This window comes from Pan troglodytes, chromosome 5 (genome assembly GCF_028858775.2).
Source record: "Pan troglodytes isolate AG18354 chromosome 5, NHGRI_mPanTro3-v2.0_pri, whole genome shotgun sequence".
Taxonomy (NCBI): Eukaryota; Metazoa; Chordata; class Mammalia; order Primates; family Hominidae; genus Pan; species Pan troglodytes.
In genome coordinates this window covers 120,645,147-121,798,579 of record NC_072403.2, presented here as the reverse complement: position 1 = coordinate 121,798,579, position 1,153,433 = coordinate 120,645,147, and the positions used below count along the sequence as shown (strand labels likewise).

Here is a 1,153,433-nt window from a genome sequence, read left to right as displayed (position 1 = left end):
TGAAACTCATATACTATACTTTTAATCATTATTTTAGAGTATATTCCTACATATAAATACATACATATAGTTAACTGAAAAGCAGCCTCAGGCAGGACCTTCAGGAAGTATTCCAGAAGAAGGCGTCATTATCACATAGAAAATGACAGCTGCACATGTGTTAATGCCCCTGAAGACCTCCAGTGGGACAAGATGTGGAGGTGGAAGACAGTGATATTGATGATCCTGACCTTGATGATTAGGCCTTGGCTAATGTGTGTGTTTGGGTTTTCATTTATTTTATTTATTTATTTTGAGATGGAGTTTTGCTCTTGTTGCCCAGGCTGGAGTGCAATGGCCCGATCTCAGCTCACTGCAACCTCCGCCTCCCAGGTTCAAGTGATTCCCCTGTCTCAGCCTCCCAAGTAGCTGGGATTACAGGCATGCGCCACCACACCTGGCTAATTTTGTATTTTTAGTAGAGATGGGGTTTCTCCATGTTGGTCAGGCTGGTCTCAAACTCCTAATGTTAGGTGATCCGCCTGACTCGGCCTCCCAAAGTGCTGGGATTACAGGCATAAGCCACCATTCCCAGCCTGCATTTTCATTTTTAACAAACAAGTTTACAAAGTAAAGAATATTTTAAAAATTAAAAACAGAAAAAAAGCTTATAGAATAAGGATATAAAGAAGGAAACTATTTTGTATAGCTGGTAAATAGTTTAAAATAAGTTTCCTTGACTTTGAAAAACAAAACAAGGATCAGCAATATTCCAAGCAAAAAACAAAAAGGTTGCTTCAGCTTTCTGAGTTCAGTCCATTTAGTTAACTCTTGTTTTGCTTGATATTTGTGAACATTTCCGCTCTTCATGAGTCTTGTACATTTTCCTTTATTCCAATGTTACAATCTCTAAAGTTATCAGAAGCCTGTATTTGAGACCTCCTGTTAAAGTTCTATAACTCATTATAAACTGTAGAGAGTAGAAAAGTTCTTCTTCAAAGCTCATCTTGGTTTAAAAATAAAATAATAGACACTAGGAATAATAGTTCCTTACTCTAAAGCCTCCTATCAACTATTAGTTCTTACACTTTAGCCCAGTTAGTTGCTTTGGCTTACTCAGGCATGTCTGGACAGGCCCAGGCAAGTCTTAGCTCATAGCTTATGCCCCTGGCTTGTTTGGTAATGTTATTGCTTCCTTAAACCTTCTGTAAGCAACTTCCTCTCCTCCTTTGTTCTTCCCTGCACTTACCTATTTAGGAAAGTTTTAGGCTATTAGCAAATAGGGTATCAGTTTAAGAGTGTGAGGTCCAACTCCAGCCAATGCATGCAGGACACAGCGGTAAGGATGACCCAAATGCATAAGTGATAAATATGTCTGCTTTTCCTTTGTTCAGGTGTGCTCTCACCATTGTTCCATCTGCGACTGAGCATCCTTTCTGCAGAAAGTAAAGATTGCCTTGCTGAGAGATCTTTTGTCTCCATGCTGACTTTTCTTCGTGGCACCAATTATCTATTTCTAACAATTTTGGTATTTTAACATAAACCATCTATGAAAAGGATTAGAACAAGACAACAATTGTCTGTGAACATCAAAATGTCCAGGATAGTTACAATTAGAAACACAATTGACAAATGTGGCACATATACACCATGAATACTATGCAGCCATAAAAAATGATGAGTTCATGTCCTTTGTAGGGACATGGATGAAGCTGGAAACCATCATTCTCAGCAAACTATCACAAGGACAAAAAACCAAATGAGAGGTGACAGCGTGCTGGCAGTCCTCACAGCCCTCACTTGCTCTCGGTGCCTCCTCTGCCTGGGCTCCCACTTTGGTGGCACTTGAGGAGCCCTTCAGCCTGCCGCTGCACTGTGGGAGCCCCTTTCTGGGCTGGCCAAGGCCGGAGCCCACTCCCTCAGCTTGCAGGGAGGTGTGGAGGGAGAGGCGCGAGCGGGAACCGGGGCTGCGTGCGGCCCTTGCAGGCCAGCTGGAGTTCTGGGTGGGCGTGGGCTTAGCGGGCCGCACTTGGAGCAGCCGGCCGACCCTGCTGGCCCCGGGCAATGAGGGACTTAGCACCCGGGCCAGCAGCTGCGGAGGGTGTACTGGGTCCCCAAGCAGTGCCAGCCCACCGGCGCTGTGCTCAATTTCTCACCGGGCCTTAGCTGCCTTCCCGCGGGGCAAGGCTCGGGACCTGCAGCCCGCCATGCCTGAGCCTCCCACCTCCTCCATGGGCTCCTGTGCAGCCGAGCCTCCCTGACGAGCGCCACCCCCTGCTCCACGGCCCAGTCCCATCGACCACCCAAGGGCTGAGGAGTGCAAGCGCATGGTGCGGGACTGGCAGACAGCTCCACCTGCAGCCCCGGTGCAGGATCCACTGGGTGAAGCCAGCTGGGCTCCTGAGTCTGGTGGGTATGTGGAGAACCTTTATGTCTAGCTCAGGGATTGTAAATACACCAATCGGCACTCTGTATCTAGCTCAAGGTTTGTAAACACACCAATCAGCACCCTGTGTCTAGCTCAGGGTTTGTGAATGCACCAATCGACACTCCATATCTAGCTGCTCTGGTGGGGCCTTGAAGAACCTTTGTGTCCATACTCTGTATCTAACTGATGTGATGGGGATGTGGAGCACCTTTATGTCTAGCTCAGGGATTGTAAATGCACCAATCAGTGCCCTGTCAAAACAGACCACTGGGCTCTACCAATCAGCAGGACGTGGGTGGGGCCAGATAAGAGAATAAAAGCAGGCTGCCGGAGCCAGCAGTGGCAACCCGCTCGGGTCTCCTTCCACTGTGTGGAAGCTTTGTTCTTTCGCTCTTTGCAGTAAATCTTGCTAGTGGTCACTCTTCGGGTCCACACTGCTTTTATGAGCTGTAACACTCACCGTGAAAGTCTGCAGCTTCACTCCTGAAGCCAGCGAGACCATGAACCCACCAGAAGGAAGAAACTCCAAACACATTTGAACGTCAGAAGGAACAAACTCCAGGTGCGCCACCTTAAGAGCTGTAACACTCACCGCGAGGGTCCGCGGCTTCATTCTTGAAGTCAGTGAGACCAAGAACCCACCAATTCTGGACACACAAACACAGCATGTTCTCACTCATTGGTGGGAATTGAATAATGAGAACACATGGACACAGGAAGGGGAACATCACACACCAGGGCCTGTGGTAGGGTGGGGTGGGGGGAGGGGGAAGGGATAGCATTAGGAGATATACCTAATGTTAAATGACTAGTTAATGGGTGCAGCACACCGACATGGCACACGTATACATATGTAACAAACCTCCACGTTGTGCACATGTACCCTAAAACTTAAAGTATAAAAAAAAAAAACACACAATTGACAAAGAAGTTTGGTTATCTCTGTGGTTTACAATAACTTAACAACCTTAATTATGATTGGTAGCATATACTTAGACATTAGAATTTTAGAAAGTTCATACAATTTTGGAACATACATTAGCATTGTTACTGGCAGGTCTTTGCTCCCAGAGCTCCCAAGATGGTGGTGGGCCACTCCCAAGATGGCAGCAAGCCTCTTGCTCTCTGACCTGGGGTCCTTGGCCTCACGGATTCCAAGAAATGGAACCTCGGGCCATGCAGTGTGTGTTATAGCTCTATTAGAAGCCATGGGTCACGGAAGAGAACCGTGGAACCCAGCAACTAGTGTTCAGCTCAATTAGGACAAACTAGGGCACTTAGCCACGGAGGAACAATGGTGAGCCTCTAGCCTGATTGGGAGCGGCAATGGGTGCCTCGCTGACTCTGCCAGATCCAGAGGGGTGGAAGTCAGTGGCAGGTCTGCGACGGTGGTGATCAGCAGTGGTGGACGGCGAGCGAAAGCTCAGCTAAAGCCGGAACAAACACGGACCAGAAGAGTGTGCAGTTGCAAGATTTAGTAGAGTGAAAACAGAGCTCCCATACCAAGGGAGGGGACCCAAAGGGGGTTGCTCGATCCGGCTCGAATGCCTGGGTTTATATCCCAATCATTGTCCCTCCCCCTGTGCTCTCAGGCAATAGATGATTGACTATTTCTTTACCTGCTGCTTTTAGCCTAATTGGTATTTTAGTAAGTTGTCTTTACTACCTGATTGGTCGGGTGTGAGCTGAGTTAAAGCCCTGTGTTTAAAGGTGGGTATGGCCACCTTCCCCAGCTAGGCTTAGGAATTCTTAGTCAGCCTAGGAAATCCAGCTAGTCCTGTCTCTCAGCATTATTCACAAAAATATAATCTAAAGAATATTGAGCGTCATTTTGGCAATCCTATGTACCTAAACATGTCAAATAATCTTGTTTACCACTCTTTTTTGGACACTTAAGGGGCCCTCTGAAACATCTGAAAAGTCAGGTGCCAGAGAAGACAATTTTGAAACTGAAGTTTGATTTTGGGAAGGCTGTTAAATGTTTGAGGTTTAAAACACTTGATATTATGAAATAGAATCCCAAATTACCATAAGTTATTTATTTTGCCCATATCGTAACTCAGAAATTTTAAAGAAGCAAAAACCTTTCATATGCCTTTACAAATTTTGCCAAAAAGCAGATTAGTGCCTTAGGAAAACCTTTTTATGCTTTTATTTCAATGCTCAATTTACAGAAAAATCATATAATACCCTTTTTTGAATTTAGTCAATATGTTCACACAGAGAACCTCTTTTGCAAGATTTAAGTTCCACAATTCTTCCACCACTTCTTTGAACCTTCAGCTTTTTCCCTCAAAACAATCCTTTAACCCTAGGAAAAGTTCACATTTCCATGCCTTCTTACAACCTTTTACTAAAAAACACAGTTTACTGTTCCCACACACCTTGCATGTAAATCTATTTCTAGTAGTTTCAATTAACTCCTAGCAAATTTTCACTTTAAGGTAAAACTTGTTAGGTTGCTTTAATTGTGTGCTAACTGCAGCCAAGGTTTGCCTTCTTAATTAAGGGTGCGGTTAGTTCCATATGTCCCCAGGCCCTACCAATTGTGAAGCTGGCACGTCAAATAGTTCTCAAAACCCCAAAAGCAGTTTATAACCTTAAAACACTTAGCAAACCTTGCATCTGACCTGCATTTTACCAATAGTCTTTAGGGCTGTCTTATTTCTTAAAGATTAAAGTCTCGTGAACTGAAAGGTGCGACAGATTTTATCTTCCCTTTAAAAAATATTAGATCCAAGCACTCGTCTTTCTTTAGGCCAAATTAATTAGAGCTCTTTTTATAGACATTACACACAGTATACACACAGACAGGCAGAAGAAAACCCAGTTGCTGTGTGGGGCCCTTTAAGAGACAGTGTTGCGGGATTTTTAAGGAATCAGAGAGACTGATGGGGTTCAGGAGGATATTTATCATTTAGGTGCACCAGCCCAGTCGGATTAACATCCAAAGGACTGAGCCCTGAACAAAGAGTTACCTTTTAAGTATTTCGTGGGGCGGGGGGAGATCTGTGCAGGGGGAAGCATACTACAGAAGCGAGAAACACAGGCAGTTATCCAGTTAATTGAAACATGCATTACATCATTTCTTACTTTTCAAGGAAAAACATCTTATGACTTGCGTTTATCTGTCTAGTGACCTTGCAGCTGCACAGCTAGGGAAACAGGCTCTTCACAATGCCTAGGAAAGGAGGAGAGACAAGGCTCATTAGCCACAGAAAAACAGGCAGTTAATTTTTAAAGGACTCCAGCTCTTTCTCTTTCTCAGGGAGAATTGGGTTTTCTTACATACAACTGAGTTTCTGCTTACACACTGTTTAATTTCTTTTAATTCCTGTTCCAACAGGGCTAGGAAAACATGCAGATATGGAACAGGAGAGGGCTCATCCCCTCCGGCAGGATTGCCAAACATAGCCTTGCCAAGAGGTTACCAGCCATGCCCTCCGGATGTAAAACAAGATGGAGACTTGATTCCACCACCAAAACTTTGCAGAGAATACAGTGATAGTTGGGGGGTCCTAGCCTAGTACAATATCTTCTAAGAGAAAGAAAAATCCTTTTAAAAGTTAACTTGCTGATGGGGTAGATAAGGGGAAAGAAAAGGCTTAAAAATGCCTGGGGAAGAATCGCTTATTCTTTTGCAAGTGGTTCCTCCACCAGGGAGAAAAGTTTAATTACTGTCCAATGGAGCTGAATCTCTTAGCCAGAAAAAGAGACTCCAGCGGCTCTTGGGGGAAAACGCCAGCCAGCCGCCCCTGGAACCTTGGGTCACGTGTTTCAGCCCCAGCAGGGAGGGGAGAGCGGTGGGGAGCTGCTGCTCTCCAATCTGTCCTGAAAAAGGAAGGAAAAGGCCATGAAAAGGCCCCAGAGCGATGAGGGTTGACGGCATGGTTTCCCCCACCCTCAAAAGTCCGAGGGTCTGAGGATGAAAAGGCTTAAGAGCAAGAGTGAGAGACTTTGAGTCCTCATTTCACTTGCAGCTTCTGGAGCCCCCAAGTTGCGCACCAAAAATGTTGCAGGACTTTTCCTAAGTTCAGCTAAAAACAGGGTTCTTTTTCCTGTGAAAGAAAAATACCCTGGGCTCCCAAAATCACTAAGGAAAACTCAAGCCGGAAACTGCTTAGGGCAAACCTGCCTTCCATTCTATTCAGAGTCACTTCTCTGCTCACTGAGATAGATGCATATCCGATTTGCCTCCTTCGGGAAGGCTAATCAGAAACTCAAAAGAATGTAACCATTTGTGTATCACCTATCTCTGACCTGGAAGCTCCTTCCCTGCTCCCAGTCTTCCTGCTTTGGCTTTAAGTTGTCCTGCCTTTTCCGACCAATCCAATGTACTTCTTACATATATTGATTGATGTGTCTTGTCTCCCTAAGTGTATAAAACCAAGCTGTGCCCTGACCACCTTGGGCACATGTCGTCAGGATTTCCTGAGGCTCTGTCACGGGTGCCTCCTCAACCTTGGCAAAATAAACTTTCTAAATTAACTACGACCTGTCTCAGATATTCTGGGTGCACAGTCCCATGGCCACACAAATTCAGGCTGGCAGACAATGTAAATGGTGAGTACAACAGGGTTTCATTGGGTAAAAAGGAAGAAAAGGGGGAAACAGGGACCCTCGCAAGACCAGAGTCCCTCTGCTAGAGCACTTCCCTCCAGCTGCTTGAATCCCAGGTTCCACCCAGGAAGAGGAGGGGCCAGGCTCCTCCCTGCTGCAAATGTCCTGAACTTACCCAGGCTTCCACCTCAGTGGGCACCTGGCTGGAGTTACTCCAGGGACCCCCTCCCACCTGGCTGTCTCATCTGCACCCTTGGGATGCGGGGCAAAGAGGGCTGGGAGTCTTCCAGTTCAGCAGGTCAAATGCCCTCAGTATGGCACTTTGCCCCACTCTGTGCTGTGGAGCCCCTCTGGATCCTCCTCTCCAAGAATAAGTCTCTGCTTGGGTAGGGAGGAGTGGCCTCCTAGCTGCTCCGGATGGTGAACAACCTGGGGTCTAATATCTACTTAAAACAGAACTTCAACCAAAACCTCTTGTTTTTCACTTTATGCCCATCATGACCTCTGATAGCTTATGTGTCTCCAGTTCTCCACCCTCTCTTTGGGTGGAGCTGGTTTCTCTGATCAATATCACCTCTGCAGGCACTTTGTAGTCAGATTTTTCTGTTCCTCCACTTCCTTTAGTTTCCATCCTACCAAATCCAATGGTGGTTTTCATTCATTGTGGTGTCTTCCCCAATTCTCTTGGTCCTTTTGGGTTTATGTATATTTATTTTTATTGCTCTTCTCTCATTTTAGTGCATTTTTCAGGACAGAGCAGATAAACATTCATGTACAATTCACCATCTAATAGGAAAGTCATTCCATGGTCCTCTAGCTCCAATGTATTTCTTCTGCTTTGAGCTCCTGCTCTGTGCTCTATCTAATGTGTTGTTACTTGTCTACCACCCCTGCGGTTTTCCTAAGGGTGGTGGTCACTTTGCATTCCCAGCCCCTATTATAGATCTAGGGCATGTGATAATTAATTATTCAGTTGAATGCAACTTAATTTACATAATTCATGCTGTCCACCGGAAAGCTGGAGAATAAAGTAAATGACCACATAAGGCCTCATCATCTCCCTTTCTCTATTAAAGATAGTGTCAATGAAAGAAATTTTCCAAGATTGAAGCAGAAATAGCAAACTCCTACTCATAGAGTGTCTTATTTACAGTATGCACAGCTTTATCTGACTCTTTCAGAGAAGTGCTTGTTTTACTTAGAAGTAATTGCTTTTCAAAAGCTGGCAATTATTATTAGTTATAAAGTGAGTGAATCTAATAAGAAAGGTCTCCTGACTGAGCTAGGAAAAGCAATGGAACAAAATGTATAGTGTGGGGGTTTTTTCCACCTGGCAAACCAAATAGGTCCTGTGTACACATAATTGAAAAAAAATTGACATGGATGGTGTAAGATGCATTTTTTTCCTATGCACACAAACAAAAGTGGGCATGCAAGACAGAGTCCTTTGAGGTCCAGTAAAGGCTGCACTGATGAGTCCATTACCTCTTGCAGAGCATCGTTTCACTGCTTCTGGGGTCAGACTTCTGAAACAGTTCTGAAACTAGCAGTTTCCCAGAGCTGCTGTAATAAAATCAAGATGTCAACAGGATTGATCCTTCCAGAGGCTCTGAGAGAATCTACTCCACGCCTCCCTTCTAGCTTCTGATGGGGCTGGCAGTTCTGAGCATTCCTTGGCTTGTAGTTGCATCACGGCAGATGGATTCCTGCCTCCATCTTCACATGGCCTTCTTCCCACTGTGTGTGTCTGTGTGCCTTCAAATCTCCCTCTTCTTATGAGGGCGCCAGTCATTCGCTTTGGGGTTTACCTTAATCGGTTCCAGTATGACCTTGTCTTCACTTCATTACCTCTGCAAAGACCCTATTTCCAAACAGGGTCATATTCTAAGGTTCCAGGTGGATATAAATCTTTTGGGGGACACTATTCAATCCAGCATATGGCCTAAAACTCTTTTTTCTTGCCCCCTACTTTGAGTTATAATTTTGGAGACTGCATTTGTAATCAAATGCTTTCAGACAATTCACGTAAGAGAAGACACAGGAAACTCCTGGAGAAGGTGCCTGGAAATCAGGTGAGGCTCCCACTCTCTGGCAAGGGTTCCTAATCTTGGCTGCACACTAGCATCACTCTGGTTTTTAAAATCCTGCTGCCTTAGGCATGAGTAGTTTTTAAAGTATGCCAGGTTGTTCCAATGTGCAACCTAGGATGCAAGCCACCACTCCAGGGACTCTTCCTGAAACCCTTGCTGCTGTGGCTGCCTTGTCTGAACTCCGCTGGCCTCTGCTGCCGTGGGCCTTGCACCTGCGTGCTCTTGCTGACTGTGGAGAATTTAGCAGCAGCACATGTGGATTTTATTTCTGCTCCTTCACTTGCTTTGAAGGAGAACAGCTCCCTTGATATTGAAAACTCAAAAGGTATTAAAGAGAAAGAACATTTGTAGGAGAGTGTGGATAAAGAGGAGGTTTAACATTTAGTTTTATATTTCAGAAACAATTTTTAAGTTTATCAGAGTAACAGGTACTCATCATAGAAATTTGAAAACCCCAAAAAGCACAGAGAAGAAATCACCAATAATTCTATCCTTCTGAGAAAATGGTTTGGTGACTGTTCTTCTAATAATTTTTTTCTATGCATCTATAAATATATACTATGTATTTTATAAATGGGGAATTACGTGGTCTGGGCACATACATTACTCCTTTAGCAATACATCATTACACATATATCAATATGTGCATATCAATAAATATTTCCCATTAAGTTGTCCTTGGATTTTGAATGGCTACATTTTATCCATCATGGAGAATATTCTATGATTATTAAACCAATCACTATAAGACAATCTCAAACAAAACTTCTGTTGTTTGACTATTGGCCATAAAGCAAAGAGGCAAAGCATAGAGGCCCTGCCCGGCTCTCCATGCTATGGTCAATTCCACACTCCAGTCCAACCCCACAGTGCTCAGCCTCCTCTCCCCGGCCCCATGCCCACTCTCACTCCAGTTTCTATGAGCCCAAGATATGAAAACTGGAGGAATTAGGGAGTTTCTGACCTAGGGGAAAATGCTCCCCAGGCCCTGATCCAGATGAATCATAGAGTTTGGGAGTATTGTCGAAGAGAGACAGGCATCTCATTTTCTGAACATTTGCTTAAAGAGTATATTGCTGATTCAGATTCTCTATCAGTTGAGCAGAAAAAAAGGAACTGGCTAGAGATGGCACCACAAAGAGAGGAAGCACTTGCTCTTGCTCCCACCTCCACCTTATTTGGTATGATAGGGATGCATGAGTTGCCCGTGGCCAAGTGGACACCGTGGAAGGAAGCCAGGCTTGTGCCGCCTTTGCTGACACCCTGCCTGGATATGACTCCCTACAGGGAGACAGACTGGCAGCAAGAGCCTCTGGGGTTCTCTAGCATGGGCTGGAGTTGGGGAGCAGGGGCAATAGAAGCACATGTTCCCTGTGAGGCACCTATGTTGAGGGAGGCATCCCAAAGACATCCCAAGGGACTTTCCCAAGTGCTCCACAAGAGACCTAGTGTATTCATGTCTAACACTTGGAGGACATGAAACCCCAAGAGATGACCATACCAGGTAAAAAGACTTTTGTCCTTTTCCTATCTTTTCCACCCCTCCCTAAACCCTGCTCTGGAGGACTTGGAAGCAGCAGAGTGAGGGGGAGGAGGAGGCAGGAAAGAGCAGTCCAAACCCCCACCCCAGGGCAGTCCCCAAGCCTGGAAGAGGAAGGGCGTTGAATGAGAAGCGGGTTTTGATAACCTGGTCATGTGAATCAGTGATCTCTAAAACATGCATGCCACTTGACCCAGCAGATCCATCTCTAGGAATTTATCTAAGGGAATAATCAGAGCTGTGTAGAAATATTTATGTAGTAAGATAATTGCCATGCATGAAAAATATTTCCATGCATCCTGTAAAACCATAATTTATTGCATTAAAAAAACCCTTCTTTCAATAATTAACAATTAACAGAATTCTGAGGGCCTAATTTTTATATACATTTGCAATATAATGGCCCTTAAATAGAATAACTTAAAGTAAAGAAAATGAGTTTTAAACAGCTGATCATTACACAATGTTGAGGACATGTGTTCTGGTTACTATTCCTGTGAAAAGCTACCCCATTCTCAGCAAACTAACACAGGAACAGAAAACCAAACACTGCATGTTCTTGCTCATAAGTGGGAGTTGAACAATGATAACACAGAGACACAGGGAGGGGAACATCACACACCGGGACCTGTCAGGGGGTGGTGGGGGGAAGGGGAGGGAGTACATTAGGACAAATACCTAATGCATGTGGGGCTTAAATCCTAGATGATGGGTTGATGGGTGCAGCAAACAACCATGGCACATGTATACCTATTAACAAACCTGCATGTTCTGCACATGTATCCCAGAACTTAAAGTAAAATAAAAATAAAAATAAAGAAAAGCTACCCCAAGTACATTGGTATAAAACAAAAGTCAGGAGATAATGCCCATAAATTTTGTGGGCCAGGAATTTGGTTGGCATGTCTCTGCTTCAGGATTCTGGGGCCTCAGCTGGGAAGTTGAATGGTTAGGGTGTCTCAAACATCTAGGGGCTGGAAACATCTGGAGGCTTCTGCATTCACATGGCTGGCACCTGGCAGGGATGACTTAATGGTCTGGCTCAGCTGAGACGCTTGACCAGAACACCCGCACATGGCTCTGCCTTGTAGCTGGGGTGTCTCACAGTATGGCAACTGGATTCCAAAAGGGATCCTCAGAGCAAGCATTCTAAGAAAGAACCAGATGGAAGCTGCATGACCTTTTATGACCTAGCCTTGGAAGTAAATGTGGAGTCCTGATAAGTTAGCAACAATGAAGTAGAGGCCTTTGGTGGAGGAAAGCAATTGTTCTAAGAGACAGCTAATCAAAAACATCTGTTTTCAAATACCTCTCTCTGCACATGGCCCCATCAGCATGATCCTATCTGCACATAACCCCTCCAGCACGACCCTATAAAACTTCCCTCCAGCCCCTGTTGCATTGCAGGCAGCCCCTTCTCTGCTGTGTGGCCGGTTGCTTCTTTGCAATGTGCTTTCTTTCTAATAAACTAGCCTTTTTAACTCATTATTGTTTTGGTAAATTATTTTACCACCTGCAACACTGGCCCCAGCCAATTGTCACCCATGACGGTAAATGGTGTCACTTCCACTACACATTCTTGGTTAAAACAGTTATAAACTTGTTCACATCCAAGGGAAGGGACATGGACCGTATCTTTCAACAGAAGGAATGTTAAACTGCCATAGAATTCTTAATATTTAACAAAATTGGAGTAAATTCTGCAGTTAGAGCCAATTCAGGCTTTATGCTTTGCCTCAATTATTAGTCTAGTATATACGTGGTGGTATTTTTCCACAACAAATACAGTGTCCCAAGACCAACCAATTCTCTCATACCAACTGGGTGTTAAACAATTCAATTCAATTCTGACACTAAGTATCCGGAAACAGTGCAGGCCCCACAGCTTAAGGGCTCAGTACTACAAGACTGCCCTCACTTCAGACGCCAGTCACAAGTCCCAGGTCCCCAGGCTACCTACATGTCTGTCTAACCTGGAGACACATTTGGGGGCTCCCATGACTCCACTTCAGGGTTGGTAATCTGCTAGAACAATTCACAGAACTCAGGAAAGCACTTTAATTACAATGACTGGTTTATTATCAAGGATAAACTCTGGAACAGCCAAATGGAAGAGACTCATGGGGCACAGTATCAGGGGAGTGATGGGGTACACCCCTGCCCAGCATGTGGATGTGTTCATCAACCCAGACGTTCCCTTAGCCTCATAGTGTCAATCAAAACCTCATTACTTAGACATGATTGATCGAATCATTGACCATTGGTGATTGAACTCAACTCCAACGCCTCTCCCCTTCATGGGGGCGGTGAAGTGTAGAGCTGAACATTCTAACCCTCTAATCATGTGATTGATTTTTCTGGTGATCAGCTGCCATCCTGAAGCTATAACCCCTGCTACCCCACCCCTTGAGTCCACTCACTAGCAGACAAAAGACATTCCTACCACTCAGGAAATTCGGAGGTTTTAAGAGCTCTGAGCCAGCAACCAGAGAGAAAGACTAAATATATATCTTATTTATTATATCGCACCATGATGCTCATTATCTGTCTGTGGAGCACAGAGCTGGGTGCTGGAAATCTAAAGAGAACCAAGACACAGTATCTGTTTTTGAAGAGCTCAGAACCTAGGAGGGGAGACAGGAATATAAACAAATTTCTGCAAAATACCATGAAATAAGCACCTACATGGACTCAAAGGAAGAATGAGTAAGTGCCGAGGAAGCATGTGCTTTTAGAAATTTTTTTCACAAAAGAAGCATATCTTGTTCATACTCCCCTGACTGCTCAGAAGGCTGCTGCAGGAGTGTCAGCATCAGCAGACTGCTCACAAAGTCACTGTGTTCATCCAAGGGGGCCACGTGACCATGGGAGCACATGCATTTCCAAGTCAGGCAGTGGAAAATCTGCTAGGGAGAAATGGAAATACTCAGGCACCTTCTTCATAATACACAACAAAAATGCAGAAAGCCCCTTGAGATGCGAGGACAGGCTGGGCTGTGTATTTTACATATGCAGCACTGTGTACACCTGAGCACTGCACTCTAAACCTTGTGAAAGAAAAATAAATTTGGGGGCCCCCAAATCACTAAGCTAAGGGGAAAAGTCAAGCTGGGAACTACTTAGGGCCAACATGCCTCCCTTTCTATTCAAAGTCACCCGTCTGCTCCCTGAGATAAATGCATATCTGATTGCCTCCTTTGGAGAGGCTAATCAGAAACTCAAAAGAATGCAACCGTTTGTCTCTCACCTACCTGTGACCTGGAAGCCCCCTCCCCGCTTTGAGTTGTCCCACTTTCACTTTGAGTTGTCCCGCCTTTCTGGACCGAACCAATGTTCATTTTACATATGTTGATTGATGTCTCATGTCTCCCTAGAATGTATAAAACCAAACTGTGCTCTGACCACCTTGGGTATGTTGATTGATGTCTCATGTCTCCCTAGAATGTATAAAACCAAACTGTGCTCTGACCACCTTGGGTGCATGTCATCAGGACCTCCTGAGGCTGTCACAGGCATGTGTCCTCAACCTTGGCAAAATAAACTTTCTAAAGTAACTGAGACCTGTCTCAGATTTTCTGGGTTCTCAACCTTCACGGGCCACTCCTAACATTTGCAAACTGGGGAAGGAATACAAAGGAAGGCCACATACCATGCCTCCAACTTCTGAGGAGTTATAAATCAAGTAAATAAACTGCCAAGTAAAGTATGTTCTATCTTTCTATTTTGAAAAATATATCTCAGGACACCGTGGAAGGGCCAGGTTCAAATTTAAAATCTCAGCGCCATGCCTGAATGACCTTCAAGGGCTGGCCTATGCATCATCTCAACCTTGCTTTCAGAGCCCACACATGTGGACAACCCAACATGCATGCCCACACACCTGTAAATGGCCACCATCAGCCACCCCTTAGCTTCACGGGTACAAGCACCAGCACAGGGGTCAGGGTGGGAGGATGCCTTGGGGAAGGGGCCCACTCAGGGCCCAGAAGTGAGCCCAGGGCTACTGGGATAGGGAATACTGGGTCCCATATACCTGGTGCCTGGCCCAGAAGGGGAGCACACTGGCTCTGAGCGCACACATCCTCTTGACCTTGTGAATTCCTGGCCCCTCTAAAGCTCAGAAATCCTGGGTTCAAGCCATCCTTCCACCTCAGCCTCCTGAGTAGCTGGAGTGCAGGAGTGCACCATTGCACCCGGGTGACTTTTTTTTTTTTTTTGAGATAGAGTTTCTCTCTTGTTGCCCAGGCTGGAGTGCAATGGTGCGATCTTGGCTCACTGCAAACTCCGCCTCCCAGTTCAAGCAATTCTCCTGCCTCAGCCTCCCAAGTAGCTGGGATTACAAGCATGTACCACCTCGCCTGGCTAACTTTGTATTTTTAGTAGAGATGGGGTTTCTCCATGTTGGTCAGGCTGGTCTTGAACTCCTGATCTTAGGTGATCTGCCTGCCTCAGCCTCCCAAAGTGCTGGGATTACAGGCATGAGCCACCGTGCCTGGCTGACTTTTTTTTTTTAATAGCAACTTACTGAAAGTCTGTTAATACAGTAATTGTATGAATTAGGACATTCCCCCCCACCCCCACTGAATTTCCTGGGCTCAAACCAACATCATGAGCATCTTTGCTTCCCAGAACTGAACGATATTGGCTAAATAAGAAAAAAAAACACTCAAACCACAAAACTGTGCTTAATGTGTACTTAATGGCAGCAAATAAACCACTCAACAGGGAGGGAAGGGAAAACACTCCGTGAGCAGAAATAAATCGGGCTCCCGCAGAGGGAGGCAGAGCCAAGATCCGTGGCTGAAACAGAGAGGTTTTTTTTCAGGTTACTGAGACATATATTGCAGCAACAGGACAGAATCAAACTAAACTGACAAGTAATTTTTAGGAAAAAAGATTTGAAGGAAGCACTGAAATCGAAGAAGAAACTCTAAGCCACACATAAGAATTTGCTAATTCAGCCAAGCTCAGAGACCAAAACCCCTTTCTTTCATGAAGCATGTTCCTGGAATTGCAAGGTGAATTGCTAAATCAGAACTTTCTAGGAGGTAAGATCCTTCCAGTGGCCAAAGGACCACTGTGGTGCCCAAGGTCACACCACAAGTAGGTGACAATGGTGGTAATTTAGGAGATGTTAAACCTACATCTCCTAAATTCCTAGTTACTCTCCTTCCACCTATCAGCACTCACTGGTTGTTAAAAAAAAAAAAAAAAAAAAATCCATGAGCAAGATTTGATTTACTAGATATAGTTAAAAATAAAAAGTGGAGAAATAATCTCTATCCATAAAAAATATAGCCAAGGGGCTTTCTGTATTTTTGTTGTGTATTATGAAGAAACTGCCTGAGTATTTCCATTTCTCCCTAGCAAATTTTCCACAGCTTGACTTGGAAATGCATGTGCTCCCACAGTCACGTGATCCCCTTGGACGACGAACACAGTGACTTTGTGAGCAGTCTGCCAATGATAACACTCCTGCAGCAGCCTTCTGAACAGTCAGGTCAGAGTCTCAGCCAAGAAAAGAGACCAAAACCCCTTTCTTTCATGAAGCTTTTTCCTGGAAGTGCAAGGTAAATTGCTAAACCAGAACTTTCTAGGAGGTAAGATCTTTCCAGTGGCTAGAGGACTGCTGTGGTGGCCCCTGTTCCATGCCTGCCTGCCACATACACAGGCTGAGAACAGATGAGAGCTCAGGCCACAACAAGTAGCCATAGGCACACACTTCTCTGGCTGTACTTCTTCTAGAACAACCGCCAGTCATGCATCCATTCAGCATGTTTTCCTTGAACATTCAATACTAGGCGTGTGTTAGTGCTGAGGTAGACACAAAGAAAGGTAAGGAATCATCCTGCCCCCAAGGAGGCTGTGGTCTGATGATATATCGCATCAAATGCAGATGAAAGAACACAGGCCAGAGGTGAGGGTCCTGACTTGGTGATTTGGAAATCACCCAGTGGCTCAGTTTTCCCATTTAGACATTGAGGGTTTCAGGATGGAGGAGAGGCCATGGTGCTTCTATGCCATTTGCTCTTCTCTTGTCACTGTGGGTGCCACTTAATTTTATATAAGCTCCTGTGCTCAGGTCTCTGAAGAAAGCAGAACAATTCCATAGGGTGGAACTTGAAATTCTAGACACAAACTGTATTTCCATAGGTCTCACTAAGCTTGGGGCAAAATGACCAGTTAGAAATAATTGGGCTTGCCCAGGTACAGTGGCTCACGCCTGTAATCCCAAAACTTTGGGAGGCTGAGGTGGGCAGATCACTTTGAGCTCAGGAGTTCAAGACCAGCCTGGGCAACACAGTGAAACCCTGTCTCTACTAAAAATACAAAAATTAGCTGGGTGTGGTGGTGTGTGCCTGTAATCCCAGCTACTTGGGAGGCTGAGGCAGGAGAATCGCTTGAACCCGGGAGGCAGAGGTTGCAGTGAGCCGAGACTGTGCCATTGCACTCCAGCATGGGCAACAAGAGCAAAACTCTGTCTAAAAAAAAAAAAAGAAAGAAAGAAAGAAAAGAAAAGAAATTAAAGAAAAGAAAAGAAAAGAAATAGTGGGGCTCTTGCTCTTTTCCACCTCTCAACTTGGGGCATCCTTGCTCCTTTCCAAGGAGTCTCTCAGGTACATCTTGGGACCACAGGTAGATCTCACAAATGCTCATAATCCCCTGGCTGCCCAGGTCCCTGCACCCCCATGCCACGCAGGGGCGCTGCAGCCTTCCCATGGTGTCTGGTATTGCAGGTGTTCCTTCCTCCCACAGCTACTGAAGCCCCTAAGACTTCACTGCCTCCTCTCCCAAAGGTGCAATTGCTGCTGCTCCCTGGAGATGCCCCAGTACCCCCACAGCCTTAGAACAGGTGGGGCCCTGACGTGACCACTGCCTCTGCCCCCAGTTGTCCACCCATTAAGCTGTTGCGTGTTAACATTCTCTGTGCTGTTTCAAAGGACTTCCCAGGGAAAGTTCTTTTCCCAAAACTTTTTGCCACATTCTGTTATACATGTCCCAAAGCAGCCCTACCTTGTCCTGGGGTTTGGTGAGAGACAGTAGAGTCTGGGCAGAGTGGTGAAGAACTCACAGTCAAGGGCCAGAAGGTCCAGTTTGAATCCTGGTTCCTCTACTTAGAAGCTGTGTGATGTAGGGCAAATTGCTTCTCCTCTCTGGGCTTCAGTTCCTCTTGCATCAAATGGGAATGACAACATTATTTATTTCAAGGGGGTTGTGACAATCCATTGAGTCATCACATATCAAATGTTTGGAGCAGCATTTGGTGCACAGTAAATGCTTGATATGTCCTTGTATTTGTACTTTTAAAGATGGTGAATTCTCAAAGAGCCAGCAAGAGCTTGTGTTTATTTCTGTTTGTAGCTCTAGCTCATAGCACCTGCTTTGCACAGAACAGGTGCCCATTTGGTGAACAAATGAGTTAATGAATACATGAGTAAAACAAACATGAGCCCAGAAGACTGGATAGAGGAAGGCCATCAACCTGGAAAACAACCACAATGCCACCACTGGAAAGGCTCAAGGGCCTCAGAGGATTCTGGGAGAGTGACAGAGGAGGCAATGGGAAGAACAGAGCTCCACCCAGTTCATCCCTACACCCATGGTAAACTCCCAGTAACACACCCAGTAGTGGAGCCAACATGGATAAGAGAAATTTGGCTACACTGTGAATGGTTCCCATCCTCAGAGCAGCCCTGCCCTCAAAGGGTGGGAAGATGTTGTCTTCCTGGGGAGACAGAAAGTTAGGAAGGATGGGCATGGAGGCCTTAGGAAGAGATAGCCTTAATCATCTGAAACTTTGAGTTCCTTGTATAGTCAGTTGTGTATAAGTTTCACTTTATTTCTGTGCTTTTTGTGAGAATACAGACTGAAAAAATGGTTTTATCCACTCACATTAGGACAATTGAAATTTTCAGACTTCACTTGCATGCATGGCAGGGTTTCACTGTCCATATAGTTCTTGCCCCCACCTCTTAAAAGCATGCCCAAAGCTAAGACACTATAGATCTGGGTGACAACCTGCAGCTCCAAGCCTCTCTCGACAAGACCACTGCCCCCTCCCTTTTGTCTCCCCGTCTTACTTTTCTCTTCCACCACATCTGCCAACCACAGTTTTATTTTTTTGTATGTCCCTGCCTCTCCTGCAAGGAGTTAAGGGACTGGGTCACTGTCCTAGAACTGCTGACCTATATCTGTGCTATGAAGAGCAGCAGCTCATGGCTCAGGCCCTCAGGAAAAGTGACAGCAGTGATCTTGTGTGTTAACGTCACTGCCTTCCACATTCATAGCTTCACATACTGCATCATTCATTGAAAAATTAAAATTCATCATCTTTCCCCAGAATGAGGCTAACAGACTTTAATTGTAAGAATCAGGAAAAGCTGTGACATTTTAATTATAACAGTTTTTAATTAAAGGAGTATTACCTCATTTGATCTGTTAAAGAAAAATTATTCATGATACTTGTCAAAGATGGCAAGGTAGGCTTTATGCAAGGGGTCCATGGTGATTGGCATCAGGTCTTGTAGTGAGGGAAAAAGACTGGACTCAACTCTGGCTCCAAAAAGGATAAGTAGGGATTTATTACAAGGAACAGGGTGGAGGTCAATAGATGGAAAATTACTATGAGGAATTGTCAGGGATAAGGGGTTTCTGGCTAAACTGACTTGACAGTTTATTGCTGAAGGCAAGGGTGGTCAGATACCAGAGCAGGGGTCTTGGTTAATTTGGCTTAGCAGGATTCTTGCTCAAACTGGATTCTGGCCGGGCATGGTGGCTCATGCTTGTAATCCCAGCATTTTTGGAGGCTGAGAAGGGCGATCACGAGGTCAGGAGTTCAAGACCAGCCTGGCCAACACAGTGAAACCCCATCTCTACTAAAAATACAAAAATTAGCTGAGTGTGGTGGCAGGTGTCTGTAATCCCAGCTACTCAGGAGGCTGAGGCAGGAGAATTGCTTGAACCTGGGAGGCAGAGGTTGCAGTAAGCTGAGATCGCACCACTGCACTCCAGCCTGGGTGACAGAGCTAGACTCCGTCTCAAAAAAAACAAAAAAACAAAAAAAACCAACTGGATTCTATTATACAAGGACAGAGAGGGAAGCCCAAAGTCTGGCCTAGTCAAGCAAAGGGCTTGCAGAAGCTTGACTGACATTTTGATGGAAGAGTCTTTGTCAGATCCAGTGCTATAAAGTAGCATTTGAAATTTTCTTTCCCAGTAATGCCAGGGTTGGAAAGTGGTTGCATAAAGTCTTGAATGTCCAGGGAACCGTTTGATGTCAAAATCAAACACTAACTTTTTGTGTTACCTTCTAGTTACCTCCAGTTGTTTTGCTTTGTTTTCTCTTATTAATGGCTTGTACCAAATAAAACATTCTCTTCTGCTTTGTCCCAGCAGAACTAGATAAGCTCACTACATTAATTTCAAAGTTCATTCTATTCTCTCTGTACCCAGGATTTCTCAGTATCAAAGTCCTAAGCATCCAACTATAGACTCAACAGAAAATATTCTTGAAGCATTTCAAGCTCTATATGGAGATAGATACATAAGCTCTTTCCTTTCCAGAATAGCTGTACCATGCTGGAATGATCTGATTTGTAAAACAGAAAATGTTTAACATAATTTTTAATCTCACATCAACCCATGTTAAATTGCTTAAAAAATTGAAACTACAGGAAAATATGTAGAAAAAATTTTAATTCACCCACAATTCTACTGACCAGAGGCAGCCATAATACAATTTTTTTTTTTAAGAGTCAGGGTTTCATTCTGTCACTCAAGCCAGAATTCAGTGGCACCATCATGGCTCACTGCAGCCTTGAATTCCTGGGCTCAAGTGATCCTCCTGCCTTAGCCTCTTGAGTAGCTGGGACTACAGGAACACACCACTAAGCACAGCTAATTTTTTAATTTTTATTTTGTAGAGATGGAGGTCTTACTATGTTGCTTAGGCTGGTCTTGAACTCCTAGCCTCAAACCATCCTCCCACTTCAGTCTCCCAAAGTTTTGGGATTACAGGCATGAGCCATCATGCCCAGCTACATAATATGGTTTTCTTTTTCTTTTTTTTTTTAGATGGAGTCTCGCTCTGTCACCAGGCTGGAGTGCAGTGGTGCGATCTTGGCTCACTACAACCTCCGACTCCCTGGTTCAAGTGAATCTCCTGCCTCAGCCTCTTGAGTAGCTGGGATTACAGGCATGCCCCCCACCACGCCCAGCTAATTTTTGTATTTTTCGTAGAGACAGATTTTCCCATGTTGGTCAGGATGATCTCTATCTCCTGACCTTGTGATCGGCCCGCCTTGGCCTCCCAAAATGCTGGGATAACAGGCGTGAGCCACCGTGCCTGGCCCATAATATCGTTTTCAATGAAACACTTAAAGAATCAAACTTGAAGTTTAAGTTTGGTGTGTCTTTAGGACATGTGGTAGGTGCTAAGACCATTCCAATCTCTCTGTAACCTTTCACATAAGAGATTCTCTGAAAGGCCATGGATAAGTGCTACTTTGTGCAACTTAATCTGGTACAGTAGTTTCAAATCTTATAAAATCTGTGTTGGTAAAACAGCTATATTTTTGCAGGAAAGCAACCTTCTGCTGGGGTTCCAAACTTCTCAGATGGTAGTTGTAATATGGAGGAGCAGTTTGGTACAATGTAGTGCTACTGTCAAAGAGCAAAATTTTAGCAAATTGAGTTTTAAAGATCTAATTGGCTTTTATTAACAATTCATGAACTGGGAAGCATCCATTCTACAAAATAGGAGCTCCAAGGAGCATGGCAAGACATTGATTTTTGTGAGGTAGCTTGAGCAGAAACAATGAAACAGAATGGTGCAAAAAGCGGATTGGTTAACATCAGATTACTTCAGGTTTCTTTCTCCATATGGGGTAAAGCAGAAGGAATTTTCTTATCATGCTGGCTCAGATTGACTGGGTCCCTTTCTATTAGTTGCTGTGAATCTCCTGTTTGTTTGTTTATTTATTTATTTATTTATTTATTTATTCATTTATTTTGGAAAACGGGCCTGTTTAGGGATTTGGCTATCATCTCTCCCCTGATTTCTGGGAAAGTCAGATCTTTTTCTTTTTCTCTTTCTTTTTTTTTTTTTTTTTTTTTTTTTGCGGGGATCAGAGGAGACAGGTCTCACTCTGTTGTCCAGGCTGTAGTGTAGTGGCACAATTTTGGCTCACTGCAGCCTCAACCTCCCCAGCTCAAGTGATCCTCCCACCTCAGTCCCCCAAGGAGCTGGGACTACAGGTGTGCACCACCATGCTCAGCTAATTTTTTTGTATTTTTTATAGAGACGTGGTTTCACCATGTTGCCCAGGCTGATGTCAAACTCTTTGTCAGGCCTCTGAGCCCAAGCTGAGCCATCATATCCCCTGTGACCTGCACGTACACATCCAGATGGCCAGTTCCTGCCTTAACTGATGACATTCCACCACAAAAGAAGTGAAAATGGCCTGTTCCTGCCTTAACTGATGACACTGTCTTGTGAAATTCCTTCTCCTGGTTCATCCTGGCTCAAAAGCTCCCCAACTGAGCAACTTGTGACCCCCACTCCTGCTCACCAGAGAGCAAACCCCCTTTGACTGTAATTTTCCTTTACCTGCCCAAATCTTATAAAACGGCCCCACCCCTATCTCCCTTCGCTGACTCTCTTTTCGGACTCAGCCCACCTGCACCTAGGTGAAATAAACAGCCATGTTGCTCACACAAAGCCTGTTTGGTGGTCTCTTCACACGGACGCGCATGAAATTTGGTGCTGTGACTCGGATCGGGGGACCTCCCTTGGGAGATCAATCCCCTGTCCTGCTTTTTGCTCCATGAGAAAGATCCACCTACGACCTCAGGTCCTCAAACTGACCAGCTCAAGAAACATCTCACCAATTTCAAATCCGGCCTCTTTTTACTCTCTTCTCCAACCTCTCTCATTATCCCTCAACCTCTTTCTCCTTTCATTCTTGGCACCACACTTCAATCTCTCCCTTCTCTTAATTTCAATTCCTTTATTTTCTGGTAGAGACAAAGGAGACATGTTTTATCCGTGGACCCAAAACTCTGGCGCCGGTCACAGACTGGGAAGGCAGCCTTCCCTTGGTGTTTAATCATTGCAGGGACACCTCTCTGATTATTCACCCACGTTTCAGAGGTGTCAGACCACACAGGGACGCCTGCCTTGGTCCTTCATCCTTGGCGGCAAGTCCCACTTTTCTGGGGGAGGGGCAAGTACCCCAACCCCTTCTCTCCATGTCTCTACCCCTTCTCCACCTTTCTGGGGGGCAAGAAACCCCCAACCCCTTCTCCTTCACTCGTAGCGGCAAGTCCTGCTTTTCTAGAGGAGGGGAAAGTACCCCAACCTTGTATCTCTGCACCCCAATCCCTTATTTCCACACCCCAACCTCTTATATCTCTGTGCCCCAATCCCTTATTTCCACACCCTGACCTCTTATCTCTGCACCCCAATCCCTTATTTCCATGCCCCGACCTCTTATATCTCTGTGCCCCGATCCCTTATTTCCGTGCCCCAACCTCTTATATCTCTGTGCCCTGATCCCTTATTTCCATGCCCTGACCTTATATCTCTGCGCCCTGACCCCTTTCCCGCTTTTCTGGAGGGTAAGAACCCCCGAACCACTTCCCTCCATGTCTCTACTCTCCCTTTTCTTTAAACTTGCCTCCTTCACTATGGGCAACCTTCCACCCTCCATTCCTCCTTCTTCTCCCTTAGCCTGTGTTCTTAAGAACTTAAAACCTCTTCAACTCTCACCTGACCTAAAATCTAAGTGTCTTATTTTCTTCTGCAATGCCGCTTGACCCCAATACAAACTCGACAGTAGTTCCAAATAGCCAGAAAACGGCACTTTCAATGTTTCCATCCTGCAAGATCTAAATAATTCTTGTTGTAAAATAGGCAAACGGTCTGAGGTGCCTGACGTCCAGGCATTCTTTTACACATCGGTCCCTTCCTAGTCTCTGTGCCCAATGCAACTCATCCCAAGTCTTCCTTCTTTCCCTCCCGCCTGTCCCGTCTGTCCCAACCCCAAGCGTCGCTGAGTCTTTCTAATCTTCCTTTTCTACAGACCTATCTGACCTCTCCCCTCCTGGCCAGGCTGAGCTAGGTCCCAATTCTTCCTCAGCCTCCACTCCTCCACCCTATAATCCTTTTATCACCTCCCCTCCTCACACCCGGTCCGGTTTACAGTTTCGTTCCATGACTAGCCCTCCCCCACCTGCCCAGCAATTTACTCTTAAAAAGGTGGCTGGAGCTAAAGGCATAGTCAAGGTTAATGCTCCTTTTTCTTTATCCCAAATCGGATAGCGTTTAGGCTCTTTTTCATCAAATATAAAAAACCCAGCCCAGTTCATGGCTCGTTCGGCAGCAACGCTGAGACAGATGCTTTACAGCCCTAGACCCTAAAAGGTCAAAAGGCCGTCTTATTCTCAATATACATTTTATTACCCAATCTGCTCCCTACATTAAATAAAACTCCAAAAATTAAATTCTGGCCCTCAAACCCCACAACAGGATTTAATTAACCTCGCCTTCAAGGTGTACAATAGAAAAAAGTTGCAATTCCTTGCCTCCACTGTGAGACAAACCCCAGCCACATCTCCAGCACACAAGAACTTCCAAATGCCTGAACCGCAGCAGCCAGGCGTTCCTCCAGAACCTCCTCCCCCAGGAGCTTGCTACAAGTGCCAGAAATCTGACCACCAGGCCAAGGAATGCCTGCAGCCCAGGATTCCTCCTAAGCTGTGTCCCATCTGTGTGGGACCCCACTGGAAATCGGACTGTTCAACTCACCTGGCAGCCACTCCCAGAGCCCCTGGAACTCTGGCCCAAGGCTCTCTGACTGACTCCTTCTCGTCTTAGCGGCTGAAGACTGACGCTGCCCGATCGCCTCGGAAGCCCCCTAGACCATCATGGATGCCGAGCTTCGGGTAACTCTCACAGTGGAAGGTAAGTCCGTCCCCTTGTTAATCAATACGGAGGCTACCCACTCCACATTACCTTATTTTCAAGGGCCTGTTTCCCTTGCCTCCATAATTGTTGTGGGTATTGACAGCCAGGCTTCTAAACCTCTTAAAACTCCCCAACTCTGGTGCCAACTTAGAGAATACTCTTTTAAGCACTCCTTTTAGTTATCCCCACCTGCCCAGTTCCCTTATTAGGCCGAGACACTTTAACTAAATTATCTGCTTCCCTGACTATTCCTGGATTACAGCTGCATCTTATTGCCTCCCTTCTTCCCAATCCAAAGCCTCCTTTGCGTCTTCCTCTTGTATTCCCCCACCTTAACCCACAAGTATAAGATACCGCTACTCTCTCCTTGGCGACCGATCATGCACCCCTTGCTATCTCATTAAAACCTAATCACCCTTACCCTGATCAATGCCAATATCCCATCCTGCAGCATGCTTTGAAAGGTTTAAAGCCTGCTATCACTTGCCTGCTACAGCATGGCCTTTTAAAGCCTATAAACTCTCCTTACAATTCCCCCATTTTACCTGTCCTAAAACCAGACAAGCCTTACAAGTTAGTTCAGGATCTATGCCTTATCAACCAAATTGTTTTGCCTATCCACCCCATGATGCTAAACCCATATACTCTCCTATCCTCAATACCTCCCTCCACAATCCCTTATTCTGTTCTGGATCTCAAACATGCTTTCTTTACTATTCCTTTGCACCTGTCATCCCAGCCTCTCTTCACTTTCACTTGGACTGACCCTGACACCCATCAGGCTCAGCAAATTACCTGGGCTGTACTGCCACAGAGCTTCACAGACAGCCCCCATTACTTCAGTCAAGCCCAAATTTCTTCCTTATCTGTTACCTATCTCAGCATAATTCTCATAAAAACACACATGCTCTCCCTGCTGATCGTGTCTGATTAATCTCCCAAACCTCAATCCCTTACAAAACAACAAATCCTTTCCTCCTAGGCATGGTTAGTGCGGTCAGAATTCTTACACAAGAGCCAGGACCTCACCCTGTAGCCTTTCTGTGCAAACAACTTGACCTTACTGTTTTAGCCTAGCCCTCATGTCTGCGTGCAGTGGCTGCTGCCGCCCTAATACTTTTAAAGGCCCTAATACTTTTAGAGGCCCTCAAAATCACAAACTATGCTCAACTTACTCTCTACATTTCTCATAACTTCCAAAATCTATTTTCTTCCTCATACCTGACGCATATACTTTCTGCTCCCTGGCTCCTTCAGCTGTACTCACTCTTTAAGTCCCACAATTACCATTGTTCCTGGCCCAGACTTCAATCTGGCCTCCCACATTATTCTGGATACCACACCTGACCCTCATGACTGTATCTCTCTGATCCGCCTGACATTCACCCCATTTCCCCATATTTCCTTCTTTCCTGTTCCTCACCCTGATCGTGCTTATCTATTGATGGCAGTTCCACCAGGCCTAATAGCCACACACCAGCAAAGGCAGGCTATGCTATAGTACAAGCCACTAGCTCACCTCTTAGAACTTCTCATTTTCTTTCCATCGTGGAAATCTATCCTCAAGGAAATAACTTCTCAGTGTTCCATCTGCTATTCTACTATTCCTCAGGGATTATTCAGGCCCCCTCCCTTCCCTACACATCAAGCTCGAGGATTTGCACCACCCAGGACTGGCAAATTAGCTTTATTCAACATGCCCCGAGTCAGATAACTAAAATACCTCTTAGTCTAGGTAAACACTTTCACTGGATAGGTAGAGGCCTTTCCTACAGGGTCTGAGATGGCCACCACGGTCATTTCTTCCCTTCTGTCAGACATAATTCCTCAGTTTAGCCTTCCCACCTCTATACAGTCTGATAACAGACCAGCCTTTATTAGTCAAATCAGCCAAGCAGTTTTTCAGGCTCTTAGTATTCAGTGAAACCTTTATATCCCTTACGGTCCTCTGTCTTCAGGAAAAGTAGAACGGACTAAAGGTCTTTTAAAAACACACCTCACAAAGCTCAGCTACCAACTTAAAAAGGACTGGAGAATACTTTTACCACTTTCCCTTCTCAGAAGTCAGACCTGTCCTTGGAATGCTACAGGGTACAGCCCATTTGAGCTCTTGTATAGATGCTCTTTTTTATTAGGCCCCAGTCTCATTCCAGACACCAGACTAACTTAGACTGTGCCCCAGAAAAACTTGTCATCCCTCCTATCTTCTCTGTAGTCATACTCCTATTCACCATTCTCAACTACTCATACATGCCCTGCTCTTGTTTACACTGCCGGTTTACACTGTTTCTCCAAGCCATCACAGCTGATATTTCCTGGTGCTATCCCCAAACTGCCACTCTTAACTCTTGAAGTAAATAAATAATCTTTGCTGACAGGACTATGCTGAACCTCCTTAGGCACTTCCTAATTAGATGTCCTAGGTCCTCCCAATTCTTAGTCCTTTAATACCTATTTTTCTCCTTCTCTTATTCCGTTTAGTTTTTCAATTCACACAAAACTGTATCCAGGCCATCACCAATAATTCTAAATGACAAATGTTTCTTCTAACAACCCCACAATATCACCCCTTACCACAAAATCTTCATTCAGCTTAATCTCTCCCACTCTAGGTTCCCACGCCGCCCCTAATCCCGCTCAAAGCAGCCCTGAGAAACATTGCCCATTATCTCTCCATACCACCCCAAAAAAATTTTCACCATCCCCACACTTTACCACTGTTTCATTTTATTTTTCTTATTAATATAAGAAGACAGGAATGTCAGGCCTCTGAGCCCAAGCTAAGCCATCATATCCCCTGTGACCTGCACGTACACATCCAGATGGCCAGTTCCTGCCTTAACTGATGACATTCCACCACAAAAGAAGTGAAAATGGCCTGTTCCTGCCTTAACTGATGACATTGTCTTGTGAAATTCCTTCTCCTGGTTCATCCTGGCTCAAAAGCTCCCCCACTGAGTACCTTGTGACCCCCACTCCTGCCCGCCAAAGAACAAACCCCCTTTGACTGTAATTTTCCTTTACCTGCCCAAATCTTATAAAACAGCCCCACCCTATCTCCCTTCGCTGACTCTCTTTTCGGACTCAGCCCGCCTGCACCCAGGTGAAATAAACAGCCATGTTGCTCACACAAAGCCTGTTTGGTGGTCTCTTTACACGGACGCGCATGAAACTCTTGAGCTGAGGCAATCCACCTGCCTTGGCCTCCCAAAGTGCTGGGATTATAGGTGTGAGCCATCACGCCCAAGGAAGGTCAGATCTTACAAGTAAACAGGTTAGGTTTCAGTTTGGTGACATGGAATCTTAGCACAGGTGACTCCATCTTGGGTTCATATGTTGGGGCCTAATGCAGCAGCTCAGTCCAAATTAGTGGGCTCCCATAGATTTTATTTAACACTAGTTAAGAGGATAATAGATTTTCCTTGAAAGTGCCCTGGAGCAGAGCCAGTTTCATGGGCATGTGACTTGTGCATGCGTACAGGGCTGGATGTTTGGAAGGATCCTATGTTTAATTTAATGCACTACTGTTGCTCTCTTGAAATTCTTGATAACTTTTGGACACAAGGTCCTGCATTTTAATTTTGCACTGGGCAAATTCTGTAGCCAATTCTGCACTGGAGTCCAGCAAAACTGGTTCAAACCCTGGTCTACACTTATTATTATTACTACTACCACTTTTACTATTGTGCAACTATTACTACTGCTAGCTGTCGTTTTTGCAGTATAATGTCAGAGCCTGTGCTAAACGCTTTTCAGGTGTTAATGCATTTAATTCTCATCACAATTCTATGTGCTAGCTACCATTAGAACCCCCATTTTATGGATGATAAAACTGAGGCACAGAGTAATTAAGTAACTTTCTAAACTTGCATAAGATCCCAAACAGTTTAATTTCAGAACCCATGCTCTTAACCACTGTACTATTTCATCTGACTAGATTTGTGACTTTGAACAAGTTACTTCAAAGTTACAAGTAACTTCGAACACGTTACAAATTCAGAGGGGTCTGAACCCAAGGTCTCCTAAATGTAAAATGGGGATATAGTAGTGAGAACAGAACCCACTGGCTCCCATACTCAGCCTGGATACTTAGAACCCAAACCTGCCTTACAATCTAGTTAACAGGATTTCCCTACCTTCATTAGCAAATCTTTAACATGTCTTCATTAGCATGACTTTACTTTGATGGTATCCTCCAGCCCAAGGAAAAGCTTTCGTTGTCCATTACAGAAATTTCCTGTAAAAATTCTTTAAATTCCGCTGCGAGTGGTGGCTCACGCCTCTAATCCCAGCACTTTGGGAGCAGATCACCTGAGGTCAGGAGTTCAAGACCAGCCTAGCCAACACAGTGAAACCCCGTCTCTAAAAAAAAAAAAAAAAATTAGCTAGGCGTGGTGGCATGTGCCTGTAATCCCAGCTACTTGGGAGGCTGAGGCAGGAGAATCGCTTGAACCTGGGAGGCAGAGGTTGCAGTGAGCCGAGATCACACACTGGGCAACAGAATGAGACTCTGTCTCAAAAAAAAAAAAAAATTATTTAAATTCGTCATCAACTAAATCTTCAATAGAAAGCATCAAAGACAAGATTCTTTGAATCTCTCATCTTGCTATTTCCACCAATCCTGTACTGTTGGATCATGATTACCTAATCCTAATCAAGTCCCACATTGTAAGACCTGCCTTAAACCAAGCTTCTAATTCTCAATCAATTTTTACCTTACCTTTTCCCCTCTGAGACACTGCCAAGTCAAAGGTGGCTTTCTCTTACTGCGTTGAGATGAACTCATCTGTCTTATTGACGATGACTCATTTGTCTTATTGACAGATTCTGTGGTATTTGGGGAGCCAGCTTTTGACAGTTTGTACAAATCTAACACCACACATTCATGTGTATATGAAATAAAAACATATAGAACTCTTTAGTTCTCTGTAATTCCATTTCTATATGTGGCCCCCATGTTCCTCAGGGTGATAGAGATTTAATTTCTGTCACTTTTGTGTCCTTGCCCTACATGTTATTGCATGTTATGAAAGTCCTATGTGGTTCTCAATGTCATAAGCCTGTGCAGGCATCTACTAGAACATCTGTCACACTCTCTGTGATTGGCCACAGGTTTGCACAGATCACCACTAAAACCTGTTCTGTTCCCTTCTGCAGGTTGTCCACACTGGAAGGCAATTTGTAACATCTAAGTCTCATATGGCTTGGGACCCACTGGAATAGAATGCCAAGATGTTACTGGAGAAGTCCAAAGGCCAATCTGCCTAGACACACCAGATGGTCATTCCCCCTCTGGGTCAGGCCTTGTAAGGCCTCTATCCCATCTGCCTTTCCTCCCAGATCTTGGCAGCCTGATGCAGGAAAAGTGCAGGCATTGGCCGAGCCCACACTTCTGCAGGACACAGCATTCCCACTTCTGTTCCTTCTGTTGTCCAAGACATCCCCAACCCCCAGCCCACCTTGGCCTCCTCTGTACTAAGTGTAGGCTCCTTATAGGTATGGACCACCATGAGATTCTTGCTTTTTCTGCAAGCAAAGCCAGAGAAGCATCTGTAGGAGAGGAAAGGTTTCTTTTCTCACTCATTGCTAGGTTCATGGCTGAAGCATTTATAACAAAAGACTGATCAACAAGATAAAAGCATACACATTGATTTAAGTTTTATGCGACATGAGAGTGTCCAGAAATGAAGACCCAAAGAAATAGAGAAGCCCACATATTTTTATGCTTAGGGTTGATGAAGAGTGGACAGTCATGCAGAAGTATGATTGAACAAAGAGGGTATGATCTAATGGTAATTAACTGGGAGAAACTTAGAGAGACCTGTTTGTTCAGATTCTTCTCTGTGTCCCTGTATCTTCAGTGATAAGGATGTTGCTTTCCTCTTGGTTTAGGGAGTGCACCTGTGGAATGAAGGTTTTATGACCTGCTTCATGGGAGAAGGGCAAGGGGAAAGTGAGAGTGACCTTCCTGCTTCTGCTGTTTTCTCAAATGCCAGGTGCCATATTTTGGGGAAGTGTGTCCTGAACCCTTTCATAGGCTTGCAGTGCCCTTAGTAGGAGCTACCACCTGGGAGAAACGACAACTAAATACTGAAATAGAAAGCATTTCAACCTCTTCTCAGCACACTGGTTCTTCCCTTTGCCCCAAAAAGTCTTGTCCCCAATCCTAGGGATCCAGAAGGGCCCTGTGGCATTAGAGTCATAGCCCAAGGGTTTTTAGTGGTGTCCCAATTCTAGGGGGCTTGCATATTGCCAAGCATTGGATGGGGGTGAGGCAGGGAGGGGCGTTTTGTCCTCAGTGCTGTCTGCTCACACGGGCTTTTTCAGAACCTCCTCTTCCAACTTTGGTCATCCGCCCTTAGAGGTCACCACTTCTTTCCCATTTGTATTAGTCAGGGTTCTCTAGAGGGACAGAACTAATAGTGCGTGTATATATACATGTTATATGTCTAATAGGATACATGTACAGGGGAGTTTATTAAGTATTAACTTACACAATTGCAAGGTCCCACAATAGGCTGTCTGTAAGCTGAGGAGCAAGGAGAGTCAGTTCGAGTCCCAAAGCTGAAGAACTTGGAGTCCGATGTCTGAGGGCAGGAAGCATCCAGCATGGGAGAAAGATGTAGCCTGGGAGGCTAGGCCAGTCTCTCCTTTTCATGTTTTTCTGCCTGTTTTATATTCACTGGCAGCTGATTAGACTGTGCCCACCAGATTAAGGATGGGTCTGCCTTTCCCAGCCCACTGACTCAAATGTTAATCTCTTTTGGCAACACCCACACAGACACACCCAGTATTAATACTTTGTATCTTTCAATCCAATCAAGTTGACACTCAGTATTAACCATCACAAGTCCACCCCTTGTCAATTTGAACACATACACACCTCCTGAGATCATACATAATCTTCAAATAAAGACAATAATAAGGTCATAATTACACCTAATATAATACAGCTATCCTTCATACAACCGGAAATGCACCAATCCCCAACCCAAATACTATTACACAAAGTTAACAATACGTAAATGCTGATATGAAGTAAAATCTTATGTCACATGATAAAGGAAAAGGAAATAAAATAAAGATATTTTCTCAGTAAAAATGTATACTTGCACAAACATGTTTTTAGCAAAAGAAGGAGGAAATGCCCATGACAATTACAGTCCCCATTTCTGCAGCTGGTCACGTGGTCGTAGCTGGTATTGATGACTACCTTCTTTTACTACCCATTCTGTATTCCCTTTGCCTTCGGCAAGCACCTCAGCAGGTCATGGTTTTTTTCCTGGTGGAGTGACCCAAACCTTCATTCCTGAGGGGTCTGGGCCATTTGTAGTCCTGCCTGGATTGGGTTGTTGCAGTTACCCATTGATCTTAATTATAGGGCATGGTAATACCAAGGGATGCCCTAATGGATCTCCTGTATTCCATGCATACTCTTCCTTATCTTCGTTGTGGAGTAGTAGACTGATTTCATCTTGATAGTTCAGGTCCATCACCCCAGCCAACACTGTAACTCCTTTCTTAGCCTGTTACCTTAAAGGTAGGAGGAGCCCAAAGTGTCCACGTGGCAATCTTAACTTCCCGTTTAATGGAATGGTTGTTGTGTCTCCTGGTGGCAGCATTCCTCCCTCTGGAATTAAGGCTTCTAGGCCAGCAGAACGTAATGTCGTGGGAACAGGAAGCAAAAATTTTGCTAGTGGATCACTACGGGTGATGGTAAGTGATGCCACTTCTACTTCCACCCCTTGATTCCTGGACCCATGAATCCTGGCTATGGGAGAAAGAGTACCATATATTGAACACTGATTCAGAGCATACACGGCCTTCTGGAGAATTTTGCCCCAGCCCTGCAAAGTATTGTCACCTAGTTGGCATTGTAATTGTGACTTCAAAAGGCCATTGCACTGTTCTATCTATCTAGCTGCTTCAGAATGACGAGGAACATGGTAAGACCAGTGAATTCGAAGAGCATGAGCCCACTGTCACACTTCTTTAGCCATAAAGTGAGTGCCTTGGTCAAAGGTAATGCTGTGTGGAATACCATGATAGTGGATAAGGCATTCTGTGAGTTCACAGATGGTAGTCTTGCCAGAAGCATTGCGTGCAGGATAGGCAAACCCATATCTGGAGTAAGTATCTATTCCAGTGAGGACAAACCACTGCCGTTGGGTGCCATATTGAGGGCTCAGTGTTGGTCTCTGTTGTTGGCAAATTGGGCACTCAGCAGTGTCTGTAGCCAGGTCAGCCTTGGTGAGTGGAAGCCTATGTTGCTGAGCCCATGCATGACCTCCATCCCTGCCACCATGGCCACTTTTTTCATGGGCCCATTGGGGTGGCTGGGGAAAGAGGCCAAGTTGTGTCCACAGAATGGGTCATCCTATCTACTTGATTATTAAAATCCTCCTCTGCTGAGATGACCCGTTGGTGAGCACTCACATGGGATACAAATATCTTCACTGTTCTTGACCACTCAGAGAGGTCCATCCACATACCTGTTCCCCAAATTTGTCATCAATTTTCCAATCATGCTTCTTCCAAATCCCTGACCATTCAGCCAAATCATTGGCTACAGTCCATGAATCAGTATATTATCACACATTTGGCCATTTCTCCTTCCATGCAAAGTGCACAGCCAGATGCACTACTCAAAGTTCTGCCCATTGGGAAGATTTCCCTTCACCACTATCCTTCAGGGATGTCCTACAAAGGGGCTGTAGTGCTGCAGCTGTCCACTTTCGGGTAGTGCCTGCATATCGTGCAGAACCATCTATGAGCCAGGCCCTAGTCTTCTCTTCCTCTGTCAACTGATCATAGGAAACTCCCCATGAGGCCATTGGTACAGGCTGGGGGAGAGAAGGCAGGGTGGCAGAAGTGGAGACCATGGGCATTTGAGCCACTTCCTCATGTAACTTACTTGTGCCTTCAGGACCTGCTCGAGCCCGATGATGTATATACCACTTCCATTTGATGATAGAATGCTGCTGTGCATGATCCACTTTATGGCTAGATGGATAAGAAAGTACCAAGCTCATAACAGGCAGTTCAGGTCATATGGTGACTTGATGACCCATAGTCAAACGTTCAGTTTCCACCAAAGCCCAGTAACTGGCCAAGAACTGTCTCTCAAAAGGAGAGTAGTTATCTGTAGAAGATGGCAGGGCCTTGCTCCAAAATCCTAGAGGCTTCCACTGTGATTCACCTAGGGGGGCCTGCCAAAGGCTCCAAAGAGGATCCCTATCTACCACTGACACCTCAAGCACCATTGGATCTGCTGGGTCATATGGCCCAAGTGGCAGAGTAGCTTGCACAGCAGTCTGGATGTGTTGCTGAGCCTTTTCCTGTTCTGGACCCCACTCAACACTGGCAGCCTTTCAGGTCACTCGATAAATGGGCTGGAGTAACAGAGCCAAGTTAGGAATGTGTTGCCTCCAAAATCCAAATAGGCCCACTAGGCTTTAGGCCTCTTTCTTGGTTGTAGGAGAGATCAAATGCAGCAGCATATCCTTCACCTTAGAAGGAGTATCTCGACAGTCCCCACACCACTGGACCCCTAGAAATTTTACTGAAGTTGAAGTTCCCTGAATTTTAGTTGGATTTATTTCCCAACCTCTGGCACATAAATGTCTCACCAATAAGACCGGTGTGTTTGCTACTTCATCCCTTCATATCTGTGCCATGCTTGCAGGTAGGTAGAGGAATCATCCTGCTAGTTCCAGACCATGGTAGGCTTCCAGAATCTAAGAGGCTGTCCAAGGCCCTGTCTACCATCATGTAGTTATTCTGTCTCTTAGATCTTACCCTAGAGCTCTCGGGAAGTACAGATCCTCTGTTCTGGCATTCTCAAATCCAAGAGTGTTTACCACTTCCCTCAGTCCTGGTGAAAGAATACTGGGCCCTGTTTCAATTATTTCTGCATAACAAATTACTGCAAAATTTAGAGTCTTAAAACAACCACTTGATTATGCTCATGGAATCTATGGGTCAGAAATTTACAAAGAGTACGTGGGGACACCTTTCCTCTCTGCTGTGGTACGTGAGGCCTCAGATAGGCTCAATTTGATGGCTGGAAGCAGGAATCATCTAGAGGCTTCTACACTCACATGTGTGGTTGTTGATGGCAGTTGTTCAGCAGGGACCTCAGCTGGGGCCTGAACACCTCCACGAGGCCCCGCCATGCGACCTGAGCTTCCTCACAGCATGGCTGCCCTGGACTTACAGGTGAGAGTCTCAGCTCCCAAACCAGAGCTGCATGGCCCTTAAGAGCTACTGCTGCCAGTCTCCAGATTGCTCAGGACCACGGAAGGGGAAACTGGCCCCACCTCTCTTTGAAAGGTGTCACACTCACATTGCAAGAAGAGTGTGTGAGATGGGAGAGGCTGTTGTGACTCTCTTTAGACAATGGAACCTGGTGTAGCCCCTCTCTCCAGGGACCTCTAAAGGCCATTTTCTATTTATTTATTTATTTTCTAGAGGCAGGGTCTTGCTCCATCACCCAGGCTGGAGTGCAGTAGTACAATCATAGTTCACTGCAGCCTTGAGCTCCTGGGCTCAAGCAATCCTCCCATCTTAGCCTCCCAAGTAGTTGGAACTATAGGCATGCACCACCATACTTGGTTAATTCTTTTTTTTTTTTTTTTTTTTTTTTTTTCTGGTAAGACAAGGTCTCACTAAGTTGCCTAAGCTGGTCTTGAACTCCCGGGATCAAGTGATCCTCCACCTTGGCCTCCCATACTGGGATTACAGGCATGAGCCACTGTGCCTGGACCCAAAGTTTATTCTTACTTCACCATCCTCTCTTCCCATTCTTTTCCTAGTGGAGAGTGGGTGTGGCAGGTATGCAAAAGAGAATTCCTCCTTAAAAAAAAAAAGTAAATTCTCCAACATTCTGGAAATGCCGATAGTCCTCTCCTTTCTCCAATATCACTGGTTTATGGAAACCAACATAGAAATGCTTCTTTCATTCCCTTTCCAATGGCATGGTTCCTAAAGCCTGGCCATGATAGGAGAGAGGGGTGAAAACATAAACTGAAGAGGGAAAAGGTTACTATCCCAATATTCCCCTACCACAAGGAAAATAATAAGTATCTTATAAATGCATTGTGAGAATTAACATGAGAATGTATGCAAAGCCCTGGCGATTGAGTGAGGGTTCGCATCTGCCCTTACTCTCTGTGGAGACAACTCCATGTAGGTGTGGGCTCAGCAGTGGAGGAGCTGGTGCTGAGCTGGGTTAACTTGACGACAGTGAATTAATATGAACTTGGACTTGATGGTGGAGTTGACTTACATAACTTTTTAAAGAGCATTTGGAGAGAGAAATGCTATTTCCTAAGGCCCTTTATGGATCTAAAGTGCCTTTGCCGTTCTGAAAGCCCATTGTACTTAGATGCTTCCCACTGCCCTGAGAGTTACTCTGGCAGCTCCTCATTTCAGACTAGATCATCTTTGTGAGCTGATGGGAAAGCCCGTCTTGGGGGGCATTCAGGGCTAGTGCAGCATGGTGCTTTTTCAAAATCAATGTCTGGGTCTCCAAAGAGGAGAGTCTTCAAAGCTCTCCAGCCTGGGAGGTGGCTGCTAAGCACCACACCTGAGGATACTAAATGTGGGAATATAAGCAACCTTGGTTGGCAAGAAATCACTTTTCTCCTCCTCAGTGGGGGCCAACTTGCAAGGTGCTTGGCCACGAGTTGGGTTTGCTCAGGGCTCTTGCCTTGAAAGTCTTTGTGGATAATTTGTTGTCTGCAATGCCAAAGAATTTGTTAGTATCTCCTGTGCCCTTCCTTTAGAAAGTAGGAGTAAAGTCAAACTCATAATGAAAACAATTTTTCAAAATATGGGTAAAGAAATTGCTTTGTCATTTACAGCAAAAGAAAAAGTTTGCCTACATTCTTTCATAAGGTGAACTTTTTACCCTCTCAGAGCAAGGAAGACACACATAATGGGCTCAGACCGAACTGTTTGTTGTTACCGATGTTGGAAACAGAAAATGACACCTTTGCTTCTTTGTGATTTAGAATGTAATGCAGCAATTCTCAATTTTTTGGTGATCACAGCATTCTTTTTAATACCAACATGTTTGGTGAGGCACTGAAAGATGAAAACAATGCAACACCAATCAACAAGCTTTGCAACACAAACCTTACCACAAAATATAATAGCACAGTGATTGTCCCAATGGCCCCTTCAGCACCATTGACTGTTGGAACAGAATGGTTGCTGCCTGGGCTACCTCTCCTGTACTCTGGGGCCCAGTTGTCCTACGGCCCAGCATGCAGAGTCCTCTCTTTGGAGGGAACTTGACTGTGCTCCACTTCTCCCCTCTTACCCGCAGCCATGGCACTCGCTCCATGCTCAGCCAGCCCAGGTCACCTTGTACCTGAAGAGATGGCCCTGCTGTGGGAATACTCAGCTGTAGTTAAATGAGTTCTACATACCAGTGAAGAACTGATAGCACATCCATGAAAGGATTCCCTGTGCACCAGTTGAGAACCTCTAGATAAGGAGTCCACATATAGACTTTAATTTTAAGTGTGATTTCTTCCTAATCAGCAAAGCCCTGCTGATCTAGGTGCCCTCCTGGGTGCTCCCGGGATGCCCTGTGCTTACCACACACTATGACGGTGATGTCTAATTTTATATGTCAACTTGACTGGACCACAGGGTGCCCAGACATTTTCTCAAGCATTACTCTGGGTGTGTCTGTGAGGGTGTTTCTGGATGAGGTTAACATTTGAATCAGTGGACTCAAATTGCTTCCCTAATGTGGATTGCCTCCCTAATGCGGGTGGGCTTCACTCAATCAGTTGAAGGCCTGGATAGAACAAAAAGGCTGACCCTCCTGTGAGTAAGAGAGAATTCTTCCTGTCTAACACCCTTCAAATGGAACATAGACTTTTTTTCCTGTCTTCAATCTTGAACTGAAATCTTGACTCTTCCTGGGTCTCCAGCTTGCTGGCCTTTGGATAAAAATGACACCATCAACTCTCCTGGGTCACCTTCTAACTTGGACTGGAGCTAAACCAAGGCTTTCTTGGGTGTCCAGCTTGCTGGCTTACCCTGCAGATTTTAGGTCTTGCCTGCCCTCATCATATGTGATTATTCCTTATAAAGAATCATGTGTATATAAATAACAGTCATTCCTCAGTATCCATGGGGGATTGGTTCCAGGACCTCCTTCAGATACCAAAATCTATGGATATTCAGGTCACTTACATAAAATGGCATAATATTTGCACATAACCTATGCACATCTTCCTGTATACTTCATTTATTTATTTTTTATTGTTATACTTTAAGTTCCAGGGTACATGTGCACAATGTGCAGGTTTGTTACGTATGTATACATATGCCATGTTGGCATGCTGCACCCATTAACTCGTCATTTATATTAGGTATATCTCCTAATGCTATCCCTCCCCCCTCTCCCCACCTCACGACAGGCCCCGGTGTGTGATGCTCCCCTTCCTGTGTCCAAGTGTTCTCGTTGTTCAATTCCCACCTATGAGTGAGAACATGCGGTGTTTGATTTTTTGTCCTTGCAATAGTTTACTGAGAATGATGGTTTCCGGCTTCATCCATGTCCCTACAAAGGACATGAACTCATCCTTTTTTATGGCTTCATAGTATTCCATGGTGTATATGTGCCACATTGTATGTTATTTTACTTACTTTTAATTTTTTATTTTTTTATTTCAATAGGTTTTTGGGCAACAGGTGGTGTTTGGTTACATGAATAAGTTCTGTAGTGGTGATTTCTGAGATTTTGGTGTACCCCTCACCTGAGTAGTGTATGCGGTACCCAATGTGTAGTTTTTTATCCCTCACCATCCCCTATTCTTTCCCCTGAGTCCCCAAAGTCCAATGTATCATTCTTATGCCTTTGCCTCCTCATAGCTTAGCTCCCACATATGAGTGAGAATATAAAATGTTTGGTTTTCCATTCCTGAGTTACTTCACTTAGACTATAGTCTCCAATTCCATCCAAGTTGCTGTGAATGCCATTATTTCATTTATTTTTATGGCTGAGTAGTATTCCATGGTGTGTGTGTATGTGTGTGTTTATATATATATATATAAACACACACACATATATATACGTGTATGTGTGTATATATATACACACATACACATATATGTATATATACACATACACATATATGTATATATATATGAAAATGTGATATATATATATATCTCACTGATATTGGAAACAGAAAATGACACCTTTGCTTCTTTGTGATTTAGAATGTAATGCAGCAATTCTCAATTTTTTGGTGATCATAGCATTCTTTTTAATACCAACATGTTTGGTGAGGCACTAAAAGATGAAAACAATGCAACACCAATCAACAAGCTTTGCAACACAAACCTTACCACAAAAAATATATATATATATAGTGTATATATATATCTATATATATATATTGTGTGTGTCTATATATATATATAAAATATATATTATATATCAGATTTGCTTTATCCACTTGCTGATTGATGGGTATTTGGGCTGGTTCCATATTTTTGCAATTGCAAATTGTGCTGCTGTAAACATTCATGTACAAGTATATTTTTTGTATTATATAATGACTTCTTTTCCTCTGGGTAGATACCTAGTAGTAGGATTGCTGGATCAAATGGTAGATCTTTTAGTTATTTAATGAATCTCCACACTGTTTTCCATAGTGGTTGTACTAGTTTACATTCCCACCAACAGTGTGTAAATGTTCCCTTTTCACTGCATCCATGCCAACATCTATTATTTTTTTATTTTTAAAGTATGATCATTCTTGCAGGAGTGAGGTGGTATCACATTGTGGGGTGTTTTTTTTGTTTGTTTTTGTTTTTGAGATGAAGTTTCACTCTTGTTGCCCAGGCTGGAGTGCAATGGCGCAACCTTGGCTCACTGTAACCTCTGCCTCCCGGGTTCAAAAGATTCTCCTGCCTCAGCATCCTGAGTAGCTGGGATTACAGGCACCTGCCACCACGCCCAGCTAATTTTTGTATTTTTAGTAGAGACGGGATTTCGCCATGTTGTCCAGGCTGATCTTGAACTCCTGACCTCAGGTGATCCACTGACTCGGCCTCCCAAAGTGTTGGGATTACAGGCATGAGCCACCATGCCCAGTCACATTGTGGTGTTGTTGTTGTTGTTGTTGTTGTTGTTTTTTGAGATGGAGTCTCGCTCTGTCACCCAGGCTGGAGTGCAGTGGTGCCATCTCTGCTCACTGCAAGCTCCGCCTCCCAGGTTCACGCCATTCTCCTGCCTCAGCCTCCCGAGTAGCTGGGACTACAGGCACCCACCACCACGCCCGGCCAATTTTTTGTATTTTTCTTTTTCAGTAGAGACGGGGTTTCACACATTGTGGTTTTGATTTGCACACAGAATCATGGTAAGTAGTTTGATGCTTTTGGCAGTATGGTCATTTTCACAACATTGTAGATTGCTTTTGTCAGTATGGTCATTTTCACAATATTGATTCTACCCATACAAATGGCCAAAAAGCATATGAAAAAATGCTCAACACCACTAATTATCAGGGAAATGCACTGTGGTTTTGATTTGCGTTTCCCTGATAATTAGTGATGTTGAGCATTTTTCCATATGCTTATTGGCCATTTGTAAGGGCAGAATCAATACTGTGAAAATGACCATACTGACAAAAGCAATCTACAAATTTAATGCAATTCCCATCAAATTATTACCATCATTCTTCACAGAACTAGAAAAAGCAATCCTAAAATTCATATGGAATCAATAAAAGAGCCTGCATAGCCAAAGAAAGACTAAGCAGAAAAAAGAAATCTGGAGGCATCATATTACCTGACTTCAAACTATATTATAAGGCCATAGTCACCAAAACAGCATGTTACTGGTATAAAAATAGGCACATAGACCAATAGAAAAGAATAGAGAACCCAGAAATAAAGCCAAATACTTAAGGCCAACTGATCTTCGACAAAGCTAACAAAAATATAAAGTGGGGAAATGACACTCTACTCAACAAATTGTGCTGGGATAATTGGCAAGCCACATATAGAAGAATGAAACTGGATTCTCATCTCTCACCTTATACAAAAATCTAAGACCTGAAACCATAAAGATTCTAGAAGATAACATTGGAAAAGCCCTTCTAGACATTGGCTTAGGCAAATGTCTAAGACCAAGAACCCTAAAGCAAATGCAACAAAAACAAAGATAAACACATGGGACTTAATTAAACTAAGAAGCTTCTGTACAGCAAAAGAAACCATCAGCAGAGTTAACAGATAATCCACACAGTGGGAGAAAATCTTCACAATCTATATATCCAATGGAGGACTAATAACCAGAATCTACAAAGAACTCAAACAAATCAACAAGAAAAAAACAATCCCATCAAAAAGTGGGCTAAGGACATGAATAGACAATTCTCTTCCTGTATACTTTAAGTCATTTCTATATTACTTATAATATTTAAAACAATGTAAATGCTATATAAACAGTTGTTATAGTGTACCGTTTAGGGAATAATGACGGGAAAATATGCTCAAGTTCAGTACGCACGCAATTTTTTTTCTGAATATTTTCAATCCATGGTTGGTCTAACTTATGGATGTGGAATCCATGGATAAAGAGGGCTGATTGTGTGTGTGTGTGTGTGTGTGTGTGTGTGTGTACAGATACTCCTCCACTTATGCTGGGGTTATGTTCTGATAAACCCATCATAAGTTGAAATATTAACTCAAAAACATCATAAGTCAAAATGTATTTAATACATCCAACCTACCAAACATCATAGCTTAGCCTAGCCTACCTTAAACATGCTCAAAACACTGCCATTAGCCTAGCATTGAGCAAAACCATCTGGCAATGCAGTACATTGTAGAGTATCCATTGCTTACCCTCATGGTAGTGTGGCTGACTGGGAGTTACGGCTCACTGCCACCGCCCAGAATTGCAAGAGACTACTGGACTACCTACCACTAGCCCAGGAAAAAAAAACAAAATTTAAAATTCAAAGTACAGTTTCTACTTTTACATCATTGTAAAGTCAAAAGTTGTAAGTGGAACTACCACAAGTTTGGGAATGGTGAGTGTGTGTGTGCATGTGTGTGTGCGTGTGTATATACATGTATATATATATGTATGTATGTATGTATTTCTGTTTCTCTGGAGAATACTGACTAATACAATAATGCTTACCATTATGAAGCTTAAGTGCCCTTTTCTTGCCTGTCTTTTTCACCAGGCTGTAAACTCTTTGAAAAAATGAGCTGTCTTGCTTGCCAGTGTGTTTTCAATCTCTAGCAAAGAGCCTAGTAATAGTAGATATTCAGGTCTAATCCTGTAAGTGTCGTACTTTGCCATGTATCAGGGCTGCCTTTTCTTTTTGGTAGCTGGCAGACGCATGTGGGGAGACCCAGTCCCTGCCTAACTCTCCAGCCTCTGTAGGCTTGCATCCGGCCTAGCACATAGAAAATACACACACACACACACACACACACACACACACACACACACACACACACACGAAGTCTATTGAATGAATTAGCTGAAAGCATACTTAAGCCAAGGTGTAAATGGATGCATTCATAATAGTTAAGCAGCCGTCTTCTCACAGACTTGGGGGGCATCAGTTGGAGGAGAATGGGGACCTCTTGAGATGGGAAGAGTGACATAGAAGGCTGGTGGTTGTGTGGTGGGGGATGGGAAGGGTCAGAGCTCAGAGGATGGGGTTGTGGGACCAGCAAGTCAAAGCAAGAGGGAGAGAAGAAATCTAGACAGAAAGCTTTGGGCTCTTAAAGCGCTGGCAGTGTTCATCTCTGGAAGTGTCGAGATTTGTAGCTCACTCCTAAGGCTGAAGAGGGCTCTAGGTTTGTCTAATTCTTAGGGCAAGTTGCTTGTTAGTGATGCTTCCACCAGCCAAATATGGGCACCGGGGCTCCAGATTCCTTTTGTTTTCTTTGCTTTGTGGTCTCTGCGATAGAGGGTCAGCCCAGCAATGCCCACCACATAACAGCTGGACAGAGCTCCCCATTCTAAGTGTGCTCCTGAAAATACTACTTTTTTTTTTTTTTTTTTTGGAGATGGAGTCTTGCTCTGTCACCAGGCTGGAATGCAGTGGTGCAATCTCGGCTCACTGCAACCTCTGACTCCCTGGTTCAAGTGATTCTCCTGCCTCAGCCTCCCAAGTAGCTGGGATTACAGGCGCATGCCACCATGTCTAGCTAATTTTTGTATTTTTAGTAGAGACGGGGTTTCACCATGTTGGTCAGGCTGGTCTCGAACTCCTAACCTCGTGAGCTGCCCACGTTGGCCTCCCAAAGTACTGAGATTACAGGTGTGAGCCACCGTGCCTAGCCCAATGCTACTTTTTAAAAGAGGAAGTCCATCCTACTGTATATTCCTCCACAGGAAATATTTGCCCCATTATAGGTTTGTTTATATTTTTATTTTCAATAGACAAATAATAATTGTATATATTTATGGGATACAATGTAATGATTTCATAAATGTTTACAACATACTATTTCATAAACATATTTGTCAAAAAAAAGAAGAGCTAAAATTGCTGGCTGCAGGAGTTCCAACCAGAAATCTTTTTCATGTTCAAGAATGCACACCTGTGTTTTTCAAATAGCTAGGTACTTTTTTCAAAGTTAGTTAAAAAGTAACCTACCTATTTGAAATAATAATTTATAATATTTAAGTTATTTAATATTTATAAATTATTTTTAAAATGAAAATAAATATTTATTAAATTATTGAATAATTAATATTAATATTTAGTAATTCCAAAAATAGTATGCATAATTATATGTAAATTCACCGCTTCATGGGTTTCATTAAAAACTCATTACCAATCACCTCTCTTCAGCCTCCCTTCCCCCATGTCTTTTCACCCCAGCAGTGGACAAAAGGGGGCAGAATTTGCTTCTTCCCCATCTAGACTTGCCTTTACCAGGTGGTCCACCTGCAAGGCACTGATTCCAGATAACAAGTCCTGGAGGTGACTAGACCCCATGCCTCAGACCCCTTTGCTGTTCCTGATTCATATAGAACCCTCCCTGGCTACCCAGACTTGGCTGGAGCCTCTCACCTCTGTATTTAAAGAAGGCCCTTCACAGGCCAGACGCAGTGGCTCACGCCTGTAATCTCAGCACTTTGGGAGGCCAAGGCGGGCAGATCACTTGAGGTCAGGAGTTTGAGACCAGCCTGGCCAACATAGTGAAACCCCATCTCTACTAAAAATACAAAAAAATTAGCTGGGCGTGGTGGCACGCACCTGTAATCCCAGCTACTGAGGTGGCTGAAGAGGGAGAATCTCTAGAACCCGGGAGGCAGAGGTAGTAGTAAGCTGAGATCGTGCCACTGCACTCCAGCCTGGGGGACAGAGCAAGATCCTATCTCAAAAAACAAAAACAACAACAAAAAACTGAGTTGACATGTATTAAATGGGATAGTCACAGATCCACAGCCGTGTACAACCCCGATTCTACTCCATGTAGGGGCCTTGAGGAGTATATCTGGCAGACGGGGCTGCTCTGGCCCCCATAACAATGAGCAGCTGTCAGACAGTGCCAGCCACCATTTCCCTGCTCCTTCTAGTGCAGAGCTGGGCCTGAAACTGAGTTTTGAGGTTTGCAGCTCAGTGTGCCTGGGACCCAGTAAGTACTCAATAAATGTTTGTTGTCCAGCTCAATCAGATTGCAGTTGCTAAAAGGAGAGCCTAACATACGTAATTTTTAAATGACCTTAGATTTTCACATGGGGTTTTTGTGGGCACTAGATCAGCTTATCAGCAACTGTACCAAGAGGATTTTCAAAAACAGAAATGAAATTATCTCTAAGAGTTAGGTGAAGCATACCCTGGGGTGGCACTCCTGCTCTCCTCACTGGTGTATGTGACTCAGCTTAGCTCCACATTGTAAGAATCATCATTGATCCTATTCAGTTACTGGGTTGCTCTGCCCCCACTCCCAAACAAAGAAGTCCTTTTTTTTTTCTTAAATTCACGTGCACATGGCATCCCCAGGAGTTGCAATCCTGACATGTTTGCTGAGGTGAGGGGAGCATGCCTTCCATTCACCTCTTCCTAACTTCTCAGCAGAGCATCTTTTGGTGGAGAGGGCCAAGTGGTGGGCTGTGTCCTAGAGTCTGGAAAACATCTTGTCTTATCCTATCTGCATGGTTTCAGCTGAGGGAAAGTCCAGGGTCACTTTGCTCTGGGCTGCTGAGTCCAGCCACCAGGGTGATGATCTCCTGTGGTCTGGAAGCTCCTGCATCAGGGGCACAGGGTCTGGAGGCTCTGGTCAAGGATTCAGGGCACGATGGGCAGGGCTGGTAGCATCCACTGTGCAGCCGGGTTATGGAGAGGCAGGGATAGTGCTGCCCCACTGGCACAGTGAGAACAGCAACAGACTGTCAGGCTTCTAATCTCAGGCATTTGCCCTCAGTTCTATGTTACTCCTTGGCTTCAATGGCATAACCAGCCCTGTCACTGTGCCAGCCTTTGGAGATGTGCGTGTGTAACCCAAATACAACTGGGCCACCTCTAGAAACAGTCTCTGTATGGTGTCACATTAAAAAACCCAGCCATCCAGACCCCTCCCTCCAAACACAGCTCAGCCATGCTGAGCTGTAAACCTCAAAACTCAATTTCAGACCCAGCTCTGCACTAGAAGGAGCAGGGAAATGGTGGCTGGCACTGTCTGACGGCTGCTCATTGTTATGGGGGCCAGAGCAGCCCCGTCTGCCAGATATACTCCTCAAGGCCCCTACATGGAGCAGAATCGGGGCTGTACATGGCCCTGGATCTGTGACTATCCCATTTAATACATGTCAACTCAGTTAGTTAAATTAATATAGTTAGTCAAATAAATATATTTATGTAAACAAACACAAATCCATACTCAAAAGCTAGTCAAATCCCATTTCAGACTCGGTTCTTGACCAGCCTTTTCAGACAGCTCTCACTTTCATCTCACATCTCCCTCTCTCTTTACCACCTCCCCCCACGGGACTCCTCTCGCCAGGATGCTCTCCCTGGCTTCTTCCCCACCAGGCCTCACTGGTCATGCACTCCATGCCCCCAACATGTGATCTTCCCATTGCATGCATCTTTCTTTCTCTAATCATTTTCCTAGTGAGAATCTGCCGCCCTGCAATTATGGTAAATAAGAATTCTCCACTTTGCTATATGCAGATGCATCAAGCCACCCAACCATGTCCTCCTCCCAAAGTCAGGGTGTCTCCCATTTAGGCTGGCCTTCTCAGCCCATAAGATTGTTGGAAATCCCAGCCTTAGCAGCTTTGTGCCCTTCTTTTTGCAAATATTTTCCAGTCCAGCAAAGGGGTTGGGCCTCCTTGCACAGTTGAAAGAACCATTCCAGGCCCTGCTTCCTCGGAGATATGTCCCAGGAGTGAGGTGCATTGCGATACATGGGTACTGCTCATCACCAGGAGTTTACTGACACCTAGGGCCATGTATGAGGGTCACAGGGGCCTCTCTGAAAAGTGCCCCTCAGCCATCTTGCTTGTTAGTTCTGTGGTCAAAACTCTTCTTGACATCAGTAGCCTTCCTCGGCCTCTCACCACCTCCCCACTATGCTTCTTCTTGTCTTTGGCTCTAAACCAGAGCAGAGCTAGGTGCTGAGATATGGAAGACTGTCTAATTTTTGTAGACTTCTCAGACTTTCAGCAAAGTACACCCCAGCTGGAGAATCTCAAATGGCCTTTAGTTTTTAGGAATACTAGCATATAAAAGTGCTTGCTATTATGGGCCAGGAATAATTCTAAACTCCTTACATAAAATGTCTCATTTAATCTTCATAAAATCCAAATGGGATTCATACTATTCTAAAAGTCATATCCCAGGCCATTTAATAGAAATAGAAAATGCGGCCGACAGAGGTTGAATATTGCTTGAAGTCCCTTGTTCACCAAGTGCTGGACCAGGGACTTGAACCCATGTTCTCTCCCAATCCCTGCACTTTAACCAGTTATTAGACAGGGGTCTGAGTTGACACTGACAGTTAGGGATGCAAAATGTCATCATGGCCCCACTGCTAGAGGGAGGGCTCACAGGGGCCAGGTAATAAATGCAGTCCAGGCCACAGGCCAGCACACCATGGGCCCCTTGGGCCTGTGTGGTCATTTTCTCCAGACTTGAGTGTATAGTTGGAACTGATACACCGCAGTTAAGAGTAACTTCCACATTAGATCCTTGGACTGCAGTTCAAGACCTCTCAGTGTGGGGAAGGTCAACTAGAAACTTTTGAAACTCCCCTTTCCTAGGGCCAGGATTGTGAATAAAAAATTCACATCCCAGGGCAGAAGGAGATTAGTGCCACTTTTAAAGAAAAAAGTAGTTTTCATAGAGCCCTAGATTGGTCCTAACCCCCAGGGTACATGAAGTTCCCCATATATAGAAATGCCCCCATATAGGGCACTTCTACTCGCAGCCAGTTCTGACCCAAGAGTAGATCCAGAAGAGTCCCTCACTGTGGCTGCCAACCTCCAGCAAGTTGATTTTGTTAAAAATAATTTTTAAAAAACTTACCCTAGTAAGGATGTAAAATAGGAGTCCTTTGTATATGTAATAATTTGAGTTTCCTGAATAGACATCTACATTTTTTTTAATGCAGAAGACTCTCAGAAGATTTATAGAAACATCTGATTTAATTCTATCCCCAAAGATTTCATGAGGAAAAGATAAAATGGATTTTTACACAAGTTTAATTGACCTGAAACAATGATTCAAAAGGTCATATACTTCCATTTACTAAATGTTTTCTGTGAACAAGCTGATCTGTGAATTTCTCTCTCTGAAGATACAGACAAAATTAAATGTTTTATTGAACTGAATTAAAGATGACTTCATAATTAGGGAAGAGCAATTCATAAGGGTTCTTTTCTATCACACGTGATTTGCCAACATGTGGTATCTTTTCTCAAATTTATTTTTCAGAGTCGTTGGATTTTATTAAGGCAGAACCAAATTTAACAAAATTGTTATCCATGTATCTTGCAAAAAACCAGACCTCTGTAGCTAGTCTGGAAGTGGAGAGTTACACCGTAATTCATAATTCTCCACAATTGAGTAAATAGTAAAATTTTAAAAACATGTTAATATAATTTATAGAGGTGAGGGATGAGAAATTACTTTATGGGTACAATGTACATTATTAGGGTGATGGCTCCACTAAGGGTCCAGACTTCACCACTATGCAAGATATCCATGTAACCAAACTGTAGGTGAACCCCCGAATCTATAAACATAAGAAATATAATCTATAGATTATCTTTCTCTGCTACAAAACCTTCAAGAGTAAATAAATAAGAATAAAAATACATTGCCAAGAATTTTCAACATTGCTAATATAATTTTTATTATATTTCAATGACCAAGTCCAACGAAGTTAAGGTTCTGCACTAGTTGATTGTCTCGGATGTGATAAATAAAAGTGAATTGTATATTTACATAAATTTCTTCCCTCAAGAAAGACAAGCCATCTAGTCTGTATGCAGAACATTCCTGGGTGGTAGTAGAAAGAGGTATGCCACAGGCTGGGAAGACAGGGATTAAGGAAGGTGCAGTTACATCTTCCTTGGACATCTTTTAAAACAGGAATGAGTTAACATCTTTCTAAATGGATTAGACACTCAAAGGCAAGAGGATGATTGAAATCTCCTTCCGGCCCTGAGTTTCCAGAGTCAGTGCTGCTGCAGCCATCCTCAGGGCACTCACTCAACAGCATTTCTTGAGTGCCAGCTAAGTGAGCTCTGGGCTTGGGAGATGATGTGTGTGAATTAGTCTCTGCTCTCAAGATGCTCAGTTTTCTTGGGAGACAGACACATAAACACCACTGTTACAGAAGTGCGGTAAGTGCTGTAAGATCCGAAGTGCTGTGAGCACCCAGAGGAGAGTGTCTAACAGAGGCATTCTCTTTGAGACCCTCCATGGGTCCCAACTGTCTACAAGTTAGCACCCTGAGCCTGTAATCCCTTAGCATAGAGGCTCTCAAAATGTGGCTCGTAAACCCAGGGGAATTCCTGAGACCCATGCAGGCAGTCTGCCAGGTGAGAGCTATTTGTAGAATGATACTAAAATGTTATATGCCTTTTTCATTGTGTTGACATTTGCACTAATGGTGCAAAAGCGGTGAGGGCACAACTGCTGGAGTCAGCACCAATCAAGGCAGGGACATGAAAGCTTATTGGTAGTATAGTGTGCCTCACCACCACACACTCTCAAGAAACAACTGCTTCTTAAGTGAGAATGTCCTTGATGAAGCTAGTAAAATTCAATTTTATTAAATCTCTACCTTTGAGTATAGTCTTCTTAAATATTCTATGTGATATGATGGGAAGTATGCCAAAAGCACTTCAGGCTGCACACCCACGTGTAATGCTTGCCTTAAGGAATACTGCAACTGTTTGAGTTGCGAGCCACTAGCCACTTTTTCATGGAAGACTATTTTTACTTGAAAGAACAATTGTGAGACAAACTATAGTTATTCAGACTTGGGTATTTGGCAGACTTTTGCTTGAAAGTGAACAAAGGAAGCCTGCCTATCATTACGAGGAAAATTCTCAGTACTTGTTGCCAGTGATAAAATTTGAGCTTTTCAAACAAACATTAGAGTTTTGGAAAACTTGTATTCACCACTATGAGTTTGGCAGCTTCCCAATGCTTAAAAGCTTTTCTACAAGATGGGTTGGCTGTAAATGAATGTGTCAACATTTGGAAGATCTGCCAGGGACTCAGTGAACCAATTATTTTCCAAATTATCAATGCATGGTATTACACAGTCATGCATGGGTAGAAAAGCCAATCTAAATTCAAAATTAATCAATGGATTTTAATGTCTCACACTGAAAAGTTCATTGATAGTTTCAGATATCACAATGCAACTGACCTTTAAGAATCTATTGCTTAACTATCGCAAGGACAAAAACCAAACACCGCATGTTCTCACTCATAGGTGGGAATTGAACAATGAGAACACATGGACACAGGAAGGGGAACTTCACACACCGGGGCTTGTTGTGGGGTGGGGGGAGGGGGGAGGGATAGCATTAGGAGATATACCTAATGTTAAATGACGAGTTAATGGGTGCAGCACACCAACATGGCACATGTATACATATGTAACTAACCTGCACGTTGTGCACATGTACCCTAGAACTTAAAGTATAATTAAAAAAATAAAAATAAAAAAAGAATCTATTGCGTATTGAGTTTAGTATATTAAGAAAGAATATTCACAATTATCTAAAAATGCTATTTATTTATTTAGTTTTTGAAACACAGTCTCGCTCTGTCACCAGGCTGAAGTGCAGTGGCACAATCTCAGCTCACTGCAATCTCTGCCTCCCAGGTTCAAGCGATTCTCCTTCCTCAGCCTCCCGAGTAGCTGGGACTACAGGCACATGCTTTCACGCCCAGCTAATTTTTGTATTTTTAGTAGAGACGGGGTTTCATCATGTTGGCCAGGATGGTCTTGATCTCCTGACCTCATGAACCACCCGCCTCAGTCTCCCAAAGGGCTGGGATTACAGGCGTGAGCCACTGTGCCCAGCCAAAAGGTCATTTAAATATTCCTTCCTCCTTTCTCCATCTTCATATCTGTGTAAAGATGGATTTTCTTCATGTGCTTCAACCAAAACAACATATCAAAACAGACTGAATACAGAAGAAAATGCAGGAATACAGCTGTCTTCCATTAAGCCAGATGTTAAAAAGATTTGAAAATGTAAAACAATGCCAATCTTTGTTAATCTTTTTGTTTTGGAAAAGTTATTTTTCATAAAAAATATGCTATTTGTGTTAGCATGATGAGTTTATTATGGTTCTTTTAAAATTAATAAATATTTTAAAAATCATCAGTTTCAATTTCTAAATGCGGTATACATCAATAGATAGAACCCATGTAAACAAAAGCGCTTCAGCCGTCTTCAACAATTTTTATGTTTGTAATGGAGTTCTGAGAGCCCCATTTGAGAAACACTGAGTTAGCATATCAAGCCCTTCACAATCTCACCAGACCTATCTTCCCAGCATTATTTCCTGACCTTTCCCTTCCCATCACCACCCTCCCCTTCCACTGCCATTCCCATGTCCAGAAATACCTGATGACTTTCAGGCCCCCTGTATTAGTCCGTTTTCACACTGCTGATAAAGACATACCTGAGACTGGGAAAAAAAAGAGATTTAATTGGACTTACAGTTAGACATGGCTGGGGAGGTCTCAGAATCATGGCGGGCGGGGGAGGTGAAAGGCACTTCTTACATGGCAGCAGCAAGAGAAAATGAGGAAGAAGCAAAAGCAGAAACCCCTGATAAACCCATCAGATCTCGTGAGACTTATTCACTATCACGAGAATAGCATGGAAAAGATCGGCCACTATCATTCAATTACCTCCCCTTGGGTCCCTCTCACAACATGTGGGAATTCTGGGAAATAAAAGTCAAGTTGAGATTTGGGTGGGGACACAGCCAAACCATATCATTCTACCCCTGGCTCCTCCAAATCTCATGTCCTCACATTTCAAAATCAATCACGCCTTCCCAACAGTCCCCCAAAGTTTTAACTCATTTCAGCATTAACCCAAAAGTTCAGAGTCTAAAGTCTCATCTGAGACAAGGTGAGTCCCTTCTGCCTATGAGCCTGTAAAATCAAAAGCAAGCTAGTTACTTCCTAGATACAATGGGAATAGTACAGGTATTGGGTAAATACAGCCATTCCAAATGGGAGAAACTGGCCAAAAGGAAGGGGTTACGGGACCCATGCAAGTCTGAAATCCAGTGAGGCAGTCAAATTTTAAAGCTCTAAAATGATCTCCTTTGACTCCAGATCTCACATCCAGGTCATGCTGATTCAAGGGGTGGGTTCCCATGGTCTTGCCCCTGTGGCTTTGCAGGGTACAGTCTCTCTCCTGGCTACTTTCACGGGCTGGTGTTGAGTGTTTGTGGCTTTTCCAGGTGCATGGTGCAAGCTGTGGGTGGATCTACCATTCTGGGATCTGGAGGATGGTGACCCTCTTTTCACAGCTCCATTAGGCACTGCCCCAGTAGAGACTCTGTGTGGAGGCTCCGACCCCACATTTCCCTTCCACACTGCCCTAGCAGAGGTTCTCCATGAGAGCCCTGCCCCTGCAGCAAACTTTTGCCTGGGCATCCAAGTGTTTCCATACATCTTCTGAAATCTAAGCAGAGGTTCCCAAACCTCAATTCTTGACTTCTGTGCACCCTCAGGCTCAACACCAAATGGAAGCTGCCAAGGCTTGGGGCTTCCACCCTCTGAAGCAACAGTCCAAGGTGTACATTGGCTCCTTTCAGCCATGGCTGGAGAGGCTGGGACACAGGGCACCAAGTCCCTAGGCTGCACACAGCACAGGGACCCTGGGCCCAGCCCATGAAACCAATTTTTCCTCCTGGGCCTCTGGGCCTGTGATGGGAGGGTTCCCATGAAGGTCTCTGACATGGCCTGGAGACATTTTCTCCATGGTCTTGGGGATTAACATTAGGCTCCTTGCTACTTATGCAAATTTCTGCAGCTGGCTTGAATTTCTCCCCAGAAAATGGGTTTTTCTTTTCTACTGCATAGTCTGGCTGCAAATATTCCAAACTTTTATGCTCTGCTTCCCTTATAAAACTAAATGCCTTTAACAGCATCCAAGTCATCTCTTAAATGCTTTGCTGCTTAGAAATTTCTTCTGCCAGATACCTTAAATCATCTCTCTCAAGTTCAAAGTTCCACAAATCTCTAGGGCAAGGGCAAAATGCCTCCAGTCTCTTTGCTAAAACATAACAAGAGTCACCTTTGCTTCAGTTCCCAACAAGTTCCTCATCTCCATCTGAGACCACCTCAGCCTGGATTTTATTGTCCATATTGCTATCAGCATTTTGAGCAAAGTCATTCAAGTCTCTAGGAAGTTCCAAACTTTCCCACAATTTCCTGTCTTCTGAGCCCTCCAAACTGTTCCAATCTCTGCCTGTTACCCAGTTCCAAAGTCACTTCCACATTTTTGGGTATCTTTTCAGCAATGCCCCATTCTACTGGTACCAATTTACTGTATTAGGCCATTTTCACGCTGCTGATAAAGACATACCTGAGACTGGGAAGAAAAAGAGGTTTAATTGGACTTACAGCTCCACATGGCTGGGGAAGCCAGGGAATCATGGCAGGAGGCAGAAGTCACTTCTTACATGGCAGTGGCAAGAAGAAATGAGGAAGAAGCAAAAGTGGAAACCTCTGATAAACCCATCAGATCTTGTGAGACTTATTCACTATCAGGAGAATAGCATGGGAAAGACTGGCCCCCATGATTCAATTACCTCCCCCTGGGTCCCTCCCACAACTCGTGGGAATTCTGGGAGAGATTCCAGTTGAGATTTGGGTGGGGACACAGCCAAACCATGTCACCCCCAAATAGGCTACATTTCTTATTTCCATTGTTCTTTTGAATGCCCTCTCTACTACCCCTATGTGTCAAGTTTCTACTGGTTCTCTTAAAATCAAATTTAGTAAAATTTTCCTCCATTATCCTACAAAGTAAGTTACACCCTCCTGGGGCCCTGGGAGCTTTGTGCAGAGCTGATGATCCTAGGAAATCATTTTGTATTAGATTGTGTATTAGTCTGTTCTCATGCTGCTAATAAAGACATACCAGAGACTGGGTAATTTATAAAGAAAAAGAGGTTTAATGGACTCACAGTTCCACATGGCTGGGGAGGCCTTGCAATCATGGTGGAAGGCAAAGGAGGAGCAAAGTCACATCTTACATGGCAACAGGCAAGAGAGAGAACCATGTGCAGGGGAACTCCCCTTTATAAAACCATCAGATCTTGTGGGACTTATTCACTATCACTTTCCTGACCTGCCTTCATGATTCAATTACCCCCCACTGGGTCCCTCCCACAACACATGTGAATTATGGAAGCTAAAATTTGAGATTTGGGTGGGGACACAGCTAAACCTTATCACATTGTTTACACATCTGTCTTTCCTCTGTGCAGTGGGCTCCTCAGGTAAAGGAAGGGTATTCCAAAAAAGGAAGAGGAAAGAGAGAAGCAGAAATTTCATCTCACTCTCCTGCCCTGACCTAATGACTCTGGGTCAAAGGGAGGGCACATGGTTGTTGGTGTGGAAAAGGGGCAACCCCCTCAAAAAAGGGATGTGCTAGACAAGATAGGAGATATACACTTGAGCTACTAAGGGTAGCTGCCAGGCACACATAAAAACCTTCTTTCCCCAACACACTTCCAGAAATGTCTTCTTTTAACATGAGCCAAAGTTGTCCACATACAAATTTAATTATGCACCCCCTCCCCATAGGAAACCACCCAGAGAACTATCCAGCTATTGTAACCATAGGTGAGGTCAGGATACCATTGTTCCCAGAGTGCAGGATCTTTAGGATGCACCTGTGTTAGGTATTCTGCCAGCTTGGGACCAGATGGAAAATTTAATCACCAGCCCAATCATCTCTAAGACACAATGACTGGGGGTTAGGGGAGGAACAAGAGAAGAGAACTTTGTTTTCAAATTATAATTCCCATCTTAAAAGGAAAAATGATGGTGTTAGAGGAGTGCTGGACTTATTTGCTTCTTAGCAGAAAAGAAAATGCAAGTGAAAGAATTTTCCTTGTCTCTGCAACTAACCTTGAGGCAACACCATTTGAGGTTCCTCTCTCCCATTATCCATGCCACGTTTCCCTGGCTTTTGACCAGAATCTTGGTTGCTGCCTAATTTAGCAAATCTGATTTCCTGGCCCTTCTCTTTCTCTATAAACTAAGGCAAGTGGTTTAGTTTTGTAATTTTTTTGTGAAAGAAATCTTCAACCCATGGGGGATCAATTAAGACAACAATTTTTATTTACCAGTTGGATTGCAATTACATTGGTGTTTCCTTGAATGTACTGAAGAAATGAACCCCAAAAAATTCTGTGTATGGGTAGCAAGAGTGAAATGACAGCTTACTATTCTCTATTAGCAAATGACCCTCAACTTCTGAAACGGAAAAGGGAGACTCAAAATTCTGTTAAAGAAAGCTGCTCAAGTGCAGATAGAAAAAACTGACCTATGCTAGGAGCACCTCAGAACCATGCAGTTTCTGAAATAATCCATTGTCTCTTCCAAAGGGAGGGTGATAAGTCTTGAAATAAGGAAAACAGATCATTTTTCCTTCAATAAACGATTCATTTAAGCAATACTTATCTCAACAGAACATATAAAAAATGCTAGGGGGCCAAACCAGAAAAAGAGAATGTATCTTTAAACTGATTTTAAAAGAGCAAAACATGATTTCAAGAAAAAGCATGTTCAGGACATAAGAACATCTTTGCCTTCTCTGGCCACTCTAAGCAATCTCATTCTGACCGGCTAACCTCGAAGGCACGTGTGGAGGCAATCGTGAGGCACATTACTTTCCAAAAGGAGAAAATACTTCTGATTCAGCATCTGGTAAATTCTAGGAAGAAGAAAACTCAGTGAGTTGGAGAAAAAAAGCTTTACTGTGAAACATATAATAAGATACAGGACAATTTTCGACTAAAGTTGGAATCTCATTTTCAAGTGGCATCTAATTTATTCACATGTAAGTGAAGAATAAAGTCTATTTGGATTCTAAGTGGAATCACTTTTCTATGGAGAAATGAACTTCACATAAAATAATTTCCATTTGGATCCACAAAACATAAGATTAAACTCTGAGGACAGAGCACAATCCTGTGAATTCTGCCTCATGACAAATGAATGCTTTTCCATGCCAGAACAATTTGTTCAATACATGTGTCCAGTCTTCCCAACAGCATGGCAGGGAGTGTATAAGCTGGAAAAGTCCAACCAAGACGGAAGGATCTCCAGGTTTGACAAAATGATACATGACTTCCTCCGTAGTGGTGGCTAGATTTATATACTAAGTGGCTTTAAGAGACATGCCCCTCCAACCCTATCCTCCACCATCACACACACACACACACACACACACACACACGCATACCCTTAGGAAGTTCACATTGTTATTTTAATGTGAATGCTTTGCCCTTGGGTATACAACCAACAAAATTTTATTTCATGGGATCTCGCCATAATTTGCTGAGATTTCAATTTATGACCTACTGTGTCTCCAGATTCATTTAGATTGTCTTATTTAAAGAATTAAAATCTACAATGCCAAGTTGAACTAGGACATCTTCTCCTTTTTCAGTGACTAGGACATGGTGAGCATTAATATATAACCTTGTTCCGAGATGATGCTCAGGTACCAGGTTAGCAAGTGCTGGTGATTATATGTGATCAGTGATCTTTTAGTGAATATTTACGCTGTGCTAGACACCATGCCCAGTGCTTTACAGGTATCTTCTTTCTCTCAGCAACTATCTATACTAGATGAAAAAATTGAGGATTAGAGATGCTAAGTGATTGCTCAAAGACCCACAGCTACTAGTAAGTGATGGAGAGCAAAACTCCTGCTCTTAACCATATTTGCTTCCCTTTGGGTCTACAAATAAGAGCAGTTTCTATATTTTCCATGACATATTAGCTTTTTAGTACTTTCAGATATGCATTTAATTTGTTTACATGCTCCTTGAGATCACTAACCTTTTTCTAGAGGTTAAATGTTATGTCTGGTTTGCTACCAATTTGTAAAGCCTTCCTTGTATATCCAAAGTTAAGTAATCTGAATGTCAAAAGTAATAGCTCAGATACCATCTTGTTACATCAAAATTGTGTTAACTCTGAAAAGGACATACACAGATGCCTTAAATTGAAAATATCGGGGTGTTGGTGCTGAGGACACCACCACTGTCACCAATACCAACCACTGCCATCATCAACAGCAGCTACCATTGACAGCATCATTTATGTGCCAGGAACCATGGAACCATGGCTGTATGTTTTACATGCAGAGTCTCTTAAGTGCCATAATAAGCCAGTAGAGCAGGGATTATTATCCTCATTTTACAGCTATGGAAAGTTAAGCTCAGGGAGGTTGTGAAAGAAGATCTGGATTTCAGATCTTCTCAAAGAACTTTAAGTTCATTCTTTTCCTAAGTAGGTGGACCTCTAGAAGCCATGTTAAAAATAAATTTTAAAAATGAAGATCAGTGTCTGATCTATAATTGGCACCTCTGCAGCAATTTGGGATTATTCTTTGACTTGGGAAGATTTATGTGAGATCCCACCCCCACACACAACAGCAAGCTATTGTGTTAGATATTCAACCTGCACCAAGGCAAAATTCCTCTTACCTATTATTTTGTCATTCTCTAATCTTTACTTCATGATGGCATCAATCAAAAATATCTGTCAAATGGGGACTTAACCTTTCTTTGCAATATAAAACCTTCCATAGAATCCCAGCATGTCAGGGTTGGTGATAGCTCACAGGTCATTTTGGCTAACCAGTTTTCCTTCTCCCATTAGAAGGCTTGGCTTTCTTCTCTATATTGTTTATGGGGAGGGAGAATGGGACAGTCTGTAACAAAAGTGTAGACATAATGAGATCAAATCATTTGTGGTAAACTGTTAGGAAATGCAGAAAGTTGTCCACATTCATGTTTGACTATACAGAGAACAAAACACGTGCTGTGATCAGTCAACACCTGACTGAACACCAAATGTCAAAGTATGTAACGCAGCTGCATGCCACAGGAAGTCAACTGGAATAATAATTTTAACAATTTATTTTGATATAATTTTTTTTTTTTTTTGAGACGGGTTTCACTCTTGTTGCCCAGGCTGGAGTGCAATGGCCGATCTTGGCTTACCGCAACCTCCACCTCCCAGGTTCAAGTGATTCTCCTGCCTCAGCCTCCCTAGTAGCTGGGATTACAGGCATGCGCCACCACGCCCGGCTAGTTTTGTAGTTTTAGTAGAGACAAGGTTTCTCCATGTTGGTCAGGCTGGTCTTGAACTCCCGACCTCAGGTGATCCCCCCGCCTCAGCATCCCAAAGTGCTGGGATTACAGGCGTGAGCCACTGTGCCCAGCCTTGATATAATTTTATACTTACAGAAAAGCAGCACGAGTAGCTCAAAGAACTCCTGTTTACTTTTTACCTAGATTTACAAATTATTAATATTTTGCTTCATTTGATTTATCATTCATTCTTTTTATCCTGAACCACTGGAGAACACTTTTTTGACATCTTGTCCGTTTATCCATAAATATTTCAGCATTTGTTTCCTATAAACAAGGCCTTTTAGAATAATGAAATTTCTGATCAAAATACAAAGTTAACATAGAAGCCACCAGAATAAATGTCAAAATGTTAACTACAAGGAAACAATACTTTGCTTTCACGGATAAAGATAAGAAAAATACTTTGCCTTCATTCCTCACAAGAGAGGAATTTTTTGGCCTGTTTTGCTTACTGGGATGTTCCTAGACCTTGCCATGGTGCCTGGCACACAGCAGGTGCTCAGCAGATACCTGTGAATTTCTTAATGTGATGGTGTGATAGTATATTGACCACATTTGTAAACAAAGTATTTCTAAAATAAAGCAAAGGCAACAACAGCAAATTATCTAGTCATCTTTATTAGCTATAATTTGGAATTTGCAAGTGACAGAAAAGGAGAAAGGCTTCAGACGCAAAGGACTTTTAATAAGTTACCTTTTGAAGATGAGACAAGACAGGTTCTAAGCTAATCAGATGTGTCCACCAGGTGGACCTGCGCTCTTTTCACAGGTAGCGGTTCCTGATGTACTCTCGGTACATGGAGGAGTCCTCTTTTCCTAGGGGCTGCATGATACCTTGGCTGGCCTGGATGTGGGCTTGGAAGATCTCTGTAGATTTTCTGTCTACTCTTGGGGGCTGAACTTCATAGATGTTATCTTGCGAGAAAGCCGAGATGGGTGTTCTATAAAAGATGAATAAAGAGAGGGCTGCATTAAAGAAAATATAAGGAAGGACCACAGGGAGCAGTCTCAGAAGCACTTGAGAGTCGCTGGCATTGAATAAGCAGGCTGACTTTTGACAAGCTGCTGGGATGACCTCCCCAGTCCTTGCGAGGCTGGTTCTCTTCTCTGCCTGGAGGAGAGAGCTGGACCAACACCTCTGGGAGCCTCACCTGATTGCACAGGCAGGGCACACCCCTCTCCTCTGTTTCCACATCTCTGTGTACACTCACGTCTGCGCACCCATCTGTCTGCCTCACATGACTGGGAGCAACTTTAGCTAAGGCTGTATAGACTTTTTGCTCTTTTTCCTTGGCACACGCTAGGGACTCACTGGTTTTTAAGGGAAGATATAGTAGAAATCAGTGAAGCAAGGGAGAATAAGAATGCCTACCTCACATAGTTGTAAACAGGAATAAATGAGCTTATATGCATATTTACATGTATAAAGTGTTCACTTAGCGTACTGCCTGGGAGCTCAGTAAATGTGAACTGTTGTTAATAATTACAGGTACAGAATTTCTTACCGCAATTCTGAAATCCTAAAAGCTGAAACAACCAGAAGTTACTTTGCTTGCAAAATATAACCCAACTGAAACTCATTTTGTGGCACATCCTAATGAGCTGACAATAATCACCCCCACTTCCCGTGAATATTAATGTGTCTAACTATTGGACATGGCCTCCAATCACACTGGGGATGTATTAGAAGGTGTATGTACCATCCTGCTATGCTGATAATTCGGAATTCTGCGACTCATCTAGCCTCCGGCTTTTGGATGATGGCTTGTGGGTCTGTAATAGGCCACTTCCTTCCTTTCTGGGGTAATTTGAAAAGCACCCAATAATCTCTCTATTCAAAAATATCCCTCCATTCCCACCCTACTTGGGCTGCCATAGGCTTAAAATTTCCATCCACCCCGTGGGGAAGGCACTGTCTCCAGAAAGGCCTTGTTGAAATGCAGCTCCGTGTCTGACATCCTTAGCAAGAGGTAAGCCTTCAAGGGATGAGTCCACCAACAAGTCAGGTGTGATGCAGAGCATGTGTGTGTACGGAGTGTGCATGCACACGAGCATGTCCAGGAAGGTCACAAAAAGGGGACGATGGTAAGCTAACAAGGCAGTGTGAGGGGCTGGGGGGCACAATGACAACACACTCCGCTACTTGGCTCAGGGCTGGCCCTGTGAGAATGCGGGTGGTTGGCCATAACAGGGTGCCCAAGATAACACAGGGAAAGAAAATCTGGAGAATCTATTCTGCTGAGCTGAGACCTCAGCCTTGCTAGGGTGCATCTTATCAGAGGAATCAGAAACGCACCCTGGATGCCAAACTGTTTGGTCAGCTGGGACCCCTGTGGAGATTCCCTGCAGTCAGACACAGAACTGGACCTCAGACCCAGCTGGGTCTGTACTTGAAACATCAACATTTCACTGGACACTAGATAGTACGGTGACATACAAAGGAAGATGGAAGTTGTACAGTAAAACCCCCCCAAAAGGGCTCTATCTTCATAGGATGCGCTACAATTAAATGTGGGTCTTTTTAATGCTCCCAGCAAACAGCCAAGATAGCTTACTGTACTTTGCTTTTATCCACAACAATGACACATCCTGAGATGACTGGAGACTACATTCAATTGCATTAAAATAACACAGAACTAGGGGTGACCAGGGGAGCAGGTTGTCTGCTCATGAGGCCCTTCAAAGGATCAGTAATAAGGAATTTCAGCTCCTCAGAGTAGGCTGGGTCTTTAAAGACTTTGATAGGAAGAGAGTCGGTGACATTTTGGTTATAGAGAGAGCATGAGGACAGCAAAACTCTTACTGTACGTGTTTCTCAAACACTGATCAATGACAGACCAACAAGAAAGACACTGCAGTCTGGCAAAGGTTGAGGATTTTATCGCCAAGCCTAGGCAACATCAACAGCACAAAAAAATTATTTACAGATCAAAGTATACAATGACATTAATAGATATTAAAGAAATTTATGCATTTGTTATGTTTAAGGCTGCTAAACTCTATCTTTTGTAGACTCATTTGTCATCAGATTCACTAGATTAAAAAATAATGTGTATGCATGTGTGTAGATGAGATATGGTGTGTATATATATATACACACACTATATATATAGTTATGCTTTATATCTATTTATATATGTATATGTATTCTTTAAAAACAATGCTGAAGCGATATATATATATATATATATATACACACACATATACATATATATACTTCAACCATCCCCACCAAGTAATGTGCTTTAAGTGAAGCCATGTGAACTTTTATAATGGTCATTCTATTGTGCAGATATTAGAACAAAAATATAGTTAATAAGCATATGGGATTTGGAGCCAATAAATCTAGATAACATACTGTAAACCCTATTATTTCCTAGGTAAAGCTGGAACATCTTGTCCTTAAAATGTGACTGTTTTTTACACTGTTATATAGCAAAGATCAATGAAATACACAATAGAGATTTAGAGGCTGCTACAAGGTTGGTAAAGTTTTCAGTTGAAATACCATTATGTATACATTAATTAAATATAAAAACTAACAATATTTACCCAATATTTATCATAGAAAAACTACTGTGTTTCAGATTTATCAGTGCTTTTCACTTTTTTATTGCAAAATAAAATCGATACAGAAAATCACACAAAACAAACACATAATTATTATAAAGTGAACATCAGCCAGGTCAACAAACAGAAATTCTGACAACCAACCCAAAAGCCCCTTCCAGGTGCCCCAACCCCATCACAATCCCCTACCCTGACTCATAAGTAACCTTAGCCTGACTTCTATAGTAATCACTTGTTTGCACTTTAAAAAAAAGACACTGTCGTTCAAATGTGCATCCCTAGATTCTATAGTCTTGCTCATTTCAAAAGTGTGATATGCTTTTTAATCTACAGATGCTCTCATCTTTCTTTTTCTTTCTTTTTTTAAGACACAGGGTCTTCCCGTATCTCCTAGGCTGGAATGCAATGGAGCGATCATGGCTCAATGCAACCTCGAACTCCTGGGCTCAGGCGATCCTCCTGCCTTGCCCTCCCAAAGTGCTGGGATTACAGGCTTGAGCCACTGAACCCGGCCTCTCACTCTTCTTTTTCTTACAATTTATCTGTTGAAGAATCTGGGTTGTAGAGTTTCCCTCAGTTTGGATTTAGCTGCTTGCATAGTCAAGATGCAGTTCAAAGTGTTCCTCTGCCCTTTATATGCGCTGTGGGTCAGCAGTTGGACCCAGAGGCTGGTGAGATGCTGTTTTGATTGCTTTGGTAACACTATGGCTGGTGGTGTATTGCTTCATCAGGAGGGTCACAGTCTCTGGTTGCTTATCTTTTTTATGTTAACAGTCATTGAGGTCAATGCCTAGATCCAGTAACCCATTGGGACTTGTCAAATTATCACTTGACACTTCGTCTTCAGTCCTTTTTAATGTCTTTCTTCATTTTGAAATAGTATGTTTCTGTTTAAACCTCTTTTATTAAGTTGTCTTTCTGGCATGATTTCGTTGTCTGTAGGAATGTTATTTTGCTCTGTTCTTTATAATTCTATGATGAGATTGGCCCTTGATACTTTTCTGTTGCTTATTGTGCAAAATTAGTTTTGCAGAGCTGTAAGAAGATGTTGCTCAGGAAAGATTTACTTAACTTCACAGAACTCTCTTTGGTTGTTTCAGTGAAGTGTTGAAAACTGCCACAGCTTGCTCTCTGAGGTTTCCTCTCTGCTCCCCTTCCTCAGTGTTGTCTGGGCTTTCTCCTTCCTTCATCTCCATTGTCCTGCTCAATTTTAATGCCACTATCAGCAATTTCTCCTGCCATGTCCAGGTAGGGAGCTTTGGCCGTTTGGGTTCAAGAGTGTATGTGGCCCAGACGGCCTCAGCCCCTTTCAGAACTCACCAAAAATCCCTTGCACTCCCCTGGTATTGAATTGGGTGAACCCCTTCTGTTTCAGCTTCAATGATTTCTGGCGACTACCTGTGAGCTATTTTGGGGTTCTCCTATTCTCAGGCCTCTCAGATGCCCCACTGTTTCCTCCTGATTCTTCCTCTTGCACACACACTGCTATCATGCAGGTCTTATGGCTGTGGGGGGTTTACCTCCACATCTTCTTTAGATTTGGGGGTGTGTGGGGATACTGTATCGCACGGTTTTGAGGTAAGTGTTGTCTGTATGTGCCTGGTTTTGCTAACCAGTTGTTCTGTTTTTTTGTGTGAGTATTCAGAGAGATTTTAAAATGATGCTGCTGCTGCTGCCTTCTTCCAGAACCGACCAGGCTCTATTTTTAAAAGTGTATTTTTCACCCATCCCTCAAACTGAGCCCTACATTTGCTATACTGTCAGCTGCAGGGCTCCATTTTCCTTGTTCTGGAGATCGGCACTGCCACACCACCCCTCCTTACCCAGCGCTGCTCTCAGAGAAGCTCTTTCCCAGCTCAACTCCCACGTCTACTCTTGCCGGACCTGTTCCCTTCAGAGACAACGCATACTGCAGATGTTCAGATGGACTGGCTATCTGAGTGATGGGAGACTTGGGGGGTGCGGGTGAGGTGGTAACACTCTTAATCTCATGGTTCATCTGCATGTGGCTAATCAGGTATTGCCTACATAGCAGTAGAGGTACAAGAAGAGTTAGAGAAATGTTTTAAATGACTACTTATCAGATATACTTTTATTGCAGCTAATAGGAGATGGTATACCATCTATTCTCATGTGAGCTGTGGTCTCAGAAGCATTTGACAGTCGCTAGATTGAAGAAGCAGGTTTACTATTAACAAGCTGCTGGAATGACCTCCCCAGTCCACTCAGGGCTGTTTTTTTTCTCTGCTTGGAGGACAGAGTTGGACCAGTACCTGCCTGGGAGCCCTGCCTGATGCATAGGTAGGGCAAGCCCCTCTCCTCTGTTCCCATAGCCTTGTGCACACCTATGTCTGTGCCCCCATCTGTCTCCCTCATGTGAGTGGGAGCAACTTTTGCTGAGGCTGTACAGACTTTTTGCTCTTTTTCCTTGGCATATGGTAGGGACTCAATGGCTTTTTAAGGAAGATTTAGTAGAAATCAATGAAGTAGGGGATACTAAGAATTCCTACCTCACACAGCTGTTGAGTGGAGTAAATGAGTTTAAGTTTATATGTATAGCATAGTGCCTGAGTGCTCAGTAAAGGTGAACTATTGTTAACAATTACATGGCCATGGTGGGTCATGCCTATAATCCCAGCACTTTGAGAGGCTGAGGCAGGCGGATCACTTGAGGTCAGGAGTTCGAGATCAGCCCGGCCAATATGGTGAAACCCTGTTTCTACTAAAAATACACAAAATAGCAGCTCGTGGTGGCGGGCACCTGTAATCCCAGCTACTTCAGAGGCTGAGGCAGGAGAATTGTGTGAACCCGGGAGGCGGAGGTTGCAGTGAGCCGAGATCAGGCCATTGCATTCCAGTCTGGACAACAGAGTAAGACTCTGTCTCAAAACAAAAACAAAAACAAAAACAAAACTATAGATACATAATTCCTATCTGCAATTCTGAAATCCCAAAAGCTATAATAACCAAAAGTTACTTTCTGGCAAAATGTGACCCAACTGAAACTGATTTGGGCCTTGGGCTTCATGGACAAAGGAGCCCTGGATGGCTACCCAAGGACCTCACTCCACTATCTGAGCAAGGTGCCTTTACCATTGTTGCCTAGTGGGATGAGGTCACTACTAAGGACAAATAGCAGTTCTATGTTTCCCATACTCCTCCTTTCTGAATGAGAGTTTTAATTTTCCTTTGCCACCACTGTATATTGGGAGCAGAGGCAGTCTTTATTTATAGGTCACTAGGTGATAAAAAGCTCTATCTGGACCTAATGAAGAGAGCTACACATACCCAGAGATCCTGGACTTTGAATGGGATGCAGAAATTTACAGGGAATGGAGTGGGTCCTACTTATAGCAAGAAGAGTATGCACGGATAACCGGGAAGCTAAAGGGCAGACAGTGACATATGACATAGATGAGGCTCCTCAGCATCCACTGCATTCCCCGTCTAGTGTGCAGCAGCGGAAAAGCAAAAACTAATATCCCAGGATCCCTTGCAATTCAGGTTCAGAATGCAATTTAGGTTCTACCTGCGACTTGTACTCAAGTGCTTTGATTTGAAACTGGGTCATATGGAAAGCAGCAGGATGCAGGGTATGTGTTTTGCCGATTAGTGGCACAGGTGATGTGCTCTTGAGTTGGGCACTGTGGTAATGGCTTTTTGAATACAGTAGTTCCCCCTTATCCTTCAGGGATATGTTCCAAGACCCCCAATGGACGCTGGAAACTGCAGATAGCACCAACCCTCATATATCCTGTTTTCCTGTACATACATACCTATGACATGGTAATTTATAAATTAGGCACAGTAAGAGATTAACAGCATACCTAATAATATAATAGAACATGTATGACAATATTCTGTAATAAAAGTTATGTGAGGCCGGGTGTGGTGGTGCATGCCTGTGATCCCAGCTACTTGGGAGGCTGAGGCAGGAGAATTGCTTGAACCCAGGAGGTGGAGGTTGTGGTGAGCCAAGATCGCGCCATTGCACTCCAACCTGGGCAACAAGAGCGAAACTCTGTCTTTAAAAAAAAAAAAAAAAGTTATGTGAATAGCGTCTCCATCTCTCAAAATATCTTACTGTTCTGTACTTCAGGTAACTGAAACTGCAGAAAGAGAAACTGTGGATAAAGGGGGACAACTGTATAGCTGAGGTGGCTGGTTTTGGAGCCAGCAGCTGCTGTGATAGCTTCCTGATGAAGGCAGACACAGCAGCTCCTCTGATGGTTTGCCATATGGTTTTGGGAGTCATTTGTGGAAGTTTGGTCTAGGGTCTACTTCTTCAGCTCTCCAGTGATCCTGAAAGCTACCTAAAATCCTATAATAAATCACTTTCTATTTAATTTACCTAGAGCAGATTATGCTTTCTGCAGCTGAACCCTGGCCAACACAGCCAAGCTAACAGGTAAAGAAATCCAGCACCAGCCCTCTTATTTTAACCAGGAGCAAGCTCCCAGGCCGCCAGGAGACCTGTGTTCCTAGATGCTTCTGGCAGAGAGTGGACCCTTTCAGCAGCTGAGCACATGTATGTTTGCTCCTCAAGGAGAGAGAAAGGACAGTCTGCCATACGCACATATATGAGTGGCAATGGTGGCACTTTTTATGTTTTAGCCTTTGCCGTTGATATTTCATGTTGGTCCAGGTATGGTAGAATTATACTCTTTTTTTTTTTTTACACACTCTCTGAGAGCTGTAAAATAAAAAGGTTATTTGTAGTTTAAAAATAACTTTTGGCTTTAGAGAAATAAAGCTTGATGATTTTCTGACCTGAAATAGGTAAAATGCTTCCAATTCAGAATGCAATTTATAAACAGTACAATTTCCCTCCCATATGCTGGACATATTGTCTACCTTAGTATAAAAAGAAGTGCAGTTTTTCTCTGTTTCAGCTGCGTTTATTATCACAAACACTCGGGAAGCATCCACCAATATTCAGCTGCATTGTTTGTAGGCTCTAACTCAAACATTTCGGCTGTTGTTTAATGAGAGAGGGCTTGGCTCTGAGCCACAGGCAACATGGACTGGTTCTCCTGCACAGTACTGGGTCTGCTCTGAAAGGGCTTTTCTGCCAACAAAGGACAGGTGGCACATCAAGCACACAACAGCTGTTCTCAAAGGGCAAAGAACGTAAGTGCTCCTACCAGAGTCATCCTTTCTCCCTGCCTGGATGCAGGGCCAGATGCTTCCTCTGCACAACTGGTCATCCATCAGACATTTATACGGCGACCTTTTGGAGCAATCAGTCCCTTCTGTCCTCACATTTCCTAGAACAGAAGCAGCGGTAGCCACTCCTGCTGTCACTCCTGGAAACTCAGACCAATGGATTGCAGTAATGGCGTGTGTCTTATCTCCCACATGGAGGTGATGACGCCCTACTTAGGTTCTTCATGTGCGTTCTGATAGTCTCATCTTTTTCTGGTTATTTATAAAGAGCTACCATTGACTGTCATGTCACATCATTACATTTCTTGTGACTTCCATCTTCTTTCTAATAAACTTTTAATTTTAGAACCACTTTAGATTTACAGAATTATTGTGCAGAGGACAGAGAGTTCCTACATATTCCATGTTGTTTAATGAGAGAGGGCTTGGCTGTGAGCCACAGGCAACAAGGACTGGGTATCCCACACAGCACTGGGTCTGTGCAGGATACAATTTCCTGTCTTATTAACACCTTCTTCCATTAGTACGGTACATTTGCTATACTTCATGACCTGATAGTGATACGTGATTATTACCTACAGTCCATACTTGGTTTTTGCCTAACGTCCTTTTACTGTCCCAGGATCCCATTTGGGACACATTTCATTTAGTCATCACGTCTCCTTAGGCTCCTCTGGGCAGTGAGTCTCAGGCTTTACTTGTTTTTGATGACGTTGATGGTTTGGAGGGATGCTTAACCTGCATCTTTTCAGAGTTTTCCTAAGAATCACAGAAAACTGTTTTTTGGAAGAAGGTATCAGTAGGATCATGAGCCTCCAAAACAAGACCTAAGTGTCCTGAGGTTGCAGACGGATGAAGTCAGGGGTGCTCTGCCCAGTGGATGTTCCATCGGCTACTGAGGACATTCCTGTGAAGGATCCAGTGGAGCAGCTCCCCAGCCTGGCTTATTGTTATATTCAAATGGAGAATTGTACAAAGCACAGATTTCCAGGCTTTGGCCCGAGTGTACTGGATTAGAATCTCTAGCAATGGGGCCTTGGATTCTGTATTTTTTTATCTTTTAAAAAATAATAATGCTAATTATTTTTAATACTGGCAATTATAAAGAAAACATGACCTATAATCTGTTAGTATTATTAATATAAATAAAAGTATAAATGTGGAAAATTTAAACAGTAGTCAAAAGTCAAAAATGAAAACTGAGTGCCCCCCCCCATAATCTAAACATGCTCTAGGAACACTCTGGTTGCTCCCTGTTTTTATTGTTGTTTTTTTTTTGTTTGCTTGCTTTAGAATTTGCATTTCAACAAGTTTCCTAAAATATGCCAGTATAATTGGAAAACTGGAACCCACTACTACAGAAAAAATGAAAAATTCAGCTGTTGGGGAGCACAATGTCCCTTTCAGTGCCGATGGCCTTTATGTGATCATAAAGCCGTGCTCTTCCCCTTCTCCACTGCACAGGCCAGTCCTAGAGCCCTCAGATGGGTATAATCTGCATGGAGAGGCAGCCTGTGACAGTCTGGGGGATGGTGGTACCAAGCAGCATGAGGAGGGCACTCTCATTAACGGGGGGGGGGGGGGGGGGGCAGCCTGGAGTGGGGAGTTAGAGCCCAGGCAAGAGAAGGCCATCCCTCCAGAGGACAGATCCAGTGTAGGGAGTGAGAACCTGGATGGGGAGAGGAGGGCATGCATGTGGACGCAGCCGGAGGAAGTATGTCAGAGCCCAAGCAGGGAGAGGCAGGCATGGGAGTCCATATGGAAGGGTGGCCTGGAGCCCAAGGAGAGGAGGAGGGCATCCCTGTGGGTGGGTGTCTCCATGAGTGGAGTCAGAGCCTGAAGGAAGGGCGTTCATGTCGGGGAAGGGGTGGATGCAGTGGTGACGGCCAATTGGTTATGTATGGGGGAATAAATAAAATAAACATAACGAGGGTAATGGGAGTCCAGTTTCCTAACTGTTGGAGAAGGCTAGAATAAACCCTGGATACCCTACAGTTAGAAGAATCAGTATGAACTTATGGATTTAAATATATATTTAGCTATATTTTATTTATAAAAATATTTGATATAATATATAAAATAGATATGCATGTATATACTTATACATACATTTACACATATATGTACATGTACACATAAATTTGTGAACGTTTTTTGAGTGGGCCTGGGGGCAGTGACCCTCCAATTGCAACAGGTATACCTAATGCTCAGATCTTGGCTTTAATGTCATTTTCCACTAAAAATAATCAGGGAGACTCAGAGAAATGATTTCAGGGCTGGGACAGACAAAGGACATGATGAGCCTAGAACATCTTGTGCCAGAAATCAAAGAAGTATTCAAAGGCTGATGAGGACATATCCAAAGAACACAGAAGCCAGGCTGAGGAGACTCTGGTGAAATTTGGAACACTCTGAGCTTCACGACAAATAATGTCAGTAACAAAGTATATCCCATTGAATACACAGGACGTTAGGATCTCATAGTAAGAAAAACAATGAAAAAAATGGAAATGTGATGAAGGATTTTTAGTTTCAAAGTACCTCCCATAAAATATTTATTAATTACAAGAAAAAAACAAGCAACTTCACAGTAGAAAAGCTCAGATGACATTGCTTACTCAAAGGATAAAAAAAAAATCATTAGGCCAGGCACGGTGGCTCAAGCCTATAATCCCAGCACTTTGGGAGGCTGAGGCAGGAGGGTCACTTGAGTCTGGGAGTTCAAAATCAGCCTGGGCAATATAGTGAGACTCCCATCTGTACAAAAAATAAAAAATAAAAAATTAGCTGGGTGTGGTGGCATGTGCTTGTGGGCCCAGCTAGTTGGGAAGTTGAGGTGGGAGGATCGCTTGAGCCGGGCAGGTCAAGGTTCTGTGATTATACTACTGCACTCCAGCCTGGGCTACAGAGCGAGACTGTCTTTAAATAAATAAATAAACATCATCAGTAATGGCACAGACTGAATTTGTGTGCCCATGGTAGGATGCAATAAAAAGAACTCACCATCACTTTTGTGATATTCCTGTCTGTATTTGTGATGTACCTTAAGCCAACGTTTATTATGTCACAGTTTCTGGAGGTCAGGGATCTGCGAGGGGCTTAGTTTAGTGGTTCTGGTTCCAGGTGTCCCAGGAGGTTGCAGTCAATCTGTTGGTTACAGCTACTGTCAACTCAAGGCTTAACGGAGGCTGGAGAATCCTCTTCCAAGTTTACTCACTTGGTTGACAGGCTCCAATTTCTCACTAGTTGTTGGCTGGACACATCAGTTCCTTATGGGCCTATCCATATGGCTGCTCACAACATGGAAGCTAGTTTCCTGGAGCAAGTGATCCAAGAGATAACTTTCACAACCTTATCACTTCTGCTGTATGCTCGTGGTCACAAAGACCAATCCCGGTACCATGTGGGAGGAGATTACAAGAGGATATGAATAACAGGAGGTGGGGCCAACTTGAAGGTGAGCTACCACACTGTTATCCCCTGATTCATAAGCTGAAGATAATCATAACAAACCCAAATCAATGCCTATTCTATAAAATAACTGGCCTGCATTCTTCAACGTGTCAAGGTCATAAAAATCAAGGAAGAGTGGAGAAGTGTACCAGAATGAAAAAGGCTAAAGAGACATGACAACTAAATGCAACATCAGATGCTGGACTGGATCCCTTTGCAATTAAGGACATTTTAGGGAGTACTGGCAAAAACTTGAATGGGTTTGAGGATTAGAAAGTTGCAGTGTACTGAGGTTAATTTCCCGATTTTCCTGATTGTATTGTGATTTTCTAGGAGAATATTCTTATGTATAAAAATACCCACAAAAGTGGTAGAGAGAGAGAGGATATCAGGCCTGAAACTCACTCTCAAATGATTGGCAGTGGGGAGGGAATGGTCTCTGTTTTATAATGGTAACTTTTAGATAAGCTTGAGATTCCCAATTTAAAATGTATATAAATTAAAAGGACCTATAAATATAAAATTGTCTAGGTTAAAATATTAGGTAGAATTATATGAAACTGCTACTTTTATAGGTAAAAAGTGTAAATATTGGTGATTTCATATGGTTCCATTTAATATGAGAAAATTACAACAAACTAATCAACACCAAAGATAATGAAATTCTAGATTTACATAAGAATACAAAATGATTCAGTACCTTTTCAAGGATCTCTCTCCTGCAGTTATTCACCCTGTCCAGTGCCCAGCATCTGTCTCTGCCATCAGCATACAGAGAATCTGCTGTGTAACTCCTGTCTGAGGAACGATCATTCCTCAAGTTCATATTCCCCTCCAGATACTGTCCTATTCCTCTGCACCCCTTTATAGTAACATTTTTTGAAAGAATGGCTTCTACTCCTGATGCTCTCTTACTAGCCATTTTTTCCTAAATTCATTCCAAGTGGGCTTGCAAGGCTACCACCCACAGAAACGCTCTCATCAGGATCATTAATAACCTTCCTGTTGCCTAAACCAATAATCATTTTTCTGTATTCAACACTGCTGCCCATTTTCCTTCTTGAAACACTTTCTTCTCTTGGCTTCCATGAAACCAACTCCTCTTGAGTTTCCTCCTATTTCCCTCTTTGCTTATATCCTTGTCCACTACAATTCAGAAAGCACCCATGGTCATCTTTTAGAGATGTAAATCAGAGATGCAGCTCTCTACTTAAAACCTTCTGGATGAGTTCAGAGTAACAGCTAAGCTCCTGTGAGAGGTTCCCTGAGATCTGGCCCCTACCTATGCCTCACTCCATCCCACAGCACATGCCTCTGTGCCTTTGACCCAGGCTTCAGCTTGCATATTAGTCCATTTTTACACTGCTATAAAGAACTGCCTGAGACTGGCTGATTTACAGAGAAAAGGGGTTTGCTTGACTCACAGTTCAGCATGGCTAGGGAGGCCTCAGGAAATTTACAATCATGGAAAAGGGGAAGCAAGGCGCCTTCTTCACAAGGTGGCAGAAAGGAGAAGTGACAAGTGAAAGGGAAGAGCTCCTTATAAAACCATCTCAAGAGAACTCACTCACTATCACGAGAACAGCATGGGGAAAAACCATCCCTGTGATTCAATTACCTCCACCTGGTCTCTCCCTTGACACATGGGGATTATAATTCAAGATGAGATTTGAGCGGGGACACAAAGCCTAACCATATCAGCTTGCTTCTCAAACATGCCAAGTTTATTCCTGCCCTGGTCTTTTGTGTATGTTCTCTCTGCTTCAAACACTCTTCCCCAGTCATCTCATGTAGACTGCTCTTTTTCATTAAGTTCTCAGCTTAAACATTAACTCCTCGGAGAAAACTTTCCTCTAAGCCTAATTTAAAACAGCTCCTGACCTGTACCTGCTCCAAGCACTCTCTCGCATTCCCCTGCTTTGTGTTCTTCAGGGTATTTACCCTAATATGAAACTGTCTTTCTTATACATTTATTAGGTCAATACCAGTCTGCCTACTCTAAAACAGAAGGGCCCTGGGGAATCTTGTCAGTCTTGTTTTCTACTACGTCCCCAGTGACTAGAACAGTGCCTGACACATAGTAGGTGCTTAGGTATTTGGTGAATAAATGAATCACCTAAGTTCTTTCAAGCTGTTAATGATTCCAACTATTAGATGACTTGTGGCTATGATAATAATTATAGAATCTTTAAATGACCTTTATTCCAATCATCTTGTCCAACCTCAAACCAAATGAAGATGCTCTCCATCACATTGCTGATAGAAGGTCATCTGCCTCTGCTTGAGTACTCGAGTAATGGATACCCAGGACTTTCAATCATGGAATGTTTACAGGTCATTGTCGATAGCTCTGGTTGTTAGAAAGATGTCCTCTTCAGCAACCCTAAATCTTCCTCCCTGTATGTTTCACTTATTGGTCCCTGAAGCAACTCAAAAAGCTCTGCTTCACTTGACAGTGATTCGAATATTACTTGAGGGAATGATCACATGATTCCTAATTCTCTTTTCTGAGATAAATACTCCCAGTTATCTCAGCACTGCATGTGACATGAAAAATTAACCAACACTGCACATGAGAAAGGTCTGTGAAATTTTACCAGCTTGGTTTTAAAAAAATAAAACCTTTCTAAGCATCTTATCTGGGAACTACAACACAAGAGTGTCCTTGGATATTCCGAGAATGTGGTCTCATTTCTCACAGCTGTCTTTCTGTTCTCTGACCAGCCTGGTTCTCTGCCTCATACTCTTTCTGATACTGAGGGAACTGGGACAACTATAGACAGCTAGGCCCACAAGCATCTTTCCTGGGACAAAGACTTACCTTTTTCAGAACGTATTTTTCTGTTTTCATTTCTAAACAAATTTTATATTTAATAAGATGAGGGAAAACTTGGACTGCTCACTAATAAGCTTTGTGGCAAGGACTCTTTGCTGAGGGCACTAAACAATTTATTGCATGAGTATTCCATGAGTGAACAAACAGTTTGGATCTTAATTCCCATTGGGCTTTGAATGTGTATGCAGCACAGGAGGAAGAATGTCTGTCGTGGCTAAACAGGCAGCATTTTAGTGCTGATTTGTACCCTTCACGTGACTTAAACAACTGAGTGAGCACTCAATTATTATTGAATGAAGGAGTGAGCAAGGGAATAAATGAACCAATGAACCAGACAATCCCAGAACTAATGCTCTAGCCCATGCACCAGCAAGGCAGCCACGACCTGGACAGGCAAGGACTCACAGCTCAGCAGCGGAAGGAATGGGATCAGATCCCAGGGTGCCTGATTCTCTGGCCTAGAATTCTTTCCACAGATTCATGCTACCTCTCTTTTTGGGCACCTGTGCAAATGAATTTCCAGTTAACTGGAAAAGTACAAAGGATTTTGTTTTTAATAACTAAGTCACTGTGATCAACTTCCCTACATCCATGCACCCTGAATGAGTATTCTAAGCCAATCACCATCAGCCCATACATAGCCTGGCAGTAACATACTTAGGGGTTAGCATGTGACCCAATCCTGGCCATTTGACATGAGAAATTTGCTGAGCAGGTTCTGGGACTCCTTGCCCCTAAGGAGGAGACACAGAGTCAGTGTTTCCCTTCTGCCCTGGGCACTACTGTGTCTGACTGTGGCACCTGGAACTGCTGTGGCCATCTTCCTACTGGTCTGAAGATGGGGCAATACTGACAATGGGGCAGCAGAGAGATGGAAAAACCTGGGCATTTCATGATCACACGAAGCCCCTGAATCCACCAGCTCTGGAGCTTGCCCATCTGCAATCTTTCAGGGAAGTAAGATAATAAATTATCTTACTGTTTAAACCAGTTGAGTTAGAGGTTCTGTTATTTGGAGCTGAAAGCATCCTAAGAAGTTCAGACAGTTTTTGATAGAACCCTTTAAAAAGAGAACATTTGCTTCCTGAATTCCTTAAAAAATCATAAATCATAGAAAATAAGATTTCTTCAACCAGTCACAGATATCATCCTGCTGGCAAATACTGAGCAAGACTGTAACATAATAACGTCCCTGGTTGCCTTAGTAATGCATATTGACATAAATAATCAACTACCCTATGCGAACAAGTTCTCAAACTTTTCAGTCTCAGAATCCCTTCACACTCTTACAAGCATTACTGAAGACCCCAATTAGCTTTGGTTAATATGGGTTATATCTAGTGATATTTACCATATAAGACATTAAGAAGAAGTTAAAAAATAATTATTAAAATAACAAACCCAACACATGATAGCATAAACAACTTCTTAATGAAAAATAACAATTTTTAAAACAAAAAAATTAGTGGCAAAAGAAGCAATGTTTCACAGCTTGCGAATCTTTTCTATATCTGGCTTAATAGAAGACAACTGGATTCTCAAATCTGCTTTTGCAGAATCTGTCGTGATACATTGTTTTGGTTGGCATATATGAAGAAAATATGGCCTCACAGAGATAAGTGGTTAGAAAAGGAAGCAGTATTTTAATAGCCTTCCAAATAAGCCTTCAAATATTTTTATTTGATACTACAACAAAATTTGACAAGTTTCTTAAAGGTTAGTTGCAATGTAGAACTGAAACTATATCAATGAACTTCTCATACTCTCTTATCCATTGATGCATGTCACACTTGGAATGAATGCTTTTTACCCGTGCATGAGTTTTTAACAGCATATATTGATCATTTGGAAAATACTGGTTCACCCAGATATGAATATCTTCTAAATGGTAACATATCTGATTATACATCAAAAAAATCACATTTGTTAAGACTGCTACTGATCTCATAAAACAATCTTAAGTATTGTTCATGGTGGTAGATATACGTGTTCAAAAATTCTAATTTTCACTCAAAAGATCTACTTTATCATTGGTAACAAACACTGTAAATTGTTTTTCTTGAAGTGACAGGCTTACTTTGTTCATTTTTGAAAAAGTGTCTGTCAAATATCCAAGCCCAAAGAAACACAGTTTGTCTGTCTGTCATTATTTCAATTGGTGTTTGGTGAAAAAAGCAATTAGCTCACAAAAAAAAAGCAATGAGTTAGCTCACAACTTAGACAATCACCACACAAGTCCTTTTCCTCAAGACAACCATAGTACTTTGAAATACAAGTATTATGATATGCAAGAAGTGCCTTATGCATATTTTCCATTTTGTCACAAAGAATACTAAAAATACATGCATTCAAGTGTTGATATTTAATAATTTTTACTGCTTTGTCATGACTTAATAAAACTGGCATTTTTTTCTTTCTTCTCTCTTTTTCTTTTCTTTTTTTTTTTTTTGCTGTGAGTGTGTAGGAGTGAAGAAAATAATGATCACCAACATACTTTGGTGCCACTGCCTTGCTATCACAGACCCAATGAAAGGGTCTTGGAACCAGGGCCTACAGACCACATTTTGAGGGTTTTGCAGACCACCTCTTGAGGACCCTTGCTTTATGTTTTCTATCTTTTCCCTCTTCTTCTTTTGGTGACAGCTGCTAGCCATTTGCTCACATGGATATTTGCTACTCACCATGCTTCCTGTGGGTGCTCCTCCACTTTTAGCTGAACCCAGTAGGTGCCCAGGTTGGGTAAATTCCAGGTGCCTGGCTCAGCAGATTGTGTTATTGGACTTTCTGTTTGAGTCCCAAAGAAATGAATTTGAGTGCCAGCTTCACCACTTAAAAGTAACTCTGATCTGCTCTGTTCAGAACAGAGGCCTCAGAAATAACATCACACATCTACAATCAGCTGATCTTTGACAAATCTGACAAAACAAGCAATGGGGAAAGGATTCCCTATTTAAAAAATGGTGTTGGGAAAACTGGCTAGCCATATGTAGAAAACTGAAACTGGACCCCTTCCTTACACCTTATACAAAAATTAACTCCAGATGGATTAAATACTTAAACATAAGACCGAAAACCATAAAAACCCTAGAAGAAAACCTAGGCAATACCATTCAGAACATAGGCATGGGCAAACACTTCAGGACTAAAACACTAAAAGCAATGGCAACAAAAGCCAAAATAGACAAATGGGATCTAATTCAACTAAAGAGCTTCTGCACAGTAAAAGAAACTATCATCAGAGTGAACAGGCAACCCACAGAATGGGAGAAAAGTTTTGCAATCTATCCATCTGACAAAGATCTAATATCCAGAATCTACAAGGAACTTAAACAAATTTACAAGAAACAAACAAACAAACCTGTCAAAAAGTGGGAGAAGGATATGAACAGACACTTCTCAAAAGAACATATTTATGCAGCCAACAAATATATATTAAAAAAGCTCATCATCACTGGTCATTGGAGAAATACAAATAAAAACCACAATAAGATACCATCTCATGCCAGTTAGAATGGTGATCATTTAAAAGTCAGGAAACAACAGATGCTGGAGAAGATGTGGAGAAATAGAAACACTTTTACACTGTTGGTGGGAGTGTAAATTAGTTCAACCATTGTGGAAGACAGTGTGACGATTCCTCAAGAATCTAGAACCAGAAATGCCATTTGACCCAGCAATCCCATTATTGGGTATGTACCCAAAGGATTATAAATCATTCTACTATAAAGACACATGCACACATATGTTTATTGTGACATTATTCACAATAGCAAAGACTTGGAACCAAACCAAATGCCTATCAATGATAGACTGGATAAAGAAAATGTGGCACAAATACACCATGGAATACTACGCAGCCATAAAAAGGATGAGTTCATGTCCTTTGCAGGGACATGGATGATGCTGGAAACAATCATTCTCAGCAACTAACACAGGAACAGAAAACCAAACACTGCATGTTCTCACTCAGAAGTGGGAGTTGAACAATGAGAACACATGGACACAGGGAGGGCCTGTTGGGGGTTGGGGGACTAGGGGAGGGATAGCATTAAGAGAAATACCTAATGTAGATGATGGGTTGATGGGTGCAGCAAACCACCATGGCACATGTATACCTATGTAACAAACCTATGCATTCTGTACATGTATCCCAGAACTTAAAAGTATAATTAAAAAAAAAAAAAAAGTAACCTGAATGAACTACTGTCCCTCTCCAGGACTCCTTATAAAATCAGAGGATGGAATCAGATGATCCCTAATCATCTTCCAGTTCTCAGATTTCATAGTCTTAATACACTACACAAGCACATGCACACACACACACACTCGTGTGTGCACACATGTGTGCACATTATGGGGCATCCTGAAAATGCCATCTTGCACCTCTCCACACAAGTCTGATTATCCCTTTGTATCTTTAGAAGTCATTATAGAGCGGCTTTGGGAATAAATAAGTATGTGAATAATTCAGATTACACCGATTGAGTTTCTTATTATGGGTCTGCAGGGAAACATGTCCAAGGTTCCAGATAAACAAAAATAAAATTAAAGGTTGAACAATAAACCTAATAAACAATAAACTAAATTAAATCACCTACATGATTTATAAACAAACCAGTAACTGATTCTGTTATAGCATGACAAAGTCTAAGAAGAGTTAAAACTGTTTAAAACAAGTAAAAGCAAAATCTTTAGGCCAATGGGAATAATAATGAACAGATAAGCTGTGCAAAACAAAGTTACTGGGCCTAAGAAACTTCAATATAATTTTATGTAGAGCTGTCAAAAAGACATCTAAAATTACATTTTTTATTTTTTTCTATCTGTTAAACATTTACTGAAGCTTCTGAGATTATCAGAACGATTTTCCTAGCTCTATTCTATTATCAAAAATAAATGTATTTGAGCACACTAACTCTATTAAATGTACTTTTGTATTTTCAAGTCACATAATAAATGAGCTACCAATTTAGTTATTTATATTTTGAAATAAGCCTAAAAGTTTTATTGTAAAAAAAACTAATACATTTCTCTGATATACAATGCTTAAAAAGCATGAATTCATTTTATTTTGACATTAATACATTTTTAACATAAAGAGTAAAACAAAATCGTTAAGAAAGTCAAGATGGTCTCAATTACTTTTCTGAATAAGGACAGGATACATTTTATTCAGACATTTCAGGATTTAATTAGGATTTTGGTGACATCACACATACGGAATAGAAACTGCAACCCTTTAGTAATGGATGTAAAACCATCTTATAAAGAGTTTTTTGCAAGTTAACAGAAAGTGGGTTTGAGAGGCAAGATTTTTAAGAATATAAAAATTTCTACTCTTTCCAAGTAAGATCAAACCACAATAGTTTTCTAAAATCATAGGATTCTAAAAGTAAGTTAAATATAAAAACAAAGCAAATCCTCTTTTAGAGCTTCATGTATTTGGAAACAATAGGCAAATGCAAATCAGGAAATCATGGTTCTTCTCCAGTTATGTTGATTAAGGGACTTCAAGAGCTAATTGCCTATGGGAGGAAATTCTCTCATTAAGAGCTTCAGACATTTGGTAGCAGTAGGGAATCTAAAAATCAGAAAACCATGGTCCCTTGTAGCCTGTCCTTCTAACACAATGTGTAACTCAACTAATAAGGACAGGAGTAGTTTGTCAGTTGGGAATATCAAGGGATTCTGCTCAGAACTCTGAGCTGCTACACCTAAAACTGAAAATAAACCATAGTAAAGTAAAAACTTACAAATATTTATCATTTGCCTTGCCATTTGCTCCAATTTGTTAACCCTTGCATCTCTCCCTCACAATTACTGCATAAAATTCCTAAAAGAGGTAAAATTGTTGAATGCCAAATATTCCTCATTCATAATTTAATGTTATTAGTATCACGGTACGGACTGGGGATACAAAGACAGATGGGCCTTGCTCTCAAGAACTCAAAGTCTCTTTATATTAGTTTTAGATTAACAATACCACATAGTGGGTTCCATTTACAAGGACTTTCTGTTCCCATAAAATTGGGAGGGATAGCAGAAAGATGTTTATAAAATATGAGCAGATCTTTAATTATGAAAATAGAATGCAATTGATTTCCAGAGTATGATTTCTCAAATTTCTTCATAAGACCCTAAGGAAAATAAGTAATAATATTAAAATACTTAACGTGGAAAATTGCTTATATAATACTAAAAGATTTGTTGGTAAATTTTAAACACAATTTGGACTTAATGAAGTTTGTACTTTTTAAGGTTCTGAGTAACATGCAAAGGGCAGTGTGACTATATTTAAATATAAAATTGAAATGTGTTTTCTTGTATTTCAGCCAAAAGTTTATCTTAACTGAAAAGACTTCTAGTATATGCTCAGAGAAGACAAGGGCTATAAATACATCATACCTGGACACTCATCTTCATTGTACAAAAGGAATGGTTGTCAGGAAGCCACGGTGACACAGCACAAGGCTCAATAATCACTCCATCTGCCCCAAATCCTCCCACTCACCTTCCATACACAAAACTGATGATAATTTGGTAAACTAACAAAATAATAAAGGTTAAACCACTAAAAAATGTGGTTCTTGTATACAGAGCAAGGAAAACCAATGAGTAATACCCCTCATATGACCACATCAGATATCCAAATCTGCTCCCCCAGATTAACCTGCTTGCTCATGTAAAAGGTAAGAGTGTCTTATGAGACAAAAATACATTAAAAACCATAAAGTCTTCATCTCTATCAGTCATTAAAGAATGTTTTCCCTTTAATCTGACAAGAATCCATAGAAAATGTTTAAACCACATATAAATAATCTATTTAACTTGGGCCCCTTTAGTTTAGAGAAAGTTAAAGAAATTTAACTTGCGATAGTTTGCTGAGAATGATGGTTTCCAGCTTCATCCATGTCCCTACAAAGGACATGAACTATCAAACACAGCATGTTCTCACTCATAGGTGGGAACTGAACAACGAGAACACTTGGACACAGGAAGGGGAACATCACACACTGGGGACTGCTGTGGGGTGGGGGGAGGGGGGAAGGATAGCATTAGGAGATATACCTAATGTAAATGATGAGTTAATGGGTGCAGCACACCAACATGGCACATGTATACATATGTAACAAACCTGCACGTTGTGCACATGTACCCTAGAACTTAAAGTATAATAAAAAAAAAAGAAAAAAGAAATTTAACTTACTTGCTTTTTAAATCAAGAGCCGAGAAAACCCAAATTATTGAATCTCTCTAATCTAAAACCACTTGAGGCCCAGACATATCATCTTAGGTTTCCCATTATTGTCTGAAACTCACCACCTTAGCCCCCAAACTTGCCCTTGTTGTATATTTGCTATCCTGGCAACTTGCCACTATAGCTGGTCAACCAAGCTATAAAACCCCTGGCCTCTCAAATATTCCTGAAACCCAATCCACTAACAAGTTTTGAGAAGACTTACAGATTCTACCTTTGTAAAAGAATACCCCATCTCTATTTCAACTGCCAATAGCAGACTCCAATCACTTTCTTGTCCTGATGTTTCCAACAGATATGTTGTTTATCGCCCGCCCTGCCTCTAATCCACTCTCCACACTATTTCCAGAGTGACCTTTCCAAAACGCAAATGTAAGCCTATTGCTCCCCTGATTAGAACAGAGCTTTTAGGATAAAGGCAATACTCTCTCCCTTAGCATCTCTTCCTGATCTTGTTTCTACCTGTCCCTTGGATTAAACACACAGAATTATGTATGGTTTTCCAAAAGTGGTGCAACAGGACCATCTCCCCATGTGAAGGGGGTACCTAAGCTCTGACATGAGCCCATGAAAGCTCTCGTTCGTGGTATGCTTTGTACTCACCAAAATAAAACGGGCAATATGTTAAATTGTAAAAAAAAAAAAAAAAAAAAAAAAAAAAAGGCTTTTTCATTTTGACTTTCAGCTGGGAGCTTCTTACTATTTTCTTCCCTCACATGCTTATCCCAGCTCCCAATTCACTGGAAATAATGGAAGCCTATTTTCCAAGGCCTGCATTTATTTTATCCACTATGGATGTATCACAGAAACCACTTACTCCTCTTCTCTTTTTCTAATTATCCCCAACAGGAGTCATTCACATGTCTTTCATTCATTCAACAAACAAAAAGTGCCTAGATGCCAGGAACAGAGCTAAGTTTTCTAATTCTTGTGGATCCAGAAGAGATGCATTCATATAAATCCAAACGGTGAAGTCACTCACAGTAAGAAATACATGTTGCATGGCAAACTGGTACACACATGCTAAACTTTTGCACAGAAACACAAGTTTCATGAAACAAGACTTATTCATAATATGTGCCTTGTGGTCATACTTTATATTGTATTCAGTTCAGTGCTATTTCATTTCACTGCATAGGCCTACTAAATTAATTTCACAACTAATTTTCAGAATTGTCCGAAAAACACTGACCTAGAATATGTATGGCAGGAACTTGTGTTTGGGAGTAATTACTGTATTTTTTTAGAGCTATAAATACCCTGGAGGGGATACAGAAAGGACAGTGAGGGGGAAAGAAGAAAAGCGAAAGGAAGGCAAAAATAAACAGGGAGGGGAGAAAGAGTAATTAGAAATAGAAAAGATATCTGGAAAAAGTCAGAGATGGGTAGAGGAAAAGAGAAAAGAAAGTAAATGTCAGGACAAAAGAGGAAGAAAGCCTATCTTGGTAATTTCTGGAGTGAGAGGAGAGGTCACATCCCAGTTTCCTTGGGCTGAGGAGCTCTTATCACTTATTATCTCCGCCTGTGGAGGGAATTAGCTGATTAATCATTGATCACTGCCTCCAAGCTGTTCTAATCCTTAAATGTTTGAAGACTGTATTCCAGGTGTTTGGAAAAGATAACAAGAATTATCCATTAAGGCAGAAATACTTATTCAGCTTGCTGCACAGAGACCACAGCAGTATCTACAAAGTTCCAGATGAAATCAATGGAGGTGGGAGGTCCTGGGTGTGACTTGTATGTGAAGAATGTGTTACTGAAAATTAACATCATGAAAAGTAAATGAAGTTGAGTTAATCGTGGCCATTGTGTCATGCCCATCTCATCAGTGTGAAGAAGTGCTCTAATTCTGTGTAACAGCATGCTCTGATCTGTAAAACACTTCCCCTGGTAGAAGCCCACACCGAAGGGCATTCACCCAGTCTTGAATGAATACCACTTTTTATGAGAGATTCTTAGGGGATAAATGCGACCGTATGGTCCTAAAACTGTAAGCGCACTTATTATTATTTTTTTTTTGAGATGGATTCTCGCTCTGTAGCCCAGGCTGGAGTGCAGTGTCAAAATCTCGGCTCACTGGAACCTCCACCTCCTGGGTTCAAGCAATTCTCCAGCCTCAGCCTCCCGAGTAGCTGGGATTATAGGCGCCTGCCACCATGCCCGGCTAATTTTTGTATTTTTAGTAGAGATGGGGGTTTCATCATACTGGTCAGGCTGGTCTCGAACTTCTAACCTCAGGTGATCCACCCTCCTCAGCCTCCCAAAGGGCTAGGATTACAGGTGTGAGCCACCACGCCTGGCCAAGCACACTAATTTACCCTGCATTACATGTCAGCTTATCCTGCGCTGGAAGAGTCCTAAAATACATGGTATTTATACAAACTGTATTATATTTTGAACCATTTCTTAGAGGTGATTTTTAAATGAGACATATTACTAGAATAGGTGAACCATAGAAAAGCAAGCACTAATGATATGTGTTCATGCCTTTTCAACCTACCACTGATTGGCTTAGTTAAAATCTCTCAAGAACTCGTAGGAGTGAAAACGAGAACGTGTTGGTCTTGCACGAATATAGTGAATCACTGCCTGGCCCCACAGCACCTGCCTGCCAGGCACAGCAAGTCCTGCCACTCCGGTCCTTCTCACCTGGCATTTGGTCACAGGTGCAGTAGAGGCAGACTAAAGGGGAAAAAATGCTAACAACTTGGTGTGCTTATTTTTTTTTTTTTCTCTCTCAGAAGGCAGCAGGGGAACAAAAAAACAGGAGGGGCAAAGGGTTTATAAGGAAAAAAACACAATAGAGAAAGAACTAAAAAGTGTTCAAGGATGCCCCCTTGAAAACCAGTGGGACATGGACGGAGCATTCCAGGGATGCTCATGGGGCCTCAGCCAGGCCCTGATGGTCATGGGTGTGATGGGGGATGAGAGTCAGTGCATTTCAGTAAATATTTACTGAGCACTCAATTTAAGTTACTGTTCTAGAGACACAAAGATGGGTTGCCCTCTAAAAATGTATAACCTTGTAAGATTATAATAATATCAGCAACACTGTTCCAGTGGTGGCTAAACAACCTCCATGCCATGTTACCAAATCAGTCAAGCAAAGTATGCTTGCCCAGGAAACTTAAGTGTGTCTACATTAGGGACAGTATGCTAGGTACTGAGGAAAGAATAAAGGTATGTTCTCCTTAAGTATTTTTTAAAACTCAAGATCAACAGAGCAGAAATATTAGAATTTCTGAATATTTCTGAATATAGAGGTGTCTAAAAATCCAGGTCATGTCAGATGCCCAAAATGAGGTCTGTTAATGCTAATAATCCAGCATTGCTACCCCAGTGATTGGAAAGCAGCTGGCAACAACGGGCATTGATAGCTTAGTGATGGAGATCATGGGCTCTGGAGCCATCCTGTGTGGGTTTAAATCCTGGTTCCTCTACTTGCTAGCTGTATGACCTTGGGCAAGTTACATAACTTCTCTGTGCCTCAGTTTCCCCATCTGTAAAATGGAGATGATAATAAGATCTACTTTATAGGGTTATTGTGAGAACTTAGAACAGGCTATGGTACACAGAACAGTGCCCATCACACAGTGTGTTCAGTCAATGTTGGCTGATGCCCTTTCTCCCTGATCACCACCCCTACACTCAGGGAGTGGTTATGACTCACAGGGAGGTGTCCCACTCACACAAACTACAGCTTAGGGTGCCTGGGCTGACAGTACAGACATTGACCAGTTTGGGGTTTAACATCCACTTCTAAGCAAAGTCCTGCAAGACCGTGGTTGAAAGTGTCCAGCTGCCCATTCATGTCTCTGCACGCTCATTTCAAGAGCCCCTGTTCCACTGGCTTCTTGCCAATTATTTACTGTCAATATTTTTTACATTTGGTGTTATAAATATCTCATATTTAGAAAAGAAAAAAATGGTTTCTTCATGATTTCAAGAAAAACTGAGTAAGATTATGAACTATCCAGAGATGGGTAGATGCATATGTGTATGAACTTGAACTTATTATGACTCTTAAATATACTAGAAAATAAAACATAGCAAGAGGAGAATTTCAAGAATCCCATATAAATGTAATTTCTCTTGGTTTGGGCATAGCTTTAGAAATCTAAAAATGAATAGTCGACATTTTAAGAACCTGACTACAGTTTCAATTTAAAGCATGTCCCTGTGCACACGTGCGTGCACACACACACCCCCCAAAAACACCAAAAACATTCTTGGGCAGTTGCCATGACAACGTAATGCTGAGCTACCAAGCTCTTTGTTATCTTGCTGAAGATGCTGTGTAAAAACACCATTATGACAGATTCTTTACTAATTAAGTGGAAAAGGTTAAAGAATTCTAGATCCACGTGGTTTTCATCTGTGCTAGGACTCACAGGCAAATACTAAATATTTTAAGAAAAAGAATGCGCAAGTAGTAACTGTAAGATCAATTACAGATCAAATCAGAAATAATGTTGAGAAAACAGGGGGGAAATGTTTTGTTTTTATTTTGTATGCTATGTTCATTTCATCATCTCCTCCTAAGTTGTATCATATTATTTTAGTGGAATAATCACTTTGTATAATACAATTTGGTTAATAGAGTCTCTTATTTTACTAGCACATTTAAATAGTTTCCTTCCTTGGCCATATCTATTTCAATTCATTTGAGAGCCCATAGTTCCATATGCTAAATAGTTATAACAAAACAAAGTGGTCTCTAAATTAATAGGGGCTTATATGCCAAACAAAAAAAAAGAGGAAAAAAAGAAAAAATAGTGTTGGGGAGAGAAAGAAGGATAAACAGCATTTTTGAAGGCTGTGATAAAATATGGTCTGGGGTTCTTTCCACTTCTCTGATTAGCCATCTCTGTTTCCCTTGTAGGTTTTTCTATGTCTCTGTCTCAGCCATTAGACCCAGATCCCTGCCAAGATCAGCTGCAGACTGTTCTCACTGTAGTCTCACTTCCTAGGTAGTCTTATCCTTAACTTATCCTTGACTTTCATTATTACTCATGAGCATTTACATCCCCAACCCAGGTTCTCTTCTGAGTTCCAGATTGGTTGATCCAACTGTCTCCTAAACTTCTCCACTTTGATGCTACATTAAAGGCAAACCAGGTCCTCTTGCAGTGCTCCTAACCTCAGTGAATGGCAGCTTTAAATGGTCCTAACACAGACATATTCAATACCTATATGTTGAATGAGTAGGCAAATGAATGCATGAATCAATCAAAACTGTTACACAAACCAAAAAACCTAAGGGTCATCCTTAATAACACCCTCTTGTTCCCCACTCTCTGAGTCAGGATCCAAGTTCTGTCCATTTCACCACTTAAGATTATTTTCCAGATCCATCCCATTCTCAAAATCCTCACAGTCACTACTCTCTAAAAGGCTTTTGCTGTATTACTGTAATAGTAATTACTATGAGCCATTACTAATAGTAATTACTGTGAGCCATCAATTAAGAACCTGCAGATGTGAGACACAGAGAAGTTAGGCAATCAATACCTATTCAAATAAACAATTAATTGATCAAACTGATAAAATTGATCAAGAAAAAGGAAGAGAACATTTACTAAATGTCAAGTGTATGCCAGACACTGATCTAGATGCCTCACATATACTACCTCACTGAATTTCCACAGTGACTCATTTTTTTTTTTTTTTTTTTTGGAGACGGAGTCTCACTCTGTCACCCAAGCTGGAGTGCAGTGGTGCAATCTCGGTTCACTGCAACCTCCACCTCCCGAGTTCAAACAATTCTCCTGTCTCCACCTCCTGAGTATCTGGAATTACAGGCACGCACCACCATGCCCGGCTAATTTTTGTATTTTAAGTGGCCACCGGGTTTCATGATGTTGGCCAGGCTGGTCTCGAACTCCTGACCTCAGGTGATCCACCCATCTCAACTTCTCAAAGTGCTAGGATTACAGGCGTGAGCTACCATGCCCCGCCCACAGTGACCCATTTTATGGAAGCAACTCAACTGAGCATATGGCATCAGGGAGCCTCTTCTGGTCACAACCCTTTGCTTTGTTAGGTCCCAACAAGCAGGCAATAATGATGAATATGAAGAGGATGATGATGGTGATCACAACTATTTCAGAACGTATTCTAGACACTACTCTAAGCACTTTGTGTACATTATTTCATTTGAGTCTCATCACTGTCCTACAAAGTAGGTGCTATTATTCCCTTTTGCAGATGAGGAAACTCGACAACACAGCAGTTAAGTCATTTGCTCAAGGTAAAAAACTGGGAAGTAGTATGATTTGAACATAGTTCCATTTATTTAAGATTTCACAAAACACCTGTTTAACTTACAGCAAGTTATTAGAACTGATGGGGATATACAGCTAGAAGAGACAAATCGATCCATATCCTCAAAGGTCTTGTATTAAACTTGAGCATGTCTCCAGGATCAGAGCTGTTTCACCATCCCACTTCTACCCAGTGGAGGGCAGAGTTCATGGTTGGAAGCCTCCAACAATGCCAAACCCACCTCCAAAGATGCATTTCAGGACCATTAGGGCTGCCAACCTCTTCCCTATCCCTCAGAGACCCAGTTTTCCTCAAGTAAGGTACCACAAGGAGACACTTTGGTGCTTATACTAATTTGGTGACAAGAGTGAATCTTTTTCTTAAAAAGTCTTTAAAGAAAGCCCTATGAGTGGCATGAATACAAAGATTTCTTTAAAGATCTAATCTAGTACTTACAGTTTTATAACTCCATCTGAGCACCTAGAACAGGGCTGCTGGCTATTCTTGTCTTGTTTATGTTGACTCTGCCCCAGCTGAACAAATCTACAAATTACAATGGATAAGAGTCAGCTAAAGAAGGGAGTACTTGCAATTAATTCAGTAGATCACACAAAATGGTGTAAGCTTTCAAATTTCAGTAGTATGCTTATTTCAGAAAAACACCTAAGAGTACTGTATGTAACATAAGACTTTGCCTGATTTTAAAGTGGGCTTGTTAAAAGTAGGAAAAGGGATTCTACTTAAAATGTAAGTCATAACCATGGATAAAAGAATGAAATCAAATGTGCATGCCATTGAACTTCTATTAATTTAAACATGGTGCAGAACTTGAACAGAAATGTTCCTGAAGCCAGGAAGATGATCTTGCAGAGCCTCACACATCTAAGGGTGACAAATATCTAATGCGTGGAATGCAGGAAGCATGGGGGGAAGCATGCAGGATGGTGCTGGCAGTGAGACAAGTGACATGGAAAGGGCAGGATCAGGCTGGGGATCCACCTCCTGAAGCAGGGACACTGCTAAGAGCCGGCCACAGACTAGGTTTCCTCTGGACCACAAGAATCCCCCCACCAAGTACTCTAGCCACTTCAAAGAGGAACACTTTCAACCAAGGATGGGGAGACCCATTGATGAGCACAACGGCCATAGGACCTCTTCTGAAAGGTCTTGAACAGCACTTCTCAGACTTGAACAGCACTAAGGCAGGCTTTGAGCTAAGAGCCAGAGGAAATGGCCTGGGCCAGCTCAGCAGGCAGAGAGGATACCCAGCAGCTTTCTGGAGTGCATATCTGCTGGAAGCCTGCTTGGACTGCATGGATCTGTCTTTCCTTCAAGGATACGGTTTTGTAGTTTTGTTCTAATTTGCCCATGGGAGGTTACAGGGCAGGACTGAAGAACTGATTTCCAGGCCACGCGCAGTGGCTCATGCCTGTAATCCCAGCACTTTGGGAGGCCGAGGCAGGCGGATCATGAGGTCAGGAGATCGAGACCATCCTGGCTAACACGGTGAAACCCCATCTCTACTAAAAATACAAAAAATTAGCTGGGCATGGTGGTATGCACCTGTAGTCCCAGCTACTCAGGAGGCTGAGGCAGGAGAATTGCTTGAACCCATGAGGCTGAGGTTGCAGTGAGCCGAGATCACGCCACTGCACTCCAGCCTGGGTGACAGAGAGAGACTGTCTCAAAAAAAAAAAAAAAAAAAAAAAAAAGACTGAAACCAAAAGAACTGATTTCCTTTCCATTTTTTTAACTACTTAAAAGTATTTTCTTTGAAGACTATGGAAAAGTTTACAATTTGTTTTTCATTAGCTTTTTTAAAGGTCAAGAAAGTGTTACAGAAACTACCAATTATTGTATCATTAGAGTGCTAAAGAAAAACTTTCAAACAGCTTACTTTTATCCAACTTTATATCTTCAGCAAGTAAAAAATGTTGATCCATTTTTTGGGAAGAATGCTACATAGTACTGATTATTTGTACAGAACTTTAAACTTCTTAAATCAGGTGTACAATCACTGCCAGAGTTTTCTAAAAACTGGCAAATGTATGAAGCTTTGAGGAAGTAAGTAGAAAGCTTTCAGGTCTGGTAAAATAGCAAACCAAAGATACTAGAAAAGGTGAGGGAAAAGGAAGACATAGACAGCGGGGCTCAGCAATTAGAATAAAACTACAAAACCGAGAAATCCTTAGGAGTCCAAAGGTGGGCAAGGCCTAAGGTAGGAAAAACAGGCAGAAGAATGGGAAGCTGGAAGACAGGCTGCGGAAACCACTTCTAGCTGTGCGACTTCCCTTCTCCACAGTGTTCTGTGATAGGCCAGGTGGGAGCTGTTACATGCAAGCCAGGCTAGGTCACTGTCTACTATGTGCACAAACATAGCCAGCCAACTGAGTGCAGAAACGGGGTGGCAGGGGCACCTGCCAATTCAGCGCAGAACTACCTGGGCTCTAGCCCTGCCTTGAAACTCTCCCCTTTGGATCAGAGGAGGCACTAAGAAAGCTCCAGAGCCTAGTTGAGCCAAAAGTGGGTGCCAATCAGTCCCTGAACATCCCTTGGTCACCCTCTGGCACAGTTACCCCACAGATACTGATGGAGGGAGGATTCCTCTGCCTACTGCAATGCCCATGGCAGATGGAGAGGGGAGATATTCCAGGGCAGGCAAGGCAGTAGGGGCAGTGTGCCCACAGGAAGGGGTACTCACAGGGAAAGAATGGTCAGCCCCCTGTTTCTCCCCTTCCCCCAAGGTCTGCATCATAAGCAGAGGCAGCTGATTATGATCAAGAGAACAAAAAGGAGGGAACAGCCTAAAATCCCACGGTACCCAGAAACACAGGATATGACTCCTGGATAAGGCACTAAATGGCTCTACTTGCTGCGCTATTAGCCCATAAAAGGGGATAATATCTTTTTAATCTACTACAGAATTGCCTAAAGAACAAACAAAACAGTGTAAACTGTTATACAATGAAAGGAGGTATTATCTTCAGAATATCAAACACAGAATTTTATTCTAGGACATGGGTTCCTCCCTCCCCTGAAGTAACCCCTTCAATCCTTGGCACATACACTCATTCCCTCTGCAATAAACAAAGTCATATTACTCAGTCAGTAACTTCAGATAATTCATTCTTCAGGCCACATGGTTTGTAAAGGCCCACTTCAACTACTACAGAGTTTGGCTACAGAGTTCTGGCAGCCATGATGAATAAGTACTGTGTGTTTGTGTGTCAGAGTAAGGAGGGTGTGGCTGTGCTCTGATGACTAAATTGGCTTCCAGTCAATGACGCATATTCAAAAAAGTGCAAGTTACAGGAGCTGCTTTGGCAGTCAGGAAATGCTGTGCATTTTATATTTTATATATTATAGAGTAGTTTTTATTAATTGAAATGAAAAGCTGACAATATCTAATTCAATGGATTCTGTAAATGAAATGCCCTCATTTAAAAATAACTGAAGATCAGTGCTCATTTTATATTATACAATTTACATTTTACAGACACATTTACAAATTTGTATAAGTGGAACTGTATTCATATGCAATAATCAAGTCTTCTAAATCCATGTATTAAGCTGAGGAGGTGTTTGCAATGTTCTCATCAGGTTCGTGGGGATTTCTGAGTGAAGGATTCTTTTAAGAATCTGCTAAATCTATCTTCTCAAAAGGACACACATACACACGAAATTATGCACATGATTTCAGGGAATGCCTTATGGGTATCCCCTCCTTTCAACTAGATTTGCCTAATAAAGGCCTATAACATTGTGAATTAGCACCCTATTATTACTGTTTTCTTTTTCCTCCTCAGTCACCACTCCCACCAGCATCCAGGACCTAAAGTGATGCAAGGTGCTCATTTGTCAATATCCCAGATTTATTTTGTGAGAAGGGACTTTGATCTTGAGGATTTAGAAATGCAGGAATGTACTGGTACTTTGGTTTGTAGTTTACATATGAGCAGTGCAGATACCTGCATGCATCATAAATTTTTATCATTGAGGGGCAGAGTCTCAGGCATTTAGCACTTTAACTCTGTATATAAATCAATGTTTCAGAATTTGACCGCCTCAATGCTGAAACTGCATTTTAAGTGGAATTCATTTTCTTCTGTATTGTTGACTATTTTCATTTCTTAAAAGTTATATTAGGCTGGACGCAGTGGCTCACACCTGTAATCTTAGCACTTTGGGAGGCTGAGGTGGGCGGATTGCCTGAGCTCAGGAGTTTGAGGCTAGCCTGGGCAACACAGTGAAACCCCATCTCTACTAAAATATAAAAAATTAGCCAGGCATAGTGGCGTGCACCTGCAATCCCAGCTACTCAGGAGCCGAGATCATACCACTGCACTCCAGCCTGGGCAACAGAGCAAGACTCTTGTCTCCAAAAAAAAAAAAAAAAAAAAAAAAGGTATAGTAGTTAGAAGTTACTGTAATTATAAATATTCATTTTTCTTTAATATCTACATGAAAGTATCTCACCTTGAATAAATGGAGAAATCTTCTTCTGAGAGGCCATCTGAGAGGTTAATTCCATATAGCTCCTTCATGGGTTGGACCACATTCTGGGGTTTAAAAAAAAAAAAAAGAAGAACCAGGAAGAATTTTTAGACATATAGCATATCAATAATTTCCCAAAAAAAATGAAACTGTGAATTTTTCCACAAAAGCAATCACAGTGCTTCTTTAATCTGTTCATTAAACTTCTTAGTTGACGGTTTTAAAAAATTTTGATTTCCATTTCTGCTAAAAATAGTTTATTCTAGGATTTTAAAAAGCTGTTAAATAATTACTAGGTGTTTTTGTATAATGCAGGAGTTGGCAACCTTATCCTGTAAAAGGCCAGATAGCAAATATTTTAAACTTTTTTGGGTTATGCTGTCTCTGTTGCAAATACTCAGCTCTGCTGTTATAGTGCAAACAGAGTCACATACAATGAGTAAACAAACAGGCATGGCTGGATTCCAGTGTAATTTTATTTACAAAAAAAGGCATCAGGCTGGATTTGGCCAATACGTCATAGTTTGCCAACTTCTGGAACATGGATTCAGCTCTTGTATTAACACATTTTTATTTGCCTTATCTATTTCTAAATGAGTTTTGGATATTTCTAGAAATCAAATTTCCCCAAAGCTAGAGTTGGTCCTTTTGTTGCTTATTTCTATTTGTTTCCCCCAATCTATCAGTAATATTGAATTGAACAGGATGAATTTCCCATTGCAGCCATTCAAAGATTGTGAAGGCCACGTCTAAATCCTGTGATCCAACAATGTGCCCAGTAAGAGAATAAATGGACCTCAAGTGGATGGGCTGATCAAAGAGGGCCAGAATTCACTTGAAAATTCCGAAAGGATCAGAAATTCACCATTACACATGCGAGCAAAAACACCAATTTTATTTTGAAATGAAATAAAATCATGTAAATGCTAAATGTATTCATCTTATGCAGTGCCTCAAACACAACAGTGAGATAATGTGACATTTTCTTGCTCTCAGCCTTTTAACTGAAAGCGGAGTTGTAAAGATCATTTTCCAGGGCTTCAGGCTGGATGCCACAGGCTTCCCTCCCCCGCACCTCGGTCACTTTGGCACTGTCTCCTGCATCAGTCATCTTCACGGGAGTGGAGCGCTGAGACACAGAGCCCTCTTCTTCCCGATCAGTCCCAGAGTCATCCTCAGAGCTGCTGGACACAGCCTCCTCGCTGGGGGGCGGCGGGGCGCTGGCTGCCGTTTTCCGCTGTAATACAGCTTCTTCTCTATTGCTTTTGTTTCTTTTAAAAGAATAATATGGAAGTGAAGCATCTTTAAACTAACCCTCAACACCCACTGTCTATCACTCTGTCCCAAAGCCTTAGGCCTAGTGAAGCATAAGAAAATGACTGTGACACTAGTTTCTGGATTCAGGTTGTGCTACAGGGAAAAGGTTCATATTTCTCCATGTCCATGCACTGACCTTATATGAATATAAGCCCTGTTATAAATTCAAAAAATAAATGAAAATTACTTGCAGAGCGTGAAAAAATCTTCTCACCACTTGGTTACCATGCCTTCCTTTGGTAACTGATATCAATATTCTCAAAACTTACCCTACAATTATAGAAGACTGTATGTTTGGGATATTATTAAAATTAGCTGTAACTCATAAAAGGTCCAAGAAAAAGTGGGTAGCCAAACCTATGTATATTTCTCTCCCTCCTATAAATTTTTTATCAATCATGGTGTATCCAGATAATGAACAACTGATGAACATAAACTACATTTTAAATTTTATTGTGTTATTAGTAAACAAGTGTATTTGCTGAACATTCCCTTTAATAGTAGGGAACAGAAGGGGGGAAAACCCTACACTTATAAAAGTATTTACTTTCATTTTAATGCCAAATTGGAAGAGTAGTAAGAATGCTGTTTTTTAAATTCAGAAAACCATTTATAGTAATACTTTTTGCTTTATGAAAAATGTTTAATATTTCACTCTTTAAAAAATTCTCTATAAGGAGCTAAAAATACCATAATATTTTGAAATGTTCTAGGAAAGGAAAATGCAATTTTATGTGACCATGAGTTAGATATTGCAGAAAACAAGCAGTCTCTGACCTTTTGCAACTAAAAATTAAAGTTGGTAACGTTTCTGTGACACACACTAATATAGCTTGTCATTTACTTATTTGTTCTGGGAATTCCCTGAATTCCAAACTCCTGAAGACCTTCCTTCTTTTAAACTCCTCATAGCATCTGGTCAGGGCTTAACATGAGCTATTTAAAGGCTACATATAAAAGCCACAGAAATAGTGTTTCTGGAAAATATCAATATATGTCCCATTGGATAAATCACACATAGCTAGAATACAATTAAGATTCCATACAATTAGGACTCTGTATCTGCAGTCTGGCTGGGGTATGTGGCCAGAGTCTAGAAGAAATCTGTCACTGAGACTAGGCAGGTCAGTGGAAGGGAAAGAGGTTCTCATGCCAGGAAACAATACATTTCACTCCAGTCTCTTAAGCATGAAGATGCAAACACAGTATATCTTCTTCTTTACTGGACTGAATAAAATAATAGTCTCCCCCCAAATAATGTTATAGCAATGCACAGAAAAATCTATTAAGTTCCGTAACAGGGTATATTTGCTTTTATGTTACTGAGGATGCCAACAAAATAAATATAATAAATACAAATTTTTACTTAACTATTTCATGTTGGGAAACAGAGAATGCTGAGTTATTTATAAGACATCATATCTGTCACCTGCCTTTATGTCATCTGTTATATTCCCAATTTAAAACAATAAAATGCACTGTATTGCTGAAACTCCCATAAATTCTACTTTCAGTATTGAACACCTTAGTGATCCCAGTGTTACTAATAAACTATATATGACCTGAAGTTATTAGTTTTTGGTGGAAATCATATTGCAAGTACTATTCTTTAACACAAATCTTTAAAGTTTCGTTCTATACACAAATCTTACCCCAATACTGATTTTCCAGTTTCATCTGGTTTACGCACAGTAAATGGACTTGGATCAATTCCAACGGTCTTAGGCATAAAGTCACTAAAGAAAGGTGAAAACACAATTACATATGAATTACTGTCCATCCAGATGATATTGGCTTCCATCTCAGTTCACACTCTTACAATATTCCTTCTTAACTCTAGGAGTTACATATTATATATTCTAAGCCAACTGCTCAGGGACATAAAACCATGAATTAACAGTACTAGATAATTTCAGTGTTATCAGTCTTAATTGTGAATTCTCTATGATCACGAGGCCCAGTAGGGACATAAAACCATGAATTAACAGCACTAGATAATTTCAATGTTATCAGTCTTAATTGTGAATTCTCTATGATCACGAGGCCCAATAGGGACATAAAACCATGAATTAACAGCACTAGATAATTTCAATGTTATCAGTCTTAATTGTGAATTCTCTATGATCATGAGGCCCAGTAGTTTTGAATTTAAGTATCATCTACTATAACAGTGTTGACATCTGAACTTCTGCTAAGACGTATACCACCTGGTTAATCTGGTTATATATCATGATTAGTTCTCAGGTAAAATTTAAATTCCTAAAGGCCAATGACAAAACACTAAGCTGTTCAGTTTCATGGACAACATTTTTAAGCTATACCACCTAAGGAGGTAGACATAATGATCAAAAACACAGTGGTATGAACTGAAATATCAACATCTACCTCATTAGGCTGAGGTTAATTCATTAAAATACTGCCGGAACACTTTAAATAGACACTCTTTTAATTTACCACTTACTGAGATAAGCTAAAGCTTCCACATTATGCAAAGGCCACCTCACCATTACTGCTGAAGCCAGACCAGATTCCACAGTAGATGCCAAAAACGCCAGTTCCAGGATTTCTGATGGATAAGACTCCTGGCTTCTGGCAAGGACACTGCTCCAAGCGTGTGACTGAATATCACATTATTTGAAGGAAAAGAAAGTAATCTTGATTCTGGCCTAAAATAGCTATTTTAACATTTGAAAATGTTTCAAAGATGTAACTGGCTTAAATTCTTTTCTTTTTGAACATTCACAATTGATCCTTTTCATTTGCACATTCCATGTTTGTGAGACTGCTTGCTCACTAAGGTGTATCTGTAACCCCCAAATCAATCCTCGTGGTACTTTCACAGTCACTGCAGACATGTGCATGTACAGAGTGGTGAAAACTTTGAATCCCTTGCTTATGTTCTCAGCTGAGGCTGAACAAGGGGTACTCTGCTTCTTAATTTCTGCTCTCCTATCATAAAGGAGTGTCTTTTTCACAGTCTATTTGACACCATGTTTTTCACATTTCTGGTGCCTTTTTTGGTGATCTTGCTATTTAAGATGGTCCCCACACATAGTGCTGAAGCTGTTTAGTGTTACTAAGCACAAGAAAGCTTGGATGCACCTGACAGAGAAAACATGTGTGTTAGATAAGCTTCATTCAGGCATGAGCTATAGTGCTGTTGGCCATGAGTGTTATGTTAATAAATCAACAATATACAGATGCTCCTCAGCTTAGAATGGGGGTTACATCCTGACAAACCCATAGTAACTTGAATATGTATTTAGTACACCTAACCTACTGTACATCATAGCTTTGTGTAGCCTACCTTAAAAGTGCTCAGAACATTTACATTAGCTTATGGTTGTGCAAAGTTATCTAACACAAAGCCTGTTTTATAGTAAAGTTATTATAAAGAATTTTGAATCAAAATTCAAAATTTGAAGAACAGTTTCTAGCTAATGCATGTAACTTTTGCACCATCGTAAAGCTGAAAAATCGTAAGTTGAATCATTATAAGGCAGGGACTGATTGTATATTAACTACGTTTCTGTCTTTAAACAAAAACATACACAAAACTAGGTTATGTATTGATTGGTTGACAAATATGATGTGACCAGAGGCTCTCAGGAACCTAATCCTGTATTTCCCTTAGAAGCAATGGTCCAGTATTTACTAATTCAGTGTTTGCAATGACTTTATAGAACACAGCTACCACAAACACAATTAACTACAGTAAGTCCTCACTTAACGTCATTGATAGGTTCTTGGAAACTATGACTTCAAGTGAAACAATGTGCAGCAGGTCCTTAAATAATGTTGTTTTTTCCGACATCATTTCATTTAAAGTCAGTTTCCAAGAAGCTGTCAAAGATGTGAAGTGAGGGTTTATATGTATATAAACACATATACCTAATGTCATTTATCTTTTGCTAAGTTGAAAACTTCTACAAATGACAAAGGTCTCATAGTTAAAACTGCTAAACCTTAACAAGTTTACTTGAAAAATCAAGCAAGTAAGAATTTCAAACTGTTCCTAACTATCTGAAACTGAAGCAAAATGTAGAGTGATTTCTAGGAAACAAAACCACAGAATATGTTTCTATGTACCACACAAAGTATAAGCATATAAATACCACATCTGAAGAAAATGTGAAATATAAAAAATTAAATTTTAGTATAAAATATAACAAGTAATTTTCTTTGCTCGATTTTCTTATTCTGGTCCCAGCGTTTTTCCTAAAGGGTCCCATCAAATTCTAAGAGATACAGAAAATGAAATGTGTCTGAAGGTGAGAGACTAGGATGGAGAGAGAATGGAAACCATGCCACATAAGTTATGGAAGAACAAATGAAGGATATTTACCCTGAAAAAATGAATATTGCTTCCTCAAATATCTTGAGGCAAAAGAGAAACTAGATTTGTCCTATGACTAATAATAATAGTAATAATAATAGCTACCATTTATTAATCACCTGCCTGTACCAGGCACTACAAAGGCACTTGCGGGGCATGTGTGTGTGGGGGAGAGAGAGAGAAGAGAGACAGAGAAAGACAGATTAAGAAAATAATGCTCAGGTAAGTTGGATAATTTTCCCAAGGTCACACAGGAAGTGGCTGAACTAAGATTCACATCCTAGCCTTTCTAGTACCAAAGATGATGCTTTTCCCACTAATTTATGTCAACTCTCAATTTCTATGTTCAGTGAAAAAACTGAGTTTATTCCAAATGGCAAACTAGGACTAATAGGAGGCAGATTTCAACCTATCAAAGGGGAGAAATCAACTCCAACTGTCAATAGAACAATAGAAGGGGCTGCCTCTTGAAGTAGTGGGCTCCCCATCACAGGAGGTATTCAAAGGTGGACTACCCACCTGACAGAAGGCCTACAGAATAGATTTCTGGTAAAGACAGACATATATATACAAACTAGGAAAACTACAGTTCTCAAATACTTATGGTATCAGAATACACACAACATACCGTGCTGAGCTTGTCATAGCCAAGCAAAAGGTATCATCAAAGCTGCTCAACTCATATGGCCGAAAGAACTCATTGTGGATATCAATCTCTTCTTCATATTTGTGGAATTTCTTCACTATCAACTTCTTTAAGTTCGCAGCACAGATAACTAAGAGAGATACTGCATGTTACTTTAAAAGTCTGAGATTATATCAAGCAAACATTTCCATAATATTAACTGTGTTCACAGACAGCACTGTGATAAGCTCTGTGGGGGATACGGCCCTGACCGAGGGTAAGCTCCTGCCTCCAACACTTACACAGTTAGAAAGGAGATGAGATAGATGCATAGAAAATACAATGCAAAGCTGAGTTCAACAAGCTCTAAGGAGCCAGGAGGGCCTCAGGAAGTCCAATGGGAGCAGGGAGTTATTTAGAGGAGGCTCTTTAAATTCCTTTTTGCTCTTAAATAAATGCCCTTTGTGTTTTAGCTAAAAATTGTACAGCTTTTTCCCTAAGTTTCCCTTTATATTTCAAATTCTGTTAATAGCCACTGTTAGTTAAAACCCTTTCCTTTCTCCCAGAACAACTAAACCTTTTCAGCAATATGAGTAATGATTTTGCCCAGAATTTCAAGTTACAAATACCTTCCAAAATGAATTTATAACTTAATAAGAACCAAAAATACTTTGTAATCTTACTTTCTGGCCTTCCCCACCCAAAGTTGGGATGCTGAAGCATGACTAGATGGAGTCCTCAACTGGAGCATTCCAGATTCGCAGATCTTGCTAGGAACCCTTTACCAAATGGAAAATGAGCTTGCTCAAGGTCAGGGGAGTTAGTAACAAAGCCAGAACTAAGCTTTATTTAAAATTTGGCAATTATTTAAATTTGGAAACATCATTCTAATGTATTATACACTTGAAGGTATTCCTTTAATATAGAATGTTTCCTGCCCCTCTGACAAATTAATGACATTTAATTTAAATGTGACTAAAATGTACTTTTATACATGCATCTGTACCTTTTTTCACTGCTTATTAGCACAGGAAAAAAGTTTTAAGTTCTCCTTGTGAATGGGTCCTTACTTCCTCCGCATTCTCCCAAAACATGTAGAAATATAAACTGTACTAGTTTAAAGTGATGAGCCGATATATCATATTTTACTGACTAAATATTTGACAGACACATAATAATTGTAAGACACAATACAAGGTATTGGCCTACATAGATAAAAAGAAGTATAATATAATTCCTGCCCTTTAAAAAGCTAAGAGATGTTATAATATCCTATCTATTAAAGCAGCAACATAATACTGAACAGCCATTCATTTGTTTCTAATAAAATACTATGTGCAAAGGATTTAATGCTTCAAGTTCATTAAGGTATAATTCCAAAATATGTTAGTGTAAAAACTAACACACAAACAGTTACCTACCTTCATCATAGGGCAATGGTAAATGCTTTATCACCTCTGGAGTCCACCAGTAAGTATAACTATAAAATAAAAATTTAAAAAAAAAGATGAACCAAATGTAAATGTTGGTTTTCTAAAATTTACTGGATAAAATAATTTATATGGTCTATAGTAACATGTTCCTACTTCAAAGTTAATATTTTTCTTTTTAAAACATGTTTGCAAAGCTTTTGACACAGTAGGTCTTCAACATGGTAATTCCCTTCCCAACTGCTTTCTTCCTTCAACTATGTTGCAGATCTACAAAAATGCCATGAATACACCTGAGAGTCAAGATGCTCTGATATTATTTACTTTTAGCTAAAAAGGATTAGAAGGTAATAAGCTGACTCTATGAACTGCTGTTAACTTCTCCCAGGGACTGTGCCTACAGTGACTTACTCTGCCACCAGGTGAGTAGTGGGACCTTGACCCAAGTCCTACAACCAGGATTCCCTTGCGTGTAGTTATCTGATAGTTAGAATCTACTCTGCTGTATAGTACACACCTGTGTGTATAGTTAAAACAGTTAAGCAAAATCATTAAGGAACGAATTAGACAGTCCTAATGAACAAGTTCCCTTAGAAAGCAGTATAGACCGTTATTCTTTAACTGTAAATATGTGCTACTTGATTACAGAAGCTAGTCAGAGTAAGAGTAAAGAATGTCACCTGTCTGGATTTCTGCTAGAAGGCTCGTCTGCTATAAGCAAAGAATCTGAAAGAATCCTAAGTGGCCTTCTCTCTGAACACCTAATTTAATTCTCAATCAAATTCTAATGAAATGAATATTTAGAGGAAAAGGATATATGTCAAAGTTCATGAGAGCTAGGGAGGAGAAGAATTTTTTAAAAATCAGATTTCTAAAGATTAAAAAAAAGAGCCTATAGCCAAAAATTGCTAAAAAGAGATTTTAATATAAATGAAAGGCTTTCTAAAAATATAAAGCTGAAATTACAATCTTGAATAATCCTGATTATGAAGCAACGGGAAAGTATCCAAATGAAACTGGCAACATAGGGAACTCTCCTAGAGATGGCAAGCAGAATACACAACCACTAATGATGAAAAAAGGAATATGAAGCCTAATGAATTGTGTGGGGCAAATCACTGTTCTAACAGGAAAGGTTCCTAAAGTTTTGTTTTAGACTGAAGTTATGCTTTACAGCAGTGCTACTCAAAATTCAATGTGCATGTAAATCACTTTGGGATCTTGTTAAAAGGCAGATGATTCAGTAGGTGGGGCCTGAGATTCTGCCTCTATGACAAACTCCTGAGCAAAACCAAAGGGGCAGATCCTCCAACCCCTTTTCAATAACAAGGCTTTGAATATGAAAAGAACAGAGCAAGGATAAGGCTCTTGCTTGTGAAGAATTCACTCAGTCATTCCACATTTATTAAGCACCTGCTATGTGTCAGACACTGCTCTATGTGTTGAAAGTGCCAAGCTGAAAGCAATGACAGAGAAAGTAGAGCTACTTAATTCCAGTACTGTTTCTATCCTCCCTAGCCGTAACAAGTTTCGCACCTGAAAGAAAAAACACAAGAGGGAACTGTGTACAACCCAGAAGACAGAAGGAGGCGCTAGAGCGTCTCTACAAGAGGCTAGTGTCCCGGTGTAGCTGAGATCTATAATCTTTAAGGAACAGTGAAACATGGAGCTGATACTGGAAATGGGCCAATGCAGTCTTTAATTTTTACATTTAGCAGAATTTATTTATTTATTTACTTTTTTCAACTTTCATTAAGTTCAGGGGTACATGTGCGGAACGTGCAGGTTTGTTACATAGGTAAATGTGTGCCATAGTGGTTTGCTGCACAGATCATCCCATCACCTAGGTATTAAGCCCAGCATCCATTAGCTATTCATATTGATGCTCTCCCTTCCACCCTCACCACCGCAGGCCCTGGTGTGTGTTGTTCTCTCCCACCATGTGTCCATGTGTTCTCATCATTCAGCTCCCACTTCTAAGTGAGAACATGCGGTGTTTAGTTTTCTGTTCCTGCATTAGTTTGCTGAGGATAACAGGAGTCTTGATGCTCAGCAGTGAGAGGGTGACAGATTCCAAAAACCAGACATCAACAAGTGATGTAAGTGATGTTGATCCCAGCAACATAACAGAATCAAATATGAGATCGAGATGTGTTGTAAGTGACCTAAAAAGATGGCCAATGCATTCTCTGAATTCACATCTATTCACAAAAACAAGCCACACCAAGCTAATATCATTTCCTTTCCTAATAGGAAAATCAGACTGTCAGATCAGGGGAATGAAAAAGACATGGACTAATTGTTTAAGAGGGGTGTATGCATGTGTGTATGCATGCATCTGAGTAAATCTAATTCTGTGATGATCTAACACTGGCAGACGAGTAAAGTAGAGAAGTTATCAGTATATGAGAAATTCCCTAAAGAATGTTGCTTACAATCAGCTTGCTTAGGAAGAAGAAGTAGACATTACTAAAAATGTGTTTTAACTCAGAATTCTTGTGGTAAGCAAAAATGAAAAGATAATCACGTATTCATGATTTAAGACCAGGCCATAAACTTTTAAAAAATATTACTAAATTGTATTTCCCTTACAATATGTAGCAATTTAACAACACTTTTAAAAGATTCCAAGTCTTTTGGGTGAGTCTCAGAAGCAAAGAAATATCTGCCTTGGGGAAGATAAGCTAAAATGGATGGAGGATAAGAGCATCTAAGATGACTAAGCCCAAGATAGGGGAATCTTTACCACCTCCACTACCAGGTACATTTATCCAGAGGAATAACAATGCACTGGGTCAGAAACCTGCTTTGGGACCAGGGATCAGAAAACAGGAGATTGCAAGTTAGTGTCACTCCCTTCTTTGCATACAAAAGAGCTAGTAAGTCGGATTCTCTTTTCTTTTTCAGTTCCTAGTATTATTAAGAGTTCTCGGTTCCACAGGAAGGTTAGGGAAAATTTTTACACTGTCTAATTTTCCTAGCTAACTTGGGAGCCCCCTGAAACATTCATGAATGTCAGCAGAGCAATCAATATTTGTGAACAAGACAGAGAAATATGGGCAGGGCAATAGTATAGTTAAGTGAAATTACAGCTGTTTAAATGATTACAATCAAAGGCACTAAACAATGTTATGTGGAAGGAGTTGTCTGTGGGTAGAAATCAATGGGTTCTGCCATTTACCCTACTGTACTCAACATTTTTCATCAAGTACTTGAATTAGGATCAAGATGGTCAACTGATTAAATCTGAAGAAACTATAAAGCTAGAAGTATTCATTAAAGGTACACATTTCAATACTTTTTTTGGAAGTAGGCAAAGCATATACGAACATGACAAGAATGGTACAGATGTGGCAGAGCGGCAGCGGCACATGTTAAAAAGACTTAGGAGTTCTAACAGACAGGAAGCTTAGAGAGTGCACACTGTGATGGCAACACTGAGGATGGCTGGTGTGACCTTATGCTTATCAATGAAAACACAGCATCCAGGACAAAGGGAGTGATGGTCCCAGTGGTCTCAGAACAGCTAGCACAAATCAGACCAAATGCTGACCATTATTGGACCCAGATCTGGGGGCCACAGTTTAAGAAGAACATTGACCTCAACTGGAATATACACAGAGGAGAGTGTTGTTCCGAATGCTGGAGGGCCTTGAAACCACAGCATATGAGGAACAGCTGAAGAAACTGGGGCTATTTAACCAGTAGAAGAAGAGATTTTGAAAGTGTATGAACTCAACTTCAAATATTTAAAAGATTATCAAGTGGATGAGGAAATCTTGTTTTTAAGGTCTTTAACTAGGATTAATAGGTAAGATTACAGAGAAGCAGATCTCAGCATGACATGAGGAAGAATTGTGTAAGTGAACTGTTCCAAAACAACCGCCTCTTTAACAGTTGACAAACAAGAGCTTGTCAAGCATAGGCCAGATTACCTCTCTCTCTCCCTAGGGAAACAGAAAGGGAACTCACATATCAGACAGGGGGCAGGCCAAGAAATCTCCCAACTCTAGGAGTCAATGAAATAATTAATGCTTAATACCTAAAAACATCTTGGTGACATTCTAAACACCAGTTCATTAGATGGAATCTTAGATGATTGTATGCCATATTAATCAAATTCAGAACAAAGCTTCAATTAGTGGTTTCAGGCAGATCAGTCAATGTAAGATTTTGTGTCATCGAAGTACTTATCTCAAGAGGACCTTGTTCCAATGAACCCTAGGTAGAGTTAAGTTTATTCCCTCTTCCCTTATTGTGCAAGAAAAGTATTATTTCATGGCATAGATATGCCACGCCATTATCTATACCATTCCTGTATCATTGATAAACACAATATAAGATACAGCATGCCACAAACTTCAAAACACTCATGAATAAATAATAAAGTCTTTATTAATATTACATTAATAAGTCACATTATCTAAGTTTCCAGACTTTATGGGCATCCCGTATGATCTTTAATAAATGTTAAAAACTAGGGAATGTTATCTCCTTAAAGAATAGTAACAGGTCAGGTGCAGTGGCTCACACCTGTAATCCCGGCAATTTGGGAGCCAAAATGGGCAGACTGCTTGAGCCCAGGAGTTGGAGGCCAGCCTGGGCAACATGACAAAACCCAGTCTCTACCAAAAATACAAAAATTAGCTGGGTGTGGTGGTGTCCACCTGTGGTCCTAGCTACTTGGAAGGCTAAGGTGAAAAGATGGCTTGAGCCCTGGGAGGCAGAGGCTGCAGTGAGCCGAGATCACGCCACTGCACTCCAGCCTAGGTGACAGAGCCAGACTCTGACTCAAAAACAAAGACAGTAACAATACTAACACCTATTGTATTTGCTAGGTGCTAACCATTTATATGATCTCATCTGATTCTCAGAGAAAGCTGTAAGTTAGGTACTATTATTGTCTCTATTTTAATGATGTGGAAACAGAATGAGACCAGTTAAGTGACTTGCCCAAGGTCACCCAGGTATTAACTGGAGGCAGGCTTTCCAGAGCCTGGCTACTTCAGTACAGGGTTTATTCTGTGTCAGACCCAGTATTAAGTACTTTCCATATATTTTCCCATTTAAGCCTCAATGACCCTGTGAGGTATGTATAGTCATCTCCATTTTATAGGTGAGAAAATGAGGTTGAGAGGTTAATGGGTCGCAGGCCACATACACTTGCAGAAATTCCAACTCAGCTCTACGTGAGCCTGAGCTCTGTGCTCTTGTCCTGTTGCTGCCTCTGGGTAAACTGTTCATTTCTTTTGAGAACTGTAATGCTGCTTTAACTGTCAGCAAAATAACCTGTACAGGTGGGTGACACTAGAAAGTTTTTTTAAAAACCCACTGAAATTTATCTTACAGTATTTATAAAAATTGTTTATGCACAGTATCAATTCCCTCTTCCCCTGACACCAAAAAATGGTTTTCAGAATTTTGACATTCTAGAGGAAAAACAAACAAACAGAAAAAGGAGAGCTAAATCAACTGAGTAAGCCATATTATCTACTTTGATACAATTTTATTTTCAGTGGTAGGCTTAGAGCTGATTCTCACTGAATCATCTCACTGAATAATCTTAGCCAAGACATTATCTCTGCACCTCAATTTCCTTTTTTAGAAAATGGGGATGTAATACCAGCTTCCTTTTATTCCCACATATAAACTCCCAAACCACCTGCCTTTGTTATGTAACTCAAGGTGAGCAAGGGGTTTAAATTATGCTTTTAATACATAGCTAATTTCTGCAGTGGAAAATTGAGTTATGGCTGTTCCCAAGCTGTATCTAAATAGTTTCAATACTTTAAAGTAATACAAAATTTCAGAAAATCAACCATATTTACCTATGGTTAACTGCCATCAATAAATATAAATATAGGTATTTATATCCATCTCTCAACAAATAAAGTTTCAAATTTTTTGTCAGCAAAAATTCATGTAAATAATATTTTATTAACAATAAATTTAATGTAAAAATTAGCAGTGCTCCATTTATAGGGACAGTAAGCTCAATTAAGTTGGTTATTCCAATAATATGCATTGATAAGAATAAATTTGAGAAACATACAAATTCTGAGACCTTCCAAATATTTTAAATATTCCTGAAGCAACACAGAACTTAATAACAGCTGCAAGAAGCCGGGCACGGTGGCTCACGCCTGTAATCCCAGCACTTTGGGAGGCCAAGGCGGGCAGATCACGAGGGCAGGAGATCAAGACCATCCTAGCTAACACAGTGAAACCCCGTCTCTACTAAAAATACAAAAAAATTAGCTGGGCGTGGTGGTGGGCGCCTGTAGTCCCAGCTACTCGGGAGTCCGAGGCAGGAGAATGGCGTGAACCCAGGAGGCAGAGCTTGCAGTGAGCTGAGATGGCGCCACTGCACTCCAGCCTGGGCCACAGAGTGAGGCTCTGTCTCCGGAAAAAAAAAAAAAAAAAAAAAAAAAAAAAAAAAAAAAAAACAACTGCAAGAGCTGTACTTGCAACTCTGTCCATTGTTCATGGTCCCATACACACAATTAGCACAGACTGGCAATGATTCCTGTAGTGTTTGGTAGGTATCTTTTTTTTTTTTTTTTTTTTTTTGAGACAGAGGTTTGCTCTTGTTGCCCAGGTTGGAGTGCCGTGGCACCATCTCGGCTCATGGCAACCTCTGCCTCCTGGGCTCAAGTGGTTCTCCTGCCTCAGCCTCCCGAGTAGCTGGGATTACAGGCACGTACCACCATGCCCAGCTATTTTTTGTATTTTTTTTTTTTTAGTAGAGATGGGGTTTCACCATGTTGACCAGGCTGGTCTTGAACTGCTGACCTCAGGTAATCCTCCCGCCTTGGCCTCCCAAAGTGTTGGGATTACAGGCATGAGCCACCACGCCCGGCCTGGTAGGTATCTTTGCGCAAAATTAGGGCTCTATCAAACTGATGCTGTAAGAGAAAAGCACGATGGGAGAACTTGACATTAGAGGCCTTTGAGTGCAATGGACTAGGCTCTAACTTCATGTATGGTATGTAAAAAATTTTGTTCATGTGGCAAAATTGATTATATTATTATAGTACATGACTCCTCAGTTAAAAACACTAAAAAGCCTCCTCATTAAATCCTCACAATGACTCTGTGAGGTGTGTCCAGGCATTTACATTTTTAGATAAGGAAAATAAGGCTTAGAGAGTTTAAATTACTCGACCCAGGTCACAGAACTGCAGAGATTCCAACTCAACTCTACCTGATCCTGAGGTTCACACCACAGAGCATCACACTAAACTGCTTCAGGTAAACTGTTTGTTTCTTCTGAGAATATTATATTACCAATTTAACTGTACTCGAAATAACCTGTACTGGCAAGTGACTCAAGCATGTGAGTGGTGGGGACATGAAAGTGGTTATCTGACGCTAGCTAGTAACACTGCTCTAGCTTCCCGTCTTCCCAGTGTCACTGAGACTGGTTGTTTCCTGGAGGAGAGAATATTGGAATTACAAGGTACATGCTGCTTAGCTGTCACACTTGAAAAATCTAAGACTGACTCTCTGCATCTTAGAGTCCTTGAGAGTTTCAAGTTTGTAGGAAACACTCAAAGATGATACTGTTGGTTTGCTTTAGTGGAGCTACAACTTCTGTTTAACAAGGAAGTTCTGAAACTTCATATCTTAGAGAAAATACAAAACAACAATTGCTAACCACATTTTCCCCAACCTACTATCAGGACATCAATAGTACGGAACTCATGGCAAGCATGTGGCCAGACTGACTGCTTTATGCATCGGAGGATGGATACCCCATTCTCCATGATGTACTTCCTTCCCATTGCATGCCTGTATCAAAACACTTCATGTACCCCATAAATATATACACCTACTACGTACCCACAAAAAATTTTAAACATTTTAAAAAATAAAACTACTTTAGCCTATGATTTCTCAAAATGAAAAGTATCTCATATTCAAAATAACACCAAATGGGAGTTTATATTATAGACTAGGAAGAAAAATACCTTCTTCTTGTTGGCAAAAGTCTCATGGTATTTTTGTGATGCAAATAAAAATCTGTTGGGAGCTCCCAGAGATGAGGTTTCCCTTCAGTGGGATGGAAAACTCCCAGGAAGAGATTAATGGAATCTTGTCTATCGGCATCTAAAAAGCAAAATATATATTTCAGAAAATCCATTACTGATGGATATATAACTCAAGAGAATATTTTCTTAGGAGGATAGTGGTACAAAAGTAGTATTTATAGTTCAAATACATACAAATACAAATACTTCATACACACACACGTTACCAAGATTTGGAGCAGAATTAAAATCTTGCTTCAAAATGTTTCCTCTTTGTTCCATACCTCTCATAAAATATACAGATGATAGCGAACATAAACTGCTTGTTGAATTTGGAGACACTTAAACATCTTTAAGAACTCAGATAGTAAATACCTTAGATAGCAATTTTATTTTTAAAATGAAAATATATCCTCACCATTTGTTATTTTACCTGAAGTAAATGTATCTTCACTTTATTGCAAAGACAAGCAGAGACTTCAGAGACAAATAAAATGACCCAATTTCTATCCATATTCTGTTGCACAACCTTGAACAAGCCAGTTGCATTGTCTCCACTTTTAATCCTTGAAAAGATACTCTCCCTTTCTTTAACAGAGACAATGTTTACAACACATTTTGTCCCTGTCAGCTGTGAGCCTGGCACATTCTCTTTTGTGGTTGAAAATGAAGGCAAAGAAAGCACATGATAACAGCCTCATTCTAACTATTCAAGCATTCCAAAATTACCTTTTAAACTATACTATGAAGTAACAAAACTGACTCTGTGTATGTTTTACTTCCTCTTCCTTTTCCTAATTATCTTTTGGTAACAATGATAATCTGCACTGAAGTGGTCTCACGAACCACCCATCCCATTCTACATTCTCCTCCCTAGTGTCCTTTGTTCTTTCTCCTCGTTTCCTTCTTTCCATTCTTGTCTCAGAGCCCTGTATATTCAAGTTTGTGGCAGACATCTACAATATAAATAATAACCTCTTTCCAAAAATGAGCATAGAACTAAAAAGATAGCACAGTAGAAATGACTGCATTTGGAACAAGGTAACATTATTATAAAATCAATTCTCTTCCAACAGTTATAGCGAGCAAGATATACCTGAAATTAGCAACATTGTTCTCATTGGGTTATTTGGTCATTACAGCAACACTAAATGAATGAAATATGAAATACGGTACATCAAACATGTATTTCAGATATTAGACAGGAAGCATTCCATTAAAACAGCACTTACCTTTCGGGCTAAAAGTAATATATAAAAAGGGACATGTTTATATGCTGAGCACGTTTGGGGACTTTCTTTGCACTTGTTGAGAGAAAACATCAAGCATTAAATAATGCATACATTACTGCCCCAATTTGTACCCTCTTTACATAATACAAAAGTAAACATGATGCTCTTATGGCAATTACATTCTTTCTGCTTCTTAAATAGCCTTAATAGCACTTAATAGTTCATTCTACGTAGTACCTCAAAATATCTTAATATAATCTAGAGAAGCTTTCCACTTTTCAGCCACGTTTTCTAGGAGTTTCTTTCATCCTTTAACAGCAGTTACCTTTAATTTTTAGCAAGTATGGTAAAATGTAAGATGTGAGAAACATAGCCAAAAAAAGAATATTCTTTCAAAGGATCATAAAGAAGCCTTTTTGGAAGTACTGCTGCTGCAACTGAAAATACATGTATGATGTTTACGGTCACTTACTAAGCTTGAGATATAAGGCCAGCCCTAATGAGCCCAAGGATCTTCTCCTGGCTACTTCTGACTGCAAATAAAACAATCACCTCCAGGAAGATGGTGGTACTCTGGATATGAACAAGGGTTTAAAACTGGTAGGCTCTCTGTGGTTGTGGATAACAAGAGGGCGAAATGATTAGCCACTTTTATGTTTAATTGTGCTTGAAGGGAAGAAAGAATATGCACCATTCAAATACCATTCAAACAGGTTAAACATTAGCCAATTTTACTACTGACTATATTTAAATAGATCAGGTTTAAATATAACAATTCTTTTTAATTAGAGAAAAAAATTCATTTTTGAACTGAAATAGCTCTTATTCTAATATTAAGTTTATGATACAGTGTCCTCTGAAATCAGCAATGAAAGGAAGTATTATTCAATAACCAGTACAATAGTATTGGGGTGGGGGCGGAAGGGACAATGATGTTAGGCCCCTACCTCACATCAGACATTGAAATAAATACCAACTAAATGTAGGAAAGACACAGATTAACCCCTAATAGAAAAACAGGTACACACAATTTTCAAAAGAAACAGAAACAGCCAATGGATATATAAAAATCCAACTTCGCTAGTTATCAAATACTGCAAATTAGAACAACATACCATTTTCTGTCTGTTAAGTTGGCAAATACATTTCAAAATAGGCACTCCCATACTCTGCCAAGGGAAACATTAACTGTTTACATCCTTTCTGAAAGGAAATTTGGCAAATATATATCTATATAATATATATAGATAGATATTTTAAGCCCTAAAAATTATTTTTACCCTCTGACCTAATAAATTTGCTTCTGAACTTTTCATAAGATCAAAATATGCAAAAAGGTATATGTTCAAAGATGTTTGTTTAGCACGACTCTAAATGCACAAAGCAAATAACTAAATTATGATGCTTCTCAAAGATAGAGTACCATAGGGCTACTAAAAATCATGTTATAGAAGAATATTTAAGGTTATAAAGATTCGTTACATTATCTAAAAGAGCAAAAGCAGATTATAAAGTACAGGTATAGTAAAACCAGAAGGATCATGTTCCCCTAAATATACAAGTGGCTATCTCTGGAAGGTGGGGATCATATGATTTATTTGTGAGCCATTCTGTACTTTGTATAATTAACATATATACTTTAGTAGTTGAAAAAAATGGCCAGGCATGGAGGCTCATGCCTGTAATCCCAGCACTTTGGGAGGCCGAGGCAGGCAGATTGCTTGAGCTCACAAGATTGAGACCAGCCTGGGGAACACAGGGAGATTCTGTCTCTACAAAAATAATAAAAAATATGAGCTGGGCATGGTGGCACACGCCTATAGTCCCAGCTACTTGGAAGGCTGGAAAGAGGGAGGATCACTTGAGCCCAGGAGTTAGGAACCAGCCTGGGCAACATAGGGAGACCCTATCTCTACAAAAAAATAAAAATAAATAAATAAATAAAAATTAGACGAGTGTGGTCCCAGCTACTCAGGAGGCTGAGGTGGGAAAATCACTTGAGTCTGGGAAGTCAAGGCTGCAGTAAGCTGTGATAGCACCACTGCACTCCAATCTGGGTGGCAGGGTAAGACTTCACTCAAACAAACAAACAACAAGAATAGCAAACCCCTGCAGCCATCCAGATAACAGTGGATGGCTGTGGCTGTGTGGACTAGCGTGTCAGAAGCAGGGATGAAACACAGAAGATATTATTTTGGAGGTATAACCAACAAGATTTGTTGATAGATGGGATTGGGGAACAGTGATGAGGAAAAGAAATAATGCAGGGAGAATTCCTAGGTTTTCTGAATTGATCAATGGGTATTGAAGTAGAAAAAACAAGTAGAGAAACGGACTTGAGACAGAGTCAAGAGTTTCTGTCTCAGAAATGGTAAGTTTGTGATTTTGTTAGATTTCTGTGGTAGGAAGAAATTTGGCCCCCAAGACCTTTGCTCCCTAGTATCATACCATGAATATTTTCTACTATATGGCAAAAAGGACTTTGCAGATGTAATTAAGGTTACTCATCATCAACTGCAAGATAGAAAAATCCTAAATCATCTGGTTGGGTCCACTGTAATCACATTAATCCTTTAGAGGCTGAAGAGGAAGGCAGGAGGGGAAGGCAGAGAGATTTGAAGCACAAGATGTATTTGGTGCACTGTGGTAGGCTTTAAAATAGAGCAGACCACAAGCCAAGAAATGCAGCAGCCTCTAGGAACTGACAGTGACCCCCAGCCAACTGCCAGCAAGGACATGGGACATCAGTCCAATAGCTGCATGGAATTCTGCCAACAATGAGAATGAGCCAGGAAGCCTCCAGGTAAGAGCCTAGGTCAGCTGACATTTTGACTTCATTTTAACGTCATGTGACATCATTTTTACTCTAGTCTTGTGAGAATCTAAGCAGAGAATACAGCTCAGTAATGCTGTGTCCATAGACTTCTGATCCTCAGAAACTCTAAGATAATGGGTATTGTTTTAAACCACTGAGTTTGTAGTAATTTGTCATGGCAATGATAAAAAACTAATTCAATGGCCAGGCATGGTGGCTCATACCTGTAATCCCAACACTTTGGGAGGCTGAGGCAGGCAGATCACCTGAGGTCGGGAGTTCAAGACCAGCCTGACCAACATGGAGAAACCCTGTCTCTACTAAAAATAAAAATCAGCCAGGTGGTGGCACATGCTTGTAATGCCAGCTACTCGGAAGGCTGAGGCAGGGGAGTCTCTTGAACCCAGGAAGCAGAGGTTGTGGTGAGCCGAGATTGAGCCACTGCACTCCAGTCTGGGCAACGAGAGCAAAACTCCACCTCAAAAAACAAAAAACAAAAAAACTAATTCAATATCCAGAGGAGATGCTAGGTAGACATTTAGATAAATGAGTCTGGAGTTCATGAGAAGTTAAAGTTAGAGATAAAAATCTGAGTGTCAAATGCACGGTGGTCAAAAGCTGAATGTGATATCCCTAGGACAAAACTGGAAAAAGAGAAGGGTTTAGAAACACAGCAGGGGAAGTCAATAGGAGACTGAGACTCTCTCCTATTGACAGAGATCTCAATATCCCACTGAGAGATCTCACAAAGTGAAGTTCAAGAAAGAGGAAGTGGTCAACTGTGATGAAAGTTGTTGAAAGGTTGAGTAAGATGGAGTCAGAAGAGTAAACATTAGATTTGGCAATGTGGGAATTGTTGGTAACCTGGACAAGTACAGTTTCGGTGTCATGGCAGGGCAGTTGCCAAGTGGAGCAGGTGGAGAGAACACAGTGGAGACAACCCTTTCAAGAGGTTTTGCTCATGAGAGCAGAAAAATAGGACTGTGGCTGGAGGGGCATGTGGGATTAGGAATAGCTGGAAAGGGTGGATGGAAAATGCTAAGGTATGCTTTTATGTTAATGGCAATGATGCATTAGAGACAGAGAAACTGATGATGTACAGCAACAAGCATATAGTTAGGGAACACAAGAAGGCATGGGATTCAAAGAAAAAGGCAAGGCTTGACTTAAGATGGAGCAGGGCCACCACAAGCATTGTAATACAATATAGGGTAGAAACTATGGGTGCAGAAAAGGACGGCCTCTGCATTTGATGGTAGAATTAGAGGAAGTCCTGGCTAACACGGTGAAACCCCGTCTCTACTAAAAATACAAAAAATTAGCCGGGCGCGGTGGCAGGCGCCTGTAGTCCCAGCTACTCGGGAGGCTGAGGCAGGGGAATGGCATGAACCCGGGAGGCGGAGCTTGCAGTGAGCCGAGATAGCGCCACTGCACTCCAGCCTGGGCCACAGAGCGAGACTCCATCTCAAAAAAAAAAAAAAAAAGAATTAGAGGAAGTTCCCTTCCAATAACTTATTTTCTCACTGAAGCATGAAGCAAGGTCATCAGATGAGATTGAGGTGTTGTAGTTTTAAGGAGAGAGGACAAGTTATGAAATAGTCATTTTGGAGAGTGGAAGAATGAACTTACTATGGAAATGTCACAGGACAGTCAGTTGTCCTTTGGAGAACTGTAGTCAGTTTAAGAGTAATAAATTACAAACTGTTCTCTTGCCATGTACAACTGCTTTGGTTGCAGAAGAGGTGAAGAGTTGGGCTTTAACAAAAGTTACCAAGGGTATTAAAACAAACGTTATTAAAACAAAACATTTTTCCAACTGTTTTATTTCTGCTATTGCCAAATACAGCTTATTCACTCACAATCTGCTGTTTGAAGGATAACCTCATAAGGCTATCTCACTATTCTTGATAAATTAAAATGTTCTCAGCATGTTCCCTTTGATGTCCCTCTTTCAGCAGTGAGCAGAAAGGGGAAGAAACTGCTGGCAGTCCTTTAGAGTACTATCATAATGCCAGGTGAAGCCACCTCAGCACCATCTTCTGGGATCACTGTCTTCCACACGGGATAAGCTTTGAAATCCTGACCCTGTGATATAGTTTGGATATTTGTCTCTGCCGAACTCTGGTGTTGAAATGTAATCCACAATTTTGGAGATGGAGTCTGGCGGAAGGTGTTTGGGTTGATGCACTCCTTGCGATAGTGAGTTCTCAAGAGATCTGGTTGTTTAAAAGTGTGTGGCACCTCCTTCCCCTCACCCCTTGCCATGTGAGACACCTGCTCCCCCTTCTTCTGCCAGGATTAAAAGTTCCCTGAGGCCCCACCTAGAAACTGAGAAGATAATGGCACCATGTTTCCTGTACAACCTGCAAAATCATGGGCCAATTCAACCTCTCTTCTTTATGAAATTACTCAGTCTCAGGTATTTCTTTACAGCAACGCAAAAACAACCTAACACACCTTGGGAGCTTTTCTCTTTAGATCCCTGTTGAGAACATGATTCCCCTCCATGCATGCATACACACATTCACTACATTTAAATTATGCACACGCATGTGGGTGTACATATTTATGTTAGGCATATATATACACACACACACATATATATACAGCAGATCTATTATTAACTGCTGTAGGTTTCTTATCTTTGTTTTATAATAGGATTTAAATTCAACAAGCTCCAGCAAGAAAATCCAGGCTTAAAAATTTGCATTTAAAAAAAAATAGAAAGAGCTTAGCAAGGCCCTTAAGGGAATTAAAAGCTCTCCCTAACATCTGAAGAGATACCTATGCTTTCCCTGTAAAGCATCCTCCAACTCCCTATGTAACTAGTTATATTAAAAACTAAAAGGTGCTTCCTAGACCAACATGCATGCTAGCATGTGAAGCCTCAAGAACAGTTTTTAAAATGAATAGAAAAAAGGGTCAGGTGAGTTGACCCCATAGCATCAGTCCATCCACATAAACCAAGGGTAAAATTCCTAACAACCTAATTTCACTATTCTAGTTGCTTTTGTTTGCTTGTTTTTTGAGAGACAGTCTCACTCTGTCACCCAGGCTAGAGTACAATGGAATGATCATAGTTCACTGCAGCCTCGAACTCCTGGGCTCAGGGGATCCTCTGCCCTTAGGCTCTCACATAGCTGGGACTACAGGTGTGCACTACCATGCCCGGTTAATTTTTATATTTGTTGTAGAGATGGGATCTCACTATGTTGCCCAGGCTGGTCTCAAACTCCTGGGCCAAGCAGTCCTCCTGTCTTAGTCTCCCAAAGTGCAGGATTACAGGTGTGAGCCACTGTGCCCAGTGCTTTTTTTTTTTTTAATCTAGTTAATCAGTGTGTTCCTGCCTAGCCCAGAGGCATAACATGAAAAGATTGATTAAGTTTTGCAAAGTTGTCTTGAGTGGTTTAAAGAAAATTCTTCTATATTGTCACCATTATATAACACCCATTGTAATTTAAAAATAAGTTGTACACCCCAATGATATCATGCTTCTTAAAATAAAGAAGCCTGTTTTAGCCACATTATTCATAAAATCATTCCTTTCACAGTAGTTCCTCTTTCAGTTGTGCATAATTTTGCCTTACCTTTCCATTTGTGCACATCATTTTCTCAGAATATCTTTATCTTTTATATTACTCCTTTCTTTTTTAAACATGGACAGCTACACAGTCATTCTGTCTGTCCTCTAGTCTTATTAAAAAGCACATTACACTCTGGAGGCTGAGGCAGGAGAATTGCTTGAACCCGGGAGGCGGAGTTTGCAGTGAGCCGAGTTTGAGCCACTGCACTCCAGCCTGGAGACAGAGCGAGACTCCCTCTCAAAAAAAAAAAAAAAAAAAAGCACATTACTTGATCCTTAAGTGTCAATAATGACCCCTATTACAGGGACAATGACCACAGGAGAGGGCAAAAGAACAAATGCCCTTTTTCATGGTGATATACACCCTGAGGGATATGTACATATTAGCACATGACAGAAGTAGCCGATGAGGATTCTCCTCTCTGGATTTTCAGAGGGAGCATGGCCCTGTCGACACTTAGATTTCAGACTCCTAGCCTCCCGAACTGCAAGACAATACATTTCTATTGTTTTGAGCCACCGGTTTGTGCTGTTTTGATACAGCAGCCCTAGGAAATGGATGTGGATTTCCCCCGTGTGTGTGGGCAGGGGCACCTATGATTTGCTCCTGACCAAAGAAATATGGCAAAGATGACAGGACGTCACTCCCATTATTACATTACATTTATAAGAATCAGTCTTGCCAGCACACTCATCCTATTGTCAGCTGTGAAGAAGCACGCTGCTGTGAGTCCTACAGCCACAAGGAACTGAATTCTGCCAACACGTGGGCTGGGAAGTGGTTCTTTCTCAATGGCAGCCTTGAGAGACCCTAAGCAGGGGACCCAGTTAAGTTGTGCATAAATTTCTGATGCACAGAAATTGTGAGATAATGCATGTGTACTGTTTTAAGCTGCTACATTTACAGTCATTTGTTACACAGCACAGAAAACTAATACAGTTGGACAGGAGCATAACAGACCAGCTTTGCAAACTCTCTGGGCCTAGAAAATGTGGACAGCTGACTCTGATGGATGCTTTCCCAGATGCTTCTGAAGCTGCCAGAGCTGGGGACTCTCTTACAATTCCCTTTTATCAGGCAGTTTCTTGTAACTCCTTCCTTGGCTCCTTAGGTATCCAGTGTTTACCTCCTGGATCTTGCTGCTAAGGTCTCTCTGTCCTTCCAGGGGCCTTACTGGCCAGGACCCAGGCCAACCCCATGCTGGCATCCTCCTCCATGAGGCCCACATCCGGTTACCAGTCAACACTCAAGTATCCTTTGGCCTACCCAACTGGAGGAATGCAGACAATTCCCAATGTGGCACACTCTCCTCAGCCCATCCCTCTGCTTCAGATCTGCTGTGCAACAGTCCAAGGCCTACATGCTGTGTCTCTTCAACAGCAGGATACCATGTCAAGCTCACCCAGAGTCCTGTTGAAGCCCATTCTCTTTTCACTGAGGGTGGGTGTTATTGCAGGCAATAGTTCACTCCTAAGGACCTTTTTTTTTCTTTCCGAGATGGAGTCTTGCTCTGTCGCCCAGGCTGGAGTGCAGTGGCGCAATCTCGGCTCGCTGCAAGCTCTGCCTCCGGGGTTCACATCATTCTCCAGCCTCAGCCTCCCGAGTAGCTGGGACTACAGGCCCCCATCCCACGCCTGGCTAATTTTTGTATTTTTTTTAGTAGAGACGGGGTTTCACCATGTTAGCCAGGACGGTCTTGATCTCCTGACCTCGTAATCTGCCCACCTCGGCCTCCCAAAGTGCTGGGATTACAGGCATGAGCCACCACGCCCAGCCCCAAGGACCTCTTTACTAATCTCCATATTGTGTAAACTTTTCTATCCTTAATCTGGTACAAGAGCTGAAGACTCATAAAATCAATCACTGAGCACTTCCTTCATAAATTCTGTGCATGGGGGTTTGTCTCACAATCACTTTGGTCTGTGATACCTATTGTATTGGCAATTCCATCAGAATGGAGGCAGGAAAAGCACCATTTCAACACCCTGTTACATGTAGTATTCACAAGTCATAAAACAGTAGAATTTAATGAGTATAATTTAGTGCTAATATCACAATTTGTTTCTAGTTGACATTTAAAAAATTCAGTGATATTTACACTCTTAGACAATTGTCGAGACTTTGAACCCTATTTAAAAAAATGACTCAACACCCTCAAAAAATTTTATCTATATACTGCAAGCAGAAAAATAGAAAGAAGACAGAAGCCAAGGAATTAAAGTGTGTTGCATTATATAAAAACTCTAATTATGGGTGCCAAAATGCAAAAGTGTCCTATTTAAAATACAAATGTTTATTCATTCATTTATTGGACAAATATTTACTGAGCACCTTCTAAGTGACAGACTGTTTTATCTAAACTTTTAAAATATTAAATTTTAATTTCACTTAGCCAGATAGCTTTAAAAGACGTATAAAAAATGCACTTCAGAGTAAGTCTTAAAAATAGCTATTACTTCAGAATTACCTGAAAAAGCATTGCTGTAATATCTAGACAGGGTTTGCATTATGTCTTTGGAGTGCTGGGTCCATGGTGCTATCTTTCTGTAGGTTTTCACACGATGAACAAGTTGAGAACCACCATACTGAAGGGATAGGGTATCACCATGATCTTCATAGAGTTCCTCAAATAACCTAAAAAAAGAAAAACCCGCATTAAAGAATTTCACCAAAATCAAAGCACAAGTTATTCACTTAGCCAAACTCCAAACAAGTCTTATACTTTAAAAATTCTTCTGAGTCTTTCAAGTTAGATTCTTCAATATCTTGCAAATAAATGCAAATGCTAATATATTTTAGAGTGATATTCCAGTAAACACCAAAGCCATAGAAAACACTAAAATGGAAGCAGGGGCACCAAAAACCTGGCCCACCAAAGCCAGACCAGGTTGTTTCTAACCATACTTAAAGACTCCTAACTTTCTGCAGCCTGCCAGAGCAATTCACTTCCCGTAACAGAATGTACTGTGCTCTCTGAATTGCCTCTGAAAAAAGAATATGCTCCTGTCACGGTGTCAGTCCATTCGAGCTGCTGCAACAAGACACCATAAACTGGGTGGCTTATAAACAGCAAACATTTCTCACATTTCTGGAGGCTGGGAAGTACAAGATCAAGGAGCTGGTAGATGTAGTGTCTGGTGAGGGCCCATTTCCTAGATCACAGATGGTCTTCTCACTGTGTCCTCACATGATGGAAGGGGCTAGCTAGCTCTCTTCAGTCTTTTATAATAAGGACACTAATCCCAGTCATGACGGTTCCTCTCAGCTCTACTCATTTTCCAAAGGTCCCACCTCCTAATACCATCCATTTAGGGGTTAGGGTTTCAGCATATGAACTTAGGGAAGACACAAACATTCAGATCACAGCAGACTAAGAAACCATATTCTTTCTTAGATATGTACTTTTGAAACCTGTGTTTCTTCAAGTGTCTGTTAATATTTCCAGTGCAGTGATATCTGTTGGTGTGGCCATTTGTAAACTGATTACTTTCCTCAGCTGAGCCTTTATGACAATTTCCGATGACCAGTATCAGCTATCATTAATTGTATTTTCAAAAAATAATACTTCATGGACTGTCATAGATCCAATAGACAGTGAAGAAATAGTAATCCTTAATGAAAAATCAATCTTTTATACATCTTAGATTTTTAGTATGTATGAAGACACAGTACTCTTTTTTAAAATGCCATCTGGATTTGTTTTAAAACAATGCCCACTAGTTTGTCTAAGTACTTTGGATTTATCTAAAGAATGTGGTGTTTGTTCATAATTAACACAAGCAAAAACAACAACAACAACAAAAGAAAAACCCAAAGCCCAAATCATGGCAAGAATACACAAATTTTTAATAGAAATATTTATTCTAAGACACCAAGAGCATTCACTGGGGAAAGGACACCCTCTTCAACAAATGGGTGCTGGGAAAATTGGATATTCATATGCTGAAGAATGAAACTGAACCCCTGTCTCTCATCGTATACAAAAACCAACTCAAGACAGATTAAAGACTTAAACATAAGACCAAAAACTATAAAACTACTAGAAGAAAATATAAGAAAAACAGAATTAGTTTGAATAATGTTTTCTAGCAACATAATTTTTGAGAAGCTAAAAGTAGAAACGCTTTCATAAAAAAACTTATTAGTAACCAGGTTTGCCTTCTGCCATTATCAGCATTCAAATAGCAAAAAATAAGACTTACCTAACTGCATCTGTATCAAACTGTAGATTAGGTTTGTCAATCAGTCCCAGTGAATACAGCTGATAGGCCAGAGCACATTTTCCCACCATAAACTGTGCTGTGTTGGTGCGATCTAAACAGTCCACACAGTTGGTTCGAAGGATGCCAGTCTAAAGAGAAATACCTTAAGATTTTCAATCATTATTCCATCACCAAAGAACTTCCATACTACTTTAGATTTCTTTAAGAAACAAAAACAAAAACAAAAACAAAAAAAGTCTGTGGGCAGGTATTATTCCTGAACAAATATTATTCAGTTTTATGTAAAGTCAAAATAATGAAGAACATGTTTAAAGTTGCATAAGGTTATACATTGCTGTAACAGCACCGTTAAATCTTCTGGTCTATATTTGAATTTACTTTGTTAGTTTAACAAAATAAAACAAATAGCTAACAATTTGCTAATTTACCAGTTAGCAAAATATGGGCTTTTTTCTGACCTATCTCCTTATTATACAACGTAAATATTCAGTGGTTAGGGCCGTATCATTCTTAAAGCATAGTTAACATATATAGTATATACACTTGGCTTCTTTTCCAAAGTCACTCTAATTTATTCTTTTCATGTTCTTGTTTGTGTTTCTATTTCCAGTAATAACATTTAATATATAGAAAAATTCCATAGGACATATTATTTCAGCTACACATTTTTCTTTTTTTTTTTTTCTTTTTGAGACAGAGTCTTGCTCTGTCACCTAGGCTGGAGTGCAGTGGCATGATCTCGCCTCATTGCAACCTCCGCCTCCCAGATTCAAGCGATTCTCCTGCCTCAGACTCCCAAGTAGCTGGGACTAGAGGTGCATGCCACCAAGCCCGGATAATTTTTTGTATTTTTAGTAGAGACAGGGTTTCACCATGTTAGCCAGGATGATCTTGATCTTCTGATCTTGTAATCTGCCCACTCCGGCCTCCCAAAGTGTTGGGATTACAGGCATGAGCCACCGCGCCCAGCCAGCTACACATTTTTCATAAGCATTAAAGACTAGAAGTAAGGCTTTTAACAATCTTCTCAAATAATAATTCTGCATTAAATAAGACACAGGTCTTTCCATGATTGCTTACAGAAAACATATAGTACACAATGGATACAGATTCTATTCATTAAGAATTGTAATATTGTGTATACCTGCAGGCGACCAGTGGGAATCACACATCCTCCTAGTTCATTCCACCTGTGTTTAAAAATAAACACTTTTAAAAAACTTAATGGCAGAATACATATTTATTTTCAGTACCAGATCCTTGTTAAGAATCATAGAATTAAAGTAATAGAGCTGAAGGCTCCTGAAAAATCAGCTGATCCTGCCTACTCTCATTCTTTCAGGTAAGTGAACATGCAAATGACTGAGGCAGACTGCTTACCACACTCTCCTCAAAGACAGTCCAGGAAAGGGGCATTTTAATTTGCCTGAGTGCCCACTCTGGCATTTTGTTACCCATGCTCAACCAAAATCTCCCTTGCTTTCATTCAAACCCAATTCCTGTTTGGTCTCTATACACATGAATAATAATTGTAGGGCATCTTTCTAATAAAATCTTCCAAGCCTTAGCCTTCCCAACTCAACATTAGGATTCTCTACCTCCCCCAGCTTTTACTCATGGAGGCTTTGTTGTATTTCTTTGGTTGGTTTTGTAGATTTCCTTTTAGAGACTACTTATTTTCTCCATGTGCAATGAATACATAGGAATATGTTTTGTTATGAAATACTATAGATGATGTTAATATTTTAATTATTTAAAAGAAGGTGCTGTGCAGAAAAGAGTTAACCTAACAGGCCTAACTGCTATCCTTAGAAAGTCCTGCTTATAAGGTTGGCCCTTGGCCAATGTCTGGCAACTTAAATTTCAGGAGGGTTTCCACCATTCCCAGAACTGATAAGAGTGACTCACTGTGTTGAAAAGGTTTGTAGAGATAATATGGTTTTTCCTGAATACCTTCTTTCCCTCTGGAAGTCAAGAATTTTGGTATATGCCAGGCAGAGGCTGCCTATGTGACCAGCCTCCAGTAAAAAAACAGAGTCTCCAACATGCTTCCTTGGCTGGCAACATTTCACCCATGCTTCACAACCTGTTTCTTGGGGAATTAAGTGTGTTCTATGCAACTCCACTGAGGAGAAGACTCTGGAAGCCTGTGCCTGGTTTCCTCTGGACTTTGCCCCTTTTGCCTTTTCCCTTTGTTAATGTCATTTTATATCCTTTCACCATAATAAATTATAGCCAGAATACAATAGGCAGAGTCCTTTCAGTTCTCCTAGTGAATCACTGAAATCTGGGACTAGTCTTGGGGGACCCCTGTCATGGGTACCCTAAAATTCAAACAATAAACAAGTGCAAACAATGCAAACTATAACAAAGGGATTACTTCCAAAGACATATACACTAGTAGTTAGTTCTTTTTTGTTGTCTTATGATTGTAGTTAACTACATTAACTGAAAATAAAATGCCATAAATACATAGTATTGGTTTCTTAAAAGATAAAGCATAAATCCTTGATCTGAAGAAGCTCCCAAAATAGTAATAAAAGATTTGTGAGTGAATAACTATAATACAATAATACTATTTTTATAAAAATGTTAGTATGTAATCTATAAGAAAAAAATGTCTGTTTCTATTCAATACTGAAAAATAGTTCACTGTTGAAAATTTTACTTACAGAAATATTTTATGTAACATTTGTTCTATGAAGCAAGAGATGCAGATCCCATGGCTTACATCTCAAGGTATGTAGGTAACCACCAAAGGAATTCCCATGCCCCAGTGAACATTCAGCACTCAGTCATGTGAGCAGTGTGCCTCCCCGCAGGACTAAATTCATCCAATTTCCAAGTAGTACAAACTGCTGTATTTAGAATACCCATAAGAGCAAAAATCATCATTTATTATAAGTTTTAAAATACCATACATACTTTTCATCTGGCCGCAAAATGCTACAGTAAGAATCAGGGCGGTTTACAAAGAAACCTGTTTTCTTCACCACACTTTCTGCAATCACATTTAGTCGATCAAGAACATTACACAGCTTGCTGAGGAGAGAAGGAAGAATGAGAAAAGTGAGAAGCCAAGTTTTAATATATATTTATCCTTATATCTAAAGCCAGTAAAGTCTATAGCAATGATATTTAAAGACGTAATTTTTAAAATCTCTTGGCTGGTACTTGATAGAAACATGTAACAATGTCTAGAATATAATGTGTACTCAGTAACCAGCAACATTTGATGTGAAAGACACAAAAGACCTGCAACTTAATATCAAATATTGGTGATCCTTAATCTTGGCATATAACATCCCTGCCTGAGCTTTCTCCAAAACCTTTCACTCCTCAAGAGTTGTCAAGTCAATATACATTCATAAAACGGTTGTGAAAAGAGCACCATGCACAGTGCAGGTGGCAGAGAAGAAAAAACTGGAAAATAATATGAATGGCAGCTGGGTGCAGTGGCTCACGCCTGTAATCCCAGCACTTTGGGAGGCCAATGCAGGTGGATCACTTAAGGTCAGGAGTTCGAGACCAGACTGGCCAACATGGTGAAACCCCATCTCCACTAAAAATATAAACAATTAGCAGGGCGTGGTGGAGGGTGCCTGTAGTCCCAGCTACTTGGATGGCTAAGGCAGGAGAATGGCGTGAACCCGGGAGGTGGAGTTTGCAGTGAGCCGAGATTGCGCCACTGCACTCCAGCCTGGGCAACAGAGTGAGACTCCATCTCAAAAAACAAAAACAGAAACAAAAACAACAACAACAACAACAACAAAAAATTAGCCAGGCACGGTGGCGCATGACTGCAGTCCCAGCTACTCAGGAGGCTGAGACAGGAGAATCGCTTGAACCCGGGAGGCAGAGTCTGCAATAAGCTGAGATCATACCACTGCACTCAAGCCTGGGCAACAGAGCAAGACTATGTTTGAAAAATGATAATAAAAAAAATAATATGAATGGCAATAACTCGTAACCAAACTTATACTCTGAGAAAGTGTGTGTGTATCTAACTGTATAAAATGACTCAGAAAAAAGTACAATAAGTACAAAATGATATAGTAACATCTTAAAAAATAAGACCTTAAGTAAACCTACAGCTTGTATGATTCTGTAGTAAGTGAACAAAAAGACAATGCAAGATTTAACAAAAGTAAGTTCCTTAGAAGAGATGAGTTTTGAATCAGATCTTGAAAGACAAAAGAGAGGTGGGAAAGCATCCCAGGGAGGGTGAAGAAGAGGAATGGAGGCTTAGGATGGGACTTTGGCTGCCACATTTGTGGCAGAGCATGAAAATTCAGTTTTCTGGAAGAGAACAGCCCTTGGGATAAATAAAAAGTGGTCACATTCTGAAGCCAACCAGATGACGAGCCTTTGACATTACACTAAGGAGTTTGGATCTACTATATACAGTCAGGAATTATCACAGGTTCATCCACGAGTGACATCTGAGAAAGTGTTTAAATAGTGAGACAGAATGATATAGAAAAAAGCAAAACTAATGCCTTTAAGGAACAGTTGCAGAGATGTTCTGAAATGACTAAATATTTCAAACAATTTGCAAATGGTATATATGATAGGCAAAAAGAAAAAAAAATGTTTGGTTAGTTTCTTGATGCACTCAAAACAGCCCCTCAACAGGTTCATGAAGGAAATTAACAGGGTAACATTTACTTTACCACAGAGGTCAGCTTCCTGTTATTTCTCATTACAAGAAAAGGAAACGATCATAGCCAGACAGATGAGTATCATTCACCTTTTGGTATACTTGGCCATGTCCCAGGGAATATAAACAATAGTGTGCTCAGGAGGCAAAAATTGGTTGAGATAGGTCACAGCAGCAACAAGTTCTTCACTCAGAATTCTTTCATGCTTTCTTTTCTCTCGTTCCTTTATCAAAAATTAAACATTTTCAGTGTTCTAATTTCCTTAAATCAGAGGAACAGGCTCAACATGTTTACTTTTAAGCTAAGCTAAGACAAAAAAATCCAAGTCTTAAATATACTAAAATGAAACCTAGCTACAATAATCAGAAATAATAAGAACACAAAGAAATAAATGCTCCATTGGATTAAAGTGAACAGCTAATGAACTTTGAAGATTCTAGGAGATCAGATTTCTTCCTGGTACTCTCCCTGCACCCTGAGAAACCCAGCTTACCCCACATGGGCCATGGCCCACACACTCCACACCTGACTCTGACAGAGGAGATCCCTCCCAAGGACCAGAAGAACGGAGCCCCCAACTTTAGCCAGCTGGAGGCCAGAAAGAAATCAACTAGTCTGGATGAACAATTCCCAAACTAGCACAGCAGAAAGCAGCTTCTCAGCCTTCACAGGACTTCATAAATTAGACTTGCAAATACTCTGTGAGATAACCAAGACAGGCATTTCTTTTTCTTTTTACACTGTGGTTGAATGAATTGAGGTTGAGAGGCATTCACGGAACTAAACCTTGCCTTCTGCCTCCTTGCCTGGGGCATCTCTTTAGTTAGACACTGCACTGCTTCTCATTCAAGAGAAGCTAGTACTTTACTGTACAGTTCTGTGGTTGGAATGGTGACTCTGCCACTCACTAGCCATGTGACCTTGGGCAATGTTCTCAATTTCCCTAGGCCTCCATTTTTTCATCTATAAAATAGGGTAAAAACTATCTTCCTTACAACATCAATGTGAGACTTAAATGAGATAGAGCATGGTGAGTTTTTTTTTCTTTTTTTTTTCTTAATACTTTAAGTTATGGGATACATGTGCAGAACGTGCAAGTTTGTTACATAGGTATACACGTGCCGTGGTGGTTTCCTGCATCCATCAGCCCAATATCTACATTAGGTAGTTCTCCTAATGCTATCCCTCCCCTAGCCCCCAACCCCCGACAGGCCCCAGTGTGTGATGTTTCCCTCCCTGTGTCCATGTGTTCTCATCGTTCAACTCCCACTTATAAGTGAGAACATGCGGTGTTTGGTTTTCTGTTCCTGTGTTAGTTTGCTGAGAGTGATGGTTTCCAGCTTCATCCATGTCCCTGCAAAGGACATGAACTCATCCTTTTTTATGGCTGCATAGTATTCCATGGTGTATACGTACCACATTTTCTTTATCCAGTCCATCACTGATGGGCAGTTGGGTTGGTTTCAAGTCTTTGCTATTGTGAATAGTGCTGCAATAAACGTGTGCATGTGTCTTTATAGTAGCATGATTTCTAATCCTTTGAGTATATACCCAGTAATGGGATTGCTGGGTCAAATGGTATTTCTGGTTCTAGATCCTTGAGGAATCACCACACTGTCTTCCACAATGGTTGAACTAATTTACACTCCCACCAACAGTGTAAAAGCGTTCCTACTTCTCCATGTCCTCTCCAGCATCTGTTTTTTCCTGACTTAAATAATCGCCATTCTAACTGGCGTGAGATGGTATCTCATTGTGGTTTTGATTTGCATTTTTCTAATGACCAGTGATGATGAGCCTTTTTTCATATGTTTGTTGGCCACATATAAATGTCTCCTTTTGAGAAGTGTCTGTTCATATCCTTCGCCTACTTTTTGATGGGGTATTTTCTTGTAAGTTTGTTTAAGTTCCTTGTAGATTCTGGATAGTAGCCCTTTGTGAGATGGAGAGATTGCAACAATTTTCTCCCATGCTATAGGCTGCCTGTTTACTCTGATGATAGTTTCTTTTACTGTGCAGAAGCTCTTTAGTTTAATCAGATCCCATTTGTCAATTTTGGCTTTTGTTGCCATTGCTTTTGGTGTTTTAGTCATGAAGTCTTTGCCTATGCCTATGTCCTGAATAGTATTGCCTAGGTTTTCTTCTAGGGCTTTTTTGGTTTTAGGTCTTACATTTAAGTGTTTAATCCATCTGGAGTTAATTTTTATATAAGGTGCAAGGAAAGGATCCAGTTTCTGTTTTCTGCATATGGCTAGCCAGTTTTCCCAGCACCATTTATTAAATAAGGAATCCTCTCCCCATTACTTGCTTTTGTCAAGTTTGTCAAAGATCAGATGGTTGTAGATGTGTGGTGTCATTTCTGAGGCCTCTGTTCTGTTCCATTGGTCTATATATGTGTTTTGGTACCAGTACCATGCTGTTTTGGTTACTGTAGCCTTGTAGTATAGTTTGAAGTCAGGTAGCATGATGCCTACAGCTTTGTTCTTTTTGCTTAGGATTGTCTTGGCTATACGGGCTCTTTTTTGGTTCCATATGAAATTTAAAGTTTTTTCTAATTCTGTGAAGAAAGTCAATGGTAGCTTGATGGGGATAGCACTGAATCTATAAATTACTTTGGGCAGTATGGCCATTTTCACAATATTGATTCTTCCTATCAATGAGCATGGAATGTTTTTCCATCTGTTTGTGTCCTCTCTTATTTCAATGGGCAGTGGTTTGTAGTTCTCCTTGAAGAGGTCCTTCATATCCCTTTTAAGTTGTATTTTTAAGTTATTTTATTCTCTTTGTAGCAATTCTGAATGGGAGTTCATTCATGATTTGACTCTCTGTCTGTTATTGGTGTATAGGAATGCTTGTGATTTTTGCACATTGATTTTGTATCCTGAGACTTTGCTGAAGTTGCTTATCAGCTTAAGGAGTTTTTGGGCTGAGATGATGGGGTTTTCTAAATATACAATCATGTCCTCTGCAAACAGAGACAATTTGACTTCCTCTCTTCCTATCTGAATACCCCTTATTTCTTTCTCTTGCCTGATTGTTCTGGCCAGAACTTCCCATACCATGTTGAAGAGGAGTGGTGAGAGAGGGCATCCTTGTCTTGTGCTGATTTTCAAAGGGAATGCTTCCAGCTTTTGCCCATTCAGTATGCTATTGGCTGTGGGTTTGTTATAAATAGCTCTTATTATTTTGAGATATGTTCCATCAATACCTAGTTGAGAGTTTTTAGCATGAATGGGTGTTCAATTTTATTGCAGGCCTTTTCTGCATCTGTTGAGATAATCATGTAGTTTTTGTCATTGGTTCTGGTTATGTGATGGATTATGTTTATTGATTTGCGTATGTTGAACCAGCCTTGCATCCCAAGGATGAAGCTGACTTGATCATAGTGGAAGAGCAAATAAATTCAAAAGCTAGCAGAAAACAAGAAATAACTAAGATCAGAGCAGAACTGAAGGAGATACAGACATAAAAAACCCTTCAAAAAATCAATGAATCCAGGAGCTGCTTTTTTGAAAAGACTAACAAAATAGACTGTTAGCCAGACTAATAAAGAAAAAAAGAGGGGGAGGAGCCAAGATGGCCGAATAGGAACAGCTCCGGTCTACAGCTCCCAGCGTGAGCGACGCAGAAGACGGGTGATTTCTGCATTTCCATCGGAGGAACGCAGTTCCTCACCAGCAATGGAACAAAGCTGGACGGAGAATGACTTTGATGAGTTGAGAGAAGAAAGCTTCAGACGATCAAACTACTCCAAGCTACAGGAGGAAATTCAAACCAAACACAAAGAAGTTGAAAACTTTGAAAAAAATTTAGACGAATGTATAACTAGAATAACCAATACAAAGAAGTGCTTAAAGGAGCTGACGGAGCTGAAAGCCAAGGCTCGAGAACTACGTGAAGAATGCAGAAGCCTCAGGAGCCGATGCGATCAACTGGAAGAAAGGGTATCAGTGATGGAAGATGAAATGAATGAAATGAAGCGAGAAGGGAAGTTTAGAGAAAAAAGAATAAAAAGAAACGAACAAAGCCTCCAAGAAATATGGAACTATGTGAAAAGACCAAATCTGCATCTGATTGGTGTACCTGAAAGTGATGGGGAGAATGGAACCAAGTTGGAAAACACTCTGCAGGATATTATCCAGGAGAACTTCCCCAATCTAGCAAGGCAGGCCAACATTCAGATTCAGGAAATACAGAGAACGCCACAAAGATACTCCTCGAGAAGAGCAACTCCAAGACACATAATTGTCAGATTCACCAAAGTTGAAATGAAGGAAAAAGTGTTAAGGGCAGCCAGAGAGAAAGGTCGGGTTACCCACAAAGGGAAGCCCATCAGACTAACAGTGGATCTCTCGGCAGAAACTCTACAAGCCAGAAGAGAGTGGGGGCCAATATTCAACATTCTTAAAGAAAAGAATTTTCAACCCAGAATTTCATATCCAGCCAAACTAAGCTTCGTAAAGGAGAAATAAAATACTTTACAGACAAGCAAATGCTGAGAGATTTTGTCACCACCAGGCCTGCCCTAAAAGAGCTCCAGAAGGAAGCACTAAACATGGAAAGGAACAACCGGCACCAGCCACTGCAAAATCATGTCAAAATGTAAAGACCATCGAGACTAGGAAGAAACTGCATCAACTAACGAGCAAAATAACCAACTAACATCATAATGACAGGATCAAATTCACACATAACAATATTAACGTTAAATGTAAATGGACTAAATGCTCCAAGTAAAAGACACAGACTGGCAAATTGGATAAAGAGTCAAGACCCATCAGTGTGCTGTATTCAGGAGACCCATCTCACGTGCGGAGACACACATAGGCTCAAAATAAAAGGATGGAGGAAGATCTACCAAGCAAATGGAAAACAAAAAAAGGCAGGGGTTGCATTCCTAGTCTCTGATAAAACAGACTTTAAACCAACAAAGATCAAAAGAGACAAAGGAGGCCATTACATAATGGTAAAGGGATCAATTCAACAAGAAGAGCTAACTATCCTAAACATATATGCACCCAATACAGGAGCACCCAGATTCATTAAGCAAGTCCTGAGTGACCTACAAAGAGACTTTGACTCCCACACAATAATAATGGGAAACTTCAACACCCCACTGTCAACATTAGACAGATCAACGAGACAGAAAGTTAACAAGGATACCCAGGAATTGAACTCAGCTCTGAACCAAGCGGACCTAAAAGACATCTACAGAACTCTCCACCCCAAATCAACAGAATATACATTTTTTTCAGCACCATACCACACCTATTCCAAAATTGACCACATAGGTGGAAGTAAAGCTCTCCTCAGCAAATGTAAAAGAACAGAAATTATAACAAGCTGTCTCTCAGACCACAGTGCAATCAAACTAGAACTCAGGATTAAGAAACTCACTCAAAACCGCTCAACTACATGGAAACCGAACAACCTGCTCCTGAATGACTACTGGGTACATAACGAAATGAAAGCAGAAATAAAGATGTTCTTTGAAACCAACGAGAACAAAGACACAACATACCAGAATCTCTGGGACACATTCAAAGCAGTGTGCAGAGTGAAATTTATAGCACTAAATGCCCACAACAGAAAGCAGGAAAGATCCAAAATTGACACCCTAACATCACAATTAAAAGAACTAGAAAAGCAAGAGCAAACACATTTAAAAGCTAGCAGAAGGCAAGAAATAACTAAAATCAGAGCAGAACTGAAGGAAATAGAGACACAAAAAACCCTTCAAAAAATTAATGAATCCAGGAGCTGGTTTTTTGAAAGGATCAACAAAATTGATAGACTGCTAGCAAGACTAATAAAGAAAAAAGAGAGAAGAATCAAATAGATGCAATAAAAAATGATAAAGGAGATGTCACCACCGATCCCACAGAAATACAAACTACCATCAGAGAATACTACAAACACCTCTACGCAAATAAAACTAGAAAATCTAGAAGAAATGGATAAATTCCTCGACACATACACCCTCCCAAGACTAAACCAGGAAGAAGTTGCATCTCTGAATAGACCAATAACAGGATCTGAAATTGTGGCAATAATCAATAGCTTACCAACAAAAAAGAGTCCAGGACCAGATGGATTCACAGCTGAATTCTACCAGAGGTACAAGGATGAACTGGTACCATTCCTTCTGAAACTATTCCAATCAATAGAAAAAGAGGGAATCCTCCCTAACTCATTTTATGAGGCCAGCATCATCCTGATACCAAAGCTGGGCAGAGACACAACCAAAAAAGAGAATTTTAGACCAATATCCTTCATGAACATTGATGCAAAAATCCTCAATAAAATACTGGCAAACTGAATCCAGCAACATATCAAAAAGCTTATCCACCATGATCAAGTGGGCTTCATCCCTGGGATGCAAGGCTGGTTCAATATACGCAAATCAATAAATGTAATCCAGCATATAAACAGAACCAAAGACAAAAACCACATGATTATCTCAATAGATGCAGAAAAGGCCTTTGACAAAATTCAACAACCCTTCATGCTAAAAACTCTCAATAAATTAGGTATTGATGGGACGTATCTCAAAATAATAAGAGCTATCTGTGTCAAACCCACAGCCAATATCGTACTGAATGGGCAAAAACTGGAAGCATTCCCTTTGAAAACTGGCACAAGACAGGGATGCCCTCTCTCACCACTCCTATTCAACATAGTGTTGGAAGTTCTGGCCAGGGCAATCAGGCAGTAGAAGGAAATAAAGGGTATTCAATTCGGAAAAGAGGAAGTCAAATTGTCCCTGTTTGCAGATGACATGACTGTATATCTAGAAAACCCTATTGTCTCAGCTCAAAATCTCCTTAAGCTGATAAGCAACTTCAGCAAAGTCTCAGGATACAAAATCAATGTGCAAAAATCACAAGCATTCTTATACATCAATAACAGACAGAGAGCCAAATCATGAGTGAACTCCCATTCACAATTGCTTCGAAGAGAATAAAATACCTAGGAATCCAACTTACAAGGGATGTGAAGGACCTCTTCAAGGAGAACTACAAACCACTGCTCAAGGAAATAAAAGAGGACACAAACAAATGGAAGAACATTCCATGCTCATGGGTAGGAAGAATCAATATCGTGAAAATGGCCTTATTGCCCAAGGTAATTTATAGATTCAATGCCATCCCCATCAAGCTACCAATGACTTTCTTCACAGAATTGGAAAAAACTACTTTAAAGTTCATATGGAACCAAAAAAGAGCCCGCATCGCCAAGTCAATCCTAAGCCAAAAGAACAAAGCTGGAGCATCATGCTACCTGACTTCAAACTATACTACAAGGCTACAGTAACCAAAACAGCATGGTACTGGTACCAAAACAGAGATATAGATCAATGGAACAGAACAGAGCCCTCAGAAATAACACCGCATCGTCTACGGCCATACCACCCTGAACGCGCCGGATCTCGTCTGATCTCAGAAGCTAAGCAGGGTCGGGTCTGGTTAGTACTTGGATGGGAGAAATAACACCGCATATCTACAACTATCTGATCTTTGACAAACCTGAGAAAAACAAGCAATGGGGAAAGGATTCCCTATTTAATAAATGGTGCTGGGAAAACTGGCTAGCCATATGTAGAAAGCTGAAAATGGATACCTTCCTTACACCTTATACAAAAATTAATTCAAGATGGATTAAAGACTTAAACATTAGACCTAAAACCATAAAAACCCTAGAAGAAAACCTAGGCATTACCATTCAGGACATAGGCATGGGCAAGGACTTCATGTCTAGAACACCAAAAGCAATGGCAACAAAAGCCAAAATTGACAAATGGGATCTAATTAAACTAAAGAGCTTCTGCACAGCAAAAGAAAGTACCATCAGAGTGAACAGGCAACCTACAAAATGGGAGAAATTCTTCGCAACCTACTCATCTGACAAAGGGCTAATATCTAGAATCTACAATGAACTCAAACAAATTTACAAGAAAAAAACAAACAACCCATCAAAAAGTGGGCAAAGGATATGAACAGACACTTCTCAAAAGAAGACATTTATGCAGCCAACAGACACATGAAAAAATGCTCATCATCACCGGCCATCAGAGAAATGCAAATCAAAACCACAATGAGATACCATCTCACACCAGTTAGAATGGCAATCATTAAAAAGTCAGGAAACGACAGGTGCTGGAGAGGATGTGGAGAAATAGGAACACTTTTACACTGTTGGCGGGACTGTAAACTAGTTCAACCATTGTGGAAGTCACTGTGGCAATTCCTCAGGGATCTAGAACTAGAAATACCATTTCACCCAGCCATCCCATTACTGGGTATATACCCAAAGGACTATAAATCATGCTGCTATAAAGACACATGCACACGTATGTTTATTGCGGCACTATTCACGATAGCAAAGACTTGGAACCAACCCAAATGTCCAACAGTGATAGACTGGATTAAGAAAATGTGGCACATATACACCATGGAATACAATGCAGCCATAAAAAATGATGAATTCATGTCCTTTGTAGGGACATGGATGAAATTGGAAATCATCATTCTCAGTAAACTATTGCAAGGACAAAAAACCAAACACCGAATGTTCTCACTCATAGGTGGGAATTGAACAATGAGAACACATGGACACAGGAAGGGGAACATCACACTCTGGGGACTGTTGTGGGGTGGGGGGAGTGGGGAGGGATAGCATTAGGAGATATACCTAATGCTAAATGACGAGTTAATGGGTGCAGCACACCAGCATAGCACATGTATACATATGTAACTAACGGGCACATTGTGCACACGTACCCTAAAACTTAAAGTATAATAATAATAAAAAAAAAGAAAAAAAATACTTAAAAAAAAAGAAAAAAGAGAGAAGAATCAAATAGACACAATAAAAAATGTTAAAGAGTAGATCATCACTGATCCCACAGAAATACAAAATACCACCAGAGATTACTATAAACACCTCTATGCAAATAAACTAGAAAATCTCGAAGAAATAGATAAATTCCTGCACACATACACCCTCCCAAGACTAAACCAGGAAGAGGTCAAATCCCTGAATAAACCAATAACAAGTTATGAAATTGAGGCAATAGTTAATAGGCTACGAACCAAAAAAAGCCCAGTACCAGACAGATTCACAGCCAAATTCTACCAGAGGTACAAAGAGGAGCTGGTACCATTCCTTCTGAAACTATTCCAAACAACAGAAAAAGAGGGACTCCTCCCTAACTCATTTTATGAGGCCAGCATCATCTTGATACCAAAACCTGGCAGAGACACAACAAAAAAAGAAAATTTCAGGCCAATATCCCTGATGAACATCGAGGCAAAAATCCTCAATAAAATACTGGCAAACCGAATCCAGCAGCAGAGCATGGTGAGTTTTTATAGAACAGCTGGCATATGGGAAGTACCTTATAAAAATTTGCCATTTTCATTATTACCCTGATCAAGCCTTCACTTAGAAACAAAGAAAAACAATTAATTTCACAATAGTGAGACTGAAATGGTGTTAAGGCACTATTGTTGGCATCAAAATTAGATTGTGCTGTTTTCAATCATGGAGATTACTTTTCAATTGTCATGAATTTAATGAGATAACTACTGTAGAAACAAAAAGGGGTAGCTATTGAGCACAGCTGAATACATCAAATGAAATAATCAGATAAGAATTAAGAACAGTGTTAAATCAGTTTAGGATGAAAATAAATTTTGCTTATTTATATATCTGAGAAAATTAAATTATATATCTGAAATTTTTCTCAAAAGCATTTAAAATCAACTAGGGAAACAAAATCTTTTTGAAATGCTTATATCAAATCTGACATTTCGTGGGATGGAGAGGAAATGTTGTTTGAGCAACCTTCGTTATCATCTCTGTGTGAAGAATCTGCTGTATGCATTGTCTGTCCATAGTGGAATAGTGTTAGTGGGTTGTTAGTCAACCTCTTTAGAGCCACAGACCCCTAACAAGTAAAGGAAAACTACTACACAAGTGATTTTGCATAACATTTCTTTTTTCTTTTTTTATAAAGAGACAGGGTCTCACTCTGTCGCCCAGGCTGGAACGCAATGGTGCAATCATAGCTCACTGCATCCTGGAACTCCTGGACTCAAGTGATCCTCCCACTTCAGCCTCCAAGTAGCTGGGACTACAGGTGTGCATCATGCCCAACTAATTGAAAAAAAAATTTTTTGTAGAGACTGCGTCTCCTATGCTGCCCAGGCTGCTCTCAGACTCCTGGCCTCATGCAAGCCTCCCGCCTGTTTCCCAGGTCACTGGGATTATAGGCATGAGCCACCACATCCAGCTGCATATCATTTCAAAGGGTTCCAAGATCCCCCTAACAGCCATGCATGGCCCACAGATTAAAAACTTCTGATGTACAGTTATACTTGATCCTAGGTTGGCCTTCTGTTGATACAGTAGCAGCATTGAAGGCACATGGATTGCTGCAAACTGTCTTTCAACCAGTGCCTCAAACTTTCACAACTGGGAAGAAGTTCGCAACACAGGGTAAAAGAGAAATGAAATCATGAAAAGCATTTCGCTTTATTAACTTCTTCATATGGTGGTAGAATAAAGAGTGAGTATCCCCTAGGTATCATTCTATACACACATGTATTCTTTGGCTCTTTAATCACAATTAATAAGGTCTTCTACCAAGTGGCCTGAATAAACATCTTCTTTAATCCTATGAATAAAACTACTGCTATAAACAACAAAATATTTTCCTATTCCATGAAACAGCAACTTAATCTCCAAACTATTTCTGTAGCTAACTTCTAGTCATTGTCAGGATTTTTATTGCAATAGAACAATAAACAAGTACAACTTTAAAATCCACTGACTGACCTTTAAATATTCAAAAAAATAAATGTACATGTGAGATACCTGGCAAAGAATACATTATGATCACATGTATATGATAGTATTTTTTGAGTGTGCACAATTAATAGAGAATTATTTCAAGCATTGTAGACATGAATCTCCATTTAATGACAGCTTTTCAACCACACTATACGAACTCTGTAAAACATGAACTTATTTTATTTTATTTTATTTTATTTTATTTTATTATTGAGGCAGGGTCGTGCTCTGCCTAAATCCACTAATTTAAATCTAGGTTTCTAAACCAGTAACACTTTATAATTTAACACTTTAGCAATAATTTATTTCCATACTAACAATATCTTATTTTCTATAAATTTACTGGAAAACTGTCCATGAGCATTTTCACTAAAGTTTTCATATTTTAAATTTGCAATTATGTATACTACAGCTACTGTTTAATACTAGGCTGAGGTTAGAGATTATCCACCTTACATTATTCTGAGTTGATATGGAGAGAGATGTGAATATGAAACTTCTGAATTAATATGAACAAATGTCTAGAAAATGATTAATATCTGAATGATTTATTTTACAAAGTCAATCCCTAGTGGGATACAATTACAAAGAGCAACACAGGAAGAAATAAAGCTGACTGCCTCACTGTTTCACTCTTCTCCCCCAACTGCCAGTTTGGGGACATATTCCTCCATACACTTGATTTAAAACACACACACACACACACACACACACACACACACACACACACACACACACAGAGCTCCTTTGAGCCCATGCATGTAGTTATACAGTCCTCTCCTAGGAACTGTCTCTTCCCCACCCCAAGCTTTGCCTCCATCCTGGGTGATATGGTTTGGCTGTGTCCCTACTCAAATCTCATCTTGAATTGTAGCGCCCATAATTCCCACGTGTTGTGGAGGGATCTGGTGGGAGATAACTGAATCATGGGGGTGGTCTCCCCCATACTGTTCTTGTGGTAGTGTATAAGTCTCACGAGAGCTGATGATTTTATAAGGGGTTTCTCTTTTCGCTTGGTTCTCATTCTCTCTTGTCTGCCGCCATGTAACACGTGTCTTTTGCTTTCCGATATGATTGTGAGGCTTCCCCAGCCACGTGGAACCGTGAGTCCATTAAACCTCTTTTTCTTTATAAATTACCCAGGCTCAGGTATGTCTTTATCAGCAGTGTGCAAACAGACTAATACACTGGCTGACTTTCAGTATCTCCACCTCCTTTTCCATTCTAAATCCCCATTCCCACTCTCATATCTTACACCAATTCATTATCACAGGCTGCTCTTTCTTCAACATTTCTTACTCGTGACCTCTTTTATTTCCACACTGCTTGCTTTAAATACCCCACCTCGTGAGGACTGCAATCCACTGACATCTCCACTTTCTCCAGCAGCCTTGTTCTTTAAGCCCTGTCCTTACTTGGCTCAGATTTCATGGACCACTTCGATCACAGTATTGCCAAAATCCAAAATGCCTTTCATCCTGTCTTTTCATGTCACACCTGTCTGGCAAAACTAAATAAACCCAATTATTATTTTACCTGTGCTTATACTCATTCACAAGCCTGCTGGAAGAAGGCAGGCAAGAGCAAAATGGTTCCATTTAAGAAATCATGATCACCAACTTGAAATTGGCTCTTGGTACTTCCTGCAGGTTTCTAGTCAACTTACCCTCCCACGTACAAAAGACTTAAACCTTCTCCACTCCCTTCAAAGCTCCACTCTCAGCAGATGACCATTCCTCCTATCTTAAGGAGAAATTAAAGCCATCAGAATGGAATGTGCATGCTCACAAATACACACATGCCCGAACCCTTACTATTTTCTGTCTCTCCATTAAAATAATTCCAGCCAGGTGCCATGGTTCATGACTGTAATCCCAGCACTTTGGGAGACTGAGGTGGGAGGATTACTTAAGGCCAGGAGTTCAAGGTTGCAGCGAGCTATGATCTTGCCACTGCACTCCAGCCTAGGTGATAGAGCACGACCATGCCTCAAAAATAAAATAACAATTCTACCATGTATGCTTCAGATTTCATCATTTCCTACTTTCTTAAGTACATGAAATCACTGATCATTCCTTTTCTCTCCTGTGTCATACAACTATCCCTTTCACATGTATCCTCCCCATAGGCTTTTAAACATATTGATATGATCTCTTTCAAAAAATAAAAATGCCATCTTTCACTGGGTACTCCTATTGGGGGAAAAGTACAACACTTACTCACTGTTATCCCACACTCGGTCTACTTCAATCAGTGCCCTCCATGATGCTAACACTAATGGACAATCTTTCCATCCTCATCTTACTTGACCCCTCAGCATTTGATGCTGTTGATCATTTACTTCCTTCATTGTGAAACACGCTTTCTCCTGGCATTCCTGACACAGCACTTTCTGGTTTTCTTCCTACTCCTCTGGATGTTTTTTTCTCTGACTCCTTTGGAGATTCAGCCACTCTAAATGGGCATTAAGAGCAGGAGATCCCCAAGACTAGCTCTGAGGTTTTTCCTTCTCACTTTATACTCTCCACATGGGCATCTCATCCATGCCCATGCCTTCAAATGTCATCTGTACACAGAGTTACAAAAATCACATCTGGGCCTAGACCTCTCCTCTGAGCTCCAGAACCATGCCCTGACCTGTTACCTCCGTTTAGAGGACTCAAGCATCGCTTCTCGGCCTTTTGGCTAAGAACAAGTGTAGAGGACGCAAGCATACCTCAAACCTCACACAGCATGTCCAAGCTACACTCATGATCTTCCCCCAACAAACCCAGTCAGTGTTCTGTATTTCAGTGAATGGCATCACCATTCACCCACCTGAGTAAGCCAGAAACCTGGGAATTGAGCCTGACACCCCCCACTCCCTCATTTCAAATCCAGCCCATCACCAACTCTACTGACTGTCCACTTCTCTACATCTCCACCACACCACCCTGGTTTAAGGCATAATCACCTCTTTTCTGGACAATTGTAACAGCCTCCTATCTGGTCTTCCGGCATTGACATTAGCCTTGTACCGATCCATTTGTTTTCTATGTTGAGGTCACAGTAATCTTTTCAAAACATAAATCTGACAATGATCCTCTCAACCATGCAAGACGCTTAATGACTTTCCATTACTCTCAGGAAGAAGGCCAGGCTCATTAATGCAGCCTACAATACTCTGCATGGTCTGGCCATAACCATCTCTTTAGCCTCATCTCAAAACAAGCATCTTGTCCTCACCCTCTGGGCCCCAGCCACAGGGAACCCCCTTTTCTTCCTCCAACCCACCACACTTCCTCCTGTCCTAGGGCCTTTGTACATGCTGCGCTCTGAGTTGAATACCATTCTTTCCCAGTGACCTGGTTAATGCCTCTTCCTTCAGGCTGATGCTAACTCATCCCGTCCTCAGGGAAGACTTCTCTCCATTATAAACTCTTATTGCACCATTTACCTTATATTGTTGCCTCTGCATTACCTCACCATCTCCTACAACAGGCTGTTAGCTCAAGGCAGGAGCTGTTTCTAGAACTGCCTTTGCGCATAGGAAACTCTCAAAAATACTTGTTAAATACTGACTATAAAGTGTAAGGAAGGGACCCAGTTTCAGTTTTCTGCATATGGCTAGCCGGTTTTCCCAAAACCATTTATTAAATAGGGAATCCTTTCCCCATTGCTTGTTTTTGTCAGGTTTGTCAAAGATCAGATGGTTGTAGATGTGTGGTGTTATTGCTGAGGCCTCTGTTCTGTTCCATTGGTCTATATATCTATTTTGGTACCAGTATCATGCTTTACTGTAGCCTTGTAGTATAGTTTGAAGTCAGGTAGCGTGATGCCTCCAGTTTTGTTCTTTTTGCTTAGGATTGTCTTGGTTACATGGGCTCTTTTTTGCTTCCACATGAAATTTAAAGTACCTTTTTCTAATTCTGTGAAGAAAGTCAATGATAGCTTGATGGGGATGGCACTGAATCTATAAATTATTTCCTTACACCTTATACAAAAATTAACTCGAGATGAATTAAAGACTTAAACGTAAGACCCAAAACCATAAAAACCCTAGAAGAAAACCTAGGCAATACCATTCAGGACATAGGCATGGTCAAAGACTTCATGACTAAAACACCAAAAGCAATGGCAACAAAAGCCAAAATTGACAAATGGGATCTAATTAAACTAAAGAGTTTCTGCACAGTAAAAGAAACTATCATCAGAGTAAACAGGCAACCTATAGAATGGGAGAAAATTGTTGCATCTCTCCATCTCACAAAGGGCTACTATCCAGAATCTACAAGGAACTTAAACAAATTTCCAAGAAAAAAACAACCCCATCAAAAAGTAGGCGAAGGATATGAACAGACACTTCTCAAAAGAAGACATTTATATGTGGCCAACAAACATATGAAAAAAGGCTCATCATCACTGGTCATTAGAAAAATGCAAATCAAAACCACAATGAGATACCATCTCATGCCAGTTAGAACGGCGATCATTTAAAAGTCAGGAAACAACAGATGCTGGAGACGATGTGGAAAAATAGGAACACTTTTACACTGTTGGTGGGAGTGTAAATTAGTTCAACCATTGTGGAAGACAGTGTGGTGATTCCTCAAGGATCTAGAACTAGAAATACCATTTGACCCAGCAATCCCATTACTGGGTATATACCCAAAGGATTATGAATCATTCTACTATAAAGACACATGCACATATATGTTTATTGCAGCACTATTCACAATAGCAAAGACTTGGAACCAACCCAAATGCCCATCAATGATAGACTGGATAAAGAAAATGTGGCACATATACACCATGGAATACTATGCAGCCGTAAAAAAGGATGAGTCCATGTCCTTTGCAGGGACATGGATGACACTGGAAACCATCATTCTCAGTAAACTAACACAGGAACAGGAAATCAAAAACTGCCATGTTCTGACTCATAAGTGGGAACTGAACAATGAGAACACATGGACACAGGGAGGGGAACATCACACACTGGGGCCTGTTGGGTGGTGGGGGGATAGGGGAAGGATAGCATTAGGAGAAATACCTAATGTAGATGACGGGTTGATGGGTGCAGCAAACCACCACGGCACTTGTATACCTATGTAACAAACCTGCACATTCTGCACATGTATCCGAGAACTTAAAGTATAATAAAAAATAAATAAATAAAAATAAATGACTGACTAAATGGACACACAGGGTAACAGGCTTCCTTGGTTTTTCAGTAAACTCATTTACATTTATTAACCAACCTCTCAGAATAACCTCAGACACTACTAGATTGTTGGACACCACCAAGAGCACATAACATGACAACACCCTTGCTTTGCATACTCTCAGGGTCTTCTTGGCTTCTGACTGAGAGTCTTTCAATTCACTTGGCTGCAACAGATGCAGATAAAACTTATTCTGTGGTTCCCTGCCTCCTATCCTCAGCCTTTGACCTGTATGCCCATTCATATAGATAGATACGCTGACCAGTCAGTGTACTCTGCCAAGAAAGCAGGGAACTACGAGGCTAATACCACCTTGTCTGGGCTTCTCACATGCCCACCTGATCCTTCAGTCACAACAGTACCCCAGTTTATGAATCTAGCCTTTGATCCTATTACTATAAATTAATTTGCCCAGGGGAGCTTATGGATTTTCAAGGGAGATGACTGTAAAGGTGAGGCTGTGATAGTTTGATTTTCATGCTTCTTTTTCCAAGTTGTCCTGGAAACTAAGGCAGAAATTTGACCTATATCTAATTCACACAAGGAAATCAGGACACAATGATTTCCTGATATACTGAATCACTCTACTCCCTTAGAGATATACTACTCATTTTTTTCAGCCATGCAGAGAAGAAGCCACATGGAATCTGAGGCCAAAGAAAAGTGACTCAGCTCAGACACAGTGAGCTGTCCCAGCATAATAATCTGCACGTCTCTCCACTAGGAAGAGGGAAAGCATGGCTTGTTAACCCCCTCTGTGTTGAGGAAGAGGCTTCCCAGAGTGTCTGAATCTCATAACCAAACAGATGAGCACATCATACCTTCACTAAATTCAAGATGATGATGGGAGAGCCAAACCTCTGGAACATCTGGTCAAAGTGAAGGGCAGCCACATGTGCAAATGGATCTGCCTGATCCACTGAGAAGGAAAAAAGATGAAAAAGCACCTGAATGAAAATTGCAAAGCAAAATAAAAGCAGCATAGGGTTTTTTTTTTTAAAGAAATGCAATTCAACTAATCTTTCAATAGTTTCACTTCCCAAACCCTTCTTAAGGTGCTCACTAGACACTTATTCATCATGTATTTATTACATTTGAATGATTCTTACATTTCTGAAGCAAAATAAAAATAATTTACTAACAGTCAAAATTAAACATAAATTTATTACATAAGAATAATGGAAATTCCTCTTCTAAACTATCTACCTTCCAGGACTAAAACCTCCTGAAAACCTAAGCATTTATGAGATTTCTGTGACAACAGTTCATTATCTCTAAATGTGAGGACAGGAGTTATTATTAAAAACACGGCTCCACACACATGTAATAGGTGGTTTAGGCATCATAGTTGAAATGTCCTGAGACCAGTATAAGGGCACAGATCCTCTAACTTGTACATATGAAGAATAACTTCCTGCAGTAAAAGACATCACAGAAGCATCGCAGAGTATTTGTTCAGTCTCCACTTCATTTGCAACATCACCCTGAAAAGAAAGGTGCATTGAAAAATATTTTATGTTATTAGAAATGTTTAATGAAATAACTTTCAATGAAGTTATAATTCCTATTCTTTCAATGAAGTTATAATTCCTATTCTTTGAAAGTCTTGAGAGGTAAATATTGATCAATATTCAATATGCACATTAGAAAAGCAAAACCATTAAAATATAATAAAGAAGGCAATTAAAAGTAGCAGAGAATAGACTAGAAAAAAATTAATCTCTAATAATACGAGTCAGATAGGAAACAGCTGGTTTAAATAAATGGGAGAGAGGGAAAGAAATGACAATTACATGAAATTATACAGGAGGTGAGGAAGACTAGAAGAATATCAAAATTCAATTCTGAAGACCAAAGTGAAATGAAAGGAGTGAGATTCAAATAATGCCTAATGGACAAAAGGAAAAAATAGGGTTTTGAGGTACTTACAGAAGTATATAAGGACATAATAAAGAATAATTTTAGAGGCAGTAATAACATGTCTGATTATCCTTTGAATATTCAAAAGTAAATAATATAGCTGCAAAATTCTGATATTTTAAAGCACCAGCTGTAACCATTTTCACTGTTGATATAATTTTAAGAACAATGTTGCTATTTTAAGCCAGGATCAAAACCCAGTGCCTCACTCAATCTGTCCACCGAATCACACATCCACTCAAGACTCAAGTTGTTTATTGCAAACAGAGACAGAGCACTCAAAGGACAGAACACGGCTGATGGAAGGATGGCTGCATTTTTGCTGTTGTTATTTTCTAGCAATGAACAGAAAAAGGAGTATGGGCAAAAAAGACGAAGAGGGCAAAGGGTTTCCTGAACCTTGCTCCACTTCATCTTCTTATCAAGAATTGACTTCCGTGATGAGTGCTGCCTTCTACTTGGGTGGAGGTGCTTTGCTATTTTTGTCTCTACATTAAACATGTACCGCATTTCATATATTATAGAAATGGCTCACCCTCCACAACATTAGACATTTTATAATTCCTCAAAGCACTGCATAACTCTAAGATAGCTGACTTTTCAGAACATCTGTATATTAGTCATATTTCCCACATGTTTCAGATGCACTGGAGTATTAATTATTGTCAGCCCCCCACATCCATGGGTTCCCTCCACAGAGTCAACCAATCTCAGACAGAAAATGTAGTTAGGCCTACGATGGTTGCATCTGAACTGAATATGTGCAGACCTTTTTATTGTCATTATTCCCTTAACAATACAGTATTAGAACTATTTGCATAGCATTTACATCATATTAGATATTAGAAGTAATCTAGAGATGATTTAAAGTAGACAGATGGATGTACATAGGTTATATGCAAGCACTAGGCCATATTATATAAGAGACTTCAGCATCTGTGGATTTTGGATGGGAAGAGGGTTCCTAGAACCAATCCCTTGTTGATACTAAAAGGCAACTGTATTCTCTTGATAATATCCCAAACTAAGAAATACCACTTTTTAAAATTTCACTGTGCTTCTACATCAGCAAAGCTGATATAAAAGGTTAAAAGGTCAGTGAAGATACTGTTTGTCATCTTACCTCACAGTTTGCACCTCTTTTAAGAAAACGGGTGCCAGCAAATTTACTGGATCTTCTAGCTATTAGAGTGACATACACTGGTCGTCCATAGATCAACAGCTCTTAGAAATCAAGTTAAGGTTGTTTAGCATTCATGATTGTCACATAAGACCAAGAGAGTCATTATTCCTTAAATAAATGTTTAGATACAGCTTGTCCAACGGCTTAAAGAACACCAAAAGCTCCACCCAAGAATGGAACAGCACTTGATCTAATGGTTCTTCAGAATTGCAGTGCAGCTACAAAGGGAAGGCAACATCCAACCTGACTAAGGACTGCTTTCCATAAATTTCAGAGGAAATGGTAACCAGGTGTAGGAAAGCCCTATGGCCAAGTAAGGATGTAAACAAGTACAACTAATCCTTCTGATATGGTTTCGCTCTGTGTCCCCAGCCAACTCTCATTTCAAATTGTAATCCCCACGTGTCAGGGGAGGGTCTGGTGGGAGGTGATTGCATCACGGAGGCGGACTTCCCCCTTGCTGTTTTTGTGACAGTGAGTTCTCACAAGATCTGGTTGTTTGCAAGTGTGTGGCACTTCCCCCTTCGCTCGCTCTCTCTCTTGCTCTGCCATTGTGAAGACATGCGTGCTTCCCCTTCACCTTCCACCATGATTGTAAGTTTCCTGAGGCCTCCCAGTCATGCTTCCTGTTAATTAAACCTCTTTTCTTCATAAATTACCCAGTCTCAGGTAGTTCTTCATAGCTGTGTGAGAATGGACTAATACACCTTCCTTAGTCTTCCAAGATCATACACCTCTCAAAGAGAACATGTGTCATTTAATAGGCTGTTTCAATTATGAATAATATGTAATACTGAGGGGACAAACTGAGTATGAGACTCTAAAAGCAGTCAAAATTTGTCACCTACCTGCAAATTCTGAACACTGAATAATTTATTGTGAACTGCTTAACCAATATACAGCTTACTAGTTATGTCGCCTTACTTAACTTTCTGAGCCAAGTCTCATCTTCTATAAAATGGAGTAACAGTAAAGTAACCAAAGGTGGTCAGGAGGACTAGGTGAAGTAATGTGTGTACAACTAATGCCTGGCCTGTAGTATTCATAAACTACTCTTATCAAAAGCTACTCTTTTTATAATCATATAGAGTTCCAGAATTCATTAAATGCTTGATAACCAGGAAACTAGATTCATTGTTTAAACTTATGAGCTTTAAAATGATCATCTATGATGGTGCTCACTATTTTAAAAAACAAACATTTATTATGTTTAATATGTGCCAGGCCCCGAGTTAGCTCTTGGAAATACAAAACAGCTTAGAACTATCTTTTAGGAACTACCTTTAGAAATTGTAGCACATTCTTTTTGGTATCCTTGGTGGTGAAAAACCTGTGTTCTTCCCAGGTAGAATTTACTTTTGGAAAGAGAAAAAAGTAATTCAGGATCAAATCTCTTTATGCAGTAATGATCAACCAGATAATACCACTCACTGGTTGAAAGTGATTCTAAAGTAATGAGCCTGATTTTCAAGTGTAGCACATAAATCTCACTGATCTTCATTTCAAAATCCCTCTGTGCTTTTATCTAGCCTTTCGTCCCCCTCACAGAAGGCAGCCCTGCTGCTCTTCAAGGCTAACCTCGCCAGCTGTGCCCTTGGCACCACTCCTCTCAAATGCTCCTGGTACAAGAAAGCATAATAATGGTCAGTCACATTCACCCACTTAATAGTCTCAAAGCAACCACTCCTTTAAATTTTTTTGTACATTATTATTATTATTATTTTAATATAGATCTGTAACTTCGGTTCCAAGTACCAAGGGGGGCCAGGGCTGGCCTGAGTGGGGCCTCACAATGCGCTGGACAAAGTGACCGGTTTTTCTCCATAAATAAGACAAAGAAACCCTGGGGATCTGGAGAAAGATGTGAGGCCATTAAACTGCAAATCCCAACTGAAAATGAAGAAGCAAAAGTTTCTTTTTTGGTTCTTTTAAATGTCTAAAGAGAATAAAACTAAGAAAAATACAAATCCATTACAAATACTTCTTATCTGTGGGGGGAAAATGTACAAACGCCTTTTTCTTTAAAAGCCTAACATACTACAAAACATGCTGAATGCAAAAATGCCCTACATGATCTCAAAAGGTGATAGAAAAAATCGAAAAACCACTTCTAGATGGTACATGCTGCCTTCTTAAATCCCATAATTGCACTTTATTAAAAGGCTTCAATGTAGCTACAAATTAATGAGACATGAAGCTACTGAAGGAAATAAAAGTTTTTACAAAATTGAACTCATCAGCTTAACCCAAAGCTGAACCTACTTCTCTTTAATCTATTTTGCCCTCTTGCCTGGACTACTGCAATCTTTTCCTAACTCATGTTCCTTGTTCTAGTTTCATTTTACTTAATCCAGCTTGAAAACGGCTGTCAACTCAAGCATCCTAAATACTACTTTGCAAATGTCATTCTTCTGCACAAAACCTTTCAAAAGTTCTAGCACCAAACCCAAAGTCCTCAGCTTGACCACCAAGGCAATCTGGTGACTGGCCATCTGACTCCCACATACCAATCTCCTTCCCACTATATCCTACCTCCCGGGAGTTTTATGCACAAGCCATGAGAACACTCCCATGTGTTTTTCCACCTCTACACACACAGTGTTTCCCAGGCTGTGATCTCTCTCTCTCTGCTCAGCCTGCTGATCTCTCTCACTGCTAAGGCACTGACTTTTGTTTAGGGCCCAGGCCAAGTTCAACTATTCCCATGGGCCTGTCCCATCCTCTCCAACTATCAGTAATTCTCCTCCTTCTCCCAGATAAGCATGACACTTATTACCTATATCACATTGCATTTTCTTCCTTGTTATTTATTCATCTTTATGTGTATATAACAGGCCTGTTCAAATAGTCTGCATTCTTCTTTGTATTTCTGCTACATAGTATCATGGGCAGGTTTTCCTGTTGGGGTGCACAGAGTGGTATTATAATCATATAATTCATATGTAGCTGTCTACAAATTGATACATCATAAGTTTAGTAATATGTATCTTACGTTTTTTTTCAGAAAGGATACTTGACTGCCCACAGAATCCATGAATAATATACAAAAGCCAGTCACGATGCACAGTACTTTTAATTATATCCAGAAGTTCACCATTCCATACATATTTCATATAAGGCTCACTACAGATCCCAAATACCCCTGAAAAATAAAAGTCTGTATCAGTCCATAAATACATAAAATATTTTGTATAAATTAAAAAAAAAGGTTGGTATCAGAAAGATATGGAAATTGGCTGACATTCAACTCATTTTTAAGTTAACTTCTGTTTTTAACTTCAAAGTAACATGCTTGGTTAATAGCATTGCCATTTTCAGTGGATATCATTCCTTTCATGCCCAGAACATTGTGTTGATTCTGAAAAAAGTCAAAGAAATCCCTTTTCTGACTTGTGAGAGTTCTTGAGAGAAAAGAAAATGACAAGGAAATTGAGGACATGTTACAAATATATAAATAAAGTCAAGAGGTGGCAGGAAGTAGCGGTTGAGCACACGGTTATGAGGTCAAAGTTCCTGGATCCAAATCCTGGCTCTGCCTCTCATCAGCAGGGTCAGGCACAATCAAGAGTGTTACTTAGAGAGCACGGCACCTCTGCTCCCTCACCTGTACCATGTGGTTGTTTTAAGGATGAAATGAATTAATAATGCACGTAAGGGGCCTAGAATAAGCCTAGTGTATTACAAATACTTCCAATAGGTGGCAGTTATTATTATGTCAGGCCTTTTCTCTATGAATAAATTAATTTCATCAAACATAATTTTAGCATATCCAGATAAATGTATTAAACAGCAATGAGTTTTACAAAACTTACATGAAGTGAAAAATTAAAAGTATGTTTATAAGATAATAGCTTAAAAGACTGTAATGGTTCTGAATAGCAGTTAATAAAGACCTTTTTTTTCTCAAAACATGATCTGTTAAGAGTATTTGTTTATACACTATACCACACTTAGACTTGATTCATAAAAGCTAAACTTTCTCTGCCCTTTCAATGCATTACACGAGAGAATTAATAATAAAGACATCAATAGGAGTCCTGTTTTGTCACTTACTCTGTGACTTTAGGCAAGTTACTTAATGTCTTTGAATTTCAACTTTCTAAACTAGAAGATGATGTTAATACTACTCACCTCAAAGATATTGTTCAGATTAAATAGTATATGCAAAGTACCTGACATGCAGTAAAGATTATTTTAAAAATTTATTGTTTTCCTTTTCAACCTACTCTCACACCTTCTACCCTCACTCCCTGTTTCTTATCAGTTTACCCCTGTGCGATAAGAGAATAATCTCACCTTCGACAAAGATGTATGCAGGCTAATCACCAGAAACTGTGAATATGAACTGTTACGTTACATGGCAAGAAGAAATTAAAGCTGCAGATGAAGTTAAGGTTCCTAATCAGGACCTTGAGATGGGAAAATTATTCTGCATTATCTAAGTGGGTCCAATATAATCACAGGGTCCTTGTAAGTCAAAGAGGAAAATAGGAGTGTGAGTGTCAGGTAATGTAATGTAGCCTTAAAGATGGAAGGGGGCCATGAGCCAGGGGATGAATGCAGCCCCCAGAAGATGGAAAGGGCAAGAAAACTCATTCTCCCCTGGAGCCTCTGGAAAGGAATACAATCCTGCTGATATGCTAATTTTGGCTCACTGAGACTCACTGTGGACTTCTGTAAGATGATACATTTATGTTATTTTAGCAACTAAGCTAGGTAATCTGTCACAGCAACAAGAAGAAACTAATACACCCTGTTATTCATATCTATCAAGTAGAATTGCTCCAGAGATGGCAAAAAATTTAGTAGCATTGGAGGCTTAATTCACATCCCAGAACAGATATTCAAATTCAGATTTTGGATGGCATGTGGGGCAAATTTAGTGATACTTTCAGCTTTTGTGTTACAAATTGTGACATTCAGAAGCGTTGCAAGCAAATATTCAAACACACCAGTTGTCTTGCCCTCTATCTGTCTCTAGTGGTATGGGTTACCACCAGAGTGTCTGAACCAGGGCAAATGTATGTGATCTAATGATCTGGGAGTAGGGAGGGTGCCCTGGGTTTGACCTTAGCTCAAGTGATAATCAAGTAAACTAACAAGAGTCAAGGGGAATGCCAGGGATAAATTCAGTTTAAGTAACAGCCTAAACCTTGTTAGAGTTGATCACAACCTTTGGCAAACCATTAACAGAACACAGCTTCTTTTTGAGAGTGCTGCAAGGGCAGATCTTCTGGGACTACTTTAGATTGGATTCTACTTCTGCACCTCCGCACCCACATGTTCATCACTATCATTTAAGTTGCACAGAGCAAGGAGCCCAAAGACACTATTGACTTACTTTCCACAGTCAGCTGAACACAACTAAAGTGTCTTAACTATTGAAATACTTCCCTTACAACATTCATACTAGCAATGCCTCTAGCTTTACAGTGCTAGACCAACCCAAAAATCTGGCGATAAAGGTATTGCGTGACTGGTTTAGTCCAGGATTTCAGGGGCACCCTAGATGAGGCACTGAGTGGTCCCACAGTGGTCCTACAGCAGTCCTGCAGAGGCAAGACCTACGCAGGACTGATGGGTCAAGCTGGGACCAATCAAAGTAATAACGACCTCTGACCTGCTGCATTGATTCCCTGACATGGCTGTATGATCTTCATTTCCAGGCCTCCGTTTCCTACTTAGTCTTTAATTCTATAAAACTAGCATTATACCTACTAAGCAGATTTTTTATGAGGATTAGAGATATTACATGTAAATGTCTAGCACATAATAGGCAACCCATGGTAACTCTTTTTCAAAACTCAGACCATAACAAACTGGTCTCTGTGAAGGAAAATAAGTAGTGTGTATTATCTAATATTAAAAAAAATTATCCATGTAAACTTCACCTCTGCACACCATGTAAAAGTCTAGGCTTGAATGTATTCAATAAAAAGTACGTGAATAATTGCTAGAAAATGTCAGCATACAATTTTGTGGCTGGCCTACAAATGAAACCACATGGTGATTAATATCTCTATAAAAATGAATTGATCAACTTCACATATCCAAAACAACCCCACGTAAGGACAAACAGCAAAGAGGGATGGACAAATATGAGGGAAATGTGAGTGAATTTAATAAGATATCACTTCATGGATACCACATTAATATACATTAGATATATCAAGACCACCTACCGCTTCCACCTTGTGTAATTAATCCTTCATCTTCAAAGATGTCAAAGCTCTCTTGGCGATTCTGGGTCGTTTCTGACTTTAACATCTCCAGGGGCATTCGCAAGACAGTGAGATTATATTGAAGTGAGTGGGACAAATCATAGCTGTAACTGAGAACAGAATTGAAACTTAATAAGAATTACAAAAGCAAAGCATATTTCATGGTCTTGGCGCCCATATAGAATTAAAATCTGTGAACTAAATTACTTAGCACCTATTACTTTATTTGGAAGCAATGCTATTCAAATAAGCACTGTAAAACACAGCAAAATATAAATGTAATTGGAAATAAAAACCTCACTGCATGACTAGGCATCTGCATGACTGGAAATATACAATACAATGTCAGTAACCTACATTATTTGATTTGTACAATGTGCATTTTTTGCTTCATACTGAAATCAGTCTAAGTTGATGGTCTTGTGCAAACAGGGTCACACCTTCTATGAATCTGTATGGGGTTTTATAGATCTATAATATCCACTGCAATACTGCATAGTTCTGTACCCTAGTTTACCCAGGAGCAAAAATAATTCTATTAATTATTAATGGTGGTATCATAACTGACTTCATAAAACAGAAATAAGCAAATAATATAGGCCATTACAGTGAAACATGTTTTAGAAGAGTAAAAGGCATTTCAAAAATATAACCGTCTCTGTGCAAATTAAATTTCATTACAATTTTGATCTCACATAATACCTTTTAAATAAGCATCTCTAGCTCTCTCTCTATATATAGCTAGAGATATTTTAAAAGTATCTATATATAAATATATTTATACTCTATATTTATATACAGTATTTATATATGCATACTCTATATAAATATGCATATATAAATATGCATATATACATAGTTGTGTATATATACTATACTATATATATGTATAGTGTGTGTGTGTATATATATTTCTTAAGTGTTGAGGGGGCTTTCCAGTTTTTACTAGAAACTCTAAAGGAGCCTAGCTATATATTTTTAGCACAGAATTTCAGAAGGTATTTTGAATATTTTATACAAATTTGTTTTTAAAGTATTTTAGTCATATTTTAAAATGGTTACAATTGTGTCTGGAGAGTCACACACATTATTTTAATTATTATTTATTCATATAATTTGATTGAAATTGATTTGTTTCATCTGTGAAGTTCAATTGTATCACATTTGCTTGATGGATTCATTCATTTTAACAGCATCTAATCTCAAAGGGATAAAAGCTATATTAAGAAGTTGGTTTCTGATTTTTAACAATCAATTATTTCTATTTAAAACAATTCCTTTTTTCTAGAGAGTCTTAAGAATATATTATAACCTTTTTAAAAGCCTACTTATGAGGCACAAAAACTTTAACCTACATGTATTTACTTATAGAATGACTTGATCACAACTGAGTATAAAAATACAGACAAAACTGAGAAATATGAAGAAGAAGCCCATTTCTAACAATAGCACTGAGCTTCAATAATAATTCACAAACACTACAAAGTTAGGCATAAAGACTGAAAACTAGAAGATGGCGAAAAATACAATGAAAATATACATTCAATAAACGTGTGTGGAAGTAAAAACTATTTCTTTAGGAGCCCTTCACTCCATTTCTGTTAAAATAATCAACTTCCTTCAGGTTTGCATCAATAAAGACATAATTCACCCCATGTAGTAGACATGTTTTTCTTTGTTTCATAAAGAAATAGTTAACTATATTAATAATTTAAAATAATTTTTAATGCAAAGCACCCTGTCAGTAGTATGTAACACCAACAGCTACAAATGCTCTAGGTCCTCCTTTAGTCCTTATGACTCAAGTCCTTACTGTGTTCTGTTTTTATTTTGGATATTATAGCTGATAGAATTTTCCATCTATCACAATAATTGCATCTATCAGGCCCACATACTGGTCACATCAATGGTAGTAAAATACTTATCATGATGCTGTAATAATCTACTTGCCTGTTCTTCAATTATCAATATTTGGGATGTCCCGGGATTATCTGGTTTGCTTGTTTGGGCTATTATAAATAGAGAAGCAATAAATGTCTCTTTACCAATGGAGAGTTGTATTTTTGCTCCTGGTTATTTTCTTAGGACATATTTTCATATATGTTCAATGCCATTCAGGAAACTGTTAATTTACAATGCCACCAGCAGTACACCAGTATTGCAACAGTTCTTCCTATTTTTAATTTATTTTTACCCAATTTTGCCAGATTATTTACTAAAAGTTGAACAATGAAATTGTTACAACTCTTACTACAGGCTGAATGTAAATTTCATTTTTGTAATTTAAGATTACAAAATGAGAATATTTCTTTAAAATACATTAAGTCCTACCTAAAACAACGATGATTTTTATAATGAGAATAAATATCCTTTAATTTATCCATTTGGATTTTCAAATATAAGATTTTTAAAAGGAAGAAATAGCCATATTTTAATGCTTTTAGATAAAACAAGTTGACTAAAAAGAAACAGAAGTACTACTATGTTCTCATTCTGCTTTTACCCGCTGCAAAATAATATAAAAGTTTATGTGATTGATAGGAGCAAAACTAACCTCACACTTACCTAAAGTAAAAATTGCTAGATAGGTCCACATTTTGAAATATTCGTAGATACCTAAAAAAAAAAAAAAGTACATTTCATTTGTCCAATACTATTATTTCTCACAGTTTAACATGAACCCATATGTACATTTATATTTGTAAATATGCTCATTAAAGCTGAGGAATTCAAACCATATCTAGATTACATCCAAAGCAATTCTAGGTCTGTTGATCATCCCTTTGGAGACCTTTAACTTTATAGTTTGGCTGTTCCTTACCACTGATTATGCCAGTGAGAGGCAAAGTCGTGCATCTACATGTAGGGGGCACAGCAGACTTTGGGCAAGACAGAAGTAAATGCTGTTTTTGCTTTTACAACATGCTTTGCAAATGCTTTGAGGATGGAGAGAGGAGAGCAACAACAACAAGCGCAATGTGGGTCACCACAATTTTAAGTTGGTAAGTTTTTACACCAAAAAAGGTATAGAATAAAATGTTCACATTTCTGTAACTCATGATTAATAAGTGTTCACATTTTAAAATATCTATTTCAACCTTTTTAAGATAAATAACAAACAATTTAAAAAGTTAACATTCCCTTTAGACTTCCCCAGTCCTGTTCTCTCGCTCCAAATGCAACCATTTTCCTGTCACTGATGTGAATCCTTCCAGTCCATGCATCTCTTTACTTTTATCACATTAGAGCCATCTTTAAATAATACATAGCATTATATTGTATATTTAAAATGTGTATGCAAATCATTACAAACTTTGTATACTGTCCTACTTTTTTCACTCATTTTTTGAAACCTAGTTACGTCGAAAGTTATAGATTTAATTTGTTCACTTTGTAATCAATGTTTGGTCTTCACTATATACAGTCATCCCTCGGTATCTGTGGGGGATTGGTTTCAGGTCCTCCCTCAGATAACAAAATCTGCAGATGCTCGAGCACCTGATATAAAATGGCATAGTATTTGCACATAACGCACAATACACATCTTCCTGTATACTCTCAATTACCTCTAGATTACTTCTAATACCTAATACAATGTAAATGCTACGTAATTCTATAGTTGTTATACTCTATTGTTTAGGGAATAATGACAAGAAAAACATCTGTACATGTTCAGTACAGACACAATTTTTTTCAAGTATTTTCAATCTGTGGTTGGTTGAATTCACAGAGGTGGAACCCATGGATAAGGAAAGCCAACTACACATGACACACTTTATTTATCCATTGTCTGCTGATAGACCATTAGGTTCTTCCTAGTTCTCCACTATAAGATACAATGCTGCCAAGAGCATCCCATGCATGTTTTCCCATACACATGTGCAAGAGTTTCTCTAGGGCAGATACATGGAAACAAGAACCACTGTGCACTGTAGATAACGTGCATTTTCAATTATGCTGGAATTGCCAAAGTGTTCTTCTAAGTGGTTAAAATATCACTCCAACTCATAGTGTATAACTCATAGTATACAACTCATTTCCCACATCTCTGCTATAATTTGATGACAGCAGATATTCTGATTATTCCCAAACTGACTAATGAGAATAAAATGGTACCTTTTTAATTTGCATTTCCCAAATTACTAGGTAAGGTTCAGAACCTCTACTGTGAGCTGCCTGTTCCTTTTAACCATTTTTCAGTTATGTTGCTTATTTTTTTCTCACTGATTTGTAGAAATTCTTCCCACATTCTAAATAATAATCATTGTTATATGTTACAAATATCTACTTTCAGACTGCTGCTTGTTTCCTAAAATTTGTCTAGATTATAAATACATTTTGAATATTTACAGTATCAAATATAGCATTGTTTGCCTTATGGTTTACGCATTTTGTATTTTGTTTGTAAAATCCTTTTCCATACCAGGATTATAAAAATATTTACCTTTATTTTCTTAAAATTATCTTTGTACTTCTGGAATTGCTTCCTGAATATTATCAGAGAATGGAATCAAATTTCATTTTTGTCCAACTGGAAAACCAACACTATTTATCCCATCTTTTCCCCCAATGACTTGTAATGCTCACTCTATCATATTCCAGTTTGCCACATAAAATGGATCTTTTTCTAGGCTTTCTCAACACTGTTCATTGACCCCCATCAATTCCTCCACCAATACTTAGCAGTCTTATTTACTATAGCTTACTACCTGATTATCTTAATTATTATAGGTCTTACCATCTTGTTGACTTTATCCCTTCTTGTTTTTCTTGTTTAAATTGTCTGGACCATGCTTAGACATTTGCTTTTCCATATGACTTTTAAAATCATATCAAGTTCCATTCTCAAAACATCCTCTTGGAATCTGGATCAATGTTACATTAAATTTATAAATTGGCCAGGCCCTGTGGCTCATGTCTGTAATCCCAGGACTTTGGGAGGCCAAGGTGGGAGGATTGTTTGAGCCCAGGTGTTCAAAACCTGCCTGGTCAACACAGAAAGACCCTATTTCTGCCAAAAATACAAAAATTAGTCAGGCGTGGTGGCATGTGTCCGTAGTCCCAGCTACTGGGGAGGCTGAGGTGGGAGGACCACTTGAGCTCAGGAGTTCAAAGCTGCAGTGAGCCAAGATTGCACCACTGCACTCCAGCCTGGGTAACAGAGTGAGACCTTGTCTCAAGAAAAAAAAATTATAAATTAATTTTGGAGAAAACTAACATCTTCAAGATATCAAGCCTCATCCATGAAAAAGGGACATCTCTCCAATTATTTAGAGATTTAAAAAATCTTTTAATAATGTTTGAAGTTTTTTCCATAAGGTTTTGGATAGCTTTTGTTATATTTATTGGCAGGTACCTTATACATTTTCTAGTTCGTTACTGCTAGTGTGTGGAAATATTACTGGTTCCTGTATGTCTTACATGTTGATCTTTTCTTTTTTCTTCTTTTAATCTTTTTTTTTTTTTTTTTTTTTTGAGGCAGGGTCTCACTCTGTCACCCAGGCTGGAGTACAGTGGCACAAACATGGCTCATTGCAGCCTCAACCTCCTGGGCTCAATCATCCCACCTCAGCCTCCCAAAATACTGGGATTACAGGCGTGAGCCACCATGCCCAGCCATCTTTTCTTAGTCACCTTACTGAACTCTTTCATCAGTTCTGAGAATTTGTAGATATTCTCAAATTTTCCAAGTAGGAAATGATGCTGTTTGCATAATGACAGTAATTTTTCTTTTCAAGCTTTATGCCTTATTTTTCTAGTCTTGTGGCACTGCCTAGGGACTTTCAGTATGAGGCTGAATGTTAGTAGTGACGGCAGATACCTCTGTATTGTTCCTTACCTTGATTAAAAGTAATGCTTTTAAAGTTTCACTTCAAAGAACAATTTTGGATATAGGTTTTTAATAGGTATCATTTATCAGACTAAGAAAGTCTGCTTATATTCCTAGTTTGCTAAAACCTTTTATCACAAATGGGTATTGAATTTTGTCAAATATGTTTTCTGCAAACATTAAGAAGATAATTTTTCCAGCAATATTTTAATGTGGTGAACTGTTCTAGTAAATTTTCTAACATTGATAACAATCATGCATTACAGAGATAAACATTATGTATGAAATGTTTAATAGTACTGTATTTTATTTCCAAATATTTTACCAAATAGTTTTGCTTAGATACACTATTGGATTATATAGTTTTATAAGTGTTAAAAGTTTTTCCTATTTAGTAATATTACTTCAGTTTACCTATAAAAAACTATTAATATAATTGTATCTTATTCTGAATAAGTCCATTTACTACATGTTATTACTCATAATTTTACTCTTTAAAGATATCCAAATCACTGTATACAATAACATAATTTGTATTAGCATTCTTGGCTAAAGTATCATAAAGATGAGACTTATAAACAATATTAACTTCTTGAACTTTTCCTATCCCTGGATTCGCATGCTCTGGTCAATCTGATTCACTTTTAGTCAATACACTGTATAGGCAGGCCTTCCTATCAGCTGTATCAGATATAACTTTTTTCAGTTAGTGCAAGAAAAAGGTCTACTCTGATAAACTGTACTTATCCTCAAATGAAACAAATTATTTTCTAATAACCCCCTTCCAAATCATCATCAAAAGCAACATCACAAGGGCCCAGAAAACCACTGTCTAAGATGGTCTCAAGCAACAGGGCTGCATCACCTTTAAATTTTGGTTCATGTATTGGAACACTACAAAAGTACAGGATATAATTAAAATCTAAACTGTTACCTATCCTAAAAACTCATAAATATTTCTTTGTTTCATTTTAATCTTCATAATATTAAATCAATTCAACCTTTACAATTTTATCAATTTGTTAATAGCTTTTCCCACGTTTCCAAGGTTCCAATAATTCCTCCAAAACTTTTGAACATTTCAGATATACAGGAAAAATTGCAGGGAAAAAAAAGTACAATTAACACCACTATGCCCTTCTTCTGAATTCACTTTTAGCGCTCTCTCCTTAAACACACAAACAAATATTATCTCTCTTTAAATATACAAGTACATTTTATTTTTCTAAACCACTTGACTGTAAGTAGCAGACATCATGACACTTCACTCCTAAATATTTTAGCATGTATCTGTTATAAACAAGGACAATCTCCTCAGTAACCGCAAACCATTATTATACTCCAAATTTAAATACTGATTCAAGATCACTAGTATGTAGTCCACATACAAACTGTCCAAATAAAGCCCTTTAGATCTTTGTGTGAGGATGTGTGTACAAGTACATGCACTTTTAACCCAGGATCCGACCAAAATCTGCATTTAGTTGTCACGTCTGTTTAAAAATCTGGAACAGTCCTTTGTTTTTTGTCTTTGATGACTTTTACATTCTTTTAAGAATCTAGGCCAGTTATCTTGCAGGAAGTCCAGTGGTATGTATTTATCTGATTATTTCCCCATGCTTAGATTCAAGTTAAATATTTTTAGCAATATTTAACTACTAAGGTAAACTGTGTCCTTCCCACTGAGAGTCAAACAATGTCAGTTTTGTTTCATTATTGGTGATGCGAAGTTTGATTATTTGGATAAGAATGTCTGCTGTTTTTTTCATCATAAAAATACTTATTCCTCTGTAAATAACAAAGAGATCCATGGAGTTTAAAATGTTGGGACTATGTGATTATTCTATTCCTCAATAACAACCTCTCACCTAATAGTAGCCATTGTTGATTCTTGCCAATTGCTATAATGGAGGTTTTTAACAGCTCTTAACAAAAGTTCTAAAATTCTGAGCCAACATTTGATCTTTTTACATAACATTCGTAATATCTAAACTGTATTTTGTTTTCTACCTGATCTACGACATTAAAAAAAAGTACTTGAGCCTGGGAGGCCAAGGCTACAGCAAGCTATGACCATGCCATTATATTCCAGCCTTCCAGCCTGGGCAACAGGGCAAGACCTTGTCTCCAAAAAAAAAAAAGGTAGTTACCACCATACATACCTAGCTTCATCAGGATGAGTAACCCGTACAGAATCATTGGGTATATAGATCATATTTGTATCTTCGACCTTATAGATTGCATGACCTCCAATATCCGCCATCTTCCTCCTTTTAGTTATTAACACAATATAATAGCCTTCTAAGAACCTGACAAAACCTATGCAACAAAAAATAAAGAGAAATATGCTTTATAAACTTAGTAATGGCTTTTAGATGCCTATTTAAAAGGCCAAAGACCTTTGATACATTTCTCACTTTATTATTTCTATGATTTATAGCCATACAAATTTTCAGGTGTCTTAGAATTATTCTCTAAGACTATCTATACTGACATTTATCTCACTTAAAAATATTACTGTAAACAGAGCCAAATCATGAGTGATCTCCCATTCACAATTGCTACAAAGAGAATAAAATACCTAGGAATACAACTTACAAGGCACGTGAAAGACCTCTTAAAGGAGAACTACAAACCACTGCTCAAGGAAGTAAGAGAGGACACAAACAAATGAAAAAACATTCTATGCCCATGGATAAGAAGAATCAATATTGTGAAAATGCCCATACTTCCCAAAGTATTTATAGATTCAATGCTATTCTCATCAAGCTACCATTGACTTTCTTTGCAGAAATAGAAAAAACTACTTTAAATTTCATATGGAACCAAAAAAGAGCCCGCATAGCCAAGACACCAAGACAATCCTAAGCAAAAAGAACAAAGCTGGAGGCATCACACTACCTGACTTCAAACCATACTACAAGGCTACAGTAACCAAAACAGCATGGTACTGGTACCAAAACAGATATATAGACCAATGGAACAGAACAGAGGCCTCAGAAATAACACCACACATCTACAACCAACTGATCTTTGACAAATCTGACAAAAACAAGCAATGGGGAAAGGATTCCCTATTTAATAAATGGTGCTGGGAAAACCAGCTAGCTATATGCAGAAAACTGAAACTGGACCCCTTCCTTACACCTTATACAAAAATTAACTCAAGATGGATTAAAGACTTAAATATAAAACCTAAAACCATAAAATCCCTAGAAGAAAACGTAGGCAATACTATTCAAGACACAGGCGTGGACAAAGACTTCATGTCTAAAACACCAAAAGCAATGGCAATAAAAGCCAAAATTGACAAATGGGATTTAATTAAACTAAAGAGCTTCTGCACAGTAAAAGAAACTATCATCAGAGTGAACAGGTAACCTACAGAATGGGAGAAGATTGTTGCAATCTCTCCATCTCACAAAGGGCTAATATCCAGAATCTACAAGGAACTTAAACAAATTTACAAGAAAAAAACAAACAACCCCATCAAAAAGTGGGCAAAGGATATGAACAGACACTTCTCAAAAGAAGACATTTATGCGACCAACAAATATATGAAAAAAAGCTCATCATCACTTATCATTAAAGAAATGCAAATCAAAACCACAATGAGATACCATCTCACACCAGTTAGAATGGAAATCATTTAAACGTCAGGAAACAACAGATGCTGGAGAGGATGTGGAGAAACAGGAAAACTTTTACACTTTTGGTGGAAATTAGTTCAACCATTGTGGAAGACAGTGTGGTGATTCCTCAAGAATCTAGACCCAGAAATACCATTTGACCCAGCAATCCCATTACTGGGTATATACCCAAAGGATTAGAAATCATGCTACTATAAAGACACATGCACACATATGTTTACTGCAGCATCATTTACAATAGCAAAAACTTGGAACCAACCCAAATGCTCATCAATGATAGACTGGATAAAGGAAACGTGGCACATATACACCATGGAATACTATGCAGCCATAAAAAAGGATGAGTTCATGTCCTTTGCAGGGACATGGATGAAGCAGGAAACCATCATTCTCAGCAAACTAACACAGGAACAGAAAACCAAATACAGCATGTTCTCACTCATAAGTGGGAGCTGAACAATGAGAACACATAGACATAGGGAGGGGAACATCACACACCAGGGCCTGTCGAGGGGTGGGGGCAAGGGGAGGAAGAGCATTACGACAAATACCTAACGCATGTGGGGCTCAAAACCTAGATGGTGGGTTGATAGGTACAGCAAACCACCACAGCACGTGTGTATACCTATGTAACAAACCTGCACATTCTGCACATGTATCCCAGAACTTAAATTAAAAAAAAAATTACTCTAAACAATTTAATTCATTCATTCCTCTTAGTCTCACTGCAAATAGGACTGAGGTGCCTTAAGCACAAATAGATATAAGATTAAGAGGAGTTGTTGTTCCATGGGTGTAGAGCTTTAGTTTTGCATAGATGAAAAAATTCTCAAGATCTGTTGCACAAGATGCATACAGTTAACACTGCTGTACTGTGCACTTAAAAATGATTGTGACAGTAAATTCTGTTTTTTACCAAAATTAAATATATATATATATGTACACACACACACACACACATACACACAAAGGATTATAAAACTGAAGAGGAAATTACAGTAAAGGAAATAATGTTTAAAAACATAGTAAGATGAGTCCAAGAATAAAAGTTGTACATAAGAATGCATCTTAAGATCCTATGTACTATTCCCCACATTTGGCTCTCCATTTTCTAACAGATAATGCAAAGAGCAACACACATCCAATTATACCATGCACAGTGGCTGAAAGATAAAAACTAAACCACTACTTGGAGAAGCTACAGTAGTTACAAGAACTGGGAGACAATTTCAGAGTGAGTCCACATAAAAAGATATGTGCTGTAGAGAACAACCTCAGGAGAATTCTCCAGCGATGTCAAGGACACATTTCTCAATGCTGTTTCATATGCCAAGGCACAATTCAATAAATGTAATTCTTTACAAACTAAAAGAATGCAGGCAAGGTACACAGCTGAACAGAGGTCTAATTTCATCTGAAGATAAAAATCTAAGTATCTCTGGTAACATTTCCCCAAATGTGTTCTCCATGAAATATTAGTTAATGGAATCCCAGTGGGGAGAGGAGTGGCAGTGAGCAAATAATACTGGACTAAGAAACTTAAAACAAAAATCCTGAGAACCTTATAGGACTGTGCTAAAGTACACCGTGAATCTTGATGGGAGATAAAAACCAAGTGCCTTTCCAGATTCGTTTGTTCATGGAACCTCCTCCCACCCCCTGCCTTAAAACAACAACAACAAAAACCAATGGATATACGTTCTGAGGAACATATTTTGGGAAATATTGCCCAAAAGAACAAACTTCATGGACTCTTGATAATTAATGTCAAAAACCAATTTGAGCCAGCTTAAACTAAAAAAAGGAATTTATATTAAGGATCCTGAAGTGATCCATTCCACACATGGGAAACAGTGTGACTGGGCCTCAGAAAAAGCCTAGTCAAGATATGTTTCTGAACATCTACTCCATTCTTCTCTCTCTCCATAGACCAAGCTCCTCCACTTCTCTGGATCATGTGGTAGGAAACACAACTGCTGACAGCTCTGGGCTTTCCATCCAAAACCTTTACTGGGAAGAAAAGGACATTTTTATCAAGTTCAATTTCAGAATTCCTGGGGAAGAACTTGGACCGACCCAACTTGGGTCAGGTGCCCAGCCCAGGCCCAATCAACTATGGCCAAAAAATAGAATCATGCAGCATTGGAAGCCATTTTATATGATAACTAGGTGGCCTAGATGAGGCCAGGGGACATGGTGCCAGTTCCCTGGAAAGTGAATAGGTTGGGCAAACAAAACAATGTATCAAGTAAATTACATATCCTTCATGCAATCTTCCACAAATATCATTTCTGATAGTTCAGTTTTTAAATGAATATTGGAGAGTTATAAATAGAGTTATATTTTATGTCAGATCATTAGAATATAGAGGTTCTATATTGGTGACTAAAGAAAGAGCCATATACATTAATGTTCAGCAGCATTATATTCTCAGCAACACACTAGTTGCCATACAATCTTGGTCAAAAACTTTCAGGTTCCCTGAACTTTGCTTTGGGAGTTAAAACTAACTTTCTTGGTGGTGGGGAAGAGGGGACACTTCTGAAATAGCAATGCAAGGAGCTCAGCAGACTCTTTCCTAGGAAAACAACCATAACTAGTAAAAATAATAAAAACAAAGGAAAACATTAAAAGTTTCTGGAAACTGCCCTAAGGGCATACAGAAAGTGGAGAAACATTTATCCAAGAAAATCTAATAAATCTTGTTAAGAACAGCAAGTCTGTGGCATTTGGATCATGGCCTGCTCCCCTTCCACACTGCCTCCCAGTTCAGCGTGACAGGATATCTACTCTGGGCAGGTGCAGCCAAGAAGGCAGGGCTCCTTCCTCTCTCTCCAGCTCCCAGTCTAGGACCACAATTGCTGCTCATGAGGGGTAGGCCACCAGCTTTTCTCATCCCCACCAACTCTGTGTTGTAAAAGCTCTATTCCAGGCAAGCATGGCTAAGGTCTGGGCTCCTTCCTTCAACCAAGCACCGACTCACAGGGTAGAGGCTCTACTCCAGGCATGTCAGGCCAAGAACACAAGGTCCCATCCCTGCCCAGCTCACTCACTCACAGGGCAAGCTAGATACAGTCATATACAGCTGTCTTCTCATCAGAAGCAATGAAAGCCAGAATGAAGAGGGATGCCATAAAGTACTAAAATATATATATATATAAGAATCTTATATCTAGCTATCTTTCAAAATGAACTTTCTTACACATACATTCTCTTTGTTTCTCTCTCTGTATGTGTGTGTGTGTCTCTCTCTCAGAGTGTTATAGTCTATAAAGTCTAAGCTAGGATCCTGGTGCTCTGTCTGAATTTTTGCTCTAGAATTGGCAAATACCTATGATCTATGTCTTGCTATTCTCAGCTGATGAAAAAAGAATGACTAATTGAATACATTAACATAAATGAGCTGAAATCTATAATGGAAAGATGCCTCAAGAATCTTATCGGCCATGCCACTGCGAAAAAAATGCTATTAAAATAATGAAAAATATTTGTATTTTAGAAATCCACAAAACACAAAGTGTTTTTTAAAAAAGGTTAGAGACTAGCCAAAAATGACCTCACTAAAGTTGAAGGACACAGGAATGGGAAGGAAGGAAAAAAAAAAAGCTGATGACAACTTCACTAAAAGCAACTTAGGAAGTAGTCATCCTTTCAGAAATATAAAACTTACAAAAGTAAGCATTTCAGAAGCAGCACACACACCAAAAAACTTAAAAATGGAATGTAATTGGGATTAAATAATAAATATTTACAAGATAAATTAGTTTTCCTTTTATTCTTACTGTATATTTATTTTTTAGATAAAAATTCTTAGTAATAATTTCTCTCAACCTGCATTCTAATTGAATTTTAATTTTATGTTTTTAGCGCCAGGCTATTTATATCATTCTACACTTCCCTTCATAATTTGTATAAGGGAAAGTAAACATACTGCACAAAAGAGACACTCTTCTTCCAGCACAAATGGCTTCAGTATATTATAAATGAGATTATTTTCCACTTCCTTGTTACTACCAATTGGAAATGTCTCTCAACAATTAAAGGCTTCAGTTTGGCATAGACATCCACCAAGAATCAGCCTGTTCATCCCTCTAACATGATGAACACCAGAACAAGTTTCTTCATCTTCATTCTATGTACTTCTGACCCCAGACCAATTTCACTGAGTACTTTCCAGAAGACAAGATGATGGTCGTCATGCAAAAGTGATTTCTCTCTCCAAAATAAAAAAGGCTGTGTCACTTGAGAGGGAAGCCAAGCAAAGTATATTAAAAAGGACAATATGAGAGAATGGAGTAGTATGCAATTCTGGTGGCTGGAGAGGACCCTCATCAGCCCACTAACAGGGAATAGTGTAATATCCTGTATGGGGGGTCACCATGCCAGCCAGCTATTATCTTGAAAGCCTCCAGTGAGAACAGCACTCCAGCAGAGAAGGACCAAAACCCCCCACAAGGTACCCAGTGCCTTTGTACAACAGAGCTCTCTGGAACCAAAGTGACATCTTTACTATCAAATCATACTGCCCCCTAACTAGTCTGAGACTCACACTTTTTTGGTGTTTTCACTGTTATCTTGGATCTGCAGTCTATTTGTAAGGGTATTGTTTTAAATAATAGCTTAGTCCATCACAGTGTACCGTATTGACACTTCTTATTTTGCCACTCCCCTTCAACATACTAGAGGCTTAGAAGAGTGTCGTCTGACAGACGACAGTGGCAGAAAAAGAACACATACCTAAGGGCTATGTATCAAAAGGAGCTGGGATGATAACAGAACTGAGTAGTATGGACTATAGGTCATTCCATTCATGTGCCCTAGGACCACATAAAACAACTTAGTGATGGATGCTCACGATCCCATCCAGTGGTTTCCCAAACTTCCTGCTGGCTGTCAAATAACAAAGGAACAGATCAGGAATTGGCCAGGCAGCTACAAGACTGGATCAATCCGTTTATAGCAAGGAAAACCCTCTAGGTCAGTAATATTCAAAATATGGCCTAGGGACCAGTGCTGGTCCATGAGCTTTCAGAACTGGCCCATGAAAAGACAAGTAAACAAATTGAGAGGAAGGATTTAGAAACTTTAGAACAATTTAGATTGCCCCACAACATCTGTGTGCATGATCAGTGAATCTGCCCTCACACAGGGCATAGACTAGTTTGGATAGTATTAAACTCGTGTTTTAAGTCACATGTGGTGTTGGTCTGCAACATGTGATATATGTGAGGGAGGGGGAGAAAAATGGTCCTTTATTACAGATCCTAGAGAAGTATTGTTCTAGATTCTCATGACGTGTACTAAATAAACCATGACAACAATCCAAAACATTCCAACAAAAATATTTTCCACCAATTCAGCATGTTCAAAAAGTTAGTGAAGAAAATATTTTAGCCACAGAATAGAACACAACCATTCTAGTCATTTCACACGTGTTATTTTAACAACTAGACTACACATTTTTCAAAGATAAGTATTTTGTGTTAATAATTTCAGTATCCACTACATTTCTAAGCTTGTACTAGAAAAATCATAGACTTTTATTACTCCCTGTTTACTTTTCATGGATTCTTAACTTTATTTACATGACTGAAGTAGGACACATAAGGCACATTTCCATAAAAATACTAAATGTTTACCAGTACATTATTGTCTTACTTTACTTGCAGGTTAATCTTACAGTGACTTCACCATACATGCACAGTCTCAAAGCTAAAAGGGCTCTAACTTCAACAGAAATAGCTAAGAATGTCACCTTTAAAAGAAACATGGGGACACCTTCAGCCCTCACCCAGAGTTTATTAACCAAAACTTGTGTGTAAATTAAACGTCTGGTTACAAACTTGGTTATCAATTGATTCAAAGAAAAGTTCTAGTTTTACAAGCTTGGTTATCAATAGATTAAAAATGAGGCTAGGAATATGCTAAAAGCAAACATGTCAAGAACAATAAAAGGTGACCAAAGTATTAAAAAAAAACAAAACAGTCCAGCAGTCTAGAGGCCATTTAATGTAAAGTCAAACAGCCCAATACAACTCTGGAATACCCAAGGACAGCTATTTTTAAACACAGTTCAGGCTGAGCACGGTGGCTTATGCCTGTAATCCTAACACTTTGGGAGGCCAAGGCAGGAGGATTGCTTGTGCTCAGCAGTTTGAGGCCAGCCTGGAAAACAAAGTGAGACCACCACCTCTAAAAAAAAAAAGAAAAGAAAAAACATTAGCTGGGCGTGGTGGCATATGCCTGTAGTCCCAGCTACTCAGGAGCCTGAGGCAGGTAGATCATTTGAGCCCAGGAGGTTGAGGTTGCAGCGAGCTATGATTGGCCACTGTATTCCAGCCTAGATGACAGAGCAAGGTCCTGTCTCAAAAAAAAAAAAAACACACACACACGGACACAAACACACAAAACAAAACCCACGCAGTTCAATAAGTGATTTTCACTTTGTTACATTTAATCATCAAGAAAACTTCAATTTTGAATAATAAAATTTGGCCAATAAGGCATTCAATAGTATATACACATTACGAAATGCCTATCAAAAAAGTTGTGGCCAGGCATAGTGACTCACATCTGCAATCCCAGCACTTTGGGAGGCTGAGACAGGCAGATTGCTTGAGGCCAGGAGCTTGAGATCAGCCTGGCCAACATGGCGAAACCCCATCTCTACAAAAAATGCAATAACCAGCCAGGCATGGTGGCGCACGCTGGTAATCCCAGCTACTTGGGAGGCTGAGGCACGAGAATGGCTTGAACTCGGGAGGTGGAGGTTGCAGTTAGCCAAGGTCGCGCCACTGCACTCCAGCCTGGGTGACACAGCAAGGCTCTGTCTCAAAAAAAAAAAAAAAAAAAAAAAATGTAATAAGGTATCAACATTTAAGCTTAAACTATTAAGTAACTATTATTTAAATTAGAGTCTACTATATTTTAAACACATTTTATTTACAGTATTTTTTTCTTAAATTTAAAATATAAGCAGGACTGAAAGTGGAATTTAACATACTGGCATTTATGGCATTTAAGCACATGAACTCACATGACACATACAGACATACACATTCCCACAAACACTCATCCATTCAACATGTAACCTCAAGGGCCTTCTCAAGACTAAGCAAAAGGCATAGAAAAGGGGCCAGGCCTGAGGAGAAAAAACCAGTCATGTTATACTACTCTTTACCTTCCCCTGCAGCCACCTAACACACAAAATGAGCCTAAAGGGATTACGTATGAAGAGCAACGACAGTATTCTTAGAAAAGCAAACTCCAAGGATGGCAGAATATAATCAAAGTTTTCATAGACATACAGTCACAAAATAGAAAGTGCTAAACAGAAGACCCAAAATAAGAATCTGAAAACATATAGCATAGTCAAGTCCATATTAATTTTGTTAATATCTGTAGAAACCGCTGATATGGTTTGCATTTGTGTCTTCACACAAATCTCATGTTCCATTGTAATCCTCCATTGTTGGAGATGGGGCCTGGTGGGAGGTGCCTGGGTCATGGGGGTGGATGATTGAATGGTTTACAACCACCCCTTTGGTGCTGTTCTCGTGATACAGAGTTCTCATGAGATCTGGTTGCTTAAAAGTGTTGCTTAAAAATGTGTGGCACCTCCCCCACCCTTCCTTAATTAAGCTCCAGTCATCTAAGACACACCTGCTGTCCCTTCCCCTTCTGCCATAATTGTAAGTTTCCTGGGGCCTCCTAGAAGCAGAAGCTGCTATGCTTCCTGTACAGCCTGCAGAACCATGAGCCAATTAAGCCTCTTTTCTTTATAAATTACCCAGTCTCAGGTATTTCTTTATAGCAATGCGAGAACGAACCAATACAACCACTTAATATTACACACAGTCCAGTAGGTTTAAGAAACACAGAGATAATTTCCTAGGTGTTTACAGAAAAAAAGACTCAAAATAAGGTGCTGGCAGCAGAGATGCTAAAATACAATAGCCCCCTGCTTTGGCTTTCAAAGCCCAAAGCAATCTGGCCTTGCCTGACTACTCCCCAGCATTCCCAGCACCTCTGGGTACCTTCATGCATGTGCCTCTGCTGTCACCCTTACTGGAGTTCCCTCTTTTCTTCTCTGCATTTATCCATACCTTGTTCCTCCTTCAAGGTACAGCTCAAGTCTCATCTACTATAGGAAATCTTCCCTGGCCATTCCAGGTCCAAGTAATTTACCTCTTCTGTGACCTCCAACACCATTTAATTCATACTACACAGCTTGGCTCTTACTTATAATCTTAGAGTTGTTTTATGTACATTGGATTTTGTCCTCTGCCACAGACCAATCAGGGACAAACCCATAGTACAGTAAAGACAGGTTTATTGATCCACCACAAGGAGGGACAATGCATATCAGAGAAACCATGGAGCATCTTGCTAAAGTAAAGGAGTTATTACAGAATTGGGGGAAAGGTGGAGCTTAGGACCAAGGGTCCTGTTTCCTTGAAAACAACAGAATCATCATATCTATGGACTACTGTGTTCAGAAACCTTGTCTCTGAAGCTCTGCACCTGAGTTGGTAAACCAAAGCTGCTTCTCTGTGTCACAGTGACTTGGGTTGTCCAAGTAAATGTGGGATGTTTTATCTTACTAACACAATTTCAAACAGTGAAGTTTCTGATGGTCTGTGATTTTAGAAACCAAAGTTTCTCAGTGAGTAAAAAAAAAAAAAAAAAGCAGTCATCCAAAGAAGGGGGTTATGACATTTTATAACTATAGACTAACCTCAGGAGAAATTCCTAGTAATTTTAAATCCAGTTTTACGTGATTTGTTACTCCAGCTGATGAATGGCAGGGTGGATGTTTACAGTCCAGTCCAAGCTAATTTTTACTTTTTCATTCATCAATGAGACAGACAGCAACTTCCTCAAAGGCCAAAAACATTTTGATATTTGTTTGTATCCTAAATAAAACTGAGCAGTGCTAAGTGCATAAGCAGATGCTACAGAAACGCTGTTTGCTATCTGATTGATGGATAATGAAGTTTTAAATAACCAAAGCTACAGGTAATTATAATTTTAAAGCTTTATAGCCTTATAAACTCCTTTAAGTAGTCTATGTAGAGAAAACAAAAACAAAAAACAAGAGATTGTAAGAAGGGGGGCAGATTTCTTACCCACAACACCAAAAGCTGAAACCGCTCGAAATAAGCCCGAGGATCCTTTCTGTCCCATCTTTGTTCTATTTCCAAGATCCAAGCGGCCAAGAAGTTCCCTTACTTCTTGTTGAGTATAGACATGCTAAGAATAAGCACATTTACTCTGTAAGGTTGTACTTAGACTTTAGATTATTTATTATTTGTGCCTGAAAGTTAAAAAGTTACCTACAAGCATCATCAGCTATTTCATACAGAAGTATATAATAGTACACAAGTAAGCTACAATTTTAAAAAGCTAACAAGTTCTTTAACATTAGCAATTAAGGTTGGTTATTGGATCATGCTGCTATACTAAAAAAAGTGTCCAAACCTTATACTCTAAACCAGAGATGCAGAGATTTAAGGGATCTACAGGTAAATTTCAAGAGTCCATGAATCCCTTAAAACTATGTGCAAAATTTTGAGTAAATGTGCATCTTTAACAAGAAGGCCCATAGATTTTCTTAACATTTCAAAGGGCTCTCTGACCAATTGCTCCCATCTCCAAATAAAGCCAAGAACCATTACATTATATTGTTAAAAATGCTCAGATAGGTGGGGAGTAGAATGGACCCCAGGAGTAGCATGGGAAATCATAACAAAGAATTTATCTAAAATTATTACAACACAGAAAATAGTTTTGTTACAAGTAGCTTAGTGAAAATGGATTCCACACTGTAGTTACTACATATTTGAGAAACCAGGAATCTTTATGAATTCCGAAATATTCACAGACAGGAATTTCAACACAAAAGATAACTTGAGTTCTTTTGTGTGAAAAGTTAAACTTAACTGTTCAAACCACCATATAGTATTTCACTTTTGACTAACAGCTTCAGGTTTTTGTGCCATCTGAATTCCAGCCTCTGTATTCTTGACTCTGGATAATCTAACTCTGGATAAGAACAGCTTAACATTTCCTTAGTGTATAGCAAATCATCAGTAAAGGTCCTAGAGGTGATTTTTAGGAGGAAAATAAAGTCTGTAGCATAGAAGTCCTCCCTGACTTCAAGTAGCTTGATATTAAAGAACCATAACAGATCGTCTCTTTGGCAGATGCAATATTAAGTTACACTGAATCCTTAAAATGTCAGCCCTCTTTAAGAAACAATACTCATTATCTTATCCTAAGAGTGTGTTTTCGAAAACAAGTCAAAACAAGGGGCAAAGTATAATTCTGGCATACTTCTTGACACCAGTGATTTCTAGAAATCAGATTGGAGATTCAAATTCTAGCCAACCAAGAAAAATAACGGAAACTTTTAGATTTATGATAAAAATAATATATCACTAAAAACTGTAAGGATATTTCATGTCCTTTAAACAACAGGTATTAAAGTTTTTTTGCAGTCAGGTTTGGAGGATACTTACCCTGTCATCAATTATGACCAAATCTTTTGGTTCTGTTCTATCAATCTTCAAGACACGATATTTCGTTTCTGCATTATTGCTCCCAACTAGAAAGTATCTCTATAAATAAAAAGGAATGTCATTAGTTTATCAAGGCATTTTGCCCTATACACATTTTATACCACTTCAGTTTTTGAAATTAAATACATTAATAAAGTCAGGTTACTTTTTAAAGAAATATTTCTGTTATGTATAACTGGCAGATTAAAGAAAAGCTGACTCCAAAAGGTCAATTTTAAAATTAAAATATTCCTAGTGGTTTCATGATAAAGATCAGTCTGATGTCTGAAATGTGCCCAGTAACCAGGTCAGATGAATTTAATTGTCATAAATTTAGAGATTAATCTAACTGATTGGAGGCTGATGTTTAAGCTTTACCAGGAAGAAGCTCTGGTAAAAATTCGAAAGCTCAACATATAATTAGGAATGCTTAGGCAATTATAGCTACTAAAGTACTGACAGCTTATCAAAAAACTACTTACAAATTTTCATAAATGTCTGCAAATGTCTTTAATATAGTAACTATAAAATCTACCCCAAAGTCCCATAAATGATTAAAATGGTTGTCCTTCCCAAATGACCTTTTATAGATAAGCTACAAGAAATTATCATCATTCTTTCCTTCCTAAAACAGTTCCTTGGAGCATTCTGACTAAACACAATCACATTAGTCTTATTAAATAAATACTGGAGGGGTGCTGGGCAAGATGGCTGACTAGAGGCAGCCAGGCGGAACAGCTGCCACCAAGGGACCAGGACAACTGGAGCACTCCTAACAGATCTTCAGAGGGAAGGCACTGAGAGTGGTGGAGGGAAGACACAGAAGCTGGGCTGAAGAGGGAAGAAGCTGGGAACCCTGCATGGGACTACCATGCACTGGCATTCATTCCTGGCCCCCAGTGACTCTGGGGGAATGGGTGAGTTGAACTGGTAAGGAGAAACTTACTCTCGCCAAGGCCTCTGGAATCCTGACAGAAGGAGACTCCCTGACCATCACAGACACTCGAGTTGGCAGGAAGAGCTGCTCAGAGAAGTGGTAGGGGCAACACGCTGGCTTATGCAGAGCCCAGAGGGTTTGGTATGGGAGCATTTGTAGTGGAGCACAGCCAGGGACACTCATCCCCCTAGGGTTGACTTGTTCCCATAGGAGACTTTAGCCCTAGGGGAACTGTCGGACCTGAACTCTGCAGGGCGCTCTTGCCCATCAGACTGGACAGTCGACCTGAGCACCCCTTGGTCTGCTGACCTCTCTCCCAGGGCCCCAGCCCTGCTTGCAGGGAAGCCTTAGGTGTCCTGGGGGCCTGCATCAGAGACCCTGTGCTGGTGGACTGGCACCTGATTGGTGAAGAGCTCTAGTGGGGTGGCCCCCACGGCCACCCAGCAGCCCACCCTCTCCCTCCCTCCACTGCAGCTTCCCGCAGGCTCACCGCCACTTCCAACATCACTCTGCCAACATGTGTGTGCGCAGGTGGGTTTTGTCTTCCTTGCCCTACCAGTGCACGTGTGCGCATGTACCCTGTCCTGCCACTGCTGCAGTTGGGGGTGCAATCCACCTCCCTCCTTCAGCTGCACTGCCATTGCAGCTGGAGCCTTGGTGGGCACAGAGCCAGCCTGCCCCGTCCTCATCCCACCCCTGTGCCATTGCTGCCATGGGAATGAAACTACGCACAGAGGCCAGTGGACCTTCCCCAGCCCTCAGTGACCACCACTGCCTGCAGCACACAGAGAGTGTATATAGACCTGCACCTACCAGTGCCCTGCCCCTGTGCTAACAGGATCACCATGATGACTGCATGCACAGTCACCAGCAGGGCCTCCCCCGCCCCCTCAGCCATGCTGCCTCTGCTGCTGCTGTGAATGCTCACATGGAGGCAGGCACCTGCTGGCACCCTGCTGCAGCCACCATGCTTTCGCTGCCACTGGCACATGCGAATGAAGACATATCCCACCGCCACCGCACCATGAAATGCTTTGGCTGACACCACCCATCAAAGCATAGTGACCAGCAGTCACTACACGTTGGCACCCTCAGTGCATCGGATACCTAACCTCGAGGAGCCAGAGAACAAAGTCAGAGCCCAATACGAGTATTCCAGAGTTAGAGCACACAGTCCAGGAGTTGGCAGCTGAACGTTGGCCCCCTATAATCTTCCAGAAACAATACCTGTCGACTGAATCCACCTGATCCCACAATCGAACCCTTAAGGTCATCAAATAGGATAAAAGAAAAAAAGGCCATATAAAGGTCAACAGCTTCAAAGATTGAAGAAACATTAGCCCACAAAGATGAGAAAGAAACAGTGCAAGAACTCTGACAACTCAAAAAGCCAGAAGTGCCTTTTTTCCTCCAAAACAACTGCACTATTTCTCCAGCAAGGGTTCTGAACCTGGCTGAGATGGCTGACATGACAGAAATAGAATTCAGAATAGGAATAGAAATGAAGTTCATTGAGCTACAGGAAAATGTTGAAACCCAATCCAAGGAAGCTAAAAATCATGATAAAACATGACAGACAAAATAGCCAGCATAGAGAACATTTCTGACCTGATAGAACTGAAAAACATACTACAAGAATTTCATAATGTAATCACAAGTACTAATAGCAGAACAGACTAAGCGGAGGAAAGAATCTCAGAGCTTGAAGACTGGCTTTCTGAAATAAGACAAGAATAGAGAAAAAAAAAGAATGAAAAGGTATGAACAAACCCTCTGAGTAATGTGGGATTATGTAAAGAGACTGACTCTACGACTCACTGGTATACCAGAAAGAGAATGGAAGCAACCTGGAAAACATATTTCAGGATATCATCCATGAGAAATTCCCCAACCCATCTAAAGAAGCCAACATTCAAATTAAAGAAATGCAGAGAACCCCAGTCAGATACTTCACTAGAAGATCATCCCCAAGGCACATTATCATCATATTCTCCAAGGCCAAATGAAAGAAACAATGTTAAAGGCAGCTAGAGAGAAAGGTCAGGTCACCTACAAAGGGAAGCCCATCAAACTAACAGTGGACTTCTCAGCTGAAGCCCTAAAAGCCAGAAGAGATTGGGGGCCAATATTCACCTTCTTGAAGAAAAGAATTTCCAACTCAGAATTTCATATGCAGCCAAACCAAGCTTCGTAAGCAAAGGAGAAATACATCCTTTTCAGACAAACATGCTGTGGGAATTTGTTACCACCAGAACTGCCTTGCAAGAGCTCCTGAAAGAAGCACTAAATATGGAAAGGAAAGACCATTCTCAGCCACTAGAAAAACACCCTGAAGTACACAGACCAATGACACTATAAAGCAACCACATAAACAAGTGTGCAAAATGACCGCTAACATCCTGATGATAGGTTCACACGTATCAATTCTAACCTTGAATGTAAATGGACTAAATACCCCATTTAAAAGGCACACAGTGGCAAACTGGATAAAGGACTAAGACCTATCAGTATGCTGTCTTCAACAGACCCATCTTACATGCAATGAAACCCACAGGCTCAAAATAAAGGGACAAAGTAAAATCTATCAAGCAAACGGGAAACAGAAAAAAGCAGGGGTTGCAATTCTAGTTTCTGACAAAACAGAGTTAAAACCAACAAAGCTTTAAAAAAAAAGACAAAGAATGGCATTACATAATGATAAAGGGTTCAATTCAACAAGAAGATATAACTATCCTAAATATATATGCACCCAACACAGGAACACTCAGATTAATAAAGCAAGTTTTTTGTTTTTTGTTTTTTTTTTGAGATGGAGTCTTGCTCTGTCACCCAGCCTGGAGTGCAGTGGCGCAATCTCGGCTCACCGCAAGCTCCACCTGGGTTCATGCCATTCTCCTGCCTCAGCCTCCTGAGTAGCTGGGAATACAGGTGCCTGCCACCACGTCCAGCTAATTTTTTGTATTTTGTTAGTAGAGACGGGGTTTCACCGTGTTAGCCAAGATGGTATCGATCTCCTGACCTTGTGATCCACCCATCTCAGCCTCCCAAAGTGCTGGGATTACAGGCATAAGCCACACACCCGGCCATAATAAAGCAAGTTTTTAGAGACCTTCAAAGAGACTTAGACTCCCACACAATAATAGAGGGAGACTTTAACACCACACTGACAATAGTAGACAGATCATCAAGACAAAATTAACAAGGATACTCAACATCAGAGCTGAACTGAAGGAGACTGAGACACGAAAAACCATTCAAAAGGTCAATGAATCTGGCAGCTATTTTTTTTTTGAAAAACTAATAAAGTATATAGACCAGAGGCTAGACTAGTAAAGAAAGAATATTCAAACAAACACAATCAGAAGCAACAAGGGAGATATTAACGCTGACCCCACAGAAATACTAACAACCATCAGAGAATAGTATGAACACCTCTATTCACATACACTAGAAAATCTAGAAGAAATAGATAAATTCCTGGACATATACACCGTCCCATGACTGAACCAAGAAGAAACTCAATCCCTGAACAGACCAGTAATAAGCTCTGAAACTGAGGCAGTAATAAATAGCCTACAAGCAAAAAATGACAACAACAACAACAAAACAAAAATCCAGGTCCAGACAGATTCCAAGCTGAATTCTAGAAGATGTACAAAGAAGAACTAGTACCATTTCTACTGAAACTATTCCAAAAAAACTGAGGAGGAGGGACTCCTCTCTAACTCATTCTATGAGGCCAGCATCATCCTGATACCAAAACCTGTTAGAGATACAACAAAAAAAGAAAACTTCAGGCCAATATCCTTGTGAACACCAATGCAAAAATCCTCAACAAAATACTGGCAAATCGAATCCAGCAGCACATCAAAAAGCTTATCCACTACGATCAAGTAGGCTTTATCCCTAGGATGCAAGGTTGGTTCAACATATGCAAATCAATAAATGTGACTCACCATATAAACAGAACTAAAGACAAAAATCACATGATTATCTCAATAGACCCAGATGCTTTCAATAAAATTCAACATCCATTTATGTTAAAAACTCAATAAGCAAGGTATTGAAGGAACATACCTCAAAATAATAAAAACCATATATGACAAACCCACAGCCAACATCATACCAAATGGCCAGAAGCTGGAAGCATTCCCCTTGAAAACTGGCACAAGACAAGAATGTCTTCTCTCAACACTCCTATTCAACATAGTATTGCAAGTGCTGGCCAGGGTAATCGGGCAAGAGAAAGAAATAAAAGGTATCCAAATAGGAAGAGAGGAAGTCAAACTATCCCTTTTCGCAGATAATATGATTCTATTTCTAGAAAACCCAACAGTCTCAGCCCAAAGGTTCTTAAGCTGATAAACAACTTCAGTAAAGTCTAAGAACACAAAATCAATGTGCAAAAATCACTAGCATTCCTATACACCAACAACAGTCAAACTAAGAGCCAAATCAGGGACAAACTCCCATTCACAATTGCCACAAAAAAGAATAAAACACCTAGGAATACAGCTAACTAGGGAGGTGAAAGATCTCTACAAGAACTACAAACCACTGCTCAAAGAAATCAGAGATGACACAAATAAATGGAAAAACATTCCATGTTCATGGATAGGAAGAATCAATATTGTGAAAATGGCCATACTGCCCAAAGCAATTTACAGATTCGATGCTATTATTAAACTACCACTGACATTTTTCACAGAACTAGAAAAAACTATCTTAAAATTCATATGGAACCAAAAAAGAGCCCAAATAGCCAACACAATCCTCAGCAATAAGAACAAAGCTGGAGGCATCATGCTACCCAAATTCAAGCTACACTACAGGGCTAAAGTAACCAAAACAGCATGGTACTGGTACAAAAACAGACATGCAGACCAATAGAACAGAATAGAGAACCCAGAAATAAGGCCACACATCTACAACTATCTAGTCTTTGACAAACCTTACTAAAACAAGCAATGGGGAAAGGATTCCCTATTCAATAAATGATCCTGGGAGAATTGGCTAGCCATATGCAGAAGATTGAAACTGGACCCCTTCCTTACACCACATACAAAAATTAACTCAAGATGGATTAATGTCTTAAATGTAAAACCCAGAACTACAAAAACTCTGGAAGACAATATAGGCAATACCATTCAGGACATAGGCACAGGCAAAGATTTCATGATGAAGATCCAAAAGCAATTGCAACAGAAGCAAAAAATGACAAATGGGATCTAATTAAACTAAAGAGCTTCTGCACAGCAAAATAAACTATCAAGAGAGTAAACAGACAACTTACAGAATAGGAGAAAATTTTTACTAACTATACATCTGACAGAGATCTAATATCCACCATCTGTGAGGGACTTAAACAAATTTACAAGAAAAAAAATCATTAAAAAATGGGCAAAGGACATGAACAGACACTTTTCTAAAGAAGACATACATGCAGCCAACAATCATATGAAAAAAAAAGCTCTGCATCACTGATTATTAGAGAAATGCAAATCAAAACCACAATGAAAGCCCATCTCACACCAGTCAGAATGGCTATTACTAAAAAGTCAAAAAACAACAGATGCTGGAAAGGTTGCAGAGAAAAAGGAACACTTATACACTGTTAGCAGGAATGTATATTAGTTGAACCATTGTAGAAGACAGTGTGGCAATTCCTCTAAGACCTAAAGACAGAAATATCATTCGGCCCAGCAATCCCATTACTGGGTATACACTCAAAGGAAGAGAAGTTGTTCTATTATAAAGACACATGCACGTGTATGTTCACTGCAGTACTGTTCACAATAGCAAAGACATGGATTCAACCTAAATGCCCATCAGTGATAGACTGGATAAAGAAAATGTGGTACATATATACCATGGAATACTATGCAGCCATAAAAACGTCCTTTGCAGGAACATGGATGGAGCTGGAGGCCATTATCCTTGGCAAACGAATGCAAAAACAAAAAACCAAATACTGCATGTTCTCACTTACAAGTGGGATGAGAACACATGGACACACAGAGGGAGCAACAGACACTGGGGTATTTTGGAGGGTGGGAGGAGGGAGAGGATCAGGAAAAATAACTAATGGGTAGTAGGCTTAATACCTGGGTGACAAAATAATCTGTACAACAAACCCCCATGACACAGTTTTACCTAGGTAACAAACCTGCACATGTATCCCAAACTTAAAAGTAAAAAAAAAAAAAAGAATACTGAGAATAAAATGAATAATCAAAATGTAGAAAAATATATTTAAATGAAAATGCTTTTAAGAAAAACTAAATGAAATGAATTATTCTAAAATTATATCTAAAAAATAAGTACTTAATTAGCAAAAATAAAGATATTTCGCTTCAAAAAGTCCTTTAAAAAGTGACACTTTTTAAACATTGCAAAAATTGAGAAAACACTGCCATAATCAACTCACATTGTGCCATTTACTATTGGACATATAAGGTGTAGATACACAAAGCAACTAAATAACAAACAAGTCTTTCGATATTAAAGGCCAAAATGAAGCATGTAGACCACAGGAAATCAGCGCAGGAAAGATTAATGTGGTTTACTATAGATGAGAAAAATGTCAGACGAGTTGGGTCTAGAATTGAACCTTCAAGAATAGGTAACACTTTAAAAGGTAAGAATTTACTGTATATTACAACATGAACACTTGGATATAGTTTTAACTTTAAATCTGTAGAAATACACGGAATTTTTACTATTAAGTATATATATGTGTATATATATGTATATATGTGTATATATATGTATATATGTATATGTATATATGTATATGTATGTATATATGTGTATATATGTATATATACGTATATATGTGTATATATGTATATATATACATATATATGTATGTATATATGTATATATATACGTATATATGTATGTATATATGTATATATATACGTATACATATATATACATACACACACACACATCAGTTTATAAAGGTCTGATTTACTGATAGGTTATGAAGAGCAAAACAATCTGTTAAAAATGATGGGTTAGCCTGACCTCAAGAGGAAAGCTAGTCAAGAAATTCAATCCCTCATCTCCTAGGAGAGGTACAGTCTAGATGACACTATGAGTTATAATGAGGTAGAAATAAAGCAATTATAATAAAAATTAGTAAACTAAGTTGGGACATCCAGTGACAGGATTCGATGTACTGGGGGTGCAGTTAGACAGACAGGCAAACAGGAAGAGAAAGGAAGTCAAAGAATCTCAGCCAGGCTTCAGCTAATTCCTGTCCGTGACACCCTACCCACCCACCACTGAGAGGAGAGGGGGTAACCAATCTAACAACGTTCACCTAAGAAGAATGGTTTGTAAACTATACGTGCTTGTTAGCAGAAAAGGGAGCCCTTCTTGAGGACTTAAAAAATGGCTTCTAGGAGAGGAAATAGCAAGTGCAAAGAACTGAAAAGGGAAGAAACTGGTATGTTTGTTACAGGCACAAGAATAAGCGAGAAAATGTTCGTTCACAAAGCACCTAACACAGTGACCACAGCAGTCAGCACAAAAAAGACACTCAATAAGTGTTAGTTCCTTTTCTGTCCTTCACTTTGTAAGATGTCAGTGAGACTATGCCATTGTATTTGAGGAAAAAGACAAACGCCAGAGGAAAACAGAGAGTAGCCCAAAGGGAGGAAAGCATGTTCAGGACCAGAATGGACCCACAATGGGAGAATGCGCCAATCCGTTAGTAGTCAGTCTATGTCCTCGGGGGAGAAGAGCATGCAAATTGACAATCATGAATAGCATGCTATAACAGAGGCATGAACTAGATGCCATGAGAACACAGGAAGGGCACTTGACTTATCTGGGGATGGTCAGAGCAGGCTGGTGTTGTCCTGATTCTGAATTTGGCCTTGAGGAACCTCTAAGCAGGACTTTGGGCACTGAGCCAAGACAAGGCCAGTGAACCACCCATGTCCACCTGCACCAATCCCTACTCATCACCTGTTCTCCCCAAAGCACTTTTGTTTCTATCTAAATGTAGTACTTACTTCTGAAAGTCTTGTCTAAATTTGTTTGGGGCTTGTCTGCCCCCTACTATAAGCACCTCGGGAGACTGGGGCTAACTCCTTAACCTCTGTGGATTTTAATTCCCTAGTCTAGTAGCACAATGTGGTGCCTCAGGCATTGGCTAAGTGTTAGGTGAAAGAACAACTATGTACCAAAGAGTAATCATTTCTGTGCTGGGTAATTTTCTAAGACATTTATACTAACCCAGCTTTTCTGGGTAAGCACATAGAAAAATGGCTCTTTTAAGTCAACCACTCAGTAAGGAGGAACATCCTAGGTTTAAAAGAGGTAAAATCCCTAAATGAAATTCCCTAGAATTTTATTTTTTAGTTTTAACTTCTATTTTAGGTTTGGGGGTATATGTGAAGGTTTGCTACATAGGTAAACTCGTGTCACAGGGGTTTGTTGTACAGAATTTTAATAAATCCTATGAAACCTAAAGATTAATTGCAATGGGATGATACTTTGGCAGTTTGTGATTTTAAAAACAGATATAAATCCTGACATGCTCATGGGCAAATGCATTATTGGACTTCGAAACACATACTTAGGAAGGCAGATCTGTACTTCCAATATCTAGATCCTTCCAAAGAATCCATGAATCAGAGGAGCCAAAGGCTAAAACCCACAGAATCTGGAAATAGATCAGAGTGGAGGGAAAGAAATGGGAAGCACTATACCTACCCGCATTCTCTCTCTTCTCAAACAGTCTAAGAATCCTAAAAACGTTTTGTGCAGAGAATAGCGACCTCATGTGGAGCCAGTTATGAGGGAAAGAAAACCCCTGCTTTTCAGCGGGCCTACTGTAGACCGCGGAATCACTGCCTGCACTGCCCTCTGGTGGGCAGCTGACCATCCACTTTCACACCAATTTTTTAAGAGGTAACTTCCAGAAAGGCCTTGTTTCTACTCGTTCTTATTTCCTTCCTATTGAATATATCAACACTGTATATCCTCAGCCTTTGTTACATTTAATAGTATGTTTCAAAATGGACCTCAGCATTTTGGGGATTAAAAATTTCCCTAAAGTTTCCCTCCACTAAATTTTTCTCCATTGTTGATTTTTTTCCCAATTTTTAATTTAAAAAAATCTTCAAAGACAACAGAACAGTACAACGAACACCCATATACCCTTCATCTAGACTCACCAACTGTTAACATTTTGTTGCATTTGTTTTCTCCCTCCCCCACTCCTGATAGACGCTTTCTTCCTCTGAACCTCTGGAAATGAGTTGCAGGTATCATAACACATAATCATAATATCATCAATACAATATATATGTACAATTTATATTCCAATTTTCCCCCCATCTCCCTATAATACCCTCTATAGCTGGATTTGATAAAGCCAGAATCTAATCAAGGATCATGTATTACATATCTTTATGTAAAGTTATGTTACATCTTTTTAAATCTTTTAATCTAGAATAGTTCGTCAGGCTTTGTTTTTCATGACTTCCCCATTTTTAAAGAGCCTACTTTTTTTTTTTTTTTTTTTTTTGAGATGGAGTCTCACTCTGTCACCCAGGCTGGAGTGCAGTGGTGTGATCTTGGCTCACCAGAACCTCCGCGTCCTGGCTTCCCAGGTTCAAGCAATTCTCCTCCCTCAGCCTCCCAAGTAGCTGGGATTACAGACGTGCACCATGACACGTGGCTAATTTTTGTTGTTGTTGTTGTATTTTTAGTAGAGACAGGGTTTCGCCATGTTGGCCTGGCTGGTCTTGAACTCCTGACCTCAAATGATCCACCTGCCTTGGCCTCCCAAAGTGCTGGGATTACAGGCATGAGCCACCATGCCTGGCCCCAAGCCGACATTTTTTTACATACATTTTCTTGGTGTTTCTATTGGTGTCACTCATTGGACCACTGACTAGTAAATGCCTCATATGTGTCAGGCACTAGGCTTGATGCCTGAGGAAAAAGATAAACTGAAGATATATTTTGGATATATAACTTACTGGTAGATGGGATCAGGAAGGAGAGTAATAGATCCAATTACCTTTAAGCAGATAGCTAGATGATGGTGCCACTTACTGATGTCGAGATGACTGGAGAAGAAACAGGTTTGAAGGGAAACCCAGAGTTCTGTTCACAACATGCCCAGAGAGGCCAAGTGAGAACTCAGTGGGTAAAAGAGCTCAGTGGGTGCCATCAGCATGTATGCAGCATTTAAAGCCATGGGACTGGGTTAAACCTACTAGAGAGAGTAGGGAGAGTGACGAGAGCCCAAAAAAGCTAGCCTGAGGAACTCCATTATTTAGAGGCTGGATACGGAGAAGGAACCAGCTGAGAAGATTGGGAGGAATGGCTGGTGAATGAGAAAACCCCAGCACGAGGTGGACTCGTCAAAGCAAAGAAAGATCATCTGGGAAAGGAGAAAGCAGTCACATCAGATGCTGCTGAGAAGTCAAGTCGATAAGGACAGAGCATCTGATGACAGGCGCTTGTGAGTGGCCCTTCTGTGGGCAGTCTCAGGGACAGAGAGGGGGCAAGATCCACAACAGAGACGTCTGAGGTGCAAAACAGGTAGAATCCTGGATAAAGATGGAGGAGTGGACACCTCTGGTCCTCCCAAACATCTTACTAAAACCATAGTAAAGTTTTTTATGTTTGTTTTTAGGCTCAAGCCCCAAGAGCAAAAGGAGGAACAAAGAAGATAAAGGAGAAAAATAAAAACCATTTGAAACTGAAAAGCATGTGTAACAAAGCTGACTCCTAAACTGGCAATGGAAAAGTCAAGAAGCAATCCAATTTACACAATAGAACCTCCAAAAGGCTTGGGAATTTGAAGCCCCTGATACCTCTGTAGTGTCAGAAGAAGATAAAAAGAAGAGAGCACAAAAAGAAGTTAGCACAGCTTCTGAAAAGAAAAAAAAAACAAGCTTCAAACTAAAGATCAAGAACAGAGTAACATTAGAAGCTCTCAGCAACAATGCTGGAAGGTGGAAGAGAATGACATAAGGCCTTCAAAACTCTAAAGGAAAATTCATTCCAATCCTTAATTCAGTATTTATTTTATCAATCAAACCTGAGGGTGGCATAGGACATTTTTAGATACTCATGGGCTTAAAAAAAAAAATGAACTTCTATGAACCCTTTCTCATGAAGTAATTAAAGGAAGTACTCTACCAAAACGAGGCCATAATCAAGAAACAGGAAGTGATGGGATCCAGGAAAACAGGGAAACTGTCATAGAGAATATGATATAGGGTAACGGTGAAGGGAAACCCCAGAATGGCGGCTGTAGTGCAGGCCTTGGGAGCATCCAGTCCGGACTAAAGCCATTGCTTCAAGATGAAACCCAGAAGAATACTTAAGGGGTGTGAATGTGTTGAGAGATGTTTACATCTAGGGGAAAGTCAGGGTTCAATTTATTACAAATTTGTAGTAAGAACTAGGGATTGAAAGAAGACAGAAAAGTCATCTCAAGTATTGGCAGAGTCTGAAGAAGCAAAGGGCCCCTAGTTCAAATGGTAGGGAAAGGAGATAAATAAAATATCCAAGAAGAATAGGGAAGGAAAGGGAGCAGTAACTGGAGCACACATGATTTCCATAGATCAGGCATGCCTCAGCCAGACTCCCTAAAGGCATATATACATGCAAGTAGGTGCCTACGAATCAACACCACTAGGGAAAAGGTTTGTGTATTTGTAGATATGCTGGGGCTTGGGATTTGGCAGGAGTTCAGGTGGAGAATTAGGATACCAAAGAAAAAAGCTACATTGAAATAATACCTGTTAAGATAGAAGATGAGCTAAGCTGGCTCTCTTCTGAAAGTTAAGTGTCATTGTTCAGGCAAAAGCTTACAATTTCAATATAGCTTTAATAGAGGTGACTTGGTATAAAGATGAGTATTTCTAAAATATATATGTGAAATCCAAATAGAATACAATAGGTAATCCATTTAACAGGAAATTCAGTATCTACTAACATTATCTTCTTTTATAATGACAGGCTAATTAATCACTCACTTTTCATCTGAGGGAGGAAAATCAGCCTTCTTGAAAGAAATTTTAGGTTGTATGACAGCTTCAATTCATGTTAAACTTCACTTGAACTTTCAGATTAAATGTATTATTTGTAAAGAGCACCATGAAGTTGCTTCTCCCAATCTAACAGTATTGCAAGCCTGCCTCCTCACTTAGTCCAGTAATCCCAGTAATTGGGTAATGCCGCCCAGAAAGGGGAAGTGAGTCTCAAGAGAGGTCTGCAAGGCTATCCATTTGACCTTCAGGGCTTTACTCTGGGGAAGCTTCAAATCCTCTGTAGAAACAAATGTGAATGTCACCTCCAACCACACACTCTAAACCAGTTATTAATATAATCGCTATGTTTCTCTCTCTCACTTTATATACTTTGGTTTCCTTTTCCAATCCTTAGTCAACTACACCCTATATTGCTCTCTCCCATTCCCTGATTACACAAATCAAGGCTAATTAAGAAAGGTGCATTTCCTCACCATGTGGTTCTTGTTTTATTCTACTTTCTGTGATGAGGGTGGGAGGGAGCTTCCTTAAATCCTTTTGGAACAAGGCAGGCAATAAATGCATACATATATGCTAACAATCTTGAACAAGTAAGAGTAAAAATTATCCTAACAACTTTCATCTCCCCGTCCCCTGCAAAATAGACACATGCAGACCTAGTTCTGTTTAGCTACCAATTTTAACGTCAACTATTATGTGTTCATTTCTTTGTTATGAAATGGTCACTTATTGTGATGCTAAGGTCCCTATGTCATCACATATTAAGCAAGGGCACCTTCTTGTAAAGGCAAACTGCAATTTCACCCAGGATAACTTCAGGTTGCTGAATCTCTGCTGGAAACTCCTAGTTGCACTGGGCTGTATGACTGTTAGTGCTGCGTTAGGCCTGGGCCACAAGGCATATTAGGGACCACAGACGAGTCACAAGAGCTAAGGAGCATATTGAAGGTGCTAGGTGCCAAAAAGAATAGGTTAGTTTGGGAAAGGGCCAACCCTCACAAGCTGGAACTACACTTCCTGCATGTCATCTGCCAACACAGCTCCCTTTCCTCTCCAAATGTTCCTCAAAATCCACCTCTATACACAGAGAACAATAACGACCTGAACTTTGCCTCCAGAGCAAGTCTACCCAATTATATTTCTAAATGAAGGCTCAGGACAAGAGACAGCCCATCTTGTCCACTGGCTCTTTTGCTTCTTAATGTGTCTCCTAATTCCTTTATAACTAATTAAAGGTAGAGTGTCCCTTATCTGAAATGCTTGGAACCAGAAGTAAATCAGATTTTCTGTTTTCTTAGATTTTGAAAATATACATAATGAGCTATCCTGGGGATGGGACCCAATCTAAACATAAAATTCATTTATGTTTCATATACACCTTATAGACATAGCCTAAAGGTAGTTTTACACAATGTCTTAAATAATTTTGTGCATGAAACAAAGTTTGTGTACACTGAACCATCAGAAAGCAAAGACATCACTAGCTCAGCCACCCATGTGGACAATCCATAGTTGTTGGCATTACCACTTGCGGTGTCATGTCATGTCCAAAAAAATTTTGGATTTTGGAGCATTTCAGATTTCATATTTTCAGATTAGGGATACTCAACCTCTAATACACCCCCACCAACCAAAATAAGAATGCCCATTTCTTTCAAATACTTCCCAGCAATGGCTTTGGCAAATCTTTGCCATTCTAACAGGCGGAAAAAGGGAATCTATTTTCATTTTATTGCTTTAATTATTTGCAAGTTGAACATTTTTTCATATTCAAACTTCTTTTTAGTGAGCTACTTGTTGATATCCTTGTCCTTTTTATTGGGTGTTTTATTTTTCAGATTGATTTTATAAGACATTTTTGCATGTAAGGATATACTGCTTTATCTGTTGTTCAGGCTACTAAGACTTTCACCATCTGTCATTAATCTTTTGACTACTTTTAAATTTACATTGATAGTTTTAAATGTTTTATATTAGAAAAAAATTAAGTCAACGGCATAAATTTCTATCTTATGAAGCTAGAGAAAGATAAGTTGATTGCTATGGTATACATGTCTGTGTCCTCCCAAACATTTAAAATTCATATGTTGAAACCTAATCCTTAATGCAATAGTATTCAGAAGTGGGACTTTTTGGAAGTGATTCAGTCCTGAGAGCAGAGCCCTCCTGAATGGGGATACTGCACTTATGAAAGAGGTTCAAGGAAGCCTTATTTGCTCCTTCCATTGTGTGTGGACACAGCAGGTCCTCACCAGACACTCGATCTGCCAGTGCCTTGATCTTGGACTTACCAGCCTCCAAACTGTGAAAATCGTAAGCCAACTAGTTGATGGGATTTTGTTACAGCAGCCTGAACGGAATAAGACACTGATTAATCCAAAATGCACATGAGAGGCCAGGCACGGTGGCTCACACCTGTAATCCCAGCACTTTGGGAGGCTGAGGCAGGCAAATCACTTGAAGTCAGGAGTTCGAGACCAGCCTAGCCAACATGGTGAAATCCTGTCTCTACCGAAAATTCAAAAAATTAGCCGGGCATGGTGGCGTGGGCCTGTAGTCCCAGTTACTTGGGAGGCTAAGGCAGGAGAATCACTTGAACCCAGGAGGCAGAGGCTGCAGTGAGCCGAGATCGAGCCACTGCACTCCGGCCTGGGCGACACAGCAAGACTCCGTCTCCAAAAAAAATAAAAATTAAAAAAAAAACAAACAAAAAAAAACGCGTATGAGGAAAAAAAATAAGCCTAGGAGCAGAAATTAATTAACCAGAAAATACACAATAGAGAAAATTAACCAAGTCAAAAGTTTATTCTTTCAAATCCCTAGCAAGATGAATCAAAGCAAAATCAAAGAGAACACAAAACACCAATGTCAGAAATAAAAGTGAAAATTTTACTACAAATCCTATAGACATCAAAAGGATTATAAGGGAATATTATGGGCAACTTAATGCCAATAAATTCAAAAACTAAGATAAAATGAACAAATTCCTGGAAAAATATAATTTGTCAAAACTGATTCTAGGTCCACTGAAAATGTGTATAGCCCTATATCTGTTATGGAAAATGATTGATATCATTATCAAAATTCACCCCACAAAGGAACTCTATTCACAAATCTTTCACTGGTGAATCCTAGCAAACATTGAAAAATAGAAGCAATACCAATCATATAATCACTTTCAGAAAATGAACACTTTTTAACTCATTTTATGAAGCTAGAGTTATCCTGATATCAAAATCAGACAAAGACATTAAGAAAATGATAGACCAATATCCTGAATGTATTAATAAAAGCAAAGATTCTTAACAAAATATTAGCATATAGAATCTAGCAATATATAAAAACAGTAATAAATCATGATCAAGTAGGGTATACCTCCAAAATCCAAGGTTTAACATTTGAAAATGAATTAATGTAATTGGCCATAATATGCAAATAAAGAAAATGTCATGTGCAGATGTGAAAAAAACATTTGACAAAATTCAACATCCACTCACAATTTCTTTATAAAGTCTCATCAGACCAAAGCAAGAAATATTCCTCAATCTGAAAAAGGGTATCTAACCAATAGCTAACATCATACTCAACAGTGAAAGACTGAATACTTTCCCTCTAAGATAAAAAACAAGACAAGAATGTCTGTTCCGGTCACTTCTATTCAACTTTGTACTAGAGGTCCTGGCCAGGGCCATAGGTCAAGAGAAAGAAATAAATGGCATCAAGATGGGGAAGCAAAAAGTGTTCCTCTTTCTAGATTATACAATTTCAATTATCCCGAATTGGTCTACAGATTCCATGAAATTCAAATCACAATCCCAACAGGCTTTTTATTAGAAGTTGACAAGCCTATTGTAAAATTCATATGGAAACACAAAGGTTCTAGAATAGCCATAATAATTTGGGAAAAGAATAAAGTTGGAAAACTTCCTGATTTTAAGACTTACTATAAAACTACAATTATCAAGACAAGTTGGTAATGACACTAAAAAATAAAAAAATAAAAAAAAAAAAAAAACAGGCCAGGCACGGTGGCTCAAGCCTGTAATCCCAGCACTTTGGGAGGCTGAGGCGGGCGGATCATGAGGTCAGAAGTTCGAGACCAGCCTGGCCAACATAGTGAAACCCCGTCTCTACTAAAAATACAAAAAATTAGCCAGATGTGGTGGTGTGCACCTGTAATCCCAGCTATCCGGGAGGCTAAGGCAGGAGAATCATGTGAACCCAGGAGGCAGAGGTTGCAGTGAGACGAGATCGTGCCATTGCACTCCAGCCTGGGCGACAGTGCAAATCACCGTCTTAGAAAAAAAAAAAAAATTGATCAATGGAAAGAGTTTAAGAAAAGATCCACATTTATTCAGTCAACTAGTTTTTTCAAAGGATGCCAAAGAAATTCAACAAAGGATAGTCATTTTTACAAATGATATGGGACAACTGAGGTACAGACAAAAGTGAACTTTAATCTCTGCAGCCTCCAAGAACTCTTAATGATTCTTGTCTCTTGGTATTCATGTCCTTCGTATGGCCCCCTTCCATATACTCAACAGGGCTAATCTGTGTAAGAATATTGTAGAAATGATAAGAGTGTGACTTCTGAGGCTCAGTCACAAAAGACATTGCAGTTTCCTCCTTGTTTCTCTTGCATAACTCTCTCTGGATGAAGCAGGCTACCACATTGTAAGGACAGACACTCAAGGAGTCCTGTGGAAATGTCCATGATGCAAGAAGGCAAAGCTCCTTGTCAACAGTCAGCTCAACTTGTCAGGCACGTGAGTTAGCTATTTGGGAAGTAAATCTGCCATTTCTTTCAAGCCTTCAGATGACTGCAACCCAGTTGAATCTTGACTGCAACTTCATGAGACCCTGAGCCAGAATCACTCAGCTAAGTCACTCCCAAAATCCTGATCTACTGAATCATACATTTTTCCCTTTTTTTTTTTTTTTTTTTTTGAGACAGAGTCTCACTCTGTCGCCCAGGCTGGAGTGCAGTGGCACAATCTCGGCTCACTGCAAGCTCCACCTCCCAGGTTCACGCCATTCTCCTGCCTCAGCCTCCCGAGTAGCTGGGACTACAGGCGCCCACCACCATGCCCAGCTAATTTTTTGTATTTTTAGTAGAGACGGGGTTTCACTGTGTTAGCCAGGATGGTCTCAATCTCCTGACCTCATTTTTCCCTTTTTTAGGTAACATGTAATAATTGTACATATAAAACATAGAGTGATATTTTAATACATGCATACACTGTGTAATGATCAAATCAGGGTAATTAGCATATCCATCACCTCAAACATCTATAATTTCTTTGTGTTGGGATCACTCAAAATCCTTTCTTCTAGCTAAGTAAAATCTATGATAAATTATTTACCTATAGTCAGCCTACAGTGCTATAAAACACTAGAGCTTATTCCTCTTATGTAGCTGTTATTTTATATCTGTTAACCCTCCCTCCCTATCATTCCCTCTTTCCTACCCTTCCTACCCTCGAATAACCACAATTCTACTCTCTGCTTCTATAAGCTCAACATTGTTTTTTAGCACCCACATATGAATGAGAACATTTATCTTTCTGTGCCTGCCTTATTTCATATAACATAATGTCCTCTAGACTCATCCATATTTGCTGTGAATGACAGAAATTCATTCTTTTTATGGCTGAATAGTATTCCATTGTGTGTATATATACCACATTTTTTAATCCATTCACCTGTCAATTCACATTTAGGCTGATTCCACATCTTAGCTATTGTGAATAGTGCTACAATAAACATGGAGGTGCTGATATGTCTTTGACATACTTATTTCCTTTCTTTTGAATATATAAGGGGACTTGATAAAGTTCATGGAAAATGCGTATTATAAAAAAGCTATGGATTTCAAAATTTTTTTGCACCAAAATAAACTGATACTAACTTGCTATAACATGTCTGAACAGGATCTAGTTTGAAGTACTAGGAAGGATAAGAGATCAGTTTGAAAACAGCCCGTCAGAGCAACATGAATTCTGCTAAAATTGAAACATGAACAAACGTCAAATCTATGGTAAAACTTGGGTGGAAGAAGGGTGAAATCATTGATGCTTATTAAAAGTTTATGGGGACAATGCCCCAAAGAAATATGCAGTTTACAAATGAATAACTTTAAGAAGGGATGAGACAATGTTGAAGATGAAGCCCACAGCAGCAGACCACCCATGTAAATTTTTCAGGAAAAAAATTCACTTGTTTGTTCCCTGATTAAAGAGAGCAGATGATTAACAGCAGAAATAAGAGCCAACACCATAGACATCTCAATTGGTACAACTTACACAATTCTGCCTGAAAATTTAAAGTTGAGCAAACTTTCCACTTGATGGCTCCCAATGCTGTTTCACCCAGATCAGCTGCAGACAAGAGCAGAGCCTTCTATAGAAATTTTAAACAAGTTTGATCAAGATCCTGAAGCATTTCTTCAAAGAACTGTATTAAACATGGCGTTACCAGTATGATCCTAAAGTCAAAGCACAATCAAAGCAATGGCTACCAACAGGTGGCAATGGTCCAATTAAAGCAAAGCAGACGGGCCAAGAGGAAAGGTCATGGCAACATTGCGTGTGTGTGTGTGTGTCTGTGTGTGTGTGTATTCACTGCATTTTGCTCGTTGACTTTCTGGAAAGCTAAAGAACAGTATCTGCTTATTATGAGAGTGTTTTGAGAGAGTCAGCCAACACTTTAGCAGAAAAATACCCAGGAAGCTCCATCACAGAGTCCTTCTCCACCACAACAATGCTGCTGCTCATTCCTCTCATCAAACATGGGAATTCTGCAAGAGTTTCAATGGAAAATAATTAGGCATCTGCCTTACAGTTCCAATTTTGCTCCTTCTGACTTCTTTTTGTTTCCTCATCTTAAAAAAAAAATCCTTAAAGGGCACCCATTTTTCTTTAGTTAACAGAGTAAAAAAGACTGCACCAATATGGTTAAATTCCCAGGACCCTCGGTTCTTTGTGGATGAATTAAATGGCTGGTATCATTAGTTACAAAAATGTCTTGACCTTGACGGAAGTTAGCTTGAGAAATAAAGTTTACATTTGTTATTTTTATCTTTTAATTCCATTTTCCCATGAACTTTTTGAAATCCCCTCATATACACACCCAGTAGTGGGACTGCCGGATTTTTAGTTTTTTGAGGAACCTCCATACTGTTTTCTATAATGGCTATACTAATTTACATTACCACCAATACTATATAAGAATTCCCTTTCTCCATATCCTCACCAGCATTTGATAATTTTTGTCCTTTTGAAAATAGCCATTTTAACTGAGGTGACATGATATCTCACTGTGGTTTTAATTTGCATTTCCCTGATAATTAGTGACCTTGAGTAATTTTTCATATACCTGTTGGCCATTTGTATATCTTCTGTTGAGAAATGTCTACTCAGATCCTTGCCCATTTTTAATTGGATTATCTGGGGGTATTTGCTGTTGAGTTGTTGAATTCCTCGTATATTCTGGATATTAGTCCCTTCTTGGATGAAGAGTTTGCAAATATTTTCTCCATTCTATAGGTTGCCTCTTCACTCTGTTGATTGTTTCTTTTGCTGTGCAGAAGCTATTCAGCTTGATATAGTCCCATTGGTCTATTTTTGCGTTTGTTCCCTGTGCTTTTAAAGTCTTACTCATAAAATCTTTGCCTAGACCAATATCCTGAAGCATTTCCCCTATGTTTTCTTCTGGTAGTTTTACAGTTTTGGGTCTTGCACTTAAGCCTTTAATCCATTTTAAGTTGATCTGTGGATATGGCAAGAGAGAAGGGCCTTATTTCATTCTGCACACGGATATCCAGTTTTCTCAACACCATTTATTGAAGAGACTGTCCTTTCCCCAGTATACATTCTTAGCACCTGCATCACACCTTATGCCTAGTGTTCCGTTATTGGAACGCTAAGCTTGTGGGAGTTATTTATATCCTACTGCTCAAGGTCATTGCAAAGGTCTGATTTTTCACACAAAAAAATTTGCAACCTCTGGCATAAATGGGTTAAGTAACTGCCTTAAATTATCTTTGCCTCATTTTTTTTCTTTACTAAATAATATATATAGTAGTAGAATTAACAGCATGATCTCTTAGAGGTCTTATGAGGATTAAATAATAAAATATACGTAGAATATTTTGAGCTATTATCCTCATTATTACAACCTACTACAGTTTTTGTTTTTTTAATTCATAGCATTTATCCAGTTGCCTGTAATTTTATGCCTTTTTCTTATTTATTTATACTTTGAGCTTATTAGTAAAAATAAAACAAAACAAAACAAAACCTTTCTGCTTATATCTTTAACCAAAAAAAAAAAAAAATTATTTAACAACAAAACCGAGACTCAGTGATTCAATGCAGCAGACATTTTCAAGGGTGGTTGCCCAGCCCCAACCATTTGCTGAAACAAAGAGGATCCTGATTCCACAGCTAAATCATTCCTGCCAGAACCCCCCTGGCCATGAATGATTTGTCCACTCAGGGGATGATAACCAATCATAGTTGAGTCAATCAGATTCTTTCTCCCAGCACCTACACTGTTTTTGGCAGTACTCTGAGAGGGTTCTCAAACCTGTTATCTCTTTCCTGCTTTTCCAGAAGCTGGATACCATGCAATGGCTCCCCTAGCATCCCTCTGATAAATTTACCTTTTGTCTCTAAGCTGGCCAGAGTTAGTTTCCATTACTTAGGCGGTTGAGAGGGGTCACAGCTGAGTTCTGGAACACACCTCTATCTCTTTGTGTTAAAGCTCCTTAATCCACATCTATTGAGAGACTACTGTTTGCAAGGCATGACCAGATATGTGCTGTGAGGATCAGCAAGGTTTTGACAGGAAAAGAGGGGGTGTGGCATTAAGAGAATAGAGAACAGCAGAAAAACACAGGGCAGATATAGGGAACTGAAAGCAATACAGTTTTACTGCAGAATAAGGCATATGAAGGCACATGGTTGATCCTCAATAAATGTTTCATTAATTGACATTAAATTAGATGTAAAGCTAGATAGACAAGTTGAGGACAAATAATACATGGCTTTGAATGCCAAACTAAGGGATTCAGAGTTTACTTTCTTCAGAATTGGGACCACTGAAGATTTCTGAGCAGAAGAGCCCTATAATATGAATTGTGCTTTCTGAACACTAATATCTCACGCAGTCCTCATGAGTGATCAGCTTTTTAATGGGCTGAAATTTGTGTTTTATTTACGGCCAGATGCGGTGGCTCATGCCTGTAACCCCAACACTTTGGGAGGCTGAAGCCAGGAGTTTTAGACCAGCCTGGCCAACATGGAGAATCCCTGTCTTTTATTAAAAACACAAGAATTAGCCGGTCATGGTGTCACATTCCTGTAATCCTAGCTACTTGGGAGGCTGGGGTGCGAGAATTTCTTGAACCTGGGAAGCAGAGGTTGCAGTGAGTGAGCCGAGATAGCACCACTGCACTCCAGCCTGGGTGACAGAGCAAGACTCTGTCTCAAAGGGAAAAAAAAAGTTATTTATGTTTCTAATGAGGGAAATTTAGCAGCATATTTTACAGAAAATAGGTTTCATTTCAATGACAAATGATACTTCTTTATGGCTCTCATTAGAGAACTGAAAATACTTGCAAATACAGTATATTTGATAATTTCATTTTCTGCTCTAGATCTAATCAAAGTTGTCAGCAAAATTAATTTAAGGTCAACAATTCTCTACTCATGTTAACCTGAGGGAGAGGTTATTGTGCTATTAGGACTATGTTATAACTGAGAAACTGTTAAATGCCTTCTCATACTCCTCTAATGGAGACAACCCAAGTTTCAGAGAAACAATTTATAAAGCACTCTATAACATAGTGAAGAGCATTATGCAAATATCTGGCATATGCAATCTTGTTAGCATGAAATGGGTAATATTAAACACAGTCCCTAATATCACTGTGGCACCCCAATTTAGAAGAGCTATACTGTACCAACTTTGCTTTCCACCCACAGAAAGGACCAAGTATGAAGTTCTATAAACACCATTCCCCCTTAATTGAGGAACTGGTAATCGAAATACAAACTGATCTGCTTATTCACTATTTACATGGCCATTCAAAGTAATAAAATTTTAAAAGTAAATGTTATGTTGAAAAAAGTCAAGTGAAAAGCAAGATGTTATCCAAACAAATTAGCTGTCTTTAAACAAAGTAAGTTTTCCTTTCCTTTCAAATAAGAAAAAAAGAGAACCAAAAAGTTCAGCAATAGAAGTGTAATTCACATGAATCGCAGTGATGGTATACCATGGAATAGGAAAAAATAAGTTACAAGTCATAGTTCAAATTTTTTTCATACCCCTGCCTGTACTGTAACTTGTGAACTCTAGAACTTTAACAGACTTTCTGAAAGCTGAAAAGAATCCAGTAACTCGTACAGAGAACCTCATGAACAGTTCCTCAGGTACCACAAGCACCTGTTTCCAGCGTGTTCCAGCCATGGCTTGTAAGTGGACCTGCAAATGCTGCAATGTCCAGGGTACCAAAATAGGGTAAAGGCGCCCAGGCACAGCTCAAGGGAGCTAGCTTACCCCAAGGCTGTGTTTGACAGGGATTTGGGAACTGGAGAGGAAGGAGGAGGAGGCAGAGTACAGCCTCTGTCCTACGGCCCCACACCCACCGGCAGACATCCATCCTCCCGCCTGCGCCCTGCCGCGAGGGGGTACTCACAGCTCTAGTCTCATACAGAACCAGCTTCTGGACCGAGCTGATGATGGGGGCGGCGGCCGTGGGCATGGCGGCGGCAAATGGGGGCCCCACAACAGGGCACGAGCCACCGGACCGCCCCAGGAGACTCGGCGAGAAAACCCCTCAGGCCCTGGACATCAAGTCCAGCCAGGAACAACACCCATTAGGCACTAAACCTATAGATGATCAGGTGTTTCCGGATCCCTGCGCCCCGCCTCCAGGCAAGCCCCGCCCCTCACGGCGGGAGCGGGGCTGGAGGACGTATCATAGAGAGGTCGGGTAGAGGCTCCCGGGACCTGCGTGCTGCCGAGAGAGGAAGCGAAGGGCACCATCTTTGGTAAGGACTGGAGGAAAACATGGGCGGAGAAAAAGTCGACGGATTAATTGAGTCTATTTATCTCCTCCCTCTCTTTGGAAAAAAGCGGAAGGTTTGGGATTGGGTAGCTTCTTTTGAAAAGGGTTCTCCGAGTTGCAGGATAGATCCCTGTGTTTTCCCTGCCTGCTGCGGCCCATTTTCCTGGAAGCCGGCCCTCTGACGGTCCTTCACTGAGTGTCAGTTTTCCCCTCACCTCTAATCCATGTTGTACCTACGCTGTGTGGCCCAAGAAATTGTTTTAAAATCACCTAAAGCTGGAAAGTGTGGCTTTGCCACACGTTTGTGCCTGAGGCTAGCCACTTGAAGTTGTCGACAGAGACTAGCGCAGTGTGGCGGAGCCGCGCTTGAAAGGAGGTTTCTTCATTTCATGTGTGCGACATAAATGGGCATGCGCGTACCCTCTCTTCCATAGTTGTGAAAATGAGTGTATTATAATTATGAATGCCAAATTAGGTACAAAAGTGACTATTTCGAATTGGAAAAGAAATGACAAAGAACTACAGCCCCGCCTCCCGAGGCCCCGCCCCCCCCCGAGCAGAAGGTGCGCGGCGGCCAGAGGTCTCCCCGGCAACCGCCCGACAGCCCCGCGGAGTCCCTGGAGGCAGTTGCTTCCCTGAGGAGGGTCCGGCTGCGGCCAGGTAAGGAGCCTTCCGGCGGCCCGCTGGGTCGTGGTCCGCCCTGGAGGCATCTTGGTATCTGTTGCACGGAACCCCGCCTCCTGCGGGGACCCCCAGACCAGCTTCTTTTCTTGCAAAACGGTCTCTTTGTAAATCCACTTTTTAAAACCACGTCTCCTTTCAACGACTGAAGTATTTATTCCACAAATATTTACTGAACACCTACTGCAAGAGTATAAGTTGTAGGGGAGAGGCAGCTATCCTATCTTAGGCGGCAATTTTAGGTTTCCCAGGAAACCTCTAAACCTCAGAAACCTCTGCTAGAGGGCTTCTCAACTGCTAAGTGTAAGGAAACTTTAAAAAAAATTTATAGAATTATAGCATACCCAGATAACATTCATGTAATACCAAAGATCATATTGTAAATTAAAATTTGAGAAATTACAAAAATTTTAAAGAAATACTTAAGTCTATGTTATTTTGCGCTTCTTTCCCCCTGTAGTTTGGTACTCCTTTTATTAAGAACTAGAAAGATGGCCGTGTCCGTTCTGGCATTTTGGACTTGGAGCTTTTAACTGGGAAAAATAGTTAGCTGTGTTCTGTTTCATAATGAAACGAACTCTTCTGAATATTAGTTAAATGTTTGCACAGTGTTTTTATCTAGGATAGCAACTCTTAAAATACCTGAAGGATTCTAGTTTTCAATTATTATAGTTTAGCACTTCCATTTTAACTTTATCTTAGTTTCTTTCACCCGGAATCAGATCCTAAGACAAAACTTTGAGGGCAGGTTGTTTATATGAGACGTAATCCCAGGAAACAGCAGCAGGGAGGGGAAGAAAACTAATAAAGGAAATATTACCAAAGAAATTTCTTTGTGGGCTGAATTCACTAGGGAATACTGGGAGGCATGTCTCAGTTATCCCCTCTTGAGGGGCAAGGAAGCTGGAGTATTTATTCGCCAACTTCCATCAGTTATTGGATGAAGCCTGATAGGGCAGAACATTGATGCCCTAGAACTTCCAGTCTACCCTGTGTTCAGGGAGAATAGGTTCTGGCAGCCAGAGAAAGCCCTTAGGCAAAAAGTCACACATGCTAACATTTTGGAAGTTGGGCTGGTCGTGCATAGAAAAGGTGTATGTCAAGTGGATATGGGGAAGGCACTAATAGCAGCTGCTACATTCCACCCTTTGCAGCACTCGTATCCATTCTTCCTCCACATCATGTTCACACCATGCCACCCTAATTCTTTAAGGTAGTGGCTAGTCTCAATTTTTAAAAGAAAAGGACTTACAAAAAAAAAAAAGATTAATGGGACAAGCTGCAGAATCCACTACTGCAATTAATCTGAGGTCTGTAATTGAGCATCTCCTTCCTCTAACATCATTCTAGATTTTCCTTACTCTTGGCCAACACTTCTGCTGGTCTGTGTTTGCCCAGCAGGATAACAAGCTTTCATCCCTGAGGAGCATAAGCCCTTGGTTACTGTGTCATTGTAAGGTTTTGGTTGCTGCAATTACCCATTCACTGGACATGAAAGCATTAAGAGCTGTCTCAGAGAATCCCCTGAGTTCAAGAAATGCATCCCCTATCCCACTTATCTAGCAGTTTATGGCCATACCACCCTGAGCACCCCCAATCTCATCCAATCACATAGCAGCAACCCTATCTCCATCTGCCAGTGCAATAACTCCTTATGAGCTTTTGGAGTCAAAAATGACCAGGTGGCAGCAGTAGTTTTAAGATTTAATGAAACCTTTACTGGGTCCCCTGATAGAACCATCTCTCCCCTCCACCAGACCCAGGACCTCTTGTCCAGAAGTGAGGTGCAAATTTCCCAAGTCAATCACTGAGAGTATTAGTGAGAGGGGTCACTCCTGCTTCCAGCCCTTGATTCAAAGCGTGTTCCTCATCTTGAAGTACATTGTCTCAATCCCACACAATCCCAAGCTAGCGCCTTAGCTGTGCCTTTAAGAGACCATTCCAACATTCTGTCAAACCAGTAGCTTCTAGGTAAAGTGGTATTGTAAAAAGGGTCCTCTGATCCAAGGCAATAGTATATGAGATCTCATGAAGATAAATGAGACATACTCTAAACCTTTAGGTAGTGGTGCTGGCCAAGGCACTGCAGGTAGGAAAAACAAGCCCATATTAGGAGCATTTGTCACTTGCCCCTTTAAAGGTGAAGGGGTCCTGTGTAATCAATTTGTCACTGAATGAATGTTTTGTCTCCTAAAGGGGTTGTACCATATTGAGGGCTCAATATGAACAGGTCTCAATTTGTAATCAGTTTGTCACTGAGTGAATGTTTTGTCTCCTAAAGGGGTTGTACCGTATTGAGGGCTTCATATGAACAGGTCTCTGCCATGAACAGGTAGAACATTCAGCAGCAGTAGTGTAGCTAAACCAGCCTGGTGAAAGGAGGCCTTGATATGAGCCCATGCCTATCCTTCATCACCTTCATCCCTGCCACCATGCCTACTTCATTTATAAACCCATTATGCAAGCATTGAGGTGACCAGAAGCAAAGATTGGCTCATGTCTACTGGATAAATTATCCTGTCCACCTGGTTTTTTCAGTGCCTCTTCTGAGGTGGATGCTTTCTGAGATACAAATATCTATGTATTTTACATCCACTTACATTAGTTTTCTATGCTGCATAGCAAATTACTGCAAATTTAGCAGCTTAAAACAACACACATTTGTGATCGCACAGTTTCCACAGCCAGGAGCCCTGGCATCACTCACCTGGGTCCTCTGCTCAGGGTTTCACAAGGCTGCAATCTGGTGTTGGCTGAGATATGCTTCCATCTGGAGACTTGACTAGGGAAGAATCCACTCCCAAGCTGATTCACATTGTTGGCAAGCATCATCATTTTGTGGTTGTAGGACTGAGGTCCCTGTTTTCTTACCAGCTGTTGGCAGGGGCTGCACTCACATGCCACCCACTCTTCCTCATCACGTGGTCCTCTCACAACATGGCAGCTTACTTCTTCCAAGCCAACAGAAAGTCTCCCTCCAGTCCCCTAAAATGGAGTATTATACCATGTAGCATATTCATGAGACAGACATTCTGTCACCTTTGCTATATTTAGAAGCAAGTTACAGACCCCACTCCCACTCAAAGGAAGAGGATGATGCAAGGGTGTGACTCACTGGAGGTCAGATTAGGGTGTGTTTGCTACACCACCCTCATAGGCCCAATCACATGCTTCTTCCCCAGAACTCTTTTTCTCTTACCTTCTGATCTTGCACCTTCTAGGCCCTTGATGAAACCAGTCCACATTGTCCTCCAAATTGAGGGCCTAGGAATACTGCTTAAAGCTCTGCCTGCCAGGAAGATTTCCCCTAATCACCATTTTTCAGGGCTACTTGTGAGAGGAACTAATGTCTGGAAGCATTACATTTACAGCTTTTACCAGTATATTGTGATTCATCCATGAATTTTGTTTTCATTTTCTGTCAGCACTTCTTAGGGAATTCCACATGAGGTGTGAGCTGAAAGAGACATTGGTGCATGAGACAGGTGACATGGGCATATGGGCTGCTTATTTATGAAATTTATTTGTGCCCTGAAGACCTGTTTGAGCCTGATCCCATTGTTCCATTTTTATCGTTTAATGGGTTGCTGCAGTGCCTGCCTGACTTTAGGACTTGACTTGTCTGACATAACCAGCTCATAGTGGATACTTCCAGTTGCATAGTCACTTGATATCCCATGACCAGGCATTCATTCTCTACCAGAGCCCAAGAGCATGCCAAGAGCTGTTTTTTGAATGGGGAATTGTTCTCTGCTGCAGACAGCAAGGATCTACAGAGAGAGGCTCCTGTTGTGGCTTTCCTAAGACTCCAGAAGGTATCCTTACATACCACAGCATTGTGGGGCCTTTAGTATTGTGGGATCTAGCCAGATGTATGGCCCAGGAAGCAAAGCCTCTGGTACTACAACCTAAAACTACAGAGCTCTTTCTTGCTGTGTGCCCCACTCAAAAATGACAGCTTTCCATGTCACCCACTAAATGGGTCAAAACAGTATTCTTTAGTGCGCTTCATGCTCTCTTTGAAAACTAAAGAGGCCTACAAAATACTGTGCCTCTTTTTTAGAGGTTGAAGGTACAAGGTACAGTAACTCATCCTTTACCTTGGACAGAATGTCCCAGACCACTGGCCTTTTAAAACTTTACCAAAGTAATAAGACCTTCAAACTTTGTAGGTTTATCTCTCACTTTATACTTACTGCTCATGTGTCTTTATAAGGGGATCCGGGACACTTGCAACTTCCTGCTCACTAGGTCTGACATTGTCAATATTGTGGATCAAGACCCCTTTATACTATATTGTCTCAAACAGCAGGAGAGTCCTTGGGTAAGACTGGATGTTCACTGTCACTGCTCTAAGTGAATACAAATTGCTTCCGATCCTCTTTCTTGATAGGGATTGAAAAGGATGCACACATTGCCAGATCATCAGCTGCATAAAAAATACAAGAGACTGTGTCTATCTAGTAAAGATCCCATCTGCACAGCAGTTGCAACTGAGACTACCAGCTTGTTAAATTTGCAGAAGTCTACCCTCATCTGTTGTGCTCTGTCTAGCTTCTACAAAAGCAAGACTGGAGAAATAAGCAGGATTGTACATCTTTTAAATTGTGGTTGGTATCACTCTTCATTCAGAATGATTTACTCTTGGTTATCTTGCCCAGGGGTGGAGGACCCAGTATGCAATGTCATGAGCTTCCACTTGGCCTTTTCTTTTTCTTTTTTTATTATTATATTTTAAGTTCTGGGGTACATGTGCAGAACGTGCAGTTTTGTTACATAGGTATACATATGCCATGGTGGTTTGCTGCACCCATCAACCCATCACCTACGTTAGGTATTTCTCCTAGTGTTATCCCTCCCATAGCCCCCCACCCCCGAAAGGCCCCAGTGTGTGATGTTCCCCTCCCTACGTCCATGTGTTCTCATTTTTCAACTCCCACTTATGAGTGAGAACATGCAGTGTTTGGTTTTCTGTTCTTGTGATAGTTTGCTGAGAATGATGGTTTCCAGCTTCATCCATGTCCCTGCAAAGGATGTGAATTCATCATTTTTTATGGCTGCATAGTATTCCATGGTGTATATATGCCACATTTTCTTTATCCAATCTATTATTGATGGACATTTAGGTTGGCTCCAAGTCTTTTCTGTAGTAAATACTGCTGCAGTAAACATATGTGTGCATGTGTCTTTATAGTAGAATGATTTCTAATCCTTTGGGTATATACCCAGTAATGAGATTACTGGGTAAAATGGTATTTCTGGTTCTAGATCCTTGAGGAATCGCCACACTGTCTTCCACAATGGTTGAACTAATTTACACTCCCACCAACAGTGTAAAAGCGTCTCTATTTCTCCACATCCTCTCCAGCATCTGTTGTTTCCTGACTTTTTAATGATCGCCATTCTAACTGGTGTGAGATGGTTTCACATTGTGGTTTTGCGTTTCTCCAATGACCAGTGATGATGAGCATTTTTTCCATATGTCTGTTGGCTGCATAAATGTCTTCTTTTGAGAAGTGTCTGTTCATATCCTTTGCCTACTTTTTGATGGGGTTGTTTTTTTTTTCTTGTAAGTTTGTTTAAGTTCTTTGTAGATTCTGGATATTAGCCCTTTGTCAGGGGGATAGATTGCAACAATTTTCTCCCATTCTGTAGGTTGCCTGTTCACTCTGATGGTAGTTTCTTTTGCTGTGCAGAACCTCTTTAATTTAATTAGATCCCATTAGTCAATTTTGGCTTTTGTTGCCATTGCTTTTGGTATTTTAGTCATGAAGTCTTTGCCCGTGCCTATGTCCTTAATGGTATTGCGCAGGTTTTCTTCTAGGATTTTTATGGTCCTGGGTCTTACGTTTAAGTCTTTCATCCATCTTGAGTTAATTTTTGTATCAAGTGTAAGGAAGGGGTCCAATTTCAGTTTTCTCCATTTGACTAGCCAGCTTTCCCAACACCATTTTTTAAATAGGGAATCTTTTCCCCATTGCTTTTTGTGTCAGGTTTGTCAAAGATCAGATGGTTGTAGATGTGTGGTGTTATTTCTGAGGCCTCTGTTCTGTTCCATTGGTCTATGTATCTGTTTTGGTACCAGTACCATGCTGTTTTAGTTACTGTAGCCTTGTAGTATAGTTTGAAGTCAGGTAGCGTGATGCCTCCAGCTTTGTTCTTATTGCTTAGGATTGTCTTGGCTATGAGAGCTCCTTTTTGGTTCCACATGAAGTTTAAAGTAGTTTTTCCCAATTCCATGAAGAAAGTCAGTGGTAGCTTGATGGGGATAGCATTGAATCTATAAATTACTTTGGGCAGTATGGCCATTTTCACAATATGATTCTTCCTATCCATGAGCATGGAATGTTTTTCCATTTGTTTGTGTCCTCTCCTATTTCCTTGAGCAGTGGTTTGTAATTCTCCTTGAAGAAGTCCTTCGCATTTCTTGTAAGTTGTATTCCCAGGTATTTTATTCTCTTTGTGGCAGTTGTGAATGGGAGTTCACTCATAATTTGGCCCTCTGTTTGTCTGTTATTGGTGTACAGGAATGCTTGTGATTTTCGCACATTGATTTTGTATCCTGAGACTTTGCTGAAGTTGCTTATCAGCTTAAGGAGATTTTGGGCTGAGACAATGGGGTTTTCTAATATACAATCATGTCCTCTGCAAACAGAGACAATTTGACTTCCTCTCTCCCTATTTGAATACCCTTTATTTCTTTCTCTTGCCTGACTGCCCTGGCCAGAACTTCCAATACTATGTTGAATAGGAGTGGTGAGAGTGGGCATCCTTGTTTTGTGCCAGTTTTCAAAGAAAATGCTTCCAGTTTTTGCCCATTCAATATGATATTGGCTGTGGGCTTGTCATAAATAGCTCTTATGATTTTGAGATACATTCCATTGATACCTAGTTTATTGAGAGTTTTTAGCGTGAATGAGGTGTTGAATTTTGTTGAAGGCATTTTCTGCATCTATTGAGATAATCATGTGGTTTTTGTCATTGGTTCTATTTATGTGATGGATTACATTTATTGATTTGCATATGTTGAACCAGCCTTGCATCCCAGGGATAAAGCTGACTTGATTGTGGTGGATAAGCTTTTTGATGTGCTGCTGCATTCAGTTTGCCAGCATTTTATTGAGGATTTTTGCATTGATGTTCATCAGGGATATTGGCCTGAAATTTTCTTTTTTTGTTGTGTCTCTCCCAGGTTTTGGTATCAGGATGATGCTGGCTTCATAAAATGAGTTAGCGAGAATTCCCTCTTTTTCTATTGATTGGAATAGTTTCAGAAGGAATGGTACCAGCTCCTCTTTGTACCTCTGGTAGAATTTGGCTGTGAATCCGTCAGGTCCTGGACTTTTTTTGGTTGGTAGGCTATTAATCACTGCCTCAATTTCAGAGCTTGTTATTGGTTTATTCAGGGATTCGACTTTTCCTGGTTTAGACTTGGCAGGGTGTATGTGTCCAGGTATTTATCCATTTCTTCTAAATTTTCCAGTTTATTTGCTGAGAGGTGTTTATGGTATTCTCTGATGGTAGTTTGTATTTCTGTGGGATCAGTGGTGATATCCCCTATATCATTTTTTATTGCATCTATTTGATTCTTCTGTCTTTTATTCTTTATTAGTCTGGCTAGTGGTCTATATATTTTGTTGATCTTTTCAAAAAACCAGCTCCTGGATTCATTGATTTTTTTTTTTTTTTTTTTTTTGAGACAGAGTCTTGCTCTGTCACCCAGGCTGGAGTGCAGTGGCCCAATCTCGGCTCACTGCAAGCTCCGTCTCCCGGGTTCACGCCATTCTCCTGCCTCAGCCTCCCAAGTGGCTGGGACTACAGGCACCCGCCACCACGCCTGGCTAATTTTTTGTATTTTTTTAGTAGAGATGGGGTTTCACCCTGTTAGCCAGGATGGTCTTGATCTCCTGACCTTGTGATCCACCCACCTAGGCCTCCCAAAGTGCTGGGATTACAGGCATGAGCCACCACGCCCAGCCAATTCATTGATTTTTTGGAGGGTTTGTCGTGTCTCTCTTTCAGTTCTGCTCTCATCTTAGTTATTTCTTGTCTTCTGTACATTTTTAATTTGTTTACTGTTGCTTCTCTAGTTCTTTTAATTGTGATGTTAGGGTGTCAATTTTAGATCTTTCCTGCTTTCTCTTGTGGGCATTTAGTGCTATAAATTTCCCTCTACACACTGCTTTAAATGTGTCCCAGAGATTCTCATACGTTGTGTCTTCATTCTCATTGGTTTCAAAGAACATCTTTATCTCTGCCTTAACTTCATTATTTACCCAGTAGTCATTCAGGAGCAGGTTAGTTTCCATGCAGTTGTGTGGCTTTGAGTGAGTTTCTTAATCCTGAGTTCTAATTTGATTGCACTGTGGTCTGAGAGACTGTTATGATTTCTGTTCTTTTGCATTTACTGAGGAGTGTTTTACTTCCAATTATGTGGTCAATTTTAGAATAAGTGCAGTGAGGTGCTGAGAAGAATGTATATTCTGTTGATTTGGGGTGGACAGTTCTGTAGATGTCTATTAGGTCAGCTTGGTCCATAGCTGAGTTCAAGTCCTGAATATCATTATTAATTTTCTGTCTCATTGATCTGTCTAGTATTGACAATGGGGTGTTAAAGTCTCCCACTATTATTGTGTGGGAGTCTAAGTCTCTTTGTAGGTCTCTAAGAACTTGCTTTATGAATCTGGGTGCTCCTATATTGGGTGCATATATATTTAGTATAGTTAGCTCTTCTTGCTGCATTGATCCCTTTACCACTATGTAATGACCTTCTTTGTCTCTTTTGATCTTTGTTGGTTTCAAGTCTGTTTTATCAGAGATTAGGATTGCAACTCCTGCCTTTTTTGCTTTCCATTTGCTTGGTAAATATTCCTCCATCCCTTTATTTTGCACCTATGTTTGTCTTTGCATGTGAGATGGGTCTCCTGAATGTAGCACACTGCTGGGTCTTGACTCTTTATCCAGTTTGCCAGTCTGTGTCTTTTAATCAGGGCATTTAGCCCATTTACTTTAAGGTTAATATTGTTATGTGTGAATTTGATCCTGTCACTATGATGCTAGCCGGCTGTTTTGCCCATTAGTTGATGCAGTTTCTTCATAGTGTCGATGTTCTTTACAATTTGGTATGTTTTTCAGTGGCTGGTACCAGTTGTTCCTTTCCATGTTTAGTGCTTCCTTCAGGAGCTCTTGGAAGCCTCGTTTTGACAAAATCTCTCAGCATTTGCTTGTCTGTAAAGGATTTTATTTCTCCTTCACTTATGAAGCTTAGTTTGGCTGGATGTGAAATTCTGTGTTGAAAATTCTTTTCTTTAAGAATGTTGAATATTGGCCCCCACTCCCTTCTGGCTTGTAGGGTTTCTGCAGAGAGATCCACTGTTAGTCTGATGGGCTTCCCTTTGTGGGTAACCCAAGCTTTTTCTCTGGCTACCCTTAACATTTTTTCCTTCATTTCAACCTTGGTGAATCTGACGATTATGTGTCTTGGGGTTGCTCTTCTCAAGGGATATCTTCATGGTGTTCTCTGTATTTCCTGAATTTGAATGTTGGCCTGCCTTGCTAGGTTGGGGAAGTTATCCTGGATAATGTACTGAAGAGTGTTTTCCAACTTGATTCCATTCTCCTCATCACTTTCAGGTACACCAACCAAATGTAGATTTGGTCTTTTCACATAGTCCCATATTTCTTGGAGGCTTTGTTTGTTCCTTTTTATTCTTTTTTCTCTAATCTTGTCTTCTATCTTTATTTCATTAAGTTGATCTTCAGTCACTGATATGCTTTCTTCCACTTGATGGATTCGGCTATTGAAACTTGTGTATGCTTCATGAAGTTCTTGTGCTGTGTTTTTCAGCTCTGTCAGGTCATTTATGTTCTTCTCTACACTGGTTATTCTAGTTAGCAATTCATCTAACCTTTTATCAAGGTTCTTAGCTTCCTTGAGTTGGGTTAGAACATGCTCCTTTAGTTCAGAGGAGTTTGTTATTACCCACCTTCTGAAACCTACTTCTGTCAGTTCATCAAACTTATTCTCTGTCCAGTTTTGTTCCCATGCTGGCAAGGAGTTGTGATCCTGTGGAGGAGAAGAGGCATTCTGGTTTTTGGAAGTGTCAGCCTTTTTGCGCTGGTTTCTCCCCATCTTTGTGGATTTATCTACCTTTGGTCTTTGATGTTGGTGACCTTCGGATGGGGTTTCTGAGTGGACGTCCTTTTTGTTGATATTGATGCCATTCTTTTCTGTTTGTTAGTTTTCCTTCTAACAGTCAGGTTCCTCTGCTACAGTTCTGCTGGAGTTTGCTGGAGGTCCACTCTAGACTCTGTTTGCCTGGGTGTCACCAACAGAGGCTGTAGAACAGCAAAAATTGCTGCCTGTTCCTTCCTCTGAAAGCTTTGTCCCAGAGGGGCACCTGCCAGATGCCAGCGGGAGCTCTCCTGTATGAGGTGTCTGTCGGCCCCTGCTGGGAGGTGTCTCCCAGTCAGGAGACATGGGGGTCAGGGACCCACTTCAGGAGGCAGTCTGACCCTTAGCAGAGCTCAAGCACTGTGCTAGGAGATCCCCTGCTCTCTTCAGAGCTGGCAGGCAGGGATGTTTAAGTCTGCTGAAGCTGTGCGCACAGCCACCCCTTCCCCCAGGTGCTCTGTCCCAGGGAGATAGGAATATTATCTATAAGCCCCTGACTGGGGCTGCTGCCTTTTTTTTCAGAGATGCCCTGCCTAGAGAGGAGGAGTCTAGAGAGGCAGTCTGGCTACAGAGGCTTTGCTGAGCTGCGGGGGTGGGAGGAGGGCTCCGCCCAGTTGGAACTTCCCCAAGGCTTTGTTTACACTGTGAGGGGAAAATCACCTACTCAAGCCTCAGTAATGGCAGACTCCCCTCCCCCCCACCAGGCTCCAGCATCCCAGGTCACTTCAGACTGCGGTGCTGGCAGCGAGAATTTCAAGCCAGTGGATCTTAGCTTGCTGGGTTCTGTGGGGGTGGGATCCGCTGAGCTAGACCACTTGGCTCCCTGGCTTCAGCCCCCTTCCAGGGGAGTGAACAGTTCTGTCTCACTGGCGTTCCAGGCGCCACTGGGATATGAAAAAAACTCCTGCAGCTAGCTTGGTGTCTGCTCAAACAGCTGCCCAATTTTGTGCTTGAAACCCAGGGCCCTGGTGGCGTAGGCACCAGAGGGAATCTCCTGGTCTGCGGGTTGTGAAGACTGTGAGAAAAGCATAGTATCTGGGCCAGAGTATACCGTTCCTCATGGCACAGTCCCTCACGGCTTCCCTTGGCTAGGGGAGGGAGTTCCCCGACCCCTTGCACTCCCTGGGTGAGGCGATGCCTCACCCCGCTTCAGCTTACCCTCCATGAGCTGCATCCACTGTCTAACCAGTCCCAGTGAGATGAGCTGGGTACCTCAGTTGCAAATGCAGAAATCACCCACCTTCTGTGTTGATCTCGCTGGGAGCTGCAGACCAGAGCTGTTCCTATTCAGCTATCTTGCCAGCCTCCTGCATTAATCTTTTTTGGGGGGCGGCAACTAGTTAATATTTTTTAGTCAAACTTTTCATTTTGAGATAAGTGTAGATTTACATGGAGTTGTAAGAAATAATATAGAGGAATCTTGTGCCTTTATTTCTGTTATGATAATATTTTGCAAAACTATAGTATTGACATTGATACAGTCAAGATACAGAACGTTTCCATTCCATATGTTGCCCATATATAGTCATACCCACTTCCTTATTGCTCTACTCCCTGCTAACCCGTGGCAACCATTAATTTGTTCTCTATTTCTATATTTTTGTCATTTCAAGAATGTTACATAAATAAGACAATATGTAAACTGTGGGATTGACTTTAGTTGTTGTTTTGCTCTGTATAACTCTTTAGAGATTGATACACGTTGCTGCATGTATCAATAGTTTATTCATTTTTATTATTATCATATTCCATGGTATGGATGTACCACAGTTTGCTTAATTGTTCACCTTTTGAAGAACATCTGGGTTGTTTTCAGCTTTTGACTATTTTGAATAAAGCTGCGATGAACATTAATGTATATGTTTTTATGTGAACATAAATTTCCCTTTCTTTGAGATAAATGCCAAAAAGTGCAATGGCTAGTCATATGTAGTTGCATGTTTAGTTTTTTAAGAAACTTCCAAATATTTTCCAGACTATACCATTTTATATTCCCACCAGCAATGTATGAGGGATCCAGTTTCTCTGCATCCTCACCAACATCTGGTGTTGTCACTATTTTTTATTTTAGCCATTCTGATATGCATGTAATATTATCTGATTATTATTTTAATTGCATTTCTCTAATGGCTAGTGATTTTTAACATCTTTTCATGTGTTTGTCATCTGTATATCTTCTTTGATGAAATGTCTCTTCAGATATTTTGTGCATTTTCCAATTGAATCATGATATTTTTTTCCTGTTGACTTTTTTAAACTCAGTGAAAAGAATTCTGTTGACCTTTGATAGTTATTTATGCATAGCCAATTATTCTAAACAATTTATTTTTTATTCACCAATTTTAAATGCCTCCTTTATCATATTTTAGGCATGTATATATTTAGCAGGGCTAGGACTCCTTCATGCATGGCTCTTCACACACACATCACACACACACAGACTCTTAATTTTATGTATTAATTTGAACATAATAGATATCTTTACAAATTAAATCCTTTCGTCCAAAAATATATTATGGTTTTTTCTTCTTTAGTGTTCATCAGCAAAATGTTATAGTTAGTGCACATGATATATCACTAATGCACATTTTTACTAAAATTATTCATACCTTTTTATAGATTTGTGCAATTATGAGTTTTTGTTGTTATTAGTGTTGGTCTGAAAGAAAATTACTATTTTTAAAAAATATTTTTGCTATATCATTTTATTTTATTTTTTAACTTTTAGGTTCGGGGTACATGTGCAGGTTTACTATATAGGTAAATTGCATGTCATAGGAGTTTGGTGCACAGATTATTTCATCACTCAGATAATAAGCATAGTACCCAATAGGTAGTTTTTTGTATCCTCTTCCTCATCCTACCCTCTACCCTCAAGTAGGCCTTAGTATCAGTTGTTCCCTTCTTTGTGTCCTTGTGTACTTGATGTTTAGTTCCCACGTATAAGTGAGAACATGTAGTATTTGGTTTTCTGTTCTTGCATTAGTTTGCTTAGGATAATGGCTTCCAGCTTCATCCATGTTGCTGCAAAGGACATAATCTTATTTTTCATGGCTGCATAGTATTCCAATATATATATACCACATCTTCTTTATCTAGTCTACGTCTGATGGGCATTGAGGTTGATTCCATGTCTTTGCTGTTGTGAGTAGTGTTGTGATGAGCATATGTGTGCATGTGTGCAAAGGACATGATCTTGTTACTTTTTGCTATATCATTTTAACTAAATATTTAATAATACTATTATTTTGCTAGTATTTTATTTCCATTTTAAAATTGTATTGATCAAGTAATATTTAGAAGAATATTGTTTTCATTTTTCTTTTTAATTTTCAACAATTAGGGATTTTTAAAAATACTTTTATTACTATTTTTTACATTATTTTATTGTGATCAAGAGATATGTCTCATGCTATTTTACTGTTTACATAATAGAAATATTCGATGGATATATATAAATATTTTATGAACATAAATATGTAGTCTACAAGTGCTTGAAAACAAGAGACAGTCTTTTTTCAAAAACAAATAAACTGTTATGACCTTATTTGTTTCTGATTGACTCCAAAAGAGTTGGACTAAGTTGAAAACTGTTCATGTTAAAATACTGAGGACTCAAGCTTCTGTGCCTAGAAATCCGCTTAAGAGCAAATCAAAATAGCAAAAGGTTTCTGAAAACAACTTTAAAATAAATATATGTTCTTACAGATATTTATAAAATATTACAAAAGAAAAAATGTAAAAACGACATTACTTTTGGAAAAGTTTTCTTCATGGAATTAACCAAAGCTTCCTAAAATATGAAAATGTGAATCTAATACATTTAGCCAACATTACCTTTTCTATTTCTGGTAAAATTTATACATGCACCTATGTTGCATGTGCATGTACAACATATTTAACTTTAATTTGGTTTTTAATATAATACACACAAATCTGTATTTTTTCCTCAAGTTAGTCTTTCAGAAACACTTTGAGCTCTCTTTTATACAACATATAGTTGGATTTTGTTTTTGTCTCAAACTAAGAGCTTACTATTGTTTTTATAAATGAGTTAAACTTATTTGCAATTACTGACAAAATTCATGTGTTTAATGGTACGAAATGACTTCTGGGCTAAGAAAACTCATAGGTTATTTCAATTGTTCCTAGTCACCTCATCCAACCAAATTAGACAAGTTAACAATCTTACCCTTTTTTATTGTAGTATTTTGTGTCATGACTTCTCAAGAGAAGACAGAAGAGTATCCTTTTGCAGATATATTTGATGAAGATGAAACTGAAAGGAATTTTTTGTTGTCCAAACCTGTTTGCTTTGTTGTATTTGGGAAACCAGTAAGTTATCTCTTATTATTTGGTATAATTTTTTTTATTTTTAAAATCACAATTTTCTAAGTTACCATATAAAAATAAAAACCACATATTGTGCTCATTTTTTGAGTGTCTGATAAGTTTTTATTATATGACTTAAAATCTGACATAATATTGGTTATAAATTCGTAACTATCTCTTGCACACATGCATACATATGCTCATCGCAACACTACTCACAACAGCAAAGACATGGAATCAACCTAAATGCCCATCAGTGGTAGATTAGATAAAGAAGATGTGGTACATATATACCGTAATACTATGTTATATGTTATAATTGAGAAGGAACCCAGACTATATTTAAATTTGCTTTTATATTATGACGAAATTAACTTACCAAAACACTGCACATGACAACTGTTAGTAATGTGTAATCTGAGGTTATTTCAGACTTGATTTGCATATGAAACTTCCTTTGCAATTTGTTTTGAGGCTCTGTGGATATGTGAAGGTAGGACACCATCAAGATGAGCCAGGAGGTTCTCCTGTTAATATCTGAGATCCTGAGAGGCACCATGCCTCAGGCTTTACCTACAGCATGTTAGGGGACCTATGTGTTGACTTTCCACAAATCAGAAAGAAACCAAAATGGCTATTATAATAAAGTTTGCTTTTCTAGACATTTCTAGTAAGAAACTCTAGATAAAAGCTACTGACAGCCACTGAGCTGGTTGATTAAAGAGCCTCTCCAGAATAGCAGAGATTAAGAGCTGGATCCCATCCTTGACTTATTTTACATGGACCCTGGGACAGGTCCCAATAAATGGTTTCAACAACTTTCACTATGTTTCTAAAAACATAATGGGTTTTAAAAAGTCAACAGTGAAAGCAACCAGACACAAATGTTACTTCATCAAAACGACCTTTTATCTTTAAAGTATGATACTTTCCAAAGATGTCAGTTAAAAAGGATCTTTTTGCTCATCAAAATTACTAAATGGAAGCCTGTCAAAACATTCATGATTATGAACTTTAGAAAGGAAATAAAATGATGACTCTCCAATATAATCACAATGATTTGTAATCAAAATTATAAAAATTGACAGTTAAAATTGTGCAGTACCATAATGGTATAGCTTCTTGATTTTAGGGCTATGTACTTAATATTAAAAAGTTTATTTATATTACTTTGGGAGATGTGGCATATGCAAAAATTAGTAAAGAAAAACTAAACTGTACGTATCTAGGGTCTATTCTTCATTTTTTATGGGAAAAATTATAACATTGATGTAATAGTAACTAGCAATAGAATCTTTAAAAATTGCTGTATCTGTTTCAGTGGCAAGTAACTGTTCTATTGGGCTTTAAATAACATTTTTCTTTTTAAGGGTGTTGGGAAAACAACATTAGCCCGTTACATAACACAGGCATGGAAATGTATTCGTGTTGAAGGTAAATTTTATCTTTTTTCTCTAATATTTTATTATGAAAACTTTCAAATATTCATAAAATGGAGATAATTATACAGTGAATGCCCATATACTCACCATCTAGAGTCTGTGATTAACGTTTTGCTATATTTGCTTTATCACACATTTGTCCACCTATCAACCCAGTGAATATTATCTGCTTGGGTTTTTATTTATATTTAATTTAATTAATTATTATTTTTTTTTTTGTAGAGACATGGTCTTGCTTTGTTGCCCAGGCTGGTTTCAAACTCCTGGGCTCAAACAGTCTTCCCACCTTGGCCTCCCAAAGTACTAGATTACAGGTGTGAGCCACAACACCCGGCCCAATATTATTTTTATAACAGCATTATCAATCCAATAATGTTTTGCCCTTCTGTTTGTCCTAGTTTTGTTCATAGCATTTATGAAATGTCATCAACTATATTCTACTACCTCCAGTTCTCTAATTTCGTAATTTAGAACTGTTTGGGATATGTGTGTTTGGGTGTCTTTTTATGAAAGCTCAAATGAGATGGAACTCTCACAGCTTTTCTTAGGAACATTTTTCAGAACTTAATTGTCTTCAATGATAACTTTTATTTTTTATTTATAAATTTTCTTGCATTCTTTGCAATATATAAGAGAATGGGTTGATATCTTTATATATAAATATTCATTTAATTAATAAAACTATTTATGCCCTAATAGAAAAATAAGAAAAAGAATGAATAGGCAATTCATAAAAGTAGAAATAAAAATAAACAATATAAGAAAAAAGAGTTTAACATCATTCTAAGAACTGTTAATTAACATAACACTGGTCCATATTTGCCTATCAAATTGGCAGTGAATCTTTACAATTACTACAATCACTGTAGGTAAGGATGTTATGAAATGGGCATTCCACATGCTGTTAGTAAAGTTGCAATCTGGTACAATTATTTTGGAGAACAATTTGTAATACATAACACACACACACACACAACTCTAAAAGTTTCTTCTTTCTTTGTTCAAAAAGTTTACTTCTAGGAAATCTTAAAGAATACCAAACATCCCATAGATTATTAATAACTAATGATATAACAACTCTCCTGGGTCCTCCCCTGGGTCATGCCCCTGTCATTCCTATCCCAGGATGTCCTCTATCAAGGAATGATACATTTCCTCTTTTAAAGGAAATAAATCATTGGAATTTCAGCCTCAAGACCCCTCTTTCTAATCAGTGTTTACCCATTTTAACATTTCTTGATTCATTTCCTTTTACACCATGTGCAAAACTAGCAGGCTTTGGATGTAATTGTATGGTTATGAAAATCTGGATTAATTAATACCAGTGCATACTTTTGTAACTATACTTAATGATTTAGAAATCACTGTCATATATACCACCTGATTTCATCCTTACGTTCTATTGTACACTACACAGTACATATGCATCCAAGGTGCAGAGGTGTTTACGGAGTTAGCTCCCCCAGGATTCTTTATTTTTTTATTTTTTATTTTTATTTTGAGACACGCCCTCACTTTGTCATCCAGGCTGGAGTGCAGTGACATGATCACAGCTCTCTGCAAACTTGACCTCCTGGGCTCAAGTGATCACCCCACCTCAGCTTCCTGAGTAGCAGGGACTATAGGCATGCACCATAACGCCCTGCTGATTTTTTAACTTTTTGTAGAAATGTAGTCTCCCTATGTTGCCTAGGCTGGTCTCAAACTCCTGGGCTCAAGCAATCCTCCTGCCTTGAACTCCCAAAGTACTGGGATTGCAGACATGAGTCACCATGTTCGCTTCTCCAAGATTCTTAAGCTTAGTAAGTGGCAGAGACAAGTTCTCTATGGAAGACATTCTGCTGCTTCTGCTTTGGTTAGGCTTAAGTGACGTAATATGCATACATTTGCATTATAAATTATAAAGTGATGCACAAATGTTAATCTTTGTTACCAGTTACAAGACACTAGAATGTGTTTATTATTTTGGTGATCTTAATATCAGTCTGTATTAATATTTTGAATTCATGTTTTAGCTTTGCCAATTTTAGAAGAACAGATTGCTGCTGAAACCGAATCAGGAGTTATGGTAAACAAACCTAAATTTCAAAGTAACTATGATTACAAAAAAAGCTCTGTATCATAGATATATTATACAGTAATGTACAATATCTATGCTTGTCCTTAGTTGCAATCAATGTTGATCAGCGGTCAAAGCATTCCAGATGAACTTGTCATAAAGCTAATGTTGGAGAAGCTCAACTCCCCAGAAGTCTGTCACTTTGGTATGTTTATTTTAATATATTTACAGCCCACAAAGCAGCCTTAAAACTCATGCTTTATCTGAGGCAAAAATAGTTTCTGGAGTTGCCCTTTCTTTTGCCTTAGCACAAGAATCTCATTATCTCTATTCAGTTGAGCAGCTCAGATGGTTTTATTTGCTTGTTTTTATTTCTCAGATTGTACATTTGTTTTAAAAATAAGTTTATATGACCCAATCTTCTTTAACATTGTGTTATCCAATAAAAGCATCAGAAATCTGCTGTGGTCCATCTTGCAGTACTGCTAACTCTGCTGACTGCTTCCTCATACACCTTGGGTTATATCGCTAAGTCCTGACAATGGCTTGGGTTGTCTGCATTAATCCACACTTAGAAGGCGGGAATGGGAAGTGGAATGCCACTATCTTACTGTTGAGCTCCAGATATTGTCAGGCTTCAGCCTGTTCTTCCAGTCTGCCCTCTGACTCTGGACCTGAAACCTCTCCTGGTACTCAAATGGATGCTGAGCAAGGGCTTTGGATCTAATTTTCCAAGACAAAGACCACTGAAGCTCAAAATGATTAAAAAGAAAAGAGCAAACTCTAATACCTCTGCAAAAGAAGAGGAGAAGAATAATGACAAGTTTGGGATAAAATCATCCACCTGAAATGGATTTACTGAATGAAAAAAGAAAAATTAAGAAAGTTGCTTTATATTCTTAGGAAGTTAGAAGAAGACATTGTAACTATTAATGCAGGAATAAAAATACAGGAAAGTAAAAACCATAACTGCCAAAGCAAATCAATGATGGAAGCAGCAAACGCAGCCTTGTCAAACTGTATTTACTGGTCTCTATCTATAGACAAAAAGATTCCTCTTCATATAGCTCATATGTATAGAGAGATGATACATAGAATGTCCCATATCCACATATGTAGACAGGTCTCTATATGGATATATGGGTTTTTATATATAATACATATATAGAGATTAATATATATGGATTATAAATACATTATAAGTAGATAAGGTTTCTCTGTAAACTATCTACCTATCTATCCACTTATTACCTATTTGTTCAGCAGTGATAAAGAGACTGAACGGCAAAATATCCAGAATATGGAAGGCTGGATAGGTAAAAAGGCAAACAGGAATCACAGAATTCCAAATTACGTCAATAAATGACCTCAGAAAACATAGTATTTGAAACAGATATGTATATAGGTAGGTAAGTAAATACCTATTTGTTAACCTCACCTCTTGAAAAACTTAAATTGGTTTACATGGCTACAAAAAAGATGACATAAATTATAAGTATTGGCAAAAGGAGAAAGAAAAAAAACAACACGAAGAAACTCAGTTGTGCCTCTCATGGTGTTCATAATGTTCTACAGTTGTTATTAGGAAATAGTTCAAACAAAAGTAGGGAGATTAGTATAAAGATGCTTCCACATTACCACTCAGGTTCAGCATATGTCCAAAACCAACTCTAGTCTAATCTCGTTTCATCTACACTTCTACTTACTCCCTTCTCTCAACCTATGTTATTTTGAAGCTAATCCATATCATATCAGTTCATCTGTATAATGTTCCATTTATATCTCTAAAAGATAAGGACACTTAAACCTATTACACATTACCATTATCACACCTAAAAAATTGTTATTCCTTGATATCATCTAGATTTCATTAATTACCTCATAGATATTTTTTAGTTGATTTTTTTTTGAAGCAGGATCTAACCAGGTTTCACATAGTACAAGTGATTAGTATGTCTCAAGTCTCTTTATCTATAAGTTTCCCCTACTTCTTTCTATCTTATTGTTTCTTCTCTGATGAAGAAAACAGGTCATTTGTCTTGTAGAGTTTCCCACATTCTGGATTTGGCTGATTACATTCCTCAGACCCCAGTACTTCCTGTATGCCGATACTTGTCCTAGGAGCTGGCAGAGGAAAAGTGATATAAATGGTTTCCTGAGTCTGGGGGCCACACCCTCACCATTTGGTTACAAGGCCACGTTCTAGGCATGCACAAACGAGCTCATTTAAAGGCTGCAGTGGAGATGGAACCTAAAGTGCCTTCTGCCCAGCCACCCCTTAACCCATCCTGTAGCATCCCACAGGAATTTTTTTAGAACCTAGCACTCTGCTAAATACAGTTTGAAAATCTTTGCCCAGATTGCCAGCAAGGCTTCTCATCCTGATGTTTGCTCTCAACCCGTAGCCTGGTAGAAGGTAGAAGCAAAATTGGAAGTGAAGGGTTTTCAAAACAGGGATATAAACTTGATTAGGTCAATAGATGCAGAAAAGGCCTTCGACAAAATTCAACAGCCCTTCATGCTAAAAACTCTCAATAAATTAGGTATACATGGTATGTATCTAATCATAATTAAGCTATTTATGACAAACCCACAGCCAATATCATACTGAATGGGCAAAAACTGGAAGCATTCCCTTTGAAAACTGGCACAAGACAGGGATGCCCTCTCTCACCACTCCTATTCAACATAGTGTTGGAAGTTCTGGCCAGGGCAGTCAGGCAGGAGAAAGAAATAAAGGGTATTCAATTCGGAAAAGAGGAAGTCAAATTGTCCCTGTTTGCAGATGACATGATTGTATACCTAGAAAACCCCATCGTCTCAGCCCAAAATCTCCTTAAGCTGATAAGCAACTTCAGCAAAGTCTCAGGATACAAAATCAATGTGCAAAAATCACAAGCATTCTTATACACCAATAACAGACAAACAGCCAAATCATGAGTGAACTCCCATTCACAATTGCTTCAAAGAGAATAAAATACCTAGGAATCCAACTTACAAGGGATGTGAAGGACCTCTTCAAGGAGAACTACAAACCACTGCTCAATGAAATAAAAGAGGACACAAACAAATGGAAGAACATTCCATGCTCATGGGTAGGAACAATCAATATCGTGAAAATGGCCATACTGCCCAAGGTAATTTATAGATTCAATGCCATCCCCATCAAGCTACCAATGACTTTCTTCACAGAATTGGAAAAAAACTAAAGTTCATATGGAACCAAAAAAGAGCCTGCATTGCCAAGACAATCCTAAGCCAAAAGAACAAAGCTGGAGGCATCATGCTACCTGACTTCAAACTATACTACAAGGCTACAGTAACCAAAACAGCGTGGTACTGGTACCCAAACAGAGATATAGACTAGTCGAACAGAACAGAGCCCTCAGAAATAATACCACACATCTACAACTATCCGATCTTTGACAAATCTGACAAAAACAAGAAATGAGGAAAGGATTCCCTGTTCAACAAAATGGTACTGGGAAAACTGGCTAGCCATATGTAGAAAGCTGAAACTGGATCCCTTCCTTACACCTCATACAAAAATTAATTCAAGATGGATTAAAGACTTAAATGTTAGACCTAAAACCATAAAAACCCTAGAAGAAAACCTAGGCAGTACCATTCAGGACAGAGGCATGGGCAAGGACTTCATGTCTAAAATACCAAAAGCAATGGCAACAAAAGTCAAAATTGACAAATGAAATCTAATTAGACTAAAGAGCTTCTGCCCAGCAAAAGAAACTACCATCAGAGTGAACAGGCAACCTACAGAATGGGAGAAAAGTTTTGCAACCTACTCATCTGACAAAGGGCTAATATCCAGAATCTACAAAGAACTCAAACAAATTTGCAAGAAAAACCCCATCAACAAGTGGGTAAAGGATATGAACAGACACTTCTCAAAAGAAGACATTTCTGCAGGCAACAGACACATGAAAAAATGCTCATCATCACTGGCCGTCCAAGAAATGCAAATCAAAACCACAATGAGATATCATCTCACACCAGTTAGAATGGCAATCATTAAAAAGTCAGGAAACAACAGGTGCTGGAGAGGATGTGGTGAAATAGGAACACTTTTACATTGTTGGTGGGACTGTAAACTAGTTCAACCATTGTGGAAGACTGTGGCGATTCCTCAGGGATCTAGAACTAGAAATATCATTTGACCCAGCCATCCCATTACTGGGTATATAGCCAAAGGAATATAAATCATGCTGTTATAAAGACACATGCACACATATGTTTATTGTGGCACTACTCACAATAGCAAAGACTTGGAACCAACCCAGATGTCCAACAATGATAGACTAGATTAAGAAAATGTGGCACATATACATCATGCAATACTATGCAGCCATAAAAAATGATGAATTCATGTCCTTTGTAGGTACATGGATGAAACTGGAAACCATCATTCTCAGCAAACTATCACAAGGACAAAAAACCAAACACTGCATGTTCTCACTCATAGGTGGGAATTGAACAATGAGAACACTTGGACACAGGAAGGGGAACATCACACACTGGAGCCTGTTGTGGGATGGGGGGAGAGGGGAGGGAAAGGATTAGGAGATATAGCTAATATAAATGACGAGTTAATGGGTGCAGCACACCAACATGGCACACATATACATACGTAACAAACCTGCACATTGTGCACATGTACCCTAGAACTTAAAGTATAATTAAAAATAAATAAAATAAAACAAAATAAAAATTAAGCAAATGACAACTAAAATAGTAACTTCAAAATGAGATTAATGGAATAAAATAACAAAGAGAATTAAAAAAAAAAAAAACAACTTGAGTGGGGGGCTGGGTGAGGATGGATAATTGATGACTCCAAAATCCCTGAAGAGATATGTGCACTTCCAGGGACATCACACAGCAGAGTATTGCCAAATTCATCTTAATTTTGTTTTATACTAGAGCCCTTTTAATAATTGGTGTTTCCATCACTATTTTAAAAGGGCCTACACGATCTATAATTATCTTTTCATTCACAATCTGTTGTGTTGTTTTGGCCCTTAGCCAAAATCAGCTTCTCGGAGCTATATCCTTACCCAAGAGAAACAGATAGAGTCAATATGTGGCATCCTAAAAGCTCACTGCTCCCTGCTTCTTGATTCTGGAAAATCTCGTTTTCCCCAGTGAATGAACAGCCCCAGTCTGGGCATTCCCTGCCCCGAGTATATCTTTATGAATAGTCTTGCAAGTCATTGGTCACCAATGTGTCCACTCATATCAGCCTGGTCTGAGGTCAGATGGGTAGAAGAGATGGCTGGACACAAGGCTACATCAGCCTGGCCAGAGGTCAGATGGGTAGCAGGGATGGCTGAACACAAAGCTACCTGATGTCTCTGAATCTGTCATCACTTCAATCTGAAAGCAGTAGTCTGCCATTTTCATTTGTATGGAAATAGAAAATGCCTTCTTCCCACTGTGCCAAGAAATGGTGGCAAAGTGATGGTATGGGCCTGAGACAAGTCAGTTTCCTCTGGGCAGTCGTCTGGACAGTCTTACAGTTTCTCATTGGTTGGGCTAATGAGAGCTGGGCAATGGCCTACAAAGCACCTACTCTGCCTATGATAGAACATGCAAAGTCTCCCAGCAAGGACTGGCTTGGGGTGCGCCACTCCTCCATCGTTAGCGTGGAAGGGCAAGGGCTTGGTAATGATCTCAAGGATATGTGGGGTGGGAGCGAGGAGTTCCTCATCTGTGCTTTCATCCTCACATGTCTCTGGAATTGGAAAGGTTGACACTGGGCTCAGTAGTTCTGGTCTGTTTAACAAGCAGTGTGTCCCTGGGATCTTCCAGAATTGGGACTAGAGGACTAATCTATTCCACTTTACATCTGCAATGGTGACACAAACTTAGATGACGTAATTATCTATCCCACACCTCCTCCCATAGATACACCCCTAGGCTCTGGAATGATAATACTAGACATCTCTCAGAGGGTAGAGCCCCACAATTCATAGCTCAGAACATTCAGGCAGCCCAAACAATGGCCTTTCAAGAGAGAGCTAGATCCATGAAAATTACTTATTCTTCTGCCATTTCCATCAGTAAAGAGACCAAGTATGAACATCATTCCAATATACATGTACACCAGGAGTTCAGCATTGCTGCAAACAGTTGCACGTGGAATGCCTGACAAGCTCTCCAGGCAGTGGCAGTGGCAGTGGCTGTAGGAACAGGAAGGTTTTGGCAAGCACAGCAAACAGTGCCAAGCATCTTTCTGTGATCCACTTATGATACACAGATGTTGGGAAGTATTACCAGCATAGGGAATGGCAGGGAGATATTGTTGCTTTTGCTTACAAGGCAAGGGCAAGGACTCTGGAGATAGATGGTCTCTGGAACTGTCTAACTTGGAGGAGTTAGCTGGCCAAGGTCTGAGTTCCATCCAGAGCTAGGCATGCAGTCCCCTTCAGTGTAGTACCTACCATCACAATGCGTCAGACCAGGAGTTAATGCCAGCCATCGTGTCCCAGAGGAGATACTGGTCAAAGTCTTAAAAACCAGTTCAAACATGTTGTTAAGTAGAAGCTAGACTCACAACAAGAGCAAAGATGCCAAACCAAATGAGGGTGGTGTGGAGCCAGAAAAGCAGAAAGAGAACAAGAAGAGACAGGTAGAGAAAGGTCTGGCCCTATTCTTGAGACAGTGCAGGCAGTGTCTACATTTTTTTAGGGATGTACTGAGCTAATTTAATGAACCTCCAATAGGATAGATGCCTTGGGGATACCACGCTATGTTTAAGACAATAGCAGGAGCATGTAAGTAAGTCAAGTTGGACACTAAGGATCATAGCAAGACAAGAGGGAATCATACCTACAGTTCATATATCTAAAACAAAGATGACAAGGTCATCCTTTCTGCCTTTTTAAGTTAAATTAGGTAGGATTGCTTCTCTGGATAGAGCCCAACACACTGTTAGCAGAAAGTAAAGTGATCAAAAAAGCTTAGGAGACATTGTGTATGCCTAAGCATTTAATTAGGTTTTGAATTAGCATGATGGTTCTTGGTCTTCTTCTTCTTTATTTTTTTTGAGACGGAGTCTCGCTCTGTTGCCCAGGCTGGAGTGCAGTGGTGCGATCTCGGCTAACTGCAACCTCTGCCTCCAGGGTTCAAGCGATTCTCCTGCCTCAGCCTCCCGAGTAGCTGGGATTACAAGCACCCGCCACTACGCTTGGCTAATTTTTGTATTTTTTTTTTTTAGTAGAGATGGGGTTTCATCATGTTGGCCAGGCTGGTCTTGAACGCCTGACCTTGTGATCCACCCTCCTCGGCCTCCGAAAGTGCTGGGATTACAGGCATGACCCACCACACCTGGCCTGGTCTTCTTTTTTAAAAATAAAAGATTGTGGCCTGATGTGGTAGCTCATGCCTGTAATCCCAGCACTTTGAGAGGCGAGGCAGGCGGATCACGAGATCGGGAGATCGAGACCATCCTGGCCAACATGGTGAAACCCTGTCTCTACTGAAAATACAAAAATTAGCCGGGCATGGTAGCATGCGCCTGTAGTCCCAGCTACTCAGGAGGCTGAGGCAGGAGAATCACTTGAACCCCGGAGGCGGAGGTTGCAGTGAGTCGAGACCACACCACTGCCCTCCAGCCTGGGTGACAGAACAAGATTCCGTCTCAAAATAAATAAATAAATAAAAATAAAAATAAAAGATTGTGATGAGCATGTTCTGAGGTGAGGAATTTTAAGTTTGTTTTACACACATTCATTCACTCGTCTATCAACAGGTGCTTGGTAACTTTTTTTATTATGCTATTCTAGGCATTGCATTAAGATAGTGGTTCTCAAACTTTTGGGGCACAAGACTCTCTTACACTAATAAGAATTGTTGAGGCTCCATAAGTTGTTGTGCTTACATGGGCTATATGTATTTATATTTACCATATTAGAAATTAAAACAGAGACTTTAAAAAATATCTGTTTAGAAATCATAAAACCATGACTTGTTAACATAAATTGCATATTTTATGAAAGATAATTTTTCAAAACAAAAAATTAGAAAAGTGGCATTGCTTTACATTTTCACAATCTCTTCAATGTCCAACTTAAGAGAAAGCTGGATTCTCACACCTGCTTCTGCTCAATCTGTTGCAATATATTGCTTTCGCTGAAATACATGAAGAAAATGTAGTTTCACATAGATATATTCTTGGAAAGGGAGGAGTATTTTAATAGCCTTTGGAATAATTGTGGATATTCTTGATTCTACATCAAAACCCAACAGGTGGAAGTTTCCTGAAGGTTGGTTGCATTGTGGAATCTGAAACTGTATCAGTGAACTTTTCAAAACTTGGTTACATTAAAATCCATTGGTCTGTCTTGCACTTGGAATGAGCCTGTAACCCATGCCTAATTTTTGTGGCACCATGCATTGGTCATTTGGAAAATGTTGGTTCACTGAGTTATACAGATCTTCCAAATGTTGACACATTTTACTATACAGTATCAAGAAATCACATTTGTTAATGTCACCACCAGTCTCATCAAGAAAAGCCCATTATTAAGCTTTTCTTAATAATGGATGTAAGTTTTTCAAAATTCAGATTTTCACTTGAATATTATAACTGGCAACAAATGCTATCAGTTTTTGTCCTTGCAGTGACAGGGTCATTCCATTCACTTTTCATAAGATTTCTGCCAAATACCCAGGGCTGAATAAACATAGTTTGTCTGTTGTTCTTCCAAGAAAAGATGTACAAAAGTAAGCTGAAAGCTTTTAATTCCCACTGAAGGAATTGAGACTTTATTAATAAGAGAAAAGTTTCTTGAGCAAGACAGTAACATAATTGAAGAAATATATTAAGGAAATTAATATGATGATGGTAAACGGTGAATTTCAGTGAGAAGATTGAGATTTCTGGGTGGGGATACAAGCCAATAACTGCACTAAACCAAAATCATATTGGCTGTTTAAAAAACAGAAAATTATAGTGTGTCCATGGGTGTTTTATTGCTCTCATAACTTATAAAAACATTATACACACATGTTCTACTATATTATGAAATATTAATATGAGAAAAAAATAAATATGGCATGCAACCCCTATAATATACCTTTACCATTCATATGAGTAAACTTTCCTAACATGAGTTAAAATAATTACTAGCATGAAATTTCCTTCCCTAGGCACCTCATCTGTCTGAAATAAATTGACTTGGAGTTTTCAAAAATGTCTTCTTCTAGTCCAGTGATTTCTTTATCATCAGAAAAACATTATTCATAGTTACACTTCATGTGGCAATAACTTTAAGTGTTAATTTAAAATTTTTGACAGATGACTTTATGATAGATGAGTATAAAGTAATAATATAGTAAATATATATATAATACAATAAATCCATGCCCTCATATGTTGATAATTTTATAAAAGTTTTAAAATTATATTTTACTTTACAGGTTATATTATCACTGAAATACCATCACTTTCACAGGATGCCATGACTACCTTACAGCAAATAGAATTAATTAAAAACTTAAATCTGAAACCTGATGTTATAATCAATATAAAGGTAAGGATATTAGTTGTTTTGCTAGTAGAGTAAACCGTTCTTTTTGATAGTAGTTAAATTCAAGGAATGCTTTAAACATTTTTAAATAGTTATGGAGATAATAACTTATGCATCAATCACAGGAACTGAGTCATACTTTCTCATAGTTCTGTGCTCTTGCTCCTACAGCTCCATCCACATGAGATACCTTCTTGCCTCTTCACCAGGCTTCCTCATAGCCATCCTTTGAAAGTCAGTTAATACATCATCTCTTTAGAACTTTCCCTGACAACTACCCCGCTCCACCACCTCTCTTTCTGTCTCTCCCTTCCACACCTTACTTATCATAAAAGAGTTAAATCCTTCTCTGATGACCATTCGTGGTGCTCTCCGCTCCCTATCATGTTACTCACCTTACTATATTATAATTATCCATTTTCCTCCTAGACTCTGTCTTACTTGAAGGTAGGAACCATGTCTTGCTCATATAAACATCAACCAGTATATTACGTGGTACGTAGTGGCACCTAGTAAGTTTACTAATAAAATGAAAGAATAGACACATGACATGAATGTATGAATGTTAAAGAACACTACTACATTAATTACGACTTAAGGTTGGGTCTTGTTCCTAATTCTCTCTTTTATTATTAGAATTTGGTAAATCACATCTAGAAGTCTTGATTTCCTTTTTACAAAAATGACAATAGCTGCCTCATGGGGTTGTGATAAGAATTTAGCAAGGTGGTGTCTTCTTGTTTATGTCAAAATGAATGATAAGCTTTTGTATCCATACTCGGCCAGGGTTTATGACAGCTCAAATAAACTAGATGGTTTTCAGCTCAGATGCTGCGACCCAGTGGAGTGTCAGGGTCAGCTGTGAGAGAGAGGTGGCCTTGCAGTGCTGAGTGTGGTGTAATCTGCAGCCCCAGCCACCACTCATGGCCAGGGGTCAATCACAATTGTGAGTGAACTTGAGAATGTCACACATGTGAATGTGGACATAACAGAGAGATCTCATTCAACTGAAACCACATACAAAAACTAAACCTAGGAAAAGACAGATTCAATAGAAAATTAAGATCTAATTGAGAGAGAGCACACAGTTGTACAGGCCAGAAGACCCCAAATGCTTACTAAGTTTGGGTCATAAATTTGGTTCTAGGTTTGATGAACTAAAGTAAAAGGGGAAATGTGACCAGTTATAAAATTCACATTGTCCATTAGAAGACAAGCCATTCCTCAGGCAAAACAAGACTGCCATTGAGAATGAGAGAAATACCTTAGATGGGTCTTAATATAAGAGACTGCTTAATGTAGTGAATAAAGTCCTTAACCCCATTCATGTTATAAGTGTGATCATGAAGTGTCCTATGGCAGTTTCTACAGGGTAACCAGAGTATCATCAGAGGGCTTAATGTGAGACAGAATTCAGTGCAACACACATTTTTTGGATAGTTTGTCCTTATTGGGGAATAAGCCTGGAATTTCTAGAGCAGAAGCTCTTAGCCCAAGATCCATAAATCCCTAAGCATTCATGAACCTCTTGGAATTATACATAAAACTTTATGCATATGTGAATTTTTCTGATGCAAAAACCTATGGCTTTCATCATATTCTAAAGGATTCTGTGCTACCAAAAACCTGGTTAAAGGCTAGCAATCTACTAGAGCAGTAGTTATCAGAGAGTGGTCCCAGTTCCAACAGCACCCAGAAGCTTAGTAGAAATGCAAATTCTCAGGCCCTACCCCAGAACTAAGAACCAGAATCTGTCAGGTGGAGCCCAGCTATTAGTGTTGCAAAGCCCTCCAGGTGCCACTGAGCACTTCTGCTCTGAGTTATATCCTTCAGACTCACACTTTCATTAGTCACTTCCTGCAAATGAGAACGGGAGACAGCTGAAGGAGATAGTCCTTGTCAAGGTCCTAGAAGGTGGGTATCCTGGGTTGTAAAACAGGTGTTTTAAAAAATTACCTGTGTAGGTTGAAATTCTTTTTGTGAAAAATTAGGAAGCCTAACAAAAGTCTTACCTCAATAATTACCCATCCCATCTCCACCTAGAGATGGCATGAAGAAATCAGAAAATGAGCAATGAAGGTTCCAACATTCCTGGCTTCCTTTGTTTCTCAATGTGTGGTACATGAACTGCCAGCATCAGAATCACTGAGGATGCTTGTTGAAGAATCTAAGCCTCACTCCAAACTTAATAAATGACAAGAGGAGCTGCAACTGATTTAACAAGCTCCTCAGATAGAGTTACATGCTCATATATCAGAATCACTGCCTCAGAAAACCATCTAGATTTTTTTTATCCTGAAAAACATTCAGAGCACAATTTACAGCCTCAAACCATCATCATTAATAATGCACCATAGACCGTGGACTACAATCAGAAGGCTTGGTTCCAAGTTGCAGTTCCTCCATGTGACATTGTGACCTGAGATTGGTCTCTTAGTCTGCCATAGCCGTACTTCTCTGACCTGAAGGATGGTTTTAATTGTAATTTGGATTGCTTATCTTACAGGGTTAGTTGAGAATTCAGTAAAATCGCACGAGTGAAAGCACTTTGGAACAAGAAACTTACTTGTAGACTTTGGTTTTGGCTTTTTTACTACCTGGATTCAGTTTTCTCATTTACAAAATGTAAATGTTATACTAGAATAGATGATCTTTGAGGTCCCATTTATGACTGGCATTGTATAAAACACCTCACCCATAAAGCTGTAAGTGATAGTAAATATTACAAATAAACAATATATTTTATTGGAAATATGTGGCTATTCCCCCCATTTTGCTCCATTCGTAAACTTTTCAAGCTAATCATAGAATTCTGTGTACCTTTGCAGAGTTAACTGATTTTCTATTCCATTTCTCTACTTTTTCTACTTTTCCAATCCTCTTTTCTCATCTTAAGACTTGTAATACTCTTTCACCTATATTAATTTTGGACAAATAAAAACATATAGCATAAAATTAGTGTCTGAGCCTCTCTTGGCATGTAATGAAACCTGATGCAAAATGCCAGTCACAATATTGCATTTGCTCAGGTTTTAAAGGAATTTTTTGGTTTATGTACTGTACAATATATTCAATAAATACACAGGGAATTAAAAGCATATTCAAAATGTTTTAAGTGATTTAATAATGTTGTTTCTTAGTGTCCTGACTATGATTTGTGCCAGAGAATTTCTGGGCAAAGACAGCACAATAATACGGGATACATATACAGTAGAGATCAGTGGGATCCTGAAGTCATTGAGAATCATAGGAAAAAGAAGAAAGAAGCCCAAAAGGACGGAAAAGGAGAAGAGGAAGAAGAGGAAGAAGAGCAAGAAGAAGAAGAGGTAATATCTCAATAGGTAACTACCATACACTACACTTTTTAAAATTGCTATAATTAAGGTAAATGATGGTATAGGTAATAGGAAATAGTAGATGCTATACATTTTCTTTAAGTTTTTATTGAGTTTGGAGGAAATAAGCAAAAATCTTTCATGTTTTCAAGGATTATGAGATCATAACCTTGAGGTCAAGTTTAGCCTTCCTGTCAGCATAGACATGTCTCTACATTTCTGATGTTCTGACACCTAGTGTGCTTCATTTCATAACGATGGAGTTATTGGTCACCTACTGTGTGTCAAGCACTAGGCAAGGTAGAATAAGAAGAGCATTTCTTAGTCTATTTTCTGTTACCTACAGCAGAATACCTGAAACTGGGTAATTTATAAAGAATGACTTTTTTTTTTAATTTAAGCTTCATGCTTTTTAAAAGCAAAAAGAAACAAGTGAAAGTCATTTGAATAATGTATTTAATTAAATATATTAAAAAATTTTATTTCAACTTACAATCAACATAAACATTCTGAGAATGACATGTTCTATTTTCATCTAAGTTTTTGAAATCTGGTATGTATTTTACATTTACAGCACATTCCAGTCGCACTTGCCACATTTCAAGTGTGCAATGGGGAGATGTGGCTAATACATGCTGGATAGCCTAAGTCTAACCCTTTGCCCTGTTTTATTTTCCTTATAGCACTTATCACTTTCTGAAATTATGTTACTTTTGTTACTTGCTTATTATCTGTCTGCCCCACTGAATGAAAACTCTATGCAGCAGGGACTGTCTCCAGTGCCTGATAGTGGGTACTTAATATGAAGATGTGTAATGGCTGAATGAATGAACACCAGTGTGCTAGCAAAGCCCTCTACTAGGGAGAGAAGAATGGTAGCTTCTTTTGGAAAAGACGTGTATTGAGCCACTTTGAAATGTATAACCTTTGGTCCAGTAATTCTACTTGTAGGAACTATTCTAAGGGAAAATATTAGCCATATAAAGATTTATCTATGAAGCTACTTATTGCAACATTATTTGTAATTGTGAAAAGCCTGAAACATTGTTGTCCAACTATAGAGTAATTAAATAATTGTACATTCAAGGAAATTAATATATTATTTGACTATTAAAATAATACTTAAAACAGGTTATAAAATGGCTTATATAGAGAATATGGCTCAAGTAAAATATGTATGTGTGTACATTGATTAAAAATGGGAAAGAATGAATAATTAGCATCATAAATATGATATGGAACACTTATCCTGTGCCAGGCCCTGGGATGAGAACTTTTACACACGCTGTTCCCTCTACCTTAAAATGTTCTTTCTCTAGAAACTTGTGTGGCACATGTTCTCACTCATAGGTGAGAATTGAATAATGAGAACACTTGGACACAGGAAGGGGAACATCACACACCGGGGCCTGTCAGGGGGTAGGGGGAGGCAGGAGGGATAGCATTAGGAGATATACCTAATGTAAATGACGAGTTAATGGGTGTAGCACACCAACATGGCACATGTATACATATGTAACAAACCTGCATGTTGTGCACACATACCCTAGAACTTAAAGTATAATTTAAAAAAAAAAAGAAAGAAACTTGTGTGGCAGTTCTCTCTCCCTTATTTCCTTCAGATTTCAACTCAAATTCCATTTCTCTAGATAACCCTTTCATGACCACTTGATGTAAACAGCATCTTCTCCCACCACTCTTCATCCATGCTACCCTGCTTTATTTTTCTTCCTAGTACTTACCACCACCTAATATATTATATATTTATTTGTGTACTTGTTTATGCTGCCTTCCTCAACTGCAATGTGTGTGAGTGCTATGAGCCCAGGGTGTTAGTTGGTTTTGTTCACTGTTCTATCCCAAATCCTTAGAATAGTGCCTGATGCATAGAAGGCACTCAGTAAATTCTTGAATGAATGAACTACAAGCTCAGGTGTTCACAGGAAATCTAATTTCTCTATTTTGTCTCTGAAAATCTGATGTTCTTCCCCTACTCGTCCCTATTTATTGGGGAACAAACAGAAATGAGTAAATATCCAGGTCAATTTAAAGCTTTATTCCATCTGATGAAGACCCGTTAGGAGTCTTCCATTCTCTTAAATAAAAATCCTTAATCTTTAATCGTCCCCTCCCCCTGCTTCTCACCCCAAAATGATATCTAGGTGTAAGGAGTGGGGAATGTGGCTTGTAAATTGAATAGTCATTGACCTAAAGATATTTGAAATCTCTTCTTTTCCATTTAGGCATTTATTGCCGAAATGCAGATGGTGGCTGAAATTCTTCATCATCTAGTTCAGAGGCCTGAAGATTATTTGGAAAATGTTGAAAACATTGTTAAGCTTTATAAGGAAACAATTCTCCAAAATTTAGAAGTAAGAACAAAATATATTGCTGAAAATGAATATTGATATTTGTGTTTCATCACTGGTTAAGTAGCTTTCACATGTCTTCATCCCCATGTGTTATTATCTGTCTGATTCTCCCCTTGAGCTTTGTAGAAAGCTGTCAGAAAAAGGCCTCCATCCCAAAGACTGTTTCCCAGAACAATATTATTTTACTCTTACAAAGCAACTCTGTTACTGCAAAGTGACAAATGAACTGCATTTTTCAAAAGCCAGTGAGGAAATTCCTTTATAGATGGGAGTTGGGAAATTCATGTTAAAAGACTATGTTATAAAAGCGTTTTCAATCTGTAAGTTATAGCTTTATCAAAACAAATATACATTTAAGGTACACCTTTTGTTTAAAAGGAATTGTTCATTTAGTTAAATTGCAATCTAAAGAATTTGTTACACTGATTGGTCTATGGTTATCCCATTATATGTAAACATGGTAAGACCATTATATAATGTAATAGGAAGGTTTTAATTAAAATAATTAGTATTTTTAAAGTATGATGACTGAGATTACAAGTGGCAAAAAGCATATTTTATATGGTAAAAAGTCCAGTTAAGACTCTACCAAATGTAATCATTTGTGTTGGAGATTTAGTCAACAAACATTTATTGAACTTGCGCATTTAGCCAGACTCTATGCTAAGCAACAGAACTGTGAAGACAAATAAAACACAGTCCTCCAATTGCCTGTTCCCATATGATAGAGAAACTAAAGAATGTGTTTCATGCTGTCTCACAGTGTTTATATTATTTTAAAGATAAATGAGTGGATCATTTTCATTCTCAACATCCATCCCCCAAAATGAGAACCACACTTAATTGCTTTCATATATATGACTTCTATTCCTCCCCACCTCTCCTATCACTGGCTTATAAACGTAGCTTCTGAAGCGTGAAGTACACGACTATCAATAACATCCTTTCTTCCTTCAATAAAAGTATCTTGACTACTCCTTAAGTGGCTGGCACTGGGTATGAAATAAAGCCAAATTAGAATCAGATTCAGAAAGTAGAAAATTGTATTTATGGGGGGAAAATGCAGAGGTTATCTTTTTAAGAACAAGCACCAGGTTATACTTCCTCACATTTGGGCAGTGCAGTGCCCAAAGTCTGGCAAGCAGTAAATACTTAACAAATGTTCATCAGCACAAATGACAAGATACAAAGGAAAAAGAATGATAGCTTCAATTTCATTAAATGTACAACTTCCGGAAATTAAATAGATGAAACCACACTCAAACTAAAAGACAATAAACTGGAAAAATATTCACGTTAACTATGATGAAAGATTTAAAGCTTTGATATATTAAAAGGTCATAGAAATGATTTTTTAAAAACCTGTAAGTTCACTCTGTCTTGAGATAAATGGACAACAAATATGAGCAATTAACAAAAATGAAGAATGATAAGCCTGTAAAAAAAATGTTCAGCTTCACTGATAATAAAGAAATGCTAATCTAAGTAATGAAATATCATTTCCATGATGAAAATTTAAAAGATGAACAGGTAGTAAGAATTCCTGATGCTAGCAAGGATATGGTAAAGAACTCTTATACCCCAAATATGAATTTGTGTGGCCATCCTTTGACAGGTTGTCCACAAAAACACCCAGAAGTAGAAAACTTCTAGGCCCTGCAGCAAAATATAGATAAGAATTCATTGCCCTAGTGCAACAAAGCAGTATTTCAAAGCCAAGAACCTAGACTTTAGGCCTAGATGACACTTGCTGAATAGCCAAGCAATTGCCTTATATGTTGAGGGAGGAGACCCATAAAGGGTAAGACCCTACAATTCCAGTCTCCTCTGACCTGGCTGAGATGTTACTTCACTTTTAGACCAAGACCACTAAAGTTCAGTGTGTCTCCAAGAGATACAAGGAAAGCAAGCAGGAGCAAACTGAGCTGCATCACTTTCTGGTATACATTCTGCAAACTGCTTCAGGGCTAAGCCAACACCATGTTCCCATTTTGGCCTGTCTTTGAATCCCAACTCAACTCCTGGTGCAGGTATCCATTTCCTTAAGAGTGTTGATACTCTCCAACTTAGTAGTTCACTCTTAAGATTGAATCTAGCTTAAGGAAACAGTAAAAAATATAGAACAGGACGGGCGCGGTGGCTCATGCCTGTAATCCTAGCTCTTTGGGAGGCCAAGGGGGGTGGATTGCCTGAGCTCAGGAGTTCGAGACCAGCCTGGGCAACATGGTGAAACCCCATCTCTACTAAAATCCAAAAAACAGCCAGGCATGGTGGTGCAAACCTGTAATCCCAGCTACTTGGGAGGCTGAGGCAGGAGAATTGCTTGAACCCAGGAGACAGAGGTTGTGGTGAGCTGAGATTGTGCCTCCAACCTGGATGACAGAGCAAGACTCTGTCTCAAAAAAGAAAAAATGTATATATATTATATATAAAACAATGCGATGTGAAGCCTTGTTCAAAACATGATTATTTATTGGTAAGTGAATAATGCTGATATAATCTGTTGTCGGTCTAGAGGAAAACACGTGGAATCTAACCTCACACAATATTGTGAAAAACAAAATACACTGGATAAACAGATGATTTTGTTCAAACTTGCAATAAGGAGAATGTTCATTAATAAGGACCTTCTAAAAGCAATGGAAGAGAGCTGGGTTTTATGGAAGCAGGTAAACAAGGGAGCCATCCTTGAGTCATGAGAAAAGATGGAGACAGACTTTATCTGAGTCCTTGAGGAAGGATGGAGGTGGGTCTTATTTCTCAGCCATCCCTGCTTTCCAGGAACACAGGGCTCAGAGTTCAACATTGTTGATGTACACAAATAAAATCCAGTAGATATTGGATTTTGTATTAAAAATAAAAACAAATAGTAGAAGAAAATTTAGAAGAATATTAATATAATCTTGAGATAAAGAAAATCTAATTTAGGCCGGGTGTGCGGGCTCATGCCTGTAATCCCAACACTTTGAGAGGCCAAGGTGGGCAGATCACTTGAGCCCAAGAGTTCAAGACCAGCCTGTGCCACATGGCAAAAAACATGGTGAAACCCTGTCTCTACAAAAGAGAGAGAGAGAGAGAAAAAAATCTAAACAAGAAAGGAAATCTACAAGTAATGAAAATGTATATTTGATTATAAAAATATTTTATCTTGCTGAAGATACCATAAATACATTCAAAAGATAAATCATAGAAAGGAAAAATGTTTGCAATCCACATGCCAGATAAGGGTTAAAAACTTTCCGTGAATGTCAGAGAAAGGAAACAATCCAAAAGAAAAATGCATAGAGGCTATGATAAGGCAGTTTACAGAGATGCATATCTGAATGCTGAACCTCGCCACAGGAATAAAAAGTAAAATAAACTGATTCCGTTTTTTAACTCAGTTTGGCAGAAATTTAAAAGCTAAGATAACCAGTGATGGCAAGAAGAAATGAACCTTCTCATACATTGCGGGTTAGGGCTTTGAATTGCCACCACCTTTGGAAAAACAACTGGCTATACCTACTTGTATTAATATTAAAACCTACTTTTGCCAGGCGTGTTGGCTCATGCCTGTAATCCCAGTACTTTGGGAGGCGGAGACGGGTGGATCACCTGAAGTCAGGAGTTCGAGACCAGCCTGGCCACCATGGTGAAACCGCCTCTCTACTAAAAATACAAAAATCAGCCAGGCATGGTGGCAGGCACCTATAATCCCAGCTACTCAGGAGGCTGAGGCAGGAGACTCACTTGAACCCAGTGGGTGGAGGTTGCAGTGAGCCAAGATCATGCCATGCAGTCCAGCCTGGGTGACAGTGAAACTCCGTCTCGAAAACAAAAAAAAAACACCTACTTTTACAAATCTGGCCCATATATCCAATATATCAGGATATACCAAAGGATATTCTGTGTTACTGAACATTTATATGTGTGCATATATTTATATCAGTGAGGTGAATGGTTGTATAAAAAGACGCACTGGGTTGTGCGGGCAGCATGGAGGAGCAGGGAGAAGTCGTGTTAACTGTTTCTATGTACTTTTTTGCATTCCTTCACTGGTTGCAGTTAGTACAAGTTATTTTTGTAATTATTAAAGAAGAAAGTAATTTTTAAAACTTTCATAAAAAGAAATGCTTGAAAATAACTAATAAAATATTGTAACATACCTAAATGTCAAACAGCAGAAGAATATGAAATAAATTATGCTATATCCACAGTACATAATCTTATAAAACCATTAAAATGTTACATTGACAGTGATCTTATAAAAAGTATAGGGGAAGTTTAGTTATAATGTTAAGTGAAAAAGTAAGCTCCATTATGATCTCGAACTCCTGAGCTGTGGGTTTGTCATAAATAGCTCTTATTATTTTGAGATGCATCCCATCAATACCTAGTTTATTGAGAGTTTTCAGCATGAAGGGCTGTTGAATTTTTTTGAAGGCCTTTTCTGCATCTATTGAGATAATCATGTGGTTTTTGTCTTTGGTTCTGTTTATATGATGGATTACATTTATTCATTTGCGTATGTTGAACCAGCCTTGCATCCCAGGGATGAAGCCAACTTGATCGTGGTGGATAAGCTTTTTGATGTGCTGTTGGATTCAGTTTGCCAGTATTTTATTGAGAATTTTTGCATCGATGTTCATCAGGGATCTTGGTCTAAAATTCTCTTTTTTTATTGTGTCTCTGACAGGCTTTGGTATCAGGATGATGCTGGCCTCATAAAATGAGTTAGGGAGGATTCCCTCTTTTTCTATTGATTGGAATAATTTCAGAAGGAATGGTACCAGCTCCTCTTTGTACCTCTGGTAGAATTTGGCTGTGAATCCATCAGGTCCTGGACTTTTTTTGGTTGGTAGGCTATTAATTATTGCCTCAATTTCAGAGCCTGTTATTGATCTATTCAGGAATTCAGCTTCTTCCTGGTTTAGTCTTGGGAGGGTGTATATGTCCAGGAATTTATCCATTTCTTCTAAATTTTCTAGTATTTATAGTATTCTCTGATGGTAGTTTGCATTTCTGTGGGATCGGTGGTGATATCCCCTTTATCATTTTTTATTGCATCTATTTGATTTTTCTCTCTTTTCTTCTTTATTAGTCTTGTTAATGGTCTATCAATTTTGTTGATCTTTTCAAAAAACCAGCTTCTGGATTCATTGATTTTTTTGAAGAGTTTTATGTGTCTCTATCTCCTTCAGTTCTGCTCTGATCTTAGTTGTTTCTTGCCTTCTGCTAGCTTTTGAATTTGTTTGCTCTTGCTTCTCTAGTTCTTTTCATTGTGATGTTAGGTTGTCAATTTTAGATCGTTCCTGCTTTCTCTTGTGGGCATTTAGTGCTATAAATTTCCCTCTAAGCACTGCTTTGAATATGTCCCAGAGATTCTGGTATGTTGTGTCTTTGTTCTCATTGGTTTCAAAGAACATCTTTATTTCTGCCTTCATTTCGTTATGTACCCAGTAGTCATTCAGAAGCAGGTTGTTCAGTTTCCATGTAGTTCTGCGGCTTTTAGTGAGTTTCTTTTTTTTTCTTTTAATTTTATTATTATTAGTCTTTAAGTTTTAGGGTACATGTGCACAACGTGCAGGTTTGTTACATATGTATACATGTGCCATGTTGGTGTGCTGCACCCATTAACTCGTCACTTAGCATTAGGTATATCTCCTAATGCTATCCCTCCCCACTCCCCCACCCCACAACAGTCCCCAGTGTGTGATGTTCCCATTCCTGTGTCCATGTGTTGTCATTGTTCAATTCCCACCTATGAGTGAGAACATGCAGTGTTTCGTTTTTTGTCCTTGCGATAGTTTGCTGAGAATGATGATTTCCAGCTTCATCCATGTACCTACAAAGGACATGAACTCATCATTTTTATGGCTGCATAGTATTCCATGGTGTATATGTGCCACATTTTCTTAATCCAGTCTGTCGTTGTTGGACATTTGGGTTGGTTCCAAGTCTTTGCTATTGTGAATAGTGCCACTGTAAACATACATTTGCATGTGTCTTTATAGCAGCATGATTTATAATCCTTTCGGTATATACCCAGTAATGGGATGGCTGGGTCAAATGGTATTTCCAGTTCTAGATCCCTGAGGAATCACAACACTGACTTCCACAATGGTTGAACTAGTTTACAGTCCCACCAACAGTGTAAAAGTGTTCCTATTTCTCCACATCCTCTCCATCACCTGTTGTTTCCTGACTTTTTAATGATCACCATTGTAACTGGTGTGAGATGGTATCTCATTGTGGTTTTGAACTGCATTTCTCTGATGACCAGTGATGATGAGCATTTTTTCATCTGTTTTTTGGCTGCATAAATGTCTTCTTTTGAGAAATGTCTTTGCATATCCTTTCCCCACTTTTTGATGGGGTTGTTTGTTTTTTTCTTGTAAATTTGTTTGAGTTCATTGTAGATTGTGGATATTAGCCCTTTGTCAGATGAGTAGGTTGCGAAAATTTTCTCCCATTCTGTAGGTTGCCTATTCACTCTGATGGTAGTTTCTTTTGCTGTGCAGAAGCTCTTTAGTTTAATTAGATCCCATTTGTCAATTTTGGCTTTTGTTGCCATTGCTTTTGGTGTTTTAGACATGAAGTCCTTGCCCATGCCTATGTCCTGAATGGTATTGCCTAGGTTTGCTTCTAGGTTTTTTATGGTTTTAGGTCTAACATTTAAGTCTTTAATGCATCTTGAATTAATTTTTGTATGAGGTGTAATGAAGGGATCCAGTTTCAGCTTTCTACATATGGCTAGCCAGTTTTCCCAGTACCATTTATTAAATAGGGAATCCTTTCCCCATTTCTTGTTTTTGTCAGATTTGTCAAAGATCAGATAGTTGTAGATCTGCGGCATTATTTCTGAGGCCTCTGTTCTGTTCCATTGGTCTATATCTCTGTTTTGGTACCAGTACCACACTGTTTTGGTTACTGTAGCCTTGTAGTATAGTTTGAAGTCAGGTAGCGTGATGCCTCCAGCTTTGTTCTTTTGGCTTAGGATTGCCTTGGCGATGCGGGCTCTTTTTTGGTTCCATATGAACTTTAAAGTAGTTTTTTCCAATTCTGTGAAGAAAGTCATTGGTAGCTTGATGGGGATGGCATTGAATCTATAAATTACCTTGGGCAGTATGGCCATTTTCACGATATTGATTGTTCCTACCCATGAGCATGGAATGTTCTTCCATTTGTTTGTGTCCTCTTTTATTTCATTGAGCAGTGGTTTGTAGTTCTCCTTGAAGAGGTCCTTCACATCCCTTGTAAGTTGGATTCCTAGGTATTTTATTCTCTTTGAAGCAATTGTGAATGGGAGTTCACTCATGATTTGGCTCTCTGTCTGTTATTGGTGTATAAGAATGCTTGTGATTTTTATACATTGATTTTGTATCCTGAGACTTTGCTGAAGTTGCTTATCAGCTTGAGGAGATTTTGGGCTGAGACAATGGGGTTTTCTAGATATACAATCATGTCATCTGCAAACAGGGACAATTTGACTTTCTCTTTTCCTAATTGAATACCCTTTATTTCCTTCTCCTGCCTGATTGCCCTGGCCAGAACTTCCAACACTATGTTGAATAGGAGTGGTGAGAGAGGGCATCCCTGTCTTGTGCCAGTTTTCAAAGGGAATGCTTCCAGTTTGTGTCCATTCAGTATGATATTTGCTGTGGGTTTGTCATAGATAGCTCTTATTATTTTGAGATATGTCCCATCAATACCTAATTTATTGAGAGTTTTTAGCGTGAACGGTTGTTGAATTTTGTCAAAGGCCTTTTCTGCATCTATTGAGATAATCATGTGGTTTTTGTCTTTGGTTCTGTTTATATGTTGGATTACATTTATTGATTTGCGTGTGTTGAACCAGCCTTGCATCCCAGGGATGAAGCCCACTTGATCATGGTGGATAAACTTTTTGATGTGCTGCTGGATTCAGTTTGCCAGTATTTTATTGAGGACTTTTTGCATCGATGTTCATCAAGGATATTGGTCTAAAGTTCTCTTTTTTTGTTGTGTCTCTGCCAGTCTTTGGTATCAGGATGATGCTGACCTCATAAAATGAATTAGGGAGGATTCCCTCTTTTTCTATTGATTGGAATAGTTTCAGAAGGAATGGTACCAGCTCCTCTTTGTACCTCTGGTAGAATTTGGCTGTGAATCCATCTGGTCCTGGACTCTTTTTGGTTGGTAAGCTATTGATTATTGCCTCAATTTCAGAGCCTGTTATTGGTCTATTCAGAGATTCAACTTCTTCCTGGTTTAGTCTTGGGAGGGTGTATGTGTCGAGGAATTTATCTATTTCTTCTAGATTTTCTAGTTTATTTGTGTAGAGGTATTTATAGTATTCTCTTATGATAGTTTCTATTTCTGTGGGATTGGTGGTGATATCCCCTTTATCATTTTTTATTGTGTCTATTTGATTCTTCTCTCTTTTCTTCATTAGTCTTGCTAGCATTCTATCAATTTTGTTGATCTTTTCAAAAAACTAGCTCCTGGATTCATTAATTTTTTGAAGGATTTTTTGTGTCTCTATTTCCTTCAGTTCTGCTCTGATCTTAGTTATTTCTTACCTTCTGCTAGCTTTTCAATGTGTTTGCTCTTGCTTTCCTAGTTCTTTTAATTGTGATGTTAGGGTGTCAATTTTAGATCTTGCCTGCTTTCTCTTGTGGGCATTTAGTGCTATAAATTTCCCTCTACTCACTGCTTTGAATGTGTCCCAGAGATTCTGGCATGTTGTGTCTTTGTTCTCGTTGGTTTCAAAGAACATCTTTATTTCTGCGTTCATTTCATTATGTACCCAGTAGTCATTCAGGAGCAGGTTGTTCAGTTTCCATGTAGTTGAGTGGTTTTGAGTGAGTTTCTTAATCCTGAGTTCTAGTTTGATTGCACTGTGGTCTGAGAGACAGTTTGTTATAATTTCTGTTCTTTTACATTTGCTGAGGAGTTCTTTACTTCCAACTATGTGGTCAGTTTTGGAGTAGGTGTGGTGTGGTGCTGAGAGGAATGTATATTCTGTTGATTTGGGGTGGAGAGTTCTTTAGATGTCTATTAGGTCCGCTTGTTGCAGAGCTGAGTTCAATTCCTGGGTATCCTTGTTAACTTTCTGTCTCGTTGATCTGTCTAATGTTGACAGTGGGGTGTTAAAGTCTCCCATTATTATTGTGTGGGAGTCTAAGTCTCTTTGTAAGTCACTAAGGACTTGCTTTATGAATCTGGGTTCTCCTGTATTGGGTGCATATATATTTAGGATAGTTAGCTCTTATTGTTGAATTGATCCCTTTACCATTATGTAATGGCCTTCCTTGTCTCTTTTGATCTTTGTTGGTTTCAAGTCTGTTTTATCAGAGACTAGGATTGCAACCCCTGCCTTTTTTTGTTTTCCATTTTCTTGGTAGATCTTTCTCCATCCCTTTATTTTGAGCCTATGTGTGTCTCTGCACGTGAGATGGGTCTCCTGAATACAGCACACTGATGGGTCTTGACTCTTTATCCAATTTGCCAGTCTGTGTCTTTTAATTGGAGCATTTAGCCCATTTACATTTAAAATTAATATTGTTATGTGTGAATTTGATCCTGTCATTATGATGTTAGCTGGTTATTTTGCTCATTAGTTGATGCAGTTTCTTCCTAGCCTTGATGCTCTTTACAACTTGGCATGTTTTTTCAGTGACTGTTACTGGTTGTTCCTTTCCATGCTTAGTGTTTCCTCAGGAGCTCTTGTAAGGCAGGCCTGGTGGTGACAAAATCTCTCAGCATTTGATTGTCTGTAAAGGATTTTATTTCTCCTTCAGTTATGAAGCTTAGTTTGGCTGGATATGAAATTCTGGGTTGAAAATTCTTTTCTTTAAGAATGTTGAATATTGGCCCCCACTCTCTTCTGGCTTGTGGAGTTTCTGCCAAGAGATCCACTGTTAGTCTGATGGGCTTCTCTTTGTGGGTAACCCAGCCTTTCTCTCTGGCTGCCCTTAACATTTTTTCCTTCATTTTAACCTTGGTGAATCTGACAATTATGTGTCTTGGGGTTGCTCTTCTCAAGGAGTATCTTTGTAGCGTTCTCTGTATTTCCTGAATTTGAATGTTGGCCTGCCTTGCTAGGTTGGGGAAGTTTTCCTGGATAATATCCTGAAGAGTGTTTTCCAACTTAGGTCTGTTCTCCCCGTCACTTTCAGGTACACCAATCAAACTTAGGTTTGGTCTTTTCACATAGTCCCATATTTCTTGGAGGCTCTTTCATTTCTTTTTACTCTTTTTTTTCTAAACTTCTTGCTTCATTTCATTCATTTGATCTTCAATCACTGATACCCTTTCTTCCACTTGATTGAATCAGCTACTGAAGCTTGTGCATGCATCACGTAGTTCTCATGCCATGGTTTTCAGCTCCATCATGTCATTTAAGGTCTTGTCTACCCTGTTTATTCTAGTTAGCCATTCGTCTAACCTTTTTTCAAGGTTTTTACCTTCCTTGTAATGGGTCCGACATCCTCCTTTAGCGCAGAGAAGTTTGTTATTACCGACCTTCTGAAGCCTACGTCTGTCAACTCGTCAAAGTCATTCTCCATCCAGCTTTGTTCCATTGCTGGCAAGGGGCTGCAATCCTTTGGAGGATTAGAGGCACTCTGGTTTTTAGAATTTTCAGCTGTTCTGCTCTGGTTTCTCCCCATCTTTGTGATTTTATCTACCTTTGGTCTTTGATGATGGTGACTTACAGATGGGGTTTTGGTGTTAATGTCCTTTTTGTTGATGTTGATGCTACTCTTTTCTGTTTGTTAGTTTTCCTTCTAACAGTTAGGACCCTCAGCTGCAGGTCCTGTTGTAGTTTGCTGTTGGAGTTTGCTGGAGGTCCACTCTATGGATACCCTGTTTGCCTGGGTATCACCAGCGAACGCTGTAGAACAGAATATCAAATATTGCAGAACAGCAAATGTTGCTGCCTGATCCTTCCTCTGGAAGCTTCATCTCAGAGGGGCTCTTGGCTGTATGAGGTGTCAGTCAGCCCCTACTGGGAGGTGTCTCCAAGTTAGGCTACTCAAGGGTCAAAGACCCACTTGAGGAGGAAGTCTCTCCATTCTCAGAGCTCAAACTCTGTGCTGGGAGAACCACTGCTGTCTTCAAAGCTGTCAGACAGGGACGTTTAAGTCTGCACAAGTTTCTGCTGCCTTTTGTTCAGCTATGCCCTGCCCCCAGAGGTGGAGTCTACAGAGGCAGGCAGGCCTCTTTGAGCTGTGGTGGGCTCCACCCAGTTTGAGCTTCTGGCTGCTTTGTTTACCTAGTCAAGCCTCAGCAATGGCGGATGCCCCTCGCCCAGCCTGGCTGCTGCCTCGCAGTTGGATCTTGGACTGCTGTGCTAGCAGTGAGCAAGGCTCCGTAGGCATGGGGCGCTCTGAGCCATGCGCAGGATATAATCTCCTGGTGTGCCATTTGCTAAGACTGTTGGAAAAGCGCAGTATTAGGGCAGGAGTGTCCCGATTTTCCAGATACCCGTGGAAACAGTTTCCCTTGGCTAGGAAAGGGAAATCCCCCCACCCCTTGTGCTTCCCAGGTGAAGTGATGCCCTGCCCTGCTTCGGCTCACCCTCCATGGGCTGCACCCACTGTCCAACCAGTCCCATTGAGATGAACCAAGTACCTCAGTTGGAAATGCAGAAATCACCCATTTTCTGCATCGATCACGCTGGGAGCTGTAGACCGGAACTATTCCTATTTGGCCATCTTGGAACGATCAAAATACGTTGTATCTTCTAAATGATGCTAGTATCTATGTGAAGAAAGTCTGTGACTTAAAGTTTAATCAGATGCTTCCATGGTTTAGAAACCAAATAGCAAAGCTATGAACATATGCAGATAGATGCCCCAAAACATTTTGTATTGGAAAAAACATTAAGGCATCAAAGTAGAGAAAAAAGATTTTTTTTAACAGGAAAATAAAATTCATGGTGAGAAGATTAGTTTGAGCTTTTGCAAAAGATCTCTTGAGCATTGAAAATAACATACATTATAGCATGTATAAGGCAAACAATTTACTTTAAATATATCTGCACAGTATATTAAGATTCTGATCTTGTATTCAGTTTTTCTAGTGATCCTGTATTATAAAGTTTCTTTTCTATTATCTGCAGGAAGTAATGGCTGAACACAATCCCCAGTATCTCATTGAGCTAAATGGAAATAAACCAGCAGAGGAGCTCTTTATGGTGAGTGCAGTGTTAAGCAGGAATACTTCACAGCGTGGAAAATTTAAATCTATTGACAGTATTGTACTTCTTTTAATAAACAGAAGCATATTTATATTTGAACACCATTTATCTTTGAACAATCTGTCTTAACACTTAAAATTTTGATGTTCTGTTTATTCGTCTGTCCATTTTAAAATCAAAACTACATTCGAATTTAAAATCTCTTTCAAAAGGCGTCTCAAAGAAAAGTAAAAGCAATGGTAACCAAAAGCACACGAGAAGATGCTGAACATCATTAGTCATTAGGGAAAGGCAGGTCAAAACCATAATGGGGAACCCCTTTTACCTTCTAGGTTGACCAAAGTAAAAACAAACAAACATAAAACAAATAATAAAAAGTGTTGGTGAAGATGTGGAGAAATTGGAACCCAAAAATGTTTTACAAAAATAATTCAATAATACAAAAATATAGTAACTATCTCTTAAATGTCAAATAAGTGTCTGGCATTATAATGGGCTCTAGGGATAAAGATAGGAAGGAGGCAGAAGGGTCCACACATCTCTCTGCTCATGCAGTATCCAATATGTTGGGGAAAATAAATCTCTAGAGAGCAGTTTGTGTTACAGTCAGGGATACACATGCATGGTATTATAGCAGTTCATAGCATAAAGACAAAACCTAGTCTGGTAAGGAGGACCACCAGTCTGAAACTATGTTTAAATAGAAACTTAAAGGACCAGTAAGAACTAGACCTTGAAGACAAGGGGAGGTGAGGGAAGTGAGACAGTGTTCCATGCTGAGGGAAGAGTCTGTGTCAAGGACCCAGAGGCCAGAAAGAGCATAGTGATTTGCAGGTACTGAATATAGGACTGGAACGTAGGAGGATGGGGCCGGAGGGGTGGAATAGAGCCAAGACTAGAAATAAGAAGGGGTTGCACCAAGAAAGACCTTGTAAACCATAGTAAGGAGTTTAGACCTCAACATGAGGGAATAGGCATCCAGTGAAAGGTTTTAAGCCAGAAAGTACAGATGATCCTATTTCTGTTTAAGAAAGTTCGCTCCGTTCCAAGCAAGGAAAAAAACGAAAGGAGAATCAAATTGGTGGTAGGAAAACTAGTTTTGGCTTTTGCCATTAATCAGGTATGAGATAGTGGCCTAACCTAGGGTAGTGACCACAGGAATGGACAGAAAAGGACAGATCTGAGAGACATTTAAGAAATCTACTTGACAGGACTTGGTGAGTAACTTAATATGGGAATTAAGGGAGAGAGAAAAGTCAAATATAATGCCCAGATTTCTGGCTTGATCTGACTGGTGGCAGCATGGTAACAGCGCATGCTAGTGGTGGAGCCACCTCAGGGAGAAGCTCCTCACTTCGGACATGCTCTTGCCAAGATCACCTGTGATCTCATGACCAAAGTCACTGCTCATTTTTCAGTCTTCATCTAATTCAATCTATAATAGAAGCAGCATTTGACACAACAGATCACTTCTTTTTTTCTGCACCCTTCTTCCCTTGGCTTCTTGGACCCCACACCACAGTAGTTCCATTACACCTCACTTCACACTCTAATTCGCTAACCTGCAGTGTTGCAGGACCCCAGAGTTCACAAGGCATGAGCCCTTCTCTGTTTACCCTCACTCGTTAAGAGATTTCATTCAGTTAGTAGCTTTAGATATCTTCTAACCACTGACATCTCTTAAATTCATGATGCTGTATCAGATCTTTCCCCTGAATTCCACACTTGTATACTTAATGGCTGCTCAACTGCTGTTTTTCCAATTGGATGTCTGCTAGTCATTTCAGATTTAAGTGTGCAAGATAGAACTTCACCACCACCACCCTGCCCCCAATGTGCTTCTCCCACCATTCTCCTTTTTCAGTAAATGCAAAAACCACCCAGCCAGCTGCCCTCCTTGACTTTTTTTTCTCACATCCCACATCCCATTCACCAGCATATACAGCAGGCTTCTCCTTCAAAATATGGCCAGAATTCTACCACTTTTTACTACCTGGGACACACTTTCCTCAAGGTAGAGGGCAGAAGCTCCAAGGGGCCTGGCTGGAACTTGCCAAACCTGTGAAGGTGCCCATGGGAACTGGTACTCTGCACTTCCACCCACATTCCATTGGCAGAGCAGGCGACATGGAGAAGCTTGACATTAGTGGAATAAGGAAGTGTACTCCACCCAGAATGAACTAGGGAATTAATCAGTGAAGGTTGCATTGTAACACAGTCTGTCACAGGCTACCACACACCATCAGGATTTTGGCCATCTCACTATCTCCCATCTCATGATCTATGTGCTGGCCTCTTTTATTTTTCCAGATTCTTCCATGTAGTGTCTGCATTAATTTCCTGGGGTTGCCATAACAAAGTGCCACAAACTGGTAGCTTAAAATGACAGATATTTATTCTCTCACAGTTCTGGAGGCTAAAAGTCCAAAATCAAGGTGTTGGCAGTGCCATGCTCCTTCCAAAGTCTCTTGGGGAGGCTCTATTTTTGTTTCTTCCAGCTTCTGGTAGCTCCCGGCATTTCTTGACTTATGGCAGTAAAACTCCAATATTTGCCTCCATCTTCACATGGCAATCATCCCTTTGCCTGAAGAGGTCCCAGAGACCAAGACCTCTAAGGACATGAATATCTGGGGACCAGAGGGCAGACTGTTATGAGTTGAAATGTGTCCCTCAAAAAGATATGTTGAAGCCCTGAAGTCCAATACCTATGAATGTGACCTTATTTGGAAATAAGGTCTTTGCCTATAGATTAGGAGAAGAGACTCAGACACACAGGGAGAAGATGTTTCTGTGACAACAGAGGCAGAGATTGGAGTGATGCAAACCAAGACATACCAAGGATTGTCAGCAAACAGCCAGAAGCCAGAAGAAGCAAGCAAGGATTTGACCCAGAGTCAGGGGGAGCATGGGCTTGGCTCATAAGCCCACCACTGTTTCAGAGTATTTGAGATATTCAGATGCCAATGTAGTTAAATATCTGTTCTTTAAATCTAGATTGTTATGGATCGACTTAAATATCTGAACCTGAAAAGAGCAGCTATTCTAACCAAACTTCAGGGTGCAGAGGAAGAAATTAATGACACAATGGAAAATGTAAGTTATATGGAACTGTCTGAAAGTCTAATTTTCAATATATGTTGTGGGCAGGGTGCAGTGGCTCACACCTGTAATCCCATGGGAGGATCACTGGAGCCCAGGAGTCTGAGACCAGCCTGGATGACCTAGTCAGAACCCATCTCTACAAAAAAGAAAAAAAAAAAAGAAAGAAAGAAAAAATTAGCCAGGTGTGGTGGTATGCACCTGTAGTCTCAGCTACTCAGGAGCTGAGACAGGAGGATTGCTTGAGCCCAGGAGGTTAAGGCTGCAGTGAGCCATGATCATGCCACTGCACTCCAACCTGGGCAACAGAGCCAGATGCTATCTCAAAAAAAATTATATATATATAAATGTATATATATATTTATTCATATATATATGTATGTTGTGGCTTTAATTTGTATTCTTTTATAAAAATGGATGTGATTTCTAGGAAGAAGCTGTAATATTAGCACAATATCCTTTTAGATATTAGACACAACACAAGTTTTGAAACAAAATCATAACAATTACATGTAGGAACAGTAAAAAAAAAAAGAAATCCAAGTTCAGTTTAAAAATTTGCAGCACCAAAGAACGTGAAGACCTAAAAATTCTTAACTCTATTTCTTTAATCATTCAACCAATTTTTTTGAGTAACTAATGTGTTCCTGGCACTGATGTGCTACATATGTGATGGGTATCAGATTATAACTGCCAATTGCCAAAAGTGCCACAAGGAGTTTTAATTGGAGGATTTGACCTATTCTGAGAAGCTCAGTTTCACCTAAATGAGTAGAAATTATTTTTTAAAAACGCATACCAGGACTGGGCACAGTATCCCAGCACTTTGGAAGGCTGAGGTGGAAGGATCACTTGAGCCCAGGAGTTTCAGACCAGCCTGGGACATAGCGAGACTCTGGCCCTACAAAAAATAAAAAAAAAAATTAGGGTGGAGTTCCAAGATGGCCAAATAGGAACGGCTCCAGTCTGCAGCTCCCAGCGGGATCGATGCAGAAGATGGGTGATTTCTGCATTTCCAACTGAGGTACCTGGTTCATCTCATTGGGACTGGTTAGACAGTGGGTGCAGCCCATGGAGGGTGAGCTGAAGCAGGGCAGGGTGTTGCCTTACCCAGGAAGTGCAAGGGGTCCGGGGATTTCCCTTTCCTAGCCAAGGGAAGCCGTGACAGACTGTACCTGGGAAAAACAGGACACTCCCCGCAAATACTGTGCTTTTCCAACTGTCTTAGCAAACGGCAGCCCAGGAGTTACTATTCCGTGCCTGGCTCGGCAGGTCCCACGCCCACGGAGCCTTGCTCAGTGCTAGCGCAGCAGTCTGAGATTGAACTGTGAGGCAACACAGTTTTGGTTCATATGGAACCAAAAAAGAGCCCGCACTGCCAAGGCAATCCTAAGCAAAAAGAACAAAGCTGGAGGCGTCATGCTACCTGACTTCAAACTATACTACAAGGCTACAGTAACCAAAACAGCATGGTATTGGTACCCAAACAGAGATATAGATCAATGGATCAGAACAAAGGCCTCAGAAATAACATCACACATCTACAACCATCTGATCTTTGACAAACCTAACCAAAACAAGAAATGGGGAAAGGATTCCCTATTTAATAAATGGTACTGGGAAAACTGGCTAGCCATATGTAGAAAGCTGAAACTGGATCCCTTCCTTACACCTTATACAAAAATTAGTTCAAGATGGATTAAAGACTTAAATGTTAGACCTAAAACTGTAAAAACCCTAGAAGCAAACCTAGGCAATACCATTCAGGACGTAGGCACGGGCAAGGACTTCATGACTAAAACACCAAAAGCAATGGCAACAAAAGCCAAAATAGACAAATAGGATCTAATTAAACGAAAGAACTTCTGCCCAGCAAAAGAAACTACCATCAGAGTGAACAGGCAACCTACAGAATGGGAGAAAATTTTTGCAATCTACACATCTGACAAAGGGCTAATATCCAAAATCTACAAAGAACTTAAACAAATTTACAAGAAAAAAACAACCCCATCAAAAAGTGGGCAAAGGATATGAACTGACACTTCTCAAAAGAAGACATTTATGCAGCCAACAGACATATGAAAAAATGCTCATCATCACTGGCCATCAGAGAAATGCAAATCAAAACCACAATGAGATACCATCTCACACCAGTTAGAATGACGATCCTTAAAAAGTCAGGAAACAACAGATGCTGGAGAAGATGTGGAGAAATAGGAACACTTTTACACTATTGGTGGGAGTGTAGATCAGTTCAACCATTGTGGAAGACAGTGTGGCGATTCCTCAGGGATCTAGAACTAGAAATATCATTTGACCCAGAGATCCCATTACTGGGTATATACCCAAAGGATTAGAAATCAGGCTACTATAAGGACACATGCACACCTATGTTTATTGCGGCACTATTCACAATTACGAAGACTTGGAACCAACCCAAATGTCCATCAATGATAGACTGGATTAAGAAAATGTGGCACATATACACCATGGAATACTATGCAGCCATAAAAAAGGATGAGTTCATGTCCTTTGCAGGGACATGGATGAAACTGGAAACAATCATGGTCAGCAAACTATGGCAAGGACAGAAAACCAAACACTGCATGTTCTCACTCATAGGTGGGAATTGAACAATGAGAACATTTGGACACAGGGCGGGGAACATCACACAACATGGCCTGTCGTGGGGTGGGGTCTGGGGGAGGGATAGCATTAGGAGAAATACCTAATGTAAATGACAAGTTGATGGGTGCATCAGACCACCATGGCATATGTATACCTATGTAAAAAACCTGCACGTTGTGCACATGTACCCTAGAACTTGAAGTATAATTAAAATTTTTTTTAAAAATTAACCAGACGTGATAGCACATGCCCATCGTCCCAGCTACTTGAGAGGCTGAGGTGGGGGGATCAGCTGAGCCTAGAGGTTGAGGCTGCAGTGAGCCATGATTGTGCCACTTGCACTCCAGCCTGCGTGATAAAGCAAGACCCTGTCTCAAAAATAAAAATAAAACAAAAAACAAAAACATATGCCAGGATCATAAATAGACATAATTCAAATTTTAAAATCTTTGAAGAAAGAGGTCATTTTGTTATCCTGTATCATAACAAGATCTCAGTGGGTCAACATAACTGGAATATGTGCTGGGACCCCTGCAATATGAACTGGTGCTGAAGAGGAAGAAAAGTGGGCTTGGTCAGAACAGAGGCTGGGAAAAATAAACTGAGTACTGAGGCCTCCTGTTCTAGGTCATCAATGAAGGAAAGAGAAAAAGTATCTATAAAACCTGCAGGAAATTTCTGAGCCAGAAAGTTTGTCCTTAGAAAGTATTGCATGCATGGGGCATAGGTGTAAGGTTGTAGTTCATAAGCTGTATGACTAGGTGAACCTGCCTCCTTTTTCATAAAAGGGAAGATGTGGCTGTGTACGCTGGAGTCATTATTCATATCCCTTAAGCAGCATTTCTACCTGGCAGTCCAGACCACCTCCAAAAGAATCACCTGGGAAGCTTACTACAAACACAAATTCCTGAGGCCCAAATCCCAGACTGGTTGAACCAGACTATCTGGAGATGGAACCTGAAAATGTATTTTTACAAAATCTAGAACAAATTCCTATGCCCACTTAAGTCTGAGAACCCCTGCTTTAACTTTTGGGACACCAAAGGAGCCTGGTCAATTAAAGTTGATTAATCTACAAGTTCCTGTGTTTTTAAAGGACTTTAGATGAATAATATTCAGCTAAAGGCAGGTGATTTTTAGAGAATCAATATAATGGAAATATTTAAAGCAGTGAGTCCCAGCCCTGACTGCAAAACGGGGTCATCTAGGAAGTTTTTTAAACATTACAATGCCCAGGCCAGTTAAAACAGAATTTCTAGGGTAGGGCTCTGTCATTAAGTGAAACAAAACAAAATAGGATATGACATCAAAGGCAGAGACTACAAAAGAAAAATACAAAAAAACTTTTCTGCATCAGCACTATCAGTAGAAGCCGGGCATGGTGGCTTATGCCTGTAATCCTAGTACTTTGGGAGTCTGAGGCAGGCAGATCACTTGAGGCCAGGAGTTTGAGACCAGCCTGGCCAACACGGTAAAACCCCATCTCTACAAAAAAAAAGGAAAACACATCAATCAATAGAGTAAAAAGACAACCCACAGAAAGGAGAAGAATACTTGAAAATCACATATCTGATAGAGATTACTATGCAGAATATGTAAAGAACAACTACAACTCCACAGCAGTAAAAAAATCCAGTTCAAAAATGGGCAAAGGATTTGAATAGACATTTCTCTAAAGAAGATATATAAATAGCCAGTAAGTACATGAAAAGATGCTCAATATCACTAGCCATTAAGGAAATGCAAATCAAAACTGCAATGAGATGCCATCTCATATCCATTGGGGTGCTATTATTCAAAAAATGAGAAATAACATGTTGATGAGGAGAAATGAGAACCCTCTTGCATTGTTTGTGGGGATGTAAAATGGTGCAGCTGCTGTTTAAAATAGTTTGGTGGTTGCTAAAAAAGTTAAACATAGAATTCTCATCTATCCAGCAATTACACTTCTAGGCATTTCCCCCAAAGGATTGAAACCAGGAACTCAAACAGATACTTGTACACCAATATTTATAGCACCTTTATTCACAATAGCCAGAAGGTGGAGATAACCCAATGTCCATCAATGGATGAACTGATAAAATGTGTGTGTGTGTGTGTGTGTGTGTGTGTGTGTGTGTGTGATGGAATATTATTCAACCTTAAAGAGGAGTAAAATTCTTCTATATGATAAAATATGATCCATGAAAACATACTAAGTGAAACAAGCAAATACAAAAGGGCAAACATATGATTCCACTTATACGAGATACACAGAATAGACAAATTCATCGAGACAGAATGTAGGATAGAGGTTACCAGGGGCTGGGGGGAAGGAGAGTTATTTCATGAGTACAGAGTTCTGTTTGGGATGATGGAAAAGTTCTGGAAATGAATAGAGGTGGTGGTTGCACAACACAGTGAATATACTTAATAGCACTGAATTGTATGCTTAAAGGTGGTTACAAAAACAAATTTTATGTGATGTGTATTTTACCACAATTAAAAAAACAAAAAATAAACCCAAAAATCTTCCCTAGGAGATTCTACTATGCAGCTCAGGAAGAGAACCACTGGTTTAAAGGGGTAGGAAAGCCACAGAGACCTTACTGTAGACTCCAGCTCCCTGGTGAAGAGTGAGAGAGCTATAGCATCTGCTGAGTTGCAGGAGAGGAGGGGCTGTGCAGGTAGATGAGGACATGGGCATGGGTTTGTGCAGTAGGAGGAAGGACAGGGTCAGACTGGCACCTAGCACAGTAAAAATTTTGGCTTTCGAGTCACACAGACCTGGATTTGAATTCAGCAGTACAGCCTATCAGACCTGTGACTCTGCTTAACCTTGCTGCCCTTTATTCAATGGTATATATTTTAAAAGGAGCAACAATCCCTATGGCATCGTGTTATTGTAAAGATTACATGAGATTATGCTTTTAAAGTGCCTAGAACCAATGGTGATATTTTAAAAATTTAACAGCTGCATTGCAGGGGCAGGGTTGGCTTCATGAACTTCACACAGGACCATGTGCTTAGTTTAATACCCTGCTGCTGCAGTCCTGAAATTCTTAATAATTGTAGAACAAGGGTCCTGTAATTTTCATTTTGTTCTGGCCCTGGCAAATTAGTTTGTGCGGTGCAAGAGCATTCACCCAATCACAACAGAGCTGGCAGAAGTGCTGAAGACATTTGCCAGGCATTAACCCTTAGTTGCTGGACCATGGAAAGGTCCAGAGTTTCTTCAGCAAGAGGTTGGGTAGGAGTAGAGCTTGAGGGTAGTGGTTATAGTGGCCAACTTCCTTCTGCCCCTGCCCTGCTACCTTGGCTGTGTCTGGGGTCCCTCACATGCTCCTCTGGTTAAGTGGCTCCAGAAAGTATGCTTCTGGTCTTCTCACTGGGAGAGAAGTGGTGGGAGGGGACCAAGTGGAGTAGGAGTGGCTCTGGCACTAGCACCTTCTTTCAAAGATTTCCAACCAGTTACACTGTTTTCTGCTCTCCATTCATTCCCCTTCAGAGGTACCTGGTGTCACAGGGTCCCATGTCTTTCCAGGGTTTTGCAAAGTGAATCCACTGACTCCTTGTTGTTCTTACCCCTCCAATACCTATCTTTGCTCTACAGATATTTAGCTTTCACCTATCTGATATAAGTCAGTTACCGCTCATCCATCTGCTTTCTAACTTACAAAACTGTGTAGCTGTAACTGGTGAGCTGTCAGCCCTGATCAGCACCTCTAGTCTCTTCTCCCATTCTCTGCGTCCTCATGAGTTTCTTTTTTTTTATTCTTCTACTGTCATTTTAGTGAGGTTTTAGGAAGCAGCAAACATAAATTCATGTTTTCAGTCTGCTTTGTTTAACCAGAAGCCAGTCCTGATCATTTTTAAGCCTGTAATATCAAATTCATTCAAAAGCTCATCTTCTCCTCTCCCTTCGGCACCTGCTGAACGTGTGGCCCCATGGGCATGAAGTTGAGAGAGGAACATGGTCTGCTGTTCAAATACTTAACCTTTTAGAGAATACTTATGGTCTATTCAAATACTTTTTTCATGTATGGGCGGGAAATATGGATGATAAGGAAAGAGAGACTGCCTCCTGACCTAACTGGGCATGGTTTCAGTCCCTAGCTCATTGTCCAGGAACCCTGTGGAGAAGGCCTGTAGCTTAATGTGCTCCATGGATGAGGTTCTCAGTCTTATACAACTCTCCTAAGCATTGACAGTTTCCTTAATATTTACTATCACTTCCAGCTCTCACTTGGGAACATTCATGCAGTATCCCTGCAGTGCACATGCCTCTTTGTTCTCTGATGCTGCAGTGGTCCATGGAAGATCATAGCTCACAATCTCATCTGCATTGCATAGTCAACTCTGAAGCAAGCATATATCATGTGTGACCCACATCTGAGGGTTGGGGGGAGCAGTTTTCCCCTCGCCATTGCCCACTCTCTTCATTTTCTTTTGCTATAGCAGAATACCACAGACTAGGTAATTTATAAAGAAAATAAGTTTATTTGGTTCACAGAAATAAGTTTATTTGGAGCCTGGGAAGTCCAAGTGCATGGCACTGGCATCCGGTGAGGGCCTTTGTGCTGTGTTTCCCATTGTGGAAGGTGGAAGAACAAAAGAGTGCAAGAGCCAGAGCCAGGGCAAGAGGGGTTAACTTGCCTTTATAATAAGTCCACTCTCAAAATAACTTACCCACTCCTGAGATAAGGACATTAATCTATTCATGAGGGTGGAGCACTCGTGACCTAATCACCTCTTAACAGTCCTACCTCTTAATACCATCACAATGGCAATTAAATTTCAACCTGAGTTTTGGAGGGGACATTCAAACCATAATACTCACCATGCCATCTCTCACCAGTTTTCTCATCCCCTGGTAAGGAACCACAAGGACAGATGAACCTTTCAAGCAACCTTTCTATCATATGGGAAAGTAAGCATAAATATAAAATAAAATAAGCATGTTCCCAACTGAGAATTAGCAGTTTTCTACAGAATTTTGCGGTCTGTAGAAAAGTATTTCTTAACTTATCTGGAGGTCACCAACAGAAAGGATTGCTGATGAAGGAGACTTTAAATTTTAAGAATTAAAGAACTGCTTATAGCTAAGTAAATGCAAAAACAATCTGTACATAACATCTTAGGTATATGTGAAAGCCAAGGTAAATTAGCTGAGAATCTGGTACATTTTCCAAAAATTTTAATAAGAATTTTTCAGAATCTGTTTTCTAAGGAAGATGATAGAAAATGCACTATCTACCTTATGCTTATTTTACCATATGATAGAAATTGCTCAGTAGAATTTAAAGATTTTTTAACATAAATGTAAACTAGTTCTTTGTAAAACAAGGGTCCTGTAATTTTCAACTAGTTCAAACTAGTTCTACACTGTCTTATTAAATCAAGGACAAGTGCAGGATGTTGCAATTAAGAAAAAAGCCAAAATTTGCTTTTTAAATTATTTCTTAAATAGTAAAGCACTATAAAATTATAAATGAAATATTTAATGCTCCTAATTTCAGCAAAATTTATGCCCATATTTTTAATGTAGTATTTGCAATTCACAGGATGAGCTATTTCGTACTCTCACATCTTATAAACTTATTGCACCAAGATACAGATGGCAGAGAAGTAAATGGGGACGTACATGTCCTGTGAATTTAAAAGATGGTAACATTTATTCAGGATTACCAGATTATTCTGTGAGGTAAGTAAGATTTTCAGAACTTAATTTTAAATCTTCCTCATTAAATCTTCCTCATACATCTTTTCAGTTGTTTACTAATATGGCATATTTTAAGTTTTCTAGGTAAAATCTACTGTCTTTCATCAGAAGAAGCATTAAAACCATTTTTATTGAACCCACGTCCCTATCTGCTTCCACCTATGCCAGGACCACCATGTAAAGTATTCATACTTGGACCTCAATATTCAGGGAAAACAACACTTTGCAATATGCTTGCAGAAAATTACAAAGGAAAGGTGACTAACTAACTATCTATCTGTCTATCTATCTATCTATCTATCTATCTATCTATCTATGTCTATCTGTCATGTATCTATACTCGATTATAATTTGTAGGATTTTATTTGTACTCAGTTTTTAAAATTTCATGTTTTAATTGAATAATTGTTCCACTGGGCTTGGGGTAGGGAAGGCATTCTTTTTGTTGTTTATTGCTGCTTCCACACCAGAGTCCCTCCCTGCTTCCCAAAAGCTCCCACATGTGAATATCGTGTCATTCAGACTCTGCCACCTATTAGCTTTCTTGGTTCTACTCATCTTTTGTCCCCTGGGTTTCACTTCTCCTGGCTCACTCTCACTCTCCCCATATAATCACTCCTGTCCTAATTCTTGATGATTTCAGTATTACAAAGATGATCCTCCCAACACCTTGACACCTCCCTCAGTAATCTTGTTCTCCACTCTCAGTAAACGAAATTATTTTTAGCTTAGACAAGAGTGATAGCAGTAAAAGTGGTATGAAACAAGCATATTTGGGATATAATTTGAAGACAAAGCTGAAAGATTTGATGAGGGATTGGAATGTGGAGGAATTCTAGAAGGGGCAGTGTGGCTTGAGGATTGCCTATGCAAGAAGGAATGGCACAAGATCATGGCTAAAGACAGAGCAATTCAGGCCACAGAAAGGTGTTAGAAGTTGTTCAAAGTGCTGTTGCATTCTTTTAAGCACTGGAGTATCATTTTCTATTTGCTTTTAACTTTTTCATTGTGAAACATGACAAACATACAGAAAAGTGAAGCCCACTGAGTTACCGCAAAATGAACCCCCATATAACCACCAACCAGGTCAAATCTGGAATGTTGCCAGCACCCAGAAGCCCTCTCATGTTTCTTCTCAATACCAGTCTCCTCTCCACACAAAGGTAACCACTGCCCAGAATTTTATGGCATTCACTTCCATACTTCTCCTATGGTTTTGCCGTGGAAGCATACATCCAAATACCATAGGCTAGTTTTGCATGGTTTTTTTGAATTTTATAGACTTAAACAATTTATCTTCTTTGTGCCTGGCTTCTTTCACTTAACATTATAATTATGATATTTGTCCAGACTATTGAATGTAGCTGTAGTTTATTCATTTTTATTGTTTTATTGTATTCTGTTGATTGACTTATACCATAATGTATTTATCCACATTTGAGCACTAGTAAAACTTGGATTGATTCCAGATTGGAGTAAATAACACTACTATAAACATTCTTGTATGTGTCTCTTGGTGCACACATGGACATATGTTCAACTTGTGTAGATAATGCCAAATTGTTTTCCAAAGTAGTTCCATTATTTCACAATACTATCAGCGGTATATGAGAGTTCTGTTATTCCATATTCCTGCCAACTCTTATTATGGTCAGTCTTTCTAATTCTAGCCATTTTAGTGAGTGTATAATAGTATCTCACTGTGGTTTTAATTTGCATTTCCCTAATGACTAATGAGGTTGAACCTCTTTCATCTGTTTACTGACCATTTAAATATTCTCTTTTTGAAGTGTTTTCTCAAGTGTTTTGCCCATTTTTAGTTGTGTTTTTGTATATTATTAGTAAGAGTTGCTAATATTATCTATATACAAGTTATCTGTTGATTATAAGCATTAGGACTATTCTCTGTCTCTCTGTGGTTTGCCATTTCACTTTTCTAATGGCATCTTTTAATAAACAGAAGTTCTTTGTTTCAATGAGGAATGATTTATCAACCTTGTCTGTTATCATTAGTGCTTTTTATGTCATACTTAAGAAAATTTTTCCGCCCAAACATCATGAGGATGTTGTCCTATATTAACTGCTAAAAGCTTTATTGTTTTGACTTTCACATTTAGATATATAATCCACCTAAACTTGACTTTCTTATGATGTGAAGGACAGGGTAAGTTTTACTTTTTCCCATATAGATATTCAGTTGTTTCAGGATCATTGAAGAAAACATCATCCTTTATCAACTGTTTGCCCCCTTTGTCTTATATCATGTTTTTATACATATGTGTGTCTCTTTTGGGGCTCAGTGGTCTATTTCTTTTTTTTTCTTTTCTTTTTGAGACAAGGTCTTGCTCTATTGCCCAGGCTGAAGTGCAATGATACCATCATAGTTCACTGCATCCTCTAACTCCTGGGCTCAAGCAATCCTCCCACCCTAGCCTCCTGAGTAGCTGGGATGACAGATGCACACCACCATGCCTGGCTAATTTTTGTATTTTTTTGTAGAGATGGGGTCTTGCTATGTTGTCCAGGCTGATCTCAGGAGCTCCTTGCCTCAAATGATCCTCCTGCCTCAGCCTCCCAAAGCACTGGGATTACAAGTGTGAACCACCATACCGAGCCTCACTGATCTATTTCATCATTCTATTAGTATTTTGCCAATACTACATTGACTTAATTATTTTAGCTTTACAATAAATCTTGATGTCAAGTAGAGCAAGGTCTTCTATCTTATTGTTCTCTTTCAGGAGTGCATTGGCTATTCTTAGCCCTTTGCAATTTTATGTAGAAAAATCTTTTGAGATTTTAACTAGGATAGCATCACATTTATAGATCAGTTGGAGGAATGGACATCTTTACAATATTGACTCTTCTAGTCCATAAACATGATACATTTTGCCATTTATTTAGCCCCTCTTTAATTTATGTTAGTAATAATTTGGAGTTTTCTGTGTAGAAATTTGCACAGACCTCTGGGTATATGGGTTTTGATGCTATCCTAGGTAATATCATTTTTAACTAATTAAAACTTCTCTCTATTATCTTGTGTGTTATATGTTATTTTCTTTAAAGAGTCACCCAAGAAATAATGCCTGACATATTACTTTCAATATAAATTGGTACTTTCATACTTCTTAGATAGTGCAAGGGTCTTATAATTCAAACATACCCTTAAAATGTATTCCCACATAATGTTTTCCTGTAAAGCATCACCTTGTTTTTAATGTGCAAACATCATAGACCACACATATCTCCCGGTGGCTCACGCCTGTAATCCCAGCACTTTGGGAGGCCGAGGCGGGTAGATCATGAGGTCAGGAGATCGAGACCATCCTGGCTAACATGGTGAAACCCCGTCTCTACTAAAAATACAAAAAAATTAGCCGGGCATGGTGACGGGCGCCTGTAGTCCCAGCTACTCGGGAGGCTGAGGCAGGAGAATGGCGTGAACCTGGGAGGCGGAGCTTGCAGTGAGCCGAGATCGCGCCGCTGCACTCCAGCCTGGGTGACAGAGCCAGACTCTGTCTCAAAAAAAAAAAAAAAAAAAAATTTCAAATACTGTTTATATTTACATCTCCAAAAGAAAATTCTACATTTTAAATTTATAATATTCAGGAAAGATGGTGTGATACATTTCAAATACAAGTAGTAGAATGTCAAAATCAAGTGTAAGTGTTTAGAAAAACTTCCTCATGTGTCAGTAACGGAGTCTCAAATGTTGCTGGCCCTAAGAAAGGCCATTTTACTGCATGGAAAACAAATGTGTATCACCAATAATATTAATTGTTTGGTGATCACATAATGATGTTTTAACCATTTTGCATCCAAACATGATTGCCTATTACTTGTAATAGGCCTTTGCTTATGTTTTAGTTACATTATAGAATTTGAGTCAAGGTATAATGCATTATAAATTTCCCATTTAAAATAATGAAAAATCAGCTGGCATGGTGGCTCATGCCTGTAACCCCAGCACTTTGGGAGACTGAGGCAGGAGGATCCCTTGAGTCTAGGAGTTTGAGGCCAGCCTGGGCAAAATGGTGAGACCTCTTCTCTAAAAAAGTAAAATAAAATAAAATAAAATAAAATCATGAAAAATTATTATTTCTGACCCTCAGAAACTGAAATAATAATTTTTGTTTAAGTCCTTAAGTTTTTAGGTACTTTGTTATGCAGCAATTAGAAAATACCCCAAAATAATTTTTTAAGATTGATAATTATATTTCATCAAAGTATAAAACATTTCTCTCTGATACAAGGCCTTTGTTTTTTTAAATGAAACCCAGTAGCCTGGGAGATCTTTGAAACAAGTATAACTAAAAACATGTTTCTGGCACTGTATACTTAGAGCGCCTACAGATCAAAAGGATAAAAATAGGCAATGCTAGGAAAATAGACAACAGATAGCTAGAGAAAAACCACAGAAGATGAGTTGTCAGTGGAAAAAACTAATGAAAGATGCCTAACCTCATCAGGAAATAGGTAACATAAAATAATAGTAAGATGAAAATTTTCACCCATATCAAAAGAATGACAACCTTTGTTCTAAAGAGAACATGTATGAATGGGAAGTTTTAAAAACTATTGATGGAACTGTACATGGCTACCATCTTTTTAAGAATCTTTAAATTCCAGCCATGACAGTGAACTAACCCTCCTAACATGTGATCCCTGCAGGAAGAGAAACTCATGAGGTGAGCTCCATGGTTACCTCAATTGTCTGCATGGATAGGGACAGTTTCCTGACAGGACAAGCAGAGCATGGTGCTTCCATGGAGCTGAGGAGACTGAGCTCAGTTCTGAAGCAGCCTGCACTGTGAAGCAGAGCAGCAGGGAGAAGGGAGCTGCTTGTGAGTAGGGTGGGAGCAAGGCCCAAGTGTGTGTGGCCAAGAGCTTCTCAAAGGAGACTTCACAAAGCTTATCGAAGGATGGCTCCTACAGGTTGTGAACAGAACAGATACTGGAGGTTAAGCAGTGCAGGGACTTGAGACATCTGGCCCAGTTGCAAAGGAGAGGCCTTATTACTAGAACATTGAGCTGACACACTGTAAAGGCCATCCCTTGGGTGTAAGGACCACAACCTAGATTAAGGCCTACTCTACACCCTCCCTTACCAAGCCTACAACCACTCCTCAATAAAATCTGGGGGAATGAATTTGGGGATTGAGCCCTATCAAATTGGGAAATACTTGGGGGCTTTCCAAATTTGGATTTAATAAAGCATAAAATAGAAGTTCAGGCCAGTTGCAGTGGCCTGTAATCCCAGCACTTTGGGAGGCTGAGGAGGGCAGTTCACTTGAAGCCAAGAGTTTGAGACCAGTTTGGCCAACATGGTAAAACCCTGTCTCTACAAATACGAAAATTAGCCAGGTGTGGTGGTGCACGTGTGTAATCCCAGCTATTCGGGAGACTGAGGCAGAATTGTTTGAACCCAGGAGGTGGAGGTTGCAGTGACCAGAGATTATACCACTGGACTCCAGCCTGAGCGACAAGGAGAGACTCTGTCTCAAAAAAACAAAAAACAGAAGTTCAGTGTGGTAAACCAATACAGTCATGTGCTGCATATACAACAGTGGTCCCATAAGATTATAATGGAGCTGAAAATTTCTCATCGCCTAGTGAAGTCATAGCCATTGTAGCATCATAGCACAAGTTACTCATGTGTTTGTGATGCTGCTATAAACAAACCTACTGTGCTGCCAGATGTATAAAAGCATAGCACATACAATCATGTACAGTTATGTCATACTTGATGACAATAAAAAACAATGATGTTAATGGTTTAGTATTTACAATACTATACTTTTAATCATTATTTTAGAATGTACTCCTTCTACTTGTAGAAAACGTTAACTGTAAAACAGCCTCAGGCAGGTCCTTCAGGAGATAATCCAGAAGGCATTGTTGTCGTAAGAGATGACAGCTCCATGCGTGTTCTTGTCCCTGAAGACCTTCCAGTGGGACAAGATATAGAGGAGGAAGACAGTGATATTGATAATCCTGACCCCATGTAGGGCTAGGCTAAAAAAAAAAAAAAAAAAAAAGCTTAAACATCGAAAAATAGAAAAAAGCTTATAAAGATACAAAGAACCTATTTTGTACATCTGTACAATGAGTTTGTGTTTTAAGCTAAGAATTGTTACAAAAGAGTCAAAAAGTTTAGAAATTTTAGAAGTTTATAAAGTAAAAAAGCTATAATAAGACAAGGTTAATTTATTATTGAACAAAGAAACAAATTTTAAATAAATTTAGTGTAGCCTAAGTGTACATTGTTTATAAAGTCTATAGTAGTATACAATAATGTCCTAGACCTTCTTATTCACTCACCACACACTCTCTCACCCAGATCAACTTCTAGACTTGCAAGTTTCATTCATGGTAAGTTCCCTATACAGCTGTAGCATTTAAAAAATGTTTATGCCATATTTGCACAGTACCTTTTCTATATTTAGATATGTTTAGACATACAAATCCTTAACATTGTGTTACAGTTGCTTGCAAAATTCAGTACAGCAACATGCTGTACAGGTTTGTAGCCTAGGAGCAATAGGCTATACCATATACCGTAGGTGTTTAGTAAGCTGTACCCTCTAAGTTTGTGTAAGTACACTCTATGCTGTTTGCACAACAACAAAATCACCTTATGACACATTTCTCAGAATGTATCCCCATTGTTAAGCAACACATGACTGTAACTGAACTGCCTGATAGAACAAAAGTCAACACTGACAGTCTTCAGAGGAAGATAACAGAATTCAAAGTCCCTAATAATGTATCATCCACAATGTCCAACATGTAATGAAACGTTACAAGACATGCAAAGAAACAGGAAAACGTTAACCATATCAAGAAAAAAGGAGACAATAGAAACTGGCCCTGAAATGGACCAAATGTTGGATTTAGCAGATAAAATCTTTAAAGTGGCTATTATAAATAATGCTTAAGGTCTTTATAAGAGAATAGAGAATCTCTTAAGATAAATGAAAAAACTACTTAAAACAGAACCAAATGGAAATCCTGCACTAAAAATATAAAAACCAAACTGAACGTTTTACTGAATTAGCTTGACTGCAGATTGGAATTTGTGGAAGAACTTGAAGACAGATCAATAAAACATTTCCAGTCTGAAAAACAGAGGGAGAAAAAAATATTGAAAGAAATGAACAGAGCTTCAGGGACCTGTGGGAAAATCAGATAGTCTAATGTAAGTGGAGTCCCAGAAGAAGATGATAATGGAAATAGGACAGAAAAAAAATACTTGAAGATATTGTCAACATTACTGAAATTAAGAAACCAAGCAAAAACCAAAAAATTATAGATTGACTTACAGGTCCAAGAAGCTCAGCAAGCCCCAAACAGGATAAATACAAGGAAAACCACACCTTACACACATCATATTTAATGGTGAAAACCCCAAAAGCAGCAGTCCCCAACCTTTTTGGCACCATGGACTGGTTTTATGGAAGACAGTTTTTCCACAGACTGGGTTGTGGGGGTGGAGGATGGTTTCGGGATGAAACTGTTCCACTTCAGATCCTCAGGCATTAGATTCTCATAAGGAGCACACAAACCAGATCCCTCGCATGTGCAGTTCACAATAGGGTTCGTGCTCCTATGAGAATCTAATGCTGCCACTGCTCTGACAAGAAGCAGAGCTCAGGCAGTAACGCTCATCGACTGCTCACCTCCTGCAGTGCCCCTCAGTTCCTACCGGTCCATGGCCTGAGGGTGGGAGACCCCTCCCCTAAAGCAGTCACAGAAAAATTGATATGTTAAATAGAATAAAACATTGATACAAATGACAGCCAACTTGTCATCAGAAGCAATGGCAATCAGAAAACAATGAAACAAGAGCTTTAAACAACTACAAGAAGAAAAGCCATCCTAGAAGTATATAGCAAGCGAAAATGTCCTTGAAAAATGAGTTAACACAAAGACATTTTTGGATAAAAGACACTTCTGGCCTTCTGATGACTACGAGTTTCATAATATAATTGCCAAGCCAGATCACCTAAACGCTAAACAAACAATACTCACGCAAATGAAGTTTCCAATTATTAACATGCTCTGGAAAATAAGAGTAATTATTGAATCCAGAAACTAGATCAGGATATTAGAAACAGAAAAGGGAACATTTGGAAAACAAAAAGGGTCCTTTGAAATTAAAATATATGCAAGATGAAAGAACATTAAAAAAGAAAATATAACACAAATGAAAAATTCAATAGAAGAGTTAAAAGATAGAAATTAAAGTTACCTTTTAGGTATTAGTATAAACTGACAAATGGAAAAAAGAATAGAAAAGAAAAGAAACTATAAGGTCAGTCTAGGGTGTTCATTTTCCATATAGGAATTCTTGTAGGAGCCACCAGAGAAAAGAATATTACCAAAGAGATAACTGCAGAAAATTTCCCAGATTGAAGGACATGCTTCCAGATAGAAATGACACAGTAAATGCCCAGTAAAATGGATGGAGAAAGACCTACACGAAGGGACATCACTTTGAAATTATAAGACAATGGGGGCAAAGATCCAGAAGCTTCTGTAAAATGAGCCTAGAAGACTCTGGAGAGGAAAACTAGGTCCCATGGAAAGGACTGGGAATTCCAATAACATGGAACTTCTCAACCCACAACTCTGGAAGCCAGAAGACAATTTTTGGGGGGAGTGGCTGATAGCCTAGAATTTTATATTCAGGCAAATGAAGTCTAATAATAGAATGAGGGCATTTTCAGTCACACACACAAAAAATTGCCTCTCATGTATTCTTTGTCAGAAGCTACTAGAGGATGTGGTGCATCAAAATGGGGGCCTAAACCAAGATGGCGACATGGGATCCAGAAGCAAAAGGGCATCTATGCATCCCTGACAAGGAAGAGGGTTAGGAAATCCCAAGATGGTGGGAGAAGGAGAGCCCATGATGTCAGTTGTTCTGCAGGCCTGGAAGCCTAGAAAATAACCAATCCAGTTTGGGGTAGGAGAACAGAGGGGTCCAGAAGAGATAGCTCCAGGGAGATGATTACCTGATGTATTTTCAAGCAGAAATTTATACTTGTGAAGAAGAGTTTGGGAATTCATTATTGATAGGTATATAGAAAACTAAGCAACCCCCACAAAAAAAAAAAAACCTGCAGGAACAGAAATATGAACATGTTCTACGTAATTGTGAGTAATTGTTCTATAAGCATAATAACATGAATAATGCATATTATTTTTTAAAAATGTATTATCTAATTCTTGGGGGCTTACGGAGGGATGTGGGAGAAGAAATTGTGTGTGTGTGTGTGTGTGTGTGTGTGTGTGTGTGTGTGTGTCTAAGATTCCTAACTAGTTCATCATTTGGGGAAGAAAAAGTTTTATCCAGGTAATTTCAGATTATTTAAAGTATAAATTAGAAGGAAAAAGGAAAAAAATTAGAAGGAAAGTAAAACTTTTGACAGCATACAGAGGAAAATACTGAGTATATATTTGCCATGTGTGTGTTTTTCATTTATTACTGCATAAAAAATTACCCTAACACCTTGAAACAACAATAAGCATTTATGATCTTGCATAGTCTCTCTGAGTCAGGAATTCAGGAGTGGCTTAGCTACATGGTTCTGTCCTAAATGCTTTCATGAGGTTACAGGTAAGATGTCTTCTGGGGCTGCACTCATCTGACACTAGGCTGGGGCTGGAAGATGGCTCAATCACATGAATGAGACCTCAGTTCCTTTCTATGTAGATCTCTTCATAGGACTGCTTATGTGTCCTCATGACCTGGCAACTGACTACCCTCAGAAAGAGTTAATCAAGGAGGAAGCTATAATGTTTTTCATGACTTAGTCTTAAAAGTCATCCACTATCACTTGCATCGTACTCTATTTAAAGCAAGTCACTACTAAGTTCTAGTTACACTAAAGAGGAGAATTAGGCTCCACCTTCTGAAGGGAGGTGTGTCAAAAGATTTGTGGACTTATTTTAAACCCATCACATCATAATATGTGTCAGATAAAGGAATTATCATTTTAAAATATAAAAAGACAAATCAATATGCAGATAAAGCTTCAATAGGAAAAAAAATCAAACAGGCAATTCACAGAATAATAGATACAAATAGCCATTAAACATTAGCAAAAGGATACCACCTCCCTGATAGAGAGATGCCAAAAAACAGAGACTTGTCATATCAATCTCATTGTAACAGTTAAAAGATTACTAAAAACACCCAATTTCGATGTATACCTAGGATGGGAGAAGTACATTCTCGTAGACTGTTAGTAAGACTATAACCATTAGGCATAGAAATTGGAAATACATATGCAAACCTAAAGTCCATGCATATCCTTTGAACTGCCAATTCTGTTTTATGGATTTTTCTAAAGAAACTATCAAAGATGTAGATAATTGTGTTCATCGTAGCCTAGTTTATGTACCAAAAATGTATATACCAAAATATAGATAATATATAATATGTGTGTTATATATTATCTACATTTTATACATATTATCATATATCATATATGTATACATTATGTCTATAATACACATATTATATATTATATACATATATTTTATGTCTATAATACACATATATACATATATAGCATACTATGCATATATTATATATTAATATACAATCTAATATGCAATTTAATATTAATATATTATTAATGTATTCTGATTTATAATGGTAATATAATATTAACACTATATTAATATATATTATATTAATATTATACATTGATGTATAATATACTATAGTATACTATTATACAAATATATATTACATATTATATACATAGTATACTATACGATATAGTATGCTCTATATACTATATATATGACTATAGTATATACATATACATATATGTACATGTATGTGTATGTATACATATGGAGACTCCTGATTCTTTTTCTTATAGGAATGTATATGTATATAATATATAATATAATATGTATATTATATATAATGTATAAAATATATACAATATGTGTATTATATATAATGTATAAAATATATACATTATATATAATACACATATATAGATAATATATAATACACATATTATCTATATTTTGATATGTACATTTTTGCAACTATAAACTAGGCTATGATGAACAAAATTATGAACATATCTTTGACAGTTTTTTAAGAAAAATCCATAAAACAGAATTGACAGTTCAAAGGATATGCATGGAATTTAGGCTTGCATATGTATTTCCAATTCCTATGCCTAATGGTTATGCTCTTATCAGCAAGTATATACATATATATGTATATGTTTGTATATGTATATATATGAATAGTATATATAGTATATGGTGTATATGTATATGTATGAATAGTATATATAGTATATGGTGTATATGTATATACTATTATGTGTATATAGTATACCATACATATGTATTGATATTTTAGTTAAGTAAGTTGTAACATATTCATCTGATGCAATACTACGCACGTACTAAAAACTGAAGATGTGGATGAAGAATTATTGGCATGGAATAAAACAGTGTAAGCCTACCAAAAGAAAAGCAGAATGGGAATATAGGGATCTGTAAATATTAATTAAAGACACATAGAATCCTATTTTTAAGATCCCAATATTCTGTATTAAATCTATTATCTACCTGACAAGTTATATCCAGAACATAGAAATTATTCTAACACAATTTTAGGCAAAAGCTGAACATATGCTTAAAGAGAAAAAAATAAGTGAATAAGCATATATAAAGAAGTTCAAAAGTATTCATGATTAGGGAACTGTAAATTTAATCTACAATGAGATACTTCTTCACACCCACTAGAAAATTTAAAAGCTTCACAAAACCAAGTGTTGGTGAGGATGCAAGGAAACTAACTTTCATATCTTTCTGGTAGAGATGTAAAATAGTTCAACTGTTTTGGAAACAGTTTGATGGTTTATTATAAAGTTATATACACACTTACCATATGACCCAGGAATTTCACTCCTAGGTATTTACCCAAGAGAAGTGGAAACACATAATCACAAAAAGACTTCTGTACAAATGTTCATCACGGCTTTATTCATAATAATCAAAACCTAGAACACAACCCAAATGTCTATCAATAGATAAATGAATAAAAAACTGTAGTATATTCATACAATGAAATCCATTCAACAATTAAAAGGATACCCACAATAACACTGATGAATCTCCAAAACATTCTGCTAAGGAGGGAAAACCTGAAAAAGATCACATACTGTATGCTTTCATTTATATAAAATTCTAGAAAAGGTAACACTAAACTAATTTATAGCTACAGAAAGAAAGTAGTTGCCAGGGGCCAGGAATGAAAGCTGGGGAAGGAGTAAGGCAGGAAAAGATTGACAACAAAGGAGCATAAGGGAATTTAGGGAGTGATGTAAAAGTTCAGGCTGCTCTTGAACTCCTGACCTCAAGGGATCCTCCTGTCTCAGCCTCCCAAAGTACTGGGATTACAAATGTTAGCCACCACACCCGGCAAATGTTCTATATCTTGATTGTGGTTAATATATATATATGTATATTTGTGAAAACTCATCAAACTGTGTACTTAAGATGTATGCCTTTTATTGTATGTAAGTTATACATATAACATGGATTTAAAATATATATATCTATGTTTTAACTTCTGTTAAGTCAAAATATATACATAATCTGAATATATATACTACATGATAAATACATATATAGACATATATCCTACATGAAAAATATGGCTGAATTTCTATTAAAGCAAGTACTCAAAAATAGGTGAATTCTGAACATAATTCCAAATATACCTCAAGCAGTATTAATATTTTTGGAATAGAGATAGAAATATAGATAGATATACATAGATAGATGAACAATGTGTTTAATAGTCACAATAACTCCTGCTTATGTTGATTTTCTCAAATATTCTTTGCAGGTAGTCGACTATGCCCAACTTGTTCAGCCACGTTTTGATAAAGCCCGTGAAACATTAGTAGAAAATACCATAGCTGAGGCCACTGCAGCAGCAATTAAAGTTGTGAAAGAAAAGCTTCTCAGGGAACTGCAAGCTAGAAAACAAGGTGAAACATCTTTTTTAAATGTGTGTTTTAAGTTTAGGTAAAAATTAAGCCTGGCTACTTGAAAGCAAGGACTTTGTTTAGCTCATCTTGGCATTCTTGGCACTTTACACATTATAGACTCTTAACAAATGGTTGAAGAATGGATGTACATAAACCAATTCAAAAGCAGAGAAAAAAACTTTCAATTCTAGACCTCTAAGGAAATGAACGAGAATGAGCCTCTAAATTTGGATTTCTTTCTCCAATGGGTCTACCTTACTGGGCAGACTGTTTGATCAGGATTTACACCTTTATCTACACCAGTCATTAAAACAACAGGAAGAATCCACCTGACTCTTGTGGAGCTTCTTGTTGTTTTAGACTTATATGGCAGTCCTGATTGTGACTAAATCTTTCTATTTGGGAAAGATTAATTTAATGCGATGAAACTAGAAGAAGCCTTAGTGATCACTTAACACCCTTCTCTAATTTTATAGTTGAGAGAACTGAGGTTCATGGAGGTTGAATGGCTCCCTGGAAATCACCCAGCGGGTGGCATAGCTGAGACTTGATCCCTCATTTCCAAAGTCCTGGTGGTCTTTCTCCTGACCGTTCTGCCTCTTCTGTGTCTCACTGACTGTTGATCACATTGCAGAATAGACAAAAAGGGTTTTTTTTTCTGTTTTTCTCCAGGAAAAATGAGAGTTCTCATTTCATGACTACTTTTGATGTTCATTGATTGGTTTTTGCAGACTTTCTATCTCTAGTTGGTAGTCTTGTAACTAATCATATTAGAACACATGAAAGTAGCTTAATCTAAACCTCTCCTCTTAATGGAATGCCCTTAATGCAACATTTCCTATGTACAACATGGGATCTTCCTCACTTTCAAAAATCTAAATCCAAAATCTGGGATTAGCTTCAGCAATTTTAGCTAGATTCAGTCACCACTGTTCAGAGTCCCAGAAGCTATGGCAGTGCACTGTGTGGCCATCAGTGCATCCATTCCAAATATCCTTTTCCTAATTATGTTTTTCTGATGACAAAAGTAGTAATAGCCATTCGTGATGCATTTACTACAGGCTGGAGCTATGCTAACTGCGTTGCATGTATTATCCTATTTAATCCTCATGACAAGTTTGCACGGTAGATGTTCTTATGGCCAATTCTAGTGGTTGAAGAAACTCAGAGGGATTATTTAAGAGTCGACAGCCAGCAAGTGATTGGGATTAAAATAAATGTGCTCTTCTTTACTGTGTCTCTCAAGTGAGCACAGAAAACCAGAAAAAGCAGATAGAAGGAAAACTCACTCATACTTAGAACGAGAACCATTCTTGTTCTTTGCTGCTCTCTTTTTTTCTATTCATGTTTGTAATGGTTAATTGTGATCCTATGGTATACACAAAATTACATTCACTGATTTTAAAATAATACTTCTTTCTAATTAAGATGTAATTATTATAATACATTTTGTATTAGATATATCTCTAAATTCATTATTTTTCCCAAATGCTGAGCCAATGTTACAAATAACAATTACTAAATTATCCATAATTTTACTGGAGGTTTGAAATGCCAACTTTATCCTAATATTAAGTTTGTGTGTGTATGTATAAACTTCTGGAATTTCTATTCTATTGATATTTATAGTACAACTTTTAATACATAATGTAATTATCAAAGCTTTATGATACATTTTTACTCTTGTGATAATATAAATCCTCCCTCAAAACATTTTGTTTTAAATTGTTTCCTGATTATTTCTTCATTTGTTCCATGAAGTGGGTGCTTATTGTTTGCCAGAAACTGTACTAGATGTTAGGATGTTTGTAGAATTTTTGTCAAGTTCTACAACAAATCCCAATGGGAGGATTGTATTAATATTATATAATAATTTGGTAAGAGTTCTCATATTTACTATTAGATCTTCTCATGCAGACATGAAATCTCCATTTTTTAGTCTAGTTTTGTCTTTCCATAATATTTGGTAGCTTTCTTCATGTGTTGTCTACAGTTTTCTTAATAAGCTTATTTCCAGATATTTTGTCATTTTATTACTAGTGAATGGGATCTTTTTATAATATTTTCTAAGTAGTTATTAACAGTATGTTGGAAAGCTATTTGATTTTCATACATTTATTTATAACTATCTAGTTTATTAAACTTACTTTCTAGTTCTGATGGACTTTCAGTTGATTCTCTTGGGTTTTCCAGAGAGCTAATCATATAATTTGAAAAGAAGTATAGTTTAAACCCCTCTTTTTCCAATACTTATATTTATTTCCTTTCTTGACTAATTAGGTAGGTGAGCAATTCTAGAATGTCAAATAGTGGTTGTGATACTGACCATCTTTAAAGGGGTTCTGGTCAATATTTCTTCATCAGGTTATTAAGTATTTTTATCTGGAATAGATATTGAAAATTGCCAAAAGCAGTCAAGGTCAGTGGCTCATACCTGTAATCCCAATGCTCTGCGAAGCCAAAGTGGGAAGATCTCTTGAGGCTAAGAGTTCAAGATCAGCCTGGGCAACAAAGGGAGACATTATTTCTACCAAAAAAAAAAAAATTAGTTGGGTGTGGGGGTCCACACCTGTAGACTCAGCTACTCAGGAGGCTGAGATGGGAAGATCACTTGAGCCCAGGAGGTTGAGGCTGCAGTAAGCTATGATCACATCACCACACTCCAACCTGTCTCAAAATAAAAAAGAAAGAAAAAAATGAAAATTATCAAATGTATTGCCAGCATCTTTCAAGATAATCATTAAGTTTTTAATCCTTTGACCTATTGATTTGATCAGTTATACTAATGTATTTTCCAACATTAAACAATTCTTGTATTTCTGAAATAAACCTTACTTCGTTTCAGTTGGACTTTCAGTTGATTCTCTTGGGTTTTCCAGAGAGCTAATCATATAATTTGAAAAGAAGTATAGTTTAAACCCCTCTTTTTCCAATACTTATATTTATTTCCTTTCTTGACTAATTATGTAGGTAAGCAATTCTAGAATGTCAAATAGTGGTTGTGATTTTTTTTTTTTCTGGCAGAGACAGGGGTCTCAGTATGATGTCCAGGCTGGTCTCTAACTCCTGGCCTCAAGTGATCCTCTGGCCTTGGCCTCCCAAAGTGCTGCGATTACAGGCATGAGCCACTGTGCCTAGTTTCATTATTCTTATAACATTTTTTTTTTACTTTTGTTTGTTTATTTAGGACTTTTTCCCTACATTCTTAGGTGTGACTGGTTTATAGTTGAGCGGGGGAGATGTTCTCTATTTGTCAGAGTTTGCTATCGTTTCTTTTTTAACTTTTTACATAAATTGGGAAGCTTCTCAACATTTTGCATGCTTGAAACTATTTAAATAGCAAGGAAATTACTTCTCTGTACATGGCAATGTTGAGTTTTTGCTAGATGAGAACACAGTATTTACCTAATAAATCTGCCTCTCTTCTTTCTCAGCCTATAAACAAATAAAATAATTCAACATGGTGCCCAAGAGATTACAAAAAACAACAAAAAGACCAGCACTGAAATTGCATGCCATCCAAATGGTTATCCAGACAATCTAGAGTGAAGTTATATTTTTAGTATAATACCTTCAAAATTAAAATTAAAATTTTAAAATATCTCAGTCAACTTACAAACTGAAGCTGGAGAAATATTGGCTCAGTCTACTAAAGTGGCTTGTTATTCAACCTATTTAAGGCTGGACAAAATGAATTTATTAATTCATTCAACAAATACTTGAATACCTACTTTGTATTAGACTTTATTCTAGGCACCAGCAATACAGATGAGAACAAGACACATGAAGTCCCTATCCTTGTGGTGCTCACATTTTAATAGAAGGCAAAAGGCAAAAAAAAAAAAAAAGCCAAGGGAACAGATGGAAAAAAAATACAACATGGTAATGGGGCAGACAGTGATTGGAGTAGGGATACTGAAGTGTTGGGATGCCCAGGGAAGACCTCTCCAAAGAGGGGACGTTTGACTGAGACCTGGACCAAGGCAGGAAGTTAGCCGGGCTCCTGGAGGAAGAACAGTGATCTGTAATGTTTCTTTCACGTTAAATTATAACATTAAATCATAGATTTTACAGCTTTCCACAAATTGCCTTCTCCCACTAGAATATAGAAATAGATGCTATCTCTCATATGCTGCAAACTTAAAAGCCTTTTTATTTTATTTTCCAAATTCACTAATTATTCTAAATCTGACAATAGGAGTAACTCTACTTAAAATTTTAAATTGGAATTTTTTGCTATTGAAGTTTGCCTCAATATATTTTTAAGAAAAATTTGTCATGGAGAATATTGAGGTTTTTTTAACATAAAAATTACATGATTATACAGAGGATGGCAGCTAACATGATACAGCCTTCCTGTGTGCCAGCATTTTCCAAGTTAAGTATTTATATTCATTACCTCATTTAATCCTCACAGCAGTGCTTTCAGTTTAAAGATCCTCATTTTGCCTAGAAATTGAGACAAAAAGATCAAGTGATTTACCAAAGTCACACAGCCCTTACAGCTTATAAGTCAGAACTGAAACTCAACTGTGTCTAACTTTGAAGCAGGGGCTTTTGGTCACTCTACCTGTTTTTCTATCCCCAACTACGTTTTGCTAACACCACCCATTGTTATATTTCAGCTGAAACAGGTTTAAGAGAATTTCAAAGGCAATATGAAAAAATGGAGTTTGGAGTATTCCCAGTGGAGGCAACACACTCATCAATTGATGAAGAAGGTAAAGAAATATATTGCTGATGTTATTGACCAAATCATTCCTAATATAAATAGATTAGCTGATAAAGTATATTATTCTTTCATTGCAGGGTACATTCAAGGCTCCCAAAGGGACAGAAGCAGCTCTTTAGTGGACACCGAAGAAGCCAAAACAAAGTCAGAAAATGTCCTCCATGATCAAGCTGCTAAAGTTGATAAAGATGGTAACAAAGTGAACTGCTAATCCCACGTTTGTGGATCTCATTTTCATTTATTTCATATTTGATTATGTTTATATTTATGCTTAAAATTACCCCCCAAATTGGAAACTTCAGGAGGAAAAAAGCTAAATATTTCCTTATGGATTTAACCTGAACAACTGTAGAACAGAAGTTAATTTATTAGAATAAAGAAGAAAACATATAAATGGGGAGTCAGATACAATTAGAGCCCAAAGAAAAATGTTTGAATGTTTCCAATGTTATAAAATCATTATCATATCATAAATTCTTTTTTAAAAGCTCTCTACTTTAACGTATTGGAATCAGAGCATCTTAAGGCCACAATTTTAGCTGTGAAATTTTATCATTTACCCATTGTGCTATTTATCCTTATAAAATTTTTCTATTCATATTTGAACATAAGAGCATATAGCATTACATTATATAATAATTATATGTAATATATTATAGAATAGCTGTAATATATTATAGAATAGCTATAATATAAACTGTTTTTACATTTTTTTACTTATAATGTACCATTTAATTATATTACTTCATTGGGAAATATTTTAACCTTCATTATAAGTTACTGCACAATTTCTCTAGAATTCCTAGGGATTTCTAGGAACTACTAAATTAATAAATATGAAGCTATAGACAGAGTCAAATTGCTTTGCATAAAATTGTTCCAAATTATGTTTCCCCAGTAATATACAAAATCCATGTCATTGTTTCCTCAGTATTTTCTGTTGTTTTAATTTTTACTTCAGAAATTTATATTCATATTTGTTAACCATTTATATTTCTTCTTTTTTGAGGTGACTATTTTTGTCTTTTGCCCATTTTTCTAAATGGTTATATCAATTATATAGTCTCTGTATAAACTTTCTATATTAGTCTCTTATTTTTCATATATTTTACAAATTGAGTGGTTTGTCTTCTAAGTCAGCTTGCTGTTTTTGAAGTAAAGGTATTTTTCACATTTTTGCAGTCAAATCATTATTTTCTCTTTGTTGCTTTCTTCCTTCACTTTTAGGCTTAAAAAGTCTTTCTCTCAATCAGGCATTTATATATCTATTAAATGTCTGAGAGGATAGATTATTATTATATCTAAATGTCTGACTGAGAGGATTGATTGATTATATCAAATTCTATAAACGTTCAATTAATAATATATAATATATAATTACATAAATGAGAGGAAGACATTTATATATATAAATAATTGAAAGGACACATATAAATAATAGCTTTATATACATAAATTTATATGTATTTGTATAAATTTTTATATAAATATATATTTGTGTAAGTTTATATATATAAACTTATATTGTGGTTTTTTATTCAGTTTTAAAGTGCATCTATCATTTATTTTGTTAAATAATGTAGAGCTGATTTTTTGTTTAGTTTCTCCTACTAATTCAGACAGATGTGCTTGCCTGCTGTTTATTTAAAGCCTAGTAAGAATTGAAAAGGGCACTGTCAGAAACTCACGTATGGCACTCCTCCTCCCTTAACACACACAGCCTTCACAGAACGACCCCACCCCCTATACATTAAATTTTTGACCATCAGATGGCAGCTGACAGCCTCATCTTTGCTGCTGTGGAGTTCCCAACTCCAATCCACAAAGAAAGCCCTGCCCCAAGACTGTCTGCTCCATCTTTGGGGGAGGCAGTCCAGGTTAGAAGCAGGCAGCAGTACCTCTATCCACTGCTGGAAGGATGCCAATATTGCCAGTATCCATGGGTAAGAAGGCATTCTTCTGCCCTGTGTCTCTGAGGTAAGCACAGCATTGACCTCTAGGAGTCAAGAGGGTGTTAGTTGCCTCAGGAAGGGCACTGTTGATTGTTTTTTTCTATTTAGATCCATTGGCATTATAATAAACTGAAATTACTCCTGGTTTTGTTATTATGTTCATTATCTGCTGCTAGATATATTTACCCATTTAAATGTTAGGGTTGTTATTTTAATTAAAAATTGGGAATGTGAGTCCTGGTTCCCTAGGCTTATATTACAATCTTCCTTGGGAATCACCTACATTTTTTTAATACCATTCTTTAGGCATTCACAATGTTTTATTCACAGATGGAAAAGAAACTGGTGAAACATCCTCATTTAAAAGGCATTCTCAAGATGCTAGTCAAGATGTAAAGTTGTATTCAGATACAGGTAAATTAATATTTGTATAATTTGATTCTTTTAGATTGTGGTTCTAAAAAACACAAGTAGTTCCCTCAGAATTTAGAAGAAGAAATGTGTGATTTTTTAAAAAAAATAAAAGCATGATTAATACCCAAGTACTCTATTTTAATGGCTACTCTATTATGTTGGACATGCAAGAACATTGAAAAACTAATACTTGATATGTTGTTTTGGTGAAAAAGAATGTTGGGAAGACAGGCAATCTATCTTTCTGCTCTGCCAGCCCTGGCACACAGCTACTATAATAGGCCACAAGATGGCTACTGGAGCTCCAGCCGTCACATCAGTGTACCTAGCAGGAACACTGGAAAGGGAAAGGAAAAGGAAAGGAAAGAACAAAAACTGGCACTTAGCTGAGTCAGCCAAGTGTGAGGAGCACATGTGCATGCGAGTGCACACACACAAACGTGCACACACACACACACAAACTCTGCTTGCCTCTTGTTGGCTGTCCAAGCTATAAGGAAGTTGAGAGATATAGTTTTTCAGTGGGGCACACTGCTAGCCTTGACAAAATCAGGGTTGCTGTATGAAGGAAGAGGCGAATGGATATTGGGTGGACAATTAGCGGCTTCTAGCACATTTCGCATCTTTGCCTGGCTGTTTCTGCTTCACTATGCACCCGCTCCCATGGGCACAGTAAGATCATGGGTTCTTGACTTTTCTGCTCTGGCTTTCCAGGAACTGTGAGTCTTTTGATCCCTGAGAACACTTTCAGGCAGGGAGGGCAGCAGGCAACTGCTTTTGAAGACCCTTTGGGATTTTTCTGGGTTGGGATCAGTCTGGCTCCAGCTAAACACCCTGACAGATGGAGCCCTGAGGCAGAGGCTCAGAAGCTTGACTGCAAATGCAGAATTCAAGGAGTCAGGTGAAACTGCCAAACTCCTATCTCATTAGAGTAGCAGATGAACAAACATTTACATTGTGATGCAGCCTGAGAGCCAACTCAGCCGTGCAAGGACACACTTCACACCAAAAAGGACAAGAATCAAGTGTAACACTTGAAACACCAGGCTATGCCACCTTTTCTCCATCCCCTCCAACTTGCCTACCTCTTGTCCCCTCACTGTCCCTTGTAGTCTCATGCTAGTAACTGGAAGTATTCATCTTGTTTTTTGACTCATTCCCTGGATGCTTATGCTTTCACTTGATTCCTGGAATCCTCTGGCCCCTACATTTCTTCCCTGGTTTTGACTCCTGCCAGACATGACTTTCTTCTTGCCTCTTTCACTTTCATTCTGCTGTACTGGCTTTAAGTCACTTCTCTGAGAGTTTGCGGTGCTGTGATTCCTGACCTAACATTTCCTCTCCAGAGTCTTATTTCTCCCTCCTTCCAACATGTGCTGCGGTGACATGAAAATAATACTTTCTTGGGTCAGATATTATCAATCATGTTTTATTGCAAGTAGTATTGTCCACTAAAATTATTAATGGCATTAATTTATCAGCTTATTTTACTTTAGCCCCAACAGAAGACTTGATAGAAGAGGTAACTGCAGATCATCCAGAGGTTGTAACCATGATTGAAGAGACTATAAAAATGTCACAGGATATAAACTTTGAACAGCCATATGAAAAACACGCTGAAATCTTACAGGAAGTCCTTGGAGAGGTAAAAAATCTAGCTGGGTAATTCTTATCAGCGACTTAACTATTACTGAGAAAATGTTAATCTAGTATGTGTATAATTATTTTAGAGTCTTATGGTGTTGAAATTTGTAGCCTTCAAATTCATGTACATTTTGTAGTCAGCATTGTTAAGTGTGAAGTACCCCAGTGAACAACTACTGATGCTCTTTGGTAAATTTTCAATTACAAACAAAATTATGTAATATAACTTTATGCTTTGAAATTAATTCTTCATTAAATTTTATTGTCTTTGATTCAGTTCAGTTAGTTAAAAGATGATGCATATTGGTACTAGGTACCAAAGTTATATGTTTCATCTATGAACTAATTAGTTATAAGCCAAGACAAATTTTGACCCCTGGTTAATTAATTTCATCCAACCAACTTGAACATGGGTTCATAGGGGAGATGAGAGGACACACACGTGCTGTTCCAGTCTAAAGGGGAAAAAATCCTCAAATGCTATCTATCAATGGCAGATCAGAAGGCCTACTGTTTGTTTATAAAGAACAGGATATTCATATGGGTCTGTTTTGTACAAAGATCTTAAGTAAATATTCAGAGCAAAAGTCAAATGCAGAACTAATCTTTTAGGCCCTCGATGAACTTCTGTATATCTCTGTGATTTAACTTAAAATGACTATGTGAAAAAAATATGTAGGATGTTAGAGTATGGAACCTCTTTGTAACACATTGGGTGGTTTCCTCAAGTCCCCGGCTCTACCAGCCTCTCTGACTCTGGGGTTCTCATGGCTCCCTTTGGGCTTCCCATACAAACTTTTCAAAGTTTTCTGCATACCTATCTTCAGGTTGTTCTATCATCCGTTTAGTCCTTCAGAAATATTATGAGTACCTACTATCTGCCCTATACCGTGTTAGATACCAGGAATCTGAAGATGAATTAAACACAGCCCTTTCCTTTAAGGAGCTATCCGTCAGGTGGGGAAGACGGAACTGACATGTAAACCAATAACTGAGTTATCATGTGCTAGTGGCAGATAGATGTGTATGAGGTGTAGGAATTCCATGAAGGTCAGAGCCATCATCTCTTCCTGGGAGGTAAGAGAAATCATCCCAGACGAGATCTGCAAGTGAGGGACATGTTTGGGACTGTGGAATTTCCATATTTGCCCTTGAGTGAAATTTTTCTCCATTCTCTTCAGAGTTTATTCTGGAGGATATAAATCTACAAGGAATCCTACACTTCTGATATAGGAATATATATAGTATTAGATGGTAAACTGTAGCTCTGGGACTGTAGTTTAAATCGTATGAGATTTTAACACCCAAGCTCATATCAGGTTGTCATTTCTCAAAAGACCAGAGACCTGTGCAGGAGACAGTTTTACCTGTCATCAGTTCTATGATCTTTATGATTAGAAGAACTATTTTTCATAAACAGCTAGAGATATGCTCCTTTGAGATGGGCCTGTACAAGTCATATGCCCATGTTGTTTTGGGGTTTTGGGGGTTTTGTTTTTATTTTTTAAATTGGATTGTTTCTTTTTTGATTCATGTTTTGTTTATGTATTCTGAGTATGAGCTCTTTGTTGAATATTTTGCAATTATCTTTACAAATATCTTCTGTCTTGAATAATAGGAGTTAATTTTAATGAAATCAAATTTATTAATTTTTCCTTTCATAGTAGTTAGTGCTTTTCATGTTCCGTTTCAGAAATATTTGCCTACCCAAAATCAGGAAGATATTCTCCTAGGTTTTCTTCTGGAAACCTAGCTTTATCTTTCATATTTGGATCTAAGGTCCATTTGAAACTAATTTTTGTGTATCAAAAACAATATTCAAATGGCCAATATACATATAAAAAGGTACTTAACATCACTAATCATTGACCACAATGTGGTCAAGTTTTATTTTTTTTTCAAGATAGATAGCTAGTTGCTCTAACACCACTTATTGAAAAGACCATCCTTTCTCCACTATCATATATCAAGTGGCCATATATGTGTAGTCCCTTTATAGACTCTTCGTTCTGTTCCATTAGTCTGTTTGTTTGTCTGTGCCAGAGCCACATGTCTTAACGACTGTAGTTTTTTTTTTTTTTTTTTTTGAGCCAGAGTCTCGCTCTGTCACCCAGGCTGGAGTGCAGTGGTGCGATCTCAGCTCACTGCAACCTCCATCTCATGGGTTCAAGCAATTCTCTTGCCTCAGACTCCCGAGTACCTGGGAGTGCAGGTGTATGCCACCATGCCTGGATAATTTTTTGTATTTTTTTAGTAAAGACGGAATTTCACCATGTTGGCCAATGTGGCCTAGAACTCCTGACCTCAAGTGATCTATCTGCCTTGGCCTCCCAAAGTGCTGGGATTACGGGCATGATCCACCATGCCTGGCCCTGCTGTAGCTTTATAATAAATCATGACATCTGAGAGGGTGAATCCTTCAACACCCTATTTCTCCTGTCATTGCATCCTTCTCTGTATCATACGTTATGTTTTCTTCTGCTTACTTCTTTAAGATTATCTTAGCTATTATATGTCCTTTTAACTTCCACATAAATTTTAGAATGAGCTACTCAATTTTCACACACACACACACACACACACACACCTCTGCTGGGATTTTGATCGGGTTGCATTGTATCTATTAGATAAATTTGGTTAAGACTATCATCTTTACAATATTGAGTCTTATAATCCATGAACATAAAATATTTGTACAGCCATCCCTCAGTACCCTCAGTGGATATCCTCAGTGGATTATTTCCATGACCCTCACAGATACCAGAATCCATGAATGTTCAAGTTCCTTGTATAAAATGGCATGGCATTTGCATATAACCTATGCACATCCTTCCATATACTTTAAATCATTTTTAGATTACTTGTAATGCCTAATACAATGTAAATGGTATGTAAATAGTTGTTTACACTATATTGTTTAGGGAATAATGACAAGAAAAACAAATCTGCACATGTTTAGTACAGACATGACCATCCTTTTTTTTTTTTCCAAATATTTTATATCCATGGTTGGTTGAATGCACAGATGCAGAGCCCATGGATACAGAAGACTGACTGTAATTAATTTAGGTCTTCTTTAATTTTTCCCAGAATTGTTCTGTAATTTTCAAGGTAAAGCTCTTCAATGTCTCTCATTAGGTTTATTTTTTATTTTTAGGTATTTAATGTATTTTGATGCTTCTATGAATGATATTAGGGTTTTATTTTATTTTCTAATTGTTGCTGCAACCATTTTTTATCCCATTTTAAAAACTGTGCCTCCCATTAAATTGCTTTTTGTCTGAGGCTCACAGCCCATGTATAGAATAGATATGATTGATGCACTTGGACCTAATGTATGATCCAGTCCAGGGAAAGCAAATAGGTTATATTTTACTTGCAAATGGATCAGTTAAGCATTTTTTAAATAATTTTTTAGAATTATAGTTTAACAGTATTTTAAAGCCTTAAAAATATAGAAATAATGATAGATATTGTTTCTACCAAAGGAAGAGAAGAGTCACTCCCTTGCCATGGAGAATGCACAGAAATTATTTTGTTCATACCAAACCATTCGCACTTCTCCCTGTTCTCTGCCTTGACCGGCTACGGAGCACCCAAGGGAAGCAGAGGCAGAGGGACATGGGACCTTACTCTACAGCAGCTGTGTTTTCTGCTTCTGCTCTGAGCAGTTTTGTTGAGTGAAGCTGTTACACTGGCTATATGAAAGGTACTTGCCCAGTACCTAACAGAAAAACAGTAGCAACCTCTAGGGAGATGGGCCTTTTGTGTCAAACCTGCCACTCTGTGTTTTGCCGTGGAAGCTCATGACCTGTTATCCAACTGCACATCTAACCATAGCCTGTTCTTTTATCTCTGCACCCTTCTGTGTCATTAACATGATTTGCTCTGCTTCTCTGTCTACATGGTTTCCCTCTAACATCTATACCTATCTGTTCTTGTTCATTTCTGTGTACTTCGCACCATGTACTTGGCACTGTCGTTATGTCTTTCTGTGCCTCCTACATCTCTCTGGGTCATGTCCTATTTCCTCTGCTTCCCCCAGTCTCGGTCTCCTATCTATCTATCTATCTATCTATCTATCTATCTATCTATCTATTCACAAGTGATAAAATATAAAGTAAACATACAATAGTATAGAGTAAGGGAATCCAGAAATAGTATGTTTAAATGCAGAAAAAGTAAATATTTTAAGTTTAAATCACAGGAGGATAGAAGAATGAGTAATGTATAAAAATGTTATACCATTTTTGTCAAAAGGAAGTGCCACTTTAATTTTATTTGATCAAACTCTTGAGAGTTTGATTTCCATGATTCTCTCTGGTGACACCAGACTGGACATAGACCACATGTAAAGGCTTCTCAGGGGCCCTTGTCCTCACCACTCTCCCAACAGGCACAGTCCCCCAGCCTCAGAGCCTTCTCACCCCTCTGCCTGGCCACATACTCTGGAATTCTTTGGAATATGAAATCCTGGGGAAGGTTTTCACCTTCTCCCCACAGTTATCCCAACTAAGGAATCACCTCAATATATTCCCAAAATAAAGCTGTGTGGCCGATTCATCCAAAACTTGCATCCTCAGGTACCCAAGTCCTCATCCCTCAAACCTTTCCTCACCTCAGCTTTGAATGTTCCTGAACTTGAGCAACTTGGGCTACTTCAACAACAGTAGCACCTCTCCTTTCAAGCCACCTCTTTTCCTGAAGCAATGGGAGATGCCCATCATGTTTCATTTCTCTCTTTCTTACTCCAAAATTGCTCAGTATTTGCTCTTTATCCATTTGCATCAGAATCATGTGGGATAAATTGAAATCAGAAAGACATCTAATGCATTCAGCTCTGCCACACAAACTTCTCCAAAAAAGGAGCTTGGAGATCCTGGCTCCCTTCTCAGAGTGGGGATGAAAAAAAAATAGCAAGAAAAAACTCAAATGAATAACTCAATAAATTATCTTGTCACATTAAGGATAGCAGAATACCTTATTAACATGACAAATGAGTTTGGCTTCAGGCTGCAGACCACATAACCTTAAAGTCAGAAATAAGACAATGATATTCCTATCACACTCATTTATTTTTTTAGGAGACAGGGCCTTGCTATGTTGCCCAGACTGTTCTCAAACTCCTGGGCTCAAGTGATCCTCCCACCTCAGCCTCTCAAGAAGCTGGGACTACTTGCCATCATGCCCAACTGCTGTCACACCCATTCTTAATGATTTATAGAAATTTTAGCTTTATACAATGCCTTGAAACATAATAACAGGAATAATTATTAGAATAGAGGAGAAACATAATCATTATTTCAGTTGATACTATTTACTTTTAAAGTATCCAAGAAAATAATCTAAAAAACAATGAGCTAATAATTTCATTTAGAAATAAGGTAGCCAAAAGAATTTTAACAATCCACATGTGACAAGAACATAAATGTAATGTAACTAAGTTTGAAATAAAGATGAAGGATCTACATCAATAAAACTATTAAACTTTTAATGTGAACAAAAGCAGATATCAATAAATAGAGACATAAATTCTTAAATGTAAAGACAAAATCTTATTAAGGTATCTTTCTCAGTTAATTTATAGATTTGATACAGTTCTAATAAAAATATCAAATTTTTTAAAACTGACAGCATCACTCTAAAGTTTCTCTGGAAGAACCAATAATTGAGACTAGAACAGTTCAACAAAGAGGTATGATAGAGGGAGACTTAATCTACTAACTAGTAAAATATGTTGTAATGCTAAAATGGTATATAGGCCTGATAAACATGCCAGAAGCAACAGAACTACAAAGAGGGTACAGAAACAAACTTCAGTATGGATAAAAATTTAGTATATGCCAAAGGTTACATCACAATCCAAAAGGAAAGAATTATTTAACGGTGTTGATAAGATTAACTGTTGGGAAGAAACTATTTAGATTCTCACTTTCTATCAAAATAAAAATAAATTCCATATATATTAAATAGTTAAACGTAAAAATGGTATTTTATTTAAACTAGTAGAAAGTGTATTAACATTGAAATAATTTGGAATGGTCAAGGATTCCAGACACAAATGCAATGGAAGAACTTGTAAGGGAAAATCTCAATAGACCACTTAATAATGACCAACTCTCTATAAAAAAATTTACACGGCGGTTCCAAGATGGCCAAATAGGAACAGCTCCAGTCTACAGCTCCCAGCGTGAGTGACGCAGAGGATGGGTTATTTCTGCATTTCCAACTGAAGTACTGGGTTCATCTCACTGGGGCTTGTCGGACAGTGGGTGCAGGACAGTGGGGGCAGCGCACCGAGCATGAGCTGAAGCACGGTGAGGCATCACCTCACCTGGGAAGCAAAAGGGGTCAGGGAATTCCCTTTCCTAGCCAAGCAAAGCTGTGACAGAAGGCACCTGGAAAATCGGGTCACTCCCACCCTAATACTGCGCTTTTCCAATGGTCTTAGCAAATGGCACACCAGGAAATTATATCCCGCGCATGGCTCGGAGGGTCCCACGCCCAGAGAGCCTCACTCGTTGCTAGCACAGCAGTCTGAGATCGAACTGCAATGCGCCAGTGAGTCCAGGGGAGGGGCGCCTGCCATCGCTGAGGCTTGAGTAGGTAAACAAAGCAACCAGGAAGCTCGAACTGGGTGGATCCCACCACAGCTCAAGGAGGCCTGCCTGCCTCTGTAGACTCCACCTCTGGGGGCAGGGCATAGCCAAACAAAAGGCAGCAGAAACCTCTGCAGACTTAAATGTCCCTGTCTGACAGCTTTGAAGAGAGTAGTGGTTCTCCCAGCACAGAGTTTCAGATCTCAGAAAGGACAGACTGCCTCCTCAAGTGGGTCCCTGACCCCCAATTAGCCTAACTGGGAGGCACCCCCCAGTAGGGACAGACTGACACCTCACACGGCCAGGTACCCCTCTGAGACAAAGCTTCCAGAGGAACAATCAGGCAGCAACATTTCCCGTTCAGCAATATTCGCTGTACTGCAGCCTCTGCTGCTGATACCTAGGCAAACAGGGTCTGGAGTGGACCTCCAGCAATCTACAACAGACCTGCAGCTGAGGATCCTGACTGTTAGAAGGAAAACTAACAAATAGAAAGGACATCCACACCAAAACCTCATCTGTACGTCACCATCATCAAAGACCAAAGGTAGATAAAACCACAAAGATGGGGAAAAAACAGAGCAGAAAAACTGAAAATTCTAAAAATCAGAGTGCCTCTCCCCCTCCAAAGGGATGCAGCTCCTTGCCAGCAACGGAACAAAGCTGGACAGAGAATGACCTTGATGAGCGGAGAGAAGAGGGCTTCAGATAATCAGACTTCTCTGAGCTAAAGGAGGAAGTTCGAACCCATCGCAAAGAAGCTAAAAACCTTGAAAAAAGATTAGACGAATGGCTAACTAGAATAACCAATGCAGAGAAGTCCTTAAAGGACCTGATGGAGCTGAAAACCATGGCACGAGAACTACGTGACGAATGCACAAGCTTCAGTAGCCAATTCGATCAACTGGAAGAAAGGGTATCAGTGATTAAAGATCAAATGAATGAAATGAAGTGAGAAGAGAAGTTTAGAGAAAAAAGAATAAAAAGAAATGAACAAAGCCTCCAAGAAATATGGGACTATGTGAAAAGACCAAATATACGTCTGATTGGTGTACCTGAAAGTGACAGGGAGAATGGAACCAAGTTGGAAAACACTGCAGGATATTATCCAGGAGAATTTCCCCAACCTAGCGAGGCAGGCCAACATTCAAATTCGGGAAATACAGAGAACGCCACAAAGATACTACTTGAGAAGAGCAACTCCAAGACACATAATTGTCAGATTCACCAAAGTTGAAATGAAGGAAAAAATGTTAAGGGCAGCCAGAGAGAAAGGTCGGGTTACCCACAAAGGGAAGCCCACCAGACTAACAGCGGATCTCTTGGCAGAAACTCTACAAGCCAGAAGAGAGTGGGGGCCAATATTCAACATTCTTAAAGAAAGGAATTTTCAACCCAGAATTTCATATCCAGCCAAACTAAGCTTCATAACTGAAGGAGAAATAAAATCCTTTACAGACAATCAAATGCTGAGAGATTTTGTCACCACCAGGCCTGCCCTACAAGAGCTCCTGAAGGAAGCACTAAACATGGAAAGGAACAACCAGTACCAGCCACTGCAAAAACATGCCAAATTGTAAAGACCATTGATGTTAGGAAGAAACTATCAACTAATGAGCAAAATAACCAGCTAATATCATAATGACAGGATCACATTCACACATAACAATATTAACCTTAAATGTAAATGGGCTAAATGCTCCAATTAAAAGACACAGACTGGCAAATTGGATAAAGAGTCAAGACCCATCAGTGTGCTGTATTCAGGAGACCCATCTCACGTGCAGAGACACACATAAGCTTAAAATAAAGGGATGGAGGAAGATCTACAAAGCAATTGGAAAGCAAAAAAAGGCAGGGGTTGCAATCCTAGTCTCTGATAAAATAGATTTGAAACCAACAAAGATCAAAAGAGACAAAGAAGGTCATTACATAATGGTAAAGGGATCAATTCAACAAGAAGAGCTAACTATCCTAAACATATATGCACCCAATACAGGAGCACCCAGATTCATAAAGCAAGTCCTTAGAGACCTACAAAGAGACTTAGACTCCCACACAATAATAATGAGAGACTTTAACACCCCACTATCAACATTAGACAGATCAATGAGACAGAAAGTTAACAAGAATATCCAGGAATTGAACTCAGCTCTGCACCAAGCAGACCTAATAGACATCTACAGAACTCTCCACCCCAAATCAACAGAATATACACTCTTCTCAGCACTACACCACACTTATTCCAAAATTGACCACATAGTTGGAAGTAGTAAAGCACTCCTCAACAAATGTAAAAGAACAGAAATATAACAAACTGTCTCTCAGACCACAGTGCAATCAAACTAGAACTCAGGACTAAGAAACTCACTCAAAACTGCTCAACTACATCGAAACTCAACAACCTGCTCCTGAATGACTACTGGGTACATAACGAAATGAAAGCAGAAATAAAGATGTTCTTTGAAACCAACAAGAACAAAGACACAACATACCAGAATCTCTGGGATACATTTAAAGCAGTGTGTAGAGGGAAATTTATAGCACTAAATGCCCACAAGAGAAAGCAGGCAAGATCTAAAATTGACACCCTAACATCACATTTAAAAGAACTAGAGAAACAAGAGCAAACAAATTCAAAAGCTAGCAGAAGGCAAGAAATAACAAAGATCAGAGCAGAACTGAAGGAGATAGAGACACAAAAAACCCTTCAAAAAATCAGTGAATCCAGGAGCTGGTTTTTTGAAAAGATCAACAAAATTGATAGACTGCTAGCAAGACTAATAAAGAAGAAAAGAGAGAAGCATCAAATAGACACAATAAAAAATGATAAAGGGGATATCACCACTGATCCCACGGAAATACAAAGCACCATCATAGAATACTATAAACACCTCTATGCAAATAAACTAGAAAATTTAGAAGAAATGGATAAATTCATGGACACATACATCCTCCCAAGACTAAACCAGGAAGAACTTGAATCCCCGAATAGACCAATAACAGGCTCTGAAATTGAGGCAATATTTAATAGCTTACCAACTAAAAAAAGTCCAGGACCAGACAGATTCACAGCCGAATTCTACCAGAGGTACAAGGAGGAGCTGGTACCATTCCTTCTGAAACTAATCCAAACAATAGAAAAAGAGGGAATCCTCCCTAAGTCATTTTATGAGGCCAGCATCATCCTGATACCAAAGCCTGCCACAGACACAACAAAAAAAGAGAATTGTAGACCAATATCCCTGATGAACATCGATGCAAAAATCCTCAATAAAATACTGGTAAACCAAATCCAACAGCGCATCAAAAAGCTTATCCACCATGATCAAGTGGGCTTCATCCCTGGGATGCAACGCTGGTTCAATATACGCAAATCAATAAGCATGATCCAGCATATAAACAGAACCAAAGACAAAAACCACATGATTATCTCAATAGATGCACAAAAGGCCTTCAAGAAAATTCAGCAGCCCTTCATGCTAAAAACTCTCAATAAATTAGGTATTGATGGGACGTATCTCAAAATAATAAGAGCTATTTATGACAAACCCACAGCCAATATAATACTGAATGGGCAAAAACTGTAAGCATTCCCTTTGAAAACTGGCACAAGACAGGGATGCTCTCTCTCACCACTCCTATTCAACATAGTGTTGGAAGTTCTGGCCAGGGCAATCAGGCAGGAGAAAGAAATAAAGGGTATTCAATTAGGAAAAGAGGAAATCAAATTGTCCCTGTTTGTGGATGACATGATTGTATATCTAGAAAACCCCATCGTCTCAGCCCAAAATCTCCTTAAGCTGATAAACAACTTCAGCAAAGTCTCCAGGATACAAAATCAATGTGCAAAAAATCACAAGCATTCTTATACACCAATAACAGACAAACAGAGAACCAAATCATGAGTGAACTCCCATTCACAATTGCTTCAAAGAGAATAAAATACCTAGGAATCCAACTTACAAGGGATGTGAAGGACCTCTTCAAGGAGAACTACAAACCACTGCTCAAGGAAATAAAAGAGGATACAAACAAATGGAAGAATATTCCATGCTCATGGATAGGAAGAATCAATATCGTGAAAATGGCCATACTGCCCAAGGTAATTTATAGATTCAATGCCATCCCCATCAAGCTACCAATGACTTTCTTCACATAATTGGAAAAAACTACTTTAAAGTTCATATGCAACCAAAAAAGAGCCTGCATTGCCAAGTCAATCCTAAGCCAAAGGAGCAAAGCTGGAGGCACCATGCTACCTGACTTCAAACTATACTACAAGGCTACAGTAACCAAAACAGCATGGTGCTGGTACCCAAACAGATATATAGACCAATGGAACAGAACAGAGCCCTCAGAAATAATACCACACATCTACAACTATCTGATCTTTGACAAACCTGAGAAAAACAAGCAATGGGGAAAGGATTCCCTATTCAACAAATGGTGCTGGGAAAACTGGCTAGCCATACATAGAAAGCTGAAACTGGATCCCTTCCTTACACCTTATACAAAAATTAATTCAAGATGGATTAAAGACTTAAATGTTAGACCTAAAACCATAAAAACTCTAGAAGAAAACCTAGGCAATACCATTCAGGACATAGGAATAGGCAAGGACTTCATGTCTAAAACACCAAAAGCAATGGCAACAAAAGCCAAAATTGACTAATGGAATCTAATTAAACTAAAGAGCTTCTGCACAGCAAAAGAAACTACCATCAGAGTGAACAGGCAACCTACAGAATGGGAGAAAATTTTTCCAATCTACCCATCTGACAAAGGGCTAATATCCAGAATCTACAAAGAACTCAAACAAATTTACAAGAAAAAAACAAACAAACCCATCAACAAGTGGGCGAAGGATATGAACAGACACTTCTCAAACGAAGACATTTCTGCAGCCAACAGACACATGAAAAACTGCTCATCATCACTGGCCATCAGAGAAATGCAAATCAAAACCACAATGAGATACCATCTCACACCAGTTAGAATGGTGATCATTAAAAAGTCAGGAAACAACAGGTGCTGGAGAGGATGTGGAGAAATAGGAATGCTTTTACACTGTTGGTGGGACTGTAAACTAGTTCAACCATTGTGGAAGACAATGTGGTGATTCCTCAGGGATCTAGAACTAGAAATACCATTTGACCTAGCCATCCCATTACTGGGTGTATACCCAGAGGATTATAAATCATGCTGCTATAAAGACACATGCACACGTAGATTTATTGCGGCACTATTCACGATAGCAAAGACTTGGAACCAACCCAAATGTCCAACAATGATAGACTGGATTAAGAAAATGTGGCACATATACACCATGGAATACTATGCAGCCATAAAAAATGATGAGTTCGTGTCCTTTGTAGGGACATGGATGAAGCTGGAAACCATCATTCTTAGCAAACTATTGCAGGGACAAAAAGCCAAACACCGCTTATTCTCACTCATAGGTGGGAATTGAACAATGAGAACACTTGAACACAGGAAGGGGAACATCACACACCAGGGCCTGTTGTGGGATCGAGGGAGCGGGGAGGCATAGCATTAGGAGATATACCTAATGTAAATGACGAGTTAATGGGTGCAGCACACCAACATGGCACATGTATACATATGTAACAAACCTGCACGTTGTGCACATGTACCCTAGAACGTAAAGTATAATTTAAAATATATATAAATTACACAAGTCAAAAATTTAAGGCAAAGGACAAGCTGGGGAAAGTATTTGTAATAAATATAACATTAATTTCTTAGAAAGCTGTAGAGAATCTAATATCTGATCAAAAAGCAAGCAAGGGATGTAAGCAGATTTTATCAAAGAAGAAATACAAATGGTTCACTGAAAATGTTTAGGCACTGGGTTTCTCAAGTTGCCCACTTGGCCCTCTTCCAAGTTGTACTTTCCTTTTTTTCTTTCCTTTCCTTTCTTTCCTTACCCTTCTAAAGCTTTTTAATAAACTTCCACTTCTGCCCTGAAACTTGCCTCTGTCTCTTCTTCTGCCTTATGCCCCTCAGTTGAATTATTTCTTCGAAGCAGGCAAGAACTGAGGTTGCAATAAAAAAAAAATTTTTTTTTTGAGACGGTGTCTCTCTCTGTCCCCCAGGCTGGAATGCAGTGGCGCCATCTCAACTCACTGCAAGCTCTGCCTCCCAGGTTCACGCCATTCTCCTGCCTTAGCCTCCCGAGTAGCTAGGACTACAGGCGCCCGCCACCACACCTGGCTAATTTTTTTGTATTTTTAGTAGAGATGGGGTTTCACCGTGTTAGCCGGGATAGTCTCGATCTCCTGACCTCGTGATCTGCCCACCTCGGCCTCCCAAAGTGCTGGGATTACAGGCATGAGCCACCGCGCCCGGCCAAAAAAATTTTAAAGAAAATTTTTAACGTTTGTTTCAATAAAAATTAAAACAATGAGATACAATTGCTCATCTAATTGGCAGAGTTTTTGACAATCGGTAATAGTGAGGCTGTACTGATAGAGTCACTTTCAAACACTGTTAGGAAGTATGAAAATTGATACAGACGCTTTTGGCAGCAATGTGGCAATGTGCATGAAAAGACTTTAAAATGTTTACTCTTTCATTCCGTTTGACCTGAAGTCATGTGAGGAATCTAGTCTGAAGAAATATATAATATTTGGACAAAGATTTACAGATGTTGTAAATAAAAAACACAATGTTAGTAAAATAAAGATTTTCTATATAGATATTCTTCACAGTGTCATAATAAAATTACAAATGACATAAATATTTAACAGTAAGGGGTGATTAAACAAATTAAGGTTTATTTGTTTGATAAAATACTATAAAGCCATTAAATTTTATTTCAAAAAAAGGTTGAATGAAGAACTAAAAATAGAACTACAGTACGATCTAGCAATCCCACTACTGGGTATCTACCCAAAGGAAAAGAAATCACTATATCAAAAAGATACCTGCACTCATATATTTATCGCAGCTCTATTAATAGCAATGATATGGAATCAACCTAAGTGTCCATCCATGGAGGACTGGATAAAGAAGATGTGGTATAAAACCCAGTCACTTTGTTTAGAAGCCTTAGCCACCCCTCCCTTCCTGTTCACAGATTTCATTGCAGTGGCACTCTCTTCACTTCATGCCTGTCATATTTCTAGGCATTAGGCACACTTGCTAGCCTGAATTAGGAGTCTGAGCTACCCCTCCCTTCAGGTGCAAACATCTTGGTGCAGCAGCATCCTTTCCACTCCATGCCAGGACACATCTCCAGGCATTTGGAGCATCCACTCTTCTAGGTCCTCCAAATGAGGAGCTTAGGCTGCCCTAGGATGAGGATGAGGAGTTTGGGCTGCCCCTCTTTTCCCAGGCAGAGAACTTGGGGCAGCAGATTTCTCCACTCCATGACCTGGCACATCTGTGGGTACTTGGTAACTATGCCCAGATCCCCTCTTGGAGCTGGTGCTGGTGCCTGCCATTGGAAGACATGTAGGTGGGTCAGCCCAGTTAGGCTTCACTCAGCTTGGTCTCTTCTCCAGGGCTGAGCAGGAAACTGAGACCACTCTGCCTTCCACCTGACAGCCCATTGCCTGAGGCAACAGAGAGCTTCTCACGATAAAGATCAAGCAAAGCATATACCCATCTGCATTGGCTGCAGCTAGCTCTTATCTGCAAGTGCCACCTGTTGGCTCAGAGGTTGAACTGCAATACCCAACAGAAATAGATTTTTTTCGTTTTTATTTTATTTATTTATTTATTTTTCTTTTTTTTAAATTATACTTTAAGTTCTGGGATACATGTGCAGAATGTGCAGGTTTGTTACATAGGTATACACGTGCCATGGTGGTTTGCTGCACCCATCAACCCATCATCTACATTAGGTATTTCTCCTAAGGCTATCCTTCCCGTAGTCCCCTACCCAACGACAGGCCCTGGTGTGTGATGTTCCCCTCCCTGTGTCCATGTGTTCTCATAGTTCAACTCCCACTTATGAGTGAGAACATGGAGTGTTTGGTTTTCTGTTCCTGTGTTAGTTTGCTGAGAATGATGGTTTCCAGTTTCATCCATGTCCCTGCAAAGGACATGAACTCATCCTTTTTTATGGCTGCATAGTATTCCATGGTGTATATATGCCACATTTTCTTTATCCAGTCTATCATCGATGGGCATTTGGGTTGGATCCAAGTCTTGGGTATTGTGAATATTGCCACAATAAACATACATGTGCATATGTCTTTATAGTAAAATGATTAATAATCCTTTGGGTATATACCCAGTAATGGGATTGCTGGGTCAAGTGGTATTTCTGGTTCTAGATCCCTGAGGAATCACCACACTGTCTTCCACAATGGTTGAACTAATTTACACTCCCACCAACAGTGTAAAAGTGTTCCTACTTCTCCATGTCCTCTCCAGCATCTGTTGTTTCCTGACTTTAATCACCATTCTAACTGGCGTGAGATGGTATCTTATTGTGGTTTTGATTTGCATTTCTCTAATGACCAGTAATGACAAGCTTTTTTTCGTATGTTTGTTGGCCGCATAAATGTCTTCTTTTGAGAAGTGTCTGTTCATATCCTTTGCCCACTTTTTGATGGGATTGTTTGTTTTTGTCTTATAAATTTGTTTAAGTGTCTTGTAGATTCTGGATATTAGCCCTTTGTCAGATGGATAGATTGCAAAAATTTTCTCCCATTCTGTAGGTTGCCTGTTAACTCTGATGATGGTTTCTTTTGCTGTGCAGAAGCTCTTTAATTTAATTAGATCCCATTTGTCAATTTTGGCTTTTGTTGCAATTGCTTTTGGTGTTTTAGTCATGAAGTCTTTGTGCATGCCTATGTCCTGAATGGTATTGCTTAGGTTTTCTTCTAGAATTTTTATGGTTTTAGATCTTATGTTTAAGTCTTTAATTCATCTTGAGTTAATTTTTGTATAAGGTGTAAGGAAGGGGTCCAGTTTCAGTTTTCTGCATATGGCTCACCAGTTTTCCCAACAGCGTTTATTAAACAGGGAATCCTTTCCCCATTGCTTGTTTTTGTCAGGTTTGTCAAAGATCAGTTGGTTGTAGATGTGTGGTGTTATTTCTGAGGCCTCTGTTTTCTTGCATTGTTCTATATATCTGTTTTGGTACCAGTACCATTTTGTTTTGGCTACTGTAGTCTTGTAGTATAGTTTGAAGTCAGGAAGTATGAAGCCTCCAGCTTTGTTCTTATTGCTTGGGATTGTCTTGGCTATACGAGCTCTTTTTTGGTTCCATGTGTAATTTGATAGTTTTTTCTGATTCTGTGAAGAAAGTCAATGGTAGCTTGATGAGGATAGCATTGAATCTATAAATTACTTTGGGCAATATGGCCATTTTCATGATATTGATTCTTCCTATCCATGAGCATGGAATGTTTTTCCATTTGTTGTGTCCTCTCTTATTTCCTTGAACAGTGCTTTGTAATTCTCTTTGAAGAGGTCCTTCACATCCCTTGTAAGTTGTATTCTTAGGTGTTCTATTCTTTTTGTAGCAATTGTGAATGAGAGTTCACTCATGATTTGGCTCTCTGTTTGTCTATTATTGGTGTATAGGAATGCTTGCAATGTTTGCACACTGATTTTGTATCCTGAGACTTTGCTGAAGTTGCTTATCAGCTTAAGGAGATTTTGGGCTGAGACGATGGGGGTCTTCTAAATATACAATCATGTCATCTGCAAAGAGAGAAATTTTGGCTTCCTCTCTTCCTATTTGAATACCATTTATTTCTTTCTCTTGCCTGATTTTCCTGGCCAGAACTTCTAATACTATGTCGAATAGGAGTGGTGAGAGAGGGCATCCTTGTCTTGTGCTGGTTTTCAGAGGGAATGCTTCCAGCTTTTGCCCATTTGGTATGATATTGGCTGTGGGTTTGACATAAATAGCTCTTATTATTTTGAGATATGTTCCATCAATACCTAGTTTATTGAGAGTTTTTAGCATGATGGGGTGTTGAATTTTGTTGAAGGCCTTTTCTGCATCTATTAAGATAATCATGTGGTTTTTGTCATTGGTTCTGTTTATGTGATGGATTATGTTTATTGATTTGTGTTTGTTGAACCAGCCTTGCATCCCAGGGATGAAGCTGACTTGATCGTGGTGGATAAGTTTTTTGATGTGCTGCTGGATTTGGTTTGCCAGTATTTTATTGAGGATTCTTGCATTGATGTTCATCAGGGATATTGGCCTGAAATTTTTTTTTGTTGTTACGTCTCTGCCAGGTTTTGGTATCAGGATGATGCTGGCCTCGTGAAATGAGTTAGGAAGGAGTCCCTCTTTTTCTGTCGTTTGGAATAGTTTCAGAAGGAATGGTACCAGCTCCTCTTTGTACCCCTGGTAGAATTCAGCTGTGAATCCATCTGGTCCTGGGCTCTTTTTGGTTGGTAGGCTATTAATTACTGCCTCAATTTCAGAACTCATTATTGTCTATTCAGGGACTTGACTTTTCCTGGTTTAGATTTTAGAGAAACTCAATGAGATCCAAGAGAATGTTGAAAACCTACACAAAGAAATCAGAAAAACAATTTAGGATATGAAAGATGAGATAGATTTTTCTAAATTCTAGAAAGAAAAATTTATTGAAGGAATTGCAAAATACAGTTGAAATCTTTAACAGTAGCCCAGCACAAGCAGAAGAAACAATCTCAGAGCTGCAAGACAGGGCTTCTGAATTAACCCAGTTAGACAAAAATAAAGAAAGAAAAGTAATAAAGTCTTCCAGAAATATGGGATTATATATAGTGTCCCAACCTATTAGTTATAGGTATTCCAGAGGAGAAGAAGAAAAAGTAAAAAGTGCAGAAAACCTATTTGAGGAAATAATTTAAGAAAACTTCCTTAATTTTGTCAGAGATCTAGACAGCCAGATATAAGAAGATCAGAAAACTATAGTAAGATATAGTGCAAGAAGTACCTCACCAAGGCATATAGTCATCAGACTATCTAACGTCAATGTGAAGGAAAAAAAAAATCCTAAAATCAGAAAGAGAGAAGCATCTAATCACTTCTAAAAAAAATCCCGCTGGGCACGGTGGCTCATGCCTGTAAAACCAGCACTTTTGAAGGCCAAGGCGGGCGGATCACGAGGTCAGGAGATCGAGACCATCCTGGCTAACATGGTGAAACCCTGTCTCTACTAAAAATACAAAAAATTAGCCGGGCGAGGTGGCAGGCGCCTGTAGTCCCAGCTACTCGGGAGGCTGAGGCAGGAGAATGGTGTGAACCCAGGAGGTGGAGCTTGCAGTGAGCCGAGATAGTGCCACTGCAGTCCAGCCTGGGTGAAAGAGCGAGACTCCGTCTCAAAAAAAAAAAAAAAAAAAAAAGAAATCCCATTAGACTAACAACAGACTTCTCATCAGAAACCTTATGAGCCAGAAGATATTGGAGTCCTATTTTCGGTCTTCTTTAATCCTTTTCCTATTTGCCCCTAGAATACTCACTGGTGGCAATTGCAGCTGCAGTGTTTACCCTGAGATAACTTTGCCATGAAATACCTCGCTTTTATTATTATTTTTGTGTTTTGCTGTAGTATAGCAACTTTGGAAATAAAAGACATCATTCTATTTACAGAATTCTGTTTTTAGTAGTGGTATTTCCATTTACAAAATATAGTAATTCTCGATTGCTGAAAATGTCAAATCCTAGAAAATGTAGCATTCCTACACGTGATGTTAACATCAGTCTCAAACAGTTTTTGGCAAAAGATTCATTTCATGAATCCAGTTTTTCTGAAATAGACAATTCTAATGATTCAGATGATTCTGATGTTAGTTCTGTTTAGAAATAACTCCAAGACCGGTTTTTATACTTTATTTTCACATTGAAAATCAGTCAGATTTGCTTCAGTCTCAGAGTTCATTTATATAAAATCAAATGAGTGCTGGCAGTGAACTGCATTTTTTTTTCTAAATGGGAAAAGGGTTTTAAAAAATGCCAGGCAAGAATTTTATATCCTGCTAAATTAAACTAAGTTTTATAAATGAAGGAGAAATGAAGTATTTCCCAGGCAAGCGAACAATAAGGGAATTCATCACCACTAGACTGTACCTACAACAAATGCTCAAAGGAGTTCTAAACATAAAAGCAAAAGGGTGATATTCAGCATCATAAAAACACATGAAAGTATTAAACTCTTTGCAAGTATAAGACCTCTTTGCAGGTCTTATAATGCAGTTACACAATCGAGACTGTAAAGCAAGTAGGTAATAATTAACATGACGAGGCTATCAATACTACATATAATACTAACATTAAACATAAATGGGCTAAATGCTCCACTTAAAAGATATTGGCTGATGGAATGGATTTTTTTAAAAAATCCAACCATGTGCTGCATACAAGAAACCCACCTAACTGGTAAATACATTTACAGAGTCAAAGTAAAGGGATGGAAAAAGATATTCCATACAGATGGAAACCAAAAGCAAATAGGAGTAGCTATACTTACATCAGATAAAACAGATATTAAATCAACAATAGTTAAAAAAAGACAAAGAAGGTCATTATATCATCATAAAAGGATCAATTGCAGAAGAAAAATGCCATTTCTAAATATATATGCATCGAATACCACAGCACCAAGATTCATAAAACAAATACAACTAGACCTAAGAAAAGAGAAAGACAGCAATGCAATCATAGTAGGGGACTTCAGTACTCTACTGACAGCACTAGACAGATCATTAAGGCAGAAAATCAACAAAGAAACTCTAGGCTTAAATTGGACTCTAGACCAAATGGACCTAACAGACATTTACAGAACATTCTACCATACACCTGTAGAATATTCATTCTTCTCATCTGCCCGTGGAACATTCTCAAATGACCATATGCAAGGCCACAAGGCAAGTCTCAAAAAAGTTTTAAAAATTGAAATAATGTAAAGTACCTTCTTGGACCAAAGTGGAATAAAACTAGAAATCAATAACAAAAGGCACCCTCAAAGCCATACAAATGCATGGAAATTAAATAATCTGCTCCTGAATGATTGTTGGATCAATGATGAAATTAAGGTGGAAATTTTTTAAAGTTTTGAAACAGATGAAAATAGACACAACATACCAAAAGCATTTGACGTACAGCAAAAACAGTGCTAAGAGGCAATTTTATAGTGTTAACAGCCTACATCAAGAAGATAGAAAGATCTCAAATTAACAATGTAACATCATACCTCAAAGAACTAGAAAAACAAGAGCAAACCACATCAAAAGCTAGCAGAACTAAATGAAATTGAGACCAAAAACATTACAAAGAATTAATTAAAAGTTGTTCTTTGAAAAAATAAGCAAAATTGATAGCTAGATAATCAAGTGAAAAAGAGAACATTCAAATAAGCAAAATCAGAAATAATAAAGGTGTCATTACAACTGATGCAACAGAAATACGAAAGATCACTAATGACTACTATCAGCATCTCTGTGCATACAAGCTGGAAAACCTAGAGGAAATGGATAAGTTCTTAGAAATATACAACCTCCCAAGATGAACTAGAAGAAATAGAAAACCTGAACAGACCAATAAGGAGTAGTGAAATTGAATCAGTAATTAAAAATCTCTCAACAGTAACAAAAAAGCCCAGGGCCAGATGGTTTTACAGCCAAATTCTGCTAAATGTTAAAGGAAGAACTGCTACCAATTCTACTAAAACTGTTCCAAAACATCAAGGAGGAGTGAATCCTCCCTAACTCATTCCATGAAGCCAGCATCACTCTGATACCAAAGCCAGACAAGGACACAACAAAAAAAGAAAGCTATAGACCATTATTCCTGATGAACATAGATGCAGATGTCCTCAAAAACATACTAGCAAACCAGATTCAGGAACAAATACACAAAGAAAATCCAGCATAATCAAGTGGATTTTATTCCAGAGATGCAAGGTTGGTTCAACATACACAAATCAATAAATGTGATTCACCACATAAACAGAATTAAAAACAAAAAACTATGTGATAACATCAATAGATGAAGGAAGAGCATTCAATAAAATCCAGCATCACTTCATAATAAAAACCCTTACCCAACTAGGCATAGAAGGAACATACCTCAAAATAATAAAAGCCATATATAACAAACCCACTGCCAACATTTTACTGAATGAGGAAAAGTTAAAAGCATTCCCCCTAATAACAAGACAAGGATACCCAGTTTCACCACTGCTGTTCAACATAGTCCTAGAAATCCTAGCTGTAGCAATCAGGTAAGAGAATGAAATAAAAGGCATCCAAATTGGAAAAGAGGAACTCAAATAATCTCTACTGATGATATGTTTCTATACCTAGAAAACCCTAAAGACTCCTTCAAAAGACTGCTAGATTTGATAAATGACTTCAGTAAAGTTTCAGGATACAAAATCAACATACAAAAATTGCCATTTCTGTACACCAATAACAATCAAGCTGAGAACCAAATCAAGAACTCAATCCCATTTATAATGGCTATGAAAATAATAAAATACCCAGGAATACGTTTAACCAAGGAGGTGAAAGATCTCTACAAGGAGAACTACAAAATACTGATGAAAGAAACCATATATAACACAAATAAATGGAAAACATACCATGTTCATGGATCAGAAGAATAAATATTGTTGAAATGAGTATAATACTGAAAGCAATCTACAGATTTAAGGCAATTCCTATAAAATTACCAATGTCATTCTTCACAGAATTAGAAAAAATAATAATGAAATTTGTACAGAACAATAAAAAGAGCCCAAATAGCCAAAGCAAACTTAAGCAAAAAGAATAAAGCTGGAGAAACCACATTGCCAGACTTCAAATTATACTACAAGGCTATAGTAACCAAAACAGCATGGTACTGGTATTTTAAAAAGACACTTAGATTGATAGAAAAGAATAGAGAACCAAGAACTAAAGCCACATACCTACAACTAAGTGATCTTTAGCAAAGTCAACTAGAATATACACTGTGGAAAGGACACCCATTCAATAAATGGTACTGGGAAAACTGGAGAGCCATATGCAGAAGAATGAAACTGGACCCCTATCTCTCACCAGATACAAAATTAACATGGGTTAAAAACTTAAATGTAAGACCTCAGACTGTAAAAATCCTGAAAGAGAACCTAGGAAAAACTCTTCTGGACATTAGGCAAAGAATTTATAACTAAGTTGTCAAAAGGAAATGCAGCAAAAACAAAAATAGACAAATGGGACGTAATTAAATGAAAAGTTTCTGAAGAAATAATCAACAGAGTAAACAGAGAATCTACGTAATGGAAGAAAACATTTGCAAACAATGCATCTGACAAAGGGCTAATATCCAGAATCTACAAGGAACTCAAACAACTCAAGAAGAGAAAAACAAATAACCCCATTAAAAAGTGGGCCAAGGACATGAACAGACATTTCTGAAAAGAAGACATACAAGAAGGCAGCAAACATATGAAAAAAGTCCTCAACATCACCAATCATCAGAGAAATGCACATTAAAACCACAATGAAATAGCATCTTACTCCAGTCAGAATAGCTATTATTAAAAAGTCAAAAAACAGATGTTGGCAAGGATGCAAAGAAAAGGAAATTATTTATACACTGTTAATGGGAATGTAAATTGGTACACCTTTATGAAAATGGTATAGAGATTTCTCAAAGAACTAAAAATAAGACTACCATTGAACCGCAATCCCATTATTGAGTATCTGCTCAAAGGAAAAGAAGCCTTTTTATCAAAAAGACACCTGCACTAGTATGCTTATTGCAGCGCTATTAACAATAACAATGCCGCGGAATCAACCTAAGTGTTCATTAGTGAAGAATGAAATCATGTCTTTTGCAGTAACATGGATGGAACTGGAGGCCATTATCTTAAGTGAAACAACTCAGACACAGAAAGACAAATACCGCATGTTCTCACAATTGGGAGCTAAACAATGTGTACACATGGAAGCAGAATAAGGAATGATGGACAATAGAGTATCAGAGGGGTGGGGAAGTGGTGGATGATGGGAGCTTGCTTGGCTGATACAGTGTGCCTTGCTCTGGTGATGGATGCACTGAAAGCCCTGACTTCACCACAGTGCAATATATCAATGCAGCAAAATTGCACTTGTAACCCATGAATATACACAACAAATAAATAAAGTTGAATGAGGTGGAGAAATTATAAGTTATATCTCAATGTTGTTTTGTTTCAAACAACAATTGAAACATTGTAAAATTGTTTGAAAATTTGTTTCAAAAATACAATTTCAAATTTGAATGGTTAAATTTGTATTAACCATTTATAGGTCTTCTTCATAGCTTTCCTTTTTCCCTAATTCTCTTATGTTAAACATTTCAAAGTGCTTAAAATTATTTTTTAAAAGACTGCTTATTCAGATAATAATTCAAAAAGCAAGATGGACATAGTGGTGCAAGCCTGTAGTCCCAGCTACTCAGGAGGCTGAAGGGGCAGGATTGCCTCAGCCCAAGAGTTCTAAACCAGCCTCAGCAACATAGCAAGACCTCGTCTAAAAAAAAATCAAAAAGCAGATAATTTTAAATTCTGCATAGGCCTGTCAAGAGGGTAATATTGGCCCTCTTGACATCTCTTCCCCTTTGACTTGTAATATTTTGTGATTACCTAATGGTACACAAACTTGTTTGAAGCTCTCAGAATTGGTGTTTTCATAGATACACATTACTAATTTCCAAATATGTGTTGAAACTATTGCTATTGGAGAGAAGCAAGAAGACAAGAATTTAGCAGAATTCTCTAAGCACCTGCAAAGTTTGTTTTGTTGTTTTGACTCCATGCTTCCTACGGCCATCAGTAGGAACCATCTCAGTACCTTTTAGCTCTCACACTGAGAAATGAAAGCAGAAGAGAAGTGAAGGGTGTTGTCACTGAAAAGGCAAACTGGACCAGGAGCTTTCTACTTAGAGTGGTCCAGGCATCATTATCACCTGGAAGCATGTTAGAAATGTAGACTCTAGGGCCATTCCCCAGACCTTCTGAATCACGATCTGTCCTCTGAGTAATATATAGCAAAAATGTATTATTATATTTATTTCACAAAGTCTGTTCTTCCCTTTGTTAACTTTTGTTGTCATTGTCTCATTAGAGACAGGGTCTGACACTGGTGCAGTGGCACAATTATAGCTTACTGCAACCTCAAACACCTGGGCTCAAGCAATCCTCCTGCCTCAGCCTCCTGTGTAGCTGATACTACAGGCATGCACCACTTCGCCCAGCCTCCATTCTTAACTTTTTAAACTTACGATTTTATTGCTTTAAAATTAAGTTTAGCTTCAAAAATTGTCACCCTTTTTTTTCCTTTTGAAAGAAGAACTCAAAAGATACTTGTTTAAGATCCACAAAAATTACATATCAAGGTTTCATCCTTGACTTGTCAAGCTATGATAGTAATATCAGTGTACAATTTTTCACAGATAATGGAAGAAAACAAGGATAGGTTTCCTGGTGCCCCAAAATATGGAGGCTGGATTGTGGACAACTGCCCTATTGTAAAAGAATTGTGGATGGCCTTAATCAAGAAAGGAATTATACCTGATTTGGTCATCTATTTATCAGATACAGAAAACAATGGTTGGTAAATATTTATTATGTAAATTTGAAAGTGAAGTTTTGTTATTGATATTTTTGGTTAAATATAGAACGGACAACTCTCCACTCTTCCTAGATAGAAATACCCACCCCAGCAATCCCTGCAGGAACTAGAGGTACACAAAATGAGGCTTCCATATACTGAGAAGGTGGCCAGGAATAAGTGCCGGATGGTTGAATGTTCTAGCTGGCCGTTGTAATTTTTCTTTAAAGCTTACAGTTTAGCACGCACACACACACAATTAGAAGCTATAACTTCTAAATGAATAACATATAAGGCTGAGGGCAAAGACTAAATGTTAGTTCTTCTTCACCTCAAGTAGGAAAAATGAGGTACATAAATTTAGCAGAGCTAAATTTTAATTATTCTGTTTGCCTCTTAAAGTAAGATATTCAAAATGGGAATTGCCAGGAGAAAAATATACTACCTCTTTTCATGTTTTACTTATTTCTACTGTATTCATAATACCTTTTTAAAAGAATTTAAGATGATCTATTAATATTTTAAAGAATCTGGGCTCTATTTAGATACATGCTTAAAGGAAAATATATTTAGATATAAGCAGAAATAATGTTTGTGTTAATCTTCAAAATACATCTCACTGTATTTTATAAGCTACAAAAGTAATATTAGTCTCCTTATCTGTATTTCAGGAAAATGTTTATTTAATAGAATATATTTACAGAAGAAATCTGAAATTGACTCTAAGATTTTAGAAAGATTATTAGAAGAGCTACAAAAGAAAAAAAAAGAAGAAGAAGCAGCAAGGTAAAATCTGCCTAGAATGATAAAACAGATTAATGTATAGCAGTTAAATATCTTCTTGCAATTATACTTATAGAATATATTTAATATTGAAATAATTTATTATCTTGATCTGATTCTAGTTAATTTTAAGAAAAGCAGCGATTTCACAAATACTTCCAGAATCTCTAAAGCACACAGTTGTGATGTTTTCACAGCCCATATCAAACTTATTCTAAATCAAGCATCTGCTCTTAAAAGACACTATTTTAAAAATGAGCATGGGTAAGAGATATATATTGTTATGATATTTGTCTGTGACTTAATTTTGTTAACTAGCATTTACAAATTGAAGAAACAATATCATAGGAAGCAGATGAAAATATATAGTACTTGTGCGACATGACTAAAATCCAAAGCCTGACTAAGTTCTACACATGGAAAGACCAGGCTAATTATTTATGTTTGACAGGTTTAACATTGAGGGCTTATTCTCTAATCTGGGTATAATGAATGACTTTTTAAAATGTGACCACACAGTTATCTGTTCATGGCAGGGGTCAATACTAAACTTTAATAAACTATAAGTCCTTCAGATTGAAGAATAAAATATTAAAAGAAACAATGACTTAGTTTGCTAATTGTTCTTCCTTACTAAAAAATTCTCTTTAAATACTTTACATTTTAATTTGTCCACTGGGATTTCTACTATTCAAAGTAATAAAGGCCTAGACATTTAAGAATTAAATTTTTCTGTGTAAATCCATGGAACTTCCTACTATTGATGATGGCACCTATGGCTTTCTTAAATGCTATTTCCTTTTCCCTTTCAAATATTAGCTATTTGAGCTGAGACTTAGGAGAGCTCTTTAAACCCTAGAAATGAAGAAGCTGGGAGGTGGATCATTACAGAGGTAGAGAGCAGTTTAACTGATATGTGTGCCAGAGGATTTTATTTTTTAGTGTTCATTATTCATTTAAGCTAGTCACTCCTTTAGAAATTTAACACACAAATATGTATGATTTAGTTAAATTAGTTAATAAAATTATTATGTGAAATATTGACCAAATAGTACTTTAACTCAGACAATAATTACAAACTTACTTATATTCCCTTTTAGCTTTGAAAACTTTTGTTACAAATCTACTAATTAGCTACAATCAGCTATACTCAATCTACAGATCAGCTATAATCTGTTGATAATTAAGGAATTACTTAATCTTTTTCCAGTATGTGAGAACTAGTCCAATCTTTGAGAACAGATGGAGATCTCAACATAAGAGTAAAACAAAGTTGATGTGATTTCTAGACTGGAGATCTGCTACATTTTAAATATATTAAAAATATGTATACCTTTAACTTTTTTTAAAAAGGAAAAGATATCTTCTCCACTTTCTGTCAATTCTACCTTCACCTCTTTAACCATATGGATTTCTCTAAGTTATTTTTATAATCAATCTTTACTTCTTTTGATTCTAAATTTTTACGTCTTTATAAACTCCTTAATGTCACCTGCCCAGATTGAAGCAGGCTTTTCTATGTTTTTATATGTTGATTTTTAAAATTCAACATGAGTTTTTCAAAACAAACTTTTTTCCTTTATACTTCAGAAATAAAATTTAAGATGGTTTTTAAAAAACTGTCAGACACTCACTTAAAGGCCTTATAGGTTGGTTAGAAAAGAGAGGAACTTAACAGGATTAAGAACTGCATCTTGATCAAATATCTAAAGACATGCTAAATTTTAAAACTTTTCCAGCATCAGTTTCCAAATATGCTAGTCAAATGGCAAGATAATTTCTGTCATATTGTTAGTCGTTGGATCATCTATCCAAGTGGGTTACAGAAATTTCTAAGAACTGGCAGCAAAATTCTTCCTTGTTCTGTTCAGGTCTTAGATTCTCAGCAGCAACATACTTGATCCAGGATTTGGATAAGGAAGATGTCACAAAGAGCCCCATCTGAGGTACAGGCATAGCTTGGAAATATTGCAGGTTTGGTTCCAGGCCACCACAGTAAAGCAAGTCACATGAGTTTTTTTGCTTCCCAGTGCATATAAAAGTTATGTTTACACAATATTGTCATCTATTAAGTGTGCAATAGTATTATGTCTAAAAATGTATATACCTTAATTTTAAAATGCTTTAAAATAACATGGTGATGATCATCTGAGCCTTTAGTGAGTCAATCATTTTCCTGGTGGAAGGTTTTGCCTCAGTGTTGATGGCTGCTGACCGATAAATGTAGTGGTTGCCAAAGGTTGGGGTGGCTATGGAAATTTCTTAAACTAGGACAATGATGAAGTTTGTTGCATCTGTTTATTACTCTTTCTTTCCCAAAATATTTTTCTGTAGTATGTAATGTTGTTTGATAGCATTTTACCCACAGTAGAACTTCTTTCAAAATTGGAGTCAATCCTCTCAAACCCACCACTACTTTATCAACCAAGTTTATGTGGTATTCTAAATTTTTTGTTGTAATTTCAACAGTATTCACAGCATCTTCACCAAGAATAGATTCCATCTCAAGAAACCAATTTCTTTTCTCATCCATGAGAAGAACTCTTCATCTGTTCAAGTTTGATCATGAGATTGCAGCAATTTAGGCTTCACTTCTAATTCTAATTATCTTGCTATTTTCACTACATCTGCAGTTACTTCCTTCATTACAGTCCTGAACTTATTAAAGTAATCCATGAGGGTTGGAATCACCTTCTTCCAAATTCCTGTTAATGTGGATATTTTGACCTCCTCCCACATATCATGAATGTTCTTAATGGCTTCTGCAATGGTAAATCCTTTCCAGAAGGTTTTCAATTTACTTTGCTCAGATCTATTAGAGGAATCACTATCTATGACAGCTGTAGTCTTATGAAATGTGTTTCTTAATAATTAGACTTAAAAGTCAAAATTACTCTTTGATCCATGGGCTGCAGTATGGATGTTGCATTAGCAGGCATGAAAACATTCATTCTCCTTATGTGTCTTCATCAGAGCTCTTGGGTGACAATGTGCATTATCAATGGGCAGTAATATTTTGAAATTAATCTTTTTTTCTAAGCAGTAGATCTCAACAGCAGTTAAAATACTCAGTAAAGCATGCTGTAAACAGATGTACTGGCATCTAGGCTTTGTTCTATTTGTAGAGCACAGGCAGAGTAGATTTAGCATAGTTAATTAGGGGGCCTAGGATTTTTGGACTGGGAAATGGGCATTAGCTTCACCAGCTGCACAAGCCCTTAATAAGAGTGTCAGCCTGTCCCTTAAAGCTTTGAAGCCAGGCATTGACTTCTCCTCTCTAACTCTGAAAGTCCTAGATGGCATCTTCTTCCAATAGAAGCCTGTTTGTTGACATTGAAAAATCTGTTGTTTAGTGTAGCCACCTTTGTCTATGGTCTTAGCTAGGTCTTCTAAATAACTTATTGCAGCTCCTACATCAGCACTTGCCTGCTTCACCTTGCACTGCATTTTGATATTACAGAGATGGCTTCTTTCCTTAAGCCTCATGAACCAACTTCTGCTAGCTTCAAACTTTTCTTCTCCAGGTTCCTTGCCTCTCTCAGCCATCACAGAATTGAAGCAAATTAGGGCCTTGCTCCTGATTAGACTTTGGCTTAAGGGAATGTTGTGGCTGGTTTGATCTAATCAGACCACTCAAAAACTTTCTCCATATCAATAGTAAGGCTGTTTTACTTTTGTATCATTAGTGTATTCACTGGAGTAGCACATTTAATTTCCTTGAAGAACATTTCTTTGGCATTCACAACTTGGCTAACTATTTTGCACCAGAGGCATAGCTTTTGGACTATCTCAGCCTTCAATATACCTTCCTCACTAAGCTTAGCCATTTCTAGCTTTTGATTTAAAGTGACAAATGTGGGGCTCTTTTTTTCACTTAAAAAGCTGGAGGCCATTGTAAGGTTATTAATTGGCCTCATTTCAATAGTATTGTGTCTTAGAGAATAGGGAGGCCTGAGGAAAGGGAGGGAGTCAAGGGATCAGCCAGTCAGTGGAGCAGTCACAACACCCACAGCATCTATCAATTAAGTTCACCGTCTTATATAGGTGTGGTTCATGGTGCCCCAAACAATGATAATAGTAACATCAAAGGCCATTGATCACAAATCACTGACACATAATAATAATGAGGAAGTTTGAAACAGAGTTGCTCATTGCAGGGTTGCCACAAACCCTCAACTTGTAAAACAAAACAAAACAAAAAAACAAAAACAAAAAAAACAAACATGATATCTGTAAAGCGCAATGAAGCAAAGCACAATAAGGCAAGGTATGCCTGCAGAATAACTGCCTGTTCACACACAGACAAAATGGGAAAGGAGTTCAGAAACAACACTCAGTAGCCTCAGAGGGCTGAGTCACGAGCAAAGAGAACTTGAATTATGCCAAGACTTCCGGCAGGAACACAGGATTTGGAATGCAGTGAGAGAATGTCCTCCATTAACAGGAAGCCGACCTGCTGGGAGAAGAGGTGTAGTAATGTCTTATGTGTAACTAGCTTTCAAAAGAAGGGAAAATGGATGCAAACAACGCGGAGTATGAGAAAATAACAGGTCTGAGGAAAGCTGTGCCCCCAGTGTATGCTGCTGACATGAATGGGCTCTTCCTTAACCGATGAATACCTGATATAATTTTTTGTTAAAATTTTTTAAAGATTCAGTCAACATTCTTTTGTATGTTTCTTTGTGCAGTAGTATTCCTGTTTCTGAGGGCTAAATTCCTAGATATAGATTTCTAGATCAAACATTTTAATTTTTAATAAATGTTGCCTTTCTCCAGCATTTTACTAACTTTCCATCCACCTTTCTTTACCATCGTTAAGGCAGGTTTGGTGCTTCAATCCTAATGAAAAACAGATTCCCTCCAGGTTTTTAAGTCTCCGTATTCCAGGTCTCTTTAAATTTCATCACTACTGTGTTAAAAATAAAATAATTAGGGTTTTTTTCTTATTAGGAAGATAAACTTACAAATGTTCTGCTTATTCAATATAGAAAAAATTTTAATGCAAAAAGTTAAAGAAAACTTAAAACACTTATATGCCATCATCCATGTTGACCATTTGATTGGTTTTCTCCTAGACTTTTAATCCTCATTTATATGCATTCTAAATACCAAATTAAAATTATATTATACATATAGTTTTATATTTGACTTTTCTTACTTAACATTATATTGTGAACATTTACCATTAAATCAGAGGAAAAATGCTACAAATCCTTCCATTTGCCTTTTCAACGTACAGTTAGGTAATCCTTTCTTATTTTTGACAGGTTTCCTAATTAATAGACAAAGTTTTTCAAAGTATAACATTCCAGTTTTTCTCCCCCAGAAGAAAATGCTGAAAAGTAACTAGTCTCAACATGAGTAATTTAAAAATATACATTGTAAAGTAAGTATAATAAGATTTAATCTTTATTTTTAACACTATAAGCATTTAATCCTGTAATAGTGTGAGAAGTCTGAATTTCCAAAGATAATTAAATTTGAACCTTTTCATTTCAGAAAAGCCACAGAAGAGGAATTGAGACTCGAAGAAGAAAATCGAAGGCTACTGGAACTTATGAAAGTGAAGGCAAAAGGCAAGCACAGATTGCTATGACTGATGATGTGTCATGGTATTGTTACTGCAAGCAATTGCAGTATTTCAAGTGAATTATAGACTGGGTGATCACATTTCCCAATTTGTCCATGAAAGCCCAGGTTTATGCCTATATTCTTGAAGTCTTTATAGTACCTTTTATTCTTAAAGTGTTCCAGTTTGTATACTAAATAATATTGTTACTGAAGTAATGGATTCATAGGAAAATGACTCTTGACAGAGATACCTACTCATACACCTTCTGCAAGTGATACACAGCAGAATAGCACACACAGCTTGTCTTTAAATCGTTGCTCTTGACACAGGTGACACACAGCTGTTGGAATTACTTCGTTAGAACCATCCTACAGGAGTTGAGAAGACAGCAAATCTCTTATTACCCACTTACCCTCTTTATGATTAAACTCCCATCTTCATTATATAACTCACTGTAACAGTTTCTTTTAAGATTGGAGTTTTTCAGTGGACTTAAACTACACCCTAGAGCAAATAGATTTTACAGATAATTACAGAACATTCTACCCAACAACTGCAGAATATACATTCTGTTCATCAGCACATGGAATATCCTCCAAGATAGATCACATAATAGGCCACAAAACAGTTCTCAGCGAATTTAAGAAAATCAAAATTATACCGAGTACTCTCTCAGACCACAGTGGAATAAAATTGGAAATAAACTCCAAAAGGAACACTCAAAACTATACAAATACATGGAAATTAGACAACCTGCTCCTGAATGTTCTTTAGGCCAACAATTAAATCAAGAAGGAAATTTAAAAATTATTTGAACTGAACAATAACAGTGACACAACTTATCAAAACTTCTGGGATGCAGCAAAAGTGGTCCAAAGAGGAAAGTTCATAGTATTAAATGCTTAACATCAAAAAGTCTGAAAGAACACAAATAGACAATCTAAGGTCACACCTCAAGGAACTAGAGAAGCAAGAACAACCCAAACCCGAACCCAAGATCCCCAAAACAGAAGAAAAGAAATAATGAAGATCAGAGCAGAACTAAATAAAATTGAAACAAAAAAATAAATAAATAAAAGATAAATGAAACAAAAAGCTGGTTCTTTGAAAAGATAAGCAAAATTGATAGATCATTAGTGAGATTAACCAAAAAAAGAAGAGAGAAGATTCAAATAAGCTCAATTAGAAATGTAACAGGAGGCCAGGTGTGGTGGCTTATGCCTGTAATCCCAGCACTTTGGGAGGCTGAGGAGGGCAGATCACTTGAGGTCAGGAGTTCGAGACCAGCCTGGCCAACATGGCGAAACCCCATCTCTACTAAAAATACAAAAATTAGCTGGGCATGGTGGCTCATGCCTGTAATCCCGCACTTTGGGAGGCTGAGGTGGGTGGATCACCTGAGGTCAGGAGTTCAGGACCAGCCTGGCTAACATGGTGAAACCCTGTTTCTACTAAAAATTTTTTTAAAATTAGCCAGGCGTGGTGGTGCACACCTGTAATCCCAGCTACTTGGGAGTCTGAGGCAGGAGAATCACTTGAACCTGGGAGGCAGAGGTTGCAGTGAGCTGAGATCGTGTCACTGCACTCCAGCCTGGACAACAGGCTATCTAAAAAGAAAAAAAAAAAAGAGAAAGAAAGGAAGAAAGGAGGAAAGAAGGAAAGAAAAAGAAAGAAAGAAAGAAAAAGAAAGAGAGAGAAAGGAAGGAAGGAAGGAGATATTACAGCCAATACCACAGAAACACAAAAGATCATTCAAGGCTACTATGAACACCTTTATGCACACAAACTAGAAAATCTAGAGGAGATGGATAAATTCCCGGAAGTAAACAACCCTTCTAGATTAAATCAGGAAGAAATAGAAGCCCCTAACAGACCAATAACAAGTAGCAAGATTGAAAACAGTAATTTAAAATTTTCCAACAAGAAAAGGTCCAGGACCAGATGGATTCACAGCTGATTTCTATCAGGTATTCAAAGAATTGGTACCAATCTTACTGAAACTATTCCAAAAGATAGAGAGAGAGGGAATCCTCCCTAAATCATTCTATGATGCCAGTATCACTCTAATACCAAAACCAAGAAAGGACATTTTAAAAAAAGGAACCAGACCAATATCCCTGATGAACATAGATGCAAAAATCATCAACAAAATACTAACTAAATTCAATAGCATGTCAAAAAGATAATACACCATGATCAAATGGGTTTCATACCAGGGATGCAGGGATGGTTTAACATACACAAGTCAATAAATGTGATACACTATGTAAACAGAGGTAAAAACAAAAATCTTATGATCATCTCAATAGATGCAGAAAAAGCATTTGACAAAATCCAGCACCCCTTTATGATTAAAACCCTCAGAAAAATGGGCATAAAAGGAACACACCTCAAGGTAATAAAAGCCATCTATGGCTGGGCACAGTGGCTCACACCTGTAATCCCAGCACTTTGGGAGGCCGAGGTGGGCCGATCACAAGGTTGGGAGATTGAGACCATCCTGGCTAACACGGTGAAACTCCATCTCTACTAAAAATACAAAAAACTAGCCAGGCATGGTGGCGGGTGCCTGTAGTCCCAGCTACTCAGAAAGCTGAGGCAGGAGAATCGCTTGAACCCAGGAGGTGGAGGTTGCAGTGAGCTGAGATCATGCCACTGCACTCCAGCCTAGGTGACAGAGTGAGAGTCTGTCTCAAAAAAAAAAAAAGAAATCTATGACAAACCCACAGCCAACATTATACTGAAAGGGGAAAAGCTAAAAGCATTCCCACTGAGAACTAGAACAAGACAAGGATGCCCACTTTCACCACTGCTATTCAACATTGTACTGGAAGTCCTAGCTGGAGGAATCAGACAGAAGAAAGAAATAAAGAGCATTTAAATCAGTAAAGAGGAAGTCAAACTGTTGCTGTTCATTGATGATATGATCATATACCTAGAAAATTCTAAATTCTCATCTGAAAAAGCTCCTAGATCTGATAAATGAATTCAGTAAAGTTTTGGGATACAAAATCAATGTACACAAATTAGTAGCACTGCTATATAACAACAATGACCAAGCTGAGAATGAAATCAAGAACTCAACCCCTTTTACAACAGCTGCAAAAAAAAAAAAAAAAAAGTATATATATGTATATACACCTAACCAAGGAGGTGAAAGATCTCTACAAGGAAAACTACAAAACACTGCTGAAAGAAATCATGAATGACACAAACAAATGAAAACACATCCCATGCTCATGGATGGGTAGAATCCATGAGCATGTGAAAATAACCATACTGCCAAAAGCAATCTACAAATCCAATGCAATTCCCATCAAAATACCATCATTATTCTTCACAGAACTAGAAAAAAACATCCTAAAATTCAAATGGAACACAAAAAGATCCCACATAGCCAAGGAAGACTAAGCAAAAACAACAAATCTATAGGCATCACCTTACCCAACTTCAAACTATACTTCAAGGATATAGTTACCAAAACAGCATGGTACTGCTATAAAAATTGGCACATAGACCAATGGAACAGAATAGAGAACCCAGAAATACAGTCAAATATTTACAGCCAACTGATCTTGGACAAAGAAAAAAACAAACAAACAAAACATAAAATGGAGAAAGGACACCCTATTCAACAAATGGTGCTGGGATAATTGGCAAGCCACAATGAAGAATGAAGCTGGATCTTTGTCTCTCACCTTATACAGAAATCAACTGAAGATGGATCAAGGACTTAAATCTAAGACCTGAAACCATAAAAATTCTAGAAGATAACATCAAAAAACTATTATAGACATTGGCTTAGGCAAAGAGTTCATGCCCAAGAACCCAAAAACAAAAAGATAAATAGATGTGACTTAATTAAACTAAAAATCTTCTGCACAGCAAAAGAAATAATCAGCAGAGTAAACAGACAACCCACAGAGTGGGAGAAAATCTTCACAAACTACGGATCTGACAAAGGACTAATATCCAGAATCTAAAAGGAACTCAAATCAGCAAGAAAAAAAAATAATAATCCCATCAGAAAGTGGGTTAAGAACATGAATAGACAGTTCTCAAAAGAAGATATACAAATGGCCAGCGAATATATGAAAAAATGCTCAACATCACTAATTATCAGGGAAATGCAAATCAAAACCATAGTGACATACCACCTTACTCCTGTAAGAATGGCCATAATTAAAAAATCAAAAAATAATAGATGTTGGCATGGATGTGATGAAAGGGAAACAGTTTTACACTGCTTGTGGGAATGTAAACCAGTACAACACTATGGAAAACACTATGGCAATTCCTTAAAGAACTAAAAATAAAACTACCATTTGATCCAGCAATTCCACTACTGGGTATCTCCCCATAGGAAAAGAAATCATTGTTTGAAAAAGACACTTGCACACACACGTTTATAGCAGCACAAGCCTAAATGCCATCAACCAACAAGTGGATAAAGAACATGTGATATATATATATTCCATGGAATACTACTCAGCCATAAAAAGGAATGAAATAATGGTTTTTGCAGCAACCTGGATGGAGTTGGAGACCATTATTCTAAGTGAGGTAACTCAGGAATAGAAAACCAAACATTGTATGTTCTCACTTATAAGTGAAAGCTAAACTATGAGGGCACAAAGGCATAAGAATGATATACTAGACTTCGGGAATTTGCGGGGAAGGTGGGAGGGAGATGAGGAATAAAAGACTACACATTGGGTACAGTGTATAGTGCTTGGATGATAGGTGTACCAAAACCTCAGAAATCACCACCAAAGAACTTTTCCATGGAACAAAACACCACCTGTTCCTCAAAAACTTTTGGAATAAAAAAATTTTTAAAAGATAAGACAGATGTTAAAAAAAAAAGACTGGAGTTCTTAACCTAGGGTCTATGGGTAAAATTCAGGGGTGTGTGAACTTAATTGGAAAATAATTCCGAATTTATTTTCACTAACATTTAACTGAAATTTATTATTTCCTTCAATGTGCAATTAATATAGGCAACAAACCACAATAATATTAGCAATACCTTGACTTTGTCACCAAAAGAAATGAAGATGTTTTCATATCACATTATAGTTTTACATATCTTTATATGTTTATCACTGTTCCAAAATTGTGGTAGTTATTAAACCGGCTACTAGTTCTGGGTTGTTTGTTTGTTTGTTTGTTTGTTTGTTTGTTTTGAGCCAGAGTCTCATTCCATGACCCAGGCTGAAGTGCAGTGACACAGTCTCAGCTCACTGCAACCTCTACCTCCTGGGTTCAAGCGATTCTCCTGCTAAGCCTCCTGAGTAGCTGGGGCTACAGGTGTGTGCCACCACACCCAGCAAATTTTTGTATTTTGTATTTACATTTAATATATTGATTAATACACTACATGATTTATTATTTTTAGTTAGCTGTAAGAAAATCAATCATTATATATATAATCTAACCTGGTGCTACCCATTAGAAACATAATATAAGCCACACATGGAACTTTAAATTTTCTAAAAGTCACATATTTTATATTTAGTTTTTCATATTAAATCTTTAAAATTCACTGTATGTTTTATACTTACAGTATATATCAATTTGGACTAGCCTCATTTCAAGTACTCAATAGCCACATGTAGCTAGTGGCTACTATATTGAATGGTGCTGATGTAGCCATTTCTTTGGACATTGGGCTATTTCTAGATTTACTGTAAGGATGTTTGGAACTGCCACAAACATTTCATTTTTGAATGAACCCCTAGTCTGGTACTCATACAGCACTCTGAGCAGATGACTATCATCCTTTACCACTACATGTGAATAGCTATAATAAATAGATAATTTTTCTATCTCCCCCATTAAACTACATACTCTAGGAGGGCAGGGACCATTTCATATTCTTTGTTTGGCTTCAGCACTTATCAACACCCAATAAATATTTGTTGACTTCAATCAAATGATAATTTATTTCTTCAAATTTTTTTAGAAGCTGAAGAGACTGATAATGAGGATGAAGAGGAGATTGAAGGTGATGAGTTGGAAGTTCACGAAGAGCCTGAGGCATCTCACGATACCCGAGGGTCATGGTTACCTGAGGAGTTTGAAGCATCTGAGGTCCCTGAAACTGAGCCTGAAGCAGGTTAGACTTTATTGATAGCAAGTTCTTAATTCTACTCGTGTGCATTAATGTGTCTGTTTGGGTATGTGTATGTATACCTGTTGGTAAAATGGAAGCTGGCTGAGAATGGAGAGATGAGCCCCCAGAGAGCAGCCATTGAGTCCAAATCCCACAGTTTGAAGTGTGATAGGAAAGCAGAGTCTGCTCTGCCCCAGCACTGGCACACAGGAGCACAGCTGGCTATGTAATTTGTGGGGCATGTTGTTCAAAAAGCAGGAAAAAAGTGTCATTAAAGGTAGTAAAATATAACGGTTTTTCCTTTCTTCCATAGTCTGTCTCTCAATTTGTCATGCTATTTTTTTGCTATTTAATGTTGCTCTAAGTAAAGAAAAATTAAATTAAAATTTTAAATTATTAGCATGAATTTTACAGTTCATCTTTATGGTGTGCAATGCCATTTTTAAATGCAAATATAAGAGCATTTTAAATGTTAATATGAGAGCATTAACTCTTTAAGCCCTACCTCAGAGGTCTCATTTGGTGGATGGGGCAAGGCAAGAAGGAGTCTGTAGGCAATGAAAACCACTCCAAGGACTAGAGAGTGGGCTTAAAGCAGGAACATAGGGTACCCACCTGTGGTGGGAAAGAGGCTTGCAAATGCTTTCAAGCAGAGTTAGTATTTAATCTGAAATTCATCCTACAAACTAAAAGGTCTTCAGATACCTGTAACTGGATGCTAGTCTGGAGCAGTTAAGGGCCTGGAACTGCTGTGAGCTTATAAAAGAAGCAAGACTAAGGGAAATTAATGAAAATTACACAATTCATATTTCACAGCTCATATGTGCATGTGTTTCATTCTGACAAGTATATTAAGTATTATGCATATCTAAGAGCCCCAGGCTGGTTTGTTCACTTAAAAAGATATTGAAGCCCCAAGCATCTTCTTTCCTCCTGTACTTCTCTCCAGTATCTGACTCCATCCTCACAATCCATAGGTGGCTGCTGCATCCAGACACAATGTCTCCTCTTGCAAGCTTTTACTTTTTATTTCTAATTCAAGAAATAGATAGTTCACAGAGACTTTCACCTACATTTCATTGAGCAGAATATTGTATCGTCGTCTACCCCTACTTGCAGGGAATCTGGGAATTTAATTTGGACTTGGCTTCCTTGCCTAGATGGTAGAAGCCAATGGAATAGAAGATGAGAGGGGGGTTGAGGGAGCCAACCAACAGTATCTACCATACTGCCTTTCCACAGATGCAGGTTGCAGGAATGCCTAGGCGCACATTCATTATTTCACCCAAGAAATAAGTAATCATCTGCTCAAATTCTTAAATGCTTAACTGAGACTTTAGAGTTTCACATAAAAGAGAAATATTTTTTCATAGTATAGGTGGTAGATCAGCTGTATCAGAATCACCTATGGTTCTTATTTTAAGGTAAGCCTCTGAGCTCTATGCAGGCTCTGGTTAGTAAGTCTAGGATGGAATTTAGGAATCTACATTTTAATGAACACCCCAGTGATTCTTATACATACTAACAGTTGAGAACTACTGCTATAGGAAAAACATTCTGCCTGAAAAATAAGTTTTGTCAATTATTCCTTATATCATGGAAAAAGCACAGTAGCATACCTGAGAAAAATCTGATCCTGAAAATAAAAACTCTAGAATCATTTAGCTGTACACTGTATCTGCAGGTCAAAATTAATGAATATATTGAATAGAAATTTGAAAAATGTCTATTAAAGACAGTGATCGTAGTTTTGATACAGTTGATGTTGAACTGTGTGTTTCAAAATCATACATCTATCCAGGTTTGATAAAAATATGTGCTAACTATAGAAAATACAGAAATTATACAAATAGAAAGATGGGGGAAATCATCATTGATCTGACAACAAAAGGCAATGATACTTAACATTCTAATGTATTTCCTTTTAGCTTTTTTAAGAATGGTGTTTTGTTTTGTTTTTATCTAACTGTGATCCAATTAGACTTCGGCTTGAGAGAAAGGTTTCCTCTCGGACATTTTTAAAGTCCTACAAGAGAGTTATTTTCAATAAACAATAACTATATGGAAATTATTTGTTTATAAACTTCCTTCAGATAGCATTTTGGAAAGAGGCATAACTTCTCCACATTGTTGAATGCTCATGAGTGTGGCCAGTTTTGTCCAGTCCACTAGAACAGGCTGTGGATTTCTGTAGCTATGTGGTATTAGGATAATGATAATTCCATTTGGATTTCTCCCAAATTCCACATGACCTTATTCTTGAGATTTTAATTTTGATTCATCTCTTAGTCATCTGGTCTACATCTTTGAGCAACTTTTTAAGGATCCAGCGTGGCATATTTTGTAATTTTTCTGCAAATCTATTGCTTTCACACATATAAAACAACTTAGAGTCTATTAAATCATTGTCATAACCTTTTCTTCTCAGAATTCCTCATGTTGACATTGCTTCATTGTCTTCTACACATGGAAAAGTCAAGATATTCCCTCATTTCTGTTCTTTTCGTTCTTTTCCTGCAGGGGTGCTCAAAGGATCCTTTTCAATGCCATTATTTGTTAAAACTTTGCTGGTATGTGAATGATTTACCCTGGAATTCATTGAGCTCTTTTTGTCTTCATATCACAATCTTTGTCTAGCTCAAAATGCCTTTCTTCAGTTATTGCTTCAGATTCCTTTTTCAGGATCGTTTATTATTTTTGGTCAGATAACTATTGTTTCTCAACCACGTTAATCTTCTTTTTCCTGATAGTTCTCATCTCTTTGTACTTTTTCTCTGGATTCTTCAGAGACTTGTTATCCTCCATGTCACTGGTTTACCTTCTCCACCTTATTGCCTCTCTCCTAATGCATTAAAAATTTTTTTTATTTCAGTAGTTTTAGGGGTACAAGTGGGTTTTGGTTACATGGATGAATCACATATAGTGGTGAAGTCTGGGGTTTTAGCATACCTATCACTCAAATAGTGCATGTTGTATTCTATAGGTGGTTTTTCTTTTTATTATTATTATTATACTTTAAGTTCTATAGAGGGTACATGTGCACAACATGCAGGTTTGTTACATATGTATACATGTGCCATGTTGGTGTGCTGCACCCATTAACTTGTCATTTACATTAGGTATACCTCCTAATGCTATCCCTCCCCCCTTCCCCCACCCCACGACAGGCTCCAGTGTGTGATGCTCCCAACCATGTGTCCAAGTGTTCTCATTGTTCAATTCCCACCTATGAGTGAAAACTTGCAGTGTTTGGTTTTCTATCCTTGTGATAGTTTGCTGAGAATGATGGTTTCCAGCTTCATCCATGTCCCTACAAAGCACATGAGCTCATCCTTTTTAATGGCTGCATAGTATTCCATGGTGTATATGTGCCACATTTTCTTAATCCAGTCTATCATTGATGGACATTTGGGTTGGTTCCAAGTCTTTGCTATTGTGAATAGTGCAACAATAAACATACGTGTGCATGTGTCTTTATAGCAGCATGATTTATAATCCTTTGGTATGTGCCCAGTAATGGGATGGCTGGGTCAAATGGTATTTCTAGTTCTAGATCCTTGAGGAATCGCCACATTGTCTTCCACAATGGTTGAACTAGTTTACAGTCCCACCAACAGTGTAAAAGCATTCCTATTTCTCCACATCCTCTCCAGCAACTGTTGTTTCCTGACTTTTTAATGATTGCCATTCTAACTGGTGTGAGATGGTATCTCATCATGGTTTTGATTTGCATTTCTCTGACGGCCAGTAATGATGAGCATTTTTTCATGTGTTTTTTGGCTGCAGAAATGTCTTCTTTTGAGAAGTGTCTGTTCATATCCTTTGCCCACTTTTTGGTGGGGTTGTTCGATTTTTTCTTGTAAATTTGTTTAAGTTCTTTGTGGATTCTGGATACTAGCCCTTTGTCAGATGGGTAGATTGCAAAAATTTTCTCCCATTCTGTAGGTTGCCTGTTCACTCTGATGGTAGTTTCTTTTGCTGGGCAGAACCTCCTTAGTTTAATTAGATCCATTTGTCAAGTTTGGTTTTTGTTGCCATTGCTTTTGGTATTTTAGTCATGAAGTCCTTGCCCATGTCTATGTCCTGAATGGTATTGCCTAGGTTTGTTTCTAGGGTTTTTATGGTTTTAGGTCTAACATTTAAGTCTTTAATCCATCTTGAATTAATTTTTGTATAAGATGTAAGGAAGGGATCCAGTTTTAGCTTTCTACATATGGCTAGCCAGTTTTCCCAGCACCATTTATTAAATAGGGAATCCTTTCCCCATTTCTTGTTTTTGTCAGATTTGTCAAAGATCAGATGGTTGTAGATGTGTGGTATTATTTCCAGGCGCTCTATTCTGTTCCACTGGTCTATATCTCTGTTTTGGTACCAGTACCATGCTGGTTTGGTTACTGTAGCCTTGTAGTATAGTTTGAAGTCAGGTAGGATGATGCCTCCCACTTTGTTCGTTTGGCTTAGGATTGTCTTGGCAATACGGGCTCTTTTTTGGTTGCATATGAACTTTAAAGTAGTTTTTTCCAATTCTATGAAGAAAGTCATTGGTAGCTTGATGGGGATGGCATTGAATCTATAAATTACCTTGGGCAGTATGGCCATTTTCACAATATTGATTCTTCCTATCCATGAGCATGGAATGTTCTTCCATTTGTTTGTATCCCCTTTTATTTCGTTGAACAGTGGTTTGTAGTTCTCCTTGAAGAGGTCCTTCACATCCCTTGTAAGTTGGATTCCTAGGTATTTTATTCTCTTTGAAGCAATTGTGATTGAGAGTTCACTCATGATTTGGCTCTCTGTTTGTCTGTTATTGGTGTATAGGAATGCTTGTGATTTTTGCACATTGATTTTGTATCCTGGAGACTTTGCTGAAGTTGTTTATCAGCTTAAGGAGATTTTGGGCTGAGACGATGGGGTTTTCTAAATATACAATCATGTCATTTGCAAACAGGGACAATTTGATTTCCTCTTTTCCTAATTGAATACCCTTTATTTCTTTCTCTTGCCTGATTGCCCTGGCCAGAACTTCCAACACTATGTTGAATAGGAGTGGTGAGAGAGGGCATCCCTGTCTTGTGCCAGTTTTCAAAGGGAATGCTTCCAGTTTTTGCCCATTCAGTATGATATTGGCTGTGGGTTTGTCATAGATAGCTCTTATTTTTAGATACGTCTCATCAATAACTCGTTTATTGAGAGTTTTTAGCACGAAGCACTGTTGAATTTTCTTGAAGGCCTTTTCTGCATCTATTGAGATAACCATGTGGTTTTTGTCTTTTGTTCTGTTTATATGCTGGATTATGTTTATTGATTTGCGTATGTTGAACCAGCCTTGCATCCCAGGGATGAAGTCAACTTGATTGTGGTGGATAAGCTTTTTGATGTGCTGCTGGATTCAGTTTGCCAGTATTTTATTGAGGATTTTTGCATCCATGTTCATCAGGGACATTGGTCTAAAATTCTCTTTTTTTGTTGTGCCTCTGCCAGGCTTTCGTATCAGGATGATGTTGGCCTTATAAAATGAATTAGGGAGGATTCCCTTTTTCTTTTTTTTTTTTATTTTACTTTAAGTTCTAGGGTACATGTGCACAATGTGCAGGGTTGTTACATATGTATACATGTGCCATGTTGGTGTGCTGCACCCATTAACTCGTCATTTGCATTAGGTATATCTCCTAATGCTATCCCTCCCCGCTTCCCCCACCCCACAACAGGCCCCAGTGTGTGATGTTCCCCTTCCTGTGTCCAAGTGTTCTCATTGTTCAATTCCCACCTATGAGTGAAAACATGCGGTGTTTGGTTTTCTGTCCTTGCAATATTTTGCTGAGAATTATGGTTTCCAGCTTCATCCATGTCCCTACAAAGGACGTGAACTCAGAGGATTCCCTTTTCCCATTGATTGGAATAGTTTCATAAGGAATGGTACCAGCTCCTATTTGTACCTCTGGTAGAATTCAGCCGTGAATCTGTCTGGTCCTAGACTTTTTTTGGTTGGTAGGCTATTAATTATTGCCTCAATTTCAAAACCTGTTATTGGTCTATTCAGGGATTCAGCTTCTTCCTGGTTTAGTCTTGGGAGGGTGTATGTGTCCAGGAATTTATCCATTTCTTCTAGATTTTCTAGTTTATTTGCGCAGAAGTGTTTATAGTATTCTCTGATGGCAGTTTGTATTTCTGTGGGATTAGTGGTGATATCCCCTTTATCATTTTTTGTTGCATCTATTTAATTCTTCTCTCTTTTCTTCTTCATTAGTCTTGCTAGCAGTCTATCAATTTTGTTGATCTTTTCAAAAAACCAGGTCCTGGATTCATTGATTTTTTGAAGGGTTTTTTATGTCTCTATCTCCTTCAGTTCTGCTCTGACCTTAGTTATTTCTTCCCTTCTGCTAGCTTTTGAATTTGTTTGCTCTTGCTTCTCTATTTCTTTTAATTGTGATGATAGGGTGTCAATTTTAGATCTTGCCTGCTTTCTCTTGTGGGCATTTAGTGTTATAACTTTCCCTCTACACACTGCTTTAAATGTGTCCCAGAGATTCTGGTATGTTGTGTCCTTGTTCTCATTGATTTCAAAGAACATCTTTACTTCTGCCTTCATTTCGTTATGTACCCAGTAGTCATTCAGGAGCAGGTTGTTCAGTTTCCATGTAGTTGAGTGGTTTTGAGTGAGTTTCTTCATCCCTATAGGTGGTTTTTCATCCCTCACTCCCCTCTTACCCTGCTCCCTTCTGAATCTCCAGTGTCCATTATACCACTCTGTATGCCTTTGCATACCCATGGCCTAGCTTCCACTTGTAAGTAAGAACATTCCCAATGCATATGTTAACTCTACTATTGCATTTTAGATTTCCTTGCATTGTTTTCTTATTTCAGTTACCTTTCCTGTATTTCTGCCTTTATTTTAATCTATCTTTATGCCTCATGATTTTTATTTCATAGACTCAGTTGTTCTCTTGTGTTTTTTAGTACTCCAAGCATACATCTTGTAAAATTTACTCTGCTTTATATAAGAAATTGTCTTCAGAAGTAAAATTTTCATCTGAATCTTTGAATCAATACTCTCTTTTGCTTCGTCGATTTTGTTTTTGTTGTTTTTGTGGACTTATTCTTGGATGAAGCAGAATATATCCAACTCTTGCATTTACCAACAGGAAGGGTAGGTAGAGTATTTATAAGAACTCTGTCCCCCTACCCTGACTCCCACACACGTGTACTTTTCACTTAGACTTCTTGCCTGGCATTCTCAGATATAGACCTGTTATATCTGATATAGGTTAATGCAAATCAACCTAGTTCAAGTTGTAATATTTAGTAAGTACTCATCTTGTATGGCTCTTCTAGACTGAGGCTAGATCTTCACCCCCAACTATTGCAGTCTTTGATTAAGCCAGAGAAGCTAAGGCATTGTAGAATTATCTGTATATTCTTGGTGTTCTTTTCTCTTCCATGGTTTATAATGATTTTCTTAATTGAGCAACCTACAATTGAACATGCCACCACCAGACCAGCCCCAGGCTTGTCCCCTTCTACTTCCTGCTCTATTGAGTATTAAACATTATAGATCCTGTTGAAAGAGGACCCAAGTATTATTTTAGCTAACTCAGAAGACAGTTTCCACCGTGTTGCAGAATGTGTGTGTGTATATACATACGTATATATGCATATAGATATATGTACTTTTGTCTATGCAAAACTTGTGTTTCAGAACTAGGAGCAGACTAGGATGAAAAGACAGATAATTAGTCCTGCCTTCCCTGAAACTACCTCTGCTGGATCTGTATGTGCAGCATGTCTTACATCCTTCAGGAAAACAGTTTTCAACCTATATCTTCAACCGTGAAATTAGTTGAGATTCTCTTAAATCTCTCCATGCCTACACCTACAGCTGGGACTTTGCAATATCATCATCTCTCACTGACACTTTGTGGTCTTTTTTGGTGTACCTTCTTGAAAATTATTTTTTTTTAAAGAGATCGTGTCTTGCTCTGTCACCCAGACTGGTGTGCAGTGGCACGATCATAGCTCCCTGTAACTTGAACTCCTGGGATCAAGTGATCTTCCCACCTCAGCCTCCCATGTAGCTAGGACCACAGGTGTGAGCCACCATGCCTGGCTAATTTTTATTTTTTGTGGGGATGTGGTCTTGCTGTGTTGCCTAGGCTGGTCTTGAACTCCTGGCCTTAAGTGATTCTCCCACCTCTGCCTCCCAAAGGCTAGGATTACAGGCACAATTCACTATGCCTGGCTTCATGGGTATTTTTAATAAGAAATTAAAAGGAATATCAGGCATTGTTAGTCTACTGCCAAATTAAAAGAAGTTTGATTAATATTTAACAAATTATCAGCCAGAATTGTATGTGCCATGTGTCAATTATTATTCTAGTCCATGTCCTTTTATGTGTTTAAGAATATTCTTTATTTTCTGCCTTTTTTATTATGTATTCTTATGCCATTCTTTCCCTAACAAGAACTTTGCTTTCTATTAGACATTTCATATACAATTTAAGCTATATTTTGAAATGTTCTTTGTGCCAAAACTTTCATAAAGGAATAATGTTTTCAAATTTAAACACTAACTATTAGATTTCTTTCTTAAGTATCTGAGCCTATCGAGGAGACTACAGTGGAAACAGAAATCCCAAAAGGATCCAAAGAGGGCCTGGAAATTGGAAAATTATCTGAAACAGGTTAGACTGTAAAATGAAAGTAGTTCTTGCATAAAAGTACTTTTCATATTTTCTTACAAAGGGTCCCTAATTTTAGGCATAGTAGGTGCTTCATACTTATTTCTTTCTATGTTGTATGCTAATTGACATACATAAATATTTGGCTTACTCCATTAAAAGTGTATCAAACCAGATTATAACACTGGTTTTTACACAAATTTGTTTTATACATTTTTTATTAACCGTTAAAGTTTCCTTAAGAAACTCATGTTAATTATCCAAAAGCTTGAGTTTTAGTAACAGGTAAATATACATCTACAGCAAATATAAGAACAAAGCATAATTAAATTATGAATTTATGAATGTATATTGTTGCTTAGAATATTATTTTTTTAACTGTTTAAAAAAATTACAAAGTATAAGCTATTTTGGCAATATGGCTAAAGATAGGATATTTAAAGCCCCTTTTTTCTTTCCTTTGTCTTTTACTCCAAAGTTGTACTACCTGAGTTTCCAGAAGACTCTTATCCTGATGTTCCCGAAATGGAGCCATTTAAAGAGAAGATTGGTTCTTTCATCATCCTCTGGAAACAGCTAGAAGCAACAATTAGTGAGGCTTACATTAAAATTTTAAACTTGGAGATTGCTGACAGAACTCCACAGGAATTACTTCAAGAAGTGGTTGAGACTATGGAAAGTAAGGGCTTTAATCATAACATTTATTATCAACAGCAGGTGATAGTAGTAGAAGCATTTTGAAACTTGAAAGCCTTCTTTGATGGTTTATGAAGTAAATGTTCAATATATCCAAGGCTGATGTATAAAATACTTAGCAACTATCACTGTGCAGGTCCTGACCAATCAGAACAGCTATGTGGCCCAAACACCTCTGGCCATACTGGCCAGTTGTCACGTAAGGAACTTATAAAGGCCTATTTGCATACATATTTAATCTAAGAGACTAATAATAATAATAATTAATTTTCCAAACATTTGACTATAGTAATATGCTAATAACCTTTTTTACTAAAAATGTTTTCCCCAATGATTCTCTTTTTCTCCAGAACCATTTCAATATACTGCATGGGAGTTAACTGGGGAAGATTATGAGGAAGAAACAGAAGACTACCAGACTGAAGCAGAGGTTGATGAGGAGCTAGAGGAAGAGGAAGAGGAAGAGGCATGATTCTTTTATTTCTACTCATTCTCATTTGTGAAGTCATTGAAAATATGCAAATAAGAGTGGTAACTATCACTTTTGGACCCCAAGTGAACAGACATTCTCATTTGCACACACATTCTCCCTCTGCCTCAGTTTCACTTGACCCCCCTGAAATTCCAGGCTATGTAGTATGAAAAAAGACTCATGAAAAGATAAAAGGAAACTATTTTGCATGGAAAAAAAAGTTTAAGTTTTAAATACATAAATATTTTATAAATTTAGCAGAAGTGGTTGTTGTAAGTAAAAGAGGCTGCTTGCATGATAATAATGTGCAGTGTTCTCAATTAGGAGCAACCCATATTCAGGCCCCATCCACTCCCTTGGCATCAGAATTTGGACAACCATTCTCATTTGATAGCTGCCCAGTTCAGACATCTATCAGTAATGAAACAGGAAGCAGTTCTTTTCATTTGAAGCTTTATAAGTAAAAAGTAATATTATTAAGTTATATAAACATAGACTTGTGATTAACTGGGTTAAGTTGCCTGACTTAAACCCAAATATATATGTGTCAAACAACAAACAATATGTAGTGTGATTCTGATAACAGCTTTTAGTACTTTATCACTAAGGAACTGGAGAGCCTTTCTTTGGGATGGCTAAAGGATGCGGGTTTTGTCCCACTCAGATTCAGATTCTTTTCTTTCATCATCCATCCTCTGCCATGTCTGCTGTTGTTCTTCTGTGTCCCACTCTGGTGCACCATAAAATGGTCTCTGGTATCTGCAGACAATTATCAGGCCAGCTGTAATACTCAAAGCTTATATTTTAAAGTATAGTCTTCATTAATAATATTTTAAAAACCCTCCCAATTCACAGAGCATTGGGTAGGGTACTAACAAGAGCCTAGCCTTAGGAATGGGGAATAACTAGACCTAGCATAAATGAAACTTTGGCCCCCCCATCAAAAAGCAAGAGCCAAAAGGATCAAACTGCTTCCAAGTAATTTAACTGTGTCCAAGAGCAATGCTCAAGAATATTTATGGGAATATAAAGTAAAATTCTAGCAGTCACTGAAGGATTGTGTGACCTGCAAACAGGCAGAAAAATATGACTCACAATGAGGAGAAAAAGTAATCAACTGAAATGGATTCAGAACTGACGAAGGTGTTCTTAGATGACAAGGACGGTAAAACAGTTGTTATTCTATATTTTCAAAAAGTTAAACAGAGATATAGAAGATATAATAAATACCTAAGTTGAACTTTTAAGATTGAAAAGTACAATATATGAAATGAAATATACATTAATGGTATGACCATAGTTTAGCCACTGCAAGAGAAATAGCAATAGAAACTATCCAAAATGAAACAACAGAGGAAAAAGATTCTGAAAAAAAATGAGAAGAGCATCAGTGATCTGTGGGACAACTTCAAGCAGCCTATTATACAGAATGCTTGGGACCAGAAGTGTTTCTGATTTTAGACTTTTTCAGATTCTTGAATATTTGCACAATACATACCAGTTGAGCATTTTTAATCTGAAATCCAAAATGCTACAGTAAGCATTTTCTTTGAGTGTCAGATCACTGCTCAAGAAGTTTCAGAGTTTAGAGCATTCCAAATTTCAGATTTGGGGATTAGGGATGCTCAACGTGTACATATAGTTCAGAGCTACAAAAAGTATGTGTGAGGGGGATTGAAGAGAAAATGGCCAAGTTTTTTCTAAATTTTGAAAAAAATTACAAACTCTCAGATTCAATATGCCCAATAAATAAATATGCTCAAGCACAAGAAACATGAAGAAAATATTATAATAGCACCAAGTACATCATATTATTCAAATTGCTCAAAAACAGTTTTAAAAATAAAGGAGAAAACATATGCCACATACACAGGAACAAAGATAAGGATAACAGCATATTTCTCATCAAAAACAACGCAAGAAGAGAGTGGAGCAACATCTTTAATGTATTGAAGGGAAAAAAAATGTCAGCCTGGCACGGTGGCTCATGCCTGTAATCCCAGCACTTTGGGAGGCCAAGGCAGGCACATCACTTCAGCTCAGGAGTTCAAGACCAGCCTGGGCAACATGGCGAAACCCCATCTCTACAAAAAATACAAAAATTAACCAGGCATGGTGGTGCACACCTGTAGTCCTAGCTACTCAGGAGACAGGTGGGAGGATCGCCCGAGCCCAGGAGGTCGAGGCATCAGTGAGCTGAGATCACACCTCTGCACTCCAGCCTGGGCAACAGAGTGAGACCCTGTCTAAAACAAAACAAAACGAAACATAAAATAAACTGTCAACCTAGGATTCTAAGTCCACTGAAACTCTCTTTTAAAAACAAAGGCAAGCTGGGCATGGTGGCTCACGCCTGTAATCCCAGCACTTTGGGAAGCCAAGGCAGGCAGATCATGAGGTCAGGAGTTCAAGACCAGCCTGACCAACATGGTGAAACCCCGTCTCTACTAAAAATACAAAAATTAGCCAGGTGTGGTCATGCGCACCTGTAATCCCAGCTACTCAGGAGGCTGGGGCAGGAGAATCGCTTGAACCTGGGAGCCGGAGGTTGCAGTGAGATCATGCCATTGCACTCCAGCCTAGGCAACAAAGTGAGACTCTCTCAAAAAATAAAAATAAAAAAATTAAAACAAAGGCAAACTGAAGACTCTGTTAGACATACAAAAGCTGAAAGAAAGCAGCCAGACACAGGTGGCTTCCCTGATGAATTCTGCCAAATCTTGAAGAAAGAAAGAAAACCAATTCTATACAAACTGTTCCAGAAAATTGAAGAGGAGAGAATACTTCCTAGTCATTCTATGAGATCAGCATTATTCTGATACCAAAACCAAAGACATTAAAAGCAAGGAAAGAAAAACAAACTGCAGTCTAACATCACTCATTAACATAGATATAGACATTCTTAACAAAATTTTAGCAAATCAAATCCAAAAATACACAAAAAGAATAATACACCGTGACCAAGTGGGGCTTATCTTGGAAATTCAAGGTTAGTTTAACGTTTGAAAAGCAATCAATGTAATTCATCATATTAACAAACTGAGGGGAAAAAACATGATCACCTCAATAGATATGGAAAAAGCATTTGACAAAATTCAAAATCTATTACTGGTAAGAAAAAAAAATGAAGGGAACTTCCTTAGCTTGATAAAGGGTATCCACAGAAAGTCTCTAACAGCTAATGTCATACTTAAGGGTAAAAGGCTGAATGCTTTTTTCCTAAGATCAGGACAAGGAAAGGATGTTCATTCTCACCACTTCTATTCAACACTATACTGAAGGTTTGGTTACTGCATTCAGACAAGGAAAAGAAATAAAAGGCATTCAGATTGAAAAAGAAAGATGCAAATATCTTTATATGTAGGAGATAAGATTTTCTATTGTGATAGGCTGAATAATGGCACGCCAAAGAAGTTCACGTCCTAAGCTGTGAATTGACACCTGTGAATGTTACCTTATATGGCAAAAAGGATTTTGCAGATATGACTAAATTAAGGATCCTGAGATGAGGGAGTTATCATGGATTATCCACGTGGACCAATGTAATCACAAAGGTCCTTGTAAGAGGAAGACAGGAAGTCAGAGAGAAGGTGCTTTTAAGCCGGCTTTGAAGATAGAGAAAAGGACCATGAGCCAACCCTAGAAGTGGAGAAGCAGGAATGGATTCTCTCCTGAGGCCTCCAGAAAGAATTAACCCTGCCAACAAATTCACAGTAGCCCCATAAAATTCTCTGGGATTCTGATCTCCAAAACTGTAAGAAAATACATGTTTGTTGTTTTAAGCCACTATATTTGTGGTAATTTGTTAAGCAGCATTATGAAATTAATACATCTATGTGGAAAAGCCAATGGAATCGACAAAAAAAAAGCTACTAATAATTGAATTTAGCAAAGTTTCAGGACATAAAATCAGTATTCAAAAACCAATTTTATTTCTATGTGTAAGCAATAGACAATCAGAAATTGATTTTTAAATGCCTTTCAAAATAGGATCAAGAATATGTAATATGAAGGGATAAATTTAGCAAAAGATCCAGGAACAATACACTAAAAACTACAAAACTGTGCTGAGACAAATTGAAGAAAGCCTACATAAATGGACAGATAGATATACCAGGCCGGGCGCAGTGGCTCATGCCTGTAATCCCAGCACTTTGGGAGGCCAAGGTGGGCAGATCATGAGGTCAGGAGATCAAGACCATCCTGGCTAACATGGTGAAACCCCATCTCTACTAAAAATACAAAAAATTAGCCGGGCGAGGTGGCAGGCGCCTGTAGTCCCAGCTACTCGGGAGGCTGAGGCAGGAGAATGGCGTAAACCCAGGAGGCAGAGCTTGCAGTGAGCCGAGATCGTGCCACTGCACTCCGCCTGGGCGACAGAGCGAGACCCCATCTCAAAAAAAAAAAAAAAACAGATAGATATACCGTGGCTGAGTATGGTGGCTCACGTCTGTAATCCTAGCACTTTGGGAGGCCGAGTCAGGCGGATCACTTGAGGTCAGGAGTTCGAGGCAGCTTAGCCAACATGGCGAACCCCCCTCTCTACTGAAAATATAAAAATTAGCCAGGCGTGGTGGTGTATGCCTGTAATCCCAGCTGCTGGCAATGCTGAGACACGAAAATCATTTGATCTTGGGCAGTGAGCCAAGATTGTGCCACCACACCCCAGCCTAGGTGACAGAGCAAGGCTCCATCTCAAAAAAAAAAAAAGTAAATATACCATGTTCATAGGTCAGAAGACTTAATATTATTATATCAATTCTCCCCAAATTTATCTACAGATTCCATGTAATCAAAATTAAAAACCCAGCAGACTGTTTGGTAGAAACTTATAAATTGATCCTAACATTCATTTGAAAATCCAGAGTACTTAAAATAATGAAAACAAATTTTAGAAAGAATAACCAAGTAAGAGAATTAATACATTTGATTTCAAGATTAATTATAAAGTTATAGCTATCAAAATAGTGTCATTGGCACAAAACAGCAAACAGATTAATAGAACACAAGGGAGTCCAGATATAGAGCCACACATATATGGACAATTGATTATTGACAAATCTACAGAGGCAATTTAGTGGAGAAAGGGCAGTAGTTTTAATAAATAGTGCTGGAACAATTGGAGATCTATATGCAAAATAATGAACTTTGAACCAAACCTCACATGATATACAAAAACTAACTTAGAATGTATTATAGGCCTAAATGTACATTACAAAACTTCTGGAAGAAACATAAGAGAGAATCTTTGAGACCTTGGATTAGGCAAAAATTTCTTAGACATGACACCAAAAGCAGAATCCATAAAGAAAAAGAATGATAAATTGGCCTTTGTCAAAAGTAAGAACTAAACTATTTTTTAAAAAACACTATTAAGAGAATGAAAAGACAAACTTGGATAAAATATTTGCAAATCACAAATCTGATGCAAGTCCTTATATCCAGAATAGATAAAGAACTCTTAATACTCAATGAGAAAACAACCCATTTTTTTAATGGGCAAAAGATTTTAACAGACACCAGATACTTCACCAAATAAAATATACAGATGGCTAATAGGTACATGAAAAGATGTTCAACCTCATTAGTCATTAAGGAAGTAAAAATTAAAATCACAATGAGACACTATTAGATAGTGATTAGAATGCCTAAAATCAAAGACTGACCATACCAAGTGTTAGCTAGGATGCAGAATAACTTGAACTCTTATATACTGCTCGTGGGAATATAACTTGGTACGACCACTTTGGAAAACAGTTTGGCAATTTCTTAAACAGATAAATATACACCTACCATAGCACCCAGTCCTTCCACTCCTAGGAATTTATCCCAGAGAAAGGAGAGCACATGCCCATTCAAAGACTTGATGAGTGGTCACAGCAGCTTTATTTGTAATAGCTCCAAACTGGAAACCATTCAGTAATTCATCAACATAGGAGGAGGGGTGACTGCAGTCTCTGCAAACCAGCAGACTTAGCCTCTCCTCTTGGTAGTTCTGAGGAATCCAGGCAGCCCAGATGAGTGGGTTTCCCTTCAGCAAAACATACCCTCTCCACCAAGGGACAAAGTGCTTCTTTAAATGGGTCTGGCTCCCTGTGCCACCCAACTGGGTGAGACCCTCTAACAGGGGTTGTTAGACATTCTATACAGGAGCGATCCTACTGGCATCAGGTTGGTGTTCAAGGTCAAAAGTCCCAGAAGAAGGAGCAGGCACCCATCTTTGCTGCTCTCTAGCCCTCTCGAGTAACATCTTCAGGCACGGGGGCAAATCAGATGAGTAGTGTCTGAAGTGAACCCCCAGCAAACTGCAGCAGCCCTACAGAAGAGGGACCTGACTATTGAAAGAAAAACAAACAAGTAGAAAGTGACAACAACAGCATCAACAACAACAAAAAGGCCCCCACAAAAACCCCATCCAAGGGTCAGCAGCCTCAAAGACTGAAACTTGACAAACTCACGAAGATAGAAAGAATCAGTGAAAAAATGCTAAAAACCCAAAAGGTCAGAGTGCATCTTCTCCTCCAAATGATTGCAGTGTTTCTCCACCAAGGGCACAGAACTGGATGGAGGATCAGATGGATGAACTGACAGAAGTAGGCTTCAGAAGATAGGTAATAAAAAATTAAGATGAGTTAAAGGAGCATGTTAACCTTGATAAAAGGTTAGAGCAATTGCTAACTAGAATAATCAGTTTAGAGAGGAACATAAATGACCTGATGGAGCTGAAAAACACAGCATGAGAACTTTGTGAAGCATACACAAGTGTCAACGGTTGAATTGACCAAGCAGAAGAAAGGATATTGGAGTTTGAAGAACACCTTACTGCAATAAGACATGCAGACAACAATAGAGAAAAAAGAATGAAAATGAATGAACAAAGCCTCCAAGAAATACGGGACTTCATAAAAAGACCAAACCTACAATTGATTAGAGTACCAGAAGGAGACAGGGAGAATGGAAACAAGCTGGAAAACACACTTCAGGATATTATCCAGGAGAACTTCCTCAATCTAGTGAGACAGGCCAACATTCAAATTCAGGAAATACAGAGAACACCATTAAGATACTCCATGAGATCAACCCCAAAACACATAATCATCAGATTCTCCAAGGTTGAAATGAAGGAAAAACTGTTAAGGGCAGCCAGAGAGAAAGGTCAGGTAACATACAAAGGGAAGCCCATCAGACTAACAGTGGACCTCTCAGCAGAAACTTTACAAACCATAAGAGACTGGGGGCCAATATTCAACATTCTTAAAGAATTTTCAACCCAGAATTTCATATCCAGCCAAACTAAGCTTCATAAGCAAAGGAGAAATAAAATCCTTTCCAGACAAGCAAATGCTGAGGGATTTCATTACCTCCAGGCCTGCCCTGCAAGAGCTCCTGAAAGAAGCACTAAATATGTACTGGAAAGGAAAAACTGGTACCAGTCACTGCAAAAATACACCAAAATATAAAGACCAGTGACACTACAAAGAAACTGCATCAACTAGTGTGCAAAATAAGCAAATAGCATCATGATGACAGGATCAGAGTCACACATATCTATACTAACCTTAAATGTAAATGGGCTAAATGCCCCAATTCAAATGTACAGAATGGCAAGCTAGATAAAGAACCACGATCTATTGGTATGCTGTCTTCAAGAGACTCATCTCACATGCAAAGATACACACAGGCTCAAAATAAAGGGATGGAAGAAAATTTACCAAACAAATGGAAAGCCAAAAAAAGCAGGGGTCACAATCTTAGTCTCTGACCAAACGGACTTGAAACCATTAAAGATCAAAAAAGACAAAGAAGGAGACTATATAATGGTAAAGGGAACAATTCAATAAGAAGAGCTAACTATTCTGAACATATATGCACCCAATACAAGAGCAGCCAGATTCATAAAACAAGTTCTTAGAGACCTACAAAGAGACTTAGAACCCCACACAATAATAGTGGGAGACTTTAACACCCCATTGTCAGTATTAGATCATTGAGACAGAAAATTAATGAGGATATTCAGGACTTGAACTCAACTCTGGATCAAGTGGACCTAGTTGACATCTACAGAACTCGATACCCCAAATCAATAGAATATATATTCTTCTCAGTGCCACATGGCACTTATTTTAAAATCAAACACATAATTGGAAGTAAAACACTCCTCAGCAAATGCAGAAGAACTGAAATCATAACAAACAGTCTCTCAGACCACAGTGCAAGCAAATTAAGACTCAGGATTAAGAGACTCATTCAAAATCACACAATTTCATGGAAATTGAACAACCTGCTCCTGAATGATTGCTGGATAAATAATGAAATAAGGCAGAAATCAAGAAGTTCTTTGAAACCAATGAGAACAAAGAGACAATGTACAAGAATCTCTGGGACACAGCTAAAGCAGTGTTAAGAGGGAAATTTATAGCACTAAATGCCCACATCAGAAAGCTAGAAAGATCTCAAATCGACACCCTAACATCACAATGAAGAGAGCTAGAGAAGCATGAGCAAACTAATCCAAAAGCTAGCAGAAGACAAGAAATAACTAAGATAAGAGAAGAATTGAAGGAGATAGGGACACAAAAAAACCTTCCGAAATACCAATGAATCCAGGAGTTGGTTTTTTAAAAAATTAACAAACCAGATAGACCACTAGCTAGACTATTGAGAGAGAGGAATCAGATAGACACAATAACAAATGATAAAGGGGATATCACCACTGATCCCACAGAAATACAAACTGCTGGGCTGGGTGCGGTGGCTCACACCTGCACTCCCAGCACTTTGGGAGGCCAAGGCGGGCAGATCACCTGAGGTCAGGAGTTTGAGACAAGCCTGGCTAACATAGCGAAACCCTGTCTGTACTGAAAATACAAAAATTATCTGGGCATGGTGGTGCACGTCTGTAATCCCAGCTACTCGAGAGGCTGAGACAGGAGAATAGCTTGAGCCTGGGAGGTGGAGGTTGCAGTGAGCAGAGATCACACCATTGCACTCCATCCTGGGCTACAGAATGAGACTTTTTCTCCAAAAAAAAAAAAAAAAAAGAAAGAAAAAAGAAATACAAACTGCCATCAGGGAATATTAACACCTCTATGCAAATAAACTAGAAAATCTAGAAGAAATGAATAAATTCCTGGACACATACCCCCTCCCAAGACTGAATCAGGAAGAAGTTGAATCCCTGAGTAGACCAATAACAAGTTCTGAAATTGAGGAGGTAATTAATAGCCTACCAAGCATAAAAAGCCCAGGATCAGATGGATTCACAGCTGAATTATACCAGAAATACAAAGAGGAGCTGGTACCATTACTTCTGAAACTATTCCAAACAACTGAAAAGGAGAGACTCCTCCCTAATTCATTTTATGAAGCATCAGCCTGATACCAAAACCTGGCAGAGGCACAACAAAAAAAGAAAGCTTCAGCCAATATCCCTGATGAACACCAATTCAAAAATCCTCAATAAGATACTGTCAAACAGAATCCAGCAGTGCATCAAAAAACTTAAACACCATGATCAAGTTGGCTTCATCCCTGGGATGCAAGGCTGGTTCAACATACACAAGTCAATAAACATAATCCATCACATAAACAGAAACAAAGACAAAAACCACATGATTATCTTAATAGATGCAGAAAAGGCCTTTGATAAAATTTAACATCACTTCATGTTAAAAACTCTCAATAAACTAGGTATTGATGGAACATATCTCAAAATAATAAGAGCTATTTATGACAAAGCCACAGTGAATATCATATTGAATGGGCAAGAGCTGGAAGCGTTCCCTTTGAAAACCAGTGCAAGACAAGGATACCTTCTCTCACCACTCCCATTCAACATAGTATTGGACGTTCTGGCCAGGACAATCAGGCAAGATAAAGAAATAAAGGGTATTCAAATAGGAAGAGAGGAAGTCAAGTTGTCTCTGCTTGCAGATGACATGATTTTATATCTAGAATACCCCATTATTTCAGCCCAAAAACTTCTTGAACTGATAAGCAACTTCAGCAAAGTCTCAGGATACAAAATCAATGTTCATAAATCACAGGCATTCCTTTACACCAACAATAGGCAAGCAGAGAGCCAAATCATGAATGAACTTCCATTCACAATCACTACAAAGAGAATAAAATACCTAGGAATACAGCTAACAAGGGATATGAAGGACCTCTTCAAGGAGAACTACAAACCACTGCTCAAGGAAATAAGAGAAGACACAAAGAAAAACTTTCCATCCTCATGGATAGGAAGAATCAATATCATGAAAATGGCCATACTACCCAAAGTAATTTATAGATTCAATGCTATTCCCATCAAACTACCATTGACATTTTCACAGAATTAGAAAAAACTAACTTAAATTTCATATGGAATCAAAGAAGATCCTGTATAGCCAAGACAATTCTAAGCAAAAAGAGCAAAGCTAGAGGCATCACGCTACCTGACTTCAAGCTTGCTGCAAGGCTACAGTAACCAAAACAGCATGGTACTGGTACCAAAACAGACATATAGACCAATGGAACAGAACAGAGACCTCAGAAATAATACCATATATCTACAACCATCTGATCTTCAACAAACCTGACAAAAACAAGCAATGAGGAAAGGATCTCCTATTCAGTAAATGGTGCTGGGAAAACTGGCTAGCCGTATGCAGAAAACTGAAACTGGACCCTTTCCTTACACCTTATACAAAAATTAACTCAAGATGGATTAAAGACTTAAATGTATAACCCAAAAGCATAAAAAACCGTAGAAGAAAACCTAGGCAATACCATTCAGGACATAGGCATGGGCAAAGACTTCATGACAAAAATGCCAAAAGCAATTGCAACAAAAGCCACAGTTGACAAATGGGATCTAATTAAACTAAAGAGCTTCTGCACAGCAAAAGAAACTATCATCAGAGTGAACAGGCAACCTGAAGAATGGGAGAAAATTTTTGCAATCTACCCATCTGACAAAAGTCTAATATTCAGAATTTATGTTGAACTTAAACATATTTACAAGAAAAAAAACAAACAACCCCATCAAAAAGTAGTCCAAATATATGAACAGACACTTCTCAAAAGAAGACGTTTATGTGGGCAGCAAACATGAAAAAAGCTCAACATCACTGATCATCAGAGAAATGCAAATCAAAACCACACTGAGATACCATCTCACGCCAGCCAAAATGGCGATTATTAAAAAGTCAGGAAATGACAGATGCTGGTGAGGCTGTGGAGAAATAGGAATGCTTTTACACTGTTGGTGGGAGTGCAAATCAGTTCAATTATTTGAAACACAGTGTGGCGATTCCTCAAGGATCTAGAACCAAAATACCATTTGACTCAGCAATCCCATTACTGGGTATATATCCACAGGAATATAAACCATTGTACTATAAAGACACAAGCACACATATGTTTATTGTCACACTATTTACAATAGGAAAGACATGGAACCAACCCAAATGCCCATCAATGATAGACTGGATAAAGAAAATGTGGTATATATACACCATGGGATGCTATGCAGCCATAAAAAAGAATGAGATCATATCCTTTGCAGGGACATGAATGGAGCTGGAAGTCATCATCCTCAGCAAAGTAACACAGGAACAGAAAACCAAAATCACATGTTCGCACTTATAAGTGGGAGTTGAACACTGAAAACACATAGACACCAAGAGGGGAATAACACACACCAGGGCCTGTTGGGGGTAAGAGGAAGGAACGTAGAGGATGGGTCAATAGTTGCAGCAAACCACCATGGCACATGTGTACCTATGTAACAAACCTGCACGTTCTGCACATGTACCCCCCCCTTTTTTTTTTGGAAGAAATAAAGAAAAACTGAAAAAAAATTATAAGGACTTGAAAGGATTTTACCCCAAATAAAATCAATTACTAAAATATGGGCTTAGGAAGAAAGATAAAAGCTAAACCAAAATAATAGGTGGGGGAGGCTTTATAGGTCATTTCTTACATACACCTTCACTGATTAGATAAGTCCCTGTATTTTTTGAACATCATAGGAAAAAAATCATTATTTTCCAGCTCGTTTTGAAGCTTGCATTTTTTTTTTTTTGAGATGGAGTCTCACTCTGTCACCCTGGCTGGAGTGCAGTGTGCCATCTCGGCTCACTGCAGCCTCCACCTCTCGGACTCAAGTGATTCTCCTGCCTCAGCCTCCTGAATAGCTGGGATTACAGGCACGCGCCACCATGCCTGGCTAGTTTTTATATTTTCAGTAGAGAAGGGGTTTCACCATGTTGGCCAGGCTGGTCTCGAACTCCTGACCTCATGTGATCCACCCCGCCTCGGCCTCCCAAAGTGCTGGGATTACAGGCATGAGCCCCCGCACCCAGCCAAGGCTTGCATATTCTGATATTAATATCAAGTAAGAATAGTAAAAGGAAAGGTTAGTCTCATTTTTGCACCTTTGTAGAAAGTTTGTTGTATCTTGTTTTGTGGAAAGAAGTATGATGTAAATAAGTATGTAAAGTATTCCCTTTGTATTTTTAAAAATACTATATATGTGCCTAAATATATATCTATTTTTATAGGCATATTGGTAGGATTTTTTTAATGAGTCTGGGAGATAAAACTATTAAGAATGCTAACATAGTACTGGAAGAAAAAAGGTGAAAAGAGATTTTCACTTTTTATACATTGTGATGTGTTTTGAATATTTTTACAGTAAGCATGTATTTTATATCATAAAAAACATTTTTTAAGTGTATTTCCCTTGCTTTAAATAAATTGAAAGAATCCTTAATGGACTTTGCAATATTTTCTTTATCATAAATGAAAATACATTTTACACTTTCAATTGAGCTAAATAGGATATTTCCAAATTATTATTTGATCATATATCCACTTAATACCAAAGTAAATCCTGAGGCATCTCTCATTTAATTTGCCATGGGTAAGAAGTTGTGACCTTGACTCAGCTTTTACTTTTAGGGAATAATTCTATTTTAGAAACTGACCTCACAATGACCCAGCATCAACACATCCCAGAGTTTTTCATTACATCTATGTTGGTAGAGGACTGGGGGCACCTTCATTCTCAGTGCTGCTTTATTTTCCTCATGAAAATAAAGAAACTTAGAATGTGCACTTAGAGTAATATATGAGAAACTGATTTTTAATTAATTAAAATAATATAAGGACTGGCTTTTTGTGGATAGTTTTCAAGTTGCTACAGATTAAATATTATTCAAGAAGCATTTTAAAAAATTCTCTGCATCAAAATACTTTTTTAGTTTAATGTTCTCCAAACTTTGAATACCGTTTCTAGGGTGAAGATAAAATGAAGGAGAGAAAGAGGCATTTGGGAGACACAAAACACTTTTGTCCGGTGGTCCTCAAAGAAAACTTCATCCTGCAACCAGGAAACACAGAAGAAGCAGCCAAGTATCGAGAAAAGATCTACTACTTTTCAAGTGCTGAGGCTAAAGAAAAGTTTTTGGAGCATCCTGAGGATTATGTGGCTCATGAAGAACCATTGAAGGTGAGACAGTATTCCTATCTTAATGATTGCTCCCACAGGATTTTTTTGGGACTGATTACAAATCACCATCAATTTACTTAAGGGTGAAATCCCCAATCTGATATTACAATATAAAGAAAATATCTAAGTTCAAAGAACAACTTTTTGGAATATAACATAAAATAATTATCTATTTTGATTTCTTTAGTAATGACTTGTGTCAAACCAGCACTTAATATCTGCCTTTTTAGCTGAAATAAAAATAAAACAAAACACAAACACAAACAAACCCCACAGATAGATTAATTCCTTACTATAGTGAGGCCAGTCATTCTGGTTAGTCTCTCAGAGCAGAGCAGGATGATGGTCTTTTACAGGATTTTGGAGAAGAGTGGAATTCAGGGATTGGTGAACTTTCAGAGGCATAAGTGGGTTGACATCTATGGAAGTAAGATTACTCTAGTGATGCTGCTGTTGACTGGTTCACACTCAGAGAATTGTTATAGGGGTAAGTCCATCCTGATTGGTTGAGTTTCGAGAGTGAGGGCTGACACTGGTTGGTTGGATTGCAAAAATGTATTCCCTGAAGTGAGTTTACCCTGATTAATTAAACCAATTTAAAATTGGTTGAGTGGCTATTGTTACCATGGCTATACAATAGTCATTTTTTAGTGGAGCATTGTTATAGTGGAGAGGGACACTTTGGTGAATCTTCCCTGGACATTTTTCTGTTACAGCTTTGGCTGACTTTCTCAAAGCACTCTCATCATAAGCAGATGTTATTGCTCTTTGGCCCTCCAGAAGCTCAACAAGGAAAATGCATTGATCCTCAAAAAAATAAAGCTGTTGCCATGACCTTTGTGCTTGACCAGTCCACTTTTGCTTTGACTGGACCACTGCCACCTCTTAGTAGCCATTGCTTTGATTGTGCTTTGTCTTCAGGATCATACTGATAAAGCCATGTTTCATCTCCTCTACAATTCTTCAAACAAATGCTTCAAGATTCTGATCCCATGTGTTTAAAATTTCCATCGAAAGCTGTTTTTGTCAGCAGATGATCTGGGTGCAACAGTTTTGGCAATCATAGAGTAGAAACTTTTTTCAACTTTAATTTTTCAGTCAGAAAAATTGTACACTGAGCCAACCTAGATGTCTAGGTGTTTTGGCTATTGTTTCTGCTGTTAATCATCAGTCCTTGTCAATTAGGCCACAAACAAGACAAATTTTTTCCTCACAAATTTAAGTGGATGGTCTGTTACTGTGGGCTTCATCTTCAACATTGTCTTGTCCTTTTTTCAAACAAATTGTCCATTTGGAAACTGCTGATCTCTTTAGGGCATTGTCCCCGAAACTTTCATAAAGCATCAATGATTTCACCATTCTTCTTCTCAAGCTTCACCATAAATTTGATGTTTATTCCTACTTCAATTTTAGCAGAACTCATGTTGCTCTGATAGGGGCTGTTTTCAAACTGATGTCTTATCTTTCTTAGTGCCTCAAACTAGATCCTGTTCAGACATGTTATAACAAGTTCATATGAGTTTATTTGGTGCAAAAAAAAGTGAATCCATGCATAGTTTTGTCATAATATGCATTTTCCGTCAACTTTTTGAAGACCCCTCATATTTTTAGATTTTTGAGAAAATTCCATACTGTTTTCCATAATGGCTTTCCTACATTTCCACAACAGTGTACAAGTGTTCCCCTTTCTTCACATCCTCATCAGTATTTGCTATTTTTTTTTGTCTTTTTGATAATAGCCATTCTAATTGAGGTGAGATGATATCTCACTGTGGTTTTGATTTGCATTTCCCTGATGATTAGTGATATTGAGCATTTTTTCATACACCTGTTGTCCATTTGTATGTGTTCTTTTGAGAAATGTCTGTTCAGGTCTTTTTTCCCCATTGTTAAATCAGAATATTTGGGTTTTTTTTTTTTTTGCTACTGAGCTGTTTGAGTTCTTTATATATTCTGGTTATTAATCCCTTGTTGGATGGATACTTTGCAAATCTTATCTCCTATTCTGTAGGTTGTCTCTTTACTATGTTATTTTCTTTGTGATACAGAGGTTTTTTTTAGGTTAATGTAATCCTGTGTGTCTATTTTTGCTTTTATTGCCTGTGTTTTTGAGGTTTTACCTGGAAAAATCTTTGCCCAGACCAATGTCCTGTAGCACTTCCCCAGTGTTTTCTTCTAGCAGTTTTATATATTCAGGTCTTCCATTTAGGTCTTTAATCCATTTTGAGTTGATTTCTGTATAGGTGAAAGATGAGGATCTAGTTTCATTCTTCTGCATATGGATATCCAGCTTTCACAGCACCATATATTAAAGAGACCATCCTTTCTTCCATGTATTTGGTGCTTTTATAGAAAATGAGTTGGCTATAAGTGTTTTGGCTTTCTTGAATTACTTTACTACTGTGCTATGCTATAGCTCCCTGGGATAGGATTACTGGAGCAAGATATATACATCACAATATATTGCCTTATTACTTTTGATAATATCAATGCCTTCTTAAAACGAACACATGGAACACAATCTAAGCTCTTCTGTATAATTTGGGCCATTTTCATGAACCTCAATTTTTTATATAGTGCCCATGAGACTACTGAAGTATGTGGATGGTTGTGCCCTCACAAAGAAGCCCCAATCCACTGGTGATGGGGGTCATTTAAGGACTGTGGCCACTTACCCTTTTCTGTTGTTGTTGTTTTCAGCTGTAATTTCCGCTTAGTCTGGTTTGCTGTTTGTGATCTATTGCCTTGTTTTACACAAATCCATATGGATAAGATCCTGAAATCCTGACTGTATTTCCATAGTTTTGCAAAGCATAAAATGAACTGGGTTTTCCAGAAACATTTCCCTTCCCTACCATAGGGTACCTGAATACAGTCTGAGCACCAGACAGCCCTAGTTGCGAGATGTTTAACTGGTGGGTGAGTGAAGTGTTAATCCGGTAGTTTTATCACGGAGAGGTTTAAAATGTGATTTAAAAGTACGGTGTGAGGCTGCAGCTATATAATTTCATGTCATTCTAATTTTTCTCCTTCCCCTTGCAAAAACTCCAGCCCCTTTGAGGCTTATCCTACTCGGATATATCAAGAAGCCCCGTTCCTCCTTGCTGCTGTCACCTACTAATTTCTTAGTATTTCCTCACAATCACAGAAGACTTAGCTGCTGCTTCATTCCAGTACTCACCATTGTTCTTGACAGTTTCAGCATCCCGTGGGTGATCCATACAATGTGAGTCCTGAGATTACTGGAATAAATGGAGAAGGCTCTAAATTTTTATTATTAGTGGGCTTTCTGTTTGATAGATTTATTTTATTATGTTAAGAAAGTATCTTTCCATTCTGTATTAACTAAAACTTTTGTCAAAAACAAAAATAAGTAAACTCTATTTTATTAAATGCCTTTTGGCATATGATACCAAGATAATCATATATGGTTGTTGGTGCTCCCTGAGGACCAGTGTTGATGGAACTAATTATGTTAATTGAAATCCTAATATCTAAGCATCCTTGAGTTCATGATGTGATCATTCCTACCCCATCTTAGGGAGGGCAGTTAATAAGTCTTATGTGTTCTAAATTACTCAAAACTGCTTTTCCTTCACTCTCCCTTTATCCCACCCCTCCCTGACCCACCCCCTGTGACAGGCTCCTCCATTAAGAATATGCCTTGTCGGCCCCCAGGGCTCTGGCAAAACTATGTGTGGAAGACAGTTGGCAGAAAAATTAAACATTTTTCACATTCAGTTTGAAGAAGTTCTTCAAGAAAAACTACTACTCAAAACTGAAAAGAAAGTGGGACCTGAATTTGAGGAAGATTCTGAGGACGAGCAAGCTGCCAAACAAGAACTTGAAGAGCTTGCAATTCAGGCCAATGTCAAAGTTGAGGAAGAAAATACAAAAAAGCAGGTAGTAATCTCTTTTTTTGTTTTTTGTTTGTTTTGTTTTTGCTGTTGTTATTGTTGTTGTTTTTGAGACAGGGTCTCCATCTGTCACCCAGACAGGAGGGCAGTGGCACAATCACAGCTCACCAAAGCCTCAACTTCCCTGGGCTCAGGTGATCCTCCTGCCTTGGTGTATTAGTCCATTTTCACACTGCTGACAAAGACATACCGAGACCAGGCAATTTACAAAAGAAAGACATTTAATGGACTTACAATTAGTTCCATGTGGCTGGGGAGGCTTCACGGTCATGGCAGAAGGCAAGGAGGAGCAAATCACATCTTACGTGGATGGCAGCAGGCAAAGAGAGAGCTTGTGCAGGGAAACTCCCCGTTATAAAACCATCAGATTTTGTGAGACTATTCACTATCACAAGAACAGCATGGGAAAGGCCTGCCCCCATGATTCAATTACTTCCCACTGTATCCCTCCCATAACATGTGGGAATTCAAGATGAGATTTGGGTGAGGTCACAGTCAAACCATATCACTTGGCCTCCCAAGTAGCTGGGACTACAGGTGTGCACCACCATGCCCAGCTAGTTTTGGTATTTTTTGTAGAGATGGGGGTCTTGCTATGTTGCCCAGGCTGGTCTCAAATTCCTGGGCTCAAGCCATTTACCCACCTTGGCCTCCCAAAGTGCTGGGATTATAGGCATGAGCCACTGTGCCTGGCAGTACTAATCTATGCAGACAGCTGTGCTTACTGGTGTTACTCTGGGGTAGTGGTAGTATAAAACTCTATAAAGTTTCTAAGAAGAGAAAATAATTAGCCCATAAAAGTCATTTAAAGAGTCATATTCATCATATGCTAAATACAAATCTTCCAGCTCTTCTAGAATATAAAGTACTGAGTTTTATATGACTCCAAAAAAATTCAGAAAAATTTTCCTTGACAAGGCTGTTTTATAGCATTTATTTGGAAGTATGATATTTGGTATATCTGACTTAGACAATAAACTTTTCCATTATTGTGTTCTCTGATTTCTATCAAATAGCATAAAAATCTGCCCCAGCCTTAGTGGAGATCTCAAAATATTAATTTCTAATGATGCCTTACCAGAAAGTTTGTACTGTATTAATCTGTTCTCTCGTTGCTATAAAGAAATACCTGAGATTGGGTAATTTTTAAAGAAAATAGGTTTAACTGTCTCGCAATTCTTCAGGCCATACAGGAAGCATAGTGGCATCTGCTTGGCTTCTGGAGAGGCCTCAGAAAACTTACAATCATGGCGGAAGGTGAAGGGAGAGCAGACACATCACATGGCCAGAGCAGGAGAAAGAGAGAGTGAGGTGGGAGGTGCCACACACTTTTAAACCACTGGATCTCATGAGCACTCACTCACTACAGTCATGACAGTACCAAGGGGGTAATGGTGCTGAACCATTCATGCGAAACTGCCCCCATGATCCAATCACCTCTCACCAGACCCCACCTCCAGCATTGGGGATTGCAATTCCACATGAGATTTGGGCGGGGAAACAGATCCAAACCGTATTGACCTCTTACATGGCTTCTATCTGGAGTTATACAATGAAAGTTCTTCATTCTATCTCACATTTTAACCATTTCTGATATAGATAGGCCATTTGTTCTCAAATGATCCAAATGCAGTTATATGTAACACTCAAAGTTGAAGCAGGGTTGGATAGTGAGTGACATATGGTGTTCTAGTAGGTAATGAAGTACCTGATCAGACATATTCTTTTTTCTTTTTGAGACAGCATCTCCCTCTCTTGCACAGGCCAGAGTGCAGTGGTGTGATCTCGGCTCACTGCAACCTCTGACTCCTGGGCTCAAGCGATCCTCTCACCTCAGCCTCCTAAGTAGCTGGGACTGCAGGCATGCACCACCATGCCAGGGTAATTTTTGTATTTTTTGTATAGATGGGATTTCATCATGTTGCCCAGGTTGGTCTCAAACTCCAGACCTCAAGTGATCCACTCACCTCGGCCTCCCAAAATGCTGGGATTACAGGCGTGAGCCACCTGTGCCTGGCCTTCAGACATATTCTTTAAATGTTTTTCAGCTATATTTAGTAGCGTTCAGGAGAAACTGATATCCTATTAATTTAAAAAATGTATATCGGGACAGGCACGGTTGCTCACGCCTGTAATCCCAGCAATTTGGGAGGTTGAGGCAGGCAGATCACTTGAGGTCAGGAGTTCGAGACCAGCCTGGCCAACATGGTGAAACCCCATCTCTACTAAAAGTACAAAAATTAGCCAGGCGTGGTGACACATGCCTGTAATGCCAGCTACTCAGTAGGCTAAGGCAGGAGAATCACTTGAACCCGGGAGGCGGAGGTTGCAGTGAGCCAAGATCGCACTGCTGTGCTCCAACCTGGGCAACAGAGCAAGACTCCATCTCAAAAAAAGAAAAAAGTATGTCAATCCAGATTTTTTAACTTAACAAGTCTAGATTTTAAAGTGCAACAGATATCTCCTGCTTGTCTACAGTTTTTTGTTTGGTTTTCTTTTATTGTTTTCTGAATAACTTGTCAGAAAGCAATTAAGGGATTTTATTTTTAGATAATAAAATTAATCCTGCTTCCCGGTAAGCAGCAGTTTATCATAACTTAGCTATTCAGTTTTAGAATTTTGGATGACAAAAGTACTCAACAAAAATGTTTCATTTTTGTAAGAACTGTTGTTTTTTACTATCTATTCAAGGGTGGTCCTACTTTAGAGAGACTTGACCTCAGTTAATTATCACAATGCTTTCTATTTGTTATTACATTATAATCTCTTCTAGTTTGTATTTCAGATGGCTGCCTGTTTGGCTTATCCCATAATCAGGATCTAGTTTGGAGAGATAATACTGTAAAATTATAATATAAATAACAAAAATCAGTTAAGCCTTATAGGCGTGTTTGTGATAAATTGAAAAAGGTTTAGCAAAAAGTAATGAGATATGACCCCAAGGCCATGTATGAAAATCAATCATATTATTACTTATAATTTATCTTAGCTGTAGTAAATATTATTTACTATAGGTTGGTGCAAAAGTGGTTGTGTTTTTGCCATTACTTTTAAAGCAAAAACCGCAATTACTTTTGTACAACTTGTATTTCTAACCACATTAAATAATTGGTTTATAGAAAATAGCCCAAATTTTTAAATGTTTATAAGCAACACTACAAAAAAAGACCTCAGAGAAAATAACAGGTCTCATTCTAATCAGCTACATAATACCATATTGTTTATGAATATAGATTTTGGGGTTTTCTAAATTGGTATTTGTACATATTTATGGGGTACCTGTGATATTTTGTTACACACATAGAATGTATAAGGATCAAGTCAGGGTATTTATGAAATCCATCACCTTGAGCACTTATCATTGCTATGTGTTGGGAGCATTTCAAGCCCTCTCTTCTAGTTATCCTGAAATACACAATACATTGTTATTAACTATAGTTTCCCTCTGTGCTATTGAACATTAGAACTTACACCTTCTATCTAACTGTTTGTTTGTACCCATTATGCTGCCTCTCTTCATGTCCTCTATCACTACCACACACCCTTCCCTGCCTCTGGTAACTTTCATTCTACTCTCCACCTCCATGAGGTCCTCATCTTTAACTTTCACATATGAGTGAGAACATGCAATTATTAGCATAGAGTTTTAAAACTTGTTTTGTTTTCTGATTTTTGTTTTTAGCTTCCAGAAGTACAACTTACAGAAGAAGAAGAAGTAATCAAATCAAGTCTAATGGAAAATGAGCCCTTGCCTCCTGAAATTCTTGAAGTAATTCTTTCTGAGTGGTGGCTTAAGGAACCAATACGGTATCTTAATTTATATAGAATTGTACATTTATTTGCTTTTATTTGTTCTTAAAAGTTAAAAATGTAGTTTAACATACATTTAAGAATTTTCTCCTTTATATTCATGTAAGCTGGTGATTTTTCACTTGAGATACACATTAAAAACATCTGTAGAGTCTTTAAAAATACCGATGCCAGGACCCCACGCCAAAATAATTGAATTTGAATCTCTAGGAGTGTGAGCCTGGGATATTTTTCAGTACCCTCAGGTTATTCTAAAGTGCATTTGTGGTAAAACTGTAAAAACCTAAACAAAATAGCTAAATATTATGCACCATTAAAATTTATTATAGGGCCGGGTGCAGTGGCTCACGCCTGTAATCCCAAAACTTTGGGAGGCCAAGGCAGGTGGATCACCTGAGGTTGGGAGTTCGAGACCAGCCTGACCAACATGGAGAAACTCTGTCTCTACTAAAAATACAAGATTAGCTGGGTGTGGTGGCGCATGCCTGTAATCCCAGCTACTCCGGAGGCTTAGGCAGGAGAATCACTTGAACCCGGGAGACAGAGGTTGCAGTGAGCCGAGACAGTGCCATTGCACTCCAGCCTGGGCAACAATAGTGAAACTCCATCTCAAAAAAAAAAAATTATTATAATGAATAATGTGTAATAGCATAAGAAATGTTATTACATAAAGTTAAAAAGATGTAAAACTATAATATAATAGAGAATGCACACATGAAGAACCAACTAGAAAGAAATAAACTTTTAATAACCTCTGAGATATGGGATTATGGATAATTTTTACCTTTTTATTAAGGCCTTTCTCTATTTTTTCCATTTTTCTATAGTGTGACATTGCTTTTATAATCAAGGGGGAAATAACACATTTTGAAAAGGTTATTGCATTAGTCCCGGAGAGATATACTAAGGGGCTTGAATTAAGGGAGAATTACAGAAATAGAAGTGTGAGTACAGAGGAGGACATGCCAGGACTTAGCTATTAAATGTAAGAAGGAAGAGGGAGCCAGGGGAGAGGGCCAAAGGTCTCTAACAGGTAGCACGTGAGTACTAGTGGGTCAGAAGGAAGAGCAGTTTGGAAGGCTAACAGTATGATTTTTGACAGTATAATGTGTGTATAATTCCAGAAGGGCATTCAGATGGAGAAACTCCACAACTTTTTGAAAATTTGGAATCAAAACTCAGAAGAGAGGTTGGGTGTAGAGGTAAAGATTTGGAAGTCATTGACAAAGAAATGACAGCAGGAACAGTAGGAATGAAATTGACCCTGCCAGAGAGACCAGACTGAAGGCACCTCTAAAGAAAAAAACATGGAAATAGCTCAAGTCTACAGCTCCCAGTGTGAGCGACGGAGAAGACAGGTGATTTCTGAATTTCCAACTGAGATACCAGGTTCATCTCAATGGGGCTTGTCAGACAGTGGGTGCAGGACAGTGGGTGCAGCCCACTGAGCGTGAGCCAAAGCAGGGCAAGTCATCGCCTCACCGGGGAACTGCAAGGGGTCAGGGAATTCCCTTTCCTAGCCAAGGGAAGCTGTGACAGACGGCACCTGGAAAATTGGGTCACTCCCACCCTAATACTGCGCTTTTCCAATGGTCTTAGCAAACAGCACACCAGGAGATTGTATCCTGTGCCTGACTCACAGGGTCCCACGCCCACAGAGCCTCGCTCATTGCTAACACAGCAGTCTGAGATCGAATTGCAACATGGCAGCGAGGCTGGGGGAGGGGCACCCACCATTGCTGAGGCTGCAGTAGGTAAACAAAGCGGCCAGGAAGCTCTAACTGGGTGGAGCACACTGCAGCTCAAGGAGGCCTGACTGCATCTGTAGACTCCACTTCTGGGGGCAGGGCATAGCCAAACAAAAGGCAGCAGAAACCTCTGCAGACTTAAATATCCCTGTCTGACAGCTTTGAAGAGAGTAGTGGTTCTCCCAGCACAGAGTTTGAGATCTGAGAACCGACAGACTGCCTCCTCAAGTGGGTCCCTGACCCATGAGTACCCTAACTGGGAGGCACCCCCCAGTAGGGGCAGTATGACACCTCACATGGCCAGTTACCCCTCTGAGATGAAGCTTCCAGAGGAACAATCAGGGAGCAACGTTTACTGTTCAGCAATATTCACTGTACTGCAGCCTCCGCTGCTGATACCCAGGCAAACAGGATCTAGAGTGGACTCCCAGCAAACTCCAACAAACCTACAGCTGAGGGTCCTAACTGTTAAAGGGAAAACTAACAAACAGAAAGGACATCCACACCAAAACCCCATCTGTACGTCACCATCATCAAAGACCAAAGGTAGATAAAACCACAAAGATGGGGAAGAAACAGAGCAGAAAACCTGAAAATTCTAAAAATCAGAGCGCCTCTCCTCCTCCAAAGGAACACAGCTCCTTGCCAGCAATGGAAAAAGCTGGACAGAGAATGACTTTGACAAGTTGAGAGAAGAAGGCTTGAGATGATCAAACTTCTCCGAGCTAAAGGAGGAAGTTTGAACCCATAGCAAAGAAGCTGAAAACCTTGAAAAAAGATTAGACGAATGGCTAACTAGAATAACCAGTGTAGAGAACTCCTTAAAGGACCTGATGGAGCTGAAAACCATGGCACAAGAACTACGTGACAAACGCATAAGCTTCAGTAGCCAATTCGATCAACTGGAAGAAAGGGTATCAGTGATTGAAGATCGAATGAATGAAATGAAGCGAGAAGAGAAGATTAGAGAAAAAAGAATAAAAAGAAATGAACAAAGCCTCCAAGAAATATGGGACTATGTGAAAAGACCAAAGCTATGTCTGATTGGTGTACCCGAAAGTGACAGGGAGAATGGAACCAAGTTGGAAAACACTGCAGGATATTATCCAGGAGAATTTCCCCAACCTAGCGAGGCAGGCCAACATTCAAATTCAGGAAATACAGAGAACGCCACAAAGATACTCCTCGAGAAGAGCAACTCCAAGACACATAATTGTCAGATTCACCAAAGTTGAAATGAAGGAAAAAATGTTAAGGGCAGCCAGAGAGAAAGGTCGGGTTACCCACAAAGGGAAGCCCACCAGACTAACAGCGGATCTCTCGGCAGAAACTCTACAAGCCAGAAGAGAGTGGGGGCCAATATTCAACATTCTTAAAGAAAAGAATTTTCAACCCAGAATTTCATATCCAGCCAAACTAAGCTTCATAACTGAAGGAGAAATAAAATCCTTTACAGACAAGCAAATGCTGAGAGATTTTGTCACCACCAGGCCTGCCCTACAAGAGCTCCTGAAGGAAGCACTAAACGTGGAAAGGAACAACCGGTACCAGCCACTGCAAAACATGCCAAATTGTAAAGATCATTGATGCTAGGAAGAAACTGCATCAACTAACAAGCAAAATAACCAGCTAATATCATAATGACAGGATCACATTCACACATAACAATATTAACCTTAAATGTAAATGGGCTAAATGCTCCAATTAAAAGACACAGACTGGCAAATTGGATAGAGTCAAGACCCATCAGTGTGCTGTATTCAGGAGACCCATCTCACGTGCAGAGACACACATAAGCTCAAAATAAAGGGATGGAGGAAGATCTACCAAGAAAATGGAAAACAAAAAAAGGCAGATGTTGCAATCCTAGTCTCTGATAAAACAGACTTTCAACCAACAAAGATCAAAAGAGTCAAAGAAGGCCATTACATAATGGTAAAGGGATCAATTCAACAAGAAGAGCTAACTATCCTAAACATATATGCACCCAATACAGGAGCACCCAGATTCATAAAGCAAGTCCTTAGAGACCTACAAAGAGGCTTAGACTCCCACACAGTAATAATGGGAGACTTTAACACCTCACTATCAACATTAGACAGATCAACGAGACAGAAAGTTCACAAGGATATCCAGGAATTGAACTCAGCTCTACACCAAGCGGACCTAATAGACATCTACAGAACTCTCCACCCCAAATCAACGGAATATACATTCTTCTCAGCACCACATCGCACTTATTCCAAAATTGACCACATAGTTGGAAGTAAAGAACTCCTCAGCAAATGTAAAAGAACAGAAATTACAACAAACTGTCTCTCAGACCACAGTGCAATCAAACTAGAACTCAGGAATAAGAAACTCACTCAAAACCGCTCAACTACGTGGAAACTGAACAACCTGCTCCCGAATGACTACTGGGTACATAGCGAAATGAAAGCAGACATAAAGATGTTCTTTGAAACCAATGAGAACAAAGACACAACATACCAGAATCTCTGGGACACATTTAAAGCAGTGTGTAGGGGAAAATTTATAGCACTAAATGCCCACAAGAGAAAGCAGGCAAGATCTAAAACTGACACCCTAACATCACAATTTAAAGAACTAGAGAAGCAAGAGCAAATACATTGAAAAGCTAGCAGAAGGCAAGAAATAATAAGATCAGGGCAGAACTGAAAGAGATAAGACACAAAAAACCCTTCAAAAAATCAATGAATCCAAGAGCTGCTTTTTTTGAAAAGATCAACAAAATTGATAGACTGCTAGCAAGACTAATGAAGAAGAAAAGAGAGAAGAATCAAATAGATGCAATAAAAAATGATAAAGGGGATATCACCAACAATCCCACAGAAATGCAAACTACCATCAGAGAATACTATAAAAACCTCTACGCAAATAAACTAGAAAGTCTAGAAGAAATGGATAAATTCCTGGACACATAGACCCTCTCAAGACTAAACTAGGAAAAAGTTGAATCCCTGAATCGCCCAATAACAGGCTCTGAAATTGAGGCAAGAATTAATAGCCTACCAACCAAAAAAAGTCCAGGACCAGATGGATTCACAGCCGAATTCTACCAGAGGTACAAGGAGGAGCTGGTACCAATCCTTCTGAAACTATTCCAATCAATAGAAAAAGAGGGAATCCTCCCTAACTCATTTTATGAGGCCAACATCATCCTGATACCAAAGCCTGGCAGAGACACAACAAAAAAAGAGAATTTTAGACCAATGTCCCTGATGAACATTGATGCAAAAATCCTCAGTAAAATACTGGCAAACAGAATCCAACAGTGCATCAAGAAGCTTATCCACGATGATCAAGTGGGCTTCATCCCTAGGATGCAAGGCTGGTTCAACATACGCAAATCAATAAACACAAACCAGCATATAAGCAGAACCAAAGACAAAAACCACATGGTTATCTCAATAGATGCAGAAAAGGCCTTTCACAAAATTCAACAGCCCTTCATGCTAAACACTCTAAATAAATTAGGTATTGATGGGACATATCTCAAAATAATAAGAGCTATTTGTGACAAACCCACAGCCAATATCATACTGAATGGGCAAAAACTGGAAGCATTCCCTTTGAAAACTGGCACAAGACAGGGATGCCCTCTCTCATAGTGTTGGAAGTTCTGGTCAGGGAAATCAGGCAGGAGAAAGAAATAAATGGTATTCAATTAGGAAAAGAGGAAGTCAAATTGTCCCTGTTTGCAGATTACATGATTGTATATTTAGAAAACCCCATCATCTCAGCCCCAAATCTCCTTAAGCTGATAAGCAACTTCAGCAAAGTCTCAGGATACAAAGTCAATGTGCAGAAATCACAGGCATTCTTATACACCAATAACAGACAGAGAGCCAAATCATGAGTGAACTCCCATTCACAATTGCTTCAAAGAGAATAAAATACCTAGGAATCCAACTTACAAGGGATGTGAAGGACCTCTTCAAGGAGAACTACAAACCACTGCTCAACGAAATAAAAGAGGACACAAACAAATGGAAGAACATTCCATGCTCATGGATAGGAAGAATCAATATCATGAAAATGGCCATATTGCCCAAGGTAATTTATAGATTCAGTGCCATCCCCATCAAGCTACCAATGACTTTCTTCACAGAAGTGGAAAAAACTATTTTAAAGTTCATATGGAACCAAAAAAGAGCTTGCATTGCCAAGTTAATCCTAAGCCAAAAGAACAAAGCTGGAGGCATCACGCTACCTGACTTCAAACTATACTACAAGGCTACAGTAACCAAAACAACGTGGTACTGGTACCAAAACAGACATATAGACCAATGGAACACAACAGAGCCCTCAGAAGTAATACCACACATCTACAACCATCTGATCTTTGACAAACCTGACAAAAACAAGAAATGGGGAAAGGATTCCCTATTTAATAAATGATGCTGGGAAAACTGGCTAGCCATATGTAGAAAGCTGAAACTGGATCCCTTCTTTACATCTTATACAAAAATTAATTCAAGATGGATTAAAGACTTAAATGTTAGACCTAAAACCATAAAAACCCTAGAAGAAAACCTAGGCAATACCATTCAGGACAGAGGCATGGGCAAGGACTTCATGTCTAAAACACCAAAAGCAATGGCAACAAAAGCCAAAATTGACAAATGGGATCTAATTAAACTAAAGAACTTCTGACAGCAAAAGAAACTACCATCAGAGTGAACAGGCAACCTACACAATGGGAGAAAATTTTTCCAATCTACTCATCTGACAAAGGGCTAATATCCAGAATCTACAATGAACTCAAACAAATTTACAAGAAAAAAGCAAACAACCCTGTCAACAAGTGGGCAAAAGATATGAACAGACACTTCTCAAACGAAGACATTTATGCAGCCAAAAAACACATGAAAAAATGCTCATCATCACTGACCGTCAGAGAAATGCAGATCAAAACAACAATGAGTTACCATCTCACACCAGTTAGAATGGCGATCATTAAAAGGTCAGGAAACAACAGGTGCTGGAGAGGATGTGGAGAAATAGGAATGCTTTTACACTGTTGGTGGGACTGTAAACTAGTTCAACCATTGTGGAAGACAGTGTGGCGATTCCTCAAGGATCTAGAACTAGAAATACCATTTGACCCAGCCATCCCATTACTGGGTATATACCCAAAGGATTATAAATCATGCTGCTATAATGCCACATGCACACGTATGTTTATTGCAGCACTATTCACAATAGCAAAGACTTGGAACCAACCCAAATGTCCATCAATGATAGACTGGATTAAGAAAATGTGGCACATATACACCATGGAATACTATGCAGCCATTAAAAAGGATGAGTTCATGTCCTTTGTAGGGACATGGATGAAGCTGGAAACCATCATTCTCAGCAAACTATCGCAAGAACAAAAAACCAAACACCGCATATTCTCACTCATAGGTGGGAGTTGAACAATGAGAACATTTGGACACAGGAAGGGGAGTATCACACACTGGGGCCTGTTGTGGGGTGGGGAGTGGGGGAGGGATAGCATTAGGAGATATACCTAATGTAAATGACGAGTTAATGGGTGCAGCACACCAACATGACATGGCACATGTATACATATGTAACAAACCTGCACGTTGTGCACATGTACCCTAGAACTTAAAGTATAATTTAAAATATATATATATATATATATATATTATGGCCAATATATGGAAATTTGCCTCCTTACTAAGAAAGGAAAATTCACATTTTTGAATTAACAACTTTGAAGGCTGAAACTGTCAAATGTTCATGAAAGTCCTATTTGTATTAAGAAGAAAATATATATTTAAATATAAATATTAAAAACAAACCAAATTTCAGATAAGCAGGAGAAACAAATTCTACAGGAACCAGTATTGACTCTCTCAATTAAACAAAGCCAAGTTTTCAAAGCTTGGTTGTTTTATAAGTGCTCTCTAATTAAAATGTATTAACATTCCAGTTATTTTCCTGATTCTTTTTTTTTTTTTTTTTTTTGAGAAGGAGTTTCACTCTTGTTTCCCAGGCTGGAGTGCAATGGCATATTTTCTTGATTCTTAAAGTCTCATCACACTTGGGCAAGTTTGACAATCCCATTTGAATATAATCATCTTGCCCATAGGAACCAGGATACATACATTAACAATTGTCATCAGTTACAAGGAGACCCAGGGAGGTGGGTATGAGTTGTCTCATGAAAGGAAGCACTGTTAGAAGAAAAACTGCCAAAGGTGAGGGCTCCCACTACAATTGGGCTGGCCAGGTGTACTCTTTAAATAAAGAATACCACATTCATTAGGCTGGGCACCGCTCCCAAACAGAGAACTTATTTTCTCTTTTCCTATGGTCTTCTCACAACTTTTAGTAAACTTTCAGTTAATAGTAATTGTCTGTAAACTGATTGACTACAATTTTATATTATAAATATATGTATGGAATATTGTAATTTTAATCCAACTTGATTTATTTTGAAAAAGAAATGTCACGTATACAACTAGAAATATTAAAAGAAATAAAAGATAAATTTTTAAACTATTCATTACATACAGAAAGTTGATATTTATCAATACATTTTTTTACTGTATTTTTTCTTTTAAAATATTTCATTGACAAGTAAAGAATGTATATATTCAAGGTGTAATGATGACTTAATATACCTTGTATAATGATCATTACAGTCAAATTAATGAACACATCCATTACAACATTTTAATGAAATAAAGTAAATTATGAAAATTTCCACCAGTTCCACAGGTTTTATATTAGATGGTTTCCCACGATATCCAGAAGAGGCCCAGTTTTTGGGAGATCGTGGATTTTTCCCAGATGCAGCTGTTTTTATACAAGTTGATGATCAAGATATTTTTGATCGCCTCCTTCCTGCCCAAATTGAAAAGTGGAAACTAAAACAAAAGAAGAAATTAGAAAGGAAGAAACTGATCAAAGACATGAAGGCAAAAATCAGGGTATGTATCTAGCAAAAATGCATTGAATAAATCTGTTCAGCATCTGTTTAGTGATCTATTATAAAGTGATCTTCACAAAAAATATAGTATTCTAATTTTAATACCACAGTAAGCATGAAATATTTTTCATCGAATATTAAGACTATAATAAGAGTTAAGCGTTATTTCAGGCTTTTGTGGTGATCAATGTGTTAATGCTTCTCTCTTTATGGCAAACAAAAGATAGTGGTACTGCCAAGACTTCCCTCTCCCAGACATGGGAGCAAAGTGGAAGAGGTAACAAACAGAGATTTGAAACACAAAGAAGTAAAATTTCAGAGGTCTTTTTCGCTGCCCCTGGAGCGATGACACCATCCATCAAAGACATGTGAGCCTGTAGTGAAACCAGACCAAATTAGGTTAGAACATTGTACCTAATCCTACATTCTGAGGAGTATTCCATAAAATGTTCAAAAGTGTCGCAGGGAACCAGCAATTCCACTCCTGGGAATCTATCTAACAGAAATGAAAATATATGTCCACATAAAAAGTTACATGTGAATGTTCATAACCATTATTCATAATAACCAGAAAGTAGAAACAACCCAAATCATCAGCTGATGAATAGAAAAATAAAAGGTGGTATATCCTTAGAATTGAAAAACTACTCGGCATTAAGAAGGAATGACCTATTGATACATCCTGTAACATGGATAAAAATCAAAACCATTGTGCTGAGTGACAGAAGCCAGGCAAAACAGGAGTGCATCCCATACAATTCCATTTACATGACATGCCCTGAAAAGGCAAACCTGTAAGTCTGGGCTGAGGTAGAAAGAATGGGCTTTTGAGTCTGGACCTAGGATGGCCCAGATGAGGCATGAGAGCAGTGTTAAACGTCTGAAGGGCTTTCATACCGAAGAGAGCTTGGAGGTACTCCACGTGGCCTCAAGGGAAAGAACTACCATTGGTAGGAGGAAGGTACAGGGAAAGTATATTTCATTCTTAGCAAGACATTTCAAAAAGAACCAGGACTGAAGGCAGGGAGCTCCTTGCCAATAAATAAGCATAAACTAGGCGAACATTTGGCAGGGGAGAATGGAAAAATGTGTCAGAGAGCTCATCTATTAATTTCAATTCTGAGATACTAAGACTTAAATTATGTAATACATTCTCACAACTCAACACCAATTAAATTACAGACTGCCAAAGTGTTAAAACCAAGCAGTTCCTCTTTCATTGCTCAGACATCGTTTTCAAATTCTTTTCATCTTGGGGTTAGCCAGAGGAAATCCCTTCAAGGCCATTGCCATCCATTCCTCTCCCCCACCACACTAAGGTTGCATGTCCCAGGCCATTACTGGTCTGCACAATATCAAGGCAGGCAGAGTTCTTAGCCATCTAAGAACTATGGATGTAAGGAGGGAGACGTGGGAAGGTACGTGGCTCCACACTGTTCTTGATGACGTTCAGGCCAAACTGTCTGCTATGCGAGAGATTCTGTAAGTATGAGAATGGAAAAGAAAGAGCCAAAGATGAGAGCCTACCAAAGCACATTCATATGTTGTCTCACTGTGGGGCCTGGAATATCTAGGCCAGTGCTAACACAGAAATCTCCATGATGACAGAAATGTCCTGGATCTGTGCTGTCCTGTACAGGAGCCAGTAGCCGCAGTGGCTGTTGAGCACTTAAAATGTGATTAGTGTGACTGAAAAATCAAATGTTTAATTTTGTTTAATTTTAATATAAATAGCCACACACAGCTAGTGGCTATTGTACTGGACAGAACAGCTGTAGGGCAATGAAGCCACATCCTAGATATCACATGCTTTAAGAATTTTAGGGACCTAGAATAGGAAAGCAGCAGGTTTCTGGAGCTAGTTTATCACCCCAGGCATTTGCCCCTTCCTTTCCTCACCCAATAACTCTATCTCAGTTCAGAGCTTTCTTGGCTGACACCAGCGCTCCTACAGTGACCTAATTGTCCTCCCTGGCTTCATCTCTCTGCCTTCCAGACCATCCTCCTGACTACCTCCACACGAATTTTCCTAAAACTCCATTTTGATCAAGCCACCCCATTAAGGTCTGAATTCTCAATCTTATCCCAAATTCTAATTTTTTTCTCAGTATTTCTCGAATACAAACCCTTCTCTGCAGCAGCCACCACATTGTATGCTTTGGCAATCCCGTATCTGGTAGTTTCTTTTCTTTTCTTTTTTTTTTTTTTTTTTGAGATGGAGTCTGACTCTATCGCTAGGCTAGAATGCAGTGGCGCAATCTCAGCTCATTGCAACCTCCGCCACTTGGGTTCAAGCGATTCTCCTGCCTCAGCCTCCCGAGTAGCTGGGACTACAGGCATGCACCACCATGCCCAGCTAATTTTTGTATTTTTAGTATAGATGGGGTTTCACCATGTTGGCCAGGTCAACAGATCGAGACCATATCTGGTAGTTTCTAAAAGCATCCTCACACTAATTGTGTGACATTACGTGAGTTAAACTCTGAATTTCTGTTAACTCACCTCTAGAGTGGAGTAATGCCTTGCAGATATGTTTTGAGCAGAAAGTGAAAGAATATATATTATAGTGCTCAGGACAGTGCTGCCATCTGGGAGATGTACAATAATTAGTCAAACCTCACTGACTATTTATTTGAGTGAAAGGAGCAGAGGAAAAGTAGACTCGGAATGTGTATGAGTGCTGTTGTGTATAGTTTGCAATTTTTTGGTAATACAGTGGTCTTTATGTTTTATGAAAACACAAAAAAGACTATGTTTTCACAACTCCACATTTAAAGAACCTATAGTAAAAATATGTTTTTATAAAAGGAAATAATGGAAGTTTTTGTAAATTCTCACCAGTTAAGAGCCATAGAATCTTTCTGGGGCTCATAAACCAAATGAATTTTATTCAGTTCAGTTTTATAATTCTATCTACAAATAATTCTTGCATGCCTACAAGGCATAAGTTCTCAGGAATGTGTACTCAATAGCAACCAGACGAAAGCACCCAGGTTCTGCTCATCTGCACCAGAGCCCCAGAGCATGTCCTCAGGCACCACTCTATCCTCCCGGTATTTAAAGGGAGACCAGTTTACAGAGTCCTGAGCCAATAAGCCCCCAAACCTGAAGAAAGCAGATTAGTTTTCATGGAGACCTTGGAGACCTATCAAAGGGGATCCATTGTGTTAGATTTAGAGGATTCTGGGAAGGTTGGAGGACTATCTATATATCAAGTCTGTGACTGTCTGCCAACCACATACACTTTCCCCATGTGGACATATGTATTTTTAGGTTTGTTAGGCCAGGGGTTCCCAACCCTTGGGCCATGGATGGATACCACTCTGTGGCCTGTGAGGAACCAGGCCACACAGCAGGAGGTGAGCAGTGAGTGGGCAAGTGAGTGAAGCTTCATCTGTATTTACAGCCGCTCCCCATCACTCACATTACTACCTGAGCTCTGCCTCTGGTCAGATCAGCAGCACATTAGATTCTTATAGGAGCACAAACTGTATTGTTAATTGTGCATGCAAGGGATCTAGGTTGCACACTCATGAGAATCTAATGCCTGATGATCTGTCACTATCTCCCATCACCTCCAGATGGGACCATGTAGTTGCAGGAAAACAAGTTTAGGGCCCCCACTGATTCTACATTATGGTGAATTGTAAAATTATTTCTTTGGATATTACAATGTAATAATAATAGAAATAAAGTGCACAATAAATGTCATGAGCTTGAGTCATCCCAAAACAATCCCCATCTTCGGTCCATGGAAAATTGTCTTCTGTGAAACCAGTCCCTCATGCCAAAATGGTTGGGGATCACTATGTTAGGCTATTTAATAGTGTGTTAAAAGCTTACCATTTTCAGTGAATTGCCTCCAAGTATTTCCCTATTTCCTGCCACCAAAACCAAACAAACAAATGAGCGATAAATTTTGAAAAGGAGTTCTAAACTTTGTGGAAAGAGTAACTGACCCCAAGTGCTGTTTATCCCTCTGGAAGAAAATAGCTGATCAAGAGGTTCAGAGGTACAAGGATGCAAGCCAAGCAACATGATTACCGCCATCGCATCCTTTCCTGCAAAGTTCACTGTGCTTCTGCCCAAACGTTATTCCTACTTTATATAAAAATATATTAATACAGAGAAAGCCACTTTTATCATTCTCCATTACAATTTTTTAATGTCTCTTTCTTTAACAGGTTGATACGATTGCTAAAAGAAGGGCTGAACTTATATTAGAGAGAGATAAAAAAAGGAGGGAGGTAAGTAATTTTTTTTTTTTTTTCAAAACAGGGTCTCACTCTGTTGCCCAGGGCAGGGTGCAGTGGCACAATCATAGCTCACTGCAACCTCGAACTCCTGGGCTCAAGGGATCCTCCCACCTCAGCCTCTCAAAGTGCTAGGATTACAGGCATGAGCCATCACACCCAGCCTTTGCCTTCTGGCTTAAGACACTATTGTAACAGCTTTTCAAGGCTGACCCTCTTGTAACCTGATTTCCATCTGTATAAAAATGTCCAGCCAAACAAGGAGAAGAGAAAAAGAGGAATATCAGAAAATACAACTTGCTACAAGTGCAACCACATGTCACCCTGGTGTGAATATGCTGGACTTCCGTACAGAGGACTGCTGATATTATACAGTGCAACTGCAACTGCAACTGCAGGCACAAAACATTGCAGAAGCGGGGCCAAAGTAATTGTTGCTTTGTCAAAACAAAATATTCACAACCAAAAGTAGATAAGAAAAAACCACTGGACTGAGAAAATTATGGCACCATGTAAGAATAAGAACCCTCCTCTTAATTATTTACCTCGATTTTCATTCATTTATTCATTCAGTCCATCAGCAAACATTAATTGAGCTTTGTGTCTGACACTGTTTCAAATACTGGCAAATCAGCCATGAGCAAAACTTACAGAAATTGTAGCCTCATTCTAATGCTCATTTCCCTCATCAAACATGTTCTGAAAGTTTACTCTGTTTAAGGTGTCATGCTAATGTTTAGGATCAAAAAGATGTCCTAACCTGGAATTAAGTACAGTTAACTACTTTAAGCCCTTGGGAGTCCCTAGTGGTCCCCTTCTGAATCACTTCAAATGTTTCAGCAGTGAAGGAGTCCAGGCTTTGCAGTTAAACACACCTACGCGGTATCCATTCTCCAGTTCTCACTGACTTTGTTCACTGTTCTCCAGTGCCTGGTGGAGTGCTGACACATGTGACATTCAACTTCAGTTGTTTCGCTGAGGTTGTATAACATTGAGTAAGTCACTTAGCCTCTGTAAACCTAGGGCTTTTTATTGTAAAATGGGAAAAATTAATACATTTAGTTTCCCTAATTAATAATAATTTAATTTCCCTTTGCTACTCTTTAGTTAAATCTTCTTTTCTTAAGAATTAATTTTCAGGATAAACTTTAAATGTTCTTTATAATTTTTTCATTTGTTAACATTAGAATGGTGTGATTTCTTCTGATTTCTCATTCAGAAATTCAGTATTCTATGTAGAGGTTAAATAGGATTTTGTAAGTCAGCTCTCCTGAGACTTCATGTTTGTAAAACTGTCTGTGTATCCCACAAAACTGATACAAACAAACTCGCAGCACAACTCCTGAGATGTCTGATGAATAAAAAATTAAAACTGTATGTGGGGTTTTTTTCTTCCAACTCCTTTGATGGAAATTTTATATGTCCTGCTACTGACTCAGACAATAAAGTAGACAAAATATAGCATCTCAGGGATGAGTTAGTGTGCTTGTTACTATTGGTCAGTGTGCCACCCTAAGTGGCATCCATCCCGACTCCACATCTATACTGGAGCTCACTTGCATGAACAGATCCAGGGGGTTTTCTCACATTTGCCTTCTTATGCAGAATATGCAGTTCTGTGACTTGCCTTTTTCAGACTAACTGGGGAATCCCTGGCAGAGAAAGCCCTTCCCAGGTTTGTCTTCTTGCCCTAAACAAAATCATTGCCTTTACTGTCTTTTTAGCACTGAATGGGACATTTCCAACATTAGAAATCACTTCAATATCCCAGTCATTACTTGCATTAATTTCATAGGGAAATGTCGCCATCTTGTGGACCTGTAGTCTCAGAATGTGACTGTAAGGCAGCCCCTGGCCTTGCTTGTAATCCTCCCTCTCTTCCTGTCCCCTGGCTCCGTCTCTGGGTCTCTATTAGGTGTTGGGTAGCCACTGGGAGGTGAAAGCAAGGGAGGGCCAGGACAGGAAGCCCGGGGAAAAAGTGAGCACAGTGTCAGACTACGCCTCGGAGAAGAGTAATAGAGACACATTGATCATAGGTACTGAGGGAAGGCCCAAGTCAGGGTCCACATGAGGTTGAAACAAGGGTCTGGACCAAGTACCAGGCCAAAACCATCTCCAGGATCCTCTAGGGAGAAGACAGAGTGTTTAGACCCAAAGGTTGATACACAGAGGGCTCTTCAGGATGAAACAGCAAGCAAAAGTGTGCATGGGTATACGGGTTGGAGACAGATTCAAAGCACTGAAAACCAAGTAGTTCACAATAGCTGCTCCACAGGCAGTGTCAGTCACACCACAGCATAATAAAGAAATTTGGGATCTAGATAATGAACACCTGTGTCAGGAAGCCCTGAGAACTCTGACAGGTCTTTTACTTCTTCTTCCATTTCTTCATGCTTTCCTCTTCCGTCCCTTCTCTAATCATAAAAAAATCCATCGCTCTCCTGGCACAAGCTTCTGTCCAGATGTAGCTTCCCCTGTCTTCCCCTACCAGTAGACAGTTGTAACACAGCTTACCCCAAATCTAGTCCTGTCTCTCTGAGACTATGAATTTATTTGCTTTCTGCTTGTCCCCTCTGTTTTCTGTTTCTCTGTTCCCCTTTTCCGGCCTTCCTTGGATTATTTGAATATATTTTAGAAATTCATTTTAATTATCTATTGCCTTCTTTTCTTTTGAAAAGTGTGTAAAATTTTTATTTTATTTTTTTCTTTTTCAATTTGTATTTTAGGTTCAGAGGGTACATGTGCAGGTTTGTTACATGGGTAAATTGCATGTTGCCGGGGTTTGGTGTACAAATAATTTTGTCACTCAGGTAGTGAGCATAGTACTCAATAGGTAGTGTTTTGACCCTCACTCTCCTCCTACCCTCTACCCTCAAGTAGGCCCCAGTGTCTGTTGTTCCCCTCTTTGTGTCCATGTGCACTCAAAGTTTAGCTCCCACTTATGAGAACATGCAGTAGTTGGTTTTCTGTTCCTGTGTTAACTTGCTTGGGATAATGGACTCCAGCTCCATCCATGTTGCTGCAAAAGATATGAATTCATTCTTTTTTATGGCTGCATGGTATTCCATGGTATATATGTACCACATTTTCTTTATCCAGTCCACCATTAATGGGCATCTAGGTTGATTGCATGTCTTTGCTATTGTGAGTAGTGCACTGCATGTGTGCATGTGACTTTTTGGTAGAACGATTTCTATTCCTTTGGGTGTATACCCATTAATGGGATTGCTGAGTTAAATGGTAGTTCTAAGTTCCTTGATAAATCTCCAAACTGCTTTTCACAGTGGCTGAACTAATTTACATTCCCACCAACATTTCCTTTTCTTCATAACCTCACTAACATCTGTTATTTTCTGACTTTTCAATAATAGTCATTCTGACTGGCATGAGATAGGACACCATTGTGTTTTCGATTTGCATTTCTCTAATGAGTAGTGACATTGAGCATTTTTTCATATGCTCGTTGGCTGTGTCTATGTTTTCTTTTAAGTGTCTGTTTATGTCTTGTGCCCATTTTTTAATGGGGTTGTTGTTTTGGGCTTGTTGATTTGTTTAAGTTCCTTATAGATTCTGGATATTAGACTTGTGTTGTACGCATAGTTTGCAAATATTTTCTCCCATTCTGTTGGTTGTCTGTTTCTTCTGTTGATAGTTTCTTTTGCGTGAAAAAGCTCTTTAGTTTAATTAGGTCCCACTTGTCAATTTTTGTTTCCGTTGCAATTGCTTTTGGAGACTTTGTCATAAAATATTTGTCCAGAACCAAAACAGCATGGTACTGGTACAAAAACAGATACATAGAGCAATGGAACTCAGAAATAAAGCTGCACACCTACAATCATCTGATCTTCGACAAGGTCGACAATAACAAGCAATGGGGAAATGACTCCCTAGTAAATAAATGGTGCTGGGATAACTGGTTATCCATATGCAGAAGAATGAACCTGGACCCCTTCCTTTTACTATATACAAAAATCAAAATGGATTAAAGACTTAAATGTAAGACCTGAAACCATAAAAACCCTAGAAGAAAATCTATTGCCTTTTTAAGTATACCTCTATGCTTCGTTTTTTAGTAGTTATGCTAGAATTACAAATACATCCTTGGCTTTTCACGTTCTACTTAGGGTCAATATTATTCAATGTAATATTGTAAAAACCTTAGAACTGTCTAGCTCCATTTGCCCCACCCATCTCCAATCCACTAACATCCTTTATGCTCTAGTTGTGATGTGTTTTACAACTGAATACATTACAACCCTCAAAAGAAATAGTTCTAATGTTTATATTAAATAGTCACATGTATTTTCAAAAAATTAATAGGAAAGTAAGCCTTGTTTTCCATTTATCCAGATATTTACTATTTCTGATGTTCTTCATTCATTCCTCTGGTATGATGGAAATCAGAAGGATGGGAATGCTGGACATCTGAATTATTGTTCACCTATTGTCTTTCTTTTTTCTGTATCTATGGTTTTCAACAGTTTGGTTATGGTGTACCTACATATCATTTTCTTCATATTTAGTTTGGAGTTCACTAAGCTTCTTTAATCTGTAAATTTGTGTCTTTCACTAAATTTGGAGAAACTTTAGACATTATTTCTTTAGACATTTTTTCTTCCTCATTTACTCTTTGTCTTCTCCTTATAGTACCCCAGTTATACATAGGTTAGACCTTTGCTGTTGTTCCACATGTCCTGGGAACTTTGTTGATTTTTTTCCATCTTTTTTCTCTCTCTTCTTTAAGGTAAATAATTTAAGCCCAACCAACAATTTTTTTAATTTCAAATATTGTATTTTTAGTTCTAAAATTTCCATTTGGTTTGTTTCTATATTTTCTATTTCTCTCCTGAGATTTCCTATCTGTTCATTTATTATAAGTGTATTTTCCTTTTCCTCATTGATCATTGTAATAATAACTTCTTTAAAAGTTCTTGTTTGGTGATCCTAACACCTGGGCTGGGTATTTGATTATTATCTTTCTTTATGAGGATGGGTCAAATTTTCATAATTCTTCATATTTTGAGTAACTTTGGATTATGTTCTAGAATTGTAAATGTTATATTGTGGGGATTCTGGACTTTGTTATGTACCTCCAAAGAGAACTGAGGTTTTTGTTTTAGCAGGCAATTAACTTGGTAAGATAAACTTTAAAATTCTGTCATGCCTGCAATGAATGGCAGCTCAGTGTATACTGTTCTTGAACTGCCCATATGTACATGGTTCACAGGCTAGCCAGAGTCTTGGACAAATTGACTTTGGTATTTCCTTCTCTGGCTCTCTCATCTCTGGCATTTACCCTCACTCTCCAGTGGCCCTGGTTTTGGCTCCTTTCTCTGGTTGCTCCATCCAGAAAGTCAGTTGGCTTTCTACCAAAGTTTTAGTCACACTGAACCACCACTACTCTGAAACTGCCCTCTCGGCAAATGCACAAAATTAGAAAACTCACCCTATGCCAATTGCTTCCTCCAAATTTTGACTGCTCTTCAAAATCTGCTTTTCTTGCTCCAAAGACCTCAAAAATAATAGAGAGAGAGGAGTGTTGTTTACAGTTTATTATTATCTGCTAGAGGTTAAATAAACTTATTTGAGGCAGATCTTCAAGGCCATGAAGTTTAGAATATACACTTCCAACTTGAGGACTAAGAGATGCGTGATGTCAGGGAAAACAACACTGTTCTACAAGATTAAATGACCATTTGCAGAAAAATGAAAAAAAATTTTCCCTAGGAAGAATTAACCTGAGAGCCTCTTAGATGATCTTTTGTGAAGATTTTTAGGATATTTTTAGGATTTTTTTTAAAATCAATATTGTACTACAGGTGTGAGCCAAAGCAAAGTAAGAAAAAGAAATAGCATACATATTAAAAAGTAAGAATAAAACTCATTATTTGTATATAATTTGAATATCTAGAAAGTGTAAGAGGGTAAATTGCAGAAAAATTCCTTAAGGTCACCTCTACCAGCCCTTCACTTAACAGTGACATTTGCCCCATAAAGAAAAAAGGTAAATCATTTCTAAAGGGATGAAATAATCTGTCTGGAAGATTCTAGGTCCACAGAATGTTGGTTGATACCTTTTATTTTTGGGGCAAGATCCAGGCTTCCTGCATCTTCTCATCTTCACATCTTAAATAGAAGTGTGATACAACATTACCTGCTCATATACAGAAAGCATGCAGTTGCTCTGAACTAATCAATTTAATCCTTCATTTATAAAAATGAATAGCCAACCAAGGGTTACCATATACTTGAGGAAAATCACCAACAAAAGGGAAAACCAACATAAACAAACAGAACAATTGATCATAAAACAAGTGGACAACCCAGGAAACATCATTAAATATTAAAAGAATTTCACTTTCTCTCAGAAAATTCAAGAAGAAACTTATATCCATAAAACAGGAAGAAGATGCTATAAAAAGTCAGAGAACAAAAAAGAGTTAATGAAAACTAAAATAAGTTAAAAGTTAAATTGAAAAAAAGGAAAAGTCCAAGAAGTTTCTCAAATATAAAACAAAGTGCAAGAGATAGAAAATACAAAAGAAAAAAACTGAAGATCTATGAGGTCAATCCAGGAAGGTCAACATCCAATATGCATTTCAAACAGTGGAAACAGAAAATAAAGAAGGAAATAATCTAAGAAATGTTAGAAGAAAAGTTCCCAGTATTGAAGAGAGCAGGAGGTCTTCAAATTGAAAGGGCCCATGGAATGCCAAGCAGAATAAATAAAAAGAAATGTGCATTAGACACATCCTTATGAAATTTGAGATTGGCGGGTATAAAGAGAAGCTCCTACTTGTTTCTAAAATTTTAAAAGGATATCTACAAAGGAATGGAGGTAAGACTTGTATCAGACTTCTCAGTAACAATACTGGACAGTAAAAGACAAAGACAACGCTTGTAAAATTCTAAGTGAAAATGGTTTTCAGCCTAGAACTCTGTACTTAGCCAAACTGTTTATAATGAGAGAAAATGAAATGGAAAAATTTTCAGATACTTAAGATCAGTGAAAATTAGCCTCTTTTATATTCTTCCTGAAAAGAGTATCCAATTGATATGGTGAATAACACTGCTTCTGCTCACAAAATAAACAACAATAAAACAAACGAAAAAACCCTAGAAATATGGGGGTGGGGAGAGACAATAAGAGTATTATTCAAATATGGGGCAAATGTAATTGTAGCATGATTTTGAATAAGAAGAAAAAATGATGCTTGGTCTTGATACTAGAAACATTCTACTTAGAATAGTGCATGTTTCTTGATACAGAATTGCATTCCTTGTATTACTAACTCCAGCTGTAGTGAATAAGGGTTACGTAATTTAACATAGCAGGTGCTGTTTATTGGATTTCCATATTCAGAATCAATCAAATGCTGTTTGCTTACTTTTAATTTTTAGAATCAATTTCTACATGAAGCACCAAATACTGAACTCCAATTATAGGACAGGGACATAAATGTAGTAATATTGGAGACAAAATACTTAGAAACTGAAGAAAGGGAGACTTGGAAGGAAGAGTAAGGACATCTTCTTGATGGGGAATCAAAACAGACATCTAAAGAGGACAGCTCAATAAAATAGAGATTTGGATATAATATTTAAAGTTATAAGCACTCGATTACAAAATAAAGAGCGAAAATATGACTAAAACTGGGCAACAGGCAGAAAGAGGAGTGATGTAAGTTAGCTAAATTCCTCATCATCACTGGCAGGAAAGAGGAACCAAATATCACAAGGGTCAAAAGTGATTACCGTTTACTGTTTGTTTTGTTACTTTCTAAACTGGTTTCTATAGAAAAAACACACATTTTTAAAATAGAAGAATGATTAAATGAACTGTGATACTATGAAATACTATGTGGCTGTTAAAAATATTAAGATGCAAAGAACAATCAGTGAAGAGAAAGAAACGCATCCAAATAGGAAAAGAAGTTAAACTATCTCTTTACTGACAATATAATTCTATACCTGTAAAACCCTAAAGACTCTGCCAAAAGGTCACTGAAACTAATAAACAACTTCAGTAAAATTTCAGGATACAAAAATCAATGCACAAAATTAGTTGCCTTTATACTAGTAATGTTTAAGCTTAGAGCCAAATCAAGAATGCAATCCCATTTACAATAGCCACCAAAAGAATAAAATACCTAAGAGTACAGCTAACCAAGGAAGTGAAAAATCTCTCAAGGAGAACTACAAAACACTGCTGAAAGAAATCAGAGACAACACAAAACAAATGAAAAAACATTTCATACTCATGGACTGGAAGAATCAGTATCGTTAAAATGGCCATACTATTCAATCTACAAATTCAATGGTATTCCTATCAAACTACCAATAACATCCTTCACAGATTTTTTAAACTATTCTAAAATTCATATGGAACCAAAACAGAAGCCCCAAATAGCCAAAACAATCCCAAGAAAAAAGAAGCCAGAGGCATCACACTACCTAACTTTATACTCTTAGATTACGGTAATCAAAACAGCATGATACCAGTACAAAAACAGACACATAGACCAATGGAACAGAATACAAAACTCAGAAACAAAGCTATACACCTACAACCATCTGATCAACAAGGCCAACAACAACAACAAAAAAATAATAGAGAAAGGATACCCTATTCAATAAATGGTGCCAGGTTAGCTGGCTATTCATATGCAGAAGAATGAAACTGGATGCCTACCTTTCACCATATAAAACAATTAACTCAAGATAAATTAAAGATGTAAATATGAGACCTCAGACTGTATGATTCCTAGAAGAAAACCTGGGAAACACCATTCTGGACATTGGCTTTGGGAAATAATTGTGACTAGGTCCTCAAAAGTAATTGTACCAAAAACAAAAATTGACAAGTGGGAGCTTAGCTCCCACAAGGACCTAAGACTATGGAGCTTCTGCACAGCAAAAGAAACTATCAACAGAATAAACAGGCAACCTAAAGAATAGGAGAAAATATTCACAAACTATGCATCTGTCAAAGGTTAATATTCCAAATCTATAAGGAACTTAAACAATTGAACAAGCAAAAACCAAATAACCCCATTAAAAAGTGGGCAAAAGATGTGAACAGACACTTTTCAAAAGAAGACATACATGCAGCCAACAACATCTGAACAAATGCTCAGTGTCACTAATCATCAGAGAAATGCAAATCAAAACCACAGTGAGATACCATCTCACACCAGTCAGAATGGCAATTTTTTTTTTTTTTTGAGACAGGATGGAGTGCAGTGGCACCATCACAGCTCACTGCAGCCTCAACCTCCAGGGCTCAAGCAGTCCTCCTGTCTCAGCCTCCAAGTAGCTGGGACTGCAGATAGAAACACAGTTAGCTATTTTTTTATTTTTTATTTCCGGAGAGACAGGGTTTACCCATTTTGCCCAGGCTGGTCTCAAACTCCCGGTCTCAAGCAATCTGCCAGCCTCAGCCTCCCAAAGTGCTGGAATCACAGGTATGAACCACCATGCCTGACCTAGAATGGCTATTATTAAAAGGTCAAAAAACAACAGATACTGGTGAAGCTGCAAAGAAAAGGGAATACTTATACACTCTTGAGGGGAATGTAAATTAGCTGAGCCACTGTGGAAGGCAGTTTGAAGATTTCTCAGATAACTCAAAACAGAAATACCATTCGACCCAACAATCCCATTACTGGGTATATATACAAAAGAAAATAAATTGTTCTACCAAAAATACACATCCACTCATATGTTCATCATAGCCCTATTCACAATAGCAAAGACATGGAATTAACATAGGGGCTCATCAGTGGTGGACTGGGTAAAGGAAATGTGCTACATATGTATAATACCGTAGAATACTACATGACCATAAAAAAGAACAAAAGTCATATCCTTTGCAGCAGTGTGGATGCAGCTGGAAGCCATTATCCTGAGCAAATTAACACAGGAACAGAAAACCAAATACCCTGTATTCTCATTTATAAGTAGGAGCTAAACACTGGGTACTCATGGACATAAAGATGGCAATAATAGACACTCAGAACACCTAGAAGGAGGAGGGTTGGGGAGAGGGTTGAAAAAATAACTATTGAGTACTATGCTGACTATCCGGGTGACACAATCAATCATACCCCAAACTTCAGCATCATGCAATATACCCTTGTAACAAGCCTGCACACGTACCCCGAATCTAAAATAAAAGCTGAAATTTTTTTTTAATTCATTGAAAAAAAATTGAGATGTATGTTCTGATATGGAAAGAAATTTAAATATATTGCTAATTTTTTTAAAGTTGTAGAAAATAAAATAATCCCATTTATGTTTAAAATATGATGTAATTAAATATATATATAGTAAAACATTTGTAAGGATCCTAACCAAATTGTTAACCAAAATTAATTCCAGGTAGGAGGGTAGAAATAGAGATAGCACTGTGATGAAAGACTTCTACTTTTTATCTTATACAATACTATATAATTTAATTTCTTTATAATAAAAATGAATTTCTTTTTAAAATTGTACAATTTCAATTTTTAATAAAAAGTTGTAGGAGCTATTCAGTGGAGCCAGAGAGGTGAGAACAAGTTCATCTGGAACTAAGATGTCCCAGCTTGTAGTGTAGACCTATCCCACTATACTTGCAATGATCCTTAGAAAATTAAATATCAGGATAGAAAATTGACAAGCTATAATAAAAAGGAACAAGTCGTAAGGAGACTAAATGATCTGAAACTTCTCTAAAAGGAACCAGAACTGAAAAACCCTGCTCCATAGCCAAGCTCCTTTTGGAGAAAGGGGAGATTGGGCAGGAGCAGGAATGGGTCCTGATGCTCTCATCTTCCTCCCTGCCCTCACACACCCAAATCCCATCTCCAGGCACTTTTCACTAAACTAAATGACTAGAGGCCTGGTCATTTAGAAAGATTAGGAAGTAGCCAGAAGATTGCAGGCAAGAGACAATGTGAAGGCAAACAGTGGAGAGGGGCCACAAGGGAGGGAGTGTTGAGCATTGTTTAGGATTACAGTCCTTTGTAACCCCCCATCCCTTCCCACCCAGGACTCTCATCCTGGGAGTCTAGATAACTCCCAGGTTTCAGGCTGGAGGGCAGTTCTCCAACTGAAACAAGGAATACTACAGGGAGAACAGTGTGGAGGCAGTGCAGAGGATGATTATTATAGGGTTCAGTTTTGTGCAAAGTGAACTATAGCACTTAAAGCCTACACAATACGACTTAGTACCAATATCCTGTCATGGTCTTTAATAATCATTAATGTATTATTCTCGTTTTCTCAGATAGGCTATAGCCTCCGAAAAGGCATCTGCTGTTCTATTTGTACACTGCTTTACACAAAGTGACAATAATAGCTATAAGAGCATAATAATAGGTAACGTTCACATACTTACCATATGCCAGACATTTTTCTAATGCCTTTGCATGTATTAACTAATTTAATGCTCCCAGCAACCCTGTGAGATACTTTTATTATTCTTATTTTACAGATAAGGAAACATCTTGTCCCAGTTAAGATAGCTAGTGTTTTATACTCTTTGAACTGCATTAAATATTGTTCCTGAAGACCATCAAAAACATGTAACATTTTGACAATCATAGACATAAATAACATTTAATATTTTGTCTCTGTATTTATTTATGGGACCACTTTGGGGCCAGAGTCTTGAAAGTATTAAAATTCTGAGTACCAAAGAAATTTTTAAACAATTTTTCCAAGATGGCAGGTTGGAGGCAGTGTTAGCATGCCTCCCCAACTTGGAAAGACAAAATAGGGTGTAGAGATACACTCTGAACGTTTTTCCAAGAAGCAACACAGGAACTTAACAGGAAAACTGAAAGAAACCACAGACCCTTTGAAAGAAGCAGTGGGCTATATCCTACACCAGGAGCCAGGCAGAAAACTGAGACAGTGAACCCGCTCCACATTGAGCACACTGCTACTACAACCAGCAACTGAGAAAGCCATCATCCAAAGACTACCACCAAGGAACTCAAGCACAGAGGCTTCACCAATGAAGGAACACAGAAGTTGCAAGCAACTATAAACATAAAGTCACATCCTCAAGGAGAAAAAAAAGAAATTTTTAAAAACCAGTCAAATCCAAAATAAATTCAAAAATAATTAGAAGAAATAGTCTACCTAAATGAGAAGGAACCAGAAAAATAATTCTGGCAACGTGACAAAAAAGTGTTCTATAACACCCCCAAAAGTGTCAGATATTTAAAACCTTATTGCGTTACTAGATGAATGTCAACATGCAATACCAACCAATATCGAGCCATTACAAAATATTCCAGATGATTTGTTAATAGTGTCTTTTGTTACATATTTTACATGTATAGTAAAAGAGAATGTTTTCTTCCTTAGAATGTTGTTAGAGATGATGAAGAGATTAGTGAGGAAGAACTTGAAGAAGACAATGATGATATTGAAAATATCCTTGAAGATGAGTTTCCAAAAGATGAGGAAGAGATGAGTGGCGAGGAAGATGAAGAACAGGAAACTGATGCAGTTGAGCGCCTGAGAGGTGAACTAGCAGAAAAATTTGAAGCAGATACACATAATTTACAAATAATACAGGTTATTACTTTTCCTTCGCTTTTTATAATTCAAAAGTAATATTTGAGAATCAGACTAAAGCAATTTAGTTCATGGCATTTCTTTATAAACATTTTAAAAATGTATATTTTAGGGCTGTGTTTCCTTTTATCGGTATCATTTAACAATTATGCAATAAGTCCATAAATTAAGAGCAATGTGGAAGCCACACAGGGTCAGAGTAAGTTTAGTCACCAACATGCAGCCACTTGGAAGCTGAAAAATATTTGTGTTCTGGACTGAAGTAGTCAGTCACCAGCAGTGTCTACATGCTGTGACTAAATACTACCAGCCTTTTTCTCACTAAATATATTTGTTTTTATGACTTTTCTTATCAGGATGAACTTGAGAGATATTTGATACCAATAATTTCCGTTAATGGAGCTCGGAAAAATCACATTGTACAATATACATTGAATATGAAACTGAAACCACTGGTGGAAAATCGTGCAAGCATTTTTGAGAAATGTCATCCAATACCAGCACCCCTTGCCCAGAAAATGCTCACCTTTACCTACAAGTATATAAGCTCATTCGGCTATTGGGACCCTGTAAAGGTAATTTCAGCAAACGCACCTGAAAGCCATGTTCCTTATTTATTTTTTTCAAAGGTATGTCTTTTTTAAAGGAAAAAGACTGGATAATTTCAAAAATTGTAAGTATTGTGTAGTAGTCTCATCTAGCTATAAAAATACTTTGGGATTTAAAATGGAATCATTAAACTTTCAGCTTTTCTTTTATCACCAACTGTGTAACATAGAGCAGACACCCCTACCTCCCCCTGAGTTTCTCCTTATCTCTAGCATTTACTCCCATCCATGAACTTCACTCTAGCCCAAGAATTATAATGTTGACACTACCATTGATCTGTAACAACTGTCTTGAGGTAGCTCTCAGGGAGGAGCAATATTGCCATACTGTTTCACACCTACTCTGTCAAGTCCAGGGATGGCTGACACTTGCCCATCTGATGCTATAAAAAGATATTCAAACGTAGCATTGATCAATTGCCCAGTCTTCATCATCACCAGTGCAAAGATGTGGCACCACTCCTCCAACTTCATTCCTACCCACACCTTAGGTTGCCTTTTATGGGTATTTTTCCCTTTCATGATAGCTCTTAATGTTTATGTGAGTGGGATTTGAACTATACAAAAATATAGAAGAGAACCCAGTGGGATTTGCCCTACTAGTATACCCCTGAAAGATAACCCAAGAACCCAATTGTATTAGTCATCTCTGGCTGCCGTTACAAAATACCACTTGGTAGCTTAAACAACAGAAATTATTTTCTCACAGTTCTAAAGGCTAAAAGTTCAAGATCAAGGTGCCAGCAGGGTTGGTTTTTCTGACAAGGCAAGACCTCTCTCCTTAACTTGCAGTTGGCCACCTTCTATCTGTGTCCCCACGTGGCCTTTTCTGTGTGCCCACCCTGATGTCTCTTCCTCCTCTTGTAAGGACACCAGTCCCACCAGATTCAGGTTCCATCCTTCTGACCTCATTTAACCTTAATTTCCTCCTTTATTAAAGGCCCTGTCTTCAAATATAGTCACTTGGGGTGCTAGGGCCTCAAACAGAAATTGAGGAGGTAAGGGAGAAACAATTCAATCCATAACATCACCTTAGGAATGGACCTCTTTGTGAGGATAAATTGGCCTGTGAATAAATGCAAACAACCTTAGGCTGTTTGACAGAAACATTCAGTATACACTAAACACACTATAAATGAAGTAGAAGGACTATAATTGTCATAAACTGAAGGCCAATTAAGAACTATTGCATTCATTACATACGGCTGTAAAATAATGTGTACTTTTCCACAGTTGTTTAATATTAATCTTTGATTATAATTAGTTTTCTTATTCTGTAAGGAATTTTTTTTCTTATGTCACGAATTGTTTTTTTCAAATGTGTTTCAGGGAAGTGCTGTAAAAATTCAAACTAACTTTCAAATTCAACTGTGTATATGTTGCAGCTAAGTGAAGGAGAGACAATCAAGCCAGTTGAAAATGCAGAGAATCCAATTTATCCTGTAATCCATCGTCAGTATATTTATTTTTTATCTAGTAAAGAAACAAAAGAAAAATTTATGAAGAACCCAATCAAATATATCCGCCAACCCAAACCTAAGCCTACTGTGCCCATTAGGATTATAATTGTGGGGCCTCCAAAATCTGGGAAAACTACAGGTGAGCGTATGTTTGCCTTTGTTTTCCTCAAGCATAAAAGAATCTGCTTGTACCCAATGCACATGGCAGGTCAATTCACCAAGACACTGGGTTGCAGCAGAAAAAGACATTTAATCTTAGGGTGGCTGAGTGAGGAGACAGGAGGAAATCTCCAATCCGTCTCTCTGAGGAATCTGGGGCTAGGGTTTTTAAGAGTTTTGGAGTGGGCTGAATTGAAGTGCAAAAATCATTGATTGGTTGAAGAATGCAGGGTGAAGTCATGGGACAGGGAGATGAAGAAACTGACTTCTCCTGCTGATTCGGTGGGGGTTTTAAACCTCCTGTTGGTGTCAGCTATTCTGCTGGCATTTAGGTTCTGCTTAAGGAATTCCTTAACAACAGCCTTATTATTCTAACATCAGAGATCCTATCTATCTTAAACAAAAGCCTTGTGCATCTGACATCAGAAATCCTATTTAAAGGAATGATGGGGATGCCAGTGGTCAGTAACTACTGCTATGTGACTTTCAGTTACAAGGAAGTGGGTCAAAGGTGCAGCCTGATTCAGGCTTATTTTAACTGTATTTCTGTCTAGAATTCTTGTTAATCCTGTGAGAATGACTGAAAACTAGTGCCACTTCTTCAGAAAACCAACTATGAAGATTGACTCAAAACGAGATAGAAAACCTAAATAGACCAATAACCATCGAAGAGAAGGCATTCAAAAATATAACCCAACTCTGAAATGGCCCAGAATCAAATTGTTTTAGACAAAAATTATAGGAAATTTTCAAAGAACTAAAAACTCAAGAGATAATGCCTGTATTTTTATAAGCTCTCCCATAGCAAGGGGAAAGAGTAAGTTTCCCAAATTATTTTTATTTTCTTTTTTATTAAGGAATATGGTTCATACAGTCAAAAAGGCATATAGGATACAAATCCATTTTTTAATTAACATGACCCTAATATCAAAACCTAACCAAGACAATACAAGAAATTACAAACTAATATTCATAATTATAGTCAAATATGCTAAGTATATAAAGAATATGAAAATATTTTATAAATATAATTTACTATACTAGGCACAGTGGCTCATGCCTGTAATCCCAGCACTTTGGGAGGCCAACGTGGCAGGATTACTTGAGCCCAGGAGTTCAGGACCAGCCTGGGTAACATAGTGAGACCTCATATCCACAAAAAAATTAAAACATTAGCTGGGAGTGGTGGCACATGCCTGTAGTCCCAACTATTTAGGAGGCTGAGGTGGGAGGGCCACTTGAGCCAAGGAAATTGAGGCTACAGTGAGCCATGATTGTGCCACTGTACTCCACCCTAGGCAACAGAGTGAGAGCCTGTCTCAAAACAAGTAATAATAGTAAATCAATTATCTTAATCATTGCTGGAAAGGCATTTGATAAACTATATTCCTATAATGTTTTGTGTAACTTTGGACTTTAAGGTAAATAGTCCAAAACTTGGTTGGTTGTAGTATTTCAAGATGACATGATAACAACAAGAACAGTGGGTGGTCACAATGAGAACAGAATGGAAAGGGCAGATATAGGATACATTTCCAAGGAAAACAATAAGTCTTAATGACTGACTGAATAGAGAAGAGAGATAAGGGAATTTTATGTTCCAGCTCTTCAGATGAAAAGTTTATTTTGGCTTTATAAAGTTCTTAACATGACAAAAGAGTCTATAATTGTTACAGGAAAGGGGTCCAGAACCAGACCCCAAGAGAAGGTTCTTGGATCTCATGCAAGAAAGAATTCAAGGCGAGTCCATAGAGTACAGTGAAAGCAAGTTTATTAGGAAAGTGAAGGAATGGCTACTCCATAGACACAGCAGCCCCCAGGGTTGCTGGTTGCCCATTTTTATGGTTATTTATTGATGATATGCTAAACAAGGGGTGGATTATTTATGTCTCCCCATTTTAGACCACATAGGGTAACTTCCTGATGTTGCCACAGCATTTGTAAACTGTCATGGCACTGGTGAGAGTGTGGCAGTGAGGACAACCAGAGGTCACTCTCATTGCCATCTTGGTTTTGGTGGGTTTTAGCAGGCTTCATTACTGCAATCTGTTTTATCAGCAAGGTCTTTATGACCTGTATCTTGTGCTGACCTTCTGTCTCATCCTGTGACTTAGAATGCCTTAACTGTCTGGGAATGCAGCCCAGTATGTCTCAGCCTTATTTACCCAGCCCCTACTCAAGATGGAGTTGCTCTTGTTTGCATGCCTCTGACATAATCATATCCTAAATGTTCACAAAGATAATGATATTTTCCAAAGACAGCAGAATGTTGACATGCAAAATAAGATCCCACATCCAGAGCACAAGGTGAACATGTAGATTACCTGGTATCTCATTTTTTTGTTGAAATGGTGGTTGATTTTTAAATAAGGTGTCAAATTTTAGGAGTCTAATTATTGTTAGAACTTTAAAAAAAACAGATTTTGTTCCAGCATTTGTGCAAAGCTGAAGTTATATGCTCTGTGGCTCTCATAGGAACTTCTTTATTGGGTGGTCCTGATGGTGGTCCCTGGTCAATCATCATCCTCATGGGATGAGTAGGGTTCTGAGTATCCTCCACCCACTGCTATCTCCACACAGTGCTCAGGCAAGGAATATACACACAACAGAGCACACCCACATTTACTAGCTACTAGAAGCCATTTATCTGTCTGTTGTCTCACTCAGGAGAAGCCAGTGTGAGTCTTCTTTCAGCCAGTGGCAACATCTATGTAACCTTGGACAAATCAGTTCCCCTCATCTATAAAACTGGAATTTCAATATCCATTCCACCCACCTGATGAAATAGTTAAAAATTTCAAATAAAGTCACAGAAGAAAAATTCCTCATAGGCTGTAAGTCACTATTAAAATGTCAAGTGTGCCATTATACATTTTAAAAATTATTTCCTAGAGGATTAACTGAGATCTAACTGTATAGGGTATGCTATGGTGGTTGCATCATGGAGTCCATAAATGGACAGAAAGGGGAATGATACAATTCAGTGAAACAGGAATATTATATTGTTATTTGGGGCATACTACCAGATAGTAAGAGTACGTAAAAGATGACTTGCAAAGCTCTCAAAAATTTTGCCACCTCATGCAGAAAAAAAACCCTTAAAATTGGTTTGTTAAGGAAAAAAAAAAAAAAAAAAAAAAAAAAAAAAAGCAGATTTGGCTCATTAACCAGATCTATCAGCCACATACCTGAAGTACTGTTAATGACTGACCTTTGACAGTTATTAGTTCCGTAAAATAGGGCAATTTTAATTTTTGAAATTTCATTGAGAAATGTGAAAATTAGCTTGCTGTTGATATCATTAGCCAGAGTCTAAAACTAAGGTGAACTGATAAATTTGTGAAATGAAATAAATTTAGAGTTTTGTTTTTTACTATCTATTGGGTACTACTGTTCTGGTATCTTTGGGTTGGATCTTTTCTGGCTTGAAACCTCTGTGGCTGCAGCACTTTTGCCCAAATTCTTGTCCTGCATCCAGGAAGAATGAGGTAGGCAGACAAGTGAAGAGTGAACAAGACAAACATGAATTGAGTGTTGTAGCAGCTCAGAGGAGACCCACAGTGGGTGACTCCTCTACTTAGGCAGGTTGTCTGTCCAGTGTTCAGTTCTCAGCAGAGAAGAGGCCCTGGAGAGGGTAGCTCCTCTGTGCTACTGGTTGTCCTGATGTCTGGTTGTCCTGATGTCTGCTGCTCTCAGCAGAGAGGAGGCCCTGGAGAGGGTGGCTCCTATCTGCTGGCAGGTCATCTCTGCAGCTCTCAGCAGAGAGGGTAGTTCCTCTCTGCAACTGGTTGTTCTGTCATCTCCAGCTATCAGCAGAGAGGATACTCCTCTCTGCAGCTGGTCGTCCTGTCCTCTCCAGCTATCAACAGAGAGGGTACTCCACTGTCAACAGAGAGGGTACTCCTTTCTGCAGCTGGTCATCCTGTTATCTCTCTGCCCTCTTCGTCCTCTGGTCGTCCTCTCCCCTGCTCTGGCTGAGCCCAGGGCTTTTATGGACCTCAGAGGGGAGGAAGTGCCTGCTGATTGGTCCATGGGTGGCCCTGGGTAGGCCCAGAAGAGGCACCACGAGTCCCCACTCCTGTCCACAGACCGGCATCCCAGCCCCCAGCCTTCAGGCCCTCCCTGGCCTGAAGCTGGGGCCTTACTAGGGACCCACCCCCTTCTGCCCAGGAATCAATCTGCCACCCACTGCCATTTATGGCCCCTGGGGCTTGGCCCCAACCCCTGCTCAGAGATGGGAGTAGGGCCAGGAGCAGAGAGAGGCCAGGCAGCGGGAGCAGACACCCCTGAGCCTGCAGGGGTTGGGGAGGTTCCCAGGCCCCTGTGGATGCAGGCTGCAGAGATGCAGAGATGCCTGGGTCCTGCACCTGGGAGAACCCCCCAAGCTGCACCCAGGGAGCTCCCACCCCACCAACTCACAAGGGGCAGGGTTCCTGCTTGTCCACGGCTCCTGCCTGCTCCATAGAGCAGGAGGCCCAGAGCTGCAGCCGTGGGTCAGGTGACTGCAGCTACACCCAAGAGGGCAGGTCTTACTTGCTCCTGGCTGCCTCCAAGAGCACAGGGAGGCTCAGACCCATAGCCGCAGTTTAAGTGACTGTAGCCACACCCAGGAGGATGAGGCTGCTGCCTGCTCCATAGAGCAGGAGGCCTGGGTCTGCAGCATGGTTTGGGCAGCTGCAGCCAGTGTGATGGCAGCAGCCACTGCCATCACTATGTTTGCTACTTGGGGGACAGGATCATTAGAAGCCCAAACCTGAGCATCACGCAATATACCCATGTAACAAAACTGCACATGTCCCCCCTGAATCTAAATCATTTAATTTAATTTAAAAGTTTTATGTTTTTCAGTTGCCAAAAAAATTACAAGTGAATATGGGTTAAAGCATTTATCAATAGGAGGAGCTTTGCGTTATGTACTAAACAATCACCCGGAAACAGAGCTGGCACTTATGTTAAATTGGCATCTTCATAAAGGAATGACAGCACCTGATGAACTGGCTATTCAAGCCTTAGAACTTTCTCTGATGGAAAGTGTGTGCAATACTGCAGGGTAAGTGAATGGGGTGAGAGGATGGGACAGAGGGAGTTAAATCTTTCAAGAAACTGCTCGCTCGTGATTTAAAACACTTACATAGGGCTTAAAGCTCTTGTAAAGGGTGTGATCTACTTCTCTCAAACTCTGGGCACCTATGTGGTTACATATTTGAATTTTCTGTCAAGCAAAAACTTGGCTTGAAAATTCACATGCCAGATTAGCAGGCAGGCCCCTTCACTCTCTCCAGCAACCCCTGAGTTGTCCAAAAGCCTTCAGACTTAAACAAAGGAGGCTGATGTGACTTCCACACTCCAGGAGTTCTTCTCACTGCCCCATGAAGTTATGGAGAAGTGGCCCTCCCCCATCCCCCAGGTGCTGGTCCAGTGGAGATGGTCTATGTCTGGCCCAGCTCTCTGCACGGGTAGTAGTGCCTCTCCCTTAACACCACATTTGGACAAGAAAGCTATGCACTTGAGCTGTCTCTTCCATTTACACTTCTCACCTTTGCTCCTCCAGCACAGCCACGGGCCATACCCAGTAGTAAAAGCCCTCCCCATGAAACCTGAAGCCCTGGTCTTGAGCACAGGTCACTGACCTAGAACCCCCCTGATTTACTCAAGGTTTTCTATTAGAAGCCCCTTTGACTTTCCTTGTCTGTGACCCATAATTAAGTCCTTGAACAGTTCTCGAGTTCATTTACTGGGGAGCAGCTTCTGGGGTGTCAGACTTTATCCCCAGAAAAGGCCCAGGACTTACCCAGATTGAATTACCTCCTCCCTGGTGTTCAGCTTTGCATAAGAAGGACCTCAGTGAGGCAATCATGGTTGAGTCAAAAAGATTTCATTCCACCTTAATACCAGGACAATGACTGCTCATTCACCCTGAATTTCCCTAATCCTGAGGGTCACTCAAGTGACTCTTCACAGGACAAAGAAGTTGAGCTACTCTTGATTAAAAAAACAACAATTGCACCCTCATACATTCTCTATGAGGCCAGCCTAGCCAACAGTCCCCTCTGCTGTAGAATTGTAGGCCAGTGCCTAGAGACTCAGCTGTTATAAAAGAAAAACTTCAGCTGAATTAAATTCAAAGGAGTTTAAGCAATGAACAATTCACAAATCGGGCAGCCCCCAGAATCACAGCAGATTCATGGAGACTCCAGCGAAGCCACATGGTGGAAGAAGATTTATAGACAAAAAAGGGAAATGATGTACAGAAATTGGCAGTGAGATACAGAAACAGCTGGACTGGTTACAGGTTGGTGTTTGCCTTATTTGAACACAGTTTAAACACTTAGCAGTCTATGAGTGGTTGAAGTATGGCCGCTGGGATTGGCCAGGACTCAGTTATTGTTACAGGCACATACTCCTAAGTTAGGTTTTCAATCTTGTCTGACTATTAAGCTAGGTTACAGTTCATCCACAAGAACTCAAATATAGACGTATGGCCGTATTTAGTTTGCTTTAACAGCTGGAAAGCACTGAGGCAGGGGGTCCTGTGGCTTAGGTCAAACCAAACTTCCTGATGACCACCAGCCAGCATGCCCAGCTTGCTCCCACCTCACAGGGAGTTTCCTGAGCTTGGGGGCCACTCCTCCTGGAAGCTATAACCAGCCTTTTTTTTCCTCCTCTCAGTTTGATAGTGACAATCTCATTATCTCAGCCTATTGAACTAGTTTAAATTTTCCTTGTCATTTCTGCTCAGAGGCATGCATCATGGGTCCTGATGGAATGATTCCCACTCAAATATTATAGGGCCACTCTCACCAACTCTCCCCCAGCTGCACTCCCAGCCTCCTCACAGAGCATTTACTACAAAAAGCAAGCTTAGAGCACACTTTTTTTTTTCCATATTGGCTTAGTCTCTTACTAAAATACTACTTCTTGAGCATCTAATATGTACCAGGTCCTACTCTAGTTGCTTTACATACCTGATCTCCAATCTTTAAAACAACTCTTAGAGTTAAACATCATTTCCTCTCAGAAAGTTCAAACCAGGTTTTAAATCTAAAGTTATCTGCCTCTAAAGCTATACTCTTTCATGTTTAGATTAACAGCACCAATTGAACACAATATTCAAGGTACTGTGGGAGTTATCTCTCAAATTCTGCCAAAATCTATCTCCAGCATGCTGAGTGTAGAAATTCAGAGCTCTCTCCTATGCCCACCTTCTGAACTGTGTTTGGATGTGTCCTGCCCACCTCATGGCTCTTGGCCTGACTGAGATTAAAGATGTAGAGATGAAGAGGGCAAAGTGTGAAGAAAATAAATTGAGTTACATAAGGAAAATCATGAGCTACTCCTAAAGAGACAGACTGGTTCTGGAAGACAGAAAGGAAGTACTAGAGAAAAAGAAATGTGGAATTTTTATTTTCATGTTTTTCCTTGTTAGTGTTGTCATCGATGGATATCCTGTAACTAAACATCAAATGAATCTCTTGGAAGCTAGGTCAATCATTCCCATGGTCATCTTTGAATTGAGTGTGCCTTCCAAGGAGATTTTCAAAAGATTGCTCCTAGAAAAAGAAAATGAACAAAGGTAACGTGCATGATGAAGACAACAAAAAAGGAATAAACTTTAATCATACAGGGGGAAAAGATATGTTTTTAACAGCTTTTTCCATTCCTTCTCTGTTTCCCTATTAGATTGCCTTATCCATTGCACAATAGTGCACAAATTATAGCTGTCAATAATCTAAAGTATCGCAAAAATATTGATGAGATTAGGCAATATTATCAAGAACAGCATCAGAACTGGTATGTGATTGATGGATTTCACAGCAAATGGTGGGTATGGAATGAACTCATTAAGAATGTTCAAATGGTGAATAAATACATGCAGACATACCTGGAAAGAATAAAAGCAGGTAAGATAGCACTTTTTAAGGTAGAATAAAATATTAATTTCAAGTGTAAACATGCCTGACTCGTGTTACTGTAATTCATTCCATTTGAACATGAGTCAGGCGTGACTTAATAAGTATTTCAATACTTATTATCCAATACTATATATAATAGTATTATCCAATTATTGTGATGCTATGGTCTGAAATTTGTATCACCCAAAATTCATATGCTGAAACCGAATTCCCAGTGTAATAGTATTAAGAGGTGGGGCCTTTAGGAAGTAGTTAGATCATGAGGGCTCGCCCTCATGAATGGGATTAGTGCCCTTATAGAAGAGGCTTGAGGGAGCCTGCTTGTCCCTTCTACCACATGAGAATACAGCAAGAGAGCACCATCTATGAGGAACAGTGCCTCGCCAGATACCAGATTTGCTGGTACCTTGATTCTGGACTTCCCAGGCTCCAAAACTGTGAGCAATAAATCTCCGTTGTTTATTAATTACCCAGTCTGTAGCATTTGGTTATAGCAGCCAAAATAGATTATGACATGTGGGCATGTTTGTTCTAATAAATGACTGCCACTACCCAAGCTATCATTTATTGAATGCCTATGTGAATCTAGGACATAAAAATAATGCATGATCTCTCACTAAAAGGGTATATAGTGTTTGGAATAGTGAGAAGCTATTTTTCAGAATGTGTGCAGTAGTTATACGGGTCCATGATTGCAGAGTGACACCTGGCAAAATTTTATTTAGGAATCTAGAATTAAAATTATTTTTACTATTTACACCCATTATAGTATGATATAAATGTTGAGTCCATAAAAAAACTAAGCTTGTTCATTAAAATGTCTTTTAATCTATATTAGGAATTCACAGAAGCACATGTTTGATTATATATTCTTGTTAAATAGTTTATTGACTGTTCTCTGAAAACACACAAAATACAAGGAAAGTTATCTACATCTGATATCTCTAAAAAGAGTGATGACTACAAAGATGTGATCTGTAGGGGTCTCACAGACATCTGTTTAATGATTGTGTTTAACTTCAGAAACTACACAGAAGGTATGATGAGGTTTATGGGAGCAATGTGACTAAGAGAGTCCTATACAAAGAAAAATGCAGTGAGGATTCCAATAATAACTGCATCACTGTATCTTGAGTTGCTTCACCATGTGGGCATAACCAGTATTTCTGGTTCCTGTTTGTTTACAAATTGGGAATCTGTTTTCACCTAAAGATCATAAGGCATGAAGATAAAAGTGCAAGGGAAGGGAGAATTGAATTTTTAGAAATATCTCAATAAGCTCTGGATGGGATCGCACTGGGAAACACTCCACAGCAGACTTTGAAAGCGAAAGCTGTGCCTCATTCATCTTTCTGTTACTCTATTTCAGCCTCCCTGTCTTAGACTGGGTTCCCTAGAAACAGACTCAAGATGAAAAGTCATGTGCAGAAGTTTTATCAGAAAGTACTTTCAGGCGTAGAGTTGCCAGATTTAGCGACTAAAAATACAGGACACCCAGTTCTTTTTTCTTGAAGGAGTCTCACTCTGTCACCCAGGCTGGAGTGCAGTGGTGTGATCTCTGCTCACTGCAACCTCCCCTTCCCGGGTTCAAGCGATTCTTGTGCCTCAGCCTCCCGAGTAGCTAGGACTACAGGTGTGCGCCACCATGCCCGGCTAATTTTTTGTATTTTAGTAGAGACAGGGTTTCACCGTGTTGACCAGACTGGGCTCAAACTCCCGACCTCGGGTGATCCACCCTCCTCTGCCTCCCAAAGTGCTAGGATTGCAGGTGTGAGCCATCATGCCTGACTGACACCCAGTTAAATTTAAATTTCAGATAAACAATAATTCTTTAGTATAAGTATATCCCAAATAATTGCATAGGGTATACTTATACTAAAAACTATTAATATTCATTGCTTATCTGAAATTCAAACTTAAACAGGTATTCTTTAATTTTATTTTTTATTTTTTGAGACAGGGGCTTGCTCTGTTTCCCGGGCTGGGGTGCAGTGGTACAATCATAGCTCACTGTAGCTTTGAACTCCTAGTCTCAAAGGATCCTCCTGCCTCAGCCTCTCCAGTAGCTAAGACTACAGATGCATGCCACCATGCCCAGCTAATTTTTTAAATGTTTTTATAGAGATTGGAGGGGGCAGTCTTACTTTGTTTCCCAGGCTGGTCTCAAACTCCTGGCTACAAGTGATCCTCTCACAACAGCCTCCTGAAGTACTGAGTTTATAGGCGTGAGCCACTGCACCCAGCAGTGTCCTTTATTTTATCCAGCAACTCTAATCAGGAGATACACCTGTGGACAAGTCAGGATGGTCAAATTGGGCAGAGGGAGAAACTAACCTGCAGTGTGGTGGGAACAGAAGCCCTCAGTAGATCCTGGGGAAACACTGGTGCTGGGAGGGACCTTCAAAATGTCCCCAAAGTGGGGGGAGGGTCCAGGCTTTGTATCCTCTCCACCCTCGCATCAGCCTGTCATTGACCGCAGGCCACCCCGGGAGGGAGTATAACTTGCGTAAGCTGTGACAGAAGGGCAATTTCCAGTCCAGCTGTGAGCAATCAGCGCCAGGTGCCCAGCAGCTGCAGGGTGGGTATGTCAGCCCTAGAGAGGGAACTGAGGATCCACTACATGATTCCAGTGCCTGCCTCTGCCACACATAGTTTCATCTCAGTGAAGTCTGTCCTGTTCTCTTCTGCTTCAGCGTCCGCCTGATAATCTAGCCTGTACCTGATTGTTTGAATTTAGTTTTGTTTTTTTTCATGCTCTGTTTCCTTTGTTTACCGTTCAAATGATCCTCTCCTACCAGGAGGCCAAGGTTTACCCTGATCAGTGAGATGGTACAAGGCTGGGGCCTAGAGAATTAAAGAGATTCCTCCTGCCACATTCCAGAAGAGGGTACCTAGACATTGCCAGATGTCATCCAGAATATCCCAATAATTAGAAAAAGAGACATTTGGGTGTCTTTTGAGACTTGAAGTTACACGATTCTAAATTACCCTGTCACTAAACCTGTCAGGATTGGTGAGGTTCAGTACATCTGAGCTAAAGAGCAACCAAGAAATAGATAGTATTAGAATACTATAGCACCACGTAGTATAATATAATAATACTTTGTATTATAATACTATATACCTTAATAATACTATATATTATTGTACTATAGTACTACATATTATAGTACCACTATAGTATCATAGTAGTGTAATATTCTTTGTAGAAAATCAATATTGGAACTTCTTAGCCTTTTCATCTGTGTCATAAGCAACAGATAGAATAGTGTATTTGTTATCTATTGTTGTGTAACAAATCAGTCCAAAACTTAGCAACTGAAAATAATACACACACACACACACACACATACAGTTCCTGTGGGTCAGAAATCTGGACACAGTTTAACTGGGTAGTCTCTTACAAGGCTACAGTGAAGGTGACAGCCAAGACTATGGTCTTTTCTGAAGGCTCAACTGGGAAAGAGCCCACTGCCATGCTCACTCGTGTGATGTCGGTAAGATTCCGTTCCTTAAGTGTTACTGGACTGAGGACCTCAGTTCCTTGCTGGCTGCTATTGGCCAGAGGCCACCCTCAGTTCCTTGCCATGTGAACCTCTCCAACATGGCAGCTTCCTTTATCAAGTGAACAACCTGAAAGGGCAAGAAAGAGTGTCCATCTTTTGTAATTGTTTTACTTAGGGCTGCTGAAACAAACTGCCACAAACTGGATGGCTTAAACAACAAAAATGTATTGTGTCACAGTTTTGGTGGCTAGAAGTCCAAAATCAAGGTGTTGACAGGGCCATCCTCTGCCTGAAGGTTCTAGGGGAGGATCTATTCCATGCCTTTCTGTTTTTCCAGTGGTGCCAGAAATCCTCAGCATTCCTGAGCTTGTGGACACATCACTCCAGTCTCTGCCTCTGTCATCACATGGCGTTCTCCATGTGTGTGTCTTTGTGTCTTCACATGTCATTCTCCCTTCCGTATCTGTCTGTTTGTGTGTATTTCTCTGACCCTATTTCCGAATAAGGTCATATTCATGGGTACTGGGGGTACTTCAATATATCTTTTTGGGAAACGTAATTCAGGCCATAATGGTAAACTAATCTTGGAAGTGACATCCCCTCACTTTTGCCATATTCTGTTTATTCGAAGCAAGTTACTCAGTCCAGCCCACACATGGGGGAGGAGATTACACGAAGGCAGGAACACCACAAGGCAGGGATCAAGAATACCACTGGAGTCATGTCAGTATCAGCCCACCCTGTGGCTTCCAGTGATACACATGATATGATGATATGGTGAAGGAATTCACAATCAGATTTATGTTCAGATTAATCGGGCAACTGGGAATGTTAAGTGACAATAATTTTATGTGGTAAGGTATGGTAAGGTTCAAAGTCATTTGTTTTAAGGCCAATAATGCTCTCCTAGAAAGCCCTCTGTTAACTCTGTGAAACAGGCACAAAGACATTCAGGAGATCCCACCCAGCTGGCTCTCAGCTCTTCAGAGAAGACCAGAACCTAATGATACGGTCAGGATTCATTCATGGCTGGTAGCCTTTCTTCTGGGACTCAGAAGTTGAGTTGGGGATTCTAATTGACCTCTGTTGACTCTGATGAGTCTTAGATGTTACCATTTGGAAAATACTGTCACTTTATCAGTTTATGTCCTAAAGACCTTGTTAGGAGTAGTGCTGATGCCACACTGATGATTCTTTGCCTTCAAGAGATGAATAGAGGATGAGAGCCAATAAGCAATGGTTTTAAATGCCTGCCTTATTGAAGGAGGGCTGTGATTGCTTAAAGGAATGCCAGTTAATAAAGATCCCTTCATGTTGTGTATGTTCCTTTCCCCCTCTCCTACTCCCTGTTTAAAAGCAGGATTGTGGAGAGATTGCATAATGGAAACCTCTTTGGGCACGGTTTCCCAACCATCTCCTTTTCAGGATTACATGTGGCCTTTTGAAGAGTGGAAATGGTAGTTGGTATCAGGGGACATCATCTCCTGGACCCCCACACCCTCCTCCCCAGTATAGGCAGGCAGATCAGTGAGGCAATCACGTGACATGACACCTCTGGCCTGTGATTCCAAAATCCAAAAACCTCTAAAAATATCAAGTTTAGTTATAAATCATTTGAGGGCAAAACTTCACATGAGCTGACATATGGCTATTTACAGTCTTTTTATGAAACCCAGTAAGTGGGGAAGGGTCAACCTATTTGGTTGCAGAAATTTCATCTTATCGATTACAGCGTGCTTCTCCAGACACTGTGAGGGTGTGATGTATTTCTTTTCTTTCATTTTGTTTGTTTGTTTGTTTGAGAGTCTCACTCTGTTGCCCAGGCTGGAGTGCAGTGGCTTACTGCAGCCTCCACCTCCCAAGCTCAAGTGTTCCTCCCACTTCAGCCTCTCAAGTAGCAGGGACTACAGGCCATGTGCCACCACAGAGGGCTAATTTTTGTATTTTTTGTAGAGACAGGGTCTCGCCATGTTGCCCAAGCTGGTCTTAAACTCCTGGACTCAAGCGATCTACTCACCTCAGCCTCCCAAAGTGCTGCGATTACAGGCGTGAGCCACCACACCTGGCTGAGTGTGATGTGTTTCCAAAATCTAAAATATTCTGAATTATCCAACATATCTGGCCCCAAGGGTCTTAGATAAGGGATTACAGTGCTGTAATAGTACATTGCAGATGAGATCATTTCTATCCTAACAAACAAAAAACAAACTATATGATTTTTGCTTCATAATTTTATGGTTAATTTAGGACCTTCCTAGGCATAATCTTTTAAAAAGGTAAAACTTTTCCTTGGTAAAAGGACAACTAACAAAATGTACTGGCTATAATAAGTCCACTCATTATAACTAAAATGTATTTAAAAAGTAATTTTATTTTCTATAACATCTTATATTGCTTTGAAGTCCCCATTCCAGTGGAGTATTAGAGAGAAAACTCTCTTTTTTATGTGTGTACTTACATTTTTGTTCTGGGTAAGCATAGAGAGAAAACTCTTAATCTTGTTCATTAAAGGAACTTGGGCACTTTCTTTTTAAATCTACTCTTTAGAATAAAGTCAATCACTTTTGGATAAATGTTTGTTTTCCTTCTCTTGGGTGGGATCTGGGCACAGGGAGAACTTTGTGTGAGTAACATCATGTCAACAAACTATTTGCACTTCCTGAAATCTAGCCCATAGGTTTTTTTTAAATGTAGCAAGTTTATAAATGTGCGGGTATACACACGTATAAATTGTGTGTGTGTGTGTGTGTATCATATGTATAGTCTATAATAGCTAAGAACTAAAACGGCCAAAACATTCACCAATAGATAAATGGTTGAGTAAACTACATGTATGTTTATACAGTGGAATACTATGCATCGATTAAAAAGAATTAGGTAAATTGGCCAGGCACGAAGGCTCATGCCTGTAATCCCAACACTTTGGGAGGCCGAGGTGGGTGGATCACCTGAGGCCAGGAATTCGAGACCAACCTGGCCAGCATGGCAAAACCCTGTCTCTACTAAAAGTACAAAAAATTAGCCGTCTGTGATGGTACACGTCTGTAATCCTAGCTACTTGGGAGGCTGAGGCACAAGAATCACTTGAACCTGGGAGGCTGCAGTGAACTGAGATCGAGCTACGCCACTGCACTCCAGTCTGGGTGACAGAGCGAGACTCCATCTCAAAAAAAAAAAAATTAGGTAAATTATATAAGCTTATATGAAAAGAGGTCAAAGACCATAACTGACTGATAAAAGCAAGTTGCAGAATAATGTTTATAGTATAGTGGCACAAGCATACTATATGCAAAAAAGTATGTATGTGAAGGTATAGAAAAAAGACTGAAAAAGATACAAATCCAACAGTGATGATTACCTCTCAGGTTAAGTATTGGATTGAAACAATGGAGATGTGAGTAGTAACTTTTACTTTTTACTCTATTGTTTGGAATTTTATAATGTGTATGTATAGTGCTGTGTAATTAAAATTATTTTAATTTCTAAAATCATTGCGTTCTCTATGAAAAATATATACATGATAATAGTTAATATGTTAATAATAGGAAAAGCTGCCTGCATTGACAAGTTATGTATCACACCTCAAGAGCTGCTTTCTCGCCTGGGAGAATTTGGACAGTTCTGCCCTGTCAGCCTGGCAGAATCCCAGGAATTATTTGATTGCTCTGCAACTGACTCCTTGGAATTTGCAGCAGAGTTCAGGGGGCACTACTATAAAATGAGTTCTCAGGAAAAACTGAATGTAAGTTTGCTCCTAACTCCAAATATTTACTAAAGAAAGAAAATGTCTTATCTTGGAATTAATCAATAGGAAGGGATAGGCACCCAGAAACTTGGGACCAGGAGCCCCATTACTGGAACTTGTGACTCTGGGACCAGTGAAGCAACTCAGCGGTGAGTTCCAAAACTGCATCCCAGGATATAATTTGAAACATTGCAGGAGTCCAGGGTCAATGATGGGCTGTTGGCCTAGGCCAGCCTAACGGCTAAGGAGAGCCAACACTGAGCCCCATCAATGGAAGAGATGCTGAACATCAAGGACTCAGCCTACTGAGGATCCAGGGGATTCAGCACCCAGGGGTGCTGAAGGGATTCAGAGTCAGTAGAAATGAAGCAAGAGCTGACGTATGTCTCCTGTGCTTTAATTTTTTTTCTATCACTAGAACTCTTTATATACCTTATATTTCTGCTTAATGGAACAGAAAATAGATTTCGTCTCATATTATAATGTCCACAATTTGATGATTTTAAAAGATTGGTAGTTGAAAACAACAACAACAAGAAAAAACAGATGCCTCTGAACATTTTATTTCCTTGCAGAATTAGAATTGTTGTTCCCTTTATTATGAGATATTTATTTCTTCCTGCTTACTTAAATGGTAATCATAGAATTTTTAAAACTGGAAGTGACATTAAAGGCCATGTATCTGGCCCACCCCCTCCATTTTACAGAGCAATACCTGAAGCTGGAGAAGTTAACTCACCTGCCAAAGGCACCCAACCGGTTAATTACACAGCAGGACAGGAATACGGGCTGGCAGGGCCCTGCTCTCTCCAGTGACTGTAGTGTAGTAGGAGCGCAACAAGTGTTTTTTGTAGGAATGAATGAATGAGTGACTGAGATGAGGATAAATCTTGGACGTGATCACTTGGGAGTATTCCTGTAAGGAACTTCCTTTCAGAGGAGAGGTTATTTACAGTTTGAGGAGCAGCAGAACGCTGCTACTGAAAATGGGGAGGGTGCAGGAGAGCCTCGGTGGCCTTCTGATTGGCATAGCATTTCTGGTTTAAATCATGTTGCTACTGGAATTCTTTTTTAATAGAAATTCTTGGAGAACCCAGAATTGTACGTGCCTCCCTTAGCACCTCATCCACTCCCATCTGCTGACATGATCCCCAAAAGACTGACACTGTCAGAGCTGAAGAGTCGATTCCCTAAGTGTGCGGAGCTCCAGGGCTACTGTCCAGTGACCTATAAGGATGGAAACCAAAGGCAAGTCCTGGCCTTCATGGAAGTATAGAATGATATTGCTACGCCAAAGAAGTGGCTCATGTAATAATCTTAACATATTGGTCAAAAGGTCGCTGTTGTTTAATTGGAAAAATATTCTATTTCTTCCTTGAGCTACATAGGTAGAAAAATAAAATACTTTTGACTTTTTATTTACACAGGACTGCATATTAATTATACAATAGAGGTTTTGTTTTGTTTTTTGGTCTTCCAGATATGAAGCTCTAGTACCTGGTAGCATTAACTATGCTTTAGAATATCATAATCGTATATATATTTGTGAGAACAAAGAAAAACTCCAGAAATTTTTGAGGTGAGACCATTAAATCACAAATATTTACTGAAAATCTGTGTTGCATGCAACATGCTGGGAACGGGGTAGAGGAGTGTGAGAGTGTGTGTGTGTGTGTGTGTGAACAAGCACTGGTCCCTTTCATCCCAAAGCTGTCCAGGGTAAGATGGATTTTGAGTGCCTGATAACAGCAGAATGTGATGGACTTTAGGGTGGGGAAATGCCTGGACTTCTGAGAGAGTGTAGCCCAAAGGTCTAACTGAATTGTGTGTGGGTGTAAGGTCAGGATAAGGAGTGGGAATTGGCTAGATGAAGGAAAAGAGGGACATGTTCCAAGCAGAGGGACCTACAACAAACCTGGCCTAGGGTATTCCTGAACTGTAAGAACTTCAGCATAGCTGGATGTGATGTGGAGAGGGGACAGAGTGAAGGCGAGGCTGGAGGTGGAGGGCAGGGCCAGAGTGTGGAAGGTCAAGTAAGACCACCATGAAGCGTTTGCAGTTTCATGGACTCATGCTGTGTACACAGTTTGTGTCCTCATAGTGATCCTGAGGGCAATCTGAGCACATTGACTGATTGTAAGTGAGGTCCATGTTGGAATCAAATTTGCTCTGGGGTCAGACCACTACTAAAGTGCAGACCATGGGTTGGAGTCAGACCACTACTAAAGTGTAGACCATGGGTTGGACTACCAGTGATGAGGCTGCCAGAGTGATCTTGTCTGAAATATGATAGCATGTTTGAGCTCATCCGTAGTTATGTGGGGAAGGCAGCGGGCTTGGGACCACACCCTGAGAAACACCAACGCATGAATGTCAGAAGAGCTTACAAGGGAAACTGAGAAAGAAGAACCACAGAGACATGAAAGGAGAGCCAGGATGAGGAGGGTTGAGGGAGGCGGAGGGGAGGGATGGCATGGCAACAGGTTTAAATGCTTCTCAGAGGTCAAGCAAGACAAGGGCTGAAAAGCGTTTGAGATTTAGGGTGTAACAGGTCATTAGTAATCTTGCCAAGAATGGTTTTGTCAAGTGACGTGAGAGGACATGACTACAGAGCTCCAAGGAGCAGAGCTGAGGAAACTGAGCTCTTGCCTGTAGTCCAGAGGCTACAAACAAACACAGTGCCTGCAGCAGCCAGGAGGCGAGGGACTTGAGGCAAGCAGGCTGGGTGTGAAGACACAGGAGTCAGGGGGCCTGGTGCAAACTGGACTGCACATGGCCGGCTGAAGGGACCAGAGCTGCCCATCTACTGCTGGAAGAAGCTGGAAAGTATTATTGCTGTTTAAATTGTTCACATTCCTAAACATCCACATCTGATTCAAATTTAAAAATAAAATACATGTGGATCAAATCCCATCTGCAGATAAAATTTGTGTGGTAGCTTGCAATCTCTAGTGAAGCCACTGTTTGAAGAAGTTTTAATTATAAAAAGAGAAGAGATGTTCGTTTCTGGAAGGCATATAGGATTTAAGGAGTAAAAATGGTTTTTCTTTTTTTTTTTTTTAAATGGGGAATTATGAAGATGTTTAAATGCATATGCACGGGAAGGACCCAATAAAGAAGGAAGTGGCAAAGATGCCAGGGCAGGGAGCAAGCAGGTGCTGTAGTAAGATGCCTGGAGAGAGGGAGCGGTGGGACCAAGGGACCTGGTCTCAGATGGGAGGCACCTCCACCATGGGAAGAGAACAAGTGGGTAGCTCTGCTTGTGATGGGCTGAGGAAGTCCCATCCTGATGGCTTCTCTCAGTACAGCATGGCATCTGCCTGGGGGTGAGGGGGCATTTGGGAGAGTCAGAAGTTTAAGGAAAATAAAGAAAGTTTTATATAATTGCTGTGAAAAATGAGAAAACTGAGTCGAGGTGAGTAGGGCTGGGTACCCAGTTGACATGAGTGGCTGTGCACTTCCAGGAGCCCCAGCATTCCCACTTGTATCATTTTCTCCAGTGCAGAAAAAGTAGTGAACTTTATCTTCTAATAGTCTCTTGTCTATTCCTATCTATACACACTGAGTATAACTGTGAGCATCCATCTAATGAACTTTGTGTTCTTAGGTCGCCACTGAAATACTGGGAACAGAAGCTTCCACACAAGCTTCCCCCATTAAGGGAACCGATACTTCTTACTAGTCTTCCTTTGCCTGGATATCTGGAACAGGTTCTTTTACTTAATTTTCTGTTATATATGTTAGAAGAATACAATGACTTCTTCTTTTTAACACTAATTTTCATTTTGGGAACAATAAAATTCAAGGCAGAGTTTTCTGATTTTAAGCTGCAAATTCTCTCAGCCTATTTTGTTTATATGTAGTGGTTAAAATAAAATTGTGAAAATCCCCTGCTTCCATAGCTAATTCCCAAATATCTGCACTAAAGTGAAGAGAAAGTAGAGCGCCACAAAATTGTTTCCATTTGAATTAGATATGTAGTTTGGTTCTTACTTTTGAATTTCAATGTCTGTGAAACTTTTCATAATTTGAAATGTGCAGATTCAGTCCGTGAGAGGATCATTCACTGACTACCCAAAAGAGTTACAGTGACACAACCAGACCAAAAAGCCCATATTTTGCCCCACATCCAGATAAAGTCAGTTTTATTTACTGTTATTTACTTATTCTACTTAAGTTATACTTTATTTATCCAAGTATAACTTTTTAAGAATAGCAAAACTTAGCAGCAGCCAACTGCTATCTTTACTATTTTATTTTATTTTTACTATTTTTAAAGCTTTTTTTAAAAAAGTCTACAAAACAAATGCTTAGGGCACAATTTCAAACCTTTGTCAGCAATTCTTAACCACTCTGATTTTTTCAACTTGCCTATAAGGTTAGCCTTCAGTCTTGTTTAACATCAAAATGCCAGATGAGGCCCACCCATAGGGGAGTATTCTCTTGAAGGCCAATTTTTATCAGGAGGGCCTCTTACCTTCTTCTGGGCTCTGGAATCTTGCCAGCACTGACTACTGTGGTCTCTGGAATTACTTGTCAGGTAGCCAAGGGTCCTCAGAGTGGGAGGCAGTCTGGCCATTTCTGAGAATGAAAGCAGATACGGGCCAAGATATCGCAAAGCCTAGGGTCCCCTTCTTTCTTCTCTTAACTTTTTGTTATAAAAAATGTCAAACATATAAAAATAGAGAGACTTGTGTAATGAAGCCCATACTCCTATCCATCACTTAGCTGACACTAAGTCAGTTTGTAATTTTCATTTTTCCTAATCAAATGTATTTTGTATTTCTTTCCTGTTGGCTAACTTGTCATCTAACCATATTTATAAGCCCCATCCCCACTCCAGGGGGCTATTTGAGGCAAAGAAATAATATTTGCCTGTTTATCTATTGGCACTAAGAAAAGAAACCAAACTCAAGTATACACAGAATTTGAATTGTTCCCTCCCTGCAGGGTATTGCAACTTCTCTAATTAAAGCAATGAATGCAGCGGGATGCTTAAAGCCCAAGTTCCCCTTTTTAAGTATAAGGAGATCTGCACTGCTATATATAGCACTTCATCTCAAAGGTATGTCTTTTTTAATTATTTACTACTCAGAACAAATTTAACATTAATGGTAGTATAAGTGATGAATAGGATTGTTAAACTGTGTTGCCTGCTTGGTGAGAGAGAAAGAGAGAGTGTTAGTAGCAAATACAATACAGGGCAAATATTTTAAATAAAATGTCAAAGTTAAAATTCTATTTTCAAAGTAGGGACTAAGTAATACAGTCAGCTGTCAATAATCCATGCCATAAAGAAGGGTGAATAGAGGCAATTATGACCTAAAACAGAATAATCTCCAGATTTTATTTGGGATTTGGATATCTTCTCAACCATAACTGTGTAACTAACTCAACCACACATCCAGGTCTCTTTCTCTTTCATTTAATGACTCACTAACTAGCAGAAATTATTCACAGTTCTGTAAAATTTTCTACAGCATTTAATCCCAAAGGTTCCGAATACACAAGAAAAAAGTATAAGAAGAAGATGGAGCAGTTTATGGAGAGTTGTGAACTCATAACATACTTGGGTGCCAAGATGACCAGAAAATACAAGGAACCTCAGTTCAGAGCCATTGACTTTGATCATAAGTTAAAGACCTTTCTCTCTCTCAGAAATATAGACCCAATTAATGGGTAGTTTACTTAGGTGATAGCAGCCTGAATCTCAAGAGTTATCTGAAAGTGATAGAGGGAAACTGAGAGAAGTAGATTGAAAATCTGGGCCTCTTGGGAGTACTTTTGCCTCCTGAGCAAGGTACCATGGCTGCCAGACTTCAGGTGAACTCAAAGGTCTGCCAGCCAGGAGGGAGCACTCTTATGGAAACAAGTTTTAATACAATTTTAAAATGTATTGCTCTTTGCCTGAATTTTGATGCTTTAACAAAATAAACATTCTATTTATAATTCCATATAGAAAAGTTAAGTGACTTATTTAATAAATGTATTATTTTCCTTTTTAACATTTTCAGTAGAAAAGTCAGTCTCTGTTAAAATTACTCATTAAATGTTAGAAAGCTTTAAGACATTTAACGTTGTTATAAATGAAACCAAAATATGGGTTATACATTTTACATACAAAACTATTTGTGAACTTTGTGAACATAAGATACTATCATTTTCCCAATAAAATAAATGGATTTTGCAACAACTTACTGGCTGCCTCTTTTCTTTTTCTTAAGTATTCATTGAAGCATGCTTTATGCCTTATTTTATAATTAGAAATTACCTGGAATTTTAAGAAGGATGAAATCTAGAGTCATTATATGACTCAGTATATGCTAGAAGAAAACTTACTAAATTGAATTTAATGAGATTTTTAAAATAACAATTTTCAGCAGCAATATAAAAGGATCTGGAATAGGAAACAGCAAGATTGACTCTTAAAAAATAAAAAATATGACCATTAACTGCGTAACCTTGGGTAAATTTCTCTGAGCCTTCATTTCTTAATCTCCACGATAGATGGTTTAGCTCTTTGATCCCTATAAATTCAATAATGTTAATTAAAAACTAGAAGCCTTTTTATATATCTTTTGCATTATATATTTCATAATAAAATGATTTTTAAACAAAAGCTGGAAGCCTATTGCCAAAGTTAGGATAAACCTCAAAAGCCTTTACTTTTTCAGGAGGCTGGAGTTGCCAATAGCTACCAAGTTTTGCTGGCAACTTAAGCCCCATTTTTGCTCCCTGCCCATTTCTTAATGCCTGTAATTTACCATCTTTCTATCACCAACTGAAATCTACTGGCTTTTTCATTCTTGACAAGATATAAATGTTCTCAGGTCTCTTCAGCCTATGGGTATGATGAGTTTGCTTTAGCAGTTAAACCCAAACTTCATTGCTTCAGTGCCCCTGCCTTTACGAAGGGCAGCAGTCCCTGCAGAATACCGCTGAGTGTTTCTTGGGGTCTCCAGGGAGTGTCCCATGTGCTCCAGAGAAAGTCCACACCCACTGCACATCTCCTGGGGATGAAGTTCTCTAGTATGGCTTCGCCCTGAGAACTCTATGAGCCCAAGGATGCTGTCTTCTGAGCTCTAACATCTCATGCATCATTGTTCTGGAGCTGCTGAATTCTGCACAAAACTAGGGCAAATGCCCTTTATCTTCTTAGTAGGAAGAAGCTCAGTCCCTGAGCTGAGTCAGCAACCAAAAGCCATGTGATTCTCCCTTTTCACCTCTCTCTCCATAGAGTTTCTTCCTCTGAGTAAATATATACAACAGAGTATAGCAGGTAGGAGGAGTGGGGAAGGAGTAAGGAGTCATATTTCCTAGAGTAGCTTCTAGTGCTGGACACCCCAGGTCCCTCCCATTCACATGCAACTACAGTTAGCTACATTTGGAGCCTTATTTAGAATAACTACTGACACAGCTACTATTTCCCAGCTGCTTTCTATGTGGCCAGAGAGAGCATGCTAGTGGCTTTTCATGCATTATCTCATCTCATTATTACACATGAGAAGAGCTTCCTACCCAAGATCACATAAGTACTATCCAGATTCAGACCCTGATCTGCCTTACTACAGAGCCTTGCTCTTACCCCTACCACTTCCGGCACTGTAAGCACATCTTGCAAACCACCATCACAGTGTCAGTGTTCTTAAGTAGTGTCAGTAGTGTCCTTCGTGTGTGTCTGTGTGTATGTGTGAGTGTACTTTAGAGTACAAAAAAAATACGGGAGACCCTTGGGAAAGTCGTCTTGCTGGAGCCTGAGAACCACTCCCCTCCAGGCCCATTACATACGTGCACTCACACCCACCTATCATGTTTGCTTTCCTTCTCAGGGGAGCAAGCTGTGTTTTCCATGTCAAGGGGTCTGTGTCCCTAACAAGGGAGAACAACATTTCTGCAATAAGAACATGTATCCTTTAAAGCTTCTTATTGAAATTCTGCTTTTGTTTAGAAATTATGCTTGCATATTATTACAAATAATCCATTAACTAGCGTCCCAAATATGATGAAAGAATATTCTGAATGGGTGTCCAGGGACCCTTAAACCTTCCCTACGTGAAACAATAACAGAGTGGGTGGCCAGGCCACAGTGCTCACTGAGACTGAGAGAGACTCCTTTTTGCCCACCCCCATCCTCCAGCTGCTGCCGCAATCCTGACTGCTTCAGGAAGAGGCTGAGGCAGTGCAGCTTTAAGGGCAAGGGAAACTCCAACCAGCCTATGCCTCTCCATGGCTTGTCTAGATGTCATTTTCACAGCAACAATAACTTCACCCAGGAAGGAGAAGCAGTCTCCATTTGACAGATCCTAAGTCAAACAGTAAATGAAATGTGGAAAAGTAGGAAAAGGATTTTGGAGTACTTCCTTTCCTTCTTTTTTTTTTTTTTTTTTTTTTTTAACAGTTACACTCAGATCCACACTGAGTAGATACGCTATATTTGACCATTCCTATTGCTGGACTGTGTACTGTTGTACTAAATTTTAAAATACTACGTTGAGGTTGGGCACAGTGGCTCATGCTTGTAATGCCAGCACTTTGGGAGGCCAAGGTGGGAGCATCGCTTGAGCTCAGGAGTTTGAGACCAGCCTGGGCATGTCTCTACAAAAATTTTAAAAATAAATAAAATACTGTGTTGAATCTTTCCCTCTTATATTTAGGATTATTAGCCTGATATAAATTCTGAGAAATAAAATTGCTGGGTTAAAGGGCATGACTATTCTTAAATGGATATTCACAATTCATATTACCAAGCAACTTTCCAAAATAATTACAGCAATTTATACTGCTTCCAGGAGCACCCAAGAACACCAATTTTAATACTTCTTTATAATCACTTGGCAGTATCTTCACATTTTTTTTCTTTAATGGGTGAAAAGCAGAACCTTTTTGCTTTAATCTGAACTAATAGTGAGATTGTATATTATTGTATATGTTGGTCACCAGTTGCATTTTCTCTTTTGTGAATTTTTATCACATCCTTTGCCCTCTAACTTATGCAGCGTTTAAAAGTTGTTCTGCATGAGTTCTTTATGTAATATAGACATCAACCTTTTGAAGTACATATATTCCATTTTTTAGGTATTAACATAAAACATGTTCATCATTCCTTTCTGATTTTTTTTTTTTTTTTTTTTTTGAGATGGAACCTCGCTTTTTTGCCCAGAGTGCAGTGGTGTGTTCTCAGCTCACTGCAACCTCTGTTTCCCAGGTTCAAGCAATTCTCTTGCCTCAGCCTCCCAAGTAGCTGGGATTACAGGCACCCACCACCATGCCTGGCTAATTTTTGTATTTTTAGTAGAGATGGGGTTTCACCATGTTGGCCAGGCTGATTTTGAATAGTCTTCTAAGCTCTGGAAATTCTTCAATCTCTAGAAATGGAATATTCCATTCTGTTTTCTTCTACTTATTTGTGTTTTTAAAAATATATATTTGGCCGGGTGCAGTGGCTCACGCCTGTGATCCCAGCACTTTGGGAGGCCAAGACGGGCGGATCATGAGGTCAGGAGATGGAGACCATCCTGGCTAACACGGTGAAACCCCATCTCTACTGAAAATACAAAAAATTAGCCAGGCATGGTGGCAGGCGCCTGTAGTCCCAGCTACTCGGGAGGCTGAGGCAGGAGAATGGCGTGAACCCGGGAGGCGGAGCTGGCAATGAGCCGAGATCGCGCCACTGCACTCTAGCCTGGGCGACAGAACGAGACTCCATCTCAAAAAAAAAAAAAAAAAAGGAAAAATAAATAAATAAAAATAAAGATATATATTTAATTCTTTAAGTCCTCTAGAATTTATTGCAGGATATGGTGTGAACTGTGGTTTTAAATTCTTCAAAACTCAAAGTACAGTAATAAATACTATATTTTTTAAACGTTCTCAATTTTATTATATATTTTTCACTTTATTTGCAATTCATTTGGTAATTTGTTGAATTCAGGTAATTCATTAAAATTTCACAAATTCAGTGATGAAGGGGAGGAAGTTCAAGAACAGGATAGGCTGGGCGCGGTGGCTCACACCTGTAATCCCAGCACTTTGGGAGGCCAGGGCGAGTGGATCACAAGGTCAGGAGTTCGAGACCAGCCTGGCCAACATAGTGAAACCCCCATCTCTACTAAAAATACAAAAATTAGCTGGGCATGGTGGCGCACACCTGAAGTCCCAGCTACTCGGGAGGCTGAGGCAGGAAAATCGCTTGAACCCGGGAGGCGGAGATTGCAGTGAGCCGAGATCAGGCCACTGCACTCCAGCCTGGGCAACAGAGCAAGACTCCGTCTCAAAAAAAAAAAAAAAAAACGGAAAGAACAGGATAGGAATGAGAGATATATTTTACACATGAACGCCTTTGTCTAGTTGTGGGTGATTTTTTTTTTTTTCGTTTTTTCTTTCTTTTTTTTTTTTTTTGGTTTGTTCTTACTTTTACAAATGAAGATCCGGGTTAAAGAATATCAAGCTACAAAGCCTGAGAGCCCTTAACTATGGGTGGTTCTGGGAAGAATTATCAGAGGGAGTGACACCTGAATTAAATGGACTTTTTAAAATCAAAGCAGGTAAAATTTTAAAAAAATAAGTCAAATTTGAGATTATAACCAGGGGGTGAAAAACATTCCAAGAATTAATTTGTGAGCACACGTATTCACCAAACCTGTGAGACGCATGTTGAAGACTGCTTAGCATATGCAAGCATGTGTATATTTACAAGAATTCTACCAGTCTGTGTACAGTAGGAGATTAAAATATAAGCAGATACACACCCTGCCCTTGTGTAGTACAGGACACATGGGATCTGGAAATTGGAGCACTACTGGATTGGTGCTATAAAATCCTTCTAAAGATGCACTATTGGCACTGAACATTGACAATTGTCCTTCTGTTCTCCCCAGATCCCTTTAAGTCATAATAAGCCTTGGACTATAGTTCCTTCCAGCCACAGTTATCAACCAACCATCCCAGGCTACACAAATATTTTTGATGCCCTTCATCATGACAAAGGACTTCCACTAACCTTTAATTGCCAGATGATCATGACCTTCTCCTTCCTCCAATCTGCCAGATTCTCCATTGACTCAATACACCTGGAAGCTAGCCGGCACAGGACTTTGATGATGAAGTCCTTGAGTCCCTGTAGCCTCCCAGGGCCAAAAAAAAAAAAAAAAAAGGAGAGAAGAATGGAGACTACATTTGGAGAGGAAAGAGAAAAAATCTGGATAGCCTTTTATCAATATTCACTCTGTAACTGATCTTACTTACAACAATTTATAATCTATGCTCTGATAACTCCATTATTAATATCTCAATTCTGTTCTCAGCTCTGAACTCCAGATTGTTACCTATGACTGCCTACTGTACTTGGTTATCTAGTTAACATTTCAAATTTAATACGTCCACCCCATACTTGTTATCCAACCCAACTTCTCTTCTTCCAGATCAGTTAATGGTAACACCGTACACTCTGTTGATTTAGCCCCAAACCGAGGAGTCAATCTTGATTGCATTGTTTCCGTCACTCCGCACATCTATTCTCAGCAAGTCCTCTCAGAAAGACCTATCCCCCAAATCTACCTTGAATATGGGCTCTTCTTACATTTTACACTGCTGTCACCCTCATATCCATGCCTCCACTCATGTCCCTCCAGGATCTACTCTTCATCTAGCAGCTGGAGTAATTTTTAAATACATAAGTCAGATTCAACAGTCCTTTTGAATAATCTTCCAGTGGCCTCCTATTTCAGTTAAAATCCAAACTCCTTTTTCTTGGCATAAAAGACTTTACATGATCTGGCTCTTCTTGCCTTTAACATTCTCTCCATCCTTTTCTTTCTCTCTCTCTTTTTTTTTATTATTATTTTTTATTTTTTATTTTTGGAGACAGAGCCTTGCTCTGTCGCCCAGCCTGGAGTGCAGTGACATGATCTCAGCTGACTGCAACCTCCGCCTCCTGGGTTCAAGAGATTCTCGTGCCTCAGCTTCCTAAGTAGCTGTGCCACCACGCCCGGCTAATTTTTGTATTTTTAGTAGAGATGGGGTTTTGCCATGTTGGCCGTGCTGGTCTTGAACTCCTGGCCTCAAGTGATCCGCCTGCCTTGGCCTCCCAAAGTGCTGGGATTACAGGCATGAGCCACTGCACCCGACCTGGCATTGACCAATAACTTTGAAATGCCATTATCTCCTCTACAATGTTTGAAGTATGCACTCTATTTGTACCAATTAAGTGGCTGTCCCTTACTCTTTCACCATGTATATGTAAAGCCTCAAGGTAATCAATAGCTGTACCCTTAAAACACTGGAATACTGATACCCAGCTTCCCATCTTAAATGGTATTTTCATTCAATATTTTAGATCTACTCTATTTGTTTACTCTCCGAATTGGACATTATTTTGCATAATCAATGTTTGTTTAGATTTCCTTCATACTTTTTTCTCTTTTTTTTTTTTTTTTTTTTTTTGCTTACAACTCCCTCTTATACCTCAGACTTTCCTCTTGGTGTTATTTTCCTTCCTATGGTATGGGTTTGTTGGAGGTTAATACTTTTATTTTTTGTTTGACCAAAATTGTCTTGATTTTGTCCTTTTCCATGATAATTGTAGTCTATAAAAAAGATTCTAGGTGAATTTTGAAAGTATCATGCCACTAACCTCTGGCTTCTACTATTGCTGTTGAGAAACCAGCCGTCATTTTAACTGGTTTTCTTTTATAGGTACAGTCATGCATTGCTTAATGACAGGGATATGTTCTGAGAAATGCATCATTAGGTGACTTCGTCACTGTGCAAACATCACAGAGTGAACTTACACAAACCTAGATGGTATAGTCTACTACACACCTAGGCTCTATGGTACAACCTATTGCGCCTGTGCTACCAACCTGTACAGAATGTTATTGTACTGAATACTGTAAGCAGCTGTAGCACAGTGGTATTTCTGTATCTAAACATATCAAAACATAAGAAAGACACTTAAAATACAGTATACTAATGGCTCATGCCTGTTATCCTAGCACTTTGGAAGGCCTAGGTGGGCAGAGCACTTGAGCCCAGGAGTTCAAGACCAGCCTGGGCCACATGGCAAAACCTCATCACTACAAAAAATACGGAAAAAAAAAAATAGTGGAGTGTGGTAGCATATGTCTGCAGTCCCAACTACTTAGAAGGCTAAGTGGGGAGGATCACCTGAGACCAGGAGGTAGAAGTTACAGTGAGCCGAGATCATGTCACTGCACTCCAGCCTAGGCAACAGGGTGGGATTTTGTCTCAAAACAAAACAGTATAAAAGAAAAAAAAAGTACACCTGTGTAGGGCACTTACCATGAATGGAGCTTACAGGAATAGGAGTTGCTCTGGGTGAGTCAGTGAGTGAGTGGTGAGTGAATGTGAAGGCCTAAGACATGGCTATACACTACTGTAGACGTTATAAACATTGTACGCTCTAAGCTACACTAAATTTATATGAAAAAAAATTCTTTGTTGGCTGGGTATAGGTGGCTCATGCCTGTAATCCCAGCGTGGGAGGCTGAGGCAGCATTTATTTTTTTAAATGGGTGTCCTGTGTCTTTATTTGTGAAATCTGGCAACTCTCCATCCATCTGCTGCCCCTCACTCACTGTGCTCCAGCCACACAGTCCTTGCCGTTCATCAGATGCTCCTTCCCAGTCTGAGCCTTTATGCTTGCTTTTCCCTTGCCTATAACATTTTTATTCCAGACCTTCCCACAGCTGTCTCCATGTCATTCAGATCTCAGCTTAAATGTCACCCTATCCTGATTTCACTTCCCTGTCAGTCTCCATCATCATTCTTTATAAAATTTAACACTTTCTGAAACTATTATTCATTAGTTTACTTGTATATTTGTCCTGTCTCCCCTTAGTAGAATGTAAGCTTCATGAGAGCAAAGGCCTTGTTAGTTGCTGTATCCCCAACACCTGATGCCAATGTCTGGCTCTTAGTAGACACTCGATAAATATCTGTTAGATGAATGTATGACACCCCAAATCCTGTTCTGCAAGATTTAAAGTTAAGAAGACCTGTTAGGGGTAGACCAGCTGGCCTTAACAAGAAAAAAAGTTTTGAAAAAGTCAGTATGGATCCAAAACAAAATTGCCTTGAAGAAAGGGCTAGTCTGTGTTGTGGGTGGCTGATGCTGGAAGATCCTCCAGACTCAGTCTTTCCTCGCAGGATTATGCTCCAGTGAGCAATGATTGAATGAGGAAATGGAAGTACCTGGCTTACCTTGGCACTGAGTCTTCTTATGCCATTGAGGACCTCTGGAGGGACAGTGATTTGACTGCAACCCTCGTAGCAGCAAGAAACAATGAGGTAGCTAACTTCCTGCTGGTATGCAGAAGTCAGGGAGCGCTCCCCATCCCACTTGTACCCCCACAAATCCAGAGGACTTAGAGACAATTCAATATGAAAGGGAAACCTCAGAGAAGGAGCATGTGTGGCTTGAGCTAGTTTTAATAAAATGTAGTAAAAATGTAAGAGCCAGGTTGCTAATTACACCTCCGGTTCAAGATCAGGGAGGCTATAGATGGCATGTTGGGAATCTGGAAATGGGCAGAAAAATAAGTAATTAGGTATTGGCTAAGAGAGAGAAAATGCTGAAATAAATGGATGGAAGCAGGTGGGGAGTAGATCTGGATGGGGCTTGTAGACCACATTAAGAAGCCTGGACTTTATCCAGAGGGCATGTGGGAGCCACATGGATTCTAAGCCAAGGAGTGACTCTAGTTTCTGGATCTCATAGGTGGAGAGATCCTCTCTACTCCACAATGGATTCTAAGCCGAGGAGTGACTCTAGTCTCTGGATCTCATATGTACTTGGAGAAATCCTCTGTACTTCTGCGAATTAAAGAGAACAACGCTGCAGCTGAGACCAGTTAGAAACAGTCTATTGAACAAAGATGATGAAAGTTTGAATAATAATGATCATTTTAATCACAGCAGACGAATTAAACCAGGCATTTCCTAAGCCCATTACATACTTAATTTTGTTTATGCAATAGCAACCCTACCAAAGTGGCACTAGTGTTAACATCTCCATTTTACAGGTAAGGTAAAGAAGTTGTGAGGGTAAGTAATTTGCCCAAGATCTCTCAGAACCCAGGTTTCTCTGACTGCAGTGCTCTCTTCATTCCCTTAGACTAAGGCATCAGGAGTGGGGAGGAAAAGGAGGCAGATGTGAAAAACATTTAGGAGGTAAGTAATAGTTATTATATTAGCACTAGATAATGACGATGGTGATGATGATGACAATGATGATGACGGTAAGGGGGATTTCATGCCTTTATACATTCAAGAACAACACCAGATTCGGTGTCGGAGAAGAGATAAAATTAAGGTATTGGCGTTGAGCTAACAGTTTAATACGATATAAAACTTCCCAAAGGGAGGGGTCACAACGCCTCTCCTGTCCATTGCCCCCAATTCACCGCAAAAGTCGCTCCTGCCTGGGCTCCCCGGCAGTGCCACACGCAGGACCTCGGGCGCCGACACCGCCCCGCCCCTGGCCGCGCCCCGCCCCGGCCACTGTCCCTCCTCCGAAGCCGCGCCCCTCCCCGCCCTGCCCCGGCCCCGGCCCCGGCCCCCATGCCCCGGGCCTGCCATCTCGCCCCGCCCCGCCCCGCCCCGCCCCGCCCCGCCGCGGCTCCCCCGACCCCAGGCCTGCATTCTCGCCCCGCCTTGCCCCTCCCCTCCCCTGCCACGCCCCAACCCTTGAACTGCCTTCGCGCCCCGCCTTTCCCTGCCTTGCCCCGCCTTGCCCCGCCTTGCCCCGCCCCGCCCCGCCCCGCCCTGGTCCCCGGCCTGCCATCTCGCCCCGCCCCGCCCCTCATCTCCCTTCCCCTCCCCGCCGCTCTCGTGGCCCCCACCTCCAGGGGCGCCTCTGCGGGCCACGTGGTTCGGCGTCCGCGCGCAAGCGGCTCTTGGCGCCGCGCTTCCGGGTTGGCTGTGGCTGTGGCTGCGGCGGCGCCGCAGGGGCAGAAACCGGTGCGGCGCAGAAGCCCCAGAGGCGGGCGGAGGGCCAGCGGGCCCCGGCGGGGGTCTCCCGCCAGGCCGCCGGGTGAGTTGGCAGCGACCCGGACCCCACCGGGCGCCCCTGAGAGGTAGGTCTGCCGCGCCGACCCCTCCCCCGCCGTCTGCTCCCCAGTCGGGCCCGCGGGGCCTGGGCGGGGAGGTGGGGGTCTTTCCGCGCCACCTCTCCCTGCTGGGACCACCCGGGGCTGCGGGGGGCTCCGCGCCGCCCCCAGTGTGTCTGGCGGCCCCACGCAGCTTAAGTTATTAGTATTTTATTGCAGCTACCTCACATTCACTCTGCACGTGCACATTTCTTCACTCTTCACATTGGTTCCCACATACGAAATGGCTAATAATCTGGGAGATGGAGGCAGCTTCGTTCTCCCTGAAATAGTTGTGCAACCATAGAAAGTTCGTGCTTGCGGAGGATTTTGGAGATGGTTAATCCCATTCCTTCATTTTATAGAAGGTAGACCCTGAACCGTTCCATGAATACTGGAGAGTCACTCAGCTAGTTAACGTGCGGCAGGAGGCTGAGGGAGAGAATTGCTTGAACCTGGGAGGCGGAGGTTGCAGTGAGCCGAGATTGCGCCACTGCACTCCAGCCTGGGCGATAGAGCGAGACTCCGTCTCAAAAAAAAAAAAAAACCCCGAGCTAAGTTGTTTTGTTTTTGTTTTTTGAGGTGGTGGTCTCGTTCTGTGGCCCAGGCTGGAGTGCAGTGGCACGATCACGGCTCACGGCAACCTCGAACTCCCAGGCTCAGGTGATGCTCCTGCCGCAGCCTCCTGAGTAGCTGGGACCACAGGCGGGCGCAACCACGCCAGGCTAATTTTTGTATTTTTTGTATAGATGAATTCTCTCCATGTTGCCCAGGCTGGTCTCAAGTGATCCGTCGGCCTCGGCCTCGGCCTCGGCCTCCCAAAGTGCTGGGATTACAGGCGTGAGGCCACTGCGCCCGGGCCCAGAGCTAAGTTTGTAGACAGACAAAAATGGTAATGGTAAAATTCAGTTAATGATGTGAAGTGAATAGGAAGTTCATGTGGGCTGGCATTAACCTTTTAGACAGTGCTTTCTCCTTTTTAAACCTTGTTTTCTTATTTCAGATTTAACCCTTAGTGGCTTCTGAAGAAAATGGCAGAAACATCGCCAGAGCCTTCTGGGCAGCTTGTTGTACACTCAGACGCTCACAGTGACACTGTGCTGGCCAGTTTTGAGGATCAGAGGAAGAAAGGCTTCCTCTGTGACATTACTTTAATCGTGGAGAATGTTCATTTCCGGGCCCACAAAGCCTTACTTGCTGCCAGTAGTGAATACTTCTCAATGATGTTTGCAGAAGAGGGGGAAATCGGCCAATCCATTTATATGCTGGAAGGCATGGTTGCAGACACCTTTGGTATCCTGCTGGAATTTATCTACACAGGTTATCTCCATGCCAGTGAGAAAAGTACAGAACAAATCCTGGCTACTGCTCAGTTCTTAAAAGTCTATGACCTGGTAAAGGCTTACACAGACTTCCAAAATAATCATAGCTCCCCAAAGCCAACAACTTTGAACACTGCTGGTGCCCCAGTGGTTGTTATCTCTAATAAGAAAAACGATCCTCCAAAGCGGAAACGGGGAAGACCAAAAAAAGTCAATACATTGCAGGAGGAGAAATCAGAACTGGCTGCAGAGGAAGAAATACAGTTAAGAGTGAACAATTCAGTTCAGAATAGACAAAACTTTGTGGTTAAAGGAGACAGTGGTGTACTGAATGAGCAGATTGCAGCAAAAGAAAAGGAAGAATCGGGGCCTACTTGTGAGCCAAGTAGAGAGGAGGAAATGCCAGTTGAAAAAGATGAGAACTATGATCCCAAGACCCAGGATGGCCAGGCAAGCCAGAGTCGATACAGCAAGCGGAGGATTTGGAGATCCGTCAAACTTAAAGATTACAAACTTGTTGGGGATCAAGAGGACCATGGTTCAGCCAAGAGGATCTGTGGAAGGAGAAAGCGCCCTGGAGGCCCTGAGGCCCGCTGTAAAGACTGTGGCAAGGTCTTTAAGTACAATCACTTTTTAGCAATCCACCAGAGGAGCCACACAGGTAATGATGTTTTCAAAGCTGATTGCAGTGTGTTTCAGAATTGGGAGTAGTGATGATAATAATAGCTTCCATTTACTGTGCAACTTCTGTGTGATGGGCATTGTAATAAAGCCTTTATACATGTTATTGCAGTTAATTTTCTCCACAATCCTGCAAGGTGGGTAATATCCTCATTATACATCGTATGGTTAAAATCATATTTACTCATATGTAAGAGAGGGTTGCTAAAGTGCATAGTTTACAGATGAAGCAACCAAGTTCTAGGGAGCTTAAATAACTTGCCAGAGTCACCCGTTAGTGACAGAGCTGGGATTGAACCCAGGTAGCCTGGTTCAAGAACCCCTCTCATTTGTAGTTGTTGAATGAATCCTTTAATGTCCACTTATCAAGATCTAGCCCAATGTACCCTGCTTTCTGATTCTTGAACATTCTTCATCTTGACCATAACCATGCTTTTGCCCAAGTGGATCACTTTGTAACTCAGCTATCTAGCTTTAAATACCTTCTCATTTTTGGTCCCTCCAGCCCAGCGCTGACCAATGGGACTCTTCTGTGATGATGGAAATGTTCCTACATCTCTGATGTCCAATATGGTGGCCAGTAACCACATGTGGTTTTTGAGCACTTGAACTGTCGCTAGCGTGACTGAGAAACTGAATTTTAAATTTTATTTTAATTCATTTAAATTTGAATAACCACATGTGGCTAGTGGCTACCGTATTGGACACTGCAGTCCTAGCGAGAAATCCCTTCCTCCTTTGAGCCCTTTCAGGTGCTTAAAACCCACTCTGCTTTGGATCACATTGTTGTTACCACTTGTATATCCCTCAACTTAATTGTAATCTTAAGTATAGGGACTGGGGCTTAAGTCTTCTCCTGTGATCCAGCAGTATCTGGTGCTGTGGTTCTCAGCCTGCAAATTGGAATCACTTAGGGAGCTTCTAAAACTACCAGTGCCTAGACCTCCACCCCAGAGCTTCTGATTTAGTTGTCTGGAGCCTTGGTGCTTTTAAAAGCTCCCTAAAGACTTTAGCTACAGATAGGTTGAAGAGCTTGAATTCAGGTACTTCGAACAAAGTGGATACTTGAGAAATATTTGTTGAACTGTAATAGGTTATATTTTAGCTTTTTTTTTTTTTTAAGATGGATTCTCGCTCTGTCACCCAGGCTAGAGTGCAGTGGCGCGATCTCGGCTCACCGCAACCTCCGCCTCCCGAGTTCAAGTGATTCTCCTGCCTCAGCCTCCTGAGTAGCTGGGATTACAGGCACACGCCACCACGCCCAGCTAATTTTTTGTATTTTTAGTAGAGACGGGGTTTCACCATGTTGGTCAGGCTGGTCTCAAACTCCTGACCTCGTGATCTGCCTGCCTCGGCCTCCCAAAGTGCTGGGATTACAGGCATGCGCCACTGCGCCCAGCTGGCTATTTTTATCAAAAATTTTATGTGCATAGTTTAGAGTTAAATCATTATACAAGACTTAAGAAAAAGCATGTAGGATTGTTCTTCCCTTATGTCCCCAGTACAGACAGTCCCCGACTCACAATGGTTCAGTTCATCTTTACAATACTGTGAAAGTAGTACATGTTCAACAGAAACTGTACTTTGAATTCTGAGTTTTGATCTTTTCCCGGTCTAGTAATATTCAGTATGATCCTCTCATGCCATGCTGGGCCACACAGTCACGTGGGTAAGTGACCAGTACTCTGCATTTGGTGCATTCATACAGTACTCTGTATAAGTGCATTTTTCCTTATGATATTTTCAGTATGATGGGTTTGTTAGATGTAGTCCCATCATAAGTCAGGAAGCATCTGTATTCTGAATTTTGCAGCCCATCACTTTAGTATGGGTCTGTTTTCTTCCATCTGGGTAGATAACAGGTAGATTCATAAGGTTTGGAAACTGTCTTTCAGTTCCGGAAAATCTTGAGTTATTTCATAGATGATTTCTCCTCTCTGTTTTCTCTGTTCTCTCTAACTTTATTTTCTCTTATATTTTCCATCATTTTTGGCCCCACCCTCTGGGGGATTTCCACTTTGTTTTTCAGCCCTTTGAGGTTTTCTGTTTCAACTCTTATTTTTTTCCCCCTTTAGGAGCTCTTTTTTTTTTTCTAAATGTTTTAATTTGAATGATCTTTTTATTTCACAATGTATTATCTTACCTCTATGAGCATGTTAATGATAACAACATTTTCCTCACTGGAGGCAAGTTGCTTTTTTTTTTTTTCTTGCTTGTCTGTCACTATTACAAAAGGCTTTCCTTGAGTGCCTGGTGTGTTTTTTTTAAATCATATGTAAGGGTGGGTTGCTAAAAGCTACTGGCAATGCTGCATGTGTGGAGAGAGCCTGTATTTTATTTATTTCTTATGCTGTTGCCCAGGCTGGAGTGCAATGGCGTGATCTCCGATCACCACAACCTCCGCCTCCTGGATTCAAGTGATTCTCCTGCCTCAGCCACCCAAGTAGCTGGGATTACAGGCACGCACCACCATGCCTGGCTAATTTTTTTTTGTATGAGAGAGTCTGTAAAACTGTGACCTTGTTCCCAGATCACACTGAGAGTCAGGCTGCTATTTCTTGTGGCCCAATAATGAGATGCAGATGAATTGGGGAGGAAGAGAGTTTTTATTTCTATAACCAGTTACAGGGAGAAGGCCTGGAAATTATCGCCAGACCAACTCAAAATTACAGAGTTTTTCAGAGCTTATATGCCGCCTAAGCTGTATGTCTGTCTGTAAGTGTGCATTCCTCTAAAGACGTAGGTGATTAACTTCTTTTAATCTATATCCAAGGTCTGCGTCCCAAAGACCTTCTTCTGGAGCCTCAGTAAGTTTACTTAATCTAAATGGGTCTAGGTGCTGGGGTGATTACCCTTATCTTCTGCTAAATCACGGAGATTTGGGGAGTTCCTTCAGATCCCCAGTAAAACTTGTTTAATCCTAAGTGGGCCCTGTTAAGAATTCCTTCGTTATTTTGTCATGCTTTAAGGCCCAGGAGAAGCCTAGGGAAAACTCTTTGGTGGGCTTTTGTTACATTCCAGCCTTTGTTTAAGGGCACTGGCTTTTAATGTTTAACTTAACCACTCAGTCAGTACTGAAACAGGTGTATGGAGGCCTGTCATAACCTCACTGGAGGTGGTGTGGCTGTGCCCCATGTCCTTACTGGTGCCTGGCTTCCACATCTTTGCTCTCTCACCTTGGACCTCTCATGTTCCACTGGAAGACGCTTCTGCTCTCCCACTTGGAGGCACTAGGCCTGGCTGCTGGCCTGTGTCTAGGACAGGATGGGGAAGAAGGAGTGGGGGAGTCTCATCATCCCAGATGGAAATGTTGACTTACTCTCCCTGTGGTGATCCCAACTCAACTGTGCCTAGAAACTCCTAATCCAAAGACCCCTTTTTCTTAACCCTCCTCAGTGAACACTCTCCATCCTCTTTTGGGGAGAGGGACAGTCTCCTGGCTGTGTAGAGTGGAAGATTTGATCAGGGGTCTAAGTACCTTTGAAACAGACTTTCATTTACCCTCCCTCACCCCTGTTTCCAGAGATAGCAGGTGCCACCAATTCCTGAGCCTTAGGAGATTGTGTCTTAAAAATTAGGTTGTATTGGGCTGGGTGTGGTGGCTCATGCCTGTACTCCCAGCAATTTGGGAGGCCGAGGCAGGAAGATTGCTTGAGCCCAGGAGTTGGAGACCTGCCTGGGCAACATAGTGAGATCCCATCTCTAAAAAAAATTAAAATTACAATTAAAAAATTAGCTGGGTGTAGTGGTGGCACACGCCTGTGATCCCAGCTACTCAGGAGGCTGAAGTGGGAAGATCATTTGTTCCCAGGAGGTTGAGGCTATAGTGAGCTATGGTAGCGCCACTGCACTCCAGCCTGGGTGATAGAGTGAGACCCTGTTACAAAGGAAAAACAAAAAATTAGGTTATGTTAGTGCTACTCACTGCTGGCTTCAGATTCATCTGTTCAGCTTCCAAAATTTTATTGCTGATGTCTCTTGTGTTCATTGTTGGCCTTTTGGATGTGTGCCTTTTAAGAAAAATCCTTAATTGTTTTTTTAATTTGGGAGAGACAGAAAAATGTGTGGATTCTTACTTATACCATGCTTCTGGGGCTCTTCTTCCAGGGGAGCGACCTTTCAAATGTAATGAGTGTGGAAAAGGCTTTGCCCAGAAGCACTCGCTACAGGTCCACACCAGGATGCACACAGGCGAGCGGCCGTACACCTGCACCGTGTGCAGCAAGGCTCTGACCACCAAGCACTCACTGCTGGAGCACATGAGCCTGCACTCAGGTAGTGGGGCTTGCCCAGAGGGCCAGCTTCACCAGATTCCCATTCCCCAGGGTGGGCATTACCAACACCTAAATGGTGTTTTCTCAGCCTAGTATCATTTCCAACGTGGTGTCATTGAAAGACAGGATTTTGCATCTGTCTGAGTGCAGTTTAGAGTTCTGCACGGATCATTAAACTAGAGCTTATAAACTGGCTGCTGGGAGTTTAGTGTGCAAGCATGTTTTATTAAACCACCAAAGTTTAGAATTGTTTTACTTTGAACGCCTTTGGGGGAAACTTAAATTCTCCAGTTCTACCCCAGTCTCCAATACTCCCGATTGCCTTACGTACCTTTGCACATTTATGTTTCAGTGGTAGATTGAAGGCTTCTGGGTATGTAAACAAGTCGCTTGTATCATTTATAGAAAATGGGGACCTGGACCCACTGTAGTATTTACCTTATTAGTGAGCATTCCAGTTCTTTATAATTTTTTACATGTTTTAGTGTTTTGGTTTTTTTGGCAGGACAGAAGTCTTTTACCTGTGATCAATGCGGAAAATATTTCAGCCAGAACAGACAGCTAAAGAGCCATTACCGAGTTCATACAGGTACGATAAAGTGAGAACATTTAGATTGGGGGGGAAGAAATGCAAATAAAAATTGTTTCTGAAACATTAGGTTCATATTGTTCTGCTCTTAGCACATATCGTTCACATAGGGTATTTAGGGAAAAGTGCCTTAAGAGTCTAAATTATATGTTTTTATGTTATTGTCCGCCACCATGTGAATTATGTTTTATTTGTATACTACAGTTTTGGTGCCACACACAGAAACCCTACAGAATTGGCATCTTTCAAAAGTGCCACTTGCACAGGGGAGCTTCAGTGAATGGTTGTTAGTGGTGCCTGGGCAGAGACATCATCATCCCATGGCTGTCAGCCCAGGCTTTCTCTCCCCTGGTTCTACCTGTTGTCCTTTTTCTTTCCTGCCAACTGATAAGAAATGAATGTGGGTTACGAGTGTCATTTGAGGTCATTTGTGGCCTCAGTCACACCAATACTTTGAGGAAAAAAGGAGAGACTACATTTAGAATTGGAAGGATCCTAACTCTCTTGGAGGAGGCAGTGAGTTGAGGTGCTTAGGAAAATATTAACAGTTACCAAATTAATGAAAAAATTTTTGTGGTTAAAGTACTATATTTAAAGTGATTATTTTTCAGGGAAGTGCTTTAACACAAATCACTGAAGAAAAGGCAGGGAGAGCATGTATGCACTGACACTTTTTTTATTGTTGCGACAAGGCCACTCATTACCGGAATGCAAAGACTGCCATCGCAAATTCATGGATGTGTCTCAGCTAAAGAAACATCTGCGAACACACACAGGTAAAACTCCATCTCGTCTGTCCCCCCAGTACACGGGATGTTTTCAGGAGAGTGAAGAATGAAGTTCTCTGAGTGCCCTGCTAAGCCTGTGTTTGGAAATGTTTATTATAAATTGGATGGGAGTTGTGTAAGAAGATAAGTTAAAAGTTGGAAGGCAGAATGTTGTCAGCACTGTCTTTGGGGAAATCACATCTCTTGTAGATGAGCAAAATGGAGATCACTTACTGAGCACTATTCGTATGTCACAATTCATTTAATACCGCAGAATAGTGAGTCTGAATCTGGTTCTATGTTTCACTCTTAATTTACTTCAGCATTGAAGGTGATATCAAGACTTTTTTTTTTTTTTTTTTTTTAAAGATAAGGGCTTGTGCTGTCATCCAGGCTAGAGTGTAGTGGCACGATCACAGCTCACCACAGCCTCGACCTCCTGGGCTGAGGTGATCGTCCCACCTCAGCCTCCTGGGTAGCTGGGACCACAGGTGCAAACCACCACACCTACCTAATTTTTTATTTTTTAATTTTTGTAGAGATGGGTCCCACTATGTTGCCCAGGCTGGTCTTGAACTCCTGGGCTCAAGCAGTCGTCCTGTCTGAGCCTCCCAAAATGCTGAGATGACAGGCATGAGCCACCATGCCCAGCAAGATAAATTTCCTTTTTTATTTTTGAGACGGAGTCTCGCTCTGTTGCCAGGCTGTAGTGCAGTGGCGCGATCTTGGCTCACTGCAACCTCTGCCTCCCGGGTTCAAGTGATTCTCCTGCCTCAGCCTCCCTAGTAGCTGGGACTATAGGTGTGCGCTACCATGCCCAGCTAATTTTTTGTGTATTTTTAGTAGAGATGGGGTTTTACCATGTTGGCCAGGATGGTCTCGATCTCTTGACCTTGTGATCCGCCCACCTTGGCCTCCCAAAGTGCTGGGATTACAGGCGTGAGCCACTGTGCCTGGCCCAAGATTATTTTTTCAGAAAAGACAGCCAAATGTAACAGACACAAATGTAGCATAGACACTGAGAATGTTTCCACTTTCTCCCCTAGAACCAACACTTAAACTTAAGCAGCACCACCTCCAGAAAAATCAGTTTCAGAGATGACGAGGAGGCAGCATTGATTAGGGCAGGTCATTTTTTTTATGTAAGATCGGAAAATTGGATCTTTTATACCTTTTGTCAAAGAATGTATGTTAAAAATAAGCCTATTCAATTTTCTAAGAAAAACTTGCCATTACAGGTTATTTAATAATTCTGTTGTCTACTGGAATTATCTAAATAGCAAATTGATTTATGGTGCTTTGGACTTTTTTTTTTTTTTTTTTTGGAGTCACTGTCTCTGTCGCCCAGGCTGTTGTGCAGTGGTGCTATCTTGGCTCACTGTAACCTCTGCCTGCTGGGTTCAAGCAATTCTCCTGCTTCATCCTCCCGAGAAGCTGGAACTACAGGTGCGCACCACCACGCCTGGCTAATTTTTGTGGGTTTTTTTTGTAGAGACAGGGTTTTGGCATGTTAGCCAGGCTGGTCTCGCTCAAACTCCTGGCTCAAGTGATCCACCCTCCCAGCCTCCCAAAGCGCTGGGATTACAGGCGTGAGCCACTGTGCCTGGCCTGGATGTTGTTTTTTAAATACAAGTTTTTCGTCTTAAATTCAGTAAACATCTCATAGGATATGGATTTTAACACATGTACTGAGCACTTACTGGGAACCAGACACTGTTTTAGGCTTCGAGGATACAGCAGTGAATGAGATGGACAGGCCCCTGCCTTAAGGGGCCAACATTCAATAGGGAAGACAGAGTACAGACAAGTATATAACACATTTGGTGTTGTGAGTGCGTTGAAGAATAAAATGCAAGGTAGAGGGGCGGGATGCGGGAAAGAGAGCTGCTCTTTTATGCATGGACTGGTTTGGGAAGGTCTCACAGATGAGGTGGCATCTTGGATGGAGATGAGAATGCAGTGGGGGAGTGAGCCAGCCGGCCATTGAAGATGTCCAGGAGAGAGCATTCTAGGCAGGGGGACCCCTGGGCACAGGGCCCTCAGGCAGGAATAAACGTTTTTGACAAGCTGGAGACGTGCTGGGAGGAGCATCAAGGCAGCCAGAGAGCTGGGAGTAGGAAGTCATAGTGTAGGTGGATGTTCTCAATTTAGCTGCATGCTTTTTACCACCTGGGAAGCTTTAAAAAAAAGCCTTGTCCCAACTGCCAAGATTCTGATTGACTTCACCTGGGCAGAGCCTGGGACTTGGTGTTTTTTAAAGTACCCCTCAACAGTTGTAGGGTGCACTCGGGCTGAAGTACTTTGAAGGCCACAGTAAAGATTGGATTTTATTCTGAGGGAGATGACTTTACTGAGATGAGTGACATGGCATGACTTAGGGTTGTAATAGGGTCACTCTAGCCACCCTGTGAGGTGGGGGCGAGGCCAGGGTGGAGGCAGAGAGACCCATCAGGAGGCTGTGCAGTAGTGGGGCTCGGAACAGCACAGTAGCAGCAGAAGTGGTGTCAGGTGGTCCAGTTCTGGATATATTCCAGGGAAGAATTCATGTGATTCGCTCATGATTGGATGTGGGAGTTGAAAGAGGAGGCAAAAGCCACTGTAAGGAGGAAAAGCTAGGGAAGACTAAGAAGAACAGATCAGGAGTTTGATTGTGGACTGGTTGGTGTCTATTTGACATCCATGTGCAGGTGTGGGGTAGATCATTAGATTTCCAGGTCTGGGGAATTCGGGGGAGAGATGCAGCCAGAGCTCTGGATTTCCACAGGTGCACATGTGCCTGCAAATAGTGGGTGGCGCTGTGCTGAGTTCCCTAGGGAGACAGCGGTGGTGGAGGAGCGTGGAGCTGGCTTGGTCATGCTGAGCAGTGCCAGAAGAGGCACTTCCCCTTGGTTCTGTTGCCTGAGCATAAGGGGGAGTGAGGTTTCTGGGCTTTGTGAGTAGCAGTAGGACTTGAAGTGGGGATGAAAAGGAACAGAAGACCTCCCCCACTATAATTCCAGCAAACTCTTCTCAGCCTGTCAACTTTGAGAAGCAGAACAGAAAGTGGAAGATGTGTGATGAGTTAAAAAGGAGACAGACGGGCCTCTGTGGTTTGCATGACTTAGAAATATGAAAAGAAATTGAACCTATCAAAAAATTGGGGTTCTTCAAGAGCAGCAACTATGACCCATCTGTCCCTAGCATCAGCATGGAGAATCTGCTTGAATGTTGGTGAAGGGCATTGGCGTGCCATTTCCCTGCTCCCTGGGCATTCAGAGTGAGAAGTGCCAGTCCTGCTCTCAGGGCCATGCTCAGCTGGAAACCAAGACTTCATCTCTTAGAGATGAACCGTCATTCATCTCTTAGATCTTTAGGCACAAACTCTCTCTGGGTTAGATGTCCTGCACCAAGCACTGGAGAAGTCAAAGGCAAATTAGAGACGTTACCTTTCCTAGGAGAGCATCCCCAGTGAGGGAGGTGAACACATTTTGACATGGAGGCAAAGTGTCAGGCAGACAAGCAGTACCTGCCAGGTCACCACATCTCAGGCCCTCCTGCTCACATCTTGTCCCCATACCTGGCGCTGGTCAGGTTTACAGGGACCCAGTCAAACCAAATGAGTTCACAGGACAGATAAACCAGAGGATATATCAACTCAATAGAGGGATTACACCTTTCTGTTGCCCACAGCACCTCCTTCCTCACATTAGTGACCCGAAAGCCAAGTTAGTGATCAGAAGATTGCATGGTGAGCTGGGAACAAGTCAAGGGAATTAGCCCAGGCCACAGAGAAGCCTGGTGAGTGACCTCTGACCCCACAGCACAGTCCCACCCCGCCAGTGTCCCTGTTCCTGGATGGTGTTCCATAAACACTGATTCTGCCCTGAGGGTTCCTACTCACAGGTAGATGGCCCTGTCAGGGAACAAATGACAAAGTTCAGTAAGTCACAGTTCTGTTCACAGCCTCATTGTGGCTTGAAGTTGAAGCTTCCCAAATCTCTTCAACTGTGTGTTGAGACCATCCATTAACGTTGAGACCTGGGGGTCTTCCCATCTTCCTGAGACCTGGGGGCCCCTCACCATAACATGCCCTTACAGAGTCTACGTGCCATCTACTATGAAACAGTATGGCGTGGTCAGAGCCACAGCAGAGGTGTGAACACAGGACAGGAAACAGCTGAGAAGACCATATAGGAATGCCAAGTACACAGGTGTCAAACCATGCTATCCACAGTTATCATGGACATGTGTCCCTTTTTTGCCAAGATTGGCAAGTACATGAGGAAATGCACATCTTTATTTATTGTTGGTGGGAATATAATTTGGGAACCCCCTGGAAGGAACTTTTGCAATACTTACCAAAACATAAACCGCACAATTGTGAAAAGATGTTTGCCTAAGGATATTCATCATAGGCAGCATTGTTTATAACTTAACAAGCTTAACAGCCACCTGAATGTCCCAGGAGGGGATTAGATAGGTAAATTTGGGGCAGTATACACAATGGTACACAGCACAGGGTTTTAAAATGGCGGTGTGGCTTTACTGATGTGACAAACGGCATGCATTGGATGACCTCACAGAGTAAGACCGCAAATAAACAGATTTGTCTGTAAAGATATTCGCCATTGTTAACTGGTTGTCTCAAGAGATGAGAATAGTGGAGCAGTTTTAATATTCTTTGTATTTTCAATATTTGATTCTTTTACAATGAACACAGTAATTTTTTAAGAAAAACAAAGCCATGGTCCACAGTGGGAGGCAGGATGCTGAGGGGTCCAGACGGACGGAACTGGACTGCCAGGTGAATGTGACAGCTGAGGGAATGGGAGGTGTCACTGTGATTGTTGTGCCTGGCTGGACAGGGGCTGGGTGATGTTGTCATTAACATGTCATGCCCCATGTTATTCTGGGTTTCAGCAGGTGGGCATGGGAAATCCAGCTGTGATGCCAATAAGCAGTGACTCATCGATCCTATCTGGAGTGGGGTCCGGGATTTAAGTCATTGGGGAAGGGTACGGGTGGGATCGGTGGAGTAACTGCTGAGAAGAGGATCTGGAAGTACACCCTGGAGCTGTTTCAGTACTTCTGTTGACATCACCCTGGGTGGGATCGGTGTAGTAACTGCTGAGAAGAGGGTCTGGAAGTACACCCTGGAGCTGTTTCAGTACTTCTGTTGACATCACCCTGGGTGGAACCTTTCATCACACTCCTGTCTCTGCCTTTTCCTTTAATCGCTATTGTCTAATCCTCTTGTAACACACTTCTTTCCGGTCCCCATGCCTCTCAAGCCCTGTCCTATTACCTTATCCTTCTCCGTCTGCCTCCTGCCACCTCCTGGTCCAGGCCTTGTGCATAGCCTGTTAGAGGTCCTCCTGCCTCTAGCCCACCCTCCTCATCATTCCCAGGTGTATTTTCTTAGTACTTTCAGCATGTCATTCTGCTAAAAACTTCCAGAGGCTCCACAGGTCCCCTGCCTGGATTTCATAGCTCCTGTTGCTTTAGCCTCCTGACTCCTGACAGTGATCCTTGGTCACTGGTGCACACCGTGTAGTCACTTCTGACACCAGCTTCTGCTCATACTATTTAGACTAGTACCCTGGCCCAGGCTTCTTTCCAGTCTAGCCAGATCCTGCCCACCCCATCCAGCACCCTGTCTGCACTCAGAATTGTTGACGCCACTTGTTTTAATGTTCAGTGAAACACAGCCCTATGTTACTTAATTAGTTTGTGCATCTCCTCAAGTAGATTAGAAAAGTTTCTTTTTTGTTTCTTAGCTGTGTACTTTATTGATGGTCTATCAGTGTTTGAGAACTAAATAAATTTAAGTAATGGGTGTCTCCGTTGAAGGTGGTAGAGCTGTACACAGGGGAACAGATCAGAAACCACTAAGCGGGAAGACCCCCTGCAGATTGACCTTGGCTAGGGAAATTTGCCTTCCCACTGTCCTGCTCACTCCCTCAAAGAGCTTCCACTGCAGGATGTTGCTCCTGCAAACACTTACCCTCAAAAAACATTTGCCATCAGACAGACTTTCTGAAATAGAAACTCAGCTGGAGCTGAATGGTATAGTTAATGTTGTTATGGATGATTGTTGTTCTTTCTCTTAAAAACCTGAAAACTGCAACAAGAATTTTACAATCACAAGCAAACAGCAGGTACTCAGTCTTTGAATCTGGAGAGGGAGAAAACCAACCAAGATCAGAGAAGGCCCCAGCTCTGATGTAGAAAGCTATAGACAGATTATGGCAGTGGCCTGGTTTTAATCTTTGTAGTGGTAAGAGTTCATGATGCAAAGATGCAGATTCATCCGAGTTGTTACAGCTGTCCTCTGCCTTGAGGGAGCTTGCAGAAATGTCTTGCCTGAATTTTCCAGTAGATGCTGTGAAAGGGAAGCTCACTGACCATCTTCCATTTCAAATTGTACTTATCCTTTGCTGTTCTCCTGTTCTCCAGTTAAGTGGATTTTGCTGCTTGCTTTTTTTTTTTTTTCTTTTTTTCCAATTTAGTTTTCTTGCCTGCATTGGATTACTTAATTTTGTTTCTGGGGAACATGAACAGTCTGTCATTGTATGTTCAGCATGCAAACACACTGAATAAGCACTTGCTGTTAGTGAAGCCTGGTGGGTTCTGGAGCAGTTATAGCATCTCAGCTGTGCCACTCCCATGAAGTTCATTCAGCAGGGATTTCTGAAATGGCATGCCAGGCCAGATTCTCGGCACTGGGGTACTAGGAGCGGACATACCCACAAGTTATCTTAAAAAGGAAGAAATGGATAATAAATAACTTATACATTATATGAGGCAGCAATAGCATTGTGGAAAAACTAAATTGGAGAATTGGACTAAGGAGTGCGTGGCAAGGTTTGTAGTGCTCTTGGTGGTGATGGAGCCTCACTGATAAAATAACATGTGAACAGAGACTTGAAGGAGATGAGGAGAGTGAACCATGCTGGGAGACACCCTGAGATGAGATCAGGGAAGTTTGGGGTGAGGAGTAGGGTTTATGGGGTACAGATCTATGATGGCTTGTAGGGCAAGAACTTTGGGTTTTATCTTGGGGTGGGAAATCATCAGAACATTTGCAGCCCAAGCATAAAATGACCTGACTGCATCAAGGCTCACTCTGGTGGCCATATTGATAGTTTATGGCAGGGAAGCAAGAGCAGAAATGGAGACCCCATAAGAGGCAAGAGATGGTGGTGGTGTGGACCAGAGAGTGGCAGTGGAGGTACTGAGCAGTGGTCAGATTCTGGATATATTTGGAAGGTTGATATAAACATGAATAATACATATCTCACCCTAGCACACAGGAGTCCTTTCAGGGTCAAGTGGGCTACCTAGCCAAGCAATAAGGCAGGAGAGCATAGGTGCTGTGATATCTAAGGGGAGAAAACAGGAGTAAATAGGGTGTAACTCACTTCCTTGTTGCAGTTTTCAGGTTTTTAAGAGAACCATGCCTTACGATTTCTGTGTATGCTCTTGGCACTCGGCACACAGTGCTTAGGTTAGTTACAGAGTAGATATTTGGTGAGTGCATCATTCGTTTACGCTTATGGAGGGGATTGCCTTTGTTCTGTTTATAGTGTGAAACCGAAGTGTTTTTTTTATTTTGTCTTATGCTGAATGTATATTGTTAAATGTTTTTTTGTTTTGTGTTTTTTGTTTTTGTTTTTGTTTTTTTTAGGTGAGAAGCCATTTACTTGTGAAATCTGTGGCAAATCTTTCACAGCAAAGAGTTCTCTTCAGACCCACATCAGAATCCATCGGTAAAGTTTTGCAGATATTTTTCTCGCATGGAGGCCTCATTCAGTTCTGCTGTTCAGTGAGGTGACATGTGTTACCTATATAGTTTTCTCCCAGTTGTTACTTTGCAGAATTTTGTGTGCAGTTTATTACTTTGGCTTTGTTTTGTTTGTTTGTTTTGAGACAGGGTCTCACTGTCGCCCAGGCTAGAGTGCAGTGGTGTGAGTGGAGTGCAGGTGGGAGTTCAGGTGATTCTCCCACCGTGGCCTCCTGAGTAACTGGGATACCACACCCAGCTAGTTTTTGTATTTTTTTGGTAGAGACGGGATTTCACCATGTTGACCAGGCTGGTCTCAGACTCCTGACCTCAAGTGATCCGCCTGCCTGGGCCTCCCAAAGTGTTGGGATTACAGGTGTGAGCCACCGCACCTGGCCTATTTTGTTTTATCTTTTCAATAATGAAATTCCTCACCTAGGTAAAAAGGAATGCTGATTCTGGCCAGTAAAAGTTTACATTACTGATTTCATTTATTAAATTTTGATTGGGGCTAGGGATTGGTCCAAAGCTTAAATCTTCAATCAAAAATAAGTATTAAATTTGATGTTTTCTGAATAAATGTTTTTGTTTACACAGTTATCCCCAGGTTGGACTTAGGAGTTCTTCTGACAGCATCACAAATAATTAGAGGATGCTTAAATTTTTTAAATTGACATTAATCATAGATACTTATTGGGCCATTAGAGTCTAAAAATTGGCTCTGAAAACTAAGACAAAACAAAAGAGAACTATATGTTTATTGTATAAATATTTACTCTCTTTTCTTATCTGAAATACATACTGTGGAATCATAAAATTTTATCATATCTAGCCGTGCCCCATCTGCCACCCTTCCTCAGGCACCACCCACACCCTATTTTCAGATTAGAAACTGCCCATGGAAGCGAGACTTGCTTCAAGTCCTTGAATTAGTAGGTGAACCCATGACTTATGACTTGCAGTCTAGTTAATTTTCCACTACTCTTGATTGCTTCCCCCTAAATAATCAGGAAGTAGTAAGTAGGTATTTCCATTTTAAAAATAAAATGTTTATTTTCTTACAGAGGAGAAAAGCCATACTCGTGTGGCATTTGTGGCAAATCCTTCTCTGACTCCAGTGCCAAAAGGAGACACTGCATTCTACACACTGGCAAGAAGCCTTTCTCCTGCCCTGAGTGTAACTTACAGTTTGCTCGCTTAGACAACTTGAAGGCTCACTTGAAAATTCATAGCAAGGAGAAGCATGCGTCAGATGCCAGCAGCATTTCTGGCAGTAGTAATACAGAAGAGGTCAGGAATATTCTTCAGCTACAGCCATATCAACTCTCTACCTCGGGAGAGCAGGAAATTCAGCTTCTCGTAACCGATTCTGTACATAACATCAATTTCATGCCCGGTCCTAGCCAGGGAATCAGCATCGTGACTGCAGAGAGTTCCCAAAACATGACTGCAGACCAGGCTGCTAATCTTACCCTGCTCACGCAGCAGCCAGAGCAACTGCAGAATTTAATTCTTTCAGCTCAACAGGAGCAAACAGAACACATTCAGAGCCTCAATATGATTGAAAGCCAGATGGGGCCCTCACAAACAGAGCCAGTGCACGTGATCACTCTGTCCAAGGAAACACTGGAACATCTTCATGCCCATCAAGAGCAAACAGAGGAGCTCCATTTAGCTACAAGTACTTCAGATCCAGCTCAGCACCTGCAGCTGACACAGGAGCCTGATCCGCCACCACCCACTCACCACGTGCCCCAGCCAACGCCACTTGGCCAGGAGCAGAGCTGACCTGTAAACACGTTTGACTGCTTGATTGGGCTCTTCTTATAAGCCAGCTCTGACTGGATTTTGAACGCTTGAAGTCAGGCTCTCCACACCATCGACTTGCAGATGCTTCTGTGAGAGCTGTGATGGCTAACTGATGTTTATAATGCCCTCCATCCAGGTAGCAAGATGTGTGTATGTCTTGTCTAAGGTACTGATTTGTATTGAGCATTTCAATATTATTGAATGGTTTTCATTTTCATCTGCAATGTCTCATAAAGACTCGGGTAGTTTTTCTTTGGGGGCATTGATCTCAGTTTTTCTGTAAGGTTTAAATGTTCACAGCCATAGGTTATGGTCTTGCCAACCTCCCCAGTTATGTTTTTTTATTTTCTAGGACAAAGGGAGTCATTTTGGTTGAACTGGGCAGAATGGTTTGTTCTATTTTCTTATTTTTCTTAGGCAACACAGTTGTTACCACAAGACAAGTCAGGGCTAAATATGACAGATCACAATGTATGGGGAATTTGGCCTTTTAATAATTTCCAGTCCCCTAAGACAAAGTAACCCTCAACGTTTTATCTTTGTGCAGTACAGTGGGCTTATTGTGTTAACACTTCAGAAAGATTCAAACTCATAAACTCAGTATTTTAACTCAAAATTCATGTAACAAGATAGCGAAAAGCATAGGATTTTTTAAAATTCTGAATTCGTCTTTTCTGAGAAACATAAATTTACATATTTTTTAACAGAAGGCTATCAAAATTTTAATTAAGTTTAAAATACAAAATTGGATCAAGACATTCACCCTAAATTCTGAATTTTTGTCAGAAAAGAGATTTGATTTTCATGAAGGTAAAGCTTTCTTCACTATTCTGGAACATAAAACTTTATTCAGTGTAATTTAAGTCTTATATATACTCTACTGAATTCTAACTGATCTCCTGAAAATGTTGATCTACGTGTTGTGTCTGATAACTTTCTGGAGATGGAAGCTTATTATAATTCATTTTTATTGCAGACTAGTTAAATCCCACAAAGTGAATATCTTCTCCTAATCTTTCCTTTTTTAGAGACAGGGTCTCACTCTATCACCCAGGCCAGAGTGTAGTGGCACAATCATTGCTCACTGTAACCTCGAATTCCTGGGCTCAAGCAACCCTCCCACCTTAGCCTCCCTAGTAGCTGGGACTACAGGGATGTACCACCACACCCAGCTAATCTTCATCTAATCTTAAAACTTTGAGCCTCAGAGACTTTGTAGCCAGCATGTGTCTGTAATTGTATGATTTTTAAATCATCATCAAAAGATTAAATTATGTTTGGGTTAGGTTTTCAAGCTAAGCTTATTGAATTCTTTTACCACTTTCATGTAAGCTGGTAGGGGATTTTTGAGAAAAGAAGGTGGGCACTAGTATATCTAAATTAACAATGCTGATGGGGAGTAGGGGGTAATCTACTCTAAAATTAATAGAGCCTTTCCATCAATTGTTTTGTTTTAGACATCCTTGATTTCTCCCTAAATCAAATAAGTTATTTGGAGGTTAGAGTAATAGAGAATTGTTCAGGTTTGAGAGAAGATAAAAACATTTTGGTTGCATATTTGCTAAGCTATATTTTATTATATGTAATTCACAAAATTTCCAAAATGATATATATCTTATATTTATCAAGCAAACTAATGTTAAATCAGGCCTGACTAGAGCAAAGATAACAATTTTTTACAAACACTGTTAAGCCCTAAGTATTATTTCAGGTTCTCGTTTAAACTGTTTAATTTTATTCTTAAAACACAAAGTTTTTACCAGCTTTTCAAAGCCCACCAATCCACATTTTCTCCAGGAAATTAAGTATTTAAGTAAGTGAATGTTTACTCACTCTGGATAGCTAGGTGATTATTCAGAAAATACGGTTACATAGCTATTTATAAGTCAAGTTTCACTGGCTCTGTAACAGTCTACCTCTACACTAAGAGAACTATAATGTGAACAACATAGGTCACTTTAAATGTTCTAGTAGCAACTTTTAAAAACATAAAAAGAAGCAGGTGAAAATGTTAATAAAAGTTTATTTAATCCAACATTTGCCAAATATTTCAACATATAAAAATATATTAGTGAGACATTTTACATTCTCTTTTTCATACTAAGCTTTCGAAATCTGGTGCGTATTTTACACTTTCTGCACATCTCCATTTGGATGCTAATGTTCATTGGACATACTTGATCTGTATTTAGATTTCATACAACTTACAGTTGAAAACAGATTCTCATATATCAAGTAGCTAAGACAAAAGTTTTTTTCAAGAATTGAAATAAGTATCAGTTTAAAAATTTATATTAAATTTATTAAAATTAAAATCCAGTTCCTTGTTACATGGGACACAGTGCAAATGCTTGATAAGCACATGTGGCTAGTGGCTGCTATATTGGACAGCATGGGCCACCTGTTTCTAGCTTGAGCATCAGTCCTAGCTATGCCTGAATTATTTGACCAGCTGTCAAAGAGAAACAAGGAAATGATAGCTTTGTTAATCTAGCCTCTTTCTTTGTCCCACATATACATTCTACCCCTTTGAATAAAAAAGTTCAATGACGCCGGGCGTGGAGGCTCATGCCTGTAATCCCAGCACTTTGGGAGGCCAAGGTGGGCGGATCATGAGGTCAGGAGTTCGAGGGCAGCCTGACCAACATAGTGAAACCCCATCTCTACTAAAAATACAAAAATTAGCTGGGCGTGGCGGTGTACGCCTGTAATCCCAGCTACTCGGGAGGCTGAGACAGGAGAATCACTTGAACCCAGGAGGCGGAGGCTGCAGTGAGCTGAGATCACGCCATTGCACTCAAGCCTGGCGACAGAGCGAGACTCCGTCTCAAAAAAAAAAAGTTCAATGACTTGAGTACCCAAAAGAAATGTCGTGAACATGAAAGTACTTCTTATGTGTCCTTGAGAAATGATGTTGCTAGTGCAGTGTTTCACAATTCATTTTCTACTAAATGTGTACCATTTTTTAAATTGTTTTAACAGAAATATAGAGTGTGTTTCTTAGGAAATAGAATGTTATGCTTTGGGGCTCCTGAAACACCTCGTTTTGAAGGTGAATCTTTGGTTTTCTCCCAGGAGAGGGTCTGCCTTGGGATGACTGGAGCTCTTACCATCAAAATCAGTTATTCAAGTGCTTGCCCAGTGCTTCTTGAAACTCACCTCTACTCTGTATTTTCTACAGTTGGTTCTTGTGTTATAAATGTTGTGAGCAACAGATTAAATGATGCTGAGGAATGAAAAAAGATTCTCATTATAAATGCTTACCTAGGATTCTCATTATAGATGCTTATCTAGGTTTTCATAAATGGGAATGTAACAATATCTTCCAAATATGGAGTCCTTACTATTGGCCAGGAGCCAAGCCAGGTCTGTTAAATCTGTATCATATCTTACTGGGTCTCAAACATCTTCCATGTCATGGCACACAGATTTACAATATAGCACCCTCTGGTTGGAGGACTCCAGTCCCCTCTGGTCATGACTGGTATATTAGTTTGCCATGACTACCATAACAAATACCACAGACTGGGTGACTGAAAAAATAGAAAGTCCAAGATCAACGTGTCAGTGGGGTTGGTTTCTTCTGAGGCCTCCCTTCTAGTTGTCTTCCCCTGCCTGTATCTTCACATGTCCTTCCCTCTGTCTTACTCTCTTTTAAGAACACCAGTTTTATGGGATCAGCCCACATTAATGTCCTCATTTAATCATCTTTTCAAATACAATCCCATTCTGAGATGCTGGGTATTAGGACATCAACATGTGAATTTGGAGTAGGGGGACACAATTTACCTCCTAACAACTGGCATCTGAGTGAGGAGGGGAGCAGTGTCTGGGACACACCTTAACCACTGGAGGCATGTCTCATCTTAATCTTCATGACATTCTGGTGAGGTGAGTAATTATTATGCTTATTGGACAGATGAGAACATGGAGCCCAAAGAGAAAGTCTGTTGCCAAATGTCATACAGTAAGTGGTAGAACCAGAACTAGGGCACAGGCTTTTAAAACTTTAAGCTGGATTTCTTATTCCCAAGGTTAATAGAACCAAAAGAAAAGGACAATTTTCTTATTAAATAAGTAATTTCTTATTTATTATTAAATATGTAATTTATTTCCCACTTATTAAGTTCTTATTAAAAATTACATATTTAATAAGAACTTACTAATTAAGGAATGTGACCTGCTTAATGTAATAGAACTTTTTGACTAAAATTGAGGGTCTATGTCTGGAATTATAGCATACTTTTTTCTTTTTTTAAGTGGAGACAGGGTCTCACTATATTGCCCAGGCTGGCCTCAAACTCCTGGCCTCAAGCAGTCCTCCCACCTTGGCCTCCTAAAGTGCTGGGATTACAAGCATGTGCCACCTGCATACAATTATAACTTTTTTACATAAAACAATAGTAGTGAAAGTTACGGTCTACAGAAATTCAGTAACTACCATATAATCATGTTAGTGTTTCACTACTATTGATTTAAAGCTTAATTGGTAAGAAAATGTGGCACATATACACCATGGAATACTATGCAGCCATAAAAAAGGATGGATGAGTTCATGTCCTTTGCAGGGACATGGATGAAACTGGAAATCATCATTCTCAGCAAACTAACACAGGAACAGAAAACCAAACACCACATGTTCTCACTCATAGATGGGAATTGAACAATGAGAACACTTGGACACAAGGCAGGGAACATCACATACCAGGGCCTGTCATAGGGTGGGGGGCTGGGGGAGGGATAGGATTACAAGAAATACCTAATGTAAATGACAGGTTGATGGGTGCAGCAAACCAACATGGCACGTGTATACCTATGTAACCTGCATGTTGTGCACATGTACCCTAGAACTTAAAGTATAATTTAAAAAAAAGCTTAATCGAAATTTGCCAGTTGGATGAAAGTTACTGGTAAGGTGAAAATGTCTTAGTTAACAGGAGCCTCTGTAAGTGAGCCCTTTTTTCAAATTTTTGACTGAGGATATTTTAAGTTTAGGGTAGGTTTGTTTTATTTTTGTTATCCTTAATAAGCATTAAGGTAAAATTTCATTTTCAGTTTCTAAACTTAAGCCTAAACTCTTAAGAATTGAAAGAAAACTCTTTGTCTTGCTTTTGTAAATAGCAGATAAAGAGGAATGACCTGTGAAAAATCTGCTTGCCTTGCCTTTTGTAAATAGCAGCTCTCAAGGAGTGACCTCTAAAAGAAGCTGGAATGTCATGATAGTTTATCCTGCTCTCAAATCCTTTACACATAATTAAGCAGCAAAAGACTTTAGCTTACTGGAGAGTGTGTGTGTGTGTGTGTGTGTGTGTGTGTGTGTGTGTGTGTGTGTATTTATATATATATTTCATTCTAACTTGAAACATGGGACATCAACAGCTTTTAAACTAAAGCTCATTCGATTACATTTCTTTTTTTTTTTTTTTTTTTTTTTTTACGTAGGGTCTTGCTCTGTCACAGGCTGAAGTGCAGTGGCATGATCATGGCTCACTACAGCCTCTTAGCCTCCTGAGTACCTGGGACCACAGGCATGCACCACCACCACACTCAGCTAATTTTTAGATTTTTTTTTAGAGACAAGGTCTCACTACGTTACCCAGGCTGGTCTCAAATTCCTGAGCTCAAGTGATCCTCCCACCTCAGCCTCCCAGAGTGCTGGGATTATAGACACAAGCCACTGTACTCAGCCCACATTCTCAGTAATACAAAATGTAGGAATTTAAACACATTTTGGTAACAGCAAGGGATCTTAGCTTTTTTATGTGAGTCTGAAAAGTGATACTATATTCAGTGTGAAGTGTGAAAAAAGGAAAAAATTTGAGCAGGGGTCAGGATAGAGAACTTTTATTCTGAATTTGTAATATCCATAATATGTCACTTTAAATATAATTCAAAGATGATTTTCCAAAAGAATAGTTTGGGTATTGGTTTTAGTTCATTCATATGACTGTATCCTTGTTAAATGAAAAGTCAAACTGAAGCTTCCTTAGACTAAATCAGAGTTAAAAACAAAACTATATTTTAAAAATCCACCTGTCAGGATAATTTTAGTTTGGTTAAGTGGCTTCTGGATAAATGTTTCTTATAATCTTAGTGTTTGAAGGGCAAAGGCAGTCTTATTACAAAAATATGGGCAAGTATTTAACTGATCCTGAACCTATTTATGTGTTTAATCTTTGCAGCCTCTCAAGGTAGAGTCCTTGTGTTATCTCAGAATCTATGAAATCATAATTGTGCTTTGACTTCTGGGGAAGGTATTGAGTAAAAAGCAGCATACAGAGGAATAAGGTGGGAAGGAAAAATAGGAAAGAATGGGGGCCCCAAGTTTGTGATTTACCCACTCCAAGCCAAGAGACAAAGCTGGGTGTCATTCTTGAAGGGGCCCACCTCACCCCCACACCCAATTCATGGCCATGTTATGTCAGTTTCACCTTGAAATATCTTTTGACTCCATCCACTTCTCCCATCCTCACTATACCATGTCACTTGCCTGTACTCCTGACAAAGACCTGATTGATCCTTTCTACCACCTCCTGCTGAGCTTTCTCCACTGGAAGTGGTGATCTGTTTGGGCTCACCATTGTACCCTTAGCTTAGCATCAAACAGAGTGCCTTGCTAAATGAGTGGATTTGCATTAGTTATTAAGATAAATATGACCGTGTCTCTGCTCTGCTTAAAATCCTTCTACAGAGTTTCCATTGGCCTTTAGAATAAAATCTCCAACTTCCTCTTGGGACCCTCTTCCCCATTCTCATTTCCAGTCACGTGGTTCCTTGGTGTTCCCCAAACATACCCAGCTCTTTCCTGCCTGAAGGCTTTGTGGCAGGTGGTTTCTCAGCCTTGAAAGTTGTCTGCCCCCACTCTGATTCATGACTACTCATCTGTCCTCTAACCTCAATCAAACCATGTTGTCACATCCTCTCATGGCACTCTCTACACCTTTGGCACAGATGTCACTTTTTAAATCATGGGCTCTGTCTCTGGCTATACTGCAGCCACAGCTTCCCGGCCCAGGACCATGGGTTTGTTGCTTGAAGATACTGGCCTGCAGGTACAAAGCCATATTACAGGTGACTTAAACATGTCACCTACAGTACTAGGGACCCAGTTTCTGGGCCCAGGAGATAAGAAATTGGGAGGTGACAGAATATGGTATGGGGCAGAGGAAGGAGGATCCTGTCTTAATGGCTCAGGTTTTAACCTAGGCTACTGCTAGGTTTTACCGTTTGCAAAAACATTAGAATGGGACTCCTTTTTTTCTTTTTTTGGACGGAGTTTCACCCTCGTTGCCCAGGCTGGAGTGCAATGGAACGATCTCAGCTTACCGCAACCTCCACCTCCCGAGTTCAAGCGATTCTCCTGCCTCAGCCTTCCTGAGTAGCTGGGATTACAGGCATGTGCCACCATGCCCGGCTAATTTTGTATTTTTCATAGAGTTGGGGTTTCTCCATGTTGCTCAGGCTGGTCTTGAACTCCCGACCTCAGGTGATCTGCCCGCCTCAGCCTCCCAAAGTGCTGGGATTACAGGCATGAGCCACTGTGCCCAGCCTTAGAATGGGACTCTTTTTAAACTGACTTCATGTGTCACCCACTTATTTGATCCAATATGAATTGGCCAATGTGATTGTGCCAGTATTTTTAGTTCTACATACACATAATTTGAATCATGACTCAAGATTCTAATTAAGGAGAGAAATTCTTGTGGTTAATAAATAGCTTTAATAGAGTTTTTTTTTTTTTTTTTTCTTGGAAGAAATTCTAAGTAGAACTTGGTTTGGGTCTTCTAGTCTGTTCATTTCTTAGGACAGCATTGAATGATAGGATTTTGGAGTAGAAATGGGCTGAGAAGGCTGAGTAATTAAACTGCCTCCATTTAGAGATGGGCAGACGAAGTGTGGTTGGTGACATCCAAGGTCACACTAGGCTAGCGTGAAGCAAAGCTGGAATCCAACCAGACCTTCTGGATTCCAGAACAATGTATTCCCTGCTGCTTTATGCCCCCATGTTAAGTATTTAATTAGCATAAGTTGAAACTTCAAGTCAGCAGTTTTTAGCACTGATGAACTCATTATTGTTCTCTGATCTTCTTTAAAGACAAATTTTATGATGTGTCATTCATAGAGCCACATGACCCTGCTTGGCAAAAGGCATTGAGTCAAGCCAGACCCCACTAAGCCTTTGCAAAGTGGAGCGGCTAGTTGTAGCCGCTGTAGTTGTAGTAAGTGGAGCGGCTAGTTGTGTACCATCTGCTAGTGAAAGGGAAATGAGATTATTCTAGAAGCCAGGGACTGTCTCGGGATCTCTTATGGTCTCTGGATCTCAAGGACAGCAACCCTCCTCTTTATTCCTCGGTTTTATTAGTGTTTCCAGCGTGACAGTTCACTTCCTCTAAACAAGACATAGCTTCGTATAATGCCAGTCTTTCACGCATCATCTTGAATCAACCCTGGGGTGGTGGAGCCCAGGGTAAACCAGCTGTAGTGGACTTTAGAACGTTTTTACACCATGTATTTAAATATGGGTGTGTCTGATATTCGGCAAATTCATTTCAAGCCAAATGACGTGTCACTCAAAAGCTAGGATGGGCCCAACTGAGAGGCTGCCCTAGTTTTCTGAGCGTGACCTGGCTGAATTCCCTCGCCTCTCCTGGCAGAGAACAGGCATTTCCCCTTGCTTTCGTCCCACTGCCTGCTTCTCAGCTCGAGCTGGGAACAGTGAGTGTTCAGGTCTTACTGGGTCTCAGATATTTTCCAGATGAAATGCAAAGTGAGAATAAAGGGAGAGCCCTATTCCCTCCCAGCTCTTTATGGTCTCTGGATCTCAAGGACAGCAACCCTCTTATTTATTCCTGGGTTTTATTAGTGCTTCCAGTGTAACAGTATCACTTCCTCTAAACAAGAAACAGCATCTTATAATGCCAGCCTTTCATGCGTCATTTTGGGTCAACCCTGGGGTGGTGGAGCCGACAGACCTGGGCCCCCAAACAGCTCTGCCACTTGCTGTGTGCAGATCACAGAACATCTGTGACTCAGTTTCCTTTTTGGTAAAATGGGACTGTTGCAAGCACTGATGTTGAGGTAATACTCATAGGATGACGGTCAATAAATGAGACGATGTTTTTTATATTAACTAGCTGAAAGACTGGACGCGTCCCTTCACTTTAGGCGCTGTTCCTTATCGGGAATACGACGAAGCTGATCCCAAAGGCCTCTCCAGCCCTTTTCAGCAGACAGTCCCGTGGGTCCTCACTCTAAGGCATTCTTTGAAGACTTGGTCTCTCTTCCACACACCCCTCCCATTCCCCATCTCTTAGTGGTGGTCTAACCCGCCCCGCCATCCCCTTCCCTCTCACTTCTCATATCCATTTGGAAGCTGCAGATTGCTGAGTTTCCAGGACTTTAATCCGTGCCCTTTGCCCTCGGCCCGGGCTTAGGGGTCGACCTCTCTCATGGGAGGCGCACTCTGCGCTTGGATCCATCCTGGGGCGCCCGGGCCGTGGATCTCCAGGTGGGAAACCGGAGGGGAGCGCAGACGTTCCGGCGCCACCCTCGGACCCGCCGGCTTTTCCAAACCTCTTGAGGAGCCTGAGCGCCCTCTCGGCCCGGCGCTGGGAGGCTGCCAGCGGACCTGGGACCGCGCCGGGGGCGGGTGGTCCTCGCCTTGCCGCGGGGAAAGAGCTAGCCTTGCACGCGCAAGCACCGGCAAGGAGCCCAAGCCGAGGGTGCGCGGTCCAGCACTGGGCGCCCTGACCCTCGAGCTCCTCAGCCCCCAACAGGCCAGACCCACCCAGAGGCCCCAGAGCGGAACGGGGTGTCCGCAGCGCCACGCCCTCGGGCGCCACCCTGCAGGCATGGGCGGGCCCAAAACTGTCCCCGCTGGAGGCGGTGGAGGGATCCAGAAGTAATGAGATGCTAATGAGTCGCGAATAAAGCCCGGGCGGCGCCCCGCGCCCCTCGCGGAAGCCCACACTCCGCGCGACTTCAGGCGCACGCCCCGGGCCGCCCCGCATCCCAGCATCCCCGCCCGATCTCGGCGTTTCCGCCCCCGCCCCTGCCCCCGCCCTCCCACCCGCTCAGACCTGGTTGCCAGCCCAACAGGAAGCGGCCCCTCCCGGCTTCGGAGCCGCCGGTAAGTCGTCCAGCGGATCCGGCTGCGAGCCCCGCGGCCGGGTGGGGTGAGGTGGGGTGCGCTTCCGGGGAAATGCAGCTGCGGTCGCTCGGGAACCACGCCTGGCAGGTCAGGCAGGTCTTCCCTCAGCCCAGCCCTGCTCACCCTGCGTCCGGACTTTGCCGTCCAGAGTGTCGGGGACCCCCACTGCTGCCGCCCGCGGTCCAGCTCCCTCTCCATCCTTTCAGACCGCTCCACCCCTCTCACAGCCTTTGTCCTGGCGTTTCCAGGCTGGGTCGCTCCTTTCTCCCCTTTCGCCGAGGTCTTCCTCCTTCCACCCTCCACCCCCAAGAAAGATCTTTGCCCTTCCGTCATGAGATTCCGTCTGCCCTCGTCCGGGCCACCCGCAGCGGGAGGCTTTCATCTCCTGTCTCGGCGCGGCGGGCTGGGAACGGAGGGGCAGCTGGATGGTGGAGGGGCCTGAGCCTCAGGGACCTGCCCCCACTGCTGCCATTCACCCTCCCTAACGCTGCCGTGGACACCCGCCTCCTCCATACCCTCTGATCCCTTCTGGGCCCCGCGTGAGAAACCCCCTCGGGCACTCTTCAGGTGGCGTGGGAGGGGGCGACAAAGCGAGGCCTTGTCTCCGGAGATTCCTGGGAGAGCGCGCCCGGGCGCACAGGGGGCGGGGCGGGGTAGGGGTCGATCAGGGAGGGGGGAACCTGGGAGGGGCGAACCCGGCTGCGGTCGACCCCCAGCCCTACCCACGGCCCCCTGGAGTAGGGCACATTCACAGAGGAAGTGTTTTGACCACAGTGCGTCAGAAATAGACCCAGGCCTCCGTTCCCCAGTCAGTCGCAACATCCTCCCGCCGTTTGTTGAGGCAGTTTGGTGGAGGGAAGTGGAACCTACGCCGACAGAGGCTGTTTCTCTGTCAGGAGGCAAGCACGAGTGCTGAGGAAAACTTTGCCCTTGCCATGAGACACTTCTCACACCCAGCGTGGCACTGAGGCCATCAAGGGGCGCCGGCACAGGGACGCTTGGAGGGAGATGGGGCAGGATGTATGCTCAGCAGCTGGGGTTGTGGGTATCAGATCTGTCCCTGTGTTGCATGCAAAGGCAGCTCTGTCCTCTCCACATCTAAGAAATCCCCGCACGCCCTGATTCCAAGGCCTAAGGAAGGCAGGCTAAGAATTCCTACCCCAGGGCTTGGAGATCCCTGGACAGGGAGGCTGAACTGGAGGCTCCCCTGGTGTCCCATGTGCCCTCTGTGCCCAAGACTAATGTTTTTCACTTCCAAATTTGGCAAATTTCACTTGGAGTGGACGGGATAGCAGCTGTCTCTGGAGCAGATGCTGGCAGGGGAATGGGCTGGGAGGAGCAGAGCCAATCACTGGTGAATCCCGAGCTCCCTGGGGACACCAGCCTGCTCTCTTCGCCTCCCCTTCCTTTTTATTTCTTCTGTTCTCCAGCCTCTTCCCCTTCTTTTTCCACCTCTCCAGCCACTCGCCTCTGCCCAGCTGCTGCCCTCCCCAGGAGGCCTCTATGGCTTCACCTACCTCCACCAACCCAGCGCATGCCCACTTTGAGAGCTTCCTGCAGGCCCAGCTGTGCCAGGACGTGCTGAGCAGCTTCCAGGAGCTGTGTGGGGCCCTGGGGCTGGAACCCGGTGGGGGGCTGCCCCAGTACCACAAGATCAAGGACCAGCTCAACTACTGGAGCGCCAAGTCACTGTGGACCAAGCTGGACAAGCGAGCAGGCCAGCCTGTCTACCAGCAGGGCCGGGCCTGCACCAGCACCAAGGTGGATACACGGTGCCTGGGATGGGGTGTGGAGCATGCGGGGAGTCAGAGGAGGGACAGGATGCCATGCCCTCACTGCCCTGTGTGTTCACAGTGCCTGGTGGTGGGTGCTGGACCTTGCGGGCTGCGGGTCGCTGTGGAGCTGGCGCTGCTGGGGGCCCGAGTGGTGCTGGTGGAAAAGCGCACCAAGTTCTCTCGCCACAACGTGCTCCACCTCTGGCCCTTCACCATCCACGACCTGCGGGCACTCGGTGCTAAGAAGTTCTACGGGCGCTTCTGCACTGGCACCCTGGACCACATCAGTGAGCACCACGTGGTGGCCTGGAGGGGCGGGTGAGCCTGGGCCTAGAGGCAGGCCAGTGGGGAAATGCTGGGCCAGCCAAATGTCGAAGTGGACAAGATCCGTATCAGCCAGGTGACCTTGAAGATTCAGGTCCCCCATCTATAAATGGGCTTTTGGGCTGAGTGATTGCTAAGACCTTTTCCAGTCTGACCCTGACCAGGCACACACTGGTACATAGGGAGCTTGTGCTGCCCTAGGGTCCCTGTTCCTAATGTCCTCTCCCTTCCAGGCATCCGGCAGCTCCAGCTGCTTCTGCTGAAGGTAGCATTGCTGCTGGGGGTGGAAATTCACTGGGGTGTCACTTTCACTGGCCTCCAGCCCCCTCCTAGGAAGGGTAAGTATTTCTATGCTCCCTGGAATCTCCCCCTCCCCCATCAAGAACTTGGCCAGTGTCTGAAAAAGGGTGGGCCAGGAGTGTCCTTTTCTGTTTTTGTTTTGAGACAGAGTCTCGTTCTGTCACCCAGGCTGGAGTGCAGTGGCATGATCTCGGATCACTGCAACCTCCACCACCCAGTTTCAAGTGATTCTCCTGCCTCAGCCTCCTGAGGAGCTGGGATTACAGGCATGTGCCACCATGCCCAGCTAATTTTTGTATTTTTTTAAGTAGAGACGGGGTTTCACTGTGTTGGCCAGGCTGGTCTCGAACTACTGACCTCAAGTGATCCACCCACCTCGGTCTCCCAAAGTGCTGGGATTACAGGCATGACCCACCATGCCAGCCAGGAGTCTCCTTTTCTAATAGTGTGGCCTTGGGCAAGCCACTCTGAGCCTCAGATTGAGCATTTGCAAAACAAGAATAACACTTCCTTCCTCACCTGCCTTCCATAGCTGCTGTGAAGGTGTAATCTGATAGATAATATATCATTGCTTTCTAAACCAGAGAGTCCTTTACACATTTTGATGATTTCACTGGTTTGTCCTGAGAGTATAGGGGCTCTTACGACTTCTACACCTTTGTGCCTCTCATACCCCCTGCCCTAGGGAGTGGCTGGCATGCCCAGCTCCAACCCAACCCCCCTGCCCAGCTGGCCAACTATGAATTTGACGTCCTTATCTCGGCTGCAGGAGGTAAATTCGTCCCTGAAGGTGAGTGATCACTTCCCTCAAAGAAGCCAGCATCTCTGGCACATCCTGGGCCTTTCTAGATTGTTATAACCCCCTCCTCCTGCCATTGTTCACCTACCGCCACCTCTAGGCTTCAAAGTTCGAGAAATGCGAGGCAAACTGGCCATTGGCATCACAGCCAACTTTGTGAATGGACGCACCGTGGAGGAGACACAGGTGCCGGAGATCAGTGGTGTAGCCAGGATCTACAACCAGAGCTTCTTCCAGAGCCTTCTCAAAGCCACAGGTCAGGGACCCTCTTGCTGAATTTCCCCTCCCCCGCCTGACTGTGGCCTGGCTCCTGCCTCTGCCTTCCAAACTTGTCCTCACTGCAAGGAACTCCACACTTTTCTGTTTTTTTGGTCTCAGCAGCAAAGGAGAAGGAACCTGTCCCCTCAGGGATTAAGCAAGCACAGCCCTAGTTGACCACCCAGCATGAAAAATCCTGGAATCTCTCACAGATGAACCTGTGTATGGGAGTTTTGCTTAAGTGGTACTTCAAGAAGGTGCCTCTGTTTACTTTGGTTTTGCACTGCCATGCGACCAGGTGGTGCAGGTCTCCCAAATGCCACCCCCCTCCAAGCTTCCCTCTTTGCTCTAAGTCCTCAGGCCTCCTGGGCCTGGGACAGATGGTTGTTTGTGTCATCAGAACTTGTGGGGTTCTATGCGTGGAGCACTCACTGCAGCCTAAGCTGGGATCCCAGCTCAGAGGTCAGGCCATGTTGGGATGTTTAGGGAAGGTGATGCATTATCAGGAGACATATCTACTGTCCCCTGCCCTGTACCCCCAGGCATTGATCTGGAGAACATTGTGTACTACAAGGATGACACCCACTACTTTGTGATGACAGCCAAGAAGCAGTGCCTGCTGCGGCTGGGGGTGCTGCGCCAGGTGAGGCCCAGTCCTGGCCAGGAGAGGCTGGGTGGTGAGCCCCAGGAGGCAGAGGCTAGGCTTGGACATAGTTGACACCTGGGTGTGGGGACCCCGTCCTCTCCTGCCTTTGTCCTGGCATTAACTTTACCTCTAAAAGTTCTCTTGGCCAGGCATGGTGGCTCATGCCTGTAATCCCAGCACTTTGGGAAGCCGAGGTGGGTGGATCACCTGAGGTCAGGAGTTCAAGACCAGCCTGACCAACATGGTGAAACCCCATCTCTACTAAAACTACAAAAATTACCCGGGCTTGTTGGCGGGCGCCTGTAATCCCAGCTACTCAGGAGGCTGAGGCAGGAGAATCATTTGAACCTGGGAGGCGGAAGTTGCAGTGAGCCAAGATTGTGCCACTGCACTCCAGCCTCGGCAACAAAGTGAAACTCTGTCTCAAAAAAAAAAAAAAAAGTTCTCCCCTGGGATTTACAAGGCAAGGCAACAGGAATCATATTCTGGGCTAAACACCTTATACCAGCCACAGTAGATGTGTGTCAGCTCCATGAGGGCAGGCATTTTTGTCTCTTTGTCTGTTGCTTGCTGCTAATTGCCAGTACCTGGAACAGTGCCAAATACATAGTAAGCGCTGGGTATGTATTTGCTGAATGAATGAACTAGTTGAGTGCCTACCATGTGCTAGATACTGTGTTGAGAGTTAAATTTGCATCTCTCATCTAATTCTCATGAGTACCCTGATAAATTAGGCATGTTGTCTCTAAGTGATGGACAAACTAAAGCTCTTGAGTTTGTGGCAAGTATATGACAGTAATGATATGGGCAGAACAGAGCCTGGGACACCCAGCAGCAGGGTGAGTGCTGAAGAAAGGGCTTTGAGAATTCCAGGCTGCTGGAATTCTAGTCCCAGCTCAGCCTTCAACTGCTGTGTAGTCTAGGGCAGCCCCTTCCTTCTCTGGGCCCCAGGATGTGCACCTTCTGCGCCCAAGGGGGTGGCACTGGCCCACTGACCCTGCTCTCAGAGGTCTCTGAGGTTCTGCTCTGTTGACCATACAGGACTGGCCAGACACCGATCGGCTGCTGGGCAGTGCCAATGTGGTGCCCGAAGCTCTGCAGCGCTTTGCCCGGGCAGCTGCTGACTTTGCAACCCATGGCAAGCTCGGGAAACTAGAGTTTGCCCAGGATGCCCATGGGCAGCCTGATGTCTCTGCCTTTGACTTCACGAGCATGATGCGGGCAGAGAGTTCTGCTCGTGTGCAAGAGAAGCATGGCGCCCGCCTGCTGCTGGGACTGGTGGGGGACTGCCTGGTGGAGGTGAGGGGTTCAGGAGGCACAGGGGTTTCATGGTTAGGGGAGGGAGCTGCCTAGTATGGAGGAGGGGATAAAAAGGTCTGCCTGCAGAGGGGAGGAGCTAAGGGCTGCCTGGTGTGGGGACAGCCCCTTCTGCTGTGACCTGGGTGGATATCTGGGCTTGCGATGTGCCTTTTGGATTCTCCCTGAGCTGCTTCCTATTCCTTTGACACTGCAGCCCTTCTGGCCCCTGGGCACTGGAGTGGCACGGGGCTTCCTGGCAGCCTTTGATGCAGCCTGGATGGTGAAGCGGTGGGCAGAGGGTGCTGAGTCCCTAGAGGTGTTGGCTGAGCGGTAAGACCTGAGTTCAGGGGGATGTGGGCAGGGCAGGACATGTGACAAGGTTCAGGAAGAGGGGCAGGGGTGCTGGGTGAACAGACGGAGGAATAGGCAGAAGAAAAGGCCTGGCAGTTCCTGAGGGGTGGGTGCTGACAGGTACCCTCCCATTCATGCCCCTGCCCCTTACCCTCACCCCCTCAGTGAGAGCCTGTACCAGCTTCTGTCACAGACGTCCCCAGAAAACATGCATCGCAATGTGGCCCAGTATGGGCTGGACCCAGCCACCCGCTACCCCAACCTGAACCTCCGGGCAGTGACCCCCAATCAGGTCAGACCCCTGACACACCCACCAGCCTTCCCAAGCCAACCCCCTTCCCCCAGGTCAGGCCTTCCCTGCCCAGTCGCTGCCCTTTGGGGTCAGTCCTACCCCCGGCAGGCCCTTACCCCTGGACTCAGGGGCTGTGTGGCCAGCCTGCCTTGAGACCTGAGCGGGGCTGCCTTAGGTACGAGACCTGTATGATGTGCTAGCCAAGGAGCCTGTGCAGAGGAACAACGACAAGACAGATACAGGGATGCCAGCCACCGGTGAGCAGTCCTTCCTCCCAAGGGGTGACCAAAATATGTACTACCCAGCGAGGCCCAGGTGGTCCCCGCAAAGCAGCTGCAGCCTCAGGACAGGAGCAGCGTGCCGGAGCACTCATTGTTGGCTGGTGGGTTGGTTGGGGGCCTGCTGGAGGAACGGAGGGGCAGCACCGCACAGGCAGCAGTTGGCTGCCAGTCTGAATGTAAGCGCATTAGTGTTTGAACCACTGTTACAGCCATAGTGGTGCGGGCAACCTCCCCTGCCCCCAGTTTAGTCTGCTGCCCTCTATGTGGCCAGTTGCGATTTCACTTTATTCACTCCTCTACTTTATTCCAAAGAGATTTTTTTTTAAAGAGAATTGGGATGGAGGGCTGCTGATAGTGAGCTTTAGGCTGGTGCCCTAGTAGAGGTGGGTCCCTGACTCCTCCTCCCCTACAGAACCCCCACATGCAGCAGCTGGGCTCCCTATATGCCTGGGATGGGCAGAGGGGGCCTTGGGCACAGCGCAGCCTTCTTTCCCAGGGTCAGCAGGCACCCAGGAGGAGCTGCTACGCTGGTGCCAGGAGCAGACAGCTGGGTACCCGGGAGTCCACGTCTCCGATTTGTCTTCCTCCTGGGCTGATGGGCTAGCTCTGTGTGCCCTGGTGCACCGGCTGCAGCCTGGCCTGCTGTGAGTCCCTGGCAGACCCACCTCTCTCTCATGATCTCAGTGTAGGAGTTAGCATATCCAGTTGAATCCTAGAGACACTGTGCTTCCCTGCATCTGCCGACAGTCTTGTGAGACTCTAATGCATTCAGATAGTGGAGAGCTTTGTGAATGGCACAGGCCCCCAAAGCCAGGAGTAGTGTCACTGGGTTGGGCACTGGGTAGCAGAGACTACACACCTACCTTCAAGCCTTCTTGTACCCCAGCTGCTGCTTGCTGTCCCTCCCCTCCTGCTGCCCTTCCTCCCCTCAGTGGGGCTAGGTTCTTGTCTCTAGTTGGCTTTTCTCCCTGACATCCCACAGGGAACCCTCAGAGCTGCAGGGGCTGGGAGCTCTGGAAGCAACTGCTTGGGCACTAAAGGTGGCGGAGAATGAGCTGGGCATCACACCGGTGGTGTCTGCACAGGCCGTGGTAGCAGGGAGTGACCCACTGGGCCTCATTGCCTACCTCAGCCACTTCCACAGTGCCTTCAAGAGCACGGCCCACAGCCCAGGTGACCTGAAGGAAAGGCGGGCAGGATAACTGGGATGGGGAGGTGTGTGTGTGTGTGTGTGACAGAGGGAGAAGGCGCCGTGTGTGTGTGTGTGTGAGACAGAGGGAGAAGGTGCCGTGTGTGTGTGTGTGTGTGTGTGTGTGTGTGTGTGTGTGTGTGTGTCAGAAAGAGGAAGAAGGCGCCCTCTGAGGGCCAGCCTGGGAGAGGTGTCCTTCTGTGTGTGTGTGTGTGTGTGTGTGTGTGTGTGTGTGTGTGTGTGTGTGTGTGTGTGTGTAAGACGAAGAAGGTGCCCTCTGAGGGCCAGCCTGGGAGAGGTGTCCTTCTGGGTTGGAGAGTGACTGTCTGTCTGTTCTGGGAGTACAGTATTGGCACCCCCCATCCACACTGATGCCCTGGCTCTCCCCACAGGCCCTGTCAGCCAGGCCTCCCCAGGGACCTCCAGTGCTGTATTATTCCTTAGTAAACTTCAGAGGACCCTGCAGCGATCCCGGGCCAAGGTGGAGAGTTTAGGCAGGGCTGGAGCTGAGCAGGGAGGAGTGGGCAGGGGGTTACCCAGTGGAGATCCTGGGGTGATGGTGAAGACATTCAGAAAGTGGGGAGGACTGGGAGCTCAAAACATCACACTTAGAGCTGTTAGGACTTATTGCAGGAAAATGCAGAGGATGCTGGTGGCAAGAAGCTGCGCTTGGAGGTGAATGCAGGCAGGGGTGGGTCGGTCTCCTACCCCACATTTTATCCCCTTTCCCGGTACTGTCTTCCCTATTTCTCATCCCATGTCTTGTTCCCCACCCCAGGTCCTATAACCCCCCCATCCAGCTTCCCTGCCTAGTCTCACTCCCCTTCCCTTCAGCCCCTTGTGTTCATCTGTACGCATCCCCTCCCAGCTGGCCCTGCCCCTCTACCCTCCCTGCCTGAGCACTTACCTCCTTAGATGGAGGCCGAGACCCCAAGTACTGAGGTGCCACCTGACCCAGAGCCTGGTGTACCCCTGACACCCCCATCCCAACACCAGGAGGTGAGAGCCAGGCTTCGTGTGCAGGCAGAAGCCTGGGGAGGGCAGGGCAGGGGCGTTTCATGGGAGGGAAAGAAGTTTGGAGCTGGCCTTGGCTCCACCTGACCCTGTGTCCTGGGGGTCTACGCAGGCCGGTGCTGGGGACCTGTGTGCACTTTGTGGGGAACACCTCTATGTCCTGGAACGCCTCTGTGTCAACGGCCATTTCTTCCACCGGAGCTGCTTCCGCTGCCATACCTGTGAGGTCACACTGTGGCCAGGTGGCTATGAGCAGCACCCAGGAGATGGTGAGTGGGCCTGGGAGACCTCCAGAGAGACTCTGGGCCTGGCCCTGCTTGGGGGACACAGAGCTTGAGGTAGAGAGGCACAGGATGGAAACAGGCTCAAGATGGCACTTCGGTCTCCTGAGCTCAGGGTCTTCTCTGTCCCCTGCAAAGCTCCAGATGTGTGGTTCTGAGGAACAGGAGGCTGGCAGAAATTCACCTGCAAATCTGTCTTGTTTTCCCCACCTTCCTTCATAAACTGTTGCGTGTCTGGGCACTGGGCTGCCCACACCAGATGCCTCCTCCCCTCTCTACCCTTTCCAGGACATTTCTACTGCCTCCAGCACCTGCCCCAGCCAGACCACAAAGAGGAAGGCAGCGATAGAGGCCCTGAGAGTCCGGTAAAGACTGAAGGCGTGTATGTATATTGGGGCATGGGAAGAGGAAGAGGGTCTCGTCAAACCAGCACTTTGCTGGGGGTAACTGACTGTCTTCTTCTACTAGCATGTAAGCTCTGTGAAGGCAGGGATGCCTGTCTGCTTACACTTCTTGTTCTCTCAAGTATCTAAAACACAGCCAGACACTGTAAATGGTTTTAAGCGAATGAATGCCAAGGCTCACCTTTGCTCCGAAGGGGTAGCCTCACCCCCCGACCTCACTCCACCCTGGGCAGGTCACTGACCAGACCACATGGTGGCTTTTCCAGGAGCTCCCCACACCAAGTGAGAATAGCATGCCACCAGGCCTCTCAACTCCCACAGCCTCGCAGGAGGGGGCCAGTCCTGTTCCAGATCCCAGCCAGCCCACCCGTCGGCAGATCCGCCTCTCCAGCCCGGAGCGCCAGCGGTTGTCCTCCCTTAACCTTACCCCTGACCCGGAAATGGAGCCTCCACCCAAGCCTCCCCGCAGCTGCTCCGCCTTGGCCCGCCACGCCCTGGAGAGCAGCTTTGTGGGTTGGGGCCTGCCAGTCCAGAGCCCTCAAGGTAACCCATCCTCACAGATGTGCTGACCCAGGGTGGGACAGGGTGGGAGCACTGGCTTCCTGCAGAGGAATTCTGGGGAATACAGAGGGAAGTTGTGGGGATCCCAGGCCGTGGCAGCCTCTCCTCTGCTCCATTCTTCTCAGTTCCTCCCATGCCCCAACACATACATTCAGTCTTTACCAGACTTGCAGGGCCTCCGTCACCACCATGCTCTTTGTTGCCTGACTGGGGCAGGCGCTGGAGGCAGTAGAACTTCTCAGTTCTTCTTCTTAGCTCTTGTGGCCATGGAGAAGGAGGAAAAAGAGAGTCCCTTCTCCAGTGAAGAGGAAGAAGAAGATGTGCCTTTGGACTCAGATGTGGAACAGGTGAGTGGGCCAGCGTGCAGCCACCAAACGCTCTCCAGCCCACTACAGGAGAAACCTGCACTGGTCCACTGCACCCTTCTCTTGGAATGTCTTCTCACTTGGCCTGTCATATCTCTGGCCTCTACCTTTTCTACCAGAGCTTACCCCACTTCAGCACGGGTTATTTTCTGCCTTTCCAAACAACACTCCTATCCACCAGGGGGCCCAGGCCCTATCCCTGACTGGCCTGACCCTCCCATAGGCCCTGCAGACCTTTGCCAAGACCTCAGCCACCATGAATAACTACCCAACATGGCGTCGGACTCTGCTGCGCCGTGCGAAGGAGGAGGAGATGAAGAGGTTCTGCAAGGCCCAGGTGAAGCCCAGGGGTTCCCAAAATTCTGATGGGGTCAAAGTTCTGAGACTGAGATCAGAGTTCCTCCAGTGCTCTGTTCTTGAGCAACCTAGAGACTCCTGGATATTCTGTCTTGTACCCCTCAGACCATCCAACGGCGACTAAATGAGATTGAGGCTGCCTTGAGGGAGCTAGAGGCCGAGGGCGTGAAGCTGGAGCTGGCCTTGAGGCGCCAGAGCAGTGAGTGACAAGCTAGGACACCCCTCTGCCTTCTAGCACTGTGTTCAGCTCCACGCTCCAGCCCGTAGGAGTCCCAGTGGCTATGCCACACAGCTAACACATACCTGTGACACCCGGCTCTCCTGTCTCCCCTAAGCCTATAACTCCTGTGGTGCTGGCTGGAAGCCTCCTGATCACCCCACCCATCTTCCTTCTTCTCAGGTTCCCCAGAACAGCAAAAGAAACTATGGGTAGGACAGCTGCTACAGCTCGTTGACAAGAAAAACAGCCTGGTGGCTGAGGAGGCCGAGCTCATGATCACGTAAGGGGAAGGGGATGGTGACAGTGGCCCATGAGCCAGGCTCCAGCCTCTTGGGCACCTTAGACAGCTCTGCTTCTACAATCCCTGACCTCCACAGGGTGCAGGAGTTGAATCTGGAGGAGAAACAGTGGCAGCTGGACCAGGAGCTACGAGGCTACATGAACTGGGAAGGTAGGTGAAATGTGGGGAGAAGCAGACACATCCCAGGGATGTGTCATGCAAGCCTCATGATCTCAGATACTGACCAAGCAGCATGATGCTCTAGTCTGTGTACCTCTGAGACAATTCAGGAGGAAGCCAGAGGAGGGGGCTCCAAAGCCCCTTCTCACTTCAGTTCAATCAGAGCTGCACAGTTGGCTTTTATATAAGATCTCCTTCAAAAAAAATCGTGCTGCTCAGTAGTGCTAGAAAACCACTGGTGTTGGCAACCCTCCTAATTTGGCAGCTTAGGAAACAAAGCCCGGGTTATAGAAATCACATAGGCTGGGATTAGGTTGTGGCCCTCCTGCTTCCCTGCCCAGTTCCCTGTTCTCTAAGCTTTGTCTCCTCCTTTTAGAAACTCTAAAGACAGCTGCTGATCGGCAGGCTGAGGACCAGGTCCTGAGGAAGCTGGTGGATTTGGTCAACCAGAGAGATGCCCTCATCCGCTTCCAGGAGGAGCGCAGGCTCAGCGAGCTGGCCTTGGGGACAGGGGCCCAGGGCTAGACAAGGGTGGGCTGTCTGCTTTCGTTCCCACAAAGAAACCACCTCACCCCAGCACAGTGCCACCCCTGTTCATCTGGGCTGCCTGGCAGAGAGCCTTGCTGTTTACAATTAAAATGTTTCTGCCACAAACAGCGTTCACACTGCCTACAGGTGGGAGGTGGGGGCGTGTATGGGGACAGGAGAAGATGTGTAGGAGCCTTAAGGTCTGTAGTGTGACAGTCACACTGACCCCTGGCTCCCATCGCCTCTACAAGGAAAAAGGCAGAGCCACTAAAGTGCCAAGCTTTATTGTTCTTTAGTTCTGTCCCCCTCCTGCTGCCCCAGGAGTAGGGCTGGCTGAGGCTCTGGGCCCAGATCCTGGGCCTCCCTTGCCCTTCCTAGCACATGCTGGAGCTCAGCCTGGGCCCTATATAAGCCATTGACTTCCTGTACGTGGAAGAGGTAGAATGCACCTGCCCACAGCACCAGCCCTACACTGGGGGTCCAGAGCAGTATGGCAGCTTCCCCGGCCCCTCCTCCAGCCGCCAGGACACACAGCAGTGCCAGGAGAAGCAGCCCCAGGCCAATCACATAGCTAGCGAAGGTGGCCCACCAGCGAGCCTGAGCCATGCCCAGACCCAGCTCCGTCCAGGCCTCCTTTAGCACACACATCAACGGCGACCTCTCTGCTGGTCCTACAACAGGGCAGGGCAGTGGGGCAGGAGAGAGTCAAGAGTGGAAGGGCTGCTTCAAGCGGGGCAAGGGCCAAGGAAAGGGTGGGGGTGACTCACCGTGGGTAGAGCTGGGGTTCTGCTGTGGGGGGCTGTGCCTCACAAACAGAGTAGCCATCAGGGCTTCATGATCAGAGAGGGGGGTGCCACTGTGAGGGTCAAAGCCTGTAGTGGTTTCAAGACTCTTACAGGAGATGTAAAACCCAGAAACTGCCTAGGAAAAGAAAGGGCCAGAGAGAAGCTTATATATGAGGGCCTCTTCCCAGAGAACCAGCTCCCAGCTACCCCACTTTCCACCCATCAGTGGTCCAAGACTAGACTAGCTGAGCAAAGGATCTACACAGGTTGGTAGACAAAGAGACACAGCATATGAAAGCATGTTGAAGGGAGGAGCCTGACCTTGTAAAGCACGTAGTCAATGCGGACACCAAAGGGAAATGGCTTCAGCTCCTGCTGGCTGACGTAGCAGTTCTTGGGTACCATTGTGTTGCCTTCTTCAGAGCCCTAAGGGAATCATTGGCTCATGCTAGGATGTGGGGGAGGAGGAGGGAGAGAAGCTGGGGATATAGGTGGGGAAGTAATAGGCAAGTCCTCACCTTGAAGTCCCGAGTTTCAAGATAGGCATCATGAAGCCCTGTCCACTCCTTCAGCAGGCAGCAGCCCAGGTCTTCTGGGTGCATGTTGAGGTCTCCACACAACAGAACCACGTCTGCCTTCTTGGATGTGTGGCTGGGGGAACCAGGTTGGTGAGGCGGGAGTTCTTCCATCACCAGCTCTTCCCCATGACTGGAGCCTTGTTCACCCTCAGCCCCTGGGTCCCATCCCACTTCCCATTTCAAGCCCAGGCTCACACACTGGATGAACTGGGCCAATTCCCAAGCTTGGGCCACACGATGTGCTAGGTAGATGTCCTTCCGTCGATTGTATTCGGCATGGAGCTGAGCAAGATAGATGAGATCACAGCAGATAAGACTGAGGGTCCCAGGGGTATGTCTGAATCAAGCCTGTATCTGTCACTTGGCATGGTGTTTGGTATACAATGGATAAGCCTTGCCCATTGCTTCCTTATAAGATCTTGCCCCCACACCTCATCCCCAGGTATGAGAGCTAGAGAAGTACCATCTCTCTGTCCCAGGACTGGGCTGCATGTCCCAGCCCTAGGCACTGCCAGCTTCACTCACATGGGTCACATAGGCGTTGAGCACCATGCCGCTTAGATGGAGCACCAGCAGCCCCACAGCCTTCCCACTGAACCAGTCACCATGATGGATCTGCAGGCAGGAGGAGATAGAAACTCAGGGCACCGCCACCATCTTTCTGCCCATCCCCTGCAGCTCTCAGAGGGCTGCCTCCTCTACCTTGTATTACTGGAGGTGGGGAAGGGAGGTGGAAGAGGTCAAAGGTCTGCCTTACCATGTAGGGGTAGCCATTGAGAGTGTAGATGTGCTGGGTGAGCTCCTGGATTGGATGTTTGGAGAAGACACAGAGGCCACTGCCAATGATTCCGCTGAAAGCCAAGCCCTGCTTAATAACCAGAAAAACAGGGAGAGACACCCAGCCCTCTTCCCCTCCCTTGTCTTCCAGCTCTGATCAGCTATTTTTTTCTTTTTCTACTGCTGGGACTAGCCCTAGAACCAAGGCGACAGCCTTTGGAGGAGTATAGGGCAGCCAGAAAACAAAGCTGAAATGGGCTGAAGTCATAGGACCTTCTTGGTTCACCCTTCTCCTTCTCTCACATCCAGAGGGAGAGGAGGCTGGAGGAGACTGCAGAGTGCAGGCAGGATAGGGAAGGGCTGGCAGGGCCAAGAGCCTCCTGGGATGAGAACAGGCTTCAGGCCAGTGGGCTTCTCACCTCCGGAAGTGGTGTGCAGCTGGGTAGGTAGGTGACAGCTTCTGTCTCAGGTACTGGAAGTCCTGCTCACTCCACACCTGAGGGAAGCGGTGAGGATGCCTGCTTGGCCTTTCCCCAGTGGGACGGTCTGTCCCTCCTCCCAGCCTGGGTTCCGCACCGTGCTGCACAATCTCACCTCCTCCAGCAAAGCCAGGTCGAAGCTCTCCTGGTTCAGAAAGTCTCCCAGGCGCCTCATGCGGTTGGCCCGGTGCTTGCTCAAGTACGGAATGCCCCTAAGGAAGGGAAGAGCGGGGCAGGGGAGGCGACTGCTGGGACCACCGGCGCTGGGGCCAGATGTGGACTTTGGAGGTTCGGGTTTTCCCTACACCCTGAGATCGTGGGGCGGGATATGGGGAGGAAGGCTGCATGGGTGCGAACGGAAGGTGGCCCCCAGACCGCACTCCGCAGACGCACTCACCAGCAGTTGAGGTTGAAGATCCGCAGTCGCAGGGAGAAGTTGGGCTTCATGGTTGGGGAGCTCCAGGGGCGCTAGGCGGCTCGAACTCTCCAGCGACGGCCGCCGTGGGGACGGGGGCGGCCGGCGGCGCCTTCTCCCCGGACCGTTCCTTCCTCGCAGGCGGCGCGCACAGGTGGGCACCAAGCCTGCGTGGCTCAGGTCGGGCCCGACTCCCGCGTTCCCCCGGCAACCGGCCGGCTGTTCCCAATCAGGCGGGCCGCCAACCCGGAAAGGCGATCCGCTGCCGAAATCCGGACGCCCAGGCTCGGTAAGGGCCGCGCGCTAGGACCCTGGGGGTCCGGAGAGCGCCCCCGGGTGGGCGGCTCCCGGTTCCTTTTCCTCCGAGCTCGTCCCCGGCGGTCGCGGCCGCCCGCGCGCCGGCGGCCCAGCAACAGGCCCAAAGTTGAGGAAAGGCCCAGCCGCCACGGGCCGCCCTCGGCCCCGCCCCTGGGCCCCGCCTCCTGCGAGCGGCGGAGGCGGGGCCGCGCGGTTGCCGGAGCGACGCGCAGTGTTTGGGGTCACCGGGCGTCCCTGGGCGCGGCCATGGCAAGGCCGCAGCCGTGCGGGCCCCCGCACGCTAGGTGCGGCTCGCCGTCGCTGCCGGAGCGGCCGCTGCAGGTGAAGGTGGTGGGGCTCTTCAGCTGCCCCAACTTTCAGATTGCGAAGAGCGCCGCTGAGGTAACCACAGAGAAACCTCCGTCGTGGGCGGCCCTCCCCGCTACCCGCTCTCGGCCGCGTGGACTGCAGGCGCCGCGCCTCCTCGAGGCGGCGGGGGTCGAGGCCCCACCGGCCGAGGAAGGGGCTGGCGTGTCCTGGCCGGGCGGGCTCCGTCTGGAGGACAGGGAGGAGAGTATAGGGGGGCAAGTGCGGGTCCGGGGGCGGGCGTTCCACTTGGCGACCTTTAAAGGGAGAACTGAGCGAAGGAAGGGTTCAGAACCGCGCTGGGAGATAAGGTAATCCCCTCCGAGACACACACACACACCCCCGCAGATTTTGTTCTACGTCAATTTTTTCTTTAATTAGAGATATTTAAATTTATGGAAAAATGATTACTATATAACTAGCTAATTTTTACAACCCCGCCACCTCGGCCCAAGCGATTTTTGTAAACTATTCATGCGGGGAGATTCTTTTCTTTGAATTTTATAGAGCCGTCACTGCGTTCCAATCGAACTAGATGCTTCACAAGTGCTTTGGAAAATCATTTCTTTGTAAACACTCAGAACGATACTAAAGGAAAAGCACTTGAGGAAACTGGAAGAATTTGGCCAGATCAGTCATGCTGCAGCACACTTACAACCTGAAATGCAGGAGAAATGTATGAAATGTCGGCATGTAGAATTCAGCCCTTCTTACAGGGTTTGCTCCAGAAATGCTGTCCATGGCAAACTTCTCGCCGAAGCTCACTTGACTCCAGGACCATGCCTTAATTAATGTTTTTAACTCCCGAAGTACCCAGCTGGATACTTGACAACAAAATGTTCCCAAATAGAAGATATCTTGGCGCGGTGGCTCACGCCTATAATCTCAGCACTTTGGGAGGCAGAGGCGGAGTTCTAGACCAGCCTGGCCAACATGGTGAAACCCCGTTTCTACTAAAAATACAAAAAATTAGCCGGGCGTGGTGGCGGTCTCTGTAATCCCAGCTACTCAGGAGGCTGAGGCACAAGAATCGCTTGAACCCGGGAGGCGGAGTTTGCAGTGAGCTGAGATCGCGCCATTGCCCTCCAGCCTGGGCGACAGAGCCAGACCCCGTCTCAAAATAAATAAATAATAAAAAGAAAACAAGTGATCAGAAGTCTGTGAAAATAATACATGAATCATCAAAAGTAGAAATTGTCTGTGCTGCTTGGGCAGACGGGATCAGCAACCTTTTATTACCAAAGTTAATGGCCATGAAGTTAATTACAAAGTTAATGTATTTAATGAGTTTCAGAGATTTTTTTTTCTCTTTTTTTTCGCTCTTTTTCTGAAGGCACATATTTTCTGTGCCGACTCCATATTGTAAAGAAAGTGTTGACAAGTTTTTTTCTGTAAAGTCCAGTTAGTAAATATGTTAGGCCTTCTTGGCAATAGGGTCTCAGTCACACCTGTTTAGCTTTTTCCTGTGTTGCAAAAGCAGACACAGAGATGGAAATGAATGACAGTATTCCAGTAAAACCATATTATGGACCCTGAATTTGACTTGCGTATAATTTTCACATAACGTGAAATACAATTCTTTTGATTTTTTAGAACTGTTTACAGGCCGAGCGCGGTGGCTCTTGCCTGTAATCCCAGCACTTTGGGAGGCTGAGGCGGGCAGATCACGAAATCAGGAGTTCAAGACCAGCCTGGCCAACATGGTGAAACCCCATCTCTACTAAAAATACAAAAATTATCCAGGCATGGTGGCGGGCGCCTGTAATCCCAGCTACTCGGGAAGCTGAGGCTGGAGAATCGCTTGAACCCGGGAGGTGGAGGTTTCGGTGAGCTGAGATCGTGCCACTGCGCTCCAGCCTGGGCAACAAGAGTGAGACTGTCTTAAAAAAAAAAACAAAAAACTGTTTACAAATCTAAAAATTATTCCTCTCCAACCCCTGATGTAGAAGACAGTAGGTCGAGAAAACAATATCTTTATTATATTAATGTCAATTTTCCCTTTCTTAAACTTTACCTACTGTAGTTATATTCAAATATGAAAATTCAGCTAGTTTTTTTTTTCTTTTTTTGGAAGAGCTGGGGGTCTCACTGTGTTGCCTAGGCTGGTCTTGAACTCCTGGGCTCAAGCAATCCTCCTCGACCTCCCGAAGTGCTGGGATTATAGGCATGGGCCACCACGCCCAGCCTCTAGTTCTGTCATAATAAAGGATATCTGAATGTATTCCTAACATGATAATTTGTGAGCAATCCCAGATGCCTGATTAAATGACATTTAGATTTGTGTTGAATGTTCCCAACACAAAGAAATAATAAATGTTTGAGATGATGGATATGCTAATGATAAGTATACATTATATGTATCGAGACATCACTACCCCATAAATATGTGCAATTATTATATGTCAATTGAAAAATAAAAAACAAAATGTAAAAACCAAACACACAAAAGATTGAAATTTGTAGAGAATAGGAACAAATATTGCATACATTTTCATTTGGATATAGTCCGTTCTACAACAAATACTAAATTACTAAAAAGACATGATGTGTTTCATTTGAAAACTGCTGGATTTATAGTTTATTCCAGATGGTTAGAAATAGCAGTCAACCGGGCCAGGTGCGGTGGCTCACGCCTGTAATCCCAGCACTTCGGGAGGCTGAGGCAGGCAGATCGCCTAAGGTCAGGAGTTCAAGACCAGCCTGGCCAAGACCAGCCTGGCCAACATGGTGAAACCTCGTCTCTGCTAAAAATGCAAAAATTAGCTGGGCGTGGTGGCGGGTGCCTGTAATCCCAGCTACTTGGGAGGCTGAGGTAGGAGAATTGCTTGAACCCAGGAGACGGAGGTTGCAGTGAGCTGAGGTCACACCACTGCACTCCATCCTGGGCAACAGAGCGAGACTCCATCTCAAAAAAAAAAAAAAGAAAAGAAAAGAAATAGTAGTCAACCTGCAGTATTGCCTCAAACTGAGCACAGACACTGGAACTGAGAAACAAGATGCGTCAGCTATTGCTTGGGGACAGAAGGAAATGGCCTAATTATTGTTGCCCTCTTCGTGAGTATTCCCAAAGTAGGCCACACTCACATCCTGGTTTTCTCCCCTTGGAATACTCACCCCTGATGACCTGTGCTAGGCCAGCACCCTCTTTTGGACCACGACAGGACCTCCAAGCACTGTCCCTAGCAGGGAAGTACCACCTGCAGCAGCTGTCACTTTTCCGTTTGGTCCATCTACTTCCCAAACCCACTCAGAAAAGAGGCCTGTTACTGCTTCACCTGCGTTCTCTTGCTTTAGAGGGAGACAAAGTATAACGAATATCAAGAACCAAGCCTGGATTGCTAACCAATAAGAATTTTCTCTGATTCCTGCAGACAATCTATGTCAAACTAAAACATATTCCGTATCTAAACCTAAACTGATTTCATACTTCTCTTTTTCCTAAGGGGTATAACCACAACGTTATTATCTTTTTGGTCATCCCCCATTCATCAGTGAATTAAAGCAAGAACATTTATTTATTTATTTTAGTTATAAGTAAAGTGTCTGTAGATCCACCGAGGTTTAGCAAGAGTTGTACTTAGGGAAAAACTAGTCTTAAAGAACATAGCATATCACAAAGCTATTGGCGTTAACCCATTTATGTATTCCTTTCTTTATTCAGCTGCTGTGTGCCAGAGATTGTGGCAGGTGGGAATATAGGAATACTAAGACAGAGTTTTTTTTGTTTGTTTTGTTTTTTTGTTTTTTGTTTTTTGAAATAGAGTCCCACTCTGTCACCCAGGCTGGAGTGCAGTGGCGTGATCTCTGCTCACTGCAACCTCTGCCTCCCAGGTTCAAGTGATTCTCTTGCCTCAGCCTCCCAAGTAGCTGGGATTACAGGCACACACCCACCATGCCTGGCTAATTTTTTTGTATTTTTAGTAGAGACACGTTTTTGCCATGTTGGCCAGGCTGGTCTCAATGTCCTGACCTCAGGTGATCTGCCCACCTCAGCCTCCCAAAGTGCTGAGATTACAGGTGTGAGCCACTGCGCCCAGCCTCTAAGACATAGTTCTTGGCTTCGAGGCACTTATACAAATAAGCTCCCTGGACTGGGGAGCAACTTGGAGGTGAACACAAGGGCCTCTGACAGCGAGCAAGGAATATCTCAGTCAGACTGCATGGCCTGGGCGTGTGTTGTATAAAACTTCTGGAAACCCCGTAAAAATTGGGGAACATGATTTTGACTTTAAAAGAGAACTAACTCTAAAATAATTATTCTATTTCAAAATCCAGAATCTGAAGAATAATCATCCATCCAAATTTGAAGATCCTATATTAGTTCCTCTTCAAGAATTTGCATGGCATCAATATCTACAGGAGAAAAAAAGGGTAAAGGATATTTGGGGTGTGGGGGATATAGACAACAAGCCAAGTTTTGCCTGAATTATTTATGCGTTGTTTTGGAAAAACTGAAAGAGTAATTTTAGTGTAACTAGATTTTATTTCTCTACATTATGTACTTTTCCTAAGTTGTATTAATCATTTACCAAGCTAGGTGTTTTGTTTTTGAGACAGAGTCTCACTCTGTTACCCAGGCTGGAGTGCAGTGGGGCGATCTTGGCTCACTGCAGCTTCAACCTCCTGGATTCAAGCAATCCTCCTACCTCAGCCCCGCAAGTAGCTGGGATTACAGGCACACGCCACCACACCTGGCTAGTTTTTGTATTTTTTTTAACAGATGGGGTTTCACCATGTTGCCCAGGGTAGTCTCAAACTCCTGAGCTCAAGTGATCCACCCACCTCGGCCTCCCAAAGTGCTGGGATTACAGGTGTGAGTCACTGAGCTCGGCCACCAAGCTGTTTTTTGTTCTTGTTTTTGTTTTTGACTACAACATTTGGGCTGGGTGTGGTGGCCCACACCTGTAATCCCAGCACTTTGGGAGGCCAAGGCAGGCCAATCATGAGGTCAGGAGATCAAGACCATCCTGGCCAACGTAGTGAAACTCCGTCTTTACGAAAAATACAAAAATTAGCTGGGCATGGTGGCGCGTGCCTATAATCCCAGCTACTTTGGAGGCTGAGGCAGGAGAATCGCTTGAACCAAGAAGTCGGAGGTTGCAGTGAGCCAAGATCCCACCACTGTACTCCAGCTTGGTGACAGAGTGAGACTCTGTCTCCAAAAAAAAAAAAAAAAAAGTGCAACATTTACAGAATTTTCCTTTGGAAAGCATGAGATAAAGGTAAAATCAATGGTGCCGTTTGCCGCTGATGATGGTTAGTTACCCTGTCTCCCTGCACATCACTTATACTTCCTCTCACACCCTGGCACCGAGCAGGTTAATGTGGCCTGGCCCTCTTGGCCCTTAAACTCTAGAAAGTGTTGATGGTGTACATCACAGAGACAGCCAGGGGCTTCTGTGGGACTGTTGCCTGGGGAAGCTCTGATGACAGACACCAAGCTCCCACAGGGCAACCCTGTCCTAGTTGAAGCTTCCTTCTCTGCATTCTCCCCTCTATCTATACCCTCAGAGAACTCCACACCTTAGGGCTAGCAGAGCTTGTCCAGGGATGATAGTTTTCCTGTTGGGTGACAACCTGTTCAGTTGGTAGTGCTGCCTGGAGCATGTGATGAGAAGAATGCTAAGGTGGCATCCTGGCTTAGCAATATCCTATGTTGGGGAGGGTGGGATGCTTGTCACCCCTGGCCTAGTCTTGTAGATGGTCCCAGTCCTAGTTTCCCTGCCCCACCCCATCTCCCCCATGGCTGATGAAACCTCATTTCCCTTGACCAGAGCAGTTTCGATTGTTCTGTGCTGGGTTGCACAAGGATGTCCTGTGATCCTGTGATTAATTATCATGGAGGCAGCGCGGTTTTATGAGACCACTTCATTCTCTGTTCAGTCACATGAACGGTGCAAGACTGAATAAGAATACCATTTGTTAAGCCTCACATGTTCATAGCCTTAAAAGATTCTCATTGGAATTCAAATAGAACCAAACACTTACAATTCTGCTTATTATATGACAGACAGTATTCTAGACACACACACACACACACACACACACAAACACACATATATATTCTTTTTTTCCTTTGTTTGTAGAAACAGGGTCTCGCTATTTTGGCCAAGCTGGTCTCAAACTTCTGGCTTCAAGCAACCCTCCTACCTTGGCCTCCCAAAGTGTTGGGATTACAGGTGTGAGCCACTGTGCCCAGCTTATATACATAAATTATAATCCTTCCAACAACTCGGTGACAAATGGTCCTGGTTTGCCTGGGACTGAGGGGTTTCCTAGGATGTGGGAATTTTGGTGCTAAAAGTAGGATAGTCCTAGGCAGACCAAAACTGTTGGTCACCCTAACATAAAACAATACTTTTTTTTTTCTTTTTTATCAAACTTGTTATGTGACCTACCAGTGTCATGCTCTCCACCCACAGGAAAACTGTCTCATGGTTTGTGGTTTGCACCCACTCCTCTTTTGAATTCCCACTGGACTCTAGGAAATTGGTGTGGATTCTATTCCCCAGTTTCCCTCCCCTTTCAGCCTAGGTTACCTCAAGATGTTTTGTGTTCTCTTCCTCCTGCCTTTCTCATGGGTCTTGAATGAGGCTTTCCAGTTCATCATTGCTGCTTCGTTCCACCTGTGATATTCCTTATCCTTCCTTTCATCCCACTCCCTCCCTTCTCCTCTGGCTGTTTGTTACCTTAACCTTTTCTTCCTTCTCAGGTAGTCCCTTGTCCTTCATCAATGTAAGTATTGTGTCTTGTGTCATAAGTAGTGCTTCTTAGCTCATTTGGTCTCTCTGAACTCACTAGGTTCAACTGGCCTTAGGCTTCAGCAGAATGAAGTGCCACCCTAAGTGGATGGCTTCAGGGCCATTGGGAAGGTCCCTCTCTCTGCTCCAAAGAAGGCAGCCTCATACTCTTAGTGCTGAAGGCCCTAGAAACCATCAGGTCCATGCTGTTCACATGAGGCAGGCGAGCACGCCTCCCTAAGTATAGAGGAGACAGAGGAAGGCATTTACATCTTTAGCCTCCAAATAAAACATACCTTCTACTGCATTTTTCCTACCAAGCTAGCTAAAATATCCACAGTGACATTTTTTTCTCCCGTTTAGAAAGTTCTGGGTCCTGGCAGGGTGTGGTGGCTCACGCCTGTAATCCCAACACTTTGGGAGGCCGAGGCGGGCAGATCACCTGAGGTCAGGAGTTTGAGACCAGCCTGGCCAACATGGTGAAACCCCATTTCTACTAAAAATACAAAAATTAGCTGGGCATGGTGGCGGGCGCCTGTAATCCCAGCTACTCGGGAGGCTGAGGCAGGAGAATCACTTGAACATAGGAGGCAGAAGTTGCAGTGAGCTGAGATCACACCATTGCACTCCAGCCTGGGTGACAGAGCAAGACTCGGTCTCAAAAAAAAAAAAAAAGAAAGTAAGTTTTGGGTCCTGTAAAATATGATAACACTGATAAATTTAAACACTCCAGGAAGTATCGACCCACTGGCTCTATCAGTGATTTATAGTTCAGCATAAGCAAGTCTCTTCTCTGCCTAGAAGCAGGTTTTGATAAGGGCATAGGAAGCAAGCAATAGGATATTAAATCTGCTGAGGAGAATGAAGCAAGTTGGCAAGTTGAATGTAAACTGTTCCTCAACCTAGTATTTCTCCAAGTGCAGTCTCTAGAACAGCAACATCAGCACCTCCTAGGAGGTTGTTAGAAATCCACATTCTGGCGGGTTGCAGTGGCTCACACCTATAATCCCAACACTTTGGGAGGCTGAGGTGGGAGGATCTTGAGCCCAGGAATTCAGGACCAGCCTAGGCAATATAGTGAGACCTCATCTCTAGAAAAACAAATAAATAAATGCAAATTCTCAGGCACCATCCTAGAATCAGAATATTGGGGGAAAGGGAGAGGGGACTCAGATTCTGTGATTCTGAGAATCTGAGATCAATGAGAATCTCAGATTCAGTGATTCTCATTGCCCACGAAAGTTTGAGCATGGCTGTTCCAAATTATTCATGGTTTGCCTGGCTGGTACTGGGTAATAATAAACCAGATCTCCTCAGAGGGGAAGTCCCTCAAGCCCACCGGAGATTTAGAAGGTTTACCATCAGCGTTGTGTTGATGAAAACACTAACACACTGCATTTTGAGGGGCTGAAGGCACTGTGCTGAGGAAGGTGAGTTTTCTTCCTCACTGCTCCTAGTTGTGCCCCAGAAATCCCTGTTGACCCTCGTAAGTCATTTCCTAACCTTAAGCCCCACACTACCCAAAAAACATTTTCCCAATCCTCTGCATTGAACCCCATGTCTTACCTGGACCCCCTATCCTTTCCAAGTATGCACACAGTAAAATGTGCTTTAGGAATGAAGACAGAGACTGAATTTTGTTTGCAAGTTAATATAACAGGTATGCCAGGCTCATGATGATTTTTGTTACCAGATTACCATTTATCTTCTATTAATGTGTCGACCTAAAAGGAAGAAGCTGAAACAAAATTAATATAGAATGTTAATTTGGGCCAAGGTTGAGGACTGCAGCCCAGGACACTTTCCAAGTTGCCTTGGGGAGTGCTCCAGAGAACAAAATAGAGGCTCAAGTGTTTAAAGAAAAAAGAATGAATCAGAAGAAGGGGCGATTACAAAAGCTGTTGGTCAGGAATTGTCATTGATTTACAGAAATAACATTGGTTAGCAATTGGCTATATGTTGTTGAACTATAGGGTGGATGGCTTTTTATGGCTGTTTGGTGTCAGTCTAGAGCCCACATAGTAAGTGGAGGTAATTATTTAGCTCAAGGGAGAGTGAGACATAACTGCTATTACATTTTAAATGCCTTTCTGGGCATGATAATTTAAAGGGGCTCACATTCCTCAGATAAATTTTTTTTCATTTGTAACATTTTTATGATACTTTTTAGATCATTCTTTACTTTTAGTGATGTCAGATTCTTAAAAATGTTCTTAAGTTCTTTCTGAGAGCAAAATTCTGAAGGACGATAAAAACTTATTTTTAAAAGATTCAATACTAGAGTTGACAAATTCAGACCTAGAGTTGATCCTTAGCTCTGGCTTATGGGTTTAGCAAGTTTTCCCCCCACTTCTTACGTTGTTTTTTTTTTTTTTTTTTTTTTTTGTCCTTTTCCCTTACAGGAACTCAAAAATGAAACCTGGGAATATTCTTCCTCTGTGATTTCTTTTGTTAATGGTCAGTTTCTGGGTGATGCATTGGATCTGCAGAAATGGGCCCACGAGGTGTGGGATATAGTTGACATTAAACCCTCTGCACTTTATGACGCACTCACTGAGGATTTTTCCGCTAAATTCTTAAGAGACACCAAGGCAAGTTATACTAACTTTTAAAGAAAAATCGTGGAATCTTTGACCCTTTATATTGATTCAGCATTAATTATTGATGTCCTAATGAAGGAGATTATAAAAAAGTAGGAGACTAAGTTTAAAGCCTAGTTCCATTTCCGTTTGCAAAAGATTGTAATATGGTGGTATGTAAAGCAAGTGTGTCTCACAGCCCGTGGGCTGCACGGGGAGATCATCTCTGTGCAGACATTTTTACTTCCCATTAGAGATTTATATGCATGAATTACCTATTTTAAAATATAAAGACCACCCCCTCAGAGAAGGTAAAACCTATCATCCATTCATCTTGAGTGTGAAATATTTAAATTAAGACTGTCCAACATCTAGGCAAGAGCTGCTGAGCTAAGAGAATGGAAAGTTGTTTGAAGAAAGGTGACATTTTAAAGCATGAACACAGGCCGGGCGCGGTGGCTCATGCCTGTAATCCCATTACTTTGGGAGGCCGAGGCAGGTGGATCACAAGGTCAAGAGATCGAGACCATCCTGGCCAACACGGTGAAACGCCATCTCTACTAAAAATACAAAAATTAGCTGGGCGTGGTGGCATGTACCTGTAATCCCAGCTACTCGGGAGGCTGAAGCAGGAGAATCACTTAAACCTGGGAGGTGGAGGTTGCAGTGAGCCGAGATCGCACCACTGCACTCCAGCCTGGTGCAGAGCGAGACTCCGTCTCAAAAAAAAAAAAAAAAAAAAGCATGAACACATAGTTAGCAAGAGCAAGCCCAGACAGGCTGTGCCAGTGGGGAGGTTTCCAGTGGCAGAGGATAGTCATGAAGCATGAGGTCCAGGGGCGAGAGATAGTTATCAGGATGTGATGGCAGTAGGGGTGGAGGGACTTTGCAGTCCTGCTCAGAAACCTTCTTGTAGCAACAACTGCATTGTGCAGAAAATCATTTCATGCCCATGGCGGCCTGTGCCTACAGTGAGCCAATGCTAAGATCTGAGCTGTGCATAGGTAAAGGCCTTGTCTCATTCATCCTTGTTGAACCACTGCTCAAACAGACCTGAAACATAATAGGTGCTCAGTGCATGTTTGATTGAATAAACAGTGCACTTTGACAATGCTAGAAACTCTGGGGTGTGGGGAGGCATTTAATGTTCAAACAGTTAATTCCCAAAGGGTCAGGAGTCTAGCTGTACATGCCCTGGGAATGGCAGGGGGACAGCAAGGAGGCCAGAATTTGTGGGGAAAGAAGCTGGGAAGATGAGTTTCAGTCAAGATTCTTGGTGCCAGCATTACCAAGCTCCTCTGATTGATCGAAGGCGAAAAGGTATGTATTGAAAAGATGCTGTTATCTCACAATTGACAGGAAAGCTGGACAACAGCTTTGGAAAACAGGTGGGAACCAATGAGGCCTGGCAGCAGGAAGACATGGCCAGAGTCACACTGCAGGGATGTGCTGCCAGGGAACTGCCATGGCACTGCTGGCCCTTGTTCACACCACCACCTTCAATGAGATTAACTGTTCAATGCTTCAGTGTCTTTTCATCACTCCCTGGAGACCTAAGCCCAGGCAGGAGCACCTAGCTGGCAAGGCTAGGTCATATTCCCAAAACCTGGTGCTCTCAGCATGGGGAGAGGGAGAATCTGGCCCCTTTAGGTTCTAGTGAAGGTGGTGGGACCCTGTGAGGAGTTCCCCAGATAGGAAGGGTACTCAGATTTTAATTAGGAAAAAAAAAATCCAATAGATCCTAAAGAAAGATTGAGGCTGGATTATGATTTATTGTCCATCTGAACGAAGGAGTTGGATTTTATCCAGAAGGAAACTGAACCAACAGAGCTTTCCATAAAAGAGTATGACGTAATCCTCTGTTTTTCTGGAAAAATGTTTAGGTCTGTGCAGAAGCAGGCTGGAGTAGGGGAGAGCTTGGGAGCAGGGGATTGGATAGCAGCATGGGCTGGATATAATGAAAGCCCGAAATAATTCGTGGCAGTGAGGATAGAGGATAGTCATGAAGCGTTCCAGAGACAATAGATTTTTTTTGCACAGAGGGTGGACTTTTCTTGCTGAATAAAACCCAGGGATTTGTTTACTTCCGGTTAGAACCATATGGTAGATAAATATGCTTGCCTGTTTGGCTGCTAGATGACTGGGACATTACCTTGTGTTGCATTCATTTGAACTCTTATTGGCATTTTCAGAACTATCTATTCTGGACTATCTCATAAAGATAATATCTTGATGCGCAGGGAAGTTTAATGGTGTCTGAATGGACAGTAAGTCCATTTCCTAAGTCAGCCATGATTTCCAATATATCCTCTTTATCCTCCTGAGCCTCTGAAGTTTACTATATTATGCCTCCTATTCTTTAGTTACACTATTCTGTTTTATACTTAAAAACTTGTAGTATAGAAGCTGAGAGGCGCAAATTAATTATAATTAGTATGGATGGAACATTTCATTGCTAGATGCCAGATAGCACAATATTATTTCAGTCTTTTCATTAAAAAAAATTAGAGTGACATAAAAAATATGATACATTTAATTTCATGTTTCCTAGATTCTTAAGAAAGAGGACAGGACAAGTTATGCACCTTGCTCAATAAGGTGGTTTCTTTTGTTTTTTTTTTCTTCATAGGGTCTCACTCTGTCACCCAGGCTGTAGTGCAGTGGCACAATCATAGCTCACTGCAGCCTCAACCTCCCTGGGCTCAGATGATCCTATTGCCTCAGCCTTCCAAGTAGCTGGGACTACAGACACATGCCATCATGCCCAGCTAATTTCTTAATTTTTTTGTAAAGACAGGGTCTCACCATGTTGCCCAGGCTGGTTTCAAACTCCTGGGCTCAAGGGATCCACCCACCTTGGCCTCCTAAAGTGCTGGGATTACAGGCATGAACCAGGGTGGCATTTTAATGTAGGAGAATGGTGCCCAAGACTTGAAATGTACTCCATTAAATGTGCTTTAGCCCCTAAATGAATGCTATTATGTTGAAACTAGCATTTTCATTTTGAATGCCTCTTTGTAGGGCTAGACAAGTTCTCACAAATGTTTTCCTCTATGAGAAAGGATATCAAGTGAAGACAAGCTGGGGGCATCTGTGCACGTGAGGGTATTATTGAATATAACTTGAAAGCCCAGCATCCTTCTCTTCCCTATCTCTGGTGCTACACCTGCTATGGATATAGGGACCTGATTTTCCCACTCAGAACAGATATGGCCTGGCTCTGGTTAGCTAATCTGTGCTGTCTCTGAAAATCCAGGACGCACAGTAACCAAATCCATGATGTTCATGATGGATCCTTCCCAAAAATAGGAAAGAAGCGAAGTAGAGAAGAATCCCCGGTCTGTTTTCTTCCCCACACTAGGTGTGGCTATTTCCACACCTAGTTGTGATGTGGTAGATATCTAGGCCATGTGTTTCACTCTTGTGATATAGGTTAATGTTCTCCAGAGCTTTCACTCTGGAAAGGTTTTTAAAATGTATAATGTGGGCTGGGTGCGGCGGTGGCTCACGCCTGTAAATCCAGTACTTTGGGAGGCCAAGGTAGGCGATCCCTTGAGCTCAGGAGTTCGAGACCACCCTGGGCAACGTGGTGAAACCCCATCTCTATCAAAAATACAAAAATTAGCTGGGCCTGGTGGTGGTGCATGTGTGTAGTTCCAGCTACTTCAGAGGCTGCGGTGGGAGGATCACTTGAGCCCAGGAGGTTGAGGCTGCAATGAGCCAAGATGGTGCCACTACACCCCAGCCTGGGGGACAGAGCCAGACCCTGTCTCAAAAATAAATAAATAAATAAATACAATAATAAAAATTAAAATGTGTGAAGTGGGTTATAAAAACTTGATGAAATAAATAATACAGGTCATTCACTTAATTTTACTGTAATATTATCCATTGGTAATGTTATTGAAATCTTTTCACTAAAAATATTGTATCTGCTGTATTTTTGGTCATTTCTGAAAACTTTCTTGTAAGACTTTGACCTGCATTATATGATTCTCCTTAATCTTCACAGCATGATTTCGTGTTTTTGGACATTTGTATTGATTCTTCTCCAATTGGAAGATTGATTTTTGAGGTGATACTTTTTTTTATATGTAAGTTTGTGGGGGTAGGATCTATAACTGTTGGAGTGTTAAATATTTAATCTTTGAAACCTTTTGTCTTTATTTTGTAGCTATACTGTGATGTGTGTCCCAAAACATGTAAAAATTTTCAGGTCTTGTGCACAGGAAAAGCAGGGTTTTCTCAACGTGGCATAAGACTACATTACAAAAATTCCATTTTTCATCGAATAGTACAGAATGGCTGGATACAAGGAGGGGGTAAGTTTAAAATCTTAAATACGAGTTAATTGCAATATCAAATGAGAAGGTCCAAACTTTCGTTTATCTTTATGAAATGTATGTAGAATTAGATATACTTAAAATTAGACGTATTTAAAGAATGCTTTATATAGCCAAATAATGAAGTAAGATATTTGTATTCTTTAAAAAACACCCTAATTATTAAAATAAATAAATCTAATTTATGTTACCAGGAATATTCCAAATTCAAAAATGACATAGGAGAGTAGGGTGACATTTTATTTTACCATTTTTATTTTTACGAATTTTAAATGCTCACCTAAATACATAGTACCTAGAAATACAGTGGTTTTAATAAGTATACTAAGAGTGGGAATTTGAAAATATAGTAAATGGAAAACAACTTATTTCTCACCAAACATGTTACATTATTACAAGTAAAAAGAAATGTCTAAAGGATTTTGGTTTCTATGTTCTCTTTCTTTTCAGGTCAGTCCTTTGGTTTTACATAGACTAGGTGTCTGATTAAAAGCATGGAATTGAATTTTGGGCGCCTTTTGGGGGATAGTCCATAGGAAGCAACCAGGCAGTAATTTACACATAATTGGCTTAGTGTCAAAGGAAATTTGCTTGAACTCGATGACACATGGAGAAGTTTAAATTAGTTTTTACCATTTTTTATATGATCTGGAACATTCTGAGGCTGACGAGGAGAAAAATATAGATATATTCCAAGCATCCTACATGTTAAAGCAGGTATTTTCCCTTTGGTTTCTCCGCAGTGAGATCATACCACAAATATTGTTATCTAACCTCACTTTCAAGTGTTTTTCCATTTTGTGTCTTTCCACTGAATATGTGGTGTCTATCTAACCATGCCAATGAACATAAACATACAAAATGTTTAGCATCTGCCTAGTTTTTTTATCATATTGCTATACCAGTTTAATTAATTCCCCATTGGTGAACATTTAGATGGTTTTCTATTTTTTGTTAGTATAAAACATTTCTCAAGGGGTCCTGTTAATATTAGGGGCTCCTGACAATGAGTTCAGTGTTGACTCTCATGTGCTAGGCTTTCAGATGCTGTGTTCTTTTTTTTTTTTTTTTTTTGAAACAGAGTCTCGCTCTGTCGCCCAGGCTGTAGTGCAGTGGCACGATCTCGGCTCACTGCAAGCTCCACCTCCCAGGGTCAAGCAATTCTCCCTGCCTCAGCCTCCCGAGTAGCCAGGATTGCAGGGGCCCACCCCCACACCTGGCTAATTTTTGTATTTTTTTAGTAGAGACAGGTTTGCCATGTTGGCCAGGCTGGCCTTGAACTCCTGACCTCAGGTGATCCGCATGCCTCAGCCTCCCAAAGTGCTGGGATTACAGGCATGAGCCACCACACCCAGCCTCAGATGCTGTATTCTTTTGTTTCGTTTTATTTTTGTTTTTGCTTAGCTCCCACCACCCTTGCAAGATTTGGGAAAAGTAGGTCATATTATTTGTTTGTGTTTTTATTTATTTAAAGTAAAATTTCCAAATAGTAAAGTGCACAGATCTTGGGTCATATTTTCAAACAGTGAGACAGCAATGTTAAGGACGGCTTGGGAAAAAGTTGGATTGCTAGATTCAAATCCAAGCTCTGATTCATGTAAGTTATACCATCTTGATAAGCTGCTTAGCCTCTCTGAATCAGTTTCTTAATCATAAAATGGGGATAATGATAAGAATATCACAGGATGTGGTGAGGATTCAATGACCTGGTGTGTTGGAAGTGCCAAACTCTGGAAACATCCTCTCTCCCTACAGATGTCCAGTTCCCACGATCCAGACCCCAAGAGAGGGTTCTTGAATCTCTCACAAGAAAGAATTCAGGGCAAGTTTGTTGAGTAAAGTGAAAGTAAGTTTATTAGGAAAGTAAAGGAACAGAAGAATGGCTACTCTGTAGACACAGCAGCCCCTGAGAGCTGCTGGTTGCCCATTTTTATGGCTATTTCTTGATTATATGCTAAAGGTGGATAATTCATGCTTCCCTTTTTGAGACCATACAGGGTAACTTCCTGATGTTGCCATGGCATTTGTAAACTGTCATGGCGCTAATGGGAGTATAGCAGTGAGGACGACCAGAGGTCACTCTCATCGCCATCTTGGTTTTGGTGGGTTTTGGCTGGCTTCTTTACTGCAGCCTGTTTTATCAGCAAGGTCTTAATGACCTGTATCTTGTGCCAACCTCCTGTCTAATCCTGTGACTCAGAATGCCATAACCATCTGGGAATGCAACCCAGTAGGTCTCAGCCTCATTTTACCCAGCTCCTATTCAAGATGAAGTTGCTGTGGTTCACATGCCTCTGATACCACGGGACTATGTAGAATTTTGGAGGATAGGAGCTAAACGTGGTTTTGTGCTGTGCCTTAGGATGCCTCCAGGCGCTGTTGCTTGCCCTTTGGGACTAACAGGCTGTACCCAGTCAACACTGCCTGCCCCTCCTCCTCACATCTTATCTTCTGACCTCTTACACACTCGGTTGCACACACAGCCTCTGGCTGCCTCCTAAGCACATCAAGCATGCATGGGCCCTGAGGCCTCGTTTATTTTGCCTGGGGCACATACTGCCCAGCCTGTTCCTGCAGGTATCCCTTGTTTCACCCCCTGCCCCCAACCCCACTGTCTGTTTCTGATTATTGCCCAGAGATTATCTGAGCAAGGCCTTACCGGACCACCCTATATGAAACTGCCATCTTCCTGTCCACACACTCCACTCACCCCTCCTGCCACCCTCCTACTCCTTACCTTGTTTTATCTTTCTTCCTAGCACTTTTCATCATTAGACATACTACCATATGTTTCTTAGTTCATTTGTTTATTGTCTGTTTCTCTAAATTCCATGGGGGCAGAAATTTTTATCTATTTTATTCACTATGGTATCCCATGTACTACAACAGTGCTTGAGATATAGTAGGTGCTTAATAAATACTTGTAGAAAGAAAAGAAGGAAGAGAGTGTAAGAAGGAAAATAGGTGGTTAAACAGGAAACATACATTCTCTGCATTTTTAAAGTCCAAAGTTAAGATAGCAAGTCATTATACCACTTTGGTTGGATTCCCCCTCTGGCTCCCTCGAGGCCTACTTCCTTCAGAAGGATTAAAAAAAATTGATACCAACACTTTGTTAATCAAAGAAAATGAAATAAACTTTTTTACACAAAAAACGATCATGTTTTACATAAGACTAATATATATATATATAAAATGGGTGAGGATATCCAGGACCCACCAAATAATTCCAGTAAGAAAATTCAAACACTTAACAAAGATTCATTTTTCAATAGCCCATTAGTCACAGAACAATTACCCAACTATTAACAATTAAACCTACCTGTATATTAGAAATACATTTCATTTCACCCATACATCCAACATACTTTAAAATGGATAGAGGAAAATTTTATTAACTGGCTTTAGAAAAAAAAAAAGTACCTATTGAACTCATATATTATTATTATTATTTTGAGGCAGAGTTTCGCTCCATCATCCAGGCTGGATTACGTGGCACCATCTCAGCTCACTGCAGCCTCCACCTCTGGGGTTCAAGTGATACTCCTGCCTCAGCCTCCCGAGTAACTGGGATACAGGCACGCGCCACCATGCCCAGCTAATTTTTTCTATTTTTAGTAGAGATGGGGTTTCACCATGTTGGCCAGACTGGTCTTGAACTCCCAACCTCAAGTGATCCGCCCACCTCAGCCTCCCAAAGTGCTGGGATTACAGGCATGAGCCACCGTGCCCAGCTGAACTCATATATTATTGCTTAAAGAGAACATACCAAATTCTTACCTCAGTGTTCCCTTGTAAAAAAAAGTGGAAATCCATAGTCCAGAGAGACTCTTTAAGAATGAGCGCTGCTATGGTGTGAGTTGGCTGAAGGTTAAGAGATATGAATGAAAGTAGTAAAAACAAATAAAAACAGAAGAATGAGCCGCTGATAAGTACAATATGTTTATAACTCATAAAACATTTCATGTTGTGAATTTTCTCGAGCATACCAAATAATTAATATGCTTCAGGCTTTCCGTTTGACTTACATTTATAGGATTTCTTTCCAGTAGGAGTTTTCACACGACTTTTAAATTAATTGTCTAAATGAACTTTTCTGTGTTTTTCTAACTACTAGGGTTCTAATCAAGTATGCATTTTTATGTTCATAAGGTCCATCTCCAGTGTATATTATTATGTGACTTTGAATGGATTTGAGAGAAATGAAGACATTCCCACATTCTTTTTTTTTTGAGACAGGGTCTTGTTCTGTCGCTCAGGCTGAGTGTAGTGGCACAATCACAGCTCGCTGCAGCCTCAACCTCCTGGACTCAAGTGATCTTCTCAGCCTCCTAAGTAGCTGGAACTACAGGCACACATTACCATGCCTGGCAAATTTTTAAAAATTTTTTTGTAAAGACAGGGTCTCTCTATGTTGCCCAGGCTGGTCCTGAACTCCTGGACTCAAACAATGAATCCTCTTGCCTCAGCCCCACCAAAGTGTTAGGAATATAGGCATGGGTCTTAGCCTGTCACCCAGGCTGGAGTGCAATGGCACAATCATGGCTCTCACTGCAGCCTTGAACTCCTCCCACTTCAGCCTCCCAAGTAGCAGGGATTACGGGCACATGCCACCATGCCCAGCTAATTTTAAAAAACTTTTGTAGGCCAGGCACGGTGGCTCACGCTTGTAATCCCAGCACTTTGGGAGGCTGAGGTGGGTGGATCACGAGGTCAGGAGTTCGAGACCAGTCTGGCCAATATGGTGAAACCCCCCCTCTCTACTAAAAATACAAAAATAAGCTGGGCGTGGTGGCATGCGCCTATAGTCCCAGCTGCTCGGGAGGCTGAGGCAGGAGAATCGGTTGAACCCGAGAGGTGGAGGTTGCAGTGAGCCGAGATGATGCCACTGCACTCCAGCCTGGGCAACAGAGCAAGACTCTGTCTCAAAAAAATAAATTTTTTTTGTAGAGACAGAGTCTCACTATATTGCCCAGGCTGGTCTTGAACTCCTGGCCTCAAGTAACCCTCCCACCTCGGCCTCCCAAAGTGCTGGGATTACAGGCATGAGCCACCACACCTGGCCACTTTCCATACATTCAGAGCTCTTCTCCAGAATGAGTTGTTTTATGTTATCAAATAGAACTAGAACACCAAAGGCCCTTACCGCATTTCCTCTATTCATAAGACGTTTCTTCAGTGTGAGTTCAGAAGGATCTTTTGAGATAAATTTAATGCATTTTATTATCATCGTCATCATATTGAGCAGAATGATGAAGATGATGATAATGAGAAGGGGCATTCTAGAAGCATGTGATGCTGCATGGGCATGACACTCTGCCAAACACTGCCTGAGTGCTCTACCTATGTTATTTCATTTCATCCTCAGAGCTACCTGTGAGGCAGTTACCATTATCCCTGTTTGTACAGATAAGCAAACAGGTTTGGAAAAAGTAACTGACATCAGCATTTTAATCAAAGATCATCTGACTTTAAAGTTTGCTTTTAACCACTATTTGGCATCTCTGAATTTGTTGTCAGAAGTATAGCAATAATATCAGATATACAAGGCTGAATTCAAGAGGGTGGATATGGCCACAAAAAAGAATAGTAAATACGGATTGAAATGGTGTCAATATAAAATATTCACCTAGGAGATCTGAAGCAGAGGACAAGAGTAATGTTGGTGGGTGTGGGAGGGAGGGGGCAAGGGAATGTGACCAACGGGTAGGTAAGTTGGCAGGGGAGAAGACCACCTGGGTGGATTTCCCTGAGAGAACCAACCCCTAGGATCTGAAGGGATTGATGGTGGGGGGGCCCTCAGCTTCCCCATTTCCAGATTCAGCCTTCAGCCATGACAACTTCCTTTCGAGAGCTGCCTGGGGCTGGGTAGTGAACCATGGCTGAGTTTTAGGTGAGTCAGGTTGGAGACTTAAGGCTTGTCAATTAACTTCTGAGCCAGCTTTCTGAGTAGTATAATTTAAATGCTGCATGGCCTTTCTGGGATAAATTCTCTCTACATGCTTGGTGTTGCATCAGTTTTCTTTGAAAAATAGCACACACACTTTTATTGTAGGTAAATTGCTCATACTGACTTTAAAAAGCATAGTCCTTCAATAAATATTTATTGAGCACTGTATTAAAGGAGGCAGCAGAATAGAGCTGAAGTTAGTAGACAGATACTGATGGGGAGGATGGGGGAGAGAGGACAGACCTCAGAGCCCGCTCTTTTCACTAGAGTTAGCTTTGCTCCTCTTTTAGCTGTGGATAGATAAAAAATAACTTGTTCATGGAGTCTTTTTATAGTGGGAGCATTGCCTAAACCAAAATATGCGTAGCATGTGAACACCTGAAAAAAACCTTGTTACATTATAGGAAACTTTATTTCCAATATGCTAGGTAAATAAATGAGTTATCACTATAGGATATGAAATTTTGAACATGAATTCTGTTTGCAGCACCTATTTTTTATTCATATTCTTTTTTTTTTTTTTTTTTTTTTTTGAGATGGAGTCTCACACTGTCGCCCAGGCTGGAGTGCAGTGGTGCGATCTCAGCTCACTGCAACCTCTGCCTCCCGGATTCAAGCGATTCTCCTGCCTCAGCCTCCCGAGTAGCTGGGATTACAGGCACCAGCCACCACACCCAGCTAATTTTTGTATTTTTGGTGGAGACAGGTTTCACCATGTTGGCCAGGCTGGTCTCGAACTCCTGGCCTCAAGTGATCTGCCTGCTTCAGCCTCCCAAAGTGCTGGGATTACAGGTGTGTCACCGCGCCTGGCTCTATTTTTTATACATATTCTAAAAATAACTTACTTTTCCTGTTTTAGCCTCTTAGTTTAATCTTGATCTCAGAAAAACAAGATAGACTGTGGAATAACTTATGAAGAAAGCAGAATTTATGTGAACATACTTTTGAAAAATTGTGACCACAATTATAATTTAATGCTTCATCCTTTCAAAAGTTTGCATTATCATGAATGTAAAAGTGCTTATAAAATACAAGTGAAATTATTATAGTAATATTTTCATAGTGTGGATATTGAATAATTAGGTAACTTATTCTATTCATTGGTATAAGTGGAATCATATTGCATTCTTTTGTTTTTTTTTTGAAATGGAGTTTCACTCTCGTTGCTCAGGCTGGAGTGCAACGGCGCAATCTCGGCTCACCGCAACCTCCACCTCCTGAGTTCAAGCAATTCTCCTGCATCAGCCTCCCTAGTAGCTGGGATTACAGGCACATGCCACCACGCCCAGCTAATTTTTGTGTTTTTAGTAGAGACAGGGTTTCACCGTGTTGGCCAGGCCGGTCTCGAATGCCTGCCCTCAGGTGATCTGCCTGCCTCGGCTTCCCAAAGTGCTGGGATTACAGGCGTGAGCTACCATACCTGGCTGATTCCTCTTTTTTTTTTTTTTTTTAATCGAGATGGAGTCTCATTATGTTGCCCAGGCTGGTCTCAAACTCCTGGGCTCCAGTGATCATCCCACCTCAGCCTTGAAATCATCATTGAAAGCAAATTTTTTTCCCTGTCATTATTGTATCCTAAATTTTTTCATCTCAAAATTCTATTGTTTATTTGTTGCTATTTCTCAGATATAGTGTATGGAAAAGGAGATAATGGAGAGTCGATTTATGGTCCAACATTTGAAGGTATGTATCTTTACATTTTGTTAGTTATATATTAGTTGATTATTCAAACTTAACAGGACTGGACAGTTTCACAATTCCAAATAAGATATCACTGGGGGCAATACTTACAGTACAAGCAAGAGGTAAAAATGAGCAGATCGGGGGGAAGCGCCCTAAGGCCCGACCAGAGCAGCTTCATACACACATATTTTTTTCACTTACCTAATGATATTATTTCTTTAGGGTAAATCCCAGAATTAGGATTGTAGAGTCAAAGGGAATTTATATTTTTAGGGCTTGTAATTTCCCGTGCTGATACTTAGAACTGGTACCTTGATAATCATTCTATTTAGATTGCTGTCAGGTGGCCAGGTATGGTGGCTCACGCCTATAATCCCAGCACTTTGGGAGGCCGAGGTGGGTGGATCATTTGAGGTCAGGAGTTCGAGATCAGCCTGGCTAATATGGTGAAACTCCATCTCTACTAAAAATACAAAAATAAGCCAGGCATGATGGCGCACGCCTCCCAGATCCTCAGGAGGCTGAGGCAGGAGAATCACTTGAACCTGGGACATGGAGGTTGCAGTGAGCTGAGATGGTGCCACTGCACTCCAGCCTGGGTGACAGAATGAGACTCGGTCTCAAAAAAAAAAAAAAAGAAAAAAAGATTGTTGTCGGTAGAAAAACCCTGTATAACATTTACAACAAAAGCAGGTGACAAAGTATCTACCTAAATTCCAAAATACAAACAGTTAAGAACAAACAGCAAACCAACAGCCATGAAATCTGCACAGTATCAGCATCTGTGTAGGGGAGGGCAGGGCTTCCCAAGAATAGGGTACTTAGGATCCCCTAAGTAGCCAATAGTGTGTGAGTACAGGGGGCCCCCAGGAAGGTTGGAAGAGGCAGGAGCAGTCTAACCCCTGTGTACTCTCGAAACTGATCTGACAAGGCTCTCTTCCAGGACAGGCTCCCATGCAGATGGAACTGTTGGGAATGGCATCAAAATTATCCAGGATACAGGGACAATCATGACAAAGAGGGAATAGGAACAGAGTCAGAAATTTAAGGAAGAAAGCCACATGCTTCAATATGCAAGATTTTCAACATGCAAGAGGGAGCTTTTTGAAACTAGAAAATCTACTTTCTTTCTAAAGACACATCTTCTAAACATTTAGGAAAACTAATATCACCCTATATAACAAAGAGAGTTTCTCTGAAAGAAAATAATGTTTATTCAGGAATAGGGTATTGCCGTAGGCATACATGTGCCATAGGAAACGATGTGCATATTCAGGAAGGTAAAGGGAGACAAAGGGTTTTAAAGGAAAATTGGGGAAGATTACGTAATTGTTTTGAAATGATTATCCTTGGCTATAGCGATCAGTAACAAGAGTCCAAGGTTGGACTGGACAGGTGTCCCTGCAGAAGTATTAATATTTCCTGCATAAGGTCGCAATGGCCTTTATGCAAGGTTGTGGCTTTTGTAGTTCTTTGTGATTGTTTTGCTATCAGGCATACAAGTTCTCTGTTCATAGCTTTCCTTGGCTCTATTTGTCAGCATTTTTTAAACATGACTACATTTTGATTCTGACCACTATTACACTAATTTTATATTAGAATGAACAATAGAAGTTTCAAGGTGATTATAAGAATAAAGAGAATAAGGAGCAGAGTAACATCAGTACTGATAGTGAGTGTACCCTAGAAAGACATGCTTATAGGATACAGTTGACCCTTGAGCAACATGGATTTGAACTGTACGAGTCCACGTAAAGAAACTTACAGTCAGTTTCTTTAAAAAAAAAAAAATAGAGACAGGATCTCACTGTATTCCCCAAGGTGGACTTGAACTCCTGGGCTCAAGCAATCTTCCCACCTTAGCCTCCTAAGTAGGTGGGACTACTACCTACTTGGAGGACCATTTTTTGGAGAAGCTGCCACTGCAGCTATACCATCAGGTGTGAAAACCTTGCACTTTTTTGTGAAATACTTTTACCTTTTTTTTCTTTTTTTTTTTTTTTAAGAGACAGGATCTCACTTTGTCGTCCAGGCTAAAGTGCAATGGCTTGATCATAGCTCATGGTAACCTTAAACTCCTGGGCTTAAGGGATCCTCCTGCCTCAACCTCCCAGGTAACTAGGACTACAGGTGCATGCCACCACGCTGGCTAATTTTAAAAAAAAGATTTGTAGAGATGGGGTCTTGCTCTGTTGTCCAAGCTGGTCTCCAACTCCTGGGCTCAAGTGGTCCTCCTGAGTTGGCCTTCTGAGTCATTGGGATTACAAGTGTGAGCCACCAAGCCTAGCCTGCAAAATACCTTTTTTGTCTTGTATTGAAAATGCAGCTTTTATGTGGGCACAGGATGGCTATAAGAAAGGCAGACCTGTAGACTCTAATATGATTTGAGAAAAATCAAAGCTATTATATGACAACTTAAAGCAAAAGGAAGGTAAAAGATCTAAAACTGGATAATTTAATTCCAGCAAAAGATGGTTTGATAATTTTAGAAAAAAGTTTGGCTTTAAAAATGTCCAGATAACAGGAGAAGCAGCTTCTTCTGACCAAGAGGCAGAAGATGAATTCCAAGATGTCATTAACAAAATGAGAAGAAAAAGGATATCTACCTGAACAAGTTTTATGGCAGACAAAAGTGACCTATTCTGGAAAAAAAAAAAAAAAGCCACAAAAAGGCCAGGCGCGGTGGCTCACACCTGTAATCCCAGCACTTTGGGAGGCTGAGGCGGGTGGATCACCTGAGGTCAGGAGTTCAAGACCAGCCTGGCCAACATGATGAAACCCTGTCTCTACTGAAAATATAAAATTTAGCTGGGAGTGATGGCAGGTGCCTGTAATCCCAGCTACTTGGGAGACTGAGGCAGGAGAATCACTTGAACTTGGGAGGCAGAGGTTGCAGTGAGCCGAGATCACGCCACTGCACTCCAGTCTAGGAGACAGAGTAAGACTCTTGTCTCAAAAAAAAAAAAAAAAAAAAAAGCCACAAAAGACATTTATTAGTAAGAGAAGCAAGCACTATCATTTAAGGCAGGAAGGAATAGGCTAACTGTACTGTTGTGTGCCAATGCAGTTGGGTTTATGATCCAGACTGCTCCTAACCATAAAGCTGCTAACCTAAACACCAACTGCCAGCCTTTTGGTTGTACAAAAAGGCCTGGACAATGAGAACCCTTTTTCTAGAATGGTTACATCAATACATTCTCCCTGAAGTTAGGAAGTACCTTGCCAGTAAGGGACTACCTTTTAAAAAGTTCTTTTGATATTGAACAATGATGCCCCTGGCCACCAGAACACCATGAGTTCAACACCGAAGGCATCAAAGTGGTCTACTAGTCCCCAAACACAACATGTCTAATTCAGCCTCTAGTCAGGGGGTCATAAGGACCTTTAAGGCTGATTACACATGGTACTCTATGGAAAGGATTGTCAACATTATGGAAGAGAACCCCAATAGAAAGAACGTCATGAAAGTCTGGAAGGATTATACCATTCAAGATGCTATTGTCGTTATAGAAAAAGCCATGAAAGCCATCAAGCTCAAAACAAGTTTCTGCCGGAGAAAATTGTGCCCAGATGTTGTGCTTGACTTCACGGGATTTATGACAGAGCCCATCAAGGAAATCATGAAAGAGATTTGTGGATATGGCAAAAAAGATGAGGGGTGAACGTTGTCAAGATATGGATCTTGGAGAAATTCAAGGCCTAATATATACCACAGCAGAGGCATTCAAAGATGAGTTGATAGAGATGAGTGCCTCCGAACCAGTGCCAGATCATGAGGAAGAAGACGTAGAAGGAGCAGTGTCAGGAAACAATGACACTAGACAATCTGGCGGAAGGGTTCCAGTTACTCAAGACTACTTTTGACTTCTTTTACAACATAGACCCTTTTATGATAAGAGCAATGAAACTAAAGCAAAGAGTGGAAGAAGGATTGATACTGTATGGAAACATTGCTAGAGAAATGAAAAAGCAAAAAGTCAAACAAATTATAATGTATTTCCGTAAAGTTAACACTGAGTGTGACCACCTTTCCTGCCTCCCCTTCTACCTCGTCCACCTCTCTGCCTCTGCCACCCTGAGACAGCAAGACCAACTCCTTCTCTTCCTCCTCCTCAGCCTACTCAGTGTGACAAGGATGAAGACTGTTATGATGATCCACTTCCACTTAATGAATAGTAGATATATTTCCTCTTACTTATGATTTTCTTTATAACATTTTATTTTCTCTAGCTTATTTTATTGTAAGGATACAGTATACAATACATGTAACACACCAAATATATGTAATCGACTATTTATGTTATTGATAAGGCATCTAGTCCATTGCAGACTGTTAGTAGTTAAGTCACTGGGGAGTCAAAAGTTATATGTGGATTTTTGACTGCTCCGAGGGGTTGGTGTCCCTAACCCCCCGCATTGTTTAAGGGTCAACTGTAGATCAAAACTGTAACAGTCTATATCAAAATAAGCTAAAAGAAGCCTGGGCAACATGGCAAACCCCATCTCTACAAAAAATACAAAAATTAGCTGGGCATAGTGGCACACACCTGTAATCCTAGCTACCTGGGAGGCTGAGGTGGGAAGATTGCTTGAGCCTGGGAGGCAGAGGCTGCAGTGAGCCAAGATTGCACCACTGCACTCCAGCCTGGGCAACAGAGCAAGACCTTGTCTCAAAAAAAAAAAAAAAAAAAAAAAGCTAAAAGACATTAAGAAAATGATACAAGACATGAAAGAGCTCATAAATCAGAATTAGAAAAACTTAAACATGATGTGACAGAGCTGAGGAAAGAAGGGCTGAGGAAAGCAATGAAAGAAAAATAATTTCAGAAGTGAGTAAACTACAAGGAACACAAGAGGAAATAAAAATACAACATATGTCCTGAAAGAAGTACAAGGTAGGCAGAGGAATTTTTTTGTTTGCTTTAATTTTTGTGGGTACATAGTAGGTGTGTATCTTTATGAGGTACCTGAGATATTTTGGTACAAGCAAGCAATGTGAAATTATCACATCATATAAAATAGGGTATCCATCTCCTCAAGCAGTTATCCTGTGTGTTACAATCCAATTATACACTTTTATTTTAAAAGGTACAATTATTATTGACTATAGTTGCCCTCTTGTTCTATCAAATACGAGGTCTTACTCATTTTTTCTTTTTTTTTGTGCCTATTAACCATCCTCACCACCCTCCTTTAACCCTCACTACCCTTCCCAGTCTCTGGTAACCATCCTTCTACTCTCGTCTCCATGATTTTATTTGTTTTGATTTTTAGATCTCACAAATAAATGAGAACATGTTATGTTTGTCTTTCTGTGCCTGGCTTATTTCACTTAGCATAATGACCTCCAGTCCCATCCATGCTGTTGCAAATGACTGGATCTCATTCTTTTTTATGGCTGAATAGTATTCCATTGTGTATATGTACCACATTTTCTTTATCCATTCTTCTGTTGATGGACACTTAGGTAGCTTCCAAATCTTGGCAATTGTAAACAGTGCTGCAACAAACATAGGAGTGCAGGTATCTCTTTGATATAATGATTTCCTTTCTTTTGGGTATATACCCAGCAGTGAGATTGCTGGATCATATGGTAGCTCTATTTTTAGTTTTTTGAGGAACCTCCAAACTGTTCTCCATAGTGATTGCACGTTAGTTTACATTCCCACCAACAGTGTACAAGGGTCCCTTTTTCTCCACATCCTTGCCAGCATTTGTTATTGCCTGTCTTTTGGATAAAAGCCATTTTAACTGGAGTGAGATATCTCGTTGTAGTTTGGGTTTACGTTTCTCTGATGATCAGTGGTGTTGAGCACCTTTTCGTATGCCTGTTTGCCATTTGTATGTCTTCTTTTGAGAAATGTCTGTTCAAATCTTTTGCCCATTTTATAATCTGATTATTAGGTTTTTTTCCTGTAGAGTTGTTTGAGCTCCTTATATATTCTGGTTATTAATCCCTCGTCAGATGGGTAGTTTGCAAATATTTTCTGTGGGTTTTTGTTTGTTTGTTTGTTTGTTTTGAGACAGAGTCTCACTCTGTCACCCAGGATAGAATGCAGTGGTGCCATCTCAGCTCACTGCAACCTCCGCTGCCTGGGTTCAAGCAATTCTCCTCCCTCAGCCTCCCAAATAGCTGGGATTAGAGGTGCACATAACTACACCTGGCTAATTTTTGTATTTTTAGTAGAGACAGGGTTTCACCATGTTGGCCAGGCTGGTCTTGAACTCCTGACCTCGTGATCCACCCGCCTCAGCCTCCCAAAGTGCTGGAATTACAGGTGTGAGCTACCACGCCCAGCCATGTCTTCACTTTGTTGTTTCCTTTGTTGTGCAGAATCTTTTTAACTTGATATGATCCCATTTGTCCAGAGAGTTTCCTCGATGTTTTTTTGTAGTAGTTTCATAGTTTGAGGGCTTAGATTTAAGTCTTTAATCCATTTTGATTTTATTTTTATATATGGTGAGAGGTAGGGGTCTAGTTTCACTCTTTTGCATATGGATATCCAGTTTTCCCAGCATTATTTATTGAAGTCTTTTCCTCAGCTTATGTTCTTGGCACCTTTGTTGAAAGCGAGTTCACTATGAGTTTGTGGATTTGTTTCTGGGTTCTCTATTGTGTTCTGATGGTCTATGTGTCTGTTTTTATGCCAGTATCATGCTGTTTTGGTTACTGTAGCTCTGTAGTATAATTTGAAGTCAGGTAATGTGATTCCTTCTGTTTTGTTCTTTTTGCTTAAGATAGCTTTAGCTATTCGGGGTCTTTCATGGCTCCATGTAAATTTTAGGATTGTTTTTTCTATTTCCATGAAGAATGTCATTGGTAATTCCTTTTTAGAAGAAAACAGCTTTATTGAACAGGCAGTGTTACAGCCCCAGTGGTGTTATAGCTCTGTGACTGCTCCTGCAGAGCAGGGCTACCCTGTAGGCAGAGAGTAGCAGCTCAGGACAGTTTTACAGTCACATTTATACCCACTTTTAATTGCATGAGATTAAGGGGCAGTTTATGCAGGAAAGGGATAGTAACTTTTGGATCATTAGATGCCATGGAAAAGGCCAGTAACTCCCAGGTGTTGCCTCGGCAACAGTAGATTGACATGGCACATTGATGGACAGGTCTGATTGAAAGGTGCTTTCGCCCTGGCCCTATTTTAGCTAGTCCTCAATCTGATCCCCACCTCTGGAGTCCTCAATCTGAGCCCCACCTCTGGAGTCAAGTCCTGCCTCCTACCTCATTTTCCCCTCAGAAATTAGATCCTCCTCCTTAATATTAAGAGGGCTGCAGAAGGGTGAAGGCCAGTCTTCTGTAACTGCTTGCTGCTGAGCTCATGGCCATAGGCCCTGCCTAGCACTGGAGGAGTAAAAAAATCTCTGGATACCTGTTGTAACGGGCCCACAGGCAGGACACTTTCATTCTCCAGGTCAGTAGATGGGATAGGTTGGAAGCCTTGTGCCAGCATTGTTTTTTACCTGGAACTGTTGTAATCTAGAAAACACAAACTTTTACTAAGAGGTTAAATAAGTAAGGGCCAAAAATTAGAAACAAGAAGATAACTATCCAAGGTTCTATGAGAGGTAAAAACCAGGTGAGACTTGGGAAAGCACTTGATAATTGACCAGCTATAGTTGGGGTCAGTGCCCTGGTTATATCTGTGTAACCAGGTAGCTTGTTCATAGATCTTTTGAATGTTAATCTCAACTTGCCTAGAGTTGTTAAAATATGTGCAGCAGGTTTTATTAATAACTACACAGACTCCACCGTGTTCAGCTAGTAAATAATCCAATGCTAGTCTGTTAATGAGAACTGCATTTGCCAAAGAGCCTAAGGACTCTTGAATTCCCTTTAACGCCTGACCTGTGTTGATGGCTAAGGATTCTAGGGATTGAGTCAAGTTCATTAGAGTTGACTCATGGTAGGCAAAGCTGCCCCGGGGTGCTGCTAGTCCTATCACTGCCAATTCCTGCCAGAATTACTCCTATTACTTACTTACTTCTGGTATTCTTGGGTGTTATGCGGTTATAGACAGTGACTCCTGGAGGGGCAAGAGTGGCCAGCATACATTCACCTCTGTTCCAAGTTTTTGATATACAAGGGAAAGCTACTCCTAAGGGAAAAGGTGACTTCCTAGGGAGTTGGGAGCAGTTCAGGTTGTAACTTCTTCCCATTCATGCCACAAACAAAAATGAGCCGGTTGGGGCACAAACAGAAGCCCTATGGGATGTGGTATTTATGCTTTACTGTGAAATTGTGTCTAGAGAGATATTTTTCCCCTGTTCCGATGGGGGTGGCGGGACACCCTTTGTTTTCTGGAAGGGGGCAGTACTCCCACCTTCCCAGACTAGGCAGTTGTTTTTCCCTTATATGTTCTGATCCAGAAGGCACCATATGTGGTCTCCTCACTTACAAGTAGAATCCCATTTACCTTGCTGTGGCCTTGGGAATGTGGCAACTAAAGTTGAATCAGAGCATCACAGGGAGGCTTCCACTCTTGTGTCATGAACACAACAGTGAATGCAAAAGATAGAATCATTAGTGCGCTAGAGATATAGATACCCAATTTCCCAGGTCCAGGTAATGTTGGCAGGGGGTTCAAGTGGAATCCGTTAAGTGGGGGAGAGTTCCATTCAACAAGTAGGAGTTTGGGATTTGAAGATCACTATTTTAGGAGGTCAGCGGGGATGGTAGTGAGGTTTCTTAGGTAAGCCAGAAGACAGAACTCTCTATCCTGGGAATGTTCATGACAATCCAGCAGCCATGAAGATGATTCCCTGATGCAATACTTGTCGAAATATTTATTATAGAGTTGTGTTCCCACCCATACTGGACCAAGGTGATTAGGAGAGCAAACAGGATGAACAGTGACAACATGGTGTTCCGTTGGGCCTTAGCATGGCCTCTACACCCAACAAGGACAAAAGAGGTGTTTCCCAGGAGCTTGGCTAAAGCTACAGAAAATAAGTATTATAATCAGGAAGGAGAAAAATATTAAAGCTCCAGCAGAAATGGTGCCAACTGATCTTCCACATGGGACACGGGTGAAGATCTCTCCAGGATACCTCAGCTGCGATGGGCTCAGCGAGGCTGCCTCAGTGGGAGGGGCTTGCATCAGGTGGTAATCCATGGGTCTGCTGGTCAGAGAAGCGGGCCCTACACGAGGCAGATGGCACTATGGCCACCCTGCAAGTGGGCTGTCATTGGTATTTTGATAGAGATTGCATTGACTCTAGATTGCTTTGGATAGTATGGACATTTTAAATAATATTGATTCTTCTAGCCTATGAACATGAAATAGCTTTCCATTTTTTGGGCATCCTCTTCAATTTCTTTCATCAGTGTTGTATAGTTTTCATTATAGAGATTTTTCACTTTGGTTAATTCCTATTAATTTAGTTTTATTTGTAAGTGGGGTTACTTTTTAGATTTCTTTTTCAGATTGTTCAGTGTTGGCATATAGAAATGCTGTTGATTTTTGTATGTTTTTGTATCTTGCAACTTTACTGAATTTATTTATCAGTTCTAATAGACTTTTGTGGGGAGTCTGTAGGTTTTTCTAAATATGAGATCATGTAATCTATAAACAAGGATAATTTGACCTCTTCTTTTTTTTTGAGATGGAGTCTCACGACACTGTCGCCCAGGCTGGGGTGCAGTGGCGTGATCTCAGCTCACTGCAACCTCTGCCTCCTGGGTTCAAGTGATTCTCCTGCCTCAGCCTCCTGAGTAGCTGGGATTACAGGCATCTGCCGCCCTGCCTGGCTAATTTTTTTGTATTTTTAGTAGAGATGGGGTTTCACCATGTTGGCCAGGCTTGTCTGGAACTCCTGACCTCAAGTGATCCGCCTGCCTTGGCCTTCCAAAGTGCTGGGATTACAGGCGTGAGCCACCGCACCTGACCTGACCTCTTTCTTTCCAATTTGGACCCCCTTTATTTCTTTCTCTTGTCTGGTTGCTCTAGCTACATAGTACTAGGAGAACTATACCCAGTCTTTTGAGGGTTTTTAATCATGAAGGGATGTGAATTTTATCAAATGCTTTTTCAGCATTAATTGAAATGATCATATGGTTTTTATCCTTCATTTTGTCGATATCACATTGATTGATTTGCATACATTGAACCATCCTTGCATCTCAAGGATAAGTCCTGCTTGGTCATGATGCATGGCCCTTTTAATGTATTGTTGAATTTGGTTTGTAAGTATTTTGTTGAGGACTTTTGCATCAGTATTCATCAGAGGTAGTGGCCTGTAGTTTTCTTTTTATGATGTGCCTTTGTCTGGTTTTGGTATTCAGGGTAATACTGGCCTTGTAAAATGAGTTTAGAAGTATTCCCTCAGGAGGAGGAAATTTTTTTAAACCAAAAGTAAATAAAGAAAGGTAAAAATTATTTACAGGAAAGTGACAAATATTAAAGAAAGAGGAGATTTAACATTTAGATGATACGTATCTCTAAGGAATTAAATTAATGCAGGGGAACAGAATGAATGCTAAGACTATAATTAAAGAAAACTTCCCTAAAATATAAAAAGGATTTGAGGTTCTATATCTTATTTTAGGTGGTGGTTATACAGCATCAAACTGATCATCAAATATGTATTTATTAAATTTTAATAAAATGCATATATCTTAGATGTTTGATGCATTTTGACAATTGTGTATACCTCAAGCATATGTTTATACCGTAAGTAGAAATATTTATATATCTCAAGTGAAAATGTTTATACCTCAAATAAAAGTATCTAAAAAATTGAAACCACTTATTGAAAATGCATACCATGAACCTGACAATTTGAAGCAGAACAACCAACACCAAGACATATTTTCCTAACATTATTGGACATTGAAGAAAAATTATTTGGGCATCTAGGGAAAAAGAGCAAGTGATTTATAAGGGAAAGAAAATTAGATTATCATATTCTTTGACAGCAACACTTTATGCCAGAAGAAAATGGAATAATATATTTATGAACTCAAGCAAAGGAAATGTGAGCAAGGATTTTATATCCAGTCAAACTGATGTTGAATTATAAAGGGCACACAGGTTTATCAACATGCAAGACTTCAGGGAATAGTGTTGCCATGAGCCCTTTCTGCAGAATCTCCTGTAGAATGAATTTCACACAACCAAATATTAATAATAAGAGAGACCTTGACACACAACTGGTGGTGAGCATTAATCATATTATTATTTGTGAATTTATTATATTCAGTGAGGAGTACGCCAGGTGTGGCAGCATGCACCTTTAGTCCCACCTACTTGGGAGGCTGAGGCAGGAGAATTGCTTGAGCCCAGAAGCTTGAGACCAGCCTGGGCAACATAGCAAGACCCCATCTCAAAGGGTGAGAGTATGCTGTATGATGATATGCTTGGGCAGTGGAGACAAAGTCTATTTAAAAAATAGAAGAAAATGAATATATACAAGTTTTATTTTTAACTATTCTCAGTAAAGTACACTGGTGATGGTATTATTAGTATTGTTATTTTGAGACTGTTGTATATGTAATGTGAGATAAAGTCATTGAGTAATTATGGAATATAAAAATTTCATCATTTTGTTTGTCCTTGAGAATCAGTATTCTCAATGTGGAAGAAAGAAGATAGAGATGAAATATAATCGAGGCTAATAAGAATATTCCATAGTCCTGGCCGGTCGCGGTGCCTGTAATCCCAGCACCTTGAGAGGCCGAGGCGGGCAGATCACGAGGTCAGGAGATCGAGACCATCCTGGCTAACACGGCAAAACCCCGTCTATACTAAAAATACAAAAAATTAGCCAGGCGCGGTGGCGGGCGCCTGTAGTCCCAGATACTCGGGAGGCTGAGGCAGGAGAATGGCGTGAACCCGGGAGGCAGAGCTTGCAGTGAGCCGAGATAGCGCCACTGCAGTCCGGCCTGGGCGAAAGAGCGAGACTCCATCTCAAGAAAAAAAAAAAAAAAGAATATTCCATAGTCCTGAACATGACTTTAAACTCAAGAAGTATCAAATGTGTATATATATAGCTCTATCCACTGAAAAGGTCTATAAACAACGGCCACAACCCAGTAGCAACGCATAGTCCTAGAATTTAGATTGTTGTTTTGAAATGTCATTTCTTACTTAAAGAAACCAGAGTCTCTGGGAGAAATGGCAGATGCCAGATCTCACGGGGGAAATCTACAAAATGAGCCTGGAACCTCATGTTCTATTAGATAGCAAAAGTGGCCTTTGTTGTACGATGCTGCAAAGTGTGGAGATTTCTTTTCTGAAAGATTACTGGGTTCATGTCAAAAGGCCTCAGGAGCCAATTTGAAGAGGGTCTCACTGACCAAAGATGGAGTAATTGGAGCTTCACAAACAATAATAATTGCAGTTGATCAAAACCCAACAAATATTTCAAATCTGTGAGTTTATAATGATATTATAAAATAAAGGCTAATGGGTTACCTTTGGAGGAATACTAGAAAATGAATTTATCATGAAAAGTGGTAAGTATAGGGAAAGAATCAAGCACCACCTTTCCTATATGAACCGTACTAAATTGTAGGTAAGGGGAGAAACATCTCTTTATAAAAGTATTGCCACTGATAAATGAAAAGGAAATAATAGAATTGGAATGTCACCATTTTGCTGCCCCCGGTGAAATAATGGATCTAAGCATTTGCTGCATCAATCTGCTAATTTCACAAAAACAGAGACAACCAGACATGATGAGGCTTCTGTTGAAAGAACACACTACCAAAGAATATGAGTCTGACTAAGCCTCTGGACTCAGCTGCCGATTTGCAAGAAATACAGTCAGTTCTGTTGTAATGCGATATATGTGTTCCTAAAAAATCTCCACACTTTGGCCAGACATGGTGGCTCATGCCTGTAATCCCAGCACTTTGGGAGACTGAAGTGGGAGGATTGCTTGAGCCCAGGAGTTCAAAACCAGCCAGGGTAACATAACGAGATCCCATCTCTTTAAAAAAAAAAAAATTAGCTGGGCGTGGTGGCATGCACCTGTGGTCCTAGCTACTTGGGAGGTTGAGGTAGGAGGATCTCGAGCTGGGGAGGTCCAAGGCTGCAGTGAGCCATGATCATCATGATCATGGAGCCATGATGGACTCCATCCTGGGTGACAGACTGAGACCCTGCCTCAAAAAACAAAACACAAACCAAAAAAAATCTATACTTTGCAGCATTGTACAACAAAAACCACTGAGTTTATTGTGAAAATGAGGTTTAAGAAAAACTTTCTTGATGGCATTAAAAAACAGGATAGTAGCCCAAAAAACCCAGCAATACAGTTTTACATATGTTAAATGGTCACGAAACATACATACCTTGCAAAAGACCTGAAGTTCATGAAGGTGGGTATGGAAAGAGTTGCAGCTTTTGAGCAATTTTGAAGTGGCGGAAGGAGGGTTTTCTGCAATCAGAACCCTAGGTGTGGGTGGGAGAGGCTCAGAACAGCTCCAGGGTAGCTGGTAGATATCTGAGGTGTGTGTGTTCCTATGTGGCTCCATGTAGCTGAATGCAGTTTTCATTTCCCTAGTGTTTCTCATGGTGGAAGAATGTAAGTGGGGGCGAAATCCATAATGTACAAGGCTTTCCCTAATATATCCATCAAGTTGAAGCAAATGTGCATTTTCAAAACAAGTATTATAGCAGAACTGACAAGACAGAGGACAGAGCAACATGCTGGACTGTACCATGTGTGCAATCAACAGACTCCAGACTGGGAGAAATTCTCGAGGTTAAACAGCTCAGGTTCATTAGTAATAGATAAATGTAAGGAAAAGAAAGGGATGGAGGTAAGAACCTGCAGATTAAAAGAAGCTTAAAAGCATAACCAATTTTTTTTAAATGGGAAAGACTAAACTATAGTGCTTAGGAATGCATATTTGGATGTTAAAACTATAAGGAAACATTAAGTGCATGGTTATATAAAAGTTGGGGGAATGATTCCTTTTGGGTGAGAGAGGGTCTTGACAAGGAACTTTGGGCAGAAGCCAGCAAAGTTTCTTTTCTTGGCCTGAGTGGTAGTTAAAAGGGTATTTGCCTTATGATAACTTTATACATTAGTTTTCTGTGGCTTTTTGTGTCTATATTTGAATAAAATGAAAAGGTTATGAAAAGATATCTTTTTTTTTTTTCCTTTTTTGAGACGGAGTCTCTCTGTCACCCAGGCTGGAGTGCAATGGCATGATCTCGGCTCACTGCAACCTCCACCTCCCAGGTTCAAGTGATTCTCCTGCCTCAGCCTCCTGAGCAGCTGGGATTACAGGTGTGTGTCACCATGCTCAGCTAATTTTTTTGTATTTTTAGTAGAGACGGGGTTTCACTATGGTGGTCAGGCTGGTCTCAAACTCCTGACCTCGTGATCTGCCCACCTCGGCCTCCCAAAGTTACAGACGAGAGCCACTGCGCCCGGCCGAAAAGATATCTTTATTGAATCGATGGCCAAAGTGAAAGGGAAAAAGTAATAGCTACTTTCCTTCTGAATTCCTGCAGACAGCTCTATCAAATGAAAACATGCAAGTGACACCATTCCTTTAGTCATTCATAAAATACTAAACTCCAAAGTAGGTGCTCACATGGTGCTAGGGCCTGTGGCAACAAAGATGGTATAACCGAGTTTCTACTCGGAAGGCTTGTAGTGGTTTTGTGCAGACAGATGTTAAAACAGATCAACTACAGGTGCTGTGCCAGTTGCTGTTAGAGAGGAGGGAACTGAGTGCTGTGGGAAAAGAAAGAATAGCTGCCTGGAGAGTTGGGTGCGGCAGCACAGAGAAGCTTTGAGTTGGGTCTGCAGCAACACGTTGCAGATGGAGAAAGGACTCTCCTGGCCCCAATCCCTGATGAGAATCCACTGTACCTCTCCACCCCACAGCCATTATCAGAGCACCCAAATGCTTTGTGCTCGGAGGCACAGCCTCAGATGGAACGTGGGCCTCCTGTCCAGTAGGAGACTGATCTGTTCACTCATCTCCTTGCCTGACCTCCTAGACACCCCTGAGTCTCTGCTGATTATCCCTCACCCCATCCTTAGACTGTTGTAGTATCTGCTCTCCAGATAGAATCTTTGCTGTCCTCACTGTGCCCATGGAGTCCCAGTGCATTCAGTGAAGTTTTTATTATTCGGTTGGTCTGGTAGGACAAAATTAGAAAAAATCCAGGAAGCAATCAAGTGGGAAGAAGAGATGTTCCAGAAGGAAAGATGAGTAACTGTGAAAGCGAGAGCACAGCTAGTCCTCAGAACAGCTAAGGCATGGGTCTTTCTCCCTCATCCCTTCACCTGCCTGGGAATGTGAATGCAGCAGCCAGCCAGTCCTTCCTCCACATTTCTCTCATGGGTTCCTACTTCCATGAGATGCAGAATTAAAACTGGGGCTGTGAAAAACTGCAACCACAAAACTCACTTTTATTAAGCTTAACACAAAAATAATGCAATAAGTAATGTATCATTTAATTAGATTATTTTATAAATGAATTAATTTTTTTTTAACCTAGGGAAAGTCTGTTTTGCTTTGTTTTGAATCACAACTTTTAAAGTCCTAAATAAATAGGCTCTTTCTACTTAGGCAAGTTTCAGCTATTGGTTTCTGTGTAGGTTGTTCCCACACATACTTTATCCCTGGCAGAAGCACTCAGGAGAAAATAGGCTTGAATCAAACCTATTTACTGACCAGTGGCCTCACTCCTCACCAAACAAAGAGGACAGAAATTCCTCTATGGGGGCTTTCACTCTGTTTAAACCTAAAGAGGCTCAGCCCCCTTCAGCAGTGCTGTTTACTGCCAAAGGGTGCATTTTGATATCATGGAAGTATAAAGCAACTTAATGTTTTAAGTGTTAAATGAAATGTACCAAAAATTTACTATTAGAAAAAAAATCAGGGAACTTTATGTTGGTAAATAATTTAAAAAAAAAAAATTAGAGCTAGCCAGGTGTGGTAGCACACACCTGTAGTCCCAGCTACTCAGTAGGTTGAGGCAGGAGGCCTTGAGCCCAGGAGTTCAAGACTAGTCTGAACAACTAGCAAGATGCCTTCTCTAAAAAAATTTAATTTAATTTAAATTTAAATTATAGCTCTTTAATTTTAGAGCTTTATGGAAGCTTGAAAAGAAGTGTAAAGAGGCAGAAGGAAAGCAGAGGGGTTGGAAAGATCGAGAAATACCGAGGTGAGCAGACGGTTAAAGAGTGAGTCAGAGAGACACGGCAGAACAAAATAACACGTAAATTACCCTTGTCTTGTAATACTTTATGTCTGCAAAGCTAGTTAGAGTTAATATTTAAAACGGTTCTTTCTTACACATCATTTTATTTGATGCATACAAGATCATGCCAAGTAGGCCAGTTACGGCATGACCACTGAGCGATTTCCGTAGGCCCTGGCATTACTGCCTGGCTGGAAGCAGCATAGCCTCGGGTTCTTAAGATTCACATACACATTCTGGACTTAGAGAATCCACACATAGTGGTTTAGTTTTCACACTTTTTTTCAGGTCCATACATTTTTAAGTTTCTAAGTCAGGGACTACCTGCACCTTTTAAAAATATAATTTATTCTGTCCCTTTATAGCAATGGTTCTCAAATTGTCTCTAAGGATTTCCATGCTGTTAAATAAATGTGTTCAGGAGATGAGAGGGCTCTAGGCACTTTTTTTTTTTTTCTTGAGACCGAGTCTTTCTCTGTCATCCAGGCTGGAGTGCATTGGCGCAATCTCAGTTCACTGCAACCTCCGCCTCCTGGGTTCAAGCGATTCTTGTGCCTAAGCCTCCTAAGTGGCTGGGATTACAGGCATGCACCACCACACCCAGCTAATTTTTGTGTTTTTAGTGGAGACGGGGTTTTGCCATGTTGGCCAGACTGGTCTCGAACTCCTGGCCTCAAGCGACCCACCCACCTTGGCCTCCCAAAGTGCTGGGATTACAGGCATGAGGCACTGTGCCTGGCTGCTCTAGGCACTTTTTGCACTGTTTTATACATGGGTTTTCACATAGGTAGCAGTTTCTTTGATAGGTATTATGATTAACTGCTTTAAAATTATCCCACAATCACAGAATTTTTTATAAAAATGTTACAACTCTTATCAATTTTCTTTCCCAATTTTTAAAGAATTTAAGAAAAATAAATCAGAATATGTAAAAGCAATGACAAATACCATTCTGTTAAAACTCTCTGAATCTGGGCCGGGCGCGGTGGCTCACGCCTGTAATCCCAGCACTTTGGGAGGCCGAGGCGGGTAGATCACGAGGTCACGAGATAGAGACCATCCTGGCAAACACGGTGAAACCCCGTTTCCACTAAAAATACAAAAAATTAGCCAGGCGTGGTGGTGGGCGCCTGTAGTTCCAGCTACTAAGGGAGGCTGAGGCAGGAGAATGGCATGAACCCGGGAGGCGCAGCTTGCAGTGAACCGAGACCGCACCACTGCACTCCAGCTTGGGCAACAGAGCGAGACTCCATCTCACAAAAAAAAAAAAAAAAAAAAAACTCTCTGAGTCTTTGCTGTGGGCAGATTTCCATTTCATGCAATTTTCTGTGAAATTAATGAGTTTTTTTCTTTATTTCACTGAAATGAATAAGGAGCATCAGCGTAATTATATAGACTCATTTGTACAAACATGCCTCATCAGCATTTCATAAGGTTTCAGGGGTCTTTATTCAGTTTTCAACTTACCAGGCTGAAAGTAACTACCCAGATATGGCTTAATCACTTAGTTTGCTTAGTTTTGAAACTTAATAACAGCAGTTGCAGTTTAATAAAATCTTATAGACAGTTAATATTCATATTTCTGTTATTCTCAGAAATTTATGAAGTTATTGAATGAAAAATTTCACTGAATTTCTCATCCATTATTTCCTTCTGTGTATTTGAACTTGGAGGCAAAGCTGGGAATGGTACCTCTTCAAATTGGTAGCCTAATAATCACCATACAACTCTTTTTACTTCTAAATCTTACACTAAAAAAGCTATTGCTTTCCACAAAATCTTGGTCAATCCAAATAAGGTTTCAGATTAAAATTTATTTGAAGATTGGCCAGGCACGGTGGCTTACGCCTGTAATCCCAGCAGTTTGGGAGGCCGAGGCAGGCGGATCATGAGGTCAGGAGATCGAGACCATCCTGGCCAACACAGTGAAACCCCGTCTCTACTAAAAATACAAAAAAAAAATTAGCCGGGCATGGTGGCGGGCGCCTGTAGTCCCAGCTACTCGGGAGGCTGAGGCAGGAGAATGGCGTGAACCCAGGAGGCGGAGCTTGCAGTGAGCTGAGATCGCACCACTGCACTCCAGCCTGGGCGACAGAGCGAGACTCCCTCTCAAAAAACAAAAAAAAAATTTTTTATTTGAAGATTACTAAAAATAAACAATTAATTTCCTTTCATCATCAACATTTTTAAACTACATGGAATGGGAAAGTACATGGAATGGAAATCTGCCCAAACATTTAGGGCCACATTTATGCCAATTAATGTGCTGAGAAGCCTGGAGCTAAAGCCATGAGGAGACAAGGTTCCTGCCTTCACCTACTAGAGAAGAAATGCCATGTAAACCAATAATTACATAGAGTGTTATAAGGACTGTCCAAGAACGATGTGTAAGATGCTTGGGGGGTTCGGGGGAAAGGTCAGGTCCACAAAAGACTTCTCAGAGGAGGTGTTTTTAATGAGTATGGTGGTAGTTTGAAAGAAATACCAAAACAGCACGAGAAAGTTTGCGACCTTTATTCTTGATTAGAATACTGTATATATTTCCTTGTACATTATTAATTTTCTTAGCACACTTGTTTATGGTAAAGACAAACTAAAGCTGAATGTTCAAATAGTTCTAATAAGGTTTTACAGGTTTTTTTTAACAGCCCATTTGCATGTTTGAAAATAATTTGAAATAAATAGAATATTTACAATTTGGAATCCATTGATAAATATGATTGAGAGTGTTACCAAAGTTTCTATTTGTTCCTTATATGTTACAATAAATTGAGATAATAGAAATGTGCTAATGACCTACTGATTATTGTCTTTCCTAGATGAAAACTTTTCAGTTCCTCATAATAAAAGAGGAGTACTTGGAATGGCCAACAAAGGCCGTCACAGCAACGGGTCACAATTCTATATCACACTGCAAGCAACTCCTTATCTAGATAGAAAATTCGTGGCTTTTGGGTATGTATATTGTAGATCTATTTATATAATATTCACACCTGTAAAAATGTCATTTAAAAATATTTGGATAAGTATTGTATATAGTGTATAGGTAGCTAAAAATAGGGCTTAAATGCAAAAATAATACAAATAGAGACAAAAGTATTTAAGAAATATTTTGCAAGAAGTTTGCTATCTATAAAAACACAGAAACTGGCCAGACACAGTGGCTCAGGCATATAATCCCAGCACTTTTGGAGGCTGAAGTGGGAGATTGCTTGAGCCCAGGAGTTCAAGACCAGCCTGGGCAACATAGCGAGACCCCATCTCTACAAAAAGATTAAAAATTATCTGGCTGGGCATGGTGGCTCATGCCTGTAATCTCAGCCCTTTGGCAGGCCAAGGCAGGTGAATTACTTAAGGCCAGGAGTTCCAGAGCAGCCTGCCCAACATGGTAAAACCCCGTCTCTACTAAAAATACAAAAATTAGTCAGGCATGATGGCATGTGCCTGTAATTCCAGCCACTCCGGAGGCTGAGGCAGGAGAATCACATGAACCTGGGAGGTGGTTGCAGTGAGCCAAGATCATGCCACTGCACTCCAGCCGGGGTGACACAGCAAGACTCTGTCTCAAAAATAAATAAATAGGCCGGGTGCAGTGGCTCACACCTGTAATCCCAGCACTTTGGGAGGCTGAGGCAGGCAGATCACTCGAGGACAGAAGTTCCAGACCAGCCTGGCCAACATGGCGAAACCCCATCTCCACTAAAAATACAAAAAATTAGCCAGGCGTGGTGGCATGCACCTGTAGTCCCGGCTACTCGGGAGGCTGAGGCAGGATAATTGCTTGAACCCAGGAGGCAGAGGTTGCAGTGAGCCGAGATCGTGCCACTGCACTCCATCCTGGGCGACAGAGCAAGACTCTGTCTTAAATAAATAAATAAATAAATAAAAATTAGCTGGGTGTGGTGGTGTGTGCCTGTAGTCCCAGCTACTGAAGAAGTTTCGGTGGGAGGATTGCTTGAGCCTGGGAGCCATGATTGTGCCACTGCACTCCAGCCTGGGCAACAGAATGAGACCCTACCTCAAAAAATATATAAGACAAAATAAAAAAATAAAAACAGAAACCATTTAGGCATAGTCACAATAATGTTCTTTCTGTGTCTCTATCTATCCATCTATCAATCTTCAGCCTTAAGGATATTATCAATTCTTTATTACTATGAATCATACCACAGTGCTTAATAATATACTAATATGTAGAAGTGAAGAGGTGAAGTCATTTAAATAATTGTCCATGGACATTATGAAGAGGTAGATGAAAACTATTCAAGTTACATATAACTTTTTTTACTGAACGATTTTAAATATGAAAACATCACAGGTAATAGTTATTATTAGAATATTATTAGCAAGATGCTTAAAGCCATGTGGACCTAAAATGGATGATAGAAATACTTTTCATCACTCCAGTGTTTCATCTCTCTCTTTAATTACTGAGTGAATATGAGGCAGGGCTTACTTCTTCTTCCCTGAGATAATGTAAAGTGTTTGTATTTTTCTGAATAACTGTTAGATTTATTCCACCCACTCCATAGGGATAATTATTGACTCTCCAGCACCTGGAATGTCATGCCAGTGTTCATTTTAACCACAGTAATTCCTTTAGTGTAATGCTTTCTGTGATACTTCCAGGTTGAAAAAATAGAAAATGTATTTTCATCCATAGGATATCTTTAAAGAGATAACATTACATTAATAGATGCATAATGTAAAACAATGACTTGTCTTAAGTTTTCCCTGGTCCCCAATAAATTGTATTCTGATTTCGAAAATGCATTATTAAATTAGTTTTAAGGCTGGACGCGGTGGCTCACGCCTGTAATCCCAGCACTTTGGGAGGCCAAGGCGGGTAGATCATGAGGTCAGGAGTTCAAGACCATCCTGGCCAACATGGTGAAACCCCATCTCTCCTAAAAATACAAAAATTAGCTGGGCATGGTGGCACACACCTGTAGTCCCAGCTACTCAGGAGGCTGAGGCAGGAGAATTGCTTGAACCCAGCAGGGGGAGGTTGCAGTGAGCCGAGATCGCACCACTGCACTCCAGTCTGACGACAGGGTGAGACACCATTTCAAAAAAAAAAAAAAAAGTTTTAAATCCAAATAACATTTCTTGAATCATTTAAATCCAAATAACATTTCTTGGACCATTTAAATCTCTGTCATGTTGCTGACAGTCTCTGTCCTCTACCAACTTCCTGGTGATCCTTTATATCTCAGCTAAAGGTACCTTTCTCAAACACAAACATGACTACTTTAAAACATTTAGTGCCTCCATTACCACCTCCACATCTGCACAGCCTGAAGTCTAGAGTGGCATTCCAGGTCCTCTGGCCCCACATCCTTTGTTCAGCCTTCACTTCTGCTGTTTTCCCAATTCATTCAAGCAGAATTTCTTTAAGCACCTGCAGTATGCCATTCATGGTACTCAGTGCTGGGGAAAAAGAGCAACAAGGTACAATCCCTGCTCTTCAGCGAGCTTAGAGTATGTTATGAAAACAAGGTCAAATAGCCAATAGCTATGTGACAGTGAGACATGGGCCATGCAAACTGTGTACAGGGTGCATTGGGAGATGGGTAAGAAAACACCCTCCAACTCCCTTCACCAAAGCGAACACAGAGCCTTACAGGGCGGCAATGGAGTGGAGAGCACTTGGTCTCCTTTTGATGGTTCCTGTTCTCTATGATCCACCTTCCTCTTGGAGAAATCTCTAATTTTTGTTATCACCACTCTGTCCTCAGGGAGGCACTGCCCTCCTTCTATTCTGCTATTCTGCCTCAAGTAGGATCTCAGTGTATTCCTTAAATCTCCAAATTAAAAACAAAGTCTCCAAATCACAGTTGGGGCTGGGCTGGAATATTTAAATAAGACCTTACAGAGTGCTAAGGGAGAAGCAGAAAGGTAAAACATAATAGGCAACTAGATAATCTAGTTAAACTAATGAAATAGAACTCCTTCAGGGATACCTTCCTTCCCAGTTGTAGGGCTGCCTCTTCCCTATCATCTCTCAGTATCCCCAGGTGTGTCTGAGCTTTTGGAAGCCCAGACATGGTTAGCAAGGTCCAGAGAGATAAAGAATATTCCTCTCTGATCCGAGACAGGCACTCCTTCCAAGCCCAGTTTCAGGTACATGAACCTGCTGCTCTCTCAGATGGATGACACTGGGAATGTCCTTCAGGAAAGACTGTAGCAATCCACAGAGCATGGCTGGCCCAGTGGGCTTATAGGGAAAGAATATCACAAAACAAGCCTGTAAGCTCTCCATTCACGTGCACCCATTGTAGAAGGGGTTTGGGGGAGGGCAAATTATTTCATTTTAAGAGACTTGTAAGGTGGGAGGGGGTCATGGAAAGTTTCATGAGAAGGTGAGCTGAGGAGTGAAATGTCACGTAGAAGTTAGCCAGATAGAGAAGCTAGAAATCACAATGAGTCAAATCAGTTTTAGGAAGAGTGAAGAGGTTTCGCAGAGAGGCCCTGAGGAGTAAGAGAGCATCTTATCTACAAGTCATCTGTTCTGGGCAGAGCTTGGTACTTAGGGGAGAATGGAAAGGGTGGAGGCCGGATAAGAGGGTCAGCAAGGGTCCAACTCCCAATGGACTGCGGGTGCCATGCTGCTGAGCAGGAACCTCACGCAAAGGTGATGGGGGCCATGGGAGAATTTTACATTGTGAGCGACATAACCAGCTTCTCATTTTGAAGAAAAAATCTCTTTAGCAGAAGTGAGGAATGAATTGGCAAAGAATGAAAAGGAAGTAGCAAGACCACTTAAGAAGCTATGGTTATAACAGGCCATAAATGAAGTCCTGCTCTAAAGCATCAGCAGTACAGATGAGCAGGTGATAAGTGGACAAACTCAAGACATTGAGAAGTTAGAGTAGAGAAGCACTTTGGGAGTCCGAGGTGGGCCGATCACGAGGTCAAGCGATCGAGACCATCCTGGCTAACACGGTGAAACCTCATCTCTACTAAAAAAAATACAAAAAATTAGCCGGGCGTGGTGGCAGGCGCCTGTAGGCCCAGCTACTTGGGAGACTGAGGCAGAATGGTGTCAACCCGGGAGGCGGAGCTTGCAGTGAGCCGAGATCGCACCACTGCACTCCAGACTTGGTGACAGGGTGAGACTCCGTCTCAGGAAAAAAAAAAAAAAAAAGAGATGGAGACCATCCTGGCCAACATGGTGAAACCCCGTCTCTACTAAAAATACAAAAAGTTAGCCATGCATGGTGGCAGATGCCTGTAATCCCGGCTGCTCGGGAGGCTGAGGCAGGAGAATCGCTTGAACCTGGGAGGCGGAGGTTGCAGTGAGCCGAGATTGCGCCACTGCACTCCAGCCTGGCGACAGAGTAAGACTGTCTCAAAAAAAAAAAAAAAAAAAAAAAAAAAAGAAGTTAGAGTCGAGGGTGAGGGCCTGAGAGGAGTCCAGGCCAGCACTGTCCAGTAGAACTCTCTGTGACGATGGAAATGTCCTGTATTCTGCACGGCCCAGTATGACAGCCACTGGCCACATGTGGCCACTGGGCACTTGAAATGTGGCTGGTGTGACTAAGGAACTATATTTAATTCTAATTAAGGGTTGTTTTTTTTTTTTGAGACAGGGTCTCACTCTGTCACCCAGGCTGGAGTGCAGTGGTGCGATCTCAGCTCACTGCAACCTCTGCCTCCCGGGTTTAAGCAATTCTCATGCCTCCACCACCCAAGTAGCTGGGATTATAGGCATGCACCACCATGCCCAGCTAATTTTTGTATTTTTAGTAGAGATGGGGTTTCCCCATGTTGGCCAAGCTAGTCTTGAACTCCTGACCTCAAGTGATCCACCCGCCTCAGCCTCCTAAAGTGCTGGGATTACAGGTGTGAGCCACTGCAACTCCCAGCCTATAATTAAGTTTAAATAGCGATATGTAGCTAGTGGCATCCATATTGGGCAGTGCAGGTCTAGAGTAACTCCTAGGATTTGGGAACTGGTTGGAGGGGTGGTACCATTCACCAAGATAGAGAATATAAGGAGGAGGATTTGGGAGAGAAAATCATGAGTTCAAGTTGGACAAGTTTCATATTAGGATACCTATAGGATAGCCAGTTGGTGGCATCCCAGGAGGTGGATATTCAAGCTGAGTCAGAGCTGGAAATGTAATTTGGAAACAATTTGTAGACTGGCAGCCAAGCTGCAACTAGACCATAGTACCATCACTCCAAGAACAGTCCCTGTGCCTTTGCTTATCTTGTCTTGTTGGAGAACAGGCTTCATACTCTCTTTGGACAGAAATGAATCTATTTATCCTCTGCCCTTCATCCTCAGAATGTTGTCCTGTGTCGTGGTTTTTTATTGGGATGGCAAAAATAGAGCCCAAAGGCAAAGAGAGGGCTAGAGTACACTTGGTGTCGGCACTGACCATGCTCCTATAAAGGCTCATGAGATGGAAGTTGCACCCTTCCCCTCAGCCACTGTCCAAGCCCAAGCACTGACAGAGGGCACCAGTCCTATGTCTTGGCCTGTCTCTCTGCCCTTTTTTAATTGAAAGAACCATCAGAAGTCTAGCTCCACTCCCCAGGAAGTTCTAGCTCATGGCCAGCAATTGTCTACAGAGATCTAAACTAGCATGGCTTTTTTTTTTTTTTTTTTCTTTTTTCTTGAGATAAGTCTCGCTTTATGGCCCAGGCTGAGTGCAGTGGTGCAAACTCAGCTCACTGCAACCTCCACCTCCTGGGTTGAAGCAATTCTCCTGCCTCAGCCTCCTGAGCAGCTGGGATTACAGGTGTGCACCACCAAGCCCAGTTAATTTTTGGTATTTTATTAGAGACAGGGTTTCACCAGGTTGTCCCCAGGCTAGTCTCAAACTGCTGTGCTCAGGCAATCCAGCTGCCTTGGCCTCCCAAAGTGCTGGGATTACAGGCATGAGTCACCACATCCAGTCGAAACTAGCATGGCTTTGAGCTGTCTTTTATTCATCACTCAGTGGATGTTGTCAGGTGCCTGGTAGTGCCAGGCATTATGCTAGGCACTGAGCCTGAGCACAAGCATGATCCCTACCATCATGGGAGAATTAGAAATCAATCAAAGAAGCATACAAATAAATGTAAGGTTTCAACCCTGGGAACTTCTCTAAAGGAGCGACAGAGAACTTAATATAAGCAAGGTGGCCTGGGAAACTTCCCCCAAGGAGGTGATGACTGGGCTGAGGTCTGAAGGAAGACCAGGAGGTGACCATGCCAAAGGGTAGGGGTGGGGGAGTAATGCAGGAGCTGTGGAAGAAGGGAGTGTGGAGCTCTTGAGGTACTGAAAGCCAGTCTGGCTGTAGCAGAGAGCAAGAGGAACCATGTGGCCCGACCTCCCCGAGAGGCCGTGGGAGATAGACTGTGCAGGCCCTGGTAGGCAATGGCAGGGACTTATAGTCTTCATCCTAAGGATAATGGGAAATTACTGTCGTGTTTTGAGCAAGGAAATGAAAGCAGATTGCTATTTCTAAAAGACCATGCTGGCCAGGTGTGGTGGCTCACACTTATAATCCCAGCACTTTGGGAGGCCAAAATGGGAGGACTGCTTGAGGCCAGGAGTTCAAGACCAGCCTGGGCAACATAGCAAGATCCTATCTGTACAAAAATAAATAAACAAAAATATTGGCCAGGCCTAGTGGCACACACCTGTAAGCACTGGCTACTCAGGAGGCTGAGGCAGGAGGATCACTTAAGCCAGGAGGTCAAGGCTGTAGTGAGCTAAGATCATGCCACAGCACTCCAGCCTGGGCAACAGAGTGAGATCCTGTCTCAAAAAAAAAAAAAAAAAAATCACCCTGACTGCAGGGAGAAGAACAGAGGGGAGGGTGCCAAGCAGATGGAGGAAGCCAGCTTAGAGCTGCGGCAGGAGGCCAGCTGCCTGAATGATGGCCCTGGATACTGCAGGTGTGGTAAAGTGCACACATCCAGAGAGGTTTAGGATACTTAGAGCTGATGTTCATTCAATTTGTAGGAAATAGTCTTAGCTATAGCTGGGTAGGACCCCATTTCGGAATGTTAAGCTAAATATGAAAACTTATGACTGACTAAATTTTCCATTTTTTTCTCCTATGTAGGCAATTGATTGAAGGAACAGAAGTGCTTAAACAACTAGAATTAGTTCCAACACAGAATGAAAGACCAATACATATGTGTAGAATTACTGACAGTGGAGATCCTTATGCTTGATTTTCATATCAATATTTTCTGTGATAATTTATTACTTTGTATCTGATCAGCTGTTTGTGGATTTAATTAAAAAGTACTTGATAAGTTGTAATTTGAAAGCCGTGGCAGACACTGTAGGTTGCCTCATCTACACCCAATCCCTCCCCATCTTCCTTTCCTGTCTCTGTCATAGAGACTGTGAAAGGGTGGTACTCAATTTCCTAGACTCCTTTGCAGCCACGGGTGGCCATGAGAGATGGTTCTGGCCAGTGGGACAGGAATAGAACGCCAGTGGTCCTGCCCCTTCCCCTTCATCCAGTCTGGAATGTGGAGAGGCTGGAGCTACAGCTGTCATCTTGTGGCCATAAAGAAAAGGCTGAGGCCAGGTGTGGTAGCTCACGCCTGTAATCCCAGCACTTGGGAGGCCGAGGCAGGTGGATCACAAGATCAAGAGATTGAGACCATCCTGGCCAACATGGTCCCTACTAAAACTACAAAAATTAGCTGGGCATGGTGGCATGCACTTGTAGTCCCAGCTACTTGGGAAGCTGAGGCAGAAGAATCTCTTGAACCCGGGAGGCGGAGGTTGCAGTGAGCCGAGATGCCGCCACTGCACTCCAGCCTGGCGACAGAGAGAGACTCTGTCTTACAAAAAAAGAAAAGGCCAAGTACTGCAGAGCTGTCAGCCCCAGTCTCTTGAGCTGCGGGACCAATACCAGCAACCACCTACTCTGGACTTCTTAGTATAGGAGACTAACAGAGCCCTGTGTTGTGTTGTTTATGTTACTGTTGGTTGAGAATTTTGTTACTTGTGGACAAAAAATTCTTAATTTAGCAACACACCTGATAGCCTAAGACATTTGTAATAGAATTATGTTCTTGTTTGTAACTACATGTACTCCTAGAAGAAACTTGGTAAGTAACCAAATAGGAATGATGCAGAAGAAAAAGCAATTCATTGTAATATTTCATTGTTTATACCAGCATTCAGAAAGAGTATCTACACTTTGGATGTTTTCATATATGACATGAACATCATCCTTCTCTCTCTGAGCCATACCAACCCTATGAAAACCAAGGGCTTGTTTTACAGTGTCCGTGGTGGCTGACTCATGTGATGTTATTGGAGATTCAGCTTTATCACTACTCTGTAATCTAAAGTTCTCAAGCTCATATCACCTGGGGAGCTTTTAAAATGTAACCTAACAGACCTTGTCCTTGACCTACTGAGGCAGAGTTCCCAGGCGTGGGGCAGAGATTCTGTGTTCATTTGGTTCTTTCCTCAGGGTTCCCAGGCGTGGGGCACAGATTCTGTGTTCATTTAGCCCTTTCCCCAGGGTTCCCATTTAGACAGCTGGGCACTAGTCATCTGGGAATCACTGCAAGACATAAGGAACTGGTTCCAGTCCCCATGGTGTAATGTAGTCAGCAGAGTGCTTGACTCTGCTATTGGTGACCTTGCTCAGCTCCTGTTACCGCCACTACCCTGTGCCCCTGCTCTGCCCAGACTGAGTGCTTTTCTATTTTTTTTTTTTTTTTTTTGAGACGGAATCTCACTCTGTCGCCCAGGCTGGAGTGCAGTGGCACAATCTCGGCTCACTGCAAGCTCTGCCTCCCCGATTCATGCCATTCTCCTGCCTCAGCCTCCCGAGTAGCTGGGACTACAGGCGCCCGCCACCACGCCTGGCTAATTTTTTGTATTTTTAGTAGAGACGGGATTTCACCATGTTAGCCAGGATGGTCCCGATCTTGTGACCTCGTGATCCGCCCGCCTCGGCCTCCCAAAGTGCTGGGATTACAAAGGCGTGAGCCACCGCACCCGGCTGAGAGTGCTTTTCTTACCCTAAGCAGAATGAGGTTTGTCTTCCAAGAACAATCTCTATTTACATCAGTCTTAAAGAGGCAGGCTTCTAATGGATATGTGGCTTGCCAAAAGTAGGCGTAGGCTTTTTTAACTTTTTATTTTGAAATATAGATTCACAGGAAGTTGCAAAAATAGTACAGAGCAGTCCTGTGTACCTTTCACCCATTTTCCCCAGTGGCTACGCTTACAAAACGGTAGTACAATATCAAACCAGGCAGCTGACATTGGTACAATGTGTGTGATGCCATTTTATCATGAGTATATTCATGTAACCAACACTATAGAGAAAATATAGAACCTTTCCAGCACCTCAAAGACGCCCTTCCAGTACCCCTTTACAGTCACACCCACTCCCCTGCCCTCTGCCATCCCGAACTCCTGACAACTGGCATTTGCTTTTTCTTTTAATGACAGCTTTATTGCTATATGACATATGCTTTATGCTAAGACCTGAGGTGGATGGGAGGAAGCAGACCGCCTATGTTACATTCTCAACTGACCCAGAGCAACATAGTGTTAAGAATGTGTGTTCTAGGGCCAGAATCCTGGCTCTGCCATTCCCTAGCTGCACAAACTCAGGCAAGAACTTTTCTGTGTCTCAATTCCTTCATCTGAGAAACAGTGGTACCTACCACATAGGATTGCTGTGAGGGTTCCATGAATCAATAATTTCTATAAAGAACCTATAAGAGACCTGGTCTGCTGTAAGCACTAGATAAATTTAATAATAAATTACTAATGTGTAACCTTCAGGGTGTAGCCTCAGAGCTTGGACTTTTTGAAAGCTCTCCAATGACTTTGATAGCCAGATTTGGGAATCCCTGAGGAGAGTCTCCCTCTTCCTGTACTCGCAGACTTCTGGGCAGTCTGAGAACTCAGGTGATTTGTCTAGAGCTTCCAGACCCTCTCGCTGGGCCTTTGCCCAGGTTCCTCAGGTCACACTGGGGACATCTCAGACAAAAGGGAGCTGGGCTTGCCACCAGGATTCAAAACAATTGGTGAATGAAAACTGATTCTTTGCAAGGAGCCTGGTTAAAACACATGACAAGCGTTACTCATGTAATAACAAACAGCAGGGCAGTTCTTACTGGTGATGAACCTATATATTAATGGCATTAGGCATTTTATCTGATGTTGTGAAAGAACTGGGATATTTGTGTGGGTGTAAGAAACTGATTCCAGCTCCCTTTGTCAGCAGCAATAGAAAGGTAGAACTCTGCCAGTCTTCTCAAGGATGGCGAGTTCATGGTCCCTTTGTTCACTCTAACTTTCCACTTCTGGGCTGTGGAAACCTCAACCACAGATCTATGCAGTGGTTCTTATCACCAGCACTTAAAAGCATACACGCTGATACTTCTGTGCTAGAATGATTTGTATGTTTAACCTCATAGTTGAAGAAACTGATTGTTAGAAGGACTCAAAAGTTTACTCCAATGAACTCCACATGTAAGACTTTGATTTAACCAAACTGAAATACACTAATTAAACAGAAGGGATTCTAGATTTTTCCACATCTACAAATAGGACAATAAAGGCCTTCTGATGATTTACACAAAATGCTAAGTTATATGTCTAAACTTGCCCTAACTGCTGATATGGCAAAGTCAAGTACATACGCTGTATCTTATACTAGGCCGTGTGAATAAGGGAGGGCATATCTAAACATTTTTCTTATATGGGGAGATTTGAGGTAAATATTTAAAATTATATCCAAGGAATTTGTTTGCCCCTACTGCAAACAGTGCCGGTTATTTGTTAAGGAATGGATAATCTGGCAACCTCAGGATTCCAGACCCTGAGTTTTTATACATATTTTAAATGAAGCATTATTTGTTTGAGAACCACCTGTCCAGCAATGTGATGGTCAAATCACTTAACCTTTCACTCCCCATTTGTAAAAATAACAGAAGTTGAGTTGCTAGCTTTCTTCTGGCTCTAAAACTTCAGTGATTTTTCTGAGGAAACGCATAAAATCAACAATTTTAAGTGAAATGGGGGTACATCTGTCTCAGTGTTCTGAGGATTGACACAGCAGGTGAATCTATTCACAGCAGGTGAATTATGAGAAGCACAGCACAGTGCTTCTAATAATGCTTGGCACACAGCAGATATTCCTTAAGAATTAGTTTCCCTTCAGAAATGTCTCCCCACGGAAACCAGTCAAGCTACCACTGACAGAATATCATCATCCTAATTTCAAGAAATATCAAGCTCTTTTTATACTGAGTATTAGCAGTTCTCACTCACATCAGATTAACTTTCAATCAACTGAACTAGTTCAAAGGTATATCTTTAAAATTAAAATTGGTCTCTACCACACCTAGCAATATTCTCCCTTATGGAGACTCATTTTTTAAACTATATTGATCTTACCATCCCCTACACTTCCCAAAGTGGAATCACCACCACTTAAATCTGGCAAGTCTTAAGACTTTTGTATATCATACGAAATATTGGTGACTGACTCAGTAGTAATGTATACAACATGAATTACAAGTTGCATATTTGATAGAGGGCTTTGTAAGGTGATAAATCACAGGTTCTTTTACTTTAGCATGCATCAGAGTGCCTGGGCCTGTCAAACAGATTGCTGGACCTCAGAGTTTCTGATTCAGTGGCACTGGGTTGGGCTGGAGAATTTGAACAAGTTCAAGGTGATGCTGCTGCTGCTGCTGCTGTTCTGGAGACAACACTTTAAGAACAGATGGGATATATTAGATCTCTCATAGATCTGTGGCACACAGGTATGTAGAAGAGAAAAGTCATAACAGTAAAGTGTAACCTACAACAGAAAAGGAAGAATGAAGGAAACTGACAAGAAACCTTGATTTCATCAAGGCAGCAGAGGAGGTACACATACGTTGACCAATTAGACAGTGACCAGAATCCTGTTGCAAGGTCCTGAGGTTCTTAGCAGGGCCAGATGTGAGACCTCCAGGTGCTGGGCAGTGGCAACGTGGTAGTCAGGTCCTTAGGAAGGGACTTGGACACTTGGGCCGCTCAGGACACGCACTTTGCCAGTCAGTACAGAATTACTAGAATATTTTAATAACCAGAGTGGCCATGAGGTGTCTTCTGGCTGAAAATCAGCTCTCCAAGACAGGATCGGGAGAAGCACAGTGAATACCTAGGGACAAGGGGAAGCCATAGCTAATCCAAGATATCAGCAAGCCGCCTGAGGTGTAGTTTAGCTTGAACTTGGAGGTTATTCCTAAGGAACAAGTCAGGAAAAGGTTTCATTTCCTGAAGGACCAAGAGACGTAATGCAAAGAGCTCTAGCAGACCCAGGGTTTGAAGCAGAATACAAATAAAAATCATGCATCTCGGGTGCCAGCCTTAAGGGAACCTGGGCTGGGCTCCCTGACTCCTGCACATCCAGGAGGTTTGTGCTGTTTGTAGGCTAACCTTACATATGTTTGTAAAGAAAGAAGCAAAAACAGTATGTCTTGATGTAATTTTGTAAATGAATCACTGTTAAGAATTGCAGGCCTGGCATGGTGGCTCATGCTTGTAATCCCAGCACTTTGGGAGGCCAAGGGGGGAAGATTGCTTGAGCTCAGGAGTTCTAGACCAGCCTGAGCAACATGGTGAAACTCCGTCTCACGCAAAAATACAAAAAATTAGCCAGGTGTGGTGGCGCACCCGGCTATTCAGGAAACTGAGGTGGGAGGATCACTTGAGCCTGGGGAGGCGGAGGTTGTAGTGAGCCGAGATTGCGCCAGTTTGACTGAAATAAGCCAGTTTATTTATTCATTTTTTTCTCAAAAAAGAAAAAAAATTGCAGCAGTTCAGGATAGAATAGTTCTGTGCAAGTCATAGTGTAAAGCAGTGTTCTCCAACTTTTTTTTTTTTTTTTTTTTTTAATGAGATGGAGTCTCACTCTGTCGCCCAGGCTGCAGTGCAATGGCACGATCTTGGCTCACTGCAACCCCCACCTCCTGGGTTCAAGCAATTCTCCTGCCTCCGCCTCCCAAGTAGCTGGGATTACAGGCACCCGCCACCACACCTGGCTAATTTTTGTATTTTTGGCAGAGATGGGGTTTCGCCATGTTGGCCAGGCTGGTCTCGAACTCCTGACCTCAGGTGATCTGCCGCCTCAGCCTCCCAAAGTGCTGGAATTACAGGCGTGAGCCACTGCATCCGACTGTTCTCCAACTTTAATACTTTACACATGTACATATCTTCTGGGAATCTTGTTAAAATGTAGGTTCTGATTCAGGAGATCTGAGGGGGAGGCCTGAGGTTCTGCATTTCTATGTGATATAAATGATAATGGTTTGAGAACCACACTCTGGAAAGCAAGAGTAAAGCACTGGTTTTCCACCTAAGCTGCAGATTAGAAACACCTGGGAAGCTTTTAAAACTGCTGATGCTCAGACATTACTCCAGACCAATTAAATCAGTACCCAGGCACTAGTATCAATATTTTTCAACACACACCACCACCACTGATGTCACTAGGTAGTTCCAATGTGCAGCCAGGGTTAAGAACAACTGCTCTAAAGTGTAATGCTCCCCTCTGGCGCCCTGGCACACTTTTCAAAGAAACATCCACAGTCAAAGTGGAGAGCCTCCTAATGACAATATCTCCAGAATTTTACCCTTAATCTTAATCACAATATTAAGACTCTGAATATACAGTTTTAGCTAATATTTGATTTATTCCAATCCTTCTCTTTGTCAAAACAGATTCAAATACTACTAAATGAGCTTTAATATATGCTGTTAAAACTGTCTTACAGATGCCAGCCCTTGTTTCCCACCCATACTCCTCTAGATGAATCTACCCTGACCCACAGCTGAAGAGTTCAGGGAGTTATTTGTAGCAGCTGCCCTCCTACGCTTTTATTTTATTTTATTTTATTTTATTTTATTTTATTTTATTTTATTTTATTTTGAGGCGGAGTCTCACTCTGTTGCCCAGGCTGGAGGGCAGTGATGCAATCTCGGCTCACTGCAACCTCTGCCTCCTGGGTTCAATAGATTCTTCTGCCTCAACCTCCCAAGTAGCTGTGATTACAGGTGCTTGCCACTACGCCGGGCTCCTCCTGTGCTTTTTAATGCAGCTAATTTTTGGCAAGGGTGGACAACTGACTGAAATAAGCCAGTTTGTTCATTTATTCATTTTTTTAAAATTAAGTGCAGGGAATAAACTGGTGAGCACTATTTCTCAGTTAATCTAGTGAGAAAGACAACTGCTATATAATGCAGTATATGCTTTGTTATGGGCAAGTCCAGGGTGCACAGAGCAGGAACACCTTTTATAGTCTGGGAGTGGGGAGAAAGGGGTAGTTGAATATTTTAAGGATAGCTTAAGATGGGAGTGACAGCTTAGCTGAGAGACCTGAAAGAAGTAGGAGTTGGTCAGATGCCAGAAGGGAATAACAATATTCTAGGCAGAAGAAATAGCATGGATGAAGATCCACATGCAAAAGAAAACATGACCAGTTAGGAGAACTGGAAGTTCAGGGAGCTCTAGTGTAGACTGCATGGATGGAGTCAGAGCAGAGAGTAGGTAACAGACAGGTTGGGAAGGCATGGTACTGAGTCAAGTTATCTCTTCCAAGAGCTATATAACTGGAATACTGGGCAATGGAGATGATTGGCTGTGGCTCTATAGATCTGGCAATGTCCTGTAGGGTTGAAGCCTGAAACGAAGTCCTAGCAAACCAGCTCCACGTGCTAGGGATTCCTCCTTTTAAGTTCAAGTCTCCCTTGGCCCTCACACACTTGATTTCCCACCCCTGAATGCCTATAAGATTTACTGTCATATTCTTACAGTGAATGGATTCCCTTTAACATAAGCTAGTACAAGGGGGTTTGTACTTCTTGCTATCAAGTAGTGGAGGCAAAACTCTGATTATTAAGGGGCCACTGGATGTTAGTTATAGCTAGAAGGCAGGGTCCTGTTTGGAGTGTTGATCTGTTTATTTGGGGAAAGGTGCTGACACAAGGCTGAAGCATTGTTTAAAAATCTGCTGTTTAAAAAACTTAGAGGGAGCTTATACTGCTAGAAGATTCACAAGCGCAGAAGCACTCTGTCTTGCTGCTTTCAAGAAAATAAATGGTTAAGAAGGTCGCTCTAACAACCAATCGACAATCTAATTGCAAGCAATGTGTCTAAGAGGAAATAACCTGAGTGATGGCTGACCTTGCACACAGAAGAACTCTCTGAGGGTGCCTTTCAATTGTGATTTTATCCCCAGGAGACATTTAACAATATTGGGAGATATTTTTGGTTGTCACAACTGAAAGGTGGGGTGCTTCTGGTATCTAGTGTGTAGAGGCTAGGAATACTGCCGAATATCCAACAATGCACAGGACAAGCAAGAATGAGTCAGCCTGAAATCTTGATAGCGCCAAGATTGAGAAACCCTGCTTTATGACAACAATAAACAGAAGCTTACTGTCAGGAACTGAAAAAAAAAAAGCTGTCTCTCTGAAATGGTGAAAATGACTTTGGAACTCCCTTGATCTACCTCTACAGTTGCCATGCAAAATAAAATAAACCAATGGTTTTCTAGTCTTAAAACAAGAGCGTGAAATGTCCCTTTATCAGGACTGAGGAATATCTGAGGACTAGAGTTAAACATCCAGGTGACAAATTGTTAAACAATGGTCTGCACAGAGGAGTGTGTTTATCCTAGGGTGGAAAGAAGATAACACACCAAGCTCTGAGAACAGAGCTTCTATTTACATTTTTTTTTTTTTTTTGAGACGAGTCTCGCTCTGTTCCCCAAGCTGGAGTGCAGTGGTGTGATCTCGGCTCACTGCAACCTCCGCCTCCCGGATACAAGCGATCCTCCTGCCTCAGCCCTGCTAGTAGCTGGGATTACAGGCACGTGCCACCATGCCCGGCTAATTTTTGTATTTTTAGGAGAGACGCGGTTTACACCATGTTGGCCAAGCTGGTCTCAAACTCCGGACCTCAGGTGATCCACCCGCCTTGGCCTCCCAAAGTGCTGGCATTACAGGCGTGAGCCACCGCGTCCGGCCCCTATTTACATTCTTAACCTTAAAAAAAAATTAAAGTTGCCTTGCGCTTTCTTTTGGTCTGGGTGCCAGATAGTCAAGTGTTAAATATAGAGAGAGGCCTCCTGAGAGAAGAGCAGACACTTCTTTGAAGGGCTTATGGTGGGAGCTCACTTCCCTGACAGCATTCTCATGCTTCTGGGCTGGATCAGTCAAAACTATCAGCTTTTTGTTTACATCCAAGCAACACTACTCCAACTAGCGTAGTCATTGGAACAAATGTTCATAGTCCTGAGGGTACAGAAGGACGACACTGAAAAGATCCCAAGGGGAAATAAAATCTTTCTATTTGAGCAAAAAGGTAAAAGCACTATGTAGTCATCTTTTTTGGCACATCAAAAAAGTCATCGTGGCACATCAAAACAGACCTCACGAAAACAATTAATATTCCTATATTATTAGGATAACTTTGCATAATTAAAATTACATAAGTGTACAACAGCTGAAAACACAGCATTAAATACAACTTTTAAAGTCTAATTTTTACCATGTGATAACCGTATCAAATTTTGCGAATATTTTGTGAGACTTGGCAGTAGATGGCGCTCACCTTTACTAAAAGTCTGAGCAGCGCCTTAACACTAACAGGAACTTAAGAATCCAGCTCTGATGTCAGGCAATCCCGTGTCCAGGTCAGGTCACTTTTCTAAGTCTCAGTTTCCTCACTGGTAATGTGGCGGTGGGGGCCGCCCCAATGGCCTGGCAACTCAGACCGCTTTTGATTCTCTGACTACAGTGGTGGAGTTGAGACAGGTCTGCTGCTGCAACCGCCGTCTGAAATAGCAATCCGGAAAAGTCAGGTTGGGAAAGTGACAGAGTAGACGCCCTGCGGCTCTGATCCGGGCGGCGCCTCAGCTGCCCACACTATGTGGGCGGCAACGCACAAACTCCTTAACCACGTGGTGCCTCCATTCCCCTAGGGAGTCCCATCACAGGATAACTTCTAGCAAAATCAATCTTCAAGAAAAAAAGAAGGGGTCCTGCCGAAGACATAAGGAAGCTCCCTGGGGATCCCGCAGCACAGCACAAACTTAGTTCTTGAGAGCCGCACAAAACCAACTTCCGCCCCAGCGGAGTTGCGTCCGGAAGGCGCGGCCCCGGAGGTCACGTGGGCCCGCGGAATTACGGCCTGGCGGGGCGCTCAGGTGGAAGCAGTAGGCCACATCATGTCGACTGTTCCATGCAAGTTAGGGTGGGGGCCGTCCCTATCGCAGGCATGAGACAAGTCCAGCTGCGTCGTGTCTGGTAATCTGAGGGCAAGAAGAACGATTTGCAGAAGCCCCCAGTTTTCTTGGCTGTGGCACAGTCGCTTTGAGGGCCAGGTTCCTTCGGCTTCCTCCCGACTCCCCTGCTTCCCCCCGTAGGATTCCCGTTGGTATCGTCCGAGCCCCACCTCCCTCCTCTTCGCCCCCGCACGCCGAAAACAGGGGCCTCTCACGTGACCCCTGCGCGCTCCCGCGGGGGAGCGTAGTCTCGGAGGCGGCGCCGCAGGGGATTGAGGGGTTGACTGAGCGTTGCGAGCCGCAGCTTTCTCCCGAACGCCAGTGCTGAGGACACGATGTCGCGGCTCTCCCGCTCACTGCTTTGGGCCGTCACCTGCCTGGGCGTGCTCTGCGTGCTGTCCGCGGACAAGAACACGACCCAGCACCCGAACGTGACGACTTTAGCGCCCATCTCCAACGTAACCTCGGCGCCGGTGACGTCCCTCCCGCTGGTCACCACTCCGGCACCAGGTGGGCGCGGGCCCTATGGGCTTCCCGCCCTCCCCTGCCCAGCCGAGCCGCACTGCCTCCTCGCCGTGCGGGCGGGCCGCGCTCGGGGTGCGGCGGCGACTCCGGCAACATGGCGACCAGCCTGGAGTCCACTCGCGGCCGGGCCGGGTGGGGAGCGCGCTGGGGGGAAGCGGACGCGCGGTTCCCAGTGGCTGCGGGGCTGGGGCCCCCCTCGAAGTGTTGCAAGTCGAGGTGCCTTTTAAAAGTGCATCGTAATTCCTAGCCTCACTTGGGGTCGGAAATGGGGACGTGGCTTCCTTCCGCGGGGGCAGCGGTGGGGTTGAGGATGGGGCCGGGCGTCGCGCCTCTGAGGTTGGCGGTGGGGCCGAGCTGCCTCTCCCTGCCACTGGTTGTTCACCCTCCCGGCGCCTCTCTCCGGAGGTAGCCTTCTCCGGAAGTCCGGGAAAGAGAAACTTAAAGACGTTAATGCTCGTTCGTGTCTCAGACTTGAGTCTGAGAAAGTCGCTTGAGATTTAATTACATTGGTTTTGCAGATAGGAATAGAATGTAGCTGACGTTTGAGCACGTAGTTAGTGAAAACTTCACACTTCAAAGTATGCGAAAAGGAAGAAAAGTACCCATGTATGTACCGGGTGTTTTGCGTACGTATCCTAAGGCTAAACTGGAAGGTAGGTAGTGAAACCTAGGAGGTAGATGCAGAGACGGAGATGAGTAAACTCTCCTGACATTGTATGTTTATTCTTTTTTCAATTGTTTTTAAAATTTTCTTAACTATGTCCTGTGCTCAGATAGCGTATGTTTAGTAGGTCGTGGAACGGGGCTTTGTGCCCAGGTCTGTGGGTTTTCTAAAACCCGATCAGGAGCATGTCTTTTGTTATGTGCAGTCGAATAGGGCTGGTTAAGGCATACATACGTTTTAAAGCAGAAATTGCCATACACCGTGACAACACAAAAGAGAGAAGGAAGATAAGTTTGAGGTAATAAGCGGGAGAAACACTAGAGGTTTAAAACCTGCAGTCTCGTATGATTGGTTTTTCTAGTTAACATTAGTTAAGGAGTAATGTTTACGTAGTTAACATTGGCTTCTTGACCGAAGAATGCCGAAGTGTAATGATTTTTATCACGGCATTCATATTCTACAAATTTTTCTCTAGTTTTAGTATTTTATAAAAGTTTAATAAAGTATATAGTAAACTTAATGTTTTGTTTTTAGTTTAAGGAAGATGTAACGGTAACATTTCAAAACGAGGGAAGTAAATTGCAGTATAATACTGGGAATTCTAACCGCACTATTTTAAGATGATAGAGCAGAATATGTTTGTCTCAGTCTTAATTTGGCAGTTTCCTTTCAGAATTGTAGTGTGTGTGTAAGAGAAGGTTGGAAGTATCAAATTAATTTGTCTTTGTGTAATTGAAGTGCTTGCAAAGGAGGTATGTATTTTCTGGAAATCGTAAGTGGATGTGGTGTGGTCTGAAAGGTAGCAAGTTTAGTTCATTGTAAAGAACATTTCAGACATTTCACTCTGTTACACCCATCAAGCACAAAGGTTTTTAAACAGCATGTTTTATCTATACAAACTTAAGAAAATTTATTTTTACTTTATGAACCCTTCCCCACCCCACCGTACATGTCCCAGTCTTTAATAAGTACTAATGATGAAGTATTGAAAGCAGTGCCTCTGCAGAACTATTTTTTAGGCAGGAGCAAAGCAAACGAGAATGTTTGGAGGCATCTAGTTTCTAGGAAAATGAATGGAGCCCAATTCTTTTTTTTTCTTTTATTTTGCTGCTTTTTCTCACTGGAAAATAGAGCCCAATTTTATAGTCCGTTCTTCTCCAGAAATTGAATTATGGTGATGAGTACTTGTTTCTGGATTGTTTGGCCTAGGATGAACTATTGACAAATACCTTGTTAACTTGAATTGTATGCACTTGAATATGGGCTTTTAGATGTTGTCTCCAGTTGTGGAGGATCCTGTCGAGAGTGGATCATTTATGAATCGAGAATCCCTGGGAAATTATCTTTGTTTGCAGCAGAATGGGCATCATCAGTGCTTGGGTTCAACCTGTTAAACTACTACTGTTACTACTAAAAATCTCAGGGTTTTATCTGATGTTTGGGGGTAGTGGTTTTCCTATGTGTAGTGTTGGTATTATATCAAAGCCTTTTTCTCGATATTTTTATGTATTAAGGATGCTTTGAAATGCCTAAATCCTTAATGGCTGTGGGTGTCTTCCAATAGTTGTCCTGTGAAAAAGGATTGGTTAGACAGATACCATCAGGCACTGTACTGAGAGTGACCACTAGCTTGTTTTTCTAATGCGTTTACTTACAGCTTTGTAATGATAGGAATTTCTTAGTAAACCAGTATAAAGTTTTATCATTTATCTGAATTAGTAATTTTGATGCTGTATGTAATGCTTATTGTTCAAAAAGATAAGTAATACAGATTCAAATAAGATACTAATAAAATCATTGATTTCATGCATCTCTCCCCCCAACTCCCCAGAAACCTGTGAAGGTCGAAACAGCTGCGTTTCCTGTTTTAATGTTAGCCTTGTTAATACTACCTGCTTTTGGATAGAATGTAGAGGTAAGAAACTTTGGGGATGCAAAACTGTTTTATTATAGCATTTTAAAATACAGTAATTCTTGAACACTTGAAAGTTATGTAGGACATTTAGGATATTGTGCACTATTTATTTTGCAAATCCAGTACTCCTTTAAAGTGCCAGTTGCCTAGCACTCCCCCTGAAAATCTCTTTTTGTCTCCCATCCTCCCTTTAGATTCCTTAAGACTTGATAATTAAAGCTCAGTAGTTTGTTTTTTATGAGATGGAGTCTCCTGTGTTACCCAGGTTGGTCTTGAAATCCTAGGCTCAAGCAATCCTCCAACCATGGCCTCCCTAGTAGCCAAGACTACAGATGCGTGCTTCCTCACCTGGCTTTTTTTAAAGCCTGTTCTAAGGATTGAGAGTACTTTAATACACTGGAATGAGCGGTGAGTGAAGGTTGTGTTGAAAACTGTGTCCTGCAACATGAAATATAAAGAGACCTTATGAAACTGTTGGATGCTTAGGTGTAGAGAAGAAAGAGGTAGGGAGAGAGTTGACTTCTGTGCTTTTGTTGATACAAGAGGTAGAGCGCTAAAGGGACGTACATTGAAATTCAATAAGATTCTTATTAGAACCATGATATTACTGCATACATTATTTTAATTGTTTTTTAATGTAAAGTGGTTGCACTTATCAGTAAAACAATCTAGTTGTTTTGGCGGTTTTTTTTTAAGTAAAAACCATAAGTTTTTTTATTTGGTAAAATTTTTAATAGTTCTAGAAATTATATCACTACATAAATTTCAAAAAGCTCTTTAAGGTATTAACTAAATTGGGCCAAATTAACTTTTTTGTTATAGAAGTGTCTGGTTTTTTTAGGTCATAAAATGGGATTTAAGGGCGTACTCTTTCCCCTTTATATGGGAGTATGTAAGAGTTGGTGAATTTTGGAGATGGAATGCTCTACTTCAAGATTTGTTGGGAAAGGTTCTCCTCTTATTCTTGTTCCAAGTCTACCTATCCAGGAAAGTTGTTTTAGAAAGTATAGAAGACTAAAGCAGTGAGATTTGGAATAGAGTTTCTACAGTGTTATGGGGTGCCTCATCTGTTACTAACCTCTTAATACAGACCCTGACCACTTCAACTTACTATCTCCGCCTTTCTTTTTTTTTTTTTTTCCCTGAGACAGAGTTCTGTATTTTTGGTAGAGGCAGGGTCTCACCATATTGGTCAGGCTGATCTCGAACTCCTGACCTCAGGTGATCTTCCCACCTTGACCTCCCAAAGTGCTGAGATTATAGGCGTGAGCCACCTGCCCACTTTTTAGATGATGGCTGCCTTTCTTGATTGTACAGTAGTCTTCCCACAATTCTGAGATCTAAGTGTTGCAGATTTATTTGTTCAGTATATTAATGTGGATTTTTAATGGATAAAAGTTAGAAGGATCCTGCGTAATCTCTAAGTCAATGGGAAAAGGAGAATGACAGGGTTTGGTCTGTGGGTTTAACTTTAGGTCAAAACACCTAAAGTGGTTCCCCCTGCCCACTTCTAAAGTGTTTGGGTTTGATTTCATAGAGCTTAGTAGCAGAGTCAAAGATAATACAAATGGGTGGTTGATGCTGTTTGTCTCTTTTCCCCTGCCCCCCAACAGATGAGAGCTATTGTTCACATAACTCAACAGTTAGTGATTGTCAAGTGGGGAACACGACAGACTTCTGTTCCGGTAAGTATTCATATTGGCTGCTTGGAAGCTGACCGCAGAGAGGTGAGGAAGATCATTGCCTCAGAAAGCCTTGTTTCAGTGCTTTGTTTGAAGCGTTCCATAATTCTCATCTTGTTAGAATTGGAATATGAATAGTATATTCATATTGATTGATTAAAGGATGATATTTGAAGCTTGGTTTAGTGATTTAGCTATAGTGTGGATGCTGTAAGTGTAGATGCGTTGTCTGCCCCCACACTTTTTTTTTTTTTTTTAAACTTTTCTAGGAATTCATCACAGTTTAGCCGCTATGTTTGCATCTTGCAGGTCTGGGAAACCTCATTCTGGCACTTTTGGTGTTGCGATACTGGGGATTGTTGATTGATAAATTTAGTCTGCAGCATAATTGGTGCTGTGGTTAAATGAGCTTTTCTATACCCATCCATTTTCTGTATTTTAATCTGAGTAACTTGATTAATTTTTAACCTTTACTATTCGTCCAGCAAAACGTTAAAATTCTACTTGAAGCTGCTGATTTTTCCAATGAGATTGTAAATCAGTGGGAAAGGCACATTCCTAATTTGATGCATAGATAATAATTGAATAGGAAAAAGATTTTTGTGCAGTGTGTCTAACCTTGAAAGACTACCTTTGACTCTTTAATTTTGGTAGGGGTTGCCCCATCCCAATGTGAATTTTGTAACTGAACATTTCATTAGTATTAGATCAGTTTTACTTCACACAGGGTGCATAATATAGTTAGGTGGTACACGAACAAACTTTTTTTGAGACAGACTCTTTGTTGCCCAGGCTGGAGTGCAGTGGCACAATCATAACTCATTGCCACCTCATATTCCCGGGCTTAAGCAATCCTTCTGCCTCAGCCTCCCCAGAAGCTGGGATTACAGGTGCATGCCACCATAGCTGGCTAATTTAAAAATTTTTTTGTAGAGATGGTGTCTCACTATGTTGCCCAGGCTGGTCTTGAACTCCTGGGCTTAAGCAGTCTTCCCACTTTGGCTTCCCAGAGTGCTGGAATTACATGCTTGAGCTACTGGACCTGGCTGAAACATTTTAAGTAATTACTTTAATATGTGTTAGATAAACTAATAACTGTCAGACCTGTGGTTTTGTAATATTGCTTAGAGACAAGATTAAGCAATGAAGATTTCATTAGTATTAGAACGTTTTTGAAAACTGATTTAAAGGAAAACTGTATTTGTACTGCTGCATATTTGATGATGTACCAGTTAGAATTAGTTTCAGCTATGAAGGACATAAACCCCCAAATTACAATGGCTTAAGCAGTGGACTGATTTACTTTTCTCTCATGTAAAGGAAGTCTGGACTAGAGTTCAGCTCTGCAACCATTAGGGACTGAGGCTTCTTTAGGTTTTTACTCTTTCACCTCTCAAAAATGGCTTTGACCCTACTGTCCAAGGTGGGTCCTTATGTTCCAGCCATCACATTGATTATTTTCCTGCCAGCAGGATGAAGAAGGGAATGAAAGAGGCTTGTATCTTACTTTAAGGATGCTTCTTAGAGGTTATGCGTGATGGCCTGGAAGCACTGGAGACTAGGAAATGTCTTTTCAGGAGGAAGGGAGGTGTTGATAAAAATTGGTGATTCTATTTCTAGAGAAGAGACTGGTATGTGGGGGCAACTGTCAGTCTCTTCCACAGGTAGTATTTAAGTGTTGTAAAAATTGTGAAAAGTACTCAAATGATTGCAGGTCAGGAACTAGCGTTATAGATTGTGATATTTTAAATAGCTTTGATGTATATGGTTTTTCTTTTTTCTTTTTTTAATAGTTTCCACGGCCACTCCAGTGCCAACAGCCAATTCTACAGGTAATTGAAGATGACTGTTTTCTTCCTTTTCCTTCAGTATTTTTAAGCTATCTTGATGGATTAATTTTAAATAATTATGTAAAAGTTGTTAGTATAATTTTAAAGATGAGTAAAAACTTAAAAGTCTTGGACCACAGCAATTAACGTTAATCTCTACCTTTTGTGACAGTGACACATAGCTCCAGTGCTTTATAGTCGGTGAATGTGAGCAGATTTGCTGAGGCTGTGTACATTGAGTCTATAAAGTACTTTTTATAGATTTAGTGGAAATCTTGGGAAATATAGAAGCCTAAAGCAAATTATAATTCTCATCATCCAGAGCAACCAAAATGTTTTCAGTGATTAATTTCTTCTAGTCTTTTTTATGTATATCTAAATAAATACACTTTTTATGAAATTGTACGATAACGCTCATGCACCTTTGTATTTCTTTTTTTCTTTTTTTTTTTGGAGGTGAAGTCTTGCTCTGCCGCCCAGGCTGGAGTGCAGTGGTACGATCTCGGTTCACTGCAACCTTCACCTCCCAAGTTCAAGCGATTCTCCTGCCTCAGCCTCTTGAGTCGCTGGGATTACAGGCACCTGCCATCATGCCCAACTAATTTTTGTTTTTTTAGTAGAGTCACGGTTTCACCACATTGGCCAGGCTGGTCTTGAAATCCTGACTTAAAGTGATCCGCCCACCTCAGACTCCCAAAGAGCCGGGATTACAGGTGTGAGCCACCGAGCCCAGCCTGTATTTTCTCTCTTAATGTAAGCATTATGGTATACACTTTACCCATCCTGCTCTTGATTGGAGAATTAGGCCGTCTCTCATTCTCCATGCAGTGAACATCTTACATGGAATTGCATTTGTATTTATCTCTGATAGGTTTGAGTCAAACAGAATTTCTAGGTCAGAGGGTATGATTATTTTAAGGCTCTCCAGAAAGATTTATTATTTTCATTCCCATCAACCTGGAAAGTTTTTACCATGCCCTCAACAGCATGGATAAGAACTCCTTAAAATTTACTAACTTGATAGGAAGAGTAAATATTAAATACTTAACATTTTACCAATATTAAATGCGTCTATTCCAAGACAAGTACTAGGGTAAATGGTAGGGTTAAGCCAGCATTTTGTCTACTGTAGGAACAATGAAAGATCTCAGTGAGCACAGCGTATTGGGAAATTTGTAAGAAGGAATGTGTATTGGGTGGGATGCAGATGTGGTAGTGAAACTGCACTGGAAAACTTGGAGAGAGCCTCTGAGGTGGAGCAGCGGGTCAGCACATGTGGAGGAGATGTGAAGTAGTACGGTGAGTTCAAAGAGTGTCCCATCCTGTACAAGGTGAGAAGGAGTTAAGCTGGTCCATCACCAGTTGCTCACCAGGTGAGCAGAATTGGGAAACACCTTTGTATGCCTTGCTGGTAGACTTGGATGTTATCCTGAAAGATTTTAAAGTTTATAGGTCATATGATCAGACTTGCATTTTAATAAAACAACTTATTCTGGCATTGTGGAGAGTAGATTGGAACGATGCCAGAAGGAACTCAGGAGATTAGATAGCCTGTTACAATAATTCTAGAGAACAGATAGAGGTGGGCTGCAGATGTTTGCAAATAAGTTTAGGAAGTAGAAGGGGTAGGACTTCATGACTGAGAGGAGGAGAGGTAGAGTGATAGGGAGAAGGGGAGGAATTTTCACCAAAGTAAGCAAGAAAGAGGAAGAGCAGTCTATTGATGGTTGGGCCTGTCATTTGGGATTTTAGTTTAAGATACCTAGAATCCATTTAAGTGGGATCTGTTCAGTATTCAGGAAACTGCAAGTCAGGCAAGAGCTCTTGGCTAAAAATATAAATTGGCATAGGCAGTAGTAGAGGCACTGGAGGAGCATATAGAAAGAAGGGATGGGGCTTGAAGACCAGACTCTAGGAAACAGTAATGTCTAAGGGCTAGGAAGAGGACAGGGGAGGAAATAGGGATGGGGGTAGGGTAGTAAAAAAGCCCAGAGAAGTATGTGCAAGAAACTAACAGTATGTGGTTGTGGGTGTAGTTTTTCAAAGGAAGAAGTAGTCAAGTGCAATAACAAGGACAACTCATCTTGAAACACTTACGCAGTGGTGTGTGGAGCTGGCTGGCTTGGACCAGCTTTTGCTAGCCAGTTATTGTGTAGTAGCTCTTCCCAGCCCGTGTTCAGTGATACCATGTTGGTAACTTGAAACTGGTTACCATGGAAATAGTCATGCCATGGAAGTCTGCAAATGATACAAAACTTATTTTGAGCTGATGATTATATGGTGATGTGGTCATAAATGTTTAACACTTATTAGAAGACATGGACTAAGTAGGATGTTGAAGGTTGCTGAAACCAGAGGTGTTTGGAGAAAAGTAATTTTCAGAAGGTTGGTTATGAAAAGAAAATGGGGTGCAGGGAGTGGGGGAACAATTTATTCAGAACTGTTGTTCATTTCTTCAGAACTGGGTTCACTCTTGATGTAGTTCTCTGCAGCTTTCTCCACCCTGGGTCCTCCTGTGAATTGCCATGAGTCTTTTGTGCTATAGCTCTCTTTGGTGCTGTAAAGGGGGAAAGCAGCAAGGGCTTATCTGCAGAAAATGCATCAGTTGACTGACACTAGTTGAAGAACAAACCTTTAGGCGGTTTCTTTTCCGGGCATGTGTACCGTCTGCCGAAGAGAGCAAGTGAGAAGTGAAGGGGTAATTAAACAATGCAAAGAGAATCTAATTTATATAGAAGGGTGTATAATGAGGTTAATTATAATGGCCCTCCTTCAGTACAAATAATAGAATAGCCAAAATATGTCAGATACAGTGGAAAATGTTCATATGAAGTGGAAAATGAACTGTATTAAGCAATTGTAATACAATTTTAGCTTTTGTTATATACATGCCTAGAAAAATGGCAAGAAGTAACCTGTTACTCTGATGGGACTAATTCAGTTTTTTTTTTTTGGCATTTTCTAGATTTTCTTACCACTAATAGCAACTTTTATAACTTATGATTATTATTATTATTTTTTTGACCTTTCCTAATGAATCTTTTTTTTTTCCAGTAAAAGAAACAGTAGGTCAACAGAGGTATATTCCCTAAGTGGTGCTTTTATTTTGAAAATATTGTCAATGTAATACTTTTTTCAAAATTGAAAATAAAATATTTTGCCTACTTATTAAAAAGAAATAGTTTTTACCTTGTTCTGAGGCTGGGTAATGAGAACCAAATTGCAAATTTGCAGAATTTTTTCCCTAACATTGTCAAACAATTGGTAATAGTGTTTTGAGATTGAACAGAATTTGATGTGTTTAATTTGTAAAGTGTATTTTTTTGTGGTTACACAGAAGCAGTAAAAACCTTGACAGAAATAATGAGCTTTAACATAACCACAGCCTCTAATCTAAGAATTCTGTGTAAGGACCAGTCTTACCAGAGATAAGGTCAAATATTTTCCTGTAAGATTTTCTCAGCATGGAGAGTTGAGAGAACTGTTTAATCAAGAGCAGGATGGATGGATGTACAACAATGCTTGAAGTAAGAGGAAAAAAAGAAAGCAAATGGGTCTGAACATATCCATCAGTATTATTTGTATATCACCTATTAGCTTCTAAGTAGTATCAATATTAATAAAAGAAGTCTTAAGCTCTCTGTGACTCATGGTCATGTGAAAATTAGAATACCTTAGTTTCCTAGGATTCAGTCAACCTTGGGATTATGGGTAGTCAGCCTGTTACGAGAGTCCTGGTCTTTAAAGATCTACTTTTAGCAACAATTCAGATATTTAGCAATATCTGAAAACTGTCAAGCCCTGCTCTTTTAGTGTATATTTACTGTTAAAGCACAGAACTTCCTCTTTTATATTAGTAGAATTTGGGAGGATGCTGATTCCTATTGAGGTTTTTGTTCGATTGTTTGAAAGTCTAATGCAGTGAAAAGATTACTCATTTCTGTGCTTCATCAACAGTTATTTGGCACCCTTTCCCTGTCTTTCGTGGGTTAAGCATATCACTTTGAAGTCTATTCAGTTACGTACTTTAAACAGAAGTAACATTTGTTTTCCAAATTCTCTTTAGCCTTCAAATCCTTTTTTCTGAAATAGTACAAAAATGAATGTTTGCATAGCACCTTACATTTTTATAAAAATATAAATCTCATATGATAATCTTCCTCATCTTTCCCCAGATCATCCCTAGCTGCCCACCAGCATAAGCATATCCTCATATTGAAGCCCTTGCACTCTGAAGCCTGACTTACCTAATGATTTCCTGAGACAAAATAAGCTCTCTTAGCTAGTGACTCCTATAGTGCACTTTCCAAAAATTTGAACCCTACCCTTAGGACAACCTCTTAATGAAACCTTTCTCAAATGCTCCAGCAAACTTTGAATTTATTTGGTAGCCATTTGGATGTTAGAAAAAATGTTAATTTGTAGAAACTATATTCACATCCTTCCTTTCTGAAAGCCTTGGTCAGACTTCTATTAGTATTCATACTACCAATAGAAACTTAATAGGTGATATACTGGCTGGACGAGGTGAGTCATGCTTGTAATCCCAGCACTTTGGGAGGCCAAGGCGGCAGATCACTTGAGGTCAGGAGTTCAAGACGAGCCTGGTCAACATGGTGAAACCCCGTCTCTCCTAAAAATAAAAAATTAGCTGGGTGTGGTGGCACATGCCTGTAATCCCAGCTACACAGGAGGCTGAGGGAGGAGAATCGTTTGAACCTGGGAGGCGGAGGTTGCAGTGAGCTGAGAATGCACCATTGCACTCCAGTCTGGGTGACAGAGCGAGACTCCATCTCAAAGAAAAAAAAAAAAAAAAAACGAGTGCTTTAGTCCCTAAAATGATTTTACATTCAAACTAATCCTTCTCAGAGTGTACATTTCTTTAGCAGTATCATCAGCTATTAGGTTGGTGCAAAAGTAATTGCAGTTCTTGCCTTTAGTAATGGCAACTCAAATAGTATTTTGGCCTCATGGCAGTGTGGTGGACTAGAGCTTACTTAACCTTGGGCTCTTAGAATCTTACGTTGGGGAACTGTGGGCCCAGGGCCCCTGTTCTTATAAAGCTTTATTGGAACATACCATGCCCATTCATCTGCATGTTGACTTTGGCTGCTTTTGCATCACACAGTGCCCAAAGAGTAAAATATTTGCTTTCAACCCATTTAAGAAAAGTTTGCCAACTCCTGAAGTGAAGAAGATAGGCAAATCTCAATACCCTTGTAAGAGAGAACTTATGACTTTAATAGTTTTTGTCTTAGGAGAAAGATTATGAAGAACCTGTAGTTTCCTCACCTAAATGTTCTTGCCCTTGGCAGTGAGCAAGATAAGAGTTTTTGCAAATTTTATCCAGATGTATACATAGATTTTATACAAGATAGATACATAGATATTAACAATTTTATGATTGCTTATTGTTTTAAAATACACTTAAATCCTAGTATTCTTGGGTGCATAGCTATGTTAGTGAACCATTAACTGAAATTTGGCTTTTGGTCTCTAAAAAATTGAAAGCATGTTGAAGTTGGCAGGATTATTTTTTAAAGCTGTTAGATAACTGGGAAGCTAGAAATTTAAGGTTTTTTAAAAAGACATTTTGTTTTCATTCCAGCTAAACCCACAGTTCAGCCCTCCCCTTCTACAACTTCCAAGACAGTTACTACATCAGGTAATTGAGGCTTTTTAGATTAGCAATGATGCAGGATGTGTGCATGATGTTGCCCTTTACAATTTCTGCCATCATTTTCCAGCTTTCTTCGTTAATGGTTATGGAACTGAAATTCTTCTCTTACTCTTAGGGGGGATCAAGGTAGTGCTTTGTTAACACAATAATGATAGCTTTGCTGAGATTCCTCTTCTCATTTTTAAATGTGTAATCACATTTGACGTGACACTTTAGAATTAAGTAATAATGTTTTTCCAAATATTTCAGTACAACTTGTATGTAAAATCTAATTTGTAACTTCTGATTACCGTTAGGGATTGGTTGTGTGCTGTATGAGAGAGCATGGCGATTTGAGGGAAGATAATATATCCGTCCTTTTCACTGAGAAAGGTCTAAAAAGCCAGAATCACTACCAGATGTGCACCTCACTTTCTTAACCATTTCTTAACATTGCTCAGTAACGTGAAAATTAGCTTGTTATTAAATGATGATTTGACATAATCTAATTTAATTCATAGTTAGGTTACGCCACAGGATACTGTAGGTACACAGGTTAGGAATCCTTTCCTCCCTCCATATTTTTAAAAAACTGATGCTAATGAATCTTCTACCTGCTTTTTGTGATTTCTTTTTCTTCATGCTTATGCCACCTTTTTCTCAGTTTCAGTGAAGCCATTCTGTCTTCACAAGAAGGAATACAAAACAGTTGTCATTAAAGTTACCAACTTGTACAGCCACCAGAACCAGTGTTCTTTGATAACTGTTACTTTTTTCTTAGATTATTTTAAATGGGAAATCGCTTTTTCTGTTTCCTCTTGAAACATTTTACTGCCTGAAAAGAATTCAGATATTTGTTTTTTCCTTATTACTTGATAATACTTTCTCATGTGAAATTTGTTGGCAGGATATGCCTTTAAAAACAGTTATTTTACTTGTTGAAATTATAAATTGCATATTATTAAGATTATTTTTGTAACATGAAAAATTGCAACCAAGTATTTTACCTTATACTAGTAAATTCAAAAGTCATGTGAATTCTCAGCACTATTGACGTTTACACTCACAATTAACTAAAAGTACATAGTCTGAAGAAATTGTTGCATATTTTAGAAGTGTTTGATATATTCCCAGGGCACAATTTATATACTAGGAGAATTTTTCCCATTGTTTTTATATTTGTACTAGTACAGTAGCATTGACCACTTTGTATCCTTGGGTGGAATGAAAAATGGGATATGGTTGTCTTCCTCAATTAGGGATAAATTCTAGCTGTAAAGACTTGAGGAAATACTTTATAGAATTTAACACATGGCAAAATAGAGGCTCAGGTGAATCTTTAAATTACAATAGAGGACCATGAAACTTAGGATTGTTGTTTCTTTTGTCTTATCTAACAGGTACAACAAATAACACTGTGACTCCAACCTCACAACCTGTGCGAAAGTCTACCTTTGATGCAGCCAGTTTCATTGGAGGAATTGTCCTGGTCTTGGGTGTGCAGGCTGTAATTTTCTTTCTTTATAAATTCTGCAAATCTAAAGAACGAAATTACCACACTCTGTAAACAGACCCATTGAATTAATAAGGACTGGTGATTCATTTGTGTAACTCACTGAAACCAAAATACTATCTTTTAAGATGTCCCACATGGAAGACGCTATTCCAGGATCTTTAAATTTCCATGGATGCATATAGGATGTTTGGGAGCATCATCCGTGAAGAAAAAATCAATTAAATCATTGTGTTCAACAGGAATATTTAAAATATTCTGCATGAATCCTGTGGCTGTCTTATTTTAAATAGCTGCTGCTGTGGGATTATATATTTTTTTCCTTAACATGCCAAATATAACTTTCTGAAAGTGATGGAAAATGTTGTCTTGTGCAGACAACATCATGGCTCTTGGCAGTTTAAATTTAGTAATTTTAATTTAGTGAACAGAATTGAGAAGAACGTGCCAAATGAGAATCAATTAGGTGGATTTTTGGCTGTCATTTCAAAAGTGGAATAAATTTATTAATTTAGTAGTACTAAATGGTATCCTTAGATTAAAATTTTGTGCTTGATAACAGCTGTTTTTTCTACATTAGAAATAAGATGCCACACAAGGAACTACATTCCAGATTTAAAGAAATGAAAGGATACCATTAGTGTGTATAACAGATTATTGTTCATACTTGTAAAGCACCTTATGTCATTGAGAATATAAAGAACAGTGCCTTAGAAGACAGTGAAAGGTAAGCTCTAGCTTAATGTCTATGATTTGTTCTTTGACATTAAGGAAGGTAAGGATTGGTCAGAGGATGTAACTTGATGTGAGCAGTAGTAAACCTGTTTTAGATATCATACTGTTAATATTTTATTGAAAATTTATTTCAGAGCGGAGAAACTTAAGCTAAAGTCTGTTATACAGAATTGAAAGCCTTCGTATCTTGAACCTCCCAACATTTTTCTTATGGCTGTTGAAAAGTATAGAGCTAAATTGATTTAATTACACTTTCCTTTGTACTTTAAAAAAAAGTATGCTAGCACTATTGTACCTTGAAAGGATTTCCACCAGACTGTCTTGAGTAGTGACTTCTTTGGTGAGGCAAGAAGGATATACATTATTTTAGAATCATTTACTATTTAAATGAGACAATCATATTATTTTAGAATCATTTATTTAAAATATGAGACAATCATTTTAAGTTTTAAGATAACAGAAGTGACCAATGTAATTTCACAACACCTAAGGATTTTTTGGTTGATCAGGTTAATGTAGATTTTTACCGATTGTCCTGGATGAATAGACTGTGCTTTTTCTTTTTCTCTCCCTTCCTTCTTGGTTTCCCATAGTATAATAAGCATGCATACTTTAACTTCTATAGTTTTCTCCTTTAGAGGGTCTTCTTCAGTTTTAGAGGTTTACTTCTCCCTTGCCTTTGACTCATTGGACTAGTGCAGAGGCTTTAAGTAGTTTAAAATAGGCTTTTGCTTTTCTAGGTCATTAACGTTTTTTATTTAGTTTTTTTAGCCAATAGTGGCTGAGTTTCGCACTTGATTTTCAATATTTTATAGTAAGAAATGACAAACTGCTTTGGTTCATTTCATAAACTGAAACTCTGCGTTTAGATAACTATTAAAGGTTGTTAAGATGAAGATTTACTGTTTCTTTGTTACTCGTTGGTACAGCTGTTTGTTTTACTTGCACATTTGTACATATACTTAATGTTTTCAAGTGCCTTAATTGTTTAAAATCTCTGGCTTCAAAGTTTCTTGGGGAAAGGTCGGTTTACCTCACATTTTTTGTTTCCATTAGTAATATTCTAGGTACCTCACAAAATGTATTATGGTGCCATGGCTGTTAGTTTTTAGTGAGTGCTGTAGGATTAATTCGAAAATAGGCAGAATTCCATTCCTCCCAAGGTGGCAAAAATTAGCTATACTGATGTAATTGTCATTTACCTGGGTATGAATTCCCTGACACACATTCATGTCAACATATGTAGCAAATTTTGTGAAAACGTAACAATTTGAAGCTTCTGTAATTTTGAGCACTGCTCTAACACAAGCATAATATAAAATTAGTTAGATTTTGCAAGTCTACAAATGAGCTCTTGCAACAGAACTCACAGCCTTTTTACTTTTTTCCCCTAACTTTAGCAATGTAGTATCTTGAGCCATTAATTTTTGGGTTTTTTTAAAATCCAGAAGGTATATAGAAACCTTTTCAGATTTTTCATCTGATTTGTTCTTGCAGATGTTCTTCTATCAAATACCTTATTTTACCTTACAGATATTTGTTGCACAGGCAGATACTGCTGTATTTAGACATTTCTATTTCAGTTCATTAAAAACTGCAAAACCAATCTGTATCATGTACCAAACTGACTTAAAATAAATCTACATGTTTATTGAATTAATAGTGTGTTACTGCGTTTTGCTTATAAAATTTAATGCTTAGTGGATTTATCTTAGTCCGCTTGGGGTGGGCTTTCTACTCATTTTATTGCACCTCTAGACCAGCCGATAGTAACTAAGGCACATGTTCATATCAATAGAAAGCAGAGCCTTGGAAGTAATAGGTGGAGGGAGGACTTGGTACACTTGTGGGAGTGATTTGCAAGTTGATCTTCCACAAATCAATAGAAATTATGCTGTAGTTTTCCAATAATTTTTGAGAGGAATACTATCTTGGTTTTATATATCTGAAAGCTAGTTTGTGATTCTGCCTTTTTAGTTCATATTGCATGTAAAGTAAAAACCAAGAACTATTTGGTATAAATTACTATCAAGCCACATGCTGTGACTTTGAAGTGTGGTTCTTGTTATTTTGTGGGCAAAATTATGTTCTATTTTAAATCAGTGGACTTGAACTAAGAATTTACTCCTCTGTAAGCCTTGAAACCTGTAAGGGTGGACTGAATAATTCACTTTAGAAATCATGAATTTTGGGTTTTGTATTAGCCTTAAATATAGTCACATTTGGTTTAAGTAATACAAAACTTGATGCTAAGCTTAGTGACTCTGGTAAACATTAGAAACAATTTTTTTTTTGAGATGGAGTCTCACTCTGTCGCCCAGGCTGGAGTGCAGTGGTGCGATCTCAGCTCACTGCAGCCTCCACCTCCCAGGTTCAAGCGATTCTCTTGCCTCAGCCTCCTGGGTGGCTGGGATTACAGGCACCCGCCACCATGGCCAGCTAATTTTTGTAATTTTTAATAGAGATGGGGTTTCGCCATGTTGGCCAGGCTGGTCTCGAACTCCTGGCCTCAGGTGATCCACATGTCTTGGCCTCCCAAAGTGCTGGGATTACAGGCATGAGCCACTGTGCCTGGCCTTGTCCAGTGTTTTTTAGTCATTCAAGAATCCAGCCTCATTTCATCCCAGCTGGAAGAAAAAGTTCAACATAGTGTTTATAATGTATTATTTTTAAAATTTTCAATTAGTACATAGATTTTCTTAAATATACTTCTTAGAAAACAAATTGCATTTAAATATTATAGATGCGGTGTCAGTCTGCTTTGACCATCCCCAGCCCTTTTCTCCTCTTGCCTTCCTCCACTTACCAGAGTGGTGATACAGAGGTAATCACTGTAACTGGTTTACAGTTAATGGATTTATAATCACATAATTGTATGTACCTTTGGAAAATAATGTCATGTAGGTTTTTTTTTTAATCCTGTAATGTTCATTCACTTCTTGGAGATCTTTCAAAGGTAGTGTATGTGGCTATACCAAGTTTTTTTTTTTTATTTTTTAAGTTCTAGGGTACATGTGTACAACATGCAGGTTTGTTACATAGGTATATTTGTGCTGTGTTGGTTTGCTGCACCCATCAACTTGTCATTTACATTAGGTGTTTCTCCTAATGCTATCCCTCCCCCAGCCCCCCCAGCCCCCAATAGACCCCAGTGTGTGATGTTCCCCTCCCTGTGTCCGTGTGTTCTCATTGTTCAACTTATGAGAACATGCGGTGTTTGGTTTTCTTTTCTTGTTTTCTGTTTTGCTGAGAATGATGGTTTCCAACTTCATGTTCCTGCAAAGGACATGAACTCATCCTTTTTTAATGGCTGCGTAGTATTCCATGGTGTATATGTGCCACATTTTCTTTATCCAGTCTGTTATTGATGGACATTTGGGTTGGTTCCAAGTCTTTGCTATTGTGAATAGTGCCACAGTAAACATACGTGTGCATGTTCTTTATAGTAGCATGATTTATAATCCTTTGGGTATATACCCAGTGATAGGATGGCTGGGTCAAATGGTATTTCTAGTTCTAGATCCTTGATGAATCGCCACACTGACTTCCACAACGGTTGAACTAGTTTACAGTCCCACCAACAGTGTGAAAGTGTTCGTGTTTCTCCACATCCTCTCCAGCACCTGTTGTTTCCTGACTTTTTAATGATTGCCATTCTAACTGGTATGAGATGGCATCTCATTGTGGTTTTGATTTGCATTTCTCTGATGACCAGTGATGAGCATTTTTTCATATGTCTGTTGGCTGCATAAATGTCTTCTTTTGAGAAGTGTCTGTTCATACCCTTTGCCCACTTTTTGATGGGATTTTTTTTTCTTGTAAATTTATTTAAGTGCTTTGTAGATTCTGGATATTAGTCCTTTGTCAGATGGGTAGATTGCAAAAATTTTATCCTGTTCTGTAGGTTGCCTGTTCACTCTGATGATAGTTTCTTTTGCTGTGAAGAAGCTCTTTAGTTTAATTAGATCCCATTTGTCTATTTGGCTTTTGTTGCCATTGCTTTTGGTGTTTTAGTCATGAAGTCTTTGTTCATGCCTATGTCCTGAATGGGCTATACCAAATTCTTAATTTCTGTGTTGGTATATGTAGTATGGATACCATAATTGACACAGGTATTTACCTATTGAAAGACAAGCTTTTTGCAGTTTTTAGTTCACAGCAACAATTTTACAGACCATCTTTGTACCTGCCACCTTGTTTATGTGTGACTTCCTCCAGAGTAGAAGTGGAGGCGTGGAAAGCTGCTTCATAGGGTTTCCTCACTGAGGATTTTCACAGAGATTGCTTTCCACTTCTCACCAGCAGCAGATCACTTGATATGTGAACAGTTTTTAAATTTCAATATTCTGGTGAGTGGAATGATTTCCTTGGTGAATCGTCTATTTTTCTTTTTTTTCTTATCAATTTGTAGGGGTTTTTGTTTTGTTTTAATCTGAAAATATGCCGGCTGCTAATCCGTAGTGAATAGATTTTTTAAAATATTTTCTTGGCCAGGTGCGGTGGCTCACACCTGTAATCCCAGCACTTTGGGAGGCCAAGGCAGGCGGATCACAAGGTCAGGAGATCAAGACCGTCCTGGCTAACACAGTGAAATCCCGTCTCTACTAAAAATAGAAAAAATCAGCCAGGCGTCGCGGCGTGCACCTATAGTCCCAGCTGCTTGAGAGGCTGAGGCAGGAGAATGGCGTGAACCCAGGAGGTGGAGCTTGCAGTGAGCCAAGATCGTGCCACTGCACTCTAGCCTGGGCAACAGAGTGAGACTCCGTTTCAAAAAAAAAAAAAAAAAATTGAAGTTTGTGTCTCTGATAATGGTTTGTGTCAACCAGTGTACGATCAGGAGACAAGCCACACAATATAAACAGGAAAAGTTTGATATGAAGAGATATTAGCTATAACAGTGGTTTGCAGTGATGAGGCATATTATCTGCAGAATTTAAAGAAATTCATGAAGCAGTAAAAAGAACTTTTTTATTTTTTATTTATTTTATTTTTTTTTTTTGAGACGGAGTCTTGCTCTCTTGCCCAGGCTGGAGGCTGGAGTGCAGTGGCACGATCACAGCTCACTGCAACCTCCACCTCCCAGGTTCAAGCAATTTTCGTGCCTCAGCTTCCCGAGTGGCTGGGATTATAGGCATGAGCCACCAGGCCCAGCTAATTTTTTTGTATTTTCAGTAGAGATGGGGTTTCATCATGTTGGCCAGACTGGTCTCGAACTTCTGACCTCAAGTGATCCACCCGCCTCAGCCTCCCAAAGTGCTGGGATTACAGGCATGAGCCACCTCACCCAGCCAAAAAAGAACTTTAAAGAATACAGAGATAGCAGATGTAGGAAGCAGCCACCCACCCACTCCCTCAAGCTGAATTTCAGAACTCATTAGCGAGCATACAGTCCTGGCCCTCCGGGTGGGGAAGCTCATGGTAGGTGCAAATCCATCTGAGAGAGTGCCAAGGAAGCCATCCATGTTTGTCACACCAGTGGCAATCTTCTGGGAAGTCATCCAAGGTGGTGAGGGGTAAGCCATACATAGGAGGTTGCCACAGTAGTGGCATTCCACTGTAAAGCTGTGAGCTGCTGGAGCAGGGCACTGAGGGTGTCTCCCTAGTGGAGCAAACCAGAGCCAGGAAAAGAAATCCTTCCAGCATCCTGCCAGTTCCCTTACAAAACATCATGCTGCTTCCCCAATACCGAGGCCAGACTTCCCTGAGGAGGCTTTCTAGTGTGGCTTAGTAGGAAGGACCAGGCTCAATTCCTAGCTTTGTGTGTGCTCCAAGTACTGTTTTCTCTAAACCTTTTCCCCAGCCTTGTGTATAAAAGGAGAAACCGTCATATGGTCCAGTGTCGTCATCACAGAGCAGGCAATGACAGGTGGATTGGGAGCTGAGGCAAGAAGTTGATAATTGTCACAGTCCACCCCTTTGGCTACTCAGCTTCCACATTTGCCCATCTACACACTTTGACGCTTCTGAACAACAGTGGAACAGCTCTACATTTCCACCTAACAGGATACAGCTATACTTTATTACAAGTCACGTTTGCTCCTTTCCCCAACACGAGAAGCCCAGTACCAGCAGTCATTGTATCCATTGTTGGCTATATGAATTACTCAAGTTCTGTCACTTCCACCAAATGCTCTGTTATCAAAAGACTGATTTGTGGCCAGTGCAGTGGCTCACGCCTGTAATCCCAACACTTTGGGAGGTCGAGATAGATTGGTCTGCATGATACATTGGTTTCATCCAAAAGTGGAAAGCTAAAGCACTGCAGCCCCACATCCAGACCAATCTGTCTTGGGCAGATCACTGAAGGTCGGGAGTTTGAGACCAACCCGGCCAACATGGTGAAACCCCATCTCTACTAAAAATACACAAATTAGCTGGGCATAGTGGCAGACACCTGTAATCTCAGCTACTCGGGAGGCTGAGTCAGGAGAATCACTTGAACCTGGTAGGCGGAGGTTGCAGTGAGCTGAGATTGTGCCACTGCATTCCAGTCTAGGCCATAGAGCAAGATTCTGTCTCAAAATATAAATAAATAAATAATAAACCTTATTGTCAATTTAACCTCCAAAAACGTGTATATTAAATTAAAATGGAAGGAGAAAATGAAAATGGTTAGAACATACGAATAAATACATACAAGAGGAAAATGGGAAACATTCAAAGCTACTATAGCCGTCATTTCTACAAACCTTCAACCTCTTTTAACTCCCTATTTGAGATTTATTTTGCCCTTGGCCAGAACCTCAGCTGGTCAGAGTTCTTAACCTGGTGGAGTGACCCAAATACTCAAATTACTGAAGAATCTTGAGTCCTCCTGTGCTACCTGTTTTGGTTGCTGTAATTTTTCATGAGCCTTTACTATTGGATGTGGAAATACTCAGGCACCTAGAGAATCTCCTGTGTTCCAGAAATAGTCCTTTTTGCCTCCATTGTGTACTAGCAATACATTCACTTTGGTAATCAGGATTGATCATTCCTGCCAGTATAGTTACACCTTTTGTTTCTTATTGGTTCAGTGGCATCAGAAACCCAGATGGCAATCTCATCTTAGATCCTACATCAGTGGAACAATCGTTGTGTCTCTGATTGAAGGATCCCCTGGGAACTAAGACTGCCAAACCAGCAAGCTTGAGTTTGCTAAAGTAAGAAGTATAATCATGAAAGGAGCCACTCCCACTTCCACCCTGTGATTCCTAGAACTGTATACTCTGGCTCAAAGCATGTACTGTCATGTGGAACTCCATCCTTTCACTGTGGTATCTGCCAGCTATCATCATAAGTGGGTATTCAGTGAACCATTCCACCTTTCAATGAGATTAACCACTTCTGAGTGTTGGAGTATGTTAATTTCATAGGCATGAGCTCATTGCAGCATTTCATTTGCTGGGAAACTGATTCCATGCTTAGAAGGAATGCTATGGGAAATGTCATGGTAGTGGACAAGGCATTTTGTGAGTAGGTGGATTGGATAGTAGTACTGGCAGAAGCATTATGAGCAGGGAAGGCAATCCATATCCAGAATACATGTCTATTCCAGTGAAGATGAATCTCTGCCCCCTATATGATGGAAAAGATCTGATGTAGTCAATTTGCCACCAGGTAGATGGCTGTTACCCATGGAATTGGTGCCATATTGCAGCCTCAGTATTGGTCTTGGCTCTTGACAGATTGGGCAGTTGGCAGTAGTGCCTGTCAGCCTTGGTAAGGGGAATCCCCTGATGTTGAGCCCACACACAGCCTCTATCCCTGCTACTGTGGCTGCATTATTTATGGACCCATTGAGCAAGTGGTGTAGTAGCTGGGGAATGTGCACTGATATTATAATTAATGTAACTGATAACCTCAGCACATTGTTTTGTCAACTTGATTAATAAGAGCCTCCTCTGCTATGGATGCCCTTTGGTGGGTGTATTAGTCCGAAGCTGCTGATAGACATACCTGAGACTGGGCACTTTATAAAAGAAAGATTTAATGGGCTTACAGTTGTTCCACATGGCTGGGGAGGCCTCACAATCATGGCAGAAGGCAAGGAAGAGCAAGTCACATCTTACATGGATGGCAGCAGGCAAAGAGAGAGCTTGTGCAGAGAAACTCCTGTTTTTAAAAGCATCAGATCTCATGAGACTTACTATCACAAGAACAGCATGGGAAAGACCCTCCCCCATGATTCAGTCATCTCCCACTGGGTGCCTTCTACAACACGTGAGAATTATGGGAGCTACAAGATGATATTTGGGTGGGGACACAGAGCCAAACCATATCAGTGGGCATTAACCTAGGGCACAGATATCTTCAGTCTGTGCCCATTCCCAGAGGTCCATCCACAGATAATTCCCAGACTTCCTTGTCACCAGCCTTCCAGACCTGTTTCTTCCAAGTCCCTATCTAGCCAAGCCATTAGCAGCTACCCATTAATTAGTGTAAGTCTGTACTTCTGGCCATGTCTCAGTTCAGACAAGTGGCCAAAGGTACTCCTTGAAGTTCTGTTCACTGGGAGGATTTTTTTTTTCTTTTTGACCACTGTCCTTCAGGGTGGCCCTTGGGTGGGGCTGTAGTGTTTTAGCTATCCACTTTTGCATGAAACCAACATATGCAGACCAATGTGTAAACCAGACTTGATTTTTTTTCTTTCTTGGTCAATTGGTTGTTAGAACAACCCCCAGGAGACCATAGGTATGGGTTGAGGGAGAGAAGGCAATGAAAGCAGAGTTGGTGTTGAAAGAGTCTCAGCCACCTGTTCAAGCAAGCTACGCTACTTCTGTTTTCAGACCTGCTAAAGCAAGCTAAGTCTATTGTGTACCATTTCTGTCTGATGATAGATTGCTGCTTTGCATGTCGAAGTTCATGACTAGGCTAGCTAACAACATCCACATTATGATGGGAAGCTCAGGCCACATGATCCCCTGCCATCCCATGGTTAGGTATTCAGTCTCTACCAAGGCACAGTAGTAAGACAGACTTTCTTAAAAGCAGAGTAGTAATCTTCAGAAGACATAGGTTTGCTTCCCCATGATTCTACTGGTGCTAAAAGAGCCTCCACACAATATCCCTATAGGCCGTGATACTTTCAGTATCGTTGGATCTGCTGGATCATAAGACCCACATGGTAGAGCAGCTTGTGCTATAACTCAAACTTGCAATAGAGCCTTTTCTTGCTCTAGTACCCACTCAAAAATGATAATCTTACAGGTGACTCTAGATGGGCTGAAATAGCACACTCAAATAAAGTATATGTTGCCTTCAAAATTCAAAATGACCTACCAAGCATCATGTCTCTTTAATCATGGTGCACAGTGTGAAGTGCAGCAACTTATCTTTCATTTTGGAGGGGGATATTTTAATTTGTTCCAAATCATTGAACCCCTAGAAACTTCACTGAGTTTCTGAATTATGGGATTTTTCTTTCACCTTTTAGTTTTTATATGTTTTATTAAGCATCTAAGTACTTGCCACATCCTGCTCATTATTTCTAGTCAGCATAATGTCATCAGTGTAGTGGACCAATGTGATATTGTGTGGATTATCATGATGCACAAGGTCTCTGTGGACTATATCGTGGCAGAGAGAAAGAGAACTGACAAAGCTTTCAGGCAAGACTATAAAGATATACTGTGGCTTTGCCAGGTAAAAGCAAACTGCCTCTCATGGTGCAAAAGGCTTTAAGGAAATAACTGCATGTCAAGTCCCAGGAGCATATTAATTTGTTTCAGTAAAGATACTAAGTCTGTGACAGCAGCTGCAGTTGAAATCACCACCTCATTAAGATGTGGAACTGATACTGCCTAGTTATTTTCTAAAATCTGTCTTCTGCACAGGCCAGAGTGGTGAGTTAAATGATGAAGGGATGGTTGTCATCACTCTTGCTTCTTTCAAGTCTTTGATGGTGGCATTAATGCCCAGGGCCATTTCCCCAGGGTTATGGTATTGCTTCTGGTTTGCTTTTTTGATAGGGAAAGTTCCAGGGGCTTCCAGTAATCCCTTCCTACCATAATTGATTCTTAGCTCATATGTCAAAAAACCAATATGGAAATTCTTCATATTGTTAATTGTATTCGTTCTAATTATTCACTCAGAAACTGGGGAAGTAGTCACAGGGTGGGTCCATGTACCAGTTTGGTCCACTGTAATTCAGACCTGAGCTATGACTCCTTCTATATCACCTTACCACTGTAAGCCTTCATTTTGACTGGTAAGCCACAGTGGTGTTTTGGGTATCCAAGAATTAGCATTAATTTAGGCCCTGGGTCTAGTAACCACCAAAATGTCTGGATATTTTTTTTTCTCTGAAGAACAGTAATTTAAGAAAATGATTGCAGGTCCCTTAGGGAACGGTTTGGAAGAAGATTTATAACATGAACCTGCAGCAGTGAAGGGTCCTTCCTCAAGGAGATCATCCTCCCGTTTGGTCAAGGGCCTCTGGTCTGTGAATTGACTTAAATCTGGAACCTGGGTCAGAGGCTGTGACTCTTCACTGTGGTGACTCAAGTTTTGGCTACTAGACCTATAGATTTTTCTGTTCCATACATGAAGCAATTTTCTGTTATATACAGTAAGCAATCTTATATACATTAAGCAATTTCTGTTATATACATTAAGCAATCTATGATTTCATACCTGGGGACACATTACCAAAGATCTCTGCAGGCCAAGGGATTCTGACTACTGATACATCCCTATTGCCCTTTATAATGGATGTGCCCGCCTTGTCTTTTGCCAGTTAAAGCCTGCCACTTCGCTCTTCCACTTTGGAATCGCATTTTCTTCATTGAAATCACAGGGCCCATCTCAATGGCAATGAGAAACTTGATGAGCTTGTAAATACAACTGTCACTGTAATTTAGCATGCCCCTAATAAAAATTTGTGCTTGATTTTTAGCAATATTATCCCTGTGACTATGAGAAATAAGAGATACTTTTAGGGGTATCATGGAAGCTCTCTGGTTTCAGATGATGAATTAAGCCTAGAATTAAAGGTCATGACTTGTCATTTTCTTCCAGAAGTGCTGAAGTGCATTCAAAAAAATCCACCTCACACCACAGTCTCTGTAGTCAGCATGACTACCATTATAGTCAATGTAGTAGCAATTTAGGCTCCTAAAGGCACATGCTTCAGCAGGTACTTTAGCACAATCGGCCACAGGTAATAACGTAATTGTGATGCCACTGCATGCAAAGAATACTAACATTCCAATTTCCTGTTGGCTCAGCACTGTATTCAAGCCTAAGGTTGCAACCAACCAAATCCCAAGTTCCATCTGTGTTCTGTTTCAGTACATTTTCTGTTGTTTATAACATAATACCTGAAATGGGGAAATTTGGGAAGAAAAGGAATTTATTTCTTAAAGTTACGGAGGCTGGGAAGTCTAAGGTTGAGGAGGCACATCTGGTAAGAGCCTTCTTGCTGGTGGGGACCCTCCATAGAGACCTGAGGCAGCACAGGGTATCACATGGTGAGGGAGCTGAGCATGCTACCCAAGTCTTCCTTTCTTATAAAGCCACCAGTCCCACTCCCATGATAGTCCATTAATTTAACAACCCACAAATCCATTAATCCATGAATGGATCGATCCATTCATAAGGGCAGAGTCCTCATGACCCAATCACCTCTTAAAGGTCTCACCTTTCAGTACTGCCACATTGGGGATTAAATTTTAACATGAGTTTTGGAGAGGACAGACATTCAAACCATAGCAGGTCTATCCTCTGGGAACACCCTGCTCCTGGTACCAGTTCTATATCAGTCATGGGCCAATCAGGAGACAGAAAGCACACAGTAATTCAAACAGGGAAAGTTTGATATAAAGAGTTATTAACTATAACAAAAGATTGGCATACTGCTTGTAAGCAATAAAGAGAACTCTAAAGAATACAAGGATAGCGGATGTAGGGACCAGCCACTACCCTTCAGGGCTGAGATCCAGACCTCATTGGAGAGGATCTGGCCAAAGCTTATTGGATGGCTGAGAAATTCACAGAGACTGCAAAGCTATTCAAAGGGGTGCTGGAGGGGACCCGTCACAGGAGGTGCCATGCAAGTGGCACTCTACCATGGAGCTACATGCATCACTGGAGCCAGGCACCACAGAAACTGTATATACTACAAGAACCTGGTGCTGCAGAAGCCATGCACACTGCAAGAGCCTGCCTAGAGGAGCACAAGGTAACCTGGAAAAAAACCCTGCCACCTCCTACAGGGTCCCTCCAGCACCCTCTACTGAGAGCTTAACTTCTTGCCAGTTGGCAAAGAGGAAATATTTATAGGGTCCATATTTGTTATTGCAGAACAGACAATAAAGAATGAATTTGGAGCTGAGATATAAGTTGATAACTGATACAGTATTTTATCATACTGAAGTTTTAGTTCTGATATCAAAGTTACCAATTTTCCTATTGGCTTTTATATTCTGTTTAAAAAATCAGTTTGTGCATGTGTGGCATGTGTGTCTGTATGCATGTGTACGTATGTGCATTTAGATCTTTAATCCATTTGGGATTTATAGTGTATGGAGTAAGGTGATGATTTAATTTATTCCAAATAGCCTCCATGTTCTCTTTAGTTTGAAAAGCCACATATATCGTATTTAAATTTATGCATGTAAATATGTTTCTCTGCTCTGTTCCATTCATCTGTTTATTAATTGCTTTACACAAGACAGATTTTCTTGTCTGAACAAAGGACTTGGATTAGGACTTTATACTAAAGTCTGAGGAAGTATTTGGCATTTGTAGGAAGAATGAAAAGATTGTTAATAGAGGATGGCAAATTTGTTTTCTAAGTGAAACAAATGCTTTAACGTTCATTTGTGTTAATCTCTATTAACATACTTTGGTTTTTCACTTGTTAGTAAACGCTGCTTAGAAGCAAGGGCCTCCATCTTAGCTTTCCTGCTTACCCACTAACTCTAGAATTCGTATTCAGAGGCTGCTGGCTGACCAGAGGCAAAGGCTAGCTTGTAGAAATGCAAATCAATGCTTAGGTTTTAAAGTCTGGGACCAACCCCTACTTCACCTGGGGTTGGTTCAAGATGTAATCATCATAGTCCTTCAACCCTGTCTTCCAAGTACAGATAAGAGAATTTCATACATAAAATTAAGTAAGAGATTTAATGGCATTTGGAGTCATTTTTATTCATTCAAATACTCATAGAAATAAAGGTTGGAAAAAGAAGATATCATCACCAGTCAGCTCTAAATGGGAATCTGGATGGAGCTGTTTGAACCTGAAAAGCTGTCAGTTGAACATTTTCTGCCATATTGGGTAGGAAAACATCGTCAGTTCTTTTTTTGTGTTTAATAGGTACCTGTAATATAAGTAGATATTGGTGTTTATTAAGAACATGGTGAATAATTATTGTTATAGCATCATAAAAAGTCACTGTTATTAATGAGACCAAGATCATTGATTCAGTCTGGGTTAGGCCATATAGTATGCCTTCTTGTCTGTATTTTGCCACTTGTCCTAAAGGGAATTGGTCAAGAATGAATCCATCAGTGGAAAGCCATTTCCAGTTAAGGAAGAAAACACAGCTCATACTTCAAGTAATCTAAAAATTCCTTAATTTTTTATCATTTGTGTTAGTGCAGGGCTAATTTTTAGAAAATTAACTGTATTCTTACATTTCAGCCATGTATAGATTCCTCTTCAATCAGTATTTATCTGACTTGTCTCATAGGCCTTGCTTAAGAAGTCAGACCTGAGATCTGAAGTTCCAGCTAACTGTGTACCTTCCCTGGCCTTGAGGTTTTTTGCTTGGGGTTCCCGTATTGTACATAGCCACTGGGCCAATGGGCCCACAAGACACTTCACTGTAGGGTTTATTTATTTGGTAGGGCAATGTTCATCAATTAGCTTTAGCCTGTCACCCTTCTGAATCTCTCAAATATAATAAATCTTCACTAATGCACTTATCTGCTTAGCAGCCTTTTCAACAAGTCACGATCACCAACACCCCCATGGTATTGCAGCTTTCAGGGTGAAATGGAGATGAAGTGATTCTTGAAAGCCCTTGTGATCCCACACATACAAAGTGAACTTTGCTTCTTTTTGAAAAGGCCTTTTGCAGAAACATACATATAATACAATTTCACATTTTCAAGAAAGATGACTGCACAGAGATTGGTGAGTCAAGCAAATGGTGGACATTAGTAATGTGGCCCTCACTTGGTCAAGATGGTGTTTGGGTATCTTCCCAACCTGTCTTTCCCCCTTCTTAACTGCATGTTTAGAAATCTTGAAACTTTTGATCCTTATAACTAGACCATCAGCTGCGGAATTACACCATCGAATGACTTGGAATGGCATACTTTTCTCTGAAGGAATGATTAAATATTTCCTCTTAATTTTTCATCAGGTAATGGGAAATAATTTTTTTTTTTTTTTTTTTTTTTTTTTTGAGATGAAGTCTCACTCTTGTTGCCCAGGCTGGAGTGCAATGGCGCAATCTCAGCTCACTGCAACCTCTGCCTCCCAGGTTCAAGCGATTCTCCTTCCTCAGCCTCCCGAGTAGCTGGGATTACAGGCGCCCGCCACTATGCCCAGCTAATTTTTGTATTTTCCATAGAGACAGTGTTTCACCATGTTGGCCAGGCTGGTCTCAAACTTCTGGCCTCAGGTGATCTGCCTGCCTCGGCCTCCCAAAGTGCTGGGATTACAGGTGTGAGCCACCGTGCCCAGCCAGGAATTCTTAAATGTGTTGATTAGATATGTGAATCTCTAGAAGGGATTCTGAAAGAAAATGGAGCAAAGAGTAAAATACTTACTTATTAAAGCAGTAGAGAGGAGGCAGTGGAAGAGGAAGTATATGTTGTTTTACATAAACTAAAAACTGAAACATTTTACGAGTTCTTCAAATACATGCTAATCTGCATCCCAGGAATTTTCTTGGAGGGTAGATTTCTCACGTGTTTTAAAATGGCTTCCGAAACTATTTCTGCTCTGTTGGGGAACTCAGATAAGGAGTCTGATGCTGCTAGTTAATTGTTGAAGATGATTGGGGGGAAAAAAGAAATTCAGAGATGGAACACAGCAAGGTGTTGGTACTGATTCCACACCCATTTATTGACTTGTAATTTAGAAGGTGCTGTTATAGGATTATTTCAACATCAGAATTTTCTTATCCAGATTCAAGGCATCTACATAAGCTCCTGATATATAATTTTTCTAATGTAAGTCTGAAGTGACCCAAAAACCATGAAATCAAATTGTAAGGCTTTATTGTTTAATGCATGTAATCAATCTTATTATTACTTACAGTCTGTGGCCTTTGAATCCATCTTGTTATTTTACTGCCTTTGAGATTAGTCTTTAAAAAGCGTTGCTGGGAGTATCTGGATGATGTGGAAGCAGAAGTTGGGGAGTATTGAGCCTGGGATATAAGGTCTATAAAGTTAAAAATGTTAAATTATATCTCTGGTTGCGAATGGATAAACCTAGATTATTTTGATTTTTTATTTTTTTGAGAGTGGGGGCCTCACTCTGTTGCCCAGGCTGGAGTGCAGTGGCACGATCGTAGCTCACTATAACCTCAAATTCCTGTATCTAGATTTAATTCATAAAATTTAGGGCTTAAAATTGGCATCTAACTCAGCTTATTTTTCAGCTTCATCAATTTTGAGCAAATGTGTCAAAACTTGGAGAGAGTTTTTTGCCCAATAGTCGCATGACCAAGTAAAAGTGAAGGAGGTGACAAGAGACTTGGACTGTGGTAGGTAGAAGCGGATAGACTGAGAGCTACTCAAATTAGTAGGAGTTGAGAATTAACCAGATTTGCAGGGTGACAAAGAATAGCTCCCAAATTTCTGGCTTAAGCAACTGGATATTTGGCACTACGATTTGCTGAAAGAGCATCTCCCCCACCCCAAAAGTAGGAAGGGAGAAGGATAGGAAGACGGGTTCCATTCCTGTTGAACTTGTGAGCCTGAGACACGTGAACGTAGACATTATTCACTGGACATATGGGTCACTGGATATAGGGGTCTACAGCTCAGAGGAGAGTTTTGAGCTGCAGATGTAGACTTAGCAAACAATGATTAAAGCTGTGGGAAATATGCAATTATTTGGAGACAATGTGAGGTGAGAGAAGAAGGGGCCAGAAAGATCCCTGAACAACTTCAGTGTTTAGAGGTTGGATACAGTAGGAGGAACTAGAAAAGGAGATAGAAAAAGCCAGAGGAAGAGGAAAACCACAAGGAGCAGTGCCAGGAGAATAATTAGGAGAAGGGTGTGGTCAGCTGTTTCAAATGCTGCTGAGACATGAAATCAGTGAGAACTCAGTGTCCTTTGGACTTGGAGACAGAAGTGAAGGTGATCTTGGCAAGAGCAACTGCAATGAAATGGTGGTAAGAAAAATCAGATTGCTGGTGGTGTCGCAGAGACCTATTCTTGGCCCCCAATTGCAAATCTCTCCTCTCTTCTTAGAAATAGACCTCACATTTTTTGTTCACGGCATCCTAGAATAAAAACTACATTTCCCAGTCTCCTTTGTGTGGTCTTGGGGCTAAGTGCTGGCCAATGGAATGTACGCAGAAGTGTCACAAGTGACTTCCAGGAAGCATTCTTCAAGCTTCAAGGGAGGGGTGGGCCCTTTTTGTTGCCTTCCTCCTTCCTATTGGCCAGAAAGCTTAAGCATCATATTGGACCATGAGGTAGTGAGCAACATTTGGAAGCCACAAGTTGAGAATGGCAAAACCTGAGAGAAACTAAGTGAGGTGAATCACGAAAGTGAGTATAGGCAGCTCTTTTAAGAAGTCTGACTGGGAAGAGAAAGACCAGCAGCAGGGGAAGGAATATGTTGTCAAGGCAGCGGGGGCGGGGGGAGCTATTTTACAGTGGATTTTATGATCCTGGCACATACATGATCAATAAGTAATTGTTGGTTGCAAGATTAGAGGGATGCATGGATGGGAAATCCAAGTATGTAGAAACGAAGCAGATAGTTCAAGGCCCCTGAGAAGGTAGCAGCAGATGGGCCCTTTACATAGGGATTGCCCTGGGGAAGAAAAGGGACGTCCTTTCCATGTTCACAGGAGGGAAGGAGAAGCAGCAGAGTACAGATGTAGGTAGGCTGGGAGACAGGGAGAAGATGGCATTCCTGTCTGAGGGTTTCTAATTTCTCTGTGAAGTGGGAGATGAAAGGATGAGGCGTTGGGGGGAGCGTATGAAGATCTGAGGAGACAAGGCAGATTTAAAACAGTTGCTGCAGAGAGGAGGAGAGAGCGAGCTGACCCAACCCTCAGCTCCAGTGGAGGAGCAGGTAAGCTGGGCCTAAGCCAACCAGACATCTTAGTCTGTGGCTCCACCAATTTGTTCAAAATTGGCAACATGACCCAAGTCAGTCCAGGCAGAGCCCAATTCTTTTTGACTGTCCCATCTCCATACCCTGCTCCTGCCATGCTGAGCATGAACAGAGACGGAAGCTACAGAGGTGGCTGCCATCTTGCTTCCAAAGAGCCTTGCTTCCTTTCTGCTCCCAGCCTCCTCAGAGCCAGAGATGGAGAGAGTGAAAGCAGTCCTCATGAAGTAGGTCAAACCTTGATGAAGCTACCTTTAGCCAGGCCTCCTCTCAACATTTTACAGTTTTATGAGCCAAGTGATTTCATTTTTTCTTAAGCATGTCTAAAATAATTGATTTAGAAAAAAATCTTCATTTCTCAGGAGTTGCAAAATCCTAGGGGAATCACGTTAATGGCAAGGAAAGAGAGCTCGCCCTTTGAGTGCACCTATGCTTCCAACATGGGAGGCAGGAATGCTGCCATGGCTGCTGCTGCAGAAGACCCCTGGGTCACTTTGAGACTCCAGTTGGGCAACAGCGGAGGAAGGAGGAGTGGGAACATGGCTGACTTTTACTGCTTAGCATTAACAGTATGGTGATAGCTGACTGTGCCCTCAAACCCCTCCTCTCCCTGCACAGGGGAACAGAAGAGGGCTGAGGCCCGGGAGTAACGTCTACCTCTACTTCCTGGGAAAGAAGTTTCCTTCCCACTCCTGCTCCCACCCCAATCCTGGGAATTAGGGTCTCCCCCACCTGCCTCGTGCCTCATTCTGGTTCTCCTTCACAATAGGCAGGTGTTGGAGGATGTGGATGGCAGTTCACTAGGACGCATTATCCCAGGAAGGGATTAGAAAGATGCTTGGCTAAGCTGCAGACAGAGGTGAAAGGGAGAGAAGGAAAAAAATCCCCTGGCACATGGAGAAGACAGTGTAAGGTACCGAACTGCATAGGGTCAGGTGCCAAAGTAGGGCCCTTGTGTGCTCTTGATGCCCTTTGTGTTGGGGCTGGGGCAGCAGCAACGACCAGTAGCTGGGGCAGGGGACACCAGCTCCCAATGCCAGGTCCAGGCAGCAACCCAGAAGCAGGAAGGAGGGCCCTGTGAGCTTTACTGCCAAGTCCAGCTCTGCTCTTAGTAAACCCAAAGTAATTTCATCTGTGACTTTGTGCTCCTGAAAGGCTGTTTCCTCAGCTCATTCACGCTGGAAGGTAGCCAAAAGGAAACACAGATAAAGGGCTAAACACATGTATGCAAGTATAGTAACCAACACTTGCACAATTACTAAGTGCCACTATACTAAGGTGTCAGACAGGAATTATTTCATTTAATCTGAGAGCAAGCCTTTGAGGTGAGTATTCCCATTTTACAGAGAGGCTAATTAAGGTCTGTCTAAGGTCATGTGGCTAGCAGTGACAGAGCCAGAGCCTGAATTCTGGCTGTTTCACTCCAAAGCCCATATACTCAACTATCAGGCTATGTACAGAACAGGAAAGAAGAGACATGGCCAATTATAACAACAGGCCAATCATGGTTAGTGATATTTGGTGATATTTCTAATAGATCTAGAAGAGAACTTAGAATGTATTTAGTCCTCATCTTATAGAGGAGGAAGCTGGTTTAGAGACATCCTGGGGTCTGGCCTCAGCTCCATGCTGCCTGCACTGCTCAGAGAGCTATTTTGATTATTTTCAAGGACACCCCAAACCCCCAGCACCCAAGAATCATCATGTACTTTATGAATCACTCTGAGAAATGGGGTCATTGGTATCCCAAAGCATTAAGATGTCTCAAAATCCAATGAACTGGTTCTGGGACCAGTTTTGTGTGTGTGTGTGTGTGTGTGTGTGTGTGTTTGAGACAGAGTCTCGCTCTGTCATCAGGCTGGAGTGCAATGGCACCATCTCAGCTCACTGCAACCTCCAACTCCCAGGTTCAAGCAATTCTCCTGCCTCAGCCTCCTGAGTAGCTGGAATTACAGGTGTGTGTCACCACACCCAGCTAATTTTTGTATCTTTAGTAGAGACGGGGTTTCACCATATTGGCCAGGATAGTCCCAATCTCCTGACCTCGTGATCCGCCCACCTCGGCCTCCCAAAGTGCTGGGATTACAGGCGTGAGCCACCGTGTCCAGCCAAGACCAGTTTTTTATGACTGAAACCTTTTAGTGTTGGATGTCAGTACTCCAAGGTACTAAAGTAGGAAGTTTTGACTGTAAATCAGAATTAAGGTTTATCCATTTATGTGTCATTCAACAAACATTGTGGAGGACCCACTCAATAACCACTGGATAGTTATTGATTCGGTCCCCCCTGAGTCCCTGAGACCCTCCTCAGTTCAGACCCCAGAGACTGGGAGGGTTTTCTAGCCAGAGCAGGGGGTATCCTTACCGCCTGACGAGCCCGTGGGGACAGCTGACCGCTGGGCATGGTGAAGCTGACCCTGCAGCTCCTCTACACGCAGGAGAGCATCCAGCTTCACACTGCGCTCCTGGGAAAGCCGGCTTCTCATCTGAGGGGAAAATGAGAAGCAGAGATTCTTTGTGCTCACTTTCATTTCCTCAGTTCACAGGGGGTTCCTAGGGAGAATGGGTGTCCCAGGCTACCCTGCAAAGAGAACTGGCTCTTAAAGTCCAGATTAGGCTGAACTCAGCCTTCTGAGAATCAAGAACTTCAGGAAGACCAAGAACTTAACCAAAAAGGAACAGTCCGTGGAATCCCTTATACCTTATAATAGCTAGGAACTTATTCACAAGGTTATATCTTTCATGTTTATTTCATCAGATAGGTAGAGGAAGAGGGGAGTGAGGGCCCAGTGCACACAGGGCCTTGGAGGCCTAACCACTGCATCTACAGTGAGGACCTGTCAGAGCCCCTGGACAGTTTCAAACAGAGGAAAGACTTGATCTATCTCCTAAATCTCTGCTCTCAGCTCAGCATCTGCCAGGAATGCCCTGTTCTGACAAGCCCATCTCCAGAAGCAACCTTTGTATTGACTTGTATGGCTCTCCCCGTGCACGGCTAGCCCACACTCCCCAGCCAGGCAGTGCCCAGGTCCAAAGTGTATCTCATCTGCACAGATCACAGGTGGTTTTGCTTTTTCAATTTATAATCTCCTAATTGTTTTTACTTGTAGAAAAGTAATATATACTATAGTGGTTTGAAGAGTACCCCCCAAATTTCATGTCTACCTGGAACCTCAGAATGTGACCTTATTTGGAAATAGGGTCTTTGTAGATGGACTTGTTAGGATGAGGTCATACTGGATTTAGGTGAGCCCTGAATCTAATGACTGTTGTCCTTGTAAAGAAGATAGGATAAGGATACAGAAACTCAGAGGAGCACATAGGAAGAAGGCTCCATGATGACAGAGGCAGGATTGGAGTGAGGTAACTACAAGCCGAGGAATGCCAGAGACCAAAATGTGACTAAGAAGAGACATGGAACAGATTCTTCCTCAGAGCCTCCAAAAGGAACCAGCCTTGCCAGCACATTAGTTTCAGGCTTCTGGCCTCCCGAGCTGTGAAGGAATACGTTTTTATTCTATTAAGCCACCCAGTTTGTGATAGTTTATTAAGGTAACTCTAGGAAATGAATACACGTGCTAATCTCAAGCATTCAGCCATGTGTATTGTACATCCCACTCCGCCTATATAGACCCAGCCAGAAGGCCCCTGCATAGTATTGCCCTAAACGTTAAAGTGGGCTCTTCCTTATGTCGGGGGGCCCCCAAGCATAGTTTAAATTTCAGAAGATTACCAGAGCTCCAGAGTTAGGAAAACTTCCTAATATAAAGTAGGTCCAAAGTCCCTCTCCATACTGTAGGGATTTGTGTAGGATCCTCATTCCCTACGGGCTGGTGCCAAGGAAACCTATCAAGATTTCCTGAGCCAGGCTGGCACTAGGAAACCTAAGAAACACCAGCAAGGAAGCGTGCTTCCTCAGGACCTCCTTGTGTTAGGTCACTCACCCCAATGTCACAGAGGCTGGTGAAGTGACTTGCCCAAGGCCACACAGCCAGGATTTGAGTCCAGGTCTACCTACCTGTTTCCAAGGCTGTCTACCTTCACATTCCCAACAAAAATATAAACAGCCAACATTTACTGAGAGCTATGTATCACACCGTGATTTTGCTGTTGTTTGCTTCGAGACAAAGTCTCACTCTGTCACGCAGGCTGGAGTGCATTGGCACAATCTTGGCTCACTGCAACCAGGTTCAAGTGATCCTCCCACCTCAGCCCTCTGAGTAGCTGGGACCACAGATGCACACCACCATCCCTGGCTAATTTTTGTATTTTTTGTAGAAACAGGGTTTCACCATGTTGCCCAAGCAATCCTCCCACCTTGGCCTCCCAAAGTGCTGACATTATAGGAGTGAGCCACCGCACCTGGCCTGTTTATTTTTGTTAATTTTTTACTTTTTATTTTTTAATTTTATTTTTTAGAGACAGGGTCTTACTCTTTCACCCAGGCTGGAGTATAGTGGCATAATCTTAGTTTACTGCAGGCTTGAACTCCTGGGCTCAAGTGATCCTCCTGCCTCAGCCTCCCAAGTAGCTGGGACTACAGGCATGCCTGTTTTAGGCCTGGTTTTAAGGGCTTTATTTGAATTACCTAATTCCCTAATTTAATCATCCCCCAAATTCAGTGAAGTGAGTACATTGTTTCCATTGTAATGATGAAGAAATCAAAGCATAGAGAAGCCACAGACCTTGCCCAAAGCCACACTGCTGGAGGGCCAGCGGTATGAACCACTCAGTTCCACTCCAGGGCCTGTGCTCTAAACCACTGGTCCCCAACCTTTTTGGCACCAGGTACCGGTTTCATGGAAGACAGTTTTTCCACCGGGTGGGGACAAATGGTTTCAGGATGAAGCTGTTCTACCTCAGATCATCAGGCACTAGCTAGATTCTCATAAGGAGCAGGCAACCTAGATCCCTCACATGTGCAGTTCACAATAGGGTTTGTGCTCCTATGAGAATCAAAGGCCTCCGTTGGTCTGACAAGAGGCGGAGCTCAGGCAGTTATGCTGCCAACTGCTCATCTTCTGCTGTGCAGCCCAGTTTCACAGGCTATGGACCCCTGCTGGTCCACAGCCTGGGGGTTGGAAACCCCTACTATAAGTGACCTCAACCAGGCGCAGGCAACAGGTTAGGACACTGAGGCTCTCCGAGGTCAGACAGTGAATATCTGCCCATGGAGTCAGAGGCCGGAGATAGATTAAAGAAGCCACTTCTGGCTGGAAGGGGCCGGGGGGTGAGGGTGGGGGGCTCGGGTCTTGCTGGCTGAAGATTGCTGTTTAGAGTAGGTAGGCGCAGGGACACTTGAGCTGTCAGGAGAGCTGGAGGTGTACTCTACAAAGGGCCAATGGCTTATACATACATATGGTAAAGTGCACATTTGTTGAGAGAAACCTCAAAATATTTGTTTTGACCACCTCTAGAATATCTGCCATGAAACAAATAATTAACTAGAGAAAACCTTGAAGAAATGAATCTACGAACTTCCCTGTTTTTGTGGTGGCTTTTAGAAAAGCATGATTTGTAACACAAAATTGGGATGCCAAAGTTTTCTTATAGGTTGAGTCGTATTTTTGTTTACTTTTCAGGCAATAAATATGAAATTCTAATTTTTATTCTAAAGCTACTCATTTTCTCTCCCCATTTCTATATAAATATTTTCTTTAACTTTAACTCAATTCAAATTTTAATCTTTTTTTTTTTGTCATTTTTGTAGATAGAATTCTCCTTATTGATCTCTTCCTTGAGCACTTAATTGACCAGGGGCCGGGTGCAGTGGCTCACGCCTGTAATCCCAGCACTTTGGGAGGCCAAGGCAGGCGGATCACCTGAGATCAGGAGTTCGAGACCAGCCTGGCCAACGTGGTAAAACCCCGTCTCTACTAAAAATACAAAAGTTAGCTGGGCATAGTGGCTCATGCCTGTAGCCCCAGCTACAAAGGAGGCTGAGGTGGGAGAATCACTTGAATCTGGGAGGTGGAGGTTGCAGTGAGCCAAGATTACGCCACTGCACTCCAGTCTGGGTGACAGAGTGAGACTCTGTCTCAAAAAAAGAAAAAAAAAAAAGAAACACTTGACCAATAATTTGTCTTTCAATTTCCATCTCCTTCTATCTCTGATGAATGAATTCAGTGATTTGCTCATTCAATGGATATGTGTGAGGTGCCTGCTTTGGAAATTACTTTTTCCTTTTTTATTGAATTACATTGTTTTCTGCTTTGTTGAAACTTGTATTAATCCACATCTACATTCTAGTATTATTCTCTTCTATTTCTTTGTTGTTAGGTGTAGTTAACAAAATACATTGGATCTGCAAACCACTTTTGCCTTTCATTTTTGTCTCTGCAGTTCCTGAAACACTTGAATAAAATCTTCTTGTCATAGCCTCCATTAACACTTGCTGCTTTTCCAGGTTACTGCTTGGAATTTTCTAAAAGATTCCTAGTTCAAAGATGAGAGCTGGGTAGAAACAGGTTTTTCCAGTAGGTTACAGGGGTGCTGAGATTCTGAGCCCTGAGGCAGCCAAGCCACCATGGCCTGCCCAGCAATCCCTGTGGTGTGGGGAGACACTGTGGGGAGAGATGCTACCATTCTCCTGGGCTGCCTATACGTGACAGAGGTTGAGAAACACTGTTGTGGGGGACAGGAGAGAGGCATGGGCATGCAGGGGAAGGATGCAGCAGCCTTCGCTGGGGCACCAGGTGCACTCTGGTTGGACACTCCCTCTTACTGAGGTTTACCTGGTGGAGGTCCCTCTTCATTTTTTTCTGCTGCAGTTGGCCCAGCTTAGAAGCCCTCTCAGCCTCTTTGCTAAGGAGCTGCAGTTGCTGTTCTTTTTGCCCCACATCTTCCAAGAGCTTCTCCATCCTGGATGTTTTCATAAAATGCAGCTGCTGCTGGGTGAGAGCTTCCTGGGTCACTCTATGTTCTAACTCCTTCAGCAGTTGAGCCTGTGGCAGGAAAACGCCAAAAGAAAGGAGAAGGCAGGGAGCCTTTCTTCCCAGCAGAAGGGGGGAAGAGGTTGGAAAGCATAATAACCATCCCCTCCTTTGGGGCTCAGGGACACAACTACATGGTGTATTCCTGGGCTCTAGAAAATGCGGCCCAATGATTCTGTCCTCTGCTAGCCAGAGCACCAGGATCTAGCCTAGCCTGGCGTTTACACTGTGAGCCCTGCAGTGACAGTCAGAGGGAAGCAGAACAGACACCAAAAGCCAGGCATGCGATCACGCCACTGTACAGCAGTGCCAGGGCAAATAATTTGGTCTTTTAATACCCAGATTTGATAATATGTATGTTAGCTTACTAACCAGATAATCATATCTAGCACAAACAACATTTACATTGTCGTGGAGCCTTTGTCAGGAGGTAGCCGTGGAAGCGTTTAACACCAAGGAGATGGGGCCATGCCATACACACAATGGGCGAAGAAAGGAGGTTCTGATTTAGGCTCTGTTTTCCCTTCCAAAAATCTGGGGAAGTCAGACTCTAGATAGTTAAAGAAGGATAAGGGTAGAAATAATTTCGTTCTGTTCCAAAGTTTTTCTAATAAGTATTATCCTGAGTACTAGATGGTCAATACTTAATTATTATTCATATCTGTATGATGACTTTACAGTTTATAATGTACTTTACATAGTTAACTCATCTGATGCAGAATCATGGAAGAATTAGGGTCCAAGATGAACTTCATGCTTTAAATACGCCTAGCTTTCCCAGGCTGTTACTTTAACTCAGCTGTTCTCACTCTAAACCTAGAGTCCCCCTGCTTCATTCATGCCCAGAGGGTTGGCACAGTAAGGAAATGCTTAGGCTTAGAATGCCTTTATTTTGGTGCCGGCCCCTATCGCGCAGCAGTAACTTCTGAAAGTGAGACACAGTATGGATCACTGGGAAAGGATACAGTCTCGCATGGGGGATAATACTGCAAGGCTGGACCACACTCTACTTGCCAAGGATTGTTGTCAACTGGAAGCGTGCTTGCCCCATGAAAGCCTGTGTTCAAGGCAGAGGCCTAGATCACAGAATCCCAGGACAGCCTCTAGCAAAAAGATCCTCAGAGAAATGGACACACACACACACACACACACACGTATGTGATAATGATCTTGCTTAGGAGTAATATTTTCTCAGCCACATGAGTAAGAACAATAGCCTTTTGGCCACCGCCCTTGGTTTCCGGGCTGGAGAGGAGGGAGGAGAAGGGAAGCCCAAGTCCAGGCTATCTTTTCCTGGCTGTGCCATCTGTGTGGCTTCAGGCTGTGGTGCTCTGGTGACTGCTCCTGGCAGCCACAGCACCAAGTGTGGTGGCCACGTTCAGCTTTGCAGAGTTAACTGCAAAGGGAATGAGGAAGAGGCTCTGAGGTTCAGATACCTGGCTGTCCTGCTGCTTCCACATCCTCGCGCTGTCAGCCTGTGCCCTGGCCAGGGCCTGCCTGAGAGCCAGGACCTGCTGACGAAATAAACCCACTTCTCGCTCTGCCATCAGCTTGATGCGCAAATACTCTTTTTTACTTTGAATAGATTCCTGTAAACATCCCAAACACAGTAAGATAGGAAATAGGTTTCCTTTCCAGATTTTTAGTTTCAAAAGCAGTATCTAAACCACTTTCCCATCCATTCTTCTTTCAAACTTCCGGTAGAAGGGAGCTCCTGCTAGTCACTGCTTCCATGATTTTATTTTACTATTTATTTATTTAGAGATGGAGTCTTTCTCTGTCAACCCAGCCTGGAGTACAGTGGTACAATCTTGGCTCACTGCAACCTCTACCTCCCAGGTTCAAGCAATTCTCCTGCCTCAGCCTCCTGAGTAGCTGAGACTACAGGTGCCCACCACCACACCCGGCTAATTTTTTTGTATTTTTAGTAGAGATTGGGCTTCATCATGTTGGCCAGGCTGCTCTCAAACTCCTGACCTCAGGTGATCTGCCCACCTTGGTCTCTCAAAGTGCTGGGATTACAGGCATGAGCCACCATGTCCAGCCTGCTTCCATGATTTTAATTCAGAAGAGGGTAACATATCAGAGTAAATACTTTCAGAAACAGGATGTGAAAGTTTCCAAATAGCTATCAATATGAGCTTTGGACTCAATTTACCTTAAAGCAGATTTCTCACTTATTATTTTGTGACTTCATTTTCCTCAGATACTCATGTATGAAACCCAAAGATATGCGGTATTTTGACAAAGCAGCCTCAAGCCCTTGGTGAAGCCTTTCCTCCATCTTTTCACTTCCTTCCCTTATGCTGAATTCTCTGATCTGTTTTTTGTTGCCCCCTTTGCTTCTGCCCCCTTTCTGTTTCTCCTGAAGTTCTCACATGGCCTGTTCCCAGGAAAAATCGCCAACTGTCGGGTCCTTCAGGATGGTTGGCCCTACCACCTGACACCAGTGCCACTCACAGCTACAGTGACACCATGGCAGCTGCAGCCATGGAGGCTTGGGATCAGCCATCCTGGGGACTGTCTGGGTCTCCCCCACCAGAGCTCACCTTCTCTGCCCTGCTCAGCTGGGCCTGGAAGCGCGCCTGCTGCACAGCCAGCCTCCAGCGGCCCAGGCTCCTCACTTTGCACACCAGGTTGGCCAGGCTGCAGTTGTCCTGCTCCAAGGCCCACAGCTGTTCCTGCTAAGAAGGCTCATTTTCAGGAAAGGCTGCCCCCAACATTTTCATAGGAAGGGCACAAACCCTAACATCAGAAACATGCCTTCCAGAAAATGACACAATTGTGCAGTGCGTCCCTGTGCCCCCTTTAAAATGCCTGATGCAATGCTTTCTCAGGGAAATCAGGCTGGAATGCTAACAGGGTGAATGGTAGAGTCAGATGCTAGGATGAAACGCTGATATCCCATTGCTAAATGAAATCACATACTTTGGCTGGGTTTTCTTTCATTCCTTCATCGGGGCTGGCAGAGCACCATTTTTTCTTTAGGTCCTTCATATTGTCAATCCCTTCTATTCTCACTTCACCGATGAGCTCACACACTTTCTGGATCAAATTAAGCTGATTCTCATCCAGCTTCTCCTGCAAATTGCAGAATCAAGTCAAGGAAGTAAAATGGATTTGGGTAGTGTGAAGGGTAGTTGAAGAAAAGCCATTTTGCCTTCTACAACTTAACTTTTGTAAGTAATTTCACATTAAGATATCACCTACTGAGACAATTATTCTGACATGTACTATAAGGAAGTCACACTTAGCGGCCCCCTGAGTGCTGTCTTTTATTCACAGGGCTTCATCATCTGGACACCAGCACATCTTAGATTGTGCCTTCCTTGTCAACACCAAGGCAAGCTGAGCCAGGAGGATAGTGGAAGGTCACACAGGTAGAAAACCTGCTGACCAAACTGCCCCTGGTAAGAGCTACTTGGGAAGCTGAACCAAAGATTTTTGCTGCTATGTTGACTCACAGCAGAATGTGACCAGACAAGACACTGTAGATGAGCCACTCCTGAGGAGCTCTGTTAAATATAGATAAAGTGGAGGAGGGAGTCAGGCTGGCTGCCTTCCTATTTAGGATCTAGCAGAAACCTCATTAGGAAATATTCCGTTCTGAATGGCTTCTGGCTAAATGGCTTGTGAGGAAACAGCCTGATCAATGGTAAGTACGACTGAAGACCCAGTGCTATGGACTGAACTGTGTCTTCCTCAGATTCATATGTTGAAACCCTAACCAGCAATGTGACAGTATCTAGAGATAGGATCTTTAGGAGGTAATTAAGATTAAAATGAGGATATAAGGGTGAGGCTCTATTGCAATAGACTGTGGCCTTATAGGAAGAGGGAGAGAGAGAGACCTTTCTTTTTCTCCCTCTCTCCCACGTGAGGACAGTGAGAAGGCAGCCACCTGCAAGCCAGGAAGCATGCCCTCAGCCAGAAGCAGACCACGCTGGCACCCTGATCTCAGACTTCTGGCTTCCAGAACTGTGAGAAGTATACTTTCTGTTGTTTAAGCTGTGCAGCCTATCATATTTTGTTATGGCAGCCTGAGCAGACTAAGACACCCAGTGTCTCTGGGGTGAGAGGTAGGGTAGGGGTGTCCTCTCACTTCTAAACCACTTCCCTGGAGAGGAAGGCAGGAGGAGGGTGCCCAGCTGGGAGCCACGGAGGGAAGCCTGGCTCTGGCCACACAACAGAAGCTTTAGCAACTTCGTGGGACCCTGCAATATAACAGGGATTCCCTACTGTAGGAGGCTTGGTGGAACTACTTCAGCCTGGGAAACAGAGAGAATCTACTTTTTAACTGGGAATCTGGCAGAAGCTAAAAGGAACTTAAGACATTTCTCAACAATCTCACACCTGAAAGATGGCTTAGCAAATTCCAGCTGTCACTGTCTGCCCATCCTTCTCCTGCAGCACCAGACCTAATACATTTTGGGTTCGATCCCTTAATATGTGTAAGCATTTACACTGCAAGTAAGAGGAAATTCTCGCTGGAATGACCAGGCCAAGGTGAGTACTGGTGGAAGCTCCTGTTAACCTAACAACCCTCAGGGCCATTCTGCAATCCTTGGGGAGAGACTCAAGGACCCAAACGGGGCTGGCTTTGGGGTGTATCCAATAGCAGGGAAGGGGACAGGGTTGGGGGAAGCTGTGGACTTGCAGGTGGTAGGTTGCACTGAAATTCACACCGGTGAGTCAGCTGGACCAGTCTCCCTGATGGCCCATTTTAGGCTTGGGGCATCTATCTTATGGCTGTGCAAACATCACATGAAAGCGATTGGCTTCCACAGTGCTGCGGGTGCATGCGTACCCCATCACTTCTGCAATGGGTCTTTGCTGACAGGTCAGCAGTTTGCTGACATTGAAATGTGAGAGTGAGGCTGGCAGGCATTTTGAGGGTTGGAAAAAATTGTGGAAGCTGATTCAAATTCTGAATGTGTCCAGGGAGTTCTCCAGAGGCACCTGCTGCTACCTACATAAGGTCTGGCCTGGCCCAGGCACTGTAGTCTGGAAAGTCACACTAACAGATAAAATGGTGATAGAAACTGGGGAGGTGAGGGATTGTGGGGAGCAGAACACTCTGTCCTCCCAACAGCAATCAGACAGTGACAATAGCAACTGTCAATAGAGGGTAAAAGATAGACTTCTGTATTATCCCCAAATTCAGTGTCTATCGTGGTTAATGACAACCCATTGCTGACTCTCTTTCTGCAGTGAAAGCTTAGAGCTAGAAAATTCTTGGGCCTAAGAATCTCTTGTTACTACAAAGCCCATTATTCTGTCATCGATCCCTGGGTGTGCAGCCACCATGGGAATCCGTTACACTCGGCTACCCAATGGGTGGCCCAGATGTTCAACACGGGACACTTACTTTTATGTGTAAACAGGTCTCAAACAAAGCTCGGACTAATGCTTCATATTCTTCTTGGACTTCTTTTCTAATCTGCTTCTTGAGATTCAGATTCACCTCTTCCAAGTCTGTGAGTTGGGCTCTCAGAGTGGTGATTTCCATGGTCATATCATGACTGAGCTCTGCAATCTAGAAGCATGAGAAAATGTCTGTGTGTGTGTGTGTGTGTGTGTGTGTGTGAAAAACAATTTAGGAGTTTCAAACTGCTACTACAAAATAGTTTCTTATAGATCAGTATTGAATTTCACTTCTATTTTAAACCTAATGAAGAGAGTGAACATTCTGCTAAATAAATGCAGGCAGAAGAATTTAAGGACAATTCAAAGGTCCCAGAACAGCGCCAGACACTGACTGGTGAATAAGTGACCCCAGAAAAGCCACTACATAGGCCCTTTTCAGTTAGAGAAAAATACTTCAACTGTCTTGGCCTCCATTTCCAAACTGGCCTCCCCTTGACACCTCAGCCCAAACATCCCTTTTCTTTTTTGGAATGCATTTTATTTTATTTATTTATTTAGTCTGAGACAGAGTTTTGCCCTTGTTGCCCAGGCTGGAGCGATCTTGGCTCGCCGCAACCTCCACCTCCCGGGTTCAGGCAATGCTCCTGCCTCAGCCTCCCGAGTAGCTGGGATTACAGGCATGCTCCACCACACTTGGCTAATTTTGTATTTTTAGTAGAGATGGGGTTTCTCCATGTTGGTCAGGTTGGTCTGGAACTTCCGACCTCAGGTGATCCACCCACCTCAGCCTCCCAAAGTGCTGGGATTACAGGCATGAGCCACCACGTCTGGCCTGGAATGCACCTTAACTGGCATCAAAAGAAAACAAGAAACAACAACAAAACTCCCCAAAGTAACAACAAAAACAGAACAAAACAAAACCAGTACAAAATAACAAAAGCGACCAAAAAACTCAAGAAAAAAAAATGCACCCTATTCTCACTCATAGGTGGGAATTGAACAATGAGATCACATGGACACAGGAAGGGGAATATCATACTCAGGGGACTGTGGTGGGGAGGGGGGAGGGGGGAGGGATAGCATTGGGAGATATACCTAATGCTAGATGACGAGTTAGTGGGTGCAGCGCACCAGCATGGCACATGTATACATATGTAACTAACCTGCACAATGTGCACATGTACCCTAAAACTTAAAGCATAATAAAAAAAAAAAGAAAAAAAAAATGCACCCTAAGGAGGGTTGCTCACCAAAAGTGAAAGCACACTCCTTGGTGTTCCTGCAGTGGACCTTCACTGACGGGACTTCTACAGGTGACACAAGCAAATGACTCTAAGGCATCCCATAGCTGGCTAGCCCTGAGAGTGTGGATGTGAGAAATGGAGAAGAGAACCTTTTAATAGGAAATGACCTACCTGGCCAGCACTGTCTTCAGGTGGACCCTGGCCTCTTTGTGTAGCATCTAATTCCTGGGCAGGAGAAAGCAGTACACAACCAAACTCTAACATTTAGTCTTCCAACCATGGCTCAGGTCAGTACAACACATTCCAAACACCTCCTATTTGTGTTAATGGAGCCCCATTTTGAGAACCTTAGGCTGTGCCTGGAGCTGAGACTGTGTGAGTTGCCCCACTGGACTTCAGGATGCCTAACACAGCCTCAAAAGACAACATTGACTTCCAGGTACCCACACTGATGCCAAGAACTGAGTAATGGGGATAGCCCAAAATGGGGGTGGCTTCAAGGCTCGTTGTTCATCATTTCAATGCTTCATTTGGTGTTTTGGCTAGTGGTTTAGACTTTTGAACTTTTCTAAGGTATAAACTAAAATCACACTAAACCTCTGATGCAATCTACCTTCACAATAGTGGGCAGCCCAGGGCAGGAGGACTGACTCTTCCATCCCACCAGCGGGCTCATATTTTAAGGAAGTCTCCCAGTGAGACTGACCCATGACATGCATCCTGAAGAGAGAGTTTACTCAAGGATCCTGGCTTCTTTCCCAGACCAGGAACAGCGCACGGTGCCTTGTGTTTGCTGAGGGTGGAAAGGACAGCTATGTACCTTCCCCTGCAGGGCCAGCCCCTTTGTTGCTCACCTTTCGTATTCTCCACTGGACACTTCCCAAGCACATAACCTAGTGTGCAACTGAGAATACCAGAGCCCAGGAGAATGATTGAGCCAATGAGTAGAGAGATTTGAGGGTACCATTCACCCTCAGTTCTGGCATAAGAACCACTGTATGTATCCCAACCCCCTCAGTTTTACTTTTCTCTTCTGAGTGCCTCCTGAGCCTCCCTGCCCATGCCCATTCCCCACTGCAGTTCTTCTCTCTCTGGGAACCTACTTGCTCTTTCTGGCTGAGCCTCTGCCTAGCATGATGCAACACATGCTCATAGCACATGGAGTAGGTCTCAAAGTTGCTGCGTTCTCTTGCCATCACATCACAACCCAGGGAAAGGAGGCAGGCCTCAAGGTGATCTGTCCTGAAAGTGATCTGAAAGGAAAGAGGCATTCATTATTCACAGCCACTCCAGCAGTGCAGCCTCATCATGCCAGGGCCCCAGGCACTCTTTGCCTTGGCTCACAGACCCACTTTTGTTTCTTCTCTATATCCAACCATGGGCTCTAGCCTTGCAAGCCTCTCTTTCAAGTCAGCTTTGAACATTTGTAAGGACACGAGGACAATGGAAGCCCACATAGCGCATGTCAAAACATTGAAAGGTTATAAATCAAACTAACAAAATATCAGAATGAAATGTTTAATTCTCCTACCTTGAAAAACAGACCTGAAAAATGACCTGGAAAGCCAGATTTGAATTTATTATTCCTGGACTACTCTGAGTTTTTTTGTTTTTTTTTTGTTTTTTTTAGACGGGGTCTCGCTCTGTCGCCCAGGCTGGAGTGCAGTGGTGTGATCTCAGCTCACTGCAGCCTTCACCTCCCAAGTTCAAGCAATTCTTCCACCTCAGCCACCCAAATAGCTGGGATTACAAGGGTGCACCACCACACCCGGCTAATTTTTGTATTTTTAGTAGAGATGGGGTTTCACCATGTTGGCCGGGCTGGTCTCAAACTTCTGATCTCAGGTGATCCAGCTGCCTCGGCCTCCCAAAGTGCTGGGATTACAGGTGTGAGAGTCACCCGGCCGACTACTCTCAGTTCTATGCTGTAGTGTGGTGACCTGGGGAAGGCTGGTCCCCAACCTGTAGTTTACAGTGTGACCCCCTTCTCTTCCCAGCTCTGGCCTCATGTCATGCTGTGAGGTCTTCACATGCCTGTGAGTGGACATCCTAGCCTGCATGTCCAAACTCCATCCACACGCCCAGTCGCCTCTTGGCCACTTCCAGGCCAGGGGTGTGCACACTAGTGATGAGGTCCACTCTCACTCGGGGGAAGGTGATCCAGGGAGGAGGCCCATTCAGGCCAGGGACTCAGGGAATTCCAGGTCCCAGGTACTTGGAGCATGGTCTAAAATGAAGGCCAGGGCTCTGAGTGGATATGTCCCTGTGGCCCAGGGGATTTCTTACCTTGTGGGGAAGGTCATGGCTGGAGAAAGGCCAGAGAGGGGCCCTCTGGTATATGGGGTATCTGGCAAGGGCTTCTCTTGCTCTGGTCTAAGGGCCACACAGCTCATTCTCTAGGCAATTCCACTCATTCCCTTTCTCCAGGAGATTGTGCATACTTTTTGAATAGGTGGCAATTAAGGAACAGCCCAACCTTCCAAGGCAGGCTTAGATTTAGGTTCTGGAGAGAAATGGGAGCCAATATTTGGAAGGTAGGACAGACCTACCCAACTAGGACCTGCATATCTATGCGAGTGTGTTTGTCCCTCTGTGCATCAATGAGTGTGTGTGTGTGTGTGTGTGTGTGTGTGTGTGTGTATCTATCTGCAGGGATGGGGGGGGTGAGAAAGTTTATGGAGCCAAGTCTAAGACCCAGCCTACACTGTAACGTGAGTTTTATCTGTGACACTTCTGGGGTCAGGCCGGCTCCTGCTCCCTGGCCATCTACCATTGAAGCCAGCCTGTCCTTTGAGCCTAGGGGATCCTCCTGGCTCTGATTTGCTTGTCCTGGAAGGCCCAGGGCACTGTCCTATCATTGCAACCCCAGTGCTCCACTGACCTCCAGGGAAAGCCTACCATGGGCTTGGCCAAGGTAAGTTATTGAGGCAAACTAGCAGAGATGGCAAATAGCAGTAAGACGAGCCCTGATGGAGGAGAGTAAGGACAGTGGCTCACTCGCTGCAGCTGGGGAGAGGAGACAGAATCTATTTTGGAGGCAAGCTGACAGTATCTATGACAAGAGTTTACATGCTTGTGACTTTTGACTTAGTAGCTCCTCTTCTAGGAATTTAGGGAATAAAAGTTATCCACAAAAACATATGTAAACAGATGTTTACGTATGTTTTTATATTTTTACATATTTTTACATATTTTACATATGTCTTTATATTTTTTCCAATAGAAAAGAAAAATGGAAACGACCTAAAATGCCTAACAATGGAAACGAGTTGAATCCATCTGGCTCATAGACATGACGAAATACTGAATGGCCACCATAAATGGACATATGTTTATTGATGAGGAAAGATCTTTATAACATATTGTCAAGTGAACAAAAAAGCATGCTATAAAAAAAGGTCATGCAGAATAATCTTATTTTGTAAAAAAAAAAAAAAAGTGTGTATTAGTCCATTTTCACACTGCTGAAAAAGACATACCTGAGAATGGGCAATTTACAAAAGAAAGAGGTTTAATGGACTTATAGTTCAACATGGCTGGGGAGGCCTCACAATCATGGTGAAAGGCAAGGAGGAGCAAGTCACGTCTTACACAGATGGCAGCAAAGAAAGAGAGCTTGTGCAGGGAAACTCCTGTTTTTAAAACCATCAAATCTTGTGAGCCTCATTCACTATGGTAAGAACAGTGCAGTAAACACCCACCCCCATGACTCAATCACCTCCCACTGGGTTCCTCCCACAACATGTGGGAATTGTGGGAGTTACAATTCAAGGTGAGGTTTGGGTGGGGACACAGCCAACCTATATCAAAGTGCATGAGTAGAAAAATGTTATAAATAAAGTTTGGAAGAAAATATGTCAAAATAATAATAGTGGAGGCTAGGTGCTGTGGCTCACATCTGTAATCCCAGCACTTTGGGAGGCCAAGGAGGGATTGCTTGAGGCCAGGAGTTTGAGATCAGCCTGGCCAACAAAGTGAGACCCCATCTTTACAAAAAAGAAATACAAAAACTAGCTGGGCATGGTGGTGTGCGCCTGTAGTCCTAGCTTCAGGAGGCTGAGGTGGGAGGAGCACTTGAGCCCAGGAGTTTGAAGGTGCAGTGAGGTATGATCAGGCCACTGCACTCCAGCCTGGGTGACCTGTCTCTTAAAAAAAAATAATAATAATAATAATAATAATAATGGTTATCAATGAGCACTAAGATTATGAGTATATTTTCTACTACAATATAATCATAAAATGTATATAATTAAAATAATTATGTAAATATATGTAAAAATAAAATGCATATAGTAATCTAAAGATAGTTGAGCTTTTTAAAAAGTCATCAACTATATCAGCTTGGCAGGATATGATCAAGATACGGGCAATAAAGCAGCAGATGGAAACCTCTGGATTTAATGAGCAGTGGACGGGGCAGTGAGGGGCAGGAACTCAGTGTCTCCCACTCACACTCTAGGGCCCTCCTCAAGGGGCTGCATTAGTGGGTGGATGACCTGCCCGTTACCCTTCTTGCCCCACCCAGTCTCTGGAGAGCAAGCACCATGACAGCCATGGTTTAGTTGCTGACACAAGGCAAAGAGAACTCAAGATTCTACCCCTGGACCTTGACCTCCTGGTGAAAGGGCAAGGCTACATGGGTTTGGTCATGACAAAGGAAGCACTTCCTGGTTTGACTGTAATGAAAGCCTGCAGCCATGAGAAGTCACAAGACCCTACTGGAGTTCAGCAAGGTGTGGCCAGTGACCTCTTCTGGGCCTAGTGCTCTGAGCCAGCCACAGCAACTCAGTCTTTACTATCCTGGGTATGAGTGCCCAGACATGGGTGTGCCAACAGGGCATCCAACAGCTCTTATGCAGGGCAAACACTTCTCATAGTAATGCCACCATAGCCTCTGCAGATATAGGATCCCAAACCCACAGAAACGCACAACTGGACCACAGTGGCCCTCTGCCATGCCCTCTGAGCCAACATGATGTTTTACCTGGCCAGCAGGAGGAGTCTATGGTGAGTCTGTATAACACCAAAGAGGTGGGAAAGGTAGGACTCTCCTTGAGCATCTCCAGAGGCCATAGAAGTTCTATTGCTTCCTTCTCTCAGGGCTCTACTGAGGCCTCAAGAGGTTGAGCTGAAAGAACAGCTCAAGGGGAGAGAGGCTGGAAGCAGGGAGAGGGAGAAGGGTGCAGGCAGAGTACCTGCAGGGGACATGGGACAGGGAGCATGTCTGAGGAGGGGCAGACAGGAAGCAGTGAGTGGCCAGTGAGGGAGGGGTGCAGGGAGGCTCTCAGGCTCCCAGCAGCCCCTCTCTCCAGGTAAGCTTTGGTCTTGCACCCTGTGCACTTGGCCTCCTGGAAGCAGCACATGAAGCAGCCGGTGTGGCTTCCGTGGGCTCAGCCTTCTCTGGGCTCTCGGAGCAATTTATTTCCTAAAACTTGCTCTGCAACCTACTCCTGCCTCCTTGGGTCACTGTAAATGTCACCTGTGCTTGTGTCAAAATGCAGCGTGAGTGGGTACCATTGGCCAGTTTCTTCTCCAAGACCCTGGCTGGCATAAGAGCTGCAGACTAAGATTATTGGCCCAGTTCTGCCCAATAAGCAGCACCGCCTTCCACTGGGCTGTTCTGTCACCATCATTCAAACCTGAACCATGATGGATGGCACTGGGTGGAAGAGCAGCAGATTACCCCAGGGATTCTTCAAGAGAAGCAGCCTGGGGTGAAGCATGGCAAGCACTGGGCCTTGTTATGGCCAAAGTCTAGCCCTGAGGCCTGCCAGCAGCAATTGAGTTTCTGTGGTTTGCTTCATCTTGGAATCCCTTGTAACAATTTGTTTAATATCAGGCACACACGAGGTATCTTGAGGATGTTTCTAAAACACCCACCTCTGCTGACAAAACACATCAGTGGGCTGGGGGCAGTGGCTCACACCTGTAATCCCAGCACTCTGGGAAGCCGAGGCAGGCAGATCACTGGAGGTCAGGAGTTCAAGACCAGCCTGGGCAACATGGTGAAACCCTGCCTCTACTAAAAATACAAAAATTAGCCAGGTGTGGTGGCACGTGCCTGTAATCCTAGCTACTTGGGAGGCTGAAGCAGGAGCATCACTTGAACACAGGAGGTAGAGGTTGCAGTGAGCCAAGATTGCACCATATCCATGATGGAGACGGGGTGGCTGGAAGAGTAAGTTCCCTGTTACTGCAGATGATCCAGAAAAGGCTAGAAGCCTACCAGGCACAGACTTTGGAGGGGCTGGAGCATCCTGAGGACCCTGACTTTAAGACACTGGCAGGCTGACACCAGCCTCTTCAAGTGTGCCCAGAGTGTGGGGTGTACCTGATATGGGTTTGCTCTGCCTACTGACATTCATGCTTCTTTCCCACAAGACCTCAATGTTGGGGTGAAGCATACAGATAAGAAATGAGAAGGACTTCAGTCACTAAACTGTTGTTTTTATTGTGTTAAACATAAAATTTGTCACTATACCATTTTCAAAGGTACAGTTCAATGGCATTAAGTATATTCACATTGTTGTGCAACTATCACCACCATCCACTGCCAGAACTCTTCATTTTGTAAAACAAAAATCCTGTACCCGATAAACAATAATTACCTATTCTTTCCTCTCAGCCCCTGGCAACCACCATCCTTTCTGTCTCTCTGAATTTGGCTACTCTAGGTACCTCATATAAGTGGAGTCATAGCTTATTTGTGCTTTTGTGACTGGCATATTTCACTTAGCAATAATGTCTGCAAGGTTCATCCACATTGTAGCATGTATCAGAATTTCCTTTTTTTTTTTTTTTTTTGAGATGGAGTCTCACCCTGTCGCCCAGGCTGGAGTGCCATGGCACAATCTCGGCTCACTGCAACTTCCACCTCCCAGGTTGAAGCGATTTTCCCGCCTCAGCCTCCCAAATAGCTGGGACTACAGGCGCACGCCACCACACCCGGCTAATTTTTGCATTTTTAGTAGAGACTGGGTTTCACCATGTTGGCTAGGCTAGTCTCAAACTCCTGGCCTCAAGTGATCTGCCAATCTCAGCCTCCCAAAGTACTGGGATTACAGGCATGAGCCACCACGTCAGGCCAGAATTTCCTTCCTTTATAAGGTGAGCCACAAAATTTTTCCATCCATTTTTCTGATATGCCCCACCCTAACCACTTCCTTATCTCAAGGATGGGAAACTACTTCACCCACTCAGAGTACCCAGTACCATGTTTGTTTATGATTGAAAGCTTAAACTAATACATGTAAGTCATCAAGTTCTGAGGAAAAATGTATCCCCAACCAAGCTTGTGAATTCTCTACCTCATAAGAACTGAGATGTGTATTATAAAATAATGGAGAACATTTGAAGAACTTGGAAAAATGTAAATTTGGAGAAGACATTTAAAAAAATGAAGTATGTTTTGCCAAGTCAAATTTCTTTAAATGGTTGAGTTTCAAAGGAAACTGGATTCACAGTTACCTAAAAGCACTTGTTAACACTCCACAAAACTCTGTTATGGTCAAATATCTACGTCTACTCTCTTATCCTGCCTTTTCAGTGGGTTGCTTTGATTTAGCAAGGCACTTCCTGCCAAGAATAAACATGTTTCAAAACTCCAAGGACTGTGTATATGCATGTGTGTATGTATTAAATGTATATTATTATTTAATATAATATATAGAGTTGTCACGGATTTGAATATTTTTTCTGGAAGGACACACACAGATTGCTGAAGCTGGCTTCCTTTGCAGAGGAAGCTGGAGACGGTGGCATGGGGACAGGTGAAAATGCTAGCTTTCTGTGCTATTGGCTTTTTTTCATATGCTACATTTTAATGTTTTCTAGGTAACAGCATTATAGGCTATTTTGGTTTTCCTCATTCAGGCTTTCCATACTAACAAATCAACAACAGAATATGTTGCTAAAAACCAACTCATTCATAAACAAACTCCAAGGTTACTTTAAAAAATTGACCAAATTTGAAATTTGCCAACGTATGTATTCTAATTACTCAGATCTTTAGTGGAAATCAATTTTTTTCCAAAATTAAAAACTAATGATTACAGCTGAGCATGGTGGCTCATACCTGTAATCCCAGCACTTTAGTAGGCCAAGGCAGGTGGATCACCTGGGGGTCAGGAGTTCGAGACCAGTCTGGCCAACTTGGTGAAACCCCGTCTCTACTAAAAATACACAAAAATTAGCTGGGTGTGGTGGCACATGCCTGTGGTCCTAGCTACTCAGGGGGCTGAGGCAGGAGAATCGCTTGAACCCGGGAGGTGGAGGTTGCAGTGAAGCCGAGATCGTGCCACTACACTCAAGTCTGGGAGACTCCATTTCAAAAAAAAAAAAAAAGGAAAAAAACAACTAACAATTGCTCTACTTTGGGCTTAGCCTCAGTATTCATATAATCATTCTTAGGGAATAAGGGAAGCATTAGGAGATCCATTAAATGAGAAAGTTTTCCTCGTTTGGGATGATGTTATAAAAACCAACAGAATGACTGATTTTCAATACATACCTCTACTCCATCATCCTGATAATTCTGCATTAATCTCTGTATAAATTTTTCAACTATTTGTGGTCTTGAGACTGAAAAGTTTTCTTTCATGACTTGGTGTTTCCAGAGATCTAGGGGGGAAAACATACTGGCACTAGTACCACAAAACATTGTGCTGTCATTAATGGCTATAAAATGGCAACTCTCTGAGACAGAACATGGGATACAATAAGCTGTTTCTAAACTCAGCTGCCCCTTGATACATGCAGGGGACTGGGGATTGTTCCCAGGAACACCCTCAGATCCTGAATCCATGCATATTCAAATCCTGCAGTCAGCCCTGGGGAGCTCGTGGATACAAATATCTGCCCTCTGCACACGTGGTTTTCACATCCTGAATGCTGTATTTTCTATCCTCATCTGGTTGAAAAAAAATCTGTGTATCAGTGGACGTGCACAGTTCAAACCATGTTGTTCAAAGGTCAACTGTATGCAAAAACTAATGGGGGCTGGGCAACTGGGGATCCAAGACCCTCTGGAACATGGGAACTAGGAAGATCTCTAACCTGACTCCTAATGCAAAGATTTGGAAGAGCACCTATGAAATCCAGGGAATATTCCATTACCATAACTAAAAACCCCAAATCAAATATTAGTATCAATCCTACATCATCTTTATTTTTATTAAGGCCTTCTATGTATCTGCCAATTATTTTGGTCTAAAACAATGATCAGAAATAAATGAACAGCTATTATATTTATCTGCTTAAGTTCCCAGTGCTAGAGGGCAAAATTAACTTGAACATATAATAGTGATAAAAAAGGAGAGGAAATTCAAAAGAGAGAAGTTAGAGTTACAGATTAGAAATGTTGACAGACTGAACTTTAGCTCCAAGATTGAAGCAGCAATATGGCTGACACAGATGGGATGAGGCATATACAAAGTTCACTTGAGGCCAGGAGTTCAGACCAGTCTGGGCAACATAGTGAGACCCCATCTCCACAAAACATTTAAAATAGACAGGCATGATGGTGCATGCCTGTAGTCCTAGCTACTTGGGAGGCTGAGGTGGGAGAATCTCTTGAGCCCAGGAGGTCAAGGCTACAGTGAACCATGATTACATCGCTGCACTCTAGCCTGGGAAACAGGTTGAGATCCTTGCTCTAAAAAAAAAAATTAAAGGGGTTGCACATGATCAGTAGCTGCAACACTAGAAAGATGGCAGAGCAAGAGCGAAGAAAAATCCCTTTGGTTCCAGAAAATCTCCTGAAAAAGAGGAAGGCTTATCAAGCTCTCAAAGCCATCCAGGCAAAGCAGGCACTTTTGGCAAAGAAGGAGCAGAGGAAAGGAAAAGGGCTCAGGTTTAAATGACTGGAATCATTCCTACATGGTTCCTGGCGGCAGAAACGTGACAAGGTGCATCTCAGATGACTAGAAGTGAAACTTCACACTTTGGAATTGCCAGATAAACATCCTTTGGCCTTTGTTGAACGCATCGAAAGAATTAATGGTGTGAGTTTACTGGTGCAGAGAACCATTGCAACACTTCACCTAAAGAAAATTTTTAGTGGTATCTTGTAAAAGGAACCCCCCAGAACCTAAAAATGCTGCGTATAGTGGAACCTTATGTTACCTTTGGATTTCCAAATCTGAAGTCTGTCTGGCAACTCATTTTGAAACATGGAGAATCCGAGGTCAAGAATAAGACCATCCCTCTGACAGACAACACAGTGATTGAGGAGCACCTGGGGAAGTTTGGCATCATTTGCTTGGAAGACCTCATTCATGAAATTGCCTCCCCAGGGAAGCATTTCCAGGAGATGCCATGGTTCTTGCACCCTTTCCACCTCTCAGTGGCCTGTCATGCTACCAAAAATAGAGTGGGCTTCCTCAAGGAGATGGGCACACCTGGCTATCGGGGTGAACGCATCAATCAGCTTATCCGCCAGCTGAACTAGACCCAGGTGCCAAACTGCAGTAAATTTTTGTCAATGAAGTGGAAGCATATGTTTTTGTTTTTTGGGGAATTTTTATCAAGTATGTTCAGAGAAGATTATTTCCTGCCTTATCTTCAAAAACTGGAAAGGAAGCGCCAAAGAAAAGACAGCAGCTGGCCAGGCGCGGTGGCTCACGCCTGTAATTCCAACACTTTGGGAGACTGAGGCAGGCAGATCACCTGAGGTCAAGAGTTCAAGATCAGCCTGACCAACATGGAAAAACCCTGTCTCTACTAAAAATACAAAAATTAGCCAGGCGTGATGGTGCACACCTGTAATCCCAGCTACTCGGGAGGCTGAGGCAGGAAAATCGCTTGAACCCGGGAGGCGGAGGTTGTGGTGAGTCAAGATCGCACCATTGCCCTCCAGCCTGGGCAACAAGAGCAAAACTCCGTCTCAAAAAACAAAGCAAAACAAAACAAAAAACAACCCAAAAAACAAAAGATAGTAGCTTATGTTCACGGCAAGCACCTCTCATCACAATCCAGTTCCAAGAAAAAATGTTAGTGTTTTCTACATTGGCTGATGCCCCGTCTGAAATCAGCACATTCCATGGAGGAAGGCGTCCGCTTTGCTGCATCGTCTATCCCAGGGTTTAATGTTGGTAAATGAGTAACTCTAGCATCTGTACAAGGCTCCCTAAGACTCCTGCAGCAGTCGACCAAGCCCAGGGACATAATTGAATCTAGAGATTCCTGGGGCCTAGTTTTGAAAAAGACTTGAAATACACATAGGAAGAAAGGCACAAAAATAAATGTTCACTTGTCTCTGCAATAAAAAAGATAAGTAAATTTGAAAAAATATAAAAATTTAAAGAAAATAACCAGAGTTATTCAGAGGAACATTGGTTATGGCAGCAAAAGCTTGGAAGCACACAAGTGTCCACCCTTCAGGGCGTACTTAAACTATGGCATATCCTTCCAATGAAATAGTACGCAGCTGTGAAAAAAACAAAAATTCTCCATATACTGTTATGAAAAGAAGCACAGATTGTTAAATGAAAAAGGCAAGGTGCAGAACAGTGGCCATAAAATGCCACATTTTATAAGAAAGATAACTAAAATGATAATAAAGGGGGAGGATATCCCCTCAAGCCTACTAGGATTACTACCCCAGAAACTCCCCTTTCTTCTCTATCATCATTTCTCCCCTCTTTCCTGGATCACTCACAATAGTATACATTATTTCTCTCATCTCATAAAAACCTTTCTCTTGACCCCACTTCACCCATCAGCTATTGCCTCATTTCTTTGTACCCTGTTGTAGCAAAACTCCCAGATAGAGAAGTCTATACTTAAACTGCCTTTGACGTCTTACAAATTCTCTCTTAACCCCACTTACCTGGTTTTCACCTCCACCACTTCACTGAAACTGATTTTGTCACAAACACCAGTGATCTTCACGTGGCTAAAGCCAGTGGTTTTACTCAACTACCAGCAGCATTTCACACAATTTGTCGCTTCCTCCTGCTTGAGAAATCTCCTTCACTAGGCATTGGGACACTGCGGTGCCCTAGTTTTCCTAACTCAACGTTTGTTCTTTCTATTCCTTCTAGATGTCTTTTGCTATTTCTCCTCCCCCACCACCCCCAGCTGTTAACATTAGAGTGTCCCAGGGCTCAGCCGTGGTCCACCTCCTCACTTCTATATATATTCACTCCCTTGGCGTTCTCATCTCGTCTCACAGCTAAATACCATTCATATCCTGACAACTCGCAAATTTAGATCCAATACTCACTTGGCATGTCTTCTTGGATGTCTAAAAGGCATTTAAAACTTAATTTGTGCAGAAATCAAATTCCCAATCTTCCCTCCCTAACTTGCTTCACAGTTTTCCTCTCAGCTGATAGAAATTCTATCTTCCCAATTGAAAACGCTGGAGTCATAATTGGTTTTTCTTTCTCACATACCTAATAATACTGAACCCATTAGTGCCTACTTCACAATAAGCCCAGAGTTTGACCATTCACTATTTCCACTGCTCCCAAGTTTGAGCCACCATCACTCCTTTCTTCAGTTATTGCAGTAACCTCCACACCAGCTTCTTTCTACTTTCACCCTTTCTTCCTTCACAGCCTATTCTCCACACCTTAGCCAGAGAGATTCTGTCAAAATATAAGCCAGATCATGACGCTCAAAATCTGAGACTTGGTCCCCACTGCATTTAGAGTAAACACAAAAGCCTCAAAAGGCCTTGCATGGTCTGCCCCCCTTCCCCCTCCCTCTCTGACTTCAACGCTTACTACTTTTTCTCCCTCACGGTGTCCACTCCAGCCACACTTAGGTCCTTGCTATTCTTTGAATATAATAGGCATGCTCTGTGTAGGGCCTTTGTATGGCTTGTTCCTTCTGTCTGGAATGCTCTTCCCTTAGATACCCTCATAGCTCAATTCCTCACCTTATTTCAAACTTTTGCTCAAAACATCACTCACTCAGTGAGGTCTACCCTAATCACCCAATTTAAAATTGCAATGGACCCCCTTCAAACCTCCGCAACACCACCCTTCCTTACTCCATTGTTTTCCTTTTTCTTATGTTATCGCTTGTTGTCTACCCCTTCCTAGATTATAAACTCAGTGAAAGGAAGAATATATTCCTAAAATATTTCCTAAAATATAGTAGCCTAGGACATGGAATAGTTCCTGTAATGAAAGAATGTAAATATTTATTGAATAGTTATTGAGTGAAAGAATGAATATATGCACAAAGCAGCACTGAAAGGACATGCAGAAAACTAATGAAAGTGGTTATGTACAGGTGGCAGACTAGGATGCAAGGGGGTTCATGGTGACAACAAGACTCTAAATGTATATTTTTCATCATTTTGAGTTTGGAACCATGTGCATATATTATCTGTTAAAAATAAGGTACTTAAAAATAACATGACAGTGGTGGAACGATGTGAGAATGTCAACACTGCTTGACTTCCATCCACATGGAAGAGCAAAAGCACATGTGCACGTTAATTACAATGGTAAGAACTGGCTGGATAGTGCCTACCTCCTCGTGGTGGTCCCAGGGGAATACTGCAGGGAAGCGATCTATGGAGTTGGACTTAGGAGCCACGCTCCACCTCACTCCGTTTTCTGTTAATGGGGGGTGCTGGTCATCAGCAGGGACACCTGCCAGCCTGCTCCTGCCCCAGCTGTTTCTAATTTCAGATGAGACTTCCTACCTGCACACTCAATTTACTGACAGGAGGCTCAGTGCTCCCAAGACGAAACACCTAGCACAGTCCACCCAGAAATGTGGGCACAACAGAGCCAGAGCCTCTGGTATTTGTACTTATGCTATTTACTGCCAAGTCCTGGTTTTGAAAATGGGATTCTATGTTTCTTCAACAATTGACTACTTTCCATAATAAACATATAAATCTGTTTTTGCTTTTCCTTTAGGAAATAAAGGCCAGAAGACACATTGCCACTGTCCCAGTACAGCTGAAATGGAAAATCCAAGAGTTAATGTGCCCAGCAATTCACACTTCTTAAGATGTTTAAGACTTTTTAAAAGTCTAAGCTATGACAAGACAGGGCTCATGCGTATTTCAGATGAGAAGTTGGATATCTTTTCCAGGGTGCTGTTGTGGCAGGTCTCCAGCTCACAGATAAGCCTGGTGAGGGACCACATCTGTTGCACACTTCTAGTATGGGGACCCTCACCTGGCAGATGTCCAGTGAGCTGGTTTGGGGTTTAGCTCTGCACTCAGCTGAAGGGAAAACTTAACAGAGCGCTCGGCCGCACTCTCTCCTTGCTCGTGAATTCAGGTTCAGACATGCATTTGCATCTGCAGGCAGGAGTCAGGGAGCCAGGAAAAGCAGAATCCATCCAAAAGAAACAATTCCTGGCAAAAAGGAGTTGGCTGTCTCCAAATGGGTCTCATTTTCAGTGTGTGTTTGGTCATGGCTTCTTTAAGAGGAGGCAGCAGTTTTTGAGAGAAGCATGGAAGTAGGAAGGAGACAGCACACTGGGGGTTAAGTTAGGACTCCATTTTCTCCTCTCACTCTGTTCCAGGTCATTTGACTAGAGGAAACTTTGACTTCCTGTTAGCCAAACCACTTCCCCTCTCTCCTTCTCTGCACACCACCCCCAGGCCTCCTTCCTCTAGGAAGGACATCTTGGCTGGGTAACATTCCACTTCCCTAACACAACCACTAGCCTTTGGTGCCTCAGTGGTTCCTGGGTCCCAAACCAAGGCAGAACTGAAACTTGAAGACATACAACTGCCAATCCAGGCTGTTCTCCCAACCAGCTGGGGCGCCCCAATAAGTGGGTAGGTTGAAAGCCTTATTGCAGAGTATGTATGCATCTTGTACTCTTGTGGTTTTCAAACTGCTCCCCAGAACACTAATTCTTCGTGTTGATAATAAATGTTTCCAAGGAGAGGAAAAGGTTCTATGGTCAAATAAATAAAGAAGTAAATAAAATAAAAAATAAAAAAACATTGCATATTCTCTCTCCTTTGGAGATTCACAGTGCACAGTTGGATAGTAAAGGCTCTAGAGTAGAGGAAACTGTTTAGCATTATTTACCCTGAGTTTCCCAAACTTATTTTGAACAAAACACAAATGAACAAAACCCTTCTCCACCGACCCTGAAAAACATGGTAGAAATCCTCCTATCCAATGCACTCAAGACTAAGAGTTAGTTGGTTAGTTAAAAAAAAAAAAAAAGTCAGTTAAAGCAGAGAATGCTTTACAAATAACATGTACTATCTAAAACATTTTATTTAACTTAAAAATACATAAATTTACAAACATCAGCCAGTCATCTAACATAGGGCCTAGGCCTTTTCTTTGTAAGTACCCACTGACCGAAGTTCTGCACCATCTTTCTTCTATAAATCTTGGTCTATAGTTTCTACTTTTGTTTGTTTGATTTTAGAGAAAGAAAAAGACCATGAAAATCCAAACACATCATTTTGCACAATTTCACAATTTTACCTAGTCTTTTCAGTCATCTGTCTCATAACCAATTTGATAATTTTTCTTTTTTCTACACAACTAGCCTTTTATTCAGGTTTTCCAAATCCTTTCAACATAATTTTTATTTTGTTTTCTTTTTTCTTTTCTTTTCTTTTTTTTTTTTTTTGAGACAGAGTTTCGCTCTTGTTGCCCAGGCTGGAGCACAATGGCGCAGTCTCAGCTCACTGCCTCAGCCTCTTGAGTAGCTGGGATTACAGCTGCCCTCCAGCACGCCTGACTAATTTTTGTATTTTGAGTAGAGACAGGTTTTCGCCATGTTGGCCAAGATAAAGTGCTGGGATTACAGGCGTGAGCCACCACGCCCGGGCGTTTTACTTTATTTTCTTTTTCAAATACATTTAATTTTTTTAGAGCAATTTTAGGTTCATAGCAGAATGGAGGGGAATGTATTGAGAGTGCCCATAAGCTCCTCACACACATTCTCCACCATCAATGTCCTGCCCCAGAGGGTGCATTTGTTACCATCAATGAACCTACATTGACATGTCATTATCATCCAAAGCCTATAGTTTGCATTATGGTTTACTGTTAGTGTCCTACATCCTATGGGCTTGGATAACATATGATGACATGGATACACCATGTTAGTATCATACAGAATAGTTTCACTGCCCCAAAATCCTCTGTGCTCTGCCTATTCCCCCTTCCTACCCTCCTAAATGGTGGCAGGCACTGATCTTTTTACTCTCTCCATAGTTTCGCCTTTTCCAGAATGTCATATTTGGAATCATACAATATGTTGCCTTTTCACATTGGCTTCTTTCACTTAGTAATATGCATTTAAGCTTCTTCCATGTCTTTTCATGGCTTGACAGCTCATTTCTTTTTAATGCTTAATAATGTTTCACTGACTAGATGTGCTACAGATGATCAATTCAGTTTTTCTAGAATCAACAGATCTCTTTCTTTTTGTATTCCTATTACGCTGGTTTACATAGTTTTTAATTAAATTATCTCAATACAATGACAGTTAAAACCGGCACAAACAGGTTTGGAGCAAACAATGATCAGAGATGCTAGGTAAAATACATGCAACCGAAAGCCTGTGATTAGTGAGCACTTTGCTGGCTCATGTTACCAGAAGAACGGAAAGCGTCAGGTAACCCAGAAGCCTGTTAGCGAAGAAGGGCTGGGAGAACTACTGCTGTAATATCTTGAGGAACTTGTGTTCCATGGCACTGCTGGGGAAATGCTGGCTGACACGATGCTCTTGTAAGAACTGTTTTGATATGCTCTCTTGAAGCAAAACATTGTTGATCTCTCACTTTTAATATATGTACACTTATATTTTCATTATATTTATTATCCTATATTATTATATTTTTATATTTTATTTTATTTATATGTATTTATAACTACCTACAACACTACCAATAGCGAATATCACAAAGCATGATATACTTAGGGGAGGATTCATCAACAATGAGAATGGATCTCAATCCGCATTCCCAATAGTTTCCTTGACCTTTTACAATTTTTTTTTGTCTGCCAGGCAGGTGGCTTACACCTATAATCTCAGCACTTTGGGAGGCAGAGGTGGGAAGATCACTTGAAGAGTTCAAGGCCAGCCTGGGCAACATAGCAAGAGGATGGCTCTACAAAAAATTTTTAAAAATTAGTTGGGCATGGTGGTGTGCACCGGTGATTCTAGCTACTTGGAAGGCTGAGGTAGGAGGATCGTTTTAGCCCAGGAGTTCAAGGCTGCAGTGAGCTATGGTGGCATCACTGAACTCCAGCCTGGGTGGCAGCATGAGATCATATCTTTAAAAAAAAAAAAAAAGAAAAAAAGAAAAATTTATTGTCTGTCTTCTTATCAGACATGATTAGATTATCTTTTATGACCTCAGAATGTGGCTGAGGATAAGTATGCACTAGGATTACAGTGTCACCTCGACTATTTTCTCATTACTTGTGGATTGCCTGCCCATGGTCACTTCAGGACACCTCAGTGTAGAGTGTGGCATGTGACTCCTTACATATGGCTCTAATCTATTTAGAAGTTCTCATATTTTCTTCCCACACCCCTGGGATATACGCATTCCACTTTGGAGACTGTTGGCCTTATAACTACTCAGAGAAAATTAGAAAATCAATTAAAAATCACTTCAATGCCAAAACATCAAAGATGAGGGATGGCAGAATCTTTGTGAACCAACGGGGCCATTTCTGCTAAGATAAGCCCCGGGGCTGAACAAAGATGTCTGGATCAACTTTAGATAGTTTTCAGGGGACTACTAGTTCAGCTACCGAGACCTAATACAAGGGCCAGGTCTGGATGCCACATCCTCAGAGGCTCAATGACAAACCGGAAACTCATTCAGAAGCTGTATGATCAAGCTCCAAGACAAGGTGAGGGGGAATGAAGGAGGGAGAGGGAGAGAAGTATTCCAGGGTTCCTTTTTTTTTTTTTTTTTTTGATACAGAGTCTCACTCTGTCACTCAGGCTGGAGTGCAGTGGCACGATCTTGGCTCACTGCAGCCTCGACATCCTACGCGCAAGCGATCCTCCCACCTCAGTATCCTGAGTAGCTGGGACTACAGGTGTGCACCGCCACACCCAGCTAATTTTTTTTCCATTTTTTGTAGAGTTGGGGTTTTACCATGTTGCTCAGGCTGGTCTCAAATTCCTGAGCTCAATGATCCGCCTGCCTCAGCCTCCCAGAGTGCCTTTGGGCTCCAGGAGTGAGCCACCATACCTGGCTCAGGGTTTCTTTTTGGCAGTTGTAAATGTAAACACCAGAGTCAGTCAGCCCATAGGGAAGGAGAAGACCCTGAGGAAAAGGATAAGGGCTTTTGCTGTCCCCCTGGTTCTCAATACTCTCCATTCCTAACTTCCTCTGGAAAAACCTCCAGCCCCAAGCTAATCTTGACCACAAAGGGTGATCTCTGCATGAAGAGGCAGCCCTTGCTTGGAAGCCCTGGCCACTATGGCTACTTCTTGCTGCCAAGATAAATAGTAGGTAGGTGGGGATTCCAATATGTTATTGCCTTCTTTGAAGGTACCAAGCCCACAGAGGTCTCAGGAAGATGACACTGAAGAAATGTATACCAAAGCACCTTGGCACACAGTAAGGACTCAGTCGCTTGAATTAGGAGAACTCAGTAGAGGTGGAGATCCAGGTCTCCACACTGAGTCATGCCTGACAGACCAAAGAACAAAACAAAATAGAACCAGAAACAACAACCCTTCCCCTTTGATATTGGCATGGAGTTTAAAAGTCTTATAAGTATAGAATCAAACAAGAGTTTAGAACTGGCCAGCACACTCCAGCCAAAGTGAGGCTTGGTAATATCAACCTAGCCACTGTTAAAAATAACTCTACCCCTCCCCTCTGCCTGCCCCCCACTGCATTGAAGGCCCTTTGCAAGCACAGCTGACAGGCACCCTGTGCAAGGCAGCACAACCACAGAGCAAAGATGCTTCCCCACAGCCCCTCACCCCAGGTGTCTCATAGGAACCACGGCCCCAACATGTGCAGATGGTTGCACCTGCTGCAGGCTTGTGGATTTTCTCCAAGGACTCGGAAGGGAGCCGCCTGGATGCAGCAAACACAGCACAAACAACAGGCGCTTTGTGTCTTGTTGAATGTTCTGTAACTAGAGCTCAACCGCACTCAGCTCTCTGGTGGCATTAGAGACGCCCAGCTGGGGAGAGGCTCGCGCTTTCATTGCACAGGGCCCTGTTTACAGAATTCGGTTACTCGAAGCACTAATAAAACGACTATGTCTTAGGTGAGGACAGAGGTTATTAATTAACACTACAATGTCTGTGGACTTTGTCTCAAAAGCAAAACCTAATTTAAGTTCGTAGTCAGACAACTCCTCCCTAGATCAAAGGTTATGAATTTCCTACAGAATATTCAAAGTTAGGAATAGATATTATAGTTCAGACAGGACTAGCTACATAACGCAGGGGCCTGGTGCAAAATAAAAATGTAGGACCTCTTGTTTAAAAAGCAGGAAAAAGTGTCACACCGATATTAAAAGATAAACCTTTTCCCTTTCTTCTGCAGTCTCTCCCTTGACCTGTCATGGTGTTTTTAATTTGCTTTTAACGTTGCGCTCTCTTGGTCATGGGAATATGTGCAGGGGAAGTGAGACCCCCATAAGCACCCAGTGGCCCTGCCTGTGTCTCAGTGCATGAATATGCATGACCCACCAGCTACCAGACTGAGGCACCGGGCCCTGCCTGGGGATGAGAAGTTGAGTCAGGCATCTCCCCTTCCCACCACCCCAATCCACTGTGGAAAGGCAACCCCCAAGAGTACTGCAACCTCTGTCCTGAGAGACTCTAGGTACCCAAGGTGGGCAGGAGGCTTGCCCTCACTGAGCTACCCATTGAACACATGGTGGTGCTGCCAGCCTAAGACCCCTGAGATGCTGCCAGGTGCACATGCCTGACCTTGACCCTCCCTGTGCCAAGGTCCCCATCCCCTCTGGGTACAGGGAGGGTCAAGGTCAGACATGTGCACCCAGCAGCATCTCAGGGGTCCCAGGCTGGCAGCAACACCATGCGTTCAATGGGTAGCTCAGGAAGGGTAAGCCTCCTGCCCACTTTAGGTACCTAGAATTGTAACTTTGAACAAATTCAAAGGTAAACCATTAAAAGTTTCAGGATGGTGATCACAGAACATGAAATCTCAAGTGCCCCTCTGCATCCTGTGTGTCACATGCCCGTGAAGTGGCCCCAAGTTTGGACCTCAGATGGAAGGAACCATTCTGATTGCCTTCATACCCTAAATATACAAATTTGACATATCATAACTTATATATGTTACAAATAAGAAAGGCTTTAGGTTTCCCTTCATTTCAACTTTATTTCAGTTATGAGTTAATCAGTAGAGTTGAAACTGAAGTGAAACTATGTTTTCCATTTGTTTAAAAAAGCCTTTGTACAGGGAAAGAAATATACCAAAGGGCTTTGTGTCTTGTTGCAGGTTCTATAACTAGAGCTCAACCACACTCAGCTCTCTGGTGGCATTTAGAGACACCCAGCTGGGGAGAGGCTTGCCCTTTCATTGCACAGGGTCAAGGGTAAAAGGTCATTTTTATATTATTTTCCGGGCATCGCACCGATGTTTTGGTTTTTGCTTGTTTTTACAACAAATGTCGATACATGAATTGCTTTCGTAATTAGGAAAAACCAATAAACATTATTTTGTGAAGTAACAAAATAAATGTACTTTACCTGTAGGGAGAGAACACTCCTCCTTGCACTTTTCTGATAAAACCAGTGTCATTTCTCTGTTAACTTTTCTTAGTACCTCTTGGATCATTTGAATTTCACAATTTTCCAGAAGTTTTTGAAGCTAGAGTAAGCATAGGTTGAGGGTCACTCACTACATTCAGATTATATTTTGGGTCCCGTGTCACATTCCTGCAGAAGGGCTTTGGGCTAGGGCCTGCCCCTCAGCTACTCTCCCGGGAAAGAAGGAACACTTCCCTTCTAGGTCTCCCAAGTGCTACTGGGGGCACAGATGTACCTCCCTGGAGACCAGCACCTTTTCTTCCTGGCTCACATCCTCATTGATAAAATACAATCCTTTTTTTTTTTTAACCAAGTTTTGCTAAATTGCAAAGTGTCTAATCCCTGGGGTGACCTCATGTCTTTTGGGGTCTCTAAATGTGGCTAGGATTCTGTGAGTTCTCATTACAAAAGAAGCTCTCAGCTGGGCACAATGGCTCACACCTGTAATCTCAACACTTTGGGAGGCCGAGGCAGGTGGATCACGAGGTCAGGAGTTCGAGACCAGCCTAGCCAAGATGATGAAACCCCATCTCTACTAAAAATAAAAAAATTAGCCGGGCGCCTGTAATCCCAGCTACTCGGGAGACTGAGGCAGGAGAACTGCTTGAACCTGAGAGGCGGAGGTTGCAGTGAGCTGAGATCGCGCCACTGCACTCTAGCCTGGGCGACAGAGCAAGACTCAAAAAAAAAAAAAAAGAAGCCCTCAGGTATAAAACTTGATTTAGATACCAAGGAAGATTTCACAAGATTTAAAACTCCATGTAGGACCAACAGTAAAGTCTTCCAAAAACTGTGAGCCCTCACTTAATCCATTATGCTTGCAGAGCGTAGGTTTCTCCCTGTTGAAGGCCCCCAGATACTGGAAAGGAATAGGGCTCAGAAGGGTAAGCAGTGAGCTTGGCACTGGGGCCTGACAGGGGCTGACTTCTCCTTGTTGCTCAGTGGATGAGCATCTCTGCGTTGACAACCGAACAGCCGAGGCTTTGCTTGCCTGGTACAATAAGCCCAGCCACAGAGCGCGTGAGTCCCAGGATCAAGCTGAACAAAGACTCGGGAAAACAACTTCTCCACACAGATCATCTTACACATACCAAATGGGCATTTTCTTATTCTCAGAAAAACAATTACAGGGAGCTTTTACAAATATTTCATTTCCATGTGGATACTTGCATGCTAAATTTTATGCTTAAGATAGTGGTTATGTTTTCTATGATCATTCTTATGAAGGTACACATCAATTTGAGGAAAATCAAAATGATAAAAATCCAGACTTATAGAACAGGGACATTAAGGGTAGTAATTTGCTTCATCGAAGCACCACATGGCTTTAAATACTTAGTCCTGCCCTCCCTCCAGCCCATTCAATGATTTACAACCCCGCAATTTACACTCAGTTTCTTGGAAAAAATACCATTTGGGTATGCCTGTAGTTTTACATGCTAATGCCATAAAGGACATTTTCAAAGGCAAATTTAAAATATATCCTGCATACCTGGTGAGTTTTTATTTCAACTTCTGAGGCTCCACTGGGGGGAAGAACAGACTGATTATTTACTATAAATCCTTCAAATTCATCTTCTTTCCCCATCTGCCTGGCTATAGCTTTCATGCTGGGGTAGAGAACGTCAGTTCTAGTAAAGAAGAAAGACAGAAATTAGCAAACATATTTTTTCTCATTTCAATTCTCTGATAATTATTTTCATTCATTTTCTCTTTCCTATCATCAGTATCCTAACCCATTCACAGATACATCAACATTTAATTCACCACAGTTATCATTCCTTAGCCACATGAAATCGTGAGGCTTTTTCCCATTGGGTGCATATAATTTCAGTCCTCATTCTTCAAAATATTGACAAGTCTTCACCTTCCCTAGTTATCAGGGACACTGACTATAATAATTTCACAAGATAAACAATCTGGCTATACCAAAGTGAACTTTTTGTTGTTGTTATTGTTGTTGTTGTTTGTTTTTGTTTTTTGAGAGGTAGTTTCACACTTGTTGCCCAGGCTGGAGTGCAATGGTGCGATCTCAGCTCACTGCAACCTCCGCCTCCTGGGTTCAAGCCATTCTTCTGCCTCAGCCTCCCGAGTAGCTGGGATTACAGGTACCCACCATCACACCTGGTCAATTTTTTGTATTTTTAGTAGAGACAGGGTTTCACCGTGTTGGCCAGGCTGGTCTCAAACTTCTGACCTCAGGTAATCCACCCGCCTCAGCCTCCCAAAGTGCTGGGATTACAGCTGTGAGCCACCATGCCTGGCCTAAAGCAAACGTTCTTAAGCTTGGTAAGGCCCAGGGTGTATGGGGGTGCTTAGCAAATGTTCGTTTGTTAACAGACACGTGGCAGAAGCAACACGCCTTCCCAGCCAGCTACGTCATTCGAGCCAGGGCCTGCAGCTGCTAGAATGCCTCCCATTCCTCAGACTTGTGCCGCATGTGCCATCTGTATATCTCTGGCTGCAATGCCACAAGCTCTGAGAGACTCAGTCCGTGGGTCTAACGGGTCATATTAGGATTCATGGACCAAATCTCGCCCTCAGATTAAGGGGCAGGAATCTGCCATCCCCCAGGTTCTAGTCATGGCCATGAATTTCAGCATCAGCAACACTCACTCATAGAGCTCTGAAAACCGTTTGTGGAGAGAGACAGAGTTGATATCCTGGCCTTGCAGCTTGAGTCGGCCCCAGTGCTCCTTTAGCACTTCCAGCTGCTTCCACAGTATCAGAAATGATCTCAGCAAAGCAAAGGACATCACCGCGTCGCACGGGCCCTCCAGCAGCTCAGAGGTCTTTGGGCTGCTTCGGAACTGACTTCTGAATCCTGGCACTTTGGACCAATCTGGCTGAAAGCATTATGGAAATCCTTCTTTATTGATCATGGACAAACACAGGCTAACCTTTCACATGCAGCCTGTGCAAAACAAAGTCTTTGGAGAATTAACTTTTTCCCCAGGAGGAATGGTTTACAGGCCCACAGCACATATAGAGTTGAGAGAGGTTGACCATCCTTCATGAACAGTTTATGGAAAGGATAGGAATGTCTCAACTGCAGCTTTTTGCTTGGGTCTGGAACCATTCATTTTGAAAACTCGCTTACTTGCATACTAACGTTTTATCTGCCTTTGAAAAACTGAGCCTTTTGTGTTTTCCCTCTGCATTCTGGAAAGTGCTTTTCAATATACCTGAGATTAAAGTTCCCATCACGGTGGGGCCAAGAAGTAACTTTCCATTCAGGATTTAACCCATCTTATGGGTAAAGAAATGGAAAGTTAATTTATCCTACCTCCTGTTTCTTCTCCTCTTTTAGAAGTTAGGCAGGAAACATTTCTCTTAATTAGAATTTATCATTCAATAAGAAAGATTACTTTAAAATTATGATTTCTTCATTTATTCATTGGTGCTTTCCTTAAGTAAATAATTGTGGAGGGGCTGCTATGAGCCCTGGAGGACATGGAGGAAACAAGGTATTCAGGTCCTTGTTTGTCCTGCTGTCCTGCAGCCAGCGGTCTGAGGGCCAGGGTCACCCAGAGTGAGGAACAAAATGAGGATCACGTCCAGGCCCACTGCCTGTCCACAGTGTCTCAGTCACAGAAAAAGGAGCTCTTCTTGGCAGACCAGGATGGCAAATCCCATGACGTTATGATAAAAAGAGCCTTAGAGAGCATTTAGGTGACAGTACCCGAGACACTCACGTTTCCTGGCTAGAAACAGGGAGAACAACCTGGTATAATTGGATCCTAGAGCAGTGGTATTAACATATCTAAGGAAAAGCCTGCCTGCCAGGAAGAGTATTGGTCAAATTGTCCAAGGAAGAATTGATAAGCAAGAACCAGGGGAGAGCGAGTTCCTGTAGACTGCTGGTAACTCCTCAGTCTTGTAGCCTGCCTCCCCAACAATCAGCTAGTGCATGGATTTCCAGATTTTATTTTATCCTCAGAGCTCTTTCATCAAATGAATTCTTACACACTGGCTCAAATATTCAACAGACCAAGGCCAAGCATGGTGACATGAAGGGGACAGCCTGGAGGCCATGTAATTGCCGCCCCCGCTCCCCAGCTCAAGAAGCCCCAGGGTATCTCTGAGGAACCCCAGGGCTCCTTGGACCACAATTTTAAAAGCCTTGAGCCAATTCATCACCTTTACTTTGGAGCTTTGGAGACTGAGGCCTAGTGAGATCAAAAAACTTATAGCATAACTGGGGCAGGAACTCAGGAGTCCTGACTCTCAGGGCAGTATAAATTCTACTGCTTCCTATTGTCTATGAATAGCTAAATACTCCTAAATAAAAACACATGAAATAAAATTAATTAAAATAAATAATAATTTTAAAGCAAACTTGTTTGTTAATATGTTCATATGATGAGAAGTCTTTTCTACCAATGTGCTTTAATTTAATAGACAAGAGAAGGAACAGGAGCCAAAATAAATAACAAGGTGGAGGATGGTGGGGAATGTCAGGAAAAGATGGTAATCCATCATAGACAGGGCCAAAATATGGCAAACAGAAGGACCTGAGGGCCCAGCATGTGTTTGGATCCTGGCACAATTTGGTCTATACCCAGCTTTGCAAAAGATCACACTGGGTGAAGATCTAATTATGCTGTGGAATGTAGATGGCACATATAAAACCACTTCTTTTTCTACTAATTGGCCCCAAGTGGACTTGTGACTCAGTTTAGCTAAAAAGACACAAGGAAAATCTAATGGGGGGGGCTTCTAGAAAATATTCTCCTCCTTGATAAAAAGATAGATCTCCAAGGAGAAAGCTTTTTTGCTCCTGTTTTTATCTTACAAACATGAGGGAGATGTTTGCCAATACACCTAAATGGCAGAGCTTGAGTCCTTGAAGTCACTGTCAAGGGGCTACACCAACCTGAACTGCCTCCTTCTAGACTTCTTATTATGGAGGATTAATATGCTTCCCTAATTTAAGTTATAGCTAATGGAACAACTTGTTACTTGCACTAGAAGCACTCTAACTGGCACAGAGAAGCAACAGGGTAAGCGTGGATGATCAGAAAAAGCTTCCTAAAGAGAGTGGTTTGGAAGTGGAAATCTGAAGGATAAGTAAGAGTTAATCAGGTGATGAAGCAGAAAGAGGAAGGAGAGGGAAGTTTTCCACTAGAGTGACCAGTTTGGGAGAAGTACAGAAGAGAGCATGGTGCATTTGACAAATCGAAAGACATTGAGGGTAGAAATATTGGCAGGAGTCAAGTCACGAGGGGCTGATGAAAGCATTTGGACTCTTCTCAGGGCATCTGGAATCCATTGAAGAGTTATAGTGAAGGAAGTGATATAATCAGGCTTGCATTTAAAAATATTACCCTGGTGAATGGATTGGAAGGAGGTGAGAATAAGTGTATTGAATCCAATTGGAGGTCAAGATCATAGCCTAGTTAGTGATCAGGGATGATGCTGGTTTGGACTCATAGAAGTGGGTACTGTGGGGGAACAGAGAAAGAAGACAAACTTGAAAGATATTAAAATAATTGATAGTAAAACTTGGTGACTGGTTGTGGGGTGTGGGACAGAAGTCAAAGATGGTGCCCAGAGTTTTTGGCTTGGCCAACTGGGCAGGTAGTGGTAAACTGACAGGGAAGGGCAAGATTTAGGGAGTAAGATGACCTTAGCTTGAGAAACGCTGTCTCTGAGATGGAATAAGTGGAGATATCCAGCAGGCAATTGAACATGTGAGTCTGATAGGATTGATATTTGGGCTAGACATATAGATTTGGATCATTGCATGTGAATGTCATCAAAGTTATAAAAGTGGATGGGTTTTCCTAGGGAGAGGGTGAGGAATGGAGCAACCTAGTAGAGAAGAGGATGAGGGAGCTCTAGGGCCAGACCGTTGGGTTGGAATCTGAGCTTCTTTCCTCATTAACCATGTGACTTTGGCCATGTTACTTAACCTTTTTAAGCCTTAGTATTCTTATCTATAAAATGAGAACAATGAAACAACCTATCTCATGGAATTATTGTGAGGACTAAATAAATGAATACATAAAAAGCAATCTGAACAGACCTCAACTTCTAGGCAATAATAGCAGTGGTATTGATAGTATTCAGGGCTGACTTAACAGCTTGGGCAGAGGAGGCACAGTGCCTTGGGCCCACAGAATGCTTTATTTTTTTTAATCAGAAAAAAAGACCTTTTAGGCTAAATAAAATGCTTTAATATATGATATTAATATATTTTTCTTTGTACTAGCACAATGTTAAAATATAATTTTTAATGGTTTTTCATGGAGGAGGGAAGAGCCCACAAAGGTAAAAGTGTTAGGGACTGCGGAAGTCAAAATGTGGCCCTGGTAGCAGTGGTGGGATAGATTATAAAAAAATTTTAGGGTTGGCAGAGGTAGAGGACCCTACAGAAGGGTCTGAGAAGAGGGGCTCAGCAATGTTGGAGGAAAGCTAGGAGAGACTCATGCTGTAGAAGCCAAGGGCAGAGAGGCTTTGAGAAGGACTCTGTGTCAAATGCTGCCAAGGGGTTAGGTAGGAAGGTGACTGAAAGTACCCAGGGGATTTAGTGACAAAGACCATCTCTTGATGAGAGAGGTTTCAGTAGCAAGATTGGGAAGACAGACTGCAGTGCTTCGAGGAGTGGCAGGAAGGTAAGAAAATGGAGATGATGGGTTTAGGCATTGCTCAGAAAGTTTGGCTTGAACAGAAAAGCTCTTCAAGTGGGGGCACCAGCTAGTTTGTCTAGCATCCAAACATGTCTCTGCCTAGTTCCTGGATATATGCAAAATTGTTTAAAGTCATGACACTAGGAGCGCTAGTGGCCCTTGCACCTTAGAGCTTCAGAATGATAAACCCAGAGGAGGCAGTGCCTGCCCAGGAGACCATAGGCCAGTAGTTGAGTGATGAGGACAAGAGCCCAGGCCTGAGATGTCCACCTGGGGCTTCTATCAGACCCCTCTGGCCCTTCCAACTCCAGTCCTAGATGTATGACTCACAAAGAAAGCATCCAGTTGGCGTTTTTGTTTCATTTGGTTTCAATAGACCTCCCACAACTTTTGGCGTATTTTTAAAATTAAAATAGATGGATATACCATAATCATGGAACTTAGAAAATGCTTTGCAGTGGCTACCCCTGCTCCACTGTTGCTCCCAGGTGGTGTTGGCACAGTCCTGGGACCTACTGAGAGAGGCTGTGGGAAAACATGACTCCCCGGACCATCTCCCCAACAGAGAGGTCCTTCAGGTCAATATAGTACTATCAATATGGAAACGATACCCCCAGAATACCTGTGTATTTTTGCCCAGTGTGGCTTGCTGTCTTTGGGGGGCCTCCATGGTCACATGATAGCTACTCAGAACATCTTCCAGTAGCAGTTGCACACCCACCAGTTCTCCATGAGCCACCTTGCGGTCACGGTCACTCAGCCCACAGAGGCACAGCTAAAAAAAACAAAAAAACCTTCCATTTGAAGACCATATATATACTTTACATATGGTTTTCAGGAAGAAAACTAGGAGTAACTGTATTTACAAGAACCCATTCCCTCAACTGCTAGAAAATTCATAAAAACCAGAGTAACATTTCTAACTTAAAGTTTTCTTTGAGCACATCAAATTTTGGCTCTGTATGAAAATGCCAAGTTTCCAGCCCTTACAGCAGATCTGTACATGGTGAATGTATAGTGTGATATCAATTTTCCCTTAAAAGTACAGATATAAACACACATATGCAGAGGGAAAATACCAGGGAAATAAAATGTGAACTGTAATTGTCTCTTAGTTGTGGAACTATGGTTGATTTTTTATTTTATTTTATTTTATTTTATTTTATTTTATTTTATTTTATTTTTTAAGAGAGTCTTACACTGTCACCAGGCTGGAGTGCAGTGGTACGATCTCAGCTCACTGCAACCTCCGTCTCCTGGGTTCAGGTGATTCTCATGCCTTAGCCTTCTGAGTAGCTGGGACTACAGGCGTGTGCCACCACACCCAGCTAATTTTTGCATTTTCAATAGACACAGGCTTTCACCTTGTTGCCCAGGCTGGTCTTGAACTCCTGAGCTCAAGCGATCTGCCCACCTTGGCCTCCCAAAGTGCTGAGATTACAGGCATGAGCCACCACACCCAGCCATATGGTTAATTTTTTAAGACCACTTTTACTATTTTACTTAAAAAACCTGTTCTACTTATGGATAATTTTGAATATATAGAAATCAAACAGAAAAGTTCCCATCACCCAGCCCCAACAACCATTAACCTGTGGCCAGTGCTACCCCATCCCACCCACTCCCCACCTCCATATTGTTTTGAAGCGTATTTATGGTTGATTTTCATGTTGTTCTTAATACTTTTCTATGCTTTCTATTTTTTAAATAAAAACAATATTTACTTAAATAATCAGGGGAAAACATTTAATAATGAAAAGAATCAAACTATTTAAAGGAAATTAACAGCAAAAAAGAAAACAATGAAAAGAAATTCTCCCTACGAGTCCTGCTTTAAAAAGTTCCCTTCCCACAACTGTTTACGGACAGGTCAGGAGTCACACATCTCTGAGCTGCCAGCCTGGGAGTTTCTCTAAGAGGCCCAGCCCATGACTGAAGATGACTGGCCATTCTCCCAGATCACTACTGTTACGAAAACTGCAGCTGAGTCTACAACCCAGGCCCATGCCAGTTGAGAGCATGCTTCCCTTCTATCATAAGAAAATGTGACTCACCTCGTGACCCTGGGTTTACAGCCTCAAAATCAAACACGCTGCTTATCTCACACATTATTCATCGTGGGTGAGAGTAGGAGGATCTGACCTGTGAACCCAATGGCAACCATCTTTGCAGTCTGCACTCAGTTCTCTCTGCAACAATGGAGAAGACCTATCCTACCTGCATATTATATTCTAGGGTATCTGGGCTGTTACTCATAACTGGGAATGGTCCTCCATCTTCCAGAAATGCTCTCCAAGGAAACAGCTCAAATGCCTAAGAGAACCAAATAATAAACATGATAATGTTGTACTTTGTGTTCAAAATTAATAGATATCTGTATATGAATAGGATATCTGTGTCTGTACCCCAAAACAATTTTGGATGACTTATTTATTATGTGTAAGTATTTCTTGATAGTTCCTAGAGATATAGAAGAGAGAGCAATAATTTATTTTTTAAATTGTTTTCTCAGCAGATGGTGAAACACAGAAGAGTACTTAAGATTTCAGTGTAACTAATCAGCACCAGTGTTCAGAAGTTCCAGAACAGTATAACACCAATGGGACATATTTAAAATCAATAAGAATAAATGTACTCAAATTCTCTCAATATCAGGAACCTTAAAAAGTTGTCCTTCATCATTATTGTGCTCCAATTCTCGGTAACAACTCAAGACCAGCACCACAAATTATTACATGTGAGTCTGGCTCCTCCATATCACTAACCAACAGCTAAGGCATCCTCTGTCCTTTGTGACACCATCTGCAGCCCTGGAACCAGTGGGCCTGCCTATCTGACTCCATTCTACACTTCCAGACCTGGTTCTGGTTTTAGTCAAGTCCTGGAGTTGGAGTTGATTCTGACAGCAAGGAGCCAGGACTCCTGTATCCACCTAATCCCAGGCAACACCCAAAGGAAGCAAGAGCAGATCCAATGGTCACGGTCCAACCCTGTCTTCTGGGTCTAAATGAGGGCCATGGCTTGGGCCAAAAGTCACTGTCTTGCAGCCACTGAAGGTAGAAATGTGGCACTTGCTTGAGGTTGATGTTGGTGTCCCCTGGCTTAGCATTATAAAATCAGAATATTAAACTGGAAATTTTGGAGTCAAAAGACCAGGGATTGTGAGGTAGTTTGAAAGAGATATCCACTAGTTCTTTGACACTCCTCCTGTAAAGAGGTGGAGCTTACTTCCCCTCCCCTTGAATGTGTTCTGGACTTAGTGACTCACTTCCAGTGAAAAGAATATGACAGAAGTGATGGAGAGTCTGAAATCTGGTAATAAAAACACTGCGACTTCCATCTTGGGTTCTCTCTCGGACTGTTTGTGCTGGGGGAAGCCATCTGCTGTGTTGCAAGGAAGCTCTGTGCAGAAGCCCATGTGAATAAGCCTGGAAGTGGATCTTCTAGTGCCCACCAGCAGCCATAGGAGTGAGCTTGGAGGCAGGTTGTCCTCCAGTCGAGCCTTGAGATGATTACAGCCCTGGCCAACATCTTGACTCATGAGAGACCCTGAGCCAGAACTACCCACCTGAGCTGCTCCCAGATTTCTGATCCTCAGAAACTACGTTAGATAATGAATGTCTATTGTTTTAATCTGCCAAACTTTAGGGTAAATCATTGTACAGCAATAAGTAACTAATACAGCTTGCAACCTGGTGCTGCCATGATTCTGGAATAGTCTGATCTCTGGCCTTCCTGAATCTTGAACTCTTTGGTTGTAGAAGGTGGATAATATTGTTCCTGCCTAGGAGCGACAATAGTTGCCAGGATTACCTTCAATAACAGGTGTTATAACCAGAGCTATTGAAAACCCAGCTACTGATGTCATTTATGTATTGCAATTGCTATCATGACTATTTATGAAGTGGAGAAGATTGTTTGTTTTGCTATCAACTGTGAACAGACTAGCTGTTGCCCCGATCAGCCTGTTGAGTGTTTGGAGACAAAGACCCTGACTGGGAATCACAGCCGGCCCTGGGGCCCAGACTCTTCCACTGTGCAAGTGAAGCAGAGCCAGTGAAGACAGAGGGCATTAAAGTCTTGAAAGCCCCTGCAGAATCTAATCCAAATGGAAACAAACTGACTAGATTCCCTACGCACTGCACACCATTTACAGTATAAAAATACATCTGAAACACACCTGGAGGCTCCGTGGATCCAGTGGCTGGGGCAGGCTGAGCTGTGAGGCAAAAATGCTCTTCCTGAGAGAGTTGCTCAGTGCTGGTAGCCCATGGCACATGCCGTCTGTGACAGACTGGTAGGCAGGAACATTTCCAGCTGCCAAAAATGTTCTTCTACCAAAACATGGGGGGGCATTTCATTAAAAGCAATTACTTACACTTCTAAAGTTCAAAACTTTCCTCAAAGTTAGAGAAGCAAGAAAACATTTTGATATATTAACAGGTTCCTTCTTCAGCCACATCAACCCCCATGCCCCTTGCCCTCGACTTTCAGTTTGTAGCCCTCACGGGGAGGGTTGGCGTACTCTCGACTAGCAATGTCTGCCAGAAGAGTCTGCAATGGTGGAAATGTCCTATATTTGCACTGTCCAGTAGAGTAGCCTCTGGCCACGTGTGGCAGTTGTACACTTGAAATGTGACTACTGTGACTGAGGGAATGAATTTTTAATTTTCTTTTTCTTTTTTTCAAGGGCTAGTCAAGTGAAGCAGTGAGTGGAGAAAGAATAAAGCAATCTGTAACTGGTTGTGATCAATTAGTTGTAAACACGACTGCACTCAGACCAGCTTGAATTTTTAATTTTCTTTCATTTAAATTAATAATAATTTTAATTAAAGTAAATTAAATAGCCACATGTGGCTACTGAACTGAATAGTGAAGCTGTAGCTCTAGAAAAAAGCTATCAATTGTTTATTGAATGAATTATTTTAAGACCAACAGCTGAGACAATAGTTCTTTATAAAAACTAAATTTTAAATTTTAAGCCCCCTTGGGGTTTGGAGGAGAAAAGTTCTTGTTTGGTTTTAAACAAAACATGGCTTTGTATATCAAGAACCACAAACCCTGAAGACGGGAGCATGAAATTTATACCATAAGTCAGAGAGAAGGAAGTATGTATGATAGATTAGAATGATTTTTCTTGCCTAAAAGGAAATAACAGTTAAACAAGGAAAGACTATTTCTAGAGCTTAGTTCTAGTGGATGCCTAAGGAAAGATGCTGGATAAGTTGGAGGAGGGTATCCCAGAGCAGAAGGTACCTTTTGCTTGGATTCTCTGTGAGGTGGCCTCCCAGGAAGACAGGCAGCCCCTCAAAGTGGGGAGAAAGACCTCCACATGTGGGTACCCAGAGGGGTGCTGAACAGCAGGCTAACCAGAAGAGGCCAGCTCACCCACAGCAGAGATAAGGGAAGTGGCTGTGTCTTCCCAACTGCCAGGAAGATTTGAAAGCACTGCCAGAAACTTAGATCACCTCTGAGAGGATGGAAGAACGAGAAGAGTGTCATGTGAGCCCTAAACTTAAGGTCCAAAATTTGTGCTGCCTTGACTTCTGGCAAAATCGGGAGGCCTCAAATAGCTTAGCCACAAAGTTCCCCACTCCCCACTCTGCTCCCACAGATAAGGTCTCCAGGTTTAACGACCTTCCTTATCAAAGGAACCAGGTGCAATTCCTGCTTATCCCTGAGTAGCGGTTTCAGTTCCCTGCCAGACCACAGCATTATTCAAATCAATCACCCCTTCCTGTGTGAAGCACAGAACATCACACTCTCCTGATATGACAAAACCTGCCTCCCACAGCCCTTGCTTGTTCACTCTGTTCCCAAGTGGCCCTGTGTAGGGGGGCAGTGTCCTCTTCCTCTGGATTGTGTCTGTGACTAATAAATTACCATTCACCCCATCTGTCCAGGGTCAGGTGTTGTGTGTTCAGCCATCCCCATGACCCTAAGGCAGAACCCTTCCCTCTCCAGCAAGTGAAGAGGAGGTGATTAAAACGAAGGGGAAGAGGGAGAATCTTGAATTAACTGATTTTAAATCTCAAACGGATCACTTTTAAACTCCAAGTGTGAGTCAGTGATGTGGCATTGGAAGAGTTTAATCTTCTTGCCATCGGTAAAAGCTATTTTGAACCTCAGGGAACTCACAGGGCACATGCTAGAGTTTTCCTCCAGGTAACAACATAATGAAACCTGGAAAGTGGCCCGGAGAAGGACAGGCAAAAGCTCTTTGCTTATCAGATACCAAAAACGAGGGCCATGGCCATGAGTTCAGCACTGCTCATGTGAGGGCCCAGGCTCCTTTGTGTCTCCCAGGAATCCCCAGACAACCCAAAGCACACTTTATTTTTTAATTTTTATTTCTTTTTGTTTTTAGAGACAGGATCTCTGATGCCCAGGCTGGAGTGCAGCAGCACAACCATAGCTCACAACAGTCTCAAACTCCTGGGCTCAAGGGATCCTCCCACATAGGCCTCCCAAAGTGCTGGGATGAAAGGAGTGAGCCACCACACCCAGCTGTCAAAGCACACTTAAATATCTGCATGTTTAGAGAGAGTTGAGTAAGTGAGCATGAAAATAAAAACATTCCAAAATGAAGAGAAGGCTGGGTGCAGTGGCTCACACCTATACCCAGCACTCGGATCACTTGAGGTCAGGAGTTCGAGACTAGCCTGGCCAACATGGTGAAACCCCATCTCTACAAAAAACACAAAAATTAGCCGGGTGTGGTTGCACACAACTGTAATCCCAGCAACTCGGGAGGCTGAGGCACTTAAACCTGGGAGGCAGAGGTGGCAGTGAGCTGAGGTCATGCCACTGCACTCTAGCCTGGGAGACAGAGTGAGACTCTGTCTCAAAAACAAAAACAAAAATGAAGAGAAAAGCAACAAACATTCAAGGAATGAGAGGCTCGTGTTGTTTTCTTTAGAAATTCCTTGATGTACTCCTAAAGCAGGCTTGCGGCAGGAAGGATTATATTATCAGGATATCTCTTCAGCTTTCTCCTTTTTACCCTAATCACCCTGAACATCAACAATACATTCAGACTAGAGGCATGTTTCATGCTACATATTTTATACCGTGCTATAGAGTAACTTTGAGGGACTTCTTTCTTTCCTTCTACCCCTAAAGTGCAAACGAATTGTATTCTTCAAATCAGGGGATAAAAAACTAAACTTTTTTTTTTTTTTTGAGATGGAGTTTCGCTCTTTAGCCCAGGCTGGAGTGCAGTGGCGAGATCTCAGCTCACCCGCCTCCCGGGTTCACACCATTCTCCTGCCTCAGCCTCCCGAGTAGCTGGGACTACAGGTGCCCGTCACCATGCCCAGCTAATTTTTTTTTTTTTTTTTTTTTTGTATTTTTAGTAGAGACGGGGTTTCACCGTGTTAGCCAGGATGGTCTCGATCTCCTGACCTTGTGATCCACCCACCTCGGCCTCCCAAAGTGCTGGGATTACAGGCTTGAGCCACCGCGCCCAGCCTAAACTTTTTCTTAAAGGACCAGATGGTAAATATTTTCATCTTTGCAGACCCTACGGACTCTGTGGCAACTATTCAGCTCCATGGTTGTAGTGTGAAAGCGGTGACAATCCTTAAGTGAATGGGCATGACTGTGTTCCAACAATGTTTCATTTACGGACATGGAAATATGAACTCCATAGCATTTTCATGGGTCACAAAATACTATTCTTTTACACATTTTTTTCAACCATTTAAAGATGGGAAGGCCATCCTTAGCCCACAGACCATACAAAAATCGGCAGAGACCTCCAGCAGTAGTTTGCCAACTCCTTACTTAAATAGATGAGATTGGATAGAACTGCTTTGTCACCCAAGCATTTACCTTCAATGCAAATGATTAATTCACTTGGCACTAAAGATAACTCAATCCTCGGGCATTTCTTGAATTGGCTAATCAATAACTCCTGCAGGTTGGTGGACATGTCCAGAGATGAATGCTGGGCCCTGGTCAGTGTGATCCAACCCTTCGGAGGACAGCAATCAATTTCCATCAGCCCTTTGGCTAGTAGAGGGGGGTTGAGACGGGCAGAGTGAAATGTTTTGTGCCTAGAAACATGCACATAGCCAGTACCCAAGATGATCTATGCCACAGAGAAGCAGGAGCCAAATTTTCAGCGACTTTACAGGGCTACTGTCCTGTCATCCCTGAGCAACATCCTTCCTCCCCCTACACCCCACCCTCATCTGTGAAGCATGCCGCCCTTATTCCAGGTAAGAGTTCAGTTTTTCCTTTGCAAATTCTGGAGAAGCCTTCAGCTTACATGGGCAGAAAATTCCTGGGGTAAACAGTCAGGTTTGCTCAGTCTTGGTGAGCTCCAGGAAGGGTCAGGGAACTGTCCCAAGCTTCCTATCTCTTTCCATTCTCTAAGGACTTCCCTTGTTTACAGGTTCAGCACTAAGTAAAACAATCAAGAGGGATGACATTTATCTTTTAGCTTCTCTTTTTCTCCTGCCTCTTGCCTTTTCTTCAGCATCCTCTTCTCTGTCCATGCTGCTGCTTGGTCTCCATCATAGATCTCGGGTTTTGGAGTCAAACACACCTAGGTTCTAATTCTAGTCTGCCACTTACTAGCTGTATAATTCCAAACACACACAATCTGAACAGCTCTGAAGAAAAAAGGCTCGGGAAATGTAACCAGTGGAGGACACAGTGGGGTGAACCATCTGGGTGATTCTCTCCAGAGGGTCACAGAAAAGTACATAAAACCAGAAATAGGACACAATGCCCTCCATTTCTGTAGACCGAGTGTGAGGACAAAGAAAGCCCTGGCAAAGCAATTCCAGGGGATTTCCTGGAAGCAGAGTGGTTCCCCTGGGAGAGCAGTACCAAACAGAATCCTTCATAGCTAAAATCCAAAAAGGACTTTTCTTCACCAGTATGTAAAATCCTTGCAAATTCTGACCTTGGGCTTTCAGAGCCCAGAGGACTAACAAATGGCCATCCTGATAATTGTCTGAGGCTTTACATCTTACCTGCTTGACTAAGCTACAGCTCAGGAAGCTATTTGTCAATATAAAGAAAACAAATTAGCCTGATTTTTGTCCTGCTGAATTTACATTCTAAATCCAAGAGTCCTCTGATGTCAGAGTAAAGAAGATTGAGAGTAGAAAAAGAACAAGACAGTTCAGTGCAACCCCCACCTTGTCATTCTCCATGGATGCCCACAAGTGCAGTGGAAAGCAGCTGCAACCTACAGGTAAGAGCACAGACAGCCCTCTGAGGCCCTCTCAGTGGCTAAATACTCACACCGGGAGCTAACCCAAAAAAGTTAATTTTGACAATTAAAAAATAAGCAGAGACCTTTAGGGCTAACCCTCCTTCCCTCTCATACAAAACTTATTTATACTGGAAACATTATGAAACTTAATCCAAGCTAATGTTCCCATCAGCATCATGATTAATTAACCAATTGAAACGTTCCTTTTGTATGTGGAGTACTTAACACAATAGTACCTACAAGACTAGAGGTAGATGGATTTATTTATAAATTTAACGCTGGTAGCCAATTCCGTTAGCTTGAGAGGTGCAGTAAAAATTCTGTCTTTTTGAAAGGTAAACAAATGTTGAAAAAAAAAAACCTAATTATCTTTAGAAGTACAAAAATGTTATTCCCAGTAGAACCCCCTGTACACTGAAAGCAGCAATCATTATATGAACTGTTCTGAAATTACATTTGCTAAAATCAAGAGTGTTATTAGCCAACAAGAACATATTCTCACAGACAGGCTTTGTGGCAGGTCATGTTTGGTAGCCATGGCGTTCTGGATCTGCTTGTGCCCATGACTATTTTAAGCTCATTATCTAACCTTGCCAAGAGTGGCCTCCCTAGATGGTCACTCAGCAAACACCTCCGCTGCAGAATTTACTAGAACAGGATTAGTGCTCCAGCCCTTACCGGATGAGATGCCTTACTGCAGCGTCAAACTGCAAAAACATAACCTCCCTCCGGAGGAGGAGTGCCTGGGCCACCCGGGTAGGGTCCTGGGGGCTCTGAAGGCTGTCAATCATGTTCTGCAGCTCTTGAAGCTCAGACCCTAGAAGATGGACAACATTTTAGTCTGACAGTGTGAAATATAGGCTACTATAGCTAAACCAGTAAACCAACATTTTGTCCCATACTTGTCACCTAATCAGACTTCCCTTGTTTTGTTTGTGGGTATACTAATTATATGTTTTGCAAGACCAGCAAAGCCTTATGCTGTAGAATCAAAGGTCTGATTTATGTCTCCTTCCTTCCTCAGGAAGATAAAAATTTGCTTGGCTTTTCAGTACAATAAGAGCAGGCCATGGAAAGAAAGTTTTAAAATTTATAAGGCTATGGTCTTGAAATAGAACAAAAAGGAGAAGTGACAGGAATAGGAAAGTCTAGTCCTCAGTATATCTGTTAGGCACTTGAAACCATCAGAGATTATGAATCAGCACTCATCTCTCATTGCCATGCTATATCCAAATCAGCACTCCCTGTCACTGGCTCATGGATTAAAGAAGACTCAAGACCATCCAAAGCAAGTAAAAAACACATGTGCATATGTGTATATATAAAGATATGCACACATATGTATACATACACATGCATATACATATGCATACATATCCCTCTAGGAGATTCTAGTCATTTTAGGAGTAAATGTGAGGGATCCATATTTGCCTTATTTCTTAGACCCTTACTGCAAGAGTAGGCTACATATACATAGATTTGTATTCATTTTGGGTAAAAATCTAACTTAGGGGCCTGTGGGTCACTCAGTGCTGGGATGTGGAACCCAGCCTGAGTCTGGATGACCATCCTAGCATCTAAGTATGTATATCCTAGTTACTGGCATAGAGAAGGAGCTAGTCAGAACAGGATAGCACAGTGGAAAGTGATGAGCCCTTGGGGAACATGGTTGGGCTCACACTTACAGGGCTACCAGAATGTCAGCTGGTCTGAAATATCCCTGTGAACATAGTGATCGTTTTCTACCCTGAGAGGACATCCCTGTTAGGATTGTGAAAACTGATCACAATGCCTCGACGTGCAGTCCAAGGCAGGAGTGAGACAGGAAGCCCACAGGGCATTTCTGGAGATGCTCTATCTTGACAGCTGGTCCACATGCAAGCAGCCTTCTTTCCTCCCTAGCCAAGTACTGGGCTCCAGCATCTACCGACTGAGAAAGCAGAAAGCAGAGAGTTGTGGGAGGGGGAAGCTGTCCATGAGAGCCTGATCAGGCAGATCCAGGGCTGAGAATGGTTGCTAACATGTATAACATGTGCTCTTGGCTTTAAGAACAGATGAGCAGTCCAGATTTCATATCCATTTGCTGTTTTATACAATAAAAAATGTGTTTTATTTTTGTTTCCAGCCCGAAATAATAGAGTCCAATCAGCAAACTCTTTTATGACTCCTCTAAATCTGATAGTTCTATTGGACTGAAGAGTTCACCAGAAAAAGAGTCATATTAGAGTGAATTGTACAAGAACTTTTGTGGTGGTGGGAAGGAGGAGAGGTGGTCAGGGAGCCTCATTTGTTCAAGGCCTAGTGTGTTCGGTCTAAAAGTAATATACTCTATCAGGCTATGCAGTAACCAGGGGAAAATTTTCTAATCCTCTGCAACGACAATGAAAAAAGGAGAATATAAAATTACACATATCTTATGGTTAAAGCTGGGTAAAATGTAAATATGGAATATATTTGGGCATGGGCTAGAAGGGAGTAAAGATAAATAAAATTATTTCACTTGTTAGAGTGGCTGGCTTACAGGTGATTTTTTTTTTCTGTCATTTCCATCGTTTATATACTACTGGCAGGTGATCGCTTCCCAGCAAAATTGTTGTATGTTGATATGTAGTATTATCATTAAAATACAGATGTGGAGGCAGGACTGCCTTTCCTTTGTTATTTTACTGATCTTTAAATCCTCATTCTGACTTTCCTTCCTTTGTGGAGTCAAGAGGCTTGGTGGGAGGGGAGGTGGCAGGACAAGCAGCCTGGCGGTGGGGACAGGGCAGAGGGTTGTTGCAGGCAGCGATGGTGGTGAGGCTAGGGTGAACCCTGTGCCAGGAATCATCGGGAAAGGAGCCTTTGCTCATGTCTTTCCCAAGAGGGTCCCGTTTGGGAAGTCAGAGAAGACAGACAGCCAGGAAGCCAGAGAGAGAGGGAGAGAGAGAGGAGTCACAGTGGCCCTGTCTCTGCATGAAGACTCAGAGCTCGTACACTTCATTCCTCGTTTGTCTAGAGAGTTCCTGAAACCCTAAGTTCAGTGTGAAGTATTTGGGCTTTAATTGGCCTCCTTATCCTTTGCAAAGGAAGTCACAGTGTAAACGTCCACATTCTGATTACATCCTCTGCTTCACGTGGACTTCAAAGGGAGTTACTGGCTTTCAGGGAAGGAGAGAATTGGCTGTATCCACAGAGCTGGTCCACAGTGTCTAAGAGCTGTTTTCGTCAGTCAAGGGGAGGACCAAAAGCTGAAATCTTGAGTTTCCCTCAAGATTTGTTTTAAAAATACTTTAAAGCATACAAATCCACAAAAGTAATTTGAACTAACTAAAAATTAGAACTAACAATTTAGAACGAACTCTAAATTGTTCTGAGATGGCTTAAAGAAACAGACTCTCATTTCATCTTTTCCCTTAGTTCTTCTTGCCTCCTCTGGGAAACAGGCCAGGAACTAAGCAGCCTAGTCTTTTTAAAAGGATTATCTTGGAGGGGATATATATATTTTTAAGTTTGCTCTTTATTTTGAGCAAAGCAGAGCATGCAAAACTGTACATTTTCCCTGGAGCACAAATGTGTAACATGACAATGTGGGCCTCTCTGCATGCTTCAGAAAGCCTGGGCCCCACATATCTCAATGGTTTCTGGGTTCACAATGCAGAAATGGCAAGAAAACCATTCCCTTCTTCCTGAATTCTAGGTCCTCAACTTGGCCTCATTTCCCATTGTTCCTCAGAGCCATACTCATGGTTCGTTCACAGGTAGGTTCACTACTCTGGACTGGCCACGTGCAGTTCTGCCTGCTGCTTTCGCCAGTGTCCTTTTCTTATGTTGCTAGGACTGTCCCTCCTATTTTCTACACTGATCCAAGTCCACTCCTGTCCAGTCTGGGAAGCACCCCAGATCACCTCCCTGCAGGTTTTGCCTGGGGGCACCCTTTACGCCCAGCTGCTGTAGGACTTCCTAAGTAGTGACTTCACCAGGAAACATGGCTCTGGCTCTCTCGGTTCTATCTCATCTCCATGTAACACCTGCCTCCCCATCTCAACGGCAGGCAGGACATTTCTCTTGGCCACACTCCTTCTTCCTGTGCGTTAGCTAAAGCTCAGCCCCCACACCCTCCTGACATCCAACAGCTCTCCGAAGAGTGTCTTAGCTTATTTTCTGAGTAAGCCCCATTTACAACAGTCCCCAAACTAGTAAAAGGAAAGGACCTAAGAGTGCTTTGGAGCTTCTCTAATCGGATGCTTATGTTGAAGATTTGTGAGTCACTCTGAGAGCTCATTAGTCTGCAACAATTCTGTGCCTTCTGCTGAGGCGGCACCACTACCACTCTCCCTTCATCCTGCCACTCCTAGACACAGGCATTATCCTCCTCCCAGATCAGCACTCATGCCCTTCCGTATGTCCACATCTAAATGTTTACAGAGCCCTTCAGTGTTCCTTAGCACAATGCAAATATACCTGCCACCAGCTCCAAGGTCTCCCACAAATGTATTTCCTTTATGCACCAACCTGCCACAGGGGAATATCCTCAGATTCTCTGACATTTGTTTTAAGAGCAATTAGGTTTAAATAGGCATGTTGCCTCATTTCCTAGGCTCTTCTTGTTCTTTAAAATCCCTGGCTACTATAGTATTTTGCTATTAATTTATATTTACATGACCAGTGACATTATTTGGATGGTAGTCACATTATTAAGGCAAGATTACTTTCCCTGATTCTGATAAATGTAGCTTAGTAAACATTTTAGTGTCTTTAATTCACCTCATGTGTTTATCTTATAATATAACCTGTGCTGATGAGCACTGGGCGTATAAAACTACAGCCTCAATCATTCTTACCACAAAGACTTTTAGGTCATTGATAGCTAACCAAGGGCTGTTTACAAGCTTCTTAATAGGGAGTGATTGGCTCTGACCTTGCCATGTGAGTTTATGAAGGCCAGGAAGGAAATGGGAACGAAAGAAAACTAATATTTAATGGGGGCTTATATATCCTAGAATTTTTACATAAATTTCAATCCACAGAACATTTTTATGAGACAGATACTATCACCCCATTTTATAGATGGACAAGCAGAGACCCAGAGAGTAAAGTACCCAGCTTTCAGTAACCAAGTGGCAGAGGCAGAGTAAGAACCAGGCCTCCAGACTCCCAACTTGGTGCACTTTGGGGTATAGCCCGTGAATGCGGAATCAAGCAGATAGCTGTGCAGTGTGGAGACAGTCTATAAGACAGTTTGGACTTTTCCTTTGCCCTTCTGATTGCTGTCATTTATGAGAGTATATTGTAGTTCTGTCTTTCCAAGTATTAAGAGCTTCATAGAACTTCCAGTGAATATTGAAGGTGATTTGAATCACCTTTAATCACTCACCAATGCCCTCAGTTCCTCCCCAGTCACCTCTCAAAGGGTTGGGACTTCGAGGAAATTCAAAACATGCTGGACAATTGCCAAGCTTAGCAAAACTGACAAGGTAGGCCACGATATCATGCAGAGGAGCTATCAGCTGTAGAGTTCGCTTTAAGGCTTTAAAAGCTGCCTGTGGATAAAATTAATACAAGGAAATACGTTTTAGGAAGTTTCTAAGAGGCATATAAAAATATATGAACACTGAATGGGGATGATATCTTTAAACAAGAATATTTCAATAAACATTGTCACAGTATATACAGGATAATATCAGAAAAAGAACAATAAACCTATTGATGAACCAAGGTTACATGCCCTTGGACAAGGGAACTCCTGTAGGGGGTTAAAGCAATGTGTTTCTTTGTTTAAAGTCACTGAAGGCCATGAACACATCAAAATGTTTGTATGGCCGTCAATGAATTACAAGGGTCACAAATCAATTCATAGAAGGGACTCATATTCAGACAACAATCTTGAGAGAATACCTGTAAGCAAGGTATAGATATTTATCAACATTGTTTAAACCAACACATGACTGAAAATCAAACCATGGATCTTATGTATCAATGTCCAAGTGGAGGAAAAGTGAAAAATTATGATCTAACTGCAGAAGGTAGTATTTCCATATTTTAAAAATAAAAATCTGAAACTTCTTCAATGAAAGTAGGGGTAAGAAACCAAGGTTGCTAAACAAGATTTCACTTACAAAGAAAAATCAGAATATTCCCAAATGCCATTTTCAACACTGTATTTTATTTCTTTAGCAAATACTTATGTTTTATGTGTTTCTGTGTTTTCTTTTTTAAAAATATTGTTACCAACATTGCCCTTAATCAGTAAGTGAGTTACACAGAGCACCCCTCAGAAAACAGTAACCCTAAGTTACAAGTGTGATCTCAACCTCTCATTAACTTCAGAGCACCAGTGGGGTTTTTTGGAAGGGTTGGAAAGAAATTGAAGATTAATAAGAAATGTCAGAGGCTTGAACTAATGTGCATTAGTGACCAGGGAGAAAGAGAAATCAAAGCATAGTGAGGCCCAAGACAAATTATAATAAAGCAGAAAAGGCTGCTGTGAAAAGATTTCAGTAGTTAGATGTCTGAATAAAAGAAGGGATGTTCTCTGGAATTGATACGTTTAACCGTGAGACAAAAACCAGCCAGTTTCCATTCTGGCACACATGCAAAAAAATACAAACCTTTTCTGGCAGAGTTTTGAACATAACCAGCACTTCAGAAGAATGGGGTATGAACCATAAATTGAGGAAGACTTTTCCATCCTCTGACAGCAAACATCGTGGCCGGGGCTGAAATCTTCTGCAAGTGTTAGAAAAAAGGACCCATAGCACGCATTGCCCTCTAAACAAGAGGCATCATGAATGACCCTGTTGAATCACCACCCTCCAGTCACACAGGCCTGTCACCATAGGCCCAGCATCCACGCCCCAGGGCAGCAGCCCTTTTCATGCCACTCCCAGGTGGCCAGTTTATAAATAACTCAACAGGAAGAAGAGCAGTTAGGCTGATTTTAGCCAGAGCTGTGTGGGGGAAGGAGTGGGGATGGAGGGAGGGAAAAGGCATGGTAAGAAAGGACAGGAAGGCCATGAATTAGATGGCCAGCACCACACTAGGTGGTACATATATTATGTCACTTAATTCATCTGGCAACCTCAGGATGGATCTATTTTTGTTCCTCTTTCACAGCTGAGGAAATTGATGCCCTGAGAGGTTATGGAGATCTACCCAGCTCCGAAAAGACAAAGTTAGAATTCAAATGAATATCTCTTTGGGAGGCTGAGGTGGGTGGATCACGAGGTCAGGAGATCGAGACCATCCTAGCTAACACGGTGAAACTCCATCTCTACTAAAAATACAAAAAATTAACCGGACTCGGTGGCAGGCGCATGTAGTCCCAGCGACTCAGGAGGCTGAGGCAGGAGAATGGCGTGAACCTGGGAGGCAGAGCTTGCAGTGAGCGGAGATCGCACCACTGCACTCCAGCCTGGGTGACAGAGCAAGACTCTGTATCAAAACAAAACAAAACAAACAAAAAAAAAGAATTCAAATGCACATCTATCTGTCCCACTGTAGAATCGGGGCTCCAGAACCAGGCTCTGCTTCCTCTTGCCTTGACATCACATTTGTTGCCAGGTTCTCCAGCTTCTGGTCTTCTTTTCCTTCTTTCTTCTCCTCTAAATACCATATTATTTCTTAATAAGGTTAGTCATCTCTTCGTTTAGTCGTCTCTTTGTTGCAGGTTTATATACAAATATATTGTCCATATATGTCTGGTTTAAGGATTCAAACAAGCCCAGGTAGGTACACACCACCTGGCCTGAGAAAAGGAATGTTGCCAGCACCCTTGAAGCCTGATGTGCACTTCCCTGGTGGCCCCCAGATGAACCACTATCCTGATGATTAATTTTAAATAATTAAATTTGATTAAATTATTTATTTAGTTTATTTATTTATATTTAATTATTTAATTTAAATAATTAAAATTGATTAATTTTACATTTATCAATGCCTTGTTTTTTTTGGTGGAAAATCCTTGGTGCATCCGTGCTGCTGCAAATGACTGATTTGTGGGTTATTAGGTTGATTCTATATCTTGGTTGTTGTGAATAGTGCTACAATAAACATAAGTCTCAGGATTTTAATCAGTTAATTCTAAACTCAGGAATAAAGTATGGTCTTAGTTTGGAGAATTGCCTTTCTTTTAGCAACCACAAAGTCAAACAATTCCTGTCCTGAAACAGATCAAAACCAGCGTAATCCAGTCTCATCTCTATTATTCAGTTCACCATGCTCATTCCTGCCCAGAGGTAACAATGAATATCAAAACTAAAAAGTTGCAGGGTCTGCATCCGGGCACATGGGACTGCAATCCACATGCTGGCAGGTGCTGCTAGCAGCAAGGACTGAACCAGTCCTTCCTTGGCCTCTGAGAAGCACATGTGTCCCTGGAGCCACTGGGCTGTCTACCAAGTGCTATCCTTTACTTCTTATCTGTTATTTCCTGCCATTTCCAGTCCTGCCTGCAGTGAGCAGCCATCGGCTGAGAAGAGCAGAGATGACTGCAGAAAGCTTTAGGTGCTCAGTACATGAAGCATAGCCTGGTTCTCAGCCCCACAAGCAGACTTGCCCCTGCCCCTTGTGGATGGCCTGCCAATTATCTGGCCTGGCAGTTCCCCAACCTGCTCAACACTGTCCCCTTTCATTCTTCTTCAGCTGACCACTTCTGGGCCACACCCAAGACTTTATTATCCTCTGAAACCATATCACCTCCAAAGTCTTAACTTTCCCAGCTCCATATTTTATTCCTCCAGTTTTCTGAGTCATCCACTCTCACTAAACTTCCCTTCCTTTATTCCCCCAAAATAGGTCCCTTGACATCATCCAGTCCTCTGGTCTCCCCTTCCATCTGTCAGCTCCTTTCTGACCTCACTCCCTTCCCTACCCAGACTGGATCTCACAGTCAAGCATGCGAACCACTCTCTCCCCAGCACCTTCAATTCTCTGCTGCTTTGTACTCACAACCCACCTACCTATCAAAGCCCCAGTTCTGGGTCCCTCCAACCACTCAGCTTGCTGTTTCTGATGGCATGCTGCTAAGCACAGCTGGAGGAAATCACACTGCTAATTATACTGATGGAAATGGTTTCCAGCCTGAGGTATGTCACCCTGGAACAATCCTTTTCCTTTCCTTTGATCAGCTCTCGTGCCCATCTTCTTGTTTCATAATTCCAAGCCTTCTTTAAGGCCCCCATACCAAATTCCTGCCAGCAGATGATGACATGGTCTGCTATTTCATGATCAAATTAAAGGCCACTGCTGGAACTCCCTCCCTTTCCTGATGGCCTATTTCCCCAACCCCCACCCCTAATAGACACACACCCTCTCTTTCAACCAGGGTCAAAGTCAGAGGTGCACACCTTGGATACAAAATGAAGACAGCCTCTCCCCTCCATGCTCCTACCTTCCAGAGGCAGCTGGGAACCATGACACTGTGGTAGCAGCATGGCTAATGGAAGCCTATGACAGTGCAGAGGACGCCCAACAAGAAGCACCTGAGCCTTGTTGGGAGGCTGGTGGAAGAAATTCACAGCTGAGGCTTCTGAGCTGTGATTTCTCATCTCCCTCCATATCCCTTTGTCCCAATGACATTGCCATCTTTTCCCCTCCATTAAGAAATTGTGGTAAAATATGCATAACACAAAATTTACCGTTTTAGCCTGTTTTTGTTTTTGTTTTTTCAGAGCAGGAGTGGAAGTTTATTTAAAAGGCTTGAGGATTCTTTTGTAGTTCAATGAGCCTGATGACTGGGTGTTCACACGTGTGTGTGAGATGTGCTATTCTCGAACCTTGTTACAACGTCGTCGCATTACCTGTCTGACCTCAAACTGCTACTGGGTGGACTGCAAGAAAGGTAAAATCTGTTACTCACGACACGTGGAATTTCTGTGCCGTTTATGTGTTGTGGGGAGAAACACTCAAATTCTCCCAATACATTGCGAGTCCCATAGAACAGGCACGCATTTGATGGCCTTGAAGAAGTGTTCGTTGTATTTGCTGAACCCCCTGAGAGCCAAGCATGCCACCAACACATTTCAGATTAGTTAAGCGACAGGGCCAACCACGTGCTCCCCACGCCGCCTCTGCTCCAGGCGCGCTCACACAGCCTCCCCTAGAATTTCTCCAGGAAGCCGTTGGATAGGGCAGAGGTGGCAGCTCCGCCAGCAGCTGCTTCTTCACCGGCTGTGTCGAGTGAGAACGCCGCCTGTGCTTCCCGGAAATGGGCTTCAGCTCCTCTAAGGTCGTGGCGCAGCTGGACCCCAAGACTGAGTCGCCGTCCAGGAAGCGTGACTGGGCAACGGGGCCTGGGTCTGGCCGGGGTCGGGGCCGGGGTCTGGCCGGGGTCAGAGCTGAAACCGGAGTCCGAGTCAGAGGGGAAGCCGGGGCCGGGGCCAGGCTCCAAGAGGCCGCAGGGGTCCCAGACAGAGCTTAGCTCGACGTCACAAGGTTCGGGGCCGGGGAGGTCCCGGAGTGGGATCAGGAACCGGAATCGCTGCCGGGCGGGGCTTCAGGGCAGCCCTCGGGGCGGCGGCCGTCGCTGGGGCAGGGGCAGGGGCCACAGCCATCCCCGGCGTTGGAGGGGGACAACGCACCCCTGCCAAAGGTGGAAACCCCGGAGACCCCGTCTGCCGGCGCCACTGCCACACCGACTGCCTGGAGGCGCCGCTCTTCTTCCAGTGGCCGAGGTGGCAGGTGGACGCGCACCCCTGGATCTTCCTGCTGGCGCCCATGATGCTGACGGCCGTGCTGGGCGCCGGCTTCCTTCACCTGCCCAAGGACGAAGAGGAAGATCTGCAGGAGCAGTGCATCCCGGTGAGGAGCCCGGCCAAGGCGGAGAGACGCTTTGTGCAGGGCTATTTCACCACCAACGATTCCTACCGCCTCTCCACCTCCAGGAGGTGCACTCAGGCCAATTTCACCTGGATTCTGGTGGGCTCCCACAGCAACCCACTGCTGGAACTGGACATCTTTGCAAAGTCAGTAAATTGGACAGCACGGTGCAGGATCTACGTGTGGCACAGGGAAACGGAAGCCAGATCCAGTACGAGCAGGTGTGCGTGAGGTACAAGAGGCTCTGTGTGTCCCCCAACCCGTTCCTGGATGTCTGGCAAGTGGACAAAACGTTCGACTGAGCTACGACCACAGTGAGCATCCCTCTGTCTGATCGGCTTCTTTGGAGGACACATCTTGGGATGTAACTGGCCTAGGTAATGGGCCAGTTCCTTCTGCAGTCCAAAGCCATGTGGCTGCTGAACTGCCTGAAGAGCACCCTGAGGACAACGTGCAGAGCAAGATGGCTCACCCATTCCCTCAACCAATTTAGCAACATTAAGAACAGTCTGGCCTTGAAGAAAATTGAGGTACCTGGTAGTTCGGGTTTACAGGGAGGTCAGGAGGATGTGGGAGGGATGAGGAAGACTTGCTCCGAGAACACTAACAAAAGCACTGCATGACTACTTGATGGGGTCCTTGCCTCACAGCTGGGTTTGCTCTACTGTATTTGGTACTTAATCTGACTTTCTTTCTTTCTTTTTTTTTTTTTAAGGCGAGTCTCACTGTGTCACCCAGGCTGCAGTGCAGTGGCACGATCTCGGCTCACTGCAACCTCTGCCTCCCAGGTTCAAGCGATTCTCCTGCCTCAGCCTCCCGAGTAGCTGGGATTACAGGTGCCTGCAACCATGCCCAGCTAATTTTTGCATTTTTAGTAGAGACAGGGTTTCATCATGTTGGGCAGGCTGGTCTTGAACTCCTGACCTCAGGTGATCCACCTGCCTTGGCTTCCCAACGTGTTGAGATTACAGGCATGAGCCACCGTGCCTGGCCAATCCAACTTTCTTAAATTAACACTGTTGGGGCCGGGCATGGTGGCTCACACCTGTCCCAGCACTTTGGGAGGCTGAGGCAGGTGGATCATCTGAAGTCAGGAGTTCGAGACCAGCCTGGCTAACATGGTGAAACCCTGTTTCTACTAAAAATTAAAAAAAAATGAGCCAGGCATGGTGATGCACACCTATAATCTCAGCTATTCCGGAGGCTGAGGCAGAAGAATTGCTTGAACCCAGGAGGTAGAGGTTGCAGTGAGCCAAGATCGTGCCATCACACTCCAGCTTGGGCAACAAGAGCAAAACTCCATCTCAAAATAAATAAATGAGTAAGTAAATAAATAAATAAATGAAACCGATGGATGCCAGAAATCGTGAATCCTTGGTAACATTCAGGTCGATAACACAAATTTTGTGTCCAGCATATGAGGCTGTTCAGTACAGACATTGATGTTCATGTTTGATTTGGGGGGTTGGTTTCTAACTAAATTACAGTACTTTGAAATTCTACTTTTAGTTGAAGTTTTCGTTGGTTTTGGGAAGTCCCCAAAACTTGCTTGGAGCTCACTGAGTATATTTTTTGTGGCAGGTGGTCCACTTTACATTGCTTTCCAGACAGCTGGAATTTGAGGCAACTTCTATGACAGTGATCCCTTTGTTTCACCTGGCATACGTTCTAATCATACTGTTTGCTAATCATATTATTGTTGCTGCAAGTTCTGGATTGAAAGTATCATCTGTGAGCCTCAAGAGGAGGCTGAACTGGCCCACCCCACTCTCACCGATGATGAGGATCTTCAGGGTGGTCAGCACGTCCTCGTCTATCCTGACCCTGCTTGGCTCCGAGCCCAGCTGGCCACCCCAGGGCCCACCTCTCAGCCATTTTAGCCATTTCTAAGTGTATAGTTCCGTGGAACTGAGTACATTCACAGGGTTGTGCAACTATCGCTACCATCCATCTCCAGGACTTTTTTCATCTTCCAAAACTGAAAGTCTGTGTCCATTAAACAATAATGGCACTGCTATCTTTTCATCCACCCAAGCCAGAGATTCTGAGTGACATCCTAGATTCCTCCGTCTCCTTCAGCTTCTTATTATATCCGCCATCTGGCCTAGCTGATTTCACCTTCTAACCGTCTCTTGTCTGTACAATTTTAGTAGCTTCCTACATAATGTCACTGACAATCATCTTGCTCCACTTCTCCCAGTGACCTGAAGGACAAACACAGCCTTCTGGCTCTTTCCTCACCCTTCGATACATTCTACTTCCCATTGCTGCCCTCACATACTCTGGATATGAGTCCCACACAAGTCCACATGCTGTCTCACACCTCTGTTCCTTTGCACATGTGATTCTCCCAGCTTGAGCTGAATTTCTTTTCCCTGTCTCCCTGGAGCACTAGTTGTCATTCAAGACCCACATTAAGCATCCCCTCTTCCCTGGAGCCTTTTTTGCTCCCCATCTCCATCAACCCAATCCTTCAGATAATACTGTTTCTTGGTGGGTGCTTTCATTAAACATTTATTTTACTTTATTCTTTATCACAGTGTACTGTAATTACCTATTTCCCATTGCTGCGGAAGGACCAGCACTTGATACCAAGGCTGCCATATACTGTTGTTCAGGTTGTACCCTGAGGCAACAAGCGATGGCCAAGATCCAACCTGTACTTTACTTGCTAGAGGCTTTTCCCTGGGATGAGACCACACCTGCCCAGAGGAAGGGGTGCTGCCTTCTAATTTGCACAAAGTAGCTGTATGGGATGACAGTGGCTCTACCTGTCACAAAGTAAGAGCTCAATTAATGTTAGCATCCTCTCTCTGTTCATCAGCAAATGCAGCTTCTCCTGGAGTGGACTGAAGTGTCATCCTAGGCCCCAGACTCCAGTCTCCTCTGGGCCATGAAGGGAATGGAAGCCTCAAGGGACTTCCTGCTTAGGAAGAGGGCTCCCCTTTGCTCCTCCTCTACCGGGACAGGGGTATCTTTGCTAAACCAAACATACTACATTACAGCCTTTGCAGAATTAAGTAGGATTATAGAATTTTACGGGCTCTTCTAGTCAAGGATGGCAAACCCATAGCATGGAAATTACCTTTCTGCCTTTCCTTGAGCATGGCAGACATTGCCAATCAATTACAATTACTCTCACAAACTTGAGATGCCTCAGAATCCTCAGCAGGGCCACTAATGCATTGTTTGAACTGACATTTAGAATAAACCTTATTTCTTATCTTCATTCTAACTCAACCCCTTATTTTATGAATGAGATGAGGACCTCTTTCCTCTATGGCCCTCACTCCTCAACTCTGTCCCTTCATCTCTAGTTAACTCTGGCTTGGGATGATTCCTATTTGCCATGTCCTGAGCAGTCTTAAAAATGGCCCCTTTCCATAAAGTATTTCTTCAGCAGTCCTATTCCTTGCAATCATGCTCTAGATAACTTAGCCCCAAGAATCATAACATGTTTAACTTCAGAGAGCTGCTTCTTCAATTTCCTCAGTCATCAGATGAAGAGATTGAAAAAGCAGTGAAACAGCCTATAAACAAAGAACCCCTTTTGGGTTCAAATACAAAGATACTCTTATTCTTGGAGTATTAACTCTTCCTTTTGCCCTTTTGGACAAGAAGATCAAGGTCAAGTGCAGTAAAGGGAGCAAAGGTTTAATATTAAACTTAACATGCCTCTCCCCAGGGAGAAGTAGGGCCAGGGAAGGAGAGTAATAAACACTGAAGCAAATTACGCACCTGGGGTCAGCCTTGAGGCCCTCCTTGGAGTCTCTCAACCCCTTCTTCTCTTGTGGTTGCCCTACCATGAAAAAGGTGTCCCTGATGGTAGGAAAATCTTCCAGAAGATCTCTCAGGCTATTGCAGTATGCCATGATCTGACCCCGAAGAGCATAATGAGACATGCGGTGGTTAAACCTGAAAGTCAGAAGAGAGGATGTCCAGAAGGAGAATCCAAATTCTTCCACCTCTCACAGAAGCTCCAGAATCTACATCCCTGGAGGACTTTTCAAAGAGAGAGTACTTCTATCAAGAAGGAATTTCCATTTGGGTCAGGTGGCTGTTGCCTGAAGGCAGAGGCATGAACCCCTTCCTAATGACCCCTATCCTTCACTTCCGATGCTTCTCTGCATGTCAAAGCACAGTTTAACTTGGTTTTACCCAATAAAACTGCCACTTATTACATTCAGAGTCAGAGAAATCAGCGTGTGTTATTCACATATACTATACTTACTTCTGACAATATTCAACTATAACATCTCTCTTGACTTTTCCAATTTCATCCTGTGATAAAGGAGAATGATAGTTTTAGTAGACAATTGGCTATAAGAACTCCCCACCCTAGTACATGTGTACAAACTTAAAGCAGACTTCAAGCAGGAAAAGGCTACAGAGCTGAGACATTCTTTCTGGGTTAAGCTTGTTGGGAGGCACTCCTGTGTCTCTCTCCCGCTCCTACCCATCTTGCTGAGTATGCCAAGGATGCAAGTCCCTGACCACAGTTTACCTCACAACCATTTCTCAGGGTTGTGTTTGCAGAAAGCAATCTTCAGTGATAAGGTAATGTCTCTCTCCAGGAAAAAGAGCAGGCTTATTATAAAAGAGGTGGGTTCCCCAAGCTCAGTGCTTTTCACTTGTGACACAAGCCACTACCTGCATGTAGGCTCCTCCACACTGTCCCCGTGGGACTGACACGAACATGAAGATCACATTGCCTACTCTGCTGTGCATAATAAAATTCTTTGTCTCTGACAAAGGAGTCTTGTGTGCCTTCTGCCAGCATCCATGGAACGGTAACAGGTTAACTTATTAGCCAGTAAGTAGTCCCCAGACCCTGACAAAATTAATACAGGTAATTATATTGCCTGAGCTCTTTCTGATCTGATAGGTGTTGAATAATCCTGAAGGGCAGTTCATGAATGATTATATTTTTTCCACTTGGTCAATATTTTTTGAGAATTGCTTATTAGAAGGGACCCTTTGCTTCTATTATGGCTGAGCAGTAATTGCTGGCCCTCATCATATCCCATCTGTAGAACTAGATTAGGTAAATTTAAGTCTTTCCTTTAAAGTCACAAGCAGGGAAGAAAGCCTAGAATTATAAATCTTGTCATTCTTCTCCTAAATAACAATGTATTACCATAATGATTTTCTCATCAAAAAATTAATAATGAAATGATATTCACAAAATTAAGGAATAATTTTTACTGATTAAAGTTTTGAGTTTTAGTATTTTTCAATAGATTAGGCTAATATAAAAACTTTAAATACAAACATAGTGGTAGTGTCTGAAAAACCAAGATAACCAGATGGTTATCAGGTGACCAGATGGTTAAGAGCCATTGCTTACCTTGTCTAATCCCCGAACCCCTGTGGGTCACTCAAGAGTAGGCTAATGTTCCAGTGCAGGTGCTGAAACTAGTTCATTTAGAAAGTGACAAAACAAAATGCGGCATTGGGAAAATGCATACATTTTTAAAGCATGACTGTAATCCACTTGAACTGATTCCTTTCTACTTCTTATTGAACTTCCCTTTTCACTTCTTTACAATATATTTTCAACGGTCCTAGCCAAATAGGTTGAAAGCCTCAGATCACCAGATTCCAAGTGAAGAATTTTCATTTGCTCAGATGCAAAAGAGGACCAGAGCTTTAGGCAGCATTTCTCACTACACACTCACAGGGCTCTTCGTTCTGTTGGCCATGGTTTGTTTCCTCAGGAGGAAGGTGTTCAGCATCATGTCCCGCAGCCCCACCTTTTCCAGTTGAATAGACACAAAGGCCTCTGGAGCCCTGACAAGTGAACAGAAACATGGGAGCCCAAGGCAGGAGGTATATGGACATGGATCAGAAAGACAATGTGTATACTGGGTATTGCAGCAGGAGGGCAAGTGGCCGTGCCTCCATGGTTCTTGCCTGCTTCAGGTGTTTCTGATTATTCACCAGGGATGCAGATGTGTCACCATCCTGCTTGGGGACCCTCTGTGCCTGAAGCATGCTTCAGCAGTCCTTTCTCAGTTCTAAGCCCAGTATTTGTACTACCCATCTCCCTTTGCATTCTCCTCGACTTGACTGTAGGGATATTTAGATTGAAGTGGCCTCCCAAGGGTCCTCTTGACTAGACATATTGGTCTTAAATCTTCCATCCACACATTGGAAATGTGGGCTTTAATGCACTTGAACTCTGGCCATATGTCAGATTAACAGCATCTTGAGTAGTAGAGTTGCTTTGCCTGTTATTATTTTTTATTCTAAATTTGCCAGAATTCAAGTACAGTGTCATTGGTAGGCCCTGATAAAATACTCAGACTAATCATACTACAGAGTATGATTTACAGAGTATTCAGACAGAGTATCATACAGAGTATTACAAAGTAATTCATACTATAGAGTATGAATGTCTCTCTTTCTCTGTCATGGTGAAAAGAGATCCAGACAGAATAGGGCATCTCTGATTTATAGACATGTCTCTGGAGAGGTCGTGCCTCTCTGACAATAATTCACCATCCTATTATTTTAAGCAATGTTAGAACCTTTGTTAGAACAGTGAGGACAGGCTGGGCATGGTGGCTCATGCCTGTAATCACAGCCCTTTGGGAGGCTGAGGCGGGCAGATTACTTGAGGTCAGGAGTTCAAGACCAGCCTGGCCAACATGGTGAAACCCCATCTCTACTAAAAATACAAAAATTAGCCAGGTGTGATGGTGCATGCCTGTAGTCCCAGCTACCCGGGAGGCTGAGGCAGGAGAATTATTTGAACACAGGATGCAGTGCACTGAGATCAGGCCACTGCACTCCAGCTTTCCAGCCTGGGTGACAGAGCAAGACTCCATCATAAAAAAAAAAAAAAAAAAGGGGGGCCAGGTGCGGTGGCTCACGCCTATAATCCCAGTACTTTGGGAGGCCTAGGCTGGTGGATCATGAGGTCAGGAGATCAAGACCATCCTGGCCAACATGGTGAAACCCCGTCTCTAATAAAAATACAAAAAATTTAGCTGGGCATGGTGGCGCGTGCATATTATCCCAGCTACTAGGGAGGCTGAGGCAGGAGAATCACTTGAATCAGGGAGGTGGAGGTTGCAGTGAGCCGAGATCGTGCCACTGCACTCCAGCCTGGTGACAGAGCGAGACTCTGTCTAAAAAAAAAAAAATAGGGCAGTTCTGTGCTTCTCAATTTAAATAGATTTGGAGAATTTGGAAAGGCCTTCCTTGTGATATACACTCTTCGGAGTCTGAAAAATATACAGAGAGAGAAGAAGGGAAGTGAAAGAGAAAAGAGAAGAGGGGAGGAAAAAGAGAAGGGGTTAAAATGAGGAACTGTTCACTGTCCTTTATTGACTGGAGTATATTGGAAGGAGCTGAGCCCTCTCAGTATTCATACAAGGTCTTTATATAAGATGCTAGTCACTCTGAGAGTTTAGACTCCTTCAATCCCCCCAATACTATTTATTAATTGACTTAAAAGAGGACACTTTTATTATTCTAAGTAGTATTCCTCCTTCCATCTCACCAGGTACAGTACCTTTTGGTAGCCTGAAATCTTTCTGGAGAATGAGTAAGGGTATCTGGGACTTTTGGAGTTGGGGCTATCAGCGAGCTGTCTATGCCATTCACAATTCTGGAATATCTTCTTCTGGTTGGGCCCATTCCACCATGATTTCTCAGATCTGAACTTATTTCCTAAAATATTTTAAACCAAAGTAAATTAAATTTTTGGGCATATAAGTCCTGAAGCACTGTGGTAAAATGATCTCACAGCCACAACTGACCCCCAACACATGTAAAGGCCTGGGTACATGTGACAGGGGAGTAGAAAGAAGAGAAGAGGAGGGGAGGAGACGGAAAGGGAAAAGAGTGGAGTGGAGGAGGAGAGATACCACTTTGCACAATTAAGAGGTGAGGCACTAAGTGTGATTATTTTCGGAAGAGAGTGCAGTTGTCTAAAGTGCTCTGAGAAAAAGATCTCCATTCTACAAAGTGGCTAGATAGTGTGCTCTGTATATAGTGGTCTTTCAAGGAATACCGATAATAGTTTTCACGGCTACAAGATCTGAAAAGTTCCCACAGGGCACCTAGGCAGATGGAGGTGGGCTTTATATGCCACCATGCACAACATAATGACAAAGAAGGGAGGGAGACGGGAGATGGAGAAAAAGAGGAGAAGCAGGGAGAAGGGAATGAGGAATGGGGAAATAAAAGGGAAACTCATGTCTTCCAATATTCCAGCTCCATTGGCTATGGAGCTGCAGGGCATGTTGGATGGAACTCATTTATATTTTTCTAAACTACTCACTAAAAGAAAAAGGTTAAAGCTTTGAAGGAAAGATCATTCTTCAGTGAAAGACACAAGGAGTTACCCATAGCAGAATTACCATAGGAGACATAAGGAGAAAAAGAAAAAAGATCCTAGGTAAAAAACTCTAAGGTTTTCAACCAGATTTTTTTCTGAAGACCCTTGAGGTATCCCAGTCTCTTGGAAATAGGAGCATCTGCTAGTTCAGGGAACTGGGGAGGTCTTACAAGGTCATGAGTGAGGGGAGAGGGAAGAAAGCACACGCTCTGCAATCAGATCCTAGTGCTGACACTGAGCTGCTCATCTTGTCTCTTTTTCTTAACCTCTAAGAACCTGTTTCCTCACCCAGAAAAAGAAGGTAACACCCACCCACCCCCTATCACATGGGGCAGTGAGAGGACACCATGAGTCCACCTATTTCTATCACCTAGCTTACTGCCTGCCTGGGCCACAGAAGCTGCTGAATTAAATCATTAACTCCCTGACCCACCACCTACACTCTCCATTCCAACCATGCCCAGTATTCATACTCATCTCTATCCTCAGTTGCTTCCTCTTGTCCAAGTCTCTTCCTACAAATGTGTTCACATTTTTTTTTATTCTTTAATCTTCCTACCCTTTCAAGTTTCTTCCTCAATTCTTAAAGAGCTACTATGGCCTGAATGTTTGTGTCCCTCCAAAACTCATATGTTGAAGTTCTAACTCCAAAGTGATAGTGTTTGGAGATGGGGCCTTTGGGAAGTAATAAAGTGTAAATGAGGTCGTAAGGGTAGGGCCTTAGTCTGACATGGCGCTGCGCTTATAAAAGAGGAAGAGACACCGGGGCTCTCCTTCACTTGCTTCCCACCTGTCCGTCCTTTAGTGTGAACACACAGTGTAAGGCAGCCATGTACAAGCCAGAAAGAGAGCCCTCACCAGAAAACAACCATGCTGGCACCCTGATCTCAGACCTCCAGACTCCAGAACTGGGAGAAAATTAATTTCTACCTCTTAGTCCATGGTATTTTGTTATGGCAGCCCTAGCAGACTAATACAAGAGCAATAAACACACACTCCTTCTACACATCTATCAGCCTCTTCTTGCTCCTTTACTCTGGCACTCTAGCTTTCACTCTGACTTCATTAGCAGAACTGCTCTCAGAGTCAGCAAGAAGTTTTTGTGGCCTCATTTTAATCCCTACCCTCCGAATTTTCTCTCTACATTCAAATCTATTGCATTCCTTCTTCTTCTTCTAAAAATAATAGCTTTATTGATACATAATTGACATTCAAGAAACAACACATATTTAAAGCATTCAATTGGATTAGCTTTGGCATATGTACTCAACTGTGTAACCATCATCACAATCAAATTATGACCATAGCCACCCTTCCCACCTTACCACTTCCTTAAGCAATCACTGCTTGGCTTTCTGCAACTATAGATGAGAATGCATTTCCTAGAATTTAATATGCATGGAATCATGCATTATGTGCCCTTTTTTGTCTTCATATTATTGTGGATATAAATATTTTACTTCTTTGTGTTGCTGAGTAGTACTATTCTGTCGTATGGATACACTACAATTTGTTTATCCATTCACTTGTTGATGGGCATTTGGATTCTTTCCAGTTCTTGGCTATTATGAATAAAACTGCTATAAACATATTGTGTAAAAATGTTTGTATAGACATGTGCTTTCATTTCTCTTGGTTAAATACCTAGGAGAGGAATGGCTGGATCATATGGTAAGTATATCTTCAATTTTTTTAAGAAACTGCCAAACTGTTTTCCAAGGTGGTTGCACCATTTTGCATTGCCATTAGCAGTGTGTGAGAGGCCCAGGTCCTCCACAACTTAGCCAACACTCAGATGGTCAGTCTTTTACATTTTAACCATTCTAAAGGGCATGTAGAGGTTTCTCAATAGGGTTTCAGTTTGCATTTTGCTAACGACTAACAGTGTTGAACATCTTTTCTGCTTATTTGTCATCTGTACATCTTTGGTGACTTTTTCCTTCTTGAAATGTTCTCTTCCTTTGGCTTTGATGGCAGTGCACAATTTGTTCTCCATCTCTTTCCTTTCTTACTCCCTTCCCTTTCTTCCCCTGCACTCTTTCATTGTCTCCATCATTTATTTCCCCTTATGATGTCATCAGTCCTCTTGTTGTTTCACACTTGTAAGAGAAGCAATGTGTGTGTTTATTACAGTATACCATTTTATAATGAAGTAGTCACAAAATGCATTTTAGTCAAGAGTCATGAACATATCCTAGAAGATACAATGACTGAGTTGAATCTTGGAGGCAAAAAAATAAAATGGGAGGGTGGGATGTGGTAAAGTAAGGTTAAAATTTTCTGAGAAATATGAGTAGAAGCAGAGAGACATGAAATAGCACCAAATGTTTAGGATACTTCAAATAGAGGGCAGGAGAAGTGACAGAATAGAGGGCTGGGGTCAGGAAGTGAAGGTCTTGCATGCCTAGCTAAGGAGGTTGAGTTTTACTCTTTGATCTACAAGAAGCCACTGAAGGGATTTAATCAAGGAGGCATAGTTTCTCTGGTCACTGTGTGGAGGATAGATATGGTTGAGGGCAGAGGTAGTGGTGCAAGGCATGGACCCAGAGGGATGGAGGCCACTTAGAAGGCCATTACAGTCACACAAGTGAGATAATGAGAATTTGAACTAAGGCAGTGAGGATGGAGAAGAGGGGCCATATTCAATAAATATGTAGAGTGTGATATTGGCAAGAGGTAGTGCTTGATTGATCTAAAGTAAGAAAGCCAGAGGAGTCGAGGACAATACCCACATTTTAATCCTTTCTGACGGCTGGGCATGGTGGCTCATGCCTGTAATCCCAGCACTTTGGGAGGCCAAGACAGACGGATCACCTGAGGTCAGGAGTTCGAGATGAGCCTGGCTGACATGGCAAAACCCCATCTCTACTAAAAATACAAAAATTAGCCTGACATGGTGACATGCGCCTGTAATTCCAGCTACTTGGGAGGCTGAGGCTGGAGGATCACTTGTACCTGGGAGGCAGAGATTGCAGTAAGCCAAGATTGCACCATTGCACCCCAGCCTGGGCGACACAAGCAAAACTCCATCTCAAAAAAAAAAAAAAATCCTGTGTTACTACTCAGGTGGTGCTACCTTAACCAAGAATAGAAATACCAGAGAATTAGATGGGAGAAGAATGAGTTGCCTTTTGATACCGAGTTGAGGTGTTTGTGGGATATCCAAACACTATCTGTGAAGCATTTAGATACTCTAGTTTGGGGCTTGGGAGAGAGGTTCCATGAAGAGATGTAGATTTGAAAGTTGACAGTATATTGGAGGTTTTAAACCTCAAGAGTCGATGAGATCACCAAGGGAGAATATGAAAGGAGAGAATAGGAGTTCTAAAAAGAAGATCCAGGAAAACACCATCATGATAGAGATGGGTAGAGAAGAGGTCCCCAACTCCAGGAAATTGAGAAGGAAGAATCAAAGATGTAGAAGAGATCCAGGAGAGAATGGAGTCACAGAAGCAGAGGAAGAAGAGTATTGAGGACAAGGGAGTGACCAAGAGCATTAAATGAAGGAAAGTAGTCAAATATAACATCTTAATAATGTTCTCTGGATTTAACAATTGAGAGGTCATTGCTGACTCTAGTGAGAGCAGTTTCAGGGGTGTAGTGGAAGAGCAAGCTATATTACAATGAAAGGATATAGAGCTAGGGGGTTAAAGAACATCCTTTCAATAAACCTGAATAAGAAAGAAAGGTCATAATTAGGGTACTGGCCAGAGAAGCACATAGGATTCAGTTAAGCTTTCTGGAGAGGATGAAAACAATCTAGCCTGCACTTAAGTGGAATGTGGGAAGTACCTGTAAGTGGAAAGAGGTAATGGAGAAAAACACTGGAAGTGCAGTAGGGAAAGAAGATAACCAATGAATCAAGGCCTCAGAAAAGGAAATGGATTGAGAATGTTGGTGGGAGGCATTGAACTTGACTGGGAAGAGGAACACTTCACACTCTGTGGCTGGAGAGAAGCATGGTAGCAGGTGTAAGATACGTTTGAAGGGTGTGCATTTGAGGGTGGCAACCTGGTAGGAATCTTCGATCTCACCCCAAGCCTGTGTGCTGCATGCATTCCAACAATGCTGCTAACACCCATCCCTCCCGCTCATCCCCACAGCTGCACCCATGGCTCAGGACTTCACATCTTCTTGCCTTTTGGTCTCCCTAACTTACCTTTCTCCCCTTTAACCTGTCAAATGCAGTGAATATTCCTAATGAGAATCTCAGGTCAGGTCCTTCCTTAGCTCAAACACTTTTAAGTGTGAATTCAGCAATCACTCAACAAACGGTACTTATTATTTGCCTTTGTGTCTGTCTACAGCATTTTAAATCTCCAATAAGTGTGAATTCAGCAATCATTCAATGAATGGTATTTCCTACTTGTCTTTGTGTGTGTCTACTAGGCAGACACAAAGACAAAAAAATATACAAGGAGCCGTCCTTATAGTCAGTATAATGTGGAAAACATAATTGAACTACAAATGATTTTGTATGTAGAAAATATAGTAACTAGTGATCTGAGAGACTAGGAAAAGGCTCTCTAGGGAGATGACACCTGGGCCGGTTCTTTCAGGGCACCCACATTATAGTCCTAGCCCACCTTCCCAGGCTGTTACCCTAATGCCTCCCTACCCTTCCCAATGCTGCAGGTCTTTCCAGGCTATCACTTTCCCACCTTCCACCCCTGTCCTGTGCTCCTGTCCAGTATCTTTTAACATGTGCTCCTTGGATTGATCTTAGGAAGTGACTTATAAGCTCTTAACCTTCACTTCAACCAGAACAGCCCCACTTACATCTGTTTTATATACTGGTATTCTTTATAAGATCAAATTGACTGAGTAAAGGATTCTCTATGTCAACTGTGTATGAAAATCATAAGTGGTTATCAAGTTGGGCTTCTCGTTTTTTCCTGGTCCCCATTTGCCCTTTCTGTCTCCCATGCCTGGGTATCTGAAGGGTCTTTCCTCTACTCAGAATGATCAAGTGGTCACCTCTGCCTGCCAAAAAACTCATCCTTCAGGGTTTTCCCAAATGCCCCCTCTCTGTGCTGCCCTTCCTGTTTTCCCAGATGTGTATTCTCATTTCTTTAATCTCCTTTTGTATGGCTTGTTGAACCTCTCTGTGCCTTTGTCTTTGAGCCACTTGTGGGCCTACCCCCCTTAAACACACCAGCCTAGAGGTTCATCAGGGTCAGGAATTGTACCTCAGTATTATCTTACGAGCCTAACTTACAATAGGCACTGAATTAAGATTTTGGGGGGTTGTATTTTTAAAAATCTATATAACTCACTCTATCCCTGTTTTTTACAGCAGGTGATTTCTATGGGACAGAGTATTGGGCAGTAGAAGTATTTAGCATTCAATATTGTTGCCATACCCATAAATTTGTACTTTCCTATTAATATGAAGAGTACAGGCCAGGTATGGTGGCTCATGCCTATAATCCCACTGCTTTGGGAAGCCAAGGAGGGAGGATTGCTCAAGGCCAGGAGTTTGAGACCAGCCTGGGCAACATAGCGAGATCCTATCTCTAGAAAAAATTTAAAAATTGGCAGGACATGGTGGCACACACCTGTGGTCCCAGCTACTTGAAAGACTGAGGTGGGAAGATCAATTGAGCCCAGGAATACGAGGCTGTAGTGAGCTATGGTCACACCACTACACTCTAGTCTGGGTGCCAGAGTGAGACCCTATCTCTGAAAAAAAAAAAAAAAAAAAAGAGAGAGTAGAAATGGGTAAATAGAGGTAGATAAATGTGATAAGGGGTTAATGTGATGAGCTGAGTAGAATCCATGAGGCTTAAAGAATGTTTGAAACCATCTGGAAAGTTGATTTCTTAAAACCATATTTAATTTTACATGTAAGTTACATTCACTAGTATATACACAAAAGAGAACTATACAGTTGCAAAAAAGGGAAAACCTCTATGAACTGATTTGGAGTGATAACCAAGATATACTGTTAAGTGAAAAAAAACAAAATACAAAAAAAAAGTATATGTAGATAAAATCCAACCCCTTCACAATAAAAACATTCAACAAACTTAGAATAGAAGGGAAAGTCCTCAACCAGATAAGAGGTATTTATGAAAAACTAATGCTAATATCACACTTAATGGTGAAAGGCTGACGGTTTTCCCCTAAGAGTAGGAATAATACAATAATATCTACTGTCACTACTTCTACTCAATCTTGTATTGGAGGGTCTAGCCAGAGCAATTAGGCAAGAAAAGAAATAAAAGGCATAAAGATTGGAAAGGAAGAAGTAAAACTATCTCTACTTGCAGATAACATAATCTTGTATATAGAAAATCCTAAGAAATACTACGAACACACACATACATACACACAAACACACACCTGTAAATTAGTAGAACCAACAAACTGGCTTTGTAAGATTGCAGGATACAAGATCAATATACAAAAGTCAATTTGTATTCCAATATACTAGTAATGAACACTCTGAAAATGAAGCTAAGAAAAACAATTCAATTTATAATCATATTAAAAGGAATGAAATATTTTGGAATTAATATGTAACAAAAAAGGATAAAAGTTGTACCCTGAGGACTATAAAATATTGTTGAAAGAAGTTGAAGAAGAACTAAATAAAGGCATACCTCATTTTCTTGCACTCAGCTTAATGCAGATATTGTGTTTTTTACAAGTTGAACGTTTGTGGCAACCCTGCATTGAACAAATTATTGGCACCAATAGCATATGCTTACTTCATGTCTCTGTCACATTTTTGTAATTCATACAATATACAATATTTCAAACTTTTTCATTATTATGTCTATTATGGTGATCCGACATCAGCGATCTTTGATGTTACTATTGTAAATGTTTTGGGGTGCCATGAACCACACCAAATAAGAAGATGAACTTAATAAACGTGTGTGTTCTCACTGCTTCACCGACTGGCCATTCCCCTGTCTCCCTACCTCTCCTCGGGTCTCCCTATTCCCTGAGACACCCTATTGAAATTAGGCCAATTAATAACTCTACAGTGGCCTCTAAGTGTTTAAGTGAGAAGCAGAGTCACACGACTCTCACTTGCAATCAAAAGCTAAATATGATTAAGCTTAGCAAGGAAGGCATGTCAAAAGCTGGAATAGGCCAAAAGCTAAGCCTCTGGTGCAAAACAGCCAAGTTGTGAATGCAAAGGAAAAGTTTTTGAAGGAAATTAAAAGCGTTACTCTAATGCATACAAGAATGATAAGAAAGGAAAATAGCCTTATTATTGATATGGAAAAAGTTTTAGTGGTCTGGATAGAAGATCAAATCAACCACAAAATTCCCTGAAGCCCAAGGCTAATCCAAAGCAAGGTCCTAACTCTCTCCAATTCCTTGAAGGATGAGAGAAAAGTTTGAAACTAGCAGAGACTGGTTCATGAGGGTTAAGGAAAGAAGCCATCTCCATAACAAAGAAGTGTAAGGTGAAGTGTGGTAAATGCTGATGTAGAAGTTGCAGCAAGTTATCCAGAATATCTAGCTAAGATAATTGATAGAGGTGGCTACATTAAACAATAGATTTTCAATGTAGACAAACCAGTCTTCCACTGAAAGAAGATGCCATCCGGTATTTTTATAGCTAGAGAGGAGAAGTCAATGCCTGGCTTCAAATCTTCAAAGGACAGGTTGACTCTTTTGTTAGAGATTAATGCTATTGGTGACTTGAAGTGGAAGCAAATGCTCATTTATCATTCCCCAAATCCTAGGACTGTTAAGAATTATGCTAAATCTATCCTGCCTGTGCTCTGCAAATGGAATAACAAAGCCTGGATGACACCACATCTCTTTATAGCATAGTTTACTGAACATCTTAAGCCCACTGTTGAGACCCACTGTTCAGAAAAAGAGATTCCTTTCAAAACATTACTGTACATTGACAGTGCCCAAGAGCTCTAATGGAAATGTACAAAGAGATTAATGTTTCTATGCCTGCTAACACAACATCCATTCTACAGCCCATGGATCAAGGAGTATGTCTTGTGTTTCTGTGTCGTATTGTGAAGTCATTATTAAGAAATACATTCCATAAGACTATCACTGCCATAGATAGTAATTACTCTAATGTAAGTTTGTCCAACCCATGGCCCACAGGCTGCATGAGGCCTAGAATGGCTTTGAATGCAGTCCAACACACATTTGTAAACTTTCTTAAAACATTATTTTTGCATTTTTTTTTTGCATTTATTTTGCAGTTTTTTTGCAAATTTTTTTAAAGCTCATCAGCTATCAGTAGTGTTAGTGTATTTTATGTGTGGCCCATGACAATTCTTCCAATGTGGCCCAGAGAAGCCAAAGATTTGGACACCCCTGCATAATGGATCTGGGTAAAGTAAATTGAAAACCTTCTGGAAGATTTATCATTCTAGATATCATTAAGAACATTCATGATTCAAGAGAGGAGGTCAAAATATCCACTTTAACAGGAATTTGGAAGAAGTTAATTCCAACCCTCATGGAGGACTTTGAGGAGTTCAAGACTTCAGTGGAGGAAGTCACTGCAGATGTGGCAGAAATAGCAAGAGAACTAGAATTAGAAGTGGAACCTGAAGATGTAACTGAATTGCTGCATTCTCGTGATAAAACTTAAACAGATGAGGAGGTACTTCTTATGGATGAGCTAAGAAAGAAAGTGGTTTCTTGAGATGGAATCTACTCCTGGTGAAGATGCTGTGAACATTGTTGAAATGACAGCTAAGGATTTAGAATATTACATAAAGCACAGTTTGAGAGAATTAACTTCAGTTTTGAAAAAGTTTTACTGTAGGTAAAATGCTATCAAACAGTATTACATGCCAAAGAGAAACTTTTCATGAAAAGTAGAGTCAATTAATGTGGAAAACTTTATTTTGTCTTATTTTAAGAAATTACCAGAGACCCCTGGCCCCCAACCTTCAGCAACCACCACCCTAATCGGTCAGCAGCCTTCCATATCAAGGTAAGACCCTCCACCAGCAAAAAGATTACAACTCACTGAAGGCTCAAATGATTATTAGCAGTTTTTAGTAAAAATATATATTTTTTCTTTTTTTGTAACTTAATATTCTTTGGTCTGCAAGTGAATAATGTATATTTAATTAAGGTATATGTACATTGGGTTTTTTTAAGACAAAATGGTATTACACACTTAATTGGCTACAGTGTAATATAAACATAACTTTTATATGCACTCAGAAACCAAAAAATTTGCATGGAACCATCTGGAACCAAACCTACAACATCTCCAAGGTGTGTCTATAAATAGAAAGACATCCCATGCTCAAGAATTGGAAGACATAATATTGTTAAAATGGCAATCCTACTAAAATAAAATAAAATGGCAATACTACTCAATCTATAGGTTTGCTGCAATCCCTGTCAAAACTCCAACTTACTCTTTTTAAAGCCCCCAAAATTGACAAGCTGACACTAAAATTCATATGAAAATGCAAGGGACTCAAAATAGCTAAAGCAAACTTGAAAAAGAAAAACAAATTTGGAGGGATTATGCTTCATAATTTCAAACTTTCTACAAAGCTACAGTAATCAAAACATAGTAGTACTGGCATAAGAACAGGCATTTAGATTAATGGAATAGAATTGAGAGTCCAGTTATACATTCTTAACATTTATGGTCAAGTGTTTTTTTTTGCAAGGGTTCCAGGACAATTTAATGAGGAAAGATGAGTCTTTTCAACAAGTGGTTCTGGGAAAACTGATTAGCCGCATGAAAAGAATAAAGTTGGATCCCTACTTCCCATTATATAGCACAATTAAGTATAAATGGACCCTAGACCTAAATGTAAGAGTTAAAACCATAAATCTCTTAGAAGAAAATATAAGAGTGTTTTCATAACTTTGGATTAGGCAATGGTTTCTTAAATATGATGCCAAAAGTACAAGTAATGAAATAACAGATAAATGGAGATCATAAGACAATCCGTAGAATATATTTGCAAATCATATGCCTTATAAGGGACTTGTATTCGGGATATATAAAGAACTCTTACAACTCATCAATAAAAAACCAAAACATCAAATTTTATAGAAAGGCAAAGGATTTAAATAGACATTTCTCTAAAGAAGACACCCAAATGGTCAAGTCAGCAAATGAAAAGATGCTTAAGGTCTTAGTAAACAGGGAAATCCAAGTCAAAACCAAAACGAGATACTACTTTACTTCTACTAGAACAGCTAAAATAAAAAAACAATAACAAGTGTTGACAAAAATGTGGAGACATTGGAACCCTCATACATTGCTGATGGGAATGTAAAAAGTGCAGCTACTTTGAAAAACAGTTTGGTGGTTGCTCAAAATGTAAAATATAAAGTTACCATATAATCTGAGCAATCCAATTGCTAGGTATATACCCAAGAAAATTTAAAAATATATGTCCTCATAAAAACCTATACGTAGGCCAGGCGTGGTGGCTCACACCTGTAATTCCAGCTCTTTGGGAGGCTGAGGCAGGCAGATCACGAGGTCAGGAGATCGAGACCATCCTGGCTAATACGGTGAAACCTTGTCTCTACTAAAAATACAAAACATTAGCCAGGCGTGGTGGTATGCACCTGTAGTGCCAGCTACTCAGGAGGCTAAGACAGGAGAATCGCTTGAACCTGGGAGGTGGAGGTTGCAGTGAGCCAAGATGGCACCATTGCACTCCAGCCTGGGCGACAGAGCAAGACTCTGTCTCAAGCAAGATGAAACAAAACAAAACAAAAAAACCCTATACATAAATGTTCATAGTGGCATTATTCCTAATGCCAAAAAGTAGAAACAAATGTGGTATATCCATATAATAAAATATTATTTAGCAATGAAGAAATGAAGCACTGATACATGCTATAGCACAGTTAAATTTTGAGAATATTATGCTAAGGGAAAAAAGCCAGACACCAAAGGTCACCTGTTGTATGATTCCATTTATATACAATGTCCAGAATAAGCAAATCTATAGAAACAGAAAGTAGATTAGTGGTTGCTAGGGACTGAGGGGAGGGAGAAAAAGTAAGTAACTGCTAATGGGTACAACGTTTCTTTTGAGAGTGAGTGATAAAAATGTTTTGGAATTAGATAGTGATGATGGTTGCACAATCTTGTGAATATACTAAAAACCACTGAATTATATACTATAATATGGTGTTTGTTTGTTTGTTTTGAGAAGGAGTCTCACTCTGTTGCCAGGTTGGAGTGCAGTGGCACGATCTCAGCTCACTGCAAACTCTGCCTTCTGGGTTCAAGCAATTCCCCTGCCTTAGCCTCCCGAGTAGCTGGGACTATAGGCACGTGCCACCATGCCCAGCTAGTTTTTTGTATTTTAGTAGAGATGGGGTTTCGTCATATTGGCCAGGATGGTATCGATCTCCTGACCTTGTGATCCACCCACCTCTGCCTCCTAAAGTGCTGTGATTACAGGTGTGAGCCACCATGCCCAGCCTGTGGTATGTTTTATATCACATGAATTATGTCTCAATAACCAAAAAATAAGAAATACAGAAAAAAGTATAACTGAAAATTAAGAAATCCAATAAGGATTTGGTCATACATTGATTCACAAACAGGAAACAAGGAAAGGAAGAAAAAAGGAAAGTAAGGAAGATAAAGAGATAGGAAAGAGAAAGTAGGGGGCAGGGGAGAAAGAAAGGGAGAAAGGGAGAAGGGAAAAAAGGAAGGAAGAAAGGGGCAGCCTGACATTAGCTGGTGGGGGTGATGAGATGCCTCTGGCTTCTCTGTCATGCAGGCTGACCTTGACATTAGCAGGACAGCTCCCTTGAGGGGTGCAATAGAAGTACACCTGCTGGACAGCCGCCATCAAAGCATTTTTCTGAGCAGCTTGGCATGCAAGAGTCACCTGCATATTTTCCACTCCTGAATGCAGCAAAAGCTAAAGGAAGAAAATATGAAAAATATTAGGAATTTCTTGCATAAAGAAGTGAGTTGAGGGTTGAAATCCACTTATTCAACATGTAAATATATGAATCAAACTCCCAAATGAGCTGGGATGCTTGCTACTCAGCCATAAGACTGAATCTGGTCTCTCCCTAAGCAGCATTTCATTCCAAGAAGGCAGCCTCCAGGCTTGATTTGCTCTATAGCTGGACACCATGAGATTTCACCAGTGGTCAGGAAAAGATGAATAGGCTCTGATGAACTAGCAAACATGTGCTCAGTGGCAGGCTCCTGTAAGCCAAGATTAGATCGACGTTTTAAAAATACACATATAGAAGCAAAGAAATCCAAGTAGCAGATAAAAAATAGCACCAGGTTTAGAAAGACCAGATAAAAGCTCCAATAACAAATGTATATTTTTAAAACCTTATGCAAAGATTGTTCACTACATGTGAACTTCTTTTTTAGTACCTAACAGAAGTTATTATAAGTGGTGTTGCAGTCTCTATGGTTCAAACCAGGCTAATGTGCACATCAAATAAGGCAAGGCCATCATTATGGTTTGAATGTGTCCCCCAAAAGTTCATGTGTTGGGAGGTGATTGGGCCATGAGATTAGAGCCCTCATGAATGGATTAATGTCATAATCGTGGGAGTGGATTTCTTTCTCGAGAGAGCAGGATGTTAAAAAAGCAAGCTTGGCTTGCTCTTGCAGTCTCTTTTGCATGTAATCGCTTGCCCTTCTGCTTTTCTGCCATGTTATGATGCAGTGCAAAAGCTCTTGCCAGAAGCTGCCACCATGTCCTTGGACTTCCCAGCCTCCAGAATCATGGACTATCGGGGAACCTGCCCCGATAGTCACGTAGGTTCTTTTCTACTTTCCCTAAACGTCAGCCGGCTTGAGAAATAAAGGGACAGAGTACAGAAGAGACAAATTTTAAAGCTGGGCGTCTGGGGGAGATATCACATGTCGGTAGGTTCCGTGATGCCCCACAAGCCGCAAAAACCAGCAAGTTTTTATTAGGGATTTTCAAAAGGGGAGGGAGTGTGCAAATAGGTGTGGGTCACAGACATCAAATACTTCACAAAGTAATAGAATATCACAACGCAAGTGGAGGCAGGGCAAGATCACAGGACCACAGGACCAGGGTGAAATTAAAATTGCTAATGAAGTTTCGGGCACCACTGTCATTGATAACATCTTATCAGGAGACAGGGTTTTGAGAGCAACCGGTCTGACCAAAATTATTAGGCAGGAATTTCGTCTTCCTAATAAGCCTGGGAGCGCCATGGGAGACTGGGGTCTATTTCACCCCTGCAGACTACAGACCATAAAAGACGGGCACACCTAGGGGTGCCATTTATAGGCCTATACCTCCAGGCACGTATTCTCTTTCCCAGGGATGTTCCTTGCTGAGAAAAAGAATTCAGCGATATTTCTCCCATTTGCTTTTGAAAGAAGAGAAATATGGCTCTGTTCCGCCCGGCTCACCGGTGGTCAGAGTTTAAGATTATCTCTCTTATTCCCTGAACAATTGCTGTTATCCTGTTCTTTTTTCAAGGTGCCCAGATTTCATATTGTTCAAACACACATGCTGTACAATTTGTGCAGTTAATGCAATTATTACAGGGTCCTGAGGCCACATACATCCTCCTCAGCTGACAGGATTAAGAGATTAAAGTAAAGATAGGCATAGGAAATCACAAGGGTATTGATTGGGGAAGTGATAAGTGTCCATGAAATCTTTACAATTTATGTTTAGAGATTGCAGTAAAGACAGGCATAAGAAATTATAAAAGTATTAATTTGGGGAACTAATAAATGTCCATGAAATCTTTACAATCCACATTCTTCTGCCATGGCTTCAGTTGGTATCTCCGTTTGGGGTCCCTGACTTCCCGCAACATCGGACCAAATAAACTTCTTTTCTTTATAAATTACCCAGTCTCAGGTATTTTGTTATAGCAAAAGAAAATGGACTAAAACAACCATTATTATTATTTATGAAATTGGAAGCTTTTCTTATATATGGAAGCTAAATTTATATAAAGTATTATGTCTTCTTAAAGAAATATGTGAGCAAATTGCTTTATTTTACTTTCATTTGCTTTTAAAAAATAAATTGTTTACCTTAAGAATGGCTTCCTTTGTGTAAAAACTAAATTTGCCAATTTGGTTATCATCCACCTCAGAGATGGCTAAGACAAGAGCAGTAGGAGAATATCTGCAACAAAAAATATGAAATTGTTTTGATGTAATATGCAACTAATCAAGAGACACCATTATGATGGAACAGGATGTCATGATCAGATCAGAAATGTCAATAATAATAGGAAATGCAACTTTTATGCAAGACTTGATATTTCCACTGAAAGCTATAAGGGCTCTGGGATCTTTTCTGTCCTTTTTGGACTTGATCTTTCTGTAGTTTGATTATGGTGACCACCCCATAGCGTTGGAAATTATTTTCTCTTGATTACCATTACACTACTCTCTCCCGTTTTTCCTCTTACCTTCTTTTTTTTTTTTTTAAGCAAAATGTTTTTATTTATTTGAAGTACATATATAGTTAACTGGGCATCAAAGGTGTACCAAGTGACTTTTTTTTTTTTTTTTTTTTGGAGTCAGAATCTTACTCTGTCACTCAGGCTGAATGGCAGTGGTGCAATTATAGCTCACTGCAGCTTTGAACCCCTGAGCTCAAGCAACTGTCCCACCTCAGCCTACTGAGTAGCTGGGACTACAGACATGCACCACCACACCTGGCTCTTCTCACCTTCTTGACCACACTTGTTTAGGATCCCTCACTGACTCACTCCTTTGAGCACCCCCTAAATGTTGTCCAATTCTCTCTCTTTCCTATGGGTCCAACAGCTATCTAAATATTCTTTACAGCCATTTTTCCACCTTGAGACTTGGTACTTTGTCCATAACTATGAGACTTTGTCAAGTAACTTAATATCTATCAATCTTTCTTTCTTCATCTGTAAAGGGGGTATCACCTATCTCACATGGTTATGGCAAATATTAAGAGGGATAATATGCATGAATGTGCTTTTTAAAATGTAAGTAACTATACTCATATTTGATCCAGTTGACCTTCCATATCTATGGGTTCTGCATCCATGGATTCAACTAATTGCAGATAAAAAATATTTGAAAACATAAAATAATAAAAAGTAATAATACAAAAATTAAAATAATACAAATAAAAACAATGTAGTATAATGACTATTTACATAGCATTTAAATTGTATTAAGTATAATTATAAGTAATCTAAAGATGATTTAAAGCATAAGGGAGTGAGTGCATAGGTTATATGCAAATACGATGCCATTTTATATAAGGAACTTGTGCATCCTTGGATTTTGGTAATATAAGGAACTTGTGCATCCTTGGATTTTGGTAACTGAGAGGATTTTAGAACTGATCCCCCACAGACACTAAGGGACCACTATATATGTTGTTGTTATAATGGCACTCCAAAGTGGCAACTTTAAGGAATTAACATACATAAAATAAATATGAATTCAATACACAAGTTCTTTGGATGCATAAGCCTTCCCCTGGTAATGCAGAAGGCTTCCTTATCTTGCAGCATCTCTAGGTCATCACCCGGAGGACCAATCACAGACCACAGAGCATCGGCCAGACCACAGGGCATTTGGGCAGTTTGTGCTGATTGGTGGATTCTGACTGAACAAAAATGTGATGCCCTATTTTCACAGCAATATAAAACACCAACCAAGGAGGCCCTTGAAGAACCAGAAAATAGCTTGGCTCCAGATGGTTTTTTTGTTTTTTTTTGTTTTGTTTTTTTTTTTGCCAATTGGAGACCCAGCATCACCTAAGGCCTGATCATACTTCCTGCCTTGGCTTCTGTGAACATCTCTGTATCCTTACAGTAAATTCTGTTTTTGGCTTAGCTAGTGTGACAGGATAGAGCAGGGGGAGGTTTTGCCCCCAGGAGATATTTGACAATGTCTGGGGACATCTTTGATTATAGAACAGTGTGTGTGGGGTGGGGTACTGGAATACTACTGGTATCTAGTGCGTAGAAGTCAGAAATGTTGCTAATGAACTTAAGACACACAGGACAGCCCCCGACAACAAAGATTTCTTCAGCCCCAAAGTTTAGTAGTGCTAAAATTGAGAAATCCTGGGATATTGTATTCTATCATCCTAACCCCCTCATTCCACCCCTGCTCTGTGGAGTCATTTAGGATATTAACACTCAGCATTCTATTTTGAGCAGGGATCTGCATTAGCGAAACAAAGGTGCCGGTTGCCTCCTTGGAGTCACCTTTTTTCTTCCTTGGCATGGAGCCAGTACCAAGAATCTCCAGGGATAGAGGTGGGACCCTATGGGGAAAAGCAGATAGCAGAGAAGGAAAGAAGAGGAAGACAGAAGTTTCTCCTCCCACACGTCAAAGGTTAATTGTGTGAGGACAAAAGAAGATTCCTTCCCCTGACTGAGTAGACTCACCATATATTACTAGTAAGGGTATTTTCTTTCAAGTAATGGGTTGGACCTATGGGGCATGAGAGAGAAGTTTCACTGGTTTGCACTGGCTTCTGTCACTAGCTAATAAAGGAGGCTGCCTGAGATATTGCCTGCATGTTATATTTGTACCTTATGTTATCCTTTCAAGGAAACAGCTGCTCTGAAAACTTAAGTGACACCTTCCTGGTCTGAAGAAAAGTAAGAGATGAGACCTGGACTTCTGATCCATGGCTCTCACCCCATTAGACCCATGCTGACTCCCTTTTCTACCTGGAAGCAACATATTCTACCTGGGAAGCGGCTGAGCCTGTGATTTAATCTCACCTGAGTTCTCGGACAACCTGGTTCTTTCATTTCTCAGTTACTTGGTGTTTTTAAATTCTATTGTCCCCCTAAATGAGATCTTACTTTTTCCCTCTTATTAAAAGAAGAAAGAAGAAAAAAAACTGGCATCATGGCAGATAGAATATAAGAGAGAACTTAGAAATGTGATTGTTCTTGCATGTCGAATGGTGACAAAAATTATTTTTCACTGGTTATTCACTCAGCCATTACGTTATTTTTACCTCAACCCTCTCAAGGCTTACCTGTCTACCCGACCACTGTCCTCCAGCAGAGAGGTTATAAACACAGGAGGTAGCTGGTCTGCCCTGTCCCCGTGTGATGCAAATTCAAAGTGAACAGGCCTCAGATACAAATGGAACTCTTCAAAACCCATCTCCCATGCCAATTCTTTATAGAGCCTAAAAGAAAAAAAAGAGCCAAGGACATATGTTAGTGTTTTCTCCTAAAAAGAAAGCGAGTGATAAGAAAACTAAGACACCTGAACGAGAACCAAAGTAAAGTCCAACAAAAGCCCAGATCTGTGTGAAGTGAGCGAGTCAAAGAGGTCTTCTGCTCTGCACTTGCTGTGACAGTTACAGATGGTAGAAAGCAGTTCAAGTAGGAGATGTGCTTGGGTGTTTACTCAACTCTCATTTTCCACAAGCTGACTTCTGTCCCCAGAGCCCTCATGAGGTCACCAATGTTGCTGAAATGCAACATTCACCATCTTCTCTCAGAGCTCATCACAGTTGGCCTCACTGTCCCCTCCTTGAGGATCATCTTTCTCCATGTTCCTGCCTCATGACCGCTCTCTCTCATCTTCACTGGCTTCTCCTCTTGCTTATCTTCAAATGTTGGTGTTTCCTAGGTTCTGAACCTGGTTCTCTTCTCATCTACCACATCCCCTCCTTGGGGGTTTGTGGGGGAGTCTGTTCAGCTCCACACCCTAAGACTTCATGTAACAATCTGTGACCCTTGTCTGTGTCCTGACTTAACTCTGAGCTCCAGTCCCAAGTCTGTCGCAGCATGGCTCCAGTTAGATGTTCCTCTGGAATCTCAGCCTTACATCTTTACAATTCTTTCCTCCTTCCTTAACACTCTCTTCCTCCTCCTCCTCCTCCTCCTCTTCTTCTTCCTCTTCTCCTCCTTCTTCTTTTCCTTCTGCTTCTTTTCTTCTTCTTCTTCCTTCTTTATTCTTCTTCCTCTTCCTCCTCCTCCTCCTTTCCTCCTCCTTCTTCTTCTTCCTATTTCCTCCTCCTCCTTTGTCTTTTATTTTTAGAGATAGGGGTCTTGCTTTATTGCCAAGGCTGGGGTGCAGTGGTGCAGTCATAGCTCACTGCAGTCTCAAACTGCTGAGCTCAAGCAATCCTCCCACCTCAGCTTCCCAAATATCTGGAACTGGCATGCACCACCAGGCCCAACTAATTTTTAAAAAATTTTTGTAGAAATGAAGTCTTGCTGTGTTGCCTATGCTGGTCTCAAATGCCTGGCCTCAGGTGATCCTCCCATCCTGGCTTCCCAAAGTACTGTGATTCCAGGTGTGAGCCATGGTGCATGTCCCCCAACATCCCACTTCTAATGCATTTCTCCATCTTGAGAAGTTGGCACGTGAAGGCTGAGTTCTTGGCACCTGTATTAGTTTACTAGGGCTGCTGTAACAAAGTACCCTAGAAACACACAAAATATTAAACAACAGAAATTTATTGTCTCACAGTTCTAGAGGATAGAAGTCTGAAATCAAGGTGTCAACAGGACTGGCTCCTCCTGAGGGCCGTGAGGGGAGGATCTGGTCCTGGTCTCTCTCCTTGGCTCATTGATGACCATCTTCTCCCTCTGCCTTCACATGGTCTCCCTCTGTGTGTGTCTGTGTCCGAATTTCCTCTTCTTATAAGGACACCAGTCAAATTGGATTAAGTCCCACTCTAATAACTTCTGTTTAACTCAATTACCTCTGTAAAGACCTATCTCCAAATAAGGCCACATTCGGAGGTACTGGGGATTAGGCCTTGAACATACGAATTTTGGAGGGACATGATTCAACCCATAGCAGCCCCTCTTCTATGAAGCTTTCCCTGACCACTTAGGAAGAATGAAATACTCTCTTTTCTGTACTCCCCTAGTATTTTGTACATATCAGTAGAATATCATTGTTACCATGTATCATGGGTAATTTTTACATTATGAGCTTCCTGCCACCAAGAATCATAAATTATAGAGTGATGTTAATATCTTGACTGATAATTTAAATTCTGCCTTCACACTTTCTAGTTATATGCTCTTAGGCAAATTAAGTTTTCTGAGCTTCTATTTCCTTGCTGATAAAATGTTTGTAACCTACCTCATAAGGATATTCTGAGAATTAAATGAAATAATACACATAAAGTCCCCAGTAAAGACCCTGGCCACAGTGGGCCCTTGATAATGGTTGGTGGTAGGTAACTGGACTCTATGTCTACAGGGCCTTTTGTGGGGACCAGAACATTACAGCACTCATACATGTTTACAACAAACCCTTTAGTTCCATATTATTCCTGCTTGTAGGACATGTCCACTTGATGTCCTACCATCATCTCACTCTCATACCTAAAACGTAACTCGCTAATTTCTTTCTCCTATGCGCCGAGCCCGCCATACCTCTGTCTGACCTGGATGCTGTCACTGACTCATCTCTCTCCCATCTCTAGGCTCTTTCTATTCAATTTCATTACATTCAGGAGCAAATTCAACCAATATTCCCTGAGTGCCTGGTGTGGCTCAGGCCCCATACCAGGTGATGGTATGTCATGGTAAAGAATGTGGATAGGGCTTTTGCATTTAGGGAGCTTATGCTAGCAGGAAAGTCAATAAACCAATAATAAGCAATGAAGTAAAAGCAAATGGGCTGAATGGAGGGGAAACCCAGGTGCCAGTAGAAGGGCTTAGCCTGGTTGAGTGATCAGAGAGGCATTTCGGGAGGCTCGGAAGAGAGAAGGAACAAGGAAGCAAGGTGATCGTGTTAGCCATTTAGAAAACTCTGGCTGCTCTGGGAGCAGAGAGGGGCAGGCTTGTAGGCCGGGAGTCTCATGGCCTGTTTCCCCCCATGTTTTGCTGCAAACCTTATATTCCACCTGGGTCCTCTGACCCCCACTGACCGAGCTAAGTGTGCACTCTCCAGGCTCATTTCTATCAGCCGGTGGCGGAGGGTCAAGAGTTCCAGAAGTTTGGAAAACATCTCCAAGAGCAGCACGTGAGAGTCTTGGCCTTGTTTCTGTCCTTCGTCTGCTGCAGACTTGAATGCCAGCAGGCCTATCTCCCCCACGAGAAAGGGATCTCCCATAACTTTAGCTGAAAACAGCTGAAAGAAAACAAAATATCCTTTAAAACATAGAAGAAGAATTTTCACATTAAAAAAATATACTGTCTGTCAGTGGCACAAACTCTGGATCCAGATTTCCTAGGCTCAAGTTCTAACTTTGCCACTTAGAAGCTGTGAGATTTTGGTAATGTACTCAATTTGGCTGTCTCTCAATTTTCTCATCTATAAAGTGATGATAAGGATAATAACAGTCCTTACTGTATGCAAATAGATACTAACTTCCTAATAGGGCTCTTGAGAGGGTTAAATGGGTTAACATATGCAAAAGTATCTGCTGTTATCATTATTATAAATGTTATGAGTCTAAATAAACAAATCCCTAGATATTCACTGTGGGGATACTTTGTCTATGCCAAAGACAAGCTAAATAGAAATAGACGTCCCTGATTTTTAAAAGTATTTTGGTACCCAATAATAATTTTTTTTTTTTTGAGATGCAGTCTTGCTCTGTCGCCCAGGCTGGGGTGCAGTGGCGCAATCTCGGCTCACTGCAATCTCCGCCTCCCGGGTTCAAGCGATTCTCCTGCCTCAGCCTCCTGAGTAGCTGGGACTACAGGCATGTGCCACCACGTCCGGCTAATTTTTTTGTATTTTTAGTAGAAATGGGTTTTCACTGTGTTAGCCAGGATAGTCTCAATCTCATGACCTCGTGATCTACCCGCCTTGGCCTCCCAAAGTGCTGGGATTACAGGCGTGAGCCAGTACGCCCGGCCAACAATTTTTTTTTTTTAAATAAACCTCTCTAATTACAGTTGCAAAATTTCAAAGTATTTTTACATATATTAACTCATTTTTATTTTCACAAGATCCCTATGAAATAGGCGTCACAGGTATCATTATTCCCCTTTGTCAGTGAGGGATCTGAAGCAACATGAAAATTTCCAAGGTCACACAGCAGTACCAAGAGCAAATCTGGGCTTCCTAATTCCAAGTTCAGCTGTTTTATAGTACACCAAACTGCCTTTCCAGCATTCTTTCACTTAGAGCTGGCTCTGGGTGATTTGTGAAGTAACCATATTGTCCTTTAACACCCTCCTGCCTTGGTGGGTACCTCTGCTCTAACATCTTTGCTGTCTTCGAATATACCACTCCCAGCAACCACCCAGTCTGGGAACCCCCCCATCTGCCTCTCTGGTTTGGCTCCCCAGGATACATAGGCTCCTTTGTCTATCCACTTATCTACCAAAGGACTGGGCTACTCAAGGATGCAATTTCTAGGCTCTTAAAGTTTTCCAAAGTGGTAACAAATAGACCTATTAAATAAATTCCTGTATGTCTTCTGAGGGCGTTTTCTGACCTAATATAAAATATTAATCTGAATATTTATCACTTGTAGGTCCAAATTTGGACAGATTTCAAAAATAATAAAACTGTGTGACAGCAATGGGAGACTAGACAGGTATCCCAGATATTTATTATAATTTATAAAAGGATTTCAAATACATCTTTTAAATGTGGTATCATAAGGCAATGTGAAAAGAATCTTCAATAATGGTAGCAGAATAAATTGCTGGTAATTTGAGGAAAAACTTGGTTTTGACTCATACCTCACATACCACACAGATGCATGCACACATACTCTCTTTCTCTTTTTCTCTCTCTCCAGTGAAATATTAAAAGAGTTAAATATTTTTATTTTGTTTATTTTTATTTATTATTTATTTATTCATTTATTTTGAGGTGGAGTCTTGCTCTGTCACCCAGGTTGGAGTGCAGTGGTGCGATCTCGGCTCACTACAACTTCCACCTCCCATATTCAAGTGATTCTCCTGCCTCAGCTGCCTGAGTAGCTGGAATTATAGGTGCCCACCACCATGCCCGTCTAATTTTCTATTTTTGGTAGAGATGGGGTTTCGCCATGTTGGCCAGGCTGGTCTTGAACTCCTGGCCTCAAGTGATCTGTCCACCGTGGCCTCTCAAAGTGCTGGAATTACACTTGCGAGCCACTGCGCCCAGCAGTGTTAAATATTTTAAAAATAAAACCAAGCACTTAAAAATGAGAATCAAATAAGACAAATATGAAATATCTGGAGTAAGATTTTTTTCCTGAATTTAGGATAGAAGAAATCATAAAGAAAATGATTAATAGACTTGACTATATGAAAATAAGTTTATGTTAAAAAAAATGGAAAGACAAATGGGGGGGCTGGGCACAGTGACTCGTGCCTATAATCCTAGCAATTTGGGAGGCCAAGGTGGGGGAATCGCTTCAGCCCAGGAGTTGGAGACCAGCCTGGACAACATGGTGAAACCTCATCTCTACTAAAAATACAAAAATTTAGCTGGGCATGATGGTGTGCACCTAGAGTCCCAGATGCTCAGGAGGCTGAGGTAGGAGAATAGCTTGAGCTGGGGAGACTGAGGTTGCAGTGAGCTGTGATTGTGCCACTGCACTACATCCTGGGCAACAGAGTGAGACCCTGCCTCAAAAAAAAAAAAAGGTGGTGGGGGAATGAATGGGGAAACATTTGTAGAAAATTATAGACAAAAAGAAGGTTAAAGTTCTTATTTAAGAGAAGCTCATGTAAGTAGATAGGACTAATGTTAGGATTCCAATAGATAAATAAATAAAGGGAAAGAACAAAATTCACAAAAAATATAATTAGCAACAAAACATTTGAAAGACTATTTAAGTTCAATAAATAGCAAGAAAATGCAAATTAACAGCATAATACCACTTTTTATGTATATGTGTATATTCGCACATACATCATATACTTTTGCCTAATACTACACAGTATAGCAGAACTGGTACTCAGAATATATAAGTGCCATTATAAATTGGCACAACTCTTTGGAAAGCAATCTGCCAATATGTATCCAAATATTTAAATTTTATTTTAGTAATTTTGCTTCCAAGAACCTATCAAAAGGAATCAATTCAAAATATGGAAAAATCTTTAACTAAAAAGATATATCTTATAGCATTTTTCATAAATGAAAAATTGGAAACCACTTGAATGTCCATCAATAGAGAAATGATTAGAGAAGTTTTTATTCATCAGATATGGGAATTATGTGGTCATAAAGGTAAGTCTAAAGACTAGTTAGTGTTATGGAAAAATATGTAGTATAATGTTAACTGAGAAGAGGAGGAAATAACAATGGACAAAACTATGGTTATAGCTGTGAACAACACACATATTAACAATACTTAAATTCAGAAAAATAATGATATGAATGCATTTGATTGGTGATGTTTAAATTCAATTTTGTTCTTTCTGCTTTTACTAGAATTCTCTGTGATTTTATATTATTTTGATCACTGTAAAATAAAATCAATTTTTACTTTAGGCAGGAGGGGATAGGAGGCCAAGGCAGACCTATGGAGCAGACAGTTTTGGCAGTGGGGGGCCCATGAAAGTTTCTTTGTCATACAGCAAGAACGCACACAGAATGAGGTCAAATTGGAAACCCAGGGGTAACCTTGACAGCCTTAACAGAAAAAGAAAATCATTAAAATCCACTACAAACACCATATAAATCATTAACCCACAATTTTAACCATGGAGCAGTAGAGCTGAAAGGGGCTTCAGAGATCATCGAGCTCACCTCCACCTACCTCCCCTACCAAGTACACAAACATAGTTTTACAAAAAAAGGAAAGTGAGGTCAGAGAGGCTAAGATATATGCTCAGAGTCACACAGCAAGTTAATGGCAGGACTGAACTTGAATTCAGATCCCTGACTCCTTACTCAGTGCTTTCTGTCTTCTACCAGATCTCGACAAAAAGAACACATTTAGGAAGTGTCTTAGTGGAAAGAAAATATATCATTTTTAATTAAAATGTATTTGTTAAAATATAAATAATAAACCAGAAAACATTTCCCACATACCCATGTATATCACCTTTTAAATTTTAATTGTAGCAGTATGTTTATAAATGAGAAACTTTGACCCAATCCCCCAAAAAATGACATAAAAATGTTGGCAAGGCCTATGACTGAGCTCTGTCTCTAGCCAAATAATGGGGGAATAGAGCCAAACAGAAAAACAAAGCTAAATAGTAACATCTGGAAAAAAACATTCTCCTTGCCAAGGACCCAACTACCCCCTTCAAAAAGAACTTACATCTTTCTGGAGCTGTGTACTGTACCAGGCCTCAGGCGTGGCTGGGGTGAGCCACAGGTCCAGGGCCAGCTGCAGGACATGTCGCTCCAGGGAGGCAAGGCCACTGGCTGATGTGGGTCTGCAGGCATGGCAGGCCTCTTGGAAGAGATGCTCTAGGGCTTTGGGGATAAGTGCTGCCAGGCTGAGGGAAGGGTGGAACTCCAGCAGATAAACATTTTTTGAAGCTGGGCTTGAAGAAAAGAACAACAAATGACAATTTTACACAACAAACTTAATCTGTTTCCGAAGATATTTGAATTTTATATTTTTAAAGACCAATAAAACAGCTTCTATATGTCCAGTGCATTATGAAAAACTGAGAGCTCAGAGGGACCTCAGAGTATGAGAACCAACAGGGTTGCATGACATGTTCTTTGTTTAATGTGAACCTTTCAAAACGGAAAGACATAGATGTACATTCTAGAAGCTCAATAAGAATAAGACTATACAGGCCGGGCACAGTGGCTCACACTTGTAATCCCAGCACTTTGGGAGGCCGAGGCGGGCGGATTACGAGGTTAGGAGATCGAGACCATCCTGGCTAACACGGTGAAACCCCGTCTCTACTAAAAATACAAAAAAAATAGCCAGGCGTGGTGGCAGGCGCCTATAGTCCCAGCTACGCAGGGGGCTGAGGCAGGAGAATGGCGTGAACCGGGAGGCGGAGCCTGCAGTGAGCCGAGATTGCGCCACTGCACTCCAGCCTGGGTGACAGAGAGAGACTCCGTCTCAAAAAAAAAAAAAAAAGACTATACAGCAAAACTGTCAATAATCAATATTTACTCAAATATATAACAAAATAGCTCAAAAGTGACTACATAAAAAAACAAATAATCTCCATGGTTATTAGTTTCTATTTTTCATCTGAATCTTTATCTCTTCTTTCCTAGAATGTTAATGGACAAAGACAATTTTTAAATTCTGTACGTAACTGCTGGAATCATTCAAATTGACTGTAAGGGTGTTATATTTCATAAATGGATGAGGCCAGAAGCAAAAAAAAAAAAAAAAAAACTCATCTGTGGGTTATTTCTTTAGATATAAAGGGTTCAGCACAAGTCGAGGGTCCTTCTATACCTACACAGAACTGAAGAACATTGTAACTCCCTTTACATTGATGCAAATGGTATCTTTCTTAGTCCTGAATCTTTAAAAAAAAACAAAAAACAAAAAACAGCCTAAAGTCTGGAAAGGAATCTCACCAAGCAAATAATACTTGCTTTTGAGACTATTCTGGCAGGTTTTAGTATCCATATAACCCTAGCCTGTTCTGCCAAAAACCATTTCCTGAACAGTAAATGTTTGCCATAGCAAGTTGCACACACACAGCTGGTGTCTCAAGTTTATTACAGAGAAGAAATCAGTCCTGTGGAAGGTCTATGGGGAAAATGCAGAGTTTTGAGCCCGGGGCTCTTTCTCAAAAAATGAGAATCTCCCCTATTTGGTCCCGTGATGCCCTGCCTGCTCCCAAGATAATACCATAACCCATTATGGCAATTTCTTACACAAAGTCTGCCTTTACTGCTGGACTGTACACCTCACAGGAACATAGAACCATGCCTGTGTTGTTCACATCTGTGTGCTAAACAAATATCTGTTGGTTGTTGAAAGGAAGTATGTAATTTCTCCACCCATTTGGAGGCAATTGAGAGATTATGATCTAGAGCCACGCAGATCAACCTGGGGCTTGTCACCTGCTTCCCACTTTCCTCTACCCTCAAAGGTTAAAAGGGAATGAGGTAGATGGTTATGCTGCCTATCTAGGGGGTGACAAAGTGTGTACCCTCTCTGAGTGGTCACAGGAAATTTAACTCTGTTCCTTAAATTTAACTCTGCTGTGACCCTCCAAGGCAAATCTGCAGAAACCTCTTTAGTGACACTTAAATTCCTTTTTAAGAAGCTTTTAAGCACATCCAAGTTTTATATGTGTAGGCTCGTGTGGTGCATCTGGTTAAATCCTGACAGCATCTCAAGAGTAACTGCTTTTTCCCCAGGCCTTTTCAAGAGAATAATGATTCTGTACCCAGTGGCATATGCTTAAATTCTAGCCTCCTATTCTTTATTATTCACAAAACAAACAGATATTCAATATACAAGGGAATCCCTCCTTCGTGGCCTTTGTACCTACTTCTTTCCTCTCCCCCAAGCACTTGAGAAGTGCTTTATAGAGTAGTACTGAGATTTAACACTCTACCCTTAATTAATCTAGAAGATCACATGTAAAATGTCTAAAGACAACATCAACTTACCAGCTATTGTTGATGGAAATAAGTTGTTTGCAAACTATATTAAGGGGAAGTCCAAATGTATTGCTATTGTCCAGATGATCCTCTCGCCAAAGCCTCTGGACATACTCCCGCTGACGTTCTATCTAAAAATGTAGCATAAATATTAAAATTAGAAAAGTTGAACTTTCCCACGGCCATGAGTTATAAGCCTTGACATGAGAAGGATTTTGTCCCTTTGTGTCTCTTCATCATTTGACTAATTTTCACCCCGACATTGTTTTGAAGAGTCTTTTGCAATGGGCTGGTTTCTCACTCTGAGCCAGACAGCCAAGGGAAGCAAAGGCAACTGACTTCAGACAATTTTAAGAAGCAAAAGAGAAATCTTTCTGTTAAATAGTTGACTACATGGAAAAAATTTCAACCAGGTGGCAACAATCCTTTTTCTCTTGTTTGCTTCAAGCCATTAGCGTTTCCCTAGAGGACATACAACATGATGGTTTCTTTCAGTGTCCCAAAAATAATCACACTTTTAAAAAAATAAACACAATTTTATACATTAATGTCAAAAAGATATATCATTAGTTCTTCTTTCACTACAAATAAACTTCGCGATCTAATGAAAACTAAGGTCATCAATTCCTTGTGGACTATTAACTCTAATTAGGGGCGGAAATCTCTCTTTAAGACCATAGTTATACTGGGATTTCAACAATGCAAATGAGCTTACAAATAAGTCTGCTGTACATGCTGGCCTAGAAAACACAGATTCCAGATCTGCAATGGAAGGAAAACACTATTTTCATTTCTGGCCTGTGTTTTCCATCCTCTTCTCACATGTAGTCTTTTAAAACCCAACTACACTCACCTGCTGGTTGAGGATGCCCCTCACTAACTGCAGGTGAAGCCTCAGGCAGGTGCATTCCTCTTGGTAGGCCTTAATGAAATAGGGGTGGCTGAAATCAAACCTCGGGCGCCGGTGCACGATGTCCGTCATCACTTGTGCTAAGGTAAACCTCTCCTCAGGGTCCAACGTGTGCTGGTAGGCTTCAAAGTAACTGTCAAGAAGCTGCAAATAAGGTTGGTAGTCAGGGATCAGCAGAGGCAGCCTTGGGGCCCAGCAAAGCGACGGGAGGCCCCATCGTACTGTGGGCAGATGCAGTACCAATACAATGCAGTGCAGCTAGTAAATCTACAGACAGAGTTAGAGAGGGAAAGGGAAAGAACACATGCTTTGGAGCCAGACCTAGACTTGAGTTTGAGTTCCTGCTTCCATCCCCTCTTCCTCTGGTCTCCACAAATAAAAAGGGGTTATGTAATTATCATATGTAATAATTATTAGCTCCAATGAGACAACACATTAAGACACTTAAATGTATTTATCTCCAACACCTTTCTCCAAGGACTCATTCTCCTTCTTCCATTTTATTCCATCACCAAAGCTAGGTAGGTGGTCGCCTGACTTCTACAGTCTCAGCCCCGCTTCTGACTCCTCCTCTTTAATGGTTTGTTCATACTTCACCTACACAAAAATGATACAGGTGGTAGAATGGAAGGCTGAGGGTAAATGTGCTTCCTATATACAAAGTGATTTATCCCAGACTGAACTCCTCTAGGTTGGGCCTTATAAACAGAACTCTCCAAGACATCAAGTGTCCAAAACCCCAGTGGAGCATCTGTTTTAGTGGAGTTCACAAGTCTTTTCTAAAAACCCAGAAAAGCTTCCAGACACTAACTGCTGAAGAGGGTTCTTAGTGTGGGAATTCAGAAAGAGATGCCTGTTGATTTTGCTTTTACATTTGTCTGTGAGCTTAAGGAATTTCTGTTCTGTGTGTAAATTCTATTTGTGTGTGATTAATCATGATGCTAATCAGAAAATGCTCTTCAGAGATCACTGGGTTGGAATTCCCAATTGGGACCCTAGGGCAAGATAAGTAGCTCTGATGTGTACAGTACATAATAAATCCCTTCTCCTGTAAATCTGCCTTTTGTCACTTTCATTTTCAGGGCCCAGGCACTCAATCTAAGAAGGCAGAGGAAAAAGTTTTTCCTCCTCTACACAAAAGAGTTGAACCCTTGAGAATGAATAGCACACTAGGAATCAAATACTGCTTTATTAAGAGATACTTTATTATGGAGACCCAATGCTAAGGCTCAAGGAGGAAGAGCCTGAAGCACTTTATTCAGCACCTGGTTTTGTAGGCTATCCTTTGGGTATAAGGGACCTTGGATCAACCTTAGTATGAAAAGGGAAACACCAAAGGAAACTAAAAGCTCAGGTCACAGAGATGCTTCACAAGTCAGAAACTCACACATCAAGAGTGCAAAGTGAGGGAAGGTGGAGACCATCCTTGCCTTTAAATGAGCCCTAGGGAAAATGAGGCCAGCTGAGTGATCTTGGTTACCTTGTTCCATCCACCAACCTCTGCTCTATAATAACGCTCAATTATTACATAGCAGAAGACAACACAGAAATGAAGGAAGAATGACTGGATGGGGGTAAGAAGGGTGTCCCTCAGTAGCCCCAGGTGAAGATTAGGAAAGAAACAATTACTTCCCTAACTCATTCTGGACTCACTTGAACCTTTTTTAGCTGGGCCAGGGCAATCCCAGAAGCTGATTTATGGTATTTATGCTTCCTTGACCTGTTTTTGCACAAAGAGTCCAATTGTTTGGTTATTTAGCAGGAGGAGTTTGTGGGGAGTTGGGGGTGGAGGAAAGGTTCTGGGTGGTGATTCCAACCTGATGATACCAGATTGCAGAGGCCCATGCTAAATTGCCATTTTATTGTTGTTGATAGGGCTGTCAGATTTAGCAAGTAAAAATATAGAACATTTAGTCAAATTTGAATTTCAAAAAAAAATACTTTTTTAGTATAAGTATGTCCCAAATATTGCACTATTTTATCTGGTAAACCTAACTGTGGGGAAAGAAACTGTGGCTCTCTTTTTAAATTGATGAAGCTTCTTCAAGCTTTGTGCTCAACCTCGAGAGGCTCTCAGACCGTTGCATAATTTTATTATGAATTCTTTCCCAACAGGGATGGGGCCAAGATCTTTCTGCCTCATGGGTTCTATTTATTATCTGTTTGCTAACTGGCCCATTTCCATTTCAACTCTGGGCTGGTATTTGTCTAAGAAGTCTTCCCAGTCTGTCAAATGTCACCTGTGTGTGTCAAGGGCCAACTCTCAGGCAAGAAAATATGTGACGCATGCTGATGGTAAGCACAAAATATTGGAGAAAATGGGAAAATAGACAAAATAAATAATCTCAAACCTTACTGTGTTTAAATTCTTTTTACTTCCAATTTTTTATTTCTGGGATTTTAAAAACTTCTAAAATAGTATTTTAGGTCAAATGAAAGTGCAAAACAGAAAATCTTTGCTAGACCCAACTTAGCACAGGAAATTTTCTTTTTGGCTTTTCTAAGGAATGATCTTTTTATCCAGTACATGTGTCCTTCAGTAGCTGTAGAAAGACTTAGCAGATGGTACAGTGTCACTTAGGAGCTGGTACAGCTGATAACTGACTTTTCTAAGAATCCCTTGATCTACCTAAGTTTCTACCAGCTCTAATTTTATGAGCCTTCATACATAATATGGTTATTTTAAGGATTTAAAAGAACCCAATATGTTCAAGCAATTCTTAACCCTAGTGATACCAATATATTTAACAATCAAAAACAGCTGAGGAAACTTGGCTGTAGAAATAGTACCAGGGCAAATCAACTACTTTAGATAGAAATCTGGCTTATCCATTAAAAATAGGCTCTTTTGACAAAATTTCTGACTTGGCCATATTTTACACTTTTCGCACTGATAGCTCAGTTTCTACAGGGAATTTATTCTCAGGATAGAAATGAGGGAGATATTTTCACCAAATGTTTTTAAGTCAAAATAGTTTCATTTACCATAGAAGGAACTAGTGGACAATCCCGACACCTTACCACAGAATGAATCCTAAGATGAAGTGTGGAGAAATTGGTTCGTTTTTCAGTCTTCTCTGCCTTCTTCCTCTTCTATTGCCATTGAGTCCTGCCGGGCACCTCCAAAGGAGGCCCAGAGGCATTGAAAGGGAAGGTAGGGAGAGAGAGTACAGAAAGTGGGGGTTCAAAATTCATGTTCAAAATTCATGCCTAGGCCGGGCACGATGGCTCACGCCTGTAATCCCAGCACTTTGGGAGGCTGAGGCGGGTGGATCACGAGGTCAGGACATTGAGACCATCCTGGCTAACATGGTGAAATCTTGTCTCTACTAAAAAATAAAAAAAAAAAAGGGAAGAGGAGCCAAGATGGCCGAATAGGAACAGCTCCAGTCTACAGCTCCCAGCGTGAGCGACGCAGAAGACGGGTGATTTCTGCATTTCCATCTGAGGTACCGGGTTCATCTCACTAGGGAGTGCCAGACAGTGGGCGCAGGCCAGTGGGTGCGGGCATCGTGCGCGAGCCGAAGCAGGGCGAGGCACTGCCTCACCTGGGAAGCGCAAGGGGTCAGGGAGTTCCCTTTCCGAGTCAAAGAAAGGGGTGATGGACGCACCTGGAAAATCGGGTCACTCCCACCCGAATATTGCGCCTTTCGGACCGGCTTAAAAAACGGCGCACCACGAGAGACTATATCCCACACCTGGCTCGGAGGGTCCTACGCCCACGGAGTCTCGCTGATTGCTAGCACAGCAGTCTGAGATCAAACTGCAAGGCGGCAGCGAGGCTGGGGGAGGGGCGCCCGCCATTGCCCAGGCTTGCTTAGGTAAACAAAGCAGCCGGGAAGCTCAAACTGGGTGGAGCCCACCACAGCTCAAGGAGGCCTGCCTGCCTCTGTAGGCTCCACCTCTGGGGGCAGGGCACAGACAAACAAAAAGACAGCAGTAACCTCTGCAGACTTAAATGTCCCTGTCTGACAGCTTTGAAGAGAGCAGTGGTTCTCCCAGCACGCAGCTGGAGATCTGAGAACGGGCAGACTGCCTCCTCAAGTGGGTCCCTGACCCCTGACCCCCGAGCAGCCTAACTGGGAGGCACCCCCCAGCAGGGGCACACTGACACCTCACACGGCAGGATATTCCAACAGACCTGCAGCTGAGGGTCCTGTCTGTTAGAAGGAAAACTAACGAACAGAAAGAACATCCACACCAAAAACCCATCTGTACATCACCATCATCAAAGACCAAAAGTAGATAAAACCACAAAGATGGGGAAAAAACAGAACAGAAAAACTGGAAACTCTAAAACGCAGAGCACCTCTCCTCCTCCAAAGGAACGCAGTTCCTCACCAGCAATGGAACAAAGCTGGATGGAGAATGACTTTGACGAGCTGAGAGAAGAAGGCTTCAGACGATCAAATTACTCTGAGCTACGGGAGGACATTCAAACCAAAGGCAAAGAAGTTGAAAACTTTGAAAAAAATTTAGAAGAATGTATAACTAGAATAACCAATACAGAGAAGTGCTTAAAGGAGCTGATGGAGCTGAAAACCAAGGCTCCAGAACTACGTGAAGAATGCAGAAGCCTCAGGAGCCGATGCAATCAACTGGAAGAAAGGGTATCAGCAATGGAAGATGAAATGAATGAAATGAAGCAAGAAGGGAAGTTTAGAGAAAAAAGAATAAAAAGAAATGAGCAAAGCCTCCAAGAAATACGGGACTATGTGAAAAGACCAAATCTACGTCTGATTGGTGTACCTGAAAGTGATGGGGAGAATGGAACCAAGTTGGAAAACACTCTGCAGGATATTATCCAGGAGAACTTCCCCAATCTAGCAAGGCAGGCCAACGCTCAGATTCAGGAAATACAGAGAACGCCACAAAGATACTCCTCGAGAAGAGCAACTCCAAGACACATAATTGTCAGATTCACCAAAGTTGAAATGAAGGAAAAAATGTTAAGGGCAGCCAGAGAGAAAGGTCGGGTTACCCTCAAAGGGAAGCCCATCAGAGTAACAGCGGATCTCTCGGCAGAAACCCTACAAGCCAGAAGAGAGTGGGGGCCAATATTCAACATTCTTAAAGAAAAGAATTTTCAACCCAGAATTTCATATCCAGCCAAACTAAGCTTCATAAGTGAAGGAGAAATAAAATACTTTACAGACAAGCAAATGCTGAGAGATTTTGTCACCACCAGGCCTGCCCTAAAAGAGCTCCTGAAGGAAGCGCTAAACATGGAAAGGAACAACCGGTACCAGCCACTGCAAAATCATGCCAAAATGTAAAGACCATCGAGACTAGGAAGAAACTGCATCAACTAACGAGCAAAATCACCAGCTAACATCATAATGACAGGATCAAATTCACACATAACAATATTAACTTTAAATGTAAATGGACTAAATGCTCCAGTTAAAAGACACAGACTGGCAAATTGGATAAAGAGTCAAGACCCATCAGTGTGCTGTATTCAGGAAACCCATCTAACGTGCAGAGACACACATAGGCTCAAAATAAAAGGAGGGAGGAAGATCTACCAAGCAAATGGAAAACAAAAAAAGGCAGGGGTTGCAATACTAGTCTCTGATAAAACAGACTTTAAACCAACAAAGATCAAGAGACAAAGAAGGCCATTACATAATGGTAAAGGGATCAATTCAACAAGAAGAGCTAACTATCCTAAATATATATGCACCCAATACAGGAGCACCCAGATTCATAAAGCAAGTCCTAAGTGACCTACGAAGAGACTTAGACTCCCACACATTAATAATGGGAGACTTTAACACCCCACTGTCAACATTGGACAGATCAACGAGACAGAAAGTCAACAAGGATACCCAGGAATTGAACTCAGCTCTGCATCAAGCGGACCTAATAGACATCTACAGAACTCTCCACCCCAAATCAACAGAATATACATTTTTTTCAGCACCACACCACACCTATTCCAAAATTGACCACATACTTGGAAGTAAAGCTCTCTTCAGCAAATGTAAAAGAACAGAGATTATAACAAACTATCTCTCAGACCACAGTGCAATCAAACTAGAACTCAGGATTAAGAATCTCACTCAAAACCGCTCAACTACATGGAAACTGAACAACCTGCTCCTGAATGACTACTGGATACATAACGAAATGAAGGCAGAAATAAAGATGTTCTTTGAAACCAACGAGAACAAAGACACAACATACCAGAATCTCTGGGACGCATTCAAAGCAGTGTGTAGGGGGAAATTTATAGCACTAAATGCCCATAACAGAAAGCAGGAAAGATCCAAAATTGACACCCTAACATCACAATTAAAAGAACTAGAAAAGCAAGAGCAAACACATTCAAAAGCTAGCAGAAGGCAAGAAATAACTAAAATCAGAGCAGAACTGAAGGAAATAGAGACACAAAAAACCCCTCAAAAAATTAATGAATCCAGGAGCTGGTTTTTTGAAAGGATCAACAAAATTGATAGACCACTAGCAAGACTAATAAAGAAAAAAAGAGAGAAGAATCAAATAGACACCATAAAAAATGATAAAGGGGATATCACCACCGATCCCACAGAAATACAAACTACCATCAGAGAATACTACAAACACCTCTATGCAAATAAACTAGAAAACCTAGAAGAAATGGATAAATTCCTCGACACATACACTCTCCCAAGACTAAACCAGGAAGAAGTTGAATCTCTGAATAGACCAATAACAGGAGCTGAAATTGTGGCAATAATCAATAGTTTACCCACCAAAAAGAGTCCAGGACCAGATGGATTCACAGCCGAATTCTATCAGAGGTACAAGGAGGAACTGGTACCATTCCTTCTGAAACTATTCCAATCAATAGAAAAAGAGGGAATCCTCCCTAACTCATTTTATGAGGCCAGCATCATTCTGATACCAAAGCCAGGCAGAGACACAACCAAAAAAGAGAATTTTAGACCAATATCCTTGATGAACATTGATGCAAAAATCCTCAATAAAATACTGGCAAAACGAATACAGCAGCACATCAAAAACCTTATCCACCATGATCAAGTGGCCTTCATCCCTGGGATGCAAGGCTGGTTCAATATACGCAAATCAATAAACGTAATCCAGCATATAAACGGAGCCAAAGACAAAAACCACATGATTATCTCAATAGATGCAGAAAAAGCCTTTGACAAAATTCAACAACCCTTCATGCTAAAAACTCTCAATAAATTAGGTATTGATGGGACATATTTCAAAATAATAAGAGCTATCTATGACAAACCCACAGCCAACATCATACTGAATGGGCAAAAACTGGAAGCATTCCCTTTGAAAACTGGCACAAGACAGGGATGCCCTCTCTCACCACTCCTATTCAACATAGTGTTGGAAGTTCTGGCCAGGGCAATTAGGCAGGAGAAGGAAATAAAGGGTATTCAATTAGGAAAAGAGGAAGTCAAATTGTCCCTGTTTGCAGATGACATGATTGTATATCTAGAAAACCCCATTGTCTCAGCCCAAAATCTCCTTAAGCTGATAAGCAACTTCAGCAAAGTCTCAGGATACAAAATCAATGTACAAAAATCACAAGCATTCTTATACACCAATAAAAGACAAACAGAGAGCCAAATCATGAGTGAACTCCCATTCACAATTGCTTCAAAGAGAATAGAATACCTAGGAATCCAACTTACAAGGGATGTGAAGGACCTCTTCAAGGAGAACTACAAACCACTGCTCAAGGAAATAAAAGAGGATACAAACAAATGGAAGAAGATTCCATGCTCATGGGTAGGAAGAATCAATATCGTGAAAATGGCCATACTGCCCAAGGTAATTTACAGATTCAATGCCATCCCCATCAAGCTACCAATGACTTTCTTCACAGAATTGGAAAAAACTACTTTAAAGTTCATATGCAACCAAAAAAGAGCCCGCATCGCCAAGGCAATCCTAAGCCAAAAGAACAAAGCTGGAGGCATCACGCTACCTGACTTCAAACTATACTACAAGGCTACAGTAACCAAAACAGCATGGTACTGGTACCAAAACAGAGATATAGATCAATGGAACAGAACAGAGCCCTCAGAAATAATGCCACATATCTACAACTATCTGATCTTTGACAAACCTGAGAAAAACAAGCAATGGGGAAAGGATTCCCTATTTAATAAATGGTGCTGGGAAAACTGGCTAGCCATATGTAGAAAGCTGAAACTGGATCCCTTCCTTACACCTTATACAAAAATCAATTCAAGATGGATTAAAGACTTAAACGTTAGACCTAAAAGCATAAAAACCCTAGAAGAAAACCTAGGTATTACCATTCAGGACATAGGCATGGGCAAGGACTTCATGTCCAAAACACCAAAAGCAATGGCAACAAAAGACAAAATTGACAAATGGGATCTAATGAAACTAAAGAGCTTCTGCACAGCAAAAGAAACTACCATCAGAGTGAACAGGCAACCTACAAAATGGGAGAAAATTTTCGCAACCTACTCATCTGACAAAGGGCTAATATCCAGAATCTACAATGAACTCAAACAAATTTACAAGAAAAAAACAAACAACCCCATCAAAAAGTGGGCGAAGGACATGAACAGACACTTCTCAAAAGAAGACATTTATGCAGCCAAAAAACACATGAACAAATGCTCACCATCACTGGCCATCAGAGAAATGCAAATCAAAACCACAATGAGATACCATCTCACACCAGTTAGAATGGCAATCATTAAAAAGTCAGGAAACAACAGGTGCTGGAGAGGATGTGGAGAAATAGGAACACTTTTACACTGTTGGTGGGACTGTAAACTAGTTCAACCATTGTGGAAGTCAGTGTGGCAATTCCTCAGGGATCTAGAACTAGAAATACCATTTGACCCAGCCATCCCATTACTGGGTATATACCCAAAGGACTATAAATCATGCTGCTATAAAGACGCATGCACACGTATGTTTATTGCGGCATTATTCCCAATAGCAAAGACTTGGAACCAAGCCAAATGTCCAACAATGATAGACTGGATTAAGAAAATGTGGCACATATACACCATGGAATACTATGCAGGCATAAAAAATGATGAGTTCATGTCCTTTGTAGGGGCATGGATGAAATTGGAAATCATCATTCTCAGTAAACTATCGCAAGAACAAAAAACCAAACACCGCATATTCTCACTCATAGGTGGGAATTGAACAATGAGATCACATGGACACAGGAAGGGGAATATCACACTCTGGGGACTGTGGTGGGGTGTGGGGAGAGGGGAGGGATAGCATTGGGAGATATACCTAATGCTAGATGATGAGTTAGTGGGTGCAGCGCACCAGCATGGCACATGTATACATATGTAACTAACCTGCACAATATGCACATGTACCCTAAAACTTAAAGTATAATAATAATAATAAAAGAAAATTATACTGAGGAAAAGAAAAAAAAAAAAATTAGCCGGGCATGGTGGCAGGCGCCTGTAGTCCCAGCTACTTGGGAGGCTGAGGCAGGAGAATGGCGTGAGCCTGGGAGGCGGAGCTTGCAGTGAGCCCAGATTGTGCCACTGAACTCCAGCTTGGGCGACAGAGTGAGACTCCGTCTCAAAAAAAAAAAAAAAAAAAAATTCACACTGGACTGATAAACTTGTTGAGTTTAAGGATCCTGTCTTATTTATATTTCATACAGCCATTCCATTACTACACTGTGCATCTAAATCTCTCACTCAGTTGGTTAAGGTTCTGATGGGCAGATTAAGCCTCCAGACAAAGGCTGTAGAGGCCAGTTATCATTGAAAAGAGGAACATTTTTTCAAAGTCCAAGGCTTGCGCTATTTAAGCCCAGCGAATTGTTTTCCAAAGGGTGGGTGACCTACATCTCTAGGAGTAACAGACCAACCAGAGAGTAGATGAAATGGTGAAGCATCTATTCTACTAGAAAAACAATTCAAAGAAAACACTGCCATTTCCCCATCTTCTGACCACATCATAGTGCACTATAACCTGGTTTCCACCCCTACCATGCCCCTGAAAGAGTCCTGCAATGCTGCCAATGACCACCTGACCAAGCTGCTTGGTTTTTAGGAGTTCCTTTCTTGACGTTTCACAGAACTCCACAAGTAACCACCCCCTCCTAATTAAAACTTATTTTTCTGTTGGTTCCCACAATACTATTTCTTCCTTGTTTCTCTGGTCTATTTAGTTTCACTGCTTCTTGTTTCATGACCTGCCCCTTAAATGTAGGTATATTACTCAGGGTTCGGGTGTGGTGGCTCACGCCTGTAATCCCAGCATTTGGGGAGGCCAGGGCAGGTGGATCACTTGAGGTCAGGAGTTTGAGACCAGCCTGGCCAAAATGGTGAAACCCTGTCTCTACTAAAAATACAAAACATTAGCCGGGCATGGTGGCGGGCACCTGTAATCCCAGCTACTCAGGAGGCTGAGGCATGAGAATCGCCTGAACCTGGGAGGCAAAGGTTGCAGTGAGCTGAGATCGTGCCACTGCACTCCAGTCTAGGTGACAGAGCAAGATACTATCTCAAAAAGAAAAAAAAAAAGTAGGTACATTACTTAGGGCTTCATTTCAGACACCTCTAGCTTCTCCCAGTTGTTTTGATTCATCATTGTGGTTCAACCTCTGCATTCATACCTCAGCTCATACCTGTTCCTGAGCTTCAAACCTGTAGCTCCCCACAAAACATTCACATCTGAGTTTCAGCAAACCCCCTCAAATGCCTTGTTGTCCTAGGGCCTACGTTATTTTCCCGTCTAAAGACACTCTTCCTCTTCCTGGGTTCAGTTTCAGTTAATAGCCTCCTCCCTAATCCTCAGGAAGTTGTTTTAATTCCACCCTTACTCTCTCGCCCCAACTTCCAGATCCAGTCTTCAAATCCTGCCATTTCCACTTCTGCAAAGTATTCTCAGGTCTGTTCCTCCTTCCTATTCTCACCGCCTCTCTGCCTTTCTATTCTTCTATTGTCATTGCATGTCCCCTCCTAATTTTTCAGGTCACTGTTGCAACAACTGCACTTCTTTTCTCAGGGGCTCTCTATTCCAATCCATTCTCTCACTTACACCCAAGATAGCTGTTAAAAACACAGCTATGATCTCTCTATGGAAACTCACTAATGGCTCTTCTTTGTTTGTAAGACAAACTCTAAAATAATATAACTAGTAGGTCTTTTACAGGCTGCACCCAAAACACATGTGTGGCTTGTTGCCATGCATCATGCCTTTACATCCCAGCCATAACAGTCTTCCTACCATCCTCCAAGAAGGTAAGATTTTATTTCTCAAAATAAAATCCCCCAAGCTGGTCCTTCCCATTTACATTGCCCTGACATTCTAATGCCATTTCGTCTGCTTAAGAATCTTTTCTTCCCTGCCAGACAATATCTTACTCATGTTTTAGTATCAAGATTAAATATCTATTCCTCTGGAAAGGCTTTCTAGCATTTCTTCCATCGGACAGTGCTCCCCTCCCCCAGGACAAATCTCTCTCTCTGCAGAGTCCCCATGACTCATGAGTGTATTCAATTATAAAGCTGTTAGTAACTAGATTATAATTTTTGCTTGGAAATTGAATCAACTTTTATAGATGATAAATTCCTTAAAGATAAAGATCATTTTCACTTAGTTATCTATAGGTCCCTGAATGCCTGGAACAGTCCCTGGCGGAGTAAATACTTCATATTTGATAAGTAAGTGCCTAACAATTGGTGATTATTAGAAGGGCTGATAATCCATGCTAAGGGCACAAATGAAGAACAGTAAACCTGCAGTGTTTCATTCATTATTGGGATATGAACCATTCGTGATACAGTGATGATTTAGTAACTTGCTGTTTCATTGCTTTAAACTCACCCTCATAACATTGCACTCAGCACCCTGTCCAATTGCTTTCACCTACCCACATGTGGCATACGCTCCTAAAGGCCATGATCAGGTCAATTTGTCTGTAATTAGCAAAGTGAGCATTGTCCCTGTGACTGCACAATGAGCATGAATGAAATCATCATTCATTCTCACTAAAAACATACATATTATAAGAAGGAATTACATAGCCCTCTAACAAATAATACCTGTAAGATAAAGAAGTATCTTTCACATTTTGTTTTTTGTGATGAACCTCAGTAAAGAAAATAAAATGTATTACATCCTTATAATTAGCTGAGATTATTTAAATAAAATAATTATTCTCTTGGTTGAGAGCTTTTCTAAAAGTCTAACTGGGTTTTACAAAACCAAACAAAAAACAGAAAAAAGTCTGGATTTTGTAAGAATGTTTTTTTAGCAGACATTTTGTCTCCTAGGCAAGAATACCTGGCGCTTGTTTTCCAGAAGAGCTGCTTCCCAAGTCCACGTGTCATACAGCACAGCAAATCTGTCCACATCTGCATGGGCCCATCCCCAGTCCTGGCCACTCTTTGGCTGGCTGCCCACTTTGTGACCTGGGAGAAAAGAGGGTGAGAATGTTTAGAGACAGGCCTTCCAAGGAACCTGTTCCAATTAGAAATGTGTCCCTTGGATTATCAGCTCCATCTCAGAAACAGAAATACTGAATCAGTCCCTGGGACGAAGCCTGACTTCATACTTGTTGACTTCTAAGTCGACAGGAGCTTTTGTTTTTATTTTTAAAATTCAGTTTCAAAGACTAATCTTAGAAATAGAGTCAAAATTTAGTTAACAAGAAATCTATGCTAAAATGTCCTTAAACCCACAATTTAAAGGCAAAGTATACATTTCTCCTTCTCTAAAAACAAACCCCTGGGGGTTTAACAACAAACTTAGTTTGACTTGCTATTTCCATCATTGTGAACCAAGTTGAAAATTTTCAGAAACGTTTCCAAGATATTCCTTAATTATGTTAATTACTAACTTAAATCAATGAAGTTAATTTTCATTATTCAGCTGATTTTTTTAACTTTGTTAACGTTACTTTTCACTACTGGTATTATTATTGCTTTAAATTTTTAACTATTGTATTTCAGAATTAAATATTCAAAGATAAGATACTTTCATGTGCTGAAATTTAAGTTCAATAATTATCACATATCTAATGGGTACTAAGCAAGAGAAAGATGATCAAGAACTTCCATAGCAACAGTTGGGAAATCATTTCACAATAGATGACTATACATTTACCAGCTCAATTGAAAGATGCCCACGTGGTTAAATGACTACTGACTAAGTGTCTCAGTCCAGTTAAATTCTTAGCAGCTAGAAATAGTTGCATGCTATTATAAATTAATATGGACCAAATGGTGCATTGGTATGTAGGATAACCAGTAAAGATAAAAGCTAAGGGCTGAAATTAAATACCCTGGAATGTTGGATGCCATCATTGCGTCCTATGATTCAGATACCAATGGCAAAGACAGGACAAAGAGTTCAATCCTATATCAAATTAATTCTGTCTAGGATCTGAAAAGTTAGTTGTCAAACTTTCTTTGAGCAGCATTTTGTAACAATATGAATGTGAATTATCTTTAATTACAGTCTACACATATTACAAAATAGCACAAACCCTGATTAAGTTTCCCTTTAGGTATTGCAATGTGTCTAGAAATTCTAAGCTCTTTGCAAGTGTAATTCCAATGCTGTCATAGTATCCCAAAAGAATATTCTTACCTCATTCATTTCTAAAATTGGATCGATTTGAGTGATGCCAAAAGGAAGAGAAAATACAGGTTATGGGTTACTTGATTACCCTGAGTAATGATTTCTTCCTCTGGGGCTTGTCTGGCATTTTCCTAGCCAGATGTTCTTGCATCCTAGTGGTTTCCTGTTAGGAACCCAGGGCTGTCTCTGCTGCTAAATGCAGTTTCCTCAAGGTCTACCACTTAGAAAAGTCATTTGTTTCACTTGCTTACTTTCCTTCCTTCAGGGTCCTGCACCACATCCCCTGCACCCAGTGGGTGACGCAGAAATGCTGCTGGGAGTAAAATCCCAATTCTTGGCTTAAGCCTGTTTTAGTCAGAAACCACCCAATTTAGCGTGCAAGTCACCAGAGTGGGTAGAGGGTCAGAGGTCAGGTCTTCGGCCCTGAGAAGTGAAAATGCAGGGGCCATGCTGTCCCTTGTACCTCAGGAGAGCAAGGAAGAAACTGGGCCTTCCCTGGCAGGGCTTCCTGCTCCTGCTTCTGTCTCCACTAGGCTTTCCCAGAAGGCAGCACCTGCTCCTCAATCAAAGCACCTGCCTCGCACCCCTCCGGCCCCCTCAAGCCCACGATCTGCCTCTGAGTATTGCACTAGGATTTTTATTGCTTAAAGTGTCTTAATTCTTTGTTCTCTGACACACAAGCCCTCTAGCTATTGAAGGGGAGATCATGAAAAACCTTCCAGGGAACCAGAGCACAGAATGACTGTTAGTTGTTTTTTCAAGTCTATATAAACATTTCAACAGATCACAAAGAAAACATTTATCTCTTCGGTCCTTGCAAGAGAAGTCAAAGGAACTTTTGTTTCTTATCAAGAGCCTGGACATCTTTGTCTGTCGTAACTGGAAAGAGCCTGTTGTACTGAAATCCTGTTATCATGGTGGATTTGATCTTCAGTGGCCAAACATGAAGAATTAAAAGCATAATTCTTGACTGAACTGGTGGGTGGGTTGAACTTTAGAAGTACATGGGTGGTCATTCCTGGCGCACATATCAGTGTGACATGAGCCCTGGAGCATGTTGTCCCTCTCAGCCCTGCTCCTTTCTGTCTCCTGGGGCCCAGTGACTGAGGCCTTATGCTAGAACTGTGTATCGTCCAACTCGCCATTATAAAGGAAACTTCCTGCTGCAACAACAACAAAAAAAAAGAAAAAAGAAAAAAGAAAGAAAAGAAATGTCCCTGGTCAACAAACAGAGTCTGAATCACAGCAAGAATTACAACCCGGCCCTGAAAGAGTAGTCACCATCTCTATCAGAAGCGGGGCTTGAGCTGGAAACAGAACTGTGTCTCTCCTAAAGTGAATGCATTTTAGGGGTGGGGTAAGTGTGTGCTTATTGAGTTTTCACATACTATTGGATATGTGTTTATATTTTGGGGTGGAGAGTATTAAAAAGGAGCCCTAGTGTTTTTTGTTTATTTAGGCAGTTTTTTTTTTTTTTAATATGACTTCTCACCCCTTTCTTTCTCAATGTAATGGCTAGCCACAAGCAGCAACTCTGCCTCTAGTTCCTTGAGATCACTCAAGGCTTCCTCATACATGACATGCACCCCTTGCTGGTCCTGGGTGTGGATGCAGCCAGCTTCTGTGCTGTAGTAGTCATCCTGGTTCTCCACTTCCGAGAACTCCATGAATTGGACGCTGTGGACCTGGAGAAAGAAAGCCAAGCCCAGATGTTACTGGAAAAAGGAGAGCTATATTTTGCCATCCCACATGGACAAGCAGCAGGCTTCTGCTCCCACACAGTGGGCTGCCAGTATGAAGCTGTAAATATTCTGAATGTATAAAAAGCTGTATGCAGAAAACATATTAACAAAGAATATTGGCAGGAAGAGGTAGTTCCTGAGGTGGATAACTAGCTGATTAGTTTGTTTTTCTGACAAATTCAGTAGCAACTGGAGAAAGGTAGGAAATAGAGCCTAGAGTGGTCTCTGGAGTCAGAATGCCTGGGTTCAGGCTCTGGCTCTGCCAGGATCTCATCCTGGGCAGGTCATTCAGCTATTCCCAGCCTCCGTTTCCTCATCTGTAACATGGGGACTGTGGAGACACTATAGACTATGTTAGCTGCCAGGAGTATGTGACTCTATGAGTGTAAGGCACTTGGAATCCTTAAATGTTAGGTTAAAACTATTTTTCTTGTAATTCTATAAGTACTTCTAAAATGTGTTAGCACAGTTTCATGGCTTACTAATGTACTAAGTTGAATAGTGTCCCCCAAAATTCATGTCTACCTGGAACCTGTGAATGAGAACTTATTTGAAAATAGGTCTTTGCAGATGTAATCAAGTTAAGATGAAGTCATACTGGATGAGGGTGGGCCTAATTCAATGACTGTGATCCTTACGAAATTTGGAGAGAAGGTCATGTGAAGACGGAGGTAGAGACTAGGGTGAGTCAAGGAACGCCAAGGATTGCCAAGGGTTGCCAGCAACTACCAGGAGCTGAAAGAGGCAAGGAACTATCATCTCTAGAACCTTCAGAGAAAGCACGGTCCTGCTGACACCTGGATTTTGGATTTGTGGCTCCAGACTGTGAGAGAATAAATTTCTGTCATTGTGAGACACAGTTTGTGGTACTTTGTTTTGATAATCCTAGGAATTGAATACAAGTAAGAAGTATTTCAATCATAATGTTATTTTTCTTAGAAAACTGAGTATCTGCTGCTTCCTGAGAATCGTTATTTTAATAATAATTTTCACAATTTCCAACCTCCACTCTCCTCAAGCCTCGGAATCCCTCCCTCCCAGGCGTAGTCTCCTCTTACTCCCAGGAGGAGCTCCTCTGCGCGCCACTCTCCGCCGCCTCCCCAGGGCTCACATCTCTCCCCTCCTCCTTCCTCCGCACAGTGGAGGACAGTGTTGCCCCCCTTCTCTAGGGCCGCTGCCTCCCACCTCAGCAGCATCCCTGCTCCTTCATGGATATCCCACTCCTCTCCGCTGGACTCTTGACACTGAAATGTGCACACGTCCCTCTCATTGTGAAACTTCCTCACACCCTTCCCCAGGTTCCACTGTGTGGCTCTCCTCCCCCTTACTGTCCAATCTCCCAAGATGTTATCTACAATCTCCATTTCTATTTCTTCACCTCCCACTCTTCAACCCATTCCCATCTGGCCCTTGGCTCCATCGAGCCACCCAAACCACCCTCGCTAAGACCAACAATGACCACTGCTCTACATGCAACAAACTTTCTTTCATCATCTTATGTAATCTCTCAGGAGCATCTGATATAATTTAGTGCTTCCTGATTCTTGACTCACTCTCTTCTCTGGGCATCTGGGACTCCACGTTTTCCCTGATTTTGCCTAGTTTCCGGTCATTCTGTCTGACACTGTGAAGTGTATTTATTTTTCTCTACCAAGTCATTAAATGATGGCCACTCTCAAGCCGCCTCCTAGGACCTCCTCTTTTCCTCCTCTGTTCCTTCCCTAGGAGGTGGCAGACATTTTCATAGCTGAGATTACCACCTTTAGACCATTTGCTCCCCAGTTTATGCCTCCAATCCAGACCCCCTAGAGCTCCGGACCCGCACTTCCAATTACCTATTTGGCAACTGCTCCTGGGCATCTCAAAGCCCCCTCAATTTTAACAATGATCAAATCATTAAATCTCCCCCCGCAAACCCAGGCTATCTCCAGCCGATTTTACTAAATAGCACCACCACCCATCCACTTCCTCTAGCATGAATCATTCATGACATCTCTTTCTGCCTCGCCCTACTTGTCCAATCTATCACCAAGTTCTGTTAGTTTTACTTCCTGTCTCTCAAATACATCCACTTCTGATATAGGAGGTGGGTCAGGGAAGTGCTGAGTAGAGAAGGGTGAGGGTTCCACCCTTGGGCCTATGCCCTCGGACCTAAGGGAGAACAGGTACTCCTGCTTTTGTGCCCGAATGTTGCATTTTCCAAGACCACTCTGGCCCACCATCCTGTGCCCATATAAACCTGAGACCTTAGCGGGCACACACGCAAGAAGCTGAATGTTGAGAGGAACAGAGGAACAGAGCAGCAGAGAGAGGCAGAGAGCAGTGGAGAGCAGCAGAGAGCAGCAGAGCAGCACAACAGAGAAGGAGGGAAGAGGCCTCTGAACATCCAGAGGAGTTCTGCCGAAAACAGCTGAACTTCAGAAGATTATCTCCCCCACCCCTCCACCTCTAGCTCCCCATCCATCTCACTGAGAGCCACCTCCACCACTCAATAAAACCTTGCATTCATCCTTCAAGCCTGCATGTGATCCGATTCTTCCGGGACACTGGGCAAGAGCTCGGGATACAGAAGGCTGTTGCACTGGCCCTCTGCCCTTGTGATAAGGCAGAGGGTCCATTGAGCTGATTAGCACTCAAGCCATCTGCAGACAGCAAAGCTGAAAGGGCTTTGTAACACTGGGGTTGCAGGCACACATCGCTAGACACTAAGCGGCGCTGAGAGCACAAAGCACTTGCCCTGGCCTCTGCACTTGCCCGTCTGCATGCTCCTCCTTGGGGTTTGAGCGGCAGGGCCATGGAACAGGCGAGCCACATCCCTGTCACACATTCTACGAGGGGAAATCAGGGAACTCTCCCATTTCACTTCTTCCCATCTCCACTACCCACTACCCTAGTCCAAGCTATTATATTTCATGAGAACTAGTCTAGGAGCTTCTAAACTGGCCTAGCCTCTTAAATGGTCTATCCATGACTCCTCTGGCCTGGGCTTTCCCTCCTCTCCATTTTACTCACTGCTGGCTGGGGAACTTTTACAAATGCAATTCTGATTGTGTCATTCCCCCTTCCCCCTTTTCTATCCCTAAGAGGCTTCCCATGGGCCACAGAATAAAGCAAAACTCCTTAACAGGGCCATACAATCTGGCCCATGCCTATCCCTCTAGTCCAGTGTTTTTCAGCTGAGAGTGATTTTGCCCTCCAGAGGACATTTGGCCATGTCTGGAGATACTTCTGGTTGTCATGACTTAGTGGGAGGTACTGCTGGCATCTGGGTAGAGGCCAGGGATGCTGCTAAATATCCTGTAATGGACAGGAGAGCCTCTCACAGCAAAGAATTATCAGGCCCCAAAAATCAATAGTGCCAAGGCTGAGAAACTCAGAGCTAAGTTCCATTGTGCATCACCTTCCACCTCGTGTCTGTGCCCCAACCACTCCTGTCTTTTGGTTCCTTATGGGTGCCATGATCCCTCTGGCCACAGGTCCTTTGCACAGGCTGTCCCCACTCTGTGGAAAGGTCTCCCTCTCCTTTTTACCTAATTAAAGACTTTTCATTTTCCAACCTCAGCTCAATCGTCACTTCCTTAAAACCCTCCTGCCCCAGCCTCCCTATAGCACCAAGGAGCTCTCAGTCTCTCTTTTGAGGAACTTGATGTCCCTGTTTTACATTCATTTGTGTGATTTTTGACCAATATTTATCTCACCCACTGGATTACAAAGTACTGTAAGGGTAAGGAACATGTCTATTTTTGTTCATCATTTTATTCTCATTGCCTAGCACAGGGCCTAACACATAGTAGGTGCTTAGAAAATATCTGTTAAATAAAAGAATGTATGAATGGTTTTTATATTTGCGCATATAGGTTTCTTTGAGTCTATGATTTGTAATCTCTACTTTTAACATATGCTTTTAACATATGCCTGTGCTTTTAACATATGCCCATCAAAAATCCTGTGTTTTGCCTTCATAGATTCTGATCTCATGTCACCACAGCCTAATACATACATTCTATATGGGGGGATAATGCCCAGGTGGAAAGTGGTTCTTGGAGGACAAAAAAAATCTTATTCTTTTTATATATGAAGCACAGATACACACATTGCACATAAGCAAATCTATGGCATATCTCTGGTGTTAATATTTCTTTGTAGGGGGAGAGTAGGGGGAAAAAAAAAAGTTGAAAAAGGTTATTTGTTGGGGAAGCCATAATGAAAAAGAGGTTAAAAAACACTGGCCTAGATATCTATCATCTCTCTCTCTCTCTCTCTTTCTCTCTCTCCTACCTATAGATCTATCTATCTATTCTTATTATTGTAAAATACACATAACATAAAATTTACCATCTTATTTTTTCATGTACAATTTAGTGACATTAAGTACATTCATGTTGTTGTGCAACTATCACCACCACAAAAATAATTTGCAAGAATTATTTTCATCTTGCAAAACTGAAAATCTGTACCCACCCAACGAGAATTCCCCATTTTTCCATCCTCTGATCCCCTGGCAACCACCGTTCTACTTTCTGTCTCTATGAATTTGACTACTCTAGGTGTCTCATGTAATGTCCTTTTGTGACTGGCCTATTTTACTTAGCATAATCCCATCGAGATTCATACATGTTACAGCATGTATCAGAATTTCCTTCCAGTTTCAGGCTGAATTATATCCCGTAATGACTATGGAACTATTACATTTTGTTTCATCTGTTGATAGACACTTGAGTTGCTTCCACCTTTTGGCTATTATGGATAATGCTGCTATAAACATAGGTGTACAAATATCTTTTTGAACCCCTGCTTTCAATTCTTTTGAGCATATACCCAGAAGTAAAATTTCTGGATAATATAGTAATTCTATTTTAAATGTTTGAGGAATCTGCATACTGTTTTTCATAGTAGTTACACCATTTAACATTTCTACCAACAGTGCACAAGGGTTCCAGTTTTTCCACATCCTCACCAACATTTGTTATTTTCTGGGGTTGTTTTTTTTTTGAGACGGAGTCTTGCTCTGTCACCAGGCTGGAGTGCAGTGGCACGATCTCGGCTCACTGCAACCTCTAACTCCCTGGTTCAAGTGATTCTCCTGCCTCAGCCTCCAGAGTAGCTGGGACCACAGGCACACGCCACCATGCCCAGCTAATTTTTGTATTTTTTGTAGAGACAAGGTTTCACCATGTTGGCCAGGCTGGTCTCGAACTCCTGACCTCAGGCGATCTGCCCGCCTCGGCCTCCCAAAGTGCTGGGATTACAGGTGTGAGCCACAGCGTCCGGCCTATTTTCTGTTTTTAAATATATATATAGTATATTTTTATATTTTAAGAAAAACAATCTGATTTTCTTAGTTGTTACTCATGAGTCATTTAAGCTTATGGAACCACTGGCTCCCAATCTTTCATCTTATATCTATTAACTCTTATAAAAACTTTGCTAAGTAATCAGTTGTATAGAATCCATTTATCTATAAATTTTAAGCAATCATATCCTGGCTGTCTGAAGACCTATCAATTGTTTTGTTTATGTGGCCTTGCCTGTAGTACTACAGGAACACTCCTGGAATCTTAACAAACAGGACAGATTATCATCTGCTTAGATGGTTAATTGCCAATATCAGAAAGATGGATGGGGTCGCTCTTTGGGTCCCTTCACTTCTATGACTGTATAATTAGTTTTTATGGGCTGTTTCTTAACCATTCAAGCAGAAACATAGAAACCTTTCAATAAGTAAATGTGAACATTTCTAAATAATAGTTATAGTTCACAATATTTCATCAAAAGGATACTTCATAATTCATCATTCCTCTAGCAGGGTTTTTCGTTTTGCTTTGCTTTTTGCTATGCTTTAAGCATACAACTTTTTTTTTTTTTTTTTGAGGCGGAGTCTTGCTCTGTCACCAGGCTGGAGTGCTGTGGCGCAATCTTGGCTCACCACAACCTCTGCCTCCCAGGTTCAAGCAGTTCTCCTGCCTCAGCCTCCCAAGTAGCTGGGATTACAGGCACGCACCACCACCATGCCCAGCTAATTTTTGTATTTTTAGTAGAGACGGGGTTTCACCATGTTGGCCAGGATGGTCTCGATCTCCTGACCTCATGATCCACCTGCCTCAGCCTCCCAAAGTGCTGGGATTACAGGCATGAGCCACCGCACCTGGCACAACTTTTTAATAATTAGTAGCTTCCTTTGACTAGAATTCCAAAAATGAAATTATCTTTTTTTTTTTTAAATGGTGTCTCACTCTGTTACCCAGGCTGGAGTGCAGAGGTGCAACCTTGGCTCACTGCAACCTCCACCTCCTGGGTTCAAGCTATTCTGCCTCAGCCTTCTGAATAACTAGGATTACAGGCATGCACCACCATGCCTGGCTAATTTTTTGTCGTTTTGGTAGAGATGGGGTTTCACCATGTTGGTCAGGCTGATCTTGAACTCCTGACCTCAAGTGATCCACCTGCCTCAGCCTCCCAAAGTGCTGGGATTACAGGCGTGACCCACTGCGTCCAACCTGAAATTATGATTTCTTACAAAATGATTGGTACCAGTGGAAAATAGAAAAGATGCTGAGAAAATGACATGTTCCATAAAAAAATTAAACAGCTAAGATATATAAATTACCATGTTGGCTTCTATTAGCATTTAGCTCCTGTCTCTTGTTATGTAAAATTAGCTTGCCTTTGAGGAAAAAAGAAACAACTTAACGTGTTATGCTTTATTCACTTTATTGGAAAAGACCTTTCCCAAAGTTCTTGTACAGAAGAATTTTATAAGACTTTCAGGCAATGGCAATTGGATTAAGTTCTGAAGCTGATGAAAAGCAATAGTATTGTCAAGATGCCAACTTTAATGCCATCATCTATATTAGTGGTCATTTTTCCACTCTTCCCATCCACATCCCATTGTCCAAACCCTTTATATAGGCATACATATTCCTTCTCTTTCTGCCATAATTTGCTGTCTTCCTCCCTCAGTCCCATGTCTCTGAAATACATGCTTATGCCACAGGAGATACACTTTAAAGACCAGATGACCAAATTGCCTCAGTTACTTTAATGTTTCTTTATTTCCTGTTTATTTTCATTTTTTCCACAGTCATGTGGAAGACCCTCCCTCTAATGGTTTTGTGGCCTAGAGAGTTGATCCTTCAATATTATGTTTGGAGGAGTGGCAGAAGGAAGAGGGCAATAATTATCTGTTTGGGTAAGAAATAATATGACCTTTGCAATGATTCATACGTTTTTAGTTTGAAAATTAACTGATGCCAAGATAACTATTTGCTGAATATAGTAACTATAGGAAAATTGGTGGCCCATCATTCATTCCTTTCACCCTAGTGGCTTCTGCCATCACTTGTTAATGTGAATTTTAGGCCTTTTGGCAATATAGACAATATTTCTCCGACTAGTTTACCTTTTTCTAAATCATCTTGCATTAATTTTGGATAATAATAGTTCTGCCTAAGAACCCCATCAAGATTTGTTGGGTGAATGACTCAGTCTATTGGCTATAATCTTTTAAAAAGAAAATCAAATATATTTTCTACTCTACCTTTCTTTCTAGTCTGTAGAGTACGTTATTATTATCACAGCTAATTGTTCTGCATTTGAACAACATGATAACTTTGCAAAGCACTTTCATGTACATGGTCTTCTTGTAAGCATGCTACCATTCTGTTATAGGCAGAACTTTTCTTTTATCAAATAAACATTTGATACCTGCAATGTATCAGTATATATCCAGCTCTCTACTACCTTTTGCCACCTGAACATCTTGTTAAGCATCTCAAACTTTCCATGTCCTGTACTGAGATCCAGATCTTCCCAACAAATCTGCTTCAACCAAATCTCAGTTGATGGCAACTCTAAACTTCCAAATGGTTAGGCCAAAGCTTTGGAATCAAACTTGATTTCTCTATCTGAAAATCATGCTGGCTGCACCTTTAAAATACATCCAGATTTGTTCAGGAAGTCTATGGAAGCTTTGGTGCCAAATCATTGAACGTTCTATATATGTTACTTATTTATTTAATGTCTGTATTTCTTCATGCAATAAGTCCCAAGATGGCAGAATTTGTGCCCATTTTGTTCACTGCTGAAACCCCAGTGCCTGGAACCATGCCTAGTATATTTATTGGTCAGAATATTTGTGGAATGAGTGAATGAATGGATGAGTGATAGGCTCACAGCCTGTGGGAACAAACATGCCAACAGTCAAGCACAGCAATGTGCTCAGTGCTATAATGGAAGTAGACAAAGTCATGGCAAGAAGCACTTAGCTCTGCATTGAGATGTCAAGGAAGGCCCAGAGAGGTGATATTTGAGCAGACTCTGGATAAGAGTACACATTTACCAAGGAAAGGGGAGGTGAGGGACAGAGGAGCCCAGAAGTACGGATAGCTCTGCCCATTCAGGGGAGGTCTAGGCCCAGCTCCCTAAGGATGGACATATAGGGACAGTGGAGATAAATGAGGTCTGAGAGGTTAGCAGCAGCCAGATTGTGCCCAACATTGTCAGCTTCACCAAGGAGCCTGGACTTTGTCTTGTGACAAACAGGAAACTCACGAAGGACTACAAGCAAGGGAATAAATGTGATTACATATGGGCAAAGATCCTCTGGAAATTTACAAGCCAATGAAAAGAGCCATTCTCCCATTTAAAAGAGTTCTCCAGGCTGGGTGTGGTGGCTCATGCCTGCAATCGCAGCACTTTGGCAGGCCGAGGCGGGTGGATCACTTGAGGTCAGGAATTTGAGACCAGCCTGGCCAACATGGTAAAACTCCATCTCTACTAAAAGTACAAAAATTAGCTAGGCATGATGGTATAGTCTCAGCTATTTGGCAGACTGAGGCATGAGAATCACTTGAACTCAGTAAGTGGAGGTTGCAGTGAGCTGAGATCATGCCACTGCACTCCAGCCTGGGTGACAGAGCAAGACTCTGTCTCAAGAAAAAAAAAAATTCTCTGTTCTCCCACCAACCTTGGAATTAGTCCCCCACTCTAAGGAGAGCCTAACCCTTCATGATCGGGCCCACTTTTCTGCTGCCTCATCTCCCACCGCTTCCTCACAACAACCTCTGCTACCAGCACGTCAAGTCCCAGCAGATCCTGAACATGCCACAGGGTATCAGGCCCCCATGCCTGAGAAGACACAATCAAGGTCAACAGCCAGGTAAAGGCTGCTGGCTCTCATTCTGGGGCTCTTTCTACTCTGCCACGTGCCTTTAAGTAGGCTTATAGAGTGGCAAAGTGTCCAAGACAGATGGTAGGTGCCTTTTTCTTCTGGCATTGTTGTTGAGTGAACATTCATTAATATTAGCCCAAGACTTTCAGCATGGGATCAAACTCACTGGACCCAGGAAAAGGGGTCTCCATTTTAGGAGCCTTCTGAGGTCTGGTAAGCCCAGTGGTTTGCTCCCAGCAGCCTCAGCCTTGGGCTTGGTGAGTTCAACCCAACAGATTAACATCTCTGCCTCCCATCCCCTCTGGGGGAAAGAATCACACCGTCCAGAGCTGGATATCCTGGTGTAAATATTGACAAGGCCACACCCATGGGGTGTAGCTAAACCAAGTAGTCCTATTAAAGACAGACAGAAGGCCACTTCCTTGAGTGTCTCATACTGAAGTAATAGCAGCTGGGAGCTATTAAGAACAAAAATAGGCACTGTTTTTCTTATCATTTATGAGAGCATAGGAAAGAAATATTGCATTAAGGCCGGGCGCGTCAGCTCACACCTGTAATCCCAGCACTTTGGGAGGCCGAGGCGGGTGGATCACCTGAGGTCAGGAGTTTGAGACCAGCCTCGCCAACCTAGTGAAACCTTGTCTCTACTAAAAATACAAAAATTAGCTGGGTGTGGGGGTGGGCACCCATAATCCCAGCTACTCGGGAGGCTGAGGCAGGAGAATCACTCGAACACAGGAGACAGAGGTTGCAGTGAGCTCAGATTGCGCCACTGCACTCCAGCCTGGGCAACAACAGCAAAACTCCACCTCAAAAAATATATATAAATAAAATGCATTACCCCGAGAAGTTCCTCCTACAATGAGTACGGCAGGACAGTATTTGCCTATCCTCTCCTCCTTTATATCTATCTCCTACCCAAACCCAGAACAGAGAGACAGAGAGGGCTCTTTAGTAAGAACATTTTCAAAAATATCCATTAGCATAATAACGTACCACAGCTGTGGTTGGATCAATACTAGTAAGAGAAAGATGTGCTTGTTTTGTAGCATGTTTGTATTAAAAGTGTCTTAACTCACCTCTCTAGTTCCACTGAGGGCCAAACTAATTGGGCTTGATGAGCTAGAACCCAAGGAGGAGGGCAGAGGGGTAAAGGAAGATCTGAGAGGAAGTCTGTGTGTCGTGAGGGAGTAGGAGTTGGTGGGTGCTTTTTAGGGTAGGAGACCCAAAAGAGAAGGGTGTCCTGAAGATTGAGTGAAGGTAGGACTCTAAGTGACTGGGTTGGGAAAATTTAAAAAAAAATCCCAATATCTGAAGCTGAACTGTTCAGTACATGTGGCCTCTAGCCACATGTGGCTGTTAAGCCCCTGAAATGTGGCTTGTCTGAGTTAAAATGTGTTATCTGTATTAAAATATACACCAGATTTTAAACACTTAGTACAAAAAATGTATAATCACTCAATGATTTATTAATATTGATTATATGTAGAAATGATAATATAGACATTGGGCTAAACAGATTATATTATTTAAAATTTCATGTTTCTTTGTACTTTTTAAAATGTAGCTACTAGAACATTTTAAATAATGTATGTGGCTTGCATTATATTTCTGCTGGCCAGTGCTGCTCTAGACTGTGTGCATATGAACAACAGTTAAGAGTAAGATTTTACACTTACAGATACAACGGGCATAAGTCAGAGGTCACACTAGCTTAGAAAATGACTTGTTTTGTAGCTAAATAGATTTTATTTTTCACCTTTGTCAATCTAGCATTTTTAAGGAGATAAAATTCATATTAAACTCTATCTTCAGGAATAAACTCTAGGGATTGAGATTAAAATATTACAAGAGTGTCTACAATAGTCCAATAAAATGTAAGCATTCTCAACTTTATTCTCAAAGAAAGGAAGTTAATATGAATTTTGTCTTATTGGCCTTTTGTTAGGCAGGATTGAAATTTTATAGACTTTGTAGAAAAATATGTTCTAGAAACACCAAAAGCACTAAGGGGCAAGCAGGTGTTTGTAGGGATAAAATATTTCTTTATTGTTCAGCTCTTTCCAATGTTTTTCTACCTCTGTTTTGAGTATTTTTTTTTCATTTGAAGCTTGGAAAACAGAAAAGAGGCAAAAAAGGTACATATAGCAATGTCAAGGGGAGTCTTCTAAGAGTTTCTCTGTAAGGATGTAAAGTTCTCAGGCCAGGGTAACAGAAGGGCTTCTCATGCTCTATTTCTTCCTTCCCAGTGTGGCCTCCAGGGCTGCTTTAGGGCACTCTCTGCCTGTGACTTGCTCTTAAGCAGACCTTGTGTTTTATTATGATTAAAAGTCCTCTTCCCTAAGAAACCCTCATGTGTTACTCCATCATGTTAATTGATTCCAGGTCTTATCTAGAGGGTGGCTTTGGGAGGCAGGATAATCAAGGAAGAAAAAACCTCAGCACAACACCTCACCTTGTGCTCAGCAGGCGTCTCATGGACATAGTGGTGAGCGCCCAGGCCCTGCAAGGTGCCCAGACCTCCTTTTGCCATATTTACCCAGGAACTATCTTCCATGGTGGGGACCAGTTTCCCTGAAACCAAGGTAAGGCCCGAAGTATTGATTGTCAGGGTTCGCTCAACAGATCTGAAATAATTCAGAATTCCTAAGCAGATGCGCTGAAACAAAGAAAAGAACAGAATCAGGTCCCTGCCCTTCACCTAGTCCACCCTATAGAATACAACTTGATGGCAGGTCAACCCTACTGTGGGAAAGGAACACACCACCCTGGAAAGGGGCTGATTCCATGTTAAAAAGAAAAAAAAAAATGGAACAAAGGGCAAAAGCATAAAATGCCATTTGCTATTGGAATAGCAGAAAACCTCTTTTCTAGACAACCAGACATTTCTGATGCCTGCCATCCACATACCTGCAGTTCTCTGATTCGAAGGTGGCGCAGATACAGAAAGGACAAGTAGGCCCCTCTCATCAGAACAGGATTCCTATCACTGGGGTCAGTGCCGTCTTCCAAGCCCAGCAGTTGTAGGGTCATTGCATAGTTGTACCTTTAGCAGGCAGGAGAGATATCATAAATCAATTTCACCTCAAAGTGATTCCAAAATTTCACATGCACAAAACTAAAGTCATTTTATTTAATTTAAAGGTGTTTCATGATAGCTTCCCTTTATAAATTTCTGAGGGGAAATAATTACTCTATATGTATACATGTAAAGACAAGTTTCTCTTAGCAATTACTCTCATTAAAAACACAGTCGTAGGGTGAAGCATTAGTTTAGTTGTCTGACCTGTTTTAAAAATCTTGCTTTCTTTCTGACTTAAAATATTTTTGAGTTAACATGTAAACTACATATTAATCAGTCACTCAGTTTTCCCCACAGTGTTTTAATCCACTTTTTTGAGTCACTAATAATATGATTTAATTTACCCCGTCTCTTGTATCTGCTTGAGAGGCCCATCAGCATGTTGGCTGAGAGTTATTTGTGATAGATCATTTTCATTTTGTTTCATGGAGAGGTCATCATCCTTCATATTTTTATTCTATCAAAAAATTAGCATTAATCAAATTACATAAACATTTGCAATATGATTAACAAAATCACAGTCAGGTCATTGCAAAAGTAACCCTCACAATCCAAAGCACATTTAGATAAGTAAGTAAAAGAGGGGTTTGATCTACTTCAAGCTGACATATTCAACCTGACATCTAAATTTCTACAATAAATTAGGGAGGTCATTGTTTTTACTAAACTAATCTTTGTTTCACGAAAGTAGTCACAGCTTTTAAATAATAGCCATCTACCTCCCTGTCTTTTATGTAATTCCCTTTATAAAAAGTTGATACAAGAATGTATATGTTTGGGACCTTTGAACCTCTCTAATCTAGTCTTGTTCTGTACTGAGAGAGCTCAGTGGATAAAGCCTCTTTCTACGTATTAGCTATATGGTTCAGTCATTTACAGTCATAAGCCTGTTTCCACATTTGTACAATGGCATGATAATGGAAAATGATAAGGTGTTGTGAGAGTTAAATGATAGAATGTATATAAAACCTCCAGCTTAGTGCCCGGCACCTAATTGGTGCTCAAGATGTCAGTTCTCTCCTGTTATGAACTTCAGTAGTCCGGTACGATCTCTCACAGCATTCAAGGTTCACACTTATTTCCACAGTCATCTTCCCTGATGCTGAGAGGGATGTGATCATGCACCCCAGTCCCAGAATAACACTGTGAGGAAGACAATGCGGGTCTGACGTCCTGCCCCTCACCCTCTGGGCAGCCTCGTCTTAGCTGCCCTCTTTGCCTGTCTCTGGGCATACACCCCAATCTCATAAGGTGTGCACTTTCATAGTGGCACCAATCCCCACAGAAGTACTGAGTGGCAATGGCTGAGCTTGGAAACCCCCTCTCTGGGTTATATTCTAATAGTTGGTTCTTGGAATTCCAACGGACCCTTATTGCAGAAACTGCTAGTTGTTCCCCAGTAGCCATTTTCCTCTTTTCCTACAGTTATTGAATATTTATCTTGCCACCTGACCACCCAGATACAGACAACATTTCCAAGCCTCTCTTGCAGCTAGGTGTAGCTACGTGACAATGGACTAGGAGTAAAGTGCCATGTTGCAGCTTCCAAGGATTTCTAGTAGAGGCAGCTTCTTCATCCCTTCTCCATCCTGCTACTTAGAGCATGAATGTGACAGCTGGAGCTCTGTCTCAGGCTGGGTGTTGATCTCGAATGTAGAGCCATATTTGTTAGAACTCCAAGATAGACAGGGCTGAGAGCCCTGAGGGCTCCATGGTGCAAATCTACCACACCAGCTCTGTACATCCTACCCTGAAACGTTCATATGAGGGACAGAGAGCACAATTTCCACCTCCTTTAATCCTCTGTCATATCATTTTACCATCACCAACAGCCAAACCTAATTTTAACTAATACAGTCCCCAAGACTCTAAAGATAGACTAGCAGGCTTTTGACAGGAAGTGAGGAAGGAAAATGTTGACAGGAATATTAGGAAAAGTGGGTGAGAGAGAAAGTTGTCCAATTGAGTAGCGTTAAGTGATTGCCCATTATGCTTGTAGGTAGAATTGGCTTCCAGCTCAGTGTACACATCAGTGTATTTCTGTGTAAACATCCCACAACTGTAGGACTGGAAAAGACCCTGTGAGGTGACATGGTGCATTCTTGTTCGTTAAAACAGAAAGATCGACATTCCAAAGTAAAGAACATCTCTGTTATGTTTTTTAAAATCTATAGGAAAGCATATACTCTGAGAGTAGCTGAATTTTGACAATTCCTATGAATATGGGGTAACAGGGGTTCAGTGGAGCCTTTTGCCTCCTGGCCTGTAGTGCTCTCGGGTTGCTGTTCAGCACTGCTTGATGTGGTCCCAGAAGGAAGGCTCTGAGCCACATCCTTTCTCTGATGGGATTGTGACACTTTCAGCTGCTTCTAAAATTACCCAGAATTACATAGGACAGGACAGAAAGTGACATCAAGTTACAATGGAAGACATTTGAAGGACTGACTGAACAAACCACAGAAGTACTGCTGGACCTGCAGGTGGCCTGGGAAAAAGGAAGGGAGCACCGATCAGCTGGAGCAGGAAAAGGAGAGCACCCAGCACCCTCCAGGAAAAAGGACCAACAACATCCCACAAAAGGAAACTGCTTAAGAAATACCAAGTCCAGAAGCATAGACCCCTAAGCGTACTGGAGACGGTGCAGGTAAGCAGCAGGGCAACCCCATCTGTGTTCATTCTCCCGGCCTGGGTGTGGAAATCTGCTGACCTTTACTGCCTGCGGCTCTTTGTCAGCATGACCGAGTTCATGTGTTTAGACAGTTCTGAGATTTCTGCTGATTGCAAATCTCATTTTCTTCCGGGAAGTTGGCAGGGGGAATGAAGTGGGAGGTAGGTAGGAAAAGTAAGACTGTTATGTATTCCCCACACCCAGAACATCTCTGCTGCTTACATGGGTTTATCCACTGAAACAAAGACCAGAAGGATATATACCAAATATTAATAATACTGTTGTTATTCTGGATGGTACAACAAGGGGTGATTTTAGTTTTCTTTCTTGTATTTTTCTATATTTCCCAAGTTTTCTGTGTTAAACACATGCCACTATTATCATCAGAAAATTTTTAAAGTAAATATTTTATTGAATTTGATGAGAAGAACCAGGAAAAGGGTGTTTTGTGTTTCGCTGAATATGTTGCACATCGGAGCTACTGTCTACACCACCATTTCTGTGCGAGCACACCTTCTTCTCACGACATCACATTACCTCTGGAAATGCAGGGGAGCACCTCCCCTCCTTGGTGTGGTCAGTGGGAAGAGGCAAAGGAAGGGCTCTACCACTGCCCCCCGACACTGCAACCTGGATGTGGTGTTTTCTGCTGCTTTACTCCTCCATGAGGTTAAAAAAACAGTGACCAATTTAAACCTTATCTTTGAAAATACGATGGTCAATAGTAGTGTGCAATGTCTATACATAGCCATTTTAATAAATGTGCTTTTTTTGTGAACATGAGTAACTTGATCTAACAATTACAGGTTCCAGAGGTTCTACACAGGCCTAGCCGGGGTGTAATCTGTAGTATACAATAAAATACAACTCAGCCATTGAAAAGAACAGCAGATCTCCAAGACATATTGTTGGGTTGCAGAAAGATATTCATATAGTATGATATATCATTTATATAAAAACCTCAAATGCAAACTTATCCTATATATATTTTATGGGGACATATGTATGCATGTAAATGCATTGAAAAGGCTCAAAGCAATAACCGTGTTTGCCTCTAAGGAGGTGGAATGGGGAGCAGGATGGGCAGCAGGGAGTAGTTAAAGGGGAATTTAACTTTTCAGTAATGTTTCAACTTTTTACAAGGAGAAGACATTTATTTATTACTTCTATGATTTAAACTTAATTTTTAAAAACTCCTTAAAGAAAAAAATGGTAACTTCAGTGGAGAAATCTGGCAATCACCACTAGCTTAACCAAGTGAGCTAGATTAACATCAGCCATGATGTCATGTTGATATCATGTTCCCCGAATAGGATGTGGTGAGGACACTTAGCCTCTGTGATATTCTTCTTCTTCTAAACCCATAACCCCAGTGTAACCATGAGAAAATATCAGGCAAACTCAAATTAGGCAAAGGTCTACAGATTGCGGGGCTGGTACTCCTAAAGACTGTCAATGTCATGATAAACAAAGAAAGACTGAGGAACTGTCACAGAGCAGGGGAGGTGGGGGAGGCACGATGATTAAATGTAACATGGCATCCTGGATAGGATCCTGGGGCAGAAAGAGAACATTAATGGAAAAACTGGTGAAATCCAGATGAAGCCTAGTTTAGTTAACAGTAATGTACCAGTGTTGGTTCCTTGGGTATGACAAATGTATCACTACAATGTAAGATGTCAATAATATAAGAAACTGAGTAGGGGTATACGGGAACTCTTTGTACTGTCTTTGCAGCTTTTCTGTAAATCTCAAACTATTTCAAAATAAATTAAAAAAAAAAAACTCCCTAAAGGAAAGTGGGGCCGGGCACAGTGGCTCATGCCTGTAACCCCAGCACTTTGGGAGGCCCAGGCAGGTGAATTGCTTCGAGACCAGCCTGGGCAACATGGTGAAACCTTGTCTCTATAGAAAGAAAAAAAAAATAGCTGGTAGTGATGGTGTGCGCCCACCCACCCGTAGTCCAAGCTACTCAGGGGGTTCAGTCAGGAGGATCACTTGAACCCAGGAGGCAAAGGCTGCAATGAGCTGAAATCGCACCACTGCACTTCAGCCTGGGCAACAGAGTAAGACCCTGTCAAAAACAAACAAAACAAAACAAAAAAGGAAAGGTTACTGGTGAATGGCATTCAGTGAGAACTGATCAGAAACTGTTCTGAAGTTGTGCTACAATTAGTGATTATATTCATTCTCTCAGAGATGCCAAAATGGACAGACAGTCGTCCTATGAAGTTTGTTTTTCTTTATGCAGAAGGCCCTTTAAGAAACTTATCTGTCATGAGGTATTGGTTGCCACTTGCCAAATTCAGAATCAAGATGCTGACCAGCATACAGATGCTAAAATCCACACTTGACTGCTACATGTTTGCAAAATAGTAACACAGCTTTAAGATTCATACTCACATTCCTGTAACTCCTCCTAGCTGCCACATTTTTACTTAATCCTAATCTGATTTGATTAGCATTTAACATCCAGAATGGCTATGTGCTACCAGTGGGGCACTGATACAGTATAAAGTGGCTCTTGACCAAAGCAGAAATACTCCAGGAGGTTACAAAGTGCCATCCATGGGAAAATGTGAAGAAAACTAGAAAATACTGGCTGTTGCCTTGGAATTTCTATTCTTAAACCCAGTACTATTTTCTGTTCTTTGCTTTGGAACAGAAAATAGCACTGGTTTTAAGAAAGGGAAAAAAGGAAAGGGAAGGGAGGGGAGGGGAGGGGAGGGAAAGGAAGGGGAGGGGAGGGGAGAGGAAGGGGAGAGGAGGGGAGGGGAAGGGGAGAGGAAGGGGAGGCGAGGGGAAGGGGAGGGGAAGGGGAGGGGAGGGGAAGGGGAGGGGAGGAGGAGGGGGAGGGGAGGGGAGGGGAGGGGGGTGGGGAGGGGAGGGGTGGGGAGGGGAGGGGAGGGAAGGGAAGGGAAGGGAAAGGAAAGGAAGGCAATTCTTCTCTTCTCCAGGCTCTTTGCATGGCTGCCTCCTTCTCATTCATTAAATTCAGTTCAATCCTCCCACCCCAAGATTTGGCTGAACTCTGTCAGAGGGTGCTCCCCTCCACTTATTGTTCTCTGCCCCCTGTTTTCTTCATGGCACTCACAAGTTAGAGATGTAGGTTTACTTCTTTGTTCACTTGTTTATTGTATGTTGCTCTCAGGGCAGGGACTGGGTCTGTTTCATCCCCTAACCCAAGTACAGTTCCTGACACAAAGGCAATATCCATGTAATAATCATGGAATGAATGAATGAATGAGAAAATGGAAAACTTCATGATCCTAATTTGTACAGTGATTTGTGTGTGTGCTGTATGTCTCCCCTCATGCCCCATCTCTGGAATCTGAAGATCTACAGGTATTATTAGTCTCTCTATGGTCTATTTACCGTAAGTCAACTTGAAAATGCAGTGCTGATATTTTTCTCCCTTTGGGGAATTCCAAGATTCCAAGAACAACATTTATATGTCAGTAAATAGCTAGAGGAAGTGGTTTTCTTTTCTTTTTATTATTTGGGCAATTGCATTCAAAACAGACTTTGGTGAAAGCACAGACTGCATCCTATCAGTACCTGAATCTCCATCTCCTCCACAAGGGGAAGAAAGCAGTGAGAGCAGAAAGTGTTAGTTGTCCCCTCCATTGCACGGCTGGGAGGAGAAGCAGGAGCTTTCCCTGCTTCCATTTTCACCAGTTTCTTACACGGTTGCCCTAGCTTGGTGTTTTCTACTACTCAACACTTACCTGAGCCACCATCTCCTACTGTCACTGTTTACTTTCTGCTTTTCACTGGCACAGTGGTCCTACAGAGGTAACCCCCTTTGTCCCCTAAGTGCCTGTGGGCAGTTCTACAACTCAGCTTCCCAGTGGTCAGGCCACACCCTAGACCTGACCGTTTCTCCATAATTTCAAACATGAAGCTCTTTATCTCTGACTCCCTCCTCCTTTGATTCCGACCTCTTCTCACTCTTTCTTTTTTTTTTTAAGACAGAGTCTCACTCTGTCGCCTAGGCTGGAGTGCAATGGCATGATCTCGGCTCACTGCAACCTCCGCCTCCAGGGTTCAAGCAATTCTCCTGCCTCAGCTTCCCGAGTAGCTGGGACTACAGGCGCGTGCCACCATGCCTGGCTAATTTTTTGTATTTTTAGTAGAAACAGGGTTTCACCATGTTAGCCAGTATGGTCTCGATCTCCTGACCTTGTGATCCACCCACTTCGGCCTCCCAAAGTGCTGGGATTACAGGCATGAGCCACTGTGCCTGGCCCTCTCCTCACTCTTATTCATCTCCTCTCACCTCTTTATGGACCTCCAGAATTTAATTCCCTTTATTCTCTCACTCAAGGAGGAAAACAGACTTGTGCTGATGGCCCTCAGATGTTAATACCATAACTCCCCAGGTAAAGGATGTTTATTACATCTGCATCAAGAGGTAAACTGTCCAAGTCTGGGCATGATGGCTCACGCCTGTAATCCTAGCACTTTGGGAGGCTGAGGTGGGTGGATCACTTGAGGTCAGGAGTTCAAGACCAGCCTGGCCAACATGGAGAAACCCCATCTCTACTGAAAATATGAAAATTAGCCAGAGGTGGCCGGGCGCCATGGCTCACACCTGTAATCCCAGCACTTTGGGAGGCTGAGGTGGGTGGATCACAAGGTCAGGAGATCAAGACCATCCTGGCTAACGCAGTGAAACCCTGTCTCTACTAAAAATACAAAAAATTAGCCAGGTGTGGTGGTGGGCGCCTGTAGTCCCAGCTACTCAGGAGGCTGAGGCAGGAGAATGGCATGAACCCAGGAGGCGGAGCTTGCAGTGAGTGAGATCGTGCCACTGCACTCCAGTCTGGGCAACAGAGCGAGACTCTGTCTCAAAAAAAAAAGAAAATTAGCCAGAGGTGGTGGTGCACGACTGTGGTCCCATTGAACCTGGGAGGCAGAGGTTGCAGTGAGCTGAGATCGCACCACTGCACTCCAGTCTGGGTGACAGAGTGAGACTCTGTCTCAAAAATAAATAAATAAATAAAGATAAAAATAAAAATAAGTAAACTGTTCAAGATCTCAGAAGCAAAGACACGGTTCCAACACACTGGGACAGACTCTGCCTTCTCACTCCTTTCTCCTCTACCCTATATCCTCTATGTTTGGTTCAGGAACAGGAGAGTCAATGTTTTCTTAATATCTCCTTATTCGTGTAAGGTCTTCCTGAATGGTGATACAAACTTCAGTTGTAAAACGGCAATGGGATAGGAAAAATGTGGCTATTTTTTCAACTCTGGCAGGATGCTAGCCAAGGAGTGTGTCACTGGTAGTTGCATATCCTGTCGGGAAATTCAGGGGCCTGGGAGATCCATGTTATGATATGTTGCCTCTGCTCCTGATCTGTGTGGCCAACTCATTTCTCATTAGATCTCTAGATCCTTGCTCAAACAAATTGAACAGTTATAAAAGGGGTGTGTGTGTGTGTGTGCATGTGTGTGTGTGAGTGTGTGTGTGTGCTCCCAACTAATCTATAACTTACTGGATACCTTGAGGTCTCACTTTCCCCCATATCCAGCCTGGGATAATGGACCGTGACTATACTTCTTTCTCCAGCATTTACTCAACTTCCTCTCAACTTTGATTTTATACAATTTTCAGGCACTCTACAATCATGTTTAGGGGTGAAACGAATAGAATTTATACAAAAGGGGCTCACTACAAATTCATAGCATTGTGTTTTACCAGGGGCCTCTTGACTATGCAGTCATTCATGTATTTTCCTCTTACTGATGGTCCTGTGGTCTTTCTCATAGCCATGCACCTCCTCACGTGTAGCTCTTGCCGTCCACTTCACTAATGCAGATGAGCTCTGCCTCCTCCCTCTCTCTGAGACAGCCAGGGCCAGTCAGGAGCACCCATATCTTACCTTTTTGCACCTGAAAATTCTATGTATCCCATTCACCTCAAGGGAAGGGATGTCATTCTTGATTTCTCAAAATTACTCCTCCATCTGGTTTCTTCATCCCATCGCCTCCTCTTCCCCAGGGTCATCTGTTTCTCACATTTCCCTTTTCATATCTTCTGTCTCCTCTTCTCTACTGCTTCCTCCCCTTAGACTATAAACATATTTAGGCCTTCCCAACTTAAATAGACAAATGAAACGAAACTCTTCTTTTAGAGTGACAAATAATAGCAGATGAAAGCTTCAAAAATGTTATGGTAACATTGTAAAGACAAGTATACACCAGCTTTGTGAATAAACTTCTTTTCACTTCCAAACCTCATGCCTATCCTGTGCAGCAGCTACGTAACTGGCTTCCTTGTCTCCAAACTCTCCCTCTTTCAGTCCAACTAACATTTTGCTGTCACATTATTTTTCCTTAAACATATGCCTTTGTATGAAATATTTTCCTTATAGGAAAAAGCACAGATTCTTTTGTCTGGAATGCATGAGCATTCACAACCAGCACCTCCCCTGACAAATAAACAAACATCCTTTCTTTTCACTGTATTTCCACATGAATCTTCGACTCAACTAAGCTGGCTCTGACTACATCACATCCAGTATCTCCTCAGCATGCTCTTCATGCTGTACCTCCTAGAATGCACTCCCTACTTTCCTCCCCACCACTTCCGTAAGTCCTATGCTTCCTTCAAACCCAGCTCAATTTCCTCTCCTTCAAGAGGCTTTCCCCAATAGAATCTACGCTTTGGGGACCACTTTCTAAATACGATATTTAATAACTGTCCAACTCATTGGTTGCTTAGCCCTTGGATGTACAGCCTTGCACTGGCATTTACTGGTTTAAGTATCTGTCCTTGTAGGAACAACATCTTATGTTATACTTCTTTATATCTTTCTTTTTAATGAGCACTTAATCTTTCTTATAATGAAAATAAACCTGGCTAGATGATAGAGATTTTCATGGGAAGGGTGTCAGAAAAACTACCAAAGTAAATGTCTAAGGGCTACACACAGGTAGCAAGTTGCATAAAAGGGCATATTGGTTATTTCTTCCTGTAGTACCTGACAGAGGTTGATGTTGTAAATATTCTCCCAGACTTGGTCATAATTGCACTGATGCAAACCTTGGGAAGCCACAAAAGATGGATGATATGGAGCCAGCATGACTGTCTTTGCAGCATGATCTTGGAGCACTTGCATTACTCGCTCAGGGTTGGAAATCTCAGGGAGAATAGAGAAGAGAAGGAATGGTTATGAGAAGCATATTCCCTTTTTCTCAGCAAGACTTTGGTCACATACACGTGAACAAGGAAGAAAATTTAGGTAGGACTTTATTCAATTAAAAAATAAAATTAAAGTCCAGCATCATGATTCCCCAAATATGTTTGTCCATTTAGCACTGTAAGTATTCAAATATACATAGTAGCTCATTTAAAAATTATGTGACAATCCCCTAAAGACAATAGCAGGTGGTACTCCCACAACTGTTGTGACATCAGTGAAAAGATAAACACCCATCAGCATTGGGTGCAAACTCTGTCAACTGTTAGGAAGCTTCTGGACAATGGAGGAGGGCACAGAAGTGTAGCACAAGAAGAGCACAAGCTTTATAAGGACACAGACCTGGGCTTGTATCTCTGCAGGAATCCTGGCTTTTCCATGCAGAGCAGGGCAAGTCAACCTAACAAAAATACTAATGATGTCTCTACCCAGAGTGCTGCAATAATGCCTACCATGTAGAAGGAGCTGAATAAATGTCCCTTCTTCTCATCTGGAGGTAAAGAATTTAATAATAATTCCAGAACTGAATTGCTACTTAAGTGATACATATATACTACATCACTTTAATATCACAAAGAACCTCAAAGATCATTTATTTCAATCTCTATAAAAATTCCAAAGACATTTCTTGCAGATATAGAAAAATTCATCCTACAATTTATATGAAATCTCAAGGGACCCCAAACAGCTAAACAACTTTCCAAAAGAACAAAGTTGAAGAACTTACACTCCCTGAATTCAAAAAATATTACAAAGATATAGTAATCAAAACAGTATGGTACTGGCATAAAGAGAGACAGGTAGACCAATGGAATAGAGTAGAAAGCCTAGAAATAAACTCTCACATATATGGTTAAGGGTGCCAAGACCACTCAATGGGGAAAGGACAATGTCTTCAATATATGGTGTTGGGAAAACTGAATATCCACATGCAAAATAATAAAGTTTTATCATTATACCACATACAAAAATTACTCAAAATGAATTAAAGATCTAAATGTAAGACCTACAATTATGAAACTCTTGGAAGGAAACATAGGGGAAATGCTTCATGATATTAAATTTGGCAACCATTTCTTGAATATAACACCAAAAGTCGAAGCAACAAAAGCAAAAATGGACAAATAGGATGACACCAAATTTAATAACTTTTGTGCAGCAAAGGATGCAAATCAATTGAAACGAAGAGTCAACCTATATAATGGGAGAAAAGTTTTGCAAATTATATATCCAATAAGTGGCTAATAGCCAGAATACATAAAGAACTCCAGGCTGGGTGCAGTGGTTCACACCTGTAATCCCAGCACTTTGGGAGACCAAGGCAGGTGGATTGCTTGAGCCCAGGAGTTCAAGACCAGCCTGGGAAACATGGTAAAACCCCATCTCTACAAAAAAATACCAAAATATTAGCCTGGTGTAGTGGTGTGCACCTGTAATCCCAGCTACTTGAGAGGCTAACGTGGGAGGATCACTTGAGCCCAGGAGGAGGAGGTGGCAGTGAGCCAAGGTCACACCACTGCACTTCAGCCTGGGTAACAGAGTGAGACCCTGTCTCAAAAAGAACTGCAACTCAACAAGAAAAAATCAAATAAACTGATTTAAAAATAGGCAGTCAATTACAAAAAAAAAAAAGAAAGGTGAAAGAAAAAATAAGCAAAGGATTTGAATAGATATTACCTAAAGATGATATACAAATGGCTAAGAAGCATATAAAAGATGCTCAACATCACTAATCATCAGAGAAACTCAAATCAAAACCGCAGTAAGATTTCACCTCACACCCATTAGAATGGCTGCTATTAAAAATCATAAAATAACCAGTGTTGGTGAAGATGTGGCAAAACTGGAACCTTTGTGCACTGTTGGTGGGATTGTAAAATGGTGCAAATGCTATGGAAAACAGTATGGTGGTTCCTAAAAAAATAAAATAAAATAAAATTACCATGTGATCTAGCAATTGTACTTCTGGATATATATCCAAAAGAATTGAAAGCAAGATCTTGAAGAGGTATTTGCACATCCATATTTATAGCAACAGTATTGACAATATCCAAAAGGTGGAAGCAACCCAAATCCTCATATCAGATGAATAGATTTTTTTAAATGTGGTATATACTTATAAGGGAATGTTATTCAGCCTTGAAAAAAGGAAGGAAATTCTGACACACACTGCAACATGGATGAATCTTGAGGACATTATACTAAGTAAAATAAACCACAAAGACAAATATTGCATGATTCCACTTATATGAGGTATCTAAAGTAGCCAAACATATAGAAAAAGAAAGTAGAATGGTGGTTGCCAGGAGCTGGGAGGAAGGGAAAATAAGAGTTGTTTGATGGGTATAGAGTTTAAGTTTGCAAGATAAAAACATCCTGGAGATATATTGTGAAACATTATGAATGTATTCAATGCCACAATTATCATGTTCTTTTGGAGGTGTCACGTTTCCTTGCTTTTTTGCTTCTTGTAATCTTTTTTTTTTTTTTTTTGAGATGGAGTTTCGGTCTTGTTGACCAGGCTGGAGGGCAATGGTGCTATCTCAGCTCACCACAACCTCTGCTTCCCAAGTTCAAGCGATTCTCCTGCCTTAGTCTCCCGAGTAGCTGGGATTACAGGCATGCATCATCATGCCCAGCTAATTTTGTATTTTTAGTACAGACGGGGTTTCTCCATGTTGGTCAGGCTGGCCTCGAACTCCCAACCTCAGGTGATCCACCTATCTCGGCCTCCCAAAGTGTTGGGATTACAGGTGTGAGCCACTGTGCCTGGACGCTTCTTGTATTCTTACATTGATATCTGTGTATCTGGTGGAATGGGTGCCTCTTCCAATTTTATGGGGTAGCTTTTATAGGGATACATTTTCTGTATCCCTGAATGGTATACAGTAAATATTCATTTAATGTCATCAATAGGTTCTTGGAAACCACAACTTTAAGCAAAACAATGTAGAGCAGGTCCTCAGATAACATCATTTTATTCAATATCATTTTATTGTAATGTTGATGAGAAAAAATGCTGATTTTTCTTATACATTGTTTTGTTTAAAGTTGCAGTTTCCAAGAATCTATCAATGGCGTTCAATGAGGACGTACTGTACTTAAAGATGGTTAAGATGGTAAATTTTATGTTACTTTTTTTTTAACCAAAATAAAAGTATCACTTAGGTGCAGGCTCCCCAGGGACCAATGACTGGTCCACCTGGTGCCTACAGCTGCCAGCAAACCCATCTCCTCCAGTGGCAGAGCCACCATGTACTACACCAGTATCCCAGGAACCAACATCCAGCCTGACTGGTGCCTGCAACACCAACCCTGCAACCAGCAGAGATGCCATGCCCACTGTGTGCCCTCCAGAACCTAAGAATTGGCCCACTTGGTGGCCCTTACCCCAAGCAAAGCCACAGCACTGCCTTCACAAATACCCAGAGCCTAGGCCGGTAAGGTACTTGCAGACACTGAATACAGCCAAAGAAATCACACAGAGACTAGTCTACTGTACCCATCCAGAACCAAAACTAAAGCATCCTTACCTAACCAACACTATAGGACACATCTATGGGGAAAATGTATCCCTATAAAAGCTACCCCATAAAATTGGAAGAGGCACCCATTCCACCAGATATGCAGATATCAATGTAATAATACAAGAAGCAAAAAAGCAAGGAAACATGACCCCTCCAAAGGAACATGGTAAGTATCTAGCAACAGACCCCAAAGAAAAGGCAATCTATAAAATGCCTGGATAGGAATTCAAAATAATTATTTTAAGAAAACTCAGTGAGATACAAGAGAAAACAGATAGACAACTCAATGAAATCAGAAAAATAATTCATGATCTAAATGAAAAATCTGGCCAGGCATGGTGGCTTATACCTGTAATCCCAGCACTTTGGGAGGCTGAGGTGGGAGGATTGCTTGAGTCCAGGTGTTCAAGACCAGCCTGGGCAACACAGTGAGATCTTGTCTCTACTAAACATTTTTAAAATTAGCTAGGTGTGGTAGTACATGCACATAGTCCCAGCTACTTGGGAGGCTGAGGTGGGAGGATCATTTGAGCCCAGAAGTTCAAGGCTGTAGTGAGAGTTCTAATTGTGCCACTACACTCCAGCCTAAGTGACAAAGCAAGACTCTGTCTCAAAAACAAATAAAAAATAAATAAATAACATACTCAATAGAGATCGATATAAAAAAGACCCAAACAGAGATCTTAGAGTTAAAGAATTCAGTGAATAACATAAGAAATACAATTGAGAAATTCAACAATAGACTAGATCAAGCAGAAGAAAAATTTTCTGAACTTGAAGGTCTTTTGAAATAATCCAGCCAGACAAAAAAGAAAAAAATGAAGAAAGCTTAAACGATTTATATAAAACCACTAAGTAAACAAATATTCATTTTATGGGAATTCCAGAAGGAGAAGAGCTGGAAGAAGGCATAGAAAACCTACATAATAAAATAATCACTGAAATCTTCCCAAGTCTTAGGAGAGATATGGATATCCATATCTAGTAAGCTCAAAAGTTCCCAAATTCAACCCAGAAAGCCCTCTCTGAGGCACATTATAGTTAAACTGTCAAAAGTCAAAGCAAAGGAGAAAATTCTAAAAACAGCAAGAGAAAAGTGTCAAGTTACATATCATGGAATCTCCATCAGACTAACAGAGGTTTCTCAGCAAAACCTTACGGACCAGAAGAAAATAGGATGATATATTTAAAGTGCTGAAAGAAAAGAAAAACTGCCAGTCAAGAGTACTATTCCTAGCAAAGTTAACCTTCAGAAATGAAGGCAAAATAAAGTTTTTCCCAGACAAGGAGAAAATGGGGAATTTATCATCACTAGACTGGCTTCGCAAGAAATATAGAAGTCCTGCATCTGGAAGTGAAAGGACAATAACTACCCTCATGAAAACAGACAAAAGTATAAAAGTTACTGATAGAGCAGATACACATAAGAAAGAGAAGGTAATCAAATCTTTTTGCTACAGAAAACCACCAAACTGAAAATATAAACAATAAGAAAGGAAACAGGAACAAAGACTATATGAAACAACCAGAAAACAACTAACAGAATGACATGAGTAAGCCTTCACCTATCAACAATAACCTTGAATATAGTTTAAATTCCCCAATTAAAAGACATAGACCGTCTGAATTGATTTTTTAAAATGATCCAATTATATGCTGCCTAGAAGAAACTCACTTCATCTGTAAAGACACATAAACTAAAAAAAAAAAAAAAAAAAAAAGGGATGGAAAAAAACATTCCATGCAAATGGAAGCCAAATGTGAGCAGGTGTAGCTATACTTACATCAGATAAAATAGATTTTAAGTCAAAAACGGTAAAAAGAGATAAAGTTTATTAAATAATGACAAAGGGATCAATTCAGCAAGAGTATATAGTAATTATAAATATATATACACCCAACACCAGAGCACCCAGATATTTAACCAAATATTATTAGATCTAAAGGGAGAGATAGACTCCAATACTATAATAGTTGATGCCTTCAATACCCCACACTCAGCACTGGAGAAATCATCTAGATGGAAATTCAACAAAGAAATATCAATCTTAAATTGCACTATAAACAAATGGACCTAATAGACATTTACAGAACATTTTAACCAACAGTTACAGAATACATATTCTTCTCATCTGCACCTGGAACACTCTCTAGGATAGACAAAATGTTAGGCCACAAAAAAAGACTCAAAAAATTTTTTAAAAATCAAAATTATATTAAGTATCTTTTCAGACCTCAATGGAATAAAACTAGAAATCAATAACAAGGGAAACTTTGGGAACGGCACAAACTCATGGAAATTAAACAACATGCTCCTGAATGACCAACAAATCAATAAAGAAATTCAAAAGCAAATTTTAAAAATGTATTGAAACTAATGAAAATAGAAACACAACATGCTGGCCAGGCGTGGTGGCTCACACCTGTAATCTCAGCATTTTGGGAGGCCAAGGCAGGCAGATCACCTGAGGTCGGGAGTTCAAGACCAGCCTGGCCAAAATGCTGAAACCTCATCTCTACCAAAAATACAAATTTAGCCAGGCTTGGGGGCAGGAACCTGTAACCCCAGCTACTCAGGAGGCTGAGGCACGAGAATTACTTGAACCCGGGAGGTGGAGGTTGCAGTGAGCCAGGATCACGCCACTGTACTCCAGCCTGGGTGACAGAGTGAGACTCCATCTCAAAATAAAAATAAAAATAAAAAAAAGAAAAGAAACATAACATACCAAAACCTATCGGATACAGCAAAAGCAGTATAAGAAGGAAGTTTATAGCAACAAACACCTACACCAAAAAGTAGTAAATTTTGAAAATAACAACCTACTGATGCACCTCAAGGAACTAAAGAAGCAAGAACAAACCAAATCCAATATAAGTAGAAGGGAATACATAATAAAAATCAGGGCAGAAATAAATTAATTAAAAACTAAAAACAATACAAAATATCAATGAAACAAAAAGCTGACTTTTTAAAAAGATAAACAAAACTGAAAAACCATTAGCTAGACTACCTAACAAAAAAAAATCTGAATAAATCAAATTAAAAATGAAAGAGGAGACATTAAAACTGATACCACAGAAATACAAGGACTAGGCCGGGCACAGTGGCTCACACCTGTAATCCCAGCACTTTGGGAGGCTGAGGTGGGTGGATCACCTGAGGTCGGGAATTCGAGGCCAGCCTGACCAAAATGGAGAAACTGCGTCTCTACTAAAAATACAAAATTAGCCAAGCATGGTGGCAGGTGCCTGTAATCCCAGCTACTCGGGAGGCTGAGGCAGGAGAATTGCTTGAACCCGGGAGGCAGAGGTTGTGGAGAACCAAGATTGCGCCATCGCACTCCAACCTGGGCAACAAGAGCGAAACTCTGTCTCAAAAAAAAAAAAAAAAAAAAAAAACACAAGGACCATTAAAGACTATTATAAACAACTATAGGCCAACAAATTGGAAAACCTAGAGGAAATGGGTAAACTTCTGGACACATGCAACCTATCAAGATTGAACCAGGAAGAAGTAGAAAACCTGAACAGATGAATAACAAGGAACACAACTGCATCAGTAATAAAAAGTCTCTCAACAAAGAAAAGCCAAGAACGGGATGACTTCATTGCCGAATTCTACCAAACTTTTAAAGAATTAACGTGGATTCCTCTTATACTACTCCAAAAACATGAAAAGGAGGGAATTCTTCCAAATTCATTCTACAAGGCCAATATTACCCTAATACAAAACCCAGACAAGGACAGAACAACAAAAAAGAAAACTACAGGCTGATATTCCTGATGAACATAGATGCAAAAATCTTCAACAAAACAGTAGTAAACCAAATCCAACAGCGCACCAAAAGATTAATACACCATGATCAAGTGAGATTTATCCCAGGGATCCAAGGATGATTCAATATACACAACTCAATAAACTTGATACATCACACAAAGAGAATGAAGAACAAAAATACATGATCATTTCAATAGGCACAGAAAAAGCATTTGATAAAATTCAACATCCCTTCATGATAAAAACTCTCAACAAATTAGGCATAGAAGAAATTTACCTCAGCACTATAAAGTCTACATATGACAAACCTACAACTAACATTATGAGGAAAAGTTGAAAGCTTTTCCTCTAATAGTTGGAACAATATAAATGTGCCTACTTTCCCCACTACAATTTGACACTGTACTAGAAGTCCTAGCCAGAGCAACTAGGCAAAACTAAAAACAAAGGGCATTCAAATTGGAAAAAAGGAAGTCAAATTGTCTTTTTGAAGACAATGTGATCTTATATGTGGAAAAACCTAAAGACTTTGCCAAAAACTCTTAGAACTGACAGACAAATTTAGTAAAATTTCAGGATACAAAATCAACATACAAAAATTATTGGCATTTCTATACACCAATAACAAACTAGCTGAAAAAGGAACCAAGAAAGCAATTACATTTTCAATAGCTATAAAAAATATTATGTAGGAATAAAATTAATCACGCAGGTGAAAGATCTCTACAATAAAAACTACGAAGTACCAATGAAAGAAATGGAAGAAAACACAAAAAATGGAAAGAAATACCATGTTCATAGATTGAAAAGATTAATATTGTTAAAAATGACCATGCCCAAATTGATCCACAGATTCAAAGCAATCCCTATCAAAACACCACTGACATTCTTCACAGAAATAGAAAAAATAATCCTAAAATGTGTACGGAACCACAAAAGACCCAAACAACCAAAGTAATCCTGATCAAAAAGGACAAAGCTGGTGGCATCACATTATCTGACTTCAAAATATACTATAAATATACTGTAACTAAAGCAGCATGGTACTGGCATAAAAACAGGTACATGGATCAATGAAACAGAATAGAGAACCCAGAAATAAATCCTCACATTTATAGTCAAGTGATTTTTAACAAAGGCACCAAAAACATACATTGGGGAAAGAACAGTCTCTTCAATAAATGGTGCTGGATAAACTGGATATCTGGATATGCAGAAAAATGAAACAAGACCCTTCTCTCTCCATATACAAAAATCAACTCAAAATGGATTAAAGATTTAAATATAAGACTCTGAACTATAAAACTATTAGAAGAAACTATAAGGAGAAACACTTCGGGACATTGGTCTGGGAAAATATTTTATGGATATAATCTCCAAAGCATAGACAACAAAAGCAAAAATAGACAAGCGGGATTATTTCAAACTAAACACACACACACACACACACACACACAAATAATCTGATCCAGAAATGGGAAAATTATCCTGAATGGATATTTCTCAAAAGAAAGTATGCAAATGACCAACAAGTATATGAAAAAATGCTCAACATCACTAATCATCAAATGCAAATCAAAAACCACAATGTGATATAATCTCATTCCACTTAGAATGGCTATTAACAAAAAGACAAAAAAAATCAAATTCTGGCAAAGATGCAGAGAAAAGACAACTCTTATACACTATTGGACTTATAAATTACCATAGCCATTATTGAAAAAAGTATGGAGGTCCCTCTAAAACCTATAACTAGAACTACCACATGATCCAGCAATCTCACTATGGTGTATAAATTTTTAAAAAAGGAAATCAGTATATTGAACAGGTATCTGTACTCCCATGTTTATTGCAGCCCTATTCACAATAACCAAGATAAAAGTATCCATTAACAGATGAATGGATAAAGAAAATGTGTTAGATATACCCAGTGGAATACTATTTGGCCGTAAAAAGAATGAGATCCTGTCATTTGCAACAACACTGATGAGCTTGGAGGGCTTAATGTTAAGTGAAATAAGCCAGGCACTGAAAGGTAAACACATGTTCTTACTCAGGTTCTCCACATGTTCTTACCCATTTTCACAAGCTAAAAAAGTTGTTCTCATAGAAGCAGAAAGTAGAATAGTGATTATTAAGGCTGAGAGGGTGAGGGTGGGATAGGGAGAGATTGTTTAAAGGATACAAAATTATCAGTAGATAGGGAAAATAAGTTCTTGCATTCCATAGCACTGTAACGTGACTGTAGTTAACAATAATTTATTGTATATTTTCAAATAATTAGAAAAGGGGATTTTGAATATTCCCAGGGCAAATAAATAATAGATGTTTGAGAAGATGGATATGCTAGTTACCTTGATTTGATAATTATACACTGTATGTATCAAAATATCACTCTGTACCCTATAATTATGTACAATTTTTGTCAATTAAAATATTTAAAAAAATAATTTAGTTGAGTATTTTGTTTCACAGATAAAGAAGCTAAGGCTCAAGGAGGTTACATGACTAGACAAATATCACAGGGAGTTGATGTTAAAGCTGGACTAAAATCCAGTTTTTTGGGTTTTGTTTTTGGTTTTTGTTGTTGTTGTTGTTTTGTTGTTGTTATTGTTGTTTGAGACAGAGTCTCACGCTCTCACCCAGGCTGGAGTGCAGTATGCAATCATGGCTCACTGAAACCTTGACCTCCTGGGCTCAAGCAATCCTCCCACCTCAGCTTCCTGAGTAGCTGGGACTACAGGTGTGTTTCACCACACCTGGCTAATTTTTAAAGAAAATAATTTGTAGAGACAGGGTCTCTTTTTGTTGCCTACGCTGGTCTTGAACTCCTGGGCTCAAACAATCCTCCTGCCTTGGCCTCCCAAAGTGCTGGGATTACAGACATGAGTCACTGTGCCTGGCCCTAAAGTCCAGCTTTTTGACAATTTTTTATTCTCTACTGAAAGCTAACAGGATTTTTAAAGTGTGGCAATTAGATTATAAAGTTTAAAATAAGGCCAGGCATGGTGGCTCACGCCTGTAATCCTACAATTTTGGGAGGCCGAGGTGGGCAGATCACTTGAGGTCGAGAGTTCGAGACCAGCCTGGCCAACATGGTGAAACCCCGTCTCTACTAAAAATACAAAAATTAGCTGGGCATGGTAGTGCACGCCTGTAATCCCAGCTGCTAGGGAGGCTGAGGCAGGAGAATCGCTTGAGCCCAGGAGGCAGAGTTTGCAGTGAGCCGAGATCACGCCACTGCACACCAGCCTGGGTGACAGAGCAAGACTCTTGTCTCAAAAAAAAAAAAAAAGTTTCAAATAAAGCCGTCATAGTGAATCCATGCCAACATTTTTAAAAAGGGAAAGAAAATTGCATATTTTGAGAATGATTTTAGCAAACATCTACATGGAAACATGGTTATTTTCTCACCTTCAAAAACTTTGCTTGGAGTTGCAATAATGCATCTGTTCTTCTCCGTTCTTTTAATTTAGTCAAAAGCTTCTTTTGCCATGGATCACATTTTGGCTTGATCTAGTGGACAAACATGTTCACATAAAGTTACAACATAACAGAATGATTCTCAATAAAAGTTGCAAGCAAAGAGATTCAAGGACCTTCTGAAATGGTATCTGGCTTTGGTGCTAGGTTGGCTAGGACAAGTGAGCTTTTGGAAAGGGTCTTCATGGGTTCACAGATCCATTGAAGGAGACAGCAGCACCAGTTCCTGTTGGTGCCTGGCCTATAAGATGCAGTAGATCTATCTGGGATGACACCATACCACCCACAAGCAGCAGGGACCCTAAATCCATCAGAGTTGGTCATTGCACTTTATTTACAGGGCAAAAGAAAGTTCACCCACAGACTCCATGTGACTCCACATTTAAAACATCTTTCATATTAATAAACTGTATTTCAAAAATAAGTTCTGTTGCTGTAAACACCATTAACACTCAAATTTATATCTCAGCCCTAAACTCCAGCCTATTATATCCAACTACTCCTTTGATATCTATTCTTGGATATCAAGTGTAACAATCTAAAACAGAAAGTCTGGCTTCCCTTACAGGGACTACCTTGTTCCTCAAGCACTAGATGGAACTAGGAGCAATCTTTGATTTCTCTCAGTCCATCCTGATTCACTCCTATGGTCTGAATGTGTTCCTCTAAAATTTAAATGTTGAAACCTAACCCCCAAGGTGATGGCATTAGTAATAGAATTTGGGGATGTGATTAGATCATGATGGTAGAGCCCTCATGAACAGTATTCATGCCCTTACAAAAGAGGCCTGAGGGAGCTTGGCTTTTTTCTTCCACCATGTGAGGACACAGGGAGAAGCAGAAGCCTGTAGCCTGGAAGAGGACCTTCCAGAACTTGACCATGCTGGCCCCCTGATCTTGGACTTCCCAGCCTCTAGAACTGTAAGAAATATATTTCTGTTCTTTATAAGCTACCCAGTTTATGGTATTTTGTTAAAGCAGCCTGAATAGACTAAAACAGTCATACAAAATTTATTTGATTTTATTTTAATTTTTAGATGGAGTCTCACTCTGTCACTAGGCTGGAGTGCAGTGGCGCAATCTCAGCTCACTGCAACCTCCACCTCCCAGGTTCAAGCGATTCTCCTGCCTCAGCCTCCCAAGTAGCTGGGACTACAGGCGCACGCCACCACGCCCAGCTAATTTTTGTATTTTTTTTTTTTTAGTAGAGAGGGGGTTTCACCATGTTGGCCAGGATGGTCTCGATGTCTTGACCTCGTGATCCACCCACCTTGGCCTCCCAAAGTGCTGGGATTACAGGTGTGAGCCACTGCACCTGGCCAAGATTTTTCTTTTCTTCATGATACAATCAATCCTTGTTGTTTGTGGATTCCATGTTTGTGATTTTGCCTACTATCTAACATTTTTTGTGACTCAAAACTCAATACTAGTAGAGTTTTCACAGTCACTCATAGGCGTGTGCAGGGTGGTAAAAATTTGAATCACTCAATGGGCATATTCTCAACTCAGTTTGAACAAGGCAACGCTCTGCCTTCTTGTTTCTGCTCGCATATTACAAACAAGGATCCTTTTGTGGTCCATTTAGTGCCACATTCTTCACATTTTTATGCTTTTTGGTGGTCATTTTACTGTTGAAAATGGTCCCCATGGGTAGTGCCAAAGTAATGTCTAATGTTCCTAAGCATTAGAAGGCTGTGTGATGTACCTTTTGGAAAAAATACATGTGTTAAATAAGCTTCATTCAGGCATGAATTATAGTGCTGTTAGTCATTAGTTCAATATTAATGAATCAACAATATATTTTAAATAAGATGTCTTTAAACAGAAACACACGTAAAACAGTTATGTATTGATGAGTGTTCCGACGAGAGGTTCACAGGAACTAACTCTATTTCCCCTAGGGGTAACGATTCAATATTTGCTAACTCAGTGTTCCTGGTGACTTTCCAGAACACAACTACCTTGAATAACAAGAATTGACCATAGTTAGCACTACCTAAAATCATCTTATTTAGTCTGCTTACTTGCATATTGTTTGTGAACTGTGTATCTCCAGCATGAACGGCCACACCTGATATACAATATGTACCAAATAAATAGTTTTTGACTCAACGGTTGGATTTACACAAGTCAATCACACCCTTGGATAGTAAGCTTAGCTCTTGCCAAGTATCTGAGATCATTAGTAATAAGCAGGGAGTTTGGGCCCATTAGAGTGGGGTACAGGCATCTGGAGAACCTTCAGAGAAGGCAGATTAGCATAGCAAACTTCGATATAGAGCCAAGGCAGGCAAAAAGCTGGGACAGTGTGGCACACAAGGCCAGGTTCTCTAAGTTGCCTCCCTTGAGGACAGGGAAGCATCTCCCCTATTCAAAGAGGACAGTTTGCTGAGGGCACTAAGGAGAGGGGACAACAGGGACTACATAAACCTGGTGTTGCCAGGTTGCCTAGCCTGCTTAGATGACACTGTGACACTGCTGACATCACTGATAGATGACTATCACCACGAGTCTCTTTACCTTTATGAAGGAAATCCAGTTGGCTCTCTTTTTCAGGGTCATTCTGGGTCCTGCCAAACCCAAATTATCTGCTTTAGCTGTTCCAGCTTCATAGTCTGGAAACATTTGCAATCTCTGTTGCTCCATGAAGACGCTTTGAAATTTTTGGGAAACCTAAACAGGATGAAGTGAGAAGTGGAATCCAGAAAAAAAGTCTCAGAGAGTGGGCAATTTCAAAAACAGCTACTGATTGTCTTTGAAATAGCCTTGGAATCAAACTAATTTATAAAACACAACTCTGTGATAGTGACAAGACCTTAAATTGGCATACCTGTGTGGCACATGTTCTCAGTCAGCTCATTACCATAACTGTGTGTATTACCTGTTCTGAATGTCTGCTCCAGAGATTGGAAATATATTAATGCATTTATATATATATATATTGAACTGGAACCTAAATATAAGTGAGAAGTAAATTGTCCACCTTTGAAAATGCATTCACTTTTTCCGACCACCCAATAAACTATTATAGACTAAATAAGGATTAAATAAATCCTGCTCTCAGAGGCCTGACGATGCTAGAACCTGTTAAACTCTTTAAGGCATCTCAACCTATTCCCTTCATAGCTTACTTTCAGACTGAGGCTACAAGTGCTTTCTACGACATCGGTTCCTACTGTCAAAATGCTGAACATTCCTTCTTTCCCCTCCAGTGTGGGCCCCTGTGGTGGCACCTTCATCACTGTACTTGCCACGTTGTGTCAGGATTTCCTCACTACACGGTGAGCCCCATTCAGGGCATAGACTATGAATGTCAAGAATTCACCACATGGTGATGGCCACACAACAATGTGAATGTACTTAACGCCACTGAACCGAACACTTACTAATGGCTAAAATGGTAAATTTTGTTATGTTATTTTACCACTCATGTGTGCACATGTACACACACAGTAAGAAACTACCACAGTGCTGACACATACTAGGGCCTCAACAGAGGTTTCTGGAATGAGTGAGCAAATTTGTGAGTCACAGAGCTGAAGATTCTTCTAGTAATAATGCTACTACCTCTGAGGTTGTGCTATCCAATGCTGTTGCCCCTAGCAACATGTGGCTGTTTAACATTATGAATTAATTAGAATTAAATAAAATTTGAAATCTAGTTCTTGAGTTGCGCTAACCACATTCCAAGTGCTCAGATAACTATTAGTGTATGTGACTAGTGGTTAACATGGGACAGTGCAAAGGCAGAACACATCCATTGCTTCTGGAAGTTCAGTGAGACAGTGCTGGTCTACGACTGGGTTGGCAAACTTCTTAAAGGGCCAGATGGTAGGTGTTTTAGCCTTTATTGACCACAAGGTCTCTGTCACAACTACTCAAGTCTGCTGTTGTAGTGTGAAAGTAGCCATAGAAAATACATACATGAATAGGCACGGCTGTTGCTAGGGTCTGAATGTTTGTGTCCCCACAAGATTCATGTGTTGAAATCCTAACCACAAAGTGATGGTATTAGGATATGGGAATTTGGGGAGGTGATTGGGCCATGAAGGTGAAGTCTTCAGGAATAGGATTAGTGCCCTTATAAAAGAAGCCTGAGAGACTCTTGCCCTTCTACCATGTGCGGACACAGCGAGAAGGCACCACCTATGAGCCAGAAAGCGGGTCCTCACCAGACATCAGACTACCTTGATCTTAAACTTTCCAGCCTCCAGAACTGTAATAAATAAATTTCTGTTGTTTAGAAGCCACTCTGTTTATGGTATTTTGTTATAGCAGCCTGAATGAACCTAAGACTGCTGTATTCCAAAACAACCGTATTTTAAGAAAACAAGTGGGGCTGTAGTTTGCTGACCCTGCTCTTAGGCATTAGAGTATCAGAATAAACAGCACCTAAACATAGGAACTCTTCCTAGGCAAAAAAGTTGATGTAATGTGACTAGTTATCTTGGAACACAATTAGTATTTCACATAATACTATCATAAGAAAATTAAAAGTGGAAATTATCATCATAAAAAGGAGACAAGCTGTTCTTTGGGAACAACATGGCTTTGTTGGAGTGCTCCGCCAGACTTGTGTTCACTTGTTTATCATTAATAATAGTCTCCTGGGCCGGGCGTGGTGGCTCATGCCTGTAATCCTAGCACTTTGGGAGGCCAAGGCGGGTGGATCACCTGAGGTCAGGAGTTTGAGACCAGCCTGGCCAACATGATGAAACCCCCATCTGTACTAAAAATACAAAAAATTAGCTGGGCATGGTGGTGGACGTCTGTAGTCCCAGCTACTCAGGAGGCTGAGGCAGGAGAATGGCGTGAACCCAGGAGGCAGAGCTTGCAGTGAGCGGAGATTGTGCCACTGTACTCCAGCCTGGGCAACAAAGCAAGACTCCATCTCAAAAAAAAAAAAAATAATAATAATAATAATAATAATAGTCTCCTGGGCTATAATTAACTTACATTTATTTTGGTTCTTCTTAAACACCATCATATTCTGATTCTGTGTTTTGCCTATCATAATCCTTGATGATAATAAGGGGAGGACACTCCCACAGAAACACTCTGCTGGAGACAGTGCTGCTGGTGGCATGAAAAGAAAGGCAAAAGCTAAACATCATCACCTTCAAGGAAACAAGAAGACATGTGATACCACTGGTTCCAGTGAGCTTAAAGAGGTTGTGTTACATACTAATAAAAATCATGCTGGGCCAGGCGCAGTGGCTCACGCCTGTAATCCCAGCTCTTTGGGAGGCCGAGGCGGTGGATCACTTGAGGTCAAGAGTTCAAGGTCAGCCTGGCCAATGTAGTGAAACTCTGTCTCTACTAAAAATACAAAAATTAGCTGGGCATGGTGGCGCATGCCTGTAATCCCAGCTACTTGGGAGGCTGAGGCAGGAGAATTGCTTGAACCTGGGAGGTGGTGGTTGCAGTGAGCTGAGATTGCGCCACTGTACTCCAGCCTGGGTGACAGACCGAGACTCTGTCTAAAAACAAAACAAAACAACCTCCCCCCACCCCACACACACACACAAAATCCTGGTATAATTACGCTGGAACAAATGGAAATGCAAGTGGAATTTCAAACTCAAGCAAATGGTGATAGCACAGACAGTAGCTTACTTCTTACGTAAAGAGCATTCAAAACTATTCAGATCTTATTTTTACATGTTTGGATCCATCAATCTCTTATTTTTACCTAGCAAATATATACACTTGCAAATAATATACAGTTAGAGCGTTATTGTTGAAACTTTTGTTATTATAAATCTGAAGCTTGGCCAGGTGCGGTGGCTCATGCCAGTAATCCCAGCACTTTGGGAGGCCAATGCGGGCAGATCACCTGAGGCCAGGAGTTCAAGACCAGCCTGGCCAATATGGCAACCCCATCTCTACCAAAAATACAAAAATTAGCCAGGTGTGTCTGAGGCAGAAGAATCTCTTGGACCCAGGAGGTGGAGACTGCATTGAGCTGAGATTGCACCACTACACTCCAGCCTGGGTGACAGAGCAAGACTCCATCTCAAATATTTTTAAAAATCTGAAGCTATCTACCTATAGTCCTATTTTTCTCTTTCAAACAAGTTTTTTTTTTTTTTTTTTTTTTTGAGACAGGTTTTCACTATGCTGCCCATCCTGGGCTCAAGTGATACCCCGCTTCAGCCTCCCAAAGCGCTGGGATTACAGGCATGAACCACACACCTGGCCCCCTTTGAAACAAGTTTTAACATGGCTTTTGATAATATGAGTTGTTTTCATTTCAGGAAGTACAACACTGTGTTATAGCAGAGAAGACTGCATGACTTTAAACATCACTACACAATGTACCCTCTATTAAATATAAAGCATTTTGTCAATAAGGAAAGCTATTGCAATATATTTTGAGAATTGGAGGGCTTTAGATAACTGACAACTCTGCCATGCAAATTTGCCAAATCTTTACATCATCTACTATAGACTGTACACTACTTTTGCTTTAAGTTCTGCAGAAAAACAAGTCCTGAAATCCTTCTGGGTTCACTATTTGAGTCCCATTACTCTTACAGAGGAAGCTTTTCCTAACTGCTAATCAAAATTTCACCTATTACTACTTTACAAGATCACTCTTGAAACAATTGTTGGTAGTAAAAGGTGCAACTTTGTGGAAAATACCAGTGCTTTCTTTCATGAACACCTATATTTGTATTAAGAAAGAGTGTATCAAATACCAAGGAAAAAAGTTCCATTTCCTTAGCAGAGTCCCAGAGCTCTTCTACGTCATATGGGATACTGAAATGGGAGAGCAGGAGCTTCAGCTGAGGTTTCAGTTCTCCTGTTTCTGTTGCATGTTGGGGGAGGACAAAAGCAGCTTCTGTTCTCATTGGCCCTGAGGAAAACCAAAATCAAGAGCATTAAGACCAATGAATACTGTCAGGGAGAGAAAATGGAGAGTCCTTTGAGACAGGTAGAAGTAGGAGCTCCTCTACTGATGGGATGCCCATTCTGCTCCTTTCCCAACATTTTCTGCCACAATTTATAGTCTGCACCCTACTTGGCCAGGTGGATCTGACAAATCCTTGGAGCTGGGCTTTTGTAGGAGGCAGCAAGGACTCCTTGCCGTCTCACAGCCTACAGGAGAAACCCAACAGACCTTTTGGGGAATGGCTTGGAGCAGAATTGCCTATAGTGCTTTCTGGTAAATGAAGAACATTATTTATAAATTTATCCAACAAATTAGAAGAAGGTGAGAGCCTTCAGCTGTTTTCACATGGCTAACTCCCCCTCATCTCTAAGGACCCAGTTTGGACTCCCCTCCTTCAAGAAGCCTTCTCAGATGCCCCACAACCAGGGTTGGCTGCCTCTCCCAGGCATTCCCGGGACACTCTGTGCATCCAAGCAAGAATGTCACTCAGAGTAGAAATCTTAACAGGTTTCTTAGTCATCTGTAACACAAGGTAAGGGCAGGAAAACTGCATTAATTTTATTCAGATGAAGAAATTATTTTAGATTTGTGTAATATGAAAACTGGAAGGAGCCTTAGAGATCACTGATTCTGAAAGGTTTGTTATGGAGATGACCAAATTGAGGCCCAAGGAGATAAAATGCAGGCCCACAGTGAGGCCAGGACAGGAACAAGCCTAGAGCCCAGTACTGCTGACTTCAAGTCCATTTTTTTCTCTCACTCTTAACTTGCTAATTATAAAGACGGAGATTAAAACATGTCTTAAAAAGTGTTTGTTATTTTTTCCCATCTGAAAATATTAAACTAAGACTTGTTTATTAAGGAGATAAAAACTTTCGGTATATAGAACAATTTTTAGCAAGATCATGGGACAACCAGCATAAGTCTAAAATTACAATCTTCTTTGCTCCACATTACCCGAGGGGAAAGAAGACTAATTTCTTACCAGAAATGCTGATATCCACAGGGTCAGGAGATGCAGAACCCTGAATGTCAGGGTCAATGTCATTGACACAGACATTTTCATTTTTCTGACCAACTTCAGTGACTTGGTTGAAAGCTAAACTCAGCACTTTGGAGATGGGCAAATACTGGAGGGCCTATAGAAGGGCAAGACCAAGAGGCCAAACATCAATACAATTCTCACAGAAGCTTCCAGACTCAGGTTCAGGAGCAGCCCTTTGCTTTGGGAGAGAAGAAAAGAAGTAGAGGTGGAGCCTCAGTAACCTGCCCAATGATAAGGGGCTACATTTGGAGCTCGGAGACCTAGTACTGTTACTGACTCTGAGTGGCCTTAACCTCCAAACAGGTCTACTTTGATCAAGGACCCAAAGTGGACAAGGCACTGTGTGGGGTGCTAGGGAGACAAAGAGGAATAAGACAGGATACAACCTCAAAGAGCTCACGGTTTACTAAAGACCCAGACTTATAAGCAGATCGTTATAACACCATGTGACTGGTGAGAAATGTATCAGAGGCAGTGCCCATAGTGGCTGGCTGGGTGCGGGGAAAGGACGAAGCCAGTTTCCGATTTGGGCAATTCCATGCATGATGGTGTCTCTGAGCTAAGGCAGAGAGAAGTAGGAAAAGATATGGGTAGAAAAACAATAATCTTTCCAAAATGGAAATGTGATCATGTCACTCCTTTCTGATGCCTCTAGCCTGACTTAGAGCCTCTCTGTGACTCTCTTTACCCTATGCTTACACTTATCCTGTTCTTTTTTACCCCGTTGTATTTCAGTTGAATATTTACTTACCCATATCCCTACCAGCCGAGAACCCAGTTACTTTTCAGCAAAGGCCATATCTTTGCTGCATGCCTAGGACAAGTACCTGGCACATATTAGACCCTCATTAAACATCGCCTAATATTTAAAAAGTGGATCTAAATCAGAGAGCATAGATCCTGAACAAGATGATGAAGACAAGAACTTACAGAGTGAATATGAAATAGTACAACAGAGACATCTTTGAGAAAGCTAAATTATTTCAGTAGAATAAAGTTTCAAAAGAGAAAGATGTCTAAGGTTTCAAAGAAGAAATCCAGTGACCCATTATGTTTCTGTCATTTGTAGGGCAGGTGGAGTCCTGAAACAGTGACAATCTAAAACTAAGTGACAGATGTGAGAAAACAATGTACTGATCATCCCTAGAAGGGTGCCACATCATCACATCACTGTGTTTCACATACCTGCAGGTACTGGTGAACAGTCCCGAGAGAGTGCAGGTGGCACACTAACCACCTTGTGTAAATAGTCAGATCTTCCTGTGTCACCAAGTTAGGAGGATTGTTTTTTCCCATGAGGAAGTTTTCTCGAGCAACAGACAATCTTTCAGCTCTCTGAAGGGCGTCATTGTACTCCTGCATAATGTAGCCAACTTGTTTCTGTTTAAGAGAGATACAAAGATAGAACTTTGTTATTTGCAAGCCTTATGCTCTGTATCATTTGCTTCCAAGTATAGGGTAATGTTGTTTTGGGTCTAAATAAAGGGGTTCTTTGAATCCCAAAGTTCTTCTATATTCTGAATTTGACTTATAAGGGCAGTGGTCATATTCTTAGGACTTTGAAGGAGACAGACTCCAAGCAAAGAGTCAGTGCATAGGGATACTTATAACTGGAGTCGCTTCTGAACTTTTTACCTAAAGCTGAGGAAGCTAAGTCTGTGAAGAAAAATGCATTTCCTCTCATACAAAACTTCCTTCAAATTTTATTCTTAAGAATAGATTACCTTTACCATTACCTTCTGCCATAGGTAGAACAGGCGAGAAGGCACATCCATTAGTTTCTTTTCTATCTTTAGCTGTGACTTTTAAAAACATAAAAAAATAGCCCAGAGGTTCTGTTCATAGACTTCCTACCTTGTAAAGAGGATAAAGTTGCTCCATGATCTTACTGTGTTGGCAAAACCTCTTCCACCTAAGCATGTGTAAATATTTACTCTGGGCCAGCTGGGTAATTCTCTCTGTGTAATACTTTAACAACAAGAAAAATAAGCACTTAGAGAAGGAAGATTGAATAAAGTCTTAAGAACACTAACGAGGAAAATCAGTCTCTGGTTGTTTTGGAAAGATGCATTTTTCTTTCTTTCTTTCTTTTTTTTGAGACGGAGTCTTGCTCTCTTGCCTAGGCTGGAGTGCAGTGGCACGATCTCAGCTCACGGCAAGCTCCGCCTCCCGGGTTCACGCCATTCTCCTGCCTCAGCCTCCTGAGTAGCTGGGACTACAGGCGCCCGCCCCACGCCCAGCTAATTTTTTGTATTTTTAGTAGAGACAGGGTTTCACCGTGTTAGCCAGGATGGTCTCGATCTCCTGACCTCGTGATCCGCCCGCCTCGGCCTCCCAAAGTGCTGGGATTACAGGCGTAAGCCACCGTGCCCAGCCGGAAAGATGTATTTTTCTATATGAAGACCATAACATTAAGAAGTCTGGCTCAGCCGGGCGTGGTAGCTCACGCCTGTAACCCCAGCACTTTGGGAAGCCAAGGCGGGTGGATCACCTGAGGTCAGGAGTTCGAGACCAGCCTGGCCAACATAGTGAAACCCCATCTCTACTAAAAATACAAAAAATTAGCTGGGCATGGTGGCGGGTGCCTATAATCTCAGCTACTCGAGAGGATGATGCTGGAGAATTGCTTGAACCTGGGAGGCAGAGGTTACAGTGAGCAGAGGTTGCAGTGAGCAGAGATCGCGCCATTGCACTCCAGCCTGGGCAACAAGAGTGAAACTCTATCTCAAAAAGACAAAAAAAAAAGAAGTCTGGCTCAAGATAGTATTCAAATTGAAATAAAGTGAGTAGACATTTCTAAGTCTTTATGATCTGTTACCAAGTCAATAGATTTAAGCTAATTTCTCAGTTACCAAACAATTTTAGCAGTGACATAAAAGTCTGTCAAGTAATCTAAAGCTGAGCCTAAAATTTTTTATTAAAAATTGAACTTATGAGTCAAAAATACAGAGTACATTACAGGTAAGATTATAGCTTTTAACCTCAGATCAGAAATTTTATTTATACTTAAAAACAGTTAATTCTTTTGAAGATTTTCTTTCTGATAATAAAAATAATACTGGCTGTGATGGAATAACCAGAACCAGACTTACCCTTCTATCATAAACAACTAGAAAATTGGACACAATATACAAGGTAACTGTTTTCTGACACTGGACAATGGGCAATGCAGGACTCTGGTCCCTGAGAGAAGGAAACAAATCATGTAGGCCCTGCAATCACCTTAGTTTCATACCAGAAGACAGTTTCTGAGCCATGGAGCAAGAAAGGGAATCCTAAGCAGAGTAGATGATCTCTCTGAGTTAAAGAAAGAGAAACTGAAATTTGGAAAATTGAGTCAGCTGATGTTTGCAGGAGAGAAGGAAGCCATGCAAAGAAGGGATTCTAGAAATCTGCATCAAGATCCCTTTCAGTCTGTTGCTGAATACTAAGCCATGCATGTAAAAGGTGAAACTCCAGGAGGCTGTCCAAAGAATAACTGACTAGGGAATTGTAAACTGAACAGTTCCGAGTTCATATGAGGCTGAGAGTTGTTCAAGTCCAACCAGCTAGAGTGAGGGCTTTTCATTAAATATCTGGGACATTTAGTAGAGACATCAAAAGCTTTAGTAAAAGGATAAACTATGCCTAGAGTAGTGATTATTCTAAACCTGCTCTAACAATCCTTCAGCCTTGAAAGGATTAAGCTGATCTGTAAGTAACTTAACTGCCTACCAGAATAAAGTCCAATAAGCTCTAAATAATACAAAAAATCTGGTACTTAATAATGAAAAATTGACAATTTTCAGCATTCAATAAAAAATTACTAGACATGCAAAGAAAAGAGGAAAGCATGATCCAAAAGCAAAAGAAAAATTAGGGATGAGAAACAGGCTCAGAAATGACAGAGGTGAAGAAAGTTACCAACAAGAACTTTTTTTTTATTTTTAATTTTTTGAGACGGAGTCTTGCTCTGTCGCCCAGGCTGGAGTGCAGTGGCGTGATCTTGGCTCACTGCAAGCTCCACCTCCCAGGTTCACGCCATTCTCCTGCCTCAGCCTCCCGAGTAGCTGGGACTACAGGTGCCCGCCACCATGCCCAGCTAATTTTTTGTATTTTTAGTAGAGACAGGGTTTCACCATGTTCGCCAGGATGGTCTCGATCTCCTGACCTCATGATCTGCCTGCCTCGGCCTCCCAAAGTGCTGGGATTACAGGCATGAGCCACTGTGCCCGGCCCCAACAAGACCTTTTTTTTTTTTTTTTTTTTGACTTTTGGTAAAGGATTATTTATTCAGTTGATTTTACAGTTTTCTCCTCAGTATACAGTGTAGTCTCTATACAAGCATTGTAATCAATAAATACTTTTGTCTATATTGTTTTGTATTTATTTTTCCCTAAATATAATTGGCCCCAGAATTTTATTGCAATAGAAATAAAATCAATGATAATGCTCTACAACTCTTCCTTATATCATTCTAAATGCTGCATTTCAGATATTTTAAAAATTAGTTGTAAAGTTTTTAAAGAAGATAGTTATCTGGGTGTATCTGTCAGGGATTAATCAGAGAAGCTGAGCTCTGAAGAGTTATGGGATAAGGGATTTGTCATAGAAATTAGGCCTTACACATTTGGAGGAGGCAATGGGTAAGGACAGTATTGAAAGAGAGAATAGAAGAATCAGAGGAGACACCCATCAGTCACTATAAGAAGTCAGCAAGTGCAGGCACTGAAGTGGAACTACAAAGGGTGAGCTGGTGGAGAAGTTCTTAAGAAACTGTTGATTCTATGGGTCTTCAGCCAGTGTCTAGTGAGGGACTTGGGGCCACTCTTGGTTAGCAGGATCCGCAGTTCTGTAGGAGCTGCTTTCTAGGTTGCTTCTCTAGCCCCACCATCTTGTACAGAATCTCCAAGCAGATATTCACTTCTTGCTTAGACCCAGACATGTTTCACTTTCTCTCCAAAAATTCAATATAGCATCAGTTCCACATGTCTGGGGAGGCCTCACAATCATGGCAGAAGGCGAATGAGGAGCAAAGTCCTATCTTACATGGTAGCAGGCAAGAGCCCAACAAGACCTTTTAAAGAACTATTGTAAATATGCTCAGCATGCTCAAGGATTGAAAGGAAAATGTGAACATAGGCTGATCAGGGTGGCTCATGCCTGTAATCCCAGCACTTTGGGAGGCTGAGGTGGGCGGATCACTTGAGGCCAGGAATTTGAGACGAGCCTAGCCAACATAGCGAAACCCTGTCTCTACTAAAAATACAAAAATTAGCTAGGTGTGGTGGTGTGTGCCTGTAATCCCAGCTTGGGAGGCTGAGGCACAAGAATCAATTGAACCCAAGAGGCAGAGTTTGCAGTGAGCTGAAATCAAGCCACTGCACTCCAGCCTGGGCAACAGAATGAGATGAGACTCCGTCTCAAAAAATATTTAAAAAAGAATAAGAAAAGAAATGTGAACATAATGAGGAAAGAAATGGAAAATATCAAAACAAATCAAATGGGAACTTCTAGAAATGAAAAATGCAATATCTGAAATAAAATACTGACTGGATGGGATTAAAGTAGATTAGACAGTGCATAAGAAAAGGCTGATAAATTTGAAGACATAGCAACAGGAACTATGTAAAATGAAGCACTGAGGGGGGAAAAAGACTGAAGAAAATTAGTAGTCTTAATGATCTATGAAACAATATGAAGTATTTAACAAATGTGTAACTGGATTCCCAGAAGGAGAAGTGCAGGCAGAAAATATATTTGAAAAAATAATGGTTGAAGTTTTTTAAAAACTGATGAAAACAATAAACCCACAATCCAAGAAGCTCAACCAACCCCAAGCAAGAAAAATGCAAAGAAAACTTCAACACGCATCATAATAAAATATCTAAAAACCATTAAGAAAAAATCTTAAAGCAGCCAGAGATAAAAAGATACGCTATGATCAGAAATGGAAACTATGTACATCCATAAAAAAGAATGAAATCATGTCATTTGCAGCAACATGGATGCAGCTAGAGGCCATTAGCCTAAGTGAATTAATGCAGAAATAGAAACCCAAATATCGCATGTTCTCACTTATAAGCGGAAGCTAAATTTTGGGTACATATGGACATAAAGATGGGAACAATAGAAACTGGGAACTACTAGAGAGGGGAGGGAGTGAAGGGGAGTAGGGGTTGAAAAACTACCTATTGCATACCATGCTCACTACCTGGGTGACGAGATCAATTGTACCTCAATCCACAGGATTATGCAATATACCCAGGCAACAAACCTGCATATGTACCCCCTGAATCTAAAATAAAAGTTGAAATTATTTAAAAAAGAATAAAATATCAAAAAAAGAAAGTTACTTTGGATTTTGTTGATAATTTAGGTTTTAATGTGTCTGTGAAATGCAAAGACTTTTGCTGGTCAATGCCAGTGACCAAGACGAACCATGGAAATATTATTACGTATTAGTCAGTTCTCATAATGCTAATAAAGATATACCCAAGACTGGGTAATTTATAAAGAAAAAGAGGTTTAATGGACCCACAGTTCTACATGGCTGGGGAGGCCTCACAATCAGGAGAGAAGGCAAGAGAGGAGAAAGGCACATCTTACATGGTGGCAGGCAAGAGGACATGTGCAGGGGAATGCCCCTTTATAAAACCATCAGATCTCATGAGACTTATTCACTATCACGAGAACAGCATGGGAAAGACACACCCCCATGATTCAATTACCTCCCACTGTGTCCCTCCCATGACACATGGGAATTATGGGAGCTACAATTCAAGATGAGATGTGGCTGAGGATATGAGCCAAACCATATCATTCAGCCCCTGGCGCCTCCTAAATCTCATGTCCTCACAATTCAAAACCAGTCATGCCTTCCCAACAGTCCCCCAAAGTCTTAACTCATTTCAGCATTAACTCAAATGTCCACAGTCCAAAGTCTCACCTGAGACAAGGCAAGTGCCTTCTGCCTATGAGCCTGTAAAATCAAAAGCAAGTTAGTTACTACCCAGATGCAATGGAGGTACAGGCATTGGGTAAATATACCCATTCCAAATAGGAGGAATTGACCAAAACAAAGGGGTTACAGGCCCCATGCAAATCTGAAATCCAGCAGGGTAGTCAAATCTTAAAGCTCCAAAATGATCTCCTTTGACTCCATGACTCACATCCAGGTCACGCTGATGCCAGAGGTGCATTCCCATGGTCTTGAGCAGCTTTGCCCCTGTGGCTTTGCAAGGTACAGTCCCTACTCCTGACTGCTTTCATGGGGTGGCGTTGAGTGTCTGCAGCTTTTCCAGGTGCATGGTGAAAGCTGTCAGTGGATCTACCATTCTGGGGTCTGGAGGATGGTGGCCCTCTTCTCACAGCTCCACTAGGCAGTGCCCCAGTGGGGACTCCATATAGGGGCTCCCACCCCACATTTCCCTTCCACACTGCCCTAGCAGAGGTTCTCCATGAGGGCTCTGCCCTGCAGCAAACTTTTGCCTGGACACCCAGGCATTTCCACACATCATCTGAAATCTAGGTGGAGGTTCCCAAACCTCAGTTCTTGACTTCTGTGCACCTGCAGGCTCAACACCATGTGGAAGCTGCTAAGGCTTGGGGCTTGCACCCTCTGAAGCAATGGCCTGAGCTCTACATTGACCCTTTTTAGCCATGGCTGGGACTCAGGACACCAAGTTCTGAGACTGCACAAAGCAGCAAGGCCCTGGGCCCAGCCCAGGAAACCATTTTTTCCTCCTAGGCCTCCAGGCCTGTGATGGGAGGGGCTGCTATGAAGACTTCTGACATGCCCAGAAGACATTTTCCCCATTGCCTTGCTGATTAACATTTGGTTCCTTGTTATTTATACAAATTTCTGCAGCTAGCTTGAATTTCTCCTCAGAAAATGGGTTTTTCTTTTCTATCACATCATCAGGCTGCAAATTTTCTGAACTTTTATGCTCTGCTTCCCTTTTAAACGTAAGTTCCAATTCCAAACCATAACTTTGCAAATCCATAAAACTGAGTGCTTTTGACAGCACCCAATTCACTTCTTGAATGCTTTGCTGCTTACAAATTTCTTCGGTCAGATGCCCTAAATCATCTCTCTCAAGTTCAAAGTTCCACAAATCTCTAGGGCAAGGGCAAAATGCTGCCAGTCTCTTTGCTAAAACATAGCAAGAGTCACCTTTGCTCCAGTTCCCAATAAGTTCCTCATCTCTATCTAAGACCACCTCAGGCTGGACTTTATTGTCCACATCACTATCAGCATTTTGGTCAAAGCCATTCAACAAGTCTCTGGGAAGTTTCAAACTTTCCCACGTCTTCCTTTCTTCTTCTGAGCCCTCCAGACTGTCCTAACCTCTGCCTGTTACCCAGTTCCAAAGTTGCTTCCACATTTTCAGGTATCTTTACAGCAGTACCCCATTCTAACAGTATAAATTTACTGTATCAGTCCATTCTCTTGCTGCTAATAAAGACATATATGAGACTGGGTAATTTATAAAGGAAAGAGGTTTAATTGACTCACAGTTCCACATGGCTGGGGAGGCCTCACAATCATGGCAGAGGATGAAGGAAGAGCAGAGGGACACCTTATGTGGTGGCAGGCAAGAGGACATGTGCAGGGGAACACTCCTTTATAAAACCATCAGATCTGTGAGACTTATTATCATGAGAACAGCATGGGAAAGACCCACCGCCACGATTCCATTACCTCCCACCAAGTCCCTCTCATGACACATGGGAATTATGGGAGCTACAATTCAAGTTGAGATTTGGGTGGGGACACAGCCAAACCATATCACATTAGTTCAAGTAAGCAAATGGTGAGAGGCTGACAGAAAAAAAATCACTTAAATTAGTGAAGTGCTCTTTCCTGTTATGATATATATTTGAGTTTCCTTTTAGCTTATGAATAAACATGTGTACTTACATATAGTGTGATAAAAATTCAAACTATTCCACAGTTCTATTTTAGAATGGCATGTTTTATATTTTTTGTATAATTAATCTTAATTGCAAAAATGTGTATACTTAATGAAAATAAAGCTGTCACCTAAGAAAAAGAAAGAAAGAAAGAGAAACTATGTAAGACAAAAGACAAAAGACAATGGAGCAGTATTTTAAAGCAATAAAAAATCACCAAACCAGAATTCTATGTTGAACAAAAATATCTTTCCAAAATGACGGGGAAATACTTCTTTCAAAATAACAAAGACTATGAGAATTTGTCCCTTGCAGACCTGAACTACTAGAAATGCTAAAGAAAATTCTTCAGAGAGAAGGCAAATTATATCCTATGGAAGTTTAGATAATACTAGAGTTTCTCAACCTCAGCAGCTATTGACATTGGGGACTACATAATTCTTCATTGTGAAAGGCTGCCTTGTGCATTGTAGAATGTTTAGCAGCATCCTTGGCCTCTACTCACTTAATGCTAGTAGCAACCAATCATACCCCTCACCCAAATTATGACAACAAGAAATATCCCCAGACATTTCCAAATGTCCCTTGGGGCACAAAATATCTTCTATCTCTACCCCTCTTCTCTGTCCATTGAGAAACACTGATATACACAAAAGAATGAAAAATGCCAGAAATGATAGGGAAAGATAATCCTGAATGAAGACAATGACGACAATTTGACTTGCAAATAGTATCTCAATATCTTTTGTTTCTTTGTGATTAATTTAATAGTTAATTCCTAACTAGTTGCTAAAGAACTAATTTGTATGCATAGGTAAGATATAACTTGTAACACAGGAATAGAGAACAAGGAATTTTAAAATCGAAATAATATATACTTATTATAGAAAATTTAGCAAACATATAAAAGTAAAAAGGGGAACTTCATTATCCTGCCATCCAAACATAACATTCATTAGCATTTGGTCTAAGTCCTTCAAGTGATTTTTTTTCTATACATACTTGACCATTATGACACACATACATACACACATTAGTTTTTATTAACTAATATTTCATATATAATAATACCTTATGCTAATGTTAAAAGAAAAACTTTAGACAAATTAAATTTAACAGAGTTTAATTAAGTAAAGAACAATTCATGAATTGGGCAGCCCTCCTAGCCCCCCAACCAGAGTAAGTTCAGAGAGACTCCAGCACTGCTGCATAGTGAAAGAGGATTTATGGACAGAAAAAGGAAAGTGAAGTAACAGAAAAGAGAAGTGAGGTACAGAAACAGTCAGATTGGTTACAGCTCAGTGTTTGCCTTATTTGAACACACTTTGAACAGTTGGCTGCCTGCAAGTGGCTGAAGTATGGCTTCTGTGATTGGCTGAGACTCAGTTACTTGTTACAAGAGTAGGTTATGGTCTATTTACAGTCCAGTTAGGTTACAGGTCACTATGTAGGGAGAAACCTTACCAAGGGTTCTGAACTTAAAATGAGGCAGCTTTAAGCTAAACTTAATTTAACAATAAAAAATGTTTAATGGCAGAACAATATTCTACCATGTACCATACTGTTTTTCTTAACTCTTTCTCTTATTGGTGGATATTCAGGCAATCCTAATGTTTTACTTTTATTATAATGCTGCAATAATAATCTTTATGGAAAACTCTTTTTCCCATGTCTTGAGTTATTTTCTTAATAGAAATTTCCAGGGCTTGGCACAGTGGCATACACCTGTAATCCCAGCACTTTGGGAGGCCAAGACTGGAGTGCAGTCGTTTGATCTGAGCTCACAGTAACCTCTGACTCCCAGGTTCAAGCGATTCTTCTGCCTCAGCCTACTGAGTAGCTGGGGCTACAGGCATGCGCCACCATGCCCAGCTAATTTTTGTATTTTTAGTAGAGACGGGGTTTCACCATATTGGCCAGGCTGGTCTTGAACTCCTAACCTCAAGTGATCTGCCTGCCTCGGCCTCCCAAAGGGCTGGGATCACAGGCATGAGCCACCATGCCTGGCCACAGCCAATAGCTTTTTAAGGGCTAGAACTGTCCTAGTCAATGTGGTATTGCCCTACATTATCGACACAGAAAGTACTTAGCAGAAATTCAGTCAATTGTTCCGTGCCTTTAAACCGAATTTAAAACTATGAAATAGATCTCTAACAAAGAACAGCGTTTACACTAGCCAAGTTCTGCAAACTATACATGTCGAGAAAAACAAAACCTACCCTAGCGAAAGGATATTCCTGAAAGCCAGTTTGCCCATACATTTCTACTAATATCAAATGAATTTTTCAAATTGCAGTATCACTCTTACCTGCAACAGAAGCAAAGGTAAATTTTCAGGGGTGTACTCCCTTCTTAGGCAGCTCTCTAGCTCCCTCTGCATGGCGTCTGCCTGAACAACAAGGGGCTTCGACTCGGCCACCTAAACCCAAATAACTAGTTTTAACATCCCAAATTAAAGAACTGTAAAATTTCAAATATCACAAAATCAGACATTTCCAAGGAAATAATGGTCTGCTCTGATTCAGTGGTAAGCTGAATAGTGGACTGTTCTCATAAATACTGTTAATAGCATCAGCTGTTTGTCTGCAAAAATACTGTTTCTGCTAAAAGTTACCAATCAGCAAAATCAAACTTATTGTCATATTGAAATAGCCCACTGTCTTACTCACCCGTAAGGTTTTCTTCAGTGCTAGTTCCCTCTCTCTTCTAAAGTAATAAATATCCTTTGGCACTTGAATAGAGCTGCAGAAAGATTTATGCAATATAAGTGGTAATTACAGAAGCTGTAATCGACCAGATTATAGATAGACCATGATTAATCTGTAACTCTTCACAACTGCTCATTTCTGAATAAGTATATCATATTATACTGGATTATTGAGGGCACGCAAAGGCCACATCCTTTTGTTTTGGTTAGAATCTTTTTTGATTCTTCTTTGATTAGCATGTTTGCTAAACCTTTCCCTGGGCCAATTTTTCTCTCCCCTCCCCATACAAACAGAGTATTTCGTTCTACCCTTGATTCACCTCACTATTTCCTACTGCAGAATAAAGGGAGGGACACAATGGTGAGGATTTTTATTTCCCCACCTGAATTCCCTCCAGCAACCTTATCTCTGACAAATATTGTGCCTCTCAGATCCCATTTTCACCCTAGTTGGCACATAAAACCAGTATCGTGTAATTTAAAATAAAATGCTTTTATTTTTGTGTTCTTGATGAATTATCTGCTGGGGGGTGGGAATGACTCTTAAATATCAAACATGAAATACTTCAGGAATCATTTTAACCAAACTTAATGCTTCAGGAAAATTATTGATTCGTAGGAAAAACATTTATAGCAGAAGTGCCTGTTTAAGCAGCCTTGTGGATTCCTGTTCACACCCACTGATGAGGGACCTGTTGTTTTTACCATGGACTCTGATACAAGGAGGCACAAGCTGTGGGGTCACCTGGTAAGGGGGTGGGACCCTGGGTCAGGAAGAGCAGAGTGCTCCACATTTGGGATAAGATATATCCCAAGGTTTGGCAGCTTTGAAAAAATCAGGAAACAGCAACCCTGAGGCAGACATCATTTTCTCAAGATAGTATTTTGCAGACATTGGTAAGGGGCCACAGCAGGTAGTCTGGAACACAGGTGAGAGACCACCTAGAGATTATGCAGGAGGTGTAAGCAGTGACATTTAGGTTATTATTGTTCATATGGCCTATGAGTTCCCAGATAAGTTTTAAGGGAAGATAAAAATACACTGTTAGTTTGTACACTTGCCAGCAATTTCCCCCACTGCAGGCAGTGGTTCTGTGAAAAGAACCCCAGGCTGACAGTCAAGAAATCCATCAGTCAAGTGAGCCTAAGCAACCCATTTAGACACATTGTGTCAAATTTCCACCCTGAGGTTGGAGATAATGCCCCTCTTATCTCCTAATATCTTCGCTTTAATGGAAAAAAAAAAGAGGTGAGCTCTGAAAGGGATTTGAGAATAAAAACGGTAATAAACCTGAGGTATAATTTCTGTCATTCTGAATCCTGGCTGCAGCCTTGTGGCGGTGGGGAACGAGTAACCAACCAGAAAAGGAATCAGCTATTACTAGGCAGCTAGAGAAACACAAGAAACTTTCCCCTGCCCTCTTGTCTTCTTATCTTTGGCATACTGGGAGATGGGGAGGGTCATGGGCTTAGCTACCCAACCCTCTGTCACTCAGATCTTGTCTTTCCTCTCAGTTAGCCTCAAAGTGCCTGTGAATGACCCTGAAGAGACTGGTGAACATAAGTAATGTGTACATCAACCTGCAAAAAGAGATTTACTCATACGTTCATCAAGCATTGTTCATTCAACATACATTCATTCATTTATTCATTCAGCAAGAATTTATGAAACACTTAACCACTGCAAAGTCTTGGGTTTGTGGAGTAAAACAAGGGAAAGGATGCAAAAAAAAAAAAAAAAAAAAAAAAAAGGGATGGGGGGGAATGATTAAGACACACAGTTCTTCTCCAAGCCTCAATAGATTTTTCAATCTAGTGGAATGAGAATGTTAAAGTGATTATCAGGAGTGGATATTTCCATGTTCCTTGGACTCTAGAACCTAGCACAGCACCTGGAAAACAGAAGGTGCTCAAGAAGTATTTGTTAGACTAATAGATTCTTCCAGGTGCAGTGTTGGGTGATTTGGGGAAGTAGACAAATAAGGCTATCCAGGATTACCCATCACTCGATTCTAAGAGACATCAGAAAGCCTTTCTTATCCCAGTGTACACTGGGGAGTCACTTGCCTGACATTCTGACATTTAAATCATAATAATATCAACACTCCATTTTTGCATTGTGTTTTCTAGTTTTAAAAATACTTTAACATGCATTATTTCATTATCCTCACAACCTTATGTAGGTAGGCAAGGTACTAACCTCATTTTTCAAATAAAGAAACCAAAGTTGAGAGAAATTATGACTTGCATGGTTCCATGATCTTTCCATCTCATCACACAATCTGATTTGCTTCAGACACCTAATGGTTTTAAATACTAATTAAAAAACATATGAAATGCTGGTTCTTCAGAATTGTCTTTGGAATTAAGTACTAATTCACCTGCTTACTGCATCTTCTGACCTCTCCAAACCTCTCACCATCCACATTGTGTTTTCTCAATGATTCAACCTAACAGGGTTCTTATACTGCTCCTTTTGATCAGTTGTGGCAGTATCAGAAACAGGGATATGAAGGTCCTGGGTCCATGAGACTTGCCATTAGGGGCTGATCTGTGTCTCTGGTTTCTCTACAATAACTTGATTGCTGTTGTTGGCAGCACTTACCTATAGAAGAGCTCCTAATGAAACAGGCTGGCTGGCTTCCTGTTGTGATCTGCTCTAGAGGAGAACAGAAGCCCCTACTCAAGCCCTAGCTTACCTAACTCTCAGCAAATCAGTAACAAAAGACCCAAGGAGTTATTAACAGCAAGTTCCTACTTTGGGGGGATAGAGACTTCCACAAAGCCCCACAGGTGCAGTTAGAACTAAAACTCAACCTATAGTTACCCCTTCCTCATTTTTGTGCTAAGAATAATGCCTTGGGTGGAGATTTAAAATGCTAATGCTACATTTGATGTATGAAGAAGCATGTTGAGCCACTGTACGAGCACTAGAAACCACACCCCCCGCACCCCACCATATATGCCCTGATGTAACCCTTCTCTATCAAAGGATGCTATAAAACTAACGCACACACTACCCTTGGAGAGCATCTCTTTCCTTTTCCTTTCTTGGTGCTGGCTCCCTTGTGCACAACCTGAATACACTTACCTTTGCTGCTGCTCTGTTTGGTGATCTCTCTTGATTTCTATCCTGGGAGACAGCAAGAATCCAGAGTGCTGGTAACACTCACAGAACATTGTTTTGCATAATGTATTACTAAGTGCCTACCATTATTTCAGCTTTTAAATTTCTCACCAACATCAAAGTCAAATTCAATTAAAATATTATTGGGTAAAATGAGATCTCCTTTCATTGAGTATGATTTGTATTATAGCTCCTGTAACTTCAAGACAATAGCATTAATTAACATGTAAAAACACTTACATTTTCTTTGGTAAGACTTTTGCTTGGATCTGTCTTAACAAATCTAGAATATAGAAAAATCTTAGAGGTAGCAATCAGGTTAGAAATGGGTACCTGAAACTGCTATTATATACTATTTATCTGAACTGGAGATAATGCCAATTGTCTATGTAAAAAGAAGAGAGGGTGCTGATGTAGATTACGGAGTGAGAGTGGGGAGTAAAGCCCCTGAAGATCACACCTTCTCAGTGCCACTATTTACCTGTAAACTCGATTAGCTGTTCCCTGAAGAGCTCCCTGCTCTTCTATCTCAGACTTCAGTTCAGTCAGTTGCACAGTCAGTTTTTTCTCCAACAGCTGGACCCTTTCTGTGGAAGTGATCTTATAAATTTCATCCATGATTTGTATTTGCTGTTTTTCTGTATCCCTGAAAAAGAGGATCACAAATCTTGATGCCCTCAGTGACCATTATCCAGCATGTTGAACTTTGTCTATCTTTGTCCAAGAAATCATGTCAACTTTGTAGAAATGCATGCATTTTGCTATTAGACTGTTGTCATTTGTGATTTAATTAACATCTAGTAAACAGTAGAGAAAAAGTAGGTTAGAATCTCCACTGGCCATGCCTTTGATTAGCCCAGTTCACCTTCAAAAACATCTCTGCTTCAGCTTTGGCTGTGGGGTTTAATAAGTGAGAATGCACCCCCCACCACCCCTCACCTCTGCAGTCTTGATAAATGTTTGTGGGGATTACACAGTAACTTCTGTGAATGGCAGTTATTGCTGACTTCTAATGGAAAATTGTACTTATGCATTTGAATGTGTTTTCTTAATTTTGACTGCCTACATTTAGCATACCGGTTTTACCATTAAATAACAGCTGATAACCTCCCACCCCACCTCACCTGGTTCACAGTCTGTCAAATTCAACATAATTGTTTGTTAAGTACTTAGTGTCAACATTCTAATTAACAATGTAGATTAACTGCATGACTCAGAAGTCCTGGGACCCATAAGTTGCAGGGGATTCAACAGATGATGTATTTCCTTGTGTTACTGCTGCCCTCACCTGTCCTGGACAAGTATGAGTTAAGTCTCTCTTAGGCCACATTAGAGAGATTTAAAATACTTAAACCTTATTTTTTTCCTGTGATATTTCTAGACTCTCATCTTTCCTTTTGAGATATTTCATTTTCTCAAGTTAATATGCTGTCATTTCAACAAATAATTAAGCTGTAGAGATGTTTTGTGTAGAGGCTTCCTTTGGGAGCCCATTTATTCTTTTTCTAAATATATGAAAAATGGAAATGAGCATCCATGTTCAGTCCAGGTTGTGAACCTGCCTAGTAATAAATCTGTCATGTTTGGCACGCCATTGGAGCTCAATAAAATGCACTGTTATTGTTCTTAGCAAAAGTAAAATGTTGTTATAGAAAATATTTGCCATTTGGCAGTGTCCTTTCAAGTTGGACAAACAGTTAAACAGCTGTCTTAACAGCTGCATTCCAATCGGCAGCCAAGAGTGGCAGCAACATAGACTGGCTGATTATTCTCCCAAAGGACGGACATTCTGCCTTCATTTCTTGATCAGTTTCAACACTTCACAGCTCAGAAATGAGAACATTTAATCCTGTACTGTTTAGCTTGCAACACAGTCAAGCACAGTATTCAGAAAATTAACATAAAGGGGTCAGTCTTTGACAACTGTCCATGAAATGAATCCAACCCAGAGAAATACATGCCTGCTGAGGACTCATGTCTAGGTTTAAAGAGACAACTGTTTATTTGGAGGGGTATGGGAGGTGTGCTTCATTTATTGAGAACCTACCGTGTGTCAGGCAAGCACTGGGGACTCATTTAGTCTTAGAAAAGAGATTGCGAGAAAAGAGAATTTCTTCAATCATGTTTTTAAAAATAAGTACATTTAATTATTTGTAATTCATAATTACGTATAATACATAATTTTTATGCATTTAAAACGTGGTTAAAATTTAAGACAAAAATAGTAAGATCAGCTTGAGCAAGGTTTGGGGGTGTTCAATGTGTGGTTACAGCAGGCTTGGATGGGGATAAAGCAGACACATTTAGAAAAGAAATACTGAGTAACTATTTTAAAAGTTTCAAGGTGATGAGTAAAAGAATAGAAATGCATCTAGATGAGTTCATGTCATTTGTAGGGACATGGATGAAGCTAGAAACCATCATTCTGAGCAAACTATTGCAAGGACAGAAAACCAAACACTGCATGTTCTCACTCATAGATGGGAATTGAACAATGAGAACACTTGGACACAGGGTGGGGAACTTCACACACCAGGGCCTGTCATAGGATGAGGGGAGTGGGGAGGGATAGCATTAGGAGATATACCTAATGTAAATGATGAGTTAATGGGTGCAGCACACCAACATGGCACATGTATACATATGTAACAAACCTGCACGTTGTGCACATGTACCCTAGAACTTAAAGTATAATAAAAAATAGGAAAAAATAAAAATAAAATAAAAATATCCGTACCTATTAAAAAAAAAAAAAGAAAGAAATGTATCCTAGAGCTTCCCAAAGAAGTGGGAGTAAGGGGTGAGATAGGACTTTTAAATCCAATAAATGGTGGTCCCCAACCTTTTTGGCAACAGGGATTGGTTTCATGGAAGACAATTTTTCCATGGATGGGAAGCAGCAGGTGGCCAGGCAGAGGGATGGTTTCAGGATGAAACTGCTCCACCTCAGACCATCAAGCATTAGCTAGATTCTCACAAGGAGCACGCAACCTAGATCCCTCACATGAATCGTTCACAATAGGGTTCATGCTCCTATGAGACTCCAAATGCTGCTACTGATCTGACCAGAGGAAGCTCAGGTGGTAATGCTTGCTTGCCTGTGCTCACCTCCTGCTGTGTGGCCCAGTTCCTAACAGGCCACTGATGAGTACTGGTCCATGGCCTGGGGACTGGGGACCCCTGCAATAGAAGGTAAGAAAAGTGGTGGTGGGGGGGAACAAAAAGAAGTATGGCAGAATTAAGTTCAAATGTAACAGTAATTATAATAAATGTAAATAGTTAAGCTCATCAAAATACATAAATCAGCACAGCTTCAAGTGTTTTAAAGGCTCCCAAAACTTGATAATGTGATATGTACCAAAATAAAACAATTATTTTTATTCTAGCAAATGCCAGAATTTAAACTGATAAGCATACTGGTCCCATATCACTGTGGGCTAATCCAATTCTCTTTATTGATCTGCACAGATAGATACTCTGTAACCTTGTTGGGTAAACATTTTTGATACGTAGTCATCTTGATCATCAAATGCTTTCAAATCATCTATGCTTTCAAATGAAATACATTACATGCCAGCTTCTGCATTAGTAGGGGTGTGGCTAAGCCATTGTAACAAAAAGACACCATCACCAGTGGCTAAAAGAAGAAACTCATGCCTATAATCCCAGCACTTTGGGAGGCTGAGGTGGGTGGATCACTTGAGGCCAGGAGTTCGAGACCAGCCTGGCCAACATGGTGAAACCCCACCTCTACTAAAAATACAAAAACTAGCCGGGCATGGTGGCATACACCTGTGATCCCAGCTACTTAGGAGGCTGAGGCAGAATGGCTTGAACCCAGGAGGCTGAGGTTGCAGTGAGCACCACTGTACTCCAGTTTGGGTGACAGAGTGAGGCTCTGTCTCCAATCAATCAATCAATCAATCAATCAATCAATCAAAGAAAAAAGATCTTTTAAGTCTCTCTAACCTAATGGTGCTAATGTAAATGGTCTGGGGTTGTAGAGCAGCCCCACTACTAAACGGGCACTCAACGGCCCGGGTTCCTTCCAAGTCTGCTTCATCATCCCCTAGGCATTGTTCAGATAAACACATTAGTGTTTTCCCTTCATTGTGTCTATAGAACATAGGGGACATGAGATAAATATATTTGATAGTCTGAGTTGAATAACCGGCTTCTACTTCTAGTTTGCTGAGAGGCTTATTTTCTTTTTTCTTGAAAGGGTGAATTATGTCAAATGCTTTTTCTGCATCTATTAATCATGTGATCTCCCTCATCTATTTGTTAATGTGGTTAATTTCACAGATTTTCAAAAGTTAATCCAAAATTGTGTTTTTAGAATAAACTCCATTTGGTCATAATTTGTTATCTTTTTTTATAGAAAAATGTATTCAATTTTCTACTATGTTTTTCAGAATGTTTGTATTTATGTTCATGAGAGACATTGGCCTGTCATTTTTCTTATAATGTTTTTGTGAAATTTTGGTATCAACATTATGCTGGCCTCATAAGACATGTTGTGAAGTGTTCTCTATTTTCTGAAGAATGTTTATAATTGCTATATCCTTCCTTAAATACTTGGAATAAATCACCTCTGAAATATAGTAAACTGAAGTTTTCTGTATGGGAGGACTTCAATTACAGATTCAATTTTTTAAACAGATATATAGCTATCAATTTTCTATTTATTTTTGTGTTCATTTTATTAAGACTTTTAAAAGAACATTTGGATATATAAGCACATTTCATCTAAGTAGATGAATTTTGGGGGGATGTGAGGTTTTTCATAGTATCATACTTTTTAACAGCTTTGTTGAGATATAATTAACACATCATCTGATTAACTCACATGAAATGCACAATCAATGATTTTTATTTAGTATATTCAGAGTTGTGCAATCATTACCACAATCGATTTTAGAACATTTCATTACCCTAAAAAGAAACCCTATTGCCATTACCAGCCACTCCTCATTTTTCTCTAAGCTACCTCTTCTTCCTAACAATAAGCAACCACTAATTGACTTTCTCTCTACAGATTTGTCTCTACAGATTTATATGAACATTTCATATCAACAGAACCATACAATATGTAGTCCTTTGTGACTGGCTTCTTTTACTTAGCATGTTTTCAAGGCTCATCCTTGTTGTAGCATGTATCAGCACTTCATTCATTTTCAATGGCTGAATAATATTCCATTGAACAACTATACTACATTTTATTTGTTCATCAACTGATGGACATCTGGGTTGTTTCAATTTGGGGGCAATTATAAATAATATTGCTATGAACATTCATATACAAGGTTTTGTGCACATCTGTTTTCATTTCCCTTGAGTATATGTGTAGGAGTGGAATTACAGGGTAAATATGTTTGACCTTTGAGAAACTGCCAGACTTTTCCAAAGTGGTTGTACCATTTTACATTCCAATCAGCCATGTATGAGAGTTTCAATTTCTCCACAGCCTTGCTAACACTTGTTACTATCTGTCTTTTTAATTTAAGCCATACTAGTTGGTGTGAAGTGGTATCTTATTGTGGTTTTAATTTGCATTTCCCAGTGGCTAATGATGTCAATCATCTTTTCACATGCTTATTGGCCATTTGTATGTCTTCTTTGGAGAAATGTCCATTCAGATCCTTTGCCTATTTTTAATTGGATTATTTGTATTTTATTGATGAGTTGTAAGAGTTCTTATATATTCTAGATACATGTCCCTTATCAGATGTACAATTTGCAAATATTTTCTTCCATTCTGTGGGTCATCCTTTCACTTTCTTGATGTTGTCCTTTTAAACTTCTTATCTTTTTAATATTTATAAAATGTGTAGTGCTGTCTCCTTTCATATTCCTGATATCGGTAATTTCTGTACTTGTCTTTTTTTTTTTTTTTTTTTTTTTTTTTTTGAGATGAAGTCTTGCTCTGTTGCCCAGGCTGGAGTGCAGTGGCACAATCTCAGCTCACTGCAACCTCCGCCCCCCATGTTCAAGTGATTCTTCTGCCTCAGTCTCCTGAGTAGCTGGGATTACAGGCAGGTGCCACTTCACCTGGCTAATTTTTGTATCTTTATTAGAGACAGGGTTTCACCATGTTGGCCAAGCTGGTCTCGAACTCCTGACCTCAGGTGATCCGCCTGCCTTGGCATCCCAAAGTGCTGAGATTACAAGCATGAGCTACCGCGCCCAGCTCGTACTTGCTCTTTTATCTTGATCAGTCTTATTAGAGATTTATCAATTTTACTAATTTTTTTCAAATAACCAGTATTACTGAGTTTTCTCTAGGTTATTCATGTCTGCCTTTTCTTTTACTGATTTCTGCTCACCTAACTTAGTAGATCATTGCTTTTACTATCTTGAGTTTAATTTGCTTTTCTTTTTCCAGCTCTTGAGATGGATGTTTAGATAAATAATTTTTAACCTCTCGTGTAATGTATTTAATATTATAAATTTCCCTCTAAGCACTATTCTAGCTACATCACAGAAGTTTTTAATGTTGTGTTTTCACTATATTTTAAATATTTTCTAATTTCTATTATGATTTCTTCTTTGACATAAGAGTTATTTAAAACTGGTTCTTTCTGTTATGGTTTCTAGTATGATTCCACTGTGGCCTGAGAACATATTCCGTATGACTTCAATTTTTAAAAATATGTCAAGCTTGCTTTATAACCCAACATATGGTTATTTTGGTAAATGTTTCATGTATACTTGAAAAAATGTGTATTCTGATGTTGGGAATAGTGTTTTATATACGCCAATTAGATCATATTGGCTAGTCATGTTGTTCAAATCTTTTATATCCATTGATGTAATCACTGATTTTTTAAAGGATATATGAGCTAGGTATATTAAAATCTTATTACAGTGAATTTACCTATTTCCCCATTTTGTCCTCAACACATTAGTTTTTTATATATATATATATATATTTTTTAATTTTTAATTTTATTTTTTGAGACCGAGTTTTGCTCTTGTTGCCCAGGCTGGAGTGCAGTGGCACGATCTCGGCTCACTGCAACCTCCACCTCCTGGGTTCTAGTGATTCTCCTGCCTCAGCCTCCTGAATAGCTGGGATTACAGGCATGCGCCACCATGCCTGGCTAATTTTTTATTTTTAGTAGAGACGGGGTTTTTCCATGTTGGTCAGGCTGGTCTCAAACTCCTGACCTCAGGTGATCCACCTGCCTCAGCCTCCCAAAGTTCTGGGATTACAGGCATGAGCCACCACACCCGGCCCATTGTAAGGTTTTTATTCTTTGGCTAGTGTTTTTTTTTTTTAACCGAAGATTTCTACCCTTTTAGAGGTTTTAGTTTAGCTCTTTAACCTCCTGCAGCTTCAAAATCTGGCAAACGTCTAGAGAGGAAAGCTGGCCAAGTGTTTTGTGCTGGCTTCCTCTCTCCTGTGGGGTGTTGTCTCCTAAGCTAATCTCAGATTTTACCTGCCTTTCCAACTTCCTTCTTAGGTGTGCCTTCTGAGCCTTTTGATTGATAGATTGACATTTCTCTTTTTCCTCATCTCTGAAATTCTGTCCTTCAAAGGTTCGAACTTAGTTTCCCACCCCATGAAAGTTCAAAATCTGGCAAAAATTTGAGGGAGAGAACTGTCGTATATTTGACGCAGTTCCTCCTTCTAGCAGGGTTTATCTTTTAAGCATGGCAAGACTGCAGATTTTACTTTGCCTTTCTAGACCAGCCCCCCAGACTCCTTCACACCTTGGCATTCAGAAAATATCCAATGGGTATATTTCAGACATTAGATTCAAATCTGCCATACCTGCAGCCATGGCCTTCAAAAGTCTCCCTGGCTTCTGTTTGTCGCATTTGGGTTCTTATGCCAAAACTGTCACTGTGACTAGAATTGGTAGATTGGCTAAGGAAGCAAATAGCCAAGGACTGTCAACTCACCTAGGAAGGCTTTCATTTCTGGAATTTTGGTTCTTCTAGTCTTTGTTGCTTCTATAACCGTCCAATGTCTTTCAGCATATGACTGTAACTTAACTGTTTTCATGATGTGGCCTTTACTAAATCTTACCCAAAGTAGCCAGGCACAGTGGCTCATGCCTGTAATCCCAGCACTTTGGTGTAATCTTGGCTCACTGCAACCTCTGCCTCCTGGGTTCAAGCGATTCTTCTCCCTCAGCCTCTTGAGTAGCTAGGATTACAGGCGCACACCACCACGTCCGGCTAATTTTTGTATTTTTAGTAGAGACGGGGTTTCACCATGTTGGTCAGGCTGGTCTTAAACTCCTGACCTCATGTTCCGCCAGCCTCAGCCTCCCAAAGTGCTGGGATTATAGGCATAAGCCACTACGACCGGCCCCAAAGAAACTTTCTTAAACTTTGGCTCCCACCGCTCCATATTATTGTCTCTTTTACCTCAAATAATAATAAACCACCTCATTATCTGTTCATGGAAGCATTTTTTTAAAAAATTACCAAAAATCAAAAGAAGCATGTGTGAAAGCAACATGTACACACTGCTCTGCTGTTATCAGAGCATTATCAACATGTACATTGTAGTCAGAAAATATCTTGCACACTGAGAGAAATAAGCAAACAAAAACAGGGTCACTGTCATTCATTTTCCCAAAATAAAATAATCCTTAAGTTTTGTTTATAATTTACTAATTCCTTTAATAAAAGCAATTTTATTGCCAACTTTTGCAATGATAATAGATGAAAATCTGTGATGATCTTTGTGGCTATGACAATCATGTGAGAAAATCGCTGTCTTTTCTACCATGATTGGACAACTACAAACTTGGTAATACTGGTAATTTTGTGGGTTTTCCTTTTTTTTTTTTTTGTATTTTTTTATTTGATGAGCCAGTTCTTTTAAAACTTGGAGTTGCTTGCAAACTTTCCTTGAAAGTAAACTTTCCCCCCTAAATCCTTTGTCTATATTTCTTTGACAATTGTATAGATTCCTCTAAGATTTTGTGTATGCATCAACCAGGGTAAAGTCCACCACATTGTCCATGAAGAGCAACTCAAGTGCTGTTCGAGGTATACATTTTCCAGTCTTGAGGCAATAAAGTCTTCATCTAGTTGATTCAAGTTCTTTTTCTGGCTCTTCATATGTTTTTTGCTTCCTGGCCAAGTCTGCGTTTGACACTGGTTCTGATTTGTAAACAGCCACTTATTTCTCCTTTGGTGGCAGCAATGTTGAAAATACACATTTTAATGGTCGATCTGTTCTTTGTGAGGCAACAATGACAGGACATCTGATTGTACTTTGTTTTTGTCTTGAGGATTCTGTTATCTTCTGTCATCTAAGATACATCTTTTCTTTGCATCTGGGTCTTAAGACATGAGTTTGGTAAAATTGATAGGTTGCATTAGTAGGTTGGAAAGTTGCTCATATTACTCCCTACATCACTGATTTACTTTCTTTCTCATCTTCTGACCATTGACGAAACTTGTTTTTCATTTTTTTGTGCCACTATGAGTTCAAATCAATTAAGAAAAATATTTTTGTGGCCACTGGAATGCAGAGAAGCCCTTGGAGATCTGGAGCTGCTACCATTAACCAATGACTCACGCTTTTTGTACTTTTATTACATTTGATCCATCTGTGGCTAATGTTATAAACTAAGGCTGGTAGTTCTGTGTATTGCTATTATTTTTTGAGATAGGGTCTTGCTCTGTCTCCCAGGTTGGAGTGCAGTGGCATGATCATGGTTCACGCAGCCTCCATCTCTGGGGCTCAAGCAATCCTCCCATCTCAGCCTCCCAAGTAGCTGAAACTACAGGCATGCATCACTATGCCTGGCTAATTAAAAAATTTTTTTTGTAGAGATGAGGTCTCACTATGTTGCCAAAGCTGGTCTCAAACTCCTGAGCTCAAGCCATCCTCCCACCTCAGCCTCCCAAAGGACTTGGATTACAGGCGTGAGCTACCACGCCCAGCCTCCGTATTAATTTTTAAAAACCATCTTTTTTCTCCTCAAAAAGGAAGGCATAGTTCTTTGTAATAGTCCATTTGTAATTACACAGCTTTTTTTCTCCGAAGTCAACGTCCTTTCTCCCTCAGAAATATGTTGGAGATTGAACAGTCAGAAAAAAACATCATTTGAACACACTATTTAGGGATATCTAACTCCAACAGACAAATCTACCATGAAAAAGAACAAAATATACACAGTGAACAAACTTGGAAATTGTTTTTATGTAACTTTAGAGCAAAGGGTAGAAACTTTACAGAAGGTTTTGCTTGGTTTGTGTAACCATTCTACAAATAAGCCTGGATCTGTGATGGGATGGGAATGATTGCTGCCGGCTTGTCTGGAACATTATGACCTCTGCAAGAAATCTGAAAAGTTCTCAGTGCATAACATACTCTCTCCCTTCTCAAAAGAAAAGGGTAAAGTATCCATCTTAGACACTGTAATTTATATCCATTAGGCCCTATCTCCTAACACTGCTTCATTGGAGATTGTTTCCAACACAAGGTTTTTTTTTTTTTTTTTTTTTTTTTTGAGACCAAGACTCACTCTATGGCTCAGGCTGGAGTGCAATGGCATGATCTCGGCTCACTGCACCCTCTGTCTCCTGGGTTCAAGCGATTCTCCTGCCTCAGCCTGATGAGTAGCTGAGACTACAGGTGCATGCCACCACACCCAGCTAATTTTTTTTTTTTTTAGTAGAAACGGGGTTTCACCATGTTGGAGGCTGGTCTCAAACTCCTGACCTCAAGTGATCCACCTGCCTTTGCCTCCCAAAGTGTTGGGATTATAGGCGTGAGCCACTACGTTCAGCCCCAACACATGGCTTTTGAGTGACATATTGAAATCATAGCATGTGACTGATTTCTATTTCTAATGGACATAGAAAAATTCTGCCGGGCACAGTGGCTCATGCCTGTAATCCCAGAGCTTTGGGAGGCTGAGGTGGAAGGATTGCTTGAGCCCAGAGTTTGAGACCAGCCTGGGCAGCAAAGTGAGACCACGTCTCCTCAAAAAAAAAAAATTTTTTTTTTTTTAATTAGCCAGGTGTGGTGGCATGCACCTGTAGTCCCAGCTACTTGGGAGGCAGAGGCAGGAGGACTGCTTAAGCCCAAGAGTTTGAGGTTGCAGTGAGCTTTGATTGCATTCACTCCACTCCAGCCTGGGTGACAGAACAAGACCCTGAAAAAAAAAAAAAGAAAGAAAGAAAGGTAGGGGGCGGGTTGAGGGGGAAGGAAAGGAAAGATTCCTTTCTTCTTTATCTCAAACTCTCAATAGGCCACCCTTGAATAAACTGGAAGGAAATAATATTCTTTAAATGGTCTCATGTTCCAACTGACCTTTTAGGATTCAGGAAAAAAATTAATAAAAATTATTAATATAACTTGTAAGTAATACAGTGTCAGGAAAATGCAAAAATAATACTGTAGAAAATGACACAATTAAAAAGTACACAAACAATGGTATACATGGTTAAATATTACACAAAAGTATCCCTTTACTTTTCACAGACATGTGGCTATTTGCATAGGTTCAAAAAAAACATGTTCTCCTTCCTACCAGGCAATAATTAACAAATCACTTTTGTAACCATCACCATGCCACACATCTCATTAAAGTAGATATGGCAAACCCATTATTAAGCAAAGCAGTCCAAGCAACTTGGCTGAGGTAAATTGACCGGTTCTTGGTTCCTGACTTCAGTATAGTATGTGGGCAGTATCTTACACATAAAGAAATGACAACCTCTTGGGCTTGAAAAAGCCTCCAGACAAAGTTAACTCCTATGTTGTAGTAACACATGGCCCTAGTTTTATTAACTAGACTTATAAGAAGGTCTTTGTATACTAAGCGTAACCTTTTATCACACTCACATAATAAAACTAGTCATCAAACTAATGATACTAAATCAGAAAATCACTAAGCAAATTTATGGCCAATTCCATGCTTTAGGAGGAAATTTGGAGGCAAGACTGACACCTTAACCAGAGGCCATGATAGGTAAGCAATGCACATCACTTTTGGGTCAGAAAACAAAAAACAATACCGCAGTAAAGGATCAACATAGCAAGTCTTGATTGTGTAAACTTTTCACATTCCAAAGAAATGTTTGTCCTGTGCCCAGATTCAAGATAACCTCTAAGTCCTTGGACTATCCTGCCTGATATGAATGTTTTAATTTACTTGGGGGCCTTAGGCCATACCAGGTAGTCTAAGCTAACAATGTGATTAATGGTGAAGTCCTTAGGCCACGTAGTATCAGCTCCATCTTTGGAGGGGCTGAAAACTGAAGGTCAGCCACATGGGCTATCAGCCATGCTATGCCTACGTGACCAACCCTCAAGAAAAAATCTGGACACCAAGGCTTGGTGGAGCTTCCCTGGTTAGCAATTCTCCAAGAATGTTGTCACACATTGTTGCTGAGAGAATTATGGTCTGTCTACATGACTTCACAGGTGAAGGACAACTGGAAGCTTGTGCCTGGTGTCCCCCAGACTTTGCCCTATGTGCCTTTTTTCAGCTGCTGATTTTAATATATATTCTTTTGCTATAATATACCATAACCATAACTTAACAGCTTTTCTGAGTTCTGTGAGTCCCTCCAGTGAATCACTGATCCTGAAGGTGGTCTTGGGGACCACCCGAGATAAAACACTGAGGTAAGGTTAACAACAAAAACAGTCACCACGCTGTCTAGTTCTCATTTCCCATGTAAATGAAACCTTGAGCCTTTCCTGTAAATTACTAATAACTATATCCCTGGTCTTGGCAATGCTGATATCTAAGGATACATGATGACCTCTGATATGATGATTATCTGAGGAAACTGTTTTCCACCATGAAAAGAATAACTAAACTTGGTGACTTTGGTAATTTTGTAGGTTTTTTCATTTTTTAATTTGATAAGCCTGTCCTCCTAAAGCTTGTACTCCCTTGCAAGACTTCTTTGCATATAAACTCCTAAATGCTTTAGTCTTTTAGTGGTTTATGTTTTTTATTTCTGTAGATGGTAGTTTAAACTGATAGTATTTTAGTAGAACGGTTTAAGAGAATCAAACTCTAGGCAGGGCGCGGTGGCTCACACCTGTAATCCCAGAACTTTGGGAGGCTGAGGCGGGCAGTTCACCTAAGGTCAGCAGTTCGAGACCAGCCTGGCTAACACGGTGAAACCCCGTTTCCATTAAAAATGCGAAAAAAAAAAACAGCTGGGTGTGGTGACGCATGCCTGTAATCCCAGCTACTTGGGAGGCTGAGGCAGAAGAACCGCTTGAACCTGGGAGGCGGAGGTTGCAGTGAGCTGAGATCGCGCCATTGCACTCCAGCTTGGGCAACAAGAGCGAAACTCCGTCTCAAAAAAAAAAAAAAAAAAAAATCAAACTCTACTTTGTGGCATTATTTATGGGAATGCTCTGAGAATGAGAAATCACAGGCAAATATATCATACCCAAACACCAAAGGCACAGCCCTCTTTCGACTTGAGAGCCATTCTGTAAAAGAACAAAGAAAAAAGAACCCTGTTTGAAATTTTGGCTTAAGTGTCCACCATTTAAATCATACCTTGAGAGAATCAAGAATGTAATACTGATATAAATTTTTCTAAGCTTATAAAAGAGAAGTTATATACATAAAATAGAATAAGTTTTTTAAAAAATCAATTATTTTTTAGATTAAAGTAAAAGCAGATATCTTTAAAGTAACTTCTTTTTAACTCTGGTACTGACTTTCCCAGCTTTAAATTGGTAGCTTGGTTCATTTCAGGGAAAATGAAGGCAATAATGCTTTTTATGTGTTCAAGCATTTCAACAGTGCTATTCTCTCACATGTATTACATATTTTGGATAAGCTATCTCTGAAAATATTTTGTAAGATATTAAAGATACTTTTGCTAGAAATTGTAAGTTATAAAACCATAAATGTTCCACAGAATTCTCGAGAGCTTTTTAAAATTTAATTTTAAGTGGGTTTCCTGTGCACCAAAATGGTTTATGTTTTAAATAACACATTTGTAAAGTTAAAAGGATCTACAGTGATGAAGAGTGAAATACTTTCCAATTCAGCAAGATTCTGGACAATTGCCCTGTAAACATCAATCTTGTATTTCAGGCATGAAATGATTCACATTCTGTACTAGGTTCAGTAACAGGTTTTTCTAAGAAATACCAAAGGTCAATGTACATTTAACTTTAAGGCAAACTAACAACAACAACAACAACAACAAAATGCCTCTCAAGGTTTTTTAGAACCTATCCTAAAATTTACTTAACTACATTAAGCCAAGTCAGGTTGAAAAGTACATTATTTTACATTATTTTAGCTGATTGGAAGGTCTGGCTCACTTTACAATCCTCTGTTCTTAAAGACTAAGATTTCTTTCTTTAATTGTTTAGGTTAACTTTAGTAATTTGTAGTGGTGAATAAACTTTTACAAGTGGGTAGAATCCCATTACAATGGGATTATATTTGGTGGCCTTATTATTGCTCATTACCCTATAACACTTCTTCCTACCTTCTGACCATTGTCCAGAGCAGAGTGGCTTTGCTGATATGGTTATAAGAAATCTATTAAATAGGATATTAAAAGCCAAAGAAATCCTCTCAGGAGTTAGTTTATTTAATGAAGCTATCTTTCAGGTAAGATATTTATCCACTTACTCATTTTAAAATATTCAATCAGGTTGATTGCTGAGTAAGATGACATGTTTTTAAAGAGTACTACATTGGTGGTATTATCAGGTTTTTAATTTTTATGGTGCCACTGACTGTTGATGCTCAGAAAAATAGGGTTTGTCAAATGACAGATCTTTGCTCTCTTCAGATTGGAGACATGCAGATAGTTTTTCTCCGACAAATCTCACATTCTTATTGGTTGTAAAACTGTCTGAAGCACCTACAGAGCAAATTTCTTTCTTAATCATAAGACTCATGCTTGGTTAGATTTTACCAAGAGGTAGCATAATGAGGTCATTTTGTTAAGGGATTCATACTGAATGTATTTATTTGCCCACATTAGAAAACCAATATTTCTCTAAGGTAAGTTGGCTAGTGTTTGAAAATTGTATTCTATAGACCAGGAAATGCAACAATATTGATTAAAATGAGACTTGTTATCTGTAAAACACATGAAACAATATTTCTGGGATAAACAATAGATTGGCACATCCATAACAGGGGACTTGGGAGTATTCCTATTTTAAATTGGCTATTCCACTTTTCTCCACATCCTTCAAATTCATTCTCACTGAATACTTATTAAAAGCCAACTTTTTCTTCCCTAAAAAACATTTAGGGCTACATTAAAATTGACAACCCGTACTCACAAAGTTTCACAAAACATAAGCTACCTTAATTATGTGTGATGCACTCTGATCTTTTTTTTTTTTTTTGCTGATGGAGCCTCACTCTGCTGCTCAGGCTAGAGTGCAGTGGCACAATCTCAGCTTACTGCAACCTCCGCCTCCCTGGTTCAAGCAATCCTCTGGCCTTAGCCTCCCGATTACCCGGGATTACAGGCACATACCACCATGCCCGGCTAATTTTTGTATTTTTAGTAGAGATGGGATTTCACCATGTTGCCCAGGGTGGTCTTGAACTCCTGAGCTCAGGCAATCCACCCGCCTCAGCCTCCTAAAGTGTTAAGATTTTACAGGCGTGAGCCATCGCACCTGGCCACATTCTGATATTTTCAATACTATTTTATATCATTTAAAAAATGCTGGCCAGGCACAGTGGCTCACGCCTGTAATCCCAGCACTTTGGGACACTGAGGCGGGCAGATTGCCTGAGCTCAGGAGTTCGTGACCAGCCTGGGCAACACGGTGAAACCCCATCTCTACTAAAATACAAAAAATTAGCAGGGCATGGTGGTGCACGCCTATAATCCCAGCTACTTGGGAGGCTGAGGCAGGAGAATTGCTTGAACCTGGGAGGTGGAGGTTGCAGTGAGACGAGATTGTACCATTGCACTCCAGCCTGGGTGAAGGAGCGAGACTCCAATCTCAAAAAAAAAAAAAAAAAAAAAAATGCTGGTAGTGACCCGCTAAATTGATTTGACAATCCACCGGTATGACTGTATGTACTATGAAAAACACTGACTGGATCCAACCAATGAGGAGGCTGAAGTATGCAGAAATTGAGTGGCTTAAGTTCATAAGGGAAGTGAATGGCAATCATTTACACAATTCTGTGCAAGTCAATACTTGGCCTCTAGAATATAACCTTTCTGTATAATTCTTATTGTTCTGTTTTAGTCTAAGTGATTATTGCTTGATTTTCCCCCACTTCTCCATTTACCTCATTGTTTCATACCCACTTTTTCCACTCATGCCTTTGAATTTGATTATAGACTGGCTATGGCCGGCATTTCGAAATTACTAAAGGAACTGGTATCTTCAATCAAGAAGCCTAATAAAGAGTGAAAATCCTAGACCAATACTGCTACCAGGCAAAAAATTTAAAAAGGTGAAGGTATATAAATCAAGATAGATAGAAAATGAAGAAATTACAAACAGGCCAACTTCTTTTTTTTTTTTTTTTTTTTTGAGACGGAGTCTCGCTCTGTCGCCCAGGCTGGAGTGCAGTGGCGCGATCTCGGCTCACTGCAAGCTCCGCCTCCCGGGTGCACGCCATTCTCCTGCATCAGCCTCCCGAGTAGCTGGGACTACAGGCGCCCGCTACCACGCCCGGCTAATTTTTTGTATTTTTAGTAGAGACGGGGTTTCACCGTGTTAGCCAGGATGGTCTCGATCTCCTGACCTCGTGATCCGCCCGCCTCGGCCTCCCAAAGTGCTGGGATTACAGGCGTGAGCCACCGCGCCCGGCCCAGGCCAACTTCTTAAGCACTTTATCGGTAGATGAGAGCAAACATTTAGTAGGCAAATAAATATTTGAGCATCTGCTCTGTGGTTGTCATTATGCCTTTCATGTCACTTACTGTTTTCTTCCTTTTAAATATATATACATCTTATCTCTCCTCAAGACTATAAGCAACTTGAAAACGGAATTCCATAGTAGCTAATACAGTATTTTGAGATCAATAATTAGAGATCAATAAATACTCACTGATGAACAAGTCAAACATACCAATATCCAAATAAAGAACTCTTGGCTCTCAAACCTCTTCCTCTTAGCATAGTATCAAAGAAAGCACCATTCTGGTGCCCACAGTTGGTGGAACCACACCCTGCCCCTCCCCAAACAAACAATATTGGGCTATTCCTTTTTTTTTTTTTTTTTTGCTTTGAGGCAGAGTCTTGCTCTGTTGCCCAGGCTGGAGTGCAGTGGCACAATCTCGGCTCACTGCAACCTCTGCCTCCCAGGTTCAAGCAATTATTCTGCCTCAGCCTCCCGAGTAGCTGGACTGCATGCTACCACACCCAGCTAATTTTTTTTTATTTTTAGTAGAGACAGGGTTTCACTACGTTGGCCAGGCTGGTGTTGAACTCCTGACCTAGGTGATCCGCCTGCCTTGGCCTCTCACAGTGCTGGGATTACAGGCGTAAGACACAGTGCTCAGCCCCAAATGGGAAATGGATCCATCTATATCAATATGGAGAACACTCCCAATAAACCTACCAGGAAAAAAAAAATTCACCTAATTCTTTAAGTAAACAATCTACAGCAAAAGTAACAACAAGCTCTGGCCCAGACATTATTTTAAGGCTTAAATTTATAATTTTTCTATGTCTAATTCTCCTTACAGGAAAAAAAAAACAAAAACGAATTGAAAGACAAAGTTACATGAAAACAAGTAGATGGAATATGAAGAAAAAGGCTGAGGCATTGAGAAGGTCTATTTAATTACCAAGAAGTAAATTTATTTTCAGATGAGTGACAGTCAATATTATTTTTATTTATCCTCATCTCACTTTAATTAAAAGGTGCAATGGCACGCATAGTTTTTTAAAAATCTCACAGTTGCTATTATGCCTTAGTGAAGGTTGTCTTGTCATATGTCTGAGTGTCAGCTTATACTTATCTACACGTCACCTACAATTAAATGTTCTCAGTAGATAAAGCTTTAGTTACAGCTGAATATTGTTCCAGGAAACCCCATTAGGAGTTTCATTATTTACTCTACACCAATAATGGCAGCTGTTGCATTTCTGTCCACAATGTACTCCTTCCATTGTGCATAACCAACTGGCCTCTTCCCCCCTTAGATTGATTTCTCACATTACAAGTACAATTTTTATTTAATTTTTGATCTCTTATCATGGATAAGAATACACATTTAGGCTGGGCGCAGTGGCTCATGCCTGTAATCCCAGCACTTTGGGAGGCTGAGGTGGGCGGATCACCTGAGGTCAGGAGATCCAGACCATCCTGGCTAACACGGTGAAACCCCATCTCTACTAAAAATACAAAAATTAGCTGGGTGTAGTGGCAGGTGCCTGTAATTCCAGCTACTCGGGAGGCTGAGGCAGGAGAATAGCTTGAACCTGAGAGGTGGAGGTTGCAGTGAGCTGAGATCGTGCCACTGCACTCTAGCCTGGGTGACACAGCGAGACTCCATGCCCACCAAAAAAAAAAAAAAAGAATATACATTTATAGTTAAAATTACACTTTTAAAGTAAGAAAAGCTCTCACATCTACCGGCAGGTATAGAAAAAAAGGAATAAAGTAAGAAAGCTACCAAAAAAGCTCAAAAATAATTTTCAAGTACATTATCTACATTATCCCAGCCAGTTAACTTACTATGTACTAAGTATCTCCCACTTTAATCTTACATTGTTGAAAACTGAACATTTCCCTCTGACCCTCCTGTCTTTATCTACAACCTAATAAAAATGGCTGGGTTGCCAATGATCCACCCAAGTACAGTTAATTCAGGATTCCAACTCCCATTTCCAGTATCAGAATATAGTCACAATACCTGCTGCTTCAAACACTGGAACTTTCTGGCTTCAGTTTCATCAAAATTGAGACCTGCCTTGGCTAGAAAATTCCAATTCCATTATTTCAATTTCTAATTACATAAAAACCAAACAAATCTGTTTTTTACTTAAGTGAACAAAATCCATGAAATCATACCAAGTTTCTGCTAGACAGAGCACAGCTGTGAGGTTGCTACAGCAACTCTTGTACACTGACCATAGACTGACTGCTCCATCCAGGAAAGAAATCTTTTGCTCCACCCCCTGAGGAGTCAAAGGCTCTGGCAAGCAGGCAGTCTGTGAGTTCAGTAGCTGTGATGAAGCAACAAGACACCATTCTTCATTGTCTCTCAATAATAAATGTCACCTCAACAACCACACCATACTCCAAACCTATTTGCTGTGTGTGGTTACATGTTTCAGCACAATGATAGGACTGTGTTCTTTACCCCCTCCCATTAGAAACCTGGGCTAGGAAAGATGACAAAGCCATTTCCCTTCAGGCACACAGAAAGAGATAAAAACCAAAATAAGTGAGAATATTCCCACTTTTACCAATAATATATTTAGGTGTTTGCTTTTAGAACATGTGTTCTACATTTTTTTTTTTTGCCACTCAGATTCAAAAAATATTTATTGAGTGTTTAATAAGTGTCAACTCTTCTGCTGGGTGCTTTCCCATGTTATTTCATTAACTTCTCACAACAAATTAGTATAGTCCTGTGAGGGAGATATTAGTATAATCCTCACTTTACAGATGAGAAACTGAGGCTCCAGAAAGTTATCTGACTTGTCCAAGCTATTAAATGGTAGAGTCCCAGAATTTGAAACCAAGTTTCCTAGCTCTGAAGTTGTGGTTTTTTCTACTACAATGGACTAATTTTTAAGAAAATTCTCAGTTGAAATATTCCATGTTCCTAAAATGGTTTTAATTTTTTTTTTTTTTGAGACAGAGTCTTGCTGTGTCACCAGGCTGGAGTACAGTGGTGAGATCTCAGCTCACTGCAACCTCCATCTCCCAGGTTCAAGCGATTCCCCTGCCTCAGTCTCCCAAGTAGCTGGGATTACAGGCATGCGCCACCACACCCGGCTAATTTTTGTAATTTAGTAGAGACAGGGTTTCACATGTTGGCCAGGATGGTCTCAATCTCCTGACCTCGTGATCTGCCTGCCTCGGCCTCCCAAAGTGCTGGGATTATAGGTGTGAGCCACCGAGCCTGGACGGTTTTTAAATTTTTAATGATAATTTTTAAAGCAATACCTTTTCACAAGTAATGAATTATTAATAACTAAATATATTCAGCCACCTTCCTAAATGTATAGAAAACAAAGGCACAGAACTATAGGTCTGCATTATGGTCCTGGTGGATAGCAGAAAGCTAAAAAGTTTAGCAAAAAGCTAAGCTTAAACTATAAAACTCATATCCTCAAGGAGGAAAGGCAAAGTAGAAAAACAGGTAAGGTGATGCAACTGAGTTTAGATCAAACACCCTATGGAACATCTCCAGGGCTGAGAAGCTAAGGGTGTGAATGAGTGGGAGTGAAAGCTGGCAAAGGGCACATGCACTATTTACAACAGGAGGAAATTTTGATCTCTGCCATTAACTACTTTCAAGGACAATTTCAAGCATCAATGTGCCCATCTTCAGTCACTTCCCCACTTCCAGGTATGGAAGGTATTCTAACATGGTATCTCTCCTCACCATTAGAATGAATTATAGTTCTCTTCCTCCCCAAAAGATCCATAATTACCAACTTTTTCCTACACAAGCTTCTTGGGAATTTCCTAGGAAAACAGAAAAACTGTCTTTTAAAAATTGCTCTCCTTAGCTTCCCAAGATCCTGACCTAAAAATTCTTTCACATCTATAGCTTAAACATTCCATCAGCTGTGGGTTCAAAGAATTCAGTAAATATGTACTTCCAACTCTGTCCCTTAGGAATCACCATCTCTTAAACTGCTACCCTATATTTGAGCTCCTCCATTCTATTATATCTTTTCTCTCTGTCCTCTATTTCTAATTCAGTTCATGACTCTAGTTCCCCAGTTGCCTCAGAGGATTTGCGTGAGAAACCAAGAGTTCAGAAGAGTTGTAATAGTTCCCATAGGCTTCCAGAAAAATGATCAAGTGTAAATTTATTATAAAGCATGCATACACAATGACATTTGACATTATTGATTTTTAAATATAAAAAATAAAAATATACCATACTACCGTGAATTTCTGCTGGATGAGGTAATTTAATGCCCAGCTTCCTCTTCCTCTATACTTTCTTGTAAAAAAAAAAATACCACTTTTGTGGGTCCTAGAAATTCACAGTCTCAATTTATACTGATGGACATTACATACAATGCAAAGAATAAAAGTCAGCAAAAGTTATAAAGTAGTAAGATAAAATTGATCATTGATTTTTTTAAAAAACTAGTTTTGTAAAAGAGAATGGGAATAGCAGAGGAAAGCTTCTGCAACTGAATTACTGTCTCCTAAAAATTAAGTAGCTATAGGTTCCTACTGTCTCATAAAACTTGGATTAAAGGCTTTTTCACAAAACTGTGTAACTATTAAGTTTTTCCTTTTCCAAAAGAGAAAAACATTTCACAGCTCTAAAACAAAATAGAAAGAAGGCACCAGGAAAGCTAAATGATCTTTCTGAACTCTGTTCATTGAACATTGGTTTTTAAGGTTCCAAACCTACTAAATGAAAAGTGGAATGAATGGTACTTGTAGCTTGGATTTAACTCAATTTTGAATATTGTCAATCTAGTACAATTTCTTAAATTTAGCTTAAGATATCTGCAAAGCCAACAATGTTTCTAAGACAAGATGAGGTTATGGGCTTCAATCAATAAGAAAAATAAAAAAGCAATTAATTTATTATTTGGAACCCACTAGGCCATTAGGCATTAATTTTTAAATACTGCAACTTCATATTTTATAGAAACTAGAAACATGATTCAAAATGTCACAAAGTTATATTAAATTAAAACCACTTTAGACAATTCAAGGTCTCACTGACAAAGTTCATTAAGGTGACAGTTTTGCTGTTTTGTTACTGTTCCCACATGATATCATCTCTTCTCAATTTCATTTGAAGATTATGAACTCGTATTGGATGAAAGCTGCTGTTTTTCTGAAAAAGGTTAGTGTCAGTCAAACATTTTCTGGGGCTATGTTTTATGTTCTTTGATCCTTTAGGGTAGCTGTCTTCTTGCTGAATACCTGAAGCTTCACTCATCTTTGAGTTTTGAACTTTTTGCTGCAGTTTACAGACCTGGAGAGAAAAAAAAATCTAACATTTTAGTCAAAAATATACTAAAAATATATTCCAAAATAGATAGGTTGAATTGATGGTTTAACGTTAAAAAGTTAAAATTGAACATTAAAAAATTCAATTCAGTAAGTTTTTAATTTATTGAACATCTATTACATGCCTAACACTGTGCTTGTCAGGTAGAAATATAATGAGAAAAAAGTTCTTACTTTCAAGGAGCTTACTGCTCCTATTAGTGAAAAAAAGCACATATGTGACAACTAGAGAATACTCTGAGCCAGGATAACTTTGAATAAGACAAAAAGTGTATATGTAAGAAGGCCAAAGTCGGATAAGGTCAACATGGGCTGCAGAGATTGAGGGAAAGGTTGTATATAAGATATCAAACGGGTAAAAACTATAGAACAGAGAGGACAGAGAAGAACCTTTCAGGTAACATTAACAGCAAAGCAAATAATTGGTTCTAGGAATGAGTATCAAGTTTTGAAAGTTATACACACACATGTGCATATGTATGTGTATATGTATATATATATGTGTGTGTATAAATATGTGTTTTTTTTCAACTGCCATTCAGTAGTACTTTAAATTCAGGAATACTTTTGTGAACAAATACTTTTGTGTATTCCTGAATTTAAAGTACTATTGAATGGCTGTTTAAAAAAAAGTCAAGGGAATAACTTTATCACCTTGAGTAGTATATGGTAATAGTGGAGGCAGACAGAATTAAACAAAAACAATACATATCAACTAGCCAAAATCAATTTCTTCAAAGTCCAACCCATTACTTAAGCTGTTTCACTTGAGCATAGGTCTAATTTGTAGAGCTGATCCAGACTTTGGGGGAGTACCTAGTTCTCTATTTGGCTAACAGTCAATTTTTATTACAGATATTACATTTATCATAATAAAATGCTTAAAATTTATACTGCTATAGCTATTATGGAATATAAATCATGTTTTTAAAAATATAGTATATATATACAACCTGAGTTTTAAAAGTGATAATTCTTCTATTCCTTTCAAGTTTCTCCATTGCAATTTCAAGTAAGTGTACAAGTTGTATAATCTTCACTCCAAAACAATCATACAGAAATTTTTACTTACTATAGCCTTAAAAGCCAGTAAAATACAAATATTTGTTTTAAAAATTTCACTTCTTTCTTTCTTCCTTTCCTTCTTTCCCACAATAAGAATAAAAGTAATAATATTCTGCATCTTCTATTACTTTCCTATAAAAGGCGGGGAGGCTTATTTGTGACATTCATATATCACTAACTTATATGAATGATGATTTTGTCCATAGGCAGATGGCTACATGATGTGACTTGAGGGTTCCTGGGAAAGGCTCCCTCTGCTTTCTGCTCCAGCAGTGTAATAGTGCTGCAAGTTCAACCTACGGAGTCATTGTCTTGGAATTAAATATTACATTCCATGATTTTTCTGTTAAAATAAGAAAACTGTTAGCTATTCTTAGTTATTACATCTTAACATACAAGTGCAGAGTTTTCTTCACCATCCCTGTTCTACTCACTATAGCTAGCTGAGTATAGGACCCCAGGGAATGGAACATAAAACAGCTTGTTTTGGGAAAGGGGAAATCATGCTTTAAGGATTGGGGCACTGCTTGGGAGCCAGGTTTATGTCTGGTAGTGAATGAGAGACCTGCTGACATAAGGGGTATCATTAAGGCATTAGAGGAGAGAAGGAAAACGAAAAAGAATGCTAAAAGGGTAACTGGAGGGCTGCTAAGGCAAGTTTAGTCTGCCTCACAATTTCCCCAAAGCAATTTCTGAATACATAACTGAACTTATTTGCTCACTTAAAAAATTTTAACTTGGAGAGTTATGTAGGAGGTCCATGTTATTCCAATGGGACAGATGGCTCTATTCTGTCATAGGCCTAAGGGATTACCATCCATCTTTTCACTAAATCCCATATACAGACCTCAAATTTGGAAAGTCATACAGAGATACAACACTGAATCCAGATATTTTGTGTTTTTATTAAAATCTCTTACTAAAGCCTTCTTACACTGTCTTGATGCTTCTTCAGTTTGGAGATTTGTTCTCCTTTAATTTCCATTTTCTTGAGTAAACACTCTAGTTCACATTCTATGTCGTCACAGACTGAATGACTTTCAGTTTCCTTCATTTGTTTCAGTAGTTCTTGGTGCTCCCTATGAAAGAATAGCAAATATTAAGCACTATTATAGTTTATTGCATATATTTCTTTGCCATAATTAAGCAATTTTCTGTTCAATCATAAATTTTAGTCAGAGTTAAATATTAACCTTTAAAAACAGCCTCTTTCTTTAGGGTTAATTAAGTCTATGGTAAATATAACCAGGCTCCTGTGATTTGAAATTAAATACCTTTAGAAATATCTTAAGACGGCTAAGCAACTTTTAAAAACATCTGAATTCCTGATGCTCATAGCTGAATGTAGTAAAATGTATGATGTCTTTAACAGAGGTATTAAAGGGCTTTCTTCCTCATTATTGATATAGGATCTTTGGAAGAATTCCAGTTGTAGAAGTATCTGCCTGAAAAATTTCTGGATTTGGAGTTAGCCTACTGAAATACTGTTAATAGAAAGAGTTATATCTTCTACAGAAGTCTTAGATCAACTAGCTGGTCAGCCAAATCACATAGTTCTGGAATTTCTGTTGAATATATATTTAAGCAGGTGGGCACAATATAATGTATCCCATATGGAAATCTTCTTTACTATAGATGCTTCAAAATTTGTAATGCAGACCAGCCAGAGTCTAAAACAAGGAATTACATTCCTACTTGTCTAATGAAATAATTCATTCAGCTAAAAGATTCTAAAACACAAAAGGAGAACCTGTCTTATAAAAGCTTTTGTGAGTTTTAATCTAAGGTCATCAGATCCTGTATGTTAGAATGATAATAATATCTATCAGTCCAGATTTTGGGAATACAGAAATACCTAAGAATGAAAAAGTAGTAACTATAAAGAATTGAAATTCTAAATAGTAATAAATACAATGAAAAATAGGGACAACAAACTGTCCAAATGGCTAAGTAACGCCTTTAAGAATTTATAAGTGGTATTGTTCTTAAGACTAAGAAGAAAAAGTGATATGGTACTTCTCCTGATAAAGAATAAAAATACTGGCCAGGCACGGTGGCTCACGCTTGTAATCCTAGCACTTTGGGAGGCCGAGGCAGGAGGATTGCCTGAAACCAGGAGTTCAAGACTAGCCTGGGCAACATAGCGAGACACTGTCTCTTAAAGAAAAAAAGAATATAAATACTTACATGCTCATTTGGTCCAGCTCATCTTGCATTGCCATCAAAAGTTCAGATAAATTGTCACAAATGGAAATGGACTTTTCTGAGTCAGGAGGAATAGCTTTACACCAGGAAGTTGTTCTAGAAGGCTTGGGGAGACATCTAGTCTCAGTCACGTTAAAAGGTTTCTGAAGGATATGTGGGTCACGATGTTGCCTCATCTGCAAAAAGTTTTGCATACTTGCATTCACAGAACAGCTTGCACTGGTAGACTTATGGGAAAAGAAACAACTGAGAATAATTTTAAATGACTGAAGATATTTAAATAGCACTTACAACAAAACAGGAGTTTTTTTGAACGACTATCTTCATTTTATCCCCTCTCACCTTTTCAGCCACAAAAGGCAGTGCTCCAAACTTTGAACAAATTTGCCAAGGTGGTCGTCTCTTTATACATTTAGTTTTCTAGAGATTGGCAAGAAAAAAACGTAAACAAGAAATTATTTTAAAAGTTATTTACGATATGAAGAACTCTCAAAACTCAACAGAAAACAATGCAACTGGAAAATGGGCAAAAGACATGGACAGAAATTTCACTGACAAGGACATACGTATGACAAACATACGAAAAGATATTCAACATCATTAATTGTGGAAATGCAAGTTAAAATTACAGTGAAATATCACTGCACATCTATCAGAATGGCCAAAATAAAAAACAGTGACAATAACAAATGTTGGCAAGCACGCAGAGAAAATAAAATCACTCACATATTGTTGGTGGGAATACAAAATGGTACAGCCATTTTGGAAGACAGTTTGGCAGTTTCTTATAAAACTAAAAATGTACTTATCACATGACCCAACAATTGTTCTCTTACGCATTTATCCAAGAAAAATGAAAACTTATGTTCACATAAAAACCTGTACACAAATGTTCATAGCAGCTTTATTTGTAATAGCTAAAAACCTGGAAACAATCGAAATATCCTTTTTTTTTTTTGAGATAGGGTCTCATTCTGTCACCCAGACTGGAGTGCAGTGGTATGATCTTGGCTCACCGCAACCTCCGTCTCCCAGGCTCAAGCGATTCTCCTGCTTTAGTCTCCCGAGTAGCTGGGATTACAGGTGTGTGCCACTACTGCCTGGCTAATTTTTGTATTTTTAGTACAGATGGGGTTTCACCATATTGGCCAGGCTGGTCTTGAACTCCTGACCTCAAATGATCCACTCGCCTTGGCCTCCCAAACTGTTGGGATTACAGGTGTGAGCCACAGCACGCGGCTCCAGATATCCTTTAACAGATGAATGGTTAAATTGTGGTACATCCATAATGCGGAATACCACACAGAAATAAAAAGGATGTACTGATACATACGACAACTTGGATGGACCTCAAGGGAAAAAAGCCAACCACAAAAAGTTACATACTGTATAATTCCATTTATATAACATTCTTGAAATAATAAAATACACAGATGGTGAACAGATTAGAGGTTGCCAATGTTCAGGGAAGGGGATGTGTAGTTATAGAGGGATTGCATGAAGGAGTTTTTTAGTGGTGGAAGAGTTCTGTATCTTGATTATTGTGATGGTGACATGAATCTACACATATGATTCTCTCAAAAATCTACACATCTGATTTCTCTCTTGTAAAACTCTCCTACTGCTGTCAGTTACCATCTAAAATTACAACTCTAATCATGTCTCTACTCTTCTCAGAAGCCTTCAGTAGTTCCTGTTTATAGAATAAAAGTTCAAACTCTTAACATGGCATTCAAGGTCAGCCATTAGCTCACCCCAAGCTATATTTTCCATTTTAACTTTCATTATGATCCCATCTCACCCCCACTACTGGACTATTACTTATAGGTCCCTGGAAAAACCAACAATTCCCTCAGACTATAACACATTTTTCCTCATCTCAGTCTGTCAATATTTAATTCTTCAAGGCTTCCTTTAATATTGCTCTTGAATTACCTTTCACATATTCCTTTGTCTACACAGCACCACAACACTTTGTTTAAACCTCTATTAATCTTTTATTATACTGTTTTATACTTATATATTTATCTGTTTCTCACAAATTCCTGTCTTATCTTTTTATCACCTAGAGATACCAGTCTATGTACATCAAGATGTAAGAGTTGAATGAACTATGTCCAGGACATGGAGAAACAGTGTGATGGGAAGCAGATCTCTCATAGAGGCTTCTTGAAATCTGATCCTACTTTCAGCAACTTTAGCACTCCCTCCATCTTTAAAAAGAGACATCATTATTTGCATACCCCGTGAACTTGGGATTTGAACTAAGTACTTCCATAAAATGATTCTGCTGTTAATTACTCTCTTCTCTTCCAGTAGTTACCTTTTCTTTCCTTCATTTCTTTTATCTTCTCCCTGTACCTTCACTATTTTTATAATAAATAGGTAAACTGAAAAAAGTTCCATTAACCCATCAGAGAAAGGATGCCATAAAACATACATACTGGGCAATATGTGTTCCACTGGCAAATTACTTACAGTGATTTTTCTATTTGGCTTTGTAGCTGTGAATCTCATTGCACAAATAAGACACAAAACAAATATTTAGGAAAGGAAAGAGCCAAAATAAGTCATATTGGGGAAATATTGTTCGTTATTGTAGTTTGAAAATTCTTTAAAATGAAAAAATTATGAAAAATACAGCCCAAGCATTGAACATTAATTTTTATTTACGTAATAAAAGAGTAGCCAAAGTTAAGTTTACTGTTCTCTCCATTATTTTATCCACAAGCTAAGCATATGGCAGTGGCCAGAATTCCCAAATAGCATCTCCTGTCCCCCACAGCAAATGGCACAGAGAACACTCACTCCATTCATATCTGAATGAATAGTAATAATGGCCATCAAAACCATAATTCCACAATCATAAGATTAAAAGGGATTAAAAACTTTTTTCATACTGTTATATATAATTAAGAAGGGTTACTTGAATAGCATACATTCAAAACATCAATCCATCTAAACAAAATATTGGTCTATAAAGTACTAACTCTCCAATCCTTACTTTTGGTCAAATTCACAAGAAATAAGCATAGAAATTACATATAACAATAAATTCCCTATATAAATGACTTTACAGACTTAACAGGTCTATAAGAAAAACCCTTATTTTTTATTGTCTATATATTACATAAAACTGCTTTCAGGATTTATTATGTTGTCAGTATCTACTGTGTTGTTTACTGCCTCTTTTATAAACTATCACAAAATATGTTTCTCCAGAAGTTTAAAACTAGAAAAATGTTAATCTTTCTAGAAAAACTGGAGTGCTTCCTGTTATTTCACAAAGATAGCTATACTGTCCATTATATGTTCCTTTTTGCTTTGGTTGTCAAGCAAACTCAGAGCTAAATTTTGTACATGACTGCTGCTACTTTTTTAAACCTGAATCTTATGAAATTTTCTGTCCTTATACCCCAAACCATCATCCATTACTTGACACGCATTATTGCATGTCTTTTATTTTATATCTTCAAATCCTTTTTGGAAAGGGGTAGGTATAAGGATTAAGAGGTTATATAAATAAGTATTAGCAGTATTTTTGTTTGGGAAAAAATTTTATATGCACACCTTTGAAGATTTCTTCTTTTCCTTGGAGTGCTTTAGATTTGAAACTGAAGACATTATAATTTTACTGATTTCAAGTCCAGTTTGAAGCTGTAATATTTAAAAAAAAGGTTATAACATTGATTTGTAACATGCAAAAACACTGTAATGAGATATCAGGTCTAAGTTTATAAATATAAAAATGCTTTTTGGAGAAGAAAAGAAAAGAAAATCCGAGATACTGTTTTTGTACATGTGAAGGTCACTAAGTCTATTGGTAATTACAATAATTTTCTGTTTATAAAAGAATAAATTATTTAATATACGTACAGAAATCAAACTGAAAACAATCTATCCTAGGAGTTCCTTCAACTGAGAATATATGTATTTGTCAGAATTTCAAAAGATTAAAAAAGACCTCTTGGTAATACATCCATGTATCATACTGGCTGACTGAGAATTTCATTATTGTAACGAAAAGACAATTTAGGAAGCAGAAATTAGAATCTAGAACATAGGCTTCAGTTAATGAAAATAAAAATATAATAAAACATATATGGTTTACTGTGATAGATTATATAGTGCTATATTTACCTCAGAAGCTTTGTCTTGAAATAGCTTACGCTGATGTTCTTCTTCCTTAAGTTTTTCTTCTAAATGTTTAATCTTGTCCTGCAAAAGAGTAAAAACTAAGATTGTTACATAAAAACTAGAGCCAAATATCATTTGTTTCTTTTCCAAATAGAGTCCTAGGGGGTCTTGATTCTTAAGAGTTTGGCAAATTAAGGCAGAAAATAAGAAAAAGGAATGGCACAAGATGTTAAGATTTTTCTTGGCTTTCTTCCCACTTCTTTCTTTGCTTCTTTACCTTCTATTACATACAAGAAGAACAAAGGGAAAGCAAAGAATATACACACACATAGGCTTTATTAACTTCCAGCAACAAAATCATGATGAAACTTTTAAGGGTACTAAAGGTGTAGAAGGTCAAACAATTATAGTCTTGGGTCTCAATGTTTCATTCAAAACATAAAAAAAAAAATTCTACTATTTGCATATATGTGATAAGAGTGTACTTTTGGGAGAAGAGTGAAAAGACATAATAGAAATATATAATGTGGTCCTTGTTACTTAAGAGCTTATACAGATTGAGGATCCCTTATCTTAAGTGTTTGGAACCAGAGATATTTTAGATTTTGGAATATTTTCATTACTGGTTCGGTATCCCTAATCCAAAAATTCAAAATCCTATATGCTCCAGTGAACATTTCTTCTGAACATTATTATTAGTGTTCAAAAAGTTTTGGATTTTGGAGTATATCAGATTTTGGATTTTTGGATTAGGGACACCCCAACCTGTATTGTATGAAAAGAAAAAAAGAGCAATATTCATAAAACAATAAAACAACAAAGCAAGGAAATAACTTGACAGGCACCATATATACATATAACCTTATATATGTAAGTATTATGTCTTACATCTGTGGTGTGGTTCAGAATAGGAGGACAGTACTATTTCAAAGGGAGAACTTCCTGAGTGTTGGAGAGTTCAAGGAGGACTTCCTAGGGGAAGTACGACTGTGAGAAAACCCTATAAAATGGAAAGGATTTGGAGGGAAAAAGGATGAAGAGGGGAACTGGTATAGGCTTAATTTGACTACAAGTGGTGAAAGACAATTTTTCAATACCCTTTAGGTAAAGTATCTGACAAATGAAAATATCCTGCCATATTAGAAGTCAAAATTACAATTTCACATCAAAAGACAGCTCATTCATACTGTGACAGAACACATTAACTTTTCACTCTATAGGTGAGAATTCATATCTGGATTATAAAAAGTTGTAAATGAAGTTTTATAAATCTAAGATTTACTCTACATTCACATAAAATACCAATTATGCTTAACACTAAAGATTCATTCCTGTTGTCATCACTTCAAAGAAAGCTTACCTCAGCAGTTTTCTGAGTTGTTGTAAGTCTAAAACACTCTTTTTCTAAGACATCAAGCTTTTCAAGTTTTGCATACAGCTTCATCTGATCTTGTTCTTTTTCCCTCTGAAGCTGGGCCTAGAAAGGATAAAAATAAAATAACAACCCTGAATTTGGCAAGTAATGCCAATGGAACAAGAATAATACAATTTCTGAGAATTCAAAACACAATATAAATATCTTAAGAAACATGTACATAAACAAACACACATACTTTAGATGCTTACAAGCAAAAAACAAGAAAATCAAATACTTTTTGTTATTTATTTTTTTCAATCTTAAAGTCATAATTTTTTAAATTTAAATTTAATTTTTTTTTTCTGAAAATCAAACACTTTTAAGGAGCAAATATAACACGCAAAAAAGGCCAGGCGTGGTGGCTCATACTTGTAATTCAAGCACTTTGGGAGGCTGAGGTGGGAGGACTGCTTGAACCCTGGAGTTTGAGGCTAGCCTGGGCAACATAATGGGACCCCTCCTCTATAAAAAACTTAAAAATCAGCTGGACATGGTGGTGCATGCACACCTGTAGTCTCAGCTGCTTGGGAGGCTGAGATGAGAAGATTGCTTGAGCCTGGAAAGTCAAGGTTATGGTAAGCAGTGACTGTGCTACCGCACTCCAGTCTGGGCAACAGAGTGAGACCTTGTCTCAAAAAAAAAAAAAAAAAAAAAAAAAAAAAGTGCAGATTAGATGTGTTATATTAGCATCAGTGAAACAAACTTGTTTATGCATCTTTGTATAGAATATAAATTAATTCTATTATGGAAAACTTTTCTTTTCTTTTCTTTTCTTTTTTTTTTTTGAGACAGAGTCTTGCTGTTGCCCAGGCTGGAGTGCAGCAGCATAATCTTGGCTCACTGCAACCTTTGTCTCCTGGGTTCATGCGATTCTCCCTCCTCAGCTTCCCAAATAGCTGGGATTACAGGCGCCTGCCACCATGCCCTACACTAAGTTTTGTATTTTTAGTAGAGACGTGGTTTCACCGTGTTGCTCAGGCTGGTCTCGAACTCCTGACCTCAAGTCATCTGCCCGCCTTGGCCTCCCAAAGTGCTGGGATTACAGGCGTGAGCTACCAAGTCTGGCCTAAGAAAACCATTATTGATAAAACCTGTATTAAATAGTGTTATTTACAAGGTGACCAAACATACTCATTAACTTACCCTCTCTCTAACATAGAAAAGCAGCTATCAGAGGAATAAAACATAAGAACATGGAGAAAAGGAAAGTTATACACACACACACACACACTAACACACACACGCGCATGCACATCTATATGCTATTTTGTAGTGGCATTTATAACCTACCAATGTAAAGTATTAATAATAGGGGCAACCGTGAGGGAGCAAGAACTCTTTCTATACTATCTGCTCAATTTTCTATAAACCTAAAATGGCTGTAAAAGATAAAGTCTAGGCCGGGCGTGGTGGCTCACGCCTGTAATCCCAGCACTTTGGGAGGCCGAGGTGGGTGGATCACCTGAGGTCAGGAGTTTGAGACCAGCCTGCCCCAACATGGCAAAACCCTGTCTCTACTAAAAATACAAAAAGTTAGCTGAGTGTGGTGGCGGGCGCCTGTAATCCCAGCTACTTGGGAGGCTGAGGCAGGAAAATTGCTTGAACCAGGGAGGTGGAGGTTGCAGTGAGCCAAGATTGTGCCACTGCACTCCAGCCTGGGCGACAAGAGTGAAACTCTGACTCCAAAAAAAATAAAAAAGATAAAAGTCTATTAATTAAAACAAAACCAAAAACAATACCAATAAACAGAGTCTTGGTAACCTGTGGTTTAATAACATTTAGTTGAAGTCCCAGAGAAGAAGAGAGAGAGGTGGGACAGAATAATTATTTGAAGGATAATAGTTGAAAATGTTCCAATTTAATGAAAAATACTGACAGATTCAAGAATCTCAAAAGGTTCAAGCATTAAAAAAAAAACACTTAGCAACATATTGTTGAAAACTAGTGATAAAGGGGAAAATCTTAATAGCAGCCTGAGAAATGATGACACATTCTGCATAGAGGAATACAGAGAAGAACTCTGATTAGAAACTATGAGATCCAGAAGGCAACAGGAACAAAATCTTCAATGTGCTTAAAGAAGAAAAGATGTCACCTAGAATTCTATATCCAGCCAAAATACCTTTCACAAATGACAGTGAAATAGACTTTTCCAGATAAATAAATGCTAAGACAATACTTAGCATTCTGATATTTTCCTTCAGACTGAAGAAAAATGATATCAAATGGAAAACAAAATCTACACAAAAATAAAAAGCACAGAAAATGGTAAAAAATACATATTTTTGTTTCCTAATTTTCCTGAAAGGATAATTGACCATTTGAAGCAAAAATAATAATGTATTGTGGGTTGTATGACAAATGCAGAAATAAAATGTATGAAAACTATAGCACAAAGGGGAATAAGAGGAAGCATACTAAAAGAGGATCCTACATTACATGTGAAATATTTTAATACAGATTTATGGCAGACTGTGGTTAGTTAAGAATACACATTTTAGTTCATAGAGCAGCTATTAAAAAGGATCATAATTTGTTTCAATATCAACTAGAGAAAGACTTTCATCTTATTCTTCTTCAGAATACTTTGGCTGTTCTTGGACCTTTGCTTTTCCATATAAATTTTAGAATTAAATTCTCTAGTTCCTTAAAAATCTGTTATGTATTTGACCCATCAAAATCCAGTATTGATTGGTACTTTTACCCTTCTGCCAAGAAAATGCAAGGATATTAGAACACTTTAAACTACTTTACTTCTTCCTAACATATAAGCCATTGTTCTGATGAATTTTAATTCCTTATATTTAAACCATACAAAGCATTATTATTGCTGCCTTATATAATATTCATTTAGATTTATCCACATATTTACCATCTTCATTGCTCTTCATTCCTTCCTGCATTTCTGACCTTCTACCAAAGGTCATTTTCCTTCTGTCTGATGTCCTTTAGTGTTCTCTTTAGAGTGGACCTACTAGTAACAAATATATCTCAGTCTTTTTAGTCTTAAAATATCTTTATTTCTGAAGGATACTTCCCCCAGGCATAGAATTCTAGACCAGTACTTATTTTCTTTTAACACCTTAACTCTATCAGTTCCTTGTCTTCTGGGTTCAGTACTTTGAGTTGAGAAGTCAGCTATCACTTTAATTGCTGTCTCTTTGAGTGTAATATTTTTTTTTTCTGGATGCTTTTAAGATTTTACTTTTTTTTTTTTTTGAGACAGAGTCTTGCTCTATCGTCCAGGATGCAGTGCAACGGCACAATCTCAGCTCACTGCAACCTCTGCCTCCCGGGTTCAAGCGATTCTCCTGCCTCAGCCTCCTGAGTAGCTGAGATTATAGATGCCTGCCACCAAGCCCGGCTAATTTTTGTATTTTTAGTAGAGATGGGGTTTCACCATGTTGGCCAGGCTAGTAATTTTACTTTTTAATACATTTTGTAACATTCTTAGCCATTATCTCTTCAAATATTGCTTTTCCCCATTTTCCTTTCCTTTCCTTTTGAAACTCCAATTACACGTGAGTTAGACCTCATTCTAACATTATGCCTCCTTTGCCTTTGAATTTTCCCGTGAAATTAAAATATTCTTCAAAACATACAAAATTATATTATCATTCCTTATAGAAAATATGCTCACCTGTTGTTCTAGGATCATGTTCTTTTCTCGCTCTACGTTGAGAACCATTCTCTTTGTATATTCTAGTTGCTTCTCTAGAAGAGTACAACGAGACTGGGCTGAGCTTAACTGTATACTTATATCTATGAAATAAAGGGTATTCAATTAGGAAAAGAGGAAGTCAAATTGTCCCTGTTTGCAGATGACATGATTGTATATCTAGAAAACCCCATTGTCTCAGCCCAAAATCTCCTTAAGCTGATAAGCAACTTCAGCAAAGTCTCAGGATACAAAATCAATGTACAAAAATCACGAACATTCTTATACACCAATAACAGACAAACAGAGAGCCAAATCATGAGTGAACTCCCATTCACAATTGCTTCAAAGAGAATAAAATACCTAGGAATCCAACTTACAAGGGACATGAAGGACCTCTTCAAGGAAAACTACAAACCACTGCTCAATGAAATAAAAGAGGATACAAACAAATGGAAGAACATTCCATGCTCATGGGTAGGAAGAATCAATATCGTGAAAATGGCCATACTGCCCAAAGTAATTTATAGATTCAATGCCATCCCCATCAAGCTACCAATGACTTTCTTCACAGAATTGGAAAAAACTACTTTAAAGTTCATATGGAACCAAAAAAGAGCCCGCATTGCCAAGTCAATCCTAAGCCAAAAGAACAAAGCTGGAGGCATCACGCTACCTGACTTCAAACTATACTACAAGGCTACAGTAACCAAAACGTCATGGTACTGGTACCAAAACAGAGATACAGATCAATGGAACAGAACAGAGCCCTCAGAAATAATGCCACATATCTACAACCATCTGATCTTTGACAAACCTGAAAAAACAAGCAACGGGGAAAGGATTCCCTATTTAATAAATGGTGCTGGGAAAACTGGCTAGCCATATGTAGAAAGCTGAAACTGGATCCCTTCCTTACACCTTATACAAAAATTAATTCAAGATGGATTAAAGACTTAAACGTTAGACCTAAAACCATAAAAACTCTAGAAGAAAACCTAGGCATTACCATTCAGGACATAGGCATGGGCAAGGACTTCATGTCCAAAACACCAAAAGCAATGGCAACAAAAGCCAAAATTGACAAATGGGATCTGATTAAACTAAAGAGCTTCTGCACAGCAAAAGAAACTACCATCAGAGTGAACAGGCAACCTACAGAATGGGAGGAAATTTTTGCAATCTACTCATCTGACAAAGGGCTAATATCCAGAATCTACAATGAACTCAAACAAATTTACAAGAAAAAAACAAACAGCCCCATCAACAAGTGGGCGAAGGACATGAACAGACATTTCTCAAAAGAAGACATTTATGCAGCCAAAAAACACATGAACAAATGCTCACCATCACTGGCCATCAGAGAAATGCAAATCAAAACCACAGTGAGATAGCATCTCACACCAGTTAGAATGGCAATCATTAAAAAGTCAGGAAACAACAGGTGCTGGAGAGGATGTGGAGAAATAGGAACACTTTTACATTGTTGGTGGGACTGTAAACTAGTTCAACCATTGTGGAAGTCAGTGTGGCGATTCCTCAGGGATCTAGAACCAGAAATACCATTTGACCCAGCCATCCCATTACTGGGTATATACCCAAAGGACTATAAATCATGCTGCTATAAAGACACATGCACACGTATGTTTATTGCGGCACTATTCACAACAGCAAAGACTTGGAACCAAGCCAAATGTCCAACAATGATAGACTGGATTAAGAAAATGTGGCACATATACACCATGGAATACTATGCAGCCATAAAAAAGGATGAGTTCATGTCCTTTGTAGGGACATGGATGAAATCGGAAATCATCTTTCTCAGTAAACTATCGCAAGGACAAAAAACCAAACACCGCATGTTCTCACTCATAGGTGGGAATTGAACAATGAGAACACATGGACACAGGAAGGGGAACATTGCACTCTGGGGACTGTTGTGGGGTGGGGGGAGAGGGGAGGGATAGCATTAGAAGACATACCTAATGCTAAATGATGAGTTAATGGGTGCAGCACACCAGCATGGCACATGTATACATATGTAACTAACCTGCACATTGTGCACACGTACCCTAAAACTTAAAGTATAATAAAAATAAAATAAAATAAAATAAAAAGACAAAATAATAACCAGTCAATTACCTGATTATCATATAGATCAGAGATTTGGCTATCACAAGAAATGTACTATGTGAATTCATCAAGAGCTAAAAGTTCAAGGCCTCCTTTATCTCTGAGTATTGACTCTCCCAGAGTTATGAAAATACATTTGTAAATAGCTCATTAATTACACAGAACTGGTTTAATACTGTCTCCTCCTAAAAATCCAGAGGGCACACTTCTGAAAGAGGAGGATGTCAGTAACTTGTGGGATGATAAATATCCTGGTTGTTGATGGAAATAACATCATCTGGAAAAACAGAGGCTGAAAGTTTCTTACCTATCAATATATTTCTTCTCTTTCAGGAAACTCAAGTATATGCATCTACCACTCTCATTTTCCCCTGTTCTTGACTGCTGGCAGAACAGTTAATTCCACAGCAGAAAGCAACCTATTTCTAATCCTTTAACTCTTTACTTTCCTCACCCCTTTCTTCTACTTTTGTCAATTACCTCAGAAATATTTTTCTCCCCATTTGTTCATTCTACTTCTAAGTTGAAACACAAACTTGAGCCTTGTTTATGAGGATGAGTGTAGTGTAAAAAGGAAAAAGAAAGTCTTAAGTTTTGAAGTGAAATTACATAAAAGACTTATGTTCTAAATTTCTAAAATTTTTCATAATTTCCACAGAAGCCTCCCCCATTTGCCTATGTCTTCTAATAAAATTCTTTTGTATTCATTTTTATTGGTTTTACATTGTTTAATTGCTAGTGTTGTTCTGTATTTCAAATTCTAAAGTTTAGTGTTAACTGCAAATACAAATAAATAAAATAAAAAATAAATATTCAATTAGGGGTTAAATTGGAGTTTGTTGGCTATTCTAAAAATACTCTAATTTTTAAACACAACTTGTCTAAAATCTTAATTTTTCCTTTAATTTCTAGAATTTATGAATTATGATAAGTTAGATATGATAGAGGTAAGTTCAAAACTGTATCTTTTTCTCACAAATATCAAAAGGTCTGAGAACAAAGTCATGAAGTTTGAATATATATAAGAATAAAGATATCTGAGTACATCGGCTTAGACTAGGTTTATTATTTTTGAACTGTAAACTCCAGTAACCCCCGGTTTCTGAGAATTACTGCAATTCTTACCTTTTTTCTGCTTTATCAGCTCCTGGTGTGCCAGATTTCTCTCATTTGTTTCATTCTCTAAGGCCTTCTTATACTGTGCTGCTTCTCTGGAAAGAATGTTCAGGTTATCTTCAGCTTGTGTTCGCTCCAGCTCTAAACGACGAATTTTTTCCTGAAGAGTTTTTAAGGCTAAAATAAGAGCTGTTGAAAAAAAATTTTGTTGATATTTTAAGTGAAAGTTTCTGAACACTTACAATCAAAGTAACATAAGAAAAATAAGCAGTATATTTTTGTTACTGAGCCAGAAAAATGTACAAGTAATGCATATTCTTCAAAAAATGAAAAATAATGACTAACACTTTGAAGAGGCGCACATTTTCTCTCTAATATATCTTGTAAAAACACTATATCTATTATTGTATTTAGTGGTTTCTAAGACTGAGAAAGGTAATAACCACAATTTTAATTTAATAAAATATTTTCAAATGAAAGGACTTAAAGAAGACAATGTACAGTCTGGGGAGCATAAGAGTATAAATATGAATAAGAACATTAAAATATAATTTCTACTAATTAACATGGCAATTTAGGTTTAAAGTTATAGGCTTTTTTTCTCAGTTCTTGAGGTATTCCGTTTTAGTCAAATCACACATATTTACTGTTTCTTTGTCCATGATGCAGTATTAAGAACCAGGATAATTATAACCTAATGGTTTACCTGATGTCAGACCTGAAAGATAATAGTATTCTATACTACTGTGACTTATATTCAACTATATTAATATCTTCATGCTTCAGATAAGTTCAGAGTTTTAACTGTCATATAGTTTATATCAAATTAGAAAGATGCTTGCTAGAGATTACCATTTTGTTTTTATAAATGAGATAAATAAATTATATTTATTCCTCTTTACATGATATCTGTAGCTGGCACATTGATTTGCATTATTATTTCTTATAGTTTATTCCACAAAACTAGTTTATTTATTAACAGCAACCATTATTATAGAAGATTTTAAAAGTAGGTGATATCAGCATCTTAGAAAAGAATTTGCACAGCTTAAAATATGCCTGGAGTAATAAAATGTTTTCCTAATTCAATTTTAAGATCCTCCTACATTTCTATTTTAAACGTTAAAATACTAGTATTTTGTAGTTACTCTGATATATTGGCTTCCTAAAATATTTTCAAGAATAATTTTGGATATATGTAATTTCTGAATCTAATTCTTGAATAAGATGCAATTCCATTTAATTCACTAACATTCTAATCATCTAGTTTAGGATTCCAAATCTGACCTTTTATTCTTCAAAGAGTATTTTCCTGTTTTCAAATGATGTTTTTATGATAACTCTGTGATATGTGTCCAGCTGGTTATATTAATCTTCATTTTATGGCTGAAGAAGCCAAAATAAAAAATGTCAAGTAATTTGTCTAAGTTCATAGAAACTTTTAGCAACAGAATCAAAGTTAGGAGTTTTGTTAAGATTAAATATGCAATCATATTGTATTCCACATAAATATGAAAAGTTTTTTATAGCATGTTTTTACCATTCTTCAAATTTTATATCAGCATTACCTTGGCTATTTGGGCTATGAAGTATCTTAGGAGAGGTAACTTCTAAGTTTGCAGGATGGCAATTCTGAGATGGTTCATTCTGGGTGAATGAGGGAACAAATACTCTTTCTGGAGGTTTATGATAGCTTCCTACTATACTATGCATTAATTCAGAATCCATTATCTGTAGACAATAAAGGAATGATATAATATAGTATCATGCTTTCCTATTTTAAGGGTAAATGCATTATACAAAAATTCAGGTGAAACTTTAAAAACATAATCATATACTGTGGAGTTGTATCTTTATGAACTTAATTATAAATTCAACTCTAATAGGCTTGGCAATAAAAGAAAGAAAAGTTACTATTTCTTGTGTAAGCAGTACTGACAATTCTGCCTGATTTTCAATAATCATATACCCTGGAGTAAGCATCACATGAGTGATTTGAATTTACTGGCTTCTCAGTTACCCATAAATCCCATATACCTATCATAGTCTGAGCACTTCTCTATAAGCAGTGTGACTCTAGGATTTAAAGAGAAAGTACATATTCTAAAAGACAACTGAGCTTTTAAACACAAACCAACAATATACACTGATTCTCTAATACTGATTGTTGAATTCTAATGTATGGCTTCCTAAGGGATTTTCAAGGGTAATTTTGGATATATGAAATATCAGAATTTAACCTTTGAATAAGACACACCTCTGCTTAATGTATTAGCATTTTAATCATCTAGATTAGAAAGTTTCCAAATCTGAAGAATCTAGACTACTTAGTTTTGTTAGTCTGGTTTTTATTTTGTTGTTGTTTTTGTTTTGGTAAGAGAGCCCTTTTAACCATTTAAGCAGGTAATTTTTGGTCTAAAATTTCCAAATAATTTTATTTTCCTTTCTGCAATTTAAATATTTTAGAAATGTATTCTATTTTTTAATAGATTCTAGTCAGTGTTAATTAAATTAATTCATAATCACATAAGGTGATAACTGCTTACAAAAAAATAACTCACTGGAAGAATTTTAAGCAAGAAAGCTTGCTTCAAAATGGAAATCCAAGAATTACACTATAACATTAGCCTATTTTGATTTTTGAGAGTTGTACATTTTCCATGATTTCACCACCTCCTCAATTCACAAGGCAAAGGCAGGCACTTCCCAGGATTATATTTTCTGGAAGGGCAGAAGGCACACTTCACTTCCTAGAATTTTCTACTTTAGCCATTGCCATGATTGGCAATCTCCTAGAACATTCTGATTGGTCTAAATTAGAGGCTATAAAACCTAAGGTTTGCTAAGATACTTGATGCTTTTTGTTCTTGCAAGGTAACCATATTTTGCTATTGTGATTAGTACCAGCTATCTCAGACACTGCCTGCTCCCCATGGGATACCGCATCTATCTAAGTTGTTGTTCCCTCAAAAAACAAGAGATCAACATTAGTCACAGCTGGCTCACTATAAAGTGGAGGTAAGGCCCTAAAGTACGTAAATCCTGAAGATGGTTGTACATCTTCAGAGAGAGGTAAGTTGTTAAAGCTATCCCAAGAATACTGGAGCTACTCAAGAAATCTGACTTAGTTTTCAGCTCCGGGTGGGTTTCTCCAATGACATAAAGAATGAAATTTTGCTATTTGTCACTACACACTGAAGTCCTTGGGAGGTCTCTGCTTCCTCTGACCTAAGTATAATATTATTTCACAAACCGGATTTTGTACCAGTTAAAAAACTGGTCCAAATTTGAGGTTTTTAATGTATATGAAATAATGACTAGTTAGAAGATTGCCAGTAAGTTAAAAAGTAGACTACAGTTTATTTAAATTAAATGTGTAGACACATATTAAAGTGGGCACAAGCAGAATAACCCACTGATAGGATAAAAACAAGATGAAGAAAAAGAAAGAAAACAGTAAAGAGATGAGAGGACAAGTTATGTTGTGACACAGAGCTCAGAGATTCTCATTGTAATGGGATCTCAGCTTAACCCTTATAATCTGGTCCTGTGTTGTAAACAAGTGCATAAGCCTACTGGAAGCTTATTTATATAAAGCACTGAAGCATCCTGGGAGAAAAACTCACTCTGAAAGAAGGTGAAGTAACTACAAAAGGCTTGATCCAAAATAAAAGCCTTAAATGACTAAGGAAACGAGGAGTGATTCTGAGTAGACTATGATGGTGGTCATTCTAATTTATCTCTGACCTAGTGCCATGGACTCATATGTGGGTTCTAAAAAGAGAGAGAGTTTAAATAAAAACTGAGAAATGTTTCACCAATATCTCTATAAAATATCAAGGCATTAGCTTCCCTGCTTTGTGTAAGATGTTATATGACAATGGAGGGGGAGTCAGATTGCTAACACAGTTTTGGCCCCTTTCTGGTGCATCAGTTAGTAGTATTCAGTGAGAGAGAGAGAGAGAGAGAGAGAGAGAGCAAGAGAGACAGTGAACAAGAGTGAGAAAGCGAGAGAGCAACAGAGAAACAGAGAGAGAGAGCACAGATGGAAGGGATACATTCATGGGCATATATGAGAAATATTTCTAGGGAAAAATTTCTGAAAATACAGAGAAGTACCTAAATCACAATCTCTAGGATTCTGGTATTTCTGATACCAGACTTAGCTAGCTGTTGGTAACTGAAAAGACCTCAGGAATTCTTATGGAACATTTTATAGGTGTCTTCAAGTAAGGGCAAAAGGCTATAAAATGTGAACCTCATTTGTATCAAGCCTGAGAAACTCAGGTTGTACCTGGAACCATTCTTTTTTTTTTTCTTAAAATTTTTATTTATTTTTTATTTATTCTAACAACAAACAAACAAAAAATGGAATACATGTGCAGAACGTGCAGGTTTCTTACATAGGTATACATGTGCCATAGTAGTTTGCTGCACCTATTGACTCGTCCTCTAAGTTCCCTCCCCTTACCACCCACAGGCCCTGGTGTATGTTGTTCCCCTCTCTCTGTCCAGGTGTTCTCAATGTTCAACTCCCACTTATGAGTGAGAACATGCAGTGTTTGGTTTTCTGTTCCTGTGTTAGGTTGCCAAGGATGATGGCTTCCAGCTCCATCCATGTCTCTGCCAAGGACATGATCTCATTCCTTTTTATGGCTGCATAGTATTCCATGGAATATATGTACCACATTTTCTTTATCTAGTCTATCATTGATGGGCATTTGGGTTGGTTTTCCTGAAACCATTCTTGACAGCTTGTGAACAACCAGGGAAATTACTCACTGTTTTTATGGTTTATAAAATTAAGATACCCCAATTGGCTGCAACTAAGAACCCATTGCATAAAAAAACTATCCCCCTAAAAAGAATGCTCTAGACACAAACACTTTACTGCAAAGCATTTTTACTTTTTATAGAGGAAAACACTTATTCCATAGGACTGCTAGGGAGACGACATTAGGGGGCAGTCAGAGATACTATAGAAGACTTTTGAAATAAAGGAATCTCTGTTTGCTGTAACTGCTACTTCTTCCAAGTTTGGATTTTTCCTTAGAGAAACTGAAGAAGGATCAACAGCTCAGTTTCTTTGATCTGTTTTTTTCTTTATGTATGCATCTATGCTAACTTACCTTAAGAGCAAACACAGTAAGGCTGGACTAACTCTTTTATTTTTTAATGTATAGTACTTTAGGAAGTACTATAACTTATTATATCTTATTATTATCTTATTATAACTGAATAAGATAATTTGTGGTGGTGGAACTTACTTATAGAGATCCCATAATAATTATATAATGTATTATTTATAATATAAAATCACCAAAATGTTAAGATGTGACAATAAAAACTGGTCTATAGAAACTAGTAAATACACAAGTGTAACATAAATACTTCAATGGGATTCAGCTATTCATTTGTTGATCATCCAATAAATGATGTTAGAAAAATTGGGGAAACACTTTGGGAGGGAGAGGTGGGCGGATCATGAGGTCAGGAGTTCGAGACCAACCTGGCCAACAGTGAAACCCTGTCACTACTAAAAATACAAAAAATTAGCCAGGCGTGGTGGTGGATGCCTGTAATCCTAGCTACTTGGGAGGCTGAGGCAGAAGAATCACTTGAACCTGGGAGGTGGAGGCTGCAGTGAGCCGAGATTGCGCCACTGCACACTAGCACAGGCAACAATGTGAGACTGTGTCTCAAAAAAAAAAAGAAAAAAATGGGGAAAAAATCCATTTAAGGCTTCATCTTGCCCCATACATCAATACAAATTTCAGATAGCTACAGAGTCAAATAAAGAAAACGCAGCTGGGTGTGGTGGCTCATGTCTGTAATCCCAGCACTTTGGGAGGCCGAGGCGGGCGGATTACGAGGTCAGGAGATCGAGACCATCTTGGCCAACATGGTGAAACCTCATCTCTACTAAAAACACAAAAAATTAGCCGGGTGTGGTGGTGGGCGCCCGTAGTCCCAGCTACTCAGGAGGCTGAGGCAGGAGAATGGCGTCAACCCGGGAGGCGGAGCTTGCAGTGAGCCGAGATCGCACCGCTGCACTCCAGCCTGGGCAACAGAGCGAGAATCCATCTAAATAAATAAATAAATAAAAAACTCTAAAAATTATTTTAAGAAATCAGTGAATATTAAATAACCTTAGAATAGGTAAGATATTCTATGTTTAAAAGTAACAGAAAAATAAAGGAAAAGATACAAAAGCTCTGTTAAAATTAATACAACATATAAGGCCGGGCGCGGTGGCTCACCTCTAATCCTAGCACTTTGAGGGGCTGAGGCAGGCGGATCACGAGGTCAGGAGTTCGAGACCAGCCTGGCCAGCATGGTGAAACCCCATCTCTCTTAAAAATACAAAAATTAGCCAGGCATGGTGGTGCACACCTGTAGACCCAGCTACTCGGGTGGCTGAGGCAGGAGAATCACTTGAACTCGGGAGGTGGACGTTGCAGGGAGCCGAGATCGTGCCACTGTACTCCAGCCTGGGTGACAGAGCAAGACTCTGTCTAAAAAAAAAAAAAAAAAAAAAATTAATACAACATATAAAAATTATAAACAAAATTGAATGGCAAAAGACAAACAGAAGTAATTAAGTGCAATGAAGAACAAAGGGTTAATGTTAATATGGAAAGGGCTTTTGTAAGTCAAAAGAAAACTACTAACATCATAATAGAAAAATGACAAGTGGCAAGGGCCTGTAATCCCAGCTACTCAGGAGGCTGAGGGAGGAGAATTGCTTGAACCCGGAAGGCGGAGGTTGCAGTGAGCCGAGATCAAGTCACTGCACTCCAGCCTGGGTGACAGAGTGAGACTCCATCTCAATAAATAAATACATAAATAAATAAATCTTAGTAATAATCAATGAAAAGCAGTTATATCCAGATTCAAAAGTAAAGCCTTTGCAGCTGGACCTCAATTCAAATCCTGGATCTGCCACTTACTACTATCTTTCTGACTTTCAGAAAAACTTTTTTCAGAAAATATTAATGGAAAATTCCAGGCTGGGCATGGTGGTTCATGCCTATAATCCCAGCACTTTGGGAGGGTGAGGAAGGTGGATCATTTGAGGTCAAGAGTTCGAGACCAGCCTGGCCAACATCGTGAAACCCCTTCTCTCTTAAATATACAAAAATTAGCCAGGCAGGCTGGGCATGGTGGCTCACGTCTGTAATCCCAGCACTTTGGGAGGCCGACGTGGGCAGATCATTTGAGGTCACAAGTTCAAGACCAGCCTGGCCAACATGGTGAAACACCTTCTCTACTAAAAATACAAAAAAATTGGCTGAGCGTGGTGGCAGGCGCCTGTAGTCCCAGCTACTTGGGAGGCTTGAAAAGCGGAGGCAGGAGAATCACTTGAACCCAGGAGGCAGAGGTTGCAGTGAGCCGAGATCATGTCACTGCACTCCAGCCTGGGAGACAGAGTGAGACTCCATCTCAAAAAAAAAAAAAAAAAAAAAAAAAAAAAAAAAAAATTCAGCCAGGCGAGATGGCTCATACTGTAATTCCAGCTACTATGGTGGCCGAGGCACAATTGTTTGACCCAGGAGGCGAATGTTGTGGTGAGCTGACATTGTACCACTGCATTCTAGCCTGAGTAATAGAGTCAGACTCTGTCTCAAAATTTTTTAAATAAACTGAAAATTCCAGAAACCATTCATAAGTTTTAAATTGTGCTCCATTCTGAATACCATGACGATGAAATCTCACACTGTCCAGCTCCATCCTGCCCAGGATGTGAATCATCTCTTTGTCCGGCATTTCCACACTGTAGACGCTACCTACATGTTAGTTGTTTGGTGGCCACCTTGGTTATCAGATCAATTGTCATAGTATCACAGTGCTTGTGTTCAAGTAACTCTTATTCTACTTAACATTGGCACCAAAGCACAAGAGTAGTCATGCTGGCAATTTAGATATGCCAGAGAGAAGCTGCAAAGTGCTTTCTTTCAGTGAAAAGGTAAAAGTTCATGACTTCATAAGAAAAGAAAAAAAATCACATGCTGAGGTTGCTAAGATCTACAGTAAGAATGAATCTTCTATCCATGAAACTATGACGAAGGAAAAGAATTGTTCATAGTATATATAGAGTTTGGTACTATCTGTGGTTTCAGGCAACTAAAGGTCTTAGAACATACCCCTTATGGACAAGGGGGGACTATTGTATGCAGTTTCTGTAAGCAAAATATGTATTTGATAAAAGGCGGTCATACTTATCTTAAAAGAAAACAAGGCAATACAATTTTTAACATTTCAAACAAGGCAAACTCCCTTTAAGGAACAATAGTTAATGCTGGCAAGAAAGCACACATACATAGCTGACAGGAATATAAACCAATAACACTTTTCTGGAAAACAATTGAACAGGATATGTCAAGGACCTCAAGAAGTTCATGTTCTTTGATCAGTAATTATTATAGGAATCTCTACTAAAAAAGAATCAAAGATGTGCACAAAAATTATTATAAATGTCATCACTTTAGCATTATTTATAATATCAAAATTTTTGTCTTGATACCTCTCTCTCACATCCCATGTTGAATCTATCAGGATACATACTAGCTCTACCTTCAAAATATATCTAATATCTGACCAGTTGGCCTATGCTACCATCCTAGATTACTGTAAGAGATTCTCTCCCAGTTCCTCAGCAATCTATTCTTCACCCAGCAACCAGAATAAGCCTTTTAACATAATGTCACATCATGTCATTAATCTGCTCAAAACTCTCAAAATGGCTTCACGTCTTACTCAGAGAAAAAGCTCAAGTCCCTACAATGATTTACAAAGCCATATATGAATTGGGTCCCCCACTCCCCAACTCTGACTCTCCTTCAGTCTCCCTTTTGTTCAGTCCTCTCCAGCCCCACATTGTCCTCCCCACTGTTTCTGTAATAGTCAAACATGCTCCTGCCTCAGGACTTTTTACTTATGGTTCCCACTGCCTGGAACACTTTTCCTTTAGATATCTGCATGGCTTATTCTCTCCCTTCAGGTCTCCGCTCAATTGTCACCTGTTCTGTATCTGCTGACCATTCTTTATAAAACACTAATTCTATTTCCCTCCTTAGCACTTTGTATCCCATTTCTCTGCATTTTCTCCATTGAATGCAGAATTGTTTTGTTATTTGTCTTCTCACTGCCCTAACTAGAATGTAAGATCCATGAGGGCATGGGCCTTGGGTGATTTGTTCCCCACTCTATCCATAATGCCTAGAATTGTACCTGGCACAGAGAAGGTATTCAAAAATACTTGTTGAATAAATAAATATCCCAAACTAGCAATAATTCATTACATGACAATCATATACTGTAAAATTATACAGCCATTAAAAGTATGTTTTGAGGCTGGGAGCGGTGGCTCACACCTGTAATCCCAGCACTTTGGGAATCCAAAGCAAGCAGATCAGTAGGTCAGGAGTTTGAGACCAGCCTGACCAACATGGTCCAACTCCATCTCTACTAAAAATACAAAAATTAGCTGGGTGTGGTGGCACACACCTGTAGTCCCAGCTACTCAGGAGGCTGAGGCAGGAGAATAGCTTGAACTTGGGAGGCAGAGGTCGCAGTGAGCCGAGATGGGGCCACCGCACTCCAGCCTGGGCGACAGAGTGAGACTCCATCTCAAAGAAAAAAAACAAAACTTATGTTTTGAAAGTCATGATATAACTAAGTGAGAAAAGATGGGATACTAAACTACACAAAATTATAACTTAGTAAATAAAACAAAATCAAAATAAAAATGAAAATACGCATCTTAAATATATTACTATTACAAACAAAAAAGGTTTAAACATATTGACTTTATTAAAAACAGAGTTTTTACTATACTTCTAGAATACAACTTATGAAAATAATGAAAGATATTACAATGTTTAAAGATACAAGTTTTAGGCCAGGCACCATGCCCCACACCTATAATCCCTGCACTTTGGGAGGCGGAGGTGGGCGGATTGCTTGAGACCCCAGGAGTTCAAGACCAGCCTGCCCAACATGGAGAAACCCCGTCTCTACTAAAAATACATTGTAGGGCGCAGTGGCGCACATCTGTAATCCCAGCTACTCAGGAAGCTGAGGCAGGAGAATCACTTGAACCTGGGAGGTGGAGGCTGCAGTGAGCCGAGATTGTGCCACTGCACTCTAGCCTGGGTGACAGAGCGAAAGACTCTCTCTCAAAAAAATAAATAAAATAAAATAAAATAAAATAAAATAAAATAAAATACAAGTTTCAGAGCAGACTTCTTTGGTTCAAACTGAAGCACCGCTGTGTGACCCTCATCAAATGTTTAACTTCTCTGTGACTCAAATTCCGCATTTGCAAAATAAAGATAAAAATGGTATCTGTTTTTGTTTTTGTTTTTATTATACTTATAGTTTTAGGGTACATGTGCACAACGTGCAGGTTTGTTACATATGTATACATGTGCCATGTTCGTGGGCTGCACCCATTAACTCATCATTTACATTAGGTTTATCTCCTAATGCTATCCCTCCCCTCTACCCACACCCTACAACAGGCCCCGGTGTGTGATGTTCCCCTTCCTGTGTCCAGGTGTTCTCATTGTTCAATTCCCACCTATGAGTGAGAACATGCGGTCTTTGGTTTTTTGTCCTTGCGATAGTTTGCTGAGAATGATGGTTTCCAGCTTCATCCATGTCCCTACAAAGGACATGAACTCATCCTTTTTTATGGCTGCATAGTGTTCCATGGTGTATATGTGCCACATTTTCTTAATCCAGTCTATCATTGTTGGACATTTGGCTTGGTTCCAAGTCTTTGCTATTGTGAATAGTGCCGCAATAAACATACGTGTGCATGTGTCTTTGTAGCAGAATGATTTATAATCCTTTGGGTATATACCCAGTAATGGGATGGCTGGGTCAAATGGTATTTCTGGTTCTAGATCCCTGAGGAATCGCCACACTGACTTCCACAATGGTTGAACTAGTTTACAGTCCCACCAACAGTGTAAAAGTGTTCCTATTTCTCCACATCCTCTCCAGCACCTGTTGTTTCCTGACTTTTTAATGATTGCCATTCTAACTGGTGTGAGATGCTATCTCATTGTGGTTTTGATTTGCATTTCTCTGATGGCCAGTGATGATGAGCATTTTTTCATGTGTCTGTTGGCTGCATAAATGTCTCCTTTTGAGAAGTGTCTGTTCATATCCTTTGCCCACTTGTTGATGGGGCTGTTTGTTTTTTTCCCGTAAATTTGTTTGAGTTCTTTGTAGATTCTGGATATTAGCCCTTTGTCAGATGAGTAGATTGCAAAAATTTCCTCCCATTCTGTAGGTTGCCTGTTCACTCTGATGGTAGTTTCTTTTGCTGTGCAGAAGCTCTTTAGTTTAATTAGATCCCATTTGTCAATTTTGGCTTTTGTTGCCATTGCTTTTGGTGTTGTAGACATGAAGTCCTTGCCCATGCCTATGTCCTGAATGGTATTGCCTAGGTTTTCTTCTAGGGTTTTTATGGTTTTAGGTCTAACATTTAAGTCTTTAACCCATCTTGAATTAATTTTTGTATAAGGTGTAAGGAAGGGATCCAGTTTCAGCTTTCTACATATGTCTAGCCAGTTTTCCTAGCACCATTTATTAAATAGGGAATCCTTTACCCATTTCTTGTTTTTGTCAGGTTTGTCAAAGATCAGATAGTTGTAGATGTGTGGCATTATCTCTGATGGCTCTGTTCTGTTCCATTGGTCTATATCTCTGTTTTGGTATAGGTACCATGCTGTTTTGGTTACTGTAGCCTTGTAGCATAGTTTGAAGTCAGGTAGCATGATGCCTCCAGCTTTGTTCTTTTGGCTTAGGATTGACTTGGTGATGTGGGCTCTTTTTTGGTTCCATATGAACTTTAAAGTAGTTTTTTCCAATTCTGTGAAGAAAGTCATTGGTAGCTTGATGGGGATGGCATTGAATCTATAAATTACCTTGGGCAGTAAGGCCATTTTCACGATATTGATTCTTCCTACTCATGAGCATGGAATGTTCTTCCATTTGTTTGTATCCTCTTTAATTCCGTTAAGCAGTGGTTTGTAGTCCTCCTTGAAGAGGTCCTTCACATCCCTTGTAAGTTGGATTCCTAGGTATTTTATTCTCTTTGAAGCAATTGTGAATGGGAGTTCACTCATGATTTGGCTCTCTGTTTGTCTGTTATTGGTGTATAAGAATGCTTGTGATTTTTGTACATTGATTTTGTATCCTGAGACTTTGCTGAAGTTGCTTATCAGCTTAAGGAGATTTTGGGCTGAGACGATGGGGTTGTCTAGATATACAATCATGTCATCTGCAAACAGGGACAATTTGATTTCCTCTTTTCCTAAATGAATACCCTTTATTTCCTTCTCCTGCCTGATTGCCCTGGCCAGAACTTCCAATACTATGTTGAATAGGAGTGGTGACAGAGGGCATCCCTGTCTTGTGCCAGTTTTCAAAGGGCATGCTTCCAGTTTTTGCCCATTCAGTATGATATTGGCTGTGGGTCTGTCATAAATAGCTCTTACTATTTTGAGATACGTCCCATCAGTACCTAATTTATTGAGAGTTTTTAGCATGAAGGGCTGTTGAATTTTGTCAAAGGCCTTTTCTGCATCTATTGAGATAACCACGTGGTTTTTGTCTTTGGTTCTGTTTATATGCTGGATTACATTTATTGATTTGTGTATGTTGAACCAGCCTTGCATCCCAGGGATGAAGCCCACTTGATCTTGGTGGATAAGTTTTTTGATGTGTTGCTGGATTCGGTTTGCCAGTATTATATTGAGGATTTCTGCATCGATGTTCATCAGGGATATTGGTCTAAAATTCTCTTTTTTTGTTTTGTCTCTGCCAGGTTTTGGTAGCAGGATGATGCTGGCCTCATAAAATGAGTTAGGGAGGATTCCCTGTTTTTCTATTGATTGGAATAGTTTCAGAAGGAATGGTACCAGCTCCTCCTTGTACCTCTGGTAGAATTCGGCTGTGAATGCATCTGGTCCTCGACTTGTTTTGGTTGGTAAGCTATTAATTATTGCCTCAATTTCAGAGCCTGCTATTGGTCTATTCAGAGATTCAACTTCTTCCTGGTTTGGTCTTGGGAGGGTGTGTGTGTCGAGGAATTTGTCCATTTCTTCTAGATTTTCTAGTTTATTTGCGTAGAGGTGTTTATAGTATTCTCTGATGGTAGTTTGTATTTCTGTGGGATTGGTGGTGATATCCCCTTTATCATTTTTTATTGTGTCTATTTGATTCTTCTCTCTTTTCTTCATTAGTCTTGCTAGCGGTCTATCAATTTTGTTGATCTTTTCAAAACACCAGCTCCTGGATTCACAGATTTTTTGAAGGGTTTTTTTGTGTCTCTATCTCCTTCAGTTCTGCTCTGATCTTAAATAACTAGGATCAGAAAAATGGTATCTTAACACAGGGGTCCCCAACCCCTGGTCTGTGGAATAGTATCCATTCTTGGCCTGTTAGGAACCAGGGTGCCCAGGAGGAGGTGAGTGAAGGTGAGCGAGCATTACCTCCTGAGCTCCGCTTCCTGTCAGATCAGGGCTGCATTAGATTTTCATAGGAGCACAAACCCTATTGTGAACTGCGCATATCAGGGATCTAGGCTGCATGCTCCTTATGAGAATTGAACTAATGTCTCATGATCTGGAATGATCTAGGGTGAAACTGTTTCATCCCCAAACCATCCCCTTACCCCTGCCGCATCTGTGGAAAAACTGTCTTCCATAAAACCGGTCCCTGCTGCCTTAACATATAAGATTGCTCTAAGGATTAAATGAGACAACACAAGTAAGGTACTCAGAAATATGTCTGATACATAGTAAAAGTTGATACATGTTAGCAATTATTATATTTAAGGGATAAAGGAGAAGAACAATTCAAAGATAATTCTCAGACAATCTAACTTGGCTACTGGGTAGATATTAATTTCATTAATTTACCAGGGACTAGTACTCAAAATACCTGAAGAACTACAAATCAGAAAGAAAACACAAAACCCAATAGAAAAAATAAGCATAAGGGACACTTCAAAATAAGGAAACATAAGTGGCTTATAAATATAGGAAAAGATGCTCAACCTCAGTAGTAGTCAGGGAAATGCAACTTAAAACCACAAACTAGCATTTCATATCTAACAGTTAGGCAAAATTTAAAACCGACAATATAAAATTTTAGAAATGATGTAGAACTATGAGAACATAAGTAAGTGTTGGCACATAAACTGGTACCAATTTTAAAACAATTTAGTATTATGGAATAAAATTAAATATATTTCTTTACATACACATATATACATACAGATAGATATTACAATCTAGCGAATAAGTCTTAGAGAAACTTTTACATATAATCACCAGGAAATACATTATTAAGAATATTTGTAGCAGCACTATTTGTGATAGCAAAAACTAGAAACAGCCGAAATGGATAAACAGATAAACTGTGGTATATTTACACAATGTCCTAACAAAGACAATGAAAAACCTGTGGTAAGGATTTCAATAAGGATGAATCTTAGAAAACTGTTGGGTGAAAAATGCAAGTTACTGAAGAAGAGTATCATACAATTTTTTGTTATTGTTGCTGCTGTTTGTGTTTTTCAGAGATGGGGGTCTCACTATATTGCCCAGGCTGGTCTTATTCATACATTTAGAGTTCTAATTTTAAACACATTTCTTAGATCTTTAACTGTAGGAATTCTTCGAAGTCAATGTTTAAAGCACTTTTCTTCAGAGAAAATTTCTATTTTTTCTGCTAGGATCCTGAGGCACCCCAAACCAAAAGCATCATTAAACTAAACCTTTAGATTAAGATTATTTTTGCAAGGCGAATTTCAACTTCAAACCCACGTGAGCATCGGATTGTGATGAGGATTTCTCAGGAAAGATTCTTTTTGTGTACTCCAATCAAAACCAAGGATGAGCTAGGCAGTGTCATTCTAAAGAGCAGGTTATTTTCCTTAAATTATCCACAGGGGATGATTCACACTTTGGGGATCTCAGCTTTATGTTGCAGTGTCCAAACTTATAACTCACAATGCCTAGGCTCAGACTTCCTCTGTCCCATGCAAGCAGGACTACTTCTTTAAAGCCCAGGTTCTGAGCCATAAGGTATCAGAAGGCAACTTTAGAGGTAAAGAGGTTCTATGGCTCACTTATCTCCACAGAATTGGGCCTTCTCATTATTTACAGCCTTGTATTTTCACCTTACTTTGCTGTCAACTCAAGCATACTTAAAAAATTTTTTTTAAGTATTTTATCCAGCATTTAAAAATGTGTTCTTTTACCAGAAGTTTCTCTGAACATCTAGTCTGCCATATTGCTTGAAACAAAATACTGTAATAGCTTTAGACATACTTTAGAGATACTAACTGCTTCAGACAAACCAGTTTTACTTGCACACACAGAATGATACTTAGGCTTCAAAAAAGGAAAAGGAGTTTATATCTTTCCATTCCAGCTACAATTCTCAAAAGTATTCCATACTAAAAAGTTTGTTTTTCTTCAATTACAGTAAAATGAATATTATCTGGTTAGTTATTAACTAGAGAGTTCACTAGCAGGATTCAGATAATAGAACAAACAGTAAACAATCTATAGGCTGAGAATAAGAAAAAGTATCAGAACCTAATTCAGGTCTTAGGCACTATATATTCAACATTAAAAATATGCAATGACTTTATAGGAATACTATAGTAACCATCAAATTCCAGAAATTTAGAAGCAGTTTAAGTATTATTACATTTCAATGACATTCATGTATAATGTATTAACAGTAGCAGCAAATCTTACATTTAATATACTGATCTTTCGACATTCGAATTGATCTACTTAATGTAATTTATAATTAACTTAAAAAACATTCCTTGATAGATATGAAAAATCATCATTTTGTAACCATCACAATAAAGGCTGATTTAGGCAAGAAGCATCAATGGCTGCTAAATCCAGGGGATACAGTTTAATGAGGAGCAGGATATTTGCATGGTCCTAAAGTGTATTTCCCATAGAGTGCTTATAAGATGCAAGGAAAAACTAGTAACTTTATAGTAGAAAGACAAACAACACTCTGATAGGATGATTAAAATTAACATCACCTGTGAGAGGTAGAAGGCCACCATGTGCCTCTGGATATGAAACCTGGAGAAGGACGCAACATCACCTATGCAGTATTCTGGCCAGAAAGCATAACCTGAATCTCAACATGAGAAACACCACATAAACAACAAATGAAAAGTGTTCTATTTTTCTTTAAAAAAAAAAAAAAAAAAAAAAAACCCAGCAGAGAGGGGGTTGTTTTCTTAAAAAATGTCAATTTCAAAAAAAAAAAAAAAAAAGACAATCACACTTCTGTATATGTATGCAGAAGAACTGAAAGCAGGGTCTCAAAGAGGTATTTGTATACCTATGTTCGTAGCAGCACAATTCACCATAACCAAAAGGCAGAAGGAAACCAAATGCCCATTGATAGGTAAACAAAATGTGATATATACAAGCAATGGAATATTAATCAGCCTTAAAAAGGAAGGAAACTCTGACAGAGGCTTCAATTTTGATGAACCTTGAAGATATGACGCTAAGTGAAATAAACCAATCACAGAAAAGACAAACATATGATGTTTGTCTTATATAAGTTTGTCATATATGTGTTTCCACTTATATGAAGTATCTAAAGTAGTCGAACTTACAGAAACAGACGGTAGAATGGTGGTTGCTGGGGGGGAGTGAAATGAGTTACAGAGTTTCAGTTTTGCCAGATGAAAAAGTTTTAGAGATTGGTTGCATAACAATGCGTAGTAGGGGAGACAAATATGATAAAAACAATCTTTGATTCGATGGGCTTGGTTCCATAACAAAAGCATATGCAGAAAGCCATGGGAACACAAAGGAGAGATTAACACTCTCTGATTGATGGGGTGATAACTAACTTCAGAATATAATCTGAATATAATCAAAATATAATCAGAAATAATCTGAAATTACGAACAGTTTTGAAAGAGAAGTTTAGGTTAATATGGCAGAGTGAACATACATACTTACTTTTGCTCCCACTTGGAAACTCACTAAAATAATATTAAAACAATTTTTAAAGAAATTTTAAATTTTAAATTAAAAAAAAAATTTTAAAGAAAGATATAAACCTGTAATCCCAGCACTTTGGGAGGCCGAGGCGGGTGGATCACGAGGTCAGGAGATCGAGACCATCCTGGCTAACACGGTGAAACCCCGTCTCTACTAAAAATACAAAAAAAAATTAGCCGGGCGTGGTAGCGGGCGCCTGTAGTCCCAGCTACTCGGGAGGCTGAGGCAGGAGAATGGCGTGAACCCGGGAGGCGGAGCTTGCAGTGAGCCGAGATCGCGCCACTGCACTCCAGCCTGGGCGACAGAGCGAGACTCCGTCTCAAAAAAAAAAAAAAAAAAAAAAAAAAAGAAAGATATAAACCTGCAAACAGAAAGATAAGTAGAGGTGACAACAACAAAACTTTGGAAAATGGAAAACAGATGTATGAGTAGTAACAGGCTTAGCTAATGCAAAAAGGCAGACTCCTAACCCAAGTAAGAAATGTGACTTTTTAAATTTTACCCAATAGGATCCTCGAATGGCTCAGGAATTAGCCACACCTCTGTAAGCAGTAGGTAAGATTGAGGTGGAAACTAGAGAACAGGTTGAAAATTTAATGTAGAAGTAAATTATATGCCCAAATACCCTCTGTCTTTCCATGCAGCCAGAAGAGTACTCTACCTTCATCTGGGAAGATCAGAATTTTGTTTTGTTTCTTTCTGAGGAAGAAATTACAGAATATCTCTGGATTGGGGGACACTCAGCACAATTGAGGGAGGGCACCACACTGGAAGCTGGAAGACTGATCAGTTCCCAGAATGTCGGCAGTCTATATTATTATATCCAAGTGAAGAAGTGAGGATCCATTTTCTAGGAAATATGAATAGCTTAAGTTAATAAAGATACTAAAGGCGATAAAATGAATTGATTGGATAGATTTGGAGTTTCCAGTTAGTTTTTTTGGTTTTTGTTTAGAGATGGAGTCTCTCTCTGTCGCCCAGGCTGGAGTGCAGTGGTGCGATCTCAGCTTACTGCAACCTCTGCCTCCCAGGTTCAAGCGATTCTGCTGCCTCAGCCTCCCGAGTAGCTGGGATTACAGGCGCCCGCCACCATGCCTGGCTAATTTTTTGTATTTTTAGTAGAGACAGAGTTTCACCATGTTGGCCAGGCTGGTCTCGAACTCCTGACCTCAGGTGATCCACCTGCCTCGGCCTCCCAAAGTGCTGGGATTATAGGCATGAGCCACTGTGCCCCGCCTTCAGTTAGTTTTTCAGTGCTCCACTCTTACATATAAGCTATCTAACCAAGGCTTACCAGACCTTAGGAGAGACAGACACCAAAGCAAACAAACAATAAGAGGTTTAGCAGGAACACGAAAACTGGAAATATACCATTAGTGAAGACAGAATGTATAATCATTGAGAACGATGATAGATCCTCGTGAATTTGTTTGGAGTACAGTGAATAAATGTTGGCAGTAAAAAACAGGCTAAAAATGCATAAGGGCCATGCCACAAAGGATTTTGTATATCACATCAAGGAGTTTATAATTTATTTGATTAGACCATAGGGAGGTAATTAAGGACATAAAAGGGAATAACATGACCAGGTTTGCATTTTGACAAGTTCATTCAGACGGCTTTAAGGTGAACAGACAAAAGGAGGAAGAAATTATAGGCAGATGGACAAATTAAGAGGTTACCAAAATAATTCAAACAAGAAAAATATAGGTCTAAAATAGGACTGGAGTAGATGAGATAAATATGAAAGATGCTGAGAAGATATAATCAAAAGAACTTACGAATCTGCTACAAATATGTAATAGGAGAGAGGAAAGACTCAGAAATACTCAAAATTTTTGGTTGGGCAAATGGGTAGATAGTGGTGAATTAATGGAAATATGGAATAATATAAAAGGGGCTACAAGTCTTAGGGAAATAATGAATTCTGTTTTAGACATGTCAAATTTGAGGTGCTTACAGACACAGAACTGCCCAGCAAGCAGACTGAAATATGAATCTGGAGGTTAGGTGAGCATTTAGGCTAGATCTAGAGATAGAGATTTGGTTATCAATTAGATCACCCAAGGACAGTATAAAGAACAGCAATTTTCAGTGTGTGCATTGTGTGCATGACAAAAGAGGTAGCTGAGACTCACTGCCTTTGTCCATTAGGGAACCATTGTTAGTCCTCCTCAGATGTGTTGAGACAAAATTTTATAAAAGGTTAAGAATCACAGGTTTGGTTGGCCGCAGTGGCTCATGCCTGTAATCCCAGCACTTTGGGAGGCAGAGGCGGGCGGATCACGAGGTCAGCAGATTGAGACCATCCTGGCCAACATGGTGAAACCTCGTCTCTACTAAAAATTAAAAAAAAAAAAAAAAAATTAGCCAGGCGTGGTGGCACATGCCTGTAATTCCAGCTACTCGGGAGGCTGAGGCAGGAGAATCGCTTGAACCCAGGAGGCGGAGGTTGCAGCAAGCCGAGATTGCGCCACTGCACTCCAGCCTGGGTGACAGAGGAGACTCGGTCTCCAAAAAAACAAAACAAAACAAACAAACAAACAAAGATTAAGTATCACAGATTTGGGAGACAAGTGAAGGAAAAAAAAAACTCTCAAAGGAGATTAAAAAAAAGGAATGTTAAGAGAAGTGGGGAAAAAGCAGGAGAAAGTGGTAACAAAGGAGTAAAAGTGAGAACAAGTATTTACTATTTATGTCTAATACACTATGCCTCTCTGAAATATAAAGAACACAGGACATGGCTTCTGCTATCTGACTGAATTTGCAATTACACTGTTGAAAAAAGACTCACACAAGACGATGAGATGGAGAAAAAAGAAAAGGAAAGGGGGTGAGTCAACAGTATATCAAGTAAAATTGGTTTATTTCATAACTACTAATAAATTTTTACTAAGCAGCCTCCAAACTCATTAAATAGTCTGAATATAAGAAATACATTATTACATGAGTAGAACAGCCAGTTTTTGGTTTTTTTTTGTTTTGTTTTGTTTGAGATGGAGTTTCACTCTGTCGCCAGGCTGGAGCGCAGTGGCGCGATCTCGGCTCACTGCAACCTCCATCTCCTGGGTTCAAGCAATTCTCTTGCCCCAGCCTCCCAAGTAACTGAGACTACAGGCGTGCGCCACCGTGCCCAGCTAATTTTTGTATTTTTAGTAGAGACGGGGTTTCACCATGTTGGCCAGGATGGTCTTGATCTCTTGACCTTGTGATCCGTCCACCTTGGCCTCCCAAAGTGCTGGGATTACAGGCGTGAGGCACCGTGCCTGGCCAACAGCCAGTTTTTTAAGAGTACAAAGTAATGCCAATCTTTTACAAATATTTTGTAAATTATAATATAGCACCTAATTGTTCATGTGCACAGTTAATTCAACTCAATACATGCAATAAGAGCTACCTAATTTTCAAATAAACTCAAGTGCTGAATTTAAAATAACCAGGCTTATGAACATACTAATAATTAGATTTCTCCTTACTGAATGTGTATCCATTTAGTTTAGAACATATAATGTCTAAGGTCACTTAAATGATTAGACTCCCCATCATCTTTACCAAGATTTAGTTTATCTTGACTATTCAGTTCATGAGAAAATGTTCCTGATTTAACATAAAGTAAATGAGGAACAATATAAAACTGTATAATTATAGCCTATTTTTTAAAAGGACAAAGATAGATACAAATAACAGATTAAAGTAATTAAATGTTAATAGATGGACAACAGATTTTCATGTTCTTACTTCTACCTTCTAAAACATTGTCCACAATGAAACATTTTACTTTTATAATGAAACAGAAATCTAATAAAATATTTTCTCAATTAGACTTCCAAAGAGGTAGAAAGCAGCTGGAGATTTAGAGTATCAATTATTTATATAAATATCTGTTGGAAGCACTTACATATTTTCATTTGTAAGGGTCTCATGTCTCTTATCTCAACATAAACTCAGAAAGGGCAATTATGTTTATTTTTTCTGTAAGTCTCCACAATCCAAATTCCTACGCTCTGCAAAGGGGCATACATATCTTCAGGGCCTAATCCAAAAAATATTTGTAAAAATAAATCCTCTGAAACTAATTTGTTAGGTCAACAACTTTTTCCTACCTCCCTATGCTAATGTTTGTTATGGTTGAACCCAGCAAATCAGTAAATACTGTCCTAACTTAAAAAAAAACACACACATATTGTGCTTTAATATGTACTTTTACATACAGGTTTTAATTTAATATCATTTTATTTAAGTAAAGCATAATTCTTAGGATTTGAAAATATTACTGGTAATATTTCTTCAAAAAATTCTAAGTTAAAAAATAAGTGATTTTGAAAGGGTTTCAACATTCTTATAATGTTTATTGTATTTATAAGGATAAAAGTATACTATACTTATTTTTGTTGAACTTTAAACATCTCTATCCACCCGTCTATCTATCAATCATCAATCAATCAATCAGCCAAGACAGGTTCTCACCGTGTTGCCTAGACTAGCTTCAAACTCCTGGGCTCATGTGATCCTCCCACCTCAGCCTCCCGAGTAGCAGCAGGTGTGTGCCACCACACCCTTTTCTCTTTAGAATGGTTGATGGTAAACTTAGTAAAGACAGACAGAGTTCAGAAACTGGTTAAAAAAAAATATATATATATATATATGTGTATATATATATATATATATATATATATATATATATATAGCATTTAAAAACTAATGGCACTCAGATTAGGTGCTCCAAATCCACTTTCTAGGCCTTTACATTTTTTTTCCCACAGGTTGAGCAGACTTAATAGTCAGAATTAATTGTGGGACTTCACTGATTAGTCAGGCTGCCTAAGGAGGAATGAGCTATTGGACAATGATAAATAACTAAAGCTTGCCTAGTTCAGTACCAAAATTTATGTCGACTAGTTTTAAAAGAAAGATTCCTAAAGTGTTTAAACTGCTTTCCTTCCTTTTAGACAGAGTATATTCAACACAATTTAACCTTTAGGATGACTTAAGGATAGCATCATAGCATTTTAATTATGCACAATGATACTTAGGGACCCCGTGTGATACTTGTATTGTTTACCCCTTCACTGGAAAGTTCCAGACCATCCTAGACTCTGTTTTCTGTCTTTTCATCTCTTGCTACCTCTTCCCTTGCTGTCTACCTACCTGTTTCTAGCAGAACACTCCTTTCTAATTGGTTTCCCAACCTATAGCAAATAAGAAACAACAAAGCAATCAAGTTTCATTCATTAAACATTCAGAGATGAAAAATACAACCCCAGGCAGTCCCTGAAACATCCACAACTTAATTATGCAACATAGGATGCTATGGGAATCCAGAGGAGAAGCATCTGACCCAGAGTCTGGGCATTTCAATGATGACTTCCTGGAGGCGCTAGTTCTTAACTGAGACATGAAGGGTGAATACTCGGTACTGAACTAGTAGTATTCTGAACTAGGCAAGCTTTGGCATTTCACAAGCAAAAGAAAGTGAGAGAATGGGTAGAAGAAAAGATCAAGTTCACAGACAGAAGAAATAGCATGATAATAATAAAAATAATGATATCTCACATTTATTAAAAACTTCTTCTGTAAATTAACTTACTAAATCCACGTACCAATGCTATGAGGCACAATTATTCCTATTTTACAGATGAGGAAACTGTGGCACAGAAAAAACTGTTTCATCCAAGGTCCATACCTAGTTAAGTGGCAAAGTCAAGATTTGGCAGTCTGGCTCTAAAGTTCACATTCTAAATCACCACACTATATTGCTTATCTATGCAAAATTATGAAAGCAAGAGAGAATCCAGTGTTTTGAGCAATCTACTCTGAGTGATTTACTAAAGCTGAAAGTCGTATAGTGCCTAAATATTGCAGAAGATGAAGCAGAAACCAGATCTGAGGAGTCTCGCATGCCAGGTACAGGTGTTTAGATTTTATCCTGTAGGTAGTAAAAGCCATCCCGCAGAGGAGTAGCAAGATCACATTGCCTTTAATAAAGACTTTTATGAAGTAAGAACGACAGAAACAACCAGACGCTCAAAGTACAGGTAGGAGGCTATTCCAGAGCTCTATGTGAGAGATGATAAAGCAATAGAAGTGGTTCTTTTTTTTTTTTTTTTTTTTTTTGAGACAGAGTCTCACTCTGTCGCCTGGGCTGGGCTGGAGTGCAATGGTGCGATCTTGGTTCACTGCAACCTCCACCTTCTGGGTTCAAGCAATTCTTCTGCCTCAGCTTCCCAAGTAGCAGGGATTACAGGTGCACGCCACCATGCCTGGCTAATTTTTGTATTTTTTTAATAAAGACGGGGTTTCGCCATGTTGGCCAGGCTAATCTCGAACTCCTGTCATCAGGTGATCTGCCCGCCTTGGCCTCCCAAAGTACTGAGATTACAGGTGTGAACCACCGTGCCTGGCCAGAAGTGGATCTATTTAGGTATTTCCTGCTACTAATCCTATGGAAAGGAAGAGAAAAACTAGAGAAAATTAGGATGTCAAATTCATAGAACTTATGACCAGAACAAGGAAAACTCGTGATAGGGAAAAATGAAATAAAGTTGTAACCAAGGTAGAAAACAGATTTTGAAAGCAGTGGAGGTGGTATAAAACATTATTTTAGACATAATTGAGGTGCTTGTGAAGTAACATTTTTTAAAAAACAGCTAACATTTATATTGAGCTTGCTACATGTGAGGCAATGGTCAAAGAAGTTTACATGCATTGATTGAGCCACTGAATCATAAAGGCAACACTATGAGGTATTAACTTCTTTTTACATAAGGCATCTGAGAAGTTAAGTAACTTGCCCAGGGTCATGCAGCTATTAAGGGGCTGAGCTGGGATTTGAACCCAGGTATCCTAGTTCGGAGTGTATTCTGTCTTTAATAGAGACATGCCAATTTTATAGATGAGTTTGACGTTCAAGAATTGTTTAAAGATAAGGATTTGGCCCCAGCTAGCTCAGTCGGTAGATAATAATAATAATAATAAAAACAAAGATAAGGGTTTGGAAGTCATCAATATACATAGATGGCAGCTGAAGCCATGAGTACTGAGTTAGATATAGAGTATGCAGTCTAAGTGTGGTCCTTCAATCACTTAGGTAAGAATACCCTAAGAATTTTTATTTTTAATAAACATGCAGATTCCTAGGCCTCACCAAGGTCCATGGAAACAGAAATTCTAGGGATACGGCCCATAAATATATCATTTTGATAATTATCCAACTGATTCTTATATAAATTAAAGTTTGAAGATCACTGAAGGAATGAGCAAAGAAATGTGTAACAATGACATTGAGTTTATTAGAAGTGTGTCTACAATAAGAGTAAGCAAATTCTGAAGAAGGATGGTAGTAGGGGCCTGGGTAAGTGTCTGATGAGTCTTTTTTTTTCTTTTGAGACAAAATCTCACCCTGTTGCCCAGGCTGGAGTGCAATGGCACAATCTTGGCTCACTGCAACCTACGCCTCCCGGGTTGGGTTCAAGTGATTCTCTTGCCTCAGCCTCCAGAGTAGCTGAGGTTACAGGTGTGCACCACCATGCCCGGCTAATTTTTTGTATCTTTAGTAGAGATGGGGTTTCACTATGTTGGCCTGGCTGGTCTCGAACCCCTGACCTCGTGATCCTCCCACCTCGGCCTCCCAAAGTACTGGGATTACAGCCATGAGCCACCGCACCTGGCCCTCTGATGAGTCTTTGATCAAATCTAAGCCACAATAAATTATAAGATGTATTATTCTTTCATGTACCATCACCACCAAAACAACAAAATACCCCAAATAAGAGCCTCCCATGTAAAGCTAGAACAACAAAAGGGGTACAAATGCAATATAAACAAATGAAAAATAAACCCAGCATTCAGAATGCGACAGCAAGGAAACCTGAAAGTCTCCATCTGTACACAAGATAGAAGCAATTTTATCTAAAAGCCAGTATTCACCTAGCTTTGCAGTCTGAATTCATATAACCAGTGGGGTCAAAACCAAAACACAGCAAAACCAACAAAGACAAAACAAAACAAAAAAATCTTTCAGGCAGAGAATTTAACTTAAAGTAGTCTCAGATTGGTAGTAGTGCAAATAACTGGCAGAGCGAAATGCAAATCCTTTCTGAAGTAATCTGACTTCAATTGAGGCCAATAATGATTACAAAACATTTCCTTATCTTAGACATTTTTTAATTTCTAAAATTTCTAAAATATGCGTCTTAAAGCCACTGAAATACAGTAGATAGAATGCATACCAAGCTATATTCTGAATGCTCAGAATCTTTGGCAGTGGGGTTATTTTCGGGTTCTCAAATGTACTTTATAATTTCATACAGGTGTTGATTTGTTTTCAAAATAACTATAAAACAAAGACACTATTAAAAATTATAAAATTGTTTCCCTTTCCATCACATTTAACCATATTTATAATTCCTCTAAATATAAAAAGTCTCATCCATTTTCAAACAAGAACCCCAAAGAGTGAGATCAGACCACTAATACCTGTACCCTAGAGTCTATGTAAATGCTTCCACACTCTGGGATTTTGATAATGAAATTGGAAAATTCATCACAGGCCCTGGTAACTGTCCAGACATAACAAGACAAACAGCAAACTTTGTTCCTGCCAAAGATGATGATTTACAGTCCTAGTCTGACATTTGGTATTCCCTCTTTTGCTTACAGGCCAAACACTAACTTAATATTTTCATTACATCCAGAGTATCCTGGCTCTTTTTAAGAAAAATTAATCCCTTCTTAACAATGCCACAGTGAAAAAAAAATTATTTAAGAACTTCTGTAATTTTCCAGAAAAGCAGTCTTTTCTTAATTCAAACATACATTTCCTATCTATTCCAAGAGTAGTACAACACTGCACAAATTACACACCATAGTTGCTCTGGGGTCTTTTAAAACTGCAAATTTCACTGTACAGCAAGCACATCATCCAAATGAGTTGCTAGATGACTAAAATTGCTTTAGAATGAAAATAAACACCAACTGATCACTGTGGGGAGTTTCATAATCCAAAAGTGTGACTTACAAATAAACCAGTTATACAAACAACCACTGCTAACTTCCCCGTTTTTAGTGGGTGAAGGTCCTCAAGAGTCCTTCTCACAACACAGTCCTGTCTAGAGCAAATGATATAAAAATTCTAATCTGACTTTCATCCTTGCCACACCCCACTAGAGCACCTCTTTCACTCAGGAAAACTATCCTACCCCCAGAGCAAATGTTTGCCTATGAGTGAGTGACTGTGTGTGTGTGTGTGTGTGTGTGTGTGTGTGTGTGTGTGTGTCTAAGTATAGGAATTTTCTAAGACTGCAGAAAGTGAAGTAACAGTTTCCACATCCCTATCTATAATTGAAAATTCACTTTCCCATAGAAACAAGGGAATAATGGTTTCATAGTGACACTACGTTTCTAACCATTTTATAACAATATTGTTTCTATGTGGAACTGTGTAAAATCCACTGAATATGAAAGTCAACCTACTTAGTAATTCTTGGGATGATATGTTAGTATAATTTGTGTGCTATAAATATTTAATTTAAAACATTTTAAGAGTAGCCCATAATCCCATTACACAGAACCCCCGTTAACATGTTTTTTAATATCCACAGGTAACAAAACTTAAACAGCACAGAAAGTCACAAAATGAAAGTAAAATTTTTCTAATCCTGGACTGCTGATTCCCAACTACACCCACTACCTTCCCCTCTCTGAAGATAATCATCTTCAACAGTTCTTGAGAACAGAAAGAAAACAATTATTTATAGACCTAAGCACTTTTCTTTTGGAGACTTTCCTATCATACGCATCAATTGGCAGCCAATGCAGAAAAAGGTTCATCAGATTCTAGAATATGGCAATCTTGTCCCTCTAGAAATGTTACCTTCATATGAATTTTTGTTTGTATAATGCATTTTCATGTTTTCATGTACCTGTAACCTAGATTATTTGATAATGAAGTATAGCATAGTGGTTAAGAGGTAGGTTCTGCAGCAAAACTCCTTGGGGATAAATCCTGTGTGATCTGCAGTAGGTTTCTTAAACGTTCCTCCTATCTATAAAATGGGAATAATATGACTACCTGTTTAAGACAATTATATGTAATGAATCAACATGAAGTACTAGAATAGAGCTTAGTGCACAGTAAGCACTCAACACATGTTGCCTATTATTGATATCTAGAAATCTTTATATTTTGGATATTTCATCCAAATTTTTGTCAGTAAAATCACTGATGTGCATGATACTGAGAAACCACAAAATCAAAAAATCTTTTTTGAACTATCAAAAACTACATTATATCCAGTGTTTCTTAACATTGTATCATACTATAATCCTAATGTCTCCAATAGGTAATCTATAAACAGTATATCACTTTTCAAGTGAAATGCTTGATTCCCCACATAACCTACTTATAACTTTATACTGCTCCTGCACAAACCTAATTTTTACACCTAATGCCTTCTCCAGGCCCAGCCCTTCTTAAGAGACAATATCACTTTGGAGTTTGCACTCATTTATTTGTTCTTTACTTCTGCCTAAGATAATATTTTTTTGTCAAGTACTGACTACCATTTCTCTGCATTTTAACAGAGTTCATGTCTACTTGAATGTCCTAAAGGCACCTCAAACGTATATCCAAAACTTAAAACACCATCTTTGCCTCAAAACAGTTTTTCTTCCTATATTTGTAATCTCACTTAATAGGATCATCCTCCTACTCCCCATTCTCAAGTCCTGAGGAGGTCAACACGTAAAACACTTCTTGACTCACCTATCCTCTCCCATCCTTACCACCACTGATTAGATGTCCCAGCCTAGGCCCTCATCATTTATTGGTCCCATTACGTAGCCTTTTGAAGTGATTTTCCTACTATTAATTATGTTTCACTAAAACTATTTTTTACTGTGCCCCTAGAGTGATCTACCTAAAATTAAAATCCAGCCATGTTACTTCAATGCTTCAAACTCTTCAGTGACTGCAGAATAAAGACCTCCTCAGGGCATATAGGGCTCTCCATTACTCATTATCTAGTTCTTTTCTCCTGCCCCTGCTGAGTGAACAAGTTTCTAATGTTCCTATTGTTCTCTCTTCCAGAAATATTCTTGCCCATTATGTAAGACACAGTTTATCAGTTAAACTGTCCATGAAGTTTTCCCTTTCCCGGCTTCCTGAGGCTGGGCTAATTAACTTTCCTCTGTGCATACCTATATGTTTAATATATATTGAAATAATAATCTGTTCATGTCTTCCCCACTGAACTGCACGCCTCATTCATCAAAGTCTTATTCATCTTTGCAATCTCAGCACCTAATTTAATACTTAATAAAGGCTTGCTAAACTGAAATGAATTAAAAGCTATGTGGAGCTCCAAGACAAAACCTACCAAAAAGTCAGAGCAATATAAGGTAAAAGGAAGATGTCTATACCATTCAGATCAGAGAGAGTGCTAGCTACTGATTGTAGTGTCTGAGTTATTCTGTGATGAAGCAACACAAACACGGGTTTGTCATAACATTGCTTTCCTTGGTATTGAGAGCTCAAAAGTCATAATTCCAATTCTTATTCCTATTAGCAAGCTTCAGTATGTTAACTACAGTGACTTTTGACCCACATGTCTGAGGTGAACAACTGTTTTGAAAGGCTGAAGTAATCTACTGATGCACAGAGATGTTGATAGGCTGCAGAGACACACCATTAAGCCCCTTACTTTTTTTTCAAACCAGACTTGTTGGCACAGCTGTGAAGGTATTAACATGAGGAACAGCATATGTTGTCAAATAGCCCAGAAGGCAAAAGGACAAAATCTGATTTTCCTGGCTAGCTGAGGTGGGAGGTTAATTGATAAAAATATATTTTACTGGCCAGGCTCACGCCTGTAATCCCAGTTCTTTGGGAGGCCAAGGCAGGTGGACTACCTGAGATCAGGAGTTTGAGATCAGCCTGGCCAATATGGTGAAACCCTGTCTCTACTAAAAATACAAAAAACTAGCTGGAGTTGGTGGTGGGCGCCTGTAATTCCAGCTACTAAGGAGGCTGAGGCAGGAGAATTGCTTGAACTCAGGAGGCAGAGGTTGCAGTGAGCCGAGACCATGCCACTGCACTCCAGCCTGGGCGACAGAGTGAGACTCCGTCTCAACAACAACAACAACAACAACTATATACATTTTACTTAAAATGCACCTACAAAAATATGTATTACTTTCCTCTTAATGTTGCAATTTTTCATCCGTTTCCAATGTGCTTATTTAACTTACAGCTCACTATGCCAAATGCTGAAAGTGCTGAGGGCCTTCCAATTACCACCAGCAGCCAAAATAGAGGAGCACAGAGAACAGCCTATGATGTCGAAACGTAAGAGATCATTATGGCTCCAATTGAACTTCCCTTGTATCCATATAGACGTTGCCTGTGACTGTATCTGCATAATTCACTTCGCTTAATATTGCAATGTCTATTTAGTAAAATTAATGTTGAGAATCTGCATAATTTTCTAATTCCTTTCCATTTCAATTCCAATACTGTTTGCTAAGCATCTATCATGTGCCAAACTTTGTGCTTAGAGCTGGAAATGGAAAGAGGAAGAGGTCACAGTCTCAGGGGAAAACAAATGCAATGCCTCACTAACTCAGGACTTTGAACTTGCTCTAAACTAGTACAGATTTGGTGCCCATAAAAAGTGGGGTTAACCCTCCAATGTTGCTTTCATTATAGTAGTTGGCCCAGTTTGCCAGTCTAGCCCAGACAAGCCCTGGCTAAGACAGCCTCAGGTTCCTTCAATATGATCACCTTTCATCCTTCAATTAAAAACTTCCTATCAGCGGCACATTACAGACCATCAAAAGATAGAGAAGGTTTGTAGAGCAGCAAAGCCAAAAGGTATAGTCAAAGGCATTCACAATAAGTTCAATCATAAGTAATATTCTCTTGTGTACCTGAATATTGCCTACAACTTCTTATGCTTACGTTATATATAAATCCATGATATTTTACTATAATAGCTGAGACTAGAATGAGAGTGTTTGGAAAGAAGTTTGACACAAACATACTATATATATATTTCTGATTATAAAAGTAATACATGTTCATTCTACAAAATTTTGAAATTATAGAAGAAAATAAAAATCACGGGAATTTTATCAATCTCAGATTATTAAAATATTGTTAACACACTTTTGGTATATATTAAATCAGTCTTTTATTATTTTAACCAAAGTTAGGACTGTACCATGCTTGTATAAATTGTCTTTCTACTTAATATGTGATAAATGTTTTCTTGAATCATTATCTTTTTTTGTATATCATTCTTTAGAAGTATGTTTTTCTTAATGGCAGTACATAAATGATTTTGTAAATTACCAATTTTTTCATTAAGAAACAGGCTAGCAATTGTGTTGTTAGGTCAAAGACAGTTTTAAATGCTTCTGGTACATATTGTCAAATTGTCTGGGCCTGTTTTGAATTAAGGCATTACTGGAGATTTTTAGAACTTAGAAAAAACTCCTGAAGTTCACAATTCTCACCATGTCTTGAGATTATTTCTCCAGTCAATAATACTATACTTTAGACAAAGTTTCTCTTGGATAACCTCTTATCAAAAACTTTATGACAATCAGAACCTAGAAAAAGATTGAAACTGTACCTATATAAATAAAGTAACATATATATCAATTAGTCTACTCTACTGTTAAGAAAAGTATCTCTAAAATGCTTATGGGAGCTGGGCGCCGTGGCTCACTCCTTTAATCCAGCACTTTGGGAGGCCAAGTTGGGCGGATCACCTGAGGTAGGGAGTTTGACACCAGCCTGACCAACATGGAGAAACCACCTCTCTACTAAAAATACAAAATTAGGTGGGCGTGGTGGCATATGCCTGTAATCCCAGCTACTTGGGAGGCTGAGGCAGGAGAATCACTTGAACCTGGGAGGTGGAGGTTGCAGTGAGCCGAGATCATGCCATTGCACTCCAGCCTGGCCAACAAGAACGAAACTCTGTCTCAAAAAAATAACATAACATAAAACATAACATAACATAACATAACATAACATAACATAACATAACATAAAATGCTTAATAGGGAGGAAATAGAATTCCAGGAAATACCTAAAACAAATTTACTTTCCTTTTTTTGACCAAAACTCATAAAAATACAGATAAATCAAAATTGTTGAACTCAATTCTATAAAATGTATGTAGTCTTACTTATATAGTATATTCTTCATATCTGCAATAAAAGGCAAAATCTAAAAATATCAACATTTGAAAAGTATTACCACTTACAAGCTTTTACATGCTAAATTTAGTCTTAACAACCTTAAAGAATGCTATTACTATTACTACAGTCACTTTTTAACACATTAGGAAACAGATGAAAAGATTGGGTGACTTGGCTAATTGAATATGTATAAAAAATGAATAGCAAAGCCAGAATTCAAACCCAGGTCTCCGGACTCTAACTGTGGACCCTTTTGATTTCTGTACTGCTTTCCATACATCATAAATAATCAAATTTTTCTTTATACTTGGCTTCAGATTTTTTAAAAAAAATAACAGATTTATTTTCTTAACGTTATTTATTTAAGCCAAAATTAAAATAAGTTTGCATTCCCTGAGTGCACACACCGACAATGGGTGGGCCAACTAATAAAACTACTGATAGCACATAGATGCCAGCTTAAAGTTAACATTTTTCCATTGTATAAATCCACAAACAGAGAAACATGTTTGGCTGAGCATAATCTAATTTGTAAATTTCCCAAAGAAAACAAACATTACAACTACTAGAATTGTTTTCCCTACAAATAGAGTAGTGTGGAGACTACAACTGAGAACAACATGAAATTCCTTTAAAATGACACTCTGAAGGAGTGTCATTTCTCTCTTTTCTCTCCTTTTAAAAAAAAATACATATATACCCATAAATAAATATTTCCTACCATTTCTCCCTTTTATCCACTACTACCCCTAACTTCTAACAATGAAAGAATAAAAAATTAACAACAGAAGATTTTTGAAGTTGTTAATTTATAACTTTTACAAAATCAACTATCATTAATTTAGCCATATTTTAATGTATTTATTAATCATGGTTTATCTGATTAATTTAGTTGCTTTAACAAATATAGTTTTACATTTGTATTTTTATTAGTTTTATTTTAATTGGCAAATAATAATTGTATATATTTATGGGGTATAAGGTGATATTTCAATACATGTATACATTGTGGAATGATCATATCAGAGTAATTAGCATATCCATCACCTCAAATATTTACCATCTCTTTGTAGTGAGATATTTAAAATTATCTCTTTTAGCTATTTTGAAATATAATAACTATAGTCACCTTGCAGTGTAACAGAACACCAGAACTTATTTCTAGTAACTTAACTTTGTACCCCATTGATCAGCATCTTCCCTTTCCCTGTCCACGCCCTACAACTCTCCCACCTCTCTTCCCATACCCTGCCCCTTGCCTCTGGTAACCACTATTCTACTCTCTACTTCTATGATTTTGACTTTTCTAGATTCCACATATAAGTGAGATTACAGAGTATTTGTTTCTCTGTCCCTGGCTTATTTCCCTTAATATGATGTCCTCTAGGTTCATCCATGTTGTTGAAAATGAAGAAATTTCCTGTTTTTTTTTTTAAAGGCTAAACAGTATTCTGTTGTTTCTATATACATGAGGGGCTAACACCCAAAATATACAAAAAACTCAAACTATGAAACAACAAGAAAACAACCCTATTAAAAATGGGCAAAGGACTTAAATAGACATTTCTCAAAAGAAGGCATACAAATGGCCAATAGATATATACTTTAAAATGTTCAACATCTCTAATCATCAAAGAAATGAAAATTAAAACCACAATGAGATATCAGCTCATACCTGTCAGATTGGCTATTATCAAAAAGATGAATGACAACAAATGTTGGCAAGGATGTGGAGAAAAAGAAACCCTTATACTCTGTAGGTGGTATTGTAAATTGACACAGTTATTTTGGAAAACAGTATGGAGGTTCCTCAGAAAATGAAAAATAGCATTACCATATAATCCAGCAATCCCACTGCTGGGTATATACCCAAAGCAAAAAAAAAAAAAAAAAAAAAAGTACAGAAAGGGGTGTCTGCACTCCCATGTTCACTGCAGCATTATTCACAATAGCCAAGAAATATATACAAACAACCTAAGTGTCCATTTACAGATGAATGGATTTTAACAATATGGCAAACATAGCTTTATTCTAGCAATGTCTGTACCCATTTGCCTTCCTTTATACTTCCTTAAGAGCAGGGACAACATCTTATTCATTATTCTATTACACTGGACTTTTTAACATGGCAGTCATTTAATAAGCATTTGGTAACTAAATTCAATTAATGTAATAGAAATACATACAACAAAATACATCTAATATTTAATAAATATTTACTACTGTATGTTAATACATACATTTTTTCACATTTAGCATCTCCAAAATCAGGATTCACATTTAAACTATATTTGGCAGCATTTTTTCTTTGTGATACATAAAATAATGCTGTGACTTATAATCTTTGACATCTTAGATTTAATGAAGAAGTCTTTACAAAAATATATATTGAGAGCATTTTTCTGATGCTATTAAATAGGTAAATGCAAAGTCATGATGAGTAAAGATGTGAGGGGGTATCCTGTATAGGTGGCTCCCCTCCCCCATCAAATCAGTGTATTAGATCTTCAAGAGAGAGAACTGTATTTTATTCATCATGTATCTCTCGGATGTGTTCGCAGGGGCTCAATAAAATGAGGTAAACAAGTAAATGAACACAAAAATTTTGATCTGAGGAGGACATGGGCTTTTCTCCGGAAGAGGGGAAAAGTTAGGGGAAGAGGGGACGATCCATGTTACAAAGAAAATTATGAAGATAAATTGGCTTAAAGAAATAAAGATACCTAAATATATATGCCGCCAATACAGGAGCACCCAGATTCATAAAGCAAGTTCTTAGAGACCTACAAAGAGACTTAGACTCCCACACAATAACAGTGGGAGACTTTAACACCCCACCTTCATGTTAGACAGATCAACGGGATAGACAATTAACAAGGATATTCAGGACTTGAACTCAGTTCTGGACCAAGCGGACCTAAGAGACATCCACAGAACTCTCCACCCCAAATCAACAGAATATACATTCTTCTCAGCACCACATCACACTTATTCTAAAATTGACCACATAATTGGAAGTAAAACACTCCTCAGCAAATGCAAAAGAACACAAATCATAACAAACAGTCTCTCAGACCACAGTGCAATCAAATCAGAACTCAGGATTAAGAAACTCACTCAAAACTGCACAACTACATGGAAACTGAATAACCTGCTCCAGAATAACTACTGGGTAAATAAATATTTCTGCCAGAAATAAAGATGTTCTTTGAAACCAATGAGAACAAAGACACAACGTACCAGAATCTCTGTGACATATTTAAAGGAATGTGTAGGGGGAAATGTATAGCACTAAATGCCCACAAGAGAAAGCAGGAAAGATCAAAATTCAACACCTAACATCACAATGAAAAGAACTAGAGAAGCCACGGCAAACAAATTCAAAAGCTAGCAGAAGACAAGAAATAACTAAGATCAGAGCAGAACTGAAGGAGATAGAGACACAAAAACCCTTCAAAAAAATCAATGAATCCAGGAGCCGGTTTTTTGAAAAGATCAACAAAATAGATACACGAATAAAGGAGAAAAGAGAGAAGAATCAAATAGACGCAATAAAAAATGATAAACGGGATATCACCACCAATCCCACAGAAATACAAACTACCATCACAGAATACTATAAACACCTCTACGCAAATAAACTAGAAAATCTAGAAGACATGGATAAATTCCGGGGCACATACACCCTCCCAAGACTAAACCAGGAAGAAGTCGAATCCCGGAATAGACCAATAACAGGTTCTGAAATTGAGGGGGCAATTAATAGCCTACCCACCAAAAAAAGCCCAGGACCAGAGAGATTCACAGCCGAATTCTACCAGAGTTGAGGGGCTGGTACTATTCCTTCTGAAACTATTCCAAACAATAGAAAAAGAGGGACTCCTCCCTAACTCATTTATGATGCCAGCATCATCCTGATACCAAAACCTGGCAGAGACACAACAAAAAAAGAAAATTTCAGGCCAATATCCCTGATGAACATTGATGCGAAAATCCTCAATAAAATGCTGGCAAGCTGAATCCAGCAGCACATGAAAAAGCTTATCCACCACGATCAAGTTGGCTTCATCCCTGGGATGCAAGGCTGGTTCAACATACACAAATCAAGAAACGTAATCCATCGCATAAACAGAACCAATGACAAAAAAACCCATGATTATCTCAATAGACGCAGGAAAGGCCTTTGACAAAATTCAACAACCCTTCATGATAAAAACTCTCAATAAAGTAGGTACTGATGGAACGCATCTCAAAATAATAAGAGCTATTTATGACAAACCCACAGCCAATATCATACTGAATGGGCAAAAACTGGAAGCATTCCCTTTGAAAACCGGCAGAAGACAAGGATGCCCTCTCTCATCACTCCTGTCCAACATAGTATTGGAAGTTCTGGCCAGGGCGATCAGCCAAAAGAAAGAAATAAAGGGTATTCAAGTAGGAAAAGAGGAAGTTAAATTGTCTCTGTTTGCAGATGACATGATTGTATATTTAGAAAACCCCATCGTCTCAGCCCAAAATCTCCTTAAGCTGATAAGCAACTTCAGCAAAGTCTCAGGATACAAAATCAATGCACAAAAATCACAAGTATTCTTATAAACCAATAACAGACAGAGAGCCAAATCGTGAGTGAACTCCCATTCACAATTGCTACAAAAAGAAAAAAATACCTAGGAATACAACTTACAAGGGATGTAAACGACCTCTTCAAGGAGAACTACAAACCACTGCTCAAGGAAATAAGAGAGGACACAAACAAATGGAAAAACATTCCATGCTCATGGATAGGAAGAATCAATATTGTCAAAATGGCCATACTGCCCGAAGTAATTTACAGATTTAATGCTATCCTGATCAAGCTACCATTGACTTTCTTCATGGAATTGGAAAAAACTACTTTAAATTTCAAATGGAACCAAAAAAGAGCCCGCATAGCCAAGACAATCCTAAGCAAAAAGAACAAAGCTGGAGGCATCATGTTACCTGACTTCAAACTATACTACAAGGCTACAGTAACAAAAACAGCATGGTACTGGTACCAAAACAGATATATAGACCAATGGAACAGAACAGAGGCCTCAGAAATAACGCCACACATCTACAACCATCTGATCTTTGACAAAGCTGACAAAAACAAGCAATGGGGAAAGGATTCCCTATTTAATAAATGGTGCTGGGAAAACTGGCTAGTCATATGCAGAGAGCTGAAACTGGATCCCTCCCTTAAACCTTATACAAAAATTAACTTAAGATGGATTAAAGACTTAAACGTAAGACCTAAAATCATAAAAACCCTAGAAGAAAACTTAGGCAATACCATTCAGGACATTGGCATGGGCAAAGACTTTATGACTAAAACACCAAAAGCAATGGCAACAAAAGCCAAAAATTGATGAATTGGATCTGATTAAACTAAAGAGCTTCTGCATAGCAAAAGAAACTATCATCAGAGTGAACAGGCAACCTACAGAATGGGAGAAAATTTTTGCAGTCTATCCATCTGACTATCCATCTACAAAGAACTTAGACAGATTTACAAGAAAAAATCAAACAACCGTGTCAAAAAGTGGGTGAAGGATATGAACAGACACTTCTCAAAAGAAGACATTTATGCAGCCAACAAACGTATGAAAAAAAGCTCATCATCACTGGTCATTAGAGAAATGCAAATCAAAACCACAATAAGATACCATCTCATGCCAGTTAGAATGGCAATCATTTAAAAAGTCAGGAAACAACAGATGCTGGAGAGGATGTGGAGAAATGAAAATGCTTCTACTCTGTTGGTGGGAGTGTAAATTAGTTCAACCATTGTGGAAGACAGTGTGGCGATTCCTCAAGGATCTAGAACTAGAAATACCATTTGACCCAGTGATCCCATTACTGGGCATATACCCAAAGGATTATAAATCATTCTACTATAAAGACACATGCATACGTATGTTTACTGCGGCACTGTTCACAATAGCAAAGACTTGGAACCAACCCAAATGCCCATCAATGACAGATTAGATAAGAAAATGTGGCACATATACACCATGGAATACTATGCAGCCATAAAAAAGAATGAGTTCATGTCCTTTACAGGGACATGGATGATGCTGGAAACCATCATTCTCAGCAAACTAACGCAAGAACAGAAAACCAAACACCACATGTTCTCACTCATAAGTGGGAGTTGAACGATGAGAACGCTTGGACACAGGGAGGGGAACATCACTCACCCGGGCCTGTCACGGGGTTTGGTGCTAGGGCAGGGTAGCATTAGGAGAAATACCTAATGTAGATGATGGGTTGATGGGTGCAGCAAACCAACATGGCATGTGTATACCTATGTAACAAACCTGCACATTCTGCATATGTATCCCAGAACTTAAAGTATAATAAAAAAATATATATACTTTTCATTCTAATATTTAAATGTTATAGATCTACAACCCACTAAAGATTCATACTTTTAAACAGTATTTACCAAGACTTGCTCTATGGAACACTGGTTTCAAAGGATGTTAATTGAAATTACTCCCTAAATTAAATGAATTTCCTGGCAAATAACTTTCAGGAAATTGGTAAAACAAAATTAACCTTCTTTACCTGCAAGTCTTGTCAGTATCTTTAATATGCTACTATCATTGTAAATTTCCAAAATGAAGATGAAGCATGCATTTTCCAAATTTATGTACAACAGAAACCTTTTTGGTGAATACTCTTAAGAGATTAGCATTCCACAGAACAGACTTCAGGTAATGTCTATAATGTTTATATACATAATCATCAAAGCAGCTCTACACAGGAGACTACTATTGAGATATTATGAGACATGTAATTGATAACAAGAAATAACAACTGATAATAGAAATAACGAAGAGCAAATTGTCCACAACATCCTTGTTAGAAATTTGTATTTCTAGTGTGGGAGAGTAAAGGAAGAGAAAGAGACTCTCCTACTAAAAACAAGTTACGAATTCTAGCATTTGTGTATTTAAGTTCACTTGATTTCGTAAATAATCAGTCTGGTATATCTGATGGAATGGCACATAAAAATTGCGAAGTTAGTGTACCTTCAAAAGTACTTAACAGAATCATGATACAGCCAAATCATTCAGTAGATGCTATAACATCTTCTTGTTAATATAATTCATGAAACAATACTGTGGTTTCTCTTCAGAGCATATAAATCCTTCGCCTTTTTTAAATCAAGAAATAAGGAGGGCTCATAAATGAGATGGTAAAATTGAGTAACAGAATTCAAACAATTTGCATGAATTTATTTTGGAACAAGAAATAGAATTTGTCTCTCGTATTTTCTAAATTAATAAAGGCCAAAAAAATCACAGCACAAGGTCTCACAGGTATCATCTACCCCTTTTTGAACAGAGGAATGTAGGAAAATGCAATTAAGTCAAACAAAATAAGAAAAATGGGGCTGGCTGTGGTGGGTTACACGCCTGTAATCCCAGCACTTTGGGAGGCTGAGACAGGTGGATCACTGGAGTTCAGGAGTTCGAGACCAGCCTGGCCAAAATAGTGAAACCCTGTCTCTGCTAAAAATACAAAATTAGCAGGGCGTGGTGGCAGGTGAGGCAGGAGAATCACTTGAAACGTGGAGGCAGAGGTTGCAGTGAGCTGAGATCGCGCCACTGCACTCCACCCTGGGTGACGAGAGTGAAACTCTATCTCAAAAAAAAAAAAAAAAAAAAAAAGAGAAAAATGTAGAACATTAAATATTGTAGTCCTTATAAGCTTTGGTGTCAGAGACTCCTCCAAAACACTACTGCTTACTGGTGGGGCATTACATTTAGATTCACTGGTGTGGACAACACTAGTTTCTAACTATTTCTGGGATCTTGTCCTAATTAGTAGCTTAACTTCTCCATAACTTTATATATTTATGAATTAAACAAAATGAATAACTTAATTTTGAGGTTTTCATCCATTTCTAAAATTCTATTAAAAGAGAGTTGTACTTACAAACATGAACTTATTTTTTCTTTTCTTTTTTTTTGATACAGAGTCTCTCTGTGTCACCCAAGCTGCAGTGCAATGGCACGATCTCGTCTCGCTACAACCTGCGTCTCCCAGGTTCAAGTGATTCTCCTGCCTCAGCCTCCCAAGTAGCTGGGATTACACGCAAGCGCCACCATGCCCAGCTAATTTTGGGATTTTTATTAGAGACGGGGTTTCACCATGTTGGCCAAGCTGGTCTCGAACTCCTGACCTCAAGTGATCCACCTACCTTGACCTCCCAAAGTGCTGGGATTACAGGTGTGAGCCACCATGCCCAGCCACAAATATGAACTTTTACTGAAGCTTTTGCCAAATTCTTGAGTTCTAAACCTGGGGTAACAATTAAGTTTTGTCTTCTCTGTGAATTCCCTTATGAATACCTTAATGCTCTTATTTAGACAACCATTAAGTCTAGATTTTTAAAAATAAAAAGAATCCATAATTTGCATTATTTAACAGGTATCTGAAACGCGTATTTTTCAGGCTTTAGAAAGACTATTAAGCAACTTATAAAATTATATGTAATAAGAAGGAAAATATAAAAAGTTCTGATTAATATGAAAGAGAAAACTCTCCTCTAACCTACACACAAAAGTATTAGATGATACATAACTTTAAAAAAATATATAGCCAAGCTCAAAAGAAAAAGGGGAAATGCCCAGATGCTAAAAACAGAGAGAAAATTCAAGCCAGAATTCGTGAATCATGGTTGGATTTTTTAAATGTTTAAAATGATTAAGAAAATCAGATTTATTTAAAAATATAAGTCTAATTTATTAGGTTCACAAAAGTTGCTTACTTAGGAAGATACTGCTTATTAGAATTGAAGGTCTGTTTTGATAATTGCTTAAGTATCTGATAAAATGATAGACTAAATTGAAAATTGTAGTTTGAAACGTATAAGAAATTTGTTTGTAAATACTATTACATATTTAAGGAGAATTTTATCTTTTATACTTACAAGTTAACCAAACATTAATTTTATTTCGTTAGTTTTTTGAGATAGAGTCTCACTCTGTCACCTAAGTTGGAGTGAAGTGGCGCGATTTCAGCTCACTGCAACCTTTACCTCCTGAGTTCAAGAAATTTTCCCGCCTCAGCCTCCTGAGTAGCTGGGATTACAGGTGTGTGCCACCATGCCATGCTAATTTTCTTTTTTTGTATTTTTAGTAGAGACGGGGGGGTTTCACCATGTTGGCTTAGGCTGATCTTGAACTCCTGACCTCAAGTGATCCACCAGCCTCAGCCTCCCAAAGTGCTGGGATTACAGGCATGAGCTATCATGCCTGGTCTTGAACATTAATTTTAAAAAAGCCAAAGTCCTTATTTCCTTGCAAAAACTACTATACTTAAAATAGATGTAGTACAACTTGTAAGTTAAACTCAAAGTCTTAGGGAAAACTGCATATAAAAAATGACAACTTTAATAAATGGAATACTAATTAAAATAAATGAAAAGTATTGAGTTTCAAGAAAAAGGTCCACATCTGACACTAAAAACACTAACTGACAACAAGGATACCCACTATCAGTAGTATTATTTAATAATGAATTGGAGATCCTGACAAAGGGACAAAACAGAAAAAGAAAATAAGATGTATAAGAGTGTAAAAATTGTTATCTGTAGGAAATATGATTTTCTATATAGGACAACCCAAGATAATCTAGATCAGTGGTCCCCAATCTTTTTGGTACCAGGGACAGGTTTCATGAAAGACGATTTTTCCACGGACCTGGGTTAGGGGTGGGGATGGGATGGTTTCAGGATGATTCAAGCCCATTGCATTTATTGTGAACTTTATTTCTATTATTATTACATTGTGATACATAATGAAATAATTATACAACTCACCGTAAAGTAGAATCGGTGGGATCCCTGAGCTTGTTTTTGCAACTAGACAGTCCCATCTAGGGGTGATGAGAGACAGTGACAGATCATTAGGCTTTAGATTCTCATAAGGAGTGTGCAACCTAGATCTCTCACATGCACAGTTTGCAAGAGGGTTTGTGATCCTGTGAGAATGCTACTGCTGATCTGACAGGAGGCGGAGCTCTGGGGGTAATGCAAGCAATGGAGAGCAGCTATAAATACAGATGAAGCTTCACTTGTTCACCTGTTGCTCACCCCTGCTGTGTGGTCTCGTTCTTAACAGGCCACGAACCGGTACCAGTCCATGGCCCGAGGGTTGGGGATCCCTAATCTAGATAATCTATCTAGAAAATGTAATTTCAAAACATACATTTGCACTATAGCATCAGAAACTGTATGAATCATAGGGATAATGGCAAATAAAAATTTGTAAGGGTATTGTGAAAAAGAACAAAAAGATGGTACTGTTTTTCTAGTTATTAAGATTGATTATGGTACTTCAGTCATTAAAATAGTGGTATAGGCCTGAGGTGAGACAAAAGGGACTGATACAAAAGAAAAGAGAGTAAATAAACTTCTACATATGTGGGAATTTGGTATATGAAAAAGAGGGCATTTCCATGGAGAAAGGATTGGCTATTCAATATTCACTATGCCAATATTCACTATACAGTGCTATCCACACTGTAAAATATAAACATATATCTCTACTCCATGCCAAACACAAAAATAAATTCCAGCTAGACTGAACATCTATACGTGAACAACAAACCTTTGTTTTAGAAGAAAATATAGAGTATGTTTCAGACTTTGGGTAAGAAGAGATTTCTTAAAACGACAATTTACAAATAAAAAAGAAAAAATGATAAAACTATATAAAAATTAAAATGTCTGTATAACAAAAAACATCATTGATGATATCTTTAAAAAAGAAACATATATAACATAAAAGATTAGTATCTGAAATACAGAAACAAGTTCTATCCTATAAATTATTAAGAAAAACACAAAGGTCAATTAACAAAGGAACAAAAGGTACAATGGAAGTTAAAAGACAAGAAAACACGAATAGCTAAAAGGACAAAAACATTCTACTTCATTGATCAGGAAAATGCAAATTTAAACAATACAGAAATTATTTTACACCCATTAGATTGAAAAAAATTTTAAAAGAAGCCTATCAGGACCCAGTGCAGTGGCTCATGTCTGTAATCCTAGCACTTTGGGAGGCTGAGGTGGGAGGACTTCTTGAGCCCAGGAGTTCAAGATCAGCCTGGGCAATACTGTGAGACCCTGTTTCTACAAAAAAAAAATTTTTTAATTAGCTGGGTGTGGTGGCACACACATGTGTTCCCAGCTACTTGTAGGGCAGAGGTGGGAGGATCGCTTGAGCCCGGGAGGTTGAGGCTTGCAGTGAGCTGTGATTGTGCCACTGCACTCTGGTCTGGGCAACAGAGTGGGATTCTGTCTCACAAAACAAAACAAACAAACAAAAAACAAACAAAAAAACACGCCTATCAATATTAAGTTTTGTCAAGGATGTGGGGAAATGAAAATTCCCATGAACTGCCAGTGGGAGTGTAAACTGGTAAAACAAAACATAACTTGAAAAATGTGATCCTGTGTATATCCTATAACTCAGCAATTCCACTTCTCCGAATTTATGAGTGAACCCTAGAGAAAATGGCACATATCTGGACATATGTATAATGATGTTCACTGCTGCACTGATTGCAACAGAAAAAAATTTTTTTAAAAAATAAATATACATTAATAGGGACTGGATAAATAAGTTGTATCATATTCATACAATGAAACACTATACACCAGCTAAAATTTAAAAACAAGATCTACATTTAGCAACACAGATAAGCTCTGAAAATATATTGTTGAGTAAAACAGAAAGTAAGTTACAGATAGTAAGATATCTTCTATGTAACATTTTTTTAAAAGACAAAGACAATATATGACTGTGCCAAGAGCACTTTCACAACCTATGTGATATTTTATTTCATTGAAAAAAAAAAAAAAAAAACTAAAGTAAACTAGGTAAAATGTTAACATTTGTTCATTCCAAGGGGTAGTTTAAAAGGGTATTTATTTTGTTACTCTTATTTTTTGTTTGAAATATGTAATGCTTTTAAAAATGACATATAATTTTAATATCTTACCCCTATATATGTATATATTCATGTAAAATGTGGATAAGGAAAATAAGTAGAAAAATAAGAATAGAGTCAGTAGTGAGACTGGTTTATAAAATTCATATTGTATGTTGCGTATATTGCTAGAGCTCGCTCACAAATCTTTCAAGAAGAGCAAAATGAAAATAGATTCAACAATTATTGGTTTTTAAAAATCTATCCATTAATATATGTCAGAAATACTAGAGATTTAGTCATTCAAAGCATACTATAGTAAATTTGGAGACACCAAAAACAGAAAAACTGGAGAAAATACTGAAGAGTAAACTTGATTTAAGTGGTTTACTCATTTATTCCTGAAAGATGGAACCAAAATAACATTTAAAAGGGGCATGGTATTCTGAGAATAGTATGTATGACAGTGTTTCAGAAAATATGTTTTTGAAGGTCTGAAAAGAATATCATTCAAATCAATCTTGTTAAGGAATTCAAATCGACCTTGTTAAGGAAAACCTAAAAATAAAATATACAGATTCAAATTAAGAGCCTTTATGATTCATTTGGGCAATACACATATACCCCACACATAAAAGTACACATATAGTACTTGGTTGACAAGACATTTTTCAACAAGCCAAAAGAAAAACTAAGGAAGCATTTAGAGGCAAAACTGCTTATGCTACTATACAGTAAATAATTAGTATAATTTCCTTTAAAAACTTAAGTTGAAGTCAGTTATCATAGAAAGAGATATTTTAAGTTTACATGGCTTCAGTGTTTCATTGTAGAGAAGGGTCAAACTATTGTGGAAAAATCACAGGTTGATTTTTGCAACCTTGTAAGACTAGGCAAAAAAGTAGCAAAAAAACAAAAACAAAAACCAGCAATGTAGACAAGTAACAAGGTAATTCAATTGGAGAATAATATTCTTAATTGTAGAAAGTCTTCCTAACAATTTTCACTTACAGCACTCAGCCAACTGCACATGCTGACAACAGATAACTAAAATGGAACTGTTAGTCCGGTTTCCTGATACGTTCCAGATAAAGTTCTCCCTGGCCTCATCTTTAGGCTGACTTCAGGTCTCTCTCTCAAGGAACAGTTTTGAAGAATGGCACCAATATAGTTGTACAGATTCAGTATAATGGTCTTTAAAAAAAAGTTTTTCACCTTTTAATATTATTGATCAAAATAATAATTTCAGATCCAGCAGAAACTTTTTAATAAAAACATAAATCTAGGCACAGACCTTATACCTTTTACAAAAAAAAACTAAAAAATGGATCATAAACCTATATGCAAAACACAAAGCTGTAAAAGTTCTGGAAGACAGGAGAAAATCTACATGACCCTGGGTATGGCAATGACTTTTTAGCTACAACACGAAAAGCATGATACATGAAAGCTGGACTTCACTAAAATTAAAAATTTCTGCTTTGCAAAAGACACTATTAAGAGAATGAACAGACAAGCCACAGACTTGGAGAAAATATTTACAAAATGCAGGTCTGATATAGGACTTGTGTGTCCAAAATATACAAAGCACTCTTAAAACTCAATAGTAAGCTGAGCGTGGAGGTGCATGCCTGTAGTTCTAGCTACTTCGGAGGCTGAGGCAGGACTGCTTGAGCCAACAGGTTACAGTGATCTATGAAAGCAACACTGCACTCCAACCTGGATGACCTAGCGAGACCCTGCCTCTAAAAAACAAAAACACTCAACAGTAATAATAATTTAAAAATGGACAAAAGATCTGAAAAGACACCTCACCAAACATGATACACAGGCAGCAAATAGGCGTATGAAAAGATGCTCAACATATGTCATTGGGGAATCACCAATTAAAACAATAATGAGATACCATTACATACCTATTAGAACAGCTAAAGTCCAAAACACTGATACCACCAAATCCTGGCAAAGGTGGGGCGCAACAGGAACTCTCATTCATTGGTGGGAAATAGAAAATGGTACTGCTGCTTTGAAAAACAGCTGTGTGGCCGGGCGCGGTGGCTCACGCCTATAATCCCAGCACTTTGGGAGGCCGAGGCGGGCAGATCACGAGATCAGGAGATCGAGACCATCTTGGCTAACACGGTGAAACCCCGTCTCTACTAAAAATACAAAAAATTAGCCGGGCGCGGTGGCGGGCGCCTGTAATCCCAGCTACTCAGGAGGCTGAGGCAGGAGAATGGCGTGAACCCGGCAGCGGAGTTTGCAGTGAGCCGAGATGGCGCCACTGCAGTCCAGCCTGTGCGAAAGAGTGAGACTCCGTCTCAAAAAAAAAAAAAAAAGAAAAGAAAAGAAAAACAGCTGTGAGTTTCTTACAAAGCTAAACATAGGGTTACCTGAGATCCAGCAATCATATTCCTAGATGAGTTAAAAATTTATGCCCAGAAAAAGCCTGCACATAAATTTTTAGGACACTTTATTCATAATTGATAAAAACTGGAAGCAACTAAGATGTCCTTCAAAAGGTGAATAAGCAAACTGTGATATATCCATACAATGGATTATTTTTCAGTGATAAAAACAAATGAGCTCCCAAGCCATACATATAAAGACATAAAATAACTATAAATGCACATTGCTAAGTAAAGGAGCCAGTCTAAAAGGCAACATACTGCATGATTCCATGGTCCATGACCAAAGTTAGCAAAACCTCTCAATATCTGTTCCCTAATTAATTACTCTTCTAAAATGTAACTGTGAAAATTTACTGATCTAAAGAAGTTCTTCTAAATTCCATAACATCTATTGATATGTTGCAGCAAAAAAGGCAGACTGTTTTGTTTTGTTTTTTTCCTAAGACAGGGTCATACTCTGTCACCCAGACTGGAGTGCAGTGGTGCGATCTTGGCTCACTGCAACCTCTGTCTCCCAGGCTCAGGCGATTCTCCTGCCTCAGCCTCCTGAGTAGTTGGGACTAGAGGCATGTGCCATGATGCCTGGCTAATTTTTGTACTTTTAGTAGAGATGGACTTTCACCATGTTGGCCAGGATGGTCTCGAACTTCTGACCTCAGGTGATCCACCTGCCTCGGCCTCCCAAAGTGCTGGGATTACAGGTGTGAGCCACCATGCCCAGCCAAAAAGCAGACATTATGAATATAAGAACTCTGAATTAAACAATGTGAAACTGTATCACATTAAATAAAATTTTATGTGACCAGTAATTACATTTCCTAGGCTACAGATTCTGTAAACTTTCTTTCTTTCTTCTTTTTTTTTTTTTTGAGACAATCTCACTCTGTCACTCAGGCTAGAGTGCAATGGAACGAGCTCAGCTCACTGCAACCTCTGCCTCCTGGGTTCAAGCGATTCTCCTGCCTCAGCCTCCCAAGTAGCTGGAATTACAGGCGCCCACCACCATGCCTGGCTAATTTTTGTATTTTCAGTAGAGACAGGGTTTCACCGTCTTGGCCGAGCTGGTCTCAAACTCCTGACCTCAAGTGATCAGCCCACCTCAGCCTCCCAAAGTGCTAGGATTATAGGCATAAGCCACTGTGCCCGGCTTTGTTTTTTTTAGGACGAACTTTCTAACATGTTTTTATTATAATGTACCCTCGTCCATCCATTAATTACTTTGTGTTTTTGTAAATGATAGATAAATATGCCATACCTTTGAAAGTTCTGTGGCATTATATCATTCTTCCATTCATTCATTCCTTTATTCTTGCGTCACACATTTATTAAGTTTGTACTAGGTACCAGGCACTGTACTCAGAGGTAGAGATAAGATGATCAACAAAAACAAGCACAGTAGTTCCTCTTGTGTGCTTAAGCTCTACTGAAATAAACACACTTTAATCAAATCATGGCACAACTGCAAAACTAATTGGTAACATAAGAGCAACTCAAGGTTTACGGTGCAATAAGTCTATTTACAAGAAGAGTATTTAATTAGATCAGGGACACCTCTGAGAAAATGATTATTTGAGCAAAGACCTGCAAGAAGAGGAGTTAAAGACAGGCTAGAACAATCTGGACAAAGAACACAGTAAAAGAGTGCTGCATCCATACTTGCTGTCTCCCATACTCTACTAAATAAAAGTACCCATTGTTCGGCACGGTGGCTCACGCCTGTAATCCCAGCACTTTGGGAGGCCGAGGCAGGTGGATCACGAGGTCAGGAGATCGAGACCATCCTGCCCAACATGGTGAAACCCTGTCTCTACTAAAAATACAAAAATTAGCCGGGCATGGTGGCGGGTGTCCGTAGTCCCAGCTACTCAGGAGGCTGAGGCAGGAGAATCACTTGAACCCGGGAGGCGGAGCTTGCAATAAGCCCAGATAGCGCCACTGCACTCCAGCCTGGGCGACAAGAGCAAAAACTCCTTCTCAAAAATAAATAAAAATAAATAAATAAATAAATAAATAAAGTACCCATCTGGCTTTTGTACCCTTTACTCCACCAAAAGTTTCTTATCAAGATCCCAATGACCTCCATGTTGCTACATGTACTGGTCAATTATGAATCCTCATCTCATTTGACCTACAGCAACATTTAACATAACTTATTTTTCCTTCCTCCTTAATTACTTCCTTCATTTTGCTTCTAGAACACCTACTGAACAGTGGGTTTTCCTCTGTTCACTGGCTGCTCCTTCACAGTCACCTTTGCAGAGAACTCCAAATCCACCGAAACTCCATAGAATATCACTTTTGGTGATATCAACAACTGCTATCAAAACACTACTATAAAATCCAAAATTATATCTATTGCCAGATCTTTCTCCTCACTTCTGGACTCATTTATTCAACTGCCTCCTCCACCTCCACATCTCAATGTGAATTTCTTAGAGGCATCTCAAACTTAACGTGGCCAAGCTAAAATACCAACCTTTCCTCTCTCTCCCATTCACAAATCTGCAGATTTTCCCATAACAGTAAATGGCACTTCCTCCATTCTAGTTACTCAGGTTAGAAACTTTGAAGCCATTTTTGACTCTTACTCTCACACAATCTGTCAGCAAAATCTGTTGGCTATACTATCAAAATGTATCCAGATTCTGTCACCTGGATTATTACTTTAGTTTCCTAACCAGTCTCTCTGCTTCCACCCTTGCTTCCCTATGGTCTATGCTCAACACAATTTAAAAGAAATATTCACTTCAGGCCAGTTGCAGTGGCTTATGCCTCTAATCTCAGCACTTTGGGAGGCTGAGGCAGGAGGATCACTTGAGGCAATCACTTGAGGAGTTCAAGACCAGCCTGGGCAACACAGTGAGATCCTGTCTCTACAAAAAGACAAAAATTATCTCAGTTATGTAATTTCAGTTAAAAAAAAAAAAGGAAAAAATACAAAATTAGCTGGGCTTGTTGGCACGTGCCTGTAGTCCCAACTACCTGGGAGACTGAGGTGGGAGGATTACTTGAGCCCAGGAGTTCAAGGATGCAGTGAGCTATGACTATACTCCAGCCTGGGTGACATAGTCAGATTCTGTCTCAGGAAAAAAGAAAGAGGCCGGGCACGGTGGCTCACACCTGTAATCCAGCACTTTGCGAGGCTGAGGTGGGTGGATCACTTGAGGTCAGGAATTCAAGACCAGCCTGACCAACATGGTGAAAACCTGTCTCTACTAAAAACACAAAATTAGCCAGGTATGGTGGTGCATGCCTGTAATCCCAGCTACTTGGGAGGCCGAGGACAAAGAATCACTTAAACTTGGGAGGTGGAGGTTGCAGTGAGCCAAGATAGTGCTATTGCACTCCAGCCTGGGCAACAAGAGCAAAACTCCGTTGAGACAGAGGGAGAGAGAGAGAGAGAGAGAAAGAGAGAGAGAGAAAAGTAGTCATTTTTTAAAAGTCAGATCATGCCCTCATCTGCGCAAAACTCTCCAATGCTTTCCCAACCCAATTAAAAATGTTAGTCCTTTCAGTCACCTACATGTTCTCCTACCATTACTTCCTTTCTCTGTGGCCTCATGTTATTCTCCTCTTTGTACTCATTGTGCTCCAGCCACACTAGCCTTCTTGCTATTTCTCAAATGTGCACTCAGGCTCCTGCCCAAGGCCTTTGCACTAATTCTCTTCATTAGAATGCTATTTGCCCAGGCATCTACATGGTTTATTCCCTCCCCTACTTCATATCTCAATTGTCCCCTTCTGGATTATGTCTTTTCTAACAACCTTATTTAAAAGTGAACCTTGCCCCTCACATCCTGGCACTCCCCATTCCCCTTCCCAGTTGTTTTATTCTCCACTGCATTTGTCTTCATTTCATTTACTAAGTGTTTTACATATTTATTTATTATCTCTCCTCAGTAGAATGCAAGCTCTATGACAGTAGGAATTTTTATATATTGTGGTCAATGCTGTATCTTCAATGTCCTGTTATATAAAAGGGACTCAACAGAGATTTGTTGAGTAAATGCGTGGGTGAAATGGAATATGAGAACCAATGACTGAAAAATGGACTGTATGGCTGATCTGGAGAGCAACATGTGAAGTTAGTCTGAAAGAGTACCAGATGATGTCAGGCTTTATAAAGGAGTTTTGTCTTTAACAGTAGTAGGACACCACTGAATAGTTTTAACCAAGAGAAAATCTGATCAGCTCTGCAGTTTCAAAAAATCATTCTGGCAGATATAATGGAGAACTAATGGAGGAGGGTCATTGTGAATAATTGCTACTGTAGTGGTCTTGAGAGATTATCGCAGTTTGAAGACAGGTGGAGAGAAAAATATATTTGAAGGATATTTTGGGAGATAAGGTTGGCAGAACTTCATAATAATTTGGCCATAGAAGTATGAAGGGCAAGAAGAAATAAAGAATAATGTTTAGCTTTCAAATTTTCACAAGTAGATGGATAGTAGTGTCCTTTGCTGAAATAAGGAACACTGAAAAAGAATTAGATTCATAAGAGATAACTATGCATTTGGTTTTAGGCATGTTGAGTTTGAGATGCTTTTTAGATATCCAAGAAGAAATATCCAAGAGATATTGTGAAAGCTGAGAGGTGAAGCTGAATGGAGCTATTCATTTGAGAGTCATAGGTGTTGGTGAAGCCATGGGTATACATGAGATCATATTTAACTACGGCATAAAAAGGCACCCAGCCTTAAGAAACTACCCGACCCTTTATGGGCTGGATAGAGGATGAAGATCCCAAAAAGGAGATGAAAACGGAATGGTTTTTGTTTTGCTTTTCCAATCATACTCATAAGTTATTCCCTTTTTAAAATTCAGATTCAAACTAGAAGTGTCAGAATGTAACAAGGCTTTTGAAATTAGACCAATTCATCAGAACTATGCATCTATTCAAAAATAGCTCACTTACAGAAACGATGTAAAGAATTCACAATACCTGTCTCTTTGTAGCTTCTAAGTGCATCAATACACAAAAAGCACCCTTCCCGTCCCACCCCACACCGCCAACCAAGTATGCATGATTTGGCTTACTGACGTTTCCTGAAAGTACCCTATCTCTCACTCTGGGCCTTAGCATATGCTGTTCTTTTGGTCTTCATTTCCCCTGGGATGAAGATTTCCCTGACTTTCCAAGATTGGGCTAAGTCATCTCCTTCTAGACATCCCAGTGATATCATATATTATTGTAACCGTATGTCTAACAACTAGTTCCTCTAACTAGTAAGACTGTCTTTTTCATTGTTGTATACTCAGTGCCTAGCAAGATGAAATTTTTAGAATTTAGTGCAATGCAATTCTGCAATGTAAAGAATTAAAATCTACACAGATTATCAGTCCACTGATGGCCGTTCAAACCTCGACTTTTCTCAAATAATAACTTTTTAAAAGCAAACTAATTTTAAGCAAATGACTGAATCTTTTGAAAAAGTCGACTAAGTTTTGGAGACTTTTACGGTTTTGCTTTCTTTTTCCTGCTGTATCCTTAAAGCCTGCAAGAATTCCTATCTAGGAATACTGGGGATTCTTTTACGAGATGGATTTGACAACTTGCTTTCAAAGCCCTGCCTAGGATTTCATTTGACTGAGCAAATAAAGCCCAGAACATCCCTAAGCAAAGGCAAACAAAGGTGCAAATGCGCAGAGATCCCAAATCCACCCGCGTGTGTCCACAGAAAAGGGCGGAATCAGAGGCAGCAGCGCGAAGCTCCAGTTTCCACAGCATCCTTCCTTCTTGGCCTTACTTAGGCCGTTCCCTGCGACCCTTGGGATCAGGATCCCAAATCCTTGCCTCACCCACCACACCCCGCGCTTGGGCAGCTGGACTAGTCCTTCCCACGCAAGTCACTGGAAAAAGTCCTTGGACTAAGGGAGGCCACCCTAGATGGCTTTGTCTCCAAAATCCCAGAGGAAATGGAGGAAGGAAAAACCCTGTCAAGGAAAGGTGACAACCCAGCTTACAGTGCTTACCAAGCAGACGCTCTCAGTCAGCCCCTGCCACCGCTAACCGTTGGTTCGCGGGCACCCACAGGCAACGTCGCGGTGGCCCCTGGGGGTTGTAGTTTCTGTCGCAAACAAAACGCGCCGGCAGCATCGAAACTACATTCCCCACAAGTCAACGCGAAGACGTCCTTCCGACTTAAATCTGGGGTTTGGAGTAATAAAGAGGCCGTCACTACTTTTAGGGTGATCTTAAATGTAGACTCAATTTCTTCCAGGAGTCCCTTCGCGCCCTCTTTCTTTGTCGTGCTTGTTTTATGTGTGACGAAGTCTCAGTGTACTTCTACGTCTTACTTTTTCCTTCCCCTTCTCCAGGACAGAGTCCAAACGTCCGGGAACGGAAACCGCCTCAGGGCGCAAGCTTAGCGCCTCCGGGAGCGCTTGGCCCAGTTCGCAGTCACGCATGCGTAGCAGCCGGCAGTGACTGGCAGCCGCGCGCGGCGCACTTGGGGTCCGGAGGTAGCCTGCCAGAGGGCGGGGCTTTTTCCTAAGGCTTTGCCTCGGCGGGTCGCGTCTGCCTGGGCGGGGAAGAAGGCGCTGGGGCCGGGGCGGCTCCCGGTTTGTGCCGGGCGGAGAAAGGGGAGGGGCTGGGGGTGAGGACCCCGTCTCCACTCCCTGCTCCCGCCCTCTGGGCTGATCCCCACCGATGGGGCTGGGCGAAGGGCGGGCTTTGCGCCTCGGGCCCCGCGCCCCGCCAGCTCCGCGGCCCAGCCTGGCTCTCAAGGATTGCCAGGGCCGCCCTGTGCCCTCTGGCTTGGCGGTGGTGGGCGAGGGCTCAGGGATCGGAGAAGTAGCGTCTTCCCGGGGGTGCCGAATTGGCGGGGCTGGGGGACGCTTTTTTTCACCGCCGCCCGCCGAGACTACGGCTGCCCGAGACTGCCGCCCTCCGACAGCGCCCAAGCCTCCGGCCGCTGCGGCCAGTGGGCCAGGGTTCGGCGAGCCTTCCCTGCCGGCGCCGGCCGGCTGCTGAGGCGCTGGGAGGAGCTGCGGAGGGCGGGGACTGGTGTCGGAGAAGGGGCGGGGTGGGAACGCCGGAGAGAACCCGGTGGCTGCACAGACAAAAAAGCCCCGAATGGCTGGAGGGCGTTCGACTGTTAACAGCCTTTTGGGGCAGAGCACGGATTTGACAGCTCCACAACGTGAGGATATCCACTGACCCCGCGAGACGGAGGAGAACGCTTCCCCGAAATTCTCTGCCCACCAAAGCCAGCGCTGCAAGGTTGCAACTTTCCAACTTTGTTTTTCCAGAAAGAAGACTGCCCTTTCGTGTACAAGGAGAGGGTGAGAGGGTGATCTAGCTTGTAGATCGGCTGAAGGCACCAGTGGTTCCAAATGTCACCCAGATGTGTGTTTTCATGACGATTTGATTTCTCTGATTTTATTTTTACGTTTTTCATTTTAAAAATACAAAGCAATTTTTTGGGGCATGCTGAAAGGTAACTGAAGACCGCAAAGGAAAAACTATTGTCATGGCTGAAGGAGAGAATGAAGTGAGATGGGATGGACTCTGCAGCAGAGATTCAACTACTAGGGAGACAGCACTGGAAAATATTAGGCAAACCATTTTGAGGAAAACCGAGTATCTTCGTTCGGTGAAAGAAACACCTCATCGTCCATCAGACGGGCTTTCAAATACCGAGTCTTCGGATGGGTTGAATAAGCTACTTGCTCATCTGCTTATGCTTTCTAAGAGGTGTCCCTTCAAAGATGTGAGAGAGAAAAGTGAGTTTATTCTGAAGAGCATCCAGGTAAGGAAGAGCATTTTAAATACAACTATGTCTCTAGTACAGTTAAATTTTACTTGCCGTTATTCACGTTGTGTTTGTTTCTATTAGGTTGTTATGTAAACTTTTATTATGAGTTTACACCTTTAGAGTGTTCTGTAAGTAAACAAGTAGTGTTTTTCTAGAGTTTTAGGCAGAAACTGCTTTGCTCCTGGAAGAATATATGAAACTACAGTTAATTCCAAGTAAATACTTGTTTTTCCTTATATTTCTTTTTACATGTTGTTGGAAAATGTAGCCAGTGTTTTTTTTTTCACATTGTCACAGTGTTCTGAGTGTAAAGGCTCACATTTAAAAGCCTCTAAAATGATAAAGGATATTAAATGTTTCCTAGTCAGCCTGTTCAAGATAATTGGTGGAACAATTTTCTCTTATTTTTAAAAACAAAACAAACCAGGATGTGTTCTCTAAATGCAACCTCTCTTTTTTCAAAAAGAGAATTATATAAAATAATAAAAACCTATCTTAAAAGAAGCTAACATCTTCATGTTGAAAAGGTGGACCCAGGTGGGGTATTTGATAGAAACACTTTTATGGCAAATTGCTCAACTAGCTTTCTCTGTGTTTGCCTGAATTGTTTCTTTTTCACATGTGTAGCTATTTAAGATATGAGTGCAGCAGGTTAAAAATATTATAGTTTTTCCTCCATTTCGTTCATAATTTATCCTGTTTTATTACAAGGTGTCTTAGAATACTTTTTTAAAGTTTTTAGATATTGACAATATTCAGCAACACCTTATATATGCTTGTCAATCTTTACATTTCTCAATCCACCTGTGTTGTCCAAAGTCCTGTATGAGAGATTTTTAAAATTTAAAATGTACTTGGGTAACTATGTAAGTTAAAAGTGACAGTTTTTATATACTGGCTTGAATTTAGTTTAAAGCAACAGAAAAATAATATCCACAAAATGAAGACTGTATTTAAGATCTTGGGATATTTCTTCTCACTAACACTTTGGAAACAATTGTTACAATTCAGAGTTACCCGAGAGGAGTTAATATACTAGGTAACTGAAGTTTACCCTTTGAAACACAAAAAGTTATTTCTCTATCTTCTAGACTGTAGTGACTGTAACAACCATTTTTGTCCATAATGGGGTCATCATTATGCATATCAACTATTGTTGTGCAGCAAAGGGTGGAGGACTGACTATATGATCCATTAGTTTTTATATTTTTGTGTGTAATTTTTATAGTTTTTCTGTTCTTTCCTTTGCCGTCAGGATACTTGACTTTGGTCTCTTCCTGATCTTTCATTTTGCTGCTTAATTCATATTGGAATGGGAAACCAGATAACCAATCGTGTTAAGAGTTATATTGAAAATAAAAGTAAGCAGGCTCTGGGGAGCATAGTATCAAAGGATTTCAATATAATGATAAATAAGTGGGTACTGGAGTCAGAGTTGGGCTCAAATTCCACTCCTTTACTAATGTCCTTGCCTGTAACCTTGGGCAAATTCCTTGACCTTTCTTAGCTTGGATTTCCACATCTGTAAAATGGGAATAACAACACAGAGCTCTTGTGGGAATTAAATCAGATGTAAAGTACTCTGGTATATATAGCAGATGCTCCTCTCCTTTTCATAAGTGAAATACATAGACTATGCGATATATATTTCAAGACTCTTTCATCCTGCAAAAGGACTCAGGAATTTCCTGGGAAGGTTCCCTATAGACTTATACTCTTTTTTTTCCATCTCTGCATCTATTGTACAATTATAAAAGGCAATTTACTTATATTGTGTTATAAGCACATGCTTTTGTGTCTGTCTCCCATAGGAAGGCTATGAGTTCTTAAGAGTACTGGCTGGGACCTGGAAGCTACTAAATAAATATCCAGTGGATGAACAAATTTATACTTTCTTTCTGTTTTTCATCAGTAGTCTGAATAGATGAAGTTTTCAGTTTAGGGAGTTTCCACCCCAGCATCATTCATTTATGCTTGCAGTTATGCAACAAATGTTTATTGAACTCCTGCTGAATGTCATTCTGAGAACTGAGGACCAGTGGTAACAATTTTGACATCATACCAAAGGGAAACAGACCATAAAGAAGTAAACAAATATAAAATTTAATTTTAGATAGTAAGGGAAAGCTTTCCTGAGGCAATGACATTTAAGCAGAGACATGATAAATGAATAAATATTATCCATGTAAAGGTGAGATTTGTGAGGGGACATTCCGGACATAGGGAACGGTATGTATGAAGGCCTCATGACAAGGAGAGCAGATGAGTTCTAGGAGCTGAAAGTAATGCAATATGGCTGGGGCAGACAGTTTGAGGGTGGCGTGAATAGCTTAAGAGGACATACTCTGGAGTTTGGCAGACCTGGCTCCGATACTGTCATGTGTCTCTTAATGACGGTGATACACTCTGAGAAATGCATCGTTAGGTGGTATCATATTTGTTTGAACATCATAGGGTGAAATCACACAAACCTAGATACTACACACCTAGGCTATGTGTTATATAGCCTGTTGTTTCTAGGCTACAAACCCGTACAGCGTGTCACTGTACTGAATACGCTTTGGCAATTGTAATGCAATGGTAAGTATTTGTGTATCTAAACAGAGAAAAGGTAGAGTAATAATATAGAATTACAATTGACCCTTGAACAGCATAGGTTTGAACTGCATGAGTCCACTTATAGGAAGATTATTTTTTCAATAGAAGTTATACTAAGTTGGGCGGGGTGGCTCACACCTGTAATCCCAGCACTTTGGAAGGCTGAGGTGGAAAGATCTCCTGAGGTCAGGAGTTGGAGACCAGCCTGAACAACATAGCAAGACCCATCTCTACAAAAAGTCAAGAAAAAAAAATTAGCTGGGTGCAGTGGAGCACACCTGTAGTACCAGCTATTCAGGAGGCTAAGGCAGGAGGATCGCTTGAGCCCAAGAGTTCGAGGTTGCAGTGAGCTGTGATTGTCTCATTGCCCTCCAGCCCTCTGGCGACAGAGCAAAACCCTGTTTCAAACAAACAAACAAACAAACAAAAGTTACACTTGAGTATGCCTGCCTCTTCTGCCTCTCCTTCTGCCTATTCCACCTCTATCACCCCTGAGATAACAAGACCAACCCCTCCTCTTGATCCTCCTCCTCAGTGTACTCAAAGTGAAGACCGTAAGAATGAAGATCTTCATGATTATCCACGTCCACTTAATGAATGGTAAATATATGATCTCTTCATTATGATTTTCTTAATAACATTTTCTTTTCTCTAGCTTATTTTATTGTAAGAATACAGTATATAATATGTATAACATACAAAATATGTGTTAATTGACTGTTTATATTATCAGTAAGGTTTCCAGTCAACAGTAGGCTATTGTTGGCTAAGTTTGGAGGGAGTCAAAAGTTAAACACAGATTTTCAACTGTGTGGAGGGTTGGCCCCCTAACCCCCTTGTTGTTCAAAGGTCAAGTGTGTAATCTTATGAGGCCACTGTTGCATATGGGGGTCCATCATCAGCTGAAATGTTATGCAGTATGGGACTGTACTTTATTAACTCTACAACTTTGAATAAGTTACATAATCTCTCCTTGATTCAGTTTCCTCATCTGCAAAATGAGCATTATGCTTATGGTTCCTGCCTCACAATGTTGCTGTGAGAATAAAATAAATGATGTTTGCAAAGCATAGCACAGTGCCTAGCATAAAAGAAATGCTCAGTTAATGTTAGGTATGCCTGCTATTACTAGGCAGAAACCAGATCCCAGAGGGGCTTATAGGCTATTTAAGGGTTGTGGACTTTATCATAGAAATAATGGAAGCCACTGGGGGATTTTGAGCAAGGTAGTATAGTGATTGATAGTGTGTCAGAAGGATCACTCCAGAGAATGGATTTCCATGGTCAAAAGTGGATGTGTGACATCAATTAGGAGGTTGTCCTACTAGCCTATGACAAAAGTGATAGTGGACTAGGATGTGAGGTAGGGCAGGAGGGAGTGGAAAAAATTAAAATGGGTCTGATAGATGTCAAGGAGTTAGAAACCACAGGATATAGTATTTAGTTGGATTTAGAAGATGAGGAAAATAACAAAATTAAGCATGGCTCTAAAGTTTTTGGCTTGAGGTACTTGGTGAATTGTGCAATTGTTTTCTGAGACAAAAGAGTGGCAGGGGGTCAATTTAGGGGAAAAATGACTGCTGTTTTAGACATGTTGAGTTTAAGTTGCCTATGAGACATCCAAGTAGAAATAGCTCCTAAATGAATTTCTGCCCCCGATACCGCTGTTCTAGTTCTGTCACTGCTATGTCTCCTTCTCCAGATTAAACTCACCCTCCACTTTTATATCTATCCTCCACATAGCTGTAGAGCCATTTATCTAAAATGAAAATCTATGTAACTTTACTGGCAAAAGCCCTTTAGAATAGAATTGAATTTAAACTTCTTAATGTCATATAGTACCCAGCATTATCTGGCTTTCACTTACCTCTCCAGCTTCACTGCCTACCATTTTAGCATCAGCCTCACATGAGAAAGCAAATATTAATTCAAATGTAGCACTCGATAATGCTTTCTGTTATTCATTAGTAAAGCAGCAAAAGCTGTGGTGCATATGCAATTTCTGCAGCTGCTCCTGAAAGCCCTTAATTGCTATAGGTCAGCTAAAAGGGCTATAGTTGGCAAGGGAGAAATGATGACAAGGTGGTAGAATGAATTCAATTCCAAGCAGCTAAATCTGTTAAAAAAAAAAAAAAATGGACACATTGGGAGATAGCATCTTTTGTTTATACCCCAGTTCTCAATTTATTGATTCCACATCAGCATGTTTAAATATATTCACATTTTTGAATATATTTAAACATATTCTGTTTAAATATATTTAAACATATTCTGGTCCAGGCAGGCACTGTACTTAGGACTTGAAGATCAGTAAGAGTTGTTTCCTGCTTTTGAAGAAGGTTTTCTATTCTCATCCAAGGCTTTATACTGGGTTTTTAAAGAAACTTTAAAAAGAAGAATTACACCTTTTGATACTCTTGATTCTCTAAACAAAGGAATGGGAGTATTAATACTGGCCCACTTTCCTAATATAGTCTACTGGTGAACTATAGTCTTGATGATACATGTAATTAAGGAGGAAAATATGAGAGCACATATGTATCAAAAGATTTTGAGGCCTATCCAGAATAGCCAAGTACTTTTCCAAGAATGGTCATTTGGTCATTTTCATAAGTTTGCCAGCAATCAATATTGTCTGAAAGTAAATTGGCTTAAGATAGAAAATTTAGAATAAGCAACAAAATACTTATCTTTGGTAAGTGGGGTGGTGGAGGCTTTCATTTAGTAAAGTGATTATTACCCCCCCACCTCCAGGAGAAATGAAACTTTCGTTGCTGGGTAGGATGCACATTTATAGCTGTTAGAGTTACAGTTGGAGTTGCAGTATCTAGTTGCTATCCAATTGAGTAATAAATAGATTGAAAATTTAACAATAAGTTTATTATTTCACATAATAAGTCTGGAGGTTGGCAGTTCCAAGCTTGATTGATTCATTGGCTCAACTACATTACTTGTCTGCTTTCTTTTTTTTGTTCTCCTTCCTCAGCATAGCAAATGATGTCTCCATTCCTACAGCATGCTATTCCAGGCACCATGTGCAGACATGACTATCTGCAGCTAAGAAGAAAAGAGTTTCTTCCCACGTCTCTCTCTCGGGGAAGAAAAGCTTTCCCAGAAACCCTCTAGCAGACTTCCTCTCAGTTTCTATTGACTGGGATTGGGTCACATGCCCTTTTCTAAGCCAGTCATTGATGAGGAAATTGGGCATTTCTATTTTTGGTTTGGACTAATCAGCATTCAGCCCCTAAGGACCAGGAGACCCGCCCCCTGCCCCCCCATCACTTGAACAGAAAATTTCTCAATGAGGAGAAGCAGTACAGAAGGCAGTCAGGCCTAATTAGAGGCTTCCATTAAAACTGCATGTGTATCTAACTAGATAATATATCACTTGGTCTATTTATAATTTGGATCCGATTAGATTAGAAGCATACTTAATTCATTTTTAGTGGGGCTATAAAATATAACAGATTGGAGACATTCTAGAAGCAGATTTGGTCTTTTTAAATGATTGTTTTGTTTTGATTTTTTTTTTAACTGCCATTTAGTGAGAGCCAAAAGTCTAAGGTAGTGCATGTCAAACATTCACTGCTGACTCTTAGATATCACAGCAAATATGAGAGTCCTCTTTCAATATTTACACTAAGCTTCTCTCTTCCATACCACTATTTTCTGGCCTTTCTTATTTTATTGATACATTGTGAACTCGGTCCCTTTCCCTCAGAAAGCCTTGTGGCTTACTTCTCATTGCCTCCTCTCATTCGTGTCTTTGACCACTTTCCTTCCTTGGTTTTGAGGCTCAGAGAATATTCTTTATTCTCAGGTTTTCTGTCCTTCTTTGGATAAAGAATGTGAAGAAACTGAAGGCAAATCTTTAACTTTTTTTTTTCTAAATTGTTTGAAGACAGAGCCAATTTTTTTTAACTTTCTGACTTACAGGAGGAATCATATCTGTACTATCTATACTCAGTGTCTTCTTTATAATATATAAATACATCCTGTCCTATGTTTTGACTCTTCAGAAAGATCAAAATTAACAACAGTACTCTTTATGTTTTCAGATTTCGTCTATTTTATTTTATTTATTTTTGTTTATTTATTTATTTTGAGATGCTGTCTTGCTCTGTCGCCCAGGCTGTAGTGCAGTGGCACGATCTTGGCTCACTGCAACCTCTGCCTCCCGGGTCAAGCGATTCTCCTGCCTCAGCCTCCTGAGTAGCTGGGATTACAGGTGGGCGCCACCACGCCCAGCTAATTTTTCTATTTTTAGTGGAGACAGGGTTTCACCATGTTGGCCAGGCTGGTCTTGAACTCCTGACCTTGTGATCCACCCATCTCGGCCTCCCAAAGTGCTGGGATTACAGGCATGAGCCACGGTGCCCGGCCTGATTTCATCTATTTTATTCCTGTTGGAGTGCCCCCATTGGCCTCTAACATGAAAAAAACTGATTCATTTAAAAAATATTTTTCTAACATAGTTATTTTGTTTACAAATGGGATATAGTATTTTGTACAAAGATGTTAAACACTTGCATAGTAAATTTTACTTTAAGATCATGGGTTGTTCATGACATCGTGAAGGATCCTCTAAAACAATGGTGGCTTAATTAGAATTTTTTCTCATTTTCAACACTTTGTGTCTTTAAAGGTGCTGTATGTGCAGACCATTCATGAAGTAAAAGAATTAGAAAGTAGGTGTACTGTTGTCTTTGTTTAGAGTTATATTTATTTTTCTCTTGATAAGCCATTAGAAATTTGCAAAATATCTTTTTACCATTGAATAGGTAATTAATAATTCAAACTGCTAACTTAAGGATTGTTGAAACTTTGGTCTGACAGAATGTAGCTGTGGAATCTTGGGTATAATAAAGGATTCTTTTTGTTTTTTGAGATGGAGTCTCACTCTGTTGCCCAGGCTGGAGTGCAGTGGCATGATCTTGGCTGTCTGCAACCTCCACCTCCCGGGTTCAAGCAGTTCTCCCTGCCTCAGCCTCCCGAGTAGCTGGGATTACAGGTATGCACCACCACACCCAGCTAGTTTTTAGTAGAGATGGGGTTTCACCATGTTGGCCAGACTGGTCTTGAACTCCTGACCTTAAGTGATCTGCCTGCCTTGGCTTCCCAAAGTGCTGGGATTGCAGGTGTGAGCCACCGTGCCCGGCCTACTACAGGATTCTTAATCACTTAAAATTTTAATAAAATGGGCACTACTTTGGGTTGTGTATTAATCATGAAGAATTTTATAACTTAAAAATAGTCAATGTTTATGTTGTAGCAAATTAGCATGGACTGGAAGGAACCATAGACATGAGAAAAATCTTAGAACTTGTGGAAGAACAGAGTTGATGCTGGTCAGGGAGGGCAGCATGCTTAAAGTGCTTAGAAGGATGAAAGTGCTGCTGGAAGTACATCAGCACCAAGCAAGCTTTGCCACCAATTCTAATCTCTGCTTTGTCAGAATTTCTCAAATCAGTTTATTTTTTCACACGATGGTAAAATATCTAAATTTTTAAATAGAAGTCAGTGGAAAATAGGGTTTACTTTGACACATTGTTTCTAGCTCACATTTACTACATTAAGTGAGAAAGATTTGAAATGACCTTAAAGAAATTACTTAGTACTTTAATTAGGCTGGCAGAATATACTCAGGAAATCAGATTTCAAGGATTCTTCAGAATATTTGGTGATTGTATTTCTGTGTGTGTGTGTGTGTGTGTGTGTGTGTGTGTGTGTGTGTGTGACGGAGTCTCACTCTGTCGCCTAGGCTGGAGTGCAGTGGCGCGACCTCGGCTCACTGCAAGCTCCGCCTCCGGGGTTCACGCCATTCTCCTGCCTCAGCCTCCCAAGTAGCTGGGACTACAGGTGCCCGCCACCAGACCCAGCTAATTTTTTGTATTTTTAGTAGAGACGGGATTTCACCATGATAGCCAGGATGGTCTCGATCTCCTCACCTTGTGATCTGCCTGCCTCGGCTTCCCAAAGTGCTGGGATTACAGGCATAAGCCGCTGCGCCTGGCCGGTGATTGTATTTCTAGGGGCATTGACACACTAGAAATTTAGGTATGAAATCCTTAGCTAGATAGTCACACTATGGGAACATTATTTTTATGCTTGTTTTTTTTTTTTCTGTTGGTTGCTACACTGATAAGCCAGTGTCAATAAAGATACATGTACCATAAAGTTACTGTATAAAAGAAAAAAAAACTTTAAAAGATGCTTGTTTTTTTAAAAGTGCGTTTTTCGCTGGAGACACTTTGAGAGTTTCTGTAGGATGACTATTAGGAGCATTTATTAGATTTTCCCAGTTGGTATTTTATTATTAAAATCTGTCTATTACGAGTAGACTCACAGTTTGTGGCATACTTTTCAAATAAATAGATTAAAAACAACCTTTAGTTTGTAACAAAAAAATTCATGTTAAATTTGGCAACATAATAATTATCTGTCTTCTCATGTTCTAATGTCTTTTATATAAAGAAATCTGATAGATTGTAATGAAATAGGGAATTACCTTGGAAAAACTAGATACTTTTAGCTTTATATTTTACATAAATATTACCTTATTTTTAATTTTAAAATTTAGAGGTCTTCTTAGAATTATAAATTCTTTCATTTATTATAAAATCACCTTAGGACAATTCCTAAGCTTTTATTTATTTTTTGTTTGTTTGTTTTGTTTTCTTTTGTTTTGTTTTTGTTTTGAGACCGACTGTCGCTCTTGTTGCCCAGGCTGGAGTGCAATGGCGTGATTTCAGCTCACTGCAGCCTCCCCCTCAGGGTTCAAACGATTCTCCTGCCTCAGCCTCCCAAGTGGCTGGGAATACAGGCGCCCGCCACGATGCCCGGCTATATTTTTAGTAGAGATGGGGTTTCACCATGTTGGCCAGGCTGGTTTCCAACCCCTGACCTCAAGTGAACCGCCTGCCTCGGCCTCCCAAAGTGCTAGGATTACAGGCGTGAGCCACTGTGCCTGGCCTAATTCCTAAGCTTTTAAACAATACTAAAGGGAAAAAAATTTATGACATGAGCTTTGTGGTTTATATTACCCAAATAAACTTTAATATGTATATATAATCATTCATTGAATATACATATTCATTTAGTGAATAGTATTAATTTAGTATTTTAACTTAAAAGTTGTTTAAATTGACAAACTGACAAATATATATGCCTTGAAAAATTAACCATATGGGTAGAATAATTTTTACTTTTATTGTAATATTCAGTAAAGTCTAATTAGAATCTTTACCTTACTAAAAGTGAGCATTTACTGTTCTGATACCTCTGTGTTTGACAAGCACTGCACACTTGTCTTTAAATTTTACATGATTTCATTTTCTAGCTAGTTGGCAGGTGCTAGCTGTCTATAATTATAACTGAGTAATTTTTCAAATGCTATTCATAGCCTAAACACAGCAAGAAATTCTTCCAATCATGTGATAAAAACTGAGCCTTGCAAAATAGTGGTAGAGTGATATGTTCAATGGTACCGAAGGACATATTTAAGAGAAGCCTTTCAAAAGTAAAAAGTAATTTAAATGTTAGGGAGACAGGTTTTCTCACAGTGTAAGATCTCTCAAAGTCATTGATAGTGATTATACCTCAAATTAAGATGTATCTACTTTCTCATTGAACAAGTTAAGGTATACATTGACTGACTTAAATTATAACATATGACCTTTGTTGATGACAGTCATTCTGAGTATGAAAAATTGAAATTTTATTGAGACAATGTAAATTTTACCATTGAATCATTTCTTCTCATTTCATTCATTAGATTTGTGTATGTGTGTATATCTACTATCTGCCAAACCCTATGCTTATCTATTTTTTGACATGGGAAAGAAAAGGCTATGTATTTCACTTAAGTTTAATAAAGGTTATACTTTAAAAAACAAAAGAAACTTTTTATTTCTGATTTACTTTATTTCCTAACCATCTATTCTAAGTATCCACAGTCTCACTTTGACTAGAGATCTTACTTCAGAATAGTGTAAAGGTCATGTTGAATTTTCTTACTGGCCATGTGCTCATGAATAAATTAACCTCTACAGTCTCAGTTTCCTCATCTAGTAATTGACATTTTATTATCTCCCTTGTGGTCAGTTTCCTCATCTAGTAATTGACATTTTATTATCTCCCTTGTGGTATGGTTCTAAAAATTAAGAGATGACATTGGTAAACCATTTTGTAAACTTTAGTATACTGTACAAATTTAACTGTGAATAAACTCTTTGAACCTTTGTTTACTTATCTGTAAAATAATAATAATACTTCATACAGTGGGTTTGAGAATTATTTGAACGTGTAAAGCATGTAGAAGTAAACCTAACACATAGTAAGTGCACAACAAATATTGATGATGATTGTGATGGTGATGATAATGATGCATTTGATCTAGATCTTCCATCTAATGAGTCAAACTTGAAACTGCCATTAGTTTAGAAATGGATACGCTTGATTTTTACGTGATTGACTTTCATACATCCCGCACTTTATCCACATGTATTGAAAATCCCTAATTGCCTTTTGTACATTAAATTCCATTTTAATACATCGTGTCATAGGGTACCACTGCCCCAGTGTAAGTGTTAGTAGTTGCCCAAAGTGACAGCAGATCTGGAGCAACCAGCCCTTCATTGGAGTCCAGCATCATTCTGGTATGCCAGCATGGCACCAGCAGGGAGAGGTTGCAGAGAGGCAGCTGCATGGATCATCCAGGTGATCAAGTGCACATGGAGAGACCCATGGCCAAAGTTTGTGCTTCAGTACCTGGACAGCATTGGAGGATAATGGTCAAGACCATGGGCTGTGAAGTTAGTCAGACCGGGTTTAAGTCCTGCTCTGCCAAACTGTGTGACTGGGCAAGTTACATAACCTCCTTAAGCCTCAGTTCCCTTACAGAGTTATGAGCAATGCTTACTGGAACCCAGTAAGCACTCAGTGAATGTGAGTACTTAGTATTCTATTCTGCCTCCTTCCTCTAGGGGAGGAAATAGGAAGTTGAGCCCTCTAGCACTATATGCCCTTAGAGCCCCCAAGTCTCCAGCCAACTGAGAAAGTTTTAAGCTACTTTGAAGGTTCATTGGTCCTAGGGGAAATAGTGCCTCTAGGAACTACAAGGATTTTATAAATATTGTTTTAGCTCTCTGGGAACTGGATTTCCCTTACACTGAGTTAGTCTCTTATTTCACTTATAAACATTTAACTTTCAACGTGTCTTCAGGGACACATAATATAGGAAAGCAAGTGATTGTTTGTATGCCGGTATTGCCAGTGAGCAACCGAATACTCTGCTCCTGGTTGATTCATGTCTAGTACTCCAAGCAAGTTATCTACTACAGAAGTTTCTTTCCTTGACGGTCTAATGAGGACATTAGAGCTGCCCTATCAGTGTTTCTACTGTGCTTCCCCCAATGGGAGCTTGACATACTAAGCAGAAAGTCTTCAAAACAGTGCTTTCTGTATCAGACAGCCTGATATAATTTAGAAGAAAGGAACTAAGCAAGGTTGAATTTGCTTGGTAATATCTGGCAGGTGTCTTTGGGGCTCCTGCTGAGCTCCCAATGCCTGCCTCTTTTATCTTCTGTGAATTGGGGTGGATGGGAGGGGAGGGGCAGAGGTGGCACCAGACTTTCCTGTCTGCTTTAAAATGTGCCATGGGATTGGAATCAAGTTGTCTTAAAGAGCCATTAGCAGTCTGTATGCTTTTGAAAACAAGAAGAAAAGGCATTCTGTATGCCACACCTAACCCTTAGCCCTTTTCATGTAATAATTCATTCAACCTTCCCAACATTGTATGAGTAGACATTTTTATTCCCATTTTATCTGTCAAGAAAAAACAAGGCCCAGATGGGTTAAAAACTTGCCCAAGTTATCATAGCTAATGCAAGTTGAATATGTCTTATCCAAAATGCTTAAGACCAGGCTGGGCACCATGACTCACACCTGTGATCCCAGGGTTTTGTTGGATTGCTTGAGCCCAGAGTTCAACACCTGCTTGGGCAACATGGTGAGACCTCATCTCTACAAAAAATACAAACATTAGCTGGGCATGGTGGTGCATGCCTGTGGTCCCAGTTCCTTGGGAGGTAAAGTAGGAGGATTGCTTGAGCCCAGGAGGTCAAGGCTGCAGTAAGTCAAGATTGCACCACTGCACTCCAGCCTGGGCAACAGAGGGAGGCCCTGTTTCAAAACAGAACAAAATGCTTGGGACCAGAAGTGTTTCAGATTTCAGATTTTTTTTTTTTTTGATTTTGGAATATTTGCATATGTATAATGAGATATCTTCGGGACGTAACCCAAATCTAAACACAAAATATATCTGTTTCATATATACCTTATCACATAATCTGAAGGTAATTTTTATGCAATACTTTGAATAATTTTGTGCATGAAATAGTCTGTATTAAGTACTTGTGTGTGGAATTTTTCTACTTGGGGTGTCGTGTCAGTTCTCAAAATGTTTCAGACTTTGGAGCATTTGGGATTTGGGATTTTTGGATTAGGGATGCTCAGTCTGTAAGAGGAGGAGTCGGGTTTAAAACCCAGGCTGTGAGACTCAAGAGTCTGTGCTTTCCAACATTATACCTCATTATCTGAATAAAAATTTAACGTTAAGATTCCTAACAGTGAAAATATATTACTTTCTTTCCCAAATTGTTTTCCTTCAAGGTAAAACTTAAAACTTTTCTAGGGGAAACCACATTCTCAGATGTTATTAAGTTGCATATCAAGTTCTTATTTAAACCTTGACCCATGTTGAAACTGATTTGAACCCTACTGAATCTTCATGTTTCACTGTGGTGTATAATTTTCATTATGTTGTCATTATAAAAGTTGCCTGATCGCAAGGATTCTGTGGACTGTGATCCTGGAAATATGGTGTATAAAAGGCTTATTTTTATATTAAGAGATTCCTAGTAAGATGATTTATTTAATGCACTACCTAAAAGAAAATTTGGTATATTTCCATGAGCAATAGACTCAAGATTAGCTTTGAAAGTTAAAAGAGCATTCTCCTAGCTAGTTCATTGTTGCCATGACAGTGCTGGCAGTGCAAGTGTTGTAGTAACTCCTTGCAATGATCTTATTTTAGACCCTAACGTTTGCAGTGCTGAACGTCCCCTTCCCCGCCCCACAAGTAACTCTAGTGGAAAAGTACTGGTTTTATAACTGGCTTCTGGCTTTATAGCTGAAAGACTGCACTATTGTGGGCTTGAAAAAATAGTGTAGGAGTGTTGAGTATTTTTCCTGTGGATTATAAATGTTTGAAATCTCCCAAAATACGGTTTTGCATTACATATCATACAGCAAGTTGTTTATAGCTAAAAAGAAAAGGAGCCTCAATTGTCTTTAGAAATCAAGCCTAGGTTGTATAATTACATTGAGCTCATACAGAAATCATTCTCCCATTTGTATGCTCATGCATACTTCAGATTCAACTTATTCTTTTATTCAGTTATTATGGAAAATTATCATTAGAATCATAAAGGATTGTGTTTAAACAATGTAGAAAAGTACTTTTTTGCATCCCTTTCATAATTCAGCATTTATTTCATAAATTGTAACATTTTAGTCTTGATTTCTTAAAAAGCAAACTCACCTAAGTTATATAATGTTCAGAAATTACTCAATTTGAACTGGGTACCCGAACCAACATAATTGTTGAAGCATTTTTAACTTTGTTGCTTATATGTTTTAAATTAGATTTTAAAATACCTCATTGAGATTTTCTAATTGTAAATCCTATTATGACAGTACCATTAAGCACAAAATATTTGCAAATTTATAAGAGTAAATGCCATTTTTGTCCTTTTGCATACCATTTGTTAGGTCAGAGTTTTGATATGTGCGCTAAAAATCTGTTATAACATGATGAAACAAAATGATTTTGGCAACTGACCTTGTCAAGGAAGATGGAAAGTCTAACTGTTATACCTCATTAGTGACAACTGCTTTTTTCTTAAATACTACATTAAAGCTTAATTCATCTTCCTTAGGTGTTAAAGATTTAAACGTATCTTGCATGATTGGGCCTGTATTGAATATTAGAGTATGAATATCAGACAATCCCTTTTGTTTCTTTTTTTTTTTTTTCAGTTTAGCACAGAAAAATAACTTTATAAGCAAAAATTTGACCCCAGGCTAGAATTGCATTTAGCCTTTCCACCAGGCAATGAGAATTTATCAGAAGTGTGTTTATTTTTATTCTCTTAGTGGTAATTATTCCGATAAAGAAATATCCAATTCCAGTCTACAATGGTCTTTGATGGCTCCCTCTTTGAATTTGGAAGTAGATATATAGTAATATATGAAGATTCAAACCTTGAGATAAATATTCTTTCATTTCATACAATATATTATTTTAATTGGTCAGAATGAGACTAAATTATGATTAGCTCCTTTCTCTTGTTAAAATACAGAATTACAGGGTTGTTATTTTTTTTTCCTGAATCCCACTGCACCTCTATAGCAGACCTCCCTCTCCACCTAAGGCTGAAATAAATATGCTTTTTAAAGATAAGGTTAGAATTCATTTAAAATATTTCTTTATGTCTGACACTGTTTTGGCATTGTGGGGGATGTAAAAACAAAAGAAAACAACTATTGCCCTTAAGAATTTTGTAGTGAAAATCGAAGAACAAATTAAGACTGGCTAAAAATGTGAAATTTTATGGTACTGTGTTGACAACAGTGCAGCTGTTGGTGGGACAGTGCATCATACAGCCAGACTTTCTAGAGGGCAGTTTGAATATTAGTCCAAACCTTTTTTTCTTTTCTTTTTTTTTTTTTTTGAGACGGAGTCTCGCTCTGTCGCCCAGGCTGGAGTGCAGTGGCGCGATCTCGGCTCACTGCAAGCTCCGCCTCCCGGGTTCACGCCATTCTCCTGCCTCAGCCTCCCGAGTAGCTGGGACTACAGGCGCCCGCTACCACGCCCGGCTAATTTTATAAATATATTATCTATATGTCTTTTATATACAAGTGGGTAATTAAATATCAAACAGCAGGGATTATAGATATAAAGGATTATTATTTATATTTATATTTATATTTTATTTTATTTTGAGACAGTGTCTTACTCCATCACCCAGGCTGGAGCACAGCAGTGTGACTATAGCTCACTGCACCTTCAATCTCCTGGGTTCAAGCGATCCTCCCACCTCAGCCCCTTAAGTAGCTGGGACTACAGATGCACACCACTGCACCCAGCCAATTTTTAAGTTTTTTGTAGAGACAGGGTCTCATTATGTTGCCTAGGCTGGTCACGAACTTATTATAATTATTGAAAATTGTTTTAAAATGTATGTATAGGAAAAGAAATAAATATACAAATTTAAATAGAAAAGACAGCTTTAAAATAGTATGTAAAATATTTATTATTATAGAGAAGAGGGAAAAGTCAGGAAACTCATGCACCAAAATATTAACCATAGTTCTCTTTTAGAAATAGAGTTATTGGTGATTTAAATTTTTCTTTGAATAATGGTAATCATTAGTAATTAATTTTTGATATGACTTGTTTAATGAATTAAAAAAATTAAAATCACTTAAATGTATTGAGTGCTTACCATATGGCATTGTGGTAAGCATTTTACATATAACATTTGCAGTGTTTCCATGGGTTACAGGTTTTGAGGAAGAGATCTTTCCCAAACAAAAGAAGTACACAAATATGCATGAACCCACTCACTATAATGTTAGATTAAGTTTCTGATTTATTTAGTCAAGGAAACGGGAAGCTCCTAGGCATTCTCATTGAGAAGAAGTACTTGCAGCCACCTTAGTGCTCTTTCCTTGGACCCCAGGGTTCCCAAAGGTGAGGTGCAGCTGCTGGTGACACTGTCTGATCATGTGGGTCACACCAGATCTGCAAAACTCAGTTCATGCCATACTATTGTCTTTTTATATTTGGGGTTTACATTCATATTCTGGATGAGTTTACACAACTATCTGTGCACTTTGTGTGAAGTCTCATTTCCCTGCAATCTCCAATTTTATACCTACAACAATTCTGGGAGGTGAGTTTTAGATTTTATAGATGAGGAAACAGACCCAGAAAGATGAACTTAAATAGTGAATACTGGAGTCAAGAAGGCATGTCTGATTTCTAAGTCTCTGTTCTTAATCACTAGTCTATTTTCCTAGAGTTTTTTGGTTTTTTTGTTTTTGCTTTTTACAGTGAGCATGTATTATTTTTGTATTGGAAAACAAAATCAATGGGGAAAAAGTATGTGAAATGTAGGGTGATACAGTACAGTCATGTGTCACATAATGACATTTCAGTCAACAACAGACTGCATATACAATAGTGGTACTATAAGATTATAATATATTTTTACTGTACTTTTTCTATGTTTAGATATGTTTAGATACAAAAATACTTATCGTTGTGTTAGAACTGCCTACAATATTCAGTCCAGCAACATGCTATAGAAGTTCGCAGCCTAGGAGCAATAGGCTCTACCATAAAGCCTAGGTGTGTAGTAGAGTTTACCCTCTAGGTTTGTGTAAACACACACAATGATTTTTGCACAAAGATTAGATCACATAACAACACATTTCTCAGAATATATTTGTGTCATTAAGCGAAGCATGACTGTAATTCAGAGCAAGGAAAGATCAGGATGGGTTGGAATAATAAAGACAGCTTAATACAGCAAATAAATTTTACTGTAATAATTAACTTTTATTCTCAGTTTGTCTGTCATTTACACAAGTATACACTGCCTCTATCCCAAACATGCCTAAACCAAATCTCGGATGACTGGCTGGAAGTAATTAATGCTCTGTTGTTGTTTCCTGCAGACTAAGTTTTGGCCTCATTTTTGTTTCCTTTTTGTGGCCCCCTTTTATCTTCCTTGCGCCATCTGTCAGTGCCTGTATGAACATGTAACTATAACTTGTGTCAAAGCTCCTCACTACATTGATGGGCATTATAAATAAAACAATTCCAATAAAACAAGTTTCCATAAAGTAATACCCTCGTAATTTAAAGACTGGGATGGCCAAAAGAAGTTGTAAAATTTACATTAAAGAATTGAAATTTCCCTAGAATGTTACTATGCTTGACATTCAAACTCATACACTTATACTATATTGAAAACTTATTGAAAGAAAGTAGATTCTTATCAAGCAAATTAAACTTACAGCATAAACTAGGACTGATATTCAGCCAGTATGCATTGGCACAGCAGTACTTGTTAAAATACTGAACCGTTTTCATACTAGTTGGTAAATAGTAAATAGAAGCTGCAAACCACAGTACAATTAGTGATACATAATAAAGATGGATGATTTATCTTAGAAACCACACATGCACTTAGATTCCAATCTGGTCTGGTCACTGAAGCATGGAACTAGGAAGTTTGCTCAAACATCATATTATTTATTTCAGATGTTGGGGAAAGTGCAGAAGCCCTTGGATGACAGAGAGAGACTATGCAGTGAACTGGAGAGGACCTAATTTGTGAAAGTGTCAGTCATGCCGAAGGGAGGAGCAGGGTCCAGGCTTAGGTGGTTACTGCAGAGGCTTCCACAAGCCGAGGAAAAAGACCCTCAGAGTCATTCCCTCTGGGGTCGGGGAGGGGGTGTTGAGGAGCTTTTATTTTTTTAACAACTGAATTAGTTTTTTATAGCCTCATTACAAATTTGGTAGTTCAAAACAACACACAACTATTATTTCACAATTTCTGTGAATTAGGAATCTGCTTACACCTTAGCTGGGATCCCTGTTTCAGGGTCTCCTATAAAGCTGCAATTACAGTATCTGCCAGGGCCATGGTCTCATCTGAAGGCTCAAATTGGGAAGAGTTTTCATCCAAGTTCATTCAGATGATGTAAGATTCAGTTCCTTGCAGGCTAATGGATTGAGGGCCTCAAGTTCTTAGTTATGTTAGCTGGAGGCCACCCTCAGTTCTTTGCCACATGGGCCTTTCCATTTGCTTCTTCAAAGGAAACGTGAGGAGCTGGAGAGAGTATTAGCCTGAGAAAGAGTGCCAGCAAGACAGAAATCACAGTCTTTTATAGCCTAATCTTGGAAAAAACATCCCATAACTTTTACCTTAATCACTTCATTAGAAACCAGCCAACTAGGTTTAGTCCATACTCAAAAGGAACAGATTACAGAAAAGAGTGAATACCAGGAGGATCATTAGGAACCATTTTAAAAGCCATTGGGAACCATTACCCTAACAACCTATCTCCTGAAGCTAGGAGTTAGGAAAAGAGTCCTTCCTGCATACTATGAAGAGAGCTGTGATTTAGGGTATATGCTTAGAAACCTGATTAATGTCAGAATAGAGTGTGCTTCAGCTAGTGATAGTATGAGTCCAGTCTCGACTTCTTCCTACCTTTGCAACCATTCTCCAGATAAAGGAGCCTCACACCAGCCTGAACAATAGATGCTCTACCCCAGTGTCTGCCCCCTCACTAGGTGGGGCTCACCATGCCTCAGTGGGAGAGGCCTGCCTGGCTCTAGCAGCTTCTTCATCTTCCTCGTTCTTCCTTTCCTCCATGACTCTTGTCAACCATTATTCCTATGCAACTTTAGGAAATGTTTTACTTCTCATTCTTGGTACTAAAAGCAAAAACAGCATTTGTCCAAAAGGTAGGAAATGGCAGTCAGCTTTCTTTTCATCATTTGATAATTCTCTAGTGAGCTGTGAGTCAAATCTCTTCTGTGTCTATGATTTGAGGGGAAAGAGAATTAGAAGCAAATCCCAAAACTTTAATGAGCATTCTCAAATGAATAAGGAGTGAGATTAAATATTAAGCAAACCCAAATTTTATTCAGATCACCCAAAGTCAAGTTGGTGTACTTTACTATCAATTTTGTGTTATCTATAAGGAACAGATGAAATAATTTTGTCTTTTTTCACTTTATAAACCATAATTCTTATGTATTTTGGCTATTGTAGAGCTACCCACAAATGATTACATAATTTATAGCAATTTATTTTAAAATTTTAACCCACTGAATACAATGTTGAGATGAGAGCTTTTCAATGACAGAGAAAGCTCTTGATTTTAGTAGAGAAACAAATTATCAATATTTATAATTTTCTCATTTCATTTTTAGCATCTTGGCCAAATGTTTTATTAAAATTAAACTATTTTTAATGTATATTTTAAATCTAGAAGGGGTATATACATATATACACACATATATACAGTTATGTGTTGCTTAATGACAGATATATTCTGAGAAATGCATTGTTAGGCAATTACATAATTGTGCAAACATCATAGAATGTACTTACACAAACTTAGATGGTATAGCCTACTACACATCTAGGCTATTGCTCTTAGGCTACAAACCTCGATAGCACATTACTGTAATGAATAGGCAATTGTAACACAGTGGTATTTGTGTTATCTAAACATAGAAAAGGCACAGTAAAAATGTTGCATGATAATTTTATGGGATGACCATAGTATATATGGTCCATTGTTGACCAAAATGTTATTATGTGACACATGACTGTATGTCCCAATACTAATAGCGGTTATCTCTCTTGGCAGTGGTTTATGCTTTTCTTAATTTTTCCAAAATTTCTATAATGAGTTAATCTATTATAATGAGACCAAACACATGTCATTAAAAAGAAAATAAGTCAAAACACCACTTTCTATTCATAGAAGAGTGGCTTTTAAGGTAAGTAGAACTTCAGTAAACTGTACTCTCTGAAACGTCTCTTCTAATATGGTATATACCAACTTTTAAAGCTGAGATTTTTATTTAGAAATAACTTTCTTTCAAACACCTTGGCTGTTAATGAAGAATATTTTTTCCTAATGAGTTTTGCATTTGTGGGTTTTTTCCCCTTTGTGTTTACACTGCATAAAAATTTACTCCTAATTCTCAGCTTGTAGCTTTTATGAGCGCTAGATGGCACTCTTGCTCAACCAAAATCTAGTTTGTTGCCCATATTTTGGTGCTGTGGGTCTTAGGAGAAGACGGGTTTGCAATGTCCCAACACTTATGTTTTTAAAGGGGGGTTGGGGAAAAGAGACCAAAGTTTCCAAGTTTAAATAGCCGAGCTTAACTGATTTAGTTTTTCCATCTATTGAGAAAATAACCATATAATAACAACGATAACAGTCATTCATTTCACAAATATTTTTTGAGCACCTACCATCTTTAGTACTGTTCTAGGTACTCATATGCACTAAAGGGAAAAATAGATAAAAATCACTACCCTCGTAGAGCTTACATTCAAATGCTTGGATTTTTTTTTTGCAGGTGCCACTTTAAACTCTGTACATGCATTCACCCATTTAATAGGAGGCTGAGACACAAAGAGGTTATCTAATTTGCCCCTGTTCACCTAGCTAGTGCAGATGGCAGAGCAAGGATTCATACTCAGACATTTGGTCTCCAGAGTTTATTTTGTTAATTTCAATACTATACTGCCTCTTGAAACTAAAAAAACAAACAAAAAAACACTTTATTTTTGATTCTATTGAATGCAAATAATAAAAATTTACCTATTTATAATTTTTTCTAAATCTGCTTAATTCAAATATCTTTGCCATTTTATTAAAAAAAAATTGACTTGATAAAATGTCTGTATTTTGTGGTGATTCCGTAGTCAACTATCGTGTTGCCTTAGCTCTCTTTCAAGTCACAAACACAGCTGGCCTTAAGTGTATATTTAAGCATCTTTATATTCCTGTTTACTTTAAACTCCTTGAATTAGCCATGCAATAATTTGGGTATGTTGTATTAAGAGCTCTACCACATTATGGTTCAGTCATTGTATAATTAAACATGAGGCATCAAGAATCAAAAGTTACTGTTTTACTTGCCTGCTCTCTCCATTGTGTCATTTTACATTTTAGTAGTACTGTGTTTTGTTTATTAAAAAAAGTAAAATCAACAATATACTATGAAGCTGAAAAATGATACAGAAGCCTAAATCATTTCTTAGTCTAGAGATGCATTTCATGGTTTTTAGAGGGCAGAAGGAACAAATTTACCTTTCTCTAAAAACATGCGACTTGGGGAAATTATATGTGACTTAGGGAAATTATGCTTGTGTTTCTCAAGGACTGGAGTTGTATTCAACAACATACTTGTTGTAAACTACTGACTATAGAAGGGAAATCACCCACTATACAATAAAAATATTTATGGCTAATTCACACATAGATAACCTATCATTGAAACTTGCCTTTCAGGAAGCTGAAATAATTAATTCTTAACAGCTAGCTAGGTCCTTTTTCTTTTTTGCTGCAGAACTGTGTTAGAGGACAAAGCTGTATTTTTGAAATGCTAATAATTAAGAGTTAACTGTGTTTTAATTAAATTAAGTAATTAGTAAAAGAGGATCACTCCCTTCACCAGGGAGAAGAAAGTTTTCAGAGCAGAGATTTATTTCGGAAGATGCTACAATGTAAGCATTCTCAAATTGAGGATTATTGCTATTTTAGGTGTCTGAACCCCTTAAGCTGCATGCAAAACTGTGTACTCACTTGCATTTTTCTTGGGAGAGAGCCCGTGTTTTATCAGATTTTCAAAGAGATTGTGATCTTAAAAGATTAAGAACCATTGCTAAAACGAGAGTGACCTGCTGCATGTTAAACTTATTTTCCTTAAACTTTAGAGAAAAATTGAAGTGATTGAAACTGGGGAGTTTTAAACCAACAAAGGGAAATTTTTGTTGACTAAATGTTAGCTCGTGCCTCTGAGTCTGCTGAGTGAGTACAAGACACATTCTTGCAGTGTGTCTGGTGAATATTTGTACTTGAGTTTCTTATGATGCTGGTCTTAAACTGGCAGGCCCTCACCTGGCAGTTTACAGGTTAAAAGTTTAAGTCTGGCTTCCAGAATATGAAAACACAGGGAGCTCAGCTGAGCACAGCAGAGCTGCAGCCCTCATGTAACATGAACAGGAAATACATATTAACACAGAAATTGATCCTAGACTGCCGGGGTCCATATCCCGATTCTGCCTGTCTAACCTCAAGGAAGTTACTTACCATCTCTGAGCTTCAGTTTATCATCAGCAAAATGAAGATAAAAGGACCTTCATCTCTTTAAGGTACTTAGCGTTGTGCCTGTCTTAGAACTTAGTATGGTAAAAAAAAAAAAAAAAAAAAAAGAAACAAAAACTATCTTTGTATATGCCTTAGTTATCTAAAATAGCACCTCTTCTTACCCTCTAGATCCTTATCTTGATTTATTTTTCTTCTTTGCCCCAAACACGACCTGAACTCGTTATTTACTTATATATTTATTCTGTCTGCCCTAGTAGGTTATAAGCTCCAGGAAGACTGAGGCTTTTTCTTGTTCATTGCTGGACCCTCTAGACCAATGCTATCACATACATTGTCCAACAAATGTTTGTTGAATGAATGAATAATGTTAGCTATTATTATTACTTGGCAGTTTCTACCCACCCTCTCTCCCATCTGTGTGGACTGGCTGTAGCTTTTTCTCTTTAAATGAGATGGGTAAACCAGGAGGAAAACGTCCTTCCCTACCTGGGTAGCTGAAGTCATAGCTTCAAAAGGAATATTAATTTCTTATACGCTCTTACTACTCAAGGTGTAGCCTGTGGGTCAGCAGCATCTGTATCACTTAGGGAAGATATTGGAAATGCAGAATCTCAAGCCTCACCCCAGTTCTACTGGATCAGACTTGAATCCCCAAATGGTTCTAATGAATGTTATAGTTTGAAAAATGCTATGTTGACCACTTTAAGAATTTTGGATTTTATCTTAACAGTAATAGAGAACCACTAAAATCCTTTAGGTTGGAGATTACATTTTCAGATTTTTGATTTAAAGTGATTAACTTGTATTAGAAACAGTAGTTGTCTTTGGAAAAAGTAGCCATTGGCTGGGGACAGGAATGAGTCCAAGGCTTTTCACTGTATACGTTTTCATAAGCCCATTTCAACGTGGTGGGCCCTGGCCAGCAGGTGGCCTGTCTATGCTGTTCTCCCACCCCAATCCCACCCACCCCTACACTATGAAGGATAGACACCCTGCCCTCACATCAGCTGCTGCACACCCCGCATACAGCTGCTGCCTGTCCACTTTCTGAGCCTAAGGTTGCGTACATGGGCCTTGTGTTCAGCCATAGGGAGGACAACCCATGTGTAGGCCCAGAGAGCTGGCTCAGCCCATTTGAGTAGAGATTCCTAGGGTTCCAAGTACCTGAAGCATAATCTGGGTGGGCACATGCCCTAGTCCTGTGGACTTCATCTCTCAGAGGGGTGCAGCTGGAGGAGGTCCACAGCAGGCCCTCTAAAGTGTAGGGGCCCCACTCTCTGGGTCTCAGAGACTTAATGCTCTTTTGCACTTCCTACATTCAAATCATGTGAAAGTATTTTGTTCAATGTGAATCTGTTACCTACATTAAAAAAAATAAAATGGAACATTAAAATAAAATGATGGTTCTTGTGTGGGGCATGGATAGGTACAACAAAGGAGGCATGAAGACCAGTTAAAGGGCTGTTGCAGTGTTTCAGCAGTAGGTGATGTAATGCTTGGATTAGCGTGATAATAAGATGTGGTTTCATCACATTTTTTAAGTAATTCATTGCTATGTTTTTTAAGTTTCATAAGCTCAGTATTAATTTTCTTAAGAGTTTGTGGAGGCTGGGTGCAGTGGCTCACAACTATAATCCCAGCAATTTAGAAGGCTGAGGCAGGAGGATTTCTTGAGGCCAGGAGTTCGAGACCAGCCTGGGAAACATAGTGAGACCCCCCCTCCCACCATCTCAACAAAAAAATAAAAAGTAAAAATTAGCTATGTGTCGTGGTACATGGCTGTGGTCCTGGCTACTTGGGATGCTGAGGTGGGAGGATCACTTGAACCCAGGAGTTCCAGGTAACAGTGAGCTATGATTGTATCACTGCCCTCCAGTCTGGGTGGCAGAGCAAGACCCAGTCTTAAAAAAAAAAAATTAAAGTTTGTGGGAATTAAGCTTTCTGGCCCATGAATATTTGAAGATGTTTTTACTTTTACCTCAGATTTTGTTACAGTTGATTTGAATATTAGGTTAAAATCATTTTCTCTCATAACTGTGAAGGCATTATTCCATTATTTTCTAGCATCTGGTGTTTATAATGAGAAGTCTTATGCCAGTCTCATTCTTATTCTTTTAGTATGGAACTTGGTTTTTTTTGTTTGTTTGTTTGTTTTATTTTACCCCTCTCTAGGAGGCTTGTTTTTCTTTTTTCCCCAACTTTTTTTTTAAACGTATCAAATAGTTCAAAAAATAGTATGGAAAATGCCATATACCCTTCACGTAGAGTCACGTATTGTTAACATTTTGCCACGATGGCCTTCTCTGTTTTTTTCTCTCCTTTTGCTCAACCTCTTGAAAGTTACAAACACTTCACCCAAAATACTTTATCATGTTTTTCCTAAGAAGAAGGACATTCTGGGAACTTAAGATGCTTTCATTTATCTTTAGAGTTTGAAATTTCGGCTGGGCGCGGTGGCTCACACCTGTAATCCCAGCACTTTGGGAGGCCGAGGCAGGTGGATCACCTGAGGTCAGGAGTTCCAGACCAGCCTGGCCAACATGATGAAACCCCATCTCTACTAAAAATACAAAAAATTAGCTAGGCGTGGTGGCAGGTGCCTGTAATCCCAGCTACTCGGGAGGCAGAGGCAGGAGAATTGCTTGAACCCAGGAGATGGAGGTTGCAGTGAGCCAGGATCGTACCACTGCACTTCAGCCTGGGCAATAAGAGTGAAGCTCTGCCTCAAAAAAAAAAAGCCCAGGAAATTTCACTGTTGTATGTCAGAATATGTTTCTCCCCACTATGCTTGGGTCTTTTCAATATAAAGATTGAATCTCAAATTACTCTTCTATCATCTCTTTTGTTACTTCTCCTCTATTATATCTCTTATGTCTGTCGTTTTTTGACCAATAGTTAAGTGTTAGACCTTCATCTTAACCTTTTTTCATATACCGTTTCTTTTTTGTCTTTTTACTTTATATCTGGGAGAGTTCCCTGAACTTATCTTCCAAATTACAAATTTGCCCTTCAGCCCACTTCTATTATTCAGTTCTTCTATCGACATGTTTATTTAGCAGCCATGTTTTAAACTTTCAATAACTCTTTTGTATTCTCAGATTGTTACTTTCTCTGAGCAGCCAGTTCTTATATTATGAGTATTTTATTCTCTGAGGATATCAATTAAATTTTTAATTAGTTTCTTTTTCTCCCTGCTGAATCAGCCAGGATCCTAGCAGAAAATGGATGGCACACTCAGCTGGGGTGACTAAAGAGAAAAAGGACTGTCTACAAAGGTGTATGCAGGGTTAAGAGAAACCAACAAGGGATGATGGGCATTTTGAACTAGTGACATCTGGAAGTCACTGTCCCCCCCAAACTTCAGGGGCAAGGGTTGAGTGTAGTTACTGGAACTCAATGAGGTCTGCAGCTATAAGAGAAGCCTGCCTGCCTAACAGGAACTGTGGCCTTCAATAGAGGAATATACCCACTTCTGCCTTCAGAATAAATACCCTGACCTTCTTCTCCCTGTCCTCCAATTTGTTAGTGCCGTAATGATACAGTCCATAGTGGTGAGCATTTTGAAGCACAAAACAGGGTAGAGTAGGGCAGATACATACTTTGCAGGGGCAAATAGAACATATCCAGCATACCTGTATTGTGTCTGTTTCATGCTATTTAGGAAGACATTTTGATGAGTGGATTGAGGCTGTGAAAAGAATAGTACTTGGGGCTGATCTGGTAGGATAAGGCAGCAGCAAAAATAAATTGCTCTTGTGAATAGTCAAGGTGAGTGCAATTGAGAGTCCTGAGGAAGTGTGTATAGGATTTGAGTACTCAACTAAGAGATGGAAGAGGAAAGACAGGAGAGAGGGAGAGGTAATAACACAAAGCTATAGCCATAGGAATGAGGCTCTGCCGATGAAATGGATCCCTTTGAAAAGCTTACATTCCTTTTTTGTTTTCTTTGAATTTGGAGGACAGTTATCTTACTTAGCGTTCAGTTTTAGGGAATTTTCTCTCCTATTTTTACTATCTTTTACCTCCAAAATGTCCATAAAAGACTTCTACCCTTGATGACTACACATTAATGATGATCTGTGGAGTGACAGCAGGGTGGGCACTGTGCAGGAGGGTGTTATGGGAGCTCAGGGAAGTTGGTCATGGTGTGGAGGACCTGCAGTGACAGTGATACAATCCCTTTGTGCCCAGATAGACTGGAGACCTACAGATAGGGAGGGGAAGTTGTGAGTGAGGAGGCATTGGGGTTCAAGCTGTTTTGTTGAACAGTAAGGGCTGGAGGATGGTGGGACATCCAGACTATAGGCTCTTGAAGTTATATACTCTTTTCCTCTTCAGAAAAGCAACCAGATTAAATTGTATTAGAATGAAAGGTGAAAAGCATACATTTTGAAAGTAGGCCTGTCTGGGGAAACATAATTGATTTTGCGAATATTGCACCAGAAGAACCAGGGCCAAGGAGATAATAAGATGATGGTGGCTTTTTGCCTTTTTCCTCCAGATCTGAGAGTTTCTATTGTATTCTGGCATCTGTTACTTCAAATGTGACTTACGTTTGCTGTACTGTAAGTCTTCATTGACACTTGACCCAGGCAAATCCATTTTTCTCTACATAGTCTCTCGAACTTTTAAGCTTAGCACTGTCTTTCACTATTGCAGCATGTTTCTTTTTGGGATGGTCATTATTTCTTCTCTTTTAAAAATAATATCCATTTATATCTGTTGGTTATTCAAGTGGTATGGCTGTGTCCACCATTTGAGGTATCTTCATGAGCCTCTTTTTTCTACTTCGTATCACACATACTTGAAAACAGAAGACTATTGTTGACTTGTTTAGTTTCATCTTATTTTTATTAAAATTTAAATGCTATCACATGATCTCAGTGCTATGATACATGTCTGGATCTTGGTTACTTGAATTGGTTGATATTTCTTAAGGGAAATAGAGTAGACCCACATATAATTCCCATCTACTTTCTTTTTCATTTTATCCCAGAGGGATCCACATTCCTTCCTTACCCTAACTCACTGCAGGGAGACAAAGAGAAATAATAGCCCTTTTCCCCTACTGCTCCAATAAAAATTACAACAAATCATAGTGACTTTAAACAAAAAAAAAAGAAAGAAACAGCAAACCTTCGTGATTTAAAAATAAGCAAGCTTATGTTTTGCTTCTTCCCCTGTGAGGAAGCTACAGCAAAGGCTCTAGGGAAAGAGTTTGGTAGAAATCACAAATTTGTGTATTTTTGTTTTAGTTTACAGACATGTTATTAAGCCAAAAATCAAGATACAGGATCTAACAAAGGCTTTTTATTACCTGTCAATATATGTATTAGTTGGAAATAATTAATTTGAATGTAGAACCAGGAACTATTGTATTCGTTTAATAATTTTACCTTTCACTGAGTATGGATAGTAGTGATTCTTTTATCCCTCTTAAACTTGCCTCTTTTAAGATTTAAGGGATGATCTTATTCTTAGTTTAGGCTCTTATCTTACATTAGACGAAAAGGAGTTGTAACTTTGTAAAATACCTTCAATGTATTGGTTTTAGATTCTAATTATAGATAGTATCTTCTATTATAATAGAGAAAAGGTATAGTAATAATTTCAATATTTTAAAGTAATATTAAAGTAATTTAATATTTTAAAGAAAATAATTTTTTTGTATTTTAATAAGGGGTCAGTATTTTAAGACACCAAGAATATTACAATCACATATGTCAGAAAGAGAAATGTGTGATCCAGGGTCTTTTCTACACCTGAACACACATTTATCTTATTTTTTGGCCTGCAACCTCGTCCTTATTACAGTGGCCCAATATCTTGCTTTTCTTTGTTTGTTTTTTCATCCTCTAGTCATATTGTTACACATTTGAAGCTATTTAAGAAAGAAAAAGGACTCTGCTTCAGAGTTTCCTCCCTATGTCTTCATGATCAAATAGAAAGGAATGTGTGAGAGGGACAATCAGGTGATTTTTAAAACCAAGTGAATTTATACTTTAGTTATTTCAATCACAGTGAATTGTTACTTCTTTTAATATTGGAAAAATAAAAAGAAACAAATCTCTGAAAATTGAATGAGTAAATGAAAACAGGAAAAGAAGAAACTAAATAACAATAGTTATTCTTATAAATCTGAGAAGCATCATAATAATAGTATTAGGGGAAAATAATTTTTTTTATAAACCTGTAAGAACACTGATAGTGATAATGATTCTCAGACATGCGTATAGTTAAGGAAAATATATGCTTATAAAGGTTATGATAATAGATGTGAAAATGGGAAATAATAGGAATAGAGAACTGAAAAGAGTTAATGGGCTATTAAATTCGGGAACTTAAGGAGAGAGGGATTGGAAATAAGTGCAAAATTTTGCAATTCAAATAGCACAGTTTCTTATGTGACAGGTAACCTATGTTACATACTTGATGAGGAAAACAAGAGGACACAGTACTATTCTTGATAACTTTTTAAAATTGTCACAGTATGTAATATGAAGACATTTAGGCAACTAGAGGGTGTGGAAAGTAAAACAGAGGACTGGTTATTGTTGCTGTTGTTGCTGTTTTGCCTCTGTTACATATGTAGAGATTGCTAAATTGTTACTAGTTTATCACCACACAGATTTTGCCAACCTGAAAGTGTACTCTCAGCGATATAGACTTGTTTATACTTCATATACTCTATGCTTGCTATCCCTCCCTCCCTCCCTCCCTTCCTTCCTTCATCTCTCTCCCTCTCTCTCTCTCCCACCCACTCTCGGTCTTTCCCTTTCCCTCTCCCCCACCCCACCTCTCTCTTCTCTTCTCTTCTCTTCTCTCCTCTCCTCTCCTCTCCTCTCCTCTCCTCTCCTCTTCTCTCCTCTCCCCTCCTCTCTTCTCTTCTTTCATTTGATATTTTTTATGTCCCATGTTTTGATTTGGTGATTGATGATGAACTGTGGCTTTCAGATCTTCCTTTTGTTCTAAAGCACATACTGTCCTAAATCATTTTCTATTTTGGTGTTAATTAGTACATCATTGGGCACAGTATTGTCTAGGTAGCTGAATCCATGATGCTTTGGAGCTAAATACACTATTTTCCATTATAGCCTGATATGTGGACTAGGTCACCTTTAGATTTATTGACTCTGAGCTAACTCTGGAGTCATCTATAAACCTTTATTTATCATCTTGGCATATAATCAAGAACATAAGGGTATAGCTGTTTGAGGATTTGAATGATCATAGCCTGTAGGAAAAAAAGGGGGCAGTGGGGGAAATTCTAGAAGTTGACAGATATCAATCAAGCCAGTTTAGTGACAAGGCTAAATACTAGTTTACTAAGATTCTAAGACTATTTCATGATGATTTTACTGTTCATTGTTAATTTCCATGTCATGAATTTCAGTTCTTTAGATCCAAAATTGTATACATGGCTTAATTTTATTTTTTCTATTTAATTCAGCATTGATATGGGTAAAGTAAAAGGCTACAAGTTGGGGTAAAATAAATGAAAATCTAATTTTTTTTTTTAGTTTTTTTTGGCTTTTTTCTTTCTTTTTTTTTTTTAAAGGATAACTATTTTCAGACATTTTTGGGTACCAGACAACTTGTAGAAGGTATTTTTCTTCTTTTGAAATGTGTTAACTTCACAATATGTAATGAATAGCTTTATATGTAAATGGTTAAAACTCCCCTGGTGACGAATTTATAGATTGAGTAGAAAGACAATCAGATTAAAAGATGGTAGCACAAGACGTATCTGAATCAAAGTATCATCAAAAGCTTAAAAGCAAAAGGATCAGCAAGGGTACATAGGAAAATGCAAAGGGGAAACAGCAGTAATCACAGCATTAATCTCAGAGAAGACCTCAGGATTCAAGGATTAGGCAAAACTCATCTTCTGGCAAGATAGTGAGTTCTCAGTTGGGATGAGCAGACAGTTCCCCAACTGTGGTTCCCTAAATTTTGATTGCTCTGTCTCCATGAACATTTCCACATCATCTCTATCCCCTCTGGTCCCATCACTGTAATTGAGTTGCCTACTGGGTATGGCTCATGGAAAATTTGGGGCAAGTCATTGGTCTATGCAGCCTACTGGCCTTCCCCCCAACCCCCTGCCCAAGGGCAGGCTTCCTCTCTTTTCTCGTGTGCTCCCTCCCACCACCCCACCCTCCTACTTATTTCTCTTCAAACAGTTATACCTGAGCCTATGTTGGCAGTTTCCCTCTCCTCTTCTATCTAATATAGAGGTGTGTCTCTACCCTGGCTGACAGACATATTCATGCTCCCCTCTCAGGCCAGAAGCCTGCCCGACCTCTACAGGGTGACTCCTGGGACTCAGACAGGGCAGTGACCAAGGGCTGTTTCTCTCTGCAGGAAGGCTCTATAACCCATTCGTTTGGTATACTTTCAGACATCTCATTCTCCCTGAGACCAACTATGAAGTGTGTTTCAAACTTTGCAGATGCAGTTGTATATTTACCTTCATACAGCAGTCCCACCTTATCTATGGTTTCACTTTCCTCACTTTCACTTACCAACAGTACAGTATAATGAGGTATTTTGAGAGAGAGAGAGACCACATTCACATAATCTTTATTATAGTATATTACTATAATTATTCTATTTTATTGTTACTTAGTGTTTTTAATTTCTTACTGGGCCTAATTTCTAAATTAAACTTTATCATAGCTATGTATGTATAAGAGAAAACATAGTACATAGGGGGTGGGTTCAGTACTACCTGTGGTTTCACACATTTATGGGGGTCTTGGAATGTGTACCCCACAGATACCAGGGGACTACTGTGTATGAATTCATGTTGTAATACAGCTATTTCTGTGTCTCTCTCTTTCACACGCACACACCATCTTAAAATTTTTATATATGACTTCTCATAGTGTTTTCGTTAAAGATAAATGTTTTTACATGGCCTCACATAATTTATCATCCAAACTGGGACACTGTGAGAGAAGGGATTACACCAAGTCAACAGGAGTAAGCCAAGTTGAATAGTCAGCCTCCCTGCAAGGCCCTCCGTGATGTGGCTGCTGACCTTGGCAGCCTCATCTTGCAATGTGCTCTTCCTCGCTCTGTGCGCCTCAGACTCACAGGCCCTCTTTGCTTACTGCTTACTTTTGCTCAAAAGCCTTTGACATGCTTTCTCCTCTACCTGGACAGAGCTTTGCCTCTGCTCTCTTATTCACCTAATAAACTCCCCTTGTTCATTTTTCAGATTTCTCTCAATTCTGACTTCCTCAAGAATACCTTCCAGGCTGGGCATGGTGGCTCATGCTTGTAGTCCCAGCTACCTGGGAGGCTGAGGCAGGAGGATCGCTTGAGACTAGGAGTTCAAGGCTGCAGTGAGCCGTGACTGTACCACTGCACTGCAGTCTGGGTGACAGAGTAAGACCCTGTCTCTTAAAAAGAAAGCCTTCTAGGGCTTCCCTAACTTGATCCATTCTCTCTCATTATTCCTCAGAGCACCATCTTTTATCACGTTTAGATAATTCTTGGATTAGTTTCTGTCCTCCACTAAAGTGAGGTTTAATGTGGGTAGAGACCATATCAGGGTTTTCTCATCATTTATTTTTTCATCACTCATTAGGCACATAGTAAAAACTAAATAAATATTTGTTAGATTAATTAATTTTTTTTTTTTTGAGACAGGGTCTCGCTCTGTTGCCCAGGCTGGAGTGCAGTGGTGTGCTCTCAGTTCACTGCAACCTCTGCCTCCTGGGCTCAAGCCATCTTCCCACCTCAGCCTCCTGAGGAGCTAAGACTACAGGTGTGTGCTACCATGCCTGGCTAATTTTTGTATTTTTAGTAGAGACAGGGTTTCACCATGTTGCCCAGGCTGGTCGCGAACTCCTGACCTCAAGCAGTCCACCCACTTCCATCTCCCAGAGTGCTGGGATTACAGGTATGAGCCACCTCACCCAGCAGGTTAATTAATTTAAAAGAGGAAGATGAAGATCAAGTTTATTGCATATCCCAAAATATTTAGGTAGAATTAATTCTGATACATCCCCTTTAATTTTTGCTTAAAATACATGGTACATTTTAAAATTATAACTGAAAGTGTTCAAAATTAAAAATTTTAATTTTACATGTTATACACAAATAGAAAATTTCTAAACATTAAATTTGTTGAAAAAAATTTTTTGGTCAAGGCTGTTTTTTTCTTAGATCGCATGCCTGTCTATTATTTAGGTTTAATACATGGAATCAGATGTGGTTTCACAGATATGTATATTAGTACATTGTTCTTTTTTCCTAAGGGAAATGTAAAATTAGGAGTAACTTATTGTTGCTTTAATTTTAGATTATGTACATTTTAAAGTCAGATATACAACTGAGTTATGAATAATATGTGTGAGGTATTTCAAAAAGTAAAATGCATTTTTAAAGAAATTGTTACCTTTCTGAGTAGCAATTTAATCATAAATTAAATCAGGGTTCATATACATGTATTGATTTAACCATTTAAATGTATTTGATTTGAAATTGGTCTGTCCTGATGCAAGGATTCAGAGGGGAGAATAGAAAGAGCAGTGGATACTTTTCCTGGAGACATTGAAAGTTGCCTGGCATAAATTTAACACAGAGAGAAGGAAGATTATGTCATTATTCCTGATTCCCTTGGTCATTCGTCTTGTGGAGAACAATTGCTACATTCCAGTAACAAGTTTTCTGAGGCTTACTAATAGCTCCATGACATATTAAGTACTGATCTCATTTAATTATAATTTCAGTGAGATTAAATTATTCTATGTAGTTAAAGTAGAATCGAGCATCCTACAGATGCTGCACTAATTATAGTTATTGATGGCCTACTTTTTCTGACCTAAAAAGGTAAATGAGGGAGGGAATTGTCTTTGCCTTTGAGGAATTTTCCCTCTAAAATAGATTAGTTCACTGTCATTGCTGTTTATTTTCACCTAACACTTTTCTAGAATCTTCATAAAACTGCACAGTACTGAACTAATCAATAGAAAAGGCAGATGAATATTCTCCCAAAGGGAAAAAGGCTTGGCAGGTCAAATCAAGCATGTCAGATCTCTCTTCCCACTCCCAATTAGAAATTGTAAAGTTTTATAAACAGGTGCTTTAAGCAAAAGATGGGATCTGTGGATCAGGAATACATACACAAGACACTAATTTTAAAAGCTATTACATTTCTTAAAATACTTATCTAAAAATTCTCCTTTTAAATTTTTTAGAATCTATTCTAGAAAAAACTCAACAAATTATCCTTTGTTAATGTTTTATTTAGTGGTGTGGCTTTTTCCACAGATTAGATTGTTTACTCCTTAATATAAATGTGTGTGTGTGTGTGTACGTGTGTGTACACATGTGTGTTTGTCTTTTTTGTTGTTATTGTTTATTAATGTGTGATTAACAGAGGCCTAGCTTTGGTGCTTTCAGGCTGAGAACTAAAGGGATGATTTGTAGAAAACTAAAGTAGGTCAAAGAATACCATGGTGTAGCAAAGGGGAAGTCCCTGTGTTTAGTCACATTGTCTTGCCTCTGGTGGAGTTCACTTTCATTGTTATAATCTAGGCCTGTCTTCCTGTGAGTGGAAGAAATCGTCAAATTGCAGAAAAGTCTCGGGAATATTATCATAAGTAACTTTTTAAAACAATATGTTATTGTAAGTTATTGGAAGGGCCGGTAGGGGCAGCAAAGGAAAAATAAAAAGTAGAACTGAATTTATCCCTAAATTAATTTCACAGATCAAAAGCAAAAATATGCATGAATATGACACCTTCTCTAAGTATGATGTAAGGAGTACCGTGTGGGGTCTCTGTGGGATGGGAACTAGCATTTCAAATTTTGCCCGCCTTGTGCTTGCTTCAGCAGCACATATGCCAAAGTTGGAATGATACAGAGAAAATTAGCATGCCCCTGCACAAGAATGACATGCAAATTTGTAAAGCGTTCCATATTTTAAAAATAAAAATACAAACAAAAATTTGCCCTCTTATTCTGCTTTTTTATATATAGCCATTATGGAAGTGACCATGTTTCGAAATCAAGGAGCTGTTCCAGGCTTTAGCAATCCATGTCATGTTAGTTCTGAAAATATGCAACTGAATAAACATTAAAAGCAAACCTACTGATCGTTGCAGTAGCAACTATCACACTTTTATGAAACACCATTTTGTGTCTGCTTGGCTATGATTAAGCAGTACTATTAGAATCCAGGAATGTACTCTGGCTAGCTTCAAAGATCTTAGACTGTTTTTTACATCTCAAAGTTAAAATGAATTTCTCTTAAAATTAAATTTTAAGAAATAGCTTCCTCAGGTTGGTTAAATGTTAAGAAGTTACCTGTAAATTATGTGTGTGTGTGTGTGTGTGTGTGTGTGTGTATGAAGTGATATATATGGAGTTACATAAATTTTGAAAAACTTCGTTTTAAATTTGGTGTTTCCTCAAATATAGTATACTTGATATTTTGGATTATGTTTTCTCTTACAGCAGAAGGTTTATTCTCTGACTAAATTTCCTTTCTTTAGGTACCCCCCTACCCACCCACCCTTTATAAGGGCAAGACACCTGTGAGAATATTAAGCCTTTTAGCTCAGAGTTTTACTGAAGTTATTTTCTATTCTTGTATTTGCCAAGAATTGCTGACAACTTAAAAAACTATCATACGAGTGAAAACCAGTTGCCTAGATTGTTTGATGATTTTGGTCAAGTGTGGATCGGGATTTCCTGTCATTTTTCTTCCTCTTCTGGGGCTGCATTGCTTCTATCTCTGAGCAATTGTACACTTGGAAAGAAAAAACAAAGCAAGGTCACTAGATCTGAATTACTTTTACTTCTGTGCCAAATAAAACTTTTCTTCTGTTACGTGTTACAATGTTTGGCATCTTTTGGCATCTAGAGAGAGATAAGCAGTTTAGGAGGACAATGTGGGATCTGTACAGTCACGCATCACCTAATGATGGACATATGTTCTGAGAAATGTCATCAGGCAATTTTGTCCTTGGGCAAACATCACAGAGTGTACTTACACAAACCTAGATGGTATAGCCTACTGCACACCTAGGCTATATGGTATAACCTAGTGTTCCTAGGCTACAAACCTGTATAGCATGTTACTATACTGAGTACACACTGGCAGTTGTAACACAATGGTAATTGTTTGTATATCTAAATATATCTAAGCCTGGGCAACATGGTAAAACCCCATCTCTACAAAAATACAAAAATTAGTCCTGTGTGGTGGTGTGTGCCTGTAGGTCCAGCTACTTGGGAGGCTGAGGTGGGAGGATCACTTGAACTCAGGAGGTCAAGGCTGCGGTGAGCCGTGATGGTACCACTCCACTCCAGCCTAGGCAACAGAGCGAGGCCCTGCCTCAAAAAGTTAATTAATTAATTAATTAATTAATATATCTAAACATAGGAAAGGTATAGTTAAAAAAAAAAGTTACTGTACAATATTAGGGGACCCTGTTGTATATGCAGTACATCATTGACTGAAACATCATTATGTGTTACATGATTAAACCTCATCTAGAGACAGCCAGTTCCTTCTCTTGGGCTGAAACATGTTCCTGGAATTCATATGATAAAGCAGGTTATCATCAAGAGAAACTCATTTTCCTATGGATTATATGATCCAGCAGCTTAGAATACATTTCTGAATTCTTTGTGTTTTGGGGTGTAGCTGAATGAAGTTTTTAGTATGTCAAAGGGAGACATGTTTTAAGAAGTAGGCATTCTACTGAAAGTATTGTAATTGCTTGCTGAATGAAGGGGATAATCCTTGCCACTGCCTTTAAATACTAGGAGTTCCTGCAGGACAGCCTGAATATTTTTTCTGGATCATTAAATGAACAACTGGGTTCCAGAAGATAAGAGAAGTATGAACTTCTGAGCAGAGGTAGATTCTTGAATAAGAGGAACCTTTCTTTAGAAACAGGAATTGAATTTTGGAAATTGTTGAGTATGTCAGTCTGGAATGTGTTTGGCTGCAAATAACAAAAAAAACCCTACTATGTAGTATAAACAGATAGGGGTCTGCCTCTACAAGAAGTCTTAATTAGGCAGTCCAGAGCCGGTGTGATGTTCAACTACATTAATAAAAGCCCTCTGCCATCCTTAGAATGTGATTTGTATCAAGGTTGTAAAAAGTCTGTTGTACCTTCAGGTATCAATCACTATATTTCTGGCATCTATTGTTGTGTAACAAAATTACCCTAAAACATATCAGATTAAAACAATAAATATTAATTATCTCACATAGTTTCTGAGGGTTGAAAATTCAGGAATGGCTTAGCTGTGAGGTTCTGGCTCAGGGTCCCTTATGAGGTTGCAGTCAAGATACCAGCTGGGGCTGCAGTCCTCTGAAGGCTTGTTTGAGCTGGAGATCTCCTTTCTAAACTAACTCACATGACTGTCAGCAGGAGAATTCAGTTCCTTACCATAGGGATCTCTCTACAGGGTTCAAGGCATGGCAGTGGGCTTCTCTCAGAGCAAATGATCTGGGAGAGTGGGGAGGGTCTAGAGTGTGTGTGTCAGGGGAGGGAGAGGACAGATGGAGATAAGAACAAGATGGAAGTTGCAATGTCTTTTATAACCTAATCTTGGAAGTGAGTTATCACTTCTGCCATATTCTGTGGTCACAGAACCCTGATACAGTATGGGAAGGGACTATACAGGATGTAGTCCCTTCAGGAGGGAGGCATCACTGGGAGCCATCTTGTAAGCTGCCTCCTACACATCACAAGTATGTACTACACAGTGAGAAGGAAAGGAAAGAGACAGTGCTAGCAGACTTCTGTTTGTATCTCATTGGTGATAACTGTGTAACATAGCTTCTCAAGGGAGGCTGGGAAGTCAAATGTTTAACTTTCATAGCCTCTGTAGTAGAGACAGGCAGAAGGAAGTTGGAAATGGAACTTGGGTTAGCCTACTGTCCATTTTCTGCCACTACCAGGGCATTTGATGACAGTGACTACTTTTAATTTGCCTGTATTGCCTGTTCGTAGAGTTAATGATGCATCTTCTAGGAGATTAGGAGTAGCCCAGAAAATTGCTTTTTGTTGTTGTTGTTTTTCCAAGACAATGTCTTGCTCTGTCACCCAGGCTGGAGTGCAGTGGCACGATTATGGCTCACAGCAGCCTCAACCTCCTAGGCACAGGTTATCCTCCTGTCTCAGCCTCCCAAGTAGCTGGGAAAGGTGTACGCTACCATGCCTCGCTAATTTTTTAATTATTTGTAAAGATGAGGTCTCCCTATGTTGCCAAGGCTGGTCTCAAACTCCTGGGCTTAAGCAATCTTCCTGCCTTAGCCTCCCAAAGTGTAGGGATTACAGGCATGAGTCACTGCACCCAGTGAAAATTACTTTTTTAAAAGTGTGGTGGTTTCTCTAGTTGTTTTAGAAATAAAGTTCTCACTGGCACCTAGCTAACAGAAATAGCTTAAATTGTGAATCATAAGTAGTTTGTTGTGAGGAAATTTTAGGTTACTTTCTCCTTTGTATTCTTCTACATTTGTTTGCATAAAATATTTAGGCAGTACAAATTCTGAAATCTAAAACTATACCCAATGCCAGTTTTCAGTTCCAAAAAGAAAAATTCTTCCCAACCACAAACATATTGAGTAACTACTATATATCATGGACAATTAGTACAGATCTTACACAATTTTTAGAAATTTAAAAATAATCTCTGTTAGGCACTATTTTACTTAGTGATAATTTTATTTGTAATGGTTACTAGACTTTTGCGAACCATATTGTTGATTGAAATAACCATTCTGGTTTTCTTTCTTTCTTTCTTTCTTTCTTTTTTTTTTTTGAGGTGGAGTCTCGCTCTGTTGCCCAGGCTAGAGTGCAGTGGCGTGATCTACACTCACTGCAACCTCCGCCTCCCAGGTTCAAGCAGTTCTCTGCCTCAGCCTCCCGAGTAGCTGGGATTACAGGTGCCTGCCACCACACCCAGCTAATTTTTTGGTATTTTTAGTAGAGACAGGGTTTCACCATCTTGGCCGGGCTGATCTTGAACTCCTGGCCTCGTGATCCACCCACCTCAGCCCCTCAAAGGGCTGGGATTACAGGCATGAGCCACTGCACCCAGCCACCATTCTGTTTATTATATATTCTTTCATTAATTAATACCAAACTACATTTCTGAAAAATACCACACAACTTGAAAACAAGAAAGTAGAGTCTGAAAAACTAGGGACCCAAGAAGGATTGGAGAGGAAAGTGAAGGGAGTTAGATGCAAAAAATAAATTGAACGGAGATAAGGACCAGGGTTATCCTACCCTCCCTTTCCTCTTTTCACCCAGGGACCAGGTTAAAAGAGGATTCTGTCTTCAGGAAGGAGAAGCACACAGCTATTAGCAGGTAGAGGTGAGGATTAGAACCTTGTGTGAGCAGATGTCATGCCTCAAAAATGTATCCATATGTTTTGGACAAAAGGCTGGTTCCATAAATATACTGGAACAACTGTTCACCTTCTTGGAGAAAAGTATAAAATTTGGACCTACCTCATACTAACAAATAGAGCTGCTATTTAATTTGACCTTAAGTTAGGGAAGGTCTTTTAAAGCGTAAAAGCAAGGGAAGAAAGCTTTAATGGAAAAGATAGTTTTGATTGCATAAAAATTAAGTACATCAAAAAGTACCTTAAATTTAAAATATAAACCACAAGTTGGAAAAATGAGTTGTATCATGTATGAAAAAGGTTAATATTCTTAATGTACAAAGAAGCTCATAAAATCATAAGAAAAAGCAAAAGACAAAAATAGAAAAATGGATGTGGTAAATAAAAATTTTGAACAAGTGTGCCAAAAAGCTCAACTTTACAATGACAGAAGAAATTTTTTGAGAGACTATTTTTTTTGTGTGCCTACTATCTTAGTAGATTGTCTTTCAGGAGATAATCCTCGTGTAGGTCAGGATGTTATAAAATGAGCTTTCTTATACACTGCTTATAGACATGTAAATTGGTGTAACATAATTTTATCTTTTTGTCAGTAATTCCACTTAGGGCAAAAATAATATTTCTTCGCAATAGAGCACTAAAGGAATTCTTTACTGTATTTTTTAAGGATTATAAAAAATCGGGTATAAAAATATTTTTTCACCTTTAGACTGTATCATTCTCTTCTGTTAAACTGAGAAAATTAATGAACTTGTTTTTTCCTTCCTCTTACCTCATATTTTTGTTAGTCAAGTTATTTTAATATTCTTAAGATTTATGACATTTAAGTTCTATTCCATCATCATAACTTTCAGAGTTAGTCTTAGTTTCTATATTTAAGTAAATTTGTTTTTCATCATTGGTATGAATAATCAGCAGAAAATTAAATTGACAATTACTTAGATGTATGTTCAGGGAATTTTTCCCAGATCCCTCCCCCCCAAAAAATTTAAGAAAAAACGAAAAGAAATGTCTTGCCAACAATATTAAAAATATTTAAAAATTGACAAGGGAAAAACTGGGGCAAGAAGTAATTCCAAAATAAAGATGAAAACTACTAAAATTGCACAAAGTAAAGGTAATTGCCCACACCCAGAAGGCAAACCCAAGCCTCTGTTAAATTTGTCTACATTTGGTTTATTTTAAAGGGTATTCAAAAAGCTACCACTTTTAAAATTCCTGAAGTATGCATACTTATTAATACAGATATGATAGGTCCTAGAAAATATTTTCAAAACTGAGCGAGTGTTCGTCCTTCTAGTTCTTGTTTCATGAGATCCAACCTTTATGAATTTTCTTTCCCTTAAGTGTTTGAATTTCAAATAAAAGCAGTGAAAGCGTCTAATGCCTTCTCATTGCATTTAGGAATGCCAGAGTCCTTCATGTGGCCCATGAGGGCTTTCACTGGCCCAGCCTCATCTCCCAGTCTCATCTCCATATTTCCCATTACTCTCTGTGTCCTTACTTAGTTCACTGGCTTTGTTACTGCTGTTGTTCCCACTTTAATTTATAGCAGCCTCTCCTGTCTTGGGGCTTTCTCATGTTTCTCAGTCTGCATGGAATGTTCTCTCTTCCCCTCCCCCACACCATGCTTTATTAACACCAGCTTATCCTTTATATCTTAGTATAATTGTCAGTTATGCAGGGAAGTGGGATATGTGGCATATGACTTAAGCGCTCTGTTGTCTTACTGTCTGGGTTTTCATCCCAGTTCATTATTTACTGGCTGTATAATCTTAAGTTATTTGACTTATCTCTGAGCCCCAATTTCTTTATCTGTAAGGTGAAGGAAGATAATTCTTACTCATAAGATGCTGTGATTATCAAATAAGAAAATGAGAGAAGCCATATGTTTCCAACACAAGGCCTCACTAGCATTGAATGAAGTACTTCTTAAATGTTAGACAAAATTATTCCCAACCTACCTCCTACCCCCAATTCCCTGCTGTGCACACGCGCACGCGCACACACACACACACACACATCCCAGTCTTGAACAGCTCCTTTTATTGAATAGTGACGTATATGACCATATACCTCTTATTCCTAACATTTACAACTTTCAATTACTTTATTGATTGTTTGATTAATGTCTGTCTCCCTTGACTAGATTATAAGCTCTACGGGGTAGCAGCTGTGTAGTTTTGCTCATTCTATTCTCAGTACTTAGTCTGGATTAAGTCAACAATAAATATTTGTCGAGTGTAGGGACAAATGAATGAACTAAAGGAATATTCTGTCTCGTCTCAAAACTGCATACTTAATGGTTGAAATGTTTCCTGTAGTATAGTTTTGCCTTTAAGCCTATAAATCACAAATTCAATATCAATGACTAGAGAATAATCTACTGCCAGTAACTTATATAAAACCTGCTTGTCAATAAAAATTGTTTTCAGGCCTTTTGGAATGTTTAAATATAACATTTAAAAAGTACATAATGAATACTCTCATTTTCAATAACATTGGGAAAGGATTATATTAAAACTTTAAGTGAACATTGAAGTCTAGATAAACTATTTTAAGTAATGTTTGATCTCAGCTGTCTAAAAATATACATAAGAAAGAGAACTGAAAGTAAATATACCAGTGTGTTATAATAGCAGTGGCTTTCTTTGAGTGGTAGGACTATGATCAATTTTAATCATTTTGTGTTTATGCTTATATATTTATATCAATATAGTCTTCATTTTTACAGTAAAACATTGCTTTATAATAACAAAAATTATCTTTAAAATTTTCTCAAATATTTCTGGAATTTATAGAGGGAAACTTCATTCATTTATCTAACAATTATTTACTGAGCAACTACAAAGTGCCAGGCACTGTTTTAGGCTAAGAGGATGAGATTATAATAAAATAAGCAACAATTCCTTTCTTTGTTGAATTTTCATTTTGATGTATTTGCAGCTACCTGTCTGACTTTGGTTTGAAACTTATCTTCTACATCTGTCTTATGAAAAGTAATGGCAAAAACCTCAATTACTTTTGCACCAAGCTAATAAGCCATTGTTGTCTGCTGTGGTTTGAATGTGTCACTCCAAAATGTGGGTGCTGTCAATGTGATAGTATTAAGAGGTGGGGTCTTTAAAAGGTGATTAGGCCAGAGGGCTGCTCCTTCATCAGTGGAATTAAGGTCCTTATAAAAGAGGCTTCACACAGGGTTTGGCTAACTTGCCTTTGTTCGACTGTCTTCTGTCATGTAAGGAGATAGCAAGAAGGCCCTTATCAGACCAAATGCCAGCATCTTGACCCTGGACTTTCCAGCCTCCAGAACTGTGAGAGAAAACAAAACAAAACAAAAGATTTTTTAAATAAATTACCCAGTCTCAGGTATTCTGTTACAGTGGCACAAAATGGAGTAAGACAATGTCACATTAATGATTTATCATTTTTATCTTGTATTCAATTACAGAAAAAAAGAAAACCAGTGACCACAATTTCTAAACTCTTTGTAATTCTACAAGCTTTTAAGTGTTTTTCATACTTTAGAACCCCATCTTTGACCTCTAATGGTAAGCAAAAAGGTAATAAGAGGACCCTATTTAAACATTCCTTAAAGGGTTACATTTTCTCCTTCAAAGAGTCCATTCATATAGTATTACTCACTAATATACAATGTTGCAGTTTGTTCAGCTCCTTTTATGTTAAAAATACACAACTGATGTGTTACATTTTTCACTGAAGTAGCACCATTATTGTCTGACTCAGTTTCAATGTTTGGTAAATAATTTTTAAAAATCTTTGTAATATTCTGATCCTCTGAAATTTCATTGCACCCTGCTGTTTTATAAAACCAATTTTAAAGCTACTGATCCAAAAGAAGTTTTAAACCATCATGAAACTGATTTCTGAAATGAGTTTTTTTTTGTTTTTTTTTGTTGTTGTTTTTAAGAGATTTCCTGTTTGCTTCTGAAGTTAGTTTGCAAATTAGTTGTTTAGGACTCAGGTTATATTTCTGTGTCTAAGCAGCATTAATGCTTGGTGATTAGCTTCAGGAATCAGTTCAAAAAAGGTATTCAGCCCTTCTTACTTGAAGTCATGCTAATTGAACAACTTTAACCATCACAAACGTCCACTCATAATATTATTTCTATGGAGGTGGCTGAGGACCACATTTCCCCTACCTAAGCGGTAGAAGCTGTGTTTGTTCCTTCTTGCCTTCCTTTGCTAGGCTGGAACCTGGAGACCAGAAAGTAAGAATGGAAAGGAAGGGATGCTAGTGGTGGATGAGTGATTGTTGGCAGCAGTATTTTTTAAATTCCTTATGATTACTAAAAGAAGATAGCTCTCTTGGAAGGTTGTTCTTCCTGTGGTCAGACTGGAAATCAGCTTTTGCCTTTAGGCTGAGAGACCTAAGGATTATGTAAGTCTATTGATTTAGGAATGGGAGGGAACTTCTGCTGCCTGCCCATTTGTATAGATAGGTTATTTGAAAGTTAGAGACTGCTTTGATGTTTGCCTGCCTCTCTTAGGAAGCTAATTTCATCAGTCTTTCAGACCAGTCCAACTAATTTTTCCTCCTTCAATCAGTTTTATATATTTAAAGTCTATTTTTAATATTTAAAGACTTGCCATACTGTCTCCTTTGCAAGATGGAAAGTCTATGATTCACTGTACATTAAAATGACTTTTTTTTTTTTTTTAACAATTTAAACAATAGCATTCTGTGTGTCTTTTCTAGGCTGGAGATGTGTTCTCTGCTTCTAGCCGCTGAATGTTTTGACTGCTACTTAATGGCGCTGTTGCAGACAGATGCCACCTTCAGCTGGTAGCACAATTGGTCAGTCTTTGAACAGCTCTGAGTTGGGCCAGTTATTGCTGTTTGGACATGTTTAGATTTGAAGTTCCTCCCTTCCATTGTGAGTAGAGCAAGATTGTGTCATCCCATAAAACCTGTTGAAAAGTGAAAAAGTAGTCAAATCAGATGCCTATCCACCAGTTTGGCTTTTTCACTAAATTGGCCAGTATTTTACTTCATATACAGAGTTTTAAAAATCAGTTGTTATTCCTTTACTTACAGCCTTTCCTTTGTTGTATTTTACAACACTGTTTTACAAATCTTCATTTTAAAATTTCTTTTAAAGCTGTTGCCTATGTTTCAAACCGAAGTCAGACATGGAGATTTATTTACTTCCTCTTCTCTGGGTATTTATTTGTTTTGACATTTAATTCCCATGATGCAACTTTCTTGAGAATTTTTTAAAGAGGGTATTTTGGTAAGTTAACTTCCTTTCAGTTCTATGCTATTAAAAAATACATATAAATATATATGTAATGATTTCAACATAATATATATTATACATCAATATTAGTAGATAATATATTAATATAAATATATGTCCCCTCTCCTCCTTTTTATTTTTTATTTTTTAACTGACACATAATAATTGTACATAATTATGGGGTACATAGTAGTGTTTCAATTACAATGTGCAGTGATCAGATCAGGATAATTAGCAAATCCGTCATCTAAACAGTTATTTCTTTGTGTTGAAAACATTCAATTTCCTCTCTTCTAGCTGTTTGAAAATATATAATATTGTTAACTATAGTTATCCTACATTGCTATGGAACACTAGAACTTATTCTGCTTATCTAGCTATAATTTTGTATACTTTAGCAGATCTCTTCATATTCCCCCCTTTCCCCCTACTCTTCCCAGCTTTTAGTAACCTCTCTTCTACCTTTTACTTCCATGAGATCAACTTTTTTTTTTTGGCTTTCACATATGAGTGAGAACATATGATGTTTAACTTTCTGTTCCTGGCTTATTTTACTTATCATAAATTCAGTTCCATCCATGTTGCTGTAAATGACAGGATTCCTTCTTTTTTATGGCTGAGTAGTATTCCATTGTGTGTATAACACATTTTAAAAATCCATTCATCCTCTTTTTTTTGATACCAACTTTTCCTACTTTTATGTGCCAAGATGTTCTCAAAGCCTTGCAGAAATCATAGCTGTCATTTATTCATACACATGTTCTACAGGTGTTTGTTGAAAGCTAGCTCTGTACAAAGAAGCGTGCTAAGCAAAAAGGACAAAGACACTAAGTCCTAGAGAGACTTGCTGTTTAGTGGAGGAAACAGAGAAGGAAACCATTGTTATGTTTTAAGTACTCATCCCATCACTTTTTATAGCTCTGAACTTCACACATTGGAGTAGGATTACAGCCTGTGATATATGGCCGTATCCCAGGGTATGCAGGAACACATAGAATAAATTGTGATGTATCTTCCTGGAATTTAGAATCAGGGGAATGGGAGGCAGGGATGAGGAAGAGATAGGTAATTTAACTGGTAAGTAATGAACAGCATTATTTTAGGTTAAAAATAAGCATAGCTGTATTAGGGAATAAGATTTTTAAATTTGACATAAAAAATTCTCCTACTTGTGGCCATCTACCCACAGGCTTGTCACCATATTATCCCCTGTGGAAGGAGTTCACTCCTCTCAGAGGTTAGAGGTCCTCTGGGAAAGATTTTGTAGAGGCCCTTCTATCTGTTCTAATAAACCTGGTTGTGTTAAACAGAGAGGCTAGAGAAGGTGACTGCCTTTTCAGAGCACAGCCTTGGTATTTCCTATGCAGTCACTACCTTTTAACAGTAATCCTTTAAAAATACTTTCACTACTTTTGTTAACTAAACCCACGGTGCAATACTGTGGTGCAGATCTCAAGACAAGTAAACAAGGGAGGTGGAGGAATGAATGTCTCAGGAAGGTGGCTCCTCAAACTATTCAACTGTGGTTAAACTGCCTGCACCACATACAAGCAGGGTCAGTTGGAGATAGCTGAATGTTTATTGAGGCCTTTGTGATCTTGGAAGACAAAAGATTAAGGGAGGGCATTTGTGAAGGTCATTCTTCTTGTCACTGTTTCAGTGAATGTTGACAGCAAAAATATTGCATTATATTTTTTTAAGCTTGTAAATGTAATATTTTTTACTTATGTTCCAAAGTATATGAATTATTGAAAGTTGAGGCATTGGTTTTTCATTTAGAGCAAAAGACAGAATACACTTTTTTCAGCCCATATGGGTTCAAAATCAAATTCTTATTTTCAATCAGAGTTCTTCCATATCGTGCCTCACATTTATTTATTTCAGAAACATGTATTATCTACTCTGTGTAACATTCCATGCCAGACACTGGAGAAACAGATAAGGCAAAGGTCTCATTCTCAAGGAGCTCACAGACAGGTGGGCAAGATAGACAGGCAGTTATGGTATATACTGGTAAGTGCCATGCAAGAGAATTCTGCAAAGGCTTTGGATGGTTGGGGATGAGGGGATACAGAAAGGGAGTAGCCAGGGTAAGCGCTGTAGAAGAGTAATGCCTCAGCTGGCTCTTGAAGCCTGACTAAGGAGAGGCCATTTGAAGAAGTGAGAGATAAGGTGCTCTGGTCAGAGAGATTAGCATGTGCAAAAGTACAGAACCATGAGATTTACTGTGTTTGAAGAACTGTAAGTAAGTTGAACTCAGTATCATTGGAGACATAGGCAGAGATGAAATCTGAAATGGAATTATATGCCATGTGAAGAATCTGGATTTTATTTTGAAAGTTAGGGGGAACCTATAAAGGATTATATCATCATCAGATCTGCATTTTGGAAAGACTTCTCCAGTGTAGAGAATAGGCTATAGAAGGTGGCAAAGGCATTGAGACAGAAAGGAGGCTATCGTTCTAATCTGGAAGAGACATGGTGAGGGACTGTTTTGATGGGGTTGGGAGTGAGGTTGAGGATAGGGGATAGATTTTACAGTTTCTAGGATGTAGAATATTCAGAACTTGACAAGAGGTTAGTAAGGGTGTCAGAGGATCCTAGCTAGGCACAGACTTGCAGGTGTCTGCACTGGACAACTGGAGGTATAATGAAGGCCTTCGTGGAGATAGGGAATATAAGAGGTGGTAGCGTAGTGCAATGGGTTTGGGGAAGGTGATGAGTTCAGCTTTTTTTTTTTTTGAAATGGAGTCTCGCTCTTGTTGCCCAGGATGGAGTGCAGTGGCGCAATCTCAGCTCACCGCAACCTCTACCTCCTGGGTTCAACCGATTCTCTTGCCTCAGCTGCCCGAGTAGCTGAGATTACAGGCATGCGCCACCACGCTCAGCTAATTTTGTATTTTTAGTAGAGATGGGGTTTCTTCATGTTGGTCAGGCTGGTCTCAAACTCCTGACCTCAGGTGATCTGCCCTCCTCGACCTCCCAAAGTGCTGGGATTACAGGCGTGAGCCACTGCGCCCGGCTGAGTTCAGCTTTTTATTTTTTATTTTTTGATTCGAGATGTCTGTGTGACATCAAGATTAAATATATTAGGTAGATAGAGAAATAGGCCTCAGATTCAGGAGAAAGGACTGAGATGTAATTACAGGTTTGGTCAGTGATGAAAGCGTGAGATCATTCAGGGTGATCTAGATGTAGATATTCTCTTATGTTTTCTTCTAGATGTTTTTTAGTCTTACATATTAAATTTAGGTCTGTGATCCATTTTGAGTTACTTTTTGTTAAGGGTATGAGGTTTATGTCTAGAATCATTTTGTTTTCTTTCTTTTCTTTGCGTATGGATGTCCTATTATTTCATCATTACTTGGTGGAAAGACTATCCTTTCTCCATTGAATTGCCTGTACTCCTTTTTTTTTTTTTTTTTTTTTTTTTTGAGGCAAGTTCTCACTCTGTCATCTAGGCTGGAGTGTGGTGGTGTGATCACGGCTCACTGCCCTGGTATCCTTGGCTCAGACAGCCCTCCTGTCTTAGCCTCCCAAGTAGCTGGGATCACTGGCAGGTGCCACTATGCCTGGATAATTTTTTTTTTATTTGTAGTAGTGGAGTCTCCCTGTGTTGCTTCGGCTGGTCTTGAACTCCTGGGCTCAAGCAATCCTCTTGCCTTGGCCTCCCAAAGTGCTGGGATTACAGGTGTGAGCCACCATACCTGGCCACTTCTTTGTTAACAATAAGTTGACCATATTTTTATCAGTCTATTTCTGGGCTCTCTATTCTGTTCCATTGATATGTGTATCTGTCCTTTCACCAATATCATGCTGTATTAATTATGATAGCTTTATAGTAAGTCATGAAAACAGTTAGTATGACTGTTCTAGGTCTTTTGCCTTTCCATATAAAATTTTGAATCAGTTTGTTGACATTTACAAAATAGCTTGCCAAGATTATATTTGGAATGTTGAACTTACAGATGGGAAAAATGGACACCTTACTAGTATTGAGTCTTCCAATCTATGAGCATTGAATATTTCTCCACTTATTTGGATTTTTGATTTCTTTGATCAGAGTTTTGTAGTTTTTGGTGTATAGAGTCTATACATATTTTGTTGGATTTATGCCTATTTTATTTTTTATTGTAATTCTTTTAATTCAAATTCCAATTGTTCACTGATGGTCTATAGAAAAGCAATTCACTCTTGTATATTAACTTTGTATCCTGCAACCTGCTCAACTCCCTTATTAGTTCTAGGAGTTCGTTGTTTTTTATAAATTCCTTGGGATTTTCTATGTACATAATTGTGTCATCTATAAGTAGGGACAGTTGTTACTTATTCCGTTTGTTGTTTTTGTTGTTGTTGTTGTTGTTTATCTGTATGGCTTTTATTTACTTTTCTTGCCTTATTGCCCTGACTAGAACTTCCAGGACTATGTTGTGTAAGAGTGGTGAGAGTAAATATTCTTTCCTTCTTCCCAATCTTAAGAGGAAAGCATTCCATCTTTCACCGTTAAGTATAAAAACAGCTGTAGGTTTTTGTAGAAGTTTTTAAGCTGAGGTAACTCCCACTCTGTTCTTATTTTTCTGAAAGTTTTTAAAAATCATAAATGAGTGTTAAATTTACTCAAATGTTTTTCTGCATCAATTAATATGAACATATGGTTTTTCTTCCTTAGCCTGTTAAAATGGTAGATTGCATTGATTTTCAGATGTTGAACCAGCCATGCATTCCTGGAATAAATCCCCCTAAATCTTGATATATAATGCTTTTTATACATTGTGGAATTCTGTTTGCTAATATTTTGTTTAGGATTTTTGCCTCCATTTTCATGAGGCTGTATTTTTCTTTTTTTGTATTGTCTTTGTCTGGTTTTGGTATTAGGTTAATACTAGCTTCATAAAAATAATTGAAAATTTTTCCCTCCTTGTTTTCTGGAAAATATTATGTAAAATTGGAGTTAATTCTTTAAATGTTTGGTGGAGTTATCCAGTGAAATAAACTGGATTTGGAAATTTATTTTGGGGGAGTTTTTAAAAATCACAAATTCAATTTTCTTAATAGCAATAGGGCTATTCAGGTGATCTATTTCATAGTAGGTGAGTTATGGAGTTATGGTGGGAATTGACCCATTTTGTCTAACTTGTCAAATGTATGAGTATAGAATGTTCACAGTATTCCATTATTATCTTTTGGTCTTTGCAGGTTTGTTTTTTTTTTTTTGCAATAATCCTCTGTTTCATTCCTAATAGATATTGGTAATTTATGTCTTCTCTTAATTTCCGTGTCAGTCTTGCTAGAGGTTTTTCAATTTTTTTTTCTTTTCAAAGAACCAGCAGTTTGTTTCACTGATTTTCTTTTACTCTTTTGTTTTTCTGTTTTCAAATTCATTGATGTTTGTTCTTTATTATTTTCTTCTGTCTGCTTGATTCTGAGTTTATACTGCTCTTCTTTCCCTAGGCTCTTGACATAGAATTTTAGATCATTTATTTGAATTTCTTATTTTTTAATGTATATATGTAGTGTTATAAATTTCCCTCTCAGCACTGCTTCAGCTGTGTCCCACAAATTTTGATATGTTGTATTTTCATTTTCATCCTATTCAATATATTTTTAAAATCTCCCCGATACCTCCTCTTTCACTCATGAATTATTTCTGAGTGTGGTGTTTAGTTTGCAAATGTGTCCAGGCTTCCATTTTCCTATTATCTTTCTATTATTTACTTTTAGTGTGATTTCATTATGATCAGAGAACACATACTTTGCATGATTTTCATTCTTTTAAATATATTCAAATTTATTTTATGGCCATGATGTATTCTGTTTTGGTATATATTCCCTGAGCATGCTAAAAGGCTATGTATTTTCTTATTAGGTGGAGTATTTTATAAATGTTGATTACATCCTGTTGGTTTATAATATTGTTGAGTTCCTCTACATTTTTGCTGATTTTCTGTCTAGTTGTTCTAGCAATTGTTGAGAGAGGAATGTTGAAGTCTCCTGCTATAATTATGGATTTGTTTATTTCTCCTTTCCGTACTACCAGGTTTTCCTTCATATATTTTACAGCTCTGTTTGGTGGATGTACATTTGGGTATTGCTATATATTCTTGGTGGGTTTAACTTTTTATCATGATATATAATGTCCCTCCTTGTCTCTGGTAATTTTCTTTGCTCTGAAGTCTACTTTATTTGGTATTAATATAACAATTCCTGCTTTTTCAAAAAATGTAGTAAAACAACAATTATGGTAAATAACTTCTACCACTTTTTCATTGTCCTCAAAATCCCTCCTTTGGCTTAATAGTTACTTGTTAGTGGCGTAAGTACTTGTACAAGTATGTTTGGTAGATTTACTGAGTTGTTGGAGATGAGAAATAGCAAAAGGTCATCTGCTATTTTTATGTTGCAATTTCATTTTATTTTTTTAAATTATTATTTATTTAGTTTTTGAGACAGAGTCTCACTCTGCCACCCAGACTGGCACAATCACAACTCACTGCAGCCTTAACCTTCTGTGTTCAAACAATCCTCCTGCCTAAGCCTCCCAAGTAGCTGGGACTATAGGTGCATGCCACAATGCCTGGCTAGTTTTGGTTTTTTTTTTTTTTTTTTAATAGAAACAGGGTCCCACTATGTTGCCCAGGCTGATCTCAAACTCCTGGGCTCATGCTAATCTCCTTCCTCAGCTTCCCAAAGTGCTGGGATTATAGGCATGAGCCACTGTGCCCAGCCTGCAATTTGAAATGATGCACACTCTGTAAATTGAGGGTATGTTATTTTAAAAATTTATGCTAGTTTGGGCCAGGTGCGGTGGCTCACGCCTGTAATCCCAGCACTTTGGGAGGCTGAGGCGGGCAGATCACGAGGTCAGGAGATTGAGACCATCCTGGCTAACACGGTGAAACCCCGTCTCTACTAAAAATACAAAAAATTAGCTGGGCGTGGTCGTGTGTGCCTGTAGTTCCAGCTACTCAGGAGGCTGAGGCGGGAGAATCGCTTGAACCCAGGAGGCAGAGCTTGCAGTGAAATGAGATTGCGCCACTGCACTCCAGCCTGGGCGACAGAGCGAGACTGTCTCAAAAAAAAAAAAAAAAAAAAAGATTGTGCTAGTTTGTCACATATATGTTTAACAGTTCATTTGTTTTTAAGAAGCTAAATTCAAGGAATCGACACCAAGAATTCCTGTTTTAATTTAATCATTGTAGTGGGACACCTGATGTAATTTGCTGGCGTTACCCTAAGAGTCCTTGGACAAGTATGTACACAAGGAATGAGAATGGCACAACTAAAATGATAAATTCTTAGTAACTTTCCCACATTTAACAACTAAATTGACAGAGAAATCAGAAGTCCAAAACAATAAATGAAACCTTTTAATCCTTCTTCAACCCCAGTAATTTATTATTACTCCCCCTAAAAAATCCTCAGTCGTAATACTTTTCTGCATAATTTGTTCAAAAAGTTGTATTTAAATATAATAAAAAGGAATGTCATATAAAGGAGAGGAGACTTGCCAAACTAGATTATTTCTCTTGTGAAAGAAGGGAGAGTTGGGGGTTGTGGTGGGGGTAGTTGTTGCTTAACTTTTATTAGTTCTGTAGTTGAAGACTAGCAATTCAAATAATAATCTCTAATCTCATGACTGAAGTTTTTACGCTCAAGATAATACTGTACTTGGTATCAGTAGGCCATCTCTTTCCAGGTAATTGTTTTCCCAGTCGTGGTTCCTAAGTGAGCTCAGCCATACACATTCTCTCACAGTCCTTCATTTGACTGTTGGTACATACACATTTGTGAAATCCCAGCCACAGCTGTGATGCAGTCTGTGGCCATGAAATAATCCCCTTTGACTGTGCTTTCTCCTCTCTCCCATCCTGCTTCCTTTTCAGAGTTGAAGCCACAATAATTCACTTCACTAACTTATTTTCTACATGAACAAGACTCTAGTTAAGAAAATAGAAAGATCAACAAGGTTCTTAAAAAACTGAATTGGTAACTAAAATAACTTTTACTAGAAACTTTGTAGTTTATGAAAATACTGGTTCTCGTTTCTAGTAACTCATTTCGCCATTTGGGTTAGCAAGTTTAGAATCTACAAATGTAAATCACCTATATATTTTGGTTTTTAATCCCAGTGATGGGACTATGACCCCTCCACTTGAGATGTTTTAGTAGTGCTTATCAAGATAAAGATAGCCAGTGCTTGCTGGCAGTACTCAGTAAGAAAAGTCACCAGACAGCTCTGTGATTTGCAGATTTGATGTTCTTGCCTCCAAGTTGTCTTAAATTGGACCTCATCTTGAACTGAAAATTGTGAAATACAATGATGATACTTTGACATTAATAGTTACTGTTTGTAAAAGTGAAGGGAAATTACAGAAAATTCTCAGTTAATCATGTTTGAGAATGTAAGATGGTATGATTAATAAGCTATTATGACTTAAATGATTTATGCAGCATATACAATTTATATTCCATACAAATTTGTGAAGTAGGCAAAATTTATCTTTGGCCATGGTCTTCCCTACCCTCTATAGTATCCCTTCCTTGCCCTCAGGCACAGAGCCTCTTCTTTCTTCTTCTTCTTTCTTCTCCTCCTTCCTTCTCCTTCTCCTCCTTCCTTCTCCTTCTCTTCTTTCTTTCTCCTTCTCCTCCTTCCTTCTCCTTCTCCTCCCTCCTTCTCCTCCCTCCTTCTCCTTTTCCTCCCTCCTTTCTTCCTCCTTCTTGTTCTCCTTCTCCTCCCTCCTTCTTCTTTCTTTCTCTTTCTTCTTTTCTCCTCCTCCTCCTTCTTCTTTTTCTTCTTTTCCTTCTTCTCCCTTCTCCCTTCTTTTCTTCTTTTTTCTTCTCTTCTCCTCCTCCTCCTCCTTCTTCCTTTTTTCTCCTTCCTTCTTCTTCTTTTCCTCTTCATTTCTTCTTCCTCCTCCTCTTGCTCTTCTTTTTCCTTTCTTTCTGCCCCAATTGCCGTCAGAATCTGCTCTTAGGGAAGTAGCTGATCCCTACAATGGAGTTACCTCATTCATACACTTAACTTATGCAAATTTAACTATTCTTGCTTATTAAAAATTTCTTAAGGTAGGGCAGAAAATATTTTAAATATAAATTGCATAGGCAATTCTGTCCCACATCCCACTCAGAGCATATGCCCCTAAGTGGGTGTGAAATGAGAAACAGAAATGTGTTGTATTCCCTTTGGTCTTGAATTCCTGCTTGCTTCTCTTAGAGTCAACATCTCATTGTGCTGTAGGTAATTCAGGTGCTAAAGACTTGTGTTGTTTTTTGTTTTTTGAGACAAGTCTTGCTTTGTCTTACCCAGGCTGGAGTGCAGTGGCACGATCTCAGCTCAGCTCACTGCAGCCTCTGACAACCAGGTTCAAGCAATTCTCCTGCCTGAGCCTCCCAAGTAGCTGGGACTATAGGCATGTACCACCACACCTAGCTAATTTTGTATTTTTAGTAGAGACGAGGTTTCACTATGTTGGCCAGGCTGGTCTTGAACTCCTGACCTCAAGTGATCTGCCCACCTTGGTCTCTCAAAGTGCTGGGATTATAGGCGTGAGCCACTGTGCCCAGCTGGCTTGTGCTTTTTTATACAAAGCCCCTAAATACAAGCCAGTGACTCCAACTAGTGCTAGAAAATAAAGTCATCTGTTCTAATGCTGCAGGACAAAATGTCTACTTTGGCCTTAGTTAAGAAGTGGGCTGTCAGTCTCTAGCATGGAACCTTCCAGAAGAGATTTTCAAGAATACTCATATAGACATGATTTTGACCTTAAATGCCTACCTAAGGTTTGAATCCATTATATTGCTTAATGATTTTTCTATTTTTCAGGGTACTTGCATTTTAACAAAAGATAATGGAATTAGTCAGCTTATAGAATTATAGGCATTGTTGAACATCAACTAAATATGTAAATGGAAGATGACTAGGTATCATTTTACTATTTTTATCTCTGAGGAAGAATTTGGGTGACAAGTTTCTATGCCTTTTTTTTTTATAATAGCGCTTCTGAAATTATACCAAGCAAGCAGCCATATACTCTAGTAAATCATAAGGCCAGCCTTGATTTTATTGATGATTGTCCAAGTTTCTAAAAACTATAATATGATAAATATTTCAACATTAAAACCATATATTTTGCCTCTGGTTCTCAATTTCTTCATCTATAGAATTAAAGTATTAATACTTAGATGCTCCAAATCTATTCTAGCTTCACCCAACTTATAATTGTTTTAGCTCTGAAATTCTGTAATTATTACATCACATTGGACTAGATGCTGAATATATTAATAATTGCATTGTGTAATGGAGGGAATTTTAACATCTTGGTGTATTTCAGAATCATCCCCGTGAATTAAGGTTGCTTTAATTATTGCTCTGCAAAGATACTAATTAGTGGAGTGTTATGGTTTCTACGGCCTAATAATGTTTCCTAGGTGAAATAAAAACATACTTCTTTTCTATGCCCTAAATTCCAATTTAAAAGGATAAGAGAAAAAACAAAATTTTTATAACCTTAATGGACATTTTAGCTAAGATTTTGATTTGAAAAGTACATTTTAATAGAAAATAGTAGTGCAATATTGTTGCATCACAGTCTTAAATAGCGTGGTTCATAAGTGAGGTAACTTGTTTTTCTGGACTTATGGCCCATTGGGGAGGGAAAGATTGTCTTTACTACTTAGAAAGTTTTCATGCCTTTTTATGCTGTATCAGGAATATAACAGCTATATTTTGGCAGCACATTATGGGCGGGGGCCCTGTAGAAAAAGACAAGGGACCTTGATCGGTAAGTTTCCTAACTGAGGTGCTGAACCAAAGCCAAAGAAAGTTTTTAAACATCTGTAAACCTTTTTGTTAGTACTGATGGGGCAGTATGCCTATTTGTCTCTCTCAGATTTATGACTGTTTTATTATTTTACTGTAATTATTTTAAGAGCATTTTTATTAGGCTAGAAAGAGAGCTGTAAGTGAACATATGATACTCTACTAATGGGGAACAGGTGAGAATAATAGCTCAACTGGAAACAAGAAAGCTAAAATTGTGGTAGCACTTCCTCCAGGTATTTAGCTTAGGCTTAAGCAGAGTTGTCTGAAAGTTAACAGGAAAAGAAACTACTTGTGAAGTGTTAAAAACCACAACCTAAAAAAAATTTTTTTTATCATATCATATTATAGTGTATTAAGAACTACTTGTCACAGTTAAGCTGGTTTAGTAGTATTTGATAAATACACTTTCCCTCAAACCTCAGATAAAAACAAACAACACTAGATCCCAGCATCAGAAACTGGTTTGTTTCTTTTTCATTCTCCTGGAGCCAAGTGTGTAACAATATTAGTGCCATGCCATCTTTTATTAGGCAAAGAATGATGGTTAAGCTTTCCATTCCTCACAAAAGGACTACAGTCTAAAGTTAAAATTCATATTAATTATTTGAAACTCTGAACTTACTTTTTCACTCAGACAAATCGTAAAGCCAACCCACAAAAGCTGATTTTAACTGCATAGGTTTGCTGAACTATAAAGCTGGAAGCAGTAATGACATTTAGATTCTACTTTAGCAATGTTTCTATGAAAAAAACTAAATTTTAACTGAGAATTCCAACAACACTCCCTCCCTCCCCATTCTGATGACTCCTCTCTTTCCTAAGTGTACATTGGTAGGAAAAGGTCCTAATAAGAGGCTGGAAGAGGGTGGAAATTCTGAATGGGGCCTAGAATTGGAAAAGAATGGTGGGGAGTCTTGAGGGTTTCTGAAAGTCTTTGATTTTAATAATACAAAGGGCAGATACAATAAGGAGGGCAATTACTATGCTCTGGAAGTTACAGAAGTTTAGTAATGAGCTTGTCCCTATTAATCATTAATATGTGATAGTGGTGCAGTGGTCACGTCTGTAATCCCAGCACTTCAGGAGGCTGAGGCAGGAGGATCACTTGAGGCCAGGAGTTTGAGACCAGCCTAAGTAACATAGCAAGACTCCATCTCTACAAAAATAAAAATAGAAATAAATTAGCTGGGTGTGGTGGCATGCACCTGTAGTCCCAGCTACTGGGGAGGCTAAGGTGGGAGGATCACTTAAGCCCAGGAATTTGAGGCAGCAGTGCATTATGATTGAGCCTGGGCAACAGAGTGAGACCCCTTCTCAAAAAAAGTGACAGAGGTTCTAAGGCTACATGAAGCCCAGTAAGAGTCAGTGACTGTGTTCTTTTCCTTTTCCTTTTTTTTTTTTTTTCCCTCTGCCGGGTAGTCACATCTTTGCCTTTGTCCCCAAGAGTCCTCAACACCTTATTTCCTATATTTCCAGTACTAAGGTTCTTCCTACCTACTCCATATGTCAGCTTTCTCCCGACCTTTTATACTCAGTCTTTTACTTCAATCCTATAAGAAAATTTGGAACCACAGAGGTGTAGTGTACAAATTAACAGAGGAAAATTTAATGTACATTTCTTAAAATACCTGACTTAGCTCTCTGAAGTTAGGGGTCTGTTTTATTCAGCATCTAACACACACTAGATGCTCAGCAGGCATTTGTTGAGTAATGAACAAATGAATGCTGTTTTGGGGTCAGTTCTTTTTTGGAGTTGAACTTCTAGGATGAAGAGCAAAATGGACCCTAGAGTGGTTGGGGGTAAAAGACAGGTTAGGAATATGATGTGAACTATAGCAGTGGTAGGGCAGCTGAATGAATCCTCTTGCCCCTTTTCTCTCCCTTAACATTATCTCTTCTTTCTCACCATAAGTTGAGAATAAAACCTATTAAGAAAATAAGTGAAATTGAAATTCAGATTTCACTTTCTCTGTATTATTTAGGATGAGATTAGGCTTCCAGTGACAGAAACCCTGATATAAACGTTCTTAAACAGGAAAGTTTATTTTTCTTCCTTGTAAATAAAGGCAATGCAGGACTGGTTTAGCAGCTCCATATAATCATCAGGAACTCAAATCCCTTCTCTGTTGTTCCAACAGCATCAAGATGTGGCTTCTCTCTCTAAGACAGCTCCAGCTCTGGCCATCACATCCACATTTCAGACAGACGAAGAATTTACTGGGAGAATAAGCATATGCTTTCTCACTTTAGTGACATTCACTATGCACACTCCCATTCCCTTTTGTATCTCACTGGCCAGAGCTTAGTAACTTGGTCACACCCAGCTTCAAGGAAAGCTGGATAATATGGTCTTCATTCTGAGTGGCAATGCGCCCAGCTAAAGATTTGAGCTTGTATTAACCACAGAAGAAGGAGAGAATAGATGATAGGGAAACTACACATTTCTACGATGCTGATCAGTAAATTTTCTTGAAAATATGTCAATAATGAAAGATACTCAAAGAATTGATAAATAAGAGATAATATTCAATATTGTATTTAAAATATAGATTCTATAATATGTAAAATCAGTGATGGTAGATTGTACTTAACACTAAATTATTTACAGATACTTAGTAAATGTTGTAATTGAGAGAAGTAATTATACCATTACAAATACCAAATTTTAAAAAATACATCAATACCTAATAATTTTTATCTCAAATACATATTATTCAAGTCCAAAACACAAAGAGGAGGAGTAAAGTCATGGGTGTTTAAAAAATGCTGTGCTAAATAATTAATTTATATTCCAAGTAAGACAGGACAGTTGGTTCAATGTACTGTAGCTCTTACTAGGTAGGTCCCACAACTAATATTTACTGACCACTTAGTATTAACCACTCACTGTGCATGATTTCATGTAATCCTGTGGCTCTCTAAGACTGCTGTGTTATCATGCCCATTGTGTGGGTGAGGACATTGAGGCTAAGAGAGATTTAATTTATCCTTGTAACCCAGGTTGTTAGACTCTAATGCTGATGCTTTGAGCCTTGCCTCCGCTTCTTTACGAATGCTTAAGTCCATCTGATTGTCATCTTATCACTAACAGAAACATGGCTGGAATCAATTATGAGAGGCACTGTTAACTAAAAGCTTGTTCTTAATTTATTATAAATATTTCTCCTGTCCAGATGGCAACCTGAATCCAGCATTTTGGCACTGTCATACAGTAACTTGCCTGTTTCTAGCAGTTTTCATATTATCAAATTTTGCTCTTAGAACTATCCTATGAAGTATGGCCCCTCCCATTTTACAAATGAAAATCTAAGGCATGAGGAGATAAAATAATGTGCTGGGGTTGCAATCTAGATCTCATTTTTACAAAGTTCAGATTCGTTCTAATTAATTGTGCTACCTTAAGCTCTGAAGATAATTGCAGAGGGACATTATGGAATAAAAACAGCTGGAGGCATCCTGTCCAGAAGTGAACAGGTTATAAATAAAAATAACCTTATCATCCTATTGATAAGCATCTCCATCAAAACCACCTCTGACAATGCCACCTTTGCTTATATTTGTTTGGGTATAAAGTTAGAAAGAAGCAAGAGGCTTCTTGGGAAATAAATTTTTTTATTCTAATTAATAATCAGTTTTTAACAGTCTGCCTTCTTACGTTTACTTAAATTTACTTCATTTCATTTCCACCGGCATCACTGGTTTATACCTTTGTTACTTCTTAACCAGACCACTGCACTCTCTTTAGCTTAAAGTGTGTCTTTAGCTTCTCCCTACAACTCAGACTATCCTAGAAGTTTCTCTTAATCTTCTAAAATCACACCTCAACACCTCTTCTCCCTGCTTGCAACATTTTTAATAATCCCTTGACTTTTTCCCCTCCTCTGAATCCATAGCATTGTCTGTACCTTTAACGTAATTCTACCTCATGGGTTTTCTTAAATTGGATTATAAGGTTCCTTAGGGCTGGAATTATGATTCATCTTTGTATACAATGAAATACCTGTGTGGGTTCTTACAAGGCACTGTGCTCTCTGTTGTTAAATGACAGTTGTTGAATTCTTCCCTTTTAGCAGAAGAAAAAATTGTTTTTTAAAAAACTACAGCCTATTGTCCTCAAGCAATGGCTATAAAAGGTATATCTTCCTATCTTAGCCCTGACCCTGATCCAGCCCTCCCCTTCATTAAGGGGCTTGGGTAGACAAAAGAAAAGAAGGCTTGGAATATCTCCTTCACTGAGACAAGAGGCCATCTTCCAATTTATATTCTTCCATATTTTAACATGGTTATATATGTATCTGTCTTCTTACCTTTTCTCTTCCCTCCCCCCCCCCAACGAGATGAAGTCTTGCTCTGTCACCCAGGCTAGAGTGCAATGGCCCAATCTCGGCTCATTGCAACCTCCGCCTCCTGGGTTCAAGCGATTCTCCTGCCTCAGCCTCCCCAATAGCTGGGATTACAGGCGTGCACCACCACACCTGGCTAATTTTTTGTATTTTTAGTAGAGACAGGGTTTCACTATGTTGGCCAGGCTGGTCTTGAATTCCTGACCTTGTGATTTGCCCGCCTCGGCCTCCCAAAGTGCTGGGATTACAGGCGTGAGCCACTGCGCCCAGCCTTACCTTTTCATGTACAGGGTGAGCACGCCTCATCTGAAATGCTCCAAACTCTGAGACTTTTTTGAGGCAGAGTTTCGCTCTTGTTGCCCAGGCTGGAGTGCAATGGCACGATCTCAGCTCACCGCAACCTCTGCCTTCCAGGTTCAAGTGATTTTCCTGCCTCAACCTCCCGAATAGCTGGGATTACAGGCATGAACCACCACGCCTGGCTAATTTTTTTGTATTTTTAGTAGAGGTGGGGTTTCTCCATGTTGGTCAGGCTGGTCTCAAACTCCCGACCTCAGGTGATCCGCGGAAAATTCCACATATAAGTACTTAACATGAAATTTTATTTATGCCAAAATTATTTACAATATTAAATTACCTTCAAGATATTTGTATAAGGTATATATGAAACAAGTGAATTTCATGTTTAGACTTGGGTTCCATCCCCAAGATATTTCATTATATATATGCAAATATTTCAAAATCTGAAATACTTCTGGTCCCAAGCATTTGGTATAGGGGATACTCAGCCTGTAATCTTAGGGGAAGTTAATCCCTAAATCTGTTTCCTGACTATATACTTCTTTATACTTCCTCTAAATCACCCATTATGTACCAAGGGATTTTAGTGTTGGAAAAAGATGGGCCATTTCCTACCCTGGGAGCTTTCAGCCTAGTAAGGGAGACTGGCTAGCTCACTGGAAATTATAGTGCTTAGAGATAAGTGCTGCCACAGAGGAAATTTTCAAAGGAGGACATCTAACTCAGACCAGGAGGGGTCAGGGAAGGGTTCTCCAAGGCAGTGACTTCTAACTTTAGGCTGAAGATGAGGGGTGGGCCATGATTAGAGGGGAAAGACTTGAACTCAGAGGGAGGAGCACATACACAAGTCTAGGAATGATTCCAGCAGGTGGACTGTGAAGTTTGGTGGTGGTGTGAGGCTGGAGAGGAGGTGGAATGGTAGCACTACCTCTTCCACTGAAGTGCACATATTTAATTTGCCTTGAGCTCCTCATGCACAGTCACTGCTTTCACTCCTTTGTACCACTGCTGAGAATCTTTTAGGGCTCCTTTATTACTCCCTGCAGTATCTAATCACTTTTACTGACTTTATAGACTACCTAAAACTGACCGTTTCCCACTACTAACTCACTCATCTCCTGCCAGAGCCAGGGAAATCTCTTAACTGTCTCTTGAGTTCATCCAGTTTATTCTCTCTTCTATGTCATTCCCCTTTACCCATCTTTTAAGCCTTTACTCACTCCCTACTTCTGGATATTTGCAGTTTGTGGTGTATAATTTAATACAAAATTACACGTTGCCTAGAATTGTTCTCTAATTGTTTCTGAGTATTTTATGATCAACTGGATTGTAAGCCCCCTAAGAGCTGGCTCTGAAGCTGCATTTTAAACTGTTGAGTAGTGGAAAGGAAAGGGCACTGGACCTGAAGTCAGAGCAGACCTGCATTTGACTTGTAGCTCTGCCACTTGTCAGTTGTATGACATTTCTTCATGGGTAATATAGGAATAATGAGATACATCTTACAAGGTTGTTGTAAGAAGTTGTACAAGTCACTCTATGGGAAATTAATCTGTAGACCATAAAATCCTATATACATTTTACATTTTATTCTATAGTCCCTAGGTAGAACCATAATCATTTCTTAATGTGAAATTTTTATGGTTCCTTTCCAGACCTTAGAATCTTGAAGATTCCAGACTTATTTTTTTCCTTTGTGACATATTTTTCTCTAAGCCACATCCCAGCTATTTTTATTCTTCCTCTTTTTCACCTATTCCCACCCCATCCTTAAACTTATGGATAAAGTAACTTTAGGCAGCTAAGAATAGAATATTTTGAGACATGAGAAGTTCAGGTGCCTCATCTATTGATACATTGGATAAATCTTCTACTGTCTTTTCCCCTTGGTATACTCTGCATGCATAGGAACAAACTTACTACTAGCAATCTACACCTTTACATAAATGCTCTGGACATAGAGCCTTGATCATGCCTTTGTGGGCATTCACAGTCCTAAGAAATTTATTTGATATTCTTTTCTAGATCCATTCTTTTTATTCTTGATTGTCATATCTCTCCTTAGACCAGATTCTTAGATCAGGGGGTCCTAGCAATGGCTTTCTTGTTATGTACTAAAGTGCTGATTCTGAGGGTTCAGAGCTAGGGATCTTGCTTATGCTAACACAGGACTAGACAGTGGAGAATCAGAGGAAACAGACACGTGTCTAAGACCCAGGTGTCTCGAAAAGCTATGGCCAAGTTAAAAGGCTATTTTATTTTTACCTGCCACTTATATTGGGTGCAGAGATACTTAACATTTTGAGGGTTGGGTACCGTAATATCTCAGACCTTATGTTATCTGTCATGTTAATAATGTCTAAGAACCTTACTGAGGAGTTCTAAGAGCTTGAAGAAGCTCAGCAAAATATAACGTAATTAGATACAAACTTATATAGAAAAATAACTTGAACATTTCCTTCCTCACTAGGAAAAACAGCAGCTGGGTGTGATGGCTTACACCTATAATCCCAGCACTTTGGGAGGCCAAAGTGGGAAGATCATTTGAGGCAAGGAGATAAAGACCAGCTTGAGCGACATGGCAAGACTCTGTCTCTACAAAAATAAAAAAATAGCTGGGTGTGGTGGCATGCACCTGTTAAACCCTACTTGGGAGGCTAAGACAGGAGGATCGCTTGAGCCCCAAGCTCAAGACTGCAGTGAGATATGATTGTGCCACTGCACTCCAGCCTGGGTGACAGAGCAAGAACCCATCTTAAAAGAGAAACAGAATAGACAAATCTGCTTGTTATTGGAGGAAAGGAGTGGCTTGAGGAGGGAGAGGTCGTAGGAAGTGGCAACATTTAAAATTCAGTATTCACAGCATCTTAAGCAATAGTTTACACTCAAGAAAAAGATTTAATAAAGCAGAATCATTCCTGCTTCTCTTAAGAATTGCTCTGAATAGTACAATTGCCATAAATCAAGTGCATTTAGTCTGGAGACCAACTTTTTGGTTCAATTACTGTGTTTTAACCTGTGATTTCTATTGTTCCTAATAGTATCCTTAGTCATCAGTGGCTAGGAAGAGTCTTTCTGGGACACAGAGCTCTATTATGCTTAGAAATTGTAGGTCTTTGAAATTCTTTGTAAAATTTAGGATCATTCCTCCTCTTTTAGTCTTCCATTTACTGCTTACATTATTGCAAATCTTCCACAGTAAATAATTTCCTTAAGAAGAGAAGGTAGAAAAGTATCCTAAAACCATCTTTATACACTAAATCTGTTTCAGAGTAGGCATGAAGCTATAAGAATTTTATACTTATGAAGTGAACAATTTAGACTAAATCTCTATGAGACAGTTAATATACATAAAGGTAAACTTCAGCCCCAATTCAGAGATACCCTCTCTCATGTCACCATATGCACCATGCGCAATCCTGTACCATTTTTTCATTTCTTCAGCTGCAGATTTATTGGAAAGTTTGGGGGTTGTTCTTTTCTGATACTAGGAGGCTCTCTGAAATGGTCTCTTTTTCCAGTGCACTGCTTTCGTGACCCAGTCTTTGTTCTGTGCCAGTTCTGAGATTGGGGCAATTATTTTTAAGTAGTAGATTCTCTTTGCTTCTATGGTATGTGTTGCCCAGTCTTCCATGTGGCATCAACTAATACTATTTTTAAGAGATGCTTTTTTATGACTCAAGGGTACTAAAAGTAGAACCATCTTGTTTAACCCTGTCTTACGCCCTAGTATTGCCCGGAAGAAAGGCACTGGTCTCTGGAAGAAAGACCACTTTACTTTTTTGCTGCATGGAGTTAATATAGTAGAAACTCATCAGACAGTACTTAATTTAACATACATACATGCAAATGTACCAGAACACTTTAAGGTCAAATTTGGTCCCTGTGATAACAACAACAACAAATTAGCCCCATTAGAGATAAACTTCTCATTCCCATTCTTCCCCTACTCCAAAAAGTTATCTGTACTGTAGAATGTTTAATAATTATTGTGGGAAGATAGTCAGATACAACAGATATACTTAAAAAGTGAATGCCCTTCACCCATAATCACATTCCCTGAAGAGAAACTTGAGAAGTTTTATTTTCAAATATCATAAAATTTATATGATCTATTAAAACCTGAAGCTATAAAACTTTCAGAAGAAAACAGATGGGAAAAAAAGTTTACAACCTGGGGGTAGGCAAAGGTTTCTTATCTAGAATACAAGCATGAGACATTAAAGAAAATATTGACAAATTGGATCATATCAAAATTAAAACATGATTTTCGAAAGACATCATTAGGAAAATGAAAAGGCAAGCCACAGACTGAAATAAAATTTGTAACACATATATCAAAGTACTTGTATTCAAAATAATATAAAGAACACAGCACAAGAAAATAACCAACCCAATAAAAAATGGACAAAAGGTTTGAACTGATACTTCACAAATATATATATATGTATTTAAATGACCAATAAGCACATTAAAACGTTCAGTATCAAAAGTTATCAAGGAAATGCAAATTAAATGTAATGAGATATTGCTACATTAGGCATCTTGGGCCAGATAATGCTTTGTTGTGGGACGGGGAGCTGTCCTGTGCCTTGCAGGATAGTTAGGAGCCTCCCTGGTCTCTCCCTGCTACATACCAGTAACAACCTGCTCCTCACCAGTTGTGAAAATTGAAAATATACGCAGACATTATCAAATGTCCCATGGGAGAAAAAAATCACTTGTTAAGAACAACTGCACTACACCCATTAGATTGACTAAAATGTTTTAAATTGACAATGCTGAGCATTGGTGAAGATGTCTCTTTTTTTTTTTTTGAGACAGAGTCTCCCTCTGTCGCCCAGGCTGGAGTGCAGTGGCACGATCTCAGCTCACTGCAGCCTCCACCTCCCTGGTTCAAGCAATTCTCCTGCCTCAGCCTCCTAAGTAGCTGGGAGTACAGGCACATGCCACCACGCCTGGCTAAATTTTTTTAATATTTTTAGTAGAGACGGGGTTTCACCATGTTGGCCACACTGGTCTCGAACTCCTGACCTCAGGCAATCTGCCCTCCTCGGCCACCCAAAGTGCTGGGATTACAGGCGTGAGCCACCACCCCCAGCCAAGATGTATTTTATTGTTTTTTAGACAGAATCTTTCTCTGTCACTGAGGCTGGAATGCAGTGGTGCAATCTCAGCCCACTGCAACCTGCACCTCCCAGATTCAAGCGATTCTCGTGCCTCAGCCTCCTGAGTAGTTGGGATTATAGGTATGTGGTGCCATGTCCAGCTAATTTTAGTATTTTTAGTAGAGACAGGGTTTCACTGTGTTGGCCAGGCTGGTCTTGACCTCCAGGCCTCAAGTGATCCACCCTGGGCTCCTGAAGTGCTGGGATTACAGGTGTGAGCCACCATGCCTGGCAGAAGATGTCTTATACACTGATGGGTGATAATATAAAATGGTACAACTACTTTGGAAAACAGTTTGGCAGTTACTTAAGAAGTTAAACCTGGCCGGGCGCAGTGGCTCACGCCTGTAATCCCAGCACTTTGGGAGGCTGAGGCGGGCGGATCATGAGGTCAAGAGATCGAGACCATCCTGGCCAACATGGTGAAACCCCGTCGCTACTAAAAATACAAAAATTAGTTGGGCATGGTGGCGCACGCCTGTAGTCCTAGCTACTCGGGAGGCTGAGGCAGGAGAATCGCTTGAACCGAAACTGGGAGGCGGAGAAGGTTGCAGTGAGCCGAGATTGCGCCACTGCACTCCAGCCTGGCGACAGAGCGAGACTCCATCTCAAAAAAAAAAGTTAAACCTACACCTATTATATGATTTAGCCATTCCACTCCAAGCCAAGGGAAATTAAAGCATATGTTCACACAAAGCTATTCAGAATTCGTACAGAATGTACTATTCTGGGTAGGTGAGAATTTTACCCATAAAATGAAAATCTTAAATACAAAGAACTTTTTCTTTGTTGACTGTTCTTTGGTCTTTTTCACACTTCCTTCTGAGATCATTTTGCTTCTTCCTGAACTGACACTCCTTCAGTTGAGGATCTGTTGGTGGTAGATTCTTAGTTTTTGTCTCTTAAAATGTGTTTCTTTCACTTTATGAAAGATAGTTTCATGTGTTAAATACAGTTCAACAATGATATTTTCTCTCAATATTTTGATCCTCTGGCTTCCATTCTTTAAAATTAGGCTGTCAGCTTAGTTTTCCCTTCATAGGTAATCTGACTTTTCCCTTTCATGGACTTTAAGATCTCTTTCCTTAAAATTTTTCAGTTTTACTGTAGGCCAAGGTATAATTTTTTTAAGTTATTCTGCATGAGATTCATTGTGCTTCCTGAAAAAAAAAAAAAGAGTATTGGTGTCTTTAATCTGTTCTGGATAATCCTTAACCATCGTGTCTTAGAATATTACCTTTGTCCTATTCTTTCTGTTTTCTCCTTCCAATTAGATATGTATTAGACCTTCTATTTCATCTTAACATGTCTTTTATTTTCTCTCTCATAAATTTCATTTCTTTGCTGTATGTGCTATATTCTGGACTCTTCAGATTTACTTTCTAGTTTACTAATAATTTTCAGCTATACTGAGTATGCTGTTTATTGAATTTTAAGTTTTAATTATTATAAAAACTATTTCATTCATTTTCAAATCTGTCTAGTTATTTTTTGATAGTTTCCTGTTTCTCACCCATACTTTCTATTTCCTTTAAAGTTTTAAAAAGCATATTGAACTGGTCTTCTGTATCTAGTATCCAAAGTCTTTGCAGATGATTTCTGGCAGTCAGACTGCATCTGACTTTGCAGTCTTAGGTGATTATTGTTTCCTGTAGTCCTCACTAATGGCATCTTTTTGCATAGTACTTTTTATTATTGTAAGCTTATATTCATTGGAATTGTATCTCCTTCAGAGAAAATCTCTATTTATTTCTAACTGGAACCTGGGGGACATAACCAGCCCACTTTATACTAAATATTTACCTTGCTTTTAAGAGCAGGTAGGTAATAAGGGAATTCATCCCCCACCTCCTTATGTGTGATCCACCTTGTGTTTATGAATATTCAGGGGAGATTTTACCCCTTCCACCAAGAATAAACCTTAAAACAGGCAAATCTTCTGTCTTCTTTTGTAAATGGGGTGTTTTTCCTTGTTCATGCTTTGAGCATTTAGCCCCTTGGGTTTTGGCTTTATGATGGGGTCTCTGATCTACCTCCCAATTTCCCAAGTCCTAGGATTTGCCTTCTGTTTTCTGTGCTGCTGCTCTAGGTCCCTGGGGATCCACAGCTGCCAGCCTTAGTGCTCACTGTCTCCCTAGACTCCTCCTGTCGGTGGGTTTTGGTTTCTGAGGATTTCTGTTACTTTGCCAGTTCGGCCATTTTAAACAATATTTCTTACACACAGGTCTCCAATTTGTGATAGTTCCACTTAACAATTGTTTGACTTTACTAAGGTGTGTAAGCAACACACATTCAGTAGAAAAATGCTGTGGAAAGTAGTACAATACTCACAATGCTGGGCAGTGGCAGCAAGTGACAGTTCTCAGCCACATAATCACAAAGACAGACAACCAATACTCTACCACATTGCCAGATGATTTTGCCCAACTGTAGGCTAATGTCAGCATTCTGAGCACATTTATGGTAGTCTAGGCTAGACTATAATGTAGAAGATTTGGTGTATTAAATGCATTTTTTACTTATGATATTTTCAACTTATTGAGTCATAACCCCATTGTAAGTTGAGAAGCATCTGTAGAAATATTTTTAGGTATTTTGTCCAACATGAGTAAGAAGCACTAATATCGAGGTCAGTTTTTAACCTAATCTGGGAGAGGGCGGTGCTGTCAGGGCTTTTTAAGGCTTATAGGACCATTACCCTTATAGAAAATGGCTTCCTGCTACTGTGCTATCCAAGTTCTTATTTCTGCTTTATAGAATTTTTCTGATTCTTCCTTTGTGATTAAGTGCTTCACTATTCCTTTTTTCTCTGCTATCAGTTTAATGGTAGTCCCTATGCCCTAATAAGTTACTATGGAATTAGAAACTAGATAAAGAAGCTTGTTATAATTTTGTACCAAGTAAAAGTAAATTGTCTCTAAGAGAGGCAGGTGAAGGGTTTTCCACTGAATACAGTACATATGCTATGGTATGTAAATTTTGTGACATCTATTTTACATCTTTTTTTTTAATTTGTTCTAGATTCATGAGATTGTTTTTTAAAAAGTCAATTGAGATATAATGAAATGTTGCTATATCAATAGTCAACATCTATTTTGGCAAAAATTACTGATTTTCAAATGTGTGGGAAAACATTTTAAAAGGGTGTGTGTGTGTGATCATTGAATTTCATTCTACAGAAAAAAAAATCACTCATTCTGTGAGTAGGCAGTAACATATTTAGCCACTAAGAACAATCTACAATATTCTCTTATGCTTTAAATATATGAAAGTGACTTTAATAATGATTATTTGACAATGTAAGTCTTCATTTATGTTTTTATATTTTTCCTTTTACATAAAATGTTTCATTTTGTTTATGCCAAATGGTAATTTTACTCATTTTATTTTGTTAGATCCAAACCTGTTACTTTCTCTTTAGTGTTCTATGTGCAAAGCCTGTAACATAATGAAAATGCAGTTTAAGTACCTATTTGTATGTGATGTGCCAGTAGTTGTAATTTCAAAGTAAGATAAACATATGTCCCCAAACATACTTCCCCAAATCCTTGCACCTGGGACAGAATGTACTCTTAACATAGACCAAAAGGGACTCATAAATACTCTGTGGTTGTGCCTTAAAACTGAACACAACATAGGCACATCCACTAACATTATTTATAAAAGTATCAAAAAAACATAGTGGATCATATTTTGGAGGTTAACAGTCACTGTTAGCATGGTAAACTGTCAAGTGGTAGAAGATTTTCCTTATTCAGCATGATAACATTTACAAACTTTTGTTCAGAAGATGAAATTTTAGAAGACTTTTGAACGAAGTTATGATAATGTGTCCTTAATGAAACTCTGAGAGAAGAATGTTTTCAAGTGTCAGGGAGAAATGTATAAAGTTTCAAAGGGGAACCATAAGTAGATAAATGGAATCAAGAAAGTTGGGATAGGATTAACATGTATGAGGAGGGCAGTAATTAGGGAGAAGATATATTGAGAGATGTTATAGAACATTTTTATTTTGTCTCAATGGGGAACCAGTTCAGATTTGCTGGAGAGGGATACTGTTCTACTGATTTGGGTGGTCACAGAGGGTGGAGTGAGCAGTCATACAGAGCAGATTGCAGGGAACATAGTGCAGGGGAAGACAGGAGAAGATGGTAGGAGTTAGGGTCCCTTGGCCTCTTTCTGATGGGCACACAATCACTGGAATATTAACATTAACAAAACTAAAACATTATCAGGCAGCATTATGGTATAGCAGAAAGAATATGCTTGAGTTCTAACCTTTACTCAGGCCCCTTGATGTGTGGCCTTGGGTTAAATACTTAACCTCTCTGAGTTTCCCATTTCTAAAATGAAGATAGCATGTACCTAAGGTGTTATGATAGTTAAATGAGTTAAAATACATAAAATGCTTTAGAACGGCCAGGCATGGTGTTTCATGTCTGTAATCCCAGCACTTTGGGAGGCCGAGGCGGACAGATCACGAGGTCAGGAGATCGAGACCATCCTGGCTATGGTGAAACCCTGTCTCTACTTAAAAAATAAATAATACAAAAAATTAGCCGGGCATGGTGGTGGGCACCTGTAGGAGGCTGAGGCAGGAGAATGGCATGAACCCGGGAGGCGGAGCTTGCAATGAGCCGAGATCGCGCCACTGCACTCCAGCCTGGGCAACAGAATGAGATTCCGTCTCAAAAAAAAAAAAAAAAAAAAAAAAAGCTTTAGAACAATGCCTGATGCATACATATGTTTTAGATATTCTATTAATATCAAATCGAAACTAGTATAGCATTGCCCTGCTTGTGGAATCATATCTTAGATTAAAAATCTGAGTTACTAGTTTAAAAGCTGTCCATCAATTGGCATTCATTTACCTAACTGCTACAATAACAATTAGCTTTTCAGCATTACATGCCTTTGTAGCTTAAGGCATTCTTCATTCCTCAGTCCAGGTGCCCCGTTAGGAGTAAAAGGACTTCAAGTGGGTGCATCACTATAGGAAATTAAAAGAAGAAAGGAGAAAGGAAGAAGATATGGATGTTGTTCTCAAAAAATATATACTGGGAAGGAAAAAAAAAAATGCCTGGCACATAGTAGGTGCTTAATTAACACTGGTTGACTGAATGATGAATAAATAAGACTAGTATATCCACATATATAAATTTTCATAAATTTAACCAATCCTTTAGATATAGTATATGTGTATTAATGAAACTTTCAGTAATATTTGGATGGATACTGTTCTGAATTATTAGGGTTTAAAAGTCCCCCCAAAAACATGAGATTGATACAGAATTGATGTTTCTTCCCCAAATGATATATTAAACTACCTTTTTTTTCTGATTCAACATAGCTTAGTTATCTGTGACAACTGAAGATAAAGGAGAAGGATGAGGCCAGGTGTGGTGGCTCATGCCTATAATCCCAGTAGGAGGCCAAGGTGGGCGGATCACTTGAGGTCAGGAGTTCGAGACCAGCCTGGCCAACATAGTGAAACCCCGTCTCCACTAAAAATACAAAAAAAAATTAGCCAGGCTTGGTGGCAGGCATCCGTAGTCCCAGCTAATTGCGAGGCTGAGGCACGAGAATTGCTTGAACCCGGGAGGCAGAGGTTGCAGTGAACTGAGATTGTGCCATTGCACTCCAGTCTGGGAGTGCAAAAAAAAAAAAAGAAGGATGAGGCAAGATATGACTGATAAATAAAACCTAGAGCTAGTCTCCAAACTTTTCCCCTACTCTAGGGTTGTATGGAAAACAATGAAATATTGGGGGAAATACACATCTATACACTTATTTTACAGCATCCTACAATGTTATTAGCAAACCTCCTTTGTTTTAAAGTACATGGTGGGCTCGGCAAGGCGGCTCACACCTGTAATCCCAACACTTTTGGAGGCTGAGGCAGGAGTTCACTTGAGTCCATGTAGCCTGGGCAACATAACAAGACCCCATCTGTACAAAAATGTCAAAATATTAAGACAGTCATGGTGGCATGCCTGTAGTCCTACCTACTCAGGAGGCTGAGGTGGGAGAACCACTTGAGCCCAAGAGTTCGAGGCTGCTGTGAACCATGATCACCCCATTACTGCCTGGGTAACAGAGCAAAATCCTATCTCTAAAAAAGAAAATAAAGTGTCTCCTAAAATGGTGGGTGAAGAAGATTATTAATGATAATGACAAAGCAAACTGTTCTACTTTAATTCCTTTTTTAGGGAACTACAACCATCAAATGGTTTAAGTAGTATTTGAAGAGAAAAGAAGTGTTGTTCATGATGATAGTCACAGAAAATATTGGAAACTGCTTTAGAATATAAATTTGGCAAACTGAAGCAAAATGAAGAAAACTGTTAACTATTGTTTCACAGTGTTTTTGTGTCTATATTGCAGGTAATGCTCTGTCAGTTTGAGCAAATCTGAGGTCTGTGCTAAATATAACAGTGATGAAATCTGTAACTCTTGAAAATCCCTTCTAAATCCTCTGAAAACCTTCTTCTCTCCAAGAAGAAGGATATGTATTAAGTGATAGAAATAAAGAGGAAAAAATTGTATAGAATTGCACTGTGCAATTTGTTCAGTTTGCTTGATCCTGCATTTGTTTTGAAAGTTGTATTTGTGGTATGGTTGTTTTTACTAGTATTTTATATTTTTGGATTTGGCCTGTAGCATTTCACTGGATATTTCTACCTTTATTTTCTACCCACAGCAAGAAAGAATATTTCCCACAAAATTTTTTTTAACTAAAAATACACTATTATTTTAATGGTAACTTGATGTATACAGTATCTGGCATAATAAAGATGAAACAAATAATCACTACAATACTAAAATCTAATCTATTTTGCCAAGAGTTGGTGAGAAGATTTTATCAGTTACTTTTAACCTAGGACAATATATCCTGTTTTATAATTTGTTGTTTTCTCTTGTGACAATATATAAAAAAAAGAAAAAAAGAAGAAGCTTAGGCCTCACCGGTATCTGGAGCAGTTGAGTCCTTACCTGTTTGTCTGCTTTGTGATTGGCTAAAAGCTGTTGCTAAGCTTGTGTTTTTGTTCTTAGGGAAAGTTAAAAGTTGAGTGTGACCTATTTGAACTGCATCCTGCTGCTTTTGACTCTGCTTTGCTCTTTCACCTGATCCACATACTTTTTTCTGGCATCTTTTGAAGTTTAGATTTTTTGAAACCCACTTACGTATAAATTTAGTGTGCAATATTTGAAGATTGTGACATTTTAATGCGTATTTATGATCTACAAACTAAAGTACTGTCGTTTAATTTTTAAAATCTAATTGAATACTTGAAAGTTGAATTTATTGACATAAAGCAAGTTCTAATTGTAGAAAGCAAATGCATTATTTTAAAACCTGCCTGTTATACTAAAAATTATCTGGATATCAATAATATCTTTGTTAATAAGAACAAATCCAAACTACTTAATTTTTTTCAATTGAAATGTAATATGAAAATAGTTATTAGGTCAAATTTTTATGATTTAGGATAAAGACTATTCTTGCTCGTACTGGCATGTGTGTCACTAAAGGATAAGAGTGACTTTATTTATGTTTTCTTGAAGAGGGCTGAAAGGACTGATAATGCTTTAGGTTATAGACTAGACCCAGGACAGGCTAAATGAAATTTACATTGTGAAGGTGAGTTTGGTCTATAATTCAGTAGAGAAACATGAACTGTTGTAGTTCCAACAGCTTTTTCTCTTTAAGGCTCTATTTGGCATTAATGAGAATAAGACTTTGAACTAGATTCCCCCAGCACTCTGCTGGAACCAGTAGAAATTATTGGAGCATTCTCTGAACCTTAAAGCCTGACCCAAGTCTTGGGTGAGTGATGTAGAGAGCCACAGACTAGCTTGGATCCTCCAAACCTAGTGTGAGTTCCAGGATACAGATCATGAGGGGTGTGTGTGTGTGTGTGTGTGTTTGTGTGTGTGTGTAAAAAATGTGTTTTAATTTCTTTGTCAGCTTAGTCTTTAATAAAACAATATTACCAGAATTCTGATGTATATAGTATCTAAAACTGTAAAAGTGTTTTATCAATAAATTATTTAAGTTCAAATAAGAAAATTCATTATCAAATCAATTAGTGAAAACAGTGGGGCTATTTTATATTTTATATTTTCAGAAAATTTGAAATTAAGGGGTTATGAATGATGGTTGCAGTATTTCTATATTTTCTTATATGCATAATATCAAGAAAATCTGATTCACACAGGTAAGTGCTTTTGTGGGTTTTTGAAAATATCTTTATACTTTCATTTTTTATCGTGCTCTACATGTTCAGAGAAACTTCTCTAGTAATGAACTATAGAAGTCATCCCTGAAATTATAGACTTAGATAAATGGTTTTGAGTGAAAACTTTTTAAATAGTTCACCTTGCATTCTCAAGATACGCTGCAGTTAAACTGATCCAGAAGCTTGAACAAAAAAGTGAAAAAAATGATTTCAAACAACTACTTGCATTCTTTATTATAAATATAAAAGTTAAAACAATAAGCACCAAAATGTACAATATCCACTAAAAACTAAGGAATCATGATGGGATATGCAATCTGTTCCTTCGACATTACAAAATTGACAGTTACACCCTTTCAGGAGCACGTACCAAGCAAATGTGCCTGAGCCTCTCCTGGCATCTTTAAAGCAAAATATCCACTTGCTGTAGCAGTTCACTCACTATTATAGTTTTACTTGAGCTGATGTAGACAGGCATTAATTTTTTAAAAGACTAGAACACATAAACTATACCCCTCCTAATCACTGACACATTTATACATTTACAAGAATGTTCAAATGTGCTCACACAGATGGTGGGAGAGACATTATTTAATAACTGAATTATTACTGGCAACAAATTGTTGTTTTGGCAGTTTTCATTGAATTTAATGTTGATATACATTTGTAGGTTACTTTGAAAAACAAAGTTCAAATCTAATATTTTATAATATCTCTAAAGTATGTGTAAGAAATGGATTTTAAGAAATATAATTTGAAAACCACTGATAATATACAAGGAAGTCCAGAGCAGGAAGGGGCCAGGTTCTAGTTAGCTGAAAGCATAGAACTCTGGATAAAATCAGGAATTATATTTTTGCTATTTCTTCTTCTTATTATTGTTCTATAGAAAGAGACAGGGTTCTCGCCATGTTGCCCAGGCTAGTCTCAAACTCCTGGCCTCAAATGATCTTCCCACCTCAGCCTCCCAAAGTGCTGAGATTACAGGCATTGAGCCACTGTGCCTAGCCAGGAATTATATTAAAAGATTAGAACTTTAGAGCTGAAATAAAGTTTGAGAGATCATTAAGTTCAATTGCCCTTCATTTCAAATTTAAAGGGATTACAACTAGAGAGGTTTTCAGGCTTTTTATTTTTTCTTTGCAAAGGTAGTAAACTAGATGACCCTCTATTTAATGCTTCCTAACAGAATCCCAAGCTATCTGCTAATCTGTATGATTTATGTAAGCGGTTAAGTCTAACTTTAAATCCCAATCTCGAATTAAGAGATTGCTGCTTGTTCATATGATTTAAGAAATGCATATATTTGGGCCGGGCGCGGTGGCTCACACCTGCAATCCCAGCACTTTGGGAGGCCAAGGCAGGCGGATCACGAGGTGAGGAGATCGAGACCATCCTGGCTAACATGGTGAAACCCCATCTCTACTAAAAATACAAAAAATTAGCTGGGTGTGGTGGTGGGTGCCTGTAGTCCCAGCTGCTTGGGAGGCTGAGGCAGGAGAATGGTGTGAACCCGGGCAGTGGAGCTTGCAGTGAGCCAAGATTGCACCACTGCGCTCCAGCCTGGGCGACAGAGCGAGACTCTGTCTAAAAGAAATGCATGTATTTGACATTTAGTAAATATTTACAAATAATGAATGATTGAATGCTAAATGGTTACATAGTATCAAGTTTTCTGTTAATTGGTAAAATAATAGCATAATTTTAAGGCTCAATGCCAAATAGAGCCTTAAAGAGAAAAAGCTGTGGGAACTACAACAGTTCATGTTTGTCTATTGAATTATAGACCAAATTCACCTTCACAATATAACTTTCATTTAGCCTGTTCTGGGTCTGGTCTATAACTGAAAGCATATAAAATATAAAATATATAAAATAATAGCATTATTTTACCAATGTAAACTTATACGAACATATATTTTAAAAATTAGACTCATAACAAATTAAGAATGTTACCCTCTCCAATTTATATTATCTGAATAAAATACTATTTTAGTATTTCTGAGTTATTTGCCAGAAAATAAAAATGCAAAAATTAAGAAAATCATATTCTCTATTACTACAAGCAAAATGATCTTGAATTCCATTCAAATCTGAATTCCTGTAAAAAGCATACATTTTTAAGTGGTATTATATCTTTTATTGTTTGAGAGTATGTTTTGGCAAAACAGAAAGCTAGAATGGATAAGCAAATATAAACATTTTTATTTGATGAACTATAGTCCCCTAAATCTATCTATACCCTTTGGGTAAAGGGGAAAATGGCCCACAGAGTGAGAATTTGGGAGGGCAGAAGAACAGACAGGAAAGTTCAGTGAACAACATTTTATTTTTAAAATACATAATAACCTACAAGTAGTCTCCAGATGTGGCCTTGTACTTGTGCTCAGGTTAAGAATCTACAACTTAATACCCTCTTGGAAAGCAAGAGACCTCTGAAGGAGGCAGAAAAAGAAGGTGGTTTAAAGGATTATAGGACCTACAACTAAAGATTATCAAAAAGGAACTGAGTAGGGGTTCTTTGAACTGTGCAAGAAAAGCACATATTGCAGAATTCTATTCACCACTTGGTAGTAATAATCATAGGGTGGGGAGGCATGGATAGGGAAGGCAGGATAGCTGTTATAAATAAAAACAACTGGATTTTAAAACTTTAGAATATTGTCATTGGTTTGTTTCTTTGAATAAAAATTACCGTTAGTATAAACAAAGCATTTAAAATTCTGTCATGATTAAGCTAATGACTCATTAATATGCATTTAGCCCAAACATTTTAACCACGGGTAAAAATCCTATGGTTAAATGGGATTAGTTCAGTTCCATTAAGTCTGTGGGTTCAGGATAAGTTAAAGATATTAGGTTTGGTTTTAATCTATTTTGAATGGATAATTTTTAATATTATGCCTGGCTAATTCCTTGTATTTAAAATTATAGGTTACATACTAAACCAGTTCTTGGCCTGTGCACAAATAGAAGCACTATGAGAATTTCATGTGTTCACATTGTTTAGGTACAAATGAAATCTAGCCCCTCAAAAAACTGTTAGAAAAATTATACAACACAGAGTATATTCAGTCTGAGAAATATTTTCTACTTGCATATATTTAGTATCTTTTGTTGCCTTTTTTGAGTTTGTATATTTCCTTCTCTTTCTTTAAAACCTTCAGTAGCGCCTAGCAACATATGGCTTAAAGTCCTAACCGTCCATTTCCCCCTCACATTCACCTTTTTCATAGACCTCATAGTATTCCAAATTAAACCCATTCCTTCTTATTTAACTCAGTGATGATGCTGAAAAGTAGCCTCTAAACATTGTAGTATGTCTGAATGAATTCTCCCACTTAATTTTTATATCTCAACAGACACTTTCTTTTCTATCACTTCACCTTGGATAGACCTAAGGATTATTTAAAGCCAAACTTGGTTACAAAATGTTCCTGAATCTTGTCAAACAATGGTACCTTGTCAGACACAGGCAGTGTCTGACTTGTAAGTACATGCCTGACTTAACAAGTGATCCATACATGCTCTTGTCAGACCCTGTATAGCTGCTAGCCTGGTAGTGCAGGAGAGCAGTCACAGAAATATCAAAGAAAAAATCAAAGGAGCTTGGGTATCTATGAGTTCCAAGGAGAAGTGGAGAGATTCTGAAAGACAGATTGCTTAGCAGAGCTGAACCCAGTAGAAGCTAATTCCCTCACAGAGTCAGCCTGCCTGCCTATAAACAGGCAGGTTTTGTGGCCCCTAAGCCTCAAAAATGTTTACCTGAATAGTGAACTTGAAATTCATTATTAGGCTTTCAGTTAAGCTTAAACAATTTTTTAATGGAAACATCTCTTCAGAGTTCATTTGATACATAATTTTTGAGGGTCTCCTGTGTGCAGGGCACTAGGACATTGGAAATATAGCAGTAAACCAAAAATACAGACATTCTGATTTTATGGAGCTTATATCCTATTGAGACAAACTAAATAAATAAATAGGAGGTATCAGTAACTTACAAAATTAGTGTGATTTGTTTGAGAAGCCAGCTTTCTTCCTAAAACGTACCACTTTTTGAGAAACGGGGGTCATGTGAGGAACATGTAGGAGGTTGGGTAGATTCAGATGAGATATGTAGTGAACAGGCTTTGGGTGGCATGAGGCCACCAAAGGCCCAGAAAGAGACACTGAGAGGAGTGACAGAAATATGGAGGAGAGAAGCTCTCAAAGCCCAAGATCACCCATTCCATGATTTCTTAAAAACAAAACAAAACAAACAAAAAAACTCACCCTGAGTAAAAGCAAGGGAGATAAATTTTTCTGTCTTTCTACCCTCTTTTCTTGCCTCCAGAATCAAGAACTTAGGTGAATACACAGTTATCAAAATTGTAAATATATATTCGGTAAACGCAGCAACCTCATATAGTGACTGCTGCTTTGGATTCTGACAGACCTGAGTTCTAATTCCAGGCTGAATTTTACAAGTTTTATAACTTTGGTCAAGTTGCCCATACTTTTAGTTTCTATGTCACAAATTTGTAAAATAAAAATAATTACACCTGCTATTATACATGTAAAGTGTTGTGTCTGATACACAGGAGTTAACAAATTACTGGTCTTATTATTATCAGCCTAGAAAACCTGACCGTTATTTAACACATTGATTCTTTAGGGGTAAAAGCAACTTTTAAATTTAAAACCACTGACACTTCTTGGAATACTACTTATTTACAAATATTGGTGATGCCTCATATTTCTAAATAGCTATGTAGAAAGTTAAAACACTACATTTCTAAAAGAGGAAACTCTAAATGAGAGGAAAATACCAAAGACTTGTCAACATTCTTGCTCCTTTAAAGTGATATAATTCTAAAAATTGAAGAACTGAAAAAAAAAAAGTATAGAGCAAATAAGAGGATCAGTTTAAAGTTCAGTGCTAAAAGGATCTTAATGTACCCAAAACATGATGTTGAAAAGGGAAAAAGTGCTTAGCAGACAAGCTATGTAGATAAAAACAGGAAGATATGAGCTGGAGGAGAAAAATCTAGACAAAATTAGTAAGCAGAAGTAGTCTTATAAACCAGCATTTGCTCTAAATGAAACGTTTTAAATGACAATAGGGGATTTTTCAAGAATGCTTAAACCACATAAATGTAACAAATCCCACTCCCACTCTTAAAGGAGTTCTTTGGTTTAATGGCTAAAACCATTGCTGTATGTTTTCTAACCAATTACTGCATTAAGTATAATTCTGATTCCAGTGAGGAGATATGCAAATCTATAGTACAGGGTTTAACATGTGGTCCATAAAAGTATGATTATGCCTTTTAACCTAATTACTGCTTTTTCTACTAAAATATATCTATTCCTTGTCATGAATTGATTATACTTTTTAAAGACCTAATGCGCTCAGGGAAGCCACTTGGTCAGGAGAGCAGATAATCTGAGATTTATCTCCTAAATTTCAAAAACAAGAGTTTGAGGCATGATTGCCTCCCTCAAGGAACTTAACTACCATACTGGAGAGACAAAATCCAGTCATCTTCTGCACTTCTCTCCCTTCCCATTGTTCCGAAGACTGCCCTCTTGCCTTGCCAAGATTGCCTCAGCAGCCTAACTCATCTCCTTGCCCCTAGTTTTGCCCCTTCCAATATATTTTTCCAAACCTTAGCTGACATGCAAATCTGATGTCACTCTGCAGTTTACAACTTTCAGTAACTCCACAGTACCCTTAAGAATGAAATCCGTATTCTTTAATGAAGCTTAACACTCCCTCATTACTGCTTATCTTTTTTTTTTTTTTTTCCTGTTGCCAGGCTAGAGTGCAATGGTGCGATCTCGGCTCATCACAACCTCTGCCTCCCGGGTTCAAGCAATTCTCCTGCCCCAGCCTCCAGAGTAGCTGGGACTACAGGCGCGCACCACCACGCCCAGCTAATTTTTTTGTATTTTTAGTAGAGATGGGGTTTCACCATGTTGGCCAGGATGGTTTCGAGCTCCTGACCTTGTGATCCGCCCCGCCTCGGCCTCCCAAAGTGCTGGAATTACAGGCGTAAGCCACCACGCCCGGCCTACTGCTTATCTTTTACCTAAACTCCTTCCGTTACTCTCCTTACCCTCTTTTCCAGACCCATTGAGCTTCCTGTATTCTGCTTCCCTAATGGATCACTCTTTCCTTTTTCTGGGCCTCTGCATATGCTAGATCTTTTACTTAGAACTCTGTGTCTATTCTCCCAAACTCTCCCCCAAATTTTCTTTCCAAGGCCTCTCTACTAATACTCTAAGCTGTAGCTCAGGTGTCTTTTCCCTTCAGGAAGCCTATCTTGAACCACCATTCCAAGTGCAGAGTCCCCTAATATTTCATAGTTCTCTGTTAAAATCAAGTCATTTGACACCACTCTGCTTTTACATAGATTATCAGCTTGCTCTTCAGAAAAATAAGGCTGAGTGCATTACTGCTAAGGACAGATGTAGAGGCAATGAACCTCACTTTGATACAGTTGACTAAGTTGACCAAAATCTTTTTAAAAGAAAGGAAATATTTCAGAATTACTATTACTTCTTGGATTAAATGTCAGGATTCTTCCTGAGCCAAGTTCGTACCACTGCACTCCAGCCTGGGCGACAGAGCGAGACTCCGTCTCAAAAAAAAAAAAAAAGAAATATCAAAATTAAATGTTTAAATAGCAGACTTTGTAAGGTAGCTCTGGCCTGTACTGACAACCTGTGGTAAATATCAAAAACACAGCCCTTTGTAATCACTGTTCTGTGTTCAGGATGTTCATCTTTTCAGCAGATGTTTATTGCATGCCTGTATGTGCTCAGCCCTGGAGGTTGAGAGGAGCAGCACCTTCAGAACATCAGGCCTACCTTCGAAATCCTTGGAAAATACTTTTTATTGAATTGTTTGAAACAAAACATTTCAAAAGTTAAATCTGCACAATGATAGATACAGGTTAATTAATACATTTATTGGGCTGGGTGTGGTGGCTCACACCTGTAATCCCAGCACTTTGGGAGGCAAAGGCGGGAAAATTGCTTGAGTCCAGGAATTTGAGACCAGCCTAGACAACATAATGAGACCCTATCTCTATAAAAAATTTAAAAAGTAGCCGGGTGTGGTGGCCTCTGCCTGTAGTGCCAGCTACTCAGGAGGCTGAGGTGGGAGGATCACTTGAGCCCTGGAGGTCAAGGCTGCAGTGAACTGTGATAATGCCACTGCACTCATCCTGGCTGACAGAGCGAGACTCTGTCTCAAAAAAAAAAAAAAGAAAAAAAATTTTAAAAATACATTTGTTGGAACTCTTGGTTACTGTAAATTTATTTGGAGGCAACCTTTTTATGTTGGAGAATAGAGTGACTAATTCACTCTAGTGCTCTATAGCAGAGAACAAGAAATTAGTACTCTTTGAGGAATTTAGGTCAGTCTTTATAGAGACCATAAAGGAATCTTGACATTTAATGGCTTGAAGGTTCTCCATAAACCACTAAATTAGAATATTAAATTAAAATTATTTTTCTTTTCACATAAGGCAGCATTAAATAATAATTTGAAACTATCTGAGGAAAAAAGGAATCCTAATTGGAGCTTCCTATACAATTTCAGTATATCTGAAATATTTCTTCAATAAATATTTATCAAGCACTAAGTATCAGACTACTATATGCATGCAGTTAGCAGTTTTCACTTGCATTTACTTATTTTAAGCCACTTTTGATTTAACTGAATGTGTGCTTTTCCCTTGCCTCTCATTAGAAAATGGAAAGATAAGCATTCCTCATTTTACAAATGTCATAACTAAGATTATGCCCTACTAGACAACTAAAACTGTGATTCCTTCAGAAATAAAATCATACCTCAACTCTTCTAGAACCAGAGTCATCATTTTTCACATACTTCTACCTAACTAGCTTTTGCAGCTCACAATCCCATACATCAAGTGCATTTATGTGTCCAACTCATTCATTTACAACCAGTTTATCTTGCAGGGTATGTCATATTGCTGCAAATTGCATGATGTACTGGGTTTGTTTTGTTTTTGTATTTGCTTACGGCTGAGTGGGCATTTGATTGTACTGTTTGTTTTTGTGGCTGTGCTCAGTGGATGAGAGCTTGGAAGCCTCTGTAGCCTTTTCTTCTATATCGACATTAACTCAAAATTGCTTCTTTTGACCAGTAAAAAATATTTTGGGTGCGTTAGCTATTTTTTAAAAGCAGTACAGAGAACATATATCATTTATCTTATTTATTAGGAGATAAATAAAAATTAACCATTTTGACATGCCACTTTAAACATGATAGTTGAAGAGCTAAAAGAGTAACTTAGTCTTCACTGAGACACGGTAGCGTCACTTCTAAGACTGAAACTTATTTTCATTTATGAGTCCTGTTCTGTGGCCATAACTACTGCTATAAATTCCACTTGTTGCCTTGTCAGAATGTTCCAACTTTTTTTGTTTTTTAACCTGAGCACTTAAGCTTTGAAAACAGCATAAACATGCAAAAAGAGATCTAATTTAGGAATTTGTTTCTTTTAAAGAGAGAGAATAGAGTTATGTAAAGAAATAGTACTGACACAGGACTGGAGGGATCTGGGTTCTGGGCCCAACAATGTCAGTTGTTTTTCTCCTTTGTAACCTGTATTTTCCCAAGTTCCTCATCTGATTTCAGAGATTGAAATTCTCTCTTTATAACCCAGGGAGGGCGCTTATGAAGGAATATTAGAAATTGTAAAGCCTTCGAATATACTTGAGAGGAAAAAAGACGATTCAGAGATAGGCTACCAAGGTTTATTATCTGTGTAGGGGAGTGATATTTATAGCTTTTACGTAGCTTAGCAAAATGAATTTTGCATTGATTATAGGCCAAAGTCCTGCATTCTGCTGCCGATTCAGCGTCGTTTGGGCATTATGGGAAAGGAAGAAGGGAAATTTCAATAGTTTATCGAATTTGGAGAACTTCATTACTCCTGGTGCTGTCAGAATCAGTCTCGAGGTTGGCTGCTGTTTGGTTCTAGGTAAATGGCCGAGCAGGGGTGTAGGGGGCAGATTCCCCTGTCCCTGAAGCCCGAAGACTCGTGCTGCACCTTCCTGACAGTGCACGCTCACCTCGCGGCCCTCCAGAGCCCATTCCGTACCTGAGAATTAGCTGTTCGTGGGGAACCTGGGCCCCCGAGGTGATTTTTCACCTCGCCGCGTCAGACCGCCAGTTCCCAGCCTCCGCGCCGGAGGGGCGGTGCTTTGCGGAGACGCGAGCCCTCATTGGCTTGCGTGGCCGCCAGGGCGGTGAAATGACGGGCGCGGGGCGGGGCCGCGCGGCTTGTTTGTCGGCGCCGCCCCGCCCCCCGCCCCCCGCCCCCCGCCCCCCGCCGTCCGTGCTGACTGAGGCGCTGCAGCCGGGAGCAGCGGCCGGCTGCCCAGCGCTCGCCGCCTCCGCGCGTCCGCAGCCGTCCCCGCGCCGACATGCGCTTGGCCGCCGCCGCGAACGAGGCGTACACGGCCCCTTTGGCGGTCTCGGGGCTGCTGGGCTGCAAGCAGTGCGGCGGGGGCCGCGACCAGGACGAGGTACCTGGGCGAGGGGCTGAGCGGGCCGCTGGGTACCTGGGCGGGTGGGCACCCGGCCGAGCTGCCCTGTGCAACACGGAGGTCACGTTGCCTCCTCACAGTCGCTCCCGGTCAGCATCCGAAAACGCTCCCCAGGTAGGGCGGGCTCCCGGGGAGCAGCGTCCCGGCCCTCCTGCGCCCCTCGGGGGAAGGGGTTGCCTGCGGTGGTTGGGAGACCTGCGCACCGTGAGTCGTCCCTGGGCAGAAAATGCTAAGCTGGGAGAGACTGCGGCCGCGGTCATGTAAATGAAAGTCTCCAATACGTAAATAACATTGTCGTCTGGACAAGTCTCCACAAGTCAGAAATCCAGCAGACCTCGAGTCTTGAGGGTGAAACAGCCTGTGGATATGCCCCCTCGATTGTCTTGTCTTGTGAAAACAGATTATTTAGCCACCTTCATCCCCTTTGCCTCCTACTTAAAAGAGAGAGAAAGAAAAAAAACACATTTGACTCAGGGAAGAGATGATGTTTCCTGGAATAAGTGTGTCCTGCAAGCTCTATGACGTTATGCACAGCGTTTACTCTTGCGTATTAAGCCATCCCTTTTCTGAATTGTCCTTTAGAAAGAGGTACTTAATTGTAACATTTTGTGTTTTTTTCTAAGTGGTTGCAAATAGGAAACCATTTGAAAGTTACTAATGTAACCTTAGGTAAAACTTGAACCTTAAATTTGGATTGAAATCAGGTGCTGTCAGAGTGTTGCCTTAGTTCAAGAAATCTAAATGTGAATTATTTTCTCTGCAGCTTTACTCACTAAAATGACGTGGTTTCGTGATTTCTTTAATGGAGTCTATTATCAGTATACTATGTATATTCATAGAAACTTAAATGAAGACACTTTGTCATGAAGGTTGTAAAGCACCAAATATTTTTTTGAGATTTTAACATTTATGGACATATTAGATGTTCCTTGTTTACAGATAATAAAACAATCTTTAAAAATCTCTTACAGTATCGCTTTGGAAACTTTACCAAAAAGTGAAAACAGTATGAAAGTGTTGAATTAACATTTACAGTTTCTGTTTGCGGGTCATAATAGATCTTTTCTCTTTTTGAGTAGAAGTGAGCCCCAATCATCATGCTTGAATAGATCTGTTATTTCTGCTGATGTTTGTGTGCAGAGTCCTGGTTCTTGCTCAGATCTAGAATTTCTAAAGATAGCTTTGTAAACTAAAAGATAAAGAAATAGATTTTGGCTTGCATATTGTTACAGCGCTTATGGGATTGTGTTGAGGAAACCAGGAAGCTTTGTATAGTTGTATTTCATTTTTAATACATCCCAACATGTGAGAAGATAACTTAGGAAGGAATGCTTTATAGGAAAACTATTCACTTTACAAAAAGAATTAACACAATTCTTTCAAATAGCTAGCTTCCATAATGCTTTTAAATTAAACACTTTCAAGAAACGGAACTCCTGAGCAAAGTATAGGGCACAAATATGGCCTAAGTATTACAAATGCAGTAACTTAAAGTCAGTAAGTTTTTTTTCTAAAATATAGTTCATAGAAGGCAAAAAAAAAAAAAAAAGTACCTGGACTTTAAGTATTTCTGAATTACCTATTAGTATTAACGACAATATTAACATAATTGTTAGTACATTTTGCTATAGTAGGCATATTTCTAACACTTCTAGATCTCTCCATTTCTATTTAAATTTTTTGAATGTCAAAAGGCCAGCACCCAGCTATAGGCAATCTCCCAGAGAAGGGCGAGTGGGATGGGAACTTTCACTTTTTATATAACATATCTTTACCTTGTTGAAATGTTTTTCAAAAAACACATGCTGCTTTTGAATTTAAAAAATAAAATTACTGTGAATGTTGTGATAATCACAACAGTAATAGTGTAGCGAGGAAAACAATGATTCAAATTATTTGTGTATTTTTACTTCTCAACTAATTTTGCAGGTGGGTAGATACTGTAAGCCAACAATGCTTTCATTTTGCACTTGTCATTCATTCATTATTTCACTTAAGGATATTGATACAGATGCATAAATGTATCTCACAAATTTGAAACATCTGACTGGAACAGTACTTTTCAGTACACAAACATTGATTCATACAGTGATACAATAAAAACATAGTCTTTCTGTGGTACTACTGTCAACATTCACTACGAATTTTCTCTCTGAAAATTAGTGTTTTGCATTATACATTGAGGAAACATCAAGTAATATTGTGATGGTGGAAACTGTTGTTGTCTCTTTCAAAGATAGTTATTAGGTTGTTGAGGGGAAAAGATTGTTCTCATGTTAGTCTTCCAGCCACACCTTCACAGAGAGCCTGTGAGGTTAGTGCTGTGATTAGTATCTACATCTGCTTTTCAACAAGGCCATTTGTTGGTGGCAGTTCTGTCTCCTAGAATCTGGATTGGCCAAAATTTGTTCAAAGTCTGTAGTTAAGTTTCTTACAGCTACAGATGAAGGAATAATTGAATTAACCTAAATAGGAAGCTATGAAATGTATTTAGTTTGGCTTATGATCACCCCATTGAACACCCGCAGTGCCTTTTTTGATCAGCATCTACTAGAAAAGAGTTGTAACCAATTTAACATGTGACCAAGAAGTGTTTCAAAAGTGAGTTTTCCAGAAAATGGAAACTTTTTATAAACCAAGACTACTACTGTATAATAACAGTGGTATCTGTAAGAATCTCCAAGGTATCAAGAAGTCTTAAAGAGGCTCAAAAGAATAATAATGAAAGATACCAACTCTAGAACCAGATGTCATTGATTCAGCCCCCGTCTCCACCACTCACTAGTACTGACTGAGCTAGAATACTTGGGTTCAAATCTCAGGGCTTTCCTTGGACACAGGGTGGGGAACATCACACACCGGGGCCTGTTGTGGGGTAGGGGGTGGGGGGAGGGATAGCATTAGGAGATATACCTAATGTAAATGACAAGTTAATGGGTGCAGCAAACCAACATGGCACATGCATACATATGTTACAAACCTGCACATTGTGCACATGTACCCTAGAACTTAAAGTATAATTTTAAAAATTAAAAAAATCTCAGGGCTTTCATCAGTTATGCTAAATGGAGATAATAATAGTACCTGCTTCATAGATTAAGGTAAGGATTAATCTAAGACTCTTGACTTTTTCATGAATATTGTAGAACACCAAATACTCTTTCTAAACTTTAGTATCATAGACTCATGTTCTTTGTTTACAGGTAGTATAATTTAAAACAGTGCTCAGCTCATACTTTGTGTTAGCTGCTGCTGCTGCTATTGCTATTTATTATCATAAGCCCTAGTTGCTTTTTCAATGTTATTCAAGAAATAAGCAGAAAACTGAAAGGCAATTTGGTTCTCAGATATCATTGACTAGTGTTAGGGTGCCAGCCACAGTCTAGAAACCCCACTTTACCCTCTCTTCCTCTGCTACTTCTGAGAAATTAGACAGCCAAATCTGTTAGACCTTATACCTAAGACTAGAATCTATAACAAAAGACTCAACGTTTGTATAATTTGTAAAATTCTATAGTTTATAATATAGATTATAATCCCACATAGTTGGGATTGATGGTATTATTATTTTGTCATCATCCCTATTTTACAGATTAGGACTCTTCAATTTGGAGGCTAAGGAAGAGGGGAGACAGTGTTATTAATATGCCCACTAAATTTGGCAATAGGGATGGACTTACAAAGACAAGAATTACATAGAACCCTTGCCATAAATATAGGAAATACTCTGTTTCTCAAGCATTCATAGCCACCTTCTTGGAATTGTAAACCTATTGTTTTATAATAATTTGGCATATAAACTATATATTTGGTAGAGAAATAAAACCAGAATAATATAATTTGTATACCTCTTTGTTTCTAAACCTATGTGCTGTCAATCTGGCCACATTTTTAAAAAGGTAACTACCTTTCATGCTGCTAATGTATTTGTAAGATAACTAGAAATTGAATCAGTGAGGTTGTTTTTTTTTCCTGCTTACTGATAACATAATATATACATATTCTGCACTTTGCTTATCCTCCCCTTCCCCATTATTGTAGTATAACTTGAAGAGCTTTTAAAGTCAACTCATGTAGAAGTGCTTCATTTTTTCTAAAGACTGCATGCTACTCTATTATATGGTCATGCTGAACTTTATTGAAACAGCCTTCTATTGAACACTGAGATTGTTTTCAACCTCGTACTATTAGAAACAATGTTGCAGTGATTATCCTTTTACATATGGCATTACACAAATGTGAGCACATCTGTAGGTTAACACTTAGGATGGAATTGTTGATTCAAAGGCTATGGGACTTTTTAATTTTGATCACTATTACAAATTGCCCTTCCTAGCGGTTGTAGTAATATATACTCTATACTCTTTTTTCTCATACTTCAAAACACTCTCATCAGCAATATATAAACAATTAATGACAGTTTCTCTACCCTTTCTCCAATACAGCCTGTGATCAAACTTTTTGATCTTAAGCAATCTTTTTGGAGGAAGACAGTATCTCAGCATAGTTGACTTGCAGTTGTTTTGAGTGTCAAGCATTTTTCAACCATTTGTATTTTCTTTTCCTTGAACTGTCTGTTGTTTGCTCATTTTTAAAATACGATTGTTGGTCGGGTGCGGTGGCTCACACCTGTAATCCTAGCATTTGGGAGGCCGAGGTGGGCGCATCACGAGGTCAGGAGATTGAGACCATCCTGGCTAACATGGTGAAACCCTGTCTCTACTAAAAATACAAAAAATTAGCCAGGTGTGGTGGCACACGCCTGTGGTCCTAGCTACTCGGGAGACAGGAGAATCACTTGAACCCAGGAGGCGGAGGCTGCAGTGAGCCGAGGTCATGCCACTGTACTCCAGCCTGGGTGACACAGCGAGACTCTGTCTCAAAAAAAAAAAAAAAAAAAGATTGTTGGGGATTTTCTTATTGATTTATAGTAGTCTTTCTTTAAAATTTAGCCCTTTGTTATTCGAGTGGCAAATATAATTCCTAGCTTTCTGTTTACTTTTGACTTTGTATCTATTTATTTTTCCCATGTGAAAGTCTTTATTTTTATGTCATTAAATTTATCAATCTTATATTTTATGACTTTTGGCTTTTGTGGTATTCTTAGGCCTGCTGCACTCCATGAGTGTTTTCTTCTAGTACTATAATGTTTTTTGCTTTTTTTCTAAGTTTTCATTTTTTTCTTACATTTAACTCTGATTTATTGTGGGGTAAAGCATGTTATAGTGTTCCAGCTTCGCTTTTTTTCTGAATGGCTATCCAGTTGTCCCAAGATCATTTGTTGAATAATTCATTTTCCCCCATTTGAAATGACACCTTTTCGTATACTAAAGTCCCAAGTCTCTTAGTTATAAAACAGTAATAAACCCTTGAAACAGGCATTTTCCTAAAATACATTTTGTTTAAATAAGACAGTTTTCAAGATTAAAGAAATTAGAGGGGATAAATGTTAATTTTAGCCTTAGTTTTGTCCAATAGGTATTGTTTCAAATGTATGTAATTGGATGAGAAATTCAGCAGTTAGAAAAGCTAAGAGTCATCATTGTATATAAATGGCTGCTATTGGTGCCAAAATTATATATTGAATAACAGGGATGTCCTCTGGCATTCATTACAGGATGTTAAAATTGAGACACACACGTGGCCAGACCAGTGAATTAAGTGCCTCCTCTAATGAAGGGTATAATGTTAAAGCATTACTATCTTCAGTGTAAGGATGGACTAACCAGGGAGAAGTCACCACCCTCCAGTATAAGATTATTTTATTTAAATATTATTTTATGAATTCTGTTGGCAAATATAAACTACTTTGAATCTTGATGTCTCCTAATAAAGATTACCTTCACTTTTGTCCTTCCTGCTTAATTTTTAAAAGCCTGTTCTGCTTTAAAGACTTTCATTTGCTGGGACCAGATTTCTTGGATTGCTGACACATGTCCTTCTCTCTGTGCACCCACCCCCACCCCATCCCCACTTTTTTTCTTTAAAAGGAAAATATCTGGTTTATATCATGAAGAACTTTAAAAGCAGTAAGGAGAGAGTAGAATTATATGAGTATTTAATTATATATATAATATATACGAGTGAAGGGGTTAATCTTTAATTGTATAAATTCTAAAAAAAATTTTTAAATGACACTAGATAGGACATAGGCCTCAAAACAACAAAAAGTTGAAATATATTATTTTGGTTTTGTTTCTGTAAACACACTATATGGGGAGGGTGAGGGAGGGAAAGGAAACCCTAACAGATTTTCAGTTCTTGTTAACCATACTACACCATCACATAAGGTACAGGATTCTAGAGTCACTGTGTCAAATGTCAGAAAACTATTTCTCAATTATTTGAGCTTCTCTAAAATATAATATGGGCAAGATTGATGACATCCTGTAAATAAAAAAAAACTTAATTTAAGGCAAACTTACAAACAAAATGAGTTTCTCTAAAATTATTTAACTGCAGAGAAAACATGCCCTGTAGTGCTGTCTCTTGTGAATTTAGTTTTTATTTTTCATAAATTTACATTCTAACCGTGAGGTGTTGTTTTAGATGTAATAATAATTACACTTTTTCTAGTTTAAGACGCCTAGGTGGAAGTACTGCTTTTTCATTTTCTGACGATGCACAGGGATTGATATTTGGGTTGGTTGAGTTTTAGATGTACAAACACACTGGTCTTATTTTGTATCACTGATGATCCACAGGGTTCGCTGCTATGTGCTGAACTTTCTGTTCTAGACTTTCTGCCAAGTACTTTATGCAAAACTCTGGTTTTAGTGAAACAGGTTTTATTGTTTTTAATCAGAGTTGTATTATAAGCTGTTGTTAGCTATGTAATGCTAACAGAAGAGTTGGTATGTATATACAGCCATGAAAACAAACCATCAAAACAAGCCTGTCTCTGTTCGACTGGCTGTTTTCCCCTCCCATTCCTTTAGCCTCAGTTCATTTTGTTTACTGCCAAAGGCCTGAGATGGTGTAATTTTCTTTTCTAGGAACTTGGCATTAGAATTCCTCGACCACTAGGACAGGGACCAAGCAGATTCATCCCAGAAAAGGAGGTACGTTGTTTGTGAAAGTACATAGTGAACTGTATGCTTTTAAGGAAGAGCTTTCATGACCCACATGTTGGCATCTGAAGAACTGTTGGTCAACAACATGTTTTAGTCAGAGTTGGTTGCAGTTAATCATTCTTTGGCAGTGAATCTGTGGGAATAAAAAGCTGTTGTACTTGTGTTGATTTCTATTATTTCATGATGTATTTTTAACACCCATATTTAATCAAGTAAAGCCAAGATTTGTTTTTGACCAGTGATACAACATCTGCTTATATTTAGATGTTGTTTAGGTGTGCCCATAACCTGAGTTACTTAGTCTTGACTGTCTCCACAGGCTGATATCAGTGCTAGATTGGATCTTTAATTCTATATATGTATAAAAGCATCTATGCTTTATTTTCATAAGAAGTGTATGCTATTAGTTAATTTTAGTTCTCCTTAAATTGAGTGAGAGTAGGCGGTTTTGTAAAGAAAGGCTTTAGTGTCTGTTTGCAAGCTCTGCAAATTTGATAATCTAAATCTGCTTCTTTATCTGGATTCTGGCCAACTCTGCAAGCAGCCTATCTAGATGGCCTTTAATGTTCAGCCTTTGTTGTTTATCCCCTACTATATAATATGTAACTGTTTATTCTTCTGTATCTTTCAACCAGTTGAGTTTAAATTTGTAACCCCTCTTTCTTAAGCCAAATTTAATCTGCTTCTAAATGATACTTAGAGTGTAGCCCATGTATATTTTCTTCCCTTAACACCAATTTACCATTTCAGTAACCATGGTTTTTCTCTCATTTATACAGATCCTCCAAGTGGGGAGTGAAGACGCACAGATGCATGCTTTATTTGCAGATTCTTTTGCTGCTTTGGGCCGTTTGGATAACATTACGTTAGTGATGGTTTTCCACCCACAATATTTAGAAAGTTTCTTAAAAACTCAACACTATCTACTGCAAATGGATGGGCCGTTACCCCTACATTACCGTCACTACATTGGAATAATGGTTTGTAAACATTCAGTGAAAAATTGTTTTTGCCTATTTTTATTAATCTCTTTAAGAGACAGTTAATGCTTTAAACACAGGGATAAATACTTAGATTATGATATATAATATGATTCCTGTTGCACAGTCTCTGTTTTTCCTATTTTTAAATAAGTACGCTCTCAAGTATAACAGAAAAAGAAGCAAGTATTTATACATTGCTGAGAACCATTCTTCATTAAATAAGTAGAACACAAGTTCTGTTTCATTATTATAAATAGTTCACATTGACATAAGTGGTGCTTCCTGTTCAAGATGTAAATAATATTCCATTATTTTATGATTGGCACCTTAATTGAAGTTTCTTCTTAATCTGAAGTTCTGAAAGTATATAGATAAAATGTCTAAAGTTCAAATACTTTTATCGATATTTTGTTTGTTCTTGGAATATTTCTAAGGTTCTTACAGTATTTGAATTTTTAAAATGTTTATATAAAAACTGCATTTCTGTAGTTTACGGAAAATTTGAAAACATACTAATAAACTTAATTAGCTCTTTTGCATGTTGTAAATAAAAAGGATATGTAGTTCAAGGTTTTAATATTTATAATTAGAATAATCTTTTTGTTTTAAGGCTGCGGCAAGACATCAGTGCTCCTACTTAGTGAACCTGCATGTAAATGATTTCCTTCATGTTGGTGGGGACCCCAAGTGGCTCAATGGTTTAGAGAATGCTCCTCAAAAACTACAGAATTTAGGAGAACTTAACAAAGTGTTAGCCCATAGACCTTGGCTTATTACCAAAGAACACATTGAGGTAAGCAGTGGGGTAATATATCTTGGGAGTCATTTCAGACTTTTTTAGAGCAGTTTTAGGATTACAGAAAAATCGCACAGAAAGTACAGAGAGTTCCTATTTTCTACCCCCTGAATCTCTTCCCACAGATGCACATTTTCTTCTGTTACAGCATTTCTGTGGTACATTTGCTGTAATTGATATATTACTAGTAACTCTATAGTTCACATTAGGGTTCAGTCTTTGCATTGTATCGTTCTACACATTTTGACAAATGCCTAATGTCACGCATCCATTACAATATCATATGGAATAGTTAGTACCCTAAAAATGCCCTGGGTTCCACCTGTTCATCCCTTTCCCCCCGCTTTCCCCTTCCCCTAAACCCCTGCAACCACTCATCTTTTTATTGTTTCTATATAGTTTTGCCTTTTCCAGAATGTCATACAGCTGGAATCATACAAAAGTATGTAGCTTTTCAGACTGGCTTCTTTCATCTAGCAACATCCATTTAAGGCTTCTTCATGCTTTTTCACAACTTGATAGTTCATTTCTTTTTATCACTGAATAATTCTCTATTGTATAGTTATGCCATAGTTTGTTTATCCATTCACCTATTGAAGGACATCTTGGTTACTGCCAGTTTGGGGCAATTACGGATAAAGCTGCTGTAAACATTCATGTATAGGTTTTTGTTTTTTGTTTTTTGTCGACAAAAGTTTTCACCTCATTTGGATAAATAATTAGGTGTGCGATTTGTGGATAATACGGTAAGCCTACGTTTACCTTTGTAAGAAACTGTAAAACTCTTCCAAAGGGTGGTATCAGTTTGCATTCCCACCAGCAATGAAGCAGCATTCCTGTTGTCCCACATCTTGGCCAGCATTGGTGTCAGTGTTTTGGATTTCAGCCATTGTGATAAGTGTGAAGTGGCATCTCATTGTTATGCATCTTTATGTTACGTTTTAAATGCCATGTTAAGCTAGTTCTGGTTCTATTTATTAATAGAGGTAATAGAGTAAAAGTAGATTGATGTTCTCTAAAATTGTCTACCATGCACTATAAATTCTTAGAGATGCATCTTTTGGTCTTATCTATTTCATAGAATAGATACTATTAGATAATTAAAGATATTATCAAGAAGATATAAGATTTGAATATATTAATACAATGCCTATTTATATATTGTCAAGTAAGGAAAAATTATACAAGATTACAAAATAGATAATGAAGCAGAAGTGACACAGAATTGAATAGAAGAATTATAGAAGTTATGTATAACTTTTTGATGATTTAGGAATATTTAATCAAGTTGTTCAAGCCACTATCTTAAAAATTCCTTGAGGAGGCCTTATAATAAACAAAGCACAGGCGTTTCACACAGCAGCTTCTACTTTTAAACACAAATTTATTGCATTTGCTTTGAGATTTTGAACTAACAACACAGTAATTCATTCATAATCCAGCATCTGAAATACAGCAGCCACTTTTAAGCAAAATGCATTCTCTTACATTTTAAGTCAATATTTCAGAAAATCAAAATAATAGTGAATGTCTTAACAGATTATGTTAAGTTCTATTTGTGAATGCATATTCATAAAAATTAGCAAATTCTGGGTTCTACATGTTTCAAATGATAATTTTATGCTAGGCTTTGTACGATGACTCATGTTTTCAATAAATTAAATACTAAAATAAACTGTATACTTTTACCACACCCCAGTACAAAAATATATTCTTTTTTTTTCCCCCTAAGGGACTTTTAAAAGCTGAAGAGCACAGCTGGTCCCTTGCGGAATTGGTACATGCAGTAGTTTTACTCACACACTATCATTCTCTTGCCTCATTCACATTCGGCTGTGGAATCAGTCCAGAAATTCATTGTGATGGTGGCCACACATTCAGACCTCCTTCTGTTAGCAACTACTGCATCTGTGACATTACAAATGGCAATCACAGTGTGGATGAGATGCCGGTCAACTCAGCAGAAAATGTTTCTGTAAGTATTATTTGTCATGAGATTGTCATAAAACTAATCACAATACTTGCTGTTATATTATTTCTTCAGTTGGCTTCTTAGAAAAACCCACCCTCTTAAGACTGTGGAGATATTGGGCCCCTATATCTATTCATTCATTAGGGTTTTATTGACTGCCTCACATGCTCATCACTAGTCTAGGTGATATACAACATTTTACAAAAGTGATGTACAAAACTCTAAGACCCTGTAGGAGTTTACATTTAGATAATTTTAGGATCAGGAGCCAACAGCATGTGTCCCGTCAGGACCAAATAATATTGATTGGCTACTGCAGTGACATGAGGGAAGGCTGAAAATAGTGTGGCCTGGTGGTGGAGACTTTTTGTGCCAATCACATTCTTCTCTTTTGCACAAAATAAACAGTCTGGCTTCTTAATTTTTTATCTTTCAGAAGATTTAATCAACTTTGATCTAGAAATTTCTCTCTTCAAAATTCTTTTTCATGTTTAACTTTGCACCAATATAGAAGGTGATATCAGGTGAATGTAAATGTGTTAAAATGCTTTCACCTCTATTCCTTCTGTTCCTGGCTTTTATATATTCTCAGTTTTGTTACTCCTTTGAAACAGAGCAAGTTCAGTTTTCTATAAGCAAATTTTAATTCCTATATATGATGAATCAAAATCTCCTCCTGCATTCTTTTGTTGTAGTGAAAAAGCAAGGGTTTATTTTATGCTTCAAAAATAAATTTTAGAAGCAGGACCACAGCCATCTGAATGCTTTACATGCATTTTCTGAGTTATATTATCCCTTTGAAATAGATTTGACAGGTTGAATTGCCTTTAATTTATATATTTGACTTCGGGCAAGTTACTGAATCTCAGTTCTTTCGTATCTAAATAAAAGTAAAACACAAAGTTATTGTGAGGTTTAAATGAAATGTCTCTAAAGAAGTAAAATGCCAAGTACAGCACTTAGCATTTGTCAGGTGCTAAATAAGAGGTAGCATTTACATATGGTGAAATTAGCACAAGAAAGAATAATTTTCCCAAGGTTGATCATAGGACTGCCAAAGACCATCAGTTTCACCCTCCTTTGAGCTGCCTAGATTCATGTTATAGGCCTGCATATGGCCACTGATTATTTTTCAAAGCTTGGCAGTCAGAAGAGGATCCAAGAGAGTATTCAGTTGCTAGAATGCTAGGAGATGGATTCTTGTCCTTGCTACCAATAATTTAGTACAAGGCTAAAGAAAAAAATACTTGATTGTTTCTAGTTCTCCTTCTATTAAAAGAATGAATAGTGAAAGAAGATAATTTTTATTTCTCTAATAAGCTTCCTATTCCCAGGTAAGTTGGATACTTTTAGAAGGTTTATGGCCTACACTGATGACACTTTGACAGTGAGTTGATATGGCTTGTTCTTTAGGTACATATCCAGTATCTGACTCAGCTCTTCAGATACAAATGGTAACAAACAAACAAGAATTTTCCCTCCCTCCCAACCCTGGAAACTACTTATTCATTTCTTTACTCTCTCCATAGTTGTCTTTTCCAGAATGTTATATAGTTGGAATCATACAGTACGTAGCCTTTTCAGATTGGCTTCTTTCACTTAGTAATATACATTTAAATTTCTTCCATGTCTGTTCATGGCTTGATACCTAATTTCTTTTTAGCACTGAATAATTTTTCATTTTCTGGATGTAGCAACATTTCTTTATTCCAGTAGCTACTGAAGAACACATTGGTTGCTTCTAAGTGTTGGTGTATTATTCTGTTCTCATGCTGCTAATAAAGACATACCCAAGACTGGCTAATTTATAAAGGGAAAGAAAAAAGAGTTTTCTTACACAATTTTAACATTTTAATATTAAAATGAAATGCCATATTTTTGTTTAATCCCAACTTTAGCAGATCAGTGAAGGAACAAAGAAACCTACTTTGTTTCCTTTCCCTCTTATTTCAATATAATTTATCAAGAATTACCTTTCCTAAGAATACTTAAATTTGGGCTCTTTAAGAGGAGAATAGGTAAACAAAATAAATTAGTGACAGATAATGTGAGTTGACAGAGATCTTTTTTAAACTTTGAGTCATCCTATCATGAAACCTAATCCTTTTCAGCTCATTTTTTATTTGGTTACTGACTCTATGTCAGGAATAACTGGGGAAAATGCATGCATGCACCACAAGAATCTTCAGTATCGTCATAGAAACACTTCCCATCATGAAAGTCTTAGAGAAAAGGCTTAATACTGGGCATTTCAGTATAACTGTTTGGATCAAAAGAAAATATAAAGCACAAGTGATATAGATTGTCTCTTAATATAGAATTATCCTGACAGTCATTCTCCAGCAAGTATTTCTTGAATATCTACTATGTACCAGGTACTATGCTAGGCTTGGGATATATACAAGTAAACCAAACAGATTTCCTACCTTTATGAAGGTTTGGTCTGGGAAGGGAGCCTGCATTAAATCAATATCATGCGAATAACAATTATAAATTATGATTGGTCCTCTGAAGGAAAGAGGAGAGGGTTGTGTTAGAATAATTGGAGCTTGTGGGGTAAATGACAGTGTTTACAAGGATGTAAGCTGCTACCTGAAGGATCAATGGGTGGAAGCCAGGAAGAATGGAAGATAGAGGTCTTAAAAGCATTCCTGGCAAAATAAATTTATAAGGGGGGAAACATTAATTTTGTATGTATACATTGAGATTTGAGATAAGACTTTTTTTTCTCTTTTTGAGACAAAGTCTCTCTCTGTTGTCCAGGCTGGAATACAGTGGCACAATCACAGCTCACTGCAGCCTTGAACTCCTCCTGGGCTCAAGTGATTCTCCTGCCTTGGTCTCCCAAAATGCTGGGATTACAGGCGTGAGCCACTAGCCCAACCCAGACTTCTTAATATATTCATTTTATAAGAAAGGTATAAATTGCATAGATTTGATCTAGCTTTTGTAGCAAGAATGCAGCAGGGTATAGAAGTATAACCAGTTTGACTAGTGCAAAACCACTTGGCCAGTCCTTTGTCAGCCCCATTACTCTATGTGTGACACTGCTCTAGTCATCCCAGCAAGTGACAGCTGCCAGATCCATTTGCAGAGGTCAGGTGGCCAACTCCAGCCATGTAGACATCTTTCATGTTTAATTGGTAAATTGTAGAAATAAAGCTAATTATTAAAGATGATAGACACATTGACAATATGTATGCCCAGTGTACACAGTTGATGCAAAATCACTTATACTTTGTGTATCTTATTTATTTAAAGATTAAGCAAGTAGAAGTTATCTTACGCAGTTCTGCTTTAAATTGACAAGTAGTTTAAAACAGCATAAATGGTAATGACATTATTGCTAATTTTATAAGGTAAAAGCATTAGAATGTGTTCTTAAAATCATTTTTTCCTTATATTTTAAAATCTGCATGTCTGTATTCCTAATAGGCCAAAGTAGTTTTTTATTCATTCATGTACATTAAAATTATAGGAATATTTTCCCTATATTCTACTAAGATATAAATTCTGGCCAGGTGCAGTGGCTCACGCCTGTAATCCCAGCACTTTGGAAGGCCGAGGCAGGCAGATCACAAGGTCAGGAGATCGAGACCATTCCTGGCTAACACGGTGAAACCCCGTCTCTACTAAAAAACACAAAAAATTAGCCGGGCATGGTGGCAGGCACCTGTAGTCCCAGCTACTCGGGAGGCCGAGGCAGGAGAATGGCGTGAACCCGGGAGGTGGACCTTGCAGTGAGCTGAGATCGCGCCATTGCACTGCAGCCTGGGCAACAGAGCAAGACTCTGTCTCAAAAAAAAAAAAAAAAAGATATAAATTCTTATGAGACAGACTTAAAAGATAATTCACATATATTCTATGTCTGCCACATGTAACATTAATTGTATTTTTTCTTCAGGTAAGTGATTCTTTCTTTGAGGTTGAAGCCCTCATGGAAAAGATGAGGCAGTTACAGGAATGTCGAGATGAAGAAGAGGCAAGTCAGGAAGAGATGGCTTCACGTTTTGAAATAGAAAAAAGAGAGAGTATGTTTGTCTTCTCTTCAGGTAAGAACAACCATTATATAGTCAATATAATTATTGCAAACTCAACTTTTTATTTAGAGAATTTAAATAACTTTTAAAGCATCAATCTAAATATGTCCTTCCTTTTAGAGAGACTATTGCATAGGTATTCCTATTTACAAATAATTTTTAAAGCAAGCAACTAAGAAAAGGTCATAAGTGAAAACATCCTAGACTAAGGGGGAGGACATTTAATTTGGATTCTGGCACTAAAATTACTTCTAATAAGCTTTGTGAACTTGGCTAAGTCACTTAACATATGAGTGCCCTCTTTTTTCTCTCTCTTTTTTTTTTTTTTTTTAAGAAACAGGGTCTTGCTTTGTTGCCAGGCTGAAGTGCAGTGGCGTGATTGTAGCTCACTGTAACCTGAGACTCTTAGGCTCAAGCGATCATCCTGCCTCAGCTTCCTGAGTAGCTAGGACTACAGACACATGCCACCATGCCTGCTTAATTTTTAAATTTTTTTTGTAGAGATGGGGTCTTGCTATATTGCCCACACTTCTCTTCTTTAATATGAGGAAATAGTCCCGAGATTGCTTCTAGAGTTAAAATTCTGTGATTTTTTTGGGCACAGCAGTTTGTACCTGTAGTACCGGCTACTCAAGAAGCTGAGGTGGAAGGATCACCTTGAAGCCAGGCATTCCAGACTAGTTGGGGCAACATAGCAAGACTCCCGTCTCTAAAAAAACAACAACAAAAATTATATGATTTGTGAAAAGGAGATATTTATTAAATTACCAACAACCTAAATCCTCTATGTTTAACCTTTATCTATATGCAGGCTACAGGAGATAATATATAAACCAGGTAATTTAAAGGAGAAAAAGTTTATAAAGTGTCTCCAGATGTATTTTGACAATACAGTAGAGTGGGAGAAAGAGCACGGAGTTTCTTAATAGCAAAGAAACAATCAAATTTGTTTAAATGGAGGTTGGATGTTCACTTTTTTTTCTTCCAGGAAAAATTTTTGTTTCCATGCCTAAAGATGTAGAGTTGTCATCTAATGATACACTTACATGAAACTATAATCTCATCAACTCCTAAACATGATGATAGTCCAGAAAGTCTTAGGCACAGTGCAGGCAGCACTGTAAAAATGTTAACCCATGGGATTTCTTTCTTTGATCATGTTACATATTATATGTCATTAATATTCAACAAAAATAATCTAAGTGCTAAATTTTGGAGCATAGCTGATTTTTATAGTTATCTTAAAAATTATCCAAAAGTATGTTCATACTTTGAATAAGTCGAACCTAATACATATAAATTGGAATGGGAGGAGAGAGAAAGGGTCTATGAAAGAGGCAATAAAAGGCATAGAGAATTCAACTATGAGTTTTCATTTTATAACAGAAAATCTCCTTTTACTACATTCTATTTACTAGCAAGTAAACTACTTTGTATAATTGTAAGACTACTTTGGTTGATATTGGTCACTCAGTATCAGAGAAAGAGTTATGCCATTTTTACTCCTTTGGGTAAAATCAATTTTAACTAGCATCCTATTTTTAAAAACCTTTCAATGGCCTTTTTTCCCAGATGATGAAGAAGTTACACCAGCAAGAGCTGTATCTCGTCATTTTGAGGATACTAGTTATGGCTATAAAGATTTCTCTAGACATGGGATGCATGTTCCAACATTTCGTGTCCAGGTAAAATTGCAACTTGTATGCACATGATTGACTAGAAATATCTCAGTCTGACTTAAAATACAAAACAGCCACTTAGATTTGAGAACTATGCTAAGTGCTTTGCAGGCAGTATCTCGTCTTGTTTCAGAATAAAAGGTGAAAGCCTGTTTCTAATTCATCCATGGAATCATACTGTAGTTTCAATGTATGTATATCTTAAAAATTTTATTGTGTAAATATTTAAATATGTAAGTATTTAATTCAGATGAGTTGATACTCCCAATGTTCCCAAATATTGTTAGGGGCCAGTGTTAAATAATAACTATTTTACCAGAATTATGAAAATATTTGAGAACCATAAGATTTTGTTTCTTTGCTCAAGAAACTAAGGGGCCTGGCACAATGGCTCCCGCCTGTGATCCCGGCACCTTGGGAGGCTGAGGCAGGTGGATTGCCTGAGCCGAGGCATTCCACAACCAGCCTGGCCAACAAGGGGAAACCCTGTCTCCACAAAAAAAATAAAAATAAAAAATAAAATAAAATTAGCCAGGTGTAGTGGCATGTACCTGTGGTCCCATCTACTCAGGAGGCTGAGGTGGGAAGATCACTTGAGCCTGGAAGGTTGAGGCTGCAGTGAGTTGTGATGGAGCCACTGCACTCCAGCCTGGGTGACAGAGTGGGATCCTGTCTCAAAAAATAAAAATAAATAAACTAAGGGGCAAAATTTAGGCACAAGGAAGAGTTATAGAATAATTATGCAATAGATTAGAAATTGAAGACATCATGTGGGCTGGAAATTTTTTATGGAGGGACATTAGGATTTGAAGAATTTGGATGGTGAAAAGGGTATTGTAAGTAGAGGAGACTAGACAATAATTAAGCTTAGGTTGAGGGATAGAGTGAAGGAAGGAATTATAAAGAGATTGGTTGGCTGCTGAGAGCTTCAAGCTAAAGATTCCTACTTCTGATTAGTGGTGTATGTTTAAAATTGGTTAGGTGTGCCTTAAATGTCAAAGCAGTTTACATTAGATTATGTGGGGTTTGTAGGCTTTGACCAGCGTGATGGCATACTATCAAAGAGGTGTTTTTAGGAAAGCAACAAAGAAGTAGGGGCTTATTAAGTTTTGTTTCAGGTGGAAAGAAAGGAGGCAAGGAGATTTAATATAGGAAAACTAATTAGGAGACTCAGTTAATAGGGCTAAAAGGCAGAAGTGCAGGTAGGAGAAGGAATGGGTGATAGATGTGTTGAATTAAAAATTCACAAAATTTGGCCAGATCTGGTGGCTCCCACGTGTAATCCCAGCACTTTGAGAGACCAAGATGGGAAAATCACTGAGGCCAAGCATTCAAGACTAGCATGGGCAGCAAAACAAGACCCTATCTCTACAAATAATTTTAAAAGTAGCCAAGCAAGGTGGCCTGTGCCTGTAGTTCCAGTTACTCAGGAGGCTGAGGCAGGGAGGATCGCTTGAGCCCAGCAGTTGGAGACTGCAGTGAGCTGTGATCATACCATTGCACTCTAGCCTGGACAACAGAGTGAGACCTTGTCTCTTAAAACACACACACACACTCATAATTTGAAGACCACTTGAATGGCTGCAGCAATGGAAAAGGAGAGGGGACTCCCAAGCTGGTCACATCTGGGGGGCTGAGTGGAGAGAGAGTGAAAGAGATAAAGGCCGATGTGTAAGGGGAAGAGACAATTAGTTTTTTTTTTTTTTTTTTGAGATGAGACTATTAGTTTTTAAACTCACTGAGTTATAAAACACAACCTTTTGCATGTTGCAGTATGGGAATTGAAAAAAACATTGGAGTGTAAGTGAAGCTGGGAGTTAGGGATAAAAGCCAGTTGGATTGTCAGCCAAATGACAATGATTTTTACCATGCTACAGAGCTATAGATATAGAACTGTACTTGACCACATTTATTCACATTTGTTCTATTCCCTGTATTTAGGACTATTGCTGGGAAGATCATGGTTATTCTTTGGTAAATCGCCTTTATCCAGATGTGGGACAGTTGATTGATGAAAAATTTCACATTGCTTACAATCTTACTTATAATACAATGGCAATGCACAAAGATGTTGATACCTCAATGCTTAGACGGGCAATTTGGAACTATATTCACTGCATGTTTGGAATAAGGTTAGTCTTCTTTCTGTGTTTATAAAGAGATGTTTTCCTCTGGGCCAAATTATTCAAGTGCTTGGAGCGCACATGCACATAGACACACACATAATCAAAACCCATCCCCTCCCCAATAACTTATTTTTATGCTATTTATGCTTCAAAGAACCACTTTATTGCAGCTTAGTTTTTTCTTCTCTTTCCTAGCTAGGCAGGAGGGAGAGTTAGGGACCTTGACAAGAACTGAATGACAGCTGCCTCCAGGAAAGGGAGGACAAGCAAGCTGGTCCTAGAACAAAGTTTGTCACTGAACACCTTTAGTATCTTTTCTCTTCATATAATCTATCTCTTGATACACTTATGTTTCTACCTCCTTGGAAATCAGTGCCCTTATATTGCCCCTCTGGCTGTTCTTAGGCTCCTTCTGAGGAGTACTTGCTCTCATAATACGTAATCAAAATGCAAAACTTTCATGTCCTTGCTGTTAGGTTTTCAGCCATGTTACTATGTTACATTGAAAATGCAGTCATTGTATACCACCTTCTCACACATGCACACAAACTCTGAGCTACAGTGCTTACTAGCTAACTATTTTTGCTGTAAAATCAGGCTTTCTATTATCAGAGACTCTGGTCAAAACCTACAAACCCTATTTAATCTACTCTAAACGGATCTGGCATTTGAAGTACAGCTGACCAACTTTAAACTAATTTCCCACTAATCAGTAGCCAGACTATTGACTTTAGCCTCCTGAATGGTGGTAGAACCAGCTTTGCAAGACCTTTGTCCCCTTTCCACTGAAAACTCAATAGAAGACTTCAGTGCCTATGTGATTGGAAATCCATTACCCAGTGGAGCAACGCACACAACTGGTGCATGCAGCCATCTTGGCTTAAAGCAGGATAGGCTCTCCTAAGTATAGACCATCCTTCTCCTCGCAGCCCCTGCCTTTTTTCTCATTTGACCCCAGAAACTCCTAGAAACATGAGTAAAGTAATTCTAATTATTTTTATTTTATTTATTTATACAAGTAAATTTCTCTATATAGAGAGATATCTATCTCTCTCTGTATCTCTCTCTATATATAGATATCTCTAGATCTAGAGATCTAGATCTAGAGAGATCTCTATCTCTATAGATATCTCTCTCTATATATAGATATCTCTATATCTAGATATATATATACAGATATCTCTATATCTAGATATATATATACAGATATCTCTATATCTAGAGATATATATACAGATATCTCTATATCTAGAGATATATATACAGATATCTCTATATCTAGAGATATATATACAGATATCTCTATATCTAGAGATATATATACAGATATCTCTAGATCTAGATATATATCTCTAGATCTAGAGATATCTATCTATCTATAGAGAGAGAAAGTACTAGTACCAATAACAAATGTAATTAATTTGTTTCTTAATTTCGATAATACTCAAAATCTGTTTTCAGAATTTGTTCAGCCAGGCGCGGTGGCTCATGCCCATAATCCCAGCACTTTGGGAAGCCAAGGCAGGCAGATCACTAGAGGTCAGGAGTTTTAGACTAGCCTGGCCAATATGGTGATACCCTGTCTCTACTAAAAATACAAAAATTGGCTGGGCATGGTGGCACACACCTGTAATCCTAGCTTCTCGGGAGGCTGAGGTGAGAGAATCGCTTGAACCCAGGAAGCAGAGGTTGCAATAAGCCAAGATAGCACCACTGCACTCCAGCCTGGGCGACAGGGCAAGACTCCGTCTCAATAATAGTTTGTTTCTCAGTGTGGCTACATGTTCATGATTGCAGATATACACTATTGCTTGGTACCCAGTGCTATGTTAATATTGTCAGCTTTCAGGAATGATTTACTTGGGTAGTAGAAAAAATGTTACGTTACTCTCCCTAAGTACTCTGTTTCTTATCCCTTTATACTCACTCATTCATCTGCAGTTATAAAGCTCTATCATTTTTGGGGACAGCTGCCTACACAAAGAGAGAAAAAATACAGTATTAACTATTGATGTGTATACTTTTGTAAGATGAAAACAGGTTATACACTGAAAATATCATAATTCTCATTATGTCTTTCAACAGATATGATGATTATGACTATGGTGAAATTAACCAGCTATTGGATCGTAGCTTTAAAGTTTATATCAAAACTGTTGTTTGCACTCCTGAAAAGGTTACCAAAAGAATGTATGATAGCTTCTGGAGGCAGTTCAAGCACTCTGAGAAGGTATGTGCCTATTGTGGCTTGTTTACTTTGTAACTTAGCAATGATTCGTAGTCTCCTTCACCTAACCTAATGGTGCTGAAACCCTTTCCATCACCCCTACCAACCCAAAGAAAAACATTCCAGGACAGCTGTCTCAGGTACCCCTTCAGAAGGGAACCTGATTATGTTGATAGAGTAAAAGAATAAAGACAGGGAACACAGGTGGGCTGGCCCATCTTCAGAAGTGCTGGCATGGCTGTCAGCACATAGAAGACTGTTTTATAAAAGCTGGGTATAGGTAGAAGTGTCTGTTCTCTTTGAAACATCTTTATAGAAATTACTGAATAATGATTTGGCAGGGGAAGTTGCTATTCTGATAAAACAGTGTCTAGATTTTCTGACATGTAACAAACCTCCAAGAAACATGATAAAATATAAATGAAAGCTCAATCTATCCAAAAAGAATATTAGGCCAGGTACGGTGGCTCATACCTGTAATCCCAGCACTTGGGGAGGCCAAGGCAGGCTGATCACTTCAGGTCAGGAGTTCAAGACCAGACTGTCCAACATGGTGATACTAAAAATACCAAAAAATTAGTTGGACATAGTGGCATGCGCCTGTAGTCCCAGCTACATGGGAAGCTGAGGCATGAGAATCGCTTGAACCCAGGAGGTGGAGGTTGCAGTGAGCCAAGATCGTGCCACTGCACCCGAGCCTGGGAAAGAGTGAAACTGTGCATCAAAAAAAAAAAAAAAAAAAAAAAGATAGCTGCTGTTTTGAGAAATTTATAATCTGTTCAACAAACCCAAGGCTAAGTTATTCTGTACTACATAGGAAGTGTAGGAAGTGTACTTATTTTATGTGTTCATTAGATTCACTGAAAAACTGATTGTGAATGCTTGTAACCCTTCCTTATATGATGTTGTATTTTATATTCAGGTTCATGTTAATCTGCTTCTTATAGAAGCTAGGATGCAAGCAGAACTCCTTTATGCTCTGAGAGCCATTACCCGCTATATGACCTGATGCCTTTCCTTCATTAAAGATGATTCTGGAATGATCAGCAGATATAGTCTACAAGGGGGAAGGTACTAAGCCCCAGGACCAATGGTAGACAAAATAATTCAGAAATCCATTGTGCCATGATTCCTTTAGTTTCTGCTATTTTTCTGTGGAAAACCACTGCTGGCACAAGCAGTGACTGTTTGGCAGCTTCAAGTTTAGAGCTGTGAAGACAGGCTGCCATTCACAGTATTTTGCTTTTTGACAGTACAAGATGCTGTGTAACTGTTTTAATACAGCAAATAGTAACTCTCCAAATCCTGTTGCTTTTATGTTAAATAAGATAACAAGAATTGGAGCATGCAAAGAATGGGACTTGGATAATGACTTAAGCTTTATATGTAAAGAATTTTAGAAGACCTTGGTGCTGCTATTCCTGCTGGAGGAATGAATAGATGGCTGTTTCAGTTAAGCTATTAGTAATAAAAGTGAACATTGCTACTATCTGAGCCTACATACATAACTTGTGTGATTTCAAATTAAACTTGCATTATGTGTTAATTTTCTTGCATCTAAAAAAGCATAGAATTCCTACTCACACAGCTCAGCAACAACCATTTTGATGGTAACAGTTAATTTCTTTCATTAGTTTTTTAAATTCAGGGTTCTGGATATTAAATTAAAATGGCATTCTTAAAGATTTTCTTCAAAAAGCAATCCTAAATGAAAGTGTGTAAATTATAAGAAGCTGGCGATCTTTTGATATGCTGTTTCACAGGATCCTGACACTGGAGGGCAGCTGTCTTGTGCATTACTTGTGTTTCCAGCACCAAAGTTGTGGGACATGTTGCTGTAGACTGCTGCGCAGTCCTGGGTGCATTCTGTCTCTCTGCCTCTGCCTGCCTCCTGGTCCCCACTTTAAAGGTTGTGCAGCTCCTTAAATAATAAAGCTGGAAAATATTTTTAGTCGGGTTATCAAATTTGATTTACAAAAATGCTAACTTTGAAATGCAAACAGGTTTGAAAATATGTATTAAGTACTTTGTATTCTGGAAGCGTGAATTGCTTTTGAAGTCTGTCAGTATTACTGGTATTTTTAAATAAAGAAGAATTTTTCTCCAATTTTATTTGCTGTCTCAATCTCTTAAAAAATCATGACTTCACTATTAGTAATAATTTTGAGTTTCTATCTACTTTCATAAGCCAAGTACATTCACACTTAAATGGCAAAACAACACTTGAAGCCATTTTGAAACATACAAAGAGGAGTGGACTTTCTTTAGAATCTTATCTGAAACCATTTTTATCTTGGAAATGACTGGTATGGCCCTATGCCTGCTCTCTTTTCAACTGTTTTAGAGTTCCAATAGAATTTTAAGAATTACTAAAAAGAAGGATTCATTAGGGAGAGACTACAGAACAAAAAATGACACTCATCAGACAAGTAGAAATAGCTCTAAGTTTAACTGAAGCTGTTGTGATAACTCTGTTAGTTACTCCTCAAAACATTTATTGAGCTCAATCTAGTGCCTGCCTACAAATGTATGGGGTAGTGTGGAAGTAGGGGTTGGGAAGGATCAATTTTGAACAGAGGTGGTACCTGTCCTCAAGGATATTTACTCTCATGAGAAGACAAGACTATAACCTTAGCTAGGAATAGAGTATTATTATCTTCAATATGTTTTATATTTAAAGAAACTTACTTACTTATAAGTGCATTACTCATTGAATATGCATCATGCCTTTGTCCTCTTCTGCCTGCTGCTGAGTTCTCTCACCAGAGCAATACAATTGAACCCAAGAAGATAGTTAAAATTTTACTTATCCCATTTCTGCTCTTTGTTCCTCCTCTTGAAAATACAAAATTTCTAGTAGAGATTCTAATCAGCAGTAGAGTGATCACAAAACAAGATCAACTAGAATGCATTTAGTCCACTGGAACTTATAATCACTTAGAAATTGAAATCAAAATTTTAATGAGTTAAAAAATATGTTTATACCTAAAGTAATAAAAGTGCATGTGATACAAAGTTAATGTTTCAATGCCTTCCATTTAGCAGGTGCTTCCTGTTGTTGGAGTGTTTTCTCAAAACTAAACACACAGGATTTCTAATGTTACTATATAATCTTTGAAACCAGTAGTTTCCAAAATAATTAGGGAAGGTACATTACACTGGGGATATCAAAACCTTCCCCAACCAGAGGAAAATTTTCTTCTAAAATAATCATGAGAAGATTTCGGGTTGAGGGTCCCAGGATTCAAGAGTTAAAATCTGAGTTTTTTTGGCCATATTTGGGAAAATTTTTTATTGGGCCAAACTTAATCATCTCTAAGAATGAGATTGATTTTGATACAGACCACCAGGAGATAAGTAGATAAGTAAAACTTGTTGGATAAGCACTTTTTATCAATATACTCTGAAATTTTATTAGCATATTCATATATGTGAATATCATACATGAATCAGAAATTTTACTAGCATATTTGTATATGCGAATATCATATATGAATCATAATACTAGTTTTTTGCTAACACTGGTAGATGGGAGTAATGTCAGCAAGATGATGGACTTGGGAACTCCACGTCCTCATTCTCCCAGAGATGCTGAGTTAACAATATATGGGCCAGAATATCTTTGTGAGAACTCTAGAAACCAATTGGGAAACTGCAGCATTTAGGCAAATGCAAAGCCAGGAAAAGGCCGCAACAAAAGGCTAGGAAAGTTTGTGGATTTTGCTCACCCTAGCTCTTCCCCAGCAGAGGATGGTGTGATCAAGAGGAAGCATAAATTCAGCAAAGTTGTAGGATACAATGTCAGCACACAAAAATCAGTTGTATTTCTATACACTAACAATGAATGATCCAAAAAAATTTAACAATTCCATTTACAATAGGATCAAAAAGAATAAAATACTTAGGAATAAACCTAACCAAGGGGATATGTGATGGCTGAATGTTTGTGTCTTCCCCCACATTTGTATGTTGATGTATGTTGTATGCTGAAATGTAATCCTCAATGTGGTGGTATTAAAAAGTAGGCCTTTGGGAGGTGATAAGATCAAGAGGGCTCTGCTCTCATGAATGGGATTAGTGCCCTTTAATAGAGGTCTGGGGAGCTCCCCTTCTACCATGAAAGGACACAGCTAGAGTGTGCCATCTGTGAGGAAGAAAACACTCACTAGGCACCAAATCCTTGATATTGGACTTCCCAGCCTCCAAAACTGTGAGCAATAAATTTCTGTTATCTATAAATTACCCAGTCTAAGGTATTTTGTTACAGTAGCCTGAACAGACTAAGACAAAAGACTTATACATTGAAAACTGTAAAGCAGCAGTCCCCAACCTTTTTGGCACCAGGGACTGGTTTCATGGAAGACAGTTTTTCCATGGACCCAGGGTGGACGGTGCAGTGGGGGATGGTTTCAGGATAAAACTGTTCCACCTCAGATCATCAGGTATTAGATTCTTATAAGGAGTGCACAACCCACATCCCTCACATGCACAGTTCACAATAGGGTCAAGCTCCTATGAAAATCCAGTGCTGCAGCTGATCAGACAGGAGGCAGAGCTCAGGCAGTAATGCTTGCTTGCCCACAACTCACCTCCTGCTGTGCAGCCAGTTCCTAACAGGCCACAGACTAGTACTGGTCCATGGCCCATGGGTTGGGGACCCCTGCTGTAAAGCATTACTAAGAAATTAAAGACACAAATAAATGGAAAGACATCTCATGGTCACCCAGAGTGACCTGTAGATTCAATGCAATCTCTATCAAAATCCCAATGGCATTTTTCACGGAAGTAGAGAATTCCATGCCAAAATTCATCTAGAATCTTCAATGGACCCTGAATAGCCAAAACAATCTTGAAAAAGAACAAAGTTGGAGGTCTCACACTCCCTGATTTCAAAACATATTGCAAAGCAACAGTAATCAAAATAATGTGGAACTGGCACAAAGTCAAACATACAGGCCAATGGAATAGGGTCCAGAAATAAATTCTCACATATATGGCCAAATCATCTTTAGCAAAGGTACCAAGACCACTCAATAAGGACAGGACAGTCTCTTTAACAAACGGTGCTAGGAAAACTAGATATGCACATGCAAAAGAATGAAGTTGGACCCTTATATATTAAAAAACTCAAAGACCTAAATGTAAGACTGACAACTGTAAAACTAGATGAAAACACGGGGAAAGTTTCACAACATTGGATTTGGCAATGATTTCTTAGATATGACACAGAAATTATGGGCAACAAAAGAAAAAAAGACCATTGGAATTATATCAGACTTAAAAATGTCTGTGCATCAAAGGACATAATCAACAGAGTGAAAAGGCAACCTATGGGATAGGAGAAAATATTTACAAATCATATATTTGATAAGAGGTTAATATCCAGAATATATGAAGAATTCCTACAACTCAAAAAACCAAATAACTAAAAAATGGGGCCGGGAGTGGTGGCTCATGCCTGTAATCCCAGCAGTTTGGGAGGCCGAGGCAGGCAGATCATGAGGTCAGGAGATCGAGACCATCCTGGCCAACATAGGAAAACCCCCGTCTCTACACAAAAATTAGCTGGGCATGGTGGTGTGCACCGGTAACCCACTGGGATTACTCTGGAGGCTGAGGCAGGAGAATGGCTTGAACCTGGGAAGCGGAGATTGCAGTGAGCTGAGATCACGCCACCGTACTCCATGCACTCCAGCCTGGTGACAGAGCGAGACTTCATCTCCAAAAAAAAAAAAAAACAAAAATAAAAAAAACAGAAAAGTCCAAAGACTTGAATAGACATTTCTCCAAAGATGATAATACAAATGACCAACAAACAAAAATTATGAAAAGGTGCTCAGCCTAATTATAAAAAATGTAAATCAATATTACAAAGACACATTACTTCACACTCATCAGGGTGGCTACTATTTTTAAAACTCCCAAAATAACAAGTGTTGGTGAGGATGTGGGGAAATTGGAACACTTATGTGGCATTGGTAACAATGTAAAATGATAATCACCACTTAAACACGATGGAGGTTCCTCAAAAAGTTAAAAATAGAATTCCCATATGATACAGCAATTCCACTTGCTGTGGACTGAATATTTGCATTCCCCCAAAATTCACATGTTGAAGCCCTGTGGTCTTTGGGAAGTAATTAGGTCTTGAGGGTGGAGCCCTCATGAGTGGCAGTAAACCCTTATAAGGAGAGACAGGTGAGAGATGATCTCTCTCTCCACCATGTGAGGATAGAGCAAAAAGGCAGCCCTCTGCAAACCAGGAAGAGGGCCTTGACCACAAACTGAACTGGCCAGCACCTTGACTTTGGACTTCCTAGTCTTAAGAACTGTGAGGAATGAACTTTTGCTAAGTCACCCAAACTATATTTTTTGTTATCTCAGCTTGAACTAAGACATCACTTCTGAGTATATACACAAAAGAACTGAAAACAAGATCTCAAAGAGAGATTTGCAAACCTATATTCATGGCAACATTATTCACAATACCCATGATATGGAGGCAACCCAAATGTTCATTGACAGATGAATGGATAAACAAAATGTGGTATACTCATAGAATGGAATATTATTCAGTCTTAAAAAGGAAAGAAATCAGCAGGGCACAGGTGGCTCACACCTGTAATCCCAGCACTTTGGGAGGCTGAGGCAGGTGGATCACTTGAGGCCTGGAGTTCAAGACCAGCCTGGCCAACATGGTGAAACCCCATCTCTACTAAAAATACAAAAATTAGCCAGGCATGGTGGTGCATGCCTGTAATCCCAGCTACTTGGAAGGCTGAGCAGGAGAATCACTTGAACCCGGGAAGCGGAGGTTGCAGTGAGCCGAGATAATGCCATTGCACTCCAGCTTGGGTAACAGAGACTGTTCTGAGACTCTGTCTCAGGGAAGAAAAAAAAAAAAAAGTAAGGAAATCCTATCACAGGCAACAACATGGATGAACCTTGATAGTATTATGCTAAGTGAAATAAACCAGTCACACACACACAACTATTGTATGGCTCCACTTATATAAGATATCAAGTAGTCAAATTCATAGAAATGGAAAGTATTAATAGAATGATGGTTGCCAAGAGCTGGTGGGGGTGAAAATGGGGAGTTGTTTGGTGCGTATAGCGTCAGTTTACAAGATGAAAGAGTTCTAGAGATCTGTTGCAGAACAATGTGAATATACTTAAACTACTGAACTGTACACTTAAAATGGTTAAAATGGTAGATTTTACGTGTTTTTTTAATCACAGGTTTTGTTTAAGTAGATGGTTCCAAATGGTCCAGCTTATATGTGGGTCTGAGGGGAGCAGCTAAGTATGGAAGAGAATAGGTATAATGGGATCCCACCATGAGTTACTATATTAGTCATAAATATGAAGGGGGCTGTTTGGCGAGGGGAGAGTTTGACTTTTTTTCCACTAAAAGTAGAATAAATAGCTTGCTATGGATGAAATACATTATATCTGTGAATGTTTTAGATAAATTAGCCCCTGTGACTTAAACTGATTTCATCTATTGGAGTGAATCTACCAGCATATACTTACATTATGGACTACAATAAGGCGAGTGTCCCTAGAGGATTTTGCTGAGCCACATCAGGTATGAACCCTAGACTAGAACCATTCTCAGAAAGTCTATTTGTTCCTGGAAATGTAGGTTTTTTGTTTTGTTTTTTTTTTTGAGACAGAGTCTTGTGCTGCTGCCCAGGCTATAGTGCAGTGGCACAATCTCGGCTTACTGCAACCTCCACCTCCGAGGTTCAAGAGATTTTCATGAAACAAAGCCACTGGGAAGTTTGAACTGGGTGGAGCCCACCACAGCTCAGCAAGGCTGCTGTGGCCAGACTGCCTCTCTAGATTCCTCCTCTCTGGGCAGGGCATCTCTGAAAAAAAGGCAGCAGTCCCAGTCAGGGACTAATAGATAAAACCCCCATCTCCCTGGGACAGAGCACATGGGGGAAGGGGCGGCTGTGGGTGCAGTGTCAGCAAACTTAAACGTCCCTGCCTGCTGGCTCTGAAGAGAGCAGTGGATCTCCCAGCAAGCGTTCCAGCTCTGATAAGGGACGGACTGCCTCCTCAAGTGGTTCCCTGGCCACCCGTGTATCCTGACTGGGAGACACCTCCCAGTAGGAACCAACAGATACTTCATATGGGAGAGCTCTGGCTGGCATCTGGCAGGTACCCCTCTGGGACAAAGCTTCCAGAGGAAGGAATAGGCAGCAATCTTTGCTGTTCTGCAGCCTCCGCTGATGACACCCAGGCAAACAGGGTCTATAGTGGACCTCCAGCAAACTTCAGCAGAACTGCAGCAGAGGGGCCTGTTAGAAGGAAAACTAACAAACAGAAAGGAATAGTATCAACATCAACAAAAAGGACGTCCACTCAGAGACCTCACCTGAAGGACACCAACATCAAAGACCAAAGGTAGGTAAATCCACGAAGATGGGGAGAAACCAGCATAAAAAGCCTTAAAATTCCAAAAACAAGAATGCCTCTTCTCCTCCAAAAGATCACGACTCCTTGCCAGCAAGGGAACAAAACTGGACGGAGAATGAGTTTGACAAATTGACAGAAATAGGCTTCAGAAGGTGGGTAATAACATACTCCTCCGAGCTAAAGGAGCATGTTCTAATCCAATGCAAGTAACCTAAGAACCCTGAAAAAAGGTTAGACGAATTGCTAACTAGAATAAGTTTATAGAAGAACATGAATGACCTGATGGAACTGAAAAACACAGCACAAGAACTTCGTGAAGCATACACAAGTATCAATAGCCATATCTATCAAGCAGAAGAAAGGATATCAGAGATTGAAGATCAACTCAATGAAATAAAGCAAGAAAACAAGATTAGAGAAAAAAGAATGAAAAGAAATGAACAAAGCCTGCAAGAAGTAGGGGACTATGTGAAAAGACCAAATCTACGTCTGATTGGTGTACCTGAAAGTGACAGGGAAAATGGAACCGAGTTGGAAAATACTCTTCAGGATATTAACCAGGAGAACTTCCCCAATCTAGCAAGGCAGGCCAACATTCAAATTCAGGAAATACAGAGAACACCACAAAGATACTCCTCGAAAAGAGCAACCCCAAGACACATAATTGTCAGATTCACCAAGGTTGAAATGAAGGAAAAAATGTTATGGGCAGCCAGAGAGAAAGGTCGGATTACCCACAAAGGGAAGCCCGTCAGACTAACAGTGGATCTCTCAGCAGAAACGCTACAAGCCAGAAGAGAGTGGGGCCAATATTCAACATTCTTAAAGAAAAGAATTTTCAACCCAGAATTTCATATCCAGCCACACTGAGCTCCATAGGTGAAGGAGAAATAAAATCCTTTACAGACAAGCAAATGCTGAGAGATTGTGTCACCACCAGGCCTGCCTTACAAGAACTCCTGAAGGAAGCACTAAACGTGGAAAGGAACAACCGGTACCAGCCACTGCAAAAACTTACAAAATTGTAAAGACCATTGATGCTACAAAGAAACTGCAACAACGGGCAAAATAACCAGCTATCATCATAATGACAGGATCAAATTCACACATAACAACATTAACCTTAAATGTAAACAGGTTAAATGTCCCAATTAAAAGATACAGACTGGCAAATTGGATATAGAGTCAAGACCCATTGGTATGCTGTATTCAGGAGACCCATCTGATGTGGAAGGACACATACAGGCTCAAAATAAAGGGACAGAAGAATATTTACCAAGCAAACAGAAAGAAAAAAAAAAAAAGCAGGGGTTGCAATCCTACCCTCTGATAAAACAGACTTTAAACCAATACAGAACAAAAGAGACAAAGAAGGGCATTACATAATGGTAAAGGGATCAATGCAACAAGAAGAGCTAACTGTCCTAAATATGTACGCATCAATACAGGAGCACCCAGATTCATAAAGCAAGTTCTTAGAGACCTACAAAGAGACTTAGACTCCCACACAGTAATAGTCGGAGACTTTAACACCCCACTTTCAGTATTAGAAAGATCAATGAGACAGAAATTTAACAAGGATATCCAGGACTTGAACTTAGCTCTGGACCAAGCGGACCTAATAGACATCTACAGAACTCTCCACCCCAAATCAACAGAATATACATTCTTCTCAGCACCACATTGCACTTATGCTAAAATTGACCACATAGTTGGAAGTAAAACACTCCTCAGCAGATGGAAAAGAACAGAAATCATAACAAACAGTCTCTCAGACCACAGTGCAATCAAATTAGAACTCAGGACTAAGAAACTCACTCAAAACCGCTCAACTACATGGAAACTGAACAACCTGCTCCTGAATGACTACTGGGTAAATAACAAAATGAAGGCAGAAATAAAGACATTCTTTGAAACCAATGAGAACAAAGACACAATGTACCAGAATCTCTGGGACATATTTAAAGCAGTGTGTAGAGGAAAATTTATAGCACTAAATGTCCACAAGAGAAAGCAGGAAAGATCTAAATTTGACACCCTAACATCACAACTAAAAGAACTAGAGAAGCAAGAGCAAACATATTCAAAAGCTAGCAGAAGACAAGAAATAACTAACATCAGAGCAGAACTGAAAGTGATAGAGACATAAAAAAACCTTCAAAAGATCAATGAATCCAGGAGCTGGTTTTTTGAAAAGATCAACAAAATAGATAGACCACTAGCCAGACTAGTAAAGAAGAAAAACGAGAAGAATCAAATAGACGCAATAAAAAATGATAAAGGGGATATCACCACCGATCCTACAGAAATACAAACTACCATCACAGAATACTATAAACACCTATATGCAAATAAACTAGAAAATCTAGAAGAAATGGATAAATTGCTGGACACATACACCTTCCCAAGAGTAAACCAGGAAGAAGCTAAATCCCAGAATAGACCAATAACAAGTTCTGAAATTGAGGCAGCAATTAATAGCATATCAACCAAAAAAAGCCCAGGACCAGACAGATTCACAGTCTAATTCTACCAGAGGTACAAAAAGGAGCTGGTACCATTCCTTCTGAAACTATTCCAAACAATAGAAAAAGAGGGAATCCCCTCTAACTCATTTTATGAGGTCAGCATCATCCTGATACCAAAACCTGGCAGAGATACAACAAAAAAAGAAAATTTCAGGCCAATATCCCTGATGAACATCGATGCGAAAATCCTCAATAAAATACTGACAAGCCGAATCCAGCAGCACATCAAAAAGCTTATCCACCATGATCAAGTTGGCTTCACCTCTGGGATGCAAGGCTGGTTCAACATACGCAAATCAATAAACGTAATCCATCACAAACAGAACCAATGACAAAAAACACATGATTATCTCAATAGATGCAGAAAAGGCCTTTGACAAAATTCAACAGCCCTTCATGCTAAAAACTCTCAATAAAGTAGGTATTGATGGAGTATCTCAAAATAATAAGAGCTATTTATGACAAACCCACAGGCAATATCATACTGAATGGGCAAAAGCTGGAAGCATTCCCTTTGAAAATCAGCACAAGACAAGGATGTCCTCTCTCACCACTCCTATTCAACATAGTATTGGAAGTTCTGGCCAGGGCAATCAGGCAAGAGAAAGAAATAAAGGGTATTCAATTAGGAAAAGATGAAGTCAAATTGTCTCTGTTTGCAGATGGTATGATTGTATATTTAGAAAACCACATCGTTTCAGCCCAAAATCTTCTTAAGCTGATAAGCAATTTCAGCAAAGTCTCAAGATACAAAATCAATGTGCAAAAATCACAAGCATTCTTATAAACTAATAACAGACAAACAGAGAGCCAAATCATGAGTGAACTCCCATTTGCAATTGCTACAAAGAGAATAAAATACCTAGGAATACAACTTACAAGGGATGTGAAGGACCTATTCAAGGAGAACTACAAACCACTGCTCAAGGAAATGAGAGAGGACACAAACAAATGGAAAACATTCCATGCTCATGGATAGGAAGAATCAATATTGTCAAAATGGCCATACTGCCCAAAGTATTTTATAGATTCAATGCCATCCCCATCAAGCTACCACTGACTTTCTTCACAGAATTGGAGAAAACTACTTTAAATTTCATATGGAACCAAAAAAGAGCCCACATAGCCAAGACAATCCTAAGCAAAAAGAACAAAGCTGGAGGCATCATGCTACCTGACTTCAAACTATACTACAAGGTACAGTAAAAAAAACAGCACGGTACTGGTACCAAAACAGAGATATAGACCAATGGAACAGAACAGAGGCCTCAGAAATAACACCACACATCTATAACCATCTGATCCTTGACAAACCTGACAAAAACAAGAAATGGGGAAAGGATTCCCTATTTAATAAATGGTGTTGGGAAAACTGGCTAGCCATATGCAGAAAGGTGAAACTGGATCCCTTCCTTACACTTTATACAAAAATTAACTGAAGGTGGATAAAAGACTCAAATGTAAGACCTAAAACCATAAAAACCCTAGAAGAAAACCTAGGCAATAATACCATTCAGGACATTGGCATGGGCAAAGACTTCATGACTAAGACATCAAAAGCAATGGCAACAAAAGCCAAAATTGACAAGTGGGATCTAGTTAAACTAAAGAGCTTCTGCACAGCAAAAGAAACTATCATCAGAGTGAACAGGCAACCTACAGAATACGAGAAAATTTTTGCAGTCTATCCATCTGACAAAGGGCTAATATCCAGAATCAACAAAGAACTTAAACAAATTTATAAGAAAAAACAAACAACCCCATCAAAAAGTGGGCAAAGGATATGAACAGACACTTCTCAAAAGAAGACATTTATGCAGCCAACAAACATGAAAAAAAGCTCATCATCACTGGTCATTAGAGAAATGCAAATCAAAACCACAATGAGATACCATGTCACGCCAGTTAGAATGGCAATCATTAAAAGTCAGGAAACAACAGATACTGGAGAGGATGTGGAGAAATAGGAATGCTTTTACACTGTTGGTGGGAGTGTAAATTAGTTCAACCATTGGGAAGACAGTGTGGCAATTCCTCAAGGATCTAGAACTAGAAATACCATTTGACCCAGCAATCCCATTACTGGGTATATACCCAAAGGATTATAAATCATTCTACTATAAAGACACATGCACATGTATGTTTTTTGCAGCACTGTTCACAATAGCAAAGACTTGGAATCAACCCAAATGCCCATCGATGATAGACTGGACAAAGAAAATGTGGCACATATACACCATGGAATACTATGAAGCCATAAATCAGGATGAGTTCATGTCCTTTGCAGGGACATGGATGAATCTGGAAACCATCATTCTCAACAAACTAACACAGGAACAGAAAACCAAACACCACATGTTCTCACTCATAAGTGGGAGCTGAACAATAAGAACACATGGACACATGGAGGGGAACATCACACACTGGGGTCCATCAGGGGGTTGGGGGCTAGGGGAGGGACAGCATTAGAAGAAATACCTAATGTAGATGACGGGTTATGGGTGCAACAAACCACCACGGCACATGTATACCCATGTAACAAACCTGCACATTCTGCATGTGTACCCCATAACTTAAAGTATAATAATTTAAAAAAAAGGAGAGAGAGAGAAAGATTCTCGCCTCAGCCTCGCGAATAGCTGAGATTACAGGCATGTGCAACCATGCCAGACTAATTTTTGTATTTTTAGTAGAGATGGGGTTTCACCATGTTGGCCAAACTGGTCTCGAACTCACAACCTCAGGTGATATGCCCGCCTCGGCCTCCCAGAGTGTTGGGATTACAGGTGTAAGCCACCATGCCCAGCTGGTTTATTCTAATAGGCTTCAAGAACCCCATTCAGTCTGGGATGCCTGCTCTCATCCCATGAGTCTTGGTGTTTTGTAGGGTGAGAAATGAGCTGTTTATAAAAGCTTTTCTCCAAGCAGAGTAGTAAATTTGCTTTTTGTTGTTGAGATGAGGTCTCACTTTGTTGCCCAGGCTGGTCTTGAAATCCTAGCCTCATGGGATCCTCCCCACTCCGCCTTCTAAAGTACTGAATTACAGGTGTGAGCCAGCAAATTTATTTTTATTTCCAACTCATCTTCCTTTGGCTAGTATAGGATAATAATAGTAATCTCAATCTTTTGCTTTTTAATCATTTATTCAAAGGCCAAACTAATCCTACAAAGGATGGCAAGCTAAGAAAGTGCTTGCCATCATAATGTTCTTGAACACCCACTCCACATGATACACTGGACTGGGCCCTTTGCCCATTTAATGGTTTGTTCCAAACTACACTACAGTAAAATTGATATGATTCCCATTTTGCAGTTGCAGCTCAAGAAATTAAGTTACTTGCTCCAGGCCCACAAAGCTAGCAGGGGAGAGCATGGATTCAGATTCAGGTATACCATTCACCTAAGCCTGCATTTTTTCTAATACATTACCTCACCTGTCAAACACAGAGAGTTACAGTTAGAAGGACTGTCTTAGTCCAGTCATTTTATTTCAAATGAAAATATACTCTCGTTTTATCTATTTTACTTATTTAATAAAGAACAGATGGCCCAAAGCAGTTTTCTTTAAGTTTTTCTGCTTACTCCTTCTAATATAAAGACCAAAAAAATACTGGTACCTAATGAGAGCATTTATTATTTGACATAGTAAGAATTAGTACAGATCCTATGTTGTAACGTGTTCCACTCATGTTGCCTACCCTTCTTTCTATATAATCTAACAGCCTTCATTTCACAGTTCATTTAACTTATGAACACTTCAATTCCAAAATTGTTAAATCAAGATTTTAAGACTAGAACTAAATTGTTTAATAGAGAATAGAAGAAAAAGTCATTTACTTGAAAATGCATATATTTTCATCTTACATTTCTCTCAACAGGAAATATAATGTGTATATTCATTTTTCCATAATACCTAACAAGAAGAAATGCTTAATTTTAAAAAATACTTCAGCTACTCACTAAAACCAGTTCTTGAAAAACTTTCCACATTTGTTAATGCTGAAAAAAAGTTCACATTTGTTACCAGTTCTTAAGAATGAGGGAGACGTGAATTCTCGTTTCTACTGTTAATCTGCATCATGTTAGAAAGAGGGAATGGGCAGGGGTTCCAGGAAGGTGTGATGTCTCTGAATTCGGTTTAGAAGCTGCTGTGCCACAGGTTTGAATTCTGTTTCCCAATGGAGTTTGTGATAGTTTTTTAGGTCTGGATCAAAACTGCCATCCAGTGCTAGTTCTTCATCTGTATTAGAAAAATTTAAATTACAGCATTATTTAGAAATGTAATCCTATTGAATATAGTTTAATTTTGATGATATGAGTTAAACTCACCCTGGGTCATCCTTTAATACCAACGTAACACAAGACAGGATTTCAGAGAAGTTCTTTACTCTCTTCTGTTCTTTATGAATACATCATTTTATTTTATTTTATTTGGAGAGGCAGGGTCTCCATGTATTACCCAGGCTGGTCTCCAACTCCTGACCTCAAGCAATCCTCCCACCTTGGCCTCCCCAAGTGCCAAAGTGCTGGGATTGCAGGTGTGCGCTACCTCGCCAAGCCCATTAGTTTACAATTAGTCTATTTTGGTATCTTAATTTAAATGGGCAATATTTTTTTCAAAAAAAGTCTGGCCAGGTGTGGTGGCTCATACCTGTAATGCCAACACATTGGGAGCCTGAGGTAGGAGAATTGCTTGAGCCCCAGAGTTCAAGATTAGCTTGGGCAACACAGTGACAGCTCAGAAAAAAAAAAAAAAAATCAGAAGATTATCTGGGCATGGGGGCATGTGCCTGTGGTCCCAGTTACTCAAGAGGCTGAGGTCAGGAGGATCACTTGAGCATGGGACATTGAGGCTGCAGTGGGGCACGATCATGCCACCGCCATCCAGCCTAAGAGACACAGCGAGACCCTGTCTCAAAAAATAAAAAATCCAAAATTGAACTGAACCCTTATTTCAACTAATTCCTTAGTTTTTTATATGTAAGTTTGTATCTAAAAGTCAGATCACAATTTCTCAGAATAAAAAACGTATTAATATGTTACTTCCTTATGTGTACATAGAAAAATTAATTACTTCAAAGGTTAGATATAAAAGGAATCAGGAAATCTTTTAGGAAAATAGCTCAGTTAAATTTGACACTTTAAACTTTACTGAAAATCAGAACTTTGCTGGCTTCAAAGCAGCAGGGAAGTAGTACTTTGGAAAGACAACTTTCCACCCCCAAACTCTCTCCATAACTGAAAACTGAGAGACCTTGGGAATCCCAAGGAGTATTAGAATCCCAAGTGAGCCCATGGATAATGCAGAAAAGAACTTGTAAGAATAAAATGCAAAAGTACAACTTCAATTCTTAATCCAAGGAATTCTGGGAACACCATAAATATATTCAATCCAAGTAGGAAGATAAATGACCATAAATATATTCAATCCAAGTAGGAAGATAAATGACCACTGAGGTTTCTGTGCTGATTGCCACAGCAATTTTACATGTTGATGTTGAGCCTCACACCCTGTGTGACAGACTTCAGAAAAGTGCACTGACCTGCCAATCAGATTAGCTCTGCCACTTCCTACATTTGTGACATGAGGCCAACTTCTAAAATGGTAACCACTAAATCCTAAAACAACCACAGATGTTGTTACTTAAATTGCCAACACTTTTTTTTTTTTTTTTTTTTTTTTGAGATGGACTCTCGCTGTGTCACCCAGGCTGGAGTGCAGTGGCGCAGTCTCGGCTCACTGCAACCTCTGCCCCCCGGGTTCAAGCAATTCCTCTGCCTCAGCCTCCTGAGCAGCTGGGATTACAGGCATGTGCCACCACACCCAGCTAATTTTTTCTTTTTAGTAGAGACAGAGTTTTACCATGTTGGCCCAGCTGGTCTCCAACTCCTGACCTCAAGTGATCCGCCCGCCTTGGCCTCCCAAAGTGCTAGGTTACAGGCGTGAGCCACTGCACCCAGCTGCCGATACTTTTTTTTTTAGGGCCAATTAAAATCCTATTATAAAATGCTTCATGACTCTGTTGATATCAGATTTTCTACACTGAATATTTGTGTACATTCACTGTGTACTTTGGCACTATGGGTGTTAGTGTCACCACCCAAAATAAGGGAGTCTGGAATCCCAGTTTGTACCTTCCTCTCATCACAACCAAGTGGTCAACTATGCAATTCTGAGATAAGCTCCAGGCAGACACAAACACTTCGGCAAGGAGCTCCATGGAGACCCTGTAAGCAAACCTGGATCTCCCCACCCATGAGATAACTGGGCCCTGAGGGGAGGAGAATGCAGGTGATACGTGGTGCCTTCAAAGCTCTTCCTGTTTGGCTACTTCCAGACAAAAAGAGTCAGGTAGTCTCAGTGATTCAGATTTCATTCCGTTTTTTCGAGACAACAGAGTCTGCTCTGGAGTGCAATGGTGTGATCTCGGCTCACTGCAACCTTCATGTCCCAGATTCAAGTGATCCTTGTGCCTCAGCCTCCCAAGTAGCTGGGACTACAGGCATGTGCCACCAGACCAGGCTAATTTTTTGTGTTTTTAGTAGAGATGGGGTTTTGCCATGTTGCCCAGGCTGGTCTCAAACTCCTGACCTCAGGTGATCCACCCACCCTGGCCTCCCAAAGTGCTGGGATTACAGGTGTGAGCCACAGCGCCCAGCCAGTGATTTCAGATTTCTAGGCCATCTTCCTGCTCACTGTTTTCCAGATTTTCTGAACATTAAATTTTGTTGAAAAGTGAATTCTGTTGTATAAAAATAAAATTCTGTTGTATAGAAAATGAATTCTGTTGTATAGAAAATAAATTCTGGGTACGGTGGCTCACGCCTATAATCCCATCACTTTGGGAGGCTGAAGCAGGTGGATCACCTGAGGTCAGGAGTTCAAGATCAACCTGGCCAACATGATGAAACCCCATCTCTACTAAAAATACAAAAAATTAGCCAGGCATGTGGCGGGCACCTGTAGTCCCAGCTACTTGTGAGGCTGAGGCAGGAGAATCACTTGAACCCAGGAGGCAGAGGTTGCAGTGAGCCATGATCGTGCCATTCCACTCCAGCCTGGGCGACAGTGAGAGACTCTGTCTCAAAAAAAAAAAAAAAAAAAAAAAGAAAGAAAGAAAGAAAAGAGAAGAAAAAGAAAAGAAAGAAAGAAAATGCATTCTGTTGTAGAAGCCCTTCTTTCCCAAGCTGCTGGCGGCTGAGCAGTGTGGCCTGGGCATGTCATAGTCCCTTCTTTCTCCTAGGGCTTTGGTTAGATTTAGTGGTTTTAGCAAAATCTCTGTTGGGTGTGTGGCTTTTTAAAATCTAATGTCAAGACCATGTTACTTGTCTCGAGGCCCAGCCTATAGTTAATCCACCCTCAAACCATATTAATTCTAAATTGGGTTAGACAAGATAACAAGAATAGCCAAACAGCTACAGGTAAGAGAAATGAGGTCTAAAGTTTCAAAGTAAATACAGCAACATACATTAAAAGTGCCATATCACATGGGGTATTAAATTTTGGAACTTGTACTGCAAAGAGTAGCAGAGGCTGATTGAGTAAAAATTTAGATCTATGATTCAATTTTTTTTTTAAGAGACAGAGTCTCATTCTGTCACCCAGGCTGGAATGCAGTGGTGCAATCATAGCTCACTGTAGCCTTGAATTCCTGGGCTCAAGTGATTCTCCCACCTCAGTTTCCTGAGTGGCTAAGACTACAAAACACACACACCCAGCTAATTTTTTCACTTTTAGTAGAGATGGGTCTCACTACATTGCCCAAGCTGGTCTCAAACTCCTAGCCTCAAGTGATTCTCCCACCTCGTCCTCCCAAAGTGCTTGGATTACAGGCATGAGCCATTGCACTCAGCCTTTGATTAATTCTTTTTAAGATTTGAATCATCATAAGTTAGAAACTGTGCTTCACAGCATTTTGCATCATGACTCTGTATACATATACCTACTTATATATGAATAAACAAATGTTTCACATTATAATACTTGTCTTTACTAAATATAATACATTCTGATATTTTCTTTCTTTGCTACTTCATTTTTTAAAGATGCTGGTCACAACCAACTAAATTGTTTTCCTGACCTGCAGTGTGAAAAGTGCTTATTTAGGTAACCAATCATTCTTGAGCTTTCTTTAGGCACAGCATGCTTCCAAATACTAAAATTTGGGGCAAAGTATTAGAAAGAATTAAAAGACCCTAAAATATAAATGTATCAATGGTCATTACAACACAATCATCATTAGAAGTTTGTGTCCTGCAGCATCTATAAAAGCTTCCTTTACTCACTACACTATTTCCTAGCTAGCTGTTCAGCAGCAGATGGCTGTTTAAGGGATTTATCATCGCCCTGACCATTCTCTTATAAGGCAAAGTTGTCGAATGTTCTAGAAGCACCTGAAAGCTCTTCAACATAGGTTGATGTGATCCTCCAACTTGAACGTGGGGCCCCACTCTACCCTTGTCACAAAACCTAAGTGCCCACTGCCACAAAACTTATGATGAACATACAACAGCCTAGTGTACTTCCCATTTGCAACAATAAACTACACACATGGTCATCAGGTGCCAGCTCCCCACAGAGGGGCTCATGGTAGTCTGGAGTGCTCAGCACACCACTAAGAACTTCAGCATCAACACGCTGCTTATGAGCTCATAAGACATGACTGCAGTATAATGGGAAGTTTCAGACCACGTTCTTTTAAAGCCACTTTCCAGAAAGACTGTCAACATTCCAACGATGTTGAGGGTATATTACTTCTCCTTTTTTTCTAGTCACTCAGCAAGAAAAAGTTAGGTAACTTACATTACTATAGAAATTGCCATACCAGTATTTGCAAAAACAGTGTTCATACTTCAACACAGGCCTTGGTAATTCAACAGCTCATCCTGTTTCCAAAATGGCCTGTTTTTTTTGTTTGTTTGTTTGTTTTAGCTATCTTTGTAAAAGAATTGAAATGCAAGTATACTCTCACCCACATGCCCATTTCACTTGCAGCAGTCCCACTGCCCAGACCCAGCCACGACCCGGTCAGAAGTCAGGGTCTGAGTGCTCATTGCCAAGAGAAAAGCCAGGAGGCAGCACAGCCCACCACCCAGCCCACAAGGCACAGTCCCCATGGTTCGTGAAGAGGAGCTCACGTGAGAAACCTGGGATGCATTGCACAGTGGCTTGGCTTCCTGAGTGAGCTGTGTTTATTTGCTGTTATCCATGCCACAGTCCCCCTGCACGGGGTGCGGTGGAGTAAGGGTGTTCTAGGTAACGGAGCGGCTGGAAAACACAGGGCTAGTTGTTTGTTTTCGGATGGGAATTCCTGCCTTTGCTACAGTATGACTTCAGGCAAGCCACTTAACTGTCCTAAAACCTACTTTCCGTATCTGTCACCTAGCTGATGGCCTCAGATCTTTCAAAAATAGAATAAACATGCTTTTAAAAGGATATAGCACTATTGAAACAAAGGTACCACCATTGTTAGCCAATCCACATGCAGCTATCAAGTACCTTCTTTGTATGAGGCAATATCCTTTTCCTAAGGTGGTTCAGTTGCAAAGGGGAAATAAGATAAAACTCACAAAATAATAATACAGGATAATTACAGGACAAGTTACACAATTCATGATTGATTGCTATATAAGAAGTATAGATTTCCTATGACTAGCCTACGACTGTGGGCTTGAGAAGCTACGTGGGAAGGGCCTGCACCTGGCTAGGCAGATTGGGATGGGCAGGCAGGAAATGAAACGGAACATGTGCAAAGGCACAGAGGCGGGAGAAGCACAATCAGAAGCCCAATTAGGCTATGGAAAAGTTGGGAATGGAGCGCAGTCAGCCCTTCGCATCCACGGGCCACGTATCCACAGGTTCAACCAACCACAGACAGAGAATATTTGAAACAACAACAATAAAAAGAATACAAATAAAAATCACAGCAGGACAACCATTTACATAGCGTTCACACTGTAGGTATTATAAGTAGTCTAGAGATGGTTTAACGTGTGCAGGAAGATGTGTGTAGGTGAAATGCCAATTCTATGTCATTTTATATCAGGCACTTGGGCATCTGTGTTGGTATCTGAGGCAGGCCCTGAAACCAATCCCCCCAGATACCAAGGGGTGACTGTAACAGGCAGCAGGGCCCACTAAAATGAAGTGCCTTCCAGGTACACTGCCCCTGCTGAGAAGCCAGCCATGCCCACACCTCCTTCTGATCCATCTTTATGCCACACGGCCCCGCAGCCCCACCATCCTTGTTATTTATGGCTGATTGCCCCAGGCTTGGGTAACAAAGGAAACCACAGATAGCCTGTCACCGGGTAGCTGCTGCCTATGCGGGAAAGCCCTGGGCCATAGGACAGTGACTCACTGAGCCAATCATATCTTCTCCTGGAGTGGGTGACATAGGAAAGTGCCCTGGCAACAGACAGACACAGGGAGGGCAGCAAGTGGAAGCCTGGAGGTAGCTGAAGCCATGATCTAGAAGGAGGCTAGAGAGAGTAAGTGGGGAGAGAATTCTTTCCCTAACAGCAGACACAACACAGCTGCGTCTCCAGAATGGCAGAGCCCAGGGGGCAGAGCTCATGACGCCGACGGCTGAGGGGTCACTTGGGACTCTGGCTCCTGCCTGCCTCTCTGGGAGGCTTTGAGCAGTATCTTGTTTCCTGGCTTCTTTCTTCTCTGTACACTCTTCCCTTAAGCTCCTTTGCTAACGAGAGCAGGGGCTCTCAATCTTAGCTAATAGACTCACCTGTGGAACTTTGAACACAGATTCTCAGCCTCATCCCAGAGCTTCTGAATCAGAATTCCTAGGGCTGGGGCCAGGAAGGTGTTTTTAGTTTTTTTGGGTTTTAACTCCACAGCTGATTTCAATGCTCTACCACCATCGAGAACTGAATTAAGGCAACCTGAACATGCACTTCTGCTCCCTGCAACCTGAGTCAGTTTAATGCTCATGGAGCCGACTGTGAACCTCAATGATTAAAAAAAAATGCTCACTTTTTTTTCCTTATTGTGTTTTAAAACACATGTACAAAATTATATTTACCTGGAAAAACCAAATTTCACATCAACCTAGCAAACCCAATTATTTCAAACAACTCCTGAGTTCCAGTTTCTGCTTAGTAGCACAGTGTTACAACACTTAAAGAGTTTCCAGAGCACGTCAGCCACCTTCTGAGGACTTGCTATGCGGCAGGCACTGTGTTAGGCTCTTTGTACACATCTGCTCATTTATCACCCTGCAATCTGGACATTAATTATCCTCATCTTGGAGATGATAAAATATCATTTCGGAACGGCTGATAATCTGTGTTTTTAAAAGTTCCACAGGTGAGTCTGCTCTGCAGCCAGGATTGGGAGCCTCCGCTCTGGTTAGTGAAGGAGTGTAAAGGAAAGGTGTCTGTTAAGCTTTCTCAGGTTGCAGAGAAGTTGAGCTCAAAATTTAAAAACTCAGCACCTATGGCTTCCAAGTGACCTTGAGCCTTTCCACATGGCCTCCTGGATCTAGTATGGTGGCTGGGCAGTGATGGGTACATCTCCTCTATTTGGGAAAAAGGATTATTAAAAACACTCACTTACTGACCCAAATCATTGTTTTTAGAATTAACCTAGGATGAAAAAAATTATCCTAAAATTATAAAAATTTTTTAAATGTAAAAAATGATCCTGGCCAGGCAAGGTGGTTCACACCAGTAATCCCAGCACTTTGGGAGGTTGAGGTGGGAGGATCGCTTGAGCCCAGGAGGTTGACACCAGCCTGGGTAACATAGCAAGACCTCATCGCTACAAAAAAAAAATTTTTTTTTTAATTATCTGGGCATGGTGGTGCGTGTCTGTAGTCCCAGCTACTTGAGAGGCAGAGGCAGGAGGATCACTTGAGCCCAGGAGTTTAGAGCTGCAGTGAGCAGTGATCGCACCACTGTATTCCATCCTGGATGACAGAGCAAGACCCTGTCCCAAGAAAAGAAAGAAACAATCTTCTTTCCTTTGATTTGTATCAGTGATTTCCTACCTTTCAAGGATATAAACTCCATTGTAATGCCAAATAGTCTCACAGGCCCTCACCCACATGATAATTAACGTAGCTAATTAAAATGTATAGCTTCATTTAAAAGCATGACTTGAGTAGATTTTAGCCGTATTTTCTCAATTACAACAGTGTCTATTTGCTTTTGAACAACAGAAGTACATTTACGCTGAGGTCTTATATTTATGCACTCTAGAGAAAATGCAAAAAAAAAAAAAAAGCCATAGAAGAAATCATGAATGTATCTAATGAGTTGAAAGTCCTTCTGTCCCCATTGTAAATAGCATTCAGCCTTTTCAGTTCCAAATTATAGTAATCTTTAACATACTCTTGTTGCTTATAGAAATATAGTCACCTAAATGCATACTAATATTTATCCGAACAGGTCACAGAAAAAAACTATCTCACACTCTGATAAAACTCACAGACTCATCATAGTCAAGAGTCTTACCTAAAAATGATGAGAGCAAGAGTAAGAGTGTGTTGGTGTCTTCATTTCCAAAACATGACGAAGCATTAGTGATGTTTTCACTGAAGTTCCATAAAGTTTTACAAACCAAGCAGGCCAGCTGCCAATCAGTAGGACCCAAATCTCTTAAACAGTCCACTAACCTGAGTTAATAAAATTCAAATTGAGAAGTTATTAGGTCAGAATCTGTCTTTAATTTTAATATTGTTAGCATAATGATTATCCTTCTGTGATATGTAAGTATAATCCAGTGATCACTTAAAATAATTCCTTATCTATAAATTTAAGTGGTTATAAAGTAGCAATAATCTACTTCTACACCTTTTTTTTTTTTGAGACAGAGTCTCACTCTGTTGCCCAGGCTGAAGTGCAGTCGCGCGATCTCGGCTCACCGCAACCTCCACTCACTGCAACCTCTGTATCCCGGATTCAAGCGATTCTCCTGCCTCAGCCTCCTGAATAGCTGGGATTACAGGCGTGTGCCACAACGCCTGGCTAATTTTTGTCTTTTAGTAGAGACAGGGTTTCACCATGTTGGCCAGGCTGCTCCCAAACTCCTGGCCTCAAGTGATCTGCCCACCTCGGCCTCCCAAAATGCTGGGATTACAGGTGCGAGCCACCACACCTGGCCTACTTCTGCACTATTTTAAGTATCCAGTGGAATCTAAACCCCCTCTTTAGCCTCAGCTTAGGGGCTTCCCAATGTTGAAATACCTTTGCCCCACAGGAATGATGAAAGGGCCAAAGCTCCCAAGAAAATGATGTCCTTCAAATCCTGAGAGAGTCAGTACTCTACGCCTTGAAACTTACTTTTTAATGCCACCTCCTTCTTTCAAGATGACACGCTTGTCTTTATCCACAGTGAGATTGAGGAGAACACCACAGGCAGAAAAGCAGATATCCTGATGCTGAGCATCCAGCAGCGCCATCATGAACCTGTGGACTACGAGGAAAGAGAGCAAATGCAGACCAGTAAAAGTTCAGGGTTCCCAGCTGTCTCTTGTTTTACAGATGGTATGGGGAAACGGGGAGTGGCTTGCAAACCCAGAACCCCTGTTAAGGGACTTAACTCATTCTTCCTAAGGCTTTATCCATCACACAGCAGTGGGTTCCCCAATACCCACCACTCCCAGAGTCGGCTCCCCCAATAGACAGATACTGCAAAACCTGACCCAGGCAGCAGCTGCTTCTCCACGGCAGTGAAAGAGTCCCAGCTGGTGGAAAGGAGGGAGCACAGGTGACACTCATCTCACTTCCAGTTATTCTCAAGGGTGTTCCTAAACCTCCAGCAGCAACTGTCTTTAAATACACAGTCCTGGAGAGGGGAGTTGGCTCCTGGTGGGATCACTCCTGAAGTCTCCCAGGGCCACGTGTAAGACTCAGACTGCTAAAAACCAACCTGGGGCAAGGCAGGCCTTCCAGTGTAGGGACATCTCAAGGCAGGACAGGCTCCTGCCTCAGGAGAATCATTTTCCCTTACTCCTAGGAAATGGAACTGGGAACTGTTTGTCCTGTTTTCTCATCCCTCAGCAGACGCTGAGCAAAGGGTTGGGGAAGAGTGAGTAAAGTGTGCATTCTGCCTCCTCCCACAGTACGTGCACCTAAGAGGGGCTGCCCTGTTCTAGCCCCGGCCCTGTTAACTGGGTTGGGCAGTAAGCTTGACAGAGGCAACATCACGTACATATGTGCGCTTAAGAGGCTAAATAGTGCCCAGCAAAATGTGCAGTTATCTGCAGGTAGTGAGAGGATGGGGCATGGTTTGCTGCTGCTGCTTTTTGTATCTGTATTATTGAAATTTTCCATTACGAACATGGAGAGTTATGTTTTTAAAATTATTGTTACATGAAATATTTGAGACATACAAAGAGTCAAAGTATACTAATATTTGAGACATACAAAAATATTTGAGACATACAAAGGGTAATAAACATGTGGGTACTTGCCACTCAGTTTAAGAAATAAAACATTACATTCCAAACAATATGTTGTACATAATAAATATAAACAATTCTTATTTGATAATAAATAACATTATAGGTCCAATTATAATCTTTGGACATCCCTTTCCTTCCAAAGGTGAATGCTGTCCTTTTTTAATTTTTTAATTTTTTTTATTTTTTAGAGATAGGGTGTCACTCTGTCTCCCGGCCTAGAGGGCAGTGGCACAATCATGGCTCACTGTAGCCTCAAACTTCTGGGCTCAAGTGATCCTCCTGCCTCAGCCTCCCAAGTAGCTGGGACTTGTGCCACCACCACGTCTGGCTAATTTTAAATTTTTGTAGAGACAGGGTCTCACTATGTTACCCAGGTTGATCTCAAACTCGTGCCCTCAAGCAATCCTCCCACCTTAGCCTCCCAAAGTGCTGGTATTACAGGCTTGAACCACTGTACCCAGCCTGAACTCTGTCTTAAATTGGAGTTTACTATTTCCAATTACTATTTATACTGTATAGCATCACTACGTGAATACCTGTGCAGAAGCAATACCAATGCAGAAGCAAAAGGTAGTTTTGTATGTTTTAAAACTTATATTCACGGCATTCCTCTGCATATATCCTCCTATTGCTTTTAAATGCTAGAGAACATTTTATTGCATGAATATACCATAATGAATTTGTCCTCTTCTCTGTTGAGGAACATTTAGGTTGTTTCTACTTTTTGCTATTATAAGCAAAATGTAATAGACATTCTAGTACATAAAAGAGAATGTCTTCTTAAGAATATGCCCCCAGACAGAAGTGATTACTCAAGATTCACTGTTTCCATTAGACATACACACACCCCATCTTGGAGCACAGAAGGCCATTCATAAGGCAGAGGGGAACACTGCCTAGGTCCATCTTGGCATCCTGAGCCAGGAGCCTTAAACACGGAGCTTTACAAATCTCAAAACGGAAACAAGTATAACACTGTAATGACTCAAGCTGCAAAACCACTCAGCTGATTATTGGCAAAAAGTGAATGTTTATGAATTCTAGTGTTATTAACTCACCATTGTTCTGCACAATGAAATCGCAGACATCATGGTCCTGGGAGAGATTTCCGAAAACACGCACAGCCTCCAGGATTCCATCCATATTGTTACTGACAAGAAGCTTTAAGAGCACTGGATTTGGCGACCAGAGAAATTAAATCAGTGAATTTAAGTTTTAACTTAAAGGTTAATGGAAATCAACATCATACTTAATACTGATGATTTTCAAATGATAATAAAATACAAACTGTAAGGGACTTTAGCAAGAACTAAGAAACTAATTTTTCCCATTTCTAGTTTCCCCATATTCTAATTTCTTAGAATCATCAGGCTCTAAGACATTTCTGTACCAGAAGGCAGAAGATAGTAATGTCTCCTGCTCTGTGTTTAGTTAATAAAATCGAAACTTCAAATGAGCACTCATTTATCCAAATCCAACTCTGAACCTTACATTCAGCAATATATAGCTTTTTGTCTTGAATTATGGAATTCTTCACTTGGTAGTAAGATAAATTGTTGATTGTCGCTGTAGCATTGATCACCAGCTCCTCACAATCATCAAGTGACTTGTATTCTGAAATGAAGTAAGGATAAGGGAGTCAAAGACCCACTGCAGGAGTAGAACCAACTACGTTGCAACTATAGCAACAGCAGGGCCAGGAGCCGGCTGTGATCACGCAGGGTCCCTACAAAGGCCCTGGAGAGGCACCTTTACCACTTGATTTCCCCCGACTCCTCCTGCACGGAAATGCCCCAAATGCAAGGGCCTGCTCCTGGCCAGAGCAGAGAGGACACTGTCAACTCAATCCTTGCAGCCAGGAGGTCTGGAAAAGTCCAGCTGATCTGGGACCTGTGTCTGAAGTAAAGCAAAGGGGCCAACACGGCAGTGAGCGGAGCCATCTCTAATCCCGCCTGTTTTCTGGGTCTTCAGGCTCTCCCAGGGGCTCCTCCTTGGAGTCTGTGCCCTCCTTCCCACACCGCCTCCCAACAGAACGGCCCCGGGGTCACGATCCGTCTGTGACTACGAACTCTAGAAGACACCTCTGGCCTCCTCTACCTCCCCACTAGTTCATCTCTCAGCACTTGCTGGCTTCTCTTCTTCCACTTTTGCCTCCCTAAATCTATTCTCAACACAGTTATCCTTTAAAAGCAAGTCAGATAATGCCACCCACCTCATAACCCATGAATAGACTGCGTCGTCTGGTCCACAAGACCTACCTGGCAGCTCCAGGCCTTATCTCTCTGGCCTCATTTGCTCCTGCTACTCCCAGACCCCCAAGGCCAACCACACCAGCCTCCTGGCCTCTTGGAATATGCCAGCATGCCCCTGCCTGAGAACCCGTGCACTGCTGAACTTTCTTCTGGAACATACTGTCCTCCCAGTTAGTCACTTGGCTCACTCCTTACGTCCTCCTAGCAGTTGCTTACATGCCGCCTTGTTGGACATACTTTCCGTAACCTCCCTATTTAAAATAGCACCTATTCTCTTTTTTCTCACCCTGCTTTAATTTTCTCCATAGCACATATGACCACCTGATGTTATATATGTGTTTAATGTTTGTCTTTCAGCCCTAAAATGTCAGCTTCCTGAGGCCTAGGGATGTGTCTGTTTTATTCATGCCTGCATTCCCAGCTTCTAGGACAGTGCCTGGCACATAGTGAGCGCTGGATGCAAGAATAATTGATCCTCTAGCTTAGCACATAAGGCCCTTAGTGGTTTTTGTCCCTGCCTCCCACTCAGTCTCCAGACTCATCTCTTGACATTTCTGGCCACAGTGTGAGGATGAGAAGAGGCAGGGCTGCAGCTGGGAGTGGTCCCAGTGACCTCAGCATAGCGTGGACATGGGTGATGGCGGAGATGTGGCGGAGTGGAGACTGTGCTTGGCAGAGACTGGATGGGGGTGTGAGGGAGAGGAATCACCCGGGGTGTCCCCCCCCCGGTGCACATAATTGGGTAGATGTTGACCACATTGTCTGAAATAAGGGCACAGGAAGAGGGCCAAGTTCAGGGACAGGTCATGAATTCAGCTTAAGATATGCTGAGGTGCTTCTGAAGCACCCCCAGGAGAGGAGGGGTAGACAGTTGGATCTAAGAGTTGGGCAATCAGACCGGCCTGGGCAACACGGCGAAACCCTGTCTTTACAAAAGATACAAAAAATTAGCCGGGTGTGGTGTCAAGCGCTTGTAATCCCAGCACTTTGGGAAGCCAAGGCGGGCTGATCACTTGAGGTCAGGAGTATGAGACCAGCCTGGACAACATGGTGAAACCCCGTCTCCACTAAAAATACAAAAATTAGCCAGACTTGATGGCACAAGCCTGTAATCCCAGCTACTTGGGAGGCTGAGGCAGAAGAATTGCTTGAACCCGGGAGGCAGAGGTTGCAGTGAGCCAAGATTGCACCACTGCACTCCAGTCCGGGTGACAGAGGGAGACCCCATCTCAAAAATAAAAATAAAAATAAATAAATAAATAAATAAAAAAGAGCTGGGCAATCAGAGAAAGAATCACGAGCCCGGCAACACTGAGCCAGTGACTGCAGCTTGAACAGGCCACCGCCTCCCCTCCCTCCTGCACAAGTCCACCCACTGTTGGGAGAGCCCCCAGTCCTTCTCCACCTGGTCTCACCTGCTCCAGAGGCCCAGTCCCAGCCTGTGAGGGAGGCCACTCAGCACCTGCACACAACTTGGCTCATGACTTGCCCACTTCCCATTACTGAATAGGAAGTGCCTTTTCTTTCCTGTATGAAACCGAAGTTTTTCTTTGGGGAGCAAGCAGGGGGGCTATGAGCTGAGGAAGAGGACTGTGCTTGTTCTTGAATTCTCCAACTTAAGTATCGCCCCCTTTGGCCATCTTTTCCTGTTCATTAAAGAGAACAGCCTTTTTATAAATTACTATGTTGAAAGGAAAGCTCAGTCATTTGTAGGCTGCAGAAGACATACACTGTTCCTTCCGCCAGTGGCCCCTCCCGCTAGAGCAGCAAGCATAGGCCCAGTACCTGGTAGACATTTAATGGATACTTGGAAAAAGAAAGAATAAATAAAGACCTGACTTCCTCTTTTTTAGTTTAAGTACATAAAAAGGGAATAAGGAACTGAATTATTTTGGTTAACAATATGGATTCTACTGTAAGGAAATATTCTAGTTATGGTAAAAGAAGGGACACAGGACCTCCAAATTATTCCCTCTTGCTTTGGCCATGACTCTGGAGCCAGAACCCTGTGCTTCCACTCACTGGCCGTGTGACCTTACTCAAATTATTTAACCTCCTTGGGCCTCAGTTTCCTTGACTGTAAAGTAAGCATGATCATTGCACCTACATTATAGAGTTGTTACAAAGTTTAAATGCATTCAAGGGCTTAAACGAGTGCATGGCACATAGTGGGTGCTAAGTAAGTGCTTATGACATGAACAGATGGGCCATCCAGAATGACAGCTCATGGGGAGCAGCTCAGGTGAATGTCTAACTCTTGGGCAAAGGGCCTACAGCCCTAGTTTCCTCCAGCCCCAGACTGATGACACTAGGTCTTGGGCAGTGTTTGGGGATCTGTTTTATTTCTCTTGCCTTGGTAGGAGAATTCGTTAGCTTGTCCAGAAAATGCAGGGTAGCTCTTATTGTCTGACCTCCCGAAGGACCACGCGTTTGGGCAGCAGGAATGGTGTCTGGTATCTGGAACTAGAGGGTAGGTACTCACAGCTCCTAAGCATTTATCATAAACAGCACTAGGCACTTTACCATGCATGTAACCCTCAAAAGTCAGCTAATAAGTTTTACATGCACTTACAAGAATTCACACCCACAATAATTAATTCTCGAAAGGTGCATCTGTCTCAGTCACCTTGGCCTGTCATAATAAAATACCATAAACTGGGTGGCTTGAACCAACAGGAATTTATTTTCTCACAGTTACGGAGGCTGGAAGTCCAAGATCAGGGAGTCTGCATGGTCAGGCTCTGGTGTCTCTTCTTATAAGGGCCCTAACTCCAGCATGAGGTCCCCACATCATGGCCTTATCTAAACCTAATTATCTCCCAAAGGCCCCATCTCCAAATACCATCACATGGGGGTTAGGACTTCATAGATGAATTTAGGGGTCAGATGAGAACACTGAGGTTTAGAGAAGTTCAATACCTCACCTCACTTCACAGAGCACACATCTAAATCCAGGTGTACTTGACCCCTACTATCCTACTCTTTCCATAGAACGCTGCTGAAGCCAAGGACTCAGGGTTGCTGAGTTCCCATTGGAGCTAGTTGGGGCAATAGACTGCTTCCAAAAAAGCATGACAACCATCCTACCCTCTATAATTCACTCACGGATGGATATAAGACAATCTGGAATTTGGACTTGCCACTAAGTCAGCAAATCTCTGAGTCTGGTGGCATACTGAGAGGGTCAGTTCTTACTAGAAACATTATTGATTTTTAAAAGACCCTCTGCAATGAGGCTGACCTCTCTAGGCAAGTCCTGGGGTACAAGCAACTCCTTGTGAAGGGTGCAGGGCTAGAGGGAGGTAGGAAGAAAAGAGCCCAAGGGATGCCCTTCCCACGTGACTAGGGAAGGGGGCCATGCCACAGGAGCCATCAGGCTGGGAGGAGTGCTCAGCTCTGAGGGTAAACAGGACAGCAGCAACTCTGAGTTCAGTGGGCACAACCAAACCACGGGCAGGCCCTTTCTATAGTCACAGTCACAGCCCAGCACTGGCCCTGCGTTGCTCTAAGCTGCCAGGCCTGTCAGAGGGGGCAGGAGGCCTTTCCTGGAATGTGGTCACCACTCCACACTGACACAGACAAAACAGGTAGGAAATCCACAGAGACCAGTGTAGAAAGGGCTTAGCAGGGCTTAGAAACTCACCCAGGAGTCGAGCTGTGTAAGGGGAAGGTGGAGGGGGGTGACCCCCTGTCAGGGGTGACTTTTGCCCTTCTATAAACTTTTATTTGGAGATAAAGTCTTTCAGGAGAGAATAGAGAAGGGATCACCTGCTTGCCCAAACAACTGCCCAAGGCATAGTAGGCAAGAGGCCTGACCCATCACAGGAGAGCAGGGTTTCTTCACTTCTGCTCAACCTCATATGGTACCAGGCTCTAATATAGAGACTAAAACATTTCTCAGAGGGAGGCCCTTGACCACCTGTATCAGGAGCAGCCAGGGAGCTTTAGAGAGAGAGTCTCACTCTGTCGCCCATGCTGGAGTGCAACAGTACGATCTTGGCTCACTGCAACCTCCACCTCCTGGGTTCAAGAGATCCTCCTGCCTCAGCCTCCTGAGTAGCTAGGACTACAGGCACGTGCCACCATGCCTGGCTAATGTTTGTATTTTTAGTAGAGATGGGGTTTTGCCATGTTGGCCAGGCTGGTCTTGAACTCCTGACCTCAAGTGATCTGCCCACCTCAGCCTCCCAAAGTGCTGGGATGACAGGTGTGAGCCACTGCGCCCGGACTTTTTCTTGGAGACAGGGTCTCACTCTGTTGCCCAGGCCAGAGTGCAGTGGTGTAAGCATGGCTCACTGCAGCCTTGACTTCCTGGGCTCAGGTAATTCTCCCACCTCAGCCTCCTGAGTAGCTGAGATCACAGGCGTGTCCCACCACACTCAGCTAATTTTTTTTTTTTTTTAATAGAGACAGGGTTTTGCCATGTTGCCCAGTCTGGTCCGGAATCCCTGGCCTCAAGCAATCTGCCTGCCTTGGCTTCCCAAAGTGCTGGGATTATAGGCGCGAACCACCGTGCCCAGCCTCTTGCCTCTTTCTCCTACCCCAAAGCATCACTTTCTTTTGAGTCAAAAGCAAGTTATTCACTCTTCCTTTATAGGTAGAAATGTAATTTCTAAGCTCATAAAATATTTATAAGATGAGGAGTTTTTTCACTTTATATGTGAATATTAACAACTGTGGGAAAATGAATCATGCATAACTCTACTCCTTGGCTGTTCACAGCCATGTGCCCCCAGTCCAGGTGTTTGAGGTCTGGTCCTCAGGCCCTTCCTGGGCAGCCACAGTCAGGTAAAGGGATTAATTCTGCAACAGATGAGAATTCGCCCAGTCGGTTTCAGGCTTCTGCTAGATCCTAAGGAGCCAGAAAAGCTAACATGGTTCCCTGAAGCACTGGGTCTCAACACTTAATGGGCAAAAGACTCACCTGGGGGCAAAGGAGGCATTAAAAGGCAGATTTCAAGACTCTAATGGCATTTTATAGAGGCAGTTTCTGGGCAGGGGCCAGAAACCAAAAAGGGTATTTTAATGAGTCCCACAGCTGATTCTGCAGCAGTCCCATCCCTGGTCCTGGGCTGAGAAGCCCTGCTCAGTGTGGTGAGTGGATCTCAGGAAGGGGAAAGAGCTTCAGCAGACATGGGCATGCTACAGAGCAAATGCTGAATGTTTTGAGGTTGGAACAGAATCTGAATTTCTCTCACAGCTACGTGCATTTTCTTCCACGTGGCTTAATGTGCAGTCAGCAGCTTGGAAAAGAGTTCAAGCCTAAACACAGAGATTTTTGAGTTATTTACACGGAAGTGGTAAGTCATGGTGCAGATCCCAGTCAGAAGTGAAGAGTCCTTTCTCAAGACAGGTGACACGTGATGTGGAGTGCGGGGAAGCACAGGTCAGGGGCCCGGTGACTTTGCCACTTGCTAACTTTGTGACCTGTGAAAGTCACTATATCTCACTGAGCCCGTTTCCTTATCTGTGAAATGATGAAAATAACAAAAACGTGCCCTGACATTGTTGTGAGGTAACAGATATGAAAATGCGTTTTCAACCGTAAAGCTCCATAATGAAGCACGGCCTTGTCACTCACATGCCCACAGCCGGGCTCTGCCACCCGTCCCTTAGCTGTGTACGCCTAGCTTCTGCCCTTCTCAGAAACTGGGGTTCTTATCTGTGCACTCAATGTCCCTCCACCATATAGGCCGAATTCCTTGAAAGCACATACCAGCCTCCATTTTTAAAACCTTGTTCTAAACTGAATGTTGGTATCCCCCAGAATGCACATGTAAAAGCCCTATCCCTTCAATGTGACTGTATTTGGAGCTAGGTCCTGTGGGGAAGTGATAAAGGTTAAATGAGGTCAGAAGGGTGGGGCCCTCATCCGGTGGAGCTGGTACCCTTACAAGAAGTAGAAGGGACCCCAGAGTGTGCTCTCTTCAGCACATGAGGACCCAGTGAGAGGGCAATCAACCACATGCCAGGAAGGGGAGCCTGCACCAGACCCTGACCCTGCCGGCATCTCGGTCTCAGACTTCCAGTTTCCAGAACTGTGAGAAAATACATGTCTGTTGTTGAAGCTCCCCAGTTTATGGGATTTTGTTATGGCAGCCTGAGCAGAATAAACGAAACTGAATGTATAGCACAGAACTGATTACCCAGAAAGAGCTTAGGAAATGGCTCTTGAGTTGACTAGTGGGGGCGAGGGAGGGCAGGGAGTTCACAGATTGCTCCTCCAAAACATCATTTGTGTCAGACATTAGCTTCCTTCCAAAACAACAACATTTTCCACAAGTATGGTTAGTAGTAGCTAATTTTTTTTCTGGAGACAGAGTCTCACTGTGTCACCTAGGCTGGAATGCAGTGGCACGATCTCGGCCCACTGCAGCCCTCCGTCTCCTGAGTTCAAGCGATTCTCCTGCCTCAGCCTCCCGAGTAGCTGGGATTATAGGTGAATGCTACCATGCCTGGCTAATTTTCTTATTTTAGTAGAGAAAGGGGTTTCACCATGTTGGCCAGGCTGGTCTTAAACTCCTGACCTTGTGATCCACCCACCTCAGCCTCTCAAAGTGCTGGGATTACAGGCCTGAGCCACCAGGCCCACCTAATAGTGGCAAGATTGATTACCTTGGGTTGTAGTTAATTTTCCTACACACTAGCAGGCAGAAGTGCTTGTGGGAGATGACAGACCTAAAAAGTATAGGGGTTGCCATGGACTGAATTGTGTGCCCAACAAAATTCATATGTTGAAGGTCTCCTCCCAATATGCTTGTATTTGGAGATAAGACTTTGAAGAGATACAGCAGGTTACAGAGCCCATAAGGGTAGGGTCCTAATATGAAAGGATTGGTGACTTTATAAAAAGAGGAGGGGGAGAGAGAGACTGTCCCCTACCCCACAAGTGCTTGCACCAAGGAATAGCCATGTGAGCACACAGTGAGTAGGTGGCTGTCTGCAGGCCAGGAGGAAGAGCCCTCACCAGGAGCTGAACAGTCTGGCACCTTGATCTTGAATTTCTCAGCCTCCAGAAGCATAAGAAATAAATTTCTGACAAAGTTGCCCAATCTGTGGTATTTTGTTATGGCAATCTGAGCTAATACAAGGGGAATGAATAGGACTTGAATGACTGGGGACTGTAATTACAAATAATGTAAGAACCTGAAGAGGAAAAAAAAGGAATTAATTTTAATCATGTGGATTGCCCACAATATTTGGGATTTGGGATTTTAAACTCAAATATTTGGAATTTTAAACTCTTTGTGGTTAGTTTAGCCAAGTTTTCTTCATTTGCTGAGTATAATTTTAAAAAATTGCAATGTAATTCACAAACCATAAAATTCACCCTTTTAAAGTGTACGATTTGGTGGGTTTTAGTAATAATCTCTATTACTATGTTTTCTTTTCCTTTTCTAAAAATCTGGATTACTTTTAAGACAGTTCTGAACAGAAGAGGGAATTTCCTTCATACAGCTAAGACTTTCTCATAGGGAGCCACTTGTGATAATAAAATCCTCATCACACCCCAGACACAGAACTGTCTTTGGGCCGCGGGAAAGTTGGTTGTGTCTGCTGCAGCCAGTGGGCCGCGGTTCTCACCCAGCGTGGTCAGGAGCAGGCCCACTATCCCCGGGTTGGCGGCCAGCACCGGGCCCACGCCCGGGTGGATGGCAATGTTGGCCAGCACGCGAGTCAGCTTGATGAGCACGTCCTCTGCCTCTGACGGCGGCCTCTGCGCCCTGTGCTGCTCGCCTCGTTGGCCCACCGGCTTCTGGGAATGCAGATCCAGCTGATGGAACGTCTGGAATAATGACAGCAGAGTTTGGATGCTCCTTTTCTCTTTGGAAAATTGTTCACGAGCCTGGTTATTTTTTGCCGTCAGGTTGCCAAGAATAAAAACAACACGGACGACTAAATCCTGCAATAAACGAAAGACAGAGTCAAAAGTGCAAAGGGGGCTGGAACACATCGTGGGGAAGAAGATAGTATTTAATTTATTCACAATTGCATTAATAGTAAAATGGAACACGTCTGGCTTTGGCTCACTTGTACAGTATTTGATTCCCAAGATCAGTGCAAAGTGACAGAGGAGATTAAAAGCACTTGGCAGCAATGAAAGAATACAAACTGATTGATGTGATCAGCAACGTCTATTACCTTCAGATCCTTCATCTGAAATTCTGGCTCGCCTTTCTTTATCTCCTTCAGAGAACAATTAGTTGAGTGGGACAGCATTACTAAAAATGAGTCATGTAAATCTAAGTTTTGACAATAGCCGGTTTCTTGAAATTCCAAATCTTTCCTTAAAATTTCGTCTCCTGCTGAAGTATGGTGTTTTTGAATTTGGGCAGGATTGACACTTGGGACTGGATAATTCTTTGTTGTGGGGAGGTGTCCTGTGCATTGTAGAGCGTTGAGCAGCACACCTGGCCTCCACGCACTAGATGACAACACCTCTCCAGATGTGACAGCCAAAATTGCCCCCTGTGGAGAAGCGCTGTGTTACGTAGCTACACTACTTTAAGGCAGTACCTACCAATTCTTGCCCAGGGTGGTGGTTACATGAGTGACACCTTTATAATTACTTGCTAAATTGTGCATACCCGTTTTATGCACTTTTCTGTATATACGCTATATTTCACAATTTTAAAATGTTTTTACAAACCCTAAGCTGGGAACATTTTAAAACTAAACAAGATACAAAAATCACTGTGTTTTTAGTTTGACAACAATGTCCACATATGAGTCCAGATCAGCCTTCCCCATGGGTGTCAATGGAGGTGACCTGGGAGGAGGAGATTTTAAAGGAATACTCATTGGAGGGCTACAACTGGCCTGGATGGTATTATATCTATATCTATATATACAGTGCCAGGCACTACGCCATTTTATAGACAAGAAACTAGGGCCTGGAGAAGCTGCCCAGGTCACATGGCTGGTGAAGGGTAAGGTCAGGATTTGATTCCAGGGTGACCCCGACTCTAGTGTCCTTTCTACACCAACATCTGCTTCCCACACAGGGTGTCGTGTACTTTTTCTCCTCCTTTGCCTTCTTGCAGAACAGTTAAAGAATTATCTCCTTTTAAAAGCAAATATGTCACCAGAAGGGACGACCATAAACGTGACTTTGTTGATCAGATCAGTAGTTAGCAGTGGCCTTAAGAAAAGGGGACAAAGGGCCAAGGGCTGGGCACGTTTTCATCGAGGAGCGCATGTCCAGGTGCGACGCCAGGGGCCCCGTGTGGGGCGTCGGGTGTGGCCAGGAAACTGGGGAGGATTGGGGGCAAAGTACAACTTTTGGATTTACCTAGGCCTTCTCTGCCAATACCAACTTGTTCCTGCTTGTTCTTGCTAAAAAATCCAAAAGTTTTCCCTGACACTCACTGGCAGAGAAGAAGCGAGGCTGCTGCTTGCACAACCGGAAACCATTTGCCAAACATTAAGGAAGGACAGCAGCTAATGCTACAGCAAAAACTGGAGATGGTCCAGGAGAGAGTTCATTTTCGGAGACATTTCAACTCACAGCATTCAACCAACCATAGTGGTCGTCCAATTAGGAGACCCTGCTCCTGACTCCACCCCGGGAAATAGAATGTTAGTCCTCAGGTAAGTTCTTAATGCCAGGGCCTAGGAATACACACACATAACCAAGTCTGAAAGTCAGTGCTATGAAGAGCTTCTCACCTACTGAGAAGACAAGGCTAACATATGTGGGGAAACGGCAAAGACTAAAACGGCAAAGGAAGAAGCGAGACGTGAAAGGGGATTATGAGTCCCAGGTCACAGCCAGGCAGGCTGGACTCACACAGATGCTTGGCCTCTCTGTACATCCATTAACTTGTTTGCAAAACGGAGACAAAATTCTTACTGTGAGATCACATGAGATACAACAGGCAAAGCACAAATTGTACTGAGCAATGATTCGGGCATTGCTGTGAACTCTTTTCATGTCCTATCAATAAAATGCTAACTAATAGCAATAAACTCAGTGGCACAGGCCTAGTAGTCTCACCAGAGTTTTGAAAAGAGGATGCTCTGGGAACAGTGTCAGGTTCAGCAGAGTTATCATGAAAGAATCTGAGTTCAACCTTGGAAGCTGTGAGATGCAGAGATATGTGGAGGGGAGCATGGGGTTGGGCAGGCAGCAGAAGACAAGTCTCTCTCTTTTTTTAACTTTTTAGGCTCAGGGGTACATGAGCAGGTTTGTTACATGGGTAATCTTGTGTCATGGGGCTTTGGTATGCAGATTATTTCGTCACCCAGGTACTAAGCTTACTATCCAATAGTTATTTTTCCTGATCCTCTTCCTTCTCCCACCCTCCACCCTCAAGTAGGTCCCAGTGTCTGCTGTCCCCTTCTTTGTGTCCATGAGTTCTCATCATTTAGCTCCCACTTATAAGTGAGAACTTGTGGTATTTGGTTTTCTGTTCTTGCTTTAGTTTGCTAAGGATAATGGCCTCCTGCTCTATCCATGTTTCTGCAAAGGACATGATCTCATTCTTTTTTATGGCCGCATGGTATTCCATGATGTATATGTACTACATGGCCTTTATCCAATCCACCATTGATAGACATTTACGTTGATTCCATGCCTTTGCTATTGTGAATAGTGCTACAATCAACAAATGTATGCATGTGTCTTTATGATAGAATGATTTATTTATATTCCTTTGGGTATATACCCAATAATGGGATTTCTGGGTCAAATGGTTCTAAGTTTGTTTGTTTTTTTTGTTTTTGTTTTTGAGACAGAGTGTTGCTCTGTCGCCCAGGCTAGAGTGTAGTGGTGCAATCTCAGCTCACAGCAACCTCCGCATCCTGTGTTCAAGTGATTCTTCTGTCTCCGCCTCCCAAGTAGCTGGGATTACAGGCATGCACCATCAAACTTGGCTAATTTTTGTACTTTTAGTAGAGACGCGGTTTCACCATGTTGGCTAGGCTGGCCTCAAACTCCTGACCTCAAGTGATCCACCCACCTCGGCCTCTCAAAGTGCTGGAATTACAGGCGTGAGCCACTGTGCCCGGCCTGTTTTTAGTTTGAAGAGGATTCGTTTGAGAGAGCATCTGGGACTATCTCCTTCCTGGGCCAGGGGTCATCTTCTCATTCTTTAATTACCTGACTGTTCCCTAAAGAAGCTGATATTTATGGGCCTTAAGTCTAAAACAAGCACACACAATTTGATTATAATACTTGAATCCCATTTCACATAAAACAGAGGGTTACTTCAAGTAATGCCTGGTGGCAAAGGTCCTGCCCTGGGCTCTGAGTTGGTAGCTTCTCCTCCACCCTGATCAGACCCAACAGAGAAGCAGAAAATCAGTTTTCCAACCAGGACAGAGGGTATTTCCAAGAATTAAGCATCTTAAAGAAGAACTTCATCTGATATTTTCTAAGCTGAGGACTATAAACAGAATTTTTGTGTGAACTTTGATACATGTTTCCTGCTGAAAGACTATATGAGCTCTAGTTCTGAAAATCCTAATAATTAATAACAATAACAGCACAGTAGGAGCAGCAGCAACTAACACACAGTACTTATTAGTACTCATGATGTGCCAGGCATTGTCCTAAGCATTTATATATACAAATTAACTAATTCACTAAAAATGATAACTTCCATTTCTTTAATCTGAATAAAGCTATTCACGGTATCTTTTACAATCTAAACCACCATCTCCCTCGCACATTTGATAACAGTGATGTTAATAAGTTTTGGACTTCACCATGTTCCTGGAATTGGGCTCTCTTCTCCCATTTCCATAAAAGCACGTTAAACAAGACAGGAAAGGCATTATGAGTGATTTTAAGTGATTGCTTATTTAATTAATATTTGCATTTTGTACCCTAAATTGTTACCAGGACTAAACAATTTACCTCCTAAAATGTCATGGCATCTTCTAAGGGTGCTGGATTGTTTTTTTTCTTCCTAGGCCTTGCCGTTTCACCTCCATCTACCTGGTCTTGCTTTTCTCTGAGTCCAGCTCAGTAGGCTTCTCCAGCCCTGTCCCACCTCCAGCTATCAGTGTTGATTTGCCAGGATTTAGATCAGATCCTGGTAAAAAATAGATTTCCTTAGTGGTCATCATTCTTCAAAATTCAAATGACCTCTCCCCATTGTCACATGCAGTCTAATCTGGGAAGACTAAGTGCTGCTTTTCTTTTTCTAAAAATTCCCTCAGGCCCCTTCCTCTTCTAAAATTCTTCGATTCTGTCATCTCTGTAGGTCCTAACGTGGCCGAGATTATTAAGCCTCCAGTGCAGAAGAAGAAGCTCTAGGCTGTAGGGCAGGAAGAGTTAACACTGTTATAATACTGCTTTTCCTGCTTCAGATGGAAAAGGAGGGGGTGGTTCCTGGCAGCCACGGTGCCAACTGAAGCATGGCATGCGAGATCAACAAATGGGATGGCAGATTGTGCCGTCTGCAGCACCAAACTTCCAGCAACTGCTATCTCTGCTTACTGTTTTTGTCCTGTTTTTCAGGGTTAGCTAAGGCACTTTTTCTTTTCTTTTTTTCCCCTCCCTTCTTAAATATATTCTACACGGACCTAGGGACCCTGGAAGAGGCCAAAATAGAAGCCATCTCACAGGAGGTCAGCAGAGGTAGTGTTTTCTTATCTCCATGCCAGGGCTTGTCTTGACTCATCTGGAATGCTGAAGAAGGCTGAGCAAGTCAGCTTTCTAGGGCCCCTCTCCTCACCATGGGTGGCCTCTGCTCCCAAACCGTGCACTCCAAGGTCCTCCCTACTGAACCAAGGTCTGCATTGGGCAGGATCATGGAGAGATTATCTACTGTTCCACAGCCCGAGCCATCTCAAGTCTATAAAATATTACTTAATATTCTATAAAGATTTGTAAAAATTAAACCAAGGCCAAAATCATCTATTTAGAGAGAGCACCAATTCCACAGCAGAAAAGGATTTCATCAATATGCAGCTCTCCTTTGAGGCACAGATTCTCTCCTTTATTCTTAGACAATATCTGAGAATCATCTATAAATTAACACTCCACTTTTATAGCATTTTTATTAAATTTAACACAATGTTGCATATTCATATCATAACTATGTGATTTTGAAATAGCAAAATGAAGATGAATCAAGAGAGAGCTTTTTTTTTTTTCCTAAAGAAGGCAGTCTAGTATAACCAGTTCATATCGACTTTCTAATTTTGCTTAAAACAGAATCAGCCTAGCAACAGCTACGGCCAACCAGAGCTTAGACAAACAGGTACACTTAGAGGAAAAAGACTGACCTCAACAGAGCTTTCCAGTTAGAGCCTGAGGGATATTGTCATTAGTTTCGCAGATGTTATGCCCCAATGAGCAAACAAGTTACTCAATCTGAATGGGCCCCACAAGCCTGTGAATGAAATTACTTTAACTGGAATAAAACCAGGAACAGGGCACTGCTCACCAGGATGGTCTATGTCCAGTTCCAATGGTGGCAGCATTGGCAGTAGCTGTTGCATGTTACTTTCCATGGGAGAGACATTGGCCTAAAGCCAATGAAAGACATTTTTACCCCTATTTAGAGATGTTGAAACTGAGGCTTCAGGAGACTCATTAAGTAAGCCCAAAGTCAAACACTGGTGAAGAGAAGAGGCAGGACTTGAACAATCATCTCTGTACACACAGATGGTTTCCAAAACCACCTTCAGCCCAACTCCTCATTGCTGATCATCATCATCTTCCCAGTCCCCCAGCCCCAGCATCTCTGATTCCTCTCTATCTCATCCCCTCACCAAGCAGTCACCAAGTCTCCTCGACTCTGTCATCTCAAAATGTTCCCCAGCTCCCTCCTGCCCATGCCGACCTGGGCTAATCTGCCTGTAGACTGTTGTCAGAGGCCCTTTCCAGGCTCCTCCCTCTGCCATCAACCCTAACACCACTTCTTAAAGCACAGCTCTTCCCTTTGCTCAAAAACATCTACTGCCTATTAAATGAATGTCAAAGCCAGCATCTAATGCATCATCTGGCCCCATGCAACCACTTCTTTGCTACCTCACATTACTCTCTGCCCCTGGCCAGCCACAGTGAACACATTCCTCCCCGACTCCCACACCCTTCCTCCCGTACCTTAAAATAACTCATGTGCATAATGTTGACTGTGGGGAAGAAACAATATCAAGCTGTCACAGAAAGAATAAACTATGTTCAGCAGACTCCACTTAGGAGGGAACTGCTTCCACTAAGTAAAGGAACACATTTTAGAAAAATTTGTAATGGATTGAAATGGAAGGGGATATAAATATACTTAAAATCTGAACTCTCTATTAACCAGAAAATTAATCAAAATACCCTGTTTAAAATATGGTTACAAACTTCTCTTGCCTGAGAGCTGAATCAGGATTTACAATTTGCTTTGTTTATCCAACTTCCCACCCTCAAACAAAACTCAAACATTAATTGAGCTTGCAGGTGGCTTGAAGAACAGATAAATTTTAGCAAACTGGAAGACAGACTGTGCACTACTGCAAAAATGCTAACTGACCATAGGGCACTGAAAGTGGGTCAAGAGTTTGCCTACGTGTTTAACTACATAAAATAGAAGAATCTGAAATGTTGGAGACTCAAAGCCAAGAATCTAAGTAGAAAATCATTTTAAAACCAGAAGCGATTACACTTGATTCCTCCATCCATCTATCTGTTCTATCAGCAATCATTTATTGAGCACCCACGATATGCCTCTGAATGTCACTCAAAAGTACCAGGCCAATGCTAGAATTTCACTGTGCTAAGTTCTTTTTCAAGCCAGCAGACATAAATCAGGCATTTGGGTTCCGTGCTGAGCGGGGCAAGAGCCAGTTCCACAAGGGCAAAGACGGCAGGAGCTGGAAAGAATGAACAAGCTAAGGGCGTATTGTACAGCCTGCCCGGTCAGGGGCGCAGACCAAGGCCAAGGCTGAAAAAAGGAGCAAGCTCAGCCAAATGCTCTCAGCACCCACTGGGAATGTGCCTGCAGAGGGGCTGGGAAGACAGCCATAGGGCGTGCTCCTGTCAGGGAGGAGGCAGAGGACAAGCTGGGAGCCAAGTCGCCCTACAAAGGCACCAGGGGAAGGGGTGGGGGCACCTTCCTAACCAATCCTTGATGGCCCAAAGAGGATAGAGGGGAAGAGAAGGCACCTCTCTCTGGAATGCTGAAAGGCTGTGGTCACATTCAAGATGAACAGCTAGAAAAATGGAGGTGGTTTTGCTTTCAGCCCACACTGTTCAGACATTCCAGCTCTCATTTCTGATACCACGATGGCTAAGCATTCCAAATCAGTGTTCACTGTGCATACATGGCTGAAGACAGCAGCTTATGCCTATAGAAGTCTAAACGGAATGAGAGAGGTAGGACTTTAAAAGCAGCACAACCAAGAATGAGTCTGGCAGTTCCCAGGGTTTGCAAAGGCTCTGACGACAGTCCTGCTGCATCTGGAAGCTCTGTGGTAAAAGAAACAAGAAATTAACCGTATCTAAACGTGGAGAGAGTTAAATGGTCAATGGACACATGTGATAGGAATGTAGACAAAGGTTGTTCTTTTTGATCATGACCTTTGCAAAATATTGCCAGTCTTTTGAAAGTCTTATTTGAGGCATTTTACCAGATCTCTTGCCTAGTAGATATTTACAGAAGAAATGGGGAAAATCCCTTCATGTTCTTCCAAAAAACAAACCCAAACGTATTTTCCTGAGATGCTAAATGTAGCAACACTGACGTCAGAGGCGCCTCCTGAGGCAGGCTCTGCCTCCCAAAGGCTGATAGCAACCCCACTCCCTCCTTCGTTATTAAGCCCATCTGCTTGCACATTTGTTTTGTACCAAAAGCAGTTTACACCATAAAGCAGACAATATGTGCACATTTCTTAAATGAGATTTGTCATTTAATTGAATTTTGGCCAGCATTTTTAATAGATATTTTACCTAACTCTAAAGTTTAGCTTTCATACGGCATTAAGCTGAACGAGAGGCTGTTTCATCTCAGTTTTTGTGTGTGTGGGAACTGGAGTTACTAGTTGCATCATGGATCTTGGACAAATTAACCACACAGATATGAGCCAAAGAAGTTTCCCTTGCTCTCCCTGCGGAAGTCATTTATGAGAGCTGGGAGGAGTAGATGCCTTTTCATTGAGACTGCTGGTGAGCCAGAAACCCAGGCCATGCACACAACCATCACATACAGATGGAAACGGAGGCCCACTTCACTGAGGGCCATTATGCAAACAGAGGGGGTGTAAAGCGGACCATATTCTAAGTGAACTCATCACTCTCAATTTAACTGTTGCAAACTACAACATTTAGATATGGGTATATACTAAACTGTCTCAAAACACGACATCTGCAGGAATTATTTTAAAGATGAAATTTGGTGCTTGTTTCACTAACAAATGAATCAGCAACTCGCAGCTTGTCTAGCCAACTGAACTGAAGGCACCCTCCCTTGGACAGGCGGCTCTAAGGGTCCTGAGGAGTAGAGCCTGTGCCCATCTCTCCTGAGGGAGCCACTCTGGCCAGTGCTTGAAGCCTCATCAGTGTGATGGGCACCTTTTTCAAACTAGATTTGGTCCCAGGACTTATTTTGACACAAGTCTGGCAGCGAAAATTTGTGGAAAAGACTAATGTACCATCCTGTGTTCTCCAGCCAAGAAATCATTCCTCAGCTGCCTGTGCAAAAGGCAAAGGGCCAGTGGTTCTTACCACTTACTGGGAAGCCTACATTAGCACCTGGTGGGTCTTGTCAACTTGGTTCCTACTTTGTCAGGAAGAATCACTGTCAGCTACGCTCCTGTAGAGAAAGACTGACCCTGTGTGGCTGATTTGATTAATCACTTTAAAATCTTTTGAGGTTTTATGGGAACCCCTCTGCTGTCAATACTGGAGAAAATGGTTTTAAAGAACCACCTTAATAACTTAAACCATAGGGTCTCAAAACCTGCTGTTCATCTGAGTCACTTGAGAAGTCTCTTAAAAATAGGTTCTTGGGCCCCATCCCAGACCTGAATCAGAATCTCTCTGGGTGGGGCCTGAGCACCTGTATTTCTATTTTTAATTTAAAAAAAATTTTAATTAAACTCAAATTTTAAGTTGAAAATAGGTTTAAGGGTTCCTTTTGTTTTGTCTTGTTTTGTTTTTTTGAGACAGGGTTTCATTGTGTAACCAGGCTGGAGTGCAGTGGCTTGATCTCAGCTCACTGCAACCTCCGTCTCTCAGGCTCAAGTGATTCTCCTGCCTCATCCTCCCAAGTAGCTGGGATTACAGGCATGGGCCACCAAACCCAGCTAATTTTTGTGTGTGTTTTTTTTTAATTGTTGTTGTAGAGACAGAGTTTTACCATGTTGCCCAGGCTGGTCTCGAACTCCTGGCTTCAGACGATCCATCTGCCGCAAAGCGCTGGGATTACAGGCCAATCTGAGCTACCTGTGCCCAGCTAAGCACCTGTATTTTTAAAGCTCCCCAGGCAAATCTGATGATAAGCTAAGTTGGGGAGCCACTCTGATTTAAATCAAGAAAAAATTAGAAACCTCACCACTTGAATACCCATTATTTGTCTTTATAATAATGCTTTTTAAAAAATAATATGAATTCTTGTAAATATAAATCCTTATTCCTCATCAATAACCCTCACAGCACAGTTGTATAGAAAAGTGAAACCACACCACAACCCCTCCTGTCGATGGACTTGATTCAGACTTTATATACTCGAATATATAAAGTATATTCAGACTTCTTATATGTTTAAATCAGACTTTACCTTGACAAGAGAAAAAGAATGTAAAAATAATGGAAAATTTTGTGACTTTTGGTATCTTCTCATGTAATTCTAATTTTTTTCCCCTTTAATGGAAAACAACAGCAGATGGGGAGGAAATATTCTACTTCTTCCAACAGCAACCGGCCCTGGTGCTACCTGGTTCAAAACAGGATTTCCCCCTCTGTGGACGGTAGCAGTGACCAGCAGCTTCCTGTGAAGCTCCCCATCCGCTGATAAGATCTGTTCAAGAGGCATGTGTAGGTGACATTTCATTTATCACTATAAAGGGTTTTTTTCTTTTCTTTCTTGTTCATTTTAGATTTCTGTTTCTATGTTTTTTGAAAACGCGATTAGCCATAAACATGATTTGATTTAAAAGTGTGTCTTAGAAAAATGAAACCTATGCTGATCCTAAATGTAGTCCTCAGGCTTTCAAGACAGAAGCAATACTAACCTCCCAGAACAAAAACAGGGAAGGTCTACTGACTCTTTCTGATTGTCTAATCACTTGGCAATGGCTATGTATATTAAGAGACTACAAAGCTTCCAGAGTATTTCTCTACAACCCAAGTTAGTCTTGCAAGGATGTTTCCAGGAGCTGAAAAAAAAATAATTATAGGAAGTAATAATTCTGTTAAAATAAGTTGCTGGAAGGCTGATTCAGGTCTCCACAATCAGTTCCAAGCCTCAACATTCAAGTAAATCCCAGTTGCGGCAAAGTGTCTAACCACTGCAGATCAATACACTCACATCAGAACATTAAGAGGAAAAACAAATCATATTTGATCGGCCACCTGGGACACGGGAAACATGAAACTAACATGCCATGCTGGTCTGAAGGGATTCTGTTTTGCTTTTTATGGCAGCCCACCCATGTGAAAATTGTGGGAAAAAAATTCTTATTATTTCTTCCTCCAAACTAGGAAGAAGAAAGTACATATTTAAGGAAGAAGCACTCGAGTACTAGAAAAAATATTTTTTAACACCTTACAGGTGCCAAAGCATTTCACACACTCAAAATTCTTTCTTCCAGCACTTATGAGCTTACTTTGCCAAGCATCATCTCGGTCTATCAGGACAAAGTCTGTGTTGTTTAGGAACTCGCAGTAGTGGATAGGGCAGCTGCATAATGATAACCATTTGGAGAACCACTAAAGAAATGTTTATGAAGACTTATGGGAATTTCTGGTTAATGATTTTAGGAAGTGGTTGGGACACACAACTACTTCCTTGTAGCCTAAACTCTTTCCCTGCTCTTCTAAAATATTTTGGTTTTGAGGAAAATATAAATTATGTATTTTTCTTACTGGAAAAAAATCAAAGTAATGACTCAAAACTACAGCATTTCAATCTTTACTGTAAGTAAAAGTATTGAGTCAAAGTATAATTTTTTAAAAGTTAAAAACATGACTCTCATGGGCTCATAAAATGAACACACTTAAAAAGTATTTAACTCATTAATGAGGGGGCCAATACCACGGTAAACTTTGTTCCAAGCACAACTGAAGAACCGGGAATTTACAAGCACTTAAAATTTCTGGGTTATATACAAACCTGACAAATGCCTACAAAGTAATAAAACCATAACTTTTGAGGTGATCCTGTCTACCAGATTGAAACCTACAAATTAATGTGTAACTTTATTGTGTCTGGTATCTAACCAAATAGTAAACAGCAAGTTCAAACACCAATATGTTGGCCTAGGGAATTAATCCCTGATTGGGTCATTAAACAATGCCCTGGTATGCCTTTGTCAGGACATGCCTCCACCTATTCCATACCTTATCTCTAAGATTTGTATAGTTTTTCTTAATAATAGTGAAGTGGTTAAGGCCATAGGCATACTGCTTGGGTTCTTAGCTCTGAGTGTACTAGCTGGGGGTATCAGCTATGTTAAAGTCTTAAAAATGTTGCACTGATGAGGGAGAAATTGACTGGTCTTGCCTGGGAGGCCTCACAGGGGAGCAGACAAGAGAGCTACAACTAGAAATATGGAATTGGCTTTGAAGAGGAGAAGTCAAAGAGAAATTTCATCAGAGCCCCTTAGGCTCTTCTCATTAAGTCTGTTCATATTCAATTTTATTTTAAAGTTTTTAGTCTAAAATATCTGTCTGTCTGTCTGTCTGTCTGTCTAGCTAGCTAGCTAGTGATCAATGGCTCACTACAGCCTGGGCTCAAGCAATCCTCCCGCCTTAGCCTTCTAAGTAGCTGGGACTACAGACATGTGCCACCACGCACGGCTAATTTTTTGTTTATAGAGATGAGGTCTATGTTGCCAGTCTTCTCTCTCTCTCTGAGATAGGATTTCACCTTGTTGCCAAGCTGGACAACTAGTTTCACTAGAGGCTTGCACCACCACGCCTGGCTTATGTGTTGATACTGGAGTTAAAAAGAAATTATTTAGGCAGATAGTGAGGGTAAGGAGGTCCTCGGTAAGGTTTTCCTTTTAATGAAAAGCAGCCCCCAAATAATTTCTTTTCTAATAAAGAGCAGCCTGTAAAATCAAGCTGCAGACATAGAAAGGCAAGCTAGAAGCTTCCACGGGTGAATGCTGCCAGCTGTGCCAATAGGAAAAATAATACCTGGGACTAGGCATGTCCACTATGGCAGCTCCATCTTCCCTTCTCTTTGCTAGCCACATGTACAGTAAAGAGAAGGTAACATGGTGCTGGCCAAGCAAAAACACCATTTGTATAAGAAGAAGATTAGGTTGGGGTGGCCACCTTCCCTGCGTGCTATGTAAACATCACACCTGGTCCAACCAGTCTTTGGGCCCTCTGTAGATCAGACATTGCCTCCTCAAGCCTGTCTATAAATACCTGTGCATGGGCCAGAAGTTCCACTTGGGTGCCTCTCTCACGCGCAGGAGAGAGAGCTGTTCTCCTCTCTCTTTTGCCTATTAAACCTCCGCAGTTAACCTCACTCCATGTGTGTCCATGTCCTTGATTTCCGAGATAGAGTCTTCCTCTGTCACCCAGGCTGGAGTGCAGCGGCACGATCTCGGCTCACTGCAGCCTCTGCCTCCCAGGTTCAAGCGATTCTCCTGCCTCAGCCTCTTGAGTAGCTGGGACTACAGGCTAATTTTAATAAGCTTGGTTATGAGGTTCCCTTGCTAATTGCAAACAAATAATTGCAAAAAAGCAGGTAAAGACTACCAAAGGTGGAGGTAGCAACCAATAGAAAAAGAAGAGAGAGAAAATCTACAAAGAAGATGCAGACATTTAAAGAACCTCATCAACAGACTCAGGCTTCACATGTGGGACAGTCTCTAGAGCAATAATTAATGCTTATAATAATGACCTTTGGTATCAAGAGGTTAAGTTAGTTTTAATATCTTCTAAGAAGGAAGAGAAACATGCAATATGTTTGAATATGATTTTTGCCACAATGAGTAAGTTTAGTGATGAAAGTGATAACATGCATTTCTTTGATGGTTCTGAATAAGCATGTTACTGTACATGGTTTACAAGGTGCTGTCTATTCCTCTTTGGAAATTAAAATAATTTTAATAGGTATTTTAGTCTGTTCTCGCATTGCTACAAATAAATACTTGAGATTAGATAATTTATCAAGAAAAGAGATTGAATTGGCTCATGGTTCCATAGGCTGTACAGGAAGCATGCTGCTGGCATCTGCTCAGCTTCTGGGGAGGCCTCAGGAAACTTTCAATCATGGCAGAAGATGAAAGAGAAACAGGCACATCTTACATGCTGGAGCAGGAAGAAGAGAGAGAGCAGGGGGAGGTGCTACACACTTTTAAACAAGCAGATCTCAAGAAAACTCACTCACTATCACGAGAACAGCACCAGGGGGATGGTGCTAACCCAGCCATGAGAACTCCGCCCATGATCCAATCACCTCCCACCAGGCCCCACCTCCAATCCAGGGGATTACAATTCAACAGGAGATTTAGGCTGGGACAGAAATCCAAACCACATCAATAGGAACATAAAATTGTAATATACATCAACAGAGAAAAATGTGGTTTCTTAAACATGAGTTTTGCTTTTCAGATAACCATTGGTCTAATGTGAAAATTAGTTTAGTGAAAAGTATAGTAAAATTTTATGCCAATTTAAACTTTAGGATTTTTAGGCTGGGCACAGTGGCTCACATCTGTAATCCCAGCACTTTGGGAGGCTGAAGTGGTAGGATTGCTTGAGCCCAAGAGCTCCAGGCCAGCCTGGGCAACATAGTGAGACCTCATCTTTATTTTAAAAAACAAAAAAAACTTTAGGACATTTAGCTACTCAAACTAGAAAAAGCATACTCTTAGCCATACTGATATCTCTAGTCTCTCATATTGGTGAGGTACCAGGATTTTTGTTGGTTTATTCCATATGGCCATCATCTAAGCTCCAATCAGAGAAACAAAAGTATCTATTAGTAATGCTAGAAAACAATAGCACTATTTGTGAGTACTCAATTAATGAATTTTCTTCCTTAAAAAAATTATAGATTATAACATAACTTGAAATCAAACTGTTAAACAGAAGTATTTTCTTTTGTCCATATTTGAAAATTCTAATGGCAAGGCAAGTAAATCTTCTCTAATTAAAGACACCTAAATCACCCAAGATCAAAGCACCAAAGCAAAAAAAAAAAAAAGGTAGTAATGGGAAAATAAGATTATAATTAAAATTCATAACATTAAATTATAAAATAAAATATATAAATAGATCTCTTTTGAGTATAACATATAAAAGAATTCTTTTGGGCCAGGCACAGTGGCTCATACCTGTAATCCCAGCACATGGCAAAACCCTGTCTCTACCAAAAAAAAGAAAAATTAGCGAGGTGTGGTGGCACATGCCTGTAATCCCTACTTGGGAGGCTAAAGCTGGGGTAAAATCTGACAAATTTAATAATTCTCAGCAGAAGTCTTTGGCTGGGTAAAAATAAGTTCAATGCTAGTCAGTAACAAACAGAGATTATGTTTTGGGGTGGTCTTAATATGGTTAACAAAACAAACACAAAGCTTCAGATTAAAATATTGTTAGTATATACATAAATTATTTGGTCCATAAACTCGTAAAACTTACTATAGGATGTTGAAAATTTACCACATTTAAAATGTGGTAGGTCCTACCCTACCCATCTGACTCAGTAGCCTGGAATGAAACCTGGAAGAAATAACCATTACGGAAATAACCCTTGGGGTGGGGTTATACCCCCACCCCCACCCCAAGGTGACTCCCAGGTAGGTTTTCTACGGATCACTGGGAGGAAAAATATTGTTATAATCTACCACCTTCCTTCCTACACCAGGAAACTTCCTAGAACATCAACATTTCATTTCTGACTCATATAACTCCTTCAACTCCTATAGGTAACTTACTGCTTCCCAGGGCAGCCCATTATACATTTAATGGAAGTTTCTTATAGAAACCTATATACTCAAAACATAAAGACATTTAACATGGGCTTACACAAACACATTAGTGTAAAGACTCATTGAAAAATTAAATGAATGAAGAACTGACCTGCTTCTTCTGGTATTTGTTAATTAGATTCAGAAATAAGGCATAACATCTGGAATAGCTGGCCAAAGCTGTGCAGCAGTCACGGTAAGAAGTAAGTTTGCTGCAGAAATGCCAAATGGGAAAATAAAGGTAAACTTTGTTTTTCTACAAAATTCAAGTACACATAGTATCACTTTAAATGCAGACCTTCAAAACATTGCCCAGTTCAAGAAAAGGAGTCTAAAAATACTCTACACATCAGTTCAGAGAAGCTGCAAGGAGGCTTCCTGCTCTACACTCTAGTGAGATGGATCCGGAAAAATTTAAAAGGTAACTTACATGTAGGTGTACACCATCCACGTAATTCAGAAAACACAAACTTACATGAAATTTATATGAAATCTGGTTGGATACCAGTGAGTCCCCTGAGACCACATCAGAAGCAAATGTAAAACTGCTTTAATAGGCCAGGCGTGGTGCCTCACGCCTGTAATCCCAGCACTTTGGGAGGCCAAGGCAGGTGGGTCACTTGAGGTCAGGAGCTCCAGACCAGCCTGGCCAACATAGTGAAACCCCATCTCTACAAAAATACAAAAATTAGCTGGGTATGGTGGCATGTGCCTGTAATCCCAGCTACTCTGGAGGCCCAGGCAGGAGAACTGCTTGAACTCAGGAGGCAGAGGTTGCAGTGAGCCAAGATTGAACCACTGCACTCCAGACTGGGCAATGGGGCGAGACTCTGCCTCAAAACAAACAAACAAAAAACCTATACATTCAAAACAAACGAACAAAAACCTGCTTTAATATAGTAGATTGGTAGTGCTATACTAATATTAGGCAAAATAAACCAACCTTAAGGCAGAAAGCCTTGAAAACAGCTTCAAAATTTCTAAAGCAAGTAAGCAAGCAAGCAAGCAAACAAAACCCGTAAGGCAATATTGACAAACCCACAACAAATCAGGAGATGTTCATATATTTCTTCCTAATTGATGAATCAATAGGTAAAACATCATTAATATGTTAAAAACTTGACCACATACCAGGCCATAAATAAATCTCAGTAAATTTTCAGAGAACTGGTATCTCGAAGACCACATTCTCTGGTCAAAGTGCAATTAAATTAGAGATCATTTAAAAAATAAATTAAAAAAATACTTTTTTTTGGAAATGTAAGAACACCTAAGTTATAGGTCAAAGAAACATGAAAATTACAAAAGAAATACTTAAATACGAGTAATAAAAAATATTACAAATCAAAACTTGTAGGATGGGCCAGGCACAGTGGCTCACGCCTGTAACCCCAGCACTTTGGGAGGCCGAGGCAGGAGGATCACTTGAGGCCAGGAGTTCAAGACCAGCCTGGCTAACATGGCGAAATCCCGTCTCTACTAAAAAATACAAAAATTAGCTGGGTGTGGTGGTGCATGCTTGTAGTCTCAGCTACTCTGCAGGTTGAAGCAGGAGAATCGCTTGAACCTGGGAGGCGAAGGTTGCAGTGAGCCAAGATCACAACACTGCACTCCAGCCTGGGTGACAGAGTGAGACCTTGTCTCAAAAAAACAAAAAACAAAAAAACTTCTAAATACTCATTTCCTCTAATTAGTATTTAGAGGAAAATTTATAGGTTTAAGGAGGCTGAAAAGAAAGGAGTCATGTTTTCTACTAAAATAGAAGAAAAATATGATATATTCACAGAGAGTTGAAGAAAAGGATTAATAAGGATAAGAGCAGAAGAAATAAGACAGGAAGCAAACATACAATAAAGTGGATCAATAATATATTTGTTCTTGGTAAAAGCTAATAAAATAGGAAAGATTTTGCAAGACTAAGAAAAAGAGAAATAGCACGAACAATCAAAATTAGGCAAGAAAGTCAATATTAACAATGAAGAGGCAAGGTAACACAGTGGTTCAAAGTATGAATTCTAGAGCCAGAATACGGTTTCAACTGCAGCTCTATGACATACTAGTTGTGTGATCTCGGGAAAATAACTAAACTTCTCTATGTCTCAGTTTCCTCATATGTAAAATGATAATGACAATAATAGTACATATCTTAAAAAGTTGTTATGAGGATGAAAGGAATTCGTATTTGGAAAGTATTCTGAATATTGCCTAGCATGTTGTAAGTGCTATACAAATATCTGTTAAATAGGAAAAATAAATAAAAGGGGACATAATTAGAGATAAAACAGAGATTAGAATAATAATAAGAGAATAGTTGGAGCAACTTTTATATTGTTTGAAAACTTAGATAAAATTATCAAATTCCTACAAAAACATAACTTTCTGAAACTGAACCAAGTAGAAATGAGAAACATATAACCATATGGGAAGAAGTTGAATCAGTAGTCAACAATATTCACACACACACACACACATATATACCCTGGATAAAAATAGCATTTTGAGCAAGTTTTTAAAACTTTTCAAGAAGCCGATCAGCTTTTTACAAATTCTTCTAGGAAAGAGAAAAAATTGGATTACCTCCCAACCCATTTTATGAGGCTGGTATAAACTTACACTAAACCCAGACAAGGACAATATGAGAAGAGAAAAATATAGGTCAATGTAACTCATGACCACCAATGACAAATCCTGAACAAAATATTAGTTAACCAAACCCAGCAATATATAATGGCTTAACTTGAGAAACTTTATTAGTGTAATTTACTATATTAACAGATTTAAAAAAGAAAATGCATAATCAAAAGCAATTCAGGTAAATATGATTTATCACATACACACAACTGAAGACAAAAACCACAAGATTATCTCAATAGACACAGAAAAGGCTTTCAGTAAAATTCAACACTCCTTCATGGTAAAAACTCTCAATAAACTAGGTACTGATGCCAGGCGAGGTGGCTCACGCCTGTAATCCAGCACTTTGGGAGGCTGAGACGGGTGGATCACCTGAGGTCAGGAGTTTGAGACCTGCCTGGACAACATGGTAAAACTCCATCTCTACTAAAAATACAAAAATTAGCTGGGTGTGGTGGCACATGCCTGTAATCCCAGCTACTCTGGAGGCTGAGGCAGGAGAATCGCTTGAACCTGGGAGGCAGAGGTTGTAGTGAGCCAAGATCACGCCACTGCACTCTAGCCTGGGCGACAAAGCGAGACTCCGTCTCAAAAAACAAATCAAAACAAAACAAAAAACTAGGTATTGAAGGAACAGACCTCAAAATAATAAGTGCCATCTAAGACAAATTCACAGCCAATATCATACTAAATGGGCAAAAGCTGGGAGCATTCCCCATGAAAACCAGCACAAGACAAGGATGCCCTATCTCACCATTCCTATGCAGCATAGTATTGGAAGTCCTAGCCAGAGCAATCAATCAAGAGGATGAAATAAAGGACATCCAAACAGAAAGGGAGGAAGTCAAACTATCTCTGTTTGCAGAAGGGTACTTATGAAAACCTACAACAAATATTATTTTCAGCTGGTGTAACCATGAAAATATTTCCTTTAGAGTCAGAAGAAAGACAACAGGCCCAACACTCACAGATGATTCTACATCTAGAAAACCCCACAGTCTCAGCCCAAAACCTCCTTCAGCTGAGAAACAACTTCAGCAGTTTCAGGATACAAAATCAATGTACAAAAATCACTAGCATTCCTATACACCAACAACAGCCAAGCAGAGAGCCAAATCAGAAAGGCCATTCCATTCACAATCGCCACAAAAAGAATAAGATACCTGAGAATACAGCTAACCAGGGAGGTGAAAGATCTCTACAATGAGAATTACAAAACACTACTCAAAGAAATCAGAGAAGACACAAACAAATGGGAAAACAGCCCATGCTTATGGATAGGAAGAATTTGTACCATTAAAATGGCCATACTGACCAAAGCAATTTACAGATTCAATCCTATTCCTATCAAACTACCAATGACATTCTTCACAGAACTAGAAAAAAAAAACTATTTTAAAATTTAACATGGAACTGAAAATGAGCTCAAATAGCCAAGGAATCCTATGCAAAAAGAACAAAGCTAGAGGCATCACATTGCCTAATTCAAACTTTACTACAGGGCTATGGTAACCAAAACAGCATGGTACTGGTACAAAAACAGGCACATGGACCAAGGGAACAGAACAGAGAGCCCAGAAATAAGGCTGCATACCTACAACCACATGATCTTCAACAAAGCTGACAAAAACAAGCAATGGAGGCCGGGCGCAGTGGCTCATGCCTGTAATCCCAGCACTTTGGGAGGCCGAGGCGGGCAGATCACGAGGTCAGGAGATCGAGACCATCCTGGCTAAAACAGTGAAAACCCATCTCTACTAAAAATACAAAAAATTAGCCGGGCGTGGTGGTGGGCACCTGTAGTCCCAGCTACTCGGGAGGCTGAGGCAGGAGAATGGTGTGAACCCGGGAGGCGGAGCTTGCAGTGAGCCGAGACCGTGCCACTGCCCTCCAGCCTGGGCGACAGAGCAAGACTCCGTCTCAACAAAAAAAAAAAAAAAAAAAAAAAAAGCCATGGAGAAAAGACTCACTGTTTAATAAATAATCACGGGGTAACAGGCTAGCCATATGCAGAAGACTGAAGCTGGACCCCTTCCTTTCACTATATACAAAAATCAACTCAAGATGGATGATGGATTAAAGACTAAATGTAAAACCCAAAACTATGAAGACCCTGGAAGGTAACCTAGGCAATACTATCCTGGACATAGGAACGGGCAAAGATTTCATGACAAAGACACTAAAAGCAAATGCAACAAAAGCAAAAATTGACAAATGGGATCTAATTAAATTTAAGAGCTCTACACAGCAAAAGAAACTATCAACAGAGTAAACAGACAACCTATAGAATTGGAGAAAATATTTGCAAACTATGCATCTGTCAAAGGTTTAATATCCAGGACATATAAGGAACTTAAACAAATTTACAAGAGAAAAACAACCCCACCAAAAAGTGGGCAAAGGGCCAGGTGCGGTGGCTCACGCCTATAATCCCAGCACTTTGGGAAGCCGAGGCGGGCGGATCACCTGAGGTCGGGAGTTCAAGACCAGCCTGACCAACATGGAGAAACCCCGTCTCTACTAAAAATACAAAGAATTAGCTGGGTGTGGTGGTGCATGCCTGTAATCCCAGCTACTTGGGAGGCTGAGGCAGGATAATTGCTTGAACCTGGGAGGCAGAGGTTATGGTGAGCCGAGATCATGCCATTGCACTCCAGCCTTGGCAACAAGAACAAAACTCCATCTCAAAAAAAAAAAAAAGTGGGCAAAGAACATGAACAAACACTTTTCAAAAGAAGACACACATGTGGCCAATAAGCATATGGAAAAAAAGCTCAGTATCATAGAGAAATACAAATACATTAGAGAAATACAAATCAAAACCACAATGAGATACCATCTCACACCAGTCAGAATGGCTATTATTAAAAAGTCAAAAAATAACAGATGCTGGCAAGGTTGCAGAAAAAAGAGAACACTCATACACTGTTGGTAGGAGTATAAATTAGTTCAATCATTGTGTAAAGCAGTATAGTGATTCCACAATGAGCTAAAAGCAGAACTACCATTTAACCCAGCAATCCTATTACTGGGTATATACCCAGAGGAAAATAAATCATTCTACAATAAAGATACATGCACACTAATGTTCATTGCAGCACTACTCACAATAGCAAAGACATGGAATCAACCTAAGTGCCCATCATTGACAGATTGGATAAAGAAAATGTGGTACCTATACACCATGGAATACTATGCAGCTATAAAAAAGAATGAGATCAAGTCTTATGCGTGAACATGGATGGACCTGGAGGCCATTAGCTCAGCAAACCAGCGCAGGAAAAGAAAACCAAATACCACATGTTCTCACTTATAAGTGGGAGCTAAATGATGAGAACTTATAAACACAAAGAAGAAAACAACAGATGTTGGGGTCTACTTGAGGGTGGAGGGTGGGAGGAGGGAGGGGAGCAGAAAAGATAACTCTTTTGACTATTGGATACTGGGCTTAATTCCTGGGTGATTAAATAATCTGTACAACAAACTCCCGTGATATGAGTTTACCTATGTAACAAACCTGCACATGTACCTCTGAACCTAAAATAAAAGTTAAAAAAAAAAAAAGGGGGGGTGGGGCCGGGTGTGGTGGCTCACGCCTGTAATCCCAGCACTTTGGGAGGCCAAGGCAGGCGGATCACGAGGTCAGGATATCGAGACCATCCTGGCTAACACAGTGAAACCCCGTCTCTACTAAAAATACAAAAAATTAGCTGGGCGTGGTGTGGGCGCCTGTAGTCCCAGCTACTTGGGAGGCTGAGGCAGGAGAATGGCATGAACCTGGGAGGCGAAGCTTGCGTGAGCCGAGATCACCCCACTGCACTCCAGCCTGGGCGACAGAGTAAGACTCCATCTCAAAAAAAAAAAAAAAAAAAAAAAAAGATTCAGGGCAAGCATTTGACAAAACTTAATACCCACTAATGAGAAAAAAAGTCATTAATCTTCTAAAGGGTAGTTAGGAAAACCTACAACAAATATTATTTTCAACTAGTGAAACCATGAAAATATTTCCTTTAAAGTCAGAAGAAAGACAACAGGCTCAACACTCACAATTTTGTATTGAACTCCTAAACAATGCAATAAAGAAGAGATGAGGACAGGGGAAAGAATTACAATAATTGAAAAAAAAAATTATATGCAGATAATATGCATAGAAAATTCAAGAGCATCTATAGACAAACTTCTAGTCCTAATGTTCATCAAGATTCTTGGATATCCTTCCTGTAGGAGACAGCTAAAATACATAAATAAATAAGTAAATATTTTTAAAGAGCTATCAATGCAAGATTAATAAGTTCATAAGGAAGGGAAAAGAACAAGAAGAGTTTGGATTCTTTTTTTTTTTTTAGATAGGGTCTTGCTCTGTTGCCCAGGCTGGAGTGCAAGTGGCACTATCTTGGCTTACTGCAACCTCCACCTTCCAGACTCAAGCAATCTTTCCACCTCAGCCTCTCAAGTAGCTGGGACTACAGTCACATACCACCATGCCTGGCTAATTTTTTGGCAGGGGTTGGGGGTGGGGGGCAGCACTAGAGATGGGATTTCGCCATGTTGCCCAGGCTGATCTCAGATTCTTGGGCTTAAGTGATCCACCCACCTTGGCCTCCCAAAGTTCTGGGATTACAGGTGTGAGCCACTGTGCCTGACCAAGAGTTTGGATCTTAAAGGAGAAAAAAAGTGAGAGATTTGAAGGCCAGGCAGGGTGGCTCACACCTCTAATCGCAGCACTTTGGGAAGCTGAGGCAGGAGGATCACTTGAGCCCAAGAGTTTGAGACCAGCCGGGGCAATATAGCAAGACTTCGTTTCCACAAATAATAATGATAAAATTAGCTGAGCATGTTGGCGTGCACCTGTGGTCCCAGCTGCTAGGGAGGCTGAGGTGGGAGGATCGTTTAAGCCTGGGCAGTCGAGGCTGTAGTAAGCCATGTTTGTGCCCACTGCACTCCAGCCTGGGTGACAGAGCGAGACCCCATCTCAACAACAAAAAGTGAAGGATTCATCTTATAGCAAAACTCAAATTAAATCTGTAATAGTAAGTACAGTGTGGTACAGGTCTGAAGATAAACCAAACAGAATGCCCAGAAACAAACCTGAAATTATATGGAATCTTCTGTCTGATTGACAAAAACAGTGAGAAAGGACGGCATAGTCAGTAAAAGGTGCTGGAACAATCAACTATCCACATGGGAAAAATATGAAGTTGGACCCCTACATGACACTATAAACAAAAATAAATTCCTTATGATTCTACAATGCATTAGATAGGTAGTAATTAGGTATCCAGAACAAAGCTCAGGGAAGTGCAGTACAAAAAGATCAGATCTGGAGGGAAGGAGGGGGCTGGGGCTGAAGAACCACCTGTTGGGTACTATGCTTACTGCCTGGGTAACATGATTGTCGAGACCCCAAGCCTCCACGTCATACAATTTACCCACATAACAAACCTGTGTACCATTTAATCTATAATACAAGTTGACATTCATTTAAAAAAAAATCAGATTTGGACTCACATCCTCATACAGGGGTCCTGGGGTCAAGTACCAATTCAGTCTTCAGGAAATTTTGCATTTCTTTACAACTACAACATTATAGTTCAAGAAAAGCCCCAGGCTCCCGAGAAGAATCATTATGTAAAAATACTGACAAAGAGCAGCGCGGGAAGAAACAGAAATGCATAATTCAAAGACAGTTCTGAAATTTAACAACATCTTGCTTGGAGGCAACCTGGATTCAAATGATCATTATTTCTGGAAGAAATAAAGTAAGTGTAGACTTGACTAGTGAAAGCTTGAGCCAAAGTTCAAATAGCTGAAATAGAATAACCTTCTATTACAAAGTCACATCAGACTTTCTAAGCATTGATCCCCTTTTTTGAGTTAAAACTCTTGTTTATTTCCTAGCAAACTGGAAGGTTTGCTGTGTTTTGTATACAGTTTGTTATCTCAAATAAGCTGAGAGGAAGATTAAACACACACACGTAGCTCACAACTCACCAAATAACTAAAATGACTTAACAACCAATGAGTTTAGAATCACAATAGAATCATATAGACAATGGGGTCATTTGTTTGAATTGTTCATTTTTAACTTGGGCCACTAGATTTACCCTTTCTGGTAGGCGAAGTAAAAAGAAGGAAAAGGATTCCTTGCCAGTCACACAAGCAAATATTAAAGATAACTCCAAATCTAAGCATTAGCATTTTTGTAAGGCTACTTCACATCTTAGTCTACCTACCTGAATATTCTGGCAATATTGGTACAGACGTCCTTGTCACCCTTGTACTGTTCCATTGCCGTGCAGAGCTGGGGAAGGGCACTGATGTTTAGGAACTTACTTCTTACTAATGATGAATCAACCAAGTTTCTCAATGTAGCAGTCACCTAGGATAAAAGCATGCTTGTGCCATTTTTTTAAAACTGAAAAAATATAACCACACGAAACAGCACAGTACAATTCATTTCATAAATTTCCTTATATCAGTAGCTAAGCAAAGCTCCCGCTATGCATCTCCCACCAGGGAATGTGAGCCTAGGCACAAGTAGCAACAAATGAAAACAAAGAAAGCCTAATTTGGTTGAAAGGTAAAGAATGAAATATTAATCTTAGTAAGCAATTGGTATACCCCAAACCCAGGGTTAAACAAATCATCATCTAGGTTTGCTAACACTCCTAAGATCTTCAGCTGGCCCTGTGATAACCACATCAGTTCTGCAGATTAGAAACTTCTTGTTCTATGTTTTTCTTTCTTTTTTTTTTAAATTTTATAGGTATTCTTGTCTGATTGTTCTATGCTTTTATAAATAGCATCAGATAATGAATGATGTGGCCAAGGAATATTTAAGATCTTTAGTCTCATTCTCTCCCAAGAGACAAGTATTAAGATCTCACAAATTTGTCTTATTTTATTAAAAAAAAATTCAGGAAAGCTATCTACTTTACCTTCGTCAAAGAGTCAAGAAGAGAAGAGTTTAGTAAATCATAAAACTATTGTTGTTATCTAATACTTTTAATATGCAGTGTGCTCCTTCCTTGTGGGACACTACAGGAAAGCTACTGGTTAAGAGCCAGTTCAGCCTCACCACCCATCAGCCTGGGTTAGTTATTTAACCTCCCAGAGCTCATTTTTCTCATTCAATAAAGTAGAGGTGATGATACTTCCCTAGTAGTTGTGAGGATTCTATGAGATAAGATGTGTGAATGGCATCGCTGCCATCACTTTAGAGTCAAATGACAGGGATTCAAGTCCCACATCTCTTCCTAGTGAAGTGCCCAGGGGCAGCCACTCCTTCCTCCACTTCCCCATTTCCTCATCTGTGAAAAGCGGGTGACAAGCACTGCTCACCTCTCGGGGGATTGTGTGTAGCAAATGGAAACATGTAGCACTGTTTTTATTACTTATCTAATACTGTAAAGCATCATGTAAACATAAAGCATCCTTACAGCCATAGTATATAAACTTTTAAAAACAATTTTTAAGATGACATGATTAGTTTTTCCTTATAACAACAGCAACAAAAAGATACATTAAAATATAACTGACTACCCTAAAAACACAGAAAATGTAAAAAAAAAAAAAAGCTTCAAATAAATGTGTACATGTCTTTTGCAATCAATTCAATTATACAATGATTCTGTAAATTCTTCCCTGAAAGTTTCAGTATCCCAAACATTGGAGGTGAAACAAACTACTTGAGTATTCCACTTAACTCCATAGATCTAAACAATGTCACAATGTAGTCTTCTTCTAAGCTAAGGAATGGGCTTTTTTTTTTTTGGAGACAGAGTCTCCCTTTGTCATCCAGGCTGGAGTTCAGTGACAGGATCTCGGCTCACTGCAACCTCTGCCTCCCCCATTCAAGCAATTGTTGTGCCTCAGCCTCCCAAGTAGCTGGAATTACAGGTGCGTGCCACCATGTCTGGCTAATTTTTGTATTTTTAGTAAAGACAAGGTTTCGCCATGTTGGCCAGGCTGGTCTCAAACTCCTGGCCTCAAGTGATCCAAGCACCTCAGCCTCCCAAAGCGCTGGGATTACAGGGGTGAGCCACTGCGCCCAGCCAGGAATAGATCTTTTGTGAAGACTAATGAACCATTCTAGGAATTCCATTGCTGTCATAAAATGGAAAATTCTCATCATCTGACCCCGTTTCCACCTGTTCTCCTGAGACAGCCCAGGCACCGGAGCACTACTGGTTTACATTAATTCAGAGGATGCCTCAAAACTCTCTTCCATGGAGACGGAAGAGTACAGATGCCTGTGTAACTCCCATGCAGACAGACATCATGGGAAACCATGAAATACCCATTCCAGTCACTGCACACCAACAGTTCCTTTTCCCTGGTCCCCAAGGCATCAAAGATGGGACATCCCAATCCATAGTCATCTTCACACTCCCCACATCTAACCTCTGGCAAGGGACATTGCCAGCAGAAAGGACCATAGTTTCCTTAGGAGCTTTTATTTTCTTGTTTCAATCTCAATTTTTTCCCCTTCTCAGGCCTTATTCTCACCTCATTAGCAAAAGTTTAGACAGCTCAAGGTTCTTCTGCCCCACATACATAACTTTCATAAATAACCCAAGTCAGGAGAGAAAGCCCACATTTATATGTGACATGTCATTTGATTGAAATTCCTACCCATTTACTGCACGTGATACACACAGTTGAGTAATATACAATACCTCACATATTTCCAAATTTGTCATTTGTGGTGCTGGTAGAAATAACATGCATGAAACATATACCATACATTTGAAAAATACACAGCAATAGCTCAATAGATGACACCATCAACCTAGTTGCTCAAGCAGAGACATCCCAGAATCCTGCCTTTCTGCTTTCTGTTACTCCAAGCCATATTGGCTTTTTGTCCATAGCTCCCAGGATAATATTCAGTTCCCTGACCATGGTCTACAAGGCTCAACAGATCTGTCCCTTCTCAACCTGTCAAGCTTCATCTCATACCATATATGCCCCCATAAACTCTACTTAATGCTAGGTTATTTAATATTATGTTTTACTATCTGTCTACTCCTCCAGACTAGAAGCTTTGTTCATCCTTTTCACCATTGCACATCCAGCTCCAAGTCCAGTGCCTGGTACATGGTGGGCGCTCAATAGGCATTTATTAATGGAATGAATGAAGGGGTGGACATCTACAAAGGAAAGACTGGGATATCAGAACACCATGGGCTAAGCAGACAATACCTCTGAGGTAGACAGATTTTAAGATTTTTTTTGAAAGCAGAGAAGTAAAAAATAATGGATGAAAGAAAAATGGACTCTGTAGTTACCCAGCTCAGGCTAACTTGTCTATGTTTAAGACCTTTCAGAGGCCGATCAGTCGCTTCCTCTTCCGTGTTAACAAAGCATCCTGTTCCTGCCTCTATAACCCCCATCCATCACAGAATAAAAAATAACGGATGAAAGAAAAATGAACTCTCTGGAAGGGGACCAGCCTCTGTGTATTTGTTCTCTAGCCTATCTCATTTCTGACAGCAGCTCCTTCCCAAGCTCCTAAACTCCCGGGCCCCACCCCTTTCCCCACCTGACTGGTCACACGTTCACCCCTTCTCTCCACCACCAGCGTCACTGGTTCAGTTTAAGCTCACTTCATCTCTTACCCAAACTCTACAGCCCCCTGGATGGGCTCCTTCCACAGTTTGCCCCCATAGCTGCTCACTGCTGCCAGAGGGGGCATCTCAAAGCTCCGCCTTCCCTGCTCTAAGGCCTCCTGCGACTTCCGGCCCAGCCAGTAGCACCCATAGCCTAAAGGTTCCTCAGTCTCTGAAGTGTGGTTTATCCCTCCAAACTCATCTCCTTTGCCTCGGCACCACCCTGGCCATCTTTCAGACTCTGCACCACATGAGGTCCTCAACCCTTCATGACGCCATGCCTTTGAATAGGTGGCTTCCTCCGCCCAGAGTGCCCTCTATTATACTTTGCCACCCCTTCTCCCCCGGGCCATCTCCTGCTCATTTTTTTCTTTTTTCTTTTTCGAGACAGAGTCTCGATCTCGGCTCACTGCAACCTCCGCCTCCTGGGTTCAAGCGATTCTCCTGCCTCAGCCTCCCGAGTAGCTGGGATTACAGGCAAGCACCACCACACCCTGCTAATTTTTGTATTTTTAGTAGAGACAGGGTTTTGCCATGTTGGCCAGGCTGGTCTTGAACTCCTGACCTCAAGTGATCCGCCCGCCTCAGCCTCCCAAAGTGCTGGGATCACAGACATGATCCACCGCGCCCGGCCTCCTGCTCATTTTTCAAAACCCAGCTCAAGATAACTTCTCTGTGAAGTCCTTTCCGAGGCTGATCAGTCGCTTCCTCTGCTTCCTCTTCCGTGTTACCAAAGCATCCTGTTCCTGCCTCTACAACCCCCAACACAGAAGCATTGTCACTTGTCTTCAGGCATCTTCTCTCCCATGGTGAGCTCCTCTAGGGTACAAACCACTTCTTATTCCTCTTTCTACTCAGAGGACAACAAATGTGCTCATAAAAAGCTCTTAAATGTTCAGCTACTGGAGGGCTGGAAGAGTGAATGAGAAGGGGAAGGAGGAGGGGAATGAGGAGGGGGAAGAAAGAAAGAAGGGACAGGAGCGACAAAAGAGAGGTTTTTCCCTTTAAGACACCTCTGGCAAGAAAGTGCGGGAGCTTAGCAGAGACCTGGGTGAACCAGGGCCTAAAACCCTGAGGGAGAAGGATCAGGAAAAGGCCACCATGCAGATGCAGCTCTGAAGGCCCTATATCTTGAGAGATTTGTCACCAACCTCTGAGAGCCACCAATCTCACTGTGGGGTGATGGTGGGGCCCTGAATGCTCAGACCAGTGGCCTTTTCTGGAAAAAATGCAGAAAAAAAAAAAAAAGAGGATGTGGGGAGGAGAGTCTAGCTAAATCATGTGGTCACAGTAAAGGCAAGTTCCAAGTCAACCCATTTAACTGAATTTTGCTCCTACTTTTGAATTCATTATATACAAGTGAAAATTTAAAAAAAACCCAAGAACTCTCAGTTGAACAGAGATAAATCTGTGAAAATTATCAATGAGTTCTGTGCTCTACAGCAGGGTCTTTATTTCCCACCCCCAAGAAAAGCCCACCCACTGGGCCCTCCCCCAAAGCAGGAGTTAACCAAAGCCCAAGCTTTATGCTTGGAGGTGTGCATCCATTTCTTTCTTAACTTTCTATTCTAATTTATATTATGTATAAATGCACAAACTTAAACACACATTTTTCTTTTTTATTGTATATAATCTTTCAAACCACCTCAAATCCCTTACTTAAAAAAAGTCTTGTTTAGTCTCTAAAGGACTTAGTAGAGAAATTCTCAACCTCTTAAGTAGCATTTCACCAAGAAATAGCACACTGAAAAACACAAGTTTTAATTCCTATCTTTTTCCCCATCTCTTAACTTGCAATCCTGTGGGACTTGCAATCCTGAAGGCAGCCCATAGGAAGAAGAAAAAAGAGAAGAAAACGACACTGATAATCCACAAAGAGGACTAATACAAATGTAAGTTTCCTTGCTTATTAGCAATTGTTAGGTGATGTTTAGGACAAAAGGGGACCTAAGGTTTTGGTAAATACCCAGGAAGAAACATTCCATTTTGCTTCTGGTTACCAATCTACTACTGAAAAATGACTGAGCTATACTTGACAACTTTCTGGTGCTCACTTTTCTGAGAAAGCTTCTTTCCATGTTCCCCAAATTATTTGATCATAACAGGTACCACCCTCAGTCAGGGAAAACACCTGGAGACTTGGCAAAGCTACCCAGCTCACATTGAATTATGTAAGCCTCAAAGTTTTCATTGTGTAGTCAGTATTGGGAGACCCATTTTAAAGGGAAAAAATGTACTAAGAAGAAACTAGATCATTTATAAATGCACAACTACATTTTAATACAGTAAAATGAGAACTCAAAAGCTTTAGCTTCTGTTTTTTTCAAGTTGACTATAGGTACTTAATTATCAATTTCAAATTGTGTTTTCAACTATTAATTAATTGAGAAACCTTAGCAAACACAGGAAATATTTGTCTTAAAATATGGGGCTGGGCCCAGTGGCTCAGGTCTGTAATCCCAGCGACTCTCGTGGATGAGGCAGGAGAATCGCCTGAACCCCAGAGGCTGAGGCTGCAGTGAGCCATGCCTTTGATCGCACCACTGCACTCCAACCTAAGTGACACAGTGAGACTCTGTCTCAAGAAAAAAAAAAGGGTGGGGGGGCCCTCCTGACTTGGATCACTGGACTTGAGGACACAACAAAGGCCCAGCAGCTGTGGTCTCATTCCTGCGTTCTCTACTGCAGTGGGTGGGTGCGAGGTGGGGCAATCTCCACACACACTGATCATGTCCAGAGTGGACGGCCCTCTCTTTTCCCTCTGTGCCCTTCCTCCATCAGAGTACTCTGTCCTCAAGGAACTCACCAGATTCTGCTCTAGAAGGCAACCTGCCATCAGAGCTGCCCCAGATCAGAGGAGCTTGTGACTCATTGAAGCTCAGAAGTCTATCAGCTCCCAGGTAGGCTAGTGCCCTGGCCTCAGTTTCTTGGTCTATTGCCTCCCTACTCTATTTGGCACTGGTCTCTAAAAGCATTTTGCAATCATCTGGAATATCCACAACTGAAATCCCTCGAGCTTTGTCTCAACTTTACTGCCAACTGCAAAATTGTTGACTTCCCACTGATGATGTAAAAGAATAAATGCAGCCGCCAGAGACCACAAACAGTGTGAAATGATTTACGACTAAAGCCACTATTTTCCAACCTCAGCTAAGCCATCTCCCTCTATTAATAAAGGCAGATTCATTTCTTTGAACTTGTACCCAATTGAGGCCACATATATGCCAAAACCAGAGCCTGTGTGGTAACCCAAGAAGTTTCATATTGTCTCATATATGATTTGTACAGTTCTGGCTGAGACAAATGAAACCAATGACAAGATGCTGCTAGACATGTGAAATCACTGGTAACATGCATGTCTAAGCTTTTCTTGGAATTTATTAAGATATATGCATATGAAGGTAATATTAATTAATAATCCTTGATAACACTCGGTGCCTGGCTACACAGGCCTACTTGGCACATCCCTACCATGGGTGTCCGACTTAGCAGGAAATGCTTCTGTCCTCCTTAAACCTCCAGTGTCCTACTTTGAGACTCTATTTAACATTTGGCTCTGTTTATTGTTGTTTCTCCATTTACTGCCTCTATGTCAGTTACTTCACTAAAATGAGTAGGTAGCTGATTCTTCTAGTTGTGGCTATGTATGTATTCAATACAGGAGAAATTTTGAATATCATACAAACAATCTAGAATGGCAATGCAGCAAAACAAGAAAAAGGAGTCTGAAAAAGATAGTGCATTAAGAACTACCAAGCAATGAAACCACTATTCACAATTATATGCTAAAGCTAGTGACATTTCCTTACTGCCACAACTAATAGATCTACAGTGAAGAGAGGAGGCTGAGCAGACAGAGCACTAATTGAGAGCAAATGGCTCTCCTCAGACACAGTAGGAGCCTCATTTCCACCCTTGATCTGTCTTTTAGCATAACACTCCTGACCATCCACCGCCCTCACTTCCTGATTGGTGAGCTTGGGACAGGAATCAGACACTCCCAGTCCAGCCCCTACCTGGTCCCTCTCTTCCCTTCCTCTTTTAGAAGTGAGCTGCCATCAGAACAAAGGTGTTCTGCTCCTCCAGGGACAGACGTGGTCTGTGACTGGGTGGGTAAATCTAATTCTAGGACTCAGGATTAGAAAGCATGCCTGCCTCAGCTATCAGCCACATCCTCCAACCACGGTGATAACTTTATCCCCATCCCCAGCCTCCTTAGCCTCTTATTTCCAAGTAAAAAACCCAAGGCATTACATATTTAGGTTTCTGAGTCTTCTCAGATCTTCAGATCTGCTGTCCCTGGAAAATTGGAGGAGAACATGAGTTGCCTATGGACAGCTCCTTCCTAGGAAAGGGAAGAGAAGGGAAGAGGAAGAACCTGGGCCCCAAATGCCTACTCTCTCGTGGCAACTGGGCACGTGAGTGGTTAGTTATGCTGCTGGCAATTCTTTTATAGGAAGGAAGCCCCATAAGTAGAAAATAGCTGTCTCCTTCCCATTAACAAATACATCATTAAAAAAGTGGCGGCACGCGCCTGTAATCCCATCTACTTGGGAGGCTGAGGCAGGAGAACTGCTTGAACCCGGGAGGTGGAGGTTGCAGTGAGCTGAGATCATGCCACTGCACTCTGGCCTGGGCGACAGAGCAAGACTCCATCTCTAAAAACAAAAACAAAAACAAAACAAAACAAAATAAAAAATTAGCCAGCGTAGTGATCAGTACCAAAGACTAACCCCTAAAATAGCTTCATCTAATCTCAAAAACAATATGCTAAGCAAAATAAACCAGATATAGTACTCTAGGTAACTATGGCATATCCATATCAATTCCTATTGATAATGTACAATAGTTATGTAAGATATCACCACTGGGAGGAGCTGGATGATGGGTACACAGGACATCTCGGTACTATTTTTGCAACATCTTGTGAATTTATACTTAGTTCAAAATAAAAGTTTAAAAAGGTGCCAGACACAAAAGGGTACATGCTGTATATTCCGTTTATATAAAGTTTTAGAACAGGCAGAGCTTATCTATGGTGAAAGAGATCAGAAAAATGGTTCCCTCTGGGAGGAGGGTAGAAGAATGAGGATTAATGAGAAGAGGTGGGAGGAAATTTCTGAGGTGACAGAAACCTTCTGTATCTTGATAAGGGTAGGGGTTACGTGGCTTTCTACTTTTGTCAAACTCATCAAACATATAAGATCTAAGCATTTCATTGGATGTAGATTATACCTTAATTAAAATAAAAAGAAAATTAAAAACCTCATCTACTGCTTGCTATTCAAGCAAAACCTTCAAAATAAATGCTTTAAATTTGGTTTAAATTATCAAATCTCCAAAAAAAAAATTATCTGTAAGAACTTAGGAAATACAATCATGGGGCTATTTGCTCCCATTTTATAGGTATGCAGTTTACTTCCTCCAATAATCAGAGCAAAGTTCTACTGGTAGACACTGCTACCTTGGTTCTGATTGCACAGTCTGAAGAGTTAGGCTTCCAATAGGTGGGGTCGCGCAAGATAAACAATTAACATAATTTCCAGCATAAGTACGCATACTTATAATTATCTAAACACCTAAATACAAATGCATTAATCTCTACATTTAAAAACTATGAAACATAACTCAAGCAAGATTTAAAAGACCCCGGCCAGCCTGGTACAATCCTTCATTACTAATAATAACTTAAGTCACTGCTTGATCAAATCCCCAGACTTCAGTTGAAGGCCTCTCTTAAATTCCCCAAATCTTGAAGCAAAGAATAGCTGGCTCTGAGAATTGGGGTCCATCATGTACCCAGAATCCCATACATTACCCTAACACCCTCCTCCAATTTTAGTTTCTCTTTGGTGCTCTTCTCTACATTGCTTATCAAAGCCCGAACAACAAAAAGATTAAATATTTGAAAGTCATCTTGGACTCTGTCTTCTTAATTTCTTGTGATTACATTTTTATCCCATCAGAAGTAATTGCTCTTTGAAGCTTCAGGTTTGGGTAATTCTGATCTTATTTTATTGAATGGCTTTCTGGTGAGTGCCTACTATGTGCCTTGCCCTGTTATGGGCGCTTTACTAGACGATCTCATTTCATTTCCTAGCTGCCCTTTAAGGCAGGCATAGTCAGCACTTTAGAGACAGGAAAGTGAGGCTCAGAGGGTAAAGTGGGCTCAGTGTCCCAGCTGAGAGGCCAGCTTATGCTGGGGGCTCCAGTGCGGTGCTATCCTCACTGGACCATGCAGGGTGGCGGCACTGGGCCTGCCCCAGCATTGTCCAGGGTTGAATGAACCATGAGGGTTCCCAACGGCAAACTGAATACAGGATTGAGCCCAGCTCAGCCAAAGTGGGGAGCTCACTCTAGGGCTCAGAAAAAAAAAAAAAAAAAAATCAAGTATATCAAAACATCTTTTAATTTAAAAATACAGAGCTAAAGAACTATGTAAGATTGAAAGAGAGCAAGAGAGCACACTGTTGCCCTAGGAGATGGCCCCCTCACACCCCTCGCTTGCCTATTCGCACGGCTCCAAACAAAGTGGTGGGATCCCTCTTCACCTACACGCTCTCTGCAGCATTTGCCAAAGCTGACCCATCCTTGCTGAGAAAATCTCTACTCTTGTACATTGCCCTTCATTTCCTAGTCACTTCCTTTTCTCTTCCCATTCCACAAATGAGGCCATTTTCACAGAATCTGTCATCAGTCCCTCTGCTCTTTCTCTACTCTCTCCTTGGGTAATTTCATTGTCTTTCTGCCTTCAACCATCAAATCCATGTAGATGACCCTAAATCTGTATTTTTGATCTTACCTGCTCTTCCAAGCCTCAGCTCATATCTCCTACTTCCTACTCGAGAGGCCTGCTGGCATCTGAAAGTTTTATATTAAAGCTAATTTCGGCCGGGAGCAGTAGCTCATGCCTGTAAACCCAGCACTTTGGGAGGCTAAGGTGGGTGGATCACTTGAGGTCAGGAGTTCGAGACCAGCCTGGCCAACATGGTGAAACCCCGTCTCTACTAGAGACCTACTAAAAAAATTTTAGTTTTGTACTAAAAATACAAAATGTAGCTGGGTATGGTGGCACACGCCTGTAATCCCACCTACTCTGGAGGCAGAGACAGGAGAATCACTTGAACCCGGGAGGCAGAGGTTGCAGTGGGCCGAGATTGCGCCACTGCATTCCAGCCTGGGCGACAGAGTGAGACTGTATCTCAAAAAAATATATTTTAAAAATTAAAAAATAAAAATAAAGCTAATTAACATAATTTTCTTCCCACAATTTTCTTTCGTCCTCTCACCAAATCCAGTTCCTTTCTGTAACTCTCTAATTTCTATTCATGATACCATCATTTATTATTTTCTGAACTATCCAGGCTCAAATTGTCTGAGTCAGCTCTCTTTGTTCCATACACTTTCCTATTCCCTAAACCCTAAAAACAAAAGGAAGGAATCGAGTGAAGGAAGGAAAGGACTGATGAGGTGGGAGGACCGACCTTCCCGAGAGACTTCCATTTACAAAAAGGAAGAACATGACAGTGGTATGGTACTGAGCAAGCATCTGGATTTGCGGGAGCTGCTAGGGAGGTGTCTGCAGGCTTAGGGGCCAGAGAAGCGGGGGTAGGGGGCTGTGGGGAGGAAAAGCAAACCATGTTACCTGGGGTGCTGCAGAACAGTTCTAACTTCAAAAATAGTATATCTAAAGAAGGCAAATAATACATTTCTCTAAGGATTGAATTCAAAATCAACTGGGTCAGGCTGTAAAGAAAAAACAGATTGGAAGTACAAGTGAATCCAAAAAATAGGCATGCAAGTTCAAGTCAATCTGAGCTTTAATAGTTACATTGTACACCTATAAATTACCTAGCTGTTAATGTAAGTACATTGAGATTTCCTTCAATCACAGCAAAGCAGCTTTGTACATGATGTTCTCAAGACACAGAGGACAAAGGAGACACCGGGAGAATTTGGGCTTAGTTGTGATTGTGACATAGACAGAAGACTCTTCTCTGTTCTCCAGGAAAGGGCACAACAGAGACCAAAACAGACTTTCAGATGGAGGTGACCCCAGGAGTTTCCTTCAGCTCCTGTGTCATGCCTGCCCGACTGTAGCTCTTTAAAGGTCACAGACGAACCCTAACACCTCATGATAATCCATTCTAGAGCAACACTGACAAGTCCCTCTTTCCATCTGTGCCACCTCCTTGGTGGTGCAATTTACTACTGGCATTTAGGGGCCTTGCCTGTTAGTTGGCCTATATTTCTGTTTTTCCAAGTTCCAGGGAGCTCACCCTAAATTCTAGTGTTCTGGAGTTCAGTGAACATGCACAGTTTAACCTGCTTTACTCTTACGACTTTACAGACAAACTCGCATCTCCAGTTTTGACAGCCTGGGACTATTCACGCTTTGACTTGATGCACAGGTGGCAGCACCCAGTTTCTCTGAGCATCTTGTCCTTCTCAAAATGCTATTACATTTCTGACATGCAGAACTGAATGCAATGTTGGCCATGTGGAAGTACCATAATTTTGCAGAAGAATAAGCATTGGAATACTATTATCTGGATACAGGGATCACCAAAAAGTAGGTGCCTACTGACAGCTCTCCTGTCTTACTCATCACCCAGAACATGCTTGGCACAGAGCAGCCACACCACAAAACTTGTGAAATGAGTGTCTCTTGATTTCAGCCACCAGGTGATAAACACATATCAATACATACAGCCATACGTATACATATATGTAAGAAACAACACAAAGAAGACCTTCCAAAATTCAACACTGTGTTTTTTTTTTCCTCTAAGCAACATTAGTCCGTTTGCTTTGAAGGAGCTTTTCCTTCATACCCATTCCTTTGTCTCCATTCTAATCAGTCTAAAATCTAACTGCAGGAATGCCTCTTAACTGGGGCTGCTGTGTTTGAGATCTTAGCCCTCCAATCTGTCATGTATCACGGATACGTTCTCCTCCCATCACTTTTCAGCTATTTGGTCTTTATCAGCTTAACATTTTGTGCACATTCATCTTTCTGCCGCTCTGATCTCATCTCGTCCCCCCATGCACTCACCTCCAACTGCTCCTTGTTGCCCCAAGTCCACTCTTGGCAGCTGGTATTCAAGACTCGTGGCTGTACCTTGTGAATCTCACCTTCCAAGATTCCCACACAGAATCTCTACTCTAGACAGCCCTACCTCTTCAGCACCTCCCAAACACACCTTATTTATTTCCCACTTGAGTGTTCAACATCCTTTTCCCTTTGTTCTAGTTTCCCAAATCCTGCACAATCTTCAGGGTCCAGCTTTGGAAGATGTTTTCCACTCTTTCAATGAGCCCAACGGAGCTGCTTTTGGAAAACAAGATGACTCTAACGCTGTGCCAGATGTTAAAGCAAGCGAAGTTTTGTAATATGAGGTCCCCAGAAAGTGGGCCAAAGCTCCTGAGGTTCTTGGGGTTGAAAGTCGTAGAAGAAAAGCAGTCACGCCACTAGATGTTGCCTGCTTGTATCTTTTTGGCCCTCATCATGTTCTCTCTGGCTGGCAGACATTATTTTATTCTTACTACAGCCACAAGTAATTTATTTATTTTTTCAACTGAAAAAAGCGCTTTTAAAAATGCCTCCTGGCCAGGCACAGTAACTCACACCTATAATCCCAGCACTTTGGGAGGCCGAGGTGGGCAGATCACCTGAGGTCACGAGTTTGAGACAAGCCTGGCCAACATGGTGAAACCCTGTCTCTACTAAAAATACAAAAAAAATTAGCCAGGCGTGGTGGCGGGTGCCTGTAATCCCAGCTACTCAGGAGGCTGAGGCAGGAGAATCGCTTGAACCTGGGAGGTGGAGGTTGCAGTGAGCCGAGGTCACACCATTGCACTCCAACCTGGGTGACAAAAGCAAAACTCGGTCTCAAAAAGAAAAAAGAAAAAAAAAGCCTGCTGAGCTGGAGTTACCAGGTTCTCAAAGCTGGTGTAAACAGACACTTCTGCTTGTGGCCAGATCTGTCTGGCTGAATTTGCACATGAACCGGCTGGTGAAAAGTCAGTCAGTGTTACACATTCACAAAAGCAGAGGCTTTCATCTGCTCTTGGAGTGAAGTCTTGTTGCTTACATTTTATCATTTGTATGATACAAAACAGCTTTTGTTTTCATTAAATATGAGGAAATGTCCCATTCAGGGGATTCTGCAAATGACAAAGACTAAAACAATGTCTCCTTCCTCCCCAAATCTGTAAACACACAAACAGTGATACAGTTGATAAATATGGCATTTGGTGACCACAGCTGGAGTAAGTTCAGGTGGATGCCATCATGGGCTCCATTTTCTCCTGCTAGACAGGGGTGTGGGTCACCCATGCCAGGCCTTAGGCTGGTTCCAAGAAAGGCTTTGGAGACAATGACAGAGCCCACTGCCATCAGTTGGTGGCAGGTGGTGGTGGGCAGTGAGGAGGAACTTCTACAGCGCCCCCTAGAGGTGGGGGGACACAAATGTCAGGAAAGGAGGGGGGATCCAACCTGGTGAATCAGTTTGCACCTAAGGATGCTGAATCCAGGGGAAAGGGACATAAAAGAGTAACACAGGGAGTAATATACTGTATGTGCACACCAGAGGTCCCCTTTCTTGATGTGATATATTTTTGGTCACAGTAACACTCAACTTTCCTTCATACCAACTGATCATATGTGTGTGGGTGCACACACATACACACACACAGACATACACACACAGTGATATAGTTGATGCAAACAGCAAACCACATTTATATATGTATAAGATGGGGTTGGAAAGAGATTAACTAGACAAGAATCCCATAAGCTGTTACATAAAAATTTAAAACAGAGTGAATATCTCAATATGGGAATGGTTGAGAATTTGAGATATATCCTAATCACAGAATATTATGCAGTCATTAAGAAGAATTAAATAAGTCTTTAGGGTTAACTCAAGGGATTTTTACTACGTATTGTTAAATGAGGAGAGAGAAGGGCATAGAATATTCCATTTGTTAAATCCTGTGTGTGTACTAAAAGGTGCTGAACACATCAGTGTGAACAATGTTAGCTAAATGGATAAACCAGAAGGAGAAACAGGGAGGGAAGAGAATGATAGAAAACAAACAAAAGTGACTATTAAAAGTAACGGGTTATTTAAAAAGTGAGAATTCTATTAAATTATGTATATGTATATAAATGACCACCAAAATGCTGGAGGTGTTATCTCAGGGTGAAAAAATTGCAGGTGATTTTTATATTCTTCCTTATACTTTTCAGCATTTTAACAGGAAATATAATTATTCTATAATTAGAAATTACTATTTTCATTGAGGGAAAAAATTAAATGATTCGATAACACTGGGAACATGGAAAATAATGTTTCTGAAGTCTTCCTAGCCAAAACAGGGCATACAGAAAAATTGTGCATCATTGATGACTAAAAGAGGTTTTCACAATCTTCTTCAAAATGGAGACAGACCACAAAGTCCAAAATTAATAATCATCCTAAATATTTTAAGCATCTTGAAGGCAGGGCCTAAATCTAATTTTTAACACAGTTTCCCAATGGCTTAGTGTGCTCTGAGTGCTCAATCAATCCTCATTAATTGACAAACACATTTCGAATCCTATGAATTATTACATCAAAGATGCTATTATTTGATATATGAATGCTATTAAAAAGTAAAATCTCATCTAAAAAAGAGTATCCAAGCCAGAGCAGCTCCAGTGAAAATAATTTAACTATGAAATTTAATCTGCTACAACGGAAGTAATAAAACCCTAACATATAACAAAATTGGTCTGCCTGCTCTGTTTATATTCCATGCGTCCAGTTTTGTTCCCTGCATTCCTACAGTCTCGGGGCTGCCTGATATCTACATACCCACCTCAGTGACTGTCCACTCAATCCCGTTACCTTCTGTTTCTTACAAGAGTAATGACATTAGCTACCAATCATCATAAATCATCTCCAGGCCAGGCCCATCTTCAACACTCTAAGCAGCTTGTTAAAATTTTGACTCTAACATGCAATTGTTTTGCAGAGAGGTACAACTTTTTCCTTCTTCCAGGCCTGCTTTCTCTGCAGGGCAGTGAAAGCGCATGCTGCGTGGAGAGCTGCTCTTGTAATAGCCATGGAATAGCCTGTCCAGGACAACAGGCACCAGGCCCTCATGGGGTGGAGGTGGGCTATGGCTGCTGCCCTTGGAGGCCAGGCACCCGCACCTGGCTGTAGGGGCCTCTTGCATGCCATTCTTTTAAAACTGGCATTAGGCAATGTGAAAACTAATTTTACACATCTAACGTTTTCAAGTAAAATACTTACCTGGACTAGCAAGTGGCCCGAATTAGGCAAAAATGTACCACATTTCTTGGTGTTCTCATTTATTTGCTTTATCAAATTTATTAGTATTTCCACAGCACCTTTGCTGATCATTTCATTAAGAAATCCCGGATTTCCAGAAATGAACTTTATAGACCCCATACAGTATAAAAAAGCTTCCATGTTAGTTTGCAGGTCTTCACTTCTTAGTACCTCCAATAATGATTCTGTCAAAAAGATTAATTATTATAAATGTCTGAGTATAACAGCTGGAGAGAAATATATTAAAGCACTTGTGTGTGAACATAAAATACACTTCGTAAAATATATTTATCAAAATCTACATTCAAGTGCTTGTTAAGAGTTATATAGTATAAGAGAAAAGCTTACTTTTAGCTAAGATAAATCTCTGTAATAGTAATTTCAGCAGAAGGATGGGATTGTTAATAAATAAATGAGAAAGTATTCTTTTAATTAATGTCATTCCTTGCCTCTTACTAATTATTTATTGACCTTTATTTTTTGTTACAAAAATTTTGAGTCATAGAATACTAATAATTTAACACATCTAAGAGTTAAACTTCAACAAGCCTTTAAGAATATATTTGTAGCTGTATTCTTAGTGGGAAATCCATGAAGGGGCTTAAAAAAAAATCTCAATCACCCTAGAAAGATAACTTGAATATAACGCCTATCCTTTTCCCAAGACAACTTAAGAACATTTATTCAAATAACATACCACTACTTGGTTTTACGAGTAATCCAGGCAAATCCACTAACGTTAATAATGCGTATCTCACATTTAATTATATTAAAGTCAATGTAATAATTTGACATAATTTGTTTTCAGTTGACAATTCTTAATTAGTTGATTCAACATTAGACATTTCTTTCAGTACTGGTTTTGTCCCTATCTGCCAGGGGCAAAGAAAGATGAAAAGATCATTTATCCTATGTTGCAAAAAGAGAACTCAAAGTATTTTCCATGTTGCTGCATGGAAAATACTTTGTATTTTCTTTTCTTGTATCAGCAATATTAATTAATAAAAAGATTTCCATTTAGGTAACTAGGTATCTTAATTATTTAGAAGTACAACAAAAATTAGGCATTAGCTAGATAAGGTGTAATAAAACTTCCTTACCTACAAATTTGAAACATGTTGATGTCAGGTTTCTATAACAGTTATAGATGTCTTTCAACTTTTAGTCATTCCTAGTATATTAAAAGACTAAAATTTTCAACTATGTCAAATACTATTAAATGCATTTTTCTATATATTAAATGCAAGTCCAGGAAATGAATTCTTAAATGGGGAACACTTTGTAAAGTCACATAATGTTACTACAGGTGTTGAAGGAAAAGAGCAAACTACCACAGGATGCATTCAACTGAATGTGGAAAACAGAGAAGGATGAAGTAAAAATGAGCATCACATAACTTCTACATGTTTCTAGAAAACAAAATATTCTTGCTATCATTGATTATACATTTTCTCTCCAGACTTCTAATTTTTACTCAAGTACAGCATTTGCTCAATAGTAGCACTGAATGACACTCACCCAGAATGCTGTCATTTTGAATCAAAGAATCATTCTTCTCATTCCTGCTAATTTTAAATATAAGTTTGCAGACATTAAGAAGATTCTTTCTACTCACTTTAAGCTGCAGAGAAAGAAACACATCTCTATTGCAGAAGGAAATAAAGACATGCTGTATTAAAAAAAATAAACCACAAACATCTATTTTTGAAGTACAGCAACAGTATTTTTAAACATGAAGAAAAGTTCTAAAGAAATCAACTTTGAAAAATTTAGACCACATATTTGCCAATTGTGGTATCTAATTAACTCAATTAGAGTAAACACAATATAAATTATCTTTAGAATAAACATTTTAATGACAGATCTTAGCGATTGTGAATACTGTGGAATAAACATAGGAGTGCAGATATATCTTCGATACACTGATTTCCTTTCTTCTGAGTATATACCTGGCAGTGGGGTTGCCAGATCATATGGTAGCTCTCTTTTTAGTTTTTTGAGGAACCTCCAATCTGTTCTCCATATTTCTTACTTCATAAAGTCTCTCTCTCTCTTTTCTTTTTTACAGAGACAGGGTCTTGCTCTTTCGCCCAGGCTGGAGTGCAGTGATGCTGCCATCACAGCTCACTGCAGCCTTGACCACGTGCGCTCAATCAACTCTCTTGCCTCAGCCGCCAGAGCAGCTGGGACTATAGGCTTGTGCCACTGTGCCTGGCTAATTTTTTCAACATTTTTTTTGTAGAGATGTTGCCCAGGCTGGTCTCGAACTAGCAGGCTCAAACAATCCTCCCACCTCAGCCTCCCAGTGTTGAGATTACAAGTGTGAGCCACCACGCCCAGCCAAGTCTCATATTTATATATGTGATTATTAGTTACTTTTAAAGGAGTATATGAGGAAGAAAGGGGTGCAGTACACTGTTAATAAATTTGATTAGAGTAATTGCATTAAAACACAAAAGTAGAGGAAGATGAATACCAAAATTTCACATTAATTTAGAAAAGAACACATAGTAGAGATGAAGGAAAGAAAAGAAAGGGGGAAAGTTTTGGTCTTTTTTATCATTTGTATAAAAGAAAATTTAAAAGTAATACTGCTTAATTTGATAATATACATATATTTCTTTTTAAGGTCTATTTCTGGAATGCTTTGAGATAATCACAAGTAACATCCAAAGTTGAAAATTACCTTCTAGGCTGGGCGCAGTAGCTCACGTCTATAATCCCAGCACTTTGGGAGGCTGAGGCTGGTGGATCATGAGTTCAGGAGTTCGAGACCAGCCTGACCAACGTGGTGAAACCCAATCTCTACTAAAAATACAAAAATTAGCTGGGTGTGGTGGCACGCGCCTGTAATCCCAGCTACTCAGGAGGCTGAGGTAGGAGAATCACTTGAACCCGGGAGGCGGAGGTTGCAGTGAGCCGAGATTGCACCACTGCACTCCAGCTTGGGTGACAGAGTGAGACTCCGTGTCAAAAAAGAAAAAAAGAAAAGAAAAGAAAATTATCTTCTAAATCATACAAAAATATCTAAGTAAATTAAACATGGGGTGATAAGGAAATATAGTGTTTTTATTTTTTTAAAAAAGCAAAGTATAGGATTACTGACTGAATCAAATGGTCTAAGTTAGCTGTGTATTTATCTAAAGTAGTAAAAAAGAAAAATAAAAAACATCCTAAGTATCTAATATTAGGGAATAGTTTATTAAATTGTGGGACATCAATACTATTCATATTAAGCAGTCACAAAAAAGCATAACTGTGAACATTATGTCTAAAAAGGGAAACATTTATAACCTACTGTTAGATGGAAATAATATGTGCCCTCATTACAAAGGTGTAAAAATGTATTTGTAGGAATAAGGTCATCTGAACAAAAAATTATTTCTGTTTGAAAAGGATGGCATATAGGTGATTAGTTTATTATTAAAAACTATCCTTAAAGTTATTTAATTAATTTATTTTTTGAGATGGAGTTTCACTCTTCTTCCCCAGCTTAGTGTGCAAGGGCGTGATCTCGGCTCATTGCAATCTCTGCTTCCTGGGCTCAAGTGATTCTCCTGCCCCAGCCTCCCAAGTAGCTGGGATTACAGGCACGTGCCACCATGACTGGCTAATTTTTGTATTTTTAGTAGAGACGGGGGTTTCACCATGTTGGCCAGGCTGGTCTCGAACTCCTGACCTCAAGTGATCCACCCACCTTGGCCTCCCAAAGTGCTAGGACTACAGGTGTGAGCCACCATGCCCGGCTACGACATTTCTCTCTCTCTCTTTTCTTTTTTTTCAGAGACAGGGTCTTGCTCTTTCACCCAGGCTGGAGTGCAGTGATGCCGCCATTACAGCTCACTGCAGCCTTAACCTCGTGGGCTCAATCAACTCTCTTGCCTCAGCCGCCAGAGCAGCTGGGACTATAGGCATGTGCCACCATGCCTGGCTAATTTTTTCAACATTTTGTAGAGATGTTGCCCAGGCTGGTCTTGAACTAGCAGGCTCAAACAATCCTCCCACCTCAGCCTCCCACATTTTATTAATGAGTTTTCAGTTACTTTAAAAAAAAAAATAGAATCTGTCAGGCATATTTGTTAAGTATTTGTTCTGTGTTTGATCCACAAGTATTTACTGGACACCTGATGTGTACCAGGCGCTATGCTGCTCACTGCAGAAGACACCAAAACGGCCACGGTCAGCCCCCAGCTGGAGGGGCTGGGGAGGGGAGCACTGCCTGTGGGGCAGCTTCTGCATACCCTCCTGCACTAGGCCACTTACAAAAGTTATTCAGGAAATTTGGTGTTGTCGTTCACACTTTGCACTTGAGGAGTGCGTGCCTCAGATAGGTCACAGAACCATCTCGGCATCACCTGGGCATGTATTAGGAATGCAGAATCTCAGGCCCCCCCAGCACTATCGACTCAGAATCTGCATTTTACAAGATCCCCAGGGGATGCATGTGCACAGTGAAGTCTGGGAAACACTGTTGTGGAAGCTTCAGAAACTGTAACACATGGCAGAATGGAGATTCCTTCTGTTCCCAGGAGGAAAATAGGAAATGGGAACCTTAATAAATGTTTAATGATTAGGTATTTAAAATAATATTGTTTAAAACCCCCAGAAAATAAGCAGGCTTAAGAAAACAGAAGAACACAGTGGACACCAGGACTCTAAGATAGCATCAGTTGTACCAGTGAAGGACAAGAAACTTCTGGAGGTCAAACTGGGGGAGCTGCCAAGCTGGATCTTGATGGGGGACTTCAGCCCTAGTGGCATTTTTGGAGCGTTTCAAAGAGGTTACTACCGGTACTACAAGTACATCAATGTGAAGAAGGGGAGCATCTCGGGGGTTACCATGGTGCTGGCATGCTACGTGCTCTTCAGCTACTCCTTTTCCTACAAGCATCTCAAGCACGAGTGGCTCCGCAAATACCACTGAAGAGGACACGGTCTGCACCCCCCCACCCCACGACCTTGGCCCGAGCCCCTCTGTGAGGAACACAATCTCGATCGTTGCTGAATCCTTTCATATCCTAATGGCAATTAACCTCCAAATAAAAGATGACTGGTTAAAAAAAAAAAAAAAGAAAGAAAACAGAAGAACATTTCTATATTGATGGAAATATATATTATTCCTAATATCTGGAAATATATTTGAATTGGTTGACTACCTTCTACTAGATTGTGAGTCCTTGAGGTCAAAACCACAATTTATTACTCTTTCTATATGTAGTATGTAGGATGTGTTCCATACTTAATAAAACTTCATGAAAAAAATGAATACAACTCACTTTCCTTTTCCCCAACAAATCTTACATTTTTAGTAAAAAGTGGCAAAGGAAAACAAAACAAAACCTTGTATCAGAGTTTTCATTAAAACAATAAGAAGAAAAAACAAAAAAGAAAACAAAGAAAAGAAAAAAGACAACCACAATTTCCAGGCCTGCTATAATGTCAATTTACAGTCAGTGCAAATTTGTACTGCTTCTCCATTGTTAACCGTAAAATTATGACTTTAAGACATAAAAAGATAATAAAATCTTACATTTATGCAAGGGATGTAGACGATCTTATTTTAAAAATTCCCTGTTACTCTCCCTTTCCTTTGCTCTGCTTTATTTTTCTCCCTTAGCTCTCATTATCTCCTTTGGTACCTGCTGTGTTTGCTGTCTGTCTGCCCTGCTACTGTGGCAACCCCAGAGGCAGGAGCTAGTTTATTCACTTGTATTCCCAGTGTCAAGAAGAGTCTCTGGCCAGGTGCAGTGGCTCACATCTGTAATCCCAGCACTTTGGGAGGCCAAAGTGGGAGAATTGCTCAAGGCTAGGAGTCTGAGACCAGCCTGGGCATCATAGCGAGACCCCAATTCTATAAAACATTTTTAAAAAATTAGCCAGGTGTGGTGGTGCATGCCTGTGGTCCTAAGCTCCTCGGGAGGCTGAGGCAGAAGGATCACTTGAGCCCAGAATTTGAGACTGCAGTGAGCTGTGATCTCGCCACTGTACTCCAGCCCTGGGTGACAAGAGCGAGATCTTGTCTTTAAGAAAAAGAAAAAAAAAAGAGTCTTGGCACAAAGTAGGTTCTTGTGGTAGGGTAGTTTTCTTCTTATGTTAAAAACAGTAGTTTATTCTATTTAAAGTAAATCTGGCAAATTAAAGAAAAGTAAGAAAAGTTTAAAATCACTCATACTAGTACCACTATATAGCATCACAGTTGGTAATTGGTATTTCTTTTCTTTTTTTACCCTGTACATAGGGCGCTAGATTTTTTCCCTCCTAAATATAGTCACATTCATACTGTATATATTTGTTTGTACTCCTTTAAAAAATCTTACTATAGTAACATTTAAGCTTATATATTTTTGTATATTATTTTGTAAGAGTTTCTGACACAAAGATTAAAATTAAGATGACTGTCTGGAAAACTTTCATTTGCCAGTATTTGCCAATAAACAGGCAGAGAGAAGTTGTAAAAAACTTCTTAGTCCCATATAGCTTTAGTTTTTGCTGATTTTTTCTTCTTCAACAGTTCTTATGATGTAGTCTTTTAACATTTTACATAGAACCGCATCACCAAGGCCTAAGCTAAACAAGATCTTGTCTGGAATGTTACAGGAGATCCAGGCAGTAGATGGGAAGTTGGCCTTGATGGATTTGAAGGTCCCTTCTGAAGTGCTGGTTCTGTAGCTAGTCAGAAGGCAAACCTACCCAGCTCTGCACTCTGGAGTTTAGCCTAGCATCTTGCTCCTGATTCAGCAAGGCCGTCAATGTCACCAAGAGGGCTTTATCTAATCATATGTTTAGTTCAAAACATGTTCACTGCCTGGCAGATCACTTAGCCTTTTGCCCTAAAATAGTTAAATTCGTGTCATATATATAATTGATTTGAATGACACCATTAATAACCGAAATAATATTTACTCTGCAAAGCATTAAAATAATTCATGTTCCTTCCTTCCTCCTTCCTTTCCTTCTTGCTCTTTCTTTTTTTTTTTCTCACTCTTTCTCTCTTTCTTTGGCTTGGTATGGAACAAAATGTCTAGGATTCAGATTAAAATAGCAAAGGCAATCTTTGGGCAGCTGCTGCACCACCAGAGCCCTGGAGTGAAATCACTATTTCAAAGAAGTATTGCTTTCTTGACCACATATCACAATTTTTAAAAAGAGAGTTAATACTTTGACAGCTGAATAAGAATGTAGCCTCCCCCTGATATTACATAGATATATGCTCAGAAAATTCTGCTTTATGAAAGACTTCATTATCAGAATAAGAAAAGGTGGCATTCTTATTAACTAACAGTAAGTACGCCAACACTTACCTTCACTGTGTACTGTAAGATTTTAAATTCTGTAAATTATGGGGTGTTAGCACAAAGCTTGTACTTGTATGAAACCAAGAAAACAAAGCTTCATTCATTTGTTTTAGTGGCTCTCTTAGAACATTCTATAATAATTGTGGCTTATCTTTTGGTTCCAACTGTTTATGGCTGTGACAACAAAGTGCTCCCCTCAAACAGTGATATCATTTTGTTTGAGACAGAGTTTCTACAGACTTTTTTTTTGGTGTCTGGCCTTTTCTTCTCACACCTTGTGAAAGCCTTCTATGACCACTGAGGTACCTTCCTGTGACCACACGCAGCTGTATTTCGGTTTCACACTGGTTCCTAAAGCACCTGGTTTATTATGACTGTGGCCTAAATTACTTAGTTATTTATTAAATCATATGACAGAATCAAGCATCCAAGAGAAACCACTGCCTGCACCATCTGCTACTGATCTCCAGTCAAGTTATTTGAGCAACCATTTTGAATGTATTTGCCTACGGTTATTTCTTTTTCTTTGTTGCCTTTCTTTCCTTCCTTCTTCTTCTTTTTTTTTTTTTTAACTCAGTTGCAGTCCAAAAACGTTGAGTTTCTTTTAACATTTTCTATGTACTCAGCCTTAGTTCCTTAGATAATACTTCCTAGTCAAATTCTGAGATGTCAGTTTATTACCTTAATTTTTTTCCAAGATTCTAAACAAATACACTGCATTTCTAATATTCTTTGTAATATTTAAAAATAAAGCATTAAACAAAGCTTTTATGTGATATAGTCTACTAGACCCGAGGAAAGAAAAACTTACTGCTAGAATTATTTTTGCAAGTTTAAGGCTGAGCGAGTCTGAACCAACATCAACTAGTTTACACAGGGTCTTCAGGAGAATACTTCTTCTCTTAAATTTATTTCCAAGCATGTTTCCTTCCTCTAAAGCATGATGAAGTTGTGTGCAAGCAGCACAAACCGTTTCAATGTTTTCTGTCAGAGCAAAGAGAGTAAAGCCACACTTACTAATTAAGGTTAAGTTTCCAAGTGTGTCAAACACAGACAGTGTAAGTAAAAACCCCATAATTATTTCCTTGGATATCTTCAAATTCATGACCTCTATTTTTTTCTTATCTTATCACTTCCATCTACCTGATTTTTTTCATCCCTTTGATCCATCTCCTACCATGTTGACTTATTGCTTATCAGTCATTAGCTTATCTAGAATACACAGTCTTTCAAAGAGGTATTGAAGAATGGGACTGCTACCTGCTTCAGTTGGCCTCCTTTACTCCAGATGCCCTCCACCTCAGCCCGTGCTCTGCTCAGTCTCACAGATGCATGCCACTTGCATCTTGACCTTCAATTCTTTTTTGCATAGCTCTACTGGCCTAAAATGTTCTCCATAACCCTCATTCCTACTGTTTTTGGTCCTTCGAGTCTCTGTTTATGTTGTAGCTGCTTCAGAAAAGATGCACTATTCCACATTCAACAAACATTACCTTAGGTTACTTATTTTTCATGTACGTATGTGTGTGTTGTGTTATATGACCAGTGCCCTCAAATAGATATCATACTAAGTGAGCCAGTCTTACATTTCTTTCTATCAATAGCACATGGTACAGTGAGAATATTGTATAGAATACTGTATATAGCATAACTTCACACATATTCATTTTCTAATATATCTGTTGACAAAAACAATGATCAGTATTTTCCTATGAGAACAATGCTCATTACCTAAGAAAAGAGGGTTCTAATAGAACAAAAGCCTGAAATGTCACAAAATCCACCATTATCTGGAGGTGGTTATTAAAAAACAGGAGAATAAAAAGATTTTTGTAAATCCAGCACTTTGGGAGGCCGAGGTGGGAGGGTTGCTTGATGCCAGGATCAAGGCCAGCCTGGGCAATATAGCAAGATCCTACTTCCAAAATAAAATAAAATAAAAAATAAATTTAAAAAAAAGGAGAGTATTTTAGTTAGGAAACAGGGAGATCTTGAACCTTTCATCTTATAATTATGTTTGTGAGGAAAGTAATACATATATTTTTTTGAGATGGAGTCTCACTCTGTCACCCAGACCAGAGTGCAGTGGCGCATTCTTGGCTCACTGCAACCTCCACCTCTCAGGCTCAAGCAATCCTCCTGCCTCAGCCTCCTGAGTAGCTAGGACTCCAGACGTGTGTCACCACGCCTGGCTAATTTTTTTATTTTTGGTAGATATGGGGTTTCGCCATTTTGCCCAGGCTGGTCTCAAACTCCTAATCTCAAGTAATCTGCTTGCCTCAGCCTCCCAAAGTCCTGGGAAAGTAATTTTTGGAAGTGGTAGCCACACTAATTGTCATACAAAGAAGAAAAATAGCACAAAAAAATGGAACATGAGGGGAAATAAAATAATCTAATGTATTCTGTCGAATAATATTATCTCTGATAGATTCCTTCATGAAATTTAAAAGTAGGAAACCAATCTTAAATAAATACCATAATGTGCTCTTAGAAGCCCACATAGAGGAAGTGTGTGCCTGCAGAAGGAAGTGACTCAGGCCATTTTTAGCTCTTTTCAACAATAACATCTAAGAAAAAATTTTAAACCTCAATAGCTAAGTAACCTTCAATGTCTTTTGGTTATGCACTTAAATGAATGAATTGATGGGAAATGACTTAGCCTAACTTTAAATAAAGGGAAAAACCTGAACTCCTATTGTATGAAACACTTGTGTTTTGTTGTTTTATTCTTCTGTGACTGGCAGTTTCTTTACAAACCCTAAGTCCAGGTTCTGGGCCACTCATTGGCAGTGGGTGGTCCTCAAAGTATTTTCTAAGACTTCCTTCCACAAACTCTTCAGCCTGGTAGGTTCTACTCAAGAATACTTGTTTTTAGCTTTAAAAAGGGGTTAGAAAGAAAGGCTCAAGGGTCAAATTTTAAACTATTGATCAAATCAATCCTTTATACCAAATAGTTTGTTACAAATGCTCTATAGCTTCAAAAGACAACTTGAATCTACAAACTATCAAGATTTGCAAGGGGCTAAATCTAGTGGGTAAAAGTTTGATTGTAACAGAGAGTAACATAATCTCAGAGTAACTTCTATCCCCAAGATATGTATTCATTACAAAGGAAAGAATAAAAACCTGACAGTGGGTACAGCTGTGGGACACGACCAGCAACAGAACGCATCAGCATCGTGTACTCCTGGCAGGAGGTGCTGAGAGGGACACAGCAGCACTCATGTGCTCTGCCTGCCCAAGATGCTAACCTGGAGCTCATCACGGGAAAACACCAGACAAACCCAATTTGCGGGACAGTCTGTAAAATATTCCTCAAATACATCAAGATCACGAAAGAGACGTGACAAATGATGAGAACTTGTGATCCAGGCTTTTATTTTTTCTACAAAGGAAATTATTGGGACAAATTGGCAAAATTTGAGTAAGATTTTTATAGTATTGTATGGTAATTTCCAGATATATAAGAGAATGTTTTTGTTTCTAAGAAACACATGCCAGCCAGGCTCAGTGGCTCACACCTGTAATCCCAAAACTTTGGAAGGCCGAGGCAGGTGGATCACTTGAGGCCACAAGTTTGAGACCAGCCTGGCCAACATAGCAAAATCCCATCTCTACAAAAAATACAAAAAATTAGCAGGGTGTGGTGGTGCGCACCTGTCATCCCAGCCACTGAGGAAGCAGAGGCACAAGAATTGCTTGAACCCAGGAGATGGAGGTTGCAGTGAGCTGAGATCGTGCCACTGCACTCCAGCCTGGGCAACAGAGCAAGACTCTGTCTCAAAAGAAAAAAAAAAAATTAGGCCAGGTGCGGTGGCTCATGCCTGTAATCCCAGCACTTTGGGAGGCCAAGGCAGGTGGATCACAAGGTCAGGAGTTTGAGACCAGCCTGGCCAATATGGTGAAACCCCTGTCTCTACTAAAAATACAAAAAAATTAGCCAGGCATGGTGGCGGGTGCCTATAGTCCCAGCTACTCAAGAGGCTGAGGCAGGAGAATAGCTTGAACCTGGGAGGCGGAGGTTGCAGTGAGCCGAGATTGCGCCACTGCACTCCAGCCTGAGTGACAGAGCGACTCTCTGTCTCAAAAAAAAAAAAAAAAAAATTCCTTCTTTCCTGTAGGAAGGCTTCCTACAAGAAAGGCCTTCACAATACTGACTCAGTGTCCCCATTCAATGTTGTGCAATATATTTTCTTGTGTAACCCTTATCCAGACTCATTGTTCTTCTCACTAGTGTTTGCACATATCTCCTGAAATAAAGGGCCCAAAGCTAACGTGGCACACTAAGATGAGGGTGAACATAGTAACTCTAGAGGGGAAAAAGTCATCACATTCATATCTTTAGGACTTTGGGCTGCAGAAGCCTTTGGAGATAACCTAATCTCCACCTCGTCTGGCAGGTGAGAACACTATTGCACACAGAGTCTAGGTGACTCCTCATGGCCATACGCTTGGCGAGTAGCAGCACCGGGACCAGAACCCTGTCCAGGGCTCCCACATTAACCATGAACACAGCCAAGCACCAATGGGGAGCAGAGGAGGGGTGAGGTCATTTGAACCTTTCAGTAATCAGGTCTTTTGCAGCACATCCCTGTTTGGTTGCTGGGGAGGGTTCATTTACCCTGCTTCTCTTAGAGCATCTTCCTGTGGCTACCAAGCTGGTTTGCTCATCAACAACTCCTAGCAAAGGCTTACTGTGCACTGTGTGCCAGGCCCTGGGCTCTCCCTAGGGCTATGACCACTGCTCCAGAGGAGCCTGGTTAACTTCAGAAAGAGAATCCTTGAGGAGCTAGCTGCAAAGAGGGAGAAAGTGGAGGGCCATCCCATGACACGCTTTCCCTACCCTTGCAGGGACCCATCGATGGTGGGCCTTCACTTCTGGGGCAGTTCAGAGCGCAAGGGTGGGACACATCCCAGGCTATTTCCCATGCTGTGGGTGGCATTCCTGACAGATGTGCTCCCTTCAAGAGAGTAGGACAGATACCAGTTGGACCAAGGAAACCACGGGCACACCTGTCAAGGACGCCAGTTTATGAGACTCAGCTTCCAAGCCTGAAACCTGTTTTAATCTTTTACTTTCTTGAGTATGAAGAGCCATCTGAGAGAGGTTAAACCAGCATTTCCTTGGACAGAGGAAATGCTAATTAATTTATATTACACAGGGAAGTTTTAGAAATTGGCTCTCGGTGCATTTAAAGCATAATCTTACTAAAAATTATGTGTGCATGTAATATTTAACACACACAGGGTAAATAAATAGATGACTTCATTTGTTTTTGAACATGTTCACAGAAATGATAGTGAAAACTTACTAAAAATATCAGGGCAATGGGGAACACATAAATAACTACAGGTATTTTTAAAAAAAAAAACAAAAACGGTTTTTTGTTTGTTTGTTTGTGTTTTACCCTTTTCTAATTCACGCAAAATCGGTACAATCCTTGTATTCCAAAAGACTTCGTCTACTTCTATTTCTGCATCCTTTTCTTGCAGGTCAGCTTTTGGGACTGCAAAAGAAATCCAGAGCAGGAGAAAAAGCTATGAAAAAGGAGTTGTCATGAAGCACGGTCAAAAGCCTTTACTATTCATCACTACAATTAATAAACTAGAGAATTAAATTACCCTTTGCTCTCCAAGCCTGACTATTTCTCATTAGAACTACAGGTCTTCTAATCAAATTACCCCAAATTAAACTCAGACTGGATAATGTAAAAAAGTCAGAACTTTAAAATGTGATCTGGTCACTTCATAAAGTAGTAAGCTTTGTAAATACTGATGACTGTCAGTAAGGCAAACAGTTTTGAGTACATTTTTACTTAAACTTATCCCTCTGTAATGTAGAATAGGTAACTATAGATATGTAAAGAATAAGGATTTTAAAAATGTGTAATGAAAAATTTTCTAAAAGGGAGACCTAAAATGGACATTTTCTATAGAAATAAAATGTCCACACTAACATGGGGCCAGTAGCATTAATGCCAAGTGATTTTGTGTGGTGTAGCAGAAAAGCCTGGGCCTTCGGGGCTGACAAATCTCTATTCAAATCCCAACTCCACTATGGACATGGTGAGTGATGGGGTCCAGTTTCTTATCCTTCCTGAGTCTCTGTTTCCTCATCAGCAAAACAGAATATTTGCCTTCAAGGGTATGAGAATTAAAAGACATGGTATAGGTAAAGCTCTGAGCTCAGTGCCAAACCTTTAGCAATATACAGTATATAATTAATTTCATTTCCCTGATTAAACAAGTATACAAACAGGTTATCACCCCTGCAGTATCTCATGCCTGTGTGATACTACCAAGCCATCAAGAGTAGATGCTGTCTGTGAATATGGGTTGTAGGGAATAGCAACCATTGACTGTGTACTCTAGATGCAGGAGGCCTCCATTTCATTTTGGCAGTAACACTATGAGGAGGTTCCCAAACTGTCCCCATTTTGCAAGTGAAGAAAGTGGAGCCCAGATATATTAAGTTATCTGCCCAGGGTCATATAACTCCCAAGCCTCTGCATTTGACCTCAAAGCTATGCTGACTTGCAGCAAACTAGCCAACTAAAGGGTAACATTGGGGGGAAATGTAACGCATATTAGAAACTGCAAATTATGATTATATTTCACACAGGCAGTATCTCAAGATCTAAAACACTGACTGTAGCTGGAGGTGGCATTGCTGTGCTGAGGCATTACTGAATAGTCCTGAGATGTATTCCTCAGTCTCTCTTCTCTGAAGACCACCCCTTAAGTCCTTTATCCAGCACTTGGTCTACATCAAGTCAGGGAGTCCATGCCCTCTCGGGGCAGGGTGGACCTGGTAACAATTAAGTGTCCACACAGAAGATGCCTGGACCCTAAAAATGTCACACTAAGAGTTAGAAATCAGGAACAATTGGAAGGTGAGATGTTGGAAGAGAGAGAGAGAGTGAAGAGACAGAGAAAGACAGAGAGACAGAGACAGACAGAGGAGCAAAAGGGTATATGGCCCATGTATTTTCAGGCTACTTTGAACAAAGGACAAGTTGAGCAGGAGGCCTATCAATAGCACAGGTTTGGAGTCACCATCTGGGTTTGAATCCTAGCTCTGCCACCTACTAGCTGGTTGACTATGGGCAAATTGCTTCACCTCTCTTCTGTAAAATGGGGTAACAATGGTTATCTCTAAATATTGGGATTAGGATTATTAATTTCTTTTATGTGCTCTTCTGTATTTTCCAGTGCCTCTAATGCATTATTATTCTTGAAGAGAAAAATATATACAACACATATTGAATGTGTGTAATACCTTAGTAAATATCCATATTAATATTTTTTAATATTAATATAAATTAAAATAAAATTCTCTGCATCAAGAAATCCAATAAAGTCCCTTGATGATTATCTGTGAAAATAGCAGAGAAATCCATAGATAACACATAATGGCATATATTTAAGAATTCATTTGAATTCAGAGATGTATTTGAATTCTGAAATGAATCCTCAAACCATCAAATGGTGCTGATATCACCCAGGAGAAGCAGGGACGCTGTACAATCTACCTGTCCCACCCAACACACAGGCCTTCCCATTATACTACATGCTAGAAATGGCCACTCCCAGTTGCAGCAAGTCCAGGCTTGCCTTTTATCAACCCTTCCCACTGCCAAGAGCAGCTGAGCCACACAGGGCATCCAAAATCACCTAAGCAGCAAAAGTAAATAGAGGTTGTCAACAAAGCTATTATTAAACATTTGCAGTGCAGTAAATAGCCTTAATAGCAAGGTTTCAGATAATCTATCTAACCCAATGCAAGACTTCACCATCAGATACTAAATTGAATTGTCTTTAGGACAAATTAGTCCACATCAGTACAGATTCACAATCCCTTATCCAAAACCTTTGGAATCAGATGTGGTGTGGGATGCAGGAACATATGGATTTTAGAAAGTCAATATGGTATACACATTGCATATTACGTACCACCCCCGTAGGGTCTTCTGCGGCAGCACCCTGTAGCAAAATATATGAATATTCACAAAAGCAAGACTCTAACTGACTTCCCATCAGGCTCAGGGATTCTGGAACTACAGATAGTTTGTAGACTACCATCTCAATCTTTTGGGTCATTGTTTTTATGAATCTGCCTTAACTTTGATAATTTATGGATATGGATTCTAAAAGTAAACATGAATATTCAAGTAATACAAAAAACATAGTTGCTCATATTTGTGGATAACTAACCTATTCAAAGTCCAAAGTATATAAAAAATAAAATAAAATCAACATTATCAAGGCAAGTGAAAGCCAGAAAATAAGTCAGGCGAGTTATTTAATTGACACATATTTATAACACACTTAAATTTACTAGAAACCAGACTTTGAGTCCAATAAGTTCAAGTCTGCATTTTTTACCTCCTATGCAATATGCTGCTTAATAGAGAACTTCTATGAGAAACCATGACTATCAACCTGTTTTTCAGGACAAATAAAATGGATAACTTATTCACCCCAGAAAGAGCTGAATTATAGGGGTGAATCAGAAATCACAGAACAATTTATTTAACCCTTACGGGCCCTTCTGAATGTTTCTGAGATTTGCTTCTTCTCAGAACCAAAGTTACTCAGTCACTGGTATGAGGGTTTCCTTCCAACCCTCTCCCAGGAATTTCAAAGGGCACAGTTGTGTCTGGCTACAGCCTTTCCACCTCTTCATTCACGCTGGGCCTCCTCCTGCCTCCATTTTATACACAATCCCTGAGTTACTCTAGAAAATGAAGCATGGAATCATATAATTGCTTTTTAAGATACACACAGACACACAAATAATAATAAGGTTGTCTCAATCTTGGGCAACAATCTAATATTTTAGAAAGCACTTTCATCTAGGTTCACAGTTTGCTAAATATAAACATTATGATTCAACAGGAAATTGGGTAAGTCAAGCAAAAATTTCAGCATGTTTTTGAAGATTTTGCTGTCTCAGTGGTTATAGTTGTTAACCACAGCTTTGAGTTCTGGACAAAAAACCTGACACAATGTTTGGATTGGCTGATGTTTTTAGCACGTAAATGTAAAATCCTTAGCAACTATGCTGGCTCAGAAATTAGTATATCTAAGATTTTCCTGAGTAAAGAAATTCCCAATGGCACAGAAGTCATTTTATTGATAAAAAACTAAGTTTTGAAGATAAAAATTTTTTAAATCTACTATTTAGTATTGTAAAATCTCATGGGTACAAAAATACATGAAGAATATAACAGACATCAGTGTACCCCACACTAGTTTGGTCAGATATTAACATTTTGCCATATTTTTATCCTTTCCCTTATTTTAAAGAAATGAAACATTACAGATACGTGGCTCCCTGCATCCATTCCCCTCCTCCTCTCCCTCTAGGGGTTACCACCATCCTAAATCCACTGGTTACTATGACTACACTTGACTTCGCATGCTTACCACATGGCTGTGTATCCATAAACAATATATGTCTTTGCTTTTGCAACTTGTTTCATCTCATATTATGTTTGTACTGAATTTACTCAATATTACAATATTACAAAAGCCCATGAGTTCACTTTTGTAACAACTATATTCTATTGCATGAATACATTTTGTATCATTTCTAGACTGTGGTTTATATTGTTATGTATTTTCTCAATTAAACACTTTAAAGGCCCAAAGGACGGTCTTAATAAAGTTAATATAGTTTCATTTAAGTCAGCAATTATCTTTTTTTTTTTTTTTTTTGAGATGAGTCTCACTCCGTCGCCCAGGCTGGAGTGCAGTGGCGTGGTCTAGACTCACTGCAAACTCCATCTCCCGGGTTCAAGTGATTCTGCTGCCTCAGCCTCCCAAGTAGTTGGGATTACAGGTGCCCCACTCCCTCCCACCATGCCTAGCTAATTTTTGTATTATTATTATTTTTTTTTGGTAGAGATGGGGTTTCACGATGTTGGCCAGGCTGGTCTTGAACTCCTGACCTCAAGTGATCCACCTGCCTCAGCCTCCCAAAGTGCTGGGATTACAGGCGTGAGCCACCATGCCCAGTCAAGCAATGCCTTGAACTCAAGCTTTGAACCCAAGAACTATGTTAATGTCAAGTTTTGCAACTTTCCAAATGCTTTTACAAAATGATTTCTATAAAACCATTAAGACTGTCATCTAGGCCGGGCGTGGTGGCTCACCCCTGTAATCCCAGCACTTTGGAAGGCTGAGGCAGGCGGATCACGAGGTCAGGAGATTGAGACCATCCTGGCTAAAACAATGAAAGCTCGTCTCTACTAAAAATACAAAAAATTAGCCAGGCGTGGTGGCGGGCGCCTGTAGTCCCAGCTACTCAGGAGGCTGAGGCAGGAGAATGGCATGAACCTGGGAGGTGGAGCTTGCAGTGAGCCGAGATTGCACCACTGCACTCCAGCCTGGGCGACAGAGCAAGACTCCATCTCAAAAAAAAAAAAAAAAAAAAAAAAAAAGACTGTCATCTATAGATGTTTGAGGCATCAGAGTTGGGTAGTGGTAAGATGGTAACATTGTATGAATATACTAAAAATGTATAAAAATAAATGTTGATTTGTGACCAAATTGGACAAACTTCCTGAAGTTTCCAGTGGCCAACATAGATATCTTCAGTGCAAACATCTTTCCTTCAAGTGGAGATGCTGTAGATGAAGGAGTGTGGGGACCCCTCACCTGCTTTGGTTTGCAGCCTGCTCAGGTCTGAGCTACTGGGGCATGATGAGGCCCTCGCATGTCTCTTCCCCTGGTCCCTAGGAAGAATACATAAAACACTCAGCGCAAACATGAAAACACTTCTAATTTTGTAAATGACAAGAGTCTGCTATATACAGTTTCTTATTTATTATTTTGAGATAGGTCTCACTCTGTCACCCAGGCTAGAGTACAGTGGTGCTGTGATCATAGCTCACTGCAGCCTCAAACTCCTTGGCACAAGTGAGCCTCCCACCCCAGGCTCCCGAGTAGCCAGAACTACAGGCACATGCCACTATGCCTGGTTATTTTTAAAAAATATTTTGTAGAGACAGGGTCTCACTATGTTGTCCAGGCTGGTGATTCCTGGTCTCAAGTGATCCTCCTGCCTCAGCCTCCCAAAATGCTAGTATTATAGGAGTGAGCCACTGTGTCCAGCCGATATACAGTTTCTGAAGAAACCATCGAGAATTGTTTAAAAGGTGGGGTTTGGTGCTCTATATGTGGGGTTTTTTTGTTTTTGTTTTTGTGTTTTTGAGACGAAGTCTTGCTCTGTTGCTCAGGCTAGAGTGCAGTGGCGCGATCTCAGCTCACTGCAACCTGCCTGAGCCTCCCCAGTAGCTGGGATTACAAGCACATGCCACCATGCCCGGATAATTTTTGTATTTTTAGTAGAGACGGGGGTTTCGCCATGTTGGCCAGGCTGTTCTCAAACTCCTGATCTCAGGCGATCTGCCCGCCTCAGCCTCCCAAAGTGCTGGGATTACAGGCATGGGCCACCACCCCTGGCCTCTATATGCTGCTTTAATTTACCTTTGATTTCCCAGTAAGATTTATCTTTTTAAAACAAGTCATATTTGCCTAACAACATGAAATACAGTTACTAGAAAGAACAAAAAATCCAGTTTACTTTGCAAATCAAAACAAAATTGGTTAAGGATATATACCACAAGGGGTCACTGTTACAATAAGAAAGAACTCTGCGATGCTTGGATTACAAAAGCTTAGCCTTTGGGAGCTGGGAAAGACCTCTGTCTCTTTTTCTCTCTTCCTCCCTCCCCCTATCCCTGCAGATAAAGAAACTGTGTCCCAGCTGGCCAGATGTGCCCAAGGTCACACAGTAAAGACAGATTTGGAACTTAGGTCTCATAATTTACAAATTTGCTTCTCTTTCCACTACATAAAAATGTGCCCCGATTCCATTTTTAAAATTAAATTAATATTCTCTGACAATATTTATTTTTAGAAATATTTTAAACATTAAAAAACTGAAAATAAATTTGGACAGTCCCCAGATGATAAATATTTCGTATTCCAAATAAAAGAGCAGTGGCTGGCCAACAGCAGGATTATATGCTCAGGTTTTTAAAAAGTTTTATTTAATGTAGAGAACATCTCTGAAGGATACAACTTCTCTTTAGCCAGAGCTGACACTTAGAAGTACTTACTTTTAAATATGTGCACAAAATTCCAAGGTAAAAAAACACCAGGAAAAGAAGAGTGCAAATTTTATATCAAAATTTCTTTTTGTCCATCAAATATAATAGTTGCTCCAAAAAACTCACAAAGAAGGCTTATACATGTGATAGTCCCTGTGGACATCTGTATGTGCCCGTGGCTTCTCCTTCCTGTGTAGTGAGCTCCCCAGTGACTATGCCATGTTGCAGCTTAGCCCTTGGCCTTTCCTACCGCCCTGAAGATTAGCTTCTCCAAATACCATTTTTTACTTCATTAACATGTTCCCCCCACCTTTTTTTTTTTTTTTTTTTTGAGATGGAGTTTCACTCTTGTTGCCCAGGCTGGAGTGCAATGGCGTGATCTCGGCTCACCCCAACTTCCGCCTCCCAGGTCCAAGGGATTCTCCTGCCTCAGCCTCCCGAGTAGCTGGGATTACAGGCGTGTGCCACCACGCCTGGCTAATTTTGTATTTTTAGTAGAGACGGGGTTTCTCCATGTTGGTCAGGCTGGTCTCAAACTCCCAACCTCAGGTGATCCGCCTGCCTCGGCCTCCCAAAATGCTGGGATAACAGGTGTGAGCCACGGCGCCCACCAGCCACCCCCACTTTTTTTTTTTTAAACACTTAACACTTCCTTTAATCATAAAATAGGAAAAAGATGAAGTCAATTTTCCAAAAATTGTCTAATTAATATTCAGAAATAACTGCTTTATTTGTACATAATAAAAATACATGATAGCAAATGTCACTAGCCAATCGAAAATGGCTATGGGGACAGGGACCTCTCAAAGAAGGCAGAAATAAAAGAATCAACCTTGCGAAAAGGTAAAATACCAAGTTTGTCAGGGTGTGGAGCCAAGGAAGTTCTCATATTTATCACTCCTAGAAATAACAAGAAGGTTTGAGACTAGGGACAAGGCCTTGCTTTCAATACATACACCTGCCCTACACAACTATTAAAATCAAGCAAGATACTTTTCAACTAATGGGCTTCCAAAGTCACTGGTCCACTCTCCCTCAAGTCACGGTCAGTGATGAGGTTGCCTACATAAATACCACACGCATGTATCCCCACTTCTAGGGGAAAAAATGAAGTGTCCTTCTTATATGCAAATGCTTAGCAGTGCTGGGTCTCCCAGTTCTCAAGCAGAGCACAGAACTAATTAACTCAAGATGGATTAAAGACTTAAACATAAGACCTAAAACCATAAAAACCCTAGAAGAAAACCTAGGCAATACCATTCAGGACATAGGCATGGGCAAAGACTTCATGACTAAAACAACAAAAGCAAAGGCAACAAAAGCCAAAATTGACAAATGGGATCTAATTAAACTAAAGAGCTTCTGCACAGCAAAAGAAACTATCATCAGAGTGAACAAGCAACCTACAGAATAGGAGAAAATGTTTGCAGTCTATCCATCTGACAAAGGGCTAATATCCAGAATCTACAAAGAACTAAACAAATTTACAAGAAAAAAAAATCCCATCAAAAAGTGGATGAAGGATATGAACAGACACTTCTCAAAAGAAGACATTTATGCGGCCAACAAATATATTTTAAAAAGCTCATCATCACTGGTCATTAGAGAAATGCAAATCAAAACCACAATGAGATATCATCTCACTCCAGGTAGAATGGCAATCATTAAAAAGTCAGGAAACAGTAAATGCTGGAGAGGATGTGGAGAAATAGGAATGCTTTTACACTGTTGGTGGGAGTGTAAATTAGTTCAACCATTGTGGAAGACAGTGTGGCAATTCCTCAAGGATCTAGAACCAGAAATACCATTTGACCCAGCGATCCCATTACTGGGTATATACCCAAAGGATTATAAATCATTCTACTATAATGACACATGCACACGTATGCATATTGCAGCACTGTTCAATAGCAAAAGCTTGGAACCAACCCAAATGTCCATCAATGATAGACTGAATAAAGAAAATGTGGCACATATACACCATGGAATAGTATGCAGCCATAAAAAAGGATGAGTTCATGTACTTTGCAGTGACATGGATGAAGCTGGAAACCATCATTCTCAGCAAACTAACACAAGAACAGAAAACCAAACACTGCATGTTCTCACTCATAAGTGGGAGTTGAACAATGAGAACACATGAACACAGAGAGGGGCACATCACACACTGGGGCCTGTCGGGGGGTGGGGGGCTAGGGGAGGGATAGCATTAGGAGAAATACCTAATGTAGATGATGGGCTGATGGGTGCAGCAAACCACCATGGCACATGTATACCTATGAAACTGCACTTTCTGCACATGCATCCCAGAACTTAAAGTATAATTTTAAAAAAGTAATAATAATGTTAGAAATAAAAAAAGAGCACAGGACTGGTATTAAGTGCTGTTCTACGTGATCCTTATGTTGTGGTGGGTATATGTAGGTTCTGAAGCCAAGCTGCCTGAGTTTGGGTCCTGGGTCTAACTTTTATTGGCATTGTGACCTTGGGTGAACTACTTAGCTTTGGTTTCCTCATCATTAATTTTTTTTTAAAAATAGAGATGGGGAGCTTGCTATGCTGACCAGGCTGGTCTAAAATTCCTGGCCTCAAGCAATCCTCCCATCTCAGCCTCCCAAATTGCTAGCATTACAGGTGTGAGCCACTGCGCTGAGCCTGGTTTCCTCATCTTAAATTGAATGCAATGACTCTGCTTAGTACACTGACACTGGAAGAACTTAATAAACAGATTAATTTTCTCTTTCCTTATGAGTCAGTAATCACTTGTCTAAGCAGTCCAGAGTCAAATCTTATTGAGCTAAAGAATGTGCATGGCATTGCCCTGATGAAGTTTAAAATCTACTCTGAGGAACTAAGGAACCACTGTTTTTTAATGGAAAAGTCCAATAGAGTTGTTAATAAAGTACTAGAATGTGAAATTCAACAGATTGTAAGAACTAGAGGGTGCTAAGAAGGAAGTGATTAGTGAGTGGGAGAAGTGGACTACAAAATGGGCCTTAAAAGAATAAAAGTTGGCCGGCATGGTGGCTCACGACTGTAATGCCACCACTTTGGGAGGCCTAGGTGAGACGATCACTTGCACCTAGGAGTTCAAGGAGTTCAAGACCAGCCTGGGCAATATGGCAAGACTTTCCCTCTAAAAAAAAATTTTAAAACTATCTAGCATGGTGGCACACACCTGTAGTCCCAGCCACTTTGGAAGCTGAGGCAGGAGGATCGCTTGAGCCCAGAAGGTCAAGGCTGCAGTGAGCTGTGATTGTGCCACTGCATTCCAGCTTGGGTGACAGAGTGAGACCCTGTCTCAAAAATAATAAAAGGCAGGGCGCAGTGGCTCACACCTGTAATCCCAGCACTTTGGGAGGCCGAGGCAGGCGGATCGCCTGAGGTCAGGAGTTCGAGACCAGTCTGGCCAACATGGTGAAACTCCATCTCTACTAAAAATACAAAAATTAGCCGGGCATGGTGGCGGGCGCCTGTAATTCCAGCTACTCAGGAGGCTGAGGCAGGAGAATCGCTTGAACCCAGGGGGCAGAAGTTGCAATGAGCCGAGATTGCACACTTCACTCCAGCCTGGGTGAAAGAGCAAGACTCTGCCTCAAAAAAAAATAATAATAAAAGAATAAAAGTTAAACCAGCAAATGACAACACTACTCTCAGAAGGGGAATAGCATGAGTGAAAATAAAGACAGGCATAAGCAGACTGATACTGAGGGCAGGGGATAAGTGCCCAGGGCAAGTAAGACAGTCATAGAAGGTTTTTATGGGTTTACTCAACCCACACTATGGGCTGAGTAAATGAATCTGATTTGACAGGCAATAAGGAACTGTCATGGGTTCTTATACAAGGAAGTGATGTGATTTGGGGGTGTGCAATGACAAGAGTATTTAGGAGACTTGGAGAGAAGGAACAAGGACTAATCTGAGGGTGACAGTGGAACTGGAGAAGAAGGAACACATTCAAGAGGTTCCGTTAAGTCAAGGGTTGACAGGATTTCAGGCAGAGGAAATAACAGAACGTAGCCATGGAGGAATAGGATAGCAGGGGAAGCCTACCAGGGTTTCCACACAGCCATAGAGCTGAAGTCCCACAGTAAGACTGAATGGGGAAGAGAGGCAACAAGAAAAGAAAATCACTCCATTAAGGAGAAAAGGAAGAATAGACGGACTTATGTACTCAAAAGAAATCTGTTTCTCTGTAAATTCTGCTCATTGGTCTTGGTTCTACTAATTGGAACTGCATGAAACAAATCTTTATTCTTTTTCTTCTTGATAATCCTGCACATATTTAAAGATGTTGCATTCCCCACATAAAGTCATCTCCTATGGTTTAAATCCCATGGTCCGACCACTTATAGCTGTGTGACCTCGGGTAAGTTTTGGTTTCCTCATCTGTAGAAAGGTGTGGTAAATAACACTACCCCCAATGTGAGACTGTTGTGAGGACTAAATGATAGGATGTGCGATTGCTTGGCACAGTTCCAGGCACATGGTAACTAATACATGTTTACTATTATGGCTGTGGTCGTCACTGATGTCATCAACAAACTCCTCCGGTCCCTTCAACTGTTCCTCACATGATGCGGTTTCAAATCTCTTCCAGGACACTCAGTTACTCAAAGTGAGTGTTCGCTTGTCTGGATCCCTTTTAAAGTCTGGAACCCAGCACTCAGCCAAAGGTAGTATGGCTTGAGGACAGAGAGATGTTCTACGTAACGCTGCAGCCTAAAATGACATTAGCGGTTTGGTGGTCACGTCACAGTGGTGGGTGTCTCTAACCTTTTCCTGCGTGTGCACTAAGGCAGATTTTCCCATCCAGGTTGGGCCTTTGCTTGTTCTTCCTAAATTCCACAGTGCCGCATTTGGCAAAGCATTCCTGCCTATCAGATGTTTTTGGATCTTGATTCAGTCATCCAGCAAAATTGTTCTTCCTAGTTTCCTGTTCCATATTATTAAAGACTGTAATTAAATTTTTTGCAATGATTTTTCATGTACCAAAAATAATTTCAGAAGTTATTTCTTAAAGCTCCTCTGTGAAATTCTTCGTACAGGCAGATTGGCACTGTTTTGTTCTTTATGATATCTTGATCAACAAATAACAAAAACCTAATTTTAATGGATTTAAACAATAAATGCAATTTATTGACTCACATAACCTGAATGTGGACAGGTAGGGTGGGTTTTAGGCATGGTGCAATCAGGCCTTTGGCTGCATCTTTCTGCGATTCTCTCAGCTCTGCCCTTCCCTCAGTTCCAGCTGTAACCAGGTTGGAGTTCTGATTAAAGCAAAATGGGTCTGGCATTCCCAGGCCTCTCTTCCTCAGCCCACATGTTTAAGAGCAAAAGCAAAGTCTTCTCTTGCAATCAGTGAGGAGGGTCCTACATTTCACTCTGAACAGCCAGAACCAATCTGTGGCTATGGCAGTGCTACACACGGACTGACTCGAGTTACCACTGCCCATCCATGAGTCAATAATGTGGACAATATCTACTTTTGGACCACATGCACCCCAAAGAAATACAAGTATATTTCTTTAAAAATACTATAAAATTAGCCAGGCATGGTGGCTCACATCTGTAACCACAGCACTTTGGGAGGCTGAGGAAGGCAGATCACTTGAGGTCAGGAGTTCAAGACCAGCCTGGCCAACATGGCGAAACCACATCTCTACTAAAAATACAAAAATTAGCTGGGGGTGGTGGCGTGTACCTGTAATCCCAGCTACTCGGGAGGTTGAGGCAAGAGAATTGCTTGAACCTGGGAGGCGGAGGTTGCAGTGAGCCAAGATCACACCACACACCACTGCACTCTAGCCTGGGCAACAGAGTGAGGCTCTGTCTCAAACAAACAAACAAACAAACAAACAAAAAACTATAAAATTCAGACTTTGCTATAATTCTGACAGTTCTTCTAATTATTATGACTAAGGTTCTTTAGTCAGAGGTCAGCAAGCTTTTTCCCTAAAGAGCTAGATAATATATTGCACACTTTGTGGGCCAAGTGGGAAAATCCAGGTACTACATGGTTACATTTGTAACCATTTAAAATGTAATGATTTAAAAAAGTGTGTAAACCATTATTAGCTCAAGGGCTGTAAAAAAGAAAAACAAAACAAACAAAAACCAGATGGATGGCCAGATTTGGCTCCTGGGCTGTAGTTATATTGTTTGTTTGTTTGTTTGTGAGATGAGTATCGCTCTGTCGCCCAGGCTGGAGTGCAGTGATGTGATCTCTGCTCACTGCAACCTCCACCTCCCAGGCTCAAGTGATTCTCCTGTCACAGCCTCCCAAGTAGTTGGGATTACAGGCATGTGCCACCACACCCGGCTAATTTTTGGATTTTTAGTAGAGATGGGGGTTTCACCATGTTGGCCAAGCGGGTCTCAAACTCCCAACCACAGGTGATTCGCCCACCTTGGCCTCCCAAAGTGCTGGGATTACAGGCGTGAGCCACCGGACCTGGCTGGCTGTAGTTTGTTTATTCCTACTTTGGAGGAATAACTAAACAAATATTAAGAAGTAGATTAAACAGAAGGATTTGGAATGTTTAAAAAGTCAATAAATTTATTTCCATTTTGGAAAAAATGACATGTAAGGAAATTGTAAAGGATGCTTATGGATAAGAGAAAATTTAGCAACTTTTGAACTAAACTTATCCTTGCCATAAGAAAAAGACACTTCGTTTTTCAAACTAGATTCAAGTTGTGTAGGTTCAAGGCAGATAGTAAATGTTTTAGGCTTTGTGGCCACACAGTTTCTGTCATAAGTACTCAACTCTTGCTGCAGTGTGAAGATGGCCATGGACAATAGGTAAATGATGAGTGTGGCTGTGTTCCAATACAGTTTATTTACAAAAACAGGCAATGGGCTGGATTTAGCTCATGGGCCTTAGTTTGCTGATCCTGCTTTATAGTCTCTTCCATACTTCGACTGCAATTTGGTAATGCCAACAGAGGGGTGGACAACGGGGGGAGGGTCCCCTCAGCATGTTTCATAGCCTAAAGCACTAGATATACAGTTTCCAGACAGATTATCACTTTTTCTTTACTTTTCTTTTCTTTTTTTTTTTGCGACGGAGTCTCACTCTGTCACCCAGGCTGGAGTGCAGGGGTGCGATCTCAGCTTACTGCAACCTCTGCCTCCTGGGTTCAAGCGATTCTCCTGCCTCAGCCTCCCAAGTAGCCGGGACTACACCTGGCTAATTTTTTGTATTTTTGGTAGAAATGTGATTTCACCATGTTGGGCAGGCTGGTCTTGAATTCCTGACCTCGGCCTCCCAAAGTGCTAAGATCACAGGTGTGAGTTACCGTGTCCAGCCAGATGATCACTTTTTCTTAATTACTAAACTTAAAGCATTCTACTTAAATAGCTATACACAAACACTTGAAATTAAAGGACATGGTTTTAAAGCGATGTCTGTAAGATCAAAATTTTAAGAAAGTCCTCCAAGGTACTTAATAGTGTTGGCTTGGGCACAAGACTAAAATACATACACACACACATACACACAGACACACACACACACACCCCTTGGCACCTTTTTCAATAATCACTAACTGGTTATTATTAAAGTTCTATATATATATATATATATACACGATTAGATATATTGCTTTGTAGCTATCCATGTTAGCTTAACTTAGTTAACCTTAAATTCCCTTAGCTTAAAGGCTCATGGTTTCATACTCCCCTTAACATTCAAAGCCCCACAGTTTCAAGGCACTGCATGTGAAAAGCCCTTGTAACTTGTCAGTGCTGTATCTGTGAGGATTTCGTTCAGTACAGGGAGCAGTGGCTGTGACTGGCCTCTTCTGCAGCATGCTACTGTGTTAACCAGTGCCATGCAGGGTTCCATCTCTGCTTTCCATTCTGAATGCCCTGGTGCCGTGCTCCCTTCACACCTTATGCTAGAACTGCTACAACAGCTTCCCAATGGCTTCCTTTGTCCCAGGCTCTCCTCTCCCCATTCGTCCTTCACATAACTGACAGTGAAAGTCACCTCTCAGTGGTGCACCTTTATTTAAACAATGGACCCACATACCTGGGAGTAGCATTGAAGGCCATCTGTCATGTGTCCCTAACTTCCCTTCCAGACATGCTGCTCAGCACTATGGCTTGCAGCCTCAGGATGCCTCCTGCCACTGCCACGTCAAATCCCACTTCTGGCTTATGCTCCTCCTTTAGCCAAGAACACAGTGCTCCATCCCTCATGAAAATCAACCTTCAAGATGCACCCCCGAATCCCAACTACTCTAGGAATTTTCCCTAGATCCTTAAGTCAGAATTAGCTGCTCTGACCTCTAAACTCTCAGTATACCTTCTTTCAGTTCCCCTTTCATTCCTCCAGCATTTGAGTTCATCTTTGAACAGTGCTTCTAGACCTTGTGTGTGCATTCAAAGCACTTGGAGATCTTATAAAAATGCAGATTCTAATTTGGTAAGTCTGGGGACTTACATTTCTAACAGGCTCCCAGGGGATGCTGATGCTGCTGGTCCAGGGACCATACTTGAGAAGCAAGGCCTGACACGCTGGTAAGCTCCTCGTGGACAGGGTCCACTCTTCTATCTCTCAACCCCTCAGCACAGGGCATTGCTTACCAGGAAACGCTTATCGGACAGAAAGAAGGAGGGTCTCTACAAAATCAGGCCAATGTCTTTGTCTTTTCCAAATAGAAAGTTTCTCAGCCACATCGCTCTTAAAATCTTAAAAGAATAATGACTTCATTGTTTTTGAAAAAATGATATATTTATTATTTTTTAAAAGCCAGGCAATATAATAAAGTACAAAGAAGATTTTTTAAAAAGTATCCAGGACCCCACCACCCAGAAATAAACATCATAATATGTGGTCAACATCATTCCAGACATATTTCTGCATATGTTCAGAGGAAAAGATAGAAGAATGAAAGAACAGAAGGGCAGGAGGGAGGACAGCTAAATGGATACACATAAATGGAATCATACCATACATGTTATTGTAGTGAAAAAGCATTAAGTATAAACTTTGCTTGAACTTAACAAAGAACAGAAATTGAGGTGAAACTGAAGGAATTGTAGAACTTCAGATGAATGGGTCTTCACAAAGAGAGAATAGTTTCTAAAAGATCTCTCTAAAGTTAAGAAAAAAGTAATGAAAAACATTAGGATGCTGAAATCATTATTTTTCCAACTATATATTTCAATTTCAGACTTTAGCTAATGACAAATCTATTCGCCATTATGAAAGTAAAGAAATCAGTACTCACACTTCCTCCCAAGTACTGGTTTTGGTTATTTATATTACTACCACATTGTCAAGGTTTCTGTTCCATAAGCAGAGTTGTTTAGTTTTAATCCAATACGAAAACAAAATCATTACTGTACTCACCATGAATGCTTTTACCATAGCTTCTTCATTTCTAGGTTTTGAATTTTGACTCATCATTTTGTTGTCTACAGGTTTTCTGGAAAGTGCATGAGTAGTATATTCCCTCAGTTCATTCATATTGAAAGTGTCTATCTGTTGCTTCTGTACAACTGGACTGGCAATACAATTCTTCAGTTACCCCTTATTACACTTAGGACTTCATAGACATTACTGCCTTCTGGCACTGAGTGATTCTTTAAGAAAACCAGAAGCCAGCCTGTCTTATTCTCCTTTTATGTGACTTGTTCGTTCAGCCGGGATAGCCATATGAAACTTTCTTCCATTTGCCCGCCCAATCAACAATTATTCACTGAGTGCGTACTATGTACTGGGTAGTGTTCTAGTGCTGAGCACTGGTGGAAATGTCTTAGTATGGACTATTCCATATCAAATTTTTCTTGGAATACCATGTGTCCATTTGAGCTTCAGATTTAAGTATTTGTTTCAGAAAGTTTTCTTCTGTTATGTCTTAGTATTTTTCTTCTTCTTTCTGCTCTGATCTCTTCCATTCTTCATGAGTTGTTGTGAATATTAAATGACTTAATATACGTAAAGGACTTAGAAAAGTGTCTGACAATTCACAGTAAGACAGCGTTAGCAGAGGAAGTGAAGGAAGATAATTACCTTCTTCAGGAAAACAAGTTTCATTCTTCCATATCTATCTCAATAATCATTTTCATAGCTTTATTATTCATTTCTTTTTGTAAGATTTCTTCTAGCCTGTCCACCATGTCCTATTGTATTTTCACCTGTTTTATTCTAATTTTTTATTCCTAATGTGGCTTTCCTCTTGATACATTTTTCTTTCATTTCTTTTTTGTGTACTGTAAGCTTATTTTTCATCTCCTTATATGGGCTTAGAATCTCTAATTTAAATTCTTATAACCCAAAGAACAGTGCTTTTTTCCTTTTTTTTTTTTTTTTTGAGAGGGAGTCTCACTCCGTCGCCTAGGCTGGAGTGCAGTGGCATGATCTCGGCTCACTGAAAGCTCTGCCTCCCGGGTTCACGCCATTCTCCTGCCTCAACCTCCCGAGTAGCTGGGACTACAGGTGCCTATCACTATGCCCAGCTAATTTTTTTTGTATTTTTAGTAGAGACAGGGTTTCACCATGTTAGCCAGGATGGTCTTGATCTCCTGACCTCATGATCTGCCCGCCTCGGCCTCCCAAAGTGTTGGGATTACAGGCGTGAGCCACCATGCCTGAACCCTCTCTTTTTTTTTTTTTAAGAGAATGATCACATTATCTATAATTTCTCTGAGACTATGGAAAATTGTTTGAACTCTTTCCATGTTTTTGGAGGGTAATACCTTCTGTGATCCACTTCCTTCATCTTTTTTTTGCTATGTTCCTTATATATCTAAGCTCAAGTCCCACGTTGGTTCCTATCTTAATAGTATTTATCTTTAAACAGAGCCATTTATTTATTAACGCTGAATAAGGATCCATAGAGAGAGCGAACGGAGGTATTCTGTAGCTTAAACTTTAGTCTGTTTTCTTAAACTTGCAATCACCAAATCCATTACCTTTGCTGACCTGGGAGTATATGTTCCCTTGGTTTGTGTGGAGCAGGTTGCTGTGATGCACAGAAAAGCCCTTTCACATGCTGGGTTCCTTAAATTCTAATGTATCAAGCCCCTCCCCCAAAACACACACACACACAAACTAGCTGGCTCACATGTAACCAGGAGTGTGTGTCATCCTCAGCTCCATCTTCCCCCTCACTTCTTGATCTGGATCTTGAATGGAGTCCTTACACAGGGCATACTCCCTGCTCCCGCAGCCTGCCTACATCGTTAGATCTCATATCTTTAATTAAATATTGAGTACATCTTTCTGAATTAAGAGACTCACTTTTAGTGAAATCTGTTTCTTGCTCAAGGTCTGAGAAGGTATGTGTCCACTTTCAAATTACCCCTTGTTATCATCTAGATTTCTTAGGGCCTGGAAGGTTAACTAGATTCTTATGAATGCAATGTTCCAAGTAACAAAACCTAATCTAAAGTACCATAAACTGTCCCTGTCAGAAGGAAGGAAGGAAGGAAGGAGTGAAGGAAGGAAGGAAGGAAGGAAGGAAGGGGAGGGGAGGGGAGAGAAGAAAAGAAAGAAGAAAGAAAAGAAAAAGATAGAGAAAGAAAGAAAGAAAAGAAAGGAAAGAAAGAAAGAAAAGAGAAAGAAAGAAAAAAAAAAAGAAAAAGAAAAGAAAGCAAGCCAGCCACGGTGGCTCACGCCTGTAATCTCAGTACTTTGGGAGGCTGAGGTGGGCAGATCACAAGGTCAGGAGATCAAGACCATCCTGGCCAACATGGTGAAACCCCATCTCTACTAAAAATACAAAAATTAGCTTGGCGTGGTGGCACATGCCTGTAATCCCAGCTACAGGGGGCAGGCTGAGGCAGGAGAATCGCTTGAACCAGGGAGGCAGAGGTTGCAGTGAGCCAAGATTGTGCCACTGCACTCCATCCTGACAATAGAGCTAGACTCTGTCAAAAAAAGAAAAAAAAGAAAAGAAAAGGAAGGAGGGAGAAAAGAGAAAAGGGAACACAGGAAGAAAGAAAGAGAGAGGAAGGAAGGAAGGAAGGAAGGAAGGGAAGGAAGGAGAGGGAAGGGAACGGAAAGGGGGAAGGAAGGAAGGAGAAGAGGGGGAGGGAAGGGGTAAGGAAGGAAGGAAGGAAGGAGAGAAGAAAAGAAAAAGAAAGGAAGGAAGGAGAAAGAAAAAGGAACACATTGGTTCACAAAACAGTATTCTACAATGTTGATGTGGTGGCTTCAGGCACAGCTGGATCTAGAGGTTTATATGTCATCCTCGAACTTGATCATTATCTTCGTTCCTTGCTCTTTTTGTTTATGTACCACTTCCCTCTCAGCATCTCTCTCCATAAGGCTGTGAAAAGGCCACTGTCAGCTCCAAGACCACATCATCTTTATAGTTTGTGAACCTGGAGAAAGAGCACTTTCCCCAAAGGCCTTGGTGAAAGTCCCATGGAGGAATGCAACTGGCCTGGCTTGGATCATGTGCCCATCTCTGAATCAACTGCTGTAGCTGGGGTTGGCAAACTCTGATTAGCCAGCCTTGGGCCACATAACCACCCCTGGGAGGGACACAGGGAAGACAGGGCTAACCCTTCTCCAAATATGGACTGAGCAGCATTTATTACACAATGTGAGAAGGCCTGTTTGCTAGACAGACCAACAAAAATCAAGCCTATACTGCAGTGTAAAGTTTGCTTCATGTTGTGTAGTTCAGGGTCGTAGCCATTTTTTTTGTTGTTGTTTCATTGATGAAATTTACTTCTCTGTTTTTCATTCTTTGCTGCTTTCATTGGATTACTGGAGAATGCCTTTGTGCCTTTAACCAGAAGCCCTCTTTTCTTATTTTTGATTCCAACAATACTAAGAGCACTCAATAGTTTATTAGTAAGGCTTTCAAGCCTTAGTCATCATTCCACAATCTACAGTGAGGGCTAGAAGGAGATGGGAGTAAAAGAGCAGAGTTATTTCCATTTTATACATTAGAAAACTGAGCCCCTGAAAGTGTTAAGATACTTGCCAAATACAGCTAAATCAAGTGGCTGAGAGAGAACCAAACCTAAATCCAGAGATTCTGGCTCCTCAGGAAGAGTCCCTGACTCTCCATAACAACTGGCTGTTCTTGGGCTTTCCTCCTAAAGATCACATTTCCAAACCATGATAGTTTGAACATTTACACGGAAAGCCTTAACAGATTTTTAAAGCAGGTAAAGAGATTCATCTGCTTTGAAAGAGATTCCATGGATGGATGGATGGATGGATGGGTGGACGAACAGGTGGGTGAATAGACAGATGGATGACTGCGTGGGTGGGTGGGTGGGTGGATGGATGGATAGATGGGTAGATGGGTGGGTGGATAGGTTAATGAATAGATGGATGAATAGATAAATGGGTGGATGGATGGGGGATGGGTGAATGGGTGCATGGATAGGTGGATGGGTAGACGAATGGGTAGATGGGTATATGGATGGATGAATGGATGGGTGGATAGGTGGATGGGTAGGTGCTAGCTGCATGGGTAGACGGATGGGTAGATATATGGATGGGTGGATGGGTAGATGGATGGATAGATGGATGGATGAATGGATGGGTGGATAGGTGGATGGATGGGTGAATGGGTGGATGGATGGGGAGATATATGGATGGGTGGATGGGCAGATAGATGGATGGGTGGATAGGTGGGTGGATGGGTGAATGGGTGGATAGATGGGTAGATATATAGATGAGCGGATGGATGGATGGATGGATGAATGGATGGGTGGATGACAGATGGGTGGGTAGGTAGACGGATGGGTGGATGGATGGGCAGATGAGTGGATGAGTAGATGGGTGAATGGGTAGATGGATAGGTGGATGTGTATGAGGATGGATGGATGGATGGGCAGATGAGTGGATGAGTAGATGGGTGAATGGGTAGATGGATAGGTGGATGGGTATGTGGATGGATGGATGAATGGACAGTTGGATGGGTGGATGAATGGGTGTGTGGGTGGATGTATGGGTAGATATGTCGATGGGTGGATAGGTAGATGGGTGAATGGGTGGATGGATGGATGGAGCATACACACATTTTGTTAATGGCAGCTGCATTACTTTCAATCCATATAGTAATACAAAGCAAGTGATGGTGAAGTATTCCTGAGGAGCAAGTCTGCCGGACCTTAAATGAATCCCTAAATGGGCATATGGAGACTATCATAACTGACACAAGGTTTGAGGATGACAGTTCCGTAAGTGCTTGAGAGTGTGTTCTCTTTTGTAAAGTTAAATAGTCCTCTAAAACATTGTTTACAATGATACTTTGTCTAGCAAATCCTTTTTCCACCATAACCAGCATAAAGTTGAACTCCATTCCATCCATATTCAGATATTCCATCAATATCTGAATTATCCATATTATAAATGAGGGTATACAATTATTGCAGTTTCATGCAAACAAAATGCTCCTTCCTCTCCCAGCCAGATAAACACACACCACACAGGTGACCGCTGTCACACTGGACAGGCCTGCAAGGCCCCCACACTGGGAGTGTGTCCTCACCCACTCTCTCCCCTTTCCACGGTCTACTTACACACTCCTTCTCAACCCTCCCTGCTCCTGCCAGCCCAGCTCACTGACAATTTCCACTTTATGGTCTAAAGATGAAAAAATGTTAATTGAGGGAAGGGCTCTACCATCAAAACTGGGAATACTCCACTGCATAGCAAAGATCATTTCTTGGAATTAGTCACTTAAATGTTTACAAGAAACAATTATCAAGTGTCCCAGACTGATTCATTAACATCATTAATGAAAGAATTGCTAAGAGTTTCTGTTTTTTGGTTTATTTTAATCCTACTACGTAAACTTTTTTTTTGGCACCACTCCAACAAAATTCCACCCAACGATTAAAGGAGGTAAAGATTCATAAAGCAAAACTGTTACTGAAAGTTAACCTTGCCAGGGTACATTGCAAACCCAACTTAGACACAATCCTTATATGATGCAAAAGCCGTCCTAACAAAACACAAAGAAAACAATTAGTGCTATTGCCAATGCCTCATAATTTTGGACAGTGAGGAAGAAGTGCTAACTGATTTGTCTTTTGCTGTTTGTGGGATAAAATATATAAATGAAAATGCCCCTGCTGTCCCAGAATGAGGAAGACATAATGAACTCTGGCTTTCCAGATTATTCTGCCACATCTGAAGGTTTGCAAATAAACAAATTAAATAGCTCTTGTCTGGTTTTTCTAGTCAACTTTCATTACTGTAAGGATGGATGCAGCAAGATAAATGTTTCCTTTTTACTTCAGTACTGAAAGAAACACAAGTTTTCCTGCTGCCTTTTATGTTTAAGCTCTGAGGTCCACAGCCTATTCTTATTCACCAACTGGAAACGATTTGTCTGCAATGGCCAGTTTGATGTTTTCTACTCAACTCCCAAAGTCCCAATTTGAAGTCGTTCTCTTCCACTTAAGGAGACATTTCATTTTTCCTTTAATTTAAAAAAATGTTCTGAATGTGAAATGACATTACAAGGACTACTAGGTTGCTTAATATAAATTCCGTGTGTGTGACACTCTTCAGGCTGTGTCAGCAGACAAGGTCGGTTCAGCTAAACAAGCTGGCAAGCAGCCACTTGGGGGAAAAGTTTTAAGCATGCTACATGTGTCCAAGCCAAAGTCAGACCCGAAATCTAACGTGAGTGTAAGAAATACTTGATCTTAAAATGGCCCATGGAATTTAATCTTGTTAAGCAAATCTGAACCGGGCAGTTATCCATGATGACCCAATGGAAAGTCCTAGAAAAAAATATCTTAAACTGAGTGACCTTGTCCAGTTCAAGACATTCTGCCTCTCTTAGCATCATTACTGGCTGGGACTGGAAAACAGAGCCTGTTCTCTCCACTGTTTCCCCCATTCCAGCCACCAAATACTCAAGGTTTCTTCAGTAAAATACCAGGGTAAGAATTCACAGTCCAAACAGCAAGCATTTCTCCACAGATCCTTAATATGGTAGGAAGATTGATTCTCAAGGAAACCCTATCTAGGAACATGGTATGAAATAAAGCAATTCCCAATCATTCATTTATGAGGGGCCAATGGAGGGATCTCACAGATAACTGAAATCTACAGGACTCTTCTGTTTTAGCCATTAGTTTGCAAAATAAATATTTAATCCAAGATCTACTGAAGAATAAAATAAGTGTCCACTCTTGTGGAGTTAAGGACTGTGAACTAACCCAAAGGGAGATAATAGGAGATTCCAGGCCATGCAAGAATCCCAAATAACATACAAACGGAATGATCAGTCATCACTCAAGGGATGGCTGGAATAGTCCAACTAAATCTTATTCTGATAGTCCTACAGAAGCAGCACTTTGACAGTCATGAATAAAAGTGTTCTTGAGTATTATATAAGGAATGATACAAAAATCAACTCCATTTGGCCATGAGAAGTAGTCTCTCCTATTCATGTACCCTTAACATAAAATTTGCTTACATAAAAGAGAAAAAGCAAACCAATCATCTATATAAAATAGAGAAGAAACTGGTAAATGATATCGTTATCCTGACCAGAAAATTAAATAAAAAGAATACTGACCCTCCACTCTTGAGATGAGATGGTAAAGATGTTGTTCCTTTGAACATTTCTTGCTCCTTTATTTCACTGAAGCCTCCATCATCAGTTAGCTGAAGTGGGTGACTCTTTAAGTGGCAAATAGCATTTGATTTTGTTAAATAAATCCCATTTATCTTCACCATAGAGTCCCCCATCATAACTGTTTCTTTGGATTCCACTGTCTTCTTTGCTGCAATATAACCAAGAAAATATTTTGTTGAAGTATTCTTATTTTAGGAATCACTACCTTTCAATGTTATTTTTCAATCTAAGGATTTATATGATTTAAAAGTTATACATTGCTTATAATTAAGTCTGGAATTTTATGGCCAAAGCCTTTCTGAGCATACACAAGACCAGTATCTTAAGTCTGGCACCATCAATTCTGTAGGTAAAAATGTATAGAATCTTATCTCTACCAGCTTAGAGTCTACTTGAAGGCAAACACTCAACTTCAGGCTCATAAACTACCTAGTCCACGTAAGTACTTGCGTGTCCCATAACAGCAGCTCTTCCTCCTGAATTTGATCACATAATTTTTCATTCAAAAAATATTTACTGAGTGGCTCCCCCATGTCAAACACTGTCCTAGGTACTTGGTGTGCATCAAAATAGATCTCTGATCTCACAGGGCTTACATCCTAATCAACAGAAAATAAGCAATAACCATAATAAATAAGGTATACGACATGTTATAAGATAATAAGTGCTATGGAAAAAAAGCAAAGTATAAAAGTAGGGAAGGCTCAAGGGGATTGGGAATAGGGTGGGTACAGCAGGGTAGGGAGGACAAACCCTTTATGGGGTGAGGCATCCAGCCACCAGGGCCAGTATTTTCAGCACAGAGACCAGCTGGTATGGAGGCTCTAAGGTAGGCTGAAGTGGGGGACTCTTCAGCACCCACTGTGCCTGGGGTGCTCAAGGAATAGCAGGAATGCAGTGTGCAAGAAGGCGAAGAGGAGGAGAGGTGATTAGAGGGGTGAGGGGTGGATTGTGGAGGCCTAGCCTAGTAGACCACACTACTCTGCAATGGAAAGGAGAGGGCATTGAAACATACCTCTAAAGAGGTATAAGACAGAGTTGCAAGAAGATATCCTTTTTGCTCATGACTGCAGATTCTTAGACATATAATAATATAACATTTCCCTTATCAGCAAATTGGTATTAGGAATAGCTTATTGTCCATGCTGCTACAAGGCTGTAGTCTGTGAGAAAACATTTTGTTAAAGGGGAAGAGAGTAAATCTCCCATAATACAGTGTGCGGGGGTGGGGATGAGCTTCATGTAGAAAAATACTTACTGTTTTGCAAGATTTTTCAAAATGACTCAAGGTTTCCTTTCCTTTTCTGTACTTACTAAGAAACCAACAAACCAATAAAAACTAATAATAACAAAACCACCTATTCTACCCCTCTGACCAAACTCCCTGCTTTCAAAACGCTAAATTCTAAAACTGAAAGGAACCTTAGAGAGTCTAGGCTTCTTTTTTTTTTTTTTAAGATGAGAAAATTGAGAACCCAAAGATTAAATGTCCTGTCTAAGGTCACAGGGAGAGCCAGGACCACAGGGTGGGAAGAACACAGGCTTTGGCTCAGACTTGGGTTCGAGTGCAGGCCCCCCGGGGCACCCACTCTGTGATGTGGATGCTCAATTCACACCACCTTCCATGGTCCCCACCTCTTGGGGATGTGGTGAGATTTTAAATGATGTGGCCTAGTAAAGTGACTTACATGGTGCTAGCACGCTCAAAACCTAGAAGTTATTGTCATGATTATTGGAACCCAAGAATCCTGACTTCTGGGCTAGGGCTCTCTCCATATCACCACACCACCTTAAATGACTTTACTACTGAATTATGAAGCACACATTCTGTTTCCGATTACAAAGTATTTTTAGCCTACCGTTATCTTTTAGCATTCGTTTCTCTCATTCATTCACTCCCTGAATATTTATTAAGCACCCACGACTATGTGCCAGGTGCTGTTTACTGCACGGGTGAAGCCATGGTGAACAAGTCCCAGCCATCATGGAGCTTCTAGAAGGGAAACCCAACCATACCTATAGGTCAAGGAGCTATACCTGTCTATCTTCAAATCTACTGGAGTAAGCTTGTCAGTTATTACTACAACGAAGAGCTGCCCTGGGGGGCTCACTCTCATTCCTGATGAATGTCCTCGATGAAACTGAGCATGTGTAACTATGGTCTGTATCTTCTCGGTAGACAGTTGCAGCACATTATATGAATTTTGTAATGGATCGTGGGTAAACTTCAGAAGGAGACAGCTCCCAGCAGCCTTACCACACAGGACCAGTTCAGGTTCACAAATATTTATTTGATACCTGTTATATACCACACCCTGTAATAGGCTCTTGGGCAACAAACAGAGAAAAACACTTTTCTTAATGACGTTGCTCTATCTAGCAGGGGAGACAAAGGGGGCAGATGTGTAAAGAGATAAATGAAGCCCAGTGTGACCCCAGCCAGGTAAGGAGGGGGCAGAGAGAGTGGAGAAAGCTTGAGGGGTTGGGAGTTGGTCAGAGAAAGCTTCACAGAGGAGGTGGGGGCTGAGAAGCATTTTGAATGGTTAATAAGACGTAAACAGCTTGAAGAAAAGAGAACAAAAGTCTGGAGTGAAAGCCAGCTTCAAGTGTGTATTGCCAGTACAGTCAGGCAGGGCCCCAGTTTTAGAAGGGCCTATACTTGTTTTAAGGCTCTGCTGTGGCTATCTTGAAACTCTTAATAATTTTTGAACAAAGGGCCCCACATTTCCATTCAGCATTGGGCCCAGCAAATTACATAGGTTCTCCCTGAGGCTTCAAACAGCAGGGTGGGTGTGGTGAACAACAAGGGGTTCCACCCTGCCGGTGCACCCACCGTGAGGGGGCAGGCCCAGGACAGGCGTGAGCAGGGCCTGGAATGTTACGCTGGGGCTGGATCACAACACAGCTGTGCACTTGGAGGTGCTGGGACGTCATCCCCCGCCACCCCCACCAGAGCTCAGCAAACTACAAACCCCACCAAATCTGCCCTATCTCATTTTCGTATAGCCTGCAAACTAAGAACAGTTTTTGTATTTTTAAATGGTTAGAAAAAAAATCAAAGAAAGAACAATATTTTGTGACAAGTGAAAATTACATGAAATTCAAGTTTCAGTGGCCATAAATTGGTGGATGGCTGCTTCCATGCTACAATACAAAACGGAGGAGGCTGAGCAGAGACCATAAGGACCAGGTCTAAAATATTCACTATCTGGCCCTTTACAGAAAAAGTTTGCCAACTTCTACAGTAGGCTAGTGTTTCCCAAATTGTGTTCCCAAAAGACAGATCCCACAGTCCAGCAGGTTTGTGAAATGCTGTGTTGAATTAAAATTAAACAGATTTCTCCACCAACACTTTAATACACTCATGTGCAGAGACTCTCCAAGAAGATGAGGGGTAGGCAGTGTTTCCCTGACCTATTTGAGCACTGAACCCTTTTTCCAAAGAGAAGCTATTAACATTTTGCCAAAAGTGTTCCCTGGAGTTCCCTGGAACTCAGTTTGGCAAACACTTCTGTAAGCACAACGGGGCCTCTGAAGGGTTTTCAGCAAGAGGGTGGTGCAATCTGATCTTTATTTGCTTCCCGACCTCTTGTGCTTTATGGAACACACAGAAAATCATCATTTTTCATGGTCCCCTGGGATAAAGGGATAAGGCTGCTGCTCACAGCCATGTCGTGTTGGGAGCTCAGCATCCTCAGGCTCCACTGGCTGTTCCTCTGGCTGAGGGCCTCGCATCCACCCACCTGCAGACCATCACAGCACCCCAGTGAGCAGACGGTGGTTTAAGAGCAGCAAAACAGGATGAGGCAAGAGGGATGGAGGCAGCATGGCAGTGGTGAGGGAGAATGCAGACTCAAGAGCTAGTCAGGAAGCACGTGTAGGGCTTGGTGACGGAGAGTGTGACAGGGATGGCTGAGGAGGTGGTACTGCTCTCAGGCCTCTTGTCTGGCTTGAATAACTGGGGAAGCATTCACAGCAGTGCCACCTCCAGCCAAAAACCCTGTGTGAACGCAAAGCAGTTATACTGCTGGCCTTTTGGAGATGACTACACAAATCTCTTCCTCTTTCACTGTCTTAAAGCAGGAATTCCAAACCTGCCACCACACCCTGGCCCTGCCTGTGGGGTAGCATCAGCCACAAATGACTTCACAGCAAACAAAGGGATGCCCTCCATTTCTACAGCCTCAGTTACTCCACAAAGCCTACCTCTTCTAAACAATAGAGAAGATCTGAAATGAAACCCAGGGAGCTCTTATACAAATGACAATGATTCCAAGGCTGGAGAGCTCAAATATTTTTTATAACTTTATAATTGGATGACATGTGCTTTTAAAATAACAATGACTTTTTGCTGCCAGTATTTCCTGAATGCTGGCCCAGACCTCAGGGATGACCTGAATGGTGAAGAGGGGTGACTGCAAACAGGGTGGATAAAAGAACCATGATGAAAACATGCTTCAGTGCACCTTGGAGGTGTGAAGCTGGCCTCAGTGCTGGGAAATCACAGCTGCAGAGGGCACCTCCCAGAGCATGCAGACAACAGTCAGGTACCCCAGCGGGGAAGGAGCTAAGCCACTGGGGAAGCACTGAGGAGGGGGATGGTGGGCAAAGCATTCATCTCTGTGGTCACTTTCACATCAGTGTGTACCTCAGCAAGCAGCAGGGTTTTCTAGCGTGCACTCCCAAAAGTTAAAAATACATGAAACACACACACAGTATTCAACCTCACAAGCAAGAACACAGAATAAAAAACAAGGTATGAGTCCTTGCACCAATCCTGCCATCCTGTTCATAAGAAGTGCCCTTCACCTCCAGGTCCCAGCCCCTCTCATCTTGGCAAGCCCTTTGTTCCTGCAATTACCAACCCTTTCTGATTTACCTGAGCTGACACGGGACTCGGGTTGCGGGGGGAGCGTTTGAAAAGCTCCTCAGGTGATTCTCAGGGGCAGCTACAGTTGAGAACTGCTGTTGGTGAAAAAACCTACATCACATTGTCTCTCCCCTTGGTAAACCCTATCTTTTCACTACAAGTAAAACACAGCTGGGTGTGTTTTCCATATTCTGAGGCCCTGGGCAGTTCTGTGGCCTCAGCTCTCTCCAACTTCCCTTGATCAGCCACTTTCCAGCCACTGGACCTCCAGGTCCTCCACCACCAGCACTTGCTCTCGTGCCCGGTCATTGCATTCGCTTTTCCTTCCATGTGGACACTTGGTCCATGGATTTTTACATGGCTGCCTCCTTCTCATGAGGCACCTTCCTATTCGGCTGCCAGCTCCTCAAAGATACCTTTCAGAGCCACCTGAGCTAAAGCAAATTACCCCACCACAGTCACTCTCGAGTCCATTATCTTGTTTATCTTCTTCAGAGCATTCATCAGCACTCAAATTCTCTTACTTATTTGTTCTCCTGTCATTGTCTATCTCCTCTCACTAGATTGTAAGTTCTCTGAGGACAGAACTTCGTTGGCCTAGAATGGTGCCTGGCACTTAGTAGGAGTTTGATAAATATCAGACCGACTGGCAGTGTAAGAAAGGAAACAAATCGGGACATCAAGGTAAAGCAAGTTGCCTGATGATCTACTTGGTCACGGCATCACAGCATGAGGTACACACCCTGCACATCCTCATTGTCTTGTCTTTTCTCTTCTCTTTTCTTCCTTCCTTCCTCCCTCCCTCTTCTTTTTCTTTCCTTCTTTCCTTTTTTCTTTCCTTTCCTCCTTCCCTCTCTCCTTCCCTCCCTTCCTTCCTACCTTCCTTCCTTTCTCTTTCTCTCTCTTTCTCTCTCTTTCTTTCTCTCTCTCTTTCTTTCTTTTACTCCTTTATTCTAACTCTTCAGCCACATCAGGGACCACATAGGCAAGTGAATGGCACAGGCTGGGGACATGGTGACTGCAGATCATATCCTGGCCACAGAATGGAGGTACCACTCAGCTCCAATCATGCCCCATTGTGGCCGCATGGAATGGGGACCCAGTGTTGCCAGATTTTCTGATTTTTCACAAGAAGTCATAAATCTGGATTCTTCCATGAGATTCTTCTACCTTTTAAATGTTGGAAATGAATTAAAAAAAAAATACTTGTCCATCAAGTATGATGCTCAGGTGGGGGCTGTGATATTTGGTATGTATCTTCCAGGCTCTCCCCAATTCTCTGTGACTGTAAGCCTATCTCTCTTCATCAAATCTTGTTGATGGAGGGAGAACCAGTTCTGTCAGCTCCTGGTAAAGTGGTTTCCCAACTTTTTTTGACCACACACAGTCAGAAATCAGTTTGTAATATGACCCTGAACACACACTGAAGACCGAAGTAAAGTCTCTTGAAGCAAAACTTCCCCCTATCGTGTGTCATGTATTCTGACATTTTCTATTATATTCTATTCTACTTCATTTTTTAAAAATGCTGGTGTGATCCACTAAATTGATTGTCATCCCACTTCTGGGTCCTTTTCCACAGTTTGAGAAACCCTTAGTATGCCCTGGATGGGGAGTGATTCCAATTGTTGGTGGGACTCCTCAGGCTGTGATCTTTAGCCTCTCTGTTCCCAGGTTTAGGTGCCTGGCAGCAATTCTCAGGCAGTAGGAGAAGTCCCATTCAAATTTTGCTTACATGCTCACATGGGATCAGAAGGGCATTCTCAAGGAAATAAGCTTAATGTGCATTATAAGAATCTTATCATTTTCATTAATTTCTAATAAAATTAACAACTTTTTGAACTCTAATTTAAAAATCATTTATTTCTGATATACATGAACCATCCGCTAGGGAATACTTATCCTAATATTCTTTTTTTTCTTTTTTGTTGAGACACTCTTGCTCATCACCCAGGCTGGGGTGCAGTGGCACGATCTCAGCTCACTGCAACCTCCACCTCCTGGTTTCAAGCACTTCTCCTGCCTCAGCCTCCCGAGTAGCTGTGATTACAGGCACATGCCACCACACCCAGCTAAGTTTTGTATTTTTAGTAGAGACAGGGTTTTACCATGTTGGCCAGGCTGGTCTCGAACTCCTCATCTCAGGTGATCTGGCCGCTTTGGCCTCCCAAAGTGCTGGGATTACAGGCATGAGCCACTGCGCCCAGTCACTTATCCTAATTTTCTTTTCCTACCAACTGTAATATTTAGGTATTCCTTATAAGCACCCAGAAAAATATATGAACAATGTTTCTTAGCCAGCTTTTGCCCAATATTAACTAACTCTTAGTTAATATAAAAATCATTCAGGGTTAGGAAAAATCATATAAAAATAGCTTTTGTGTGCAAATTCAAGAAGCACGCCTGTCCCCAGAGATTACAGGATGTTACATGGCCTTACAGTTGGAGGGAAGAAGGGATCTGTCCGGCAGAAGGGCCCGCTGGGAGGCAGCCCTGAATAAGCGAGCCCTGGCGTTGCTTACTCTTCTAATCTTCACAGGGTCCACTGGGGGCTTAGGAAAGGAAAAGCAGGAATCCTCCTCTCTGGTGGGAGATGCTGGAACTTTCGGTTTCTGGAAAGAGATTTTTTTAAATAACTGGAATGACTTTCTGCATGTCAAATAACACTTACCTCAGAGCTGGCCACAACCCTTCCAGAAGAGCACAAGGCCTATCTGCCTGCCTTCATCTTGGCTTCCTGATTCTACCAGCTCACTGGCCCATCTTACATAATGTGATATATGTATACATAAAGCACTTTTTAATTGTTTTTCTTAATCATATTGTATTAACTACTCTGCTGTGCTATTACCATACTTGAGTAAAACAGTTTACCCATGCTAGCAAACAGATATTATCTGTATAAAAGACTACAAAATTGGCCAGGCGCAGTGGCTCATGCCTGCAATCCCAGCACTTTGGGAGGCCGAGGCAGGTGGATCACTTGAGGTCAGGAGTTCAAGACCAGCCTGACCAATATGGTGAAACCCCATCTCCACTAAAAATACAAAAATTGGCTGGGCATGGTGGCGCATGCTTGTAGTCCCAGCTACTCAGTAGGCTGAGGCAGGAGAATTGCTTGAACCCAGGAGTTGGAGATTGCAGTGAGCCAAGACTGCACCACTGCACTCCAGCCTGGGTGACAGAGCAAGACTCCATCCCGCCCACCCCCCCGGGGAAAAAAAGACTACAAAATTACATATAGCATATTCAACATGGTTTAAAAATTTCTGAGTTCAATTCAGTTCAGAAAACATTTATTGAGCACCTACATGTACCAAGAATTATGTGGAATGTAAGTGGTACATTTACATATTTTGGATGCCACAAATGTATTTTTTTAATGATATCAAAATTTTTAAATAAGTTAGGTGAAAAAGTCATAAAACATAAAAGCAAAAAGTTGTCTTGGACTTATGAAAGTGTTTTGTTTCTATTTATTGATTTATTTATTTATTTTGAGATGGAGTTTCACTCTTGTCACCCAGGCTGGAGTGCAATGGCACGATCTTGGCTCACCGCAACCTCCGACTCCCAGGTTCAAGCGATTCTCCGGTCTCAGCCTCCCAAGTAGTTCGGATTACAGGCATGCACCAGCACACTTGGCTAATTTTTTTTTTTTTTTTGTATTTAGTAGAGACAGGGTTTCACCCTGTTAGTCAGACTGGTCGCGAACTCCTGACCTCAGGTGAGCCACCTGCCTTGGCCTCCCAAAGTGCTGGGATTACAGCCGTGAGCCACTGTGCCCAGCTGAAAATGTTTTATTTTTTACATCTCAGAAATTCTATGCTGATACTCCCTATTTTTTCCCCCATCTTTTCTTGAGAGCTTGTTTGGAGGTTCTAGCAGGGGAGCGCAGCTACTCGTATACCCTTGACCGAAGACCGGTCCTCCTCTATCGGGGATGGTCGTCCTCTTCGACCGAGCGCGCAGCTTCGGGAGGGACGCACATGGAGCGGTGAGGGAGGAAGGGGACACCCGCCTAGCCAGCCAGATCAGCCGAATCAACCCTGGCGATCAATGGGGTGACAGATGTCGCAGCCAGATCGCCCTCACATCCTCCCCCATCTTTTCTTAAGTGTCGATGCTGATACTCTTAGTAGAGGAACATTACTAACAAAATTCTAATTCCTTAAAAACTTTTAAAAAAACACCTGCACCAAGTTCTGTGCCACCCAGAACTCCCTCTAATCTGAGTGGCCTCTGACCTGGTGCCAGACCCTCATAGGGTGACTAAGCTCCTAGTTTTACAGTTGCCTGGTGGTCTTATCCTTCCTGCCTCCAATGTCAGCACAGTTATTTGCCTATGAAAGAACAACCTTATGGCAGCAAGTGCTTTTAGCTCTAACCAAAAATAATCAAGTTAACATTCCTAAAGTCACTTCTATAACATGTGAATGAGTGAGTCACTATCCAATAAGTTAATCAACAAATTTTTGAAACATCCAGTGTGAAATTCAAGTCATATAATTTGGAAAATTGGGTGATGTCATTTATCACGTATGACGCATAATCCCAAACACTTGTTTTCTCACATACATGAATAGAACATAGACATCTATATTAGGGTGTTCCTTCCAAGAAGTTGTTCATTTCAATAATGATGACATTCTTCAAAATGTTTATTTCCTCTTGTTCATTTGTACTTAGGATCGATTTATAAACCAGACCAAAAAAATTGTTCTGTGATAAAGACACATTTTTCTAACACAGTTAGAAAAAAACAGTAAATAAAATAATCATCATAATATGGAAGAAAGCATAAATCACTTTTGGAGACCTGGAGAAGGACCCACTCACTAGTTATGTGAACTTGTGCAGGCCATTTACTTCTCTGAAACTGCCCAGCTATAACACAGAGACAGTAGTCCCCTTCTTACAGGGCCATTCCCATAAACACAATTCCTATTATGGAAGCTCAAGAAATGCCAGTTCCCTTGCCCATGTAAGTTGCTCGCCCCTTATTTATCAGGTTTGGTTCCAAGTTACTTTTAACTCCTCTCATAGTCAAGGCCCTAGCCTCTGACGCAGGCTTGTTAGAATTAAGATATTGGATTCTGAGGGGTCTGTTCTGAAGGAGGTAACACTTGTTTGTCTGCATAAGTTGCACTATATTTGTTTAACAAGTAATCACTTTACTTTTTAGCCTCCCCACTTTGTTGCAAAATAATCATAGGAATGTTACTTAGGCCATGAAGCTAACAGGAACAGAAAAGCTAAGACTGTAATACAGGAAAATAGGTGTTTTCTGTGCAATTATGAAAAATGAAATATAGAGGGTAATCTCAATTTTGAAGATAGACGTGTGGTTTTCTTAACTCAAAATGTCTGTATTCTGCAGGTACCCTGAAACTGAAACAAAGATCAAGAAATCTGTCAACTAACAATCATGCAGACAAAGTAAACAGCTCCTTCTACAGACACCCAAACTGTACTAAATGAGAGATCTTTTTTTTTTTTTTTTTTTTTTAAGACAGGGTCTCATTCTGTCACCCAGGCTGGAGTGCAGTGGTACGATCATGGCTCACCACAGCCTTGACTTCCTGGTCTCATGCAATTCTCCAGCCTCAGCCTCCTGAGTAGCTGGGACTACAAGCATGCACCACCACACCCAGCTAATTTTTTATTTTTTGTAGAGACAGGGTCTCCCTATGTGGCCCAGGCTGGTCTCAAACTCCTGAGCTCAAAAGCTCTCCTGCCTTGGCCTCCCAAAGTGCTGGAATTACAGGCATGAGCTACCACACTCAGCCAAAAGATTTTATAAAGAGTGAAAATATGGTTTGGAAAGCAAATTTCCCCAAAAGAGAGTCACCGAATTTTCTCTGCAGGGCAAGATAAAAGTCCCACAAATGCTCCTCAATAAAAGGCATTATTTTCTTAGTGCAAAATTAGTAACTGTATATAATAAAAATTCGGTTCCATTTTACTACTGACATTTAATAAATTATGTGTCCCATTTAAACACGCATCTCATGGGACTACTTAGAATATAAAGTGACATATGTAAAGCATTTTTAATTCTTTAAGAGAAAACAACTAAATGACTCAGCAATTTCTTTTATGCCAAGTTCTACAAAATGTTCTTTCACGCTGTGGAGTAAAATGACTTTTATAAAGAAAAACAGCAAACATGTTTCTCTTATAAAATTTGAATAATTTTAGAAATCAGAGAATGTTGCAAGTAAGTTTAAATTTTCACCTGAGGGCTAGGTGCGGTGGCTCATGCCTGTAATCCCAGCACTTTGGGAGGCTGAGGAGGGTGGATCACCTGAGGTCAGGAGTTCAAGACCAGCCTAGCCAACATGATGAAACCCCATCTCTACTAAAAATACAAAAATTACCCAGGCATGGTTGTGCATGCCTGTAGTCCCAACTACTCAAGAGGCTGAGGCAGGAGAATTGCTTGAACCTGGGAGGTGGAGGTTGCACCACTGCACTCCAGCCCAGGTGACAGAGGGAGACTCTGTCTCAAAAAAAAAAAAAAAAAAAAAATTCACTTGAGAATATTAACTACCTCACATTTTGTTTCCTGACACTAACCCATGACTTGAGTATAATCAAGGACACAGACACAGTCATATTTTAAGGTCTGTTCTGGCTGGTGGACCTGTTAGAGTCCATTGAGGACACACAGTGTATTTCCATAGGACAACCCCATCAAAGAAGACACAATACATAGAACGTTTAAGGTATCCATCAGGTTGACCACGATTCTTCCAAGCACCGTCACCTTGGCCAATTTCTGCCCTGGCTCTTCCAGATCACCCAACAGGGTCTCCCCCGATCCTATGTGACAACTGGAAAAGGGAGTTCAGGACATCTCACCCCAGAAAGGTGCTCACAATTTAATCTGTAAAGCAGCAGAACACACACACACAAACACACACACGCAACAAAAGACACCTTGAAAGTCAGAAAGCAAATATTAAACATTCTCGCAAGCCGCCAGGCGTGGTGGCTCATGCCTGTAATCCCAGCACTTTGGGAGGCCAAGGCGGGTGGATCACAAGGTCAAGAGATCGAGACCATTCTGGCCAACATGGTGAAACTCCGTCTCTACTAAAAATACAAAAATTAGCTGGGCATGGTGGTGGGCGCCTGTAGTCCCAGCTACTCGGGAGGCTGAGGCAGGAGAATCACTTGAACCCGGGAGGCAATGGTTGCAGTGAGCTGAGATCATGCCACTGCACTCCAGCCTGGTGACAGAGCAAGACTCCATCTCAAAAAAAAAAAAAAGAAAAAAAAAATCACACAAGCACAGAACCTTTGTGACGCGGCAGTTCTGTGTGCATTTCTATTACTATGATTTTCTCCACAGGTACACTGGGGTCCTCTGTCACTCTTGGCATGTGACTCACTGTTGTAATGTCACTGTTTGCTTCAGCAATTGTGAAAGAAAAAACACTGCTTTGGCTCTACTCTACTTGTCTTACCCTGGATCGCCCATCCCCAAGGTTTATATGAGTTCCTAGGTCCCTTTCTTTTAAAAATATTAAATTTTGTTTCACTTATCAATTACCTGGAGCTTGGTTATGTGGCTCAAACTAATCCACGCTGTTAGAAGCGGGGCTGGTAGTTGCCCAGAGGAGGCAGTGGCTGAGAGGGGCCATGGTGGCGGATTCTGAGCCCAGAAATGATCAATTTGACGATGTTGGCAGCGATCTATTTTTTCCTTTTGAATGCTGGTTACTGAGTGTGTTTAGTTTGTGTAAATGTATCAAGCTGAATTCTTCTGTGTCAATAAAAAGTTGAACAAAAACATTTGGGGTTTACATCACTGGACTCGGTAAGTTTAGGAAACCAAGAAAATTCTATTTTGTTGACTAAAATAATGATGAAAGACAACACTTCCTGTGTATTCACATGGTCACATCTCTTTTCTGACTTTATACAATTCAAAGCAAGAGAGCAGTTATCTCTGTGTGAACGAAATTTGAACACCATCTAACTAGAGTAGAAGAAAAATGGAGTAACTATCACCCAACTGCCCCAGGTCTCAGTGCTCTTGTGGAGCAGCTGGGAGCTGCTAAGAAGGAAAAAAGATGTAAACCGGCACACCTATATAGCAGGTAGATATAAACGTTAATGAAAGACAACAAATCAGGCGGACATGGTGGTTCATGCCTGTAGTCCCAGCACTCTAGGAGGCCAAGGTGGGGGGATCACTTGAGGCCAGGGGTTTGAGACCAGACTGGCCAACATGATGAAACCCAATCTCTACTAAAATTACAAAAATTAGCCAGGTGTGGTGGTGCACACCTGTACTGAGCCAAGATCATGTCATTGAACTCCAGCCTGGGTGACAGAGCAAGACTCTGTCTCAGAAAAAACAAAACAAACAAACAAAAAAACCCCTACAAATCAGAGTGTTTCTGCTAACAGGAACCCCCTGGGCAAGCCGGGCTGGAGGGCAGGGCCTGAGCAATCAGGAACCACAAGCGTCAGCTCTTCCTCTTCTCAGAAGCACTGGGCAGTTCTGAGTGTGGGCAGCCCATTGCCCACTGGAGGGTGAGTGGGGAGCACATCCCAGATAGGATGGGGAGAAAGAGAGAGGGCAGCTGTACAAAAGCAGCGTTGAGCTAATCTGCTCAATGTAGGAGCTGAAAGGCTGCTGTCTGAGTCCCTGTTCCCTGACTGACTGCTGGTGGAGGAATTGTTAAAAGGCAAACTGGTCTGAAAAGTGTCCTAGATTCAAAATGCACTGAGATTCAACTGGTTAGGTCCTCACAAACTCTTTCAGCAAATGTGTCCCTTAACTGTGAGACACTCCTCCGCCACTCCCTCTCCAGTTATCTCCTTCTCTCCACTCCCTCTCCCTTCCCCTATCTCTGCCCTTTGCCAATTTAGTGGTTATCAGAGGCAAAGAGTCGTTTAAAAAAATGAAGTGATAAAGAAGAAAAAAGGTGGAAGGTCAGGTAGCATGGGGCCATTTTCAGAATTTTTTGACTGGGGGCCCCAAATTTTAATTACTATTTAAAATGAAATGTACTTAAGACCCTCACATAATCCACAATAACAACAACAACTACAATCTCAAATTAAGCAGTCACTTTCCTTAAAATGGGAACTTCTTAGACTACTTTTACTTTGCTTTTTGGTTTTGTTTGTTTTTTTTTTTTTTTTTGAGATGAGTCTCACTCTATTACCCAGGTTGGAGTGCAGTGGCACAATCTTGGCTCACTGCAACCTCTGCCTGCTGGGTTAAAGTGATTCTCCTGCCTCAGCCTCCAGAGTAGCTGGGGTTACAGGCATGTGCCACCACACCTGGCTAATTTTTATATTTTTAGTAGAGACGGGGTTTCACCATGTTGGCCAGGCTGGTCTCAAACTCATGATCTCAGGTGATCTGCCCACTTCAGCCTCCCATAGTGCTGGGATCACATGCATGAGCCACTGAGCCTAGCCGTCTACTTTTACTGTGAACATAGCACCCAACCATTCAGAGGTATGGAAATTTAAGTTCAATGACCCTAAACAGATAAATGCCTATCTTGTCTTAGCCCAATAGCTAATCCTGCAGTCCAAGAACTGTACCAGTTTGACAAGGACCAGGTTATCTCTAGAAAATGAGATTCTTTTTAAGGGAAGGGTAAACCCAAACTGAGTCCCAAACTGAGTGAGTCCCCAAAAAACTACAGTAATATTAAAAGCAATTTACAGGAGTCAAACAACAGAATCATAGAATAAAGAGCCACTCTACAATAAGGTAGAGCCACCGAGCTGCCGAACTGGGTCCTCAGGCTGTAGCTGGCTCAAAACCCAAGTGGTTCCCAAGGTTGTAGACGTTAACAAGCCATGTGTCAACAATAGCTGGCAAATTATTTCTTGCAATATTGGTTCGTGCTTGCTATCTTGGGATCTTATTTTTGTCATCTGCAATACATGAACAAGTATAATCTTCCTCACAGAGGCATTCTGATAAATACTTTAAAAATATAAGATACATTTTGAGGCAATTGGGGTCATTTGGACATGGACTATACATTAAATGATATTACTGAGTAATGTTAATTTTCTGAGCTATGATGATGGTATCGTGGTTATGTAGGAGACTGTCCTTGTTCATATGAGATGCACACTTAAATTTTTGTGGATGAAGTATCACAATGTCTGCAACTTACTTTCAAATGGTTCATCCAAAACAAACAAACATACAAGCACATGCGTGTGCGTGCACACACACACACAAACACACATACACACATACACAGAGTAACAGAAATTGAGAAGCGCTTGACTAACATACCAATCTCATAAAGCCTAGGGAACTGGTATCACCAAGTACTTCTGGTAGCAGAGGTAGAAGGGAAGGAGTGGCTAAAGTAAGGAGGATTAGCTGAAATTCTGTGTAATTCCATCCTTCCCAGCTCCATGCAGTCAGGCTACCAAAGCCAGAAGAAGATGGGTTTATTCTCTAAAGAAGGTAAAACAGAGGGTCTTCTTTAATTGAGGTCAATAAGTAAGGGTACTATTACTGTAAGTACCCTTATTGTTGAGGTCAGAGTACTTATTATAAACATGGATGTTAACTGAATATATCCTAAATGCTGGGCATTCTCACCTTCTTCCTGCACCTGGAAGCTAGCAACCAGACTTTAACATCCAGGAAACAGCGTGGAAGATAATTCTTTACAGAGAATATGACTAGCCCATAAGAAAAGTCCTAAAGATACTGCCACTGGGGTGTCATCAACAACACAGCCCAGTCAGATCCCCCTAACTACAGGTGTGGGTAGATACCACCTATAGGTTGACCAACCTCAATCCACATGCCACTACTCTTTTTTTTTTTTTTTTTTGAGATGGAGTCTTGCTCTGTCGCCCAGGCTGGAGTGCAGTGGCACGAACTCGGCTCACTGCAAGCTCCACCTCCCCAGTTCAAGCCATTCTCCTGCCTCAGTCTCCTGAGTAGCTGGGACTACAGGCACCCGCCACCACGCCCGGCTAATTTTTTGTATTTTTAGTAGAGACTGGGTTTCACCGTGTTAGGCAGGATGGTCTCAGTCTCCTGACCTTGTGACCCGCCCGCCTCAACCTCCCAAAGTGCTGGGATTACAGGCATGAGCCACCGCGCCTGGCTGCCACTACTCTTAAGAACAGCCAAACAAACAGCATGAGGCATCAGAGGAAGCCTCTAGTGTAAAAAGCAGAGACAAAAATGCAACAGAATATCCAGAATCTACAATGAACTCAAACAAATTTACAAGAAAAAAACAAACAACCCCATCAAAAAGTGGGCGAAGGATATGAACAGACACTTCTCAAAAGAAAACATTTATGCAGCCAAAAGACACATGAAAAAATGCTCATCATCACTGGCCATCAGAGAAATGCAAATCAAAACCACTATGAGATATCATCTCACACCAGTTAGAATGGCAATCATTAAAAAGTCAGGAAACAACAGGTGCTGGAGAGGATGTGGAGAAATAGGAACACTTTTACACTGTTGGTGGGACTGTAAACTAGTTCAACCATTGTGGAAGTCAGTGTGGCGATTCCTCAGGGATCTAGAACTAGAAATCCCATTTGACCCAGCCATCCCATTACTGGGTATATACCCAAATGACTATAAATCATGCTGCTATAAAGACACATGCACACGTATGTTTATTGCGGCATTATTCACAATAGCAAAGACTTGGAACCAACCCAAATGTCCAACAATGATAGACTGGATTAAGAAAATGTGGCACATATATACCATGGAATACTATGCAGCCATAAAAAATGATGAGTTCATGTCCTTTGTAGGGACATGGATGAAATTGGAAACCATCATTCTCAGTAAACTATCGCAAGAACAAAAAACCAAACACCACATATTCTCACTCATAGGTGGGAATTGAACAATGAGATCACATGGACACAGGAAGGGGAATATCACACTCTGAGGACTGTGGTGGGGAGGGGGGAGGGGGAGGGATAGCATTGGGAGATATACCTAATGCTAGATGACGAGTTAGTGGGTGCAGCGCACCAGCATGGCACATGTATACATATGTAACTAACCTGCACAATGTGCACATGTACCCTAAAACTTAAAGTATAAAAAAAAAAAAAAAAAAAACAGGCAGCAGGCCAGATTTGATCCTTCTACTAAAATATCATTTTAGGTGACAGCATAATATTTTATTTTGTGGATGAAAACTAATAAAAAGAAAAAACATTAAAAAAAAATGCAACAGAGACTATAAAGGGAGAAGAAAACTTAGTTAAAAAATCAAAACTACCACTAATATACTCAGATAACATGCTACAACCATGAAATAAGAACAGACTACTATACAAAGAGATAATGTAGAGGGAAAAAAACTTTTGAAAATTAAAAATATGACAGCAGAAATGAAAAAAAAAAACTCAATAAAGGGATCAGAATACAGTCTCTTCCATAAAAAGATGTGAAACAGAAAAGAGAGAAAATAAGAAAACTGAAGTGTCAGTCCAGAAAGTCCTACATCTTTTTTTTTTTTTTTTTTTGAGACAGAGTTTCACTCTTGTCGCCCAGGCTGGAGTGCAATGGTGCAATCTCAACTCACTGCAACCTCCATCCCCCGAGTTCAAGCAATTCTCTTGTCTCAGCTTCCCTAGTGGCTGGGATTACAAGCATGCACCACCATGCCCAGCTAATTTTGTATTTTTAGTAGAGACAGGGTTTCACCATGTTGGTCAGGATGGTCTCGAACTCCTGACCCCAGGTGATCTGCCTGCCTGGGTCCGCCAAAGCACTGGGATTACAGGCGTGAGCCACCACGCCCGGCCAGGAAGTCCTACATCTGAATAATAAATTCTAGAAAGAACAAACAGAACAAAAAAGTGGGTAAGACACTATGATGATATTAAATATTCAATTAATATCCATGTTTACTGAAAGGCATGAAATTCCACATTGAAAGGGCCCTTCAAGTACCCAGCATGATTGATAAAAATAGACTCACACAAAGGACCATTGTTATTAAATTTCAGAACACTAGAAACAAAGAGAAACATCCTACAAACTCCCAGAGAAGAAAAAACAGGAATCAAGGTTTCAAATAATTTACTTCCCATGTACCCTTTCTCAAGAAAGTATAGGAGGGAATGCCCTACCAAATCCACAGTAAATCAAGAAAGAGGACTTGAGACATAAGAACCAGGAAAAAGCCAGCACAAGAAGGAGAAGCCATCTCCCCAGGAGGATGGTGAGGGGCACCCCAGGAGAGCTGTGCACCAGGTGCTCAGGGAAAGTGGTTGGGCAGGACGTGTGAAGAGTTCTCCAAGGAGGTAAATCCATAGAATGCCTCATGTGCCTGAACATAGAAGGTGATTAAGGCCACTGGGGAAGAGTTTGGGGTTGAAATACTAATAATACAAAACTTTAAAAGTAAGGCAATTATTAATGCCAGGGAAAACAAAAAGTGGTGCAGGAAAGGAGAATTTATCATTAATTCAAGTCTCAGCTATGAACAGGGTTTATGTAATCACAGTCAGAGAAAACAGATCTAACCAAAATTATATCTATATGGGAGTAATAGTGGGGATAGAAAAGGTGAACGCATTGTGATAAGAGGCAAAAAGACAGACAGAAACTAAATCTTCATCTTCCTTAGAAGTCATTAGATAATTCCTCAAGCTCATAAGTCAGAAAGCAGCAAGACAGTGTGGCATTGGGAAGTCTGGATGTAAATCCTAAAAGGATGTGTCGAAAGAGCTTAAAGTGAAAGCCACTGAGGAGGGAACAATGAAGAATAAGGGGACAGGAGACCACTGGATTTTTGTTAGTTTTTTTGTAATAAATCTTTGAATACATATATTTATATGTAAATGTATATATAGAGAGACTACATATAAATATATATGATTTTTATATATGTATAAGATATATAACTTTAATATAAATTATACATCTAATTTTTGTATATATAACTGTTAAGAAAATAATACATATGTATAACTAAGAAAGCAAAAATATTGTGAAATATTGCTTACCAAGTTATTATATATTTTAAAAATTCTTCTTTATTATCAAACTATAGGTAAATTATAGAAGTATTTCATTAGATATTACCCATTACATTTGAACAATATAAAAGAATCTGCTTTCATATTAAATTATTAGTCTATTTAGGTGTACATGATAATTATCATAGCATATATAAGTACTGATTACAAGTGTTTTTGGCCAATTTCATTTCACAACATAATATAAATTACTGGTGGTTATACAAAGTACTCACCAGCTCTAGTGGACTAAGACGTGTGCCAGAGATAGGCCTGGAATCAGATGACTCAAAACTGGATGCATGGAGGCTAGCATAAAAGATGGTGCAGAGTGTTAGTTTGTGAAGAATTATTTCTTTATTTATAGTATATATTAGTTAACCCTAGCTAAAAAACAAGTAAAAGGATGCAATGCATAAACCTTGAAGAAAAACATTTTTTAATGTTATTGTACTTAAAACAGTTGATTAACAAGTCTTTTGATTACTTTTAGGAAGTTTAAAAAATACTGAATAATGAAAAGAAGAAGTGTATAGAGTAATTTTTTAAAAAGCTTTGTTCATATCACTTTATAAAGCTGGTATGAGACAACCGCCAGTAACCATTTCATTCCAAAGTAACTTCCTGAACCAATGTTTGTAATTACTTTTAGGAATTTTGAACAAAAGTCAAATTTAAAAAGACAACTACCTTGAAAATCAATCAATGTAATCTATCACACCACAAGCTAAAGAAGATACAGAAAACACAAGCTAAAAATAATACATATCAGCAGATACAGAAAAAGCATTTGGCAAAATCCAACACTCATTCATGATAAAAATTCTTAGCAAAGTAGGAATAGAAGAAAACTTCTAAGAATATCTACAAGAAACCTACAGCTAAAATCATATTTTATGGTAAGAAAGAGTTTTCCCACTAAGATGAGGAAGAAGGCAAGAATGTCCCCTCTTACTACTGCTTTTCAGTATCATACAGAACATCCCAGCTAATGCAATAAGACAAGAAAAAGAAATTAAAAGCATACAGATTGGGACGGAAGAAATAACTCTTTGCAGATAACAGGATTATCTATGTAGAAAATCCTAAAGAGCTGACAAAAAGCTCCTGGAACTAATAAGTGATTATAGTAGGGTTGCAAGATACAAGGTTGGAAACTGAAATGAAAACACATTATCATTTATATTAGCACTCCAAAAACTAAATACTTAGTTATAAATCTAACAAGATATGGATAAAATCTAGATGAGGAAAGCTATAAAACTCAGTGAAAGAAATCAAAAAACTAAATAAATGAAGAGATCTTCCATTTTCATGGCTAGGAAGACTCAATATTGTCAATATGTCTTCCCAACTTGATCTATAGATTCAATGCAATCGCAGTCAAAATCCTGGCAAGTCATTTTGTAGACACTGACAAACTGATTCTAAAGTTTCTATGGAGAGACAAAAGACCCAGACTAGCCAACACAATGTTGAACAAGAAGAACAAATTAAAAGGGCTGACACTCCCTGACTTTAAGACATATTATAAAGCTACAATAATAAAGACAGTATAGTACTGGTGAAAGAATAGACAAACAGATCAATGGAACAGAATAGAGGGCACAGAACTAGACTGACATAAATACAGTCAACTGATCTTTGACAAAGGAGCAAAGGCAAAACAATGGAGAAAACATAGCTTTTTCAAAAAATGGTGCTGGGCTCTTCCGCAGAGGTGGAGGCTCAGTGTATTCAAGATCCACCTTCCCTCATAACCCATTGCCATGGCTGAGGAAGACACTGCTGCTGGAGGTGCAGTGGATGTTAATACTGCTTTAAAAGAGGTGTTGAAGACCACTCTCATCCAGGACAGCCTAGCACAAGGAATTTGCGAAGCTGTCAAAGCGTCAGACAAGAGCCAAGCCCATCTTTGTGGCTTTCATCTAACTGTGATAAGCCTGTGTATGTCAAATTGATGGAGGCCCTTTGAGCTGAACACCAAATCAACCTAATTAAGGTTGATGACAAGAAACTAGGGTAATGGGTAGGTCTCTGTAAAATTGACAGAGAGGGAAACCCCATAAAATGCTTGGTTGTAGTTGTGTGGTAGGACTATGGGAAAAGTCTCAAGCCAAGGATGTTATCAAAGAGTACTTCAAATGCAAGAAATTAACAAGTAAAACTTTGGCTCATATTCCTAGAAAAAAAAAAACAGTGCTGGGACAACTGGACATCTAGCATCTACATGCAAAAACGAAAACAAAAACAAACAAAAAACAAACCTAACACCCTTTACAAAAATTAACTCAAAATGGGTCACAGACCTAAATGTAAAACACAAAACTATAAAATCCCTAAAATATAACATAGGACAAAGTCTAGAAAACCTTGGATATTGCGATGACTTTTAATATACAACACCAAAAGCAAGATCCATGAAAGAAAGAATTGATAAGCTTGACTTCATTAAAATTAAAATTTTCTGCTCTGCAAAAGACACTATCAAGAGAAGAAGAAGAAAAGCCGCAGAGCAGGAGAAAACATTTGCAAAAGACATGTAAGATAATGAATTGTTATCCAAAATACACAAATAATTCTTAAAATTTAACAACACAAACAACCCATTTAAAAAATGGGCCACAGACCTTAACAGACACCTGACCAAAGAAGACATACATATGTAAAATAAGTATATAAAAAGATGCTCCACATCATATGTCCAGGGAAAGTAACTTAAAACAATGAGATACCACTACACACTTATTCGAATGGCCAAAATCTAGAACACTGACAATGTCAATGCTGGCTAGGATGTGGAGGAACAGGATCTCTCATTCATTGCTGGTGGGAATGCAAAATGATATAGCCCCTTTGGAAGACAGTTTGGCAGTTTCTTACAAAGCTAAACGCAATCTTCCCATATGATCCAGCAATCATGCTCCTTGGTGTTTACCCAAAGGAGTTGAAAACTTGGCCGGGCGAGGTGGCTCACGCCTGTAATCCCAGCACTTTGGGAGGTGGAGGCGGGTGGATCATGAGGTCAGGAGATCAAGACCATCCTGGCAAACATGGTGAAACCCCATCTCTACTAAAAACACACAAAAAAATTAGCTGGGTGTGGTGGCGGGTGCCTGTAGTCCCAGCTACTTAGGAGGCTGAGGCAGGAGAATGGCGTGAACCCGGGAGGCAGAGCTTGCAGTGAGCTGAGATCGCACCACTGCACTCCAGCCTGGGCAACAGAGCAAGACACCATCTCAAAAAAAAAAAAAAGAAAAGAAAAGAAAAAGAAAGAAAACTTATGTCCACACAGAAACTTACACATGGATGTTTATAGCAGCTTTTATTTGTAGTTGCCAAAACATGGAAGCAAATGAGATGTCCTTCAGTAGGTGAATGGATAGATAAACTGTGGTACATCCAGACAATGGAATATTATTCAGCACTAAAAAGAAATGAGCTATTCAAGCCATGAGAAATCATGGAGGAAATTTAAATGCATATTACTAAGTCAAAGAAGCCAATCTGAAAAGATGACATACTGTATATTCCAACTATATGACATTCTGGCAAAGGCAAAATCATGGAGACAGTAAAAAGATCAGTGGGTGCTAGGGGATGAGGGAAGGAAGTGAAAAATAAGCAGAGTGAAGAATCTGTAGGGCAGTGAAACTACTCTGTATAATACTATAATAGTGGTTACATGTCATCAGAAATTTGTCCAAACACATAAAATGTACAACACCAAGAGTGAACGCCAATGTGAACTACAGCCTTTGAGTGATAATGGTGTGTCAAAGTATGTTCGTCGATGGTAACCAATGTACCACTCTGGTGGGGGATGGTCATAATGAGATGCTGCGGATGTGTTGTGGTAGGGGGTACATGGGAAATCTCTGTACCTTCCACTCAATTTTGCTGTGAACTTAACACTGTTCTAAAAAATAAGTCTATTTTTAAAAGCTATCCTTAAGTAGAATTAAGGGAAGGTATAACCTGGTGCTTAAATATCTGAATGAACATGAATGTGAAATGCCATATACCTGAAGGAGGAAGGAGGTCTATTTTCTGATGTTCTTGAGGATGCAGGTCCGAATAGTTTTCTTTGAGCTTCCTGTGGTGTAAATGGTCTTTGGGTTCTAACTGTTCTTAATGCATTTCTTGCTTCACTTATGATTTCTGCACTGGTCTTCTGCTTGGACACTGAAGGTTGATAAAATGGATCCAGTTTTCCTAACATTTTATCATTTGGAGACAGCATCTTTCCTTTGAAAGTAAAATATTCTTCAGATAGACACCACACCCTGCAAATACATGGTACAAAAACCATCACTATTTTTGTCCAGGACTTTATAAAAATGAATGCTTAAGCCCATCCATATACTAAATCATTCCTCTATATTAAGCTTTTAAAAATCCACCAAGCAGTTAGAAGGTTAGGATCTGAGAACAGCTCTCAAAAATGTAGAGAGGAAAATTTCCTCAAAAATATACAACTGAGGACAAAGATGTGCAGGAAAGAAAACCAGGATGAAAGCTAAACCCAGAGAGAAAGACTAATCATGAAAGAAGACAGAATAGGAAGAGCGAATCATCTCATGGTCTTCAGCCTACAAAAAACACTGAGGGTTCTGTTAAAATGTTTACAGTTTCCTTTTCTTCCCCACTGCCCTCCACACTAGTGATACTACAAGGTTACATTTTAGACAGAAATGTTGTATTTCTAAAGGACACTTGATTTTGCAACAAACCTCAGAGAATAGTTCAGCCCCACATTTGTCCATGATATAACTGAATGAATTGATTCAACTCACCTATAATTTGAGGTAATGACCTAAGTAAATAAATACCAAATATCAATACCAACTGATCCTTTCCCAACACCCCTTCCTGAAAGAGTTAAAGTCATTACAAGGGCCATGAGAATGCAGATCCTTCTCAAATGTTGGTGTGTTCCATGGAGACAAATCTAAACTTTAAAATAGGACAGATTTTTAAAATGTAATTCTAATGAGTACATAGCATTAGGTGTTTCTTAAAAAAACCTCAAAGTCCATAAAATGTCATATCTCTAAAGAGACAGAGATCTATGAATTTTTCACCTATTTCAGCTACCCAATTTTAGAATAACTTCTGCACAACAGAAAACTGCTTTGTGACACATGCCCCAGGAAACTAAAAAGATTCCATTTCTATAAGTAGAATCAACAGGTGATTCCTTAGACAAATAAAGATTTACTATATTATGATTCTAAACATTGTTACATAACAACAGACAATAAGAACATTTGTTTCCTTCTACGCAGGCCCCACCCCAAGAGTTTCTGATGAAAACTATAAACAATATGTCATACTTTTCATATGGAAATGCCAGGTGTTGAGTTAAAACAGTAAAAAAATTACTTGATAAGCAATACTATTTTAGGAATTTTTGATACAGGATTTTGAATTTAAGCACAGACTCTACAATTACGTTCATTAATATAACTATCAAAAATGATGAGAGGCCTAGTACATTTTATTTCCAATACTTTTGAAATGACTGGCTTTTACTTTAGAATATTCAATCATAATTATTTAAAATATATACACAATTTTTTATATCTACATATTGTATATTATTTTTGGATGCATAATACAAATTCAGTCCCGTAACATCTAACTTAAGCGGCCATGACAGGTTTGTTCGTCTGTTTCTAAAAGACCTATTGCAGTAAGAAATTATGCCACTAAGTGAGAAGAGGTTTCTGTATAATAAACAGGCTTCTTCCAGAGCCTAAATCAGGTTTGCCACCCCTTTGGCCTCACATGGCACTAATAAGTCTAACAATGTCCAAAAGTAATCTGGCAAATCTAATAAAGATTAGAGAAAGTTCTGTGGGGAGTAATAATAGACTCTCACTCCTGACCTAAGGTTCTCTCTGGCTATCTTTGAGTTTGCATTAAAAACTATACTCTTTCAGAGAGTGATGAAGCAGGAACATTTACTCAGGTCAAACTCTAAAAATTCTGTGAATTACCTGGGGGCATATAGGAATTTAGACTGACCAAATACTATACTGATAGAAACAATGTAGATACAGGGCTAAAAATATTTTTGTCTACAAATTTTTACCAAAAATTCTAACACAATTTTCTCTATCCTTCTTCTTTTTTCCACCAAATCTCACTTTAACAATTATATTGTGAGAAACTTGTACAATAATGTAAAATCTGCGCAATGTTATGATCATATATTAATATTCACTAAATCAATCATGGAAATATTTAATAATACATGTGAACTGACTTAGAAGAATTAGAAGTGGGGCTTTGGGGGGAGGATTTTTAAATTGATATTTGTTAAACTACAAATTATTATAGATGGTTTTTGCCAACTTGAAAAATTAATCACTCAGGACCTGAAAGCTTATCTACTTAAAGTATACCTGAACCATAACACAATAGTCCTACAGAAATTCTAACTTTACAAAATTTTCCTTCCAAGTAGAGCAAATCCATTCAGCTAGAAGTACTGATTAACTGTTTCCTGTGTGCAAAGCCCTCTGCTTAGATCTCTGGGAAACACAGAAGAGGAAACACAAAGAGGAATAAAAGACCGTCTTCACTCTCAAGCAAGAAGAACCACTAATGTGAGATAAACATTTACTTTAACACCAAGCACTGTGCTAAGTACTCTTGACTGCATTATCTCAATTAACCCCACAACAATTTTGCAAGGTGGATAGAATCTTTTAAAAAATAATAATAATAACTAGAGATGAGGTCTCACTATGTTGTCCAGGCTGGTCTCAAACTCCTGGGCTCAAGCTATCCTCCTTGGCTTCTCGAAGTGCTGGGATTACAGGTGTGAGCCACCATGTAATCCATGGTCTGGACAGGGTCTTAAGCAATACAAAAAAAAAAAAGCTATGATATATGCCCACAGATAATATTCAAACTCTTACCCACTAGATGGCTGGTAGGAGGTGGGGCACTTAGAGGCATTGGGGCTGCAACTATTAACCCATTCACATAGAGACCCCAATATTTTCCCAACAGAAGCAGCCTTCCTGGTACGTACCCGGTGAGTATTTACCCTGCTTATACTCAAATGATTTAAATACAAGGTAGAAACTGATAGCAGCAATAAAAAAAATAGAGACAAATTACTTATGTGATCACAAAGGAAGAAGAGATTTCTGATTGGGGGAAGACATCAGGTAGACTTCCTGGAAAAGGTGGTGCTTGAGCTAGGTTGTGAAAAAAGGGCTGAATTTGAGCAAGTGGCAGTGGCTGGCACTGGAGCTGGAGTAGAGAAGGAAGTTCCAACAAAGTCAGCAAGTGAGCCAATGCAAAGCATCAAGACATACAGGGTGTGTGTGGACAAGAGGGAACTCTGAAAATGGCGATTGGGGCTGAACCAACTAAATTAAATGGCGAGAAATTAAAAGTTGATGAGCAGATCAAATACAACATTTTGAGGGATGATGTGATCTGGCAGAGATGGGCAGGAAGGAAAGGAGGGCAAAGATCAGAAGTAGTGAAATCAGACAGTTTTTATGTAATCACCCAGCTAACTCTCAAAGGTCATTTCCTCAAGGAAGCTTTCCTGGACATGCCTCTCCCACCCTGCTAGCCTGAGTTAAGTGCCCCTCGTCCAGACTCCAAAATGCCCCGGGCTGGTCTCTGCCACTCCACTCTCCCACTATGTTAGAATTCCCTGTGCATGTGGTGTTGGCCCGAGACTCTCTGCCCCAACCGTCCACGTGAGGCACAGCTGAAGGTCAACACTTACGTAATCACTAGACTCCATTTTTAAATATAGACTTCAGCTAAGACATTTTCAGATGAAGGCTGCATAGTTTCTCTAACTGGAGATATTTGTTACAGTGAATTATGAAATCTGGACCTTATTTCAAATCTGATTCTTGATGTTATGTGGTCAGATGAGTTCAGATTTAGCCTCCTTTCCCTGTCTTGCCTTTATTTCAAGTTGCCTGGCACAGAGTAGGACTCAATGTTGTGACGAATGAGTGAAGTACGGAAAGCCTGAGATACAGGAGTCAAGGTGAAGCAGAGGTTAGAGGAGAGATGAGAACAAGTGAGGTGCACTGAGAACAGAATTAACAGGATTTGGCATCCATGATTCCAGGAAGAGGCCAGAAACAACACTGGGTATGCAAACCTAGGGGAGCCAGAGGGCAAGGGACCTTTTAAAAGAAACAGGAGGAGAAGCTGACTTCAAGAGGAAAGAAGAAAGAGGCTGAGTTCTGTCTTGCATCACACTATCCTGAGTCCATGGTATCCACAGGACCTCTAGAGGGTGAACACCACCAGCAGTAGGAAATTTGAAAGTGAAGAACTTTTTTTTCAACAAGATATTTCTTATTGGTCTGGGTGAAAGCTCAGAGTCATAATTTATAGAAGTTTATAACTAATTATAAAGACCTGTCTTTATCGTTGCTGCTAATAGCCACTGGAACCAGAGCCTTCTTGCTAAATGCAACACTGCACTACCAGGATGTCTGCAACAGGGGAAAAGCAGGCCAGCTTCACAGTCTTCCCTGCAAATCAAATACTCAGGACCCTTCCATAACTCTGAATCATTTTTGTATTAATATGAGCATCCAAAGAGGCAGTGGTTAAGTGCTTAGATGCTGGAGTAAGAGTTTAAATGCTGACAATTCACAGCCATGTGACCTTAGGCAATGCCTCTAATATCTCTAAGCATCAGTTTCCTCATCTATAAAAGGTGGATAATAATAATAATTGCCCCATAGGATTGTTTGAAGAATTAAATGATATAATACATGTAAAGTGCGTTAGCACGGTGCTTTAAAAATGTTAACATTTTAAAATATGGCCCTTAAAGATGTTAACAATTATTGCCCAAGTGCTACATGATAAAAGGATACAGCAAAATCATTTCCACGAATGAAAAACTACATTTAAAAAAAGAAATTGCAAAAGAGAGAATGACGTTTGTTCAGTGTTTCTATACATAAGTTTTTTTTATTATTATACTTTAAGTTCTAGGGTACAAGGGCACAATGTACAGGTTTGATACATAGGTATACATGTTCCATGTTGGTTTGCTGCACCCATCAACTCGTCATTTACATTACGTACTTCTCCTTTTAAAAGGCGGGTGGTGGTACTTGCCTTTATGAAAACAGATAATTTTTATTAAGCATTTTATTGAATATCAGCTATGCCAAATCAACATCAACAACCAGAATCCCATAGATTAAGAAACCAGGATAAATATAATAAATGGTGCTTGCTTTTCAACCAAATTAAAGTATAATTATTATAAATCAGGGTGGGACGTAAGATCTGTTGTGTTACTTGTGGGAATGGATCACAAAAGGCATTATGTATACACTCCATGATTTTAAAGTATGTTAAATATTGTTACACATACATTTTTATTTATTGAGGCCCTGTTGCCTGGAAGTGCCCAGATATAAACTGTATGACTCTGGCCCGGTCACCGCCTGCCTAGACAAAGCCCCTTAGTCTACCACTCTCATTCAACAAATATTACTGGGCTTCTTATTAAGCACCACGCACTTGGCTAAGTGCGACAGTACATAAATAAAAGACAACCGCTCCGGACCCCTGACAGCATGCACAGGGCACTCATCGTCTCTCTACCCCGAGGACACACAGGCGGACGACGGCAGGAAGGGTCCCCGGGGAGCCGCTGGAGACACCTCACCTCCCGCGCGGACAGCGGCTCCCCCACCCACGGCAGTGCCCGCTCCTCCACGGTCCCGGCCAGGGCAGGGCGCAGCAGCATCCTCACCCCGCCCGGCCACCCTCCCACTTCGCCCCGCAGCCAGCTTCTCCATGGTAACCGTACACAAACTACCTCCCGCCGCCGCCCCGGCAGCCAGACCGCAGGGCCAGGCCGCTGCAGGGCGGGAGAGGCGGGCCGGGGAATGAGCTTGGCGAGGGCTCAGGGAAGGAGGCTTCCGACCTGACCCAAAGCACCTGTGATGAGCACTGGAGATAGCAGCGGCTGCGAGGTTCAGTTCATCCTCCGGCTCTCCCCGGGTGGCGGCCAGGGATGCAGCGCTGGCGCGGGCTGGGTAACCCCACGACGCCGCTCGGCCACTGGGCCTGCGCGGGTCCCGCCAACGCATGCGTAGAAGCTCCGAGGCGTGGCGACGGCCGGAGCGGGTGGGAGGAGCCTGGAGAGGGCTGTAGGCCGGGAGGTCAGATCAGAGCAGGCGTCGTGGGCGGGTGTCCGCTTTTCGTTTAGCAATTTGCCGAACCACATTTGTTGCTCCCCTGCCGGATCCCAGCACCTCTGTTAAATAACAGCAGGCAGGACGGAAGCTTAATGCTTGTGGGTAAGAAGGATTTACTGGCTCAGGTTAGGGCTCTGTATAACCTGGAGCCACTTGCTGAGCTTCTGTTTCCTCCGATGTCAAGTGGCAGGAAATATTAATAATAGTACCTAGGTAGGTCTTGGGCTGTTATGAAGACTGCATGAGAAAATAGATGTAAAGCGCTATGCACGTGGCAATCAACGAATATTAAACTGTTGGCTGTTATTAAGCCCTTGCATTTGTAGAGCCCTTCAGAGTTCGCAGAGTGTATGCACGTAATCGTACCTTCTGAGTCTGAGGTAGGCAGCCTGGCGTCCCCATCCACAGGAGAGGAACTGGGGGCCTGAGGTGTAGTGAGCAGGAGAAGGAGATTCCAGTCTAGGTCTCCCGTGGCCAATCGTTTTTTGTTCGTGCATCATCACAGTTGAACGGCAAAAAGCACTCCATTTATGTGTTTCTAGTTTAAATTCCCTTCTCTCCTATTAGACCATTTAGCAACACTGTACAGTGTTAAATACAAGTGAGATCATAAGCACTCTTCATTCAGGTTTGCACCACGTTTTATAAATATGGAGATTTTCCAGCTGAAGTGCTATTTGTCATCAACATTGGGAAAATGCCACTTCCCTTGGTGCTAAGCATCTTGTAAAGAATAATTAAATTGAAAATATTTTTGAGCACATACTATGTGTAAGGCATCGTGCCAGGTGGGAAATTATACTAACCTGAACTAAAGGAATGTAAATATTCTTCAAAATACTCAAGAGGATTTCAAACATAACAGAAAATAAATACCTATTCGTTGATTGGATAATTTTAGGACCCGAAACAGCCCTGGATTTTTCTGCTCATTCTTAGATAACTGACAGTCTTGTTGTAACTAAATCTCAACCACAGCTTCATTTCAAAACTATAATGTTCGGTGCAAGATATAAACAAATGCATCAAACTTCAAAAAGTCTTCCTCCCCCATTCCAGCCCCAGGCTTAAGGTCTCTAGCTGGCCTTCCCTGAAGGGGTGCACTAGGCTTAGGCTTGTCCCCGACCCCCACCCGCCCCCCTATTCACTAGAGGTTGTTTAAGGCCCAGCTTGGATCAAACTGGCAGTGAGGAGGAGGAGGAGAAGGAAGGAGATGGAGCATTTCTTCCTGGAGTTGAGCAGCTTCAAGCTTGCTGTGCTGGCTTATGGTTAAAGCAGCTCATGTAGGTCTTTCCTGGTCCTTTGTAGTCTCCCACTGATGGGGACCTCCCTCCTGGGGGCTTCTGAAAATCCTAAAAACCCAGGGTTTATTCCACCTTTCAGTGCCCCTTTAGATAGGTCCCAAGGGGAACCCTACACATCTGTCACCCTAGTGACTCTGAGAGCTCAGGCTTGTCTGGGTGCAGCCCCTTCTAGGCTGCCATAGGAGGGAGCTTTAGCTTACCCAGGAGTGAGTCAGGCTCCAGTTCTCCAGGCCACCTAACTACAGTCTCTGGCAGTCCCAGGCCCCTGGGGAAGCCCCTCTCGCTGGCTTGAGATGAAGGGCATAGCACCCCACACTCCTTTCTCCAAAGAAGTTTCCCCACACATCTTCCCTTTCCACTCTCTGACCCCTTATTTTTAGCCTCAGCCTGGGTGAGAGGCTGAGGGGGTTTTAGGTTTCTTTGTAACCTGCCCTATGGAGACTCTGCCTCACCTCACTTGGAACTGATGATTACATAATTACCATCTCAGTGGAAACATCAACCTAAAAACCTCTGGTACAGCCAATTACTAGCTGTGGTCTTGCACCCTAGGATCTTGGTCTAAAATAGACCATAAGCAAGCTACTGGAACCTGATGCTACCCAACTCAGCTGGCCAGGAAATATCTGCCGGGCAAATTAGCACAATTGAAAAGAATGACGTGGGCAGAATTAGAGGAAGCAGTTATTTGAAGCAATGAAGCTCCCCAACTTACCTCACTGAAGGATGCTATATGAGAAAATACTTAGGCTGTCAACAGCAGTGGCGTATTATACTGACCTGGCTGTTTCTCCACAGTTACCTGATGGCTATTTCACATCGGTTTTGTAAGTGGCATTGCTTTAGAAACAAAACTGTTGACATGTTTCACATACTTTAGAGAGATTAAAGAGGAAGACAAAGTATTATAAGTATCTAACATTTATAAAGCACTTTATGGTTTCCAAATTGCTTTTATTTGGAACACTTCACTTCTTTTGTCTAATTTGGAGTTTACAATAAGCCTGGAAAGTAGGTATCTCAATTTGAGATGGAAGAAAACTGAGGTTCAGGGAGGTGAAGTGATCAGCCCACAGGCACATAGCTAGTAAAAGGACCTTGAGATCTGGGATTCTTGATGCCCAAGTTCAGTACGCCATGCTGCTATTATACATGCATTTTGCCCCCAGCATGGAAAGGTACTTTCTAGGCTACTGAAGGTGTCAAGCTATGCTCTTTATTTCCTCCTCTCACTTATCCCAGAGCTGCATGGGGCTATAGGGATCAAGAGGAACTGAAGAATCTTTACATTCACTTGAAAATGGCTTCTGAATTTCTGGATTTTGAATTAAAGCAAGAATTATATAGGCAGGAGATTGGGTAATGATACAATCTTATGCAGTCTCAGATGCAAAAATTGTAACAGAATGATGAACTCATAGATGCTTTTTATCCACAGACTCTACTAGTAGATTTTACAGTTTATATCATAGTTTCTATCACATACACCTCTTGTTTAATATCTATAGCTCATCCTAATTTACCTATTAGATATATTCTTGAAAAGATACAGGTTAAATAAATACTTCTTTAATGTTCACAATTCCCCCCACTCCCCCCCACCACCCAGTGATTTTTATGACTACAACTGAGCTGTGACTCACAGGGGGAAGAAATACTTCTGGCATGGAATGAAAATTGCCAATTTAGAATTCTAATATTCACTTCAAGACACTTTCTGCTTTTGTCAATATAGAATCTTGGTGCTTTAATTATATATATCACACAATATAGTGTGAGGAGTTCATCAAATTGACAGCCTATGCAATCTTTGCATACAAATTTAAAGGCACAAATACATTAAAATGCAACTCGCTGGAAATTTACAATTCAGTGAAAATTAACTAACTTCATGGAACTGGATAGACATGAGACTGTGGAATTGTCCTAAAACTTATCAGCTAAAATGTTTATGTAAATCCTGTCTTTATTAGGCCTCAGCTGTGACCTGTACACCTAAGTATTACTTTACCTTTAAGTACATTATCCCGTACCACCCCTGCCACCCCAGGCCACGTGCTCCACCAAGCTGCCAAGTTGTTGACAGGAATGCTAATTAATGAGGGTCCATTTAATTACCAGTAGATTACAGAGTCTCTAAGGACCCTGCATTTCACTGGAAGGGAGGAGGTTCTAGTTTTCAGGGAGTATGTCAGTGTCAGTAGGATTGTAACTATGAATTACTTCATCCTGAACAACTCTTGGATGTTAAAAGGGACCAATTAAGACAATCAGAAACCCAATATTCTTTGTCCAACTCACCTATGAGACATTACTAAGTGAGCATGCCTGTATCTTTTGGAAGCTTTTGCCTGCAAATAACAGAATATTCCACCAAAAGTAGCTTACACGCCAAGGACATTTATTGTTTTGTTTAACAATCACTGGAACTGGGCTGCTTCAGGATTGGCCCTGCAGCTCAGGGACCAAGGAAGATCAGTCAAGTCTCCCCACATGGTCACAAGATGGTGGTGGCTGCACTGAGCTGGGAAAGGGCAAGGGCCCTCTCTATGTATATCTCTACACTGAGAAGGAAAACATTTCCCAGAAGCCCCTTGGTCACCTTGTCCTTACATCTTATTGGCCAGGCTGTGTCACATGGCGACATACCAGGCCCTGGCAGAGATGGATGGGGCTACCACTACTGTGACTGATTTCAATCCATCAAGGTTCATCCCTCGGGTTTTGAGGGGAGGAGACCACTTTGAGCCCTTTGCTGCCACAACCTGAAGCAAACTGGATCTCTGTTCAGCAGGAAGGAGGGGCAGCGGCTATTGGATAGATCTGGAAGACCGCCACAGTGGTCTGGTGACAGGTCTCTCCAGTCTGAATGGGCAACTGTCACAATCTCTTGATACTGTAATAGAGAGTAGTCCTGAGAATCAAGAGATTGTGGCAGTTGCTTGTCCCACCTGGAGAGAGCTGGAGGTGTAACACAAGGCAGGGTGCTCTATCTTGGTACTAACTCTCAGGTGACGCCTGGTCCCTGGTCTCACTGTGGCTCCATCCTGGCTGCACAGCGGAGTCACCTGTAGAGCTTCAGCACCATCTCAGCCCAGAACCCACCCAGATGAACTGATTCGCTGCCTGGGATAGGTGGGAGTATGGGAGAGTGGAGCCAGCCTTTTAGAGCTGCTGAGGTGACTGTGGTGTGCACAGCCAGCCTGGAGAACCTCAGCCCTGGTGAAGCCAGAGCTCCCTTGCCTGAGAACCTCAGCCACAACCCAGCAAGAGGCAGAGCTGCCTGAAGAAACCCTGGCTTTCAGAACACAAGGGATGGAGAGGAGCCTAATTTATGCATGACCCAGAGATGAAAAACCCCATGTCACAGACTCATGGTGCTCTCCAAGACGTGTACCCCCCCATGTCCACCCCCACCAACCCTCACCATCACCGGGCCGTCTTGGGCACTTTTTGCATCTCGTCTCCAACTGGCCCCTCTGACCCCACTCCACTCCCTTCCTGCTCCAAGAGTGTTGTTCACTCTACACTCAGCAACCAAAGTGAGTGTCATAAACCACAGTTCTGGATATGCCCTCCCACCCCCTCTGCCCAGGAGCTCTCAATGTCTGCCCACTGACCACCAAGTCAAGTCTCAGATCCTCCGTGATATGCATGATAGCCTGTAGTTCTCTGTTATTCTAAGAACTAGGACTTATTTGGGGGTTAGATGTCATAGGCTCTGTGCTAAGTGCTTTGATCACTTTAAATCAGTTCCCTTCCAACCCTAAAGTACTACTATTATCCTCTTTCTACAAGCATAGAAATTGAGGTTTTGTTTCTTCCCTTAACCAGGTCATCATACAGGTGGTGAAAGTGGTGGATCTAGGATTCAAGCCCAGCTTGTTGGGTGTATTATGGTTCTCTAGAGGGACAGAACTAATGGAATATATATGTATATATACATATATGAATATATGTATATATACATATATGAATATATGTATATATTCATATACATATGTATATATATGAATATATGTATATATACATATACATATGTATATATGAATATATGTATATATACATATACATATGTATATATGAATATATGTATATATACATATACATATGTATATATGAATATATGTATATATACATATACATATGTATATATGAATATATGTATATATACATATACATATGTATATATGAATATATGTATATATACATATACATATGTATATATGAATATATGTATATATACATATACATATGTATATATGAATATATGTATATATACATATACATATGTATATATGAATATATGTATATATACATATACATATGTATATATGAATATATGTATATATACATATACATATGTATATATGAATATATATGCATATATATTCATATACATATATACATGTACATGTACATATATTCATATATACACATATACATACATAAGAATTCATACATATATGAATATGAATACATATATACATGAATACATATATACATATATTCATATACATATATATGAATATGTAATTTATGTATATATTAATATATGTATACATATATGAATATATGTATATATACATATATGTGTGTATATATACATATATGTGTATATATATTCATATATATGTATATATAAAGGAGAGTTTATTAAGTGTTAACGCACATGATCACAAGGTCCCACCATAGGCTGTCTGCAGGCTGAGGAGCAAGGAGAGCCAGTCTGAGTTCCAAAACTGAAGAACCTGGAGTCCGATGTTCCAGGGCAGGAAGCACCCAGCACAGGAGAAAGATGTAGGCTAAGAGCCTAGGCCAGTCTCTCCTTTTCACATTTTTCTGCCTGCTTGTATTCTAGCCACGCTGGCAGCTGATTAGATTGTGCCCACCCAGATTAATGGTGGGTCTGCCTTTCCCAGCCCACTGACTCAAATGTTAATCTCCTTTGGCAACACCCTCACAGACACACCCAGGATCAATATTTTGCATCCTTCAATCCAATCAAGTTGACGCTCAGTATTAACCATCGCATTGGACTTAGGAGGCCATGTTCCTATAGACACTACACGTTCAGCCAAACCAGACTGCTGCCATTCCCTGATCACCCGCTGTATCTCACCGCCTCTGTGCCTTGGTTTTGGATGGTCCCTACCATGGGATACTCAGCAAGCATGTCTACTCAGCACTGGGCACCCATCGGAAAGGACTGCAAAGAGGAATTCACCTTGAAGTAGTCCACAGGAGAGAGAAAAATCAATTGGTCAAATTCATGGTGGATCCAGTCAGCACCCACCCTTTATGGCTTTATATAGCAATGCCCCATAGCCCAGGAGGAGGAGCAGAAATTGTGTGTATGGGGATGACCAGGGCTGGGGATGGCCAGAGAACAAAGTCTGAAGGGGCAGGCGACAGGCCTAGGCCGGATGGGGAAGTAAAGGGAGAAGGAGGAATGGTCTGCAGGGTTAGGGAGAGGCTGGAGGACTGAGGTCACTGACGGGAACAGAGCAGATGAGGCAGTTTGAGGAAGGAAAGTCAGGAGATCTTATTAATTCAAATGCTGCCTCTCACTAAAGTGCTTTGCTCACTTTAAATCAGTTCCTCTTCCAACCCTAAAGTACTGCTATTATCCTCATTCTACATGCGTAGAAATTGAGGTTTTGTTTCTTCGCTTACCCAGGTCATACAGGCACACACCCTCAGCTGTGTGTCTGTGGTCACGTCACTTAATAGCTGCAGCTGTCTTTTCTTTGAGATGTGGAAGTTGAACCAAATGACCCTTAAGATACTGCTGAGCTCTGGGATTCCACGGGAGGAGGTTGTTGTCAGGGGGCTGAGGGTTAGAGATTTTGGAGGTAGCTCAGATGGGAGAGCCAGATGATAAAGTCCAAGAAGTGGCCTGGCTGGTTACTGTCCTGGAGAAAGTTGGGGTGGTCAGAGGTCCCAAGAGGCCAGATGAGGCACTCACAGAGAGGGGATAGGAGGAGAGAAAGCCTGAACTGTCAGTAGTTGGTACCTCAAGCCCCTTGTGCTGTGCTAACAACACCTGTGTACAGAAAGACCTGCATGCGCCACCCCACAGAGAAGGCAGTGACCCCCAGGGATTGCGACTCTGGGAGAGACATGCCTCCTGGTTCTCTTGGGTGATGACAGAAGTGAGTTTCCCTTAGAAGGAACCCCCTAGGCAGTCTGGGGACCCATGGGCTAAAAGGAGGTCCCCCAGGACACTTATTTTTTTTCCTCTCCTTAGTGCGCTCAAATTCAGTTAAAAAAAAAAAAACAACAACCAACAACGATGTACTTATGTGCTATTGAGTTACTAGCCCAAGAATATATTATTTTGGCAATATGACAAGAAGGACAATTTAAATAGAGAAAAAGAAAAATTTGATTTAACTGTGATCATTCAAGGAAGTGTGGAGTCCGGCTTCAGTTTTAAATATTCAAGGAATCCTAGCAGGTTCCAAATCTAGCTGAATGTATCTGGGCTTCTAATAGCAAGATCTTTAAAAGCTAAAGATGTTAAGCACACATCTTCATTGACATGAGAACAGTCACACAAGTCTTTATGTTATTAGATAGAAGATATTACATAAATAGGATCTACAAATTTATCTACCAAGAATGCAGAAGTAGGCAGGGTGCGGTGGCTCACGCCTGTAATCCCAGCACTTTGGGAGGCCGAGGCGGGTGGATCACGAGGTCAGGAGATCGAGACCATCCTGGCTAACACGGTGAAACCCCATCTCTACTAAAAATACAAAAAATTAGCCAGGTGTGGTGGCGGGCACCTGTAGTCCCAGCTACTTGGGAGGCTGAGGCAGGAGAATGGCGTGAACCCGGAAGGCAGAGCTTACAGTGAGCCGAGATCGCACCACTGCACTCTAGCCTGGGCTACAGAGCGAGACTCCGTCTCAAAACAAAAACAAAACAAAAACAAAAACAAAAATGCGGAAGTAATAACCACAAAGAAAATGTCCTGATAATCATTGTGTACTTGCAAAGCACTTTTCCTTATCAGAGCACAAAACGTTTCATATTTCATAGAACTAAACACACACACACCCCTATACACACACAACACGTATCAAACAAGGGAAATGTGAATCTGGTGATGGATTCTATCGATCAATGTCCTGGCTATGATATTGCACTATAGTTCGGCAAGATGTTGCCATTGGAGAAACTGGGCAAATGGTACATAGGACCTCTTAGAATTTCTCTATATTATTTCTTACAACTGCAAGTGCCTCTGCAATTATCTCAAAATAAAAAGTTTAAAATAAACCTCTTCACTCTCTTGCTTACTATCTCATCTGTGTAAGGCTTATAGGTGAAAAGTTAAAATGCAGAGGAAATATCATTCTGGAAATAAATAGGATGATTATTCCATAATGCAGTGTGGATAAAACAATTTCCCTCTGAAACTTGAAAACCAATAGCTCGGCTTAACTGCCCAGGAAAAGTGAATTTCAGTGCTGAAAGTCATTTGGTGAAATTATTCTTTCTTTCTGGTTGTTGTTGTTGTTGTTGTTTTTTAAAGTTCACACCCAGAGAGTGTTAAAATGAAGGGTGGTGTGTCAATCACCATTCTTATTAGGGTATGGAAAGCAACAAATGTTTCTGTTTTCATTTTGATTTTGAGAGCTCAAACTCGAAGGCAGGAGTTCTTGGCCTCGCTGGCAGTATCCACAGCAGCTCATTTTCTATCGGGAGTGGAGAGCCCTGGCTCTGCTAGGACCCTGCTGCACTCTGTCCACTGGCTGCCGCTGCTCATGCCTTCCACTGATCCTACCTTCCCCGGCCCTCTAATTAGGCGGCAGGGTCCCACCCCCACCCCCACCACTTCCCCACCACGTGATGCGCCACCTCCCACTGCAGCCTTGCACCCAACCAGGCTTTGCACTAAAAAGCATTGTGATTGCCTCTTGTACCAGCTGGTCTCCTAGAGCAGCTTCAGACAGAGCCCCCTGTGGGTCTCCCGCCAGGAGCCACCCTGAGGTCATGTCTGCAACGAGGAAAGCCCATCCCAAATGGAACAGCATCATTTCATGTTCGCCAAGCACTTGGTAAAGGAGGTCTTTTGCAGACACAGAGGCCTTGCTTTCAAGAACCTTACCAAGAAAAAAGATTAATGATGCCTCTGCAGGAAGTTTTCAAAGCTAACCCAAACTGTCTCTTTTTCAGTTATTGGTGTGTGTTTTTTTTTTTCCACTATGTATTACACTTCTTGTCCATCTGGGTCACGGAGTGGGAAACTCCAAGAAGAGAATGGAGATGCTAAACTGTATGGAGGCGAGCACCCAGAGAGGAGAGATCTTATCCCTCTTCACACCTTTGGGTGCCCTCCACACAATAATGGAAGCTGGAACGTATGGATGTTCTGTGGAATAAGCGACCAAACGAACGCGAACTTGAGGATATGCTATGCAGGGTGAGAGTGTTCTCAAGTGTAACGCTTATGTGCCGGGATGCAGTTCCACCGCCAGTCACCTCCCCAGACCCCTCTCGCCTCCCCCTCCCCAGGCTGCCAGTCATTTCTGGGAGTGCTTGTGGCGGTGCCACCTCACCTGTGCACAGGAACAAGCCCGCTTCTCCCTCCCATTCCCGCCTTCTCAAGGGCCCCTCACTACCGCAGCTGCAAGTGCCTTTTCTTGGGGAGGGCGTGGCTCTGCTGTCCTTCCTCTAGGGCACTCTGAGGTGGGAGTGGCGGGGTGGGCTCTCTGGATCCAAGCCTCCCTTGTCTCTGGGCACAGCCGCACTGCGTCCGCCCAGACTCTCACAGGGCCGGTCATAAACAGAGCGCCCTCAGCCTCCCTCGCACACCTCCCTCACTCAGGCCTGGCCAAGCGACAGACCTCTGCTAGCACTCTCACTTCTAGTCTCTCCATTTCTTCCTCTGGCACCAAGAAACTCCTTCCTTTTGCAGGCACCTGTAGGGGTCACCAGCCTCCCAGATGTAAAGGCAGCAAGGCCCGGTGTGAACGATTGGGAAGGAGCTCCCGACTAAGGACCCGCAGTCTGGTGAAGTCTCACACGTCCGCTCACACCAGTGCTCACACGGCTGCTGCTCCTAACCACTTGTGATGGGGGGAGAAATCGTGGGAGCTCGTGGCCCCAGTTTCTGGGTCTGTGAAATAAGTGGATCTATGTGGTACCGAGAGATATTTGAGAGAAGAAAGTGAAGACAAGGGGTGCAGGAAGGAAGCAGAGGGGTGGGGAAATCAGTTTAGCCAAGAAAGGCTTGCCAGGGAGTGATACCCTGGCATGGGGAGGACACAGCCCACCCTCAACACCAAAGAGGGCAGCCTTTGTGTAAGTACAGAGGTAAAAGGCTCCTCTCCTCTCTGGGGCTGGTCACACTCCTAGCCCAGGTTGTAGAGAGAAAAGGTGCTAGCATTACTCATTATCTTCTACTGGCATTAATGCTGTAATAAAATGCAACATGTGGGTTTCTGCGTTTTTTTCAAGCTTTAACCACAGAATTGGGACTTAGATGCACTTGCATTGTGGGGAAATGAAACTGAATTTGGAGTCATCCTTCACAGCAGGACAGATGCCACAGGCAAAGTTGTCAGGGTCTCAAAGTTAGAAAAGGGATCTTGAGTTCTCTTCTTTTGGCTCCTCCTTTTCTCTCTCTTTTCCTTGTTCCTTCCTGCCTTCCTGTCTCCTTTTTCTGTTTCTCTGTTTCTTCTTTCTTTCTCCCCTCCCCCAGTCCTCTCCTCCCCTCTCCCTGCTCTTCCTTAACCACAAATGTAACCAACCCCAAACCACTGACTTTCTGTTCTGCTCATTCATCCTTATGGGTTTTCTTGGTTACATAAGCTCTCCAGTTTTGGCATATTTGGGAATCATTTATTTCATTATATAGTAAGACCTCGGTGGCCCAAGGGACATTTTTTTCCTGCCCCTTCCCAGTTCCATTTACGTGAGGCCCCAGTGAGATTTCTGAAAGAAAATGATAGACGGCCCCAGGACTGATGTTCCGGCCTCGGGAGACCTGACAAAGAAGGTTTCTGTTCTGGGGAATACGCATCAGTGTTGGAGGAGACCTTTTAACAAATTGTAAACTTTTCATCTCTTTATTAAGATGGAATTAACATAACATAAAATTAACCATTTTAAAGTACACAGTTCTGTGGCATTTTATACATTCACAATGCTGTAAAACCACTATCCCTATTTAGTTCCGAAACACTTTCATCACCCCTAAAGGACTCATTAAGCAGCCATTTCCAATTTCTCCTTCCCCTCAGCCCCTGGCAAGCATTAACCTGCTTTCTGTCTGTCTGGATTTACCTATTCTGAACATTCTGTATAAATGGAATCATATAATACATGGCCTTTCGGGTCTGGCTTCTTTTATTAGGTATAATGTTTTCAAGGCTTATCCATGTTACAGCATGTATCAGTACTCCCTTTGTCTTTTTAGGGCTGAGTAATGCTCTTTTCCACAGATATACCACATTTTGTTTATCCATTCATCAGCTGATGGAACATTCAGATTGTTTCACCTTTTAGCTATTATGAATAGTGCTGCTATTTGTGTACAGGTTTTTGTGTAGACAAAGTTTTTATTCCATCCAAGAGTTACTGGGTCATATAGTAATTCTGTTTAAAATTTTGAGGAACCATCAAACTGTCTTCCACAGTTGCTGCACCATTTTACATTCCCATCAGCAGTGTATGAAGATTCCAATTTCTACCCATTCTAGCCAATACTTGCTATTGTCTGTGTTTTTAATTACAGTCCTAGTCCTTCTAGTGAGTGTTAAGTATTTCAAGGTGGTTTCAGTTTGCATTTCACTAGTGACTATTAATATTGAGTATCTTTTTTTTTTTTTTTTTTTTTTTTTGAGACCAGGTCTCCGTGTATTGCTCAGGCTGGAATGTAGTGGTGAGATCATAGCTTACTCCAGGCTTGAACTCCTAGGCTCAAGTGATCCTCCTGCCTCAGCTCCTGAGTAACTGGGACCACAGGAACATACCACCATGTCTAGCTCTGTGCATCTTTTCAAGTGTGTGTTGGTCATTTGCGTATCTTCCTGGAAAAATATCAATTCGAGTCCTTTGGCCATTTTTAAATTGGGTTGTCTTTTTGTTGGGGAGTCATAGACTTCTTAAATATTCTGGATATTAGATCCTTTCATATATGGTTTGTAAATGTTTTCTCCCATTCTGTAGTTTTTCTTTTTATTTTCTTGATAGTGTCCTTAGATGCACAAAAGAGTTTTTAATTTTGATGAAGTCTAATGTATCTCTTTTTTTCCATGTGTTGCTTGTGCTTTTGGCATCTTATCTAAGAATCCATTGACAAATCCAAGGTTGTGAAGATTTTCTCCTGTTTGTTCTAAGTTTTAGCTCTTACATTTAAGTCTTTGATTCATTTTGAGTTAATTTGTATGTATGGTGTGGTTAGTGGCCAAACATCATTCTCTTGCATGTGGTTATCCAGTTGTCCCAGCTGTTGAAGAGGGAAAAAACTTTTTTGAGGCAACAATATGTTATGTCACTTAAATGTCCTTCAATGATGCAGGGCCAGGGTTGCCGGAGTGGAGATTTTTGGGAAAAGGGGCAGTAAGATCCTGAGGGTGTGAGCTGATAAGACAGTGGTTGCTGCGATGTGCTGAAGAAACAAAGCCCACTGCTCTTCTGCCAGCAGCCACCTGAGGCATGGCAGGAGAGTGGGGACAGTGATGAGAGGAGAGGTGGCTCTTGGCAGCAACAAGGTCAAACTGTGCTGAGGCAGCAGCAATGGTGTCTGTGGCCACCAGGGGGCAGAGCAGAGGTGGGTACCAAGGAGGAGTACATTAAATGGCCACCACGGTGCCCCATGTAGGCAGAGGGCCCTCTGCTAGGAGAAGAAAAGGACTTAAAGGACATGGGTTTCAGCATTTCCATTGTTGGGTGCTTGAAGCCAAAAATTATTTTTGTTACTTTTTTCTTGTCCTCCCCGGGGATGGCACGGCCTGGAAAAGCAAAAATTACGATTAATTTCCCTTTTCAAAATGCAGTTCAGAAAAGAACATTCTGTTTTTCAGGACCCTGGCTTTCTGTGAGAAAGCCTATCCTAGCATTCAGAATTAAGTTATGTTTGCCAAAATGTAAATTTCTTTCAATCGCTATTTGTTTTAAAGTCACTGCTTATATTTGTGGCAGATAAAATAATAGGGAAAAGGAGGAATAATTTATCTAAAAAATAGCAATTCTATTTTTGGGAAGGGATGTCACAGAGAACTGCTATAGTTCTGTAATATTAATCTATGTCAGATTTTTCAAATGTCAAGAATACAGTTTACATTTACTGCCACAAATTTGGTGAACATTCTTCATTATGCACTAAGCAGAAAATTTGAAAGTAAATGTTCAGCAATGTTCAGACAAATGAAGAAATCCCCTCCCCCAGGCCATCTTTTGACATAACTAGGACAATCCAATATAATAACCCTCTAAAAGGATTAATTCTGCCTAAAACCAGCTCCTGAAGAAACCACATGGCACTTTCTGAAATGTTCTTGATAATGTTCACATCTTTATCACAGTTACAACCCATGAGCCTGGTGCTCACTCAGTGTCTTTGAAGATTCTATGACAATGCTGAATGAGGGCATCTTTACAATCACAAGAAACCATCAATAACATTAAAATCTACAGAATAAAACAGCATAAGTTTCCATTTTGCTTCTATTAAATATTAGGAAATACCCATTGCTGGTGATGGTGTAGTGAAACTCGTCCACACCTACATTGCCAATAGCAATGCAAAGCCATTAGAAATATTTATATGATTTAGTGATTTGCATTATCCAAAAGAAGAATAATCTTTTACACCTGTTTAATACAAAATTAATATAAGAGCATTTGCAAGCCAGAAGCCTCTTAACCATCTAGTGAGGGTGGTAGTGGTTAGGTAAAATATATTGTAACCATTTAATGCATATAAGGGTAAAGTAGAGACATTGAGATATACAAATGACACAATGTTCAGAGGCACAAATAGTTCTGTTGAGGCAGGGGGAGAAGCAGAATTTTAAGTGCAGTTTTTCCTTATGTTATTTAAAGTATCATTCATAGTTGCCATAATATTTTTTGTTTGATAAAAATGTTAAATTAATTGCAGGGTAGGTACATTACCTTTTGGTTATATGTAAGAGGATACAAAGTTAAGCATACATAGCATTTCATGTTTTTAAATTTTTTTCTATTTCAGTAGTTTTTAGAGTACAGGTGGTTTTTGGTTACATGGATGAATTGTATAGTGGTGAAGTCTGAGATTTTGGCGCACCCATCACGTCACCCGAGTCGTGTACGTTCTACCCAATATATCATTTTTTAAAATTATTTTATTTTTTGAGACAGAGTCTCGCTCAGTCGCCCAGGCTGGAGTGCAGTGGCGCAATCTCGGCTCACTGCAAGTTCCGCCTCCCGGGTTCACGCCATTCTCCTGCCTCAGCCTCCCGAGTAGCTAGGACTACAGGCGCCCACCACCACGCCCAGCTAATTTTTTGTATTTTTAGTAGAGACGGGGTTTCACCGTGTTAGCCAGGATGGTCTCGATCTCCTGACCTCGTGATCCACCCGCCTCGGCCTCCGAAAGTGCTGGGATTACAGGCGCGATCCCTCAGCACCCCCTACCCACCCCGTAGCCCATTATATCACTCTGTAGCATTTTGTTTTTAAAAACGTTTACATTTATGCTTTGCTTGGCTTGGTTGGACTGGTCTATGATTACCTCCACACTGTATTAAGTTATATACCTACCCATTAGGCCGGGGTAGGGAGGAAGCCTCAGGGTGTCAAGCCATTCAGTGGCAAGTCTCAAGGGAGAGCCTGGGCAGACTTCCAGGGAAAGCTTGGTGAGTGGGCATCACAAGGAAGACAGTGGCAGAAAGGAAGCCGACTTTGGCGTCGGGGTATAACTTCTGCGGCATCTTCATACTTTATCGTCTGTGAGTGCTACACTGCGGTGCTCCACAGAGCGTACGGCCCCCTGGTGTTCTGCAGTGCCCAGTATCTACTGATCCCCTACTGTAGTGGACACAGTTTTGCCTACTTCTTCCTTGCAGAATTCCTGGTAATGAACGACAAAACCCACTCAAGTTAGTTTAGGCCAGAAAGGAATTTTTTGAGAAACATAGGGAGCTCATAGAATTTCCAGGAGGGCTGGAAAATAAAGGCTTGAAGGCTACATAACCTGGAACAATACCCAAATTATCCTACCAAGCTGCTCCAGCGGAGGCCTGCATCCGCTGCCGCCTACAGCGCAGATGCTATGCACAGGATGCTGCCACTCAGCTGTCTCCGAAAACTTGACTGTCTTTCTGCAATGCTCCTCCACCTTCACCGGAACACGGATTCTGCCTGGCACCTGATTCCACACTTTTCTCAGTTCTGAATTCAGGCATTATGCAGGTGTGTCTGATTGGAGGAGTCCAGGTGACATACCTGTACCCACACATGCCTGCTGACTGGGAAGATGAATTCTGTTTTCCTCTTTGGTGGGCAGGACTCATAAAGTGGGAAATTTCTCAAATATAGTCAGCCACGAATGTGACAAATGTCCACTATTTGCTAACAAAATCTTACCTAACTTTGTCCAGCTGTCTATTTTACTCTTTGTGGCCATGAGCTTTGGGGAAGGTTGCCCCCTTCCCAGCTACTCTGATTAAGCCAGTTGTGGACATTCCATTTCCTTGATGTTACCTCACGGAAGAGGCATGTGACTCAGCGTGACCAATGATTCATGAAGACACATCTGCTGAGGGATTTCCAGGAAAAGTTTCTTAGTTCTTAAAAAGGTACACATGTAATCCCAGCACTTTGGGAGGCCGAGGCAGGCGGATCATGAGGTCAGATCAAGACCATCCTGGCTAACATGGTGAAACCCCGTCTCTACTAAAAATACAAAAAATTAGCTGGGTGTGGTGGCGGGCGCCTGTAGTCCCAGCTACTCGGGAGGCTGAGGCAGGAGAATGGTGTGAACCCAGGAGGTGGAGCTTGCAGTGAGCCGAAATTGCGCCACTGCACTCCAGCCTGGGCGACAGAGCGAGACTCTGTCTCAAAAAATAAAAAAAAGGGACACAAAGACACAGTACTTCCCTTGTTCTGCCTCTGGAGAGTGGTGTGTGAGGATTTGAAGCCCAGAGCTGCTGCAGCCATCCAGTGACTGACACGCTTAGAATGGCAGAGCAGAAAGACGGAATCAATCTGGATCCTTGATAACATTACTTGGCCACTGAATCAACCACCCTGTGTTTGTTCCATCTCAGAATTACTTATGTGAAATACTCCTCCACCTTCACCAGAACATAGATTACATTTCTGTGATGATTAGGCCAGTTAAGTTGAAGTTTTCCTGTTACTTGCCGCCCAAAGCATCGTGATCTACTTCCGTGTCCAGCCCTGTAAAAATGATTGTGATAGATAGGAACATAAGGCGTGGCCATCTCCTTGGACCTGAGCAGCCTGTGGATGTGTGTCCATGAAAATAAAATGGATGTAAAGCGTGGCCATATTCAGAAAGTCCCTTCTGGACAACTGTCCCTCTCAGAAGTGGACTCAGCATTCACTCTTCCTCTACAATAGCGGCCGATTTCATTTTGTGGAATTTCCTTTCCTCCATTATGTTCAGTAAATGGAAACAATCTGACCTGCCACCAAGAAGGCTGAAGGGGTTCCTGAAGGTTCTTTCTGGCAGATACTTCCTGTCACCCCGAGCAGCCAAAAGCAGGCTCACACCTAAGCTCAGTCAATCAGACCCTTTCTCTCAAGACTTTTCGTCTCCAACCAAGTGATTCAAGGGTAGAAAATAGTGGGGGCTGTTCATTCATCCCAGAAACTCCCGCTCTAGCCCTGGTATCTGGCCAAGACTGCCAAGTTGTTCCAGCTGCCTGGTTGCCCAAAGCTGCCCTGGAGGAATATCTGTTCTGTTTCTAAAACCACCGTGTTCTCGGAAAACAGATTACAAAACCTCCCCAATAGCTCAGCTAGAGACATTGCAGCACAAAAGCGTATACACTTGAAGAAAATCCAAATCAGAACCTTATGAAAGTCCAGTTTTACAATTCTACCTCTTTCTCTAAAGACTGTTTTAGTGAATTTATACTGAAGTGTTCTTTATACGTGTAACCCATCCTATTTATTCTTCTTGTTCCCCTATCAAAATTGGGGTGTTTAAGTCATGAAATAAAAAGGCTGATATAAAGCAAGCCGCTACAATTAAACTCACGAAGAAGTTTACAGATGAATCAACTGTTCATGGAACATTTGTTTTAAAATTTAAGGGAATATTGGTATCCCAGATCTTTGCTTCTTGGGAACTTGAGGACAATTATATGAAATATTTTTCGAAGTATTTTATTTCTAGGAACTGTAATAGTGAATACTGTGTGACCTCAAAAACCAAGAAAAATAAATATTGGGGATGTGGAAGAAAAAAATCATTTCATCCTTCACTTGGATTTTTTTAAACTTACATAATTTTTTAAAACTGTGATAAAATACACATAAAATTTCCATCTTAAACACTTTTTTTTTTTTTCCGAGACAGGGTCTCACTCCAGTTGCCTAGGCTGGAGTGCAGTGGCACAATCTTGGCTCACTACAGCCTTGACCTCCTGGGCTCAGGTGATTCTCACAACTCAGCCTCCTGAGTTGCTGGGACTACAGGCATGCACCCCCACGTCCAGCTAATTTTTTGTATTTTTAGTAGAGATGGGGTTTCGCTATGTTGCCCAGACTGGTTTCAAATTCCTAGACTCAAGCAATCTGCCCACCTTGGCCTCCCAGAGTGCTGGAATTACAGGCATGAGCCACCGCAACCAGCCATCCATCTTAAACTTTTAAGTATTATATTTAGTAGAACTTTTTTAAGTTAGACAGTTTAATATTTTGAGTTTACTAAACATATTCTCATACAATTTGCTAAAGTGAATTCACAATTTGCTTGTGAATTTTCAAGTAAAACCAAAATTATTTTGTCTATTCTCTGAAGAAATGTTAGTTGTAAAGCTCAAGACCACATTGCAGTAATGACTTCTATTCTGTTTTTGAACATTGAAACAAATGAAAATGATCAAAGAAGAGAGACACATTCATGGTGTAAGCCATTTAATTTCTCATTTTAAACCTCCAGCTAATTAGAAATACTAGATAATGTTCAGTGGGTCTTATAGTAGTCAAAAGGAATTATACATAATTTTTTTTTTTTTTTTTTGAGAGAGAGTCTCGCTCTGTCGCCCAGGCTGGAGTGCAGTGGCACGATCTCGGCTCACTGCAGCCTCCGCCTCCTGGGTTCAAGTGATTCTCCTGCCTCAGCCTCCTGAGTAGCTGGGACTACAGGCATGCATAGAGACAGGGTTTCACCATGTTGGCCAGGATCATCTCGATCTCCTGACCTTGTGATCTGCCCGCCTTGGCCTCCCAAAGTGCTGAGATTACAGGCGTGAGCCACTGCACCCGGCCTACATCACTATTAAAACAAATTTATTAGGAAAAATTTTCAGTGCATACAAAGTGGACAAGAGTAGAATAAGCTCCTATTAGCCAACCCTCAGTCTCAACAATGATCAATATTCTGCCATTCTTGTTTGATCTATATCTCTCCCCTTTCCCCTCCCACATTTACATCCAGTTATTATAATTTTTACTTAGACAAGGCACGGTGGCTCATGCCTGTAATCCTAGCACTTTGGGAGGTCGAGGCGGGTGGATCACCTGAGGTAAGGAGTTCAAGACCAGCCTGACCAACATGGTAAAACCTGGTTTCTACTTAAAATACAAAAATTAGCCGATATGTTGGCACACGCCTGTAGTCCCAGCTACTCAGGAGGCTGAGACAGGAGAATTGCTTGAACCCAGGAGGCGGAGGTTGCAGTAAGCTGAGATTGTGCCACTGTACTCCAGCCTGGGTGACTGAGTGAGACTCCGTCTCAAAAAACTAAATAGGCTGGGTGCGGTGGCTCACGACTGTAATCCCAGCATTTTGGGAGCCTGAGGCAGGTGGATCATGAGGTCGGGAGTTGGAGACCAGCCTGGCCAAGATGGTGAAACCCCGTCTCTACTAAAAATACAAAAATTAGCCAGGTGCGGTGGTGGGTGCCTGTAATCCCAGCTACTCGGGAGGCTGAGGCAGGAGAATCACTTGAACCTAGGGGGCAGAGGTTGCAGTGAGCTGAGATCGCGCCACTGCACACTAGCCTGGGTGACAGAGCAAGACTCCGTCTCAAATAAATAATTTTTACTTAGTCCTTTTGGTAAAATTTCTACCCAAGAGGGTGCACAAATCTTAACTGTACAATTCTGACAAATGAATACTGACATGTAACCTACACCCCATTACAATAGAGTACATTTCTGTTTCCCCAGAAAGTTTCTTCATGTCTTTTCCGTGTCGTCCCCCATTCAGAGGAAGTCACTGCTTGCATTTTCTCACCTTGATTATTTTTGCCTGTTCTAGAACTTCACCAAAATGGAACTCTCTGTGTACTTTTTGAATCTAATTTCACTTAGCATAATATTTGTGAGGTTTGTCGGTGCTGTTGAGTAGTTCCTCCTTTATCATTGCTGAGTTGTATTCCATTATAGAATGCAATGGACTAGATAAGCAAATATTGCATTTTGCTTATCTATCCTCTGGTTGATGGATATTGAGTTGCTTCCAGCTTTTGGTTGTTGTGAAGAAAAGCTGCTATGAACATTTCTGTGCAAGCCTTTTTGTGGACACGTTTTCATTTCTTTTCAATAAATACTTAGGAATGGAATTTCTAAGTCAAAGTGTAACTCTATGCTCTGCATAAGGCACTGTCAGACCATTTTCCAAAGTGGTTGAACCATTTTATAGTCCAACATATACCTTCCACATTATACATCAACATATGAAAATCCCAGTTACTCCACATCCTTGCTAACATGCTTTATCTGCCTTTTAGATTTTAGCCACCCTGGTGGATATATAGTAGCATCTCATTGCTCTTTTCATTTGCATATCCCTGGTGAGTAATGAGGCTGATTGCCTTGTCATATGCTATTAGTTATGTGTGTATATTTTCATTTGTGAAGTGTCCGTTCAAACATTTTTCCCTTTTAAAAAATTGGGCTGTTCTTTTTTTATTATTGCGTTTTAGGAGTTCTTTTATATATTCTGATACAAGATCTTTGTCAGATACATGTTTTATGAATATTTTTCAGTCTGTGGTTTGTCTATTTGTTTTCTTAATCGTGTCTTTTGACAGGCAGAATATCTTAATTTTGGTGAAGACTAATTTGTTAATATTTTTGTGGTTTTCACTTTCTTTATCCTGTCTGAGTAATTTTTTGCCAACTCCAAAGATGTAAAGATATTTTCCTGTACATACTTTGTAGTTTTTGCCTTTATGTTTATATCTATAATTCATCTCAAAATAATTTTTGTGTATTATCTGAGGTCAGGGTTTATTTCTGAAATGTGGATATCCAGTTGTCCCACCATCATTTTGAAAATACTTTTTTCCCCATTAATTTCTTTGGCACCTTTGTGAAACGTCAATAGACCGTATTTGTGAGGCTCTATTTCTGGATTCTATTATTTTTCATTGATTGATATGACTATCTCTATGCCAATACCACACTGTCTATATTACTATTAGAGTATATGTCTTATATGGTAGATAAGTTAGTTTCTGTATTAGTCTGTTCTCACACTGCTATAAAGAAATACCTGAGACTGGGTCATTTATAAAGAGAAGAGGTTTAATTGGCTCACAATTCTGTGGGCTGTACAGGAAGCATGACTGGGGAGGCCTCAGGAAACTTACAATCATGGCAGAAGGGGCAACAAGCACATCTTACATGGCTGGAGCAAGAGGAAGAGAAGAGATGGGGGGAAGGTGCCACACACTTTTAAACAACCAGATCTCGTGAGAACTCTATCATGAGACAGCACTGGGGCATGATGCCCAACCACTGGAAATCCACCACCATGGTCCAGTCAGCAGGCCCCTCCTCCAACACTGGGGATTACAATTCAACATAGGATTTGGGTGGGGACACAAATCAAACCCATATCAATATTCTAACTTGCTAGTACAAATTACTACAAACTTTGTGACTTAAAACAATACCAATATATTCACTTAAGGTTCTGGAGGTCAGAAGTCTGAGATGAATGTTAGGGGCAAAAACCAAGGTGTTGGCAGGACTAGTTCCTTCTTGAGGCTCCAGAAGGAATCCATTACTTGCCTCTTTCAGTTTCTAAAGTTTGCCTGCACTCCTTGGCTTGTGACTACATCATTCCAAGCTCTGCTTCTGTCATCTTATTTCCATCTCTGACTCTAATCTTAGTGCTTCTCTCTTATAAAGACCCTTGAATTTGTCCTACCCAAGTAATCTAGCATGTTCCCAGGGTATTCTCGTATCTTAAGCTTCTTAATGCATCTGCAAAATGTCTTTTGCCTATTAATGTAACATATTCACAGGTTCTGGGTATTAGGACATGAACATCTTTAGGGAGTCATTATTCAGCCTGCCACAGTAGGTAAGCCCTTTGTTCTTATTCAGTAATGTTTTGGCTATTTTAGGTCTTTTGCATTTTTATGTGCATTTGAGAATGTGGGAGAATTAACATCTTAAAAGTATTAAGTCACCCTGTATATAAACATAGTATAACTCACCATTCATTTAGGAGTTCCTTAATTTCCTTCAGCAATATTTTATAGTTTTCTTTTTTCTTTTCTTTTTTTTTTTTTTTCCTGAGATGGAGTCTTGCTCTGTCGCCCAGGCTGGAGTGCAGTGGCGTGATCTCAGCTCACTGCAAGCTCTGCCTCCTGGGTTGACGCCATCCTCCTGCCTCAGCCTCCCGAGTAGCTGAGACTACAGGCGCCTGCCACCATGCCCGGCTAATTTTTTTGTATTTTTAGTAGAGATGGGGTTTCACTGTGTTAGCCAGGATGGTCTTGATCTCCTGAACTCATGATCTGCCTGCGTCGGCCTCCCAAAGTGCTGGGATTACAGGCTTGAGCCACCGTGCCTGGCCTATTTTATAGTTTTCAGTGTAGAGGTTTTACATTCATGTAGAGATCTTTCATTAAATTTAGTCCTAAGTAGTTTATAATTTGTTGCTGTTATAAATAAAATTATTTGGGGCTGTTATGTTACTTTCTAATTATTTCCTGCTAGTATACAGAAATATACATTTTTATGCTTATATATCTTTATAGATTTTGTATCTTGAGGTCTTGCTGAATTTATTTGCTAGTTTTAGATTTTTGCTGTTATTATTGTTGATTCCTTGGGTTTTTCTAAGTAAACAATCATGACATCTGCAAATAGGGACAGTTTTACTTCGTTTCTAATTTTTCTAATTTTTATTTTGTTTTTCTTGCCTTACAACAATTATAACAATGGCTAACACCTCCAGTACATATTGACTAAAAATGGTGAGAGCAGATATTCCCTAATCTTAAGGTATTTATCTTTACAACAATAGATATAGGTATTAGTTGTAAATTTTTTATAAGTGCCCTTTATCGGATTGAGGAAGTTCTCTTCTGTTCCAAGTTTTCAGAGGTTATTTTTTTTTAACTATGAATGAGTGTCAAGTTCTGTCAAATGCTTTTTCTGCATCTACTGTGATAATCTGTGTTGTTATTCTGTTATTTGGGAGGAATGCATTTGTTTGATTTTTAAATATTAAACCAACCTTGCATTCTTGGAGCAAACCTGCTTTATCATGATGTAACATTTTGTTCAGAATTATTGTGTCATGTTCATGACATATAGTGATCTTTAATTTTCTTTTCATTTAATGCTTTTGTCTGATTTTGGTATCAGGGTTTTACTGGCCTGCTAATAGATGTGAAATATTTCTCCTTTCTCTATTTTCTAAAGGATTTTGTCTAAAGCTGGCATTATTACTTTGTTAAATGTTGGATAGAATTCTCCAGTGAATGAATTATTTTTTTCCTTTCTGTTCTTTAAATATGTTATTCCATTTTATTCTGGCCTGTACTATTATTATTATTTTGATATGGAGTCTCACTCTGTCACCCAGGCTGGAGTCCAGTGGCACCATCTTGGTTCACTGCAACCTCTGCCTCCCAGGTTCAAGTGATTCTCATGCCTCAGCCTCCCAAGTAGCTGGGATTACAGGCACACACCACCACACCCAGATAATTTTTGTATTTTTAGTAGAGACAGGGTTTCGCCATTTTGGCCAGGCTGGTCTTAAACTCCTGACCTCAGGTAATCCACCTGTCTTGGCCTCCCAAAATGCTGGGATTACAGGCATTAGCCACCATGCCCAGCATGGCCTTTGCTATTATTAGAAGGTGTTATATGTATTGTTCTTCTCCTGCATAAAATGTGTTGTTTGCATCTGACTAGTCAACCCAGTGACGGTGTGAATTTCTGCTGTCCTTAAACTGTGCACAGATTGGGAAGTGAGCGAAAGCAAAAAGCTGCTGCAAATGAGTGAGTCTTACCACAGCAGATTCCTATCTAATTTCTCAAAGCTTTTGGTTATTTTTCACAACTTTCTCATAATCATTTTTATAAAAAATGTTTCCCAGATATCATAATTATTGTTTGGGAGGGTTTGTCCAACCAAAGCACTCTGTCACTATTGTATATTATTTTAAAATATATTCAAAATTTGGAAATTATTTATTGAGAAGCTCAAAATTACCCAAATGCTCAACTCTGAAACCCAACTGCACATAAGAGAAAGTAAAGCATAATTTGGGCCTTAATACACAAAGTATATAGAACCGATTTAAATAATCACAAGGTGTTTCCCCTTGATGAAGGCTGCTGACAATTCTATTCCCATTGGCAAAGTGATGTAGGACAAAGCAGTATGGAGCAGGTGGCACGTGCCATGTATTAAGTTGGTGCAAAAGTAATTGTGGTTTTGCCATTACTTTTAATGGCACCAACCTAATAACTCTTGAGCAATGAGCAGTGAGTACCCCACATCTAACTTCTTGGCAAAACCAGCCTACCAGCAGGCTGATAGCCTTAATTATGAGACAACACCAATGGGAAAGATTTGTATGGAAGGTGGACAGTAGAGTAATATATGAGACAATGCTCTATACTGTCCAGAAACAGAGCAACTGCAGGCAGGGTGGGACAAAAAGTGCTTTTAAGGAGGTTCAATTTCTCTTTTTTTTTTTTGAGATGGAGTCTCACTCTGCCACCTAGGCTGGAGTGCAATGGCACAATCTTGGCTCACTGAAAGCTCCATCCCCCGGGTTCACACCATTCTCCTGCCTCAGCCTCCCGAGTAGCTGGGACTACAGGCGCCCCCCACCACGCCCAGCTAATTTTTGTATTTTTAGTAGAGACGAGGTTTCACCGTGTTAGCCAGGATGGTCTCGATCTCCTGACCTTGTGATCCACCTGCCTTGGCCTCCCAAAGGGCTGGGATTATAGGCGTGAGCCACCGCGCCTGGCCAAGGAGGTTCGATTTCAAGCATGAAACCGGTTGTTACATTTAACAAGAGTGTAAAGGAAGGAGGATGAATGATAGAAAAAAGGGAAGAGAAAGTATATGCCAATGACTTTCATATTCAAATTTCCTCAAGTAACTTCTATTGTTATTCCCCTTAATGAATTAAGGTTGATGTTTAGAGAGGTAACTGGTTTAAGTGACTCCAGTCTGTTGCACATACCATCAGGGCAATGGTTGTAAATTTTTAGAAGTTCAATGTCAAATTGCTAGATCCTTGGCCTTTGATGGATGACAAAGTGGTCGTTAAAGGCATTCAAGAGACACCAGAGGAAATGCCATTGTTAAAAAGTCTCTGGCTCTGCACTACCCACACCCACAATCTATTACTCAATCAATCCTCTAGTCAGTTAATTAGAGTTTTAAGTGGGTTAAAAAGCTATTCTCAAAAAATAAAATCCATTCCTGGGAGGCTTATATATCGGTCATGCACATGATTGTATTAATGATTTTACTTACATGGGTTTCCTCCCAATAGCTATCTGAGAGAGAAATGTGTCATCTTCTTTGGGAAGATGTGGGGAAGAAGAAAAGCAATGTGGAGCCAGGGCCACTAGGCAGAGGACTCTGGGGCAAGCAGGGTTGGGCTTTCGGTACCAGAGAGTATCATGGTTTCTTGGGGGGCAGAAACAAGGAAGATGTCAATTGCCAAGAAGAGGTTAAAGACTGTTTTTCCACTTTTGACTTTTCTAAGGTCATTGTTGGTGGCAACTCTCACTACCATGACCACTGCTGAAGATCTTGCACGTGATGCTGCCCTGGGGAATGAGTTCTTTCTTGAAGCTAGCCTTGCTAGGTTGACTCATGTCAAGAATAGGCATTGTGCTTAAAGACAGATGGACCACAGGCTTAACTGAGGGTTCCCCTGCTACTCTACGGTTTCAAACACATGTGGCCCACCTCGGCAGGCACCAGATAACCGACCCTAAATAAAGAGAACCGCCGCTGAGAGGTGGGGTGCAGTCTCTGGCACACAGGTGCTAGGGAACTAGGTTTTGATTTTAAACACTCTGTGAAATGTGTAGCCAATGTGTTCCCTTCTTTGACTTGGTGCCCAGGAGGCTCAGAGCCAAATTTAGAAGCTCCATGAACTTCTTCATTTCCATGAACTAACTTCACTGTTGTCTTTATCTTACTATTCCACTTTTATCTTCCCCTTGCCCTCTTTGTCTGTTTTAGTTTGATATATTGTGTGCATTTGTATAAAGCCAACTCAAATCCTTTTGGGAGTAAGGTAGGGGAAATAAATAAGGAAGACCTCCTCAAATGGTCTTTTAACAGCCTGAGTATGCATCTTTATCTGACAAGAAGAACTGAAGCTGTTTGGTAGCTTTGTCAAATGAGTTGTGGAGTAAACCATGAGCTTGCTTTAATTTTTTTATTCTTTATTTTTTATTTTAGAGACGGAGTCTTGCTCTGTTGCCCAGACTGGAGTGCAATGGCACGATCTTGGCTCACTGCAACCTCCACCTCCCAGATTCAAGCAATTCTCCTACCTCAGCCTCCCAAGCTGGGATTACAGGCTCCTGCCACCACACCCGGCTAATTTTTATATTTTTAGAAGAGACAGGGTTTCACCACGTCGGCCAGGCTGGTCTCCAACTCCTGGCCTCAGGTGATCCGCCCGCCTTGGCCTCCCAAAGTGCTGGGATTACAGGCGTGAGCCACTGCACCCGGCCTACGAGCTTGCTTTTAAGTAGGAAAACAAGGTTGACCCAGGGATGTCCTGCCTGCCCCAAAACCGAGTCTCCTTTGTTTTCTTTGGATTCTTTCCTATCCAGACCAAATTGTTCTACTAGCCTTTTATATTCTAATTTAATTGTTCAACTAGCTTCTAACTTTATTAAAGCTAAAATTAGAGAAAAGGAGTAATATTGCAGAAAAATCAACTTTGGTTTGCCAAAATAATGAAAGTTTTGTCCTGAAACATGGTTAAATTAAAAAGTAGGCTCACTTGGTTAGGCTACAGAATTCCTATCCCTAACAGCTTAAACAATTTGCACAGACAACTTCCACGAATGGTTTGAGCACAAATCTCTTAATAATATCCTTATAAAAATATTTTTTGTGACCTGCCATCAATCAACATACATTTACTGAGTGTTATATCTGCTCAAGCACTCAGGGGATTACAAAGATAAGTAAACCCCGCCAGGTGTGGTGGCTCATGCCTGTAATCCCAGTGCTTTGGGAGGCCAAGGCAGGCAGATCACTTGAGGCCAGGAGTTCGAGACCAGCCTGGCCAACATGGCAAAACTCCGTCTCTACTAAAAATACAAAAATTAGCTGGGTGTGGTGGCAGGTGCCTGGAATCCCAGTTACGAGAGAGACTGAGGCAGGAGAATTGCTTGAACCTGGAAGGCAGAGGTTGCAGTGAGCCGAGATGGCGCCACTGCATTCCAGCCTAGGTGACAGAGAAAGACTCTGTCTCCAAAAAAAAAAAAAAAAAAGTAAAGTAACATCAGTTCTCGTGCTCCAAGGGCCTAGACTGTGAGGGTTGGAAGGTGGATTGAAAGATAAGTAAATGCATATATTGCAAGACAAAATGAGAGGGATGCCCGGAAGGCAGACGAACTCTTGTGAATGCAGAAGAGGAGAGGGTCTGGTTTGGGAGCTGAGATTGGTGCAGTCTTCTTGGGAGAAGCAGCATTTGGCAAGGTTGTTATTTTCAAAAGGAGAACAGTGAGACAGAACAATGAAGCTGTTGAGACCCAACATAGAGATCCTTGAATTCAGGACAAAGGCACTGGTTCTCAATTTTGCAGTTCAAGGGGAAGCCACTGCAGGATTATCTGCTGGAGAGTGGTGTGTTTAATCTGACAGCAATGGCATTTTTATTTAATTTTATTTAGACACCACGTGGTTCCAGATTAGGATTTGAACTAATGATTACACTCTTTTTTTAAAAAGAAATGAAATGAAAGCCAGACATGGTGGCTCATACCTGTAATCTCAACACTTTGGGAGGCCGAAGTGGGAGGATGGCTTGAGCCTAGGTGTTCAAGACCAGCCTAAGCAACACAGGGAGACCTCATCTCTGCAAAAAATTTTTTAAATTAGCTGGGTGTGGTGGCACATGCCTATAGTCCCAGCTATTCAAAAGGCTGAGCTGGGAGGATGGCTTGAACCCAGAGGTTGAGGCTGCAGTGGCAGCTACAGTGAGCTACAATCACGCCACCGCACTCCAGCCTGGGCAAAAGAGCAAGACCCTGTTTCAGAAAATGAAACAAAACAAAACAAACAAAACAAAACAAAAAACACAAAGGAAAAAAAGAAAAGAAAGAATTAAAATAAAAACAAGAAATCAAATGAAAAGTCTAAGTCCCAACTTACATTCCTGCAAACTGAAAATGAGCCAGTCTATTATTGGGCCATCGTGGCCTTGTTTTGATTCTACAAGGTCCATAAATAACTTGAATTATGGAGAGAAGTAACCAGAAGTCAAGTAGCACGTTTGGGAGGGCAGTTCCCTTTAGCAGAGCAATGTGACATTTTAACCTCCCTGCTTTCATCTGGACTGCCTGGGTCCACCTCCAAGAAGCGTGCTGACAATTTAATAGTATTGTTACACAACAAGCTTCCTTTTATTTTACTGAATTTTCCCTCAGACTTGCAGCTTTTCTGACACTACCAAATTCCCTGACAGAAATAGCCCTTAAATTAAATTGCTTCCTTGACTTCTTCAGAGTTTAAAGTTAAGGAAACAATATGTTTCTGATTCTCTTTCGAGTTCTTATGCTTAAGTCAGAACTTTTGCTCTGGTTATGTTACTGATGCTGCATTTTATGTCTCAAAATGCCTGCGATGGCTTTCCTACAAAGTCAAAAAGGATGATTTCAATGACACATTTCCTTGGCAGACATTTTATTAGTAGAGGTAAAAATAACAGAGGGTGCCGGGCGTGGTGCCTCACACCTGTAATCCCGGCACTTTGGGAGGCCGAGACAGGCGGATCACTTGAGGTCGGGAGTTTGAACCCAGCCTGGCCAACGTGGTGAAACCCTGTCTCTACTAAAAATATAAAAATTAGCTGGGCGTGGTGGCAGGCACCTGTGATCCCACCTACTTGGGAGGCTGAGACAGGAGAATTGCTTGAATCCAGGAGGCAGAGGCTGCAATGAGCTGAGATCGTGCCACTGCACTCACTCCAGCCTAGGTGACACAGTGAGACCTGGAAAAGAAAGAAAAGAAAAGGAAAGGAAAGAAAAGAAAAGAAAAGGAAAGAAAAGAAATGAAATGAAAAGGGAAAGGGAAAGGGCAAAGAAAACATAGGGTTAGAGGGGAGGTAAGAGATAGGAAATAAAGCCAGCGTATTAGTCCATTCTGCATTGCTATAAAGGAATACCTGAGGCTGGGTAATTTATAAAGAAAAGAGGTTTATTTGGCTCATGGTTCTGCAGGCGGTACAAGTATGCCACCTGCATCTGCTCAGCTTCTGGTGAGACCTCAGGGAGCTTTTACTCATGGCAGTGGGTGAAGGGGGAGCAGATGCATCACATGGTGAGAAAAGAAGCAAGAGAGAGAAGGGTGAGGTCTCAGACTCTTTTTTTTTTTTTTTTTTTTTTTGAGACAGGGTTGCTGTGGCGCCCAGGATAGAGTGCAGTGATGGCCTGATCTCAGCTCACTGAAACCTCTGCCTCCAGGGTTCAAATGATTCTCCTGCCTCAGCCTCTCAAGTAGCTGAGATTACAGGCATGCACCACGACGCCCAGCTAATTTTTGTATTTTTAGTAGAGATGGGGTTTCACCATGTTGACCAGGCTGGTCTTGAACTCCTGACCTCAGGTGATCTGCCCACCTCAGCCTCCCAAAGTGCTGAGATTGTTTTAACAATTAGATCTCCCATAAACTTGTTACCATTGGGAGGGCACCAAGCCATTCATGAGGGATCCACCCCCGTGACCCAAACACCCCTCACTAGGCCCCACCTCCCACACTGGGAATCACATTTCAACATGAGACTTGGATGGGACAAATATCCAGACCATATCAGCCAGGAAGTTTGGTACCAAGAAATGATTAAACATGATTTAAAATACTGTGGTATGATAATACATGTAGCTAAGAGTCTTGGGGTCAAGGACAGGCAAGGCAAGGACTCATTTAAGGAGACAGGAAGCAGATGGATCTGTCTTTAGGTAGGGAAGTGAATATGAACGACTGGCAAAAAAAAGGCAGGAGTTCCTCCTCCCACAGGCTCTTTTGGTACCAGGCCCAATCCTGCTTGGTTACCCCCGTTGGAAGAAGCAGGGAACCATTAGGCTTCTGGCTCCCTACCCCAGGGTTCCCTAAAAACCCCAACATCAGCAGATAGGCCTAGGACAATTCCAGGTGCACTCACTGACCCAGAGCCCTTGTCCTGAAAATGGAACATCTCCAGCTTTTCCTACTGAGGCCTGAAACTCCTTTAAGCAATTGATGATAAAAGACACATTCCAGTTAAAGATAGAAGCCAGAAGATTGGCTAGGTAGCACTTTGTGTAAATAAGTTGGTTACCTTATCCTTTCATAGAGCCAAAGACTACATGGCTGGCGGGGACTGGAGGCTTCCTCCTTCAAGAGAGGAAGGAGGGTTTGGAAAGTGGAGAGTCTGTGACAGAAGAAGGACCTGGGAGGCACAGCTTTGGGGAGTTGCTGTGTTCACCTTCAGTGGACCCAAGGCAGAAGAAGCTGTGCCCTGGGGCATCCCGGCCCAAGGAAGGCAGTGCTGGGTCACATGATCCCTTAAAAACAATCACATAAGTTAACCTATTTATTACAGGCCAGTAATGTTTGAAATGGAGCCTCTACTAGTCTTCCAATTCCTTCAGTCTTCTGATAGCTGACTTTACTTTGGGGTTATAAGTCCAGGCACCACTGCTACCATTTTCATGCTGGAGCCACAGTGCCACATCACCCCTTCATTTTGGTTTTGCCACAGAAGGAGCAAAATGTTACTTGCAGGCTGATTCCAATTTTCTTCATTTTCCTGAGAAAGGCACCATATTGGGTCCCATATTTACTGATGACTCCTACCTTCTTGGTGCATTTAGCCATGTCTCTGCCAGCCACCTGATATGGTTTGGCTGTGTCCCCACCCAAATCTCATCTTGAATTGTAACTCCCACAATTCCCACATGTTGTGGGAGGAACCCAGTGGGAGGTGATTGAATTATGCGGGCAGGCCTTTACTGTGCTGTTGTTGCAATAGTGAATGAGTCTCATGAGATCTGATGGTTTTGAAAACAGGCGTTTCTCCACACAAGCTCTCTTTGCCTGCTGCCATCCATGTAAGATGTTACTTGCTCCTTCTTGCCTTCTGCCATGATTGTGAGGCTTCCCCAGCCATGTAGAACTGTGAGTCTGATTAAACCTCTTCTTTTGTAAATTGCCCGGTCTCGGGTATGTCTTTATCAGTAACATGAAGACAGATTAATACACCACCTCCGAGCCCAGCAAGGAAGCCACTTCCTTTATTTTAATGTCCACTAATTACTGTATAAATGAACCTCATCACCAGAAGATTTGTTAATTGAGGTAAAATTTGCTGTTTTTCTGCATCAACTAATGGGCAAAATAACAAGTGAGCCTCATAATGATGGATCAAATTCACACATAACAATATTAACCTTAAATGTAAACGGGCTAAATGCCCCAGTTAAAAGGCTGGCAAATTGGATAAAGAGTCAAGACCCATCGGTGTGCTGTATTCAAGAGACCCATCTCATGTGCAAAGACACACATAGGCTCAAAATAAAGGGATGGAGGAATATTTACCAAGGAAATGGAAAGCAAAAAAAAAAAGCAGGAGTTGCAATCCTACTCTCTGATAAAACAGACTTTAAACCAACAAAGATCAAAAGAGACAAAGAAGGCTATTACATAATGGTAAAGGGATCAATGCAACAAGAAGAGCTAACTATCCTAAATATATATGCACCCAATACAGGAGCACCCAGATTCATAAAGCAAGTCCTTAGAGACTTACAAAGAGACTTAGACTCCCACACAATAATAGTGGGAGACTTTAACACCCCACTGTCAATATTAGACAGATCAACGAGATAGAAAATTAACAAGGATATCCAGGACTTGAACTCAGCTCTGCACCAAGCAGACCTAATAGACATCTACAGAACTCCTCACCCCAAATCAACACAATATACATTCTTCTTAGCACCTCATCACAATTGTTCTAAAACTGACCACATAATTGGAAGTAAAACACTCCTCAGCAAATGCAAAAGAATGGAAGTCATAACAAACAGTCTCTCAGACTACAGTGCAATCAAATTAGAACTCAGGATTAAGAAACTCACTCAGAACTGCACAACTACATGGAAACTGAACAATCTGCTCCTGAATGACTACTGGGTACATAACGAAATGAAGGCAGAAATAAAGATGTTCTTTGAAACCAATGAGAACAAAGACACAACGTACCAGAATCTCTGGGACACATTTAAAGCAGTGTGTAGAGGGAAATTTATAGCACTAAATGCCCACAAGAGAAAGCAGGAAAGATCTAAAATCGACACCCTAACATCACAATTAAAAGCACTAGACAAGCAAGAGCAAACAAATTCAAAAGCTAGCAGAAGGCAAGAAATAACTAAGATCAGAGCAGAAGTGAAAGAGATAGAGACATGAAAAACCCTTCAAAAAAATCAATGAATCCAGAAGCTGGTTTGTTGAAAAGATCAACAAAATAGATAGACCACTAGCCAGACTAATAAAGAATAAAAGAGAGAAGAATCAAATAGATGCAATGAAAAATGATAAAGGGAATATCACCACTGATCCCACAGAAATAAAACTACCATAAGAGAAAACTATAAACACCCCTATGCAAATAAACTAGAAAATCTAGAAGAAATGGATAAATTCCTGGACACATACACCCTCCCAAGACTAAACCAGGAAGAAGTTGAATCCCTGAATAGACCAATGACAAGTTCTGAAATTGAGGCAGTAATTAATAGCCTACCAACAACAACAACAACAAAAGCCCAGGACCAGATAGATTCACAGCCAAATTCTACAGAGGTACAAAAAGGAGCTGGTACCACTCCTTCTGAAACTACTCCAAACAACAGAAAAAGAGGGAATCCTCCCTAACTCATTTTATGAGGCCAGCATCATCCTGATGCCAAAACCTGGCAGAGACACAACAAAAAAAGAAAATTTCAGGCCAATATCCCTGATGAACATTGATGGGAAAATCCTCAATAAAATACTGTCAAACCTAATCCAGCAGCACATCAAAAAGCTTATCCACCATGATCAAGTCAGCTTCATCCCTGGGATGCAAGGCTGGTTCAACATACACAAATTAATAAATGTAATCCATCACATAAACAGAACCAATGACAAAAAACACATGATTATCTTAATAGATGCAGAAAAGGCCTGTGACAAAATTCAACAGTGCTTCATGCTAAAAACTCACCATAAACTAGGTATTGATGGAACGTATCTCAAAATAATAAGAGCTATTTATGACAAATCTATAGCCAATATCATACTGAATGGGCAAAAATTGGAAGCATTCCCTTTGAAAACCAGCACAAGATAAGGATGCCCTCTCTCACCACTCCTATTCAACATAGTGTTGGAAGTTCTGGCCAGGGCAATCAGGCAAGAGAAAGAAATAAAGGGTATTCAGTTAGGAAAAGAAGAAGTCAAATTGTCCCTGTTTGCAGATGAAAAGATTGTATATTTAGAAAACCCCATCGTCTCAGCCCAAAATCTCCTTAAGCTGATGAAAAACTTCAGCAAAGTCTCAGGATACAAAATCGGTGCACAAGAATCACAAGCATTTCTATGCACCAATATTAGACAGAGAGCCAAATCATGAGTGAACTCCCATTCACAATTGCTACAAAGAGAATAAAATATCTAGGGATACAACTTACAAGGGATGTGAAGGACCTCTTCAAGGAGAACTACAAACCACTGCTCAAGGAAATAAGAGAGGACACAAATAAATGGAAAAGGATTCCATGCTCATAGATAGGAAGAATCAATACCATGAAAATGGCCACACTGCCCAAAGTAATTTATAGACTCAATGCTATCCCCATCAAGCTACCACTGACTTTCTTCACAGAATTGGAGAAAACTATTTTAAACTTCATATGGAACCAAAAAGGAGCCCACATAGCGAAGACAATCCTAAGCAAAAAGAACAAAGCTGGAGGCGTCACGCTACCTGACTTCAAACTATACTACAAGCCTGCAGTAAGAAAAACAGCATGGTACTGGTATCAAAACAGATATATAGACCAATGGAACAGAACAGAGACCTCAGAAATAACATCACACGTCTACAACCATCTGATCTTTGACAAACCTGACAAAAACAAGCAATGGGGAAAGGATTCCCTATTTAATAAATGGTGTTGAGCAAACTGGCTAGCCATATGAAGAAAACTGAAACTGGACCCCTTCCTTATATCTTATACAAAAATTAACTTAAGATGGATTAAAGACTTAAATGTAGGACCTAAAACCATAAAAATCATAGAATAAAACCCAGGCAATACCATTCAGGACATAGGCATGGGCAAAGACTTCATGTCTAAAACACGAAAAGCAATGGCAACAGAAGCCAAAATTGACAAATGGGATCTAATTAAACTAAAGAGCTTCTGCACAGCAAAAGAAACTATCATCAGAGTGAACAGGCAACCTACAGAATGGGAGAAAATTTTTGCAATCTATCCATCTGACAAAGGGCTAATATCCAGAATCTACAAATAGCTTAAATAAATTTACAAGAAAAAAAACCCCATCAAAAAGTGAGTGAAGGATATGAACAGACACTTCTCAAAAGAAGACATTTATGCAGCCAACAAACATATGAAAAATAGCTCATCATCACTGGTCATCAAAGAAATGCAAATCAAAACCACAATGAGATAACATCTCACGCCAATTAGAATAGCAATTATTAAAAAGTCAGAAAACAACAGATGCTGGAGAGGATGTGGAGAAATCGGATGCTTTTACACTGTTGGTGGGAGTGTAAATTAGTTCAACCATTGTGGAAGACAGTGTAGTGATTCCTCAATGATCTAGAACTAGAAATACCATTTGACCCAGCAATCCCATTACTGGGTATATACCCAAAGGATTATAAATCATTCTGCTATAAAGACACATGCACACGTATGTTTACTGTGGCACTATTTACAATAGCAAAGACTTGGAACCAACCCAAATGTCCATCAATGATAGACTGGATAAGGAAAATGTGGCACATATACACCATGGAATACTACGCAGCCATGAAAAGGGATAAGTTCATGTTCTTTGCAGGGACATGGAAACCATCATTCTCAGCAAGCTAACACAAGAAAAACCAAACACCACATGTTCTCACTCTTAAGTGGGAGTTGAACAATAAGAACACACGGACACAGGGTGGGGAACATCACATACCAGGGCCTGTCTGGGAATGGGGGGCGAGGGGAGGGATATCATTAGGATAAATACCTAATGTAGGTGACGGGTTGATGGGTGCAACAAGCCACCATGGCACGTGTATACCTATGTAACAAAATTGCATGTTCTGCATGTATACCCCAGAATTTAAAGTATAATACAAAACATTTTAGGTATCATAAAAAAATTTGCTGTTTTTCAAAAGAAACCACCATCAGAGTGAATAGGCAACCTACAGAATGGGAGAAAATTTTTGCAACCTACTCATCTGACAAAGGGCTTATATCCAGAATCTACAATGAACTCAAACAAATTTACAAGAAAAAAACAAACAACCCCATCAAAAAGTGGGCGAAGGATATGAACAGACACTTCTCAAAAGAAGACATTTTATGCAGCCAACAGACACATGAACAAATGCTCATCATCACTGGCCATCAGAGAAATGCAAATCAAAACCACAACGAGATACCATCTCACACCAGTCAGAATGGCGATCATTAAAAAGTCAGGAAACAACAGGTGCTGGAGAGGATGTGGAGAAATAGGAACACTTTTACACTGTTGGCAGGACTGTAAACTAGTTCAACCATTGTGGAAGACAGTGTGGCGATTCCTCAAGGATCTAGAACTAGAAATACCATTTGACCCAGCCATCCCATTACTGGGTATATACCCAAAGGATTATAAATCATACTGCTATAAAGACACATGTACACGTATGTTTATTGTGGCACTATTCACAATAGCAAAGACTTGGAACCAACCCAAATGTCCATCAAGGATAGACTGGATTAAGAAAATGTGGCACATATACACCATGGAATACTATGCAGCCATTAAAAAGGATGAGTTCATGAGGGACATGGATGAAGCTGGAAACCATCATTCTCAGCAAACTATCGCAAGGACAAAAAACCAAACACCGCATGTTCTCACTCATAGGTGGGAATTGAACAATGAGAACATTTGGACACAGGAAGGGGAACATCACACACCAGGGACTGTTGTGGGGTGGGGGGAGGGGGGAGGGATAGTATTAGGAGATATTCCTAATGCTAAATGACGAGTTAATGGGTGCAGCACACCAACATGGTACATGTATACATATGTAACAAACCTGCACGTTGTGCACATGTACCCTAAAACTTAAAGTATAATAAAAAAAAAATTGCTGTTTTTAAAATGACTTATTGAGCTAATCAGAGAGTGGTATTTCAACCATGGAAACATTAATAGACTCAGAAAAAGCAAAACCTTGGCACACCTCAGTGCAGGGAGCTGCATAGGGGCAGGGTCTAGGTCAAGATGAGGATTGCTAGGATGCAATCCCACAGACCCTGCTTTGCTAGCCAGAAATAACATTTTCCTCTATGCACTAGCTTCCCTGCCTCAAAACAGGAGCTACTGCTTTATAGAAAACGTCCCATTGACTCTCGCTGCATTTGTCCCCATGAGGGGCATATTATTCTCTCATTGGGCAGCAGTTAAGGCCCACACTTGAAGCCACAGCATTGGCAAGTCCAAAGCTGGGGTTGAAGGGTGGCCTGGGTGTGGAGCCTGCACTCCTGAGCACAGTGTGCACGGCCTCCAGGGGCTCCCCCGCTCACCCAGGGCCTGGGAGGCAGCCACACAGCCACAGACCTATCCACAGCACGGGCACTCTGCAAGTATTTCCAAAAGTGCCCCTTAGTTCACTGGAGATTAGTCAGGATGAAGAAAGGGGCTTTCTGCCCTGCCTTTCCTCCCATCCAAGGGCAGCTCAGATTAATAAAGGCTGTAAGAAGAAAATCCTCTCTAGCTGGGTGTGGTGGCTCACACCTGTGGTCCCAGTGACTTGGGAGGCTGAGGAAGGAGGATCACTTGAACCTAGGAAGTGGAGGTTGCAGTGAGCTGAGATCGTGCCACTGCACCTCAGCCTGGGCAACAGAGTGAGACCCTGTCTCTAACTTAATTAATTAATTAATTAAAATAAAATAAAAAGAAAATCCTTGACCTGGAGCTTTACTCAGACGCTCTAGCATGATGATTTTCCTTCTTTCTAGAGGTGTGGAAATCACCTCCTAGATCTGGTCTTATTTTTCTTTACAATGTGTTTGAATCGAACGACTGCCTAGAATTGTCAGAACAAAATCTTAAAGCAAGTCATACAGTTTGCCGCTGATCCTAGCGGTCATTTGTAGTCTCTATCTTGGTCCCCTTGCCATTTTCTTGGAGACAGTGCCACTCAAACAGTGGTAGAAAGGCCAACATCAATCATCATGGGCACCTGGGAGTTTGTAACAGATGCGGATCCTCAGGTCTCACCCGAGACTTACTGAATCAGAGACTGAGGGAGTCAGGCCTGGTCGGTTTCAGCAAGCCTTCCAGGTGATTCTGATGCAGCTAGGAGTTGGGAAGCACTGTTTCAGGAGACTATACATGGCAAATTAACTAGTGTTCTACTTAAACCCTCATATTGATAGACTCAGACCCTATGCGAGTTTTGGACTCCTGGATGGATAAATCTAAGTGTCTTGTCAGCTGCTAGACCTGCGCCCTCTCCCCGTCACGCCTCTGCCCTGGAATTTTCCCTTGTCAACACTTTGCTGTCCTATGTTCCTTAGGGCCCCAATTTATGAGACCAATTTATTAAAGTGTTGTCCCTCCATCCCCACCTCAGGTAATATGCTTTTCAATGAGGGAGACATTGATTAAATAAGTACACAAAAATTTAATGCAGAATATTATTTTGAAAATTATTACCAGGCATTACTTTTTGTTTGCTTTTTATGAGCTCATGACCTTCTCCCTGGTCTTACTGGAGCAGAGGATTAAGATTATTTCAGAAATAATGCAAACAGAAAAAAAGTTAATATTCAGCTTCTGGTATCTAAAATAAGATTTGAAGCAAAACAGCAACCTTGAAAGTTGGGCCTTCAATTTAAAAAAAAAAAAGGTTTTCTAAAAAATTAGTTCTTGTGTAACATATTAAGGGCTCTGTGTGGTGAAGTATTCGATCATGGAAATTTTTACAAGATGGAAATTGCATGGCCGAGCACAGAAATTGCATGGCCAAGCACAGTTCAAGACTGTAACCCCAGCACTTTGGGAGGCCAGGGTAGGAGGATCGCTTGAGCTCAGGAGTTTGAGACCAGCCTGGGCAACATAGTGAGACCTTGTCTCTACAAAAATGTTTAAAATCAGCCAGGTGTGGTGGTGCATGCCCATAGTACCAACTATTCAGGAGGCTGAGGTGGGAGGATCACTTGAGCCCGGGAGGTTGAGGCTGCAGTGAGCCATGATCATGCCACTGCACTCCAGCCTGGGCAACAGAGAGAGACCCTATGTCAGAAAAGGAAGGAAGGAAGGCAGGAAGGCAGGAAGACAGGAAGGAAGGGAGGGAAATTGCAGGTAGACAGGAATGGAAATTTTTGTTTTCAGTCCCATCCCTCGGGCCCTAAATAGCGCTGGGCAGTGAAAGGTGCTCTGTCAGTCAGCTCTGGGGCCTGCTCACCACTCTCTGGTCTAGGCCTGAAGGAGGAGACATTTAGATCAGGTTGAAGGAAACATCGAGAGTGGCAGGGCTGTGCCCCGTTTCCCATCTGGGATCTTGGTGGGGACTGCTGTGAAGGTCAAGATAGGCAGCCTTGCATTGCTAGGAGGGCAGAGAGGGGTCTAGTGTGTACTCTTGAACACTTTCTCCCATAAGCCTGGAGATTTGCCAGGGCCCTAATGTGGCTGGGAGCAAAATAACCCTACAGCCCACACTGTGGGTGGCAGCCTGGGCCAGGACCCAGAAGGACAGTGTGACAGGGACTCAGAAATGTCTGTGATGACAGAGTGAAGCAAGGGGAGGCCGTATCCACAGGGAGGGCCAGTGGGCTGAGAAAGACCACAGCAAGAGTTTGCAGACAGCTGAGACTAGTAGCACACCAAACCAGCCCACACACAGCATGGGGGTCACCAAGAGTGTTCTCACACACAGGCCTGCCATGACATCCTGAAAGCCTGCTCATCACACCCCACACAAATACCTTCTAAGAAAGGAGCAGGGGCAGGACAAGAATCTGGAAGACAACAATTCAACCGTGGAAACCAAAGTCACCCTACAGGCACAGTATTTAAATCATGGCATCCAAGTCTGGAACTGCTTGGACTCAGTCTAGTTTATTTCTGTTGCTACCCAGTGGGTGGGGGACTCATGAGAACCCCAGTAGACATTTTCTTCACACACGAGAGCATGGTCAGTCAGAAGTCCCGCTATTCCCCGGGTACCACCTGGGCTAAATGGGGCATCCTCGTCCTGTTTATTTTCAGTAAACTACGTCCCAGCTCTCTCTGACGGAGCCCAGATGATGCCTGTGATGCTGTGTGGGTTGTCAGGCTTTCCACGGTGCCATCTTCAGGCTCAGGGGAGATGCCAGACACTCCCAGCTCCCTCGTGTTCCTCCCTTACCAAGTTATTAACATTATTGTCAACGTGTGGTCTTACCCTGAGGCACCAAGACCACCACTTGGGTTTGGAGAGGGCTACGGGTGGGGTGTAAAGCACCCCCAGGTTGTAGGAGGAGCCTCTAAGAACCAAGGGGCTCCAGGCAGTTGTAGGAGACACAAGAAAATGAAAACTGCAGACCTGGAGGGTTGGGGCTCAGAGCGCATCTAGTCCAACCACCTTACTTGACCAAACCAGGAAACTGAGGCTAACCAAGTCGTAATATCAAGACATGAGCCTGTGTTTGGGGGGTCTCTGTCCTTTGCAGCCCTCCCCTGGAGAAGGGGGTGGTGCATGGGTAAGGGGGGTCCCATGAAGGCTCCATGTGGGAGACCGGTCCTACTTGCCTTTCATTTCCCTGCAAGCCAGCCCTGAGAGTGGGACCCACTTCTAGTTCCAATTTGTTCTATTCTTTTTTAAAAATTGTTTTAAAATAATATTACAATTTTAATTAACCGCTTTCACTGTCTGGCATCATCCTAGTCCTTGTGCTCTCTATACCCCTAACAACAAATCATGCTGCTTGCCTATTGACTGGCTGTAAATCAAACCTTTCACAGCCTATTAAATCACAGCAGATTGACTAGGTGGTTTTTGCAAAGTCAGCCTTTTAGGCCAACATTGTTGTTTCTTCTTGTCTCCCAACTTGGGAGACGGGGCCCAAGTTCTCTGTGTGGGGGTTGTGGGCATTAGGGCTGACCGTGTTTAAGGCTCCAAGCTAAATTTAGTCCTCCCAGCTGGTTGTTATTCCAGCAACTAAGTGTAGGCTTGCCCAGCTGTATTTTAAGCTGAGCCCCAAATTTCCCTCTGTTTGGTTTTGTTGTGTTCTGCAGGATTTTGCTTTAGCTACCAAAAATATACAGGATTTTCTTGTGGATGTTTAAATAAGTAAGTTCAACAGGAGTGGGCAAGAATACACCATCTAACCATGATGTGGGAATTTGTGATTTGAAGGCACCTGTCCGGCAAGTGGAGGACATTTTTTTGACCACCGAGTTCATTGTCTGAGACTAAGGAAAAAAGGAAGGCCTTGATTGCTAATTTGCACATTCAGAAAGCTTACTGTTAAGAAGCATTTGCAAAATTTCTAAAACCCTATGCTAAGGTACAAAACAGTATACATCGTATGCTACCATCTGTGTAGGAAAATAGAGAATACATGTTTGTATATGCAAATGATATTTCTGGAAACATTTGCAAGGAACTGGCAATGCTGGTTGCCCCTGGAGAGAAAAATTGAAAGACTGAAGGCCAGGGAGTCGGGTTAGAATTTTTTTTTTTTTTTTTTACTGTGTGCGTGCATTCCTTATAGCTTTTATACTTTAAAAATGTATAATTCGGATTATGCATCTGTACACTGATATGTAAAATCATGGCTTCATTATTCCACTATTGCCATAGCAGTGTGCAATATAGCACCTACCAGTGCAGAAACCCTGGGGAAGAGCAAGAAAGAGGTCACAGATGTGTGAGCAGAGACGTGTGAGTTCACAGTATACACACATATGCACATGCACAGACACACTCATATTTTTCAGCACATAATTGCACTAGTAAAGGTTTTAAAAATAGAGTACTGACTAAAAAGGTTGGAAGCAAATATTCCAAAATGTTAATAGTACTTAATTCCGCATGGTGGGAATGTGGGTGATTGCTATTTTCTCCTCTAGATATCTGTGCATTGAAAACATTTCGACCCAAAGCTTTCTTTTAAAAATAGTTCTGGACCTTGTGTTTTTAAAAAGTGTATTATGCAGGAAGACTAAAGGAGTCCGCACAGGAGTGAGTCTCCAAGTGTTCATATTCGGTGTCCTATTAGAAGCACCTGAATTTCTTCTAATTTTCACTTCATATCATTCAGGGATGACTCATATTTGCTAATGTCTCACCCTTGGATCCACTCATTTCAGTTCAACAAATGTTTATCCAACAAGTATCATGGACTCACAATGGGCTGGGTCTGAGATGAGTGAGACACGACATAGCTCAGTTCGTGTGGGAAATAATTATCCTTTCTCTAAGAATTTTCTAAAACAAGAAAACATTTGCATTGACTCTAAGCTTTAAACAAAATACTTCTCAGTCATCATAATTCCGTGCAGCTAAGGCCTTATGTCTTCCTTCTGAACTCTTCCCACAGGGATTATTATTTCAGGTACCATCCTTGCTCGAAGGCAGGAGGCTGCACAGGATGACCTTCAAAGGCCATTGGATTCTTGTCATTTGTTGGTCCTGCCCTATTCAACAGCACAATAACAAGACTGAAGTGGTGACATGGTAAAGAAAACAGTTTATCCTGGAAACTGAGAATCAAATTTCTTAACAAACTCATCACAGTGTGTTCTACTTACTTCAGCATTTTAACCTCCTGGACCAGCTGTGAACTCGAGGTCAGTGTATTGACTGCATCAATAACTCACTCGAAGCTCTTTCTGGAAAGGAGCTAAATACCAGGATGAGCTTGACAAACACTGTGTCTGAGGCAGAGGAGGAGGGTAATGGAGGTGCAGATAAGGAAGATCTGGTCCTAGGGAGAGGATTGGTGAGAGCCAGTGGAAATGCCAGGAAGTGCCTGGAGACAGGGAGAGACACTGAGGTCTCCAGCGGGGATCCTCGCTCCACGGAAACAGCTTCTGTTCTGCAAGGTCCCCAGTGGGGTCGTCTGGAATTCCTGCCAGAGCCTGTCTGCATCATGACGGATTGCTACCTTCACAGAGCCAGGCCAGCCTGGGGCTCACACTTAGTTTAGAATCACTGGTGAAGTAGAAATGAGGAAGTGGGAAGTAGAAAAATGACTCTGAGTCACTTGTTTTTTGTTGTTTTTTTTTTTTAAACCAGCACCGTAGAGTCTCTTGACCTTGACCTTCTGTTTAATCTTCTTTTTTTTTCATTGTTTCACAGAGAGGGTTTCCCTCTGTGGTCCAGTGCTGTGCAGTGGTGTGATCCTAGCTCACTACAGCTTTGAACTCCTGGCCTTCAGCAATCTTCTTGCCTCAGCCTCCCAAAGTGCTGGGATGACAGGCGTGAGCCACCACACCTGACCTGACCCTGACCTTTTAACACACCCAGCCTTGGGCCAATCCCTCCATCCATTTGTTCTCTGGCTGAAAACAGAGTGCCATCTATTGTTGGAGCAAATCACTTAACTGTCCGCTGGCTCTGCAGCAAATCCATGCTTTCTATAAGAATTTTGTTGGCCCTCCTTGTTGCTTAGAAATCTCCTACTTACCCCCTGAGCTCCCTCTCCTCATTGCAAACTTTTTTTTTCCCTACACCCGCCATACATCCCCCATCATGGCCCTTTCTTTCTCAAGGGGTAAGTCCGTCCCCCTTTTCATTAGGAGACAGGCTGTCTGCTGTGTTTCAGCTCCCTCAGTTTCCCTTCTCCCTATGCAAAATCTGCCATGTTGTGCATTTCTCCCTGTGGCAGGCAGACTCCAAGATGGCTCCCGATGATCCCTGCCTCCTGGTGTTTGCACCCTTGTGGATCTCCTCCTCTTGGAGTATGAGGGCACCTGTGACTGTCTCCAGCAACAGAATAGGGCAAGGTGATGTCGCTCCTGTGATGACATTACATAAGACTGTAGCTTCCATCTGGCTAGCAGACTGTCTCCATCGACTTTCCCTCTTGCTAGCTTTGTTGAAGTAACACCATATGGAGAGGCCCACATGGCAAGAACTGAGAGCAGCCCTCAGCTAACAGCAGCAGGGAATTAAGGCCCTTTGAGAGTCCACAAGAAATTGCAACCTGCCAACAACCACGTAAGCTTGGAAGGGAATCCTTCCCTAGTCAAGCCTCAGATGAGACCCCAACCCTGGCTGACACCTTGATTGCAGCCTTCTGAGAGACTCTGAAACAGAACTGAGCTAAGTTGTTCCCAGGTTCCTGACTCACAGAAACTATCAGACAATTAATGTGTGTTTCAAGTTGCCAAGTTTGTAAAGATTTTGTTACATAGCAGTAGATAACTAACACAGTCCTATTTTCCTCCTTTCTCAAACTAATAGATGCTTCCCCAGTTCCTTTCCAACTCCCTAGCCCATCCGCATCTGCTCTTGATCCCATTCCTTTCTCTCTCTTTCAGGTTATTTCCTCAGCTTCTGAGTTAGTTAAATCCACCTGTCTACCCATGCTGTAACTGCATATCCACAGTGGAAATTAATGCATACCCCTGATGACCATTTCACTTCACTTTGGGGCCACTGAACTTGGGGGTCCTTAAGGGCTGGCCTGATACTCCCTAGACCACCCAGGACTGTCTCCCTCCTAGGTCACCAGATTATACCTTTGCCTCCATTCTCAAATCTCCAACACCCCTTTACTTATCTTGTCGTTAAGCTGCTGACTTTGCTTGCCATTTCCCAGAGAAAAAAGGAGCAATCAATAGAGAACATGCACCCTTGCCACCCCCACACTGCCACCACTGCATCTGCCAACTTACCTGTACCTGTGTCCAGCCACCCTGCCTCCGCCTTCTGTTTCTCTGAACTGTGAGCTGGAACCTCGCCTAAGTCCAGTCTCTCCATCTGTGCAATAGATCCTGCCTCCTTTCACCTATCCAAGTCCATAGCACAAAACGTCCTCTTTATTTCTTCTGCATCAGCAATTTGTCCCTGTCTAATGGAGTCTTTCCATGAGTATACCGACCACTGTGATTTCTCCCATCTTAAGAAAAAAAAAAAAAAAAAAAAAGAAGACAGAAAATACTTTCTTGGGCTCATATCTATCTTTCCCTCTCGCTACCACTCCATTTCCCTACTCTCCTTTGCAGCAAAATTCCTCCAAAGAGTTGTTTAAACTTTCTGCTCTCTGATTCCTCTCTTCGAATTCTCTTTCAAATCTTCTTCTGCCAGGCTTCTCCACTCACTCCCCTCCACCCATGCTCCACCCATGCCCTTGCTCTTGCTGGGTCACCAGGGACCTCCATCTGGCTTAACCCAATGGACAATGCTGAGTCCCCATCTCAGCTGGCCTGGCAGTAGCATGCCCACCTCCCTCAAACACTTTCTTCACATATCTCTGGGACACTACTCACCTCTGATTCTCCTCTGCCCTCACTGACTACTCACTCAGTCTTCTTGGCTGGTTGCTTCTTCTCTCCTGCTCTAAATGTGGGGGGACCCAGAGCTTAGTCCCCAGAATCCTTTTCTCCCTGCGCTTACTCCCTAAGGGATCTCACCCTTCTCACAGCGTAAATACTGCCTATACACCAAGAACCTCAAATGTCCTGAGCCAGCACAGATCCCTCCCCTGGGCTGAAGGCTCACATGTCCATCCACCTACTTCTCCACTTGGATGTCGAAGGGCATCTCAAAATGAGCGTGTCTAAAACTGAACTCCTAACTTCCCGTCAATACTGCACCTCTTGAAGTCTTCCCATTTCAGCAACCCCATCTTCCCAATTGCTACTGCCAAAAACCGTGCGCTTATCCTTGATTCCTCTCTTCCTTTCATGTGCCACATTAAATCCATGAGCAGATTACACTGGCTGCGCTTGCAACATGTATCCAGGATCCAACCTCTTCTCATCACCTCCACTTTAGCCCAAGCTACCCATTACCTATGACTGCAATAACTTCCTTTCTGTTCTCCCAGCTTCTACCCTTCCCCTCCATCAGTGTGTTCTCAATATATTCACCAGCCTGGTCAGTTTAGAACATAAGTCAGATTATTCCTCTAATGAAACTTCATTAGCTTCCCCTCCATATTGCTTAGAATAAAAGTCAAAGTGCCTTCAGTAGCCTGCAGATAAGGTCTTCCATGATCTATCCACGGCTCCATCCCCACTCCCACCCCTCACTATTTCTCTGAACTCTTTTACCACTGACCCCTTTACTCATTCTGCTCCAGCCACACCGACCTCCTTGCTATTCCTCTGAGCACGGGCATATTTCCACCTCAAGGCCTCTGTCCTTTCTGCTCTATCTGGATCATTCTCTCAGGATTCACAGATATCTTGTGCTTTTTTAAAGCTTTATGCTCCAATGTCATGTCTTCAGCAAGGCCTACCTTGACTTACCCTGTTGAAAATGGCAACACTCCCCACCCAGCATTCCCTTTCCCTCTTCCCTGTTTTATCATTCTCTCTATCACTACAGAATACACTCTATATCTTACTCATTTAGTTGTTGGTTATTTTCTGCCCCCACTGTAAAACAGAAACTGGTTGAGGGCAGAGACATTTGATTTTATAGTTCACCTCTGTAGCATCAGTGCCTGGCATGTGGTAGGTGCTCAATAAAAATGATAGGCTGAATATTGTTGTTAAAAATTCCTTGGACTAGGTCTTGAGAGGACAATTAGGGTGATGGGGCTAGAGCAAAGCAGAGAGCTCATGCTCCCACTCTACATCCACAGATTCGACTACAGGCTGAGTATCCCTTATCCCAAATGCTTGCAACTGGAAGTGTTTTGGATTTTGGAATATTTGCATTATACTTGCTGATTGAGCATCCCAAATCTGAAAACCCGAACCCCAAAAAGGTCCAATGAGCATTTTCTTTGTGCATCATGTCAGTGCTCAGAAAATTTCAGATCTTGGAGCATTTTAGATTTCGGATTTGGGATGCTCAACCTGTAATCGCCTCTATTTGATAAACCCCACCTTTATATCTCTGATATTCAAATTCCTATTTCTAGCTGCCTGATTATTGTTTCTATGAGAAACTCAGAATGTGGACATTCTGAGTTCGTACCTCATGTAGTACTCTTTCTGTGTTTCTCTTCTCAGAGCAGGTCATTACCTGCCATTCACCCAGTAATCCAGATGAGAAGCTGATCAATTACACTTGTGTAAACATCTACTGAGTATATAATCTCTGCCACCCAGCCACTAGCAGCACAGGGCAATGCACACAGCTCCCTCTTTCAAGGAGCTGAGTTTGGTGCAGTAGGCATTGTGATAGAGAAATGTACAGGGTGCTTTTGTTCATTTTTCCAAAGCAAAACTACCTACTTTTTATGATGATTAAAATAATATATGCCTCTTATAAACAATTTGATTGCAGAACTAAAATAGAAAATGAAAGTCACCTGTAATCTCACATTCAAGAGGGCACTGCTGTTAACAGGTTGGTATACGATACAGTTTGGGTATCTGTCCCCTCCAGATCTCAATGTTGAAATGTGATCCCCAGTGTTGGAAGTGGGGCCTAGCAGGTGTTTGGGTCCTAGAGGCAGATCCCTTATGAATGGCGTGGTGCCCTCTCTCTGGTTAGGAGTGAGTTCTTGCTCAATTAGTCCACATGGAAGCTGGTTATTTAAAAGAGCATGGCACCCCTCCCCTATCTTTCTTCTCCTAGCATGTGATGCCTGTTCCCCTTTCCCTTCTGCCATGAGTGGAAGCTTCCTATGGCCTCAGCAGGAGCAGTTGCTGGTGCTATGCTTCTTGTGCAGCCTGCAGAAACATGAGCCAAATAAATCTCTTTTCTTTGTAAATTACCCAGCCTCAGGTGTTCCTTTATAGCAACACAAATGGACTAAGACAGCATATATCCCTCCAGACATTTTTCTATGCGTATTTAAAGGTAGCTAATACTTACTGAATTCTTAGTATGGATTACAAACCTCTATGCTGTTCACTTTAACATTAACTCATTTTAACATCACAGTGATCCTCCGAGGTAGGTATTTTGTTATCCCTATTTTATGGACAAGGAAACTGAGGTTTAATGAGGTCAAATAAGATCCCATAGGTGGTAAAGTGACTGCCAGTCAAGTTAGGCTGAGTTATGTTCTGGTAACAAGCATTTTCTTTTTTTCTTTTTTCTTTTTTTTGAGACAGTGCAGTGGCATGATCTCGGCTCACTGCAACCTCTGCCCCCCCAGTTCAAGCGATTCTCCTGCCTCAGCCTCCCGAGTAGCTGGGATTACAGGCGTATGCCACCACACCCAGCTAATTTTTGTATTTTTTAAGGGGAGACAGGGTTTCACCATGTTGGCCAGGCTGGTCTCAAATTCCTGACCTCGTGATCGGCCCGCCTCAGACTCCCAAAGGGCTGGGTTTACAGGCATGAGCCACCGTGACCAGCCAACAAGAATCTTCAAAATCTCAGTGGCTGACAATAACAAAGGTTTATTTCTTGCTTATGCTAATGAATCATGTCGACCAGGAGTCAGCTGTGGCTCTGCTCCATGCTGTCTTTGTTCCAGGACCCAGGCTGAAGCTGAAGGAGCACCCTCTGTCTGGGACTTAGCTGTTCATCATAAAACAGCAGAAGCAAACAGTGGCTCCTAAACCGTCTACTTAGAAGGGGCATATATCACTTCTGCTCTCATTTCATTAGCCAAAGGAGGTTCTAGGACCAGCCTGCTATTAATGAACAGGAACGAATAACCTTCCCCCAGGGAGAGACAGTAAATATTTTTCAGCAGTAACACAATCCACTGAAAGTCCTGAGCTGGGATTTTAACCAGCCTGTCTTTAGAGCTTAAAAGCTTAACTACTCTTCATATACTGTGTATATTTTAACCCTAAAAGTAGGAGTTCTACACATATTGCTGGGTAAACTCCTTTATCATGTAATCTATCTCAGACATCTTGCTATATTTGTTCATATAGACTTTGCATATTCTTTTTTCAAGGATATAGAGTTTCAGATACGGTGTCCCCCATTCTGCCTGTTGAGGTCCTCCTCATTCATCCAAGTTCAACTGAGGGGCCTCACCCACCAGAACAAGTCATACTTTTTCAGCATGCGTGCAGTGTTGGGTTTACACTTCACTTTGGTCACATGTGTGCCTTGTCTTAGAGTTCTTTGTATACATGTCTGTTTCTCTCACTTGATTTTAAGCACCTGGAAGCAAGAATCATCTCTATACCTAGATAAAGATTGCTATCTTCCTATGCCTGGCTGTGCTCAACAGAGATGAGATGCTATCTGTTGGTTTTGCAATACTGTGGAATTATCCTCCGTGCTATCCCTGTCACTTCATTGCCTGTGCTGGTCCTTTTGTATCATTTAAATTTGGTGACCCCTTCAGAACTCACACAGTTTGAATAGTTCTGCTTTCCAGTATTCATCAAAATTACACCAGCAATGACAACTTTAAAGAAACAATGGCAAATAGGCATCAATCTCTCCCTTCTGACTCTTTGAAAGAAGAATATAGTGCAGGAGAAACACAAACCTAGTAAAATAATTGTTGTAAATCCATATCATCAAGTTTTCCCCTCTGGTCTCTACAGCAAGTTACTGGGTGCATCGGAGTTCATCTTTAAGAACAGAGCTGTTGGAATGACGCCAGGGCTGAAGCCCGAATAAAGCCGCAGAGCCAGACGCACTTGCTAATGATCTAGGAGAGGGTCCCGCCGCATGCACTCAAACACACAGCACACTCTTGGGGTTCAAAAGCTCCCTTTCATGCGCCCAGAATGTTTATTTTTTTTAAGAGTGGCAAATGAAAATGAATTTCTAATCTGCATCACAACCAGAGAGCACCATGCATTGAAAAAAAAGCCCTTCCCTGACACAAAGGCCACGGCCATCTGGAAGAAAAGCCACCCTCCTAAGCAGATCAGCTGCAGGTTCCATCGCACTGGGGCGGATTTGCCCGGAAACAGGCATCTTGTCTTTATTAACTTACCCCGTCATTAACAGTAATCAGCATTGTCCGCTCCATCTAATTCTTACTGAGCACCTGTGTATGTGGTGTTGCATGGCCTGTCCCTGAGAGACCCTAAGGACAAATGCATCCTCTCTTGTCCCAAAGCCAGCTTCGTCAACAGGAGGTGCTTTGGAAAAGTAGTGTGAGCAGGGCCAAAACCAACCAAAGCCAACACGATTTTTAAAAGTGCGGTGTGTGTGCAGGTGAATGTCAAGCCCTTACTGGTAAGAAGGTGCTCTCAGGGCCCTCTCCTGCTTCTTCAGGCCTCCCCCAACCCAGGCCCCTAGGAGCACAGCCAGATTTCCTCCCTCATTCTGCAGTGCAACAAGGCTCTCGCCTCAGTGCACTGAGCCCGCTCCTGCTGCGGGAACCCAGGCTGGAGTGTGAAACCAGCTCTCTGCCTGCCGCAGGGACTGTTATCACCGCTCCCCACGCTGCTTCCTGTCACGTATCCTGTGCCAATGCTGTGTCAAGCCCATCTTACATTTTTCAAAGTGTCTTTAGCATCATTTCCTGAGCCTGAACATTTGCTCGTCCTGCAAAACAAGAACTCATTTTACAAAGTTTCACTCAGGATTATTGGGACCACAGAGGCAAGAGTAAACACTATTCTCTTATCAGCAAGAGAGACAGAGAGCCCAGCTTTGCTGTGACACTCCAGTAATTTGCAAACCAGAGCAGGTCTGTGTGTTTTTATCTAAGTAGAGAGACCTGCTCTTCCAGTTAAAAAAATCATATTAAAAATTAAACCATTCCCTCTCCCCACATAATTTAGCATCAGATAATTTTCTGCAGTGATTCCTCCTTTCTCGAGGGCTGCGAGGAGGCAGCATGGAGGTGCCAGGAGTTTGGCTCAGTGTACAGGTGGCCGGCATGTTAGTCTCAGCCCAGCTCACTGTAAATAATGCAGCCTGACAAGATTTCTCCTTTCCTTTCACCTTTCGCCTAACTCTTTCAGCCTGCTCGCTTACATCATCCTGGTTGGATTTAAATAGCTAACTGTGCCATGTTCTCCTGGATACAAACCACCGGATTGGCCACCTCCCTAGCTAGCCTCTACCTAGTGAAAGGCAGGAGGTAGAGCTCTGGGGCCAATGGCTGCCAGAGCTCAGCGCTTGCTGGAATCCAGTGAATTTTCTGTCACTAAGGGAGGGAAAAACGTAGAGGCACAAGAGGTCTGTTCATGCATGGGAATACTTGCATGCCTGGGCAATGAGTTGTGTTGTGTGAATCTTACTATGTCCTGGGTATAAAGGGAAAAGATAATGTGCATCCTTTGTTCCCTCCTATTAAACTATAACTAGATGATACATTCAAACTCAGTGGTTAACTTATGAAATGATTTCAGCTCAAAAGATGGGTAGAAAATCTCTGGGAACTGCAACCTTTCCCTTTTCATTTTAAGGATATGTTAGCTACATTCTTGCGGCAGTGCAATGTTGCATGAATATCAAGCTGAGTTTAACTCCACTATGCTCCACAACAAACGCTTTTAATTATTTTAACTTTTATTTAAGTAATGAATTATGAGTTGAGAAGTCTGCTAAGCTGTTGTCATCTTCAATAAGAATTCTTGCGAAGAAAAAGGCTAGAAGACAAAACTGACTGAAGAAGTTAAGGGTGAGACTAATGTAACCCACTGGAATCATATCATTCTAGAATTTCAATTAAGTAAATCTAAAAGCACTAGAGAGCCATTTACACAAATAATAGGCTGAAAGTTACCAAGCTGTGTTTAATACAGCAATCATTGTTCAAAGGAAAACCAGAAATCCTTAACCCTATGTGCAACCCCCAAAGAGAATGAATGCAGTGGGAGCAGGGGTTGAGGCACAGAGAGAACTACTGGCTTCCCACTCAGAAAAACATTATGAAAATCCTTGCAGAAGGTATGAGGCCTGAGATAAAGCATAATGGAAACAACACATGTGCATAGATACACGGTATGCCTTTACAAATACATTAAACCACAATCCACTTAAATGATAAGAATGAAACTGAAAGCTCATTCCATCTAATAAGGAGTAAAACAAATCCCTGTAAAGTCACTTGTATGACAGGATACTTGGGATAGGCTACATGATCTTAGCAGTCACCTTTGAGCTAGATCTTAGCAGTCACCTTTGAGCTAATTCGGGCCTTTTGCCAGGCCAGGCCTGCATATCAATGAGATATGATATGGGTAAAACACACCAAAGAACTAAATTTAGGAACACGCAGGTGATTGGTTAGAAAAACCAATCCACTTTGGACACAGCTGAGCCCACTAGATGGAATACATTTACAATCCTAGCAGCATTTGAGTGCAGGCTTCCAGATTTCAAAGCAAAATTAGATAACTCCCTTATTCCAAATAAATTAGCAATAACTCATGACTTCAGTGACCTCGCACTTCAGTGCTTCCTAAATGAAATGTGATTTTCCTTGTTGAGATGTAATAACGCTGGGTACGTTGTTAGTTACATTATTTTTTATACTTTTTTGTGTATTTAAACTATTTTATAAAGTCTATATACCATTTGACCTAGTAGTTCTACTCACAGGAGTTTATTCTATAGATATGCTTATACATAAGCATTGTTCGTAATAACAAAGGATTTTAAATAGCTTAAAAGTTATCGAAAAGAACTGGTAGGGATATTAGGCTATAGCCTTGCCAGGGGGAACTGTGTTGCCCATCAAAAGAATGAAGCAGCACTGACTGTGCTGATATGGAACCGTCTCCATTATGCAGTAGTAGGAGACAAAAGCAAGAACTGAGTGTACAAAATGCTGCCATGTGCAGGTTGTTAAAAAAGATTATAAATGCGGCCGGGCATGGTGGCTCATGCCTGTAATCCCAGCACTTTGGGAGGCCAAGGCAGGTGGATCACCTGAGGTGAGGAGTTCTAGACCATCCTGGCCAACATGGTGAAACCCCATCAGTACTAAAAGTACAAAAATTAGCCGGGCGTGGTGGCAGGCATCTGTAATCCCAGCTACTTGGGAAGCTGAGGCAGGAGAATTGCTTGAACCTGGGAGGTGGAGGTTGCAGTGAGCTGAGATTGCGCCATCACACTCCAGCCTGGGGGACAAGAGCGAGACTTCATCTCAAACAAAAACAAACAAACAACAAACAACAACAACAACAACAAAGATTATAAATGCATACATGCAGGGAACATCTCTAGAAGTCAATATGCCACCCTCTTCAAAAAATATCACAGCAGTAATCCAGTAATCTCTGGGGAGGGGTAGGGTGGCTAGGGGACAGGGAAGTGAGAAAAACTAGGTTTTAATGTTATGACTGGGTTTTTTTTCACATTTAAATCAACTTCGTTGATATATATTGTTCAATGAGTTTTTGACAAATAAATGTTATGTTCTTTTATGCTCTGACTTTGTGCATGTATTACAAAAAATAATTTTAAGGAAAAATATCTGTTTAAGCTAGATTCTTCAGAAGTTTTATAGAATAAATACTTATCTCAGATACCTTCTTTGGTCTGTAAATTAGCAGTAGGAGGTGGTCACTTTGGAAAGATCAATTATTCTGATCTTAAAGGTAAATATCGTTTATGGCATTGACTCACCTGATATAGGTGGTGGGCGAGAGGAAAGGTGACCAAGAGAAGAACCAGGTGGCTCCTCTTGCTTCTAAAAGCTAAAAGCACCTCTCCCTGGACAGAAGATGGACTAGAAATATTTTTATTTTATAATCACTATATCAAAATATAAGGAGGTCTTTCTGAAACACTTGCTTATAAGCAAACGTTTCCAGACCTCTCAAAATATATAAGAATTATTCTATGTGCTAAAGGCGATTTAATGTTCTGACTGTGCCTTCTGTCAACTTAGGAGGTGGAATTTCATTTCACCTCAAATTTACTCTGCAAACTTGGTCAGAGGACTTTGGCCTCCTGCTCTATCAGGAAGGCCCTATGAGGTGGCAAAGTAAGGAGGACTGTGACAGAGTTAGGATAATGGGCTGGCAAGGCCACAGAGTAGGGACATAGTGAATTAACCCCATCAGGGAGAGGTGAGGCAGAGGCTGAATGTGTGGGGAAGAGTCTGGAGATGTTCACCTGGTCCCGCCTGAGCTATCTAAGGAGGGAACAACTTGCTACCAAACCCTGTCATGTCACTCTCCAGTTCTTTCACAGTTACAGAGCCCATTGCCAGGGCTGGAATGCAGACTTCCCAAGCAAAGAGAATTGTTTCTCCTCTGCTTCCTCCTCTTTCTCCTCTTCCTCCTTTTGTCCCCAAAGCACCCAGCAAATGTGAAGACAGAGAAAGGAAGGAATGGTGAGCAAGAAGAATCCCTAATGCCAGTGGAGTTGGTAAGGTAAGTATACAATTTAAAGTAAAGAGGAGCTAAATGTTCTGAATTGTATGTAGCCTTTTGGACAGTCTATCTAGAGGGGTTACACTCGACTGGGGAGTCGAAGCATGGCTTTCACACATCAGCTGAGTCCAGGTATCTCTGAGCATAGAGAGGGCGACCCTCTGAACCTTCCAGGCCTCATGTTCATGTGGTGAAGGTAAGGCCACTTTCCTCTTGGTGCCAGCCCACCCGGGTATGGATCGAGCTCCCCCACTGCTTCACTGTGCCATCCTGAGCAAGGTAACTTCATGCCTCATGCTTCATTTTCCTCATCTAGAACATGCGGCTAATCACAGTACCCCTCTCACAAGGCTATTGCGAAGACTAACTTAAACACATATAAATATAAACATAGATAAATAGAGGGGTGCACTTAGCATAGTATCAGACACACAGAGACTATATGATAACTATTAACTATTGCAATTATTAATATCACTAAATTATTGAAGGTTTTCCCCACCTTAAATAGCCTAGTGACGTTAACAATGTCATCACCATTCTCCTAGTGGTTCACATGTTCTCTGTGCTCTGGGTAATGATGGCATGTGCAATATTACATTGCAGGGTAAGATTAATTGACGTTGTTTAATAAAAGTGGACATTCAGGTGGCTATACAATCAAGAAGCCCACCCAAGGAAAAGACCTGAATGTACTGCACATGTAGGAATGTTAGTCATTAAACTGTGCTTACAGAAAAATCCCGTTTCCTGTCATAAATCTCACAACAGAAAGAATTCATGAGCAGCCTACTGAAGGCAATATTTGCCATCATACCCCAAGCATGAGGCAGCTTCACCCCAAGCATGAGGCAGTCAGGAAACACTGACTGCCCCCACCAAAGGCAGAGTAATTCCTGCGTCAGTATATTATATTTTTCCAATGGTCTCATCTGTCTCACGTGGATTCAATTTAGAGGATGCTGCCAGACAGAATTAAATATATTAGTTTGAAAAATTACAGGGAAAGTGTATTTATAACAGTTCCATTTTGATTGGATCAATTTTCTAAGCATTTATCTTTTAAGAGTCCTAGAGGTCTTTCTTATAGGGTGTGCCTCCCAGATGGACTTTGCATTACATCATCTGCTGCAAGAAAGAACCCCAGAATGTTTTACTTGGGGCCTTCGATAGCTGTCTAAGGGGACTGCTGCAGAAGAAAAGTGTGGGAAATATCAACACAGACATTTCCACAAGCAACGATTCCATCTCTTACTTGGATTAATTATTAATCTGTGTATCCTAGGAAGGTCAGATCACAGCAAACAGGTTACAATGGGACATGACTAATGAGAAGGTCTCAAATACTAAATGAGGATAACCCACATGATGGCACCAATTCTAATTAAGAGTCTTCTACCAGAAATAATGATAATCTTGCATGAAACACCTGCTGTTGGCCAGGCTTTGCACAAGGCACTTTATATCTGCCATATCATTAGTTCTTCATAACAACATTGATGGGTTTATTTTACAGATGATGAAATTAAGATTCAGAAAAACTCAGCGAGGTTAAAATAAGCTGCCCAATCCCATAACTGGCTATTAGCAAAGCTGGCACCTGAACCCAAGTCTGGTTGACCTCAAAGCACATGCTGTTTTGCATCCTGCCACACTGTCAGATTCAACAGGTAAAACCTGGACAGTAAATCATAATCATGAAATATATGGTCCTTTCCCACCACAATTTCAGACATATTTCCTTAGCATGAATCTAATCATCTCACAAATACTTATGTTAAAAAAATATAGCCACCTTAGGGCCATTCGCTCTTTTTAGGGAGTATGATTGGAAGAGGTATAATGTCTTTTATGAAAATTGTTTTCTCCCCTGGATGAAACTCCTGTCCTCCTCCTTTTAAAGTTTGGTTTTTTTTTAGAAGAGTTAACTCCCTTACTTTGTATTAAAAAGAACTAGAATATAGAATTGAGAAGTACTAAAAATACAGTTCAGAATAATATATATATCCCATATATATTATATATATATATATTTTTTTCATTGCAACCTCGACCTCCTGGGCTCAGGTGACCCTCCCACCTCAGCCTCCCAAGTAGCTGGACTATAGGCACACACCACCATGCCTGGCTAATTTTTGTATTTTTTGGTAGACACACGGTTTCAGCATGTTACACAGGCTGGTCTTGAACTCCTGGGCTCCAGTGATCTGCCTACCTCAGCATCTCAAAGTATTGGGATTACAGGTGTGAGCCACCACATCCAACCAGAATGAGATATTTTTAATGACAAAAGTAGACACTGGGAGAATAAAATGAGAAAGTATATCCCTGAAAGTTCTAGAAAGAGATACTAGAGAGAATGCAATATTCGAAAAATTAATCACTGAGAATGTTCTAGAATTAAAACACAAATCCTTAGGTTGAAGATGTACAACAAACATTGAGTAGAATAAATAAAATAAGCTCCATTTTGATATATATAATAAAACTGTCTAACATCAAAAATAAACTAAGACAAGTTAAAAACAACCAGGAAAAAAAGGCACTTTGTCTGCAGAGAAACAATTAGACTGAGAGTTGACATCTCAGTAACAAGAAGTAAGGCCAAAATAAAATAGAAAAATATCTTCTAAACTACTGACCTAGAATTCTATACCTAATTAAATTATCATTCAAGAGTGAGGGTGAAATAAAGACACTTTCAGATGGAAAGTAAGAGAATTGTATTTGCAGATTTATTTTATGAATTATTTGAGGATATACTTCAGGGAGTAGGAAATATGAACCCATGAGAAAAGGATCAAGAAGCAATAAATTATCCATGAGCAATCTGAAAAAGAAATTAAGAAAGCAATTCCATTTATAAGAGAATTAAAAAGAACAAACTACTTAGGAATAAATTTAACAAAAGAAGTATAAAACTTGTACTCTGCAAACTATGACATTGTTAAAAGAAATTAAAGAATTCCAAAATAAATGGAAAGACATCCCATGTTCATGGATTCAAAGATTTAATATTGTTAAAATGGCCATACTCCCATATTCATCTACAGAGTTAATCTCTATCAAAATCCTAGTTGGCTTTCCTTTGCAGAAAATGATACTAAAATTAATATGTAAATGCAAGTGACCCAAAATAGTCAAAACAATTTTTTAAAAGAAGAACCATGTTGGAGGACTCACATTTCCCACTGATTTCAAAATGTATTACAAAGTTACAGTAGTGAACACACTGTGGTACTTGCTTAAGAATAGACATGGATGAATAAAATAGACTTAGTCCAAAATATTTTATTTTGAAATAATATTTTTATTTAAGAAATATAAAAATACAGGTTGGGTGTGGTGACTCATTCATGCAATCCCAGCACTTTAGGAGACTGAGATGCAAGGATCATTTGAAGCCAGAAGTTCAAAACCAGCCTGGGCAATGTAGGGAGACCCTTTCTCTACAAAAATCTTTTAAAAAATTAGCTGGGTGTGGTGGTGCATTTCTGTGATCCTAGCTACTTGAGAGGCTGAGGTAGGAGGATTGCTTGGGCCTGGGAGGTCGAGGCTGCAAAGAGCTATGATTGAACCACTGCACTTCAGCCTTCAGCCTGAGTGACAGAGCGAGACCTTGTCTCAAAAGGAAAAATATATATATACATATATGTAAATGTATGTGTATATATATACATATATGTAAATGTATGTGTATATATATATGGGTATATACGTATATACAAAAAATTTAAATAAAATTTAATTTTAATTTTATTATTTTAATAAAATAAGTTCATTTTTATTACGTATATTTTCTTTTATTTGCCCCACATTTACTCTCAATATAACAAGGGTACAAGACATTAAATGAGGAAAGATGACTCTTTTTCAACAAATGACATTGAGATAACTGGATAGGCATATGCAAAAAATGAAGTTGCACTCCCTCTTCACTTCATTTATAAAATTAACTAAAAATGGATCACAGACCTAAATGTAAGACCTACAACTACATACTTCTTCTTCTTTTTTTTTTTTTTTTTGAGACGGAATCTCGCTCTGTTGCCCAGGCTGGAGTGCAACGGTGTGATCTTGGCTCACTGCAACCTCTGCCTCCCAAGTTCAAGTGATTTTCCTGCCTCAGCCTCCAGAGTAGCTGGGACTACAGGTGCACCATGCCTGGCTAAGTTTTGTATATTAGTGGAGATGCAGTTTCACCATATTGGCCAGGCTGGTCTTGAACTCCTGACCTCATGATCTGCCCACCTTGGCCTCCCAAAGTGCTGGGATTACAGGTGTGAGCCACTGCACCTGGCTCCTACAACTATATACTTCTTAGAAGAAACATGGGCCTAAATCTTCATGGCCTTGGTTAGGTAAAGCCTTGTTAGGTATGACACCAAAAGCATAAGCAACAAAATAAAAATATATGTAAATTGAACTTCATCAAAATTGAAAAATTTTGTGGTTCAAAGAACATCATGAAGAAAATGAAAAGACAACTCACAGTACGGAAAAAAATATTTGCAATCATATATCAGATAAAATACTTGTATTTACTTACTATTATTATTGAGTTGTAATTCTTACAACTCAATAAAAAATAATTATTACAACTCAATAATAAAAAGGCAAATAACACAATTTAAAAACGGACGAAGGTGGGTATGGTGGCACATGCCTGTAGTCCCAGCTATTTGTTGGGCTGGGGCAGGAGAATTGTTTGAGCACAGGAGTTTGAGGCTGCAGTAAGCCATGATTGTGCCACTGCACTCCAGCCTGGGTGACAAAGTGAGACCCTGTCTCAACAAAAAGCAAGGGAGGCAAAGGATATGAATCTCCAAATAAAATATGCCAATGGCCAATAAACACATGAAAAGATGCTAAACATCATTAGTCATTAGAGAAATGGAAACCAAAACCTCAGTGAGATACCACTTACACACACTTGAAAGGCTATAATGAAAAAGGCAGATAGCGTTTTGGCAAGGATATAGAGAAAGTAGAACCCTCATATATTGCTGGTGGGAATATAAAATGTCACAGAGCCTTTGGAAAACAGTTTGGCAGTTTTTCAAAAAGCTAAATTGAAAGTTACCCTTTGACCCTCTAATTCCACTCCTAGATATATATCCAAGAGAAATGAAATACATATGTCCACACAAAAACTTGCACATGAATGTTCATAGCAGCATTATTCATAGTAGCCCAAAAGTAGAAACAATACAAATGTCCATTAATTGATGAATGGATAAATAAAATGTGGTATATCCATACAGTGGAATATTATTTAGCCATAAAAATAATGAAGTATTGATACATACTACAACATGGATGAACTTTGAAAATATGCTATGTGATGTTCTCACTCATAGGTGGGAATTGAACAATGAGAACACTTGGACACAGCGGGGGAACATCACACACCAGGGCCTGTCGTGGGGTTGAGGGAGGGGGAAGGGATAGCATTAGGAGATATACCTAATGTAAATGATGAGTTAACGGGTGCAGCAAACCAACATGGCACAGGTATACATATGTAACAAACCTGCACGTTGTGCACATGTACCCTAGAACTTAAAGTATAATAAAAAAAAGAAAATATGCTGTGGGAAAGAAGCCAGTCACAAAAGGCCATATAGTGTATGATTCCATTGCTCCAAAATATCTAGAATAGGCAAATCTATAGAGACAGAAAGCAGATTAGTGGTTGCCTAGGGCTGGTTGGGTTGGAGGGAAATTGGAGAGTGACTGCTAATGGGTATGAGGTTTCTTTTGTGGTTCATAAAAATGTACTAAGGTTGATTGTGCTAATAGTTGTACAACTGTCAATATACTAAAAACCATTGAATTGTATACTTTAAATGGAGGAATTATATCTATATTATACCTCAAAAATGTTTTTAGAAAAGCAGTGGAGAATTAAAAAGTTGAAAAATACATAGTCAAATCTAAACAAGCATTGACTGTATGAAACAATAGTAACAAAAGCACTAATGGAGGTTCCATAAAAAGATGGAATTAAAATACTAGAAACAATGTGTGAGAGGAAAAGAAGAATAAGAGAGAAAACCACCTAAGGTCCTTATTTTGTTTGAAAGGAAACCAAGGGATATTGATTAACCTACAAGATTGTTGAGCAGTATGTTTGTTCAATTTTAAAGTAAATATGAAAAAAACAGAAATATAATCATTTGAAAGATAATATTGATCAGTTCTATAAAAGGCAAAAAAAAGGAGAAAAAGAAGAAAATGTACAGAAAGCACAAAGCAAGGTTAAAGAATAAATCCACCACAGTATATAATCACAATAATGTAAATGAACTAACTTCATAGGTTAAAGGGCTGAGACTTAATTTAAATAAATCCAGCTATATGTCATGGTTTTTAAAAATTGCATCTTGTTTGTTCCTGATAATTAGGATGATGTTGCATTCCAGTATTTCCTGTGTCTTATTCCTGAATTCAAATGGGATGTTTTTAGGATTTCACCACTGAGAATAATATTTGCTTTAGAGTTTGGTAGATGCCATTTTCAGGTTAAAGAATGTTCCTTTTTTGTTGTTGTTTTTTGAGACTGGATCTTGCTCTGTCACCCAGGCTGCAGGGCAGTGGTGTGACCATGGCTCACTGCAGCCTCAACCTCCTGGGCTCAAGCAATCCTCCCATCTCAGTCTCCCGAGTAGCTAGGACTACGGGCACACATCACTATGCCCAGCTAAGTTTTTAAAGTTTTTTTAGAAATGGGATCTCATTATGTTGCCCAGGCTTGTCTCGAACTCCTGGGCTCAAGCAATCTTTCGGCTTTGGCCTCCCAAAGTGCTGGAATTACAGGTGTGAGCTGCTGTGCTCAGCAAGGAATGTTCCTTCTATACCTAGTTATCTGAGAGAAGTTCTATTTAGAGTGTTGAGGGAAAATAGCTAACTTAGAATTCTATACACAGCTAAACTATCATTCAAGAATGAGGATGAAATAAAAAGACATGCCATTTACATTTATAGTTTTTAAAAAACTGTGTTATTAATAAATCTAATAAATGACATGAAACTTTTACAAAGAAAGCTCTAAAACCTCATTGAAAGATAGAAAACCTGAAGAAATGATGAGATACACCCTGTTTATGTATGGAAAGACAACAGCTTAACAGTAGCAGCTTTCCTAAATTTATACTATTAATTTAATAAATTCTATTCAAAATCCATGGAGAATTGTTTTCACTGACCTCGATAAGCAGATCAGAATATCCATCCAGAAAAATAAAGGGGTTAAGAACAGCCAAAACAATTTTTTTTAAGCGACGGGATCTCACTGTGTCGCCCAGGCTGGAGTGCAGTGGCACAATCATAGCTCACTGCAGCCTCTAACTCCTGGGCCCAAGTGATCCTCCTGCCTCAGCCTCCCAAAGTGTTGGGCTTCCAGGTATGAACCATGGTGCCTGGCCACAATTTTGAGACAGCATAAAGAGAAAGGATTCACCCTAACAGATAGCAAAACTTGTTTTTAGTTAATTTTATAAATGAAGTGAAGAGGATTCACCCTAACAGATAGCAAAACTTGTTTTTAGTTAATTTTATAAATGAAGTGAAGAGGGAGTGCAACTTCATTCTTTTGCATATGCCTATCCAGTTATCTCAATATCATTTGTTGAAAAAGAGTCACCTTTTGTCGTTTAATATCTTGTACCCTTGTTATATTGAGAGTAAATGTGGGGCAAATAAAATATACTTAACAAAAATGAACTTATTTTATGAATAAAATTAAAATTAAATTTTATTTAATTTTTTGTATATACACATATACATATATACACATACACATACATTTACATATATGTATATATATATTTTTTTCCTTTTGAGACAAGGTCTCGCTCTGTCACTCAGGCTGAAGGCTGAAGTGCAGTGGTTAAATAATTAAATAAGTAATTAAAATATTTGGATGCAGGGTGGTGATGGCGGCCACCGGGGCTGTGGAAGTGGGGTCCCCGGGGTCAGCCGTTGCCCCCTCGCCCGCCCTGGACTTGCTGCCTGCCCTGGGTCATCTGTTCTGGCCCATCAGCGCCGAGGACAAGGAGCAGCAGCCCACCCAGATCAAGTCACTGTGCATGAACTGTTACCGCAATGGCATGACGCGCCTCCTGCTCACCAAGATTCCCTTCTTCAGAGAAATAATCGTGAGCTCCTTTTCCTACCACCACTGTGGCTGGAACAACATGGAGATCCAATCGGCAGGCAGGATCCAGGACCAGGGAGCGCGCTACACTTTGAGCATCAGGGCTCTGGAGGACATGAACAGAGAAGTGGTGAAGACTGACTCCGCTACCACAAGGATTCCTGAGCTAGATTTTCAAATTCCTGCCTTTAGCCAGAAAGGAGCTCTGAACACTGTTGAAGGATTGATCACCCGTGCTATCTCTGGCCGGGAGCAGGACTAGCCTGCGCGAAGGGCAACAAAGATGCCACAGCTGAAAGAATTGATGAGTTCATTGTCAAACTGAAGGAGCTAAAGCAATCAGCCTCCCCTTTCACTCTGATCATTGATGATCCCTGAGGGAACAGCTTTGTGGAAAACCCACATGCTGCTCAGAAAGATGATGCCCTGGTGATCACACACTACAACCAGACCCGACAGCAGGAAGAGATGCTGGGGCTCCAAGCAGAAGCACCAACAGAGAAGCCAGAAGAGGAAGATCTCAGAAATGAAGTGCTCCAGTTTAACACAAACGGCCCAGAATGCAATGCCCCTACTCAGACCAATATGAAGCTAGTACAAATCCCTCACTTTAAGGAGGGACCAACTACAAGAACTGCGTGCATCAGACCAATGAGGCGAAATCTGGAGAAGCAGTAGAACCCTTGGGCACCAGGATCACCCTCCACATCACAGGTCCCTCAGATATGACCAGAGACCTCCTCAAGTCTGAGACTTGTAATGTGGAAATCCCAGAGCCAGAATTTGACTGGGAATGGCCATCCTCAGGTGCAAGTTCACCACACTAGAAGGGCTGCTGAAAGATATCTGGGAACTGGTGACCAAAAACCCTTTCACACTGGGCGACAGTTCCAATCCTGGCCAGACGGAGAGACTGCAGGAGTTTAGCCAGAAGATGGACCAGATCATCGAAGGTAACATGAAGACCGACTTTATTATGGATGATCCAGCAGGAAACAGTTACTTGCAGAATGTGTATGCAACTGAAGATGATCCTGAGATGAAGGCGGAGCATTATAAGCACACCTTTGACTAAAATGAGGAGCTAGAGCTCAATGACATGAAGACAGAGGGCTATGTGGCAGGCCTGGCTCCACAACGGTAGCAGTGGGTGGGTCAAGGGCCAGCTCTCCAGCGCTGCTCATTCTGCAGGTTATTTATTAGTATTGGAAGAAGGCTGGGAGTGTCTTGCCCACCAGCCCTTGCCCATGGTGGGGAGGACATCTTGTCTGAGTCAGAGATCTAGGCACATTTTCTAAACAGCTTGTAATGCAAGTGCGAGCCTATTGTGTTACTTGACCTTATTTTGAGGCTTTGAATTGGCCTAGGAAGAAACCCAGAAATGAACCAGGGTTATGTCATTATCACTTTTTTCATATCAAGTCTTTACCCTCCCTCCACATAATGCTCTGTCCTCTAAGGTTGGAACTCTGAAGTTGGAGAAAGTGGAATAAAATTACACCTGGAAAACGAAATAAAATATTCTGGTATCAGCATTTAGCTAAATAGATCAATGGAGCAAATTTTCTGAAAAAGTTAGAAACACACATAAGTAGGAACTTAGGATATAAGAGGTGACACTGCAAATCAGCAGGGAAAGGATGACTATTCAATAAATGGCACTGTGACTATTGGCTAATAATATTTTCTAAGAGAAAAATTAGATTCGTACCTCACTGCATGAACAAAAATAAATTTCAGATGTGTTAAGGAAAAGCAGTAAACATTTAGACAGAACTATAGGAAAATATTTCAATGACATCCAAGGAGGGTAGGGTTTCTTAAACAATACAAAACCAAAAATTATCATGGAAAAGTGAGAAGTTGAAGTAGATAATTTTTTTAAACTTCTTAATGACAAACGGCACTAACAGCAAAGCAAGAAGACAAACACAGACTTGGAGAAAATAGTTATATCCCACATTTCCAACCAAAGATTACTATCCAAAATATACAACTAGTTCCTACAAATAAGCAAGAAAAAGAGCAACAACCGAACATCAAAAAAGCTTAAGGATGTTAACAAGCAATCGGCAAAAGAGGACATTTAATGGTCTATAGACGCATGAAAATGTGCTCGCCTTTATTAGTAGTCAAGGAGATGCAAATTAAAACAAATAGATACTATTTCATGCCTATTAGAGTGGGAATTTCTTGAAAAAACTCTGACAATACCAAAAGTTGATGAGAATGGAGAAATGGATACTTATATCCACTGCTAGTGGGCATGTAAAAATGACAGACCCACTGTAGAGAGCGATTTGGCAACACCTGGTAAAGTTAATGCATAACCTATGACCAAAAATTCTGCCACTATATGTCTAGAAGTTCCCAAGAGACACATGGGTCCAAGGAGATATGAACAAAAGCACGTTCTTTCAGCACTCTGGGTAATAGCTTAAAAGTGGAAACAAGCTACCTGACCTTCAGGAGCAAAATGGGCAAATCAAATGTGGATTATTCATGCAATGCAATGCTGCACAGCCATTAAAATGAGTGAACTAGATCCTTATCACCTACATGGATACATCTAAAATGTGTAATGATAAACTAGAAAGATGCAACATAAATATTTATACAATATAATTTACATAAAATGTAAAGTACATGAAACAATAGTATATATAATTTACTAATACGTTAAAGATACTCAGATCTTCCTGGTTACGGTTCACATATATGAAGGGGGGAGAGAGAGGCCTCCTAAACCAGGTGTCCGAATATTACAACATCTAGAAAGACTCTTGAACTTACACTTCATAAAAGATAAAAAGAGTGTTTTTTTAAAGAGCAACTGAGCTACTAATGAGAATTTGGCACTATTTATGTTTTTATGTACAAAGAACCCTAAAGGACATTCGATGGGTTCTGGTATCGGTCGCCAGTTCTTCTTCACTTAGGAACTGATGCTACTAACCCTCAGTTGGTGGGGCTAAGAGAACAGTTCTGGCCTAGCTCCTGTCTCCTACAGGTCCTTCAGGAGCAAAATGGGCAAACAAAATGTGGATTATACATAGAGTGCAACACTGGGTTATTCTCCCTCACCCAGCCTACTAGTCTGCCCAGAAAATCCCCATCCTGCTTCTGTTGGATTCTTTCCTGTGTTTCCTTTGCCACTTGCTGAAAGTACAGTACCATTCTAGCATCCCAAGTTTTACTTGCTGATTTCTGTTGAAGACTCTACAGCCCAACTCTGCCTTTCTGATGGGTCTGGACCTGTGCCTATTCAGTACATGTGCCTATTCAGGGGAGATGCCTCCCTGGACAGGGTTAGCTTTTCTCTAGGTGCTATAATGCTGGGCAGAGGACCTTAAATCTCCTTTGGTTTGGAGTGACAGAACCATAATCCTTCCTGAGCTCCTTTTTTAAACACACATACATACACACATGCTTTCATATACATGCACATGTACACACACTCAGACAAAAAAAATGCACACACAAATACCTACACCACTCCCTTCTCTGCAACAGGAGTCAGGACTGCTTGGTTACTCTAAATCCAGTATCGTATAGGTATTGTGTGGCAGATCTGATTTTATAATGGAAGACAATGGGAATAATAGGATTTGCTATTCATGAACACATAGATCTCAAATATCAAAGGACAACTGTATGATACCATTGGAAGCATTATAACACAGTAGCCGTCTCCCACTTGCCAAGCTCAAAGCATATAACTTTTCTTTTTCACGTTGGGAGCAGAGGTGATTGAATTATACTCCTCAGTTCTTATCCCATTACCGTGACTGTATGTGAGGTCCCTCTCTAGTTTTACAACTGTGCTTCCTTTTATATTCCCCTTTGTGTCTGATTCCACTTTCATTTCCCTTGCCCCCACCCACAGGCATCTGCTGGAATGGGTTTGATATTTGCCCAATTGTTATTTATCCTGTTGCTTTTCTACTGGGACGGCACGGCAAGAGGATGTTTATCTCTGATTCATTATGCTGATTCATTTTTGTTAAGCAGCCACACAATTTCAGGTATAGTGCTGGAGTGGATCCCACTGTGGAACCTAACAGCCAAACTGTGAACTGAACATCTGTTTAATTTAAATGGTGGGTCCTGGGGTGTCAGTTCCATTATTTTGTTTGTATTACAAAACTTGGCTTACAAGATCACACTCTCGTTTAAAAAAAAAAAATTGTCCTTTAAATTGGGAAAATGCTCATCTGTCCTGAATGACTTGAGAGTGCTTCTGCCTGCAAGCAGAGTGTGCGGTGACTCACTGTCCCATGAAGACGCCTTCCCTTCTACTTTAAGACTGCGTCTGTCCCGCAGAACGCCACGTGCGGGCGTCCCTGGAACCTGGCCCATAGGTGGCAGTCTCCCTTCATCGTTCCCGGACTACGAACCTCGGAAGGGCAGCCTGAGAAAGCAGTTGGTTTTGCTTTTGCTTTTTCTTCGGGTTTCCTAATATTTAATGTTCCCTCCACTCAACTTCCCCCTCCATCCCACAGATAGTGTAGAGATTGCATCCCTGGAGGCTAGCAAACGACAAAAGAAACTTCGCCTGGAACCAGTCAAAGTCGGGAGACCTGCGTTGTGCCGACGCTCGATGCGATTGTTTTGGAATTTTGCTGAAGCTCTCTTGCAGAATTGCTCTGTAAATGGCAAGAAGAAATGCCTTTCACTATAAACAGAAAATAAAGCTTTCACAAGTTGTCATATTTTTAAAAAGCAATCATGCGGATGCAAGTTTTTATCCCCTCTGTTTAGTCTTGCCTCCCCTCCTTGCCAACACACCCCCACAGAATTTGGGATGAATCTTTGCGAGTGAAGTAAAAGTAGGCATTCTCTCCAACATGTGCCCCTCCCCCAGCCCCTCACAGAGCCTATTCAACAAGATATCGAACAGTCATAGGCAGAGACGAGTGTGCGTGCGCATATGAGTGTGCATGTGTGTGCGCGTGTGTGCGTGCGAGTGTGTGTGTATGCAGAGAATACTACATGGAGAGTCAAAGGGAAACCAAGAGATCCAGAAAAGGGGCACCACCTTCTCACCTTCCTTCCACCCCACTCCTCCTCACCCAAGGAGGGAAGCCAGGTAGAGCGCTCACCCAGCCCCAGGCCCTTTTGGGCGAGCCTGCCCAATGGGTTTCTAATCAGCCAACACTTTGGGCCGGCCTCCACTGTTTATGGAGCCAAAGGGACTTTAAATCATTAGCCGGTGTCAAAATGCTTGAGGAATGTGCTTGCCTAGGAAGCCACATGGAGTGGTTCATCAGCATTTGTAAAAACCGCCTTGGCAAAAAGATGTTGAACCCAGCACTGGGGGCGGATTGTGTGTATTTCAGTTGAATTAGCAAACAGAATACCTTTTAAATCTTAGCAACACCTGGTTCTGAAAAGGACACCCACTAAAGAAAGGGCTGCCTTGTCTGTGCTGGAAGAGGCTTTCCCTGGCTCAAGGTGCTTCTCCTCTCCAGATCAGAGACCTCATTAGATGCTTGGTCCCTCTTCCTTCCTAAGATGTGCAGAGGCCTCGGAGATTTTCACCTGGACTTTGGGACAAAGCCAACACAGGATGTCCTGAGTTACAGCAAGCATTTCTGAATGGAGGTAGCCATTGGTCAGCCTGCTCTAAAGAAGGCCAAGTTCATGTTCCCCCCAAAGGACTAGACCCCAGGATAGGTGGGGGTTTAGGGGCAGGGGTGAAGAGGGTGTGGGAGGTGGTGAAGGGGAGGGGGTAGAGGAGGGGGTGGGTGGAGAGGGCAGGCATGGAGTGGGTGGAGGGGGCCTGGCAGAAGCCTGGTTCAAGCACGAGCAGAGCCTCCCTGGCCACGGCAGGTGGGCCCCCTGACACACAGAAGTCTTCTTCAGAACAGACTTATTGCCTTAGCTGTTTGGCCACTCTCCTGCACACACCTGGAATCACTGGGCATGTCTCTGAGGAACTAAAGCTGATCTCTCCTTGGTAGGCTGACTTCAGCGGAAGAGCTGAGGATACGCCACCTTTTCTCTCTTTAGGCCCTTTCCCTTGAAAAGCTCTGTGAATTAGGATTTTCTCTTCTCAAAGGAAAAATAAAACCGCTTAAAAGCACCATCAAGTCCTTAAAATTCTTTTTTTTTTTTTTTTTTGAAATAGTCTTACTCTGTCGCCCAGGCTGGAGTGCAGTGGCACAATCTTGGCTCACTGCAACCTCCACCTCTTGGGCTCAAGGGATTCTCCTGCTTCAGCCTCCCAAGTTGCTGGGATTACAGGTGTGCCCCACCAAGCCCAGCTAATTTTGCATTTTTAGTAGAGACGGGGTTTCACCATGTTGGCCAGGCTGGTCTCGAACTCCTGACCTCAAGTGTCCCACCCACCTCAGCTTCCCAAAGTGCTGAGATTAGAGGCATGAGCCACCACGCCTGGCCAGGTTCTCAAAATCTATAAAATAAAGCCTCAGGGGGTTATTTAAAATCTGCTAGAACAGGGGCCCAGCAGACCTTCCTGCTTTGTCTCCCACATCTGCTATTAGACACCACTACGTTCCAGCCCAGCCCTCGGCTCCTCTCATCCCACCCTGCTCGTGGAGATCCTTCTCCCCCAGATCTGTTTCAAATCTCACTGCTTCCATGAACCTGATCCCTCCAGAGTCAGCTACCCAGCCCCACTCTTGCTCTCGTGGGCGCCCAGACGTCCCATGGTACCTGAGTGTGCACAGCCTCGTGGTTCAGCTGCTGTGCCCGGCCTGCTGTTTTCCTCCAGGACTCGTATGCTTCCTGTGAGCACCCTCCAGCTCTCAGTGTATTTCCCCTAATACTCAGCACTGCATCTCCCAGTCGGCAAAGCTTAACCATTGTTGGTGAGATTTGAAATCAAACCATGTTAGCATATGAAAATAAATACAAGTATCAGGCTTCATCTGACTCCATTCAATGTAAGAGGCACCATTCATTCACTTCTAAAAGAAGAAAATTAGTAATGTAAAACTAGAAATGAATTAGCTAATGAGCAGAGGGACAAAGAATGTTCAGCCTCTCTAGAATGCAAAGACTTCGGAATTGTTTGTGAAAATAAGGAAATGCCAAATTTGACAAATCAAATTAACAAATTTAGAGGAAATTACATTGGTCACCACTGCCAGAGTCACAGTGAGACATGCACTCTGGGGACTGCCAGCAATGCAAATGAGAACAGCACTTCTCCAAAAATTTTATAAAATGTCTCGAGAGTCTTAAAAATTTTTAATTACATATGTGGCTCACATTCCATTCTATTGAACAATGCTGTATTAGACAACTGCATTTTTTGTAAAAGACAAAGAAAGCTGCCAGGTGATGTTATTTCTGGTTCTAGAATTATGAGTGATTTTAGTTTTGTTCTTTTTTTTAGTTTTTGTTTTTTTGATACATGGTCTCACTCTGTCACCCTGGCTGGAGTGCTGAGGCACAATCTCAGCTCACTGCACCCTTGGCCTTCTGGTTCAAGAGATCCTCCCACCAAAGCCTCCTGAGTAGCTGGGACTATGGGAGGCACGTGCCACCACACCTGGCTCATTTTTTGATCTTTTGTGGAAACAGGATCTTGTTATGTTGCCCAGGCTGGTCTTGAACTCCTGAGCTCAAGCAATTCTCCTGCCTCAGCCTCCCAAAGTGCTGGGATTACAGGCGTGAGCCACCACCTGGCCTGGTTTTGTACTTTACACTCTTCTGCACACTGTTTTCTCAATGAGCATTTATTTCTAATATTTCACGTCTTTTGTGGAGCCTTCCCCAAACTCCAACTGGTGTCAGATGCATCATGACTTTCTACACTTTTTCTCTGCAGCATTCACTAGAGTTGGAAGTTATATGCTGGCTGATCGATTGATTCATTTCTGCCTGCTCACCAGATCCTCAAGTCCATGAATCTGGGACCCAGGTCTGTTTTGTTCACTTTTGTGTCCCCAGCACTTAGCTCAGTACATAACATGTGGTAAGTATTTAATAAAGACTGGTTAAATGAATGGATGAATAAATGATTAAAGAAAAAAGTTACTTCCTAGAATCAGAAGAATCCAAGTCACTGTAACTATAAAATCAAGGAAGTCATCACATAAGAGCAATATTTGCAAACTTCAGTGAAGAGGTGATCAGCACAGATTTTGGAGGGGCCACAGCCATGAGATCTGCTGCAGGGAGTGCAGCTGATCGAGGGCCCCAGCTGCTGTGCTCTGAATCCATCAACACATCTGAGGCTGCGCTTCCCAGGGGCTGCCCCCAGCCAACCTCTCAGTGTAGCAGGAATAGGAAGGCACGCCTTCTCCTGGGAGAGGTGGGACTTCTGATGGGCAATTTTGGCTCAAGGACGTTCATTGACCTTGTCCAAATTTCCTTCCCTCTCTCCTGTCTTCTCCAGGGTCAGACCTTCATCACACTCTGAGCGTCCTCCCCACCGCCTCTGGCTCCATCCCCATTTTCCATTACAGGTGTGTTCCCCAATAAATTACTTGCATCTCAGAGGACACAAATAACACAAAGAAGGACATTGCTTCCAAAATTTAAATATATATTATCTACTTTTAAAAATGGCCAATACATGCACATTGTAGAAAATTTGAACAGCAAAAAGTTTTTGAAGTGGATATATTATAAAAGGAAAGTTGCTCTTTTTTTTTTTTTTTTTTTTTTTTGAGACAGAGTCTCGCTCGGTCGCTCAGTCTGGAGTGCAGTGGCACAATCTTGGCTCACTGCAACCTCCACCTCCTGGGTTCAAGTGATTCTTCTGCCTCAGCCCCCCGAGTAGCTTGGACTATAGGCACGTGCCACCATGGCCAGCTAATTTTTGTACTTTTATTAGAGACAGGGTCTCACCGTGTTGGCCAGGCTGGTCTCGAACTCCTAACCTCAGGTGCTCTGCTCACCTCAGCCTCCCAAAGTGCTGGGATTACAGGTGTGAGCCACCATGCCCGGCTGGAAAGTTGCTCTCTCATCTCTTTCCTCCGGCCCCTGATTACCTTCTAAATATTCTCCTTCCTCTCTCAGAAGTCAATCTCTGTCTACCCTTCCACACTATGCACTATTTTTATGTTGCTTTTGTGACTAAGAGTAGAGTATGGAATACTAGTCATGACCATACATACCACACATATATATTAGGCCTCGTTCTTTATATGGCTCCACGGTATTCCATTGCATTTAACTGTTTCCACATTGACAAACATTTAAGTATGTCAAATCTTCACCATGACTACTGTATTACTGTACATTGTCTTTTCATCATGTACATCTGCAAGATAAACTGCTAGAAGTGGGTTTACTGGATCAAAGAGCAAGGATATGCTGAATTTAACTGTCAAATTGCTTTTCACAGAGGTTAGAGCAATTTATACCCCACCAACCTGACTTCACACCATCACCAACACAATGTGTTACCCATCTTTTAATCTTTGCCAGTTTGACAGGTTAAACATATAGCTTTGTGTTTTTCTAGTTATAGGTGAAGTCAAGAATCATTCTTTCATACTTTTAGAAACTGTTTTTATTCCTTTTCAGTGAATTATCTCTTTACATGTTCTGCTCACTACTCTATAGGGTTTTATTGCTCTTTTAAAATTGATTTGTAAGAGGTATTTATACTTTAGGAAATTTATACTTTGGTTGAGATATCAATGTGTCAGATTTTTCCCAGTTAGAATTTGACTTGTTTTTACTTTGTTTGTGGTGTTTTCTTTTGTCAGGTAGAATTTTTTTTAATTTCAAGATTGTTTAAATTGATCTTTTCTTTTTTCTTTTATAGCTCTACATTCTGAGTCATACTTGGACCTTTTATATTCTGAGATTTTTTTTTAATTCTAAAAATATTTCTAAAAATTATTTTTAAAATTAAAAATTTTCCCATTTCTTCTGGCTCCCTCCCTTCCTCTCTTTTTTCCTTCCTTCCTCTTTACCACATTTTAATCTCATTCCTTTACTGTTTGTTTTGGTGCAAGGTGTGAGTGAGGGATCTGTGGAAGAGGTGCCTAGTTGTTCATCAAATCCATCTCCCCTTCCTCTTGGCACACAGCTGGACAACATTTTCTCCCCTTCCCGTGCAGTTGCGTATGACCATGTGACTGAGTTCTGGCCAGTGGAATGTGAGGGACAGTCATGGGACCCTTTCATTTTCCCTATCTGCCATCTCAAGTCACCATGGGGAAGGCTCTGGAGAAGATTCCAGAGCAGTGGTGTTCAATAGAAATAAGTGTGAGCCATACGTGCAAGACATAAATGGAATTTTACATTTTCTAGTAGCCATATTAAGAAAAATTAGGCCAGGTGTGGTGGCTTACGCCTGTAATCCCAGCACTTTGGGAGGCTGAGGCGGGCAGATCACCTGAGGTCAGGAGTTCAACACCAGCCTGGCCAACATGGTGAAACCCCTTCTTTACAAAAATACAAAAATTAGCCGAGCATGGTGGCAGGTGCCTGTAATCCCATCTACTTGGGAAGCTGAGGTGGGAGAATTGCTTGAACCTGGGAGGTGGGTGTTGTAGTGAGCCAAGATCGCACCACTGCGCTCCAGCCTAGGTGACAGAGCAAGACTCCATTTAAAAAAAAACCAAAAAAACAAAAAGTGGAATTGTCAAAATATATTTTATTAAGCCCAATATATCAAAAATATTACCATTTCAACAAGTAATCAGTACAAAATGTATCAATGGGCTATTTTACATTCTTTTCTTCATGTTATATCTTCAAAATCTGATGTGTATTTTTTACTCACAGCACATCTCACTTTGGACTGGGGCTAGTAACCAACACAACGGACAGCACAGCTCTAGAGAGTGTCCAGATGAATAGAGCTTGGCTCCCTGAATGACCATAAGAGAGACTACACAACCTGGTAACAGCCAACCGTACATGACATACATAAGGATGAACTTTAATTATGTGAAACCATTGAGAACCTGGGGTTTGTTATAGCAGTTATGTGATTTTTATATAATTAATATGAGATCATACTCTACTTTTTCCAGATGGCTGTCATTTATGAAATAATTGATCTTTTTCACCAAAAATTTGAAAATCATCTTTCTCATGTTCTATATCTCTATATGCTTTTGGATTTATTCCTTGACTTCAATTTAGACCTACTTATCTATAGAAACTATTATTATTATTATTATTTTGAGACAAAGTCTCACTCTGTTGCCCAGGCAGGAGTGTAGTGGTGTGATCTTGGCTCACTGCAACCTCTGCCTCCCAGGTTCAAGCGATTCTCCTGCCTCAGCCTCCCAAGTGTCTGGGACTACAGGCACCTGCCACCATGCGCAGCTAATTTTTTTGTTCTATTTTTAGTAGAGATAGGGATTCAACATGTTGGCCAGGCTGGTCTCGAACTCCTATAGATGTGAGCCACTGTGCCCAGCCCTGAATCTATTATTTATTGATCAATAAATATTGACCTATTTGTTCATCAGTGTCATACTGGTTTTGTTTTGTTTTGTTTTTTTGAGACAGGGTCTCACTCTGTCACCCAGGTTGGAGTGCAGTGGCACGATCAGAGCTCATTGTAGCCTCAACTTCCCTGGGATCAAGTGATCCTCCTGCCTCAGGCTCACAAGTAGCTGAGACTATGGGCATGCACCACCATGCCCAGCTAATTTTTAATTTTTTTTATTTTTAGTAGAGAGGGGGGTTTCTCTATGTCGCCCAGACTGGTCTCGAACTCCTGGGCTCAAGCGATCCGCCCACCTTGGAGTGTCATACTGTTTAACTGTTACCTTCTAGTATGTTTTTATGTTAGTAATAGTAATAGTAATAGTAAGGCTATTACCCCCTGTGGTAGGCAGAATTCTAAGTTGATCCCCAAGATTCCTGCTCCCAGGTATAAACATCTTTTATAACCCCTGGAATTTGTGAATGATGGGATAGTTACTCCATGATTAAGTTATGTTATTTAGCGCAGCTGACTTTAAAAAAGAGCGATTATGCTGAGTAGACCTGACCCAGGTGAGACCTTAAAATAGAATGGGCTTTTGCTGGAGACTAGATTCAAAACAAGAAGGAAATCAATATGAGGGAGATTCTTCCTGGCTGGCTTTAAAAATGGAGGGGGCTGTGTGGCCAGGAATGAGGGAGACCTCTGGGGAGCTGAGAGGCCCTGGCTGACAGTCAGCAAGGAAACTGGGTCCTCAATCCTAGAACCACAAGGAATTAAATTTGTCCAACACGCTCAATGAAATTGGAGGCTGATTCTCCCACAGTCCCTCCTCCAGATCAGAATGCAGCCTGGCTGACACCTGGATTTCAGCCTCATTAGACCTTGAGCTGAGAACCCGTTCTTGCTGTGCTGGGACTTCTTACCCACAGAACTGAGAGCTAATACATAGGTATTGTGTTAATACACTAAATTTATGATAATTTGTTATGCAGTAATAGAAAACTAATACACCTCCTTGTATCCTTTTTCAGATTTGTTTCTGGTTAGTAATTATTTATTTTTATAATAGACTATACAATCAGCTTATTTAATTCCAAAAGAATATTCTGATAGTATTTTTATTGTCATTGTTTTACATTTATATATTACTTTAGGGAGAATTGACGTATTTACAGTGTTGAATATTCCTACCCAAGAACATCATGTCTTTCTATTTTTTAAAATCTTCATTTGCATTTTCAAGTTTTCTCTACATAGTCCTTGCACAATTTCCTTTTAAATTTATTCTGGCTGTGGGCAGTAGTAGCACCTGCCTGTAGTCTCAGCTACTCTTGAGGCTGAAGTGAGAGGAGCACTTGAAGCCAAGAGTTTGAATCCAGTCTGGGCAACATAACGAGACTCTGTCTCAAAACAAACACACAAAACAATTTGTTCTGGACAACTTATTTTTTTGTTCCTATTATACATGAGTTTTTTCTTCTGTCACATTTTAACTGGCTATTGTTTCTACATAATTAGACTATTGATTTCCTAATGTTAACTCTGTAACATGCTTCTTAAATATTCTTATTATTTATAACATATTTTTAGTTGATTGTCTTGAATTCTAAAGTAAATATTATCTACACAAAATGGTAATTTTACTTCCTAAAGTTTTCAAACCTCTATTTTTCTCTTAATTATGTTGACTAGCATTTCCAGTTCATTGTTAAATAATAATACATATTTTCATCTATTTTCTGACTTTAATGGGTCTGTTTCTTTTATTCTAGATTTTTACAGCAATATTCATTAGGTGAGATTGGGCTATAATTTTATTTATTTTTGTTGCCATTTTGTTGGGTTTTAATATCAATGTTATACTGGCTTCATAAGAAGAATTTGCACCTTTGATTCTCCTCCTTTGTTCTGAAACATCTTAAATAGCATTGAAATTACCAGTTCCTTAAAAGTTTTATAGAATTTGCTTAATAAACTATACAAGCCTATTGCTATTTAGTTATTAATATTATTAATAACATTTTCTAATTTCTCCATGTTAATTTGTCTGTTTAGCTTTCTGTTCTGACCAATTTTGGAAATTTATGTTTCCTCGAAAAACATCCATTTACCCATTTATTTACATATAGTTAAACAAAGTAGCCTTTTATGATTTCTTCACTTCATTTATTAAAATTTTATATATTTGTGCTTTCTCCCTATTTTCTTGATTAGATTAATTAACATCTACATAGTTTTTTATTTTTCCCCTAAAGAATCAGTTATTGGATTGATTTTTTTTAGTTAGTATTCTTTCCATCTGTTTGCGTTAGTGTTATTGTTCTTTTAAACTTCTAGAACTGGATACTTCATTTATTTTCTTTCTTGTTTATCGATTTAGCAATATCCCATAGATTCTGATTATATATGTGTTGCTGTTACTTTGTGGATTTCCTATACTTTTAAATTTCCTATTTGATCAAAAAGTTAATGAAGAGTTTAAATGCTCTAAATGATAAGGTTTTTAGATTTAAAATTATTTAAAAACTAATTTCCATTTTGTGGAAATGCTGTCTGAGAGTTTTACCTGCACTATTTCTCCATTTTGCAAATTAGTGAAGCATTATTTCAATCTAATGTAAGAGTAACATTTTGTGATTATTGCATGAGTACTTTAAAGAAGATATATTCTGATATAGCATTTGAATATATGTTCATAAAGTCTATCTTTTAAATTACATTATTTTAGTCTTCAATATTCTTATTTTTTTGTACCTGTCAAAGTCTCAGGTAAAAGAATTAAAATCTTCTACCATTAGTATTTTTCTATTTCTCTTTGAATTTCTGTAGCTTATGTCTTATGAATTTATCACTATTATAATTTACTATATATCTATTTGTAACTAGATATATAGCTAGGGTTTCATTGTGGTTTACACTTTTATCATTACAAAACATCATGCTTTGTCTTGCTTAATACTTCTGATAATTTAATAATACTTCTCTAAATTCAAACTTGTTTGATTTTAGAGGTGCCAATCCCTATTTTTTATTTGCCTTTGCTTCGTATGATTTTGTCAATCCTTTGTTTTTAGGCTTTCAGTAACACATAGTTTTACATGGAGTCTTATGTATAGCCCATGAGGCATTTTTACGTTGAAGTCTAGTTTGAGTTTTTTCTTTTATCTAAACAGAAAGACTGGCCACTTCCAGCCAGATTACCAGGACGTTCTCCTCCCTGCCTCCAACACCAGCTCCCCATCGTCATTTCTGTTCTGCCTTCAGGTGAACTAGAGTGTCAGCCTCCCTCACCAGGCTTCCTACCAGACCATGAGAAACACCTTCTGAGCCCAAGTCAAAATGCAGGACACTTACTCGAGAATTGAGTATAAAAGTGCTATGTATTTACTCCTCCCTCAGTCTCATGAGCGTGTTATAGAAACCACACAATATCAACGTGTTCACACGTCTGTTTTGGGTGGAAGGACATTGTATTTGGGGCTTTTAATTTGTAGACACCACTGAAATTGACATCATTGACTATTAGAGTAAATAGAAACTGTTAGATACTATATAGATGTATATTTGAAACATAAGACACAAGCAACTGTTTTTTCATAACAGCAGTTACTGCAAACTGTGTGTTCTGATGAAAGTACATCATGACTGATAGTCCAAATATCTGCTGCTGTGTAACAAACTATTACAGAACTTAGCAGTAAAAGATAATCATTGTATGATGTTCACAGATTCTGTGGGTTGGAAATTTGGCAAAGGCAAAGTGGGGACAGCTTGCCATGGCTTTGTAATGTCTAGAGTCTTGATTGGCAAGACTTGGAGGCTGGGAGCAACTCAGTCATGAGGGACAGGAGTCATCTGGAGGCAGCCTTACTCATGTGTCTGGTAATTGATGGCATCTGTTGGCTGGGATTTCAACTGGGCCCATTATCCAGAAAACCCTCATCTGGCCTTCGATGTGGCTGAGACTTGCTCAAAGCTTGGCAACCTTGGACTTCTTACATGACAGCTTGGGGCTGCAAAGGCAAGTATCCCAAGAGAACCAGTTACAGCAGTGTTGCTTTTTATAACCTAACATTGTAGACATTTAGGATAATTTTTGCCTTATTCCATGGCCAACCAGTCACTAAAGTGGGTCAACAAATAACTAAGGCCCAGATTGAAGCGGAAGGATACATAAACCTACCTCTCAATGGCAGAAGCATCAAAGAATTTGCAGACATGTTTTATTTTTTATTTTATTTTTGAGACAGGGTCTCACCCTGTCACCCAGGCTGGAGTGCAATGGTGTAACCACAGCCCACTACAGCTTCGACCTCCCAAGCTCGAGGGATCCTCCCACCTTAGCCTCCCGAGTAGCTGGGACTACAGGCATGCACCACCACACCTGGCTAATTTTTTTTAAACTTTTTTTTTTTTTTTAAGAGACAGGGTCTCACGATGTTGCCCAGGCTCGTCTCAAACTCTTGGGATCAAGCAATCCTCCTACCTCGGCCTCCCAAAGTGTTGAGATTATAGGCATCAGCCACAAGACCTGGCCAGCTGTGGCACTTTGTAAGCAGCAACGCCAAAATTTAACAAGTGAAATTTGTAAGTTATTAACTAATAATATATAGTTATTCCGATTCTTAAAACAACTACGAAATACAAGGACAGAAATTTTGAATGAAGTGCCACAAGCTAAAAGCCTGGAGTCCTCAGGAGAGTACAAATGTTTGACTTTCTGTGGGCTTGGCTGGTTTAGAGCCTTCCTGGCCTGCTCCTCCAACCTGCCATGGCTTCCACCTTCCTTGATGGAGGGATTATGTATCTTTTGCTAAAAATTACCCCAGAATGATGAAGTGTGTCCTTTCTCCCTGATCCCATGACTGCTACCTTTGCTGCTCTCACACCAGCCTCCCATCCATTGCTCTCACTTTATTTCCCCTACTCCATAATTCATGTAATGGAAAATTATCAAACACTGACCACGTACCAAACTCTTGAGGAAATACCAGAATGAACAAGGCCATGAAGATATTCTTTAATGCTATCTTTTAGAAGCTTTACTGTTTATCTTTCACATTTAGGTCTGTAATCAATCTGAAAGTGATTTTTGTGTATAGTGTGAGGTAGGGGTCAAGTTCATTTTTTCTCAAGTATATATCCAATTGACTCAGCACATTGTTTATTGAAAAGCTCATCTTTTCTTCACTGCATTGCAGTGGCACCTTTGCTGAAAATAAAAGGCTGTATATTTCTGGGTCTGGATTTTTTATTTTGTTCCAATAATCTATTTATCTATACTTGAGGTCATATCATTCTGTTTTAGTTACTGTAACCAGATAATAAGTTTTCATATTTAGTCATGTTAAGAAAATGTTTTTTCTTTTTCCTGAGAATCTTTGCTATTCTTGGACTTTTACCTTTCCATATAAATTTTGAAATTAGCTTGTCACTTTCCACAAAATCTGGGCTTTCTTTTCTATTGGAACTGTACTTCATTCTGTCAGGGATCCTATCTACTCCTTCCAATCCCAGCTGCCTTGACATTTTTCCATGCTATCAAAAAGCTGGGTGAAGTATAGCTTTTATGGTTGTTCCTGACAAGAGGGCCATCTGATACCAGTCACTCCATCGTAGTCAGAAGCAGAAGCCCTTTGCAAGCTTTCCACAATTCTATAAAAAAGAAGTTCCATGATAAGAAATCTGTATGACAAACTTTTATTCTGCATACTGTTTATGTTTAAAATCCTACTTTATGAAACAAGTAAACTGCATTCACCTGCAGTTGAGAGAAGACATGACCCATATTGGGTTAAACAAACAAAATGTATTGGTTCATATAACTGAAAAAAATTCAGGAGAAAAATCAACATATACAAGATTCCAAACAAATTTTACCAGGATCCAATTTATCTCCATCTGTTCCACTTCCTGCTTGTTGAAGCCAATCTCAAATCAGCTTATGACCATAAGATGGTTGTCAGCAACTCCCAGAACTATACTGTCTCAGGTCCACATCCAGGAGAAAAAGACTGTCTGTTTCAGGATACCTGGGAAAAGTCCTATTGGCTCTAGTTGGCTCACTGCCCATTCCTGAGGCAATCACTTTGCCAAGGTAAATTTGATGGATTCATTAGCTTAGGCCCAGGTCAGGTTCCTGTTCCTGAGCCAGCGGTAGATTCAGCTCCTCTAGAAGTCCATGGACTGACAGTGTTAGTGGAAGTTCCCAAGCAGGAAGCTGGGGCGTGATTAAATGGATGCCGGACAACCAAAAAAGCAAAAGCCCGCTTCACAGCCACATCCAGTGTCTAAATCCACATCACCTAAAAGTACCTGGAGGATCATAGGCTTCCTCGTCAGGTCCTCCAAGGCCACTTCCATGATCCTGCTTCTAGGACTGGGACCCCACCCCCTTCACACGGCCATGGGCTCCACACTCGTGGTCTGTGGGACATGCACAGCTCTTCCGGGCCCAGCATGTGCCCATCCATGTGTTCTCTTCCTTCTGTTACCTGAAGTCTTGGCAAGGGTTGGGCATGAGGAACAGGGGGATGAGCTGGGTTTTATTCCTTCATTGTTGCCACTTTCCTTTGCTCTCACTATCTCCTCAACAGGACAAGAACAGGATGATCAGGCTTAGCTTCCTAATGCTACCATTTACTGCTATGATTCTGAAAAAGTCACTTTGCCACTCTGAGTCTCATTTCCTCAGCTGCAAATGGGGCTGACCATGTCTATGCATACTTTACCTCTTTCCAGGCAATCTCTCTAAGAATAAGAGTTCTATAATACAATGGAGGGACAATAAGAGGTAACAAGCCTGCAGACAATATCTTTTTGAATGGCTGTTGAGGCTGCTGGTGATGCTTCTGCTATGGAAATCTCAAATGTGGAGGTTTTTTCCCCCCCTCAAGCATTTCAATAACTGTTAAGGTTAAGTGAAATAGTCTGAAAATGTTTGATAGACTGAAGCTCTAAAGAGATGCTGAATTGTATTATGGGTCCCAGACAGATCATTGTAAAGCTCTTGTTCCACCCCAAGTGTTGTTTGTGTGTAACACGTGTCAAGGGTTTCCACTCTAGGGAACAAAAGCACAAAAGTTTCACTGAAGTCTTTTGGCCTAATCCTCTTAAGAGCTGTTGAAGCCTCCCTGAATTGATCAGAGGCAGTCAAGTGCCTTCTTAAGACAGGAGGCTCTTTCAAGTTTTCTTACTGCTCCTAGTTCTGACAAATCCACTCAAGTTTCCTTGCTACCCCTTCACCACCACCCATACAACACTTGGAGCCAGAGATTTTGCTCAAGGTCACAGTGGGCAGGAAGTGGCTGGGCAGGGATCTTTCTAGAATCCACTCTCCTTCTACAAGGCCAAAAGGAGCTAAGACTGCACAATCACAATGGGTGCAGGCTGCAGAGGCCTCTGAAAAATGCAGGTTTTGACTGTACCTTACAGGAAGTACAGGACAGTGTCTGAGCAAGAGTTGTGTGTATGAGAAGGAGTGGCACGTCTGGAAGCGTAATCAGGAAAATCAGCTGCACCTCCTGGCACAGGTGCATAACCCAGGACTGAAGTAATAAGACCAAATGCCCTAATGATCTTTGCAATTCAGAGCCTAGCACAGTGCCTCATTTATTGGCTATTCAGTTGAGTTGATAGTTGGGGTGGAAAGGAACAGATAGATTTAAGAGAAGTCTGGACAGCAGGCACGTAAGATGTAGGGCTGGTTGAAGGATGAGGATAAAAAAGAGTAAACTATGGCTTTAGACACAGATACATCGGCAGACGTTAGGGGTGGGGAGGGAGTCCAGATGAAACCCAACTGTGGGTTATGAGGAACAACCACGTGGCTGTGTTGTCACAGGTCTTTTCCTCCCCAAATGCAAATACGCCCATTAGTAAGGTACCCTTGGCCAGAAGCCAATCTGGTTTCACCCCTGAAACTTTGAGCATCATTTCCACAGTGCTGTCAGCCTAAGAGGTGAGCTTCATTTTGCCAATAGCTTCTATTGAGATAGAGTTTGTTACTCAGGCATCTAAATAGCTCTACTTTAAAGATAAATTTATTTTCTGCAGATTAGTTCAGCTGATGTATTAGGTAGCCAAAAAACCTCTAAAGAGAATAAGAAAGAAAAACCTCAACCCTTAATTCTACAGCTCCCCTTTAAAAAGAAAAAAAAAAAGATACCAAATAAATCCAAGCTCACCGATCTTCCAGCTCACTTGATTTACTTGGAACAGACTCACACTCAAGGGTGACCCCTTTCAGGAGCAGCCTCTGGATTTCTTCCCCACCCTGGAAGTCTCTGGTACTTCAGTGTTCTCAATTGTGTAGTGGAAACAGAACACATTCAAAAGTCTCAGCAGGCTGGGCGCGGTGGCTCACGCCTGTAATTCCAACACTTTGGGAGGCTTAGGTGGGAGGACTGCTTGAGCCCAGGAGTCCCAGACCAGCCTGGACAACATGGCGAAACTCCATCTCTACAAAAAAATTAAAAAATTAGCTTGGCGTGGTGGCACATGCCTATAGTCCCAGCTGCTTAGGAACACTCCAGCCTGGGCAACAGAGTGAGACCTTGTCTAAAACAAACGAACAAACACTTCTTAGCAAACTGTGTGACTGTGTGCAGGCATATGCAGAGGGACGGGCAGAGCTTAGAGACTGGCTGTAGATAGTAAGGAGTGACTATAGACAGAGACTTCTCGCCCTACCTGGGAACGGTGGAAAGTCTGAGTTGAGGGGAATGCTCAGGGCCTTCCTCCTCAGCGCCTAACAGTACAACCTCACATTTACAGAGCGTTTCCAGTTTTCATCTCACTCATTGTCCCATTTCCTAGATTGCTGCTGTCAGTCAAGAGCCCTTCCTTAGCTCCAATCCCACATGGTGCTGGAACCTCCGCGCCAGTCCCCACAAGGAGGTCAGGCTGCCACTGCCTGCACATCTGACAAGAAGCTCACCACCTGGCAAGGCCTCCTGCTTCCATTTTTACAGGTAAACTCTGCCTCCCTTTAGTTTCATTTGCTGGATTAGCTTTGGCCCTGCAGATACCCACATGGATTATGCACTTCCTCATCCTCCTCGCCATTTATTTCTGTGCAAACCACCATCATGTCAGCCCACTAAGTGTTCTCCTTACAGGCCTTAAAACCCCTGACATAGACCATGATTTCCCAACCATTTACGCTAGTTCCAGTTTGTCAATAACTTTATTAAGCACATGCTTACAGAACCCAATGCTCTCCTGGCCGTGCATGCAAGCCCAATGTGGTTCCTTGTCCTAGATTCTACACTTGTGTTGGGAGTGCCCATGGTTGTGCTAACTTCTTTGTCAATCCCCATTCATATTGAGATTTGAGTCAATTAAAACTCTTAAATCTTCTCGAGCCCAAACCTGTGTATTCCCTTTCAACAAATCCTTTCAACAAGTAAACAAGATGTGCATCAAGAACAAATGCTGTCACTGGTGCAATTTTTGTTAAACCTAAATACAATTCTGTGCATTTACCTTAGACGTTTCATCTAAATGTTCCTACAAGTCTCAAGGTCTTCAAGAAAACTTATCTGTCATTTGTCATTATTAGCTACACTCTAGCTTCATGGCATTCACAAACTTGATGGGCGAGCTTTTTATTTCTTTATTCCAGCCACTGGTACATTGCAATAAAACTTGGCTGTGTATACCAGGGGGGTGAACAGATGTGATCAAATCTGTTTTTACAGATTATAGACCTTGTTTGCTCAAAGTCACACAATGGACCTATGTACTGTGGAGCTGGCACTAGAACCCTGATCTCTTAAAAACCAGAGTAGAGATTTTCCCACAGTGCCACAGGCTGCTGCCTGGGATGTTTGCCTCCCCCAGGCCTGGCCACACTTGAGTGGATACTCATCATCCACTCGGCAGGTAGGGGCTTCACACCATTTTCAAGGTGAGCAACTGTATTTATTACCATGTGTTGGCTGACAGAGGGCTATAGCTAGTAACAAAATTATTCTTCACTCACATTCACTTCAACACTTCAAGCATCTCTGTCCAAACCCAGCTAGATCCTTCCCCTCTACACCTGCCCAGCTCACCATGATGGGCTGGACATGGTCAAACCTGGGCATGAAGAGACGTGGGTCACAATGCTGGTTCCACTGTGTTAATTCTTTGACCTTGTTTGACAAAAGCCATTTAATTTCCCTGAGCCTCAGTTTTCTCACCTAAAATAGGGGACCACACCACCCTACCTTACAGGACGGATTTGAGCATCAAAGGAGACAATGAATACAAGGGTTTGTTGTTGTTGTTGTTGTTGTTGTTGTTGTTGTTGTTGTTGGCAAACTCCCCAGTACTTTGCAAAGGTAGGTATACTATTATTATCAGATGGGTATGGAGAACTCTAAAATGAGTCAGTACCACTTAAAATTCCTTTTTAAAGCCGTTCATTGCATCCTAACCTATTTATTCATTTCTCTTTTTTTTCTTAAAGTCCCAACAAAAACTTAATATGAAGACTGCATGCAGGGATAGCACTGAATACAAATTAACCATTCAACGTTCTTTAGTCCCTCTGGCAGGGAAATGATCCACCTATTAAAACACCCAGTCAGAGCTGGCACACACAGTGCTGATAACCCCAGCAGGCAATGACCTTGGCACCATTACAAGGGCAATATTTTCAAATGGATGAACTATTCCTGAACAAAGTGTCCAGTGTACTAGGAATAAACAGGCTTTTCATCAACCAAGGCTGTGTGTTTTCTGGTTCCAACAACCTTTCCCAGAGACAGTGCTGGAAAGGAGGGGGCACCAGGAAGCAGCACCTCCTCAGCAGCCTGCCCAGCACACTCATCCCTCCTCCAGAATCCTATGACTGGGCAGGCCTCCACACCTCCATCCTCTCCTCTGATGGTTTCATGATTGCTTTTCTGCACTTTTGCAAAAGGAGAACCCGATGCTGCCCTTGGTGACCCTGGTCAGACCTCAGCAGGTGGAGGATCAGCCCTCCCCATGGTGTAAAACGGAGTCCTGGAGCCTCATGAACAAGAACCTGTGGTAGAGAGTCATGTACGATGTCACCAGGTATCTGCGAGGCCAATTCTTTGAGAAGATGGGTGAATCGCCCAGGACAGTCCAAAAGAGGTCACACAAGAGGCAAACAAGATCCTTGAGACAAAATTCACAAGGAGAGGAAGGACGGACTCTGGATCCACTAGAATGAAGCACACGTGCAAAATGCAACGGGAAAAACTTGCTTCTTCACCTAAGCCAAGGAGGCTGTAGCTGGCCCTTTCAGCTGTTTGTTCTTTCATTCATTCTACAAATGTTTATTGAGCACCTACTGTGTACCCAACACTGTTCTGTGTTCTGGAGACACAGAATAAACAAGACAAAGTCCCTGCCTACCTTACATTCTGGTGCCAGTAGACAAACAATAAAGTAACTGTCTAGGTAGTGATAAGTGCTAAGAGGCACAGGGAGTGTAGAGCACGAGCTGACATCAGGGAAGGCCCCTCTGTTAAGGTAAATTTGACCAAAGCTTTGAAGGCAGTGAGGGAGCAAGTGATGATTTTCTGGGCCAGCATATTCCAGGCAAGAGCGGGATTCAAACAGCAAAGAAGAGGGTGTTACAGGAATGGATTGAGCCAAGGAGAGTCCAGAGAGATGAAGGCAGAGGGGCAACAGGGAGCCTGTGAGCCATCTTCAGCACTTTTAATTCCAAGTGATCTGAGAAAATACTGGCAGAGGGGGAGGGTTGAAACAGAAAAGTGAGACAATTTGATTTTTGTGTATGAAGCTCATGCAGGGTGCTCGATTAAGACTATAAAGAAGGCAGAAAAGAATGTGAACAGCGAGACTGTGAGGAGGAGAGCAGGACAACCCAAGCAGGAGACGGTGGCGGTGGCTCAGACCACGACAGCAGCGTAAGAATGAGCTGAGAGTCTGGATGTTGTTAGGGTAAGACCTGCAGAATCTAATAACAGGATATGGGAAATGAGCGAGACTCAAGGATTAGTCCACAGTTTCTTTTGCTGAAGCAATTGGAAGGAGAGAGTTAACATTTACTGGGAAGAGGAAGGTTATGGGTGAAGTAGGGTGAAAGGCATCAGGATATGGTTTTGGGTATGGTTTGGGATACGTTAAGTTTGAGGTAGCTATTAGACACCAAGGGGAGATGTCTAGTAGCCTGTGGATCAAGCAAGTCTTAGGTTCAGGCTAGAGATGTAAGCTTGGAAATCATCACTGTAGAGAAGATATTCAAAGCCAAGAATGAGATTGATATTAACAAAGGAGTGAGGACTGAGAGAGAAGAGATCCAAGGACTAAGTCCTGGGGCAATCTTACACAAAGAGGACTTAGCAAAGGATACTGAAGTGAGTTAAATAATTTTTTCTTAAAAAAACAACCTAGAGAATATATAAAGAAAATTTCTCAAAAAGTAACCATTGATTAACTTTGCCAAATGCTGCTATTTGGTCACAAGTGACAATAACTAAGAATTGACTATTGGATTTAGAAATTTGGAGGTCCCTCGTGACTTTATTAGGGCAATCTTATTTCTCCAATGAATAACCCCTGAATCAATAACTTAGTGCAATAAAAAGCTTCTATCTCACTCATCTCACAGTCCAGTCAAGTATTTGGCAGGTGGCCTTCTTTGTGATTTGGGTACCAGGCTCTTTCCATCTTCAGTGCACACCTGCCATGGTTCCCTTGGAAAGGGAAGGAGTGGTCCATATAGAAGCACACCTGAGCTCTGGTGCTTCAGCCTGAAGCTGGCATGTTGACCCACTGGAGTTCCCATGACAAGAACTAGTCACACAGCCTCATTTAGAGGCAAAGTAACTGGGAAACATCATTTGGTTGTGTGCCCTGGAAGAGGAAGTGGTTTGGTGACCATCTAGCCAGTTTCTCTCACAATGACCTTGGCAAGAGCACTTTTAGAGGAGGGTGGAAACCAAAGACTGATTGAAGGGAGTTCAAGAGAAAAAAGGGAAGTAGAGAAATAGGGTGGTAGCTAAGGCAGGTTTGGGATCTAGAGAGGTGTTTTGTTTCTGGTTTGTTTGTATGATATTGGAAATGATCCTGTAGAGAAGAGACAACTGCTGGAGGGATGTCCTTGAGTAGGTGACAGAGAAAGGGACCTAGCTCAGTGTCATGCATAAGAATGCCTTGGAGAGCCCATTGAAACAGGTTCTGGGGCCCCAACTCAGACATTCTTTTTTTTTTTTTTTTTGACAGAGTCTTGCTCTGTTGCCCAGGCTGGAATGCAGTGGCACAATCTTGGCTCACTGCAACTTCTGCCTCACAGATTCAAGCGATTCTCATGCCTCAGCCTCTCAAGCAGATGGGATTACAGGTGCATACCACCACGCCTGGCTAATCTTTGCATTTGTAGTAGAGATGGGGTTTCACATGTTCATCTCTAACTCCTGGCCTCAAATGATTCACCTGCCTTGGCCTCCCAAAGTGCTGGGATTACAGGCATGAGCCACTGAGCCTGGCCCCGCCCCAGACATTTTGATTCGGCAGGTCTGGACTGGGGGTGGACAAGCTGCATTTTCTGACCATCCCCCAGGTGATACTGATGCAGTCAAGATTCAGGCCCACACTGAGTATTGCTGACAGGCGCTTGGGAAATTCATTCCTTGTCCAAGGCGGGAAGGCAGAGCGGGTAGGCACAGATGGAGGTGGGAGTACAGGCGAGGGTGGGAAGATGGGAACTTGGCAGCCACTTATTTTACTATCTCAGTGAATTTGGAAGCAAGGTCATCAGGTGAGGGTGAGGATAGGGGAGGACATGTTGTGAATTTGAGCGGGGAGAAAATATGAAATCACTGTCTTGGAGAGTATGAGAATAAGTGGTGCAGGGAAATGAAATAGAAGGGCCAGCCAAACACCAGGACCCACCTGCAGCTAGTGAGGCTGAACTTAGAGTGAGACCAGTCAGCTGGGCAGGTGCACACAGTGGGCAGACAGTAGGATTCAGCCAGGACTGTGGTCTTACCAGGCAGGTACAACAAAGGAGAGGGGGTCAAGGGAGTTGACTGTGTATTGATGGGAGGGATGAAGGCCCCAGATCGCAGCATCTGAGTGGGTACAGAGGGCAGGGAGGACTTGCAGGTAGCAGCGAGGAACAGTGAAAAGATGGCAGATCAGTCATTTGTGGGTCCCAGTAAAGCTGAAGAATCACTGGAGAGGGAAGACTGAGTGGGATGGGAACTGTGTTAGGAGAGTGGGATGTTTGAAGTCAAGATAGTACAGACAGCACAACTGGGAGTAATGACACAGTCAAGGGAACGGCCATAGGGGTGAGTGGCCGCGATGCCATAAAGGACAAGATCGGTGGAGAAGAGCAAGGAGAGGAACCAGGAGGCTGAGTATTGGAAGGATTGTGTCTGTGGATAATGAAATTGCCAAGGATCATTATCAAGAGTATTATTGGAAAGAACGCTGAGAGCTGTTGTTTCCAAACCCTCCTTCCAGAACCTAGTGCTCTAAGGAGGGGAAGAATTTCTGAAATATCAGCTCTCAGCCCACAAGCAAAAATATCCCCAGAGTCTCCTTCAAGTGCTAATTGCAAAATAAACAGAAAGCCAGCAGGGGCTGCCTAGGGAGAAGTGGAAACAGCAGAGGAGCATCCCCTAGTTGGCCAGTGTTTGCCTCCAAAGAGCCCAGCTTCCCCAGCTGCTCTCCCTGCTTAATGTGAAGAATTAAGAGTGGTGGCAAGTGGCTGGGGGCCCTAAGGTGACTCATCACAGCCAGCCAGGCCTCAGTACATTTCTGCATGCATTTTATGTGGAATCCTAGGCTGCTGGTTGATGACATCTTAGATTTCATATTTAACTGCCGTGCGTGTTCTAGTGCAGAAAAGACTAAATATAGACTTGGAATTGGGAAATCTAAAAGGAATAGCAAAGCAGCCTCAGTGGCCAGTGCTGGAGGGGGTGTGAAGAGCTAAGGACGTGGACGCGTGGCCAAGAGGACATTATCTCTGTCCACTCCTGCCGAGGACCCTGCCCCGGGATGGGGGTGCCAGGAGAGAAAATAGCAGCCCCAGCGCACTATTGAAGATAAACAGCTTCCCTCCCTTCACTTACCAGAGTGGGGCTGCGGTTCCCCTGGTCCTCCCTGTGTGGGAGCAGCAGTGGATTCTGCCCAGAGCTGTGGAGCCAGTTCCTCTTTGCCAGATCAGACCCAGCCTTGAGACAGAGAGAGGGCCAGGCTCCCTTTTAGCCTCTCCCTTTACCCTCCAGGCCCAAGAAGCCCAACAGAAAAACTGGCCCCTTCCCCTAAGTCAGTCATGGCTGCCGATCAGTGTCTGAGAGGTAGGGCAGTGCAATGCTTGGATCACACGTGAATCCCATCAGCAGCATATGTAATGAGAGTTAGAGGTGGGAAGGACGGGCAGGAGGGACTTACATCCAAAGTCACCTGTGGTTATCTCTGGGCGATAGGATTATGACGACTTTTCCATTTTCTTATCTGTATTTTCTAAATTTTCTATAATTAGTATGCGTTACTAACACATGTACAAAAACGACTAATAAGCTTGTTTTGTTTTTTGTTTTTGTTTTGGAGACAGAGTCTTTTTCTGTCGCCCAGGCTGGAGTGCAGTGGCGTGATCTTGGCTCACTGCAACCTCCACCTCCTAAGTTTAAGTAATTCTCCTGCCTCAGCCTCCTGAGTAGCTGAGACTACAGGCACCTGCCACCACACCCGGCTAATTTTCGTATTTTTAGTAGAGATGCGGTTTTACCATGTTGGCCAGGCTGGTCTCAAACTCCTGACCTCAGGTGATCCACCTGCCTTGGCTTCCCAAAATGCTGGGATTGCAGATGTGAGCCACTGTGCCCAGACTGTTTTGTTGTTTAGAAAACACTTAGCTGGATGGGTTACCCTTGACAAGGGGCACACCAGCCTTAAAAGATCATTCAGCCAAACACCCAAAGACTCACCTAGCACACAGCTGGAACCGAAATTCAGCATATGGTGCATAACACAGGCACCAAGGATTCGGGGTTAGCATTACCTGGCAGTCACATCCTCTTCACTTCCCAATTACAGATAGCTGGAGCCCCCAACCCTGTGAAGACAGAACAAAGAAGCATGGGAGACGGTGGGCTTCTCAGGGAAGAGAACCCTTAGCATCCCCTCCAGTCTGTAATTCTCTCTCTCACCTCAGCGGTGTTGACTGCAGCATCTTGTGTGGTTTATGTGCCTTGTGAGCCAAGGCCAGTGTTACCTTGCTGCTGGCCAGTGTAACAAGGGGGACCTTGGGCCACCAGCCTGAACTAGATTTCATTTTCCCCACCTGGTCTGCGTTGTCATATTTGGGTGCAGTACTGCAGATGCTGCATTAGCTTTGACATGAGGTTTGAAATCAGGTTCAAAGACCTGCAGTCTAATATAAACACAAAATGACCTCAGATAAGGGCAGGCCCTAGATAAAACTGTTAAAGAGGTCAGGTGTAGTGCCTCATGCCTTAATCCCAGCACTTTGGGAGGCAGAGGCTGGTGGATTGCTTGAGGTCAGGAGTTTAAGACCAGACTGCCCAACCTGGTGAAACCCCATTTCTACTTTAATACAAAAAAATTAGCCAGGCGTGGTGGCGCACGCCTATAGTCCCAGCTACTTGGGAGGCTAAGGCAGGAGAATCGCTTGAACCTAGGAGGTGGAGGTTGCAGTGATCAGAAATCGCGCCACTGCACTCCAGCCTGGGTGACAGAGCAAGACTCTGTCTCAAAAGAAAAAAAAAAGCAAACCTGTTAAAGAAATAAAACGTATCTTTGGACATTTCCCTAAAAAGGAAAGAGTGACTTCTTAGCAGGGCACCTCACTTTCTAGGGCTGCATGCAAGTGCCCACTGCAGTACTTTCCCATCCTGGGTCCCTGTCCTTAGGGGTCTCTTCCTGGATGAGTGCCCTAATCTGAGAGACACATTCCCATGTGGCAGTAGCCACGTGTGTTCACACCTAGCCGTATAATGAAACTATATCTTAACCCAAGGCCTCTTTCTAGAAAGACATGGCCTTACCCCAATAAACAAAATGCTAAGGACAGAAAGTTTAGGTTGACCTGTAGGATGATAATAGGGAATTTTTAGGATAGAGTGAAGGGTTAGGAGTCCCCCTAAAATAATGACCCTTTACTTAAATATGTCTCTGTCAACAGGAACATTGACTCACTGGAAGATTAAACTACCTTAAATCTTTATGGAGCAACAAGAGATTCTTAAATGAAAAAAAAAAAGGAGGAAAGAGAATAAAAAAGGAAAAAAGAAAGAACTAGTAGGACAGGGGACTGATTTTTCTTATTTTTATTTTTTATTTGTGTGGACATAGAGTGTGAAATGAAAGGGGACTGTTTTTAAAACACACATCCACATTCTTTCACTCGCTTTTCACCTTCATCCTACGCATGGGGCAGGATGATATGGTATTTAGCCTTCCTTGAAGATGAGCTTCAAGTCTTATATTTTAAATAGTATTTTCTAGACAGCCGTTGTTAAAGTGTGGACCAGGGAACCCTGGGGGTGCTTGAATTCATCTTATTTGTTTTTTCATTTTTTTAAAAAGCCTTTAAAAAATATAGAGATGGCAGGGGCGGGGGCGGGGGGGGCCTTCCTATGTTGGCCAGGCTGGTCTTGAACTCCTGGGCTCAAGGGATCCTTCTGCCTCAGCCTCCCAAAGTGTTGGGATTACAAGTGTGCACCACTATGCCTGGCTCTCGAATCCATCTTAGGACATTCCTGAGGTCAAAACTCTTTTTGTAATAATACACAATTTGCCTTTTTTACTCAATTGAGTTTTCCACAGGGCACATGATATGTCATGACATCATTGCATCAAAAAGGCTTCTATGGTCCCAGAAGTTGGGGAAATGTTTTAGACTCTTTAGAGAATTTATAATGTCTATTAGCATATTAAAGGCTCTGAGAAGTTCTGTAATATAAAACCTGTTTAACTTGGTTTAATGTAACTGCAAATTTATTTGGTCATAGCATTTATTTTTGTTTTGGTTAGTTTGTTCAACACCTGTTGCTATCATATTTTGGGAAATGCTCCTCCAGGGGTAAGATATTAAGCCAGTATTCCTCTGACCAAGGAGTTTTATTAGAGATCTCTCATCTGGACCTGATGTAAACAAGTCAAAGAATGGGCTACATTAGTGTATTGGTATATTGGAGTGGTCAAGAACAGAATCGGACTGCCTGGGATCAAATCCCAACTCTGCCACTTACTATCTGAGACTTTGGGCAAGTTATTCAACCTTTCTTTGCCTTACGTTCTTCATGCATAACATGGGAAGATTTTAGGTATACATTAGATTGGTGTCCTGCACATAGTAAATGCTATTTTAGAATCAGCTCCGCCAGGCACGTGGCTCACACCTGTAATCCCAGCACTTTGGGAGGCTGAGGCGGGCGGGTCATGAGGTCAGGAGATAGAGACCATCCTGGCTAATACGGTGAAACCCTGTCTCTACTAAAAATATAAAAAATTAGCCAGGCGTGGTGGCGGGTGCCTGTAGTCCCAGCTACTCTAGAGGCTGAGGCAGGAGAATGGCGTGAACCCGGGAGGTGGAGCCTGCAGTGAGCTGAGAACGTGCCACTGCACTCCAGCCTGGGCGACAGAGAAAGACTCTGTCTGGAAAAAAAAAAAAAAAAAAAATCAGCTTTAATCTATTACTAATCTATTATTGTGACAGGCATGCTGGTTTAGGATCAGGACTAAAAGCTGGGCCACTAGCTAGCGATATGACCTGAGCCAGGTCTCCAAACTACCATCGACGTCAGTTTGCCCATACTTTGAACTAGAAGGTAAGACAGGCCAGGGCGTGGCAGCTCACACCTGTAATTCCAGCACTTTGGAAGGCTGAGGCAGGCAGATTACTTGAGGTCAGGACTTTGAGAGTAGCCTGGCCAACAGAGTGAAACCCTGTCTCTACTAAAAATACAAAAATTAGCTGGGCGTGATGGCGGGCACCTGTAGTCCCAGTTACTCAGGAGGCTGAGGCAGGAGAATCACTTAAACTTGGGAGGTGTAGGCTGCAGTGAGCCGAGATCACGCCACTGCTCTCCAGCCTCTGTCTCAAAAAAAAAGTGAGATGAGACAAGCTTGAAGCCCCTTAGTGCCGATATTCCCTGACTGCACAGGCTCCCTACAGAAGGCAGCACTAAACTGCAGCATGACAGGAGAAAAAAACACAGGGAGGGATCAGGTGGCCTAGGAGCACTCAGGTCCTGCACAGCATCAGCAAGAGATGAAGGGGCTCACAAAATGGGATGCTTAGCCTTTGAGAATGGAGTTTATTGACTCCAGAGTTCAGCCTCCCACCAACCAGCTTCTCAAACTGCCCAGATGTGAAGGAGAAAAAAGGCGGGGTTAGCTTTCCCCACCAACACCATACCACCCCCTCCACGGCACAAGTTAAACTGGCTGCTTGCAATGAGGGCCTGGCTACAGAGAGGAACTGGCTTTTCAAGAGGGCCACCTTTTGAGGACACTCCCACCTCCACCTCAGCCCCAGGGAAACCTTTTGGACACCTAACCTTGGTATGACACAAGAGTGGCTGCCTCTAGAAAAATTCCCCCAGTGTGACTTCATCACAGTTGGGGATGAAGGGAATGCATGCAGGGGAAAAAAACTGAACATATCTGTATAAGAGAGAGCTTTGAATTGCTGGCAGCTGTGGGCCAAGGTAGCATAATGCTTATGAGGCTAAATTGGGAACATTTGAATGCTTGGTTTTGTGCTTAAAAAAGCAAGTAGCAGCTCAGCTGCCAGATGTTGGATAACTTGGACATGTAGCTCGTGGGCTTTGGTATCAGCAACACTTTGGCAGGTGACCACATGTCAAAGAGAGATGATGACTTGCTTTCCCAAAACTGCTTCTAGGGAGGGAGCCTGGTGGCTTTCGTGTTTCACTTTCACTGAAGAAGTTATATTTGGGAACACCAAAAAGAATCTCTTAACTCAGAGAAGATTGGCTCTAGGGCTTGTCAGCAAAGGAAGAACTCCTGAGAACTGGCTTCATAAGAGCTCAGCTCCCTGTTACTCAAGCCTGTGAATAATCACTGAACTACTCTCTCTCTAACACAGTATATCAGTTAGGAATTGCTTTCAGTTGCTAGCAACAGAGAACTGACTATAGTGGCATAAATGCATGAAGGTGTTATTTTTGTCATGTCATGAGAAATGCAGACATGAGTAATTACTGGCATTGGTTTGGTGGCTTGAGAAAATCAGGGACAGGTATTTGTAATTTTTTTATTTTTATATTTTGAGACGGAGTCTCACTCTGTCACCAGGCTGGAGTGCAGTGGCACGACCTCGGCTCACTACAACCTCCGCCTCCTGAGTTCAGGTGATTCTCTTGCCTTAGCCTCCCAGGTAGCTGGGACTACAGGGGCACGCCACCACACCCAGCTAATTTTTGTATTTTTAGTAGAGACGGGGTTTCACCATGTTGGCCAGGATGGTCTCGATCTCTTGAACTCATGATCCACCCGCCTCAGCCTCCCAAAGTGTTGGGATTACAGGCAAAAGCCACTGCATCTGGCCTGTGATTCTTTTAATCTTTTCTTCATAGCCTCAATGTGTCTGTTGCAGCTCCAGCCATCACATCCACATTTCAAACAAAAGGAATTAGGAAGGATGAAATGGCAAACAAGGCTTTCCTAGAAGTCCCACCCAACAACTTCTGCTTTTATCTTCTGCAAGAGAACTCATCTTTTCACTGGATACGTGCTAACCAGGATAACACTGGGGCTCTCTAAGAGAGAAGGTGAGGATGGATATCGGGTAGGAAGCTAGCACTCTCTGCTTGGGGCTTTCCAGAGAGATGTGTTTAGAAAAGAAGTTGCTGTCTGAACTGGTCCTTCTGGGAGAGCTTGTTATGTGAAAGAGCAGGTATCTGAGGAAGCCTCAGTTTACCCATGAAACTGACCTCTAGGTCTCTCTCACTCTGAGAGAGGTGAACTGGCTTCTGTTCTATGAGTGCCCCTAGTTCCCAAGTCAATTTGATTAGGAAAGGAGAGGATTGGGAAATGGAAATCTCTGTAAAGCAGTGGATTCATTCCTTGATCAAAGGCATGGTGGTTGGCAGCAAGCATAAAAATATGAATGTGTATGTTGACAGAGGAGGCACCCGGCTACTACTTGTCAATGTAGTGAGGCAGGGGATGGATAAAGAAAACATGCTTCTGAACCTTCAGAATCTTACAAATTAGAAGAGAGAAACACAAAACATGAAAACTAGAAAGTAGGCCAGGTGCTGTAATCCCAGCACTTTGGGAGGCCGAGGCGGGTGGATAATGAGGTCAGGAGTTCGAGACCAGCCTGGCTAACATGGTGAAACCCCGTCTCTACTATAAAAACCATACAAAAATTAGCTGGGCATGGTGGCAGGCACCTAAAATCCCAGCTGCTCGGGAGGCTGAGGCAGGAGAATCGCTTGAAACCAGAAGGTGGAGGTTGTGGTGAGCCAAGATCATGCCACTGCACTCCATCCTGGGCAACAAGAGCAAAACTCCGTCTCAAAAAAAAAAAAAAAAGAAAACTAGAAAGTTATACAGGCTAAGTGGAAATCAGCCCCTGGCACAGAGAAGGGGGCAGTCATTGCCACTAGGATGCTCCCAAAGGATTTCAAGAGGAAGGGGAAGATGTGAGGCTTGCTGGATGACCAGGGGGATTATTGAGGGGCCAGGGAGTGGTGGTATCACCTAGCCACACAGCGGGGCTCCCTCAACTGGCAATAGAAGCAGCCGTTGGCCTGAATTTCCAAGGACCACCATGGATTCCCAAACAAAATGTCATCCCAATGTTTCCAGCTCTCTATCCAGCCTTGTAAAACAAAGATGTGGAATTTAACAAGATCCAACAAAAACTGTGGAAGGGCACAATATATAAAAATACCATAGCCAAGAATCAAAACACTAACTTCTGTCACAGGAGGGGGAAAAGCTCTTGCAGATGCATGGGGGGATGGGGCTGAAGAAAAGGGGACATTTGTTCCAGGGCTTTCTTCAGATTTGGGAGCGAAAAAGGCTAGCAAGACAACAGCATTCTACAGAGAAGCCAAGTGGGGAGGTATAAGGGTGGCTGGTTTTTCCTTAAGTCTACACGTTTCCAACTGCTATTTCATGCTTCCAGCCGTTACCATATGTTCTCAGATTTTAAAGTCACAATAAACGTCAGGGTGAGCAGCTGTGGAATAATTCACACTTTTGTTCATTTTCCAGCACCCCCCATCAGATCACATTGCTTAAATAATGCCCCACCCTCCCACCACCTGTACATCAAGGTCATGGTCCTCCTCTATTAACAGCAGTGAGAACAGCCAGTTTTACTCTTGCGGGAAGTTGGCAGAATTGCAAACTTGACTGCTGAGCTTCGGATGGGTCATGAAATTTTTAGTCTCTAAATCTTGCTTTTCCAGGGGTTAGATATTTAAAACATTTCTTCTTCCTAATGGTATCTTTCAATCACGCAAATTACCACAAGTACACAAGAGCAAAGACGATCGCATTCTGTGTCAGTGTTTTGTTTGCATTGTGAGAGGCTGATAATGTGGGAGGAAGTTTGTGTAGTGACTGTCTGGGTTCAGATCCTGGCTCTGTCACTTATTTGCTGTGTGAATTGACAAATGTAAACTGATTAGTATGGTGCCAGGAACAGATGCTATTATTATTCAGCAACTAGCCTGAATGTAATCATGTACTTGTTTACCTTTGTAGCTTCTTAAGGGCTAATCCTTAAGGGTTAAATGCTGCAGGGATCTGTTATGTGTTTGCCCAGTTAAGTTCTGGGCAAGGAAAAGGCCTGGGTCTTCTGCATGGCTCCCTTCCCTCTTCCACCTATACATCCCATAACCAGCATCTTCTATAGTGCAGGGAACAGGCCTACTGGCCCATGGTTAGTTGCTGGCCCACCTGTGAGAATGCAGGAAAGTCTGAAAGATGGCAGAATTGAGAGGCCTCAGTTTGGAGCTTTTCTTTTTACTTCTCTGCAAGGCTGGTAGGATTGCAACCTTACAGAACTGCAGTCTATCAGAGGCATCCAATTGTTTGTACATCTGCTCAAAAAGCAGCTTGCTCTTGGGGGAAGAGATGAACAGTCCTGGCCTGGCCCTTTGTGACACCAAAGAGGCTAGCACTGCTCTTGGGAGCCCTGCCCAGTGGTCTGGCCTTGGGAGCTGCCAGCTACACAGACAGAGTTGGATCCTCTCCATGTAATGAAATTGACTCAAAAAGAACAAAGTTGCTCTCAACACCTGCTCACCCTCGCACAGCTCTGAAGGCCAAGAGGGGAATGGGTAATTGCAGACCACAGGCAATGACAGAAAAAGAAGGGGGAAAAATCAGCAGCCACTAGTTTAGCATATTCCCCTTCATTTCATGGGGGGAGATCAATGCAGACCTCACCATGCCTGTCTCCAGAGAGCTGGAAACAGTGGAATGGCTCAAAGGGCAGTAGGAGAGAAAGGACTGAGGGATCTGGAAAAGCAGCCCCAGAATGGTCTCCTTTTTATGTAAGCTAGCTCGGAATGGGTTTCTATGACTTGTACCCACTCTTATTTGCAATACATTTTGTGAGAAAGGCAACGTGGACACCTTGGCACAAGCAGAACAGCAGTCCACTCACCATTTCAGAAGAGCTGCAAGGTGGCTTCAGGGCTCTTGGGGCACCAGAGCCAGCCTAGCCCCAGTCACCCACGGAGCCCTCCAGCCTACTTTTGCTCACTTTATTTGGCTGCATTGCCCAGCAGTGGCCAACCTCCATGGAGTCCACATGATCAAACTCACGGAAGGCAGCAAAGATGGGGACACTGGGAAAGGAGGTCCTCAAAATTGAATCTTCCTCTTTCGCTGACTATTGTAATCACACCACTAGATGTTGCCAAATGTTTGTAGAAGGCACTTCTCCTGGTACCTGCCCAGCTCACACCCACAGGATGGACAAAGAACGGTCAAGTTTATTCTATGTGACCCCTATCCATATTCATGACTCACTGGACAACACGTGTCCACACCCAGCCCAGTTGAACCAACTGAATTAGGACCTGGCGTAGACGTCTGGGCTCATGGCTTGAATGAAGGCTATGTAGTCACAGGAGCCATGGGGTATCCCTGCTTGGCCCTGCAAGCCAGAACAATGGAAGCCACTCTGGAGAGAGAGACAGAGATGAAAACAGATGGAAAAGCAGCGAGAAGCCACGGGAGTGAGCTGCCTGCATTCCCCACTCTCCAGACCCGGGTTCTGGATCCAGCCTCACCTCCTGCCATAGTTTCCGAGAGGTATCCCAGTCTCCTTTCAACTCAGTGTCTTCCTTTTTGCTTACTTGATTGGGTTTCTATTACGTGCATCCAGAATAGTTTCCACTAAGGCAGTGATTCACAGTTTACTGAACGCTTTCATATGTTATCCTGTTTGGATTTTGCTTCGCACGCTACTCCAGGGAGAAGGCAAGGGAGGCATCATCATCATCTGCATTTTATGGTCAAAGACGTCCAGGCAATGACTGCTCAAGGTCTCCTAGGCAGGGAGGCAGGTCTTTGACCCAGACACAGCATCATCTCCACTGCACCACACCCTCTTGACATTGGAGGTGTACTTCCAGGAAAAGGGACTCTGGCGCCAAGGTATAATTGGAAGAGATATGCTGCATTCCTAAGCACAAGCGCATATTTCAAGGGGAAAATAGGAGCTTCAGCTTGATAATTCATGCCACAGCTTTCATGAGCCTGACTCTGTAAACAAAGTGCATTGAGAACGGGAAACCAGGCGTGGAATTTGTGGTGGAGAATACTCCCCCTTATAAAAATATGTGAAGCTTATGATATCATATTATTTTAGCATTTGTCATACTTCTTTCTCTCTTTCTCGAGGGCACCAGTGAACAATGGACAGGTAGGTTACATTTCTCTTCTCCACCTTTGCCTAGTCATCACTGACAGTTTCCACCCAAAGTAGATTAGCTAGGAAACTGACACTCTTGCCACACACACACGTGCATGCGAATGTACTCCAACACACGTGCACACACACATGCTTGCTTGTGGATACCACCTTCTAAAAACAGCTCTATTGAGATATAAATTCAGATACCATATAATTCCTTCATTTAAAATGCACACTGTGATTTTTGGCATATTACATCATTTAAAATGGTTACATAACATACAACTTGCCATTTTAACTATTTTTAGTGGTATTAATTACATTCACAATGTCGTGCATGACATTGCAATACAATCATTAAAACCATCTATTTCAAATGGATGCTATTTTTTTTGGTCCCTCTCTTTTTCCCTTTCTGTCTTCCTCCTTCCTTTCTCTTATGTTTATTTTTCAGTTTTTTAGGAGACAGGGAAAGTCCATCTCGCCTCCAGCCCTGGCCTTCCCCATGCATGCAAATCCCCACTGCTCTTCTTGACACTCCTCTACTTATCCAACCTAGGCTCAAACTGGAAGGCAAGACCTGATCATATGACCTGATCATATGTGAGTTTCTGTCTGCACCCAAGTCTCTAGGACACAGAGGGAACATCTTGCTTCTGGGACATTCCTCAGGTGCTGAGCTCCCCTGCCTGAAGGGAGCTGCTTGAGGACTGAGCTGTGCATCCTCATTCTGGACCCTGGTCTTTGCTACAGGGACTCAGTGATGTCTGCAGAGTGGCCTTGGGGGCCCCTACATTGTCTGGCCCAGATGCAAGCGCCTGTTGATGTTCCACAAGGAATCTCTCCCCAGATCAATGTTAGGTTTGGATGTTTTCTTCTTTCTTATCATCTCCTTTGCTTCCTGTTACTTTTTACCCATCCTAAAAAGTGTGAAAAAAGAACCTGCTGAAAATTCCATCTGATTGGGTCTAATAAGAGCTCAGCATTTGATGCTTTCCCCCATGGCTGGTGGGGGAAAGTTTACTCCTGAACAGTGTTAAGTTCTGGACCCTTACTTCTGTGTTCTAGGAGGGCAACCCCCTGCCCCACCCACCCAGTAATCCACTCAGAGGGAAGAGAAGGAAGGATGAATGGCTTTTCAGAAGAGAAAGCACAGTTCTCAAGTGGAGCCTTGGGTCTCTCTGCATAGGACTGACTGACGAGCCTATCTGGAGAGCTCCTACTAAGCCCAGTCTCCTGTCTCCTCCACCACCAAAAGGCATCCTTTGGTGATGTCATTACTGTCATTCACCGTGAATATGGACAATCAACAGCCAAGGATCTTTTGTGTAATTAAATGTACTAGCTTGACAGCTCCCAAATGAGGGGGTAATAGTTACTGGATGTAAAGTGGCTTTTCTCTAATCCTGAGTGACGGCATGCTGTTGCTAGGTGCCTGTTTTTCTGCCTTTCAAATACAAAGTGACTAATGGGGTATATTTCATAACACATCTGCAAGTATGTAGTTCTTCTTATACTTCGATGCCCTTTAAAATATTATTATCTGCCAACACTTGGACTATGTGCTTATATGCAAATTAGACATAATAAAGGAAGAAGGGAGAAGTTCTTTGCTCTTGAAAAATCATATTTATAAGGTTAACGGGATTTATATATTACATCAGGGAACTGGGGTTAGAATGCAAAACTTTATCAATGTAACTTGGCAACAATAAAGATCCTCTGGTGTTTTCCCCTGTATGAGATCAAAACTTTTTATCTACACTGAGGTTTAATTAGATTTTTTAAATTCTCACAAAATCAAAATACATAGGATCCAACTTCAGGAACAAATCAGATATTCTAAGTTGAATGTTTTTGATTGGCAGTGCCAAGAACAGGAATAGTGTTTTAAAAACATATCTCTTTGCATTTAAAAAATCAAGTTAAACCTTTCAATGAATTATCCATTTAAGCCAGGAAAGCGGGTACTCCTATTTTCTGGATAAAAAGGAAAATACCAGGAGAATTCAATCTAATAAAAGAAAATTCACCAAGAAAGGAAGGATTTACAAACACACACACAAATGTACACATGAACTACTTTATAAACAAACAAGAAAATATTCTGGATCCAGTTTGCTCAAATAATGGGATATGATCTAGCAAATATTCTGTTTATAGGGAATTCTGTCTTGATCTTAGAGCATGTATCTAGTACTAAAATAGAAGCTTAATTAAGTTTGTACTTGCTGAACAATCAGATATCAGCAAAATCTACTCAACACGAAAGCAATTCTGATGAGTAAGTTATTGGTGATGACTCAAAGGCACTTTAGGATCTTGCAGCATTGGGGATCATTATTATAAACATGAAGTCAGAACTATCTTTGTAGTCATGCACCAGTGACAGAGTAACAGTTCCAGTTGATAGGATGTTGGGTTCATCAAATTTAGATGTTCTTGAAAGGTTTCAAGCAGCCAGCAGTTGGTGGATTCACCCAGCATATCTAGGAAAGGGCAGAGTCCGTGTCAGTTTTGCTTCTTATTGGGTGCACCTTGGCACACTCCTGGGCATATAGTACACATTGGATAAATGTTTGCTGAATAATATGAATGAATGAGTGAATAGCAGAAAGTTAAGCTGAAATTTTTCTGTTTGAGAATTTCTCCTCATGACCAAAGCTGAGATGTGAAACAAGTGGCCCCATATTCTAAAGAGAGATGCAGCTTACCAACCATGCAGAACTGGTTAAGAGTTGGCCAAAACAATAGATAGATACAGATAGAAGTATAGAGATGTGGTTTTGGATTGATTGTAAGGGATTTATAGTCAAAAGCACTGTGCATTTATTTTCCTTTTCCTCTCATTGAGTGAGGTGGTAGAGGTGGGCTGCTTCTCCGCCCCTTGAGCCAAGTAAAGATAGCTTCAGGAGAGTGTGGGAGTCGGAGCAGAGTTTAAAATCTCCCTTTCTGGTAGATGTTTTCTGAGTTGCAGGGTTTTGGCCTGCCCTGGTTGCCACCATCTTGGGGAGCAAAAAGCTCTCGGCAAGCCTTGCTTTTCAGAGTTTAATAGGGGGAACATATTTTCATGGGCCACGTGAACTCTGAAGATGGGAGTTGAGCTTGAGTCCTCTTAATAGGTCCCCAGCCATGGGCCCTGACTGCCAGGGCCAGGTGAACCCAACATGAGACGGCCATGTGGGGTGTCCCAATGACCCTTGGGTTGAAGGGGAATCCTAAGAATCTGCCAGGGAGGGTACTCTTCCAAGTCCAGGCACTGCAAGGCACAGGACCTGGGGCAGGGGGATGGGGTCGCTCCAAAGTACCTAACTAAAGTACCTTATAAGAACCAGTATTTCAGCATCTGTATTCAAAGAATGCCAATGGCTAGACAACAGCAGCTAGGAGCAAAGGAAAAAGACATTTTTGCTTCTTTCCCTCTCCCCCGACTCTCTGCCCTACCCTGGGAGCAAAAATCAGCTAGCGAGTGACAAGAGACAGAGCAATAATAAAAGACAGACTATGCAATCTTTACGAGCTTGGGTCAGGCCTGAGCTCGGGGGAAGGGAAAGAGCATGGAACTTGATGGGAAACAGTTTTAAACTGTTTTAACACTAGGCTTTTTAAAACACTCTAACATGAAAACAGCTCAACATAAAAGGGACTGAATTGTGTGGGATCTGCCTGAGATGTTTACTAGTGGAAGAAGATCTGACAGAGAAGGTTGGAAGGGCAGTGATGGGAGTTGAGGGAGGAGAAGAAGCTGCTATTTCCTGGTTATGCCATATCGAGTTCAGCCCATGTGATATATTCGATTCCGTTCAATAAGTGAATGAAAGAATGAATAAAAGAATGAATTTCTGTATAATTTGGTGCTATGGCCACCTGTCCAGTGGCCCCTGCCCACCCTACATACGACAAGAGTCCAGATGATGTCTTCACATCAGCACAGGCAGAGGGCAGGATAAGGCCTGTCCACCAGCTTTGGAGGTGAAGCTGTGAAGTCACCAAGTCAGTGAGTCAGGGAAGGCTGACCTCAGGGCAATCCAGACTTCTCCCAGGTGTGCTGTGGGTTGATGATTCACTCTCACCTTATCAAATCTCGCAACTGCTGAGTGTTACTTCGGCCCCAATAAGAAATGACTTTCGGGGGCAAATTAGCAAAGTATCCAGGTGTGAGATCACCCTCTGTTTGGTACTGAGGTAAGGACATCTCCACTTTGGACACTCTCTGGACAATAAGCCTGAGATTACTGTAAGAAGTATAGACACTTCTCCCCCTGTGGCTCTCTGTGTTAAGGGGGACCAACCCTGTGCAAGATGGGTGAATGTTCCCAATTTAACCATTTCTCCCTAGATGAGCACAGCACAGGTTCTTTCCTGGAGACATTAGTGAAATTAAGTTGGCAAGAAGGTCTCTTCTAATCCTGCTGTTTTAGCACAAGGCTTCTGGTGGGCCCCATGTCATCATCCTTGTTTTTCTTTTGTAACCTGATTTTATTGCCTTGGAACTGACTGATCACTTGTCTGTCTCTTCTTCTAGGGCAGGAGCTTTATTTTATTCATGATTCTACCCTAAAGGTGCCAGGCACAGAGTAGACCCTTGATAAATGCTGGTTAAGTGAATGAACTTGATTTGCTTTGATGGGTCTCCCTGAGACAAATGGAGCTATATACCAGACCCATTTTCCAGAAGGAGTCACTGAGGCACAGACAGGTGGGGTGGTTTGGCCAACATCCCATGGTGAAGTAGTTGGACAGATGAGACTAGAGTAGGCTGACGGACTGCAAAAAATAACTATGAAGCCAAATGTCTCAGTCAACACAAGCCAAAGCTAGTTGCCTAGAGGCTAGAATACATTCTCCAAGCATAGACTCTTAGCACAGAGCCCAGACAGTCATAATGCCACCATTGCTGGCATTTTGCAGGTTACTGAATGGTTTCATAGCCATTAACTTGCTTACTCTTCACAGGGACATAGACAGAACCATAACAGACATTATTGTCCACATTGTACAGGTCCAGAGAGGTTACAGTAGAGGATGTGCCTGAGGATGCACAGCTATTAAAGGAGGAAGGCATCATGAACTCCAATCATGTGATCTCAAATCTGTGAGCTTCCCACCGAACCTAGTCAAACCCAACCAAACAAGAGCACACGGAGCATCTTCAGGATCCACCCAGATGCCCCCTGTTAGTTACGGATCAATGTCAGGAGCAACGTCTTTTGATTTTCATGTAACTTTTTGAGGTCCTTCCACTTCGCCCCATATGAGTTCACCTTGGCTAGGCAGCACTCTTGTTCCCAGGAAGAGTGATGACACAGTCCCTCCTCCTGGTTCCCTGGTTGTATCCTGGGAGCCTGTCTGCAGAATCCAGTTCTGACTTGGGCCACCACAGCAGTGCTGCGCCTGGGCAGGGAAGATTGCTGGGATGTAGAAGTGGCTCTGGAGTGAACACACTTGCCTCTGGGAGAGGCTACTGTGCCAGCTGTCATTTACCACTCAATATGTCAGGCAAGAAGTGAGACCGACAGCATTCTTCCCTTTGTGTCTCAAATACACATGCTTTTGTTTCTACTGGCAACATTCTATATAGTTAGTTCTCTTTGGAGGAGTATCTCCGCATTAAGATAAAGGAGCTCCTGAAATTTGGCAGATTCAAGGGTCTAATTTACGAAGTTGAGACCAGAAGATGAAATGGCTTTCGAGGTTTTGTTCAAATTGTTAAAAGAGATGCCAAAAGATGTCTTTTTATGTACAGCTGGCTTCATTTTTTAATGTCAATACCAGCTTACTGTTGAAGGTAACAAATGACACATTGTAATATCTTGCCCAGTTAATTTTTAAAAGGAAATTCAGGAGGAGAGCCTAAAACTACTTTTTTTGTTTTTTAATGACAAAGCATATTTAGACAGACTAAATTTGGCAAAATAAATAAGCAAATATAAGCTCAGCGACTTCAATTTACCAAAACTTATTTTAAAAGCAAGAGGAGACATGAAAGGCAAAAATTCTACTCAAATCCAAACAGCTTCCAAGGAAAATTCCTGTAACCTTGAAGAATAATAAAGGCTCACGGATATATTTGGAATTTCTGAATGGGAGAACTGTTTCCCGAGAGCATTTTTAACATCCCAAGTGAAAAATGAGAACAAGGCTTAAATTGTTTGGTAAAGAGCAAAGAACCCTTTGGTTTCAGAAAAAAGAGAGGGAGACAGCAAGAGTCAAAATGCTGTGAGGGGCTGGAGTCCTCTATGAAACAGGAACACTGGTAGCTATTGCCAGAAAACTTTCTCATGCAAAGAGTATACTTTGCCACATGCAAAGAGTGTACATTACAATCATCTTTCCTTTCTTCCTTTCTTTCTTCCTTCCTTCCCTTGCTTCCCTTGCTTTCTGCCCTCCCTGCCGCCCTCCCTCTCTCCCTCTCTCTCTCTTTCTTTTTTTGACAGTCTTGCTTTGGCTCAGGCTGGAGTTTTTGTGCCCCAGTCTCAGCTCACTGCAACCTCCATCTCCTGGGTTCAAGCAATTCTCCTGCCTCAGCCTTCTGAGTAGCTGGAATTACAAGCATGCGCCACCATGCCCAGCTAATTTTTGTATTTTTAGTAGAGATTGGGTTTTGCTATGTTGGTCAGGCTGGTCTTGAACTCCTGACCTCAGGTGATCCGCCCATCTCGGTCTCCCAAACTGCTGGGATTACAGGCGTGAGCCCAGCCTACACCACACTTTAATGTCAAATAAATGAAGGGAGAAGTGCCAAATAACTTCTACAATAGGTTCAGATTTTGAACTTTTCCCTTTTGGCAACGTCATCTCAGTTGTTTGAAACAAAGCAGTGACCTCTACCAGCGATTTCTGGCTCCTCTTGTGACTTCAGAACAGACCCTAGCCTTGTATCCGTCTGTTCTCTCCCTTGCCACCACTGCCAGCAAGCAGCAATCAACAGAACTTGGTTGGGCCTTTTCAGATTTTATTTAGTGAGAGTAAATGTGGCCTCCTCCCCTTCACCCTACCCCACTGGAGTTTTTCCTCAGTGGCCAGGCTGCAAATCTTGCCCCCAGTCCCTTTGTTCCACCGACCTGAGGTTGCCTGAGCAAAGCCGATACTTCACCAGAGACTAATTTTAGGTGTTTTACTACGACCACTAACCAACTAACCAGCATCACAAATAGGATCAGTTTGCTAATTAGAAGCCCTTGGCTTCTAGAGCCCTGGGCTGCAATCATCCCCCCATGGCCTCAGGAAATGGGAAAGAGGTGCCACAGATCCTGGATGAGGGCGAGGGGACCATTTGTTGGACCCCATTCAAGGCTCCTTCAAAGACTGGAAAGAGAAAGGCTGCACCAAAGTGCAGCTTCAAGAGCGGGCTGGAGGCTGGAAACCTGAAACACCACTCATATAGTATGTCTTGGGGCCAGGCGCGGTGGCTCACGCCCGTAATCCCAGCACTTTGGGAGGCCACGGCGGGCAGATCAAGAAGTCAGGAGATCGAGACCATCCTGGCTAACATGGTGAAACCCTGTGTCTACTAAAAAATACAAAAAAAATTAGCTGGGCGTGGTGGCGGGCGCCTGTAGTCCCAGCTACTCAGGAGGCTGAGGCAGGAGAATGGCGTGAACCCAGGAGGCGGAGCTTGCAGTGAGTCAAGATCGCGCCACTGTTCTCCAGCCTGGGCGACAGAGCGAAAGAGCGAGACTCTGTCTCAAAAAAAAAAAAAAAAAAGAAAGAAAGAAAGAAAGAAAGAAATAGTATGTCTTGGATTTAAAATATTTAAACTTAGTATTTCTTGGATTTAGAACATTTAAACATAACCAACAAGCATGTATTACTATGTGCTAAGCACCGGGTTCAATTTAGAGACTCGATAATGTGTGTATGTGTGCACCTCCTAGCGGGCACTGAGTGTTGTTTCTGCCTGGCACCACAGTAGATTATGTCCTCTCCCTTCCCTGAAGTTAGGATCTTGCAAACTTCAGGCGCCTGAGTCACCTTTGGAATCCCACAACCCCAATACACACAGACACATACTCAAGTGCTGGAATATGGGTCTCACACATAGATGTCATTCAGATGTTTGTAGAACTCTTAATTATATGCCAGCCCGAAAGAGAGACTTAGATAAATGAATTCTAGCCCCTACACTCCAGAAGGCTGTATAATAATGGTGGACATGAAGAGAAGAGCTAACATTTAGGTAATAGGACCTACGACCTAAGCAAAGGAGGAAGTAAACAAATGCACAGTCATGCAATGGGTTTGGCAAAATTTTGCTTCGATGGGCAGGGCAAAACTGCTCACAGGACCCTAGACTGAGGGCAAGGACTTCTTTTACATACTTCCTCCCCTTCTGGCAAAGTGGAAGAGAAAGGAGAATCCGCCTCTTAGCCTGCAGCAGAAGTAGATGCACTGGGGCACTAGCTCTTTCCTCTCTCCTGCCCTATCTCTGTGGCTCTGGCAACAGGGACATCCACCCTCATAGTTCTGCTTAGAAACATGGAAAAGTCAGGACACTGGAGTGTCCTGGGGACAGGTACACTGGGAAGAATATGACAGGAGGAGATTGACTTTCAGGGACAGTTCAGAGGTAAAACTGCAAGTTTTCAGAACTTGCCCAACATTACACACACATACACACACACACAATCTATCCATCCATCTATTGCCCTTTCCACTTTGATTTTAGAAGTAAAAATTTAAAAAACAAACAAACAGAGGCCAGAGTATTGTGGACTGGAAGAGGGCTTCCTGTTTGAATACAAACCGTCAACCCAGGATCACCGTTCTCTCCTCACACTCCCTGGAACACATCCCCCCTCCCCTCCTCAATGTTCAAAAGACCCTGGTTTCATGGAAAATAAAGTACACATTACATACGATAATGCCATCTAATTTGAGTTTTTGAGTAAGTACAGTCAGTCCAACACTCCTCGCCCCTACTCGACTCCCCCACCCAAGACTTTCTAATTTTAGAGCTAAGAGCAGAGAACTTGACACTGGGTATGTTTCCATTTACCATGAAAGGCATGTTTCTCCACAAACAACTGGAGGGCAGGCTTGGAAAACAGGTTTAAAGACCAGACTTGTAGAACTTTGGCACGACAATTCTCTGGAAATGTCTACTATCCCATCGAGAGGCAGGAAGTATTGAGAATGAATGTGTGTTCTGGCTTCTTTCAAACAAAATGATTTAATTTTAAGAGTCTCAATTCATAAAATAGCCCAGCTAATCTTCCAAGGAAAATGGGCATATTTTGTTTTTCTTCATTCTTCAAAGAGTATTTGGGCCGTGAAAAGAATTTGTACTGAATTTCCTTAGAAGACTTAATTTGGCAATGTGCCTTATGAGGGAATATAGAATGGTTACAAAAAGAAAAAGTTTAATGGGAATATAAATGTTTTATGGTTTAGAAATTAGAACCAGTTTAACTTCTATGATAGCCACAAATAAAACACACACACACACACACACACACACACCAGTTTCTTCCAGTTCCTTCAGCAAGCTATAGTCCATTTCTATAAGCGTGTAGATTTATAGATTTAGGAGCTACTTCTGCAGAAGGAAAAGCAAAGTCTTCATTTGTGAAGCTGACATTTTTGGGGGCTGTTTGTTTGGTTGGTTTGTTTTTGTTTTGTTTTTGAGATGGAGTCTCGCACTGTCACACAGGCTGGAGTGCAGCGGTGTGATCTCCACTCACTGCAACTTCCGCCTCCTGGGTTCAAGCGATTCTCTGGCCTCAGCCTCCCAAGTAGCTGGGATTACAGGCGTCCACCACCATGCTCAGCTAATTTTTTGTATTTTTAGTAGAGATGGGGTTTCACTATGTTGGCCAGGCTGGTCCTGAACTCCTGACCTCATGATCCGCCTGCCTCGGCCTCCCAAAGTGCTGGAATTACAGGCGTGCACCACTGCGCCTGGCCTAAAGCTGACATTTTCAAACCTACATGTAGGTCCTCTTTGCCCAAACTATAGGTCAGGTCCTTTTATTGCCACATATACAACCAAGTTATCAATATTTCCCTTGAATCATCATCTTATAACAGGAAAAGCCAGAAAGCATTCTCGATGTTTTAAAAAAATCACACAGGACTCCCACCTGTTCATTCTCCCCATGGCCTCCCTCTCACCTGCCCACCCCTCTCTCACCTGTCCTCTAGGTGCACCTCATGTCTCCTGGTACCCAGACACCAGGCACTTGACCTGCTTTTCTTTCCAGTCTAATGCTGCTACCCCCAACAAAGAGCATTTTTTCCCCCTCATGACCTGTTCTTGGGCTAGGCACAGTCTCCCCAACTCCACATTCCTCAAAACAAGCAAATGAGCAATTGGTTTCCCTGTAATTCAAAAGACTTACTGCCAATTCCTTTGTGAAAATCAATGGCGGGTGCCAAAAATAACAAGTACGAGGAAGCTATGAAAGTTCGAGGAATCTCCCCAAGGTCTCCAAGGTATACCCTAGATTGGACCCTGATGTTTTCTTTCTTATGTGACCTCAAGTAGCTTCTCCCAGTTGGTGTTGGATTTTGGGCCAACGTGTAGAGACTGGAGGCCATATTACATCTGATGTGGGTTCTGTGCTGGAAAAATTGATCTCTGAATTCTTGGCTATTGTCTAAGGTACACAGACCTATGATGCCAGGCACTGCTGCTCCTCCAGCCTGTGCCTGCTGCAGACGTGGCTGAACAATCACAGATCTGTCTCCTGGAGCCTGGATGCTGCCCCAGCATCCTTCTCAGCAAGGTGCTGTCAGTAGCCATGAACAGCTCTTTGGATTCGGCAGGTGAGACGGACTTGTCATTCCTGTTCTCCCTGTCCCGTATCCTACGGTCTGAGTGAGATACATGCATCAGCCAGTGGCAAAGGCTGTATCCAGCTTCCAGCAAACACTGGCTGCTTTGCCTCTGGCTTCAGGAAGGATCAGCCGACAGACAGGCATTTGGCCAACTTGCCCCAACTCCCTACCAGGTGCGTCAGGACTGAGGCTTTTTGTTTGTTTTTAGCAAAATTTAACCTCTACCCAATTAGTGCATACAAATTAGGCAGGGGCTAACTACTTCCCTATGAGGAATTTGAGACATTTGGTCTCAGCATGGAAAAGTGAGTTTACCTGATGCAGATGGAACAGTTTATTCAAGTTAACAGGGAAGGTAGATGTGCCCACTTTCTATGGAATCCTCTTCAGAAGACTTGGTGGACTTGGCGAGTCAGGCTTCTAGCAGATATGAAGTGGTGGAGGAAGTGACTGAGGTGGTGAGTTTCCTTCACGCTCACGCCCTGTGCTGTGGCCAGTTTATGAGGCACTTGGAAGAAGTTAAAGCAGAGTGCGCACATCCCGTTTATTTTCATGCAGGCAAAGGGCTGGGCTGTCAAAACCTGGAGAGATACACTAAGCAGCGTCCTCAGACCCAGGTCTTGTCAGAATTTATTCTGACGTGGCTCACAAAGCTGTGATACAGGAGTGAAGATGCAATTACTTAGGCAGATAGTGAGGGTATGGAAGTCCTTGGTAAGGTTTTCCTTTTAATGAAAAGCAGCCCCAAATCATTTTCCTTTCCAGCAAAGAGCAGCCTATAAAATCGAGCTGCAGACATACATGCAGGCAGTTGTGCCAGCCATGTTCAAAATGGCAGCTCCATCGTCCCTTCTCTGCCAGCCACCTGTACAGTAAGGAGCAGAGAAGATGGCACCAGCTAAGGGGAAAGTTGATTTGCCTTATAAGATTAGGGTGGGGCGGCCGTCCTTCCCTGCGCGCTATGTAAACATCGTACCTGATCGGACCAATCTGTGAGCCCTATATAAATTAGACACCACCTCCTCAAGCCTGACTATGAAATCCGGCACATCCATGGCCAACTGGCTCTTCTCTGGTTCTTTTTCCTCTCGGAAGCCCTCTCTTTCTAACTAGAGAGAGTTGTTTTCCTTTCTCTTTCTCTTTCTTTTGCCTATTAAACCTCCTTTCCTAAACTCCTCATGTGTGTCCGTGTGTCTGTGTCCTAAATTTTCTTGGTGCCAGACTGGGAACCTCGGGTATTTACCCCAGACAACTTAGAGGCTTCAGTTGTACCTTCTTGCTGTGATACAAATTGTCTGAATGTATCGAATTGAGGCTGCTGGGGAGAGGAGAGCCTTTCTAACGTGAACACAGAAGTGTGGGTGTCCGGATTCACATGGGCATGAGGTTTGAAAATGAACCTGAGACAGCCTTTCTGTCCCATTCCTGGACTGCCCTGGGTGCCACAGAGTCCCAGATTTGAAACACTGCAGAGCCATTTGGAGAAAATGAAGTCACAATTTAAGAAGGAGTCACAGATGAAGCAATATGAATCATGCATAAGTTTCTCTAGCTGCCTCTGGAGTTTGAGTGTGGGGGCGTGGCTGTGTTATCAAGCATCTGTCCCATGAGGGTGACTCAGTTTCAGTGGATTGACCACCTAGAAGACACGGTACTTCCGGAATTGGAGATACGTTTCAGAATCAGTACTGAATTGTCTGCTATGAGCCAGACTCCATGCCTCACTCATCACAAATCGGCTGGAATGAAGTTAAGTCATCTCCAGTAAACCTACATCCAAAAACGAGGCATGTTTTTGATTTACTTAAATCCAATAATTGAGGATAGTTCCAACTTCTAAATATCAATAATTTTCTTTTGTTTTTCTTCTTCTTCTTCTTCTTCTTTTTTTGAGACAGAGTTTTTTGCTCTTGTTGCCCAGGCTGGAGTGCAATGGCACGATCTCAGCTCACCGCAACCTCTGCCTCCCGGATTCAAGCAATTCTCCTGCCTCAGCCTCCCGAGTAGCTGGAATTACAGGCAAGTGCCACAACAGCAGCTAATTTTTGTATTTTTAGTAGAGACGGGGTTTCTCCATGTTGGTCAGGCTGGTCTCGAATTCCCGACCTCAGGTGATCCACCTGCCTCGGCCTCCCAAAGTGCTGGGATTACAGGTGTGAGCCACCGTGCCCGGCCCAATATCAATAATTTTCTTGGCCTGACCACAACTGATTATAAACTAATTCTAGGCCAGTAAACTGTATACTATGATCTGAAAAGAATTATTTGGACTGCTTTTGTGTTACGGATACACATCTACATGCCTGAATAGTGAAACCTTTGCCATAGAAAATGCCATGCATGTCTTGCCACTGAGCTTAAAAAAATTAATAAATAAAAAATAAAAATATCATGCAGCAGCATGCACAGATAAGGATTTCTGATAGAATGGCTCACAGATGAAAAAGAAACACTCCTCTCTTAGACCCTTGCCTGGCCCTCACCTCTCTGGAGTCTACATATTCCTGAGGTTAATGTATTTCTTTCTAACTTACCTTTCTTTTAATTTCCAGTCAAATAATTTTTATTTAAATTCAATATGTCCTCAGGCTCAGGGTCCTGATTCCAGTGGAAAAAGTCCCTCTGAGTTCCCTGCCATTTGCCAAGCTGGAATGATTGACACATCCTATGAGTAACAGAGGGCCCAGCCTTTCCTGTTTCAGATCCTGAACCCCTTCTCTGCCCCGCTCAAGTTTTCTGCAATGACTCACTCCACTTCTCTCAGCCCTCCCGGCCCCCACCCCCTCTCCCTGCAAGTGATCTTTTGGAATTACCATCATAATGGGTAAAAAGAGAAGGAAAAAAAAATAGAACTTCTCTACTACCAAGGAGAGTATTCTGAGAATTTTTTTTTTTTTTTTGAGACAGAGTCTCGCTTTGTCACCCAGGCTGGAGTGCAGTGGCGCGATCTCGGCTCACTGCAAGCTCCACCTCCTGGATTCATGCCATTCTCCTGCCTCAGCCTCCCCGAGTAGCTGGGACTACAGGCGCCCACCACCACGCCCGACTAATTTTTTTTTTTTTTGTATGTTTAGTAAAGAAGGGGTTTCACCATATTAGCCAGGATGGTCTCGATCTCCTGACCTTGTGATCCACCCGCCTCGGCCTCCCAAAGTGCTGGGATTACAGGCGTGAGCCACGGCACCGGGCCGAGAATATTCCTAACAGGAATATCTCAGCTTTCCTTCTGAATCCTCCCAGGGACTGGAACTCTCCAGTAGCTCTCTTTTTTTGTCCCCTGCCACCATGCCCTCTGTTCCCAGGCATTTGAGTCCTGACCTGCTTCTCCCACCCAGACGGGGTTCTCTGGCTTTTCTCTGTGTGTCACTCTCTCTGCCAAATGGGGCTCAAGCCTCCAGAAAATCTGGCCCCTTTTCCATCCTTGTATATAAGAGGAAGAATGGGGAAAAGAGAGAACTTATTGAAAAAGAATCCGAGAGTACATTCCTCGATCTTTGTCCGGGTGATGCATTAAGAAGGTCACATCCACCGTGTCTGGTTTCACTTCCTTATCTCTCCAAGAGGGGTGGGACCAGAAGACTTCCAGGGCCTGCCCAGGTTTAGCAAGATTAGAATCGACCCTACCTTGGCATGCCCTGGAAATTGGCCTCCGTGGAGCCGACCCCTCCTGGCAATGGGGACTGAGAGGCTGGTAATGCCCTGAGGATGGGGTAGGAGGAGCAGTGAGATAGAAGAGCAGAGTTACAGAATTGGTGGGGGAGACAAGCAGCACTTGGAAAAAGGACAGATGAAACAATAAGGGCAAATGTGTCTGGAGCTTCCCAGTGTAGACAGGCTCCTGCTTGATCTCCTTTAAAAGCGGGAAGCACTCTGAGCACAGTCCCCATTTTACAGACAGTAAAAATGAGGCTCAGAAGCTAAATAAGCTGTCTAAAGTCACATGACTTGGAAATGCTAGAGCAGAGCCTACAGTCTGCCTTTATTTTTATTTTGTAATTTTTTTTCTTTTTTTTTTTTTAAGAGACAGAGTCTTGCTCTGTTACCCAAGCTGGAATGCAGTGGAGTGATCATAGCTCGCTGCATCCTCCATCCTCCCACTCCTGGGCTCAAGTGATCCTCCTGTTTCAGTCTCCAGAGTAGCTGGGACTACAAGCTTGTACAACATCACCCATACAGACTGCCTTTAAATCCAATGCCCTTTCCACTGCACCAGGATGACTAAGTTCCTCCTGACTACCTGGCTGTAAAACTCCTGATACTGGTTGCCCTGGGGCAATGGTGTGACCAGGTCCCCATGACCCTTACCCTGCCACACTACCATTCAGGCCACAGAATGCTTTGTGGGGACATCTCTCTCTCTTCCTTTTTTTTTTTTTTATACCGTTTTACTTTAATTTACTATTATGTTCTTTAGTTCCATTTATCAAAACTTTTCATCATATTCTTATAACTCAATTTCACTTTTGTAAGAGAAGTCACAGCAGCACTTGGGGGTTGGGGAAGGAGAGGCATCACGTACGGTGGGATTTGCCTTCTGCATCCCGGGGTATCCCAAGGTGATACCTTGGGATTTATTAGGATCTCAAGCCAGGGCAACATAGATACAGCAGCATTTCTGAAACTTAAGAAGTATGGCTGTCTGTTTAAAAAAACAAACAACAAAACCCCTCAAACCTCTTAGTATGGATTTAAATTATTTTCACCATGTTTGTTTCTTGAATATGTCCAAATTAAGTATAAGCTAGATATGACATTTAATAAAAACTCCTTAATCTTATGGCTCTCAGGTAAGTGTCTGGTTTTGCTGAAACTAAATTGCCAACACTGAATTAAGTGGTCAAGTTAGCATGAGTCTGCATCTGTTTCTGCACTGGACTTTAATAATGCCATTAGCAGAGGATGCCTTTGCACCCAGGTACATTGTGGAAGTTAGTAACTTCAGGGCTATTTTTCCTTCAGGGATGTCGTACTCATACTTAACCAAAGCTCTGCTAGGAGCAATCCTTGAGAGCCAGCTCTGGCTCCAGCCTTTGGAGACCTCTGCCTTTTCCACTTGAAGACAGAATTTGGGTCCTGTTGGCCAATTCTCGCTGCAAACTGTTAGATGAAAGTAAAGTAAAACGGGTCTGTGTGTGACACGTCTGCATACACGTGAATGAGGCCTTTGAGTCTGGCAGGCTTCCCTGCCACGTGCTCTCACTTCACTGGGGTAATGCCTTTGCATACACAAATGCAGCCATGTGCCCTGAAGAGCAGGCAGCATTCAGGTCTCCATAGCCACCTGGGTGATCTAGTAGAGGCTCATATAATTTTTTTGAATCATCTTTGCAGTAATCTCAGTACTGCACAGACCTGTTGAGAAATAATGGTATAGAAGAGTCCTATCTTGGGTCAAAGTCCTTCGCCTGCTTTTTGATAACTCCATCACTCAACCACAAGTCATCTAATGTCCCTGCACTTCAATTTCTTTGTCTAAAAAATGGAAACAATAATGCTTGCTATTCTAATCTTATTGGATTGCTACAATGCAATAGTTCCCAAAATGTAGTTCCCAGGCCAGAATTACCAGCATCACCTGGAACTTGTTGAAAAGGCAAATTCTCAGGCCCTTCCAAACCTGCAGAATCAGAAACTCTGGGTGAGGCCCAGTAATCTGTGATTGCACAAGTCCTCCAGGTGATTCCGATGCCCTCTAAAGTTTGAGAAGCACTGCTATAAAACAATGGGATAATGAATGCAAACAGTGTCTACAAACTGTAATGCCTACATCATCACTTTGAGAGCCACTGCTCTACGCAAGTGTTGGTTACTATCTTGTCACCCAGGTTTCCATTAAAATGCAAATACCCCCAGGGTGGGTGACACCTTAAGCTTTAACAGGTGTTGGTTATTCTCAACAAGCATAGCAGGTGGTTAGCTAAAAATAAACCCTTTCTAGAATAGAAAATTAGGAAGGTTAAGAGTTTCTGTAGGGTGAACAAGGGACCGAGAGAGAAAAAGGAAAGGAGCATGGAGTCACACAGACTTGCATTCATGTTCTAGTTCTGTGTTTACTAGCTACATGACCTGAAGCAAGTTACTTACAGGACATCATAACCCTATGATGATGACCTCCATAGAGTTATTGGGAGGATTAAGTGGCACAACACATGCAAAGCACGTAGTGCAACCCATGGTTCATATAGGTATTCAATAAGTGATGCCTATCATTAGCAGCAGGGTGTCCAGACTGCTTAAGACTACCACCTGGGACTCATCCTCACTCCCACGCCACTCACCATCCCTCCAGCCACCCTATCTATTATTATTATCATTATCACCATCAACATCATTGCCTCTTCTGCCAGAGCTTCCTGACCTTAGGCTTAAAACTGCCACCCTAAGATTAACCACTGAGGAAGGAAAGGGGAAAATTCCCAGAATGGCACAGCTGCCTCAAGGTACAGGCTGGCTCATGCTCTGGTCCCCAGAGGTGTCACTGGAGTGTGCCACATTTTGACACCTGAGAGATGGCAGGCAACCAGAGGGACAGGTTCTTCCTCTCCATCCATTCTTGGACTGAAAACCCCCAGAGGGTGGGCCCAAGGGAAGTGCTGGAGCAGAGAAGCCTCTGGAAGGCAGAGACAGGAGGCACGTAGGGCCAGGACCAAGCCCTCACAGAGGTACAACAGGGCAACCCCTGCAGGGGCAAGGAGGGTAGCCTATCCTCTAGGGACAGGTGACATGGGTAGAATGGAAACCTGGGCTCCAGTGAGAAGCTCCATTTCATTAGAATCGCATGCTCTAGAAGAGGGGGTGAGGCCAGAAGTCTTTCCTGAGAGGAGAAGTAGGTTCCACAGTGTAGACCTTTGGGGGCTGATCTGGAGGCCTCCCTGAGTACTGCTGCCTGCCTGCTAACTTCCTGGATCTGGAGGTGTGGCAGGCACGGCCTTAGGTGCGCAGAGTGGACAGGTGGATCCAGCCCCAGGCCCGCCCAGATGTTATCTCTCGGGTGGCTCCAGGTCCCTTTCTGTCCAGGGCAAGGCCTCTGAGATGGGTCATGCAGGCTTGGCCTTTCTTCCCTCAATGACTCAGGGCCAGCTGGCCGAGAGTCACCCTCAGCTCCCCTCCCACTAATGAGAGGAGGCCGGATTCCTTTGGATTTAGTAAGGTCACTCCTTGAGGGTTGCCTTTTGTTACCCATCCACAGTGGGAATGCTTCCTTAATGAGCAGAGAGCCACACCCTTTCCCAGTGTCGGGGGGGTGGGGGGAGGGGAGGGTAGCCTTTTCAGGTGGCACGTGAACAGGGCTGATTTCACAATGGCCAGCCCACAGGTGAGGCACCAAGGGCAGGCCTGCTTCGTCAGTCCTCCCCAGCTCTCCTATCCAGGTGGCTACTCCTCCAGACCCCACCTGCCCCAACAGCTGGAGGGCGAAGCTGCTGCAGGCATGGGAGGCAGAGGAATGGTGGAGGAGCTGGGGTGCTGGGCGTGCAGTAGTGCTTGACTGGAAACCAGACGAAGCTGCAGATGGGAGAGGCACTGCTTGAACACTCCTGCCGCATCCATCACTCCGCGCACCTCCTGCAGCGCACACGGTCTCACTTTGATTTTAATCCCACCAATAGCAGGAAGGTAGTATTAGCCTCATCTGCAGCTCAGGATGATTAGGGGACAAGTCCGGGGTCATGTGCTGGTAAGGGAAAGAATGTGGACTCAATCTCACGTGGCCTGGCTCCAAAACCCGTCCATTTGCTAATTTAGTTTAAACCACCGGTTTTTTAACTTAAAAATTTTGTTTCTGAACTTTGAAAATGAATATAAAATTCGATGTGCTTCTCTGTACTCTTTTAGCAACTTCCTGTGAATCTATAATTATTTCAAAATAAAAAGTTTAAAACAATCCTATGTGGAGCCTGAATGTATAAAATGTATCACTGAGATGCTGTGAGAGTCCAGGGCAGTGGTTTCTTTCTGGGGTGGTGTTGAAAGGCAGCAGTGAGGGGTGGCCCTGTTTCTGGATCTGGGCTGGTTCTGCAGATGTGTTCTGTTTGTAAAAGTTCATCAAGCTGTGCATTTGTGATTGGTGCACTTTTCTGTATAAATGTAAAACTTTAAAAGTTGAAAATATATCAAAATGGAGATGCTCTAGTTGAACAGGAAGAGGGGTTCGATGTGCTCAGCTTCTTCCCCCACGCCCCTCCACTTAACCCTCTCAGGACCCCAGGGTTCTGGGAGCACGCTCTGGAGTCTGGGTTCTGATTTCTCTTATATAATACAGGTGGCTGGGTCAGAGGACCTCAGCTCTCCAGTCCCTGCCCCAAGTGTTCTATTGTCATTTCCCATTATTCAGTTACAAACCATAGCCCATTGACGGTGAAAACCACCATTCAAATGTCCAAAAAGAAGAACATTAATCCTGGGTGTGGAGGACCCCACACAGGTCTCTGTGTGTAAAAGAGACAGCAGGCTCTCGGTCTCCCACTTGGGCAGGGCAGCCTTATACTGAAAGAATAAACTTCAAGTGAAGAATTCCCAAAGACAACTCGGCAAGAAAAGGCTTTTATGCCTTGAAAGGAATTGAATCAGACTTATAATCACAGAGAGCTGGAAATCACATCCATTCAGCATGTTCTGCAAATGAAAGGCAACTGACAATGTAAAACAAACAAACAAAACTCACTTGCATTCTCAGTTGACATGTCCTGTTTTCACCTCATTTGGCTTCTTGGAAGATTTCTGGGTTGAATGTGCACTTTGGAGCAGCATGCCTGAGCCAGGTCGTTTTTCCCCTCCTGCTTGGAGGATGTGGCGAACATATTTTCCTTCCATTCGCCGAGTTAGTTTCTGGTGTTACCTGCCCACTACTGTACCTGGAGTCAGCAGTAGCTGCCAACCCATAGCTAAGGGCAGAAGTTAGCCCAGTGTGAGGTTAATTGGACCAAATTAAAGCCATTACGGTTTAACAGGCTCTCTATTGGAGGAATGCTTAAGTGGGCTTCCCCCGGGACTTGGGAAATTTGGAAGTGAAGTGGTTTTTGCTATTTGCAGTAGCTGCATCTCCCGTTTTATTTGTCAAACTGCTACTCTGCAGACTGCTGTGGGGTGAAGTTGTTAGACAAAGGAGAATCTTTTCTTTCTTTCTTTTTCTTTTTTTTTTTTGAGACAGAGTGTCACTCAGGCTGGAGTGCAATGGCACAATCTCAGCTCACTGCACCCTCTGTCTCCTGGGTTCAAGTGATTCTCCTGCCTCAGCCTCCCGAGTACCTGAGATTACAGGTGCGCACCATCACACCTTGCTAATTTTTGTATTTGTTTATTAGTAGAGACAGTGTTTTGCCATATTGACCAGGCTGGTCTCGAACTTCTGACCTCAGGTGATCCACCCGCCTTGGTCTCCCAAAATGCTGGGATTACAGGCTCAAGCCACCGCGCTCGGCCAGGAGAATCTTTTATATGATCCTGTTTCCAGAAGAGGCTATCCTCTGAGGAGTTTAGGAAATGATAGAGTGAATCAGACTAATAACCCCACTGAGGAGATGAGGCGAAAGAGGAATAAGGCATGCAAGGGTCAGGGTCTCCTGCTTGGTGACATAGCTTTTCTGGGAGGATCTTTTCAGTTCAATGCCACCCTACCTAATCCCAAGGAAAGCAGAGTTTTAGTTCACTGAATTTTCAGGCTGAGTAGAAAATTCCTTTTTGATACAGCACTTGTTGCTGGAGAGCCACATACTCTGTGATGTCCTCTCAGGACCCTTTCCACCCTGGGACTCCTCCTCTGCTGAAGCAGGGCTGGCAGTTTCCAATTGATCAAAGTATAAGTAGCCAACGGCAGCTCACAACTCTCACGACAAATGCCAACCCCATCTTAGATAACATTCACCAGAGGGTTGCATCGGGTTAGGAAGGTGATAGTGTGGTGGTCCCTCTGTGCTTTCAGGACACTGGGCTTGTGGGGTACAATCTAGGGTGGCTTTTTTTTTTTTCTGAGATGGAGTCTCACTCTATTGCCAGGCTGGAGTGCAATGGTGCAATCTCGGCTCACTGCAACCTCCACCTCCCGGGTTCAAGCAATTCTCCTGCCTGAGCCTCCTGAATAGCTGGGACTACAGATGCCCGCCACCACGCCCAGCTAATTTTTGTATTTTTAGTAGAGACGGGGTTTCACCATGTTGGCCAGGATGGTCTCGATCTCTTGACCTTGTGATTAGGGTGGCTTTTTAAAAAAGTAACTCTGACAGAATCCTTCCAGAAAACAGAACAGCATGGTAAAGCCTCTGGGCGCTGTGTCAGCTGAAAAGAATGGGGATGTGCAGCCTAGGGAAGAGAGAAACTCTCTGGGAGGGAGGCAAGGATGTGGCCCCTGGGGGAAGAGCTATGACCTCAGGTGGCATCTCCAATGGGAGATGGTTCAATTCCCAGCTCCTACATAGGGTTTTCCTATGTCCTAGTCAGTAATTTAAACACAATCCCTACTGTAAACTCATTGGATGCTCACAACCACCTTATGACGGTACTGTGATTATCATCCTCATTTTACAGATGTAGAAACCAGCACACAGAAGTTAAATACCTTCCCAAAGTAACAATGCTATTAATGAGAGAGTTGGAATTTGGACCCGGCTTTCTTACTAGCCCGGAGTTTCTCAACCTCAGTACTATTGACATTGGAGGCTGGAGAATTCTTTGTTGTAGGGGGACCCTGTCCTCCCTCATCCTTATAGGATGTTCAGTGGCATCCCTGGCCTCCACCCACCAGATGCCAGTAGCACTCCCCTGTTGGGACAATCGGATGTCTCCAGATGTTGCCAATGCTCCCTGGAGGGCAGAATCGCCTTCAGTTAAGAAGCACTAAGTGCCTCCCGAGATGAGCCAGCCTGTCTCCTGTAGGAGCGGGAACGCCTGCTGCTGCCTTCCTAGTGCAGGGGCCACTGAGGCCCCCTACATTCTCAACACTTTCTGACATGCCTCCTAACTGAATGGGGGAGGGGAGATTTTACCGGACCCTCCTTCTGCCTAGAGACGTTCTGGCCCCTAGAGATTGTTTGATTTTTAACATTTCCAACATTTCCTAATGTTATGGTCATTTGCCTCTCTGTCCCCAAATTAAAGGCCAAAGAATCATTCTGATTTTGTGGGGCAAAACCTGAGGGAAAGCCTAAAGTTTACCTAGCACTTTACATATTTATTCAGTTTAATCCTCACAGTCATCCTACTGAGGGAGATATCCCCATTGTAAAGATGAGAAAACTGAGGCTTAGAAAGCTTAGTTAGTTGCCCAAGGTCATAGCTATAAGTAA

The 1,153,433-nt window shown here is 40.6% G+C and overlaps 13 protein-coding genes, 2 long non-coding RNA genes, 2 other non-coding genes and 5 pseudogenes across 131 annotated transcripts; 15 read left to right on the top strand and 7 right to left on the bottom strand.

The window, feature by feature from the left end:
• Window positions 1–58,077: 58,077 nt before the first annotated feature.
• FIG4 (FIG4 phosphoinositide 5-phosphatase) lies at window positions 58,078–192,937 on the bottom strand. Of its 3 annotated transcripts, NM_001114624.2 has the most exons (24): window positions 192,751–192,937; window positions 191,856–191,995; window positions 168,152–168,250; window positions 166,760–166,883; window positions 156,144–156,300; window positions 150,717–150,767; window positions 148,113–148,261; window positions 144,944–145,072; window positions 141,871–141,971; window positions 140,149–140,311; window positions 139,649–139,746; window positions 122,859–122,992; window positions 121,034–121,150; window positions 119,253–119,298; window positions 118,088–118,236; window positions 116,353–116,519; window positions 106,195–106,333; window positions 98,216–98,274; window positions 96,798–96,945; window positions 93,486–93,569; window positions 91,592–91,787; window positions 90,499–90,581; window positions 86,479–86,565; window positions 58,078–58,416 (listed from the first exon to the last, which is right to left on the bottom strand). In NM_001114624.2, the coding sequence occupies exons 1-24, from the start codon at window positions 192,935–192,937 to the stop codon at window positions 58,239–58,241; spliced, it is 2,985 nt and encodes a 994-aa protein (NP_001108096.1). In that variant the 3' UTR covers window positions 58,078–58,238. The 3 variants fall into 3 exon arrangements, with proteins under 3 accessions (NP_001108096.1, XP_063668014.1, XP_016810169.1); XM_063811944.1 differs by lacking the exon at window positions 192,751–192,937 and having other exon boundaries at window positions 191,856–192,121; XM_016954680.3 differs by lacking the exons at window positions 191,856–191,995; window positions 192,751–192,937 and adding an exon at window positions 181,630–181,824.
• AK9 (adenylate kinase 9) lies at window positions 192,087–388,371 on the top strand. 18 transcript variants are annotated; one of them, XM_016956140.3, is made up of 42 exons: window positions 192,125–192,210; window positions 197,302–197,518; window positions 207,290–207,417; window positions 208,785–208,848; window positions 210,872–210,924; window positions 211,024–211,120; window positions 220,354–220,466; window positions 223,604–223,789; window positions 226,042–226,170; window positions 238,256–238,330; window positions 241,328–241,426; window positions 249,604–249,743; window positions 249,838–250,018; window positions 262,657–262,801; window positions 267,427–267,522; window positions 267,611–267,724; window positions 269,816–269,899; window positions 271,396–271,544; window positions 295,547–295,703; window positions 296,376–296,490; window positions 301,987–302,063; window positions 308,025–308,177; window positions 316,763–316,852; window positions 317,328–317,528; window positions 317,896–318,011; window positions 331,303–331,515; window positions 335,158–335,418; window positions 339,115–339,239; window positions 347,742–347,961; window positions 352,145–352,207; window positions 364,571–364,783; window positions 365,140–365,358; window positions 366,777–366,990; window positions 371,859–372,060; window positions 374,437–374,583; window positions 374,691–374,911; window positions 381,975–382,171; window positions 383,253–383,422; window positions 383,655–383,753; window positions 385,782–385,884; window positions 387,125–387,239; window positions 387,655–388,371. In XM_016956140.3, the coding sequence occupies exons 2-42, from the start codon at window positions 197,314–197,316 to the stop codon at window positions 387,855–387,857; spliced, it is 5,952 nt and encodes a 1,983-aa protein (XP_016811629.2). In that variant the 5' UTR covers window positions 192,125–192,210; window positions 197,302–197,313; the 3' UTR covers window positions 387,858–388,371. The 18 variants fall into 18 exon arrangements, 17 of the variants coding, with proteins under 17 accessions (XP_016811630.2, XP_054542856.1, XP_054542859.1 ...); XM_009451813.5 differs by having other exon boundaries at window positions 192,186–192,887; XM_016956141.4 differs by lacking the exon at window positions 197,302–197,518 and having other exon boundaries at window positions 192,087–192,210.
• A 9,667-nt stretch (window positions 388,372–398,038) lies between these two features.
• ZBTB24 (zinc finger and BTB domain containing 24) lies at window positions 398,039–418,726 on the top strand. 4 transcript variants are annotated; one of them, XM_016956133.3, is made up of 7 exons: window positions 398,039–398,268; window positions 399,284–400,263; window positions 404,391–404,558; window positions 405,063–405,146; window positions 405,839–405,922; window positions 413,580–413,661; window positions 414,740–418,726. In XM_016956133.3, the coding sequence occupies exons 2-7, from the start codon at window positions 399,312–399,314 to the stop codon at window positions 415,461–415,463; spliced, it is 2,094 nt and encodes a 697-aa protein (XP_016811622.1). In that variant the 5' UTR covers window positions 398,039–398,268; window positions 399,284–399,311; the 3' UTR covers window positions 415,464–418,726. The 4 variants fall into 4 exon arrangements, with proteins under 4 accessions (XP_016811622.1, XP_054542837.1, XP_063668655.1 ...); XM_063812585.1 differs by having other exon boundaries at window positions 398,076–398,225; XM_054686862.2 differs by lacking the exon at window positions 404,391–404,558 and having other exon boundaries at window positions 398,053–398,268.
• A 6,609-nt stretch (window positions 418,727–425,335) lies between these two features.
• MICAL1 (microtubule associated monooxygenase, calponin and LIM domain containing 1) lies at window positions 425,336–437,464 on the top strand. Of its 8 annotated transcripts, none has more exons than XM_001153612.6 (25): window positions 425,336–425,613; window positions 427,095–427,395; window positions 427,489–427,696; window positions 427,967–428,071; window positions 428,719–428,823; window positions 428,933–429,088; window positions 429,633–429,733; window positions 430,778–431,035; window positions 431,250–431,365; window positions 431,552–431,678; window positions 431,854–431,935; window positions 432,456–432,603; window positions 432,942–433,132; window positions 433,541–433,629; window positions 433,782–433,823; window positions 434,064–434,147; window positions 434,275–434,431; window positions 434,732–434,808; window positions 435,114–435,390; window positions 435,664–435,755; window positions 435,997–436,110; window positions 436,236–436,329; window positions 436,531–436,630; window positions 436,728–436,801; window positions 437,187–437,464. In XM_001153612.6, the coding sequence occupies exons 2-25, from the start codon at window positions 427,138–427,140 to the stop codon at window positions 437,333–437,335; spliced, it is 3,204 nt and encodes a 1,067-aa protein (XP_001153612.2). In that variant the 5' UTR covers window positions 425,336–425,613; window positions 427,095–427,137; the 3' UTR covers window positions 437,336–437,464. The 8 variants fall into 8 exon arrangements, with proteins under 8 accessions (XP_001153612.2, XP_063668636.1, XP_054542828.1 ...); XM_063812566.1 differs by having other exon boundaries at window positions 425,483–425,613; window positions 435,574–435,755; XM_024357360.3 differs by having other exon boundaries at window positions 425,607–425,721.
• Window positions 437,465–437,606: 142 nt separating this feature from the next.
• Window positions 437,607–440,843, bottom strand: SMPD2 (sphingomyelin phosphodiesterase 2). The gene is made up of 10 exons (XM_001152001.6): window positions 440,355–440,843; window positions 440,073–440,169; window positions 439,898–439,974; window positions 439,459–439,552; window positions 439,227–439,316; window positions 438,901–438,983; window positions 438,642–438,774; window positions 438,445–438,549; window positions 438,106–438,259; window positions 437,607–438,009 (listed from the first exon to the last, which is right to left on the bottom strand). Exons 1-10 carry the CDS (start codon window positions 440,402–440,404, stop codon window positions 437,621–437,623), a joined length of 1,272 nt encoding a protein of 423 aa, XP_001152001.1. The 5' UTR covers window positions 440,405–440,843; the 3' UTR covers window positions 437,607–437,620.
• Window positions 440,844–440,862: 19 nt separating this feature from the next.
• On the top strand, window positions 440,863–488,779 carry PPIL6 (peptidylprolyl isomerase like 6). Of its 9 annotated transcripts, XM_003311538.6 has the most exons (9): window positions 440,937–441,071; window positions 445,311–445,406; window positions 450,178–450,366; window positions 454,367–454,429; window positions 454,529–454,676; window positions 462,274–462,330; window positions 478,392–478,469; window positions 481,325–481,460; window positions 488,570–488,779. In XM_003311538.6, the coding sequence occupies exons 1-9, from the start codon at window positions 440,937–440,939 to the stop codon at window positions 488,679–488,681; spliced, it is 1,014 nt and encodes a 337-aa protein (XP_003311586.1). In that variant the 3' UTR covers window positions 488,682–488,779. The 9 variants fall into 9 exon arrangements, with proteins under 9 accessions (XP_001152072.1, XP_003311586.1, XP_016811625.1 ...); XM_001152072.6 differs by lacking the exon at window positions 478,392–478,469 and having other exon boundaries at window positions 440,863–441,071; XM_016956136.4 differs by lacking the exon at window positions 445,311–445,406.
• Window positions 488,780–497,244: 8,465 nt separating this feature from the next.
• CD164 (CD164 molecule) lies at window positions 497,245–514,961 on the top strand. Of its 3 annotated transcripts, none has more exons than XM_009451803.3 (6): window positions 497,245–499,289; window positions 501,800–501,883; window positions 503,497–503,568; window positions 505,359–505,397; window positions 511,003–511,059; window positions 512,454–514,961. In XM_009451803.3, the coding sequence occupies exons 1-6, from the start codon at window positions 499,115–499,117 to the stop codon at window positions 512,618–512,620; spliced, it is 594 nt and encodes a 197-aa protein (XP_009450078.2). In that variant the 5' UTR covers window positions 497,245–499,114; the 3' UTR covers window positions 512,621–514,961. The 3 variants fall into 3 exon arrangements, with proteins under 3 accessions (XP_009450078.2, XP_009450079.2, XP_024213127.2); XM_024357359.3 differs by lacking the exon at window positions 497,245–499,289 and adding an exon at window positions 499,749–499,957; XM_009451804.3 differs by lacking the exon at window positions 511,003–511,059.
• Window positions 514,962–526,400: 11,439 nt separating this feature from the next.
• On the bottom strand, window positions 526,401–717,171 carry LOC112204050 (uncharacterized). The gene is made up of 47 exons (XM_054686851.2): window positions 717,052–717,171; window positions 698,556–698,720; window positions 694,910–694,982; window positions 694,549–694,659; window positions 685,200–685,313; window positions 684,531–684,725; window positions 683,286–683,439; window positions 682,107–682,264; window positions 677,926–678,078; window positions 675,337–675,438; window positions 664,399–664,557; window positions 655,087–655,199; window positions 654,571–654,706; window positions 654,116–654,319; window positions 642,242–642,434; window positions 639,451–639,578; window positions 627,112–627,312; window positions 626,268–626,389; window positions 623,980–624,208; window positions 619,684–619,886; window positions 616,816–616,971; window positions 613,854–613,947; window positions 611,581–611,718; window positions 599,027–599,184; window positions 597,186–597,297; window positions 595,739–595,788; window positions 595,246–595,422; window positions 587,301–587,418; window positions 586,067–586,232; window positions 581,389–581,527; window positions 575,662–575,815; window positions 573,699–573,794; window positions 572,104–572,256; window positions 567,466–567,695; window positions 566,342–566,480; window positions 564,790–564,910; window positions 552,644–552,753; window positions 545,238–545,387; window positions 544,306–544,359; window positions 542,892–543,059; window positions 540,452–540,604; window positions 540,073–540,204; window positions 538,960–539,112; window positions 537,326–537,535; window positions 532,957–533,077; window positions 528,553–528,680; window positions 526,401–526,602 (listed from the first exon to the last, which is right to left on the bottom strand). The coding sequence occupies exons 2-47, from the start codon at window positions 698,690–698,692 to the stop codon at window positions 526,477–526,479; spliced, it is 6,591 nt and encodes a 2,196-aa protein (XP_054542826.2). The 5' UTR covers window positions 698,693–698,720; window positions 717,052–717,171; the 3' UTR covers window positions 526,401–526,476.
• On the top strand, window positions 541,095–542,029 carry LOC134810215 (uncharacterized). Its single transcript, XR_010157761.1, has 2 exons — window positions 541,095–541,178; window positions 541,934–542,029. It is a non-coding gene; the product is annotated as an uncharacterized LOC134810215 (long non-coding RNA).
• LOC739952 (ribosomal protein uL30-like) lies at window positions 553,736–554,642 on the top strand (annotated as a pseudogene).
• On the top strand, window positions 590,395–590,499 carry LOC112209685 (small nucleolar RNA U13). The gene has a single exon (XR_002944507.1). It is a non-coding gene; the product is annotated as a small nucleolar RNA U13 (small nucleolar RNA).
• LOC134810245 (patched domain-containing protein 3-like) lies at window positions 590,897–593,495 on the top strand (annotated as a pseudogene).
• LOC129144408 (uncharacterized) lies at window positions 608,711–616,334 on the top strand. The gene is made up of 2 exons (XR_008548815.1): window positions 608,711–608,789; window positions 615,323–616,334. It is a non-coding gene; the product is annotated as an uncharacterized LOC129144408 (long non-coding RNA).
• A 1,842-nt stretch (window positions 717,172–719,013) lies between the features above and the next one.
• On the bottom strand, window positions 719,014–788,587 carry CEP57L1 (centrosomal protein 57 like 1). 50 transcript variants are annotated; one of them, XM_054686870.2, is made up of 14 exons: window positions 787,576–787,660; window positions 782,858–782,952; window positions 777,075–777,130; window positions 742,193–742,447; window positions 737,501–737,663; window positions 735,942–736,121; window positions 732,666–732,787; window positions 728,969–729,085; window positions 727,612–727,689; window positions 727,042–727,128; window positions 723,763–723,891; window positions 723,454–723,647; window positions 722,201–722,345; window positions 719,014–720,166 (listed from the first exon to the last, which is right to left on the bottom strand). In XM_054686870.2, exons 5-14 carry the CDS (start codon window positions 737,658–737,660, stop codon window positions 719,945–719,947), a joined length of 1,434 nt encoding a protein of 477 aa, XP_054542845.1. In that variant the 5' UTR covers window positions 737,661–737,663; window positions 742,193–742,447; window positions 777,075–777,130; window positions 782,858–782,952; window positions 787,576–787,660; the 3' UTR covers window positions 719,014–719,944. The 50 variants fall into 50 exon arrangements, with proteins under 50 accessions (XP_054542845.1, XP_063668662.1, XP_063668672.1 ...); XM_063812592.1 differs by having other exon boundaries at window positions 723,454–723,698; window positions 723,814–723,891; XM_063812602.1 differs by having other exon boundaries at window positions 723,814–723,891.
• SESN1 (sestrin 1) lies at window positions 788,522–895,049 on the top strand. Of its 4 annotated transcripts, none has more exons than XM_016956098.4 (10): window positions 788,522–789,353; window positions 879,042–879,107; window positions 879,899–880,099; window positions 880,713–880,895; window positions 882,631–882,873; window positions 886,775–886,922; window positions 888,483–888,595; window positions 890,531–890,721; window positions 892,801–892,945; window positions 893,865–895,049. In XM_016956098.4, the coding sequence occupies exons 1-10, from the start codon at window positions 789,075–789,077 to the stop codon at window positions 893,949–893,951; spliced, it is 1,656 nt and encodes a 551-aa protein (XP_016811587.3). In that variant the 5' UTR covers window positions 788,522–789,074; the 3' UTR covers window positions 893,952–895,049. The 4 variants fall into 4 exon arrangements, with proteins under 4 accessions (XP_016811587.3, XP_063668657.1, XP_016811588.3 ...); XM_063812587.1 differs by lacking the exon at window positions 788,522–789,353 and adding an exon at window positions 796,843–796,968; XM_016956099.4 differs by lacking the exon at window positions 788,522–789,353 and adding an exon at window positions 871,661–872,025.
• LOC112209574 (U6 spliceosomal RNA) lies at window positions 823,790–823,895 on the top strand. Its single transcript, XR_002944411.1, has one exon. It is a non-coding gene; the product is annotated as a U6 spliceosomal RNA (small nuclear RNA).
• On the bottom strand, window positions 831,269–1,033,672 carry ARMC2 (armadillo repeat containing 2). 24 transcript variants are annotated; one of them, XM_016956086.4, is made up of 20 exons: window positions 1,033,091–1,033,215; window positions 1,029,885–1,029,996; window positions 1,027,156–1,027,416; window positions 1,023,367–1,023,439; window positions 1,019,397–1,019,564; window positions 1,011,552–1,011,723; window positions 1,004,182–1,004,389; window positions 986,204–986,280; window positions 980,950–981,048; window positions 976,353–976,525; window positions 969,765–969,867; window positions 968,208–968,431; window positions 952,528–952,673; window positions 943,773–943,872; window positions 928,157–928,475; window positions 919,812–919,934; window positions 919,379–919,492; window positions 917,197–917,329; window positions 916,369–916,529; window positions 907,730–908,137 (listed from the first exon to the last, which is right to left on the bottom strand). In XM_016956086.4, the coding sequence occupies exons 3-20, from the start codon at window positions 1,027,371–1,027,373 to the stop codon at window positions 907,980–907,982; spliced, it is 2,769 nt and encodes a 922-aa protein (XP_016811575.2). In that variant the 5' UTR covers window positions 1,027,374–1,027,416; window positions 1,029,885–1,029,996; window positions 1,033,091–1,033,215; the 3' UTR covers window positions 907,730–907,979. The 24 variants fall into 24 exon arrangements, 23 of the variants coding, with proteins under 23 accessions (XP_054542829.1, XP_063668646.1, XP_016811575.2 ...); XM_063812576.1 differs by lacking the exons at window positions 907,730–908,137; window positions 1,019,397–1,019,564 and adding an exon at window positions 831,282–831,660 and having other exon boundaries at window positions 1,033,091–1,033,232; XM_063812573.1 differs by lacking the exon at window positions 1,019,397–1,019,564 and having other exon boundaries at window positions 1,033,091–1,033,232.
• LOC104006944 (ATP synthase subunit f, mitochondrial) lies at window positions 972,390–973,295 on the top strand. The gene is made up of 2 exons (XM_054685552.2): window positions 972,390–972,425; window positions 972,853–973,295. Exons 1-2 carry the CDS (start codon window positions 972,390–972,392, stop codon window positions 973,168–973,170), a joined length of 354 nt encoding a protein of 117 aa, XP_054541527.1. The 3' UTR covers window positions 973,171–973,295.
• LOC107975239 (guanine nucleotide exchange factor subunit RIC1) lies at window positions 1,000,895–1,001,787 on the bottom strand. The gene has a single exon (XM_054686877.1). The coding sequence runs from the start codon at window positions 1,001,682–1,001,684 to the stop codon at window positions 1,000,956–1,000,958; it is 729 nt and encodes a 242-aa protein (XP_054542852.1). The 5' UTR covers window positions 1,001,685–1,001,787; the 3' UTR covers window positions 1,000,895–1,000,955.
• LOC129144190 (small ribosomal subunit protein eS12-like) lies at window positions 1,024,900–1,025,353 on the top strand (annotated as a pseudogene).
• A 29,961-nt stretch (window positions 1,033,673–1,063,633) lies between the features above and the next one.
• Window positions 1,063,634–1,064,378, bottom strand: LOC107975237 (large ribosomal subunit protein eL43-like; annotated as a pseudogene).
• A 30,528-nt stretch (window positions 1,064,379–1,094,906) lies between these two features.
• Window positions 1,094,907–1,096,301, top strand: LOC472089 (zinc finger protein ZPR1-like; annotated as a pseudogene).
• Window positions 1,096,302–1,153,433: the final 57,132 nt, after the last annotated feature.

Excerpts from the sequence above, each read along its gene's own strand:
- FIG4 (NM_001114624.2), bottom strand. The coding sequence starts at position 192,937 with ATGCCTCCAGGGCGGACCACGACCCAGCGGGCCGCCGGAAGGCTCCTT. Across the intron at positions 96,946-98,215 it reads ACCATTGCCCTATGATGAAG|TTATCTGTGCTGCGAACTTA; the intron begins GTAGGTAACTGT and ends TATCTCTCTTAG. Across the intron at positions 93,570-96,797 it reads GCTATGACAAGCTCAGCACG|TGACTTTATGCCTAAGACCG; the intron begins GTATGTTGTGTG and ends ACCTTTCTTTAG.
- AK9 (XM_016956140.3), top strand. The coding sequence starts at position 197,314 with ATGCACACATTGCCAGATCATCAGCTGCATAAAAAATACAAGAGACTG. Across the intron at positions 308,178-316,762 it reads TGAAACTGAGCCTGAAGCAG|TATCTGAGCCTATCGAGGAG; the intron begins GTTAGACTTTAT and ends TTCTTTCTTAAG. Across the intron at positions 374,584-374,690 it reads GAAAAAGAAAATGAACAAAG|ATTGCCTTATCCATTGCACA; the intron begins GTAACGTGCATG and ends TTTCCCTATTAG.
- ZBTB24 (XM_016956133.3), top strand. The coding sequence starts at position 399,312 with ATGGCAGAAACATCGCCAGAGCCTTCTGGGCAGCTTGTTGTACACTCA. Across the intron at positions 400,264-404,390 it reads CCACCAGAGGAGCCACACAG|GGGAGCGACCTTTCAAATGT; the intron begins GTAATGATGTTT and ends CTCTTCTTCCAG. Across the intron at positions 405,923-413,579 it reads ACATCTGCGAACACACACAG|GTGAGAAGCCATTTACTTGT; the intron begins GTAAAACTCCAT and ends TGTTTTTTTTAG.
- MICAL1 (XM_063812566.1), top strand. The coding sequence starts at position 427,138 with ATGGCTTCACCTACCTCCACCAACCCAGCGCATGCCCACTTTGAGAGC. Across the intron at positions 429,734-430,777 it reads GGCTGGGGGTGCTGCGCCAG|GACTGGCCAGACACCGATCG; the intron begins GTGAGGCCCAGT and ends TTGACCATACAG. Across the intron at positions 434,432-434,731 it reads TGAGCAGCACCCAGGAGATG|GACATTTCTACTGCCTCCAG; the intron begins GTGAGTGGGCCT and ends TACCCTTTCCAG.
- SMPD2 (XM_001152001.6), bottom strand. The coding sequence starts at position 440,404 with ATGAAGCCCAACTTCTCCCTGCGACTGCGGATCTTCAACCTCAACTGC. Across the intron at positions 439,317-439,458 it reads TCAATGGCTACCCCTACATG|ATCCATCATGGTGACTGGTT; the intron begins GTAAGGCAGACC and ends TCCTGCCTGCAG. Across the intron at positions 438,775-438,900 it reads GAATTGGCCCAGTTCATCCA|CCACACATCCAAGAAGGCAG; the intron begins GTGTGTGAGCCT and ends TGGTTCCCCCAG.
- PPIL6 (XM_003311538.6), top strand. The coding sequence starts at position 440,937 with ATGGCAAGGCCGCAGCCGTGCGGGCCCCCGCACGCTAGGTGCGGCTCG. Across the intron at positions 450,367-454,366 it reads AATTCTTAAGAGACACCAAG|CATGATTTCGTGTTTTTGGA; the intron begins GCAAGTTATACT and ends TAATCTTCACAG. Across the intron at positions 454,677-462,273 it reads TGGCTGGATACAAGGAGGGG|ATATAGTGTATGGAAAAGGA; the intron begins GTAAGTTTAAAA and ends GCTATTTCTCAG.
- CD164 (XM_009451803.3), top strand. The coding sequence starts at position 499,115 with ATGTCGCGGCTCTCCCGCTCACTGCTTTGGGCCGTCACCTGCCTGGGC. Across the intron at positions 503,569-505,358 it reads CACGACAGACTTCTGTTCCG|TTTCCACGGCCACTCCAGTG; the intron begins GTAAGTATTCAT and ends TTTTTTTAATAG. Across the intron at positions 505,398-511,002 it reads GCCAACAGCCAATTCTACAG|CTAAACCCACAGTTCAGCCC; the intron begins GTAATTGAAGAT and ends TTTTCATTCCAG.
- LOC112204050 (XM_054686851.2), bottom strand. The coding sequence starts at position 698,692 with ATGGATGAAATTTATAAGATCACTTCCACAGAAAGGGTCCAGCTGTTG. Across the intron at positions 694,983-698,555 it reads ACAGCTAATCGAGTTTACAG|CTCTATTCAAGTGCCAAAGG; the intron begins GTAAATAGTGGC and ends ATCTTTCTGCAG. Across the intron at positions 616,972-619,683 it reads GAGAGTGCACACTTAGCTCG|GCTCTATAAAGAATTGGCAT; the intron begins GTCAGTGGGGGT and ends TTTTTCTTTTAG.
- CEP57L1 (XM_009451799.5), bottom strand. The coding sequence starts at position 788,010 with ATGCGTGACTGCGAACTGGGCCAAGCGCTCCCGGAGGCGCTAAGCTTG. Across the intron at positions 729,086-732,665 it reads ACATGATCCTAGAACAACAG|GCCCAGCTTCAGAGGGAAAA; the intron begins GTGAGCATATTT and ends TATCCTTTCTAG. Across the intron at positions 723,892-727,041 it reads AAAAGAAGAAATCTTCAAAG|AAAACTAAATGTATAAAGAG; the intron begins GTGTGCATATAA and ends GCCAATCTCTAG.
- SESN1 (XM_016956098.4), top strand. The coding sequence starts at position 789,075 with ATGGCTGAAGGAGAGAATGAAGTGAGATGGGATGGACTCTGCAGCAGA. Across the intron at positions 880,896-882,630 it reads TTACCAAAGAACACATTGAG|GGACTTTTAAAAGCTGAAGA; the intron begins GTAAGCAGTGGG and ends TTTCCCCCTAAG. Across the intron at positions 882,874-886,774 it reads ACTCAGCAGAAAATGTTTCT|GTAAGTGATTCTTTCTTTGA; the intron begins GTAAGTATTATT and ends TTTTTTCTTCAG.
- LOC104006944 (XM_054685552.2), top strand. The coding sequence starts at position 972,390 with ATGCTGCTCACTGCAGAAGACACCAAAACGGCCACG. Across the intron at positions 972,426-972,852 it reads AAGACACCAAAACGGCCACG|AAAATAAGCAGGCTTAAGAA; the intron begins GTCAGCCCCCAG and ends TAAAACCCCCAG.
- LOC107975239 (XM_054686877.1), bottom strand. The coding sequence starts at position 1,001,684 with ATGCAGCTGCCATTAACAAAATGTGTGTATGCTCCATCCATCCATCCA.
- ARMC2 (XM_001149668.8), bottom strand. The coding sequence starts at position 1,033,242 with ATGCGTTGGCGGGACCCGCGCAGGCCCAGTGGCCGAGCGGCGTCGTGG. Across the intron at positions 986,281-1,004,181 it reads TCTCATCTCAAGAGTGGAGG|GGACCAGGGGAAGAGACATG; the intron begins GTCAGTATTCTT and ends TATTCTTCCTAG. Across the intron at positions 968,432-969,764 it reads TCAAAATGACAGCATTCTGG|AATCATTATTGGAGGTACTA; the intron begins GTGAGTGTCATT and ends TCTTTTTGACAG.